This window comes from Lepidochelys olivacea, assembly GCF_965140295.1.
Source record: "Lepidochelys olivacea isolate rLepOli2 genome assembly, chromosome: 2".
NCBI classification, from domain to species: Eukaryota; Metazoa; Chordata; order Testudines; family Cheloniidae; genus Lepidochelys; species Lepidochelys olivacea.
In genome coordinates this window covers 85,987,498-87,125,763 of record NC_140412.1, presented here as the reverse complement: position 1 = coordinate 87,125,763, position 1,138,266 = coordinate 85,987,498, and the positions used below count along the sequence as shown (strand labels likewise).

The following is a 1,138,266-nucleotide window of genomic DNA, read 5'->3' as shown; positions in this document are numbered from 1 at the left end:
TGGTCCATCCGTCCAGATGTCATGCATTCCATCTTCCAAAGGTGGGGGTTTCCCTGGATAGACCTATTTGCCACCATGAGCAACAGGAAGTGTCCAACATTTTGCTCTTTCCAAAAACACAGTCCAGGCTCTATGCACCAACCCTGTGGTGGGCTGTTTCCTGAAAGGTATGGAAAGGCTGTATCCACAGTCCTGGCTGCCAGTATCTGCTTGGGATCTCAGTCTGGTCCTCTCTAGGCTGATGGGGGCCCCATTTGAACCACTGGCTACACGCTCCCTTCTGTATCTCTCATGGAAGGTGATATTTCTGGTTGCCATCACATCAGCCAGGAGGATGTCAGATTTAAAAGTGTTAACCTCCGACCCCAGTCCCCCCCACACACACACAGTCTTCCATAAGGACAACGTACAACTCAAGTCGCACCCAACCTTCCTGCCCAACATGGTATCCTAATTCCACATTGGCCAAGACATTTTTCTACCAGTCTTCTATTCCAAGCCACATGCTAATGCACAGGAACAGAGGCTTCACTCACTAGATGTCCAGAGAGCACTAGCATTCTACATTGAGTGCATGAAGCCTTTCAGGAAGTCAAAAGAAGTGTAGCGGTGGCAGACCTGATGAGGGGGCTTCCAGTCTTCTCACAACGCATTTCTTCCTGGATCACAGACTGCATCCGTGCTTGTTATGATCTCGGCAAGGTCCCAGCCCTGGCTATTATGGCCCACTCGACATGAGCTCAAGCCTTTTCTGCCACTTTCCTGGCCCAGGTGCCCATCCAGGAGATCTGCAGAGCAGCAACCTGGGTTTTGGTGCACGTTTACCACCCACTATGCCATCACCCAGCATGCTAGAGAGGACGCAGCTTTCGGCAGGGTAGTTCTCCAATCAGCGATTCCTTAACTCTGACCTCACTCCCAGGGAAGAGCTTGGGAATCACCTGATTGGAATCAACGTGAACAAGCACTCAAAGAAGAAAAGACAAGTCACCTTCTTGTAACTGTTGTTCTTCGAGATGTGTTGTTCACATCCATTCCAATACCCACCCTCCTTCCCTTCTGTCAGAGTAGCTGGCAAGAACGAACTGAAGGGGGAGTTGCGTCAACGGGGTCATATATTGAATGCCATGAGGGCGCCACTCCAGGGGGCTCCCTAGCCAACCCAACGGGAGCTGCTAAGGGAAAAAGTTTCTGATGACCATGCACACGGCACACGCACACCTGATTGGAATAGACGTGAAAAACACATCTCGAAGAACAACAGTTACAAGAAGGTGAATAACAGTCTTTTGTGGCTGGCTTGCTCGAGGTTCCTTCCAATAACCCAGTGGAAAACATGATTAGACTTCCACATCTAGGCATACGTAGCTTTATCAGACAGCTAGTAAGACCATTACCACCTATGCATCTTGTAGTTCCATCTCAAAGTAGAGATTTAAGGGGAGGTAAGAAATAGGTGTGACACTGCTTAGTCTTGCCGAGCAGTCACAAAATACTGTGTTCGTTATCTTGAAGACTAAATAGTACCTTTTATTGGAAGTAATAGTAGCCACTTAGTAATTTTGTTAAATATTCTTTGTGCTTCTTCATATCTGATTAGTTTCCCTTTCCTTGCTCCTATTCGAATGCACAGTCATGCTTCTCAGACTGTTAGCTCCAGGATTTAAAAATACTAGTTTGAAAGAAGACTGATCTGCTTATATGTAATCCACAGTACCCCCTCTCCTTTCATCTCGTGGTCTAGAGTTCAGAACTCACCATTATAGTCTGATGGCCTCATTCTAGTCTGTAACATAATCACCATTCCACATAATTAGGATTAATGGCTATACTGGAGAGAGAGCCTTAAAGGAAAGTAATGAAGATGCCAGCAATAATAGTAGCCTCATTGCTATTTTACTTTTATCTTTAGAAGGCTCTATCAGGTCTGTTTTCTCCAGTACAATAGCTTAGCTAACAGCCACTTTATGTTGAGAGATGTCCTGCCTCTCAAGATGTACCAGGATTTTTTTTTATTTTCTTTTAAGAAATCACTCGGCTATTTAGCAGGAAATGTTCCAGTGATACATGAGCTCCTCCATTCACTCACACAAACGTATCCCAACAGTGATGCCAGTCCCAGTACTATTCTGCTTTGCAAAATTCTGCCTGGATACTAGAACATTTTACTGGTTCGAAGAATCACAAATTATTCTGTACTTTTCAACACGGATGGATTAAAGTTCACCTTGTATTCTAAGCCAGGCTTTGTTATTATTAAGCACTGACAGAGTGTTTTTTCCTGGATAAGGCCCAGTCTTATTTCTCAGGGTGATGATAGTCCCAAAGATAAAGCTTAGATAAAACGCATATCCAGTGATGGATATACAGCGTATCCAAATTCTTCCTGTAGAATGGGGTCAAGGGAAGTGACTTGACGCTGAAGGGAAGAAAAAATGTGAAGGTACAAAATCAAAATATTCATGAGTCTACAAAACCTCTTCCAGTAGGAGTCGTCAGGCCAAACACTATGCTCATCCCTGGCACAAGGAGTGGAAATAGCACAAAGAGTGCATCCCTCAGCTAAGTGCCCTTCTCACAGGGACTTCTAAGGCAGCAGGGGCGTAGGCATTTATTCCATTGATCTAGACCACAACCTGCACATAATTCACACAAGTGTACATCTTGTTACACAGCAGTAGGGGGTGGTGTTAATCTACCCACTAGTACCTCACACTTCCTGGTTCCCTAGCTACTGATGAAACCCATACATGTACACCATGGTCATAGCTCTAATGCCAAAGCCTGTCAGTGATACTAACTTGCAGCGCAGTACTGAGATTGACTGTGGTACAGCCTCTGGCAAAGCAGTGCTTCCTTTATGTCATCCTTGGAATAGACATTAGACAAACACTTGTCATAATAACGTCTGCTATCTATGAAAAACATAAATGGTTAATGCTAAGCACATACCTGTTACAAGGTAGTTGTAGTGTGCTGATGTACAGTGTTTTTAGTATTCTCCTGTATAAGTGTATACCTGACCTAGGAGGACTCTGGGGGGTAAGGACAGAATCACTCTCCTTCCATTTAATAAATTAATCTGGACTTTGCATGTGCCTCTGCGCTAGGAACATACATTCTTGGAAAGGTTGTTTGAATCCCTTTGTGGGAAAATAAGAGGCCAGGAGTAACTTTCATTTGAAACCATTGTCAAGTTGCCAATACATAAAATTTTCAGAATTTATGCCTGTCCTAAAGTTTTGGTAACTTGTAGTTCCAATCAAACTTCTGAGCAAACCTAGGAGCTTATTTTTGGAGGATTACCCTTACAAAATTGCTGCAATTTGTATGAAGTCATGTTGCTTCATATTTTGCTAATAACCAACTACATACATGTCTGCAAAGACATGTCTGAATATCCATGATTTCATGATGCTTCCCCATAATGGACAAATAAATTGCCCTTTCTTCATGCCAGAATCATCCTTGGCAATTTCTTAACCATACATGAAGACAATATGCAATGACTACTATGTAATAAGCTACCTACTAGTGTAATGGAATAAATTAATTACATCATCAATGAATTGACACCTACTTGTTCTGAAGTCCTACAGCTTGTGTCATATGCATTAGAGACAGATCCCTTCAGAAACAAAAGCTAGTTTGTGCCCAAATGATGGTAGCAAACCCCATGGAAGTTGACTCCTTGCTCAAATTGCATAGAATTACATACTTTTGACCAGGAAGACAAGTCAGTCATTGAGGGCTGACACTGTCCTCTCTGGTATGGAATGGGCTTTTCACCATTGTGGATAGCTGACATCTAACACTGCAGAGTAAGAGAAACCAGCTAGTGCCTCAGCAGGACAAAGTTCACGGCTCCATTGAGTTGGAAAAGATCTCACTCTCTTGAAACATCAGATAACGTTATCAGCCTGTTACACTCAACTTGATTAATGACAATGTGTCTCACGGGATACACAATTTGGGGGGAAAATTATCTCATCAGTCTTTACAATAGCAGCCATCATCCATATCTCTGGGTATCCAAAGCAGAAACCGCGCTCCAGAACCAGTCTTCAGATGACCTCAGCTCCAGTACCTTTGAGAAGCTAAGGTTGGAAGTCTACCAGATGCTGGATGACAGACAGCAGAAGATGCTGCAGAGTCTACAGAGCTACTTTGAGAGTAGAAGTGAGAGCCTACACATGGTAGAGAAATACAGAGAAGACTTTATTTGAAGCATAACATATCTTCAGGTGGGCTGAAGAGCTATTTGCTAGTCTGAAGAGGCCATTGATACCCAGAAAGGCTGGCACAAGTTAGACCATCTGCAGGCTGGGTACATGAAAGCCATTGAAGGGAAGGCTCATGAGCAGGCTCATGTGGGTCAGGATAGAGAGGAAGAGGGCACTGAAACCCAAGGAGGGTGGAATGGGAGTTTTCAAAAATGTGGAAGGAAACCTTAACAGAGCTGCCACTGGGGAGCTTACCCCAGCTCCAAATCCACAAAGATGTCCACTACCAGCCATATAAGGGACCTGGAGAACAGACGGAGTCTGGTCAAGTAAATGCTTCATACAGCCTAGGGCTAGCTGAGCTACCAAAGAAAACCCTTCCACAAGGAGGAGGAGTATCTGGACCTGGCACGGTACAATATGGAGTTTCTAATGCAGGAATGTTGGTGTGAATTGAGTTTGCTATGTCTCTAAAGGAAGGTTAAAGTACATTAAATTCATACAGCCCGAGATGTGTGATGAAGGCTGATCTTTCCTTGGCAGATTCATCTAGTGGTACCTGCCAGTACCCCTTGGTTAAGTCCAAGGTAGAGATGAACTGGGCCCATCCCAGTTTCTCCAATAGTTCATCTGTGCGTGGCATTGGATAGTTGTCTGGGCGAGTTACGTTTTTGCATAGACTACTGTAAGCTAAATGCTGTATCTCCCCATCCAGTTTGGGAACTAGAACCACTGGAGATGCCCATGCACTGTTAGAGGGGCAGATTACACCCATCTGTAGCATACCCTGGATCTCTCGTTCTATAGCAGTTTTAGCTTGAGGAGACAGCCGGTAAGGTTGGGCTTTAATTGGGTGAGCATTACGTGTGTCAATGGAGTGGTTTGCCCGTTCAGTCTGTCCTGGGATGGCTGAAAACATCGGCGCATAGCTAGTGCACAGCTCCTTGATCTGCTGTCGCTGCATACACTCAAGGGTCATGGAGAGGTTCACCTCTTCCACACCACCATCGCTTTTCCCTTCATAGTAGACAAATTCAGGCCGCTCAACGTCATCTCCTCCCTGGGCTATAAACTGACAAACCTTTAATTCTCTGGAATAAAAGGGCTTCAGCGAATTAATATGGTACAAGTTAGGCTTTCGGTTGGAGGTGGGGAATGCTATGAGATAATTAACAGCTCCCAAGCGCTCTTGGACTGTCAATGGCCCTTCCCACGACGCTTCCATTTTATGGGCCTGGAATGCCTTTAAGACCATGACCTGGTCCCCAAATTTGAAGGAATGAGCTCTGGAATGTTTCTCATACCAGGCATTTTGCTCTTTTTGAGCATCCTTTAGGTTTTCTTTAGCAAGAGCTAAAGAGGTTCAGAGGGTGTTTTGTAGATTGGTTACAAAGTCCAGAATGTTAGTTCCTGGAGAAGGCGTAAACCCCTCCCATTGCTGCTTCACCAACTGTAATGGCCCCTTAACCTCACGGCCATATACAAGTTCAAATGGTGAAAACCCTAAACTGGGATATGGTACAGCTCTGTAGGCAAAGAGCAACTGCTGCAACACTAGGTCCCAATCATTGGAGTGCTTATTTACGAATTTACGTATCATGGCCCCCAAAGTTCCATTAAACTTTTCCACCAGGCCATTTGTTTGATGATGGTAAGGGGTGGCAACCAAGTGATTTACCCCATGAGCTTCCCAAAGGCTTTCCATAGTTCCTGCCAGGAAATTAGTTCCTGCATCTGTGAGGATGTTGAAGGGCCAACCTACCCTAGCAAAAATGTCCGTTAGTGCCTGACACATGCTTTTAGCCCTAGTTTTGCTTAGAGCTACTGCTTCCGGCCATCGGGTGGCAAAATCCATGAAAGTCCATATGTACTGCTTTCCTCTGGGTGTCTTTTTTGGAAAAGGACCCAGAATATCCACAGCTACTTGCTGAAATGGAAATGAACCTCAATGATGGGGAGTGGCTGTAGAAGGGCTTTGACCTGGTCTTGGGGCTTTCCCACTCTTTGGCACACCTCACAAGACCGGACATAGGTAGAAACATCCTTGCCCATTCCCTCCCAGTGGAATGACTTTCCCAAATGGTCTTTGGTTCTGTTCACCCCAGCATGGCCACTAGGATGATCGTGGGCTAAGCTTGATAGCTTGACCCGGTACTTAGTTGGAACTACCAACTGTCTCTGAGGATGCCAGTCTTCCTGGTGTCCACCAGAGTTTCCTTGTATAAAAGTCCTCTTTCTACAACAAACCTGGATAGATTAGAAGAACTGAGAGGCGGTGGGTTGCTCCATGCCATCGTCCAAGCTCTCTGAAGGCTTTCATCTGCTTCCTGTTCAGTCTGGAACTGCTCCCTTGATGCTGGAGACATCAGTTCCTCATTGGATTGTGGACCTAGGCTTGGTCCCTCTGGAAGTGATGTAGGGGATGGGGCTGTTTCCGTTGACTGTGAACCGCTCTCTGCTGGTGCACTATGTTGGGGTTCAGGCTCCAGCTGAGCCTTTTTTGTAGGTTATCTGCTGGTGGTGGTGCAGGTTCGGTGGGGCCCTCTGGTGTTGAGGTTGCAAGTACTGGATTCAGTGCTGGCAATGGTTCTGGTGCTTGTTGTTCTGCGGGTTCTGGTTCAGAGACTGGCTGTGTCTGGGTCTCTGGGACTGGATCCACTACTGCTGTTGCAGACGTTGGCATGGAGTCCGGGTCCATCACCTCTGACTGGGTCCTGGTAGAAGTTTCCAGAACAGAGCTAGGTGTGACAGCTTGCTTAGCCTGGCTGCAGGTGACCATTCCCACCCTCTTGGCTAGCTTCACATGATTGGCCAAGTCTTCCCCCAACAACATAGGGATTGGATAATCATCATAGACTGCAAAAGTCCACGTTCCTGACCAGCCCTTGTTCTGGACAGGCAACTTGGCTGTAGGCAAATTGAAAGAGTTGGACTTGAAGGGTTGAATCATCACTTGGCTCTCTGGGTCGATTAAATTGGGGTCCACTAAGGAAGCATGGATAGCTGACACTTGTGCTCCGGTGTCCCTCCACGCGGTGACCTTCTTCCTGCCCACACTCACAGTTTCCCTCCGCTCCAAGGGTATCTGGGAGGTATCTGGGCCTGCAGACCTCTGGTGTGATTCCGGTGCAATGAACTGTAATCTGTTGGGGTTCTTGAGGCAGTTGGCCTTTACATGCCCCAGCTCATTACATTTAAAACATCGTCCAGCTGACGGGTCACTGGGGCGAGGTGGGTTGCTGGAGAATGGTGTGGCGGGACGATAAGGTGTCTGGAGTGTTCCTTGTTGTGTAGTTGGGGCCTTGGGCTGCCCCTGGTAGTAGGGTGTGGTCTGAGGTTGTCTCTTCTGGTATCCGCTCCGACTGCGACCAGGGTTGTTTCTCTCTCCTCCCTCCACCTGTTTTGTTCTGATTTGCCCTGCCTCTCTGGCGGTCTGGCACTGCTCGTATTGATCAGCATAAGAAGCAAGACTTTCTGCTGTGTCCATTTTCTTATTCCTTAAACACTGCTTTATTTCCTCCTTGGACATATTCAGGAATTTCTCCTGAGCCATCAAATCACACATTCCTTCAAAGCTAGTTACACCCCTTCCTTTGACCCATTTATCTAACAGGTCCTTCATCTGGTTTAGATAAGCCACATTACTTAACCAGGTCCTCTCTTAAGGGCTCTAAATTTTACTCTGTAAGTTTCAGGTGTAACTTGAAATTGCTTTAAAACCAAATCCTTGAATTTATTATAGTCAGATGCCTCATCAATAGGCATCTTATTGAATATGTCCAGAGCCCTTCCAGTCAATTTTGCGACCAATGTGGTCATCTTGTGAGCTTCAGGAATTTTATGGAGTGTGCACAGTCTCTCAAAGGTGAGAAAATATTCAGCAGTATCACTGGATTCATCATACTGTGGACATAGTCACTCCCTTTTTTGGATTGTTGGGTAAGGATTCTTAGGTTTATCTGGTATATTCTGCTGAGCCTTTGCTTTCTCCATCTCCAGTGCATGCTTCCACTCTTTTTTTCCTTTGCCTCCGTTTCTTTTTCCTTTGCCTCCATAGCTCTCCTGTGGGCAGCCTCTTTGGCTTTTTCTGCCTCTTTTGCTGCCTCCAATCTGGTTAACTCCAGTTTGTGTTGTGCCTTGGTTTCTGTCATCTCTATTTTTAACTAACTTTACACCCGAGAGTTAGAAAGAAAACCACAAAACAAACAATAACAAAAAAAACAAGCTTGTAAAATTTTGCTGTGCTGTAATCTGATACCTATGTTCTCTGATAGCTATTCTCAGCCTACAGAAAAATCCGTTAAAAAAGCTAACATCTCTGTCTCCAGGCAAATAGACAGAAAAACCCTCTCGCTGCTCTTAGCTAAAAAAAAAAAACCAACAAAAAACAAAAAAACTTTTCAGGTCTGTGAAAACTTCTGAATTTCCCTGCAGGAGGTTAACTACCCTGCCTTTAGGTAGAGAAAACTCCAGATGAAAAAAGAAAGATCCCTTTTGTTATGCCTGCTGCTCTGTCCCCCAGGCAGACACACAGAATTTACAAAACCTTTTAAAATCCTGCTGTGCTTCTGGTTCAAAATGATCCCCCAAAAAATTTCAAAATGATCCCACCTCTGCCAACCTCTGTCAAGGTTCCTTCCCCACTCTGAACTCTAGGGTACAGATGTGGGGACCTGCATGAAAGACCCCTTAAGCTTATTCTTACCAGTTTAGGTTAAAAACTTCCTCAAGGTACAAACTTTGCCTTGTCCTTGAACCCTATGCTGCCACCACAAGCGTGTTAAAGAACAGGGAAAGAGCCCACTTGGAGATGTCTTCCCCAAAAATATCCCCCAAGCCCTACACCCCCTTTCCTGGGGAAAGCTTGGTAAAAATCCTCACCAATTTGTACAGGTGAACACAGACCCAAACCCTTGGATCTTAAGAACAATGAAAAAACAATCAGGTTCTTAAAAGAAGAATTTTAATTAAAGAAAAGGTAAACGAATCACCTCTGTAAAATCAGGATGGTAAATATCTTATGGGGTCATCAGATTCAAAACATAGAGAATCCCTCTTGGCAAAACCTTAAGTTACAGAAAGACACAAAAACAGAAATATACATTCCATTCAGCACAGCCTATTTTACCAGCCATTAAACAAAAGGAAATCTAATGCATTTCTAGCTAGATTACTTACTAACTTTTTTACAGGAGTTCTGAGCTGCATTCCTGATCTGTTCTGGGAAAAAGCATTACACAGACCGACAGACCCTTTGTCGCCCCCCCCCCCCCCCGCTTTGAAAGTATCTTGTTTCCTCATTGGTCATTTTGGTCAGGTGCCAGCGAGGTTATCTTAGCTTCTTAACCCTTTACAGGTGAAAGGCTTTTGCCTCTGGCCAGGAGGGATTTTATAGCACTGTATACAGAAAGGTGGTTACCCTTCCCTTTATATTTATGACAATAGCTATTAAGTGTTTCTTGGGGCTACTGGTGGCCTGCTGCAGGCCTGCTGCACGGAGGTGAACTTCAACCCCTTCGCCTGATTCAATCCCAGTGCTAGAGTCAACACAAGGACTGAAAGGAGGTTGCTTGCATTTCCTTTCTGCTGTTGCTGTGGCCAAGGCACAAGCTAGGGCTGTCACGGGGCTGCTCTATCTTAATTTTCTTGGTGCCATAAATTTATGGTGTTATGCCCATGGGGAATTGGAAACTATGACCACACTCTGTCTTGTCCCACTGCCTCCTCTGCACCCCCAGCCTTGCTTCAGAGTATCCCCTGCTCTGGGGTTTTTGTGCTGGCTGCCCCAATGTACGTGACAACTTTTCATGACGGTGGTGGGTGCTCATGCCCCACCCCTGGCCCTCCCCGCATTCCAACCCCTTCCCCCAAAGTTCCTGCCCCAACAGCTGTTTCACGGCAGCAAGCACTGGAAGGGAGGGGGGGAAAGCAGGCACGCTGCGTGCTTGCGGCAGAGGTGAGCTGGGGCAGGGAGCTGCCAGTGGGTGCAGAGCACCCACCAATTTTTTCCCGTGTGTGCTCCAGCCCTGTGTGCCCCAAGTCTAAGTGGCTGAAGTGCACAACCCCTTTCTCACCTATTAGTCACCCTATCCCTGCAAAGCACACAGCACTGGCTCCTTGCATAGAGCTCCCATCAGAGTCATAACGGGAAGCCTAATTAATTAGCATGAATAGTTATAATGATGTTATGCACACTGCACATACACCCAGAACCTTCTAGCCCTGGAAATTTTTCCCACTGATATATGTCTTGGTTACTGGGCAGACTGCACACTGGGTTGTGCCATCCAGCTATAGCACGGGAAATGAGCTGTAACCTAAAGAAGCGTCTTTTATCACAGGTATGGCTGCAGGTGTACATGGGAAAATGATAAAACCAGCAATATTTATAACTAATACATTGATAAGGGCTGTCATGCAATGTAAAACTAATGACTGAGGCCAGCTACCCCAGCTATTACGTGCTGAAATGTTACAGCTACTAGAACTGCCAAAAGTACTGCTTGATCGTTGCTCAGAGTAAGTTCAAAATGCCAGTAATAGAAGACTTGTCTAGGTAAACTCTCCTAATAGTCTCATGATTAGTCATGTTTAGAGTCCTATTCTGGGGCTTTCCAAGGCAGCCCTCTACTTCCATGTCTTTCTTTCAAAGTGTGCTATGAGTGTAGCCGTAGATACAAATTGCATGCATATTTATAGCCTCCATCACTAGTGACTTTCTGTACTACCATTGAATTGCTCCTTGGCACTTGCACAGCTATTACTAATGCAATGCATTCAGCAGTATTGAAAACACTGCATTGGTGGGTAGGTGGCAGTTTTGCTGGCTAACTGAGCTCCTCATTTAATGGCTGTCACTGTTACAGGATGAGCTGTGCTTTAGACCACTTCTTGTCCCTTTTGAGGGCACTCTTCAGGTAGCAGGCCTGGTTTTCTTCATCTCTCAAGGGTCTCTAGGCTGTTTTCCAACCATGTTAATACAACAGACACAACTGGTTTTGGCACTTGTAAGCCCTTTCACCCCAAGGAACTGTGACAAGCTGATTAAAGTGACTGAAAGACAGCATCTTCAAAACAAAGTATTCTTTATTTGTTTACCCAAAGATCCATAGCAATTCGAGACAAGGGTTAAACGTATAAAGGTCTCTATGCCTAGGTCATACCTACACTATATTCATGCCTTGCCAGCGTTGGCTAAATCCTACTGAGCCCAGCCCTCCATACACCTGGGCTGGGAGTGATAGAGAATGCCCTGCCGCATCCTCTCGCTCTCTTTTTCAGAGACTTCTCCCTAGATGCTGCTGAATAGATGCACTCTTTGTCCTTAGACCAGGATCGTTAGATGATCACAAAGGTCCAGCCTTGGAATCTATGAAATTTTATAATGTATCCCCTAGGTTTGTGGATACGAAATCATGCTATCCTGGATGGAGCCAGACAGGGACATTCCCCAATTAATTGTATCCCCATTGTTTCCTCAAGGACCCTGGGTATTCTCTCTAGCTATACTTTATTTTATTACTCATAGTTTCATCTCCTGTTTGTGCCCCCACCCCCAACCCAGCATCCCCCTCTGATTCAATTCCTTGCAGTCAAGCAGGATAATAACAAGCAGATAAACTGAAGTGCATTTGCTGTTCATACAAAATACAGATAACACCTTCATTCTCCACAATGTACAACTAACAATATAAAACAAATAGTGGCAATAAATAAAAAATGGCAGTAAATGACAATCATTGAATACTAAATTAGCTACACTTTGCTGATACTTACAAGTCACTAAGTGTATGAGTCTACGTATTAAACCTTAATGTGGTGTAAATTTCATTTTGAGGGACATTAAGAAGTAGGCAAGACTATCTCTACATTTCCTGTCTTTCATTTTGTCAAAGCAAACAAATCTAACAAGCAGCATTAGTTAGTAGTTTGACATAAAGTCTTGCATCACAGCAGCTACACCAATCCACAAATGTTGCAGTCACATGGCCTGCCAATCAAGATTCAATAAGTAATTAATTTATTTCACCCACAAATAAATAGGGATGTGAGCCCCCCTTTGGGAATAACAATGTACAGCCACACTTGCTTCTACATTTTTATAATAACTGTAATCACAGCATATTTCTTATGACTAAAACATATTTAAGTGCATTCAATTCCAGCAGCAGCTGTTGCCTTTGCAGCAAAAATCCTCTGGTCATGGCTCTGAAAAACCAGATTTCAGTAAGTGAGACTGATTTGAGAGTTAAATGGTGTATAGATCATAGCAGAGAAGCCCACCATGTGGACACAACTGCTCTACAAGCCATGGACTTGATATATCATTGCCTTGTGCTGTATGTAGTCACTTAAACCTGTGCCAAATAAGTGGAAAAACTCAACCATTTTGATCTGGTATCAGTTCACATCCTCTTTACACAGCTGTAAATAACTACACAAGGGACAAGACACTGGAGAATTGAAGAAAAAGTGGTGAGTTTTAGCTACCTGGGATAGCACTGCTGAGAAACGCCTGTGTGAGGGAATGCATTTACCCTCACTAACTTACAGGTGTATAGTGGAGGTAGAACTGGAGGAAAATACAGCCCCTGCCTCAGTTAGAGGGGTAAGATTAAAAAGACTTCTCATAGAAAAGGTATGATTTAGTTTGGAGAAAAGGTTCCACTGACGAGCTGGAGCTGAAGAGCCCAAATCAGTACCACCAAGAGGAACTTAAAGTTTTGGACCAAAAAAAGCCATAAGATACAGTTAAGGGAGGGGTCCTCACTTAGGGATCAAAGTAAATGCAGTAAAGATCTGATTGTTATGGTTTGTTTGGGCTGGAAGGAGCCAAGGATTTTATTTTGACTTTTGAATAAAACTTTTTGGGAAGCAGTAAAATTGGTTAGTAAACAACATAATAGGAACATAACTTGAAAACCCTGACAGATAAGACAAAACAGAAGTCTACTTTGGAAGCATTTTGGCCCCAAAATGCCCAGTTTAACCTCTTAAATATATTTCTAGTAAGTCACTTTAATTATTACAGATGTTCTTTTGGATCATCATGATCTCAGGCATCTGATAACAGTGATGTGATGATACACACTTTTGACAATAGTTCCACTAGTTACAACTTGGAAAAGCCTGCTTTGCTCTTACAACCTGTGGTCGCCAAAGTCCTCTTAAAATTGCTCAATTTATGGCATTCTTGGCGAATGATCTTGTGTCACCCATATAGATTATGGGACCAATATTTTTAATGCCTGCTGATTTTTTTCTGCCCAAGACCTGGAAAAAAGCCCAAAGCAAATTATTAGAATTACAATATTATAGCTGCCTCATAAATTGAGTATAGACACCAAACATAAACAAAGCAAGTGCAACCATAAAACAGCAGATGTTTTGGGATGAGGGGTTGTTTCCCGCACGTGACGGTAATTCATATGGCAAAGATGCACATGTTTTGAACTGCAGTGCCTTTTTTTCCCCCCACAGGAGAAACAAAGAAAACACACTGTCCAGCAAATCCTGGGATCAGGTTCAGGAAAATCAGGAACATTTATTGTAATAGATGTTGTACATCATATGTGCTATGTCAATATCCTGTGGAAATAACTATGCTGGAAACATCTCAGCAAATGTGCAGGAGAGGAGAGAAACTAATACAGAATTAACTGAAACACATGATGCTGTTCCAGAATTCCTGGCACACCCGAGCAGAGTGTTGCTAACACTCACTGCAACCCAAACCTACAAGTGAAGCAGGGACTGCCTGACCCAAGCTGGAAAGGATGATGGGCCAAACGTATTTGTTGAGGCATTGGAGGTTCTATGATAAACAGCATCATTATTATGTATTTGTATTACTGTAGAGCTTAGGGGCCCTGGGCCATGGCCCATTGTGCTAAGTGCTGCTAAACACAGAACAAAAAGATGGTTCCTGCCCCAAAGAATTTATAATCTAAGTATGAAACGAGACAGCAGGTGGACACAGACAGCAAGACCAGGGCGTACAAGAAAACAATGAGACAATATTAAATAGCATGATAGACAGTGGCACCAGCACACGAGCAGCCTAACTACTATCAAGTTTTTTACAGGCATCCCAGAAAAGGGGAGTTTTCGGGAGGGTTTGAAGGATGATAATGAGGTCGCTTTGCAGACACTTACAAGGAGCTCCTTCTAAATGTGATGGGCTGCCTGGATAAAAGCACAAAGGTGTTTGAAAATTTAACAAATGGGCACTGGAGGCTGGCATTATGGTCCACTCGGAAGCAGTGGGTGACATCTCGATAGTGAATGAGGGATGATGGGGCTATGCCGTGAAGGGCCTTGAAAGTGAAGACAAGTAGCTTATGTTTGATGTGATAAAGAAGGGGAGCTAGTGGGGGGGATGCAAAGTACGGATCACATGGTCACAGCGACAGGCTAGAAAGATAATGTTTGCAGCAGCACTCAGCAAGACTGCATTGTCAAGGCCAGAGAGAAGGATGTTGCAGTAATTGAGACATGACCTGATGAGCGCCTGGATAAGAGAGGCCATATCTTAGAGATGATATGCAGAAAATATCTGCAAGATTTAGACATAGTCTGGATGTAAGCACCTAGAGACAAAACTGAATCAAAGATGACACTCAGGTTATGGGCCTGCATAACTCTCAGGATGGTGTTCTCCACCATGATCAAGAAAGGAGGTGGTAGGGAAGACTTTAGGAGGAGGGAGAGATTAAGAGCTCTCTTTTAGCTATGTTGATCCTGAGCCAACAGCTAGATGTCCACAAAGAGATGTCAGGGAAAGAGGGTGAGATTTTTTGTTCCAACAAAAGACAGATCTGGAGTAGAGGGTAGATCTGTAAGATGCCAACACAGAAATGGTAGTTGAATATGTGTTTGTGGATGAGATTACACAGAGATAAGGAAGAGAAGGGAACCAGGAAAAGAGCCCTGTGGAACTCCTGCAGAAAGTTGGAGGGCGCATGAGGAGGATCCTTCAAAGGACACTTTGAAGAAGTGATTAGAGAGGTTGAAGGAAAACCAGAAGAGGTTGAGAAGAAATATACCCACTCTGTGAAATTGAAGCAAAGCCTCAAAATGCAGTATTAGAAAGGATGGCAGGCTAACGAAGTCTGCTTAACAAAATGATTTTTAATCAAAACAAATGAATTACAAATAATAATAAATCCTTGAACAAATTCACAGAGATGGAGCTCTGAATCCTCACCTGTGCTACTGGCTTGAAACACTGTTAAAATGAAGAAACAGCTACCAGATCATCCACAGATGAGAATGTCCAAGAAAATGGGAGTAAACTCTACATTATGGTAGCTTCAGAAATAAAGAACTTCCCAAGGGATTTAATGGAAAAGATACAGCTGCTGTCATCATTGGACACATACAGTAGGAACCACACCAAGCTAAAAGGGAGAACAAAAAATGCTAAGACTCAATCGGGGTGACTGAAAAATTGTAAAAGAAATAAACAGTGTGCTTGATTCTCATTTGTGCTTGGGTCCCTTAGCACTACTCTGGAAGTGTAATAGGGCCTTAAAGTGGGCATGAATTACACTTATGAGCACTTTAAGGCCCCCCCCCACTCCACCAGCGTAAACGAGAACAGGCCTGATGTTTCTATATGCTTACCGTAGCCGACCATTGCTAATTACAATGTATAATTGGGATACCATGTGAGTTTTTGTGGTTCTCGAGTTCTGTAATTTATCATAAAACCGTGGTTAAATAATTCAGCGTCTGCAATGAGTGTCCAAGAAAAAGCAGAAAGCCTACAAGGAGTGGAAGATGGGAGGGATTAGCAAGGAAAGCTACCTTATTGAGGTCAGAACATGTAGGGATAAAGTGTGAGAGGCCAAAAGCCATGTAGAGTTGGACCTTGTAAAGGAAATTAAAACCAATAGTAAAAGGCTCTAACCATATAAATAAGACGAAAACAAAGAAAGAAGAAGTGGGACCGCTAAACACTGAGGGTGGAGTGGGGGTTAAGGATAATCTAGGCATGGCCCAATATCTAAACCAGGGGTCGGCAACCTTTCGGAAGTGGTGTGCCGAGTCTTCATTTATTCACTTTAATTTAAGGTTTCACGTGCCAGTAATACATTTTAATGTTTTTTAGAAGGTGTCTCTCTGTAAGTCTATATATTTTATAACTAAACTATTGTCGTATGTAAAGTAAACAAGGTTTTCAAAATGTTTAAGAAGTTTCATTTAAAATTAAATTCAAATGCTGATCTTTTGCCGCTGGCCCGCTCAGACCGCTGCCAGCCTGGCGTTCCGTTCACCTAGGTTGGCAGCGGGCTGAGCGGGGCCTGTGGCCGAGACCCTGGCCGGCAAGGGGCCAGGAGCCAGAACCCCAGACTGGCAGCAGGCTGAGTGGGGCCGGCAGCCGGGACCCCAGACCATCAGTGGGCTGAGCGGCTCAGCCCACTGCCACTCAACCCGCTGCCGATCTGGGGTTCCGTCCGCCAGCTCCTGCCAGCCACGGTTCTGGCTGCCGGCCCGGCTCAGCCTGCTGCCAGTCTGGGGTCCCGGCCCTGTCCACACAGAGTGGGTACCTACCTTCTCCCTGGTTCTAGCCCATTCTTTTCCTCTCTCTCTGCACTGAGCTGAGGGTGGGAGTGCACTGAGCACAGGGCTGGGAGTGAAGGAGCAGGCTGGGGGTTGGGGTGGTCTGGCCAGGAGCTAGAATGAGGGAGGGGGCTCAGGGTTGGTTGTGGAGTGCTTACCTGGGCAGCTCCCATTTGGTGAGAGGGGTTCAGGTGGGAATGTCGGAGGGTGCAGGAGCTCCTGTTTGGTGCTCAGGGTGGGGGTGGGAATGTGTGGGGTGCAAGAGTCAGAACATGGGGTGTGGGGGGGCTGGGTATGTGTGGGGGTTACTGAATCAGGGTTGGGGTCGTGGGGCATGCAGGTGTCAGGGTAGGAGGCTGGGGGCTGTGCGGGTGCAGAGATCAGGGCAGGGGGCTGGGGTTTGGGGGGATGTGGGGTGCAGGGATCAGGGCAGAGGGTTGGGTGTGTGTGAGGGGGGTGCAGGGCTCAGGGGAGGGGGCTGGGGTGTGGTGGGGGGATGTAAGGGTCAGGGTAGAGGGCTGGGGGTGTGAACTGGGGTTGCAGGGGTGCTCCCAGCCTGGAGCAGCTCACGGCAGGGGGCTGGAGGGGATATGCCCTGATTCCACCCCCGTTCCCCAAGGCCTCCTCCCCACCTCTTCTCTGCCTCCTCCCCGGAGCAGCAAGTGTGCTGCAGCTCGGCTTCTCCCATTCCCTCGGAAGGGCCATCAGCTGATCGGTGGCAGGGAGGGAGAGGAGGAGGGGCAGGAACCCAGCATGCTGGGGGAAGAGGCGGGGGAGGGGGGAGAAGAGCGGGCTGGGATGGGCAAGATTTTTAATGGCACACAGCTGCCAGGGTCCCGGCCTGGGTTCAGCAGTGGGCTGAGCGGGGCCAGCAGCTGTGACCTGGCAGGCAGCAGTGTGCCATTAAAAATCAGCTCACGTGCTGTCTTTGGCACGCATGCCATAGGTTGCTGACCCCTGATCTAAACAAATACTTTGCCTCAGTCTTTAATGAGACTAATGAGGAGCTTAGGGATAATGGTAGGATGACAAATGGGAAGGAGGATATGGAAGTAGATATTACCACATCCAAGGTAGAAGCCAAACTTGAACAGCTTAATGGGACTAAATCGGGGGGCCCAGATAATCTTCATCCAAGAATATTAAAGGAACTGGCACATGAAATTGCAAGCCCATTAGCAAAATTTTTTAATGTATCTGTAAACTCAGGGGTTGTAGCGTATGACTGGAGAATTGCTAACATACTTCCGATTTTTAAGAAAGGAAAAAAATGTGATCCAGGTAACTACAGGCCTATTAGTTTGACATCTGTAGTATGCAAGGTCTTGGAAAAAATTTTGAAGGAGAAATTAGTTAAGGACATTGAGGTCTGTCATAAATATAAAGGGAAGGGTAAACCCCTTTAAAATCCCTCCTGGCCAGAGGAAAAATCCTCTCACCTGTAAAGGGTTAAGAAGCTAAAGGTAGCCTCGCTGGCACCTGACCAAAATGACCAATGAGGAAACAAGATACTTTCAAAGCGGGGGGGGGGGGCGACAAAGGGTCTGTCGGTCTGTGTAATGCTTTTTCCCAGAACAGATCAGGAATGCAGCTCAGAACTCCTGTAAAAAAGTTAGTAAGTAATCTAGCTAGAAATGCATTAGATTTCCTTTTGTTTAATGGCTGGTAAAATAGGCTGTGCTGAATGGAATGTATATTTCTGTTTTTGTGTCTTTCTGTAACTTAAGGTTTCTGTAACTTATTCCAGTTTGGGCTCCAGATCCAGCAGCTGACACTCCAGGCCAGGTTTCAGCAGCCGCTGAGCTCCCTACTCAGTGCCCACATGAGTTTGCAAGCTTATCCCCCGCCTGGGGTGGGTAGGTGGATGTCTGTGAGTGAAAACAGTGTGTCCCTCTCCCAGAAGAGGGAGGGTGAAAAACAGCAAGAGAGGAGGGGTGAAAGTGGTGCAGACTCCAGCGTTGCTCCTCCTCTGCTGGCTCTGGCTCCCTTGGGCTGACAGCCCCAGTGTCTTGCTCTAAGTGGCTGCCCTGCATGTGGGGGTGGGGACAGGCAAATGAGATTGCCTACCTTTAAGATGCAATACAGGCACAGTACAAAGAGGAGTACTTGTGGCATCTTAGAGACCAACAAATTTATTTGGGCATAAGCTTTCATGGGCTACATGGCTACCACTTTGAAACCAGGCACAGTACAGTCTCTGCTGCTGCCTGATTGGTTACTTCCAGTTTCACATGGTGTCCGATTGACCAGTCAGTCCATAACTCTGGTGTTCATATCTTTGAGGTTCTACTGTACTAAAAACAAGCAAGCATTGTCTATCTTGATACAAGCATGTGCTCCACATAAGATGAAAAATTAAATGGCTTTGGTTGACGAAATATATGATAGATTTGCAAGGAAATACTTTTGGTAGTGAAATGATAGCAACATAAACTCACTAGACACCAGTTTCTTTATAAGCTGAGACGTTTACAGCAGCTGAGATTAATAATGCTGCTACCTCATTCTTAATTCTCACAATTTTCACATGGTATCCGATTGACCAGTCGGTCCATAACTCTGGTGTTCATATCTTTGAGCTTCTACTGTACTAAAAACAAGCAAGCATTGTCTATCTTGATACAAGCATGTGCTCCACATAAGATGAAAAATTAAATGGCCTTTGTTGACGAAATATGTGATAGATTTGCAAGGAAATACTTTTGATAGTGAAATGATAGCAACATAAATTCACTAGACACCAGTTTCTTTATAAGCTGAGATGTTTACAGCTGATGAGATTAATAATGCTGCTACCTCATTCTTAATTCTCACAATTTTTTGTCCATTAGAGACTTACTGGAAACAGGCTGTTTATTGTTTAGACACTCCATCATGTGACCTAAATTGCTGTTTTCAGAATATGTTTGCACTATTCCCTTGGGCATCGATGGGCAGAAAATTAAATAGCTAGCAGAAACGTCAACAACAAGCTATTGAATATATTTGAGACGAAAAATCTTAGCACTGTGGGCTGTTTTAATATGCTTGTATTTTATCAGTTATGGCAGTCTGCAGTTACATGTGCATTGCATAGAACTTCTAAACTTTGGTTGCTTCTATCACCAAAGGGGTTCCTTCCTGACATAGATAGCAAATTTCATTTATACTTCAGTCAGGCTGATGACCAAAAATGTAACCAGAGCCATCCCTTAGGTATGGCAAATTGGGGCGACCGCTCTGGGCCCCGCGCTGTGGGGGCCACCGTGTTTCAGTGTGCATGTGTCATGTGGGGAGCTAGGCAAGCCCAGGCTGGGTGGGGTTAGAGGTGCCTGGGGGGGCCCAGCTGGCCCAGGAGGGCTAACAGGGGGCCTGGTGCTGGCAGCAGGGTTCAGCAGGAAGCACGTGTTGTATTTCTTGCTCGCCTGCCACCACATCAGCCACCAGCATGTTAGTGCCACTGGAACACGCCAGCACCAGGCTGACCCTATCCATTGCTCTTCCACCCCAGAACCCTCCCTTTTCCAGGACCCCTCAGCACAGGGGGCCCCCTTGCCCTTAGCACAGGTGCCACCCTGTGACTCTCCATCTTCCCTTGCCCCCCAGCACTGGTATCCCCTCCCCACACCAGATTTCACCTGTTAAGGGGGGGCCATACAGGCTGATTTGTCCCAGGCCATGCACGCCCTGAGGGACGGCCCTGAATGTACCGCTTCCTGATTATGACACAAGGCTGAGCAAGGGTCATGAAGTTCTCAAAAGTACAGTAGTAGGTGACCATAGTAATCTGTGCATTTGTAGAAAGAGATGGTGGTCTACAACATATTTATGGATTTTGCAGTGTTTGTATGGTAAGGATGAAAGGCCTCCATAAAGGGAATGAAATATGAGCAATGGCACCTTCTCTTTTACAGACTGGTTATTTCTTTATTTTTTGTTTTTTTGATGCAATTTCACATTCTGTAGCTGCCAATATTTGAATGATGCTTGCTTTGTCTTTTGGCACAATATGAAGGAACTTTCTACAAGATAAAATGAGTAACTGAAGGTGTTCTCCATATCTGTACTTGCTCTGGACACCTGAGACACTCATAGGATGATTTAATACACATCAGCAGTATGTTCTATACACAAAACATTTTTTACTCGGATACGTGGTGAGTGGTGATCATACTGCAATGGCAGTGCTGCATGCATATGATTTCTTTACACACCTGGAGTGTCTACTCCGGGTTCCAGCCCAGGGCCCTGTGGAATGCAGCTGTCTAGAGTGCCTCCTGGAACAGCTGTGCGACAGCTACAACTCCCTGGGCTACTTCCCCATGGCCTCCTCCCAACACCTTCTTTATCCTCACCATAGGACCTTCCTCCTGGTGTCTGATAATGCTTGTACACCTCAGTCCTCCAACAGTCCGTGTTCTCACTCTCAGCTCCTAGTGCCTCTTGCTCCCAACTCCTCACACGCACACCACAAACTGAAGTGAGCTCCTTTTTAAAACCCAGGTGCCCTGATTAGCCTGCCTTAATTGTCTCCAGAAGGTTCCTGATTGTTCTGGAACCTTCCCTGTTGGGAAACGGAACGTCTTTTGCTTGCTCCTCAGCTATCTGCTTTCTATTCTTTCCTAAAGCCCCCTGGCCCGGATTTTTCTTACTTTTTGCACCTGCCTTAGTCCCCCCCACAACTGGGCCAGACGCTTTTTTTGTTTTCTTTTGATTCTTTGGTTTTTTTTCCCATCTACGTGCTTCGGCCCTTAGCTCGCCAGCACCCGCCCCCCCCACCCCCCACGCCTGCTTTCGGGCGCAGCTATTTGCCTTAGCTGAGCCCCCGGAGGAGGGGGGGGAAGATTGCTGATTTTGCTGTCCGGAGGGGGGAGTGGAAACCCCCAGACCCAGCCGTTTTGCTAGCAGCTCGGACTTTACATCATTCTCAGCATGCCGGAAGCCTTGGAACACAGCCAACACAGCCGGAGAAGATTTCAGAAGACAGGAGAAATAATCCAGGAGAGCTATAAATCATCGTGAAGGGGGCCGTAAGACTCAGTAATTTTCTGAATTATACTCTCGTGGGGGGGAGTTTGACTGTGGTTACTTGCGTTTGTGGCGGCACAGGGGGTGTGGCGTGGAGACCCCCACCCCCGATCCATCGGTGCCCCTACCCCCCCATCGTTATTACAACTGTCACGGCCCCCCCGCCATCTGTCCCTGCTGGCAACCTGCCATCTCCCTTCGGATCCAGCTGTTCGCTTTGAACTTTGCCTTCCGGACCGGACATAACAGCCGACCAACCGAGACTCTTTGGACAAACGTGTGTGGGTCTGCACACACCCCCCCCCCCCCGGATTGCTTATCCCACAGCTTGCCCCTATTACTGGACCCCAATTTTGTTTTTCCCCCCCTCCCAGTCCAACTCCCTCGGCATTCCCCCCCCTCCCCTGCCTGCAGCCTAGCGGGGAGGAGTGGTTTTTTTCTTGTCCCCCTCCCCCCTTCTCCTTCTGGTGTCTCCCCGTCTCTCCCTGCTCACAATGGCGGAGAGTGAGAGGGGTGAGGCCACTTCAATAAAACTAGTTGTCCCTCCCCCGCCACCACTCCTGCCCGACCCCCAAGGTGTCCCCCCCCACACTATTGTCAAGATACTTGCCACCCCCCCGCAGCAGGCGGCACCTTCTCTTAGCAGGCCTGAACACTTCTCCCTCCTGAAGGCTGCTATGTTATACCTTCTGTTTGCTTTTGCTTTGTTGCATAGACTTGCTTTATTCTCTTTGGTGATTCTTTGCAAGTGTTACACGAATAAAATTCTTTTCTGCTTTAAAAAAAAAAATTAGTCTCCTATAGCCATCTGGCCTGACCCTGTCACAGTAGAGACTGTCCAGCTTGACCAATGTACATGGCAGAGGGGCATTGCTGGCACATGATGGCATATATCACATTGGTGGATGTGCGGGTGAACGAGCCTCTGATAGTGTGGCTGATGTTATTAGGCCCTGTGATGGTGTCCCCTGAACAGATATGTGGACACAGTTGGCAACGGGCTTTGTGGCAAGGATATGTTCCTGTGTTAGTGATTCTGTTGTGTGGTGTGTGGCTGCTGGTGAGTATTTGCTTCAGGTTGGGGGGCGTCTGTAGGCAAGGACTGGCCTGTCTCCCAAGGTCTGTGAGAGTGATGGGTCGTCCTTCAGGATGGGTTGTAGATCCTTGATGATGTGTTGGAGAGGTTTTAGTTGGGGGCTGAAGGTGATGGCTAGTGGCGTTCTGTTATTTTCTTTCTTGGGTCTGTCCTGTAGTAGGTGACTTCTGGGTACTCTTCTGGCTCTGTCAATCTGTTTCTTGATTTCAGCAGGTGGGTATTGTAGTTGTAAGAACGTTTGATAGAGATCTTGTAGGTGTTTGTCTGAGGGGTTGCAGCAAATGCGGTTGTATCATAGAGCTTGGCTGTAGACAATGGATCGTGTGGTACACCACACAACAGAACGACTAACCCAGGAACCTATCCTTGCAACAAAGCCCGTTGCCAACTGTGACCCCATATCTGTTCAGGGGACACCATTATAGGGCCTAATCACATCAGCCACACTATCAGAGGCTCGTTCACCTGCACATCTACCAATGTGATGTGTGCCATCATGTGCCAGCAATGCCCCTCTGCCATGTACATTGGTCAAACTGGACAGTTTCTATGTAAAAGAATAAATGGACACAAATCAGGTGTCAAGAATTATAACATTCAAAAACCAGTTGGAGAACACTTCAATCTCTTTGGTCACTCGATTACAGACCTAAAAGTGGCAATTCTTCAACGAAAAAACTTCAAAAACAGACTCCAACGAGAGACTGCTGAATTGGAATTAATTTGCAATCTGGATACAATTAACTTAGGCTTGAATAGAGACTGGGAGCGGATGGGTCATTACACAAATTAAAACTATTTCCCGATGTTTATTCCCCCCATAACCCTCCCCCCACTGTTCCTCAGACGTTCTTGTCAACTGCTGGAAATGGCCCACCTTGATTATCACTACAAAAGGTTCCCTGCCCCCCGCTCTCCTGCTGGTAATAGCTCACCTTAAGTGATCACTCTGGTTACAATGTGTATGATAACACCCATTGTTTCATGTTCACTATGTATATAAATCTCCCCACTGTATCTTCCACTGAATGCATCCAATGAAGTAAGCTTGTAGCTCACGAAAGCTTATGCTCAAATAAATTTGTTAGTCTCTAAGGTGCCACAAGTACTCCTTTTCTTTTAGTAACACATCAGCAGCCCCCCATCAGCTTCCCCACCCCCCGCTCCCAGCGCCTCCCACCCACCGGCAACGCCGCCAATCTGTCTCCCCCTCCCTCCCTGTACCTCATGTGACTTTACATTCATGTGACTCCAAACTCCATCTCATACCTGTAATTTTGCAAAGTGAGAACAATGGCATTCTCTTCACTTGAGATGAGCTGTAAAAGGTGCTAGAAACATCTCCATTTTGCCTCTTTCCTGCTGAAACCTCTGGGCTATGGACTTATACTAATGGGAGCATTCTAACCAATGGACTGAGGGCCTTCCAATGATTTGGAAGTAACCAGAGACTTAACAAGCCAGCAGTTTATTACATCACTGCTAGAAGCCTGAACCAAGAACTTTACAATTACTGTATGTATTTGATTCCTTTAACCAATTTTAACTCTCACCTTTCTTTCTTTTTATAAATAAACCTTTAGATTTTAGATACTAAAGGACTGGCAACAGCATGATTATTGGGTAATATCTGAGTTATATATTGACCTGGGTGTGTGGCTGGTCCTTTGGGATCAGAAGAACCTTTTGTTTGATTAAATTGGTTTTAAATAACCACTCATCATTAAGTTCCTTGCTTTTGGTGAAGATACAAGGACTGGAATGCCTAAGGAAACTGCTGTTCTGACTTCTTGCTAGCCAGTGTGGTGAAACAGAAGTTTACTTTTGTTGCTGGTTTGGTATATCTTATGGGAGAATAACCACCAGTTTTGGGGTATGTCTGCCCTATTTCTCAGCAGTTTGTCCTGAATTTGTTGTTCTCAGTTGTGACCCACTGAGGCACAGTTACACCATCTAATGGATGTTTGGTGCCCGCTATATGAGAGGAGTTTGGTGGATCTCAATTCCAGCTCTGATATCACAAAATTATCACCACACTTTGCATGGACTGTCAGACTCAGCAGTGAGACTTAAAAATAGCATTGTCATGAATTACTCCTATTACCCAGGAAGGAAGTTCCCCATCAGATCGGGACTGTGTCCCGCTGGCATGGCAGGGTGTATGGGAAGCATGCCTTTCATGAGCACTAAATCACGCTTTTTTTCCCCAAGCTGAAGTTCATAGTTATTTGTAAATAGGCAAACTCGCTCATTAAACATTCATAAATGTCACACATAGAGCTGCACAAAACTTGGCAGCTATGTGAAGTGCTCCATCTGTCTTTAACATATGCTTCTCCAAACACTCTCCTCAACTACTTGGAGAAGCCTCCTTAAATATATTGACATTAGGAAAAAAATCTCCAGAGGAATTCCTGTAATCTCTGCAAATTCATGCCTCTCTCTGAACTGCTGTTGACTTTATATTGATGAGGAAGTGAAACGGGGGAAGGGAGGAGAGTGATTTCCTACTTTATTCTACTTTTTGTTTGTTTGTTTGGAATCATTGTCATGCACAAACAGTGGCTGAAACTAATGCTTTCTAAATATGGAAATTTAGATGTATATACAAAGTTGCTATTGTTAGACACTTGTTCTCAGTATTTTCTCTAATGAGTGATTCCCTGGTTATTAAACCATATACCAAGGGTGGTGAACCTGAGCCTGAGAAGGAGCCAGAATTTACCAATGTACATTGCCAAAGAGCCACAGTAACACATCAGGTTTCAGAGTAGCAGCCTTGTTAGTCTCCATTCGCAAAAAGAAAAGGAGTACTTGTGGCACCTTAGAGACTAACAAATTTATTTGAGCATAAGCTTTTGTGAGCTACAGCTCACTTCATCGGATGCATTCAGTGGAAAATACAGTGGGGAGATTTATATACATAGAGAACATGAAACAATGGGTGTTACCATACACACTGTAACCAGAGTGATCACTTAAGGTGAGCTATTACCAGCAGGAGAGTGGGGTGGGGGGGAACCTTTTGTAGTGATAATCAAGGGGGGCCATTTCCAGTAATTGACAAGATCGTCTGAGGAACAGTGTGTGTGGGGGGGGATAAACATGGGGAAATAGTTTTACTTTGTGTAATGACCCATCCACTCCCAGTCTCTATTCAAGCCTAAGCCCTGGTCTACACGAGGAGTTGAGGTCGAATTTAGCAGCGTTAAATCAATTTAACCCTGCACCCGTCCACACGATGAAGCCCTTTTTTTCGACTTAAAGGGCTCTTGAAATCAATTTCCTTATTCCACCCCCGACAAGGGGATTAGCGCTTAAATCGGCCTTGCCGGGTGGAATTTGGGGTACTGTGGACGCAATTAGACAGTATTGGCCTCCAGGAGCTATCCCAGAGTGCTCTATTGTGACTGCTCTGGACAGCACTCTCAACTCAGATGCATTGGCCAGGTAGACAGGAAAAGGCCCGCGAACTTTTGAATCTCATTTCCTGTTTGGCCAGCATGGCAAGCTGCAGGTGAGTGCAGAGCTCATCAGCAGAGGTGACCATGATGGGGTCCCAGAATCGCAAAAGAGCTCCAGCATGGACCGAACAGGAGGTACGGGATCTGATTGCTGTATGGGGAGAGGAATCCGTGCTATCAGAACTCAGTTGCAGTTTTCGAAATGCCAAAACATTTGTCAAAAACTCCCAGGGCATGAAGGACAGAGGCCATAACAGGGAGCCAAAGCAGTGCCGCATGAAACTTAAGGAGCTGAGGCAAGCCTACCAGAAAAACAGAGAGGCAAACGGTCGCTTCAGGTCAGAGCCCCAAAACATGCCACTTCTATGATGAGCTACATGCCATTTTAGGGGGTTCAGCCACCACTACCCCAGCCGTGTTGTTTGACTCTTTCAATGGAGATGGAGGCAACACAGAAGCAGGTTTTGGGGATGAGGAAGATGATGATGGTGAATTTGTAGGTAGCTCACAGCAAGCAAGGAGAGAAACCGGTTTTCCCGACAGCCAGAAACTGTTTCTCACCTTGGACCTGGAACCAGTACCCACCCAAGGCTGCCTCCCAGACCCACCAGGTGGAGAAGGGACCTCTGATGAGTGTACCTTTTAAAATACTATACATGGTTTAAAAGCAAACATGTTTAATGATTAATTTGCCCTGGCATCTGTGGCTCTCCTGGATGTACTCCCAAAGCCTTTGCAAAAGGTTTCTGGGGAGGGCAGCCTTATTCTGTCCACCATGGTAGGACACTTTACCACACCAGGCCAGTAGCACATACTCGGGAATCATTGTAGAAAAAAGCATTGCAGTGTATGTTTGCTGTCATTCAAACAACATCCGTTCTTTATCTCTCTGTGTTATCCTCAGGAGAGTGATATCATTCGTGGTCACCTGGTTGAAATAGAGTGCTTTTCTTAAGGGGACATTCAGAGGTGCCCGTTCCTGCTGGGCTGTTTGCCTGTGGCTGAACAGAAATGTTCCCCGCTGTTAGCCATGGGGAGGGGGGAGGGGCTAACCACGTGGTGGGGGGAGGCAAAATGCGACCTTGGAACGAAAGCACATGTGCTGTGTATGTAATGTTAACAGCAAGGTTTACCGTGAAAGAGTGTACCCATTGTTCTATAACATGTGTCTTTTTAAATACCACTGTCCCTTTGCTGCATGTGTTTCAAGGATCTCAGAATCTTCTCCTTCCCAGAGGCTAGTGAAGATTAGAAGGCGAAAAAAATGCACTCGTGATGAAATGTTCTCTGAGCTCATGCTGTCCTCCCACACTGACAGAGCACAGATGAATGCGTGGAGGCAAATAATGTCAGAGTGCAAGGAAAGCACAAAATGACAGGGAGGAGAGGAGGTGGGCTGAAGAAAGTAAGTGGTGGGCTGAAGCTGAAAGGTGGCGGCAGTGTGATGAGAGGAGGCAGGATTCAATGCTGAGGCTGCTGGAGGATCAAACTAATTTGCTCCAGCGTATGGTTGAGCTGCAGAAAAGGCAGCAGGAGCACAGACCACCACCACTACAGCCCCTGTGTAACCAACCGCCCTCCTCCCTAAGTTCCATAGCCTCCTCACCCAGACGCCCAAGAATGTAGTGGGGGGGCCTCCAGCCACCCAGCAACTCCACCCCAGAGGATTGCCCAAGCAACAAAAGGCTGGCATTCAATAAGTTTTAAAGTTTTAAAGTGCTGTGTGTCCTTGTCCTTCCCTCCTCCAGCACCCCTCCCAGGCTACTTGGCAGTTGTCCCCCTATTTGTGTGATGAATTAATAAAGAATGCATGAATGTGAAGCAACAATGACTTTATTGCCTCTGCAAGTGGTGATCAAAGGGAGGAGGGGAGAGTGCTTAGCTTACAGGGAAGTAGAGTGAACCAAGGGGCAGGGGGTTTCATCAAGGAGAAACAAACAGAACTTTCACACCGTAGCCTGGCCAGTCATGAAACTGGTCTTCAAAGCTTCTCTGATGCGCACCGCGCCCTCCTGTGCTCTTCTAACCACCCTGGTGTCTGGCTGCGCATAACCAGTGGCCAGGCGATTTGCCTCAACCTCCCACCCTGCCATAAACGTCTCCCCCTTACTCTCACAGATATTGTGGAGTGCACAGCAAGCAGTAATAACAATGGGAATACTGGTTTTGCTGAGGTCTAAGCGAGTCAGTAAACTACGCCAGCGCACTTTTAAATGTCCAAATGCACATTCTACCACCATTCTGCACTTGCTCAGCATGTAGTTGAACAGCTCCTGACTACTGTCCAGGCTGCCTGTGTACGGCTTCATGAGCCATGGCATTAAGGGGTGAGTCCCCAAGGATAACTATAGGCATTTCAACATCCCCAATTGTTATTTTCTGGTCTGGCCATCCCACGTTGATGTTGGTGAAACATCCCTTGTGATCTACCAGTGCTTGTAGCACTACTGAAAAGTACCCTTGCAGTTTGGTGCTCTGGTGCCAAGATAGGGATATGGGTTCCGTCTATGGCCCCACTACAGTTAGGGAATCCCATTGCAGCAAAGCCATCCACTATGACCTGCACATTTCCCAGGGTCACTACCCTTGATATCAGCAGATCTTTGATTGCGTTGGCTACTTGCATCACAGCAGCCCCCACAGTAGATTTGCCCACTCCAAATTGATTCCCGACTGACCGGTAGCTGTCTGGTGTTGCAAGTTTCCACAGAGCTATTGCCACTCGCTTCTCAACTGTGAGGGCTGCTCTCATCTTGGTATTCATGCGCTTCAGGGCAGCGGAAAGCAAGTCACAAAGTTCTATGAAAGTGCCCTTACGCATGCGAAAGTTTCGCAGCCACTGGGAATCGCCGAGACCTGCAATACTATGCGGTCCCACCAGTCTGTGCTTGTTTCCCAAGCCCAGAATCGGCGTTCCACGGCATGAACCTGCCCCATTAGCACCATGATGCCTACATTGCCAGGGCCCATGCTTTGAGAGAAGTCTGTGTCCATGTCCTCATCACTCTCGTCACCGTGCTGACATTGCCTCCTCGCCCGGTATTGCTTTGCCAGGTTCTGGTGCTGCATATACTGCTGGATAATGCGTGTGGTGTTTAATGTGCTCCTAATTGCCAAAGTGATCTGAGCGGGCTCCATGCTTGCCGTGGTATGGTGTCTGCACAGAAAAAAGGCGCGGAACGATTGTCTGCTGTTGCCCTGACGGAGGGAGAGACGACTGACGACATGGCTTACAGGGTTGGCTTACAGGGAATTAAAATCAACAAAGGGGGTGGCTTTACATCAAGGAGAAACAAAAACAACTGTCACACAGAATGGCCCGGTCAAGGATTGAACTCAAAACCCTGGGTTTAGCAGGCCAGTGCTAAACCCACTAAGCTATCCCTCCCTCTCCTATTTCAGGCAGGACTTCATGGAGGGAGGGAGAGGGGAGCAAATGAATACAAAACAAATCTGGTCTATTTCTTGTTTTGATCCACTCCATCTATCTTTTATATCTTTGGCTGGCAGCAGACAGTGCAGAAGGACTGCAAGCCATCCTCATCTCCTGCCTGCCCGTCAGAAGATGGTACAATAGGACTGCCTGCAGGATTAAAGAGAGTGACCTGGTCGAGTCACTCCTAATGTAATCCCTGCACCCATGTCTGCCCAGGCGCTCCTGACCGATGTGGCCAGGAGCACCTCGGACATGATGATGACAGCTACCAGTCCTATTGTACCATCTGCTGCCACAAGGCAATGGGTTGCTGCTGCTGTATAGCAATGCAGTACCATGTCTGCCAGCACCCAGGAGACATACAGTGACAGTGAGCTGAGCAGGCTCCATGCTTGCCGTGGTATGACGTCTGCACAGGTAACTCAGGAAAAAAGGCGCAAAACGATTGTCTGCCATTGCTTTCACAGAGGGAGGGAGGGAAGGAGGGTCTGATGACATGTACCCAGAACCACCTGCAACAACGTTTTTTGCCCCATCAGGCATTGGGTTCTCAACCCAGAATTCCAATGGGCAGCGGAGACTGCGGGAACTGTGGAATAGCTACCCCCAGTGCAACACTCCGGAAGTCGACGCTAGCCTCAGTACTGTGGAAGCACTCTGCCGAATTAATGCACTTAGATCATTTTGAGTGGGGGCACACACAATCAACTATTTAAAAACTATTTCTAAAAAAATGACTTCTATAAATTTGACCTAATTTCATAGTAGAGACATACCCTAAGTTAATTGTATCCAGTTTGCAAATTAATTCCAATTCAGCAGTCTCTCGTTGGAGTCTGTTTTTGAAGTTATTTTGTTGAAGTATTGCCACTTTTAGATCTGTAATCGAGTGACCAGAGAGATTGAAGTGTTCTCCGACTGGTTTTTGAATGTTATAATTCTTGACGTCTGAAGTGTGTCCATTTATTCTTTTACATAGAGACTGTCCAGTTTGACCAATGTATATGGCAGAGGGGCATTGCTGGCACATGATGGCATATATCACATTCATAGATGTGCAGGTGAACGAACCTCTGATATTGTGGCTGATGTGATTAGGCCCTATGATGATGTCCCCTGAATAGATACGTGGACACAGTTGGCAACGGGCTTTGTTGCAAGGATAGGTTCCTGGGTTAGTGGTTTTGTTGTGTGGTGTGTGGTTGCTGGTGAGTATTTGCTTCAGGTTGGGGGGCTGTCTGTAAGCAAGGACTGGCCTGTCTCCCAAGATCTGTGAGAGTGATGGGTCATCCTTCAGGATAGGTTGTAGATCCTTGATGATGCATTGGAGAGGTTTTAGTTGGGGGCTGAAGGTGATGGCTAGTGGCGTTCTGTTATTTTCTTTGTTGGGCCTGTCCTGTAGTAGGTGACTTCTGGGTACTCTTCTGGCTGTGTCAATCTGTTTCTTCACTACCAATGTGCCATCATGTGCCAGCAATGCCCCTCTGCCATGTACATTGGTCAAACTGGACAGTCTCTATGTAAAAGAATAAATGGACACGAATCAGACGTCAAGAATTATAACATTCAAAAACCAGTTGGAGAACACTTCAATCTCTCTGGTCACTCGATTACAGACCTAAAAGTGGCAATACTTCAACAAAAAAACTTCAAAAACAGACTCCAACGAGAGACTGCTGAATTGGAATTAATTTGCAATCTGGATACAATTAACTTAGGCTTGAATAGAGACTGGGAGTGGATGGGTCATTACACAAATTAAAAATATTTCCCGATGTTTATTCCCCCCATAACCCTCCCCCCACTGTTCCTCAGATGTTCTTGTCAACTGCTGGAAATGGCCCACCTTGATTATCACTACAAAAGGTTCCCTGCCCCCTGCTCTCCTGCTGGTAATAGCTCACCTTAAGTGATCACTCTGGTTACAATGTGTATGGTAACACCCATTGTTTCATGTTCACTATGTATATAAATCTCCCCACTGTATCTTCCACTGAATGCATCTGATGAAGTAAGCTGTAGCTCACGAAAGCTTATGCTCAAATAAATTTGTTAGTCTCTAAGGTGCCACAAGTACTCCTTTTCTTTTAGTAACACATCAGCAGCCCCCCATCAGCTTCCCCACCCCCCGCTCCCAGCGCCTCCCACCCACCGGCAACGCCGCCAATCTGTCTCCCCCTCCCTCCCTGCACCTCTCAATCAGCTGTTTTGTGAAGTGGAGGAGGATCTGGGGGGGATGGGGGAGGAGCAAGGGCATGGCCGGCTCAGGGGAGGGGGTGGGAAGGGATGGAGTGGGGCAGGGCCTGTGCACAGCCAGGGGTTGAGCAGTGACCGCCCCACAGGACATTGGATACTTGGTGCCTGTAGCTCAAGCCCCAGAGTCGGTGCCTATACAAGGAGCCGCATATTAATTTCTGAAGAGCTGCATGTGGCTCTGGAGCCACAGGTTGGCCACCCCTGCTATATACCTTCAGAGAGAGGAAATCATGCTTTGCATCAGTTGTTGCAGGAAACAACTGTAGCACTCAAAAGTATGCTAGGTGCTTCATAGAACAAATAAAAAAGACATAGAGCCTTACTCTGTGCGGACTTTTGTAGCACACCTTAACCCAGTGTGATTCTTGATTCCTCACTAATTTTTGCGGTTCAAGAGTCTGCTACTGGATCTTGATTCCTAGCTAAGGGCCCTTGTCCGTTAGTGTAAACCATGTGGATTCAAGTGTTTAGATTCAGTGGTCTTGGGTTCAGTACCTGCAAGTGACTCCACCAGGGGTATTGACATCCTTACACCTTGGTTAGCCATTTATACCTGTGGGTATGAAACTATCCAATAAGAATTAAAGTACTTTGTATTTGCCTGCACAGGTGTAAATGAGAGTATAAGGCAATGAAGACTCTGGCCCACTCTTCCTGCCATAAAGACCTTATAGTTTAATTTCAGACATGGGCTACTGTGCAGTTTACAAAGAATTGGGAAAAGAGGATGAGGGCTGTAGCAATACAGTAACATGATTTCTCGGTCATGGAATGTGCTCACTTTGGAGGCAATATCTTCTGCATGAATGTCACAGACTAGAAGCTGCTTTCACTTGTTTTTTAAACAAAATAATTAGCTTATGGTATTTGGCACTTGTTTACATTTTGGCATGTTCAATAGATTCAGTCCATGGGAAAAACATTGTGCAATGTCGAAAGTGCACACATTTTGTAACTAAAAATAGGGATTTGACACATAGACATTGCAAGATTCCTCACTATGGTTTGCTAGCCACAAATCTACCTTGAAGCAGAACTAAACTGGCTCACGCTCCTTACTCCTACCCCTAACACATACAATATCCAAGAAATCTGCCCTAAACCTAATCAACCTACTCGACTAAGAAGGCATCAAGTAAATGTTTGACCAAGGAGTAATTAAACTCTTCCATTAACTACGTACTGAAAAATCTGTCTTGAAACTGAATTGCAAATGGACTAAAACCTGACAGCTCGTCTCATAGGCTATATGGTATGTGTGCTGTGTAAATCAAAAATATATCTGACCCTGTGCATAAGGATATATCTGACCCTGTGTTCATAGTGATAAACCAGTCATAAAAAAGGGCCAGCCTCTTTATACAGTGCATTCACTTAATGGTTTGCACAACCTGCAAATACAAAAGGGAACTCAGCATAGAAGTAATAATTCTTAATACTTTATATTTTCAGAGTGTTAAAAAATATTAATGAATTTATCAAATGCAAAAGTATCCCTCCAATAAAGCAATCGGAACTGCTCAAGAGTCAAGAAATGCCAAAGTTAAGGTTGAATGTGTAATCTGTAATGTGTATGTTGTAATATCCTCTTTAGTTAGGAGAAAGAGTCCCAGCATGTGGAGCACCAAATCTCACTTTTATCCTGGGAACTGCTGCTCCTACTCATTGCCATCCCTTCCTCCCTTCCCATCGGTGATGCTATACAGTGCTGCTCCCTACAGTCTCTATGACAACAGGCAGGGAGCACATTGCTTAGCATGGAGTGAAGGAAGAGCATGAGGGAATGGGCAAGGAGGTAATGGGGAGCCCAGAACCGGGGTGCAGGGAAACAGCACCGAAACAGTGAAGAGAGAGCAGAGGGATGCCAACACTGGAGGTGGGGAGACACAGAAGAAAGAAGATCACTGGGGAAAGAGGTATTTAGGATTGAAAGGGAGGCAAGGACTGGATGTAGACAAAGAGAACTGAGAGTGAAAGAGCAAGAAAGAAGGAGACAATGGGTGTGCAAGAGAAAAGAAGAGTAAAAATGGAAAGCAAAACCAAAATCAACAAGTTTAAGAAAAACCCCAGGAGAACAGGGCAAAGAACAGACAGAGAAAAAAGACACAAGAATATGCAAACAACAGCTAGATATGGCAACTTTGCTAGGAAAACTTTGCTCCAAAGGGGTGAGCTGGTAATCAAAAATGAACCACTGGGAATGGAACCAATGGGAACCAGTAAGAATACAAAATACAATATAATGTATACTGTCCCACAATCTTAAATACATGTACAACCTTGTGTATCTGTGGCACAAAGAGTACATCAACCTTTGCTAAGAAAATTACTTACTTAAGCAATGTTAGTGCAGTATAGTAATTTAGGACCAAAGGATTTTGGCTACACTGTAGACACAGTAGGGTACACAGACCTTTAATAATACACAGCTTAAGGATCCTCCAATCCCGTTGAATTTTGGGAATCCACAGGGGCATTTTCACTCTGCCCCGCTCCTAAGCCTCCCCCTTCTTCCTGGTAGAACAGCTCAACCAAGGGCTGTGCCCATATTGCAGCCCAGCCCTCCCAGTGTGTCTTCATGCTATCCTCTTCTCTGAGGATTCTAGAAACTACAGAGGGGAGCTAATGCTGCAAGAAACATCATTAACTCCCACGCAGATTTCAACTGGGAAGTCTGCCAGGTTGCTAGGGGAGCATGCTGCACAAAGCATCTGCTCCCTGACTCCATCCCCCTCTGCCCTAGTAAATTCACTTTCCTCCCATGGAGGTCCAAATGCAGTTTGCCAAGGGAGAGCATGCTGAACAAGTTCTGCTACCCGCACCCCCTTAATTAACTTTGGGCCCCTTGTGTTTATTTTCTTATTCTTTTGCTTATTCAGCACAGTAGAGAGAAGCATCTGATCCAAGAAAACTGCTGTAAATGCAAAAACCTACAGTATGTTTCTGCAACACTAAAGGTACACATTTAAATGCACACTGGTCAGACTATGAAAAGATTAAGATTTGCATAATAAAATTAACTTACAGTGACATTGTTATATTACATTTTTATTAGGTTGACTATTAAATATTTACTTTAACATATAGTGGGCTAAATTCTGTCCTCAGATATGCAGCTGCAACTTCTATTAATTTTTAATAGGATATGCAAATACAATTTACATTAATTTCTATGGGAGTTGTGTGCGCATATAGGATGTGTCACTATATGCTCCTATTACTGTTACACTCTTCTGCTCTATTACATATAAGGAAACACACACATTGTTAACATTTTATATAAGATATGTAAAATAGTCTCTTATACTTAGGTTTAAAATAGTTAACAATTGCTTTAAAATTGTTAAGTGCTTTCATTATATTATTTATTATAGCAAGGTAGACTTCTCTGACCTTGTGAACAAATTCAGATTATTAGGTCCTGTAGGTGTAGATATGTTTTTAACTGGATTAACTGTTTATGTCCATTTGGGTAGGAGATTTATGAGTACAGATTGGGTGATGTCTCTGAGGCTTTGTGAATTCATGTCTTATTTCAGTTTGTAGTATGCAGTCTGAATTTCCAAGTACATTTTTTCAGAGGTAACAGTACTACTATCCATTGCAGAGTGCCATTGGTATAGACTGCCTGAACACTTCTCTTCCTGTTGGTTGGTACCTACTGTTTCCTTGACTGTTGTAATCACTTCTAAAAGTTCTGAGGGGCCTGATTCTTCTCTCACACTGGTGTAAATTATGAGTGAGTTCTTTGAAATCAATGGAATTATGTCAGCGTAAATCAGGAGTGAATGAAAATCAGACCCTGAAAGTCCACTAGAAGGGAGTTGATCACTTGGATGGAGAGTCTCTACAGATTTATGTTTCCTGTCATATAGACCTTATGCCTGTGTACATACAGGTCAGATATTTCCATGGTGACTGACACCAACTGGGTCAGAAATTTCATTGCCATGACACTGATTTACACCAATTGAGGATTTTGTCTGGTATAATCTAGTCCTGGTCACCAGAAATAAATATTACTATGTACAGTTGAAAAGCCACCTTAAGCCGAAAAACTAAGCCAGCCATTGATTAAACTTGGGATAGAATGTCTTCTCCAATCCCTTCACCAATATCTTTTGAAGGATGAAGATCTTTACATGGTGATATTGATAAGTTGTCATCATTTCCAAGGTCTAATGACTTCCATTATTCAATATTATAAATATAAGTAAGATCAATGCCCAGTGTTGCATCTTTAGTGGGGTGAGAGCAGATACTGCTGACAAAGAACCTTAAATGACCATCAAGATGTTGTGGTCAGTAACTAAGGTACATTTTCAGCTATATAGTTATGAAATTTTCATACACCAAAAATTATGGACGGTGACTTTTTCTGTGTACATGATCCTTCTAGTTCGAGTCAAGGCCAATTAGTCTCTGCTTGTTATCTTCCTCATAAGCAATACCACAGTGCCTTTTCCATATGCATTGCAAGCTACATAAGATTGTGTGTCTTAATGCACAAATACATTTCTATTGAATAGCTGCTGTTTTCCCTTAGAAATCATAGAATATCAGGGTTGGAAGGGACCTCAGGAGGTCATCTAGTCCAACCCTCTGCTCAAAGCAGGACCAATCCCCAACTTTTGCCCCAGATCCCTAAATGGCCCCCTCACAGATTGAACTCACAACCCAGGGTGTAGCAGGCCAATGCTCAAACCACTGAGCTATCCCTCCCTCCATAATATTAAAAGTAGTATTATTTGATCATCCCCAAAATTTGTCACTCTTCAGCAAATCATGTAACGGTGAAACTAATTGATTTTAAATGTATCCTTTCCCCATGCCAACAACATTTTTTACTTCTGTCCTTTTTTCTTCATTTTAGTTTATTTACTCATTGGATCACTGTAGGAATATTTTATACATTAGGGTTTCTGCAAAAAACATTTGGTTTTGCTGTGCCACACTACATTTGCCCTATTTGTTGGCCATCTCTACTGCTTAATCATATTTCACAAGTTAACTGGAAAGTAAAATCCTTGAGTCCTAAGCTCACAATTTGCAAATCATTAAAGACTGAATACAGTCAGAAACTTTTTCTCCCAGTTTCAACAGGGAAATAAGAAAAGGAGTACTTGTGGCACCTTAGAGACTAACCAATTTATTTGAGCATAAGCTTTCGTGAGCTACAGCTCACTTCATCGGATGCATACTGTGGAAAATACAGAAGATGTTCTTATACATACAAACCATGCAAAAAGGGGTGTTTACCACTACAAAAGGTATTCTCTCCCCCCACCCCACTCTCCTGCTGGTAATAACTTATCTAAAGTGATCACTCTCCTTACAATGTGTATGATAATCAAGGTGGGCCATTTCCAGCACAAATCCAGGATTTCTCCCCCCCCCTTTTTTCCACACACACAAACCCACTCTCCTGTTGGTAATAGCTTATCTAAAGTGATCACTCTCCTTACAATGTGTATGATAATCAATGTGGGCCATTTCCAGCACAAATCCAGGGTTTAACAAGAACGTCTGAGGAGGGGGCGGGGGGGTAGAAAAAAACAAGGGGAAATAGGTTACCTTGCATAATGACTTAGCCACTCCCAATCTCTATTCAAGCCTAAGTTAATTGTATCCAATTTGCAAATGAATTCCAATTCAACAGTCTCTCACTGGAGTCTGGTTTTGAAGTTTTTCTGTTGTAATATCGCAACTTTCATGTCTGTAATCGCGTGACCAGAGAGATTGAAGTGTTCTCCAACTGATTTATGAATGTTATAATTCTTGACATCTGATTTGTGTCCATTTATTCTTTTACGTAGAGAATGTCCAGTTTGACCAATGTACATGGCAGAGGAGTGTTGCTGGCACATGATGGCATATATCACATTGGTGGATGTGCGGGTGAACGAGCCTCTGATAGTGTGGCTGATGTTATTAGGCCCTGTGATGGTGTCCCCTGAATAGATATGTGGGCACAGTTGGCAACGGGCTTTGTTGCAAGGATAGGTTCCTGGGTTAGTGGTTATGTTGTGTGGTATGTGGTTGTTGGTGAGTATTCGCTTCAGGTTGGAGGGCTGTCTGTAAGCAAGGACTAGCCTGTCTCCCAAGATTTGTGAGAGTGTTGGGTCATCCTTCAGGATAGGTTGTAGATCCTTAATAATGCATTGGAGGGGTTTTAGTTGGGGGCTGAAGGTGACGGCTAGTGGCGTTCTGTTATTTTCTTTGTTAGGCCTGTCCTGTAGTAGGTGACTTCTGGGAACTCTTCTGGCTCTATCAATCTGTTTCTTCACTTCCACAGGTGGGTATTGTAGTTGTAAGAATGCTTGATAGAGATCTTGTAGGTGTTTGTCTCTGTCTGAGGGGTTGGAGCAAATGTGGTTGTATCGCAGAGCTTGGCTGTAGACAATGGATCGTGTGGTGTGGTCAGGGTGAAAGCTGGAGGCATGTAGGAAGGAATAGCGGTCAGTAGGTTTCCGGTATAGGGTGGGGTTTATGTGACCATCGTTTATTAGCACTGTAGTTTCCAGGAAGTGGATCTCTTGTGTGGACTGGACCAGGCTGAGGTTGACGGTGGGATGGAAATTGTTGAAATCATGGTGGAATTCCTCAAGGGCTTCTTTTCCATGGGTCCATATGATGAAGATGTCATCAATATAGCACAAGTAGAGTAGGGGTGTTAGGGGACGAGAGCTGAGGAAGCGTTGTTCTAAGTCAGCCATAAAAATGTTGGCATACTGTGGGGCCATGCGGGTACCCATAGCAGTACCGCTGATTTGAAGGTATACATTGTCCCCAAATGTAAAATAGTTATGGGTAAGGACAAAGTCACAAAGTTCAGCCAACAGGTTAGCCGTGACATTATCTGGGATATTGTTCTTGACGGCTTGTAGTCCATCTTTGTATGGAATGTTGGTGTAGAGGGTTTCTACATCCATAGTGGCCAGGATGGTGTTATCAGGAAGATCACCGATGGATTGTAGTTTCCTCAGGAAGTCAGTGGTGTCTCGAAGGTAGCTGGGAGTGCTGGTAGCGTAGGGCCTGAGGAGGGAGTCTACATAGCCAGACAATCCTGCTGTCAGGGTGCCAATGCCTGAGATGATGGGGCGCCCAGGATTTCCAGGTTTATGGAAATTGGGTAGTAGATAGAATATCCCAGGTCGCGGTTCCAGGGGTGTGTCTGTACGGATTTGATCTTGTGCTTTTTCAGGGAGTTCCTTGAGCAAATGCTGTAGTTTCTTTTGGTAATCTCAGTGGGATCAGAGGGTAATGGCTTGTAGAAAGTGGTATTGGAGAGCTGCCGAGCAGCCTCTTGTTCATATTCCAACCTATTCATGATGACAACAGCACCTCCTTTGTCAGCCTTTTTGATTATGATGTCAGAGTTGTTTCTGAGGCTGTGGATTGCATTGTGTAAGCCATTACCAACAGGAGAGTGGGTTTGTGTGTGTGGAAAAAAGGGAGGGGGGGAGAAATCCTGGATTTGTGCTGGAAATGGCCCACCTTGATTATCATACACATTGTAAGGAGAGTGATCACTTTAGATAAGCTATTACCAGCAGGAGAATGGGGTGGGGGGAGAGAAAACCTTTTGTAGTGGTAAACACCCATTTTTTCATGGTTTGTATGTATAAGAACATCATCTGTATTTTCCACAGTATGCATCCGATGAAGTGAGCTGTTGCTCACGAAAGCTTATGCTCAAATAAATTGGTTAGTCTCTAAGGTGCCACAAGTACTCCTTTTCTTTTTGCGAATACAGACTAACACGGCTGTTACTCTGAAACAGGGAAATAAGTAAGTCTCCCACCAACAATTTAAGCTAAGATGTTTATTAATTCCCATATAATTTGTTTCATTATGTGGTGCTGCTAAATTTAAGTAACCAAAAACCTTAGGTCCTGTTACGTTTAGGCACGTACTTGTTTTTATTCAGCCACATCACTAACAATCACACAGTGCTCTAGCATCACCACGTAGAAATCAACAAGTCTGTCTCTGTTTGCTCTGTCATGGGGTTGGGAGTGCATTCCAGACCAGTAAGAGCTTGTGTCACCTATCAAGCATTCTTACAACTACAATACCCACCTGCGGAAGTGAAGAAACAGACTGATAGAGCCAGAAGAGTTCCCAGAAGTCACCTACTATAGGACAGGGCTAACAAAGAAAATAACAGAATGCCACTAGCCGTCACCTTCAGCCCCCAACTTAAACCCGTCCAACGCATTATCAAGGATCTACAACCTATCCTGAAGGATGACCCAACACTCTCACAAATCTTGGGAGACAGGCCAGTCCTTGCCTACAGACAGCCCCCCAACCTGAAGCAAATACTCACCAGCAACCACATACCACACAACATAACCACTAACCCAGGAACCTATCCTTGCAACAAAGCCCGTTGCCAACTGTGCCCACATATCTATTCAGGGGACACCATCACAGGGCCTAATAACATCAGCCACACTATCAGAGGCTCGTTCACCTGCACATCCACCAATGTGATATATGCCATCATGTGCCAGCAATGCCCCTCTGCCATGTACGTTGGTCAAACTGGACAGTCTCTACGTAAAAGAATAAATGGACACAAATCAGATGTCAAGAATTATAACATTCATAAACCAGTCGGAGAACACTTCAATCTCTCTGGTCACTCGATTTCTGATCTCAAAGTGACTCTCCTTCAACAAAAAAACTTTGAAAACAGACTCCAACGAGAGACTGCTGAATTGGAATTAATTTGCAAATTGGATACAATTAACTTAGGCTTGAATAGATACTGGGAATGGCTGATTCATTATAAAAAGTAACCTATTTCCCCCTGTTTATTATTTCCCCCCCAAACACACACACACACTGTTCCTCAGACATTCTTGTTAAACGCTGGATTTGTGCTGGAAATGGCCCACCTTGATTATCACACACCTTGTAAGGAGGGTGATCACTTTAGATAAGCTATTACCAACAGGAGAGTGGGTTTGGGGAGGGGGGGGAGAAAACCTGAATTTGTGCTGGAAATGGCCCACCTTGATTATCATACACATTGTAAGGAGAGTGATCACTTTAGATAAGCTATTACCAGCAGGAGAGTGGGGTGGGGGGAGGGAAAACCTTTTGTACTGATAAACACCCATTTTTTCACAGTTTGTGTGTATAAAAACATCTTCTGTATTTTCCACAGTATGCATCCGATGAAGTGAGCTGTAGCTCACGAAAGCTTATGCTCGAATAAATTGGTTAGTCTCTAAGGTGCCACAAGTACTCCTTTTCTTTTTGTCTCCTACTTTGTAACCCTGAGTAGCTCACACTGCAGAGAGCTACAGTAGCAAAGCATTGTGAGGCACCCAAGGTTGCTACTGTAGCTCTCTGCCTGGGATGCTAACAGTCAGCAACAAACATGCAGGTCACATCCTGAGAGTCTGTGTGCTATGCAGTCAGCCTTGGTTCAGCAACTCTGATTCCAGCAAACTGTCTATTGATGGATGCCAAAGACAGCTTCTGTCTTTGCTTATATCTTCTAAAGTTCAATGACTTTGTTCCAAGAGGCAGGATGACCTCATGCTTTTTTCCCCTTTCTATGAATTTCCCACCCCTCCTGTATGTAAATAGGGCTTCTGTTGTTTCACCATATTTAATTTACCTGGGAGACAGGTAAATAGCTTCCTTCTCTCCTGTCTGAGAGGGAACTTGTTTCTCTCTGTTTGGTGACAGACTTGAAAACACATCATTATTAAGTATCTATATTTCCTTATATAATATTAATACATACATTTCACAATGATATTAATCATTAGTGTGACATTAGTTTTCAGAAAAGACCTCACTCTATACACTTTTATAATACAGCAATATTATACAGAATCAGTTGATTCTATTGTTTATCATTTGAGGTTCAGCACCCTGTCTTTATAGACCAGTAAACCTTTGAAATGTATTCTTTGGAAAGTAAAACCCAGATCAAGATCTCTCTCCTGCTGGGTGTAGATGCCAGGCTGTCCCACACCCCCCTTGTTAGCTTTGCTTACCTAATATGTAAAAATGGACCTTGATTGTCTTTGCCTCATGAGCTGGTCAGAGAAGCAAACACATTCCTTTGTCTAGGGCAGACCTAACTTCACCTCAGTTCACTAACTTCCCGACATGCCTGGTTTAAATACACTTTGATCATTTTTCAGCAGAAATCCATAACTTTTAATACACACCATGCACATATATCCCGCAAGGATATTAACGAACAATGAATTATTAGTTTTCAAATGATACCTCACAATAAACATTTTGTACAGATTATTATGACAGTGTGTAGGGTATGAGTATGAGGTGCTCAGGGTCACACCCACATCATTGCCAACTTTTGTATCACATTGTGCAGTCAGAATTTTGTGTATAAGAAAACATTAAGCTTAAGGTTTTATATTAACAATGAACCATACTTTATCTTTCATTCCTCAAACACACAAATGGTACATCTACACAGCAAAAAGCGCAACAAAAACCACAGGAACTAGTCCCAGAGCCTGTGTCAACTAACATGGGCTTGAACTGTAGGGTAAAACTAACAGTGCAGACATTTGGGCTTGGGCTGGCTCAGAGATCTGGTGAGGAAGGGGTCTCCAAGTACCAGCTCTGTCTGGAATATTTACCCTGCTATTTTTAGCCACATAGTGTGAACCTGAGTCAGCTGACACAGGCTCTGTGGGGTTGTTTTTTCTTCTTCTTTTTGCTGTGTAGATGTACCCACAGTTTCTGCAAACTATTCTGAGTAGTATGCATATATTTCCTGTATTAAGTAGAACTACAAGAGTTACCGCTAGAGGGACATTCAAACACACATTCAACAGCCCTATAACACAAAGGTGAAGAAAAAACAAATTGCAACACCTGCTGTGTCACTGAGACGTTCTTTAAAGGACTCTCATTATTTGTATTGCAGTAGTAATATCCAGGAGCCTACAATGGACAGGTCCCCATTATTCAATCCACTTTACAAACCCATCAAAGCTTGCTCCTGCAGTAAAGCATTTAAAATATAAATATAAAACAAAATAACAGGTGGATATAGCAGCTGGAAGGAGCACTAAGAAACAGTGAGACAATATGGGTCAGCAAAATAAGCAGTGGTTTCAGTATACCAACTGCTTATCTGTTGTCAAGGTTGTTCTAGGTATGATAGTATAAGCAGAGTCAGGATGAGCTCCACTCTGACATCTGGTGGTGAGGTATGGCAAGTTGTGGAAAAGAACTTCAGGGGCTGATCTCATTTGCACAGGCACACCCACCCCGCCTAGAATGACACCATAGCTGCCCAAGCGGTCACTTTGGCTGCTGTGGGATCCTCAGTGTCTCTGTTATTGGGGCAGGAAGAATAAATTGTTATTACCCTGATTATGGGAATCAAAGACAGTGGAACTGTCCTTGGCCTTTTGTTATGATGGAGGGACTCGCCATCAACGAACTAGCACTCACTAGGCAAGGGACATGGGTTCCAAAACTCTGTGAATTTGAGAAAGGCTGGGAATAGGTATTAATACTTGGTGGTATGGGCCCCCTGGTGAGGGTATTAAATGCTAATTGCACTTCCTCCTCTCTCCACTGTAGAATATCAGAACTAATTTTGATTCCATTAGGAGTGTCTAATTACAGGCTGCTGAGCTGAATTCACTTTGGACTAATGGCGCACCAGCACTGAGGCTCCCCTACCACAAGCTGAAATCACAAAAGAGCCAAACTTAAGAAGAACTGAAATCACTGAGTGTTAAGTAGTGGGGGAGCCTGCAGATTTATGGTGGAGCAGTTTGTGGAGCAGAGCAGTTTGTTGGATGCCTAGAGCAGCTCATGGGGCAGCTGGCAGAGTGGAGCCCCCTGGAGAGGTGGGGCCATCAGCTTTGGCTCATGTAAGGTGCCCCTTAACACGCCCCCCCCCCCCCCAATCTCCACCCAGGTTGGGAAGTAAAACTGCAGATAAACTTTCAAACTCTGGGGCTGCTCCTGACCAGGGACAGAGACTTTTGGGTCATTGGACTTTTGGGACTTTGGGTGATTTGGGGTTGCTGGACTCAAGAACCAAAAGGAAAGGACATGCCCCAATTTACTTGGAGTGGGTTTTTTGCTCATGGGTTGTGTTATGAATCCTGTTAGTGTGTTTCCCCAACAAAATACCACATTGTTTCTGTTATTAAAAGGCTTTTTGCTACACTCAGACTATGTGCTTGCAAGAGGGGAAGTATTGCCTCTTGGAGGTGCCCAGCCGGGGCGGTATATATTTGTCCCAGGTCACTAGGTGGGGGCTCGAGCCAGTTTTGCATTGTGTTATTGGAATGGAACCCCTAGATACTGAACCGGGCCCTTGTTGCTGCCAACTCTGACAGGCAGAAGGGTTACAACAGCAAAGTAGTTTTAAGGGGGAATTTGAAGGAAGAAAACGAGATGTCTTTGTAGATGTTTATGAGATGCTCCCTTCATGCATGAGAAAACTCAGAATTTGTGTTTTCCAGAAAATCAGCTCATAACAGTATTATTTTAGTGTAATCAAAGTACTACTTCTTGGCTATAACCTACCCATCTTACTGTCAAATCTTAAGGTTGGCAACCGTCAATATCCAGTGGCACAATAAGGAGTTATTTCTATTGTATCTGCAACTGACAGACAAGTGATACAGAACCTGCCTTTAACAGTTAAAATATGTGGCTCCAGTAGAAAGAAAATGAACAGAAATATATATATCATTACATAAAAATATCATGGAGAATTGAGACACCAGGATAAGGGCCAGCAATTATGAAGGTTGTGAATTAAGTCACTTTATTTCTCCAACAGTTTTGAGCTGATTTTTCTAGTAAGTTTTTATTACAATATTCTCTGGCATTCTTTGTCAAAAACGGTTCCTGAGTCAGTGGATATGTAGCCATCAAGATGCTGCATTAATCTTTTCCAAATCAACTTCTGCATTTCGTGCTAGTCTAAAAGCTTTAGACAGTATTTTGTAACATTTTAAATTTATATTTACCTGCAAATTATTTCACTGAACACCTTGCTATCTGGCTGGCAGTTTAAGAACTCATTTTTCATTTGGAAATAGAAGAGAACACAAGACTGATCACGAAATAATGTTTTCCCCTGCTGTTTAGTGGGCATATTATTCTTGCACAAATTGAAACCCTAGCAGAGGTGCTGGCCCTAGGCGTGCTGGCTTGAAGTGGTTTCCATCATATACAGGATTGGCTCAGTGACTCTCAGCACCCCCCTCTATACAGATTGTTCCAGCGCCCCACATGTGTGAAGCAATTGGAAGTGATGTTCTCAGGGGTGATGTGGTTCCTTAGCCAGGGCCCTTGCTCTGCTGCGGCTGAGGGATGGGTGATCCGGCAGCTGTTGTACTGAGACAAATATATCCACATGGCCACTGCTCATGCGCCTCTTCTAGGCCAGGCAGGTGGCAGGCGGGAGCTGGTCCGGTTTTGCCCTTGTCGCCGCCGCCGCACCACGGCAAAGGGGCGCTTTGCTGGCGATCAGCCTCCGCTGCGAGTTCTGTTACGGCTCCGCAGGTGTCCTTCACCCCCCGCCCCGGGGCGGCTCCCCCGCTGCCGTCAGGCCCGGCCGGAGGAATCTGGGCCCGCCGCTCCCCCGCACACCGCTGTCACAGGCGCTGGGGGGCCCCGCGACAACTGCCCCCGTTGGCGGTCGCACACGACGCTCAACCTCCTCCGCCAGCCGGGCCCGCGGCGAGGGGCATCGCCTCAGCCCGGCGCTGCGGAGAGGGGCGAGGGGCGGCCCCGCGGCAACCGCCGCCCCGCATCCCCAGTGGCTCGAGCAGGGCGCCGGGGCTCCCTCCCCGGCTGGCCTGGACCAGGGCGCCCCGCCCGGGTCGCTGCCGCGCTGGGGGCCGGCTGCGCGAGGCGGGCAGGCGCTAGGCTCGCGCACGCAAGGGCGGCTGGGCGGGTTCCCGAGAAAACGGCTCCTTCTTTTGGCGCCCGCATAGGGATGACGTCACCGCCTCGCGGCCGCGCGAGCCTCCCGGCGCGCGAGCGCCCCCCCCCCACCTCGCCTCCGGCAGCGCGGCCCGCGGGGGAAGGGGGACCCGCCCGCGAGAATGAGCGAGTCCCCCTGCCCCCACTCGGCAGGCGCGCCCCGCCCGCACCGCGCATGCACGTACCCCCGGCGCGCGCGCGCACTGGATGCTCGTGCAGGAGACGGCGGCGACGGCCGGAGAGACGCGCGCAGACCCCCCCCCCAACCCCCCGATCCCACCGGCAGCAGCGTCCCCGCGAACTGCGGCACTGAGCGCGGCGGCGGCGGCAGCAGGTAAGCGCGGCTCCCCAGCACACACACGGCGGGGCCGCTGCGCGCGCTCTCGCCGCTGAGGCTGCTGCCCGTCAGCCCGGCCGGCTCGCGCCGGGGACACGGAGCCACCACAGACGCGCCCGCCGCAGCAGCCGCCGCGCGCCGCTGCCTCCCCCTCCCCCCTTCCTGACGCGCGCGAGGAGACGCCGCCGCCGCCGCGCGCCAGCCCTGAGCCCCCACCGCAACAAAGGGGAGCGGGGCCGCCGCCTGCGCGCCCCGGCCCGGCCCCGCGAGGCAGCCGCCGCCGCTCTGCGGGCGGGCGCTGCGCGGGCACCGGGCGGGGGGATCCCGCCTCCGCCTGTCCCCGGCGCCGCCCCGAGAGGCGGCGCGGACGGGCCCGGGCTGGCGCTGCGAGGCTCGCTCTGGAGAAGGAGCCGGGCTCCAGCTCCGAACAACCCGCAGCGAGGAGCAGCGCCCGCCTGGCGCCGCGCACCGCCATGGCCCGCGCGCCTGGACTCGTGCCGCGGCCCCGGGGACGCTCGCACAGCTGGCTCCGGGTGCACGCACTGGGCCAGGGCCACCCTTGCTCGGCCCCTGGCTCGCGTGTTCGCTGCAATTAGGTGCGCGCCGCTGCCTAAACCCAGGTGATTTGAGGTGCAAAAAACACCACGTGGCTTCCTGCAGCTTTGTTGTTGTTTTACGTTAGGCTCCGTGGCCGTCGGGACGCCTTAGCGCTGGGTGCTGTGTGTACACCACAGAACAAAAATACGGGGAACTGTTTAAAAAGGGGGAAACAAAACATAATTTTACTTGCCTGTTTAAAAAAAAGTGGCCCTTCTTTCAGTGGAATTTTACACAGTTGCCTTACACTGCACACTAGCTCTATAGTAGGCAGCACAGTGCATGCTGTAAGATTACAAGGATTGAAAGAAGCTAGCAAATTTTCTATTTTCAGTTTGTATACACCTGTGCATTTATACAGATTAAATTTTCCAAGTCCAAAAGGGACCGTTTTAATTATCTAGTTTGATCTCCAGTATAATACAGGCTAGAGAACTTCCCCCAAAATAATTCTTAGAGTGTGAATTTCTGTTGCTTCAACTTCCAGTCGCTGGCTCAGGTGATACCTTTCTCTGCTAGATTGAAAAGCCCCCTCAGTGTTTGTTCCCTGGGTAGGTACTGGGTAGGAGATTTGATCATGTGTTATGTATACACTATTTCAGTTTCCCCATAACAATCTGTTGGGTTGAAAAGATGCTTATCAGTGAGACAACAGAAAGACTCTTAAATTTTAAATCAATGTTTTGTTTATACAAAAAAGCAAAAGGACATGCTATTGACCATTAACAACCACTCTTTACAATTTGTAAAAAAGTTAGTCCCTAGTCCCATAGTTTTTAAAGTTGTTCTTGTTTTCTTTTATACATTGAAACTGTTCTGTACACCTCTCATACCTGATTATTTTAGAATGTCATTAATTGGGGGGGAATTCTGATCCATAAAAGGACTTAGGCGCCTGAGGCCAACATTGAGGTGCCACTGAGAGCCTCAGAAATGCCACTTAGCTGCCACCTAACTCTCTGTACGTGCCTAATCTCCCTAGTCATCTAAATATATATTGTTCAAGTCCCATGGGTGCCTAAGTTTCTGCCAGTGAACATGCCTCAGTCTAGGCTCTCTGGAGACCATCTCATGCCTAAACCTGCAGGTCCCAATCCAGTAGGAGTAGATGTTGTCAAAGCATGCTTAACCCCACACAAAACAGCTAGAGGAGGTGGAGCCGGTGCCACTGTCCCCATTATAATTTTAGTCCAGAGGTTTGGCACCTAACTCTCCTCATGAATCCTCAGGCAAACAGTATGGTGTTTGTTTGTTTTTTAATATGGTTAAATGTAAATGTATACATTTAGAAACAACGAATGTAGGTCATACTTTCAGGATGGGGGACTTTTTCCTGGGAAGCAGTGACTCTGAAAAAGATTTGGGGATCATGGTGGATAATGAGATGAACATGAGCTCCCAGTGTGATGCTGTGGCCAAAAGGAGGGCTATTGCGATCCTCGGATGTATAAACGGGAACCCTGAGTAGGCAGAGAGAGGTTATTTTACCTCTGTATTTGACACTGGTGCGATTGCTGCTGGTGTCCACGATTCAAGAAGGATGTTGATAAATTGGAAAGGGTTCACAGAAGAGCCACGAGAATTATTAAAGGATTAGAAAACGTGCTTTCTAGTGATAGGAGCTTAATCTATTCAGTTTAACAAAGAGAAGGTTAAGGGGTGACTTGATTACGGTCTGTAAACCAGAGGTGCTGGAGTGGGTGCCAGCACTCCCGGCTTAAAGTGGTTTCCATCATATACAGGGTTTAAAGTTTTGTTCAGTGGCTTTCAGCACCCCCACTATAAAAATTATTCCAACGCTACTGTATGTAAAAACCTACATTGTGGACAAATATATAATAAATCTATTCAATCTAACAGAAAAGGGTACAGCACAATCCAATGGCTGGAAGTTGAAGCTAGAGAAATTAAGACTGGAAATGAGGTGTAAATTTTTGACAGTGAGGGTAATTAACCATAAGAACAATGTAGCAAGGGTTGTGGTGGATTCTCCATCACTGGTAATTTTTAAATCAAGATTAGATGTTTTCCTAAAAGGTACACTCTAGGAATTATTTTGGGGACATTTTATGGCCTATGTTATACTTGAGGTCAGACTAGATGATCACAATGATTCCTTCTGGCTTTGGAATCTTTGAATTGTATGGGGAGCCTAGACCTCTAACTTGTGGCTGTGGATTCCATTGTGCCTTTAGCACACAATTCTGCAGCTGTGGTGTACTTGTATAGCTATTTCCTAATCACCTATACAATTCATAGATCAAATACTGTTTGCTATAAAATCAGTCAAAACTTCATTTCATTTGCATTTTACTTTAACAAAACATGTTATATAGTTTTTAACTTCTTGAAAATGTGAGAATAGACTCTTAATTTCCTGAATAACTTGTAATATTGCTGAAAATGTTCTTTAATTTGAGAAACAGATTAAGACAGTGTATAATTCTCTGTTCTTATCTTCCCCAATGTTCTTTTTTTCAGTTTCAAAGTGAGCATAATAAGGATTAATCTTCTGTCAAAAGTTTAGTGATCGATTATTAAGAAAATTTCCTGCATTGTTCATGGTACGGCTTAACCTTTTATATTTTGTATTTAGTTTTGGTCACAATGGTAAATGGTTATTTTATGTACATTTCTAGAGCTTACATGTTTTAAATGTGTAAATACTTATTGACATTTCTTTTTGTTATAAGAAATACTAGTGTTGCAGCAGTTTCAGGAATTTACTTCACAAAGTTTCTAAGTAAGTCAAATTGAAATGCAAATTTTAATATACTAGTTAGAATTACAAAAGCAGATTTAATGTAAATATGTGAGTAAATTTATATTTCCTTCAAAATAAAATTGGTCATTGAAAAAAATAGCATTTTTTCTTCAAAGTATGTACATGGTACTAGGTGAAAAACCTTTGCATATGTAATAGTTTTAAATGAGATTTAACATTAATCTTTTTTACAGTCTGGAGGACATGTTCTGATCAAATTAAGCTAAAGTTTTCATTTGATAATTCTTATTTTTGATTTTGTAGATGACACTTAGAATCATGTCTTATGATTTAGTGTTTTAGAGTAACTTGTAAAAAGTCAAGACTTTCTCTCTCTCTCTCTCTCTCTCCAGGAGTTTTTCATCAGTATGTCTGAAAGCATTAAATATAATGATGATGATCACAAAACTGTGTTTCTGAAAACATTAAATGAACAACGTCTGGAAGGAGAATTCTGTGACATAGCTATTGTGGTAGAAGATGTGAAATTCAGAGCGCACCGGTGTGTGCTTGCTGCATGCAGTACCTACTTCAAAAAGCTTTTCAAGAAATTGGAGGTTGATAGCTCATCAGTAATAGAGATAGATTTCCTTCGTTCTGATATATTTGAAGAGGTTCTAAATTATATGTATACTGCAAAGATTTCAGTTAAGAAGGAAGATGTAAATTTGATGATGTCATCAGGTCAGATTCTTGGTATTAGGTTTTTGGATAAACTCTGTTCTCAGAAACGTGATGTATCTAGCCCCGAAGAAAATGCCCAATCCAAGAGTAAGTATTGTCTGAAAATAAATCGATCTATAGGAGAATCTAATGATAACCAAGATGATGAGGTTGAGGAAATTGGAGATCATGATGATAGCCCATCAGATGTGACAGTAGAAGGAACTCCTCCAAGTCAGGAAGATGGGAAATCCCCTACTAATACACTAAGAGTTCAAGAAGCAATTCTGAAAGAGTTGGGGAGTGAAGAGGTTCGAAAAGTAAACTGCTATGGTCAAGAAGTGGAGCCCATGGAAACAACTGAATCAAAAGACTTAGGATCTCAAACCCCTCAAGCTCTAACATTTAATGATGGCATAAGTGAAGTGAAAGATGAACAGACCCCAGGATGGACAACAGCAGCTGCTGACATGAAGTTTGAGTATTTGCTTTATGGTCACAGGGAACAGATTGCATGTCAAGCGTGTGGTAAGACATTTACTGATGAAGCACGATTGAGAAAACATGAAAAGCTTCATACTGCTGATAGACCATTTGTTTGTGAAATGTGCACTAAAGGGTTTACCACACAGGCTCACTTGAAAGAGCACCTGAAAATCCATACAGGTTACAAGCCTTATAGCTGTGAGGTTTGCGGAAAGTCTTTTATTCGAGCTCCAGATCTGAAAAAGCATGAAAGAGTCCATAGTAATGAAAGGCCATTTGCATGCCATATGTGTGATAAAGCTTTCAAGCACAAGTCCCATCTAAAAGATCATGAAAGACGACACCGAGGGGAAAAACCTTTTGTCTGCAGCTCTTGCACTAAAGCATTTGCTAAAGCATCTGATCTAAAAAGGCATGAGAACAATATGCACAGTGAAAGGAAACAAATTACTACAGCCAATGCCATCCAGAGTGAAACAGAACAGTTACAGGCAGCAGCCATGGCAGCTGAAGCAGAGCAGCAACTTGAAACTATAGCTTGTAGTTAAAAACAAAAGCAGAAAACTTTATCCAAAAAGTAATTTAAGAAATTAAATTGAACAAAAATTAAATGTTGAAACATGTTTAGACTGATCATTACCTTTTCAGATAAAATATTTTTAGAGGGATTGAACACTGCATAGGAGCATATAGCAGTGCTTGGTTAGGTATTTTAAAATACTTCAAAAATATGTATTCTTAGAGTATAAAAATAATTTTGTTATTAGCACTAACATGTTTTAATTTCAGAAAATGACTGAGCCCTTTATAAACAAAATGAGGAAATCTCTATTTGATGTTTTAGTACAACCTCTGCATACTTGTCCTTTGTACACATTAGTACCAATGAGGTAAATTATGTCTAACAAAACTGAAATTTGTAGAAAAAGTTATAAGTGTGGGAACAATTTTTTTTTTTTTTTTTAAGATTTTTGGGTGTAGTTTCATAAGGACCATATAGTACACCTAGAACCCACAAAAATTCATCTGCTGGAATCCTGACATTTTTATTTCCTCCTTTTTCCTCATTCACTGTACTTATTAGCTATTAGTGCAGTAGGTTGGCTATTTTGGGTAGTTGGTCAAGCGGAGTTATCCTGCTTCTTTGTCCACCCCCTTAAATTCCTCTCTTTAATCTGGCTGGTGAGTTGGTGCATACAATACTTGCTCTTCTAAAGGTTAGACTTTTCACATTCATAATAGTCTAGATATGTCCCCTGGATCAACAAATGGAGAGGACACAGCACTCATCTACCCTTTCTGTGTTGAAAGGAGTGGGGCTTAGTTGCCTCCACGTACCCTTCAGAGGCCTTTTCGTGCACTGTACGGGGGATGGAATGGAGGTGGGAGGGGGAACAAGTGGGCAGAATGTGTAGAGAGATATATTGTTCCAAATCTGGCCCCGTGAAAATTAATCAAAGATAATACAATCTGAGACTGTACTGTCTTTGTCATGTAGCTTCCCCCTCACTCTCCCCAGGACAGCTGAGGCAAAGGGATGCATAGGTGCAGACTCTGTGGGTGCTCTGGGGCTGGAGCACCCACAGGAAAAAATGGTGGGTGCTGAGCACACACCAGCAGCCCCCTGCCAGCGGGCCCCACTGATCAGTGCCTCCGCTTCCCTCCCAGCGCCTGCTGCAGATCAGCTGTTTCACAGCATCAGGAGGCGTTGGGGGTGAGCGGGGAGGAGCAAAGGTGCAGCGCTCTTCGGGGAGGGGGAAGAACTGGGCAGGGAAGAGACAGGGTGGGAAGAAGCAGGACGGGGGTGGGATGGTGGCAGGGCCTGGGCAGAGCCAGGGGTCGAGAACTCCTGGGCAGGTTAGAAACTTGGCACCTCTATGAAGGAATGTCTCTAGAAATACACCTCAGTGGAACTAGCTGTGCTGTTAAGGGGAGGGATTTGGTACCAGGAACCCCGCAGTTCGCTGCCTGCAACTTTAAAGGTAGGTTCCATGGCCTTTTAGGGGGCACCTCCCAGTAGGATTGTGTGTAGAAAGATCTCCATAGGGGAATCTGTGTGAAAATGTTTATCCTCTGAGAAATCTCCCATGGGAAGGGATTATCTTGGCCAGCGTTTCCAACTATCATTGCCTCAGAATCTGTGAAATCTATTTTTGAAATCATTCAGGCAAGGTTTTATTTTCCTTTGTTTGTTTTAGTTTGGGGTGGGAGGGGTGGGAAGGGGTTGTTAATTGTTCCTTAATTTACCACAATCTCAAGAAAACTTTTAAAGTACTACAGACTGAGCTGTCTCCTGTATATGGAAATAGGGAGTTACAACTTCACAGTATTAATTATTAAAATGATCCTAAGGAACATGAACACTTCTTTATTTTAAGTGTAAATAATTATTATCAATGTTATATTTCAACTATAAATGGGCAAAAATGCACTCTTTTGCACATCAGGTTGGAATAAATTGGTCACTTAAGAGACCCACGACATATAAAAGTTGTCAGACAAGTATTTATAAACTATAGTGTGGTAAATCACCTCTTGCATTTCTAAATAGAAATTGAAAATAACATTTTTGTAACTGATCATTTTTGTTACAACTTCATTGTATATCTTTCATGTAATCAGCAGTTTTAGCAATTATATTAAAATACCAACAACAGTTTGAACATTGTTCTGTAAATAAAACATGAATTGAATATTTTAGAATATGTAAATTTTGGACTTTGTCCGATATATTTTTTTAAATGTTTCTTTGTTTTACATTTAGCGCTTTTAGTTTGTAAATCAACTATCCATTTTATATTTTTGCAACGTCAAATAATAAGTACTCATTTCATTTTATAGCGTCCCACAAAGGAAGGAACTAAATTAGTAGTGTAAACGTATTTTGGGGTTTGTTGTATATAAGCATAGATAAAGGTGGTAGATTCAGAATGTGAGCTGCACCTTTCTTCCCTGGTGGTTGCAAAGTTTTAATCTTGTTTGTTTCTTAAAACACAGTTCACCACATATTAAATGCCATAAAATAATTAACTAATGCATACACCATTAAGGAATGAGGAACAGATTTGTTTCAATTTTCAATAATTTAATAGCTATAGTGAGATAAAAATGTTTTAAACTTTATTTTCAGTCTTTTTTTAAAATAGCTGCAATATTTCCCCCCATATATTCTTTGTTTCGGTATAATTTCAAAATATGATAAGGTATTGCAGTGGAAAAAATAACAATAAAACATACTGTAATAATTACAATTTACATAGGACAAAACCTTTTTGTTCCCAATGATTTGCACAGCTGCATAAGTACATAATTTGGGGTTCAATCCTGCAGTCCCTCAGTCACAGCCGTATATCTGTTGAAAGCAATGGGACTACTGCTAGGACTGCAGAATTGGATACTAGGCTTTCTGCTAAATTTTAGTTACCTACACTCCACAATTTCTAGAATCACTATTTATTCCAGAGAGGAGTAGTGATGAGGTTCTTCAGGGAAGCTAGTATTTAGAAACAGATTTTGTTTCAAGAGCTTTGCTGGATTGGGATCTCAGTGCACAAATTCACTTACACTTTTCTTTATACAAGTAATTTACCCATGCTTGATTTCCTTTAGGATGTTGGGAGATAAAATTGTAGTCTCTTACCACAACAAAAAACCTGTGCATGTTCTTCAAACTTGATAACTTGGCAAAATCAAAGCAAAGCTATTACCTCACCCACCTTGTCTCTGTAATATCCTGGGCACCAACACGGCTACAACAACAGCATGTACTAGAACACTGAGGCATTTATCTTCCCTGAGGACTATTTTCTCTGCCAAATGTCAGCTTTCTGTCCCCAACACTTTCTGTTTTATACCTGTTCAAATACATAGAAGGGTGGTTCTTTTTCTTGGGAATTGTATACGTTCTCCTCTCCTTTCTAAACAACATCTGAACAACTTCTGCTCACTTTCCAAAATATTTCAATCTCAGACAATGACTAGGCTTGGAAAATTGCTGCCCAAAACTGAAAATTCTAGAAGGAGTCTTAGAATGGAAATGTATAGGTGATGTTAGCTATAAGATGTAGTTAATACTCCAAATTAAATTAAAAGTTTGTATACTTACTCATTTCCAAAGACAGCTGGCACTGTGTCAGATTCACAGAGTGAATCCTGGTTCCACTGAAGTAAGACTTTTGCCATTGACTTCAGTGGGACCAGGATTTCAGTCAATATATGCAACAAGTTGTACAAAAAAAATGGTATAATGTACAAAAAATAGGACTGTCAAGCGATTGACAAAATGTATTGCGATTAATCATGCGATTACAAAAATTAATCGTGATTAATCGTACAATTAGTTGTGCTGTTAATAATAGAATACTATTTATTTAAATATTGTAGGTGTTTTTACATTTTCAAATATACTGATTACAATTACAACACAATACAAAATGTACAGTGCTCACTTTATATTTATTTTTATTACAAATATTTGCACTGTAAAAAACAAAAGAAATTGTATTTTTCAATTCACCCATTATAAGTACTATAGTGCAATCTCTTTATCATGAAAGTTGAAGTTACAAATGTCGAATTATGTACAAAAAAACCTGCATTCAAAAATAAAACAATGTAAAACTTTAGAGCCTACATGTCCACTCAGTCCTACTTCTTGGTCAGCCAATCGCTCAGACAAACAAGTTTGTTTACCTTTGCAGGAGATAATGCTGCCCCCTTCCTGTTTACAATGTCACCTGAAAGTGAGAACTGGCATTCACATGGCACTGTCATAGCTGGCGTTGCAAGATATTTACATGCCAGATGCACTGAAGATTCATGTCCCTTCATGCTTCAACCACCATTCCGGAGGGCTTGCGTCCATGCTGATGATGGGTTCTGCTCGATAATGATTCAAAACAGTGCGTACCGACACGTGTTCATTTTCATCATCTGAGTCATATGCCACCAACAAAAAATTGATTTTCTTTTTTATGGTTCGGGTTCTGTAGTTTCCACATTGGAGTGTTGCTCTTTTAAGACATCTGAAAGCATGCTCCACATCCCATCCCTCTCAGATTTTGGAAGGCACTTCAGATTCTTAAACCTTGGTTTGAGTGCTGTATCTATCCTTAGAAATCTCACATTGTTATCTTCTTTGTGTTTTGCCAGATCTGCAGTGAGAGTGTTCTTAAAATGAACTGCACGTGCTGGGTCGTCATTAGACCGTGCTACCTCTGGACAGGACAAGTTGTATTGAAAAACTGGTTAGCTGGTTGTGGGTAACCTTAGGGGATGCTTAATGCTGAGGAGCTATGGTTTACCACAATCAGTTGACATGTTTTACTACCTGTAAACCAATGGTTTTCAAACTGCGAGTCAAGACCCAGTACTGGGTCACGGAATGTAAGGCACTGGGTTGTCTCGGTGCTCATCAGCACCGCCGGCCGGGCTGTTAAAAGGCCCATCAGCGGTGCTGCCCAACTAAGGCAGGCTAGTCCCTACCTGTTCTGACACTGCGCTGCGCCCCGGAAGCAGCCAGCCACAAGTCCGACTCCTAGGTGGGGGAGCAGTGGTTCTCCGCCCACTGCCCCCACCCTGAGCACTGGCTTCCCGGCCAATGGGAGTGGGGGAGGGGGCGGTGCCTGCGGGTGAGAGCTATGAGGAGCTGCTTGTGTGCCTCTGCCTAGGAGCCAGACCTGCTGCTGGCTGCTTCTGGGGTGCAGGACGGTCCACAGTGCCAGGACAGGCAGGAAGCCTGCCTTAGCACCCCTGCTGCGCTGTTGACTGGGAGCTACCCAAGGTAATCCTGTGCCTCAATCCCCTGCCCCAGCCCTGAGCCCCCCCAAACCTGGAGCCTCTTACTACACTCCGAACCCCTCATCCCTGGCCCTACCCCAAAGCCTGCACCCCCAGCCCAGAACCCTATCCCCCTCCCATACCCCAAGCCCTGCCCCAGTCCAGAGCCTCCTCCCACACCCTGAACCCCTCATTCCTGGCCCCACCCTGCAGCCCTCACCCTTGCACCCCAACCCTCTGCCCCAGCCCTGAGCCCCTCCCAAACCCCTCCACCCCAGCTCTGTTGGGTTGCGGGCATGAAGAATTTTCTTCAACTGGGTTGCCAGAAAAAAAGTTTGAAAATCACTGCTGTAAACTATATCCTAAATCTAAATGCCAAATTTAATCTAATCTGTATCTTAAATCTACATCCAGTCTATATTTGTATATTTCAACTGCATCATAGAAATATATGACTGTTTCCCATTAACAACTTCTGGTCTGGGCAGTACAGGACCTTTGGGTCCCAAAATATGTTCCTTATGTTTCCCCTATTTGCAGTTTCTCTTATGAAACAGCTAATCTCTGGCCCTGGGACCCAGAGGAATATTTTACTTGTGCTTCAGGGAGCAGAGGCTGGGGAAACTGGATCCAATTAATAGGTGCAAATATAATGCAGCAGACATGGTGGGTAAGTGCTGCTGTAGCACTTAAAGTGCACCAGGTGGAAATGGATCACAGACCTGGGAAATAAAATTTCTAAGCAGTGAGCTGGGTCACTGAGTGGTGCACAACTTTAGTATCACACAGGGGAAAGGAGTACTTGTGGCACCTTAGAGACTAACCAATTTATTTGAGCATAAGCTTTTGTGAGCTACAGCTCACTTCATCGGATGCATACTGTGGAAAATACAGAAGACGTTTTTATACACACAAACCATGAAAAAATGGGTGATTATCACTCCAAAGGTTTTCTCTCCCCGCACCCCACTCACCTGCTGGTAATAGCTTATGTAAAGTGTTCACTCTCCTTACAATGTGTATGATAATCAAGGTGGGTCATTTCCAGCACAAATCCAGGGTTTAACAAGAACGTCTGGGGGGGGCGGAGGAAAAAACAAGGGGAAATAGGTTACCTTGCATAATGACTTAGCCACTCCCAGTCTCTATTCAAGCCTAAGTTAATTGTATCCAATTTGCAAATGAATTCCAATTCAACAGTGTCTCGCTGGAGTCTGGATTTGAAGTTTTTCTATTGTAATATCGCAACTTTCATGTCTGTAATCGTGTGACCAGAGAGATTGAAGTGTTCTCCGACTGGTTTATGAATGTTATAATTCTTGACATCTGATTTGTGTCCATTTATTCTTTTACGTAGAGACTGTCCAGTTTGACCATGTACATGGCAGAGGGGCGTTGCTGGCACATGATGGCATATATCACATTGGTGGATGTGCGAGTGAACGAGCCTCTGATAGTGTGGCTGATGTTATTAGGCCCTGTGATGGTGTCCCCTGAATAGATATGTGGGCACAGTTGGCAAAGGGCTTTGTTGCAAGGATAGGTTCCTGGGTTAGTGGTTGGCCTTCTCTGATTGGCTGCTTTCCCCACTTGCCTACCTCCTGGGGAAGAGAGGTCAATCAGGGTTTCTGCAGAGCTCTCCCCTCACCCTCTCTTCTTACAGGAGGGAGTGGGGGGGAAGAAGATAAAGAGCCCAACGCTCAGTATGACTCCACTCCTTCCCTGTCTCATTGCAACACCCAGCCTGAGAAGGGGGACAGGGGACTCTGCTGCAGCCCGCAGGCCTGGGGGAGAGGGTTGAATTATCCCAGGAGGAGCAGAGGTGAGGCTAGGGAGAGGGGCATAACTGACAAGGGGGAAGAATTGGGGGTTGGGGAGTATAATTAATTTCTGGGCAGGGGGAAGGGCAGATGTGGGGGTGATGATAGACACCCTCTCTCTCTCTCTCTCTCTCTCTCTCACACACACACACACGCTTTTTTCAGATCACCGGAAACAGCTCTTCACTCCCAGACTAGTGGGTCTCAAAATCTAGGAGTTCTGTTTCATTTGTTTTCTGTTATGAACCTTGTCTTTTGGTTAAGTAGCCTAAAAGGACTGAGGACACCCTTGAAGAGAGTTTTCCAGGAGCTGTCTCTTACAAATTCCATTTTGATCCTTTCCCATCTGTTGTGGAATAGCATTGTCCACTGTGTTGCATTTCTTCTTCCTATTGCATTCTTCTTTCTGTTAAATGGCCTGGATTCTGTAGTCTTCTTTCAAGGGGAATCCAACTGAAGCCAAAGGGGTGTCTTGTTTACTGTTTTTATAGTCAAAAAGAAAAGTTACAACTCAGTATGTACCTCATTATATTTATATGACCATTCTTTATAGGGTGGGGGAATTTTGTGTTTAGATGGGTACAAATTGCTATCATTGTCAGGATGAGTGTCTTGGATCCAAAGACAATCAAGAGACCTCATTAATGCCAATGGATGTGTCAAGTCCTCCTTTATAGGCTCAACAGAAGGAACAATTAAGACCCTTTATGTAGTAAAAATAACTATAGATACATGTGGCTCATTGCCAGGGCAGAGCTAAATCAGAAGAGGTTCCCCTGTTTGCAAACCAGGGGCTAAAATATTGGTTACAGGTTGTATGTTAGAAGGAGCAAGCCAGAACAGAAAGTTGTGAGTGTGACCCTGAAAGGAAGCAAAGAGACCCAACTTCTTAGACAAAGAACTCACTGTATTGACACATTTGGGGATTTCTGAGCAAGGAATCTGTCTGCTGTTATTCATTTTCCATGGTGTTCATGGAAACAGGACTTTGTGTACTTTTTTTTTTTTTTTTTTTTTGCAAAAAGATTACATCAAGAATGTACCTAGTTCTCTGAAAACAGCTCAAGGTGCAGTAGCAGTCAAAAAAGCTAACATTGTTAGGAACCATAAGGACAGGAATAGATAAGACAGAAAATACCATATTGCCAGTATATAAAACCATGCTACAGCACACCTTAAATACTGCATGTAGTTCTGGTCTCCCCATCTCAAAAAAGATATATTAGAGTTGGAAAAAGTACAGAGAAGGGCAACAAAAATGGTTAGGGGTGTGGAACAACTTCCATAGGGGAGAGATTTAAAAGACTGGGACTGTTCAGCTCAGAAAAGAGACCGCTAAAGAGGGATAAGATAGAGATCTATAAAATCATGACTGGTGGGGAGAAAATGACTAAGAAAGTGTTATTTACCCTTTCACATAACACAAGAACTAGGGATCACCCAATGAAATTAATAGGCAGTAATTTTAAAACAAGTTTAAAACAAATATAAGGAAGTACTTATTCCCACAATGCTCAGTCAACCCGTGGAACTGGTTGCCTGCAGATGTTGTGAAGACAAAAAGTAAAACTGGGTTAAAAAAAGAATTAGATAAGTTCATGGAAAATAGGTCAATCAAAGGTTCTTAGCCAAGATGGTCAGGGACACAACCCTACACTCTGGGTGACCCTAAACTTCTGACTGTCAGAAGTTGAGTCTGACAGGGGATGGATCACTCAATAAGCTGCCCTGTTCTATTCATTCCCGCTGAAGCATCTGATACCAGCCACTGTTGGAAGATAGGATACTGGACTAGATGGACTCTTGGTCTCACCAGTATGGCCATTCTTCTGTTATTTTCTTTTCAAGTTGTCTCTGGATTTCATTTTCTCCTTTGTTCTTTTCCCCCACCTCTGTATATTTCAGTGCTTATTGTTAATTACTGAGGCATTAATCTAGGCCAGTACTAAATGGCTACTTACACCAATTGCTACTTACTACTTTTCACATTCATGTAAATCACTTTAACAACAAGTTGTTAATTGATCTGATCTTTCAAACCGACACTGAGTTCCAATGACATCTTCACGACAGCCTCCTTTTAGTTTCACATGCTATGAACTATGTGTTGATTGGTTAGGGCTTTCATCTGACCGTCATTCATGAAATTCCAAAAAGAGGTTAAAGTTTATTATAACAATAATACCCAGCCCTATAAAGTATCTAAAATAGTTCAACCAATTTACTGATTAGATTAGCAATCTGATTATGCTTTGGGTTTTTGGTGGGTTGGGGTAAAAAGGGGCATTCGCTTACACAAGACAATGGCTACCAGTCTGCTTCATTCTCAGTGTTGGGATGGAAGCTTTTATAAAATAATTTAAAATAGCTGGGCTACCTTTCTGATACCATAAAATGTTTTCATGTGCTGTTTGACTGATTCCATAAACCTCTTACTTATGGTTTGCTGTGCTTGGTATCACACAAGCAACTCAGGAGGGCACTTAATAATACAGAAGGAGAAAGGAATAGAAACTCTTTAAAAAGCAGAAATATGTTTGAACATCTTTGCAAGATCATGCTAACTGAAATTTAGAGCTAGTAGCAATTCAGGTGCAAGAATACGAGAGTTTCTGGAAGGACTGATAGGAAAGAGTTTCATCGTTCCCAAAAGCTGGGAATCAAAATTCCAATTGGAAAAAAATAACATTTAAAGAGCTATCAAGCATGACTTCATTTTATCTTGAGGTTCTTAATCTAAAATAGTTTTCTTTATCAAAAATGTATTAATAATAAACTTGTGTCTATTTGTGCTGGGGGATCATATTTTGATTGTTATGCTTATGAATTTGTATGACCAAATAATGGCATTTATCAGGGTTAAAATGAAGGGATTAGAAGTAAAACCATAGCAATACAATGTACAGACAAGAAGCTTAAATAACAGGAGATCTAATGAAATATTTATGTGATTTAAAGGGACACTATCAACTTGATTTTTTTTTTACTGACTCATTTTACAAAAATACAGTTCCTGATTGACCACCCTTTAAATAGGTCAAAACTTTTAAAACAATCCTTTAAAATATTTTATAAGGGATTTTCAGTTCTTTTATTGATGTTTATACGGGTCTCTTCAGCCAGGGAGAACCTGACTGATATACAAGGGAAACAATGAAACTGACTAAACAAAAAATCACTAATTTATTGGTCAGTTTTAGTAATCTTAGGTGTTGTAACAGTAGCAGGTACAAAACTTTCACACAGATATATGATTTCTTCCCCTAACTCCCCCCCTCCCCATTGATAGTACCCTTTAAATGAGCAAATACAAATTTCTTGCTACATTACAGTGTATCTGGCATAATATGTGGTCCTAAAATGTTAAGGTCCTTTTTCAGTAACCTGACCATGCATGGTATTTTTTTTCACTGACTTGCAGTTGAATGAGAGATCAATCATTATTACTGTATTTTCTCTGGATAAGCGTGTGCTGTATTAATTATAATTCTTGCCTACTGTGTCTATCAACAGCTGAAAAGCTGCCTACATGGAAGGAAAATCTTCTCTCCATTAATACTTCAGTTCTTGAGTATAACCATTCAGTACAGAACAAGGCCCTTTGCAATTATTTCAGTAAGTACTTATTGATTCCACTTCTCTGATGATGTGTCCTGAATTGTATTCCATCTCATTTTTTAAAAAAATATTCAAGGTTGTGACACAATCTTGTATTTAAAATTTTTTCCATTAGATAGGAATAAACCAATAAGATGCCTTTTATATTTATCATAGTCTAGAAAGCATTGATTTGTGTTGGCATTAAATATGAACCAGAAATGCTAAGATTCTGAAATAAAATGTCCACTCTGCCTTACTCATTGGGTAATTTGAGGTATAAATATAGAATTCCACTAATCAAATAAATGATTAAACAACTTCATATATAAACAGTGGATAGCAATCACCTGTCCTTCAACAAAAAAAAACAAACAAAAAAAAAAACCTTCAGTTTCTTAACAAATCCAACACATCTACCCAGAGTTACAATGGGGAACTATGGAAGTTCATGTCACAAGATAATACACAATTTTTTGAAAATCTTTTTTGGAAACAGGCTTCATTAAGCAAAAAAAATGTCTTCCCTCCCTTCCCCTCACCTCTCCAACCACCTCTTGCTCTCCTCCCAGGAACCCATTATCGTATGACACACCAGTAACCCCATCAATAGTCTAGTTAATAGCAATGGAAATGAATAGGTTTTATTTTAGAATAAGCAGATTTTGAATTCATTTCTTTCTGCTGAGGTCAAGTCTCCATTAAATACTTGAAACTCAAAGAAAGAGTCCACATAAGTGTACATCCTACCTGCATGCCTCCAGCTTTCACCCTGACCACACCACACGATCCATCGTCTACAGCCAAGCTCTGCGATACAACCGCATTTGCTCCAACCCCTCAGACAGAGACAAACACCTACAAGATCTCTGTCAAGCTTTCTTACAACTACAATACCCACCTGCAGAAGTAAAGAAACAGATTGATAGAGCCAGAAGAGTTCCCAGAAGTTACCTACTACAGGACAGGCCTAACAAAGAAAATAACAGAACGCCACTAGCCGTCACCTTCAGCCCCCAACTAAAACCCCTCCAACGCATTATTAAGGATCTACAACCTATCCTAAAGGATGACCCAACACTCTCACAAATCTTGGGAGACAGGCCAGTCCTTGCCTACAGACAGCCCCGCAACCTGAAGCAAATACTCACCAACAACCACATACCACACAACAGAACCACTAACCCAGGAACTTATCCTTGCAACAAAGCCCGTTGCCAACTGTGCCCACATATCTATTCAGGGGACACCATCACAGGGCCTAATAACATCAGCCACACTATCAGAGGCTCGTTCACCTGCACATCCACCAATGTGATATATGCCATCATGTGCCAGCAATGCCCCTCTGCCATGTACATTGGTCAAACTGGACAGTCTCTACGTAAAAGAATAAATGGACACAAATCAGATGTCAAGAATTGTAACATTCATAAACCAGTCGGAGAACACTTCAATCTCTCTGGTCACGCGATCACAGACATGAAGGTCGCTATCTTAAAACAAAAAAACTTCAAATCCAGACTCCAGCGAGAAACTGCTGAATTGGAATTCATTTGCAAATTGGATACTATTAATTTAGGCTTAAATAGAGACTTGGAGTGGCTAAGTCATTATGCAAGGTAGCCTGTTTCCTCTTGTTTTTTCCTACCCCCCCCCCCCCAGATGTTCTGGTTTAACTTGGATTTTAACTTGAAGAGTGGTCAGTTTGGATGAGCTATTACCAGCAGGAGAGTGAGTTTGTGTGTGTATGGGGGTGGGGGGGATGTGAGAACCTGGATTTATGCAGGAAATAGCCCAGCTTGATTGTCATGCACATTGTGTAAAGAGTTGTCACTTTGGATGGGCTATCACCAGCAGGAGAGTGAATTTGTGTGGGGGGGTGGAGGGTGAGAAAACCTGGATTTGTGCTGGAAATCACTTTAGATAAGCTATTACCAGCAGGACAGTGGGGTGGGAATAGGTATTGTTTCATATTCTCTGTGTATATATAAAGCCTGCTGCAGTTTCCACGATATGCATCTGAGGAAGTGAGCTGTAGCTCACGAAAGCTTATGCTCTAATAAATTGGTTAGTCTCTAAGGTGCCACAAGTCCTCCTTTTCTTTTTGCGAATACAGACTAACACGGCTGCTACTCTGAAACCTGTCATTATGCAAGGCACTGCATTTAGCCGTATGGAGTGGAAATCTATCAACTGCATGAAAAAACTTGTACAGATACAGACAGACATCATCTTCCTTTCCAAATGCAAACAGATGGACATCGTACCAAAAGGACTGAAGGTAAAAAATCCATTACAATCTACATACCACACAGACTATGCTGACAGCTTGTGCCACACGCTCTCAAAGAAACTGCGGAATCACCTGATCAACATCCTCTACAGCAAACAGGGAAAGATTAAGAATGAGCTCTCAAAAATGGATACTCTCATAAAAAACCAACCTTCCACACAAACTTCCTCGTGGCTGGATTTTACTAAAACTAGACAAGCCATTTACAACGCACATTTTGCTTCTCTACAAAAGAAAAAGGACACTAAACTTTCTAAACTACTACATGCTACAAGGGGCCACAGCAATGGTTCCCTCAACCCACCTAGCAATATTGTTAACCTATCCAACTATACTCTCAGCCCAGCAGAAGCAGCTGTTCTATCTCGGGGCCTCTCCTTCTGCCCCTCCACCCCCACGAACATGATACAGTTCTGTGGTGACCTAGAATCCTATTTTCGACGTCTCCGACTCAAGGAATATTTCCAAAATACCTCTGAACAGCATACTAATCCACAGAGGTCTCCCTACCAACACTACAGAAAGAGGGATTCTAGGTGGACTCCTCCTGAAGGTCGAAACAGCAGACTGGACTTCTACATAGAGTGCTTCCGCCGACGTGCACGGGCTGAAATTGTGGAAAAGCAGCATCACTTGCCCCATAACCTCAGCCATGCGGAACGCAATGCCATCCACAGCCTCAGAAACAACTCTGACATCATAATCAAAAAGGCTGACAAAGGAGGTGCTGTTGTCGTCATGAATAGGTCGGAATATGAACAAGAGGCTGCTCGGCAGCTCTCCAACACGAGTTTCTACAAGCCATTACCCTCTGATCCCACTGAGAGTTACCAAAAGCAACTACAGCATTTGCTCAAGAAACTTCCTGAAAAAGCACAAGATCAAATCCGCACAGACACACCCCTGGAACCCCGACCTGGGATATTCTATCTACTACCCAAGATCCATAAACCTGGAAATCCTGGGCGCCCCATCATCTCAGGCATTGGCACCCTGACAGCAGGATTGTCTGGCTATGTAGACTCCCTCCTCAGGCCCTACGCTACCAGCACTCCCAGCTACCTTCGAGACACCACTGACTTCCTGAGGAAACTACAATCCATCGGTGATCTTCCTGATAACACCATCCTGGCCACTATGGATGTAGAAGCCCTCTACACCAACATTCCACACAAAGATGGACTACAAGCCGTCAAGAACACTATCCCCGATAATGTCACGGCTAACCTGGTGGCTGAACTTTGTGACTTTGTCCTTACCCATAACTACTTCACATTTGGGGACAATGTATACCTTCAGATCAGCGGCACTGCTATGGGTACCCGCATGGCCCCACAGTATGCCAACATTTTTATGGCTGATTTAGAACAACGCTTCCTCAGCTCTCGTCCCCTAAAGCCCCTACTCTACTTGCGCTATATTGATGACATCTTCATCATCTGGACCCATGGAAAAGAAGCCCTTGAGGAATTCCACCATGATTTCAACAATTTCCATCCCACCACCAACCTCAGCCTGGTCCAGTCCACACAAGAGATCCACTTCCTGGACACTACAGTGCTAATAAACAATGGTCACATAAACACCACCCTATACCGGAAACCTACTGACCGCTATTCCTACCTGCATGCCTCCAGCTTTCACCCTGACCACACCACACGATCCATCGTCTACAGCCAAGCTCTGCGATACAACCGCATTTGCTCCAACCCCTCAGACAGAGACAAACACCTACAAGATCTCTGTCAAGCTTTCTTACAACTACAATACCCACCTGCAGAAGTAAAGAAACAGATTGATAGAGCCAGAAGAGTTCCCAGAAGTTACCTACTACAGGACAGGCCTAACAAAGAAAATAACAGAACGCCACTAGCCGTCACCTTCAGCCCCCAACTAAAACCCCTCCAACGCATTATTAAGGATCTACAACCTATCCTAAAGGATGACCCAACACTCTCACAAATCTTGGGAGACAGGCCAGTCCTTGCCTACAGACAGCCCCGCAACCTGAAGCAAATACTCACCAACAACCACATACCACACAACAGAACCACTAACCCAGGAACTTATCCTTGCAACAAAGCCCGTTGCCAACTGTGCCCACATATCTATTCAGGGGACACCATCACAGGGCCTAATAACATCAGCCACACTATCAGAGGCTCGTTCACCTGCACATCCACCAATGTGATATATGCCATCATGTGCCAGCAATGCCCCTCTGCCATGTACATTGGTCAAACTGGACAGTCTCTACGTAAAAGAATAAATGGACACAAATCAGATGTCAAGAATTGTAACATTCATAAACCAGTCGGAGAACACTTCAATCTCTCTGGTCACGCGATCACAGACATGAAGGTCGCTATCTTAAAACAAAAAAACTTCAAATCCAGACTCCAGCGAGAAACTGCTGAATTGGAATTCATTTGCAAATTGGATACTATTAATTTAGGCTTAAATAGAGACTTGGAGTGGCTAAGTCATTATGCAAGGTAGCCTGTTTCCTCTTGTTTTTTCCTACCCCCCCCCCCCAGATGTTCTGGTTTAACTTGGATTTTAACTTGAAGAGTGGTCAGTTTGGATGAGCTATTACCAGCAGGAGAGTGAGTTTGTGTGTGTATGGGGGTGGGGGGGATGTGAGAACCTGGATTTATGCAGGAAATAGCCCAGCTTGATTGTCATGCACATTGTGTAAAGAGTTGTCACTTTGGATGGGCTATCACCAGCAGGAGAGTGAATTTGTGTGGGGGGGTGGAGGGTGAGAAAACCTGGATTTGTGCTGGAAATCACTTTAGATAAGCTATTACCAGCAGGACAGTGGGGTGGGAATAGGTATTGTTTCATATTCTCTGTGTATATATAAAGCCTGCTGCAGTTTCCACGATATGCATCTGAGGAAGTGAGCTGTAGCTCACGAAAGCTTATGCTCTAATAAATTGGTTAGTCTCTAAGGTGCCACAAGTCCTCCTTTTCTTTTTATCATAAACTAAAGCAGCTTCGCAAATTTTCCTGTGCTATCCTAAAACTGTGCCTTAGCCTTGACCTAGACCACTGAACTTCTGAGGAATGATAGCATGCCTAATCAATCCCTGACCTTCCCACTGAGACTACCAATACAGGTGCTAACTTGTGCTAATATCATGCTTTCTATGTATGACAAAGCCACTTTAGGCCCAGGTCCGCAAATAAATTTAGGCATTATGACACTGAGCATCTAGCGTCCCCTGACTAATGGATTTCTTTGGGTCCAGACACCTAGAGTGAGGCAGCAGTGCACATGCCCAGAGGCACCTATGTTTCTGCCTACAGAACTTCTATTGCTGAATGCTTAGGTGCTGAGTGAGTTTAGGTGCCTATATGGTTAGGCACCAGCCAAGTGGGAGTTTTGTGGATCAGCGTGCCTAAACCTGATACTTAGGCACTTAAGTACCTATGTGGATCCAGGCCTTATCTACTAGGAATTGGACTAAGACTAACTTATTTCACATAGGCCTCCATAACAATTTTCAGAACTGGGGTGAATTTGAACTGATGGAAGGTTGGTTATGCTGAAGGTGAAGAGGTTGTGGTCAAAGAGAGGAGCTCAGCTATGGAGAGATCAAATGGGACAGGGTTTAGAGAAGACTGTCAGGTGAGTGGCTTTTTGGGAGCAGTAATCCAGAGCTGAAGCGCAGGCAAAGATGTGAGATCAAGGAGTCACATGGCTAATGGGATGAACAGGATAGCCAAAGGGAAATTGAAGTTGCTGAGGATGAGGGCAGCCAGGAGGCAAAATATGAGAAGATGGTGGATGAAAAGGAGCCTGGAGGGCAGTAATGATAGCTCCATAACCAGAATAAATGTAGTTCCCTGAAAAAGAGCAGTAAGAAGTAGTGGGAGATATCACCAAAAAGATCAGTAAAAGAGTGTGGTGATTCCACATTTGAGTTAATTTACTATTAGGTGTGAATGACCTCTTTTTAAAAAAATGTATGTTAAGAACTAGAAGTTGATTTGATTTCCATAACTCACAGGCAGAGTCCTGAATTTCACTTTTGGGGAAGAAGGGGGCAGGTTAGAGAGAAAGATGGCTGAGTAGAAAAGGAGGAAGTTGAAGGTGGGGTTGTAGGAGCCTGTGTCAATTATGAAGATTAAGTGCAAAAATGTATTGCACAATGCAGAAATGCACTTTTTCCACCTGCTTTCTACTTCGCTTAATTTGTATTGCTTGAACAGCCTGCAAGGGAACATGATACTAAACTGGGAGGAGTGGTAGATACGCTGGAGGGGAGGGATAGGATACAGAAGGACCTAGACAAATTGGAGGATTGGGCCAAAAGAAATCTGATGAGGTTCAATAAGGATAAGTGCAGGGTCCCGCACTTAGGACGGAAGAACCCAATGCACAGCTACAGACTAGGGACCAAATGGCTAGGCAGCAGTTCTGCGGAAAAGGACCTAGGGGTGACAGTGGACGAGAAGCTGGATATGAGTCAGCAGTGTGCCCTTGTTGCCAAGAAGGCCGATGGCATTTTGGGATGTATAAGTAGGGGCATAGCGAGCAGATCGAGGGACGTGATCGTTCCCCTCTATTCGACATTGGTGAGGCCTCATCTGGAGTACTGTGTCCAGTTTTGGGCCCCACACTTCAAGAAGGATGTGGATAAATTGGAGAGAGTCCAGCGAAGGGCAACAAAAATGATTAGGGGACTGGAAATGATTAGGAGAGGCTGAGGGAGCTGGGATTGTTTAGCCTGCAGAAGAGAAGAATGAGGGGGGATTTGATAGCTGCTTTCAACTACCTGAAAGGGGGTTCCAAAGAGGATGGCTCTAGACTGTTCTCAATGGTAGCAGATGACAGAACGAGGAGTAATGGTCTCAAGTTGCAGTGGGGGAGGTTTAGATTGGATATTAGGAAAAACTTTTTCACTAAGAGGGCGGTGAAACACTGGAATGCGTTACCTAGGGAGGTGGTAGAATCTCCTTCCTTAGAGGTTTTTAAGGTCAGGCTTGACAAAGCCCTGGCTGGGATGATTTAACTGGGAATTGGTCCTGCTTCGAGCAGGGGGTTGGACTAGATGACCTTCTGGGGTCCCTTCCAACCCTGATATTCTATGATTGTATGATTCTATGCCAAGCAGGGCCAGGTGTCCCTGTACAAGCGGCTCCCCTCCATTTGTGTTCGATCTCTGTCTGCCCAGGGTTGTTCTAAATTCCACTGTGGAGATGAAGAAATTGTTCTGCCAGAAACGTGGGTGCTAAATTGTATCCCTCATAACAACCACAGAGAATGGGGGGTCCAAAAGTTAGTGAACTGTTTTCTCCTCCACCACCGTGTCTCCTTCTACCCTTTATTTGGCCTCTGGGGCATCAGCAACCTCTTCTTTCTTTCTCCCATCCTCTTTCCACGGTTCACATTTCTTCTGTCCTTATTCGCGTGGCCTAAACGCCTCAGCGCCTGGGTAGACGGCGGCCAGCCCAGGAGATCAACTTGTGAAGTCTTTCAAATCTTAACCCTAGGGAACTAAACGCACGAAGCCTGAGCCCATTAGCCAGGGTTGCAGACGACGGTCGAAAGGCAAACCCCTAAATGTCAGGCAGCTTCCAGTGGGGCCGCTGACAGGAGTTAATGAGGAGCAATTAGCTTGCCCCCGCTGGGAAGCGCTGCTAGTCCCTCGCCCGCCTTCCCCTTCCTCCCGCTGCTGCGCCAGGCTGAGGGGGTGCTTGCGCTGGCTCCTTGCGCAGGACTGGCGTGTGCAGCAGGCGAAGGACCGAGGAGTGCGCCGAGTCCCGGTCCCCCTCCTCCCCTTGCCGCCGGAGCGGTGCATTGTGGAGGGAGCCCGCGTCCCGCCGCCGCCGGGGAAGCCTCCTGCCAGCGGGAAGCGCCGAGGCTGGGAGCTGTCCAAGGTGCCGGGGGCCCTGCGACACCCCCGCCGGCTCCGGCGCTCCGGCCCTCCCGCCTCCTCCCGCCCTGCCCGCGGCGCCGGGCCGGACACGAGCATGGTGTTTGCTCCAGGTAACGCGCTGCCCTTCGGCTGGCGAGTGAGCGGGTGCAGGCGGGCCGGGCCCCGCTCTCCTGGGGAGGGGGCTGAGCATCCCCTCGCTACTCACCTGGGAGCGCCACACGCTCGCCGGCGGCTTCCCGCGCCCGGCCCCTGCAGACCCTGGGGTGGGGGTGGGGGGTCCCAGAGCGAGCCTGGCTCCGCGGAGGCTGCGGTCCCCTTGGGCAAGCGCCGGGCGGAGCCCCAGACCCTCCGCCCCCGGAGCCGCTTTCGGGGCCACCTGGCACCCCCCGCGCAGGGCTAAGTTTGGCGGGGGCACGGGATGCTGTGCCGGCGGTGGGGCCGGGGCTCAGGCTCTGCTGCTGAGTGCGCCTGGCTTCAGCTGCTTGTGGGGCAGCGCGACAGACCAGCCTCCAGCCAGGGGGGCTGAGGGAGGGAGGCTGGAAAGGCTCGTGGGAGGGGGAAGAGAAGAAAATGCACAGCCTTGCTAGCAGGGGGGGTGGTCTTTACACCGAGGAAGAGGAGGAGAAGGGGAGGCTGCCTAGGGCTAAACTTGGGTAAGTTAGAAACAAAAGGTCACCTAGGTGGCTGCTGTCAGAAGAAAACTCCTTGCGGGCAGGCAAGGGAGCAGCTGTGCCAGAGAGCGGGCACAGCATGGTGCCCAAGTGAGGGGGGAGCCTACCTCTCCTTTTCAAAAGGGAAGTGCCAGAGGCTTTCCCTCGGGGCTAGGCGTCTAAGTCACTCAGGTCCTTTTGAAAATGTTACTTGCCGACTAAAGAGATCTAGAGTATCCGAATGGGAGAGTTCCCCCCGGCCCCTCCTGCGATCCTCACTCAAACAAACTCCACGGGGCGTCTTGCAGGATCTGGCCCTAGAGGCTTAAGATGCAGAATCATTGCTGAAAAGATCATCACCGGAGTTGCATTGGACTCCGTGTATTTTGGTGGGGTGGGGAGAGACTGAAGAAAATCAGGGTGGTGTGGGTCAACGTAACTTGTATAAAATGGCATTTGTCAGGAGGAGCTTATTGCTTTTCACTTCTTCCCTAAAACTTAGGGTACTAGTATAACTGGTCCTGACCAGTGTAGCAGAAGTGAGATAAGAGGGATGTAATTTGAGAGGGTTTAATTTTTAAAGTTTTCATGTTCCTAGTTTCAATTTTCTTTTGCTTTGAGAGTCTATATCCTGTCAATTAAAGGGATATGAGTGTGAAATTCTGGAAGGCTATATATAATAGCCTCAAAAAGCCTGTTTGGGTTGAACCGGTTAGCCTGACAACTGAAAGACACAGCATTTTGAGAAATTATCTGTTTTCAAAATATTAGTGTGTATTTCAAGTTGCCCAGTTGCTTGCTAATTAGATACCCCCCCCCCCAATGTTTTGGATTGGAAAGAAAACCAAGGAAACAAGTTGTTTGTCTTAACTGAACCAGACTCTTTTTATTGTAGCATCCCTTCACACTCCTTTTATCTGACAGTCCAGATGTCTCTCACCATTAAACATGGCATTGTAAAAAAGCACCATGGGACTGGAGTACTGCAGCAAGAGATAAAATAATGAAAACAACCCCCCCCCCCCAAAGGATGGCAATAAACTGACAATAAATCTTCCATTGATATCTTGTGCTACACAGAACTTTCTTTTCACATGCCTAATCCATAAATAGGAAATTGTTTTATGCAAAAATTCTGTTTCAAACAGCCATGTTCCCTTATGACAATTGGTGCCATATCATAGATAAGGTAACGAACGAACAGGGATATCTAGGAGGTTAGAAATCAATCATGGGAGTTTGACATTATCCTAAAATGAGAAAGGCAAAAGCTTGAGTGAACTGCATTTTTAATCAGTTTTCTTATTACAAATCAGTCTGAGTATTATTTCTACTTTAGATACAAGAAGTTTACAATTTTATAAGAAGATTGGGGAAATATTTTGTAAACCTTTACCTTTCTTATAGTAGCTGTGCTACAAAACACTTTCCACATTTGCTTTGGAATAGGAGTTTCATTCTGTCTTAAATTTTCTGCTCTTATCTTATTATGTATGAGATGGTACTCTGTTTCATTTATGTGCCTTTCACAGCACATAAAGATTGTTTGTATAACTGGAAATGGTTACACAGTTATTTCCTTAAATTTAATGTCTACAATGATAAACATCTAGCAGCCATTGGTTCCAGAAAATAATAGGATTTAGGATAATGCATCTTATTTAGCTGTAGCCAGCTATAGCTTCATTTTGTTTATATTCAAAAAAATCTATCAACTCCTGAAATAATAATGAATAAGTTACTCCACAGCACAAACTTATACTAGATTATAAATTGTGAAATAGAAGTAAATCTTCTGACTTAAATAGAACTTTTAAAAGGCTAACCCAACTGACTCTTGACAAATAGATATTTTCCTTTAAATTCCTGCTACCTATATCTATTACCTTAAATTCTCACACCCACTGCTACCAATATACAGGTACCTACAAATCATTGGACCTGATGGATCAAAGCCTGTAAATGATGGGCATCTTTCAGTGTTCAAAAGAAAATGGGCCTAATTCTTCACTGACTTCCACCATGTGTCTCATTTACACCTGTGCAAAATGGGCATAAAATGCTACCACTTTGATGTGATCGTGTTTTACACCCACTTTTAATTCACAGAAGATAGGTATAAATGACTATACAAGGTGCCAGGGAGTGGAAAAGCTAATCCAAAGGGCAGAGATTTTTTTGTTTGTTTGTTTTACTCTGGTTCACTGCATTGGTTGATTTGCTAATCACTTAGACACTATGGGCCAGACTCTTTGCCAATGTACAGGGACTGTAAAACCATTTCATACAGGTACCTGGAGATCCTACAATGTAGGGGACATCCTCTGGTGGTGTAGCTCCCCTATGCTATTCTCCTCACAGTGGAAGGTATATGGTCCATGAAAAGGTGGCATGGACAAAGGACCCTTGTGTTCTGGCTAACCCCAGTTGTTACTGCTTTAACTCGTGCCAATGAGTGAATTGGCCTTTTGTTGGCCCAAATTAGGAGGCTGTAAAAGAGGTGTGAAATCCTTCCTCACCCCAAGTCATGGCTGCAGTACAGTTCAGCCAGGACCAAACCATGGGGTCTATGTCTTGAAGTTTTGTCTGCTTGCTGAATTCAGCAAAAGTACTTCAGGCAGCCTACAGAGTGGACTAGCCCCCCCCCCCCCGCCCCATTTGTGTCATTGGGTGGATGGGAGACTGCAATGGACCTGGGTCAGGTCAAAAGAAAATGAACTTTGCACTGCCCAAACTGCAGTCTGTCTTAAAAATGAATTCCAGATATTAAAAAAAAAAAAAAAAAAAGCTTGCAAAACTATATGCTATATAAAGCCAATTATTATAAATAATTCTACAACCTACCACTTTGTTTTCATAATGTAATGAATACCAAATTATTAAAGCATTCAATAGTTGGCACAAACTAGGAAAAGATGATTCTATAAAGTGACAATACTTTATAGTATTTATTATTACTTATTTATTATTACTATTATTATTATTATTTATTATTAGTACTTTATAGTATATATTACTTTATAGTATTATAAAATGTTTAAAGCTATTAGTATTGCTTACTTGCATGCCAACACGGCAGATTATGAATGCATCCTGTATCAAAGGAATTTTAGAATTTAGTGTTGTTACCTAGCTGTTACAAACTAATTCCTCTTGTCCATCATCAACCTAAGATATTCATATATAAACATTAATTTTATATAGGCTTATTTCAAAATAAAGGTAACATTTCATTACGTCTCTTACAAATGCTTCTAACATATTCTATAACAATTTAAAAAATACATTATAGTACCACTAAGAATTACTTTCCAATATCGTATTTTCAGTAACTTATCATAATTTATTTTTCAAGTTGTAGCCGTTCATGCTTATTCTCAACCCAAATGTGAATTTTTCCCCCCATGTGGAAATATTGAATCAAAACCAGTCATTTTGATTTGTCTAGGCATGAGCAAAAAGAATGTGGCTTTCATACTTTAAGGCAATTGTCTAACATTATTTTGCACTCAGATCTATTTTGTTTTAATCCTTCAAACTGTGTATGTGTATATTCCTGCATAAGGAATGCTTTTGTTTTCAGAAGTGAGTCTGAAAATGTTAAATATATAAAAATGTGTTTATTTTGCTAATGATCTAATGTTGGGATAATTGTAAGTTTGCATAAAACTTATTGCATCTTTATTAGTTGCCAAGAATGGTACTTTCCTAGAGTTTAAAGCAAGAAGGAACCATTAGATCATCTAGTCTAACCTCCTGTAATCCCAGGTCATTAAATTTCACCCAGTTACCCTTGTATTGAGCCCAATGATTTATCTGAGTAAACCAGAAATTGTGTTTGACTAAAGCATATATTCCAGAAAGGCATCCAATCTTGATCTGAAGACCTCAAGAGATAGGGAATCCACCACTCTTCTTGGTAGCTTGTTCCAGTGGTTAATCATCCTCACCGTTAAAAAGAATTGTGCCTAATTTCTAATTTGAATTTATTTGGCCTCAGCTTCCAGCCATTGGTTCTTGTTACCCCTTTCTCTGCTAGATTATAGCCCTTTAATACCTAGTATTTTCTACCTGTAAAGGTGCTTACAGTCATGAAAGAGGGAAGAAAAGGTTGGGGTTAGTTAAACCTGGCAGTATTTCTATATGAGGATCATTGAGCAAGCACATTTCTATAATGTCTAAATAGCTTGGACTTTTACTTCATGGTATTCACTGCTCAACACCATTTTGCTGCAACAATAACTCTGTCACTAGCACAGCTGTTCGTAAAATGTTTAAAGCTATTAGTATTGCTAACTTGCATGCCGACACGGCAGATTATGAATGCATCCTGTATCAAAGGAATTTTAGAAGTCACATTAAAATGGAATGGTGTCCCTAGCCTCTGTTTTTCAGAGGTGGAGATGGATGGCAGCAGAGAGATCACTTGATCACTACCTGTTAGGTTCACTTCCTCTGGGGCACCTGGCATTGGTCACCGTCGGCAGACAGGATACTGGGCTGGATGGACCTTTGGTCCGACCTAGTATGGCCATTCTTATGTTCTTATGTTCTAAAATGCAATGGAAGAGATAGCAGCTGCATACTTAAACAGATGTTTTTACTCATCTGAATAGTCATAATCCTGTCTAATTTAAAAGCTGCAGAGATTGGGGTCCGGTGTGTAGTCTGATGTGACCACATGATACTACATGGTGTTTTTTGCTTGTTACTTATGGTTGCAATGGCTGCTCTCAATCCTAAACTCTGTCTCCAGTGCACTGCCCAAGCCCTTAGGGGAGTAAGAAACAAAGAGAGAATTACATACCTGTAAGTTTGCTTCTCTGAAGGTGCCCTATTGTAAGATTCTCAGTCCTAGGTCTTAGTTCCTTATCATGACACAGCTAGAACTGCCCTACCTCCAAAGGAAGTTTGACCCCTGAAAGTAGCAGTGGCAGGGTAGAGCATGGACTAGGTGCCTAGTGGTTATCATACAAAATCCCTTATGGCTGTAAATGTTGCCCTCCAGTATTCTAGTCAGTTCTTACGAAGGTAAAAACAGAAGCCAATTCATGAAGATCAATGTAAGATTTAAAAGCATGGCTAGTGTAGGATTATTGCTCCTTAGCTCAGGATTGACAGAACTCATTGTATAGCAACATTTCTACTCGTCATAAGATAAGGTTTTGCAAACCCTACAAGCTTGGCACAATATGATATAAAGGTTGTATTGCAATTAGTTTGGTGTGGCTGAGTGGTTAAGCTATGGGAGAATTATGCAGGCAATCCCAAACAAGTACCTGAAATATACAACAAAATCAAGAAGATTAAGGGGTGGTCAGAATTAGCTCAATTATTAATTTGAGATCTGAATTTAATTTGTCAAGAAAAAAATCTTAAACGTGTTAATATAGTGAGAGTTGAAATACAATTTATTTTCTTAAATTATCCTGATCGTACATTAAGACAAATTCAGATAAATAGTTGAAGGCACCTTTCACTTCCAGGTAAATGGGCTGAATCCAAAGTAGGTCATTAGCGACCACCAGAAATAATGGAAATTAGGTTTCTGTGCAGTGGTCATGTTAAATGAGATGGTCTTAGTGTTGGTTTTGGTGGGGTTTTTTGTTCCAGACATATCCACTACTGGCCTTGGGAATAATCTGCATCTACTAAGCAGAGAAGTAAAGCTGTGAATGGGAAAAATAGAATGAGTTACTCTTACTTCTACAGTTTTTCCCTCCAGGTCAGAATGGGAATTGTTCTTCTAGAGAAAATTGCTCTGCTAATGTCTGCTGTACTTGCTCTATGGATAAATGATACCTCATTTTCCAGTGGTTTCAGTCTAGCAACATTAATGAGAAATAAATTCACCTAAATGTACTATCAACTATAGTGAAAGCTGGATTTATTCATATACTCTTGTTAACCTGGGCTCCCTTGTATTAAGGGTACAAATAAGGAGTTAAATAAAAATTATTTTCAAATTAAAAATCAATCTATATATTGACTGGCTGAAATAAGTTGCCTCAAAGTGGCCAGTCTATGATCAGGATACACACTCTGTGATAAATTAAGTGGGGGATAGCTCCCTTTTATGGACACCCAGCCAGCCAGTTAGCTATAAAATCCCTGTTAGTAGCTGTTCTCTACTTGCTTTACCTGTAAACAGTTAAAAAAAAAAAAGCCCATAGGTAAAAAGATGGGAGTGGGCACCTGACCAAAAGAGCCAATAGGAGGGCTAGAACTTTTTAAAATTGGTAAAAAAAACTTCCCCTTTGTCTGCTGTTGTTGTTCTCCGGAGAGAGGAGACGCAGAGCAGGAACAGGGCTGAGTTATGCTGTAGGAAGCTTTAAGCCAGGTATGAAAAACCATCAGATCATACCTAGAGACTACTTATTTGAAACCCCCAAATATGTAAGTAGATCAGGGAATGTCTAGAAAGATGCGATTAGGTTTATCTTTTTTTTTTCTTATTGGCTTGTGGACTCCTCTGTGCTAACCCCCAAATGCTTTTGTTCTGCTTGTAACCTTTAAGCTGAACCTCAAGAGGGCTATCTTGATGCTTCATTTTTGTAACTGTTTTTTTAAGACCTAGCAAAAAGCCTGAGTTCCAGATATATTTTTTTCTTTTTGTTTTTAATAAAATTTACCTTTTTTAAGAACGGGATTGGATTTTTGTGTCCTAAGAGGTTTGTGCACATGTTGTTTTATTAGCTGGTGGCAACAGCTAATTTCCTTTGTTTTCTTTCTCAGCTCTTTCCCGGGTCGGGGGTGAAAGGGCTTGAGGGTACTCCACAGGAAGGAATTCCCAAGTGTGCCTTCCTGGGTTCCAAAAAGGGGTTTTTTGCACTTGGGTGGTGGCAGCATCTACCCCTTCAAGGTCAGAGAAAAGCTGTAACCTTGGGAGTTTAATACAAGCCTGGAGTGACCAGTATTAATTTTTAGAATCTTTGCGGGCCCCACCTTCTGCACTTGAAGTGCCAGAGTGAGGAATCAGCCTTGACACACACTCTCTAGTAGTCTGTACACTTATACAGAATAGCATGCATTACATTTTGAAAGATTGTCATTGAAGCAGTATCTGTGTCAGTGCTGGCAGAAATGAATAGTTTGACCTTAACAGTACACTGCTTCAGGTTTCTTCAGTCTATGAAGTCCAGGCAGGTGAGCTCTGTATTGCTCTCATCCAGCCTCATTAATCTCTGAAGTAGCATTATCAGAAGATTCTTTCTACCTCTGTCTACAAGAGATCTTGGAATCTTCTACCCGAAGGAATAAGATGAGCCCATATTTCTTTCCTAGGGATGCACAAATGTGTGAGGCAGAATGTGTGATGCACTCTGTGCTACTTACAGTGGTGCTCTTTGTGAGATGCATCTTTAACATAGTACTACAACAAACTCTAGCTTGCTTTTCTAATTAGAGCAGCTGCTGAAAACATGAAATGGTCACTATTGATTATTGCATCCATTCATAACTTGTCAGTGTGAAGGGGGTGCACATCTGTTAGCCCATAAAAAAGCCTTCCTGGTTATGATTTCCTCCCCCAACCCCCTGCAGACTGAGGTTTCCTGCTTTTGTCTGGAGAGTGACAAGTAGGACCTAAAGGAAAGGAAGCAGGTCAGCCGCACCCAATTTCTGACAGCACTTGAAAAGAGGATAGCCTCCTAAGAGGGGAGCTGCTGTTGTTCAGAGAAATACTCTTCACTGATTGAAGGAGTACTCCACATGTACATAATCTTGTTTGCTTTATTGTCAGTTGTGACCTTGCTTGTAAATAATCAGTCTGAATTCCCGAGAGACCTCATGAAGAGGCTTAATTTTCCGCTGGCTTTCTAAAATAACCAGGCCTCTGTCCCAAAAATGTGCAGTGGTTTGTTATTTTTTTCCTTGCATTCCAAAAAGGGTCATCTCCTTTTACTGGTTAGAGTGAGAGAAGGGAAGAACTCTCCTGTAGTCAGGATTCAACTGTGCAATTTTCAATATTAGACTATGTATATATCATAGAATCATAGAATATCAGGGTTGGAAGGGACCTCAGTAGGTCATCTAGTCCAACCCCCTGCTCAAAAGCAGGACCCATCCCCAATTAATTCATCCCAGCCAGGGCTTTGTCAAGCCTGACCTTAAAAACCTCTAAGGAAGGAGATTCCACCACCTCCCTAGGCAACACATTCCAGTGTTTCACCACCCTCCTAGTGAAAAAGTTTTTCCTAATATCCAACCTAAACCTCCCCCACTGCAACTTGAGACCATTACTCCTTGTCCTGTCCTCTTCCACCACTGAGAATAGTCTAGAACCATCCTCTCTGGAACCACCTCTCAGGTAGTTGAAAGCAGCTATCAAATCCCCCCTCATTCTTCTCTTCCGCAGACTAAACAATCCCAGTTCCCTCAGCCTCTCCTCATAAGTCATGTGTTCCAGACCCCTAATCATTTTTGTTGCCCTTCACTGGACTCTTTCCAATTTATCCACATCCTTCTTGTAGTGTGGGGCCCAAAACTGGACACAGTAGTCCAGATGAGGCCTCACCAATGTCGAATAGAGGGGAACAATCACGTCCCTCGATCTGCTCGCTATGCCCCTACTTATACATCCCAAAATGCCATCGGCCTTCTTGGCAACAAGGGCACACTGCTGACTTATATCCAGCTTCTCGTCCACTGTCACCCCTAGGTCCTTTTCCGCAGAACTGCTGCCTAGCCATTCGGTCTCTAGTCTGTAGCTGTGCATTGGGTTCTTCCGTCCTAAGTGCAGGACCCTGCACTTATCCTTATTGAACCTCATCAGATTTCTTTTGGCCCAATCCTCCAATTTGTCTAGGTCCCTCTGTATCCTATCCCTGCCCTCCAGCGTATCTACCACTCCTCCCAGTTTAGTATCATCCGCAAATTTGCTGAGAGTGCAATCCACACCATCCTCCAGATCATTTATGAAGATATTGAACAAAACCGGCCCCAGGACCGACCCCTGGGGCACTCCACTTGACACCGGCTGCCAACTAGACATGGAGCCATTGATCACTACCCGTTGAGCCCGACAATCTAGCCAACTTTCTACCCACCTTATAGTGCATTCATCCAGCCCATACTTCTTTAACTTGCTGATAACTTCACTATCATCTGAAAGTGACCCAGCTTGAAAGACCCCTAAAGGGAATAATGGATAACAAATCAGATATGAATTTACCTTGTTATACAATAAGGAAAAATGACCTCAGGTAAATCCACACTAGGAAAAATGTGTTTTTAGCATGTGTTAGTTAACAAGTGGTAACTAACACAAAGTAAAATGAGACAATTTGTAGTTTTAATGTGTGTTAGTGGGTCAGAGTAAATGTTAGTAAGGAGCCTAAGGGTCCAGCTTGCAGTGTGGGCAGCTGAGAAAAAAAAATGTCTTCACTTTTAGACTGAGCACATCTGATACACAAATTGACAGACACACATGCCATTTTCAGAGTAGAACTGCCCTTTAACAATTAGGGATATTAAGCAGATATATATATATAAAATTCAAAGAGCATTTCCATTCACATTTCGAAAAAGCTCATGTTTGTGTTCACTAGGCAAGCAAGATGACCATTGGGGTTCTAGGCCAGTCAAGAATATTTTCACATTAATTCACCCATCTCTCTGTATTCAAATGAGAAACAATGCTGTTTGCAGCTATCATGTTGGTAATTTGGATGCCAGGTATCTTTAACTGCATATATAGTTTGTAAGAGATTGGGGAGTGGGAACTAGGAGATCTTAGTTCTATTCCTGTTCTGTCACTGGCTTTGGTTAAGTCACTTAACCTCACTGATTCTTTTTCCATCTAAAGAAAGATAGGATAATTCCTACCCCACACAGATGTTGTTATAAATCTTAATTAGTGTTTGTAAAGTTCTTTGAGATCTTCAGATGCAAATCACTGTAAAAGCACAAAGCATTACATCAAATGGCAAAATCTAATATTATCCACTATGTTCTCTTTGTTGGACACCTTCCATTCATCTATCATTTAAATTTACAATGATGCATATAAGACCTGATCCAATCACAGTGAAGTCAGCAGTCTCTTTATTTCAGTAGGAATTGGATTGGGCCCACAATGGTTTTCCACTCTAGAGAAGCTGTATACTCTGCTAAGGTCTTCCCTTCAGCAGATTCCTGAACTTGCTGCAGAGATTGTGCTCTTTAAGAGAGAGGTTCACCTACAGTTAATTTATCCATTAAAAGAAATAACTGTAAAAAGGGAAATTAAAGTCTCCCTTTAGCTTTGGAAAAACTGGGCTCAGATGTTCTGTAAGAATCAGCTTTTTCGTTTGCTGAACGCTGGCTACAAGAAACCTTTGTTTAGACTAGCCTTCAAATTTAGTTCCATAAAGCTCTCTCGGAGCTGAGTCTGCTTACCAGATTTGTGTATCAGTCATATTCTGAAGTCGCAACAAAATATTTTATCCTGATGTATTATCTCCAATAAACTGTATAGCACAAATATGAATAGTAGTCTGTGTACTGCAAAATTTCTAATGGCTAAAATTGTTTAAAGTAAAGAACTAAAACTGCATCCAGCCCCTGCAGGTGAAGAATAAATATAGCTCCTTGCAGAACATATTTATTATAGATGATTAATTTGAATAGCCCATAACAACAGAGTTCTGAATCTTTATTTTTGGTAAATTATATAGTTGGCCTATTTAGAACTTGAATGTTCTTCTAGAATGTATTAAATTGAGAAACTTAATGTGCTTCTAGTTAATCTTATTGAAATAGTTGTGGGAACAAGTTTAAGAATAGCAACAAAAATATACCAGTTTAAAAAAATTGTTTGAACTTATGAATCCCTAATGCAAGTTTGATGCTTCATTTATAGTGAGAATATTTCAAACAGAACAAGAAAATTCACAGAAGTCTTTTTAAAAATATAATGTTGATACAACTAACATATCCACTGAAATTCCTGGGGATTTTTTCCTCTGCTTCTTGTAAAGTAGCGAAAAACCACCAGACAGAAGTCATGAAAACTCTGCTTTATGAGATTCTTGCTTGGATGCTATATCTAGATACTTCTTAAATATGTAAATGATGAATTAAGCATTAAATCAGAGCTTATGGGACAGGTTATACTCATCTCCCTGTTCTTTCGGAATTGGATCACACTGAGTCACAATCTATCTGCCCCTGATTGTGGCTGGCAAAGTGATCTGTCCTAGCTCAGCGCTGGCTCCAGGGACAGAAGGTTGTGGTAGGAGCTATGCTGGGTTCATAGATTATTATACAGCCAGAAAGGAGCACTAGTCTAGTCTGATCTCCTGTATAATACAGGCCATAGGACTTCCATAAATTAAATTTGTTTGAACTAGAGCATATCTTTTAGAAAAAGATGACTGAGCCCTATATGTTCTAGTAAGAGCGAATGCTAAAATATCCCCTAAAACTAAGTTAGGAAAATATGGAACTACTCCTGAGGGCATTCTGTGCCAAAAAATAAAAAATTCTGCACCCAAAAAATTAAAATTCTGCACACAATATTTTAAAATTCTGCAAATTTTATTTGTCAAATAAATGTGGAGACTCCAGCATGGTATTGGGGAGCACAGGCCACTGGCTGCACTGAGGTGGGAGATCACTGTGCAGCTTCCTGCCCCCGCAGGACACAGACTCAGTGGTGAGGCTGCACCAAACCCTGACACAGTGCAAGGACGGCGCCTGCCCCAGAAACACTGCAGGGCCATGCCCCCCCATGCCAGGTGCAAGATGCAAGTGTGGAGGGGCTTAGTGTGAAGGGATCCAGGTGTGGGTTGAGAAGGTTCTGTGTGGGACAATCTGGGTCCAGGCAGCTCAGTGGGTGATCCGGGTGCGGAAGGGATCTGAATGCACAGGGGCTTTGGGATTTCTGGGTGCAATGGTAATGGGACTCTGCAGGGGATCCCAGTAAATGTGGTTGGGGCTCAGCAGGAGGGGTCTAGGTGTGAGGGGGATAGAGTTTGGCAGGGGGGGTCTGGATGGCTTGTTGGGATGGTCCAGGTGCAGGGGGAGTGGGGCTCATTGCAGGGGGGTTCTGGGTGCAGGGGGTGTGTACCTGGTGGGAGGGTCTGAAGGGTTCGGGATGCACAGGGGTTGGGCAGATGTGGGAGCAGCTCCCTGTACAGGGATCCCTCCCCCTGCAGCTGAGGAGCAATGGGTGCAGGAAGCAGGAGCAGGGAGAGGAGTTCGCAGAGCTTCCTGTAGCCAGGGGAGAAATCTGGGGATGGGTCTGACCCAGCCCTGGATGCCATGCAGGAGAAAAGGAAGTCCCGTCCTCCCCAGCCCAGCCCGGACTAGCAGCTGAGCCCAGCACAGGGTAGGAGCCACCAGCCAGGTCTTCCCCAGCTCCACCTCCTGCACCCACAGTGATTTACCTCTCTGCCAGCTACCCTGGGCAAAACGTACTGCTGGGGAGGGTCGCATGTCCGCTCTTGTGGCTTCCCTTTGCTTCCCCAACAGAAAGTAATTTTTCTGCTGGGAAGCAAAGAAATCTGCGGAGGACATTTGACAGGTTTCCCGCCCCCCCTTCCAGGGTGCCACCTGATGTAATGGGGTACCACTCAGCCTGACTGTTCCAGCAGCCTGGGCTCCCTCACCCTGTCCTGCCAAGCCACGCCCTCAAGCCTCTTCTAGTACACATACAGGTAGGGACATACCCAGCTGCAGAAAGACAGACACTGAAATCAGTATTGCATGGGAAGGGTTTCACCTAAGGAATTGCCCAGGACTCAAGGGCACTCTCCCTCTGGAGAGTAAACCCAAAATGTTATTGTCTTGTACTGCACTGACAACTGTACAGCATAAGCTAATTGAAATTTGCGCTCTCCTTCACTGTGGACAGAGATATGCACAGCTTTTTGACCCCCAGTTACGAATTATGTAAACTGGGTTAAAAACAAAAACAAGTTTATTAAGTACAAGAGGTAGATTTAAATGATTATAAGGGATAGCCAACAGATCAAAGCAGATTACCTTAGTAAATAAACAAAAAACACAAATTGAGCTTAACACACTAGATAGGTGGGATATAAATTAGCAAATTCTCACCCTAAGTGATAAACTGGCTGGCTGACTCTTAAGGCACAAATTGCCTTGGCTTTCCCAGGTTTTCATATACAGGCTAATGATCCTTCTAGCATGGGACCATCACTTCCCACAGTTCAGTCCTTGCCCCTCGGGTGTTTCCAGGTCTGTTGTTGCAGGGAGAGTGAGGTCCCCCCAACGATGTATTGTCCCCCTTTTATATCTTCTTCCCACTTGCTGGAAAGCTCTTTTGCTGTGATCTGAGTCAAACAGTTCCCCTTGTGTAGTGCTATCTCTGACAGGTTTCTACTGTTCAGAGTTCCTGAGGTAATCCTTGTGCTTGTGTGCATTTCCTCAATAAGCCATTAACATTGTTTGGCCTTTGTACAGTTGCACCTAAAAGGCTGCTTGTAGGTGTTTTCAACCTCACATGTTTCAGTAACACATACATAGCCAAACTTAATAACTTCACATACAATCCAATGAGATATTAATGTCTAGCAGATTAAGACTTTTAGAATGATACCTCACAAGTCATACTCTGTACAAAGCATATTCTAATTACATGACAGTGGTGAATATTGGGGTGTCAGAGTGTCACGGACATAAATTCTGCACATGCGAAGTGGAGCAGAATTCCCCCAGGAGTATATGGAACCAATGAATGAATCTTATTCATTCACAGCTTAGAGACTGAAATACACATAAGAATCTGATTGTGCAACTGTTTTTAGGCATTTTTGATTCTCTTCTCTTTCTGCTGTAGAATCAGCTGGGTATTGCCCTCATACTTTCCATGCTAGTCAGTCATGTCTCCATATAACTCCAGAATAAAGAATAAGAGGCAATATTAGACACACCTAACTCTAATACAATGAAAGAGAAATTTCAGTCTCTTAAACATATACTTTTGTTAAGGTTACAACTTAATCCTACTATGTACACCCAGGGTTTCTTGTCACACATCTAGATTCAGATATGTCCAAAGCAGGCCCTTACTCCAGCAAACAATTCAACTGGAACTATTCATTCATAAAGTTAAGCATTTGCATAAGTGTTTGCAAGGTTGGGGTCCTGGTAACTGCCTCATTCAGTCTTAATATACAAGCAACGTGACCAATTAACTCCCTGATTTTGGACATCAAGCAGCCTCACCCTTTAAATCTCTCCTTGAAATCCTCCTTATTTTGGTTGGGCTTCCAGAACTGAAACTCTTCAACCAGTTCATAAAAGTAATTAGAAAATAAGCTTTTCATCATCTTATAGTGAATTGTATGTTAAAGACAAATCATGCTACACACATTACATATGCAAAATATGTAACCATAGAAGAATCATCAGATGGAAGAAGATTTCACTCTCCCAACTCCTACTGCCAACCTAAGCATAAGGAACTGACCTCAGCTTCCCACTTTGTGGTACACTATAGTGCCACATACCACCCACCCTAATTATTATTTGTATTATTATAGTGCTCAGAAACCCTGTCCCTGGGTGGCATCGCTGCTGCACCCCGTCTCCAAGCATGCACTGCTACTCCCAGTCAAGGAGGTTTATTCTTTTATAACAAAGGTTAAACAAACAGAACACAATCTTAAGTCAATACCTGGTCCCCAGGCTTCAGGACCACCCCTCCCAGGGATCTCTGCCAATCCAGCTCCTGGCAGCTTCCTACCCTCACCCAATGGTTTTGGCTTGGAGCAGCAGCCACAGGCTTGCTTCCCTGATCTTCTGGCTCCACCTTGTTCCAGGGACTTACCACAGGTATAGGCCCAGGTATAGCCCGGTCTGCTCTAATTAGCTGGAGTAGGCACACCTGCTCCAGTCCAGGGGCACTGGGCTCAGTCTAGCCACAGAGACCAACTACCCTGTGATAACCCCATTCATGGACCAAGCCCCATTGTGCTAGGCCAGTGGTTCTCAGCTGTGGTCCACCCCTTGTTCAGGGAAAGCCCCGGGCGTGCTGGGCCAGTTTGTTTACCTGCCGCGTCCACAGGTTCGGCCGATCGTGGCTCCTACAGGCCGTGTTTCGCTGCTCCAGGCCAATGGGGGCTGCAGAAAGGGCGGCCAGCACATCCCTTGGCCCGCGCCGCTTCCCGCAGCCCCCTTTGAGAACCACTGTGCTAGGCACTGTACAAACAAAGAACAAAAAGACTGTTCCTGCCCCAAATAATTTATTCTCATCCTACGAGCTAGGCGCGTCATTCCCCTTGTGCGTGTACACGTACTTGTTGTGCTAGCTCAATGAGAACTAGCACAACTATAAATAGCAGTGCCGCTGTGGTAGCACAGACAGTGGCAGTGGAGGCCTGGATTAGCCAGGCCAAGTACAAACCCGCCTGAATCTGGGGGGTTTCAGATGTACTCAGCACCTCTAAGCTCTGCCTCTGCTGCCAGGTCCCATGCTACTATAGCTACATGGCTATTTATAGTTGTGTGTGAGCTCCATGAGAGCTAGCACAAGTATATGTACGCAAGCAGGGGAATTACACTCCTAGCTCATAGTGTAGATGTAGCCTAAGTATAAGACAAGAGACAGCAGATGGACAGAGGAGCATAAGGAAACAATAAAATACTATTGGTCAGCATGATAGGCAGTGATCTCAGCACGCCAGCAGCCTACAGTGTGTTAATGTAGCAAAAATGAAGACAACATGTCCTTTAAGAATTTTTCCACTGGCACAAACCAAGAGGAAGATGTATGGGTTGCAAACTAAGGTCCTGATTCTGCAGTGAACTCCATATAGATGCAGGGATCCACCTGCACACAGCTTAAATTACTATCATGACTGTTAACAATTACTTTATATTACAGGCAACATCCTGTAACTTCTTCCACAGAGACGAAACACATGTACTCCACTTATACCTTACTTCAGCAGTATTCTCTCCTCTCTGCCTCTATTAAAAGTGTGCCTAAAAAGAGGTGGTTGTAATTCTTAGCTAATCATAGTCTCCTTTTCTCACACTTCCATCCCAATTTGACATTTCATTTGGGTTTTTTAGTTGTTGACTTATAAATCTAATTTTAGTAACTTTTAAAATATGATTGAGATTGATTTTCTAGACAGCAATATTTTTGTCGGTTTGCTGTACCCTGACTTTATCAGAGTAAAAAAAAATCATAATTGTGCTATCATATTGCAAATAAATAGCACAGTACATTATATAACACCCATGAAAATGCACATGCATAAAGAGGTTTATGTAAATCATTAGTCTTCCAATCCAAAACCGTATAGTTATAAAATTAAATGGTAAATTTTTAAGGATGGAGAATATATGCAAGTACTACTGATAAGCAGTTTCAAAATGCAGATCTGGTTCAAGATTCACTCAGATTTAGAAGTATTTACATAAATTAAGATTGTAGCCAAGTGAGATAAATTAATCCCCATTGCTTCAATTAAAAATGCTAAACTACTACCAAGAAATTTGCCAAAAAGAATGTGATTTTTAGTTTTAAATATGGGTAACTTGAAAGCTGTTTACACAAAAGAACCCTGAATAAAGAACAGTTTCTAGTGTAAATGTCTGCTAAATGAAACTACACTGATTGCTACTATGAAGCAGAACCTAAACTTTTACCTCCGATTTCCTTTCTTCGAATGCTTGGGATTTGTGCAACCTGCTATATGTGCTCAGCCATTCTCCTCACATGCATACATGTTCATGCATAATATGTGCTATTAAAGATGAAACTCCTGGCTCCACTTACTACAGCTGCTTTTAGGGATCCTCAATGCTAGTGAGCAGTCACAACTTTGTCAGTTTTCAGAGTAACAGCCGTGTTAGTCTGTATTCGCAAAAAGAAAAGGAGTACTTGTGGCACCTTAGAGACTAACCAATTTATTTGAGCATGAGCTTTCGTGAGCTACAGCTCAAAGTGAGCTGTAGCTCACGAAAGCTCATGCTCAAATAAATTGGTTAGTCTCTAAGGTGCCACAAGTACTCCTTAACTTTGTCAGTGAAAAGGAAAAAGTGCCATTCATTTCACGAGTCTTCAGTGAAGCTGTGACGTTGCAGTTCCCCTTGTATAGTGCTATCTCTGACAGGTTTCTATTGTTCAGAGTTCCTGAGGTAATCCTTGTGCTTGTGTGCATTTCCTCAATAAGCCATCTGAATATGATGTAACTGGAATATGCTTTATGCAAAAGGTCTCTTGTAAGGTATCATTACAAAGGTTATAACTTACTGAATATGATCATCCTATTTGTATGAATGTATCATTCTTGTACTTGAAACTAGAAATATGAAATATAATTCTGAGGTCCTATTGTAATTATGCAAAGTGTGGGCCATTAATGGTGGTTTAGAATCTTGATGGCTCCCATTGACAAGGACAATTGACTGTAAATGGCTCTGTTTACCTGCAAGCCTGCCTGTGTACTTGTAGGCCAGCCCCTGGGTAATGAAAAATGAAAGATGGATTCCATGTCACCTTTGATACTGGAATCCATCTTAAACCTGGTGCTCTTCCATTTAGAAGGAGGGGTGAGGACCCAGAGAGACAAAGGATTCCTGTCTTGTGTCAAATCTATAAAAGGGGGTAGAACAGGACAAGGAGGGTCCCGTTCATGAGAAAGCCCCTGCTTTTTACTTAAGATGCCAGCTGGAATTAACAAGAACTGTACCAGGGGAAAGGATTGGGCCCAGACTAGGAAAGAGTCTAGTCTGTGAAAGAAGCTTATTGGAACATCCTACTTGTTATATTTAATAAAATCACTTTTGTTTATTAGTAAACCCAGAGTAAGTGATTAATACCTGGGGGTGCAAACAGCTGCTCATATCTCTCTATCAGTGTTATAGAGGGCGGACAATTTACCAGTTTACCCTGTATAAGCTTTATACAGAGTAAAACAGACTTATTTGGGGTTTGGATCCCATTGGGAGCTGGATGTCTGGGTGCTGGAGATAGGTGACCTGCTGAGCAGTTTTTGGTTAAAGTCTGCAGCTTTGGGGGTGTGGCCCAGAACTCGGTCTGTGTTGCAGCAGGCTAGTGTGTCTGGCTCAACAAGGCAGGGTTCTGGAATCCCAAGCTGGCAGGGAAAATGGGCTCAGAGGTAATCTCAGTACATCAGGTGACAGTCCCAAGGGGGTCTCTGGGACTGAACCCGTCACAGCAGCCCTTTGCTGTAGGAAGATATGATGGGGTGCATAAACACCACATTGCTTGGCAGTAAGGAGTGATGTCTACTCAATTTTCAATTTTCTAAGATCCCTCATGATCACTCCTCATTACCATCTTGCCACTGCTTTCCTTTAATTCACCAGAAATGCTGCTTCTGTTTCCTGCTAAATACCTGATTCAGCTGCCACTTAAACCAATTTTATACCTTTGAAACTTCATTGACCTTCATGGAGCTATTTCTAATTTATCCCTGTGTAATAGCAGGCTCGTGTCTTTAGCGTGTTAACTTCTCAATAATATCTCACAACTTTGTGCATGGATATGTGGAGAGAAGCGAGTGATTCAGAGACTTACTGTAGCATGACTGTCTGTTGCAAACTCACTTCCTGGGGCATACACACATTATTAAAGCCGGTCTGTAGCAAGCTGAAGGCAGCAAGTCTGAATGAAGGCCTGCATTATAGGGGGTGAGAGAGAGATTTGATTTCAAGGTCATGCAAGAAGACTCATGATGTTTGTGAGGGGGTGGAGCAGGTGCAGGGGTGTGTGTGAGCGTGTGTGTGCGTGTGTGTGTGTGTGAAGGTGACTATATGCACACTGGGTTGACAGCTTTCTGCAAATCTTAATCTGTTCTTGTAGTCCTAGTTTATAACTCAGTTTCCCTGAAAGCATTTCCTATACTCCTGTACTTTGAAGCCAGGAAACACCACAGCGCATGTGGGATCTTCCTCACAAGAGGTTCTTGATTTTAAGTAACAATAATTCCATTGATTTATGAAAAAAAGCCTTGGCATCTATTTATAATACTATATTTTCCCCAAATTATTAATTGTTTTTCTTTCATGGAGAGCAGCTTTGATCCCAGCCAAGAGTACTTAAAAAGCTGAGCTGCTGATGTACCATGCCAGTTTTCGGTGAAACTGGAACTCGAAGTTTGAGATTGGTGACTCTTTGGGTACGTTTGCACTGTAGCTGGAAACATGCTTTGCAGCTTGTATAGCAAGACAGGTTAGGTCTGCTTGAGTGAGTGTGCTAAAAATAGCAGTGCAGCAGGGATAGAACAGCTGGCAGCTTGGCCAGCTGTCTGACTACAAACCCATCCAGACCCCCTGCGTCTCGGGTGGCTAGCCTGAGCCACACTACTCAAAAAGAGCTAGCATATGTCTGTCTACTTAAGATAGGAAGCACAGTCCCAGCAGCAGTGTAGATGTACCATTAGAGTTTGAGATTTCCTAAACCTCTCAAATTATTTTGGGGGGTGGGGTACAAAACTACTGAATGTGCAAACCATTTTCCATGTGTTGTGTCAGCCGGAGTAGCAGTTAAATGCAGTATCAGGAATTGAACAACTAGCTAAAAGTGGTGCTGTTTATTAGTGATAATATAACCACTCCCTGCTCTGCAAGCACTAAGTTGTTTTATTTTACTTAATAGTCAGATAACTTAGAAATTTCTATTATATAGATAGAGATACTATAGTGATAGGTGCCAGTATAAAAACCTAGATTAAAATGTATGGATACCAAATCATCCCTTCCTACTCTTTGATACCCAGAACAGGATCTTAGTCATTAAACAATGCTAGTTTCTGGACACAATGCTGTTACCTTACTACAGACCCTCTGCTGAAACATGCATTATAGTTAGAGTTTTTTGGAAGTGGACCTACTGCAAAACAAAACTCCTCAGCACCAGCCACAGCCTTTTCCTGTCCTCAAAGCACCCTGCCTGGTGCCATGGACCAACCCCTTCAGAGCGCCACTCTGGGAATGGAGGTCCCCCTGCACACATGCACACGTACATGGCAGGGGACAGAATTTTCCCTTTGTAAAATAATTAGGACAAACATTCTTGCAAATACTCACACAGCAATATTGTGTGGGGTTTTAGTAAATTGCTTACTGTTACACATTTCCAAATGTCATAGGCTGATCCATTATGTAATGTCAACAAAATAAATCAGTGATTTGCTGGACACTTTTAAAACACTAAACAACAAATTAATCATGTTGCATTATGCATGCTGCAGTCCAGAGTTCTGCAAAAATTCTATCACCACAGGCAAAAAAAAAAAGTGACATTTTCATGGATTTGGGAAACATACCACACTTAATTGTTTGCCATTTTTCATGGCGGTGGGGAGAACAAACTTCACAGGAAGAAAATTCATTCACATGTGGCTATTCACAGTGTGAAAAATGTCTGTGAAACTCTGTGGATAAGACCCCTGCTGCATCATCTTCAGAAATAAATTCATGTTTAGATTTATATACTATAACCTAAATGCAGAAAATCAGAAAGAACTTGTGAAATAAACATGGAAGTACCCCTAGATAAAGGGGGGGGGGGGAAAGGAACAACATTCAACAGCATCATGCATGGTGCAGTATGTTTTTATTAAGAATAAAAACTGATTTGGTGGATGAAGCGAAGTTTTTGGACACACATCAAGCTTCTAGAAATTTATATGAGACTGCATAAACCCTACTTTAATACATTTTGCTTTGTTTTCAATTTTATATTTATCCATCCTTCTTGATAAAATATCACCTTTAGAACACTAGCTGAAGTTGGCTGATCTCTGACTGCCTTACAAGAGGACAAATTGACTCTGTGATACATTAGTTCTTGGATAATAGAGAAATATTGTGTAGTTTATTGTTAAATGACATTGAACTAAATCCAGAAAACACTTACTGTTTCAAATGCTTGGGAATGGAAGAAACTGAATAGAAGGGAGCGGATAGTGCCAAGAATTCAAGTGGTTCCATTGTGTCAATGTTTTCATCTAAAATCTGGCTTTCAAGGAGTTTGATTTAGCTTCTTTAACATGGAACCAAATTTTGTCAGCTCAGATACTAAGTGTAAATTCTTTCAAAATCTTAAACCACATTCCTATTTTATATTTTGGGCAAAATCTATCTTAAGGTATGGTAATTTAAAAATAAAATTACATTAAGTTAATCATTACATTTCAAAATGACCTTGCTAAAACTAAATAACATCTCTCCTTACAAAGCAGTGGAGCTCACAAATTCCCTTTCTCATAAGGCTAGGAGTTTGGGTGGTGTCGTGCTTCTGATTTGGACATATAACACCAAGACTTTGCATGGGTTTCCACCAGGTGAGAACAATATTTTGCTATTAACCCTGTCATAAGAATCTTAAATTTTATCTTGAAAGATTTGTAAAGTAAAGACTGGAAATTTCTCACAGCTCAAAACAGACGGGCTTCACTCAGAGCTTAATTTTCAGTGGACTCTGATTTACCACAGTTATTATGTAAAGAGCTCCTCTCATGTGGCTTCAGAACAGAGAGCCAATTACATATCTTGATACCTAGGCACAACAGGGCCAATTAAGAATGAAATGAGCTCACTCATTATGCAGAGTTTGCATTATGAGTAAGGCTACATTTTTAGTCACAGGTATTTTTAGTAAAGGTCATGCACAGGTCACAGACAGTAAACAAAAATTCATAGCCCTTGACCTGTCCATGACTTGTACTATATAACCCTGACTAAATCTTGGGGAGGAGGGTTGCCCGGGGTGTGTGTGTGTGTGTGTGCTGCGGGTGCTGGCGGGGGGCTAGGACTCCCACTGGTGCTGGGCGGGGGGGAGTAGGCAGTGCCACACGGCCTGGGACCCGCGCTGGTGCGTGTGGGGTGGGTGTTGGTGGGGCTGGCAGGCTCCCTACCCAGCTCCGTGCCTCCCCGGAAGTGGTGACATTCCTAGGTGGGGATATGGCCATGCAGCTCTGTGCGCTGCTTCCTCCCTGAGCGCTGGCTCCACAGCTCCCATTGGCCAGGAGCTGTGATCAGTGGGGATGTGTGGGGGCAGAGCCTGCAGGCAGAGGCAGTGCGCAAGGCTCCCTGGCTGCACCTCCCCATAAGAGCCGAGGGAAGTTGTTGAAGCCCCCTGAGATAAGTGCTGCCCAGACCCTCACCACCTCCCACACCCCAACCCCCAGTGCCCCACCCAAACTCCTGCTGCTGCTGCTGGAGGGGTGGGGCAGTGGCCACTGCAGAATTCATGGAGATCACGGAATCTGTGACTTCCGTGGCAAACTCACAGCCTTATGAGCACGCTCAAACAGATTTTCAAAGGCATTTATGTGCCTAAAGATGCAGATAGGTGGCTAGTGGGATTTTCAAAATCACTTAGGTCCCCAATCCTCAAAAGGTATTTAGGAACCTAACTCCCATTGAAATCAAGTATCTGGGCCCAAGCATCTATCTCTTGCTGTTGAAAACCCCATTAGGTGCCTATCTGCATTCCTACATGTCTAAAAATATCTGGCCCTGTGTCCTTAACTCTGAAATTTCTTTTCTTGGATCAAGACAAATCCTTAACATGATACAATGTTTTTCCTGTTGAATGATTATTCCTGACTGTAGCCCACCTACATTTACTTCACTGCAAACTTTTGGCCAGCTTCTCTGCTCATGTAAATCCTTGTAGTTCCATTGACTTCAGTGGAGCTGCACCAAGTTTACACCAGTTGAGGATCCTGACCCTCTGTTGCTACATCACTCCAATTGTTCTCTTGATTGTAACACTGATGAAACAAGAATCAATGAGACAACTTTTCTTAAGTAAGTAATATGCACCTCTAGTTGTTGTTTTTTCAGTAATCTGGGTAGTTCAAGTGGTATTCCACTCAGATGTGTTCACACCCGGTGCACTGAAAGCCAGAGACTTTTTCCCCACAGCAGTACCCATCGGGGCAGTGTGCACACCCTGCTCCTCTCCATGGACCTTCCCAAGGCCATATAAGGGCAGGGCCCTCAGTCAACAGCTGCCACGCTCCGGCCACCCAGCTCTGCAGGCAGCTGTGCAGAAGTAAGGGTGGCATGGTATGGTATTCCCACCCTTACTTCTGTGCTGCTGCTGGTGGGGTGCTGCCTTCAGAGCCGGGTGCCCGGCCAACAGCCGCCGCTCTCCGGCCACCCAGCTCCCAAGTCAGTGCAGAAGTAAGGGTGGCAATACTGAGTTGTTCCTGTACGCTGCACAGCTGGGGGAAGTGTGGCCCGAACACAGCCATGGCCGGACCTGCCGTGGCCGGGGTGCTCCTCCCCCATCCCCAACTCAGCCATGGACCTGCTGTGGCCAGGGTGCCCCGCCCCCGGTCCGAACCTGCCATGGCCTATCCCGTGGCCCCAGCCCCGGAGCTGCCACAGCAGGGAGAGGCGCCTCTTCCCACCAGCCCAGGTGCTGTTGCAGGGGGAGAGAGCTGGAGGGAAGTCCTCTCTCCCCACTGTAGCCCCAGAGCACCCTCCTGCACCCCAAACCCCTCATTCCCGGGCACACCTCAGAGCTGTAGCCCTCACCCTTGCACCCCCAACCCTCTGCCCCAGCCCAGAGCCCTTCATTCCCAACGCCATCCCAGAACCCGCATCCCCAGCTGGAGCCTTCAACCCCTCCCCCGCCCCGGCACCCAACCCTCTGCCCCAGCCCTGAGCCCCCCCCCCACACTCCAAACCCCTCAGCCTCACCACCACCACATAAATTTTGTTATGTGCACCAATATGGAGGTGATATGTGACACATCACCTCCATATTGGTGCACATAACAAAATTCATTCTGCACATATGTGGGGAAAATTAGAGGGAACACTGACCATGACTGTCCTTCTAAAATAACCTTGTGACCCCCTCCTGGAACTCCCTTTTGACACAGGACCCCCAGTTTGAGAAACGCTGGTCTCCCCCCATGAAATCTGTGTAGTATAGCATAAAAGCACACAAAAGACCAGATTTCACAGTGGGGGACCAGATTTCACAGGTCCATGACACATTTTTCATGGCTGTGAATTTGGTAGGGATCTAACTGTGAGGCCTGCCTCAGCACCGGGGCCATCATCAGATCATTTGGCCAGCCATCCTCTACCTCTGCAGTAATTCTGGACAGACCCCTAGACTCTGATTCTCCTCTGAGAAGGAAAAGGGGTCGTTCACCTTCTCCTGGGGTTCCCAATAAGAGGACCCATAAAATAGATCAGAGTCAGCAGACCTTGAAGAGAGATTCATCATCCTCTTCATCTATAACAGGCACTAAGCGACATCAAGACCCAGGAACCCAGGGTAGAGCTGGGCCATCAACTTGTGTCTCCCCGGTAGTGAAGTGGGAGGATCGTGGTACTATACAGTTGACTCCAGAACCATCCGAGAGACAGCTGTTGAGTTCGGTACCTAGGAACACTGTGGCAGTGCTATCCCTTTCAGTACCTTTTATCCTGCAATCCTTTATGGCAGGAGCAGATCTTCTATGTCTCTCTGTGCCTGCATCTCTGTTTACACAAGAGGTCAGCCCTACATTGGTACCCACAGTGATTCTATGTCCAGCACATCCTTTGATTTCAGGGCCTAGTTTACAAATGCTTATGGCCCCAATACTGATGAAGAAACAGGCACTGTCCATGGTCTTTGTGCCTGTGGGGCTGGTGCAATTGCACCCTCTGTCTTCAGTGCCTGCTACACTTCTGACCTTGATATGCATTTGCTTACTTGTTTGGTACCTCGTTGCTTTTTGGAATGGGGACTGGCTCCATCAGGCTCATCAGTACCAGCAGTATGCTCCTTTCTGGTCCTGGACCCATTCATATAGCCATCTCAGGACACCCTTCCAGTAACAACTCAGGTTCCACCACAGTTACTGATGGTACCTCCCCTTCATTGGTCAATATACAGATTGGGATATCCAGTGGTCCCACTGGGATGGGCTCCACCAATGCCCTGAGGACTCATCAAATTTTGAGTCAGAGTCCAGCTCTCGTTCATCTCAATCTCAATGAAAGGGGTCAGGCAAAACATCCAAGCATCAGGTAGGGGACAAAAATTGGTACTGAGAGTACAGCCACTCTTATAGCAAGGGCAGACCATCCTGGCCCAATATGTACTGGCCTACTGTGCCATAGCCCTTCCCACAAGGGCCTTCAGGGGACTGATGGGGTGGATCTCTCTCCCTCAGGTCAGGACCTCAGCGCTTGTCCAAGGATAGATTCCCCCTTCTGTCCAGTTGTGAGGCAGACCAGCCTCCAGAGCCCCCTTTGATGCAGATACGGGAGGATACCCGTCCTCCTGAATGGCTTCTTGTGGGAGAGCCCTTGCCAGATGATAAATCTTTGCCTCAAGAGGAAACATTGACCCCCGCAATTCTGGCTTTGCCCTCTCTGAATGACTCGGTGGTACTGATTTCCTCTTCTCCAGTCCCAGAGGATTTTCAATTCTACCAAGACTTACTTAAGAGAATGGCTACAGCCCTGGGCATTGAACCTGAACTGGTATAGGAAAATACCCACAAGTTATTGGATATCCTCCAAGCATCTACACTGGAAAGGATAGTTTCCTGATTAATGATGCCCTTCTGCAGCTAGAGAAAATCTTGTGACTCACATCAGCATCTCTAACTCTGTCAGCAACGTCCCTTCTTAGGGGTTCTAGTGTTTTTACTCCCAAACTCCCTAGTTGTCACAGTTGTTAATGAGAGATCGCTGCAGGGACATTGCAATTGACCCCTCTCTCCAAATAAAGAGTCTAAGAGACTAGATGCATTAGGAGGAGAGATTTATACTACTGCCTCACTCCAGATGAGGATAGTAAACCAGCAAACCCTCCTTAATTAGGAGGTGATGTCAAAGTTCCCAGACAAATTGCTGGACAATACAAAGGAAGAGTTCAGGAAGACTTCTTAATGATGGCAAAGACTTCACTCTTGTCTCCTCTAGACATTGCAGATGCTTCGTCCAGGTTTGTGGCCTCTGCAATTATAACGGGAAAGGTTATGTAAATTCTGGATAGTGCTGGACATTCAGCAGTCTGTTGAGGACTTATGTTTTGACTGTCGATATTTGTTTTCAGACAACACGAATGAGGTATTGCACTCTTTTAAGACTCACACATTCTGGGGGTGGGAGGCGGTGTATGTCCTATAACTGACCACCAAGAAATGCCAATATAAGCCTCCTCAATAATACTCTCAATAATATCAGAGGCAACCCTTTTATCTCCCAAGGCAATAGGACTCTCCTAGGAAGAGACAGAAGCCTCAGAAGAGGAGAGCATCCAGTTCCAGTCTAACCAATCGTATTGCCCTCAACCTGCTGTAGGGAAACAGCTTTTTTCACGAATTCTTCAAGACCAGCAATGCAACCACTAGTTAACTACCCATCCCTTCCCCCCCTTCCCCCCCAATTTGGGACAGATTTTCCTCACTTTCTCACTTGGAAGACAATAATCTTGGACACGTGGATCCTAAGTACAGTGGGACTGGGATATTTGATCCAGTTCTTATTTGTCCCCCTTTCCCTGTCCCCTTTCAGGGACCAATCTCACAAGTCTGTGCGCCTTCAAGAAGTTCAGACTCCACTCATCCTAAGGGCTATAGAGAAAGTTCCCCTGCAGTTTCAAGGACAGGGCTTCTATTTCCATTATTTCCTTATCCCCAATTTCAAGGGAGGACTGAGACCTGTTTTGGACCTTCAGGTTCTCAACAAATTCATCAAGCAACTGAGATACCACATGATTACCCTAGCTTTTATACTCCCCTCCCTAGATATCAACAATTGGTTTGCTGCTTTTGATCTTTGAAATACATATTTTCCCAGTGGTGGTATTGCCCAATCACTGGAGATTCCTCAGCTTTCTGGTGAGGGGTGGGGGGAACCGCCATTGCCAGGCCATGGTAATTCCATTTGGCCCATCTTCAGTTTCTCGTGTATTCACAAAATGTTCGGTGGTAGTGGCAGTCTTCTTAAGAAAGAACGATATCCACATCTTCCCTTAACTGGGTGATTGGCTGGTACAAGGTTCTTCACAGGATCAGATTTGGGGCCTCTTCAGGTTAATCTCTGCTTTTTCAGTCATCTGAGACTCCTTCTGAACAAGGAAAAAGTCACTATTTATTCCAACTCAGAGGCTTAAGTTCATTGGGGCCCTACTCAATTCTGTGAATTTGACTACTTTTCTTCCTCACAGGTTTTAAATGACTCACAAATTGTGCAAGTCCCTCAGATCTCTTCTGTCCACCACAGTTCGGACTTGCCTGAGATTGCTGGGACACATAGCCTCATGGTTGAAATCTGTCTATCACCCAGACACAACCTGAACAGGTTGGTGTCATAGGCTGGGATGTAGGTGGTCAGATCAGTGGTGGTCAGGCCTAATTGTCGCTGCAGGAGTCAGGAGCCAGGAATCAGAGGTGTGGGTCAGAGCCAAAGGTCAAGCCAAGGGTCAGAGCTGGTGTCAGGAATCAAGCCAAGGGTCAAAGCCAAAGTCAGTAGCCAGGGGTGGGGCAGAGAAGTAGGGATCTGGAATAAGACAGGAACCAGGAATAGGACAGGAAGGCAGAAATCAGGAACAAGGTAGGGCTCAGGAGTGAAATGAGAGATCACAACAGCATATTGGATAGCTGACACTCCTCTTCCAAGACTCTCAGCCCATTCCACAGGGACTCCACCTTCATCAGTCGCTTTCCTGAGGGATGTTCCTATATTGGACATTTGTAGGACTACCATGTGGTCCTCACTATATACATTCACGCATCACTATGCCATCATAATTGCATCCGGACCAGATGAAAATTTTGGCAAATTAATATTATAGTCATTGTTTAACTAGATTCAAGCGTATACTGGAGGTGAGTCACCTAAGTGGAATGAACATCTGCAAACATTTGAAGAAAAAATAATTACTTGCTTGTTCTGTTACTGTTGTTCTTTTAGATGTGGGTGCAAATTTGTATTCCATGACCCACCCTCCACCCCTTGTTCCCTGGAGTCTTTGTCTAGCTGTCTGGTCCAAAGGAACTGAGGTGGGGGGATTAGGGTAACACCACCCTTACATAGCCTCGGAAGGGGCCATGAGGAGACCCAGGGTGTATATGCTGTCCCGACAGTGACAGATTCTCCTGCAGGGGAAAAAAAGTCTCCAACTCTTGGTGCACTAGGCACAAATGCACCAAAGTGGAATACACATCTGTGCCCTCACGAGCAGAACTTACAGAGCAGGTAAGTAACTTTTTATTGCAAATATATTTGCAGGTATAGTTTGTTAAAGATTAATCAATTTACACCTTAAAATAATTCTATTTCTGAAGCCAATGGAAATGTTGACACTGATGTCAGTGGGAATTGGGTTTGGTGGGTTTTTTTTTTATTAAAGATAAATAAACTGTTAGAAGCATAGTCTTTCTTTATATAGCAGTAAAGGAGAAGGTGTCAGATATGCTAAGTCTAAATCCTCATCCAAGCGCATAGCCCAAGTAAATTGTTGCCCAAGAGGGTTGGCGGAAGGCTCCTCTGTTCTCAACCTACCAAGTGAACATGTGGCCATTCCACATCTCAGTAGCACTTCTATCTGATGCACACCCCCTCCTCCATTCAGGTGGTGAATCTATGCAGGAACAAGCCATCCCTCTTCATTCTTGCTGAAGGCTGTGTTGACTCTGACAATGTTGTAGATAGATCCACCTTTCTAGATCACCTCCTGTTATAGCAGGTGTCTTAAATTCCTTTTTTTCAAACTTTTTTTTTTGTAGGTGAGAAATCTGGAAATGAACAAGAAGAAGTTGCGTTACAGAATGCCAGCAAACAGATTGTGCAAACTGCCATCCTGCAGGCAGTTCAGCAAGTCTCTCAGGAGAGCCAACAACAGGAGAAGAAAGTAAACAGCAGTGTGAGTCTGCAGTTAGAAAGAGGGGAATTAACCAAGAAGCATGAAAAGAAGTAAAAGAGTGAACTATTTGTTTCAATCCTCCAGTTGGCAGTGTCTCCAGCTTTCCTCTTAGTATCACCTGTGTTGCCAGTGCAATGTTACTACTGTAAAGCAAACCAAAGTATAATCAGCACCTAGACATAGAGTAAAGCTGCAATAGTCCTCAATTGAGAAATATTAAGTGCATTAGGTGACTAACTTCATATTTATGCAGTGCCTCTTAAACATAACAAACAAAAATACTGTAGCTATAAAAGAGTTTCAAGCACAATCTCTTCTTAAGGGATAGTTTTATATGCAAAAGCTTATTGTTAGTGCACTTCTGTATGAATCTTATGTGCATCATCTGTGTCTGTTCAATTGGCAGATATCTCCACTGAGTTACAGATTTTACTACGGGTTGTCTATGTCAACTAAACAATATACTGTAGCGTGTAGGAGATGCATTTTCAGGCTCCTTGAAACACGAGTTTGTGTTTTATTTTGATAGAATGTGGGCTGTGCAAAATAGCAGCTGTAAAATGGATTTGGAAAGTTTCATGCACAAATCTCTTTTCAATCTTTTTACAAAGTACATTATCTATGACTATATAGTTCACTCCTTATGTGCAGATGATGCAAATATCCAGCACATTTCTAATCTTTTGCACAAAAATCATTTGTGAGCCTCAAAGATTCCTTTAATTTTGCCAATAATAAAAGAAAAGAACCCAGGGTATTATACAGCTGCCTAATTCTTCCTCCAGTTTTGCAAATTCATGTATGCTTAGATTTATAATAACTAATAGAATTAAAATAGCTAAAATATGTAAAGCTTTTGAATTTATGAAAATTCAAGAAGTTGAAAATACACTGAGAATAAATTTTGTGATTGAAGACATTTGTTTCCCAATTGCTGGGTCTAAAATGACTTCAACTATTTGCAATTTTAATATAGATTCACATTATATACATGTACACTAAAGTAACACTTTAAAAATGCTCTTAAATGCTAATACCAAATTGAGATAGAAGTGCACGAAGTCTACATGAAAGCCAAATTAATTCAACGTGACTTTTTCACTTTGTGTTCAGCTGTTGAATTGTAGCTTGCATTCCGATACCAGTGGAGTGAAGATGCATTTTACACCAGGCAAGAAATGATCTTGCCTTTGCCTCAAATGAATTTCTATAATACTGGCCACAATGAGCACAAGCTGTAGCACATCTATAAATATTTCACTTAGGGAAAGCAGATGCAGAGTCAGGAGTCTGTGAAGAGGGAGAAAAACTTTCCTAAATGCATTTGCTACTCAATGAGACATTTCTCAGAGTATTCTTTCGGTTTATAGATTAACTGGCTATTACTTGGTGCACCCTATTGCTAGTACTAAACTACTGCCAGTGCTAAACTTCAAGGTTCTTTCTCATGGGCTGAGGTTTAACTCCGTAATAACCACCCATCCTCTAATGTTCTGCTTTGTTCTATTGACTTCTATTGATTGATGCTGATTTAAACCAGATAATGATCTGGCCCAGTCCAAATCCAAATAATTCAGTTTTTGTTAACCCTTAAATGATGGAAAGCTGAACTGAACTGCAATGAAACATCCTCAGCTTACTCACATAGTTTTAGTTTTTATTTAGTGAATTTCACTAATCAAAGACAGACAAAAACTAAGAGGAGGAAGAAGCTGTTGTGTTGCTGTTTTTTATGGTCATATGACAGATGGCTGATGGGAGGTATCAACCTTGAGCTGAGAGATGGCTCCTGTCTAAACAACCAGCAGATCACTAGTTTCTCTGGAAAAGTAGATCAAGAGCAAGGTCCAATTCTGAGTCTGGCGGGCAGGAAAGGGCAATTTAGAATATGATGTTAGTTTGGAGTGACTCCATAGTTGGAGGCTGAGGATGCTTTTCAGCCACTGAAATTCTTACTTGGAGTGCAAAGGAAAGGAGATGCCCACCATCCCTTTAAGGATATTTTTTTCTGTTCATAGAAAACATCCCAGGTTGTCCTTTTCCTTCCCAAAGTTGCTCTAAATTGTCTGTTTAACCCAAACAATCTTGGCTTATATACATAAAAACCTTCAGTGCAGTTTCAAAATCCCTTTGAAATTCTGGTTCTCAAAACTAAAGTGCAGTGTGTGTCATGTTCCTCCTTAGCTTAGTGGCAATATGGCCTCTTAGAATTCTAGATCACTTTTCATTATGTTCAGTGCCTTAGCTATTCTTAACACTCTTTTCCACAGGTAAATCATGTCCACCAATTCCATTGTTATGACAGATGTCTGAGTTCTGGGGAAAAGGGAAAAGAATTCATTCTTTGATCTAGCTGCTTAATTTTCAGATTGAAACTATTCAAGCCTAGGTCACATTAGATTAAAACTACAGATGGGGCATGGAGGAAGCATTGAAAACAATAGTTATCTAAATAGTATAGTTTCTCTCAGAAGTACAGTGTGGGTCTCATATCCATAGTATGTATCTGTAATACATATTGTATACTTAGTCTCTTCTGTTGACAATGGGAGTTCCCATACATGGGTTGCACTCAGAATATGTAGTTATGATTTGCCCTGTGTGTAAGTGAGCAGCAGTGTAGCTCACGGAAGAAAATTTTACCCTATCTTAATGCATATTCAGTATGGTAAAGAAGCATAATCTGCTTCTTGGTATTTGGTAGGAAAATTATGTTTTTGGACAAAAGTAACTGACTAGAAATTATTTCAGATAAAATGGAGGCCTGTTTACCAATACTCAAAAATGGCGGGTGGTGCACATCGCTAATGGGTGGGTGTATATCAGCAGCGGCAGAAGAAAAGCTATCTTCACTAGACGCTCTCTCATAGTGCACAGATAGCAGATCATGGGGGAAGTTGAATGCAGTGTTCAACCCAAACACTCATCTTTTAACAGAGTTTGAGACAATGAAAATATTTAAAGTAAGATATAGAATAATTTCTCACACCACTTGAAGAAGAAATAAAAGGAGATATGAATAGATAGAAGTACTCATGCTCAGCCAAAAACAAAAATGCTAAGTAAGACTGGGTTCTTCCATGACTATCCCCAGCCATGCTTATTGATATCCTTCTTGTTAGGTTAACTTCTATAACTTATTTCCAGGTAACTGAGCTGCACTATATTTGTGATCAAACATTTCCTCTAAAGATTTTGGGAAAAATAGAAACAAAGCGTTGTGTCTAATTGCCTGTGCAATGTATGTCCATACTTTTCATCTATAATTTGGAAACACACTTGTTTTAATTTTAGTGCTTATGCATTTTATTTATGACTTAAATTAACATTGTTGCTAGAGTTCAAACATCTTGTATATCTGTTGGTAATATCACAAAATGTGCATGCAACATTTTAATTATAGTTACTGTTCACCATTGTGTCTAACTGATTTTCCACTATCATTACAGCACCTGAGAATGGAAATTGTCAATAAGAATAAACATACTAAGCAGTTAAGGAGCCTCTTACTGAAGGAACTTAATTGAAATATACAGATTGTCCTTTTTATATGTGACATGAAATACAAATGCTATTAAGTCGCTAGGTTTATATTAACAGAAGAAGGAAAAAAATCTTGGATTCACTAGATAATCTCTCATAGTGTACAAATAGGAGATGATGGGGGAAGATGAATGCAGCATTCAACCTAAACACAATAAGAATAAAGCTCGTCTGTGCGGGAGAGAGAACCTTCTCTGGGGCTGGTCCAAGCCTATGGAATGAAATCACCCAAAAAATGACCATCACAAACTTCACTGCTTTTGACTTCCAGTGCAAGGTGCATTTCTTTCACCTGGTCTTATCAAAGTACATAGGAACAGATATATCTATTGAAAAACAACAACAGAACCCTACCAAAACAAGGCACTTTACTGCACGTGCTTCTTTAGCTGGGTGTGGGGGAGGAGGAGGGAACAAACAACAAATGTTAGTCACTGTGACTGGGGTCCCAGGAAGCCATGCTGAAGTCACTCAGTTAAGGTGAACTGCAAAGAATGGGGCAATCCCCAGAGCTGGTGAATAGTCCAATACTTAGATTTACCAAACCAGCACAAAACAGCTTCTATAATACCTCACTGGTTACCCAGAATTCAGCAACACAATTCCCTTAAAGCAACCCAGCCTCAGGCCTCCACTGGACACCCAAGTCAAATATGAGGAGGATTAATGAAAATCTTATTCATCATATAAGAAAGTTCTATCAATCCCAAAGGATTGGACACATTACCTCCCAGGTTTATGAATATTCCAGATTTTACCCATATACATGTTTACAGCCAATTCTTATTAACTAAAAACTAAGATTTATTCAAAAGGAAAAGAGAAAGAGTATTGATTAAGAGATCAATATACATACAGACATGAGTACAGTTCTGAGAGCAGATTTATAGGAGAGATGGTGAGCTTTGTATTTGAAAAGAGTTCTCTCAGAATTAGTCCATAGATTATATTCCAATGTCCATATTCAGGGTGATCCAGACAGGACTTTGGCAATCTCAGCCTTATGGCTTAAGCTTCCCCTGCGTGAAGCGTCAAGCAGATCTGAGATAACAGGATCAGGACCCAAGGGGTTTTTATACAGTTCCGGGCCTTCTCTCAACAGCTCGGAGTCCTTAGGCAAACAATAGGCAATCATGGAGACTTTGAGGTAGACCTATTTCCTAAGCATCACCGGTACTTAGCTACACAGATTAAAGTTTATGACCAATGGATAAATTGCCTTATGTTAAAGAGACAGATAGACAATGACATTATTTCACCCAAGATTCATCTAAATGTTAATATTCCCTTTTGATCTCTGAATCAATAGCTATAGTGACAGACAGGAACTGTCTGTTTACATGGCTAACATCTAACAAGATACAAGTAAACCCATACAATTAGTATCACTAATTCTCTAACAATACAGGTTTGCACTTCAGAGTTCTAGCCTATCTAAGATGGACTGGCCCTAATTACCATTCATATACTTTTCTAACGTGTCTCTCAAGGTTAACTCTGGGTCATTTATCCTGCAGGTTGCTTAACCCTTTCTGGCCATGCATCATACTTTGTATAAGTTTCGTTGCAATTATATAACAGTGGTAGAAACAATGATTTGCATCGTCATATTTTAATCAGATAATGTCACAGTCACATTGGTTAATGTGTAAGCAAAAGCCTAATGGGAAGAAATTGTCTCAAGTAAAATTATACTCCATTTTGCTAGCTTTGAATTAGTAAGAAGAAATTGTTCTGAGTTTATTCTTTACTGATTGTGTTAATAAGCGTTCTTAAAAGGATAGACGTTTTATGGCTGTAATTGCCTTATTTACTGTTCGGTGTGAGTAAAAAATGTATGGTAATTCTCTGAAAAAGGACAGCTGGGCCAGTTGGTCAAGAAGGGAGTGGAGGAGTCGAGAGGCGCCATCTTTCACCCGGATGGCAGATTGATGACCCTAAAGCAAAGGCACATAGCCCAAGGACAAGATAAAGAGTGGAGCCAGAGGGACGAAATAAGAAACAGCTGTGGATAACTCACAGTAACAATCCAAATAATGCTGATTGGAGCAATCTTGAACAGCTCCGATGTAACACAGCAAGGTCCAGAGACTTGTATGGGAACTTATTACTATAAAAAAAAGGGTGTAGTGTCACGGGACTTTGGGTTCATTCTGGAAGACAATGCGATACTACAGTGATAAGTGTGGTATAAAAACCTATATAGAATAGCTCTGCTAAACGAATATCTTTAAGGAGACTGACCTAGTTGATTTGGAACCATTGGGGATAAAAAAGCTATTCGAAAGGATATGGGACGGACCACATTCCATTGGTTACCCACTCGGGACCCATGAGAGGAAACCCCTTGGCCTTTGCACAGCCTCATGATCTCAATGGAGCCCTACAAGAGTGCAGGGGTCCACATGTGCACAACAGCTTGCAAGATCCTGTACTTAGTGGGTTAAGAAGTGAGCCTATGGTAATATATTCTTCCTCACAGTAGTATGGGATTATCAAAAGCAGAGGTTTTATTCATTAATCAGGTAGAGGTTCTATTTTGCTTACTTAAAAAAATGTAAGGACATTATTCTCCAAGATCCTGCTTATTTTAGAATATTTCTCCCAGTGATTTATTTATTGGGGTTTGTGTATGGACCTGCTAGTCTTAAGACTTAAGAAATACTAATTCACTTATTTTTGCTTATTTTACTGACTAGCACTTCAGTGGAATTATAGGTTATGCTATGATGTTGTGGGGATTTTTTTCCCCCATTCATCAAGTGTTTATTCAAGTCTAGCAACAGCAATAAATAATATTACAGAGGAAAGGAAGCATTTTTCAACTGTCTTTAGCAGGTGATCTCTCAAAATACACTACACACTTCAGGACCTTCCAACTCTTTGTGTTTGTTTTAGAGTAACAGCCGTGTTAGTCTGTATTCGCAAAAAGAAAAGGAGTACTTGTGGCACCTTAGAGACTAACCAATTTATTTGAGCATGAGCTTTCGTGAGCTACAGCTTACTTCATTGGATGTTTTGTAACTATATGATGGGAACGTGTCCTGTTTACATACCGAAAGAGAGACATTTAAATTTTGTGTGAACATTAACCTAAAAAAGCCTCTGTCACGCAGTGAGGGGAGATAGATGTAGTCCCACCTGTGACTAATCAGTGCTGTGGTGCTAGGGAGCAAGGGATAGCTTGAAGAGCAGCTGGTTCTCATGCAGGCCAGAAAGAGCTCAGCTGAAAATCTGTAAGAAGCAGATAGGCTTCTCTAGTATGTCTAGGGGAAAGAAACTGTTAGGTGATTCCAAGGCATTTGGTTTGGGGAATAAGAGCCATAGGGGGCATAGAGTTAGAAGAGAGATACCTGGAATAGCAACCAGAGCCTGGATGATGGTGCATTAAGGTTGCATCCACTGAATTACAGTGTAGTCCCAGAACGAGGGGAAGTATTTTGTGAGTCTAGGCTCACTGGAGTGAGACCACAACCTGGATGTTGGTTATGGTTATGGTTATGGGGAAGCCTACCTGCATGGCAACACAGCTCCAGGAAGAAGCCCTGGAATCAAGGGAAAAATGTTTGTGAGATCAGGACTTCGAGGGGACCTAGTGAAAAGACTTCCTAGAGAGGCCGGGGCTAGACAGGGACTGGCATAGTGACCTGGATTGAGGGCACTGGGGACAGCTGGAATCTGAAGCCTTGGAATAAGAGTGAGTTGGAGCCCAAAAAGGAAGGGCTTGGGGCTGAAGGGGCAGAAGGTATTCTTTAAGAGCTTAATAAACTAACCCCCCAAGAGTGGGAAATGGCATAGTACTCTGGTTTACGAATGAATTATTGGAAGAAGTAGGAGGGAATTGAGTGCAAGGGGATCTACCATGACAGATGTACTTTGTGGCTACAGCATCATGGTACGCATGCCTGAGAAACAGCCTATTTTTCCAACTGTCATAACAGCAGTTGAGATCACCTGATGTAATTGAACTAATACTGACTAGACCTAAAAAATGGGGGGCTGGTGGCAGGATTTTGTTAGTTGCAGGACTTTAGCTCTGAAATGCCATTCCCACACCCATTCACAAAAGTCTGACACTCAGTCCTCTAGGTTTTTGCCTGAATGGTGATTATATGGATTGGGTTCCGCTCAGTGGTAGTTGAGAGGCTTCTAGCACTGAAGCTGAGCGAGCGAATGTAGTTTATCTGGTAGTATTGTTCAATAGCCCCAGACTACCTGATGGGAGGTTTTTTTATTATTTTATTTTAAAAATCAGGAGTTTTTTAAAGTCCAGTTTGGATATGTTCAGCTCAGATCTATGGGCCTATGCTACTACCTAAACAAAGTGATTTAGGGAGAAATCAGGAATGATAGACTGTAAATTGTCTGTCATTTACAGATCTGTAGGTATTACAATATTGAAACATAAAAAGATAGCTTCTGCTGTCTCACATTTTCTCTGAAATAGACATGGGAATTTATTTTTCTTATTGCATGGCCCTGTCACCTCCCACTTTTGCCAAAAACCCTTTCATTAAAAATATATTTAGGGTAAAGCAGGTATGTCATAACCAATATAAATTCTCTGTGAGGAATCATTCACTTCTCACGTGAAGAGAAATTACTTGTAACTGAGGCTTGGAAGTACAGAAAGGGCTCTTGTGAAGAGGCAGACGAAGAAATAAGGCAGGATTGCAAAAAACCCTGACATAATCTAGCAATAGGCCACAGAAAGCCAAACGGCATCAAGCAGCATAATAGGAACACTGAAAAGTCTTGATTAATTAAACACTCTACCATCAACAGGAAATCAAAAAGCCATGGGTTGACTCTTAGAATCCTGATGTAAGCAGTGTCAGGATGAGCTCCACCCTGACATCTGGTGGTGAGGTGTGGCAAGTTGTGGAAAAGAACTTCAGGGGCAGATCTCATTTGCATAGGCACACCCACCCCGCCTAGAATGAGGCCATAGCTGCCCAAGTGGTCACTTTGGCTGCTGTGGGATCCCCAGTGTCTCTGTTATTGGGGCAGGAAGAATAAATTGTTATTACCCTGATTATGGGAACTGTGCTTGGAACTGTACTTGGCCTTTTGTTATGATGGAGGGACTCACATCAACTAAGTAGCACTTGCTAGGCAAGGGTCATGGGTTCCAAAACTCTGTGAATTGAGAGAGGCTGGGGACAAGTATTAATACTTGGTGGCATGGGCCCCCTGGTGAGGGCCTTACATGCTAATTGCACTTCCTCCTCTCTCCACTGTGGAATATCAGAGCTAATTTTGATTCCATTAGGAGTCTAGTTACAGGCTGCAGAGCTCACTTTGGGCTAATGGTGCACCAGCACTGAGGCTCCCCTACTACAAGCTGAATTCACCAACGAGCTGAACTGACTAAGAGCTGAAATCACTGAGTGTTGTGTTAAGTAGTGGGGAAGCCTGAAGATACATTGTGGAGCAGTTTGCGGGACGGCTGGAGTGTCTTGTGGACAGGCTGGCAGGTCATTGGATGGTGGGAGCTGCTTGTGGGACGTGGAGCGGAGCAGTTCGTGGACCGGCTGGTGGAGCGAAGGCCTATGGAGCTGTGGGGCGGTCAGCTTCAGATCATGTAATGTGCCCCTTATCTCTTCCCCCCCCACCCATCTCCACCAAGGTTGGGAGGTAAAGCTCTGCAGATAAACTTTCGAACTCTGGGGCTGCCCTGACCAGGGACAGAGACTTTTGGGTCATTGGACTTTTGGGAGTTTGGGTGATTTGGGGTTGCTGGACTCAAGAACCAAAGGGAAAGGACACGCCCAAATTTGCTTGGGGTGGTTTTTTTTTTGCTCATGGGTTGTGTTACGAATCCTGTTTCCCCAACATAATGCCACATTGTTTCTCTCTGTTATTAAAAGGCTTTTTGCTACACTCAGACTATGTGCTTGCGAGAGGGGAAGTATTGCCTCTTGGAGGCGCCCAGCGGGGGTGGTATATATTTGTCCCAGGTCACTGGGTGGGGGCTCGAGCCGGTTTGCATTGTGTTATTGGAATGAATCACCTAGATATTGAACCCGGCCCTTGTTGCTGCCAACTCTGACGGTCAGAAGGGTTACACTTATTCAGGCCAAATTTTCATCAAAGTCTCCCAGAGTTTTGAGAGAATAAGGACTGTACGCTCTGATTCAATACTTTAAACAGAGCTTCACATTTTAGGACCAAGTCAAGCTTTTATTCATAGAGAAGATCTTTGAAAAGAATTGTCCAATTAATATTAATGTATTTTTCTAGAAAATGTGCATGATTTTTTTTGAGGCACAAGGATCTTGAAAATACAATAAACTAGGGCATTCTAAAATTATTATTCATTCATTAATAGTCCCAGGTCCAAATTGTGCTCTTGCTTCCATAACGTTCAGGGAAGGAAAAAGAATAATTGGTGCAACCTCATCAAAGGAACAGAAGTCTGAGTGGAGAGGGTCTTCCACATCCTACCTTCTTTTCCAGCTAGTAGATGCAGACTCTCCATTACCACTCTAAAGTGAGACACTACATGTGAATGATATCAGGGCATGGATGAAGCTAGCTAGCTGAGACTCAGTCCAGAGAAGACTGAGGTGATGTAAATTGGTTTGGAGAAAAAGCTGAAAGAAATGGCAGAGAACATCACAATCTATCATTGATAAGGTTTGCTCTACATATGTGGGGGAGGTGGAAAATCTTGGAGGCTAGTCGGACTGTAAGAGCAGGCACCAGCTATGGCAACATCCATTTTTTTCTATTTGTACACAGCCAGAAGATTGCATTCGTTTCTTTTGGATGCAGACTTTGCGACTGTTATGCATGTCTTTGTCACCTCTGGAGTATACTGCTGCGGTGTACTCAATGGGACTACATCTCAAGGGGCTATCTGAAATTGAAGCAGTTGCAGAATTAAGAGGTTTGTTTGTTATACAATACCTCTTGCTGGGAGCACATGACACCAGTGCTTTTGGATATGTGCTAACTGCCCATTAAGTAGCTGGTAGACTTTAAAGGATTGGTTTTGGCCTTTAGAGCCCTAAATGGCCTGGGGACTACTGTCTGAAAGACCACAACTTTCCAGACCATAGTGCCCCAGATGAGATCAGTGAGGGTGCCTGCATTAGCAAGTATGAGTGAGCATACAAACCAGATTCCTGTTTGATTGCATATAGCTGCCTGCCAGTGAACTGTGCCGTACAATAACCCACTCTCATCACTGTCTGATGAGGTGAAAGGACTATACTGCTGAAAGTGCCCTTCACAGTGTAATTATCTAGTAAAGAAGGGTGGGTAGGCTATATAATGTAATGAATCAATTGTTTCATTCCTTTATAGCTCTAAGAAGAGTGATATTACTATCTAAAGCCAATCCAGCACAGAAAAGGACCTAAACACTCTGTCTGTCCGTGCCTTGGTTGTGGATCTTGGTACATAAAGTTCTGCTGAGCCAGCTTTCCCACAGAACCCTTAGAATCAGCTTCTCACTTATCATGGTTACTTTCCAGATTACGCTCCGTGCAAATTTCCCCTGTCTGCCATTCCCCCAGCAACAATATGAACATTAACAGAGAGTTGTAATTATTGTACACAGGCTCTTAACACAGCCTTTCCTGCACACCCACTGTGAGAGTCATGTATAAAACTATGACTGGGGAAAGAGTATCTCAGGGTATGTCTACACTACGAAAGGTAGTGAATTTATAGAAGTCGGTTTTGTAGAAAGCGTTTTTATACAATCAATTGTGTGTGTCCCCACAGAAAATTCTCTAAGTGCATTAAGTGCATTAACTCGGCGGAGTGCTTCCACAGTACTGAGGCTAGAGTCGACTTCCGGAGCGTTGCACTGTGGGTAGCTATCCCACAGTTCCCGCAGTCTCCACTGCCCATTGGAATTCTGGGTTGAGATCCCAATGCCTGATGAGGCTAAAACATTGTCACGGGTGGTTCTGGGTACATATCGTCAGGCCCCCGTTCCCTCCCTCCCTCCATGAAAGCAAGGGCAGACAATCGTTTCGCGCCTTTTTTCCTGAGTTACCTGTGCAGACGCCATACCACGGCAAGCATGGAGCTCACTCAGCTCACTGTCACCGTATGTCTCCTGGGTGCTGGCAGACACGGTACTGCATTGCTACACAGCAGCAGCAACCCATTCCCTTGTGGCAGCAGATGGTGCAATAGGACTGGTAGTCGTCATCGTCATGTCCGAGGTGCTCCTGGTCACCTCTGTGAGGTTGATTAGGAGTGCCTGGGCAGACATGGGCGCAGGGACTAAATTTGGAGTGACTTGATCAAGTCATTCTCTTTAGTCCTGCAGTCAGTCCTATTGAACCATCTTATGGTGAGCAGGCAGGCGATACGGATTGCTAGCAGTCCTATTGCATCATCTTCTGCCGGGCAGGCAAGAGATGAGGATGGCTAGCAGTCCTATTGTACCATCTTCTGCCGAGCAGCCATGAGATGTGGATGGTATGCAGTCCTTCTGCACCGTCTGTTGCCAGCCAAAGATGTAAAAGATAGATGGAGTGGATCAAAACAAGAAATAGACCAGATTTGTTTTGTACTCATTTGCAACCCGCCCGCCCCCGCCTCCCGTCTAGGGGACTCATTCCTCTAGGGCACACTGCAGTCACTCACAGAGAAGGTGCAGCGAGGTAAATCTAGCCATGTATCAATCAGAGGCCAGACTAACCTCCTTGTTCTAATAAGAACAATAACTTAGGTGCACCATTTCTTATTGGAACCCTCCATGAAGTCCTGCCTGAAATACTACTTGATGTAAAGCCACCCCCTTTGTTGATTTTAACTCCCTGTAAGCCAACCCTGTAAGCCGTGTCGTCAGTCGCCCCTCCCTGCGTCAGAGCAATGGCAAACAATCGTGCATCTGAGTTGAGAGTGCTGTCCAGAGCAGTCACAATGGAGCACGCTGGGATAGCTCCCGGAGGCCAATACCGTCGAATTGTGTCCACAGTACCCCAAATTCGACCCGGCAAGGCCGATTTAAGCGCTAATCCACTTGTCAGGGGTGGAGTAAGGAAATCGATTTTAAGAGCCCTTTAAATCGAAATAAAGGGCTTCATCATGTGGACAGGTGCAGGTTTACATCGATTTAACACTGCTAAGTTCGACCTAAAGTCCTAGTGTAGACCAGGGCTCAGTAGTAATTCCAGTGACTCTCAGGGAGTGGAGGTTCCTTCATATGCTATGAGTGTAATCCTGGCCTCACTGAAGTCACACCAGTGACTTTTGGGGAGCCAGGATTTCACTTAATGATTGTATCCATTATCTGGCCAGCAACTCTAGCTCTATTGATCTGTTAAGGATTGGGTTAATATCAGGGCCGACTCCAGGCACCAGCGTTCCAAGCAGGTGCCTGGGGCAGCAATCTTAAAGGGGCGGCAGTCCGTGCATTGTTAGGGCGGCATGGGTTTTTTCACTACGGTGGCAATTCGGCGTCAGCTTGTATCTTCGCAGTCCTGTGGCAGCAATTCGGCGGCAGCCCCCTTCTTCGGCTGCCCGTGGCGGCAATTCAGTGGCAGCTTCCTTCTTCAGGCAGGTTTCAGAGTAACAGCTGTGTTAGTCTGTATTCGCAAAAAGAAAAGGAGTACTTGTGGCACCTTAGAGACTAACCAATTTATTAGAGCATAAGCTTTCGTGAGCTACAGCTCACTTCCTCAGATGCATATCATGGAAACTGCAGCAGGCTTTATATATACACAGAGAATATGAAACAATACCTACTCCCACCCCACTGTCCTTCTTCAGGCAGCAATTCGACGTGCTGCTTGGGGCGGTGAAAAGAATATTAGGGTTGAAAGGGACCTCAGGAGGTCATCTAATCCAAGCCCCTGCTCAAAGACGGACCAATCCCCAATTTGGGCCCCAGATCCCTAAATGTCCCCCTCAAGGATTGAGCTCACAACCCTGGGTTTAGCAGGCCAATGCTCAAACCACTGAGCTATCTCTCTCCCTGAAAAAGTGTAGAGCCGGCCCTGGTTAATATCCACTTTACCCTTTAACAAGTTAGCAAGCATTTGTGTTCATAGGAAAGCTTGCATTACACATCCACCTGATGGAAGGTTTGAATACTATTGGTATGTTTACTTTGTGTGGTGAAGAGTACAGTGTGTACCCAGGAAATGTGTTTACAGGCTCAGAATTTGGATCCTAGAGAAGGATGATAGGGAGTGCATATGAAGACTTAGGCTTGATTGCATATCGCTCCTGGATCTGTCTGACCTGGAAAAATGCTGTAGGTAGATGTGCAGCAATACACAATTTTTAAGAGATCATGATGTCTCTGCCTGTCCAGGTCACTTGCAGCTTTCAGTGTGTAGCTAGTGATGCTGTCAGTACGTATCAGTCTTCAGTCTCCCAAAGGTCTGTCTCATTTCATTAGGACATAGGTAGGATATGTAGATTATTACATTGTGTTCCTCACCACAGAGGCCAGACAACAGACAAAAAATGGGTTCTGTGTAATTGCTCAGTTCTTTAATATTTTAAGATCACGTTATTTCACCCAATCGCCCCAATCTATAGAACAGAAATCCATAGCTCAAATTTTCAGATCATTTGTGATAAGAAATGTGTCATTACTCAGGAATATATCAAACATTCTGCACAGGGGCAAGGATACCATTAATTTTCAGTACGTCTTACTAGAAGGATAATGTACAAGTCTTGAATGATGATTTAGTATATGTCTCCATGTATCTACATCAAGCTACAAATTCAATTTTGTTTTGTGAGCACCATTTTGACTGTAAGATTGTACAATCCCTTCCCTGTTATCTTTTTGTCTCTAGCTTGGACTGACTTTGCCCTGGTAATACAATGCTAAAGAGTGTCCCAAATCTGCAATAAACCACTTTTTCTGGTCTGGACTTCAGTTGGGTTGTAACAGATCACTTGACAGGGGACAGTGATCACCTGCGGGGTGGGTGGGGGGACTGTGAGGCTGACCAGATAAATCACATGGCAGAGGGGACTGGCCATAATAAAGGACCACGTCTTCTCTTAGCTGGCACATCAACCAGAACAGAAGTCAAGACTGACCAAGAGAAGGAAGAATGGGGTCCAGGAGAGAGAATTTGGGACCCCTGAAAGCACTCCTGGAAACGCAAAGAACTCTTAAGAGTGGTGAGGACTTGGATGGAGGGAATTCAGTACAGATGTATGTTATTTTGTCTAGATTTATGTATCTCGTATGATTTCTATGACTAAGGCTAAGATTTTGTCATGGTTATTTTTAGTAAAAGTCATGGACAGGTCATGGGCAATAAACAAAAATTCACAGAAGCCGCAACCTGTCTGATTTTTGCTGCTGCGACTCCATCATTTCCCCCACCACTATGGTGGCTGGGAGCTGTGGGGTTCCTCCTCTGCCCACGGCAGCTGGAAGCTGCAGGGTGACTATATTTCTCATGTGAGGCTGTCGTGTGCCACTGGAACCCTGAGGAGGGCCCCCTCAGGAGTCTGTCATCTGTGGCTGGAACCTTGAAGGGGGGACCCCCCTGAGGATGCTGTCCCCTGTCGCTGCTGTCACCTGTCACTGGAACCCTGCCGGGCCCCACTGGCTGCAAGTTCCAGTCCCGCAGCCCCTGGAGCTGAAGCAGAAAATGTCACTGAGGTCTCTGGAAGTCATGGATTCCATGACCTCCATGACATAAATGTAGATTTACCTATGTGAAAAGTGTGTTTGGTTTAGAAGTCGCTCTGCAAAGTCTGTTCATTACTTGTGTCAACTGGCCCTGAAGGGTTAAAAACTAGAGTACCTGTGAGGGTGGAGCCCCTGGGTAGGTGTGTTTGAGGGACTGGCTTTTCTTGGGGGATTAGTGCTGGTCCTGTGTATGGCAGCTGGGCTGCAGCAGTTCATTTCCTAGACAGAGAGAGCATGCCTAAAAGGCCAGAGTCAGCCATTGCAGATGGAACCTACCCAGACTCAGAGAAGCTTAAAAGCACCTGGATTCACAGCATAGGTCCAAACACAGCTACCTGGTGAGTATCCATAAGGGGAGCTGTGATAAATGAAAGGGGGGGGGAGGGATAGCTCCCTTTTATAGACACCCAGCCAGTTAGCTATAAAATCCCTGTTAGTAGCTGTTCTCTACTTGCTTTACCTGTAAAGGGTTAAAAAAGAGTCCACAGTAAAGGAAGGGAGTGGGCACCTGACCAAAAGAGCCAATGGGAAGGCTAGAACTTTTTAAAATTGTGGGGGAAAAAACTTTCCCTTTGTGTCTGTTGTTGTTCTCCAGGGAAGAGGGGAACAGGGCAGCAGTTATGCTGTGAGAAGCTGAAGGCCAGCTTTGAAAATCATTAGAATCATACCTAGAAATTGCTTATTTGGCAACCCAGATATGTAAGTAGATCAGAAATGTCTAGAAAGACGCAATTACGTTTATTTATTTTTTTCTGTGAGGCTTGTGGACTCCTCTGTGCTAACCCCAAATGCTTTTGTTTTGCTTGTAACCTTTAAGCTGGACCTCAAGAAGGTTATTCTTGATGTTTAATTTTTTGTAAGTGGGATTTTTAAATTGAGTAGAAGTCTAAGATCCAGATGTATTTTTTTCTTTGTTTTTTAATAAAATTTACCCTTTAAGAACAGGATTTGGAGTGTCTTAAGAAGTCTGTGCACATGGTTTTTTTTAATTATCTGGTGGCAACAGCTGATTTCTTTGTTTTCCTTTCTCAGCTCTTCCCCGGATGGGGGAGGGGTGAAAGGGCTTGAGGGTACCCCACAGGAAGGAATTCCCAAGTGCGCCTTCTTGTGTTCCAAGGTGTTTTGCATTTGGGTGGTGGCAGCATCTACCCAGCCAAGGTCAGAGGAAAAACTGTAACCTTGGGAGTTTAATACTGGCCACTCCAGGCTTGTGTTAATTTTTAGAGTCCTTGCAGGCCCCTACCTTCTGCACTCAAAATGCCAGAGTGGGGAATCAACCTTGACAGGAGCTCAGTGAGGACTGTGAACACCTTGCTTGCAGAAAGTAGATGGTTTGTGGATCAGACTAAGTTGCTCATTCAGTGTTGCCTGGTCATTTTTATTAAACCCCGAGGTATGTAAGGTCAGTCAATTTTTTTTTGTGAACACGTTGCAATAGGTGAAATCTGCTCTCTCTGAAGGGTAGTTGACCATATATGACATAACTGGCTATGATGGGATATACCAACCACACACAGGATCTGAGAGGTTTAAAAGGCAATATTGGGCCCAGGAAGCCCTGCGTCTCCAGAATTGCCAAGCATGCTCCGACTGGAGGAGTGGGTTAAAAGCTTTTGACACGGTCTCCCACAGTATTCTTGCTAGCAAGTTAAAGAAGTATGGGCTGGATGAATGGACTGCAAGGTGGCTAGATTGTCAGGCTCAACGGATAGTGATCAATGGCTCCATGTCTAGTTGGCAGCCAGTATCAAGCGGAGTGCCCCAGGGTCGGTCCGGGGGCCGGTTTTGTTCAATATCTTCATTAATGATCTGGAGAATGGCGTGGACTGCACCCTCAGCAAGTTTGCAGATGACACTAAACTGGGAGGAGTGGTAGATATGCTGGAGGGTAGGGATAGGATACAGAGGGACCTAGACAAAGGATTGGGCCAAAAGAAATCTGATGAGGTTCAACAAGGACAAGTGCAGAGTCCTGCACTTAGGACAGAAGAATCCCATGCACTGCTACAGACTAGGGACCGAATGGCTAGGCAGCAGTTCTGCAGAAAAGGACCTAGGGGTTACAGTGGCGAGAAGCTGGATATGAGTCAACAGTGTGCCGTTGTTGCCAAGAAGGCCAATGGCATTTTGGGCTGTATAAGTATGGGCATTGCCAGCAGATCTAGGGACATGATCGTTCGCCTCTATTTGACATTGGTGAGGCCTCATCTGGAGTACTGTGTCCAGTTTTGGGCCCCACACTACAAGAAGGATGTGGAAAAAATTGGAAAACATCCAGCAGAGGGCGACAAAAATGATTAGGGGACTGGAACACATGACTTATGAGAAGAGGCTGAGGGAACTGGGATTGTTTAGTCTGCAGAAGAGAAGACTGACGGGGGATTTGATAGCTGCTTTCAACTACCTGAAAGGGGGTTCCAAAGAGGATGGATCTAGACTGTTCTCAGTGGTAGCAGATGACAGAACAAGAAGTAATGGTCTCAAGTTGCAGTGGGGGAGGTTTAGGTTGGATATTAGGAAAAACTTTTTCACTAGGAGGGTGGTGAAGCCCTGGAATGCGTTACCTAGGGAGGTGGTGGAATCTCCTTCCTTTGAAGTTTTTAAGGTCAGGCTTGACAAAGCCCTGGCTGGGGTGATTTAGTTGGGGATTGGTCCTACTTTGGGCAGGGGGTTGGATTAGATGACCTCCTGATGTCCCTTCCTACCCTGATATTCTAAGAAAAGGAGTTCAGAAGACCAGGCAAAGGGTGGTGGACTACCTGCAGGAGAGAAAAAGTGTTCTCCAGGAAGCCAGTCAGAAGGCTGAGCCTGAGAGGAGACCACCAGCTATGGCAACATCCATTTTTTCTGTTTGTACACAGCCAGAAGATTGCATTAGTTTCTTTTGGATGCAGACTTTGCAACTGTTATGCATGTCTTTGTCACCTCTGGGTTATACTGCTGCAGCGTTTTCACCCTTTGAGAGCCAGCTGGTCCTGCAGGACCCTTCTCCTTTTGACTCTTTTGTTATGTGATTGATGATTTGGACTATAGGGGCCATGTCCCAAACTGAAGGGACAAATAGGTAGGAAGTAGCATCAGGCAGCAAACTTCAACCCTAACCCTAGCCAAGGCTCAGATGTGGTTGGAGAGCTGAAGATTCCTAGCTTAGGGAGAAGAACAGGCACCTGTACTGGCCTGACAGAGAGGCAAGGGACCAGAAGTCATATATGCTATCCACTATGTCTGCTAGACCACCCAGCCCTCTGAGCACCCTATCACACTGACTCACAAATCCCATGATGCTTTGTGATTCAGACTAGATATCATTTGCCATTGTGGACATACATGGTAGAATGTCAAGACTGTTTCCACAATCTGTAATGGTTCATGGTATAAAGGTCTTATAGAATGTTCTCCTTGGAGGTAGGTGTTATACCTACCTGTTCTGCTGATGGGGCTTCTGCTGGTAGGGCTATTAAAAAATAAAGGCAGCTTTTCTTGTTTTGTGGTTAGAGGAAAACCATTATGCTATGCAGAAATGAAGAAATGAAAAATACCAAATTTTGACTGAAATTGCTAGGGAATTATGAGAGGCAGAATGTATTTGATCTGAGTTTGGTACATTAGTAGGTCTAGTAATTGTTTTAGAAAAGCAAACATTTATTTGAGAACTGTAAACCTGAGTCTGTTTTGTTAACGCATACTGAAAAACCTTGATTCACAAGAAGTGCACTTCAGAACTAAATGTCCTACCTACAATCTTGCTATCTGTCATCCACAATGACCATAAAATCTCATCCAAGCAGCTTTTGATTTCACATTCATCTACATGAATACCTTCCAGAAACAATACAATGCTACGTAGCTGTCACTTTCTATCAAGGGGACTAAAGAGTTATAATAAATTATCTCTTTTTGGAGGCAAGTTGTACCTGTCCTTTTGCAAAAGGACAATCTGCTCAGCCATCCATGATGCAGTAGCCTGTATCAATCTAGACATACCAAAAAAGCCACAGGCACTGGCTGATGTTTAGATATCTGACACATTTAGGTTTTAAGTGTATTAGAAGTATCTGCTGTCGCTGTCGGAAAGGCAACTGGCTGAGTACTGTCTCTAGTCCACTTCCCTTATGAAAGCCACACTATGTCCATTTTTATTCCAGAAGATTTAATTAAATTGATTAATATTTTGAATAAGATGTAACAGTTTTTTCCACATGAAGAAAATCTTAGCCTAATATAGGACCTAGACAAAATTAACGAATTAAATCCTAGCCCCACTGAAGTCATTGGCAAAATTTCCATTAACTTAAGTGGGGCCTGGATTTCACCCAATAAAACTTTTATCACTGACTTCAATGAAAGCAAAAATAACCCCTTAACCTAATAAAGCTACTGCCTGCACACAATGCAAATCCTACTCTATATCTTGGCAGCGGAGGTATGCAGCAATGCAGAATGAGCTCAGCTAAATCTATGCGGGGCACATATGGACCTTGCTAAATTTATGTGGCATGACTAAGGTCAAAAGTTGTGAAAAAGGCTATCATCATTCTGGTATTAATAGGAGTGTCATATGTAAGACACGGGAGCTAGTTGTCCTGCTCTACTCAGCACTGGTGAGGCCTCCGCTGTAGTAATGTGTCCAGTTCTGGACATTTTAAGAAAGATGTGGACAAGCTGGATCGAGTTCAGAGGAGACCAAACAAATGATAACCTGACCTAAAAAAACCATGCATTTTTAGTCTTGAGACAAGAAGACTGAGGGCAGACCTGATAACAGTCTTCACATATGTGAATGGCTGCTATAAAGAGGACTGTGATCGTTTCCATGTCCACTGGAGACAAGTAGTAATGGACTTAATCTGCAGCAAGGGACAGTTAGATTAGATATTAGGCAAAACTTTCTAACTATAAAGGGTAGTTAAGCTCTGGGATAGGCTTCCAAGGGTCCTCTCCCTGCCCCCCTGTGGAGACACCTGGGGCACAATGCTGGAGAGCAGGCAGCTGGTGGGTTCTCCACCTTCCAGAGGGTGGTGGTGCTCGGGCTTCAGCCCTGGGGTGGCAGGGTGGCAGGCTCCGGCCATGGGGCTTCAGGCTTTGGGCTCTGTCGATGGGCCCTGGCCATGGGGCTTCGGACTCTGGCTCCGTCCTCTGGCCACAGGGCTCCATCCTCTGGCCATCAGGCTTCATGCTGTGGCCCAGAGACTTCAAGCTCCTTCCTGGGTCCCTGTCCCCTGGGCTTCAGGCTCCAGCTCTGGCTCCTCACTGCCTCCTCCATCCTTCAGTGCCCCTGGCCCCTGCTACCTATCCAGTCACCTCCCCACCCAGGGCTTAATTTGTCACCAGGCTTGCTGGGGCTGAGTAAGTCTGTGGTGAAAAGTGATACTTGTATGTTTGTTAATATCACTTTTCACAGCAGACTTAGTACCTAGCTGGGAAGCTGTGAAAAATATTAACAAACATACAAATATCGCTTTTCACAGCAGCAGACTTACTAGCTAGCAATAAATAAATTTAAATGATTTTGATGTGCATATGTGCATATTTATTTGTTTTTCCTAAAGTTAATTAAGTATTTTAGGAAAAATTTTCAGAGTGGCCACCAGCAAGAGTTGGTGGCTGTACTCTGAGGCCACCAAAAAATTTGTTGTGAGACCCCCGATCTATTCCTAGTTTTCTTATGAGAATATCACATGGGACTGTGCCAAAAGCCTGACTGAAATCAAGATATATTGTGTCTACTGCTTCCCCCATCCACCTGGCCAATATACCTGTCAAAGAAGGAAATTAGGTTGGTTTGGCATGATTTGTTCTTGACAAATCCATGCTGGCTATTCCTTATAACCCTATTATCCTCTAGGTGCTTACAAATTGATTGTTTAATAATTTGTTCCACTAAGTTAGCTTGACTGGTCTATTGTTCCAGGTCCTCTTTGTTCCTCTTTTTAAAGATAGGTGCTATGTTTGCTCTTCTCCAGCCCTGTGGAACCTCCCCAATCCTCTATGAGTCCTTGAAGATAACTGCCAACATAAATGGTTACATACATGAAACAGACAATCAATATCCCAAACAAACCTTGTGGAATTAAGTTAAACCTTTACTGAATTAAATTAAACATTATTGAATTAGGGATAAGTTCTTTGGAGTTCATTATATTACCAATGCAAATGTTTATGTACTATTGTGAGACTGTATGGAATTTCTTTAGTAGAAAGACTAGATTAATGCAATCTCTGGAAGGTATGAGGAAGTTCAAAGGTCTTTTTGGAACAATATGGGTAAAGTGGATTTACTTAGGAAATACCTTGAAGTGAGGGAAATGCAAATTCTCTCCCTCTGAATCCCATCTGTTGAAGATATGCCCTGGGGAGAGAGACCCTTTGTATATTGACTGCCTGTTTTTGGAAACTCCCTTTCAAAGACCCCTGAACCAAGGGCGCTGTAACAATTTTTATAGTGGGGGCGCTGAGAGCCTTGCACCAAACTGTAAACCCTGTATATGATGGAAACCACTTCAAGCCAGGGGTTTCAGCAGCATCCCTAGTTCCAGCACCTATGCTCTGAACTGTATAAAAAGAAACTGAACATGTTATGAGTGTGCTTGTTCTGAGTTGAATGTCTGATGAACTTGTAACCACAATGAGGCCCCCAGGGTGGGGTATTAAAAGATTGCCCTTGCCAGAACCCGTGTGACAGTTGGGATGAATTCTGGTAAACTTATTAGCATGCATGTAGGTTCTGTTATTGTTTTTAATATGTTTTTTCTGTAATGTTTTTTACCTTAAGAATAAAGTAGGCTTGCTAGAAAGAGCTGTGTGGTAGCTTATATCTGTAGCAACGACACTGTTATCCATGTCTGAAGAGAAAGCAAGCAGGTGTCCTAGGAGAAACCTATCTGAGCTGGGAATGACACAATGAAGGCAGGGAACTGTCCAGCCTGGGAATATCCAGGTCAGAAGGGAGAGACACACATCTCCACCCAAGAGAGGTAATAGCTAGGGAGTTGAAAGACAAGAGTGGGTGCCCTTGCTGAACTACTGAGGGGAAATACAGGTGCTGTCGCCCTGAACTGTAACAATACATGCAGCCAAAATTGAAACTAAAACTAGTCTCTCTGAGTCACACAGTGTCTCCACTGGGGAGCTCAGCACCCCTGGCTCATTATTGGCCCAGAAAACTGCTTGCCCAAATTATCCTATGCAGAAGCCTCCTTATTGGTCCCAGCAGAAGTTTCTAGTTCATTCTGTCCCCACTCCTGACTCCAAGCATGCTTGGAAATGGTGTTAGAGGGGTCTGGTAGCCATTACAGTTGTAGTCTTTTGTACAGTCTCAGTCTGGCACTCCACAAGCTAGCAAGGTCCAAGTGATGGTTTACCCTTTTAGTTAGTATTTGTTAGCACGGATGTATCAGCTGGGGTCTTCCTGCGGTAATTGTTCAATGTTACAAACTTGCATGAGAATTTCAAATCCCAAGACTTTTGGGGCTCCAGGATTAGTCATTAGTTTTCTGTATTAAGATATGTTACTTGGTAGAGAGGTAGAAAATCAATATTGTCAGGTTATGGTTATCCCTTTAGGTGTAAAATGGTTAGTAAGGAGAGTAAATTCCAGTTTTAATTAATTACTGGGATGAAAATAATCAACAGCTAAAGCCAGTTTGAGACCTGCAACTACCAATTTTTTATTTGGATGATGTCAACACCATGCCTCTTATAATTTTACTCACTGGTAGTGTGGTCTCCGATATAAAATCTATTGCTCTATAAGAGTGGGAGTAAGACATGCTTCCCATTGGCTAGTGTTTATTCTCTGTTCTGCCTCTTTTCATGTGATAATTTATCTCAATTTCACCTTCATCTGCTTGATGAAGTTAGCTGAGCTCTTTTCAGTATCAAATTACGCAGAGCACATAGACTGATGATTTGGAGCCCTAAGCTCTCCTTCCCTATGCAAACCTCTTTAATAAAGATTTATTTCATTTGCCCATTGAAGCTAGTGAATTACTTTCCATTTGGAAATTTTGCTAAGGTTATTCCCTGGCAAAAAAGGGAAGCAAAATCAATCTAAGCCACTGAAAAAAAATTCTGATTTTGTCTGTAGCACGTAACCTTTAAAGAAAGTTGATTGCAGTCAGGTTTCAGATTACCTGACTCAATATTATTATTTATTATTATAGTTTTAACACTGCTGCAATTTGGTTTATTTTAGAGCTTGATGGTTCCTCTGATTCTGCCCTTTGGAAAGCTGAAAATGATTCTCTGAGTTTAAACATCTTGCTAGGATCTTTATGGATCCCAGCAAGATTTTAAATTGAGAATTTAGGCTTTGATGCTGTGAATCATCTTCATATGGTCATACTAATGGAAAACTTGATTTTAGTGTTGTTAGCAATATTGCACTGCAGTTGGTTATGGGCTGCAGTACTGTTCAAGCATCCACAGAAAATGACCATTGGCAACCAATATCCTGATAATAAACATCTGCCATAGGTTTCCACCCTCAGACCACTGTTGTTCATTTATATGAATAACATTGTCTGGGAGGTAGCTTGTGGCAAAGTAATGTTCTCCATGGAGAAAGACCCCTCTGCGAAGCCTCATTGACTTTGTCCTTTAGGGTCTCTCTCTCATCTCTCCCCGCACTCACCTCCCACCCTATCATGGACTTGGTTCCAAGAATCTGACCCCTGTTTTTTCAGTTTTGAGGAGATCTGTTCACATCTTTCTAAATTCAAAAGTAATAATGAGTGTGGGAATGTCGTTCCCACTCCTAGCACTTACATCACAAAGCGACCCCACGAGAGCCAGCTTTTGCTCAAGACAGGAATAGTGTTTCATGCCATTATTGATATGAATTAGCAGAGCTATGTGGGCAAGGCTTTCTCAGCATTATCCTGCATTATGTCCGCCTCCATCCAGTGCTATTAGTTTGTACCGTAAGTGCCTACAAAATTATTCTGATGTAGTTTTAGAAAAAAAAGTCTTATCTTTGCACAGCTTAGACCTGATTCTCCATTTCCTTGATTTTATAGAGTTTTCTGGACATTTTGATTTGGCTGTGTTTTATGCACACATTGCACAGATGTAAATGACTACACTGAGTGCAATGCAGTGGAGAATCAGACCCCGTGTCTGTATCTATGTATGTTGAACTCAGTGTGGAACTTCATTTTTGCCAAGATGCATATAATCTCCAGTCTTTCTCTAACAAAACCCAGTCTGGATTTAACAAAACCCACTCAGATATATAATTAAAATAAAATACTATCTATCTATCTTTAGTTATCTCTTTAGGGAGAGAGCCAGGGCTGAGGGTAAGAAAAGTTAGGCTGATTGGGGAAATGGCCGCAGCTGGGCCATGCCCCACTCAGGCTGCAGCTGGGCCTATAAAGGGGCTGCTAGGCTGAAACATAGACTCTCTCTCTGGGAAACACAACAGGGACTGTGAGAGGCACTATTGGCCCTCCAAGGGCAGATGGCCCAGCTAGCGAAGGAGCAGCGGGCCCTAATGCGATTACTTCGGAGGGAGTTCAGGAGGAACCGCCGTGAGCCGGAGGAGAAGCTCAGGGCCAGGAGGCCCACGGTGGAACGCTGGAAGTGTTATAGCTGCTGGAGGCAGGGACATTTAAAGCAGGACTGTCCCTACTGGGCCGGGTGCCTCACTGAGGGGAGAGACAGGGCCAAGCCCTGAGGACAGTTTGCCAGGTGGGGAAGCCCGGGCAGCTGCCAACTTTTTGGGCCTGTGGGCAGAAGGGCCACAGGAGGTGGACGTGTCCAGGTCTGACATGGAGGGTCCAGGATAGCCCCAGTTAGGGGACAGGACACCATGTGGATCACGAGATGCCCCGGGCAGCAAGGAGGCAGGGAGCCTGCTTTGGCTGTCAGGAGAGAAGCCACCTAAAGAAGGACTGCCCCCTTGACGGCGGGCAAATGCAGAGGGAGATGCCTGCAAGCCCGGGTGGGCCAAAAGTGGTGGTGACACCTGGGGCGGAGGGAACCCCACGAAGGAGGGAACCCCACGAAGGAGGGAACCGTCACCGGGCCGGTTGTCCACCAGGAGACCCAGACAGACTGGGCCCAGCAGGAGGCCGGGAACCAGGTGGGGGCGGAGAAGGTGGCTGTAGGAACCCAGACCCGAAGGGTAGAGGGCCTAGGGGACCCAGACCTGCAGGTCGAGCTAGAGGCTGCAGAGCAGGCCTGCAGATCGGCCAAGGCCCAGACCTAGGAGATGGCCCATGGCTGGGAGGCCTCAGAGGCTCGAGGGGTGGCTCTGGGGACCTGAAGACACGAGTTCCCCCTTCCCCCAAGTGGCGGGATCTTGGGGAGGGGTAGTGGGGTGATTACCCACTCCTGCCCTGTAGGGCTTAAAAGCCTGCCCTGGGAGAGAGCCAAGGCTGAGGGCAAGAAAAGTTAGGCTGACTGGGGGGAAATGGCCGCAGCTGGGCCATGCCCCAATCAGGCTGCAGCTGGGCCTACAAAGGGGCTGCTAGGCTGAAACTTAGACTCTCTCTCTCTGTGTTCAGAGAGGGAAGGGCCTGGCTGCAGGGACCTGAGGGAACACCTAGATTGGGGCAGGGCTGAGGGGGAAAGGCCAAGGGAGCTCCGGTCTCGAAACCCCCAGGCTACAAGGCCTAGATTAGGGCCTATTAGGTACTGGGGTTGCAAAGGGGCAGCCCACGGGTAGCCAGAGGCAGCAGGTCCAAACCCCTTTGCCTGTGATGAGTGGCTGATCCACTGCAGTCTGCCCCGGGGAGCGGGGCTAAGTGATGACTGGCAGTAGCCAAGACTGAGGCGAGGTGGGGGTAGTAGGTGGGGGCTCCCCAGGGAGGGGAGACCCTCAGGGATTGTTGGGGTTTACTGCCAGGGGGCAGCACCCCAGTGGGAGGCGGCACCGGGTCCTGGGAGGGACTAGGGCCGGCGGTAAGGTGGATCACCAGACGGAAGAGGGCGCTCCAGAGGCTGATGAGGTAATTCCCAAGGACAACCAGCAGGAGGCGCCGCTGGGTGAGTCCGGCTCTATTACACTATCTATCGATCCCTGATAGGCCCACTCACTGAGCTTGTACAGGCAGCAGAAGGCAGCAGTAGTGGGATCTCAAGAGGCTGGTGGGGGATTTGGTTGCTGCTCAGGATTTGTCTATAACCAGTTTATTGCATCAAATGGTGAGTTTTGGCAGGAAGAGAGAATTACACCCTGATTCTGCCGCTGCCTTTGTGCAGACATCCACATAGTTCACTGGGGCAACACGTAGCTGCAGAGGTCTGCAGTTGCAGGACTGGGCCTTTATTTGGGCAGGACAGATTGTCCCTGTATGTTTTAACCATCCCTGAGAAATCAATGAGCTGCTGAGGGACCACATGGGAGTTCACTGGGGGATAGAGAGACGGAGGGAGGGAGGGAGTACCTCAGAGTTCCCTAGCTCACAGGAGAGACAATGAGGGAAGAAGTCTGGAGGCCCAACTGATAGACAACAAGGAGAAGATCCTGCAAACCTCCCATCTCCTAATAGAGAATTTGCTAGACCTTCCTGAATATGACAGAGGGGGAAACAAGCCTGATACTCCTTCCTGAACAGGCTAGGGAATTGCAGACCATTTAACCTACCCACACTGACAGAAGACAGAAGAACATATGGAGATGGGGACTTTTTGAAGAAGAGGTGATCGCCTGGGGAGGGGACTCCATTGTTTTCTCGCTGTTTAGTTGAATGCCTAAGAGTCAGCAGCCTTGAATTGTTCATATCAAAAGAATCTAAAATTCCATATGCGATTCCCCCTCCCACACTGGTCAGCCCTCAAAGTCTCAACTTCTTTTCAGAATCATTTCAGGAATTTAAAATATAATGTTGACAACTATATGAATATTCCTCTTGGAATATTTCTTGATTTCCTCTGATTTATAGTTGTCATATATGTGTCATATATTATCTATAGGTTCTGTCCGTAAGCCTGCACATGTTTTCAATGTATAGTGAGGAGAAGATCTCACTTAACATTAGATTTATTTTGACACTATTAAAATGATGATAAATGAGATTAGGGTCATAGATGACTAATATCGACTCTTTTCACTAAGATACACACTAGTTTCAGAGAAAGATTAGAGCATATGGGTCAAACTAAAAATATTTTATAGTTTTACGTAAAAAAGAAGTGAACAAAATAAAATACTTCCTCAATATGGAAAAATGCTAGTACATAGCATCCTAATCCCACTTCTTCTCTTAATTAATCATGATTTAATGTAAATTGAAGCTGCCAGCAGGAATAGTCCAGCAGCTACTTTGGTCAACCTTGCTTTAGGATCCATAATCAGTAAGAGTTTGCATGATTTAGGCATACAAAATCAAAGCAGAAGTGTCCTAATACATGCATTTAACATTTGCAATATCAATACATGTTGTCCGATATCACCAGTGTGGTGCTCCATGCTATCCAATGTTAACAGTCAGCTGCGTGTGTATGTTCCCTCAGTGTGCTGCCCTGGCACTGCAAATCGCTGATACAGCAGACCCCGAGAGAACCCCCAATGACTGCAGACTCCAATAAGGTATGAAGGCACCCGGCCAGGTTTATTGTCAAACAAAGCACATTAATAGTTTCCTGCAGACTCTACCGGATATACTACCAATATGTGCCCCCGACAATGGACGCAGCTCAGTCAGTGGCGGGACTCTACGCTGCCCCGTAGGCTGGACAAAGACTCCCACTCAGGGATGCGTACTTATACACAGGTATAAACAAGTTACACATCACTTCTGACACATCAGGGTACAACCCCCCTGTGTGTTGGGGTGGTGCCTCTCTCCTGGTATATGTTAGTTCAAACAAACAAGTCTATCCATCATATTCTTTTGACCCTGTCTTTTAGGATGGGTCAGCCTGTTCCTCATTATCTCTGTGGAACGTATTCATACCGGAATGTTCTGGTGCCATCCTGGCACTTGTTTATCCTATTAGTACTTGATACCCTTTAAATATGTATAAACATTCAGTTAGTCTTCTTCTTGCCAACTTTTGTGAACAGGGCCTGCATCTGGCTCACAGCTTAACTTTGCTTTATGTTAGCAAAGTCTTGACCATTACTTTAGTTCAGGCCTCAGGCCTCATACCGGGCCTCTGATACCAAGGGTTTATGTTTCAGGGCCTCATCTTACTACAGTACATATTTGAATAATAGGGGGGAGGAAGGGGATTGAGGGAGCTCCATTTTCATTTGATACAGTTACCAATTTTTAAGGTGAAAAATATTTAACACATTTGGAATATATGTGCATATGTTCAACAGTTTATAACTTTCATCAAATACTACACTTTGGAATCACTATAAATGATTACTAATGTTCTGTCTCATTCAAACTACAGCACGCTGCCCAAATATGAGAGAGAGACACTGCTTGTCATAGCTGTTTTCATCTGCAAATGTTAAGGCTGATTTTGTTAGGTCATGGCAACACACCACGCCTTCTGGGCATGCACAGAATATGGAATATGGTAGTTTGGCACTACCATAGATAGATTTATAACATGCATCACTCTCACAAGACCACTTGATTAACTTCAAAGTATCTGCAGGCGCAAGCATATCACTGGCTGGTACAGGTTTTTGGAAACAGACTTGGCACTGTAGCACTTCTATCCATGCTGAAGTGGATCAAAGGGTGGTGCAACTGGATCCAAAGCACTTTTCCACATGTATGCCTGAAGACATGCTCACTGTACATTTTCTATAAATGTTTCAATTGTTAGTGGTAAGGAGTTGAGCTTTGATGTTGACATGGTACCTTTGCCAATTTTCACTGCCAGTGATTTCTGCCGTGCTGCTGACACAGTAGCACAATATGATTATCTGTACATACAGTCATGAATTTGGTTGACTATTCAATGACATCAGGCACTGCTTCCTTGATCTCACCAAGCAGAGAGGGAATATCCAGCCCACAAAATCTTCAATGCAATGTTTTTTCAGAGGTTAAAATAGGAAGTTACTGTATCACAGCCTGAGACTACATGGACGCCTAATAGTCCTGGTACAAAGTTCTGGTGTTTTTCTGCAGTTGCACAAATGTCTATTACAGCTCTCTTGCACTATGAATTCTCTAATCACTAACGATGTTAGGCCCTATTCAAGGTAATGGTGCAATGGTAAGACAAGTATGTCAGTGTCAAATGATACTGCTATTCACACCTGTTTCTTTTTTACAACCATCATTTGTTGAACAAGGATATTGTCAGCTTCCTTATTCAAAGTGGCCATATTTTCTGTTGATCCCCACACCCTCTGGTTGATTTCAAGGGGTTTTGTCTCTGCCTGTGATGATTAGCTTGTGTTTTAGTATGTGTCGTTGGTGAAACTTCCTGTCTCGAATAAGTTCTGGACAAATGATGTCAGTCAACAGTTTCTGGTTTTAGTAACCATCAAGACTGTTCTGTTGAGGTAGCTGGATAATTGTACTCATCGGATGCTTGCTTCGGTAGCTCTTCTGGCTCTTGTGACACTTTGTGCTGAAGTCTTTGTACTTGTCACAGACAAGGAATACATTACCTGCTGCTAGCTTGTGTTCAATGTAGATTCTGAAATTGACCACAAAGCCCTTGATGATACCACTTGCTAGTGTACTACCCAAAGAACCGCAGAACCGTCAATGACTGCAGGTGATGTCTTCTGACCTGTCTAGTTTGACCCCTCTGCAGCTCTATCTTTAGGGAAGACTTAGCCTTGGCAATCCTCATGTCACCAGAACCAGTTTACATTGCAGGAGTCGACTCGTGACAATATTCTTGATATCAACCTCTCATTAATGTCCTTGGAGGTTTATCAATCACTCTTGAATAGATAAGGTTAGTGTCAAAGGACTATGCTGGACCAACTTATATATGCTTTTTTGTTACTGCCAGTGTCTCCAATATCTGTGGTACTGTGCCATAGAACCTTGGGGACCAGCTGTGTTCAAATTCTTACTTTTGATTAATTCCAATTGTATGGGTGTCATCTCCATTGATAGTGGTGGCAGTCTACCACTGACAATGTTTACTCTTCTCTATGGGTGTTTAGTGGGGTCTAAAGACCTATGCACTGCTCTAGCTTCTTATTAGTGGCTTTTCTGGCCATTGCATCTGCAGCAATCCTTCAATTCAGACATGACACAAGAGATCCACAAAGAATAAATGTGTGGTGTGTGTTTGGTTTATAATCTATTAATGTCTATAATTGTCCAATATTTGAAAATTAATTTTCATAAGTTAGTATGTAAGAATTTAAGTGACCATGCTCTGAGACTACAAGAAGCATGTCTTCGGTATGGCTCAGGGGTGGAAGGGATAAGATGAACTAGCAAGGTATACTGCTGATACAAATATAACATATATACCTCCTAACTAAATTATGTTCCATAACAAAATATTAGTGTGAAATTTTCACTGAAAAGTAACTGGAATTCAGTGTAAGTGGTTTCACTGTCTCCAGACTTTCATGAATCAGGAGGCGGTGGTAATTGTTCATATTTCAAAACGCTTAACAGTGACAAGGTGCCATCAGGCAGTTTCCTTGAAGTAGGGACTCAAAATTCAGAAACCACAAAACAAATTGAATGGATACTGCCAAAAACGTGCATTTGACTACTGGACAATGAGAGCTCTCTAAGGAAATGTGGCTTAGGAAGGGTATTGCTCATTGGGATGGGCAGGGCAGATGCTAGGGGCCCCTCACACTCCTAGATCCATACACCCTGTCCTATTTTTCACTTCAGATTACTGCAGGATAGCTCCAGAGAAAGTTAGGACCCAGCGGAGGACTCCTTTGAGCCTGATTTACTTAAGATGTCTGCAATGCGTTTCTAAGAGAGGCACATAAGGAGTGGGCAGGTTCTAAAAAGGGAGCTGCCAAAAGAAAGGGTTTCCATTTTCCCAGAGGTGGTGCTAGCCCATAGGGCGTCTTAAACAGGATTATTTTTGCCTCCTTCCCCCTGCCCCCAACACACACAACACATAAGGAAAAAGTAAATGTGGGGCCCTCTTGAGCTGCTCAGGACCCCTACGCAATTGTTTAGTCTGCTTATGCCTAGTGCTGGCTCTGCATTTTCCTCAGGAAGCTCGTAGAGTCTGTTTGGACAGCCCTCCATGGTATGTTGCCTGTTTGTGGATATTCTGCTTTTATTTGAGTTGCTAACCCAAAAACAAGACACAGAAAGTTTAAATCTGACTTCCTTTTTTCTGGTGACCGTAAAAAATAATGAATGTGGCCTCTGAGAAAGCGTGTTTCTCTTGTCGTTGCAAAAGAGGCACTGGTGGAGGCAGGGTTGGGCTCCAGACATATAATCTCGGCCAGCTTTGTAAGAAGATCTGACTGCATATGCAAGGGGCTAAATTGTAGCTATTAATTGCAGCCCTCTGTTGGGGATTGCTAGTGCTACAGGCTGCAGAAGGGCAAGGATAGTGGAGACTTCATCCTGAGCTGCTTGCTGAAGAAGAAAGGAGATCTTGTCCAAGGCATCAAAAATTAGGGAGTGATAAAGTAAGAGAGGATCAGAAATATGCAGAACAAGGAGAGACAGTAGTGCTAATCTTTTTAAAAAGACAAGGTACTTGAACTTGAATTAAATATTGCTCTGGTATATTTACAATTTAATCAGATCTGACAGTGCGGATTTTTTTGATAGCCATAATCATAATACTTTTAAAAATGTAATTTACAAACTAATATAGAGAAAATGCTCTACTAATATTACTTGTCTATGTTAGAGTACTGTATTTGTCAAAGTGATGTTGCAGAATCTGGAGCTTGGGAAGGGAGGTCACCCATGAAAGGGAACCTCCTAACTACTCTGCACTCTGAAAAAGTTTAAGACCTATAATGTACTTCCCATATGTGGGATTTGAACTTACCTTCACCTATAGCTGTCACGCATGTTTTTGCATCACAACTTTGGATTCTGAGAGCCTTAAAAAGTTAACTCGGTAAAACAGGTGTTGTAAAAAAGCCACTTTGGGTAGCTTCATCTTGCATGATGGTCCATAACACAGCGGGTGATGCTGGGTTTAACACATTTTGGCAGCACTATAAGACAGTCTTCATATGAGCAAAAACTGTTCCAAAAAACTCATCAGTGTGTTAGACATGAACAAGCTGCTTCTCAAAATCCAGAACGCAGAGCTTCTTAGTCTTTATTTTTTTTCCTCCATTGAATGCACATTTACTTTGGATGCAGTAAGGAAAATGCCACTCAATCTATTTTCAAGTTCCTCCATTGCACACCTACTAAGTCAGCGTAGTGATACTGTAGGTCTTGTTCCAAACTCATGCCTTAAACAAATTGATTTTAAAGCCATAACTGTCAGACAAGCAAGGCTTGGATAGTGAACTGTCCACTCTGTGATACAGCAGATAGGCAGACTATCCAGGTAAAATCCATTTCTTTTTTACATCCTGTAGTGAGGCAGATTGGCCTCCCTCCAATACAGAGGGGGTTAATTCCTGGGAGGAGGGCAGGGTGTGGTTGGTTGCACCCACCAGTGGGAAGTGCAGGCTTGGGGCAGGAAGTATAAGAAAGCGGCTCAGCAGTTCATTTGCAGCCAGACCAGGGAAGGAGGCAAACGTTCCGCCCAGGAAACTGAGCCCTCAGCAGAGCCCGCAACTGGCCGTGGGGGAAAAAAGGCAACCCAGGGCCCCAGGAAATGGAAGATTCCAGGGAGAGACTGGAGGAAGGGCCACCTGATCATGAGACTGAGAGCCGAGTGCCAGAAGGAACCAATAGGAAGTAGCCCAGGGAAACAAGACTTTGGTCCAGTCATGCTGCTGGGACGTGGGGCACTGACTGCACATTTCTCTGCTGACCAAGAGGCAGGATCACCCGCCACTGTTAGGACTCTGGGCTGGAGCAGGATGGGCCTGGGTCCTCCTATCCCTAACCTCAACCCCAGACGTGGGGCTGACAGTGTGCTAACCCTTAGGCCAGAAGGCCAGCAATATAGACTGTTTAACTGCTCTGCGCACACCAGAGGGCCAGAGCCCTAGTCTATTGCTGTTGCCCCAGCTGGGAGGTAGAGGGCTACAGACTGTTGAAGTGCTTCACCCACGCCGAGAGGGCCGGAGCCTTAGACTCTGCTGTGCACCCCAGCCAGGAAGCCAAGGCTACCAGCTGATTGGTGCTGTGTTGAATTCTCCTTTTGGAAACTGGAACGAATATCTGGGTGATGGTTGTAGCCGCAAGGTGACCACCCAAACAGCTGAGGAACATTGACTCCCCGATACCACCTCCCTGACCTTGAGAGGGAGGATGGTTACGCATCCAAAAAGCACTGGATTTGATACCTTTTTTATTTAGTAGTTTCAATCTAGTAATAGGTATAACAGAAGTTTAACAATTCTATACAGACATCAACAGAGCAGGCTCTTAGCACTAGTTCAGACTTGCCGACAACACTTAGGCAGAGTCAGGGTGGCCAAGCAGTGATCAGGATCGTGGGGCAATACTGGCATTGGAAAGGTAACCCTGACAACACAGGTTGTTGGTGCAGCAGTCAGGAAGGGTCAGGGCTCAGGGTGATGTGGTCATATGTAGTGACATAACGCAAGGCACGACACTGGAGTCAAATTAGGTACATGAAGTACTGAACATCTCTCCCAATTAGAATAATAAATTCCAACCTGGGGGCACGACAGTGCTGGTAACAATAAGTACTACAGACACCCAACCCACGTTGGGTTGTTAGGAGCATTTTGCCTGGGGGAAGCTGCTTAGAAAACTAGACACAACATGGTGAGTTCTTTTCTACTCTGTGGTATCCGCTATTTCATTTGACCTTATCAAAACCGTTTTCTTGTGTATTGAATACCTTGCAATCTAAAAGGTCATGTTGACTAGTTTTTGAGGTAGCCTCCTGCCCCTGCTCTTGGCTGACAAGTACTTTCATACAATAACTGCTGCAGCAAAATCTTGAAGATTAGGGATTGAGAATGCATAGTGTGTACAACAGAGAAAAAAAATAGCTGCCAATAATCCAGTCATTAAAAAGTTCATTTAATACCTTTTTTACAATTAATTATAATAAATTGAAAACACATGAGGTACTAGATGTCTCAGTCTGGTACAGATTTTTTTTGTCAATAATTCATATTTTATCTAGGGTGAAAATCCTGACAGGAGGGAGTTTATAGTGAGAAGAATGTATACTGTCTCTTTATTAGCAGACAGTGGGTTGGTTTCAAGGTCAACAGTAGTTTTACTTCTTTTCTACCTCCAAAGGGCTTACCAATTCAAATTTCACACCAAGTTAGCATTGACAGAATATTTGAGTAATGCTCCCACAGCAGACACCTAGATGTGAACAGATCCAGACTCTGGAGGATTATAATATCTTAATCCAGCTCCAATTTTCTCAGCCCGTAGTTCTGTAACTGGCAAAATCCAAAACCCTGATCTACACACTTCAGAACTTTTGGGGTGGGGAAATGTAAAATCAGGTCTTGATTTTGCAGCTTTGGCCCTTTTCTAATCTATCAGAGCCTGGTCTATGAAAAGCAAGCTGTTGGTCTTAGCTTAGTGTAGATGTCCATACTGCAAATGGCACTAATTAACTCCCTTCTTTGCAGTTTCAGCTGACATTTGCTAATGCAAATTCTATCTGTCTGCCTCTTCGAAAAATAGAAGCAAACCACAGGTTTTTACTCACTTCTCAGGCAGATATATAATCACTGGCAAGAAATTATTTGACTCGAACAGAGTGATACATGATGCAAGACTTGCCAACAAGTGAGAAGAAAAGACCAGACCCGTGTCTCCTCCTTGCTATCACTGCTGTAGTTTGATACCGCTCTACCTTTGCCAATGAGTGGTATTAGCCCTTAGGGTGGTAGCTTGCTGTCTATGATGAAAATAACTAGGTTTTCTTACTCGGGTGTCTGTAACCACCTCTCGTTCAGATATAAATGGGGAACGCCAGGTTGGAAGAGAGATGATGGATTGTTTTAAAGGAGGCACAGCAATCGGGAGCAATTCCAAACAACAAAAGAGGTGGCTTTATTTAAAATATAAACAAAAAACAAGATGTGTGCCTAATCTCTCTCCTTGTGTTGTCTCTCTGTCTTCTATCCTAGTCTGAGACTACAAACTGCTGGGCCTGTCTCTCTCTCTTGTGTGTATATTCACTTAAAGTATTAGATGCTCTGTAAACAATAACAGCCAATGGGATCAGATTTTCAGAAATGTTCAATGCCCAGTGGCATCTATTCTCAACAGAATTTAGTATAGTGGTTTCTTCTTATCACTGTAAAAAGAATTAAAAATAAATAAATCTCTGCACCATTTGATGTACAGAGAACATGTTCTCTCAAAAATACGCCTGTTCAGGTGTGTGTTTCATATAAAATTTCAGCAGAATGAGAATTATGCTCCATTACCTTAAAAAAAAAATTGGCCCATTGAAGAAAGAATGGGTTCTGCGCTCTCTGAATTCCACATTTGATGACACTGATGAGAATTACCACGCTCTGTTACTGAGACTCTGACACACTGCCTGTTCCTCTGCAGAGAAAAATGGCTTAATTAAACTTCATTTTAACAGTCTAGAATGAACATCATATTGACAGGTGGATCAATATTGCCAGTCACAATTTGGTAACAAGAAATGGGTTGATCATAGATAAGTAGAAATCTGAGGATTTAAACCAACTGGGAGAGAATAAAAAAAGTGTATTAAAGTCTCACATAGAGACCTAGGGACAAAGTCGGTAGAGAATACTGAATCAAATATTTATTAAGACAATTCAGCATCAACACAGTCTTTCTATTCCTTAGTATTGCATATATTTATCTTGGGATATTTCAAATCAACATTTTTCCTTTGGTCATATATTGATCACAGACTTTTTTAGTGCAGAATGTGATGTCTTTATTTTTAACATGTTTTATAGATGAAATTCTTTTAAATCTGTTAATAATTGAATATATGTTTCCCAAATGGAACATGAAAATGTCTGGGATAGATTTAACAAAAAAAGCCATTGCAGCAAGGGACTGATGTTGGCTTTGGCCTAACATTTTTTAACTACGATAGTTTGTCTCTCCACTGAACGTGATTGATGACTCATTCTGGAGATCAAGATCAAAATGTTCAGTCTCTTCTTCAAAGGAAATCTGAGTAGTCAGCTTGCTAGAAAGGTGGAGTGGGGGGAACCCATTAATGTTAAGAGCCAAAGGGACTCTTCTGTAATCAATGTAGATGTGCCTGGGTGCCCCTGCCAATATCAAGAAAGAAAATTATAGCCCATTTGGAATCAACCAAACCACTAAGAGTCCAGTCTACACAGGGACCAGAAGAGAAGCTGGCATTTCTAGCAGACATAAACAGTCCATCCAGAAGTGACCAAAGAAACATCTGATCTGAGGAACCCACACTGTTCAACTAGGGCATGTATTGAGGAGTCAACACCAGAGTTGATGCAAGTCAGTCAGTGAGACAGTATCAGAGAAGCGACAGTGGAACTAGGGTCCATGGCAGGACCAGAGCAGAGTGAGCTGCGCCAAACCACAGTGCAGTGTCAGGCAGCGTCTAGAGCCTGTGCTGGCCTGACAAACAAGGGCTAATGCAGCAACCACCAGCCTGTGCTGATTGGCAGGGAGAATAAAAGAGCTGAGAAGTGGAGGGGCAGGGTCACAACTGCCAGAGGAGCAAGCAGGCTTCAGAAGGAAAGTCCTGCCAGCAAGCTGGTGCGAAGACACCCCACAGAAGAGACGACTGGACCTACAAGCTAGAGAAGCATACAGGACCAAGGGAGGTAGGAAGGAGGTCAGGGCACAGTAGGAGTTGTTGTTGAGGCTTGATTCAGCCTGCCTGGTTTAAGGACCTTGAATTGGAAGCCAGTGAATTGGGTGGACCCAAGTTCCCCTACGATCCCTCAGCAGAGACCTAAGAACCAAAGTGGTTTCCAGACCCCCTAAGGACTGCACTGCTTACACATTTATCTTGCCTAATTTTAATTCTATGCTCATTCACTTACTACTCAGGAGTTAGCACTGTTTTGTCACTTCAAATGTTTCTATTAAATAAGGCTGCATCTTCCCACTCTACTTGGTTCTGTTCAGAATGGTCTGTAGTTCTATGTCTTAAAGGCAGCCTTACATTCAAGAAAATTCTTATTTCTTTCATACTCACTATCTCCTAATATTGTTGGTGATAGATTTCCCTAATTCCACTTATGGCTCCGCTGGTCATGGCACTTACAAAGGAGTATTTTTGGAGCTTGTAACCAGGCTTTTATAACTTTTTTTCAAAATCTAACCTGAGACACCTTTAAAGCAACCTGATTTTCACAAAGCATTGAGTACCAGTCTGTTGAAAATCAAGCCCCTCTAGGGCATCTCCAGTAGAGTACCCATAATCACTAGCCACTTTTGAAAATCTTGGCCTAAATTTATACCACCAAAAAAAACAAAACACACAAACACCCTAAACAAACAGGGCAAGAGAGAAATACTAATGAAAAATAAATGCAGCCTATACACCAGCCTTGTTTCTTGTGGAAATTCTTCCATCCTTATTGTGCAGCATTGGCTCTCCTTTGGCTGCACAGTCTTCAGCCGAAATAGAATCACCACTGAAAAAACATAGTGAATGTTTTCAAACAGGGATGCTTAAAGGTGGGTGCCTAAATAAAAGTGAGATTGTTTGCAGAGAAGGTGAACATCTTCAGCTCCTTTGGATGTCCAAGGAAGCTGTGAAAATCAGGTCAGCTTTAGGCATCTGACTTTGAAAGTCTGGGCTCATAGATTTAAATTACAAAGGTGTTGCAGGAAGTCATATTGCAATCAAGACTTGACTAACCTGTATAAACCCTGAAACTATATCAAGGGTTTCCAAACATCTTGAATTCATCAAGGTTCCTATTACACTAATATACTTATTAACCTGAACTTGTTTTATAATAATTCATTAAAAGAAGATTCATGAAGCGGGGGAGGTGCTTTTGAAACATTTGATTCATACTTAAGAATGGGAGATCTGAGGCGGTCATAGATGAGGGAAAAACTATATATATCATTACACAAAAAATCAAGGCAAAGTGCAAGGGCAATATTGTATTGAACAACATAAATGTGTCTGCACAGTTTGTGTACCGTAAATCCTTGCAGGGTTTGGGTGGAAGGCATGCTTCAGATAGGAATATGGAGAACAGTTCAAGTCACAATGCATCTGCATGTTGCTTGGTGTTGGGGAAATAGCCTGTATAAAACAATCAGTCCATTGTTGATTAGTACAGCATGACTGAACTGCCTTTTGTGAGGCCCCTAGGCCAGGTTGCCAAATAAAGTTGGTCTGATATGCCATTTTAAGGTAATGTTGGTGAATGACTTCATTCCAGTTAGAAGATTACACTGAAAAAGTTTGAGCAGTTATAGTAGCTTCATGAGATAGGGTCGGATAACTTGATGCTTCACAGTTCTCCCCATTCACACTGCATTCCCTCAGTTGACTAGGAATTCTCAAACCCTTACTATAATCTTCCAGCCAACAGTTTACCCTCTAGCACCCTCAAAGTGGTTAAGCACACAGAAAACCTTTGTAAATCCTCAGAAGATAACTATTATGTGGGTCAAAACAGAAGACCCCAATAAATTAAGTCATCCTGACAATACTTATTCACAGCAAAAAGGGAGCAGTGTCATTAATAACCAATTTCTCAAACGGAGTATCCATAAATAGCTTCAAATGATTCTTTGTCTACCTATTGTCCCTAAACGATAGACTGAGCCCTATCTGGAAACAAATGATAGTTTTGTTTCCTCATAGTAGATTATTAAATACTATTAATGCAACAGATCACTCCTCTGATGGTTATCTGAACAGTTAAGTTTTGGAATAGCCTTCCAAGGGAAGCAGTGGGGGCAAAAGATCTATCTGGCTTTAAGATTAAACTCAATAAGTTTATGGAGGAGATGGTATGATGGGATAACATGGTTTTGGTAATTAAATATTCATGGTAAATAGGCCCAATGGCCTGTGATGGGATATTAGATGGGGTGGGATCCAAGTTACCCAGGAAAGAATTTTCTGTAGTATCTGGCTGATGAATCTTGCCCATATGCTCAGGGTTTAGCTGATCGCCATATTTGGGGTCGGGAAGGAATTTTCCTCCAGGGCAGATTGGAAGAGACCCTGGAGTTTTTTGCCTTCCTCTGTAGCATGGGGCATGGGTCACTTGCTGGAGGATTCTCTGCTCCTTGAAGTCTTTACAATTTGAGGACTTCAATAGCACAGATATAGGTGTGAGGTTTTTTGCAGGAGTGGTGGGTGAAATTCTGTGGCCTGCGTTGTGCAGGAGCTCAGACTAGATGATCATAATGGTCCCTTCTGACCTAAATATCTATGAATCTATGAATCTATTGTTACACTGTGGAACCTGAATCGTCAAGGGTTATCTTCGTAAAATGCTATGTCTGTGGAACAAAACTTTGTTTTTCAGCCAATGCTAAGAGAGAGAGAGGTGATGGGGAAAGAAGAGGGAATGGAGGATTTCAACCTAAAAAAACAACAAGGTTGTCATTTAAGCTACTTAGAATAATTGGAAAGGGCATGGTGGGGAGGTGGAAAGAAAGAGAAGGAATAGTCATTCAGGCCTGATGCGGAGGCAAATGTTTGTACCTTAAAACATTGGAGACATTTTTAGAGTAGTTAATGATTAAATAAATATTCCCCCATAATGCAGCCAAGGGGACTTTAGGTTATCCACTATTTAAGTGCTATGACAGTTAAAGCTGTTTGCCTTTGTCCTAAGTAGTATTCAAATGAATATGTCCAACGAAGCAACTTTCCATCGAATTATTCATGACAGATATTCCACCAAGCAGTAGTGGTAGTGTTCAGCCATAACAGGCAGACTTTGAGGCAAAGGAAATGTGGTAGGGAAGGTACATTGGAGTCAAGTGATTTGCCCAGACTCATATAGAAAGACTATGGTAGAGATAATAATTTAAACCCATGTCTCCTGAATAGCAGTCCAATGAGTCATGTGAAAAACAATCCTTCCACTTTCCTTTGTTTCTCCTCTATAATGGAATCACCTGATTGTTTTTCGCAGCCAGAAGGAGAAAAGAGACTTCAGAGCTCAATTCCCTCTAAGCTGTGTGGCCACATGGTTGTGCAGCAGCCTATTAAACACCGGGCAGGGGCTCAGTGCTACGGCAGGGAAAGAGGCCTCTCCCCCCAGCCCAGACCTGCCCCAGCAGGGAGAGCTGCTTCTCCCCGCCGGCCCCAGCCCAGCCCCAGACCTGTCATGGCCAGGGAAGAGGCGCCCCTCCCCCAGGCCCAACATAGCCCTGCCCTGGACCTGCCATGGCCAGAGAGAGGCACCTCTGCCCACCAGCCAGGTGCTGCTGTGGGGAGAGAGCTTGGGGGAGTCTTTTTTCCCTGTGGTAGCCCCAGGGCACCCTGCACCCCAAACCTCTAATCCCTGGCCCCACTCCAGAGCCCACACCCCAGCCAGAGTCCTCACCCCACACACACCAACCCTTTGCCTCAGCCCTGAGCCCCTTCCCACACTCCAAACCCCTCGGCCCCACCTCTGCCACATGCATTTTATTTGTGCACCAATATGTAGGTGATGTGTCACACATAACAAAATTCATTCTGCACATGCATGGGAAAAATTAGAGGGAACACTGCTTCAGAATAGCTTTGACCAAATCTAGCTGTGGCTAAATTTCCTGGCAAAGTGATGTGAGGTGGGGGGGTCTGCTCTCAGAGATTTGGGTTGACCAAACACTTCGCAAATTCATGCTGAATTTACTAAATTGTTTCAGTCAGGGGGAGGGACCAAAAAACCCAAAATGTTTTTTTTTGAAAATGTCAATTAAAACAACTTTTTGGTTTTGAAATATATTTCAATTTTGTTTTGTAAAATAAATACAAAGCTCAAATGAAAGCTTTTGGGGTTGAACAAAACATTTTGTTTGTTTGGGGTTAAATATATCTTTACTTTTCCATTTGCAGCAAAATTTTCATTTTGGTTTAACCCAAAACCAATTTCTTTGTTCAGTCTGCTGGCCCTACCTCCACAATAATTAGTTATTCACATAACTCTATCTGTAGGACTCTATTCCTGATATGGCACACGGAAAAGGTCACAGAACTGGCAAATCCCCTAGCTCATGGCAGAATTCTTTAATTCTCAAGAGTAGTATTAAAAGCAGAGTGTGATTTTGTGCAGTGGTTGCAAGAGGCACCATATAAAGCTTGCAGCCTAGAGGGAAGATGTGGGGCTTTTAATTCCTTTTTACATAGAGCAGCTGGGGAAAAATAAGTATATTTTGTGGAAAAAAATAAAAAATTTTAATTTGGCTTCAAAGATTTCATGAAATGTTTCAGTGTGTTTATGACAAAATTCATTTAGGTGGGGGTAGGGAACTGCTTTCTCTTTTTCTTCTTTCTTTCCCTCTAATGGAAAAAGGGAGGGTGAACATTTTTAAAAGTAGAGGGAGATTTTTTTTTCCCCACCAAAATGAAATGAAAAATGTCAACCATTTTTTATCAAGAAGGAAAAATCTTCATCCAGAATAAGAACAGAAATTTGGGTAAAAAACTTTCTGTCTCCCTCTTCCCTCCACCAACTTTGAGATGGAAAAATATTTGACCAGCTTTCCCTTTGTGCCTTCCAGATTCTGGGCTGCTCTCAAGGCTGAGATTATTCAAGGTGTAACTTAGGGAGCCCAAACTAAACTTCCTGTGGGTGGCAGCCCTGCCCAGAATCACCAGAGTGGCATCTGCAATGGCACCACTTCTGGCATACAGTCGGGCTTGCAGAATGGGACCCATAAAACTGTCTGCAAGTGTCCTACTCATTTTCTGTTCCAGAGGACTTCTCTCCCAGCTAGACTGGGGGGGGGGGGGTTCCCCCACAGGCACTTTAGCTGTGGCCACAGCAAAAGGAAGCATCCTTCCCAGAGCTAGGTAAAAACCTCTGTATTCTGCAAATATCCTTTCACATAGAAATCTGTACTTGTTTTGCACGTTTGATTTCTGTGAATATTCTAGCAAATGTACAGGCAGGAATGTTTGGAAAAACAGTGAATTTTGCATTTTTTAACGATTGCTTTTAAACAAGAATATTTGCATTACAAAACCTGTCAAGCTTCTCACCTCCACTGAGGAAACAGAAATCCTGCGGTGCCATGTGAAGAACTGCCAATACAGCATGAATTTTGAATATACAATTCTCACAATGTATAGAGAAATATTTATTTGTGGAAATGATGTGCAAAATAATTTCCAATAACAAATCTAAGAGAATCATAAGATGCTCATGGGTGGCCTATGAACAAAAATAGAGGCCAAATCACCTGAATAAACTATTCACTATGAATTATTTAGTCATCTATAATTAAAAATGGAATGCAATGTACACATTTAACAAATTATGTTTACACTAATTATATTAAGAAAAATAGATAGTCTCCTGTGTTTTTTTTCCGTGACTCATATGCATTTTAAAGTATATTTTATATAAAGAGCATTGGGAGTTAGACTATATAACATAAAAACAGAACAATTGTGCCACCTAATGCCCAGCAACAGAAATGTCAATCTGATTTTTCTTTTCCAAGGATCCTACGTATCTTACAGCTATTACCATAAAATATTGCATCACTATATTTAATAATGCTATCACTCAATGCAACACAAGATTATTATTGCCTGTCCTTGTGATGACAGTAAATGACAACGTTAGAAGCAAAGCTCTTCATTTATAATCATTTGCATTTTTATTTTTAATAGAAAATTACAAATGATAAGAGAACAGTTTACAGTAGCAGTGGTTACGTGACCATAAGAATGAGAGAGGACAAAAACAAAACACAAATGAACAAAGACAAGCTCTGTATCTCATTCAGTGTCCAGGAAGTTATCACCATTTGTTTACTGTAGTAAAAGAAAATTTTATGAGACCATAAACGTTTTAGAACTATAATATCTTACTAATAAACTTTTTAGTTATCTAGTCTTATCAATTAGCCTGCTCCTTTAAGGATTAGGCCCTTAGTTTTGAAACGTTTTCAATGTTCTTTCATAGGCTGATGTCCTGGGTGAGTGATCAGTTTTACTGATCTTTTGATGTGTGAAGTGCCCCATCGGGCGGTAAAGGATTATTTGTTTTGCTATTTGTGCGTTTGGTAACACACACTCTTCTGGGTAGTTGATATTCACAATGGGTGGGAAGTTTGGAGCTGTGCGCCAGGTGTCTGCCCCCTGTCCCAGAATTGCTTCCTGGAATGTATGCACTTATTTATAGTGCAGAAATATACAAATAAAGTTATTTAGTTCACTTGTACTTTTTCAGTGTATTTGTTGATCTTCATGGCAACTTCTGCATTGCTGAAAGAGTAAATGTAGTCTAGGGAGCATCTTAAACAATTCCAGTGCAGTTAGGCATTATGTAGCTCCTTTTAGTATTAAATAGCTGTACTATAGTTGTATCACAGACTCCAAATGAGAGCCAGACCCCATCGTGCTAGGTGCTGTGCAGACACAGAGTACGAAAGAGCATCTGCCCTGAAGAATTTACAGTCTAAATAGACGAGACAGACACAGGGTGGAAGAGAAGTATTATTATCTTAATTTTACAGATAAGGAACAGAGGTGCAGAGATCAAGTGACTTGCCCAAGGTCAAAAAAGAAGTCTGTGGCAGAGCTGTGAACTGAGCTCAGTTTGTCTCCTGAGTCCCAATCCAGTGCATTAACCACAAAACTGTCTGTCCTCTTTCTTTTGTCTTCTATTTATGTTAATTCCATTTGCTCAGGTGGTTCTTTTTGTCCCATTTTTTTAGTTCTAGCATCTATTTAATAGTTTACTGCTTCTCAATTGTTCCACAATCTCTCTCTATTAAATTTCTGCGTGTTGCCTAAAACTGTTCTCCATAATTGTTTCAAATATCTTGAATATTTTGTTAATATAACCAGAGGGTAGAACCATTCAGTTGAGAGTTCTCTGCACATCAAGAACGGAGTTCTTATTGTAGAAGAAAATCCCTTTTCTGTTGTAACTTATACAATTTGTGTTCAGGAGTAAGGGTATTAATTCATATTCTAAAATGTAAACAAACGGGACAATCCAATAATGTATAACTAAATATGTCTTTTCCTCATAAATTGCATCACTATTGTTTTGTGATGTTTTTTTGATTCAGACACTACATGATTGGGCTGAAGATACCAGAATATTAAATATGTATGTTTCATTCTGAAAGTAACTTCTATTCCTGTCTTTTCTCTTCATACAAGGTGTTCAAGCTTGTACTTCAAGAAGGCAGTGCAGATGTGCTGTCTTAATACAGGATTCTTCTCCATTAGGAAACTTTAGATAAAGCTGAGTAGTAGTTTTAACCTTCTTTCTCCAAAGAGCTAGACAAAACAAAGCCCCTTTGGTATTGAAACTTCCCAGGCCGGGTATAAGTATGAGGTAAACTAGGGGGAAAAATAGTTCCATTGTAACATATGAGGGATGAAAATAAACCTCTCAACTATTCTGCTTGCATGTTTATGTCAAATATTTGGGAAGAGAGCCATTCATGTGCCGTGTCTTCCATCTCATTCCTGCCCTCCATTTCAGTCAAGCTCCCTTCACATCTAGAATGCCTGATATTACTGCCTATGGACGAATAACTATACAAAGCAGCTGAAGTGTTAGAGATTCAGAAATATCACACATACCATAATCTACATCTGGATTCTCCTATGCAATTACAGGGTTAAGGTACTGATGTAAACAGAACACTAAGCCATCAGCCTGGCACTAATGAGTTTAATTATGCATAAAATGACAACATTCTTTAAGCTCTCTCTTGCAGTTTGCATATTTCTGTGATTATATAAATTACATAAGTAGGGAAAATCTCATCTACCCATCCATGTTTGACATGCCTAACATTCTGTACACGATGCTGGTTAGAATAGTATTTAACAAAACAAGCTATTCTGACATTAATCTATTTTCCATTTATCATGGTTAAGGTTAAATTTTTGTCACGGATATTTTTAGTAAAAGTCAGGGACAGGTCACGGGAAATAAACAGAAATTCATGGAAGCCCATGACCTGTCCCTGACTTTCACTAAGAAATATCCCTGACAAAAGGGGTAGGTGGGTTGGAGCTCCAAAGTTCCCGCTGCCCCTGGGGCTGGGTTGCTGCAGGGTTCCTTCACCCTCGGGCAGCTGGTAGCTGCAGGGTCCCCCAGCCATTGGCTGCGACTGCAGCTGCGGCTGGGCAGCTGTGTGGAGTGCCTACTCTGGCTGGGCAGATGCAAGGGGATGTGGTGTCTGCAGCCCTGGTCCAGCAGCTCTGACTCCAACAGCCTGTCAGCAACACACCACCCACACTCTGACTTCCACCACCCTACTACTTGCAGGGTGACCCCAACCGACTCCCAGGCCCAAATTTTTCCCGAAATATGTGTTCTGCACTGTCCAGCCCTCTCCTGGACAGATTCGATATTATAGGTCCATTGCTGCTGTAAGGGGTCAATATCCAACAGCCTTTAAATGGAGTTACCAAACAGCTCAGTTTAAAAATTTGATTAACATATAAAACAACTACAAAGAGGGATTTTAAGTGAGTACAAGTATAACATATTAAAGTCACAAATTATTACAAGAGAAATAAAGAGAAAATGCTTTGTGGGAGCTGAAACTTAAGTTAGACTTGGTTCAAGGTAAAATCCTTACCACAGGTTCCCAGCAACATGGCTGACCAAATTTTCAGGTCAGGAATTCTCCCAAAGTCAAAGAGCTGGTTCTTTTGTCTTCTTGGGTAAAAGAGAGAGAAAGATGGATAACCTGGGGTATTTTTTGCTGCTCACTTTTACAGTCCAGTCAGCCTTTGAAATGCATTTTCCTGAGGGTTACCCCTAGATAAATTTCCTTCCTCCTGTGAGGATGGAGACATGGAGTCTCCCAGTGAAAGAGGTTCCATGTTGTGGATTTGCATTTTAGCAAGCAACCTGTTCCTGACCCCCTTCGTTGCCAAAGAATGGCCACTTGACTGGGGTGATTAACACCAGACTAAGAGAGCACCTTGTCCTTTGTCTAAGGCTACGGCTACACTGGCACTTTACAGCGCTGCAGCGTTCTCGCTCAGGGGTGTGAAAAAACACCCCCCTGAGTGCAGCAAGTTACAGTGCTGCAAAGTGCCAGTGTAAACAGTGCCCCCGCGCTCTGAGCTAATCCCCTCGTGGAGGTGGAGTACCAGGAGCGCTGGGAGAGCTCTCTCCCAACGCTGGCGTGCGACCACACTCACACTTCAAAGCACTACCTCAGCAGCACGTCGAAGTTTTGAGTAAAAAGAAAAGGAGTACTTGTGGCACCTTAGAGACTAACCAATTTATTTGAGCATGAGCTTTCGTGAGCTTTGTTTTGAGTGTAGCCATGCCCTTTGTGAAACTGGTTTGCCCCGTGTTGCTGTCCCAAGGACCCTGTTTACTACTTATATGTAAATAATGTAAACACACATTTCTTTGTTTAAGACAGACCTATTTAACAACTTCTGCCTAGTCAGGGCTATGTGGGTTTGAACACATGCCAACATCATCATACAGGGGCAATTAATAACTTTACACATAGTGTTGGTACATACATTTCACCATGATATTGCTGACCAGTGAGTTATTAGTTTTCAAATGATCCCTCACAAGGCATAATTTGTACAAAGAGCATTACAATAGTGTTTAGGGTATTATTACAGGGTGCATTTGATCACATGAATGAACAGACTGCTGGATTGAGTAAGGAGGAGGATAGTAATGGGTTAAAAAGAGAGAGAGAGAGAGAGAGAGAGAGAGAGAGGTTCCAATTAGAGTTCTAGAAGGATAAATAAAAATGTATTAGTTAAAAGGATGTGGGGTTAGTGTGTATGAAAATATACTTAAAACTACCTCATCCAGAAACAGTCTATTCTAATCATCTGCACCTGTGTGATGGTACAAGCCAAGGTATAAAGAATGAGTGTTTAACAACTGAGGGTGGGGGAGAATGCAGGACTTGTATCAGATCAGACTGACATGGATCGGATGATGATCAAAACAATCTGTCTGTACCCCAGGACTGTGTAATTGATCTTTACACTATCCTGCTCTATCGGCTTTATTTGCACTTTATGCTCATGTATAGTGGATTGTGCTTTTCACCCAACAGGTCTGTGGGAAAAAAACATACCTGTGAGGTGAAGATATGGCCCTATGTCTGCAGAATAAGAAAATGATTGTTTGATTAGGGACGAGTCAGTCACTACAAATGCTGATTGATACATACTGTATCTTAAAACAAATCTGAACTAAACCTTTGACAGTCCCAGGAACTTGGTTTGCTTTCCCTTCCACCTCGTTTACTTACTAATTTGCACTTGCAGGTGCAAGGTTGTGCTGAAAGCAACACTGCACCAATCACATGAGAAGGGCTGTTCTGGGGTTGACAAGAATGTGGATTGTGGGGAAAATGTATTTCTATAAATAATTAAATAAGAGGTAAAGGACGTGAAAATCCCACTATTGAAAAATATAGTTATTTATAAGATTGCATCATGTGCTTGCTACTACAGGAGAATTTTAGGTGACAGATTTCACAATGCAGTGTGCCTTCTTTTAGCCAGGAAAAAACCAGGAATTCCTTAGGTTGTGGTTAGAGCAAAAGCCAGTCCCAGTTATATAAATGGACATCCTACAGAATGCAGATGCAGGGCCCAACAGGCATTAAAGCTCAAAAATATATAAATCATTGAGGCAAACATAGCCAGGAAAAGTAATTTAGCACACAGCTCCAAATGCCCTGTTGAATGCTTATTAATGGTCAGATTGTGACTGGCTGTAACAAAGTGCATATCGGGGGCTCACCACTTCTACTGTCTATGTAAGGGCCTGTCAAAATAGCAATCTATACACTCAGGGCAACGAAGGGCTGCTCTTTCTGTGCACTTCTTAGGAAACATAGCACCCCAAGAGCAGAAGGATAGAGTGCAGCCTGTTTAACTCTGATTCAGAATATCTGGTGGTTTGGAGAGGGGTTGTGTCTGCCTCAGGCAAAACACCTCCCTAAGCTCTGGGCCAAGGGTCAGCAAATTAGGCCGTAAGAGAGGAGCCAGAGTGCATCATACAGTGTACATGTAAATCCAATGACCACAAAATGCCCCTCTGCTCTGTGTTTGGGCCAGCTTGTCAGATTTCCGTGCCACCTGCGATAGACCAGTGAAACTGCTTTTGGCTTTCACAGAGCTGCAGTGATTTACAGCAACTGAGGATCTGGCCCATTATAAACAATGGAGTTCTGTTGGGTTCCAGTTCCACTGGAAGAAAAGCTTAAGTGATTTATGTAATCACCAGAACTCCCTCAATAGAATAACAACTACATAAAGCACAATCACCCTTTTTATATGTAACACAGATATCTGCATTCTATAGGCACTCACACCTTGTCTCAGCCACCGCTCCTTCCTTGCTGCTGCTGCCTCTCCACACTTCTTCTCCATCCTCTTCCGAACCCTTACTCTGTTCACCTTCATAATGTTGCTCATTATTTCTTTTGACTCTTTCCAAATCCTATCCCACCCTGGCCCCATCCCGTCTGTTACACACCCCATATCTTTTCCATGTCAAGTCTAGCAGGTCTCAAAACCAGGCCTGTAGAGCTGCCAGGCAGCAAACAGCACCATATTGCCACCCAGCAGCAGCTGTAACCAACTCACTCTCCACTATCCATGACTCACTGCTCAAAGGGTCCAACAGACAGCAGTCTCATGGCTCCTGGTTGCCTCCCCTCCCTACATAAACCTAAGGGGCATTCCAGGAAGTGTCCAGGCAACAGTGTGGATTTAGGGGAGCTGTCATGACTATGTCTGCTCTTGCACCCCTGGCTTTGACCCATGCTTGATGTGGACCTCGCCTCCTGACCTGGGTCCTGGAGTTAGACTCTGGTACTGAGCCCAGCCTGAAACTTGAGTGTGAGCTTCTCTGCTATTCTTCTCAGATTTGACCCTGCACTGACCCTTGGTCCTGACTGCTTTTGTCTGAATCCTAGTGCTGTGTTTCTCTCACCTTTCTTTCCCCATCTCACTGTTACACTGGCTCACTCTGACTGCTCTGTTACTCCAACCCCATCTTTTCCAGCAGAGTAGCCATCATCTACCACTCCCAACCTTCTGCCCAAGGGTTTAGTTTTGTAAAACAGGCTTAGCACTGTCAGGAACTGAGGATTCTTTTGCAAAGTTAAAACATTGCAATACAGCTGTTGCTATGTCCCTCTTTAAATGGTGCCTAGCACAATGGGGCTCTTCTGAATCTGTTTCTAGGCACTCCTGTAATAAAAAGAATAATGATGCTATTTTATTTATTTTCTAATTCATCACCATTTTCTTCTCTTTAGCGATAGTGTGGTTAATCAAGGTGCAGTCTGCAGTAAGTTAATGTACACAAAAGTACTCCTTGATTATGCTTTTAAATTACCTAAACAATGCATGACTTTGAATTTCTCCTAATCTGTAAGAATGAGGCTTGTATCAAATTGGAGGAAGGAGAAACTCCTCAGGTTTAAGTATTTATGAAATTAATTAAATAAGGAAAAATCACAAAGGAAACTTCCACCTAAATGTTTGCTATTTGTGTTCTGGAAACATGTAATTAGCACACTTGGCATGTAAGTGTAGAGTACTGATGTCCTTTTATTACAGGACACAATATATGGGTGAAATTCCCATTGAAGCCAATGGTGGCTGCTGATGTATATCAGAGGGCAAAAATTTTGGTATGTTAGTATTTTCATATTGTGCTCCTAGAAACATAGACATTGAAAAACACTGTTGTAGTTTTAATTAATTGCATACAATTATTATTTAACTATTTTTGATACCATTAGCCACATATATTAAGTTGAACCATCAGAATGAAAATAGTCTATAAGATGATTTTTTTTAATAATAGGATTTATATTGATTTTTTTCCAAGCTAAAAAATCAGCCCAATATAAAAAATGAAAGTACAGATTTTCTCTGGCTGGTTGAAATTAACATTCAGTATCTTACCCTCCCAAAGAATAAGCATTTTCTATTTTGTCTTCCAAAAATCACCTCCTGTATTTTAAAGGGTTTTTGGTGTCTGCTGTTAATTTGCTTTGGGATTTTGGGGGCTTTGTCACCCAAACATTGTTTCATTTTAAGAATTAGTTGATGCCTTGCATCTTTCAAATAGAGCAGTCTTCTCAAATGTTAACGTCCTTGAACTTGTTAGTTCAAACTGTCTCCTCCAATACACCTGTGAAATCAGTGGGATTGAACAGGAATGTAACTCCGGGGGGGGGGGGGGGGGAATCTGGCTTTTGCAGCATGCTACAGGCTTTGGAAGATCATATGATGTCTCATAAAATATTATTAAATATATGTTTGGGAACAACATTGCTCCTATTATGTATTGTATGGATGATTCTTCTCTCTGATTTGCATACAACTCCCATTGATTTCAACAGGAATTGTGCGTGTCAGGGAATAATCTTGCACGGGCTTTCTAGTTTCTTTTGTTTCTTTTATTTTTATTGCTAGGGTCCTTTAAGTGACAATGACCTCTTTGTTTCTTAGTAAGTCATCTGCTCTTGCTGTTCATTCAGCACCGGACATTCTAATCCACTTTAAACACAAGTGTCTCCACATTACAATCAGTGACATCAGAAACAGGATTCTGACTTCAGGCGTGGAATAAGCAGCAAGAGCAGATGAAGCCCTAGATGTTGAAATGCTTTCTTTTTATGTAAATATTTTTTACAGTAAAAACAAGGAGGGGGGAAAAATACTTCCAATGACACAGAAGCAGAATTGCCCCTGAATAGGATGATAATCAGTCATTGTTTTGGAGATCCTCTACCTTGAAGTCAGTGGAAAGTCCTGCTTAAAAATCAATTGTACAATATGACTTTTGGAGCTCATGGGTGCAGCGAAGGATCACAAAACATTTCAGAGAAGGATTGGGATTAGTCTGTGGGCCAAATTCTGAGAGAAATTTTAGTGAGTGTAATTTATGCCTTCTTCTGGACTCCCCTCAACATTTACATTACATATGAGGAAAAGTAAAGGGAGTTTAAATGAGTGTAATTTACATCTATTCTCCTCTGGAACTTGTCTGTGAAGTCTGTTTGCTTAATTCATAGGCCAGAGAGCAGGATGCAGTGAGAAAAGCAGTTAAACCAAGAGTGTAAATGACAGTAGGCTACCCAGACCTTGCAGCTTCTCAGCATGTAAATTACACAGATTTTTTTACACATCAGTGAATTGGTGTAAGCCAGTAAAACTTGTCAATTAATTCTTTGGCCCTGTGAATGCAAGGAGGGAAAGATTCTTTCCTCCCTTTGCCTCATCCCAAAGCTGTGCAGGACCTCATTGTGTGGATGAAGCTTCTGAATATAGTAGCAAAAAACAATACATGCATTGTGAACACTTGTGACAACAAAAGATTAATATAATATGGGCACAACCTCCACTCTGCAAGTTATTATTAATTCACATTTCCTCAGAGGGAAGATGCAGCTTTTGGCCAAACATAAGTCAGTTGGAGCCCCATGTACATATGAGGCAAGAAGTTAGCCCTTTTCACTTTTTAAAAAGTGACTTGCTAGTTCTGCTGAATAAATTCCAAGTGAAATTAATGATTCAGTTGTGATTTATACTTAGAATTACCCACTTTGTGGGCTTTGCTCAAAAGATAAATATCATTTAAATTATACTGACCTGAAATGGTCTTTTTTGGTTTTTACTTCTATCACTTAGTGATGTACTTTATTCTTAATGAATTTCTCAGTTGCTTTAGTCATTTGCATTTGTATTATCTCAGCAAATCAGTAATATACAAATGTGCTGGCCAGATTCAAAGTCCATTGAATTCAGCGACTTCACTGGACTTTCAATCTGGCCTGTAATACACAAGAGAGAGTTGAATATGTATTACCTAATTTTGAATCCACTTGAACACTGTGCAAAACTATGGAATACTATTGCTATTACATATCTAATTGTTAAGGGCCCTGTTCTGATTCTGCCACCTTTACTCATATGGAATAGTAATTTACTCTGTGGGTATTTTCATTGAAATCAGTAAGCTCTCATTGAATAGTAAGGTACCTCTCAACATTGCAGTAGCAATGATTGCAGAATTGGATCCTAAATTACTCTACATAATCTTTTTATTAAGCCATTTTGAAATATAACATTTAACAAAATGCAAAGGATTGAAGTAATAAAAGATAACTTGACACATAAATACATTGTAATTTTACCTTTACTCAAAATGCTTCGGTTTGTAGGAATATTATTTGCTCTTTCTCTGTTCTTACGGGGGCTAGATATTTTTCATTAACCCAGAAATGTTGCGATTACTGATGGTGGCTAGAAGGACTTGGAAGAATGGGTAGACTTGGACATAATGGGTCAGATCCTCAGCTGGTATAAATTTGGCATAACTCCATTTACAGTACCTCAGGATCTGGTGCAATGGCATCATGGTTTATGGGTTTCCAACAGAGACTGTTACATATGTCCATATGTCATACATATGTTGTGGCTTATCTTAAGCATATGTCTTGAAGTCCCCATTTCTTAAACATTGTGCCATTATCTGCAATCTGACAGTGAGGGGAGAGATGATCTGGGATTATAAAAAGTATATCTGAGGAGAATCGAACAATAGGAGAAAATAAGGGGGAAGAAAATAATGGAGATTGGAGGAGGGGTTACAGTAGCCAGGTGCCCATGTATGTGGTCTTTTCATTCTATTATAGCCATAAGAATTAGAATAGTGTAGATAAACTGCAGAGAAGGTTGGGTAGGGCTTTAGAAAATAAGGCATAATTTAAAATAATTGTAATGAAGTGTGCTTAAATAGTACAGGCCAGACTGTGATATTCTTGCTCACATTGAGTAGCACTTTCTTCCACAAGCAGCCTGACTGAAGTGTATGGGACTATTTATAGCGATTAGATTCTACTCCACATGAATAAAGGTATGAGAGCCTGATCCTAAATGGATTTGATCAAAAATTTTGGGTTTTTATTAAAATGTGTTATTACATTTTACAAATTTTGGGTTATTTTAATATCACTGCTTCTTTGGTCCTTCGAAAAGAGAAAATGAATGTGTCACGCCTGACAGGACACAGACACTAGTGTGAGGAAGGAGAGATCACTTAGCTTAGTCAATTACTATGAAAACTGGAGGATCAGACAGATGACAAGAGAAATTAAACAAATACCATGTAATTAATTCTCACGATGCTGGCTAATGCTCCATGGCATGCCTTTCACTAACATTGTCAGAAACTATAAGTGAAACAGGGCTGGAATAATTTTCAGGCAACACTAGTACCACTGCATGGTGGAAGAATGCTATTCTAAAATGGTTGCCTCTGATCTTATACACAGCTCAGAGTATTTGTGAAGACATCGAATTTTAACAAGCTTAAGTTGTTCTATAATGATTTTCCTTTTTAAAATGACATTTCCTTTCCATCCAATATTTATATTTATTCCAGTTGACACACACACATATTTTTTCTATATTACTTCCCTTGAGGACACGCTGAAATTCCAGTTTTCAATATATGCTTTTGGTGAGTTTCTTATTTTTACAACATTATGCTTCCTTCTAGTCTAAGGGATTTATTCTCCCATTAATGCACATGAGATTGATGTAGGCAATTATACAAATTTATAGGAGAATAAATCCTACATTTTCCAATTCATTAAGCACAGTAGAATGCCCACCTCCCATCTTATCATACCTCCCAGGCTGACGTATATACATAAAAATAATAATTAAAATTAATGTGCATACCTTCCTCCTTTGTTCTGCCATATCTTCTGGATCTAGCGACAACAAAAACTTCTTTTGGGGAGGCAGTGCTGATTGAAATTATAGGTAGGCATTGGTAGCATCACCAATAGTTACGGTTGCATGACATTTTCCACTGTAAGCAAATGAAAACAGGTTCTTACAGCTTTGCCCAACTTTAAATGTTCTCACTGAAATTTTCCATGCCAGATGACTGCTTCAGGCTGAATTATTCTGGAAATCTTCAGCTAAAATTGGTTCAGCCACTTCCGAGAAAAAGGCTAGTGAAAAATGCATTGTTTTGTCCACATTAAAACAACTCTTACAACTTTGTTGAGAAGTTCTAGTATTTCTATGCTTTGAAGCAAGAACCTGAAATTTGGCAAGGGAGCAGCCTTTGTGCCAGGGATGTGCCTTTTGCCACCCCAATGGAAATTTAGTCCAAATTTGGTCATGTTATAAGCCTTTGAAAAATCTTGGTTTACACAAGGTCAGCAGAGACTTGTAAGACTTTGGCCGCTCTGGAGATTCTATTTATGCTGGGCATACTCTATCCCCTCACAGCTCCTCCGTGCCAATCAAACTGTGCATGCAGTAGCCTCCCAGAGTGACTGAGCATTCTCCAGCCCAGGGGTGCATGGACTGAGCGCAAGTTTTCCTGCAATTGCTCATCACAGCTGCCAGGGGTGATGAGGGACAGAAACTGAAAGCTTGGTGATTCTCTCTCCTGTGCTGCTGCTACCTAGTCAACAGGGAGAGGGTGGAAATGGCCTGAATTGAATGCAGAGGGCTGATTGGGAAGGTCTGGAGCTGAGGGGGAAGCAAAAAAAGACTGGCCACGGTGGGAGGAAGCAGAGGAAGAGTGGGACAGGAGCTGATGGGGGTGGAGTGGACAGAAGCAGAAAAAAGGGAGCAGGCAGTAGCTGAGTAGTATGTAGACACAGAAAGGTAGGACTGCAAGAACTTGATCTGCTTGTCAAAGGTACAACACGGTACCACCAATGAAAGGCACAATGTATTGGAAGAACCAGTGTGAGGTAACATTGTAATGGTTGCTACAAAACTTCTGCTACTGTATTTAACTCCCCCCACCTGCCCTGAGAATCCAGGGAAATGCTGAACATTACCGGAAAGGTTCAAACAGCAATTTGAACTATATATGAAAGCCACAGAGCAAAATAAATGGCAGGATGGTCAAAGAATTGTTCTGCTTTTAACAGGGGCAGCCATAGAAACCTTAGATGTCTACAATGAATTCCATACAAATTGTGGCAGGGAAATAGAGGAAAATTGTGGAAATAATGAAAATGTTTGAGGATCATTGTTCCTAGAAAAAACATTACTTATGAAAGAGATGTATTTAGGATGAGAACACAGAATGAAAGAGAAATAATAGAGGAGTGTAGCGAGGGGGTATGACGTCCCTCCCAGATGAATGGTGAGACAGCCGTGACTGCCTCCTGATGGGCAGAGCCAGGACACCCACCCAGCTGGAAGCAGAGAGACAGGATAGGAACTGGAAATATAAAAGGTGGGCCCTCCAGCTCAGCTGGAGAGGAACCTCCAGAGGAAAAGGACATCACGCATCCACTGCTGGAGCACGGACCTGACAGCAGCCGCTACAGCACCTGAGACCCGGAGGGACTGCTGGAACTGCTGGTTACAGGTGACACCAAGGAGCTGTTGGGGCTGCCTTTAGCTGGTTATCCCAGCAAGACGAACGATGACCCCGCGACCCGGGTTAACCCCCCCACCCCGAATGGGAGTGTTGGAAGTAGCCTAGGGGATCCAAATATGGTTTGACTGCATTGCTGACTGACAGCCGACCAGTTTGTTGTGACTGGATTTCCCCCTGACCCAGTGGCCGACTGCTCCACCACTGTTAGGGCCCTGAGCTGGGACCTGGTAGATTCAGGTGGGCACGGGTCACCCTACCTCCTGCAACCCCACCCAAGGGTGGCAGGCTCCCCACTCTAAACCAAAAGGCCTGCGTTTGTCAGCTGTCTGCCACAGCCAGGACCCCTGACTGTTTGGTGCCCCACCCTGTCTAAGGACCTGGGTTTATAGACGTTGCTGCCCTGCCGTGCCTGAGGGCTTGGGCTTATAGATATTGCCGCTCCGCCCTGACTGCAGGCCAGAACCCTCTAATTGTTTGGTGCTCCGTCCTCTCAGAGGAACTGGCTCTGAGGTTACTGACTGCTCTACCCAGCTGAGTGGCGGGGGCCCCGGTGCTAATTCCCCCGAACTGTGCCCCTCCAGAGGCCTTGTAGAGAGGGAGCTTGGCCTCCCTCCCAGAGGGACAGCCGCAACTGCCCTACAAGGAGTCTGTCACAGACTTAGAACTAAATAGCATATGGAATATTAAGATGCTCTCATTAAAGATTGTTCTGGGGTGTAACAGGAAAAAAACCAGGCCATTAGTGGTTACTAAGGGAGGTGGATCTGAAACTAGAAATGATAAAATGTATACGTCATCCAGCAGTACAGCAAAACAAACACAGATAAAAACCCTAGAGCAGTGTCTACTAATGGTGCATCATGGGGAGAGTCAAGGTGGGTTGCATGTTCTAGCCCCGCCCACTCTAACTTCCCCTGGGCAGCAGGCTGCAGCATCAGCATCATGGAGAAAGCACCTCCAGGGCATGTGCAAAGTGGGAACAGGATGCTGATGCTGCCCAGGGGAAGTGTGAGCACAGGAGGGAGTGCTTTTAGGACATGTGTGGGGGGTGGGGGGAGACAGGCTTCTGACTATCTGCTTGGTGGCTCTAGCTGTTTCCTTTGTGCCACTGCTGCCTAGATCTCGCTCTCACTTCCTCCGAGCAACAGGCAGTGGCAGTAGCAAGGAGCAAGTGGCTAGAGCCAGCAAGTGGACAGTCAGTAGCTGCCTTGTAGCAATGTGCAGCTTGGATAAAGGAGAGAGAGGCGAGCTGGGGCTTCAGGAAGGGGCAGGGCTGGGAGACTCAGAGCAAGGGGGATGGGGCCTTGGGGACTGGGCTGGAAGGCTGAAGTGGGGACTGGGGGCTGGAAAGAGGAGGGAGAGCAGAGGGCTGAGAATGGGAGGAGGAGGGAGCAGAGGTAATGGTGGGTCCCCCCCAAAAAAGAAAATGCAGTCGGTGGGTCACCTTAGTAAAAAGTTTGGAAACCACTGATTTAAAGCATATCCTGACATCAGCTCCAGTGCTACATTTTTTGATGCATTGAAAGATATCCAAACCCTCAAAAGGAGGGTTGGGAGCAGTACACTTATAGTGTCATGGAACTGATTGGTTGCCAGTCTCATGTGCATCGAGGGCTATGACAGAGAAGATATACTGTAGTGGGGTGGCTGCCCCACTCCTATCCTAGATGGGGCTTCAGCAGGCCAGGGAGGCGGTACAGGTAGGCGGCCAATCAGAGAAGGCCTGCTAGAGAGCCAATCAGAGGCTGAATTAGAGACAGCCAATCAGAGCCAGACTCAGCCATATATAAAGGCTGCCCAGGAAGGGAGCAAGCAATCTCTCCTTTGGGGTCAAGGGAGGAGGACTGACTCCTGAGTTGGAAGGTAGCACCTTGGACCGAGCAGTGCTGGGGAAGGCCAGAAGGAGCTGGGGAGCTCCAGCCAAGGAAAACCCCAGCCTGCTGGCTTAGGCCAGGCAGGTGCATAGGGCCGAAGGGGAAGTGGCCCAGGGACAATAAGGCAAGGGGAGAGAAGGAGGGCAGAGAGGCTGCTGCTAGAGGGTACCTGGGTTGGGACCCAGAGTAGTGGGTGGGCCTGGGGTCCCCTCCCCTTCCCCTTCCCCTTGCACTACACCTCACTGAAGAGGAGCGTGGCCTGATCCAGGCTGTGGCTGGTCCCTGCAGTAAGGTGCTAGACTTAGAGGCTGCAGCCAGCCACTATAACAGGTGCAGATTGTGGACTGCTGATAACACCAAACCCCCAGAAGGGGGTGAGACCGGAGCAGGGGGCACTGCTGGAGGGCAGTGTCCTGAAGAGGATGCTGCTGAGCACGGAGCAACGAGGGTCCCCAAAGCAGCAGAGTGGACGAAGGGCAAGGCACCACGTGAAAAAGGTGCTCCATGACTGGACAGAGCTAATTCCTGGAGCAACCAGCGGGAGGTGCCAGCAGTGGTGAGTCCTAACCCCATCACACATACACACAAACTGAAAAAGAGATGCAAGGTCTGGTGGATGGAAGTACAACATTTCATGACTTTCTCTGTAGTCATGGCTTCAAAGCAGAAACTGATCACAAACCTCTGACTGCAATACACAGAAAGGGACTTGGAGAAACACCACCAAGAATATATTACATTTGAAAATGCAAAAGTATGATGTGACCCTGGAGTTCTAATCTGGATGCCACTTTGTAATGGGAGATGCACTCTCAAGAACATACACTCTAACTGATAGTACACAGCCTGATGATCTGGAACAAGAAGATGAACATGGTAAATGCATTATGTGCTGTACCTCCAGACATATGGAATGAAGTGGAGACAGAACTAACTCAAGATGAAATGCGGAGATCTGCTATATAAGCAATTCTATAAAGTGCGGGGCGGTGGGAGGGGAGGAAACACTTCCTACTTGCATAATGAGCTTTCAGTGATCTCAGGAGTACTTTTGAAGGGAACATAGACCGTGGTTCCCACAGTGATGAGAAGGAAAATATTAGAACAAATACAAGAAGGGTACATGGGAATGACCAAATCCAAAAGGAGCGTTAGAGAAATTGTATTCTGGACACAGAAGAATATTGATACCAAAGAAATGGTGAGCAGGTGTGGAGCATGTCAGAAGTACAGTGATGCCCAGCAGAAAGAACGAATGTTACCACCTGAATAACTCATTCTATGGGAGAAAGTTGAAATTTACCTGTTCAACTTGAGAAGATGTGACCTCCTGGCTATAATGGACTACTCGGTCCAGCTGTGCAGCTGTCTGTGCAGAGCTGGGACAGCACACTGGGAGAACACACACGCAGAGCCAAACATCTGACCACAGTAGTCACACTTCAAAATATCACAGCAGCAACAGTTGAGGCACATTAAATCTGTATTTGCATGTCATGAAATTCCAAGAACAGTAATAACAGACCACAGTTTAAGAATAGGGAATTCTTGGACTCTGTGAAAATATGTCTTTTGTAACATCTAGTACCCTTGACATCTAGCCTCAAGCTAATAGATTAGCTGAATGTGGTACTCCTGGGAATTCCGCACCATTGCGCGCACACAGAATTAATGTGCCCCACAGACTTTTTTTTTCCACCACAGAATATAGATTCTGCTGAAGAAGCACTGCAGTTACACCTTTTGCCAACTAGGGGCTTCTGTGGTGCCAGAAGAGCAGGCAGTCAGCTGGCAGAGAGTGAGGAACGCAGCCTCTTCCCTCTCACAGCAGAGCCAGGTGAGAAGGTGTGGGATGGAGAGAGCGGGGCACACAGGGCTGCTGGGGGTGGCGGGGTCACAGACTGGGGTTCAGAAGGGCTAGTGGTAGGGACAGACCAGGACTCAGGAGCTAGGGAGGTGACAGCATTGAGCCAGGGCCACATGGGGGTGGGGAGTGCAGGGCCACATGGGGACAGGGGCAGATGTGCCTGACTGAATGGGAGAGGCTAGGGGTCAACTAGGATCTGCATAGGAAAAGCTCCCTAACAATCCTTGCCACACCCTAACCCCCCCTCCCGCAAAAAACCCTGTTCCATACTTCTCCCTTCCACACCCAACCCAGAGGCTACTTCCTCTCCCTCTTGTGTCCCCCAAGCCTTTGCACTGCTTCTGAGGAGTGCAGGAAATATGTTTCTATATTATAGTTTAAATGAATTATTACTCAAAGTTCTTTATTAATATGCCTAGTAAGGAATCTATTTGACAAAAAACATTTCCTGAATCTTTTTGTTGTCTGTATTTTTACAGACAAACTTGCTGACAAGTATTTTGAAATAAATTACCAAAACAATTGAAACTGGCGTGATTATAATTTATTTTTTTGACAAATAAAACATGGAGAATTTTGCAGAGTTTTAAAATATTGTGAGCAAAATTTTTAATTTTTTTGGCATAGAATTCCACCAGGCGTAATGTGGAATAAGTATAGTGAACTTGCTCAGAAAAGCAATGGATGCAAAGAAGATCCATATTTAGCATCACTCAACTATAGAGCTACACCACTGTAATGTGGAAAGTCACCAGCTGAACTCCTCTTCAACATGTATAAATACTCGATTACCATATATGGGACAAAAACAAAGGATGATTAAGGAGTCTGATAGCAAAGAAAAGACTGGGAAAATACAATCGGACAAAATGTTACACTAAAGGGAAAGACCTTTTCCACAGTTTAAAAATCAAAGACTTGGTGAGAATGGGGCAAAATTGGCACTGGCCAGTCAAAGCTACAGTAAGTGAAGAGTTACTTTTTCATACTTGGTGATCACAGATGAAGGCAAAACTGTACAAAGGAATCGGAAGCATCTGCTCAAGATACCTGACAACTTGGCTGAGCCAAGTGAAGTGAAAGCAATTCATGAACTGACCCTGTTATTGACTATGAGGCCAAACAGACTGTTACAGACAAGGATTTGCCTAAAGGGAGTCTGCAATCCTGCAAATCGGGAAGATTGCTGAAACACAGGCACTGACTCTGTGAGTGCTCCAGGGCTGGAGCACCCACAGGAAAAAACACACTGGGTGCTTCCCCCTTCTCCCCACAGTGCCTCCCTTCTGCTGGTGGCCCCACCGCTCAGCTCCTCCCTCTCCCTTCCAGTGCCACCCCACTCACCATGACCAGCTGTTTTGTGGCATGCAGGAGGCACTGGGAGGGAGAGGGAGGAGCAGTGCCAGGCACACTTGAGGCGGAACTGGGTGGGAAGAGGCGAGGCAGGGGTGGGAAGGGGTCAGGTGGAGGTGGGACCTGTGTGCTGAAACACCCTCAGAATGATCAAGACCTATTAAGGTTGTGTTTAAGCAATGTGAAGTTATGTCAGTTATTGTAGTTGTACTAGTGCAATGGTTTGGTTTAATTAGTGCTTCAGTTCAGTCAGGAAATTCTTAGAGAAAGTGTGTAATAGAATAAGTCCTCCACAAAGTATAGAGCTGCCACACTTCCTGGACATTCTGGATGCTGTCTTTGGTTTCCTGGAACACATCCCGGTGTAGTGTTACCAGCCTTGGTGATTTTTTTTTTTCACCAATTGGGCTACTTCTGAAAGGACTCGGAGACAAAAAATCTTCACTCTGTGACACAGCTTTTTCAGCTATGCATGTGATGAAATCTGGGCGATTCCGACACTGCCTGTCTCACTGATTCACTTTCAGAATGAGCAGCTACCAAGGGGCACGTGCAGCTGGGCAGGGTATAAATCTGCAAGCGACCCACATGCATGAGTGGTGGCTGCTGCTGTGCCACCTCCATGGAAAGTGCGGGTGCAGCAGCTCCCAGCATCTGTTGCTGGCAGCACTTTTTGCCCATTCCCCCCCCTGAATTATTGCTGCCCCCACTCTGTGCCCTCCCTGCCCCCTGGGCAGCACGGCAATGGTGAGTGAGGGCAATCGGCTGAGCGGGCCAAAGCCCCCAAACTCATTGGACTCTCCTGTTCTGTGATATCAGGCACTTTCTCTCGTCTGGCCCATGGCAGGAAACAAAGCGCCAGGCAGGCAGCGGAGAGAGGGTGGCGGGGGGATGCAGATGCTGCAGCCACATGTATGGGGAGGAGTAGGAGGCAGCAGCAGCCTAACCTAACTTCAAGGGGGGTGGGGGGAGGTGACGGGACGTCTGCCTCACACTGGGCTCTAAGGGGTTAACAGAGCCCTTGGGCGGCTGTGCAGGAGGCAGTCAATCAGAGAGGGGCTGCAAGGAGCAGCCCATCAGGGCCAGGCTGGCCCATATAAGAAGAGCTGTAGCACAGAGCAACTTCCCTCACTCTGGAGCTTGAGGAGGGAGGTGGACTGGCTGCCTTGCAGGCTGAAGGTGGCAAGCACCCTAGATAGAGCAGTGCTACAGGCAGGGATGGAGGAGCTAAATGCAACTCCTGGCACGTTGTAGGGATTTGCAGGCTGAGGCCCTGAGGCAAGGGAAAAGAGGGTGCTGGGGCCATGTGGAAGTGGCCCGGGGAGATCTACAGAGGCATTGGAGGAGAAGCAGCAAGTGGCAGCCATCTACAGTGTTCCTGGGCCAAGACCCAGAGTAGTGGATGAACTTGGGTCTCTTTCCCCCAACCCGCACTTTGCTGCTAAGGGAACTGGCTGGACTATTGGACTGCAGTACATTCCCCCCAGAAGAGGGGAGCACAGAGTGTGAGACAGCTGGAGGGCTGCTTCCTGAACAGTCCTTTGCGTGACATGGGTCCAGGAGCAGAGATGATGGTGGGTGAGACACCATCAGAAGAAGATGCACTGGGTAACAGAGCTAATCTCCGGGACAGCCAGCAGGAGATGCTGCAGTGGTGAATGAACCTCTTGCTTTGAGTCGGGGAGAGTATTACTGTTTTTTTTGGGGGGGGGGGGGGGGGGAATAGCATATTGCTTCTCCAGGGGCAGCAGGGGAAGAAGGTTACTGCTGGCGGGGAGGTGTGGAAGGAGCAATATTGCCAATCTCTGCAATTTTGAGGGTACTTTTTTGCAGATTGGCAAAAACCTCAAGCTATGAGGTTGGCAACACTTGCTGTGGTGCAGCAACAAAGAAGCCCAGGAAAAGATAGTCACAGGCTACAGCAACACAGAGTGATAGAAAGTTTCGTTAGCCGTACATGGTTCCTGTTCATCGCATAGTGTTTATTTTGAAACCACACTGCTCATCAGAAAGATTGTTTCCTTTTCTGTTGTTCATAATCTCTCTAACTGCCAAAGCAGTCCAAGGAAGGCAGCTCCCTGCACAAAGTGTATACCATTGCTGGAGATTCACAATCTGTGCTAATTTTTGCTCTCACTTGCTCATTAAATCCCAATGTGTTTGAGAGACCAGAATTTGGCCTAGAAGCTTGAATTCCAGTCTTGGCAGGTTTAAAAGTCTTTTAATTCACTTTTATGGAATTCAACACAGAATTGGAATTTTTGACCCTATGCTAAACTTCCAGAAAGCAATTACATATTGTAAATTAAAAATTGATCTTCATGGCTGAGCATTTGTCAGTCATCCACTGACTATACACACCTTGGCTGAGTTGAAGGTATGAATGCATTAAATGACTAATAAATGTGCACCTCTCTTTTGTGTAATGATGCTTAGACAATTTTTTCTTTAGAGTCAAAGCAGTTTTAAAATATTGCTCTACACAGACTTTTTTTAAAAAAAGATACATTTAATTTATTTCCCCTCCCCCATAGGATATCAGTCATTATCAGAAATAGAACTCAATATCTCTACAGTTGTCCCAGTAGCTAGAGTAGCAGTATTTAAGGCAATGTACTGAATTCTCAGCTATTAGAAACTGATCTAACTGTTTCTGAGCAAAAAGTGATATAATTACATTGGTTGAAGAGACTAGCAGTCTGCTAAGCTGATTTACTGTAGCTTAAAAAATCACTATCTATCAGTACCTGCTCCATGATTGGCAAATGCCAACACAATGACTGGCTCTATTTACTTTTCAATGATAGTCATTCATAAGGAAAACATTTAACTCCTTTGACATAAGCGTAACAAAAATCTTCAAAAGTCCCAGTGTCCAGATCTATGGGACAATTGAGTCTACTGGATATTTGAGTTGTAAATTGAGTATTGAGTCAGAGAATAGTGAAATCGGTTGAGAGATCAGAAATTGCTCACTATGTAAATTTTACAAGGCTATATAAATGTATCTTAAAATGTAAAATACAAAGCCTAGACTTTTATAATGGTCAATCATTACATAGTTTTGATGATAAAATTAGTGAATGGAACCTTTATCATGGGATCTGAGTCTGGAGGAATATACAACATTTTTGGAAAATACTCGTTTAAAATATTTGCCAAAAAGAGCTTGAGATATTTACAAGCTGATAGCACTGGGATGATTGTGTTGAAACACATCCTTTTCTAGATCTATATAGGAATAAACTTATATTTTAGTTTTGTGCATGATACGTAATAGAATGAAGTACAGGAACAAAAAATGGCAGCAACAATAAATGAACTGTGGAATGAGTCTGATTCTCCAGTCTGTAAAACCAGTTTTAAGCAGGGCTAACTCTATTTAAGTTAAATGGCCAAATTCTCAACTGGTGTAAGTTGACTTCATTGAGGTCCATCCTTGGAGCAGAACCAATTTACATCAGCAAAGAATTTGATCCAATGATTAGAAAAGGCCCAGAGTAGACAAAGCAGTAGAAAATGTACTGTAGTGCATTCTCCTGCTAATGCAGGATGCTTTCTAACAGGTCATCTTCATGTCTGTCTATTAATAAAAACAGATACTGACCAGGTTGAAAATAATGCTATGGATTTCAGGGTGGACTTGATTTAATTCACAAGTCAGGAAGACTCGATTTAATCATGGATTTTTACATAAAAGTGCATTCTTGTTGGTTGTTATAACCTTAATACATATTCTTCACAACTCAGATAGATGTAGGTTTCATTTTTAGAAGGTACACACTATACATTTTTAAAGTGATTTATTTTGAAAACTTTTCAGATTCGTTTTACAGCTGTATCGGAAAATGAATGATTGGGTATTTCATTTACCAAAGGTAATTGAAGCAGATATTTATTAAGTCATTGGGAGGTGAACAAGTTAGTTCAACAGGTTAGTCATTAATATTTGGAGAATTTTCTAGCCATGCTGTATTAGGATGAGAACATTGTTTTATTTAACTGAACTACAATGTTATCTATTCTGGATTTTTTTTCTTCAACAGCAAACATAATAATTTAACAAAACAAGCATTTGAATTTAGTTTAATATTAAAGTTTTTTAAAATAGGTTTGATTTTGTTTAACTAAAATAATTAAATGAGATTTAAAAAAAAACAAAACAAAAACAAAAATTAAATCGATTATGTCAGCCAGGTCAACATGAGACACTTAAAATATTGTCTTCTGCAGCTAACTCAGTTGTCTTCACCTTCATTTTCCTGTTTGTTCATAAACTGGAAAAGAAAAACAAGCTTTCCTGCTTTTTCAGGTCCCAAACAATTTCTCAATTTGGAATGAATTAGTCCAAAGGAAGAAAATATTCTTTCTACACAGGTAGAAGAAGCTACTGCTCTTAAAAGTGAGATTATCACTTCAACAGTCTCTGAATCCAAGTGCTTAAATGACTTCCACCAGTTCACTGGTGTGACTTTCCTTAAAACATAAGCAAACATATATTTCTTGAATGGCTCACTCTTAGCTCTGAAGTTTACTATAGTTGGCGTTATGGAGGGATGATTGCTGGATGTCCATGTCATAGCCAACTCCTCTTCTTCAGCAGTTAAGGTTTGACCCTGGTACCAAGTACTGAGAATATTTGCAAGAAAATGAGCTGGAGACAGTCCTTGTCCCATTTGTTTTTAGTGCTTGTAATTTAACTCTGTAGTTGCATATTTCTCTCTTTAAGATCTCGCTCAGTTCCTTCCAAATGTCAGCAATAAAACAGCTATTTCCCTGCATTTTGTTCAAGGCTACAGAAATAGGCTTCAGGGTTCTCAGCATGTGTTCAACATTTCTCTTAGCCAAAGTTCTCAACATTGGGGTTATGACAGTGCCATCTTTTTTTTTCATGGTTTTGTTCACAAACTGTCATCAGATTAGGCCAGTTCTTGATATAGTACTCAAAACAGTCCACTACTGAGTTCCATCGCACGTCTTGTGGAGATTTAGCCTGGTTCCTCCCACTTTGTTCAGAGCAGCTGCTGCAAAGTGGTTGTTACGGAAGTATTTTGCAATTTCAACAACATTAGCCTTTATTTCTGGAACACTGAAGTCTTTGGCTAGGAGGTGCATCAAATGAGCACTGCAACCATATGTTATTAGCTTGGGACTCTCTTCTAAATTTCTTCTCATCTTGGATACATTTGCAGCATTGCCTTTGACCAAGCTGCGTACTAGACATCTGAATTTTTTTTCAGTTTGTTATAGCTTTTACTGCTGCTACTTGTAAGTGTTCTGCTGTGTGTGCATTTCCTGGTGTATCAGTCCTTTCTGTAAGGAAGACATTCTCTTCTTCTTTTGTCACACAAGCACATACAACAGGATCATTGTGGACATTGCTCCACCCATCAAGACTCAGGTTAACAATTTTACCCTCTCAACCTTTTGCACACTGCTTAATTTCTCTTTCATACACTTGATCCAGCAATTTGCCTGCAACATCTGCTCTGCTGAGTGGACTGTATCCTGGTCTTAATGACTGAACCATGTTAATGAAGCGTGGGTTCTCAATCATACGGAAAGGGGAGTTTGTTGCATAAACAAACCAGGCAATTTTTTCATCGATTACCTCTTTTTGTAATCTGCTGGTTCTTATCACAAATGTATCTATGGCTGTTTCTGGATGATGGAGATTTTTTTTCTTTTTGCGTCAGGTGATATACTGTGGCTATTTGACATACATGATGCGACTGAACACTGTCATTGGCTGATAACTGTGAAACTATAGAAAATGATGGTGAACTTGAAGGTGGATAGTCTTCAGAATCTATATGTTGAGGATAGATTCTCCTAAACAAAATAAGTCAATGCAGTTGTTTAATTATTACCATACTGCTCATTTAGTATTACTCATTGCATTCACTGACACTCAGAACTACTTTAAAGGTGAAATTGTAAAAGAAAGATCTGCCTATTTCAGCTAGTTATTTTTTAATCACAACCCCATCCAAAATGATAGGACCATTGTGTAACAACTATATTTTTTGCTCAAACATGAGAATTCAAGAATAGTCCAGAAGGAAGACGAGCAGTCCTTAAGAAAGAAGTATAAAATTAAAAAGCTTACCAACCTGAAGATCCTGCATGTTCAAACATATTCCTTTCATCATCTTCAGCGCAGCTTCCTCCTGAGAAGCAACACTTGTCATGGTGTTTCATTCAGGCAACCAGGTCTTGCATTTCTTTGTGGCACTTTTTGCATTTTGCACGCATGCCTGTCTTACCCACAGGTAGAGGAACTTCATTAAACTATTCCCAAACTGGGTCTCTTTTATGGCCTGCTGCCATTATAGGTTTTCTGTTCTAGTGAGAGAATGGTATGGTAGATCTCAAATTAATGAAAGCTACACTCAAAGACCTCAAGACTTCTGGAATATGCTGCTCAAACAGTTTCACTTTTGTTTCTACTGCCAGTTCCTTCCTTCTCACATTTATCTCCAGATTTCTTCTCCTTGTCCAGGTCTATTCCATCCCCAACAATCTTCTATTCATTGAACTTTTTGAAACTTTGCACTTTTAGAGAGAGAGGTAAGGATTGACTCTGTGTACACAAATTTGAGGAGGGACAATAGTGTTGAGGTCTGTTATTTTTCATCTCTTTTTATATTTATTTAAAAACATTTTTGCTGTTAACAAGCATGTTCTCTGGAGACACAAATCCACAGTTTGAGAACTGCAAAACTAAGCATTTCTGATGGTATCTTCTAGACTGAGCACTGAGTCCCAGTGGGTAGACAGAAAGATTAATCTAAATAATCTATACAGAAGCCCCTGGGCCTCCATAAGATTGGGCCCCTAATCCATGAACTATTGGAACTCATTTACAAAACTTTTCTTAAACATTACATGAATATATTGTCTCATACTATAGAATTAGAATTTATAATCTCTCATCCATGAGACATTATAGCTCAAAGATATAGCTTTAATTAAAGCTATCTTTAGATAGGTTTTTTCCTCAAAAAGCATTTTATCAAAAAAAATCTGCTTTAAATTAAAAAAATTGATTTTTATCCACCCTGATGGATTTCCTCCCTAATCCTCTACCATTGACTCCCTGCTGCTGTACTAGAGGAGGGGGGAAGAGACCAGCCTTTAGTGATCTACCATTCCTTCCTCTATCTCTTGAGACTGCCACTGCTCCCAAGAGAAGATGAACATAAAGGCCTGATTCTGTGAATTGCTGAACACCTTGTGGAAAGTGCTGACCTCCCTCCTCTCCCACTGCAGCAGTGATAGTAAGGGTGCTTAGCACCTCGCAAGATTTGGCTCTGAGAGCACAGAGAGCTGCACTCCCCCCTAACATTACCTGTGCTACCTAGTCTCCAAATAGCTGCCACCCAGACCCCTAATCCGGCTGCTGCTGCCAGGAGAGAACAGAAGGGTGGAGGGAGTCAGGCCATAAGTATTCCAGTAACGTGCCTGTTTTTTTTTGTTTGTTTGGTCTGGCATTATTTATTATTATTCTTAAATCTAGTAAAATATTCTTTTCTCTTCTGATGACTCCAGAAAACCAAGAAAAATCACTATGGATATTTTTCAAGCAAAGAAAAGGCCACACATGGAAAATATATTTATCAAAAATGTTTCTGATTGAAACCCTCTTTAATGTAGGGCATTTTACTGGTTTCTGTGTTAAAGAAGTTGCTGTGATTCAGACGTAGGAGATTCTAAAGAAACAATTCTTTCCTCTATCAAGTCTGAGGAAGTCCCATTAGGGGTTCTAGTTAAAGCACTGGTCTGCTCAGACCACAAATCAAACATGATACAATCTTCTGTAAACTGGCTAGGTGTTCAAGATAATGATCTACAATAAACCACAGCTCTTATCTCAGAAAATAAATGAGTTTTCAAAAAACTACCTTTCTTTTTATACACACAAACTAATTTCCAGCTTCTAGGTAGATTGGCTTGAGGAGGAAACGTGAGAGTTTAGAAAATATTCAGAGGAACCTTACATTTTGTTAATTTTCCTCTTATTAGGCCAGAGGAGTCCATTTTGGATATGAAGTCCTATTAATGGTAAATTATTAAACTGTACAACAAAAAAGTTCCCACTGTTTATGTAGGATTTAATTTCTTCTTTCCACATAACAACTTTTCTGAGTAGCAAATCAGGATAAACTTTTTGTTGTGAAGCATGGCAAAGATCTCGAATGAAATACAGCTCTATGGAAGTCAATGAAAAAAATTTTGATTGATTTAAACAGATCCAGGATGTCACTCCTAGATTTGGTGGATGATGTTTCTATTTTTAGTTTCTGAATGTTCAACAAAATCTACCTTGGAATCTGTAGTGCCATTCAGGTATTGGTTGCAAATAGCCATGTATTACTACGACATTTGCAGTTTTGCCAACTCATAGTTTTATGACCAGTGATATTTGGTGTTTTTCCATTAAAGCCATGCTCCTGATTATGTGAGAATCTTAGCTTTCATTTAAAATGCTATGCTATGAATATCATTTCTGGAGATGAGTTTTGCCTGTTTTTCTGTCACTGGATTACCTATAAAGAGGTCACAATTTTCTCTAACATGTCAACATTTTTAAAATTATTTCACAAAGATTTTTAATTATCTCTATGAATTCCAGATCAGAATGTCTGAGCTGCTTAGTTGTGATTGGTCATATAAGTCACATGATATCGTTTCTGTTTCCCAAATGATGAGCATAAATCATCAGCTTTCTGTTGTAAATTCTTGCAGAAAGCAAATTTTCACAGAAAATGAATACATAAAGCTTGAGAACATGACTGATACAAATTGGTTTAGAAATTACAGTGAATATTCAAGAAAGTTTTATTTTACAGTGTTAACCCAGTTCTAGTGATAACTTATGATCCCAAGGCTTACAGCTACCTTAGAGCAGGTGCTGCACGATCTTGTGGGACACGCTTGTTACAAGTAGACTGCCAAAAGTTCAACCTACTTTTACCAGATATGTAAAGACCTGTAGTAATCACAGATCAATTTTTATAGGTTCTCCCCCTGCTTCTACCTCAAAGTGCTCACAGAAATCAATACTATAAATCTTTAAACTATTCTTAATTACATTCTAGTGTAAATTAGTTCCCCTTCTTTGCAAAAGCCTTTAATCCTCCTTTAAATTAATCAGAGCACGGAGCAGATTTTCACAAACTCCAGCAGAAGTCCAAAAGGGGGAAATATTTTTTTCTAAAATAGTTCATTGGCCCAAAGAGCCTGTATGTCAGGGCCCCACAGCTGAAGCCGGACCCACAGCTGAAGCCAGACCCTGCACATTGCCCTCAGCTGGTCAACTAATGAAGATTCCAGCAGGCACAGTCTTAAACCCTGCAGGGGTACTTGCTCCCTGGCTGCTCAATAGGGTTCTGTGGTGGCTATAGCTGTGTTTCTGGGCCTGTTACCTGCTCCTAGCCCTTGCTCCAGACCTCTGTTCCCACTTCCTGCTCCTTGTCCTTGGTTCTGCTCCCTGTTTCCAACTCCTGGTCCCTACTCTGACTCTGAACCCTGATTCCTGGTTTTCAGCTCTAGCTTGCTGCCTGGACTTGATAACTTTGCTCCTGACTTGGCTGCTAGACCTGGCTACCTCCATTCCAACCATTAAGACAGCCTCTCACTGTGACCATTTGGAAAGGTTGCCCATGGCCTGGTTACTACTGTATTAATATTGACGCCATTCATTTCTATCAGGTGTACTGTATATAATGCCTCCAGTATTTCCCCTGACTTGAGATAGCAAGAGTAAACAGTCAAAATGTTAAGAGGCAGATCTCTCTCTTTTGGAAAACAGACCAAACTGCTTGGGATCCTCCTTGGAAGAAAAAAATTGAGACTGGTTTGATGGGATCCCTGGGCTACAACCATGGAACTGGGGAACTGCTGTGCCCCCTTAACTCTCCAGCCAGGGCTGTCTCTCACAGTTCTTTGCTAATGACAAGAAGCAAATCGCTGCAGGTGCTGTTATCATTCAGTACAACAGTATATGAAGCCCCACACCCAGCCAGACTGCATGAATTTCCCTGAGCCACTCATGAATCACCAGCCAGAAAGGTACCAGCCAATTCCACCCCCAGGTCCCCAGCATTGCATCCCAGAACTGTACCGTCTTGCCCCAGTCAGAAGCCTGACCAGTGTAAGTTTATTACCCAGTCCACTCCTCCCATGTTATGGGAGGACATACAAAAGCTTTTGCAAACTGAGCTGAGATTTCCCAAGCACTTCAATCAAAACACGCTGTTTTAGGTAAAATATAAACAGCTTTAATAATAAAAAGATAGATTATAAGTGGTAGGCACAAAAGGTCAGAAATAGTTACCAAAGAAAATAAAAGATAAAAGTGCACAGTCTAAGGGTATGTCTACCCTACGAAATTAGGTCAAATTTATAGAAGTCAGTTTTTTAGAAATCGTTTTTATATAATCGATTGTGTGTATCCGCACACAAAATGCTCTAGGTGCATTAAGTGCATTAACTCGGCAGAGTGCTTCCAAGGTACCGAGGCTAGTGTTGACTTCCGGATTGTTGCATTGTGGGTAGCTATCCCACAGTTCCTGCAGTCTCCGCCGCCCATTGGAATTCTGGGTTGAGATCCCAATACCTAATGGGGCAAAAACATTGTCACGGGTGGTTCTGGGTACATGTCCTCAGGCCCTCCCTCCGTGAAAGCAACAGTAGACAATCGTTTCATGCCTTTGTTCCTGAGTTACCTGTGCAGACACCATACCACGGCAAGCATAGAGCCCGCTCAGCTCACTGTCACTAAACGTCTCCTGGGTGCTGGCAGACGCGGTACTGCATTGCTACACAGCAGCAGCTCATTGCCTTTTGGCAGCAGACAGTGCAATAGGCCTGATAACCATCGTCATCATGTCCGAGATGCTCTTGGCCACCTCGGTAAAGTCGGTCAGGAGCACCTGGGCAGACATGGGTGCAGGGACTAAAATAGGAGTGACTCGACCAGGTCATTCTCTTTAGTCCTGCAGGCAGTCCTATTGTACCATCTTATGGTGATCAGGCAGGAGATGTGGATGGCTAGCAGTCCTATTGCACCATCTTCTTCCGGGCAGGCAGGAGATGAGGATGGCTTGCAGTCCTTCTGCACTGTCTGCTGCCAGCCAAAGATGTAAAAAGATAGGTGGAGTGGATCAAAACAAGAAATAGACCACATTTGTTTTCTATTCATTTGCTCCCCCCTCCCTCCCTCCATGAAATCAACTGCCAACAGTCATTTCGGTGAGGTCTGTCAGGGGCACCTTGAAAAGTTGAATGGAGATTCAGTCCTGCCTGGAATATTGGGGGGAGGGATAGCTCAGTGGGTTGAGCATTGGCCTGCTAAACCTAGGGTTTTGAGTTCAATCCTTGAGGGGGCCGTTCTGTGTGACAGTTGTTCTTGTTTCTCCTTGATGTAAAGCCACCCTCTTTGTTGATTTTAATTCCCTGTAAGCCATGTCGTCAGTCGCTCCTCCCTCCATCAGAGCAACGGCAGCAATGTTCCACACCTTTTTTCCATGCAGACGCCATACCACGGCAAGCATGGAGCCTGCTCAGATCACTTTGGCAATTAGGAGCACATTAAACACCATGCACATTATCCAGCAGTATATGCAGCACCAGAACCTGCCAAAGCGAAACTGGGCAAGTAGGAGACGTCAGCTCGGTGACAAGAGTGATGAGGACATGGACACAGACTTCTCTCAAAGCACAGGCCCTGGCAATGTGGGCATCATGGTGCTAATGGGGCAGGTTAATGCCGTGGAACGCCGATCCTGGACCTGGGAAACAAGCACAGACTGGTGGGACTGCATAGTGTTGCAGGTCTGGGACAATTCCCAGGCGCTGTGAAACTTTCACATGCGTAAGGGCACTTTCATGGAACTTTGTGACTTGCTTTTCCCTGCCCTGAGGCGCAATAATACCAAGATGAGAGCAGCCCTCACAGTTGAGAAGCGAGTGGCAATAGCCCTGTAGAAGCTTGCAACGCCAGACAGCTACCGGTCAGTTGGGAATCAATTTGGAGTGGGCAAATCTACTGCGGAGGCTGCTGTGATACAAGTAGCCAACGCTATCAAAGATCTGCTGATATCAAGGGTAGTGACTCTGGGAAATGTGCAGGTCATAGTGGATGGCTTTGCTGCAATGGGATTCCCTAACCGTGGTGGGGCCATAGATGGGAACCCATATCCCTATCTTATCACCAGAGCACCAAGCCAGCGAGTACATAAACCGCAAGGGGTGCTTTTCAATAGTGCTGCAAGCTCTGGTGGATCACAAGGGACATTTCACCAACATCAACGTGGGATGGCCGGGAAAGGTACATGACGCTCGCATCTTCAGGAACTCTGGTCTGTTTCAAAAGCTGCAGGAAGGGACTTTCTTCACAGTCCAGAAAATAACCATTGGGGATGTTGAAATGCCTATAGTTATCCTTGGGGACCCAGCCTACCCCTTAATGCCATGGCTCATGAAGCCGTACACAGGCAGCCTGGACAGTAGTCAGGAGCCATTCAACTACATGCTGAGCAGGTGCAGAATGGTGGTAGAATGTGCATTTGGATGTTTAAAAGTGTGCTGGCGCAGTTTACTGACTTGCTTAGACCTCAGCGAAACCAATATTCCCATTGTTATTACTGCTTCCTGTGCACTCCAACCAATATTCCCATTGTTATTACTGCTTGCTGTGCACTCCACAATATCTGTGAGAGTAAGGGGGAGACGTTTATGGCAGGGTGGGAGGTTGAGGCAAATCGCCTGGCCACTGGTTATGCGCAGCCAGACACCAGGGTGGTTAGAAGAGCACAGGAGGGCGCAATGTGCATCAGAGAAGCTTTGAAAACCACTTTCATGACTGGCCAGGCTACGGTGTGAAAGTTCTGTTTGTTTCTCCTTGATGAAACTCCCCGCCCCCCCTTGGTTCACTCTACTTCCCTGTAAGCTAACCACCCTCCCCGCCTCCTTTCGATCACCGCTTGCAGAGGCAATAAAGTCATTGTTGCTTCACATTCATGCATTCTTTATTAATTCATCACACAAATAGGGGGATAACTACCAAGGTAGCCCAGGAGGGGTGGTGGAGGAGGGAAGGACAAGGCCACACAGCACTTTAAAAGTTTAAAACTTTAAAACTTATTGAATGCCAGGCTTCTGTTGCTTGGGCAATCCTCTGGGGTGGAGTGGCTGGGTGGCTGGAGGCCCCCACACCACATTCTTGGGCGTCTGGGTGAGGAGGCTATGGAACCTGGGGAGGAGGGCGGTTGGTTACACAGGGGCTGTAGCAGCGGTCTGTGCTCCCGCCTTTCCTGCAGCTCAACCATACGCCGGAGCATATTAGTTTGATCCTCCAGCAGCCTCGTCATTGAATCCTGCCTCTTCTCATTATGCTGCTGCCACCTATCAGCTTCAGCTCTCTCTTCAGCCTGCCACTTACTCTCTTCAGCCCACCACCTCTCCTCCCGCTCATTTTTTGCTTTCCTGCACTCTGACATTGTCTGCCTCCAAGCATTCGTCTGTGCTCTGTCAGTGTAGGAGGACACCATGAGGTCAAAGAACATTTCATCGTGAGTGTGTTTTTTTTCACCTTCTAATCTTCACCAGCCTCTGGGAAGGAGAAGATCCTGTGATCCTTGAAACACATGTAGCTGTTGGAGGAAAAAAAAAGGACAGTGGTATTTAAAAAGACACATTTTATAGAACAATGGGTACACTCTTTCATGGTAAACCTTGCTGTTAACATTACATACATAGCACGTGCTTTTATTCCAAGGTCTCATTTTACCTCCCCCCACCGCGTGGCTCACCTCTCCCCCCTTCCCTTCCCCATGGCTAACAGCAGGGAACATTTCTATTCAGCCACAGGGAAACAGCCCAGCAGAAACAGGCACCTCTGAATGTCTCCTTAAGAAAAGCACCCTATTTCAACCAGGTGACCATGAATGATACCACTCTCCTGAGGATAACACAGAGAGATAAAGAACGGATGTTGTTTGAATGCCAGCAAACATACGCTGCAATGCTTTGTTCTGTAATGATTCCTGACTATGTGCTACTGGCCTGGCGTGTTAAAGTGTCCTACTATGGTGGATGGAATAAGGCTGCCCTCCCCAGAAACCTTTTGATAAGGCTTTGGGAGTACATCCAGGAGAGCTTTATGGAGATGTCCCTGGAGGATTTCCACTCCATCCCCAGACACGTTAACAGACTTTTCCAGCAGCTGTACTGGCCGTGAATGCCAGGGCAAATTAATCATTAAACACACTTGCTTTTAAACCATGTATACTATTTCAGAAGGTACACTCACCAGAGTGTATACTATTTAAGAAGGTACACTCACTTCTCCACCTGGCAGGTCTGGGAGGCAGCCTTGGGTGGGTTTGGGGGGTACTGGCTCCAGGTCCAGGGTGAGAAACCGTTCTTGGCTGTCGGGAAAACCGGTTTCTCTGCTTGCTTGCTGTGAGCTATCTACAACCTCATCATCATCAGCTTCCTTGTCCCCAAAACCTGATTCCGTGTTGCCTCCCTCTCCATTGAAGGAGTCAAAGCACATGGTTGGGGTAGAGGGGGCTGAATCCCCTAAACTGGCATGCAGCTCATCATAGAAGAGGCATGTTTGGGGCTGTGACCCGGAGCAGCCATTTGCCTCTCTGGTTTTCTGGTAGGCTTGCCTCAGCTCCTTCAGTTTCACGTGGCACTGCTTCGGGTCCCTGTTATGGCCTCTGTCCTTCATGCTCTGGGAGATTTTGACAAAGGTTTTGACATTTCGAAAACTGGAACGGAGTTCTGATAGCATGGATTCCTCTCCCCATACAGCGATCAGATCCCATATCTCAAGTTTGGTCCATGCTGGAGCTCTTTTGCGATTCTGGGACTCCATCATGGTCACCTCTGCTGATGAGTTCTGCGCTCACCTGCAGCTTGCCATGCTGGCCAAACAGGAAATGAGATTCAAAAGTTCGCAGGCCTTTTTCTGTCTACCTGGCCAGTGCATCTGAGTTGAGAGTGCTGTCCAGAGTGGTGACAATGGAGCACTCTGGGATAGCTCCCGGAGGCCAATACCATCAAATTGCGTCCACACTACCCCAAATTTGACCCGGCAAGGCCGATTTAAGTGCTAATCCCCTTATCGGAGGTGGAGTAAAGAAAATGATTTTAGGAGCCCTTTAAGTAAAAAAAAAGGGCTTTGTTGTGTGGACGGGTGCAGGGTTAAATCAATTTAACGCTGCTAAATTCGACCTCAACTCCTAGTGTAGACCAGGGCTTAATCTTAAACCTTATCACACTAGGCAGTATTTGGACCAAGCAATTTTCTGGATGTTACTGATCTTAACACACAGGCTTCCCTTTTTAAGCCTGGGACCAGTCTCCTCAGTTGAAGTCTGTCTTCCCAGCATTCTTGTTGCTTCTAGCATAGGTGGGGGAGGAGAAAGGCAAAGACATAATGGCACTGTCCCTTATTATATACCCTCAGCCCATGTACTTGGAAAATACTAGCCCAGACATGTCCTGGTGGACTTTGCTGAGGCACAGAGTTGAGAAATCCCATGAGTGTGGTCTTGTGCAACGGAGTCATAGAGTTGAGCAGTCCCCATTGTGTGATGCTTGTGCAACCATCATTGAATTGTTTATCACTTGTTTACAACTCCCTTACCGATTAATGGTCACTTAACACACTCCTGGGAATGGATCACTGCCTTTGTACTAGAGACTCTCAAACTTACAATATATATCACTAACAACCATACAGTAAAATCTCATAACTTCATGCACACTAACAATATACATATTTGGACAGCACAATGGGCTTCAGCAGATCATGACCTTTCATATGATAGCTTACATGTCATGCTGTGTATGAAATATAGCATAATTATATGACAGGTGAATAGGGAGGTTCCAGAGTGCTGTTTTAAGGTACAGAGTGGCATTTTGGTCAGCCAGAGAAGGATATCACAAATGAGCAACAGTATCAGAAGAATGCAGTTGGTCAGTTTTTGTCCCTCCGAAGGACAGATGAAGAACTGTTTGCTTTAAGCCTCAGAAATAGGTTTCTGATGGCATGACAAATGCCATTTCCAAATCCCAAGGTCCACAGCAAGGTTTGATATTCTCCATTCATGTTCTAATCTTTGACCTACTACTTCCAATTTACTGAGTTCATTGTTTAGCCAGAGTGCTCTAATGGAGGTTAGGCTGAAATGACTGCACAACGGTGTCACTGTGGCAATGACAGCAGAAAAAGAAGAATTAAAACAATTTACCAGGTTGTGAACACCCAGCAAATCACACTGCTACAATTCAGAACTCATTTAAAGGAGTAAATGACATTACCTGCTCCATAGGCAGCTCATGGGGCAGGGAATTCTCACCTTTCGAGGATGGATAAAGATCAATAAAATCATTGTATGATGTGACCGTAGCATCACATTAAGAGTAATCTTGGTGACAAAGATTAAATTTAAACTTTATCTAATTTTGGCCCTAAAATTTAACAGATTACTAAATTAGAAGCCAAAGATAACTTTAAAGTCATCCAGTATCAAAACTTCAATAGCCAGAATTCTCAAATAGAAATCATTTCTGTTTTATGGGGGAAGGAAAATTTGTACCATTTAAAAATGAAGGACAAGCAGAAAATACTAGGATAATGCCATACTGTAAGGAAAGACAAATTAAAGAAAGTAACCAGTTCCCTCCCTCTGTGCTCTTTTTCAAAAAGAATGGGAACTATAGATTACTCACAGGAACAACATACTCTAAAAATTGCCTGACCTGGCTACTCTTACTATAAGTTCTCTTAAAGTCAAGAACAATATTTAACCAGGGGTTCATGTAACTTCTGCCACCAAAATCCTATGCACAGGGCATCAGTGGTAAAAAGTTTTACCACTGGAGGCTGGAAAATAGCCAGAACCTCCCCACCTATCCCTTAGGAGGCTGAGAGTCAGCAAAAACATGGTGGAAGGATAGCGAAGGTAAGTGGTAAGCCAATGCGTCCCCTCAGCAGCACTGAGCCATGACTGTCTCTCCTGCGAGTGCCCTGCCCGTAATGTAAAGCTACACTGCACTGCCACTGATCTCCTACTTCCCTGGGTTAAGCCATGCTGGGGTGCAGAATGCCAGGCAGACACAGAAAGGTGTAACATATAAGTTCAGTGAATCTGTCCAACATCATCATATTCAGGTTCTTCTCTTCTTCCCATAATTATGGTATCTGAGCACCATCCAGTGGTCCATTAAATGACATGTCTTTCACTTGTGGCTCTTTCAATCTTTATTTTCTTCCCCAACCCAGGAGGAAAAATTATATGTGGATTTTTAAAACAAATTATTATTATTTATTATTTATTATTATTTTTGTGCAGTGTGTGTTATTGACGGTAAGGTCTTGCACTTGAAATGGTAACTGATGAGGTTTGTGGTGATCTGTTTAACCTTGATAAATGTTTCACTTTTTGAAATGTTTTAATGTTGAACAGAGCCATATAGATAGAGCAGCACAGGGCAGGCTGGCCCTTTAAGAGAGTTGGGCTCAGCCGCAGATGATGAGCATTGAGGCTTCCTACTTGAAGTCTGCTGTGGTTGGGCTGGAGGGTGATATTTGCAGGAAATTGAGAGAAACGGAGACACACATACACAGACCTCTAGAGGAGTAGGAAGGTACTTGTGCAGTAAAGTCATATGGATGTCAGAAAGTGCTCTTAGGCAGTCTGTAGTGGGAAGAAACTGAGTGAGTGAAAGGCAAACATGCAGAAAGCCCTGGAAGGAAATGTGAAAAAGGCCTATAGACATGCTGGTTAGGAAGTGGTCCAGAGAGATGAAGCAAGTTGGACCTTTGTTTTCTACAGGACTGGAACCCAGAGTAAAGGAAAGGCTATAGGCCCACCAAGGCTGGTGGTGTGAAGATCTGACATGGAGGGTGGCAGAACTGGTGAGCTTGGAGTTGGGCTGCAAGATTGTCTTTCATTGGACTTTTATCTGCAGAAGGGGTGGGCTTTGGTGAGTGATCCAGCAGCACTGGGACCTGGAGGAATATTGTGGGAAGACAGCAAATTGATCAGAGTAGGGAAACTGAGGCAGGTGTCTGCCTGGATGCCAAGAAAGCTAAGGTGATTGTGACACAAAGACTTCTATGAAGTTTGTTCTGTGTATATATAAATGCTTTTTACATTATTTAATGCAAGAGAAATCTCTTAAACTGATCCAACTTTTGAAAAATGCTTCCCATTAATTTTACAGAAACATTTTGCTTATAGAGATTGTAATCTGAATCCTGATACTAAGACTAATAATTTGTCATAGTTATGCAAGGAGTTTTACAAGAGGCAAAAAGTCCCTATAATGAAAAAAATACTCTCTGAAATAAAACTAGAATAGAAAGAGATAATGAAGTTGGTACTAGGGTGACTTCTTCCCCCATCCAGGCCTGAGTGCAAAATCTGGCCCTTAGCATGTGACTTCTCTAACTCAATAAGAGAATAAAAAATAAAATGTAAAAAAAATAGGCCAACAGTTGTGCAAGAAGCACAGTTTCCCTGCATTTGTTAGCAGCATTTGTTAGCAGCAAAAAGCATGCTGCTGAGAGACATGAATAGCATGTTACATTTTTAAAGAATAGTGTGCAGCAGGTAATCTGTGGTGAGGTTTTTTGAGTTCTATCATGCAGAACTATGCTACAGGAGGACGTGGGTGGCTTACAATATGTTATTTATATGCTTGAGAGCACTTGAAAAGAGACAGGTTTCCGAGTAGCAGCCATGCTAGTCTGTATTCGCAAAAAGAAAAGGAGGACTTGTGGCACCTTAGAGACTAACCAATTTATTTGAGCATAAGCTTTCGTGAGCTACAGCTCACTTCATCGGATGCATTCAGTGGAAAATACAGTGGGGAGATTTATATACACAGAGAACATGAAACAATGGGTGTTACCATACACACTGTAATGAGAGTGATCACTTAAGGCGAGATATTACCGGCAGGGGGGCGGGGGGGAACCTTTTGTAGTGATAATCAAGGTTGATTATCGAGATTAAAAAAAATATTGCCGGAGTGCAGAGGAGCTGGAGCGGTATAGCAACCATGGCTTGCCAGCTGCCCTGCTCTGAAGGCAGCGCCCCCAACAGCAGCACGGAAGTAAGGCTGGCAATACCATGAGTATGTTTCTGTGAGTATGTACAGTAACTTGCTATCACTTTTCTTGCGGGGGTGAGGGGGGTTGTCATAACAGCCTGAACTATTTTCCCAGCAAAACAAAGTTTGAGAACCCCTGATCTAATGTGTTTAAAGGGGAAGCATAAGGAAAATAAACAGAAAAGTCTACCGAGAAGGGGCCTGACTTTTAGACATATTGAACCCTTGCAGCTTCTGTTGACTTTATTTGGAGTCGTAGGTGTTCAGCACTTGATAATTAGCCAGCTGTCATTTTAATTGATTTCCAAACAGAGAAAGAAGGTGGCACAGGAAGGAAAAGCAACATTTTAACTCTGTTCGTTGTTTGGCAGTGTATATAGAATTAGAACGACTCTAGATTGTTTGTTTGTTTTTTATGTAGCTCTGTCATTTGTTTTATAAGATTTTAGCATTCAATACAAATAATCATTGATTTCTTGTTCAGAAGGAAGCATACTGCACACTTTTGTGCAGTCTCTTTTTTTATTTAATGCAACCCAGGATGTTTTTAAAGCCTGAAATCCATTTGCTCCAGTGTGTCTCTCTGACCTTGATTCCCCATTAATATGAGAGAGGAGAACATTTTAAAGCTTTTTGCTGCCATCCTATTATTTCCTTTTGTTTTCACTTTTTGACAAGTCCTTTTGCCTTCACCAAAGAGCCGCACTGCCTAACTGATTCATGCCAATGTCCACAGTGAATACTTAGGTTTCAAATTAAAGGAGTTCAGAACAGACCTACCAGCACATACATACTTCAATAGTCTTGCTACCTGCAATGAACTGAAAGAAAAAAAAATTAAAATTGTTCTTACTAGCTAAATTACTTAGAGAAAACCCATGTTTATAGTTAGATCCATCCTGGAATAAAAAACTAAACAGAAAATGATCTAAAGTAACCTGAACATAACTTGAAATGAATCAAACATTTTAATTCCCTTTCATTTGTTTACAATTAGATAGGCCTAAACTGCAGAATTTCAATCCAGATCTCGATTTCCAATTCCCTCTTCCCACCCAAAGTTAGATCCAGGGTTTTGGTTTTCCTCCATTTTTAGAAAGAAAAGGTCAGAGAGGTCAACCACAAAATTTTGATCTAGACTGAGAATACCACCAACTTTGTAAGAGGGGAACATACAGAGGTTTTGTTGTAGGATAGTCTCACTTTCAGATATAAGGGAGTGGCAGTAGTACCACATGCAGTAAGGCAAAATGTAATGGCTTTAGCACATATGTGTTACTTAACAGAAACGAAGGTAAATTCTTTCCTTTCAGATATCAACTGGTTTATTTGACAATCTGTAATTATAATCCAGATTTGCCCATAGGATTTGATATTGCCATACTGCAAGCATCATTGCTATAGTGGGGGGCGGAGTAGGGGGAGAAGGGGTTTCAGATAACACAACTCTTCTGCTGCGAGTTCATAGTGTACAGAAGCTTTCACTACACTATGAAGAGGTAACTGGTAGAATAGTTTTCTAGTTTGTGCCTGTGCAGAACAAAAGTATTGAAACTCACTTTTCAAAACTCTTGTAAATTTCATCAGTTTTTCCTTAGTTTTACCACGATTAATTATCACTTATGCAGTTGGGCTCCCTGCTGACTTACTAAAGTCTTGCTAAGTCTGAGCATCTCATACTTCCTTTCTTAGGCACTTCTGAAGACCGTACCCACAATCTAAGAGTATGTCTACACAACAGCTGGCAGGTGTGATTCCCAGTTTGGGTAGACGCCTGTGTGCTAGCTTAAGCTAGTGCCTTAAAAATAGCAGTGTGGCCACAGTGGCACAGATGGTGGCTTGACCTAGCAACCCAAGTACAACCCTGCCTGACCTTCTGGGTGCATACCTGGGTGGCTAGCCCAAGCTGCTGGCCAGGCCAGCATGGCCACACTGCTGGGTTTTTTTAGGAACTATCTCAGGCAAAGCTAGTACATGTATGTCTACCCAAGCTGGGAATCACACCTCCCAGCTCAAGATTGATGGACCCTAAATCGAAGCTTCAGACATCACCTAGGCATTAGGTCTTTCCATTATGATGTTCCTCTTGTCTCAAAGTGCTGGGGGAACCTAGAACCTTGGGCCACCCTAGCATGGAAAGTATATCAAAGCCTACTTCTCTTTCCTGTTAGTAATGATAAACTCTGCAACACCATTTTTATGCCAGTGTAACTCCATAAAAATTCATGGGAGTATCCCAGTATAAATAGATGTAAAAGAATGGAGAATCTGGTTCATTATATAAACGTTATGTAAAAAGAATGTTAAGGCTGCAGAGTTAAGCACTACAAAGAAGAAATAAGGCTTCTAACTTGGCCAAGTTTGGGCATATTTTCACAAAAGGGCATCCCTGACACTAGGAAGACCCTATTGCTAAATTTTCCCTACTATATTGCAAGTCCCTGCTCCAAACCATGGAGATGCTAGAGGTTCTCAACAAAACAGTTTTAACATGGGCAAAAGAACATATATTTTATTCTTGGAAATGAACTGAAACACTTTAGGTGAAACTTCCTACAAATAAACTCAGCCTCAGACAGACCCAGCATGGGACTTTCATAGGGTTCTCCCCCAGCCAAATAAGAACAGAGTAAACGTTTCCAAATTTGGCCCTCTTTTTGGGTTTTTTTTTGTCCTCTCTCTTTATCCTGGCCCTCTAAGTGCTTCGTCCAATATTATGTTTGCTACCTTACTTCTGTCTGCTTTTTCTGTATCTGTTACACTCCTTCCTTTTCTAGTTGCCTCTTTGCTTTTCCTCTGTTTCTCAGATATGCACTCTTAGGACTACATTCCGCTCCCAAAGGCACATATAGTGGTCCCAGACCACACTGGAAATATTGTAACTGCTTATTCCAGTATCTTCTAACTGAAAACAGCGAGAATAGAAGCTATTGCAATATTTTCAGCAGAAGACAGATCAGTAATAAGGACCTGATGTAAAGCTCATGGAAATCAGTGGAGGGAGCGGAGGTTCCATATTGGGCCTCATTCAGTGGATTTTGTAAAATCTGGTACATTCTCCGATATGTAACAGATTATGCACACATACATAAAACACAAAGTGGCCTGATCCTTTAGCCCTTATTCATACAACTTCATTCCTAATGTGAATGCCCCCCTGGCTTCAATATGACTCCTCCATGAGTGGGGTTTGCAGGATCCAGCTCCAAACGATATATGCGCAAATAAATGAGGTTTGTCAGTGAAAAGACTCCTGTATCCCTTGCATAAATATACACAACTTTGAAAGTGAAAGACTTTGCTTAAAATTTTGTAAGTAGAGAGCAGTCTTTATTTCCTGGCTACTAAATATATAACCCTGAATGTCAAGATGCCAATCTGAAACATCTAATGCAGTAGCATCTGATTTACAGTGAAGAATTGTTACCTTCTAGTTACATTAAAGTAAACTGCAAATAATTAACTGTAATGGCAGTGCACTCAAACAAATATTGCACCATAAAAAAAAGGGCAATCTACAAGTCAAAGCATGAGGGGGCATACAAATGTTTAGCATGTCTGGCACATAAATACTTTGCAGCACAGTCTATGACAATGTCAAGTGAATACCTGTTCTCACTTCCCGATAACACTGTAAATAAGAAGGGGGCAGCATTATTTTCATAAATGTAAACAAACTTGTTTGTTTTTTAGCGATTGGCTGAACAAGAAGTAGGACTGAGTGGACTTGTAGGCTCAAGTTTTACATTGTTTTGGTTTTGGATGCAGTTATGTGGAAAAAAAAATTCTACATTTGTAAAGAGATGCCCTTGCATGATAAAGAGATTGCACTATAGTACTTGTATGAGGTGAGTTGAAAAATACTATTTTTTTCTATTTTACAGTGCAAATATTTGTAATAAAATAATATAAAGTGAGCACTGTACACTTTTGTCATAAATATAAAGGGAAGAGTAAACCCCTTTAAAATCCCTCCTGACCAGAGGAAAAATCCTCTCACCTGTAAAGGGTTAAGAAGCTAAAGGTAACCTCACTGGCACCTGATCAAAATGACCAATGAGGAGACAAGATACTTTCAAAAGCTGGGAGGAGGGAGAAAACCAAAGGGTCTGTGTCTGTCTGTGTGATGCTTTTGCCAGAGACAGAACAGGAATGGAGTCTTAGAACTTAGTAAATAATCTAGCTAGGTATGTGTTAGATTATGATTTCTTTAAATGGCTGAGAAAATAGCTGTGCTGAATAGAATGAATATTCCTGTCTGTGTGTCTTTTTTGTAATTTAAGGTTTTGCCTAGAGGGATTCTCTATGTTTTGAATCTAATTACCCTGTAAGGTATTCACCATCTTGATTTTACAGAGGTGATTCTTTTTTTACTTCTATTAAAAGCCTTCTTGTAAGGAAACTGAATGCTTTTTCATTGCCCTAAGATCCAAGGGGTTGGATCTGTGGTCACCTATACAAATTGGTGAGGATTTTTACCAAACCTTCCCCAGGAAGTGGGGTGTAAGGGTTGGGAGAATTTGGGGGGGGGGAAATGTTTCTAAACTATGTTTTTTCAGGAACCCAGATAAAGTTTGGTGGTGGCAGTAGAAGTCCAAGGGTAAAATAGTTTGTACCTTGGGGAAATTTTAACCTAAGCTGTTAAAAGTAAGCTTAGGAGGTTTTCATGTGGGTCCCCACATCTGTACCCTAGAGTTCAGAGTGGGAAAGGAACCTTGACAACTTTATAATCTGTTGTAATTGAAATCAACATATTTGAAAATGCAGAAAAATATCCAAAAATATTTATAATTTAAATGGATATTCTCTTATTAACAGTGTGATTAAAACTCTGATTAATTGTGACTATTTTTTAATCTAGTTAATTTGTTTTGCGTTATGCTTGAGTTAACTGATTAATTGACAGCCCTAGTTTCAAACCTTATTATTTAGGTTTTGAAGTCAAACACCTGAAAGTTAGGACATGTAAAATTTAAGGTTGCCCATATAATCTTAATTCCATTTTGTGATGGGGTGGAGTCCCCATACTAGCCCTGCAAGAGCTGAATTAAGACAGGTGGGCCCAATCAGCTAATTAGGCTGCAAGCAGAGGAGATTTAGGCTGGAGATAGCTAATTAAGGACAGGCTCACCTGTGCAGGAACAGGCAGAGCCTGTACAAAGCCAGGTAGCTGGGTTGGTTGCAGGGGGGCTGCTTATCGGAAAGGCTGCAGGGAAGTAGGCTGCAGTCAGTCCCTGAGTAGATGGAATTGGAGGCTGGCTAAATCCAGAGCTGGGGGAAGCCAGATATATAGGAAGAAGCGTAGGGAAACAACAACAACAACAGGTAGGACTGTGGCTGCTTGTTATAGGGCGCCTGGGTTAGAACTCAGGCAGGCCTCAGTTCCCTTATCCAGCCATTGGGAAGTGGCAAGGGTGTTGGAGGTGATATCCAGACAGCAGGTCTGGACTTTGAATTCCCCAGAAAGGGAATACTTTAGTGACCTGGCTGGAGGACTATGCCACAGAGAGGAAGCTGCAGACCCAGGAGTGAGTGGGGCAGCAGACTGAGACAAGATAGGAGAAGACAATAATGGAGGGAGAGCGCAAACTGGCAGGACTAGTCCCCAGGATTGCCAGCAGGTGGCACTGCTCACAGTGAGTGGATCCTAAGACAATTCCTTTTGTGCTTATGTATTCTGAAACTGTTTTAATTATATGATTGCATACTATATTTTTTCCATGGATCCCTTCCTCATTCAATGCACAGGATGAACATACAAAGGGGCAAATTTAAGGTTGCACTGGCAATATTATACCTGGCATTTCCTAAACTTTAAGTAGTTGAACTTGCAACCTACATAGCATTGCTTTAACCTACTTTTAAAAAGAATCAGAATGGCTGGATGATAGTACAGCACAAGCTAATGTCAGTCTTCCACAAGGCTGTGGAGCTGATTTGGAAAAAAAGAATCAAATCTAGAAAGGCCCTTTCCTGTCACTCATGTACATGAAGTGTTGGCTCTGGGCTCCAGAGAGTGAAATCAAGTGTTTCCAACATGGATGGTTGAAAAGTCTTAATCTTTCGCTTTGTTCACGCTTTTGAAAAACTTTTATAGATCTACTAGGTTTTTATTGATGCTTGCTAAAAATAGCAGTGAAGCTGTGGCAGCACAGTGGTGGCATTTGTAGCCACCTGAGTACATACCAGGGTCCCCAGTGGGCTTGTACTCAGGTGGATAACCTGGGCTGCTATGACGTAAGAGCTGGTTTGTAGCTCCAACAAAGCTAGCTCAGGTATGTCTCCATATGCTGCACTCTGACTTCCTAGTTGCCTGGTAGATGTCACCTTAGGAAGCCTGTTCCTGCCTGTGTTCTAGGGGTGGTGGTGGTTAAAGATGTGATTTATTGCAACCTCTTAAAAAAAGAGGCACTGAGGGAGGGGACCTTCTTTGAGGGCACTAGTAGAGCTAAGTTGGGTGCTGCACGACAGTGCTCCTACCAACCAAACCCTTGATCCTGCAGACCCTTATGCACAGCTGTAGGCCAATGAGTTGTCTGTCTCACTGAAGTCAGTGGGACTTGTGTTCCTGTGTCACAGAGGTGCTTTGGAAAATCCCACACTTAAAGATAGTCTTAGAACCCTACTTTTGGCCAGAAGTTTCAAAAGCAGTAGAGACTGCTCATGCATGTGCATCACTTTGCATCAGTGATTGCAGGCTAGGGGCCAAGGGAGATCAGTGGGTAACGGTAGGTACATAGGTAACAGCAGACTCAAACTAGCATATTTGCAGACTTTGATTTGATTATCTTTGTTTTAGAGAGGAGGGCAGAATTTTAAAAAAAAAAAAAAATTAAAAGCATCCATGCACCCCCAGGACTTTGCCACTTTTTAGGCAAGAAGTAGTAGCATGGTGTACTTGTGGGTTATTTTATACTGAAGTTATAAAACACTTGAGAGTTTATAATAGGATTGTCTCCTTCCTTCCAACAGAAGTGCTGCTTCCAACTGGTGCTCTAAAGATTTAAAAACAATGAACTGGTCCCAGAACATAATTTTAGGATTGATGTTAGATTCTCTGGGCATGTAGATCTAGACTATACACCCCCAATCTACCAAAGAGTGTATATTTGCATAGTTTCTGCATTAATTTTTAATTGGGTCTAGTCAACACTGCAAATCGAATTGCAGTTGTTCAGCAGCCCTGTGATTTTTTCTGTCCATCCTAATTAACAAACAACTTCCTCCTTGAGTAGATTAAAGGAGGTAGTCCCATTACCCAAAGCTATTTCAGTCACGGTTATAGTGCACCTCATCAGAGAAGTGTAAAGCGAGGCAGCATTTCAATTAGCTGTTATACAGTATCTGCTTTTTAGTTTCTCAGCTATTTTTTAAAATGACTCTTAAGTCTCCTGACCTCTCTCCCCATGATCCCAATGTACACAACAGAGAATGTCTCTCTCAAATGTAATTTCACCATTAAAAGCAAAACTAAATGTGATCAGTCTCACTGTTACCACAGAAAACTCTGAAGTGAAATTCAGTGCTATCCTGCTTAATGTACAGAAAAGGGGCCTCTGGGCTTGACTTTCCATCTAGCATCACCTGCACAAAGTGGGTGTAAATGCTACTACCTGATTAAAATGGCAGCTTACAATCACATTACACGGGTGTAAATGACTATACAAGGGGCAAGGCCATAGCAAATTGAGCTTCTTGTTTGTTCAGTTGCGCATGGCTTTGGCACAAGAAAGCCTGACAAAAATGGCAGAACATAGCTTCCACATGGACCTGAGTACCCTCACCTGACATTGAATTTAGTCTTAAACATGGCGTTAAGTCCCAGTAGTAGTTTAATTTAAGTACATGCTTAGCTTAAGCAGCTGCTTAAGTGGTTTGCTGAACTGTTTTCTAAACCAGTGGCTCTCAATCTTTCCAGACAATTGTACCCCTGTCAGGAGTCTGATTTGTCTTGCATACCCCCAAGTTTCACCTCATTTAAAATCTACTTGCTTACAAAATCAGACATAAATACAAGTGTCACGGTATGTTACTGAAAAATTGCTTACTTTCTCATTTTACCATATAACTATAGGATAAATTTATTGGAATATAAATATTGTACTTACATTTCAGTGTATAGTATATAGAGCAGTATAAACAGTCACTCTATGAAATTTTAGTTTGTACTGATTTCACTAGGGCTTTTTATGTGGCCTGTTGTAAAACAAAGCAAATATCTAGATGCGTTACTATACCTCCTTGAAGACCACTGCGTACTCCTAGGGTACACGTACCCCTGGCTGAGAACCACTGATCTGATTTCTCTGTGTTTAGATTTTCCAAAGCCTGCTTCTGTAAAAGAAATAAAAGTTAACTCCCATTTCAGCAAGTTGCTTCCAGCTGCAGCTTGCCACTGACGGAATCATATTTATCAGAATGCATGTGGCTCTGTATGTCCCCTACCCTATGGTTATAAGCCCAGGTCTGTCTTAAAAAGAAGCCATTTCAGTTCAGGCCATTCAATAATCTTAAAGATATACTCAACACACAAAAAAGACTTGTAGTGCTGGTGGACCTGAAAAGGAAAAGGGCTCAAGGACACAAGCGGGGGGGAGAGGGGAGAGTGGATCTAGTGGAACAAATGCCAGAATTGTATTCTGTCCTGTTCTATTAAAGTTCTCCTCCTCTACCTTATCCATCACCATAAGATCTGTACCAGTTGCCAACTTGGCAACAGGAATACTTATGGAAAGGTGTGAATTCTTCATGGGGAAACTGCAGACAGACTTTAGTTCTTGGTTTTTGGATGGGAAGCAGTTTGAGGATGGTGAGAAATTGATAGCTGATATGGCACTTCCTCCACAGTCAGCCCATGTATGAAGGTAAAGTAGATAGTTAAGTAGTCCTATCAAAAGTCAGAACCTCTGTCTGTTAGCAAAGTGTAGATGTACCTGAGGAAGAAATATATTGTGGATCTCCTAATCACATTTCACTTTTTGTAGAAGTTGGAGTGTTAACTTTGATGTTTTGGACACATTCAAATGGGGCAGCTTCATTCTGCCTATAGCATTAATTGTGTACAATACTCCTTTTCCTGCTCTGCAGCGTTGAGTGGTGTGGCTGTTAGGCAGCTGCTACATTTCACCTCAGTGGTGGCTGAATTTCTGTGATGGGTAAATGAGTACATTCACTGTAGATTAATGACTTCCAAACTTGCTTTGGTTAAAGCCCCACTTTTTTATTTTTATTTATTGATGCCTTGGCTTTCATCACCACCTACCCTCTCCATTCCTCTGACTTTTCCTTTTTTCTCAGACCCTGGCATGGGTGCATGTATTGCACGGAGTCCATCTAAAATACCCACCTTTCGTGAGATTCAGAATTTTAAATAGGGGTGGTCAGAACCCGTAGTTTCCTTTCCATGGGAAATACTGAATGAAAAAAAAAAATCATTCCACATCAGAACAAACCTCATTTAGAAATATCCCATCAAACAGGAATTTTGAAAGGTAAATTTGAAGTAAAAAGAAAATGTCATGTTGATATTTTTCAAAATCCAATTTATGAGGCTCCCTCGGCCACCTGGAGATCTGACAGCCCTGCATCCAGACTCCCAGCTGTAGACTGAGGAGGCTAGAAGCCCTGAGAATCCTGGTTCTAGCTGTTGTTTCCAGGCTATCGGCTCAGGAGCAGCCCACCAGGTGGGCTACCAGGCAGGAGGGAGACCTAGTAGGAAACCAGGCAGGTTTCCCTAGGCAACCTGCTTAGCTTCCATTGGAAGATGATTCATTGAAAGTGACATGCTCCCACAGAGCATTCTGATTTAATCAAATTGGCATTTTCCAACAGAAAAATGTTCCATTAGAAAATTTTCTGACTTGCTGAGTTTAAACAAACCCAGCAGATTCTGATGTGTCCCTTCCCACAGAGTGTAGAATGTCAATACATACATTTCACACAGATATTAATGACCAGTTTGTCACCAGCTTTTATCTAATACCTTAAAGACACTTTCTGGTTACGTACTATGAAAATGATGTTAGGCCTGACAAACTCACTACACCTGCTAAGAGTTGCTGACAGAGAGGAGTGAACTGCTGATGGGCCTCTGTCACAAAGGAGATTCTATCCAAGTTGGCTCACTTATCTCAAATAGAAAATCCTGTTCGGGGGGGGGGTCTCAAACTGTAGGTCAAGACCCTAAAGTGGCCCTTTTTAATGTGGGTCACCAAGGCTGGCTTAGACTTGCTGGGACCCAGGGCCAAAGCCCAAACCCAAAGCCTGAGGGCTTCAGCCCTGGACAGCAGGGCTCGGGTTACAGGCCACCTGCCTGGGGCGGAAGCCATTGGGCTTTGGCTTTGGGCTCCCCCATCTCCCTTCTCCTGAGGTTGTATAGTAATTTTTGTTGTCAGAAGGGGGTTGCAGTGCAATGAAGTTTGAGAACCCCTGCTGTACTTAACAGGGATTTGTGTGCTACACACTTGCCTTATTTATACTAGCAAACACTGTTTATGGTTGGAAGAAATGTCTTCCACAGAACTTTGAACAGCAATCATTTGGGGTTCACAAGAAAATGATCACACTGAACTAGGAACCAGTATAAATAGATTCTAAAGTGAATTCTAATGTTCACTGAAGCATTTCAATTTCTGTCATCACTTATAGGTTAAGCAAAACATAAACTAATTCTATAAATTGTATTCACTACTTCTAATCAGTTTATTTTATTGTTGAAAGGCCTATCTAAGGATGTAAAGCATAAAAATTCAAAAGTATGAAACAAGCAAGATTTCTCCTCACCAATTTCTTATTCCTTAGAAGGTAGCTTATGTAAATCGCAACTAATGGAGATTGTCATTCTCCAAGATAATAGGTATACTCAGTATGTTTGAATACTACTGATTGAGATTAACTGTTACACTCTAGAATGTTGTTTAATTTATAAAGTAAGTTTTCCTGAATGTATATATGGACATTAGGTTCAAAGAGAAGGTTATTTTTTACTTAGGTTCTGAGGACTGTAGAAGACTTAAAAGATGATAGGGTATCTGTCCCAAGGCATGTAAATCTAGTTCCATGGTAATGTAAAAATACACTGGGAGACCTAATCTGAGTGTTTGTCTTTAGTTTTAGTCTGGAAAGTGGCTTCCTATCATAGTTGTTGGATCAGGATTCATGCTGATTCAAATTTGACCTATGAATTTGGGACTTAATAAATAAGGGGATATTACCTTTATACGATGATTATACGATTCAACATTATTTCTTATAATCTAGGGAAAACTCTGGCTATCTGTATAGTCTGCTCAACAGACATCTTCATTTTCATATGTGTTTAGTTTTCATTATTGTATAGTTTTCCTGTCAGCCAAATAGGGAGAGGCACCCAGGTCCCCTTACAGTTCAGTGGAGTTGAATGCCCTGAGTATCCTTTGACAATCCCAGATTTAAAACATTAATTATCACCTGGCTTTTAACTAGTCCTTCCACATTTTATGGAGGATGTGAAGAGTTGCCTAGGGGGTGGCTCTGCCTAGAGCTCAAGAAAGATAATCTATCTCTTGTTTCCCACAAGCTGAGGTTCTTTCATTTTCCCCCTTAACCACAGGCCCAATCCAGCTGCCATCTATAAGAATTGTTCCAAAAGTGGAAGGATTCTCACTGACTTCCAAAGGGGTTGGATTGGGCACCAAATAAGGATACTGTAAACTTTCCTTTTTAAAAACAATGAATGATGATTGGTCTCTGAATCAGCCATAACTTCATTAGTGAATATCATTCAAGTGCTGTTTACACCCTTTTCCAGAGCACTACTGATCTTGAAGTCCGAACTGAACACAGTTACATCCAGACCACAGTGAACACCTCACTTAACTCGATAATTTTCCACTCATTAGAGTGAAAGGAGTGCAAGACATTTCATGGATTCCTGGAACTTTCTTACATCTGCAGTCAATAGAGAGCTCTCTATCCCCTTGTAATTTCACATACCTTGGCACTTACTCTAAAGAAAGCAATATAAAATCCATTACTCAAGGATATCATAAGGATTTTGATACTTTCTAGGGGACTATATAAAATATGACCTGACATAAAACAATGAAAAGATTACACTAAACCCTACATTTTTTTACATCTGTAATAGTTACAATATTGATCTTCATTTAACAAGCCATCCATATATAACTTAAGTTACTAACATAAGCTCTATTTTTAACTTCATTTAACTGTTGGAATGTTTATGGAAACATCTTTGGATTTCTTTATTAAAAAAACTACAGCTTTTGCATTTGTTCTAGGAAACCCTTCTTCTTTTAAGTTTTCTGCAAAATTACTCAGTTAAGGTGAATACTTTCTCATAGTCTCCATTGGGCACATCTTTATTTGGCTGTTTGCAACCATGCACCTGTGTGGAGAGCAGGTTACAGAAAAATATAGTATATCTAATTACAGTATTAAGACTTAGTATTAACGTGACTGACTAGTTTTAGTGAACATAGCGATGCTACCTGGACATGTACACAGCAGTACCTAAAACTCCTGAATCCTGTCTCGGCATGTACTGCGTCCAGTTTAAAACCTGTGAACTACTTTCTGTTCAGCAGGCCCAGCTTGTAATTTGGAAGGATCTGTTGTGCAGAGGCCTTGGATCAAAGTTGTTCAAGGTAACAGAGGTCCAACTCAGAATGTTTGTTTGTTTTATATAAAATTGCTTAGGAAAAGACGCAAAAGGGAAGTGGACCAAATTAGTTCAAACAGAAAGATCTACTGATACTGCCCAAGGAGTCTGATCATGTCTGGTGAACAAGAGGAGAATGGGACCAGAAATTAATGGGCCAAAATTGGAGTGGTGGAAGTTAGGATTAATTGGTGGTCAAAGTAATGAGGGATTATTCCACCCATTATCCCCCTTTGGGGCCTTCAAAAAAGGCTTCAGGTGGGGATCAAAATGGCTGAGAGAGGGGTGGACTGAAAGGAGAAAACCTCATGGCTGCTACTGTCTCCTGGGATCCCAGAATCCACCATGACACTGGGGGTTTCATCATCCTGATCCTGAGAGAGATCTCTTGACCAGGGCAAGGGATCCTGATGATATCACCACATCCACCAGCTTTGGCTAAATCCTGAACACCAGCTGGAATGATGTGAGACTTGGATTCCTGCTATCACCTCCTTCCTTGGGCATTCTCTTCCTCCACCCCCACCTTATTTCTTCTTTCTCCAAGCAGCAAGGTTCCAAGTAAAAATCAGCATCAGGGACAGACACTGCACTTGCTATCTTTGCTGTTATTGTCCCTCATTTTGTCTCCAAGGAAGCAGATAAAACTTCAACTCCAACCCCAGATCACATTCTACTAATTTATTTTCACTTCCCTAAAAAGGACAATTACTTCCATTTTTAATATCATCTAAATAACTGTCAAACAGGGAGATTCCTTATAAAAACTCTATAGGGAATAAGGGATATTGTTAAAATAAAAGCCTTATTTAATACTTCACATTATAAATGTTTCAACTGTTTTTCCTTTTCTATATGTTTAATAAAAGTTTATTTAAAAAATTAATGGTGATTGCCATAGGACTGAACAGGCAAAGGTCTCTGTATTTGAAACCCTGAACCACATTTAACTCTAAGTGCTGTACAGGAACACAATGTTAACACCTGGAACACTCTGAGCCACTTGTTGCATCAAATGTAATGGTATAGGAAGATCTGTTGTTAAAAGATAATGCTTTGCAGAGGAAATGCCTAATGTTCCATTGAAATGAACTAGACATTATTTGCCTGGGGATTTTTTAAATGGAAGTATAGGAGTGCCCTTATTTTGATCAGTTTACAATGAGGACCAATCTGTGTTTTCAGGGTTTGTATAATCATTTGTGGATCTCACTGCCATCGCTGTATGTATGTGTTAGTTCTTGAGGGCTCAGCCGAATGCTAGTTCATCATTTAGCTGTAGGGCGTTCCCTGGGACATATCCCACCCTCTAATTTCACCACCTCAACCAAGCTTCACAATCCTCATTGCTGTGTACAGTATTGAATTGTTTAAAACTTATACTGTGCGTATATACATACATACATACATACACACACACACACACACGTGTGTGTGTGTGTTTTGTCTGGTGGAAAAAAAATTCCCTGGAACCTAACCCCACATTTACATTAATTCTTATGGGGAAATTGGATTTGCTTATCGTTTCACTTAGTCACATTTTTCAGGTACATAACTACAACGTTAAGTGAGGAGTTACTGTACACTTTTTTCCTGTAAGATGGTGCAGCTTGAGGACTGTAGCTGTAGGAGAAACTCAGAATACAAGTGACATGGCCTGAATGGAACTGGGGGACTCTTATAAATGAATGGAGGTTTGATTTATTGAAGACCACTTTCCTGCTATACTTTGAAATGAAAAGATGACTGCTTGGAGGTACCCTATCTTCCTCCTTTATGCAGGCCTACATCAGACATGCCAAACCTGTGGGGGAGGGACACGGAAATTGGGCTTGTTTTTTGTCTTGTAGCTTTTTGCTGCGGTTTTTTTATTGGCTCCTGGCAAGGGGGGCAGGGAGAGTCAGGGGTGCACAGCAGGCCCACCACAGACCCCCAGGAGTGCAGTCTGGGAATCTAGTCACATAGAGTGTTGGGGTTCTTAGGGATTGGCTTGTTTTGGCCTTGTTTTGAAATGGGATTAGCTTGGGTTTTTTGTTTTGTTTTGTTTGCTTATTTACTACGTGAAAGTTGGCAACTGTGGCCTACATCCTGTTTTCTTTCCTTGGGTGAAGGAAATGGTGTTAGTTGATTGGGAAGAAACCCCAACAGTGAGCAAGTTAGCCCATAATTAACCATCCTGAGGTTTATGAATGTTCCTATGAATTAGAGAGAGGATGCTGGAGTAGATGGACCCAGTGGTCCAATACAATATGGTAATTCTCATGTGCCTGCTCTTTCTTCCTTATTACCAACTTCATCAATGCTGGTCACCTATAAAGTCCCATTTCACTACCACTAAAGACTGGAAATGAGGTGTACATTTTTAACAATGAGAATAATCATTGAAACAACTTACCAAAAGTCATGGTGGCGTCCCCATCTCTGGTGGCTTTTAAATCAAGATATGCTCAACTTCAAACAGGAATTTTTTTTCAGGCATGTTCTATGGTGAGTATTATGCAAGAGCTCAGACTAGATCATAGAGGTCACTTATGGTATTAGAATCAATGAATCAGAATAAAAAAATAATGAGAGCAACAATTCATCCTTCTGAATATGCTTGGACAGTAAAAGTAGTGTACTGGTATAAAACTCAGCAGGCAGTCTTATGAAGTCAAAAAATGACCTGGTGACATAAGGCTCACATAGCTGCAGTCAAGTTCTTAGTAACTTTTCAAACTGAAAACCAAAGAATATATTCCTATTTATCTTAGTGCTATGGAAAGGAAATCCATGGTTTCTGTGTATGTGGTGGTCCAGTCTTTCATGACAACCCAACATCTTTTTGACCATGCACTGCTATTGATGTGCACACTACTCTCAGGTGACCTCTGAAACTGGTCTCCTAGTACTTAAAGTCATTTCACTGGGAGAGCAGGAGACCAACTCTGAGATATCAATGGGACCTCTGTGTGGACTGAAGACACTATCTGATCCTCTTGTAGTTAAGAATTTATGATTTTGTTGAATCAGGGCAGGTAGCAAAGAGTGATGTATGGTATGAAATGCAAAAGACCTATCCAGCAGACACAAACTGGCACTGCAATTTGTGTGGTGCTGCACCATTTGTCAATAGTGTGTGCTTAGTCAGAAACACAGTGAGCCAAGCCTATTACACCCAGAAGTCTCATGAAAGACACACAAGTCCTTTTTAATGCTTGTCACAGTAGAACTTTTAAACCACATAAAGCTCTTCTGAAAAAGTTAACAGGTTCTCAAGTAGGAAGTAGCAGAATGTTCCTCATCTGCTGCCTCACAGGGGAGATCATATAGGGCCAGTGATTAGAAAAATTGAACTGACTCCTAGAAGAGGTGGAGAGGCAGAAATAGTTTTGGGTTTTGGGGGTTTTTTGTTGGGTGTTTTTTTTTTTTTTAAGTTGTGGAAACTGTTACAAAAGTTCCTTCTTACCATTCTCTAAGTACTGATATGGCTCCCATCCTGGTAGGATCTGAGCACCTCACAATCCCCCAACAATTGTATCCTTGCATCTCTCCTCTGAGATGGGAAAGCACTATCATCTCTGTCCTACAGAAAGGAAACTGAGGTGCATAGAGATTGTTACCTGCCCTAGATCACATGGAGTCTGGGGCAGAGCTGGGAACTGGATCCAGTTCTCCAGAGCTCCAATCCACTATTAGGGGCCACCTCTTACTCCAAGAATGATTTGGACAAGTGTATTTGGTTTCTCTTGCTGTCTGCAGCACAGAAGTGGTACTTAAACTACTATACCCCAAGTTAGACGGAGACCCATGTACAGACTTACCCAGTTTCCATAACCATTTAGGCCCATCTCTAACTAGCTTTGAGTTATTAGTGCTAGCCTGTGCTCAGGAAGACTAAACAAACCTGAACAAATTATCTCACAATAGGGGAAATTCCAGGTCTTTTCATTCATGGATGTAGCAAATGAGCACTACATATTTACAATGGAGCTACAGCTGAACAGTGACTAAAATCTGAAATATGAAGCAGAAAGAATAAGCTTCATTAATCAGTTTTGACCTCGACAGGCAGTTAACTTTAGCGTTAAAGTGACTAAAAAGCACCTATATTTCATGCCTGTATGCCACAGAAATAACCAATTAGGCACAATGTGCAAAGGCTAATTATAGCAATGATGATAGCTCAGTATGAAAGGCTGAACAGAACAGCTCACAGCTGGTATAATGGAATTCTTTACTCCTGAGATCTTGCTGATAGCAGTATCTTGCTATTGTTTTTTCTTCTTTCTTTTGACAAACACATACAAATATTTTTTCAGTATTACATAATAAATTGTTTCAGGGCAGGACCTAATCAAGTGTTCCCTGGTAAACACAGTGTGTGGTTTTTACACAAATTAGGTTCCACAACTTATTAAACTGGGGCTGGGTTTCTTTTATTGCCTCTGAATAATTTTTTCTTTCCAATTTCCTAAAGGAATAAATGATCTGTGAATTTTAAAATGGAATAAAAGACCTATTACAACCATATCTGCCACCAGCCTATCAGAGGGAAGTTAGTAAACCACTCAATTAGAACTGAGCTGTAGCAATCTTGCAGCGGGAATGCCATTATGTTGTTTTATAAAGCACTCTTCATCCTGGGATTCCAAAGCACATTGTATAAACTGAATTGCTATGTAATCACTGAAGTACAGAAGTGCTATATGTATGGGGGTTGCCATTGTGTGCTGTCACCCTATTAATGATTTAAAAGTTCTTGGAAGATGTAAAATGTTAATTCCCAGCACTTACTTAGCTGGGTGCTGGGCATGACCCACTATAATTAAAGTCACATAATATTTTTTTATTCAAACTCCCCATTTTTCAGTCATTTGTAATGCTCTCATTTTTTTTGTCTTTTGTACCAATGTCTTCCAACAGCATGGCCTCAGACTGAAGGCAATTTTCCCCAAAAAAAGTTTGAAGATAAACTATTCAACCACTTTTGACTGAGAAGAGAACAAAAAGGGAATACTCTTACCATCTGTTTGGAAGACACCCCACCACACACACACACACACAACTGATGTTTGAAACCTGAAATTTGGCATAGCAATAACTTTGGGGATCTGTACACGAGCTTGTTCTGAAAGAAACTGGCTTTGATTTCTCAGTCAGGAGTATCTGAAAAAATGCACTTTGAGCAGGTGTGCTGGACTTTCCCCACTGCACTCACTAAATGCTCAGGTAAGGAAAGCTGCCCTGCCTTTGCAGTTGGATCCACAGTAAATTAGCTTTGCCATCAAATGGCTCGTCACCTATTGCTAAATTCAGTAGGGGGAACTGAGGAAGAGAAGATGTTGTGCAGGACTTGAGGAACTTGGATGCAGCAGTGATGGGAGTTAAGCATTTACAGAGCAACAGGACAGGCAAGGGCTCCTAAAGCATCCTTGATTACGCCCCTGTACACCTTGTAATGTGTCCATGGGGTGAAGGAAGTATTCTACAGAGCTCCTAACACAGGTGGGGGGGAATGTCTCTCCCTTCTTTTCCTAAAACCCATGTTTTCAGAATCCCTTCCTATCTGCCTAATACCAGTTTCATAATGTATTTTACTATTTGACACAGTAAATCATGTAATTAAGCTCCATCATATTGCACATGCAACCTCAGAGTTTGTTTCCTGAATTTCTAATGTTTAAGTGTGCAACAGTGATGTTCTGTTAATGTTTTTATTGGTGTAGTTTTTTGGCCACATGACCCCCCCAGCTGTGCAAATTGAATTGGGTGGAACACTGTCAGAGATGCTATGAGAAATTACACCAGTACATTCTACTGTCTTACACCAAGTGACAAGTCAGCATTTACCATGTTAAGTGTGAAATTAAATATGCTCTAAAACAATGAAGTACACATTCACTGCAAGTCAGCAACAAAATATTACTGATATGTAGTTAATGAGAGAGACAGACTTAAGATGCCACACTGTCATTTTTAAGTAAATTTTTTAAAAGGATCATTTATTTAACGCTATGGATTGTGGGACTGGCTCAATAGAGCACCAGTTGGCAGAAGGAGTGTTCTCAATGTAAGAAGATCTGAAAAGTTACTACTTGGGCTGCAGGGGAGAGTGGCCACCCAGATCCACCTGAAAACAATGAGAAGGAACAGAATGGACTCCCCTATTCCTGGAATGGAGCAGTTATTGTAGTCCTTGACAAAATCTGAAGTTCAGGGGTCCCAGAAGCTGACTAGAAGGGGTGGCTACAGAGAGACAGGTCGAAGTTGCTTGTGTAGACTGAAGTTTATGAACATTCTTGGAGCTAAGTCATGTTTGCCAATTGCATAAGAACCTGAACTCACCGAAATTTAGTCCTGTGATAACCAGGCACAGAGCTCTCCTGTGCACCCACCTTTGGTAAAATCTGGAGCCAGACCTTCTGGAGTAGAACTCTGAATTTGTTGAATTCAGCCTTCTAAATGCCATTCAGTAGGGTTACAATTCAGAGCTATCTGCACCTCTGACCCCTGTTCAGGCCTTTGAGTGCACCTGTTCCCCCACTACCACTAGTAGAAGACCTCATGCTTGACCTACCTGGGGTAGAATCCCATGACTACCCTATTCTTAAAGGTGGTGAGACAGGTCTAATAGGACCACAGTGGGTCCTACTGGTCTCTATACATGTGATTCTTCCCTTAGAGAGCCACAAAGCAGTGGTGAATGCAGTGACCCAGAACAGCCTTCCTAAAAGAAAGATTGGCCTTCTTCCTACTGTTAAGAACAAAGCATAAGAGGCTTTTTAAGCACACTGTCTAGGCAAGATATGTATGTGTATAAAGGCTTAGGCAGACCTATCTTACTCTCTTGAAGTCCCGCTGTCCTCAAGGTCTTTGTTCCCTGCTGTGTTTCCTGAGCCTGGTTAAACTAGTCTGGGTAGCGCAGCAGGGGGTCAGTGGTGGACTTCAAAGTAGATAGCTCTGCATTATCCCTGAAGTGTTTGCCAGGAGCTGGTTTTCATGTGGAGCCATTATCTCGCCTTCCTGCTTATGTGTAGTCAACCCCTGCTTGAAGTGACTCTCTACAACAGTCAGCGGAATAGACAGCATTCCTAAATTATTACAGAAACTTCAAATCTGTCATAATATCATAACATTTGTTTTTTACTGGGGAAGAGCCAGGCTGGAAAACATAAATATGAACCTGACAAGAACCAAAAGAAGGAAAATGACCAGGAGCAGGGGGCAAAAACAAAAGCTGAGAGCAGGTCTACACTATAAACATACAGCGGTATAACTACATCTCTCAGGGGTGTGAAATCCACACCCCATGTGACATAATTACACTGAGCCTAACCCCACTGTGTAAACAGGGCTCTGTCAATGGGAGGTCTTCTCCCACCTCCATAGCTGCCACCTCTGGAGAGGTAGAGTACCTACATGGGTGAGAGAAGCTCTCCTGTCAGCACAGGTAGCATCTACACTGAAGCCGTGCAGAGGCACAGCAGCACCAGTGCAGCTTCAGCGTTAAGTGTAGACCTGCTCTGAGTTTCCTTTCTACCGTTACCCCCTGCTCTGCCCTGTCCCCCTCAGTTCCCTCCCCATACACAGGCACGCCCACGTCCATCTGCGGCCAAAAAGATTACACGCTGTAAAAGTGGAAAAGCAAACAGCAGAGCTCGATGGTTCTGCCATAGCAGAAGCTAAAGATGAAGCTGTGAAACTGCAGTAACTTGTGAGAGGCAGAAACTAGCACTGCAGATCATCTTACTGCTGTCACAAGAGTCTCATTTCAGAAATCCGTCCGCACCAATGCTGGGCTGTCCTTTTTCTTCTATGAGTCTGCTGTGTAAATGACTGGAGTAAAAGAAGTAGGGAATTAAACCCCATTAAGATACCTTACATTAACTGTTTCTGGTGGAGGATGCACTCCACATTTAGTACTCTGCTTTATGCCTCCGGGCTGTCGCAGCCCTTCTTTTTAATGTGCCATATTGGTGTACTGGATAATGCTGGAACTCCCTGGGGCAGTGCTGATGCTGCATCAGTGGAAAGATGCTTAAAATATAACTTGAGTGCTGGGTCAACAGTGATTCACTCATGGCTCCAGTGGTGTGGTTTCAGCTTTCATTTGGGGACATGGAGCGTGGCAGACTGTAGTTCTGATCCACTAGTGACAGAAAAGATGTTTCCTAACTTAGATACAGGGCGCCTAGGTGCTACCATGATAAGAGCATCAGAAATGCATCGGTATTTCAGATAGTTGGACTGAAACCTCAGCCCGTACAAGGGCATTATAACAGTACGTTTGAGCGGTGATGGTGGTGTGTGTGTGGGGGGTGTTTTAAGGGACACTTGCTTATTGCAATTCTCCCTGCTCCGCTATAAGGGAAGCCTATTTAACATGACAAAAGGCCATCTTTTCCTGGGATTTTTGTGCAATTGACTGGTGGTAACACTTCAGTCAGTAGGCCAGATTCAGCTCTGATCAAAGCAGGCTTGATTCCACCTGAAGTCAGGGGAGTTATACCCAAGAGGAGTAAGGGAGAAGACCCAGCTTTGCAAGAGTCCCATTACTGTAAGTCGACTAGTTGGTCTATCAGGGCTGAATAGTTCATAATGAAGAACAAAACTAAAACTTTTGAGTAAAAGTCCCAGTATTTTAGAAAAAAATCAGCATTTTAGGGCTTGTCTGGGTCATTAAAGTCAATGGAGAACAAGATCTGACCCTTACTCACACTAAGATTTTGGTTAAATACCCTCCACCCCAAGTTTCTTACAAATCCATACAATCCTATCTACCTCACTTGTCTGTCTTATTTTTCTTTCCATTTCTACATAACCTCTATCAGGGTCATAGCTAAGTGCCACACAAAATTAAAGAATGCAAGTGCTCAGGAGGGACAATCGGTAAGACCAAAATAATAATAACTTAAACCCTGCAGCCCCAGAGTAGTCATCCCTTGTGTAGTAGATCTTTGCAGGTAGATCATTAAAGTGTGAAGTCAATGAGGTTGCACAGGTGTAACAGAGAAGAAGATGGCCCAATGTGCCTTCAGTTCACAGCTCCATAGTGACAATTATATATACGTTAAAAAGTTATGCAATAGTGTGCTTGAGAAATGATGCCCACTATTCATCTACCTATCTCAGGTTAACAACCTGATATAATGGATCCTAACCACAGCTTTATGTTTAAGCACCAAGATATCACAAGCAATGCTTAGTACCACAGAGTTCTGTAATAAAAATGTTTTGCCAAAATGAGGGCAACAATAATATTAACCTGCAGAATTCGCTCTTTTCTCTGAATATAAATGGATACAAAAGTGGGTATGCTGACAACTCCTCCCCTAAACTTCCAGCATAGGCATGTATGCTGAATGCATTTGGACAAATATTTCAACCTTCAAATGCTAATCCACCAACTACTCATTTGTGCTGTTATAAGCATTGTAGCCATTTGACATTTATTTGTTATGTTTCACCAGCCACCCTTCCCCATGGCAACAATTGCTTTTACATAGTCACATACTCTCAACTCCGCCATAATGAACCTCTTCCATAGTATGACATATCCTCAAAACTCCTTTTCACTTGACTACCAAAGGAGTGTTTGGCTTTATCTCTGCCTTATCTTCCTCTAGTAATTTTCCAGTCCAGGTAAATGGAGATGGGCTATGATTGGGGCTTGCCAAACCCAGTTGTTTTTGGTTTTATAGGCATATACTCCACTTGTTTGTGGGTTGTGTTTTTTGTTTGTGGGGTTTTTTTTATTTGAAGTTGACGTACAACTGAGGAAAATGTTTTTAAAAAAAAACAAAAAAACCCACAACCCTCCCCTTGTCATTCATGAGTACCTGACGCTAAATACTTATGATCTAGTGTTACAAGGGGAATAAACTAAAAATATACACACCCCAGACTTAGCATGGCAAATCTAGATACTATATAGGAGCATGCAGTAAAACAACCTCCAGCATCCCCTGGTATTTTCGACATTCATATTCGAGAATACAGTAAACCAATGCCAATTCTTGACCACATGTGCACAGACGCATCCACAAAAGTAGTGTCCATCATTAGCAAACTTAAACCGAGGTTCACCCAGCAAATCAGTCCATTAACAAAAATCCAGCGTAGTAGCAAAAGTACATCAGGGCATGGGATCAACCAGCCCCCACCTATGCACTTTTGCTTTGTGAATCAGAAGTACTGCATGCTTCAGTGTGATGCTCTAAACTGGGTGGCTTCAACATAGCAAAATGCATATGTATGGAGTAGTTCATTTTGTGCTCTTGTGTGCATTTTTGTTGAAGTTGCTTTCCTGCATGCTGTTCTGTGCCCTTTTATTAGGACATAGGGGGAAACCGCCTCAACATAGTCAAAATACATGAGTTCAAAAGTACACTGGCTCCCATGTGTGAGCCTAGGGGTGGGAAATATACTGGTGTTCATGTTTTCTTTAATTGGATCCAAATCCTACAAACCCATTTCTGGCTTTTTAATTTGTAAAGTCTAGTTCCTGATTATATCCTCCAAAATGTACGTTAGGATTCATTGTATTGCGTAGAGTCCTTTTTAATAGGGAAAAAATCAAGTTTGCATGCTTTAAAAGTGTATCCGCTGATTATTAGCCAAGTGAAGGAAGTTTCTTAGCAACACTTTCTTCTGTGGTATGAATTATGCAAATTGTTTAGTCAGTAGATTTGGCTAAAGATACCCTGACTTGCCCCATCTATATAACAAAATGTATGAAGTAGTACATTTGAAATTCCCCGTAGAAGATTATAAATAATCCATGTAATTCAGAATAAATGAATATTGGGGGGGGGGGAAGTGTTACACTAATAAAAATGATACCAATAGGATCTTGTAAGAGGGACAAGGCAAATTGCCACGTTTATTGTAAATACAACAAAATATTCCTATATGCAATTTCTATATAGATCCATTCACACACAGGTTCAACATAAAGGTGGTTATAGTTACCAGCCTAGATGTTGCTCATGCCAAGTCACTGGCCAGGTGGCCTGGACACGAGAGTGAAGCCAAGTCATTGTCAGATGCGCATCCGATGCTCCTGGAGGGTAGTCGTAGAACCAGACTCAAAGAACACAGTCCCTGGACCCAATTTTTGTAGGTCTCTGGTTCAATACAAGTCTATGGAAGTTGTTTCATTATGCTGAATTTACAATTGAGATGACCATCAATCGGCTCAATCAGCAGGGGGTACATCCATGATGGCTCCATGATGGCTAGGTGTTATCTTCTTGTTCTTCCTTGATGCGTTTTGGGTGGATTCCAGTTCGCCCTCCGGGGGTCATCCAGTTATCTCCACTTTGCATATTCTTCGGCCCATCGATATCAAGGTTGAAATTCTTAGGATTAGGCTGGCACCATTTACTAACCAATTATTTCCCTGCTTCAGGCTCTCAATTCCATGCACGCATCATTCATTCTTTTACTTAACAACACAATCTATGACTTTTGATTCATTTAACAAGTTTTATCCCACTATCTATTTTTCCCTCTTTGGATACCAAGATTTACATAGGCATGACAAGGGTCCCCCGTGGGGGAAGAGCATCAGGGTGTTTTAAAGAACAGCATTGTTTCCTCAAAGTTCTTATCACTTTCCAGCACAGACTCTTTGTCCTGTACCGGCCTGAAATAATTAGCACTTTGGCCTTGCATTTGTTACAGAGTGAAATTCAACAGCATGGAACTGATGTTCATACCTTTTTACAATACCTATATACTCTTTTGCATATCTTTATTTCTACTACTACATAATTATAATTCTATCATACTTGTATAACTTTGGCCTTCTCATTCCTTTTGTTGGATCGCCCTCAAAGAAATCCAATGTAGGATGGAAGATTTTGTTTGAGCTGCTGTCAACCACAGCTGAACAGAGAAACCATGGGACGACTTCCTTCCATGTATTTGTTCCTCCTCTCTCTCTTTCCCCTTTAGGGTTGACTGCATACTAGAAGTGAGGTGCCATATTTTTCAGTGTGTGAAATATTCATATTCATGGGAGGAAAATAAATGCTTATGCAAGAACAGTGCATACACTGCATGCTTCACCTATGCCAAAGTGACAAGTGTGTTATATTGCATAACTGTCATCTGCTAACTGATTTTTCAAAAAGATGTGGTTACCACAGCAACTGCTCTATAGTTGTTGTTTACAGTATGCCACCATTTGAATATTGTACTGAGAAGATTCTCTTTGCACCAAAGGTTAATTTACATACTTTCTGTTCCACTTAAACTGTGGCTTTCGGCACTCACCAAAAAATAAACTGACCCTCAAATCTGACAGAAGATTTGCAGAAGAGAAGCAATTTGTACACTTCAGTTGAATTCTGTCCAGGTCAGGGTGTTCAGAGATTAACTTTGAATTAATGTCCTGACTTAAAGGTTCTGCAGTTGTACTGGTTTCATAGCTTTAACTAACTGAAGAACTGTAGCTGGTAGAGAGCAATACGGCTAGCGCACTCCAGTGTTTTGCTTCCAGATGCAGAAGCAGGCTGATCAGATCAACAGCACACAGGATTCAAAGGAAAACTGTACTATCATGAGCAAGCTGGTCTGCTCCAGGTGAACTGCAAAGGATAGTCTCATTACAGCATTCTCTGCCTCTTCTTTTTTTAACATTCTCACAAGAAAGCATTGCATCACTGCTGATGAATCTATATCAAACTTCTACCTGTTGGGGGGTGGTATGAACATGTTTTCATTAATGAATGTACATATCCATCGATCTGCCTGCCTACGTTATGTATTTATACAGCCCTGTCATTGTGGTATCTTGGTATCTAGCTATGTTGGAGTAGTAAGTCCATGTAATGTAGGTTGGATCTAGACTGTTCTCAGTGGTAGCTGGTGACAGAACAAGGAGTAATGGTCTCAAGTTGCAGTGGGGGAGGTATAGATTGGATATTAGGAAAAACTTTTTCACTAGGAGGGTGGTGAAGCACTGGAATGCGTTACCTAGGGAGGTGGTGGAATCTCCTTCCTTAGATATTTTTAAGGTCAAGCTTGACAAAGCCCTGGCTGGGATGATTTAGTTGGGGATTGGTCCTGCTTTGAGCAGGGGGTTGGACTAGATGACCTCCTGAGGTCCCTTTCAACTCTGATATTCTATGATTCTAAAAGTAATTAATGGTGGTTGCCCATTTTTCTTCAAACAAACAAGAATCTTGCATGCTGTGTGTCCTGACCTACTTCACTGTCAAGCTTTCCTTAATTAAACGGAGTCTCGGCTTCTGGTTTGGTCCCACAGACTCTACTGACTTTGTCCAGAGCATTTATTTGCTGAGAAGCAATGTAGCCTGTTCTGTTAGTTGCATTTTGCTTGAAGACCTAAGATACCTAGAAGCAGTGAAATTATGGACTAGATTCTTCTCCATTGAGCCTTAGCAGACCTTGTGGGGGGAGGCAGGGACTGAGGAAAATAATCAGGAAGCCAGTTCTGAATCCCCTGTCCTGCACTGGTCAGACCAGTGGAAATTAGAGTTGTTAAGGAGTATACCAATGCAAGCTAAGCTGATTGAAGCAAACTACTGCATTAAGCTCCATCAAAAAGGGCTAACCCAGTTTGAGTGGTTTAAAATCAATTTGTCTGTCTACAAGCACTCCACTATAGACACTTCCTACAAAAATGTGAGGAGGATTTCCACGCTTTCAAGAGGTATAGCTAGAGCAACAAAAAGTCTTCCATTGACCTAGCAGTGTCTATAGCTGATCTTAGAACAGCTTAGCTGCATCTCTCAGGGGTGTGGATTGGTTGGCTGGCGGTGGTTCTGTTTTGCGCAGAATTAGCCACCAATACTAAACATCTAGGGAGTACTCAAGTACAGCACCAGTGTAACATTGTTACTATAGCATACATCTCCCAGGCTTACTTGTCTCATTGCTGGTTTAGATTTCACATAAAATACTAATATGACAAGCTGCAGAGAAACCAGAGAACTTTTATATCACTCATATCTGCCAAGATATAAGAATCCAGGGAGAAATTACACTAATTTTGTGTGTCCTAAAGTTTAATAAATTCTGGCAGTTTTTCCCAAGTCTGCTTTGAAAACCCTTAAGTCTTAAAGATAATGGTGATGAAATTGATGGAGAAAATTCCCACAAATTTAAGGGAGGGGAGAAAGCAATTGGCATTTTTCACTCTATAAATGAAATGTACACTGCCATGTACAAATATTACAAGATATTTATGTAATATTAATGCTTATGCAGCAGTTACGAACCATGAGCTCAAGGCAGATATACAAGATAAAGCCAGTTCTTATGTACCTTAAATGGAAAATAGGTTGTTTTTTTGTCCTACTCCAAATCAATAGCTTCTTAAATATATTTCCCAATGCAGTAGGACAGTCTCTAGGAATGAGGTAAAAAGACAAGAGGACAAAACAATAAGTTACACCAATTGTTACAAGCGAAATGAAATGAATGAGCATTTTATTTTATTTTTTATTGCTCTGCCCTAGCTTCTGGCTTGTGCGGCTGACGTGTAGTATGTATAACCCACATAATGCCTGTTGTCTTCAATGGAGTTATGCTGGATTTAAATTGGTGCAAGTGAGATCAGAATCTGTCTGACTGATTTTCCTGGCATGATGAGATCCCTTCTTTGCACAAGAGTAGACTGCTTCTCCAATGTATTCAATATAAATAGGCTTAGGTCTTTTTTTTCACTTATTCTTTTAAAATGATGCTCTCAATTTAATTCAAGCCCAGTATTTTGGCTTTAAGAAAAAGACATTACAAAATCTGAAGTAAATGGGGCAATATTTTCAGTATTTTTATTTATTTTTTATTTTATTTATTTTTAAAAAGAGCTGTCTCTACAGATTTTTGTAGTAAGTGGTCCCTGGCTACATTAACAGCCCACACACAACACCATTGTGCTAGGTATGAAAAAACAGAAGTTGAGTAGAAACAAAAATGAAACTGATCTATTGTCACTGACATTTGTGGGGAAAAATAATGAATTCAATAAATTGTGCAAAATAACTTAAGTAAATTTAAGCGGGGTGTGTGTGTGTGTGTGTATATATATATATATATATATATATATATATATATATATATATATATACAAAGACTTGTCCTGGTCTCCTGGGTTGGATAAGTTTTCACACAAGGCTCTTAAAATAGTGTTGAGAGTTTTATATGGGATCTCTGCTCCAAGGAGAAATTTACACATTTCTGAAACACTCCACTGAGCAAAAACTTGTATCTTTATTATATGAAAAAGTAAGCCATAAAGTATTCTACATGTTCTTCTGATTTAAAAATCATCTTTTGAGCAAAATAATTTTTTTATTGCAGTGGAGACTACCACCATTTTTCTCCTCCGAAAAGATTATTTTGAATTTACAGTACCCTGGACTGTCTCTAGTGTAGTGCTTCAATATAGGTGTTTCTCTGTGTAAAAGTTTTAGACTGGGAAAGTACAGACATGGTGTTTAGATTTGTTGCTAGTTCACTTGACCTTGATGCATGGGGACTGTGGTTTTTCCTGAACCTCTTTAATGTCCTAATTCTTGCCAACAGTAGATGGTTTTTCTTCAAGCATTAATGTACTTTAAGCTAAATCTCACTCATCAGGGTCCTGTGAAAAATGTTTGAAACTGTTAAATTTGATTAACACTGCATAACTTCTTTTTCAGGTTGTCTGAAATGAATGTACAGTATGATGAGCCAAAGTCTGCCTTTACGTAGGTACATACATTTAAATTGCTAGGCGCAGAATGAATCTGAGGGCAGAATCTAGACCAAAGATTGTAGAAACTACATTTTTAGTAGTTCATAAATAAAACTATTAGGCCCAGATTCAGCAAGGTATTTAAGCCCATGCATAATTTGCAGACCCATAGCCATCTATGGGCTTACTCACATGCTTAAATTTATGAACTTTGATGAATTGGGGCCTGCATTAGTAGTAGATGTGCAACTAATGTTAGCAATACCTGGAAAAGCAAGCTGTGTGTTTGTGTTTTTTACATCCTAAGGCTAGATGCATTATTGTGCTTTTTGTCATTATAAATTCTCCTTATAGGGAGATACTTGATGCTCTCAGATTGTACCAGCCTTTTATTCTTAGATTTTGCCACAGCTGGTCTGTCCTATTTTCTTCCCGCTATCTTGTATCCGTTGAGGATCTGGCCCGATTTAGTATCGTGTTAATTAAGCTCTGTTGAAGTCAATGTTACTCTGGCTGTGGATCTGATTTATCCTCTGCACTTCAAAATCCCTGCCAGATGTTTGACGCACAGTGTGTGGCAAGTCCATCTTTTTGTGCTGCAATTTATCCCTCCACAAAATGTCTACAATAACACTTACCTGCCTCACAGGCATGTTGAATGAATTTTAATTTTGTTAGGAATTTTAAAGAATCTCCGACGAAAGATACTGTGTAGTACACATGCACTTCATACTTCTGCAGGGTCCTGGGCCCCAGGCTCCAGCAGTGAAACAGCCCTTCAACCCAATCCCCATGAGCCAGAGTCCACACGCACAGTCTAGCCACAGATTTTTCTTGTCTGTGTAGACCTAGAGTTGAAAAACAGTAAGTGCACAAATGCTGCAATACCAAGTGTCCAGCGGAGGCTGTGGTGAGTCAATCCTTGCAATCCTGGATTTGCTTTTCTGCCTTCGTTCAGTCTGGGGGTCAGTGAGGAAATTCTGATATGTGCTTTCAAACTGTGAGCAGTTTCATATCCTCAGTCTTGGTGCATCATGTGTACTTATGTCTTCAACATACCTGATAGACAACGTGTGGCCTGAAGAAGAGCTCTGTGTAACTCTTAACACTTCTCTCTTTCACTGAGAGACTTGGTCTAATAAGATATATTATCTCATCCACCTTATCTGTCTAATATCCTGGGACTGTCACAGCTACACCACCACTGCATTCAACATACCTAATAGATGTTTGACACAAGTCAAAGTTCTTGATTTTTTTTGTTGATTATTTATCCAATGCAGAGAAATTGGGTCATATTCATATCTGGCTTAACTCCCTTGAAATCAGTGGAGCTACACCAGGAATAAATCTCTCCTATACTATTTTTATACATGCTTCTTCATTTGCCATTTTACACTTCAGGGGAGTTGCTTAATTTTCCTCCTCGGGGTTGTTTTGCCAAAATGCTTGTCAGCCCATGTTTGCTGCTTGGCAACAGAATGTGTCAGGTTAGCATGCCTTTGATGTGTCAATTATCCCTTTCCCAGCTGCTACAAAAACATCTGTTAACCCACCAAACATAGTGAAACTATTGGGTTACTATCCTTCTTTCTTGCTGCTGAAGATTGTGGTAGTGCACCTGCAATTTTCCAACTCCTAAAGAGTCTCTCTGGAGTTGGCAGCACAGAAAGGTTAAAGGCGAAGTACTTTAGGTAGGCACGGAAACTACATTTTTCTCAAAGATGCTGAACCATTGCTTTTGTTGTTTTTTTATTATGCAATGAGTTATAAAAACAAGAAATAAGTGTAGTTTATATGGCACCCAGCAATAAAATGCATTGGATTTCATGTACTATTAAATATAATACTTTGGAAAGGGATAAAGGGAAAACACCACTCTCAGATAAATAGGAGGTAAAATACTCTTAGTGGTATCTGGAAACTCCAGAGGCCACCATTATGCTTGACTGCTGTGTAAGGGGCAAAGAGGCTTCTTGCGCACCCTGGCTGTGGCCAAGTTCATCTCTGACAGCATGACTCCAGTGTATCCAGAACTAATGGGAAGGCATGGGGCAAAATATGGAGGTAGGTCCCATGGCTAATTCTGGGGTAGGTGTGTGGCCGGTCCTTAGGCACTGATGGAGTGAGCCGGGAAACTGTGCGAGGATTGTGACCCAAGGACCTCTTGATGCCAACTGGCAGAGTGTACATGGGGTGCAAAAGGGTTACAAGGATCCCCGGGTCTGATATTTATACTCCAGTTCACCAAAGAGCACCGTTTAAAGTTTCTACTGAAACCATGTGTGTCACTGGTCATGAGAATTTCTGTAAAATGTGTCTGCGGATACTATGTAAGGAGAGAGGTGTGGGTGTGTATAATCTGTTCTTAAGGCCTTGTAGTTAAAGGCAAGTCACCCAGAGGTAGCATGCCTTGAGACAGATTTCTCCAGACAGATAGTGGGAGACATTTATCTTCCTAGCTGACCATTGTGCATCTTACAATCAGATGCCCCATGCCCCCCAGTAGTGGGGGGACACAAAGTGAGGGAAGTGCTTTCTTCAGCATTACTGAGCATGCTCCGTACAAGCCAAGCAGCAGATCCAGAGGGGCACATGGCCCTGCATGCCCCCCTCCCACATGTTGCCTATGATTACAATAAGTAATAAGTCATGCTAATTAAGAGATTTGTAGGGAATTTAGAAGGAAAAATTAACAGGGAAGATAAACAACTGGGAGGGGGAGGACAGAAGAGCGGGTCTAATATACGGAACGGCACAAAGTTGCCCTGGCATCCTTCATCATGGGGAGACAAGCTACCAGTGAGCTTGGGTTCATGAGAAGAAGGTTTCAGACTTTGAGGTGTGCAGTATCTTATTAGACAATTGGGCACCTTATGAGCTGAGTTTAGGCTCTAGAATGCATGTTGTGTTTTTTTTATATGTAACCATTTGTTTCCAATATTTGTTTGCTATCATTTGAATCTGTTCTTCAATAAATGAACATACACTTGCTTTCACTATAAACATATCCAAGTGTTGTTCATTAACCAGAGCTGTGTTCTATGGTGTAACTAGTAAGCTGTAAGCTAGGAACAGAGGATCTGGGAATCCTATGAGCCTCCAGTGGGTGAGGGGCTGGACACTACAGGGAGACACTAGGAGGTTGGAATGTGCCTATCTCTAACCTGTGTGAGGTACTGCGGAGCCCACATGGGCTGAGAGGGGGGTGCCTGTGTTGCCTGTGGCTGGGAGAGTCAGGGAGCTGACCCCTGAGTGTTACCCAGAGTTGTGATGAACCTAGCTATCCCCCATGAAACATCATAGGGCTTCTCACTTAGATCGCCTACCTTCGGGAGCCCTTGGTTCACCATTCCCTTAACTCTCCTTCTATTTCAGTTCTGATCAGCTGCTCCCACTGGCACTGAATTGTACCAAATGCTATAGTGTTTTTATGATGCATGTTAGAAATTTCTATCCTAAAAACAGAATGAGACCATGAATCTTGCTCATAGTGAGCTGTGTTGAATTGAACTGAGGTCTAATATAGGGGAAATTTCTTATGTAATGGTGTATTTCTTTAAAGCTGCCATCTGGCCATAACTTAAAGATCCCACCATCAAGGATCAGTGATTAGTACGTGAACGGATGGAAAGCAGGCTGCCAGATCTCTGCTAATAAAATAACATTGGATCTGTTCCTGTGTGTGAATTGATTTTCCCCACTCCCTCCAACAAACTGTTTTTAATCGAAGAAGTTTCCTTCTGTCATTCACACTTCCTCTGAGTCACCGCATTGCAGACAAGATATTTAAAAATTAAAAACCTCTACCATACTGTACACCGTAATGTGAGCATTTGCAGTTTAGTTAGACATTTCAATTCCAACATTAAACCTGACAATCAAGAAGATGAGGGAAATGATCTTAGATAAAATTAAAATGCAGAGAGAGAGAGAGTGTGTGTGTGTACCCAAGATTTCCAAAATTGAGAGACCTTCTTTAAAATGAAGCTGCATGTGGCCAATGTACTGAATCGTGGGAAGGGAACCCCTGTGCTATCAAAACTAATCACTTTACAGCCACACACCTGAGAGAGCCAAGTGTCATAGGTTTCTCTCAGGTGGTTATAGTCAGCACTCTGTTATTAGGATGCATTCAACTTGAGAAACCTGGGTAATGGACTGAGGGAGGTAACAGTACTTTCTGTGCATGGGAAAACTTTGCATAACCCAATTTTAGGAAAGATTATTAGGTTCCTTTTGAACTTTGTTTTGTGAGAGTTGTGACTTAGGCCCAGATCCTCAAAGGTAATTAGGTGCCTAAATACTTTTGAGGATGTGCACCTTAGTGTTGATCATACAGATACTGTATGCCCTGGGAGGGTGTGACAAAGTGCTGAGAGCCAGAAGCTGACCTAGCACTCTGGTCACTTCAAACTAACTAGTTTCCCCAGAGAAGCCCTGAATGTGGGGTGGAAGACTTAATTGGTCTGATTAGGTAATGAGCTAAGGGGCTAATTATCCCATTGCCTGAGAAAGTAGTTAAAGCACTAGAAGGATGCGTAAAAGGAGGAGTAAGGGACTAGCAGAGCTCTGTAGTCCCTCTTCCTGGTGAAAGGACTGAGCATTGAAGGACACTGTAGGTAGAAGTGTTGCATGGGGATTTTGATGGTGGCTTAGTGGTGGTACCATAAATGAAAATTCACAGAAGTGTGGACAATCAAAAGGTGTCCAAAATTGTGTGCCACCTCCTGGGGGAGAGCTGCCTGCCCAGTTACCGAGGGGTTATCTGCTTTACAGCATTTTAAAACCTCTTTGGGGGGGGGGGTTGTGGCACATCCTTATTTCCTGTTTTTTTAGGGGGGGGTTCCCCCTGTTTATTTCTATAAAAGTCCACAGCACAAAATGTCTTCTCCAGCCTATTTCTGTGTGGCTAGATAAACTATATTTGTGTGACACTACCGATCTGAGGCCAGTGGGGAGCTGCAGGTGTCTCTGGTTGGGCACCTATCAACTGAAACACACGCGTTCTTGGAAAACTTTTGCTGAACTTTATGAAAGTAGACTAAATATGTAACTGCCTCCTAGAGCTTTTAGTAGAGCTCTCAAGCACTATTCCACCTTGGTTACATGGGGGAGTTAAAGCTTTCAAATAGCAGCCTTGGAAGCTCTAACAACAGGAACATAATGAGATTAATAAGTGCTTGACCTAACTTTGTGTTTCTGAGCATGGGTGCTGTTGTCAGTAAAGTCCATTGTAATGGCAAACATTGCCCTGTCACCTATCGGTTAACAATATGCACAACTTTTTTGTTGGATGTAATATTCCTTTGCAAACTGCACAGTGGATCCCCTTTTGTAGGGGACATTTCTATGTGGTGTCTGTTTGTTACTGTATTGTTTGTCTGCTCTTCTTGTAGGCAAATACTCATTGGCAAAACATCTATCACTTCCCTTCCAGCAGCATTCTCCTGAGCTCCTTGAGTATACACTGAGCAATGTGAGGTCTTGCACTCAATTCAATGTCAGGTTTGTTTTGCATGTCACCTAGAACCTTCCCTGAAGCTGATCAGCTATCGGTGGGCATAACATTGACTGGTGAAAACTGGGAGGGGCCTAGCCCCCCCCCACCTTGTCTTTCCCTCCCCACAGGAGCCTAGTGTGGCTCAGTGCCCCCAGCCCTGGTGCTGTTGGCGCCGGGCAGCCAGCCCCGGTGTGCCTGCCAGGCAGTGCAGCACTGGCGCCAGCCGCCTCGAGACCCTGCAGGAGGCAGGCTGGCCAGCCAGCCCCCGGCAGCCTGGGCCAGGACAGAGCACTGGGAACTGCAGGAGCGGGCCTGGCCTGGGGGTGGAGCATGGGCAGGGCCATGCTAGGTTGTTTGGGGAGGCACAGCCTCCCCCTACTTATGATACCTGCCACCCATGTGGGGGGAGGAACAAAAGGGGCACATACAACTCCTGCCAAATGGTTAGCAGAGCCAGTAGTTTCACTAGTGTCAGTCTGTCTAGCTCAAAGAAATGATTGAGGGCAGCCCCCATGCTCTCTCTTCTCTCCCAGTCCCAGAAAATAAGAAATGGGAATGAGGGCACAAGGAACCCCTGCTGGGGGTTGTGGGGGCAATATGAGGAGAAGAATGCATGGGGCATACAGTTCCTGAAAGAGGTAAAGGAAGAAGGGTGGGGGGAGCCCACAGAGCCCTTGGCATATGGAGAACATGGGGGACAATCCCAAGGCATGAGAGAGGGGTGGGGGAGTTTCAGGGAGTCCCTGAACCATAGAAAGATGGGAAGGTGGAGCACAAGGAGCTTGTCGGGAGCAACTTGAGGGCCCCTGCTGTGTGTAATGTGCTTGGCCTACAGCCAGAGGTAAAACATGGGAGACAGGCATGCAGGGTCACGGGGCCCCTCGATTTGCTGCTTGGCTTGTACTGTGCATGCTCAGTAACACTCTTGAAGCCAGCTGCCCTCACTCAGCCCTCCCATTATCTCCAGGTATGAGTTGTCTCTACCTACAGAAACAACTGGAGGCCCTGATTGTAGTCAGGGCCCATTATGCTTGGTACTCCACAAAGTGGACAAGAGTCCCTGAAGAACTAACAATTAAAGCAGACAACGGGCAAAAGGGGAAACAGTCAATTAGAGACTATTTTCACTGTTCCTCCTACGTTGAGTCCTATCTACACCCACTAACCCCTTCATGGGAGTGTGGAGATGCTTTTAACATGAGTTGGCTGGCCCATCGGGAAGTATTGGTTACAGCTTGAGGTAGCAACTGACAAGTTGTGCTAACACAATCCCTCTGAGCAATAAAACAATTATTCTGTGCAGCTCAAGAGTTATTTTGCAGTACGGCTGCTAGGTGAACTTTGAGAGGAGCTAACTCTGCAATGATTTGCCAGACATCACACACAAGCTCAGAGGTAGAGCCAGGAATAGAACCCACGTGTCCTGACTCCCAGTCTAGTGTCCTACCTGGTATATGCTGCATTTAGTTCATTGGATCTAGCTGAATTGGTCAGTTTTTCTAGAACACATTTTTTTCATGTAAGATACCATCACTGATTCTGGGAGAATTTGTATTGCAGGGTTAGTGAGTTTTCACTATTTTACCGTGCTCTGTAAAGTCAGACAACTCTTCCTCTTCTTAAATGCTTGAAAGCCCAGTCACTTCAAAGAGCTTGTACACCTATAATTGACATGCTGTGGCTTTCATAAATCTGTAAATTCTGCTATGTTTGTTTCTGACTCCTCCTGGAACTCTCAAAGCTTTGGCTTTGCTTTTGGCATAATGTGGTGGCTTTTGTTTTACACCGTTAGCATCCTTTTCACTAAAATTCCACACAAGCTTGCTTGATTTCTTTTGATTTTTGGTCTATTTCTGAGAAGCTGTCAAATTTACCAGACATTTCTGGGTGCTCAAAAGACGGTATCCATAGAGGGCATTAATTTCATTTTGTTCTGACATGCATCAGTGTATGCAGGAAGAAAACAGTTGTTACTCTAATTCACTTCCATCTGCTCATTATGACTCCAAATGGAAGATTTCCTCTGTATAAAAGAAGTCACTCCCTCCAAAAGAGGCTGTAGTGCAAAGATTCAAAGTGCAAACAGAGATTAATGCAAATGACACAGCACATTCTGTTACAGGCTACAACTCTAGTTTAATTTAGAATGTCAGAAAACAGTCCTCCTGCAAACCCTTCAAACTACCAAGTTTTTCTTAAAGGGAGGCAAAAACTCTTATGTCCAAAATAGTTACAGATTCTCAGATTTTTTGTTCAACTTTCTTGCATTGGGAACCTAAGACAACACTGTTTGTTGTTGATGCCATATGAGTTGCTCTGGTGAAGGTTATTAGAGGATGGTCAGAATTCTTCATAGAGGGTTGGTCTGAGTGTGAGGATTTACTAACTACAGGATAGGTTGGGGTGTCTGTCACTGGGATCCTTTGAGGTAGGATAGCAGTGTGTGGGGCTAACTCTCCTCTTCTTCTCTCCCCCCCCCAAGAAATCACATCTTAGCATAACTAAAGCTGCTGAAAACAAGATATCAACTGTCTGAGGTGGCTGTGGGCACATTATGTGGTGTAGGCCAGTGCTACTCAAAGTGGTGGTCCGCGGACTGGTGCCGGTCCACGAGCCATCGGCAGCTGGTCTGCGCGCACATTGCAGGGGAAAAATTGCCAGTCCCTCACATCAGATAGCTTGAGAAGCACTGGTGTAGATAACTGTGAAGGGTAAGAGAACTAGGGAATTCCTATCAAATCATTCTTTTAGCGTTCCTTTCCCTCCCATCTCTTCCCCTAACGTCTTGCCCTATGGAAGAGCTTTCTCTCCCTCTGTTGCTCAGGCCACCTTTTTCCCTTGCAGAAGATGCACTGCCATTCCCAAACCACCTCTTTCGGTTGTGTAGTCGTATTAGTAGAGGGGACTCTGTGGTAACAAATACTACCTTGAATACCATTAACACCTGCACAGATTCCTAATAAATCTGAGGCATCAGCAAGGAATAATGCCACAGAGCACTTTAGTGAAGCTGGTCCCTTTGCTACTCCCCTCTAGTCCTACCCACAAAGTACTGCAGATCCCCAAACTATATGTGGAGCTTTCAGAGTCCTAGAAAGGTGGCTAGTGTGGCTCGTGTCCTAGAAAGGTGGCTAGTGTGGCTCGTGTCCTAGAAAGGTGGCTAGGTTGTCAGACCAATGCATCTCGGTGCTCTCTACCCTGAATGTATATTGCTGACTTTTTTCACATCCTTCCACCTGCAAACCAAGTGCCTTGGTTCCCTTACCACTAACCCAAATGTACATGGCTCAAAATGAGGGTATAATTTGTAACTAATTTTTAGAAACTTCTGTACATCACCCAAAAATAGCTCTTCCATCCATGGTACATCTTAGAATGGCAATATCTCTGGATCTCCCAGAATTAGAAGCTAGAGTTCTGTATTGCTGTGTAAACGGAGAAAAGGTTTATCAAATGTTACAACTTAACTGGGTTTTTTTAAAACTACAACTTGATTGTTGCCAGCAACATGTTGGTTCTCTTTCATTTATCCTATAAAAAGGTAGAGTGGAACTTTTAAAAGTTCTCAACTTCCATATACTGTGTTTTTTCTCTTGTGTAAAATCATGTAATGGAGGGAGGGAAGAAATGCTGGAAAGTATCTCAAATGGCATCCAATGTCCTTGTTTGGGGGGTGTGAGGGAGAGCTTTTAGAGACAGGCTCCTATTTTTGTGACACCTGTTTTGACAAATGCATACAAAGGCAATGAGAAAAGAACATAAAAGGAAAACAGAGCTTCATTTTTCTGGGTTACTGGAAGACAGCAGGAACATTACACAACCTTATCAGCAACTTCTGGACTCTGGCTACAAAAACTGACTTGCTCTAGCTGAGTTGCTCTGACTTTTGTGTCTCACCAGGTTGAGGAAGGCAAGACATCTTTTTATCAGGGTCAGGTATCTAAAGCCTAGTCTTCAATCCACCAAACTGATCACAGGAAAATACTAAAGTTAAACTTGTCCTGCAGTAACTCACAAAATTGGCCAGTTATTAGACCGGCCCAGAGAGAGGAGGGGACTGAAAATGAGAAAGTACTGAGTAAGAGAGCAGGAAGCTTAGCTTCATATTGCAAGAGGCTCAGAACAGTGGAAATAGCAACTCTTCTCATCATCGGGCCTACCCAGAACAGATCCAATCCACTGTCCTCCAGGATCAGGAAATATGATAGTAAATGCTGGTTCTTAGTATGGGATGGTAATGAGTGGTGCTGAAGATGGCAAATGTAGTGGTGTTGCCCCTGAAATTGCCAAGTCTTTCCAGAAAGATGTGTAAAAGGGGTGGCAACCTTAATCAAAGGGTTGCCTCAAAGTAAGCTTCTGCTAGTAAAAGGCTTGAAATGTGAGGCTGTTAATCATGTTGGTGATCACTTACACAAGGAATCATACTGAAGTGAATGGGGCTACTCAGGAGGAATTGCCTGCACCATGTGTAAAGTCTCCATAAGCTGCCTCTGTTTGAACAGGAACTTGGCTTGTTACCATAATCACTTTTTTTCTCATGAGAATATAGCAGTCTTGAAAACTCCTAATAAGCAACTCTTCTAGTAAAGACAAACACACTTCATGCCATTTCTCTGACCACCTACTGTTTCAGCCATTTTACATAAGGTCATTTGAAACCTCTGAATATTCCATCTACTTCAGCTCACATTTTTAACACCTAGCCTAACACAAGTGTTCACCAGAAAATGAAACTTCCCATTCGTAATGTTCTAAAGTTCCTAGTCCTAATGTTTTGCAGGATGTCTCACACTGAACCTGTCACTGTGTAGGACTGAGAGCTGGCTCTCCTGCAGCTCAGATTTGTGCATTGTTGGGGAAGGGAATTCTGCTGTGTGTGTATTTTGTTTGAGGGAGGCAGTGGAAGAAAAACAACTGTCTATACACACACAAAAGGCAGCTGTTTGAAGCTGCTTGGGGAGCTGGTGTGTTAAAAGTAGCCTCAGTAGAGACCAATTAGGGTTTAGGATACAGTTAGGGATGATAGCGGGAGGGTAGAAGGTATATGGCAAATGCAACTTGTCACATGACTTTGCAATATCAACGCCACACGGGATTTGTGTATGTAGGTTCCCCTCTTGGAGCAGGAAGAGGCTATTGCTTGTAGGAAAAAATATCCTGCCTTAACTAGTAGGGTAATAAACCATTGTATCTTTTTGTGTTTTTAATTTCCTCAAACAGTGAATTCCTAACTAAGCTAGCACTAAAATATCAGGGGCTGGCTGACGAATCTAGCCAACTGTTATCACCATAGCAACCATACGTTCTGGATCCACACTGGAGATGTCTGACTCTTCTTGGATGTTAAAATATGACTCATTTATAAAACAGTTTATAGCAGATTAGGTACATTTCTCTTCTTGCTTATGAAGGAAAGATTTCTTTAAATCCTGTTGCAGAAAAAAGAGTGGATGCAGTGTAGTATGTATACCTTGGCTTAATTCCTAGATGGTCAAATGTGAATTGCAACAAGAGTATAAAATCTATCAAGATCAGGAAAACTGTACAGAAAAAATATTAATGCCAGACATGAGTTATTGCTTTCACAGGAAGAAATTATAACCCTAATCCAAAGATCACTGAAGTCAATGGGACTCTTTTTCTGTTGGCTTCAATAGTATTTGCATCAGGTCCTAAAGCTGGAACTATAAAACTGTTTTTACCACTGCTGTAAAATGGAATTAATATCTTGTTAAATTTCACAATGTGCACAGTGTTTGGTACATCTGTGGTCCTCTCCAACAACTGGAAAATGAAAACAAGCCAAAGTCTTAAATGACTTCTGGTTTTCCATTGAGGAAATTGCCCAAAAATCTGTGTGGAAAATGTCTGGACTAAATCAGCCTGGGGCAATTCAGCATGCCTGTTTATCAGCGGCTCTTATTTGACACTATGTTCCCCTCTATGAAAACAGCCAAACTGATTTTTTTTTTCTTACTGTATTTTAATAGCAGGCTAAATTACCAGGATTAAAAATTTCTTTTTATACATTGTAAATCCAGGCCTTAAATGGCATGCGGTTTGTCACTCTTAATCCGTTGCTTTTTTTGTCTTGCAGAAAACACACCATTTTGCAAGATGACTTGCTTAAAAAAATTGGAGTTTGCACCTTTTATAGCGGTTGGGGGCACTTGTATTGTATGCATGCACTGTGACCACAGGAATAATGTCCCCTCTTTCCCTTCTCAACAAAACTGGCACCTAAAATTTCCCTGTGGTCTTCATGATGAAAGAGTAACTTTGATTAAGGCACAAGACTGCTTTTGGGACCTGACTGCATGCCATTTGTCCAAGCTTTTCAAAGTGGTTACTGATTTTTTGAGTGCACAACTCTGATACCTTGGACCTGATTTTCAGGGTTCTGTAACTTGTATTGATTGTTACAGGTGCTCTGTGCTTCTGAAAACTAGGCAAATCTTGAGGTGCCTAGGGCCCCTAAAGCCCCTAGTCAGCCTTGAAAATGTTGGTCTTAATCTTTCCCTCACTTCCTTGTTAATAAGGTAGGGAGCTATTATCCTTATCTAATCAGAAGAGGTGACCACAATAACTAATGTTCTGATGGAAACATTATTTTGGTTTTCATATTGAAACATTAACAGACAGATATCTCTGCAGAGAGGAAAGAGGAAAGAGAACCTACTAATCTATTATACACCTTTTCCACAACTGACTCGGGGTTTACAATGACTGGCTAGCTAATCACGCGTCCTAAATTGTAGGGTGTGAAATAGCATTCTGACATCACTTCTCTGTTAGCTGCGTTTTTTCCTTTTTTGAAGTCGCTGACAGCAAGAGGGGATATCTGGCTAGACAAATTCAATCCTGGTGCAAGTGAGCACGACTCCTCTCGGGTCAGTTGGGTTATGGCAAAGCTGTCTTTCACCAACTCCTACTAATGCACCTGCATAGTCAGCGTGTGTGGGGGTGGGGGAGGTTACATGTAGACTATATTAGAGATGTTATACCCAGGCAGTTCACTTCACTTCCTGCCATGTTTTAGTGTGATTAAACGGACAAGTTGTTGAATGTCATACCACTGCCTAATGTTTCTACTGACTCCACACTTGTTCTAGAGCTTTCTATGTGTAAATCTTCTAGATATCATTTAGAGAATGGTGAATCTGGAGATGGGATTTTGAGGGGGGGGAAGAAGAGGGGATATAATCCTTGACTACAACACACTCATTTGAAACTATTCAATGAAAAATGGCAAACTTAATATACCTTTTTCTTAATGCGATCAGCTGTACTGATTACCCTCGCAAAAACTGTTGTCTCCTTCCCTCCATGAATGGATTGGAAGCAGCTCCTCTTGCAGGAGTCTTACTCCTACATGCTCACTCTCATGGGACAGTGAGGAGGGGCAGCCATGGGCTAGGAGAGGCTATCGAGGGAGGTGTGAGTACAGCCTGGGGAGGAGTGGGCAGGGTGGGGGGGAACTGCATCACAGAAAAGGAAGTGTCCCCAACCTTCCATGATTTTGGCCCCTATTGCAGGCAATCTTGCAATGATGCAAAAATCGCTTGATGCCCCATAATTTTGGGAAAGCTAACTTGCAGAGTGTGAGGAGTGCTCTTGCACATGATGACCTGTTGCCCCGAAGAAGGTGCACTAAACTGCAAGACTGCAAATCATGAGGTCTAATCCAAGCTCTTCTGCTGACTTATTAATATTTCTGTGCACTTCACAACCCTCATTATGAGCCAAGGTTTCATACTGCAATTTTCTTGGGGTATAGCCATCACTTGTCTCAGATAAGATAAGGGAGAGCTCACAGAAGGTCACTTCAAACAGGGCTGTTAATATCACAGAGCCAACTCTCATTTACTTTGTCACAATCTTTCAGAAGAAACATTACAAATCAGATCCTTCTGTAAAACCATTGTGATAATGTGGATGTCTATTACCAAGAAAAAAAAAGAGCAGTGAGTCTGAGCCTGGGACTACAGCCTCAATTTCACACTATTGCACTAAAAACAGCACTGTAGACGTTTTCCCCCCTCAGGCTCTGAAACCTGCCCCCCTCACTGGATTTCAGAACCCAAGCTCAGCCTGAGCGGGAACAGCTACACCACTGTTTTTAATGATAGGTTTCAGAGTAGCAGCCACGTTAGTCTGTATCCGCAAAAAGAACAGGAGTACTAGTGGCACCTTAGAGACTAACCAATTTATTTGAGCATAAGCTTTCGTGAGCTGTTTCATGACCCAAACATGGGAATTGTTTCATTTGGCAACATCTGTAACTACTCGACCGCAATCTGCTCCCAGAACCAGTAAGAGAAACCAACAATTCTGATGCATAGTGTCCCACTGCTATCTCACAATACTTAACCCACTAATGATATGTGTTGTGTGAGCTGGCTTGCACTGAGAAGAACAGCATGTCCTGCTCTCTCCCAAATCAGTTATTCCAAGAACTCTAGTGGAAGAGGTCTGCTATGAATCTGAAGGTGTGGATGTAACACATGTAAGTTCCCCAGTGTAATTGTTGGGATGTTTTACATGGCAAAACATTGCATTTGGCAACAACAACAAAAGTTGTCAATAATTGTTTTTTACTGATAGTCATTGGAGGTAGCACAATCTGACGCTTATGACACAAGGTGAATTCTTGTGGGTTTTGCTGTGCAATATTGGCAGTCTGCTTCTTTTTAAAACAAATAACTAAAAGGAGAATTTAATAAAATTTATGTAGGCTGTGTGGAAAGGTTAGAAAATATCTTTGAGAATGGAGTATAGTTTATAAATGGAAAGAGATGTCTATTGCTTATAATTCCTGAGGACATTCTGCACCAAAATATTTAAAAATTCTGCACACTATTTTAAAATTTTATAAATTGTATTTGTCAAATGTGGAGGCTCAAGCATGGCATGGTGGAGCACAGGTCACTGGCTGCACAGAGGTGGTAGGGTCTGGGTATGAGGGAGTCTGGATGTGTGGGGATTGGGAGGATGGGGGAGTAGCTCCCTGTACAGTGATCTTCCCCTTGTAGCTGAGCAGTGATGGGTGCAGGAAGCCTGGGGGGTGGAGAGGGAGTCTGCAGAGCTTCCTACAGCCAGGGAGAAGTCTGGCGGTGGCCCCAGATGCCATGCATAGAAAGAGGACGTCCTGTCCTCCCCAGCCCAGCCAGGACTAGCAGCTGAGCCCAGTGCAGGGTAGGAGCTGCCAGCCGGGTCTTTTTCCCCCATCCCTCCTCATGCCCCATATTGAATTACCTCTCTGCCAGCTGCTCTGGGTACCTAGAACATACTGCTTAAGAGGGTCGCATGACTGCTCTTGTGGCTTCCCTGTCATAAAGTCATTTTTCTGTGGGGAAGCAAAGAAATCTGCAGGGGACATAAATTCTGCACGTTCACAGTGGCACAGAATTCCCTTGGGAGTATTAGAATAGCCCCCCTCATGTTTCCACTCTTTCAGAATCTTCAGACTACTAAAGGATATTATGTAGTCTTGGCAGGGAATGATTGATCATCAACTGTTAATACTATTAAGCAGATGAAGAGGAAATTAGATCCTTTTAGGCATGCCTTCATGCCATCCAACATCTTTTAGTCAACTGTAATGCAAGACAACAAATTGGTTTGTAGGTGGAATCACTTGTCCAAACAGATCAAGCTGATGCACGTCACATTTGGTTGAACATAACTAATCTTAGCTTCCTGAACATCCCTAAATAAGTGATTGTCAGACAATAGTTCTTGTTGTTTGGTGCCTATAGTGTTAACAGTCTTTGGTGTTCTATGCACTACACAGATACATGAAGTCGTGTTCAGCATCCACAAAGAATTTATAATCTAAATAGACAATTAGGAGAAGGGGATAAAACCTACATAGATCCAGGTGGGAATTGTCACAGTGCCATGGCATGTTTTTTCACTTTTTGGGAAAGTGCCCCAGCCACCCCTCCAATTTACCCTCTGTCCCTAATCTGCCCATTCCCCATTGTTAACTCATGTTAACAATACTCTTTCTCCAACTCTTGATTTCATGCTCCAGTAGTCTCTTTGCTCCCAATCCAGATATAGAGATGTTAGCCCAGGACATGAGTAGGTTTATTGCCATAATATTTTCTAGTACATTTTTCAGTACTGCTACCAAGTGAATGCTACCTAATCTGTTACACTAATATGTGTACCATAGGAACACTCTGATGCATTACTGTACAGTGGAATATCTTAAAGGCAGGGCCTGTGAATCTTTCCTGAATCTCCAGAAGACTTTAATCATGTAGGCCAAGAATAAGTATTACTGGGTAGTAGGTAATACCCTTTTTGTAGTGTCTTTTTTCCAATCTGAAGCATTCTACATGTGGACAAAAATTGTTTTTTTTAAATAAACCTTTAATAGTGTATGTATGTGTAGGCTTAGTTTCAAGAGTGTGACAATAATGCTCTTGTTCAATCCTGAATTTAGATTTCAAATGCTATGTGTTGGTCACTAAACACATACTTTGGATTAAATGAGCCCTAGCAAAGTGGTTCAGGACATTAGTGGTGCATGCATTAGTGCTGATGGAGCCTCAAAAGGCCTAATGGTTTGTCTTTTGGATAGATATTTGGATTAGAAAAAATGAAACCTCTTTGGTTGGGAAAATATTGTCAGAATAGACTTTTTTGATGGGGCCTGGTTCCCTGCAGCCTTACACCTGAATAGTCACTTTAAACTCATTGAAAGTGGGTCTGAAATGCTCTTAGGACAGAATAGGAGTTTATACTTTTGGAAAAGTTTGGTTATTTTATCTGAATCAGTTACCACTATTCCCTGTACTGACTGAAGTCCTATGCTACAAGACATCTTAATGTTTGTTTAAAGAGAGAAGCTGCTGTTCATTGTATGCTCTCCTGCATTTCTTTTCATAGTCTTCAGAAGAGAAGATTTAAGTCATACTTAATTTGGTATAACTACAGAAAAGATACTTACTCCAGCTCTTTTCACCATAACTAAAACCGCAACCACCCACCTAACATAGTTAAGCCAGTCAACAAGTACATAATAAAACATCCCCACTTAGGCCAAATCAACAGACCTTTAGAGTATTTGTCCAAATGGGAGAAATCTCAAAGGCCAAACACTCACAAGGAGAGTCCTGGAAGCACCCATATCCCCTTATATATTTAAAAAAAAAAAGGGGCGGGGGGACTCCTCCTGCTGGAGTGCTTCTGTCGATCACCACAGTAGCAGTCTCCCACCAAGGGCAGAGGAGTCTTTCTAGTTTCTCTTCTGTGGAACAACGTTCTTAATAATGTTGTGGCTGATGTTATGTTCTTCACTGTACTGGCTTTCCCCAAAGCTCACAAGTTCTTTCGGGCTGATTAGAGCCTAACTCTGTGGTCATTGCTGAAAAGCCTCTGTCTGCAGCAGGCACAGTTTTATCCAGGAGAATCCAAGGTTGTCTCTCTCCAATGCGCTTGTTATTAGTGCTTTGAGTCTAGCCCTTTCTCAATTTTCAGATGTCCTCTGACATTCTCCAGCTCGTTCAAGAGCTGTTGAACACAGCAGGCACCTGTGTCTTGCTGGGGCAATTTCCTCTTCAGAGGGCTATTCCTTTGCTGCAGCTATTCAATTCTGTGAAGGGAGCAGAAGTCATAGGCACTGTTGAGGTTTCATTATGTAGGTGGCCAAATGTGAATCCTTCCCACACTGACCAATGTCCTTTCGGGCATGAATGAGGCTGTGCCATCCCTGTCTATCATGCTGCTTGCTGGCACGGCTACCTGGTTATTTCTATAACTAACTTGCTTGTTAATACTGGTTGTTGGCCTATCCCTCAGCCCCCAGTCTGGAGGGCCAGTGGACAGCTCTGCATCTGCATCCTACCTTGTAGGATGCCCCTACAAGGAGTTAAAACTCCAACCAGAAAAGCTCTCAAGGTTGTTGGAACACGCAAGCCTTCCTACTGAATCAAAGATTAGTCACCAGGAACGAGGTGGCCATAACTAGAAACCATTATAAGGGAGCAACTGGAGTTGTTGAAGATTCTCTCTCTACCCTCTCAGTCCTCATAATTTAGAACAATTTATATAGGAACAAGGATTTTTAAAAATCTAGTTACTGTGTTGCAGAGTTGCATCAGTTAAAAAGGCTCTTATTCCCTACATAGAACCAAGCAGCCATGGCAGCAATCTTTGTGAGGAGATAGCTTTGTCAGTATCGGCAAGTCTGGACTACAAAATGAAATTGACCGAAGTTACATCGACATACAGCCAAAACAGTTATGGAATCTGTTTTACACGTCCACACTAAACTCACTGTGTTGGCAGTATGCATCTTCACCAGGAGCGCTTGAACCGCTTTAACTGCCAGTGTAGGGCATTGTGGGACTGTTTTTGAAAGGCAGCAACAGTCAATGTCAGCAATGCAGTGTCTACACGGACACTGCATCAACCTGACTACATCAATTGAAGCACTACACCTCTCGCAGAGTTGGAATTAAGTCGGTGTAGTTGGCAAATTATGTCAGTGGGAACACCATTGTAGTGTAGACACTTAGAGTTAAGTTGACGTAAGCTGACCTCACTCTGTAGTGTAGACCAGGCCTTAGTAAGTCCAAAACAATATTTTATTTATGTTGTGGACTCAAACTGTCCTAGAAGTGCCACAGAACAGCAGAGAATCTCTCAAGGGAGGGTCCAGACTTAAAACAGCCTGAGGAATTAACTAAAATGAGACTCCTGCCCTGAACAGCCCCCTCAGACAAAAGCAGCCACAACTGAGGCTTTTATCCAGCCCCAGAATTCCTGGGGAGTAGTGAGTGACTACAGAGGGAAGAACACCTGTGTGGTGGGGGGCACTGTCTCTTTATTTTTCCTCCTGTTCTCTGAGGAATTTTAACTTCAAAACCTTTCTCCTGAGCATCCTGTATTTCCCCATCCACTCTTTCCCTGCCCTAAAGTGATTAAAATATAGCTGGAATGAGAATACAGAAGAAAAATACTTCATAATAGTGTGTTCTGCTTGCGGAAGAAGCTGTATAATCCTGGCATTAACATTCATTGGGAAATATGATCTCACTTGAAACTTCACACAGTTGTCATTCAAAGCCATTTCATAACTGTCCTAAGATTAACACGGATAGATTTACCAGGCTGGCTAGCCTCTGCTACAGCTAGTTCAGACTGCATAGCATCTCTATGTATACTATTTTTAGGGCCCTTCATGTTTTGTTTCTGTGATTTAATTTTTTGGGGGAATTTATCAGTGTTTATTACTACAACAAAAACTGCTGAAAACTGGTGCAAAAATTACTAATTTTTCCTGTTAAACATTGGGGTTTATTTTGGTGTATGGAAGGACGAGGGAAAAACTATTCAGTAGATTAATGCTTTGATGAACAGAATTCAATGTGATTTGCTGCAGAACGGCAACAGAACTCAAAACAAAATGTCACCTCTGAGTTCAAGAAAACAATATCTCTCTCTAATACCCAAATAAAACTCTTCATTTGAATAAACAAATATTGTTGTAGACTTATAACTATTAGCCTATAAATATTTACATTTAATAATTGGGGCCCAATACTTTAAAATATTTATAAACACTCAGTCTTATGTGAAGTCCTTCAGTGTAATTTCCAAAAATCCTTCATAGCTTAGGCTCACAGCAATCTTTTAAAGGAGTCTTTTCGAAGGACCATTCTCTGTTAACAACTTGAAATGTGTGCGTGGTGGGAGGGAGATTCATCAGTACATTCAGATGTATGTGCACTACAGACCTTGTGTCCATGCCTATTTGCTGTGTGTATCTTTAAACTAATAGCCTTACTTCAACAGGTAGCTTTGCATATATACACATATATCTCATGCAATGTATTATATTTTCCTAATACGGTATTTTTTAATATATTTGAATGATAGAAAAGTAGAGGGGAAATTGGGGAGGGAGGGAGGAAGGAATAATACTACTTGTAAAACCTGGGATTTTTTTTCAGTAAATCAATTTTAAACTGAAAATGAAGGGGCTTAAATATCTTTTATACAGAAGTTGCTTCCTATTCTAAATATTGGGGCGGGGGGAATACTGCAGTGTCCCAATACCAAGGCTTGGTAAATGTTGGTGTTTTAATGGCAACCACTGTACTTTCTATTTTTGTCTTCAGCAGGTTTTTTTAATTGTATCTGTACTGATTTTTAAAAAATTGGAGCAAAAAGCAGCGTGATGCAATTTAGAATGCATAGCAACACTGGTGCACTAATTATAATTTTGCCATGAGGAATTGTCAAAATCATAAACTGCCAGTCTGTCTGGTTGTGGGCAGCATTCTATATCATAGACATCTGGCAGAATCAGCAGAGGAAGATTGGCTTGCCAGACTACTGGCAGTGTGCAGGAACAAAAAAATTCACTGAGTTTGGGAAAACTAGTTGTACTCTGCAACTGAAATGGTGCCCCCCACCCTTAATCACCACCTCATGAAGTGTCAATTGGCACTAGGCAAATGAATCTGACTGCCACCCCCACAGTGGCTGTTACAAATACTCTTGCTGCTTTCAAACTTCTCCACCACTCTTTACAGAGGCTTGGAGTATTACTGTATTTGTCTAATAAAGCTTGGCACCTTTTTGTAATATACAAGGGCCAAAGAGCTTTGCTGCAAGACCCATGTATGTGGCACTGCCTTAGGAGACGAGTGAGGAGCTGTTACATGTGGCCCATTGCATTGTCTTTTTGCATTATTTCTCTAGAATATCAAATTAACCATTACAAAAATCATCAACCAGTTTAAATTGCTAAACCGCTTCTAATTGACTTTAGTAGATAAGGTCTTTGGGGGCAAGGATCATTTTGTTTAGGCCCTGTCTACACTGGCAAGCTTCTGCACAGGAAAGCCGCTTTCTGCGCTGTAACTTCCAAGGTGTACACACTGCCAAGCCACTTAGTGCGCAGAAACTCTGCAGTTGTAGTGCTCTTTTTAAAAAGAACCCACCCCAAAGAGAGGCGTACAGCTTTCTGCGCCCGCGCTGCAGTGCTAGTGTAGACACCATGGCCATTACACCACTGCAACTGGCCTTCGGGAGGTGTCCCACAATGCCTGGTCTGACCTCTCTGGTCATGGGTTTGAACTCTTCTGCCCTTCCCTCAGGTGACCAACTGGCATCCCCACCCCATACATTCCTTTGCAAATCTGAAAGTCCCCTTCCTGTTTGCTCGGTGATGCATGCAGTGGTCTCAGCGGATCTTTCCAGGTGGCCATGCCTGTTCCATGCACCAGGCAATCCCCTGCTTGGAGCAATGCCGAGCTGCTGGACCTCATCAGCATTTGGGGGGAGGAGGCTGTCCAGTCCCCGTTGTGCTCCAGCTGTGGGAATTATGATATCTACGGACAGATTTCATGATCCATGACAGAAGGGGCCATGACTGGGACACACTGCAGTGTACGGTCAAAATGAAGGAGCTGTGGAATGCCTACCACAAGGTGCGGGATTTTGGGGAAGGGATGGAATGGGGGTGGGGCGATGGCAGTGCAGGGGCAGGAAGAGGCAGGGCCAGGGGCGGATGGAGTTAAGCACCCACCAGGCAGAGGGAAAGTCAGCGCCTGTGAGCCCAACGGTCAACTTTCCCACTCTAAACTGGTTAGCGACCGATTGGTAGCAGTCTGCAGTAGCCAGCTTCCACAGTGCAATCACCACGCACTTCTCCAGTGACAGGGTAGCTCTCATTCTCATGTACTTGTGCCACAGGGCTGGGGCGAGCTCATCACAGTCCCATGAATGTGGCTTTCCTCATGCAAAAGTTCTGCAGTCACTGCTCGTCATCCCAGACGTGCATCACTATGTGATCCCACCACTCACTGCTTGTTTCCCAAGCCCAAAAGCAGTGTTCCACTGCGGTCAGCACCTCTGTGAATGCCAAAAGCAATCGCGTGTCAGATCTCGCCATGCGTGGTAGGTACATGTCGTACTCCTGTTGCCTTTGTAGTTTAAGGAATAACTCCACTGCCACTTGTGATGTGTTGGTCAGAGCGAGCAGCATACTGGTCAGCAGTTCGGGATCCCTTCCTAAAGCCCAAAAGAGGCAGGACACGCAGTACACAAACCATTGAAAGATGGTGCCAAATGCAGATGGAAGCACTGGGATTGCTGGGACGCGAAGCAATGCATCACGGGCATTGGGCCTGGACCCCGGATGCCCCGTGACCCTCTCCGCCTTCCCGCAAGTATTAACAGCAAAAGAGAAAGAGGTGCTCTGTGGGATAGCTGCCCATAGTGCACCGCTCCAAATACCGCCGCAAGTGTGAACTGCTATTGCGCAGGCAGCTGTCAGTGTGAACACACAACAGCGGTTTTCCTTCTGCACTCTCTGAGCAGTGCTGTAATTTTGCCAGGGTAGACATGCCCTTACTCTGTACAGCTCCTATCCTAATGTTGCCCCTACCCTGTTTAAGGGCTTGTCTACACTGGCAGCGCTTTAAGATGGCTTGTGTGGTCATGGCAGAGCACTGGGAGAGCGCTCTCCCAGCGCGCTCAAAAAAAAAAAACCCAAACCCCACCTCCACGAGGGGCGTAGCACAGCTCCCAGCGCTGGTGCACTGTCTATACTGACATGTTACAGCGCTGAAATTTGCAGCACTCAGGGGTGTTTTTTCACACCCCTGAGAGAAAGTTGTAGCACTGTAAAGTGCCAGTGTGTAGATAAGCCCTGAGGCATACTGGTGCTATTAATTAATTTTATTGGGTTAATGCAATTTGCTAGTTGAAATGAATCCTTTAGTGCCCTCAAAGCAGTCCCCATTGCCATATGCTAAGTGTAGCACAACTCTGCATCAAGTGGGTTAAACTTTGTTTTTCCTCACAACTCAAAGTGGATCGTATGACATTTACTCACCTGAACATCTATGCTAGCAATAAGTCAATTTTGTTCTTTCCTGGAGATGTGCCAAGGCAACAATATCTACTGCTATCAATGCTTAGTTGTGAGTAGGTGTAAAGACCTTTCCTCTTACAAATTTATTTTGCAGATAATTAACACTCGATCGGTGTGTGTGTAAGTAATATAGAATATGGTATGCTAGAGATGTGTTTTCATAGCCCTGGTCTACACTATGAGTTTAGGTCGAATTTAGTAGCGTTAGATTGATTTAACCCTGCACCCATCCACACGAAGAAGCCATTTTTGTTGACTTAAAGGGCTCTTAAAATAGATTTCTGTACTCCTCCCCGACGAGGGGATTAGCACTGACATCGACATCACCGGGTCGAATTTGGGGTAGTGTGGACGCAATTTGATGGTATTGGCCTCCGGGAGCTATCCCGGAGTGCTCCATTGTGACTGCTCTGGACAGCACTTTCAATTCAGATGCACTAGCCAGGTACACAGGAAAAGCACCGGGAACGTCTGAATTTCATTTCCTGTTTGGCCAGCGTGGCGAGCTGATCAGCAGAGGTGACCATGCCGAGCTCATCAGCACAGGTAACCATGCAGACCCAGAATCACAAGAGTTCCAGCATGGACCGAACAGGAGGTACTGGATCTGACTGCTGTATGGGGAGATGAATCCATGCTATCAGAATTCCATTCCAAAGAACTCCATTCCAAAAGACAAAATGCTAAAATATTTGAAAAAATCTCCAAGGGCATGATGGACAGCAGGATGCAAAGCTGAGGCTACTGGGGGATCAAACTGATATGCACAGGCATCTGGTGGAGCTGCAGGAAAGGCAGCAGGAGCACAGACCGCCACTGCAGCCCCTGTCTGATCGCCCACCCTCCTACCCAAGGTCCATAGCCTCCTCACCCAGATGCCCAAGAACACAGTGTGGCGGGGGCTCCAGGCACCCAACCACTCCATTCCAGAGGACTGCCCTCATCCCCCACCCCTCCCAGGCTACCTTGGCAGTTATCCCCCTATTTGTGTGACGAATTAATAAAGAATCTTTGATTCTGAAACAACGACTTTATTGCCTCTGCAAGCGGAGATCGAAGGGGGAAGGGTGGTTGGCTTACAGAGAAGTAGAGTGAACCAAGGGGCAGGTTTTCATCAAGGAGGAACAAACAGAACTTTCCTACCATAGCCTGGCCAGTCATGAAACTGGTTTTCAAAGATTCTTTGATGCGGAGCGCACCCTGCTGCATTCTTCTACGCGCAGCCAGACACCAGGGCGATTAATCAGCGGCCAGGCAATTTGCCTCAACCGCCCATCCTGCCATAAACATCTCCCCCTTACTCTCACAGATATTGTGGAGCACACACCAAGCAGCAATAACAATGGGAATATTGGTTTCGCTGAGGTCTACCTGAGTCAGTAAACTGCACCAGCGTGTTTTTAAACGTCCAAACGCACATTCTATCACCATTCTGCACTTGCTCGGCCTATAGTTGAACAGCTCCTGTCTACTGTCCAGGGTGCCTGTGTACGGCTTCATAAGCCATGGCATTAAGGGGTAGGCTGGGTCCCCAAGGATAACTATAGGCATTTCAACATCCCCAACAGTGATTTTCTGGTCTGGGAAGAAAGTCCCTTCCTGCAGCTTTTGAAACAGACCAGAGTTCCTGAAGGTGTGAGCATCATATACCTTTCCCGGCCATCCCACACTGATGTCGGTGAAACGTCCCTTGTGATCCACCAGTGCTTGCAGCACCATTGAGAAGTACCCCTTGCGGTTTATGTACTGGCTGCCAAGGTGGTCCGGTGCCAAGATAGGGATATGGGTGCCGTCTATGGCCCCACCACAGTTAGGGAACCCCATTTCAGCAAAGCCATCCACTATGACCTGCACATTTCCCAGAGTCACCATCCTTGATAGCAGCAGCTCAGTGATTGTGTTGGCTACTTGGATCACAGCAGCCCCCACAGTAGATTTGCCCACTCCAAATTGATTCCCGACTGACCGGTAGCGGTCTGGTGTTGCAAGCTTCCACAGGGCTATTGCCACTCGCTTCTCAACTATGAGGGCTGCTCTCATCTTGGTATTCTTGCGCTTCAGGGCAGGGGAAAGCAAGTCACAAAGTTCCATGAAAGTGCCCTTATGCATGCGAAAGTTTTGCAGCCACTGGGAATCATCCCAGACCCGCAACACTATGCAGTCCCACCAGTCTGTGCTTGTTTCATGGGCCCAGAATCAGCATTCCACGGCATGAGCCTGCCCCATTGCCACCAAGATGTCCAAACTACTGGGGCCCATGCTGTGAGAGAAGTCTGCGTCCATGTCCTCATCACTCTCGTCACCACGCTGCCATCGCCTCCTCGCCTGCTTTTGCAGGTTCTGCACATACTGCACGAGGTGTTTACAGTGCTCACAACAGCAGCGGTGAGCTGAGCAGTTTCCATGCTTGCCGTGGTATGGCGTCTGCAGGAGAGCAGAGTTGCAGCAGAAGCGGTGGATGACGATGAATGCTACGAGAATGGATATTTATACAGAACGATGAGAGGACCTGTGAGGTGGATTCATGGCACCAGGAGAGCAGAGTTGCAGTGGAAGCGGTGGATGAGGCCAACATGGAGAAATTTGCTATTGAGACTGAGCTCACTTACAAGAGCAGGAGAGCAGAGTTGCAGCGGATGACGACGGTTAGCAGTCATACCGCACCATCTGCTGACAGCAGCACCCAGGACACAACAGCAGCAGTGACGCTGAGCTGAGTGGGCTCCATGCTTGCCGTGCTGTGGTGTCTGCACAGAAAAAAGGTGCAAAACAATTGTCTGACGTTGCTTTCACGGAGGGAGGGGCGACTGACGACATGTACCCAAAACCACCCACGACAACGTTTTTGCCCCATCAGGCATTGGGAGCTTAACCCAGAATTCCAATGGCCAGTGGAGACTGCGGGAACTGTGGGATAGCTACCCACAGTGCACCTCTATGTAAGTTGATGCTAGCCACAGTAGTGAGGATGCACTCCGCTGACTTAATGTGCTTAGTGTGGACATACGCAATCGACTGTATAAAATCAATTTCTTAATCAATCTCTAAAAAATTGACCTAATTTTGTAGTGTAGACATACCCTTAGGCTATGGCTACACTAGAGCGCTTACAGCAGCTCAGCTGCACCGATGCAACTGTGCCACTGTAAGCTCTCTAGTGTAGTGGCTCTAAGCCAGGGGAGGGCAAAGTTAGTGGCCAGAGAGCGACATCGGGTTTGCAAAATTGTATGGAGGGCCGGTTAGGGGAGGCTGTGCCTCCCTAAAGAGCCAGGCATGGCCCAGCCCCTGACCTCATCCAACCCCCCGTACCCCCTGCTTCTTGCCCCCTGATGCCCCCCCCCAGGACTCCTGCCCCATCCACCTCCTGCTCCCTGTCCCCTGACCACCCCTGGACCTCCCACCCCTGACTGCCCCTGTTGCCCCATCCAACCCTGCCTCTCCTTCCTGACTGCCCTCCCGGGACTCCTGCCCCCATTCAACCCCACCTGTTTCCCACCCTCCGACTGCCCTGACCCCTATCCCCACTTGAACTCCCCTGCCCTCTATCCAATCCCCCCTGCTCCCTACCCCCTTACTGCACTGCCTGGAGCACCGCTGGCTGGTGGTGCTCCAGTCCCGCAGCACAGTCAGTTCAAAGCAATTGTTACACAAAGTATCCAGCCCAATAAAAATGGTCGTATAACCGCATATAACTGGCGACATTACAGAAGAGGCAAATCTCTTTAACATTCCAAAGCTAGTCTAGATGATGATGCTAAGGCTAGGGCATGCTATAAATGTGGTGGGGCGAGGAGGGGAGCAGAGTCATTGGTGGGTTTTGCTGTATTTTTCTATTTTTTCCGGCATCGGGTGGTATAAAGAAATGCAATGAGACTTCAAGTCAGTCCGGTAATCTTCAGGGCAATGCCGGAGAATGCTTTGCCTGCAGCTGAGCACTGTGAATAGCACGTAGAACAGGGCTGGCTTTAGACTACAGACCGACTAGGCTGTACACCAAGGCAGAGAAAAACGGAGGGTGTAGATATTCCACTTTGCTGAGAGCTCTGATTATTTTGTAACCTGAATAAAAGGACTTGGGAGCTAAACCATCCTGATGATTTTCTGCTGCTTTTACCTGCTGTAATAGAACAGATTTTTTTTAAGGGCTTGTCTACGGCTAAAATGCTACAGCAGAACAGCCACGCCGCTGTACCACTTCAATGTAGCCGCTACGTGGGCTGATGGGAAGGATTGTCCCATTGGTATAGGCAGTCTACCTCCCTGAGAGGCAGTAGCTGGGTGGATGGAAGAATTCTTCCATCAGCCTACTACTGCATACACGGGTGCTTAGGTTGGCTTAACTACGCTGCTCAGGGGTGTTAATTTTTCACACCCTTGACTGACATTGTTAACCCAACCTAATTTGCTTGTGTAGATCAGCCTGAAGTATAAGACAATGGAGAGAGAAGCTCTTTGTGGTGCAGGACTGATTCCATTGTTGCCCTATCTGGGTTGCAGCAGTGGGGAAAGGGAAGCTTTGCAGGGCCAGGGAGAATCTTCATAAGAACTTCACCAGAGTGAGATTCTGAGAAGAGCTGCTGGAGCTGAATTGGTACATTCTGAATGAGTGGATTTTTTTTTAACTGTGTTAGTGGTAGTGGTCTGGTCCCTTATGATAAGCCTCCTTCCCCCATACCAGGTAAATGGATTGCAGACTTTCTGCCACTGCAGCTTGATCCCCGTGGATACCTGCCAGGAGTTATGCTGAACGTGGCCCTGTCTGTGATCTCTCTCTAAAGCAGCATACTGAAAAGTGCATTATAAAGAGAGAGAGAGAGAGAGATTAATTTAATTTGGAAATTCTATTAAACATTGGCTTCCTGGAATGAAGTATTGCTTGGCATATCAAGTTCCAGCCTGAATAGAATTGTTATCCTGGAATGGTACAGTGCTGTTAGCTAATTCTAGATGGGTGTAAGCTATTCTTTATCATTGAAAAACATTGTATATTCATTCCTTCTCTCTCTCTCCCTATTTTGGTTTGTCTAGTTAGAGGAAGCTTTAAAAGTACCAAATTTGTTGCATTGATCAAACTGGCTTAAAAGCTAGTGACTATGCATTTTGATAGTCTTGTAAACTCACTTTTTTCTAGTCCTTTATTCTTTTAACTTCCTCTCTGATATTTTCAATCAGATTTGTCTTCTGACATTCTTTTTTTGCTCAGATCTGATGATCAGATGTATGGGTAGAAATGTTTCAAGAGAACACATTGAGCACATATCGTATATTTGCCTTTAAAGTAATGCACTTAATTCTAAGTAAGCTATTTTCCTTACATTCTTTGTATGTTTAAAGATTAATGCTATTAACTTGCCTTCACAGGACCTCTGACTAAGAATTCAGAGTTATTTCAGTCAAGAACTAACTTTTTGCATCTTATTGCTACACAATCACAAGAGTTTCCCAGGGAGAAAAATCTCCTAAATGCCTTTCCCATTTAGTGTAGGGGGAAAAACTCTTATGGCCTAGTGCATATTGATGGAGGATGTGAAGGAGACTTTAAGCATGCAATTTACACTGGAAAATATGAAAATTACAACTCCAGAGACCGTCAATCTAGAGATTAAGTTAGCCACTAAAATAGTCTAACTACCATCAGGGAGGTTAGGGATTCTCATAATCCGGATACCCCAAGGGGAGAACAGGGGTTGAATCTCAAAGAATGAGTCAAATCAAGTGATTATATACAATGTTATTGGGCTGTTAAAATATGTTGAGGATTAATATTGCGCTAAACTTAATCATTGAGATGTATCCAGGCTATAGTTAAGAATTTGTATAGTTCAGAATTGCGCTCTCAAACTTCAGCGTTACCTCACAGCAGGACAATGAGTGATCAGCCAGGCAGAGGCACTTCCCACACCCGATGTTTACACAAAACCAGACTCAAGTTCTATTGTACAACCCAGGAAAAGATGTATGATGGGACATGAGAGTTAACGGAAAGACATTAAGGGCAGGTCTACACTACGGGGTTAAGTCGACCCAAGTTATGCAACTCCAGCTACATGAATGTGGCTGTAGTCAATGTACCTTAGGTCAATGTATTGCGGTGTCTGCACCGCACTGGGTCGATGGGAGAAACTCTCCTGTCGACTTACCTTATGCTTCTTGTTCCGGTGGAGTACTGGAGTCAACAGGAGAGCAATTGGCAGTCGATTTAGTGGGTCTTCACTAGACCCACTAAATTGATCCCTGGTGGGTCTATCACCACGCATGGATCCCCTGGTAAGTGGAGACAAGCCCTAAGACAATTGGGAATTCTCACCACTCTGAATAACCATGAGTCACCATGCCAGGAAAGGGGAGACAAAGTCTTTTAAAAGGAAGGCTGGAAATTGAAATTTTCATCCAGAAACTGAGGGACAGCACAGCCTCTAAGCAGGAACCCGGATTCCTCCCTACACACTGGATTCCCCCCTACAGTTTGAGGGTACAATGGTCAACTGTTCAGTGGCAATAGGTAACTTGTATTAGGCATTTTTTCTAACATAGAAGTGTAAAGCCTGAATATTCATTGTGTAACTTGTAGGTTTGCTCTCCCTCACTATTTCATCTTTGAATCTGTAGTTTTTCTATTAAATAAACCTTTGTTTTTACCCCAAACTGGTTTCTGTTGTGTGGAGAGTGTGTGCATCAAAGTAACCTGAGGTCTAGAGAGCTGGTTTCATACCTTCAAGGGTGAAGAACCAGAAAAAGAGTAAAGTCAGAGTGCCTGGTAATTCAGAACTCCGAAGACAGATTTGGCGCCACTCAGGACTGAAAGGGCTGTTGGTATCACCCTGCCAGGAGTAACTAGGCTGCAGAGGCTTTGTGCCTGTGGGCAGGCTACCGGTGTCAGGCATCTGAGCCATAGGAGCACGGTATAAGATGCCTGAAGGTTATAGGGCAGACAGTGAAAGCCTCTTACTGGTCTAGGTGATCCTCAAAACATCAGAGGTGTCTGTATAGAATTATTTTGGTTAGTTGACACTAGAGAGGATTGTGAGAGACTTCAGAGGAGTTTAACAAAACTAGTTGACTGGACAACACAATGTAGATGAAAGTCAATGTAGACTCATGCAAGGAAGGCACATTTGAAGGCACAATTGGAACAGCTCAGACACCTTGACAGGTTTTAAGTTAACGGGGGGGCGGGGGGAGAATTAGGCATTGTTGAGGACAACAATGAGAACATCTCAATGTGCAAAAGCTATACAGATTTTTAGACTGTATTATGAACTGGGTGAAACCTTGTTATGGATTAAGTTAAAACTGTGTGAGCACACCCTTCCCTTGAGAGTTGTTGGCCTGTGTATAGTAACACTGACACACAAACTCAACATTTTTGTACAATATCTCCTTAATAGGTCTTAACCCTAAATTATCTGGACCTGTTTCCAGTATAGGACATTTTAATCTTTTTATTTACAAAACTCTACGATATAGTTGGTGGGTTGTTTTTTTTTTTACTACTTCAGTAAGCAGAACTTTTGGACAGAATTTTAATGGTTGGAGGTTTTGTAATGTTTTTCAATGGCTGCTTCACCATTCAAAGTAGCTTTATTATTCACAATTAATAATCTGTTAAAAGAAAACAATTTGGATATTACTTTTGAATAGGATTTTGGTGTTTGGGCTTTACTGTTTACTGGTTTTGTTTGGATTTTTCCTTGATGCTGGGTTGGTTTTTGCTTTCAAAGCACGCAGCTATCTGAAAAAGAGAACACAACATATTGACTACTTTTTTCGAGCCCTTATAGGATTTTAATTAAGTAGCATGGCTTGTTTACTTTTTTACTGTATACATTGCATGTTGCATGGGAATGTACACTTTTTTGTATGTTTTACTGTTTATTTGCTGTAACATATTATCCATATGAATTTAATTGTATAATACCTTTTTCAGCTATTGCTTTCTTACTGAAAAAGAGAGCCAGGTATTTCCCAATATCCTGGTTTTGGTCACCCTTTTACTTCCTATTTTTATTTACTAATTTATGTTTAATGTTTAACTTAATTAAAAAAGTTAAACTTTGTAAAAGCACTGAGACATCCAAAAGGCTAACTAACAAGGTTAACACTGTATGAAGTATTGTGTAGCCATGCCAGTCCCAAGATACTAGAGAGAAAAGGTGGGTGAGGGTATCTTTTATTGGACCTGTGATGTTGCACCCCATAATGCTTGATGGGAATATGCTTATGAATGTAAATATGACATAACTGGAATATGTTTTATGCTACATATGCCACGTAATATATCTCTGGAAAGGTTATGATCTACTGAATCTATTCATCCTATTTGTATGCATGTATCATTTTTGTATTCAAAGTTATGAATACGGGCTATGCACTTGTTTAATTTTAAGTAGCCTCAGTGAAGCAGTTGGTCAGCTTCCTGAGAAAAGACTATTCTCAGTAAGTGCCCAATCAAGAAACACTTAAGCCAACAATGAACTTGGAGACACCAATCCACATCTGAACTTTCCCAGGAATGTGGCCTGGCTGGTAAGGAACTGTCATTCATGGACATGTGACTTGCCCAGGTGACTCCAAAACTCCATCTTGGAGCTGATTTCTGGATAGGAGAGAGGAGGGGACCAGCCACGAGAGAGTCTGTTTAAGCCCCTGGAAGCCCCTCCATTTTGTCTTCAGCTGGCTCAAGAGAGCCTCTCCACCCCCAAAGGTTACCTGAAAGAGACTGGAATGAAGGACAGTAACCACAGGGGTGGGAGTGATTGTTGAACCCCAACTAGAAGGAGGCTAGTCTGTAAAAGACGCTTCCTGGAACATCTCTGCAGGTGAGATTTCATCTGTAATCACTTTCTTACTGTATTAGGCATAGACTTACATGTTTTATTTTATTTTGTTTGGTAACTTACTTTGTTCTGTCTGTTACTACTTGGAACCACTTAAATCCTACTTTTTGTATTTAAAATCATTTTTTACTTATTCATTAACCCAGAGTTTGTATTAATACCTGTGGGGCAAACAGCTGTGTATATCTCTCTATCAGTGTTATAGAGGGTGAACAATTTATGAATTTACGCTGTATAAGCTTTATACAGGGTAAAATAGATTTATTTGGGGTTTGGACCCCATTGGGAGTTGGGCATCTGAGTGTTAGACAGGAACACTACTTAAGCCGTTTTCAGTTAAGCCTGCAGCTGTTGAATGTTGTTCAGACCTGGGGCTGTGTTTGCAGCAGGCAAGTGTCTGGCTCAAACCAGGCAGGGCATTGAAGTCCTAAGCTGGCAGGGAAAACAGACTCAGAGGTAGTCAAAGCACATCAGGTGGCAGTCCCAAGAGGGTTTCTGTGATCCAGCCTGTCACAGGACCAATTTCTGTTGGTGAGAGACAAGCTTTCAAGCTTACACAGAGCTGCTCCTCATGTCTATGTAAGTTCAAAAGCTTGTCTCTCTCTCAAAAACAGAAATTGGTGCAATAAAAGATATCACCTCACTCACCTTGTCTCTCTAAACTTAATGTAAGATTGCTAGGAGATGTTGGCAGCTGCCCAAGATGGGTGTGTGTCAGCTTTGCAACACTGATTGAAAGATTTGGGTGGATTTTTAGTGGAATCTTTTAAAGGCCAATTCATTTTACTCAGAAATTTCTTTGTAAATAGGTGTTTTCTTAAATTCTGTGGTCCTTTGCTATGTTGTAAACAGTTCATTATGAGGGACCAAATAAACATTTTAAACTTGCTCGGCTTAGTCTTGCCAGCAAAGCCCATGAACCACCTTCTTTCCTAAAATGGTTTTACCTCCTGAAGTTTTCCTTTTGTAAACTGTAAATTATGAACAAGTGACACATTTAAGTTGCCTACATTTCTATACTGCAAACTCTTTTTATATTTAAGCCTTTGAATAAGGTCTTCAGAGGTGAAAACTTTTTGGCCTAGGCTCTGATAATTGCTGTATTTAGCAACATATTACTCTGCCTTTTTTGCTCCCTTATTTTTCTTCTGTATCTCAGCTGTCTGAGACTTTCCTAAGCTCACTGTTGTACTTAACTTTTTCTGACAGGCAGTTTCAGTTGCTGTTTCGCTTATTTTTTGCTTTAACTTAGCACTACAATTTATTACCCTCCTTCTCTGTGCCCAGGTTACAGCCCTGCTTGTACATTTGGAAGCAGTTAAGCCATACAGGGATTTTTATTTCCTTTAATGGTTTTAACTAAATTGTCCATAGTCAAACAATTTAAATCAGATTGTCTCTGTGCCTGCAGCAGCCAGCACAATTGATTTATGGATACATTCATTGGTAAGGTCCCAGTTTCCTTTCACAATGGCTGTAAAGACTTCTTGGGAGGCAAAGGAAAGCATGCCACTTGACCTCCTATTTGCATAATTTATTCAATTACTCAGGATTTCACCAAGCATGACTGTACCAAGTTACACTTCAATAACTGGGTTTCATTATCAAACCAAGCATTCACTTCTTTAACACTTTCACTGTTTAAAACAACCCCCAACTGCTTAATTCCCTCTGAACTCTGAAGTGTTCCTTTGTGCAAAAGCTCCTTTTAACTTCTAATTCTCTTTCCTTAAATCACTTATCTCCCAAAATAACACATTTTCTCCGCCAAGTTTTTTGGCAGCTCTTAGTTTATGATGTTTTTTTCACTTATTTCTTAACTTAGTACGCTGTGCCAGCAAAGCTGTACTCCCTAAATACAGTCCTTGAAGGATGGCCACTTTTTCTTTAGATTTATGCAAATAGATAACAGACACTGTTTGGGGTTTTTTTCCCTGACTTTTCAGGATTCTTTTCCATTTAGTTTGTTTCATATTCTACAACTTTGACGTGTTCTTTATACTTTTTGCATTCATCCCCCAAAGTGGCACATTTCATTTGTAAAGTTTTAGTCACCAGACATAATCCTCATGAAACTGATGCCTTGATTTGGGCTTTCTTTGCCAGAGGATTAATAATAATAATTAATAAAAAACTAGATACTAAATTTTCCATGGCTGTCAGTGGGTCTCATCTATAAAAAAAATTTCAGTGGCATTTAACAGACCTCTACTGTACTCTGCCAAGCATTCCTTTACACAGGTATCTAAAATACCTCTCTAATTTTGTCACAACTTTTATTTTGTTTCAAAAATGCCTGAGACTGTACCTTTCTATATCTCTTTGCTCTTCCATATCACTCTTTTTTTTTCTTTTTCAATATTTCCCACATAACTGACTAACTCTCCTACTTCTCTACACAGAGGTCCTATTCCCAGGATTAGTCCTGCAATCAGAAGTGCTGGAACAGTTTGTATAAGGGGGGTGCTGAGCCATTGAACGAAACTGTAAACCCTGTATGTGATGGAAAACACTTCACGCTGGTACCCGTAGTTCCAGCACCTATACCTGCAATAACTGGATTTTGGTTTGGGGTCTTTTTTTTATCTTTTTTGCATTTTTTTTAAATCCAGCACTATTCACTGGAGTTCCTTTTTCACCCAGTCCCAAGGTCACCCTAATACCTCTCTTGGGAATCCAAAAGGATCCACCCTTAAATTTAACCTACTTCTCCAGTGCCCTGGAAACCTCCTCAGAGTTAAGCCCTTCTAATGCCACCGCTACATTGCTAGACTGCGAATCTTGACAGATTCTAAGAGCAATATTCTAAAATTCATGTGCCAACTTTGATTTTTCTTTAGGAATATTGACAGAGAAAATAGCATCAATTAAATAGAGGGAAGATGAAAGGTTTTAGTATGCAGGTAAAATAATCTAAGCATGACTCATACTCTTTGCCCTTTCCCTGAACAAGGGGACTGAGTGTGACCAAAGGAAAATAAGGTCACAAGCCATTTGTTCAAAGGGCTCCTGATACATAGCCCCCAACATAAACTGCTGATAACATTTTCAGATTCTTATTCACTACCTCTTCACCAAAAATTTATATGCATGGGGATTTCAGAGAATGAGGGGGAAATATTTGGTGGTGGGAAGCAGTGTGGGGGTTGAAAGGCTGTCGATAGAGGAAGCAATGAAGGGAGTGTGGGGACTGGAAGGCTGTAGTGTCGAGGTTCTATCTATAAATTCATTTTAAATAAAAAATGGTTAGTAATTTTGTATTAAATTACCATGGGTTCAGCTCTTGTTACTACAATTTCAAGCTCCACAGAAGGAAAACTACCTCTTGTGTCTTTCTCAAATCTGGAGACACATTTGAGAAAACACACAAAGTCCAAAGATAATGCCCTCAGACAATTCATAGTCATTCATTACTGAACCATTCCCAGTGGCTATTACCAGCTACAGAGTTCAGTTGCCTTATGGGGGTGACAAGTACCTTAATTTTTGTGTTTCCTGGTTTTCAGAGGTTTGAGCACAGCTGAACTCATTGCTCTGGAAAGGCACAGTGAACCACTGAACAACCTTAACTTTGTGTTAAGTTTGGGGCTGTTAAGAATTGATCTATTGAACTTACTGCCATAAGATATTGAGACAAAGACCATACTTAGCTGGATTTAAGGAATTATTAGATGTTTATGGAATTTTGTCCAATGGCGATGCCAAACATAGGTCTTATTTACCACCTGAATCCTCAAAAATAATGCTGGCTCCTGGGCAATACTGAATTTCACTTTTCTATGAATAACAATAACTGCAGTTGCACTAGCTAGTATAAAAACTTAATAAAATATTTGTCCTCATGATTCAGGCTATATACCAATCACTAACTGCCTGGGACTAGGAAGAGCGGCAGAGATCCACAAATGCTATTTAGGCTCCTAACGTCCATTGATTTCAATGGAAGTTAGGAGATTAAAAACCTGCATGCACCTGGGCCAAACTTCCTATTCCCCATCTTCCTCCTCCCTAGCATTTTGTTGCATATTTGTCCACTTCAGGATTCTGCCCTTTCCCCTAGGCTAAGGATCTGGTCCTGGTCCTGTCACAGACTAGATACATTACTTGTGTGCGCCAGCCTGGCCAGTTATACAGCCAATAATAGGTTGGGTTTTTTTAATTATAGAGTAAATCCCTGAATGAGGATCTACTTTCAATAAAACAAACACTGTTTAGAGACGGACACGCTAATAAGAGAGTGATCTGTTCCCCTAGTATGAATAGACTATAAAAACTCTTGTTAGTGAAAATGAGAGTGAATAGACCCCCACAGAGAATAACGTATTTACATCCCCTCTCACTTCAGAAATTTGATTAACAAAGGGTTGGTTTTTGTGGAGGGTATTAAAAAGTCCTGCTATCAAATTACTGTTCAAATCAAAACTTAGACAAATTTTTCAAGAGTTTCAGGGGGAATCTATTTCCTAAAGTTTTTGAAAGCGAGGGCAGAGCTGAATTTAGTTTCTCCACTAGATGGTCCCAAACTCCCCTGATCCCTGGACCAATGTGTACTAAACTGACCCCTGAAAAATCCTTAGAGAGAGCCATTTTTAAAAGGTAGAATATATTTACTGTTTCTCTTCTACATTTTTAGTCACTAGCTTTATGTAAAAGGAAATTTTAGCTGTTAAATCTTAGCACTGTTTTGGTGAGGTTTTTTTAATCCAAAAGATGGAGCTGATGACTTATGGTCTATAAAACCAGACTGAAGCACAAAAACTCCCTGAAAGCACAGTTTTGACCCCTACTCGTCTTGACTCAGCCTCTCATGCTTCTGGGGTAAATGAAATGAGCTGCAGTGAAGACTGTGCCTTTCTCAGGGGACTTGAAACAAAAAATTCTTCTTTTGCTTTCTGCAGAAAGAAAAGATCCAATGACCGCGATCAAAAATTTAGGGGTATGTCCTGGTTCCCTTTGCCAAGCTCCTCCTGTTGTCTTCCCCAAAAATCCTACCACAGAGGATTACAACCATCTGACTGACATAGTAATGACTGTGTTTTAGCTCAGCAATTTTTTTTAGCTTTTTTCTGTTTGTGAATTGTCCCAAACACTCTGATGGTTATGAATATTAAAAATTACTCAATTTTGTGAACACATTTTAATCTCATGGATTGTTCATGCACTATTCATTTTGGCCCTACCTTCAGCTATTTGTTGTTTGTTCATGATAGAGGATTATTGCTCAGGTCACATGGTATAATTTTTGGTTCTGATTGGAAAACTGAAATGTTTATAAATAGTCAGAGGGAAATTGGAGACTTCAAGATGTCTACAAGCACTTTGGTGGATATCTTAACTTGAATGCATTTGTGAAACCTTGTTTTCCTCAAAGATTCCTGTGAACAAAAGCAAATCATTCATATAAATGTGATTTAAAAGGAGCATAAATTCCATTGCAGAAGATTTCAGTTATTACTTGAACAAATATTTAAATGTTTTTGTAGATTTGTCACAATCCATTATTTCATGAACTCTCTAACCTCTCTATTAAGTATTATGTGTTTGTTTTTTTAAATGACTGTGGTTTTTTTCATTTTAAAATGAGAGAGTCAAAAACACTTTACTAAGTACTGTGTAAATGTCTTACCAAATTATATGAAGGCATGTTGAGTAATATCTTTATTGCAGTATAGCAGAGGTTCTCAAACTGTAGTCCGTGGACCACTAGTGGTCCAAGAGTGCTATTCAGGTGGTCCGCAGATAGTTCCTCTAAGGTGAGCACCTGGGTGGCCACACATGAGAGAATGAAGGGCCACCTACCTAATTAGTGGAGCTGTGCAGGTGTGGCTCCACTAATTAGGTGCCTGGACCCTGAAGAAGATGCACATGTAAGGTGAGGTGGTGGCCTTGGGGGGGAAAAAGAGGGATAGGTGGGAGGGGTGAGAAGAGAGGGTGGGGGAGAATTTGGGATGTGTAGGACTGTGAAGGCCAGAGAAAGAGGCGACCTTCCCCAGCTCCAGGGCTGCAGCTGCCAGGGAGAGACAGCCCTCCTTCGCAGCCTCAGCTCTGTGGCTGCTGTGGTGGGGGAGAGACACCCCCCCCTCCTCCTTCCCAGCTTCAGCTCGGGGGCTGTCGCAGCAGGGGAGAGAGGGCACATCCATCACATTAGAAAGGTAAGACTATTGATATTAAAAATGAGTTGTGTGCTTTTATTTGTAGGAAAAAAAAGTTAATTATATTTTTTATATAGCGCTTTATCCACAGTGCTTTACAAACATTTGGAAAGAACATTAAGTGGTCTGCCGAGACCCTCAGCAATTTTCAAGTGGTCCATGAAAAAAAAAGTTTGAGAACCACTGTAGTATGGGATACATGTAAATAGCATATGTAAATAATGTGAGGATTCTTTAAAACATTACATATCAGCAGAATCAACTAGTAGTGAAGTGACTAAAAGGTATGAGTGAAAACAGTTGCCAAAAAAGTGTTCTTAACAATGGTCTCTATAAACATAGCCTGTCTGTTATCATGAAGTCCAGTCCTATGGCACATGTGATTACCAAGCCTTTGTGTAAATTTAAAATCCTCTTTCGTACAGTAACATGTGGATTCTTTATAAGAGCTTAGATAGTAATTAGCTGAGGATTTTGGATTTATTGACTGCATACAACTAGAGCAGGGGGAGGGAAAGACTTGGGCAATTTTCTGTCCCATACTTTAGATCTAGTTTTCTCCAGCACATAGTAGCTCTAAGTGTAATTCCATCAGGTACTGATACTCCAATTGACTCTGTCAGTGATTCCTCTAATTCATCCTCTGCTTTTTAAGTATTAGTCCTATTATGGCTGTTGATTCTACTTACTATTAAGTTAGTGTCTAATGATGTGTCCGCTGAGAATATGCCCTGTGTTTGTGTATGGCAGGTGAGACAGAGGGGTGGGGGTGATGCTCTATGAAAACATGGTAGATAATCTGTGGGGGGGTTTTTTATTATCTTAGTCTGACTTCTTATAGAGACCTTACTATGGCAGTTAAAACCTTCTCCCATTTTGCATTCAGTTATCACCTCTAATCCCCTTCTGATTAGTGGAGATGAATTCACTGAGTGAGCATTAACATGTACTACTGTATTAGCTCTTACTGCTTGTAAGATTTCCACATGCTTACCTGTTTAGCTGACAGCGATAAGATTCTGCATCACCCCACTGGCCTCTTAATACAATGTGATTCCTTTTTTAAAAATTTATTACAGTGTTTGAAATGCTCTACACACTCCTCAGTGGCATCAGTGATCTCTTCTAAAAGCTTTACATTACTTTGTTCTGCTTAAAGAATAATGCTATTGTATGTACTCTATCCACTGCACACAGCGTCTGTGTAAGTTCTTGGGGGGTGATGATTATTTCACTCAGAAATAGCCTTCAATAGCAGACAGATTTTTGTGGGGAGGATCTCCCTGGGGATGCACTACAAAGTGTAGGATGAGATGGAGTTCCAAGACAGCTGATATCTGTGCCATTTACAATGATACTGATTCCCGCTTTGCTAAAAAGATAGAATTTGCTGGCAATGTTAGAAGCTTGGGCTCTTTCCCTTTGCCCTTTTATCAGTTGCAACCTATTCCTGCCTGTAGTGCAGCAAGAAAAGAGCCTTTTGGTTGGGGCTGGCCGTTTGGTGGAAATGAGGTTAATGTTTGAAATCTCCCGTCAGGTTTTTTCTTTCTTTGAACTGTAGCAGGGTAAGAAGAGAAAATCATATGAGGCAAAGTCAACATGACATTTGAAAAAATAGAAGCAAAAAGCATGGGATTTTCATTGCCCTGTCCAACAGCCTGCCATTTTGGATCAATGGGTTAAGAACATTATACTGAATGGAAGTCAGGGAAGAGAGAGAAGGAACAGAATGTTTTGATGGGGAGATTGGGGTCAAGTAAAGAAAGTGATCTCAGGAAAAACTGCGATTTTTGGTGGAAATGTGTGGGTTTAGGTAACCTAGGGAGGTTTATGAGGAAACATTTTGGCAGCTAGGGTGAATATTATGGTGGTGTTAATTACATTGGGTGTTAGTCAATACTAGAACACATTGCTAATATGTGTTGACGTTCTAATACCAAGGTTCCATCCTTCAATCTGATCCATGGGACTCAAGCTGGTCACGTTTTCATAGAAGTCAATGGGGCTGTACATAGGTACAGGGGTCACTTATGTGGATCAGGCTGCAGAGGATCTAATGGAGAAGATACCGAGCTGATAGGTGACTTGGATAGATGAAGTATTGCTGTTGAGCAGGAACAACGAAACTTCTACCGGTACATTGCTACTCTTTCCAGCTGACAGTATGCAGCAAGAATGACAAGGTTTGCATAGTATGACAAAATGAAGGAAGCTTGTTAGTATCTAAGACTGTCTTTGTTTCCTCGTTTTACATTGGATGGGGTCATCTCTTTGATTCTCAAACCACCAATTTATCTAGCACAGAGATTTCTTGGCATGCTTTTTCAGTCACTCAACTGAAACACAGGCCAGCTTTTGGTGGGGTAAGGAAGATACTGTCATAAAACAGCTGTAGAGACCCAGAGGTCAGCAAGAAGTAGGCTCTGGCAGGAAGCTTCTTTATTGAAGGCTTTTTGAATAAAAGGACAAATTCAGGCAATGGTGCACAATCAAATGTGTCACATCCTTTTATAGATCTTACAAAACAGCATAATAAATAGTTTTGCAAAGTTTTGAATTTGTTTTCATTTGAAATGGTCAAAAGAAGACTCACTATTTAGTTTTTGGGGGGAACTGTGGGAAGTTTATATTTTTAATTTTATTTTATCACATTGTTGAAATTATCATTTACATTTTATTTACCAAAACCTGGTTTTGGTTTTAAAAATCAATATTTTTTGGTAAAAATCGAAGGAAGGTTTTTAAAAGCACAACCTTTTTGCAAAAAATGAAAAAATTATGATGTAGACAACTTTTCAGTTTTTAAAAGGCCCCCTTTTCCCCCAACAATGTGTTCATTTTTTCAACTTCTTCAAATAAAGTGGAGTGGCTCTAATCTAGAGCCAGAAGTCCTACTCCCAGTTTACTTCAGTATCCTTCACTTAAGGCCCTAATCCTGCAAAGACTTAAATTTGTGTAATTTTATGTGTGTGACTAATCTTATTGACTCCAGCTCATATATAAATTTGTACACACGCTTAAATCAGTTTGGTGCCAATTTCAATCTTACTCTATATCAGACTGCACAATTCTTCCAGAGTATTAAAAGAGAACTGAAGTGATTTTTCACTACTTTCTTATACCCAAATCCTGCAACCACTACTGCACTTACTTAACTTCACTCAAATGAGTACTAATCCCATTAAGGCAATTAGACTATTTATGTGAGTAAAGTTAAGCATATGTTGAAGTGTTTGCAGGATTGGGGCCTTAGAGAGGTACAGACTCTTTCATTCCACATAGCGATATATCAAAGAAACTGCTATCTAAAATATCTCAAGATGTTTCAGATATTCATTGATATGAATTAGGCAGCGGTGTATTCCCTGAGGGCTGTTGTTTTAATTATTCCAAAAGAAATCACAGCCTGATTACTCTTATCAAGATAAAAAGATCAAAGATGCTAGGCATAGCGGGAGAATTCCACAGCTTTCTAGATTAGAAATGTAACTATGGTATGGATATGCATTCTTTCACTCTCACTCGCCTGAAAAGAACTGTTCAAATCTCCTGTTATTCCTGTGGCAACAGCACAAGGTCTCAAGCTACCCTAGAAGTGGGATTTGAATGGTGCATCGATCTTTGACTGGTCGCTTGCAGAGGGTCCTGTGTCTCTAGCTGCAGCTTTTCATGTTCATATGCTCATGCTGACAATACGGTTGACTCCTGCTTGATTTGCCAAGGCATTGTAAAACAATAGTTATTAACAAATTAGGATCAGCAAACACTTATATGCATGAGTAATTTTGAAAAGGACTACTCTCATGCATAAATTTACTTACCTACATTAGTATGTGGTAACTGTGAATTTAACCTGTCACTTAAATCAGCCTCTTCTAGATGACTGGAGGCTAGCTACAGTAACACCAATTTTTAAAGAAGGCTCCAGAGCCGATCCTGGCAAATACAGGCCAGTAGGCCTAACTTCAATACCAAGCAATCTGGATGAAACTATAGTAAAGAATAGATTTACCAGACACATAGATGAACACGATATATTGGCGAAGAGCCAGCACAGCTTTTGTAAAGGGAAAGCATGCCTCGCCAGTCGATTAGATCTCTTTGAGGGGATCAACAAACATGTGGACAAGGGTGATAAAGTTGATACAGTGCTTGGGCTTTCTTTGGTGTGGAACCTTATCAAAGGCTTTCAGAGTCTTAAGCAAAGTAAGCAGTCAAGGTATAAGAAGGAAGGTCCTCTCATGGATAGTAACAGGTTAAAAGATCAGAAACAAAGGGTAGGATTAAATAGTCAGTTTTCACAGTAGAGAGCGGTAAATAGAAGGGTCCTCCAAAGTGCTGTTCAACATATTCAGAAGTGATCTGGAAAAGGAAATGCATAGTGAAGTGGCAGAGTTTGCAGATGATACAAAATTGCTCAAGATAATTAAGTCCAAAGCTGAATGCAAAGAGTTACAAAGGGATCGCACAAAACTAGGTGACAGGGCAACAAAATGGCAGATGAAATTCAATGTTGGTAAGTACAATGGAAACACTGGAAAATATCCTAACTATCCATAAAAATGATTGGATTTAAAGTAGCTGTTTTCATTCAAGAAGGAGAATCTTGGAATTACTGTGGATAGTTCCCTGAAAACATCTGGTCAATGTGCATCAGCTGTCAAAAAAGCTAACAATGTTAGGAACCATTAAGAAGAGGATCAATAATAAGACAGAAAATATCATAATGTCACTATATAAAGCCATGATACACCCACACCTTGAATACTGCGTACACGTCTAGTCGCCCGATCTCAAAAAAGGAGATTCTTAGAACTGGAAAAAGTACAGAGAAGAGCAATAAAAATGATTATGGGTATGGAACGACTTCTGTATGAAACTAAATTTAAGAAAAGTGGGACTGCTCATCTTAGAAAAGAGAGGACTAAGGGGGGATATGATAGAGGTCTATAAAATCATGAATGGCGTTGAGAAAGTGAATAAGGAAGTGTTATTTACCTTTTCACATAACACAAGAGTCCGGACTCACCCAATTAAATTAATAGGTAGCATGCATATATATATATATAAACAAACATAAGAAAGTACTTCTTCACACAATGCACAGTCAATGTGAAGAACTCGTTGGGAGAAGATGCTGTGAAGACCAAAATATAAGGGGGCTCAAAAGAGAATTGGGTAAGGCTACGTTTTACTCACTGGTATTTTTAGTAAAAGTCATGGACAGATCACGGGCAGTAAACAAAAATTCACAGCCCTGTGACTTGTCTGACTTTTACTATATACCCCTGACTAAAACTTTGAGGGGGGGGTGCTTGGGAAGGTGGCCTGGGGGAGCATGGCTGGGGGGGCACGCTGCGGGTGCTGGAGTGGGGGTTGCGGGGGCTGGGGCAGGCTCCCTACCTAGCTCTTGGGAAGTGGTGACCCCAGCTCCTAGCGCCATGTACTGCCTCCGCTCCACCCCAAGCCCCAGTTCTGCGGCTCCCATTGACTGAGAACCACAGCCAATGGGAGCTGTGGGGGCGGTGCTTGCGGGTGGAGGCAGCATGTGGAGCTAGGAACTGAGGGAGGGGAGTTGCTGTCACGGGGAGTCCCCCCTGGTAAGCATCGCCCTGCCTCCCAACCCCCAGCCCTGAACCCTCCCTGCCCAAACTCCTGCTGGTGGGAGGTAGGGGGCCCAAGACTGGCCCAGCAATAGCCAGGGGCACTGTCTGGCCCGGGGGCTGCTCAAGGGGCCCCTGGGCCAGGCATACTGGCCACTGCAGAAGTCAGGGAGGTCACGGAATCAGTTACTGCCATGACCTACACAGAGCCTTATTCATGGAGGATAAGTCCATTTATGGCTATTAGGCAAAATGTTCAGAGACACAACCCATGCTCTCACCATCCCTAAACTTCTGACTGCCAGAAGATGGGACTGGATGACAGAGGATGGATTACTTGATAATTGCCCTGTTCATTCCCTCTGAAGCATCTAGCACTGGCCCCTGTCAGAAGACAGGATACTGTGCTAGATGAATCATTAGTCTGATCTGCATGGACATTCTTATGTTCTTATCCTTTATTTAAGTGCTAATACATTACTTGTCATTTCCAGTGGTCTGTATATTACAGCAACCTAACACAAACATTTATCCAACATATAACAAGCCTGATCACTACTGCATTACTCCATCTTTGTGCCAGTGAAACTTAAATTGGGATAATGCAGGCCCAATATAACTACAGTGACCCCAACTATTGTTTTTTTCCCTCATGAAGCTCGTGATTGTTTTTCATTAAATTGCAAGCTCCTGGAGTCAAGTGATTATATCAGAATCTCAGCTTTCAATTTTTTTTAGAAAAATAAGCTTTTAGCCCTATTTGTTTCAGATAAAAGTTAAGACATGAAGTGAGTGCACCCTAAAGACTCAAAAACCAGAAAGCAAATAAATATAACCACAATTTTATTATTTTTTTTTAATTTCATGAGTGTGAGGGGCCTTATTTGAGTATTTTGAGTACTTGATGTTGGCATAAATTTTCATTTGAACATCTTAACTGTTACTGTTATCTCATCATACTCTTACATGGTATTATGAAAATTAGCAAGGCTTATTTTTAATTTTTCTAGGAATAAGAGTCACTGATGTTGTAAAATTGGTGGTGCTTTGTAAAAACAATTATAACACTTAAGTAATTTTGGTCACAAATATTTGGGAAAAAAATTCAAATAAAATTGCATTACACTGCAGGCAGGAAGTCTAGCTACTGCAGAATCCTAGGAAGGGAATGATCAATAATGGCTAATTAACTTTGGTGTGAATGTGGGTGGAATAATTATTGTGTGGGAGGAATAATTATTGTAAAACATTGATGGGAGAGCAGATAGGGTTTACAGTTGAGCTCCGAAGATAGGATGGTGGAATAATTGCCTTGTGATAAGGAAATATGAACAAGCCTGGTATCCTGTGGACATTGTCTCTTAAAAAGACTGTGATCCACCCATATTTTATTGTTGAGATAGGGGAAGATTGATACTGGAGTTCCAGTGGTTCTCTTCCCCTCCTCCTCTCACCCCCCGCCCAGGAATCAACAATGAGGTGAAATTTTTTGAGGAGAAGTGGTTTTGTTTTATGCAATATTAATTTCAACTTTTAATTAGGAAATAAATGATCTTTATGCTTGTTTTTAATCTCCTCCCCCACCCCAAAATACCTCTGCAGGTATTTCCCATGTACTTAATACCTTTTGTGTTTGTGAAGAGAATTTGTGGGTTGCCTAAAATAACTTAAATCTGACTGAGACAAATGAAGTGTAACCACAAAGTGACAGCTGCCAACTTGCAATTAAATCCTGGCTCTGACCAGCCATTCTGCCCAATTTCAGACTGAAAATGAAAACTGGCTTCTTGCCTTTAATTCCTTGTAAATGGCTCTGAATAGCAGAGGGAATCAGTGGTTTCCACAGCCTGCTATACTGGGATGGGAGCAGATGACTCCGTATGTGCTCTCTCCAGAGAACACCATGAAGAGCTGGTGATGCAATGCAGCGTGATGTACATATAGCATGTTCTTGATGCCAGGCCTCAGTGCGGTACACTACAATGGAAAAGCAGTACCCCATCTCCTCCAAGAGTCGCAGGACAGATGTCACAAGGTTCACTCCCATTTGGCCGCAGCAGTACAAGCAAAACTCATCTCAATTTCCCCTTGCTGTCCCCACATGAGTTGCCCATCTTCCACACAATAGGCCAAAAGGATGGTTCGCTCCCCCTCCAGGGAGAAGAATGATGTCCTTTTCCAATTCAAGTCCATTTTCTGGGTATAATTTATTAGTACAATTCCAAGCCTCAGCAGATCCCTACAAGTAAATCAAATCACCACCCCGCAAAAGTAGAACAGCTAGAAAGGCAGTAGTGTTTCATCCCCACCCCAAGGACACTATCTTCAGGTCCCCCACCTAAGAATCTATAACCAGTCCACTTCCCATTTCCTCTATCCTTATTCCAGCACCCATTCTCCAGGCCATCTACCTGGGATGGAACCAACCCCATTCTGTAATACCTGTGACTCTGTTCCAGGTCTCTATTCTACAGCACTGGCCATTATTCATATTACTTATTACTGTTCCACCAAATCCTCAAGTCAGGGCTTCTACAATAGGGCTCTCCGCAGCATTCCGCTCCTCTGACACCATCGCTGGTGAGTCCCACCACTGAAGAGCTCCTCTAGACACACTCTCTTTTGGGGGGGGGGGGCCTCCACATGAGCCTTTTACCCAGCAGCATTCCCCACCTCTGCCCAGTCCTGTACTACCAACTCTCTTCAGTTATTTCTCTATACCAGGTCTTCACTACTGCTCACTCTCTCTCCATCCATGCAGGTGTCGTCATTGCCCCTCATCCCTGAGAATTCCAGTTAGTACCACTACTACTTCCCATTACTCTTTAGCAAGGCCCTTTGCCCTTTATCAGGAGGCACCTAATTAGTCACAGATGAAAGGGCCTTTTTAAAGAGGCCAATCACCCTGGATGGGATCCACAAAGGTACCTAAGTGCATAAGTCTGGGGTTTAAGAACCTAAGTCCCAGTTTGAGGCTCCACTGTGATTCACAAAACTCCTGCCAAAGCCATAGGTGCCTAAATTCACTTGGTGCCTAAGTTTTCAGGATAGATGTTCTTTTGGTGTCTAAGTTTCTGCCTCTGGGCATGCACGCTGCTGCGTGCCTCCGTCCACACAAATATACAGAGGTCAATCAAGGATTTTTTTAATCCCTTCAGAATCATTTTAATTTTTGTAAATGAGTGATATCAAATCTATCTTCAATGGCAGTAGAAGAAAATACATTTATAGTAGTTGGAAACAAACTCCCTTCAGCAGCTATGCAAATAAAGTAAACTCAAATGACTGTAACAGGCATGATCTAACCAGAAGAAATACTGTAGGCAAAAGAAACCTCAAAGATTTCTCCCCACCCTCACAGATCAGGAAATGCCCCCAAAAGCTTCTTTTTTTTTTTTTTAAACAAAACTTTTCCTGACAGCATTGATCAGATAGAGGACCATCTGGTTGTTGGTATGTATTGTGATAGGGTTAGGCCAGATGGCTACAGGAAAGTGATCCTATTGGGATCCAGGAAGTACTAAAGGGTCCCGTCCCGTCCCCCAGCCTAAGGGGGGGATCCATAGGACCTGGAAGCCAAGTGATTTCGGGGACAACTAATAAAATAACAGGAACAGGAATGCGGTCAAAGGGTCAAACAAAGGGAACCTGATGGGGACACCCAGCAGAGAACCCCGGACAGTGCCCACTGCTCCTTGAAGGTGTGAAGGGAGTCAGTGGACGCTGCCCAGAGGAACTCTGTCCGGATACGCGAATGGACGGAGGATCAAAAATAGGCCCCACAGTCACAGGAGACTCCATCGGCCAACCTCCTCACCCTTGTTTTATAGATGGCCATTTTAGCCAGGGCCAGGAGAAGGTTGACCAGGAGGTCCCATGAATTTGTGGGGCCACGGATAGGGAGCGCATAAAGAAAAAGGTGAGGGGAAAAGTGCAACCAAAATCTTAACAAGATGTCTAACAGGAGCCAGAATAGGGGCTCCAGCCTGGCGCACTCCAAATAAATGTGCGCCAGGGTTTCCTCTCATGCCACAAAATGGGCAGGTATCCGGGATAGGGGTAAACCGCACCAAGTACACACCCGTGCTCACGGCCCAGTGAAGGAGCCACCAACTGATATCCCCACCAGGCCTCAGAACCAGGGTGGAGTATAGGCTGGCCCACCGGGACTCCTCACCCTCTATTGGTGGCAGGAGGTCCCACCACTTTGTGGCAGGGCAGGACGTGAGGGTGAGGACGTGCGTGTATAGATGTTTCCTTGGTGTGGTCTGGAAGCAGACTGGCTGCGGATCGTGCAGCTGGCTCATGGTGAAGGGGCAGGAGGGGGGCAGGTTGGGTCCACGGGGCAGGTGCCCAACGAAAAGGTCCAGAGGGCCTGGGGTGGAGGGTGGGTGGGGCGTGCCCTCTCACAGGACCCAGTCAAGGTAGGCCCGAGCAGCAGGCGGTAAAGTGGCCCTCACCTCCTGAAGTACGTGTCAGGGAGCTACATGAAAGTGATAGAAGGTAGACATATTAGCCCCAGATTAAGCAGGTCCCTTTTCCCTGAGTAAGGTAATGGGCGGGTCCAGAACAATCAGGAAGTTGCTGGAACCAATTAAGGCAGACAGGCTAATTAGGACACCTGGAGCCAATTAAGAAGCTACCAGAATCAATTAGGACAGGCAAGCTAATCAGGGCACCTGGTTTAAAAAGGACCTCACTTTAGTTAGTAAGGAGCGTGTGAGGAGCTGGGAGCAAGAGGGCGTAAGAAGCTGAGGGTGAGTAGGCGTACTGCTGGAGGACTGCGAAGTACAAGCGTTACCAGACATCAGGAGGAAGGTCCTGTGGGGACGATAAAGAAGGTGTTGGGAGGAGGCTATGGGGAAGTAGCCCAGGGAGTTGCAGCTGTCATACAGCTGTTCCAGGAAACACTGTAGACAGTTGCAATCCACAGGGCCCTGGGCTGGAACCCAGAGAAGAGGGTTGGCCCAGGTTCCCGCCATCCCCCTCAACTCCCTATTTGAGACAAGAGGAGGTGACTTAGACTGTGGGTCCCACCAGAGGGGAAGGTCCCTGGCCTATCCCCCGACCCACTAGGTGGGTCAGCAGAGACTGCAGGGATTGTTCTTCTCCTTTTTCCCCATGCTGGCCAGCGATGAGGTTAGCTGAGTGAACGGCAGGTTTGAGCCAGTAGCAAAAGTGGCCAAACTGAGGGCTGCCATGCATCTCTGAGGTGAGCAAATCCACCAATAAGCGCAGGACCCACCAAGGCAGAAGAGGAACTTTGTCACACTATGTAATAGTAATGAGTGTTATGCATTGAAGAGGCACTAGGCCTCACATATTAACTTTTTCCCATCTCCTCAGAAATGCACTGTGAACTTAGAAAACCAGGGTCTTGTTGTAACAATAGCTTTTTCTTAAACCCATATCTTAGTCAATAAGATGGAGAGATTTCAAAAACTGTAGGGCTGCAGTCTCATATTAATATGTAGAGATTTATACTTGTCTCTCCCATTAGGACCCTATCCTGTAAATCCTTATGCATGTTCTAATTAAAATTTTGTATCCAGGAAATAACTAAAGCCTAATTACGATCACCCAAGTGTCAAACACTGTTATCAGTGTACAAGCATTATCCAGCTGATGCATTTACCTATTGCATTACTGGGATGTGGTGAATTACCACGTTGGCCACTTTATTTATGTTCTCCCCTTTGTCCATCTGTTTTTAGGCCCTATTGAGAATAGACTGCATTTATTGATAAGATATCTAGTAACTCGATCTAATCAGTTTATTAAACGTAGATAAATCAACACAAACAGAGAGGTTTGTACTTTACCAATCTGGAAAACAGGCTTGCAGCAGTTAAATCTTCTCTCTTTTCCAAACTGAGCTCAGTTTTGCTCATATTTATATTCCCCTTGTTCACAGCAGATAGAAGATTCCACTGTATTACCACAGACCTTACATATTACTTCTTATGCAGCACAAAGACATCTATACCATTTATCCCAAGCATCCGTACCCACAGTACCTAGCACACTGCTCATATTTGGCAATATTCAACAGAACGTACATCTTGTTTCTGACCGATTCAACACATGCAGAAGAAACAGACGTTACAATTGTTTAAATCCTAGTAAATTTCCACAAGAAACTTAGCGTGAATACAAAGCATCCTGGGAGTATAGTTCACAGTTCTACAAGTTAACATGACTTTAAACCATTCTGGAAATGTATGATATTGGCTAACAGCCCCAATTCTGCAACACGTAAACCATGTGTGTGATGGGGTGTACAAGCCCCACACTGGGCAAGAAGGGTTTAATAACAATCTGTGGGCTCAATCAGCCCCACCCAGCTACATCTGCAGTAGGTGTCAAACCTGAAGTAAGGAGCTAAAAGGGTTGAAGCTGGGTCAGTAGAGGGAAGTAGAGCAGATCTCTGGCTCTTGCTCAGTGAGAGAAGCCTGGCTAGAGCTTGGTAGCTCAGTTGGATTCTGCTAGACAGAGCCTCCCTGAGAAAAGGTAGGTCTGAACCATTGTTTAAGTTCCTTTCTAGTGTCTTGCCTGTTGGCCATGGGAGGGGTGACTGCCTGGCAAAGCCTTCCTGAGGGAATGTTGGCCTGAAGCAAGGAGCCCATGGTAGTTGTGGTGGAAAGCTGGGAGAAACTGAGTTCATTCAGGTTTCTTTGCTCTGGAGGAGAGGGCATCAAGGTCAGGGAGTGACCAGCGAAAATAGCGGAGAAAATGCTACTGCAGCAGAACCAAATGAGTGGCAGAAAGCACTAGATAGCTGATGCAGTGGACCTAGAGAGCCTCACAGGTACACCATGAGCCCTGGAAGAGCTGTAGGAAAGGCCTAAAGAAAGGCCAAGGTAGAAAGTGGCCCAGGGAGGAAGCATGGGGTCAGAGTAGAGCAGCAGTTCTCAAACTGTGGCTTGGGACCTCAAAGTGGGTCACAACCCCATTTTAATGGGGTCACCAGGGCTGGTGTTAGACTTTCTAGGGCCCAGGGCCAAAGCCCAATCCCCATTGCCCTGGTCTGAAGCTAAAGCCCATGCCCCACTGCACAGAACGAAAGCCCAAGGACTTCAGCCCTAAGTGACGAGGCTCAGGCTACATTCCCCCACCCCAGGGCTGAAGCGCTTTGGCTTTAGCCCAGCCTGCCCAAGGTGGCAGGGATTGGGGTGGGCTCAGACTTCAGCCCCCGCTCCTGGAGTCATGTAGTAATTTTTGTTGTCCGAAGGGGGTCACGGTGCAATGAAGTTTGAGAACCCCTGGAGTAGAGGGACCCTGACTTCATATTACAGTCTTTGGACTGGAACCTAGATAGCAGGAATCCTGGGTTCCCCTGCAGGCCACCAAGGAAGGTTGCACAGAAACCCCCTGGTAAAAGGAGTATTGAATCTGGAGTTGGTCTGGAGACCCCGTGTGAGGTTGGCAGACTACTGTTTCTTGTATTCTTTGTCAAACCCAGAAGGTGTGAGACTATCTGTAATCAGGCCAGAAGGCTTAGTCAAAAGTGGCTCACCAGCAGGCCTGACTGACTATTGGGTGGGGGTGACTGAGGGGAAGGTCCTGCAATGCCAGACCAGGCCACAAGGAGGTGCTCTGGTAGTGAGTCATATTCTTATACCATGCTTAGCACTACCTCATCCCCCATGCACACACATATTCTTCTTAATCTTTTTCCCAATCCACAATCAGAATTGGTTTTAAACAGAACGGGTTTTCAAAGTTGTATCACGAAGTAGCAGCTGTCTACTCAGCATAAACTCTTGCTACCTGCCTCTCTCTCTGTCTAACTCACTGACTCTTTGGCTGTATAAATGTAATATGCATTTAAAAGCACTCAGCATACTCTTTCCACTGGCAAAAATGGTTGAGCTCTTAACCACGTGGGATCTGATTATTCAGTAATCGAAGTGTGTACTGATGTGAGCATATAAATTCTGATTCACGTGGATATGGTTAGATGGATGCCTATCTGCGTATGCATGCACAGTAAATGCAAATATGTGTATATATACACATCCATTAGTGTATGTGAAAAATGTCTTCATTTGCCTAGTGCGATGCACAGAAAATCAAGCCCCTTATCTGGGAAGCAGTGTGGTCTAGCAGATGTGAATGCAAGACAGGAGGCCTAGTTACTCTTCTCCACTCTGCTCCTGCCTTATTTGGATTTACCTCACATGTTTAAGTTTTTGTATACTTTGTGTACTGCTTTGAGAACTGTAGATGAAAAGCCAAATAAATGCAGATAATTATGACTAGAGATGACTATTGTTTAAGTCAGTGGTTCTCAACCACAGGTATGTGTATTTCTGGGGGTATGCAGAGGCCTTCCAGGGGATATGTCAACTCATCTAGATATTTGCCTAGGTTTACAACAAGCTTCATGAAAAGTACTAGCAAAGTCAGTAACTAAAATTTCATACAGACAGTGACTCCTTTATCCTGCTCTATATACTACATCAGTGTTTCTCAACCTGCGGACTGCGATTTATTTTATAATTTGTATGGTAAAAATGAGAAAGTAAGCAATTTTTCAGTAATAGTGGGCTGTGACACTTGTGTTTTTATGTCTGATTTTGTAAGTAAGTAGTTTTTAAGTGAGGTGAAACTTGAGGTATGCAAGACAAATCAGCCTCCTGAAAGGGGTACAATAGCCTGGAAAGGTTGAGAACCACTGATTTAAGCTAAAATGTTAAACGCACTTGTATCAAACAGAAAAGAAGAAATTATGCAAATCATAGTGACTGTCTTAAATATTACACATATGCAGGGGAAAACAGTGTTTAAAATGTGAGAGTGACTGACAGTGGCTGCAAGGCATGAATTCACAACATTTTTTTCCTCCGTATACACAGCTCTTCTGTTCCATGATGTCCATTCCTTTGTGCGGGGGATTACTAAGCCTTTTGTGAGTAATAAGCCACTTTTGTACAGTAACACATGTGGATTCTTCCTAAGAGCTTACATTGTAATTAGTGAGGCTTTTAGATTCATTGACTGGACAAAATTGTAGCATGGAGAGAGAAACCCTGGCTGTCTTCTCTTTTTTTTTTTTTTCCTGACCTTTACCTTAGGTTGTCCCATTATAAAGCATCAGCTACATTAAACATCATGAAGAAATGTGGTCTAGTGGGTAGAGCCTGGACTGGGACTCAGGAAACCTAGAGTCTATTCAGGGCTCTGTCACTGGCCTACTGGGTGACCTTGGGCAAGTCACTTCACCTTTCTGTGCCCCAATTTCCCAATCTGTAAAATGTTGACAAGATATATTAAGCATCATTAAAATTACCACTGACACCACATTCTATCTGGTGGGGTATTTGAGAGATTTCTCAAGGGAATACTACAAATCCTGTTTTTTAAAAAAAGATAAATACAGTGTAGTATTTTTAATGCCGCCCACTATTTCTCCAGGACAGTGCCACATGGATCTAAAGCCAGAAAAGATTGATTAGCTCTCTAGGTTCTTCATAAATCAGCGTACGCTTGTCTGGTACCACTCTTCCCTTATGGCCGTTTTAAATTGGTCTTCAATTCACTTTGTTCTTCACTCTGCTCCATTTTAAAAAACAAAACAAAACTCCTTCCATTTGACATTATTATCTCTAGGTCCCAGCAGAGTCTGCTGATCTATGGTGCTGAGTCCAGCCAATGTTTTACCTCTCCGAATTTTTCCAGTTTCCACATGTCCTTAACTGTGATAAGATTTCTCACAGCTATTGATTCCTTGGTCCCTGTGTTATTTCTCTTGGAATCTGAGGTAGTGAAACTCTGTTTGTGGTCCCTATTATTCTTCAACTGCATCTACGAGAAGTAAGGTAATGGAATAAAGGTACAATGAACACTTCTCTCGAAAAATCTGGTAAATGTCTAACTCTGATTAACCTTGTTCAGGTGAATGCAATTTTCTTGAACTGTTAATGATTGTCACAGAGTGATATTGCTCAGGGGGAGCAGGGCCAGTACACAGGTGACTCATGAGTTTATCCTAAAAGAGGGCACCTGGACCTTAGAGGTGAGAGAAACCTGGTGAATCAGAACTGCTTGGTTCAGTGAGGAAAGGCCAGATGAGAGCTACCTGGGAGTCCGGAGACTGCAGGAGGACTTGGGGAAAGCTGCAGAGAGGTGGAAACAGGGAGGCATTGTCAGGAAGGCAGTGGAGGGGCTGGCTTGCTGATCTTCCTGAGCCAGAAAGCTGTGGCCAGAGAAGACTAGAAAGGGTTTAAGGCTCAGAGCAGCAAAGGGAGATGTGGTCAGACAGGGTGGAAATCTGGAAGTGAGGAGGGGTGAGATATGGCAGAGCAATACATGTGTGGTGAGAGATGCTGAGAGTTTGAGTGTGGTCAGAGACAACAGGGCTGTCTGGTGCTGGATTGTTGGAGTATGTTTACACAGCAAAAAAAAAACCAAAAGCAAAAACATCATGGTAGCAAGTTTCAGCACGTAGGTCAACTGACTCAGGCTGGTACTGTGAGCTAAAAATAACAGTGTAGGTACTGGGGCTTGGGCTAGAGCCTGGGTTCTGAAAGCTGGAGAAGAGGAGGATCTCAGAGCCTTACCTCTGGTCTGAGCCCAAACATCTACACTGCTATTTTTAGCCCCAGCGCACAAGCCTGAGTCAGTTGACCTGGGCTCTGAGACTTGCTGCTGCGTGCTTTTTTGCTATGTACCTGTACCCCTGGGGACTTGGTTTTAATTTATGTACATATGGCTTTGAGGGAGAAAAGTAATCCGAACACTGAGTTGCCCTGCAATCTGTCTTTGTGGCAGCGAGCTTAGTTACAAAGGGCCAAGATCGTGTCACTTAGGCAGAGCTATGCGCTAGAGGTAGATCAACTCATGCAGTGTTTAAGGAGGCAAGTGTAGCGCCCCCTCTCCACCTGGTTACCGTCTTTAATGCCAATCCACTTCCAGGTTTTGATGGACAGATCTGGGCTCTTTTGGATCCCACCCCGCACTCAGGGGGTGTATCTTCTTTCTTTTTTTCCTATGAAATTATTTGGTGGTGCCTCCACCTCCTTGCTCCTTCCTGGCAGGGTCACCAGGGCAGCTTGGGAGGAAAACTTTAACTACAGAGTAATCCCCCTTACTTGCCAGATAGTTGGAGACTTCCAAGAAATAACACAAACACATAAAAATATATTCAACACAATAATTATATTAAACAGGAGACAAATACAACATAACAGGGTAAAACATCATTTTTAGGGTCACCAGTGCCCACACTGCAAATACCCGTGACTTGATATAGCAAATGTAAAATTAGTGTCCTGTTGGTAAGCGTACTTTGCTGGGTCCCCTGATGACCTATAACCACAAAATTCTTCCCTGCAGTGGTTTAGCAACGTGGCTGACTGTGTTCAGTACAGCCCAAAGGACTCACAAGTGGGAGAAGGTGGTAAATCCATCCACAGGTGTAATATGCAGCAGGTTATAAAACCCTCAAACCCTTACTCCCTGGCTTGAGGACACAATTCAGGGAGTAGGGGGTCCCCAGAACAAATTCCCTGACTGACTGACCAACTAAACGATGGTGCACTCACAAACTCCATGAATGATCCTCAGGTTTGAAGATGGCTTTGGACTCCGCAGTCACTGCAGAGGGGCTGTTCTCTGCTGGCCGGGATCCTCCTCAGGCAGGAATCAGGTTGCCTCAGTCCCAGGATTTCCCCTCACCACAAAGGGGTGCAAGGCTCAAGGTGTAGGTTACACAACTACGCTAACATCCAAACTGTAGCCTCCTAGCCCAGCCTCCAGTCACACAGTCAGCAGGCAGCTTCCCTGGACTAGCAGACAGAGCAGAGCTGATCATGTGGTGACTGGTCTCACCTAGGGAGCTGGAAGGCGAACTCAGCCTGGCTGGGAAGTTTCCCAACAAACTCTACAAACTGGGAATCATCAGTGGGGAAGGAAAAAACTCTACAAACTGGGAATCATCAGTGGGGAAGGAAAAAACCCAGCTGAGGGATCTGCTGTCAGGTCCCTAGAGGCCTGTTCTCAGGGGGGAACCCTGCATGCAGGCCTAGGATTCACCAGCCCCCACACAGCCAATCCCGCCCTTTTCCTCGCTGGCTCCAGACTGACTCCAGAATGGCTTCTCCCTGGGAGGGCCTCTCACTCCCTATTGGTTGCTGGGTGGACTCTGAATCTGCCTTGGCTCCCCCTCCCTACCAGGGACAGTGCGCCTCTCCCTGAGCTGCCAGCAGACAGCGTCCCAGGAATCTATGTAATCTCCTTGGGGGTTACACAAGGATCTGTCTTCTTTACGGGACAGTGGGGAGGGGGAACAGTCCTTCCACTTTCCTGAGACCAGGGAGTATGGTTGTGCTAGGCCCTTCTTGCATGGGGGACTGAAGAAGGTTCCTTGCATACTCTCCCCAATCAGGCTGGTCCCAGTTTGTCCCAGAAATACTACATATTTCATTATATTTCCACTGAAGCTCTGAGACTGATAATGGATCTGTCAATGGTGCTTTTAAAAATTACTATTTAAGATGTGGCTTTTCTTCCCCTTCAGCAATAATGCTGGGGGGGAACAACTTAGCTTTGTGTGTGTTTTGTCTGGGTTTTTTTGTTTTGTTTTTTTTTAAAGAAATGTAACTTTAGCACCCTTGTGGCCAAGAGGGAGTCTGCTCTGCAGGCAGCTCTGGCCAAGAGACAGCAGGCGCAGGAATACAGCAGGAAAAATTCCTTCCATCCCAGGGGCACCTGTTCCAAACCCCCCAGAGTGAACACACACACCCACAGGAAAATACAATGGATATAACAAAGCGAGATATTTATTTACAGAAGGATGAGAGGAGAAAACCAACAAGGAGAAATGTAGGGGGAGCAGTAGAACAGGGTTGCATCCAAACCAAGGCCCCCATGGGCCCAGTGGTAGCACAGTCTGAAAGGGCAGAACACTGAGCAATGTGTCTGCACACAGAGTTCAGGAGTCCTGAGCAAAGTTCCGGTCCAGTGCTGAGTCTTGGGTGTTCTTGGTCATCTTCGGTGCCAGTGAACTTTCCACAACAACCCCTCCGGTGCCCTCTTCTGCCGCTCTCTGCAAAGCCACACAGAGCGACCACCTCCACACTTAACTAACTAGCAGCCTCCCTCCTTATTCCCAGTGCAGAGTCCCAAGCACCAGTACTCAGAGCCCCATGCAGCTCTGGTCAGCAGTGATACTGGGTCCAGCTCTGGCCTGTCCTTCTCGGGCAATTCCTCCCTGGCACAGTGCTCCTCCTGGCTCTTGTCCTGAGGTGTCCCCGATCGGCCGCCCTGTCCTTCCCAGGCTTCAGGCAGGTTCTCTCTCCTTCGCTTTGTCCAGGGCCTCCCAGCTGCAGCCCTTCTCTCCCAGGGCTCCAGAGCCACACCCCAAGTTTCCCTCCTTTCTCTAACTGCTCCCCCTCCCCAATAGGAAAAAGATTTAAAGGGGCCATGCTCTCTAAACCCCAAGGGGTTACAGAAAGAAAAAAAATTGGCATTCCAGTGGGATTTCCAAACTTCAGAGAACAATAATGAATGTAACCCGATGTACAGGAAACTACCTTTCATATTTTTAACCTTTAAGGTGGGGATGTACCTTGGCAAATAACCAGAGACTGGTTAAACTACTGCCATTACCGGTGTATTTATTATTCAGTATGGTATGCAGTTGATAAAATTGGAGGCAGAGATTAAAGAATAAAGGCACCAATTGTGCAGATTTGGAAGTATGTCCTTAAACTTCCAAATCTGAATAATCCCAATGAAATCAATGTGACTACTCATGTCAGTAAAGTTCTACATAAGTGTTTGCAGACTCAGGGCTCAAAATACTTATAATCCAATCTCTAATGAAGTAATGGAAAATGAATTTCCTGTCTGAGGGCTTGGCTCCACTTACCGGGAGATTGATGCATGGTGATTGATCCACCGGGGGTCAATCTAGTGAAGACCGCCAATCACTCTCAGTCAACTCCATTACTCCACCGGAACAAGAAGCATAAGGTAAATCAATGGGAGATTTTTCTCCTGTTGACCCAATGCGATGTAGACATTGCAATAAGTCGACCTAAGGTATGTCGACTCCAGCTATGTTATTCATGTAGCTGGAGTTGCGTAACTTAGGTCGACTTAGCCCCATAGTGTAGACCTGCCCTGAGAATTTGAAAGGGAATTCTTTAATGAGATGAACTCTAAGTCCTTGTCCAGTAGGATATTTTAAATCAGGTCAGTGTTAGAGACCCTCTGTGTGCTTGCAACACAGTTGATCCAAAGTGTAATTATTTATAAAACAGGAGCAAGCTAAATGCAAATGTGCACAGAACTCCAAACTTTGAATTATTCACCTTGAATGCATAGACGACTTCCCGTAGGAGAGGGTAAACATTTTGCTGTCTGAAGGATCAGTTCACTCAGTTAATACAAGCTTTTGGTGATATCTGCAGGAAAATAAATCTGGTGAAAAGCCTGAAGACATTTCTCTAGCTTCAAACTGCAAGAAACGAGACACATCTATTTACAAAAGGGATTGTTGAAGAAACAGATGAACTAATGCTTAGTCTTCAGTATCTCTCATCTTGAAGTATAGTGAAGAATGGAATATCCCTGAAGCTAATCGGATCTCTTCGTGAACACTGGTGACATGCTGAATCCTTTAAGAAAAGGAAAGGCAGTCATTAGGCTCTTCAATAATAGTATAGCTGTTAGGTGAGAGTCCTAACACCATCTGAAATATTAAAAAGTACACTTTCAACCTGCTGTCCTGATTAGCTTCTGAAGTGTACCTTTTGTTAAAGAAGGTAGCCTTCTAGGACTCTTCCGTTGGGTCCACATGTACATAGCCTAGGAGGAATCTTGAAATGTGAAATTAATTCCTTTCTAATAGGCATGCTATAAGACTTGTGTATATATTAAGCAGAAGTCTGATGAGGAAGGCTGTAGTTTCTTTGCTGGGGACTTTGAGTTCTCTCTCAGTATATTGTACATCTTATGTGGGGGGTATTTTTGGTCTTACTAATGTGCATGTGCCTAGAGAAACTATAAACTACAAGAAATGTTTTTAAACTTTTTTTTTACGACCTTTCAATTCAAATCAATGTATCTGTCTGTTTGCAGTATAGTAGCCATGTTGGTCCCAGGAGAGTAGAGAGAGAAGGTGGGTGAAGACTTCTGTTGGTGAAAGAGACAAGCTTTTGAGCTTGCACAAGTCTGATTTGAAAAGCTCTGTATAAGCTCCAAAGGTTGTCTCTTTCACCAATGGAAGTTGGTCCAATAAAAACTTGGGGAGACCAAACGGATGAGGTAATGTCTGTTGGAGACCCAGTAAAAACTGAGCTAATGTTAGGATTGTGTGAGACAGAGAAACTTAGATCTAAAATGAGTGAAAGACCTTGTAGCAATGAATTGCAGTTGAGGGATAAGCAGGCCATAGCTGAGAGATCCTCTATACAATATGTAGATATATTTTATTTAAAAATAGATTTTTTGTGTGACTCGGATACTTCAGATGTCTTTTTGATATGCATTAACTTTGAAAAATTCCTTTGATATTAACCAAAACTCTTTTCTATGCATCATCAGCGTGACTTATTTGCATGCTGTATTGTAAGATGTGAGGAAGGGGAAGATGACTGTTCTTTGACAAGCTGGAGCATTCTTTAAGTGCCTGTCTACAAACAACATCCGCACTGCAGTAGAATGAAAAACTGGTAAATTTTCCATAAGAAATGGGATCACCTTTCTCCCTTCTCCTGCAACTTGACTCCAATCCTCTGCATAAGAAAACTAGGTAAATTACCAATCTTTAAAACAAGTGTTGCCCTTGCACAAAAAGAACTTGAAGCATTTGCTCTATTGTTCTTCACTAAGAGCAAGTGTCAACTCTAGCTACTAAAAAGATTGGGGAGGGATATTTTTTAAAATCAGATTCTCTGATACCAAAGGCCATGGAAACGGGGGGTGTGTGTGCGCACACACACACACACATATATATATAAATACACTCCTGTGCTCCCATCAGGTGGCTGTCCACTTCTCCCCTCTCCCTTAGGAAATAGTGCAGGTGGACAACTCTGTCCTAAAATGGAAGCTCCGTTTGGAGATGCAGTGAACAGGCATCTACCATCCCCTCCCTTTGTAGCCAGCATCAGCCGGCTTTAGATCCCTTGCAGGGGTTATGGGCATCTGACACTACTGTGTTCCTATTTCTTGTTGGAGAGTGAGTAATAATTTCTACCAGTGAGAGACTTAAAGCCTGGGTTGCACTGCCTGGGAGTAAACAGGGCACCTCATCTTAAGGAGTTGACCCATTTCTGATTAATTTAATGATGGAGCCTCTGAGTCATCTGAACGTCTGCTTTGTCAGATTCCATGTGTAGGTCAACTTGTTCAAGGGGGCACAGAGTCACCGTCTCTGTTTAAATCTGGAAGCTGTCACTGACAGGCAAAGTACGCATCTTTATGCCAACACATTAAGAAAAATCTGCTGGCTTACATTTAAGCAAGCCTCTCAGCAGAGGTAGAAGAAACCCAAACAAATAAAGCTTTTACTATGGAGGATTCAGCTTTTCAGTCAGTACCAATCATTGCTGCACCTGCATGTGAATGATTTGCTGTTTTACATATCTGACTGATTACTTTTCATGCCACCTTGGTTGCTCAGTGAACAAACTGACAATTTATCTATGGTTTGGTGTATTAGAAGTCACACACTTTCTCCTTCAGTAGGATTTAGTACTCATGTTTCAGATGTGAACATGATTAATGAAATAATTGTAGCAAACTGACGGGCTGTCCACACACCACCACCATATGCTCTACAGTTGAGAGATCTTGTTTACCTTGGATCCAAATTGTGTGTTTTAAAAACAGAACAAACTACTTTGCTTACCATCTTGGTGCAGAGAGGACAAAGTGCACGGACCTCTGACTCTTCCTCCCTCCTTAACAGGCCCTGAGATCAAAGATCCTCGGGTTTGGAAGTGGAGGCACTTCTACCATGGTACTGCAAAAACTGAAAAGTAAATGGAGATGTGCAAAATTGCTGTAGCTAGACCTATTTTGTTACGAAAGCAAAACTCTTTTAGGTTCCCAGACCTCAAAGAAGATTCTGCTGAGCAGTCCTCAAACAGGCGCTGGGATTCTACCTTGTGTTTTGCAGTCCTCAGCTGGAGGAGTGTCACAGTGGCTTTGTCCTTCAGAGTGACAACCAGCTGGCCTCTGAATTTTCCCTCCACCCTTGAAGATTCAAGAGCAGTCGTTCTCAACCCTCAGCCCCTAGGCCTCTTGCAGCCCAATCAGCACAGAGCTGAGGCCCATGTGCCATCTTCAGGGGCCATACAGGTTTGTTGTGGGGGGGTGTGTGTACATATTATCTATTGTGTGTGGATTCAGCAACCCAGAGAGAACTGCATATGTGGGCCACAATGGTAAATAGGTTCAAGAGTGACTAGGTGAACTGGCCCATTGCTTTCACCCTCATTTCCCATGTTGCTTTTATATGGATTCTAACCTTCCATTTCCAGGAGGCAAGCAAGATGTGCCTGCTCCATTGCTTCTGTTCCTCACAGGAATGCCATTTGGAGTCATGTATTTTAGCCTCGGAAAGGAGTAAGAATAAAGCATGATGGCAGCTTGGAGACTGCCTACAGCTGTGTTTGTACTTTCAAACACAACGTATAAGAGACTTTTTTTTCCTCTCCCTTAGTCTGAGCTAACAACTTTAAGATAGTAGCTTCAACAGAGAACAGATCCAGATCATGGCCAGCTAGGAAGAAGCTCTTTATTAAAAGGCCATGAGAGGTGGGGATTTCCACTTGTGCTAAAAGTTATAAATATTTGTCTGAGCATGGATTTGGGTGGAATCAAATTCCGCAATTCCTTGAGCTGTGTTCCCACAGGAGGTGCATTAAGAGATCTTTTTCTTTTCTTTTCTTTTCTTTTCTTTCTTTCTTTTTTTTTTTTTTTTTTTTGAAAATTTGATAGGTCCCAGAATGTGGATGTTTATCCATTTCTCTGCTCATGACATACTCCCTTCTTTGTCATTCTCCCACTCTAGGGATAAACTCATCTAGTGCAAGGTTTTTCTTGGCCAGCTGATTGCCAATGGGGCCATTCCTCTGTTACTATAACATAGGGATGAGTCCCTGGATTTCAGATTATTTTACTGCAACAAAAGGAAACCAAATGGGCTCCTCTCTCTATGGGAATGTGCTCCCAGAGCTCGGAGAAACATCTCTTCTCCTTCTCTTATTGGTGGTCTTCTGATATTGACTGGCCACTCTGAAGCATGGCATAACTTCTTCGCGATGCAAAATGTTGCCTTGGAGGACCAAATCCCAAAGGTAGTTTGTCTACTGCCAATCTGTGTCTGCAATACTTGGATTCACTCTGCAAAATTATGATGTAGCCTGTTTGGGCAGACTTGGATTTCTGATCCAACTGTTTGCTTGACAATAGTCAAAATGCTGTAGCTACCAGAGTTTAAAGGGATGCTGGGCAGAACAGAATTTTGATATATCAAAGTTATTTCACTGAACGTTCTTGATGGGAATAAGTCACTTGTTCATTGAGATGCAAAATCGAGGTCTGTAATCTCTCTGCCTGGCCAATCATGTTTGAATGACAATACAAAGACAAATGCTATTTATAAAGATGACTAGAAAGAGTTAGCAGGCTGATTGGATAGCACAAATTTCAAAGGTGTAGATTAATCTCTGAATTACACAGCTCAGAAGAAATGCCCTTCGGTTAATGAAGTTGAATGTAATGTATTAGTAGCAGGACATATATGTATATTAGGCCTGATATGATTTTTTTTTTCTTTCCCCACTGCCTGGCACCTTGTGGATTCATTAACACTTATGAAAGGTGTTAAATGCTGCTGAATTGGGTGTAAAGCACCATTCCGCTTTCCACAGAGGTAAATAACTCCCCAAGGGGCAAGGCATATGGAAATTCCCCACACAGAAATGTTAAATGACAATAATGCAACCCTAAATACCCTGAAATGAAATTGCCTCCGCCAACTGGAGTGCAGGGTTGCTGAATTAACCCACAGTTCTGTAGTTAGTTCTCCTTTACAGAAGCCTGCGCTTTGAGGCCATGTCTCCACTACAGTACCACTTATATTGGCAAAACTTATGTCGCTCAGGGTTGGGGGAAAAACACACCCCTGAGAGCCATAAATTTCCCCGGCATAAGTGGCAGTGTGCATAGCACTATGTCAGCAGGAGAACTTCTCCCGCTGACATTGCTACCGCCGCTTGTTGAGGTGGTTTTATTACGTCGACGGGAGATGTAATAAATCCCTTTTGGTAACTGAAGTCTCTCTCTCTCCCACTTCATCTTGATGTTACTGATTCCATACAGGAAGATACACAATGCTTGCTATACAGGATGATTTACCAACAAGAGTACCAGAGACAATAAACAGGATAGTTCTGCCAGGAAGGACTCATTAAACAGCTGTTTAAATTGCCAGATGACTTCACACAAGTCTGCCAGGTTTGGAAGCACATCTATAGTTCAGAGGGACAGGATTCAGTCTTAAAGCACAACCAGCAAAGTGAGAATGAAATGTCCTGACAGTAGAAATGTCATGTCTTATTTATAATTTGACCGTATTACTCTGAGTGATGGTTCAGCCACAATCTTTTTTTTCTCAGTTTGAAATACGACTCATCAAAACTAAGGATCAACATCAGTGATGTACTTTCATTCAGGCTTATATTTACTAAGGGGGTGAGACAATAGGATCTCATGCTAGGCAATGGCTAGAATTTTTATGAGAGGGAACCTGTAAATATTAAAGCTGAAGGTGTCCGAGTGCCCTGTGTCTGCTATAGCTGAGCATTTCAAGTTAAAATGGGGCATTTTTTTATCCATCCCATACCCCTAAACCTGAGGAGGAACATTGTATCCAATCACCAATCCTGTGCAGAGTATTTTGCTTCTATGTGGCCAGTTTGAAACCAGCTCAGATCTACAGTGATCAAAAGCTAACACCATCTGATACTGGTCAGCAGTCTGTGACATGAGTTAATAGAAGAACTGGGCATAGAGTAGTGAACAAGTGCTCTTATCTTAACAATCAAACTTGATACACAAGTGTTTGTCCTCAAAAGCGTGTGCAATGATTGAATGGATATGAGGACTGAATTACCTTTGGTATAGTTCTATTTAAATGTGGGGACACATCATTTTCTGCTGTGAAAAGGTTTACATTGCTAACTGTTCTGTGGATCGAGAAGTATGATCTTGAGGGCTAAGTCAGTAGCCTCAGTGTGCTACCCACCCATGTTTGATCACATTTTTCTGGTTGTCTGGATATTTGTGATGCGGAGCATCATGAGGCACATCTTGGGTGGAAGGTGCTGGAGGCACTTGTTGCTACATAGAATTCACTGGAACAATAGTGGTATCAAGCTGTCTGGCCAGACTGGTTATTCAGGAATGTTTGAACCAGAACTTGACATTCCTTCACCATTCCCCTCCCACACAAAGGCATTTGGGGATAATTCACTAACAGTCCAGTAGCAGTGAGCCCTAGTTCTTAGTACCTGGGGAACATTATCATCCCCCTCCCCTCCCCTCCTCCTCAGGCCAATCTCGTATACTGTGTATCTGTCAGGGGTAAAATTATCATGATAGACATTGGAGGCAGCAGGCTAGGAAATGTGGTCCTAGGATGACCAGAGGGTGAAAATCCTCCACCCATCAGCTATCACCTGACAGGAGCAGTCAGTCTGCTATAACAGCTGTTAGGGAATTCTCCTTGATTCTGATTCTGAAACCAGTGGGAGTTACAATAAAATCCTAGCATTTGACCCCCAGTTCATGCATACAGCTCTTAGGAATTGAGGAATTATCAGACAGAGCTTTAATCACTATGTAATGGGCTAGACTAGGCCCAGAGGTCCCTTGCTCGGGCTTCAGGGTCCTACCACACCCATCCCTGGAAACGAGCAGTGGAGAGGCCCTCCAAGTGGGCCAGAGTGGTTGTAGGGATGCAGCCCATCAGAGAGGCTTCAGGGAGCAGCCAATGCGGGCCTAGCAGGCTCATATAAAAGGGGCTGCAGGGGCAGACAGAATGAGTTCAGTCTGCTTGCAGGGACTGAGGAAGCAAGAGGTGCTCCTGGCTGGCTGAAGGGGCTAAGGCAGGCAGTTGCTGGCAGTGACTAGGGAAATGAGGGAATAGCTTCTGGTGCTATGACTCAATTCAGACAGGCTACAGTGAAGTGTCCCAGGGAAAAGCAGTTAGTTAAAGGGATGTGGCTGCTACTTAGAGGGTCCTTGGCTGGGACCCAGAGTAGTGGGCAGGCCTGGTTTCTCCCTCCCTCCACCCACCAACAGCCATTGGGGAAGTGGCGGTGACCTGAGACAAAGGAGTTTAGACAGACCCAGGGAAGGGACTGTACGTGGACTTGTTCCCAAGAAGGGGGCTGAACTGAGATGGACCCAGCTGGAGAGCTGGGATTAGAGGTCTAAAGGGCAGGCAAAGAGCCTCCAGGGAGGAAGCCCTGAGGGGTACTGATCCATCCCAGAGCAAGAACCTTTGCACATAAGGTGGCCAAGTAGGAACTGAGATTGGTCCTTCATCTGACCAACCACGCCTGAGCTCAGGGAAAGCTACAGAGATATTGCCAACGGAGGGGTACCATGATGGGCCCTGTTGGACTGTGAAGAGACTGAGCCCGGGGCGGGCTACAGGACATAGGCCCAGTTGAACAGCGTGCCCCAGAAGGGGTTTGTTTTGTTTAGTTTTTACACATGGACAGAGTGTGATTCAGCTGGAGGGCTGAGTCACCAAAGACTGCCTGACAAATGCAATGGCTGATGGGGCACCATGAGCTGAGAAAACTGCAGGCATGCACATTGTCAACCAGGGGCTGCTCGCAAGGGATGGGTTCCACCCTATTACATATGACTTCCATCACTGCAGAGTGTAGTGGGGCATCTTTCAAAGAGGGCAGAGTTAAAATGGCATGGATGTTGTTGTTTACCTTAACTCTGCCCTCTTTGAAAGATGTCCATAACATGCATACTCACTCTGCCTTTTCATTATAAAGGACAGTCACTATCTGCACTTGCCTTACACTCAAACAAGGAGCCTACAGCCCTGACAGAATACTATGCTTGTAAAATTTAACAACCACTTCATACCCTCTTACAATCCCTTTACACAGGATACCACCTAAACCCTGTACTTCCCCTACCCATGATTGGATCCAGACTGCTCTCGTTTCCCCCCTCACTACTGACAATACCCATGGCACGAAGAGCCCTAAACAATTATGTACTGAAATGATGCAGGCTGGAACCTCAAGGTACAAATGCACCTCTTTTGAGAACACGCATGGGGGATCAGACCCAGATCTCCAGTGCGACTCCAACTTGTTCCTCCATCATTCAATACAGCAGCACCTAACACAGTGATTGCAGCTGGAGTGCATGTGACTAGCTTCCAATGGTTAGAGCCAGCTCCCAGCAGGCAAAGTTAAAATTGCATGGGCATCTACCTTAACTCTGTAGTTCCTCGTTGTCAGAAGTGTGAGTTTTGCTGAACATGATGTTCTGGAAGGCCACAAGCTATTACTGAGCAATCTTAATTCTGTGTTAACAAAGGTTTTGCCATTTAACTTCCTAGATATTTTTTTTTAATAGAGAAATGTTTGTTGGTAGGCGCTAATGCTCATTTAGACAGTTGTCCTCACCTAGGTTTGCAGCTGATGGGCTGCTGCGGTAGGTGGTTAATCCAAAAAAAAAAATCTACTTTTTTTAAAAAAATGCTTTTTATCAGATCTTAAACTCTACAGCATCCACATTTTAGAGATGGGGAAAATGAGACACAAAGAGGTGAAGTGACTTGCCCAAGGTCACCTAGCCGGCTGGCAGCCAAGCTAGGAATAGTCCCAGTCTAGTGGCCTCTCCCCTAAGCCACCTTGTTGCTATGTGATTCCTCGGTGTTCTTCCCCACCCCCTGCTCTCCTGCACACTTTATTATAGTGGTGTGGGGATAATGGTTGTGCTTTGAAACATTTGCAATGCATAGCTGTTAACAGGGCTGGTGGGAGAAATGTTATCCATGGTCTATGCCCCACAACCTTGGCAGTTGTATTACATAGTTGTTACAAAAAGAAAAGGAGTACTTGTGGCACCTTAGAGACTAACCAATTTATTTGAGCATGAGCTTTCGTGAGCTGTTGTTACAGTAACTTTAAGTATAATAGAGAAGACTGGTGTGTGTCTCCTTCTCTACCTTCTGCCCTACCTTTTCCTGCAACATGTAGCCCACCTAGAGTGACCATATTTCCCAAAGGGAAAAATGGGACACTGAGTGGGGCTCGCCCGAGTCCTCCCCCCCCCCCAAACCGCCACCCCATGCAGGGCTAGCCTGAGTCGCCCATCTGAGCCCTGCCTCCTCCTTGCGGAGGGCTGGCATCACCACTTGCCCCCTCACATATTCTTCTGCACCCCACTTTTTTGGCAAAAGTGGGCATTTGTCCCGTTTGCTCTTGGCAACTGATCAAGTTGGCAAGAGCAAATGGGACAAATGCTCACTTTTGCCAAAAAAGTTGGGATGGCTGGGACAGAGCTTAAAAAAGGGGTCTCCTGGCCAAAACAGGATGTAGGTCACCCTAACCCCACCCCGCTTTCAACTTTTCCAGCTCCCCTCTTCTTCCTGTTCCCTTAAGCCCGTGGTTGGCACTGTAGAAGACCCTAACTTGTAGGAAATTGCTCCTTTGCTGTCTCCTGCCCTGTGCTGCTGCATCCATGTCACAGATTGGACTACTGGAAGGCTGCATGCTATCTTGGTTACAAAGCCTGAGCTGTGCACCAAACTCGGTCCCTCGTCCACCACCCACCCTCAGCTGGACTCCTGCCCCTGCCTCAGCTAGGCTGCCCATGCCCACCCAGTCCACCCCTCCTCCAAACCAGCCCCTTCCCCACACACTCTGGCCAGCCACCCTTCTTCCCCACATGGGTGACATCTTAAATATTCACATTTCTGGATTTCAGATGTTTAAATTCAGGTGGTTACCTTCAGTACCCCCCACCCCCAACCGCAAATCCCAGCTCACATGGAGACAGGCTCAGATACCCTGTGAAAGGCAAGCTGCTTCAGAACCTAGAGGGTCAGAGATCATAGAATCCTAGAATATCAGGGTGGGAAGAGACCTCAGGAGGTCATCTAGTCCAACCCCCTGCTCAAAGCAGGACCAATCCCCAACTAAATCATCCCAGCCAGGCCTTTGTCAAGCCTGACCTTAAAAACCTCAAAGGAAGGAGATTCCACCACCTCCCTAGGTAACCCATTCCAGTGCTTCACCACCCTCCTAGTGAAAAAAGTTTTCCTAATATCCAACCTAAACCTCCCCCATGCAACGGGTGACCACTACTCCTTGTTCTGTCATCTGGTACCACTGAGAACAGTCTAGATCCATCCTCTTTGGAACCCCCTTTCAGGTAGTTGAACGCAGCTATCAAATCCCCCCTCATTCTTCTCGCTCACAGACTAAACAATCTAAGTTCCGTCAGCCTCTTCTCATAAGTCATGTGCTCCAGCTCCCTAATCATTTTTGTTGCCCTCCGCTGGACGCTTTCCAATTTTTCCACATCCCTTCTTGTAGTGTGGGGCCCAAAACTGGACACAGTACTCCAGATGAGGCCTCACCAATGCCGAATAGAGGGGAATGATCCCGTCCCTCCATCTGCTGGCAATGCTCCTACTTATACAGCCAAAAATGCCGTTAGCTTTCTTGGCAACAAGGGCACACGGTTGACACATATTCAGCTTCTCATCCACTGTAACCCCTAGGTCCTTTTCTGCAGACTGCTGCCTAGCCACTCAGTCCCTAGTCTGCAGCAGTGCATGGGATTCTTCCATCCTAAGTGCAGAACTCTGCACTTGTCCTTGTTGAACCTCATCAGATTTCTTTTGGCCCAATCCTCTAATTTTGTCTAGGTCCCTCTCTATCCTATCCCTACCCTCCAGTATATCTACCACGCCTCCCAGTTTAGTGTCATCTGCAAACTTGCTGAGGGTGCAGTCCACGCCATCCTCCAGATCATTAATGAAGTTATTGAACAAATGGGGCAGTCAGAAGCCCTTACATGGATAGAGGCCCTCCAGCTCCTGGCCCACGCATGGGAGGCAAGACATGGGGCTCCGAAACTTGCCAAGGGCAGTAATCCCAGCTCACGTAGAGGTGTAGGGAGAGGGGCTCAGACCTTCAGATAGGCAAGCGCCCTCCAGAATTTAGCTCACATGAAGGACGGTCAGACCTCTGTAGATGGGGGAGCCTCTGTACTCTGGCTCCCACAGGGGAGGAATGTGGGCTTGACAGGTCCACCTGCCCCTATTTCCCCCCCAGTCCCTTTGTCACTCACCTCAATACCCCCTTTCCAGAGTCTCACCACTCCCCCCTTATTCCCACCTACTCTTCCACCTCTAATCACCCTCCGCTCCTAGCGAGCATTTGCTGTGTAGCTTCATTCCAAAAAAATCATTTCAGCCCCTTCTGAATATTCTGCTGTACTTGGGGTGCATTTCCCCAAAATTCATTCTGCATTAAACTGAAACCCACTTTGCAAATATCAAAATGTCCCACAAACCAGAAATCCCACATTTCGGCCAGCATTAATCCTAACATGCTGGGAGCTTTTTTAATTGCAGCTGCACGTTAAATAGATCTTAACTGAGATGTCCACGATGACACGCAGGTCCCTCTTCTGATCTGATACACTTAATTTAGAGCCTAGCAAGATGTAGGAGTAACATCCACCCACCCACAGACACACACCTGACCCTGAAAAGCTAAGGGACCACTTTAAAATCCACTGTGGGAGGCTGATCCACTATCGCTGAGATCTCACTGCACCCTAGGGGTCCTGCTGATGGTGACTGTAGGAGAAATATTCTCAATCAGGGCATTTTCCAGCTACTCTGTCCTGCTCTTTCCCAAGCCATCACCACCCAGTGTTTGAGCTCTGCTACTCTTCCACGTGAATCACTAAAAGAGGGGAGACTATTCCGATGGAAGATGGTTACAATCCTACCCCTCTGTCTCTTACATGCACTCAACTTTCTGACCCCGGGGGTCTTTCTGAGGGTCTGCCATGATTAGGGTGACCAGATGACTTGATTTTATAGGGACAGTCCCAATATTTGGGGCTTTTTCTTATATAGGCTACTATTACCTCCCACCCCCTGTCCCAATTTTTCACACTTTCTATCTGGTCACCCTAGCCATGATAGAAGCAGGCATAATGCCTGAATGAACTTACTCCTGTGTGGTTATGCTGTTGAATTAAAATTCTTGTGCTGCAAAGGACATCTGTTCTTAAGGCTTCCATCGCTAAGAACTCACCTCTTTGGGGGGAGGGAAGGAGATATGGTGAGAAACAGAGCGCTGACTCATCCCTACGTTTTAAAGTGTGGAGTGTATTTTGTTTTCTAAACATTAAACTAGTTCATGCTATGCTGCCAGGTAAATGCTTTTCCTTATGAGTCAGTTTGCACCTGATGAAACTCATGTGGCTTTTTCAAGAGGTTTGGGCAAAAAATTCATTATTACAAAATTGGCTGCGTCACTTGCAAAGTGGAATATTCTACCATCTTAAACATTCAGTTTTGGCATTAGTGTAGCCATAAAAGATTGAAAAGTAAACCAGGCTGTTTCAGCATGTGTGTCCAGATCATGGCAGGTAAAAAAGCAGATCTCTTGTTTTAGTAGCACCCCCGAGGACAGAGCAAATAAAATAAACCAGACTCATTTAAAAACTTTCTTTCTTAAGAGAGCATTTCTTCTAGCCAAAAACTGTCTGGATCAGCAGAGAGCTATTTGAGTAACTTTAAAAATAAGCAGCTTAGTACTACCTGTTTTGACAAGGTTTATATATTTTGTTGCAACCAGCTACACAGACTTCTGGGGTGGGAGGATAGCCACCACCAAGCTGCCCTGGACTCAGTTTCTTCTTTTTTTAAAGAGAAAATACACTGTGCATACACATACACCCCATTTCCAACTGGTTTTATGGGGCATTGGTTATACAAGAGCCCTCATTACAAGAGCTACTAAAAAAAATTACTATCACCTTTGTTCTAGCTTGTGATGGCTGTGACTACCTTGACAGACTTAACAGATACTAAGTGGTGTTTAAGCAGGTGACATTCTTCCCTCAGAGTTCATACTGAATTAATGTTCCAGCAAAGTGGAGCAAGTCAGAGCCCTAAATTTGCAAGTGGAGGAATTTCTCTGCCTGTAAATCTATACCTGGCCTGTACTGTACATATGCAAGTTGGGTATATCAAACACTTCCAAAATGCCATTTCCATAACTCTGCTTCCCTCCTGTAGCTTACCAGACCTCAGACTCTTCTCCAGTCTAGGGAACGTATGAAGAGAAATGTCACAGTGAACATGGGGAGAGGAAAAAGCATCCACTCTCCCAAATCCTGGGACCTCTGCTTGCTCAGCAGTTAATAATAAGCAATGAGGAGGCTCTTTGCACTCTGGGGATTTCTTCACTTGAAGAGGCGCGGACAAAGGACATCTGCTAGCAGGGGAATGCCCTGTTGGTGTGGCTAGGAGATATGCTGATAGTGATACTCCTGGGGGAATTCTGCACCACTGCACATGCACAGAATTCATGTACCCTGCAGATTTCTTTGCTTCCTCTGCAGAAAATGATGGGTACAGGGCCCTGTGGTGTTTCTGGGGCAGGCCTGGCCCTTGCACTGTGTCAGGGTTGAATGCAGTCTCACCACCATGTCCATGTCCATGTCCGGGGGCGGGGAGGGCTGCAGGATGATCTCCCACCTCGGTGCAGCCAGGGGCCTGTGCTCCTCACTGCTATGCTGGAGCCTCCATGTTTATTTATTAACAAATAAAGTGTGCAGAATTAATTTTTTTGGGTGCAGAATTCCCTCAGGAGCATAGTGATCCGGGGAGAGCAGCAAGGGCCTAAAAGCACAGACATAGAGCACAAGGCAACTAAGGGTATGTCTACATGGCAAATAAATCCCTGTGGCTGGCCCATGCCAGCTGGCTCAGGCTGCGGAGCTGTTTCATTGCTGTGTAGACTTCCGGGCTTGGGCTGGATTCTCGTTTTAGGACCCTGTGGAGTGGGAGGGTCCCAGAGGTCAGGCTCCAGCCCAAGTCTGGAGAGCTACACAGCAATGAAACGCTCTTCAGCCTGAGTCTCACAAGGCCAAGTCCGCTGACTTGGGCCAGCTGCAGGTTTTGTTTTGTTTTTTTTGCTGTGTAGACAAACCCTAAGCCTCCAGCAAGCTCCCTAAGGTTTCTATAGGTTTTTGGGCCATTACGGGGTTGAAGGCCAGATTTACTGCATGTAGGAGAACAGTGGAGACCCCTGAACACAACAGAAGAATGTGGAAGAAACTTCCGTCTCTTTAGACCACCAGAGTGCTGCACAAACACTTGAGTTACGCACACAAGGAACAGTTACACCCTCTCCCACAGAGGGGAAAATTAATGAGTATTATAGATGGTGTTACCAGTTCTACCTATTACTGTTGAGGATGTCTGATGATTCCCCTTATAAAACCCTATTTTCAGTTGCTGATAACTTTGACCAACTTTAACTATTTGGTCTGAAATCTTTCATACAAGATGTCTGCCTCAGGGTGGGTTTTTTTGGGCGGGGGGGGGGGGGGGGGGGAGCAGGCGGTGGCACGCACAGGGCTTAAGCTCCAAGAAATGGTTTCGCTGTTTCCAAGAACAAGATTAGGGGAAAAGACACAGTTTTGTCAGTTGTTAAAAATTCTTACAATCTTTTGCTGAGAAGCTCTAGTGCCTCCTTGCTTTGGAGCAAAGGCCTGAAATTTGGTGTTAGGAGAGAGGGAGTCACCTTGGTATGAGTGAGGTGCCTTTTTCTGTTCCTGTCAAAAACCACTCAAAGGTCAAAAGCATTTGAAAACTATCTCAGTTCACACATGCTCAATATTATTATTGCCAATTCATTAGAATTTGACAGTTAAACTCTGATTCCATATACACTGAGCATGCTTCTGTTTAAGGATGCAGGGACTGAGCAAGGCCTTCCTGGCAAATGTTGCTTTGGGCTGCTATGGCACCAGGCACCAAAAATGAGGCACGAAAAAGTGGAAGGGGAGAAATTGTATGTCTTAATGCATCCAAATAAAGGGACTGAAATAAAGTTGTTTGTGTAACATTAATTTGGGCATTTCCTGACTGCTGAGTGGCTGACTTCGCAACCTTAATGTTCTTTTCATGTAGTTCTTTTAATGTAAAGTGTATATAATGTATAATTAGTATTGTGGGAAAGTTAAGTAGAAGTGAAATTTAATATTTTGTTCACTTTCTGATACTTCATGGAAGCAAGGTCTCTAGTGAGCTCTTTTGCACTCATGAGTTTTCCCACTAGTTCACAGTACCATCTATCCAGCGGAGTATGAGAGCTTGCCCTTCAAGGCAGCTGGCATCAATCCTTTGACGATTAGGACAGACTTTCAACTCAGAGGAGGTTTGGGAACAAATTAATAAACTAAACAGTAATAAGTCACCAGGACCAGAGGGTATTACCCAAGAGTTCTGAAGGAACTCAAATGTGAAGTTGCAGAACTACTAACTGTAGTTTATAAACTATCATTTAAATCAGATTCTGTACCAAATGACTGGAGGATAGCTAACGTGACACCAATTTTTAAAAAGGGCTCCAGAGGTGATCACGGCAATTACAAGCCGGTAAGCCTGACTTCATTACTGGGCAAACTGGTTGAAACTATAGTAACGAATAAAATTATCAGACACAAAGATGAACATAATTTGTTGGGGAACTGTCAACATGGTTTTCATACAGGTAAATCATGCCTCACCGATCTACTAGAATTCTTTGAGGGCGTCAACAAGCATGTGGACCAAGGGGATCCAGTGGATATAGTATACTTAGATTTTCAGAAAGCCTTTGACAAGGTCCCTCACCAAAGGCTCTTAAGCAAAGTAAGCTGTCATGGGATAAGAGGGAAGGTCCTCTTATGGATTGGTAACTGGTTAAAAGATAGGAAACAAAGGGTAGGAATAAATGGTCAGTTTTCACAGTGGAGAGCAGTAAACAGTGGGGTCCCCTAGGATCTGTAATGGGACCAGTGCTGTTCAATATATTCATAAATTATCTGGAAAAAAGGGTAAACACTGAGTTGGCAAAATTTGCAGATGATACAAAACTACTCAAGATAGTTAAGTCCTAAGCAGACTGCTAAGAGCTACAAAAGGATCTCTCAAAACTGGGTCACTGGGCAACAAAAGGACAGATAAAATTCAGTGTTCATAAATGCAAAGTAATGCACTTTGGAAAACATAATCCCAACTATACATATAAAATGATGGGGTCTAAATTAGCTGTTCCCACTCAAGAAAGAGATCTTGGAGTCATTGTGGATAGTTCTCCTAAAACATCTACTCAATGTGCAGCTCAGTCAAAAAAGCAAACAGAATGTTGGGAATCTTTAAGAAAGGGATAGATAATAAGACAGAAAATATCATATTGCCTCTATATAAATCCATGGTACTCCCACATCTTGAATATTGCGTGCAGATATGGTCAACCCATCTCAAAAAAGATATATTGGCATTGGAACGTCTAAAGTGTAACGTCTATAAATTGGGACGGGGGGAGTGTGGGATGGGATTACAGTAGCAGGATACTCCAGAATATTGAAAGGTAGCAACAAAGAAGCACTAGCAATTCTAAAATAGCAACCATATTCAGAACCTTTCCTTATATTACTTACAACAGCTTCCCTTTTCCTCCCTTTTGTGAAGTTTTCAATCTGATTCTGCTCTCGTATACTGGTGAAGGTCAGTGGTGTAACATGGGTAAGTGGAATCGTAATCAACACATTTGTGTACATATAAGGCAAAATAATTTCCTATTTTTTGTGGTAAAACAAGTCAAATTGATGTATTTACGTAATTTAGCAAAATTTATCCTATTTTGCAAAGACACAATTCTCATTTTAAAAGATTTTAGTCTGGGCCACTTCAAATTTGAGACAAGCAGCAAACTATAAATTATGTATTAGGGGTCCAGTCTCTACTCCACTTGTTTGCTTTCAAACTGGCAGATGCAGCACACTGAGGCTATGTCTACATTACCGTGATAAGTTGACCTAAATTACACTACTCCAGCTATGTGAATAACTTACTGTGGTGTCTACACCATGCTGGGTCGACAGAAGTCGCTCTCCCATCAACGTATCTTACTCCTCTCATCCTGGTGGAGTACCAGAGTCAACTGGAGAGCGCTCTGCCGTTGATATCACGGGTATTCACTAGACCAGCTAAATCAACGCCATGTGCATTGATCGCAGCAACATCGAGGTAGTGTAGACATAGCCTGAGCCCTGGAGGAAGAACTGGGAAGGAATTTCCTCATATTGCTCCTTAGGGTGTCCTCTGCCTGACTCAGGAATAGCACTAATAGTCTAGGAAAATGTTATTCTGGTTGAATACCCGAGCACTGATTTAAAATGATGTTCAATCAGACCTGAAATGCACTTCTAGTTTTAGGGGTTTTGCCCTTCAGAGCTTTAACATTCAATTATATGTTGCCTAGAAGAACTTGTAAAATTTACAATCCTGCTTCTGGTCTGTATACAAATAAGAGTTAGGTTGAGCATGGGAAGGACTGAGCCAAGTGAATTGTGGACTATAAGGTGGATAAAAGCTGGATAGATCATCTGGCTCAATGGGTAGTGATCAATGGCTCCATGTCTAGTTGGTAGCCGATAACAAGCGGAGTGCCCCAAGGGTCAATCTTGGGGCTGGTTTGTTCAATATCTTCATTAATGATCTGGAGGATGGCGTGAACTGCACCTTCAGCAAGTTTGCAGATGACACTAAACTGGGAGGCATGGTAGGTACACTGGAGGGTAGGAATAGGATAGAGAGGAACCTAGACAAAATTAGAGGATTGGGCCAAAAGAAATCTGATGAGGTTCAACAAGGACAAGTGCAGAGTTCTGCACTTAGGACGGAAGAATCCCATGCGCTGCTGCAGACTGGGGACTGAGTGGCTAGGCAGCAGTCTGCAGAAAAGGACCTAGGGGTTACAGTGGACAAGAAGCTGAATATGTGTCAACCGTGTGCCCTTGTTGCCAAGAAAGCTAACGGCATTTTTGGCTGTATAAGTAGGAGCATTGCCAGCAGATGGGATCATTCCCCTCTATTCGGCATTGGTGAGGCCTCATCTGGAGTACTGTGTCCAGTTCTGGGCCCCACACTACAAGAAGGGATGTGGAAAAATTGGAAAGCGTCCAGCGGAGGGCAACAAAAATGATTAGGGAGCTGGAGCACATGACTTATGAGAAGAGGCTGACGGAACTTGGATTGTTTAGTCTGTGAGCGAGAAGAATGAGGGGGGATTTGATAGCTGCTTTCAACTACCTGAAAGGGGGTTCCAAAGAGGATGGATCTAGACTGTTCTCAGTGGTACCAGATGACAGAACAGGGAGTAGTGGTCACCCGTTGCAGTGGGGGAGGTTTAGGTTGGATATTAGGAAAACCTTTTTCACTAGGAGGGTGGTGAAGCACTGGAATGGGTTACCTAGGGAGGTGGTGGAATCTCCTTCCTTTGAGGTTTTTAAGGTCAGGCTTGACAAAGGCCTGGCTGGGATGATTTAGTTGGGGATTGGTCCTGCTTTGAGCAGGGGGTTGGACTAGATGACCTCCTGAGGTCCCTTCCAACCCTAATATTCTATGATTCTACGAATTGCAAAGACTTTTCAGAACATTTGATTGTTTGGAGCCCTAATCCAAGAAGTGGTCAAAGAACATGAGGCACATCTTCAAATCATGAGACTTCTACATGAGTAAATAACTGTTGACTCTTTATTTCCCTTCTGCTGTTGCTTTTTTATGGTTTAGGATGCTCTCAAGGTTTTCATATTTTCTCACTTTTCTCTGCACCATAAGGCCTAGAAACATACTGTAAAAAATAAATAAAAGCTGAGATTCTCACGTAATCATTTTAGAAATCTGGGTCTTATTTAATAAATAAATAAAGTACGGTGAGGCTTGCAATACAATTCTGAGTTGTCAACAGTGCATCAGTAACTATGTAGGTTGAGATAAACAAAATTCTGCTTAAGCAGGTAATTGATATTCTTGAGGTTCCGAATAAGTTTCATAACAGGTAGCATTCACAAACTAGATTTATTTACACATCCTGTGTTTCACAGTTATGCTTCAGATCTGCATAGCTCTTCCGCATGAGCAAAAGAGAGCTCACTTCTCTGCTTGTGTGATTATCACCAGTAATGATGAGACTTAATTACTGGAAGAGGCTGTTTATAATTAAAATAACACCTGTTTATTGACCTGTACATAATAGCCCAGGGACAAATACTGCTCCCTCTTTAGTGCAGAGAGCTTCATACTCAGTGGAACAGGTGCAGTTTCATTGTGCAAGAGCCTAGGATTTAGGAGAGATGGGTAAAGGTGCATGACAAGGGATGGGATGGAATGGTTGATCTGCGGAGCTGCGACTCCACCAACACTAAGATTGCAGTAATGGCCAGGCTGCCTGCATTTCTAGCATACAGGCACAATGGCTGAAATAGCAGTTCCTCATCCTGGGCAGGGGTACAAAAGGTTCCCTCCCCCTGGGCTTCACAGAGATCACAAGCACACAGCCTGATGCTTGACAGAAAACAGATAGAAATGCATACCTCTTGTAGACTTGCACCGGTCATACTTCCATTTTTAGTCTGACACCTTTGCCACCACTGGTATTGCATTCATTACATTTAAGATTTCTATCATACATGCTGAATCTAACCTATTCTTTCACCAGACCTTGTTCAAAGTCTTAGTGTAAGGTAACTTTAAAGTTTAGATGTCCAATGGAAAACTCTGCCCCTTAAGAGCAGCCTTTAAAATAGTAATGGATGCTATTTTTCCTTTTTAAAAAAGAAATTGTTAGCATATTATCTGATAGTGCCTAATTGGATTTAACTGTCAATCAGTTATAACACTTTAATTTAAGCTAATAACACTCTTTAAAATAACGCTGAAGTAATAAACATATTTGGTGTTGTTAATAGATTTCAAATAAGTTTACACTGTGCTTATATAAATGTTTATGCTTTGGGAGGACTTAAATGTAAAGCAGATTGGAGATGAACTTACTAATGAGGATCTTTGAAGACACAATTTCCTTGGGGGAGAATGCTTACATGCTAATATATTCTGAATAATATTCATGTAGTTATTCACTTTCAGGATTACAGTTAATGCTTGGATTAGGAGTAGGAAATGATAAATCATGAACTGATTGGAAGTCAATACTAAGTTCTTGTACCTGTAGAGATCTCAGTTGTGTATCTGTGTTTACCCATTTAATGCTTCATATAGATATACAGTATTTTCCAGAAAAGACTGAATTACCTTAAATTATAGAATTCCAAACTGAATTAGGTTCACGGTCAAATTAACAAGAACAGTACAAAGCTGACATGTTTAATTTATAATTCCTGACATAGCTGACTGAATTCATGTGTGCGTAACCTGTTTTGTTCATTTGTTTCCACTTCCTGGGTTAAAATGATCAAATGTGTTGGAGATATCCTTTATTTTGGCTTAGTTTCCTGTGATAGTAAATTTATCAAATCCTAATGTAAAAGTATGATGAAGGACTTTGGACATGCAAATGTATTGGCATAAAGAGGAGAGAAGTGTTGCTGTCATAAAAATAAAGGGAAGGGTAACCACCTTTCTGTATACAGTGCGAGAAAATCCCTCCAAGCCAGAGGCAAGACCCTTTCACCTGTAAAGGGTTAAGAAGCTAAAATAACCCCACTCTGAACTCTAGGGTACAGATGTGGGGACCTGCATGAAAGACCCCCTAAGCTTATTCTTACCAGCTTAGGTTAAAAACTTCCCCAAGGTACAAACTTTGCCTTGTCCTTGAACCCTATGCTGCCACCACCAAGCATGTTAAACAAAGAACAGGGAAAGAGCCCACTTGGAGATGGCTTCCCCCAAAATATCCCCCCAAGCCCTACACCCCCTTTCCTGGGGAACGCTTGATAAAAGTCCTCACCAATTTGTACAGGTGAACACAGACCCAAACCCTTGGATCTTAAGAACAATGAAAAAGCAATCAGGTTCTTAAAAGAAGAATTTTAATTAAAGAAAAGGTAAAAGAATCACCTCTGTAAAATCAGGATGGTAAATACCTTGCACTGCTGACTTTTTTCAAAAGGATTAAACTACATTAATTCAAAGACAAAGAATGCAAGAGCCTACATTAACTAGGATTTAAGAAGTCTGAAGATAGATAAAGAGTAGTGTTCAAGAACTGAATGTAATGCGAGCAACATCACAGGATTCTAAACGTCAACAAAATAGTGGATTCCAGTGAATCCTCAAACAAGAAATTTATTGTACAGAGATGTATAGATAAGAAAACGAGAAACTTTAATATAATCTTGCTGTTCATGCTTACCAGCTGATTATCAAGGCAAATGAAGTGATCTGTGTGTATCGTCTAAATACTGTATCATTATGTGAGATGCACTGGGATATTTTGGAAAGGAAGATATTATAGAAATACAAGATAACCTTCTGGGTATTCAGAAACTATTAACTAGCAAAGCTAGGAACATGGTAACCATCTTCTCAAGTAAGCAGTGGGGTGATGCATACCCCACGTGTCGAATGGTGCATGAATATTGGGACTGTACTTGCAATATCTAGTTTGCCAAGGATTTAAAAGAAAACACTGTACCACCAGTGTATAACAGGGTAGTTGAACCCTTAAATGAAATTGGGACCAGCTCTCCTCTTCTGGACTTAGTTTAGTGTAATGAGAGGGTGGCACTGTCCCTGGGAGCTATAAAGGGGAGACAGTCCATAGGCAACAGGGTTCAGAACCCAGAGACCAATTAGGGAGAGAGTCCAGAGTCCTGAGAGGGGAGAGATCAAAAAGAGGAGCTGGGCTGAGAGAGTTAGGGAGGGGATGCCCCTGAAGGAGAGAGAAGTGGGAGTTCCCAAGGGAGCAGGGTGCCAAATCAGGTGATGAAAGCAGAAGGCAATTGGGGTGGGGGATGTCACCTATGAACTGCCATGGCCAGAGGCCTGGAGAGAGCTGAAGACTGAGAGCAGCAGAGGGAGATGCTTTGTGTCTCGAGCTAGACCACTGAGGCCAGAGGGCCAAAAAGGGCTCAGCGCTGAGGAATGATGGAGTGAGCTCACTGATGTCTCCAGGCATGATTTGGAGCCAGACCTGGAAAGGAAATAGGGTGGAGAAGTACCCCAGCTAAAGGGGCTTGGGTGAGGTGTGGCCCAATGGTGGAGCCCCGCTTGAGAGTGAGGGCATGGTGAGAGGCTGGTGCTGTACTTGCTGTGTTGATGAATGGTGGGACTTGAAGGATTGAACGTAGTGTTCAGACTGTACTGGGGAATGCTGGATTATGGTTGTGAGACCATTTGTAATAAACTAACACCCATAAAAAGCTATTGATACTCTGAAAGCATGCAGAGTATTACTGAGGTCTCCAAAAGAAAGGGGAAACTCAGGCAAGAGCACCAGTCATGTGACAGCCTGAATGAGGTGGGTGCCCAAGGTGGAGCTGCCTTTTCACAAGATGTTTAATGACTAAAGATCTCATAAGACTGACTGTAGTGGGGTGGCTGTCCCACTTGTATACTAGATGGGGCTTCAGCAGGCCAGAGAGACTGTGCGGGTGGGTGGCCAATCAGAGAAGGCCTGCTAGAGAGCCAATCAAAGGCTGAGTAAGAGGCAGCCAATCAGGACCAGGTTCAGCCCTATATAAAGGCTGCCCAGGAAGGGTGCAGGCAGTCTCTCCCAGGCCTTCAGAGGCTGAAGGTTCCTCTCCTGTGTGAGGGAGTGCTAGGCGCAGCTGAGGGGAGCAGAAGGGAACTCCAGCCTAGTATCTGCCAGGCTGCAGGCCCTGAGGGAAGGGCCGGATCAGTGCAAAGGGGCTGAAGGGGAAGCAACCCAGGGAGAGAGGCAGACAAGGGGAGAGAAGGAGGGCAGGAAGGCTGCTGCTAAAGGGTCCCTGTGTCAGGACCCAGAGTAGAGGGTGGGCCTGGGTTTCCCCCCCTTCCCCTTGCACATACACCCAGCCATTGGATGTGGTGATGGTGGACTGCACCAGACCCCTGGCACAAGGGGTTAGACTTTGGGATGTGGTTGGCTGCTGTGGCTGGGCAAAGTGAAAGACTGCTGATAACCCCCCCCTCCAGAAGGGGGTGAGTGAGGACTAAGGGGTGTTGCTGGAGGGCAGTATCTTGAAGAGGATGCTGCAAGAAGGGAGCAACATGGGTCCAGGTGCCAAGAGAGGGCAAGAGATGGAAGGGACACCACCAGTGGAGGGTGTTCCACACTGGACTGAGCTAATTCCCTAATGAGTCAGCAGGAGGCACTGTGGTGGTGAGTCCCAACCCCGTCACACTGACTTTATAAAATGGACTTTAAAAAAAAACCCGGCCTTTCTCTTATTTCCCAGTTTGTCACAAATGCATACTTGTGTCATTACTGACATCCAGTCTCTTGGTGGTGGTAACATTCAGCTAGCAAAATGAGAAGCTATTATTCAAGTTGTTTTAATTTTCTGAGTGTAAATTTGTGCCCATAAAATCAAAAATTTGGGTTAAAGCCTGGCTTTAAAGCCAGGTCCTCAAATGATTGTTAAATGGCATTTATTGTACATGCTTGTGAATTATTTGAAAAAAATAAAGGCATATTGGTCACACACAATAATCCCGGTATCCTTAAACGTAGCATATGGTGGCCAGTAATCTAGTTTAAAATAGCAGAGCTATTTATGTGGGTTTCACCATGATGGATATCAAATCTATAGAGTGTTTTTTTAGTAGTTTCCAAGGATATGAGTACTGTTTCATAACAACAAAACTAGATAAAATTCAACATACATCAATATGACTTCAGAAATAATAACTACATGCCACTAATTTAGCTAAAAGTAGTTGGGTTGCATTATTCAAACAAAATAAAGTTGTGTTGAAGTAGGAACATTATGGTATGACTTTAAAGAATCAAATTCTCAGTTTCCTTTTTCACTGTGTTAATTACAATGACTCATCATGACATCTGTTGAAATGAACTAATTAAGTGTTTAAACACCTTTATTTCCATATGTCAATATGGAGGTCATCTTGCCCTTGCATTTGCTATTTATCAAATGTGTTTTCCCTAGTATACCCTTTTCTACTTCTCAAATTACAAATGACGGTGGTTGTTTTTCCCCCACAGTCTTGGCAATGTTACTATCAATTATCTGCACCGGCTTAGCAAAATATGTTAGCAACAATTAAATCTTGTTTATTTTGCAATTAAAATTCTCAGCCAGGCATGCATCATTTGCCAGCGGGTTGGCATTTTGTGTTGGTCATAACTTGGCCTGCTACCTATTTCTTATTATTTTACTCACCATTCTACTCTTTTTTCTCCATGTGTTCAGCTGCATATAGATCACTTAAAAAAATACCAAAACTGGTTGACGTATGGCTAGGTTTTTCCCAGGTTATCCCATGAGACAGATGTTGGCCTCTTCCATTCCATGTATTTGGGGAAGGGAAGGGTGTTTTCATTATGTATCCATGAACTCACAGGGTCAGAGTTTAGGACAGATCTCAAATATTTTCATAGCATGGACTACAACACAATAGCTTCATGGACCCCCTTTTTTTCCCCATTCACAATTGCATATAATCTCTGTAGCAACTATAGCAGTTGCTTACATGGGGAAGGTAACCTTAGAGAAGTATTTGTGTATGGAAGTCTTTAACCCCTCCACCTGTCCTCTCAACCCAATCCCCTGTTGGCTACTAACCTTCTGCACTCCCACTCCTCCTTTTTTCTCTCTTCAGTTCTGTTCCATTACAAATATAAAACATGCTCCAGTATCACCTTTCCCCTGCACTCCATTTTTATTGTTAACATACTGCTATCTCCCCATGTCTGGAATTGCTTTTGACTGCTTCCTCTTGAACACATTGTGTTCAAGTCTTGCCACATCTTCCTCAATGACACTTCTAAGATCATCCCCTTCTTTCTGGATAAAACTCATACAGGCTCTCAAAACCATATTGAATACTGTAATTGCCTCTCTTCCTGTGCAAGGGGAAATATACTCACCAAATGGGTGAGGAAAGGAAGCACAGTACCCTAGTAAGGGATGTCTATTCCTTCTGCTTGATTTGATATGCTTGTTTTTGCTGATATCTCTCCCATTCTCCTTAATTTGGTTCCTTTCTTTTACCAGTACTGGGTCATTCCACTATGTGGGCATTATTAATCAATCAAATGAGAGATCAGGAAGTCAGAGTTGTATCAGGGGCTCTGGGGGTCTTCCTACTCGTATGCCTGGGAACTAAATTCTAAAGTCAATATGTAAATTACTGAAGTCTTCTATTACAACTGGATTTTTTTACACCTCAGAACTGTTTATCTTCAAAAGATAAGCCTCATTTAGCTACACTGATATCAAGTATATTTTCCTATTTCTGTACTGCATTGGTACCTTGCTTGTTCTGTTCTGATGGCTCCCTACCCTCTTCCTTGAGACAGGTACTATATTCTGTTGCTTTAGTTAACTGTTATGAATTAGGACCCTGATATGGAGAATCCCATTCCACCATTTTTCTTTATCTTCCTGCACCATCAGATGCATACCAACAGTTTCTGCCATTTATTTGAGTCTTGTGTCAGACTGTTCAGGCCTCTGAGTGTCATGTTGATGGATTTGGCTTTTCTCTATTCTGAGTAATGTTTCTCTAAGTCACCCTCTCTCTCCCCAGGTGGTGTCCATATCATCATTTGACATGGAAGTCATGCTAATGGCATCCTTAAAGCATGTCCTAAATATGGCAATCGTCATCTTACCATGTGGGATACTTGAGGTTGGTTTGTTGTACTTAGAATTTCTGATGCTCCAAGAAACCCTCTAATGGACGCTGAAGATTTTCTGTAGGTATTTATTCTTTCCATCTACTCAAAATATTGATTCTGACTCCATAAGAAGCGGATATCTACTAACACGGGGCTGAGTCCTAAAGTCAAAGCTCAACATCCTCCTACACTTATGCAGGTCAAAGACTGTGCTCTAGCTATGAGCAGACTAGGCACCTGCCTAGGGCAGCAGATTTCTGTAGACTTGCCCCTCATTCCCTCTATGGGTGGTGGCAGCAGATGAAGTGGAGGGGCTGCCTGGGGAGGGGACTCCAAGAAGCAGGAAGCAGCCCCTGACTGGGCTGCCAGAGGGGTGCTCCCACGGTTCTTCCCAGCTGCTCCCTGCCTCCAGTCCAGGTAAGATTGCAACCCTGGCTGTGGCTTAAGGCTTCTCTTGGTGGCACAGTGAGCACTGTTATGGCTTTGGCCACAGCCACAAGTGTAGTGACTTGCCTGGTTCCTTGTCAGCATCCAGCCTGCACCTGCTGTTCCTCATCCAGCCCCTTTGGGCAACTCTGCTGCCCAGGCAGCCCTCGCTTCCACTGCTCTGGACTCACTGCAGTTGCTGCTTCAACTCCACTGAGCCTGGGCTCTGAAGGCACTGCCAGGTAATGAGCCTGACAGCAAGGAACTCATCCAGAAAGGTGCCGGGCAGGCTGGGATGGGTTGGGGGGACAGAGTGCAGGGGCTGAGTGTGAGGTTGGCCTTGGGGAGCCAGGAGTGTGGCGGCTGAGGTGTGGGAACTCCTACTCTAGCCAGTGGGAAGGCGCTTTCTGTCCCCTTGTGAGAGGCGATCAGTGCCCCCTGCTTGGATGGCTCAGTGTGGGGTGGGAGGATCTATGTTGTTGACTGGGTCCTACAGGCTGGGAGCTGCCCCCTGCTGGTGTCCAGGTCCTATTGCAGTGGAGTTGGGTCCCCTTTCAAGTCCTGGGCAACTGGTGCCAACCCACACAGAAAGGGCCACTAGGAGGAGATTCCCAAGCTGCGGGGGAGGAGAGAGGAGGTATTTTCTATGCAGAGAGTGGGTTTTGGCAACTTTTAGGGCTTCAGGCAGAGGCCAGAGGGACTTTCTGCCTGGCCTGGCCTACTTCAGCTTGCTTCGGTGTCACACTGTTCCCATCCCACAGGGTCTGTTACCGGGGCCCAGTGGTCTCTGCAGCCCCATCTGTCTCTGACACAGCTGCATGAGTTTTGGGGTGGCAGCAGAGTGGGAGGGTCTACCATGAAATTCTAAGGAGGTAGGATGGCGGGGGGAGGGAAAATGAAGTTTTGAAGTATGGGGCAGCAGGTGGTCTGATACAGGTAGAACTCTCTGGGTTGAGGGGCACAGAGGTGGGGGGAAGCTGGTTCTGAGTGTGCTTTCCCTGCCTGGAAGGCAACAGAATTTCCCTCCTCAGGCTTACCAAGCATTTAGGATTTCTAATTATTGGGAGGGAGCAGATGTTTTACATGGCATGTTTTGCTAGAGAGGTGATGGACTTCTAGTTAGAAGTTTGCATGAGAATTAATGGAAGTAAGAGTGCTCCAAGCAGCTGTAACTCTGACTCTATCCTGGCTTCCTGCAGTTGGCTCTCTTCTATTTAGAGAGTACTTAGTACATAGTGGGGACTACCAGAAATAAATTATAAGAACTGCAGGATTTGACCCACAGTGAAGATACTCCTGTTTTTTCAGTGTGAAATTCTGGCTGTGATAGTCTGTACACAGGATGCTTTCTCTTTCTTTATTGTATTATACAGTGATTTTTACAGCTGTCTGTAATATTCCTTTTAAAGGTGTCTGGTTACTGTATCTCATTCCTTTATTATGCAATCCAGTAACACTTTAAGTATTCTAACAAGATTTTTTTCTACATTAATGAAAATGTTTTATGTACCATAATTGTATTGCCATTGAGAGCTCTTTCCTCTCACTAGAGAACTTATTTCAATACAAATATAGTCTTTTTCCCCTTGAATGTTCCATTCATCACTTAAGGTTGCAGTAGTTAAGTGCCCGCACTTCTCAAAACACTTGTTCTAAAGTTTGATTTCACAATCAAACATGACTGAACTTTGCATAGTGAAGGCCTCAGCTAAGCTGATTTCATTGTCCAGTCATGACACCAAGTTTTATCCATAGCTCTACATAAGCAGAATAAAAGATGACATGGGCATACATGACAAGTACTATAACAAATAAGTACCAGGGTTAGATTGCTGTTTTGATTAGGGTAATTCCACTTTGAACCTCAAAGCTACTTTGTAAACAGACTACAATTCTCTTCCTGCCCTGACATACGATACTAGTATGTTAGATAGTATGGGGGAATCTCAGATGAATCCAATCAATTCAAAAAATGAACAAAACAAAACTTCTAGTCTTTTGTTACAGATATAACATGCTAAAATATTTATTTATGCTGCTTCATATTTCAACTTTTCAAAAGAATTTTTCTTCAGAAAATTCATGGTCTCTATTTTCCCTCTTGTGCAAAGGCTTGTATTGCACCTAATGGTGGTATTAGAGGGATGTACCAGGAAGGAAGAATGGCATAAAAATGAGGCATTCTGGTTAAAAATATTCATTATGCACACACCAAGAGAATTGCTATAGTGACTATGTCATAAATATAAAGGGAATGGTAACCCCTTTAAAATCCCTCCTGGCCAGAGGAAAAATCCTCTCACCTGTAAAGGGTTAAGAAGCTAAAGGTAACCTCGCTGGCACCTGACCAAAATGACCAATGAGGAGACAAGATACTTTCAAAAGCTGGGAGGAGGGAGAAAAACAAAGGGTCTGGTCTGTTGGTATGCTGCTTTTGCCGGGGATAGAACAGGAATGGAGTCTTAGAACTTAGTAAGTAATCTAGCTAGGTATGTGTTAGATTATGATTTCTTTAAATGGCTGAGAAAAGAACTGTACTGAATAGAATGACTATTTTTGTCTGTGTGTCTTTTTTGTAACTTAAGGTTTTGCCTAGAGGGATTCTCTATGTTTTGAATCTAATTACCCTGTAAGGTATCTACCATCCTGATTTTACAGAGGTGATTCCTTTACTTCTATTTACTTCTATTTCTATTAAAAGTCTTCTTGTAAGAAAACTGAATGCTTTTTCATTGTTCTCAGATCCAAGGGTTTGGGTCTGTGGTCACCTATGCAAATTGGTGAGGATTTTTACCAAACCTTTCCCAGGAAGTGGGGTGCAAGGGTTGGGAGGATTTTGGGGGGAAAGATGTGTCCAAACTACGTTTCCCAGTAAACCCAGTTAGAGTTTGGTGGTGGCAGTGGATATTCCAAGGACAAAGGATAAAATTAATTTGTACCTTGGGGAAGTTTTAACCTAAGCTAGTAAAAGTAAGCTGAGGAGGTTTTCATGCAGGTTCCCACATCTGTACCCTAGAGTTCAGAGTGGGGGAGGAACCATGACAGACTAGGAGAGGGGACATTTAAATAGGATTTGAGCTAGATGCATGCTGTAATATTAAATACTGGATAATGTCCAGTATGCAAGGGAAAACATTTGAGTACATGCAATAATTTGAAAGTAATTTTAATTAGGTTGTAATTTGTATTCAAAGCTAAGATTCCACTCACATGATGGTAAAGTTTTGAGACCCTGTGGGGGGAGGCAGGGAGGTGTCTCAGAGCCCAGGCTCCAGCCCCAGTCCAAGCCCAAATCTCTATATTGCAACTTCATAGCCCTTCATCCTGAGCCCCACACGCTTGAGTCAACTGATCCAGCCTCAGACTCTTTGCTGCAGGTTTATCATAGTGTAGATATGCCCAAAGGAGCTAAAACAGCTCCCATTTGAAGTATGTGGAATTTACACCATTGATTTCATTAAGAGCAGGTTGAATGCCAAAATAAATCCCAAATGGCACTACAGAAGATTTACAAATCTCCAGAAATCTAGAGGAGACATCCACAAATTCTGTGTTTGGAATTTAATGACATTAAGTGCCATACTGAAATATGGCAAACATGCTTCAGATTTACAATGGACAATCCTGTTCTAATATGCATGAATATAAGCTGCTAAGATTCAAGCTGAGAAAATTAGAAACTAGAATCAGTGGGGCAAGATCCAAACTTTAGAGGTGCCTGAAATCTGAGATATGGGAGTTCTATACAATATTTAGATTGTCTATTAAAAATTCTCAAACACTCATGAACCCTGGGGTATTAGGAAATCTAGATTTTTACAACTTGAGCCCATTTCTTCTAGTAAGAGTTGTCACCGTTTCAGGCTCAACTGCATCTTTGACCCTACCCTGGTCTTTCTGGAGGGCACCATCTTAAGGCTTCAAGTGTCCAGTAGTCACCTCTCTGGCATCTTATTGGGAATCCAAAACTAAACCAATTAACTGGTTTCAAATGAAAACAGTGACTGGAAGAAAGGTACCTGTTGGAAAATTGGACCTCTGGAATTTGAGCAAGAAGTCTGGGTGGCTGAAATATTAGGTGAATTAATATTTGGTTTGGATTTTATTATGGCTAATAACTGTGTAATCAATGTCAGGAAAGATGTCTTACAAATTCAGCTTCTGGAAATTTTCTTTAAAGATATGGCCCAGGTGAGAAAAATGGTTTATAGGCAATTGGTTTTCCATGAACAAATTGTCCTGCCCCCAAGCAAGGGAGTGGCTGAAATCTATTTTGAAACTGAGGGTACTGCAGGAGAGAGAGGGAGGAATATCTTAGCTGCTAAAGCTCTTATGGATCTAAAACAACCTGTTCACTTGTTGAATGCTGCTGACAAACAGCAAATAGTAAAAAAGGAAACTGCAGTTTCAAAATGGATTTGGTGAATACTAGTATAGAGGAAAACTATAAGGGGAAAGGAGTGAAGTGAACTCCTTGAGTTTCTATTAGACTTGTTCTAATGCAATCCTGTACACTTAAACGAAGAACAGCAGAACACTCCAAGACTTTCTGGTTAGGAATCAGGAGTTGTTCTCCTGATGCAGCAAATATACAGGTTATACTGCACTAGTCTGGGAGAAGTTTGATAGTGGGGGAAACTAACTCATTAAATAGCCACTTCAGTAGATGCTAGAAGGAAGAAGCATTTATAGGCTATTAAGGAAATGTATCTGAAAGGCATAACTGAGCCTCCAACTAGTCTTTGGGACTCACCCATAGTCTGGTTAAGAAAAAGATGGCACCACCAGATTCTGTGGACTACAGAAAATCAAGTGAAGTCGCAAAGGATTCTTATCCATTACCATGAATGGAAGATACCCCATATTATGTAACAGGTTCATCCTGTTTTTTCACACTGGATCTTAAAAGTGGGTATTGTCTTTTGGATCCTATGACGGGTTGGACTAGGCCCAGAGCCCTTCTGCTGGAGGCCTCAGGGTCCTCCCACACCCATCCCAGGAAAGGAGACATGGAGCTAGATCCTCCAAGTGACCTAAAGGATTGTGCAGGAAAGCAGCCAATCAGGAGTAGGTTAGAAGGGGCTAGCCAATCAGAGGGTTGCAGGATAGTATAAAAGAAGCTACAGCAGAGCCGCAGATTAGAGCTCAGGTATCTGCCCAGAGGAGTGCAGAAGGTGCTCCTGGCTGGCTGAAGGGAAATGCAGCACCATGGACAGCTCACTGCTGTCAAAGACTTGGGGAGCAAGGAATGGCTCCCGGCTGGCTGTTGGGCCTGAACATAAGAGTCCCCAGGTAAGGGTGAAGCATCACTGAAGGCTGGGGCTGTGGGGAAGTGGCCCAGAGAACTGAAAGCAGTTTTGTTAAAGGGACACAGTGGCACATTCTTAGGGTCCCTGGGCTGAGGAGGGAATTTCCACTCATAAAAAGAAAAGGAGGACTTGTGGCACCTTAGAGACTAACCAATTTATTAGAGCATAAGCTTTCGTGAGCTACAGCTCACTTCCTCAGATGCATATCGTGGAAACTGCAGCAGGCTTTATATATACACAGAGAATATGAAACAATACCGGAATAGGTATTGTTTCATATTCTCTGTGTATATATAAAGCCTGCTGCAGTTTCCACGATATGCATCTGAGGAAGTGAGCTGTAGCTCACGAAAGCTTATGCTCTAATAAATTGGTTAGTCTCTAAGGTGCCACAAGTCCTCCTTTTCTTTTTGCGAATACAGACTAACACGGCTGCTACTCTGAAACCTTTCCACTCATAGAAACTTAAGGCTATACAGAGCTACTCCCCAGACACTTTCAGATTTGCAGTTTTATAGGGCTCTGCTCCTATTACAGAAGGTTCATTTGTGGGTTGGCCAATATTGCAAAACCACTCCATAGGCTAGATGAGAGAGGGAAACCACTTCAGTGGTCAGCAGAGCATGATATAGCATTTTCAGAGTTGAAAAGGGTTCTTGTAACTGCTCCTGTCTTGGCCTATGCATATTTCAAAACCACTTTCACACTGGGCACAGGTGCTAGTGCTTATGGTTTGGTGGCAGTAGTGAGTCAAGAACATAGTTGAGAGGGTGGTAGCTTATTACAGCAAAAGTCTACGTTTTCCTGAGAGAAATCATGGACCCACCCAAAAGGAGCTCCTAGCAGTGGTTAAATCTAGATAACATTTTCATCACTATTTGTATAGGAGGAAATTTATGGTCAGTCCAGGCCACGCTTCCCTGAAATGTCTCTCTAGATTCAGGAATCCTGAGGGGCAATTTGCCTGGAAAAACTACAATGTTATGATGTCACAATTACACACGTGTGGCCACAAACATGGTAATGCTAATGCCTTGCTCAGACGGCCTGGTGGGGAGGCCAATTTCAAATGCTGCCCTAAGCAGGAGAGCAAGGAATTAGTTTCTCAAGGGATGGATGTGCTTCTTTCCCTCAAATTTGCTGAAGTTCCCATGTTCCTAATTCAACCCTGGAACAATGAGGGTAGGATTGCAGGAACAGGCTCCCACACAACTAAAACCTTCTTGAAAGAGAGGATCCTGATGTCAGGATAGTGTGGGTGATTGGAAAATAAACAGGCAAACACAGTCACCTTGGAATATAGTGTCCCTTCACAATATCCCAGTAAAAACTTTTTGACAGAGGGGAAAAGCTTGGTGTTTAAAAATGAAATATGGTATAGCAGATGGGAGACACCGGCAGGTGATTGGTACAGGTACCAGATGTGTGTACCTGATACATTAAAAAAGAAGGTTCAGAGGTTGTCATGATCTTAAAACTGCTGGACATTTTGGGGTTGCAAAGCTCTTAGTTAATCTAAAAGAGAAGTCCTACTGAGTAAAATGCAGGCAGGATGTAGAAAATCGGTGCAGGAAATGTGGAGCTTGCATTGCAAAGAAGGCTCACCCTAAAACTGACAGCCCCTTTGCAGCAGTATCTCACCAGTGGAACATTTTGCCATTAACTTTCTTGGGCCCTTGCTGGTCTCAAGCAAGGGTAGCTATGGACTACTTCACAAAACAGCCTGAGGCTTAGTCAATAAGAAATCAAGAGGCTTGATGGTAGCAGGGGTCCTTGCAAATGATTCTTCACCAGCTTTGGGATCCTGGGTGAGCTTCATACATAAAAGGAGAAATTTTTAATCTTAAGTGTTGTAATATGCTTGTGAGATTCTAGGGATGCACAAAACTCAGCATTCCTGCACCACTACAATCTGATGGGATGGTGGAAAGGTTCAACAGGACTTTGGTGCTATCCTACAAAGGTAGCCAGCTGAATTCCCAAAGGGAGTGGGAGCAGCATATCCCATTTCTTTTGATGGTTTATAGGACCGCATTCAAGGAGTACAAAGTGTACCCCCAGCACTCCTAATTTTGGGGCACGAGTTAAGGACCTCAGCGATCTTCTTGTATGGATTTCCTGAAGAGGAACAAAGGATTTTGACCCATGTGAATTAACAAGAAACCCTGTAATACAAAACTGAAAAAGTTCACACCTTTGAGGATAGCCTCTGATAAAATAAAGACTCTAGAGAAAGAAGAGTAGAAACACTAAGATGGACCCTGTACAGTACTGACCCAAATAAACCTGGGTAAAGTTATGTCCCAGGATTAAGCCCAAAATCACCCATAATCATCCATCTAAGGAGGTATTGGGGACAGCATTTCATCGTGGTTTCCCCCCTGAAACTGAGAATGTAGCTGTGGAAGTTTGAGAGAGGATTCTATGTTTTAACTGAATGGGTGGGGACTGTCACCACTAGTAAGTACCACAGAAACAACGGACACAGATCAGGAGCACACTGAAAGGAAATCCAGGGAGATAAAAAGCCCCAAAGAGATGTAGGTGGGAATAAAATTATGTTGGGTGGTGCTATGAAACTATCTTGACAGACACTGTATATATCTAGATTGCTATATTTGTATCACCTATTTATTAATTTATTGTTTTTCTTTCAGTTTGGGATTGGTTATTAGGTGTCATCATTTTAGCCTCATTGGAATGATGAGCAAAGCTGAGCTGGTGTTACAAACTGGGTGAAACCTTGTTATAAATTGAGTGAAAACCTCATTGAGATTAATAGGTGTGAACATACCCTTTAATTAAAATAAGTGGAAGGATAAATTGATCACAGCCCTTTTGTCTTGGGGAGGAGGGGTTATGTGAACTTGCCCAGGAGTTTTGAACTGTGTGGGCAGAGGGGCTTTTGCCAAATATTTTGGGTAAGAGAGTATACTGTGTGTCTGGGAAGGCTGAACACATCAGATAGTGGCAGAGAACCTGGAGAAATCCAAACAGAAGCCTCTAAGCCTGGTGTGACCCCGGAAAAAGAGAGGGAGAATGCTTTTGGGCATGGTCTGGTGAACAAAGCTTTGGGCTGTAAGCTAAGAAACTTCTTCTTTTGCCTTTAGTTCCTTCTGCTTTCACAGAACATTCCTTTTAAACAAACAAGATTCCATAAAAAATATTTACCAGACTCCCATCATCAATTTCTACTCCAGACTGTAACATTCACAGGGCCTGTAACTTTTGCCTAGCCGGTCAGGTCAAAATATTAACTCTCCAAAATTTAACAAGACTATATAGCTTTTTTTTTTCAGCTACATCACATTACTGACTCATTCAATCTGTGATCCACTATAGCCACCAGATCCATTTCAGCAGCACTACTGCCTGGCCAGTTATTCCCCACTTTGTATTTGTGCATTTGACTTTTCCTTAAGTTCAGTATTTTGCACTTATCTTTAGTGAATTTCATCTGGTTGATTTCAGACCAATTCTCCAATTTGTCAAGGTCCTTTTGAATTCTAATCCTATTCTTCAAAGTGCTTGCAACTTCTTCCAGTGTGATTTTAAGACCTTCTAAACTTGGGAAACTTCAGCCATATTTTTCATGGACTGGGCCTTCCCAGACTTAGCATTGGCTACTCTGCCTTCCGCCTCCCCATGGAGAGCTCTGGGCTCATAACATTTTTGCTAATTTCATTCTTCCCAGCAGAACAGAGGGGATGGAGTAAGTGGTCCAGTTGGGTGTTACCTGTATCACTTGGCCATCACAATAGATTTGTAAAGATGATTGCATTTGTGATAAGTCTCATTGAAAAAAATTGTTAATTAATGTTATATTAATATAAAGATCCTGAATAATTTCAAATTGAAATCTCTTTTAAATTAATCTGTGTATGGAGGTTGGCAAAAAACATAGAAATCAGTTACAAATTATTTTTTTTTAATTTTTGCTAATCTACAGTCTTAACTAATTTAAACTTTTCTTGGAAGGTAATTAAAGTGTCATCTGAGCTGAAAACCTATCTTTGGTTGTTTCAAAGACTTGTAACTCTGAATCTATTAAGTCTTGATTTATTTTTCCATCATAAACCTTAAACCCGGTAGTTAACGTAACATCATAAGAGAGGTAGGAGTGATCCTTGGAACCACACAAAGCAAGTAGAAAAAGGAGAGAACAGCTCTAAGTAAATACTTTAGATATAAGGCAATTTTTCTGTTCTTCCCCTTATATAGATTTGCTCTTCACTAATGGCTGTGGTAGCATTCATTTTTAAGAAGTAAGTACCACAAAAACCCTTGCCAAAGATAGAAGATGCTTTAATTTTGTGTCTGGATAGCAGGATCCAAAGTTCAATGATGATTGCTATGGATATGAACTGCTGACTTGGTGAGTGTCTAAAACTCGCATAGTAATGATCATCCAACTTAAATTTGCTCCTAAACATGGTGACTCACCTGGTTCCTGTATGAAGTCCTAAAAACAGGCTAGCCACTGGGATTTCCATGGCAGTTGGATGGAGGCAGGTAAGGGAAATGCACTCCCTCCTCCCATAGAGTGGCAATGGAGCTGATCTACAGTTGCTGTGGTACTGTGAATCCACCCATGCCTTTCCTCTTCTCACTCTCTCTTATCTGCCTCCAAAATCTGCCTTTGTATTGTCAGATGAAGTTGCAGTTCTGGCACCTGAAAGGACAAAGCATCCTTGCTGCCTCCCACAACACAGCAGAAGTGTGTTCATTTCTCTGTATGCAGGTCTATCTCTAGCTATAGAATGACGATGGTGACATAGGAAAGTATTGCTGTTACATTTACATTATGAATTCTGTCAGTGGTGCCTGATTGTGATATTGACTTTTAAATTTGGACTGATGAGAAAACTTGTCATTCTTGGATTATTACCAGAAAGACCCCTGACCCTGCAAACAGGTCATCATTTTAAAATGTATTTTTACTAACTGTGTTTATAGGCCATAACTACTCAAAATAATGGATGTCCCAGCCACAAAAATTGGTAAATTCTCTTTCTTGAACTTTGCCACCATCAACTATGTAGGTGCCTGGAAGAAATAAGGACTTGGAGCAGAAGACAACTGGTTCAAACAGCTCCCAAGGAAGGTGGAGATGGTGCTGGTGGGAAAGAGGGTGGGAATGCATTTTGAAGAACTAGCAGGAACTATATCCTCTTACTCCTGCTAGGAGCATGACTGCCAAAGTGGTGTGCGATCCGAGTTCTGTTATGCTAATCACTACTTCTAGTGATCCAAATTGATCCAAATTGGGGATTGTGCCTGCTTTGAGCAGGGGGTTGGACTAGATGATCTCCTGAGGTCCCTTCCAACCCTGATATTCTATGATTCTATGATTCTATGAAATGCCAATGATGATCAAAGATGCACTTTTCCCCATCTTTATTTTGCCAGAAGATTTCCTCCTAGATGTGGAGCTAGCCAGACTTATTCTTACTTAACCTTCTTCAGACTAGACTGCTTCAATGCACTGTACCTGTAGCTGACTATAAAGGCTACATGGAAACTTCCTTTGGTTCACCATGCAGTGGCCTACCTCCTAGTTAGGAAAGACTGATTGAGAGCACATCACACTAATGTCCTATCAAAATCAGCTTCCTCTTCAAGATGCTCATTCTTTTAACACATTTATGTTCATGGTACACAAACAGAAGTTAGATTTAGAAACATAAAATATCTTTGTTGGAAGATTCTGATGTGTGATAGGGCCTTCAGTGGCTGGGCAGTTTAGCAGCTAGATCATTGGTTGGGGCTGGAGGTGGGGACCTGCCCTCCTTTCCCTCAGGTCCTGGCTCAGAGTCCTGAGCCACTCACAGCCCAAGACAGGGGAGATGGATCTTGCTCCCAGCTGTGAGGCGTAGGGGCACTCAGGACCTGTTGTCTGAGCTGCTCCATATGTAAATCCTTTAGTTTGCGTTGTGGCACTCCTAGTCCAGTTTCCCCACAGTTGGGGCTTGGTGGTAGATTCCCCTTGGCAGGGGAAGACTTACTTGCTTCCAGTGGCTGCATTGGCAGGCAGACACACAAAGAGCTCCTGCCTCTATGCTAGTCTGCCCCTGACTGAGCGAGGCTCCCTTCATTTCTTCCCCTTTTAGCTTGGCATTGCCTGCAGGTATAACAGGGTGGGGCTAGCTGAACCCACAGGTTTTCTTTAACCCCTGCTGTGCCTGGCAGCCGTCTCTCTGCTCCTTCGCATGATGTAACACTACTTTATTTCTTAAAATTCAGAATGATAACCCAAGAACACAAAACCAGACAAAGCAGACACCTAAAACAGAGGCACAACTTACCTCCTCTTACTCTAGGCTGGCTTCCTGCAGAACTGACTCTAATCACATGCTCCCCTATAGAGCCCTCTAGGTTGCAAAGAGAACCAAGAAACCCCTTGCACTTTACGTGACACCTTGTAATTTTTTACAGTTTCAATACACCAGAACCTTCTCCTATCCACAGTCCACATTGACAGCTACAATCAGCTTCAGTGCTGCAGCTGAGAGTCCTGATGGTGCAAACTTGAAATCCATGGGCATGGTAGTAGTTCCAAAGGTGGGGATTCCCTGCCTTCCAGTGCAGCTGAACTCCTTTCAGTAACTCCTGTTTTTATAGATTGAATTTATTTGACACTTTCCGTTTTCAGTATGCTGTATATTTTCATCTTTGGGTTGTTAACTCTGAAACCTAGTTAGATGACTGGAGTAGTTCATACCTCTCAGTTATTGATACAAGTTGTATGCAAATGCCTGAAGATATCTTGGTCTCAGTTTGCACTTTCTAAGTTTTGTTCACAACTGAGGGCTAGAAACACACACATGTATTATTTAAATGGACACTGAAATATACTGGAAAACAATTCTGTGCCTGCAGTGAATTTTGCAGTGGCAAAACCATGGCATACAAGGAGACTTGTCTGTCATTCCTAAGATTCAGTTTCATTCTCTTTGTAAAATGCTTTTTTATCATACACACTCAAACTTTTATTTTCTGCCATTGTCAGGACTTTTTTTTTCTATTAGGCACTGTTAAATATTCTGGTAACAAATTGAAATAACCTCATATTTGGCTGCAGTGGAAAATACACACTGGGTAGAGTAAATTGTACATTTCCACTCATTCTGCAAAGAAGTATTGGCCAAATTTATTTCAGTTTGTTCCAGTTTAGCACAAATGCTAATGATATTTTTAATGGTATCTTGTGTATTCTAAATATTAAGTTTGGGGAGTCTTGCAAGATTGCAGATGTATCTCAACTCCTGATAAGCCATAAAGCTCATTCACTTCTGATGTCTCACTTATAAATAACAGAGGAAATTAGTTGTAGGCAATTTCATACCTATTTTGCAGTTCTTCAGAGAAGCAGAGTATAGCACTATCCTATGAATATTTAAATTTTATGTGTTTCCTCTTTATTTATTGCAAACATATATCTCCTATGTTTCTTGGGTAGTAAGATCCTAATAAACTACCTAAATCGTATGATAAATCATATGATTGATAGTTCTTTCTCATCTCCTCATGCACCTGCTCTATTTACTATAGCACATGAACAGATTGCTGTGACGTATTGTTGCTTGAATAGCAAAACTGGAAAATTCTGCTTTCTGGTAAACAAAAAGTCAAATATTCTAACTACAAGGTGGCAGTAAGGCTATTTTTAATACATAAACACAAATCATACTTAATATACTGTCACAGCCTCTCTGTCAGCAGTTTAAAGAGTGCCACTTACGTACATCATTGAACAAACTCCTGGTCACTTTATTCTCACAGGTTTCAGAGTAGCAGCCGTGTTAGTCTGATTCCGCAAAAAGAAAAGGAGGACTTGTGGCACCTTAGAGACTAAAAAATGTATTTGAGCATAAGCTTTCAATGCATTGGATGATATAGCTCACAAAAGCTTATGCTCAGATAAATTTGTTAGTCTCTAAGGTGCCACAGATCCTCCTTTTCTTTTTATTCTCACAGGTCACTAGGACCACCACTGACACTTGGTGATTAGTGGAACAAAGAGCAACAGAAGGACCACGTGATATTATTAAGTTAACAAATAAGACATTCACACACATACCCATATCAAAGTTTACCGAATTTCTATGAAGGGTCATTGATGTCATCAACCATCTCAATCACAGAAACTGAAAAATAACACATTCTATTCTGTCTGCATGGAACTGTACTCACTGTTTTTGTGTTTTCTTAATTTCAGTTGCTTTACATAATTTTTGTCTAGAGTTTTGCATAATCATTTTAATACATGTACAGCATTTGCATTTAATTAGATTATTAATATCTGTATGCTAATGATACACAACTCTACATCTCCATTTCTGATCAACGTGTGTAGCGGAATGAATGATTCATTGTTTGAGATTGGAGGTGGATGGGAGTTATCTGGATTTAGCTTCAGCCAGTTAAGACTGAAATAACACCAATAGTTGGAGCAAGCAATTGAAAGAACTTCTGCAGATTATTATAAGTCCCCTGACTGAGGAGGGAGGTAACCCACCATTTGTAAAATAGCTACACAATTAGGTGTATGTTAAGATCTCAGAATGCTGCTTCGTAAGCAATAGCCAGGGATTCGTAGTTCGAGTTTTGGTATTCTTGCTTTAGCTCTCTTCCAGTGAAATTTGGTGATTCATACAATTGCCCCCTTTTCACCATCTGTAGGGCCTAGCCCTGCAAACTTATGCACCTGTAACACCTGTTGAAGTCAGTGGCAGTTATGTGAACACAGAAATGAAGGGTTTAATACTTCAGTGGCTTGAAACTTCTGGACTGGAGAGTAGGTTTTCTGCTTTTTTTATCTTCAGGGCATGGCAATGTCACTCAAAAACTTTGATGACCTAAGTGACTTATTGCAGCTTGTTGAAGCAGATTTTTGGTTTGGTTTTTTGGTTCTCTTAATGAGTTTTCGGGGAGAATTTTTAAAATTCCTTAACAAATTTCTGTAAATTCTTATCAACAATTTTGCCACTAAAAACAGGGATGAAAATAAGTGATTTTCACAGTGGAGATTATCTTGAGGCAGAATAGGAGAGACAGTAATGAAAAGCATGGATATCTGGAATTCTGTCACCAAAAGGGGTGGGAATGACAGCTGTCGCAGGAATAACTTGATGCAGAGACTCCAAAGAGTATACAAAGCATGGCTGAGTTTTCAAAATTGAGCTTTTGTATTGTTACCTCCTTGGAACCCCCATCATGGACCAGGCCCTCATTGTACTAGGCACTGTACAAACACAGAACAAAAATGACATTGTATCTTCTAAATGCAAGTGTGTGTTTATGTAATGAAATGAAATGTCTTGGTCACTGTTTTCATCTGGCTGCTTATTCTTCACCTGGAACTGTAACAGTCCTGAGACAAACAGTGACTGTTTGTGTGGTGTCAAAGATTAAGGCTGTCATTTCAGGGTGGGAACATGTAGGACCAAAGGGACTTCCATGCAAAACTCCTTTTCTTTCATAAATATACTTATCAAAGAGAAAATAAAGGCAAGAAATACTAAGTAGAAAAGTTGATGTAGAAAAATTAAAAAAAGGGGGTAGTCGTGTTAGTCTGTATCCACAAAAACAACAAGGAGTCTGGTGGAACCTTAAAGACTAATTGATTTATTTGAGCATAAGCTTTCGTGGGTAAAAACCTCACTTCTTCAGATGCATGGAGTGAAAGTTAACTTCCAGGTAACTCCCTTCTCTTCATGTGTCAGTATATTTATGTCTGCATCTGTAACTTTCACTCCATGCATCTGAAGAAGTGAGGTTTTTACCCACGAAAGCTTATGCTCAAATAAATCTGTTAGTCTTTAAGGTGCCACCGGACTCCTAAAAATTAATATATCTTTCATAATTCTCAGTGATGTGCCTGGTGAATTGTGTGTGAATAAAGGGGGACTTACATTTGAACATGGTAACATTAAAATAACCTGAAGAGGGTGTTGGATATCTAAGGGGACTGAGACTAAGCCCTGGTCTACACTAGGACTTTAGGTCGAATTTAGCAGCGTTAAATTGATGTAAACCTGCACCCGTCCACACGATGAAGCCCTTTATTTCGACTTAAAGGGCTCTTAAAATCAATTTCCTTACTCCACCCCTGACAAGTGGATTAGTGCTTAAATCGGCCTTGCCGGGTCGAATTTGGGGTACTGTGGACACAATTCGATGTTACTGGCCTCCGGGAGCTATCCCAGAGTGCTCCATTGTGACCGCTCTCGACAGCACTCTCAACTCAGATGCACTGGCCAGGTAGACAGGAAAAGAACCGCAAACTTTTTAATCTCATTTCCTGGTTGGCCAGTGTGGCAAGCTGCAGGTGACCATGCAGAGCTCATCAGCAGAGGTGACCATGATGGAGTCCCAGAATCGCAAAAGAGCTCCAGCATGGACTGAACGGGAGGTATGGGATCTGATCGTTGTATGAGGAGAGGAATCCGTGCTATCAGAACTCCATTCCAGTTTTCGAAATGCCAAAACCTCCCAGGGCATGAAGGACAGAGGCCATAACAGGGACCCGAAGCAGTGCCGTGTGAAACTTAAGGAGCTGAGGCAAGCCTACCAGAAAACTAGAGAGGCGAACAGCCGCTCCGGGTCACAGCCCCAAACATGCCGCTTCTATGATGAGCTGCATGCCATTTTAGGGGGTTCAGCCACCACTACCCAGCCGTGTTGTTTGACTCCTTCAATGGAGATGGAGGCAACACGGAAGCAGGTTTTAGGGACGAAGAAGATGATGATGATGAGGTTGTAGATAGCTCACAGCAAGCAAGCGGAGAAACCGGTTTTCCCGACAGCCAGGAACTGTTTCTCACCCTGGACCTGGAGCCAGTACCCCCCAAACCCACCCAAGGCTGCTTCCTGAACCCGGCAGGCGGAGAAGGGACCTCCGGTGAGTGTACCTTTTAAAATACTATACGTGGTTTAAAAGCAAGCATGTGAAAGGATTACTTTGCCCTGGCATTCGCAGCTCTCCTGGATGTACTCCCAAAGCCTTTGCAAAAGGTTTCTGGGGAGGGCAGCCTTATTGCGTCCTCCATGGTAGGACACTTTACCGCTCCAGGCCAGTAACACGTACTCGGGAATCATTGTACAACAAAGCATTGCAGTGTATGTTTGCTGGCATTCAAACAACATCCGTTCTTTATCTCTCTGTGTTATCCCCGGGAGAGTGAGATATAATTCATGGTCACCTGGTTGAAATAGGGTGCTTTTCTTCAGGGGACACTCAGAGGAGCCCGTTCCTGCTGGGCTGCTTACCTGTGGCTGAACAGAAATGTTCCCCGCTGTTAGCCACTGGGAGGGGGGAGGATTGAGGGGGTAGCCACGCGATAGGGGGAGGCAAAATGCAACCTTGTAACGAAAGCACATGTGCTATGTATCTAATGTTAACAGCAAGGTTTACCCTGAAAGAGTGTACCACTGTTTTATAAAATGTGTCTTTTTGAATACCGCTCTCCCTTTTTTTTTTCTCCACCAGCTGCATGTGTTTCAATGATCACAGGATCTTCTCCTTCCCAGAGGCTAGTGAAGATTAGAAAGAAAAAAAACGCACTCGTGATGCTGTCCTCTCACACTGACAGAGCACAGATGAATGCGTGGAGGCAAATAATGTCAGAGTGCAGGAAAGCACAAAATGACTGGGAGGAGAGGTGGCGGGCTGAAGAGAGTAAGTGGCGGGCTGAAGGCAGGGCTGAAGCTCAAATGTGGCGGCAGCATGATGAGAGGGGGCAGGATTCAATGCTGAGGCTGCTGGAGGACCAAACCAGTATGCTCCAGTGTATGGTTGAGCTGCAGCAAAGGCAGCTGGAGCACAGACTGCCACTACAGCCCCTGTGTAACCAACCGCCCTCCTCCCCAAGTTCCATAGCCTCCACACCCAGACGCCCAAGAACGCGGTGGGGGGGCCACCGATCAACCAGCCACTCCGCCACAGAGGATTGCCCCAAAAAAAGAAGGCTGGCATTCAATAAATTTTAAAGTTGTAAACTTTTAAAGTGCTGTGTGGCATTTTCCTTCCCTCCTCCACCACCCCTCCTGGGCTACCTTGGTAGTCATCCCCTATTTGTGCGATGAATGAATAAAGAATGCATGAATGTGAAGCAACAATAACTTTATTGCCTCTGCAAGCAATGATTAAAGGGAGGTGGGGAGGGTGGTTAGCTTGCAGGGAAGTAGAGTGAACCAAGGGGTGGGGTGTTTCATCAAGGAGAAACAAAGAAAACTTTCACATCGTAGCCTGGCCAGTCATGAAACTGGTTTTCAAAGCTTCTCTGATGCGTACCGTGTCCTCCTATGCTCTTCTAACCGCCCTGGTGTCTGGCTGCGCGTAACCAGCAGCCAGGCGATTTGCCTCAACCTCCCACCCCGCCATAAACGTCTCCCCCTTACTCTCACAGATATTGTGGAGCACACAGCAAGCAGTAATAACAGTGGGAATATTGGTTTTGCTGAGGTCTAAGCGAGTCAGTAAACTGCGCCAGCGTGCCTTTAAACGTCCAAATGCACATTCTACCACCATTCTGCACTTCCTCAGCCTGTAGTTGAACAGCTCCTGACTACTGTCCAGGCTGCCTGTGTACGGCTTCATGAGCCATGGCATTAAGGGGTAGGCTGGGTCCCCAAGGATACATATAGGCATTTCAACATCCCCAACAGTTATTTTCTGGTCTGGGAATAAAGTCCCTTCCTGCAGCTTTTGAAACAGACCAGAGTTCCTGAAGATGCGAGCGTCATGTACCTTTCCCGGCCATCCCACGTTGATGTTGGTGAAATGTCCCTTGTGATCCACCAGAGCTTGCAGCACTATTGAAAAGTACCCCTTGCGGTTTATGTACTCGGCGGCTTGGTGCTCCGGTGCCAAGATAGGGATATGGATTCCGTCTATGGCCCCACCACAGTTAGGGAATCCCATTGAAGCAAAGCCATCCACTATGACCTGCACATTTCCCTGGGTCACTACCCTTGATATCAGCAGATCTTTGATTGCGTGGGCTACTTGCATCCCAGCAGCTCCAACAGTAGATTTGCCCACTCCAAATTGATTCCCAACTGACCGGTAGCTGTCTGGCGTTGCAAGCTTCCACAGGGCTATCGCCACTCGCTTCTCCACTGTGAGGGCTGCTCTCATCTTGGTATTCATGCACTTCAGGGCAGGGGAAAGCAAGTCACAAAGTTCCATGAAAGTGCCCCTACGCATGCGAAAGTTTCGCAGCCACTGGGAATCGTCCCAGACCTGCAACACTACGTGGTCCCACCAGTCTATGCTTGTTTCCCGAGCCCAGAATCGGCGTTCCACAGCATGAACCTGCCCCATTAGCACCATGATGCATGCATTGGCAGGGCCCATGCTTTCAGAGAAATCTGTGTCCATGTCCTGATCACTCACGTGACCGCGCTGACGTTGCCTCCTCGCCCGGTATCGCTTTGCCAGGTTCTGGTGCTGCATATACTGCTGGATAATGCGTGTGGTGTTTAATGTGCTCCAAATAGCCAAAGTGAGCTGAGCGGCCTCCATGCTTGCCTTGGTATGGCGTCCGCACAGAAAAAAGGTGCGGAACAATTGTCTGCCGTTGCTCTGATGGAGGGAGGGGCGACTGATGACACGGCTTACAGGGTTGGCTTCAGGGAGCTAAAATCAACAAAGAGGGTGGCTTTACATCAAGGAGTATTTCAGGCAGGACTTCACGGAGGGTTCCAATAAGAAATGGTGCACCTAAGTTATTGTTCTTATTGGAGCAATGAGGTTAGTTTGGCCTCTGATTGATACATGGCTAGATTTACCTTGCTGCACCTTCTCTGTGAGTGACTGCAGTGTGACCTAGAGGAATGAGTCCCCTAGACAGGGGAGGGGGGGAAGCAAATGAGTACAAAACGAATCTGGTCTATTTCTTGTTTTGATCCACTCCATCTATCTTTTACATCTTTGGCTGGCAGCAGACGGTGCAGAAGGACTGCAAGCCATCCACATCTCATGGCTGCTCGGCAGAAGACGGTGCAATACGACTGCTAGCTATCCTCATCTCTTGCCTGCCCGGCAGAAGATGGTGCAATATGACTGCTAGCCATCTCCATCTCTTGCCTTCCCGGGAGAAGATGGTACAGTACGACTGCTAGCAATCCGTATTGCCTGCCTGCTCACCATAAGACGGTTCAATAGGACTGACTGCAGGACTAAAGAGAATGACCTGGTCAAGTCACTCCAAACTTAGTCCCTGCGCCCATGTCTGTCCAGGCGCTCCCGGCCGACGCGGCCAGGAGCACCTTGGACATGATGATGACGGCTACCAGTCATATTGCACCGTCTGCTGCCAGAAGGCAATGGGTTGCTGCTACTGTGTAGCAATGCAGTACCGTGTCTGCCAGCACCCAGGAGACATACTGTGACGGTTACCTGAGCGGGCTCCATGCTTGCCGTGGTATGGCGTCTGCACAGGTAACTCAGGAAAAAAGGTGCGAAACGATTGTCTGCCCTTGCTTTCACGGAGGGAGGGAGGGAATGGGGGCCTGACAATACGTACCCAGAACCACCCGCGACACTGTTTTAGCCCCATCAGGCATTGGGATCTCAACCCAGAATTCCAATGGGCAGCGGAGACTGCGGGAACTGTGGGATAGCCACCCACAGTGCAACACTCCCGAAGTCGACTCTAGCCTCAGTACTGTGGAAGCACTCCGCCGAGTTTATGCACTTAATGCACTTAGAGCATTTTCTGTGGGGACACACACACTCGAATATATAAAACCGATTTCTAAAAAACCGACTTCTATAAATTCGACCTGATTTCGTAGTGTAGACATACCCTAAGACTCCAATCATGTAAATATTTAAGCCTGTGAATATCTTTACTCTCATGGCTTCCACTGAACTGAGGGGCTGAACTTGTGAGATTACAAAGTTACTTGTGCTTGGAGCCCAAAACGCCTACTGAAGTCAATGGGAGTTGAAAGCTCCACTTTGGCTGTTACAATTTCAGGTGGAGGATTTGATTCTGCTAGTTACTCCTGTATTTACAGCTGTATGAAAGTGGAATTTGGCTGAAAGGCTCCAAATAGAGATAAAATGCTCTCAAAGCTAGGAAATGCCAGAATTAAGGTTACTTGTGCCACCTTAATGTGGCCACTTTGCACATATGCATTACTGTACAATCTTTAATTACATGGTCACCAGGGATCCTAGATAGCCATTTGCCATGGAAAAATGTGGAATTTGTGTGTGGGGGTATTTTTTTTACAGAGAATTTTTTTACATTTTCTGAAAAAATAAAAACATTAGGGCTGTTGATTAATCACAGTTAACTCACGTGCTTAACTAAAAAAAATTAATCACGATTAATCACACTGTTAAACAATAGAATACCAATTAAAATGTATTAAATATTTTGGATGTTTTTCTACATTTTCAAATATATCTATTTTAATTACAACACAGAATACGAAGTGTACAATGCTCACTTTATAATATTTTTATTAGAAATATTTGCTCTGTAAAAAACAAAAGAAATAGTATTTTTTAATTCACCTCATACAAGTACTGTAGTGCAATTTCTTTGTCATGAGAGTGCAACTTACAACTTATAGGGAGGGGATTTGTTACATAACTGCACTAAAAAAAAAATAAACCAGTATAAAACTTGAGAGCGTACAAGTCCACTCAGTCCTACTTCTTCTTGTTCAGCCAATCGCTCAGACAAACAAGTTTGTTTACATTTACGGGAGATAATGCTGCCCACTTCTCAATTACAATGTCATCTGAAAGTGAGACCAGGCATTCCCATGACACTGTTGTAGCTGGCATTGCAATATATTTATGTGCCAGATGCGCTAAAGATTCATATGCCTCTTCATGCTTCAGACATCGTTCCAGAGGACATGCTTCCATGCTACTGATGCTTGTTAAAAAAATAATGCATTAATTAAATTTGTGACTGAACTCCTGGGGGGAGAATTGTATGTCTTCTGCTCTGTTTTACCTGCATTCTGCCATATATTTCATGTTATAGCAGTCTCGGGTGATGACTCAGCACATGTTGTTTGTTTTAAGAACACTTTCATTGCAAATTTGACAAAATTCAAAGAAGATACCAATGTGAAACTTCTAAAGATAGCTACAGCACTCGACCCAAGATTTAAGAATCTGAAGTGCCTTCCAAAATCTGAGAGGGACGAGGTGTGGAGCATGCTTTCAGAAGTCTTAAAAAAGCAACACTCTGATGCAGAAACTACAGAACCAAAACCACCAAAAAAAAAAACAACCTTCTGCTGGTGGCATCTGACTCATGATGATGAAAATGAACGTGCGTCAGTCTACACTGCTTTGGATGGTTATCAAGCAGAACCCGTCATCAGCATGGACACATGTCCATCGTGGTGGAAGCATGAAGGGACATATGAATCTTTAATGAATCTGGCATGTAAATATCTTGCAACACTAGCTACAACAGTGCCATGCAAATGCCTGTTCTCACTTTCAGGTGACATTGTAAACAAGAAGCAGGCAGCATTATCTCCTGGAAATGTAAACTTGTTTGTCTGAGCGATTGGCTGAACAAGAAGTAGGACTGATTGGACTTATAGGCTCTAAAGTTTTACACTGTTTTATTTTGCAGGGGGTTTTGTACATAATTCTACATTTGTAAGTTCAACTTTTATGATAAAGAGATTGTACTACAATACTTGTATTATGTGAATTGAAAAATACCATTTATCTTGTTTTTTACAGCGCAAATATTTGTAATCAAAAATAAAGTGAGCATTGTACACTTTGCATTCTGTGTTGTCATTGAAATCAATATTTGAAAATGTAGAAACCGTCCAAAAATATTTAAGTAAATGGTATTCTATTATTGTTTAACAGTGCCATTAATCACAATTTTTTTAATCGCTTGACAGCCCTAAAAAACATATAAACTAAATTTTACTGAAAGTGACAGCGTCACTTTTTCAACGTGTGCAACTTCTGTGACGGGGCAAGGCCAGATGACTATAGTAAAGTAGTGAGGACCAGGTATGTTAGCCCCAGGCTAAACAAATCCCTGGTACCATGGTAACCAAATGACAGTTGCTCCAGGTTAATCAAGACACTTGGGGCCAATTAAGATCCTTCTAGAAAGCAATGGAGATAGCTAGGCTGATTGGGACACCTGAAGCCAATCAAGGGCTGGCTGGAACTAGTTAAAAGCCTCCCAGTTAGTCAGTGAGGCATGTGTGTCAGGAGCTGTAGGAGGAAGCCACGCTGTTGGAGGAACTAAGCAGTACAAATCCATATCAGGTGCAAGGAAGGAGGCCCTGAGGTAACGGTGAAGGAGATATTGAGTGGGGGCTGCTGTGGGGAAGTGGCCCAGGGAATTGTACACGTCCTATTTCCAAAAAGTCAGCTACCATAGCTGCTACTATTAGGGTCCCTGGGCTGGAGCCCGGAGTAGAGGGCAGGCCCGGGCTCCACCCTCCCTTCCCTTGTTAATCACTGAGACTGGGAGACAACAGAGACTGTGCGAGGGAGGGTTGCTTCTCCTCGCCTCCCTTGCTGGCTTATGATGAAAATGGCTCAGTAAGCTGTGACCCTTGCCTCTAGAGAGAGAAGGGCTACGTGGAGGGTCACAGTGAACCTCTGAGGCTAGCAAAATCCTCCAGGAAGACAAGGACAGAGCTTTGTCACACTTTCCACTCTTGTGGTTGATTTTTTTGTAATGCCTTTTAAATTTACAGCTAAACATACTCCAATCAACTGCTTCCAACATGTAAAGGTTCCTCAATGGAGTATAGGGGTTTGTCTTTTAAATGCACATCAAATTTCACTTCAGCCTCCAGAAGTGAGTAATTAAAGTTATGAAAAGATGCCAAAAACTTTAAAAATCACCCTGAAAGACTGTCACAAGTTTGGCAAGGACAAATTTCACGTTGATGCTAATGTTCCGTACTGGACACAGCAAGGCTGTAGATCACATTTGAAGGCAGACAAGTGTAGAACACAGGGAAAGCACTAAACAAACTGAACGAAAAGAAATGAAAACAAGAGGCTCAAACAGCAGGGCCATCAACAACAGTAAAGAAATAATGTGCTGTGACTGGATCATTCCAGCATTTTGCAACTGCCAAACAACAGCATGAATCTGTCATTTCAGATTTTGTTCGAATGTGTGTAAAAGCAGACATTCCTCTGCATAAAATGGATTATCTGTTGTCAGATATTTTTTTTTCAGCAAGGACTTAAGGGAGTTGGTGTAATTCCGAAGTCAAATCAATTGTATTCCCATTACTTACCAACTCTTTTTGAAGAGGAGAAACAGCACCTTCTTCTGAAAGGAAACTCCATTGCCATGATTGCTGATGAAGCAACTGACTTCCAAAATAGATCTGTTTTCAGCATTTTATTTCACGTCCTCAAGGTAGATCCTCCTAAGCATGCTGACATTACCGCACCACAGCTTGTAAAGACAGTGTACCTTGGAAAAGTTAATCATGCCACCATTTCACAATCCTTGATTTCCTGCATCGTGGAATTCAGCATCCCACTTGATTGAATATTAGCATTCGTAATAGACAGTACATGGCAAAGGCTTGGAATGATGTGCTTTGCAACCTGTGGTCAAACTGTGCCCACATTCATTGCTATGCACATATAGTCGCTCCGGCAGGAAATACTTGGCGAGATAACTTAAAGCAAGCAGATCGCTTTCTTGCTTTCATGAAGTCACTTTTAGTAAAAGCTCCAGCTCATTGTGCATGGTTCTTGAGATACCTGAATAAACAGAATGTTGATTTGCCAGTGCTTCTACCCGAATCAATTGTTACTAGGTGGAATACATGGTTCAATTGTGTAATGATTGTGGCACTGGTAAGCATCAAACATGCTTAAAAATTGTAAATATATCAGTAACACATTGTGTTCAACTGATACCTATCTATATATTGTGACTAGGGAAACTAAAGTTCAGCATTTCATTTTAATTGCAGAAAAATGCTGGGGTTTTTTAATTAGAGAATTTTGGGTTTTTTTATCATGGAAACTAGGATCCCTGATGATCACATACCATTTTTTTCCACACGACCCCCATTTTATTGTGCTGAGGTTCTGGCATAATTACATGACTGCAGGAGCTGAGGTTTTAAGAAAAACATCAAATATGATGAGACTTAATTTAAATAGAATGATTACAACACTCACTCAAACACATCTACCCCTCTACTGATAGTGTTTCTTAGTAGCAGGGGGAACAAGAGAATGACATGGCCAGGGCTGGAAGGAGTTAGAGCAATTGATCCATGCAGCATGTTCCTCTTGAAATCTATTAGAATTGAAGATGCATTAATAGTAAATTACTGCTACTTTCTGACCTGTGAACAACAACCTCTGAGGGACTGAACATGAGCATCCAGGAGAAGGAGCTGTATGGGTTCATCATGTCCCACTGAGAGCAGGCCACTCACATTAATAAGGGCTGGTTTTCAGATAAAACAGAAATCTGCAATCCCTGCTAATCCCAGTTTCTATAAATATTTAACAGAAAATTCCCCACCCCAAATTTTCATCCCTACAGGTCTCCCCTTGCAGCAAGGATGATACTACAGAGGAGCAACCATCTGAGACATGGATCTCTTCTCACCACCTCTGCTTTTTTTTTTTTAACCTAAAAAGGGAGAGATTTGGCTGTATATACCACTCCCTGTTTACTTTACACTTTGATTAATGTGATGTCTATAAGACCATGTGTGGATGTTAATTCTGATTAACTTTAATTGCACTGCTTGCACACCCTTATAACTTTGTAAACTAATTGACCTTGTTCTTTATTATTCCTTTTGTAAAGGGTAACTGTCCAAGATTGTGGTGTGTAGTAGCTCTTAACCTTTTCAGAGCCATGGCTGCTGTACTGTTTTCAATAAAACTGACTGGTTAAGCCTTTCTTTCCCCACCCAACACTGCCTCTAGTTAATCTAAGGAAGTTCTCAGAGCCAAAAGCATGACAGATTTACACAATTGAACTTTTAATGTTTTGATTTAAATTAGAAGTTGAAAAGGCCATTCTCAGCCAAGCTAAGCATAACAATCTTGTGGGCAACACATAGCCTGTGTTCTAGTCATGAAAACAATAGAAAGTGAACACAAAGAACAAAGGAAGAAATATTAGCACACTTTTCTGGACCTTTGCTATGTCTCTTAGTGGAGATAGGAATCTTATGGTCAAGTGTGTTAATAAGAATTCTATATTATGAGGTCCAGGATGATAAGAATGTCTGACCATCATCCAATGACGGTAGGAGATCATCCATCAGTGTCACTAAAGCTGTTTCCGTCCTGTGTCCTGGCTTGAACACAGATTGTCCAAGGCCTAGGACTGGCTTTAGCTAGATCAGCTTGTTGTTGGCCTTTGGCTAGCTTCTCTGTGATCCTTCTGAGGAATTTAAGGTTTGATACTGGGTAGTAATTGGCTAGATCCAATGTATCTAGAGTGGGTTTTGTCAGTGTTTAGTTGGATTAGTGTGTTTTCAAGGAGAGAAGATTCATCCCTGAATGACCTATTGGCTACTTCAATCATGGGATGACCAATTGCTCCAGACTTTCACCAATCAGTAGGGGTACTGGTAGGGGTCAGAATTGCAGGTGCTGGGATGAGACTCCTTCAGGTATTTATAGTACCTCTTCCAAACTGAATGGACTAATCTCAGGGAATGATGGTGGGCTGTTTGGCTGGTGTAGTCTGTTCCCTTCTCAGAAAAAAGTAAGATGATAACTACAGGAAGAAAAGCAAACTACTACATGTTCTGGGATGGAGTAACATCAAACCTCCTTTTCACACAATCCCAGATTATAAATTATTACCACCTTCTAAGGCTTCCTCCTTTATTTTAGGGTTATGGATTTATCATATAAATATGCACGCAAATCAATTCAAAGTCTCTCTTTTTGAATAGACCTATTAAGCTTTTTAACTTACCACTTTGGCAGTGCAGGAATGTAGTCGCAACTGCTTTGTCCAAACAAATTTTTAATAATGAAGATATGAGGCTTTTACTACTTCCCTCAGGAGTCTTCCACAGACTAATATCAAATATGTATAGGCTAAATCTCAAGAAAAAGGTTGCAACAGTCTGTTTCATCCCTCCCTCCCACTCACTCACTCACTCACTCACTCACTCACTCACTCTCTCTCTCTATCTCTCTCTCCCCCCTAGAACCAAATTGCACTGCAGTTATGGTCAGAAAACTTGCTATTTGATTTTAAAAGCACCACTTTCTTATTCAATGTTTTTTTCTCTTTGTGTATATTTTAAATCACATCTGCTTAGTTTTCTGAAAAATATTAAGTTTTTACTATTTATACTCCTGTTAGCCCTGCAGAACCAATGCAGCAAAAGTGAATCTGATTTGTTTCTGCCCCAAACAGAATTATTAACCAAATTCCAATGTCAGAATCTTAATTATTAGTAATGTTCCCTGAGCCAGAAAGAATACAACATAACCTTCAGACTCCAGTTTGAATTGCAAGGATAGGAGTTTTTAAAGCCATCTTTCAACTTGCTATCTGAAAAATATGTGGTGAGACAAACATGGGACCTTACTGTGCCATTCCTAGTGACTTTTGAGAGTTTAACTACACTTTAAATGATTTGGCTCCTTCACTGTTTACATGCTTGTAAGTGGTTATCCTATTCCCCCTTGATTGTTTGTTGAAGCTTTATATATATACTTTACTTTACTTTTCTCACAAATCCAACCCTCCCTAGCCCATGAAACTATTCCTCTGTGTGTGCAGCCTAAAACTGCATTTGCTTTTTTGCTTCTACTTTCCCTCCATGGTAGTCAGTTAAGTCAGCTTTATGGCCCCTTTGTCACTGAAGCATTGTGAAAGAGTGGTAATGTTGCAGAGAATCTGGCTGCTGGGCATAAGGCATCATAGAATTACGGACTAACCTACACTGCAGTATTTTTCATAAGTGGGCAGTTTCACCTGGTAACGCTGGCCAAACTCTTTTTCTTTCCCCACAGGGTTGTCTAATAAGCTACATACTAATTTTCTAACTGATGCCCTCTACCCCAAAGATGGCTGTGGTGAAGTGATTTATTTATTTTAATTTGTTCCCCTTTACTGAATGCCTTTTTATATTAAAATAGATTTTAAATGTGTTTTTAAAAGACTAAAGACTAATCACACCTGCTTGTATCACTGAAATATTTTAACCTATATTATGGTTTTGGGTCAAAACCAAATCTTTTGTGATTCTCAGTTATACAAGGAATGGCATTTGGAATAGTGATTCATATGAAAATGCTGTCAATGTATTTTGTCTCTGCCTTCTGAAAATTGAGTAAAGTATACTGAGGACTTTTTCCATGTATCTGCAGTTTTCCAAGGCTGTACAAACTATGAAAGGTCATGGAAACTGGAAACTAGTTGCCTGATACTGGGGGAAATGGGCTTGCTGCTGCTTGCAAAACACATGCACTCTGAATATCGGATTGTTGTCAAGAAATTTGGAGGGAAGAAGCTCATATAAACAAGGTCCTTATTTTCCTTCTTACAGGAGGTATAAAAGTTCTGTGTTCCCTAACATCTTACAAATCTGTTGTTTTGGAGTTGTATAATCCACCCCAGCTGTTTGGGATCAATAGTGACAGCATAATGTCTGAAGTACACTATATGGCTGCTACCAAGGGGAGAGGAAGCTATCAGAATCCGAGTAATATCTGTGGCTCTGCAGACAGGGGAACTGCTATGGGCAAGTAGCAGCTGCTGATTTGCTGCTGGTAAGACAAGTATATTGAATCAATTGTCCCCTCTGCCTCCATATGTTGAGAAAATGAATACCTGCAGATACCTCCCCTGGGGGCAACAGCAAAGTCAGCTGCCTTTTTGGCCTCACACACCTTATCTCCATGTCTTCCATGGGAGTATAATCCATGTGTCGGAAGGGAGAGAGTATAAAGGGGTGAATATGTAATTTCCTCTCCTCAGGCGATCAGCAAGATAGTCACTGAAAAAAGAATAGACTGTATTAACTTTATATGGCATGTTTCTCTGTGTTAGGGGGCTGCTAAGGGCAAAGGAAGCCCTGTCAACTTGATTCCATGGTGGAAGGGAGAGAGCCACTGGAGGGTTAGGGAGCAGGGTGGAGATCAGAGGTTCCTGAATGGATGTTCTTGGCCTCTGGTGGATCACGAAGGCCTAGAAATATTTGGAAGTTGGAACACTTTGTCCTTACACTGCGTGGAGCTAAAATGAACTAGAGGTGGTTGAAAATTTTCAAATCTCAAAGTTTTTCAACAAAACAGTGGGACATATTTTTCAAACATTTGTATGAAAAATTCATCCTCTTATTTCCAACTAGCTCTAGGAACAATCTTTTGGAACTCCATGAGGAGGTCCTTCATGGAATCTTTTGTCCCTATCCCCTATATATTTTTTTCTGTTTGTTGGAAAAATCTAGACCTTCATTGTTGCTACCAAATTAATCCTGCACTATTTATATTGTTTATTAGTAACATACTTTACACTCTCTCTCTCTCTCTCTCCAGCATTAAGGAAGTATGGAATAAGCAATAGTTCATATTTTTAATAAGCAAGAGGTTGGGCCGGGGGGGGCGGTCAACTTGCATAGCCCATTAAGCGATAGATTTTTTAAAGTGGTGTGCAAGAATTCTCCATGTGACTCCAGCTAACATCAACAGGAGTATAATAGTCCCTAGATGTCACTTAAAGTTTTTTACCCATAGACTTTTTTTAAAAGGTTTGTTTGTTTGTTTGTTTGTTAAGAAAAAGAAAGGACTTCTGTGGAATGGCAGTAAGGGCAGAATTTGACTCATGGAATTTAGATGCCTAGGAAGTTTAGGAGGGATCCAAGAAATGCTCACTTCTTAAATTCCTAACATGACTATTTATTATTTAACATTTACAATCTAAGTATTAGAGACTCCATTCAGTACCAGGGCCTTGTTGTCCTAGGAGGTGCTATATAAACATATCTCAAGACATGCTTACACTCTAAAATATGAAGTATATTTTCTTTTGCCCAGTTTCAAGTTTGTTTTATGGTAGAAGTACTAAATTGCTGTATGTTCTCATAAATTTTTCTTTCGTAGCTCAAATAAATTGTTCCTGTGCCTCTTTTGGTTTAACGACAGGTTCTGTAAGGAAGACTATCCTTAATTTTAGTGTTATTTTATTGAGGCATTTTATTTTTGTGTGAATGGTCACATAAATTAGGGCTGAAAAAGTAATGTATTTATTTCCAAATTGCCTGATCATGCTGCCATTAAAATTGATTTCAAAACTCCCATTGACTTCCATAGGAACAGGAAGAAACCTGAAATGTCATCTTATGTCAGTTATCAGTCTTTATTGCACCTTGAGATAATCCCTTTCCCAGGCTTGACTGACACCTTTACTGATGTAAGTCTTAATTATCGATTAATTGAAATTTGTAATTTAATTGTATTACAAGTTCCTGTTAAAAGCTTTCCTCAAAACTATCCTAAATGTGAGAGATCACCATATCTTCCTGCCGAGAAGCAGAGAGCAATTGACCATGTTATAAAAATGTGTTTTAATTTTGGATATGGGGCATCTTGATCGATTGGAAGCAATGTACTTAGGCAAGTGCTTGCCACTTGACTTATCAGGAATCATCTGTCCATGCAGCAAGGACAAAGACTCACAGAAAGGTTCTTTCTTTTAACACTGGAGAAGGAACTTCAACAGAGTAAAGACAACAGTTGTATCTCTACAGTATGTCTCTCTCTGCTTCATTGCAAAGCAGATATCTACTCCCCTCTTGCCTGACTCCCTGCTATTGGTTTAAAGAAAAGGCAGATTTCACATTATTGCCCACTCGCCTTCTCTTTTCTATATAAACAGTCGTTAATAAGAATTAATATACAATCTGGATTAGGCATTGGTTCCACCACTTTTTCAAATCTAGTTACCTTCTGGACCTTAAGGAGAGTTTTGTCTGGTTGATTCATTTGGATAATCATCACGAAGTTGTCAGCTTCTGTTGAATAAGTTTAGGACACCTCTCAACACAATTATCTCCCTTCCGTAAGGTTGTAGCATGAGCACCTTTGTTATGAGGTTCACTCAATAATTAAACTGATTTAGAACAGCTGAAAAGGACAATCTTGTGGTTATGGCACTGGCATAGGCCACAGAAAATCTGAGTTCAATTCCTAGCTCTTCCACAAACATCTTTTGTGAGAACTATCTCCCATTCTTCTGTTTGACTTGTCTGTTTAGATTGTAAACTATTTAGGGCAAGACTGCCTCTTATTATATTTGTAACAGCAACTAGCACAATGATGGCCCAGTCTCAATCAAGGGTCTCTAAATGCTGCTTTAATATAAGTAATAATGAAAATGCTCTATTTTTCTTCTGTATCTCAATTGTATAGTATCTCTGGTGCAGTTATGTCCACTGACAACAGGGCTACTTAGGACAAATATTTATTTCTAAGGTTTGCAAAACTGTTCTGATCTGTCAGGGGAGATTTTGACAGCCCAGCTAAATGCCGAGGCCACTGCCAGTACTGGAATATTGATTATTATGCTTATTGCCAAAAGCAGCTGTAAAGCCTTTGTAGCAACCTTATTATAACTAGGCAGGCCAGGAGGGGAGGGAGAGTGACCATGAGAATTGAGCATGATCCTGCGCCATCCTGTCTTGCTTCTTTCAAACTGCTGAAGTATGTGGTTTTGGAAAGACTGGAAGTCTATCTATTTTTGACTTCTGGTATGCCTGTGTTGGGGCCCAGGAGACCGTAGACTCTGCAAAAACACATCTGTCTAACTAACTGCTTGAAACTTCTTGCTTAACAAATTGCTTGCTCAGTGGTTATTGGTGACTGACAAGCTATGTGACATTTTGAGCATAAAAAGGGAAAGAGGTCTGAGTGATTTGGATTTGACCTTCTGGACATCTCTTGGAATCCCCAGCAACAGGCAGAGGGCTGGCCACCAGAACCTTGTCATTTGACCACTCGAGACCTCTCCAGATTGTGGGTAACTATAGGTTTGGTGAGCTCTAACCTTTTGCATATCTGTGTGTGCTGGAGCTCAAATACAACAGTAATTTTGGATAAAAGCACTTTGGGTTTGTGCCAGTCTTTAATCAGACAGATGTGTTGTGTCTCTATTGATTTATTTCCTGAAACTGCCTCGCAAAGAGTAACGTTACCAAGAGCTTTGGGTTGAGAGAACCCTGGATAACATGTCAACCCTATAAGCAGCTGAACTGGGTCTCTGTAATTTGCTGGCTGTGTCATGTTCACCAATAGTTGCTAGTCTACATACAGGAGAAGGGCCTACAACTATTACCTGTTAAGAGTACTACTTAGCAATAATGGCAGAGGGCAGTGTTTTTTTGGAAGCTGAAGATCCCACTGATGCCCAAGAGCAGTGGTGGCTCTAACCTCGCTCTGACTACTCTGTCATTTGCATGATCTCTTCTAGAGTTAGGTTAGACACTAACTGTAATTTTTCTGAAAGCTCCCTGTTTAAAACTCCAACTACTAGACAATCTTTTGTGTTCGTTCTTACTGATTCCCATGTGATGCTGCTCTGTTTGCTTGTATGAGTCCTAGTAAAACTTCCATGCTTTCTCCTGGCCTCTGCACCCTTGGGTAAAAGCCTATCTGTTCTTGTGTAGCATTCTGGCTTTGGAATTAAATTATGCAGTTATTTGCTCTTTTCTCAGTAAAGGTAAATGATTTATACAATTTGAACTTCATTCCCCACTGCATACATCTATGAGATGACTTATACTTCGTCACTCTCTCGGTTAAGTTTTATTGTAGTTCAGACTCAGTAAAGGACTCTTTTTGCACTCGGGCCATTCCCTAGGTTTATCAGTGTGAAAGTCTCATAGAAGGCTGAATTTCAGCATTTTCTTTTCCTCCTTATTTATGCTTATTCAAAATTACTCTACTTTTGACACCATTGCCACATGACAATGGTAAAGATTCATGAAGAGTTGCTAACTTTGTATACTGAACAAGGAACTTTTATTAGAATAAGGAAAATAGTGTAATTCATAAAGCTGCTGTGGCTGTGTCTTGTTCTTTCTATGGTTCGCTGTGGAGATTCTGCCTAGCACCCTCCTTAGCCCCCTTCTGCCAGGCTTCCTGTTACAGATCTCTGGCACTCAATAAGATATGTCTCTAGTAGCAAACTAAAACTGGGAAAGGGAGTTATAAATAGAGAATGTTTTTGAGATTTCTGCTACTACTCCGTGTCCAGGTAAGTTTGTGAGCAACATACATAAAACTGCAAGTCTGGCTTTGGATAACTCTTTTTAATAAACTAAAGGAAAAATAGATTGACCAAAGCAATTTAATAAAGTCAGAGGCCAGTATAACAATGGAAAATGGCAGAGATCGGTTACACTTCCATATCCTGCCATTTACTTTCTTTAGTATATTGTTTTAGATATTTGTTTCAGTTCACAGGCAGATTTCAATATAGGAAATACTGAAAAATTCATAGATATGGCATTTTTCCCCTCAGTGATATACGTCTGACTAATAATCCAATCTCATCTCCCAGTCAGAGTTTCCTGGCCCTTCAAATGGTTGATAATACTTTTGCATTCTCTGTGCCCAAGTATTTCCTGGAGATCTGAGGATGGAAACAAGCCCTCGCCAGAGTGATAGATTCATTGGAATTGAATGTTCATTTTATAGCCTACAGGGTCATAAGAATGATTTCTTTGACAAAATACTTAATTCTATTTGTGAATCAGAAAAGGAAGAAATGAGACAAGTGTGCGTAATCAGGTGCAGAACAAGGCTAAGCTTTTTCTAATGTGTCTGTATCTGGCAGTTGTGCTGAACTGGCATTGTATTTGGATTGCTCTACACCATATTTCAGCAACTCTTCTTCCTTACACAGCTGGGGACAAGGAAGAAATGTATTACAGTGTGTTTGTCAGATAACCAGGCACCATGACATGATCCAGTCTGAGAAGAGCTATATATGTAACTTTCTGTGATGTGATCTGCTATAGAAGCTTCATGTGATGCAGTAAGAAGCAACAAGTAGCCTTATGATGGGCACAACTCTCTATTATGAGTCCTTCAGATTGCTAATTATAGGCAGAACTGGTAGTGCTGCCTGTAGCCCAACACGTCCCATTATCAGACATTTTTTCCAGGTGTTTATGGCTTTTATAACTGCCAAACTTCAACCATTTGGGCAAAAATTTCCTATGCCAGATGTCCTCTTTAGGCTATATTTTTTTAAAGTGACAGCTAAAATGATTCGGCCATTTCTAGCAACCCGGTTAGGGAGAAGAAAAGTTCTTTTGCCCGTTTTTTAAAAGAAAACAATAGATAGCCACTTAAGTAAGAAGCTCTAGCACCACTATGCCTTGGACCAAAGGCTTGAAATTTGGCAGGAGGCACGTGACGCTGATGTCAGGGATATGCCTTATTGCTCTTCCCTGGAAAATTCACCTAAATTTGGCCACCTTATTTAAAAAAAAAAAATCTCAGCACATGCTCAGTAGAGACTTATTAGAGTTTGGCCGCTAAATTATCTGAAGATTGTTTGTCTATGCTGGGCATGCTCGATCCCTTCACATGTCCTGTCTATGATCAGATTGTGCATGGACCATCCTGCAGAGCAACTGAGTATGCTTCAGCCCAGGAAAGCAGGAGCTGATCTGAGCAGGATTTTTCCTGAAATTGTTCCTTCTGGCAGCCAGCGGTTGTACTGGTGCCAGGAAGACAGGAACTGAGAGCAGGGTGACTGTCTCTCCTGTGCTCTCAATGCTTGTGTTGCTGGCATTCAGATAGCAGGGAGGAGAAGGAAGAAAGAGTCTGGACAAAATGCAGAAGGGTGAGAAATGTGGTCGGGGGAAGGATCTGGAAGGAGGTGAGGGGTTGGATAGCAGCAGAGACGGAGGGCCTTCAAGCACACACCCAACATGGAAAATATCAACCCAAAAGGTTAAAATTTGGCAAAATTATAAACAACTGAAAACAGGGCCTCATACTAGGAAAGGTTGAGTGACCTTAATAGGCAGCCCTACCAGTTCTACCTATAACTAATTATGCCAAAGAATTGGTAACAGACAGCTGTAAAATGTGCATCAGATGTATATAGCCTAAACTAACTTTAAACGAAATTCCTCCTTTCACTGAATTTTAATAATTGTGCATTGTAGATGGGTTTAACAGTAAAAATCCAATCTCTCTGGAGCAGAAACAAGGCTGATTCAGAGGAACAAGATCTAGTTTTGGAAAGCAACACGGGTATATACAAAGTTAGGAATTCATGCCAGTGAAGTAATACTGGTGCCAGGGAGTGAATTTAGACACATCTTTAGTTGAAATTAATGGAAGAGATGTGTTTTGGGGCTTGTTTGCACAAACAGACTGTGGCAAGCTGGGGTGTGAATTTACCCTGCATTAGGCTGCCTCACTCTAACTATTTGTGTGCACCTTACAGATGCGCCTTAACAGTTCATTAGAGCGCTTTGAGGTAGGCCCGTTTAAAAGAGGACTAGATAAGAGCACTCTAATGAACTTCTAACATATGTAATGAGGGTGCACGTGAACAGTTAGATTGTGGAAGGCTAGTGTGGGGTATATTTACACTCTAGCTTGCTGTGGTCCAAGTGTTGGTGTAAACAAGCCCTAAATCTTCTCGATGGCTTTGAAAATCTCAAGTGTTCCTTAATAAAAGTCTTTTTGCGAACAGCCTTCTTAAAAGTATACTCATCCACTTATTAGGAGCCATTACAGGGAGTAAGATTTACGATCAGCCAGTTGAATTCATATTGCAAAGAAAAACAAACTTATTACTACAGATACAGGCCAGCCCTAACTTCATGGTTGTAACCATGGGTTGAAGTCAGGTCCTTCAGCTACACAAGAGAATCTTCAATAGCTATAGCAGTATTAAGGCTTATTATGACATATAATTAAACAGTTCTAACTTTCTACCCAGTAGAAGGCAATGGTACACAAAAACTGATTGTGTATTACAAAGTCTTGGTGCCTGCAGCTTGAATTGGTAAATACTAGCATTTAAAAGGGCAGCATATGAGCATTATTGCAATCATTTTAATTTGCCTGTACTGAAAACCTGTATTAGGATCTTTCTGTGCATCAATCATGAGAGAGAACACTGCTTCCTAGAAGTAAGAGGGTGAGGTAAATTATAAAAAAAATACTCAAAATTGCAATTTAAAAATTGGGATTATTTAAAGAGATTAATAATTAAAATATCTCACCTACTCAGGCTCTTGTCAAGTCTAAGAGTCACCTTCCCATTTTCACTGTTCTTGATCTATACATGGTCTTCAGCATTCTGTCTTCTCCTTTTGCTCCTCTGACACCTATATTCTTCCCCGTGGGGTCTACTGCCAGTGCTGTTTCCATCCCTTCTTGAAATTCCCTCTTCATCCCAGTGAAGTATCTGTGCTCTCCTCTTTCACATCCCTCCTCAAGATAAACTTCTTTCAAGATAAGTATTACTCTGCCGCTATGCTGGGCGCTATTGTTTAATTTAAAAAACAATCACACATGCACAAAAAAATCTGCATGGTTATGAGATGAATGTACCTCTTGGAGGAACAGAAAGCTCAGGCTTTCCTCCAGCCTAGCCCAGGAAACTGTATCAGGAAACTACGGTTCCCACACCAAAATCCAGGAAGCATGGAGGAACTGAAAAATTGACCATTTTGCTGACAGATATGGACTACGTTGTTTACAAGAAACAGTGTAGTTCGGAGGTGCTGATAAGAAAAGACCATCACACAAGAATGGCTGTTTTCTCCTTTCAGCTCCCTCTAATCTTCAAAGTAAAGTGGAGCTACCTCTTTTCCTGGGACCCTTCATAAACTCAGCCTCTGCTGCCACATAATTCATGTCTTAAGGTGTTACTTGTTCCCTTTTACTAGTGTCCAATTCCATAGACTAGGCAGAATGCCGTTAACCCTTCTACTATATTTTTTTTAGGCTGACACAGGTAACTCTGCTAAACCCTGAGTTACAACTTCATAGACCTACTGCTGGCAGGAGAAATCTTTACATAACTACATATGGAGGATTACATAAATTCTAGTATGAGGTCTTCACACTTTTTTCCTCAAAGTTTCAACAACAGAATTTGTCAGGTTTGAAGCCAGCATTAAAATACAGTTCATTATGACTGGTCAAATAATTCTTACTAAGACCCAGACCAATCAATTGAATACTGAAAGTACTAAACTGCTCTCTGTATAAGCAGAAAATAAAACAACAAATCCTCTACTATTTTTAACCTGTTTATCCAAATTAGCTCAGATCAGATTCAGCATCTGGTTTTCAGCTAAAGGAGACTTGAAAGAGTTTTTGTAACTTTTTTGTGTCTGTGTGTGTATGTGTGCTCAGCTTTATGCTGTATAATGGCCTGAAAGGGTGTGGATTTTTGTTTTGCTTTAATTCTGTTTTGTTTATTACCTAAGCAATATAAGGAATGTCATATCTGGTCTTCCCTGGTTTTGTTAGAGGTCTCAAAGACATTTTATTCTGATCACTAAATCTTAATTGGAGGGCTAAATCTCATCAAAACTTCCTTATTTAAAGAATGACACACATGTTAAAAACAAACATAAGTTTTAAACAGTTTGAGTAAAAACTCCTTTCATGTTCTTGGCTTTTGCGACATTACTATTCCAGGTTTCAGAGTAGCAGCCGTGTTAGTCTGTATTCGCAAAAAGAAAAGGAGTACTTGTGTATTTTCCACTGAATGCATCCGACGAAGTGAGCTGTAGCTCACGAAAGCTTATGCTCAAATAAATTGGTAAGTCTCTAAGGTGCCACAAGTACTCCTTTTCTTATTACTTTTCCACTAATTCAGCCGTCATCTAGTTTTCTAGCCCAAATGTGACCTGATTTTCTAATACTAAAAATCAAAAGGAAACTAAAAAAGAAACTTAAAAAAAATCAGGCCACCTATGCTCATCATAAAGAAGCAAAACAAACAACAACCACAAACACAATTTTTCTCCTTTGCAAGTTATTTTGCCTTTTTTTAACATAAACCCAGTTTTACAGCTGAATCACTACAAGTGTTACTGGTACAACTTTCTCATAGGGTGATACTCTGCCTTGTGTGAAAGGCCAGTGCCATGGCCCTTTCTACAACATAAGCCCGGTTATGAGGCTGCTCGAAGCCAAACAAAGCAGATTTCATGTGAGCATGTAGGTCACTTCCAGAAACATAGCGGAGTGCATATTGCCCTAGAGTTAGCCGGAAACAGTTTATACATCAGATCTAGCCTTTCTTCCCTTTCCCTCCCCCCGACCGCCCCCCCAAGAATTGTCTGTAAATAGATCTCAATTTACATTAATGTATTCATTGTTTGAATGCACTGTCTTTGATCTTATACATTTCCCAAGAACTCTTTGTAGCAAGTATTGCTTTAAGTACAGCATTTGAAATTTGTGTTTATTTGATTGGACATATAATTGCCACAATGTTTCTGTTCTCTGATTTGGATTAGCATAACCCTAAATCCGGTTTCCACTTTGAATACTTGCAAAAATAAATTCAAAACATTATTTTCTGTGAATATTTTGTAGTGCTCACTCTAAATTTTGCTGTGAACACAAAAAGAGATGGAATGCAGTCAGGGCAAATTTGTTCAAAAATTCTAAAAAATGTTCATCCATAACTTTTTGCGGTATTTACAGATCATTACCCAGCACTCTCCTGTCTGTGCTTTCTTGTAAAGCCATTCTGGCCAGCGTCAGCCCTACCGGGATGGTACAGGAATGATCTTCCTACCCCTGTTCTTTGTGGGCCCTGTTGTCATTTATCCATGAGCGAAGAACCCCTTTCCATATCTCTTTGCACAAAGACCTCCAGAATTTACAGCCAGCCATTATTACCATTGTTTATTATTTTGATATAATAATCATAGGTCTGGAAGGGACCTCCAGAAGTCATCTAGTAGTCCAGTCCTTTGCACTCATGGCAGGACTATATTATCTAGACCATTCCTGACAGGTGTTTGCCTAACCTGTTCTTAAAAATTTCCACTGACGGAGATTCCACAACTTCCCTAGACAATTTATTCCAGTGCTTAACTATCCTGACAGGAAGTTTTTCCTAATGTCCAACCTAAACTACCCTTGCTGCAATTTAAGCCTGTTGCTTCTTGTTCTATCCTCAGAGGTTAATGAGATCAGTTGCCTCTAATGCCGATAATGCTGGGTGAAATTTTTCAGACAAAATTTTTTTTACTGAAAAAAGCAGATTTGGTGACACGAAAACATTTTGCAAATTCATGTCAAATTTGCCTAATTGTTTTTGCTGGGAAAATCTAAATGTTTTGTTTTGATGCTTTCAAAACAAAACATTTCAACTTTTCAATATTAATTTTTTGATTCAAAATGACTTTTCATTTAGAGTGCTGTTTTATTTTTTAAAAGGTAACCCCCTCCTCAAAAATAAAAAAGTTTCATTCAACCCAAACTAGAGAGAGAGAATGTGTCTGTCTGTGTGTTTTATTTCTTTTTTGGTTCACTGAAAATTTCAAAAAAATTCATTGCGGTTTGACCTGAAACTATTTTTTCCTGGTTTGGCCAGGGAGCTAAAAACCAGTTATTCGCACAGCTCTAGTCTTGAGGCCCCAATCAGAATTCAGCTCCTCACTAGTCTAGGTGCAGTATAAACATGTAATAATAGGAGTCCCACCCCTGACTATGCTCTGTCTACATTGGCCAGGGCAAGGATGTTAGCACCTTTCTCGCAAGCGCCAGATTTAACCATGCTTTTTTGCTGTAGTCTGGCCGTTGTAGAGAAGGCCTAATGGAAGCAGTACAGACTGCTACTAAACTGCTGTGGGCTAATCTCTGCTGCCCAAGGAACCTGGTATTACATTTCTGGCAAGCCCTACGTGTAAACCACTTTCCCCTGTTCCTCCAATCTCCCCCCTAGTCCCTCTGCCCCCGGCCTCTCCAGCTCAGCAGCTGTCAGTGATTTCTTTAGTCCCTGGGTGTGTAGGTGGAGATCCTTTGCATGATCTCTCAGGGACTGGGGCGCCCCGGGCGGGTTTCTTTCCCCCCTGCCCTGAAGGGTCAAGGGGGAGGCAGGCTCGCCTGGGCACCCTGCGGCCAGCTCCTGGGGAGCCGCGGCGGGGCACCGCGCAGGCTGCATGCGGGTGCAGGGGCCAGCACCAGCGAGGGCTGCAGCGACCGCTGTGGTGGGTGGGCGAGGGAGCGCGGGGCTCCTCCCCCTCTCCCCTCCTCCTCGTCCCCAGCAGCACTAACGTGCGCACACGCCTGTGCAAGCGGCCAGTCTCCCTCCCCAGGCGCAGCCAGAGCCGCGCGCTGCAGGACTCCAGAGCAGGCGCCCGCGCCCGGCCGGGAGGGCTGCGCGCTGCCACGCGGAGCAAAGGCGCCCCGCACACGGCTGCTGCGGGAAGTCTGGCCACAAACAGGGGATTAGCTGCAGCTGCCTCCCTCTCCTCCCTGTTCCCGGCTCTGCCGCCAGCGCTGGACAGCGGGAGCGCGGGCACCCCAAGGTAAAGACGCGCTTCGGTGTTGTTTGCCGGCCGTGTAAACGGGCGGCATGCGGGGCGCTGCGTTCTGCCCCTGGCAAGCGGGCGGGGCCCCCTCCGCCTGGCCTCGGGGGCGGCTGCTCCTGGGGGCTGTGGGACTCTCTTCCCGGGGAGAGGTGTCGCCCCCCCACCCCCCAGGCTCTGTGTGGAGGGGGTGGTGTGTGTGGTGCTTAGCAAACGCGGGCCCCGCTGCAGGCTGCTGCTGGCGGGGGGTGTGGGGCAGGAGAGGCGAGGTCTTGCCATTACTGCCAGGGAGGCGAGCATCACTAGTGGGGGGCTGGAGAGTGGCGAGGGAAGGCGCCTGTGTCGCCCCCCCCCCCACCATTTGCTGCATCGAAGGGCTGGGGAGTTTGTGGCTTGCCCCGCGTTGTGGCTTGCCGCGGGTGTCTGCGCGGGAAGCAGGGAGCCCTCCCTCGCCTGCTGTCCCCCTGACTCGCCCGCCGGGTGTCTCTCTCTCTCTGGTATTCTAGCAGATTTCCAGCCCCGATCCGCTTGGACTCATTCCTAGTTCACAACACCGTGGGGATGTAGTAACCATGATAGCGATCGCTGCCCCCCCCCCCCGTGCACCTAGCACAGAGACGCGCACACACACACAGGATGGTAGCACAGCAGAGGCTACTAAAATAGGTTCCTGGCTCGCTGTGTGGGCTTGACAGCTCGTTCGGCTTGCATCCTCCCTCCACCCCCCACTTGAAAAAGAAGTAGGCTGAGAATTGTGTGCTCTCCCAGCAAAGCCCCGGGTTGGGTATTCCCTGACACCGAGGGAAGACCCTGTATTCTGTAGCTCAGGGCGAGCGAATTGAGTAAAGCGGGCTAGGTTTAAAATCAAACAATGCCCGCTCCGCAGGGCTGGGGAGGGGGATAACAAATTACACTTTCATTTTCTGGGAGTGCAGCTGCTGGAGAAGCTTTCGAGGCAGAAAGGGGGAAGACATGAAGACTGCATTCCGGGAGTCTGCGCTGCTGTATTTAGGAAGTGGAAATTTCTCTCTGTGCGAGAGAGGGTGACTGAAAAGCCTGGGAAGGATGAATTGGTCATAGTTCCTTGTCAGTTGAAGCTAATGCGTTTGGTTTAGCTGATGCTAAAAGAGGTTCAGCACTGAAATGTCTGGAGGGCCCTCGCTAATAAACCCAATGACTAGTTAAGGAACAGCAAACCTGGTCTGTGTGTTTGTATGAAGGGAATGAGTGGGGAGGTCAAGGCTTAGATGAACTAGAAGCTCATTGTCCCAACCCTTTTCATGGTAGAGAGGTGTTTCACTGTGGCATTTTTTCCTCAAAACATCTAACACAAATAAGCAGCCAAATGTAAACAACATATTGTAAAGATCCATAAATGTTAACTGGACAGCTTCGGAAAAGTCAGGATTGTTTGTCTCCCCCCTCCAGGGGGTAAAATGGCCAGTATTCAATCTGGGCTAGGACCTGAGGACTACAAGGCATTTGAAGTTGCTGTTAGGGACAGCTGGGAAAATATATGACACTGAGAAGTCTCATTTATGCTATTTGATTAGGAATTTTGGTTCTTTAACTTGGGTTAGGTTTCGGGAAGGTATTTTTACTGCCCAAGATGCTTCTCAGTGTTCATAATAGGGATTTTCGTTTGGTTTGCATTTTTGAGCAGGAATGGTGTACAGAAAGTAAAGGGTGTAAACATGGCCTCCCAGACAATCACCAGGAGATTTTTCTTCTTGTGTCTTGATTGGTAGTATAGGTGGGGATTAAAGGCATTTCAAAAGCAAATTTGGAGAACATATAAATCTTGCATGTTTGTTTTTTAAAACATTATTTTCTAGATTTCTAAGAGGCAGAAGTGGGAGAAATGGAACATACCTTGTTTTGGAGGATTACTCTCACCTACTGTGAACAGATTCAAATTTATATAAATCCCCCAGTGTCTTGAGGAAAAATATCACATTTAGCAAGGGCTATTATGTAATTGTGTTTTTATTTTTGTAATCTAGCTAAAGATAACAGCCAGAAAATATTGTACTGTGTTTATTTTTAAACAAGATTGATGTGCTTATTTAGTCTGGGGGGGAATGCTGAGAAATTAATATTTATCAGGAACTGCTTTGATTCTACATGTGATTGATTTTTGGATAATATTGTTTTCATATTTTTATATTTACTAGAATTATAGAAATACATTTTTATTTAAAAAGATATTACTACCAGCAATATTTATTGAAAAAAGTAGCTGACGTATGATAAAGACCGGAAAACACTGAGAATAGTTGTCTAACATTCTGATTATAACATCTATGCCCTTGATATTAATTTAGAAGTAGATCATCATAGTTGACAGATGCTCTCCCTGTTGCATTGCATAATTATTAAACATATACTATATTAATAAACATATACTGTTTTATATAGTGGTCAATTTTAAAAAAGCAACATTAGCCTGCAAAGTCTTTGAGATATAGTAGCACACTTCAAAAGTTTCTGCAGATTTGATAGATGTTACCTTTTCCACCAGTATTCCCCCTGTTAAGTACAGGGGTTATCCTGAAACAACTGGAGTATCTGATACCACTGTTAACTGTTGTTGAATACTCAGTGTTTAATGACAACCACTGTATTTCTTTATTTCCTCCTTCACCGTTTTATACTTGTTTTCCTGTTATACTTCCGAATTATTGAAATCAAACGTCAGCTAGTGAAAACAAACATCATCACAAATGCTGTATTTGCTAGAGAGGTAATTAGGTAACTTCAAAAATAAAGTAACAATAGTGCTTCGCTTTATATATTTTTCTGAATTAAAGGTTTTTTTTCTCAACTAAACTGGCATTTTGATACTACATTTTGTAAATAGTGGCTTAATCAGAGACCGTTCTAATCTATTTAGTGTTGGATGGCACTTAATCAAAAAAATATAAAATGTGTGTGAGAGATTTTGTAATGTTGCCCTTCCTATAATGATATTGCAGCTGAGGGCAACTGAATTAGTCACGTTAGCATCTGGGAAATAAGAGATATGTGCATATAGTTAATAAAATAGTATATTAGAACTCAATTCCTTAACAAATAGCTTTTGAAAATACCATCCACACAATTTCACGCTGTGATTTTCATGCTGTGGTCTCAGAGTGTAAAACTTGATTCAAGATATTCTAACTGTAACAGACGGGCACAATGCCGTCAAATCTGTGGTGTCATTTTAAGAAGATAGAGCTTAAGGCACTTAATCATGAGATATGTATCCTATCCTTAATCTCTGTAACCAAAATTAATTTTTACAGCTTCTACAGTGTTATCTTTCAAGATTTAAGAAGGCTGTTTTTGTCAGGAATGTATAATACATGTTGTGTGCCTCTGTTGATTCCAAATTCTGGACCTCTGCACAAAGTCCAGCCAAAGGAACCTGAATAGGAGATCTCCATGGGAACTAGAAGAATGGAATCCTTTCCCTTACCTCAGGACAAGAATACAAGCATATCCATTCTATAGCTTCTAACAGCAGTCACTGGCAACATCCTCTTCTACATGGGATTGTTGTTGAGTGATTCTGCATAGCTGGGCCTTTGCTGCTCCCTAATGCTTCCTCTGTGCTATCTCAAACGTAGCTGTGGTCATGCAGGAGGTGCACAGTATCCTTGCATGGTCTCTCTGAAGCTTGCAACACGCGCAGCAGTGCTGCAGTTGTTGCCCCACATTTTGTTCCTTCCATACCTATAGGGTTGACCTTCATGAATACAGTTTTTTGCTCTTTGGAGAAAGCACTTTTTTTCTGTCAGGCAGTTGGTTTGAAGACCTGCCACGTGCTGGCCCTAACTATATCTAAGAACTCACAGAACCTTATTTATTTCATTTCTTTTTTATTCTACTTCTGGAGGAATGATGGACCTTTCTTCTTTGTTATGTAGGACTTTCTTGGACGAAGTTTCTTACGGTGTTATGACATGGCTTTGGATAATTTGAAAACATATGCTAGGGGCAGTGATTTTCTTTTTGTGTTGCTATTTGATGTCCAGATTTCTATTTGGGTAAAGATATGTGTACTGATAAAATTGGATAATTTGAAAACATCTGCTAGAGCAACCAGCCTTAATACAAATACTAGTGTCACTTGGGGATTGGTAATTAGAAGGAAGATACTAATTCCAAGTCTAGCTCCTCGAACTACTCTTGGTGGCAAGTTGTTAGGTCTATACACTCTCTAGAATGATTCAGGATGCTTTGGAATCATGGAACATATTTCTGCCCCAGGAATCCTCCACTTCCACCATGTTTCCATGGGAGCTACCTCGTTATCCCTTCTTTTTTAGAAAACTGTTCTCACTATCACATCAATACCAGCTCAAGAAGCCATCACTATATGCAAAACCAGATACCTTTGGAACATGATCTACTAAAGAGAACTGATGTTGCACCCCTTTTCACTGTTTTCTAGTATGTGGACAGCTGCATTTTATTTCTTTTAAGCTGAGGGAACAGTATTTGATCAGTGAGAAGCCATTTTCAAAGGGTTCTCTATAGCAGTGGTCTCCAAATTTTTTGGCTCACGCACCCCTCAAGGTAAAGACCAGATGACCTGCTGCTGCAGATGTACTGTCGACAGAAGAAGACCGGAAGACCTGCTGCCGCACACGTGCCACTGGAGGGGAACACCAGCTGTGGATGTGCAGAGATGCCGCCGAAGAAAAAAACTGACGAAGTACCATCTGGCTGCGCTCCTTGTGCCGTGCACCCCCTGGGATCATCTCGCGCACCCCCTGGGGTGCACGCATCCCAGTTTGGAGACTACTGCTCTGTAGGCTGTCCGTTACCCTTCCCATATTAGACACTATCATTCCAATTCCACACCATGGTGTTTGTTCCTATATTGTAAGAATTTCAGACCAGCACGCTGTCTCGCAGTTCCTTCCTTTCCAACCTCAAACCTACCTAAAAAGATTCTTATCCTTTCTGATTTCCCATGCACAAGAAAACTGGCGATCTGAGAACTGTGTGGGACCTCTGAATAAGTGTGTGAAGAAGCGTAAGCTACTAGATGCTAGTAGGTTGTCTTCCTTCAGGCTTTGATTCAGTTGTGACATTTTATCTCTGGTTCTCAAAGTTGTGTATTGCCAGTTTGTATTTGATTGTCCCACAGATTATGCCCAGTTTTGTTCGGTCCGATAAATCTCCATTCTGTGCAGGACCTAGGTGAGGAGAAGAATGTGTTCCATCTTGTGCTTCCCAGGACTACTGGGGGCTACTTTGGTGCACAGCACCACTTAGACCAACACCACAGTTGCTCTAACTTGTGTTGGCTTCTAACAGCTCCCAGCAAACACTTCTGATGTCGCTGTGGGATGGCATAGAGTGATGTAGAGCCTATGCTGGCTCTTACTGCAGTTAAGATTCCTCAGGCTATTATTCAGCAGCCTGGTCTGAGAACCTGCTTGGACACACTCTCTCTTCCAGGCTCAGTCTTAACTCCTAGTTAGAGCATACATGTAGAAAGTAACAGCGGCAGTTAACTGGTTTTAATGAGAATGCTCCAGGTTCTAAGGTGGGCTGGTAAAATGGCAGGCCCGTGTTTAATAAATATCTAAACATCCCATAATAGAGAGTGGGGGTTTCTGTGGCAGCTGCCCTAAAAGTAACTTCTATAGCCAATTATTTGCTGGTATTCTGCAGCTGTACTGGGAGATGATCATTTCATAGGCTGAGCATGTAAGTATCTCTCTGATTGGAATACTTTTTCTGACTATAATCTCAGTTTATGCAATGTTCATTACACTTGGAGGTTTAACATGTTGAGAACTGCTTTGTGTGATGTTCTCACTTTGTCTTACACACAGTAAAAGTGTTGAAATGAAAAAGAAACCTTGGTTTCCATTAGTTCATAATAGACTCAACTGTACCTTTTACCCACCACCTTAGTAAGGGGTTAGTGTGGAGACGCACTGCTCCAGCAGGAGCACTGGGGGAGGCATCATGTCTCCGAAAAACACACTGCCTCATGGAACTTCCGAGTACTCAGGGAGGTCATGCCTGGTGCTATGATTTCAAGGGGTTGAGCATTCTCCCATGCCAATGGTACATCTCTGTGGTATACGGTGAGACAAGGGCCATGGCCCAGCTACTTCCTCTCCTTTTGCAGTGGGCCTAAGGGATGCTAGTAGTTTGAGGGGTCACTGAGGCTCCAACTGTGTCTAACGACTTCACAAGGAGGCTGAAAGAGGCTTTTTGTTCTTCCCAGGCCACACCCACTCTCTGCTTATGCACCTGTAGAGCAGCCGGGCATAATTTAGCCCAGTATTTGCTATTGTAGTTGATATTCCTCCTGTCAATTGTATTGCTGCCATACCTCTTTGTTTTAATCTTTTCTGCCACAGGACAATTCTGTAGAACTCAAGAAGACTGAATTCCTGTAGGTTCTTACAAAATGGGATTCTGTTGTAGCACGTCAGCTACCTGACTGTTTGCCTCATCTCAGAGGGAGCAGGTCTCTTCCTCATGGAGTAAAGGCTTATTTGATGAAGAGAGGAACTTAAACAAATGTTCTTAAACATATTTGGCAAATATCATTTTTTCTCCCAGTGACGAGGTGTATTACATGGCTGAGAAGCAAATTTAGAATAAACAGGGAAAAACTCACACAAAGGATGAATAGTGCAGGTAGGACTTATTTTTATGAGTTCTTAGGTGGTAGCCACGCTGGCTGTATCAATAAAATATTACAACCATTATGATGTCAAAACAAATTAATTTCATCCAGATCCAAACAGGCTAATTGTATAGGTCTGTTAGCTGGAAAACATTAGTGTGATGTTATATAATAGTATAATATAGTATAATTCAATGCATAGCATACAAGATTAAGCCATTTTCTATGGGAAAAATCATCCTGAATAGTTAGACATTTGTTCCTAGCATTTATAATTTTAATAAATGTGTGCACTGTATGTTTGTTTATACACTGACTCAGCCAGCATTGACAAAAAGAAAAGGAGTACTTGTGGCACCTTAGAGACTAACCAATTTATTTGAGCATAAGCTTCCGTGAGCTACAGCTCACTTCATCAGATGCATTCAGTGGAAAATACAGTGAGGAGACAGAGAACTGTGTATATAAATCTCCCTACTGTATTTTCCACTGAATGCATCTGATGAAGTGAGCTGTACCTCACGGAAGCTTATGCTCAAATAAATTGGTTAGTCTCTAAGGTGTCAGCTGTGTTAGTCTGTATATGCAAAAAGAAAAGGAGGACTTGTGACACCTTAGAGACTAACCAATTTATTTGAGCATAAGCTTCCGTGAGGTACAGCTCACTTCATCAGATGCATTCAGTGGAAAATACAGTAGGGAGATTTATATACACAGTTCTCTGTCTCCTCACTGTATTTTCCACTGAATGCATCTGATGAAGTGAGCTGTACCTCACGGAAGCTTATGCTCAAATAAATTGGTTAGTCTCTAAGGTGTCACAAATCCTCCTTTTCTTTTTGCATATACAGACTAACACAGCTGCTACTCTGAAACCTAGCATTGACAGTTATTAGATCAGTAATTGTGTATCCAAAAAATATACTGTATAGAGTATTGTATATACTGTATATACAATATACAAAAAAATATACTGTATAGAGTATTGTTGATTTTTCACAGATCACAGGGAAATGTTTAAATTTATGTGGGAAAAGGCATTATTTTTATTGATGCACTTATTTATGATAATATTTGGTCAAGAGATTAGATATCTGCTGCGCTAAATAAACTCAAAATTGCACTATAGAGCCTTTGTTTCATGCCCTCCGAATTTTTTCTTGCTGATAGAAGATTAATCTAAAAGTATTTGTAGTAGAGGTACTGATGTTGAAGTCAGTAGAGGCTAATGTGTGGTGAACAAACCAGCTGGCTGTTCACTTATCCAAGAGAGCAGTATTTGTAAATCTACCTGCTAAGATGCTATGAACTCATTTGTTTTATTGGTTCTTAGATTTCCATTTTTAAAACTATAGTCTAAACCACACAGATATGACACAGACACAATCACTTGAAAGATGGGAGGGTTTTTTGTTTTTCCCCCCAAGAAATTCTGCAGACTTGTCATAAGGCCCATATCAGTTTAACTACAGTACTTAATGTTTAATTGCAGATGAATAACAGTTAGTTTCTAATAGGTTAGTAACATAAGGTAAGATAGTACATGGTAATTAACATTTTCCTCTTAAAATCTGCAAATGTGTATGGTAATTGTGATACCAGTAAAGATCTCTTAGCATATATCAACAACAATGCTCTAATAAATTTCTGGGCTGCAGAATGTTCATGATGCTATTTTACTTCTCTGTAACTGAGGATGGTGTATGTTTGCCATCTGGAAATTTGAACGGTGTTTTATAATGGGAGATGTATGGCAAAATTATGTGTGAACAAGGGTATTTGTGCATGAAAAGGAGTATTTTCTATTCTTTTGTCATCTATTACTAGTTAAGTGTTTCAGTCATCCAGTCAATAGACAGAAACAACATTGCATGGCTTATGTGACCAATTATACACCACAAATAAATAATGAATGGGCTAAGTGAACAGTACATTTACAACCCAGAGACAGTTCAGTAGTGTAAAGTATTTGGCAGCTATTTGCAAGTTACAGGTCAGTTTGCAAACAAAAAAAAAGGGGATAAATGTAATCAGGTAACTTGTTTACAACCAATAATTTGTCCAGTTCTATAAATAATATGCTGTTATTAACAATAATTACATTGGTAAATGGGGGATCTAGACAAGTATGAATATCCTTATTAAGACAAGCCTGGCCCCCCAAATTCATGTAAACAAAGACCCATTCATGTGAATGTTCAAAAATCGCAAATAAGGGTAGAAACATGGACATGTTCTGCAATACAGTATTTGACTACCTTTAGTTACAAAGCACCAATAGTGTGCTAAGTACATATAAAACCAATGCAGCATGTTTTGAATTAATGTACACACTTTACCTTTTGCATAAATAAGAAATGGAGAGTTCCTACAAAAACACTTCAGTGTGTACCCTGGGCTTGATCCGGCACTCACTTTAATGGAGACCTGTTTGATCAGGGAATGCAAGACAAACTCCTTGACCTATCAAAAGTGGATGAGTTTGTTATATGAACAGCAGGTAGGTGTTGTGTTACATTGGGGATGTTCCATTACTCAAATGCTGTACAGACACCTTAATTGATTATGCTTAGCCTACTGCTTACCTGCTATTTTTTTGTGCTACTTTTGGAGATGAACATATATAGTAAGGGATTCGATCATAGCATCTTTTTAGAAGTCCAGACTTCTCTACAGAGTGTGGAAAAAGTGAACAAGGTACATGCATTGAATCAATAATACTCCCCTTATTCTAGGCCTAGATTGCCCTTGGGAAAACCTGTCTGTCTGTAGCAGCGGACCTTAGGAGGAGAAGGAGGACTCAGCATCATGTTTCGGTTTCTTCTGAACTCTTCAGTCACTGGGATAAGGTTTACACCCCTTGGAAGATGATGCAGGGACTTGGCTCTCTGCCTCCAGACCCACTCCCCTGGCAGATTTTCTATTTCTGTGGACATTGCAGGTTGGCTTATGCCATCCACCTTGCTCAGTATTTGGGCTCTTGAACTTTAGTATGGCCAGAAGAGAGTTGGACCTTCATATTAGGCTGGAGAACAGTTGAATTTATGAAGAAAGTCTTTCCTCTAAAACTTCGACTGCTGCATATCTGATCTTTACTATCACCTGGAGACCATGTACATATGTAAATCGGAGCTGCAAAAAATCTCAAACTATTGAAGTTAGTTATTTGTGTATAATGAGCTCATGTTAAACTGTTGTTGAAGAGCAGTGTATAATACAGTATGTTATTATTTAGGACTAAATCATGCAAGTCTTTCACACACAACTTCACATGGAGAATACTGGGAGAAGGTTTGCAGGGTCAGGCTCTTATTCTGTAAAACACAACATAGTTCAAAAAGGCTTCTTATTGTAGTAAGACATAACAAATGGAGGATTCAGAATTGTGAACAGGTCCAATAGGACTGTGTGTTTTTACAGAACAATTGTGACCCATTGGGAACTCTGCTGCCCCATTTTAATCTTCTTTGCTTCCCTTACCATAGTAGAGGAGAATATAGGACTTTTATAAGTGGTTCAGAGATCGATTTAGACATGCTGGCCTGCTCAGGATATTTCATGTCAACTTCCTTCCCAACTATAATGCATTCAAAACTGACTATTATGTTGGTCCCGGGACGGTTTGAATAGACTAGCATTGCATTATCCCAGTTGTGTTGTATGAATTGGTCTTTTACAATGAAAGACAGATAAATCTATTGACATTGCATGTAAAGCTTCAGCCCAATGCTAATGCAAACAGTTGGCCTTGTTCACTGCTCCTGTCTCCCAAATCACAATGGTTGCTGGCCCTAAGTCAGCAACATGGATGCAAACCTGGAGTATATGCTGAGACCGAGGTTTCCTTCCTTTTAGGTTTTGCATTTTTGTCTAGGCAGGATTGATCTTTTAGGATCTTGTCTTACTCAGCCAAGCAGGGAGGGGGTAAGATCCCTTAACCTCCATGACTTCTTAGTCTACCTGCAGTTTAGTTCTGCCCCTGGTCTCTAGAAACTCCCCACAGTGTGGAGAGAGCCTGGGAGTAGCAGGGCAAATGTAAGGGGGAAGTAAGTGGAATCCTTTCAGGAGGAGTTTTGGCTGTGAATTTCTTCCTGGGGCTGCTTCTGTGGCAGGACATTTACTCTGCGCTAAACCTGAAAGCCCAATCCAGCCCTTAGTGATCAAACCCTTCATACTACCCTTGAAAACACACTTATAGTGTTGAGAATTAACACTCTGTGTTAGTCGAATACCACTGACCATGTAATATCACCATGGATACAATCACAGTGGAATGGGAAAGTTTACACTATAATAACCACAGCAGATTGATAATGGCAGAGCAAATAGTATTTTGAAAGAATTTTATATAAGCAGATGTGTGCCGTACACAAACTGTAAATAATCACTTCATTATATAGTATGCTGTGATATATGAATGAATTTTTAAAAAATTGACTATAGTACAGCTGTACTGTGAAGCCTAATATGATAAAGGTTTTCCTACCACCAGTAGAGTCTAATAATTTATTACAACAATTTAGATTCATAGATGTGGTTCATTCTGTCTAACCAGATACAAACAAATTGGTTTTTATTTGTGTAGTAAGTTATTATTCAAAGCCATAGCTGAATGCATTCTTTCATTTGATACAGGAATATTTAAAGGACCACTGAATTAACTATATTTCATATATATTTGAAACAAGTAACTTTTTGACCAAACAATTTTTGAAATGATTAGTAGCCTGTGTTTTAGTTTGAGTAATCAAGAGGCCAGTTCCTATGCCTAGTGAAATTAATTGTACATCTCCCATTGACATCACTTGGAGCAGGACTGGGCCGTATGTTAGATACTGAAACATACAATGTTTGGTTTCAGAGTAGCAGCCATGTTAGTCTGTATTCGCAAAAAGAAAAGGAGTACTTGTGGCACCTTAGAGACTAACAAATTTATTTGAGCATAAGCTTTCGTGAGCTACAGCTCACTTCATCGGATGCATCCGATGAAGTGAGCTGTAGCTCACGAAAGCTTATACAATGTTTGTAACCCAAGTAGTTGGTCATTTTCTGGTTTGTTCATCCTTGCTAAGTATTGTTTTAAGCTTAACTGCCTGCTGTATGTTTTGCAGAAGACAAATTATAGCAAAGCCACAATATAGTGAACAAAAATTTAAAATGAATTAATCAGTGTGTGGACTGCACACCTTGAAATCCGTGAGAAATGGAGACCTAAAAAAAAATCACGTTTTGGTGTCTGAATTTTCAGATTAGTCATGGATTATTGCCCACAAACAATTTTACAGAACCTTTCCGAATAATATTTCCTGTCTGCTAGGTTCGATTATTATCTTTACAATATTCTGCTAGTCACACTGAGTAAATTCATTGGATTTTCACGGGATAAATTTGAATAAATGCTGTAATCTATCAGCGTACTTACTTAAGCTTAGTACACATAGTTTCAAGGGTTGTTTTCCCACCCACTGTAAAAATCATAAGGAAAAATGCTGAAAACGTAGGATGAATTTGGCTGTATTTAGAGTTGGGTAAATACTCTTTTGGGAAAAAAAAGGCAAAATTAATCATGACTTAGTCATTAACTATTTTTACTAGTTCAGTTTGTATTTAATAAAAAATATGAAATCATAAAAAATACTAAGGAAATAGTTCTACCCCCAAATAACACTTTTTAGCCTTTTCATAATGTCAAAATAGGCCTGATCCTGTTTTCCTTGGGCACTCTCTATCCATTGATTTTAGGTAAATTCCTACCTAGTGCTGCAAGGAAGCACAAATTACATTTTCATTATCCTATCTCTCAGGAGACATTAAGCACCAAAGGCCAGGTTCTTCTCTAGCATATCATCAATAAGTAAATGGAGTTATACCAGGGATGAATGTGACCCAATGCCAAATTCAGGTAGGTGTGAAACTAAGTACTTGGAGCCAAGTACATTATGTTGGTTGTTCTGGAATTCTAATTTTTGGAATATGATATGTACACATACTTAATTCTCTGATCTCATACAATACTTTTCTGAAGAAAAGTGACTGTTTGACAGGGGTATTGCATCACTGGCTAAAGAAATGGGAACAAATTCACCTGTGATATAAATCTGTTAGATTATGTCAGGAAATAATTTGTCTTTCATAGAATATCAGGGTTGGAAGGGACCTCAGGAGGTCATCTAGTCCAACCCCCTGCTCAAAGCAGGACCAATCCCCACTTTCGTGACTTGATATTCTATAAGTGCCACATTAGGCATCACAGTAGACTGAGGTTAAGATAAACAAGCATGAAAAGTGCAAAGGAAAAGGCTTATCTTCTATGCAGTAATATTATAATTTGACAAATCATATGTATGAAGCTGAATACAGTAGCAAATAACTGAAAAAATATTTTTTCTGCTTATAGCTTTAAAGAAATGTTCGCTATTCAGCTTAACTATATTGTCTGGCTAATGAATTTGAAGCAAAGCTGTGCTTTGTAAAAGGAAAAGGATTTATATATAAATTATGACTTAAACCACAGAAGAAAGCTACATCAAACTGAAACAGTCTAAATTTCTGTGTTTTTGTCTAGCTTAACTGTAAATAAGCACTTTGTTCAAGTGACCTTTGTCAAATCAAGTAATAAAAATGTACAGCAAAGCATGAAAGTAACAAATCAGTCTCTTCGAGCTTTAAAATATTTAGGCCTGTATTTATGATGACAGTTTAGAAGTGAATTTCCCATTTCACGGATGGTAAATTAAATAGTTCATTTCTGCAAGTTCAGACCACTTACGTTAGTTAAATAAAAAAGGTTTTGTTACAAATACTTAATATAATACTACATTAATGTGAAAATGGTAAATTTATAAACAAATTACAGTGCTTAACAAATACCATTATTTTCCACATAATTGTCTGATAAATGAAATTAATAAGGGGTTAGAGGGAAAGCATGCTCCTATTTCTAAAAATCTATCATTAATCACAAAATTTAGTTTATCAAGAACCTGAATTGCAATCCATTCATATTAACTTCAGTAAGGTATTATCTAAGGTCAGACTGTATTAGAATTGTTGAGATACTGTCATAATTTATATACAGAGTAAAATCCTCCCTGGCCATGTTGAAGACAGTGATGTAAATTGATGTAAATGGGGCCAGGATTTTACCCATTGAGTCTCATTTAGTTGTCCCCAAAAAAGTTTGTCACGAATCCTGACTGTAAAATGTACATCTAAAATATTTATCAATATAGAAATAACTTATGGTTTAGTATAAATGGAATAATCCGTAGGACCTTGAACTGCTGTCCATTTAAGTTAACAGACTACCGTTGACTCCAATAAGCACTGCATCAGGCCCTCTGTACATATTTTTTAAAATGTCATCAGTGATTCATGTGTCACTACATAACACATATTTGTGAGAATTTTAGTGTTAGAACTAAAACAGTGTATTACTGAACAGCATAAACATCTGATTGTGATCATGTGGCTAGAAGTAACATAAAAAGCAAGAACATGCTGAAAAAAATAGCAAATGCATCTCCAAATAGAATTTAATGATCAAAAATGGTGTTTATTGATAAAATAAACCCAGAAAAACAAAGTGATAAAACTGATATGCTAATAAATTAATCAAATGCAAATTCTGAACATACACAGACAAAAACAGCATAATTTTAAAACAATATATAAAATACAAAGCAGATGTTTATTGATAAAGCCTTCTAAGCTCTATTAGGAAGCAGCAGGATTACTAGATTCCAACAAATCAGCTTGTTAGTAATTGGGGAAGTGCTACTATATATACTAGGCTCCAGACTCCTCCTTTTTTTCTCAGGTGGTAGGGTTAGCCTACTGATTTTCCTTGCTGGTATGTCATTTCTCAGGATGCCTTTGCATGCTCAGAACAGGGTCAAGTACAGGCAGACTTGTAAAAGTAAAAAAGAAACCACCCTTTTTTTTTTCCAAAATAGGTTCAATGATGTCTTATTTCTATGCAAGGGAATAAAAGTCATGCATGGTAGCATTTCACAGTAGCCTTTCTGACTACAGTGGGATTTATGCATGTGCTTAAGTGCTTTTCTGAACAGGGATGGACTTAAGCACATGTTGATAACTGTGTTTTTGTTCTGTTGTGCCCAGAACAGCAAGAGTCCCTTATTATGTGTGTGATGGGTTTATCACAGAAAACCCCTTGGGAACTGGCAACTGATGTGCTGAGACTACTTCTAACCCATTTTCTCTGCCAGCTTGGTTCTCCAGTACCTTGCCTCTTTGAGCCAGACACGCTTTCCGGCTGCAAACACAGACCCAGGTCTGAACAACGTCCTACAAACTGCAGGCTTAACTGAAAATAGGTTAGGAAGTGTTCCTGTCTCCAACACCCAGATGCCCAGTTCCCAATGGAGTCCAAACCCCAAAGAAATTCGTTTTACCCTGTATAAAGCTTATACAGAGTAAACTTATGAATTGTTCGCCCTCTATAACTCAGAGAGTGATGCACAGCTGTTTGACCCGCCCCCCAGGTATTAATAAGTTAATAAGTAAAAAGTGATTTTATTAAATACAAAAACTGCCATTTAAGTTTTCCAAGTAATAGCAAGCAGAACAAAGTGAATTACCAAGAAAAATAAAATAAAACATGCAAGCCTATGAGATGTTCCAGTAAGCTTCTTTTACAGACTAGCCTCCTTCTAGTCTGGGTCCAGCAATGACTCCCACCCCTGTGGTTTCTGTCCTTCGTTCCAGTCTCTTTCAGGTAACCTTTGGGGGTGGAGAACTCTCTCTTGAGCCAGCTGAAGACACAATGGAGGGGTTTGCAGGGGTTTAAATAGACCTTTCTCTTGTGGGTGGACACCCCTCCCTCCCCATGTGTAGAATCACAACTACAAGATGGAGTTTTGGAGTCACATGTCCATGTATGACTCAGAACTTACAGGTAGCAGCCATGGTTCACATGCTACTTTGAACGTCCTCAAGTAGACTTCTTATGTGGATTGGAGCTTTCCAAGATCCATTGTCAGTTAAGTGTTTATTGATTGGGCAATTAACTTCCAAATTCCTTTCTAAAGAAGCTGAACAAATGCTTTAATAAGGCTACTTAAAATGAAACAAGTACACAGCCAATATTCATAACTTCGAATACAAAAATGATACATGCATACAAATAGGATGAATATATTCAGTAGATCATAACCTTTACAGAGATATGTTACACGGCATATGTAGCAGAAAACATTTTTCAGTTATGTCATATATACATTCATAAGCATTATGGGGTGCAATGTCACAATGTGTTTATATGAGTAGCCCAATGGAAGCCCAAACTCACATGGGACCACAAAGTGCTACTGTAATAGAAATAACAATAATGAATATGCAGAATGGGCAGAACATGCAGACTCATCTTTCCTTTTACTTGACTGTTGAGTGCTTAACTGATCAACTTTAATACTCTCTTAATGTAGGTTTTTTGTATGGAATGCTATTTTGGATAATGAGGCTCACATATTACTCTTTGTGCGCTGAGAACCAGCTATTCAAAAGTGCTCAGGGCACACAACTAGGGCCAGATTTTCAAAAGAGTTCATCACCCAGCAGCTTACTGTGTTCTCAACAGAAACTGCTGAGTGCAGAGCACTTCTGAAAATCGGCCTCTAAACATAATCCATTTTTTCTTCCTCATTTATTATTTCTAATACTGTAGCACCTTGCTGTCACCCCTTTTCCTTTGTATTTGTCTAGTACTTGTAAGCCCCTCAATACTTCTCTTACCTTCATTTGCACATATTTTGAGTCTATCAGTAAAGTCCATTGTGTCCCTTCAGTGTTGGCTTTCGTGTGTCTGTCTAATCTCGGGTGGAGTTCTAGTGATCTTTCTCTTGAGACTGAGTTTGCACCACTGTGTAACCAGGACATTCACCTATCCGACTTACTGGCATGTGTACTAGCATTTTAAAAGGCACAAATATTAAGGGAAAACAAACAGACCCATAATCCATGACCCTCCTGACATTCATGACATCACCCACTCATTAACAATACTATTTTCAACCTGAACTTCAGAGGCTAAATCTTTAAAGCTCTGTATCTGAGTTGAGCTTGCCGTACACATATGGACAATCTGGTACTTATGCAAAATGTATATTTTTCATGCTGAAATATTGTGCATGTCTGCACCAATTTTTGGAATCCAGTTTAGGCTTAGCTTTGGAAAATATAGGCAAAGCAACAGAAAACATGAGAGAGAGAGAGCGAGAGCGCGAGTGTGCAATTACATAGTATCCCAGTCTTAAAACTACAAGGTGAAATTACAGAAAGATTTTAGGACTGAAGAGAAAGCGACTTGTGCTTGATTTTTAGGAATTAAGAAATGTTTTTAGAGTACTGGGAGCACTGGGGTGTGTACTACTAGTATGCTGTGCTTCCTTCCTGTGTACAGCTTAGTTCTGTGATCATGAAGCATCTGGTGCTGTTTTATGTAGCTGAGGTATCGGCCTTCTAACGGGACTCTGGGATCTACTATTGATGTTGTGATGGATCTGCTATGCAGGGGACTACAGTGCCCATCAGCACTCTTCCTAGTGCACTTCCCTTTCCCCGATGACGTAAGGGAAAAGTCCTGAGCCAGGAAGTGCCAGGCTCCCTTGGGGTGAGGTGGATGCACAGCAAAGTGGGAGCTGCAGGAGAAGGTGAAGCATGAGCCATGCGGCAAACGGAGCTGAGAAGAAGACCTAAGAACTGTACAGAGCTGCAAGTGGAGCAGGCTGTGGCTGCGGGTCTGCGTGGGACATATGGGAGAGCAGCAGTGACTGCAGGGAGCCAGTGCACAGGGGCCCTGATGAGGGAGACTAACTGGGCCTGGCTTGGAAACCTGCAAGCACCTATTCACTCAGATAGAGGCTGCATTGGAGAGGGCAGCTCAGGCAGTAGGCTTGACTCTCTATTATACTGTCCCAAGGACACAGGCAAGAACTGCTATTGCCCGCTTTGAACTGTAACCGTTCAAGCCTCTATACCTAGGTATTTGCAGCCTTTCCCTTTCCTGCCAGGTCCATTAAAATTCCCTTTCCCTTAGCCATGTGCCTGAGTGGTTACTGGGACCCACCAAGCCTAGCAAGGCCTAGCTCCTGGAGCACCTATAGTGCTTGCCTCTGAGTTGCAGTACACTTTGCATGCTACTGGCACCCTGGGGGTTTGGTGTCCTGGGCAGTCCCAGTAATTACAGTGCTGAAAATCTTGACACAAGCCCCAATAGGCAGCAGAAGAGGGGACTGTGTGCTGGGAGGTGTAGCACAGAAGAATATTGGAGGGAAGGCAGGGACTGCTCTTCAGAGCTACTGACTGTGATCTCGGGGAAAGAATTCTATTCCCCATGGAACATCAGAGCCAAAACCCCATTTCCCTGGGTTTATCATGTTTCTCAATAACTGACGATCAGAAATATATTGTAATGGTTGTGGTCATGTATGCTTAGGTGGACCATATATTAAAGGCAAGCGAAGATTGCAGAGGTAAGCATTATAGTGCAGATGCAGCCCTTTTCTGTATAAGCACTATAACACAGCATGGGCAAGCTTAGTTCTGGTATCGTCTGGCTTTTCAGTCCTACCATTCTTTTAGTGTGTGGGTGTGTGTTATTGTAAAGTGCTAAATTTTTAAATAAGGAAAACCGAACCCCTTCTCCATCTGAAGTTCTATATTGTAGAATCACATAGTCATGGGATTCAGCTGAGTTTTTACTCAGGGTGGCTAGCATGGTACTGCCCCTGTTTCTGTGGCCGCACTATTTTAGTGCGCTAGCTCAAATCAGAACTAGCATGTGTATGTATATGCAAGCTGAGAATCACACCCCTAGCTCGTACTGTAGACCTAGCCATATAGGTATCCAGATATGATGGTCTGCAGTAGTGCCTATATTGTTGAGGGGCAATCTAGCATGTCTACTTTTATGTAAAACCCTCTTCCAAAGCCTCCAAACTCTGGGGATCTATCAGTTATGAATAGCGCTAAAGCTGTTAAGATCTGTTCAGATGCTGTAGCTTCCAAACTTCTTGTCTGTGAAATTCGAAGGAAACAATCAAATTAAAAACTGAAGTGTGTTTGTCCTTGAGAATAACCAGAAATACTGTAATTCAAAGTTTGAAATATTTCCTTTTTTGGTAAGCCCATTTACAGTTCAAGTTGCCTGTATCACCTTTTTAAACTTAGGTGCACTGTAACTTGCTAAGACTCACGCTACAAGTGCTACAACAGCACAGCTGTCGCACTGTAGCTATGCTGAGGTAGTGTAGGCACTTTAGAGCGACAGAAGAGGTTTTTCCATCAGTAGTAAATCCATCCCCTGGAGAGAAGGTAGCTAGTTGATGGAAGAATTCCACAGCAATTGGGCTTATGTTGGCTTTACTACGTCTCTCGGGTGTGGTTTTTTTCACACCTGCTGAGTGACCTAGCTAGGTCCACCTAAATTTTAGGTGTAGACCAGGCCTTAGTCAGAATTTTACTGGCCTCGTTTAAAAGATTAAAAGGTGCTGCTTATAAAATCTTTTAAATGAAGTACTTGCTATGTTTGTCTATGTATGTGTGTTTAACCCTCTCCTGCTTTTATTGGTGTTCAACCAAAAGCCTTATTGGTGTAATTACAGCTGCTGTTTCTGCTTACTCTGAGTTGGTATGGAAACATTCACAGATAAGGTGGCAGTAGAAGCTTGACTGACTGCAAACATGTAGTTGCTATTTCAACACACTAAAGGGAGTGCAGGAAATTGCTATCCATGCTCAGTAGCTGTTTTGAAGGTGATTGGTCCATGTAAGAGAAGACTGTGGTCTTCTGCCATGAGTTGTTCAACCCCATAAAGCGGGCAAAATCTTGGAAACACCTGTAATGTGGTAGTTACTGCAGACTGTATACTTTTTTTAATGGCGACCTGTCATAAATATAAAGGGAAGGTAAACACCTATAAATCCCTCCTGGCCAGAGGAAAAACCCTTTCACCTTTAAATGGTTAAGAAGCTAAGATAACCTCGGTGACACCTGACCAAAGTGACCAATGAGGAGACAAGATACTTTCAAAGCTGGAGGGGCGGGGGGGGGGGGTGGGGGAGAACAAAGGGTTCTCTCTGTCTGTGTGTTGTTTTTGCCGGGACCAGAGCAGGAATGCAGGTCAGAACTCCTGTAAAGGGCTAATAAGCAATCTAGTTAGATGTGCATTAGATTCTGTTTTGTTTAAATGGCTGATAAAATAAGTTGTGCTGAATGGAATGTATATTCCTGTTTTTGTGTCTTTTTGTAACTTAAGGTTTTGCCTAGAGGGATTCTCTATGATTTGAATCTGATTACCCTATAAGATATTTACCATCCTGATTTTACAGAGCTGATTCTTTTACTTCAGTTAAAATTCTTCTTTTAAGAACCTGAATGCTTTTTCATTGTTCTTAAGATCCAAGGGTTTGGGTCTGTGTTCACCTATGCAAATTGGTGAGGATTTTTATCAAGCCTTCCCCAGGAAAGGGTGTGTAGGGCTTGGGCGGATTTTGGGGGGAAAGACGTTTCCAAGTGGGCTCTTTCCCTGTTATATTTGTTAGACGCTTGGTGGTGGCAGCAATAAAGTCCAGGGACAAAAGGTAAAATAGTTTGTACCTTGGGGAAGTTTTAACCTAAGCTGGTAAAAATAAGCTTAGGGGGTTTTTCATGCACGTCCCCACATCTGTATCCTAGAGTTCAGAGTGGGGAAGGAACCTTGACACGACCTCTTCCAGTATTATTCGTGTATATGAGATATCATAGTTTTACAATGTATGCCTCTTATGTCTTTTGACACCCCAGAAAATACTAATGTTACTCAAAAAGGGTTTGAAGTAGCCCTCTTTATTTAGACTAAACTGTGCTTTCATTTTCCCTAATGCAGTGAATGGTATTGGCATTTCAGCCCAGTAGCAGAGAACCTGTTTGTTCAGTAGTTGAACTATATGCTCCAAAGAGAACTAGTTGCTGTCTGATTAATTACAACTTTGTAATATTTCATTTATTTAAGTACCTCACTGCGGCTGGTTGTTTCCCAGGGAACATAAAGGTTACCTGTTGGTTCAAGTCTGTTTTTAGTAACTGCATGTGACTGATTTATTTTTGTGGCAGAGGCCACATTTTTGTTTTCCTAACTGTTGAAATGTTAAGTTAATAAGATTGCATTTTAGAGACATTATTTGGTTATGAACAGAGTTAGTGGATTAAGCTACACTCTTACTGAGAATAAATGCATTTTATGCTTCAACAATTAATGACAGTTGACAGAAGCTAACATGAATTTCAAAATAGACCAAAATTAAGTATCTCTAGATCATTTCAGTGGTTGCTTTGTGGCATTGATATTATTCCATAATTATATCTTTTGGGACGACCACAAGTAAGTCAGCATTATCCAGTTTACATAGACATAGGAAACTTTTTGAATATTTAATACTCTTTGAGTTCGCACAGTAGTTCTGAGATATATCCATGGGCTGAAATGTCTGCAAAAAAGATGTGGTGAAAAATTTTGCAAATTGAACAAATGCTTAGAAATCATGTTCTCCTTGTGAATGATTTTTTTGGACCAGTACAGGGCTAAATTTGATGCGCAAACTGTCTGTCTAAATAGACCTGTATAAACTATTTATAGTAAGCTAGTTGTATACAGGTGGGGTGGTAAATGATAGTGGAATACTTAAAAGATTGGGTGAGGATCCTGATTTGTCTAGCATCTGAGTTGGGGCCACGCACAGTGACAAACTGATCTTGTTTCAGGGTAGCAGCCATGTTAGTCTGTATTCGCAAAAAGAAAAGGAGGACTTGTGGCACCTTAGAGACTAACCAATTTATTTGAGCATAAGCTTTTGTGAGCTACAGCTCACTTCATCGGATGTATAAAAGTGCACTTTTATGCATCTGTTGAAGTGATCTTGTTTGACTCCTTGAGGTCTTGGGCTGCTTAAATGTGGGAGGAAGGATAATTGCTAGAGATTATATTCTGTTTTACTGAGTGGCCGAATCAGGAAGGATCATTGTTGCAATACATAATGCAGGAAGGATTAAAATGATAGACTATATTAACAAGCATATATACCCTTACTACTATAGTAAACACACACATTCTCCTACACATTTACGTGAGGGAAAAACGTATGACTATACAATTTCATAGCTAAATGTACTTGGAATTAATTATACATGCTTTCTTCTGTTTAGATCACCTGAACTTTATACTTTACTATGAGTCTGACACAGTAATAATGTAAATTTCTGTAGGTCACAGCAGACAATACAAAAATACATGAAAATTCTACCTACATTGTGGGCCATTGTAGTCAGAATCCATAGGCCATTTAGAACATACTTGAAGTGGCACCTACAAATTCACTTGTCTCTACCCTCACTTTACAAGTATGAACAAAAATGCTTTCTTGCCAGACCAGAAGGAATTAACTAGAATGCTGTTCTTGTTCCTTCCAATTTTGTAATGCTTCATATTCTTAAAATATTCATTGATACTCACCAATATGACCTATCCTTAAGAGTCTTATCATTCAGACTTCACACAACTTCAGTTCTAGGAACATGTTAACTCTGTTGAAACAGAAGCTAACAGAATTTGTGTGGTAGAAAAGGAATGCATTCTAAGTAAAATAAAATTTTAATTAAACAGTGAAGTTTTGTGTTTTGGGACCTCTGAATATTGGTGCTCTACTTTATCATAAAAAGAAAAGAAAAGGGGAAAAAACGTGATTGGGGTATATGATCTGGGAGCCAGCAGTCATAGTTCCAGTTCTGATGATGACTCCCTTTGTGTTCCTGGGTATGTCACTTCGCTTGTCCTCTTTGCTTCAGTCTTTCCCCCTGGATAATAGGAATAATTATACTTTCCTATTCTGATATATAGGTTGTGAATATCAATAGCTAAGCTATTGGAGTCTGTAAACATTTAATCTGTTTAGGCTTACAAAAAGAAGGTTAAGGAGTGACTTGATCACAGTTTATGGGTACCTACCTGGGGAACAAATATTTGATGAAGGGCTTTTCAGTTTAGCAGGCAAAGGTATAACATGGTCCAATGGCTTGAAGTTGAAGGACAAATTTAAAATGAAAATAAGGCCACAAAATTAACAGTGAGGGTAATTAACCATCGGAACAATTTACCAAGTGTTGTGGTGGATTCTGCATGACTAGCAATTTTAAATCAAGTATGGATGTTTTTCTAAAAGATATCGTCTAAAATCAAATGGGAATTAACTCAAGGACATTGTATAGAGTGTGTTATTCAGGGGGTCAGATCATAGTGGTCCTTTTAGACCTTACAGTCTAGGAATCTGTCACTTTGAAGAGAGCATGGTAAATATTAAAATGGCGCTATATTTATGAATATTTTGTTACAGTGAGCTGTAGTAAGCAGCAGTTCGCTATTCTTGTTTAACAGCTTTCCTAATCTGTAGAAAGCCTTTCTTGTGTGGAAACATTGCCACTGGTGGTGGCTATTGTTTTGACAGTTCTTTCCTTCTAGATTACTTGGAAACGACACCCCTTAAGGGATGTAGTCTCCCCCTTATTCATATGGTTAACTTAGATAAAGGTAAAAAGAGTGTCTCATATGCATCAAGAGGAAGACAGTAGTTAACGCTAGAATGTCATTTGTTTTAATAAGGAAAAGTTAAAGGGTATTTGGATTTGGTAGCACACTACACACACAACCATAGGATCTGGGAAGCAGGTATATTCTGAATGTTGTAAAGAGGTATTATTTAACAAATCATTGTAATGAGGATTAGCAGAGTTGGGAGTTCAGGTATAGTAATTTTGTATAAGATTGCAGAACATTTTAGGAGTTGTTGATATGTATTTATATAAAGTTGTTGTATTCCTGCCAAGTTCTGCATATAAATAACTAATAGTCTGTTTTACAGTTAAATCTTCAAGAACGCAACAGCTGTTAGAAATATAGGGACAAAATATATATCTAGCTGAATTTTTCTATTGCCCTTGTTAACCCTCTTCAGTAGTACTCGTTAACTGCCCTGACTACTTAACCTGTTAATCGCTCTCTTGTTATCTTGTTGATGAATTTGAACAGCAGATACTTATGACTCTAGAGTTTGATCTTTATGCCAAGGCCACCCTTAAAACTACTATTTTGTCTGTTACTGAAGTGTTTCTGCAAATGTTGGGTGGCTTTCTGACTTTTTGTTTACTGCATGGAATGGTCCTCTGTGGCCTTCCAGTGAATGTGACTGTCTTATCATGATTTATGACTAGAAACGTGACTCCTTATTCCCACTGTGGCATAATGCCAAAGATAGAGATAATGAATGGAGGCAGTTAGGGAAAGGATGGGGTTCTGAAAGAAAGTATAAGGACCTAGTTGGTTTAAAATCCTAGCCCCCTTGAAGTCGATAAGTTTTTTCCAACTAATCTTTCTTTATTAACAGATCCATTCTTTGATCAATTTTATGAAACTTGATTTACAATTTAGAGATGAGCTTAGTAAACACAAAAATTGGCTTATGGCAGTCCCTGAAGCTGTATTTGAGACCTGCTACCAGCCACTTTCTTCGACTTTGTGGTATTGATCATGTATTGTGGTTTATTCTTTTCTACTCCTCTTCTTCCTCTTTTATCTTGTCAGCTGGTAGTATCAGTTAGTCTTTCATTATCTTAGGTTTAAGTCCAAAGTTCTGGTTTTTTACATTTAGATGTATAACCTGTTGTCAAGGTTCCTCCCCCACTCTGAACTCTAGGGTACAGATGTGGGGACCTGCATGAAAAACCTCCTAAGCTTATCTTTACCAGCTTAGGTCAAAACTTCCCCAAGGTAACAAATATTACCCCCGTTATCCTTGGAATGGCCGCTACCACCACCAAACTAATACTGGTTACTGGGGAAGAGCTGTTTGGACGCGTCCTTCCCCCCAAAATACTTCCCAAAACCTTGCACCCCACTTCCTGGACAAGGTTTGGTAAAAAGCCTCACCAATTTGTCTAGGTGACTACAGACCCAGACCCTTGGATCTTAAGAACAATGAACAATCCTCCCAACACTTGCACCCCCCCTTTCCTGGGAAATGTTGGATAAAAAGCCTCACCAATTTGCATAGGTGACCACAAACCCAAACCCTTGGATCTGAGAACAATGAAAAAGCATTCAGTGTTTTACAAGAAGACTTTTAATAAAAAATAGAAGTAAATAGAAATAAAGAAATCCCCCCTGTAAAATCAGGATGGTATATATCTTACAGGGTAATTAGATTCAAAAACATAGAGAACCCCTCTAGGCAAAACCTTAAGTTACAAAAAAGATACACAGACAGAAATAGTTATTCTATTCAGCACAATTCTTTTCTCAGCCATTTAAAGAAATCATAATCTAACACATACCTAGCTAGATTACTTACTAAAAGTTCTAAGACTCCATTCCTGTTCTGTCCCCGGCCAAGACGACTACAGACAGACCCTTTGTTACTCTTCCTCCTCCCAGCTTTTGAAAGTATCTTGTCTCCTCATTGGTCATTTTGGTCAGGTGCCAGCGAGGTTACCTTTAGCTTCTTAACCCTTTACAGGTGAGAGGAGCTTTCCCCTGGCCAGGAGGGATTTCAAAGGGGTTTACCCTTCCCTTTATATTTATGACACGCCCCCCAAATCTCAGCTAGGGTGAAACACTGGCTGGGATTTCTTCCTGGAGCTCTAGGAAAACAGAGTTAATAAGACACATGCATCTCTAAATATACTACCAAGTACATAAAGACTAACAATATTTTCCACATCTCAAGGACGATTTTAACCAGTTGATTCTGGGAAACTTTCACGGGAGAGTGCATCAGCTACTTTATTAGAAGCTCCTGAGATGTGTTGGATGTCGAAATCAAAATCTTGGAGAGCTAAACTCCACCGAAGAAGTTTTCTGTTAGTTTCTTTGACGGTGTGAAGCCACTTTAGTGCAGCATGGTCGGTTTGCAGGTGGAAACGCCGTCCCCAAACATATGGGCGTAGCTTTTCCAGAGCGTAGACAATGGCATAACATTCTTTTTCAGTGACTGACCAGTTGCTTTCCCTCTCAGACAGTTTTTTGCTGAGAAACACTACAGGGTGGAATTCTTGATCAGGTCCTTTCTGCATTAAAACTGCTCCCACACCACGCTCGGATGCATCTGTGGTTACTAGGAACGGTTTGTCAAAGTCTGGGGCCCTTAGTACAGGGTCAGACATGAGTGTCGCTTTAAGCTTGTTAAAGGCCTTCTGACACTTTCCGGTCCACTGAACAGCATTTGGCTGTTTCTTTTTGGTTAGGTCTGTCAGTGGGGCAGCGATTTGGCTGTAGTGCGGTACAAATCGTCTGTAATAACCGGCCAAGCCTAAGAAGGATTGAACCTGTTTCTTTGACCTTGGGACAGGCCACTTTTGGATAGCATCCACTTTGGCCTGTAGGGGGCTGATAGTTCCTTGACCCACCTGGTGTCCAAGGTAAGTCACTCTGTTTAGGCCTATTTGACACTTCTTAGCCTTAACAGTTAGTCCTGCCTCCCTTATGCGCTCAAGGACTTTTTGTAGATGTTCCAGGTGGTCTGCCCAGGAATCCGAAAATATGGCCACATCGTCAAGGTAGGCAACTGCATATTCTCCTAATCCCGCTAGGAGACCATCTACAAGTCTTTGGAAAGTGGCGGGTGCATTTCGCAGCCCGAAAGGGAGTACATTAAATTCATACAGCCCGAGATGTGTGATGAAGGCTGACCTTTCCTTGGCAGATTCATCTAGCGGTACCTGCCAGTACCCCTTGGTTAAGTCCAAGGTAGAGATGAACTGGGCCCTTCCCAGTTTCTCTAATAGTTCATCTGTGCGTGGCATGGGATAGTTGTCTGGGCGAGTTACAGCATTTAGCTTACGGTAGTCCACGCAAAAACGTATTTCCCCATCTGGTTTGGGAACTAGAACCACTGGAGATGCCCATGCACTTTCAGAGGGGCGGATTACACCCATCTGTAACATATCCTGGATCTCCCGTTCTATAGCAGTTTTAGCTTGAGGAGACACCCGGTAAGGTTGGACCCTAATTGGGTGAGCATTACCTGTGTCAATGGAGTGGTATGCCCGTTCAGTCAGTCCTGGGGTGGCTGAGAACGTTGGCGCGTAGCTAGTGCACAGCTCCTGGATCTGCTGTCGCTGCATACGCCCAAGGGTCATGGAGAGGTTCACCTCTTCCACACCACCAGCACATTTCCCTTCGTAGTAGACACCTTCAGGCCACTCAGCGTCGTCTCCTCCCTGGGCTGTAAACTGACAAACCTTTAATTCTCTGGAATAAAAGGGCTTTAGAGAATTAATATGATACACCTTAGGCTTTCGGTTGGAGGTGGGGAATGCTATGAGATAATTAACAGCTCCCAGGCGCTCCTGGACCACGAATGGCCCTTCCCACGATGCTTCCATTTTATGGGCCTGGAGCGCCTTTAAGACCATGACCTGGTCTCCTACTTTGAAGGAACGCTCTCTGGCATGTTTATCATACCAGGCTTTTTGCTCTTTTTGAGCATCCTGTAAGTTTTCTCTAGCAAGGGCTAAAGAGGTTCGGAGGGTGTTTTGTAGGTTGGTTACAAAGTCCAGAATGTTAGTTCCTGGAGAAGGTGTAAATCCCTCCCATTGCTGCTTCACCAACTGCAATGGCCCCTTAACCTCACGGCCATATACAAGTTCAAATGGAGAAAACCCTAAACTGGGATGTGGTACAGCTCTGTAGGCAAAGAGCAACTGCTGCAATACTAGGTCCCAATCATTGGAGTGCTCATTTACGAATTTACGTATCATGGCCCCCAAAGTTCCATTAAACTTCTCCACCATGCCATTTGTTTGATGATGGTAAGGAGTGGCAACCAAGTGATTTACCCCATGAGCTTCCCAAAGGTTTTTCATAGTTCCTGCCAGGAAATTAGTCCCTGCATCTGTGAGGATGTCGGAGGGCCAACCTACCCTGGCAAAAATGTCTGCTAGTGCCTGGCACACACTTTTAGCCCTGGTGTTGCTTAGAGCTACTGCTTCCGGCCATCGGGTGGCAAAATCCATGAAAGTCAGTATGTACTGCTTTCCTCTGGGTGTCTTTTTCGGAAAAGGACCCAGAATATCCACAGCTACTCGCTGAAATGGAACTTCAATGATGGGGAGTGGCTGGAGAGGAGCTTTGACCTGGTCTTGGGGTTTTCCCACTCTTTGGCACACCTCACAAGACTGGACATAGGTAGAAACATCCTTGCCCATTCCCTCCCAGTGGAATGACCCCCCCAAACGGTCTTTGGTCCTGTTCACCCCAGCATGGCCACTAGGGTGATCATGGGCTAAGCTCAAGAGCTTGGCCCGGTATTTAGTTGGAACTACCAACTGTCTCTGAGGATGCCAGTCTTCCTGGTGTCCCCCAGAAAGAGTTTCCTTGTATAAAAGTCCTCTTTCTACAACAAACCTGGATCGATTAGAAGAGCTGAGAGGCGGTGGGTTGCTCCGTGCCGCCGTCCAAGCTCTCTGGAGGCTTTCATCTGCTTCCTGTTCGGTCTGGAACTGTTCCCTTGATGCTGGAGACATCAGTTCCTCATTGGATTGGGGACATAGGCTTGGTCCCTCTGGAAGCGATATAGGGGATGGAGCTGTTTCTGTTGACTGTGAACCGCTCTCCGCTGGTGCACTATGTTGGGATTCAGGCTCCGGCTGAGCCTCTTGTGTAGGGTTATCGGCTGCTGCCAGTTCAGGTTCGGTGGGGCCCTCTGGTGTTGAGGTTGCAAGTACTGGATTCAGTGCGGGGTCTGGTGTTGGTTGTTTGGCTGGTTCCGGTTCTGGGACTGGTTCCGTCTGGGTCTCTGGGACTGGATCCACTACTGCTGTTGCAGACATTGGCCTGGGGTCCAGGTCCATCACCTCTGACTGGGTCCTGATAGAAGTTTCCGGAACAGAGCTAGGCCTCACGGCTTGTTTAGCCTGGTTGCGGGTGACCATTCCCACCCTCTTGGCCTGCTTCACATGATTGGCCAAGTCTTCCCCCAACAGCATGGAGATGGGATAATCATCATAGACTGCAAAAGTCCACATTCCTGACCAGCCCTTGTACTGGACAGGCAACTTGGCAGTAGGCAAATTGAAAGAGTTGGACTTGAAGGGTTGAATCGTCACTTGGATCTCTGGGTTGATTAAATTGGGGTCCACTAAGGAAGCATGGATAGCTGACACTTGTGCTCCGGTGTCCCTCCACGCGGTGACCTTCTTCCCACCCACACTCACAGTTTCCCTCCGCTCCAAGGGTATCTGGGAGGTATCTGGGCCTGTGGACCTCTGGTGTGATTCCGGTGCAATGAACTGTAATCTGTTGGGGTTCTTGGGGCAGTTGGCCTTTACATGCCCCAGCTCGTTACATTTAAAACATCGTCCAGCTGACGGGTCACCGGGGCGAGGTGGGTTGCTGGAGAACGGGGTGGTGGGACGATAAGGGGTCTGGAGGGTTCTTTGGGAGGTAGGTGGGGCTTTGGGCGGCCCCCGGTAATAGGGTGTGGTCTGGGGTGGTCCCTTCTGGTCTCCGCTCCAACTGCGACCAGTTTTCTTCTTCTCTGCCACCTCCACCCATCTGGCTCCAATCTCTCCTGCCTCAATTACAGTTTTGGGTTTCCCATCTAGGATGTATCTTTCTATTTCCTCAGGAACACCCTCTAAGAATTGTTCCATTTGCATTAGGAAGGGCAAATTTACTGGAGATTCAACACTTGCTCCTGATATCCAGGCATCCCAATGTTTTACAATGTGGTAGGCATGTCGGGTAAATGACATGTCTGGTTTCCACCTTAGGGCTCTGAACCTCCGACGAGACTGCTCGGGTGTTATCCCCATTCTGACTCTCGCCTTGGATTTAAACAGTTCATACTTGTTCATGTGTTCTTTAGGCATTTCAGCTGCCACCTCAGCTAAGGGTCCACTGAGCTGCGGCCTCAGCTCTACCATGTATTGGTCAGTAGAGATGTTGTACCCAAGGCAGGCCCTTTCGAAGTTTTCTAAGAAGGCCTCAGTATCATCACCTGCCTTGTAGGTGGGGAACTTTCTGGGATGGGAAGTGGTACCTGGAGAAGGATTGCTAGGGTTTGTTGGTATATTCTGCTGGGCCTTTATCCTCTCCATCTCCTCCACATGCTTCCTTGCCTCCATTTCCCTCTTGTGGGCAGCCTCCTGTACCTCCTTCTCCAGCCGCATGAGTTCTATCTGTCTTTCATGTTCCCTTTGTTTTTCCTCAGCCTGCAATTTGGCTAATTCCAGCTGTAGTCGAGCTGAGGATTTGGCCATTCTAACCTCTCTGTTTTTAACTAACTTTACACCCGAGGTTTAGAAATAAACAAACAAAACTTGGCTGTAAACTTTTGCTGTGCTGGAATAGAGTACCTATTCTCTGATAGTGATTGTCAGCCCACAGAAAAAGACAATTCCCTTGTCTCTGCTCTGGGCCCAAATTAAAGCAAAAAACCTCCAACTACTTGGAAAACTGCTTACCCAGCCCAAAGAAAAAAAAAATTTTCTTTTCAAACCTGTGCTCCTTGTAAAACAAAAAAAAAAAAATCAAAATCCTAAAAAAAAACCCTGCCACTTTTGTCTCCAGGCAAATGGGTAGAGCACACACCCCCTATTTACTTTTAGGAAGAAAAGAAAAAAAAAAAAAACCTCTGGGTTGGAAGACTGTGAATTTCCCTGCAGGAGTTAAGTACCCTGCCTCCAGGCAAGAAAACCTGCAATTCACAAGATAATCCCCTTTTGTCTCTGCTTGGCCACAAAGCAGAGAGAAACCAAGCTGCTTTCAGTTTCAAAGCTGCCTTCTGGACTTCCTAAAAATTCCTTTTTAAAATCTGTATTTCTAGTTCAAAAAATCTCAACTGGATCTCAAAATGATTTCAGGTTAATCCCACCACTGTGCCACCATGTCAAGGTTCCTCCCCCACTCTGAACTCTAGGGTACAGATGTGGGGACCTGCATGAAAAACCTCCTAAGCTTATCTTTACCAGCTTAGGTCAAAACTTCCCCAAGGTAACAAATATTACCCCCGTTATCCTTGGAATGGCCGCTACCACCACCAAACTAATACTGGTTACTGGGGAAGAGCTGTTTGGACGCGTCCTTCCCCCCAAAATACTTCCCAAAACCTTGCACCCCACTTCCTGGACAAGGTTTGGTAAAAAGCCTCACCAATTTGTCTAGGTGACTACAGACCCAGACCCTTGGATCTTAAGAACAATGAACAATCCTCCCAACACTTGCACCCCCCCTTTCCTGGGAAATGTTGGATAAAAAGCCTCACCAATTTGCATAGGTGACCACAAACCCAAACCCTTGGATCTGAGAACAATGAAAAAGCATTCAGTGTTTTACAAGAAGACTTTTAATAAAAAATAGAAGTAAATAGAAATAAAGAAATCCCCCCTGTAAAATCAGGATGGTATATATCTTACAGGGTAATTAGATTCAAAAACATAGAGAACCCCTCTAGGCAAAACCTTAAGTTACAAAAAAGATACACAGACAGAAATAGTTATTCTATTCAGCACAATTCTTTTCTCAGCCATTTAAAGAAATCATAATCTAACACATACCTAGCTAGATTACTTACTAAAAGTTCTAAGACTCCATTCCTGTTCTGTCCCCGGCCAAGACGACTACAGACAGACCCTTTGTTACTCTTCCTCCTCCCAGCTTTTGAAAGTATCTTGTCTCCTCATTGGTCATTTTGGTCAGGTGCCAGCGAGGTTACCTTTAGCTTCTTAACCCTTTACAGGTGAGAGGAGCTTTCCCCTGGCCAGGAGGGATTTCAAAGGGGTTTACCCTTCCCTTTATATTTATGACACCTGTTAATCGTTGTAATAGCAAAACTCTGTGATATTATGCTTTTCTCCTTTTCTGTTCTGTGTATTTTCCTTATTTGAATATCTTAAATTGGAATTTAACTTTGAAGGGTTGCTCCCTTCCTTAGTATTTTAAAAAAAAAATTTCTTTTTTCCTTCTCCCTGTAGAATCTGACTTAAGTTAAGTGAAAATAGCAATACAGAATTTAACCATCATGTGCCAACAGCTATTATAAATTAGGACTGGTTCCCAAGCCCTAAACTATATAGAATATTTGTCCAGTAAATGTATAATTCCAGTAGGCATTCAGAAATTTAGCTTTAATTAGCTAATCAAGAGGATTTCTCTGTTTTGGTGTATGTGTAGATTAATTTCCAATTGAATTTATTTAATCCAACCTCTATTAGTCAAAGTTTATGATTACTAAGGGACAGATACTGCAGTTCTTAGGGAAAATGCACATTCATTTGAATGGGACTTTTGATTGGATTAAATACTATGGGATTTGCCCCTAAATGCCATTGAATCTATAAATGTTGCAAGATGAAATAAATATTTCCAACTTTCCTTTTAAAGAGGGACTGCGACTGTAGAATAAATGTGTATATCAATTAACCCCTTTTCAAAAGAAGGCACTTCTATTGAAAAATAACATTAATTCACTTATTAAATCCAATTTCAATTAAACCTTGTAGCCATCGCTCCCACATAACACTGGAAAGTCTAAGACAGGCAATATAGAATCTAGAAATATGCACAACAGCAGAAAACTTATCTGTACTTTTAGAAAGATTTTGTTATGGTTTGTGCTTAAGTGATCTTAGTAAGAGTAAGGGTATGTCTACGCTGGCAGAGTTACACTGCTGGCAGTTACATCACTGCTCAGACAGCGCTGAAGGGAAACTGCTGTTGTGTGTTCACACTGTCAGCTGTCTGCACAATAGCGTGTTCACACTTGTGGCACTTGCATCCATATTCAGAGCGGTGCATCCTGGGCAGCTATCCCACAGAGCATCTCTTCCTCTTCTGCTGCTAAGAGTTGTTGGAAGGCAGAGGGGGTTGCGGGGCATCCTTTGCTGATCGATACGAGCAGTCCTAGACCGCCAGAGAGGCGGGGCAAGCCGGAACAAAACGGTTGGAGGGAGGAGAGAGGAACAACCCTGGTCGCAGTTGGAGCGGATACCAGAAGGGACACCCTCAGACCACCCCCGGGGGCAGCCCAAGGCCCCAACTACACACCAAGGAATACTCCAGACACCTTTATTGTCCTGCTACACCGTTCTCCAGCACCCCACCTCGCCCCAGTGACCCGTCAGCTGGATGATGTTTTAAATGTAACGAGTTGGTTTTGAAGGCCAACTGCCCCAAGAACCCCAACAGATTACAGTTCATCGCACCGGAATCACACCAGAGGCCCTCAGGCCCAGATACTGCCCAGTTGCCCTCAGAGTGGAGGGAAACTGTGAGTGTGGGCAGGAAGAAGGTCACCGCATGGAGGGACACCAGAGCACAAGTGTCTGCTATCCATGCTTCCTTAGTGGACCCCAATTTAATCAACCAGAGATCCAAGTGACAATTCAACCCTTCAAGTCCAACTCTTCCAATTTGCCTATAGCCAAGTTGCCTGTCCAGAACAAGGGCTGGTCAGGAACGTGGACTTTTGCAGTCTATGATGATTATCCCATCCCCATGCTGTTGGGGGAAGACTTGGTCAATCATGTGAAACTAGCCAAGAGGGTGGGAATGGTCACCCGCAGTCAGGCTAAGCAAGCCATCATGCCTAGCTCTGTTCCGTAAACTTCTACCAGGACCCGGTCAGAGGTGATGGAACCGGACCGCATGCCAGCGTCTGTAACAGCAGTAATGGACCTAGTCACAGAGACCCAGACAGAGCCAGCCCCAGAACCGGAACCCGCGGAACAACTAGCACCAGGCCCATTGCCAGCACTGAATTCAGTACTTGCAACCTCAACACCAGAGGGCCCCACCGAACCGGAACCGGCAGCAGCCAATAACCCTACACAAGAGGCTCAGCTGGAGCCTGAAACCCAACAGAGTGCACCAGCAGAGAGTGGTTCACAGTCAACAGAAACAGCCCCATCCCCTACATCGCTTCCAGAGGGACCAAGCATAGGTCCACAATCCAATGAGGAACTGATGTCTCCAGCATCAAGGGAGCAGTTCCAGACCCAACAGGAGCAGATGAACGCCTCCAGAGAGCTTGGATGGCAGCACGGAGCAACCCACCGCCTCTCAGCTCTTCTAATCTATCCAGGTTTGTTGTAGAAAGAGGACGTTTATACAAGGAAACTCTTCCTGGTCGACACCAGAAAGACTGGCATTCTCAGAGACAGTTGGTAATTCCAACTAAGTACCAGGTAAAGTTCTTGAGTTTAGCCCACGATCATCCTCGTGGCCATGCTGGGGTGAACAGGACCAAAGACCGTTTGGGGAGGTTATTTTACTGGGAGTGAATGGGCAAGTATGTTTCTACCTATGTCCAGTCTTGTGAGGTATGCCAAAGAGTGGGAAAACCCCAAGACCAGGTCAAAGCCCCTCTCCAGCCCCTCCCCATCATTGAAGTTCCATTTCAGCGAGTAGCTGTGGATATTCTGTGTTCTTTTCCAAAAAAGACACCCAGAGGAAAGCTGTACATATTAACTTTCATGGATTTTGCAACCTGATGGCTGGAAGCAGTAGCTCTAAGCAACACCAGGGCTAAAAGTGTGTGCCAGGCACTAGCAGACATTTTTGCCAGGGTAGGTTGGCCCTCCGACATCCTCACAGATGCAGGGACTAATTTCCTGGCAGGAACTATGGAAAGCCTTTGGGAAGCTCATGGGGTGAATACTTGGTTGCCACCCCTTACCATCATCAAACAAATGGCCTGGTGGAGAAATGTAATGGGACTTTGGGGGCCATGATACGTAAATTCGTAAATAAGCACTCCAATGATTGGGACCTTGTGTTGCAGCAGTTGCTCTTTGCCTACACAACTGTACCACATCCCAGTTTAGGGTTTTCACCATTTGAACTTGTATATGGCCGCGAGGTTAAGGTGAAGCAGCAATGGGAGGGGTTTACAACTTCCCCAGGAACTAACATTCTGGACTTTGTAACCAACCTACAAAACACCCTCCGAACCTCTTTAGCTCTTGCTAAAGAAAACCTAAAGGATGCTCAAAAAGAGCAAAAAGCCTGGTATGATAAACACACCAGAGACCGTTCCTTCAAAGTAGGGGATGAGGTCATGGTCTTAAAGATACTCCAGGCCCATAAAATGGAAGCGTCGTGGGAAGGGCCATTCGCGGTCCAAGAGCGCCTGGGAGCTGTTAATTATCTCCTAGCATTCCCCACCTCCAACCGAAAGCCTAAGGTGTACCATATTAATACTCTAAAGCACTTCTATTCCAGAGAATTAACAGAATTAAATGGCTGATAAAATAAGTTGTGCTGGATGGAATGTATATTCCTGTTTTTGTGTCTTTTTGTAACTTAAGGTTATGTTTTGAATCTGATTACCCTGTAAGGTATTTACTATCCTCATTTTACAGAGGTGATTCTTTTACTTTTTTTTAATTAAAATTCTTCTTTTAAGAACCTGAATGCTTTTTCATTGTTCTTAAGATCCAAGGGTTTGGGTCTGTGTTCACCTGTTCAAATTGGTGAGGATTTTTATCAAGCCTTCCCCAGGAAAGCGGGTGTAGGGCTCGGGCAGATTTTGGGGGGAAAGATGTTTCCAAGCGGGCTCTTTCCCTGTTATATTTGTTAGACGCTTGGTGGTGGCAGCAATAAAGTCCAGGGACAAAAGGTAAAATAGTTTGTACCTTGGGGAAGTTTTAACCTCAGCTGGTAAAAATAAACTTAGGGGGTTTTTCATGCACGTCCCCACATTTGTACCCTAGAGTTCAGAGTGGGGAAGGAACCTTGACACCACCCATGATACGACTACCCCAGCAAAGGGTGCAATCTTCATTCCCTCTCCCCACCTGCACCCATTGAGGTTCTAAGGAAGGAAGGAGGAAGGAGGAACTGCGGTGATCATTCAGTCTGACCACCTGTATAACAAAAGCCATAGGTGTTCCCAAAATAACTCCTGCTTGAACTAGAGCATATAATTTTAAGGGGAAAAAAAAATCTAATTTTTATTTTTAAATTGCCAGTCATGGAGAATGTGCCAGAAACCTTGCTAAGTTATTCCAATGGTTAATTACACTCATTGTTAAAAATTTGTGCCTTATTGCTAATGTGAATATGCCTAGCTTCAACTTCCAGCCATTGGATAGTGGTATATCTTTGCTAGATTGAAGAGTCCATTGTCAAATATTTGTTCCCTATGTATAGGGTGTAACAAAATTACCCGTTAATCTTCTCTTTGTTAAGCTAAATAGGCTGATGTACTGGACTCTATCCGTTTAAGGCATGTTCACTATAAGGTGAATCTGGTCCACGCGGCTGAAATATAAAGAAGGGTAAACTTTTAAAATATAACTTAGTTAGTAGATACCATAATACAATAAAAAGAATAATTTACAAACTGGCAAAAAGCTGTCCCCTTTTAAAGTCCTTGTTTCATCTTGAATTCAGACCATGAGCCATGTATCTCTTCTCTCAGAAAATGTAATCAGGCTGGACCACTGAAAAGTATGAGTAAAATGAAAGCCACCAACTCCCTGGAGATACAGAAACAGTAGCAGCTCAAGACATTCCATAGAAAACTATGTTATTGGAGCAGAGTTGTTCTGAATTCACATTTTGATGGTGAGCTAATAGCTTTGGTGGTACAGTGTTGTTGCTCTGATTTCAGACTCTGTATTGTATGCTGCAGAATGAAGCACCGGGGAGAAATTCTCGCTGCTTCTATAAAATAAGTAATTTACTGAATTAGGGAGGCTTTAGGATATGTGGGAAATGTTCATCTGATCCCATCCTATATAGGGATTGGTATTTGGTTGTGTCAAAGAAGTCATCTGGAGCTCAAGGAGATCTCCCATGGAGATCAGTGAGAATTGAGAATTTTCAGAGCCTCCAGGGCCTGGCATCTCACAGGACCAGGCCTGAAATGAACATGTGGACCAAAGAAACCAGTAGGGCTGGAACCTTCATGAGGAAAGGTCAAACATTTATGCTAACATGTAGTCTGGGGTCAAAGTCCTTCCTCATGTAATTCCAAGAGTTTCATCAGGGATAAATTTGACCATTGTTTCTGTGCAAGGTTTTAATTTTTATCCAAGCTGGATTGCCCATAAAGGAGAGCTTAATCATAGCATCAGGGAACTTCTGAGTAGCTCTCTTCGCTTCTCTGTTGAAATACTATTACTGTTCTAGAGCAATTTCTAACAAATGTGCTCAGCAAAGTCCAGGGCAATTGTTCCTCCTTCCCAGTCCTGACCAAAGGAGCAGGCAGTTGGCACTCTGATAGCAGTGATGTTGCTTGTTTAGAATGGCAAGATTCCTTGGGTCAGACTCACTCCTTCATACTGAGCTCCAGTGTTCAACCTGTAAAAGTAGCCTGCTCTCTAAAAATTCTGCTAAAGATGAATTGCAAAGAAGGGAACACCCCCCACACCCTACCTACCCAAACAGCAAAAAGCTTTATCTTTGATTATCTCTGTTTTGTCTAAAAAGTGCCTCAAAGGTGCGCTGTATCTCTCTCTCTGATCTCCTAAAAAGCATGGATTATTTAGCGAAAATCTGTGGCTTCCTTCTGTACACACAAATCTACCTTTATGATGCACCCTCATGCTTGGACACAGCATTGCAGCGGACTTAGCCTCTTGTATCCCTCCTGCTGGACACCTCCTTGGCCCCCTGATGGCCAGTCCCAGCCAGTGTCTTCTCCTGACTCCCTCTCTGGGTCTTCTGTGGCTCTGCCCTCCAGCCAACTCAGGTAATGGTTCACTCCCCTTCCAGTGTAGCTAAAGGACCAACTTAACGTTGTTTGTCAGTGTCCAGACTTATAGTTCTTGTGTCCTTCTCAGGCTCGACTGAAATCTTCTGTTTCCTGGCTCCTGCAGATTGTCTTGAACTGCTTCTTCCTCAGCGGGATTCCCCCACTGCTTCCCTTCAGCAGGGACTCCAGCAGTTTACCTCTGAGGCGCTCCTTGCAGGCCTTATCTCAGGACTTTCCTGCACATGAGCCTGTCCTACTCCCTGTGGGTGACTCAGCCTGACTTCCTCAGGCTTTTTCCAGAGGGGACGCCTACTTATACCTCTCTCCAAGGTCTTCCCCCTCTGCTGAGTTCCCAGCTGTATTTAAGTAGTGCTCTCCTTGCTTATTAACCACAGCTAGGGGTCAGTCTTTCTAATTATGCCCCGCTACACCGAGCTGTGGTCATTAATTAGCCATTAGGTTGCCAACACATCAATTAGCCTGAGGGCTAGCTACTAAGTCCTCAAAGGGCCAGTCCACCTGGGACATCTTGTCAGTGTAATTAATTATTTCCAGAATGTAAATATTGTCACTTTTGCTTACCCATCATTTAATGTTGGAGAGGGACCTACATCAAAATCTTGGCTCCAAGTGTGGCTACTGTCATCTTGGCTAACAAACCAGGTATTGAACCAGGGATCTACAAAGCTGAAGCATAAGGCTACAGCTTGAGTAAGAGAGCCAGGTTTTGTACCTGAACACTATGAATTGGTATAGAGGAGGAATGTAATGGTTCAGTGGGTTACATGGTACAAGTACCTCCAGTCTTTAGAAAAGAGAGGATCAAGATCTGAACTTTGGAGCTAGCTCCTGTTCCTATAATAGGCTGGACCAAACCCTTGGACCAAACCTCTGAACACACCCAAACTATTCATTCATTTGGATCTAGATCTAAACTTTGCATTTAGAACCCATCTTTCTCCAATAAAGTGATTATCTCAGAATATTTTTGTATGCCTTGGGTTCAGTTTCCCCTTCTGTCTGCCTGCAGACACTTTAACCTCTGTTCATGATCATGGAAATTACTGGTGTAAATCCCCATCTCTTTTGTTTAGAAGAGACCCACTTCTTTTTTCTGTATGATGCCGCAGAGATATTATAAAGGGCAAATCTTACCCCATGTCATAAATATAAAGGGAAGGGTAAACCCCTTTGAAATCCCTCCTGGCCAGGGGAAAGCTCCTCTCACCTGTAAAGGGTTAAGAAGCTCAAGGTAACCTCGCTGGCACCTGACCAAAATGACCAATGAGGAGACAAGATACTTTCAAAAGCTGGGAGGAGGGAGAGAAACAAAGGGTCTGTGTGTCTGTCTTATGCTGGTTTCTGCAGGGGATAGACCAGGAATGGAGTCTTAGAACTTTTAGTAAGTAATCTAGCTAGGTACATGTTAGATTATGATTTCTTTAAATGGCTGAGAAAAGAATTGTGCTGAATAGAATAACTATTTCTGTCTGTGTATCTTTTTTGTAACTTAAGGTTTTGCCTAGAGGGGTTCTCTGTTTTTGAATCTAATTACCCTGTAAGATATCTACCATCCTGATTTTACAGGGGGGATTTCTTTATTTCTATTTACTTCTATTTTTATTAAAAGTCTTTTTGTAAGAAAACTGAATGCTTTTTCATTGTTCTCAGATCCAAGGGTTTGGGTCTGTGGTCACCTATGCAAATTGGTGAGGCTTTTTATCCAACATTTCCCAGGAAAGGGGGGGTGCAAGTGTTGGGAGGATTGTTCATTGTTCTTAAGATCCAAGGGTCTGGGTCTGTAGTCACCTAGGCAAATTGGTGAGGCTTTTTACCAAATTTTGTCCAGGAAGTGGGGTGCAAGGTTTTGGGAAGTATTTTGGACGCGTCCTTCCCCCCAAACAGCTCTTCCCCAGTAACCAGTATTAGTTTGGTGGTGGTATTGGCCAATCCAAGGACAAAGGGTGGAATATTTTGTACCTTGGGGAAGTTTTGACCTAAGCTGGTAAAGATAAGCTTAGGAGGTTTTTCATGCAGGTCCCCACATCTGTACCCTAGAGTTCAGAGTGGGGGAAGAACTTTGACATGGTGGCATAGTGGTGGGATTAACCTGAAATCATTTTGAGATCCAGTTGAGATTTTTTGAACTAGAAATACAGATTTTAAAAAGGAAATTTTTTTTCCTTTGGAAAGGAAGACCAGAAAGCAGCTGAAACTGAAAGCAGCTTGTGTTCCTCCCCCACTCTGAACTCTAGGGTACAGATGTGGGGACCTGCATGAAAAACCTCTAAGCTTATCTTTACCAGCTTAGGTCAAAACTCCCCCAAGGTACAAAATATTCCACCCTTTGTCCCTGGATTGGCCGCTACCACCACCAAACTAATACTGGTTACTGGGGAAGAGCTGTTTGGATGCGTCTTTCCCCCCAAAACACTTCCCAAAACCTTGCACCCCGCTTCCTGGACAAGGTTTGGTAAAAAGCCTCACCAATTTGCCTAGGTGACTACAGACCCAGACCCTTGGATCTGAGAACAATGAAAAAGCATTCAGTTTTCTTACAAAAAGACTTTTAATAAAAATAGAAGTAAATAGAAATAAAGAAATCCCCCCTGTAAAATCAGGATGGTAGATATCTTACAGGGTAATTAGATTCAAAAACATAGAGAACCCCTCTAGGCAAAACCTTAAGTTACAAAAAAGATACACAGACAGAAATAGTTATTCTATTCAGCACAATTCTTTTCTCAGCCATTTAAAGAAATCATAATCTAACACATACCTAGCTAGATTACTTACTAAAAGTTCTAAGACTCCATTCCTGGTCTATCCCCGGCAGAAACCAGCGTGAGACAGACACACAGACCCTTTGTTTCTCTCCCTCCTCCCAGCTTTTGAAAGTATCTTGTCTCCTCATTGGTCATTTTGGTCAGGTGCCAGCGAGGTTACCTTTTAGCTTCTTAACCCTTTACAGGTGAGAGGAGCTTTCCCCTGGCCAGGAGGGATTTCAAAGGGGTTTACCCTTCCCTTTATATTTATGACACCCTGGCATCCATAGAAGGCCCCACATATAGCAGAATTCACAGCTAAATGGATCTGCCAGTTCTCTTCCTCCTGGGAAGGGACTCACCAGCATTGCAAAGCCTACTCTTAAATGTTTTTGTAGTTTTATTGTAGAATACAAGCAGCATATCCGTCTTTACCATGAAGTTATAGCTACTATGTTAATGTATTATGAAAATGTAAAGTAATTTCAGTGAATAACTGAACGTGAATTTAATTCAGAAACCCTTGGGACTATAGTTTCATTTCATTGAGAGGAGGTTTATCCTTAATGAGAGTCTTAGGCATAACTCTCGGTGCACTGAGATGAGAATATGCCCAGCACTACTTGAACAGGAAAGCTATGAACAATCTATTTAAAGCTTTTACAGGCGGAAAAGCGGGAATTAAAAAGTAACTAGTTAGTTCTTATTTGTATAAGAAAATTAGCTCAAATTTGAGTCTTGGAGGAAACTTCAAAGGACTGTGTGTCACCTCTATTCCGTGCTATCTGATCAAATTGGACATGAAGGCAAATGGTCTAATCTGTCTTGCTATATAAGTCTTCCAAAACATGCTTTATGAAATATAAATTGACTTTAAAAAAGCTTGTTTGTAAAGAAAATTGTTTCAAGTTGCATTTTTTCGCTAAGTGAAATTAGGCTTGATTATGAAATAAGAATGTTCCAAATGCTTTCCAATATATTAAATACAAGTTATTAATGATTTTGTTTTGTTTAATGAAATTTAGGGAGTTTGTCTTCTCAGATAAACTTTATATTTCAGACTCACAGTAAGATTTTTTTTATGTGCCCTAGTTTGCTCTATAAAAAAGATACATATTAATATGGATATTCTTTGTGAAAGAATTACATCACTAGGTACAAAGCCCTCATCCTCTCAATAGGTAGACCATGGGCAGGGGAGGTATTGGCTTCCCACATCTGCCCTCATCGCTGATCTGAATGGGCTTTTGGGAAGATTCCCATGTCCCCTCAAAGCCTTGGTATCCCTGTTGAGACTGACAAGATGGGTGTCAAGTGATGATTTTGTGATCTCGGCAATATCCATTGGAAACAACACTGAGACTAGCGTCTTGTATTATACAGGCCAATAAACAGCCTTTGGATAATTAAAAAAATTTCAGTTATGGCAGAACAGGGTAGATCTGAGCTAGTTATCTGGCAGTGAAAGCTCTTTATAATAGTGACCAATCCACCTAACTATCTAGTACATCCACCTCCTGCTTCTCTTATTGCTTTTATATCACTTTTCCAGCTGAATTTTCATGTATAAATTTAAACTTTTTTCTGAATGTTGTCTGGGGTTAAAATGAACCATGTTCATGGGGTCCATTTCTTATCAGTGTTTAGGATATTGCTTTTTCAAGTTGTTCTAATCTCATTTTTTTCATGCAGTCAATGTACCAGAATTCTTTAGAACCCCATATGGTGGGGGAACAGTGGAAAGAGACTTAGCCAGAAAAAAAAACAGCCAATCACACTTTTGCAAAATATTGTGGGATTGAGTTTTCACACACTAATTTTTTTCTTTGATGTTTTAGTCACAGTTAATTGGGTCCTCCAAAGATGAGGGAGAAAGTCTCTCACTCTGCAAGCTTCCTAGCTTGTTTAGAGGAGAGAAGGTCTCATTCTGTACTGCGGTTTAGCTTGTATTTCTTTTAGCAGTCTGTATCACCTAGTTAAACCTAAATGTAGAACTGGGCAAACATTTTCAGACTGAATGTTTTTCTACATTCAGTGTGAATGTAGCTACAGCTGCATTAAAATTGAAATGTTCTATGGGAACATTTTGATTTTGACAGTTTTGTTTTGGGGAAACAAAAGGCATTTTGTTATGGTTTGTTTTTTGTTTAAAAATCACTTTGTTACAAGTGATAAACATAAAATAAGAAATAAATTGTCTAACTCAAAACTTAAATGACTATTGACCCAAAATGATTTTTAACATGTTTTTAATGGGAAATCTCAATTTCAGCTTTTTGTTACAATTTGGAATGAATTATTTTTAAATGTCAGAATTTCCCATTGAATGGAAATTGCAGTTCCTGACCAGCTCTGCCTGAATATTTTATTTTGATGTAAAAGTATACATTTTAGCTGGTTTTGATGTAGAGGGTCATAGCCTACATTGCAGTCCATGTTGTGACTGTACGATCTGTCCTAAGTGAGTGCTATGTGTGCAGCCCTCTCCCTCTCAGTAGCTGGCACAGCTTTGCCGTCCCATGATGCAGGAAACTGGTGAAAGTGAGTAAGGGAGCACTTTACAGCTGTTTCTCCCTTCCAACCTGCAAAAGTTGGCTTGCGACTTGGCTGTAAATTCTAGTTCCTCTTCCTCAAGAGATTTTTCTATAATTTACAATTTATTTCTTAACCTTTCCTTTTAATCACAGCAGTTTATAATGCTGTAATAGGAGTACAGTTGTCTTTTCTTTACTTAGTGAACAGCTGTGTTTTTCACACTAGCGGTGTTATTTCCCCACTCTGTAAAGGAGCAGTTTTATTGTTGCTTCAGAGTCCAGATATTTTCCACTACAGAGAATAATACAGCTTCTGCAATTTATACTCAGTACTGTTAAGATTCATATAAAATTATTTTACAGTAATTAGTAAAGTTGTCCGTTACCAAAAAATGTAAGTTTTAATATGCTATTTTATTTAAATTTTGCGTTTTATTTAAAACTATTATCTGACATATTGCCTGTGCTTTATATTGTTTTGGTAATGCGATGTCAGAGTTTACTGCCAAAAAGAATTAAAATCTGAAATGACTATGTCTAAATGATTATTCCTAAACTTGTCACCTTTTGAAACTAGGGCCCAAACCAAAGCCAGTGGGATTCTTTCGTTAACTTTGTGGGCTTTGTATCAGACTCTAGCTCCCCTTCCATTTAAATGAATAAATAAACCAAAATAGAAATTACTATACCCTCTTAAAAACATCATTAAAAAGGCAACAGATCTAAATCAACTTGGTCAAAATGATTACTGGTCATATTGGAGCTAGATTCTTATCTCCCATGTATGGTGGAAGTCCAAAGGAACTCGGAAAGGATTCTGATACATGAAATTAATGGGGTTATTCTGGATTTGTACAGTAGCAACTGAGATCAGATTCTAGCCCTTTGATTATCAGTTTAATCAAAATTATAATCTATAGTGGAGGAAAGACTCAGCACAGGGGAAGAAAACATTTGAACTCAGCTCTGTTTGTTCATGTAACAAGAAGCCATGTTCTACAGCAGAAGAATAGACAGAATGAGCTAGTAGGAGAGTATGTATTTATGAAACAGGAGTATGTGCCAAAAATAACTATTGGCAATACTGGAAAAATATTTTAGAATCTTATATAAGAGAGCTGGCTTAACAGCTGGTTATTGCCTGTGCCCACATGTGTTTAAAATAACTGCATTATATTCAGTGGGTTTATTTAGACTTCAGGTTGATGAAAAGAGCTATTTCATGCCTTCCTATGGCTGTATGCAGTTTAAAGTTTTAGGTTTATACTGAGTTCACGTCAGAAGATTTGATGTACAACTGAAAGCACCTTTTCCAATTATCCTTTGTATATTGTGCTATATGTGGGCATATTACATAAGTTTTCTGTCATTAAATACAAACACATTTCAGCTGTATCGACAGGCTACATGAAATATATGCTCTTAAAATATAGACAGTTAAGTAAATAAAACTTGTTTAAAATTGTAATATTTATTAATAATAGCAGAATGTGTAATCATAGAATCATAGAATATCAGGGTTGGAAGGGACCTCAGAAGGTCATAATGTGTCCAAAGAATTGGAAAGATGTAAAATGTGGAATCTAGAACTGTGATGGAATAGTAGGGTTTTAAAACACCAAGCAGAGAGATCTTCCTTGTAATTAGAGACCTGAATGTGGAAGTGTAAGCTCTCATAAAGAAGTAATGGGCAACAATGGCCTTGGTTTACAAAATGAGAGAGGAAGGCTTTTAATTGAATTCTGCTGCTTTAATCACCTGGTCATTATAAACTCCATTTTCGCCCTACACCCTAGACATTCATAGACATGGACACCACCTGATGGTATGCCAAAGAATCAAACTGAGTATGTAATGCAGTGCTGGGTATTGAGCTTCTGATGGGTGAAAACTTTCCCAAGGGCAGACTGCAGGTCAGACCATAAACTGTTCGCCTCAAACATAAAATTAAAACTTAAAAAAAGATAAGAAGTTTGGCAGGTCCACTGTATTTGGGTATGTCCAGAATCAGCAAAAACTATGATTTCTGTCCAGAATGGGGTTAGGCATTGTCACAGGTGAAAGAGGACAACAACCCAAATGAATTTTGGAATAAACAAAAACTATTATGCTTGAAGCTGCCAGAGCACAGATTCCAAAAAGTCCACATAGGACTGTCATGGCTGCTTGAGAAGGTGTTTGAACGGGAGAAATGGTGAGAGAGAGAGAGAAAGTATGACATGGGGACTAAAGAATGAAGGAGACAGTACAAGGAACTGAGCAGTCAGATCTGAAGACAGTATAGATGAGACAAAAGTGAATACATAAGGGTAAAATGCATGGGACTTGAAAACCGCAAAGAGAAATAATACAAAGGATATGTTCACAGTGGTTAGACTTACCAAAAGGTTTTAAATGGGACCAAACACAATACAAGATAATGATGGCAGAAAATGTTGGTGGAGAGAGTGCTGTGCCAATCTGTATGCCTCAGAGCCACTCGCAATATAGGATGACAGAATGAATCTGAAGCCAGAGGTATGAATCCTGAGAGTGGAAGTGGTTTGTGCTATGAAAATGAAGCCTGGGAAGACACCAGGGCTACCTAACATACCAGTAGAACTGTTAAAAATGATTGACTGTGGTATTGATTTCATGTGGACAATTTGCAATGATGCATGGATGACTAGAAATTGGCCAAATGACTGTACAAAGGGAATCATTCTACCCTTATGAAAGAAGGGAGACATAACTGAGTGTAGTAACTATCATATCATCTCCTTGATATGGCAGGTGAGCCAAATTCTGATCTATATAATCCAGGATCTCATTAAGTGAATGGTAGAAGCAGAATTACCACCACAACAAGCTGGTTTCAGAGAGGGATGAGGCACACATCTGTCACATCATTGAAAAATGCAGGGAGTACAATCACCTATTGATTGTTTCCATTGACTACTCAAAAGCATTCAATATCATCTGACATGACGGTCTTTGGAGGATACTGGCAGATATGGAGATTCCAAAACATCTTATTGACCTCATTGCAAGTCTGTACTGCCAACGACAGACACGGGTGCACACAGCAGCAGGCAGTAGCGAATGGTCTTATACTAAGCAGGGTGTGAGACAAGGGTATATTCTGTCCCGAAGCCTTTTCAATATATATGTAGAATTTATTATGAGACAAGTCTTGGAAGGTTTTGATAAAGTAAAAGGAATGGGATTTCCATTGGTGGACACTTCTTAACTGACCTGATGACATGACACTCTTTTGCTGCAATCACTGATGGAATGCAACAAAAGTTGGTCTGTTGGAATCTGAAAAAAACATTAAGCATATGGAAAAATATGGACTATTCCTGAATATGTCAATGTACATGCATTTTATATTCACCATGATTAACAAAAAACAGAATGCAAGTGGAATCATGATTAATGGCCAAGTTTGTAGAGGCAATAAATGAATTCAGTTATCTGGGATTACGTTGTTCGTCCTTCACATTCAAAGATGACCATGGCATCACTGGTTGGTTTAGTGGCTTGTCAGGCCAATTTGAGCTTTGAACACGAGATGCCGCTCTGGGTTATTTGATTAGTAGCGGACATGCTGCTATTGCTATTGCATGGTGCTTCTGCTTTGCCTCAGCAGTTCTCCTCTGCTTATAGACTGTAGCTCCAGAGACTTTGCCAAGTAGTTTGCTTTCCCTCCTTTAGCTCACTGTAAAAAATGTTCTTTGGCAGTCGCTTATGTGACATTCTGGTGACATGGCCTGCCCATCTCATCTGTGATTTCATCAACAGAGTATGGATGCGTGGAATGCCTCCCCATATGAGAACCTAAGTATCGGGAACCTTGTTTTGCCATCTTACCCTCATCAGTTTCCTCAGATAGTCCATGTGAAGGTGATTCAGCCTCATAGCTTGATGTCTGTACCCCATACAGATTTCTCATGCATACATCAGAATTGGCAACATGGTGGCTTTGTAGACCTTCAGTTTGTTTGTTGAGTAATGCCTCTATGCTCCCACGCTGTCAATGTTCCTTCCCCACTCTGAACTCTAGGGTACAGATGTGGGGACCTGCATGAAAACCTCCTAAGCTTACTTTTACCAGCTTAGCTTAAAACTTCCCCAAGGTATAAACTATTTTACCCTCTGCCCTTGGACTTCCACTGCCACCACCAAACTTTATCTGGGTTCCCAAGAAAACATAGTTTGGAAACATTTTTCCCCCCAAAATCCTCCCAACCCTTGCACCCCACTTCCTGGGGAAGGTTTGGTAAAAATCCTCACCAGTTTGCATAGGTGACCACAGACCCAAACCCTTGGATCTTAGAACAATGATAAAAGCATTCAGTTTTCTTACAAGAAGACTTTTAATAGAAGTAAAAAAGAATCACCTCTGTAAAATCAGGATGGTGAATACCTTACAGGGGAATTAGATTCAAAACATAGAGAATCCCTCTAGGCAAAACCTTAAATTACAAAAAAGACACACAGACAGGAATATTCATTCTATTCAGCACAGCTATTTTCTCAGCCATTTAAAGAAATCATAATCTAACACATACCTAGCTAGATTATTTACTAAGTTCTAAGACTCCATTCCTGTTCTGTCTCTGGCAAAAGCATCACACAGACCCTTTGTTTTTCTCCCTCCTCCCAGCTTTTGAAAGTATCTTGTCTCCTCATTGGTCATTTTGATCAGGTGCCAGCGAGGTTACCTTTAGCTTCTTAACCCTTTACAGGTGAGAGGATTTTTCCTCTGGCCAGGAGGGATTTTAAAGGGGTTTACCCTTCCCTTTATATTTATGACACACACATTTACACATAGTCTGCCAAAGGCCATACTTGCATTGACGATTCTGGCATTGGTTTCATCATTGATGTGAACTGCACGTGACAGTGTACTGCCGAGGTAGGTGAACTTGTCCCCTGCGGGGAGGGTTTGGCCATTCACTGTGATAGTAAGCTCTATGTAAGGCAGGGTCTTTGTAGTTGGCTCTTTCCTGGTGCAGGCTGGTACATGACTTCTGTCGTCTTGATGTTAATTGTGGGACCAAAGTTGTCACAATCTGAAGAGAAATAGTCCATATGCTGCTGCGTGTCAGACTCAGATTTGTCATTCAGGGGACAGTCATCAGCAAACAGAAGATCATGAACATTCACTTTCTGTACCTTTGTCTTTGCCTGTAGTCTCCTCAAATTGAAGAGCTTTCTATCAGTCTGGTATCTAATGCCAATCCCAGTGTCTCTGTCACGAAAGACATCTGTAAGGATGGCAGAGAACATCCAACTGAAGAGGGTTGGGGCCAACACACAGCCCTGCTTGACTCCATTGGTGACTGGGAATGGTTCAGATGACTCTGTTGTCCACAACGCAAGCAAGCGTGCCATCAAAGAATTGCCGAATCATTGCCATTAATTTCTCCAGGCAACCAAATTTTGCCATGATCTTCCAAAGGCCCTCCCGACTGACAGTATCAAATGCTTTTGTCAGGTCAATGAAAGTCATATACAGGTTGGAGTTCTGTTCCTGGCATTTCTCCTGAAGTTGATGAGCTGCAAACACCATGTCTGTAGTCCCATGTCTTCTCCTGAAGCCACACTGACTCTCAGGCAGGAGCCCTTGTTCAATGTGTAGCACAAGACAATTCAGCAGAATTCTGGTGAGAATTTTGCCTGCTGTTGACAACAGGGAAATACCCCAGTAGTTGTTGCAGGATTGTCTGTTGCCTTTCCACTTGTACAAGTAGATGATGGATACATCCTTGTACTTTTGGGATATAGTTCCCTGAGTCCACATTGACTGGAAAAATTCAGCCAGTTTCAGAGCCATGTGCGAGCCTCTGGCTTGTAGACTTCTGCTAGTATAGCATCTGCTGCAGGTGTTTTACCATTTGACAGCTTTCACAGTTTCAGTGTTGGAGAATCCACAAGAGAGAGATGGATATCGTTCTGGGGCAGTCGATCAATTGCCTCCTCACAAATAGATGTTTGTTGAGTTAAAATGCTCTGCCCATCTTTTGCAGTATCTTTTCTTTATCAGTGAGCAGTGTGGTGCCATCAGCACTCAGTATTGGAGATGTTCCTGATGACTGTAGCCTGTATATTGTCCTCAGAACATCAAAGAAGTTCTTCATGTCATTTCTGCCTGTGTAGGATTGAATCGCATCTGCCTTGTTTCTCAGCCATGAGTTTTGCATCTCTCAAATTTACGTTGGACAGTCCTCTTGATGTTGTTGAAAGCTGCCTCCTTAAATGTTGAAGTGCTGTCTCCTAAACAGGCCTTATGAAGCTGATGTTTCTTGTTCAATAGTCTCCCTATGTCAGTATTGTTTTTATCAAACCAATTTTGATGTTTCGCTGTGATGGGACCAAGGGTATTAGATGCAGCCAACTACACAGAGTCTCTAAAGGATGCCCAATTTTCCTCAGTGTTGTTAGAGTTCGCTTAAATTGTTACAAGTTGGTTGCATGGTTCTTCAACAAAAGCCTGTTTCACATTCACCTGTATCAATTTGGAGACATTAAGCTTTTTGGATGCTTTTTAACCTTGTGTCGCCTACTACGATGTATACAGATATTCAGCTCAGAGATTATAAGCCTGTGATAAGTCCAGCATTCTGTACTTCTCATGGCCTTTTGTCACTCTAACATTCTGTCTGTCTCTTCTGATGATGACGTAGTCAGTGAGATGCCAGTGCTCGGAGTGCGGATTCATCCAAGACGTCTTGTTATGGTTCGACAGGCGGAACTGTGTTGGTGATGAGGTTTTGTTTGGTGCATTTCCCAAGGCCATTTTTTCCGATGTTGCCTGGCAATCTGCACCAACTCTATCATTGTAGTCACCAAAGATGGTGAGTTTGACTGTCTGCCTTCAGCACTCATGCGATAAGGGACCCCAAGTCTTCGTAAAATTTGTCCTTGATTACATCTAGGTTGGTCATGGCGGGTGCATAGGATGATATAATTGATAGTTTCACATCTTTTCCTGGACAGTGGGCATCTCATTAGCATGAATCTATCATTCACACCCTTTGGGAAATTTGTAAGCTTGCCAACTACCTGTGTTTTGATGGCAAACCCAGCACCAGCTTCACGTTGCTTTTCTTTACTACCACCACTCCAGAAGAAGGTATAGCCAGCTCCTTTTTTCAGCGCGTTGTCTTTCTTCAGCTTGGCAAGTTTCATTCAGGGCCACTATCTGGATTTTGCATCTGGCCAGTTCTCAAACAACTCTAGTTGGTATTCTCTCTGGTCCATCTACTGTTGTGCAGTCCATTAACATGCGCACATTCCAAGCACCAATGGTGAGTGGTGATATAAACTGGGCTTATACATATCCGAGAAAGGAGGTTGTTCCAAAGAAACTGAAAGATCATAAATGGCTTGTTCAGCCATGGCCTTCCTCACAAAAGTTTGAAAAAAACATGGCATCTTGAAATGTACAAAGGTTTAATTGTCTCAATAACAAAATATAGATATGAATCATGGGAAATTAATGCTGCTGAGAAGAAGAAACTTGAAGCCTTTAAGTTGTGGTTCTGTTGAAGTCTTTTCTAGATCCTGGACATAAGAGGAGAATGTGTATACTAGAAGTGCTACTGGATAGAAGCAGACGTTGTTGTCAGAAATCAACAAACTTTTATCTACTTTTGTCACATCAGGCATGGAGATGGAAATAACCTTGAGAAAGTTATCATGGAAGGATTGGTAGTAGGTTGTTGTAGTAGGGGACCAATAAGGTGATGGATAGATGGTTTGTGACAGATCACTGGGAGCCAGCTGCTGAGTGTTCGAAGTTACAGATAGATCAAGAAGGCTTCCAAAAATTCTTCTGTGATGTCACCAGTATTCAGACATGTATAAATGAGTTTTGTTTACTTACATTTAGTTAATAGCTGAATAGGCACCTTTAACTTGAAAATTTCATCTCAGGCAAAGGGAAGCTAAATATACTGTGTTTCACAAATGCAGGTGAATAACTTTTATAAAGTATTTTCCATCTCCTTAGGTGGTAAAACTATTGACTTCAATGGGAGAAGAGTTAGATCAGCACTTGTGAAAATTCCATCTAGGTTATATAAAGGAAAATATTGCTATGTCAAATACTCTTTACTACAAGTATTCCAAGAACTGTTTGCTAAGAAGAAATTAATAGTAGCTTTTCCACTTGGATCAGATTATCATAGCGTGTAATTTTTATAATGTTTTTCTTCCTTACTGACGCGGGCTCTGATCATTCAAAGCATTTAAGAATTTTAACTAGTAGGGTGTTCCTTTGGTTTCAAACCATTGGGACTACTCACATGCTTAAGTTAAGCATGTGCTTAAATACGCTGAAAGCTAAGGGCCTCATTAACAAGATCAGGCTTCCTGTTTAGGAGATGGAGGCCGTTGATGTACGAGCAGCATCAAAGAGAACTTGGGTTCTGCAAGTTTTTCCTTCCTGCTCCCCAGGTGAAGTGAAATGGCTGTGGTTCTGTAGTGGGTGAGAGGAGCGGCAAGAATATCAGGTGCCACCACAGGGGTTGTATGTGGCACTGTGCAGTATAGAATGTTGCCCTGAAAGGGCTCCATGTGAGCTGTTGTGTAGGGCATCAGTGACATTGTTGGCATATCTGCTCATATGTTTTCGTCAGCTATTGCAGTACAAAGCATTAGGGCTGTGGAGAGATCTAATGGAAATTTCCTTCATCCTTGCCCCAGGCAGGTTCCTAGCATCTTATCCAGCCCCTCAGTCTGGATGCTGGGAAGATGATTTGTGTGTGCGTGTATTTGCATTGGCCTTGTATAAGGAATTATTTATTATCTTGGGACCCAGTCTTAAGCCAGAATGTGGGGGAATTCCCATTGACTTTAGTGGGATTCTGTAGAGACACTCGTAGGATCATGGAACTTATCAGAGTTACAATACCTGAAATTTTGTTCTGTGCTGTCCGCCAATACAGACAATTCATTTCAGCTCAAGGAAGGTTTTCTCTCTTTGAATCCTCTCTTCATATCACTTTAATGTTTTAACCCCCAGATAAGTCAGACATGAAGGAAGGGGGAGGGGAAGAATTTTTTTTAAATGCTTTCTTTTGTGCTCTCAAATTCACAAAACATTGAAGGCTGATCCAAAATCACTGAAGCAGAGCTTAAAACACTCTTAAAATAGTTTGCATGGTTCAATTATTGGACATGTAGGGGGCCAGTTTACACATGGGCCAAAGATCAGAATTTGTAGGTGAGAGCAAGCGGGTGGATTTCCCATTCTATTCTGAAAAGAATTGACGTGCTATATTTACGAATACTCCCTTGCTGGGGTTTGTTTTATTAACTCAAATACCCACAGCAAAACCGTAAACCTTTGGCTATGCTTTCTCCCGAAACATAGCTGTTCCTAGGGTTTCCCTGCAGAGTACTTCTTGACCTTGACCCCAGTTTTCTCTCAAAGAGCCATTCACTTCTTATTTCCAGGACAGTGTTAATGAGCCATATCTGCAAACTGTGGTGTCATAACAGTTTTATGCATACCTGCCAGTGGGGTGAATGAGCAGAGAAGGCCAGTTACTACGTTACGTTACACTGGGTATAACAAAGTGCACAGGATGGGATTCTGAAATTGAGTAGAATAAGTACAAAGTTCAAATACACTATTTTAATCCATAGATTTAATCAGGTGCAACTTTTATAACATCATCTTGTAATTTATTCTTGCTTCAGGTGTTGATGTTGTTGCAGTCAAAAGTGCAGAACATAATGCAAGACCTCTGCGACCAGGGTTCCATGGGGGGCCATACTGAGAGAGCTCAATTAGGGCAATCTGCAAAGAGTGGAGCAGGCGATCCCCCCAAACTGGTGGCTATTTCTAATAGTTAGATCAGCAGTTCTCAAACTGTGGGTCAAGACTCCAAAGTGGGTTGCAACCCAGTTTTAATGGGGTCATCAGGGCTAGCTTAGACTTGCTGGGGCCCAGGGCCCAAGCCTGAGGGCTTTAGCCCTTGGTAGTGGGGCTCAGGTTACAGGCCCTTTCCTGGGGCTGAAGCCCTTGGGTTTTGGCTTTGGCTGCCCCACCCAGGGCAGTGGGCCTCGGGCAGGCTCAGGCTTCAGTAACCCTCCTGGGGTCGTGTAGTATTTTTAGTTGTCAGAAGGGGGTCGCGGTGCAATGAGGTTTGAGAACCTCTGACTCTAGATTCACCGAGCCAGTAACAAAACAGTGTCTACAATACCTTAGTGGTTACCCAGAAGCCAAAACACAGTTCCCTTTAAGCAACCCGTTTTGGGCTCCCACCCAGACAGCCGAGTCAGATATGATGAGGATTACTGAAAATCTTGTTCATAAATAAAGTTCCACCAATTTCAAAGGATTGGACACATTGCCCACCAAATCAATGAATATTTCAGATCTTACCAAAATACACGCTTACAGTCAATTTTTATAAACTAAACTAAGATTTATTAAAAAGGGGGGGGGAGAGCATTGATTAAAAGATCATTATATATACAGATCTGAATAAAGTTCTTAGGTCAGTTTCATAGTAGAGATAGTGAGCTTTAGAGTTGCGAAGAATTCTTTCGGAATTAGTTCCATAAGTCATACTTCAATGTCCCCTGAGAGCCACACTGTCCATGCAGAACTGAACCCAAATGACATAATTAAGCCCTAAGTAAGAACCTCTGGACGTCACCCAACGTGAATGGTTCAGTCAGTGTCAAAAGAAAACCATTGCTCACATCTGTCTACCTGAAATACTTTGAGGGTGCCCATTACTGTAATAGCTAAGCCTTAATGAGTACCCTGTAGTCACATGGCTAAACCCTCTGTAACCCATAGAGGGAAAATGCCACCTGATATCAGGGCTAGGCACTGTACAGTCGCAGTCAGAGAGTCCCTGCACCAAAGAGTTAACAGTCTAAATAGATGACAGAAAAAGAGTATGCTTTATTATCCCAGTCTTAGAGAGGTCATTATAAAAATAAGTGGTTTGCCCTCATCTGGAATAATGTGTGCAATCCTGGTTTCCCTATTTCAAAAGAGTATATTACAGATTTAGGGGATAAGATAAGGCCATTGAAGATGTTTAGGCCCATAGAAAATGCTCACATGATGAGTGATTGAAAAGACTGGCATTTGTTTACCCTAGAAATAAGACGTAAGATGAGTCATGGTAAAAATATACAAAAAAAAATGAACAAGATTCTTAAAGATAATACAGAAATGTATTCATTGAAATGCAGAGCTGGAGGAGACCTTGAGAGGTCATTGCGTCTGAGGTATAGCTAGACCATCACTGACACGGGTTTGTCTAACCCGTTTTTAAAACATTCCGTGATGGATGTTCTCCACATCCTTGGAAGCCTATTCCAGTGCTCAACTATCCTTAGAGTTAGATTATTTTCCCTAATAACTAACAAGTCTCACTTGTTGCAGATTAAGTGCTTTACTTTTTGTCCTACCTTCAGTGGATGTGGAGAACAATTGTCACCATCCTCTTCAGAACAGCCCTTAATGCATTTGAAGACCAGCAGTTTCCCCCTCTGTCATCTTTTCACAAAACTGAACATGCCCAGTTCATTCAAACTTTCCTCAAAGGTCAGGTTTTCTGAACCTTTTATTATTTTTGTTGCTCTCCTCTGGACTCTCTGCAGTTTGTAGACATCTTTCTTAAAGTGTGGTATTCAGAACTGGGCACAGTACTTCAGCTGAGGGCTCACCAGTGCCAAGGAGAGCAGGAAAATTACCTCCTATGTCTTAGCACACAACAGTCTTGTTAATACACTCCAGAATATTAGCCTTTTTTGCAACTGCATCAAATTTGTGACTCATTCAATTTGTGATCCAGTGTTAACCCCTCTATCCTTTTCAGCAGTATAACCACCTAGCCAGTTATTCTCTACTTTGTAGTTGTGCATTTGATTTTTCCTTTCTGAAGTGTAGTGGTTTGCACTTGTCTTTACTCTACTCTATATTTTGTTAATTTCAGACCAATCCTCTCCTTTGTCAAGGTTGTTCTGAATTCTAACCCTGTCCTCCAAATTTCTTGGGACCTCCTCTCCTCCCCCCCCCCACCTTGGTGTCATCTGCAAATTTTATAAGCACTCCATTATCCAAATAATTAATGAAAATATTGAATAGTACCAGATTGAGGCTACACCCCTGCAGGACCTCACTAGATACTTCCTCACCATTTGATAGCAAACTGTTGATAACTATTCTTTGAGTACAGTCTTTCAACCAGTTTTGCATCCATCGTATAGTAATTTCATCTAGAGCATATTTCCATAATTAGTTTGAGAATGTCATGTGGGATTGTGTCAAACGCCTTACAAAGATTAAGATATAGCACATCTATAGCTTATATCCACTAGGCCAGTAATCCTGTCAAAGAAGGAAATTAGGTTGGTTTGGGATGTTTTTGTTTTGGCATCTTTGACAAATCCATGTTGTCTATTACTTATTAATACTATTATTCTCTAGGTGCTTACAAACTGATTGTTTAACAACTTGTTCCAGTATCTTTCCAGTTACAAAAGCTAAGCTGACTGGTCTATAATTCCCTGGTTCCTCTTTGTTCCCCCTTTTAAAGATAAGCATAGTTTACCTTTGTCCAGCCCTCTCTCCTCTGGGACATCACCCAATCATGAGTTCTCAAAGATAATTGCTAACAGTTTTGAGATAGCTTCAGCTATTTCCTCAGGTGAATTTCATCAGGTCTTCTTGACTTGACTACATCTAACTTATCTAAATATTCTTTAACCTGTTCTTTCCCTGTTTGGTTTGCATTCCACCCTGCCTCCCCCCATTACTAATATTAATTGTGTAAAGTATCTGGTCACAATTTACCTTTTCAGTTAAGACTGAAGCAAAATAGGCATTAAGCACATCAGCCTTCTTGATGTCATCCCTTATTAGCTCTCCTTCCCTGCTAAGTAGAGGGATCTACAGTTACCATTCTTTCTCTTGCTGCTAATGTATTTATAGAAGCTCACACTCCTCTCCCACTCTCTGCCTGCAGGGGAAAAAAAATCAAGATTCCTAATAGTTTAATGGAAAGAGTTAAAAAGTATTGGAATAAGGTGGTGTTGGTTTTGGAATCCACACTTGCCAACAGTATTTGTGTGTAAAAGTATGAGTGATCTTGAAGTCAATGTAAACTGAAACAGACAAATTTAAGAACAAAACTGGAAGACATTACAATGAGACTTTACAGCTATCTTTGAAATAGGGATTACAGATTTGGAGAACTGTTACTGCACTAAACTCACCTGAAGAGGCAAGGTTGATCAAAATTAATATTGTTGCCTAAAAGAAATTTATAAAGGATGTGAGAAAAAAACACCCACATATATTATGTAAACAACTGTGTAACAGAGTTAAATTAACAGTTTTCTTCATTTTCAAACTGTATCTATAAACAGTACAAAAGGAGTTCTAAGGTTTTCCTAAGTCAGCAGAAGAAAGGGTGTTTTGGAAAAAATCTCTGGTTGCCAAGAGACTTACACTAAGGCACTGAAAAAGCAAAAGTGTTCTGCATCTAGTTAAAGATGTGGTCTCAGACCCTAAACGTGTGAGATGCTGAGACACCCCCCTTCATTAAAGATGCTGAGTCCCCATTTAATTCCAATTAAAATTCTTTAGCATCTCTATAGGATCAACCCCATCAAAAAAGCTTCATTTTAGGTAATTTTTTTAAAACAAAAATGCACTTGCTGCTGTCCTAGGCATATATACAATGAAATCATTAACAATAACTAAATACATCATGAATTCTTCTTTACTCCATTGTCTGTATAGAAATAGCAAAATTCATTTCCTTTTAACCTATGCTCTGCTGAGAAGCCTTGTACCCTGCTTCAAAGTCAGCAAGCTCAAGCCGTGTCACAGCAAAGGAGGAAGCAAGTTCCATTGCTGACTGCCCCTCACTGAAAATTATCTATCAGTTGACTTTTTAAAGCTTGAATTGCACTTGGAAATTAAATGAAGGCCAGTGTAGTTATTGGAATACAAATCAGAAAACTTCTATCAGAGTGTTGACAAAAAATGGGTGGAGAAGGAGAAGCTACATTCTCTCTCCCCTCCGCCCCCCCCATTTTTCAACCAGCTCCAAACACAGGTGTTACTACTTTACTACAAGATGTGTGTTTAATTAAGTGGGCTGCCTCCTTCTGCGCTAGGTGTAGCTTTTAAATGGTCCAAGCCCAAGCTCTGGGACTGTCCCACCTTGCAGGGTGCTGTAGCCTGAGCTGAACGACTACACCACAGTTAAACAGCCCCTTAGCCTGAGTCCCATGAGCCTGAGTCAGTTGGCATGGGCCAGCCGAGGGTGTTTAACTGCAGTGTAGACATACCCATATACATTGCAGTAATCTAGGTTCAAAGTCTGAATAGATGGATAACGGCTGTGACATCCAGCTCTGAATTAAAGTTGAAAAGCACAGGTGGAGAAACAGTTGCTGTTCCTCATTGCTGATACCTGGCCACCTAGAGGCAACTGCTATCTCTAGAACGTCCAGGCTGTAGATGTATGTCACAAACACTGGGCATATCTCCCAATCACAGAAACTGAAATAAACTCTGCCAAATCCCCTGTTAGCTTTGCCAGGTTATGGGCCTTTGTCCATCATTTTATCCAGACTGAATTTCACCCAGTTAGTTGTCATCCAGCCCCAATCTCTGAGGACTGCAGAAAAACTCTCTGAATAATTGTAATCATGGGCTTGCCATTTATGACCTAACTTGGAAATCCTTTCTGGATTTATATTGCGAATAAGTGCATATGGTTCTCCTCCCACTTGTTTTAGTCATATGTGTCCATATGTTGTGTGGTGACATTGAATGATTAACTTTTGTTTTTCTTTTTGAAGGGCAGTTGTTTTTCATCCTTTTTTTATTATGACATATAACTGTACCTTTCTTGAATTAACACCTTCTGTAACATCTTTAACTTAACAAATTTTACAGTAGTGAGCCTTTTTATGAAGAAGTACCAGAGTGGGATTCACATTGGAAGCCCATTGGTGGAGACTATAGACTGACTGCTCAAAGAGACTGGGACTGGTATGAAGAGCCCAGAGGGGTTGACGCTGGGACTGGCTAGGTGAGAAGACTGAGATTGGAACTGGGAAGGGGGAAGAGACTGGGACAATGATTGTGGTGGGGGGCATGGAGAAGGGAGAGACAGGAGTAAGATGTGGACAGTGGCAGAAGGGTCTGTGGCCACTGGGGATGAATTAGGGTTGTGTAGTGAAGGATAACGTTGTCTGTAGGATCACTGCTTCATCTGTTGCAGAAGTTGGAAGGTTGTATTGAAGGAGACAGGAAAATGCAGGCAGAGAAATGAAGGTCTTAATGCTAAGGCATACCCTGGACTCTTGTATTCTATCCCTACGTCTGCCACAGAATTCCTGTATGATGCTGGGCAAGTCACTTAAATAAAATTTTTCACAGGTTATCACTAATTGTGTGTTCCTCATTTTCTGGATTCCCAACTTGATACCGTGAGGTCTGGTTATGCAGAAGTACTGAGCACTCACAGCTGCAGTTGAAGTTATTGCATACAGGCAACCTTAATTCTGGTGTTTCCTAACTTTTCAGTGCTTGACTTTGCAACTTGAACATTTTTAACATTGTTTTTTTGTAGTGTGTAATATTGTGACAGAATGCTGCAAGCTAGTAACTGACCTAGTACTCTGATCACTTAAGTATAAATTAGCTCCACCAGGAGAGGTCTGATGGAGGATGAGTACTTAATTGCCTAAGCAGAGTGGGGGGTTGATGAGCTAAGGAGTTAATTATCCCACCAGCTGGGAAGGCTAGTTAAAAAGCACAGGAAGCACAAAGTGGGAGGAGATTAGGGGAAGGTAGGTCTTTCTCTCGCCTCTCAATTGAAGAACATAGTGTCATTACATAGGATTGTGATGGTGGTGGAAGTAGTGTAAAATAAAACTTGCAGAGATATCAATAGACCATGAGGCACCTAAAGACTGTGAGGGACCCCAGGGTGGGAAAGAAACCTGCCTTGTACAAATATCTAAGTTAGTGACAAACAAAAGTGTTTACTGTGATTTATGTGGTGTTCTCAGAGTCAGCACAACTAGGGAAGTATGTGAACTGGAATCTTTTCTGTGTTTGTGCATATGAAGGCATATGGTCCACATGTGTGTACTGAGAGCATAATGCACCCTGTAGAACCTGCATTGCAGGCAGTGATGCACAACAGAGAACCTAGCTTGACTTTTAGACCCAAGAATGAGCTTACAGGACTGGCAGTTAGAAGAAACATCTTTTTTCTTAAAAATTGAATGTGTTTGACATATCAAAGATGGTGATCATGGATCCACAGACTGCCATCTTTACAGAGCTACATTTCAAACCAGAACTGCACTTTTGAGATGGCCAAAAACTGATTCTGGGCTCTGAACTGCTTTCAGGTGTAAGGGCAGGGTAACCAGTTAAGCTTTTTCATTAGCTGCCATACAAGCATCAGTTTCCCTGGCTTTACTCTAGAAAAGATGAAGTTTAAATGCTTTTTATTCTCTACATTATGTAATGTAAACTGTAACTCTTAAAACAGGATTTTGTTTTTGCGGCTATAATTGGATTTGACTGTTCATGCTGCAGAAGAGGTGCTGTCTGAATGTTATAAAAGACAAGAAAATATTTATACCCGGCAGAGTATAGGAAAATGGGGAGTGTTAAGTTTTAGAAATACACTGCCCTAGGAGATAAGCGAATCTAGGAGTGATTTGTGGTCTTTTTTTATAGAAATAGTACAGAGGGTAAAAAGGTGTCTGTACTGGCGTAAAGTAAAGCACTTAGCAGCTCCAGGGCATGGTTATCTTGATCAATTTAGTTGGGAGTGGTTGTATTCTGTCATACTTTTACTCTTACTCTTACCTTTAGTTAAAACTTGAATAGCAGTATATGAGACATTCGCATTTAGACAGTGCTGTGGATTTATCTCTTAATATTTACCCTCCATGTATTCATATTATATTATATGGTTTGTATTTTTGCTGGAAAAAGATCTTAATTAAAAAGCAAAACAAACAACCCCCCCGCATTGGTAAGTCTGACAGTTCATGTTCATGAAAAGCATGTACAATATATGGGAGGAAATATTTTACCTACTGTATGTTATGAAGGTGATTAATGTAACCAAACGTAATGCAGGGAGAGGCACTTGGTTGAAAGATGACTGCACTACTGTGATGTCCAGGAGTGTGGATGCATTTTTGTTTCTGTATGTGGCTGAATGGGAAATAATTTTTTTGAAAGCATTGGTCACATAGTTTTAAAAATTTATCCCAAACTGAAATACATGCCACCCTTAACGCCAAATAATTGTTCTCGTTGCATATATTGTACCGTGCACATATAGATGTCTTTTCACCCATACAAAGCCAGATTGTAAAGCAGTTATGTAGTAGCTCAGTGGCCATGAATGCACCGTATAAATCTGCAACACACCCATATGAGTGTTTTGGACAGGGGAACTGCGTAGACTGTAGAGCTGCTCATGAGTCAGCTCTTACAGGCAAGCCAGAAACACCTGCTGTGTTGCCCTGGTGAGAGACAGTGGAACATTCTGCTCTGTGCCTGTGTGTATGATCTCTTTGCATAGCATCTTCTTGCCCTTCTCTGCCCCACCCATGCAATATGGTCAGGTACACCCAAACAAGGGGGGGTGAGGAAGCATTTGTCCCTTAAATGGGGTGTGTTTTGTGGGGAGGGTTTCAGTATTGCCATCAAGTGTAAAAATCAAAATCAGGCCCCCCAAAACATGAGATTTTTTTTTTTTAAAATAGCTTTTGGCATCTTTTTATTTGTCTTTCTTCAGGGAGTCACATTTTCAGGCTTTTTCTCCAAATCATGAAGGCTAGACCCTATATTTTATTTTAATGAAGAGTGAGTTTCTCATGTAATCATATGAATTCAGGTTTAAGGAGTTTTAAGGAAAGCACAAAATATTGTGAAATCCACAGTAAAATTGCAACAGTGTGGCAACTCTTTCCTGTATCTCTTTCCTCCTGATTGCATTTCCTTTTTTCTTATGCTCATGTGAAATAATCATTGGTGAGGCATGTAGGGCCAAATAATGTATCCTTTTGAAGTCCGTTTTAAGTACACTATGTTGTCACTAGGTTATTTGATTTGATCTTTTTAAATTGATGGACCTATTTGTTTTTTTCTTTAGTGTACTTTCAAAAGATTGTCATGGGGCCCCAGAGCCTGTATGGATGCTGTTCATTTTAGAGTAGTAAAAATCCAAAGATATTCATTAAGTTGACATTTTAAAAGTGTCTCCATAAATTGCACCTGCATAAACATGTGGGAAATGGCTAATTGTGTGAGCAAATCAGCATTCAGATATGCAAAAACAGATTAGTAAATTCAGTTTAGGCAGCAAATTTTAAAAAATTAATCTTAACGTTGACTTTTTGCTAGAGTTGAAAATCAGTCATGGCCCTTTGAGGTAACTTGGGCTGGGAAATAGCGTTTTTGTTGTATGTGGGTTTTTTGAGGAGGAGTAGTGGGTGAATGAGGTGGTGGTGGGGAATTCAGCCTGAGAGAGCAGTTCATTAAAGAGCCTGCCAATGCATTCAAAGAAAATTGGATGCAAGAAGCTGACTTTGTCTGTAGGTGCTACTGTTATCCCAGAACTGAAAAAGGATGAACTTAACACTGGTAGAAAACACACATTCTAGGTATTGACAGTTGCTCCAGGTGGATGCTATTTATCTGAGTTGAGGGACAGATTGGATCTGTAGAATTGTCCATGGGTTTGTAAATTAGTTTGTCCTTTTTGTGTAAGTTTTTTAAGAATTTGCATATTTGTGGGCAAAGTATATACAGTGGCAGCACAGATACTGTTGGATCATGGGGGTTCTTACATAAGGCAAGCACTTCCACTCTGCATATGTTCTCAGTTGTGTATAAATAGATGTACCAGTTAATGCAGAAAAATAAAGAAGTCCAGCTTTTGCTTGTATATCACATGGAGCTTCTCTTCACTGGACTTTATCTCTAACGGGTAGTCTACCAGTTAGAGGTAACTGGAGGTACTTATATGTATGTAAAGTCTGTGTGGACATTCCCCACCTGTTTAATCCAGGCTACAAACATTGGTTCTTTATCCTAACCTGATTCCTAAATTAAGTATCTTGAGTTAATTGGCAATCAACTCAAGGTAAAAAACAAGTGTATTAAAAACGTACCATTAGTATTAGCTGCCAGTCATAATAACTCCCAAGAACATTATTGATAGTTTGACTTGATCAATTTTTGTCCTACAGTACATATCTGATTAAAAACCTAGTTAACCTTAACTATAGTATACATAGACCTATCACCAAACTTAAAAAAAAAAATCCAATAACAAAAAAACCCACCAATTTTTTTGAAATAATTGTAATTCACAGTGCTTTAAAACAAAGAAAACATTGGAAATCATAGAATAATAAAGTTAAGGTCACCCAAGCAACCTTAACTTTTCCCCTGCACACACTCAGTCATGTGTGTGCTCTCATATTCACTCAGTTGTTTGGATGGACTCATAGACTTTAAGGCCAGAAGGGACCATCATGATCATCTAATCAGAACTCCTGTGCATGGCAGGCCACAGACCTCACCCACCCATTCCATAACCTCTGGATGAGTTACTGAAGTCCTCAAGTCTTGATTTAAAGACTTCAAGTTACAGCAAATTCACCATATTCACCAGACATGAAGGTCGCTATCTTAAAACAAAAAAACTTCAAATCCAGACTCCAGCGAGAAACTGCTGAATTGGAATTCATTTGCAAATTGGATACTATTAATTTAGGCTTAAATAGAGACTGGGAGTGGCTAAGTCATTATGCAAGGTAGCCTGTTTCCTCTTGTTTTTTCCTACCCCCCCCCCCCCGATGTTCTGGTTTAACTTGGATTTAAACTTGAAGAGTGGTCAGTTTGGATGAGCTATTACCAGCAGGAGAGTGAGTTTGTGTGTGTATGGGGGTGGGGGGGATGTGAGAGAACCTGGATTTGTGCAGGAAATAGCCCAACTTGATTGTCAGGCACATTGTGTAAAGAGTTGTCACTTTGGATGGGCTATCACCAGCAGGAGAGTGAATTTGTGGGGGGGGTGGAGGGTGAGAAAACCTGGATTTGTGCTGGAAATGGCCCACCTGATGATCACTTTAGATAAGCTATTACCAGCATGACAGTGGGGTGGGAGGAGGTATTGTTTCATATTCTCTGTGTATATTTAAAGTCTGCTGCAGTTTCCACGATATGCATCTGATGAAGTGAGCTGTAGCTCACGAAAGCTTATGCTCTAATAAATTGGTTAGTCTCTAAGGTGCCACAAGTACTCCTTTTCTTTTCACCATATACTCTAATTCAAACCAGCAAGTGACCTGTGCCCCAGGCTGCAGAGAGAGGCGAAAACCTCTCCTGGTCTCTGCCAATCTGGTATGAGGGAAATTTTCTTCCCAACCCCAAATATGGCAGTCAGACCCTGAGCATGTGAGTGAGACATCCCCCGCCAGACACCTGGGAAAGAATTCTCTGTAGTAGCTCAGAGCCCTTCCCCTCTAGTATCCCATCTCTGTCCACTGGAGATATTTTCTAATAGCAGTCATAGATGGGTCATAGCCATTGTAGGCAACCTCATCATCCCATCCTCTCCACAAACTTATCAAGGTCTGTTTTGAAGCAAGTTTGCCCCTACTACTCCCCTTAGAGGTTGTTCCAGAGCTTCACTCCTCTGATGGTTAGAAACCTTCATCTAATTTCAAGCCTAAACCTATTGATGGCTAGTTTATATCCATTTGTTCTTATGCTAACCTTGGCCTGTAAAATAAGTAACTTCTCTTCCTCTCCCCCCCCCCCCCCGTGTTCATCCTTCTGATGTATTTTGAGAGAACAATCATATCTGCCCCATCCTTTGTTTTTGTTATGCTAAATGACCCACGCTTCTTAAATCTCCTTTTTATAAGGAAGGTTCCCCTTCTTCCGATCATCCTAGTAGCCCTTCTCTGCACCTGTTCGAGTTGGAATTCATCCTTCTTAAACATGCAAGACAAGAATTGCACACAGTATTCCAGATGAGGTCTCACCTGTGCCTTGTATAATGGTGGTAATACTTCACTGTCTCAACAGAATATGGCTCACCTGATATATTCTAGGACTGCATTTGCCTTTTTCACAGTCGCATCACATCGGCAGCTTGTAGGCGGCTTGTGATCAAACAGTACACACAGGTCTTTATTTGCCTTTGTCGCTTCGAGCTGGTACGTTCCCAACCTTTAGCAAAATGTCTTTGTTGTCAGTCTCTAAAGGCATGATTTTTCACTATTAAATTTCATCCCATTTCTATTACTCCAGTTTTCAAGGTCTTGCACATCTTGTATTATATTCCAGTCCTCCTCTGTATTGACACTATTTGCCAGCTTTGTGTCAACTACAGATTTTATTAGTACATTAATGAAAATGTTTACACAGTCACTTGCTCACATAGGTTTTCACAAACTCTCTGTTTCACTGTTGTCTACATTGATTCTTCCACTTGCAGAATAACTCTTGTGCACACCCAGGCTCACAAGTATACTCCCATTCGTAGTCTTGTGTGCTAGCACATGTGCATACGCAATTGGTCTTGTGCATAGTATCTATTCAGCCTGCTCTACGCATCCACATTCACAATTGCCCACCAGCCACACAGACATTCATCTTCCCTTTTTCCATTATCCCCAGCACGGACTGACAATGGGGAAGTCAATTTATTTCCTGACCTTGCCTTTTATATAGACAGGTCCTTCAAAGTCTCCCACAACAAGCAGGATTTCCTTGTACTAAGGGAAAGCGTCAACTCTCCAATGAGTGGGCATATTCCTTTTACTGAGGAGGAAATCTTGCCTACATTTAGTGGGACCTTGCACCAACACTCTGTAGCAATTCTAAACATTGGAGTAGGAAGGTGGCATTTTCCCAGTCCCTACTTGAGCTTTGTGGAAAGTGCTTACTCAAGGGTCTTTCATAGCCCTTCATTCTCAGGGTAGGTCCTGGCCCTGCTGACTAAGAAAAGGGCAGCAGTTCTTCCCTCTGAAGTACTCTGTGGTGATGTGGACTTTAAAGCTAAAGTCAGATCACTGTGTGAGAAATAAATAGAAGTGTCTAAGGCTAAACATGGTGTGTTCATGGTAGTTACTTACAGGTTCAGGATTCCACAATTATGAAGGTACTATAGCTCACAAAGACAAAAGACTTTATTTCCAACTCTTCAACTTAAAATGATCACTGCTAGAGAGTAAAATATGCTCTTGGTGTACAAGTGAGATACATTTTCATAGTCACCTTCCCTTCTAAGATCAGGCGTGTCTGATTACAGTCAGATACAGTTTCTCCACTTGTATGTCTTATGTTTGAAGTATCTTAAAAACTGGAAAATTATCCATTTGTTATCCACATCTTTGTTACCAAAAATAAGACTGGGTGAAACAAATAAAACACCAACAATGTCGGTATAGAAGGCATAATAAAAGTAGTAATGAACAATAACTCTTCCTCAGCATGTTCATCTAGGATCTCAAAGCAATTTATCGAGTAAATCTCTCAATGTGATGTCAAGAATATAAGTTACAATACAAAAGAAATGATTGTTTGATTTAACTTCCATAAGGATGCAAAGTGAAGCTATTTTCTGGGGACCCCGCTTTAAAGATAGAAATAATGAAGGCAAGTGTCTCTGTCGAAGGAAATGAAGACTTGTGTTAAACTACAGATTTAGTATTTCATCAAAAATATGCTGTCTGTCTCAGTGATCAGGATAGTTATAGATGTGATTTCCAATGCCACATGAATTTGTATAAATCTTCATACTAGTAAATCACGGGACCCCCTCCCCCCAAGCTGGTCAAATTTTATTTTGTTCTCTGTGGAGCACAGCTAGTGAGATAATGAAGATGGGTGACCCTTTACACAGTATGAGTTGCTAGCCGCTAGAAGCCGATGGCAGTGATTTAATCTGCAACAAACAAGCTAACAATTGGTCAGTAGAATGGACTATGTAATTCCTTCTTAATAATCCTTCCTGTGGAACTTTCATCACTGTCAACCAGAACTGATAAAGGTAAAAGCACTTAGTATCTGCTGAGACTGACTGAGCTAAATATAGGTTTTTTTTTTAAAGATTGATATGACTTCTTAAGATCTATGAAGAGCATTTTCTTTAGCATTAAACAGGTGTAAGGGTTCATCAGAAATCGGGTGATTGTATTTCCTTATGCTGAATACGGGATACCGTGTACAATTACTCATATTCAAGCAAGTTCAACAGCAATCAATCAGAACAATGCAGTACAAACATTCAAATTAACATAAAGTTGACTGAGCCCCTGTTAAAAAGAAATACTGCATAATTGGATTCTTTTTATTTACCTTCTTATCTTTTTATCTTTAAGGCTTTAGGGCTCACATGGGGAGGGGTGACGCCCATGGGAAGAAGTCACACACACACACTGTACACCTCTTTCACACAGGGGTGTGACTGACTGACCCTCCTCTCCTTGCATGCCACTCTCCGCCCTCCATGTCTGGTTGAACTCCTGGGACGGACCCTCCTCTCCCGGTACCTGGTACCATGTCTTCCTGAGGCAACTTCCTGGGAGGGGGGCAGGCAGGTTCACATGCCCCCCCCCCGATTTCTGTCAGGGTTCACACTGGGATGTGGCCAGCAGCAGCCTTTCGGCACTGTGCAGGACGGAAGGGGTGGCAGCTGCTTCCAGCTGCAGGGGAGGAGGAGGGTGGGAAGGGACAACCTGGCCCATGTCTTTCCAGAGCTCATCGCTTCTCTTCTCCTCCCCCCCCCGTGTCTGGAAGCAGCTTATGCCTCCTACCCACACAGTGTCGAAACGCAGCTAACACCTCCAGGCTGCTGCTGGCCACTGACATAACGCATCCGCCTCCTGTCCCCTGGCTACAGCGTGGGCAGGAAAGGGTTAAGCCCTAAGAATGCATTGTGTACCAGGGCCCAGGAAGCCTGACTGCAGGGGCTTCAGTGAACCCCACCAGAGAGGAGGCTAGGCAGGGGAGGGTGCCTATGGGATGGAGCAGCCCCGTGATCCCTGGGGGCAGGACCTAGGGCAGGGGGCTGGGGGGGGGGGGGGTGAAGAGGGTGCTAAGCTCCTGTGTGTGTGTGGAGGGGGTGGCTGCTGTGCAGTCTACAGGTTCGGGGCATGAACAGGCTGGAAATTGCTTCTCCCTGACACTCCAGAGCTTAGCTGAGAGGTGAAGAGGCTTCCCCGTGCTAGTGCTCTGCGGGGCTTTGGCACACGCAGGGCTCGGTTCCTCCTGGTCCGCGTCCTGGGCCGGAGGGTCTTGGGCTTTCCCAGGGCACCATCCCAGCCAGAGGCAGTGGAGGAAGGAAGGAGCCTGCCGGCCAGGCTGTTTATGAGCCGAGTGCAGTCCTACCAGGGGCTGGTTCTCTGCACAGTGCTCAGAGAAGGATGTGTCCCATTGGGGGTAGATATGGAGGAGCAGCAGGGCTGTGGGCATGAAGCAGCAAAGAGGGAGAGGACAGCAAGAAGGGGAGCGTGTAAAGGGTCTATGGGTGGGCAGCAGAGGCAACATGTAACTGGCTGCTGTCTGGCGCCTGCCTGCTCTCGCTGGCCGCTGCAGATCACAGTGCACAACCAGTGCTGGCTGGAAACAGGACAGGGGATGGGGCCCAGCTGGCCCAGAGGCGGCACACAGCAGGGGCTGTGTTCACGGACCAGCAAAGGGAGTGGCCAGCCCCACGTGCTGCATCTTTGCTCACCCACCCCCATCATCAGCCACTGGAACCCGACTCGCCGCTGGTGGGCAGACAGCTGGCGAGCTGGGATCTGTCCAGCAGCAGGATGTGCCAGTACTGATTGCAGGGCGGGGGAAGAGAAAATCAGAGAATCATAGAATATCAGGGTTGGAAGGGACCTCAGGAGGTCATCTAGTCCAACCCCCTGCTCAAAGCAGGACCAATCCCCAATTAAATCACCCCAGCCAGGGCTTTCTCCTGACCTTAAAAACTTCTAAGGAAGGAGATTCTACCACCTCCCTAGGTAACACATTCCAGCGTTTCACCACCCTCCTAGTGAAAAAGTTTTTCCTAATATCCAACCTAAACCTCCCCCACTGTAACTTGAGACCATTACTCCTTGTCCTGTCCTCTTCTACCACTGAGAATAGTCTAGAACCATCCTCTCTGGAACCACCTCTCAGGTAGTTGAAAGCTGCTATCAAATCCCCTCATTCTTCTCTTCTGCAGACTAAACAATCCCAGTTCCCTCAGCCTCTCCTCATAAGTCATGTGTTCCAGACCCCTAATCATTTTTTGTTGCCCTTCGCTGGACTCTCTCCAATTTATCCACATCCTTCTTGTAGTGTGGGGCCCAAAACTGGACACAGTACTCCAGATGAGGCCTCACCAATGTCGAATAGAGGGGGACGATCACGTCCCTCGATCTGCTCGCTATGCCCCTACTTATACATCCCAAAATGCCATTGGCCTTCTTGGCAACAAGGGCACACTGCTGACTCATATCCAGCTTCTTGTCCACTGTCACCCCTAGGTCCTTTTCCGCAGAACTGCTGCCTAGCCATTCGGTCCCTAGTCTGTAGCTGTGCATTGGGTTCTTCCGTCCTAAGTGCAGGACCCTGCACTTATCCTTATTGAACCTCATCAGATTTCTTTTGGCCCAATCCTCCAATTTGTCTAGGTCCCTCTGTATCCTATCCCTGCCCTCCAGCATATCTACCACTCCTCCCAGTTTAGTATCATCCACAAATTTGCTGAGAGTGCAATCCACACCATCCTCCAGATCATTTATGAAGATATTGAACAAAACCGGCCCCAGGACCAACCCCTGGGGCACTCCACTTGATACCGGCTGCCAACTAGACATGGAGCCATTGATCACTACCCGTTGAGCCCGACAATCTAGCCAACTTTCTACCCACCTCACAGTGCATTCATCCAGCCCATACTTCCCCAACTTGCTGACAAGAATACTGTGGGAGACCGTGTCAAAAGCTTTGCTAAAGTCAAGAAACAATACATTCACTGCTTTCCCTTCATCCACAGAACCAGTAATCTCATCATAAAAGGCGATTAGATTAGTCAGGCATGACCTTCCCTTGGTGAATCCATGCTGACTGTTCCTGATCACTTTCCTCTCATGTAAGTGCTTCAGGATTGATTCCTTGAGGACCTGCTCCATGATTTTTCTGGGGACTGAGGTGAGGCTGACTGGTCTGTAGTTCCCAGGATCCTCCTTCTTCCCTTCTTTAAAGATTGGCACTACATTAGCCTTTTTCCAGTCATCCGGGACTTCCCCCGTTCGCCACGAGTTTTCAAAGATAATGGCCAATGGCTCTGCAATCACAGCCGCCAATTCCTTTAGCACTCTCGGATGCAACGCGTCCGGCCCCATGGACTTGTGCACGTCCAGCTTTTCTAAATAGTCCCTAACCACCTCTTTCTCCACAGAGGGCTGGCCATCTATTCCCGATGTTGTGATGCCCAGCGCAGCAGTCTGGGAGCTGACCTTGTTCGCGAAGACAGAGGCAAAAAAAGCATTGAGTACATTAGCTTTTTCCACATCCTCTGTCACTAGGTTGCCTCCCTCATTCATTAAGGGGCCCACACTTTCCTTGGCTTTCTTCTTGTTGTTTATGGGACAAAATATGGGACAAGTTGCCTGTTTTTAAGAAAAAGTCAGGACACCTGCAGGAGGGCTTAAATACTGGACTGTCCCTTTAAAAATGGAACGTCTGGTCACCCTAATCAGAAATGACCAGGACTTACAAGTGGTCAGTGAAATGTCTATATGTAGTATTGTTACCCCTTTAGACACAAACAGTTAGCCAACATTTGGGCTCTTGTTTCCATTAGGAGGAGAAATTGGTGGAGTCAGGTATTTTTTTGATGCAGTTCTATAATTACAAAGAATGTACATAAAGTCCTGTTTCCCTGAACACCGGAGGAATAAAACAGTAGGAAGCAGTTTCTTTGCTCAGTATTTCAACCCTCCTTTTCCACCCAACATTATATCCCAAAAGCGCTCTCAGCTTTCTCAGTGGGTCATGTTATAAGTGCTTTATCTAGGCTGGCTGTCTTGTTTCTCACACACACATGCAGCTCCACCAAAAGCAATACCTAGCTTTCTTCATTTGTATTGAGGCCTTAGTGAAACGCCACCCTTCTGCATTTGTATTCAAGCCCCAGTGAAACACCACCATCCATATTGCTCAGTTCTGTTGCATTAATTTTGATGAAAGAAATGGGTCCAGAGAATCAAGCCTGTTAATCTGATCCTGTCAATGTACCAACATTAACAATTTAAAACAAGGCTAGGGGTTCCAAATATAGGGACCTCAGCTGGCTTAGTACCATTCAGAATCCTTTTAAATCTTTTATTAGAAATACAGAAAAGAAGGAAAAACAATTAAAGCATTTGAAATGTACCGAATCAAGGCTTCCATTTTAACATCCTGTGGTCCCCTTTTGTTTAGCTCTAAAGGTTGTAGAAAGGAAAAAAACCCCTCAATCTAGCTGTTGTTGCTGCTGTTGTCAAAGTACAGTCCTCTTTTCCTAGAAGACAAAACAAGATATATGCACACACTAGAGGGGAGAGAAATGGATGGCAAAGGTAGAAAGCGAAGCTTATGTCTTTGGTGCTGACTCTCTCTCTTCCAACCTCATTGTTAAAGAAACAAAGGCACAAACACAGGGTCTTATCAGCCATTCTGAGACCTCCAAACTCATCCCAGTGTTGAGCTATTTAGGTCATTGCTTTAGCTACCTCTTTGGTCACCGGATTAAAGCAGTGTTGCAAAAGTTGCTCTTTTGGCTGACTAAGCCAGACTCTTATGAAACAGAAGGTAAAAGGAGAGAGACAGGAAAGAGAAGAAGAAATAAGGTGGGGAAGGAAGGGGACACATGGGGGTGAGGGAGTGGGGGCTGAAAGCAAGAGCCGAGTCTTAAATACACAGTGGTGTTTGGGGTTTAGATATAGCCAGTGGAGATGGTGATGTTATCTGGATCCCTCTCTGGCCTGGTCTGGTCAGGATATTTCTTATGATGACACAGACCTGACGGCGTAACAATTGATCCTAGGGTGGCAGTGGTGATGGAGAAGCTTACTCCTGCTAAGCTAGACCTCTCCTCATTTGCTGTGGTTGTCGGACAGCCTGATTTTCCTTCTAAAGACATTTTGTTTAAGGATTCCCAAAAGGAGTGATAAGCAGAATAGCTTATCCCCTCATTATTTTGTTCACCAGTTAGGCCTAATGTCCAACACACCATTTTTTGCGCATTAATTTCCAGTCCTGTGCATCTCTTGTTTATCAAACATGATCTTAACACTCTCTTATATCTGTAGGTGTTTCTGCTTGGATTAATTCTCCCTTGTTCATCTTTTCCCATCAATGTCAATTATTATAGGTCACTGACATTTTTTTTAACTGTTTCAGCTCTCATAGATGAGTTCATAATTAAGGTAAATTTGTAGTCCCAACTATTACAACAGCTCCTAGCTGACCTTGCATGTTTAGGGAACAGGCTCCTTATTTCTGCTGTGTTACTACAAAAGGAGCTTGGGTAGCTGTTACCCCCACCAGATTTCACCCAATCCCCAGTATAACAGTATTTTATCAGTTAGATTCACACTATGCATTTGTTTGCTGCTGACCTGTAGCCTGGTCCTGCTCTTATTGAAGTCAATGTCAGAAGTCTGCTTGGCTTGAATGGTGCTGGATCAGGAATGTTGGGCACTTGTGGATCCAAGACGTTGCTGAAGAGGGTTGTCCTAGGTACTCCTCATAAATCTGTTGTCAAAAGTGGTATGAGTCTCACCTACGTTAACTAATCTTCCAGTTTGCTTTCCAAAACCTCATGTTCACACCAAGAAACTAGGCTTCTTACTCTAGATGTTCAAAGGGCTTTGAATTTATACGTGGCCGGAACTTAAGTCATTTAGGACTTCTCCAAAACTTTTTGTAGCCTTTGGAAATCAGTGCAAAGGAAATGCCATTTCCATGTAGTGATTCCCAAAGGGGATTAGACGATGTATGAAAGTTTTTGGAGCTCAGACTAGGACTAGAGTGGCCTCAGTGGCATGCCTTCCTAAAGCTTCCATCACAGAACCGTGCAGGGTTGCACCTGCATTTCTGTTCACAAATTTAGGGCTTGTCTACTCTTAAAATGCTACAGCTGCACCCCAGGAGGGCTTCAGAGTAGACACTACCTATGCTGGTGGGAGGGGTTCTCCTGTTGGTATAGGTAATTGTCCCCGATAGGCAGTAGCCAGGTTGACAGAAGGATTCTTCTGTCAACCTACAGCTGTCTATATGGGAATTTAGGTGGTCTTAACAATGCCATTCAGGGGGTGTGGATTTTTTGCATCCCTGAGCTACATTAAACTGACCTAATTTTCTAGTGTAGATCCAGAATAGAGTGCTCTCACTTAGCGTCTAGATCTGACACTCACTTTGGGAAGACAGTTCTACAATCTTTCTTAACTAGTACGCCTCACCTCACATTTCTTGTAGGTTGTACTGCTCACTAGATTTCCAAAAGGAAGAAAGGTTCCTTACCAGTAACAATAGTTTGACTGTTGCATCTGTGTAGTCACAATACCTGACTACCTTCCTCTCTGTCCTGGAATTCTGCTCTCTTAGGCCTCTGGATGGGGATGGGTGAGGACCTCTTAAAGCCTTGTTTCCAAACATTCAGTGTAGAGAATGGTGTGTCTGCTGCCCCAATGGGCACTGAACTGGGGTGTTTCCTGGCCAGTAGCGAGAACAGTCAAAACTTTTCCATCTGTCATTTATTTATTTTTCTGTTTAATTTCTATTTCTGTGGTAGAAAAGGAGGATTTTAAAATCTGCATCTTCATATACTTTTAATTACTCCTTGTACTTGATTAAAACCCTTTGGAATCTTTGCTTCAATGAAACTGAAAACGAATCTAGACAGCTTGAAGGCAAAAATACGGGCCCAGATCATCATCTGATGTAAACTGGCAGAGCTTCATGCATGTAGCCCATAGTACAGTGTTTTCCTTAATTAAGTTAGCACAAAAATCTGAGATACATAATTGTGGATAACAGTAGAGCAAGGCACTACAGTAAATGTGGTACCACAAATGATATGTGCAATCTTTTGAATATTCATCAGGGAACTTTGGTACATATATGAAAACAAGTAGTGTATATTCCTTCCTTTTTTTTCTTACTGGCTGAAAAATAGGGTTACGTGTCGTATCTCACAACGTATGGCAAATGTTAATCACAGCAGAACAGACAGGTAATATTTCATTTGGCTTTACCTCAATCAAAAAGCATTAATTTCTTTTCATTGCACCGCTTGCTCTGGAAGAACTGAACTGTGTATAGCTGATTTCAATTCTTACCGACAGAAGTACAAAAGAAACACATGAATAAAACATTATTATAAATATGCTAACATCAAAGCTACCTTCTTAGAATATTATTTTACATTTGGCTGTGTAAAATAAGGCTATTTTCTTTGTTTTAAAAGCTGAGCATTATTTAAAGTACTACAGTTCATTTCAAAACTTGCTGTGTTCTCATATGAGGTACCAAAGTCTGGATTACAGTTGAGAGAGCTTGTTTCCTTTAACATTAAAAAATATACAGTAATACAGACTAAAATGGACAATGATTTGTTCATGAATTCAGATGTACATTAGGTTGCATGTCTCTTTTTGTGAAAATAAGGGATTGTGTGACTCCCCAAACCTGCAGAATAGCCCCAGCGTACAGGTGCACGTACCCTGGGCGAGTGTTTGAATCAGGATGAATGAGAGGCAGCATGGTCTAGTGCAGGGGTTCTCAACCTTTTTCTTTCTGAGGTTCCCCCCCCACAACATGCTATAAAAACTCCAGGCCCCAGTGGGGTGAGGGGTGGAGGAGGGTGAACTCGGGGCTCTTGGCTCTGGTGACTGAGACCCAGAAAAGCATAGAGGACTTGCTGTTTGATGGTAGTCTCCAAAACTGATGAAAAGTTACCGTATTTCAAAGACTCCCAGGCCACCTTACACTCACTGGGGATTTATACCCAGGCTGTAGAGACAGAATTTTGGGAACCATCAGCAGCAACAGTCCTGTCCTTAGTGATATTTCTGTCAGCCCTCCTACACTCTGAGACAGCAAGGGGCATAAATCACAGAGGAGGAAACCATCTCGGTCTGCTTTTAGTGTGATGGCCTGTCCTCTTCCTTCTGTGGCTAGACAGTCTGACTGGTGGTTCGAAAGCAGCCCTCAGTTGTTGATGTCCTATCTACACTCCAGCGATTTGTGGGCAAGCTGTCTTGCTTCTACAGTGCTTGGGAGACAACAGCTATGGACAGATGGGTCCTAAGCTCTGTGGGATCAGGTTACATCATTCAGTTCCTATCCATTCCTCCCTTCCCATCCTGTCCCTCTTCAGGGACCCCCCTCAGCAGGTACAAGCCTTATGTACTCCTGGGGCTATAGAGGAGATTCCTCATCTTTGCAGAAAGGGGTTTTACTCCTGGTGCTTCCTTATCCCCAAATCTAAGGGAGGAGTGAGACCCATCCTTGATCTCTGTGCTCTCAACAAGCACATCAAGTACGTGAGATTCTGCATGGTCACCTTGGTTACTGTTCTTCCTGCTCTGAATCATAACTGGTTTGCAGCTTTCAATCTCAAGGGTGCTTATTTTCACATGGCAATCTTCGCAGGCCCCCACCTACCAGTACATGGTTCTCTCCTTCAGCTTGTCACCAGTCCCACGTCTTTACCAAATGCATGATGATGGTGGCAGCGTTTCTCAGAAGGAGGGGAATTCATATCTTTCCATTTCTCAGCAAGCGGGTGTGACAGGTTACCCTCCCTCCCCACTCTGGGGTGCCACCTGATATACTGGGGTCCCACTGAGCCCACCTGTTCCACCAGCCTCGGCCCCCTCCTTGTCCTCCTGAGCCAAGCCCTCAAGCCTCCTCCAGCACACACACACACAGGTAGGGACACACCCAGCTGCAGAAAGACATAGACACTGAGATCAGCTCTGTATGGGAAGACAGCTCGGGGATTGTCCAGCACTCAAGCGCACACCCCCTCTGGAGTGTAAACCCAAAATTGTATTGTCTTGTCTTGCGCTGCACAGAAAGCTGTATAGCCTAAGCTCATGAAATTTGCTCCCTCCCTCAATGTGGAGGAAGATATGCACAGCTTTTTGGTCCCCCCCACACCCCCTAGTTATGAATTGCACAAACTGTGTTTTAGAAAACAAAACAAGTTTATTGACTACAAAGGTTAGATTTTAAGTGATTATAAAGGCTAGCAAACCGATCAAAGTAGATTACTGAGCAAATAGAGCAAACATGCAAGCTAAGCTTAATACACTAGAAACTGGCTACAAGTAGTAATTTCTCACCCTAAATGTTGTTTTAAGCAGGTTGCAGAGATTCTTGAAGACAAACTCTTTTGCTTGCAGCTTAGAATTCCAGATATTCCCTTTGCAGGCCAGACACCTTTTAGCTTGGGTCAAGCTCTTCCCCTGTTCAGTCTTAGGTGTTTTTTAACAGTCATTTTGGGCGGGGATTCAGTGATGAATCATCTCTGATTAACTCACTTCCCATCCTTAAATAGGATTTACATATGGTGGGAATTCTTTGTTTCCCAGTTTGACCCTCACACCCTCCTCGTGGAAAAATACCAGCAGTCCAAGATGGTGTCCAGTACCAGGTGACATGATCACATGATCCTACAGTGTCAAAGCAGCATCCCAGGAAGCTTCTCAAGAGGGATAGCTCAGTGGTTTGAGCATTGGCCTGCAATACAGGGTTGTGAGTTCAATCCTTGAGGGGGCCATTTAGGGATCTGGGGCAAAAATTGGGGATTAGTTCTGCTTTGAGCAGGGGGTTGGACTAGATGACCTGCTGAGGTCCCTTCCAACCCTGATCTTCTATGACAGAAGACCTATTGTTCTCCCTAATGGTTTATTGACTAACCCACCAGACTGATTGCATTTTGTCTGGTGGGCGTTCCCCAAGTGTGAACGCTTTTGCAATTGATACATAGTCAATATTCCTAACTTCAGATACAGAAATTATACATGCATACAAATAGGTTAATCATGTTCAGTAAATCATAACCTTTCCAATGATATCTCACATGACCTATCATGCGTAAAACATATCTTAGTTAAGCCATATTCATATAACAATATCTCAATGAAGAATACGGGCATAGTGTCACAGTGGGTACAGAGAAACTCATGTAGGGTTCTCTGTCATGTCAGGTTCACACTAGACCTTTTTGATTGACTGAGTCTGATCTTAAACAATATCTTCGTCAGAATCTGTAGTTGAATCCTTTGACCATGATCCAGGTATGCTTGAGCTGACTGGGCCATGCAACATGTGAAGTTGTGCCTTTGCCCTCTTCAGTGGTGGCTGAAGTTAATCTATCACCTGACTTGACAACTACTGGACACCCTTGTTCATGTGCCCCCAGAAATTCTGCACACTGTGTGTCAGGGTGTTCCCTTTGCCTGCCCTCCACTGACCAAACTAGTAGTTACTAATGCCTCCACAATAGGTTGGGAGCACATATGAGATTGTTAAAAATTCAGGGTTTTTGGTCAGAAGAGGAAGCTTCCTGTCATATAAGCCTGCTGGAACTTCAAGCAATATACAGTGCTTATCTGGCATTTCAGGATCACATTGGGGGAGGGACAGTGATTCATATTCTCATGGACAATACCACTGAAATATATTACATGAACAAGCTGCTTTGTCAGGAAGCAAGGAAGTTCTGGAACCTCTGCGTTGAGGAAGATATTCTACCAACAGCGGCTCATGTGCCAAGCTCTCAGAACCAACTGGCTGATCACCTCAGCAGTCTTTTTCAATCAACTATGAGAGGTTCCAAAAGAATTGGGTGCCAAGGTCCATTGTCTGGCAGTGGGGCATCCCTGATTCATTTGAGACAAAGAACAACAGTAAATATTGCAATTCTGCTCTCGAGCAGGACTCTGCCCAGGGTCTCTTACCGACACCTTCTATTTGAATTGGGGAGGGAACCTGAAGTTTCCTCCCTGCCCCCATTCCTGTGATCACTGTGCCATTGTGGGACCTTAGTATAGTCCTAGCAGTGCTGATTGGTCTGCCATTTGAGCCAATAGCAACGTTTTCATGGGCTCTCCTCTGACTGCTGTTCTTGTGGCTATAGCATCTGCAAGAATTAGCAAGTTTCAGGCCTTAATGGTAGATCCTCTGTACACTTGCATCTTCAGGGATAAGGTGGCTTTAAGACCATATCCAAATTTTTTTCCAAAGTGGTATCTGTTTCACTTTAATCAGATTATTTACTTATCTATATTTTTTCCCGAACCATATCCGATTGTGGAGGAACAGCGCCTACACAATGTAGATGTCATGGGATTTTATTTAGAAAGGACTAAGCTGTTTTGTTCATCACCTCAATTCTTTATCTCACATGCTGACCAGATGAAGAAACAACCAATCTACATTTCATAGAATCATAGAATATCAGGTTTGGAAGGGACCCCAGAAGGTCATCTAGTCCAACCCCCTGCTCAAAGCAGGACCAATTCCCAGTTAAATCATCCCAGCCAGGGCTTTGTCAAGCCTGACCTTAAAAACCTCTAAGGAAGGAGATTCTACCACCTCCCTAGGTAACTCATTCCAGTGTTTCACCACCCTCTTAGTGAAAAAGTTTTTCCTAATATCCAATCTAAACTTCCCCCACTGCAACTTGAGACCATTACTCCTCGTTCTGTCATCTGCTACCATTGAGAACAGTCTAGAGCCATCCTCTTTGGAACCCCCTTTCAGGTAGTTGAAAGCAGCTATCAAATCCCCCCTCATTCTTCTCTTCTGCAGACTAAACAATCCCAGCTCCCTCAGCCTCTCCTCATAAGTCATGTGTTCCAGTCCCCTAATCATTTTTGTTGCCCTTCGCTGGACTCTCTCCAATTTATCCACATCCTTCTTGAAGTGTGGGGCCCAAAACTGGACACAGTACTCCAGATGAGGCCTCACCAATGTCGAATAGAGGGGAACGATCACGTCCCTCGATCTGCTCGCTATGCCCCTACTTACACATCCCAAAATGCCATTGGCCTTCTTGGCAACAAGGGCACACTGCTGACTCATATCCAGCTTCTCGTCCACTGTCACCCCTAGGTCCTTTTCCGCAGAACTGCTGCCTAGCCATTCGGTCCCTAGTCTGTAGCTGTGCATTGGGTTCTTCCGTCCTAAGTGCAGGACCCTGCACTTATCCTTATTGAACCTCATCAGATTCCTTTTGGCCCAATCTTCCAATTGGTCTAGGTCCTTCTGTATCCTATCCCTCCCCTCCAGCGTATCTACCACTCCTCCCAGTTTAGTGTCATCCGCAAATTTGCTGAGAGTGCAATCCACACCATCCTCCAGATCATTTATGAAGATATTGAATAAAACCGGCCCCAGGACCGACCCTTGGGGCACTCCACTTGATACCGGCTGCCAACTAGACATGGAGCCATTGATCACTACCCGTTGAGCCCGACAATCTAGCCAGCTTTCTACCCACCTTATAGTGCATTCATCCAGCCCATACTTCCTTAACTTGCTAACAAGAATACTATGGGAGACCGTGTCAAAAGCTTTGCTAAAGTCAAGAAACAATACATCCACTGCTTTCCCTTCATCCACAGAACCAGTAATCTCATCATAAAAGGCGATTAGATTAGTCAGGCATGACCTTCCCTTGGTGAATCCATGCTGGCTGTTCCTGATCACTTTCCTCTCATGCAAGTGCTTCAGGATTGATTCTTTGAGGACCTGCTCCATGATTTTTCCAGGGACTGAGGTGAGGCTGACTGGCCTGTAGTTCCCAGGATCTTCCTTCTTCCCTTTTTTAAAGATTGGCACTACATTAGCCTTTTTCCAGTCATCCGGGACTTCCCCGGTTTGCCACGAGTTTTCAAAGATAATGGCCAGTGGCTCTGCAATCACAGCCGCCAATTCCTTCAGCACTCTCGGATGCAACGCGTCCGGCCCCATGGACTTGTGCACGTCCAGCTTTTCTAAATAGTCCCTAACCACCTCTATCTCCACAGAGGGCTGGCCATCTCTTCTGCATTTTGTGATGCCCAGCGCAGCAGTCTGGGAGCTGACCTTGTTAGTGAAAACAGAGGCAAAAAAAGCATTGAGTACATTAGCTTTTTCCACATCCTCTGTCACTAGGTTGCCTCCCTCATTCAGTAAGGGGCCCACACATTCCTTGGCTTTCTTCTTGTTGCCAACATACCTGAAGAAACCCTTCTTGTTACTCTTGACATCTCTGGCTAGCTGCAGCTCCAGGTGCGATTTGGCCCTCCTGATAACATTCCTACATGCCCGAGCAATATTTTTATACTCTTCCCTGGTCATATGTCCAACCTTCCACTTCTTGTAAGCTTCTTTTTTATGTTTAAGATCCGCTAGGATTTCACCATTAAGCCAAGCTGGTCGCCTGCCATATTTACTATTCTTTCGACTCATCGGGATGGTTTGTCCCTGTAACCTCAACAGGGATTCCTTGAAATACAGCCAGCTCTCCTGGACTCCTTTCCCCTTCAAGTTAGTCCCCCAGGGGATCCTGGCCATCCGTTCCCTGAGGGAGTCGAAGTCTGCTTTCCTGAAGTCCAGGGTCCGTATTTCCAAGTGGATAACTGCCTGCATTATCATGGCTTATGAAGTAGCTCAGTTGATGCCTCCACAGTCATTTCAGGCTCATTCAGCAAATGATCTGGTGACATTGGCATAAATTTCTTAGTTTCAATTCTGAACTCACTGTTTATTTAGACTCTGAGTCAACCTCCTGCTGGAACAGCCAGTGAGTCACCTGAGTGGAGTACATGTCTGCAACCACTCAAAGAATAGATGGTTAGTTACCTGTGTTGTAACTGTTGTTCTTCAAGATGTGGGTGCAGACATGTAGTCCAAATCCCACCCATCTCTCTTCTGCATCAGTCTCTAGTTGGGGATTTTGGTGTGAAGGAACTGAGGGGGATTGGGATGATGCTGCCCTTATATTGCCAAGGAAAGGGCTATGAGGGGATGGAAGCAAGCGCCCCTCCGTGGGTACTGCTAGGCAAAATTCTCCAACTTTGGTGCACTGGGCATGCACAGACACGAGGGGAATACATGCCTGCACCCACATTTTGAAGAACAATAGTTACAATATAGGTAAGTAACAGTCTACCAGTATTTTTCAAGCCAGTTTCACTTCAAAACCAGTTCAGGACATGGCAGTTTTTCACAGTATTCCTCTGTGTTACTCTGCTTTTTCCTGTGTAAACCCTTAGATATCTCCTGCTACCATTTAGCCATTAATTTGGAAGGCCATATGAATACTGATATCAAAGCAAAATGCATCAACTAGTAACGAATATTTAACAAAACGTTAGTGTACCCAGGATGAAATGTTAAGTTCCAAGTTACTACTGACCTCTATTTTAAAATGTCTTAATTTTCAAAATTATAGCTACATTTGTAAATGTTGGGTTATTTTTAAAAAGGGTTGTAACATTGCTTAATCATAGGAATCTGCTATCTAATACATTTATACTTTTGATGGGTTGGAGTGGGAAAGCTTGCACAGCTGCTACCCATGCTGTACCTGTTGTCTGGATAAACAGAGAAATTCATTATCTAGTGCTGTCAATATAACACTGTTAAACACTAAAATTCAGAAGGGAAAAAATGGCCATTAGATTTACATCAAAATTGCATACATTTATTTACTAGCTGTTCTAACTTACACGGGTCAGGTTTATTGCTACATATAGCTGTAGAATTTTCACTTGGGGCATGATTCTCATTTGCATTGAGGCCCATTTATATTGCTCTGGTAGTAAAGGGGCCTTGATGTGGTTGTAAATGAGTTACACCAACTCCGAGCAGTGTAAAGGGGCCTTGAGCATTTGTTTTATGAAATGGTCATACTACAAATGGACACCACCTTTTTGATAAACTTTCTTTTGTTTTGTTGCTGTCATACTACTCTTGTACTACTCCTCTCCTAGCACACACATCCCATTACAATTTTGGTATATTCTTGTGCTGTTATGCTGGTCAAAATGGTAAGAGTCGGTTTAATGTTGTGTAGCTGTAAAACATTACCCAATACTACCTGAGATTGCTTAAGAACTTTTGGTGGCTTTTCTATTGCGCAACTTTTACATGAAGAGAAATACTGCTAGTAACAATGAAGCGCTAAAGCTGTTGACATTTACTGTCATTTCAGCTACGAATTGCATGGAAAGCGTTCCACATAGATAAAAAGTTCCCTTGTTGCTAGTTCTGTATTTTTATAAACTTCTTTGAAAATGTGTTTGGTAATTAGTTATTCTAATCACAGTAAAATGTCAGGAATATGCCTCCTTTCTGACATTATATTGTGGTTAAAGTTTGGTACAATATTAGGATTTTGGAAACATGTTAGTATCTGTATATCTCTTCCATTCGGTTGGTTGGACTCTCAACTTTGCACCATGCCACAGTGACATTTTCTATGTACACATACACCAGCAAATGACTACCTCACATCTTGCTCAGTAAATACGTCTAAATGTGAGTAATACATATTTTAATATACAGTGAGATATCTGAGGGGAAAGAAATGTCTGAAACACAAGGAATGTTGTAGAGTTTACATATCTTTGTATGAAAAGGACCACTTAAGAGTTCAGCCGATCTCCAGGCCCCTGTGGATTGCACACCCTTACCTTTACCTTACCTTTACAATGTCTCTATCCCCCATTATCTCAGGGAGAGGAGGGGTTTCTTCCCGCTTCATGAAAGGGTGGTTGGTAGGAGAGCATGGGGTCACCACTTATTTTCCCATTCTAGAGAATGTCCATAATCTGAAACAATCCAAGTGAATCTTTAAGGACAAGCTAGTCCCTCCTCTGGAACCAGGGATAGCTGCTGCTTGCAGACCCATGCTTTCCTGCAGCAAAGGGCCCCTGCTATATTCTTATTCAGGAGCTTTCGGGATAGCTTCCTCTTTCTATCCTATGTGCTATTTTCCCTTCTTACTGAGCTCATAGGCGCCGACTTCTGCTGGCGCTGGTGGGTGCTCGACCCGCCTCTGCCCCCAGCCCTTCCCCGACTCTACCCCTGCCCCACCCCCTCCGGCTCCGCCCCCATTCAAATCCCTTCCCCAAAGTCCCCACCCCAACTCCGCCACCTCCCTGCCCCTATTCCAACCTCTTTTCTGCCTCCTCTCCTGAGCGCGCCACATTCGTGCTCCTCCCCTCTCCCTCCCGGAGCTTGTTACACCACGGAACAGCTGTTTTGAGGCGGCAAGTGCTGGGAGGAGAAGCAGGGATGTGGCGCGCTCAGGGGAGGAGTGGAGGCGGGGTGGGGTGGGGAGGGCAGCTTGGCTGCTGTGGGTGCAGAGCACCCACCAATTTTTCCCCATGGGTGCTCCAGCCCCGGAGCACCCACAGAGTCGGCACCTATGACGGAGCTGTCTGGGTCTCTTTTAAACTCCTCCTACAGCTAGAACAGGCTTTACACATGCTGTCAAGCAGCGCCAATTGTGCCCAAAACTGCCTCATAATCCCTTCTGTATTTGTGTGTGTGTGTGGGGGGGGGGGGGAATTGTATAACCCCATCACAAAGACCAAAAGGGATTATAAGAGAAAATGAAGTGAAAGATGCAGACAGCTGTGTACTTGTCCTCTTTGAGTCATAAGAGATTCATATAAGGAATGCCTTATTCAGAACACAATATCAACAAGGTAGGGTACTCATACCTGTATTTCACAGATATTTAAATGTCTTCCTCACCTCCCCACCCCCCTAAATTATAACATTCATCAATAGCAGTGCAGTAGCACTGCATAGCCCAAAAGGAAAAACAACAATGATGCCAACAGTGCTATAAAGTACATAAAGAAAGAGACACAAATAAAATAGACCTTTGCCACTAGAGCTGGTTGAAGTTTTTTCCATTTGGAAAATGCTTCCTCGAGAAGGACAGGCAGGGAAAAAGGGAGGAGGTGTTGCCTTATATATTGAAAATGTGTACACTTGGACTAAGGTTGAGATGGAAATAGGAGACAGACTTGTTGAAAGTCTCTGGGTAAGGATAAAGGGCTATAAAACAAGGGTGATGTCATGGTAGGGGCCTACTACCTAATTAGGAAGAAGAGGTGGATGAGACTTCTTTAAAACAACTAACAAAATCATCCAAAGCACAGGACTTGGTGGTGGTGGGGGACTTCAACTTTTCAGACATCTGTTGGAAAATAACACAGCTGGGCACAGATTATCCAAAAAGTTCTTGTAATGTATTGGAGACAGTTTTTTATTTCAGAAAGTGGAGAAAGCTACTAGGGGAAAGGCTGTTCTAGGTTTGATTTTGACAAATAGGAAGGAACTGGTTGAGAATTTGAAAGTGGAAGGCAGCTTATGTGAAAGTGATCATGAAATGATAGTTTGTGATTCTAAGGAATGGTATGAGAGAGAACAGCAAAATAAAGACCATGGATTTCAAGAAGGCAGACTTTAGCAAACTCAGGGAGTTGGTAGGTAAGATCCCATGGAAGCAAGTCTAAGGGAAAAACAATTGAAAACAGTTGGCAGTTTTTTTCAAAGAGATATTATTAAGGGCACAAGAGCAAACTATCCCACTGTGTAGGAAAGATAGGAAGTATGGCAAGAGACCACCTTGGCTTAACCAGGAGATTTTCAATGATCTAAAAATCAGAAGAGAGTCCTATAAAAAATGGAAACTAGGTCAGATCACTAGAGGTGATCCTGGCAATTACAGACCGGTAAGTCTAACATCAGTACCAGGCAAATTAGTTGAAACAATAGGAAAGAATAAAATTGTCAGACACATAGAAGAACATAAATTGTTACGCAAAAGTCAACATGGCTTCTGTAAAGGGAGATTATGTTTTACTAATCTATTACAGTTCTTTGAGAGGGTCGACAAACTTGTGGACAAGGGGGATCCATTGGACATAGAGTACTTAGATTTCCAGAAAGCCTTTGACAAGGTCCCTCACCAAAGGCTCGTGCGTAAATTAAGTTGTCATGAGAGAACAGGGAATATCCTTTCATGGATTGAGAACTAGTTAAAAGGCAGGGAACAAAGGGTAGGAAAAATGGTAAATTTTCAGAATGGAGAGGGGTAACTAGTGGTGTTCCCCAAGGGTCAGTCCGAGGACCAATCCTATTCAACTTATTCATACGTGATCTGGAGAAAGGGGTGAGGTGGCAAAGTTTGCAGATGATACTAAACTGCTCAAGATAGTTAAGACCAAAGCAGACTGTGAAGAACTTCAAAAAGATCTCACAAAACCAAGTGATTGGGCAACAAAATGGCAAATGAAATGTAATGTGGATAAATGTGAAGTAATGCACATTGGAAAAAAAATATGATGGGGGCTAAATTAGCTACAACTAATCAGGAGAAAGATCTTGGAGTCATCATGGATAGTTCTTTGAAGAAGTCCGTGCAGTGGCAGTCAAAAAAGCAAATGGGGTGTTAGGAATCATTAAAAAAGGGATAGAGAATAAGATGGAGAGTATCTTATTGCCCATATATAAATCCATGGTATGCCCACATCTTGAATACTGCAAACAGATGTGGTACCCTCATCTCAGAAAAGGGCAACTAAAATGATTAGGGGTTTGGAACTGGTCCCATATGAGGAGAGATTAAAGAGGCTAGGACTTTTCAGCTTGGAAAAGAGGAGATTAAGGGGGGATATGATAGAGGTATATAAAATCATGAGTGGTGTGGAGAAAGTGAATAAGGAAAAGTTATTTACTTGTTCCCATAATATAAGAACTAGGGGCCACCAAATGAAATTAATGGGTAGCAGGTTTAAAACAAATAAAAGGAAGTTCTTCTTCACTCAGCGCACAGTCAACCTGTGGAACTCCTTGCCTGAGGATGTTGTGAAGGCTAGGACTAGAACAGGGTTTAAAAGAGAACTGGATAAATTCATGGAGGTTAAGTCCATTAATGGCTATTAGCCAGGATGGGTAAGGAATGGTGTCCCTAGCCTCTGTTTGTCAGAGGGTTGAGATGGATGGCAGGAGAGAGATCACTTGATCATTACCTGATAGGTGCCCCAGAGGGCGTGAACCTGGAATTGGCCACTGTCAGTAGACAGGATACTGGGCTGGATGGACCTTTGGTCTGACCCAGTATGGCCATTCTTATGTTCTAAATTACAAAGGATGAATATAAAAAAAATAACAAAAGTATGTAGGGAGAAAATTCGAATGGCCAAGGCAGAAAACGAGATCAAAGTAGCTAGGCACATAAAAGGTAACAAGAAAACATTCTACAAACACATTAGAAGCAAGAGGAAGACAAGGACAGAGTAGGCCCATTACTCAATGTGGGGTGGGGGCGGGAAATAACAGAAAATGTGGAAATGGCAGAGGTGCTGAATGACTTCTTTGTTTCAGTTTTCACCAAGAAGGTTGTTGGTGATTGGACGTCTAACAGAGTGAATGCCAGTGAAAATGAGGTTGGATCAGAGGCAAAAATAGAAAAGACCAAGTTAAAAATTACTTAGCAAGTTAGATGTCTTCAAGTCACCAGGGCCTGATGAAATACATTCTAGAATACTCAAGGAGCTGACTCAGGAGATATCTAAGTCATTAGCGATTATCTTTGAAAAGTCATGGAAGACTGGAGACATTCCAGAAGACTGTAAAAGGTCAAATATAGTGCCCATCTATAAAAAGCGAAATAGGGACACCCCGGAAAATTACAGACCAGTCAGCTTAACTTCTGTACCCAGAAAGATAATGGAGCAAATAATTAAGCAATCAGTTTGCAAACATCTAGAAGATAATAAGGTGATAAGTAACAGTCAGCATGGATTTGTCAAGAACAATTTGTGTCAAACCAATCTGATAGCTTTCTTTGACAGGGTAATAGGCCTTGTGGATGGGGGGAAGCGGTAGATGTGGTATATCTTGACTTTAGTAAAGCTTTTGATACTGTCTCACATGAACTTCCCATAAACAAACTAGAAAAATACAACCTAGATGAAGCTACTATAAGGTGGGTGAAAAACTGGTTGGAAAACCATTCACAGAGAGTAGTTATCAGTGGTTCACAGTCATGCTGGAAGGGCATAACGAGTGGGATCCTGTAGGGATCAGTTATGGGTCCGGTTCCGTTCAATATCTTCATAAATGATTTAGATAATGGCATAAGAGAGTACACTTATAAAGTTTGTGGATGATACCAAGCTGGGAGGGGTTGCAAGTGCTTTGGAGGATAGGATTAAAATTCAAAATGATCTGGAGAAATGGTCTGAAGTAAATAGGATGAAATTCAGTAAGGACAAATGCAAAGTACTCCATTAGGAAGGAACAATCAGTTGCACACATACAAAATGGGAAATGACTGCGTAGAATAGAGTACTGTGGAAAGGAATCTTGGGGTCATAGTGGACCACAAGCTAAATATGAGTGAACAGTATACACCATTGCAAAAAAAGCGAACATCATTCTGGAATGTATTAGTGGGAGTGTTGTAAGCAAGACACGAGAAGTAATTCTTCCACTCTACTCTGCGCTGATTAGGCCTCAACTGGAGTATTTTTCCAGTTCTGGGTGCCCCATTTAAGGAAAGATATGGACAAATTGGAGAAAGTCCAGAGAAAAGCAACAAAAATGATTAAAGGTCTAGAAAACATGACCTATGAGGGAAGATTGAAATAAATGGGTTTGTTTAGTTTGGAAAAGAGAAAACTGAGAGAGGACATAACAGTTTTCAAGTACATAAAAGGTTGTTATAAGGAGGAGGGAGAAAAATTGTTCTTCTTAACCTCTGAGGATAGGACAAGAATCAATGGGATTATATTGCAGCAAGAGAGGTTTAGGTTGGACATTAGGAAAAACTTCCTAACTCTCAGGGTGGTTAAGCACTGGAATAAATTGCCTAGGGAGGTTGTGAAATCTCCATCATTGGAGATTTTTAAGAGTAGGTTAGACAAACACTTGTCAGGAATGGTCTAGATAATACTTAGACCTGCCATGAGTGCAGGGGACTGGACTAGATGACCTGTTGAGGTCCCTTCCAGTTCTTTGAATCTATGATTTGACAAAACGAAAAATTCCATGGGAACATATTTATTTAACACTGCAAATTTAGACATTTCATGGGAACATATTCATTTAACACTGCAAATTTAAAACAGGGGTCTCAAACACGCAGCCCACGGGGTTATCTTTTGTGGCCCACCAGCTTCCCACAACCCCCCAGTGTTACCTAGAGCAGCTCAGGCCCGGCCTGCCCGCCCTGCCCCCGTGCTGCTCCGGGAAGCAGCCGGGACCTGGGGGAGGAGGGGCACAGGGTTCTGTGTGTTGCCCTGGCTGCACCTCCAGATACCTCCCCCAAAACTCCCATTGGCCGCTGTTCTCCATTCCCAGCCAGTTTCGGGGAGGGGGTTGGAATGGGGGCAGGGAAGGGGTGGGAAGAGGTGGGGCAGGGTGGGGCCTCATGGAAGGGGTGGAGTGGGGGCGGGGCTGGGGCAGCACTGGAGGGGTCACTGATGTGGCCTTGGGGCCAGTGTACTAGTCCTCATGTGGCTCTCGTGTTCATTTGAGTTTAAGACCCCTGGTCTAAAACAAAGAATTTCAATAAGGTCAAAGTGTTTAATTTCAGTAAAGTCAAAACAGTATAATGTAATAAATTTCAATATAAAAAAAAGTCAAGTCAGTAAAGTCAAAATGAAATGTATCTACCTAATTGAAACCATCTACTCACACTGGCTTCATTGGGAGGTGAGTACACAGCACTATTAAAAGTCAAGACAATGCTAGGCTTATTTAAAAACGAAAACAAATAAACTCACAGAACAAATCTGTACTAGTCCTCAAGATTAAAATATATATCAGCAATTGATCTCATTCTGGTATCTTAACTATCTATGACAAATACATGCCAACTTGAAGCAATTTTATTGACACTTTGTTCACTTAGACAAATATAGTTAGCCAGGGATAATACTAAAGCAGGTTTTACAGTGATATAATCTTGTTTATTCAGATAATTTAATTTTAACATTGTCATAGTTATGGTATCTCAAACGAAATCCAGCTATTACAATGTCACAATCAGACTACTTCTTCCTTGTTCCTAATATTGAAGTATAGCCTTCTAAAAATTTTAAAAGCTTTTTTAAATAGACACAGATACTAAAATGATGAGCATGGTCAAAAACCTTACTGGAATAGAACACAATAATGCTAGCTTTTGGTAACAAGTCACCAATAGTGAATTAACTCAAGACAAATACACACAGTTTTCTAACTAAAGAATTCCTTTCTAATGCCCACATTGCTTACTAATAAATGTAGACCCATTGACTTAAACTACACTCCACAGTATTTGCAGAACTTGCCTTTAACTCACGAAACTGGCCTGGTTTATGTTTCGGCTCTGAAGGTTTATAATTCAGATAAATTGTCACAATTAATTATATGAAAAAATCAGTGGGAAAAGGTCAAAAAGCACAAATAAAGATGATCAAAACTTTTCTGAGTTTTGACCAAAAAAAATGTTCAAATTCAGTTTTCAAGCAAAAAATCCGGGACATTTTCTATGATTTTTTTCTGGATTTTGAACTGGCTATAGAGCTGGGCAAAACCTTTGAGTAATTGAAAAGCTGTATATATGTTGACATTTTCAAAATTAAAAAAACAAACAAACAGTTAAACTTCCAAAAACCCCTATGATTTTGTATGTATATAAGTAAAACTGGTGCTAGTTACAAATACATTGTAAAAATGCCAGTAGTCATTCGTGTCTTGAAAATACATTTTCTTTTGCAATTAAAAACTGTTTTAAGTCTTTTGATAATATTTAAAGAGTTAAAAGCCATTTCAAACTGCTGTTCCAGTGCTTGATTACTCAGCTCTGCAGGAAGGTGGGTGAATCTCAGAGACACTTTAGTCTCCTCTTCAACTCTGCTTCCCTCCATCAGCCTCTGCAAAAGCAGCAACATTGTGCAGTTGACCCATAAACCAGCAATATCATCTCAAACTGTCACTCACATGCTCTTGGAACCTAAAACCACTCCCTTTCTTCCATATCCCACCAAGGAATCTGTGACAAACTACTAGTCTTAACTGTGGCTGGTGACTATTTATTAGGGCTTTTCTACGCAGTGCATTAGTTACACCCAGTGCAGTGTCAATTCTAGTCCGCACCAGCTTGCTGTGCACTAACTGAATCATGTGGACCCTGCTGGTGCACAATAAACATTTCCTAGTGTGCGTTAACATAGTCCCATTTCAAACAGTACTACTAACGCCTCCTAGGATGGTTTTAGTGCATGCCAACAGGGTCCACATGAACCAGTTAGTGCAAGAGATGCTAGTGCTCACTAGAATTTAAACACCACTGGGGCAGACTAATACACTGTCACCTAGTCTACACTGTGGGGGGATCGATCTAAGTTACGCAACTGCAGCTACGTGAATAATGTAGCTGAAGTCGACGTACTTAGATTGACTTACCGTGGTGTCTTCACTGTGGTGAGTTAACTGCTGCCACTCCCCTGTCGACTCTGCCTGCACCTCTCACCGAGCTGGAGTACAGGAGTCGATGGGAGAGCACTCGGGGGGGGGGGGTCGATTTATCGCATCTAGACTAGATATGATAAATCGACCCCCGCTGGATCGATCGCTGCCTGCCGATCTGGCGGGTGATGAAGACATACCCTGTGTAGACAAGCCCTTGGCCTCCACCATGGCACAGGCTGCAGACTGGCAGCTCTCAAGACTTTCCTCAGTCTTCATTCAACATTCAAATATATTAATATCACACCAACTTGCAAAAGTCTCAAATATTCAAAAGTCATAGATATTTAAAAAACAAACATGAATTCATAGATTCCGCAACAGCTGTGACAATTGTATCCTTACTCATAATAAATTGTGGCAACAGAAGGACTTCAGTGAGAGTCCAGAAAAAGTAAATGTTACTTTTCTGTAATTGACGCAAATTCTTATTGAAAAAGCTGTTCAGTCTCACTACCCTTTCCATGCACGTCACTCCATCAAAGGGTTATTTTTTTAACCCACTCAAACAAGGATTCATATCAGGACAAATGCCATATCCTCCGGGTGCATAGAGTTTGAGACAGAAAATATCAGATGGAAAAGACCTAACAGGTCTTCTTGTTTAAACCCCTATCAATTACAGTTCATTCCCTACAGTCTATTCAAAAGCCCTTTTTTGCTTTATGGACTCCTCCCCCATAATCAATAAATTTTAAATAATCTTACATTTTTTTCTATTATAAACAATTTAAAGGGTTAATAGCAAATCTTACATATTACTATGCAACTGTATGTCAGATGTTTACAGGCATATTTCTTGTTCTCTTTTCTAATCTTTAAAATGTATGGTATGATGGTTTAGTAATTCATACAATCTGATAAGCATTTTCCAGGATCTTTCCACATACTACTTCAGAGGATCCCATCACTAGCACTTCTAACAGATGTATAGTCGTTGCCAGTGCAAAGTGGAGTTGCACTACAGTACTCTGCCTACATAATTATCCATGCACCTTGAGGAAGCAGAATATCTGCCTTAGAAATGCAAGAGGTAAATGATGCCCACAGTTTTCAAATTCCCAGGAAGAAATAAAAATAAAATGCTATCTACTAGCTAAAGCTATTTATTCTTCCCTTGTGTTTGAAAAATTTGCCTGTATACTTTTTTTATATTTTCATCGGTTATTGAGCCACAGATTAACCTCACATGCCCAGTACTGAGTGTCTGAGTACATGGTGAAACAGGGGCCATCTTGGATAACACCTTAGCTTGCTAGCACTATCCAATCTGACCTAAAAATCTGACAGACATTCAGGGAGAGACTGGGATCTTCACTCCGTCTCCTTGGTCCACATAGTGGACTGGAACTACTGAATCAGTGAAGTAACATTAGTCTTCACCAAGAGTGCCCAGAATAAACCACCTGAAGGCTAATTTATGAAATGGCCTTGGTGAAGGTAGAACTGAGTTATGTGTCTGCCTTTCACAGTGATACTGTGAGGAAAAATGTGATTAAAAGAAGAAATGGGCATGAGCTACAAAGTTCCAGTCTGGTGTAGAGTCAGCTCATTAGAGAGAGAAGAGCTGACTACAGATTTTGGATATGGGTTTGAACCAAAGGTTTTAGAGAGCCAGGTTCTCCAGCTGGGTCTGTAACAATGACATAAATAGCAATGGATTAAACTAATTCTAGTCATTTCCATGTTTATAAAAGAGAAGCTGAATAAAATGGGGGAGAACCATGCAGTGTGTGAAAGATAAGCATACATGCACTGAAATAATTTAAAGGATTTAGAGTAATGAGAACATAGCACTACAGTAACTGTAAATCAATGTCAATAACAAATGAAGTGGAAATATTTAAAGTACTCTGCAAGTCTGATACAACTGGCAAAGTCAAGAAATTCAGAGTTATGACTGACATTTTCATCTTTCAGTGAATGGGGGGAAAAAAGTCATGAGATACCTCAAAACTTGATTAATGTCCCAATTTTTACATGTTTGTCTTGAAAACTTGTCACCATATAAATTTGAGATTGGCTGAAGCACTGTGGTTTGGATCTAAATCTGATGTACCCTGAAGTCCAAAGGTATTCAGATCTGGTGTTCTGACCAGTTTGGACCAATTACTGATAAGCCTGAATTTAGATCTGGATCCAAACTTTGCCAAAGTTGAGATTGAATGTTCTGGTCCATTCTCTTGTGCAATTTAAAAGTGAGTTCTAAAAGAACAATTAGAAATTGCATGGAAGAAGTGAGCATGAACTTCCAATCACACGGAGTTTAAAAAAGTGTGGGAAAAACTGGCTTAAGTCCATAGAACTTGGGTCATCCACGTAGAACACCTGTTTTCACAAAAGACTTCAACAGCTGGCACTGGCAGCAGATCTGGTTCAGTAGCCATGCTCTTATTTGACCTTATCCTACCTGCAGTCTCCTGTTTACTCCATTGTGAGCAATTCTTGGACTTCATTGCCCCAGAAGTGGGCAGACTCAACTGGTGAACTGGCTAGAGGGCAGAGTCACTGCCTATCAGAAGAGGGACTGCCACAGTGCTAGAGTGTGATTGCTGGCAAGGGATGCCGAAGACGGGAAGAGCTGGGACCCAGTGATCTAACCACAGGGCTGTACAACCGGTACCCCCAGCCTGGAACAGTCCTCTCAAGCATATTTCCTGAGTGCTTTCTTTGGGACTGATTTTGAGAAGCAGCCTCTTATTTTGCACCTGAAAATTGGTAGATGTAATTTTGTACTTGTTTATGGGCACAGTTTATCACTAGTTTTCTACCTACCTGATTGCACCTGAAGAGCAGGTACTAGATAGCTAAAAGTCAAAACTTGCACCTGAAGTTAGTTACCAATGTGAAATGTATGCCTTCTTTTGCTGTGGCTCCTAAACTTGGAACAGACTCCTAACTGACGCTAATTAGGCTCCTCCCCGCTCTTCTGTCAAATTACAAAAAAGCCTCCTGTTCTGTGAAATCTTCTGTCTACAATGGTGGCATATCTCTCTGTGTTTGCCTGTATACTAGGCCCCTCTTGCCCGTCCCCCTGCCCTCCATTGCACCCACTCATGCCTCTAGACTGTGAGCTGTTTATATCAGAGAGTCTGTTCTTTTTCTGGCAGATTTGACCTATATTCAAAGGCCATGCATACTTAATAGAACAACATGAATAATAGAAATATTACACCCAAACCGTACAGTTCACTGAAGAAAAAGAAATACAACCAGTATCCTTTTTTATAAGTGGTTACGAAAGGAAAGTAGTAGATTACAAAAATAGTTTTTGATAGATTATTAGTAGTAAGAGGGTCAGCTTGTATTGGTGGTAGTCCAGTAAATATGCTATAGATCTTTCAATTTTTGAATGAAATATCCTCTGTTTCAGTTGGGAGGGGGGCACAGATCGTGGGTTGGGTTCTGAATTTCTAGTTTGAAATAAGTAACTTAAATCTCCATGGTTTATTTTGTGTTCTTTGCGGGCATCCCATTTTCTGCTATCTGTGTTGAACTCCAGACCCAAGAACAGGTTCAGTTTGTCCAGATAAAAGCCAACAGCTATTCTGCATAGCCCACCATCAGTCCCTCTTCTGTAAATCACCTCAGCCCAGTTGCGGGTTAAACTTGAAATCAAGGAATTACAGTAGTTGTTCACAGCTGAAATAGCGTCAAAACCAGGCTGCAAATATGGCAAAGAAAAGGAATGTGACTTAATTATACATCTTCAAATCTGCTTCTAACAGAGGCTTGTAACATTTTTTTAAACTATCCACTGTGACATTTTATAATCCTGGTATCTTTATGAAGTGTGGTTTGTAGACAGCATTTATGATTTTTTGTAATGAAAAGTCCACAAAAATATGTTTTAATAAATATTTCCCTGTTGAAGTTACTACTTTTTGAGAAGCAACTCTTAAGTAGTTGAATACAAAGAAATAGTTCAAAGTACTCTGTTCAGTGGGAAACCTTTTTTAGTTGTAAACCCCTATTAGTTTTAATAAAAAACTGAGCAGAATTCAAAATACCTCCTGGAACTCCTTTATTAGAAACTGTAAAAGGGACAATATAAGTTGAGTTTTTTTATATGCGTCATGCAAATGAGCAACTGATTTTTTTTGTTTTTGTTCCAGCATTTTAAACAAGAACTCTGTAACAGAACTTTCACCAGGTGTCCAGATGTAATTAATGAACAGTTTGGGCAGGGTTTTCAAGGAAAAATGGCATAATGCTTGTCAGACTGTCTTGAGTAGCCAACCTCTGGGCAGACAGTCAAGGAACAGGGCACAAACCCCAAACTGGTTGTATCTTCTATAATCAGATTTCACCAACCAAGAAACAAGAGTGAACGCTGAAATGGAGTCACAGACAGTCCCCTTGGGCACTCTGGTCTATTTTGACATTGAAGCAAGCCTGCTTTTGTGATAGTTGGTCCCTTACACCAAAAATCACAACAATATTCAGATTACTTCTAGTCCCAAAGGACCAGTCACTTACCTCAGATCAATTGTACGCTAGATCTCTCACCAAAGTCAACACTTATAGTCAATCCTGTAATAAACTAACTAAAGATTTATTAACTAGGAAAAATAAATGAGTGATATAAGGTTAAAGCAGATAAATATACACACACAAATGAGATACAGTCTTACGTTCCAAAAGGTAATGCTAGCTGCTATAATGTGCAAGCTGTATATGTCCTTTAGGGCTAACCCAAAACAAGCAGCTGGGGGAACCCTTGCTTATGCTTTAGAATATTGTCCTTTCCAAATTCCAAGCAGCATAGTGATAACAATTTCTCCTTAACAGGGATTTTTATTCCTTTCTGTTGTAGAAGCCAGGCAAGATACTAACAAACTTCAACAGGACTTTAAAAAATAAAGTGGAAACCTCTTTTCCAAGCTGCTGCTGCACCCTCAGTGGCTCTCCCTCAGCCTCTTCAGCTCCTCCCCCCTCCTTCCTGTTTCCTGTCCTTTCAGACTTCCAACAGCCAGTGCTCCCAATTCTAATAATTACAAGCAACGTTGAAACACCACACCTTCCCCCAGTGTTCAGGGTATGATGGGACGAAGGTAGGCAATAAAACAAGTCTTTTGGTCATTGGTGTTCTACAGTGACTTGTCTGATGTCAATAGGCCTTCTTTTGTTGCACAGGAGATGACATCTCTTGTGGTAAACTAGGAGTATGTCTACACTACGGAATAAGGTTGAATTTATAGAAGTCTGTTATTTAGAAATCGGTTTTATATATTCGAGTGTGTGTGTCCCCACAGAAAATGCTCTAAGTGCATTAACTCGGCGGAGTGCTTCCACAGTACCGAGGCTAGAGTCGACTTCCGGAGCGTTGCACTGTGGGTAGCTATCCCACAGTTCCGGCAGTCTCCGCTGCCCATTGGAATTCTGGGTTGAGATCCCAATGCCTGATGGGGCTAAAACACTGTCACGGGTGGTTCTGGGTGCATATCGTCAGGCCCCCCTTCCTCCCTCCCTCCGTGAAAGCAAGGGCAGACAATCGTTTTGTGCCTTTTTTCCTGAGTTACCTGTGCAAGACCACGGCAAGGATGGAGCCCGCTCAGGTAACCGTCACCGTATGTCTCCTGGGTGCTGGCAGACGTGATACGGCATTGCTACACAGTAGCAGCAACCCATTGCCTTCTGGCAGCAGATGGTGCAATACGACTGGTAGCCGTCATCGTCGTGTCCGAGGTGCTCCTGGCCGCGTCGGCTGGGAGCGCCTGGACTAAGTTTGGAGTGACTTGACCAAGTCATTCTCTTTAGTCCTGCAGTCAGTCCTATTGAACTGTCTTATGGTGAGCAGGCAGGCGATACGGATTGCTAGCAGTTGTACTGTACCATCTTTTGCCGGGCAGGCAAGAGATGAGAATGGCTAGCAGTCGTACTGTACCATCTTCTGCCGAGCAGCCATGAGATGTGGATGGCATGCAGTCCTTCTGCACTGTCTGCTGCCAGCCAAAGATGTAAAAGATAGATGGAGTGGATCAAAACAAGAAATGGACCAGATTTGTTTTGTACTCATTTGCTTCCCCCCCTCCCCTGTCTAGGGGACTCATTCCTCTAGGTCACACTGCAGTCACTCACAGAGAAGGTGCAGCGAGGTAAATCTAGCCATGTATCAATCAGAGGCCAGACTAACCTCCTTGATCCAATAAGAACAATAACTTAGGTGCACCATTTCTTATTGGAACCCTCCGTGAAGTCCTGCCTGAAATACTCCTTGATGTAAAGCCACCCCCTTTGTTGATTTTAGCTCCCTGAAGCCAACCCTGTAAGCCGTGTCATCAGTCGCCACTCCCTCCGTCAGAGCAATGGCAGACAATAGTTCCGCGCCTTTTTTCTGTGCCTACGCCATACCAAGGCAAGCATGGAGGCCGCTCAGCTCACTTTGGCAATTAGGAGCACATTAAACACCACACGCATTATCCAGCAGTATATGCAGCACCAGAACCTGGCAAAGCGATACCGGGCGAGGAGGCGACGTCAGCGCGGTCACGTGAGGGATCAGGACATGGACACAGATTTCTCTGAAAGCATGGGCCCTGCCAATGCATGCATCATGGTGCTAATGGGGCAGGTTCATGCCGTGGAACGCCGATTCTGGGCTCGGGAAACAAGCACAGACAGGTGGGACCACATAGTGTTGCAGGTCTGAGACAATTCCCAGTGCCTGCAAAACTTTCGCATGCGTAAGGGCACTTTCAGGGAACTTTGTGACTTGCTTTCCCCTGCCCTGAAGCGCATGAATACCAAGATGAGAGCAGCCCTCACAGTTGAGAAGCGAGTGGCGATAGTCCTGTGGAAGCTTGCCACGCCAGACAGCTACCGGTCAGTTGGGAATCAGTTTGGAGTGGGCAAATCTACTGTTGGAGCTGCTGGGATGCAAGTAGCCCACGCAATCAAAGATCTGCTGATATCAAGGGTAGTGACCCTGGGAAATGTGCAGGTCATAGTGGATGGCTTTGCTGCAATGGGATTCCCTAACTGTGGTGGGGCCATAGACGGAACTCATATCCCTATCTTGGCACCGGAGCACCAAGCCGGCGAGTACATAAACCGCAAGGGGTACTTTTCAATAGTGCTGCAAGCTCTGGTGGATCACAAGGGACGTTTCACCAACATCAACATGGGATGGCCGGGAAAGGTACATGACGCTCGCATCTTCAGGAACTCTGGTCTGTTTCAAAAGCTGCAGGAAGGGACTTTATTCCCAGACCAGAAAATAACTGTTGGGGATGTTGAAATGCCTATATGTATCCTTGGGGACCCAGCCTACCCCTTAATGCCATGGCTCATGAAGCCGTACACAGGCAGCCTGGCAGTAGTCAGGAACTGTTCAACTACAGGCTGAGCAAGTGCAGAATGGTGGTAGAATGTGCATTTGGACAAAAAAAGCGCGCTGGCGCAGTTTACTGACTCGGTTAGACCTCAGCGAAACCAATATTCTCACTGTTATTACTGCTTGCTGTGCACTCCACAATATCTGTGAGAGTAAGGGGGAGACGTTTATGGCGGGGTGGGAAGTGGAAGCAAATCGCCTGGCTGCTGGTTACGCGCAGCCAGACACCAGGGCGGTTAGAAGAGCACAGGAGGGCGCGGTACGCATCAGAGAAGCTTTGAAAACCAGTTTCATGACTGGCCAGGCTATGGTGTGAAAGCTCTGTTTGTTTCTCCTTGATGAAACCCCCTGCCCCTTGGTTCACTCTACTTTTCTGTAAGCTAACCACCCTCCCTCCTCCCTTTGATCACCGCTTGCAGAGGCAATAAAGTCATTGTTGCTTCACATTCATGCATTCTTTATTAATTCATCACACAAATAGGGGGATGACTACCAAGGTAGCCCAGGAGGGGTGGTGGAGGAGGGAAGGAAAATGCCACACAGCACTTTAAAAGTTTACAACTTTAAAATTTATTGAATGCCAGCCTTCTTTTTTTGGGCAGTCCTCTGTGGCGGAGTGGCTGGTTGGCCGGTGGCCCCCCCACCGCATTCTTGGGCATCTGGGCGTGGAGGCTATGGAACTTGGAGAGGAGGGCAGTTGGTTACACAGGGGCTGTAGTGGCAGTCTGTGCTCCAGCTGCCTTTGCTGCAGCTCAACCATACACTGGAGCATACTGGTTTGGTCCTCCAGCAGCCTCAGCATTGAATCCTGCCTCTTCTCATCATGCTGCCGCCACATTTGAGCTTCAGCCCTGTCTTCAGCCCGCCACTTACTCTCTTCAGCCTGCCACTTCTCCTCCCAGTCATTTTGTGCTTTCCTGCACTCTGACATTATTTGCCTCCACGCATTAGTCTGTGCTCTGTCAGTGTGGGAGGACAGCATGAGCTCGGAGAACATTTCATCTCGAGTGCATTTTTTTTTTCTTTCTAATCTTCACTAGCCTCTGGGAAGAAGATCCTGTGATCATTGAAACACATGCAGCTGGTGGAGGAAACAAAAAGGGAGAGCGGTATTCAAAAAGACACATTTTATAAAACAGTGGCTACACTCTTTCAGGGTAAACCTTGCTGTTAACATTACATACATAGCACATGTGCTTTCGTTACAAGGTCGCATTTTGCCTCCCCCCACCGCGTGGCTACCCCCTCAATCCTCCCCCCTCCCCGTGGCTAACAGCGGGGAACATTTCTGTTTAGCCACAGGCAAACAGCCCAGCAGGAACGGGCTCCTCTGAGTGTCCCCTGAAGAAAAGCACCCTATTTCAACCAGGTGACCATGAATGATATCTCACTCTCCTGAGGATAACACAGAGAGATAAAGAATGGATGTTGTTTGAACGCCAGCAAACATACACTGCAATGCTTTGTTCTGCAATGATTCCTGAGTACATGTTACTGGCCTGGAGTGATAAAGTGTCCTACCATGAAGGACGCAATAAGGCTGCCCTCCCCAGAAACCTTTTGCAAAGGCTTTGGGAGTACATCCAGGAGAGCCGCGAATGCCAGGGCAAAGTAATCCTTTCACATGCTTGCTTTTAAACCATGTATAGTATTTTAAAAGGTACACTCACCGGAGGTCCCTTCTCCGCCTGCCGGGTCCAGGAGGCAGCCTTGGGTGGGTTTGGGGGTACTGGCTCCAGGTCCAGGGTGAGAAACAGTTCCTGGCTGTCGGGAAAACCGGTTTCTCCGCTTGCTTGCTGTGAGCTATCTACAACCTCATCATCATCATCTTCTTCTTCGTCTCCAAAACCTGCTTCCGTGTTGCCTCCATCTCCATTGAAGGAGTCAAACAACACGGCTGGGTAGTGGTGGCTGAACCCCCTAAAATGGCATGCAGCTCATCATAGAAGTGGCATGTTTGGGGCTCTGACCCGGAGCGGCCGTTCGCCTCTCTGGTTTTCTGGTAGGCTTGCCTCAGCTCCTTCAGTTTCACGTGGCACTGCTTTGGGTCCCTGTTATGGCCTCTGTCCTTCATGCCCTGGGAGATTTTGACAAAGGTTTTGGCATTTCGAAAACTGGAATGGAGTTCTGATAGCACGGATTCCTCTCCCCATACAGCGATCAGATCCTGTACCTCCCGTTCAGTCCGTGCTGGAGCTCTTTTGCGATTCTGGGACTCCATCATGGTCACCTCTGCTGATGAGCTCTGGCCAGCGTGGCAAGCTGCAGGTGACCATGCAAACAGGAAATTGAAATTCAAAAGTTTGCGGTTCTTTTCCTGTCTACCTGGCCAGTGCATCTGAGTTGAGAGTGCTGTCCAGAGCGGTCACAATGGAGCACTCTGGGATAGCTCCCGGAGGCCAATACCATCGAATTGTGTCCACAGTACCCCAAATTCGACCCGGCAAGGCCGATTTACGTGCTAATCCACTTGTCAGGGGTGGAGTAAGGAAATTGATTTTAAGAGCCCTTTAAGTCGAAATAAAGGGCTTCATCGTGTGGATGGGTGCAGGTTTACATCGATTTAATGCTGCTAAATTCGACCTAAAGTCCTAGTGTAGACCAGGGCTAGTATTTGACACTTGGCAATGCTTCTCCCCTGGCTGTGGGGATTTACAGTTTTGGCAAACACTTTTATAGATACAGAGCAAACGTTTAAATATTACCATTAACATGAGATACAGATATAAGTGATATTAATACATGCAGCATCCTACAAAGATTTCATAAAGTCTAAACAGTAAACACAATCTTAATTTACATTAAATTGTTGTTTTGTTTTTTATTTTATTACGTTGAACCCTGGTTACTCATTGGTTTTCTCTGTCTCAGGTTACTCATTCTGGGTCATATTCTGATCTCAGTTATGGAGGAATAAATCTCTAGGATCTGTTTCTCCTTTATACTAGGCCCCGTTTGCACCACAGCTGGCAGTATGGAGAGAGTGTCACTATACAGATGAATGAGAATCAGGCCCATGGATTTAATTGGGCACTGAGGAAAGCATCCTAAAAGATGTTGCAGTGTGTGCATTCCCACGCTGTTCTTGGAGCGCTTCTGTGGGGGGTGGGTAGGTGGGGCGGACATGTCTTCTTCCCAACACAGAGCTGTGTCTAATCTTTCAATCTGGTGTGCTGTGTGTGTGCATATATAAATATTTATATACACCCATTCAAAAAGCCCTAATTTCATGGGATATCAGAATTTAGCTTAAACCAGTTCTGTATTTTACTCCCCCCCCCCCCCAATTGATTTCACTAAGGGGAGCTCTGTGCTTTATGCTGTGCTGACGAATGTGTTGATTCATGGATTGCCTAAATGTATCTGCTAACAGAACTCTCAAGGCTACATCTAGGATAGCTTATTCGAAGCCCTGTGGAAGAAAGAGGACCCAATTCACAAACTTATTTTTCTGGGAAACGTATTATAGGGCTTAAGGAATGTATACGCTGCAGGTGTGGCTTGGGTGGTATTTAGACTAGAAGGTGCAGCCGTGTAATTTTTTTATGGGAAATGGGAGTGCACTTAATTTGCCTGGGTTGACCCTAGCAGTTCAAGTCGGAACTACAGTATCCCTCATCATGGGAGATTATACTAAATCCTCATCGGCCTCCAGATTTGGCAGCTAAATTCTAACACTGGGTCTTTACCAGCACTGTGCAAATAATGTGTCTTGAACCACAAAATTACACATACTTAGTCTCAGTTCTCTGTTTGAATTGCATCCACAAACCAATAATGGTTTGCTCAAATTTTGTTTGTATCTGTGATGTGTCCATAAAATTATTGTGAAAACATCTTTTGAATCATCTGGCTACCTGCACATTTTTTCAGGCTGTGCTTCAGGATCTGTTTCCATCTAAAGCCTAATTTGTTAGGATAGATCACGTGGTACAAGCTGCAAGGCAATTTGCCTGTGTCTGACTGAGCCTATCTTGTGTTCAGGAAGTTTGAGCCCTGCTCAGCAGAAGCCACTTTGGACTGGATTCTCAGAGGGAGACTTTGCATTTTTTTTACAGAGCTTTTCTGAGTCATCTGTAATAATGTGTGTGTCTGGGGGTGGGGTGGGGTGGGGGGACACAAAAACAAAACAATTCTTCTGGGGAAAAAAGTTGCCTGTATTATTTACTCTGCACAAATGACCCCCATATTAGCTTTGTAAAGTTCCTTTCTGACAATATATGCTATAATTACAAGGTATGCTTCTTACTGGTGTACAGTATTTGCAGTGAGCTCCCTTACATCCAAGAGAACATATTTTCAGGGAGTTTGTTCATATACAGAGAAAGGTAGGATGGTGTTGCACGAGAACGTCTCTCTGCAGCCCTTATTTCTTTTCTGCTGTAGAATAAGCAGAACATTAGCGATGTTAAAAATATATCACCCATTTGAGTTTCCATGGATGTCATGGGTTTCCATGGATGTTGAGGTATTAAGTGTTAAGGACATCTTTAATTGTTTGAGTGAGGGGGCAAAAATGGAACTACATAATCGGCTTTGATTGTATTTACAGGAGGGAAGTGGGGAACACTGAAAAAGCAATATGAATTTCACATTCACCAAATCATTCATTCTCTGCCTGCATTTACCTCCTACTCATTTTTCACTCCTTTTCTGAATTGCGTAAGAGGAGCGGGAAGTAGTGTGGGGGTGTCTGAGAGAAGAGAAAGGAAAAGAAAGTGAGATAGAATGACAACTAAGACTCTTGAAAAGAATTGGGGAATATCCTATATAGTTCTATTAAAGCCCACTGCCTCTTTCAGGATGTAAGTAGTTTTATCGAAGCCATTCTATATTAGGTTGCTATTCTGAATGCGATCTTAGATGGCTGAAATAGGTAATGTTCTTATCAAATTGGCACATTCCTTTTTGGTGGAATAGTGATGTCACTCTCTTCCAGTACTACTTGCTAAAGAAAAGGAAGTAGGCAGGAATAAATATGGAGGTGAAAGGGAAGATAATCACTTTCATTATTGTCTCCAAACAACTTTGATTGTGTCCTGTTTTATTCAGGACCATATTTTCCCCTCTGCTGCCAGGCATAGTTGGAATTAAGCTACAGTAAATATCAGCCATATCTGGCTAGTAAAGGTGGGAGAGAGAGAACAGAAGCTGTGAGGCATTCTGTCTCTCTCCTCTAAGACGGCAGATGCCGCTTCATACTAACACAGTATGTTTGGGGTTCTCTGGGTTTTCTTTGGGGGAAAGTGGCCAGCTGGAGAGGGGATGAGCCCAAGATGAGCTGCCAATATTTTTAACAACGGACTCACAATTTTTTTCCTCCTTAGTCTAGAATAAAGCTTGGCAAAGTGAAAGATTGGAAATCTATTCATTTACCTTTTCATTTAAAAAAACCCAGAAAAACACATTCTTATCATAACCAAACGAGTTAACAATTATGGGGCACCATGACTTACTACTCAAAGTGATATTAAGCAGTGTACTGTAGGAAATGTTCTTACTTTGTTCCTGAAAAATGAGTATATGAATATTATAGTACTGTTGAGCCCATGTAACTTGACATGAGAGTTAAGACTTTATTTCTGGTGAGTCTGGGTTTATCTTCTTCCAGAACATTTTTTTTAAACAAATGCCCGTCATTTGGTGCAATCTGGCCCAATCTGCTTACAAAATATTTCCAACAGGAATTAATAAATACTCTGAGCAGCTTCTTTCCAGGCTTCTGCCTCTCTTTGGGAAGTATAAAGTGCACCTGCAGTTGGACCACCGAAGGCTGCATAGCTCCTAAAGTGGCACGTGCTGCCAGTGGTAAGGGACCAAGGGACAGTGTGGCGGTGCTGGCTCTATCCCCAGAAGCCTCAAGATCTACAAATTGCCCTTTGGACCTTGGAGCATCTGTACGGTCAGAGGGTCCAGCCCCTACCCCGTCTGCACTGCTACAAACCATTTCCCTGCAGTGAATGATCTGTTGAAAACTTTCAGAGCTTTCAGTGCAACTTTCTTCTCCTGGAAGCGATGAAAAGACCTTTAGGTACAAACCCGGGAAAAGAACTGGGAGGAGGATCGGAGGAGGGGGAACCAGGGCAGGAGTTGGGCAGACAGGATGTGGGGCGAGTGGACGGACAGGAGCTGGGCATAGGAACAGAAGAGGACAGGGAGAAGAGGCTGGAAGGGACAAGGACAGAAAGATCTATAAACCACAGCGAACATTCCCCTACAGACCCTAGAATTTGAACCTGTTATTCTTGAGTGTCAACATTCCTTTGCTCTCGAGCAAATAATGATCAAACCTAATAGTGAAGTGTCTTACCATCCCTTTATAGTGGCATAGTCCACATACAAGATAACAGCTAGCTATCTGCTGCTACTGTTAGCTGAAGTGGTAGCACTAAAGATCTCAGAACTCCTGATGGCCCATGTTGAGTGGCGTGGTCAATGTGGTTCATAAGACAGTTTTTGTTTTTTTCAATTTAAGTATGTAGGAAACTACATCCCAAGAAGCTATGTTAAAAGAACACAAAAATTAAGAAACGTCAGAAATAAGGTTGTTTTGTTTAACTTTCTTGGATAGCTCTTATGTGGAAACAGCTGAGGGCAAAATAGATAATCATAATTTTTCAGGTAGAACTGGTGAATATAGGTGCTCATTTCTTCTTTCAATACTTCGGTATTGGAGTATTGCACCAAATGTGTAGTACATACTTTCACCATGCAGAGTGTTAGGAAGGGCTGGTTGATTGCCTTTTAATGCTTAGCACTCTGGAGTGTCCTGCTTAGTATTGTGTTTTTTACCAGTGGTTCATGTCTGCAAAGAAATAGGCCTATGCGTTTTATAATCATACATTTGATTTTTAACTACATCCTGTTTGTTTGAAATGTACTTAATAAATATTTCAAATACCTCTGTTGACTTGCTAACTTGTTTTCAATTAAATGCTTGTTAAATTGATTGACTTAATTGAATTGAGTGTTAACACCCTGATGAGAACAGGGTTATTTTGAATCTAGTTAGCCTTCAAATGAAGGTTTTTGTTTTGTTTTTTTCTGTAGCATAATTGCAAGTGAGATTACATTATTATGTGCATAATATGTGACCTCTCATCTCATGCAGGGTAAAGAAATGATCTGAGCTATTTACAGTACGAACATAAAGTACATGGGTTTTAAGATAAGGCATAAATTTTACTGTTTAGCACCTAAAAAAGCACCGTTGCTCAGATGGAAACATTATTTATGAAGTGTAGAAAGGGCCCCAGGCAGGACAGGGCTCCATTGAGCTAGGTGCTGTACAAAGAGAGAAGAGAATAGTCTGATTCAACCTCTGACTCAGTTTTGATTTTTTCAGAAGGAAGCTTATGGTTTTTAGGTTGCTTACAAGCTGGATTTGTCATGTCATGAATAAAATGCATCCCCTTCAGAATTACTTTATTATTTTCCTGCCATCAGGCTTGTAAATAATACACAGTGCAAAAACAATTGAAAGCCTCAGTGACTAGTGTATATAGGTCTCAAATGCAGAATCCTTCCCATCAAGGCTTCTATTGTTTTTTAAGGATCCTTCTCATTGGGAATGCTTCAGATAGGTGGTTTTTTGTTTTTGTTTTTTCTTTTAGTCAGGAATCTGTATGCTGTTATTTCAGTTAAATAGTGAATACAATGGGCTACAATACTGTTGGTTTTTAATGAGTGCAATAATGACTTGAGGCACATCAGGTATGTAGAAGGAATAACAATGAAGAATATAATTATGCCTTAATTGACAGCATCTCCATAATAGGAAGCATCCTAAGAGCTGCCATTGTGGGTCAGACCATGGTCCGTCTTGCCCAGTATCCTGTCTGACAGTGGCCTATACCAGAGCTTCAGAAAGACCATATGAAACGGCAGTTATGGAGTGATCCTCTCCTGTCTTCCACTGCCTGACTTCTGGTAGTCAGAGATTCAGGGTTTCTCTGAGCATGGGGCTACATCCCTGACCAGCTTGGCTAATAGCCATTGATGAACCATGAATGTATCTAGTTCTTTTTTGAGCTTTTTTGGTCATCACAAAATCCCATGGCAATGAGTTCCGTAGGTTAGTTGCGTGTTGTGTGGAAAAAGTACTTCCTCTTGTTTGTATTAAACATGCTGCCTGTTAATTTCATCGGGTAACTCTAGTCACTTTTCTCACACCATTAATGATTTTATAGATCTCTGTCATGTTTCCCCTTATATGTCTCTTCTAAGCTGAACAGCCCTTTTCTGTCATATGTTTAACAGCAAGGTGACAATCCCCCCTACACACACTCTAACTCACTGCTATTTTCACCCCTCTTTCCTAATGAAGTTTTCATTGTGGGCTGACATTAAGTGTTAAGAAATCATTCAAAGTCAGATTATTCAAAGACGCATGAGATGCTACTTTGAGGTGCTGATTAGCTCATAAAATGACTAAGTCCATAAATGATAGTCTGTCGAAAGGATTTAATAAAACGTCACAACTAATAATTTCATAAGATTTAAAAAACCCACATTTTTTTGGTTGATGTGGTACATTTCTAAAAATCTGGCCCAGACTGTCAGCAATGAATCATTGGTCTCCTCCCATATCTTATTTGTTCCATTTTTATTACTTGGATTTGCAAAATATACTGAAAACAAAGTTTTTTTTTTTTTTTTTTTTTTTAAAGGGAATGGCAAGAGTTCTGTGTTTTATACTGTGGGATAGGCAATTGTCTTAAAGATATTGTAGGCCCACTTACACCAGCGCAACTCTGTTGAGTTCAGTGGACTTACACCCATCTATATTTGTGTAAATGAAAGCAGGATCAGGGCCCAGGTAATTAGGCAGAGATGAGGGAGGATTGAAACCTGAAGTATCTGAATATAGTGAGAGTTAGATCCATTTTCTTGGATATGAACTCATCCTTTCAATTTTGGGTCTAGTGAAGATCCAGATCCAAAAAGTGTGTGTTTTCTGGATCCTGTTTAGATGTAGCCCGAGATAGCAGAAATTTCACAACCAGTTGTGAGAGTTTGGTGCCCTTGAATTCAGACTCAAAATTTAGCTCTAGTTCATCCTTAGATCCAAAGTCTTAAGCTTGCCCTATATCTAATCTTGATCCGAACGATGCTACTTATGCTCATCTTTGATTTCTGGCTACTCCTTGCCAACAAACTTGTTTTTGGCTAATTTCAATATCATAAGTTTTGAATGGCTGGTTTGAAGCCAGCCATTGTCACAATCTATAAAACTATCTCCGTATCCTCCTTAAAATTCCCCTTTAAAACTTATCTCTGCTGTGATGCCTACAGTATACTGCCATTCGGTAAAGGTTATGCGGGTGGCAAGATGTGATTACTGCTCCTGATTAGTTTATTATAACTGTGAATTGTACACAGAGCTAATCACTGCTAAAACATCTTACTGTTAACTCATCCTTTCTCTACATCTTCCTCCAACCGCTTTTTTTCCCTTTCAGCCTGTTTTCTTTTTTGGATTATAATCTCTTGTGAAAAGGAAAAGTCACTTGCAGAATGTTTGTATAGTGCCTAGCACAGTGGAACCCTGACCTGGTTTAGACTTGTAGATTAGGGGTGGGCAAACTACGGCCCACGGTCACATCCAGCCCATGGGCCACATCTGGCTCACCAGCTGATTTAATCTGGGCCTCAAGCTCCCGCTGAGGAGCGGGGTCTGGGGCTGCTCCGTGCACACGCGCTGCAGGTCTGCGTAGTTCCCGGAAGCAGTGGCATGTCCCCACTCCAGCTTCTACACATAGGGGCAGTGAGGGGGCTCTGCATGCTGCCCCTGCAGCCTCCATTGGCCAGGAACTGTGCCTGTGGATGGGGCAGTGCACAGAGCCGCCTGGCCGCGGCTCTGCATAGGAGCCGTAGGGGAGACATGCTGCTGCTTCCGGGAGTTGCTTGAGGTAAGTGCCGCCCAGAGCCTGCACCCCTGAGCCCCTCCCATGCCCCAGCCCCCTGCCCCAGCCCTGATCCTGCTCCCACCCTCCAAACCCCTCAGTCCCAGCTTGGAGCACCCTCCTGTACCCCAAACCCCTCATCCCCAGTCCCATCCCAGAGCCCTCACCCCTCCAAGCCCCCCCATGCCCCAATCCCTTGTCCCAGCCCAGAGCCCCCTCCCACACACCAAACCCCTTGGTCCCCAGCTTGGAGCACTCTCCTACATCCCAAACCCCTCATCCTCAGCCCCACCCATAGCCTGCACCCCAGCCAGAGCCCAAGCCCCAACCCCAGCCCCAGCTGGGAGCCCCCTCCTGCACCCTGAATTCCTAATTTCTGGCCCCACCCCAGAGCCTGAACCCCCAGCCAGAGCCTGAACCCCCTCCTGCACCCCAACCCCAATTTTGTGAGCATCATGGCACGCCATACAATTTCCATATCCAGATGTGGCCCTCGGGCCAAAAAGTTTACCCACCCCTGTTCTAGGTGCTACTACAATGTAAAATATAGTGATTACAAATTATTACCATTTGACTGCTGTTCAGTGGCCTTTGTGAATTGCATTTGCAGAACATCACAATATCACGACCACAAGCATAATTAGCATGCTTGGTAGCATTTTTAGGAGAGGTGAGAGCTAAAAGTGTAGGGCCCTGCCAAATTCATGGCTGTGAAAAACATGTCCCGGACTGTGACATCTGAACTTTTGTGTACTTTTACCCTGTCCTTCAGAGCTGGGCAGCCGGAGAGTGGCGGCTGCTGTCTGGGCATCTAACTCTGAAGGCTACGTCCCCTCCCCCCGCCACCAGCAGCAACGCAGAAGTAAGGGTGGCGATACTGCTGCCAGCATATCATGCCACCCTTATCTCTGTGCTGCTGGCGTGGGGGGCGTGGGTGTGTAGCCTTCAGAGTTAGGTGCCCGGACAGCAGCCTCCACTCTTCGGCTGCCCAGCTCTGAAGACAGCACAGAACAATACCATGGTGGCAATACCATGACCCCGCTAAATAGTTTTGCCAGCCCCTTTTGGGTTGCCCCCCCCCAATTTGAGAAACGCTGAGTCTTAAGGACTTTACATGTTTATATTTTGTTTTTTTTTAAAAATACATACTCCTGGTTGTTAAAACACTGACATTTAAGATTTTTAAAATGCTATGACTGTGAAATTTACAAAAATGGACCATGAATGTGGTAGGGCTCTATGAATTTGCATGGAGATTGAATTGCCCTCTCCAGAGGAAATCCTCCTAGGTTAGGGATGAGACTCAGGATGTGGGTGATTTAGGAAAGCTTATACTGCCATTTTCTGTGCTGTAATGGTCAGTGATCCGTCGAGGATGATCTCTTTCACAGGTTTTATTTTTCATGGGTCCTTTGGTGACTGAAGAATCCCATTCTTGAGCCACAGGCTCGTTGGCAGACATTGCAGGTGGTGTTGGAAGACAAAGCTGGGCCGCAATTGCTGCATGACTGTTATCTTTCCTTTCTTTTCTGGCGTTTTTCTGCGACCAGGGCAAGGCGATTTTCCTCAAAAGTGGATGTTCCCTCTCTGAGAAGTCTTCACCAGTTATCCCTATCCTGGGCTGCTGTCTCCCGGTGTGCTGTAATCATTGTGCAGATAAATAGAGGACACTTGTCTCCATGGCAGTCAATCCAGTACTGTAAATAAGCACTAATTTAATTTAAAAAATTAAACTAAGGGTGGCAACTACAGTATTTAATAAAACCTGCTTTCTTGTTATTATGCATGCTAGATGATAGCAATTATGGTGGGATGCAAAGTCATTTTCTGAAAAACAAAATCTTGTTTAAAAACAAATAATAAATGAAATACTAACAAAATATTAAAGTTAATTTGTAAATATCTTATGCCATGTCTCAGCTGAATATGTATGACTTTCAAGTGTCCCAATAAAGGGATATATTATTTTAATTCCTCTGCAGTTGCCAATATATTAAAGTATTATACCTGTCAGTCTGCCCTTGGTCTTTCTAAAGGGCTCTTATTTAAGTTTTCTTGCTGCTTAATAATTTGGTTCTACTTGGCTGCAGCTCTGAAGAGGTGAAATTTATTTTCTCTGGAAAAATATATGAACGTTTCCCTAGCTTGAGGCCTTGATATATTTCTTAACTGGAGCAGTATACTGTACATATACTGTAAGGGATCAATTCAGTATTGGTAGGGAGATGGATTGATAATTGTTGGGTTGTGGATAGATAATGAACTATAAGCAAAATAGCCAGTAAAGGCATTTATTAAAATATATAGGTGGCCCTCAAGATAGTAGGTAGCAGTCTAAAAAGTCACCAACAACAATTTATATTGAAACAGAAAAATGAAGTTTCAAGATTTGTCAAGTCACTTAAACTGATTCTGATTTTTAAACGTGCATCAAGTCTAATGTTTATAGATCTTGAATAAAATCCTGCTCCCATAGAAGCCAGTTGGAGTTTTACCGTTGACTTCAATGAGGTCAAAACTTCACCCTTGATTCTTTCTCTGAGATGTGCACTCCACTGTTCTGAACTGAATCTTTCTTTAAACCACTCAGTTACACCCATACATCACCCTCTATTCACAGTAAGGGGAGGAATACAAATGACTCTTCCTCACTTTGCTCCAATCCTCCATATCTGCATAGTGCAGGAGGAGATCAAGCATGCTATTTAAGTGGGGAAACTGCCACCAACATAAATAGATCCAGCAAGGCCTTTTTTCTCAAGAGTGTAGCACAAGTGTATTGTACTCTGACATAATAGCAAAGCCACATGATAATAGCCTTTCAAATCAGTGTAATCTATATATTTCATTTTCTAGCGTGTTCATTATCTTAGTATCTGAGCACAAGGTTTGAGCCTCTTTCTGGACTCTAACATCAAGAGTAAATAAACCCTCATGCGCCATTTTTTTAACAGCCAGTGTTGTCTGACTAAAGGGAGGGTTCAGAGAGTGAGAGACCAGGAGGGACCATTATGATAATTTAGTCTGACCTCCTGTATAACATATGTCAAAGAATTTCACCCAGTAATTTCTGCCTCAAGCCTGATTGAAGCTAGAATATATTTTTAGACATCTAATTTTGATTTAAAGTCTTCAAGTGATAGCAAATCCACCACTTTCCTTAGTAAGTTTTAGTGGTTAATTTACTCTCACTCTTAAAAGTATGTATCTTATCTCTAGCTTCAGCTTCCAGACATTGGCTCTTACTATGCCCTTGTCTGCTAGATTAAAGAGCTCTCTACTGTCGGAAGTCTTCTCTCCATGTAGGTACTTATAGACTTATCGAATTGCTTATTAACCTTCTCTTTGGTAATCTAAATAGACTTTGCTTCTTAATTGTTTCACTGTAAGGCAAGTTTTCCAGACTGCAAATCATTCTTAGTTTTTTCCTGAACTCTTCCAATTTCTCAATGTTCTTGTGTTGTTTTGAAGTGTGAACCCCAGAACTACTTCAGTTATTGTCTTACCAATATTATATATAGAGATAGTGTCATCACCCTGCTCCTCCTTAATATTGCCCTGCTTATGCATCCAAGAATTGTATTTAACGTTCTTAGCAACAGCATCACCCTGGGAACTCCATATTCAGTTGGTTATCCATCGTAACCCCTATGTCATTTTCAAAGTCATTTCTTTCCAGGAAACATTCCCCCATCCTATAAGTATGACCTACATTCTTTGATGCCAAATGTATGACCTAGAATGTTGTTCAAATGAGCCCCGCTTTCTAAGCAATCCAGATCTAGATGTTCACCATCCCTCTTTCTCTCAATCCTTTTGTCAATTTTAATGCACAAAAATATATAATAAAATAAGATGCAAGAAGCACTTAAAAAACAAAACCAAACCCCACAGATTACTTTCTTCCTTTTAAGTCAGAGGTTTAGGGGGAAAACTGACACAGAACTACTTTGGATCCTAAAATGGCCCAGCTGGGTCTTAGGTGGAAGCTGGTATACTTGCAAAGATAATGAAACAAGAAGTTTGGAGAGCTGTTAGCCAGTGGAAATAAAATAATAGTATAATAAAACCCCATTACTTCACAGAATTCACACTAGGGCTGATAATTCATCCTCATATTTAATTCTCTTTAGATCCTCCAGAGAGAGAAAAGAGGGGGGTAGCTGTCTCTTTATTGCAATGCCCCATAATACCATAAAATGGGGAACATGAAGTTTCTCCCTTTTGTCTTCAGAAGTTCCCCTTCTCAGAAGAAAGAAACACTTAAAGATCTACAATGAGTGTATACCTTTGAAGACTTCCATGGCAATTGATATAGCTATACAAATTTCTTTTCCCAGAAGCCCCGACTTACAGGGAGCCCAAGTCCCACAATGACCATTCAGGGCTGAGTTCTGTAGTTTTTTTTTTTTTAAGTGAATGGTTGCATATTGTTGTAAATGAGCTATCTTTATTTAATTCAGTGTGCAATGTAACAGTGGGATGACTTTGCACTGAAATAAGCACAGACTTCCAAGACATTCACCATTTTCTGTGTGCATGTACTGTACATTTGTCCGTAATAGAGTGTTATTTCTCTCCTTATCTATGTATATTAAAAAGAAATGGAAGGCTTCCTGTTAGCCAAAGTCCGATGAGGAGACAAGTATCACACAAGTAGGGAGGGTTACTCCCCAATAAAAGAGTTTACAACTTGCAGTACCTTACAAATCGGTGTATATGTAATGCACAGTTTAGTACTATATATTTTTTTCCATTCAGCTATTTATTTTTTTGTGGTGAGAAAGAAGAAATAATGTTTGGCACTTCTATCCATATTTGTTTTTTTAAAAATGCACATGGGCGTGTGTGCGCCTGTGCACGCACACACACACAACTATCAGTCTTAAAATAGGTTGGGTCTGAGATTTGGCTTTCTCTGGATACTAGAGCAAATCAGTTACACAGCTGGGACAGTGTCAGAAACTGCAGACCCTGAGCAATAGGAAGCTGCACCGACTGAGACACTTTAATCTAGATCATTCATGAACATTCCTGCTTTACCTCTGGTGTGTGGTAGTAGACAGCCAATATAACAGAAATAATAGGCTTTGGAATTATTGCTTCCATTAGGTTATTTTTATTCAAGTGGTCTATTGCATAATCTAAACTGGATTTAGAAGAGTTTAAATGTTCCAAAAAGAAAACCAAGACAGAGAAGCTTTATTTTATTTATTTCAGCTTAAAATAATACATATTAGCTATGCCAGGCTTTAGGCAAGGTGTCTAATTGCCACAAATTAATAATACTGCCACATAAAAGATGCTGCTGGCTCGTTACCCCAAAACCAAATGAGGTAAGTCTAAATAAATACCCCTTCATACCATGAGCACTCATCTTTATCATGTCCTTCCCCGGGTAAGTAGATGGGTCTTGTGGAGTTCCCAGAAGGCCAGATCTGGGATGCTTTTCTTGTGCACTTGTCACTGAGGCTAAGATTTTTGTCATGGGTATTTTTAGTAAAAGTCATGGACAGGACTCGGGCAATAAACAATAAATCACAGAAACCCCAGCCGCCTGGGGCTGACAGCTGGAACCCTGAGCCATGTGCAGGGCTGAAGCCGAAGCTGTCACAGAGACCTGTTAAAATCACGGAATCCACGACCTCTGTGACCAAACTGTATCCTTAGTCATAAGTCTGCATTTATGTCACTGTCTTCTGAAACTAAAGAAATGTGCAAAAAGTTTGCAACCCATAGAAAGGTTTCATGTTCACTAAGTAGCAATGATACAACAGTAACAAGAGTCAAAGCCAATTAATGCTTATCTCTGCAGTCTCACTGCTGTAGTATAACAGGTTGCCAGATTTAATTTATTTTAGATTTTTCAAACGCATGCTGCTGCCTTATCCAAATAGTCTAGTAGAGCCTTCTATTGGCTTATTTTACAAAAGCATCTCACCCTTCCATGGAGGGTATGAGAATAAGGCAGCCAAAAATTACTGTTTGAAATAAGTTTTTAAAATATTAACATAATAGGTTTATTACTTCCTAACGTAGCGGCGGTTACTCCTCCATAGTTGATTCAAGCTAGCTTCTCATTTCAAATCCCAGCTTCAGTACCCACCTTGGTCCCTACAATACCTTAACATGATATCTCATCCCAGGGTACAGTTTTTATGGAAAGTTTGGAAAAAACAGGTGTTTAAAAGTTTTTTTTAAATGGTCCCATCACTGACTTTCTGAACATTTCACTAATTTTTTTTGGATGATCATACCTTCAGAATGGCTTGGCCTATAAACTCCAAATTTCATGTTCTTATTTGGACTTGAAAAATAAAAGTGCTCTTTAATGTTTCTGCTACTCTCCTATCACCATATTCCCTAAACAGACAAAGTTTTTGTAAATGTGCCCATTCTCCATATAAAAAAAACAGGACACAGGAGGAGCTGGAGGCTCTCCCCTAAAGTATGGGTGACCATCTAGTTTGGTATTAGAAGCCAACAAAATAGCAATGTCAGAGAAAGCGGAACATAATGACAGGACTGTTTTCTTTTCAAAATCTTTATTTGCCATTAGAATGGCAGCATGGCCCAATTGATAGGGCACTGGCCAGGAACCCAAAAGAATCTAAATTCTATTTTTGGCTTTGTCATTGGCCTACTCTTTGACCTTGGGCAAGTCACTTGAGGTCTGTCTGTTTCTCAGTCCATCTTTTGTGTGTCTTATCTATTTAGATTGCTCAAGCTTTTGGGAGCAAAGCCTGCTCCTCACCGTGTGTTTCTACAGAAAATATCGCAATGGCCCCAAAATACTTTATTTTGGGGCCTCTAATACTGTTATGATACAAATAATTTAAGAAAATATATAAAAGCAACAGTATACATTTGATAACACATTGTCTCTACAGAACAAAGGGGAAGTTCTGGATAAATCCATTTTACTACAATAGAACTTTGAGGATTTACCCCAACTTCAGATGTGGCCCACTGTGTCTATAACTAATCTTTTGTATCCCTGCGCTTATACCCATCTGGTTAAATGGCATTCTACTCCTTCACACTGTTCATGTTACTTCTCCAAGGATAGATGCCAAGTGATCCTGCAGGAAGTTTCTCTACTGTGACAGCATTGCTACACTGGTGACATATTTCCCTTTACACCTTCTGGGACTTGTGTGTCAAAAACCCCAACAACCTGCACAGGTGCAGGAACTAGGGTATGCTTGGAGTGCTGCTGCACCTTTTGGCTTGAAGTGGTTTCCATCATATATAGGGTTTACAGTTTCATTCAATGGCTCTCAGCACCCCCACTATAAAAATTGTTCCAGCATCCCTGACAATGGTGAAATAAAAAACAGTGTTCATGGATGCTTATGGCTGCCAAAAAGATAGGTTGTACTGCAGCTGAAGGTTGGGAAACCATTTGAACTACATGGGGGTCAAAACCTAAGTAAAGTGAGTGTATAACCTACAGGCACTCAGAGAGAAGGCAAGTCTCCTGCAGGCAACAGGGACACGTTACAAAGGAGTGAATTTGATGAAAGATAACTGCAAAGTAAATATTTATAAAATGACAGTATGGGAATCGTTCTGCCTGTGCACTAAACACTCCATTCACAGTCCCTGTAGGTATGGCATAGTCAGTTAAATTAACAGCATATATTACTTAGTGTTCATATGGGGCTTTGCATTTTTAAGGAATTGTACAAATATTAACTAAGTTTTATTAATACTGGTGGTCTATATTGCTGCTCTTCTCACGGCCCTCCCTCCCACCAACCCTTGGAATACCCTCCTTCAACAATACAAGGGGCTGGTCAGGGGGAAAGGAAAACTCTGGAAGAGATCCCTTATGTTGTTATGTGTACATAGGTACCCAACTAAGATCTGGGCTACATTGAGCTAAATGTGATACATCCACAGAAGGTTTGTCTACACTGTGTTTTTGTCCACACTGGATGGGTGTGAATTTTAGTGCGTGCTAAAGTGCTGCTCACCAACTGGCCTGTGTGGACCCTATTGGCACACACTAAAAGTTCCTTAGTGCATGTAATGTAGTCCTGTTTTGAACTAGGGAACAGTTTATGTGTCCCAGCAAGGTCCACGCTGGCCAGTTAGTGCAAAACACACTAGAGTGGGCTAAAATTCACTTCCTGGTGCTGTGGACTAAAATACTGTGCAGACAAGCCTGAGTAAGAAACAATCCCTGTCCCAAAGAATGTACAGTGTAGATACACAAGGCTGACAAAGGATTATTATCCCCTATTAAATAAGAGGAACCAAGGCACAGAGAGATTACATGATTCGCCCAAGGTCACCCAGGAAGCTTCTGGCAGAACTGAGATATGTATCCAGATCTTCTGCATGCCAATCCAATGCGTTAGCCACAAGACCATCCATCCTTCCTGAAAACGAACAATTGGCCAAATCCTGTAGATCCGCCAGGAGGCCAGAGCCATCTGTGTGTCTGTATGTTTCTGTCACCCTATGCAGCTTCCTGGCTGTTGCTCCTCTGACGTTGGACAGTCATAGACTCTCTGGCTGCAGTGCAACCTGTGACCCTCCTTAATTGGGAGGTCCCTAGTGTGGAGCTGGAGATTGGAAAGGGTAATGCACCCTCAGCTTTTAATACCTTTCCTGCCTAATCTCCCCAGGGCTAGTGGGAGCTGATGGGTAGATCATGAAAGTTTGCTGTGGCCTATTTATTCATGTTATTTATACTAGGCAAAATCCACTTTATTTGAAAGACATGGTTAAAATGTTTTCTCGCCTGTTTATTTTTTCCCTCCTCATCCCTTTTGTTCCTCATCATTTAGTTTGCATGTGTTGACTCCCTTTGTCAGTGTTCTGGCTGTAAAACTGAAACTATACATTTATGGTTGGCACTACAAATAGGCAGGGTGGATGAAAAAGAATGAGAAATTTGAAATCCATTATGCTGGAACCCAGCTTTTCCTTTTCCTTTGGAATTTTTGAAAGGTCAATAAATACAAAGTGTAAGGAACATTTTAACAGTTTCGTGTCTTTGAGCATTAATCAAGTTGGGTGTTACTGTGGAACTGTCAGAGCATATAATTTTTTTAATATATGGTTTCCAGAGGAACATTTTGATGGTGCACACCATGGAACAGTAAATTGATCTCATGGCACTTTATAAGTAATGGAGGTAAGTATAACTTTTTTTTGAGCACCTGTGAGTGCTCCATGTTGTGTACATGTGCGTATGCACCTTTATGCGTTCAGCTGGAGATTTTTCTTCAGTAGTATCTGTGGGTCCATGCCTGCATGCTACGCATCCTCATACTCTGGATCGAGGGTGTACAGGGAGAGGCAGACCCGCTGCTATTCCAGTTCCTTCTCAGCTGCCTGTGCCTAGAAATGGAGTGTTGTGACCCCTACTTACCTGATATCTTTACCTTCTTTGTTCTGTATGCTACTTAAATATCTTATTTTTAGTTTTAGTTTTTCACCTCAGCACTGGTTTTCAGTTTCCTTCTGCCGTTGGAGGGACACCACCCCTCCATTCTTTTTTGGCCATGGCTAGGACCTCCAGCCCTGGGCCTTTTTTCTGCAGCTGGGATTTATTCCAGGCCACATTCATACGCCAAAAACTCTGGGCTTCAAACCCTGCCAGACCTGCCACAGGTCTTTCCCCCTCAGCAAAGGGTGCTTCAGTCGCCTATGCTGCCTTGAAGGGTCTCATATCTCATTTAAACGCAAGATCTGTGTTGGATTTTAAAAGCCAGTCTCACAAGCTGAGGGAAGATGGATTGAAGTTTTTTCTCATCGAATGAGACCATAGGCTGATTCTCTCCTTCCCTTCAGTCCCATACATCAGTATGTCTCTGAGAGTGTACTGGTGGCCTCTTTTACCTTTGCTCCCTGGAGCTGAAGTCAGAGGTCTCTGGGAGAGATCTCCCCAAAAATTGGGGTTTAAGGAGACCTCATGCCCAGCTCTAGGTACCTGCTTCTTCTAGCACCCATGGTCTAGTAGTGTCAAACCTCTCCAACTGCCGTTACCAAATCATCTGCCCGTACCACTGTCCTTGGTTTCCCTATTGGACATGGGATGATGCATCTTCTGAATCGGACATCTCTGTCCGGGATTCAGCCACCTTTCCATTCCACTCCGCCACTCCCTTCACCATACCCAGAAGAGGAAACTCAAGGGTCTGGCCAAAAAGAAAAGGAGTATTTGTGGCACCTTAGAGACTAACCAATTTATTTGAGCATAAGCTTTCGTGAGCTACAGCTCACTTCATCGGATGCATACACCCTCCCTGCCAATCTTAGCAGGAGCATTCCTGAGGTGGTCCTGCCTTTTATTCTGCCCTGCCCCATTAGTCATTTTGGAACCCTTGGGCCCCTTGGGTGACCAGTTTTACAGGGTGCCATAAACGGACCCACAAAATCTCTTCCCCGGGAAGGCCCCTATACTAAGGAGGACTTCAAGGAGCAGCAGTGTCTAAGAACTGAGGAGGAAACACCTCCTTCCAACAAATCTTCATCTCCTCCTGACTTTACAGATCCCCCTGGAGGAGGTGCAGGAACCCTAGCATTCCCTGTTGGAAAGCATCCATACTATATCACAAGGCAAGCTACTGCTGCCTGTTAATGATGCACTGTTGTCACCTGCCTGTAACATCTGGCAGACCCCTGCAACAGTTCCACCTATGTGCAAGACAGCTGACAAAAAATACTATGTTCCAGCAAAGAGTTCTGAGTAGCTGTTCTTGCATCCCACCTCCTCATTGGTAGATCTGGGCAATGGAGGAGCAGCCAGCACCAGCAGAGATCTATTCTGCACAACAAAGAATTTACGTTCCTCGGCTGCAATCGCTGCTCCTCAGCAACATTACAATATTCAGAGTCGTAAATTATCTTGCCCTGCTAGCAAAATATGATCACACCAGCTACTCAAAGTTCTCTCCATTTATTGATTATGTGCCGCAGGACCAGAGGGACTAATTGCAGGCCCTCATTTCTGAAGATCAGACCGTTGCTCGGGCACATTTACAAGTGTCCCTTGATGCAGTTGACACAGCAGGTTGCTCTGCGGCCACCGATGTGGTTATGTGGCGAGCTTTATGGCTGCAGTCTTCCTCAAAGTATAGCTAACCACAGAAGACATACCCTTTGAAGGGCCTGAGCTCTTCAGAACACGAAGGACAAGTCCCTGCATTCTCTCGTGGACTCCTGGGTGGCTCTGGGTATTTGTGTTCCTGCAACCAAGAGGAAAGTTAATACATTTCAGGTGGACCTATGATCTCACCTGGACCAATGATCTCACCTGGCTCACTTTTATATTTTATCCCCTTTGAGCCTATGGGAAGTTCTCTCTTCTCTGCTTACCCTTTTAAGACAGTGTTCCTCCTACCCATTACCTCAACCAGATAAATAAGTGACCTGGGAACGCTTAGTGCTGACCCATCTTTACACAGTGTTCTACCATGACAAGGTGACTCTTGGTCCTCAACTTTGCTTCCTGTGGAAAGTCACTTTGGATTTCACATCAATCAGGATATCCAACTACTGGTCTTTTAACACAAATCTCATTCCTTCCACCAGGGAAGAGGCTAGCCTACATGCTCTATATGAGAGAAGGGCCCTCACTTTCTGTCTCGACAGGACCTTATCTTTCAGATTTTCACTTAAACTTTCACTTCATCTCTATTGCTCATGCAAGACCGAGACATCTGCATGAACACTGTCCAGCCTGGCATGCTTTGAAATGACCCAAGTTACGCCTTCCATCTAGGGTGGCAGCCATTCTATAAGAACTCAACCTCAGTAGCCCTGCTCAAGAATGTACCCATTGCTGATATTTGTAAAGCTGCTACCTTGTTATCAGTGCGTACATTTACTCAGCACTATGCTTTCATCTGTGCTTCCAGATCCAGCACAGCCTTTGGTGAGGCCGTTCTCCATACTGTTATGGATTCATCTCCTTAGCGCCCTCCTCCATATTGAAATACTGCTCCGATGCCACACAAAGTGGAGACCCGTAGGGACATGTACTCGAAGAAGGATAGGCTTTTCTCCTGTAAAGTAATTGGAGTTCTTTTGAGATGTTATGTCCCTATGGGTTCTCTACCACCTGCCTTCCTTTCTGCTCTGCTTCAGAGTCTTTGCCTTTGGACTTCAGAGTTAAGAAGGAACTGGGGTACCAGCAGGTCTGTCCTTCCCTGTTTACCATCAGTATGGAGCGCAAAGATTATTTAGGGTGCAAGTGCAGACCCGTGGACACTGCTGAAGAAAAATTTCGGATTGAAGATGTGTATACTCAAACAATATGGAACATAACATCTGAAAGAACTCCAGTACCTGCACAGGTAAATAACCTCTCCTTATCTCCATTGTATAGAAGGGGAACCCGAGGCACAGGATAGTGAAGAGACTTGCTTAAGGTCATACAGCAGGTTAGTGGCAAAGCTAGAGGTCTCCTGACTCCCAGGTCAGTGCTCTATCCTCTGAACCACTCCTCTCCCCTGTTCTGTGGGGTAATATTTTATCATTTTTATGTTTACTGTAATATATGGTGGTAATAATTGATTCAACAAATCATAACATAAGTAATTGAAACAGATTTTAAATATATATATTTGTGTACAGTAACTGTGAACTATTATGATCACAAACAAATAATATTCTCTGTTAACAAAGATTTCTCCATCCTTATTCCTCCCCTTCAGCGGCATTATTTAACAGAAAAAGAGAGAGAAGTGAACCTAAAAATATTTTAATTACAGCTTGATGGTTCTGACACAAACCAGTGAAAGCTAGGAGATTCAAAGATAAGGCTTATACACTAGGGGTATGTCTACACTGCAATTAGACACCCGTGGCTGGCTTTGCCAGCTGACTTGGGTTCGTGGGGCTTGGGCTGCATGCAGGGCTGTTTAATTGCAGTTTTGACTTTCCGGGAGCTAGAAGTCTACACTGCAGATCAACAGCCCTGCAGGCTGAGCCCCACAAGCCCAAGTCAGCTGGCACAACCAGCCTCGGGTGTCTATTTGCAGTGTAGACATACCTTTGCTTTCATTAACATTTGTGGGTTTTTTCCTCTCTTTCTTCCCAATGGTCAAAGTTAAAGATGCATTGTTAATCTTCAGTATTCTTGGTTTTTCCAGTTTAGTTCCATGTGTTATGATTTAAATGTTTTGTAGGACTTTAAGCAATAATAAAACACTTATTTCATAAGTGTGGGTATGTTGATGAATGGTTAGAGACAGGGACTAGTTGCTATGACTCCCTGGTTCTCTTCCTAGTTCTGTTACTGACTCTCTGTCTGATCTTGGTCAAGTCAGTTAAACTCTCTAGGTGAAGTCTTGGCCTCACTCAAGTTGACGAGTAAATTCCTATTGACTTTGGTGGGGCCAGCATTTCACCCTTGGTGGCTCAATTTATTTGCCCATAAAATGAGGTTCATGTTACCTACCTCATATGGGTTTTGTGAGGCTTATTTATTTGTAAAGAGTTTTGAAATCCCTGGATGAAAGATGCTAAATAAATGAAAAATATTTGCTTTTCCTTTGAAATGTTTGACTGTTGTCTCTTTGCTATACGATAGTTATTCGTAGCTGATATAACCAGCAACCAAAGCCATGATTAGAACATGATTAAACAGTGTATACACGTGCATGTAGTTTTGCTCAATGGGTGTGAAATCCAATTAATATTTTAGCTAGAACAAAGCTTTCCTCCAGTTCTAACGCAGGGATTATAACCTGTATTGTTGCCTTTAGTGTTCACACAGGCATTAAGCTTTTTGAGTTAGCAAACGTAGAGGCATTAAAAAGTAATCTGATGTCTGTGAAAATGCACTGGTTTTTTTGGCAGGTATATTGGACAACCTATGAGCTGTTTGCGTCAGAAAAGCCTATTCACTGATGTAGTTCATAGCTGACTGAGGGGGATAAGAAATCATGCCTGCAGTGTGAGTGGCAGTAGCAAGCAGTGGTGATTCATTCTCTTGATGCTGAAATTGCCAGCATCCAGACAGAAACTATTAGTTTTGAGCAAGAAATATTTTATCCAATAGAGAATGTAGGCATTATAAACTATTAATCAGGACATCTGTCCTGAAAGTGTTTTTAATTTGCAGATTTAGTGGAGAGGGAATCTCAGATTAGTCTATGAAGTGACTGAAAGCGGTAGATTGAACTGCAGATTTTTAGGAAATTGCACCTGAGGAAGTTTCAGTCTGTAAATGCTAATGAAACATTTCCTATTTGTGTGCCTTAGTGTTTTATTGGAATGACATCTTTCCAGTACAGATATAAAACAGCCAGTTTAATTTGCTACGTTTTTTCTACAGAAATAGCACCTGAGGCTGTTACTTTGCTAAATCTCATCCATTAAGCAGGGTCAACCCGAGTTGCTAGTTAGATGAGAGACCTCAAAGGAAAACACAGATGCTGCAGGTAATCGTGTTGGTGATTCAGCTGGTAGTATTCTTTCCTCTGAATCACTACTGAACCATTCCCAAACTAGGTGTTAGGGACATTACAGCTATTATCTGGATGAGCCATAAAGCTGATTTCCTGTTCACTTATGGTCATTACATAATAATTCAAATGGTAGGAGGCTCCTTACTTCTTGGCTCAGTTCAAATTCCGGATATCTAAATTTCTCCTAAATACTCTTTACTATTGGTTCTGAACTATGGCATGTGGTACTGCTGCGTGTTAATAAACTGCTGCTGCCTTCCACCTTATAGGAGGGCTGCATTTCAATGACAGGCGTCATGAGCCTTGAATAGATTTTTGTCAATCAATTGGTGGCATTTTCAGGTGGGTTGGAATTGTTGTGCCTACATAAGTCTTGTCACTGTCGTGACTTTTTCTGAATTACGTTTTGACACTGAGTCATAATTGCAAAAGAAATGCTGCCTCAGCCCTGATATTGTCATGAGCTCGGGAACGGTGTACCCCCACTGAAGTTAATGCGGTTCCATGCAGGCTCAGGGGTCTGCTCAGATGGAGTTTATTGCAGGTTTGGGACCTTGATTGCTAGGAGGAGAGAGGGAGGGAGAGAGAGAGAGTGAGTCCCAAAACTTCTTTGCAAAGTAGCCATAAACAGTGGCATCTGTGTTGCACAGAATGGAATGCACTGGAAACAGCTCTTTAAATTGGTATCATGAGCGATGAGGATATAGGCAAAAAAGAACTGTAGAAATACAGAAACACATTTTTAAAATTTATGAATGAGCTTTTAAACACTACAGAAATGTAACCCTAAAACTCACAACTATAATTGCTGCTGTGCTATTGCAGGTTATGATACATTGTACTGTGTCCGTTGCAGTTCTTAAATATAGATATATACAGTAGGGGGCTGATTTGCTGCTGTCTTGTGTAGTTATACCTGGGCAAAGAGGTATAAGATGTTACCAATCTAATTTGGTAGCGTTTTGCACCAACTCTAGACAAGAATGCATGTGTATATGCATGTCCAAGGAAAGAATTGGTCTCAAATCTATGCATAAACTGATACCATGACGCAAGTATTTTCATCATATTCATTAACGTTGAAAATATAAATCTGTGTGTGGTAGCTGCTCGCCTCTCCTCTGTTTACTCTTGTTAAACCATTTGCAGAACAGCCTCAAAGTTTTTGAGTTTACCACTCTGTGAGTCATAAACTAACAAATTATTTACAGCCAAACTGTTACAAATATGCTCAGAGTAGGCTTTCTGTGTGCTCTTTATGGATTATTATGTGATTAGATAATCTGTTCTATCACAAAATTAACCCAGCCTGCCATTGACTTTTGACTTCGTTCCTATGGATATGTGTTTTGGTTCTAGTATTATTATGGAGATTCATATCTTCATAGTGACTGACTTAGCAAGAGAAATACAATCAAGAAGTGAAAAATAACTACAGCTGTATGGTATTCTGTTCAAATAGATTGTTTTTCTATTATGTATGTAAAATAGAACTTGAATCTGTAGCTGTGTTTTTACTGGAAAATTCATAACACATTTTCTGTGAGAATAGAATGAAAAGACAAATGCTGTATAACCCAAAGTTGAATTTTCACTTGTCTCAGACTGGGGTGCTTGCTTTGTGTGTTCAGAATTTTTCTGACAAAGTCCTTAAATTCTCCCAAACATCTGAATATAACTGATTCGGAAATAGCTGTGTGATTTAAGGAAATGTGTGCGTGCTGCCCAGACAGTACATACTATGTGCAGTTGTGTAATTATTTCTGCATCCTTCCTTTAATGGAGATTCCATCTATGATCATGGTGTAGTGCTTGCTGCATCTGCCACTGATTGTAGGAAAGCCACATATGTTATTTAAATAATTAGATCAGACTCTGTTGTTCCATTTAGGCAGAACCTGGAGCTATGAACTGTGCAGAATCCTCCCTTCCCAGAAAGAATGAAGTGTCAGAAAATTTCTCCTGGTGCTAACTGGTATGCAGAGGACACACATTCACCGCCACAGTTCTTCAGAAGGTGTAGCATACTCCCTCAGCACAACTGGCCAGCTCAGCTGGGGAATTGTGGAAAAGGCAGTGATGTGACCAAACCCTTCCCTTTGGGTTTTTTGGTCCCCAGAAGATGCATGGAGGGAACAATCTCTATGCTCCAGGGAGGCCAGGAGGCCCAAATGCTATACAGAGACACAAGAAAAAGGAACTCCTGACCCCTCTAGCCTCAGTTGTACATTCACAAAGAAGACTTACGCAGTCTGGCCCATCAGTATTCTCTACATGTGGCCCAGTCTGTTGGATGAAACAGGAGTGCTCCCTCAAGATGTTTTTATGTTGAATGAAATCTCATCGGGGACAGCTTTTAAAGATAAAGGGTGAAATCTTGCCTCATTGGAGTGGATGGGAATTGTTCTATTGACTTCAGTGGGGCCAGGATGTCACTAAGCTCCTTGTGTCCATAGAAAAGTCCTGTATCTCATGAATTGCTTTTATGGGTCTGTTGTTCATGATTTGTGGTACTGTAGCTTATGTTAAGAACAAAACTCCGAAGTGAAATTCAACTTTATTTGCTTAAGTTTTACACTCGGCAGTAGCATCTTTGCTGATCAAGTTCACTTTGCTGATGTGCTTCCAGGCAGTTTCACAACTAGAAATGTGCAGCAAGCTGAAATACTTGTGATTGACTGAAAATTCCTGTTAACTTCTGTCAAGGTTCCTTCCCCACTCTGAACTCTAGGGTACAGATGTGGGGACCTGCATGAAAACCTCCTAAGCTTACTTTTACCAGCTTAGGTTAAAACTTCCCCAAGGTACAAACTATTTTACCTTTTGCCCTTGTACTTTATCGCTGCCACCACGAAACGTCTAACCGGTATATTACTGGGAAAGAGTCCGTTTGGAAACGTCTTTCCCACCAAAATCCTCCAAACCCTTACACTCCCTTTCCTGGGGAAGGTTTGATAAAAATCCTCACCAATTTGTATAGGTGAACACAGACCCAAACCCTTGGATCTTAAGAACAATGAAAAAGCAATCAGGTTCTTAAAAGAGAATTTTAATGGAAGAAAAAGCAAAAGAATCACCTCTGTAAAATCAGGATGGTAAATACCTTACAGGGTAATTAGATTCAAAACATAGAGAATCCCTCTAGGCAAAACCTTAAGTTACAAAAAGACACAAAAACAGGAATCTACATTCCATTCAGCGCAGCTTATTTTCTCAGCTATTTAAAGGAATCGGAATCTAGCGCATATCTAGCTAGATTACTTACTAAGTTCTAAGACCCCATTCCTGTTCTGACCCCAGCAACAGTATCACACAGACACAGAGAGAGAGGCTTTGTTTCTCCCTCCCCCCAGCTTTTGAAAATATTTTGTCTCCTCATTGGTCATTTTGGTCAGGAGCCAGCGAGGTTATCTTAGCTTCTTAACCCCTAGAGGTGAAAGGGTTTTTCCTCTGGCCAGGAGGGATTTTTAAAGGCGTTTACCCTTCCCTTTATATTTATGACAACTTCATTTTTGGGTTGTTTATTCAGAAAACTTTTAAAAATGCGCTTCTGGAAACAGTGCAGTGCTGCCATGTTTGCTGTTAAAACAACAAATAAAAAAACCTCCACCTTTTCCTCTGGTGTAAATGGAAATGGGACACTTGATCATTTGATCGGAAGAAATTCATGTGTGTGAAAACTGTGTAACTCCCTTTTATTTTTATGGGATGAGCAAAAGTGTATGGAGGTGGAGAGGACAGGTGTATCTATGAAGCAGTAGAAAGTTTAGGAATATTGCCTTTCATTGAAAATGAACGTGGTGAATTATTATTTTCTTTTTTTGAAGGAGACAGGAGAGTAGCTGTAAGAGATACCTTTACCAGAAATGTCAGGTTTCTTTTTTACATAGATACATTGTGTATTTGGATTATCAATCAGAGAAGGTAGTTATGAGGGTAAAACTAAGCAGCCCAGAATGTAGTAGGGAGAGGTTCTCAAACTATGGTTTGTGGAGTACTTGGTGGTGGTTTACAGAGAGGTGGCTGGTCATATGGTCCTGATTCTTCTTTCAAGCCACTAAGTCACATAAAAGACAGATAAATACACACTTACTACTTTCCTGATATTATTTTTCCATGTAAGCAACTACTGTGGTTGCCTTAAGGACATTATATGTGGGAAAGGAGATGATTTGTGGCCCTATCTTTGGTTCGTGCTATGAAATATTTAAGAACTCTTGTAGTTATGGATGAAAATGTAATGAGTTCTGCCTGGACTAGTTCGAAGTTTAGAGATTCTGAAGCAAGGGCTCTCTTTGGCTACAGTCTTTTTGGCACAGGGAGATGGGTGAGGAAATCGTATTGCATGAGCCTTCTCTCTCACACGCTGATATGAATTGCTAGTTTCTTTGTGCCTCTTGATATTGGGTCTGTTTTCATTAACTTTCCTTTCATATTTACATTGTTTCTATTTATGTCCTCTTATCTAAGTTGGACCAAGAACAGGAAACTGCCATGGATTATCCATGCCATTAGGAAGAATTTTAAATGCTATAATTATTCTTCTTTATCAAAGCCCATTACTTTGAGTTGCTGGATGCTGCAGCTAAAAATTTATCCAAATTGCTCTTTGTTTCTTCCATTCCTGCAGTGATTATTAGCAATTTTAAAAAATCTGACAGGAAACCTAAATATCTATATTATATGGTTGTTTAAAATGTGTTGAGTATGCCATCAGCAAAGGAAGAAATATCCCAACTAATGAATGAAGTATGAAAGAAAGAAATTTATCCACTGCAGTCAGCTGCTGTCAGTGTGGAATGTGTAACACAGATTGAGCAATGAATAGATTGGAGAAAGAGGGAATGATTTTTGGAAGGGGAGGGAGGGAGGGCTAGCTGTTCTTTAGAAGACAGAATTATTACAGACAAACTATCCCTTTTTATGTGCAGCTTCAGTTAATCAAATGCTTTGCAGCATCTGCTGATTTTAACAACTTCAGTGGTCAGTGATGGATAGCTGACTCGCTTCACTGTGGTTTTCCTACCCTACCTGCTGTCTGCTTTGCTGTGTATTGAACTCAGTTTATGGATGTCCTTGGCAATACCATATGATTTTGGCAGTGTTCAGTGATGTCTAACAGTAATGTGCTACCTCACTCTTCCTAGTTTTTCAGGAGCCTTTGTACAAAGTTATTAGTTGCAGTTCTAGAGATGTGCACCTGCTAATCTCTTCGTTTTCAATGAAAGGCATTATTCCTAATCTTTCTGTTGCTTCATAGATACACCTGTCGTCTCCATCTCCATACCGTTCACTAAGAATCCTACCACCTTTTTTATTATTTGTAATGGTAACAAATAAGGGCTTTGTTAGTGAAATGGCTAGATACCATATGATGTGTATAGTATAAACACCTAGATACAATCAAATAGATTCTTAATGTCAGCCGGGAATGAAAGTGTACGATTAAGTGCATCATTCAGCTTTCACAAGTGTCTCCTGCTTTGCTAGTTAATTAGAAAGTCTTAATTACTTTTCAAGAAATATTCTTCTGTAATGAGGAATTATATATATATCTCAAGGGCTTCTTTTCACAGTTTCAAATAAGATTTTATTAATCTAAAATCTGTAGCTCTTCAGTTGACTTATATTTGTTTGTCTTTTTTCTTTTATTCCTTTGGCAGACAAAGTTCCTAGGAAATCGCAAGAGGCATATTGTTCAGGATTTCAAAGAGCCGTCATTTATCTTTGTGGATACAAGTAACCAACAATGGTGCCCTGTCACGGTTCCTCCCCCACTCTGAACTCTAGGGTACAGATGTGGGGACCTGCATGAAAAACCTCCTAAGCTTATCTTTACCAGCTTAGGTCAAAACTTCCCCAAGGTACAAAATATTACCCCCGTTATCCTTAGACTGGCCGCTACCACCACCAAACTAATACTGGTTACTGGGGAAGAGCTGTTTGGACGCGTCCTTCCCCCCAAAATACTTCCCAAAACCTTGCACCCCACTTCCTGGACAAGGTTTGGTAAAAAGCCTCACCAATTTGCCTAGGTGACTACAGACCCAGACCCTTGGATCTTAAGAACAATGAACAATCCTCCCAACACTTGCACCCCCCCTTTCCTGGGAAATGTTGGATAAAAAGCCTCACCAATTTGCATAGGTGACCACAAACCCAAACCCTTGGATCTGAGAACAATGAAAAAGCATTCAGTGTTTTACAAGAAGACTTTTAATAAAAAATAGAAGTAAATAGAAATAAAGAAATCCCCCCTGTAAAATCAGGATGGTATATATCTTACAGGGTAATTAGATTCAAAAACATAGAGAACCCCTCTAGGCAAAACCTTAAGTTACAAAAAAGATACACAGACAGAAATAGTTATTCTATTCAGCACAATTCTTTTCTCAGCCATTTAAAGAAATCATAATCTAACACATACCTAGCTAGATTACTTACTAAAAGTTCTAAGACTCCATTCCTGTTCTGTCCCTGGCAAGCGCAGCATACAGACAGACTACAGACAGACACAGACCCTTTGTTTCTCTCCCTCCTCCCAGCTTTTGAAAGTATCTTGTCTCCTCATTGGTCATTTTGGTCAGGTGCCAGCGAGGTTACCTTTAGCTTCTTAACCCTTTACAGGTGAGAGGAGCTTTCCCCTGGCCAGGAGGGATTTCAAAGGGGTTTACCCTTCCCTTTATATTTATGACACGCCCCCCAAATCTCAGCTAGGGTGAAACACTGGCTGGGATTTCTTCCTGGAGCTCTAGGAAAACAGAGTTAATAAGACACATGCATCTCTAAATATACTACCAAGTACATAAAGACTAACAATATTTTCCACATCTCAAGGACGATTTTAACCGGTTGATTCTGGGAAACTTTCACGGGAGAGTGCATCAGCCACTTTGTTAGAAGCTCCTGAGATGTGTTGGATGTCGAAATCAAAATCTTGGAGAGCTAAACTCCACCGAAGAAGTTTTTTGTTAGTTTCTTTGACAGTGGGAAGCCACTTTAGTGCAGCATGGTCGGTCTGCAGGTGGAAACGCCGTCCCCAAACATATGGGCGTAGCTTTTCCAGAGCGTAGACAATGGCATAACATTCTTTTTCAGTGACTGACCAGTTGCTTTCCCTCTCAGACAGTTTTTTGCTGAGAAACACTACAGGGTGGAATTCTTGATCAGGTCCTTTCTGCATTAAAACTGCTCCCACACCACGCTCGGATGCATCTGTGGTTACCAGGAACGGTTTGTCAAAGTCTGGGGCCCTTAGTACAGGGTCAGACATGAGTGTCGCTTTAAGCTTGTTAAAGGCCTTCTGACACTTTCCGGTCCACTGAACAGCATTTGGCTGTTTCTTTTTGGTTAGGTCTGTCAGTGGGGCAGCGATTTGGCTGTAGTGCGGTACAAATCGTCTGTAATAACCGGCCAAGCCTAAGAAGGATTGAACCTGTTTCTTTGACTTTGGGACAGGCCACTTTTGGATAGCATCCACTTTGGCCTGTAGGGGGCTGATAGTTCCTTGACCCACCTGGTGTCCAAGGTAAGTCACTCTGTTTAGGCCTATTTGACACTTCTTAGCCTTAACAGTTAGTCCTGCCTCCCTTATGCGCTCAAGGACTTTTTGTAGATGTTCCAGGTGGTCTGCCCAGGAATCCGAAAATATGGCCACATCGTCAAGGTAGGCGACTGCATATTCTCCTAATCCCGCTAGGAGACCATCTACAAGTCTTTGGAAAGTGGCGGGTGCATTTCGCAGCCCGAAAGGGAGTACATTAAATTCATACAGCCCGAGATGTGTGATGAAGGCTGACCTTTCCTTGGCAGATTCATCTAGCGGTACCTGCCAGTACCCCTTGGTTAAGTCCAAGGTAGAGATGAACTGGGCCCTTCCCAGTTTCTCTAATAGTTCATCTGTGCGTGGCATGGGATAGTTGTCTGGGCGAGTTACATCATTTAGCTTACGGTAGTCCACGCAAAAACGTATTTCCCCATCTGGTTTGGGAACTAGAACCACTGGAGATGCCCATGCACTTTCAGAGGGGCGGATTACACCCATCTGTAACATATCCTGAATCTCCCGTTCTATAGCAGTTTTAGCTTGAGGAGACACCCGGTAAGGTTGGACCCTAATTGGGTGAGCATTACCTGTGTCAATGGAGTGGTATGCCCGTTCAGTCAGTCCTGGGGTGGCTGAGAACGTTGGCGCGTAGCTAGTGCACAGCTCCTGGATCTGCTGTCGCTGCATACGCCCAAGGGTCATGGAGAGGTTCACCTCTTCCACACCACCAGCACATTTCCCTTCGTAGTAGACACCTTCAGGCCACTCAGCGTCGTCTCCTCCCTGGGCTGTAAACTGACAAACCTTTAATTCTCTGGAATAAAAGGGCTTTAGAGAATTAATATGATACACCTTAGGCTTTCGGTTGGAGGTGGGGAATGCTATGAGATAATTAACAGCTCCCAGGCGCTCCTGGACCACGAATGGCCCTTCCCACGATGCTTCCATTTTATGGGCCTGGAGCGCCTTTAAGACCATGACCTGGTCTCCTACTTTGAAGGAACGTTCTCTGGCATGTTTATCATACCAGGCTTTTTGCTCTTTTTGAGCATCCTGTAAGTTTTCTCTAGCAAGGGCTAAAGAGGTTCGGAGGGTGTTTTGTAGGTTGGTTACAAAGTCCAGAATGTTAGTTCCTGGAGAAGGTGTAAATCCCTCCCATTGCTGCTTCACCAACTGCAATGGCCCCTTAACCTCACGGCCATATACAAGTTCAAATGGGGAAAACCCTAAACTGGGATGTGGTACAGCTCTGTAGGCAAAGAGCAACTGCTGCAATACTAGGTCCCAATCATTGGAGTGCTCATTTACGAATTTACGTATCATGGCCCCCAAAGTTCCATTAAACTTCTCCACCATGCCATTTGTTTGATGATGGTAAGGAGTGGCAACCAAGTGATTTACCCCATGAGCTTCCCAAAGGTTTTTCATAGTTCCTGCCAGGAAATTAGTCCCTGCATCTGTGAGGATGTCGGAGGGCCAACCTACCCTGGCAAAAATGTCTGCTAGTGCCTGGCACACACTTTTAGCCCTGGTGTTGCTTAGAGCTACTGCTTCCGGCCATCGGGTGGCAAAATCCATGAAAGTCAGTATGTACTGCTTTCCTCTGGGTGTCTTTTTCGGAAAAGGACCCAGAATATCCACAGCTACTCGCTGAAATGGAACTTCAATGATGGGGAGTGGCTGGAGAGGAGCTTTGACCTGGTCTTGGGGTTTTCCCACTCTTTGGCACACCTCACAAGACTGGACATAGGTAGAAACATCCTTGCCCATTCCCTCCCAGTGGAATGATCCCCCCAAACGGTCTTTGGTCCTGTTCACCCCAGCATGGCCACTAGGGTGATCATGGGCTAAGCTCAAGAGCTTGGCCCGGTATTTAGTTGGAACTACCAACTGTCTCTGAGGATGCCAGTCTTCCTGGTGTCCACCAGAAAGAGTTTCCTTGTATAAAAGTCCTCTTTCTACAACAAACCTGGATCGATTAGAAGAGCTGAGAGGCGGTGGGTTGCTCCGTGCCGCCGTCCAAGCTCTCTGGAGGCTTTCATCTGCTTCCTGTTCGGTCTGGAACTGTTCCCTTGATGCTGGAGACATCAGTTCCTCATGGGATTGTGGACCTAGGCTTGGTCCCTCTGGAAGCGATATAGGGGATGGAGCTGTTTCTGTTGACTGTGAACCGCTCTCCGCTGGTGCACTATGTTGGGATTCAGGCTCCGGCTGAGCCTCTTGTGTAGGGTTATCGGCTGCTGCCAGTTCAGGTTCGGTGGGGCCCTCTGGTGTTGAGGTTGCAAGTACTGGATTCAGTGCTGACACGGGGTCTGGTGTTGGTTGTTCGGCTGGTTCCGGTTCTGGGACTGGTTCCGTCTGGGTCTCTGGAACTGGATCCACTACTGCTGTTGCAGACATTGGCCTGGGGTCCAGGTCCATCACCTCTGACTGGGTCCTGATAGAAGTTTCCGGAACAGAGCTAGGCCTCACGGCTTGTTTAGCCTGGTTGCGGGTGACCATTCCCACCCTCTTGGCCTGCTTCACATGATTGGCCAAGTCTTCCCCCAACAGCATGGGGATGGGATAATCATCATAGACTGCAAAAGTCCACATTCCTGACCAGCCCTTGTACTGGACAGGCAACTTGGCTGTAGGCAAATTGAAAGAGTTGGACTTGAAGGGTTGAATCGTCACTTTCTGGGTTGATTAAATTGGGGTCCACTAAGGAAGCATGGATAGCTGACACTTGTGCTCCGGTGTCCCTCCACGCGGTGACCTTCTTCCCACCCACACTTACAGTTTCCCTCCGCTCCAAGGGTATCTGGGAGGTATCTGGGCCTGTGGACCTCTGGTGTGATTCCGGTGCAATGAACTGTAATCTGTTGGGGTTCTTGGGGCAGTTGGCCTTTACATGCCCCAGCTCGTTACACTTAAAACATCGTCCAGCTGACGGGTCACTGGGGCGAGGAGGGTTGCTGGAGAACGGGGTGGTGGGACGATAAGGGGTCTGGAGGGTTCTTTGGGAGGTAGGTGGGGCTTTGGGCGGCCCCCGGTAATAGGGTGTGGTCTGGGGTGGTCCCTTCTGGTCTCCGCTCCAACTGCGACCAGTTTTCTTCTTCTTCTCTGCCACCTCCACCCATCTGGCTCCAATCTCTCCTGCCTCAATTACAGTTTTGGGTTTCCCATCTAGGATGTATCTTTCTATTTCCTCAGGAACACCCTCTAAGAATTGTTCCATTTGCATTAGGAAGGGCAAATTTACTGGAGATTCAACACTTGCTCCTGATATCCAGGCATCCCAATGTTTTACAATGTGGTAGGCATGTCGGGTAAATGACATGTCTGGTTTCCACCTTAGGGCTCTGAACCTCCGACGAGACTGCTCGGGTGTTATCCCCATTCTGACTCTCGCCTTGGATTTAAACAGTTCATACTTGTTCATGTGTTCTTTAGGCATTTCAGCTGCCACCTCAGCTAAGGGTCCACTGAGCTGCGGCCTCAGCTCTACCATGTATTGGTCAGTAGAGATGTTGTACCCAAGGCAGGCCCTTTCGAAGTTTTCTAAGAAGGCCTCAGTATCATCACCTGCCTTGTAGGTGGGGAACTTTCTGGGATGGGAAGTGGTACTTGGAGAAGGATTGCTAGGGTTTGTTGGTATATTCTGCTGGGCCTTTATCCTCTCCATCTCCTCCACATGCTTCCTCTCTTTTTCCTTCTCCTCCTCCACATGCTTCCTCTCTTCTTCCTTCTCCTCCTTCTTCAGCCGCATGAGTTCTATCTGTCTTTCATGTTCCCTTTGTTTTTCCTCAGCCTGAAATTTGGCTAATTCCAGCTGTAGTCGAGCTGAGGATTTGGCCATTCTAACCTCTCTGTTTTTAACTAACTTTACACCCGAGGTTTAGAAATAAACAAACAAAACTTGGCTGTAAAATTTTGCTGTGCTGGAATAGAATACCTATTCTCTGATAGTGATTGTCAGCCTACAGAAAAAGACAATTCCCTTGTCTCTGCTCTGGGCCCAAATTAAAGCAAAAAACCTCCAACTACTTGGAAACCTGCTTACCCAGCCCAAAGAAGAAAAAAAATTTCTTTTCAAACCTGTGCTCCTTGTAAAACAAAAAAAAAATCAAAATCCTAAAAAAAACCCTGCCACTTTTGTCTCCAGGCAAATGGGTAGAGCACACACCCCCTATTTACTTTTAGGAAGAAAAGAAAAAAAAAAAAAAAACCTCTGGGTTGGAAGACTGTGAATTTCCCTGCAGGAGTTAAGTACCCTGCCTCCAGGCAAAGAAAACCTGCAATTCACAAGATAATCCCCTTTTGTCTCTGCTTGGCCACAAAGCAGAGAGAAACCAAGCTGCTTTCAGTTTCAAAGCTGCCTTCTGGACTTCCTAAAAATTCCTTTTTAAAATCTGTATTTCTAGTTCAAAAAATCTCAACTGGATCTCAAAATGATTTCAGGTTAATCCCACCACTGTGCCACCATGTCACGGTTCCTCCCCCACTCTGAACTCTAGGGTACAGATGTGGGGACCTGCATGAAAAACCTCCTAAGCTTATCTTTACCAGCTTAGGTCAAAACTTCCCCAAGGTACAAAATATTACCCCCGTTATCCTTAGACTGGCCGCTACCACCACCAAACTAATACTGGTTACTGGGGAAGAGCTGTTTGGACGCGTCCTTCCCCCCAAAATACTTCCCAAAACCTTGCACCCCACTTCCTGGACAAGGTTTGGTAAAAAGCCTCACCAATTTGCCTAGGTGACTACAGACCCAGACCCTTGGATCTTAAGAACAATGAACAATCCTCCCAACACTTGCACCCCCCCTTTCCTGGGAAATGTTGGATAAAAAGCCTCACCAATTTGCATAGGTGACCACAAACCCAAACCCTTGGATCTGAGAACAATGAAAAAGCATTCAGTGTTTTACAAGAAGACTTTTAATAAAAAATAGAAGTAAATAGAAATAAAGAAATCCCCCCTGTAAAATCAGGATGGTATATATCTTACAGGGTAATTAGATTCAAAAACATAGAGAACCCCTCTAGGCAAAACCTTAAGTTACAAAAAAGATACACAGACAGAAATAGTTATTCTATTCAGCACAATTCTTTTCTCAGCCATTTAAAGAAATCATAATCTAACACATACCTAGCTAGATTACTTACTAAAAGTTCTAAGACTCCATTCCTGTTCTGTCCCTGGCAAGCGCAGCATACAGACAGACTACAGACAGACACAGACCCTTTGTTTCTCTCCCTCCTCCCAGCTTTTGAAAGTATCTTGTCTCCTCATTGGTCATTTTGGTCAGGTGCCAGCGAGGTTACCTTTAGCTTCTTAACCCTTTACAGGTGAGAGGAGCTTTCCCCTGGCCAGGAGGGATTTCAAAGGGGTTTACCCTTCCCTTTATATTTATGACATGCCCCAACAATCAGTTCAAGCTTCTTGAAAAAAGACTTCTGTACAAACGGCATGAAAGGTAACCCAATCACAGCAGGAGCCCTGGTGTACATCAGTTCTGCTTAACATTTTTCTCCCCCACCCTTCTTCCTCATTCAGACCTCCTAATTCTCACTCTGAGGAGTAGTTAATCAGACTGGCTAATTCCAGGATTCTAACTAAAAAAGGATTGTTTCTGCTCTCTGATATTTTTCTAGGTAGAAAGCAGCTCTTGAAGACAAATGGTGGATGCCTCATATGTGTGCTCCTTGCAGTGGAAGGCTGTTGGCTTTAGTCAGTGTTTTTCAAGAGGTATAGAGTAGTAAGCAAACAGAGAGTGATGAGCAGTGGTTGGAGATGTACTCTTCTGAATCTCTGTCTGCTATGGAACTATCATACTTTGACTTGGCCAGTCCTAAGGCATCTGAACAGTTTCACAGAGATGGAAGTCTTTGACAAAGGAGCCATTACAGAAGCTGTTGCTTTGACAAAGATCTTCTGAAATGAAACGTGAATGCCCAGGATTAGAAAAACCCATTGCCTTGCATTGAGTTAATCCCCACCTTTCAGATGCTGGGAATGTTATTGGAGTCCTATAACAAAAAAGAATCTTACACCCCCCCCCCAAACTGTTCTGCATTGCCAGGTCAATGAACAGAAGTCGTCAACATAAACCACGTTTTCTGGTCACTGCCCACAACATGTAAGGATTCAGTTATAATGAATAATGTTAACAATATTTTGATAATGAGCAAAAAAAGTCTTACCCTCTGACAGACTTCCGAACCCCCACCATGTACAATTTTTAAAATTCCAGCCGTTAAGTATTTTTATGCTAGTGGTAGAACCCACGTAGTTTATGGGGCTCTGAATGTGATCTTTTTTTAAGGCTAATTTTGATTTATTAGAGTTTGGAAACTAATGAAGAGGTTTGCTTGAAAATAGTTCAGTTTCTTTAAAAAACAATTAAGCGTTACTCAGGGTTTCTGCACCAGATTTACACTTTTTCCCCCATAGGAAACAAAGAGGTTGAACATCTGCTTTAAATGCAAAATGGAGCCTAACATTCAGTGGGGTTGCTCCTGATGCAATTTTAGCCTTAAAGAGCTCTGAGCAGATCTACCTCTGAGAGATATTTTTAAAAAATCCAGAAGACGTGGAATATGACAGATTTCAGAATGTTTTATATAACTTTCAACAAGAGGCAATTTATAGCAACCTTAGATTTAGGTAACTTCTAACTCTGATTTTTAGTGGCATAATTTAGAGATGCTGTAGTGCTTTCACTATAATTTTAGGAATATGTAATCAGTCTATCTAATCTATTTTAAGCATTTCTAAGGACTACATCACTATAGTTTCTAGGTGCTAAATCTGAATACAACTGACAGCTTGCCATACACTTGTATTATACAGAATACCAAAAAGGAAAATGTGTGTGTTTGTTTTCAAAGACAGTCTGCTTACTGCAATCCTGGGTTCCAGAATTGTGCCATTAGCAAAGCCTATATTAAGGAATCTGCATTCATTGTGAATCTCACTCTTTGGTCTGGGGGAAACTCAATTTGTCCTGGAAAAGTGATGCTTTTGGTTTCTGGAGGCCAGGTACTTATTGTCATAGTCATACAATACTCAGGAGTGTCCAAAACATCAAGCAAGGGTGATTTCATATCATCTTAGCTGAAAAGTGATCTGCACGCATGCATCCAATTGCAGTGGCCTGGATTTGGAACATAATGAACAATACGAAATTTTCAAATGAAGAATAAAATATATCTAGGAGAAACCTGCAGTACGGCCTGGTACCTTTTGTATGCATATAGCTGGAAGTAGTTGAACAATCTTGAATAATTTATTCATTGAATTTTCTGATATTATTCAAATAAATTATTCAGATATTTTGCTCATTATTTTCTCGGCTTATAGAGATGGGTGAATAATTCATGAACATTTTCATTGAATGGTTTAATCAGGGAAGCTTCTTAATAAATATTTTCATTATTCGTTCTGTTCTACCTATAGCAGCATCTGCCCAAACCCCACTCTTAGACATGCAATAAATATACACTACTTCGCAATTGTAGGAATTTTGTTATATGCTGTACGGTAGGATACGCTAGATGTCTGGGTCTTGGGAGAGGCAGGAGATCAGTGGCAGTTAGAAAGCTGTGGGGCTCCAGGCCGGTGAGGCAAGGGCTAACAGCTGGAACATGAAACACCTGAACCCTGTGGGCCTTTCAGGAGGCCAGTTGGAGCATATAAGAGGAAGTGCAAGCTAAGAGCATTGGACTGGGAGTGGTTAAAAGAACAGCAGCTGGTCTGCATCTCCAGGAGTCAACGCTGCTAGTGTCACTGGAAGCCTGTTTTGTTTAGAGTGCATATATTTTCGGCCTGTTTTCTCCCCCATGACATGACCGAAAGTGTGAATAGTTGTGACCTATGGTAATGAACAGAGCTGAGTGGACACATCATAGCAAATTGTATACTTGAGAGTTCAGCGTCTCTTTCTGCTTGTCACTTATTTGAATGTATTTGTTCAGATTTTACTGAAAGGTTATTTTGGGCCAGATGGTGCACTGGTCCTACTCTTCCTCACAAGGGAACAGGAAGAAGTAGGCACTTCACCCTCAGGGCCCCCCTCCTTGCACAGTTTGCATTAGGCTTCCTAGATTGCTGCTCTTTGGAGCATCGAGGCTGTGCCAGAGATGTGCCTCTCTTCCCGCCAGGAGGGCCAGGGAGTAGTTGCCATATAAACATACCAATAGTAACATTCCATTTACTGGTGTGTAATTGTCTGCCATCACTGCAGCCTTGAACACAGTGTAGTTGTGAGTGTACAGTACGTCCTCGTTGCAAAAGCTGCAGTCAGACCCTTTCTGATTCATGTAACTGCTTCTTGGCCGTGGCGAGAGGTTTTGAGAAAACCTTCTCCCTTTTGTGTTAATAAGCAGTGCCCTGCATAATGTTAATTAGCTGCCTTCGCTGATGTAGTCTTGCTAGAGTCAGTAAAAAAAATTATGAGTCAGTCCCTCCCCCTATAATAAATTTGGATTAAAAATGATGCGATTTAAAAACAAATCTGAATCCTGTTCATTTGCCTCTTGGATTTTGACCCTTCAGGATTCACGTGCTCCAGCTTTTCTCCACAACCATGAGGGCTAGAAACATTTTCATTTTTTTAAATGTAAGCTGAGATACTCCCCTAATGATGTGATTCTAAAGATGGTGGAGATTTCAGAAAATGTCATAAGGCTCATGGTGAAATTGCAAGAGTTGGGAACGCTGCTTCTGATCAGCACATAGTAAGGTGTAATGGTAGCAAAGGAAGGAAATATGTCTGTTTGACCAGGCATGTTTAGGCCTAAACAACAAGGGCCTAGTAATCAAATTAGTACCAGAATAAAATTGTCTTCACCACCAAGACCTTCATCTAGTCAGAGGCCAGAATATTCTGCTGCAGAGCAATGTTAAATGTTTTTGTTCTCTTTGAAAAGGGTGGGGGAGGCCTACCTTTTGAGTTCAGAAGATGTATATGTTGTGTGGTTAGAGAGAGCTGTCAGTTTGCTATTATCTGGAGCAGAAGGGTCATCTGTGGATGAAAGGGGATACATAAGGATGCTGCCACATTGCTCAAAATAATTTACATCATGGGGAGTATTTAAAGGAAAGTATCACTAGTATTCGGCAGGAAAGAACAGCACAGTATTTTGAGTGAACACATTTCCACTCTGTCACAGACTTCCTGTGTGACCTCAGACACACGTAAAATTTATTCTGATTGACTCTCTCTCTTTCTCTCTCTCTCTCTCTGATTAAGAATAGTTTATTCTTATGGATTAGTCTCCCATAAAGAAACTATTATTTCGGTGCTAAAACATTACTTATGGCCCTTTTTTGTTTTATATTTTAAAAAAACTATTAAACACAACCTCAGTGAATCTAGACAAGTAGGAAATTCCCAGGGTGGATGGGGGAGGGGAGGGGAAGTGCAAACAGCCATGTGTGATTATTAAAGTATGGTAGTTGACAGATTTTTAAATAGTGTAAATTAAAATACAGGAGAGAGACAATGATATACAAAGAGTGAGCAGATAAGACTGCCTATTTACCACGTTCCAACAAATAAATACTTCCTTGACTCCGTTAGTGTGACTTCTGTTGTTTCATTTCTCTTATTTAATATATGTTGACATCTGGTGTGAAACATTGCCTCTGTTAGAAAAATTTCTGATTTTTCTCAGCTTTGGAAAAAGCTGTGCGGGAAGAAGTTGTCTTTTAATCCCGCATTTCGACTACATAATATCTTTATTGTAAGTCTCCCTGTATGAAGTTGTATATATTTAAAAATGGGGAAAATGCTCATTTTATGTGTAACAAGTGTAGGCCAGTACCTGCCAAGTCTGACAGTAGATAGTATAAAAAGTTAGCATGCTTATACCTTAATACCAAAGTGATGTTACATGTCTGAATAACAAAATTAAAATGAGAAGCTCATTTTGTGAATAAAAGATAATTTAGGAAAGATTTACATGATGTTGTTACAGCCATTAGAATTTCAATATTATTGGCTTGGCCAGCCAGCCTTAAAATGAGGATTTAATTTCTGTTCCTCTTTGCTGTAGGGTTGTTACAGAGTTTGGTTTGTACCTTTTTAGTTGCAGAGCAGAACTTTTTTGTATGACAAACAAATTAACGCAAGTGATGCCAACCATTGGTTGTAAGTGGAATGACAAAGTTTGCAGACTTTACCAGCAATTTTAAAGAAGTTATTAAAGTGAGATATTTCTTGGAACGATTTTGTTTCCTATCTGACTGATGTGTTGCCCATGGCTTTTCTTGAGATAGATATAAATAGTACCTTTCCTGTGAAATAAATAAGGAGGATTTATTCTAAAATTTCACTGATAAAAAACTGTGCAGACAGGTGCTCTTTGCTTGTTTCGAGAAGATATTCGGTGTTCACTTTCAAGCTGCAACAGTTTAACTGGGAAATGTGAAACAGATCTCCTATTCTACTTAGCGCTTGGAGGAGGGAGTCCCTCACCCCAAAGAGTATTAAATTGTTGGGTGTTGATTCTTGTTAAAGAAGCAGCTTTTTTTTAATGTCCTTGTGACAGGGCTCAGCTGGACTACACTGATCAAGCTATTCAGGATTTCTGGTAATTGTTCTTTGAGGGCTTGCGTATGTCTGTAGAGGTGTGTGAACAAAAAACATATCGTCCACGCGATGGCACTGTAGAGATGTGTGAACAAAAAGCATATCACCCACATGCTTTACCTAGTGGTATTTTTTTTAGTCGCTTGATGCTTACATTTTGTATTCTCTTCCTTTATTTTTTATTTTATTTCAAACTTTAGTTTTTAGTAGTATTTTCCAGCCAGGAAGGTCATTGTGCCCACCCAGTACTGGGAGATCCTGACTACGGTTCCCAGATTTCAAATTTACTCAGGCTGCAGAGAGACTGTGCCAGTCAGTGGCCCTCAGTTGCACTGTCTCAAGTGCTTGTGTAGGGTTGTTTAAGATCAGTTTGTCCATTAGCCTAGTTGTCATGGAATCAAGACCAGGAGAAGGAAGTTGAGGGAGGAGCATCTCCGTTACATCTTGGTTGAGACTGCCCTTAGGCTGGAGTTGGAACCCCATTGGTTATCCATGGGAGGTTCTTTGATTCCTTTCCGAAATGCTTCGCCCAGCTTTTCTGCAGACAGGAGATGTGGGAGATCCCTGTCACTGGCACTGTCTTCTTTGAGGCCCAAGACTTCAGAACAGTTCTGGCCCCAGAAACACAAGAAGAAGGTGGCATTGGGCACTTCAGAGTCCAGAATGCAAGACTCCTCTACAGAAGATTGTTCAGGTACTGATGGTAGCGCGAGCCCTTTGGCTTGCTGCTACCATGTACAGGCTCATACAGAGACACTGAGACATCAGTGCATCAGTCCTCCCAAGGACTGGCAAGACTGGCTACCTCTTCAGTCGCAGTGGAGCAGTCATCCCAAATCACTGCGGGACAGCCACCCATATCCGTACTGACTATGCCATAGGTTTTTGCTGTGCCCAGGGACTTGTTATGCCTGTTGTACCACCTTCACTATTGCTTCAGGTCGAAGACTCTCGGCGGCACAGATACTGAGATCATCTGCACAGGAACGCTCTATTCTGGGGTCACCAGCTTTGGGCTTGGTACCGCCTCCTTCCATTTCTTCTGGTCCAGAACCAGTTCCTCCACACTGCATGTGACTGGTGGCTAGGAAGCTGCCCATACTTTCTCTAGTGCCACATCCCTGTTGTAGATCTAGATCTCAGTCACCGAGGTCCCCTTCCAGTATTGCACCACCATAGATTTCAGAATACTCTGTGTCTTCATCAGACTCTGAGGTAGGCTGTTGAGTATCTTAATACTGGGAGTCTAGAGTTTCCTCCCAATCCACTTCCCACACTTATCAGCATGGGTTTGAGAAGAGCTTAACCAGAGATTGGGATGCTTGGACCAGATATGCCTGGGGTCCCGGTACTGTTCTAGCCCCATCAATGGCCCTGTTGGTTGCCCTTTAGGATGCCTGCAGCATCCAGCTCTATATTGCCAATAGCTCATATGAGTTGATCCCCCAGAAGGGAGCTATCTCCTGCCAGTACCAGGAGACTGTGATGGTTGATACCAATCAGCCTTCAGAACCTCAAGCTCAGGATTTACCTGCTCTGCTCTGAATTGCAACCTGCCCTGGTACCACAAGAACAGCCTTGAGAGCTAACTCCTTTGCCTCCCCCTTATGCATCCTCCTCATCATGCATCTCTGACTTTAAGGCATTTCAGAAGCTCTTCAGGAGAATGGCAGCTTCTCTGGGCATTCAAGTGGGGCTAGTGATGGAGAATACCCACAAGCTGACTGACAGTCTTCATCCTGTCGTGGTAGGAATGGTAGCCCTGCCTATCAATGAGGCCCTTATGCAGCCAGCCAAAACACTGTGGCAAAATCCTTCCTCCATTCCACCTATGGCCAGATGAATGGAACATAAATACCAGCTTCTGTCCCAAGGGTTTGAGCAGTTTTATTTACATCCCACACCTAGCTTATTAGTAGTGGCCATGGTGAATGAGAGGAGTTGGCAGGGCTGGGCTAGGGCTACCCCCAAAAATAAAGATCCCCAAAAGCTCAAACATTTGGTAGAAAAAATATTCTGCAGTAAGATTACAACTCCGGATCACCAACTATAATACTCTGTTGTCTCAAGGTCTGACCTCTCTAACTGGGAGGCAATGTCTCATTGCAAGCAAGCTGCCAGAGGGTTCCGGAGAACAATTGCAATCACTCATCACCCAGGGCTGCCTCATGTCTCAGTCAGCTCTGCAGGCTTTTTTGGATGCCGCAGATTCCACAGCCAGGTTTGTGGACTGCCCATGAGGGCAAGTTACACATAAATGTATTTGAGTTGCATGCAATATTCCAGGCATGTTGGCTGTTCCTTCTTTACATTCAGAGCAAAACTGTCCAATTATTTGCTGACAACATCACAGCATTGTCTTATGTGAACAAGCAAGAGGGTACCAGGTCAGACGGTCTCCGTCAGGAGGCAGTCAAGTTGCAGAATTTGTGCATTCAGAGGTTGGTCACACTCAGGTTATCTCACTTGCTGGGGTTCAAAATGGCCTGGTGGATGGTCTGAGCAGATCCTTCAATTTAAACACATACATGGGGGGTTTTCTATTATTGGTGGATCTGTTTGCAGCTGGGCAGTACAGGAAATGTTCCTGGATCTGTTCCAGGGCTGCTTGGACCATGGACCAATATCAGACGCTTTGCTATTGCCATGGGACTACGGTCTGCTGTGTGTATACTCACCAGTATCCCTCATTCCCAGGGTCATCCTCAAGCTCAAACAAGAATGGCAGAATGATCCTTTATAGCTCCAGCCTGGCCCAGGCAGACTTGGTATTCAGTTCTGTAAAAATTATCCACTCGATCCCTTGTTGTTACCATTAACCAGAGACTTCATGACACAGAGCCAGGATCCTGTGCTGCACCTGAATCCTCAAGTGCTGCATCTCACATCATGATTGATCAATGGTTGAATGCAAATGTACATCGTGTTCAGTAGCAGTCAAGAATGCTCTCCTTAATATCAGAAAACCTCCACAAGAGCTACTTGCCTGAGTAAGTGGAAGCATTTCTCTATCTGGGCAACTTCCCATAATGTGTCCTTGGCTCAGATTAAGAGTCAAACAATCTTGGGTGATCTGTTGCACCTTGAGAAATCAGATCTAGCCATCAGCTCTATTCGGGTGCATCTCAGTGTTTCACCCTATAGATGGGTAGACTGTGTTCATTAACCCTAATATGGCCAGATTCTTGAAAGTTCTAGATAGATATCCAACTTCTTCTTGGGATTTGAATTTAGTGTTGTACGTTCTTATGGATCTTCCTCTTGAGGCCCCAGCACCATGCTTGCTCCTACATCTGTCAGTGAAGGTTGCTTTCTGAGTGGCCATCGCCTACCCTCCAAGGAGAATTGAGAACTGAATGCATTGGTCACTGATAACCATATACAGTTTTCTTCAAGGACAAGTTTCAGCTTAGACCACACCCTAAATTTCTCTTAAAAAGAGACTTCCACCTGAATCAGTCTGTATATCTGAGTTTCTTCCCAGATCTTTATTTCTTGTGCCAAACATCTGAGAGACAAACCAGTCATGACTCAGAGATTCTTGAAATGGATCACCACCTCCATCACAATATGTTAGACTGTCAAAGGGGTAACACCTCCTGACAAATTCTCAGCATGCTCAAGTAGAGCACATTCAGCCTGCGTAGTGTTTGTGGCACAGAATGCTCTGATTATGGGCAGCAACATGGTCTTCTCTTCCAACATTCACTAGAAGTTATGCACTATCTCCTGCACTGCAGGAAGAGGCAAATGTAGGTAAAGTGGTTCTACAACCCCTCCTCCAGTGTGGACTGACCACTTGGGATAACAGCTTGAGAGTCACAACTAAATGAATTTGTCTGGTCTAACTGCAGTGGTATCCAGGGAGATAAGAGGTTTATGAGCTATAGTTCTATAGTGTAAGTTAAAATGGAGAGAAAGTTTGCAATGTGATATATCACATTTGGAAATCAGAAAATGTAAGCCTTGAGTCAGTGGTCAGCTTGTATCATGCAGCCTGTGACAGAATGCAGGTAAGCAAACAGGTAAGTTTGCACTCTCACATCTGAGTGATCAGTTCCCCTTGAGAAAGCTGATGGGGGGTCATTAGACAATCAAGCTGGCCGGCTGGATGGTCTAAAAAAGCCAATTACCCCATCAGTCCAAGGCTGATAAAGAGGCAGGAAGGAAGTGCCAGGAGGAGAGGGAGGGCAGACCAGGACTAGTTGAGTTCAGAAACACGGAGGCCTCAAGGGAGGGAGATCTCACTTCCCCTCAAGAGTGCTGTTGGTGCTGTACATAGACTGTTGTACGGGGATTGTTGTAGAAATGGCAGAGGGAACTTAAGATAAAAGAATGAAGTGAAAGCACAACCACTGCAGTCCTTGCAGTTTCTGTGGGGAGAAGGCGGGAGAGGAGCTACGCCCTGTGGCACAACTATTTCTGTGTGTGTATTTAACATGTACTGGTAATATTTAATATCATCATTGTTTAAATAGCATTCAGAGTAACAATAGCATTCAGAGCATGTATTAATAGTCCCATGGAAGGTGTAAAAATAATGGAATTGGTTTAGAGATCGCCTAAGGTATGTCAACACTGCAAGATAAGGTGTGATTGTAGCACAGGTAGTCAGTCATACATGTGCAAGCTTTAATTTAGCTAGCCTGGGTAACAATAGTAGTGTAGATGTGGCAGCATGGCTAACAAACTGAGTGACAGGCTCCTTAGTAGCTTATACTCTGGTGGCTATACCATGGTGAAGTACATGCTGCCATATCAACATTGCTGTTATCCGTACTAGCTAAATTAAAGCTTCCATGTGTCTACAATCATAACTTCACTTGAGACATACCCTCAAGGGCTTTCAGAGGGTTATGGAGTCTCCATTTCTGGGGCACTGGATTAAAGCGACACAATGTTGGTAATAAAGCAAGACAATGTTGGTATCAAGTGCAGGTAGCCTGAATAAAATGAGTTGATGGTTTAACTCCATTAGTTGTTGGACAGTTATTCACATCAGAAAATATGCCTATCACAATTGGCTCCTTTCCCAGCACAGTGGGCAGGCATTGAACACTCATAAAAATTAGCCTACCTTCTTGTTCGGAGCTGGTCAAGTTTGAGGTACATTGGTGGGATGTTTTATGAAAGTTTGCACTGTTGCTGCCCATGGTATACCTGTCTGAGGGAAAACAGAGAGTGTCAGTCTCTAGGATTGCCAATCTGCCAGTCTCTCGGATTGTCTTTTAAATCAAGGAACGGTGGTAAGTAAATATCACTTTACTAATTTTTACCCCAAAAGTGCTAAGCACTCCACAGGACCAGCTTTCAGAAGGCACCCTGAAATAAGAACAATTCCAGTTTAAGATCTTTGGGGTTGCCATTGTTTAGGATGATCTTGTTCAGGCCTTCCCCCCCACACACATCCCCTCACTCGATACCCCTGAAAGGGAAGTCTACAATCTCTGATACACCAGTCTAGATCTATTGGGTCCTAAACTTGTATCATATAAATCACAGGAAGAGATACCATAGAGCTACACCGAAGATTATTACACTGTGGACTCTTGTTTTTCTTTGATGTAACAATCAGTTCTCATCCTCCCTCTCTGAGCTGATCGCAAAGCATGACCCTGCCACATCGTTACTTAAGCAAAGCTGTTTTCAAAAACAAGTTAAAAAGAAACCAAGAAAAAGAGTGAACAAGGATTTTGAAGTGTCAGGACATTAGTTAGTATTTACTTCTTTTTGCTTCGTACAAATGTTAAGGTGGGAAGATATCAGTTTTCCAAAACCTTTTTTTTGGGCGGGGTGGGGGGTGGGGTGGTCAAATAACAATTTGTGTTGACTAAACAGTCTGGATAAAGAAAACTGACTTAGTTTCAGCAGAATGAATAAAGGGGTAATATATAAACAATGATACTGAAATAGGTCCTTCTGGTCTTACTCATATTATCAAAATAGTTATTTATTTTTTTGTAATAGTAGTATTTTTAATTGCTGTGCTCAACATAAGCCATTTAAAGGGAATTAAATTGTAAGGTGCATTGGCTATATTTAGCCATTTGTCTCATCTATAATTACGTTATTGAGATTGCTTTGTAATCTGTTGTCGCCACTAAATATAGCAAAACAAAATAAACATCTGGTGAAGCATTAAGCACTGAGATCATATAGCCCATTATGTATTAGTAAATTATAAGTAATGGGAAAAACCTCCAATCATTGGTCCTACTATAGGATTACCTCAGTGAAAGGCATTTAATAAACTAATGAAGATCTAATTTGTGCAGTTCTTCTTTGTACAGTACCTTTCTTGTAATTAATAATTAAATCACTCCCATTTACTCCCTCTGTATTAATGAAACACAGTGTAGCAAAGTAGTTGGAAATTGAAGTTGGAGGGGATATAATGAGATAACACTAATTGAAAAGCATATTAACAACTCTATTTGTACTGCAGTTCAGCACAGTGATACAATAGCCTCTTGAGCAATTTTTTTTCTTTTTACTCCTTTATTCCAAACAAATACTCCTCCAGCCTGACCTTTGAAAGCAGCCCAGATTCTCTACAAATGAATTCTATCAGAGCTAGTCAGATAGTGTAAAACCTTATTCACAAACAATTAAATGAATTTGAAACTTGGTTGTGATTTAGCCCATTTATAACACTTGATGGCCTGAAAGACTATTTCATTTCCATGCAGAATTTTGAGGGGACCCCAAACTGAGAAGAAAAGCCAAAACCTTGAAAACTTTCTCAAAAATGAAATTTCTGCAATATTTTGCTTTAGAAACGTTCCCTCAGCAGGAATGTTTTGGTGTTTCTGAAACAACATTCCTGGGAGCCCCAGCTCCACAGTAGCCCACCAGGCAAACTGTCGAGGAACCAGAGAGCTTGGGGAGTCCAGCACCCAAAATCCCTGACTGGAAGGTTGCTGAGCAGCCAGCAAAGCAAGTGGGTAGGTAAGTGTCAGGAAACCAGGCAGGTTTGTGTCAGAAACCTTCGTGCTTTCCTTCAAACGATTCATCAAAATCCCCACAGAAATGTTTCTCTTTCAATAAATCAACATTTTCTGCCCAGCTCTGTTCCTGAATCTTCATAATACTTAGGTTTAGTTGGCAAACATTTGTGCCAGTAGTAAATTTTGGGGCCGTATCCAAAATATTGCTCATCCAGGTACAAAAATTGTTTCATGATGTAACTAAGTTTGTTTCAGTGGAAATATGGTTTAAAACTTTGTCATCTAATCAAGGAATGGGAACAGCACTACATGATTTAAGTGACCAATCAGAAAGATTGAGTAATAATTTCCTTCCAAATATTGAATCACTGACTGAATACTCACTACAAATATTTTTTGACCAATCCAGAGTTCTAATTTATTTGTAAAATGTACTCTGACAATTTCAGACAACAAGTACATTTGTAAAAATCATGATCTGTGGACAATTTGTACTCAGAAAATATAGGGGAAAACTTGGAATGCCATACTGAGCCCACGGACGGCAATGGCAGAAATCCCATTGGCTTCAAAGAGGTCAGGATTTCACCCTTGGTGAATCAATTGTACTCAGTAAATAGTAAGACCAGCTCAAACCAGTATCTCATTTAACAAAATATTTTTTCCTCTATAATACTGGTCAAAAAAGTTAGAAAATTAGAAATTTCTACCAAAAATTTTATTTTGGAAAATTTGTGAAACATCTATGGAAAAATTTCTGTTACCTGGTGAGGAACATAAAGGAGTGTATGACCTGGTGAGAAGTGAGAGAACTTGAAAGGTGTAGTTGGGATAACCTTTGTTGTGGTAAGGGGAGGCCAGGTCGAAGGGGATTGAAATTCAGCGTAGATGCTTCCTACAGTGACAGAAGGGATTTTTCTATTGTTGTAGCAACTCCACCTTCCTGAGCGACAGTGGCTAGATTGACTGAAACATTCTTCTGTTGACCTCGCTGCGCCTACACTGGGGGTTAGATCTGCCTAGCAACAGCACTCCATGATGTGATAAACTTACATACCATAGCAGTGTAGTGATGTCAACGTAACTTTTAAGTGTAGACCAGTCCAACAACCAGATGAGATTCATCAAATTTTTTTCTTAAGGCCAAAAGGAGCCATTATGGTCATCTAGTCTGATCTCCTGCATAACACAAGCCATAGGACTTCCCTGAATTAATTCCTGCTTCATAGCTGTGGTTGAACTAGAACTAAGGTGGCCACTCTCAGATTCCAGGAATACCAAACATTCTGGTATTTCTGGAAATGGTATGGCCTTGCCCTTGCTGGTGTGTTTCCCCTCCTCTGCCTCCCCCGAGCATGACCTCGCATGCATGGTGTGTGCAAGGTCACAGTGCATGCAAATTGATGCTGCATGGAGAGGCACAGTTTTGGAGAGTATGCCACACCCCCTCAGCTAGCATGACTTTATGCGCACGGTGTGTGCAAGGTCACTCTAGCAGACAGAGCGGTGCATGCTTCATATGGCACCCACCCATCTGCTAACAGACAAGACCACTTCTGGTTGTTTCTCAGTTCTGGAAGAGCGCCAAGCGTTAGAAGAACAGGACTATCCAGTTTAAAACTGGACTAAGGCGATCTTTAGAAAAATATCCAATCTTGATTTAAACATTTCTAGTGATGGAGAATCCAGCAGAATCCTTAGTGAATTGTTCCAATGGTTAATTATTCTCTGTTAAGAAATTGCACTTTATTTCTAGTTTGGATATGTCTAGTCTCAACTTCCAGCCATCGGACCTTGTTATCTTTGTCTGCTCCCTTGAACAGCCCATTATCTAGTGTTTGCTCCCCAGGCAGGTAGTTACAGACTGTGTTCAAGACACCTCTTCACCTTCTCTTTGTTAAGATAAATAGATTGAGCTCCTGCAGTTTTGCATTATAAGGCATGCTTTCCAATCTTCAGTCATTCCTGTGGTTCTTCTCTCAACCCTTCCCAATTTTTTAACATCCTTCTTGAAGGCTGGCAAATGGGAACCAAGGCAGTCTACCCTGCTCCTCCCCCATTATTGGCAAGTCTACCCCAGACCATGGTCCTGATCCAGCAAAGTACTTAAACATGTAAAACTTGAAGCGTCTTAGCAGGGGTTCTGGAACAATGTGTATGTTGGGGGTGCTCAGAGCCATGGAACCAAACTGTAAACCCTGTCTATGATGGAAATCATTTGAAGCTATGGGTTGCAGCAGCGTCCCTAGTTCCAGCACCTATGTATGTGAGTAGTCCCATTGACTTTAATGTTGTTGTTGTTTATGGTGGTTTTGAATTACAGCTGCTTCTGTATGCCCCATTCAGAGACTGAAGCCCCCATTGTGCTAGATGCTGTACAAGCACAGAGCCGGAGATGTTCCCTGCACTTAAGAATTTACATTATAAATAGACAAGTCAGACAATATTTTTACCTCTGTGTTTGGCACTGGTGCAACCTCTGCTGGCATATTGTGTCTAGTTATGGTCTCCACAATTCAGGGAGGATGTTGATTTATTGGAGCGGGTTCAGAGAAGAGCCATGAGAATGATTTTTTAACCATTAGAAAACGTGCTTCATAGTGATAGATACAAGGAGCTCAGTCTATTTAGCTTAACAAGGAGAAGGTGAAGGGGTGGCTGGATCAAAGTCTAAAAGTACCTATACAGAGAAGGAATATTTGGTAATGGGCACTTCACTTTAGCAGACAAAGCTATAACAAGATTTGATGGCTGGAAGTTGAAGCATGATAAATTCAGACTGGAAATAAAGTGTAAATTTTTAACAGTGAGGGGTAATGAATCATTAGAACTATTTACTAAGGGTTGTGGTGGATTCTCAATCACTGGCAGTTTTTAAATCAAGATGGATAATTTTTTTAATGATATGCTCTAATTCAAAAGGAATTATTTGTGGAAATTATTTGGCCTGTTACACAGGAGGTCAGACTAGATGATCACAGAGGTCCCTTACGACCTTGCAGTCTAGGAATCTGTTAATCTATGAATCTATAATAAACAGATGGCATACAAACAAAATGTTAAGTACAAAACTTGGTGGTATGTTTTATTGTTTAATTCCCCTAAACTAGTCCTTTATCCCCTTTATCCTGTGTACGAGTGTTCCAGTGCTGATCCATAGAGTCCTTTCTTCAGACTGCCCACATCTATCTTACTTAAGCACTTTGCAGGAGTGGGTCCTTTGTGCCTACTTCAGCCCCATGCTAGCCTTTGAGCATGTGTTCCCTATTGTTAGCATTCATTGAGAATTCTTTGACATTTGAAAATTACTCTATGGATAGGCACAATGGGAATGTACCTTTACCTGTGCTGGTTCTCTGTTAGGAAGAAAGTTAAAATTATATGATGTCTGTTTTATATTCATGTCTCTATTGGATTTGCTGTTACCCTTCATAACTGGACTCTTCCAGTAGCTTGCTGACTGAGATCTTTGAAAAGACCACAATGAAGTAAGCTTAATTTTAGAGCTCAAATCCTTTCTATGAATGTGATGAAAATGTTCAATATCTCGTAAAGGATTTCTTTCTAGTTAGAATTTTTGCAGTTATTGTAGCTGTCCAACTTTCTCAACTTGGTCTTTGTAAATTCTGTTTCAGAAATGATTGCTGAGTTACCAACTATATTTCTGCAAAAACTTCTATGGTTGACTCCATTCCAATAACAGTAAAATATTGTAGAAGAAAAGGAGAGTGGTTATCACATAATCCAGATATTTTCAGATTCTGTGATGCTGTTATTGCAAAAATGGTTATACAGAGAGCTGGGACCAAAACTGATTTATATTGAAAATAAAATAACCATTTTACAATAATGTGAAGATTCTTGAGTGGAAATAGGCAAAACCCTGGATTCAAATACCTACAAACTTTAGGATCTTTGAAATCTAGATCTTAAACTTTGCAGTTTAAAGAATATCTTTATTTCTGAGTGACTAAAACCAACAAAAGCTAGGAAATTCAGCTTGCTGACTCTTTGTCCTTAATACTGCAGTGGGTTTGGAAAATTTGTGTTTTTTTCCTTATATCTATAGAACAGTGGAACTACTTAACTTCTGCTTTCTTTTTTATGGCATATGAGAATATATGCTATTTTCTTGTTGTCATAAGCTTTTTTGATCCTGTATATCCTTGGCATAGTTCTTGTTAGATGTCTGATGTTTGTGTATATTGTAGGATTTTGCATAAACTGTAACTGTTTACTTTTATTTTCTCAGCAGCAGCATCATGGTGGCAAGATATTTAAAACACAAAGGATATGCCTCCCATTGATTGTTAATTGTAAAGGAAATTATTTTAGCTGTGCACTTGTGTGTTGTGTTGAAATACACCAAATTTGAAGGTGTATAAAGGGTAGCTCTGATGTTATGTCCAAAGGAACGTGTGTAACAAGGATACCCGAGGCTCCTGAGAACATTTTTGATACACAATAAACACAATGTGTAATGTGCATGTTTATGTCAAATCCATACTATGGAGATATTAATATGTGGGACGTAGTTCCAGCTTTGTAGTAGTGTAAAGGAAGTTATTTCAAGATCCATTGATTAGTGTTTAAGTCAAAGGACTTAAAATTAGGCGTAGGCTTTGGTGAATTGGGGCCTTAATGCATATGGTCATATCTTTGTAAAATGTCTTACAGAGAGTGGGTGGCGGGGGTTGGTTTTTTTTCAGGAACTTAGGTGAATTCCATTAAAAAAAATATTAAGTGGAATTGATCACCTTAAGTGGACAAGAACCCTGTTATAAATAATTTTAAAACTATTAGTTGTAAATTGGATATTTCAGTTTTTTAAAATATACATAGTCAAGTAAGGGATAACTGTCTGAAATGGCTTAAATGTTAAATATCAGCTTTTTTCCCTTTTGTTAAAATATGACACAACTACTTACAAAAGAGAAAAACGTATATCTTTTAATGGTGCTGCTAATGAATAAAAATCAGATCCTGTGTTGACAAGCATGTACACCAAGTTTCAGTAAAAATGAATTCAAGTAGCTTCCTGTGTGTTTTAGACTAGATGACTGAGGATGTTGCATGCAACCATGTCAGCTGTGATTTTGTGATATATACTAGAAATGCTGTTAGAGACTTAGCTGTACCAGACCATTCCTGATTGTGACTAGAATTAAGTAATAAAGCATGACAGAGAGAGCAATTCTAGGCAATTTTAGTTTGTTTGAGGTGGTTTTACAAGACAGAATGCAAAAAAATCAAGAGTCTAATTCTGCCAGCCTTAGGACATGGCTACACTTGCAGATGTAGAGTGCTTTGAGTTCAACCAGCCTTCGTAGAGCGCAGTAGGGAAAAGCGCTGCGGACTGGCATGGCCACATTAGCAGCTCTTGCAAAGGCCACAGAGAGCAGTGCATTGTGGTAGCTATCCCAGAATGTAAGTGGCTGCAACGTGCTTTTCAAATGGGCGGGGGGGGGGGGTGGAGTGTGACAGGGAGTGTGTTGTGTGTATGTGGGGGAAGAGAGAGTAGGTTTTTGAGGGGCTGAGAGCATGTCAGCATGCTGTCTTGTAAGCTCAGACAGCAGCAGACCACCCCCTCCCCCCCCAGCCTGCCTCTCTCTCTCTCACACACACACACAGCATTCCACACTAATGGTTGCTTTGTCTCAGAGCAGATAAGCATGCCAGCTGTCAGAAACAGAGCTTTCAAAGGGCATATCGGCATTCCTACAGCGAGTTCAAAACAATGAGAAGAGTGGCCACTTGACTTAAGGGGATTATGGGACATTTCTGGAGGCTGATCAGAGTGCAGTAATGCAACACCTCGTTCCCACTGATGCCCGGGCGTTTCAGCCAAGGCACAACAAGCATTAATCTTCTCGCCGAGGTGGAATACCAGAAGCGCTCTAGCTGTGGAGTCAGAGCACTCTACATGTCTTGCAGTGTGGACGGATAGTGAGGTAGGGCACCCGGGCTGCTTTAATGCACTCTAACTCGCAAGTGTAGCCAAGCCCTTAGTAGTTCAATCAATCAGTGTGGGACTATTTACATAATAAAGCACGGTTATTCACTGTGAATAACCTGACAGCATTGGGTCCCAGGTGATTTGAAACTTGAGAATTACTTGACCACCTGAGAATTTTTGTTCTATTAGTATTATAAAGTGGAACTAATGCATAATAATAATAATGAAAAGAGATCTTTGTATTCATTACGTTTTAGTGTATGATATTATTGACAGCCAGCCAGAAATCTCTGCTGATATATAATGTAATAGTCATTTCTTCTGGCACCAAATCCTTTTGCATTTTAAAGTAATTAGTCACAGGTAAGGTTGCTAGATTAAGTATACCAAAATGTGGGGCTGTGTGCTGATACTCTCCAAAGGGAGAGATCCCCTTAAGGAATTTTTCAGTCCTTCCAGATAACTTGTCAGCATTGAAAATGGAAGTTGCAACCCTGATTCCTCAGGAAAATAATGACTGTAGAATGAATGTTTCCACTGCATTGCCTGCAGCATCTTCTGCATTGCTTGTTCTAAGTAGGAAAGCAGTGAGCATGAAGAATGTGAAATACCACATCAAAAATCTGGAGTTCCTCTACAAATTCTGGATTTTTTTTGACTACCTTCTTCAGACACATGCCTATGTACTAGTAAAATTCAGCTAAAAAATTCTACCGTTGATTTGTTGTTTGATTTTTCTCTTTTGTTGTGCACAGACATACGTTCTGTATAATATTTATGTCAGGACATCTCTGTCCTTTGGAACTATACTGCATATAAAATCTATTCTGGCATTTTCACATTTTGAATGATGCATGATCTTCTACAGCAACTAACTTTATTGGCTGATTTTTATTCACTTTACTAGAAGCCTTTAAAATATTCTTAGCAAAAAACACAGAAATAATTTTTAATAAAGTTATCTCAGAGATAGATAATCTTTCAAAGAGAGGGCTAGAAAGAGAGTTAAACTTGAAATCCTCAAATCCACTATGATAGTGTGAAAACGTTATGGAATGGTCTTATTTATCATGTCTAACAAATTACGATCTATTGCAAGCGTTTAGTGATGCTGTCCGATGCCTCAGCTGAGCCTGCTTTATAGCAGTAGTATTTCTTTGCTTTTTATTGTGCATCCGCAGAACTAGTGAGTGATGATAAAATCCTTACATTTACTGAAGTGCTTCTGCGAAAAAGACTAGCAAAGCATGTTATAACCATATGCATGCAGCACATATCTAGCTTGGAGGGTGGGCAACCAATCAACAAACGGCATAGTGAACAACAATGGAAGGAGGGGAAATTTTTCCCAAGGACACCAGGAAAAAATCCAGTTCTTAAAATGGGATTGTGGTATTTTAATGTCCTTGGACCAGATGTATTTCAGCTGCTAAGGTCTTATGTGAATCTGAGTCTGTTGGGGTAGAGTTGTCCCTTTAAAATCCATTGAATAGTGAACATTTTTTAGTTGTTGTATTTTGCCAGACGCCTATTGGCTGCCTGTGCAGTTGTCAGCCTTGTAAAGAAGTTACTTTCTCAACCTAGAGATATGGCAAAATCCTCCCATCTGGTCCATGGAAGAGATCTGGGATAAGTAGGGGAAAAGGATTTCAGAAAAGAAAAGCCTTCCTATTAAAAGGTGTACAAAACACAGTCCAACCTCATCTGTGCAAACGCATGGGTTTTTTTCTTAAAGTAATTTTTTACCATGACTAGGGGATCTCTTCGTTGTTGTGAGTCTACATGGCACAGAGTGCATGTCCTGGTTCTAGATAAATATGTCTATATGGGGCCAAATCTTCAAGACCAGCCATTTTTTCACCCGCTGTAGTTTGCGGGGAGAGCATAAAGGGTTATGCCAGCAGAGGTGCATACAGGGGAGTGTCAGTTCCCTGAGCTGGGGCTGCTAAACACTAGTCTGTTGCGGTTCAAATACAAGACAGAACAAGGCTTTAAGCAAGCAAGCAGGCTAGTCTGCTGACGGGCTGGTCTGCCTGTCAGCTTTCCCCACCCTCTCTTTTATTTCTCTTCTTCCTCCTGCGCATTACATACTCCAACAGATAAAAGGAATACACTGGCTTTGTTTAATATTCTTATTTACCCATTTCTATCTACCGCATTCCTTGCTCTCGGGCCTTGAGCCCAGTCCTGGGAGGCTTCCCACGGTTCATGTCATCTGGGCGAGTTTCCAAGGTTCATGCCCTTGAGAGGAGCCATGTGTGCACTGCTCCTACACAACACTCCGGGTGTGCCCTGAATGTTGCCAAGTGCATGAACCTTGCATGAATCCTACATCCCCTCCTTTTTTGTTTATTTGTGCTCGGCCATCTCATGGTAGCCATCAGTTTGCTTTTGCAAGCCATTAACTCCCGGACAGACAAGGCCATAACTCGTGGAGCCTGTCAGGGCGGTTCTCGACAAAGCCTTAACAAAAAGGAAATACATTGCACACAGCAACAGCAAGAAATAAGCCCAAGAAGGTAAAGTGTAATTGGCCGGGCCCCAATTAGCCATGCTAGAGTACTGGGAAGAGAGGTTCGCATAAGCAGCGAGCATCATCTCATTCCCTATTTCCTCAGGGTGACGACATACTGGAATAAGGCACGTACCTAACAATTCTTCAGCTGCTACAAAATCAAATAAACAAAAGTGGGTAACATTTGCTATTGAAGCCAATCTTTCCCATAGATTATATGTCATTCGGGCCCATAATGGAGGAGGCGCTCCCGAGTCAACCCCTACAGGAAATAGCAGGCACATAAGGCACGCAATCAATACAGAATTAGCAGTGATTTGGGCGATAATGGCCACAAACAGAGTCTCAGGAGTCTCTGGCTGTTGGTTTGCTGCCAGTCTTCATTGAGCCGCGGCGACCAATGCTTTCACTGCTCCCCATGTCATGGGCTGGCTTGGGACGCTACGTCTCCTCCGTCTCCGTCCTGCCATTGTCGACCCGGGAGGCACTGCGTTCTCCTCCAAGGTCAGCTGAAACTCCGGTATGGGGTTCGACAGCCCCTGGTGCCATGCCATGCTGTTTCAGTGCCGGTCGCACACACCGGGCCGGACCCCACAACGGTCCTGCAGGGAGAGAGACAGCAGCATATCCCCGCCCCCAAGTAATTAAAAGTACTGGGCCCAACCATTGCGGATCGGGCAGCTGACGGTAATAGACACGTGGTCTTTCCAGCACCTCGGACTTATGAAAATGCCAATCCGCGGGGGTCTGCTGATCTGTATTCAGTGTTAAATTATTTAAAGTAAACAAAAGGACATGCAATTGTTGCTGAATGTCTCCTAAGGTTCGGAGACGCAGCTCCCCTTGTTTTAATTGTTTGTCAAGCAAGGTTTTTAGCGTGCGATTTGCACGTTCAGCAATGGCTTGGCCTGTGGAATTATAAGGGATCCCGTGTTTGAGACGGATGTCCCATTGGGCACAAAAGATGGAGAGGGCTGTGGAGCAATAGGCTGGGGCATTATCCATTTTTATCTGGCTCGGGCGACCCATAACAGCAAAACAGGCTAGCAAGTGGTGAATAACTTTGGGAGTGGCTTCCCCACGCTGTGGGGTCGCCCAGAGGAATCCCGAATAGGTATCAATGGAAACATGTAAAAACGAATAGGGGCGGAATTGTGGCACGTGAGTGACATCCATTTGCCACAGCTGATTTGCTGCGGTACCTCTGGGGTTAACGGCATAAGAAAAGATAGGGGCAGCAGCGGCACAGTGGGGGCAGGAACAAACAATAGAACATGCATGATCAACAGGAATGTGAAACTGTCGGGCCAAAACAGAGGCAGACTGATGAAAAAAGGAATGGCTTTCGATGGGGTCAGAAAAAAGGGAATTTACCTGACCACATAATGCGCGATCAGCGCGCACATTGCCCTCAGTGAGTAGCCCAGGCAGAGGGGTATGACTGCGAATATGAGCAACAAAATAAGGGAAATTACAAGTGGTGAGGAGATACTGTAAGGACAAAAACAGGCGGAGGAGGTGCGCATCAATCTGAGGGGTAATGAGGCCTAGGGGTAAATGATCAATTACCTAATAAACATAATGCGTGTCCACAATCAAATTAAAGGGACAGTCAGCAAAAAATTGAAAGGCCAAAATAACAGCAGCTAGTTCCAAGGACTAGTGAAGCTCTCCAAGCGCTGTGCATGCAAATGTTGTTGCACAAGCGAATGAAGCACTTTCAGCTTTTCTAGAGGGAGGGGCCACTGGTCAATCCATACGGGCTCTAAGGATTGCCATACCAGTGGTAATGCGGAGGGCAAGGTGGGTGGGGGAGGGTTTTGAGCCATTATATATTAATATCGAGGGTGGTGTCCAGCTTTACAAGTAAGTCACGGCCGCAAATATTGAGGTGGACAGGGAGCACAAAAGGGCAGATCGTAGCAAGGGCACGACCTCCTGGTTTAGAGACCGTGACCCAAGACAAACTTTGGCGCCCGGGTTTGCTACCCCCAATCCCCCACAACTCTTTAGAAGGAACTGTTGGCCAACTGACCGGCCAGTCCTGATCACAAATCACTGTAACGTCAGCTCCAGTGTCCACCAGCCCTGTAAAAGGAAAATTATTTAAAAGAAGTGTTAACTGAGGTTTCGAGGGGCGGAGCAACATTGTTAGAGCAACAAATTGAGAGGACGTGTCGTGAGGCGGCGACTGAGACAGCGTCGATCCACAGCCGCCTCCGCCCCGGGCTCGATCCTCTGCGGCTGGCACCTGATAGGGGACTAAAATCAATTGTGCAATTGACCGTCCACGCGGGAGCGACTGCGGAAGATGGGTCCATACCTGAACCTTAATAACGCCGGTGTAATCGGCGTCAATGACCCCTGGAATGACAAAAAAAACCCTGTTTTCCAGCGTGTGAGCGAGGGAGAACCAGACCCACAAATCCGGCAGGGAGAGGTCCCGTCACCTGTGTGGGTATGGCGCAAACCTCCCCCGGCAACTGAAAATCAGCATCCTCCTGCATAATCAAATCAAGCCCTGCACTTCCGACAGTTGCCTCCCTCACGGAGTCTATGGATTTTAAGGCAGAGGAACAGTTGTCTGAGTGGGGAACACCCCCGTTTGGCCCTGGGTTCGGGGGGGACCCGTCGTGCGGTTTCCCGACTCGCTACGACACTGATTAGCCCAGTGATAGCCCTTCCGACACTTGGGGCACTTCTTTGAGGGGCGGGCGGGCGTCGTCGATGAGCGGCACTCCCGCTGAAAGTGACCCTCCTTACCACAGCGATAACAACGCTTCCCCTCCTTCCCGCTTTTCCGCAGGGCGGCAGCCAGAACCCCAGCTTTATGTGCTTGGGTTCCGATGTTTTGGCATGCCCGCAGCATGTCCGACAGCTCTAGAACGCCAGCGGCTTGTGCCGCCTGGAGAGCACAGCGGCAATCCTCGTTCGCATTTTCAACCGCCATTTTTAACAGAATCTCCTGAGCGGCCGCAGGGTTATCCACCTGTTGGAGGATAGCCTCCTGCAATCTGTTGGTAAAATCCATAAAGGACTCTGATGCACCCTGATGGATACTGGCAAAGCTTTTCGTAGGCTTGCCTGAATCCGGGACCTTCCGGAAAGCATGCTGGGCGCAGGCAGAAATAATGGGGAAGACAGCCTGCTGGAATTGAGACTGCATCTGAACGGTAGCAAACAGACCCTCCCCTGCTAACTGCTCATAAGTGACACCTTGCGCTATATATACCTGGGCTTGGCGTTCCACCATCTGCCGATACTCACTAAGCTAAATAACATACTGACTGGGCATCAGCATCATGCACAACAGCGCCTTCCAATCTTCAGGGACCAGGGTGTACCCCGTACCTAGCCCTTCAAGGAGACCACGTACATACGTGCTAGTGAGGCCGAACTCGCGAATTGCTTTCTTTACCTCTCTGATCACCGAGTAAGGCAAACTGAGCCAGTTTGCAAGCTGGCTGCCCTGTCCATCATCCTGCCAGGTCACCGGGCAAACTGAGACCAGATCAGCTAATTCCTCTGCCGTAAGATCTGGGCGAGTCTTCACTGAGTGAACCATTTGTTGCACCAGCGAAAGCCCCTGAGCAGACGCAGATGACCCCCCGGGGGGCCCCGGAGCATGGGGCCCCACAGGGGGATGGTGACCACTCACCGGCTCCAGAGGGGAAAACAAAGGAGGTGGCAGTAATTGAGGCACTGGGGGCGAAGCAGGGGGAGGGATGGCTGCAGGAGCGGACGGGGGTGGCGAGATCGGCAGCCCCTCTATTGGTGCTGGAGAGGGTCTTTCCGAGGCGACACGCTGTGTCGCATCGCCAGGAGGGGGGATGGCTGCAGGAGCGGACGGGGGTGGCGAGATCGGCAGCCCCTCTATTGGCGCTGGAGAGGGTCTTTCCGAGGCGACACGCTGTGTCGCATCGCCAGGAGGGGGGATGGCTGCAGGAGCGGACGGGGGTGGCGAGATCGGCAGCCCCTCTATTGGCGCTGGAGAGGGTCTTTCCGAGGCGACACGCTGTGTCGCATCGCCAGGAGGGGGGATGGCTGCAGGAGCGGACGGGGGTGGCGAGATCGGCAGCCCCTCTATTGGCGCTGGAGAGGGTCTTTCCGAGGCGACACGCTGTGTCGCATCGCCAGGAGGGGGGATGGCTGCAGGAGCGGACGGGGGTGGCGAGATCGGCAGCCCCTCTATTGGCGCTGGAGAGGGTCTTTCCGAGGCGACACGCTGTGTCGCATCGCCAGGAGGGGGGATGGCTGCAGGAGCGGATGGGAGTGGCGAGATCACCAGCCTCTCTACTGGCGCGAGGGAGGCCTTTCCAAGGTGACACGCTGTATCACGTCGCAGCAGAGGTGCCAGGCATGTAAAGCCTGCAAGGGCGCTCGAGGCTCTTTGTGTAATGTCTGGCCCAAACGCTCCCAGTCCGCTAGCTTAAGGGTTCTGGCTTCAGGGTACCATGGGCATTGGGCACTTACCTCCTGTAGCAGGAGAGTGAGTTCTCAAGTGGGGCAGTCATGCTGAGCCTTACGCAGCAAATACTGTAGCTCATTGCGGTGTTGTACTTGCAAAGCAGAGAGGGAGCTTCCCATACTTACCACGACGAAAAATACTCACCGGGATCCGCGAAGCGGATGAGTGACGCATCTGAAACCCTTGCCGGGCGAGGTGAGTGCTGAGGGCCCCACGTTTGGGCGCCAGTTATTGCGGTTCAAATACAAGACAGAACAAGGCTTTAAGCAAGCAAGCAGGCTGGTCTGCCAACGGGCTGGTCTGCCTGTCAGCTTTCCACCCTCTCTTTTATTTCTCTCCCTCCTCCTGCGCATTACATACTCCAACAGATAAAAGGAATACACTGGCTTTGTTTAATATTCTTATTTACCAATTTCTATCTACCGCATTCCTTGCTCTCGGGCCTTGAGCCCAGCCCTGGGAGGCTTCCCATGGTTCATGTCATCTGGGCGAGTTTCCAAGGTTCATGCCCTTGAGAGGAGCCATGTGTGCACTGCTCCTACACAACATTCCGGGTGTGCCCTGAATGTTGCCAAGTGCATGAACCTTGCATGAATCCTACACTAGTCTAATTCCAAATTAAATTTTAGAGGAGCCTTGGCCTGCTGTAAATTGACAGCCCCAAAGGGCCATTCTGTCACGTGGGAACAGACATCTATCATGATTCCCCAGTGATGGAGACATAAGAGGTGACATAGGGCTACTTCAGCAGCCCTATGCCATATAGTGATTTCCCCCAGGATATGGGAATTCCTGAATATCATCTTAGGATGACTTTCAAGTTGTCTGTGCTGCTAGATCAGCACTGAGGAGCCTCTACAGTCCTGGGAATCTGGCCCATATCGTTTCTCATGTGAAAGAGAATGAATGGAGTTGTACAGTGTCTTTACCATCAGTGTTTCTCACACAGATACAAACCGTCCTAAACTCCTGAGAAAATATTGCATGAGGAGTAACAGCTCCTGGAATTTGCTAGTAGAGTAATCAGGCTATTCAGAAACACTAATGATGCATGGTGGCTAGGTGTTTCCCTGTTGAGTGTACCTCTGATCTGGGCCATGCATCATTTACGTACTCTACAGTATTGCTTAGATTGTTCTTATGAGAAAAAAGAAGAATAAAAATATACTGTAGTTTTTATTAGTACAAATAATATATGCAGATCTAGACTTATGCGAACCTGAAGGTTCACAAGAGAAAAGAGGAAATTGTTTTGACAAGAAATTCTGAGCATAACTGTAGTGAAAAGTAGCTCACTTCATGGTGCATGATTTTGAAGTATTGAGTGTGAGGACTCCATCAGAGTTTCATCAGTGCTTGAATGTGGTGCTAGGTGCTCATTCATAGGCAACCACAGTGCAGCAAGCAAAGGTCTGAAGTCATATCACTGCAAATCTAACAAATTGATTCTTGCAGCATTTAATAGATAACACCTTTGAAGCAAAATTCAAAGTTAGGAAATAACTTTTATTACAGCAAATGTAGCATATGCTCTGGATGCTGAGATTGTCAGGGGGAGGGAAAGAGAGAGATCACAAACTCCCCAGGGGAATATTTTTACATTTCTCTAGGGGATGGCTTTATTATCTTGGCTAGCAATATAAAGCATAGCTGATTGTTTCCATAAAGAAAAGCTCTCTAGTGCTGTTTTTCAGATGAGAATTTCATTTCCCACATTTCCGAAGCATTTTTGTCCCTTAATGATAATGGAAGCAGGATTGTACCTCAGCTTCCAATTTGCAACTTCTATGTGTATACAAAGCATTTGCCCTTCTGCTTCAGCTGAGTGCATCTCTGGACACTAATGCTTCTAACTTCAAGAGAGTCATCATTTATGATTGACTATATTGCATTATATAATCTATATTACTAGGTTTTAGTTCTCCCACCGCTATTGTACTTATCCTGAGTTATTTTCACTTTAAAAGAGATATTCCATCTTCATCTTTCTTTCCAGCCTTTCTGACTTAATAATTGCAACTTGATTACAATATATACCTCATTGAACATGGTTCTGTTGAATGTTTCCCAGCAGAAGGTGATTGTGGCTTTTTCCCCCCATAGCAATATTTTCTTTTATAATCAGCATGCCATGTGTAAGCAGGGGAATAGTCCCGCTATTGTGTGGAACTTTGCTGATTTCTGCACTACCCCGGTGAAGTGGGCTAGCGAAAGGATCTGAGTCCTCGCTCCGACTTCCTGTACCCAGTGGCCTTCCTGCCCTTGAGGACTCCCCTTCCACTCTCCTGTCTGACAGAGTCCTTGTAACCCCAACAAGGCTGGGCCCAGGATTCCTGGGGGGATCGACCCCCAACCCTGCTGTAGTCACCTAGAACCATTACATACAAATTAAAGCAAATGCAAGTTATTTAATCAACAATTAATTTTAAAAAGAATAAGGAAAAATGGGAAAGGTTAAAGGAAACACATCATCCCACTCTGTGGCAGGGAACATCACAAACAGTGTCTCTGGAATGTCAGGGCAGTTCACAGTCTGTTCCTTGTAAGTCCCAGGCCTTCTTCTCAGGCCCTGGCTGCGATGCTGTGGATTGGACGCTTGCTCTGGTGGTGGCCACACGCTCTCAGGCTCTAAGTGGTAGGACCCTTCTTCCCAGTGTTGCCCCCGCCCTGTCGGGGTTACGATCCAAGCCTGGCCTGCAGAACCTCTTGGCTGAGGTGTCTCCCTGTGCTGGGCCTGCTGCCCAGGGTCCCCCTCGCTCTCCCCAGCTGCTCACCGCACCCAGCTCCGGACTGCTCCAGCCCCAGCTCCACCACTCTGTCTCTGCCCTGCTGCTGCTGCTGCTCTGCCTCCAGCTCCCTGGGCTGCTTCTTTGGCCCCTCTGCCTCTGGTTGCTACAGCTCTGCTCCCAGGACAGGTCTGCTCTGCGGGCTGCTTCTGTGACTCTGCTCCCAGCACTGACCTGCTTCCTGGGCTGCTTCTCTGGCCCCTCTGGCTCTGGTTGCTGCAGCTCTCCTCCAAGGGCAAGTCTGCTCTCTCTGAGCCATGCCTCTAGCTTTGGGGCTGCAGCTCTGCTCCCAGGACAGGGTCTGCTCTCTCTGGGCTGCTTTTCTGGTCCCTCTGGATCTGGCACAGCTCTGCTCCCCAGCTTAGTTTGGGCCCCTGCTTGCTCCTTAGCTCGGCCCCACTCTATCTGACCCAGGCAAATCCAGCTCACATGGAGGACAGGGCCTCCCTGGCCTCCTGACTCCCTGATTAGCCTGCCTGCCCTGTCATTCAGGCTGACCTAGAGCATTGGCCTCTCCCTATTGTTCCTGGGGACTATCAGTCTCAGGGTCCTGGTTTCCCATACACCCTTCCCCTTTTTAGTACTGGGAGCTAGCAACTAAAACACCCCCACTGAATGTTAGTAAGGGGGCAACAGTCCCCTTACACATGTATTGCTAGACAGTTGTTTTTCAGATCTTTACAGTTAGTCTTTGAAACTCAACAATAAGGGCTTATTTAGAGAAAATCTCACCCTCACTATTTCAGTTGTGTTATATTCTCCACCAGTGGGTTTTCTGTACAAAATCCTTAGCATTTTTATGTGTTGTTTCTCTTCTTGCTTTTTTTTTTTCTTTTCATTTTTTAAGTTTTATTCACTAGTCATAAAAAAGAGGGGCAGAGGCTGAAGGGAGAAAGAAGCATGCCCTAAGGTGTGGCTGAGTATACTTTGGCAGAGTACAGATATTTATAGAATGACACAATTACTTTCAGTGCTAAGATTTATCAGTAATCTGAAAGTAAGAATAGCTTCATGTAGGCCTCAACTGGGGAGGATCAGTGCATGTTCTTTATATTTAAAGCAGGTGGTGATCTTCATGCAATGTCTAGTATCTGAGCCAAAGGAGGATTTTTACTGCTCAAGTCAAAGGAAATAAATCTTATGTCTGCATTGTCTGAGGAGAACTAGTTTGTAATTATATTTATTGTAATTTTTTTGCAATCATTTTGTAATAAGTCTATCAATTTACTGCCAAAGATAATTTTCACTTGTTTCTATGGTCCTGCTAAATGGAGTCCTAAATGAAACAGACAGCACTGTGATACTGCACAGCGGCATTCGAGGAAGGTGCCTTTTTTAATTCTTTCATACTGACAATGCCTAGTTTGTGGCTCCATGCAAATAATGAGGAAAATTAGTATCAAACATCATTTTTCGTAATGAAATTCAGCTTGTGAATGTCATTAGAATGCCATGAGCCACTCTCTTCCTGAAGACTCAGCTCATTGTTTTCTTCTTTTGAGAATAGTGTGTTTTGTTTTTTATGAGATCTTGAAAATACAGGGGCATCTACATTCCTGATACAAATTCTTTGCATGTAAGACAGATAAGGAGTTTGTAATTAACGAAGAGGTTGTTTGGATAAAAAGCATGTACTTTAAATAACCCAGTTTCGTTATCAGCAATACTAATAACACTAGAAATGGTTAGAGCGGAAAGTATAAAAAGCAAATTTATTTTCCAGGTTTTTTTTTAGTTCTTGCACTGATCTATGGCAGTGACAGTATACTGGTTGGTTGCATTTTCTGGTGGATATGGGTTTTTGACACTTCTGGGAATATTTTCTTTTTTTTAAAAATATTTTTTAAAAAAAGTATCTGAAAATATTTGTAGTAGGTTTTTAATTTTTACCTCTGTTTTTAAGATAACTGAAATGTTGTACCTGAACAATGTGACAGTGTCCCTTTAAGCTGCAAAAGTCTTTGACTGAATAAAGTAAAGGAGTAAATATTTTAGAAAGATGCACAGCCCAAGTGCATGTAAACATGAAGTTATGCACCCATTTGGTGTGAATTAACTTACTGTTTTCCTTCGGGCGATGCTTAAGAAGGTGTAATTTGCACACATAAAGACAAAACAGACTTTGTTTGAGGACCACTGTGGGAGTTTGTAGGAGGAAGACCTCCCACAGCTTAGGGTATGGCCAAGTATCAGTGCAACCAGGAGGCAGTTGCTCAGTTTGTATGAAGCGAATCCACTCTTTTTGCAGACCTCTTGGCCCCATCTACCACTCCCCATGCCTGACCCTCTCCTCACATGCTGACACTTAGAGACCTACAGCAGAGCTTAGCTCTGTAGAGCACAGGAAGATGTGGAGTCCCTTGTCTGGCCTCTCTACTCCCTCTCTTTCTTCATGGGTCTGAATCATAGTGTCTCTGGTTTCATAGTGTTTCTATGAAAAGAAAAAGCTGGGGCTTCCACAGCTTTGAGGTCCCTGGCGGACTTTTCGGAGCTAGTTGGATTATTTTATAGCAAAGAAATTAGCTGGATGTAGCCCTTTATGATCATGAATAACTTGCAAACTGATGCAGATGTATTTGTTCACAAGTGTTCACCAAATAGTTTGAACAAGCAGTTTTTGACTGTGGAGTTTTCATTAACTGTTCAGTTCAGCTTTTCATTATTTATTGTTCATGGCATGTGATTGGCCGCTTAAATCATGTGGTATTATTTCTGCTTCCTTATATGGATCCCTGAAAGATTTTTAAACTGATGAATAATGATGATTAGAAAATGTAGAAGAGTGAATACTCATGTTCATGCATAAATGCCCTTGTGGTCACAATGATACTAGTATTGAAACAGGGTGAAATTCATCCCCATACCGAGGACCTGCACGAGACCTGCCCTCTGCTTAGCCTCTTAAATGGGATTAACTGTTACATAGGCTTCCTTCTGGTTGTCTGTGCAGAGGTGAATTAATCCATTAAAAAAAAAGTTATTCCCCAAGCAGACATGATAACAAAACCCCACACTTGTGGCTATTAACAAATAAAAAGGGCACAAACATGGGAAACCAGGTCAGCCATGCGGAATATGCACACATTTTTGCAAACTCTGTTGTAGTTATTTGACATTGTTTCTAAATTAGTACAAAATAGGTAGGTCAGCTACAAGATAAGTCTTTCCCCCCTCTGCTTTCTCCCCCCATCCAGTTGCACTTGCAATGCAGGGGTGAAAGTTGTACATATTTTCCTACAAATAAAATTTACAGAGTGGAGTATTTAATTGAAATATATTTAGAAATTGTGTTTTCCTTGTTGCTTTATATGTTCTCTCTGAGACAAAGTGTTCCTTAGTTAAGAATCAATCACAAAATCCTACAACCTACAGTAGGAAAAATACACAAAGCAAAGCTTATTTAAAAAAAAGGGGGGGGGGGGGCTAACTTGTAACCTTGACTGCACAATCATAAAGAGGTGTGTGAAGGGACATTTATAATTTCCTTAAACTATTACACAGGCTACCCTGATCTTGAGTCTAGGCATGCAAGCATAAGAGGTGCTGTGTACACACTTACCCGCTTACCTTTGTAGAGGGCTGGGGAAGGGAGAGGAATGGAGTTGGCCTGCCCCTACTCATGAGTATGTCAGAGGAGCTGAGCCAGCAAGACTCAGTAGTTTTCTGCTGCTATTAGGCCAGCAGCAAATTACTGTCTCCCAGAAGTAAGAGGGAACAGGAAATGAATTGTGGCCTGCTTCTGGACTATGTTCTTGGGCTACAATCTTAAGCAATCAACAGGGGGAAACTGTAACATATGTACTCATAGCCAACAAGTACAGTTGTAATGGGACTATGGTGATGAGAAATATATGTGCTGTATTAATAAAATTCTTATCCATATCTGATTCAATAACAGATGCTTAATCAGATGGTACAGTTTAGAGCCTTACATCTTATGTAAAATACACAATTAGATTTCAAGTACCTATGGAAAGGCTGCCAAATCTGCCTGTATAAATCTAGCCAAATCTGTCTTGGTAACTCCAAACAATCTTGCATGTTTTCAGCAGGAACTGGAAAAAGTGACAGAAGTAAGAAGGTGTTTTCACTCTACTAGTAGAGTGTGATAGTGTGCAGGAGCGATTGTGCATTGACTGATCCTTCCTGAACCAAGGGGCTGGCCTCACCTCAGGTTTCCTCCCCTCCCCTTTACACAGGTGCTCAGGAGAAGGAATATAATAGGGCTATGCTGATTTGCACCAGCTGGAGATTTGTTTAGAGAGTGGAAAGTGTTAGTGGAAGGCAGGATTCCACACCTCAGGGTCACAGAACTGAGCTGAACCTCATCTGGGGAATTTGTGGTCACTCTTTTTCTTTTGGGTAACTTGTTCTGATTTCTTGTTATAAATATGATCCCTTGAAGAAAAAGCCTTGCTGACTGCACCTACATTGTGTTTGTGCTGAGTCATTCCACCAGGTTATAGGGAGAATGCAGGCAAAAGGTTAGTTTTTCTAACTCTTTCAGAGGAGTGAGTATTTCAGAAGGTGTGTAGGTGTGACAAACTGAAATGAGTAACTCTAGGGAATGAAGAGAAAATAAGTTTTCATGTTTCAAGTAATACTCTTACAAATTTGTCACTGCGAAAGCTCTTCTTGGTTACAAAGATATGTACAATCATTGTTTATTTGAATAACCACTAAGAAGGAAATGGTTGTTTATATTGTGCAAATGAGAGCACCTCTCTCCAGGTAAGGATGTTGATTACAATGTGATTTTGAGCACAAAAACATGCCCCTATGTTGTTTGTAAATTGGAGAAATATGTACATATGCTTAGATGCATGATCAAAGCTTTAAATTCTGCACTACTTAAAATGTCTCATATTTACCAGGTTAGGTATGTACATACTAAGGGCCAAATTCTGTCTTTGGATGCAGCTGCTATTGAATTCAGTAGGAGTCCGTTGTGTGTGTGTGTGTGTGTGTGTGTGGGCAACAGCTGGAGCTGAAAGGCTATTAGAATGCTATCAGACTAGAATGCATTGTGATAATGCAGATACCTTGAATGTACAAGCAGTACCAAAAAAAAAAAAATCTTATTGCTAGACATTTTCAATTATTTAAACTTACTGCTCCTGGACAGTACCCTATCTGAAAACAGAACATGGTGGTTCTAATTTCTGCTGTTTTCCTTTTTAAATTACCGTTGTGCGCTCAGAGTATATAAGCATTTATACCCAAAGCATCCTGCTGGAAATTAAGAAAGATTTGTTTCCTACTTTTTGCTCCAAGCATCCAAAGTAAGTAAATAAGGCATTTGTTGTAAGGCTAGGACTCTCTGTTTAGTTTCATCTTAGAGCAAAAACTTGTGGTCCTGAAAATAAGGGATTTTCATGGGAGCATTAACAAAACCTTAAGTGTAGTGGTATGAAGGTCAATAATATTCCCTCTGGCCATAAAAATGAAATCTCTTTGGGGGAAGGGGGATTACATAATATGCTCCTAGTTCAGAAATGACATGTTTAACAGTTCCACCTGTGGTGATGCTTTAGGGCAACCTCTAAGCCTTAATGCTGAAGTCTAATTAGTGTGGACAGGATCACAGTGCTGGCTTTTTGAGGGAACACAAGATAACATGCAGACAACATAAATTACCAGTGAAGTAACATGACTGGTTTTGACACTGTGATCAGTTCATTTATAAAAATACATCTGTTCACTATTCGATTTTGTAATAATTTGGCAATAGCTACCAAAACATTTTGCACCCTGGTGCTGTTGGGAACCAGACTTCCAGATAAGTATAGAAGTAGCTATGTAGCTGGAGGGTTTATGGTAATTCTGTAAGCAGTAAAGTGTCTCTGCAAGGGAGAGATAAACAGCTAGTAATCCTCATAATTCCCCACTGATAGCCTATCCATCTCTGCTATAAATTAGAAAGCCTAGAGATTAGGAAAGCTAGGCTGGGTGTAGCTCACAGCATTAATCACAGATTTAGGACAGCAGTGTACTGAAATACTATGTCCATGGAGCTGGTATTTTACTCCAGGTTAAATTAGTACATAATGTAGTTTGGCATAAATATAGAGGGAGACTGATTTTTTTTTGTTTAACTTTTACGGAGATAGTTTTGCAAAAGACGCTATTATCTCATAAATTCTTTAAAACTAAAAGATCAACTACAGTATTATAGATAACAGTACATTAAGTTTGTTATGAAAACGTGCTGTTCTGAAATTCTTTCATTCCTCTAAATTATTAAGAATTTTTCTTCTATTTTTGTTTACATTTGTTTTATATGCACTTAGGGTGAAATTGACTTCAGAGCTAGTGAGTGTCTTTGTTTGCATGGGGTGGACAAAGTGGGTGAGGTAATATCTTTTATTGGACCAACTTCTGTTGGTGAGAAAGACATGTTACTTTGTGCTTTCAAAATCTATATTTGTTTATGCAAATTGGGCTATTAGACATGCAGTCAGTTGATTTTTCATGTGCAAATTTCCATTTCAGCATGCAAGATTTACATGGGCTCTTCAATGCCTAGAAGCAAATGTTTGAAACAAATGTTCTTCTGTTAGTGCAGAAGTTACTTTAAAATGGTAGCAATCATTTCATAAATAACATCGCCGACTCACTTTATTCAGCTCCATAATGAGGAAATAATGAATCATTCCTGACAGCGGAATAAAGAAATAATTTACTCAGCAGAAAAGTCTGATATCCATATGTTTGGATGATGATAATTCAAAGGCAACCAGGTTAGATGACCAACTTGTGACAAACAGAATGAATATACTTTAAAAGACCATTTCATTTTCTAAAGTTGGTTAACTTTTTTATTTTGCTTTGTTACATATCACATTCGTACCATGATGTTTTATATTCCAAACCCAATATAAAATGTTTTAATACATATAGTTCTAAAATTGGATATCTTATAGTATGTCGGAGTCTGGAATTTTATATCAGATTCTTCTGTCAAACATTCAAATCTCTTAAAATCTGGAATTTATGTTCAGGGGTTATTTAAAGCTTTTACAGTAGCAGTAAGCTGGAAACTATATTTTTCTATGCACTTTATTTAAATCTTTGAAAGTGTATGCTTGACTGCAGCCTGAACATTTTAGATAGTATCAAATTCAATGAACTATTGCTTAAATGGTGAACATGGATATATGCACCAAAAACCTCATTTAATGGGTTTTTATGTACTGTAAGTACGTGTGAGGTCTAAGAAACAGTGAAGATGTTATCTATGGCTGCATCGCTTGTTTTTGTTTTCAAGCTGCCTCTATACATTTTCCAAGTTTAGAAAGAGTTGGCTGTGGTGATGGTGCTAACTGTGCCTGAAAGGACAGGCAGACAGTTAACTGTCAGACAAACTTTTTAACAATTACAGTATTTTATGAAAGTCTCAATCCAACGTACATGGGTGGGTGGGCGGGCGGGCGGGGGGGGTGTTTACTGTCGTGAATCAGTGGGGGTGGGAGATTATATATATATAAAAGTGTGTGTGTTTGTTGTTTTCCCCTTGCAAGCCTCCCGTTCCTTTTGTACCTCCACTCCCACCATTCCCCAACAGCATGCATGCCCCATCCTTGCACCTAATGATGTCTCCCTCCAATTTTGCTCCAGAATATGTTGTCAATCTACCTGCTTGTTACAAGTGCCAGTCTGAGGAACTAGTTGTCAGTGATCCACAGGTGGCTCTCTAGGGAAATATCTCAGCACCTGAGATGACATCAGCTGATCTCCCCTCTCACTGCCCTCTCCCAACAAAATGGAGCATGGAGGGAATAAAAGGAAGGTAGGAGCTGAAGATTTCTCAAGAAAAAAAGCTGTAAGCTCTGCATTCTTGTAAACCGTGGCAAAGAGTCCCATGGCACCTTATAGACTAACAGACATATTGGAGCATAAGCTTTTGTGGGTGAATACCCACTGCGTCATCATACATCTGACGAAGTGGGTATTCACCCACGAAAGCTTATGCTCCAATATGTCTGTTAGTCTATAAGGTGCCACAGGACTCTTAATCTGGATCTGAAAAGCGGCAAACACGGCTACACCTCTGATACTAGTAAACCTTGTGCATTCTGTGCAGTATGGCATATGTGATGAAATTTGCCTGCTTTTCCTGGTGTCCTTAGTTTCATGTTAGGGAAAATTGTCTCTCTTTAATGACTAGATGCTTCTTGATTAGTATGAGGATAGTGCTTTCAGGTAAGAAAATACCTAGTGAGCTCCTTGTGTGCTTTGAGATCAGGGAGAGGAATCTTGGATTAGCATAAATCTATCCCTAAATATTGGAGTAACTATTGGGCAAACACTGTGTTTCTAAAACTTAGCTATGAAATCCCTCCCACACCAATTTCCTCAACATTAGATCAGAGTTTGATAAAGAGCATAATCAGGTACAGGCCTAGAGCCCCCATGATGTATACCTGTTACAAGAATATGAAACTGATCATAAATCACTTGAAAGCACATCTAGAAAAACCCCCACTCTTGTCTTTTACCACCTAGAATCCCATGTCTGACACTGAGGTTGCATAGCTAGATGGTGGCTAGATTCTCCAGTGCAGTGCCGCTGCACAGTGACATAAAATATAAGTAGCCTTGAGAGACGTTGGGAACCATGTCACAGGAAAAGTGGCTAGATAAATATACATCTGAAATAAAGTATAATTGATTAAATGACTGAAAAGTATTTTGAAATATGTTGGCCATACATATGTAAAATTATTTCCAATTGTCATAGAGTAGTTACAGTTGCTAAAAAGAGGGATACATGGATGGATAGATTTACTCCTAACGGAATGACTATGCTGATCAGATTTTGCAATTTGAGTATGCTAATGATATGTTAATGGCTGTGATACGATGCTGAGCATGCTCAGTAGGAACATAAAACTGAAAGTATATGGAGTCAAGAGCTCATCACTCAGTAGAAGTATTGTGAATTCACTTCTGACTAACCTGCTTGTTGAGGACTTGCTAACAGTTTGGTATATCTGATGATGTTTCCCTTATGGAGAAACTGTTAGATTAAAAATCGTGGGCCAAAGTCTGCTATTAATCTATTTATTTTTTCAATGACATCTTAAGTTACTAAACTAGAAAGAATTTTAAAAATCTAAAACTTTTCACAGTAATACTTTTTTTTTTTTTACGTTTTGCACTTTGTTCACCTTGGATGATGATGATTTCTATGAAAATAGAGCCATGTTCACATTCATGTTATAATAGCCTACCAGGAAATTACAATGTTTGGATTACAAACAAAGCCCCTGTTCTTGTTGAACAAGCACAGATTTTTTTCCAAAAGTGATTTGGCCTGAATATTAATGGCTTACTATTAGACCCCTAAAATTAATATTGTCCTAATGAAGGGCAGGGCTAACTTTCATCAAGTTAGCTTTTTTTTTCTTCTTCTTTGTTTTTTCTTAACAGTTTGCCATGTTGGAATTATACTATAATAATGGATTCCTGAATTAAAGTTATTAACAGATGCCAGAGAATTGAACTTGCCCGATTGAGCAAGATAATGCAGCAGATAAAAGCTATAACAGATTTTTTTTATTGTTTGTATAGTATACGTTTTGTCATCTTATACATTGCCATATATGACATGATATATACATAGATGAACACCATTTGTTAGAGAAAAGCAACATGACTTTTGTAAAATGAAATTATGCCTCACCAATTTATTAGAATTCTTTGAGGGGTTAACAAAGATGTGGACAAGTGTGATCCAGTGGATATAGTGCTCTTGGACTTTCAGAAGACCTTGGACAAGGTCCATCACCGTAGGCTTGTGATGGGTTGGACCCCTTAGGAAGCCACCTGATGTGCTGAGATACCACTGAGTCTACCTGTTCTGCCAGCATGGGCCCCCTTTAACCTGTTTTGCTGAGCCAAGCTCTTAAAACCTCTTCTAACCCCCACACACAGGCAGGGCCACACTCAGCTGCAGATCAGCTCTGGGAAGACTCCTCTTAAGGGACTTGCTCCAGCACTCCAGATGTCCACCTCCCTTGGAGTACAGACCCAAAGATATATTATGAAATTCGCCCCCTCCCTCAGTGTGGAGAGAGATGTTCACACTTCTCCTCTCCCCCCCTCCCCCCCGCAGTTAGAAATGACAGAAACTGGGTTTAAGACCACCTGACTCTGTAGCATCCATAAGTCAGGGCTTATCTATACTGGAACTTTACACCACTGCAACTTTCTTGCACAGGGTGTGAGCGAGAGAGTTGAACCCCCCTGAATGCTGCAACTTTCAGCGCTGTAAAGTGCCAGCGTAGACAGGGCACCAGGGTGGGGAGCCACTCCCCACGAGGAGGTGGGTTTTTTTAGAGCGCTGCTATACTGTGACTACACAAGCCACATTGACATTGCCAGTGAAGACTAGCCCTAAGTGGCAATATGGAGCGTTCACAGGAAGGCCAGGCTTTTCACAGTCCGTTGTCCTCGCTGATGGGCCATCCGTCCTGTCTGGCTTTTCCACTGTTGTAGCTGAAGGGTTAGCAGTGGGCATCACCCAAAGTAGCATAGTTGAAATACAGATACATAGGGCTTGGCTACACTTGTGAGTTACAGCACAATAAAAGAGCCCCAGGCACACTGGCAAGGCACATAAAGTGCTCTGACTCCATGGCTAGAGTGCTCCTGGTACTCCACCTCGGTGAGAAGATTAACGCTTGTTGCGCCTTGGCTGAAATGCCCGGATATCAGTGTGAACAAGATGTTGCATTACTGCACTCTGATCAGCCTCCAGAAACGTCCCATAATCCCCTTAAGTCAAGTGGCCACTCTTCTCATTGTTTTGAACTCGCTGTAGGAATGCCGATATGCCCTTTGAAAGCTCCGTTTCTGACAACCGGCATGCTTATCTGCTCTGAGACAAAGCAACCATTAGTGTGGAATGGTGTGTGTATGTGAGAGAGAGCGGGAGGCTGGGGGAAAAGGGGCGGTCTGCTGCTGTCTCAGCTTACAAGACAGCATGCTGACATGCGCTCAGCCCCTCAAAAACCCACTCTCTCTCCCCCCACATACACACAACACACTCCCTGTCACACTCCACCCCACCTCCCCCATTTGAAAAGCACGTTGCAGTCACTTGAATGCTGGGATAACTGCCCACAATGCACCGCTCCCAATGCTGCTGCAAGTGCCGCAAATGTGGCCATGCCAGTGTGCTTGAAGCTGTCAATGTGGACAGACTGCAGCGCTTTCCCTACTGTGCTCTCTGAAGGCTGGTTTAACTCAAAGCGCTCTACATCTGCAAGTGTAGCCATGCCCATAGTCCATATTCCTAACTTCAGATACAGAAATGATACAGGCATACAAATTGGATAATCACATTCAACAAATCATAACCTTTCCAATGATATCTCACATAAGCCATCTTGCATAAAGTATATCTGTTATGTCATATTCATATGATAAGCATATTTTCATAAAGAATATGGAATGACATGTCACAAGGCTCTTAAGCAAAGTAAATTGTCATGGGATGAGAGGGAAGGTCCTCTCCTTAGATCACTAACTGCTTAAAAGATAGGAAACAAAGTGTAGGGGGAAAATGGTCAGTTTTCACAATGGAGAGGTGTAAATAGTGGTGTTCCACAGGGATCTGTATTGGGACCAGTCCTATTCAACATATTCATAAATGATCTGGAGAAATTGATCAACTGTGAAGTGGCAAAATTTGCAGATGATACAAAATTACTTAAGATAGTTAAGTCCAAAGCAGACTGCAAAGAGATACAAAGGGATCTCACAGAACTGGGTGACCAGGCAACAAAATGGCAGATAAAATGTTCAGTGTTGATAAATGCAAAGTAATGCATGTAGGAAAACATCCCAACTAAAGATACAAAATGATGGGATCTGAATTAACTGTTATCACTCAACAAAGAGATTTTTGAGTCACTGTGGATAATTCTTTGAAAACGTCTGCTCAATGTGCAGTGGCAGTCAAAAAAGCTAACGGAACGTTAGGAATCATTAGGAAAGGGATAGATATAAGACAGAAAATATAATGCCACTATATGAATCTATGATATGGCCACACCTGGAATACAGAGAAGGGTAACAAGTGTGATTAGTGGTATGGAACATCTTCCCTAGGAGGATAGATTAAAAAAAGACCAGGACTGTTCAGCTTAGAAAAGAGATGGCTATGGGGGGATATGACAGAGGTCTATAAAATCTTGACTGATGTGGAGAAAATGAGTACAGAAGTGTTATTTACTCCTTCACATAACACAAGAACCGGGGTTATCCGATTAAATTAATAGGCAACAAGTTTAAAACAAATAAAAGGAAGCACTTCTTCCACACAACACACAATCAGTCTCTGGAACTCATTGCCAGGGGATGTTATGAAGGCCAAAACTATAATGGGGTTCAAAAAAGAATTAGATAAGTTTATGGAGAATAGGTCCATCAGGACGGTCAGGGATGCAACACCATGCTCTGGGTGTCCCTAGCCTCTGAGTCCCAGAAGCTGGGAGTGGATGACAGGGGATGGATGATTCAGTGATTGCCTGTTCTGTTCATTGCCTCTGAAGCATCTGGCACTGGCTGCTGTCGGAAGACAGGATATCGGGCTAGTTGGACCATTGATCTGAACCAGTATGACTGTTCTCATGACATATTTCAATGATTGAAGCATGTGTTGCTTACTGCCACTTGAAAAGGGTGCTCTCTGCTTCTGTAGTTCCACCCTCGGGGGAGAAGGAGAAAATACTGTAAGACCAAAGAGTCTAGAGATGGCTGCCAGACAGGCAGATCTCTGCGCATGTTGCTTTTTTTCAAGCCTGAGTCCTTTTTCTGACCTTCAAAGACTTTGTGTGAGCTTCTGCATGAATGAGGTTGGATCTGGTGTTCATTTATATGTATATGGAGGTGGGTGTGACTTGCATTTGTCTTCTGGGGCTATTGCCATTATGAGATCACCTGTTTATCTCACTATCCTGGTCATCTCAGACTTTTCATTATTATTTATGCAATGTAGCTTAGACATGTTAAGAAGACATGCTGGTAATGACAATCAAGCCTTGGCTGCCCTTGAAGTGTTACATTATGTCATTGCAAAGAAAGAGAAGAAACTCTCCCTTTCTTCCCATAATTCTAATGTTTTGGCTATATTCTTTTTCCTTTAGGGCTGAGAAAGTCACACAGTTATGTCTTATTTTTCAGACATTTAAATTTCTCACAAATGCAGCAGCTGTAAGTGATAGGTGATAAACTTTAATGGGTATGAGAAAAAGGGAAATAGATAGAATGTGGCTTCAAATGAACAAATAGACGTATCTATCAGGAGAAAAGAGTGTCTTGAATATATGCATGTATTTCAGTGATGTTCTGGCTACGTGGTCATTGTAGTCTACATTTAAAGAGGATTTTATTTTTTAGACTTCTTAAGTAGGTAAATAGCTGCAATTGATATCTTGGAGAACTTTCTCATGGCAGAATCCTACCCAGGTTTGTATGTATGTGGTTCCCACTGAAATAAAAAAGAGTTGCACACAGAATTTGGCCCTTACGTTGTTGGCCTTGATTTAGTCAGTGTCATAGCAAATAATACTGGGACTTCAGGCATGCAAATGTGAATGCTTAATGTTGGAGACAAACATTGTTCAGTTGGTTGGGCCTAAAATCTGAGCTATAAGTTTTTCTCCTTATAACTGTTTTCAGGAGGAAAAGAACACAAATCCTGAGTCTAGCAGCCCTGCAATAACAAGATAGGGCGAGCTTGTGCTGGAATAAAAGAAGATAAAAGACATATTTAGGGATAAATCATGGCTCTTCAGTCACAGTCCTCTAACAGAGGGGTACAGAGATGGGGGTCCTATGGGTGAATCAAGTACCGTGCTTCTGGGAGTGCAGACCAGTGACACCACTGCTGTACTTGCTACATCCTCTCAGAATGTGTCCTCCCACATATGCCATTCCAGTTCTGCTGGCTGATGTGAAAGATGGGAAGAGAGGACAGAATCCTGCCCTTTCTTCTTTGGGGAATCTAAGGTCACTTTTGGCACTTGACTCATAAATTCTTTACTCTCCTGGGGCACAAGGACCATGATTGTGCTTGGCTTGTTACACGGGAGTTCAAGAAATTGAGACAGATTCTGGTACTTCTTCCTGTGCGTCCACATATGGGTAGTTAATTAGTGAATTAAGTTTTTTTATTATTATTATTATTTATTAATTGTGAAAAATAAAGTGATCCTGTGTTAATGATTTTCACCTCCAGATCTGGGAAAAGGTACAGTAGCTGATTACTATTCCTGGTCCCAGTCTCTTGATCAGCAGGCTGGCAAGTGCTGGCAGTGCTATAAAATAAACCCATTAGAACCTTTGCATAAATAAGTGCCTTACATAACTGAACAATGATATCTTCCGCCAATAATGGAGAAATCTTGAGGACCTGAAAAAGAGGAAGTCCCTCCCAATTTCTCTGTATCAGAAGGGTGTGGCTGTGACATTATTGTAGGGTTCTGAAGTTGGGAATGTAGAGTGAGAAAAATGGAAACCTATAAATGGAACCTAAAAATGAAGCCTTGAGAAAATAATTCTGAATACAGTCATTTTAGCTGCGTAGTCTGATTTTCCCATATAAAAGGCAGAAAACATTTTGTGAAAAATGTCAGGAAATGTTTTCATGGGAAAACGTCTTGTCAGAAAATAATGCTACAAAATATTATGTTTTACTGGTGCTGAATACCTTTGAGAGATTTGGATGGTAAATCTAGCACTGGAGGGTGTTTTAACAATAATACTGAATATTGCTCTAGTTTTATTGGTTTTTGATTTTTACAACATTTTATATTTTACTGCGGGGAGACAGACCTTTCTTCTTAGTAGACCAGTTCTGAGCACTTTCCTTTAAAAATCTATTTATTTTCCTAGTGATTGCACTCAAAATTCCCAGTCTTCTCTCTCCCGTCACTATCCTAGAATATCAGGTTGGAATGGACCACAGGAGGTCATCTAGTCCAACCCCCTGCTCAAAGCAGGACCAATCCTCAATTTTTGGCCCAGATCCCTAGATGGCCCCCTCAAGGATTGAACTCACAACCCTGGGTTTAGCAGGCCAGTGCTCAAACCATTGAGCTATCCCTCCCCAGTTACTCTGTTTTAGTGACCTTTCCTCCAGGGAGGGTGGATGGCTGTGCATCACTTCAGAGCCTGCCAGTGAAATTCCTTCAGTCATCCATAAGTGACTGCTGGAGAGTGATGAAACACCCACACTCCACTCAGAGTGTGAATGTGTTGCCGCTATAGTATTCTGAGACCATGCCAATCTGAGGATGAGAAACTGAAGTAGGAAGCCATATTAGATCTCCCACTCTGCAATGTGATGTTGGAGATATTTTATTATCTTTTTAGTATTAAGGTAAGACTTAATTATTTTTACAAAATGTATTGACCATATATTTATTAGCACATTATGAAGCATCATCATAAATAATTAATGTTAAGCTACACAGTGGGCAGACTGGAAAAAATAGGTGACGGTATTCACCAGAGTAACTATAAGTCAAGTTCTGCCCACTCGTGGTGCCTCAGTAAAATGCTATTCATAAGATAGTGAAGATCTTCAGAAAATAATCTCTCACTTTTTGGTAAGCTTGGATCAGTATAAGAAACTTTCTCACTACTTTCTTCACCCCCTGTGTTAGGGGCCAGACACAGTCATGGTCCTTGTGCTCAGGAAGTGTAAGGGAACTTATGAGATAAGTGCTCAAAGTGACATTAGTGAGCAAACATTTCTCCCTGTTATAGCCTTCCGAGTCACCAGCCCCTTGAAATGAACAGGAGCAGCTTGCACCATTCTGAGAGTTGTTGTTTCAGGCTCTCTGCAAATGCAGGCAGATATGAAAGCAATATAAACTGATTGGTTTTTGAAGGTTCTGTTCACAATCATATGAACTAGAGACTTATTTTAGAGACACAGAACTTATTTTGTGTTTGATAAAAGTTAGAAAATTACCACTTTGCTGAACTGCTGAGAGTAAGTGCAATCCATCTGCTTTAAACTATCACTGAAAAACCCAAATAAACAGAGTACATTTTGTGAGGCTTTATGCTTGCTTTTAGTTGTCTATTCTCTAAGCATCCATTCCTGCAAAATATATGCCTCCGCGTGCTGAACATACACAACTCTCATTAACTTCCTTGGGAATTGAGGATCCTCACACACCTCATGACTTAATCCCATATACGTTACATTTGCAATGAGTCTCCCAACTGAGGGAGGTTCTCCATAACTATAGATTTTGAGACAACCTTTCCCTAATTATGCTGTAAGAACAAATAGACTATTTATTGCCAAAGGTCATCGAGTCACTTGCTTAAATTGATTTTGCACTGAGGACCCTCCTTTCTGCAAAAGCTATTGCACTAGACTGGTTCTCTACTATTAAATAATCATATATATTCAGCCATGAAAATATAGTGAGTTAATTGTAGCAGCTTGTTTCTTTGGGAAGTGTTTTGGGGCCTAATCCTGCTCCCATTGAAGGATATCATTGATATTAGAGGGAACATTGTTTAAACCATCTGAGAGAAAAACCACAAGTGCCTTGGGGGAAAAAAAGGTAGGAATACCAAATCTGCTTAACATAAATTAATTTTTTTGAAAAGATATAAACATCTATAACTGTTACTATTGCAATATTAACTGCGTACAAACTGAAACTGAAAAGGTTTAATTTATATTTATTTTCGTGTGAAAAATACGGCAAATAGTATCGCTATTAAAGAAATGCAAATGAATTCCAAATCTTCTGAATATGTATGCCTCCTATGAATTACTCAGCCTTCTGTAAGTGAAAGAATTGTGTCATCAGTTTGGCCAGATGACAAGGCATATGGCAGACTCTTTTATGATGCCTTTGATCTGTAATAGCTGTATGTGTAGCTGTACCATTTACTGAGTGAGGATAGAACAGTAGTGCAGCACACGCTGCTAAATGGAGCAAACTGCTTTTATCGAGGACAAAAAAAACCCCAAAGAGCAACACTTCAGAAAGAGGAAGGAAAAAGAAAAGCAATGCAATCACCCAAGGGAACTGCTATAGAAGCAGTAATCTCAAGCATCCAGGCATGTTGCCAAGAGCTCCAGTACGTTGGGTTAATCAAAACTTCCAAGTTTCCTGCCAATCTGTGGTGCTGCTTTTTGGACAGCTCTGTGCGTCAGAGGGAAAAAGAGCCTCAAATGGTAGTATATGTGCATGGGGTTAATGTATATTTTAATTGTCTGTTAATTTGCATTCTTACCCTGCAGATTTTTCTTTTTTGTTCCTCTAAAGAGATTTCCCCAGTATTAGATTTTTTAACAGAAGTCATGTATTTTTTTACAGATACAGGATAAATTCAAATACTCTCAGACAATAAATGCACTTTCTTTATTAATTATAGTTAATAATATCCTAATGGTAACATACTATACATTTGATGCTTCCTAGAAATAGAAAAAGAAATAGTGCTGGGAAATTTAAATATGTGCATATATATATGACACATACACTTTAATTTTGATAAAAAGAAAAGGACTACTTTGTGGCACCTTAGAGACTAACAAATTTATTTGAGCATAAGCTTTTGTGAGCTACAGCTCACTTCATCGGATGCATGCAGTGGAAAATACATGGGATTCATATTTGTATGTATTATATATTATTACTTCAGATATCTATATAGATAATTTTACTGGGTATTTTCATTTTAGTTATTAAATTAACTATTTTTAAGTAAATAAAAATAAATGTTATAAATTTCCTGTTTATTTAGGTAGTTGTTTTTATTAAATACTATTGGACCTCGGTGATGTTACATTTTTAAATTGACTTTGATGAGCCTTGTGTCTAGAAAATCTACTATAGGAACAGTCTTACATTTGTAGAGGGACAAATTATGATTTTAGACCATTAGTCAGGCATGAGATGCATTTTTCCCTCTACCCCATGAGCAGAAAGGAGCAGGAATCAGATGGATGCAAAAGGAAAAAATGTTCTATAGTTTGATTTTTCTCCCCACCTGTCCTATGGTTACCACCAGAACTGCCCCGGGGGAACAGGCTGTACAAGGTGGGGAGGCAGTCTAGGGGTATGTCTACACTATGAAATGAGGTCGATTTTATAGAAGTTGATTTTTAGAAATCGATTTGTATACGGTCGATTGTGTATGTCCTCACTTAGCGCATTAAGTCGGCGGAGTGCGTCCTCACTACCGTGGCTAGCATTGACTCACAGAGCAGTGCACTGTAGAAAGCTATCCCACAGTTCCCGCAGTCTCCGCTGCCCATTGGAATTCTGGGTTAAGCTCCCAGTGCCTGATGGGGCAAAAACATTGTTGCGGGTGGTTTTGGGTACATATCGTCAGTCTCCCCTCCCTCCCTCCCTCCCTTCATGAAAGCAACTGCAGACAGTCATTTCATGCCTTTTTTCCTGGCTTACCCGTGCAGACACCATAGCAGGGCAAGCATGGAGCCCGCTCAGCTCACTGCTGCTGTTGTGAGCATTGTAAACACCTCGCACATTATACTGCAGTATGTGCAGAACCTGGCTAAGAGACGGGAGGACGATTGCGAGGAGGACGTGGATACAGACGTTCCTGAAAGCATGGGATGTGGCAATTGGGACATCATCGCAGCAGTGGGGCTGGTTGATTACAGTGGAATGCCAATTTTGGGCTCGGCAAACAAGCACAGACTGGTGGGACTGCATAGTCTTGCAGGTATGGGATCATTCCCAGTGGCTGCAAAAGTTTTGCATGTGTAAGGCCACTTTCCTGGAGCTCTGTGATTTCATAAAATATCAGGGTTGGAAGGGACCTCAGGAGGTCATCTAGTCCAACGCCCTGCTCAAAGCAGGACCAATCCCCAACTAAATCATCCCAGCCAGGCCTTTGTCAAGCCTCAAAGGAAGGAGATTCCACCACCTCAAGGAATCAATTCTGAAGCACTTAGAGGAGAGGAAAGTGATCAGGAACAGTCAGCATGGATTCACCAAGGGCAAGTCATGCCTGACTAATCTAATTGCCTTCTAGGACGAGATAAATGGCTCTGTGGATGAGGGGAAAGCAGTGGACGTGTTATTCCTTAACTTTAGCAAAGCTTTTGACACGGTCTCCCACAGTATTCTTACCAGCAAGTTAAAGAAGTATGGGCAAGTATCGTCAGTCTCCCCTCCCTCCCTCCCTTCATGAAAGCAACTGCAGACAGTCATTTCATGCCTTTTTTCCTGGCTTACCCTTGCAGACACCATAGCAGGGCAAGCATGGAGCCCGCTCAGCTCACTGAGGTAACGTATTCCAGTGCTTCACCACCCTCCTAGTGAAAAAGGTTTTCCTAATATCCAGCCTAAACCTCCCCCACTGCAACTTGAGACCATTACTCCTTGTTCTGTCATCTGCTACCACTGAGAACAGTCTAGAGTCATCCTCTTTGGAACCCCCCTTCAGGTAGTTGAAAGCAGCTATCAAATCCCCACTCAGTCTTCTCTTCTGCACACTAAACAATCCCAGTTCCCTCAGCTTCTTCTCATAAGGCATGTGCTCCAGTCCCCTAATCATTTTTGTTGCCCTCCGCTGGATGCTTTTCAATTTTTCCACATCCTTCTTGTAGTGTGTGGCCCAAAACTGGACACAGTACTCCAGATGAGGCCTCACCAATGTCGAATAGAGAAGAACGATCACGTCCCTCGATCTGCTGGCAATGCCCCTACTTATACAGCCCAAAATGCCACTGGCCTTCTTGGCAACAAGGGCACACTGTTGACTCATATCCAGCTTCTCGTCCACTGTAACCCCTAGGTCCTTTTCTGCAGAACTGCTGCTGAGCCATTCAGTCCCTAGTCTGTAGCGGTGCATGGGATTCTTCCGTCCCAAGTGAAGGACTCTGCACTTGTCCTTGTCGAACCTCAACAGATTTCTTTTGGCCCAATCCTCTAATTTGTCTAGGTCCCTCTGTATCCTATCCCTACCCTCCAGCGTATCTACCTCTCCTCCGAGTTTAGTGTCATCTGCAAACTTGCTGAGGGTGCAATCCACGCCATCCTCCAGATCATTAATGAAGATATTGAACAAAACCAGCCCCAGGACTGACCTTTGGGGTACTCTGCTTGATACCGGCTGCCAGCTAGACATGGAGCCATTGATCACTACCCGTTGAGTCCAATGATCTAGCGAGCTTTCTATCCACATTCATCTAGTCCATTCATCCATCCCATACTTCTTTAACTTGCTGGTAAGAATACTGTGGGAGACTGTGTCAAAAGCTTTGCTAAAGTCAAGGAATAACACGTCCACTGCTTTCCCCTCATCCACAGAGCCATTTATCTCGTCCTAGAAGGCAATTAGATTAGTCAGGCATGACTTGCCCTTGGTGAATCCATGCTGACTGTTCCTGATCACTTTCCTCTCCTCTAAGTGCTTCAGAATTGATTCCTTGAGGACCTGCTCCATGATTTTTTCAGGGATTGAGGTGAGGCTGATTGGCCTGTAGTTCCCCGTGTCCTCCTCCTTCCCTTTTTTAAAGATGGGCACTACATTTAGCCTTTTTCCAGTCATCCGGGACCTCCCCCGATCGCCATGAGTTTTCAAAGATAATGGCCAATGGCTCTGCAGTCACATCCGCCAGCTCCTTTCACACGCTCGGATGCAGCGCATCCGGCCCCATGGACTTTGTCCAGCTTTTCTAAATAGTCCCGAACCACTTCTTCACAGAGGGCTGGTCACCTCCTCCCCATGCTATGCTGCCCAGTGCAGTAGTCTGGGAGCTGACCTTGTTCGTGAAGACAGAGGCAAAAAAAGCACTGAGTACATTATCTTTTTCCACATCCTCTGTCACTAGGTTGCCTCCCTCATTCAGTAAGGGGCCCACACTTTAGGGGCCCAACTATAAGCTGAGCAAGTGCAGAATGGTGGTAGAATGTGCCTTTGGAAGTTTAAAAGCTCGCTTGCGCCATTTGCTGACTAGGTTAGACCTCCGCGCAACCAATAGTCTCATTGTTATTACTGCTTGCTCTGTGCTCCATAATATCTGTGAGATGTTTATGGCGGGGTGGGAGGTTGAGGCAAATTGCTTGGCTGCTGACTTTGAACAGCCAGACACCAGGGTGATTAGAAGAGCACAGGAAGGCATGCTGCGCATCAGAGCAGCTTTGAAAACTAGTTTCATGACTGCCCAGGCTATGGTGTGACAGGGGTGTGTGTGTGTGTTTCTCCTTAATGCAAATCCACCCCTTTTGTTGATTTTAATTCCCTGTAAGCCAACCACCCTCCCCCACGTTTGATCACAGCTTGCAAAGGAAATTAAGTCACTATTGTTTTGAAACCATGCATTCTTTCTTTCTTAATTAAAAAAAAAAAGGGGGGGAGATAACTGATAAGGTAGCCAGGGTGGGGTGTGGGAGGAGGGAAGGACAAGGGCACATTGCTTATTGTCGCCACAGTACAAATCAAAGCTGTTTGAAAGACAGCCTTCTGTTGCTTGGGCCATCCTCTGGAGTGGAGTGGCTGCGTGCCCAGAGGGCCCCCCCACCCCGCATTCTTGGGCATCTGGGTGAGGAGGATATGGAACTTGGGGAGGAGGGCAGGTGGTTGTACAATGGATGCAGTGGTGGTCTGTGCTCTTGTTGGCTTTCCTGCAGCTCCACCAGATGCCTGAGCATGTCCCTTTTCTCCCCTGTTAGCCTCAGCATTGCATCCTGCCTCTTCTCATTGCGCTCACTTAATGCTTTCCTGGACTCTGTCACTGAATGCCTCCATGCATTCAGCTGTGCCCTATCAGTGCGGGAGGACTGCATGAGCTTGGAAAACATGTCATCACAAGTGCGGTTTTTTTTCTGCCTTCTAATCTGCGATAACTTCAGGAACAGAGATGATGGGGGAGCATAGAAACATTTGCACCTGCAGGGGGATAAAAAGGGAGAGTAAAATTTAAGGTGATACATTTCTGAGAACAAAAGGGAGACTCTTTCACAGTGAATCAAGCAGTTCACAGCAGACAGCACATATACTTTAGGTACAAGGTCACATTTTGCCTTTTAGATTGAGTGCCTGCTGGTATGGTGACACATCACACACGGCTGGGCAACAGAATTCAGTTTCCAGGCAGCCATGGTAAGTCAAGGGGTACACGGGGTTGGCTTCTAACGCCTTCATAACATGTGGGAATGTTTTCAAACTGTAGCGTCCTCCTTTCCCACAGCAAGCAATGCCGGTTGGGTTTGCCATTTAAAAGGAGGGGCTGCAGTTTTTGGGTGGATGTGCAGCACACGCCTCCTGCCTCCCCACACCCTTCCGCGTGGCTATTTGGGATGATCCCTTCCCCGGTTCCCCCCGCCGCATGGCTATGGGATGATCCATTTTAGCCAAGTGCAAACAGCCCAGCATGAACGGGGTCCTTTTACTGTTCCCTTACAAAAATTCCCCTATTTCAACCAGGTGACCATGAATATCACCACTCTCCTGAGGCTAAGACAGAAAGATAAAGACCGAATGTTGCTTGAATGAGACCAAAACCTAGGACCATTTGCTGCCATGCTTTGTGCTGCAGTGATTCCAGAATACTTGCTACTGGCTTGGCATGGTAAAGTGTCCTACCCTGGAAGACGAAATAAGGCAGCCCTCCCCAGAAACCTTCTGCAAAGACTTTCAGAGTACCTCCAGAAGAGGTCCATGGAGATGTCCCGGGAGGATTCCCGCAGCATCCCCAGACACATTAACAGACTTTACCAGTAGCTGTACTGGCCGCAAATGCAACCAAAGTCTTCAAGGCAAATCAAATATTACAGTACAGGGTTTAAAAGCAATAATGTTTAGTTACAAACGTGCACTCACCAGAGGTGCCTTCTCACCTTCAGGGTCAGGGATCCTGCCTTGGGAGGGTATTGGCTCCAGGGTGATGAAAAGGTCCTGGCTGCTGGGGAGAACGGATTCACTGCTTGCCTGCTGCACATTCTCCTCCTCCTCTTCCTCATCCACAAAATCCTCCTCCGTGTTGCATGAGACTCCCCCCTTGCAGGTGTCCACGGACAGTGGTGGAGTAGTGGTAGGGTTCCCCACCCCACCCCCAGACTGCCATGCAGCTGATCATAGAAGTGGCATGTATGGGGCTCTGACCCAGAGTGACTGTTTGCCTCCTTTGTCTTTTGGTAGGCTTACCTGAACAACTTGACTTTCACAAGGCACTGCTGTGTGTCCCTGTTGTAGACTCTGTCCATCATGCCCTGTGCGATTTTTGGAATATATATTAGCATTTCTCTTTTTGATCGGAGTTCTGCCTGTACAGATGCTTCTCCCCATACAGCTATCAGATCCAGTGTCTCCCATTCGCTCTATGCTAGAGCTCATTTGTGATTCTGGGGAGACTGCATGAGTTCTGCATGTGCTGCTGAGTTCGTCACGCTGACCAAACAGGAAATGAAATTCAAAAGTTCCCAGGGTTTTTCCTGTGTACCTGGCTAGTGCATTGGAGTTGAAAGTGCTGTCCAGAGCGGTCACATTGAAGCACTCTGTGATAGCTCCCGGAGGCCAATAATGTCGATTTGTGTCCGCACTGCCCCAAATTCGACCCACCAAGGTCAATTTTAGTACTACTCCCCTTGCCGGGAAGGAGAACAGAAGTCGATTTTAAGAACCCTTCAGGTCGACGGAACAGGGTTGCTTGTGTAGACACATTCATTGTAAGATCGACCTAATGCGGCTAAATTCGACCTAACCCTGTAGTGTAGACCAGGGCTAGGAGTTAGAAGGAATGGAGTGTGGCCTCCATCACTTCTCTCAAACCCCACTGCAATCTCCACACAAAAAACAATCATGAGGTCAATGTTAGCTTACATGGTATGGTACACTTTAAAGTGAAATCCCCCCGCCTCCTCAAGGAGACTGGACAGGTGCATGTAGTGAAGGCTCAGAGCCATACTGCCATAGAAACTGAGGGGCTACACAGCGGTATTGGTTCTTCATGTGCATAGCCCTGGCCCTGGGAGAGGTATGCATTTATGGGGCTGACACTCGGGTCATTTCCATGGGGTTGGTAATTCGTCCTTTCCCAGTACCCCCGTGACAGGCTGTATAAACCCTGCAACATTGGCAAAGGGATTAAAGGCTGGTCCACTCCTTTGGCCCTTTCAATTATGTCAGAGTCGAATAAGGTTTTAAAAGCAGGAAGTTCCAGACAGTTGGTGGGTGGCTCTGGGAGAGAATAGACAGTAGTGCTACAGCTCCCACGAGGAACTTCTGTAGAACTTCAGGGAAACTACCCTCAAGAAGGTCATTCACTGATTCCCTGCACCTACAAGGAGGCAGCTGGCCCCAGTGCACTGGCTGGACAGGATAGGTTCAGCAAAGCCCCACGGTGAGCCGTTATGCATTCTGTGCTGCCACCCTTACACAGGTTTCAGAGTAACAGCCGTGTTAGTCTGTATTCACAAAAAGAAAAGGAGGACTTGTGGCACCTTAGAGACTAACCAGTTTATTTGAGCATAAGCTTTTGTGAGCTACGGCTCACTTCATCGGATGCATGCTATGGAAAGTACAGAAGATCTTTTTATACACACAAACCATGAAAAAATGGGTGTTTACCATTACAAAAGGTTTTCTTTCCCTCCACACCCCACTTTCCTGCTGGTAATAGCTTATCTAAAGTGATCACTCTCCTTACAATGTGTATGATAATCAAGGTGGGCCATTTCCAGCACAAATCCAGGGTTTAACAAGAATGTCTGGGGGGGCGGGGGTTAGGAAAAAACAAGGGGAAATAGGTTACCTTGCATAATGACTTAGCCACTCCCAGTCTCTATTCAAGCCTAAGTTAATTGTATCCAATTTGCAAATGAATTCCAATTCAACAGTCTCTCGCTGGAGTCTGGTTTTGAAGTTTTTCTGTTGTGATATCACAACTTTCATGTCTGTAATCGCGTGACCAGAGAGATTGAAGTGTTCTCCGACTGGTTTATGAATGTTATAATTCTTGACATCTGATTTGTGTCCATTTATTCTTTTACGTAGAGACTGTCCAGTTTGACCAATGTACATGACAGAGGGGCATTGCTGGCACATGATGGCATATATCACATTGGTGGATGTGCAGGTGAACGAGCCTGTCAAGGTTCATCCCCCACTCTGAACTCTAGGGTACAGATGTGGGGACCTGCATGAAAACCTCCTAAGCTTACTTTTACCAGCTTAGGTTAAAACTTCCCCAAGGTACAAATTAATTTTATCCTTTGTCCTTGGAATATCCACTGCCACCACCAAACTCTAACTGGGTTTACTGGGAAACGTAGTTTGGACACGTTTTTCCCCCCAAAATCCTCCCAACCCTTGCACCCCACTTCCTGGGAAAGGTTTGGTAAAAATCCTCACCAATTTGGATAGGTGACCACAGACCCAAACCCTTGGATCTGAGAACAATGAAAAAGCATTCAGTTTTCTTACAAGAAGACTTTTAATAGAAATAGAAGTAAAGGAATCACCTCTGTAAAATCAGGATGGTAGATACCTTACAGGGTAATTCAGATTCAAAACATAGAGAATCCCTCTAGGCAAAACCTTAAGTTACAAAAAAGACACACAGACAGAAATAGTCATTCTATTCAGCACAGTTCCTTTCTCAGCCATTTAAAGAAATCATAATATAACACATAGCTAGCTAGATTACTTACTAAAAGTTCTAAGACTCCATTCCTGTTCTATCCCCAGCAAAAGCATCATACCAACAGACACAGACCCTCTGTTTCTCTCCCTCCTCCCAGCTTTTGAAAGTATCTTGTCTCCTCATTGGTCATTTTGGTCAGGTGCCAGCGAGGTTACCTTTAGCTTTTTAACCCTTTACAGGTGAGAGGATTTTTCCTCTGGCCAGGAGGGATTTTAAAGGGCTTTACCCTTCCCTTTATATTTATGACAGAGCCTCTGATAGTGTGGCTGATGTTATTAGGCCCTGTGATGGTGTCCCCTGAATAGATATGTGGGCACAGTTGGCAACGGGCTTTGTTGCAAGGATAGGTTCCTGGGTTAGTGGTTCCGTTGTGTGGTATGTGGTTGCTGGTGAGTATTTGCTTCAGGTTGGGGGGCTGTCTGTAGGCAAGGACTGGCCTGTCTGCCAAGATTTGTTAGAGTGTTGGGTCATCCTTCAGGATAGGTTGTAGATCCTTGATAATGCGTTGGAGGGGTTTGAGTTGGGGGCTGAAGGTGACGGCTAGTGGCATTCTGTTATTTTCTTTGTTAGGCCTGTCCTGTAGTAGGTGACTTCTGGGAACTCTTCTGGCTCTATCAATCTGTTTCTTCACTTCCACAGGTAGGTATTGTAGTTGTAAGAATGCTTGATAAAGATCTTGTAGGTGAATGGGGGACTCTACTGAAAGGACTTGAGTGGGGAGCCCGGAATCCCCATCTCCATCAAATGCAGACACTTTGGCTTAATTTAGTATAGAGAAGACTCACGTTTTTGCAAGCAGGGACGCCCTATGGATTTAGCAAATGCCGGGCATCAGAAGGCTCCTGTCAGTGACCCAAGGAGAGTGACACTTCCCCTTCCACATCTATCCCTCCCGCAACAGGAGAATTTTGAAGGAAATCCTTGGTCTAAACTACTAGAGTTCCCACTGCTCATTGGTTTGACCAACATATTTTTAATGGTGGCAAAATATACCCAGAGAACTAGATGTGGAACTAGGACTTCATATTTTCCAGAATATAACTCTAGTTTAACTTTATTTTAAATTTACCCCCTGAAGTTTGCTCACTGCTATATTTGAAATCATAGTGAGTGGGAATCGGCCTAGTGATATGACAACTTTGGGGCACTGCTGTAGCTCAGTCTCCATCTCTCTTACACTCATTCTTTTTTCTTGTGAAGAAGGCCAGAAAATAGCTGCGCTGTGGATCAAATTTAGACAAAACTGGATTCTGATTTTTTTTTTTTTATTCAGGACAGACCATGTATTATAACCTTAATCTCAAAATTTAGAATCAGCCACATGGTAAACTATATTATAATCCGATTGATGGTACTGGCAGTCCATTTGCACAAATAGATGATTTATTTGCTTTTCTCAAATATTTTGGCCTTTCGAAATTGACATCTAGAATAAGATTCTTTGCACACCAATTATGTTTCAAATGTCTGTATTACATAAGATGGTTTGTTTAAAATGTCACAGACCGCCATTTCCTAGTATCCAGAGAGACAGTTTCAAAAGAATATGAAAAAGACGGAGACACTTTAAGTTAGTTAGATATTTTAGGTGTTACAGGTCTGGATCGGTACATTATATGTAGGCTGACCAGACAGCAAATGTGAAAAATCGGGACAGGGTGTGGGGGGTAATAGGAGCCTATATAAGAGAGAGACCCAAAAATCAAGATTGTCCCTATAAAATCGGGACATGTGTTCACCCTAACTATATGCTATTACTACATGAAAAAAATCTATACATGTACACATTTTATGGAGAGAGAACAGTCAGCTGCAAAGCTGTACCATTTTAGTGATGACTTGCTAGACATTCAAATATTTAACTATTATTCAAATAACAGAAAACTGTTCTAAAATGTCATTGCCATAAGAGGAGTTTTGCCTTTACAGCGGAGGTGTATAAATACTGTGAACTTTAAATGTAATTTCAGTTGCTTATTGCTTATTGTTTCTTTTCATAGGACAAAGATTAGTAATTTGTTTGTAAATTTTACACAATCAGTTCTTCTATATACAGCCACTTAACATAAATCTCACCTTGGCAATCAAATTATGTCAGTTTTCTTATTGCAGGTGGCCAGGCTGCATTCCATCAGACTGCAGCTGATTTGATGTTAACAAGAAGGCCCTAAAATTGGGGCACCTGGGATAGGCTGGGATCCACAGGACTGAAGCTGTGCAGGAAGCACTTTCCTTTAAAATCACAAGTGATTAGTTTTTATAACCGTCCCTGCTGTAGCACCATGACTCATCAAATCCAAAAGGCAGCTTTACAATTACTATACCGCATTTAGAGGGGGAGTGCCTAGGGAGTGCAAGGATCATCACTCTGGATCACTCATTCCCCTCCAATAATGTTCTTAGTTCTGCTATGGGAATGTTAAAAAAAAAAAAATACTGCCAATCTGATCCTCGAGTCATAGAAGGGCCAAATTCGGCTCTGAGACACAAGCACAATCGCCACTGTCTCATGAAATACAGTTGGGATTTATAATACTGTACACATCTTTCCATCCTTTCTACTGACAAGAAAAAGGGTCTCTTCCCTGAACTGCATTTAATATATCTCTGCTAATTTGCACATTCAGCCCACATGCTGCTACATCTGCATAAGACCAGGCATGTTTTCTTTCTTTAATCAGACACTCCATTTAAACCCTACATGCATAAAAAATCTGCGTCAAAATTAACACCCCCATAAGAATTTTTCTCCATGAATCAGTCCCATTTAAAGGAAGCTCCTTCACATATTATGTAAACTCTGAAGCTTCCTTCCCATTGTACAGCTGGCAATAATAGATGATTCGTCCAAAGAAGCCACATTTCCCCTCCAGTTCAAATAAAATATCAGTCCCTGCTCCATAAGTGTCGTGAGTATTTACTGGTTTCTGGGGTACTAAGGAACCATCAGAGATTTTTAATGTAATATAAAGGGATTGCCTTTTTATTGGGTCTCAACCAGAGGAAGCTGAGAAAAATGTCAGCTGTTTAATTATTAACACTGAGTCTAAATCAATAACGAAATAATTTTTTTCAGTCTAGTTTTCTATTTTTCCCTTTCTGTTCTATCTGGCAACCTCTCATACCATCTCTTTATATTTAGTATCTATATTTTAATTCATCCATTCTCAGGAGATTAGAGAATGGGTACAAGGGAAGTCTATTCAGTTGCAAGAATGGTGTGGTTAGCAGGTTCTTGCCTGTTCTGGGTTATATTACACTCTTGAGAGAGGCTGTAGAAATTCTGAGTTTCCTCAGACTTACCGAGTAGTCTGAGGAAAGTCCGAAGAAACCCTGCTGTTAGACTTCGATTTTTTTACTCTCTCAGACCCCTGTTCATTCTTTTCTAAAAGACCTTGGTACTGGCAATTCTTACATCACAATGGCAATGCCCTACATCAACAGGCAAGGAGGGGCCTGATCATCACACTCTGCCGAGAAGCCATGAATCTGTGGTTGTGGAGTGTTTTGCACCAGTCACCCTGGAGCTCTGTCTCCTAGGTCTTCAGAAAACCCTGGTGGACTAGCTCAGCAGAGACTTCTCCAAGAGCCATGAGTGGTCACGCAAGCCCTTGGTCCTTCAAGACAGTCTTTCACAGATGGGGTTACCTGATGATAGACCGGTGTGTGACATTTATACAGTTCCAATTACAAATGCGAAAGGTGGTGTTCCAGAGGAGATGAGAATCCAGGATCCCTCACCAATGCTTTTCTCATGGGGTCCAGACCTCCTGTATGGGCTTCCATAGATACCTAGGATCTCCAGTGTCCTGTGGAAACTCAGTTAGGACTCCGGGACTATAATCCTGATAGCCTCAGCTTAGTGTGGCCTAGGAATCTCTTGGTACCAACTGGCAGATGGTATAGGGGTGCGTAGGGTTACAGGGATCCCCTGGATCTGCTCTCTACATAATAGTTTGTCAAAGGAGGGTGGCCTCTACTGAAAGCTTGTTTCACACAGATCACATAGTCATTGCAGAATGGATGTGCATAAGGAGTTGTGTGTGTATATTGAAAATTATGCTCTTAAAGTCTATGAGTTGGGGCTGATCGCCAGAGGGTGATAAACAAGTTTCTTTCAGACAGGAGATGCCTATTTGTAAATTGACTATTGTATATTTCACAATGAACACCTATTTTTAGTCTGAGCAGAATGTTAATCAAGTGACTGCAAAGTCTCCAGAAGAGGTTCTACACAGGAAAAAACAAGCAGCAGGTGTTATCCTGTTTACAAGTGAAGACAATAGATGGTTTAAACTGTATATCTGGGAGTGCAGAGGTACACTCAGGTATCCTTCACCTAGGGGACAAGTTGCCAGCTGGCTTGCCTTATGAATGGACGATCACAGCCAGTATGGCAGTTTAAACCTGGGAGAAAAACTTTGGGTGAGCTAACCCCTGAGACGGGAGAACGAGTTGTTTAGTTAAGTTTAGGTTCTAGAAAGTGTGTTATTTTATTTTATATGTAACCATTTGTTGCCACTAATTCTACTTGCTTCTTCTTGAATGTCTGTCCTTTGTTAAATAATCTTGTACTTGATTTCATTATACAAATCTATGTGCTGTGTGTTAAGTGGAGCGGGGATCCTGAGGTGTAACTGATAAGGTGGAGCGTACTGTTCCTTTGGAAGTTGTGGATCTGTGAGTGTCCAGTGGAGCAGAGGCTAGACAGTCCAGAGGGATGCTTGTAGCGCTCAGGGGTTGGAGTGTGACTATTGCTTACCTGCAGAGGGACAGTGGAGCCTGAGAGGGCAGTTCTTGTACTGCCTGTGGCTGGGAGAGTCAGGGAGCTGACCCATGAGAGGCACAGACAAGGCTTCCTCACTCTAAGGCAGATGACAACAAGGTGCCTTGCAACCCTGGGTACCCCAGGCAAGCATCACATTGGGCAAGACTGTTTTGGTACTCAGATATGATGGAACTGTCAATCTGCAGCTGTTACTGAGCCTGCCTGACTTGCTGTCTAAGAAGAGCAGCTAGGGCTTACCTCCTTGATGCAGCAACTCCTGCAGATGTAGGGCCTAGATGCTGGTTGGCTGACACCCACTGAGAGGAGTTACTCAGTATCTGTCCTGGACGTCGCCTTCCAGAGCAGGAAATTGTCCATGAAACAATCTAGCCAACCTAAATGGAGGCAATTTTCCATTTGGTCTGAACAGTAGTATGTGACATCCCTACAGGGGTTGCTTCTGGGTGTTCAGGACTATTGCTCTCACTGAAACAATTGTTGCTATCACCCAGCTTTATTAAGGGCTGTCTGGCCACCATATTGGCTCACCATCTCCCAGTACAGGGCTACTCAATATTTTCTTTCCCTTCCGTGACAGGATTCCTTAAGGGACCACCCATACCTTTCAACTAACCAGAGAACCCCCTCCTCGTTGTCCTTTTACTTGGATAGGACCTGTCTGAGGCGGTTTATGGCATTCATAGAATGGACAAGGGGTCAGCCAGTATCCTCACAAAGACTGTACAAGTAGTTTCAGAATGGTATTTACCTGCCATATTCTTGTGAAGAAAGATCTACCTGTATTTATTAGAGCTCATTAGACTAGAACTCAAATCACTTCTGTCACCTCTTTCAACTGACCTTTCTGAACTCCCTGAGGGAGATTTGTAGGGCAGCAACATGGAGTTTGATCTATACATTCCCCACTCACTGTGTGTTGCTGCAGGCCTTTAAATCAGATGCAAGCTTTGATAGAGCAGTCCAGTCAGTATTACAGTAGGACTCTTTACCCATCTTCAAGAAAGGATACTGCCTACAAGTCACCAAGAGTGGAATCTGTGTGGACAGTCACTTAAAGAAGAAAATACGGTTACTTACCCTACTGTAACTGTAGTTATTTGATTCCACAACCCACCCTCGATCCCTGCTAATAGGAGTCATGAGACATGGGATTCTTATGGGTGGAGGAACTGAGCTGCAGTTGATGATTCTCCACCACTTCTACCCTCAGCTGTGGAAGTCACAAAGGCTCCCAGGGTGCAGTCTGATCTCAGATGCATGGAGTGCATGCACACCAAGAGTGGAATCTGTGTGGACTGCACATCTTTGAAGAACTAGAGCAGCGGTTCTCAAACTGGGGGTCGGGACCCCTCAGGGGGTTCCAAGGTTATTACTTGGGGGCTTGTGAGTTGTCAGCCTCCACCCAAAACCCCGCTTTGCCTCCAGAATTTATAATGGTGTTCAATATATAAAAAAGTGTTTTTAGTTTATGGGGGCGGGGGGTCACACTCAGAGGCTTGCTATGTGAAAGGGGTCACCAGTACAAAAATTTGAGAACCACTGAACTAGATTTACTGTAGGATAAGTATTTTATAAGGTCTTTTTTAAAACCTACTTTTTCCCTCTTAAAATGATAGATTCGTCCTAGATATTGATGTTGTATTCATGAAAGAACCCAAATTGATGAAGCAGGTTCAAGAACCAGATCTGTGAACTTTGGAAAAAATGACTTCATAACAACTGATGTAATGATATCCGGTAATCCAGAAAGAAAATTCCTTATTCTGTTTTACAGTATGAGGTTGGTGTACTTAGATGCATGATAAGGTAAATGACCGTACAAAACCACAACCTATATGCTCTGAATTACCAATATATGGGGAAAACCCAACCATTTTTGGCATGTTCAGTAAATGATGCTTTCACCTTCTCTGTCTCCAAATAGCTCCTAAAGGATATATGATTCAATAATGAACCAGACCAATTAATTCAATAATAGTGTGTTATGCATAATTGCTAGTGGAATTATATTTCATAACCCAAAACATTACATTTGAATTACCACAAGTATTTAAGGAAAGAAATTATTTTCAGATCATGAAATATTTTCCAGTTTGAGATTCAACCAGTTATCATTTGGATCTTCTCTGTATCCTAGAATTGATCGAATTAATGCAGATTATTCTATCTCACAGTTGCAAGTTCAAATCTTATGGGAAGTTGTTCTCTGTAGAAAGCATCTCTAAATTTTTGCTGTTAAATAGACTTCTTGCCTGAAAGTTACGGTATGATTTTTGAAGCATATGTGAAGAATGATTTTATACGTTGATTTCTAAGATGCTTGCAAATACCAACAGTACAGTGTGTCATACCTTTAGGTACACTTGCTCCCTTCCTCTGTGGGCTCTGGGAATGTCTAGAAATTTGTATATGTATGGATCAGTTTGTTCCCAGGTGATCTGGTCTCTTGAATCTCGTAAGGACATAGCATCTGCTAATCCAAATCCAGGTATCTTTGTAACTGGTGAATCCAGTCATCTTATTTGTGTTTTGTTAAATATTAGTCACTCTAATTTTTCATAGTCATGGAGTTCAGTCATTTAAAGCAGGCATAGTAGAAATTGATTTGCCAATGCAAATTTTCATAGTGGATTTTATTTGACTGTCTGGATTCTGAGTTTCTACACTGCCTCCATTTTTTTACAAGGTGTGGAACTAATTAGGCATGAACTTGCCCCACGTATGAAGATTCTTGTGTGTCTAAGTACCTGTACTGAGGCTTGAAAATAGAGCTGAGTGTGGTATACCTACATGTTACTTTCTGGTATGCAATATTGTGAATAGTTGGCTCACCATGTACTCTGGCCAAACTGTGGTACATGTCATCTCTTCTGTAGAGCCCACAATAAGTAATTCAATATTTTTATAGATTCAAAATTATTGATTAGGGTATATATTAAAATAACTAACCGCCTGACCCACCAAGATGTGCGCCTGTCTATACCCTGTTGCCACATGATCATGCTGCTGTAGACCATGTCTGTCTGTACCCTTTCCCCACCGACTGTTTGTCACCATTGTTTGTTGTGTCAGGAGTGTAATTTAGACTGCAAGCTCTTTGAATACTCTCTTGCTTTTTTGTTATTTTCTCTGAAGTGCATGCTACCTTTTTGGATGCTATAAAATAATGAATAATAGCAACTGTTTGCAGTGGGAGAATCAGATTTGTTGGCATAGGCAGGCTGTGTGGAGGATATATTTTGCATTCAGTGCTATGGAAACAATCTCTTCTTGTCCACTTCTTTCTAACAGATGGTGCTTCTTTGTTAATTAATAAAATGTAAAGTGATCCACTTATGGCCGCAGTCCTGCAGACAATTCACATACAGTATGTATATATTTAAACATGCAAGTAGTGCCATTGAAATCAATAGAATTATTCATGTGCTTAAAGTTAAATCATGCACTGAAATGTTTTCAGGACTGGCACCTTACTTGAGATTGTTCTGTTTAAAATATACACAAATGTGGTTAGGCAAGTCCTCATGCAGAAGGTGAGACACAGATACTTATTTTGATGTTCTGTGTGGTGATAAGCAAGCTGCATATCCTTTTGCCATACAGAGAAGTTGCTTGCACATCAAGATCCGTCTCCATAACTCACCTGGGGAAGACTTGGAAGTTAATGACAGGTTTCAGATTAGCAGCTGTGTTAGTCTGTATCCGCAAAAAGAACAGGAGTACTTGTGGCACCTTAGAGACGAACAAATTTATTTGAGCATAAGCTTTCGTGGGCTGGCTGTAGCCCATGAAAGCTTATGCTCAAATAAATTTGTTCGTCTCTAAGATGCCACAAGTACTCCTGGGTTTTTTGTTTTTTTTTGGAATTTAATGTCCTTTAAAATATGTGCTCCTTAAACTTTAATATTCACGTTGTGTCTTCCTGCCAAGCAAGGTTTTAGAAAAGTATGACAGCCAAAGATGATGATATAGTGGAGGTCAAGGCTTCTGAGTATGTTGATTATTCTTTCTAACTAATTACCTCTTACCATTGTTGAAATTGTATAAATCCTGATCACTGCATGCAACTAGTCCTCAACTGATTAAATTACTAGGAATTGGCAGTGTTGTCGTCATCATCAGGGTCAGTTCTTATCTTTGAAATATATGGAAAGCTCTTTGCAAAATTATCTTTTACTCACTCATTTCAAAGCTCATATCCTTCCAGCCAATTTGGTGGGTAAACCTACCATCTCACTGTGTGAAGGCTGGTTCTAAGTATCTTAGTTTGAGTTCCCAGTCTGCCCTGGTGGTCTGAGGCATACCTTTCCATTTATTTTCCCCTCTGTGCTTGATATATGTAATATACTGTTTAACATCAGTTATTTTAGTAAATATTTTCCCCATTTTTTGTAGCCTACGTTAGCTTTTCATTCTGCTGTTTTAAAATTTTTATACCCTATATTAAGAGAGACTGCAAATCATACTAAAATATTTCCGTAAAATTCTTGGCCAAAATTTTCAAACATCTATATTTAGGCACCTAACAAGAGGTCTGATTTTTTTTTCAGAGGTGCTGTTTACACACAACTCCTTTTGATATCATTAGGAGCTGCAAAGGCAAGCATCTCAGAAAACTTTTTTTTATGTACGTAAATAAAGATATATATTCCTAACTTTATGTACCCTTGTTTGAGAATTTTGATCCTTAGGTATGTTTTTTCAACGTGCTATAGCAGTGGTCCAGAAACTGTGGGATGCACCCACCTAGAGGGGTGCAGAGGAACATTTGGGGAGGTATGTGGTGGGGCCCGGGACAGCCCCTATGGGAGTGGGGAGGGAGAACCACCTAGCTCCGCTCTGCCCCCAGCCGCAGCTCCGCTCTGCCCCTAGGGCAGCCCCAGCTCCGCCCCCATTCCCAGCTCCGCCTCCAGCTCCGCCTTCAGACCAAGCTCCTCTGTTGACAAAGCCTTAGCTGTGCAGAAATGGAGGGTGTGTGTGGACAGATTCCATTACTGGTAAGGGGGTGTGTGAGTGGCACTGGAAAAGTTTGGGTACTACTGCGCTATAGTTATTACTCTGTCCAACAGAAAGCCATATATGTTTAGGTTAAGGTTACAAAGTCAAACACTCAAAAGTTAGGAAATGCCCTAATTAAGTTTGCCAGTGTAACCCTAATACTGCCCCCTTGTATGTATGCATTATGATACCCGTTGCCTCATTCAGTGCATCTCCTCACCTCTGCCCTACTTTCCCCAGCATCCAAGTCAATCTGGTTGTTCCTTCTTCTCCATGGGCACCTGTTGTGGGACCATTGAGAGCGCAGGAGAGAGCCTCCATGCTCTCTGTTTTGTGTCACAACTCCACAGCAGCCCCTGGCAACTAGGAGGAGCAATTGCAGGGATTTTCCCTGTAGCCCTGCACTGGATCATGCCCAGTGCCGAAAGACTCTTTGGAGGATTTAGCTGCCAAACACTAACCGACAGAGCACAGGAAAACGGATTATTTTTTGGAGGGCTAACTTTTGGTGGATTTTGCTAGGGATGGCAAAAGGCACATCTCTGATGCCAGGACAGTTTCCCCACCAAATTTCAAGACCCTGCTTTAAAGGATGGAGGCACCAGAGATTCTTAATGAAACATTTATAAGAATTGTTTAACATGGGTAAAATAATGAATTTTTCTCTTGCCTCATTCTCGGAAATAGCTGGAACATTTTAGCCCCTACCTTGAGTAGGATCAGATGCCTTTACAGTATTTGAGTTTTTCACAAACATTAGGTTTCACACTACCCCCTGTAAAGTGAGTGGGGGTATTATCCGCATTTTGTGCATAGCAAAGTGAGGCACAGATAGGTCAAAAGTGTCCTGTAAATTTTGTGTGCCCAACTTTAGATATCTAGGGCCTTATTTTTATATAGTGTGCTTAATTTTGTATCATACTTTTTATATTTGAAGCACAGCTACCATTGACTTCAGTTGCAGCTCTGAGTGCTTAGTGAATGCTACAGGCCATTTTCTCATTCTCCTCGATTTTGCTTAGAATTCTTTACAGATTTCTCAGGTGGCATGCTTGATTCTTTGTCCTCAGTGAGATGAACAAAGTAAATCCCATCAGGGAATGGAATTTATTTTTTCCAAGTCTTGTAAAGTGCACTTTATGTAGACATAGAGTAGATCCTAGTAGAACCACTAGAACGTATCAGATGCTTATCGCTCAGCAACTGAATGGGAAAGTTAGATGTTGTTGTTTTTATGTGAACTATCTCCATTTCCTCTCCATAAGTTCCCACCCATTTTCATAGCAGTAAAGAGGTTTTTACTACGTTCCATGTTGCATAGCAGAGGGGAGCATATAGGTCGCCCTTCAGACAGCGCTATCTGGTAAGTTAATAAACTACACAAGCTTGAACAGGCTTGAACAGGCACAGCCACAGACATCATTTCTGTTTTCCACAAGTCTGTCTGATGGACTGAGAAGCAGAACCAGTTTCTGGGTATCTCTTGGCACACATACTTTCTTGAGAAGTATCTCTTTATGGGATCACTGCCCCTGAGCTAACCAGTCTCTTTTCCCTGTGCGTCTGTGGTGGTGGGGGTGATGTCGCTTTTCCTGTCTCATGTCTCTGCCAACCATATTTCTTGATGTCTCCCTACCATGTCTAGAACCAGAATAAGGGAATTCCTGGCTTCTGGCCCGTTGTGGCAAGTCTGCTTGTACTTATTATTCTGGGCTTCCTTTTAACTTCCTTTTCATTCATTTTCTCATGTGTTAAGAGAATACAGTGACACATTTTGTCTCTGGGGTCCAAAGGGCAAGATAAAGTATATTGTATGGTTGTACAGCATGTGCATTATGCCATTTTGTCACTTCTTTGATGTAATTTTATATAGTTTTTATAATGTGTTTGTCACTTGGCTGTTTGGTTCTTTCATTCTCTCTGTGTTTGTAAATACAGGACTAAAATCACCCAGAGCCTATTGTGGGAATGATTGGCATAGGGCCTCTTGTAAAACATCCACTGGAAATTAAATAAAATATTTTCCCTGCTTATTAAAAACAAAAATTGGAAAGTGTCCTAAGGTGAATGTTTCTCGTCTTTGGGAAGTCACAGTAAGAATCTAGGGGGCAGGGAGGATAAATACACACTGATATTTGCTCTCTGGTGGCTTCTGTTCAGCCTTGCAAGTGGGATACAATTTGGTAGTGTCCGCCTAATGGATGGTTCTTCACAATACTGTAGGTTTCAGAGTAGCAGCCGTGTTAGTCTGTATTTGCAAAAAGAAAAGGAGTACTAGCTACTACTGTGAAACCTGTCATTATGCAAAGCACTGCATTTAGCCGTATGGAGTGGAAATCTATTCTAAGGTGCCACTAGTATTCCTTTTCTCTTTGGAAAAAGGTAAGTAAGGTATGTTTGTGGGAATGAAAAATTCTGAACACTAAAAACAATTCTCATTGCAACATAAGGGCCTAATACTGCTTCCACTGGATTCAGTGATAAGACTGCTGGATCCTCAGCTGATGTAAATCAATATAGCGGATCCAATGAAGTGAGCTGTAGCTCAGGAAAGCTCATGCTCAAATAAATTGATTAGTCTCTAAGGTGCCACAAGTCCTCCTTTTCTTTTTGTGAATATATTTCCAGCTTCCTTTTCTTAAAAAAAAGCACACCCAACTCTTTTTAATATTTCACTACAAAGCTGCAGTATCATTATGACAGCAGCAAAACTGCTTCTCAAAATTGCGCTACTGACATCCAAACTGTCAAACATTACACTTCAGAATGCTTTAAAAAAATCAGACTTACAATGAACATAAAATTAAGGCAGAGTAAGGAAGTGAGATATCTGTGGGTTTGTATTTGATTTCTAATGCAAAATTACTCCTATTTGGGGGAAATAAATCTCTGGCAAAAAATTATTTCTCGCTCTCTCTCAGTACTATTGGGCATTTGTTCGGAAATGTTTATTAACATTCAGACACAAAAGAGTAACAGTAGCTCCCCACAGTGAGGAACACGCATGAAAATGCAGCAGAAAAAAGGATGCGCCCTCGGTTAATTGAGTAGTTAGGAGCTCAGTAGGGACACGTTTTATGCTGGAACCTGTGGACACTTAGTGACCTAACTTTACTAATGTGAGTTGTCCTACTGAAAAAAAACTCAACTCATATGAGAAAAGTCACTCATATGCATAAGTATTTGCAGGATTGGGCTTTTGATTGCATAACTTTTTTAGCTGTTGTATACTAAAACATTAAATTTTCCATTTACATCTCAAGGGCACTTTATTCCAATTAGTTTAATATGGTCTGTCTTGTGAGTTTTACTAAAATAGTTTCAGAAACCAAATTTAAAAGCTTGTATGACTTTTTGAAATATGGAGTGTCATGGCTATTAAATGGTGAATGACAAGCTGCTATTTTAGCTGGTGTCAAATGGAAATTGAAATTAAATTTAGCAGGGCTTCTTAGGTATTACCACACTAAAGAGCTCTCCATCAGCAGTAAGTATACAGAAAGTGTCATGCCCAATTAAAACAAAAGCTGAGCTCTGACTGTACAAATTGCTGTCTTTAGCATGCTCTCGATGAACAATTCCAATTCCTTGTCAGGTTAACTGGCTGCTACTCACCTAGTAGCACAGTTCTATTAAGGCTCGTTTGGAGTTACTGTCATGGTTCCATGTTTTAGTACCATTTCTGTTCCTTACAGAACCTGGCTCCATATCCATTGTGCTAGAAAGCATTATTTGAAGTGGGTGACCTTTTTGTAACAAACCCCAAAATCACATGAAACTTGGCTGGTTTCTAGTTTCATTGCAGACTTAAAACTTGGCCCAGTTTCACTAAGGTTTGTGACCTGGATCAAATTTTGAGCAGTCCATCTCTATTCATGAGTTAAAGGAGTGATTTATGAAAATATATTAAACTCTGCAACTCCACTGTGGCCATAGATGCCCTGCTTTAGTTGTGAAACCTGTCTTCCTGCTTCCTTAATGAAGTAGTCTCCTGCTTTAGGAACATAATGAAATAGAAACATTTTTTAACTGGGTGTTTAAAAATCTGGTAAAATTGATGCTTTAAATTTGTTTCTGGAAGTGTATCTTACAGGGCCAGCAGTAATAGAAAATCACAAACGTGTCTTAATAAAGATTAAAAAATCCTTCTTACTTTCTATAGCAAACTAGGAGCATTATACCATTTGATTATTTGCTATATTATGTCTTCCTTGTCCGATGCTCCCAAATGAGGTACACTTGTCTTCTTTATTAATGCCCAGAGGGTCTCCCTTTGGGCATCTATAACTGTGGATCAGTGCAGTGGAGAACCTATATATGTGTTATTATTACAGTGGTAAGCATTACATTGGCAACATTTTTCCTAATTACCATATAATACGCCATATAGGTACATTTCCCTGACCCAAAGAAGAGTTCTGTGTAAGCTCAAAATCTTGTCCCTAAAAAAAAATATTAACTCTCCCACCTTGCCTCTCTAAGATAGTGGTATCTGAAATACCTTTATAATGTTCAAAGTACAAAGGAAATTACTATGTTTCCTGAGTGACAGCTGTGAGGTATGTGTGTACATAGATGTTAGCTAAGATTTTCAAAAGTGATAAGGGACTTCGAGTGACTCACATGGGCCATCCTGAAACCAAGTTACCTTTTAAAGGTTAGGGTATTCAGAGGATGACTGAAAGTCAGGCCTCCTTAAAGTACATCAGGTTGGGCACCCTAGACACTTTTTTGAAGTTGACTTAAAGATTATTACAGAGCATTATTAGGTTGTTGACTATCTATAATGGCTACTAGCAAGTGAAATTTTTAGAATTTGGATGAAGGGGATCTTGGGTTTTTTTCTAGAAGCTGTGTAGCACTTCTAGATGCTTTCTCTGTCACTTTTAAGCAACAGAATGTGCTAGTTGCTTAGTGGCTGTTAAAACTGATAGAGGTGGTTTGGCAAAGTAGTTTCCCAAAAGCAGTTATTTTTGGTTTAAGAGCAAATCATCCTCTTTACTGTGACAACTTAGAGGCTGCTGAAAATGTGAGTGAAGGGAGTCCTCTTGGCACCAGTATTCGGAGTATTTACATTTTCTTTTCTTTTACTTACGAGAATTAAGTAAACCGTTTTGGTCTCCCTTTCTTAGGTGAGCTCAGTTCCAGCACTTGAATAGTGCCAGAAAAGAAAATCAAACTAACAGATTCACTAAAGCAGAAAAGTCTCATTAGTGGAGTGAGCTATGATGCCCGCTCTGGAATGGCATTTGATCACTCAGCTGTAGTGATTCAATCATTCCACACAGCTAATTTAGTGTGTTTCTCAACTCACGTCACGGGAGATTATGTGACGGTTCTGGCCGTTGTTTGCCTCTGTTGGCAGACTGAGATAATCTGTGTTCCTGTGTTCAAGGAGGAAGATATTGGATCATAAACAAAGTTATTAGGCACTAATATGTTTTGTTTTTACAGTCCTAGATGTAATAGTAATAGTGAAGCAGTTATCAGCTACAGTTGTAAAGTTGAGAGGCTTGTTAAGAATACAAAGAAATTGAGGTTGTACTCTTAGTTACAGGAAGACAATTCAGGTATGAGTGAAAATACATGATAGCTCAGATTGGGTTCGGATTCTACTTTTTTACTAGACTATCAATGTCACCAATATTTATATATTCCCACACTTCAGAGAGAAACAGGAACAATTTCCTCTAATCCATGCTCAAGAGTCTATGAATTCTTTAGTCCAATTGTTGTCTGCTGTGCAATACCACTGATTGCAAATAGATTTCAGAGACAAATCATCCAAGGCAATTTAGGATTCCTTAATCTGCTTTTGGGGAGCCAGTTCAACTGAATTACTCTCTAGTTTACTAATATGCTACTGTGGTGAATATATATACTTAATGGTAAATAGTTGAGGGATAAAATATCATTCTCTTGGGGCAGAATTCAAGGTCATTTATACAATGCACAACAGAAACAAACACTAGTGTAAGACATGAAGTGGTAGAATATGGCTTTCTTTGCATACTGAAAGGTAGGAAAAGGAATGACCGCTGTGCAGTACTGCCTGCTTCTTGACTCTGAGCAGATCTCCCCATGTTGTTTTTCCTCCACTCCCCATAGTCTCAATGTCTCTTTCTTGCATCTGTCTCTCACATGCATTTCATGCCTTTTTCCATATTACCATTCACACTTCACTCTTCCCAAACCTGTTTGCCAACAATCTCCCTCCTCACCACATTCAAATCCCTCCTAAAAATGCCCTTTTCTCTTCCACTTCCTCTGTTATCCGTGAGAAGCTAGAGGGGGCATAGGTAAGTAACCAAAAATAAGTGCCTCATGCATACATGCTCTCCTGACTAATTTTATGACCTGACTACTGCTACCTTTGCCCACCCTCTTCTCTTTCTCACAGTCTTTTTTATCAGGTTACAACTCACTAGATGTGTCACGATGAAGTTAGAGTACCTGTTCTTCAGTCCATGGACCACGCCTCCTTCCTATTTTTGAGGCATGTAGCACATCTTGCAGTGCTTGAGCTATAAGACCTATTACGTTCTATTTTTTCATTTGAGTTGAGAGAGGCTAGTCCACAGCTGAAGTCATTGTTAATATTCTTTCCTAGTCCTTTTAAAAAAAACAAACACTCTCCCCCCCCCCAAATTTTATTTAACAGTTTTCAGTAGACGCTGGATTTCTGTATTAAGACAACAACATTACTGGGGTTTGAGGAAGGGCTATTGCTCTTAGTAAAAGAGCTTGGTTTCCAGCTGGTAAATCTTGTTTTCCCATTGAATGAAGGCAGATTATGGTAAGGCATACCTTCTGCATATCCATGTGTCCTCTCAAAGGGGTAAATACTATATTGAGAAGAAAGAAAACACTTTTGTTGATCTCATATTATGCTGTGACTTCAGTGGGAGTTGTTGACGCTCAGCACTTTCAAAAATCAGGCTGTTGCTTAGTTACCCAATATGGGACATGGGAACCTAACTTTAGGCACCTGATTTTGAAAATGTTGGCTACTTGTGGGCGTGGATAGTAGTGAGCATGAGTAACGGTACCAGAAACTTGCACAGAGCCACTGAACCTGAAATGCCTGAACCCAAAGAGAAGATCATCTGACATAGAAACAAAACTGAATGTAAAAACTCTGCTGTCTTCTTCTGACATTCAGCCACATCTCCTGCAACTAAATCCTCAAAAGAACCATTTAAAGGCATTATTGAATAAATTAACAGAAAATTTCAAAGCATACATGTTACAGTTGCCGTCATGGCTGGAGGATTGGATTCTGTGAGGCAAAGTGTAATAACATTGGGTAGATGTGGTCAACAACAAAACCTTCAAAGTGGACAATGACTATTTTTTAAAAAAAGGGGATTAGAAAATGGATTTTTTTTATCTCAAACTGTTAGTGCACTTACAAAGGAGAATAAAATCCTTAGCCACAAAGTAGAGCCCAACACAGACTAAAAATATGAGATTACTTGGGCTTTTAGATAGTGAAGATGATTTGAAATTGTTTATGGAGCTGCTGGTTTCTGAATTATTAGATTTAAATCTAACAAGACCCTATTCAACTTGAAAAGCTTATCGTGTCACAACAGTAGTACCAATAATAGGACCAATTTTGAATGAATGGATAGAAAAACAATTATTTTTAAAGTTGCTGAGCTATAAGGTAAAGGTAGAATCTTAGTGAGACCTAGACAAATGAAAAAAATGCTGTATAAAAATACACAGTGGATTTTGCTTTTTTCAGACTTGAGTCCAAGCCTTCAGACAAAAAGAAGATTGCTCACACTAATTTAAAAGGTTTTTAATGAGGAGAAAGTTGAAGCTGCACTATTTGTCCCACTCCCATGCAAAACCCTGGAAGACTCAAATTAACCTTTAGTGAGGATGGCTGGGTCAGATCGCAGCATGTATGAAGGGTGCCTGTGAACCACTATGCTGAAAGGATCTCTGTCAGCTCTACCTAGGACAGCATGGAAACTAGGCTGTGGTGGAGCCATATCCACACTGATGTGGATCCAGTGTTCTCATTTCTTGACAAACACTAGTCTAGTGTTCCATGCTGATCTGGAAGCTGTATGTTATCTCTGGTCTTCCAGTACAAAGTTTCATAACGGTTCCACTTGTTTGTCCTAAAATGAGATTTGTCAACATGACCCGCCATAAAGCAATTTTGTACCCTGAAACATAAATATGTAACAATGCAGTATCATAACAGGTCTGCTCTTTTGAGAATTTGGGTTCATGCTTACTCTAAGGACAAAAATTAATTCTTGCTGCTTTTTACTCCTATTAGTACTTAAAAGCCTACACCATGTGGCGAGAGTGAGCTGGATTCTATTCCTTCACGTCCAGATGTGTACTGAGGTCTGCTCAGCTACATTTAAGCAAACTGACTGAATGCAAATGGGTTGCATAGGTGTGGCTGAGTGAATAGTTTGGCCTGCAGGGCTGGTGATGGACCAGATGAAGAGTCCAACTTGATCTGAATTTCCATGGCTGGTTTGCAGGGCTGGTGGCTGAGGGGAAAACCCATGCTTTTTTTACTTCTAACCTTAGCGAATTTGAAATGGAAATCCTTATGTGACAATAAATGTTGAACTTCACTATGCTGTTTCTAGTGCCACTTTTCAGATTAGAGCTGCACTCAATGGCAATACATAGTTGGCTCCCCAAGAGGTATCTGCAAAATGTGAAACCATTTTCTCGTCATAGCAACAAATTTATGGATACCAAAAGGGGGAATGCAAGTTTAATGAAATAAAGCATAAGAGGTGAATTTGGACAGAATGGACCGTAGACATAATTGTTATATGAAATAATTTAAATAAATACTCTTATGTCGAATAACTCCTACTGTAAGTAAAATACATGAAAACCATGTAATAGACCCGACGAGAAACACATTCATTGTACCATTAATGAAATGTTGCAGTTTTATAATAGGATAAAATTATATAAAATTCTTTGTTTCAGCCAAGCAGACACTAACATAGTCACATCAGTTCATCCCTGTGCTTTTATTGAGGTATCGATCTTCTGTATGGTGGAAGTTTTTTTCTTTTTTCCTAACCAGTAATTGTCTGCAAATAAAAGACAAACATGTAGCTAGCTAATTGGCTCACACAGAGTTCATTGCTATCAGTTTAAATTAAATAAGCTTTGGAGAGAGTTAGAATTGACACACATTTCTGAGGGGGGAAAAAGGCTGATTTTTAGTTAGAAAGTGGTTTCTCATGGAAGGCCTGCCCAAGATGGTAAACACGGAAGAATGCACTCCTCATAACACCACCACCGTCTGCCTTTTCCTCTCTTGTCGAATCTGAGCATACCCTGGAAGATGTGAATTTGCTCAAAACGCTGGTGGGTTTGCAGAAATTTTTTTCTCTATCAGTGCTAGCTTATAGTCATTGCTGAAAAATGACAATGCTGAAGATCAGTGTGCACCTATGAAGTTGTTTCAAAATTAGTGAGGACTGAGGAAACGGCTTGATGTGCTTGCAGTGTGCTGCTGATAGGTAGCTTTTCTCTGTATTATCCAGTGCAGAAGATACAGGTATCTGTCTTAGTGTCTGAGCAAAACTGAGACATGAACGATAGCAAGTTTGATCTGAGGCTCAGTCCAGCCAAGATTGAGGAGCTGATGGGAAATTGGGGAAAGCATGCTCCGTCACCTAGAGCTGGAGGAATCTTTGTTCTTTCTGGAATCTTACCACTGCTTTGGTGTTTGAAAGTCTAAATTCTCTGGCAAAGGTAAGCAACTGTCTAAGTCAAAATTAATTAAAATTGTTATCAGTGATATTAAACAACATAATTCTGTTTAGTTTTATATCTTCAGCATCCATTTTTGACAATGGAATTCAAGTAGGCTCAGCTTTGTATCCTAAAAACCATTAGAAACTTGGCGATGTCCCTTTTACTCCAAACAGAGAAGTTATCAGGATAAGACCTTATTCCATCTCATTTATAAGACTGTCTAGTACGAAATTTCACAGAAAATTGCTGTCCAGAAAAGTTTTGAGGTTAACTAATAGTCTGATGAAAGGAATATGTAAACATTATCTTAAAAGTTGTTTCATGAATGTCTCTGATTCTTATATTTTCTTCTCATGTCTGTCGTTGCATAGCCAGGCACCTGAATGATGATGTAGAGAGAAGTGAATTGTTGGTACACCTCTACCCCTATATAACCCGGTCCTTGGGAGCCAAAAAAATCTTACTGCGTTATAGGTGAAACCGTGTTATATTGAACTTGCTTTGGCCTTGAACATTTCCGTTAATAGTCACTTCCTGCCTCCGGACTGACCCCTCAGAACCCCCGACCCATCCAACCCCCCCTGCTCCTTGTCCCCTGACTACCGCCTCCAGAGACCCCCTGCCCCTAACCACCCCTCCCAAAACCCCATCCGTTCCCAAAAGGCCCCCTGCTCCTTGACCCCTGACCGCCCCCTCAAGAGATCCCCCCATCCCTAATCACCCCCAGGACTACACCGAACCCCCCGACCCCTGACTGCCTCGACCCCTATCCACACCCCTGCCCCCCGACAGGCCCCCCAGGACTCCCACACCCTATCCAACACCCCCGTCCCCTGACTGCCCCGCCCCCAGAACCACCGAACCATCCAACCCCCACTGACCACCCCCCAAGACCCTCTGCCCCTTATCCAACCTCTTGGCCTCGGCCCGGCACCCTTAACATGCAGCAACATGTCGGAGCCAGACACGCTGACGCGCTGATCCACTGGAACGTGCAGCCCCACCCCCCAGAGTGCTGCTTTCATAGAATAGAATCATAGAATCATAGAATATCAGGGTTGGAAGGGACCTCAGGAGGTCATCTAGTCCAACCCCCTGCTCAAAGCAGGGCCAATCCCCAATTTTTCCCCCCGATCCCTAAATGGCCCCCTCAAGGATTGAACTCACAACCCTGGGTTTAGCAGGCCAATGCTCAAACCACTGAGCTATCCCTCCCCCCCCACTGAGCTATCCCTCCCCCCGTGTTTACCGTGTTATATCTGAATTCGTGTTATATTGGGTCGCGTTGTATCGGGTTGCGTTATATCGGGGTAGAGGTGTATCTGTGTGGGATTTTTTTTTTAGTAATTTTTTCTTTTGATACTTCTGTTGTCCCTTGTTTTTCACATATCCTTAACTGCAGAATTGTCTGTGAACCATAAACTTAAGATAATTGTATCAAAACAATAAGAGCTTTTTTGAAAAAGTCTTTCATTCTGCTTATCCCGATGTGTTTTACCAGTGATATACATGCAGGAAACACTTTATTACTGAAATGTATCCAAGTCTTCAATGGAAGACAGCTGTCAAGGAAACCATCAGCATTTCACAATAGTAGGAAGAGGGATAAACCTCCAATTATATGCAGTCTTTTCAATCAGTTTGCCATGAAGTGGAGCCAGAGGTCCATTTACATTTGTGCAGTTCCGATGCATTTGTATATGTTTTCCATGACTGAATGTAGTTTTGCCACTTAGAAATGTAAATGGCTCATGCAAGTACCAGATTTGCAAGCACAGTCACAGCAGTTGTATTCAAAAATGCATTTGGAGCTTGAACTACATATCATGAAAATCAACATATAGGAGTCTGTTTTTAGGAGCTGCCCAAAAGACCAACCTGTACACTAGATATTATTCATCTTAGCTTGGAAGGAAAGATGATGAGCTGAGTTAAACCTGTTGAGATTTGAACTTGTAGTTCAAGAGAATCTAGGTGTTTCAGATCTGTTATAAGACTACTAAACCATCTTTTGACATTTATAAATTAGGAGTCATTGCTTTGGCAGGCTAAGTTTTTTTTTTTTCTTTAGAAAATGATACTTATGGAATGGAAGCACATTAGCTTGGGATTTTCAAAGGCATTTCAGGGAACTAGACCCAATTTTGTCATTGCTGATAAAGACCATAGAAGAGAGATTATCTCTAATTGCTTCTTGTTTTTAGCTGACAATTTAAATAGTTAATCTTATTTTGAAATGGCTGGGGGTTTTATATTTATTACAAAAGAGAGCTACGCTAAGTGTTAAGGTTACAAAGGCAAGCAATCCAGTTAGGAAATGCCAGAATTAAGGTTTCCCAGCAACCTTAAGTTGGCCCCTTTGAGCATATGCATTGTGGTAGGATGTATTCATGGAATTAAAAATGCTGTCTTTTTCCACAGGACCTCTGCCTTATTTGTGCACAGGATGAACAGTTCTCAAGGAATGAATGTGAAGTTATTTAGTGACTAAGGCTACTGTCTTTAGGACCCAGGCTTCATTTGTTGCACAAATTGAAAAATGTGTAGTGACTAAGCCAGGGGAATGCAGGATGACAAAAATGGTTGTGCAGTTAAGGCAGTTGAATGTTGTCCGGGGAAGTGGAATCCATCCCTGCCTCTGCCATGGAGTTTCCTGTGTAATGCTGGACAAATCACTTCAACCAAAGTTTTCAAGTTGTCTTCTGTGTTCCTCATTTTCTGGGTGACCAATTTAAGACATCTGGAGCCTGATTTTCAGAAAAGCTGAATGTTCATAACTGCAGTTGTAGTCAGTGGGAGCTGTGCTTTGAACATATAAAGTGCTACAAACATACTAAGTAAAAGGACCTCAGCATCTCAAGATGGTGACCCAAAATTAGTGGACAGTTTTGACAATTACGGACTTAATTTTTCTGTGCCTCAGTGTCCCATCTGTAAAATGGGGGTAATAATCTGTAAATGGGGTTCTGGGGTTCAGAGGTTCTGGGGTTCTTCACAGGGATGGTGTGAAGATATTTTCATATTTGTTGTGCATTCTCATACTACAGTGACAAGCACCCTAAAAGACTGAGGAAATTAATAATTCTGCATTAAGTCCACGGTTTGGATGGTGTGCAGTAAATAAGGCCTAGAGCCACATGTTGAATGATGAGGATAAAAAAAAAAGTGAATAACTACCTATTCAGAGAACACCATCCATCTTGTGCAATCAGTGAGGCAGACGTCGTGTGGAAAAACAGTATATGATCATGCATACTTTTAAAACTTAAAAAGCAGTGAAGTGGAGCAGTTGAAACAGTGGAATTGTATTATTTAAAAAAAAAGTGAATGTTAGTATTCAAGAAAGGTTAGTATTCAAGAAAGGTGACTGGCAACCAGTACTGGACACTAAAATATCTGGAGAGGACACTACTAGGCATGAGAAGGTAGTTCAGTCTTCATGCCTATTCAGCTTACCCTTCTTGATGAGAGTTTTGACAGTTTGTAGTGGTGTCATCATAAAAACACTCACCATCTCAACAGCTATCAGATGGTCAGAACCAACCTAAGCTGAATTTGAGCCACTAAGCAAGAGGTAAAAGGGAAGTCCTTCTCATTGTTTGACTGCACAGGAAAAGCTACAGACTTGCTTCAAGGTAATTTCCAGTATTTATTGTTTTTTTTTAAAGTAACTTTGGTTTAACAAAAGCAGTGTATTTGCTGCATACATTTTGTACACATTTAATAGGGTGGCAGATTGTAAGACTCTGCATAGCAATGTGTTACTCTTCTGTTGGGTAACCCTAGGCTCAGATGGAAAAACCCTGCGTTAAGTTTCAGGGCAATTACCGCAGAGTTAGGCTGGCAGGAAGAATATACCATAAAAATGGTGAGAGGATCTGTTTGGGTCAAGCTGGAAATTCTAGAAACAGTCCAGCTTGATGTGGAAGCTTATGTTGAGGTTTATGCTGGGTGTGTTTTTTTTTTTTTTTTTTGCGGGGGGATTATAAAAAAGCCAAATCCCAGAAATGAGGTGAGATATTTAGGCAATTAAAGGTGCAGATCAGTGTCTATTTAAATTTTCAAAAGCACCCAAGTAGATTCCCTCATTGGCTTCAAGGGGAGCTAAATGGAATTTAGGTCCCTACCTGCTTAGGCTCTTTTGAAAGTCCCCCATGATGTCTAAATACTAGGGCTATCAAACAATTAAAAAAATCAATCGTGATTAATCACACTATTAAACAACAATAGAATGCCATTTATTTTAAATATTTTTGGATGTTTACTACATTTTCAAAGATATTAATTTCAATTACAACACAGAGTACAAAGTGTACAGTGCTCACTTTATATTTATTTTTATTGCAAATATTTGCACTGTAAAAAACAAAAAAAAATTATTTTTCAATTCACCTCATACAAGTATTGTAGAGCAATCTCTTTATCATGAAAGTTGAACTTACAAATGTAGACTTATGTACAAAAAAAACTGAATTCAAAAATAAAACAATGTAAAACTTTAGAGCCACCAAGTCCACTCAGTCCTACTTCTTGGTCAGCCAATCACTCAGACAAACAAGATTGGTTACAATTTGCAGGAGATAATTCTGACACTCTGTACCTTGGGGGAACACCCTACACTACTATGTTCATCTTTATAAAATGACTGTGTGGTATCCAATGCAAAGTTTGTTATGTTGCGTGTTTATGTTAAGTTTGTGCTATGTTGTTTAATTTGGAACGCTCATGATGCACGGAGCATGGTTGTTATAGTGATGTTATAGTAAGGTTATAGGTTATAATTTCATGTATGTAGTTATGAGGCTGAAAATGTATCCTCATGGCTTAAAGCAAGCCCATGCAAAAACTCTCCAAGAACAGAGAAGCAGTTCACACGACGTCGGGGCATGGATGGGACAAACCAAGCCCAGCCTCACAGGAACAATGGACACTGGCTTAGGCAGCAACAAAAGAATCTGTTAGCGTCTCAAGGGAGTCAACCCCTTAAAGGGAGAGACATTTTGCCATGCTCTCTCTCTTCCACCTACATATACAGACACCACCACCACCACGCGAATGAAGTGCTGATCAAAGGAGAGAGCCTGACTAAAAAGTAACCAGCCAGCCTGTGGTGAGAATCATCTAAGTTTGTAAGGACATTGAAAGTGTTAAGATCAGCTTAGAATGCATTTTGTTTTAATTTCATTTGATCAAATCTGACTTGTAAGAACATAAGAATGGCCATACTGGGTCAGACCAAAGGTCCATCCAGCCCAGTATCCTGTCTACTGACAGTGGCAAATGCCAGGTGCCCCAGAGGGAGTGAACCTAACAGGTAATGATCTAGTGGTCTCTCTCCTGCCATCCATCTCCATCCTCTGACAAACAGAGGCTAAGGACACCATTCCTTACCCATCCTGGCTAATAACCATTGATGGACTTAACCTCCATGAATTTATCCAGTTCTCTTTTAAACCCTGTTATAGTCCTAGCCTTCACAACCTCCTCAGGCAAGGAGTCCCACAGGTCAACTGTGCGCTGAGTGAAGAAGAACTTCCTTTTATTTGTTTTAAACGTGCTACCTATTAATTTCATTTGGTGGCCCCTAGTTCTTATATTATGGGAACAAGTAAATAACTTTTCCTTATTCACTTTCTCCACACCACTCATGATTTTATATACCTCTATCATATCCCCCCTTAATCTCCTCTTTTCCAAGCTGAAAAGTCCTAGCCTCTTTAATCTCTCCTCATATGGGACCCGTTCCAAACCCCTAATAATTTTAATTGCCCTTTTCTGAACCTTTTCTAATGCCAGTATATCTTTTTTGAGATGAGGGGACCACATCTGTAGGCGATATTCAAGATGTGGGCATACCATGGATTTATATAAGGGCAATAAGATATTCTCCATCTTATTCTCTATCCCTTTTTTAATGATTCCTAACATCCCATTTGCTTTTTTGACTTCCGCTGCACACTGTGTGGACGTCTTCAGAGAACTATCCACGATGACTCCAAGATCTTTCTCCTGATTAGTTGTCGCTAAATTAGCCCCCCATCATATTGTATGTATAGTTGGGGTTATTTTTTCCAATGTGTATTACTTTACATTTATTCATATTAAATTTTATTTGCCATTTTGTTGCCCAATCACTTAGTTTTGTGAGATCTTTTTGAAGTTCTTCACAGTCTGCTTTGGTCTTAACTATCTTGAGCAGTTTAGTATCATCTGCAAACTTTGCCACCTCACTGTTTACCCCTTTCTCCAAATCATTTATGAATAAATTGAATAGGATTGGTCCTAGGACTGACCCTTGGGGAACACCACTATTACCCCTCTCCATTCTGAAAATTTACTATTTATTCCTCCCCTTTGTTCCTTGTCTTTTAACCAGTTCTCATTCTATGAAAGAATCTTCCCTCTTATCCCAGGACAATTTAATTTACGTAAGAGCCCTTGGTGATAGACCTTGTCAAAGTCTTTCTGGAAATCTAAGTACACTATGTCCACTGGATGCTCCTTGTCCACATGTTTGTTGACCCCCTCAAAGAACTCGAATAGATTAGTAAGACATGATCTCCCTTTACAGAAACCATGTTGACTTTTGCGCAGCAATTATGTTATGCTTTGTCTTATAATCACTTAAAATCTATCTTTATAGCTAATAAATTTGTTTGTTATTTCTACCTGAAGCAGTGCATTTGGTTTGAAGTGTATCAGAGGCTCCCGTTGGGATAACAAGCCTGTTACATATCAATTTTTTTGTTAAATTGACAAACTCATATTTGCAGCGTCCAGTGGGCATAACTGGACACTGCAAGATGGCGTTTCCTAGGGTTGTTTCTGAGACCGGAGATATTGGCTAGTGTCGTTTGCTTGCAATTAGCTGGGAGCAACTTACATGCCAGAGGCGGTGCGTGAACAGCCCAGGAGTGGGGGTTCTCACAGCAGAGCAGGGTAAGGCTAGTTCCTAGAGCCAAGGATTGGAGAGGCCTAGCAGATCACCGGTCCAGATAACACCAGAGGGGAACGTCTCATCCGATGAAGTGAGCTATAGCTCACAAAAGCTTATGCTCAAATAAATTTGTTAGTCTCTAAGGTGCCACAAGTACTCCTTTTCTTTTTGTGAATACAGACTAACACAGCTATTACAATAATGCTGCGTGCTTCTTGCTTACAATGTCACCAGAAAGTGAGAACAGGCATTTGTATGGCACTGTTGTAGCTGGCTTGGCAAGATATTTACATGCCAGATGTGCTAAAGATTCATATCCCTTCATGCTTCAACTAGCATTGTAGAGAACATGCTTCCATGCTGATGATGGATTCTGCTTGATAATGATCCAAAGAAATGCGGAATGATGCATGTTCATTTTCATCATCTGAGTCAGATGCCACCAGCAGAAGGTTGATTTTCTTTTTTGGTGGTTTGGGTTCTGTAGTTTCCACATCAGAGTGTCCCTCTCAGATTTTGGATGGCACTTTAGATTCTTAAACCTTGGGTGGAGTGCTGTAGCTATTTTTTAGAAATCTCACATCGGTACCTTTTGTTTTGTCAAAAATGCTGTGGAAGTTCTTAAAACGAACATGTGCTGGGTCATCATCTGAGACTGCTATAACATGAAATATATGCAGAATTTAGGCAAGAGAGCAGGAGACATACAATTCTTCCCCAAGGAGTACAGTCACAAATTTAATTGAGGCATTATTTTTATTAATGAACACCATCAGCATGGAAGAATGTTCTCTGGAACGGTGGCTGAAGCATGAAGGGGCATACAAATGTTTAGTATATCTGGCATGTAAATACCTGGCAAAGCTGGCTACAAAAGTGCCATGTGAATGCCTGTTCTCACTTTCAGGTTATATGGAAAATAAGAAGCAGGCAGCAGTATCTCCCAATAATGTAAACAAACTTGTTTGTCTTAGCGATTGGCAGAATAAGAAGTAGGACTGAGTGGACTTGTAGGCTCTAAAGTTTTACACTGTTTTGTTTTTGAGAGCAGTTATGTAACCAAAAAAAATCTACATTCGTATGTTACACTTTCACGATAAAGAGAGTGCACTTCAGTACTTCAGTTCAGAGATGAATTGAAAAATACTGTTTCTTTTCAGAGTAGCAGCCATGTTAGTCTGTATTCGCAAAAAGAAAAGGAGTACTTGTGGCACCTTGTGCCTTAGAGACTAACAAATCCGCATGAAGTGAACTGTAGCTCACGAAAGCTTATGCTCAAATAAATTTGTTAGTTGTTAGAAACTCCTGTTCTTTTTACTATTTCTTTTATCATTTTTACAGTGCATATATTGTAATTATTGTAATAAAAAATATCAAATGAGCACTGTACATTTTGTATTCTGTATTGTAATTGAAATCAATATTGAAAATGTAGAAAAACATTCAAAATATTTAATACATTTCAATTGGTATTCTATTGTCATAAGTGCGATTAATTGCAATTAATTTTTTTTAATTAATCGCGTGAGTTAACTGCGATTAATTGACAGCCCTACTAAATACCTTTGAAAATCTGCCCGTACCGGCCTGTGTGCTGTGTTTTAACTGGGTAGGGATTCAGCCTGTCCACTTGCCTTAAATTGTGGATTTATTGTGGAGATCTATGCCAACTTTCTTTCAGTAGGAATGGTGAAACTGAGGTGCATCAGAACATTGGCTCTCAGTTATAGAGATATTAAAACGTTGAGGAAATACAATATCTGCCTAAGTATTAAAAACTAATCAATGCTTACTTCAGACCAAGGCATAGAGAGCCTAAGAAGTACAGCGTCCAATGATCTTGAAAAATAGATTCCACAATATTGATCTGGATCTAACGGAATGCTGCAACTTTTAGTGACCTTGTTACATGAAATGTATTTTAATGAGAAACACTCTCTCTCTCCTTACCCAGTAGCAAACCTATCCAATTCAGGCCTTCTCATTAGTTATTTGGCCATAACACACCAAACTGGGACTCTCCATTAGTCCCTACAGCAGTCGAGACTGACCTCTTCCAACCCATCTCTATTTCAAGCAAAAGTATTGCACTCCAATGAGAGAGCACCTCACTCTAAAATTAAAGCCCATCCTTCCCCTTTGTTTCCAAAAACATACTTTGTATCCTGGCCGTGTTCCCTGTTACATCTGTATCCTGAATTAGGATACAAGCTTTAGTCGTGTTCATGTGCCACTATCACAGTAGACTCCTGCCCCTCTAAAGCTGCTGTTATTGTTTACTTCTTATATTCTGGCGGTGCCTAGGAACCCCAAATCAAGGCACTGTATAGACAGGTAATAAAAAAAATAGGACTGCTCTTCCCACAGATTGCTCACAGTTGGCATGTCAGACAGGTGTAAGAAAAAACAAAAAGGCATACTGCCATACCTGACAAAAATAAGAGCTTTGAGCATGTCATTGTTATAGCCACAAACCAGCAAGTTCAGCAGCAGTCACAGAATACTTGGAGAAAGGGACTAAATAAATAAAATATCTAGTTGCATTTGCCTGTTGGCAACAAGAAGAAAAACTACCCATCCTGACTCTTAAATGTGTGGTTATCTGAAGCTCAGAGTGAGTGAGTCGCTGCACCATTAAACCGTATGATAGGTTTGCAAATGCTGTTTGGGAAAACAAAAACTAATCAGGAAAGAGAGAGAGCAATAGAGCTCTCAATCACTCTTGGGAGCAAGAATGAATTTCCTACGGCAGTGAAAGGATACAAACCCCACTCAGCTTTAAAGGGTCTCTCAAATCCTGGATGAGCCAGTTCTGTTTCTTATCCCAGTTAGCCCTTCCAAAGCACTACCCTCCATCAAGAAAAGGTGGTAGGCATATGCACAGTTGGAACCTTGCTTTTCTGATCTTGGAGGCATTATGAATGCAAACACATGACTGACTTAAAAAATGAGAATATCTTTCTTTGGCATATAAACAAGCACATGCTGTGTGGAGTACAAATGGTGGCAATTGAGAAAAATGTAGTGTGTGCAGACTCTTTGCAAAACATAAGAAATATGTTGTTCCTGGAAGTGATTCAGAGGAAGTGTGAATTCTGCAATTCAGATTTAAATAAGGAGAGCCAGTGTACCATCTGGTGGTGAAAAAAGTACAGCTTGGTACTCTTCTGCATTAGAAGATCAGGTGAAGGCTACTTTATGAACATCGTAGAATATGCCTTTTTTTAAAAAAAATATAAGTTGATTCTTTACATGATTGGTATTCAGAGTCTCTGCTGTATTTGATAATCTATGTTCTAGTTTAGTTGTATATTGTTTAACTTTGTCAAAATGATTGCATAATATAAATAAACATAAAGTTCTGATGTTAGCATGGACAAGGGTGCAACAGAAGCTCCTTTTATACCTTTCTTTGCGCATCAAAAATAAATCCTTAAATGCAGTTTAACTTCTATCAATGTACCACACAGATGCTGTACTTGCTAGATGTGATGTTGCATGCCTTATGACATAAGCTATTTGGCCATGAATTGTCCTATCAATATCATCCTCATTATATTGTTAATCATACCTCCAGCTTTTGAGTGCTATGTGCTCAGTAGCTTCCACTTCAATACTAAAGCTAAAATTGCTGGCGAATGCATTTCAGCGGCATCTCAGTATGCGTATTGTGTTAATGAGCAGGTTTAAGAATAAGTGTAATGCCAGTTTAATATCTTTCGTGGAAAGCCCTCTGTTATGGGGTAGACTTGATCTTTTGTATTCTAACAAGTATGATCTCAAGATCCTGTTATTTCAGTAGTTCTCTGACCATTTCAAGTAAGAATGTGGAGTTGTTCCCAATATATTTCCTTTTTGCACTCTTAAAATGAAATTGTGCTAAGTACCCATATATTGAGATAAATGGAGATATTGAAAAGGAGATATTTAGTTTAGAGAGGAGACAATAAGAGGCATACAAAATAATGACTGCCGTAGAGATGGTAAATTGGGTGATCCTCTACCAGAATAAGGTGCCATTCAAGGAAAAACATTTTTACACAACTCATAATTAACCTGAGAATTCGTTGAAGCCAAGTAGAATTTAAAAAAACAAAACAAAGCCTAAACATTTTTATAGATAATGATAGCAGCCACGGTTACATTAGATAGGACTTTTTGAAAGGGGATATAAGTACCCTCATGCTCCAGGGAATAAGCCAACAATTCTCTAACTGATTTGTTTAGGAGGAAAATCCACTATGGGCTTTCCTGTGCCACCTTCTGAACTTTGAGAACTGTAAGAGATGTGATGCTGGGCTGGATGGGCCACTGATCTAGTCTGTTATGGCAATTCCTATGGAACATCTCGTCTTAGAATGATTCTTCTGGTCCTTGATCCAGGTCCCAGTGCACAAGGAAATGGCCAGTATTACATATGAGATGCAGAGTTTATTATAGAGAGTTAAATTATTTGGAAAGACTATAGACTATTGCAATCAGGGTTGGTAAATCACTGTAATTTGAGTTAGTGTCATTAGCAGGCAGCACTTTTTGAGGGTGTGATACATGGAAGATACTCGAGTACTAAACTAGTTTAGAGAGTATTGTGGTAAGGTTTTGTAAGATGGCAATAAATAAGTTGTTACAAACTATGTCCTCGTATATTTATATTAAAGGTTTTCTTAGCATATTTGCAGCCCAGCAGAAATGTTTTTTCTGGTGGAACCCTTGTTTAAGCTAGTGAACTCCAATTTTTGAGGCTTGACTAGATAGATACTCCATTTCCTATTTGGATACTTAATGCTTTCATAGTTACTGAAACAGGGATGTAATCGAAGGACTAGTTTAGAAAGTTAGTTAATGCTACTGCTAATGTGGTACAAAAAAAATTAAAGTTCAGGAGAGACTATACAATAAAAAAGTTATATTTAATTGTTCTTTGAGTAATATATATGCTTAGCACTATTTGTAAAATAACATCTTCACTGTAATAATGTTGGATACTGTGAGGACCCTTTCTGAGGATTACAAGAGGAGAAAAATCTGTTGCGGAAGTGTCTGCGAGCTCAAGAAAAGACTGAAAGCTGCACTATTTACTTTTAAATGAAGTACAAAAATGCAAAATAAGCTAGTCTTGTCACACAAATAAAACCCAGAATTAGAGAAGTTTTTCACCTAGTGCAAGAGGTACTTATCATAGAGTCTTTTATATTAAGTGTAGGACTCTTACATTCAAATTTTGTTCACTGTGACAAGATTTGCCAAATTATAGTTTGAAATTATAGGTGCATATGTCAGCTTACATTATAGCCCCCTTTTCTAAATAAAATAACTTGATAATTGTTAGTGATTTTCTTTTTGGTAGAATACCTATAGGAGCTAATTTCTGTGCACAGATGGTCTGCAGAACTTCAGCTGAAAAAAACGCAAGCTGCTTTTTTAATTATAGAAAGGCACAAAACGGCATTTGATTCAAGTAACAGCTTTTTTTGTGACACAAATCCTCATCTGAATCATTTTATAACTCATTTCTGGTGAGATGTCATTATACCAAATTTTAGTCTAAATCAAATGGCTGCAGTATAGGTGGTCCTATTATTAATGTCAATTGTAATGTCATAACAATACTACTGTGTCTTATATAAGGATTGTAATAAGCAGGACATGTCACTACGAATTTGGTTCCAAATGTGACAGGCAGGTTGATTCTTTGCTTCAATACCTTAAGCCAATCAGAGAAATTTATTTGATAGGAAAATATTTTTAAAATATTATTTGAATTCCTACAGATTCTTTGGTCAAAACACTATATATCTTTTGTGGTTATCCAGCAAAAACCAGCATTGGGCCAGAAATTTGATGCCAAATTAGTGTGGTGCAATATTCAAACTAGAAATTGTGGAAAAGGAGTCTCTTACTCTTCACTCACCATTCTGGTGAGTCTTTTTGAAATATTCAGGTGGGAAAAACTCACCCATCATCTATTGGATCAAAGTAACCTGTATCCATTGAAATGATTCATCCTACAATACGCTTTCTTTGCAAATATAAAATTGCAGGCTACCTTTTATGGCTGCACTGTTTCAACACTAGTGCATGACTACAATGGGGTGGAGACACTCCCTGGGCAGCATAGTTAGGAGGAAAATATAGAACTCCCTGTTCATATTTCTGTCAGACATGAGAGCCAGCTCTTTTTAATACCTGAGCAATCATGCTGTGTAAGCCGTCTTATATGGTCATAAATAAAATGTATTTAATTCAGGCAGTGTATTGCACATGTAATATTAACGTATGTACTTTGCTAATATAACAGGAAGTTACTTGGGATGCTACAGCACTGTCAGTATTGTGTAATGCCAGTGTTTTATATTCACTAATCTGAATAATTTCTTATATGAAGCCGCCTACTACAGCAGATCTAGCAACTAGATGCCAATGATTAAATTCACCAGCATAGTGAGAACATGTATAGAATGAGCATATTAAGACATCTGAGTCTTCACTATGTAGAGCTAGTGCCAGAGGCATTAATTGCATATTTTCCCAGTACATTATTAATCTTTTCCTCAGCATTTGATGAGAAACCCCCCCGGAATTATCCATCTCTAAAAACATGGTTGAGCAAGCACACTTTTAAATAGCATGCTTTCAGAGAACCACTGTGGCTAAGATGAGAGCCTGATAGGATGGTAGTGAATCTCCAGAACAACATTCCAGTTAGGCAAGGATTTTCTTGTAGGGAAATGAAACTTCTTGCATGTGTTACACGTGAGGGAATAAGAGAAGCCCCTTCACCCATTAAGAAAGTTTGTTGAAGAGGAGTTGTTCATAGTGAGGTTGGATACCACTGTCAGTGTCGTCTTCTTTTTTTTTTTTTAAATTCCTAAAGAATAGCAAGAGGCAGGAGCTGTCTTAAGAAAGAGGTGGTGATGTTACTGAAAGCCGGGAAGGAAAAAAATTGTTCTCAAAACCTGTTGTTTGCCATGGAAAAGATATTGCCAGGTAGATTTGTCAAGTCTCCGGCTGACACATCTAGGGGATTGAGGATTATGCTAGAAAACCTTCACTTGGATTGTGAATTACTGTGCCACTCATCAATAAACAGTCATTACATGTTTATGGTTGTCTTCCATAGCATATCATGGAGTTTTTACTGTGGTGGATATTTTCTGAATTCTGTTGGGCTCCTACTAAACATGCTAGACCTGATATTCCACTTTCCTGCACCTTGTGTAATCATCTACCCTTGGGTAAAGTAGATGGAAAATGCTACTGTTATGATTGGTAGCACTTGACAGACATTTGGCTCTTACTTTGCACAGGTGTAAATCACCACACAAGGTGTGGAGCAGGGGAGAATTAGGCCTATTGTATTTACCTTAGTTCTCTTTCTTCATAAACCATTAATACATGCTCTGCCTAGTGCTTCATAAACCGTTAATACATGCTCTGCCTACATTTTTCTTTAGGTGGCTGTGTTTAGGTGAAGAAAATATGGTTTCTGGACTTTGTCAAGATGGCAACAGAATCTCTGTTCTTTAAAAACACATTGATTTTCTTCTTCCACTAAACAGCCCTCTTTATATGCAATGGGAAGCTATTTACAAAGTTGCAGGGACTACAAGGATTTGCCGATGTACATATAACAGATTTTTAAATGGAGTAGCAGATATAGGCATATTTTTGCCATTAAGTTTTAGCTAATGTCAGTAGAGATTAGTTTGACTAATTAAATAAATGAGAAACAAAAAAGAAAATTCCCATTGTTCATATCCAAATGCATAAGAGAGAAATTAGCAGAAAGAAGGACCAGATCATCACCTCCCATAAATTGATGTAACTGCATTGACTTAATTGAAGTTTACATCAGTTTACACCACTTGAGGATCTGGCCCAGAATTTCAGCTAACTTAGCTAAATGCTTTTAGTTTCTTAGTCTCCTAATATTTAGTGGCATTTTTCGTATGAACATTTTTGTTTTAAAATTGCTTTTATCAGGAGGAATCAGACACATAAGCACTGACTCTGAGGGTGCTCTGGGGCTGGAGTACCCACGGAAAAAAATATAGTGAGTTCTCAGCACTCACCGGCAGCCCCACCAATCAGCTTCTCCCCCACACATGCCGCTATTTGCATTGTTTGGACCCTGGGCCTTCGGATCCCCGCACAACCACAGGAGTAATTGATATCCTCTATGTTGGATCAGCCACTAGAGGGGAGAGTTGTGTAACCCAAAATGTGTTTCAGCTACTTTGCTAGACAGCAGTAGAATATTAGAGATCAGGTACCCTGGGTTCCATCTCTGGCTCTGGCCTGTTCCGTCTGAAAGGTGCTGTGGCTGAGCAAGTAAGCTTGGGTCGGCTACATTAGAAAGCTTGGATCTATTGGCAATTCTGCCGGAAGCAGGGCTAAAAAGTGAGGGGAGGGAGAGTGTCTCACAGTCTCTGTCCACAAGCTAAGCTCCACACACTTGAAATGTAAAAATGAGCTGCCACTCGCAGCAGATTTTGTTTATGTTCAAAATATGATTATCCGGGGTCTGCTGGGCTCCTGTTCAATGCCATTCAGATACATTGTAGGCCCCAGTGTCACGTAATGATGTCAAAATTTCAGCTTTCATTTAAAAAAAGTAGTCTAGTGCTCATGATTGTGAAGAAAACTTAAAAATATGACCTGAGTATAATGGATGGAGTGAAATATGACTGAGTCTGCAGACAGCCTCCAACAGATGGAGGAACATCAGCCACTGGAACCAACCTGGTCTTTCACCCACTAGCCTGCCACTAGAGCACACCCTGCCTACACTGCTCTAATGGTGCCAAGAGGAGACTACCTAGTTGTGGGTTTGAATGCTGTACTGAACTCTGGGACTGGCTAATTCTTGATTGTCATCTGCGGTTCAGGGGGTGAGGTCTTGGTGCATAAAATGTAAACAGTTGTCAGTAGAGTTTTGAGCTCATGATCCCCTGGCTCCCAGCACAGTGCATTTTCCCTTAGGCTGCGGGATATTGGATGAAGGAGTTCCCTGTGTCCTCCCCCCATCCCTGGCCAATGCAAAATGGAATGGCCATAGAAGAGTGGTCTTTCTCCCTGGTGTGTGTGAGTATCTCCCATTAATGTTAATCGGGGTAGGGTTTGTGTATATTGAAGGGAAAATAATCTATCAAGATTTTCCTAAAATCCACAGACATAGTGTCATAGCCTTGCTCTATGATGCATGTTAAAGTTCTGTTGAGGAGGGCAAAAGGGTAGCTACTTCTTTCAAAACATTAAAGCTGTCTGACCACCCTGATGTCCTCAGGAAAATAACCTATTACAGCAAGGGGCCCCTAAAGAGACTCATCCATGTTTGCTCTGATGGCTTCAGATTTACAAGTGCATGCCATTAACATAAAGTATAGTAATGCCCCTCAAATAACCATAAAAAAATCTCAGTAACAAATATTCACAGAAAGCAAAGCAAAAGGAGCACACACATGGCCAAGGCAAACTCATTTAAAAATTCAAATGAATATTAAGACGTTTCTTGCTCTATTCACTCAGCTCTGATGATGATGATACTTTAACTCTGCAGAAGTCTGCCTTTCAGGGTGGGCATCCAGTAGAGTATCTAGCCTTCTCTGTATACACAGCAGCATAAAGTAATTTCTAATATAGTGTGTTGTATACTTGGCTGCATTTACTTGATTTTTCTAAAGCCTCTCTGCAGATCATTTTCATATTTCAGAGAGCTAGAGAAAAAGAAACATTAAAAAAACCCTCCCTATGAATATGTTTACAGTTTACCCCATATATATTTCAAAACTTGTTGAGGATTAACTATTGTGGAAATAATTTTGATATAAGAATATAAATGTTCTCTCTTACAATTATGGAGAAATTGATTTGACTTGTCATGTCCTCTTCCTTAAACTTTTTCACTTTTATGTTCTTAGGAGGTTTTTACTTTTTACCTATGAAATTAAACTACAATATTTCAGAAGGTTTTAGTTCTACTTGCAAAACATTTCTATCTTTTTGTATCTTACCATACTGAATTTGTGACATTTGTTGTAAATTATTTAGGATATTTTTTTTCTCATCTGTATTCTTCAGGTGTTTCCATAGTCCTCAAAGAAACTTTTACTTTTAAAGCAATGCATCTTTATCTGTTTTCTGCGTTCTCCATGCTTCATATACCTTGTCTGTTTCTCCCACTTTTTTTTTTTTTTTTACCATCAGTGAACAGTCTGTTCAGCTGGCTTCATCCATTTATGCATGATCTTAGACTTGGTAAAAGTGATAAATACCCTGTCGTCCCTTTACTACTCAGCTCCTAAGTCATTGTGACAGCAGTAACCAATGTTCCAGTTAGAATGGGTTCGTCGGGTCCTCAGAAGTGCCTACAAAAGCACCTTCACAGCTCCAAGCTCACTGCCTTAAATATTGTTGTATCACATCCCCTAATTCATGAGTCCAAGACTGTGTCCAGCAAAGCTCATAATAAAATATAGAACTATCCTGTCTCCCTGGATGGTGGAATTATTACTCCTAGTTTGCAATCCAGCGGCACTGTCACTTTTCTCTGCTATTTCGCTTCATTTCCTCCATATAGTCTCCTCAGTGTGAACACTCGGGGAACTTTTTTACATATCATTCATTCACATCATCTTCTGTCTCTTACAGTGAAATCTACTTCATGCAGTGTCTTCCTCTCCTTTGCTAACAGTGACTGTTTCCTTGTCCTTTTTTGCCCCCTGAAGCTAGTTCCTCAACTAATATAAGCCAGTTTCTTCACCAGTATTTATATTTATAGTTTTTTATTATTCACTCACCAATTGCGACTGCACTTAAATGTCACCTAAATAATACTATTAATTTGCACTTATACTGCTTTACATTTTCTAAGCACTGCACAAACTAATCAAGCAGTTAATAAACTAATTAATCAAGCAACAACAGCAAGCAATTGTACTGCATCTTGAAAAATTGGTAGAATCAGGAACCTCTTGCACACTGCTACACTATAAAGTCTAATCAAGAATAGCATGTATAGACGAGATACCTAATTAGGAGATGTAGTCAGTTTTCTTAAATGAGACTTCTTAATATAATTGCATATATAATTAAAATAATCTGATTACATAATGAGAGGGGATTTTCTGAAGCTGTCATGATTGGCCTGACTCTGCTTCCATTGAAATCAGTGGCAAAATTCCCATTGTCTTCAATAGGATCAGAGATAGGCAAACCCTAAAATCCTATGCTTAAGATTCAAGAAGCAGTGCGATCTTGAACTCAGAATGCCTCTTGCTTATGGGTAAGGGCTAACAAGAGAAAACTGTGGACTGACCTCACACCATGACGAGGGTAGAAGTCCTGCTCTTTGTGGAATAAAGGGCTGCCAAAATGCCTGCTGATGCCGTGTTTCACAGCTAGCAAAATTTAGTTATTAAAAAATAAACCTATCTGCTGTTTCACTTTTCAAAAAGTTTGAATCAGGTTTTTCAGTTTATAACTAATAAAGCACAAATCTAATTCTTTTGAGTAGTAGTGATATAACTTAATCTTTTGACATTTGGAGATGTACAGCGAGATTCTGTTTCCTCCGATATATACAATAGGATGATGATATAACTGCCAGTATATTATTTGCAAACAGCTGTCTTGAGAAGACTGTCATAAACCTGAGAAATCTAGGTAACGTTTGTCTGGGTCTTTCATCCTCAACCTGATTAAGATGACTCAATCTTGTTATAGCTTCTCCAGAGGATGAAAAACATAATGTATTCCACTAGTAAGGGTATATTGTAATCCTGCAGTATATAACAACATCTAATCCTTACTGCCCCTTGTCTCACTAGGACAGTTGAGAACGGTGGGGTTAAGGTGATGCCCCATTCCAGGGTGTGAACCTGAGTAACTGAGAAGCCATGTCCATTTCCATCAGAAGCCTGCTTTTTGACCTTTTGCTACTGTAGATCCCGGTCATCTTTCAGACAAGGCTTTAAGACATTCATTTATTTATTCATTTTATTTTTGTTCTTCATTTTAATGTGCTTGTTTGCATGTCACCCAGTACCATTCTGAATAGCAATTAAGATTTTTTGCTGGAGTGATGTAACTTTGTTTTTAATTTAAAATAGCTAGAAAACTTTGGGTATTTTGGTGCAAAATACCCTGATCCAAAAATCTTCATCTTCATCTTAATGTCTGGGGATTTTTGTGGGGACTTTTTTGTCCTCCACAAAAAGGCACCTATTTTCTAACTATAAAACCGTTAGTCCTTAAAGTAGTATTATGCTTTTCTTTTCTTGCTCTAGAGGTTCCGTGCGACAAGCTATCAGAATTGTCCTTGCAATGGATTTTAATGGGTAACAGTAAAGGAGCGTCAAAAAGAAGAGATTATGATAAGCTTCAAATACCTCATTGAAATACTGTATTTGCACAAAACAAACTAACAAACCCCCCCAAGGCTTGAAATCTTTCTAGCAATTTTTCTTTCCCACTAATCTAATTCTCTTTTTTTGATTTAAATTATCTTGACAGTCATTGCTGTGTTTTTCTTTAAATTCATTTGCTGTGAGGTCAAATCATCACACACAAATTCTTTTTTGTTCCTATAATCTTCAAATACATTTATTAATTGCTATAAGTTATAATGTTAAAGAATCCAAAATGCTATACACATTTTCATTTGGGCAGTGAATTTTCTCCAATATTTTCTACCAGCCAGTGTTCCATGCATTCCATGCATTCCAAGTTCTTCAAAGACTTAACGAAGCTCCTGTTAGCAATCTTTTTTTCTCTTGACAGAATGTGGTATCCAGAATATCGTGCAGCATTTCTCAGGTTTGATTTGGGGTACCTTTACTGAATGAAGAGTGAGTGTATTTTATATGTCTGGTCTATGGAGATTATCCATCAGTTTTCCACAGAGTAAAATGTCAGCTCTGTCCATATGCAGTTCCAGCTGCAGGCATACTCATAGAGCAACATTTGAGTTTGGTCCACAGGAGAGGTTATAATATGGAAATACAAGCACCTGACAAGGGAAGCGCAAGAAGACTTTCAATAGGGAATAGTAAAGAAAAGTAAACAAGAAACGACTTTGCCTAGTTACAGTCAAATATATAAATATGCTCCTATGTGCTGTGGAATATAGTCTGATATATTATTTCATGAATTACTTATTACAGATTGTCTTGACAAGATAAGTAGAATATTCCCTAGCTGACTGATGTATACTTCTATTGCACAGGTAGAATGTTATTGCATTTGCTCTTCTTCACCTCTCTCGTGTGTTTTTCAACCAACTGTGAAATCAAAAATTCTACCCTGCCGTCAGCTGGATGCAGTTTGTTAGTTTGTATGTTATCAAAAACGGTTTAAATGCATCTCAAGTGCTATTTCAGCTATAATTGAAAGCAGGCTTTCAAAGTTTTAGAGTGAAGTACATTTCAGTGATTACACAACTCCACCACCATAAATAAAGGCAAGGATTCTAGTCCATCGCAGGACATAACATGGGTTCTGTTTTCTATTGTCTGTTGGCCTCATCTCCCTACTTACTGAAACACAGTCATGATACTGATGTGATAAGTGGTCATTGTTGGCCAACACAGGTAAGAAAATCTGTCCTATAAATAAATTTAGCAAGTAAAGTTAAAGTATCCAAAAAGAAATGTGTCCCTCTTCCATATAATGTAATCTTATATCTAAGTTTCTGTTTTACTTTAATAAGATAGAAAGTTAATTATACCTCATTTCCTAAAGGGACACTAGCAACCCTCTTAACTAGTTTTTTTTAAAACGACCAGATTTTGAATCTTTTTCAAAGTGTACAACTGAGATTCACAATTCCAAAGAGAGTAATTAAAAGTTAAAATGCGCAAAGAGTAATTCAAAACAAATGTTAAAATAAATCCAGCCACAGTGTTCTTTGTCTACATATACATTCTGCTACAACATTTAAAAGATCATGTAACTGTATTTACAAATGATAAGAGAACAGTAAAGTAATGTCATAGATTTTTAACACCAGATAGGGCAACTATGATCATCTAGTCTCACATCCTGCTTAACTCAGACAATAGAATTTCAACCAATAATTCCTGCAGTGGAGGGAATTGTTCTTCCCTGCCAGATAGATAAATACTATCAAGCCCAGTCACTTGTGATTGAACTGTAGCACATCTAATCTCAATTTAAAGACTCTAAGTGATGATGAACTTACCACTTTACTTGGTAAGCTATTTGAATGGTTACTTACCCTCACTATTAAAAAGTTAAAACTTATTTTAGGGTTCAGTTTTTCTAATTTAGCTTCCAGCAGTTGGTTCTTGTTATGCTTTTGGGTGTTAAATTAAAAAGCCCAGTAGGGTCAGATACCTTCTCCCTGTGTAAGCACTTGCAAACCGTGATCAAGTTACCTCTCAACTTTCTCACTGATAAACTGGTGATGAAATAGACCTTACAGTTGTAGCTGCATTGTAGCTTTGTACGATATTCATGCAACTTATTTGGAGTACATTTTCAAGGTATTTGGTACTTACTTAATGACCTGTAAGAGTATGCCTTGCCCCAGGGGCTGAAGAGCCTGAGGCTAATCCAGCTCTGATTACAGGATGAGTCACATCTGGGTTAAATGAAGTGATCCCAGGATGAAAAGAGCAGGAAGTTACAGTAAAGGGGGGAAGTCAGGGAAACTGCAGATCTCTGTAGACACGCCAGGGAGCAAGAAGGCTTCTGCAGAGTATGTCACTCTGTCTGGAGTGGTTCATGAGAATGAGTGACGACCTCAAAGCAGAATGTCAAAAATCAGGGCAGACACCCCAAACTGGTGATATGTTCTATAATTAGGTTTCACCAACCCAGTAACCAGTGTGAACTCCTGAAGCACTAAAACAGTCTTACCCTGGAGTCACAGGCAGTCCCCTTGGGCATTCCAGTCTATCTTGCCACCCAGGCAAGCTGGACTTAGTGATAGTAGTTGTTATACATCAAAGATCACACAAGATTGAGGTTGTTTCCAGTACCAAGAGACCAGTCACTTACCCCAGGTCACTTTGTACCTGAGATTTCACACCAAAGACTACCCCTGTAGCCAATTCTGTAGCAAACTATCTACGAATTTATTAACTAGAAAAAATAAATGAGTTTTTTACAGGTTATAGCAGGCAGCATAAATACACAAATGAGTTACAGTGTGTGGTTCCAAAAGGTGATAGAGTGGTGGTAATCTGTCAGCACTGAATGTCTTTTAGGGCTAATGCAGGTTGACCCTGGGGATCTCTGCTTCTTTTTCCTAGCTCCAGCCCTGTGAGAGTCCAGAGAGCAGAGAGAAAAAATATTCATGTCAGCTGTCTTTATTTCCTTCTTCCAGAATTCAGGATGATGGGTGGGACAAGTTTTTTTGCATGTAGTACCTTCAGAGGTCTGAGAGGCCATCAACCAAGTCTTTCCCAATGTTCCCAATGGCCCATTTAGTTCTGATAGTCCTTCTTGATGGGCAGGGGAACCAATCCTCCTGCCTGGGTTCACAAGTTCAGAGCAAGCATTTTACAGTTACAAAGCAAAACTTCCATATTACCGTATAGCATGGGATAGAGACATTACAAGTAAGATTAATACATGCAGCAATTCTAGTTTCCAGTTATGAATTTTTCAGTGCTCTGCTAATGCCTACAGCATTGGCAGGAACTGGCACCTGGTCTACTAGTGCTGCAGGGAAAACTGCTGAAAGAGCAGGAGAGAAATCTCCAGGAAGACACTGGGAGGCTGTGTGAGTTTGTGTGTTGATTTTATTTTATTTTGGGGTAAGCAGGAAAGACATTGAACTGCTTGGGGCCTACAGGGCCTGTATGTATTAGAGGCCCAAATAAATGGGATCTCTTATGGGGATTTTTCTGAACCACCTTCAAACTGAGTTCTTAAAGGGCCCTGAAGAGGCAGAAACAGAGGCTGAGTGGTGCAGAATGACTGCTGGCCATGAGGGGTTCCTTGGGAGCTGGCTGCATGGTATTACAGATCCTTAATGAAAACTGAAGGCACTGTATTACTCAGGGTAAGGCTTTTATTTTGTTATGATGATAGATGTGTTAGCAGTTTTAATTTTACTTTCAGCATGTTGAGGTATGTGGGGCGGTGTCTGTATTTGATTCATTAAACTATGTCTGTCACTATCATTTTTTAAAAATGAGGAGAGAGCCATGAGTTTACATTAGCGCTCATGAGAACTCACTGCAACTAAGTACAGTTTCTAGACACTGACAACAAAAATAAAAAAACAACAACAGAAAAACCCCAGAAATAATTTAGGGCCAGTTACACAATTGATGTAAATTAGATTATTGTTGCTTTGTTGAAATTAAATTGTCCTATAGCGTCTAGAGATAACTATTTGATCCCAGACTTCTTCTCATTGAAAATAAAGGTTAAAGCAAAAGTTCACATTTTATTGTAGCTTAATATGAAATAATCAGATATCAGTGAGTAGGGCCAGATCTTTCTGTGGTGGACACACTGGCTTAGCCTTCAAAAATGGTAAAAAATTGAGACTTCAGGTAAAAACCGCTTTGAGATAAACGGTGTATATTTGACTGAGGGGGAAACAAGACTGATTACAGATGAGATAGAAACATTTAAAATGAATGCTTGGAGAGTATACGAACATTTAAAATGGAGAGTGTACTAACATTTAAAATGGATTCTAGAGAGTATACTAACATTTGTGAAAAGCAGAAAACTCTTGAATCCACAGTTTTTTCTGCTTCCTCTGCTTTTTATTATCCCCTTTCATTAATGTGTAGGAAAAGAGAAAGGGGGATGAAAACTGAGTGTATATATAAATATACAATAACTCATGAGACGATGTAGTCCTGGGCTGAAGGGTACAGAAGAGAGAGTAAAATGGTGGTTTAAAGTCTGCATGGGCATAAGATTAGGTAACCTCAACATTCAATATAGAGGCAGAGCTACTACATTATATGATATTCCAGACGAGTGCCAATAATACTCTAAGGCCTGGGCTACACAGGGGGTGTGGAGGGGGTGTCGATCTAAGATACGCATCGAAGTATCTTAGTTCGACTTACCTGGCCATCCCTACGGCGGCGAGTCGACCGCAGCAGCTCCCCCGTTGACTCCGCTTACTCCTCCTCCCGAGGTGGAGTACAGGTGTCGATTTGGGGATCGATTTATCGCGTCTAGATGAGACGCGATAAATCGATCCCCGATAGATCGATCACTACCCGCCGATCCAGAGGGAAGTGAAAATGTACCCTAACCATACCATTATGTATCCTGTACAACTTACATAAATCACAGGAAATTACTGAAACTTTCTAAAACATTTCTAAATATATTTTCTAGTGGGAATATTTTTGTATCTGTACACCAAGATGTCATCATACATGTCTCCCTGTATAGGCTTCTGAGGGTGAGGGCAGGGAAATTAACGACTAAGCACTAAAAAGAACTTACTCTTCATAAAAATATGACAATTAAAGTCTGATAGTTTGGAACATTTCCTTTTCTAATGATATAAGGATGGGTCATGAGATATTAGATCATAAATCTGTCACTAGTCCAGGGCTGAAAATTGCCTGACCTGGGCCTCAGACCAGAGTAATTTGGAGGACAAATTCTACTTTGGGGGAGGTATTTTTTTACCCCCAGGCAGGTTAACGTTTTTTTTTTAAATGACAGAGGTTTGAAATGTTAGAAGTAGTTCCAGCATGGATGAGTTTTAGGCAGAGAACAGGCCAAATGAACAAAGGTGTATGATAGATAAAATTTGTAACATGAGCTCTGCAAAATGTTACTTGACTCTGCAATTATCAGATTGATATCACTACTACACCTGCAATGTGAATATTTTATAGCTTGCCTAATAAATATTTTAAAGTAATAATTATATTTAAAATATTTGATTCTTTTCTCCTATTCTTTTGCTTTATATTTAAGAAAACTCTCATATATGATTTACATGGAATATAAATTTCTTGAGACTAATTGTTTAATTATTCTTTTGTACAGTAATGACTATTGCTATCAGCACTGTTGCCATTGGAGATAGTTTTGACTATATGCCAGATCACTATATCCTAAGTCAACAGGATACTTTTAACTTAAAAATGTAATTTCATTTGTTTGGTGAGCTCACTGTTGTTCATCTATATTCAGAGGGTTTCACATCACTAGGGGTATGTCTACACTACGAAATTAAGTCGAATTTATAGAAGTCGGTTTTTTAGAAATCGGTTTTATATATTCGAGTGTGTGTGTCCCCACAGAAAATGCTCTAAGTGCATTAACTCGGCAGAGTGCTTCCACAGTACCGAGGCTAGAGTCTACTTCTGGAGCGTTGCACTGAGGGTAGCTATCCCACAGTTCCCCGCAGTCTCCACTGCCCATTGGAATTCTGGGTTGAGATCCCAATGCCTGATGAGGCTAAAACATTGTCGCGGGTGGTTCTGGGTACATATCGTCAGGCCCCTGTTCTCTCCCTCCCTCCGTGAAAACAAGGGCAGACAATCGTTTCGCGCCTTTTTTACTGAGTTAACTGTGCAGACGCCATACCATGGCAAGCATGGAGCCCGCTCTGCTCACTGTCACCGTACGTCTCCTGGGTGCTGGCAGATGTGGTACTGCATTGCTACACAGTAGCAGCAACCCATTGCCTTCTGGCAGCAGACGGTGCAATAGGACTGGTAGCCGTCATCGTCATGTCCAAGGTGCTCCTGGCCACATCGGCCAGGAGCGCCTGGGCAGACATGGGCGCAGGGACTAAATTTGGAGTGGCTTGATCAAGTCATTCTCTTTAGTCCTGCAGTCAGTCCTATTGAACCATCTTATGGTGAGCAGGCAGGCGATATGGATTGCTAGCAGTCGTATTGTGCCATCTTCTGCCAGGCAGGCAAGAGATGAGGATGGCATGCAGTCCTTCTGCACCGTCCGCTGCCAGCCAAATATGTAAAAGATAGATGGAGTGTAGCAAAACAAGAAATAGACAAGATTTGTTTTGTACTCATTTGCTTCCCCGCCCTCATTCCTCTAGGTCACACTGCAGTCAGTCACAGAGAAGATGCAGCGAGGTAAATCTAGCCATGTATCAATCAGAGGCCAGATTAATCTCTTTGTTCCAGTAAGAACAATAACTTAGGTGCACCATTTCTTATTGCAACCCTCCGTGAAGTCCTGCCTGAAATACTCCTTGATGTAAAGCCACCCCCTTTGTTGATTTTAGCTCCCTGAAGCCAACCCTGTAAGCCGTGTCGTCAGTCGCCCCTCCCTCCGTCAGAGCAACGGCAGACAATCGTTCCACGCCTTTTTTCTGTGTGGACACCATACCAAGGCAAGCATGGAGGCCGCTCAGCTCACTTTGGCAATTAGGAGCACATTAAACACCACACGCATTATCCAGCAGTATATGCAGCACCAGAACCTGGCAAAGCAATACCGGGCGAGGAGGCGACGTCAGCGCGGTCACGTGAGTGATCAGGACATAGACACAGATTTCTCTGAAATCATGGGCCCTGCCAATGCATGCATCATGGTGCTAATGGGGCAGGTTCATGCTGTGGAACGCCGATTCTGGGCTCGGGAAACAAGCACAGACTGGTGGGACCGCATAGTGTTGCAGGTCTGGGACGATTCCCAGTGGCTGCGAAACTTTCGCATGCGTAAGGGCACTTTCATGGAACTTTGTGACTTGCTTTCCCCTGCCCTGAAGCGCATGAATACCAAGATGAGAGCAGCCCTCACAGTTGAGAAGCGAGTGGCAATAGCCATGTGGAAGCTTGCAACGCCAGACAGCTACCGGTCAGTTGGGAATCAATTTGGAGTGGGCAAATCTACTGTTGGGGCTGCTGTGATGCAAGTATCCCACGCAATCAAAGATCTGCTGATATCAAGGGTAGTGACCCTGGGAAATGTGCAGGTCATAGTGGATGGCTTTGCTGCAATGGGATTCCCTAACTGTGGTGGGGCCATAGACGGAACCCCATATCCCTTGGCACCGGAGCACCAAGCCGGCGAGTACATAAACCGCAAGGGGTACTTTTCAATAGTGCTGCAAGCTCTGGTGGATCACAAGGGACGTTTCACCAACATCAACGTGGGATGGCCGGGAAAGGTACATGACGCTCGCATCTTCAGGAACTCTGGTCTGTTTCAAATCACCTGGCCACTGGTTATGCACAGCCAGACACCAGGGTGGTTAGAAGAGCACAGGAGGGCACGTTACGCATCAGAGAAGCTTTGAAAACCAGTTTCATGACTGGCCAGGCTACGGTGTAAAAGTTTTGTTTGTTTCTCCTTGATGAAACCCCCCACCTCTTGGTTCACTCTACTTCCCTGTAAGCTAACCACCCGCCCCTTCTCCCTTCGATCACCACTTGCAGAGGCAATAAAGTCATTGTTGCTTCACATTCATGCATTCTTTATTCATTCATCACACAAATAGGGGGATGACTACCAAGGTAGCCCAGGAGGGGTGGTGGAGGAGGGAAGGAAAATGCCACACAGCACTTTAAGTACAGCACTTTAAAAGTTTACAACTTTAAAATTTATTGAATGCTAGCCTTCTTTTTTTTGGGCAATCCCCTGTGGTGGAGTGCCTGGTTGGCCGGAGGCCCCCCCACCGTGTTCTTGGGCATCTGGGTGTGGAGGCTATGGAACTTGGGGAGGAGGGCGGTTGGTTACACAGGGCTGTAGTGGCAGTCTGTGCTCCAGCTGCCTTTGCTGCAGCTCAACCATACACTGGAGCCTACTGGTTTGATCCTCCAGCAGCCTCAGCATTGAATCCTGCCTCCTCTCATCACGCTGCCGCCACATTTGAGCTTCAGCCCTCTCTTGAGCCCGTCACTTACTCTCTTCAGCCCACCACCTCTCCTCCCGATCATTTTGTGCTTTCCTGCACTCTGAGATTGTCTGCCTCCATGCATTTCGTCTGTGCTCTGTCAGTGTGGGAGGACAGCATGAGCTCAGAGAACATTTCATCACGAGTGCGTTTTTTTTTCTTTCTAATCTTCACTAGCCTCTGGGAAGGAGAAGATCCTGTGATCATTGAAACACGTGCAGCTGGTGGAGAAAAAAAAGGGACAGCGGTATTTGAAAAGACATATTTTATAGAACAATGGATACACTCTTTCAGGGTAAACCTTGCTGTTAACATTACATACATAGCACATGTGCTTTCGTTACAAGGTCGCATTTTGCCTCCCCCCTCCGCGTGGCTACCCCCTCAACCCCCCTCCCCCCCCCCCCCCGTGGCTAACAGTGGGGAACATTTCTGTTCAGCCACAGGCAAACAGCCCAGCAGGAACGGGCTCCTCTGAGTGTCCCCTGAAGAAAAGCACCCTATTTCAACCAGGTGACCATGAATGATATCTCACTCTCCTGAGGATAACACAGAGAGATAAAGAATGGATGTTGTTTGAATGCCAGCAAACATACATTGCAGTGCTTTGTTGTACAATGATTCTCGAGTACGTGTTACTGGCCTGGAGTGGTAAAGTGTCCTACCATGAAGGACAGAATAAGGCTGCCCTCCCCAGAAACCTTTTGCAAAGGCTTTCGGAGTACATCCAGGAGAGCCGCGAATGCCAGGGCAAAGTAATCCTTTCACATGCTTGTTTTTAAACCATGTATAGTATTTTAAAAGGTACACTCACCGGAGGTCCCTTCTCCACCTGCCGGGTCCAGGAGGCAGCCTTGGGTGGGTTTGGGGGGTACTGGCTCCAGGTCCAGGGTGAGAAACAGTTCCTGGCTGTTGGGAAAACCGGTTTCTCCGCTTGCTTGTTGTGAGCTATCTACAACCTCATCATCATCATCTTCTTCTTCGTCCCCAAAACCTGTTTCCGTGTTGCCTCCGTCTCCATTGAAGGAGTCAAACAACATGGCTGGGGTAGTGGTGGCTGAACCCCCTAAAATGGCATGCAGCTCATCATAGAAGTGGCATGTTTGGGGCTCTGACCCGGAGCGGCCGTTCGCCTCTCTGGTTTTCTGGTAGGCTTGCCTCAGCTCCTTCAGTTTCATACGGCACTGCTTTGGGTCCCTGTTATGGCCTCTGTCCTTCATGCCCTGGGAGATTTTGACAAAGGTTTTGGCATTTCGAAAACTGGAACGGAGTGCTGATAGCATGGATTCCTCTCCCCATACAGCGATCAGATCCCGTACCTCCCATTCAGTCCATGTTGGAGCTCTTTTGCGATTCTGGGACTCCATCCTGGTCACCTCTGCTGATGAGCTCTGCATGGTCACCTGCAGGTTGCCACGCTGGCCAAACAGGAAATGAGATTCAAAAGTTCGCAGTTCTTTTCCTGTCTACCTGGCCAGTGCCTCTGAGTTGAGAGCGCTGTCCAGAGCGGTCACAATAGAGCACTCTGGGATAGCTCCCGGAGACCAATACCGTCGAATTGTGTCCACAGTACCCCAAATTCGACCCGGCAAGGCCGATTTAAGCACTCATCCGCTTGTCAGGGGTGGAGTAAGGAAATCGATTTTAAGAGCCCTTTAAGTCAAAATAAAGGGCTTCATCGTGTGGACGGGTGCAGGTTTACATTGATTTAACACTGCTAAATTCGACCTAAAGTCCTATTGTAGACCAGGGCTAGGAATACTTATGTTCACCCCGTGATGTTAAGCATAATGAGAGAATGACATCACACTGTTAAGATGGTTATATTTAAGATATAAATGTTGTATAGGACCTCTTCTTTCTTAGTTTCTCACAAGTTCCTCTCTTCTCCTCCATAATCTCCATTAGGCTTCTCATGGCCTCCCTCCAGATTAATGGTGATTTTTTTTTCTTCAAATCTTTTATGTGAGCCCATCTGAGGTTTCTGACTTATGGCTTCCCATCTGACATCGTTCTGTCTTTAATGAGCCATAGTGAGGAAAAATGGCTGTGTTCTTATGTATAGCGTGGTAGTGTCTACTGTGAGCTGCATTCGGCTGAAGTACTTCTCTGTTATGGTCCCAGTGTGGAGATAATGGAGCACGTGGAGCTTTGCGGAGTCTGTAATTATTTGTTACTGCATACCTACAGATATGACCATTGTAAGCTAACCTGCTAACATATGTAACCTTTAGAGTCTCCAATAATACTATTTTTAGCATAATTATATAAATGATAATTTGTTTCAGAGGCCAGTTACTCCACAATGGACAAAAGAGTCACAAACATTTGGGTAGCTTTAGTGCCATGACAGTAGAATGATATTCTCCAGTAGAATTTACTCCCCATAGTTAAGGCAATGCTAACCCCACTGCAGAGTATCTGGAGTTCAATAAGAGTCAGTACCATGGACAGCCACAGAAAAGGACATCAGCTACATTTCAGTTATGTAGAATGGGGAATATCATTCAGGGCATTCTGCCATTAAAAATTGATATTTATTGCACTATATTCTGCACTTTGAGTGCAAATACTGCAGTGTTTTCAAATATTGCAGATGATAAATGTCCACTTTTAATGGCTCTTCCTCCTGGATGTACTTTCCCATACATGAGCTATGGGGAAAAAACTCACCCTTTTACTCCAGCTGTTACATGAAGTTGCAGAAATAATTCCCAAATAAATAGGAAGAAGAGACCTTGGTGAGTATTTTATGCTTATAAGAAGCACACAAGATCTTTTATAGGGGAGAAGGCAGCATGCCACATTTATTGAGAATACAACAGTTAGCATAAGCTTTTCAGTCTCTCTCTCTTACACACACACTCTCTCTCCACTCGATGTTTATAGTTACCAGTACAGAGTCTGGATCAATCTAGTGGCCAGCCAGATTGATTGCAGAGGGGAGCCAGGCTTTGTCGGTCGCAATCCAATGCTCCTGGAGTTGGTGACAAGACAAACCCAAAGCCCCATGGCCAAGCACCCTGTTCTTATAGTCTTTTTTCTCTGTTGAAGTCTATGAATTTTGCTGTGTCAGTTTGTGACCGATTATTCCTTAATTGGTTTTATCTTTTGATGTTAACGTTCCAAAACACCTCCGAGAGGGTCATCCTGTCCTGGTTTTGATTTATCTTGTCCTTAGGGTTGCCAGCCTCCATCTCAGGGTCGTCAATCTTCCCTTCCTCAGTTATGGATGCGCGTTGATGGTTCTCTGGTGTCGTTAAGTTTCTTCACTCCTCCTACCATGACCATCTGACTTTAACAATGGCCTTCACACCTTCTCTTTTCCTGATGCATGCATTCCTCATTCACACAAACAGTCTTTTACAGAGACCTTCAAAGGTATGCAGCAGTTTTTATGTTGAGCAAGAAAGGCATTGTAAATTAAACCTTACTAAATCTTGTAATCAAAACAGTTCACGTTGTGGCCCGGGCCTTCAACATTCCTCTAATCTCATTAACATAGACACAATACAAGATCCTGTCTCTTACTAACTAAATCTTAAAACGAAGAAATGTATATTTAACTAAAGGGCCTAATTTGTAATGCATATATAAGAAACAAGACCCCATAGTCCCAGAGGGTCATTCCTGTCCGCTGTTCAAAAAAGGTGGCTGGCAGGATGATCAAATCATACATTAATACATACTACATTATTATAACTGTCAATCATTATAACCTCTAATACAAATATAAAATCCTACTCCTACAAGTATCCAAGTAAACTTTTTCAAGGAGACTATTAAGGTTGCTAAAATGTTGCTGTTAGGGTTTTAAAAGTTTTGAGTTTTGAATTTTTTTGATGGACGACGCATTTTTTTTCTGAAAACTTTTCATCAAAAAATCCTCCCCCCTTCTTTTTTTGACCAGTTCTTGTTGTTAGGCTGATTTGGTTATTTTCCAAACTAGAGCTCGGGCACTCCTTCAGACAGGCCTGAGAACGAACAATAAGAATCTAATGGCGCAACATTCTCATATGAATTGGCCACCTGAGGATGGAGCAATCTCATTTGAAAATGTTTTAGAAATACTGAGACTTAAAACTTGATTCTTTCCATTGCATAAAAGAGTGAACTGGAAGGGGCCAAGTTCTGCAGCTAATCAGCAGAGATCATCCGTTGTTATGCAGAACTTCCCATTGGTTTTAATTGAATATTTTGTAGGGAATTTCCACTTACAGGCTGATAGCTGGATAAAGGCCTATGTTTGGTTTTTTCCATTATGTTATGTGTAGACTAACCACTCAGTTTCATAAGCAATTAATACTTAAGGTCAGATTGAGAATAATACAGTTGAAGTGGAACAGCGAGAATAAAGCATCTGCCATTCACATGCTGCTATAATGTAATAAATACATATTTTAATCGTGAATAAATGAAATCAGATTTAGTCTATCTGTGTAAACAGATACCAGTCTATATCATCACTAGAATATATTGTTAGCAAGTAACATGAGCTGTCAGCATGATTTTAGACACTTCTCATTTCTTGCAGAGTGCACAGCTGAAGTCTTCAGTGATTCAGAGATTTAAAATGCCTCTTCATTTTTGTGCTAGACACTGATATCAGTACTTTCTCTCAAGATGTGAATAATTTCTGCTTCAGGTACAGGAAGAAGTGATTGTCTATAATGATTGTCTGTTGACTTCCTAAAATAGCATAATTAAAAACCACGCTTTGTAGATCACTTTAATCTGCATTCATTTTTTATCCTTTATTGTTAAATAGCTTTAGGGTGTCTCCTTTTCAGTTTAGATTAAAATATAGTCTTATGTGTGTGTATAATTGGTGGCAAATACAATGAGGCTAAATGTTGCAGTGTGACAGAAGATACTTACAGCTCAGTATTGGTAATGCGGTTCCCCAGTTGTGAAGGGAAAAATAATCAGTATGTTTTGACTTAGAGCAAAATCTATGTGCATTATTATTACCATACGTCAGTGATTGAGCTGTAGAAAATAAAGTATTGCATTAATATTTGCTGTGCGTGAATTAGTTGAATTGGTTGACTTGGTAGAAGGCTTAAGTAGAAACGTGGGCTTTCATATTATTTAATTATATTTGTAATTTATTGTGGCTCAGCATGCAGCATGATTTCTAATTGTCAGAGGGAGATGGTTAATTTTACAGATGAAGTGGAGTGGGAGGAAACAGTATGTATTGTGGCTGTAGGAGGAAGTTTGTTTCTTTTTGTGTGTTTGTGTCTAGGCTATTTCTCTTACTGCCAAAGTAGGTTGATGATGATGATGATAAAAAAAATCCTCATTTGCCAATAGTTACCACACAATAGTTCTTGTATCTGAGGTTACTGCAATTTTCTCTGTATATAAGATAGCAAATATCTGACTTACCTATCTGGTACCTAAGGGTTAGCAAATGTTTAATGTCTGGCCTTTCTGAACATATGTGGATATCTGCTGTGTGCAATGCAATGACTTTAATGGCTTATTAAAATTGTGTGAGGCCCCTCTGATTACATATTTGGTTTTGCTGTGGTTGATGTCATGCTTTTCCAAACACAAAGAACAACCATGTACATTCACAATGAATTATTTTTATTTTATATTAAGAAAAACAACAAAATAACCGTGGACAAAGGCGCTTGTCTCTAATTGAAATGTTAATGTCACCTCTATACAATGCCCTGTCAACTCAAAATGGCAGAAAACAACAGACTGAGAAAATAAGCTACACAGTCAATTGTCTAACGCAGTTCAGGGCCCTGAACTCTGAACTCGATTTTTTCACTGAAACTTATATTAATGCTTATGGGAGCACTGTGAACTGAAGACTGTTATTAATCCACATAATAGATACAGCTGAGGTGAGGGTATTTATCTTCCTTGTGCTTCCCTTCAGACCAAAACTACAGGAGCCACAGATAGAGGTGATAGGTAGCAAGAACTGGTTTTTAATAATCTACTTTCTGTAAATAGGCTGTCAAACAATTGTCAATGGGTGTGAAAGATTTTGGTCCCCACCATGTGCTGAAATTGAGCCAATGACTCATTTGTTGTAAGATGTCTACCTTTTATATAGGGGTTAGATAAAGTTTTGACTTTTACATTAGCTGAATTTTGAGTGAATCTGTTATGAAAAAAGGTACATACAGTCTGTGAAGCAGTTTCAGGTTTAGGTTTTTGCAGTGAAGAGAATTCATAAATATACAGTGAAGTATTAATCCTGTTATTTCACTAAAGCACCGTGATCTGACATTGATCAAACCATAAATCTCTAGTGTTCCAGTTAAGGATGCAAGTCAATCATTATTCAAAGGAGCATAAATAACTTTTAAAGGCTTTAGTTTTAGGAACTTTTGTCTTATAACCATTATATCACAAGTGTAGCTTACCTTCTGTTCAATCAGAATTCCAATTCCTCTGGCTAACAGAATGAAGAGTTGGTGTGGCAGCAGTTTAACTATTGCAATGAGATCTGTTCTGGCCATACAGTAACGGTAGACCTCTGATAAAACCTTCAGGTAAAAGTTGTGCAAGTGTGTGAGAGAGAAGGGCAGAGAGTGAATGTATGTTGTGAGTAGAAAAATAACTGGATGAAGAATTGAAAATAATATTTTAAAGGCCCAAACCAGTGTGGGCTATTGACTTCAATAGTATCTGCAAGTCCTGTGCATGATGGGGGAGAAAATCCAGCCCACAGCTGAGCATGCAAAAAAATTAGGCACAGAAAATTAGAGATCACCTCTAAAAAGTGGGTTGTATGTATTTACAATACATTTATTTTTTTCAGGAAATTCTTCTGATAGCTGATGAAAAACACTAAGCAAAATTTAATTTGTGTATTGGGCTTTTTCAGTGGTTTAGCACTCAGTACTTTACACAGCCATGTGGGTGACATCTCTTCCGTTCCTGGCTCCAACTTCTTGTATCCTAGGGAGGTGGTGGTGTTTGCAGAGGTAACTCATTCAGCCTGTAAGGTTCTGCTGGCCAGCAGCAATTCCTTTTTAAGCCTCAATTCAGGAAGGTACTTAAGCACTTGAGTTTTAATGGGACAATTCACATACTTAAAATTAGGCACTTGCTTAAATGCCTTGCTGATTTGGGGTCTTAAAGAACAACTTTGACAGCTTGCAAAGGGAAACCTGTGTATCTGGGGAAATGCAGAGCCTTACGGTTGTGGTTAGGGAAAAACAACGGAAAAACATGGAACCAAAACAAAGTCCCATTGAGGCTTACTTTCAGAGGTATTGTTGAACTCAACAGAAAGTGCAGATACTCAGCACATCTGAAAATTAAAGCATCTGGTGTATATCTTTGGATGAATTTCATCTTTGATTTAATTTTAAAGTGAATATAGTACAGGTAGATATTTTTAAAAAATCATGATTTTAAAAAAAGGACTTGCAGCAATATTACATTCCAGTAATGAAATATAAAAATTTATGGTAAAGTTAGTATTGTCATTAAATTAATGTCTTTTCCTTAAAGAAACACCCTCAATTTGAAATCTACTAAATTTCAAAATATGAGTTAAAAGGGGTATCTAGCACTACACCTCCACATATGTCTTCCTGCCAATTGTTGTGGCTTTAGAATCACTATTTATTTTATTTTTATTAAATTCCTCTCCCATGAAAGACCCACACAAACACAGTAAAACTGGCTAACAAATTGACAACACAATGTTGTACACAAAGTGCTGTCAACTGCGCTGTTAATGAGATGACTTTCTATCCTTGCTTCTGTAGGGTTCACAGACCCTGAATCAGTGTTGAAACTCACCCCTTACTGGAAGTTTGGATTTATTACTCATGCAAAAAACAATAATCTAACATAAACTGCAGCCTCCTTGAGTATGGTCATTCCTACACTTCCCCTCCAAGGCCTTCTCTGTCCTACCTTCCCAGTTTTCTCCTCAGATATTCCTTCTTCCATATCTTGTGTGTAATGTTAAGAAGCTGTACCTGCTATAATGTGCTATTCAAGGGACTTTAATAGTGAATGTTTTCCTAGACTATATACTCTAGTACAAACAGGAATTAATTCAGCGAAGTTCCGTGGCCTGTGTAATGCAGGGGGTCAGACTAGATGATCACAGTGGTCCCTTCTGGCCTTGGAATCTGAATCTGTGACACCATCAAGTTTAAAAAATAATGCTTTGTCACAGTTAGTGTAAAGATGCTTCCTCTGTAATATGATAACAAACTGTTAAACAGAGAGTTCTGATGATTATATTACTGTGTAATGTTTCTGTAAACAAAAGCTAACTATTGTAATGGTTACTGTTTTGTTTCTGATATTTATCGGGCAAGGATTTGTAAACCATTAAAACTTCCGAAACAAATAAATAGTTTAAAAACACCCACAGACTTTGCTCTGAAATGTTTTACCTGCTATTGTTAAAAGTAACCCCTGAGGTTAGTAAAACTAAAAGAAATTTAAAACATACCATTTCATTCTCATTCTTTCAGTTTGCTTACTCTGTGGATAAACAGGTTGGCAGGGCTCTCTTCTTGATCAGCCCTGTTAGCAGAGGCTGGAACCTAGGAAAAAGGTTTTTGAAGTTGGTCTAAATCACCATTGTGTATCGTCCACATGAAAAACTGCAATAGAATGTGAATGAACAAACCTGTACTTGATGAGATGTATAATAAATTTGGAGTGATGAGATGATTCATCTCACTTGCTTAACAATGAGAAGACATTTATTTACTTTATTCTCAACACATAGTTTTGATTCCACTAGAGGGGAAAGATAATCTATATCATTTTAAAATGTTGAAAATAATGGAACTTTTCATACAGAGAGAGAGGCTGGCTTGAAAAGAAATATTTTTCAGTTACCTTAAACAATTTTTAAATGCACCTTTTATATATAATTAATATGTATATGATTTGCTGTCAGGATTTCAACAGTTACTTGTTGGATGTTGGTGGGGGAGGTGCCTCCGGTTGAGCTACCTTCTGCTGGTTGAGTTATTTTTACATCATTTCTCTACCTTGTCCGTCATCCTTTTACAGTTGGCTTGTGAGAAAAAGGCTGTAGGATAAAGGGGTTGGGAGCTTGGTGGAAGAAGTGGTGAGAGGAAAGAAAATTAAGTATGTCAAGTGTGGCAGAACTATCAAAGTCAAACATATACATACATAGATTGGCTTGGTAAGGGAACAAACAGTGTGCTTGTATGCTGTTTGGAAAAAAGTCAAGTAAGTACCAGGAATGTGGCTTTATAAATGCTTCAGTTTTCTATTTTTTTTTTCCTTACACACAGAAAAATGTAGAATGTGGCACCAAGTAGCTTTGGTTTCAAAATCTCTCATCACTGTGATTACTTTTAATGGCTGAATAAGTAGTTGCTTTTGAGACTGTTGTTAAATTTTATCTTGTTTCAGGCTAGTTGTTTACCTATTGCATTTTTATTATATTTCAGAACAGTCAAGCATCACATATCACAACTGACTTCTGCATTAAAGACTGTGCAAAATTCTCCTCCCTCTTTAAGCCTTGAAACAAACCAAAATGGAAAACTGATTAAAGGAGGTGAGCCCTTTTTTCTTAGTCTGATTTTTATTTTTCCAGTCTGCCTCTGCATTTGTTCTTTTGGACGTTTCTCTATAGCGCTGAACATTTTGGGTAAGCGACCTTAAAAGTATATTGACCCCAAATTGGTTGCCTCCTTAATGAAAATGTATATAAATCTGGTGACTTGGTATCTTTCATTTGGAAAAGTATCTGTACTTGGTGCCTGTAACTGTAGACATCAGCGCTTGCAGGTTTTAAATAGCATTAACATGGTTAGTCTTCTGTGAACATTATTCCATCTCAGTAAACTATTTTCATGGGACTTGCATGAACAGAAAAATGTAATATATAAACGTAACTGTTGGGTAAAGCCCCAAAGGGCTGCACGTACTGTAACTGTAGAGCCAGATTAGAGAGCATGAGAGAGAGGATTGGTTTGGCCTGAAGGAGTGGGGCAGGGAGGGGGAGAGGGAGATCAGAACAGAAAAGGAGCACAGAAAAAGCATGGGGGAAGGGCTGCAGCATCTTGGAAAGAACATTGGAATGGCCTAGAGGAGTTTTGAGAGTGAAAGAACTGCTCTCTCCACAGCTTCCTTACAGTGAAAGCTGCAGAAAAACAGGACCTTATGGATCTCATACACACATATTGAAGATAAATAAGCCTCTAGCAACTCTACCCTATTGAGGGCAATTGGTATGATGGTGAAATGTGGCCCAGTTTGATTTACATCAACATATTTTTTCTCTTACTTGTAAAATTTTTATCCCAACCTTAAAAACACTGGCATTTGCACTCCTGCAAAAAAAATTAGTATGTAATTTAGCGAAAATGAAAGAATGACTTTAGAATGCATACTACTCATTATGCAAACCTAGATACATCCTATCTAGACATAAAAAAAAGAGAGAAATTGTATTTCCCAATGTTAATTTAATGGAGCCAATAGAAAATTAAATGGTATAGAATCTGGCCTTTAGCATTAGCACACAACTGGCCTGACAAGCCACATAATAGGAGAAGGAAACTTTGTGGGGGTTTTAAAGAAAGGTTTCCTTTCAGAACATTAGTTATGCTGTTATAAAACTGTAGTTATTTTGTGAAATAACTCTCAGCACTTGCTTTTAGTGCACCTCTGAAAAATCAAGGACATTTAATTTTGTAGCATATTGTAGCTGTGACCAATAGAACATCAAAATTAGATCTATACCATGCTTATATTGCACCTGCTAGATTTCCCTGAGTTAGCTGAGCTTGATTTATCAAACCCAGTGTTTTGCAGTCTCTGGAACATTTTTATACCAGAGATTTTCTTCCCCTATTTGGTTATTAGGTTTAATATACTCTCTGTTGATTGCAAAAGTAACTGCTTATCAATAGGTATGTTAATGTGTATTTTTAAGAGTTACCAGTAATTTGTTCCTTTTAAATAAAGATAGTGTCTGCAATGGCAAATACAGTGCATTTTAGTGTATTTGGTGGAAATAAAGTATCAGTGCTGTTGGCAATATTTCTGAAACTGCCAGACCGTGTCCTTGATTAATTGTCCTGTGTGCATATATTAAAGGAAGTATTGACTGCTGGTTAGGACTTGGAACCAGGATGTCGCTGTCCTTTCCCTGGCTGTGCCATTGGCTTTTGTCGGTTCAACTCTCTATGCCTCTGTTTTACCCTTCTGTAAAACTGCTATAATACTTACTTGAAGGGATGATGAGAGTTAATGCTTGTAAACGGCTTTGACTCTCCCCAGTAAAAGCTGCTATATAAAAGAGCAACACATTCAATAATACATTTATTGATTGCTTATATTTTTGGCATCAATAGTAGTACAAATTGAAATCTAAAAAGTCTCTTCCTGTGTGCGTGCACATTATATTCAATGAAGCCTATGTTATAGATAGCATTGCCTCAGACGGTTATAAGACCTATTTTCAGTTACTTATAACTTTATCAGACTTCAACCATTTGTGCTGAAATTATCCATTCCGGGTGCCTGCTTGAGGTGTGGGTTTTGTTTGTTTTTTGTTTTGTTTTTATTTTGGTTTTTGTTTTGTTTTGCAAACTGCAGCCATTTCTCACAATGAGGCTAAAGAAAATGTATTTTGCCCAAGTTTTTAAAAAAATATTCTTACAACCGTTCTATTGAGAAGCTGTAGCACTCCATTCTTTGGAGCAATGACTTGAAATGTGGTGTTTGTGGGGGCATGAGTTGGTGTTACAGATGTGCCTTTTGCTCTACCTGTGAAAGTCCACCCATATTTGGCCAACTTGAGTCTCTTGAATCTCATTTCACACATGCTCAGTAGACACTTATTAGAATTTGGTGGCTAGATTCTGTCTGCACTGGGCATGCTCCAGTTCTCTCATAACTGGACTGAGCATGTGCACAGAGCAACAGAGCATGCTTCAGCCCCAGGTACAGGTGCTGGAACTACAGGTGCTGAGGGTGCTGCCGCACCCCCTGGCTTGAAGTGGTTTCCATCATAATACAGGGTTTGCAGTTTGGTTCAGTGGCTCTCAAAACCCTCACTATACAAATTGTTCCAGCACCCCTCACCCCAGGCCTCAGGTGCTTCACAGGATTTTCCCTGCAGTTGCAGCCTGTGACAGCTAACAGCTGTCATGGCACCAGGTATACTGTCTCCTATGTTATCAGTTTTCCTGCTTCTGGCACTGACTAGGAAAAGGAGGAAGCCTGGCTGGAACACAGAAGGGTGAGGAGCCAGCCCTGGGGGACTGGTGAGGGAGAAGATTATGACAGCGGTCAGGAATGGAGTCGGGGGGAGGGAAGGGTGGAATGTGACTAGGTTGAGTAGCTAAAGGGGAGGGAGTGGCGTGAAGGGATGGGAGACGACTAGGACGTAGAGCTGGGAGCAGAACTGTGATGAGAAAACGGGGTGGGGGGGAAGGAATTGAGATGGAGCTGAGGGTAAGGACTGAGGTGAGGTGCTGGGGATGGTCACAATGGAGACTGGAATAAAGACAGGCTGGAAGACCCAGGGGCATCCTTTTCCACTGGGCATCTCAATTCTATTATTGGTGATAATTGAGTGAAATGAGTTTCTTCTTCAATGATTGATTAAGAGGTTAGCCTTTGGAATCAGTAATATTGTTTGCTTTAGAAGCTCAGTCATGGGCTAGGTGTAAAGGGACCTATATGTGCAGATGAGCATTTCCCTCTTTAATATCATAGCCCGCTGCCTACACACTAGAAGCACAAGCAAGGCCTCTTGGAGTGTGGACAAGAGACTACTTCATTAGAAACTCATGGTATAGAATGCCACAGAGGAGGCCTGTCAATATGGCAGAATATTTGGGGAACTGGTGATGGAGCTGAAAGAGAGGACAGGTGCCATAGGCACCGACTCCATAGGTGCTCCAGGGCTGGAGCACCCACTGGGAAGAAATCGTGGGTGCTGAGCACCCACTGGCAGCCCCCCATCAGAACTTCCCCCCCCCAGTGCCTCCTGCCTGCTGACGGGTCCTGCCAATCAGCGCCTACCCCTCCCTGCTGTTTTGTGGGGTTCAGGAGGCTCTGGGGGGGAGGAGTGAGGATGTGGCACACTCTGGGTAGGAGGTGGAATGTGGGTTGAAGAGGCAGGGTGGGAAGGGGCTGGGTGGGGATGGGACCTTCGGGGAAGGGGTGGGTGGGGCCTGGGGCAATTTTGGGGGTCGAGAACCCCCAGGCACTTTGGAAAGTCGGCACCTGTGCAAGCAACAGATACATTCACAATAAAAATAGGTTTCAGCTGTGTTGTGCAACTGTGTTAGTCTGTATCCGCAAAAAGAAAAGGAGTACTTGTGGCACCTTAGAGACTCACAAATTTATTTGAGCATAAGCTTTTGTGAGCGATAGCTCACTTCATCAGATGCATTCAGTGGAAAATACAGTGGGGAGATTTATATACATAGAGAACATGAAACAATGGGTGTTACCATACACACTGTAACAAGAGTGATCAGGTAAGGTGAGCTATTACCAGCAGGTACAATTGTACCAGCAGATACAAGATAACTTAGGCTTGAATAAAGACTGGGAGTGGATGAGTCATTACACAAAGTAAAACTATTTCCACATGTTTATGCCCTCCACCCCACCCCCCACTGTTCCTCAGACATTCTTGTCAGCTGCTGGAAATGGCCCACCTTGATTATCACTGCAAAAGGTCGTCGTCCCCCCCGCCGCTCTCCTGCTGATAATAGCTCACCTTAAGTGATCACTCTTGTTACAGTGTGTATGTAACACCTATTGTTTCATGTTCTCTATGTATATAAATCTCCCCACTGTATTTTCTACTGAATGCATCCGATGAAGTGAGCTGTAGCTCACGAAAGCTTATGCTCAAATAAATTTGTGAGTCGCTAAGGTGCCACAAGTACTCCTTTTCTTTTTACAATAAAAATAGTGTATCAAATTGTTAGAGAAGGAATTGAAAAATAACGTAAGGAAGTAACACATAGAACTCTTACAGAGCATAATAATTCTCATTAAAATAGCATTAATGTAACCAAAACATTATGGGGATGCCATTGATTAATTGCACAACACACAATGTGGTCTTGGTCTCTGACTGGGGCTCTGAGGTGCTATGGTAATGAAAATAATAAGTTATAATCTAATGCACAGGGCTTAAATCAACTTGTGAAGTGACAGAGGGTCATGACTGAACTAATATGATCCCATCACGAATTCGTCATTTGTAAAAAGGCTCACATTTTTCAAAGGTTTATAAAAGCCTACTAGTGTATGGCTGCTTTCGATAGGAGTTCGTTTCCTGGGCCAAAAAAAAATGGAGGGAGGTAACAAATATCTTGATGTGATGAATGTGGGAATGTTGGTAACATTTTTATGATTCATATATGCGCTTCAGTTTCCTTCTGTGCTTTGTACTGCTATGCACTGAGAGTAAAGGGAAGGGACCAGGTGTTTGACTCACATAGCCACCTGGTGGACACTAGAATAATTAAGTTAATAGAGCCTACACATGTGAATGGAGGATCTGGAAGAGACAATGGAAACTCCAATGGCTGGGACATTTACACCTAAGGACCAACAGCCAAGTGGAAAAGGATTCCCTCCACATACACCTCTGCAAGGGTTCAGAGCAAAGGCCCTGAGCTGGAGAACAAAGGGGGAAGGTGTCATATGTCTGGGTTAAGAGCAGGGTACACAGTCACAGAAGGAACTCTCTTGAACTGGAAGACAGAAGGGGAGCAAGGCATGGCAGAACCCAGGCTTCCACCACCAGAAACAATATCATAAGCCTGCTTCTCTAATGCCAACTTACTGACTTCACTATACTGTGTCCCAGGTGACTAATAAGTGGTTACCTTGTTTTTAAAAGGCTGTGTGGTGTCACTGCAGATACTTCCTCAGAGCATTACACCCTGGTAGTGTAGGAACAAGTCTCCTGCAGGAGTCTGGCTTGGCTAGACTTGCTGCAGGAAGTCGCGGAGAGAAACAAGGATTGTTGGAACCCAAAGACCCAGTTTTAGAGCTGTGGAGGCTGCGGGCCACCTGTCCTGTGGAGCTGTGTGGATCCTTGGGCTCAAGTTCACCAAAGGGATACTCTTAGAAGACTGGTGACAGGCCATGGCATAGACCAGACCCTGTGAATCTGTGACACTTGTGAAAAGCACTACAACTTGAGACCTTGTGTAGTGAAAAGCAAGGAGATCTTTTAACTCACTAATGAGGAAAGAAGTGACATGCTTCCTTTATGTTTGAAAAATGGGATTTAAACAATTAATTCACCCTATTTTTGCCACTTTTGCATAAGCAAATATAATTAGAGGGGAATATAAATAAATTTGAAACAGGAAAGGCCTCATGGCAGAAGAGAAGAAAGTGTTTATGAAGGTTTGTGGGAAATTGACTATTAGGTATGTGGAGGGAGCTGAGTCATTCTGACCCCCAATTTCTCTGTGTGAGGATGGGTATCACTGTAATTTCTCCCTCTCTTAATTTCTTCCTCTTGCTGTTAGAGCCAATATTGGACATCTGATATAGTTTGATCATGCTACAGTCTTAGTCTTTCTAATCAGTTGGGCCTGTGGAAAAAGGGCAAAAGACCTAGAGGACAAATAATCACCAGTTGAAAGATGTGAGGTCTTTAGATGGCATAGAAAAGGAAACGTAGGTTATTTGACTAATGATGGCTAAGGTGGAGGTTGTAGCTTATACTATAATGAGGGGCAAACTCATAAGTAGAGCCTCAGCTTTAATTCACAGAAGAAGTGTAGATGTCTAGATGAAATAAAGATAGTGGAACAACAATGGAAAGAAACATGTTTTAAAGAAATCTTGAAAAAGCTCAGAGCTCTCAGGGGCTAACTGAACATGATACTTTTTTAGAAAAAATAGTAGATTTTATTATGGCTTGAGCAACATTTCTATGAACAGAGAAACAAATCCCATGAGTTCCTAGCATACAAGCTTAGAATGTGGGGGTGGGGAAAGACAAATATTTTGACCATGAGAAGAAACAGGGAATTTGAAATAAAAGTAGCACTTGAATTGTTTCAAAAATTCTATTCTCAGTTCTACACATGTGAAAATACAGCCTCAAAAGACAGATCAGGAAATAAATCTTTAAAGCAAAAATGCCCAGACACACAAACAATATAAAGGACGAGACCTAATAAGACTGAGGATATTCAAAAGGTGATTAAGGGTCTTTCTGAAGGCATGAATCCCTGTCACCAACTCTGCAGGATAAGAAGTGCTCCAGTCTTCTGGCTAGTCATAGTTGGAAGAGGAGACCACTTTTTACAGCTGTGACTCTGTGTCCAGAAGAGTGAGGAGTCCTAGAAGACTCCTATGCAATGCACCAATTTGACACTCTTAAATGAAGATTCCTTTGATGGAGGGTGAGATGATAGTTGGAGAGCCTAAGTTAAAGTAACCCCCCTACCAAATTCATGCCTCTTGTTCAAAATCCTACTTCGGTAGTCCTGTCATTTTCCTGAGGAAACTTAAGTGAGTATGGATATTTGTTCTTAAACGGATGGCTTGATCGTTAAATGTATGTATCTGTCTGTTTTCCCCTTACTTTATTTGAAAAGTATGTAAATAAATTCTAGGTAGATGTGTATGTACGTGAATGTTTTGTGTAAGTAGTGCCAAGAGACCCCCAACTTAGTTCTGTGAATCTACTGTGCTAGGCATTGTGCAAACACAGTTCATGACCTGAAGAGCTTACAATTTAAATAGACAAGACTGAGTGTGAAGAAAGTGGGAGATATCTATATTATTTTTGTAATAAATATGTGTACCTCTGTCTTTTTGATTAACATCAGATGTGTTCTATACAAAGAGTAAACACAGTCCTGGGCAGTTGGTTCTCTGCAGGTAGGCAAATAAGCATTGGCAATTGAGTTAGTAGTAGTAATGGACAATATAGTGAATCCATGGCTGGAAATCTACCTCCAATCCCTCCATTGAGATGCATAAACCAAATCAGCTAGGTTCAAGGGTCTTAGGACAATGGAACTTTGAAATGAATTAAAAAGTCAGCTGGTGAACTCAGAGGGATAGATGCTGACTGATGGTCAGACTGACAGAGGCAGCTGCTGCGGGGGTAGAGGCTGCCTTGCTCAGCTCCAGTGTTGTAGCAGCGGGAATCAAGTGGGACTTATCTAAACATTACCTTACCTAGCAAGGGGTGCCCACAGAAAGACTGAGGAGTCAAAGGTACAGCTCACTCTGGCACCGTAACACTGGGAAAGGAAATGGACACAAAGGTAAAATGAGACTACTCAGGTGAGTAATCTCACACAGATGGGAACACAGGTTATGCTGTATTCTGTTGGAATAAGATTATTATTATTAATAATAATGATGATGATGAAAGCATTAACTCCAGCGTATATTTGATTCAAGTAGACCTCTTTAATTCAGTCTTAACAAGTATCCAAACTGCTGTATAAATAATGAAAAGATAAATCTGTGCCATTACTGAAGAGCAGATGTCAGGCCTAGTGTCATAAATATAAAGGGAAGGGTAAACCCCTTTGAAATCCTTCCTGGCCAGGAGAAAGCTCCTCTCACCTGTAAAGGGTTAAGAAGCTAAAGGTAACCTCGCTGGCACCTGACCAAAATGACCAATGAGGAGACAAGATACTTTCAAAAGCTGGGAGGAGGGAGAGAAACAAAGGGTCTGTGTGTCTGTCTATATGCTGGTCTTTACCGGGGATAGACCAGGAATGGAGTCTTAGAACTTTTAGTAAGTAATCTAGCTAGGTACGTGTTAGATTATGATTTCTTTAAATGGCTGAGAAAAGAATTGTGCTGAATAGAATAACTATTTCTGTCTGTGTATCTTTTTTGTAACTTAAGGTTTTGCCTAGAGGGGTTCTCTGTTTTTGAATCTAATTACCCTGTAAGATATCTACCATCCTGATTTTACAGGGGGGATTTCTTTATTTCTATTTACTTCTATTTTTATTAAAAGTCGTCTTGTAAGAAACTGAATGCTTTTTCATTGTTCTTAGATCCAAGGGTTTGGGTCTGTGGTCACCTATGCAAATTGGTGAGGCTTTTTATCCAACATTTCCCAGGAAAGGAGGGGTGCAAGTGTTGGGAGGATTGTTCATTGTTCTTAAGATCCAAGGGTCTGGGTCTGTAGTCACCTAGGCAAATTGGTGAGGCTTTTTACCAAATCTTGTCCAGGAAGTGGGGTGCAAGGTTTTGGGAAGTATTTTGGGGGGAAGGATGCATCCAAACAGCTCTTCCCCAGTAACCAGTATTAGTTTGGTGGTGGTAGCGGCCAGTCCAAGGACAACGGGTGGAATATTTTGTACCTTGGGGAAGTTTTGACCTAAGCTGGTAAAGATAAGCTTAGGAGGTTTTTCATGCAGGTCCCCACATCTGTACCCTAGAGTTCAGAGTGGGGGAGGAACCTTGACACCTAGTATAAACGGAAACGTACTTCAAAGGTGTTAGGTAATATAAAGTTATGTTGGCATGGAGGTGGTAATTTGGTCATTTGTGGATTTATTAAAAAAAAGGCCTCTATACCTTTCTCTCTCCTATCTGTTTGTTCTCTTAATCTATATCTGCAAGGTTGTTCTATCTCTGGGATACCATTACATCAACTCAAATTATCTTTTAATTTCATTCCTATCTCCTTCAATTTGTTGTTACTTTCTTCTACATATTCTGGCCAAGGTTTTCAAAAATGGATTCTGGTGGGGTCTTGTCTACACTTACTGGGGGATCGACGAGTGGCGATCGATGCATCGACTTTCGATTGAGTGAGTGTAGTGAAGACCCACTAAATTGACCGCAGATTACTCTCACGTCGACTCCTGTACTCCACCAGATCAAGAAGAGTAGGGGGAGTCGACGGAAGACCATCTCCCGTCGACATCGCATAGTGTGGATCCCGTGGTAAGTAGATCTAAGCTATGTTGATTTGAGTTATGCTATTCATGTAACTCAAATTACGTAGTTAAGATCGAATTTCCCCTGTAGTGTAGACAAGGCCTGAGTACCTCTATTTTGGATGTCCAAATGGAGACACTTTAAAGGAGCCTAATTGAAAAGGATGGGTGTTCATTATTTAATTAAAAACAAGGCCCTTAAGAGGGTATTCAGAATCACAAGTCACTTGGCCACTTGGTGTGTTTCTAAGATCCAAAGGAAAAAAAAGTCAAGGAAAAGGACTTGACTTAAAGTGGTGTGCAGCAAAATATATTTTGTCGTCTGTAATTATAAAACTTGCAGCAATCATGTTTTCTTCTCAGATCACATATTAAGCAAGAATTTGTCTGAGGCCTTTATTGAAGCTTCAGTGGGGTGGAAATTTCTTCTTAATATCTTCGTCCTTTATATGTTTTAAAGAGGGAGAAAACATTTAAATATTTTAAATTTAGCAGTTAGAATAATATGCACCCAAAAGTTTTCAAAAGAATGAGCCAAGAAACTTTCAGGAACACTGATGTTAGATTTTAATAAATCTTGGGAAACTGTGGAAATTCTAGTGAACTGGAAGAAACTATAAAGTAACTGTGATAAAATTTTGGATGTGACACAAAGATTGTTAGTGGTAAATACTGATGAGGTTGGGTTGTTTAAACAGAACTATTTGGATGACTTCGTAAAGTGGATGCTGTCAGAGTCATACAGCCAGTTACAGGATTATACGTTTAGGAATTTTTAAAAAATGAAGGCCATTTTACAAGATGGGGAAAATTCTTTCCTGTAAAAGTAACTCTCAAAATATTGTAGGGGGTCAGGCTGAATCACCAGCTGAATACGATCTCCTAGACTGATGCTTTATCTTGGTCCAATAGGTCCAGTGTGATCATTGGACATGTGAATATTACTTCTGTGTCCAGCATTGGTAATACCACTACTGGACTATTGTGTCCAGTTTTGGTGTCATTGCTTTAAAAAAGGATGTTTAAAAACTGGAGAGGGTTTAAAAAAGAGCTACAAGAATGATTAGGGATTGGAAAGTACATCTTGTATTGAGAGACTAAAGGAGCTAAATCTATTCATTTATTAAATTGCGAGTTAAGTGGCTTCATTACAGGTAACCTCACAGGGAAAAGACAACGAATATTATAGGGCGTTTTAAATGTAGCAGACAAAGGCACAACAAGATCCAATGGCTAGAAGTAGTATCTACAAAACTCAAATGAGAAATAAGGTGTACATTTTTAAGTTATGGTAAATAACCATGGGAACCAATTTATTAGGGGATGTGATGGATTCTCTATCCCTTGAAGGCTTTCAATCAAGATTAGGGCTAGGATTTTCAGAGATTCCAAGGCCAGAAGGGACTACTGTGATCTTCTAGTTTGACCTTCTGTATAACACAGGCCACAGATCTTTCCCCAAATAATTCCTAGAGCAGATCTTTTAGAAAAACAGCCAGTCATGATTTTTAAAATAGTCAGTGATGGAGAATCCACTGCAACTCTTGTTAAATTGTTCCAGTGGTTAATTACCCTCACTGTTACAAAATTATTCCTTATTTCCAGTCTGAATATGTCTAGATTCAACTTCCAGCCATTGAATCGTGTTATACCTTTCTCTGCTAGATTGAAGAGGCCATTATTAAATATTTGTTTCCTCATGTAGATAGCCATAGACTTTGATCCGGTCATCCCCAAACTTTCTTCGTTAAGCTAAATAGATATAAGGTATGTTTTCTAATCCTTTAATTATTCTTGTGGCTCTTCTTTGAACACTTTCCAGTTTATCAACATCGTCTCGATGTATGGAGACCAGAACTGGACACAGTATTCCACAATATGCCAAATAGAGAGGTAAAACAACCTCTCTATGCCTAGAGATTCACTTGTTCATGCATCCCAAGATTACATGCTGTGGCCAAGAGTGCTAATCACATTGGAAACTCATGTTCAGCTGATACCAAATCTTTTCCAGAGTCACTGCTTCCCAGGATAGATTCCTCCATCGTTCAGGTATGGCCTACTTCTTTGTTCCTAGATGTAAAGATTTACATTTAAATGTATTAAAACACAAACTGTTTGCTTGTGCCCGGTTTATCAAGCGATGTAACTTGCTCTGCACTAGTGACTTGTCCTCTTTATTTACCACTCCCTCAATCTGTATACTTACCAGTGATGACTTTGTTCTCCTCCAAGTCATTGATAAAAATATTGACTAGCATAGGACCAAGAACCGATCCTTGGGGGCCATGCTAGAAACACACCTACTCTGTGATGTTAGTCATCCATGTTAATCTGGTTTGCGGAAGACACCACTCTATTTCAGTTGGAATTAAATTGAATTAGTGGCAATGTGGACATAATATATGTATGATCAGCCAAGACTAGCACGAATAGTTGTCCCACTACTAACATACTCTCCATCTGCTACTCCATTTTGTTTACTTTTCTGGATTCTGATGTCCTGGGGTCAGAATGGCTAGAAGTGCCCATTTTGTTAAATAGTTCTGATAGTCCCACATAGGTCCTGTTTGCAAGCTATTTTCGGTGTGTAGGTCATTTCTCAGACATGCAACTGAGAAAAGGTGGCCAGAGAAAATGAAGTAGAGGTCATATACGCTGAATTTCATGCATTCTTGAATCAGGTTTAGAATCAGGCAATGGTGAAGCTTCTGACTTTTGTAAGAGCTGTGGAACTCTGAATTTTCACAAATAGCCTGTCTATAAATGTAGAGGAATAATATGAAATGAATAATAAAACAGTCTATTGGCCTTATCCTGAGAGAATTCTTCAGCACAAACTCAGGAATCGGCTATACATTTACAATATGGAAACAGAACAGAAAATAGGATAATCTGCTATACACATTATATACTTTCAAATTCTGTGTCTTGCCATTCCTATATAATTCTAAAATGGTGTTTTTATATATATACACACAAATGTGTGAGCCCAGTGTTTTAAATTAAAAATATAAATAAATTGTATATTTTATATGTCTGATTCCCTGTTTGATCTGTTGTGGATATTTTGGAACCTGATTATACAAGACATCTGTTTGACAACTAAGATCTAATTGTAGATTGTTGCGGTAATATCAGTGCTATAGAGGCTATTTGTGATCTTCAAGAACCATACATCATTATCAGAATAAAAATTATACTGATGAGATTGCTGCAGTTCTCATTGTGATTGTGTAGATGCTCTGCATGGACCATCGAGTCCAACAAGGAGGTGAAGCAATATATATTTGAGACAAATTGCTACTGACAACTACTGTATATTCTTTGGAAGGTTTATAAAAGTAGGAGCTATGAGCAAGCACTGAAAGGATGTTTAGGCTATATGATGCAACAATGACTCTGCAAAACAAATAATTTAGTTAAAGTGATTTTAAAAATTTATGACTAGGGCTGTCAATTAATCGCAGTTGACTCATGTGATTAACTCAAAAAAATTAATCTCGATTAATCGCAGTTTTAATCGCACTGTTAAATAAAAGAATACCAATTGAAATGTATTAAATATTTTGGATGTTTTTCAACATTTTCATATATATTGTATTCTGTATTGTAACTGTAATCAAAGTGTATATTATTTTTTATTATAAATATTTGCCCTGTAAAAATGATAAACAAAAGAAATAGTATTTTTAAATTCATCTCATACAAGTACTGTGGTGCAATCTCTTTGTCATGAAAGTGCAACCTACAAATGTAGATTTTTTTTGTTACATAACTGCACTCAAAAACAAAAGAATGTAAAACTTCAGAGCCTACAAGTCCACTCAGTCCTACTTCTTCTTGTTTGTCTTAGTGATGGGTTGAACAAGTTTGTTTATATTTACAGGAGATAATGCTGCCCTCTTCTTATTTACAGTGTCACCAGAAAGTGAGAATAGGCATTTGCATGGCACTTTTGTAGCCGGCATTGCAAGGTATATACATGCCAGATATGCTAAGCATTCGTATGCCCCTTCATGCTTCAGTCACCTTTCCAGAGGACATGGTTTCTATGCTGATGATGCTTGTTAAAAAAAAATTAATTAAATTAATTAAGTTAATTAAATTTGTGAATGAACTCTTTGGGGGAGAATTGTATATCTCCTGCTCTGTTTTACCTGTATTGTGCCATATATTTCATGTTATAGCTGTCTCGGATGTTAACCCAACAAATGTTGTTCATTTTAAGAACACTTTCACTGCAGATTTGACAAAAAGCAAAGAAGGTACCAATGTGAGATTTCTAAAGAATTTAAAGATTTAAGAATCTGAAGAGCCTTCCAAAATCTGAGAGGGATGAGATGTGGAGCATACTTTCAGAAGTCTTAAAACAACAACACTCTGACGCAGAAAATACAGAACCCACACTACCAAAAAAAAAATCCGCTTTCTGCTGGTGGCATCTGACTAATGATAATGAACGTGCATCGGTCTGCACTGCTTTGGAGTGTTATCGAGTGGAACTCGTCATCAGCATGGACGCATGTCCCTTGGAATGGTAGATGAAGTATGAAGGGACATATGAATCTTTAGCGCATTTAACAGATAAATATCTTGTGACACCAGCTGTAACAATGCCATGAAAACACCCGTTCTCACTTTCAGATGACACTGTAAACAAGAAGCGGGCAGCATTATCTCCTGCAAGTGTAAACAAACTTGTTTGTCTGAACGATTAGCTGAATGAGAAGTAGGACTGAGTGGACTTGCAGACTCTAAAATTTTACATTGTTTTATTTTTGAATGTAGGTGTGTTTTTTTACGTACTTCTACATCTGTATGTTCAACTTTCATGATAAAGGGATTGCATTACAGTACTTATATTAGGTGAATTGAAAAATATTATTTCTTTTGTTTTTTTTACAGTGCAAATACTTGTAATAAAAACCAACGCCCTGCCTTGAGCCCCCTTCTGCACCCAAACTCCCTCTCACAGCCCGTGCCCTGCGCCCCAGCCCTGAGCCCTATCTTGCACCCCAGCTCCCTTCCTCTTAGTTCCCAGCGTTCCAGGTAACAAAGCTTTTACTGTATATGCAACTGGTAAATTGTGCAGTATGAAATGAGGCAACCCATCCTTCCTGAAAGTACAAATTTGTACTGATTAGGTCAAAACATATTTTCTTTAATATGGTATGGAGTTTGCCCTCAAGCTGAATAATCCCAGGGCAGGACTGAAGACAATCTGCAAACATGACATCAGAAGGGAAATTATACCACTGGGTTGGAGTGTTCCTTTAAATAACATCTGTAGAGCTACTTTAGGTTTAAGATCAAGAGCAATCAAGAGAGTGCACAGATACCACACCTCCTGGAAGCTGTTTAAGATGTATCTTATTATGTGATATATAAGCTGGGTACAATACCAGAACAGGCACCTTTTACCCCGGGGCTATTGAACTACCCTAGAGTCATTCGTTTTTGGAGGAAAGTTACAAGAAGAATCAGCTTAGTCCTGCAGCAGAATTTCTAATATAACTTTGAGTCAGTAATGTTTGGTGACACCAGTCAGTCAGTTTTCATAAAGAATCATGAACAGAGCTAGTTTCTTAGCGCCACAATGACTCCAAGAAGTTCATGCTTTGGGAAAAGTATGACAGACCCAGATATAACAGATATATCTGCAGTGCAGTTTTAGAAATTGCCAAGTTTGGGAGAACACCATTTTTAAGGTTGGACAGACTAATACACTGGGACTACTTGCATGATGAATTTGGGCCATACTGAGATCTGTGACTTGAATGGATGAGATAATAGAAAATCATTAATGATCAAGTATCCTGATACCCTAGGGACAGCCAGAATTTATTTATCTAGTGTTGACTATCTGCTGTTTCCTTGAATAAACTTGATAGTTTAGATAGAAGGTTTTCATTCTGAATTACTAAACTCTCTCTCTCCTGTATTAAAGTACACATAAAACCCAAGGTTGTGTGTGTTGTGGTATGTCCCGTCAAGTAAATGGTTAGGAGCCAACATGTAAGGCGAATCAAAGATAGCTGTATTAATATACAAAACTTGCTTATGAAGTCAGTGTGGTACACATTAACTGGGCTTTAAATGTATATTTTTGTCTACCTATATTTTATTTGCTTTTTGTTTTTTAATTTTTTTTCCATTTAAACAAAACCTAATGACATTTTTAAAACTGTTTTTCTTTTCCTCTTTACAATGTGTTTCTACCATGTGAATACAAATTGGAAAAATATCTGGCATGAGGTCAGACTTTCTGGTTTCAGTTAAAATTGACTAATCCTGCTGATTTGTGTTTCACATCAAACAGTGGAGCAAATTCTGGATGACATAATGTAGTTATTTAGTCTACGTTTATTACTACTTTCTTGAATCAGAGCTGTCCTGTCCGTTCCAAGTACCATATAGTGATCAGGTACAAAATTTTGTGATATTGTGATATTTCGTAATAGACCAGATACCTTCTCAGAGATACTTCTTGGCTAGAGCTAGATAGGTGGAATCCTGTTCATTACAGTTACCAACAGTTTATGCTCTTTAGGTAGTCTTATGATATGTCTAACATAAGCTTTATTCTGCCATACATTCTTGAATTGATTTAAATTTCAATGTTCACTCTCTATGGAAATGTGCAATAGTTTCTAACTTTGTGAAGTGGAAGCTTCCAGTTTTGTGAAATATCTGCAGTGTTGATCAAATTTTGACCTCTGCAAAACATTTGACATTCTAAAGTATTTTATAGTCATTATTTTCAAGGAAGGTTAATAGCTAGTAGACTTATTTATAGCAATAAAGTCTCAAAAACAAAAGAAGCTGTACCAGGTATGAGTACCATATTGTACTCATCCAAGGAAATATAACTGATGGCATATTTGATTAACTTAGGTTATTTATATATCAAACATTGGCTTTAAAAAAAATCTAGATTAAACTAATGTGAATTGCCTTCTTGTACTCAGTTGTTTTCTCCTGCTGTCTTAATGATTGTTCGAAGTCTGACAATTATAAAACTGGGATTTTCAAATCCCAGCTTAAATAAATACTTTCATAGCCAAAGATGTCTCTATTTTCATCCAGTGCAGACATTTTTCTTAAACATAGACGTTTTGCATTGAAATTATTTATCTCATTTTTAGAGGTGGCGTGGGTACTCTACATCTTGATGAAATGAAGAAGGAACAACTGAACTGAAAGTATTTACTCTGTTAACTGGCTTTTATATGGCTCATTGTCACAGTTCACAGGAACTGCAGCTGTATTCACCCTCAATGGTCCAACAAGGCCTCCTGGCTTCGCAGCTGTCACCTCTCTTGGGCAGAGACCCGCATTTCTCTCTCTCCTGACCAGGTTTTTCCAGACTGCACAGTTCCCTGCCTACATTGTGAGTTCCCCAACAAGTAAGACTGCCTAAGCAGTCCTGCTTTGCTTTCTTCCCAGAGCAGATATAAGCAGTGTAATTGTCAACAATTATAAATTACCACTCAGCCCTTTCTTAGCAAGCACGTTTATTCTTAAGGTACAAAGTATTATAGAAAAAACATTAAAAACAATAAAAGAACTTACATGCATGCTAATAAGTTCACTAGACATCACCTAAACTGCAACAAGGGCTCTGGCAGGTGATCAGTCCTTCAACCTCACCAAGGGGTTTTTCTGTGGGTACAAGTTCATTAACAGCTATTATCTCAGAACAAGCACACGCAGAATTTTGAGGTCTCCTGTTATGTAATTTGGGCCTCTGATCTTGGGACCCTGGGAACAGGTAATCAGCATGCAGTCACCCTCTCCTTAGGGCATAGCTTCAGAGGGCTGGGCTTTTGCTTAACTGGAGGCAAAGGGTAAATGGATGTGGGTGTGTTGGTGTGGGAGGGACAGTTTGCATTTGCCTCCTGCTACATATTTCTCAGGAAATCCATTTCACCCATAGTGTCCCAAAAGTTCATTCTTGTCTCCCACAATAATACATAACTTTTTTGCATTTAATGCAATAGACTCCAAAGATACTTAAACTAAATCCAATAAGATTTCCCATAGATATTACAGGAGCTTGGATCTGTCAACATCCTCACCATAGTATCTGAGCTCCTCACCTACATTAATTAATTGATTCTTTCCACCCTGTGAGGTAGCAAAGTAGTGAGCTGGAGAGGGTATACCAAAGAGAAAGCCACTCTTCAGTGGGAGGCATGTGGGTGTCTCAAGGAAAGGCAAAGTTTTTTGAGATGATAGGGCCTCCTGCCCAAATGTGAAGAAGTGTCTCTTTCTTAGATGGGAGGAGGGCAGGCTTGGAATTTGAAATTGAATGGGAAAACAGTTTCAAATTTGTGTCAGTAGCTCTTTGTTGAAAAGTGGAATGTCGTAGACTTCCACTGCTCCCCAGGATCCTGTCAGTTCCACGTATTTGGAGAGACCCACCTTCCATAAATATCTCTGCTGTCGCTGAATTTGGTGGCATATGTGCATCTTGTTTTGTGCTGGGGAACTTGCTGCTGCTGATTTTCAGTAAGACTTGACATGCTACATTCAATACAAGTTAAATAATCCTGGAAGATGAGGCATGTCCATTGACTATGTTGCTGAGCACAATTAGCTTTCACCCATCAGCAGCACCAAAAATGGCAAATAGTTTATGCAGGCACTGACAATTATAATTTTATCCTAAATATTAATTGATGAGCTCCTGCTGAAGGTACCAGAAATTAAGGGCTGGCAGCAGGGTGTTTTTAGTGAGGAGGTTAGATGGCTCTGGAGCTAGTGTCCAGAGACTCTTTTAGGACAAAATGCATGTCAGTTAGCTATCGGCATGTTCAGTGTGTGAAGTGGCTTAGGAAGGCAGTGTGGCCTTGTAATTAGAGTATTGAACTGAGACCTGGGTTCTATTCCTGGCTGGGCAACAGGTCTGCTAGGTGAGTCGCAAATCACTTCTCCTATCTGTGTCTGCTTCCCCATCTCTAAAATGGCCATGGTAATAATGACCTCCTTTGTAAAACAGTTTGAGATCTACTCCATGAGAAGCAGCACCATATAAGGACTAGATGGTATTATTTATTAGAGAAGGCAGCAAAGTGGTTGGTGAAAGTTACTGCCTATAGCATAGTATAATTTGTTTTGTTTAAATTATATAAATAAAATACAACCAGAGGCATAATAGATCTCTACAAATACATACTTTTCTTTCTTTACAGCAAATAGTTCTTTGCTGTTCCTGAAAAATGGTGATTTTGCATAAAAGATAATGAATAATTTTCTGTGAAGCTAATTAGATGATTGCTATAAATTGCATTAGTGTTTTAGTGTAAATTTAGCCTCTTACTATCCACGTACAATTTCATTTGACAAGGTCATAGATGTTCATGAGTAAACACTTTATATTTTGCCTCCCATTCTCAAAAGTTGTTTAAAGTACAAAGTGGCAGACCTCAGGCAGCTAAATGTTTTAAAGTGTGCTGGTTTAGTGGAGAGGCTGTTTGAGTTACAGAGGAAGAAAGGGAGACTCAGATTAGTTGGTAGACTGTAAATAATTTTAGTTGCATGTGGTTGTCCATAGTAAGGTGACATCTTACCATTTTATCTGCCTTGATATACACTAATTAACAAGTTTAGTGACATACGAGGTTGTCGAAAAGTGTTACTCCCAGCAAGGGAAATTTACCTTGAATTCCCTTCAGTTGCTGCAACACTATACTCTGCAGGCCTGTCACACACATTAGATGACCTTGTGTATATTTAGTCACTTTAGAAAGGAAAGTGAATCTGGATTGCTTTTCACAATCTTCCACTATGCACATAAAGTTACAGTAACAGAGTACGAATGCATGTTTTTAGCGAGGAAACAGAGTGGTCTTCAATGTACAGTACCAAAATCCTGGAGATCGAATCCAAGATTGAATCCAGGAGGCTTCTCCTCAGCTGTTTGGAATTTTTTAAAAGTTTCTATTTTCTCTGGGAGTTTTAAACCATAGTGTTCCCCATCCCCCATTTCTGAGGGGAAAAAACCCAATTTGAGTCACACAGTTTTATTTGATAGATATTCAATTATTCATTGTTTCTTACCTTGAAAATCCATAACATGTTTACCAATTCTCTTTTATTCCTTTGCAAACCTCTTTTTCAAAAGTAAATTAACACAGGTTAAGTAACAAGCACTGCTGCAGTGTAGATGCTTCCTATGTTGATGAAAGGGATTTTTCTGTCAATGTAGCTAATCCACCTCTCTGGGAGTCGGTAGGTAGGTCAATGGAAGAATTCTTTCGTCAATTTAGCTACATCTACACTGGGATTAGTTTGACGCCACTCAAACGTAAAATGTTTCATAGCACAGAGTGACATCACTAGGTCAATTTAATTTCTAAGTATAGACCAGGCCTTAAATATTAACAATTGCCTCTCCGTGCAGGAGAGGGCTATCTTGAACTGCTTGTGGCTAGCTATAAATGCTCTCTTTTACAGGTCACTGCGGAGATGCCACAGCTCACAATCTCACCCCAGCAGTGTGATGATTCTGCCCTCAGGAAAAGAACTAATGGGATTGGCATGTTTTTCTTTAGGATAACCAGTCATAAAATGACAGTGAGGCAGATCATGTGGATTGACTAAGGAGACATATGAGTTGGGTATCTAGGAGTTCGGAGTAGTTGCCATTGACCTGCCTGTAATCATTACGGAATTCAAGGCTGCTCATTACACTGGGAAACAGTTTGACTGACAGAAAATGCAATTTTCCACTTTGAAGCATGGGAAAGTTTTTGTAAATTGTTGTAAAGACACTTCTGTGCATTTAAAAAAAAAAATAGAAAGTGTATTGATTTTTCATTTTCTTCGAAGAATTTACCTTCTAAATCTGCCAATCTGTGCTTTTCTTGTGCTTTAGAGTGATGAACTGCTTCCTCTTTCCTAACCTAGATCATGAAAAATGTTAAAAAATTTTTTGGCATGATTTAAACCTATTTTCTTTACTCAGTTACATATTATGATGTTTCAGTTAATGGCAGAGTGAATTGTTTCATAATTTTTCTTCATAATTCACTGATTCAATATTCCCTCATAATTTGTTGTGATTAATTTGTGGGCAGCAGATTGTTTTCATTTTTTAATTGCAAATATTACAATCAAATACGCATTTTGTGTTTTGTTCTGTAAATTATGTAACAGTGTAAAAATCAAACAGCATATCTGACTAACAGTCAAGATAGAGCTAAAGTGTTTTATAGTCTTATTCTGGCTCTGTGCATGAGAATGAATTTCACCCAGTTTGCACTGAGTTGTTAATGTTTTGCTAATATTCAGTTAAGCAAAACTCAAGCAATTTGAATTATCCATGGAAAGTGAACATGTTAGAGAGGTGTTAGCATGATCAGAGCAGTTCACTTTTAGATTTGGAAAAAAAATCATATCCACTGTTCACTCAGCTGTATTTAGAATATAGTATACTGTAATTTTCTAGTAGTGACTCTTCTGTTTTTGTTGTCTACTGCCTTCTCAGACCAAAGAGCTTGCTTAAGGCTACTATTTGTGCAGCAGTGTAAAAATAAAAACCTAACAAATAAATATCTTATCAGCTACAGATATTGTAGTGACTTGATTAAAAACAGCAAGAACAGCCCATAATTTGTTTCTAAAAATTACCTTAGTGGGCCATTACAGCGGTTGTGTATTCTCTAACTGCAGATGTACTGTAATTCTTTTGACAAGTCAGCCAGTAATAATAATTTTTACATGGTTTAAGTCACTGAGACTGTAGAAGGGTTTGGCCGGAGGTTGTCCCTCTTCGGGGCGGTGGGGAACCACACCGCCTTGCTACATCCATTTGGTTCTTTTGGGGAACTAGTCTGGCTGCAGGCTCTCATGCAGCGGTAGAGGCAAAACAAGGGCTACGCATACCCGGTTGGCGGGCAGTAGTGAGCCCCATGATCCAATCCTTGGACAGGGACAGAGCAAACTGTTAAGCAATAAGCCAAGGCCCTGGGCTAGGGTGGGCGGCAAAGAGTCCGTGGCTCAGGCCCTCAGGCAGGGGCCGAGCAAACAAGTAAGTTCGAAAGGCCCAGGCCCTGTGTCAGGGCGGGCTGTACAAAGTCTGTGGCTCAGACCCTCAGGCAGGGGCTGAGCAAACAGTTACGTTCAACAAGCCCAGGGCCTGGCTCTGAAGGGCCTGGGAGAGGGGGAGAGTGCCACCGACACATTGGGTGACAGGGGGGACGCAGGCCCACCCACTCCACTGTGTCCCAGCCCGGGGCCCTCGTAGCAGCAGAAGGCCTGCTGCTTTGTCAGTGGGGATCCTGGCCCCAACACCCTGACATCGGCTTTGGGTGTGCTGCAGCCAGACTAGGGTCTGCTGCCCCCAGGCTACTTCCTACCTCCCCCTTTAGTCTAGAGGTACCTGCGTCGGGACGGTGTCCTCCAAGAAATCAAGTACCATGGGCTCCTCAGGGTTCCTGGCGAGCGGTAGGCTTGGCAGCTCCTCTGGGTAACTTGCCATAGGCAAGCTTAACAGCTTCTCAGGGGTCTGGTTGGCATCAGGCCTCAGCTGGTCTGGCCAGTCCTCGGGTTGGGTGCTAGTTGCAGGAGTCTCCCAACCGGGAGGTGACTGGCTTCTCCAGCAGCTGGGGCCCTAGTGAGCTCTGGGGTGGGGCTTTTGTACTTCCTGTCCTGTGCCTTGACCTCTCGGGGGTGGGCGCAGGCTCCTCTGGCTCTGCCCACTTTGGTGTCCAGAGGGGCTTGTCCCTCTCCGGGGCGGCAGGAAACCACACCGCCTCACTACAGGGACATATACCTTTTTCTTTCTTAGCTGTCTGCATTTCTTTTTGTCCCACTCACCCCCAACACAGGCTGGTCGTAAAAACACCCTAACTCTGGCAGGAAGGGCAAGAGAGAAAACTTGATTTATGGGCAAATAAGGTGCTGCTTAAATCACTGCATCTGTTAACCTCCAGGCCTTTCTCTCCTTTCCATCTTTGATAATGTCCTGGGGTAGATGCCAAGTGCCACACTTAGACAACATACCTCACTCTTTCATACCTTTCATAAGCCTTTCATAAGCACTAAATTAATGGAACTGTTTTTTAATTAATTAAATTTTAAAAGATTCAAATGTAAATAAAGTTGTAGGTAACTACTGTGAAAGTGCTGTGCCTGATCCAAACACAGTCTTTTCATATTGACTTTCTGTCAGGTGAAGGATTAAACTCATGACTTTTATTGTTTGGCTGTTCCATTTACAATGAGGATAAGAATCCATTTCTAACTGTTTTACCCAATCAATTACACTATTTGATGGCCTGTAGCAATTTAATTGGGCAGCTTGATAATATTTACTGGCAGGGTAAAGCTTTTTGACAGTAGTGAAGAAAATGCCAGCTAAACCATTGGCCTTGTTTTGTCAGCATTCTTCAGAAGTAATGAATCCTTTAAAGCTCTCTTGATGATAAAGTGCATTTTAATTGTCAGTGGTTACTTTACAGACTTGGTAAACATGCATTCTCTCTCTATTGTATGTTTTTGAGGGAAACGTTCAATCAAGTCATGGGCTGTAATTCATTGCACCCCTTTCCTCCTACCCTCCCCCAATTCAGGCAGCTGTAAAACAGTTCATTGTCAAGGACTTTTACTTTGCTTTTAATGATTTTTTTCACAGGGTTTCAAGGGACCATTAAAATTCAGTCACTGAATCATGCAGGTCAAGAATGTTTTAGCATGTGTCATGCAAGTTTTTTTTTTTTTTGAAGCAGAAAGAATTTATACAGCCAAGAGATATCTTGTTTCATAAGCAAGTAATCTGAGAGCATTTTCAAAGCACTGCTACATTGTCCTACTTCATAGTAGATCTTTCATTGTGATTGGTTGTGAAATATTCTATTAAGTAATAACTTCTTAGGTAAGAATTAAATGAATGATGATGTTACATCACAGCTAGATCATTTCAAGTTAGTGCCTGTAGGGAAGAATAATGCAGAACATACACACTTAATGGGAGTAGAACTGGGGGAACAATGTACTTCACCGCCATCTGGGCCAGTAGGGGAAAGCGAATCCCTGGACCAGTTCATAAATTACCCCCAGCTTTTTTCTCCCTGCCTCGTTAGGCACTCAGCTGAATTGTGGATGGGGGATCCTATGCCGATTGGTGGGATGGATTGGTATACTGTAAGCCTATTGGCTCACACACACACAAGGATGGGGGGAGAGTGTTCATAAGCCTTCGCCCTGCCTACGATGCCATTCTGCACCTGGAAGCAACAGCATCCATTCTCCCTGCCTTGGGGTTAGAGTAGCTCTGGGTTTTTGAGCCTTACTGTAGTCATATTGTGAGTTGTCTTTTTATGGCTGGGAAAGAATTTTTCCATCACTGTCAGATTAGCCTCGGGGAGGTGGGGACGCCATCCTTTCAGCAGCCAAGGTATGTTGAAAACTGCTTAAAATTATAAGCTACCACTTTATGTTCTCAGGGGTTTTCCTGGTCCTGTTTACAGGCCAGGGGGCTCAGTAGGGAAGCATGCATTCTGGGTCTTTCCTCAGTCAGTGTGCAAAGAGCCTGCCCTAGTGGAAGATGGGAATGAGTTATGTCTCTCTGCCTTAGGGAGTAGCCTGCTCTCTCTCTCTCTCTCTCTCTCTCTGATTCTTGTGTGGTAAGGTTCTGGATTTTAAGAAATAAAGTCATGTTACAGTGTAACATTCTAGAACAGAGGTGGGCAAACTACAGCCCATGGGCCACGTCCAGCCCACCAACTGATTTAATCCGGCTTTCGAGCATCCGCTGGGGAGCAGGGTCAGGGGCCACTCCGCGCTCACATGCCGCAGCTCTGCGTGGTTCCCAAAAGCAGCAGCATGTCCCCTTTCCAGCTCCTAGGTGTGGGGTCAGCCAGGGGGCTCCACATGCTGCATTTGCCCCAAGTGCCGCCCCTGCAGCTCCCATTGGCTGGGAACTGTGGCCAGTGGGAGCTGCAAGGGCAGCGCGCAGAGCCGTGGTCTTAACATAATTTAACATCAGAATTCTCCTCTAAATGGCCCTATGCAAGACGTTGTGTTCTAATAGAAACATTTTTGAGGCAATTTTTCTTGGTTCCAGGGCACACGTTTGTACTATGTAGCTGGGTATTGATTGTATGGTTGTTCTCTATGGGCAATGATATGGTCTCTGGGTATTGTTTTTAATAAACAAGTTATCTTGCTTTTATTTTTGTTTTCTAAACTTATTCTGATTTTTTATTATAAAACTCCAGTGGACCCAGTATAACTTGCAGAATTAGGCAGTGCCAATTAGGTAAAGCAGGCTCTTTAACTGTATTTTCACGTGGCTCAGTGAACTGGAAGTTCAAGACAATATAAACAAACTAGTGAGTATAATAAAGAGAAACTATTCTGCTCCTATCAAAAAACCTACATTAAGATAACGATTGTGTGTATTTTAAGGGTAGGTGCCATAAACTTCAATCTAGAATCATGGTGTCTGTATCTGCACTTGTAATGTAAGTAGTAATGCTAGAATTAAACTCTTACTGAAACATACACCTATTGAACACATTTCTACATTCTATATCCTGACAACCCATTCACCGAAAAATCAGCAACAGCACAGAAATGTTGTTGTTCATTTTACTGTCATGGGATTCCTTTGTAAGGGCTAGATTATGCTATTCTTACTTTTGGTAAAAGTATCTTGCTCTACAAGTAAACCCATTGAAGTCAATGGGACCATTTGTGGAGTAGGGTGCTACTCCCAATGAGTAAAGGTATCTGAATCTTGGCCAAAATGAAGAGAGGATTCCAGGAGAATACTTCAGTTTATGCTCCTGCGTATCTGTTCACTTGCCTCATATAGTTTACCCAAACCTGTCTCTCCTGGCTGTTTGATCTGGAGTTTGAGTTCTAAAGCATTCTAAAGTTCTGTTGCTGATACTTTGCTTCTTGACTCTGTAACACTAGGCTGGAAATCTTGTGAGAGTAAGTTTTCTCGTGGGAATTTTTTTGCTTCTGTTTTTGGCCGGAAATACACAAATACAAGCTTTCTAGAGATATTTTGGTGTATGTGGTCCTGCCCAAAGCCAAGATGTACAAAATAAAAAAATATCATTTAAGAATGATCATTTAAGAATTCAAAAGGTTTGTTACAAGTTCTTTTCTAAAAAATAAATAAAGGTTCTGACCTTCCCTGAGTTGGTTAGTCCATCAGATGTTTTGAACTCAACCCCCAGGATGAAATCTTACATTGCCCAAGGTGGGTGAAAAGTTAGAGAAAGGGCATTGTAACCTCTAAACCTGTAGGTAAAATTTCTGTTGAAAGAGCAGAACACAGTAAAAAAAGATGCAAACTAAAAACTGTTGCCAAGGGGTGAAAGGAAGTGTCTATATATGAATGATCAGAAATGTGTTTTGACTGGATAATTTTGATGGAACAAGGTTGCCACTCTTTTTTGATATTTCTTTTTTGAAGAGCATTTGTCAGCTTACACTGCTCCAGTGTGTCTGGAAAGTGTAAAAAGAATCCTTATCAGCTTTTGCCATCATGGTTATGACCATGACCACATGCTGGGACACAGAGATTTGCCTTATTCTTGATTTACAAATTGTTCTAACCAGACCCAGTGAGGAGAGGGAACCAGATAATATCAACATATTCACAGCTCTGTTCTGAGCAGCTCCTGAGGTGTGAACCTAAGGATCCTGTTTGCAGCCACATTTTATTCCTCTTCTCTTTTGTTGTCTATACAATGAGAATCTGGATTAGCCAACCAAGGCAAACCTAAATTTGTATTCCTGTGACCAGTTTGGCAAGCAAAAAACAATTCCTGATCATAGTGAAAATGTTGATCTCCCACAAACTAGCAAGATGACAATAAAAAGTATATTACCCAAATGTTTTTCATGGTGGCAAAATAAAGCTAATTGGGTCGTGTGTTGTGCTTCAAATTTTCCAGTAGCTCAGCTACAATCCAAAGGTAACAGCTCTATTTTCCTGTCGTTTGCAATATTTACTTCACTTCCCCATTGTTTGTCTTTTCTTAAGACTTGAGCAAAACAACCTGAGGACCACCTAATATTGACTTTTTTCCCCCAAACAAGGTCATTTGCCACCATTTGAGAGACCGTCGAGCACAGTTTTTCCCTTTTGAAAGACTCTATAGACTAGAGAGAAGAACTGAAGGAGATATTAAAAATGAAAAATTACTTGATACTTTGAATGTCGGTGTTTTTAACTCTTTTGTTATGTGATAATGAAGTTTGGGGTGGTACAATGAGCCCTTCTAATAGAAGTCCAAATTCAAATTATTGTTCATGTTCTGGCAAATAAATACTGTTGCCCCTTGGTCTGGGAAATTTAGCCAATATTTATGGCTTTGCAGGGTAGTTTTCCTTAACAGGAGAAACTGATTATAGGAGCCAGGTATTTCTGGTACACTATTCTTTATGTACAAAGAATGTACCTAATGTCCTGTTTCCCTGCACACACTAGGACCAAACAACAGGAGGTAGTTTACTTGCTTACAATTTCCAAGCCTGCCTTTCCAGTTAGACCTGTGCCCCAAGGAGCTCTGTCTCTGCTCCCTGCCACGGCCATGCTAATCTGGCTTTCTCTGGCCTTCTGCCTCTGACACACATAGCTCCAACCAATCAATGCCGCAGCCCCAGTGTTTGCAACCAGTCCCCAGGGAAGCCCCTTGCATGCATGGCTTAACATCTGCTGATCAGCCTGGTATGCAACCTAGTGCCTTGACTTCCATTACCTTTGGCTAGCTGACTCCATAAAGGAGCTTAATTGCCTCTTCCCTTTAGCCTGAATGAAGGGCAGCTAGCATGCCGAACAGCTTTAACAATGCCTGTGATTGCCTATAAATCAGAGAGACACTTGATGGCAGCCATTAATACCTTCCAGCATAACAGTGCCAAACAGATAGAATTAAAAATGACATCTTACAAACCCAAAGCTCATCCCTACTTATAATTATGCCCAGTTGTTTAAAAGGCTGTATGCTATTATAAAAGTTGAGGAAGTGTTTCTATTAGATTAGAAATGCCAAGGAAACATGGTTTCATACTAGTGATTCCTATGGTGGACCCGGATAGTTTGAGGTTAACTATTTGAAGTTTATTGAAGTGTCAGCTATGTAAATAAGTTTCATAAATTGTTCCTCTCTGTCATTAGCTTAGGCTGGTGTTTGCTCTTGTTTCAGTTCATGCAGTGTTATACCCTTATATTTTCTATTCCTTGCTGTATCGATACAGCCATTTCTTAGGCCTGGGCTACACTGGGGGGCAGAGGAGGAGAATTCAAACTAAGCTACGCAACTTTCGCTACGCTATTCGCCTGGCCGTCCTCATGGCGGCGAGTCGACTGCGGCGGATCCCCCGTTGACTCTGCTTACTCCTCCTGCCAAGGTGGAGTACAGGTGTGAATTCGGGGATCGATTTGTCGCATCTAGACGAGACACAATAAATCGATCCCCGATAGATCGATCACTACCCGCGGAGCTAGCGGGTAGTGAAGACGTACCCTTAATCTCTTCTTTGCTAAAGAAATGCAGACCTACATTTTCTATCAAAGCTTTTAGAAAAGCAGAGATTTTTGTGTTTCTGTATGAGCCTGGTTGTCCTACACTGTAACACTCTTCTCTGTATTCCTCTTTTTATAATGTGACTAGAACACAGAAATCCAAATATTGCTTGCCTACTGCCTTTTGCTACCCATATAGTGAAAAAAAATCTATTCTGATCATGAAATTATTGTTTCCTCCTTGTAACAGAGTTTTGAGTATTTCAGTTTTTAGAGAAAGATGTGTGATGTATGAGCAAGGTGGAAAGAGAGCAAAATAACCCTGTTAAATTGCATGAAAGTACAAATGTGTAAATGTGTGTGTGGGTGAGAGGGGGGAGGATTATATTATAAGGACCCCAGAAAACTGTCAGATTTTTGTAAAGCAACTCTTGGGAAATGTTGAAGTTATCCAAAGGAAGTGCTTCAGTGCAGGGATCAGAGATGACTCTCTTGCTCCTCATTACAAATGGAGATTAAGTATGCATTCTGAGGTGCTAGGAAGAAATTTCATATAAATTTGAGCTATTTCTTGTTGTATCAACCAGGCAAGTACTAACAAGCTTCAACAGGACTTTATTTTCAAAGTGGAAACCTCTTTACCAAGATGCTGCTGCACCCTCTGTGGCTTGCTCCCAGCCTCTCAACTCCTCCCCCCTCCTTCCTGTTTCCTGTACTTTCAGACTCCCAACAGCCAGTGCTCCCAATTCTAGTAATTACAAGCAACATCTAAACACCACATGTATATCACCCCTTAATCTTTGTAGAATTTGTAAACCACTTCTAGACAGACATCACAGTGCAGTTTGTTGTAATTAAAAAGTTATTCTATTTTTCATTGTTATTTAAAGGCTTTTTTAATATTTAATACTAGTCTAAATATAAATTGGCAGTCTAATTCCAGTAGGTGAGGCAAAGTTAATGGTTTGTACTGTGATGGAGAGGGGAAGAAAAGCCTTATAATACAGCATGAGATGATGTAACTGTGCTGTGCTGATGTAAATAGGGAAGTGCATAGTCTTCAATGGAGATAAAGCTATTAATTAACATATAACTGAATTGCATGTTGATAAAGATAATCACTGCTATGGGTTAGATAATCAAACCCCAAATTCCAAAGCGCCTCGCCACCTCTGCCTTTTTAGGAGACCTACGTCTGTGCAATAAATAGTTTATTGATTTTTTAAAAAGCTGACACGTAAAAAGACTCTAACTAGTATATGTAGTTTATTTTTTCTTCAGAGGAAGCTCCAAGTTTTCCATTTACTCATTTAGTCTTTCACTCCATTATACTCACAGGGCAAAGCTTGCATCAGTAATTTTGTACAAAATACAGAGAAGGAACAAATAAATGACTGAAGTCACAGAGAATTTCATATGCAAGTAGGTGTTTCCTACTTTCCCTGTACACTTTTGAATTAGGAGACTGCAGATTTCTTGAATAGATTGTAATAAATAGATTTCCATACTGAGTTTTATAAATGTGTCCATAGAAGTTGATATTTGCTTCATGGTTTGAAATAAGAGTCTTAAAAGAATTCACTACTGACTATATATATAACTGCTTCAGAGATACTAGATTCAATGCACATTTCAAAAAACTAGAAAATCAGGACTGATCTTGTTAGATTATTTTCTAGTAAATGTATAGCCTTATCTTAAAGCACTACCTTCTAATATTTAGTACAATGAAATAGGGCAGTTGTTCTCAACCAGGGGTACATATACCCTTCGGGGTACATGAACTCCTGGGGGGTATGCAGAGGGCTTCCAGGGGGTACATCAACTCATCTAGATATTTGTCTAGTTTACAACAGGCTACATAAAAAGCACTAGCGAAGTCAGTATAAATTAAAATTTAATACAATTACTTGTTTATACAGCTCTATATACTATACACTGAAATATAAGTACAATATTTGTTCCAATTGATTTAGTTTATAATTATGTAGTAAAAATGAGAAATCAGTTTTTCAGTAATAGTGTGCTGTGACATTTCCGTGTTTTTATATCTGATTTCATAAGCAAGTATTTTTAAGTGAGGTGAAACTTGGGGGCACACAAGACAAATCAGACTCCTGAAAGGGGTACAAAGTAGTCTACACTGAAATAGGCTTTAAAATTAAGAAATTGTCTCAGAACTTTGACTTATGAAACACTTAAAAAAATCAGCTAAGCAAGGAAGTACAAGATGCTGGTATTTTCAGAGGTTAGAAACAGAGTTTGGATTTGTTTGTTGCTCACTTCACATTCCTGGTAAACAAGAACATAAGCTCTTTCACTAGATGCTATACAGCATTTTTAATGGAAGAATAAAATCTTACATGACAAACATTTTTAGTAGAATGCCAAGCTATCAAAAATAGGTCTCAGGCTGTCTGTGATACTAAAATTACTTTTCACTCTTGTTTTCTACCCAGTCTGATTGACGAACAAGAATTTGATGAACACACACTATATTAATAACATGAATGAAATAAACTAAAAAAAGGAAATGGTGCTAATTAAAAAAGTATGGATGAAGTGCAGTTTACTAGAGAAAAGGTTATAAGGAGTTATCATGGGATAGTCTAAAACCATATGCAGTAACCAGTCTAGATTCATAACACTGGGCTTGCTTTTCAGGGTCTACTTGTACCAATGTCACAGCAATATATTGATGCCTTGTTCTGTCCAAAACAGGCAAGGTGTTTTCTTGTTAGGTTACTTGCATGTGTTTCTGAAATAAAACAAGAATTGTATGTTCAGTTTCAGAATAATTATAGGATATATATAATATCTGTCTAATGAAAAATTATATTTTTGAGAAAAAATATTTAGTAGAGTTGAGCCAAACTGAAAATTTGGAACTGGATTTTTAATAGTGGTCAAAATTTAGGTGAATCCAGTGTTTTGGTTGGGCCTATTATGAAGAATTACGTCATTTGTAAAACATGGGTCAGGGTTTGGTTTTTGAGGTTTTTGTTTTGGTCCATCTCTTGTACTGATATTACAATTTGATATTCGGGTTGCTAGGATAAACTATGTTTACAATTCCACATTTATGACTGAATTTCTTGGCTACATTAGCTGGTTATCCAGTTTAAGAGTCAGTAAAGCTCAAGGTATCTCTGTTCCTGAGCAAAATGACATCAATAGTAAATTATTATTATGGCCATATTTTCAAGATCTCAGCACCTAGCGGCTGCCCTTTGACCCTTTTTGACAGGCAGCCTGTCACGGCTTATCTGAAGTGTTCTTAAGTCCACCTTTCTGGCTCTCGGTGCTATGCTTTTTAGGTCTCTTTGTGCCTGTCACACCACAAAAGAGTGTATGCTGATGTCTCTGAGGCAGATATTACCATACATCTTTCATGCCCTGTCATATGTTTTCCAGTCATTCACAATTGTACTTGCTGCTTTGGATAAACATTTAAATTCTTGTATTTTTTTGGTCTTCACCTTTCACATTCTTATTCCCAGATAAATTTACTCACTTCCAGGCCTCTTTGCCCTTTGTTCTAGACTAGGGAACCATACTGCTGCATGTTGGTTTTCCTGGCTGGAGGTCTCAGCCAGAAGCCTGCTCAGAGTTTCTTGCATTAGTGGTTAAAGGCATAGGGCTTATATAATTTTTATAATTGTATCTGGGTGAAATTCAGGGCTTAATTGGCATCAAAGTGGCTTCGTGCTGACCCTCTGCAGAAGGGTGAATTTTACCCTCTTGGCATTAATTCAGCTCTATATCAAACATGAATTATTGACAGATTAATGCTGTTTTAGCACAGTAGGCAAGGGGAGAAAATAATATCTCCAGGTGAGTTTTGAAAGTGGAGAGTCAGTGAAGCAGAGAGATGAGAGGAGGTTATTTTGAAATGACAAGGCGAGGGGGAAGAAGGCTCTGGCACAGAATGGTGGGGGTTGTGTGAAGGGACAGAGAGTAGGATAACAGTGGGCAGCTAGAAGGAGCGAGGAGGGAAGTAGAGATGGGATTGCATCAAAATTCCTGATCCAAACATGCCTAACTGTTGGGGTGTTCATATCTACAATATGGGGACTTAAGCCATACGTTCAGTTTTGGATCTAACCAGCTGTAAGTGTTTGCAAGTGGAAATTAGACCCAGGGCCTGTTCACCCCAAGTGAAGTTTGTCTCTCCTTGCTCTTTTCTTGGAGTGTCAGGATCCACAGAACTCCACTGTTCTTCTATGGTCTGTTAGGTCGGGCTGTTACGCCAACCTTCTAGGGAGTGGTAGCCAATTTGAAGTAGTTCCTAGAGTCATGTTATTACATAAGAACCTCAGCTTTCATTTTTTAACTAGGAGATCACACATTTTGTTGCTTCTGCATGTTGAACTCACTGTACACACCAGGGGCTCTTCCTTTCTTTCTCTTTCAGGATGTTAACATTATAAAACTGTATTGGGAGGATGAGTAGAGCTAAAATGGATGAGTATTGTTGTTCTGGGATGTGTTAGTGGCTGCCATCAATCAGTTCTTTGACTTATAGATGATTGCAGAGTTAGTTCAAAAGTTATTTTATATAAAAACCAAGAAATGACAGCAAGTTGAGTGTAAGGCCTCACAAGCTTGGCCAAAAACCTTCATGGTTGTGGATAAATGCTTGAAAACAAGACCCCTACAGATTCAAAATCCAGGTGGCAAATAAAAAGCCCTCCCTCCTAGTTTATTATTTTTGAAAGTCTCGTGATGTTTTAAGTCATTATCATGATTTTTGGGACCTCACGTGACTTCTGAATGCTGTACATTGACATTACTGTTTGTCACACGTGAAAACATGCATGCATGTACAAACTGTGAAAGTCTGTACCCTGTGATGGGTTTCCTGCAGTGCAACCTGGAACTGGGGTAGTGCAGAGCCCTCTGTCCCTCCAACCTGAGCTCCCTCTCTCACTGTCATGATGTTGCTAAGCCACAAACCTCTGTCAGGTGTACTTACATAGCCATCCACAGGCAGGGACACACCCAGCTGAGTTGCATGAATGCTTCTTCCAGACACTCATGAATTAACAATAGAGGCTTCGGCCAATTCCCCCAGCTCCCTGGCCTAGGACCACGGGGCTGTACAGTCCTGCCCTGGTCAGAAGCCTGACCAGTGTAAGTTTATAACCCAGTCTGCCCCTCCCTCAATGTGGAGAGGACATATCCCAGATTTTGTTCCTGAGCAGATTTCCCAAGTACTTCAGCCAAAATGTACTGTTTTAAACAGGTTTATTAACTACAGAAAGATAAATTTTAAGTGATTATAAGTGGTAGTCTTAAAGGATACAGATGGCTACCAAAGAAAATAAAAATAAGCACACAATTTAAGTTCTATAAGCACGATTTGAATCAAGCAGTGTCTCACCCTGCAGGTCACAGATCTTCAATATGCAGGCTGGAACTCTCCTTCAGCCTGGGACCACCTCCCTAGTTCAGTCTTTGTCGTTCAGACATGTTTCCAGGTGTTGAGTTGTGGGGAGAGTGAGGCCAAGTGGTGATGTCACTTCTCTTTTATAGCTTCTTCCAGCTTGCTGGAAAGAACCTTTCTTATAATGTGGTTCAAGCAGTCTCCATTGTCTGTGTGCTAGCTCTGAGAAGTCTCCATTGTGTACAGTTCCTGGGATAGTCCTTGGATTCCCTTTAATGGGTCATTGGTGTGTCTGGCTCCTCCATTGTTGTACCTGAAAGGCTGGTTGTGGGTGTTCCCAACCCCACAACATATTTCAGTAACTCACACATAGCAAAAATTTGTAACTTCACATACAATGATAGCATATACAATCCAACAGGTTATAAAGATTCAGCAGACCAAGACATTTAAAATGATACTTCACAGGACATACCTTGTACGAAACATATCATAATTATATGATCATAGTGAATATGGGGGTTCCAAGGTGCTGCTTTGAGGCACAGCACGCCACACATCCTTTTTACAAAACTATAATGGATTTTGTACAAAGTATGCCTTGTGAGATATCATTTGAAAATTCATAACTGATCATTATTGTCCTGGGGTAAAATATGTGTGGCAACGTTGTATGTTAAGTTATAAGGTTCTACAGTATGCCATTGGTCTGTGCCTGCTTTTCTAAACTTGGAGCATGTCTCAGCAATTTCTCAGACACAAAAGGCAAACTGACGTCACAGCCAGGTGTCAACAAAATCAAATGGACTATCGCCTGGTTAAGCAGCCATTCTTTGGTAGGAAGAAGGATGAGAGTGAGAAATTTACATCTTGGGAAACAGAGTTGCTGTTGCTTGAAACTCAGCTGGAAATGATTCTCAAAGAAGAGAAATGCTATAAGAAAGGAGAACAGAGGACACAAATCCTTTCTCTCCCCTCATCTCCACTCGTGACATCAACAACATTTGAAAGACAAAGAAAGCATCACTGAACTGGGAGAGGGGTACTACCTGAAATATTGAGCCAGACTACTGTGAGCATGTGGTGAGAAAAACCTTTTTGCTTTGAATTCTCTTCGTTTGATAAATTAGGTGTTAGTTTGCATTTTACCTTTTATTTTTTGTAACCAATTCTGACTTTTATGTCTTATTACTTGTAATTGCTTTAAATGTGTCTGCCGTTAATAAACTTGTTTTATTGTTTTATCTAAACCAGAATGTGTTTGGATTGAACTGTTTGGAACTTCCATTTGAGATAACAGGATTTGTGCATATGATTTTCTGTTAATGAAATGGCAGACTTTCTGTGAGCTTGTATTGTCCAGAAGGGGACTGGGCAGTACAAGACTCACATTTCTAGGGACAAGGCTGGGACTTGGAATTTGCTGATGTCACTCTGCAATATAATTCAGGAGTGGCTGGCTAGGAGCACTTGTATAACTCAGCTGGGAGTAATTTACACGCTAGAAGCTGTGTGTGTGTGAGAAGGCCAGGAGTGGTTGTTCTCACAGCAAAGCAGTGTAAAAGGCACACCAGGTTGGAGAATTGAGAGGACACAGCTGTCAATCAGTCCAGATTGTATCCTGGGGAACGTCACACAAACATACCCCAGTGGGACAGAACTTTCAGCTTCTTGTGGCTAGTACTGCCTTTTGAAACCGAAAATCCTAGAAACCCTTGAGCAGTTACTAGGAAACATTTGCCTTCTATTGTGTTATAACAACTTTCAATTCGTCAGTGGTTTTGGGGTGGGGGGTTTACGTGTGTGATTCTGAATGCATAGAACCCTATGCTATGAGTACCTAACTAAACTATTAGATTTGTGAGAAACTACATAATTTATGTGTTAATTGCTTCTGAATATTAGTACTGTTAGAAAAAATAAATTCCACCTTGATTGATTAGACTACAGTAAAAGTGAATAAGTGTCAGTGTCTTTAGCATGATATGAGGAGGATTTCAGATGTATGTATTCTGGGCGAATGATAGACCAACCTCATAATCTTATATTTTAGACCTTGAAATAAGGTTTTTTGACACATTTTGTGCTGTTGGGATGCAAACATAAATGCTGTGCAAACTGGAAATAATTCAAGGTTACTTTTCAAAACATCTAATAGAAATATATAACTCTGCATCATGTTTGACATGTGCTGCTGCAGAATTCATTAACGTTTTATTTAATATGATTATTAATTCTTATATTCCAGATTATTAGAGTTGGGTCTTGGTGCTGTTTTTCTAGCCTAATGATGCTAGAAATAACATGTTTACTTTGTTGCTTTGTTAAATGAGGATCTTGTAACTCATTATTTAATAGTTGGACCTTGGCAACAGTATATCTGTGAATGAAAGGACAAAACCAAAGCTGATGTCGGGTTCAAAAAGTGGGGAACATGATTAGTATGAGCTGACATATAAAATGGGGGATCTGTTGAATATGATTTGTTAGAAGTACCTGAGAAGTATTAGCTAATTTCTCCTCCACTTACACCAATTTATTTAGGATTTGAGTGGGGAGAAAGGGAGAAAGTTACCAGTGGAGACTTGAAAGCTTGAAATAAACATTCATAATTAAAATGTTTGAAGAAGATTTTCAGTTACTGAGTGCTGAGAAGTGATTACATGCTTTGTGTGGGTGTGTTTGTTTAAAATATCTAGGAAAAGGCATTTAACATAAGGTGGTCGGTGCTGCTGTGCACATATATAATGGCAGTTGGTTTGGTCATGTTACAGTCAGCAAAAATAGCAGGACAAAGAGAAGCTAGTGTTGACTTGAAGGTTCTGGAAGGAATGCTACAGAAAGAAAGAAAGAAAGAAAGAAAGAGAGACAGCAGGCAGGAGGGGACTTATACAGCTTAAATTAATATTGCTGCATAAACGACCCAGTGATGTATCTTAAAATTGAACTGGTGAGCCAGGTATAATGATTGGGAGCATGAAATGGAGGAAAAAGAAAAAAAGCCGAATGATTTTATTTTGCAATGATGAAGCACAACTGTCAGTGACAAAACAAAACCAAGCCATACCTGAAAGTGTCTCCAGCAGCTCGACAGAAGCATGTCGGTACAAAATTATGTTAATTGTGATTAATAATATCTGTATTTTATTACTTTACTAAATGTGAACAATGACTGTCACTGTTATAGACTGTTAATGCATTGTTGCAAACCACATTTATGAAACAGTCAGTACCTTTGATGTATGAATTTCTCTGTGAAGAGCTGCAGATGGTCATATTCTCTTAAACAGTTTTGAGAGTCAGTATTTGATGTATACATGTGGAACACATACAGCAGTGGGGTAGGGTTCGTAGATTGGACTCTTCCCCATCCACTCCTGTTCCCCCTCTCCCTTCCCCATTAGGATCCCATGCCTCTGGATCAGCCACAGCTGGAAGGGTTCCCACCATCGTCCATGGGAAAGGCAAGGTCAAATCAAGGTGGCTACAGCATTGAGGGAAGAATATATTTTCAAAGACATGGGAGCCTTCTCCTCTGTTATCAGCAGTTTTGTTCATATTGTAGAAGGAAGGGGGCTTTCTTTGAGGTCAGTAGGAAGTACAGAGGACAGACTTGTTCAACAGTGGTAGCGCAGTTTGGATCACAGACATAGAGTGGGAGGCGGGGGGGTTGTTTGAGGAACTAAGGAATTAAAAAAAAAATCTTGGAATTCATTTCTAGATCAAACCCTGTATATCCCTATGTATTGAAAAGATGGACCCTATTGTTTTTGCCCTCTACTACTCATATACACACAAACAAAACCCTCATATTGAGGTGAGGTGGTAGTGTGCTTGTGCAAAAGGATTGTCATTTAAAATGAAGTCTAAGCATTCAAAGAAACCATGTCAGTAAGAATTTTTTTTTTGTATTTACAGTAACTACTTTAAAGGATCTTATTTTCCCAGCAGCTGAACTGAAAGTTGCCCTAGTAAAAAGCAAATGCTATTTTTCTGATCAAGTTACTATGTTAAAAATTTTATGATGAATAGATGAATGTCTTTCTGTCTTAGTGGTGAGGGAGGGTGTTTGGACAGGCAGGGGAATGCCTACCCGTTGTCGTCCTGCTGGGAGGGGTTAGGGCATGCCCTCTACCAGTAGGGTCCCTCTCCCTTCCCTCTCTTCCCCACCCAGAATGTGTGTGGATGTGGGGCTGAGGCTAGAGAGAGTTAAGGAATGGTTCGTTTGCCTTAGCCAGCCCTCAGTCCTATATGAGGGGGCGAAGAATGCAACTGGTTCCCTTGTGTTTAAGTGTTCCAGGGTGCACAACAGCCCTTCTTGCTGCTGAAAGCTGCCCTGCCCACCCTGCCCTGTGGGTGCTGTGGCTGTCAAAGCTGTATTTCGAGGCTTGCTTTGGGTCTAACCCAAGTACCTTTTTGGGGTCAGGAAGGAATCCTTCCCTCCGTACAACTTGGCAAGGTGTCCAGAGTGTTTTTGCATTCCTCACAACACCCTGGCGGCCTGGTAAGTTGGGGACAATAAGAATTGGTGAGAGTACTTTTTTAAAAAAGGAGGGGAAAAGAGGTATAAAAATATCAAATTGTCACAGCTTGTAGCCGATGTCACGTGCGGGTAAGAATCTCCAGGGGGCCATCTCCTGCAATAACTGGAGCATCTGACCTGGGAGAGACTGAGGGAGCCTCTTGGGATCCCAGAATAGGCTGAATCAGAACTTGAGTAGTGGGGGGGTGAGTAAGAAACCAACCCTTTTTCCCTGGTTGTATGGCATGAAGCCATTCAACCCACACTAGCCACTATTAATGCCCGGTAGTTTGAAGTGGGGGTCAGCTTCTCCTTTAACATTAAAATTAATAAAGTTGCAGCCTCCCTCTTTAAAACCATTCACGTGTCTACGTCATCATTCTCCTGCATGTCCTGATCAAGTGATATATGGAATATAGAGTAAAATTCCATTTAAATATTCTGATATGATTAAATGTTATGAAGGAAATTTCCAAAAGTACATAAGGGATTTTAGGCAGCTTGTGTGCTGAGACCACAGCCTATTATGCTGATCTCATTGTTATAGTTTCATTGTTTCTTTGTACTCCCCTCTCGATTTGTCTGCATCCCGCTATTGTCTTAGATTGTAAGCTCTTTGGGGCAGGGTTTGTTGTTTTGTTCTGTATTTGTACAGCACCTAGCACAATTAAGTCATAGTCCATGATTGGGGCTCCAAGGTGTTATGAAAGTACAAATAAATACTAGTGATAATATTGAATATTACTAGTATTTGTTCATCAGTCTCCCTAAGGAACTGTTAAAAATCCCTCCCTCTCTCTAAGTATAAGATTAAATTGGCTTATTTATATACTCAAAATTAGAACTATCATTGTAGTGGTCAGTAAAAGGAAAAAAAGGAAGATTTCCTTTTGCTCACCACTGCATTTGCAGTGCTGGGAAACCCTCTGTTAATCCTTTTATTAGGTATTATAGCACCTTAGATCATGAAGTATAGTTGGAGCAGCAAAGGCTATATTGTGGCATCATTTCAGCATGTTGTCATCTGATTTTGATAATACTGTAGCTGTTGCAGTGAGTTTAGTTTGTTGCAACAAGTGGTTTCCAGTTAGTATTTTGAGATCTTAATTTGGAAATGCTACAGGAATTCATCCAAACTGTGATATTATTTCTGATTTATAGTAGAGTACTTGCTGGTGGGCGGCTGTCATTTGCTGACAGATCTTACAATTGCATAACATCAGTGTACGTGTAAAAGCATCTCTCAATTAGCACGATCGAACACTTGGCAGTTACATTGTCAAGGGGAAGTGATTTGTAGGAAATGGTCATCATGTTCCTTTGCATAAAGAACCTTTTGTTCTTTATTTTTCTGTCTCATTCGTAATAGATTGTCTTGCATTATATCATGTTCTGTACCATAATATGGAAGTACATTTCTGTCTCGAGTCTAACTGCACACTGTTCTGGTATTACAATAATCACCATTGAACAGTGAACATTTACCAGCAGTAATCATGTTACCGTGTTACCTCAGCACTTGCTTACACTTAGAATGTGGACTCTTCAGTACCACAATGTGGTAATTTTTGGTGCATTTCACTTTGTAATGATAACCCTCCACACCTGAACGTGAAATTCACATTATGAAGATATAAAGTTCTTTGGTGAAAGTTGCTATCAAATCCATCTTGAATTTGTACTACTACTGTACAAGACAGAAGATAGCTACATACAGTGTTCCATTTTCCGAGATCTGAGTCTTTTGGGCATCTTTCATGGTAGAAATACAGATTTCTGTGCTTGAAGTCATTGAATAAACTAATTTCTCTGCCTTTTTGGGATTGACACAGGTGGAAAATATTCTGCAAAGGAAGTCTGAAGTAGTGTCACGGAGATGGAAGACTTTGTGCGTCCCCTGAAAATACTTAATTTGCTAAAAACATCTAACCTTTTTTAATAAATTTTGTACTTTTTCTACTTTTGCTAGATTCATTTTTAGATGTATGGAGACTGAAGTCTCTTATTTAGCCACAGAACATGTGTAAGTTTCCTCAGACTGCCTTACAGTTGTACATCAGCCATGGTCTGGAAGGAACACCTTTTGAGGTGATGGAAGGTAATCCTTGTCTATTCAATCCTTGGCTTTTCTGCTGTTGATACCAACAAATTTGTCAGGGTTTTTTTGTGTGATGTGTTTACGTGTCTGCTGTGATCGGTCTTATTGTACATAGGCCAACAAACACCTATGGCAAAGACGCTTGGTCACCATATATTACCAGTTCCTGGAAAAATGCAGTCTCCTTATGCAATGTCTCACCTGTGAGGGAACGGATAAATCTCAGAATGTAGTTTCCTGTGTTTGCTGAATTGATTCTAGAACAACAGGAAAGTAGCAATATTCATCTCGCGTGCAGGTTCATGAACTTTAGCTGTGAATATCTGAGGTGTAGGGAATGTGGGCCAACTTTGACTGGGCCAGATAACTTTATTTGGTCAAATGCTAAATGAAGTTTAGTATTATTAAGGAACGCGAAAGCGTCTGATTTTAGGTGAAAAAATGGAGTAGGCCAGGCACTCACCCTGGACTTGGCCCCCCTAAGATAACCCTTTTCCCTTGTCATGCTTACTATCACAAGGAATTAATGGAAATGTGTGAAAGGGTAATTGAGGATGAACCTTTAACTATATTTATCAAAGTAAGAATGGGCCTTATCCATTAGATGGCAGTCTGTTGCCGACTCCTCCTCACACAGGCCTTTCATATGTCCTGCTTACAAAGAGGACATCTACTTGTTATCACCAATTGATTGTGCCAGAAAATGTCCATCTTAGACTGGATTCTTCAACTATGACCGTAGATCAAGATATCAAATTATTGTCCATGTTGAGCTATAGCCGACATGCTGGAATCTCTAATGGGACAAGGATGGTCCCCAAGATGGAGCAAGGGGACACTGAACCCTACAAAAGACTCTAATCAGGCAGAAAGAAGTGGGGACTCTTTTCCACCAACAATGACACCCAAAATTGTATCCTGTTCTCTTCTCTGAACCAGTCAGCTAGAGAAGGAGAATTGAAGGATGCTGACCATCAGCTAAACCAAATCTAGAGTCTACAAGTAAGAGAAAGAAAAGATCAGTCACCTCTGTGCATGTGAAATGAGCTCAAGTTATTTACAATACCAGAATTAGTTCTCAAATAAGACCAACCACATGAGTTAGACTCTAAGAAGACAATAACATGAGGTGTTTGTATAGAATCCATGGACATCTGAATCACCAACATTTCGTTAGAAAAAGAGAAAATGTGTGTTTTTGAGAGTCACTAACCATTTTCCCAGGCAGATACTGAAAATCCAAGTCTGTTATTTAATTAGTAAGAAAATATTTTGGGTTAAAAGCATGTTATTCCAAAAAGTGCAAAGTACCTGATTTTTAAGAATCACTTCTGCATCTCTATATAAGAGTGCCAGAAAGATACAGACATTGTATTAATTTGAGAAGGAGAATAAGCCAAGTAAAACCTATGTTGGACTGTATTTATATTCAGAGAAACTTAAGTGGAACACCAAAGTGGGAAACTATAAAGCCAGATTTCTCAACCAATGGGTCAGGATTGAAAATTGGGTCACCAGAATGTTTCAGAGAGTCATGTGGCAGCTCCTGTGGCTCCTGTTCCACAGGACTGGCTGGGCTCACCTCCCTGCTCCAGGCACTGCAACCTCTGGGATCCCAGTGCCACTCAGGTTTGGCCCAGATGTCATGATGACAGGAGTCCAGGTAGGCCAAATCTGAGTGAGTGCCACTGCAACCGCATGAGCCAGGTCACAACTCCACTCTTACAAATTTGGTCCAGTCAGAGGAAGTGCCAAACCTGAATGGCGCTGCAACCCCAGAGGTTGTAATGCCTGAAGCAGAGAGCCAAGCCCAGCTGGCCCCGTAGCACAGGAGCTGCAGGAGCCACCACTCTGGAGTGATTGCCAAGCAGGACCTCCACTGCCCCCAGGCAGGGCATCCATCCCCAGACTATTTACTGGGCCGCAACAGGCCCTACCCATTTACAAATGGGCCCTGAGCCCAAAAATATTGAGAACCACTGCTATAAAGGAATAACTCCAGGAGTTGTCTTCCTTGAAACAGAGTTGAGAGTCAGAATCTGTTTTTTAGCAGACTCTGAGCCCAACTGATTAGTTTAAAAGAAAAGCTTTCTTCTTTAACTTTCCTGTTGAAGTGTTTCTTGTGTTAACCTTATAAATTGATGTAATTACTCACTGTAGTAATTTAGTGAGCCAGATAAATTGAACCATTAATCTATTGATTGAATTTCAATTGTAACCTTAATTTGATCATGATATTCTGTTATATTTGATTAGTTTAGGGAAATTAAAAGTAAATTAATTAGTGACATATTTGCTTAGCTTCATATTTGTTTGATTTTTCTTTTAATGAATCCATACAAGCATACTAGACTGGTTCTTATCTCAAAACTTTAATATGGTGGAAAAAATCTACTTAGAAGTAAAGGTATTACATTGAGTAGCTTCTGGACCTGTATTTTGATTAAATTTGATTAAATTTGTATTTGATTAAAATTCTACTACCACAGCAGAGGGGAAAGTTGAAAACAGGAGCTGGTATTAATGTTTCTGACTCAAGCAACACTTAGCCCCGTATTTTAAAATATGGCCATCTCAGTTCTGTCTGCAATATATGTCTGCTCAGCTGCTATGTGTGCAGCAACCACATTTGCAGATGCGAACAGACATTTGTATATGCAGATTGGGTAATTGTATGTGTAATGAGTACTTAGCCATGTATTTGCACAATTTGTATATGTAATATACCTGCAGTTTAGAAGTATAACTTAGGCACTGACATTTGAAAACATTCCCTTTATGCCTATTATACTAAAAATAAAATACATTTTGTAAAAGGTATAATAATTGGATGATAGTGGGTTGCCCTTACACTTTATGATACAATAATCCCAACAATAATATCAATATTATTAAAATATTTTTGTTTTGTATATGATGGAGGGTAGACAGTTTTCTTCCAGAAATGATTTTACTTGAACTATCCTAAAATCTCAGTATATTGTCTTCTTTAAGTATAACTATTTAAATATTTCAGTATTTGCAGATACAATAGGATGTATGTGCAATTGTGCTTGCAGTATCAAAAGTTTATTAAAGTACATAGAGAAGTGGAAGTGACTAGAAAAGAAATTAAGTACGCTAATGAATAATTATTATTCTTGCTTGTTCTAAGTAATATTCTAATTAGCTTTTAGTAGATGGCCACTTCCTCCGTGGCTGTCACCTCGAACAGTTCCTGAGGTAGAAGGCACTTTGAGTTAACACTGAAGGTCTCACTTCACCTAGAGGTAGTGCTGACTGTTTGTGTGACTGTCACTTCCAACATGGACCACTCTTGTAACCGTATATGCCTCTGTGGGTCTTGTTCCTGCTTGCACCGTAATATGACAATTTCTAGAATTTTCCTAAAAGGTTCTGTGCCAGGGAGGCACAAATCCAAGTTGTGATTCCAACCTGCAGTGGGTGACTTACCCTTGACTTCCCACTCCTGCCAGCTCTTGTCCTCTACTTTAGCTCAGGAAGTAACAATATGCAGCAGAGTCCATAGATGGGAGGCTTTAGGTTCCATGCCAAAAAGTTGGCCCCGTTGCAGAAGGGAGGAGTGAAGCTGTCTGCTCTGTATGGGGTAGTGACTCTGTTTATGCCCATAGCAACGGGAATTACTAGAGGTTTTTGGGTGGTGTGTTTCGGCAGGGATTTCATTTTGAAGAGTGGAAGGAGGAGTAAGCTGTATAGGAAAAGTGGAGTGGCTGCTGGGTTGGAAGTGTGTTGGAAGCTATCCAACCAGCTGTTCTCATCCCTCATTGCAATATGTTGTGAATGAGTAACTCATCTTCAGGATCCCAAAGGTAGGTGCAGTACAACTGCCTAAACTGTGTTTAACAATGATTGATAAATAGAAAATGACTTTTATTCCCCTGACTTTCAAGAGCAGGCTAAAATTGACCATATGGTTTTCTGATAGCCTTTTTAATGTTTCATTCAGTCCATATCAATCTTCTGTAATGTTTGTGGCTTGACTTTCTGAATTGCTCTCCCTCTCACCTGCTTATTAGGTAGTCCCATAAACACTAGAACAAAAAGATGGGACTTTTTCATCTTGATAGGAGAACTTCAAGCTTTTGCACGTTATGGAAGTTCCTTGTAGCATTTGTCATAGTGAATACATAGGAACCAGAAACCATCCCTTTTGGGGGCTTGCTGCCTCCTGCTCTTGGACTTCTCTACCCAGGAGACACGTAAGTGTGGTTGGGATTTTGTACATGCAGTGGAGTGAATCATGTTGATAACAGTATAAAAGTACAAACAAGGCAAATCTAAGATTAGTAAACAGAACTTGAAGAAAGGATTTTGGTAATTTTTTGGCTGCTTTATGAAAAAGAGAAATTGTAATATATTGTTCAAGAGACTGCTGGTTATATGCGTATAGATGAGTGGCAGTTTGGTGAACAGGGGGAGGTAGGTTTCACTTCAGCTTTTTTGTCTGAATATTGCTTTTTATTGTCCAAGCCTAATAATGATATTTGCTTATCAAATTTTGATGAATCACAAACTTTTAAAATCCTTTTGTTAGTATATTATGAGCCCATTTTCAGGATTAATTCTGAACCTCGGAGGTCTTTGACCACTGAAGTTCAAATGGAACACAGGTGAAGGATCATTGGAGACATGTTTCAGCTGCTATCAGCAAAATAAAACACAATGCACAATGTGCCTGATGTAGTAGACTATCATGTATGATGAGGGTAGTGAAAAGGGAAACAAGGGCTAAAGAAGAAATGTAGGAGCAGAACATGGACAACTAGAAAGGGAGGATAAAACAAGTTTTAAAAGGAAGGTACGCTGAAAAGGGGGAGGAAGAGCAACCAGGGAGGGCAGAGAGAGGTAGGATAGCAGTTTCTAAAAACTGTGTAGGGGGAAGAAGGAATGAGTTTCTGAGAGGAACAGAATTCTGTGACCAACAACATTGTTTTTTAATGTTTCATATTTTTAAGGCCTAAATGGCCTTTTACATTTAATTTTAAGAATTAATGCTGCACATTTAACCAGCAGTGCAAATGAGAAGCAAGTGAACAATCTGATGTTTCAAACTGAATGGGAGTCTTTATTATTTTTGGCAGTATTGCTTTAATCAGTTTTGCGGTTTGCAGTGTGCCAAGCACTTGGTCTATAGCTAACGCTTAGGGAGATTCACATTTGACATATGCAGCTAAGTTGCCAATTTTCAGCAAAGGAGCCTGACAGGCCATGTTTCCAGGGCTAATTTATATTTGGCATCTCATTTAAACCCAGGAAAGGTTGATAAAATACAAGTAATGCCAGTGCAGCAAGATTCTGAAAAGGAGATGCTGTTGACCTTCTTTCCATGGAATTATTGAATAAATGTATGTGGTATAAGAGAACTACAGAGTTAATGAAAAATAACTCTAAAAAGCAGGAAAAGCCAGAACTGATCTGAGAAATCTATAAAGTACCTATAGAAAAACATAATACAATGTATTTTGGTGGAGGTGATGTCTCAATAGACCATTCATTCATTCATTCATTGTACCTCAGCCATTAAATGTGTTTCAGTGACACTTTACAATCTTATTTTACTGAATTTGTGTGAGGCATTTAAAATGACTAAGTTTGTGCAGACATAGCCCAGGAAGGTATTTAAATAGCTTTTCAGTGAGAGATGGGGCTTACTGATCTTAAAGTGTACTTGTGGTTGTATTGGAACAAGTGTACTTATAAAACACAGTGGGCCAGGATCTCAGCTGGTGTGAATCCTTTGGATCTTACTCAGTATGTGAAGCTTGGGGCTTTATTCTGGTGGACAAAATCTAATATAGCGACATGCACACGAAGTAGTAGATGGACAACATCCCCTCCTGCTGCAGTCCTACAGATTTGGCAAACTTACAGCCTCTCTATTTTGGCCTCCACAGAGGAAAATAGGGGCAGGAAATAATGCACACTAATGTAAACAGTAATGTAACCACTTTCAATCAGAATACTCAGGTATGCTAATTTAAATATAATTTCTGTGAATACTCGTAAATCAACTTTGAAATTTTGCTGTTTGCAAGTATTCATGAGAGTAAAACTGGATAGCTCTTATTGTTTGAAGAAAATTCATACAGCAAAGGTACAAATATCTTCAAATAAAATGCTTTAAATTTCAGAGAACATTAATAGAAAATATTTTGCAGTATTAAATTCAAACTACAAATTTTAAAATTACCCTCCCCTTCCCAATATTTAACAATATAAAAGTGTCCTTTTGGAACTAAAGGTGGATGACTGTTGCTCTGTTCAACCCTCCCAGATGCTTTGGGGTACATCTTTGTACAGCTGTCATGCCATATTTTACAAAACTAGTAACTCTGATGTTTTGGCAGTCCCATAGGGCCACAGAATGCAAGGTCTACAGGAGCCTCAGCTGGTGTAAATCGATGTACCTCCAATGAAGTTGATGGAACAATGCTGACTTACCCCAGGTTCTGGACCACAGTGGGTATATGAGAAGGTATCAGGGTACGATATTGGCAGGACTCTCCATAATAGTACAACCGTTAAGAAGGCCATGGAATCTGGGAACAAGTGCAGAATTCCCCTCCCATTGTGAATCCCATCAGTGGTCTCTTCAGCTTGCATGGAAAGCTTGGGAGGGAGTAGATAGACTACAGTTACATTGATTTTTATTCTAATGGGGGAAAAAGAGAGCTAGAAACACTAGTACCCTCAGTATGTGGGCACCAAGAAAAAATTTGTCTTCACTATATTCAACTGTTTAATAGCTACAGCAATATTTGATAGTTCCTCATTCTACATAAAGAATCTTGCAAATACTGTGAATACCATAAACAACAGTAAAACCTTCTGTTATAGTTTCCAAGCAGTGAGAATGAACATTTTCATTTGTTCTAAAAACTGATGAAGACATCATCTGTAAAAGTACTACTTTGCCCCTTCAACTTGAGTCCTTCTTGTGCTTACTGGAAGGTCATGATCCAACCAGTGGACCAAATTTGATGATGAAACCTGGTCACATGCCACCTGAGGCACATTGTGCATACACTAAGAAGACTGAAAATGGAAACTCCCAGGCATCATAATACATGTACATTTTCCAAGCAGCTAATTCTTAGAGGCTGTTCGGGATAATTGCAATGGCCTTGCTCCTACTCCAATTTAAATAAATGACAAAGTCAGTACTGCAAACTCCAAGTGTTCAAAAAGATGTGCCAGTCTCCCAAAAGATCATGATTTTGACTAAAAAAGCATGAGGCTTTATGTAAAAATATACAGGATTCTTTCTATTTGCCTTCTTGGCTTTTAGGGTGCACTTGGTTCACATTTTCACGTGTTTCTATGCAATAATTATGACGAGAGAAACTTACTTTATTTGTAATGTAAGGAGATTTTTACCTATTCACATGCTTCTCAGAGATGGGGCTCAAAGAAAATTCTGATATTTCAGATGAAACCATGAGCCTTGACAACACTGCAAAGTTCTCAGTGGTTTCAGTGAGAGTCAGGGCCATTGTCTTTCCCCGAAGAGAAAAGAAAAGAAAAGAAAAGAAAAGAAATAAGGTCTTACGTAAAGTCTTAATATTTTTGGTAATCCAGAAGTACTGTAAAATATAACTACACCACTAATGCAACCTCGGTTCCTCTGAAGAACCTCCATGACTCTTGTCAAAGGTCACAGGTCTTTTTAATCTTTAGACATGCTGAACATGTTGTTTTACAGCTAACTTAATTTGTCCAAAGATGTCCTGAACCTGCTGGCTTGACTCATGAAGTGGTGATATGATACCCAATATTGGTAAGTTTGAGAATGGTTTTCTTTTGGAAGGTAAAGTTGATTAGGGCTTGTTTACACAGTGCTTTAGTATGTACCAGAGGGGTGTAAATTTTAGTCTGCACAAGTGTGTCATGCACTAACTGGCTTGTTGACTCTGCTGGTGGGTACTCAAAGTACCCTAGTGTTTGTTAATGTCCCATTTCAAACTTTTGTTTCAAACAGGACTGTGTTTATGCGCACTAGGGAACTTTTAGCATGCACCAGCAGCGTCAGTGCAAGCTAATTACTGCACAGCATGCTGGTGCAGACTAAAATTTACACCCTGGTTGTATGGACTAAAGCACTCTGTAGACAAGCCCTTACTCTCCCTATATAAGGCCATTTTTTTTGTCACGCTCTTGAGAGAAAAATGCCATTTTAAAAAGTTCAGACTGCAAATCAACCAAGAAAAGCTCAGCAGACTCGTATTAGTATATTCACAGTCCCATCCTCTCATTAAAACCAGTGGCATACTAGAAGACCAGTAAATCTTTTCATTTATCCAGCAAAAGCTGCCAAAACCTACAGAAGAATGACTCTTTTATTCAGTTGTGAAGGGAACCAAAAGTCTAACCACAGGAACTACTTAATGTACAAAATTACTCCTCTCCAACACGTATGTATACAACAGGTGTGGATATCTCTAGAGCTAGGTGTGCTTCTGTCAAATGGTGAGAGAGATTTGTGAGAGGGTGTGATTATATATGTTGCCAAATAACAAAATGAACTTTTCAGATATCAGAAGAAAATATTTTTGATTACAAGGATTATTGCAAAAATTAGACCTTTGGTTCCAAAGTCAGACCTGAGAGTCTGAAAAATAGAGCTGCTGACCCCTAAAATTACAGGGAATAGTCTGGTTTTCATTCTTTTAGAAAAGTTTTCTCCAATCCCCTTTGAAGACATTAGTCTAGTGATATGATCTGTTTTCTTCCCTGTCAGGCACCATAATGACACTCCCTGGGAACTTTATCAGCATTGAACTAGATTATCATATAGCTTACACAAGGGTGGCTCCCTTTAATTCAGTGGAGTTACTCCTAATTCACGCTGGAGTAAATGAGAGGAGAATTAGGGCCATTTTCCTGATGAAACCCTTAAGAGTACACAAAATCTAAGGGGGGGAAATCAGGAGATTTCTCCATAGCTGATTACAAGATTTTATCATTTGATGTATTTAAAAATACCCTAAGAAACTGACAGGTCAAAGTCCAGTTCAGATTTTCTGTGCTTCTAGTTTCTGGTATTAAACATCACTGCTGACTGTTAAAGGACAGAATCCACATCTATTAATGCTTCTTAACTAATATCTAATGAGATTCACTTATATTTAATATTATAGTTTAAGCTTTTATATAAAACTATAACTGAAATATGTGACAATAAAACATATAGTTTTGTGTTGATAGACTATTAGTTGAGACATTCTAGTGGAAAACAAAACTGATTAAGACATTATTTCTACAGCTGTTCCAATACCATGAAGGATTTATGCAAATACCTTAAAGTCTAATTCTTCTCTGAAAAGTAACTGTAAAAATAGCATTGTGGGGCTCCATGTTTATTATCCCTCATAACAGTTAATATTTAGGTAAATCAGATTATTCAAGTCTGTAAGGGCCTGACAGAATTCACTCTGGGGTAGTTAAGAAACTAGCTGAAGTACTCTTGGAACCATTAGTGATTATTAAGGTTGCGTGTCTGTCACAGAGGTCACGGAAGTCATGGATTCCGTGACTTTCTGTGACTTTTGCGCCGCCACACACCCCCTCTCGGCACTTGCAAGGGTCCTGGGCTGCTGCCCGCCTTCCCCCCAGCACCACCGGGGGTCTGGGACCACCACCCCCAGGCACCTGCGGCGCCCCCAGAGTGCCTCCCCCAGAACACCCCCGGCCTCCCAGCCCAAGTTTTTGTTAGGGGTATATAGTACAAGTCATGGACAGGTCATGGGCCATGAATTTTTGTTTACTGCCCATGTCCTGTCCATGACTTTTACTAAAAATACCCATGACTAAAACATAGCCTTAGTGATTATCTTCAAGAACTCATGGAGGACACATGAGGTCCCAGAGGACTGGTGAAGGGCTAACATAGTGCTTATCTTTATAAGGGGGGGTGAAGAGGACCCAGGGAATTATAGACCACTTAACCTAACTTCAATACTTAGAAAGATACTGGAACAAATTACTAAGCAATCAGTTTGTAAACATCTAGAGGATAATATGTGGTATGTAATAGCCAACATGGATTTGTCAAGAACAGACCATGCCAAACCAACCTAATTTCCTTCTTTGACAGGATTCCTGGCCTATTGGGTATGGGGAAAGCAGTAGAAGTGATATATATCCTGATTTTAGTAATGATTTTCAGACAGTACCACATGACATTCTCATAACCAAACTAAGGAGATGTGGTCTAGATGAAATTATTAGAAGATGGCTGCAAAATGGTTTGAAAAAAAACATACTTAAAGAGAAGTTATCAATTGTTTGCTGTCAAATTGGGAGGATATCATAGAATATCAGAGTTGGAAGGGACCTCTGGAGGTCATCTAGTCCAACCCCCTGCCCAGAGCAGGACCAATCCCCAACTAAATCATCCCAGCCAGGGCTTTGTCAAGCCTGACCATAAAAACCCCTAAGGAAGGAGATTCCACCACCTCCCTAGGTAATGCATTCCAGTGCTTCACCACCCTCCTAGTGAAAAATGTTTTTCCTAATATCCAACCTAAACCTCCCCCACTGTAACTTGAGACCATTACTTCTTGTTCTGTCATCTGCTACCACTGGGAACAGTCTAGCTCCATCCTCTTTGGAACCCCCTTTCAGGTAGTTGAAAGCAGCTATCAAATCCCCTCTCATTCTTCTCTTCCACAGACTGAACAATCCCAGTTCCCTCAGCCTCTCTTCATAAGTCATGTGTTCCAGACCCCTAATCATTTTTGTTGCTCTTCGCTGGACTCTCTCCAATTTTTTCCACATCCTTCTTGTAGTGTTGGGAAGTGGGGAGAGAGAGAGCTCTCTGCAATGTGAATCAGGCTGATCAGGGACTTGAAGTTGGATCTTCCTTATTCCTGGTGGGTGCCTTAACCACTGGTTTATCGAGTCAGTTGCTCACGCTCTCTCTCTCTCTCGTTGGAGCTGTTCCACTTTGTAGAAATAAATAAATAAAATAAATATTCATTGGGCCCAAGAAAGACTGACTTCGTCTACGATGTAGCAGTTAGGGCATTCAACTGGGGTGTATGAGACCAGATTCAAGTAAAGCGCTACCTGATTCAAAGCAGGGACTTAAACCTCTGTCTCCAGCATCCGAGGTGAGTGAGCAAAGAACTAGGCTATTAACTATTCTGGAGAGGATATCACCCTATGTTTTTCACAAAGAAATTCAAAAGGTCTAGCTTTCATTCCCATGCAGGATAAAAACAAATGCTGAAACGTCAAAATTAACACATGCTTAGGCACTCTTCAAACCCATGTATTATTGAAAAGACAATAAAACCCTGGGTTAATCTGTATTTGGCTACTGCAATGTTTTCATAATGCAGGTGATAACAGCACTGAAGAGCTTGTTCACACAATATTGTTGGATTATGTTAGCCTGTAATATGGAGATGTTCTGATGTTAATACAGATAAGCACATTAAAAACAATTAGGAAAAAAGTGAAAGTGTCTGCACAATAACAGAATGATGTTCAGACGTTGGGTTCTGCTATTAAATGATTAATTGAAATTACAGTCAATTAATTAAAATTGAATTCTGTGCTGCATTATACACCCATTGACTTAGCTGGTGTTGCATGAAGTGTAGGCTGGTGTGGAACTTGACCCAAGGTCTAAAGTGTGTGTATGGGGGGAATCAAACACAGAGGCAAAAAGGGGTATATTCTATATAGACAGATATAAGAAGATCCTAACATTTTTTCGCTTAGATTGGTTTAACCTAGTACACTGCCACATTTTGCAACCGATACTGCATTTCTTCACCATACGTTCCTATTGCTATTGCTACAAAGTCCTGCCTTCCATGTGTACCTGTGTGTGTGATGGAAAAGCAAATGGTGCATTGGATATCTGACCTGATGCTGCATTATTTACTTCAAAAGGCTCTGTTTAGTTCCTTTACTTCCAAGGAGGAAGAAAAAAGTAGATGTTGCACTTCTAAGACTGGATCCACTTCGCCATTACTATTCAGCCACAGCACAAAACTACATCAGCAGCATGTTTTCAAAGATGCTTTGTTGTTAGCTAGCATAACCAAGCTGCAGAAAATATATGTCAACATTAAAGTAAACAACCCTTCATTCTCCCTAAGCACACCTGTCAGCAGAGGATGTTTAAAGGACTCTGCCTTGGAATGTAGGGCTTGTATATTTGCCGAGTTGTCACAAAGGTAAGTCTGCTTTCCAAAATAGTAGATTCTTCCTTGAATTTCGGCTGCAAACATTTTTCTGCTGTGAATGTAATTGGCTGCAACCCTAGGTTGTTTGGATTTGAGTCCCATTACAGATATTAGGTCTAATCCAAACAAGATGGGTCCTGAAACTACAGAATCATGTATTGCACTGTTGGCATTTCTTAGCATTGTTCGTGACAGTGACATGATGAAAGGTTTTCTGTTCAATAGTCGGAATGTAAACAAAAATTGTAGGAATGCTTTTTAAATCTTGGATAACATTTATATGGGGGTTTTGTGAAATGGACTCTGCAAAAATAAAGGGCCATGCAATGAAACTAAATAAACCCTAAAAAGAAAAGGAGTACTTGTGGCACCTTAGAGACTAACCAATTTATTTGAGCATAAACTTTCGTGAGCTACAGCTCACTTCATCGGATGCATATTGTGGAAACTGCAGAAGACATTATATACACAGAGACCATGAAACAATACCTCCTCCCACCCCACTCTCCTGCTGGTAATAGCTTATTTCAAGTGATCGCTCTCCTTACAATGTGTATGATAATCAAGGTGGGCCATTTCCAGCACAAATCCAGGTTTTCTCACCCTCCATCCCCCCACACACAAACTCTCTCTCCTGCTGGTAATAGCCCATCCAAAGTGACCACTCTCTTTACAATGTGTATGATAATCAAGGTGGGCCATTTCCAGCACAAATCCAGGTTTTCTCACCCCCCCCCCTTTTTTTTTCCAAAAACCACACACACAAACTCACTCTCCTGCTGGTAATAGCTAATCCAAACTGACCGCTCTCCTTACAATGTGTATGATAATCAAGGTGGGCCATTTCCAGCATAAATCCAAGGTTAACCAGAACGTCTTGGGGTGGGGGGGAGGGTGTAGGAAAAAACAAGGGGAAATAGGCTACCTTGCATAATGACTTAGCCACTCCCAGTCTCTATTTAAGCCTAAATTAATAGTATCCAATTTGCAAATGAATTCCAATTCAGCAGTTTCTCGCTGGAGTCTGGATTTGAAGTTTTTTTGTTGTAAGATAGCGACCTTCATGTCTGTAATTGCGTGACCAGAGAGATTGAAGTGTTCTCCGACTGGTTTATGAATGTTATAATTCTTGACATCTGATTTGTGTCCATTTATTCTTTTTTGTAGAGACTGTCCAGTTTGACCAACGTACATGGCAGAGGGGCATTGCTGGCACATGATGGCATATATCACATTGGTGGATGTGCAGGTGAACGAGCCTCTGATAGTGTGGCTGATGTTATTAGGTCCTGTGATGGTGTCCCCTGAATAGATATGTGGGCACAATTGGCAACGGGCTTTGTTGCAAGGATAGGTTCCTGGGTTAGTGGTTCTGTTGCGTGGTATGTGGTTGCTGGTGAGTATTTTCTTCAGGTTGGGGGGCTGTCTGTAGGCAAGGACTGGCCTGTCTCCCAAGATTTGTGAGAGTGTTGGGTCATCCTTCAGGATAGGTTGTAGATCCTTAATAATGTGTTGGAGGGGTTTTAGTTGGGGGCTGAACACAATGCCATCTACAGCCTCAGAAACAACTCTGACATCATAATCAAAAAGGCTGACAAAGGAGGTGCTGTTGTCATCATGAATAGGTATCCTTATTGTAAGGAGAGTGATCACTTTAGATAAGCTATTACCAGCAGGAGAGTGGGGAGGGAGGACGTATTGTTTCATGATCTCTGTGTATATAATGTCTTCTGCAGTTTCCACAGTATGCATCCGATGAAGTGAGCTGTAGCTCACGAAAGCTTATGCTCAAATAAATTGGTTAGTCTCTAAGGTGCCACAAGTACTCCTTTTCTTTTGGGGAATACCGAGTAACACGGCTGTTACTCTGAAACCTGTCATTGAAATGAAGCTAACTTTCCAATGTGTTCTGAAAGCCTCTACTAAGAAGTGTGGGAGAGACCCAGGTGAGAATTAGCTGTTCCATGTGTTGTGCAGGACAGTATATTTGACACCTTAGAAAAGGTGCATGTGGAAAAGCAATTGGTACCCAGGGATATCATGAGATTGTGCCTCATTTACGTGGCATTTTTCTTTTGCATGTTTATTTAATTGCTTCATAAAAAAGAGGGAAACCTGACGAACATAATATAAGGAAATGTCATTTTTAATATGCACTTTTCTTAAACTTTGTTCTCCACATTGATTTATTTTTTATTAATTTTATTCTTTTGAAAATATATTACATTTTGTTTGTAAAATACTGGTGACTTTAGGGGCATGGTTGACCAGGTCTCCATTGTGCACGGAAAATCAGAGAAATCATCCCAGTCTTGGCCTCAACAAAGTCCATTTATGGTAATAGTGGTTAGGAGCTTAGAATGAGCTTCATTTCTACAAGTTTTAGCCATGGTGGTTAGGGCACTAATGTTTCTTTCCTTCGATAGCAATCAGTTGTCCCACTTAAAGGCTTTTGCATTGGGCTACTCGTGACATGTTGGCTTTGCTGCCTTCTACTATCCCAGGACACAAGCAGATCCAGAAAGAAAATGAGCTAAACCTCCTCCATCTAATACTTTAGCCTTAAACCTCATCTGGTTTCAGGGATGCTTGCCCTAATGCCTGGCCTGCTTGTAGGTTTCAGTTGTTGATAGTAGGGCCATTCTGCTGCTAAGGACTAAAGCTCTGCTGCGTTTCTAATGTTTTCCTTGGTAAAGGAAAACTCAGGCTATTACATGGGTCGGGTGTTAAGGCCTTTGTGGAAATAGGATTTCTTCTTTGTTTCAGGTAGAGCTCCATAAAATAGCCAGCCAGTGACTTCCTATCTCTAGCCTTGAGGTTGGAAGCCATTGGGAACTTTTTGGGAATAACTTCTCTGCTTTATTTTTGGCTTTATAAATCCTGGCTGAAGCCCTTAAGATGGGTGTGAAATGAAGAAAGTGATGGTGCTCAGTTCATCTGGAACCCACTAGTATAGGTGACTGACACCTGATGATGCTACATGTGCTAGCTTTTCATTTTCATTGTCTCTTAAAAAATCTAGACTGAGTTTATAATACTGTGTGTGTTCATCATAACAAATTCTCATTTCATACAAAGTACCGTAAGTGATAAAAAATGGCGGACCTGCATCTTGCATACTGGTTTTACTCTGGTATAACAAACGCCATGAGCTCGCGTGGCATTACTACTTGTTTACCAGTGTGATCCAAATCAAGCAAACAAACCTGTAGAAGCTTCTTGTTTAAAAACATGTTGCTCATTTCCTGTTACATGCATTAACAAACAGATAGTATTACAAGCTTGAGAGGAAGGTTGGTCTTGTGGCTAAAGCACTGTACCTGGACTCTGCTGCAGATTTCCTGTTTGACTTGGGCAAGTCTTTTCACATCTCTGTGCCTTAGTTCCAGGGGTAAAAGTAACTTAAAGGACTTACCGGTATGCTGGAGTCCTGAGCAGGGGCGGGGCCTCAACTGGAAGGGGCGGGGCCTCAATCGGGAGAGGCGGGGCCTTTGGAGCCCCGGGCCCTTTAAATTGAGATGTAAAGGCCCCGGGCTCCGGCTACTGTAGTTGCGGTTGGGAGCCCCAGGTCCTTTAAATCACTGCCGGAGCCATTTAAAGGGCCCAGGGCTCCAGCTGCAGCTACTACACCAGAGCCCCAGGCCCTTTAAATCACCATCTGGGCCCTGCTTTCGGAACCCTGGGGTAGCAGCGGTGGGGCTCCAGTGGCGATTTAAAGGGCCAGGGGCTCCCAGCCGCTGCTACCACAGCGGAGCCCCGGGCCCTTTAAATCACTGCTGGAGCCCCAGGGGTCCCGACCACTTCTGCTACATGGTGGCTCCAGCAGCGGGGCTCTGGCGGCAACTTAAAGGGCCCGGGGCTCCAGCTGCTGCTGGGAGCCCCAGGCCCTTTAAATTGCCGCCTGGGGAAGCCAGTCCAGTCCGGTGTACCGGCTCTTGCCGCTATGCTGTACCGGGGTGTACCGATGTACTTTCACTTCTGCTCAGTTCTCTTTCTGTAAATGGTAATAGACTTCCTTTCTCCTCCCCTTTGTTTGTCTTGTCAAGCTGTTTGCCATGTCTTCTTAAATTATACACTCTCTTCATGGCAGAGACTGTCTGTCTCTACTATGTACAGTCACAGCACCCTGCACAGTGTGGCCCTCATCTTGTTTGGGATCTCTAGGTGCTAATGTAATACAGATAATTAATAATAATGCCAAGGAAAGCTGATTAACAATGGAGGAAAGGAGCTTTAGGCTCTCACTATGATACTTGAATCCTGCAGGTTTCAAACTCCCCTAAGCCTATAATCAGTGGCAGGGTATGTAGGTGCCGTTTGGAACAGTAAAATCAATGATGTTTAGGTGGGAAATGGTTTTATGACCATTGCTATTAAAGAATCATGCTTTTGCTTAATACAAAATGATTTGGTTCAGGAGAAAATATTCTACAAAGGGTAATTTTTCATTATTCAAAGAGAGTGTAAAGTGTACTGAACTATATTGTACATTTTGGCCAGTCATTGAAAATATTAGATTTTTTGATTCTTCTGAGAGGGTAGCAGATTTAGGCAGAGGAAAATGTTTAGAAAGTTAATAGGTCTGGTTTATTTGAGTAATAATTAATTGGCTATGGCTTTATGTGCAATCTGTTGTCGGACTGGAGAAACTACAAAAGGAACACTCTCTGTGCTAGCTTGACAAAGATCCTTTTTTAAGCATGATGTTAAGAAAGGATATTGTTATCAGTCTTTCAGTGTTGTCATGACGCTTTTCCAGCCACATACAAAATCTTTTTGCAGACATTTATTATGATGCTTGATGAAAATTACTTCCCTTTATGCTTCAGCCTACTCCATTGTAAAATGGGCCTAATAATGGTTGCCTATTTCACAGGGGTTTTGAGGCTAAATCGATCAATATCGATGAAGCACTTTAACATCTTTGGATGGAAGATGCTAAAGTTATCTCCTTAATTATTGCCAGTAGTATTACTAATAAGATCTTGAAGTCGTAACTCAAATCCAAGGTTACAAAATGCTAATCATCTCTGTCAGCCATTGGTTTAGATTTCATTTTCTATTAATTTAAAATAGTAAACTAAGTAGAAATTGTTAATTCCTTACCTTGAATAATAGCACTCAGTGATAATGCTTTATTTGTTCAAACAGTTTTATCTATGTAATATAGGCATTTTTAATATTCTTTGGTAACTAATGAATACCCTGGTTCATTGCAACCCCAGTTCAGCAAAGTCTTTGAACATCTACTTTATTTTAAGCATGTGTTCCAGCCTCTTTAGGCCAAGTAAAAGGGACAAGGCATAAAAGGGCCTAAAATCACCATTTCAGCCATTGGAGGATTCCTCAGTTGTAGGAACTGAGGAAGACAGCCAGAAAAGCCAGCCCTCTGATGACCCCCTCACAAGCCCTGGCAGATGGGGGCTAGAGGTTGGAAAGGTGTTATGGAGGCAGGGCCACAGCATTGTTGCTCACAGAGCAGCCCAGGGAGGCTGCTGTAACTTAGACTGGCCCTCATGGCTGTCTGTCATACTGGGGGCCACTCCAGGCCTTCACTAATCCAGAGGCTTAAAGACACCTTAGTGGCCTGCCCCACTCCTTCCCTGAGCTACAAGTTCTATTCTGCTACTCTTATTAGCACAGACTCTCACCCTTGCTATTTTCAAATGTACACAGCAAGAGAGAAGACACTGCAGACAATTTCTGTCCTAGCACATCATAATGTGGTATGCCTTAATAAATGAGACTGTGTTTCTTTAATACTGTATGGTGCAAGTTCTTGGCGTTCTATTTTTACCTATCTTTTGTTTGATCATGTCTGTTTCTATAAAGGTCCTTACACTGACATACAATGTTCCTTGCAGTATACTTTGTGTGTGGCCTCCTTCATGCAGCAATATCTCACTGAGCTAATGAGAAAATTTTTTTCTGGAAGACCATGGCAACATAACTGTTCTTTCTGAAATTAAACAGGTTCATTTCATTGTGTTCGGGAAATTTCTGAAAAAATGGAAATGCTATCAAAGATGTCTGATTGTGGGGACCTTAACAACTAAGCATATCATTTAGTAAACAACCTGTAGGCCATAAATAGGTATGTGATATATTTCCCTACCATAAAAGAATTTCAAATTAATTCAAAATTGCCGGAGGAAGTCATTCATTATTTGCGCTGTAACAAATTTCTAAGTAGTTTTTCTCCTAGGGGCAAATCCAGCCATTCCTTCTATGGACATTGTGGTTCCACTGAGTCATGGGAGTGTCCGATTTGGGTCTCCGTGCAGAGTTGTTTTTTCCAGCTCCATGGTGGGTTCATTCTACACCAGAGAATGAGTTAAAGTTGGGGCAAAGTGGGGGCAGGGTTGGTGGATCTGCAACTATTCAGATCCTACTGCCATTCTGTGACCTACTGAGGAGAAGATTCTATTTTTCCCACTGTCCATAACCCTGATACCAAACCCACTCATATGAAGACTAAGGCTTTGCCCTTTGGTAAATAAATGGGATAAAATCAAATCTTTAGCCATAGCCAATAGCACCTTTTTTAGTGTCAAGTGAGTCAGTGGCATGATGGCAATATGACAGCTATAAGCATGTGAGAATATCCTGTAGCTGCAAGTCCAGTAGAATTGTATGTAGAACCTGCTCTAAGGGTTAAAGCCTAGATGGAAATGATGTAGTGTGGGATGACTCATTTCTTCATATGTGATCAGATGTAAGCATCCCTGGCAGATAATCTGGTCTCGCATTGTACAGATTACAAAAACTATCCATTTTTGTTAATATCCCTGTACTACAGTGTACACTCAGACATGTGTTTCAGCCTTGTAGGACAAATTTATTTGCATTTTTAATTCAGAGGGATCTCATTGTCTTTATCCCTAAGACTCAGAAGCTAAAACACATAGGAGAGTCTTGTTAGACTTGTAATTTTAACAGGCGTTATTTTTACTGTTCTTTCAAAGGGGATTGAATTGAATGGAAGAGATTTTGTTGGGGAAGCCTATCCATGCAGCTAAAATAAAATGGGAATGACCCTATATTTTGTCACCATATATTTTTCAGTCTAGACCTTGGCAGGAGAATAACTTTGTTATATGAGAGTAGCTTATTAAATGTAAATATCTTCAGCCTTCTCTGTCTATGCAAGAGCAGCATATCAGAAAGCTGTTAATGAACAGAGATAAAACTTAATTAGACAAAAGGAGACAAGAATGACATTGGGAATGTCATTGAAATGTCAATTGTTCTGGCACTTGTTAGTGGTTAGTAGGAAGCCAGTATATTTCAGAGCCTAGTAAACCCTGACATGAGGGGAGCTGCAAGCTGTTGGTTCAGACTAGTTCAAATATTAAGGCCTGCAGAGAATTGAGTGGTCATATTAAAGCTTCTGTTGGTTATTGGAGGATGGTGTGTTAGATTCATAACCATTCAGATAACCAATCTGTGTAATCATAGAATCATAGAAATGTACGGCTGGAAGAGATCTCAAAAGGTCATCTTATCCACCTCCTGTGCTAAGGCAGGGCCAAGTATATCTTCTAGATAGGGTGATCAGGCATCCCGATTTTATAGGGACACTCCTGATATTTGGGGCTTTGTCTTTTAGGCACCTATTTTGGGGCTTTGGCTTTTAGGCACCTATTGCTCCCCATCCCGATATTTCACACTTACTCTCTGGTTACCCTACTAGACCATCCTTGACAGGCATTTGTCTAACCTGTTCTTAAAAACCTCCAATAACAGAGATTCCACAATCTCCATTGGAAGCATATTCCAGATCTTAACTGCCCCTACAGTTAGAAAGCTTTTCCTAATATTTAATCCTAAATCTCCCTTCCTGCCGATTAAGTCAACTACTTCTTTTCCTATTTTCAGTTGACATGGAGAACAATAATCACTGTTTTCTTTATAATAGCCTTTAACATATTTGAAAACTTATCATGTGCCCCCTTAAGTCTTCTCTTCTCAAGACTAAACATGCCCAGTTTTTTAACCTTTCCTCGTAGGTCAGGTTTTCTAAAACTTTCAGCATTTTTGTTGCTCTCCTTTGGACTCTTGGCAATTTCTCCACATCTTTCTTAAAGTGTGTAGCCCAGAACTGGACATAGGACTCCAGCTGAGGCCTCACTAGAACCAAATAGAGTGGGACACTTACCTTCCACCCCTCCACCCTATCCTACATACAATACTCTTGTTAAGTTTCCCAGAATGATATTTGCCTTTTTTTGCAGCAGTATCATACTGTTGACTCTTATTCAGTTTGTCATCCACTATAACCCCAAGATCCTTTTCTGCAGTACTATCACCTAGCCAGTTATTCCCTAATCTTTATTTGTGCATTTAACTTTTTTCTTCCTAAGTGTAGTACATTGTCTTTATTGAATTTTGTGTTGTTGATTTCAGACCAATTCTCCAATTTGTCAAGATCTTTTAGAATTCTAATCCTGTCCTCCAAAGTGCTCTAGCAACCTTGCCCAGCTCGGTGTCATCTACAGAATTTATAAGCATCCAAGTCTTCAGTGAAAATTATTGAATACCTGTAGTACTAAACCCAAGACAGTACCTGCAGGACCCCACTAGATATATCCCCCCACTCTGGTGGTATACCATTGATAACTACTATTTGAGTATTGTCTTTAAACCAATTTTGTACCTATCTTCTAGGAATTTCATCTTAACCACATTTCCCTAGTTTGCATATGAGAATGTCACACAGGGCTGTGTCAAAATCTATATACATCACATTTACTGCTTTCTCCTTATCCGCTAGGCCAGAAACCCTGTTACAAAGGTTGAATTTGATGGCATGGGAGTTCCCATCAGATTTAGATATTGTCCCACCACCACCAAATTAATATTTTTTTCAAGATATCAAGAGTAATCTCATCCGTTCTTGGCATGCTTGAATAAATTGATAAATAGGCCTAATGGCCTGTGATGGGATGTTAGATGGGGTGGGATCTGAGTTACCCAGGAGAGAATTTTCAGTAGTATTTGGCTGGTGAATCTTGCCCATATGCTCAGGGTTTAGCTGATCGCCATATTTGGGGTCGGGAAGAAATTTTCCTCCAGGGCAGATTGGAAGAGACCCTGGAGATTTTTTGCCTTCCTCTGTAGCATGGGGCACGGGTCACTTGCTGGAGGATTCTCTGCTCCTTGAAGTCTTTAAACCATGATTTGAGGACTTCAATAGCTCAGACATAGGTGAGGTTTTTCGCAGGAGTGGGTGGGTTAAATTCTGTGGCCTGTGTTGTGCAGGAGGTCAGACTAGATGATCATAATGGTCCCTTCTGACCTTAGTATCTATGAATCTGTCTATGAATCTATCTAAATGTGATTTACAGATCACAGCTAGATGTCTAATAGTACAATTGCAGGGAACTTCTCAGGTTCTAAATAAAGCTGTCCTTTCTGATAGCAACTGGTTATTGAAAAATACTGGGGCATTTTTCTGAAGGCAATCAGTCTTTTATTTTTCTTTGTTTTATCAATGTTTTGCTTGAGGACACTTTTTTATATTAAGTGCTGTGTATCAGAAGAATAGATAACTATATAGCAGGTCTCAGTAAAAGAGAATAAAGTTGAAAACACAACTGTGAGCTGCATAATAGGATAGTGTTTTTTAAACTACGGTACATGTGATTTGTATTTTCTGGACTCAGATCCATCTTTATGATGCAAAGTTTGGAAAATTCTTATGTGGCTTTTCCAAATATATTTGTGTAATGTGTGATTCTTCTCTGAAAAATGGTCCTCTCAAAAAGACAATGTGAGGTTCCATTATGTATTGTTCCTTGCTGACCTCCAGTTTACAAGAGGACTTTTAGAAATGGTAGACCTGCAAACTTTGCCTGGGTTCTGGAAGTCAAGTTCTGTTCTTTTTTTCTTGTGCTTCATCATTTTCTTCAGATTTATGCCTTTGATCACACCAGGGCAAGTCCACTGAGTCAGATTCTCCATTCCTTCTTTCGTACACTGAGGCCAGGGAAGAAGAGGGGAAAAGGTAGCTTTATGCCATTTTTTTTTACCTGGTCCTGGCCCCCGTGCCAGCTTGTAACTGCTCTTTATCAGCTGTGATGCTGGCATAGACAGCAGAGTGCCAAGTACTCCAGCCATATACCCTCCTTTTCCCCAGCCTACCCCAAAATAGCCCTTTCACCAGGGACCAGACATAGAGCTGTTTAGGTGGGTATACACTGAGTATTCTGTAGGTGTTATTTACATTCCCATTGAACTAATGGAATGATTTTCACCAGTTACAAAATGTTCCTTGCCAAGGTGCTTGAACACTGCACAGTTAAAAGTCAAAACTATGACAGAACCTCAAGGTCTGTTTGGTCCACTTTGTGATCCCATTGGTATTCACATGCATTTCCATGCCACTATTGTAGAGGAAGAGCACAGCCACTTTTGTGCCTTTGAGACCCAGGTAGTCTTGAAGTAACTTAATAGCAGAAATCCCATTGACTTTCAATGGAATGTGTGTACTAAAGGTTTGTCTACACTTACATTGCTGCAGTGATTATAGCGCTTAGTGAAGACACTGCCTACGCTGATGGGAGTTTAACTGTCGCTCAGGGGTGTGGAAAATCCCCAGTTATACTGACCTAAGTTTGATATAGGCAAAGCCTTTAGACAGGGCATAGTCTCTTAAACAGGCCCTTTGGAAAATCCCAGTCCCCTCTTTATCTTTCATTAGAGCCCAGTTCATTTTAGATTGGACCAAAGTAATACTTAAAGGCAGTTCTCACAACAGAAAATAAAAGTTAGTTTAAAATGCATATGTCTTCATATGGGGTTTAAGACAAAATCCTGAGAGTGGGCTATAGAACATGAATTACACAAGATGGTAGAGGAAATCAGATTGTTATCAAAGAGTTGTTCTTGGCATTGCCTATCAACCTATTCATAAATGATCTGGAGAAAGGGGTAAACAGTGACATGGCAAAGTTTGCAGATGATACTAAACTGCTCAAGATAGTTAAGATCAAAGAGACTGTGAAGAACTTCAAAAAGATCTCACAAAACTAAGTGATTGGGCAACAAAATGGCAAATGAAATTTAATATGGATAAATGTAAAGTAATACACATTGGAAAAAATAACCCCAACTATACATACAATATGATGGGGGCTAATTTAGCGACAACTAATCAGGAGAAAGATCTTGGAGTCATCATGGATAGTTCTCTAAAAACATCCACGCAGTGTGCAGCAGCAGTCAAAAAAGCAAATGGGATGTTAGGAATCATTTTAAAAGGGATAGAGAATAAGACGGAGAATATCTTATTGCCCTTATATAAATCCATGGTATGCCCACATCTTGAATATCGCCTACAGATGTGGTTCCCTCATCTCAAAAAAGATTTCTGATTAAACATCCTCCTCTTTTGTAGCTCTAAATAAACCTAATTATGAACATTTGTTATAAAAATGTATTGACATTTGATGAAGGATACAGTATTTTGTTTCCCCTATCTGCATTGATGTCATTGTGTGTTTCCAAGGAAGCTTGTCAAAAGGCTTTTCTTTACATAGACCACAGGGAACTTCCACACTTGAAATAAAGGAAACAAGATCTTTACATATTTTCTAATTAACCCTCCTTTTATCTTCCTAATAAGTGCCTCAGCACCTTTCTAGTAGCAGAACTTAATTAGCACCTCACTCAGTTTTACTCAAGGTGGTTTAGTCTTGTATGTAATAGCACACTTCTGAATAACAGATTAATACTGAATACCACATTAGAAATTACCTATAACTGTGTTTTTCAATCTTTTTTCAGTTGTGGACCCTTACATTAAAAATGGAGGTGCAGATCCCTTTGGAAATCTTAGACATAGTCTGTGGACTCCCAGGGATCTGCAGACCACAGGCTGAAACCACTCATTTATAAAACTGCATCAAATAAAATTAATATTGAACAAACTGGTCACAGTTATTACACTAACCAAAAGCCATTAAAATTACAAGAAAGATAATACATACTCAGAAAAGAAGTTTGAAAAGCTATCCCAGCATCACTTTAAAAAGGCAGGAGGATCATAAACAGGGATCACTAATGATAACACCAAGAAAATTCTGACAATGTAAGGGGAAAAACTCTCAATTTCTTTTCTTGATGATTAACTTCTTCAGTACCTGGAAAGATAATGGAGCAAATAATTAAGCAATCAATTTACAAACACCTAGAAGATTATAAGATAAGTAAGAGCATGGATTTGTTAAGAACAAATCATGTCAAACCAACCTAATAGCTTCTTTGACAGGGTAACAAGCCTTGTGGATAAGGGGGGAAGTGGTAGATGTAGTATATCTTGACTTCAGTTAGGCTTTTAATATTGTCTCGCATGACCTTCTCATAAACAAACTAGGGAAATACAACCTAGATGGAACTACGATAAGGTGATTGGAAAACTGGTTGGAAAACTGTTCCCAGAGAGTAGTTATCAGTGGCTCACAGTCAAGCTAGAAGGGCATATCCAGTGTGGTCCCACAGGGATCAGTTCTAGTTCTGTTCAATATCTTCATCACTGATTTAGATAGTGGCATGGAGAGTACACTTATAAAGTTTGTGAACGATACCAAGCTAGGAGCGGTTGCTTTGGAGGATAAGACTAAAATTCAAAATGATCTGGACAAATTGGAGAAATGGTTTGACGTAAATAGAATGAAATTAAATAAGGACAAATGCAAAGTACTCCAATTAGGAAGGATTAATCAGTTGCACGCATACAAAATGGGAAATGACCAGGAAGGAGTACTGCAAAAAGGGATCTGGGGTTCATAGTGGATAATAAGCTAAATACGAGTCAACATTGTAACACTGTTGCAAAAAAAGCAAATGTCATTCTGGGATCTATTAGTAGGAGTGTTGTAAGCAAGACATGAGAAATAATTCTTCTGCTGTACTCAACACTGATTAGATCTCAACTGGAGTATTGTGTCCAGTTCTGGGGGCCACATTTCAGGAAAGATGTGGACAAATTGGAGAAAGTCCAGAGAATAGCAACAAAAATGATTAAAGGTCTAGAAAACATGACGTGACAGGGCAAGGCCAGATGGCTATAGAAAAGTAGTGGGAGATAGATATATTAGCTCCAGGCTAAACAAATCCCTGGTACCAGGATAAGCGAAATAGCAGCTGCTCCAGGTCAATTAAGACGCCTGGGGGCAATTAAGAACTTTCCAGAAGGTAGGGAGAAGACTAGGTTGATTGGGACACCTGAAGCCAATCAGGGGCTGGCTAAAACTAGTTAAAAGCCTCCCAGTTAGTCAGGTGGGTGTGCATGTCAGGAGCTGTGGGAGGAAGTTGCGCTGTTGGAGAGACTGAGTAGTACACACCATATCAGGCACAAGGAAGGAGGCCCTGAGGTAAGGGTGAAGTGGAGCTTGAGGAAGTGAGGGCTGCTGTGGAGGAAGTAGCCCAAGGAATTGTACATGTCATGTTTCTAAAAGGTCAGCTACCATAGCTGATACTATTAGGGTCCGTGGGCTGGATCCCGGAGTAGAGGGTGGGCCCAGGCTCCCACGCCCACCCCCCCTTTGCCCCCTGATTAATCACTGAGACTGGGAGACAACAGAGACTGTGCAAGGAAGGATAACTCCTCCTCACCTCCCTCACTGGCTTATGATGAAAATGGCTCAGTAGACTGTGACCCTTGTCTCTAGAGAGAGAAGGGTTACATGGAAGGTCACAGTGAGTCTCTGAGGCTAGCGAAATCCTCCAGAAAATGCGGGATCCATGGAGGCAAGGACAGCGCTTTGTCACAGGGAAGATTGGGAAAAAAATGGCTTTGTTTAGTTTGGAGAAGAGAAGACCGAGGGGGGACATAAGTTTTCAAGTACATAAATGATTGTTACAAAGAGGAGGGAGAAAAAAGATCTCTTTAACCTCTGAGGATAGGACAAAAAGCAATGGGCTTAAATTGCAGCAAGGGTGGTTTAGGTTGGACATTAGGAAAAACTTCCTAACTGTCAGGGTAGTTAAGCACTGAAATAAATTGCCTAGGGAGGTTGTGGAATCTCCATCAATGGAGATTTTTAAGAGCAGGTTAGACAAACACCTGTCAGGGATGGTCTAGATAACACTTAGTCTTGCCTTGAGTGCAGGGGACTGGACTAAAAGACCTCTCAAGGTCCCTTTCAGGCCTACTGTGATGGGCAAATCTTAAGCACACTGTAGAAAGTGTGACGTAAGAAAATAATGTTGCTTTTGCCTATAGAGGAAAGAAAAAACAAACAAGTACGGTCAAGCAATATTATAAGAATAAAGATGTTTCTGTTTATCTGCCTATGCCAATTCAAGTGATGTGTGGTGTTTATGAAACTATCCAGTGTGATGAGGCCATAACATACCACTTATAGAAAAGTGAAGGTAGCTACTGGAGATTTTATAATGTGCACCTCACTTCTTTTTCCTCAGTTTCTTCCTATTTTATTCCATTTTCCAGTGTTGCTCTCCAGAGTATCTCAATTTGTTTCTCTGAGAGTGAAATGACTTTTTTTATTGCGATAAATAAGAATGCAGCCAGTTGACTCTCCAAGAATGTTGTTTGAGTTATTTTCTTGCCATGCTGTTTGCAACTCAAGCAAAATCAGCATGAGCCTAAAAGCAAGAAAAAAGTGTCTTTAAAGACTATGATTCCAGTCTATGTAAATTGGAACTGAATTGTTTTGTTCTTTCAGTACCCTACTTACCCTGCACAAAAGTCCAGAGCCTTAATCTCTTGCTTTGTATCAATCTAGCAGCATAAAACAGGTGTAACTGTCTGGTTGGGGTTTTCTTTAGCATTGGGGAATCCCCAAGTGGACTAGAGCCAGCAAAGTCACATGTAGGTCGCTCCCTCTCCTAATCCCAGCTCCCATACAGGATGCATGTTGGGGGAGGGCAGCAAAGCCACAGTGCTGTTGCAATCTTTGGTTTGTATCATATTCTTGTTGGGTTCATGACTATCTGGTGCAATTTAGAGCTCATGGCCTGCATCGTGGAGTGGGAGCAGAGGCAGGGAGTAAAGGTCTAAAGTCACCTTTGCTTTCCCTCACCTCAGTTGTACCAAGACCATTGATTTATACAGAAAGCTATAAACTGTACTAAGCAACAGAAGATTCAGAACACTGAAACTGCAATCTTTCATTTGGCATATCTGTACGTTAGGATATGGAGAAAATTCCCCATGTTGGACTGACAGGATGTTCCTACCCCGATGTATAGTGTTCCTAATAATGGATGTACGTCTCTAAAGATATTCTGTACTGGGACAAATGCTGTGCTGGATTATACGCAGATCTGACAGCACTCACATTCAAGCCACTTGGAATAAAATTTGAACAATTTAAAATATAAAATACTGGTAGTGTGAGATACAAAGCATGTGACACATCACCAACAACTGCCCTATTTATGCTAACAGGATCCACCTACCTAGTCTAGAAGCATTAGGATCAGGTATAGCAACTGGGAGATGAAAGCCAGGGAGGAAAGTACTATGGTGCCTCATATTGCCCTAACCTCAGATGTCTTTTCCAGTTGTGTACATTTGGGGATGAAATGAGTCCTAGCCATCGGTGAGCTGCAAACTCTTGGCCGTCCGGGATTCACAAGGAGAGAGGTTCAGCATAGCTTGCTCACACTTACTCTTTATACAAGTTGTGGAGAAAGACTGAGGAGCAAGCAAGAACTCTCTCTGCTTCCCAGTGGGGTCCTCCCAACCCAAGGAAACACCTGTGACTGAAGCCCTGCATCCTTTTAAGATTGATGGTGGGCTGCCGTAAATAGGAAATGATAGATGAACTGAAAAATCTTCCTGTGCTAAGTGCACAGCTACTGCTTTGCAATCAGAGTTTATTTATGCCTATGTTAATCTTAGGCACAGAACTCACCAAGCACTGGAGGGCGAAAAACAAGATTTATAGGATAATTTTCCTTTCCTTGGGTCATGAACCCTTCTCCTACGCCCAGTTAGGCAGCTGTCTCCAGAGAAGGCCCGATCCAAAACCCACTGAATTCAGTGGAAAGACCATTGATAATGAAAATAATAGATGCTATACAAATTGACTAGAAAGAGAATTGTAATAAATCTCAAATGGCCTTTGAATGGTTATTTCCAAGCTCTGAGTAGTTTTTCAGGTGGCCCTTTTTGTTTTGAAATTGTCAGTAAAAGTATGTGAATATTGTCAGTATGGAATACTGTAATTTTGTAAGAGTTGGGCTTGGGCAGGTGAGCTTTGGTTTTGGCAAAACCCTCAGTTGTTTTACTTTTGCCTTTCCAGTGACAACTAAAACTACTCATGATTTTGCTTCAGAATTTGTGATCTCTGATAATATCTGTTTTACACTTTCCAAATTTCCCTTGATCATTTGCCACATTATCACGCTAAACTGATCATCTCTTTTCCCCTTTTGATAATTCCTGTTCTGCTGCTAGGACAATGAGATTAATGAAGTGTATCAACCCTTTCTCTTGTGCCACTTCTACCTCTTTCCCCATTCCTTATCCACCCTTTTCTCTATTTCTTTTGTCCTGCTACTATTACTCCTTTCCCCATCACCTCCTCTTCCCCAGTGTTGCCCCTTCCTTCATCTTTACTCCCATGTGTTTTAATTTCCTTCTACTCTGGTATTTCTGTGTATCCCACCCTGGTTTCATCCCTTCTCCGCCCACGATGTCTTGATCTTCCACCTTTGTTTTCATTCCTTCCATCTTTTGTTTGCTGGGTCCTGGGAAATAGGTTGTTGGGAGCTACAGGTGATGTTCTTAACCTCCTACCTGAGGCACTGGGAGGGGCACCTGTCAGAGGAGCAGACTTTCTCTCTATCCCCTTTGAGTAAGTCATTGAGAAGGAGTTATGCAGAGTAAAGGTAACTTTTCATCTTCCTCTGAGGTACTGGCATGTGGGGCCTGAGGACTAAGCCGTTGACGTCTTATTCTGCTAGGCCTGAGCAAGACCCGACTATCACTGTGTCTGTCACTCTTGGTTCATAAAACAAAAGTGATAGTATCAAGCATATTTAATCTATCATGCAGATTTACTTCAATATCTGAATCTTTTCTAGAATCTTTTCTGAGTTTGGGTATAAGGAGAAAGAACCAAGAACAGTGTTATGAGTCCAGATTTGGGGTTTCCATTTTGAAAAAACCCAACTCTAATTTTTTTTGCTGGTGGTGAGTTAGCATCCAGGGATATGTGTGATCCCGCTTAGATGATGGCCTTCCATTTATGGATTAAAAAGCCCCAGATCCAAGCCTTTTTAACAGATTTTCTTTCTTTCTTTCTTTCTTTCTTTCTTTCTTTCTTTCTTTCTTTCTTTCTTTCTTTCTTTCTTTCTTTCTTTCTTTCTTTCTTTCTTTCTTTCTTATGACTCATGGCCATTCTGAGGAGGGGAAACTCCCTCCTTTTTCAGTTTTCCAAGACTGGGGTGTTCTTTTCAGATTCAATGTCTTCTCATTAACTTTAATGATCCTCTATTGTCTCTGCCTTGCTAGACAATGGATGGGTATTTGAATTTAAGTTTTGGGAGACAACTGGCTTGGGAGAGCCTCCCTGCGGTGATGTGTACTTAAAATTGTAGCTTGCTAAATGTTTTTGGTTTACAGCGTTGTGTTTTGAGGAAAGTTATTAAAAGTGCTGAAATGAATTGGAAAACCATCAGCTGCATATTATTAAGAGCTTGATTCAACTATGTGAACAGCTATGAAAGCTAATTCCAGCTGGGATCAGTTTTCAGAGAACTCCACCTACACACTCTTACCAGGACACTGAATGACAACTTATTCAACCAATAAAATAAAGAAAAACATTATAGCAGAGCATACTGTCATCTGCTAATTAGACTTCTGCAGGCAGGAGGCTGTTAACTATGGAGGGCTAATTAGCCATTTCATGTGTAGAATACATCACAAAAATAACTTAACTCATGAGTTTTAGCTCACTTTAAAATACTTTTTTTTAGCAATTTTAAAATGTTTTTCTGCACAGTGCTTCTGATGGGTCCATTGGTCATTTGACAGCACATATACGCAATGGAATTTTATTCCCAATCAAATATTCCCCTTAAAACCTCTGAAATAAAAAAAATTATATATTGAAATGTTTGGAGGAGAACAAGCAAGGTCAATAATAATAAAGAAGAAGAAGAAGAAATAACATGAAATAATAGCACTTTATATGGTTGGGTAAGCATTATTATCTCAATATTAAAGATGAGGAAACTGAGGCAAGACAAGGGACTTGCTCAAAGTCATACAGTGAGTCAGTAGTAGAGCTAGGAATGAATCACTGTTTCTCGAATTCCAATTCAGTGTTCTGTCCATGGACCATGCTGCCAGATAATGTAAGAGAGGGTGTTCTACCATTATCTGTCAGGCTGCCACCAAAATAGGTGAAGTCCGTGAAGGAACAAGATGGAAGCAAGATAAGCAGGATAAAGTTAACCTTGCATAAATTTAACTTTATTATTTAGAATGGAAAGGATATTTGATCATTCAAAAACCCAACTCTGAGATATCCTTCTAATCTATTCTTGTCTGTATCTTTCCACCTCAATGGGGCCCACCATCACCTCTCTCCATTCCCCCTCCACTAACAAGATGGTTGCCTTAATCTGATGTACTGAAAGCCTGTGTGTTATTATGTTTTGTATATTTTACTTTACTCTTGGTTAGGAGTGTGGAAGTTAAAAAATGAAAAAAAAAGAAATCAGCCTTGGTAATGTGCTAGATAAAATTCTGTCACTGCCCCCTTCCCTACATTTGAGGGCCACTCTAATTTTGAAAATGATTTAGATCTTGTCTACACATGAAAGTTATATTGGTTTAACTAACACGAAATCAGTAAAATCTCTGACCTACAATGTTTCACATAAGAATAAAAGATTTATACAGAGGCTTAGGTACTGTAGTGTTAGGAGCATTAAAAATGCATATGTAGTAGATACCCATTAGTAAACTCACTCAAAGTAGAGTGATAAGGGTAAGCATAGTATCTTTGCGCTTAAGAGACCGAGGAGGGTACACAAATGCAATGAACCATTAATAAAAGTGAAAGACACCTAATGGTCAAAAGGAAATTAACAGAAAAGAACAGCACAAATCTAAAAACAGATGGGAGTACAATTTAATATCATAGCCTTATACACTGAATAATCCAATCAAAATGTTAAACCTCTTGGCAAAACAGCATTGGTCCATAGGCATGCTCTGAGAAACACAGGTACAATAAAAGAGCAGGAAAAACTCCAAACCCTCCCACACTGAATCCAAAGTAAGTAAAGAAGTAACCATTCTAATGCCCACACATATCTTCCTCCCTCTCTCCCCCCACGTCCTAGTAGGTGACTCAGACAGTAGAATGTTAGTATTAGGAGAAATTAAGAAGACAGCTCTGCCTCCTAAATATTTTATTTCTTTTTGATTTATAAAAATGCCTAGGTACAAATGACAGTGCTTTAAAATACATACATAATATACAACCTGAAATAGTGTTGCTATTAGAATATGTTAACCCATCAGCTCTTACGTAATGCTCCAATTTTTTTTGTTTTTTTATATATAAAATTTAATTATTACAGAGTTCCATCAAGAGCTCCACAAAAGTACTGGGTTTTATTCACCGCCCCAGTACTCCAGTTTTACATCAGCATCACTCATTTGAAATCAATGAAGTGCCCCAACATAAAACTGGAATAACAGTGTAGTGATTCCGGACTATTCTATCCATTTCTATATCTGTACATCAAGAAGCAAAATTTTGCTCCTGTTACTTTCTCATTCTCTTTAAGATGCACTTGGTGTCCCCTCTGAAAAGATTTGGGTAAGATTTTCTTTAATTCCATATTTTTTCATAAGCATAGTGTGAGTTGGTTCATGGAGAGGGGGATCAGCAGCTGTTTGCCTCTCATGTCCAGCGGTATCTAAATCGCCTGTGAAGTAGTTTTGCACATGCTGCGTCTGTTGGATTGTTTACTGAGCAAGTATTGTTACAAAACTGACTTTTGGATTATAAGATTAAGCATCTTCTGACTGAACACTGGACATAACTTGATTTTAGTATGCTGTGTGAGGAACTGTTTGTAGACAGTAACTCCTGTATGTTATGAAGAGGAGTTTGAAAACTATGTTGAAAATGTTCTTCTTTGTCACACCTTTTTAAAGTCATTTCTCCTTTTGTACTACTGTTGTACAATTGCAGTGATGTTCTAGATTAGAACGGTAATACATTAGAATGGCAAACTAGAACATTCCCATACTGCCAAGCGATTATTCATGTCTTGGTGTGGATGACTCTCAATTAGAATTATTTATCTCAAAATTAATATATCTCCAAATTCAGCTGTTGACAGCATTCTTTTTTTATTCTGATCCAGACAATTGTTGGTGATATCTATGCGTGTGAAAACCATACGTCAGCACCACTTTTCCACGCGGGAATTATTCATCTATCCGTTTGTGTGGGTGATGATGCACACAATAAAAGTAAGCTAGAATACCTCACCTTCAGCAAAGCTCTTTCAGTAGATTCTGTCAAACTTCTAGTTTCTATATATTCATCATAAGCACTATATATTGTTTTTCAACGATGTGGTGAACATTTTGCAGGGGATAGGGGGAGATCTTTTTAAGGAAACTTGCCTTGGGTAAGCAGACCTGCTATACAAATTAAAAGCCATGCTGTTTCCCTGCTTTCTCCTGCCACTCTTAACTGTCTGCTCTGCTCAGCACTGCTTTGATGCAGCATTATCAAAACCCACACAATCACAGCCAAAAGAGCAAAGGTACACAGAGTCCATACTTTGTGCAACTGTAACAGTGCATGTGTTTTTCCATATGTTGTATTCATGAAACCAACATGCATCTTGTATTTAGTCCTGGGCAGCTTAGTGTCAGAAAGATATCAAGAAGTTGGATGGAATTCAGAGAAGAGCAACAAAAGTGATTAAATGGATCTAGTCATTGAGAGAACTAAATAGAACTATGGGAGGGCTAATGAGAGAAAGGATGATCTTGTAGTCAAGGAGCCCTTAGTTCCATTCCTTGCTTTACAATTGATTTCCTGTGTGACCTTGGGCAAGTCACTTAATCTCTTTTTTTCTTCAGTCCTCTGGATATGAAATGAGGATAATAATACTTCCCTGCCTCACCATGTGGTTGTAAAGATAAATATATTCACGTTTGTGGGGCACTCTGCTACTACCATGATGAGGTCTATATAATCACCAGATAGATAGGATTAGAGTGGTTTATGATAACTGACTGACAGTATTTGAAGGATATAAATCCTAGGGAGTTAGAATACTTGTTTGGGATGCACAGGGATATTAAGAGGGGATGAAAATAAGCAAAGAAAATCTAGGTTGAATATTGGGTAAATGTTCCTGATATTTGGAAATTATTTTGGGTCTAGAATAATCTCCAAATTCCTACTATCCACATCAATTATAAGAACTGAATTTGGCAAAATACTCAAGAATATTCTTTTTAGGGAACAATACTGCCTTGTCAGAGGAATGAGTAAGTGATATAGCACATTTTTTCTCTCTCATGTCACTTGGACCAAATTTAAAAGCCTGTTACTCAGATTTTGACAAAAAAAATCCTTTCATTCTCTTTATAAAGGTGCTTATCTTTTTTTATCAGAGAGATTAGCAGTCTTGCATAGAGTTCTCTCATTAAAACTACTATTCTGTTGTCTGAGGAATGCCCCTAGACCAGTGGTTCCCAAACTTGTTCCGCCGCTTGTGCGGGGAAAGCCCCTGGCGGGCCGGGCCAGTTTGTTTACCTACCAATATGTCCCTCGGCCCGCACCACTTCCAGCAGCTCCATTTGGCCTGGAGCAGCGAACTGCGGCCACTGGGAGCCACGATCGGCCGAACCTGCGGACGCGGCAGGTAAACAAACTGGCCTGGCCTGTCAGGGGCTTTCCCTGCACAAGCGGCGGAACACGTTTGGGAACCACTGCCCTAGACATCTTTTGGAAAGAGTGAAATGAGCATACAGGATTTAAATAGTACATGCTACCTGAATTTTCTTTTTGTGTGGAAGGGAAATTGCCAAAGTGGTGGTTATGGCTAAATGCAATTCGTTTCAGTTAATTTAAAGTTTCCATTCCAGGGAAGAATGGAACCAGAAATGCAGCTGTGGTGACTGTTTGATCATCTTTTAATATCGAGAGCGGATGCAGCTACAGTAAGCATCGTAGGTAAACAAAAATATTGCAGTTCCTTCAAAAAAGTATTTAATTAGAGCCATGAGCATTGAGATGGAATGACGTTTCATCAAAATGAATATTTCAAGGAGAATAGTGTTCCTGATGGTTTCTTTAATCATTAGAAATAAAGTTTATAAGCACCCTAAAATGTGTGCAAGAATGAGACCAAACAGTACAGCCTAATTAAAAACATGGGCAGACACCAATTGCAGAAAAAAACCAAATTCCTGAATGCATGAATGATTCATTTGAAAGTGCTGATAGGAAGCCACATGGATTATACTGTTTATAAATAGTAGGACTAAGCACAAGTATTTGCTCATTCAAATAAATATAATTGAAGGACATTTTAGGGAGGGTTATGCTCTGTTAGGCCCTGATGCAGCAACACACCAAAGAATTTAAACACCTAACTTTTAGGTATGTGAGTAGCCTTGTTGAACGCAGTAGGTTTAATTAACAAATCATAAAACATGAAACACAATATCTGATAAATAAAGAAAGAGAATTTATAAAGGGATTCTACTTGAAGGATGAAATTAAATGATAGGGCAATTATAGTCATGCCTGATATCCCATGCCAATGATTTCTATTAGGTTTTTCCTTTCTATCCCAACTAAATTTGCCTTACAGACTATCCATACCAGTGTTTTAGCTTTTTGAATAGTATTTTCCCTCTTTAAGGTGCTTCACAACTGTAACTAGTTGATCCTCATAAAACCACTTGAAGTGTTAGTATCTCAGTTTTAAAGAAGGCAAAAATAAGAGAATCAATAGAGGTTAAGGCCAAATTGTCAAAAGTATCCACTCTCAGTTCCCACAGGAGGCTCTGGGTTTCATAAATTGCGAACCAAAAATTGAGGCGCATAACATTAGTGGACACTTTTGAAAATGTTGGCTTAAGTGAGTTGCCCGAAGACACAAGGAAACTCAGTGACAGACCTGAAAGCCGCAAGTGGTCAATGGGGGTCACAAGTAGAACTAAGGAGCTCCAGACTCTTCTTATTCTTGTGCTCATCTGTATCCCTCTGCTGCCGTCTCTCTCTTGAAGAGATTTTTCTTGTCTGCTGAAAGTGTTAATCCTCAGACCTTGTCCAGAGAGGATTTGTGACGAAGGACTTTCCCTCCTCTTCTCTCCCATCGCACCAGTAATTTTATTTATTTATTTATATCAGACTCGCCCCATCTCATTTACAACATGATTACTTCAAAAGCTCCTTCTGATTGACCTATTTAAGTGTCTGCTGATGAAAGCTGACAATCTGATCTTTTTAATCATTTAATGTCACATCACATATCTATAATGAAGGGAGATATGAAACCCTTATGAATGACTCATGTTTTTTCCTGATGTGACTCGCAAGCTTGCTTGTTACTGTATGTGCTGCGTTCTCTGGCAAACTGCTCCCTTGCTCTCTTCTCGATTGACAGGTATGATGGTGACCTCAATTTATCCTAGAACTTTCTCTTTCCCTCTCCTCCCTTCACTTTATTGTTGTTCTTCCAGATTCTTGGGAACAGGTTCATAAATCATATTGTGTGTTTCTATGTACTTATAATGGATTTTTCACTTTCATTCTTTAAATCCTGTGGAAAATCCATGCACTGAAAACTACAGCAATGAATTTTAATGAAGTAGCTGCCAATACTTTGAATGTACTAGGTGATACAGTATTATTTGCTTTCACCTGGGATTAAGTTTGCAAAATGTGATGTTCTGAATAATCTAAAACATACATTTTTTGCATTCAGTGATACATTCCTCAAAACTCCCAATAAAACCCAAAACCTCAAAACAAGAAAGGACAATTTAATCATGTGCTTCTGGCCATATTCCAGAGTTTCTAAGGAGAAGGCTATATTTCTAGTCACTGTGGTGTCTGTCATTGTTAAAATTATTTCTAATTTAGATTGCAGTGGTGCCTAAAGCTCTCAACAAGGCTGGGCTCCCATTGAAGTTCATACTGTATGAACATACAATAAATGACAGTCCGTGCCCCAAAGAGCTTACAATCTAAAATACAAGACATAACAGGTGGTTGAAACAATCAATCAGGGAGGAAAGAGTTACAAATATTACAGGATGGGTTCACATGAATTAGCTGTGTGAACAATTCATAGCCAATCAGTAGTAGTGATCACAAAATTACAGCTCAACGCTGTCATGATTTTACATTGTAGCCGTTGTTTTCAGATAGCCCTAGAAATTGCTGTTCATGAACACTTGCTCATAGATTTGGAGTGGTTTTCTTCAGCTATCTAGCATCTCGAGTAATGTTAGAGTGTAAAATTTAAGGCTACTTCACCTATTTTAGTAGAGTCAAAAATAGTACACAGTTGCCAACTTTCACGAGGTAAATAAGCACCCCGACTTTCACAATAAGGCAAAAATCAAGCTAGTCACATTTCAAAACAAGGCCAAAACAAGCCAATCCCTAAGAACCCCAACACTTTATGTGACTAGATCCCCCCGGCGTGCAGTCTGGGACTGCGGTGGGCCCACTGTGCACCTCTGACTGTCCCCCCTCCTTCTCCCTGCTTGCCCCCCCTTGCTCCCGCTTGCTGGGAGCCGATCAAAAGAAAGAAGCAACAAGCTACAAGCCAAAAACTAACCAACAAGCAACTCACAAGCCAATTAAGCCAAAAACAAGCTCCATTTCTGTGTTTTTTCTACGGGTTTGTCATGTCTGAAATAGTATGGTGACATTAAATATCAAATCTTACTCAGTCTTCTGAATTTTTTTTCTAAATCTTCTTTGCTGCGACAAAGTTCCTGTGAATTATTCCTGAATCTCTGCCTCGTGTCTTTTGTGAAACACGTTTGGTCAATGCAGTTTTAGCATTAAAAGAACAGAACACTGGGAGATCAGCTCTTGAACACTTTTCATTCCAGGTGGTTATCCCCAATATAATTATTTTAAGAGGTCATCCTGGGTTTCAGATGTCACAGTGACGGTCGATATTAGATATAAGCCTATGATTGCACCACCTGTATCAATAGGTGGGGGTGGAGAGAAAAGAATCTGCTCCCAGGCATGGGTGTTTGTGTGAGATCTTTGTTCTCGTGGGCTGAACAAGATTTTTCTTCTACTTGTGCCTCTTCTTTTTTTTTTTAAGCATCTGCCTGATATTTGGCAGGTATATGCATTTAGCACAAAATCTATGCAGAAATATTAAAGCTAGGAATTTAATAGAAATTTACTTTGAAGAACTTCACTCAAATACTGATCATTTTCAGATATTTTCAGTTCACATTTGTGCATCACTAATAATAGCATATTGATATTGATTTCAATAGAGAGTAAGTAATGTGTGTACAGCTGTAACAGCCTCAGGGCCAACATGGCTGTCAATGAAGTCTTAATATTACAGCCTTCTTATACTCGTACTGAATCCTGCCAATCTGAGGAAGAATTCTTAGGGTTTAAACAGGTCATGAGGACAATTTGGCAAGGCACAGCCAAATGTGGCATTTGAAAGGTACTAGATATTTCTGCTCTGACACAGGGTTTTTTTGTTTTTATTTTTGTTTTGTTTTTTCATTTATAAGACTCAGTGACAAGCTGTTTATATTATTCATGGGTTTGGGACTTCTGAACTTCATAAATAACAAGTGCTGAACTATTTAGGATGGAATAAGATAGGGGAGAGGGAATTGTAAAGAATAATATGGTGGCACTAATACAGGGAAATATACAGGCTGAAGAATCTTCTTGATATTGAAATTTATTAGACTGTGGAATAATCTGCTGTAAGAAATGGCTGAAGTCCCCTTGTTTCTCATCAAACACTAGACTGGACAATATACTATAAAGTGTACAGTAGGTCAAAACCTGCACCAGTAGATAGATTGACTAAATGACCACCACTAATTGGCCTTTTTCATCTTCTATGTCTTTGCTCATATAGCATTTGGGAACAAGCAAAAACAACCATTACATGCAGAGATAAAAAAAAAGTAATGCAAAAAAGATTGTTGATACAGGGTAACATTTTCTAAATCTACTAAATTATTTAGAATCCAAAATCCCCTTTTCAAGTGCTCTGACCACAGGATTATTGAGTCAGTATCTATCTTTCTCTTTGGCCCAATGACTATTTAAATGACTTCAGTACTTAGGAGCCGAGTCTCGTTGAAAATAAAATCGTAAATTCCATTTTAAAAAGTGATTTAGGTATTAGGAAACTGAAACACAAATGTAATGATGAAATTTAAAGCAAATGTCTACAACTTTATGAACTTTTAACTTTATTTTTGTAATTTATTGCACGTTCAAGTTTGATTTTCAGATTGAAAGTCCGTGTGCATTTCTGTGGCTTTGTGCACACAGAACACTATATAGTCATCTGTAAATTAGGTCAGATAAGCAAACAACTATGTGCAGACTTTTGACTGAAATTCAGACCTCAGTAAAATGTACTGCATGACTGTCTTAATTTTACCTATAGCATTGCAACATTATATTATAGTATCTTCTCCGTTTTATATCCCAGTCTGGAACTAGAAATAAACCTTCATTTCACACCGGCAAGGATTTATTTTCAAATCTCTTGACTGATTTATTTGTTTTGGGCTGCATGTCTCTCTAAGTAACTTGTACACAGAAGTTCAAGGTGACTTAGATTCAGTTTGGGACTCCTTTCCTGAAGATAAAGAGGACAGATCTAGTTATCTTTGTGTCCTTTCTACAGAATCACCTTGAATCACAGTTTCTGGTGTCCCACTTTCCTTCCAGCTGCTGCTCCCACTCTCTTCTTCCTCCAAAGGGAGTGAGACCATCACAACTCTATAGCCACACTCATAGCCTCCTCCACATACAAAATGGGCCTGATCGAAAGCCGATTTAAGTATTTTCATTATCTTCAGTGAGCTCTGAATCCGGCACAATGTGAGTGTCAGAACATCCGCTTCCCAATAAGCCAATGGCCTCATAATGCCTGCTTGCCTCATCTTGGGTGCTGGGCCTGTATCTCTGAGATTCCATTCCAGTTCTTTTGCTATCTGCAGTCCAGTCTCCTGACAGGAACTACCCAACCTGAGGGAAGTGTCAGGAACTGACAGCAAGGGGATAAGGTGCTTCATCTTGTGTTTATCATTTGTCCAGTCAGAGGATTATGAGGAGCATATATGATGTGGGACTTTATCCTAGCCTGCTTTGCTTCCCATTGGCCAGAAAATCTCCCTCCTTCTCAATACTACACCCGTTATTTTGCATGGTTGTGACAGGACTTTAAATCCATCCTAAGAATTAATCAGATTGACTTTTGGGGTTGAAAAATAAACACGATCACTTTCAGTCACTTTTGATACTTTACTACACCCTGTTCCTGGGGGAATTCTGTGCCACTGCGCACGTACAGAATTCATGTCCCCTGCAGATTCTTTTTTTCTCTGCAGAAAATACATTCCCCTGGAGACGTGCTGCAGTTACAACTTTTGCCCACCAGGGGCTGCTGTGGTGTCAGATCACGGAGCAGTTGGCTCACCAGCAGTAGCAGCCATTAGCCGGCTCTGTTCCTCATAGCGTCCTGCCCACTGGTCCAGGTTAGGAGATACGGGATATGGATGGGGGATAGGCAGAGTGGGCACACGAGCTGCTGGGGGATCACACAGATTGGGGTTCAGAAGAGATAGTGTGGGGGACAGACTGGGGTAAGGGCTGAATAGGAATGGGGGTACAGGGCCACATGGAGATAATGAGCGGGGGTGACTCAGTGGAGGTGCAGGGACACAGGGGAAAGGTGGTGCAGGGACGTTTGGGTACAGGGGCAGATGTGCCTGACTGAATGGGAGAGACTAGGGGCCAGCTAGGGTCTACATGGGGGAGGCTTCCCAACTCCCTAACAATGCCCCCTCTCCAAAAACATTTGTTCCATACTTCTCCCACCCACACCCAACAATCCTCCAAGTTTATTCCCAGGTTCCTTCCCCCTTCATCAGCTCCTCTGTAATCCCTGGCTCCTCCCAAGCCTTTGCACTGCTTCTGAGGGGTGCAGGAAATACATTTCTGTATTGTAGTTTAAATGAATTATTACTCAGAGTTCTGTATTAATGTGCCTGGTAAGGAATCTATTTGTCAAAAAAACATTTCCTGAATCTTTTTTGTCTGTATTGCTTCAGACATATTTGCTGACAGGTATTTTGAAATAAATTACCAAAATAATTGAAACTGGTGTGATTAGACTGTATATTATTTTGACAAATAAAATTTGGAGAATTTTGTAGAATTTTTAATTTTTTCTTGCAGAATTTTTAGGTTTTTGGTGTAGAATCCCACAGGAGTAACACCCCCCCCCAGCCATCATGTCTTGCGGGAATCCTCTCTCCATCCCCCTCTCATTTTCTTCATTCTCTTTTCTAATACCTTCTCTCTCTCTCTCTCTCTCTCTCTCTCTTCTTTAGCCCAGATCAATCCCTTTTTCATAATCAAATAAAACTTGAGTACTTAATCCTTACCTGATTCCACTGAGGACTCTCCCCAGGTATTCCTGTACCAGGTCTGCTCTTGACGTGCTTGTCTAATTAGCACTTTGCATGTGCTATAGCTAGAACAGGAAGTGGAAAGCTGATTAGATGCGCACTTGACTTCAGGAGAAGACCTGACATAGGAAGAGTTAGCTTTTCACGTAGGAGCCCCTGCAACAGCCCGTGGTAATGAAAGGGAATTTGGGTATTTAAAAGGTGGAGTACAAATATCCCTTATAAAATCATGAGGCTTGCGGTTGAATTAGGGGTATTGTCAAGGATGAGAGACATATCAGGTGAATGATGCAGTTTATTTTTTGAATGAACAGATGGTACCTGCAGGTTTTAATAACAAATTGTGTCCTATGAATTCTTTGTTCATACTGCACCTGAATTATTGTACTAAATACTGTTTCAGTTTATGGTGTCTTGTTTCATGATGAGACAAAATTCATTGTAGTATATTATCAATTTTTGTAAACGGAAGAATGAAAAGACTGTATTACAAACCAGGTTCCTTAAAATGATTAATTCTGAGTGGCAGTACAGACTGGATCAAGAAGTCTCTTGCCCATCCATTCCTGTTATTTCCTTTCATGAAACGGAAGCTTTGAGTAGTCATGCACATCTCATTAAGGGGTGGAAAAGCCAGTATGACCTTGATTTTTATTTTTTCATAGGTGCCCAGAACCCACAATTCAAATTGAAGTCAGTGAGAGCTGTGAAACTCAGCTCCTTTGAAAATCAAGCTCCAAAAGTGAAAAACATTCTGATTGATTTAATCTTGTGCTGCCTTTTGGCCAGATTTCAATGTATTGTGGAAGTGCGTATGTAGATAGACCACTGAATTTATGAACCATCAGTAAAGCAGAAGTGTTTAATTGTTTGTAACTCCAAGACTCAACGATTGAAGCACTGATAAAGAAAGGAAATGAAAAAAACTACTGCCAGAGGTTCAGCTCATCGGAAAAAAGATGGCTCTGGGCTGGTGGTGATTTATGGAAGAAAGTGAAGGAATATCAGTGACTATTCTAAAATAATGTAGAATATTTCCTAACAACTGTTCTAATCGTCACATATAAAACAACATTACAAATATAAATGATTACCAGAATATTGTATCTTTGCAAAACCAGGTACAAAAAAGTGGCCAACCTGATAATCTTTCTTTATTGAAGACTGGTTTAAAAAAAATTAAAATATTGCAAATGCTGTTGACAAGTTCACGTTTAAAGCCCTTCACTTTGGTCTATCCCCATTTGACAGTGATTTATTGTATGAATAACTTTCAGTGGAGACTGCTATCTTAGTAATATTATAGACCCAATAAATTGTGAATGGCTTAAATACACCTCCCAGTTTATGGAACAAAAAATGTGCATTAGGATTAGAAAGAGGATTAGAAACCTAATTAAATCAGATCAGAATGCTTCCAAGTGTGGTATCTCTCACCTCTGTCAATACTGTAATTTGTTTATCAACTGAAACGTAGAAGTACTGATAGCAGTAAAGGTTCTGAGAAGAAGACAACAGGGGAATATATTTTTCTATGTTAATTCAGTCTGCTTGATTTTTATTGAAAAACCCAGAAGTCCAGTAATTTAAGCAGAGGACTTAAATTTAAGTCAGGCCTCCAGGGTTCTATCCCAACACTACCACTGATTCATATTGGTCCATATTTACAGGGATATTTAGATGCCTAAAGATGCAGATAGGATTTATGAAAGCACCCAAGGAAGTTACCATTTAAATCAGTCTTTCTGCATCGTTAGGTGCTTAAATATCATTGTGGTCTGTTGTGACTTTGTAAGAGGAGTGAAAGGGAGTGAGGTGCCCAAATCCTACTGACTTTCAAAGGTGCCTTCCTTTGACAATCGCAGCCTAAAACTCTCACTTTTCAATTTGCTAATCTGAAAACTAGCTTTCATACAATCCTGGAGCTTTAAACTGCCACCTGTCATGCCGGAATTCAGTGTTGTTGTTAAATGGAAATCACCCCATGAGATAGGGGAGTAAAAACCTCCAATTCTATATTCTCTATTTGAAAGAGATGTTGTGGAATTCAACATTTTTAAACTGTTGTGAAATCCTTCAATGAAAAGTATCCTGTAAATGTAAATTATTATTAACCTTGCCTGTTATATATGGTGATAGAAATTAAACTACCATGTGGTACTTTTCATAGAAGTGAAAGCCGTTTTTTTTCCAGCAGAAGAAGTAGCTAGTAATGTAATTTACACTTCCAGAGGAGGGTAATGGCAGCAATATAATCCTCATTTGGCACTCTGGATAGGATAGTGATTATAATGAGTAAGAAGATCCATCTGTAATAATGGAAAGTTTATAAGTTTAAATAGCTTTGTCAAATTTAGAGGTAGCTGAAACTCTCTATTTAATGGCTCTGATAGTGTGTGAAATAAAAATTGCATATTACAGTTTTACTGTGTATAATTCAAAGGCAGAAGAGCAGACTAGAAAAACACCAAGATATCTAACAGGAATTCTGAGAGGTGAGGTCGAAATCCATTTGTTTAGGTACACAAAGAAGGATTTGTCTGCCATAGATGTGGAGCAGCACTGTAATAATTTAGAATACTATATATTGACTAGGTATTTAGGATGTTTACTGTTGGTTTAGTTTAATAGTGTGCTAGAAGGAAAAAGCAGGCAGGAAGGAAACAGTGGCTCCAGATAAGTCACTTCTTGGTGCACACTTAAGAGTTGCTGTAAGAGACAGTGCCTGACTATTAGCTGTGAAGATATTACCTCCGAGCTCCAGCTGTCTTACCACACTGCCTTGGTCCAAAAGGCCAAAAGCTCAGGAACTGACAAGAATAAAGGCATTCTGGTTGGGGTAGAAGGACTCCCACTCCCTCTCCCCAGAGATTGGGAAGCTGTCCAGGCTGACACAGGCACCCACTGGAGTGTTAGAAGAAGCTCAACCTGCTTAGGCTACCGTTAAAGGACCGTATAACCCTTTGGGTAAGATAGACATGCTTGATGTTTTAAAATATTTTTTCTTTGTTCCTACTGTTGAAATTAATCTATATTTTTGTCACACTCCCTAGGATACACAGGGTTGTGTGTCACCTCACTATTACCTGTTCTTAGCATGAAACAGCCTTGGCTGACCTTACTGGGGATCAGCTCCCTGAATCCAGCAACCTCTCCAACACAAGCGCTACCTTCTAGACCTCCTCCAGACCTTGGTGTCTCTATAAAGGTAGCAATAGGCACACACCAACCGCCAAGGTCTCAGGGTGTTCCCTGCAGTGTTCAGCCCCTTAATCTGCTGAACACTCAAAGAATTATGAGGTTTGTTGTCCCCAAATGGACAGTATACACATCAGCTTCTAAGATTCAATTCAGGACCAGCACTTTGCTTAACACCACAGCACTGAGATATATTTATAGTGAAAACAAGAATAAGTTTATCATCCAAGACTAGAGACTCAGGAAATAGTGAGTAAGGATGTTGGAAACAAATGCTTACATATAAAACAAAATCATAATATGCTTTCTAGAGACTAAACTTAACTAACAGGTGAACCTCCTGTCAAAAGAAACTTCTCACCCAAAGTCCTTTTTAGCATTTTCAACCAACGTTGTCTGGGACCCTGTTTTCATGAATGTAAATGCATTGTCCATTTACTTCCTAGATGCAGGATGACAAGTTGTCATCTTCACTTTCCAGAAATACCCCTGAACTTCACTGTCTTTACTCATAGACAGGATGATCTCTTGTGGCATGTTTTTTCCTGTGTGCCCCTTTCCCCTTGATTCCATATCTTTGTTAACATTTGCCTTTGTATGCAAATGGGTATCCATTGTGTTAGCGTACAATGCTTACATCCCCACAAAGAGATAGGTGAATAAACATCTGTTGTCTGACAGAAAACCTGTTTTTCACCTCTGCTGGTGAGTAGTACCTTGATTCGGACTCGCAGAACATATTTTCAGTGTATATATAGATAACTCCCTATGTAGTATCTGTACATAAATTTCACAATAATAATTATAACCAGTGTGATACCAGCTTTCATTTGGGACCTCGCATGACCATAGGTGCTGGAACTAGGGTTGCGGGGGGGTGCTGTAGCACCCCCTGGCTTGAAGTGGTTTCCATCATATATGGGGTTTACAGTTTGATTCAATGGTTCTGAGCACCCCCACTATACAAATTGTTCCAGCATCTCTTCACATAACATTTTTGGTGATCAAAAATATCCATACCAGAATCTGGATATTCCTGTAACCCTCTTGCCAGTTGGCATTAAAAGGTTCTTGGATCACCGCTCTGGTTTCAAGAAGACTGCTTGGTCACTGTGTCAACCACTGGCAACAGACTCATAGAAGGAAGGACCACAGGTGCCCAAACTCAGCTAGACATGTTGGGTAAGCCCATTTGATACACAGGGTTCTGTAGTGCAAGGCTTGGTCTAAAGGTGTGTTTTCACTTGGAACTGGGGGTGTGATTCCCAGCTCACAATCATGGTTGCTCTAGCTAGCCCGCTAAAAATAGTAGTGTGGCCACAGTAGCATGGGCAGTGGTGTGCACTGGGAGGGGCTAGCAGCCGCAAGTACAAACCCATCTGGAACCCATGGGTAAGTATTCAGGCAGCTAGCCCCTCTCGCCGTTGCCCGTGCTACTTTGACTGCACTACTATTTTTATCATGCTAGCTCGATGAGAGCTAGTGTGAGTATGTCTCCTCAAATGGGGAGTCATAACCCTAGCTTGTAGTGTAGGCATCCCATTAAAGTTGGGGAATTGCAGAATTCTACCCCAGGAGAAGTAAAGGCATGAGGCCTGACACTGGGTGGATGCACTCAGAGAGATCAAAAAGGGGGCAGAGGTGCAGCTAACCCTGTGACCATGCAAATGTCATCCACATAAAGTATTATCCACTTTCATGCCAGAGATATCATGACAATGCCTAGCAAAAGGTTCAATATAGTGTAAGTGGAGGAGAAAGAGGAGAAAGCCGGCAGGCACATCTCATGCCACTTAGCGGGGGAATGGATCAGCGATTTTGTTGTTTTAAATGTATCCTCTAGGAATGGCTACCACTTAACTTTAGCTTGAAACTCAAGTCTATATAATATATTTTTTATTACATTGAACAAAATTCCCATTCAAATCCACTGAAGGCATTCTTATTTTCTTCAAGAAAAGCACATGTTGTTGGTCCTGACATCAGATTTCATGAACAATATAAATCATTAGCCTTACATAAAAAGGCCATCTGTTTTCAAATAAACCTAACTGGATCTATCTTTCCTAACAACTTTTTAATCTAACTGTTCATGTGACAATAATGAAATAATTTTTATCAGAACAAAGGACAACAGCGGCTATGTCTACACAGCAAAGAAAAGCCCACAGCTGGCCTGAGCCCGCCCACTTGGGGTCATGGGGCTTGAACTGCAGGGCTGTTCCATTGCTGTGTAGACTTCTGGGCTCGGACTGCTGCCCAAGCTCTAGCACCCTGTACAGTGGGAGATTTCCAGAGGTTGGGCTCCAACCGAAGCCCAGAAGTCTACACAGCAATGAAACAACCACTCAGCCCAAGCCCTGCAAGTCTGAGTCAGCTGGCATGGGCCAGCCATGAGTTTTTCTTTGCTGTGTAGACATAGCCGGTGTTATCCTTAAAGTTGTATCAGTGCACATATTTAACCAAAAACAGTATCACCTGCATGAGCCAGTTTTATTTGTCATGTTCAGTCTCACCACCTACCGAACTATGAATTACTGTGCGTCTTTCAGCCTGTAACCTCAGGATTGTTTGTAATAGCCACTGGGAACTGGGTCAGTTTACTGACCTCTACTGTTTACTACTAATGGCAAGTCTGCTCCATTTCAAGTGTGCAGAAAAGCTCCTCTACTTCATTCTACTGCCTGTTGCGGGATGTTCATTTAACTGTATGATTTAAAATGAAGAACATTTGGCTAACTAGCAGGCAGCTGTTCACTTAGGTGAATGACTCATACAGAAATATTTATGGTGCATAACTATTTTTCAAGCCTGTAGAAACTTAAAAAGAAAAATGAAGACAGAAAAGGAGATGTTTTTGCTACTGTCCATGAAAAATGTTGAAGACTGAACCCTGTTCTTATTTAACAGCTTATCTTTCAAAACTGAATGATAAGTAGATAAATCTGAATCTTAACAAGAATTTCTTAGAGAATAATAGTGTAATGTAGCACTGCAAAAGAAATTACTCCATTTTGGATATACTTTATTTAATATAGAATGACTGATTTGCAACCAATTACAGCATGAGGTGGCATAAAATGTACTATAGTTGGGACCAATTAGCTGAGGACCAAAGGAGTCGTCTTTAATCTTTTCTTCTTATGAGATGCTGTATAAATATGGTTCAAATGCAAAAAGAATAAATAGAGAAAAACATTTTAATATGCCTTCTACATTGCATAGATTCCATTTTGAAATACCATTATTGCAAGATTTCAGAAGTACCGTATTCATATAATTGTAAGAGCCAATCCTCAGCTGGTGTCAATCAACTATACTGATCGATATCAACTAGGATTTGGACTTTGAGTCTGTTATGGATGATATAGACAGTAGTGTTTGGAATTGTAAATTTATGGGATTCTTTCACTGAATCTGTGTTTTCCCCATGTTTTGGTGCATTTCTTTTTGTTATTTGTTAGCTAGCTGAGCACTGCAAGGCATCTTCTAGATTTCTTTTAACCCACTCTGCTGTCCCCAGCTGTGAAAAAGACAAAATGTGTGTCTCCTGCTCTCAGTTACTGCTCATCAGTTCTTTTCTCTCTCTCTCTCTCTCTCTCCTGTCTAGATTAGCACAAACTCTTCTGAGTGTTAGATTGGTGGCCTGTACCCGGGAGACATAGACTATAAAAATAACAGGGAAATATATTCAGATCAAAGGAGAAAATTGAAGAGGAATATTTTTGTTGCTTTTGTTCTCTCTGTCTCTTTCTCTTCAATTCTGTCTCTTCACATATTTGAAATTGTGTAGTGCAACAATGCCTGCTGCTTTAAGATTCATAGGACCTTTTGTGCCACTTTGTGCAAAGAGGATTAGGCAGCTGAGCAGTTCTCGCTAAGCCCTGGTCTACACTAGGAGTTGAGGTTGAATTTAGCAGCGTTAAATCGATTTAACCCTGCACCAGTCCACACGACGAACCCCTTTTTTTCGACTTAAAGGGCTCTTAAAATCGATTTCCTTACTGCACCCCCGACAAGGGGACTAGCGCTGAAATCGGCCTTGCTGGGTCGAATTTCGGGTACTGTGGACGCAATTCGTCAGTATTGGCCTCCGGGAGCTATCCCAGTGTGCTCCATTGTGACCGCTCTGGACAGCACTCTCAGATGCACTGGCCAGGTAGACAGGAAAAGGCCCGCGAACTTTTGAATTTCAATTTCCTGTTTGGCCAGCATGGCAAGCTGCAGGTGAGTGCAGAGCGCATCAGCAGAGGTGACCATGATGGAGTCCCAGAATCGCAAAAGAGCTCCTGCATGGACCAAATGGAAGGCACGGAATCTGATCGCTGTATGGGCAGAGGAATCCGTGCTATCGGAACTCCATTCCAATTTTTGAAATGCCAAAACCTTTGTCAAAATCTCCCAGGGCATGAAAGACAGAGGCCATAACAGGGACCCGAATCAGTGCCGCGTGAAACTTAAGGAGCTGAGGCAAGCCTACCAGAAAACCAGAGAAGCAAATGGCCGCTCCGGGTCAAAGCCCCAAACATGCCGCCTCTATGATGAGATGCATGCTATTTTAGGGGGTTCAGTCACACTATCCCAGCCGTGTTGTTTGACTCCTTCAATGGAGATGGAGGCAACACGGAATCAGGTTTTGGGGATGAGGAAGATGATGATGATGATGATGAAGAAGTTGTAGATAGTTCACAGCAAGCAAGCGGAGAAACTGGTTTTCACAACAGCCAGGAACTGTTTCTCACCCTGGACCTGGAGCTAGTACCCCCCGAATCCACCCAAGGCTGCCTCCTGGACCTGCCAGGCGGAGAAGGGACCTCTGGTGAGCGTACCTTTTAAAATAGTATACATGGTTTAAAAGCAAGCATGTTTAATGATTAATTTGCCCTGGCATTTGCGGCTCTCCTGGATGTACTCTGAAAGCCTTTGCAAAAGGTTTCTGGGGAGGGCAGCCTTATTCCATCCACCATGGTAGGACACTTTACCAAACCAGGCCAGTAGCAAGTACTCGGGAATCATGTAGAACAAAGCATTGCAGTGTATGTTTGTTGTCATTCAAACAACATCCGTTCTTTATCTCTCTGTGTTGTCCTCAGGAGAGTGATATCATTCATGGTCACCTGGTTGAAATAGGGTACTTTTCTTAAGGGGACATTCAGAGGTGCCCGTTCCTGCTGGGCTGTTTGCCTGTGGCTGAACAGAAATGTTCCCCGCTGTTAGCCATGGGGAGGGGAGAGGGGCTAGCCACGTGGTGGGGGGAGGCAAAATGCGACCTTGGAACGAAAGCACATGTGCTGTGTATGTAATGTTAACAGCAAGGTTTACCGTGAAAGAGTGTACCCATTGTTCTATAAAATGTGTCTTTTTAAATACCACTGTCCCTTTTTTTTCTCCACCAGCCGCATGTGTTTCAAGGATCACAGGATCTTCTCTTTCCCAGAGGCTGGTGAAGATTAGAAGGTGAAAAAAACGCACTTGTGATGAAATGTTCTCTGAGCTCATGCTGTCCTCCCACACTGACAGAGCACAGACGAATGCGAGGAGGCAGACAATCTCAGAGTGCAGGAAAGCACAAAATGACCGGGAGGAGAGGTGGTGGGCTGAAGAGAGTAAGTGGCGGGCTGAAGAGAGGGCTGAAGCTGAAAGGTGGCAGCAGCATGATGAGGGGAGGCAGGATTCAATGATGAGGCTGCTGGAGGATCAAACTAATAGGCTCCAGCGTATGGCTGAGCTGCAGGAAAGGCAGGTGGAGCACAGACTGCCGCTACAGCCCCTGTGTAACCAACTGCCCTCCTCCCCAAGTTCCATAGCCTCCACACCCAGAAACCCAAGAATGCGGTGGGGGGGGCCTCCGGGTACCCAGCCACTCCACCCCAGAATATTGCCCAAGCAACAGAAGGCTGGCATTCAATAAGTTTTAAAGTTTTAAACTTTTAAAGTGCTGTGTGGCCTTGTCCTTCCCTCCTCCACCACCCCTCCCGGTGCTTCTCTCCTCCACCACCCCTCCCAGGCTACGCTGGCAGTTATCCTCCTATTTGTGTGATGAATTAATAAAGAATGCATGAATGTGAAGCAATAATGACTTTATTGCCTCTGCAAGCGGTGCTCGAAGGGAGGAGGAGAGAGTGCTTAGCTTACAGGGAAGTAGAGTGAACCAAGGGCGACGGGGGGTTTCATCAAGGAGGAACAAACAGAACTTTCACCCAGTAGTCTGGCCAGTCATGAAACTGGTTTTCAAAGCTTCTCTGATGCGCACCGCGCCCTCCTGTGCTCTTTTAACCGCCGTGGTGTCTGGCTGCACATAACCAGCAGCCAGGCGATTTGCTTCTACCTCCCACCCCGCCATAAACGTCTCCCCCTTACTCTCACAGATATTGTGGAGCGCACAGCAAGCAGTAATAACAGTGGGAATATTGGTTTCGCTGAGGTCTAACAGAGTCCGTAAACTGCGCCAGCGCGCTTTTTTTTGTCCAAATGCACATTCTACCACCATTCTGCATTTGGTCAGCCTGTAGTTGAACAGCTCCTGACTACTGTCCAGGCTGCCTGTGTACGGCTTCATGAGCCATGGCATTAAGGGGTAGGCTGGGTCCCCAAGGATACATATAGGCATTTCAACATCCCCAATGGTTATTTTCTGGTCTGGGAAGAAAGTCCCTTCCTGCAGCTTTTGAAACAGACCAGAGTTCCTGAAGATGCGAGCATCACATACCTTTCCTGGCCATCCCACGTTGATGTTGGTGAAACATCCCTTGTGATCCACCAGTGCTTACAGCACTATTGAAAAGTACCCCTTGCGGTTTATGTACTCGGCGGCTTGGTGCTCCGGTGCCAAGATAGGGATATGGGTTCCGTCTATGGCCCCACCAAAGTTAGGGAATCCATTGCAGCAAAGCCATCCACTATGACCTGCTCATTTCCCAGGGTCACTACCCTTGATATCAGCAGATCTTTGATTGCGTGGGCTACTTGTATCACAGCAGCCCCCACAGTAGATTTGCCCACTCCAAATTGATTCCCAACTGACCAGTAGCTGTCTGGCGTTGCAAGCTTCCACAGGGCTATTGCCACTTGCTTCTCAACTGTGAGGGCTGCTCTCATCTTGGTATTCATGCGCTTCAGGGCAGGGGAAAGCAAGTCACAAAGTTCCATGAAAGTGCCCTTAGGCATGCGAAAGTTTCGCAGCCACTGGGAATCCTCCCAGACCTGCAACACTATGAGGTCCCACCAGTCTGTGCTTGTTTCCCAGGCCCAGAATCGGCGTTCCATGGCATGAACCTGCCCCATTAGCACCATGACGCCTGCATTGCCATGGGCCGTGCTTTGAGAGAAGTCTGTGTCCATGTCCTCATCACTCTCGTCACCGCGCTGGCGTCGCCTACTCGCCCGGTTTCGCTTTGCCAGATTCTGGTGCTGCATATACTGCTGGATAATGCGCATGGTGTTTAATGTGCTCCTAATTGCCAAAGTGAGCTGAGCGGGCTCCATGCTTGCCGTGGTATGGCATCTGCACGGAAAAAAGGCACGGAATGATTGTCTGCCGTTGCTCTGATGGAGGGAGGGGCGACTGACGACATGACTTACAGGGTTGGTTTACAGGGAATTAAAACCAACAAAGGGGGTGGCTTTACATCAAGGAGAAACAAAAACAACTGTCAGACAGAATGGCCCGGTCAAGGATTGAACTCAAAACCCTGGGTTTAGCAGGCCAGTGCTAAACCCATTAAGCTATCCCTCCCTCTGGTATTTCAGGCAGGACTTCACGGGGGGGATGGGGGGGAACAAATGAATTCAAAACAAATCTGGTCTATTTCTTGTTTTGATCCACTCCATTGGTCTTGCACATCTTTGGTTGGCAGCAGTCAGTGCAATAGGACTGCTAGCCATCAACATCCCGTGTCTGCCCGGCAGAAGATGGTACAATAGGGCTGCCTGCAGGACTAAAGAGAATGACCTGGTCGAGTCACTCCTAATGTAGTCCCTGCACCCATATCTACCGAGGCGCTCCTGACCGACCTTACCGAGGTTGACAGGAGGACCTCGGACATGATGAGGATGGTTTTCAGGCCTGTTGTACTGTCTGCTGCTACAAGGCAATCGGTTGCTGCTGTGTAGCAATGCAGTACCGTGTCTGCCAGCACCCAGGAGACGTACGGTGACAGTGAGCTGAGCGGGCTCCATGGTTGCCGTGGTATGGCGTCTGCACAGGTAACTCAGGAAAAAAGGCGCGAAACAATTGTCTGCCATTGCTTTCACAGAGGGAGGGCCGGAGGGAGGGCCTGATGACATGTACCCAGAACCACCCACGACAATGTTTTTGCCCCATCAAGCGTTGGGATCTCAACCCAGAATTCCAATGAGCAGCGGAGACTGCGGGAACTGTGGGATAGCTACCCACAGTGCAACACTCCGGAAGTCGACGCTAGCCTCGGTACTGTGGAAGCACTCTGCCGAGTTAATGCACTTAGAGCATTTTGTGTAGGGACACACACAATCGACTATATAAAAACGATTTCTAAAAAGCCAACTTCTATAAATTCGACCTAATTTCATAGTGTAGACATACCCTAATTCTGCACTCATCATATTCAAGAATCCTGCTTTCAACTTGCTTTTAGAATATTTCTAAAAGCTGTTGTTTAAAATATGTCACCTTTAAATGCTTCAAGCGCTACAACAGCTGTTTCCAGTAAGTGGCTGAAAGGACCCAGGTTTCTCTTTCATGTAAATATGGTAACTTTATGTTCAGAAGAAATTACATGAATACATTCTGCCACTGCCTTCTATTTTTCTATTTTATTGGTGTAGAGAGCAGATAAGGGCTTTTCTGTTAAATAATCAGAACGCTATTTAAAGTCTTAAAAATACCCTTGAATGGAAGGAGAGCAGAGTTATTTATATAAGACAGTTACTGTTATTAGATAATATTCAGATGCTTAAACAGAAATACTGAGATGAATTGGTGTCTTGTCACTAATAGAAAAACTATGCACAGATGGAGATGACCAGACCTAGTACAGTTTATAAGGTTATTCATAAAGAATGACTTTGGGATAGATTTTCAGCTGGGCTGAGAATCACTCAGTACAGCAGAGGATGGGACCCATCAGTGAACTGTAACCCGCTCCCGATTCTCTGCCTGATCTTGGAATCAGTGTAGGTTAAAGACTGTGGTGCTGCTGTAAATTGTGCCAGCTGTAAATGCTTTCCAACGGATTATCTAGGGCTGGCAAAGGGACAGCACACTCCAGCCACACCTCTATAGGCCCCTATTCCAGGGGCCATTGCATGGTCATGTACAAACCAACTGCACCAGCTGTAAACTCACAGAGAGTTCCCTCAGACCAGGAGATTGCCTCTTATAGAGGGGTGTACAGTTTCCATTCTTTTACACTGCCTGAACTACATGAGAGAGAAGGAAGTGGGGCTGTGAATTTGGCCTTCTGTTATTTTTTTTAAATACTTTTAACTGATAGGCTGAGCAAAGAGAATAGCAGATCAAGTTCAGTGAAATACACACACACACACTTTTAAAACTACTATTTGAATTTAACTGGAATTGTCAGGTGAAATGTCAGTTCTTTTCAGCATAAATTGCACTCCTCATTCATATATTACAGTAGGTTATAACTTCCGAAGAGGTGAACTGAACACGTATGCATTGCAAATCCATGTGCTTTAAAGGAAAAATAAATAAATAGACCAGGAGTGGGGAAAGTGAGAGAAAAGTACTGTAGTACTTTTAGGCGATCAACAGGTTATCTCAAGTGCTTATATACAAATGCACAAAGCCTTGGAAACAAGCAGGGAGAACTGGAGGTCCTGGTGATGTCAAGGAACTATGACGTGATTGGAATAACAGAGACTTGGTAGGATAACTCACATGACTGGAGTACTGTCATGGATGGTTATAAACTGTTCAGGAAGGACAGGCAGGGCAGAAAAGGTGGGGGAGTAGCACTGTATGTAAGGGAGCAGTATGACTGCTCAGAGCTCCGGTATGAAACTGTAGAAAAACCTGAGTGTCTCTGGATTAAGTTTAGAAGTGTGTGCAACAAGAGTGATGTCGTGGTGGGAGTCTGCTATAGACCACCGGACCAGGGGGATGAGGTAGATGAGGCTTTCTTCCGGCAGCTCACAGAAGCTACTAGATCGCATGCCCTGATTCTCATGGGTGACTTTTTAATTTTCCTGATATCTGCTGGGAGAGCAATACAGCGGTGCATAGACAATCCAGGAAGTTTTTGGAAAGCGTAGGGGACAATTTCCTGGCGCAAGTGCTAGAGGAGCCAACTAGGGGGGGCGCTTTTCTTGACCTGCTGCTCACAAACCGGGTAGAATTAGTGGGGGAAGCAAAAGTGGATGGGAATCTGGGAGGCAGTGACCATGAGTTGGTTGAGTTCAGGATCCTGACGCAGGGAAGAAAGGTAAGCAGCAGGATACGGACCCTGGACTTCAGGAAAGCAGACTTCGACTCCCTCAGGGAATGGATGGCCAGGATCCCCTGGGGGACTAACTTGAAGGGGAAAGGAGTCCAGGAGAGCTGGCTGTATTTCAAGGAATCCCTGTTGAGGTTACAGGGACAAACCATCCCAATGAGTCGAAAGAATAGTAAATATGGCAGGCGACCAGCTTGGCTTAATGGTGAAATCCTAGCGGATCTTAAACATAAAAAAGAAGCTTACAAGAAGTGTAAGGTTGGACATATGACCAGGGAAGAGTATAAAAATATTGCTCGGGCATGTAGGAATGATATCAGGAGGGCCAAATCGCACCTGGAGCTGCAGCTAGCCAGAGATGTCAAGAGTAACAAGAAGGGTTTCTTCAGGTATGTTGGCAACAAGAAGAAAGCCAAGGAAAGTGTGGGCCCCTTACTGAATGAGGGAGGCAACCTAGTGTCAGGGGATGTAGAAAAAGCTAATGTACTCAATGCTTTTTTTGCCTCTGTCTTCACTAACAAGGTCAGCTCCCAGACTGCTGCGCTGGGCATCACAAATGGGGAAGAGATGGCCAGCCCTCTGTGGCGATAGAGGTGGTTAGGGACTATTTAGAAAAGCTGGACGTGCACAAGTCCATGGGGCCGGACGAGTTGCATCCGAGAGTGCTGAAGGAATTGGCGGCTGTGATTGCAGAGCCATTGGCCATTATCTTTGAAAACTCGTGGCGAACCGGGGAAGTCCCGGATGACTGGAAAAAGGCTAATGTAGTGCCAATCTTTAAAAAAGGGAAGAAGGAGGATCCTCGGAACTACAGGCCAGTCAGCCTCACCTCAGTCTCTGGAAAAATCATGGAGCAGGTCCTCAAAGAATCAATCCTGATGCACTTGCATGAGAGGAAAGTGATCAGGAACAGCCAGCATGGATTCACCAAGGGAAGGTCATGCCTGACTAATCTAATCACCTTTTATGATGAGATTACTGGTTCTGTGGATGAAGGGAAAGCAGTGGATGTATTGTTTCTTGACTTTAGCAAAGCTTTTGACACGGTCTCCCACAGTATTCTTGTCAGCAAGTTAAGGAAGTATGGGCTGGATGAATGCACTATAAGGTGGGTAGAAAGCTGGCTAGATTGTCGGGCTCAACGGGTAGTGATCAATGGCTCCATGTCTAGTTGGCAGCCGGTATCAAGTGGAGTGCCCCAAGGGTCGGTCCTTTGGCCGGTTTTGTTCAATATCTTCATAAATGATCTGGAGGATGGTGTGGATTGCACTCTCAGCAAATTTGTGGATGATACTAAACTGGGAGGAGTGGTAGATACGCTGGAGGGGAGGGATAGGATACAGAAGGACCTAGACAAATTGGAGGATTGGGCCAAAAGAAATCTGATGAGGTTCAATAAGGATAAGTGCAGGGTCCTGCACTTAGGATGGAAGAATCCAATGCACCGCTACAGACTAGGGACCGAATGGCTAGGCAGCAGTTCTGCGGAACAGGACCTAGGGGTGACAGTGGACGAGAAGCTGGATATGAGTCAGCAGTGTGCCCTTGTTGCCAAGAAGGCCAATGGCATTTTGGGATGTATAAGTAGGGGCATAGCGAGCAGATCGAGGGACGTGATCGTTCCCCTCTATTCGACATTGGTGAGGCCTCATCTGGAGTACTGTGTCCAGTTTTGGGCCCCACACTTCAAGAAGGATGTGGAAAAATTGGAGAGAGTCCAGCGAAGGGCAACAAAAATTATTAGGGGTCTAGAACACATGACTTATGAGGAGAGGCTGAGGGAGCTGGGATTGTTTAGCCTGCAGAAGAGAAGAATGAGGGGGGGATTTGATAGCTGCTTTCAACTACCTGAAAGGGGGTTCCAAAGAGGATGGCTCTAGACTGTTCTCAATGGTAGCAGATGACAGAACGAGGAGTAATGGTCTCAAGTTGCAGTGGGGGAGGTTTAGATTGGATATTAGGAAAAACTTTTTCACTAAGAGGGTGGTGAAACACTGGAATGCGTTACCTAGGGAGGTGGTAGAATCTCCTTCCTTAGAGGTTTTTAAGGTCAGGCTTGACAAAGCCCTGGCTGGGATGATTTAACTGGGAATTGGTCCTGCTTCGAGCAGGGGGTTGGACTAGATGACTTTCAGGGGTCCCTTCCAACCCTGATATTCTATGATTCTATGATAGTCCTAGGATAAGTGTTATGCTTTGTTCTATTTTGAACATATTTCTGCTCCTATTGGAGTCTATGGGAATTGTGCCTGACTGAAATGGGAACAAAAGCAGGCTCTTTATCTATTTTTTTAAAATCTGTTCACGCTTTACTATAGCTCTGTATGCTGTGCAATTCTCTGAATCATGAGTAAATTACACTTAAGATTGCCACATCATGAGGTGCTTACAATATACATTTAAAAATAGAGATAACAGGCTGGTTTGGGAAAATGGGCACATCCGCAAACATGGAGCAATATAGAGGTTTGTTACTACTTGACTGCCTAGGGGTATACACTGTCTATCTACCCACTGACCTAATTCTGTATTATTTGGTTTGAGTCCCCATTTTAGAGATCCAATTACTGTATCACGCCATGTCATACTTAGTTACCCTGGGCCTATAGACAAATTACCCTGATAATCAAAATAAAAGGGAAAAAGGCCACCAGAGGCTGAAAAACTATTGGTGGAAAGTCTGTACTGTATTTAGGATATAAAATATATATTCTATGTCAGCAAGATTCACCAGCGTAAAAAAATGGATAACCGAGCTAAAGGACAATTGCAGCTACTTGTAAAATAAAAAATTGAATTTGCCTAGCTTGCAGTAGCTGTCCATCTCCAGCTAATATTAGTTGATTTAGAGAATTACTCCAGGTGAAACAGTATTCAAATTGGAAGGTCCAGGAATAAAATATTTTAATTAGAATATGTTTAGGTGAGTTGCTGGATCTAATTAATCTTTTCTTTCCTTAACAATTCAGGTAGACTCCATCACACTCTGGAGCATGCCAGCAGTAGAGGATTTCCTCTGGCACAGTATAGCCCATCTTGTCAATTTGTAAAGAGAACAAAACTCTCTGTACTAGGAAAAAAAGAGGAAGTTGGCAGACAGACAATTTAACTAAAATCACTGTAACTCTGTTTCACGCAGATAGCAAACAACAGTAACAAGATACTTAAAGTATCCAAGTTACAAAGCAACTGAAAGTTTTCCACACCCCCTATGGGATACTACACCAGCAAATTACTAAGCAGAATAAAAAGGGGAAGTAAAATTCTTCTTCTGATCTGCAATGAAAATAATATGCATTTTATAAAGGTATGTCCTGCTCTTGTTGTAGTGTCAAAGGAATTAAGAGCAGCCAAAGAGCACAAATACAGCACAGGAGTTCTAAGGGAGTTAAAAAGAATTTTGAATACCGTATTTGCATTGCATATCAGTCTCCTAAAGTGTTATCTCAATAAAGATGTGGAGTGGATAAACGTCTACATAGAGTTAGCTTTTTATTAATATTTATTTTTGTATACATCATCTCTTTGTAGTCTCTGAATGTGAGAGTGTGTAATACATGTACTGTGTTAATGTAATTTTCAGAAATGTGGGTTTACTAATTCTGAGAAGTGTCCTTGAGCCTTGAAATTGTCTATCAACCAGACCAGCATAGGCAATGGCAGTACAAGTTCCCCACACTGCTTTGCTGACATGCCTTAAAGGTGCCAAGAAATTTGTCAGCTGAGGTCATGGCTTTCTGATGTGAACATCTCTGCTGTAACTCTACTGAAGACCAATATGCTCATTTTACATCGGCCACAAGATGGTCACCAGAGGTTAACAACTTTGTCACTACAAAATTTGGCAGAATTTGAAATGGTAAAGAGGTGAGAGGTTCTATAACACATTGCTTTTTCGTTAAACATCTCCTCTGTTTTCCTGTGATGTCAATAAAATGTAAGTATTTTTGTTTTCTGCTATCTGTTTAATTGGGGTCATACAAGCTAAAACTCAATTGTAATTGAATCTTGCTCAGCTAAACATTGCTAATTTAAAAAGAGAATATATTACTAGCTGACCAATGCCTTACATGGGTAAAACACTGACTGAAAGAACACCAGTCTCCCAATAATTCTTTAAAATGTGTGTCGCTAAACCTATCTTTCAGGTGGATGAAAGGGTCTGACTTGTGATACTGCTGTAAAAGTGTATTGTGGACTGCACAATATTGTGTGTATTGTGTGTGTATTGTGTATTGTGGACTGCAAACCTATCCCAATTGTGAACTGTTGTACTCAGCCTTAAAATCTTTCCAGTGTTGACTTAAATAACGAGGTAGCATTCCTTCATACTTGACAGTATTTTTATATTGAGGTGATATTAATTAGTTATCTGAGTCACTGAAATGTTTTTTAACAATGACCGTTCTGTGTCTGCTGATTCTTATCAGACACATTAATAAATGTTGCCAACTTCCTGGCATGCACTGACTATTATTAGTGGAAATGTTTAAATCTCTAAGATTTAATATTGAATAAGGTCTTAATAATCCAAAACCATAATCTTCTATTAATAATTTCTGACAATGGGTATTAGTAATCCTTTTCTTAGAGGTTCAGAGGATAAATCACCCAGAAGAGAGAGAATATTATTTTTCCAAAAAGAAAAGGAGTACTTGTGGCACCTTAGAGACTAACCAATTTATTTGAGCATAAGCTTTTCCATCTTAGTTAATTATGTGAAATTGACCTGCCTGTTTTCCTGTGGGAATTCATTCAATGAGCTAGCCAAATAGAGTGCTTGGGTTGGTCCCTCTCAGTTTACTTTGCGTTATTAATGAAAATAGATTGGATTTGGGAAAGAGGGCATCTTGAACTATGGAGACCCAGTATATCTTCAGTTGGTGCCTGATAAAATTTATGTATTTTTTTTCATCATTTAAAACTTGTATTTTAAGGAAAATTCTTCTTCTGGTTCATTACTTTAGCCTTCTGTAGGAGGCATGATGATGATTACTCTTCAACTTCGCAACTGATGTTATTGCTGCTATTTTTGTTAGAAATCAAATTCATGCTTACTCACACAAAATCCAAGAGGAAGATAAATTTAACAGGAAAAACAAGGATATGTTTGAGACAGGAAAAATCAGTGGCTTCTGGTTTCATAGATGGTATAAAATATAATTAGCGCACTTTGTCAAGGTGGATTTGAATCCAGACAAATAATGTATAATCAGATGTAACCCAGGGATCTAGATATGTGGAACATAAGATTAGAAAACGGCAAACCTGGTTGACTGAGAAAGAAAAGAATGAAAATTATTTGACCAATTAGTGGGGAAATGAAGTGTAAAAAACTGCTTTAAAAGTAAACCTGGGGCTCTAAAAATATAAATTATCTAAATGCATTTAAATTAAAATCAAGAAATGATGCTTGCAAGTTGCATGGTTTGATCACAAAAGTCTTAGCTTCTATTACTTTAATCATACAGTTGTAATGAGAATAAGAGGGTGTGTGGGGGGAGGTGTCTAACATACTTGGTTCTCATAGTTAAAACTTAAAAACAAGTTAAAGATCCAGATCTGAAACATTCCTAAGTAAAATGGGAGATGGGCTCTGGGTTTCTTATCCAAGGGACATGTAGTGCACCTGAAGAGTTTGAGGGAAGGGGATTGGTAAAATATTTATTTTAAGAAAGATCAGATTTGGGCCCATGATTTTCCATTATCTTCCCCCACAATCTCATTATTTTCATTGCTATTACAGGCTTCTAGACCTTTGGTTCCAAAAACCACAAGCCTCTGTCACTTGAGTTAGAGGACAATCTCTGTTAATTGTAGTATTATTAAGGCTTATTATTAATAAGCCTTATTACCAAGTAACTAACTTTATTAAACTTATTCTTAATATTATAACACTGTAAGACGAGCAGTAGAGAGCAACATAGTCACAAACATTGGTGCAGGTCTGACATTTTAAGCAATAAAGGTAGGCTTGGAAGGATTATTTCTGGTGCAATTTCCTGGTGCAGGTGCTGGAGGAACCAACTAGGGGCAGAGCTCTTCTTGACCTGCTGTTCACAAACTGAGAAGAATTAGTAGGAGAAGCAAAAGTGGATGTGAACCTGGGAGGCAGTGGACGATGAGATGGTCAAGTTCAGGATCCTGACACAAAGAAGAAAGGAGAGCAACAGAATACGGACCCTGGACTTCAGAAAAGCAGACTTTGACTCCCTCGGGGAACTGATGAGCAGGATCCCCTGGGAGAATAACATGAGGGGGAAAGGAGTCCAGGAGAGCTGGCTGTATTTTAAAGAATCCTTATTGAGGTTACAGGAACAAACCATCCCAATGTGTAGAAAGAATTGTAAATATGGCAGGCTACCAGCTTGGTTTAACAGTGAAATCCTTGCTGATCTTAAACACAAAAAAGAAGCTTACAAGAAGTGGAAGATTGGACAAATGACTAGGGAGGAGTATAAAAATATTGCTCAGGCATGCAGGAGTGAAATCAGGAAGGCCAAATAACAGTTGGAGTTGCAGCTAGCAAGAAATATTAAGAGTAACAAGAAGGGTTTCTTCAGGTATGTTAGCAACAAGAAGAAAGCCAAGGAAAGTGTGGGCTCCTTACTGAATGAGAGAGGCAACCTAGTGTCAGGGGATGTAGAAAAAGCTAATGTACTCAATGCTTTTTTTTTGCCTCTGTCTTCATGAGCAAGGTCAGCTCCCAGACTGCTGCACTGGGCAGCACAGCATGGGGAGGAGGTGACCAGCCCTCTGTGGAGAAAGAAGTGGTTCAGGACTATTTAGAAAAGCTGGACGAGTACAAGCCCATGGGACCAGATACACTGCATCCGAGGGTGCTAAAGGAGTTGGCGGATGTGATTGCAGAATCATTGGCCATTATCTTTGAAAACTCATGGCGATTGGGAGAGAACCCAGAAGACTGGAAAAAAGCTAATGTAGTACCCATCTTTAAAAAAGGGAAGAACGAGGATCTGGTGAACTACAAGTCAGTCAGCCTCACCTCAGTCCCTGGAAAAATCATGGAGCAGGTCCTCAAGGAATCAATTCTGAAGCACTTAGAGGAGAGGAAAGGGATCAGGAACAGTCAGCATAGATTCACCAAGGGCACGTCATGCCTGACTAATCTAATTGCCTTCTATGACCAGATAACTGGCTCTGTGGATGAGGGGAAAGCAGTGGATGTCTTATTCCTTGACTTTAGCAAAGCTTTTGATACCGTCTCCCACAGTATTCTTGCCAGCAAGTTAAAGAAGTATGGGCTGGATGAATGGACTATAAGGTGGATAGAAAGCTGGCTAGATCATCGGGTTCAAAGGGTAGTGATCAATGGCTCCATGTCTAGTTGGCAGCCAGTATCAAGCGGAGTGCCCCAAGTGTCGGTCCTGGGGCCAGTTTTGTTCAATATCTTCATTAATGATCTGGAGGATGGCATGGATTGCACCCTCAGCAAGTTTGCAGATGACACTAAACTGGGAAGAGTGGTAGATACGCTGGAAGGTAGGGATAGGATACAGAGGGACTAGACAGATTAGAGGATTGAGCCAAAAGAAATCTGAGGTTTAAGAAGGACAAGTGCAGAGTCCTTCACTTAGGACGGAAGAATCCCATGCACCGCTACAGACTAAAGACTGAGCAGCTAAGCAGCAGTTCTGCAGAAAAGGACCTAGGGGTTACAGTGGACGAAATGCTGGATATGAGTCAACAGTGTGCCCTTGTTGCCAAGAAGGCTAACAGCATTGGTGGCTGTATAAGTAGGGGCATTGCCAGCAGATTGAGGGACATGATCATTCCCCGCTATTCGACATTGGTGAGGCCTCATCTGGAGTACTGTGTCCAGTTTTGGGCCTCACGCTACAAGAAGGATGTGGAAAAATTGGAAAGAGTCCAGCAGAGGACAACAAAAATGATTAGGGGACTTGAGCACATGACTTATGAGGAGAGGCTGAGGGAACTGGGATTGTTTAGTCTGCAGAAGAGAAGAATGAGCGGGGATTTGATAGCTGCTTTCAACCACCCGAAATGGGGTTCCAAAGAGGATGGATCTAGACTGTTCTCAGTGGTAGCAGATGACAGAACAAGGAGTAATGGTCTCAAGTTGCAGTGGGGGAGGTTTAGGTTGGATGTTAGGAAAACCTTTTTCACTAGGAGGGTGGTGAAGCACTGGAATGGGTTACCTAGGGAGGTGGTGGAATCTCCTTCTTTAGAGGTTTTCAAGGTCAGGCTTGACAAAGCCCTGGCTGGGATGTTTTAGTTAGGGATTGGTCCTGCTTTGAGCAGGGGTTTGGACTAGATGACCTCCTGAGGTCCCTTCCAACCCTGATATTCTGTGATTCTATGATTAGATTTTTATAGATAAATATTGGTTTCACAAACAGGCAAAAGATATTCCCATCAATAATAGTTGAAATTTACAGACAGGCAAATTAAGAAAAATGCTACTTGAGAATGTATTTGAGTTTGATTTAAGGATATTTACTTTGCATATTTTGTATGGGATGTTGACAACTTGTGTTTGAATAGTTATAAAGCTTTAATGACGACACGTTGAGATTCTAAAAGTTAAATAATTATTGTCTGCCACTCCTCCCATTGCCTGACCACCCACTCATAGTTTCCTACAACCGCAAAAATTTAAATAAAAGTAGAAAAAAAGCCCCCAATATTTTACACAATTGAAAATTAGCATCAATATCGGTTAAAATTATAAAAAATAAAAACTGGATTTGCCAAACCTATTTAAAGGGCAGCAGTACATATATACAGTGCATTATGTCAGCTTTAAATGTGTTACCCATTCTAATGAACTGAATAGCTTTTTGAATAAATGTAATCTATATGACACAGTCTCAAAACAGTACAAAACACTTTTAGGAAGAGGTGTTAAATCTCTTCCAAAACTCTGCATAGATGGAAAACAACAGATTTAGGTGAGCAGTGGAGGAAATTTTGCAAAACACTTAAAGCTTTGCTAATGCAGCCTGCATAATTTAGACTGCATAATTTATCATTACTAAAAAGAATTTCTAAGAATCCATTTCAACAATGCTAATTACCTATAGAGAATCCTACTGAATGTAGATCAGAGAGTTAAATTTAGCCTGGGTTTACACAGACAACAGGGCTTTGGCAGCAGAAAAGGATCTAAAGAAAGGTTATTGCAGTAGAAAGCAGCTGCAGTTTCCCATCTCTGAGAGAGAGGTTATAGATGTCCAGCAGTTGCCCAGAAATTGCTGTGTTGGCCAGGAAGAGTGGGATGGCCAAGGTATACATTGAATTAACTCATCCTTTCAATAACCTTATTTAGCAGGGTTACTTTAGAGATTTGACAGCAACCTAAAACTGCTCTCTGCTAGGATCAATCCCATTGAGTGAGGAGGTGCAATGGCTCTTCCCTGCATCAGCTTGAATGAAGCTGACCTACAGATTTTTTTATAATAATTTTTATTTGACATGATCTTCAAGGTACTGACTAAAGTTCTGCAAAATGATTTTTTAAAAAATCTATAAAGCATATAATTCACCTTAACCAACATTATTCTAAAGCCAAATCTGTGTCAATAATTTCCTTTAATGAATGTCCTTAATCACAATGTTCTGAGTTGTAAAAGTGGTGCAGAGGGATTTAGCTGTCTGATCCCCAGCAGTTGAATAATAATTGAATGGCTATATTTCTCTCCCTCTTCCCTATTCCTCTCCACTGTATCTCCCATTCTGAAGATGGACAAATTATACCCATAGGTTTCCATTACGCCGTTCCATTGCAACATCACTTGATGCAGGAAAATCTGGTGACTTGGTGGACTAGGAATATTGAACGTATTCTTCATGCTAAGTAAACTTTTACCAGTGACATTAACATCAGAAACTGGAACATAATATTTGCCGTGATGCATCAGACAGTTGTCCATAAAGTATGAAAAGCTGGTTCTAGAAGCATCCATTATCTGATATCTCAGATGGGGGATTATAAAAAGGCCACAGTACACCAGGTGGTCAGTTTACATCTCAAAGCCCAAGTTTTAATTAGGTGGTAATATTCTGCCCTTTTTAAAAAATGTAGCCATAGTATTTGATTTAGCCTGCTGAAATGGTTATTTCTACAGATTCTCATTTTCTTTTATTTATTCTAAGTTTTGCTGCCATTGAATTACTGATCAGTTTTCACTAGAGATGGGCCCACATCACCAAAATTTGATCTGGACTTCAAATACACAAATCTCAAGGGTTTAAATCTGTAGTATTCTTCTGCCCAATAAAAATGGGGCCAGCAGCAAGAATTGTATCCAAATCAAGGTTTAGATTCCAGCACACTCTTATGCCCTCACAGCACGTATGTCATATTCACTGTACTTTTCTGAGTGTGTCACACTCAAGTTATTTTCCTCTTTCCAAGCTGAATATTCCCAGTTTTTGCAATCTCTTGTTAAATAAGCCTCAGCCTTACCATGTCTTTAGACTTCTTCCTTGGACACCCTTAGGACTGAAATTGCCGGTCTTGGAAGAAGTTAAAAAGGGGTTATACTAATTGTCAGCAATGTGTAATACCTCCCTCCCTATTGCGAAATTCCTTCTCCCCATGGTGAGTTGCACAGAAGAATGATATTAATGAAAGTTAGATTTTAGAACTGCAGTGATTCTTGATTCAAGGGCATGTGGTGAGGCGTGAGGTTTGAAACAATCCTGAACAGTAACAGTTAAGAATGCAAAATGAGCTCTTCAGAGATTCCATAACTTGCAACTGTGGATGAGTTACTTATTTTATAAGGGGGTGCTAAGGCAGGGGAGGATTTTGATGACAAGCTGACCTTTCTGCTGGATAGGCCAGATTCCCACCGAGCCAGGATGTGCAGCAGAGAAGGTCGTAAGTATTTTCAGCTAGATGGGGCCCTTAGGACACGTATACACATCTCATTCTTTGTTAGTCAGATTCTATGAATATGTGTTGTTATCCACAAATACCATTTCAAGAAGAAAAATACATGTTTTTAACTGAGAAAGAATACAAACCTTATTTATAAGATTTTTATGTAAAATAACATCCATCAACAGACAAGTAAGTAGCCCTTGCTGACTAAATTCACAACTCTAAAAATAACCAATAAACAGATGCATTTGGGGAACTTTACTAAGGCCTAACTGTTATATAGACTATATATAGACATTATTTTATCATGTGTAAATTCAGATGCTTCAGAGCTTTGTAAGTGGCATGTGTCTTAGTGTTTCTGTGTTTATAATTGTTTGCTGAAGCTTTACAAGCAATGCTTCTAAAGGCAGGAGGGGAAACGTGCAGGGATTGAACCAGGGAAATCCAGAGTAGAAAGTATCAGTCTTTACAGTTTGAGATGAAGAACCAGGCTTTGTGGCTGTGGGCTATAATTGCCACATGATGGAGGGACAGGTAAAACACACTGACCATAGCTTACACATATACCCAATAGGTGCACTTGAAATAGAGTTTTGTGGATGCACATTTTCCACACCTGGCTGTTTTTGCAGACCTTTGAAAACCCCTTTGTAATTACCAAGAAGAGAAGTCCTGTTAAGGTATAATGGCCACTGACTTAAGGCCATAGCATGTGACTGCTTAGGGCCATAGCGTGTGACTGACTTTCCTTTGTGTTGCATATGTTATCTGAGAAGGATGACATTCCTATTCATTTCAAAATTTAGATGGTGGCAGTCTTATCCCACCAGTGATTTTTTTTCTTAACTGAATTTTGAAATGTCATCTTTGCCGTCTGAGAAAGAAATACTTAAGGACCTGACCCAGTGCCCACTGAAGTCAGTTGTAAAGCTCGACATTGGATTAAATTGACTTCACAAAAGCAGAGATATGATCTCCGTCAATGTTGAGTTAGATACAGGAGGAAACATTTGAGCTTTTAATACCCTGTTTAAGAACTAAAATGGCAAGATTTCTTTTTATTGTTACACTGATTAAATTAATCATTTCAAAGATGCACCATTGTTTCATACATACATTCATATGTATGTTTGCTTAAGGTCAATACTAGTGTCTGCAGTGGACTTCCAATATGATGGGGGAGGAGGGGAGCAGTTAGAAACCTCTGTTTCAGCCTTGTAAATGTCCCCCAGGTTCCATTTCATGCCTTAAGATTCCACACAAGTCCTGGTGGGTAAAAAGTCCTTGAAAATGAAGGTTGCTTCTTGACAAGTTGTCCAGTTACCAACCTGCAGTCAATTTCTTATTAGAAAGTGAAGAAAATAAAGCAACCTGTCCATTCATGCAGTTTAATACCAAACTCATCTCCAAATGCCATTAGGTGGCAACTGGATCTTTATTTCTGACTCCTATTTTTACGCTCTGGATTTTCTGCAATGTGCATTTGGGATTTCCTTTTTCCTTCTCGTATTTGTATATTTATGTATTTATGGACAGGTGGCTTACACAGTCTGGCTGTTTTATGTTCATCATAGTAACTGAATTGTTCGATAGAAAATTTTCTTTTGGAGTATTGAAGTTCTCTCTTCAAGAAGCATTCTCTAAACATTTTTGCAAATTTCACATCGCTTAATTGTGCAAATGGGTGGTCAATTTAAAAAATGTCTTTTGGATGCACTTGTTATTAAAAATGCCTTAGTGATTTTTGCCAGAGTAAGAGTATTAGCACTGGTAACCTAGCCAAATTCAAATTGTGTGATTGTTGTCTGCCTACCTAAATTCTCTTATTAGAAATACTCATTCTGATGGGTTATTCTTTGTTTTCTAGAACTGTTGCATATTATCACTTTCAAAAAACGAAAATTAGAATAGGAAGCCAAATATTACGAACCCTCAAAAATGTTCCTTTTACATTTTCAGTGAATCTTAAGGTCTTTTCTTATTTTTCTGAACCAGTTAACCCATCTCCATAATATATATTCAGCATCCCAATACTGGTGCAATAGTTGCTATTGGGATGGTTTGATGCTTTCATTCCAATTCCCTATTCCAGTGCCTCTTAACTTTAACTTAGTTTAAACAATGACTGTGGAGACTTAGTTTTCTTATGATTCATCTGATCCCAGGAATTATGTTTAAAGATATTTTATAACTGATCATTTTTAAATATCCAGTTGTTTTTTTATTGAGTATTATTTGTCATCTTGGTGCTATGTAAATCCTAGCAAGTTTATAAGTAAGTTGGGCAGACCTCAATTTTTATAATTTTGGTGGATAATATTCATTATTTTTAGCATTTTTTCTGATTTTTAGCATGTTTAATGTTTATAGGTGTGCAAAATTATGTGTTTAAATCCTCTGTTTTCTATTTTTATTGATTTTAAATATTCACAGTTATGGAAATTACAGGAGGGGAGTCTGACAGTTATTAAATGATAGATGTTGATATTCAAAAAGTTAAAGGTTAGTAACCATTAAAACACAAATTGTCAACATCACATGTCACACTATGCAAACTAAATATCCTTAGTTTGATTTAAGTTTTCAAGCAGCATTTTTCTTTCTTTATCCATCTGTCAGTTTTTATTCTTATTGCTGGAAATATTTTATTCTCAGTTTGTGTGGGTGCAGCAAAATCGACATTCACTGATAAAAATCTAATCCTCCTAAGCCTATTTATATGTTGTTTTAAGCCACAGCCAATAATAAGGCAAGCTGTAGAAAAACATCCCCTGCAAGAGCTTCTACAGTCATTTTGCCTGACTGCCAGTGTTACAGAAGTGCAGGTGCTTCCACTCCTCTCTTGCTCCTCCTCTATATTGGTGCAAAAGGGTAGGAAAGCGCCCATCTCTACCATCCTTAGTGGGCTGGACACAAACTGACTGAGAGGAAGACATGATCCATGTCCCAAGAAACGTGCATCTAAATTGAATATTAACTTGATAGAACGTATTTGAGGAGCCCTCTTTACAATTGAATAACTAAAAAAACACAAATTTAGAAACATTTGTTTTAAAATTTCTAATTTCACACACTTGCATGCGTCAGAGAGGACAACTGGGATTTGTTTGAACAAAGGTGTATATATACATCTCTGTCTTTGCACAAAAATGATACACCTAATGACACACCTGGAAGTTCATGCACAGAATGAAAGTAGATTGACTCTTAGATTCCAAATGAAATATATAGTTGATAGGAAATATATCATTTTCCTTATCTTCATAGAGTCCTGCAGCAATTCAGTGCTGTGCTTTAGCTCTGATTTCCCTGGCTTCGATATAACACTTTGTTACAAGTTTTTATCTATTCAGTAATCCAGAGAATGCGTTTTTGTATGATTGTAAAATGATTTAAGTGGCATTAAAAGGTATCACTTGAACTCACTTTTCTCACCACCAGTGGACAATATTTTTTTAAGAAAAGGGTAATTTATTATGCAGATACATATTAATTTTATTTAACACTTTTTAGTTGGCAAGATGTTTATCATCTTGAACATGTTTTCATGTAAATTATTAAATCTCTTCCACCTGGAAAAGAAAATTGCATATTTGGAATAAGCAGTGTTGTTTTTTTCCTAATGGTATTTTTTATGTCTTGCGTATTAATGGGTATCTGTGTATAACCACTTCCAAGATTGCTTTGAGCCAGGTTTAATAATTTGTATACCACCAAGCTTAAATGCTTGGCTGAATTCTGCCCCCACTGTAGTCAATGGCAAAATTCCGACTACCTTCAGTAGGGCCAGAATTTGTCCTTTGTGTGGGCCAGAAGGTAGGACTCATTAGGAATGGAAAATAAAAGGTTGTCCCATTATATCTACCCTCTCCAGAAATTCAGACTGCTCTGATCTTTTACATACTACAGTACCTATGGAGTTAAGACCTGATCCAAAATCTTTCAAAGTCAGTTGGTCTTTTTTCTTAATGAAGGGAAACTGTTACATTTAATATAAGAAAACTATGGTATCTGTATTCTGTAACATTGGGTGTGTGTGTGTGTGTGTGTAACTTTGTCCCAGGTTTTTGTAAGTATGAAGAATGTCTTAAGCTTCCAGGAATATGGGGTGCATGTTTTTATTGACTTTATAAGAGAGGCTTTTGAGGCTTATATATAGCTTATATAGAGTAGTTTAATTATTTCGAGTATTCCTCTATTAGTATTTTCCACTGTCTCTTAAGAACTGTAAAGATAAAAAGGCAATATTATTAAATACTGATGACTGGAATGGAAATAGAAAAACACTTTTAATTATTCATTTGAGTACATTTCATTTCAAATTAAAATGAGGCACCCAGTCTCCATTATGTTGGAATAATGTCATCTCTTGAAGTCAGTCTGTGAGTTTGGCTGGAGGGGGAATTGGAAATGAGGGGTGAGAAATCTGTGCAGTGGAGGGGTGACCTCAGTGGTAGCAAACTGGATCAGACAGTTTTGGAATTGGTGAGATTGTCCATCTCTGAGTTGTCTGCAGGGTAAAAGCTCCTTTCAGCACAGTTTTCTTCTATCCTGCAGGTCAGTTTAGCTGGAAGCTTATCATGCTTAGGAAGCATTAGCTGGCTAGGGTGTGAAACTGTTATGCAAGTCTGTCTGCCCGCTGTCCTTACTATTCTTGAACTGGCCAAGACACTCCTGCTTGATGACAGTTTCTTTGTCATAGTTGTTTCCACAAACCCAGTGTCTACACCCAGTGTTTTTAAACACAGTATCTACAATAGACTGTGGTATTTGCAAATAAGCATATTTTGTGTGTGCTCCTTACTAGAATACTAGGACTATAAATAGCCAGAGCCATCGTAAGAATATCTGTTATGCACTTTGAGAATTAACAAAAGTGCAAGTGTTGATATATAAAGATACAGCTCGTGTGTACTTATACTGACCTGCCACTTGCTTTCATGCAAAATACTTGGCCCCATTGTGTTCCCAAGTTAGAGAGGAGAAACAAAACAATGGAGTGGTTGATTAGACACCTAGGAAATGGGAGCAGGATTCTCCTCCCCTCATCCTTTGGGGTATTTAACTTTAAGACCCACAGGAGCAGAAGCAGAATTGGATCAGTTAAGATGTGCATTGGATACAGTTATTATAAAGGTCCAGGTGGCGAGAGGAATTTTTTTGCCCCTTAAGGGAGCCTCGGCCCATTGACTTTCCATGCTCCCACCCCTGGCTTCTGTTATAGAAATAACACAACATACTCTAACACAAATATATAGAATTCTGATAGTTAAAATCTCTGTACACTGCAGGGTCAGTGTAAGGCTGCACTTATGTGACCACCCCCCGAGGCGTAGTATCTGAGGAAGGCACAGTGCCTTCAGTCATCCAGCTTTGCTGGCTGATGCAGAGAAGGGACAGGGCCATCGCCTTTACCTATTTATTTCCTACCCACTCTGGGAAGTCTAGTGCCAGATTCCTCCAGTCCTTGAGCACCAGGGGCCGTGATCCAAAGTCCACTGACGTCAGTGGAAAGACTCCCATTGACTTCAGTGGGCTTTGGATCAGACCCTAGGAGCACAAGGACTAGGATTGTGTTTAGCCTGTGTGGCAGGTGGGAAGACTTCTTGCTCTAAAACTCCCGCAATCCCTCCCTCCCACCCCTCACTGTTCAATTCTAGAAAAAGTCTATTCTATTCTATTTCGATTCATCTTCCATACCCATCACCATTGTATGTGAACACCTAACCTGTTAGTCTGTGCACAGTTTTACAGCTTTTAGCTTTGTTGTTAGGCTGAAAAGAATAGAGCAATTAATTAAAAAGAGAGAATTAAATATTCAAAAGGATGTACTTGTGCTGCAGGATTAAATATGATCATAAACTGTGCCTGAAAATCCATTCTGAGATTAAAAGTGCGTTGTGCAGTGAAATGAGATCACAGAAGGACTAGGGTGTGGAGAAAAGCTGGATGCTGATTTTGCAGTGCAGTAACAGGTTCAACTTTCCCCAGCTGTGGTTTGTCAACTGATTGCACATCCAAACATAGCTGATGGATTTTCATGTAAATTTAATTATGATTTAGGTAAAAGCACTGTGTTTGTGGTACTCTGTGTTCCATTTCATACATTGCTAATTGCTGAGGATGAGATTCAGTTGTTGAAATGCTTGTTATGAAAATTTTTGAAAAATGTTTTCATTAGCTGTACCTTTTAAAAAGTGGTGAAAAGGTGTTTTCAACAAAAATTTTCATGAAAAAAGTCTGCTTTCCTTGGAAATTTTTGATCTTTTGACAAAAAATGAACATTCAAAAACTGAAAAGGTTTTGATTTTCAGCTGACATATTTTAGCCAAAACCCAAAATATTTCAGTTCACATACGCTGCCATGAAGGCCTCATGGGAATTATAGTTTGGGTGCCTCATGTCCCAGTTCTTCACTGTGGGACAGGTTCCCCAGCCAAACTACATATTCCATAATGTACCAAAGCCAGGGACTCCCATGATGCATCACCTTCCCTCATCAAGAGGTGATACCATAGTGCATCATGGGAGATAGAGCCCAACTTATAGAGGCGAATGGAAGCATGAAGAACCAAAAGTACAACTCCCATGAGGCCCTGTGGTGGCACTTCCAATTCAAGGCATTTTGATTTATGGCCAAAATGTTTCGGGTTTTTTGCCAAAAAAAAATTCAATAGAAAATTTTGACTTTTTTTTTCCTTTTTGACATTTTCTATCAGAGAAAATAAATTTTCCGACCAGCTGTAGTTTCAGAGTAGTGGCTAATGTTACAGTAAATGTTTTGAATAAAACCTTTATTAATTCAGGGAATTCTTCAAATATTCTAAAATATTGGGTGAAACCCTGGTCCCATTGAAGTAAATGGGAGTTTTGCCATTGACTTCATTGGGCCAGGATTTCATCTGTTGTTTCTGGAGTGAGTAATCTTACCTGTTGGTCTAAACAGAATACTGTCAATTAGGAGTTTGAGAAACTTTGAGGGTGCAGATACCCACTAAACATGGAATTCAACAAAACGTATTGGGCCAGATCCTCAGCACATGTAAATCAGTACAGCTCTACTGAAGTCTATGAAGCTGCTGTCAGAATCCTGGGCAAAGATAGGCAGGACTAGTGGCAGGAGCTTGGGATTCCAGAACTGAAACTGGAGATCAGATCCAGTATCAAGTTCAGGAGTCAAGCTGCGGGTCAAGCCAGAGTCAGAGTCAAGAATCAGAGCCAAGAGTCAGAGGCAGGAATCAGGCCGAGGGTCAGTACCAGGTGTCAGGGTTCTTGTTGGAGTTCCGGGGGTGAATCAGAAGTCAGAATCCAAGTCAGAGTGGAGGTCAGTACCAGGAGTTCAGGAACAGAGAAATAGTACAGTCATGACAGCTAGCTAGGAGCCACATCATTGCCTGGACACTTCCTGGTATGCCCCGTGGGTTTATATAGGGCCAAGGAGCTTATCAGGGATCACTAAGACCACTGTCAGTCTGGTCACTTCAGGTGGAACTTCCTGTGCCATTGAACTTCTGCAAATTGTGAGTCACAAGGAGTGACCAGCTTATAGCTGCTGCTCGGTGGCAATATGAGGATGTTGGTTTCCTGGTAGCTCTGCAGGCCCAGGTTCTAGTCTCACTGATCCTTACAGCCATGCATATGTAATGCTACTGAGGATCTGTCCTACTGTTTTCTCCACATTTTTTACTAAAAAAACAAGCTGCTTGATCATGTTTGCAGGGGACCATTCAGACTGGTGCAGCGTCCCCATATGACTGACTGGATAAAAAAGAAAGCTGAGTGAGGTATGGAAAGCTTATTTCTACTCTACCTTGATTGATCCTGTGTTTATTTTCTAGGCCAAAGGTAAAGCAATCTTACACTGTGGGCAAAAATGCTGAGGCAGGCATATATTGTTGTTTACATTCAAACCGAGAGTCTAGCAGTTTTCCCTGAAGTTTTGTTCTGTCTGAATAGCTGGTTTTGTGAGAAATGAGTTATCTCTGAATAAATGACAATACAGTTCAGCCTCAATTTTTCCCAAATGCCATTTTATTAAAGACAGTGGTTGTATTAAATCTGAATTCCTAACAGGGCTAGATTCTGAAATTGGCTTCCTTTGAGTCGATTCAAATTAAACTGAAGGCAGCATGTACTAAAAATGTACTGGAGGGCCAGTCTAGCACTGGCAAGGGAACGAACAACTTGAAAAGTTGTGTGACGATCAGCACTTTTGCTTCATAGGGGAGCATGGGCATATATTCTTTGGTTTCAGTCAGGATGGGCTCACCATTGTTGCAGGTTTCACTTGCAGTTTCAAATCTGTGCAAAGCCAGAAAAATCAAAGCAAAATTTGGACAAAATGAGCCAAGATCACTTAATAGGTATAGTATTTGAAAGGGTGCAGTTAAGGAGTTGGGAGATAGTTGTTTATACATCTGGTCTTCTAATAGGTTGCCTCCTGGATTGAGCTATCCTCAGCTGTCTAAGGCACAGATAACCATGGCACTGTAAACTTAAACCCTAAAGGCTTGAAAAACTGAAGGCAAATAAAAAGCACACACAATGTGTTGATTTTTAAAATCTCATCATTTCTTTGGGAGGGACCTCAGTCATGCTGTTCGAACATTTGAGTCTGGTCATACTGCAGTTCTTCTCTGATTGCTTAACACTGTCATTGCTGGCAATGAACTAGCATACTCTAACACTACAAAAATTACAGTGTGAAGAGGCAAGGATCATTCCTCACAAAATATTCCTAATCCCTCTTGGGGGTTACCCTTCAGTAGCTTTCTAACTGGAAGGTATTCTGACAACAGTTTTCATATGAAAACAAAAGAGATTTCCTAGCTTTTAGAATCATAGAATATCAGGGTTGGAAGGGACCTCAGGAGGTCATCTAGTCCAAACCCCTGCTCAAAGCAGGACCACCCCCAACTAAATCATCCCATCAAGGGCTTTGTCAAGCCGGGCCTTAAAAACTTCTAAGGAAGGAGATTCCACCACCTCCCTATGTAACCCATTCCAGTGTTTCACCACCTTCCTAGTGAAAATTTTTTTCCTAATATCCAACCTAAACCTCCCCCACTGCAACTTGAGACCATTACTCCTTGTTCTGTCATCTGCTACCACTGAGAACAGTCTAGAGCCATCCTCTTTGGAACCCCCTTTCAGGTAGTTGAAAGCAGCTATCAAATCCTCTCTGTCTTCTCTTCTGCAAACTAAAAAATCCCAGTTCCCTCAACCTCTCCTCATAAGTCATGTGCTCAAGTCCCCTAATCATTTTTGTTGCCCTCCGCTGGACTCTTTCCAATTTTTCCACATCCTTCTTGTAATGTGGGGCCCAAAACTGGACACAGTACTCCAGATGAGGCCTCACCAATGTCGAATAGAGGGGAATGATCATGTCCCTCAATCTGCTGGCAATGCTCCTATTTATACAGCCCAAAATGCCCTTAGCCTTCTTGGCAACAAGGGCACACCGTTGACTCATATCCAGCTTGTCGTCCACTGTAACCCCAGGTCCTTTTCTGCAGAACTGCTGCCTAGCCACTCGGTCCCTAGTCTGTAGCAGTGCATAGGATTCTTCCCTCCTAAGTGCAGGACTCTGGACTTGTCCTTGTTGAACCTCATCAGATTTCTTTTGGCCCAATCCTCTAATCTGTTTAGTCCCTCTGTATCCTATCCTTACCCTCCAGTGTATCTACCACTCCTCCCAGTTTAGTGTCGTCTGCAAACTTGCTGAGGGTGCAATCCATGCCATCCTCCAGATCATTAATGAAGATATTGAACAAAACCGGCCCCAGGACCGACCCTTGGGGCACTCCACTTGATACTGGCTGCCAACTAGACATGGAGCCATTGATCACTACCCTTTGAACCCGATGATCTAGCCAGCTTTCTATCCACCTTATAGTCCATTCATCCAGCCCATACTTCTTTAACTTGCTGGCAAGAATACTGTGGGAGACGGTATCAAAAGCTTTGCTAAAGTCAAGGAATAGCACATCCACTGCTTTTCCCTCATCCACAGAGCCAGTTATCTCGTCATAGAAGGCATTTAGGTTAGTCAGGCATGACGTGCCCTTGGTGAATCCATGCTGACTGTTCCTGATCCCTTTTCTCTCCTCTAAGTGCTTCAAAATTGATTCCTTGAGAACTACTCCATGATTTTTCCAGGGACTGAGGTGAGATCTAGTTCACCAGATCCTCCTCCTTCCCTTTTTTAAAGATGAGTACTACATTAGCTTTTTTCCAGTCATCTGGGACCTCCCACGATTGCCATGAGTTTTCAAAGATAATGGCCAATGGCTCTACAATCACATCCGCCAACTCTTTTAGCACCCTCAGATGCAGTGCACCCGGCCCCATGGAATTGTGCTTGTCCAGCTTTTCTAAATAGTCCTGAACCACCTCCTCCCCATGCTGTGCTGCCCAGTGCAGTCGTCTGGGAGCTGACCTTGCTCATGAAGACAGAGGCAAAAAAAACATTGAGTACATTAGCTTTTTCCACATCCTCTGTCACTAGGTTGCCTCCCCCATTCTATAAGGGGCCCACACTTTCCTTGACCTTCTTGTTGCTAACATACCCGTAGAAACCCTTCTTGTTATTCTTAACATCCCTTGCTAGCTGCAACTGCAATTGTGATTTGGCCTTCCTGATTTCACTCCTGCATACCTGAGCAATATTTTTATACTCCTTGCTGGTCATTTGTTCAACCTTGTTTAAGATCGGCAAGGATTTCACTGTTAAGCCAAGCTGGTCGCCTGCCATATTTACTATTCTTTCTCCATATCAGGATGGCTTGTTCCTGCCACCTCAATAAGGATTCTCCTGAACTCCTTTCCCCCTCATGTTATTCTCCCAGGGGATCCTGCCCATCAGTTCCCTGAGGAAGTCAAAGTCTCCTATTCTGAAGTCCAGGGTCCAAATTCTGCTGCTCTCCTTTCTTCCTTGTGTTAGGATCCTGTTTTGGGCCTGTTTTAGTCCTGAAAAAGGTAGGAAATCTGAATTATTTTATGGTTTTGCCCTCTCATATGTCTGATTTTTTTGCATTCAAGAATATAGAAGTTGTTTTTTTAAAAAAAGAATGAAGCTAAAGAACACTAGAGTAAACTGAAAGCAAAAATAGCATTTACTGTGTATGAAGTCCGTCTGTCACATAGCAAAGACCTGAACCTAAGCTGGGCACAGTAAGCTTCGTGGAGGAATCTTTGCCTGATCCCAAAAGGATCACTAACAACAGTGATTTCATTTAGAATAGAAGTACCAAGAAATGAAATACAGTGTCAGGATTGCAATAAAGCCTTGCTTGTTACTGTGTTAAGCTACCATGTAACTTGAAATTTCAAGTGTGCAGAGGCTTCCTGTCTGTTGCAACTTTAAGACAAAGTGACTATGTCCTATGCTAAACACTAGAGGTTTATATTTTCCTGTCTGTCCTTTGATATCGTGTGAGTAGCACTTTAAAATGTGTCAAAAGTTGTTTTACCTCAGGAGTGGGCACTGACCGAGAAATCCAGTGATAATAGCAACTTTATAAATTTAAACAGAATAGCACGTTCTTTTCATATGAAATTCTACCTCCATTCCACTTCTTGGCATGGGTTTTCTTCATTTTGGTGTGCTTTAAAGCACTTAATGTTTCTCCTTTGGGAAAAGCATAATCTATTATTTATCTGTAGCCTCAAGCGGCTTCTTCACATGTTTCTTTCTAATGCAGCCTGCACTGTTTCAGCAAGAGAGCAAGTTTTATAAAACATAAGGATGTTCATTAAGATGTTGTGAAAATGACATTCATCTTTTTGTACGGGTTTACTACAGATTGTTATTTTTCTAGCACTTGATTCTCATTTTACTTTGCATATAGTAAAACCAGTATACAATGATTTAAGAGTGCAAATTTGGAAATGCTTTCTCATGCTTTTATTAGAGTGCTTGTTTCCCTCCCTCATACTTGTAAAATGAAGCAACCACATCTCATATGACTTGTAATGAATTGGGAAGGCCCTGGCAATGATGAGCACATAGAAAAGAGTTTTAGCTGCACTATAAGCTTGTCACATCATAGCCTGGAATTAACATTTTGTAGGAAGGATTTTCTTTATGTTTTAACAGAGGCCTCAAACAAAAAACATGCCAGTACTGCAGTATATCTGTTGTATTAGGCCGGGGTGGCCAACCTGAGCCTGAGAAGGAGCTAGAATTTTCCAATGTACATTACCAAAGAGCCACAGTAATATGTCAGCAGCCCCCCCATCAGCTCCCCCGCTCCCAGCGCCTCCCACCCACCGGCAGCCCCGTGGATCAGTGCCTCCCCTTCCCTCCCCACACCTCCTGATCAGTTGTTTCGTGGAGTTCAGGAGACTCTGGGGGAGAGGGGGAGGAGTGAGGGCACGGCAGGCTCAGGAGAGGGGGCAGGAAGGGGTGGAGTGGGGACAGGGCCTGTGGCAGAGCCAGGGGTTGAGCAGTGAGCACCCCCCGGCCCATTGGAAAGTTGGCGCCTGTAGCTCCAGCCCCGGAGTCGGTGCCTAGACACGGAGCCGCGTGTTAACTTCTGAAGAGCCGCATGTGGCTCCAGAGCCGCAGGTTGGCCGCCCCTATATTAGGCAATGTTTGTATGAAACATCCCACCCTGTGTGCAGGTGTTGGTGCTGCTGGTGAAAAAAGTTGTTGGTTCTATTGACTCAGGCTTGATCTACACTACAGAGATAGGTCAATGTAAGGCAGCTTAAGTCGACCTACTTATTTCAGTGTACACACAATCGCCTCCCCCCCACCGATGTAAGAGCCCCACTACACCGACGACCTAACTCCATCTCCACAAGAGGCGTAAGGCTTATGTCGGTGTAGTTAGGGCAACGCCCTGTTTCATACAAACAGGTGGAGGGACACAACAAAAGAGTCTCAATAAAATTATTTTAAATGCTAAAAGAATTTCTGAAATAGTTTCCCCCCCTGTAAAATGCATTGCATACACCAGGGATGATGGCTTGGTGTAGTATAAAAGATTTTGTAAGGAACTGAGTACACAGTTTGGAAAAGAGGAGATTAAGTGGGGACATGTAGCGGTCTTCAAATACTTGAAATGTTGCTATTAAAAATATGGAGAAAAGTTGTTCTCTCTTGCCACATAGAGCAGAACAAGAGGCAATGGGTTCAAACGACTGCATAGCAAATTTAGATTAAATCTCAGCAAAAACCTCCTAACTGTAAGAACAGTAGGACCATGGAACAGACTGCCTCAGGAGGTTGTCGAAGTGCCTTCACTGGAGGTTTTCAAAAGGAGGCTGGGTAACCACCTGCCTTGGATGGCTTTGACACAACAAATCCTGCATCTTGGCAGCGGGCTAGACTCTATGACCCTTGCAGTCTTTTCTAACCCTATGGTTCCATGATTCTATGATTTGGTCCATGCTTGTTTGGAGTGAGCTTACATAATTCACTCATGGTTTTGCTGCTCATGAGCAAGTATAATGCAAACTTTTCAAAGTTTATTAATAAAGCCACACCACAGTCTCATGCATTCCCTGTCTCACTCATACATATAGACAGACACAAACATACACTGCATTTTATATATGAGAAATTATTGTGGCTATACACCCGTTGTCCCCCCCACGCATCTACACAAAATATCTAAAAATGAAAGTCCATTTTGCCATTACAAATTTAGTTCCTGTTGCACTGATAACATGCTTTAAAATGTTACATTGTCAGAAATGTATCTAGTTCAGTAAGGAGAATAAAATTTTGAATGAACTATGTGAGAAATTATTGTGACCTTTTAAAAAATATATCCTTAAAACTATGAAAATGTTTATATCATTTTGCTCTGAGCTATTTAGAAAATAATGCTTTCTTTGTTTTACAAATATGTTTGTATGCTTTTCTTTAAAATGTGCAACAGTGTTGAGTCAACTATAGTTAAGTCAACTATAAGCCAGCTAAATCAACTATCTGTAATGCATCTTTTTGTTTTAATGATATTTTAATTGAGGGTATATTTTCAATGCCAGTGAAATGTTTGTCTTTCTGGCAGCTTCTAGCTCAATACACGGATTCATCATGTGGACAAAGTATCATTTAGTTAAAGTGCACTTTAGTGCCAGAACCAAGAATTATTTCCCATCAGCTTCCATTCTAATTGGGTTTTACTGTTATAAAACAATGTGCAATCCAATTAAATTATTCTGTAACAAGTGTTAGAAGGGTGCTGCTTAAAGACCTACACTAAATGTAGGCAGATGTTCAGTGATTAAGGAGCTCAGCTTTCATCCAGTCAAATATTTTGATGTTTTTGTGTGTGCACATACCCGTTGGAAATGCAGAACTACAGTCTCAGAGAGCTCCATCAGTAAGATAATATATTATGACAGTAACATTGTGCAAGATAAAGTAAGTTTGTAAATGTAGATGACTAAAGTCCTTGCTGCTAATCATGGGGATTTTGTCTGTTCTCCCCCCCGCCCCCCGCGCTCATTCTTCAAAGAACCCTCAGAGAATTTGGCAGGTTCAGAACCTTGGACAGAGAGGAGAGAGAGACGCTCTAATAAACAGTGTTGCAAAAGAAAGATGCCCAGAAGCAACACACAGCCTCTGCTAAAATAGTAGGCAGAGGATTCAGCCTTAATAAGATGAGGGATTCTATGAGAGCGAAAGGATCTGTGAGCAGTGGATGGTGTGCAGTAATTGCCGCAAATTGAAAAGCAATGTTCAGCTCTGTTGTTTGTTTGGATTAGAGATTTAGAGTGCATATCATTCATTCCAAAGTACTGATGCTCTTTAGATATTGAAACTGACTGTTCAAAAGATGCTTTCAAAATTATTAATTTTCCAGTTAAGGGGGTGTCAAGGTTCCTCCCCCACTCTGAACTCTAGGGTACAGATGTGGGGACCTGCATGAAAAACCTCCTAATCTTATCTTTACCAGCTTAGGTCAAAACTTCCCCAAGGTACAAAATATTACCCCCGTTATCCTTAGACTGGCCGCTACCACCACCAAACTAATACTGGTTACTGGGGAAGAGCTGTTTGGACGCGTCCTTCCCCCCAAAATACTTCCCAAAACCTTGCCCCCACTTCCTGGACAAGGTTTGGTAAAAAGCCTCACCAATTTGCCTAGGTGACTACAGACCCAGACCCTTGGATCTTAAGAACAATGAACAATCCTCCCAACACTTGCACCCCCCCTTTCCTGGGAAATGTTGGATAAAAAGCCTCACCAATTTGCATAGGTGACCACAAACCCAAACCCTTGGATCTGAGAACAATGAAAAAGCATTCAGTGTTTTACAAGAAGACTTTTAATTAAAAAATAGAAGTAAATAGAAATAAAGAAATCCCCCCTGTAAAATCAGGATGGTATATATCTTACAGGGTAATTAGATTCAAAAACATAGAGAACCCCTCTAGGCAAAACCTTAAGTTACAAAAAAGATACACAGACAGAAATAGTTATTCTATTCAGCACAATTCTTTTCTCAGCCATTTAAAGAAATCATAATCTAACACATACCTAGCTAGATTACTTACTGAAAGTTCTAAGACTCCATTCCTGTTCTGTCCCCGGCCAAGACGACTACAGACAGACACAGACCCTTTGTTTCTCTCCCTCCTCCCAGCTTTTGAAAGTATCTTGTCTCCTCATTGGTCATTTTGGTCAGGTGCCAGCGAGGTTACCTTTAGCTTCTTAACCCTTTACAGGTGAGAGGAGCTTTCCCCTGGCCAGGAGGGATTTCAAAGGGGTTTACCCTTCCCTTTATATTTATGACACGCCCCCCAAATCTCAGCTAGGGTGAAACACTGGCTGGGATTTCTTCCTGGAGCTCTAGGAAAACAGAGTTAATAAGACACATGCATCTCTAAATATACTACCAAGTACATAAAGACTAACAATATTTTCCACATCTCAAGGACGATTTTAACCAGTTGATTCTGGGAAACTTTCACGGGAGAGTGCATCAGCCACTTTGTTAGAAGCTCCTGAGATGTGTTGGATGTCGAAATCAAAATCTTGGAGAGCTAAACTCCACCGAAGAAGTTTTTTGTTAGTTTCTTTGACGGGGTGAAGCCACTTTAGTGCAGCATGGTCGGTTTGCAGGTGGAAACGCCGTCCCCAAACATATGGGCGTAGCTTTTCCAGAGCGTAGACAATGGCATAACATTCTTTTTCAGTGACTGACCAGTTGCTTTCCCTCTCAGACAGTTTTTTGCTGAGAAACACTACAGGGTGGAATTCTTGATCAGGTCCTTTCTGCATTAAAACTGCTCCCACACCACGCTCGGATGCATCTGTGGTTACTAGGAACGGTTTGTCAAAGTCTGGGGCCCTTAGTACAGGGTCAGACATGAGTGTCGCTTTAAGCTTGTTAAAGGCCTTCTGACACTTTCCGGTCCACTGAACAGCATTTGGCTGTTTCTTTTTGGTTAGGTCTGTCAGTGGGGCAGCGATTTGGCTGTAGTGCGGTACAAATCGTCTGTAATAACCGGCCAAGCCTAAGAAGGATTGAACCTGTTTCTTTGACTTTGGGACAGGCCACTTTTGGATAGCATCCACTTTGGCCTGTAGGGGGCTGATAGTTCCTTGACCCACCTGGTGTCCAAGGTAAGTCACTCTGTTTAGGCCTATTTGACACTTCTTAGCCTTAACAGTTAGTCCTGCCTCCCTTATGTGCTCAAGGACTTTTTGTAGATGTTCCAGGTGGTCTGCCCAGGAATCCGAAAATATGGCCACATCGTCAAGGTAGGCGACTGCATATTCTCCTAATCCCGCTAGGAGACCATCTACAAGTCTTTGGAAAGTGGCGGGTGCATTTCGCAGCCCGAAAGGGAGTACATTAAATTCATACAGCCCGAGATGTGTGATGAAGGCTGACCTTTCCTTGGCAGATTCATCTAGCGGTACCTGCCAGTACCCCTTGGTTAAGTCCAAGGTAGAGATGAACTGGGCCCTTCCCAGTTTCTCTAATAGTTCATCTGTGCGTGGCATGGGATAGTTGTCTGGGCGAGTTACAGCATTTAGCTTACGGTAGTCCACGCAAAAACGTATTTCCCCATCTGGTTTGGGAACTAGAACCACTGGAGATGCCCATGCACTTTCAGAGGGGCGGATTACACCCATCTGTAACATATCCTGGATCTCCCGTTCTATAGCAGTTTTAGCTTGAGGAGACACCCGGTAAGGTTGGACCCTAATTGGGTGAGCATTACCTGTGTCAATGGAGTGGTATGCCCGTTCAGTCAGTCCTGGGGTGGCTGAGAACGTTGGCGCGTAGCTAGTGCACAGCTCCTGGATCTGCTGTCGCTGCATACGCCCAAGGGTCATGGAGAGGTTCACCTCTTCCACACCACCAGCACATTTCCCTTCGTAGTAGACACCTTCAGGCCACTCAGCGTCGTCTCCTCCCTGGGCTGTAAACTGACAAACCTTTAATTCTCTGGAATAAAAGGGCTTTAGAGAATTAATATGATACACCTTAGGCTTTCGGTTGGAGGTGGGGAATGCTATGAGATAATTAACAGCTCCCAGGCGCTCCTGGACCACGAATGGCCCTTCCCACGATGCTTCCATTTTATGGGCCTGGAGCGCCTTTAAGACCATGACCTGGTCTCCTACTTTGAAGGAACGCTCTCTGGCATGTTTATCATACCAGGCTTTTTGCTCTTTTTGAGCATCCTGTAAGTTTTCTCTAGCAAGGGCTAAAGAGGTTCGGAGGGTGGTTTGTAGGTTGGTTACAAAGTCCAGAATGTTAGTTCCTGGAGAAGGTGTAAATCCCTCCCATTGCTGCTTCACCAACTGCAATGGCCCCTTAACCTCACGGCCATATACAAGTTCAAATGGGGAAAACCCTAAACTGGGATGTGGTACAGCTCTGTAGGCAAAGAGCAACTGCTGCAATACTAGGTCCCAATCATTGGAGTGCTCATTTACGAATTTACGTATCATGGCCCCCAAAGTTCCATTAAACTTCTCCACCATGCCATTTGTTTGATGATGGTAAGGAGTGGCAACCAAGTGATTTACCCCATGAGCTTCCCAAAGGTTTTTCATAGTTCCTGCCAGGAAATTAGTCCCTGCATCTGTGAGGATGTCGGAGGGCCAACCTACCCTGGCAAAAATGTCTGCTAGTGCCTGGCACACACTTTTAGCCCTGGTGTTGCTTAGAGCTACTGCTTCCGGCCATCGGGTGGCAAAATCCATGAAAGTCAGTATGTACTGCTTTCCTCTGGGTGTCTTTTTCGGAAAAGGACCCAGAATATCCACAGCTACTCGCTGAAATGGAACTTCAATGATGGGGAGTGGCTGGAGAGGAGCTTTGACCTGGTCTTGGGGTTTTCCCACTCTTTGGCACACCTCACAAGACTGGACATAGGTAGAAACATCCTTGCCCATTCCCTCCCAGTGGAATGATCCCCCCAAACGGTCTTTGGTCCTGTTCACCCCAGCATGGCCACTAGGGTGATCATGGGCTAAGCTCAAGAGCTTGGCCCGGTATTTAGTTGGAACTACCAACTGTCTCTGAGGATGCCAGTCTTCCTGGTGTCCACCAGAAAGAGTTTCCTTGTATAAAAGTCCTCTTTCTACAACAAACCTGGATCGATTAGAAGAGCTGAGAGGCGGTGGGTTGCTCCGTGCCGCCGTCCAAGCTCTCTGGAGGCTTTCATCTGCTTCCTGTTCGGTCTGGAACTGTTCCCTTGATGCTGGAGACATCAGTTCCTCATGGGATTGTGGACCTAGGCTTGGTCCCTCTGGAAGCGATATAGGGGATGGAGCTGTTTCTGTTGACTGTGAACCGCTCTCCGCTGGTGCACTATGTTGGGATTCAGGCTCCGGCTGAGCCTCTTGTGTAGGGTTATCGGCTGCTGCCAGTTCAGGTTCGGTGGGGCCCTCTGGTGTTGAGGTTGCAAGTACTGGATTCAGTGCTGACACGGGGTCTGGTGTTGGTTGTTCGGCTGGTTCCGGTTCTGGGACTGGTTCGTCTGGGTCTCTGGGACTGGATCCACTACTGCTGTTGCAGACATTGGCCTGGGGTCCGGGTCCATCACCTCTGACCGGGCTCTGATAGAAGTTTCCGGAACAGAGCTAGGCCTCACGGCTTGTTTAGCCTGGCTGCGGGTGACCGTTCCCACCCTCTTGGCCTGCTTCACGTGATTGGCCAAGTCTTCCCCCAACAGCATGGGGATGGGATAATCATCATAGACTGCAAAAGTCCACATTCCTGACCAGCCCTTGTACTGGACAGGCAACTTGGCTGTAGGCAAATTGAAAGAGTTGGACTTGAAGGGTTGAATCGTCACTTGGATCTCTGGGTCGATTAAATTGGGGTCCACTAAGGAAGCATGGATAGCTGACACTTGTGCTCCGGTGTCCCTCCACGCGGTGACCTTCTTCCCACCCACACTCACAGTTTCCCTCCGCTCCAAGGGTATCTGGGAGGTATCTGGGCCTGTGGACCTCTGGTGTGATTCCGGTGCAATGAACTGTAATCTGTTGGGGTTCTTGGGGCAGTTGGCCTTTACATGCCCCAGCTCGTTACACTTAAAACATCGTCCAGCTGACGGGTCACTGGGGCGAGGAGGGTTGCTGGAGAACGGGGTGGTGGGACGATAAGGGGTCTGGAGGGTTCTTTGGGAGGTAGGTGGGGCTTTGGGCGGCCCCCGGTAATAGGGTGTGGTCTGGGGTGGTCCCTTCTGGTCTCCGCTCCAACTGCGACCAGTTTTCTTCTTCTCTGCCACCTCCACCCATCTGGCTCCAATCTCTCCTGCCTCAATTACAGTTTTGGGTTTCCCATCTAGGATGTATCTTTCTATTTCCTCAGGAACACCCTCTAAGAATTGTTCCATTTGCATTAGGAAGGGCAAATTTACTGGAGATTCAACACTTGCTCCTGATATCCAGGCATCCCAATGTTTTACAATGTGGTAGGCATGTCGGGTAAATGACATGTCTGGTTTCCATCTTAGGGCTCTGAACCTCCGACGAGACTGCTCGGGTGTTATCCCCATTCTGACTCTCGCCTTGGATTTAAACAGTTCATACTTGTTCATGTGTTCTTTAGGCATTTCAGCTGCCACCTCAGCTAAGGGTCCACTGAGCTGCGGCCTCAGCTCTACCATGTATTGGTCAGTAGAGATGTTGTACCCAAGGCAGGCCCTTTCGAAGTTTTCTAAGAAGGCCTCAGTATCATCACCTGCCTTGTAGGTGGGGAACTTTCTGGGATGGGAAGTGGTACCTGGAGAAGGATTGCTAGGGTTTGTTGGTATATTCTGCTGGGCCTTTATCCTCTCCATCTCCTCCACATGCTTCCTCTCTTTTTCCTTCTCCTCCTCCACATGCTTCCTCTCTTCTTCCTTCTTCTCCTTCTTCAGCCGCATGAGTTCTATCTGTCTTTCATGTTCCCTTTGTTTTTCCTCAGCCTGAAATTTGGCTAATTCCAGCTGTAGTCGAGCTGAGGATTTGACCATTCTAACCTCTTTGTTTTTAACTAACTTTACACCCGAGGTTTAGAAATAAACAAACAAAACTTGGCTGTAAAATTTTGCTGTGCTGGAATAGAATACCTATTCTCTGATAGTGATTGTCAGCCTACAGAAAAAGACAATTCCCTTGTCTCTGCTCTGGGCCCAAATTAAAGCAAAAAACCTCCAACTACTTGGAAACCTGCTTACCCAGCCCAAAGAAGAAGAAAAAATTTCTTTTCAAACCTGTGCTCCTTGTAAAACAAAAAAAAATCAAAATCCTAAAAAAAAAACCCTGCCACTTTTGTCTCCAGGCAAATGGGTAGAGCACACACCCCCTATTTACTTTTAGGAAGAAAAGAAAAAAAAAAAAACCTCTGGGTTGGAAGACTGTGAATTTCCCTGCAGGAGTTAAGTACCCTGCCTCCAGGCAAAGAAAACCTGCAATTCACAAGATAATCCCCTTTTGTCTCTGCTTGGCCACAAAGCAGAGAGAAACCAAGCTGCTTTCAGTTTCAAAGCTGCCTTCTGGACTTCCTAAAAATTCCTTTTTAAAATCTGTATTTCTAGTTCAAAAAATCTCAACTGGATCTCAAAATGATTTCAGGTTAATCCCACCACTGTGCCACCATGTCAAGGTTCCTCCCCCACTCTGAACTCTAGGGTACAGATGTGGGGACCTGCATGAAAAACCTCCTAAGCTTATCTTTACCAGCTTAGGTCAAAACTTCCCCAAGGTACAAAATATTACCCCCGTTATCCTTAGACTGGCCGCTACCACCACCAAACTAATACTGGTTACTGGGGAAGAGCTGTTTGGACGCGTCCTTCCCCCCAAAATACTTCCCAAAACCTTGCCCCCACTTCCTGGACAAGGTTTGGTAAAAAGCCTCACCAATTTGCCTAGGTGACTACAGACCCAGACCCTTGGATCTTAAGAACAATGAACAATCCTCCCAACACTTGCACCCCCCCTTTCCTGGGAAATGTTGGATAAAAAGCCTCACCAATTTGCATAGGTGACCACAAACCCAAACCCTTGGATCTGAGAACAATGAAAAAGCATTCAGTGTTTTACAAGAAGACTTTTAATTAAAAAATAGAAGTAAATAGAAATAAAGAAATCCCCCCTGTAAAATCAGGATGGTATATATCTTACAGGGTAATTAGATTCAAAAACATAGAGAACCCCTCTAGGCAAAACCTTAAGTTACAAAAAAGATACACAGACAGAAATAGTTATTCTATTCAGCACAATTCTTTTCTCAGCCATTTAAAGAAATCATAATCTAACACATACCTAGCTAGATTACTTACTGAAAGTTCTAAGACTCCATTCCTGTTCTGTCCCCGGCCAAGACGACTACAGACAGACACAGACCCTTTGTTTCTCTCCCTCCTCCCAGCTTTTGAAAGTATCTTGTCTCCTCATTGGTCATTTTGGTCAGGTGCCAGCGAGGTTACCTTTAGCTTCTTAACCCTTTACAGGTGAGAGGAGCTTTCCCCTGGCCAGGAGGGATTTCAAAGGGGTTTACCCTTCCCTTTATATTTATGACAGGGGGAAATTTCCCAGCAATTCTCTATTAGTTGGTGAAGGCCCACTGCTGCTTTTCAGTAAATTCTTTGGCAAGGAATAAAAATTAAAAGTTAAATACTGCATTAGGCTTTCAAGCAGATCTTGATATGGTTATTTTCAGAATTGATGCTTAATTTTGGTGACTTTCAGCATTCATGAAAGTGGGACCTAATGACTGTCATGTATTTTAAATCTGTGTAAATAAGTATGTGTTTATGTGTAAATAAGTAACATTTCAAGAGCAACTAAGTGACTTAGGCACATAAGTCCTATTGATTTTTCACTAGGTTTTAGGCTCCTGTGTCACTCAGGTGCTTCTGAAAACGTTATCCCCCCTCCCCCTCAAATTGCCTATATTACAGATATAGCACCGATTCCCATTTGCCTTCTAACTTGCTAATATTTCCACTATATGTATTGTTATGGCAGGCGTCACCATGAGATTGCTACACAGAATGTTCCGAAGTCTTTTTCTTTGCATGTGAGCAATTGTACAGTCTTGGGGAGACGTGTTGTGGCTAGTTTTGTTATGTAAGGTGCTGGGTAGAGGAAGCTTTGGCTTGGCAGGGGGGAGATAGCATTTGATTATGTTTTCATTAATCATTTTTAAAGTTTTGGCATGATTGTGCCTTGTCCTGCATGCCCATGCAGGGAATAAGGGGCTGTAAGGTGCCTCCTTACTCTGCAGCAGCTTTGCAGAAATTGTATTGCAGGTAACAGTGTAAAGAAATAAGCAGCCTCTGCAGAGCTGCTGCTTCCCCTCCCGTGCTGGTGAATGGGAAGAGAATAGGTGGGAGCGGGGACGGGTGGAGCCTTAGGCTGTCTCTGGGGCCACCTCCCACCACCAAGGGAAGGAGGAACTGGGAGACAGATTGACTGTGAGTCACAGTTTCCTTCCCAAGCTGTTCCTGATGCAGCACAACAATGCCACAATTCAGCCCTTTATTTAAAATTGAATCTATCCTCATGTAAAGCTGGAAATGGGCCTGAGCTGCGAAGTTGGGAAATGAAGATGAGCGTTCCCCAAAGTTGCAGAGGTATTTGGACCTGAGGTTTTGATTGGGGCCCATCTCGAGTAGAAACAATAAAGGCGTAAAGGAAACTGGAAAATCTTAGCTTTTGTAGCTACTTTTAGAAACTGAGGTGCTCTAGATATGCCGACAGGCTTTGAAATTGATACGCCTGTACTAATAATTCTTTATTCTTAACATAAATAACATTCTCACACCAATCAGTATTTATACAATGAAATGCTTTACATCCCTGCCTTGCAGATCCAGTCCTGGGAGGTGCTACGCCCCATTACCTGGCAAACTGAAGTTTTTGTGGGTAAAGGTGCTCACTACTCCCAATCACATCAGTGTGAGAGTTGTAGGGGCTCAGTAATGCCAGGATCAGGGCTTTAGCTGAAATCTGAAGGTTAATACATACACACACTGAAGAGAGTGAAAGGTAGGTTTCAGAGAGTGACTTGCATAAAAATAATTTTCTGCTGCAACTCAGATTCAAACGCTACAGGCAGATTAAGAGCACAGGAGTTACAAAGTTTTTGGGAACTACAGCCATGCAATGCACATTTGTTGGTGCAGTTGAATTTAATATTGTGCTTGAGGAATGTTGGTGGCTACTAATAAACATGTCTTTGATCTATAGTCAAACACAGACATCCCTGAAACTGATAGGCACACTAACCACCTTTCATTGAGGTCAAATCAAAGAAGCGTTTGAGCTTATTTATGGAGCAAGGTAACTGAAGCAATAGAGAAGCCGCTGCCCAAGGCACAGAGACACATGAGAAGGCAGGAGCGAGAACTCACTCAGGGACAATAAGAGCGGTTTCCTTGGGACTGATGGGAAAAGCAAGGGCTGCAGCATTGACTGGTAGGGCTGTGTATGTCAGAAGTGAAAGTGAGCAGAGAGTGTGAGTTGGCCCTGGGAGGAAGCCAAGAGATAGCTTCTTTTGAGAGTGATGGTTGGAGAGTGATGGTTGGAGAGGCAGGCATGGAAACTGTGAGCAAGCAAATTACCTGCTGTTGTTTTTTCCCTGGAGTGAAACAGGATTCTGGGTACATTGTTTGTAAATAAACAGGATTGCACCACAGAAATATCTGACTCTATCATCAGTGTCTCTTCCTAACAGAAACAAACCAGCAAGGCCCTGAATATTGCCTAACCACTCTGGCAACAATATGCAGCCGTTCTAAAGTCTATAAGGCTTGATTCTCATTTATACTAAGGCACTATACTGGTCTGACAATAGGTAGGGGTCGTAAAATAGATATACTGCCAGAGGGGTATAAAGGGACCTTAGCATAAATGAGAATCACACCCTATAGTGCTACAATATTAAGTTACAGTGAATTTAAAAAACAGAAAACAGTACTAGTTTTCTGCCCTTTTACTGATTTATTGCTATTAGACAGCTAATTGCAATCTGGCTGAGTCCTAACGTGTGTGGATATAGTTTGATATCTTCAGGACTCATTAGCTTATCATATTCTAAATAATTTTACATTCCCAATTCTACCATTATGGCCATTCAGTCTCCTGAGTGATCTAACTGCCTAAAAATCCATTCAGCAAAAGCACCTTGCAGAGTGCCTGTATGTTGTGAGTCACAAGCCTGTAACCGCTCTAGGGGCCCAAACACTCCTCCTGAGTGAAAAACTTGCTGGAAGGAATCCTCTGAGAAGAAAACTCCATGAGTGCCTCCCAACTGTTTGTGTGTGTGGTGGAAAGATGATATGTCCCTTTAGAACAACCAAGGAGTTCTGCTCTAAGAAACTATGAATCCCTTTCTGAGGACCATTTACACCAGCTCTGTGGCCAACTGTCCTGTCTCTGGCACTCAGCCAGGGCTTTCTCTACCAGCTACTGTGCCTGTCCAGGAAGTCAGGTGGGAAATATGCAGTGCAAAAATGTGAAAGCTAACACAGCCATAGACTGCTGGATTGTGTGTGTGTGTGTATTCTGCACAGCACTGGATGGAAAATTCCCTACTGGACTTGTGCATACTTCCTCTGGTGCCCCAGCCTGCCCCTTTCTCTAACCACAGATCCCTGACCGAACAGTGTTTAGTGTCATGTAAATAGCTAACACTCCTCCGTGAGCAAAGAATGAGATTCATATATGGGTGGTTCCCTCTGTGCATCTCAGGGGAACGATCAGGTCCAAAAAGTGAGCCTATATTCATGTATAATTTGATTTCTCGAAACATAGTTCTGCTTTTAGGAAAAGGAGTTTAATCTGATAACTGGCCTAGAAAACTCACTGGCCATTCAGATTCCTTGTTTTATCCTTCCAGTTTAAAAAGGAAATTTAGATTAATGTATTTTAGGGATATATACCAGATTGGTGCAGTTAGCCAATAAGCCTTCTGTACTGCCATCAAGTCACCACCAAGAGCTCCCCTAATCAAAAATCCAGCTTTAGACCCGCACGAGTACAGCTGGGTGGCTAATCCATACCAGAGAATCTATCAGACAAATCTCGCCTTTCTTCGTGAATTCTCCAAGGACAGTTTGTGAATTTCTGAAACATATTCTTTGTTCAACAAATAATTTCTGCAGCTAACTCTTTGTCTTTAGATTATTTGTGAATAGTTTGTTGTGTGTATCTGATCAAAAAAACATGCCAGTTCACATTTCCTTTAGATTTGAGTTTCAACTGATTTAATGGCTCATCCTGGGATAGAGTGGCTAAGAAAGGGAATCTGATATCTTTTCTTGAACCAATGAAAACATTAATGGATGGACTGAATCTGTGTGCATGTGGGAGGGGAAGCAGTTTCTTCAGGTCAAGAGCACAATCAACAGCCATTTTAACCAACTTGTATAAATACAATGGTTTCAAGCATTTTTTCAAAATGTTTACAATAAACTAATGAAAAATGCATGAAACAGATTTGCATGAGTAAAGGCTGAAAGCATCATAAAGAAAGTTTTGTGCCCAAACATTCAAGGTTAGAATTATCACTCCAATAAAGAACTCCCAGAGTGCAATACAGAGACAACCATTACGAGAGAGCAACGGACACAGAGAAGAGTTTATATCTCCTTCCATTCCAAGTTCAGATGACTTAGAAAAAACCAACATATGATTTGTTGGTTTTATCAGTTACCATCTGTGTTTTGGATTTTAAGTGAATTTGTTTCCCTGAACAAAAGAAAACAAAACATTTGTTGCCCAAATATGAGTAGACAGGTGGTCTTCAAAAAAGATATTTTCCCATTGTGATTTGCACCACCATTTAGTCTAATTATCCCTATCATCTCACTCTTCATATTGTGATTTTTTTCAAAGGAAAGCAAATATCAGCATTTATTTTCAAGAAAAAAGAACTAAGTTGGAAATGATATAAAAAGCAGCACTGGCCATTGGTACACTTACAAAAATTTGTTGGCAACAAAATAAAAGACATAAAGAGACACTTAAAATCTAGTCAATTTGGAAAAAAACTAACTCAATTTTTAGGTTCTACTCCTGTCTCTGATCCCACTGCCAATTCATATGAGCTTTTTGTGAACATTTGTGCGAGCAATCTGATAAGAATTACACTCACCTAGTCAGGGAAAAGAATGATGATGAGGATGAAGTTTCTTTTGTTTTTTCCTACTCAGAAATAAGATATGCAACTTAGCTTTCAAACAGCAAAGCAAAAAATAAACTACCTTCCTGAAAAATTTTGTCAAATGATTTCATGTTGTGAATAGATTCAAGACCATCACAATCTGTCTGTGGACCTTCCAAGAACAAAAAAAAGGTGAAATTATTCATATAAATGATTTGTTATAAATTACACATCTGTCTCTAATAACTAAGCATGTACTTTGGTATCAAACATTGTACAAGTCAAATAGAAATATAGTGTCTGGCTCAAGAAGTTTACATGTGAAAGATAGACAATCTATGCTGGGAGACCCTGAGAACTGTTAAAAGGTTTTGTTTTTCTTTTTAATTCAGATGGTCTTGTTTGGTGTTTTTTTTTAAATTATGATGGCCCATATGGGGTGGTGGTTGTTATAGAAGGACTGGATTTTCAGGATGGGTAACAAGGAAGAAAGTAGGATGCCTCCGGGGCACTGAGCTAAGAAAGTTTGTTGGGGGAGTGGCACTATATGTGAAAGAAAGCAAAGAGTCAAATATAGTAAAAATCTTAAATGAATCAGACTTTACAATAGAATCTCTTTGGATTGATATTCCATGTTTAAATAATAAGAATATGGCCATCGGAATATACTACTGACCACCTGCACAGGATGGTGGCATTGATTTTGAAATACTCAGAGAGAAAAGAGGCTACAAAAACAGAACGCCCAGTAATAATAGGGGATTTCAACTATCCTCATGTTGACTAGCTATATGTCACATCAGGATGGGATGCAGAGTGGAAATTTCTAGACACCATTAATGGCTACTTCTTGGAGCAGCTAGTCCTGGAACCCACAAGGGGAGAAGCAGTTCTTGATTTAGTCCGAAGTAGAGCATAGGATCTAGTCCAAGAGGTGAATACAACTAAACTGCTAGGTAAGAGTGATCATAATATAATTAAATTTATGATCCCTTGATGTGGGGGAAATACCAAAGAAGACCACCAAAGTAGCATTTAATGTCAAAAGAGGAATTACACAAAAATGAGGTCGCTAGTTAAATGGAAGTTTAAAAGAAACAGTGGCAATGGAGAAATGCCTGCAAGCTGCATGGAAACTCTTTAAAAACACCATAATAGAGGCTCAAACTAAATATATACACCCAAATAAAAACAAAAACGAAAGCGTAAGAGGACCAGAAAAATGCCACAATGGCTAAACAACAGAGTAAAAGAGGTGATTAGAGACAAAAATTGGAAGTCAAATCTTACTGAAGAAAATAGAAAGGAACAAAAGCTCTGGCAAGTCAAGTGTAAAAGTATAATTTAGGGAGCCAAAAAAGAATTTGTAGAGTAACTAGCAGAAGACCCAAAAAACTAAGCAAAATTTATTTTAAGTACATCAGAAGCAGGAAGCCTGCCAAACAATCAGTGTGGCCACTTGACAATTGATGTGCGAAAGGAACATTTAAGAAAGACAAGGCTGTAGCAGAGAAGATAAAAGAATTCTTTGCATCCGTCTTCACTGCAAAGGATGTGAGGAAGACTCCCACTCCTGAGCCATTCTTTTTAGGTGACAGAGCTAAGGAACTGTCTCAGACTGAGATATCAATAAAGGTGTTTTGGAACAGATTGATAAATTAAACAGTAATAAGTCACCAAAACCAGATGGTATTCACCCAAGAGTTCTGAAAGAAAACAAATACAAAATTGCGGAACTACTAATTATGGTATGTAAATCACTTAAATCAGTCTCTGTACCAGATGACTGGAGGATGGATAACGTGATGCCAGTTTTTAAAAAAGGCTCCAGAGGTGATCCGAGCAATTACAGGCCAATAAGCCTAACTTCAGTACCAGGCAAATTGGTTGAAACTATAGTAAAGACCAGAATGATCTGACACATAGATGAACATGATTTGTTGGAGAAGAATCAACATGGCTTTTGTAAAGTGAAATCATGCCTCACCAATCTATTAAAATTCTTTGAGGGTGTCAACAAGCATATGGAAAGGGTAATCCAGTGGATATAGTGTAGTTAGACTTTCAGAAAGCCTTTGAAAATATCCCACACCAAAGGCTCTTAAGCAAAGTAAGCAGCCATGGGATAAGAGGGAAGGTCCACTCATGGGTCAATAACTGGTTAAAAGATAGGAAACAAAGGGTAGGAATAAATGGTCAGTTTTCACAGTGGAGAGAAGTAAATAGCAGGGTCCCCAAGAGATCTGTTTTGGGACCAGTGCTGTTCAACATATTGATAAATGATCTTGAAAAAAAGTAAACAGTGAAGAGGCAAAGTTCACAGATAACACAAAGTTACTCAAGATAGTTAAGTCCAAAGCAGACTTGAAAGAGTCACAAAGTGATCTCACAAAACTTGGTGACCACGCAACAAAATGGCAGATGAAATTCATTGTTGATCATTGTAAAGTAATGCATGTAGGAAACATAATCCCAACTATGCATACCAAAGGATGGGGTCTAAATTAGCTGTTACCACTCAAGAAAGAGATCTTGGAATCATTATGATTAGTTGTCTGAAAACATCTGCTCAATGTGCAGCTGCAGTCAAAAAAGCTAACAATGTTAGGATCCATTAGGAAAGGGATAGATAGTAAGACAGGAAATATAATGCCATTATATAAATCCATGGTATACCCACACCTTAAATACTGCATGCAGTTCTTGTCACCCTGTCTCAAAAAAGATACATTAGAAATGGAAAATGTACAGAGAAAGGCAAACAAAAATGATTAGGGGTCTGGAACAGCTTCAATATGAGGAGAGATTAAAAAGACTGGGACTGTTCATCTTGGAAAAGAGACTAGGGGGATATGATAGAGATCTGTAAAATCATGACTCGTGGAGAAAGTGCGTAAGGGGTCACCCTATGAAATTAATAGGCATCAATGTAAAACAAACAAAAAGAAGTATTTCTTCACACAATGCATAGTCAGCCCATGGAACTCGTTGCCAGGCCAAAACTATAACAGGGTTCAAAAAAGAATTAGGTACATTCAAGGAAGATAGGTTCGTTCATCAATGGCTGTTGGCCAAGATGTCCAGGGATGCAAACCCATGCTCTGGGTGTCCCTAAGCCTCTGACTGCCAGATGCTGGGTCTGGATGACAAGGATGGATCTCTTGATAATTGTCCTGTTCTGTTCATTCCCTTTGATGTGTCTGGCATTGGCCACTGTCGGAAGACAGGATACTGGTCTAGATGAACCTTTGCTCTGACCTAGTATGGCCATTCTTATGTACTTATAAATTAAGGAAGAAAACATTGCACAGCAATTCTGGTCACAGTACAATCAGTCTCAGTAGTGCACTGGTGGACATCTGCTTTAGTCCATATACTTTGCAAAATATCAATGATCTATTGCAAAGAACATAGGAAGGGGTAGTATATGAGAGAGATGCTTCCATTATGGGCTTGATATTGAGTCCTTATAGTAAGTAACTAAAAATAATAATAATTAATTACAAAGAATCCAAACTTCCTTTGATTATGGATTATGAATAGGGATTTGAATTTAATTAAGTAGAGGCCAAATTACCAGCCCAGTTCAAACCAGCCCTTCACATTTGCAGGTACAGATAATGGTGGATGCAAAATTGCACCCCAAATCACTTATTCGTGACTGCAGTATGCAGCTGCAAAAATGGGTATGAGTAGCAGAGAATCTCAGCCTACGCACAGCTGTCCTGTGAACAGACCGATTAGTAGTTTTGTATTTCTCAGATACATTTATTTAGCTGATGTTACAAAAAAAATGTTGACTAATGATTTCATTAGTTTTTCATCTCCATCAAATTTGGCAAGCTTCAGAATATGTGGAACAGATGATATTTCTGGAGATGAAAGTATCTGAGCAAGTATCTGAAGAAAAAAGATAGTGAACTAGATAAACAGGAGGAGGTAGTGAAAATGATGGGAGAGAAGTCAGAAAAAGAGTCAGTGCATGCACTTCCATTCTGTGATTCAGTTTCATGGTGGTGGTGTTTTTGTTTGTTTGTTTCTTTCCTTAAATGTGTTGGGAAACTATGCTAGATTGCCTGCAAGTTTGATCCACACATCTTGTGGCTGGTAAAAGAACAGCTGGGAAGTTTGGGGCTAATTATTAATGAGATTGAGTAAATACTTCTCTTGGTGAATGCAAGGTGCCAGCTGCCTGTAAGCAAATAGTGGAAAGGCCCATAATCCAAGAAACCATTCTGGGGTATTGATAACTTGAAGGAAGTGCGTCCTAGTGGATAGAACAATGGACTGGAACTCAGGAGACTGGGATTCTAGTCCCATCTCACCCACTGGCCTACTGAGTGATGCTGGGCAAGTCAAGTCACCACTCTTTGCCTCAGTTTCCCCATTTTTGTTATCTGTGTGTGATGATTTATTCCTAATAATGGACACAAGTAAAATGCCTCTTCTGGATTTGTCAGATTGCTGATACTGTTGACCATATAGTTTTGCTTATACACTTTGAAGTCTTGTGGGAGTGGATGGAAAAAGCACTCAGAAGATTTGTTCCTGCCATTGAGAGGTTCTTGAGGATAGTAATGAGTACTTCCTGCTCCTTTCCTCAGCTCTGGCAAGAATTTTTACAGGTTTCCATGTTTCAGCCTTCCTGTTTACTATGTACTATTCAGTGTGTATTCACATCCATTAAAGGAGATGTTGGTTTGCAGCATCACTCATGGCTAGCACTCAGGTCTACATCTCTTTTTCGCTGAGCATAGTTACTGCAGTTTCTGTGGTTTCCAAGAGTTGACAGAGATGGATGGAAAAAGCACTCAAGAGATTTGTTCCTGCCATTGAGAGGTTCTTGAGGATAGTAATGAGCACTTCTTGCTCCTTTCCTCAGCTCTGACAAGAATTTTTACAGGTTTCCATGTCTCAGCCCTCCTGTTTACTACGTACTATTCAGTGTGTATTCACATCCATTAAAGGAGATGTTGGTTTGCAGCATCACTCATGGCTAGCACTCAGGTCTACATCTCTTTTTCGCTGAGCATAGTTACTGCAGTTTCTGTGCTTTCCAAGTGTTGACAGAGATGGGGATGTAGATGAGAGCATACTGATCACATAAGATGGAGGCGCAATGCTCAAAGGCAAGGGAAAGCATGGACAAAGATATGGGCAAGGCTATTACTGTGCTTTCTCTTGGGGTACATTCCTAGTGCAGTTGTCCATTTTGGATCTATCACTGCTCCTAGATTTTCACATGACAGCTGTTGTATATAGTAGCTTTTTCTGTTAATAGTCAGCCAGGAAGCGGAGATCTTTCCTTCTTGAAGTCATTCAGTTACAAAGGATCCAGGACTTTGTTACCTCCAGCCTTTATTATTGCAATGCTTTCCACTTGGGACTACCCTTGAAAAGGATTTGAATGATTAATTTACACAGAATGCAGCAGTTCATTTCTTGAGAGGGGTAAGCCACAATCTCCACTTAACTCAAGTTCTCTGTGAACTACACTCCTTATTAGAGCTGTGCCCATCGCTGATTTTTTTGGTTTACTGGTAGTACCAAGAAATTTGAAAAAATATCATTTGAGGTCAGATGAAACGCTTCATTTGACCTGAGATGAAACGTTTTATTTCAGGAATTTTTAACTGTTTTTTTTCTAATGAAAAGTAAACAAAATTTGAGACCAAAGGGCTAGATTCACAAGGGGACTCAGGTGCCATTCACAGAATGGAGGTGGTGCCACCCCCTTTATGCCAGATAGCCTGGTAGCTAGAGCACTCATCCAGGATGTAGGAGACCCAGGTTCAAATCCACACTTCAGAGCAGAGACTTGAACCCAGGTGTTTCCCCTCTTAACTGAGTGCCCTGACCACAAGGTGATTGGATAGTCTGTGCTTGGGCTTTCTCAACCTCTCCTGATGAAGCTGTTCCGCTTTATATAAATTAAATATTCACTGACGCAGGGACTGTAATGTGGGTGTCCCCTCCCAGATGAGTGTCCTAAGGTGTCCACCAGGGATCTATACTGGGCCCAGTCCTATTTTACATATTCATAAACAATCTGGAAAACGGGATAAACAGTGAGGTGGCAAAATTTGCAGATGATACAAAACTACTCAAGATCGTTAAGTCCCAGGCAGACTGCGAAGAGCTACAAAAGGATCTCTCAAAACTGGGCAACAAAATGGCAGATGAAATTTAATGTTGATAAATGCAAAGTAATGCACATTGGAAAACATAATCCTAACTATACATATACAATGATGGGGTCTAAATTAGCTGTTACCACTCAAGAAAGAGATCTTGAAGTCACTGTGGATAGTTCTCTGAAATTATCCACTCAATGTGCAGCGGCAGTCAAAAAAGCAAACAGAATGTTGGGAATCATCAAGAAAGGGATAGATAAGACAGAAAATATCATATTGCCTCTATATGAATCCATGGTATGGCCACATCTTGAATACTGCGTGCAGATGTGGTTGCCTCATCTCAAAAAAGATGTATTGGAATTGGAAAAGGTTCAGAAAAGGGCAACAAAAATTATTAGGAGTATAGAACGGCTTGTGTATGAGGAGAGATTAATAAGAATGGGACTTTTCAGCTTGGAAAAGAGACAACTGAGGGGGGATATGATAGAGGTCTATAAAATCATGAGTGGTATAGAGAAAGTAAATAAAGGAAGTGTTATTTACTCCTTCTCATAATACAAGAACAAGGGGCCACAAATGAAATTAATAGGTAGCAGGTTTAAAACAAACACAAGAGAGCATTTTTTTTCACGCAACACACTGTCAACCTCTGGAACTCCTTGCCAGAGGGTGTTGTGAAGGCCAATACTATAACGGGGTTCAAAAGGGAGCTAGATAGATTCTTGGAAGATAGGTCCATCAATGGCTATTAGCCAGGATGGGCAGGAATCGTGACCCTAGTCTCTGTTTGTCAGAAGCTGGGATTGGGTGACAGGGCATGGATCACTTGATAACATGTCTGTTCATTCCCTTTGGGGCACCTGCCATTGGCCACTGTCAGAGGACAGGATACTGGGCTTGATGGACGTTTGGTCTGACCCAGTATGGCTGTTCTTATGTTCTTCTTAAGTAACAAACTTTCCATTCTTTTAAACTCTTTTGAAACTTGGTTATGATTTTTACAACTTTCAGCTGGGTCTTTATTCACTGTTTGCTCCAAATTCAGTAAGGCAGGCTATTTTATATTTTTTCTTTCAGTGTCTAGCTGTGACTGTTTATTTATCAGCAGTAATAGAGAGTACTCCTTCATTTACCCCTGTGCTTTTCTGTGATGTGCGTTGCAAAAATCTCATCTATGTCCTTAAAAACCTTTTGTTCTGCTTGTATATTCCCCGGTTTCAGGAGGCAGGAGGTGTGTGTTTATCTCAAATTATTAGATCAGTTTACCCCCAGCAAAATGTGATCATTTTGGTTATAACAAATCAAGTGGAACCCATTGTGCTGGAGGGGAGGCAGCTTTGTGCTTGTGAAATAAAACAAGGTCAGGAATCAGACTACAGCACCACTTGTCATGTGCTCAGTTTTTATGATAGTATTGTCATAGTCAAGGTCATACATCCTGACCATAGACAAAAAGTATTTTAGCACCTCACCTTTCCAAAGTACAGTAATCACAGTGTTGGGCTCAATACACACACTTCACTTATATTTTAGTTATTTCATTTACACTCACATCACTAACTGTTAATGCACACACTGAAAATATTTACAGAATTGTGCGGGCTGGGTAGCTTCCTGGAAGCTGGTATACAGTAGCATGCTTATCGTTCCTACTCCCATCAAGATGGAATTTCTGAGTCCTGTGAGGACTGATGGGAATATTTTTAATGGAATTTCTCATTCATTTTTCCTAATTTTTTTTATATTGCTTCAAAACTGGAGATAGTGGGGGGGGGTTTCTTTAAAAAAATATTTTCATTTCATTATAATACTGTTTTAATTAGTCGTCTTGTAATTAATTTTCATGTGCATGCACACCCTCTTCATGTAGCATTCTATAAGCCTGCAAGTGTATAGTATGTGTGAGATAGATAAATCAAACATACACAAAGAATGTGTGTTAGAAGAACATTATTAATGTTGCCAAGTCAAGCACTCATAAGTTAGGAAATGCCAGTATTAAGTTTGCCTGTACAAGGTTGCCCATGAAAATATGATAACCACCTTTTAACTCTGGTTAGCAGTTTGAGTTTACTATCCGATAGACTGTAACTCAAGCGACTAACCTGAGTTAAAAGTGAATTGCCATGTCATCACTGCTATTTTAACCCGAGTTAGCTAACGCAGTTTAAGAACACACATTTTATGTGCAGTGTAGGCATTCTCAGGAAGTCTCTACTGAGCATATGTGAACTGTGATTTTTCCTAAGGCTTTTAACTTGCCCAAGTTTGAGGGGGATTTTCACACTATGGTGGCTAGAAATCTGGGTTCTTCAGAGGAGCAAAGCCAATATGACATTCAAGAAGAAGCCACTTTTGCAGTAAAGGCTTTCTTGTCTCGTTTAATAATGCTTAATGTAATGCTCCCAATTGCATTACAAATAAAAATTCATTTTTATTTACAGATTCAGAAAAATTTCAGTATTTAAGCTGCAGCTTTAGGAAGCACACCCATAAAAAGATGGCTTCATTCTCTTCTCCCTTACTCTAATATAAGGGGCCTAGTCCAAAGCCCTTTCCATAGACTTCAGTGGATTTTGGATCAGGTCCTAAATTAGGAATAATTCCACTTAATTTAACGGAGTTACACTGGTGCAAAACTGATGAAAGCAAGAGCAGAACTGGACCCAGTGGTTCCTATACCATTATGGAGCTCACCTGGAACATACTGAGAATACTCTCAAAAGGTCAACCAACCTCTCGTTAAAAGGAAAATTTCCCTCAAATCATGATTTGACTCATGGGAAAATGTGTTGAATTAGGGCACTTTCAGATTCATTCATTCATTCTCAGGGTATGTCTACACTACGAAATTAGGTCGAATTTATAGAAGTAGTTTTTTTAAAAATCGTTCTAAATAGTCGATTGTGTGTGTCCCCACACAAAATACTCTAAGTGCATTAAGTGCATTAACTCGGCTGAGTGCTTCCACAGTACCGAGGCTGGAGTCGACTTCCGGAGTGTTGCACTGTGGGTAGCTATCCCACAGTTTCCGCAGTCTCCGCTGCCCATTGGAATTCTGCGTTGAGATCCCAATGCCTGATGCGGCAAAAAACATTGTCGCGGGTGGTTCTGGGTACATGTCATCAGGCCCTCCTTCCCTCCCTCTCTCTGTGAAAGCAAGGGCAGACAATCGTTTTGCGCCTTTTTTCCTGAGTTACCTGTGCAGACGCCATACCACGGCAAGCATGGAGCCCGCTCAGGTAACCGTCACCCTATGACTCCTGGGTGCTGGCAGACGCAGTACTACATTGCTACACAGCAGCAGCAACCCATTGCCTTGTGGCAGCAGACAGTACAATAGGACTGGTAGCCGTCATTGTCATGTCCGAGGTGCTCCTGGCCGCGTCGGTCAGGAGCACCTGGGTAGACATGGGTGCAGGGACTACATTAGGAGTGACTCGACCAGGTCACTCTCTTTAGTCCTGCAGGCAGTCCTATTGTACCATCTTATGGTGAGCAGGCAGGAGATGTGGAGGGCTAGCAGTCCTATTGTACCATCTATTGCCAGGCAGGCAGGCAGATGAGGATGGCTAGCAGTCCTATTGTACCATTTTCTGCCGAGCAGCCAAGAGATGTGCATGGCTTGCTGTCCTTCTGCACCGTCTGCTGCCAGCCAAAGATGTAAAAGATAGATAGAGTGGATCTAAACAAGAAATAGACCAGATTTGTTTTGTATTCATTTGCTCCCCTGTCTTCCATGAAGTCCTGCCTGAAATACCAGAGGGAGGGATAGCTTAGTGGGTTGAGCATTGGCCTGCTAAACCCAGGGTTTTGAGTTCAATCCTTGACCGGGCCATTCTGTGTGACAGTTGTTTTTGTTTCTCCTTGATGTAAAGCCACCCCCTTTGTTGGTTTTAATTCCCTGTAAACCAACCCTGTAAGCCATGTAGTCAGTCGCCCCTCCCTCCATCAGAGCAACGGCAGACAATCGTTCCGCGCCTTTTTTCTGTGCAGACGCCATACCACGGCAAGCATGGAGCCCGCTCAGCTCACTTTGGCAATTAGGAGCACATTAAACACCATGCGCATTATCCAGCAGTATATGCAGCACCAGAATCTGGCAAAGTGAAACCGGGCGAGTAGGCGACGCCAGCGTGGTGACGAGAGTGATGAGAACATGGACACAGACTTCTCTCAAAGCACGGTCCATGGCAATGCAGGCGTCATGGTGCTAATGGGGCAGGTTCATGCCATGGAACGCCGATTCTGGGCCTGGGAAACAAGCACAGACTGGTGGGACCTCATAGTGTTGCCGGTCTGGGAGGATTCCCAGTGGCTGCGAAAGTTTCGCATGCCTAAGGGCACTTTCATGGAACTTTGTGACTTGCTTTCCCCTGCCCTGAAGCGCATGAATACCAAGATGAGAGCAGCCCTCACAGTTGAGAAGCAAGTGGCAATAGCCCTGTGGAAGCTTGCAACGCCAGACAGCTACTGGTCAGTTGGGAATCAATTTGGAGTGGGCAAATCTACTGTGGGGGCTGCTGTGATACAAGTAGCCCACGCAATCAAAGATCTGCTGATATCAAGGGTAGTGACCCTGGGAAATGAGCAGGTCATAGTGGATGGCTTTGCTGCAATGGATTCCCTAACTTTGGTGGGGCCATAGACGGAACCCATATCCCTATCTTGGCACCGGAGCACCAAGCCGCCGAGTACATAAACCGCAAGGGGTACTTTTCAATAGTGCTGCAAGCACTGGTGGATCACAAGGGACGTTTCACCAACATCAACGTGGGATGGCCGGGAAAGGTACATGATGCTCGCATCTTCAGGAACTCTGGTCTGTTTCAAAAGCTGCAGGAAGGGACTTTATTCCCAGACCAGAAAATAACCGTTGGGGATGTTGACATGCCTATATGTATCCTTGGGGACCCAGCCTACCCCTTAATGCCATGGCTCATGAAGCCGTACACAGGCAGCCTGGACAGTAGTCAGGAGTTTTTCAACTGCAGGCTGAGGAAGTGCAGAATGGTGGTAGAATGTGCATTTGGACGTTTAAAAGCACGCTGGCCCAGTTTACTGACTCTGTTAGACCTCAGTGAAACCAATATTCCCACTGTTATTACTGCTTGCTGTGAGCTCCACAATATCTGTGAGAGTAAGGGGGAGATGTTTGTGGCGGGGTGGGAGGTTGAGGTAAATACCTGGCTGCTGGTTACGCGCAGCCCGACACCAGGGCGGTTAGAAGAGCACAGGAGGGCACGGTGCGCATCAGAGAAGCTTTGAAAACCAGTTTCATGACTGGCCAGGCTACGGTGTGAAAGTTCTGTTTGTTTCTCCTTGATGAAACCTCCCTTGGTTCACTCTACTTCTCTGTAAGCTAAACACCCTCCCCATCTCCCTTCAATCACCACTTGCAGAGGCAATAAAGTCATTGTTGCTTCACATTCATGCATTCTTTATCAATTCATCACACAAATAGGGGGATAACTGCCAAGGTAGCCTGGGAAGGGTGCTGGAGTAGAGAAGCACCGGGAGCAATGGTGGAGGAGGGAAGGACAAGGACACACAGCACTTTAAAAGTTTAAAACTTTAAAACTTATTGAATGCCAGCCTTTTGTTGCTTGGGCAATTCTCTGGGGTGGAGTTGCTGGTTGGCCGGAGGCCCCCCCCACCGCATTCTTGGGCGTCTGGGTGACGAGGCTATGGAACTTGGGGAGGAGGGCGGTTGGTTACACAGGGGCTGCAGCGGCGGTCTGTGCTCCTGCTGCCTTTCCTGCAGCTCAACCATATGCTGGAGTGCATTAGTTTGATCCTCCAGCAGCCTTATCATTGAATCCTGCCTCCTCTCATCACGCTGCCGCCACCTTTCAGCTTCAGCCCTGTCTTCAGCCCGCCACTTACTCTCTTCAGCCCACTACTTCTCCTCCCGGTCATTTTGTGCTTTCCTGCACTCTGAGATTGTCTGCCTCCTCGCATTCATCTGTGCTCTGTCAGTGTGGGAGGACAGCATGAGCTCAGAGAACATTTCATCGTGAGTGCATTTTTTTCGCCTTCTTATCATCACTAGCCTCTGGGAAGGAGAAGATCCTGTGATCCTTGAAACACATGCAGCTGGTGGAGAAAAAAAAAGGGACTATGGTATTTAAAAAGACACATTTTATAGAACAATGGGTACACTCTTTCACGGTAAACCTCGCTGTTAACATTACATACACAGCACATGTGCTTTCGTTCCAAGGTCGCATTTTGCCTCCCCCCACCACGTGGCTAGCCCCTCTCCCCTCCCCATGGCTAACAGCGGGGAACATTTCTGTTCAGCCACAGGCAAACAGCCCAGCAGGAACGGGCACCTCTGAATGTCCCCTTAAGAAAAGCACCCTATTTCAATCAGGTGACCATGAATGATATCCCTCTCCTGAGGATAATACAGAGAGATAAAGAACGGATATTGTTTGAACGCCAGCAAACATACACTGCAATGCTTTGTTCTACATGATTCCCAAGTACGTGCTACTGGCCTGGTTTGGTAAAGTGTCCTACCATGGTGGATGGAATAAGGCTGCCCTCCCCAGAAACCTTTTGCAAAGGCTTTGGGAGTACATCCAGGAGAGCCGCAAATGCCAGGGCAAATTAATCATTAAACATGCTTGCTTTTAAACCATGTATACTATTTTAAAAGGTACGCTCACCAGAGGTCCCTTCTCCACTTGGCGGGTCTGGGAGGCAGCCTTGGGTGGATTCGGGGGGTACTGGCTCCAGGTCCAGGGTGAGAAACAGTTCCTGGCTGTTGGGAAAACCGGTTTCTCCGCTTGCTTGCTGTGAGCTATCTACAACTTCATCATCATCATCTTCCTCGTCCCCAAAACCTGTTTCCTTGTTGCCTCCATCTCCACTGAAGGAGTCAAACAACACGGCTGGGGTAGTGGTGGCTGAACCCCCTAAAATGGCATGTAGCTCATCATAGAAGTGACATGTTTGGGGCTCTGACCCGGAGTGGCCATTTGCCTCTCTGGTTTTCTGGTAGACTTGCCTCAGCTCCTTAAGTTTCACGCGGCACTGCTTCGGGTCCCTGTTATGGCCTCTGTCCTTCATGCCCTGGGAGATTTTGACAAATGTTTTGGCATTTCGAAAACTGGAACGGAGTTCTGAGAGCATGGATTCCTCTCCCCAAACAGTGATCAGATCCCGTACCTCTCGTTTGGTCCATGCTGGAGCTCTTTTGCAATTCTGGGACTCCATCATGGTCATCTCTGCTGATGAGCTCTGGCCAGCGTGGCAAGCTGCAGGTGACCATGCAAACAGGAAATTGAAATTCAAAAGTTTGCGGGCCTTTTCCTGTCTACCTGGCCAGTGCATCTGAGTTGAGTGCGCTGTCCAGAGCGGTCACAATAGAGCACTCTGGGATAGCTCCCGGAGGCCAATACCGTCTAATTGCGTCCACAGTACCCCAAATTCGACCCGGCAAGGTCGATTTAAGCGCTAATCCCCTTGTCGGGGGTGGAATAAAGAAATCGATTTTAAGAGCCCTTTAAGTTGAAAAAAAGGGCTTCATCGTGTGGACGGGTGCAGGGTTAAATCAATTTAATGCTGCTAAATTCGACCTCAATTCCTAGTGTAGACCAGGGCCTAGTCAAAAGTTAAGTACTAAATCAAGAGCGAGGAGGAGGGGATGTATATGTGTGAGAAAGGAATTCAGAGAACGGACAGTGTGAGAAAATCTGGTAAATTATTTTTTGCCTGTCTCGCATCCTAAGCCACAGTCTCATTATACTTGGGCATTCCTTTGCATGCCCCCTATCGGTGAAGGGAGAGGGCACTGTAGAGATTATTCTGGAAACAGAGCAGGAACTAATAGAAAGTAGAACAGGGTGCTATTAGAAGAGAATCCTTGTTTTAAAAAGGAATGCTCATCATTGTGCTATACTGAGGGCCATACCCCAACTACAGCCATCAGTTGCCAGCCACTATTTTAGCTGCACCAGTGCAATACCCAGCATAGAGAGGCAAAACTATTATTACACTAGTGGACTTTACCCCAGTTTCAAGTACAGATAAGATCAATTGGTTCAAATAGCAGCTTTGCCTGTTGGTGCTACAGATTTGTACCAAGGGCTGTATTTGGGGCAAATCCCCAGTGTAGACAATGCCAAGCTGTCAATCATCTACTCAAAGTAACTTTAAATTTGAGCATAGGGACTAATCCAAAACCCACTAAAGTTGATTGAAAAATGGGACTACTAAAGAACAGCTGAATTTACATTTTGTCCTGATTTAGTGTAGCATCATTCCGTCATTAGGCTTATAAACAGTACTCAACTTGCATGCTGTCAGGCAGGTAGGCATTTCCCAAATTCCTGAACAAAGACATAATTTATCACTGAGAAAATAATGTATTTGATGAAATTGTTTTTTCTTCTCACAGAATATCCCTGAACAGTTTGTTTTTGTTATTAGAATGTATTCAGAAAAAATATTTTCAGTATTTTATTCTATGGAATGACTGTGAATACTGGACTTTTGAACTGCGTTGCTTAGTGGTGATTAGCTAGATATGTCACCTGGCATCGTTTTGTTTCCTGACTGGATGAGAAGGGAAAAGTACTTCCCACCCAAATAATTGTGTATGCCAATTTAAAAATCAGTGTATATGAATACTTACACACAATTATAAAATTTGCTTTCAATAAGTTTGCCAGTAAAATTTGATAGCTTTCTTTGACCATATGAGCAAACACAAAAGGTATAGAAACCGTAATCCAGTGAATTTATTTAAAAATGAAAACCAAATATTTGCAGAAAATGTTTTGCATTATTCAACCAATATCAATTTAATGTTTAGATATATTAGATACAGTATTTAACAGAATTAAAAGCAATTGAAATAATATTTGATGACGTACAAAATGCAACTATTTTTAATAAGATTTGTTTAAAATATTAAGAAAGGAAATGGGTACAGGAGATGCTTCCATTTGGGGAAACAGTCTTTGCAGTATGGGGTAGTCTACTCTGGGAAATTACAGTATGTTACAGCACAACTCTGAGATGACATGATGACTAACCTAATGTTAAATGCTCAGGACCCAATTCTTATTTATATCACAGTTCAGGGGAACTGCACCTGTATTTCCCTTTAGTGGTCCAGCGTGGGCAAACCACTCTTAGGCCTGGTCTACACTATGAGTTTATGTCGAATTTAGCAGCGTTAAATCGAATTAACCCTGCACCCATCCACACAACGAAGCCATTTTTTCGACATAAAGGGCTCTTAAAATCGATTTCTGTGTTCCTCCCCGATGAGGGGATTAGCGCTGAAATTGACATTGCCATTTCGAATTAGGGTTAGTGTGGATGCAATTCGATGGTATTGGCCTCTGGGAGCTATCCCACAGTGCACCATTGTGACTGCTCTGGACAGCACTCTGAACTCGGATGCACTGGCCAGGTGTACAGGAAAAGCCCTGGGAACTTTTGAATCTCATTTCCTGTTTGGCCAGGCAAGCTCATCCGCGGAGGTGACCATGCAGAGCTCATCAGCACAGGTGACTATGCAGTCCCAGAATCGAAAAAGAGCTACAGCATGGACTGAATGAGAGGTACTGGATCTGATCGCTGTATGGGGAGAGGAATCCGTGCTATCAGAACTACGTTCCAAAAGACAAAATGCCAAAACATTTCAAAAAATTTCCGAGGCCATGAGGGACAGAGGCTACAGCAGGGACGCAACACAGTGCTGCATGAAACTTAAGGAGCTCAGACAAGCATACCAGTAAACCAAAGAATCAAATGGACGCTCTGGGACAGAGCCTCAGACATGCCGCTTCTACGCTGAGCTGCATGCAGTTCTAGGGGGGGCTGCCACCACTACCCCATCCCTGTCCATGGACTCCAATGATGGGGTACTCTCCACCATGCCTGAGGATTTTGTGGACGGGGAAGATGAGGAGGATGAGCTTGAGGAGAGCACGCAGCACACCGTTCTCCCCGACAGCCAGGATCTTTTTATCACCCTGACTGAAATACCCTCCCAACCCAACGAAGCCGGAGAAGGGACCTCTGGTGAGTGTACCTTTTTAAATATAATACATGTTTTAAAAGCAAGAGTTTTTTAACGATTAATTTGCCCTGAGGACTTGGGATGTGTTCATGGCCAGTACAGCTACTGGAAAAGTCTGTTAACTTGTCTGGGGATGGAGCCGAAATCCTCTGGGGACATCTCCATGAAACTCTCCTGGAGGTACTCCAGAAGCCTTTGCAGAAGGTTTCTGGGGAGAGCAGCCTTACTCCATCCTCCATGGTCGGACACTTTACCACACCATGCTAGTAGCAAGTAATCTGGTATCATTGCATGACAAAGCCTGGCAGTGTATGGTCTCGGTGTTTGCTGGCATTCAAGCAACATCCATTCTTTATCTCTCTGTGTTATCCTCAGGAGAGTGATATCGTTCATGGTAACCTGGTTGAAATAGGGAAATTTGATTAAGGGGACATTCAGAGGTGGCCGTTCCTACTGGGCTGTTTGCCTGTGGCTGAAAAGAAATCCTTCCCCCAGTTAGCCACGCGTGGTGCGGGGGGCATTGGCACTGAGGTGTTCGTGTTTGGCTAGCAGGGATCTTCCCGCAGTTAGCCACGAGGAGGGGGGAGGCTAAAGCGATCATCCCAGAGAATTGGATGGGGGGTGGGGGATTGTTTGGTTTCTGCTGCTGCATGTTAACACGAAAACCACAGCACTAAATGGCCAACTCAACAGGCGTTGCTTGGTATGGGAAAGGAGGGCACTGCTGTTATGAAGGTTGCAGAAGCCAAAAGACTATGGCTTACCATGGCCACCTGCAAGCTGAATTCTGTTGCCCGGCACTGCGTGTGTGATCTCTAACATCAAAGCCGCAGGCACTCAATATAAGATGCAAAATATGACCTTGTACCAAAATCACATGTGCTATGTAATGTGAATAGTGTTGTTCACCATGAAAGAGTATAGCCGTTGTTCTGTAAAATGTATCTTTTTAAATACTTCACTCCCTTTTTTTCCTTCTGCAGCTGCAAATGTTTCAAGCCTCCCTCCTCTGTCCCAAAGGCTATCTCAGATAAGGCGGTGAAAAAAAACGCACGTGCAATGAAATGTTCTCTGAGCTCATGCAGTCGTCTGGCACTGGCAGAGCTCAGCAGAATGTGTGGAGGGACACAGTAGCACAGTACAGGAAAGCAGCCAATGAACGTGAGGACAGGAGGGACGATCGAGATGAGAGGTGGCAGTAGGAAGATGAGAGGAGGCAGGATGCAACGCTGGGGCTACTGTGGGATCAAACGTACATGCTCCAGCATCTGGTGGAGGTTCAGGAATGGCAGCAGGATCACAGACTGCTGCTGCAGCTACTGTTTAACTGCCCTCCCTCCTCCCCAAGTTCCATAGTCTTCTCACCCAGACGCCCAAAAACGTGGTGGGGGAGGCTCCGGGCACCCAACCACTCCACCCCAGTGGACAGCCCAAGCAACAGAAGGCTGTCATTCAACAGGTTTTGAAGTGGCCTTTTCCTTCCCTCCTACGCTCCTCCCACACCCCACCCAGGCTACCTTGTGAGTTATCTCCCTATTTTTATAATCAATTAATAAAGAATACATTGTTTTTAAACGATAGTGACTTTATTTCCTTTGCAAGCAAGCTGTGATCGAAGTGGGGAGGGCGGGTGGCTTAAAGGAAATTACAGTCAACCAAGGGGGCTGGTTTTCATCAAGGAGAAACAAACAGAAGTGTCACACAGTACCCTGGCCAGTCATGAAACTAGTTTTCAAAGCTTCTCTGATGTGCAGCGCTTCCTGCTGTGCTCTTCTAATCGCCCTGGTGTCTGGCTGCATGTAATCGGCGGCCAGGCGATTCGCCTCAACCTCCCACCCAGTCATAAATGTAACCCCCTTACTCTCACAGAGATTGTGGAGCACACAGCAAGGAGCAATAACAGTGGGAATATTCGTTTCGCTGAGGTCTAACTGAGTCAGTAAACTGCACCAGCACACTCCAAATGCACACTCTACCACCATTCTGCACTTGCTCAGCCTGTAGTTGAACAGCTCCTGACTACTGTCCAGGCTGCCTGTGTACGGCTTCATGAGCCATGGCATTAAGGGGTAGGCTGGGTCCCCAAGGATACATATAAGCATTTCAACATCCCCGACAGTGATTTTCTGGTCTGGGAAGTAAATCCTTTCTTGCAGCTGTTTAAACAGACCAGAGTTCCTGAAGACACGAGCATCATGAACCTTTCCCGACCATCCCACGTTGATGTTGGTGAAACGTCCCTTGTGATCCACCAGTGCTTGCAGCACTATTGAAAAGTACCCCTTGTGGTTTATGTACTTGCCGGCTGGGTGCTCTGGTGCCAAGATAGGGATATGGGTTCCGTCTATGGCCCCACCACAGTTAGGGAATCCCATTGCAGCAAAGCCATCCACTACAACCTGCACATTTCCCAGGGTCACTACCCTTGATATCAGTAGATATTTGATAGCGTTGGTTACTTGTATCACAGCAGCCCCCACAGTAGATTTGCCCACTCCAAATTGATTCCCAACTGACCGGTAGCTGTCTGGCGTTGCAAGCTTCCACAGGGCCATTGCCACTCGCTTCTCAACTGTGAGGGCTGCTCTCATCTTGGTATTCTAGCACTTCAGGGAGGGGAAAGCAAGTCACAAAGTTCCATGAAAGTGCCCTTATGCATGCGAAAGTTTCAGAGCCACTGGGAATCATCCCAAACCTGCAACACTATGCGGTCCCACCAGTCTGTGCTTGTTTCCCTGGCCCAGAATCTGCATTCCACAGCATGAGCCTGCCCCATTATCACCATGATCTCCAAATTGCCGGGGACTGCGGTTTTAGAGAAATATGTGTTCATGTCCTCATCACTCTCGTCACTGCACTGCCATCACCTCCTTGCCTGGTTTTTCATCTTCTGGTTCTGCATATGCTGCACCATAATGCGCGAGGTGTTTACAATGGTCATAACTGCTGCGGTGAGCTGAACGGGCTCCATGCCTGCCATGCTATGGCGTCTGCTTGGGCAATCCAGGGAAAAGGGCGCGAAATGATTGTCTGCCGTTGCTTTCACGGAGGGAGGGTTGACTCATGACATTTACCCATAACCACCCGCAACAAATTTTTGGCGCCATCAGGCATTGGGAGCTCAGCCCAGAATTCCAATGGGCAGCGGGGACTGCGGGAACTGTGGGATAGCTACCCACAGTGCACCGCTCGGAATATCGACGCTTGCCACGGTACTGTGGACGCACCCCGCCGAATTAATGTGCTTAGTGTGGATGCATGCACTCGACTTTATACAGTCTGTTGCCAAAAATCGACTTCTGTAAAATCTGAGTAATTTCGTAGTGTAGACATACCCTTAGGTTTCCTGCTCCCTAGCTGTTGCCTCTCTTGAGTGGAGGCCTGGATCACTCTCCCTTCTGACAGGGCTATTTCCAGGCTGTACCGTTCCGTGCCTTCACTGTGTATTTCCCAACAAAGACAGTCTGCCTTAGCAGACCTGCTTGCTTTCTCTCCAGAGACTGAGAAGAATGATTGCTACAGATATGCTACCACTATTTTATTCTTCAGGTAAAAGCGTTACAGAGAAAACATACTAAATACAGTAAAAGAATCTTCATTCATGCTAATAAGCTTGCCAGAGTTCACCTCAACTCTAACACAGATTCTGGCAGGAGCAACCCTGCCTGGTGAGTCTTTGTGGTTACCAGTTCATCTCAACTTCAGCTCAGAACAAGCACACTCATGAAAAAGTTTAGTCCACCCTTTATACAGATGAGAGGTCTTTGATCTGGAGTTTCCAGAAGCAGGTAGGTAATACACAATGGGTCTCTCTCCCCCAGGCATATCTTTAAAAGGTTGGCTTCAGAGGGGAGAATTTGCATTCCCTTCACCTCAAATTATTTCCTAAGGAAATTCACTTCACACATATTGTTTCAAAAAGATCTTTGGACTTCCTCATCCCTTCCAGAGATTGTATTAATGTTTTTTTCCTGCTTAAGAAGTTCAATACAATCTCCCAATAATACATAAACATTTGTATTTGTAATACAATGAACTCCAAAGATGCTAAACTCAATTAAGTAAAGTTTAATTTAATTCAATAAGGTTTGGCCAGGATGGAACAATTTACACTAAAGGCCTTTTTGCACCACTTTGACAATGTGAAGAAACCTGAAAGAGGTGGGAAGGTGTAATTTGTGTCCTCTCTAAGGCCCATTTATACTGCCAGAGCAGTATAAAAGTGCCTTAGTGTAAATGAGAATAAGGTCCTCAAAGTAGATGAGAACTGTTCATAAGAAGAATTTTTCAGAATGTTATGAGCATGTAAAAGGTTACAATAAACTCTTGTTATAATATTTACCAAACAAACATGACTGTCCTGACTCCTCTTTTATTTATAGAATATAACCATATTGGCATAACAGACTTGGAATACATGAACCAGATTTTCAAAACTGGTGTCTGATTTGTACCCATAAAAATTGCATGTGTATATTTTGCAAAATTTATGCTTAAAGATTTCTGTGCACACAGAATGGGTAATAGTGAATATACGCACCTGTTTGTAAAAGCCATTACTAATGGGGTTTTACAAGGAATGGTGCATGTGCAAATTTTGAAAGCATAGTTTGGGTTCCCATATTTGAAATTTTGGCCTCACATAATTATTTACCTGGTCCATAGATGATAAAAGGAATGTTTCCTGATATATGTTTTATTTTACTTAACAGCGTTACTTAGATTGTATGAAATTATTCATGTTCCGTTTTTAGTTAAATTTAAACCTAGTAAATGCATTAATCTAAGGTGCAGGAGATCCATTTAATAATTGTAGGTGAATCTCTGTGTATATTCTTTTAATGAAAACGTATGGCAAGTGTTTAAGTGTTGGCCTATTGAAACGCAATGAATGGTTTTCCACTTTAACCTAACACAATACATTTCTAGTTTCAAAGGAACATATGAAACATATATAAAACCACTTAGATAAGTCAGATATGAAGAATAGTGAGAAACTTACTATATTTAGTGGAACCAAGGAAGAGAAGACAGAGGGTGAGCAGTGCTCCTTTATTAAAGATAGATGTGCCATAGATGATCAGAGATAAAGAGTAATGCTGACTCAAGAGTATTTCTTTATATTTATTGAAAAGGTACCTAATTTAAGATAGGAAAGAACATATTTGGCTCATAGTGTTTTCACTGTTACAGTTACAGTGCTGCTCACGTAAGCATCACTCAGGAAAATAAGTAATGCATCTATGTTGTAACTGGCAAGATTCTGTTTTTCAAGACACCTCCACCTGATTATTAATATTTAAAGAGTTCTTGTTAAATCCTCCTTGCACACTGTATGTCAGTCAGTGCAAAGGAAACTGAATTAAATGCTGAAAAATGGAATACAGAGGCTAAAAAGTATTCTCAAACACTTCCGTATTCAGTTGCAAGGCTGTTATGAACATTTTGGCCCCAATCCTACACACATTTAAGCATATGCATTATTATTCTGATGTGAGTAGTTCCATTAGCTTATATGAGACTACTTGTGTGTGTAAAGTTATTCATGTGTAAGTGTTTGCAGGATTGGAGCACAGAAGAGGAATATATGGCTCTATGGCTAACAACAAGTAATGAATTGAACTTGTACCATTTTATATTTTTCTACTTCTTATTTGTAATGGACCAAGATATTTCATTAATATCATAACTGCATAATTGCCACCAAAATATCAAATGGATTGTCAGCTAGCAACCGTTCCTAGAAATCCTAAAAAGGTTATGGATCAGACACTAGATTACAGGGTCAGATGCATAGGAAGGAAATTTTTCTATATTATTTTTTTGGTTTAAAAACAATCTTCCCCTAAACAAATATAGGAAACTGTACCAAATGGTCGTTTTGTCATGTGGATAATGTAATTGAAGAACAAGTTGGGATTTATTTCTTGAAAGGTGAAAGACTAGGCCATTTATCCACTGTGCCATCCCCCTTCATGGTTCTTATACAGACCTGGGAATAATATTTTGCCAAGGAAATTGAACTTCGAAGCGTGCTGGTAACAATTCCACAGTGTTGTATTTTTCCCTTCCAAGATGTGCATATGCAGCTTCCTGTTAAGGGTTCTGGTAATGTCTTTCCTTTACTAAGGAGTACTCCAACTGCCTGTACAGATAATTGAAAGCGCTGTGTTCGCATATTTCCACATCACAGCCTGCATTAATTATGGTAAAAATAAACCTCTCCACAATGTTGGCTCTACGCAGGGTCTGTGCAGCACTGTCAGTATTATGCATTCTACAGAAGGCAAGGATTTCCTGTTTCATACATCGTTTCATAATCTCAGTGTGCACTCATATGTCACATGTACAGCACTTCTCACAGGGAAGCACTGAAGAAACACTCTGATGCACTAGATAGCAATCTGTAGTGGAGGACAGCAGTTTTTACTAGAATTGCCAGAGTGCAAGACCCTTCTTACCTGAGTCCAGTAAGCCAATCGCAATGGAGATATTTTTCCACTGACACAGATCCAGATTGTATTTGCATGAACCATGCTTTCCCACTGTAGGTTGATGGCATAAAGCCTAAGCTATCCATATGCTCATGTGTGCTCTGGAATTGCAGAGGCATGGTGACCAACTGGCAATTGCTACTGTTCCTCTGGGCATCACTGAGATATTGCAGTTTCTTTCATCTTTCATATCACATGGTATTCTGGGAAGTTGTGCACATTCTGTTTCTTCGTGCTGCACAGGAAGCTGAACTCCAAGAAGTTAAGAAATATAGCCCATGTCCCTTGAGATGTAATTGATCTGTACATGAAACATTTTAATAGTAGGAAAAGGTTTTTTAGGTTTTTAACATTGCCATACAATGCTCCTGAGCAACAGCATGAGTTTCCAGGTTCACTATTATGTTGCAGAGGCAGCCAATACTACTGGCCATGTAGCTATTACTATTTGACTCCCCACCCCTTTACAGGATTCCTTAGTATACTTTAAAAGAAAAGGAGTACTTGTGGCACCTTAGAGACTAACCAATTTATTTGAGCATGAGCTTTCGTGAGCTACAGCTCACTTCATCGGATTGGTTAGTCTCTAAGGTGCCACAAGTACTCCTTTTCTTTTTGTGAATACAGACTAACACGGCTGTTACTCTGAAACCTGACCTTAGTATACTTTGTTTCCTCTCCTCTTCCTCCTTGGGTGTTCCTAAAATTCATAATGCTGTCATAGATACCCTGGGATATATTTTTAGGGGCAAATCATGTTCATAGCACCAAGGAGCAGAGCTACATGCTGAAGATCTCTGGAGGAAAGAAATCCTTCCTCAGGTCACAAAGAAAGAGGTAAGCCTTCTTCTGGCTACTGCTTCAGCCTTAATTCTAGAATCTCTTTTCAGCAATTTTCAGAGTAGCAGCCGTGTTAGTCTGTATTCGCAAAAAGAAAAGGAGTACTTGTGGCACCTTAGAGACTAACCAATTTATTTGAGCATAAGCTTTCATGAGCTACAGCTCACTTCATCGGATGCATTCAGTGGAAAATACAGTGGGGAGATTTATATACATAGAGAACGTGAAACAATGGGTGTTACCATACTGTAACCAGAGTGATCACTTAAGGTGAGCTATTACCAGCAGGAGAGATGGAGGGTGCGGGGGAACCTTTTGTAGTGATAATCAAGGTGGGCCATTTCCAGCAGTTGACAAGAACGTGTGAGGAACAGTGGGGGGTGGGGGGATGGGGATAAACAGGGGGAAATAGTTTTACTTTGTGTAATGACCCATCCACTCCCAGTCTCTATTCAAGCCTAAGTTAATTGTATCCAGTTTGCAAATTAATTCCAATTCAGCAGTCTCTCGTTGGAGTCTGTTTTTGAAGTTTTTTTATTGAAGAATTGCCACTTTTAGGTCTGTAGTCGAGTGACCAGAGAGATTGAAGTGTTCTCCAACTGGTTTTTGAATGTTATAATTCTTGACGTCTGATTTGTGTCCATTTATTCTTTTACATAGAGACTCTCCAGTTTGACCAATGTACATGGCAGAGAGGCATTGCTGGCACATGATGGCATATATCACATTGGTAGATGTGCAGGTGAACGAACCTCTGATATTGTGGCTGATGTGATTAGGCCCTATGATGGTGTCCCCTGAATAGATATGTGGACACAGTTGGCAACGGGCTTTGTTGCAAGGATAGGTTCCGAGGTTAGTGTTTCTGTTGTGTGGTGTGTGGTTGCTGGTGAGTATTTGCTTCAGGTTGGGGGGCTGTCTCCCAAGATCTGTGAGAGTGATGGGTCGCCCCTCAGGATAGGTTGTAGATCCTTGATGATGCGTTTGAGAGGTTTTAGTTGGGGGCTGAAGGTAATGGCTTGTGGCGTTCTGTTATTATCTTTGTTGGGCCTGTCCTGTAGTAGGTGACTTCTGGGTACTCTTCCAGCTCTGTCAGTCTGTTTCTTCACTTCAACAGGTGGGTATTGTAGTTGTAAGAATGCTTGATAGAGATCTTGTAGGTGTTTGTCTCTGTCTGAGGGATTGGAGCAAATGCGGTTGTATCATAGAGCTTGGCTGTAGACAATGGATTATGTGGTGTGGTCTGAATGAAAGCTGGAGGCATGTAGGTAGGAATAACGGTCAGTAGGTTTCTGGTATAGGGTGGTGTTTATGTGACCATCACTTATTAGCACCATAGTGTCCAGGAAGTGGATCTCTTGTGTGGACTGGTCCAGGCTGAGGTTGATGGTGGGATGGAAATTGTTGAAATCATGGTGGAATTTCTCAAGGGCTTCTTTTCCACGGGTCCAGATGATGAAGATGTCATCAGTGTAGCACAAGTAGAGTAGGGGCATTAGGGGACAAGAGCTGAGGAAGCGTTGTTCTAAGTCAGCCATAAAAATGTTGGCATCCTGTGGGGCCATGCCGGTACCCATAGCAGTGCCGCTGATTTGAAGGAATACATTGTCCCCAAAATAGTGAAATAGTTATGGGTGAGGACAAAGTCAAAGTTCAGCCACCAAGTTTGCCGTGACATTATCGGAGATACTGTTCCTGACGGTTTGTAGTCCATCTTTATGTGGAATGTTGGTGTAGAGGGCTTCTACATCCATAGTGGCCAGGATGGTGTTATCAGGAAGATCACCGATGGATTGTAGTTTCCTCAGGAAGTCAGTGGTGTCTCAAAGGTAGCTGGGAGTGCTGGTAGCGTAGGGCCTGAGGAGGGAGTCTACATAGCCAGACAATCCTGCTTTCAGGGTGCCAATGCCTGAGATGATGGGGCGTCCAGGATTTCCAGATTTATGGATCTTGGTAGCAGATAGAATACCCCTGGTCAGGGTTCCAGGGGTGTGTCTGTGCGGATTTGTCCTTGTGCTTTTTCAGGGAGTTTCTTGAGCAAATGTTGTAGTTTCTATTGGTAACCCTCAGTGGGATCAGAGGGTAATGGCTTGTAGAAAGTGGTGTTGGAGAGCTGCTTAGCAGCCTCTTGTTAATATTCCAACCTATTCATGCTGATGACAGCACCTCCTTTGTCAGCCTTTTTGATTATGATGTCAGAGTTGTTTCTGAGGCTGTGGATGGCATTGTGTTCTGCACGACTGAGGTTATGGGGCAAGTGATGCTGCGTTTCCACAATTTCAGCCTGTGCACGTCGGCGGAAGCACTCTATGTAGAAGTCCAGTCTGTTGTTTCGACCTTCAGGAGGAGTCCACCCAGAATCCTTCTTTTTGTAGTCTTGGTAGGAAGCTCTCTGTGTGTTAGTATGTTGTTCAGAGGTAGGCTTGAATCGAGACTGGGAGTGGATGGGTCATTACACATAGTAAAACTATTTGCCCTGTTTATCGCCTTCCTCCCCCCCGCACCTCCCCCGTTTCTCAGACGTTCTTGTCAACTGCTGGAAATGGCCCACCTTGATTATCACTACAAAAGGTTTCTCCTCCCCCCCCCCCCCCGCTCTCCCACTGGTAATAGCTCACCTTAAGTGATCACTCTGGTTACAGTGTGTATGGTAACACCCATTGTTTCATGTTCTCTATGTATATAAATCTCCCCACTGTATTTTCCACTGAATGCATCCGATGAAGTGAGCTTTAGCTCACGAAAGTTTATGCTCAAATAAATTTGTTACTCTAAGGTGCCACAAGTACTCCTTCTCTTTTTTCAGCAATTGTGTGCCTCTTTACAGTCACTCAGTAGCAAGTAATTCCACACAGCTACCGATCCCCTAGCCTTGCTTCTGCATGGGCATCAATGTAACTCACTATGGAATGTCTTTGCCTAACTAGTGCATAAGTGTTGGAAGCATTTGGTGTTACCAGATATGCCCATTACTTTGGGGTATGCTCATTTATTAGGGTTACTCTTCTGGGATTGGGGGGGTCTGTAATTCTGTTAATGTACTGCTTATGTCACTTGTGTGTTCATATGGAGGTCTACTCCTTCCTTCTGCAAGTTCCCTCCCAATGGAGCTATCCTGCAGGACCTAGGTTCCCCAGGACTGGGTTCCTCCAGCCCTAGGACCAGATGAACACGCGCACGCCCACGCACACACACACACACTCTAACAGAGCAAGTCTGAGCAGATTGGGTCAATCAGCACTCTGAAGGTGACCCCCTTATGTCCCTGTACTCAATGGGCTGGATCAAGCAGCACTTTCAAGCTGTCACCCTTATATGCCCCTGGTCTCAATAGGCTGGGCCAAGAAGCTCTTTCAGCTGCCACCTTATATGCCACAGGTTTAACACATCCCTATCCCCATTTTCTCGTCAAAATTGTACTGGTAGTAACCCACTGGATGAGCAAACCCCACAGTATTTCGGGCACTGCAGGGATCTTTAGCTTAGGTAAAAGAAGCATTTCTGCAGAGTAAATGGGGGAAGCTAAAAACACAAAAGAGTAAAGTTCAGAGAGAGAGAGGGAGAAGCAACCAGCTTAACCATAAAAGTTATTTATTGAATAATAGTGATAACTACACAAGGAGAGCCTAAACCAGCATAACAGTTACATTATGAACGGTTAATACCTGAGGTAGAAAAGAAAACAGAGAGAGAGAAGAGAGAGAGGGATCTCACCCATTTCATGGAGCTTGAACTGGTCGGGATTCCCAGGTGATGGTGGTAGCTCAAGGTCCTAAGTGCTGGAGACAGGCAGAGCCCCCAGCACGATCAGTCAGGAGAAGATGAAATCCTAGTGGAACTGATACAGAGTTTGGGTCCATGCATCAGAACCCTTACTTGAACATAGGTAGGGGTTTTTGTAGAGAAACAACAATGATTCAAGGGAGAACACTAGATTTGTTTATGGGTAAACTAATGACTCAAGGGTTTTCTTTAGGCTAGACAGTAGGAGCTGATCACTCTTGGCTATGGGTGGTGTTTTCTTCCAGGGAGCTCACAATGCAACTAGGCTGCTTCAGTATTTTGGATATCCATCAAGGACTCAGTACTAGATTTGGTCTGATAACTGCTGAGCTGCCTGTGTGCAGGTGTAGGTTCATTAACATCTGGAGCAGAGATCCCCCATGATGCAGTGTTTCCCTGCTTTTCTGGTCCCAGAGTTCAGTGTGGTTCTCTGTTTTCCATTCTGTAAGCTAATGAGATGTCTTAATCTTGTCACCCTTGTCAGGAGGGGTCTAGGTGTGTCTCCCAATGCCCTTCATTACTCTCTGCAAGCCTTTTTTCTGATTGGTTTTGGTTCAAGCAGGGACTGGTGAGGGGTGGGGTGTCTTTCATGAGCCAGACAGGCTAGATACTGCACCCTGGTTCCCCAAAAACACAGAGCTGACTAGTATCATTGGGGGATCCAGGGCTCACCTAGAAAACTTGAAACACATTTAAAGTTCCCACTTTCAAAAATAATAGCCAGAAACATCATTTGTTGTTGTATTATGATTCTTTGGCTTTGTAATTTATACCAATTATGAACAATAAAAAATATACGGGTTGAGCTTTTCAAATCGGTGCAGGGGAACTTAGCCACCCATCTTTCCATTACAGATAATGGGACATGTGTGGCTAAAGCCACTGCACTGCTTTGAAAAATCTTACCCTATGTGGAAAACATATATTAATCAGCATTTAATGTGCTTTCGAAAATACATTGGGTGCTTTTAAAAATCTCCCCCTTAACTGTTGGCAGATTTTAATATTTAGCACACTGCCATGTCTGAGGTACCACAGCTATTTCCTGTTCTTAGCAGAGGGAAATACCGGCAGTACCTCAGATACTGTGTACTGTGGTGTTTTTACTATTGGTAAACACTGTCTTCATAATGGGGATCTCTTTTTGGGGGGGGGGGGTAGTTCTTCATGTCTGTCTGTAAAGTACCTACTGCTCTTTCAACAGTATGTAAATATTTAATAATAATACAGAATAATTCATAATTTAATAGTGTTTAAATTCAGAAGGGACCATTAGATCATCTAGTCCAGCCTCCTGTATCTCCCAGGTCATTATTTTTCATCCAGATACCCCTGTATTAACCCCAAACATTTTAGTTAGTCTAAAGCATTTTAATCCTCAGGAAACTAAACTGTGTGCCACGGGGAGAGAACAGGAAAGACTGAGGTACCCCCTAGTGCTCACAGCGTGACAAATTTCTGTTACCAATCTTCCTGAAGCGTCAGGTGATCAGTCTGAGACCACAGGATCATTAAGGGAGGAGATGACGTAACACACCAAGTGTCTACATTTTAAAGCTTTATTGATAAAATAATAGAATAACAGCAGAGAGTGGTGGGTGCTTCCCACGTCACTCAGAGGAAGGAAGAATGCGTTTGTGCCGCAAGTCCTAACCCACTTTCATACTCACACACGCTGTACCCGAGGCTGACCAAGCCTGGGTGTAACGTAAGCAAAAGAGGGGGAAGGGTGGATGGGAATTCTGTCCTGGGCCCAGGTTGTCCGAGGATCCGCTGTGATCTCCAAGTTGCTCCAGCTCTCAGGAGGGTTTTAAGTCTGGGGTTCCTTGTGGGGGTGCTTCGTTCAGGGACCTCTGCTCCTGATGTCCTCTGTGCCAGTCCAAACCAGCTTTCCATGGTGTCTTCAGCTTTCTCAAAACACAAGGCTGAGCTCCCCCTCTTGCCGTCTCGCCGGAGTTTTCAATCTCTGCAGTCCTAGACCTTGTTTTCTTCTTTGCTGGCCTCGCTGCCTTGCAGGTCTGCACAGTTGGGTTTTTCTTTCTCACGGCTGCTCGGGCACATTCACGCCCCCGTCTTTCTCGGCTGTGAGCCAAGTCTCGGCTGTGAGCAGCGTCCTTGGGCTGGGGCCAGCGTCTTATAGTTGGACTGAGCTTGCTAGCTACAGTGTTGAGTTAACCTGTTCTCTGCTTTCTTTCTCCTTCCCCGTTTGGCCTCTTGCAGCCTGCAAAAGAATCTTCCATTCCACACTCACTCACATCTTTGACCCTTCCCAAAATATCCTGCAATGCTTGCAACAGCATTAGCAATATACAATGCTGATCTGCCTTCCCCAGGGGACCCCTTGAGGGAGGGGGCCATCGGGGTGTGACAACAGCCTCTGCAATGGCAGGGAATGGATTAGGTGAGATATGCCCAGATGATTTTAGCAGTCGAATCATGCCAGAGGAAGGGGAAAAAACACCAATATGCCAGCCAGTGTGACCTGGGGAAAAATTCCTTCCCAAACCCAAACCTATTGATCAGTGTGTCCCTGAGCATGTGAGTAAGATGCTCCAGCCAGGCATCTAGAAAGAGGATTAATAATAAATGGTATTAAAAAGCTATAATTTTCCTGTTGATATAGGTAATAATAATAATAATACTTTGCAATCTGTAGCATATTTCATCCCATTTTTCGTGCCTAATTCATCTTCATACCTGTTTACATTCAAACGCTGTTGAATTTTGCATTATTCAAAAATAAATAGGCAAATTGACAGTCAGATTTTAATGGCTGAGATTATCGTCGGAGTCTAAAGATTGTGCCAAATATATTCATGGTATGATCACATGATAATTTCTATCTCTTTAAAAAAAAAAGTCCAGCACATTCTAATTCAGTATTAGAGAACTAGGTTTTAGTTATTCATCCCTTTGGCAGCTCAAAATACAGTAGGATTCAGTAAGGTCTGTGAAAAGGTTGTTTATTTTAAATCCTGTTGAATATTTCATATTAGAGCTATCAATAAGCTTACAGGACAGCAGAGTCAGAGTAGTCTTGCTAGCCTGGATGATTTGTCCAGACAGACGCTGAGAAAATCATACATTGTGGAGTTTAGTTAGTTCTGAAAACTAGCCTGTCACCAAAAATTTAAGAGAGAAATCTTCAATGAATAATTTGTAAGGAAAGTCAGGTAATTATCCTAATTCTGCCAGTTGTTCTAACTAGTCATTAGAAGGGGCTTAAAATAGAGATCTAATACCAAATTTATTTCTGATGTTTCCATTGAAGTCACTGGAGTTATGTCATGGATGGCCCATAGTCTCTTTATTGTAATAATACTGTTCAGTGCATGTTTATTTTGACTGCATGGGAAATGAATCTCTGTTTTGGCTGTTAGTACAATTTTAAAAATTGATTTTAGATAGTGGTCCAGATTCTGCTCTCTGATATGCATGTACATACCACCCAGGAGGGGAATAGTCTTTTTTTGTCCAGAGGCACCAAACTATAAAAAGGGGAAAATATATTACTGCGTTTTGCTTACATTTAAAAGCCTTTGGGCAGAGGCCAAACTTGATACATTTGAGCTCCAAAAGGAAGATTTCAGAGGTATGAGAGTGTGAAAATATCATTTATAAACAAACATGAAAATGACCTCTTCATGGAAACTGTTTTGTAATCTTTATACAACAGACGCTACCTATACTTGCTATAATAGCTAAGCATTCATTTAAGTTAGTGGGAGTCTTTCCATTGACTTCACTGGGTTTTAGATCAGGCCCTTAAACATCTTATCAAAGGAAATCAAATTTCAAAGCTTCTTAATACAGTACATTCTACTCTGTGATGTTTTCGTATTTACAAAATAAATACACAGAAAGAAAATGTAAGCACTTGGGATCAGCTGATATTTCCACAGTGCCATTGGGAGATCATGCAGAGGCACAGCCAGGAAGCCTAAAAAGAGTGGTTTCAGAGTCGCAGCTGTATTAGTCTGTATCCGAAAAAGAAAAGGAGTACTTGTGGCACCTTAGACTAACCAATTTATTTAAATGCATCCGATGAAGTAGCTCACGAAAGCTTATGCTCAGATAAATTTGTTAGTCTCTAAGGTGCCACAAGTACTCCTGTTCTTTTGTCTAAAAAGAGTAGGCGCTGCAGGAAGTACCACCCAAGAGGCCCAAGTGACAGTACCCTGTTACACTCTGACAAGCACCCTTTTTAACCTTGGGTTTCTCTAGGAAGTTGTCTGGGCAACCACACAGACTTCAGCCTTGCTGCCAAGCCAGACTTTGCTGGATCTCTTGCTTTCTGGTCTCCAACTCCAGCCTGCCTCTGATCCTGATGCCTGCCTCTCAGTTCTAGCCTGGTACTGCCTCTGATCTCTGGTCTCCAACCCCAGCCTGACTCCGACCCTGATTCTTGCTTATGGAACCTGACTCTTGAGCTTCCTAGGGTTGCCAACCCTCTCGGTTTCACTGGCAGTCTCCCGGAATCAGGCTCTATCTCCCAGAGGCTACTGAAAGTCCAGCAGTGCAGCAAGGCTAAGGCAGGCTCCGTGCCTGCCTGGGCTCCGCACCACTCCCGGAACCATCCAGCACATCCCTGTGGCTCTGGGGGGGCGGGGGGTCTCCACGCACTGCCCCCGTCCCAAGCACCGACTCTGCAGCTCCCATTAGCCAGGAACTGCAGCCAATAGGAGCTGCAGGGGCAGTGCGCAGAGAGCCCCTTCCCCCCCCCCCCCATGAACCACTACCAGAGGGATGTGCTGGTCGCTTTCAGGAGCTGCCCAAGGTAAGTGCCGCCCCGCCTGAGCCTGCACCCTTCAACCCCTGCCACACCCAAACCCCTGCCCCAGCCCAGAGCCTGCACCCCACGTGCAAAGTCCCTCCCAGAGCCTGCACCATCTCCTGCACCCTAACCACCTGCCCCAGCCTGGTGAAAATGAGAGGGGAGAGCAAGCGAGGGAGGGGGGATGGAGTGAGCGGGGCCTCAGAGAAGGGGTGGGACAGGGGTATGGCCTCAAGGCAGGGGGCAGGGCAAGGATGTTTGGGTTTGTGTGATTAGACAGTTGTCAACCCTACCTCCAACTCCTGCTCAGTGACTGTGGTCTCTGGTGGGCAGACCTCAGCCCAGCTGTGACTTCTAAGCCAGACAGCCTATGCCCTGATCCCTTACAGAAAGAGACATAGATATAATTTGTTTATAATTGTCATAATACAACAGAAATTCTCCTTCCAATTTATTATTTCATCTAATGACACACTCAGCAATGCCGCATGTTACCGAGCCAGGTCAAGAGCAGCAGTCACTAGATACATTTCTGGTTTAAGATAACTTATTGTTTGTTCCTTTAGACTAGTTGATATCAGCATCCAGTCCTCCTGTCATTGATGTATTGATTTAAAGACTTGTCATAAGGCAGAATACAAAAACATTACAGATAATAACACAAGTCTATTTATTGTCATAACATAAAATAATACTTAACACATCTTTTTTATTATCAGGAATCTCGTTGGTAGTCTTCAAAGACTTTTTGGTAATGGTCTGAGATCACTCTCATCACTATTATGTTAAGACTATAAAAGCCTCTTTTAGACCACAGTGTAATGGAATTAAACCAACATTAAGGGTCTCAAAAGAGTTTTCTTCTGTCTACTTATTCTGGCAGAAATCCGTAATCCTTTTCTTTTGATAACAGCTCTTTCCCAGATTCTGTCCCAAACCTCCTGCCCAGATGCCCTTGACCTATCAGTCACTTTTCAGCTGGGAGAGGTGTAACCCTTCTGCCTGTCAGAGTTGGCAGCAACAAGGGCCAGGTTCAGTATCTAGGGCTTCCATTCCAATAACACAATGCAAAACCGGCTCAAGCCCCCACCCAGTGACCTGGAACAAATATATACCATCCCAGCTGGGCGCCTCCAAGAGATAATACTTCCCCTCTCGCAAGCACATAGTCTGAGTGTAGCAAAAAAAAAAAGCCTTTTAATAACAGAGAGAAACAATGTGGCATTATGTTGGGGAAACACCACCAACAGGATTCATAACACAACCCATGAGCAAAACCCACCCCAAGCAAATTGGGGCATGTACTTTCCCTTTGGTTCTTGAGTCCAGCAACCCAAAATCACCCAAAGTCCCAAAAGTCCAAGTCCTTGGTCAGGGCAGCCCCAGACTTCAAAAGTTTATCTGCAGAGTTTTACCTCCCAACCTGGGTGGAAATTGGGGGAGGGGGGGTTTAAGGGGCACCTTACATGGTCCAATGCTGATGGCCCCACCTCTCCATGGGGCTCCGCTCCGCTCGCTGTCCCGCAAACTGCTCTGCTCCACCAGCCGCTCCACGCTATGCAAACTGCAATGCTCTTTCAGCCGCTCCACTCGCCATCCCAAAAACTGCTCTACCATATAGCTTCAGGCTCCCCCACTACTTAACACAACACTCAGTGATTTCAGTTCTTAGTAAGTTTAGCTCTTTTGTGATTTCAGCTTGTAGTAAGGGAGCCTCAGTGCTGGTGCACCATTAGCCCAAAGTGAATTCAGCTCAGCAGCCTGTAACTAGAATCCTAATGGGATCAAAATTAGCTCTGATATTCCACAGTGGAGAGAGAAGGAAATGCAGTCAGCATGTAAGGTTCTCACCAGGGGACCCATGCCACCAAGTATTAATACCTGTCCCCAACCTCTCTCAATTCACAGAGTTTTGGAACCCATGTCCCTTGCCTAGCGAGTGCTACTTAGTTGATGGCGAGTCCCTCCATCATAACAAAAGGCCAAGTACAGTTCCACTGTCCTTGATTCCCATAATCAGGGTAATAACAATTTATTCTTCCTGCCCCAATAACAGAGACACTGGGGATTCCACAGCAGCCAAAGGTGTGACCATAGGTGGGTGTGCCTATGCAAATGAGATCGGCCCCTGAAGTTCTTTTCCACAACTTGCCACACCTCACCACCAGATGTCAGGGTGGAGCTCATCCTGACTCTGCTTACAGAGGAGATGAATGATTTTTTTTGAAAGCTATTCTGAACACGACTGAGTAATCATCCGGCAATGAATGCAGCCTAAAAAAATCCTATAATCTCCTTTCTTCCTTAGGGAGACTGGAGTCACCCCTTCTTAGCATTGTACATCTCCACTAATATAAAAAATACCAGGATAGATTGACGCTACTTATGTGTTCTGATTTAAGGCAACATTTTCAATAGCTTATATGATGCATGTGACGTTGTGTATTTTAAATTTCCCTATGCACGGTACTTTACAGAACTCTCTAATGGATATTGTGAGGTAAAATAATAGGCCTTTGCCCCACCCTACCTCTCAGCTATATTCCTCTCTGAATCTGTATTCTGAACCCGAAGCGTAAAGGAAGGACGAGAGCTGATAAAAGATATACAAGTGAGAGGCTTAGTACAGTCAAACTGAGCAAGAAATATAGGAACTCTGAGTGCAGTGGCCGAATTCTCTTCTGCTGTTATTGCTTCAGCTCCATTGAAGTCAATGGAATTGTGTCAGTTTATACCACGAGAGATTTTGTTCCATTATGTCTTTCCTTCATTTCTTTCTATGGCTATTTTTATATTCACCTAATTCAGACTAGCACGGGGCGGGAGGGGTGGTTTAATCATGAGTAGAAATAAATTCTGGCTTACTTTCATTGTTTCTGAGAATGGCAGGTACTTAAACCCAGCTCCCTAAATAGATATCATATGAATAATGTAACCAGAATTCTTCCTGGGAGACTGTGATGGTTCTGGGGGCACCCAGGACTGTGAGTTACCTTGTTACTCCCTGCCTCTAGCATGAGGGAGTCTTGCCTTTGCTTGGCTAGGTGTCTGCTCCCTAACCACCAGCCACTCAACTACTCTTCCCTGGGCTATGCCAGCCCTCGCTTCACCTTGCAACCCAGTCCCCGAGACCCTTTGAATCATTCCCCTGTGATATCTAGCCACTGACACTGGCTACTCACAGAAATCCCAGCTCCTCTGCCCTCAAAGGGAAGTGTGCCCCATTTGATTAGTTTTACCTTGTATCGCCACTCCTGTGAAATCACAGCGCACTTATGACTGCTTGTAATAAAACAAAAGAATAAAGTTTTAACCTAGAAACAAGAGAGAGTGGTGGACAAAAATGGTTATGACACAAAACAAAATCATAAGTTGTGAACCTGAGTCTGCACTTCTTAGCAGTTAATTTTTCTATCTAATAAAGTAGGTTCCCCTCTCCCCCAAAGTTCAGTCTGTTGCAGTGCTGTCTGGCTTCACAGGAAGCAGGGTTCAATTTTTAATGAGACCATCTTGCTCCTCAAGATGTCTTCAAGAGGTTTTGATTGTTTGTAGTTGTCTCTGATGATTTTGCATTGAAAGTCTTGGAACTGAGCAAAGCTAAACAACTGAGCTTTGCATTACATCACCAGCTAAACAGGATGAGGTCAGGTGACAACTTCCTTCTATCTGAATGGGTAAGAACTGAGGGGACATGGGTGATTTAGGGATGCTTAATGGAGGGGACAGAGCCATTACAGTTTGGCACCAGTTCAAAATCTGATCCAGATGGTAGTGACCAAACCTAAGTAATATTTGTGAAATTAGTTTTCTTTAATTATTTTTTGATTTATTGTATTGTGGTAGCACTCAAGCCTCATTCAGGTGTGGGAACCTCTGCAGAGACACGAGAAGACGTGATCCCTGCTTTGCAGAGTTCACAATCTGAGCTCACTCTAGTTCTTAATGGACAGTTCACCACATCAGAAGTACTATCCATCTGTGCTTATTTTGATACAACCACTGGTAGAAGTTATGCTTGTAAATCCCCACTTCAATAATGGGAGAATAGCCAATGGCTGTAAATTATAGATTTTTGTAAATGGTGTTTATGTATATAAATAGATGAGTTAATGGTTTAATTGTTTGAGGAAGTGATATATATTTGTATGATTGTCATATTGTTTCCTTGTGCTCACTTTTAAAACTGACAGGATTTCTGGTGGCACATTTGTATATTTTATATTTGCGATACCCCTGATTGATACATACAAAATTGATTTAAGGTCTGGGTGAAATAGGATCTTACAGGAATGATCTGAAGTCTAGATAACCTGTTTTACTATGAGAGACTAAGAAGCTCCATCCATTTAGCTAATGAAGGGAATCTTAAGAGGTGATTTTATCATAGTCTAAGCCCTAGTCTACACTAGGACTTTAGGTCGAATTTAGCAGCATTAAATCAATGTAAACCTGCACCTGTCCACACAATGAAGCCCTTTATTTTGACTTAAAGGGCTCTTAAAATCGATTTCCTTACTCCACCCCTGACAAGTGGATTAGCGCTTAAATCGGCCTTGCCGGCTCGAATTTGGGGTACTGTGGACACAATTCGATGGTATTGGCCTCCGGGAGCTATCCCAGAGTGCTCCATTGTGACCGCTCTGGACAGCACTCTCAACTCAGATGCACTGGCCAGGTAGACAGGAAAAGAACCGCGAACTTTTGAATCTCATTTCCTGTTTGGCCAGCGTGGCAAGCTGCAGGTGACCATGCAGAGCTCATCAGCACAGGTGACCATGATGGAGTCCCAGAATCGCAAAAGAGCTCCAGTATGGACCGAACGGGAGGTACGGGATCTGATCGCTGTTTGGGGAGAAGAATCCGTGCTATCAGAACTCCGTTCCAGTTTTCGAAATGCCAAAACCTTTGTCAAAATCTCCCAGGGCATGAAGGACAGAGGCCATAACAGGGACCCGAAGCAGTGCCGCGTGAAACTGAAGGACCTGAGGCAAGCCTACCAGAAAACCAGAGAGGCAAACGGCCGCTCCGGGTCAGAGCCCCAAACATGCCACTTCTATGATGAGCTGCATGCCATTTTAGGGGGGTCAGCCACCACTACCCCAGCTGTGTTGTTTGACTCCTTCAATGGAGATGGAGGCAATACGGAAGCAGGTTTTGGGGATGAAGAAGATGATGATGATGATGTGGTTGTAGATAGCTCACAACAAGCAAGCGGAGAAACCGGTTTTCCCGACAGCCAGGAACTGTTTCTCACCCTGGACCTGGAGCCAGTACCCCCCGAATCCACCCAAGGCTGCCTCCTGGACCCAGCAGGCGGAGAAGGGACCTCTGGTGAGTGTACCTTTTAAAATTCTATACATGGTTTAAAAGCAAGCATGTGAAAGGATTACTTTGCTCTGGCATTCGTGGTTCTCCTAGATGTAGTCCTAAAGCCTTTGCAAAAGGTTTCTGGGGAGGGCAGCCTTATTGCGTCCTTCATGGTAGGACACTTTACCACTCCAGGCCAGTAACACGTACTCGGGAATCATTATAGAACAAAGCATTGCAGTGTAGGTTTGCTGGCATTCAAACAACATCCGTTCTTTATCTCTCTGTGTGATCCTCAGGAGAGTGAGATATAATTCATGGTCACCTGGTTGAAATTGAGTGCTTTTCTTCAGGGGACACTCAGAGGAGCCCATTCCTGCTGGGCTGTTTGCCTGTGGCTAAACAGAAATGTTCCCCGCTGTTAGCCACAGGGAGGGGGGAAGGTTGAGGGGGTAGTCACGCGGTGGGGGGAGGCAAAATGCGACCTTGTAAAGAAAGCACATGTGCTATGTATGTAATGTTAACAGCAAGGTTTACCCTGAAAGAGTGTAGCCACTGTTTTATAAAATGTGTCTTTTTAAATACCGCTGTCCCTTTTTTTTTCTCCACCAGCTGCATGTGTTTCAATGATCACAGGATCTTCTCCTTCCCAGAGGCTAGTGAAGCTTAGAAAGAAAAAAAAACGTACTCGCAATGAAATGTTCTCCGAGCTCATGCTGTCCTCCCACACTGACAGAGCACAGACAAATGCGTGGAGGCAAATAATGTCAGAGTGCAGGAAAGCACAAAATGACCGGGAGGAGAGGTGGCGGGCTGAAGAGAGTAAGTGGCGGGCTGAAGCTCAAATGTGGTGGCAGCGTGATGTGAGGAGGCAGGATTCAATGCTGAGGCTGCTGCAGGACCAAACCAGTATGCTCCAGTGTATGGTTGAGCTTCAGCAAAGGCAGCTGGAGCACAGACTGCCACTGCAGCCCTCTGTAACCAACCGCCCTCCTCCCCAAGTTCCATAGCCTCCACACCCAGACGCCCAAGAACGCGGTGTGGGGGCCTCCGGCCAACCAGCCACTCCATCACAGAGGATTGCCCAAAAAAAAGAAGGCTGTCATTCAATAAATTTTAAAGTTGTAAACTTTTAAAGTGCTGTACTTAAAGTGCTGTGTGGCATTTTCCTTCCCTCCTCCACCACCCCTCCTGGGCTACCTTGGTAGTCATCCCCCTATTTGTGTGATGAATGAATAAAGAATGCATGAATGTGAAGCAGCAATAACTTTATTGCCTCTGCAAGCGGTGACTGAAGGGAGGAGGGGCGGGTGGTTAGCTTACAGGGAAGTAGAGTGAACCAAGGGGAGGGGGGGTTCATCAAGGAGAAACAAACAGAACTTTCACACCGTAACCTGGCCAGTCATGAAACTGGTTTTCAAAGCTTCTCTGATGCGTACCGCGCCCTCCTGTGCTCTTCTAACCGCCGTGGTGTCTGGCTGCACGTAACCAGCAGCCAGGCAATTTGCCTCAACCTCCCACCCCGCCATAAACGTCTCCCCCTTACTCTCACAGATATTGTGGAGCACACAGCAAGCAGTAATAACAGCGGGAATATTGGTTTTGCTGAGGTCTAAGCGAGTCAGTAAACTGCGCCAGCGCGCCTTTAAACATCCAAATGCACATTCTACCACCATTCTGCACTTGCTCAGCCTGTAGTTGAACAGCTCCTGACTACTGTCCAGGCTGCCTGTGTACGGCTTCATGAGCCATGGCATTAAGGGGTAGGCTGGGTCCCCAAGGATACATATAGGCATTTCAACATCCCCAACAGTTATTTTCTGGTCTGGGAATAAAGTCCCTTCCTGCAGCTTTTGAAACAGACCAGAGTTCCTGAAGATGCGAGCATCATGTACCTTTCCCGGCCATCCCACGTTGATGTTGGTGAAACGTCCCTTGTGATCCACCAGAGTTTGCAGCACTATCGAAAAGTACCCCTTGCGGTTTATGTACTCGGCGGCTTGGTGCTCCGGTGCCAAGATAGGGATATGGGTTCCGTCTATGGCCCCACCACAGTTAGGGAATCCCATTGCAGCAAAGCCATCCACTGTGACCTGCACATTTCCCAGGGTCACTACCCTTGATATCAGCAGATCTTTGATTGCGTGGGCTACTTGCATCACAGCAGCCCCCACAGTAGATTTGCCCACTCCAAATTGATTCCCAACTGACCGGTAGCTGTCTGGCGTTGCGAGCTTCCACAGGGCTATCGCCACTCGCTTCTCAACTGTGAGGGCTGCTCTCATCTTGGTATTCATGCGCCTCAGGGCAGGGGAAAGCAAGTCACAAAGTTCCATGAAAGTGCCCTTACGCATGCGAAAGTTTCGCAGCCACTGGGAATCGTCCCAGACCTGCAACACTATGCGGTCCCACCAGTCTGTGCTTGTTTCCCGAGCCCAGAATCGGTGTTCCACAGCATGAACTTGCCCCATTAGCACCATGATGCATGCATTGGCAGGGCCCATGCTTTCAGAGAAATCTGTGTCCATGTCCTGATCACTCACGTGACCGCGCTGACGTCGCCTCCTCGCCCGGTATCGCTTTGCCAGGTTCTGGTGCTGCATATACTGCTGGATAATGCGTGTGGTGTTTAATGTGCTCCTAATTGCCAAAGTGAGCTGAGCGGCCTCCATGCTTGCCTTGGTATGGCGTCCGCACAGAAAAAAGGCGCGGAACGATTGTCTGCCATTGCTCTGACGGAGGGAGGGGCGACTGACGACACGGCTTACAGGGTTGGCTTCAGGGAGCTAAAATCAACAAAGGGGGTGTCTTTACATCAAGGAGTATTTCAGGCAGGACTTCACGGAGGGTTCCAGTAAGAAATGGTGCACCTAAGTTATTGTTCTTATTGGAACAAGGAGGTTAGTCTGGCCTCTGATTGATACATGGCTAGATTTACCTTGCTGCACCTTCTCTGTGAGTGACTGCAGTGTGACCTAGAGGAATGAGTCCCCTAGACAGGGGAGGGGGGGAAGCAAATGAGTACAAAACAAATCTGGTCTATTTCTTGTTTTGATCCACTCCATCTATCTTTTACATCTTTGGCTGGCAGCAGACGGTGCAGAAGGACTGCATGCCATCCACATCTCATGGCTGCTCGGCAGAAGATGGTACAGTACGACTGCTAGCAATCCGTATCATCTGCCTGCTCACCATAAGACGGTTCAATAGGACTGACTGCAGGACTAAACAGAATGACCTGGTCAAGTTACTCCAAATTTAGTCCCTGCGCCCATGTCTGCCCAGGCGCTCCCAGCCGACGTGGCCAGGAGCACCTCGGACACGACGAGGATGACTACCAGTCATACTGCACCGTCTGCTGCCAGAAGGCAATGGGTTGCTGCTACTGTGTAGCAAAGCCGTACCGCGTCTGCCAGCACCCAGGAGACATAGGGTGACGGTTACCTGAGCGGGCTCCATGCTTGCCGTGGTATGGCGTCTGCACAGGTAACTCAGGAAAAAAGGCGCGAAACAATTGTCTGCCCTTGCTTTCACAGAGGAAGGGAGGGAACGGGGGCCTGACGATATGTACCCAGAACCACCCGCGACACTGTTTTTGTCCCATCAGGCATTGGGATCTCAACCCAGAATTCCAATGGGCAGCGGAGACTGCGGGAACTGTGGGATAGCTACCCACAGTGCAACACTCCGGAAGTCGACTCTAGCCTCAGTACTGTGGAAGCGCTCCGCCGAGTTAATGCACTTAATGCACTTAGAGCATTTTCTGTGGGGACATACACAGTCGAATATATTAAATCGATTTCTAAAAAACCGACTTCTATAAATTCGACCTTATTCCGTAGTGTAGACATACCCTAGAAGTGCTACTTGGGGAGAAGATTTCTGATGACAGAGGAGACAAAAGCATAAAGAGATCAAATAGCTAGAAGCTGAAACTAGATAAAATAAGACAGAAAATAAGATATAGATATTTAAATGTCAGGATAATTAACCATTAGAACATCTTTCCAAGGGATGTGGTCTCCATTGTTTGAAGTCTTTAAATCAAAAGTGGATGTCTTTCTAAAAGATAAAGGAGTCCAGTGGCACCTTAAAGACTAACATATTTATTTGAGCATAAGCTTTCGTGGGTAAAAAAACCCACTTGTTGCATCCTTGTTGTTTTTGTGGATACAGACTAACACGGTTACCCCCGATACTTTCTAAAAGATGTGATATAGGTCAACCAGGAGATATGGACCATAAGTGTGGACCTGATGCAGGAATTAAAGGACAAATTTCTATGGTTTGCGTTATGTAGGAGGTCAACTAGATGGTGCTTATGGTCCCTTCTACGCTTAAAAATTGATTATTCTGGTATTCAATTGAGTATATGCCCAATGTTTTGAATGGAAAGGCAGGATTTCTGCTGAATAGCAAAGACATAATAATCAAAGTGAAGATATTGTTTGACAACGTCTGTGTGTACTTTAAGTTGGGTTTTTCCCTGCTCGTAGTTTCTGTGAAATGCATAATTTGAGGGATTAATACGAAACATTGGTATGAACTTCATTTCCTTTACCCCCAAAATAAAATGTGATGGAGACAGGGAAAGATGGATGGAAAAAATTTACCATGGTGTTTTTGTGTGCTAATTTGAATTCTATAGTTTTCTCATTTTGAAGGTTTTAGTACTTCTTAACAATCATAGTTCCTCTGAAGCATTTTGAGTGCTTTGCAACTGCTTAGTACAGATATTGTTAGAACTGCAAACAATTTTTACAGATCACAGTGTAAATTTAGCTTGTATCATTTAAAACATTCAGGTCAAGCCATTTTGCAGTAGGACCTACAAATAAGAACGTAAGAATGATCATGCTGGGTCAGATCAATGGTCCACCTAGCACAGTAACCTGTCTTCCAACAGTGGCCTGTACCAGATGCTTCAGAGGGAATTAACAGAATAGGGCAATTATTGATTGATCAACCACCTGTTGATCAAGTTCCTGAAAGTTGGAGATTTGGGTACACCTGGAGCATAGGGTTGCATCTCTGACCATTTTGGCTAATTAATCATTGATGATTAATCCTCCATGAATTTATCTAACTCTTTTTTGAACCGATATGGATATGGACCGGCCATCAACAAATTTAGGCTCAAAATTAGGTGAAGGTTTCTAACCATCAGAAGAGTGAAGTTCTGGAACAACCTACCAAGGGGAGCAGTGGGGAGCAAAAAACCTAACTAACTTCAAGACTGAGTTTGATAAATTTATGGAGGCCATGGTATGGTGAGATTGCCTACAAAGGCATGTTGCCCATTGATGACTGCCAGTAGCAAAATCCTCAACAGCTGGGGACAGGACACTAGATGGGGAGGGCTCTGAGTTACTACAGAGAATTTTTTCCTAGGCATCTGCCTGGCAGGTCTTGCCCAAATGCTCAGAGTCTAACTGATCACCATATTTGGGGTTGGGAAGGAATTTTTTCCCAGGTCTGATTGACAGAGACCCTGGGGGATTTTTGCCTTCCTTTGAGCATGGGACGTGGGTCATGTGTAGGTTTAAACTAGTATAAATGGTGGATACTCTGTAGCTTGAAGTCTTTAAACCATGACTTGAGGACTCACTCCAGTAACTCAGACAGAGGTTAGGGGTCTGTTTCAGGAGTGGGTGACATTCTGTGGCCTGCAATGTGCAGGAGGTCACAGTAGATGATCATGCTGGTCCCTTCTGACCTTAAAGTCTCTGAGTCTATAAATTCCCTGTTTGCCTGAGAATGCTTCCAAGCAGGAAAGCTCAAGTGAATTGGAAATATTCTTGAATATATTCTGTTTCTACTTGTAACTATTAATAATTACAATTTCTTACTATGTTTGGTGCTAGCAGTGCGTTTGGCACTCTCCAGAGAGAAAGAAAAACGAGGAACGCACACTGGTGCCTTTGTGCCCAATCTGCAGCTGCCTCGCAGACTGTGCATCTACGTTGTCTGGCTATACCAGGAGGAGGACAGGAGACCCTGGATATAGTTTAATTAGACAGCAACTTTATTATTAGCTCTCTGGGAGTACCCAGCAGATAGAACTGTACAGTGTAGGTAACTCCATGATCGTTTCAGTATCTACCCGGGGGGAGGGGGAGCCTTTCATCGCCCCCCCCCCCGCATTTCCATCCTAGTGCCCAGCCAATGCTGCTGGGATCATACCATCTCCCCGCAAATTAGGGTTAAAGGTGGGCTATAAAGGGGGGTTGGCTCCCTGTCGTCCAAATCATAAGAGCCCTTCACACACCCCCACCCCCATGTTTCCACTCCTGTAACAAACATATCCTTTAAATCCTTTACCAAACCTTTCATCTGATCGCTGTATCTTTTCCCAATGGAGTACCTGCATTGGTCATCCGCCCCTCACTTATGTAATGAGTTGTGACATCATAGCCTAACTCTCATTTCCTGCTCACTCTAACTAAGCCCTCCCCCAAACCCGCTGAGGGGCAGGCAAAATAACCCCTACTCTGACTTGGCCAGTCTGGCAGTGACGGAAAAAATTCCTTCCCAGCCCCTGAGCAACCACAGTGCTAGCACAGTGCCCACAGCAGATCCTGAGCAAACCTGGTCTTTCGCTACTTGTGAGGTTGTGGGGTGCTCTGCCTGGTCTGGGGAACAAGGGTTATCTCCTGCCGGGCTCACCGTTTATCAGATTCTCGTATGGTCCCCGAGCGTTGTCATGCTGACCCACTCTGCATCTGCAGCTATGTCCATGCCTCTCTATCCCCCGCCTTAAAGCCTCCTGGCAAATGTGACAAGTCCACACACACACCCCCACACACACACCCCCACTTAAAGTACAGTGCAGTCATTGTCCCTGTCCTATAGAGCTAAATAGACAACATACAGTAATGGGGCTGGAGATGTGACAAAGTCAGGCATCCTTCAGTAATAACATGCCCATTTACCTTTTGATATTATTTCACCTCTGCTGTTTGTGATGCATTTCTAGAGAGAACATATGCAGTGACTGAGACAACATGGCTTGAATTCTGTTTGCCATGTATACAGGAACAAGAAGTACATCTAATAATCCTCCAGCGGGGGCTCCGTCTTTTTCTTTTGAGAACCAAAGCTTCAGAATTAACCATCTGTGACCTCACTAATTTGATGAAAAATCAGTCCCAGACTATGCAAATAAAGGTCAGTCAATCAACTACACATGGAACTCTAGAGCTGGCCAGTTCAATCCAGGATATCAGAGCGTTTATTCATTATTTCTTTTGAGCTAAACAATGTTAGTCAAGTTCCTACATCCCTATTTTTACGAAACTGAGCGAATAACTTGTAGCAAATAACTGATCCAGTGGATTTTGCCTCCTCGTTTGCTAATTGTCCACAAGCAATTTCTGAATTTCTGATACTTGTTCAATATTTTAAATTATTAATTGAATAGTTTCTGTGAGTAATTTTTAGTTGTGTTATTTGCAAGTCATTCATTGCAAGTATTGAAAATCCAGTGGTTGAGCAATGTTAGTTTTGATTTTACCCATGGAATACACAGCATTCTTTTCTGCTACTTAACTGGATGAGATAACTCTTAAAATCAGGTTCTTTTTGTGACTACGGAAGTTCAAAACTTGCTTTTCATTAATATTCTATGCTGCTGTCTTAAAATTAACGGTTTACATACACATTCAGGTCACTGAACCAAGTCACTGAAATATTCATGAAAAATGAACACAAAAAGGCCATGGACATAGCTGAAGCAAATTACATTTTTTGTTTGGACAAATATTAGTGGAAATACTTTGAGGTATTCAACCAAATCTTCAATTTTCACAGTCAGGCTGATAGCCAAAAGAGAATCCAAAATTGTGATTGTAGAGGGAACCTCTTTTAAAAGCCTTTAAACTATATTTATTTAAAATATATGTATTAAGTGCTTCCATAGTTAAGGTGGAGTTGAACTGATCTTTACATATGAATACAGATTAACTTCCTTAAAACTACAGCACTTACGGTTTGAGCACCGAATGCATTTTCTAAGAATTTATAAGTAAATCAATTAGTTTAAGTTAAAATTAATTTTAAAATGGTCCCTAACTGTGCATTTTCACACCTTAACATGTTTGGATTTCTTTTGAATTTATAATGCTACTTTTGGTGATAATTGTAACATCCCTGTTTTATTTTACCCTTATATTTGATATTTACTCAATTTTAGTGCATTTTGCTGCAAGGTTTTTGTTTGTTTTTGTTTTAATTTGGGAATATATTTAGATGTATTAAACTTGTATATTTGCAACAAACCAATCAAGCAATACAGTGTCAACAAAAACTAATGTGGTAAGTTTTGGCAGTTCGGTAAAGTGAACTGGAAATCCTTTCATGAATTATAGGAGAGCTTTAAATTTCTTTTTGTTAATTGTCTGTTTAAACAACATGATACATTTACCAGTACCAATACCTTTCTTTAAAGGTATTTGCTCAGATAATCCTTTTATGTGGGTCACTGAATCTCAAGAGTCCACCATATTAACATTTTTTTAATAAAAGGGTGTCTGGAAATTAGCTCAGGAAAAATCCAAGCTCCTTCTGATTTTGCAATTTAGATGAAAGTGAGATGAACTGAGCATTAATTATTTTGTGTCCTGTTGCTTCTAGAATGAGGAGTTTGTAGAAGTTGATTTTGAAGAGCATTCTAAAAATTATTTCCAGTTTTCAGCTAAGCAAAGGTATTTTGTTTCTATCTTATCAACTGTCTTTGCCACTGTCCGAGGTGGTATACATAAGATAGTTCAAAAAGTTCCTTAGGGTAGTTCCTTAAGCATATTTCCTGCAGCAGTTGGTAGGCCCTTAATATAAGTGAAACTTCCTCACATCTGTACCTCTTGCCTGGTTTCTTGGTGTCCGATTGAATAGATGTGGTCTGGGCAGATAATTTGTAGGAATCAGAGCTTTGAGAGGAATCATCAGGATCCCCCCTAATTTCTCCAAAGCATTCACAACACTCTCACTAAGCCCTACCTTACAAATAATTTTTTTCCCCAAGAACTAAAAACCCATCAGCACCACATCGTCGTCTGTGAAGAGCAATTTCATGGATAGTTTTCTGATCCAAGGATAGAACTTCTTCCACAGCACCCTCATGCCTTGCTAGCCTTTAGGAAGCAGGAGAGCCTGGATCATGCAAGGTAACCACACTGGCAAAATTCTGAATGTGTTCAAGGCTGCATAATACATAGCCTGACTGTGAAATGGGTTCCCCTAATAATATTTTCAGGGGCATTTTTATGGTTCCTTACAATTGGTTGTCCAGTGACACTCTGGTGGACTTGTGGTGGCAGCGTATGGAATTCCCAGCTACTAAGGCCAATGGTCTCATCTTTCTTGTCATGTCACTAAGCCCTTCCAAGTTCTTACGTGGCCCTGGCTGTTCCATTAGAGACTCAATTATATTTATTTGGAATGTGGGGGGTAGGCAACAAACCTTCAGGAAAAGCCTCATCAGAATTGAGGTTGTTGGTATTATTCCGCCACTAGTTCCAGCAGCTGACAACCTGGTCCAGGACAAGAGGCAAATGGAAAGCTTACAGAATGTGATATTGACATCCTGTATGGAATATAATGTTGCTTGGACTTAGAAGCATACCCTGTAAAAAGTAAAGAGTCACTGGCAGGGGGTAGTAGTGAAAGGAAACAAAGAATCCTATATTTCTGTTTAAGTAGATTGAGGCCTACAAGCACTCCATGCTGAAAGCAAGAGCAATGGAAGGTGCCTCATAAAACTATATTTTATTATGTTCAAGACAGCCTGGTGCTCTCAGCTGAGGGGGAGAAAAAAATGAAGAAGCATTTTATTTAAAACAATGTTCAGTTTGATATTTAAATAATAAGAAATATGAATCTAAAAACGAGCCATTTTAGTAAATGAATTTCTGAATTTAATATATCACTATTTGAAAGCATATAAAGTTACATACACACAGACTCCCATCACCATAAAAACTTAGGCGTAATGGTATGTGTTGTGCATGGGGTGGACCCCTGCACATGGGACTAAGAAAAGCCAGGCACCTGACGTGAATCTGAATACTGTGATTTCAGGATAGCGTACAAGAATCCTCTTAGAACCATACAAACAATTGTCTGGCTATACTGAAAGAAGAACAGGAGACATCTGATACAGTTTTAATCAGGCTGCAACTTTATTATTAGATGTCTGGGACTACCCAGCCGATAAAAATGTACAGTGCAAGTAACTCCATGTTCATTCAATAACTACCCGGGGGTGCTTCTGCCAGCTCCCCTTTTTTTCCATCCAGGTGCCCCAGCCAACCCATTGCTGGGACCTTACCATCCACCACCCCACTCATACGAGGGTTAAGGTGGGCAATCAGAAGGGGGGGTTGGCTTCCTGCCATACCATTCATAGGAGCCCAAACCCCTCCACCCATTCCATTCCTTTAACCAATACCTCCTTTTAAAATTCTTTAACACATGCTGCCTTGCCTGCTCCATGGAAAAAGGGCTTCTCATGCCTGGGCTTGCTTCTTTTCAACCCCTAGCCCTTCCAGTCCTAGGCGATGAGTCTGCAACGCTACGCTGTATCCACATCCTGTTTTTCAGCAGCTTCTGATCTCTTCCCCTCCGTTTCCCTCCCCTCTTCCGCCCCCTCCCCCCAGCACAGTTCCCTTTCTCTCAGCAAGCCGGACAGTGCTTAAAGGTGGAGTGTGGTCAGTATCTGAGGTCAGAATTTAGCAGAGTTTCACGAAGCTCAGACTATTAAACTAGCTAGCAGAAAGTGGATTAGTAATCTGCAGATGCAACCGTGGATAATGTTGGTGGAAGTCCCATGTAGGCTTTGATCAGCAGTGTTCATTATTCTGCTGTAAAATAATTACTGATTACCACAATGTCCTTTGATCAGTGATGTGTACTGTCTGGATGATTCAGATCAAATCCTGCTTTTATAATATAAATTAAAGGTGACCTTTTTTTAAAAAAATGACCAGGATTTGACAACATTAAAATACCTGACTGTGGCAAATTGCCGGCACTACTTTGATGGGTCTTGTGTTTTCTCTTCTTGGGGAGGGTTCAGGGCACCATTTCTCACCCCTGAACTGGGGTATTAACTGCCCCACTAGTGTCCTAGAGGAGGAGAGTGGAGAGGGAGGGACCCGGGCCCGCCTTCTACTCCAGGTCCCAGCCCAGGGGCCCTAGGGATAGCGGTAAACCGCTTGAACTAGCAGTTCCTTCCCCTGGGCTACTTCCCTCTCCTGCCCTTCAGCTTGTGGGCCTTCCTGCCCTCCCTCTGCACAAACCAGGTGTCCCTTTACCTAGGGTCTTGGTCTTCTTAGCCCACCACAGCACTTCTCCAAACTCTCCTCTGCTTCCCTCAAAACTGCTCTCTGCTCCAACATCAATCCATTCTGCTTCAACTCCTTTTCTTGTCTGATTGAAGCAGGGGGGTTTTATCAGGTGACTGGCTTCAGGTGCTTTAATTAATCCATAGCAAACTTTCTTCCCTCTACAGGGAAGAAGGCTCCCTTCTAACACTCTCCTGCTGCCCTCTGGCCTGGGCTTTCCTTGCTTTTTGCCCCTGCTTTAGTCGTCCCCCGACCTTGACCGGGCCAGATGCTTTTTCTTCGTGTTTTGTTTTTTTGTTTTTTTTTGCTGTTTTTCTTTGCTGCTATTCGAGTGCTGGTCGGCTGCCAGCTTGCCTGCCAGCCCCCCCACACCTGCCCTCGGCCACTGCTACTGCTTCAGCTGCAACCCCCGGAGGAGAGGGGGAGGACTGCCGACCCGCTCCCCGGAGGAGGGGAGTGGAAGCCCCCAGACTCAACCGTTTTGCTGTTTGTTTATGGTCCCATACAGAGCCATGAAGAATTTTCTTATCTCTGCGACATTCCAGGCCTGCTGAAAGCCCCGCTGTTCAAAGGTACAAAACCCGGAAGAGAAGGCAGCCGACAGAAAAAACCGCCAGGGAAGCTATAAATCATCGTGGAGGGGGCTGTAAGACTGTACTCTCGTGTGGGGGGAGTTTGACTGCGTCTTAACTGCATCTATAGGGGCACAGGGGGTGTGGCACGGAGATGCCCCCCGATCCATCGGTGCCCCCCCCAACACTACTACAACCGTCACGGCCCCCCCCACCATCCGTCCCTGCTGGCAACCTGCCATCTGCCTCTAGACTCAACTGCTTGCCCTGAATTCCATCATCGGGACCAGACACAACAGCCGACCAAACAAGACTCTTTGGACAAACACGCGTGGGTCCACGTTCCCCCCCCCGGACTGCCCACCCCACAGTTTGCCCCTATTACCTGACCCCAACTCCTGTTTCCCTCCCCTGTCCAGTCCGACCCATTTGCCCCCCCCCCCCGCCGCCTGCAGCCCAACAGGGAGAAGTGGTTAATCTGTTTCCCCCCCCCCCTCCTCCTTCTGGTGTCTCCCTGTCTCTCCCTGCTTACGATGGTGGGGAATGAGAGGGGTGAGGCCCCTCTAACAACCTCAGTTGCCCCTCCCCCACCTACCCCCCACCCAACCCCCAAGTCCCCCCCACTGCTGCCAAAACACCTGCCACCGCCCCCACTGCTGTGGCCTCGTCATCAACCATGGCATCCCTCCCCGCTGTTCCCTCCACCAGCTCTGCGAACGTCCCTCCCCTGGCCCCCAGGGCATATGCCCGGGCGGTGGCAGCCCCCCCCCGCCTGCCGCCTCGTCATCTCTCCCACCCACAGCCTCCGCTATCATCAATAGCGGCCGGGGCCCCTTTCCCACCATGACCAGGAAGCACGGCGTCCGTTGCCTCCTGGTCCCCACCTTGCCCCACGTGGAGACATACGTGCAGGCGTTGGCAAGGGTGGTAGGACCCACGGCTATTGTGGCGGCCTCCAAAATGTACGGGAAGGTCGTCTTTTTCTTAGCATCGGAGGCTGCCGCCTAGGAGATGGTGGAGAAGGTCCTGGTGGTGGTGGGGGTGTTTGTCCCCCTGGAGCTGCTAGAAGACCTGGGCATCCGCCTAGTCCTGACCTCCGTCCCTCCTTTTCTACCCAATGCCGCCCTGTTACTCGCTCTCTCCACCCTGGGGAAACCCATTTCTATCATCAGCCCTCTCCCGTTGGGCTGCAAGGACCTCATCCTCTGTCACGTCCTTTCATTCCACCGGCAAGTGCAACTTCTACTGCCGCCAGCGGCGCGTGACAGAGAGGCGCTCGAGGGGTCCTTCCTAGTCCCCTACCAGGGAGCCCGCTATCGGGTCTACTATTCCACAGGAGAGGCCCGGTGCTACCTCTGCCGATCAGCGGGGCATGTCCGAAGAGACTGCCCTTGGCCTGGCGGGGAGAGGCACCCGAGACCCCCAAGACCCAGCAGGACATCGGCTCCATCGTTGCCGACGCCTCTGGCCGCCCGACATCTGAAACCACCTCCCACCTGCTCGATCCACCGCTGCTCCTACCCAGGCCCAAGAGACACCTCCCCTACAATGCCCAGACGAGCAAGGGAGCCCTGCCCTTGCTGTTAACAATCCAGGAGAGCCTATGGAGGAGGGTGCAGCAAAGATTTTACCAGGCATAGGAGAGGGCCAGCCCCAAGGAGAACCGCCCCCCCCATGCTTCCTCACCGTTACCCCCCCCCGAGCCCCTGAACCATAGCCTCTGCCCCCAGACACAACCCCTGCTATCCCAGACGATGCTATGGAGGGCTAGACCCTAGTCCAGGGAAAGCGAGGCAAGCGGAAGGCTCGAGCTCCGCTGCACCCATCCGATGCGGAGGCCCCCCAGAAAACCAGGAAGGGAGGCACTGACACTGAGCCTTCCGCTATGCCCACGAGTGAGATCCATCCGCCGGTGTCAGGAAGGGAAGACAAAATAGCACTGGAAGGTAGAATCTCCCTCCATGGGAGACCCTCCCCTCCGAGACCCCTGAGGAAGCCCCTTCTGCCCGAATATCACCCGAACCCTGCCGCGAACCCCGAAGCAACCGTCATAGCGGGCGCCAGAGGGGAGACCCCCCGTGTGGCAGAAGACGACCTCTCCTCCATGTATGAGACCGAGGCCCTAGGTTTGACCCCGGTCACCCAGGGAAAGAATGACCTACTGCCGACTGGCCTCGATCTGGGCAACCTTGCCCCAGTCCCCCTTTCCCCATGCTCCCTCCCCCTAACCGCCTTCCCGGGCGAGCACCCTGCAGAAGGTGGTCCACCACCTGATGCCATGGCTGCCAAATCCACCACAGAGCCTGTGCCTAGTGTCACTGGGAGCCCCCTCCCACCCACTTAACCCTCAAATCTGTTCGGGAGGCACCACCTCTCAGCTGCTTGCCTCCCGAAGCCCAGAGCCTCGCCTCTGCCCCCACCCCTACCCCTGTCCCTGCCCAATCCACCTCCTCCTGCAATGCTATTGCCGCCCCTGGGGTTATTTTTTTCCTGTTTTTTGCGGATCCTCCCCAAGGAGTAGCCTTTGCATTTTCCTGCCGCGACCCATTAGGAGCTGCAATTTTCCCTCCGCCATCCTCTTCTACCCCAAGGCTTGAGACGGACCTAATAACTTTAGCCTGTCAGACGCCCCGTCGGTGGTCTGCACCCTGCCTGCCTGCCTCAGTGGACCACGAGGCTGCACCAAGAGCCCCACCAGGGAATAACCCAGAAATCACAACCCCACCCCCCCATGAGCTGCGAAAAGCATTGCGAGAGTTTTTATTAGACATCCGTGGCTCCCGCAACAGGGTACAGCTAGCTCTCCAGCTATGGGGGGACTTTGATCAAATCCTCCAGGCCACAAGGGCCCTTATAAAGGAGGGTAAAGGGAAAGGAAGGCATGGTGCTGCGGCCTACGGGCAGGCCCGCAGCTTCCGTGACGATTTACTCACTTACGGGATGGGTCACGGATTGTTGCGCGATCCACCAGGGGCTGCGAACACCCCCGCCAACATGGAACCCCCACCCACCCAGCCCTCCGCATGACGCCCGTCATTATTGCAACTTTGAACACCAGGGGCTGTAGGATGGCTCTCCGCAGGTCCCAGGTGCTCTCTTACCTTCGGGAAGGGGGGTACTCTGTGGTTTTCCTGCAGGAGACCTATACGGATCCGACCGCTGAGGACAGCTGGCGGCTGGAGTGGGTGGACGGGGTCTATTTCAGCCACTTCACGATTCGACAAGCTGGAGTGGCGACCCTGTTCTCCCCCAATCTACGGCCCAAGGTGCTAGGGGTCACTGAGGCCATGCCGGGCCACCTGCTGCATCTCCGAGTCCGTGTGGAGGGGCTCGTGGTAAACCTCGTTAACATCTATGCCCCGACAATGAGCCCGAAGCGGCTGCAATTCTATCAGCGGGTGTCCGACTTCCTCAGCACCCTAGATTCTCACGAGTGCTTAATCCTGGGAGGGGACTTTAACACCACCCTCGAGGAACAGGACCGCTCAGGGGCCGAGCTGAGCCCGGCTGCTGCGAACATTCTCCGAGAAATAGTCGAACATTACTCCCTAGTAGACGTCTGGCATGACCACCACCCAGATGACACTTCCACGTTCACCTTTGTCTGGGTGGAGGCCCATCAGTCACACCACTCTCGGTTGGACCATATTTATTTATCCTGTTTCCATCTTTCACAGGCCCATTCCTCCAACATTCGGCAGGCCCCATTTTCCGACCATCATCTAGCCACCATAACAGCCTCCCTCCGTGCAGAGAGGCCGGGGCCGGCCTATTGGCACTTTAAAAACAGCCTGTTGGAGGATGAGGGCTTCGTGACGTCCTTCTGGGAGTTTTGGCTGGCCTGGCGAGAGCAGCGGCGTGCCTTTCCCTCAGCACGGCGATGGTGGGATCTCCCGAAGGTGCGCGCCAAGCTCTTCTGCCATGACTACACCCGGGGCACCAGCCGACGGAGAAATGCAGCGATAGAGCAGTTGGAACGGGAGGTCTTAGAGATGGAGAAGCATCTGGCCGCCAGCCCCGAGGACCCGTTCCTCTGCGGAGCGTGCCGGGAGAAGCGGGAGGAGCTCCAGGCCCCCAAGGACCATCGGGCCCAAGGTGCCTTTGTTCGATCCTGCATCCACCTCCTTCGGGAGATGGATCGCGGCTCCCGTTTCTTCTACGCCCTGGAGAAAACGAGGGGGGCCAAGAAAAACATCACCTGCCTTCTAGCAGAAGACGGCGCCCCCCTCACGGATCCGGTGGAGATGTGTGGGAGGGCCCGTGACTTCTACATGAGCCTTTTCTCCCCGGATCCGACCGATCCTGGAGCTTGCAGGGTGCTCTGGGAGGAACTCCCCACAGTCAGCGTGGGCGACTGAGACCAACTAGAGCTGCCTCTCACCCTGGCCGAGTTCTCGGAAACCCTCCGTCGCATGCCCACCAATAAATCTCCGGGCATGGACGGGCTGACTGTGGAGTTCTACCGCGTTCTGGGACATCCTTGGCTCAGACCTAGCCACTGTCTGGGCTGAGTCTTTGCAGGGCAGAGTCTTCCCTCTTTCATGCAGGCGACAGTGCTTGCCTTGTTGCCGAAGAAGGGGGACCTCCGCGATTTACGAAACTGGCGTCCCGTCTCGCTCCTTAGCACGGACTACAAAATTGTAGCGAAAGCAATCTCGCTGTGGCTAGGGTCCGTGATGGCGGATGTGATCCACCCAGACCAGACCTATGCTGTTCCGGGTCGCAGCATTTTTGACAACCTATTGTCAAAACCGAGATCTTTTGGAACTTGGGCATAGAGACGGTCTGTCATTCGCCCTCCTGTCTCTTGATCAGGAGAAGGCGTTCGAAAGAGTGGACCATGGGTACCTTCTGGGCACTCTGCAGGCGTTTGGATTCGGACCTCAGTTTGTGAGTTTTCTCCAGGTGCTGTACGCTTCCACAGAGTGTCTGGTTAGGCTCAACTGGACCCTGACTGAACCGGTCAGCTTCAGGCGAGGAGTACAGAAGGGGTGCCCCCTCTCGGGCCAGCTGTACACTCTGGCGATCGAGCCCTTCCTCTGTCTCCTCCGCAGGAGGTTGACGGGGTTGGTGCTGTGGGAACCGGAGCTGCGGCTGGTCCTGTCAGCATACGCTAATGACGTGCTCCTCGTGGTCCCGGACCTGGGCGACTTGGCACGGGTGGAGGCTTGCCAGGCCATCTATTTGGCAGCCTTCTCCGCCCGAGTCAACTGGGTCAAGAGCTCTGGCTTGGCGGTGGGGGACTGGCGGCAGGTGAGCTGCCTCCCACCCGCGCTACAGACCATCCAGTGGAGCGAGGATCCACTGCTCTACCTAGGCGTTTACCTTTCTGCCAGGCACCCTTCTCCGCCAGAGAACTGGCAAAATTTAGAAGGTGGGGTGATAGAGCGGCTCCGAAAATGGACGAGGCTACTCCGATGTCTCTCCGTCCCAGGGAGAGCACTGGTACTTAACCAACTAGTCCTGTTCACGCTCTGGTACCGGCTCAACACCCTGGTCCCGGCCCTAGGTTTCCTGACCAACCTCCGGACATTGATTCTAGAGTTCTTTTGGTCAGGAATGCACTGGGCCCCTGTTGGGGTTCTTCATCTACCCCTGAAGGAAGGAGGGCAGGGCCTGAAGTGTCTACACACTCAGGTCCGTGTTTTCCGCCCTCTAGGCCCTGCAGAGGCTCCTTTATAGTGCAGGTAGTTCGACGTGGAGCATATTGGTGCACGCCTTCCTGCGCCGCTTCCAAGGGCTCCGATACGACCGGCAGCTCTTTTATCTTTGTCCAAGAGGTTTTCCGCGAGACCTCTCCAGGCTGCTGGTCTTCTCGAGGACCTCCTCCGGACCTAGAAATTGTTTTCAACGACCAGGTCCGTGGCGGCCACCGTGGGAGCAGATCTCCTCACGGAGCTCCTGCTACACAATCCCCAGCTCCGTGTGAAGGTGGCGGAGTCCCGCTCGGTGCGCCAGAGTTTGGTCCTGGTGGAAGTCACGAGAGTTGGAGACCTCCTAGACCACGACTGGGGAGACTGGCTGGATCCCCTGACGCTCACTCAGCGCATGGGGCTCTCCAGACCTCGTACCCCCCAGCGCGTACTTCAGGAGGTGAAGGCCTCCTTGACACCTGCTGCTCGGGCTTATCTCAACCGAGCCCTGCGTGAGGGTGCACCCCGCCCACCCTCTACCCCAGGTCCGCCGGACCTTTCAATTGGGCCCTTACACCGTAGATCCCAACAAACCCCTCACCCTTTCACTGCGAGCCGGCTGCATGAACTGCAGCTGGTCAGCTTCCAAATCGCGCCACGGAAATATCTATACACACTCACACTTCACACCCTTCACGCCAACACCTGGTGTCCCACCCTGATACCAAGTGGCGGGACCTCCTGCCACCTTTGGAGGGTGAGCAACCCCGGTGGGCCAGCCTGTATTCCACCTTGGTCCCGAGGCCCGTCGGGGACATTAGTTGGCGGCTCCTTCATGGAGCTGTGAGCACGGGCGTGTTTTTGACACGGTTCACCCCCATCCCGGATACTTGCCCTTTTTGCAATGTGAGGGAAACCCTGGTGTGTGTATATTTAGAGTGTGCCAGGCTGCAGCCCCTTTTTTGGCTCCTCACGAATAATTTATTATGCTTTTGGCTACACTTTTCCCCTCACCTTTTTGTCTACACACTCCCCATCCGTGGCCCCACAAAATCGCGAGATCTCCTGGTTAACCTCCTCCTAGCCCTAGCTAAAAAAGCCATTTATAAAACCAGAGAGGGGAGATTGGCTAATGAAGCGTCCTGCGATTGTAGGACCATTTTCCGATCCTCAGTACATTCACTTATCTGGGCGGAGTTCCTCTGGGCGGCGTCCACCGACTCCCTTGACACCTTCGAGGACCGGTGGGCGCTGTCCGAGGTTCTCTGCTCGGTGACCCCATCCGGTTCCCTCCGTCTGACCCTTTGATTGAGGGGAAGAGCGAGAGACCCCAGCCGCAGCTGTTGCCGCTGTGGATACCATCATCACTGTCACCAAGGAGGGGTCCTATCACACGTGGTGTACGTTCCCTCCCACCCCCAAACCGCCCACCCCGCAGCCGTGCCCATTTTGTTGGGCACTCTTAGGAGAGGAATAATCGGTGACACTGGGTGTGGCACTAGGTAACTCGAGGGGGTGGAAGACCATGAGTGTCAAGGAAGCCCCCCCGCTCTAGGCCACCAGGTAACTCAAGAGGGTGGAAGACCACGAGTGTCGAGGAAGCCCCCCCGCTCTGGGTCCAGGCTAGCCTGAACACTTCTCCCTCCTGAAGGCTGCTGTGTTATACCTTGTGTTTGCTTTTGTTTTGTTGCATAGTTTTGCTTTATCCTTTTTGGTGACTCCTTTTAAGTGTTACACAAATAAAATTCTTTTCTGCTTTAAAAAAAAAAACACACTATCCTGCTGCCCTCTGGCCATGCTGTATCACACTGACTTCTACAAGAATAGCATTGTACATTACACGTATTGTATGTAGGTTTTATCTGCTGAGCATCGCATTCTGATTGAAAACACAAGCCTTCAACAGTTTGTAAGTGAATAATGTATACAAAATGAATCATTTCATATCTCTGCATGTAAGTTCTTAATGTAGCACTTCTTGTGGCAGTACTTCCATGTTCACAAGACGTTCAGTGTTGTTGGGATGTCCTAGGTATATTCTGGTACTTGCCGCTACTGAGAATTCAAGACAGGTTCCTTCTCTGTGTGATCCTGAGCAGTTCCAATCATTTGAATGCCATGAGACCAGCATGCAATGATCCAGATTCTCCTTTCGCTTTATGACGTCGAGCTCTGAAATAATACGGGATCACTGTGCCACTACAATAAGTGAAAGATCTTTAGAATTCCCAACCAAAACAGGTACTCTGCAGATCCTTAGGTTTGAAGTGAGATAAATGACACAAGCCAGCTAAGTGGTATATAACCATATAGTTCCAAATTATGGTATTTTGCTTTTCTTCTCCTCAAATATCCATCTTGAACTTTTATGTAACACTGTTAACAGAATGCTAAGGTAGCATTCAAAAGTCAGAAAATAGAATTAGAGTTTCATATGCAACTTTAAACTGATCTCCTTATACATATACTTTTACAATATAGTCTTTAAATGTATGTTCACATAGTGTTTCCCAAATAGTATAATTTAATATATTTTCCTATACACATCCTTGTGTGTGTGTGTGTATACATACACATGTCTAGTAATTTAAGAATTTGATTATGTAACAATAGTAAAAGATTCATAACAAGACAAGCCCTCCAATTATAATATAATAATGTGTGTAACATAATATATTGCTCATCTAGATATTTTAATGTATCAAAAGCAGCTGGGTCATTTTCCTCCTGAAAGGCAAGAATAGAAAATGGTAATTATGAATCTGTGATAGGACCTACAGTACCACAAATTCTACATACAATTGCTGCACCCTACCCTGAGAGACAGATTCTGTACTGAAGTACCACAGAAAATGCATGGCTACAAGCAGTCTAATTACATAGTATATCATTATTTATCATAATGGACCTGACTTAGAAACATATAAAGGGATCAGTTGTGTGTGTGTGTGTGTTAATGAGGTAAGTGGGAGTGAAAATTATCACTGTGTGCCTTTTTATATGCAGTTCCCAGATTTGTGCATGCAATCCAAATAATTGCACACCTAACATGATTAAAATTCAGTCTCAATATGTCAAAATGTCGCAGACATGTATCACTGTTGCAGCTTTTGCAGACTTTGTAATGGTATTTGAATGAGACTCACAGATTAATTATGTGTTAGAAGGTTCTTGCAGTGACTACAATCTTAGTGACACACACAGAGAATTCATTTATTATTAGCCATAGAGACAAAAAACTACCAGAGGCAGATAACATGATAAGCTTGGACTTCAATACTGTCTCACCTCAAACACCCATTTTAGTGAAAATCTGGTTCCTATGTGGATATAGCATTTAGAACCCCCAAAGTGTATGCTTAGCTGTTTCCATTAGGTGTATCTAATGCAGTGGGTCATTTGTGATCACATTCTATGGTATATAAGTATTGGGCACCGTTCACCACAGTCATTTGTGAACTTAAAGATGTTGGGGTGTGATACCGCAGACAGGAAAAGTAGACAATAACAAAAAAAAGTGTTTTTGTTGTAATCCATCCATTCTAATCACATCATCCTGTTGTTTCTCTCTGTTGTGAGTTTTCCTTCACTACTATGCCAATTTCAATACACTCCTCAAAGATCAACAAGAGTGTGATTGTTTTCTTCAAGATACTCCCATTTATTGATCTGTTTGTTGGAACAAGCAGAATCTTTCTCTTGAGGATTCCCTTCTGCTATTCAAAGCTGTCATTATAATTTAAACGTCATTTGTCTGGTCTGACTGCTTGGCATGGCACCCAAATCTACGCATTCTTTTGAGACTTTTACCCTAAACACATTTCAGCGCAAGACATATGCCAAAAAGGATTGGGAAAACTTAATGTGGCATCTTTTATTTTCCTTTTGTTGGACTCTGGATACCTTTAACAAAGTACATGGCACATTTTTTTTACATACGTAGCCTTGTATTTATTTATATATAATACAATTAATTTATTTTATTGTGATGTAACACTGATATTATTAAAGCCAATAGAAAGGCCAGCCCAGAATAACTGGTTGTAAAATATCGAGACCGTGGGTGGGTGAGATTCTGTGGCCTGCATTGTGCAGGAGGTCAGACTAGATGATCATAATGGTCCCTTCTGACCTTAATATCTATATGTCTATGAGACCTGGGAGGTCAGTGCTCTGTGTTATGTCTGAGGAGTCTATGGCAGTTTGATGTATTTTTCCTGTGTTTGTAAGGGGTTAGAACTCTTGAGGTAGCATTTTCAATCCCTGGTATTCTCTGTTAACAGCTATTCTTTTTGGTGACACACATTAAGTATATGGATGAAATCCTCAGGATTTAGTATGAGGATAAGGAGAATTTCCTCCATTTGTCCAGGATGGATACAATAGGATCAGATGCAAGAACTTATAGATGACAACATTAAAAAGCATATGGGGGGGGGAAATGTGTTCCAAATAGCCACACACAATACTTTTTGGAAAGACGATCCTGTTTTTAGACACAGAGGTCCCAATTCAGGACAGCATCCTATACAGGAAGGGTGCATAAGTGCTTTCCTGAATCAGAGCCATAGTTTTAGTCTGACCCTGTCTGAAAATGAGGTTTTTTAAATCAGGCTGTGACTCACTGAATGACATTTCAAAAGAATTATGTTCACTGCACAAAGAAAATTCAACCTCCATAGGAGTCTGGCCCTCATTTTCTCAACAGATGTGTACTGCAGGGATTACATAATTTGGCTTAGGTGACTTTTACCCGTAAGTAGGAAATCATACGTTTCACACAGAGTAATTATTTGGTCTTAATATTGTGTATTGCTAATACAGTTTTCATGTTCACTTGTTGCTCATAAAATTCTCAATTCTTTGAGTTTTTCTATATTTAAAATATGCAATATATAAATACAAATATAATTATGTGGTGATTCCTTCAAATGCCCTCTATAAGTATCAGTTGTACTTCTATATGTTATGGAGTTTGTCTCATTATGAATCTTATTGTTGCATAATCAAATTCTGAATTTACTAGAAAAATAATCAGTATTTACTACATATAATATATTGTCCACATGAAAGAAACATCTAACCTATAATGCAGTATTTTGTAAGACACTAACTATAACAGCAGCAAAAAGTCCTGTGGCACCTTATAGACTAACAGACGTATTGGAGCATAAGCTTTCGTGGGTGAATACCCACTTCGTTGGATGCACGTCTGTTAGTCTATAAGGTGCCACAGGACTCTTTGCCACTTTTACAGATCCAGACTAACACGGCTACCCCTCTGATACTAACTATAACCTATTTCTGAATACATAAGAATACACAAATGTTAACTCTACATTCTATATTTACTGCTCTACTCTGCCGTATGGACAGGTCATGGGCAATAAACAAAAATTCACGGCCCCTGACCTGTCCATGGCTTTTACTACAAATACCCCTGACTAAATTTTAGGTGCTCTAGGGGGGCCCAGGCGCTGCTGCTGCTGGGGGTGAGACTCTGGGGGCCCTGCAGTTAGCTCTGGCACCCCCTGAGCAGCTGGCCCCCGGGTTGGGTCCAGCTAGGGTGACCAGATGTCCCGATTTTATAGGGACAGTCCCGATATTTGGGGCTTTTTCTTACATAGGCTCTTATTGCCCCCCAGCCCCTGTCCCGATTTTTCACACTTGCTATCTGGTCACCCTAGGTCCAGCAGCAGCCAGTGCGACTCGCCCCAGGGCCACCCCAGCTGCTTGCTTAGCCCTGGGGTTATCCGCATCGACTGCTGCAGATGTCATGGAGATCCTGGAAAGTCATGGAATCCATGATCTCTGTGACAGACTCGCAGCCTTATCTATAAATATTATTTGCACATGACTGTAGCTAAAGAATTTTGCTACCTAATAGTTTCTTCATGTTTTTTTATGACACACAGGTAATGTAGTTTTGTGATTTTCTCAGATAAAGTTGGAGAGGCTATGCTACATATCCCTATATCTTTTTAAAAGGGTGAGGTTTCCACAGATATATAAAACAGGAAACAGGTCTCTGGAAAGCATTGCACATTAATAAACACAGAATATAGATGATTTGTATATTAGTTAATACAAATAAACACCATAATAGAGTGTTTGTGCATAGAATACTTGAAAGCTTGTAAAACTTGTATATTCAGGTTCTGATGTTTTGTATGCCACTTTGATTCCAAACCATGCTAGTGGCATATGAATAATTTAGGGCACAATGTTCCAGCACATTAAATCATTCCAACATATAACTGATATATGTACTGTGCACTGTAATATGTGTGGTCATACTGTGTCAGAAATAAGTATGAATAGGTTTTTATCCCCTTCGCTTACTTAAAATAACAGTGGCAAACATAATACTGATTCTGAATAAGATTAGACTTCTCCAGCCTTACAAGATAATGTTTTATTTCTCTATTATGTCATCCATCACTATGCTATTGAGCGGTCTTTTGTTCTTCTAGTTACAGAGCTGCGATTTCCATTGTTTATAAATCTGTAAGATCTTCAGAAAGGATCCTTTATTATTTTTATGATTGATTAAACAGTATTGGTTTGGCAAAGATATAACAATACAGCACAAACTCAATTTTCCTCATCTCAGCTACTCGTGTTATGATCAGATTCCCCATTGGCTATTAATGACACTGAAAAATTCCTTGATAGGTTTAACCAATTCTGTTATGTAAAATCATATTAAATCATTTTCCAAATGGGATGAGGGCATGCAGTTGTTTAATATCGTTTGTCAGTATTTCAAGTATTTTCTGAATGTAGTTTATATAGTAATGAAAACAAATGTGCTTTTTACTGTTCATAAGGATAGTCCTTTAAATATGTAGTAGAAGCACTATAAACCTCTGTAATCTAGGGAAAATATATAACCAGTATGCTTTATTCAATGTAATGTACATCAGCTCACCAACTTAGCCTGATACTTTTCTGTTTTTGTATGATCCTCCTATAGTAGCAGAATAATTAAAGTACAGTGGGACATATCTTTGTTAATTAGATATTTGATATATGATAAAAGAATGGTGCTCTTTTCTGGGTAGATATTTTCAGCATTATCATTTTCACAACAGTCAATGCAATGTAAGGACCTCTATAATTTAATATAATAGCAGCCTAAGGGTTAAGAATAAAAAAAATTCTACTCTACTTTACATTATATAGAATACATTTCTGGCCTTTACTCTATCTGTATCCATATCTTTAGATACTGCTGATCACTCCCTTCTCCATGGCAGCCTGTTTTTTCCTTGGCTCTGCCCTCTTTTGGTTCTCCAGCCATTGTGAGATCTTCAGCACTGTGTAGGTGTTTCTTTTCCTCCCCAATACCTTCTTTGTAGTGGTTCTGCCAGGCCTTATTCTTAGCCCCTCCTCTTCATTGTAACCCTGCATACACTTGTGAGTGGTGAAGCTTATCGTCTTCATGGCAGTGACTTTCAAATCTTCTCTCACTCTTGGTCCAGTCCATTTTCTCCTTTGTGTCCAACATTTTCTCCTGGATGATTCATTGACAACACTGACTTAATATGGATATAAAACTGAACTCTAACTTTCCTCCTAAGCCTTTCCACCATCCAGTCGTCCAAGACCACAACCTGTCCATTAGTAAAATTATTCTCCTCTTCCATCAGTCAAACCACATCTTCTATTTCTTTGAAGCCCTCCACCTTGCACACCGCATCTAGTTTAAACTTTTCATCTTTGCCTTCTAGTTCCCACACAGCTCCGCTGCAGCCTACAAATCAGACCTTTCCTCTTTTGGTGCTCTTGCTCCTTCCCACAACCACTCCACCCCACCAGTGACACCAGTCTGTATATGCCATTCATTTCCGTCCCTCACTCTCATCTCCATGACTTCTTCCATGCTGCCTTATGCATGGAATGGCCTCCTGTCAAGTCTTCAAACTCTTATACCACAGCCACCCCTTCTCAGTCAAATTTCTCCTCTGCAAAATTGCTTCTTTCACAATACCCACAAGTTGGGAATTCATAATAACATGAATAATTAAAAAATAAAAGTTGCTCACTCACCATTCTGAATTTTTCTACTCCACCCCATCTCCTTTAGGTCTATGTTTTAGATTGTAAGATCTTTGGGAGTGGAATTGTTGTGATCATTTTCTTGTGTGGTGAACTTGTATTTTGTTAAGATTACATAATAATAATAATTATTTTAGCGCTAAGGCTCACAATATGATAATGAAGGAATTTTTGTCAACATTATTACATGGTTGAAGCCCCCATTTGCCAAGCTTTATAGTGTGAACCTATATTCATAGATATTAAAGAATGAGGGAGACTTATTTGGTCATCAGGTCCATTTTGCAGAACCGTTCTTGACAGTATATTCTTTGTCAAGTTGCATTTTAAATGACTCAAGTAATGGTGCTACTACCATTTCCCTTGGTAATCGTGACTGTTCCACAGCCTAATAGATCATATTTGTAAAGGAGTTGGTAAAGCTGTAAAGTGTTCTTTAGAATTGCTGGATACTTTAAGTACTGTGTAGTTGATAAGACCTGAGCTCTGAACATAGTCTCTTTTAGTGCTTTTAAAAGTACTTTAGATCATGTCTCTATTTGAGTAAACCAGTGAGCTTATCTTGTTTGAATATTTCAAATGCCATTTGTGATCTTTTGAAAACTTTTTAGCATTCAAGGTCTCTGGACAATGAACATTTTCTGCATTGCACAGAGGTGGTATAGAAGAGTGAAATGCAGCACATCCACATCAGATCTGTAGCATATTGAGAAACATTTTTGGCTTGCTAGAGATTCAGAGGAAAATATAAAATATGTTCTGGTTAATGCAAAACAGGCTTTGCTAGATCAAGACCAATTTAATGCTATTTCAGAAAGTCTCTTTGTGGTTGATTTTCCGGTAGATGTTATGTCAACATCTCATTAAAACATAAACACTTACCTGATGAAAATACCTTACAGTTGCCACTCCAGTTGCTACACAAGACTTTCCACATTCCCAAGAAAGACTCAGACTGAAATAGTGTTCCAAGAGATACAATGCATTATAAGCCCCAATGGAAACAATAGTGAAGGTGAAAAAGTTCCAGTTTACTTATGTTAAAAGAAACTGCAAAGAGACTGCACAACAAAAATGCCCCTGAAAAGCCCAATGTTGCTGCATCACCCTTCTACGCACCAGCTCCTTAGACATTGCTATGAATTATTTTGCAACATTAGCAATTCATACATTAGCGGTGTAGATGTTGCAGCAACATTACTCCAACTGGTCCTTTGGACTGCTAAATTTGCCACTGGTGAGATATGACCTGGGGACTTGAAAGGTTGTAGTTATTGAATCACTTGAGCTAAAGGAATATATCTGGTTGCTAGTGGTAGTACTGTAACCTTTGAAAGTCACTCTGAGGCCAAATGTTTCCAATCCACTCAAATAATATAGTCTTTTACATTTGAAAAAGCCATTTAAAAGATTTGGTTGTACAAATCCCATTGACTTTAGAGGGAGAGGTGATACTCAAACACTTTCGTTCTTTGAAAATTTATGAGAATAAATCTGAATAGCAAAATACCAGTCTGCTCTAAGTCTAAAATATTTCTGGTAAAGAGTAGGAGTAAGTCAGTAGGTACGTAATGGTCCCAAAGGTGTGTACTGTAAAACTATTACTGTTGGGGTGTGTTTTCATGGAGTCAGCAACCTTTATTATTATTTTATTATTGATTTGATATTGTGCTTATGTACTGGGGACGGGGGAAAGGATGGAGTGCTCAGAAAATATACTGTATAAATCTATGACAGTCCCCTTCTTCCTGCACCTCAGCTTTATTCCTCGCTCAAGCACAGGCCAGGGTTCTGTCTTTTCAGGACATTTCAAAAAGCATTACACAGAATTAAACCTCAGGCTATTGTATGTAAACCCCAAATAAATGAATGTTAATAGTTCCCAGTCAATTTCAAAGAGCGCATACCATACTCTTACTAAAAACAAACATTTAATGTGCGCAAAACCACCTTGTAAATAGTATTTAGAGTACTATGAATAACTTTTAAACAAAAGCTATTAAGCAGTAAATTTACGGTGGTTTATGTAAATTTATGGTGTTCTCATACAGACTTTCCTCCTGTCCTGTGTCAATTAACTGCTGGGTCTGCTGGGCTGTATTGAACTTTTTTGTTTGTAACCTTCCCCCTCCCACAGACTACCTTGCTCTCTGATTGAGTCAGCTCTCAGAGCATGACTAGGTTATCACCTGCCAGGCGAGTTGCCCACAATGAAAACATCATATAGAGCCTTAGAACAGCTACTGACCATATCTGCTAACTACCACACCATGTTCTGGAAGTTTCTGGGTCTTTCTAACTGTGTTACTCTGACCTTTTCTCTGCACTTGTGCAAAGACACGGACTATCCAACTGAGATGCATGTCTCCCACACTGCTTCTCTCCCCTGAAGAAATAAAGTCTCATGCTGAAATATAAATCATGTGAGTTATTCTTAGTGTAGTATAAGAAAGAAAAGATGCTTACAATCTGAGTAGAGAAAAGACATAAACTGAATGGAAAGTACACTTGGAACCTGATCCAATATCCAGTGAATTCAGCGGAGAGACTCCCATTGACTTCTCTGTGCTTTGCATTGGGCCATAAGTAACCCAGAAAATGTTCTGAAAGAGCATGATTTTGCTTAATGAATTCAGGCCTGATCCTGCAAATATGCATGTGAGTAATTTGGGACCCACTGAATATACATATAAGGATTTGCACACATGTGTAAGTGTTTGTAGGATTGGGGCTTAGAGGCTAGATGACAGCATTTTTACTGCAGTTAGTTAGCAATGGTGGGTTTTACAGAAGAAAATCTTCCCTTGTCTAGTTTTCACTTGGTTTTCCGGTGAAACAAGTTCACTTTTTGTAATTTGTTAAGCTATCCTTTCTGTGATGATGTAAGGCCATGCATAAGGAGTGACCAATTGTCTAACAAAGGGGTGTGAGAAAGGATTTTATGTGTAAGATTTCTGATATTAAAGGCAATTTATATGAAAAATATGCATGTTAATTACTGCAGTGGCTTAAATATCTCACATCTTCTGTTGTTTTCCATTCTTCTAGGCCTTTCTCTGAGATCTGTCTCTAACATAACTATACATATTAGATGACTTTGGGACACTCTTTACATCAATAATGAAAGGATTATCCAGCAACCGCAGTCATCATCATGGGATTACCTGTGACCCTCCATGTGACAATCTGCCACATCACCCAGACAGGCAGTCATATTTGTTAAATCCAGTCGACCCTCACCCTGCCGATCACCCTTATTATACTCAGAGGAACTCTTTTCAGGCAGAATGCATGGTACCTTATAACGATCAAATTGCCAGCAGCACATTTCCTCGGCGACATTACAGTTCCCACCATGAACTTAAAGACGAGTGTGCTCTTGTTCCCCATGGAACAGCTAATAAAACTAATCGCATTCCTGCCAATCTTTTGGATCAGTTTGAAAGGCAGTTGCCTCTTAATCGAGATGGCTACCATACCTTACAATACAAACGGACTGCTGTGGAACATCGCAGTGACAGTCCAGGGAGGATCCGCCACTTAGTTCACTCTGTTCAAAAGCTCTTCACAAAGTCTCATTCTCTTGAAGGACCATCAAAGGGAAGTGTAAATGGTGGCAAAGCAAGCCCAGAAGAGACACAGACTATGAGGTATGGGAAGCGTAGCAAGAGTAAAGAAAGGAGGTTAGAAGGCAAGTCCAGATCCAATGCACCAGGATGGTGGAGTTCAGATGACAACTTGGACAATGATGTTTGCATTTATCATGCTCCCAGTGGGGTTATGACTATGGGAAGGTGCCCCGATCGTTCCACTTCTCAGTACTTTATGGAAGCCTATAATACTGTAAGTCAACATACTGTGAAGTCATCCAAAAGCAATAATGATGTCAAATGCTCTACTTGTGCAAACCTGCCCGTGAATTTGGATCCCCAGTTAATGAAGAAAAGCTCTTGGTCCTCTACACTGACAGTGAGCAGAGCCCGCGAGGTTTACCAGAAAGCTTCAGTTAATATGGATCAGACACTAGTGAAGTCAGAGACATGTCAACAGGAGCGGTCTTGTCAATACCTTCAGGTATAGTATGTAGCATTGACTGCTGTTTACTGAATTGTTCTTTTTGCAGATGGTTTTTCACTCTGATATTTCAGATTTCAGAGTAGCAGCCATGTTAGTCTGTATTCGCAAAAAGAAAAGGAGTACTTGCGGCACCTTGGAGACTAACCAATTTTAAACTTATGCTCAAATAAATTGGTTAGTCTCTAAGGTGCCACAAGTACTCCTTTTCTTTTTGTGATATTTCAGAGGTCATCGTCTCTCATGTTTTGAGAGGTCATTGGGCGTAGAAAAGAGAAAGGGAATCCAGATCAAATTTAAAATAAATGTGCATTTTAATGCTAGAAGTCAGTGTTTCAAATGAACTTTTCCAGGGGGCAACAGGCTGATGTTTTTTTTTCCCATATGGGAAGAATGAGAGCTTTTGGCGGGCTGGATTCCAAAGGCGGTCACAGAAGGGACATAGGGAGTTGGAGGTTGCTTTGCTTCTATTTAGGATTACAGTGTCACTCAACAGGATGTTATCAGCAGAGGTGCTGGAACAGTTTTTCTAGTGCTGGTGCTGAGAGCCATTGAACCAAACTGTAAACCCTGTATATATAATGGAAACCACTTCAAGCCTGGGGGTGCTGCAGCACCCTCCACCCCATTAGTTCCAGCACTTATGGTTACCAGTATACAAATTCTTTTGTTTCTGTAGTTTCAGGGTTTGCCTTCATTAGTTCTTATTTTATTATGAAAATTAGAGACCCTTTGGAAACTTTGAGATGTCTTAATCCTTTAGACACCAGGGAAAAAAACTGCTAGCTGAAAAGATGAAATAGTTATTGTAAAGTATCCAGATTTGTATCTCTGGCTATTTCTCTTTCTTATGGCATTGATTCAAAAATATAAAATTGAAAGGCTGTAATGAGTGCTTGTTCTGATTATGCACTTTAAGAGTACATCACCTACTCCCTCACAAGCTGTTTGCAGTTAATAAGGCGTCACTATTTTTCACCAGTATTGTATCTTTAAATGTCAAGAATCAGATGTCTGCTCTTGGAGCTATCATACTGCCGGTGAATGTGTGTGGCAGAAACATGGATCAGAAAATACTAAAACTGTTTCATTCTTAGTTGAGCTGTGGATAGCTTTTATGCATTTTAAACGAAGCAGTTATGGCACATCTAAGTGTATGTGTAAAATGGAATAACGTTACACAGAGAAGAGAGAAGACCATGAGGAAAAAAGAGGTTTGAGAAGAGAACTTTGTTTTGCTTTAAAATAATGGAACTCTTGCATGTTTAAATGTATACAGCAGCCTGTTTTTCTAATGTGGTTACCTTTATGGGACATACGGTTTGCACGTTTTGTTGCTCAAGTCATTACTCAGATAAAGGGCAGGTCCTATTAAGGCACCCACATTTTAAAATTGAGCTGTATAGGTTAAATGGCATATACAATCATTTAGAATACTAAGCTTTGAAACTCTCAGTTTACAATATAAAAAAAGGATGTGTATGTTTTCCATTAATTTATAGCAACATGGGGGAAGGGGAAATGGAGAAAGTATGTGTGCTCAGAGTGTGTGTATAGATGCGCGTATGGAGTGGGGAGGGACTTTAGGGCTGAGTTACAACATTTTAAAGGTTTGATACAGTAGTTTTCTTCAATCTGAGTTTTGGGAGCTAGAAGAAATTTTAATTTTGGAGTTGAATGTCTTGGTTATTTTGGATTTGAAGTTTTTTGTTGTTGATGTGTTTGTTTACTCATTCAGTTTCAAGGCAGGTATTAATAGAATAGCCGACAATTCAGTGTGTAACCAGATGGATAGAAAAAGAGTAAAAAAACTATGCCAACATCAGCTTCAAATAAGCACTTCCATAGGGACTTTTAGATAATATTTAATTGACAGGAATAGGCTTATAAGTGGAATTAGAGGACACTATCTGTATCTTCATGGAAATATGTCCAGCAATCCTTTAGTGCAGGAATTAGAACAACTGAACGTTCTCTTATACATATGCCATGCTATTTATGTCCAGATGTTATTTTTGGTTTGTTTTTCTTTATTATTATATACTTGCTTTAAAAAAAAACAGTAAAATGTAAGTGTTTGGAAGTTGCTAAAAAGCAGAGGAAAATCTTAATCAAGCCCTAATTTACATTGCTAGCATTATAAGACATCAATCAGCTAACAATTGCTAGTGTAAGAGGCAGTCTGAGACAACTGAAACTTACTCTTATCTATTGACAATTTTAAAAAATAGCAAGTGTATATGTTAGTAAAAAAATGGTGCATATTTAACTGCTTCCCATTCCCTTCCCCTTAGTCATCTGAGACTAGAAGCCCTTTAAGGCATGTACAATATTTCCTTTGTGTTTGTACTGCTCCTAGAACACTGGGGCCTGTAAACTCTACTGCAATATAAATATTATAAATAAAAATGATCAGTATCCTTCTGTAAATAAGATGTAGATATGTTTCAACTGTTTTTTATGTTTCCCGTTGAAACATAGGTAGGCTGGTTTCCTGTGTTAGGACAATTTGAAATGTACTAATTGAGATAAAACTACTTAATTACAAAGCCATGATAGTGTTGGACAACTCTGATAATGACTTTGACTAATGTGGTATTTCTTTGCTGCTTTTTTTAACGTGTTAACCAGATTACTAGATGCTCGTCTTAACTCACTTGTAATTTAAGTTTCTATTGATGACCCAGCAAGTGGACTACATGATCCTCGGATGAGCCTAGTTTTTTATTTATGTAAACTGTCCTTGTGATATAAGTGTCTGAATACAATGGATAAGTGACTTTTTTATTCTACTGAATATTCAATATGATTTTTTTTTCTGTGACGCTACAGGCTTGAGTCTGGCATATGTCACAAGTGAAATAGTTATCTCAGCCCTTCCCCCTGCCCCATCTACATACCTGGCTGTTTTTATGGACTCTATTACTGTAGTATCGCAACACCTCATTATTTAGACATAGAAATGACAAGCAATAACAATCTCACTCTGTAGAAGAAATAACTTAAGTTTGATTATTTCAACATAGTCCTCAACTGGCATTTGTCCATATTAGAGATGGCTTAATCTCTGAAGGTTTGGAGTGTGGATTCAGAGCAAACCTAAGGTTGCTATCCAAACCTATGGATGTTCCTCAAGGACCCATTCTTTCCTCTTAACACAATCTTTCCTCTCTCCAGTAGGCTCCATTAGCTGTAGGAAAGCTAAGTGTCCAAGGAGGAAGTGGCAAGTAGGACCCCCTCCCAATTCCATTTTCTATACAAGTAGCTGCGAGTTCCCCTGTGCTGTTTTAGGAGGATGGCTGATAGACCACCTCTCTTCTCACCTGCTTTTCTGAGATGGTGGTGTCTTGCCTGCTGCCTCTGCCGCTTCCTATGGGATGGTGTTTCAGGGAGACCTGCTCCAATAAAGTCCCAAGCGAAATATTATCGGGGGCTGGGAAACTTGCCATCCCACCATTTCTACAGTAGTGAAAGGCAGAAGCTCACTGTTAGGTTCTGCTACACCTGCTCCTTTAAATCTCACAGTATGCTTAGGCTGATATTTCTGTGCTTCTGCAGGATACCTGTGGATGGAGACTGTGCACAGGCGCTTGCATTAATGTGGACTTTGGGAGAGAATAGATTATTCTTTTATGTGGGCATAGGGTAAATTAGAACTACCCCATCTCTTCTCTGGGATGTAGGTGTGTGTTGGTGGGAGGGAAGGGAATGGGGTACAGTCTGTACTGAACTTTTCCTTACCTCGAGAAAATATTCTGATTTGATTCAGCTCTAGGAATGGTCCAAGCAGTGGAGGGCAGGAGATGGTAAGGAGCATTCTTATTTTATCCATGATAGTTCCCCATGCCTTGACAGTGAGATGTTAGGTAGTGGAACAGTTTCCCAAGGCTTATGGTAGGCAGTCCTTCGGAATATTCTAAGTTAGACATATCACTAGAATTTGTAATGTAGGAAGCAATACTTCCCTGGCCAAGAAACGGGTCTAAATGCATAGATATTTTACAATTCTTAATTTTATGGATCTATGGAAGTTCATGCACCAACACTACCTCACTACGCAGTTAGTCTCTAATGATGTGTGTACTGCTGGATAGTCTCCACAATTGTTTTCCTAGCCTTTGCCTATCCGTAAAGAGAGAAAAAATTCACAGATTATTTTTCATATTTTCCCCCATTTTTTTTTTATTTGGGTCAGTCGTGTGTTTTTTCATGACACACTGTAATCATTTGTATCAAGACACACAGGATAGGGAAAGCAAGCTATTTATTTCCTGGCTTTAATTGGCATTCACTAAGCTCCTTGAAGCAAAAACTATCTTTTTCTTATGTATTTGTACAGTGCCTAGCACAGTGAGGGCCTTGGCTGGGGGCCCCTAGGCACTACCGCAGTATAAATAATCATTTTATATTCTTGGCACAGGACAGAAAGTAGAACTTTGCTTCTGGTAGCTACAGTTCAAGGAAGACTTAGCCGTAAAATAGTGGCAGGGTGGGTGTGCAAGTGAAGTATCAGGTCGGTGAGGAAGCCTATGCAGCTATCACCATACCATACTTTATCCAGCAGCCCATGAACAAGCAACATGGGGGAAAAAAATCGATAAAACTTTAAACCAAAAGGCTTGGGTATTATATGCATATTTTCTAGTTTATTGTAGTTTGGATCTGGTAAAGAAGGGCCTGATTTGTCCCAGAGCCTATGTCTTACTTTCCCTTATGGCTTAGACGCTGGTGGATGCCATCAACAATGTCCATAATCTACTCCAGTGTACAGAAAGTCTGGGTACACTGCAAGAAGGACAGGAGACTTGCTATGGGTTTTCATCAGGCCGCAACTTTATTATATAGATGTCTGGGACTACCCAGCAGATAAAGTGTACAGTGCAGGCAAATCTATGCTTATTCAAATCAATTGTCCAGGGCTTCCACCAGCCCCCCTTTGTTTCCATTCAGGTCCCCCAGCCAACCCATGGCTTGGACCTTACCATCCACCAGCCTTGTAAGAAGGTTAAGGAGGCTATGAGAACAGGGTGGGTTGGCTCCCTGCCATACCAATCATAGGAGTCCATGAACCCCCTCCCCAATTCTGTTCCTTTATCCACTACCTCCTTTTAAGTCCTTTACCAGGCCATTTATCTGGTCGCTGGCTGCCCTCCCTATGGAGTACCTGCACTGAACATCCGCCCAATTTACAAAATAAGTTGTGACATATGGCCTACCACCTTTTCTATTCACCAGAAAAGGTCCATCCACACACCCGCTGTGGGGAAGGTAAAAAAACCACACTCCACTGAAGCCAATTCTGGTGGTCTGGGAAAAATTCCTTCCCAGCCTCCCTTTAAATGGGGCGACTAGTGTAATGCCTACAGCAGGTCCTAACCCAGCCTGCCATTCGCCTCCACTCTGGGAAGGAGGGTGGGTGCTGGCTTCCTTGCTGCTTGGACATATTTATTGGATATATTGCCCCACCTAGGTTTTGTACCTTTATGCACATGCCTGGTGTGGAGGGCGGGGGGGGACATTGCCTCAAAGCTGACCACCGAGCACCTTTTACAGCAGTTTTTGCCTTCTTCCTCTACCACAAAGTAGAGCTGCCCTTCTTTTGGATAAGCCCAGACAAATTCTGCCTCCCTTTAGGTGTGATGCAGTCATTTCTTCATAAGGCTAAATGGACTTTATTGCTTAACTTCCTGGTGCTATTCTGTATAGTGAGCTATCATATTATTTGATCATTTAGTCTATTAAATCACCTGGTAAATTGTTTATTCTTCTGGGATAGTAATTTGTTTAAAATCTGTTTTGCTGGGTTTATCTGTGCACATTCATCTGAATTTGCAATCATTTTCTACTTGTTTTTCTTGTGAACTTTGTTTGCATTTCTGTCACGGTGAAGTGATTACTAAATTAATCTACTCAATGTGTCCTTGTCTTGTTCTCCACTGCAGTCTACATATCTAGGACTTGATTCTCCACTCCTTTCTTCCACTCAGTGGTAAATCTGTCCTTTACAGCTGCAATTTTCTTATCAGCTCTGCAAAACGGCTAAAGTTGAAGCCTCCTATTATCATTTTATCCTGATCTTTACTTCATACTTCTTAATAAAGCTGGTGAAATAATTGAAAAGAAAAATATACAAATATACTTGCAAATAAAACACCAAATATAATAATGGGATTATATTATTCTCAAGTATTTGGACCATTTCCAGGTATTCATGAAAAAGTTTGTGAATCCCAAAAGTTTCTTGAACTGTAGCATAACTGGTTATTTATCTCACATTTCATACCTGAAAAACATAATTCACCCAAAAGTAGTTTTTCAACCATGAAAATTGTTCATCCAACCTGTTGGTGAATGCTTATGAATAATGAGTAGATCTGTAGAAATTGGGATGGGTTTGTAAATGATTCACAAATGGGAGCTACATTTGCAACAAATATATTCATAATGAATAATTCAACCAGATCTTCTACTTAGGCATACATAGTCGTCAGCCTAATTCTCTATCTATCGAAGACACCTTTGGATATGCTGTGAAAAATCTTTCCTATGAAAATAACCCATAAATGTAGCAGAACATTTCTAGGTAATCCTGTCTTCCCCTCGCAACCTCTTTTCAAATTTACCCTACAATAACTTTCCATCACCTTAGTTATTACAATTGATGAGAATGACATCACTGTATATTTCACTTTAACAACCACCATTTTCTCATACAATTAGTTAAGGGCTGGTCTTTGGCATAGCTGTCCCATCTTAGTTGCTCAGTACCCCACTGATGGAGGTCCTGTAAATACCTAGCTAGATCTTCTATGACAATGTCCGCTCTTTAATGATTATGACTGCAATTTTATCTGCCATTGTACTTGAGATTGTTGTTTCCCATCTACTGTTCCATTACTTCTCAGTGTCGGTGACTGTACACAAATACACAATACATTGTTCTAGTTTGACTTTCAGTACCACTGTCCAGCTTGCTTGAACATCCTTTCATTCAAACGGCATGTTTACCACTCTGTATAAAATTCTGTCACTTGGATCTATGCCTCCTCTCAACTGTGTGATGCTAGTATATAGTAGAAAGGGGCCATTAAATACAGCAGTTTGAGTTATCCCATCATAAATTACCTTAGAAGCTGTGAGATGTGTTTGTGGAAACTGTATCTAAGACATTAAAGTTGATGCCTGGTAACAACTCCAACTCCAGAGAAAAAACATAGACTAGATGTGGTCCTATCTCAGAACCCTGAATCTGATACCTTCCTGTCACCATGAACACTGAGGATGTTCGAATCTGAATTTTATGGATTGGGTCTTTCTATAATGGGCCCAAACCAAACCCTGTTCTGGACAACCCCATCCTCGGTGACAGTTTGGATCCAGATCTAAATCTGGTCTGAACTCTACAATGTTGGCTCATTTCTAAGGAGATATGTACAGTAGTTTGGAGATGAATGTTGAAAGTGATGCTTCTCTTTTTCAGGGTGAGGAGTAAGGAATATTTCTGCTATTTTAAATTAAGCATCTTGTTCCCAGATTGAAGTAGGGATCAAAAAGCACCACAACTGCATTATCCCAGTGCGGGCAGACTGGTCTAAGCTAAGAACAGTTTGACTCAGTCTTGTTGGTCTTGGCTGTTCGGAACTTAATAACAGTTTCTCCCCATGTAAAGATGCATGCAGATATTTCAGTCAAATGAACTGATTTTAAAATAGAACCTGATTGCTACAATCCCACAAGTTGAAACAAATGTTGGCAAGGATATTGCAGATATTTGATTTTCTCTAAATGGAAATAACCTATATATCTGCTTTTCTGAAAACTGCTGAAGGTTATTTTTAAATACAGTAAAACATATAGTGTTAATTATATCTTAAGTCCTCCTTTTTTGCATATTTCACTGACTCCTAAAAAAAATGCACATGGAAAGGATGCTATGATATTCATTTTTATTGTTCTAAGAATTCAGTATTCATGATTGCCAAGAATAGACCAAGAAAGTGGAAGAGGGCAATTGAATTTTCTCTAACATACAAAATAGCCATAATAACTGCTAAGAGAACCAAATTGCATGGGTTTGAAAATCTGCACTGAGCAATCATTAAGTATTGTTCTTAGTTGTGTGATTTCATTTCATTAAGTATTTGCATACTAATAGAAAGCTAAAGTTTCGAGTCTACTGTTGAGTGATGGCCAGCCACTCCCCTCTAGCTTTTGTGTTTACTTCCAGTCACCCACATTGCATTGGCAAAGCACAGGGAGAAGCTTAATGCTCTCAGCTGCAGTAAACCAAATCAAAATTGAGATGAATAATGAACTTAATTTGCCAAAAAGACAGTCTGTTTGATATTTCATCTAATAAGGTAAGTTAACAAACATTCTAGGCAACAGAAAGGAAAATATTCTTTTTTTATTGTTTAAAACCTGAATAAAATCCATATTTTTATCCTCACATGCTGGAGTTTATTTCAAATTTCATTCAATGTGTGAATTAGAGATGAATAATCTAGCACTTGAGTGCCACTATATACCTGTCTTTTCTTTATTTGGGGACCCAGAAATATACATAAGGAAAATCCTGCTTTTTGCACAAAAAGAATACGAAAAGAAATTTACCAGTCACCGCAAGCTTGCTAATGATAAATTTAGTCTCTTTCAGAGCAAAGTAAATTTAGATAAAGATCAGAGCATGTAAATGGCACAGCAAATGCAACTGAAACCAATGAAAGGATTGGCTATTGACTGTATGTGTTTTGTATGGTCTGTTTATGTACAGTAAATCTAATAGCTGATGTTTGAGCAGAAAGAAAGAAACCATAGTCAATATTATTTTTCATACTTGTAAGGAACATTATATTTCTACGTGATTACTTATAATGGAAGTGGTGTGTTTCATTAGCTGACCCAGTTCTGAGGCCTCTGTTAGGTGCTATTTTTCTTCCTTACATTTGTTTTCTATTTCATCAGACTTCTTTGTTTAATTAAAGCACATTCTTCATTATTAGTTCTGTAAAGAATGAAAAATCACTATGAAAGATCGCACTTTAAATTTATTAAAGCCCACTTGCAAAATAAAATGCCTCTAGTCTCCATATTATTTTGTTTAACAGCTTGATAATAAAAATGAGATTTTAATTAAAGAGGGGACGTTCTTTGGATTTGGCTTTTATTTTCCACTGTTCTCTCTATATTTCTATCTCTGTCCCTCCTTCTCCCCCTCTCTTCTGGAAGTAAAAATATTCTGTATGATGCAGGCTGGTTTAATTTAGTTAGGCTGTAGTATAATATTCCTAATGCTGGAAAAAATTATACGGTTGAGGCAATTGGAAATTACAGTATGCTTAAACATTAAAGAAAAGTGAAGGTGCTGACTTTCTAAGATATATAGATCTTATTCCCCTGCATCTTCAAAGACAACAGCCACTATCTACACATACATACATGCAGCATAGTATTTCACCTTGCAAGATACATGCTGGCCATCAAAAGTTGCAAGAGCTGAGCAAACCTCCCAATCAGAAAATATGATCTGAAAACTCACATAGCCACCTTTCCTCAACATTTCCCTAGTACTTTTGGATGCACAGCACTGTAATATGTGACACTGTATCTGAGAATGTAATAATAAGGCGCTTGGAAATATTATTGTTTTATATTTGGTTATATATAGTTAATTTTATTTTTAGTTCTCTAAGTACTCAATATATATGTTTTTTCCCCAGAATCTGAAACATTTTTCTCTGATAGCAGATGATATCAGTCTACTAAGCCCCAGAAGCTTTTTGCTTTAAGAGCCTAGAGGCAATAAGTAAAAAACCAAAACCGGGCATGGATTTGAAATACTTTTCATAAATTACTGTTTATATTAAAAAGATGTGTAGAAGTGGCAATACAAGAAATACATATAATGTTGTTGAGTTTTTAAAATAAGGATCTGATATGTAGTAGGAGTTTAGTCTAGTAGGACAGAGCACTGGGACTCAGCTGGACTCCTGGGTTCTATTTCCACTCTGCCACAAACTCATTTTTTAAGACTATGCTTATATCGCTTCTACCAAAATTACCAGATTTGGATGCCTAAAGTTAATGTGTAAATATATACTAAATCAGCCATAATGGGGACTCTCTAAATGAGCTCTGAAAATTAGATCACTTACTTTAGAGCTTAGGTATCTGAATCAACACAGTACTTAACTTTATATGAAGTATGAAAATATTGGCCTACATGCTCTGTGCCTCAATTTACCCATCAGCAAAGGGGGAATAATAATAATGTCTAGCATGTAAGGGGATTGTGTGGTTTAATTTATTAATGTTTGTGAAGCACTTTAAGATCCTTTCATATAAGGTGTTATAGAGACATAGCTAATAATAAATTAAATGTCAACTACTTTATCAGCATTTTTTCCCCTTGCAAATGCTCTTATTCATCACTGTGATACAGTTTTACCCTGACAGGTTTCAGAGTGGTAGCCGTGTTAGTCTGTATCAGCAAAAACAACAAGGTGTCCTTGTGGCACCTTAGAGACTAACAAATTTATTTGGGCATAAGCCCAAATCACTTTTGTAGTGCTAATGAGGCCAATGCAATCAAGGTGGCCCATTTCAAACAGTTGACAAGAACATGTGAGTATCAGCAGGGGGAAATTACTTTTTGTAGTGACCCATCCACTCGGAGTCTTTATTCAAGCCTAATTTGATGGTGTCCAGTTTGCAAATTAATTCCAGTTCTGCAGTTTCTCGTTGGAGTCTGGTTTTGAAGTTTTTTGTTGAAGAATTGCCACTTTTAAGTCTGTTATTGAATGTCTGGGGAGATTGAAGTGTTCTCTGACTGGTTTTTGAATGTTATAATTCTTGATGTCTGATTTGTGTCCATTTATTCTTTTGCGTAGAGACTGTCCAGTTTGGCCAATGTACATGGCAGAGGGGCATTGCTAGCACATGATGGCATATATCACTTTGGTAGATGTGCAGGTGAATGAGCCCCTAATGGTGTGGCTTATGTGGTTAGGTCCTATGATGGTTTCCCTTGAATAGATATGCGGATAAAGTTGGCAACGGGGTTTGTTGCAGGGATTGGTTCCTGGGTTAGTGTTTTTGTTGTGTGGTGTGTAGTTGCTGGTGAGTATTTGCTTCAGGTTGGGGACTGTCTGTAAGCAAAGACTGGCCCATCTCCCAAGGTCTGTGAGAGTGAGGGATCATCCTTCAGGATAGGTTGTAGATCCTTGATGATGTGATAGAGAGATTTTAGTTGGGGGCTGTAGGTGATGGCTAGTGGCGTTGTTACTTTCTTTGTTGGGCCTGTCCTGTAGTAGGTGACAGAGCCAGAAGGGTACTGGCTCTGTCAATCTGTTTTATCACTTCATTAGGTCAGTATTGTAGTTTTAAGAATGCTTGATAGAGATCCTATAGGTGTTTGTCTCTCTCTGAGGGATTGGAGCAAATGTGGTTGTATCTTTGTGTCACTACAAAAAGTAATTTCCCTCTGCTGATGCTCAGACCTTCTTGTCTACTGTTTGAAATGGGCCACCTTGATTGCATTGGCCTCATTAGCGCTACAAAAGTGTTTTCTCCCTCCCCTGGTATTCACCCCTTCTTGTCAACTGTTGAGAAAAGGCCACTTCTATCTTAATTGAATTGGCTCGTTAGCACTGACCCCTCACTTGGTAAGGCAACTCCCACCTGTTCATGTGCTGTGTATTTAATACCTGCCTACTGTATTTTCCACTCCATGTATCTGATGAAGTGGATTTTGGCCCATGAAAGCTTATGCCCAAATAAATTTGTTAGTCTCTATGGTGCCACAAGGACTCCTAGTTAGTTTTACCCTGGTGTAAGATGATTAAAATAGATAGAGTTACTCCATCATAAAACTGGAGTAAGGCGGTAGTGAATCAGGTCCTGTGTAATATAATATTATAATATTCTCTTAGAAAATTGATACCTGAAAAGCAAAAATGAAAATTGGCTTAAACGGATTTCTGCAAGCAAGCTAAGCAAACTATATAGCATTCAGCACAGAAAAAAAAAAGTTGTAACTAGTACCACCTCTTTTTAATGAATGGTTATTTTTGTGAAATTGTCTTTGTACTTCCTTGTTCACTGAAGCTTGAACAGTATGTATCATAACCTGACTTCACAAATGCCACGAATTGAAATTAGACTTCTCTTTGTGGTACTGCATTCTGAGTTATCACATAACTCTGTGTTTAGCTCAGTTTTTTCCCTTACCATATTGTCAGGGGTGCTGGAACAATTTGTATAGTGGGATGATGAGAGCCATTGAACCAAACTGCAAACCCTGTATATGAGGGAAAACACTTCAAGCCAGGGGGTGCTGCAGCACTCCCAGCACCCCTAGTTCCAGTACCTATGTATATTGTCATTTTCTTTGTCAAATATGGACTTTCCCTACCAGCCTCCGTGTAGTAATGGTACTAGAAATTTTCTACCTCCATATTTTCACACCAGCAAGTTCCCCCCATTCTGGAATTGTTCAGACAGCAGCAACCAGTTGTCTGTGATGCCTGCTGAATTCTCAGTCTGTACCTTCACATCTCAGTAGTTCTGCAACAGCAAAGCGGATGTTAACAAGATTGTTTGTTGCTTTTCACTAAATGAACCTGTGTCACTGAGCTAGGAGAGCCTAGACTTCTGAATTATGATCTGATGCATTATGTTCACATGCACACACGCAGCTAAATTTTCAAAGCTGGACAGGATCCACATTTGTGCATATGTAAGTATGAGCTTATGTGGCAAACCCATTCCAACCAGTTTCGGAAACTTGTTCAGTAGTATCTAAACCACTTGGATAATCTTTGTTACAAAAGGCACTGTATGCATTAAGACACTGAATTTCTTAAGTTGTGTTGTTAGAGTAATGGTTCCCACAACACTATGTCTCATCTATATTACAGCTAAATACTAAAACATGACATCCAACAATACATACAGCATTGCAAAAACTACAGGCGCTCCACTTGGCTGAAATATGGGTGATGTGTATTAACTTTGAATTCCCAAACTTTTGATCAATTAAAAGTCTCAGCCTTAATGTTGCATTAACATAGGTTTTTAATTTAATTCAGTATAATTTGTTTTTAATTAATTTAGTATAACAAGGTAAACATAGATACTAAAATCAAACATAATGAATGGAAATTAAACAGAAGAGATTTATGAGGTAAATGTTTCCTCAGAGCATTCAGATGTACTGGACATAATAAGACTTTAAATAATCTTTATCCTAAGGGTGACTAGAAATCTATTTTTCTTGAGCTTTTCTTATTTGTTGTAAAGTTCTTGTGAGGTGTCCCAACTTTTCATTCACGATGTCAGCAAGCCCTGATTTTACTAATCTTGTGTCAACTTCTTTATGAACAATTTGGAAACTCAACTCTTTATTCCCAACACAGGAGGTAACGGGAGGGGGTGATTTTGCATGCTCCTAGGTGTATTTGAGAAATGCTAAGGGTATGGACTGCACGCATTTTATTTTATTTACCCTGGAAACGGTGCAAGAATCTAAGCAGAAAAGGAGATTTGTGTGTGTGTGTCACAAGTGTACTGGTGAAAAAGTGTAAAATACTCCCTATTTCTATAGGCCGTGGATCCAAAGTCAAAGCCAATATCAAAAGATATGTACATGTACAAATGTACCCATACAAGAAGTGGGCATGAACTGGAACTCCAAATTTGGAGTTAGGTGTATCATGTTCAGGGCATCAGCTCTAAATCAGTCCCTGGAGTGTTAATATGAAACCAAAGCTGGATTTGGGCCTAATTTACAGTTCTTGTTTGGTTTCTTAACTCCTGATCTCCAGGTGGCCCACCTTCCCTTTAGCAGGTACTTCCTGCTGAAAGTACCTTCCTCTGAAGTCCCCCACCAGTTATTCAGAAGGAGAGGGGTGGAAGAGAGATTTATTTAAATGTGTGGGGGGGGTTTCATATGGCAATGTAAATATATGTGGGATTGTTTAATAGGTGAACTAGGTCCAACCCAAAATATGTCTCTTCTCTGAAGAGCTTAAATTCCTGAGGCATTAATAGGTACAATAGAGAGCAACACAATACAAAACAAACTCAGTGTGCTGTGGTCATTTGAACTGTAAAGCTTCACAGAACTAGAGTTTTCAGGACAGTTACTGGGAATTATTTCAAGGATATAGATGGGTGTAAAAGAAGGCATGAAGAAAGAAGCGTGCAAAGGAGTAAGGAGCAGTCAGGAAAGATGCTTGAGTGGTAAAAAGAAATTATGGGAGAGATATAGGCAAGAGTAGACTTATGGGGTGAAATCCTGTCTCCATTGAAATCAATAGCAAAGCTCCCATTGACTTCTGTAGGGCCAGGATTTGCACCCCTGGGGTACTTTGGAAGAGAAACAGAAGCTTAATACAGAAGAGGAGGAGGAGCCAGTGCAGAAATTCCAGTAAGATGATGACACAATAATAGTAGCAGAGAAGGATGATGAACTGGAGGAAGAAGAGATGAGAAAGGAGGAAGTCAAAAGGAAAAAAGCTGCAATAGTCAGCATGAAGTTACCAAAAAAAGAAATATTGTCATGGCAGTAGGGAGGGAAGAAGGAATGAATTTTGGAAATGTTGTGAAGAAAGGATTCAGGATTTGATGAGGTCCTGGATGAGACAGGAAAAAAAATAAAAGAACCAAAAACTGCACCAGTTTGCTTGGGTGGCTAATTATAATCATTTGGGGTCTGTGGAATACTTTTTTCTTCGTTTGGTGCAGTGTTTTGTTGAGTTATGTTTTATAGCAACATTGCCAGAGTTCGTATGCCATAAAGCTTGACCTGCATTGGCTGTAGTTACATTTGAAAGGGCTTATCTGCCTTCAGGACTTGTCATGTTCCTGGTTGTGGGAAGTCAGCAACTGAATGTTAATTTAAATTTAACAAACAACTAGGTAAATGTTTGAGTTTTCGTTATGACAGGTTAAACGAACTGCTGCATAAGTCCTATAAGAGGAGACAGTATATAAGAAGCAATGCACACTCAGTAAGCTGCACTGAAAGTTGTGTGTTGTGGGATCACATTTAACAATTTATATAGCACCAATTTCCACATGAAAAGGGACTACAAATTGTAATCCCTATTAGGGGGACACTACTATTCAAATGTTGTAGATCAAATTTTGACCCCTAAAATTTGACCGTGTCTGTTTAGTATAACATATAATGATCACTGTGTGAGCCATATAAATTGCCTTTATATGTTGATCTCAGTACAGGGAAGGAGAAAAGAATAGGTGGGAAAACTAAAGATTACAGGTACTTTATTTCTTTAAAATGTTGCCTACTTGCTTTTTTGATTTTGGAGAGTCTACTCAAATTAGACCACTCTGGGAAACCTGGGGTGCTTCAGTAAAAGAACTGACTGCAGGACCCCTCCTACAGTAACTCTGTTCCACTTCACATCTGCTCTCGTTTCTGCTGCTGCTGTTATTCAGGCACGTGTTTTCTCCACTTCCCCGGGCCAAGATGATGTCCAGTAACCCCAGGACAACAGCAATGGGAGGCAAGGCATGGACTAGGCAGCTGTTCTCATGGAATTTCCAAAATTGTCTGAAAACACATTCTCATTGTTATGGTTTTCTATAAACAAGGGGAAAATATAATGTTTGGACAATTTTTATTTTAATTTCAAGGAAATAACAAGGAGAAAGAACAAATATAAAGTCACCATAAGAGAGAGAGGGGTGTATAGGTGTGATTTTGAACACACAGCCATTTTGAACTTCTGAAACTCAGAGGGAGCATCCCTGCAGGCAGACTGTTGGGTTCACTTTACTATAAAAGGTGCAGTACATAGAAAACAGCCTTAGAGTCACACAGCTATATATGTTGCTTCATTACATTTAACATGCATCTAAACTGGAAATGGAAAGTAAGGCCTTCTGGTGTGGAATATATCCTGAACCAAAACCCTAGGTTTGGGTTCAGATCAGAACGCATACACACTGTGTTTGAAGAGATTCTGATTCACGAATCTAGATTTGTCCCCTCTGTACCATGCAAAGGGCTAACCCTTTTCTTTCCTGCAAATATGTTAACTGTACTGGAGCCACAGGGCTTTACTTAGAAAACCAAAATCAGAGTCATATATCCTTTCAATGAAAGCTCAGTTGCAATTTACTGTTTTCTAATCTTACTGTTGCTACAGAAGAAGGTATACTGAATATGTGAATTGTGTTTATTACTCTAGGTTCCCCAAGATGAATGGACCGGGTATGCTCCGCGAGGCAAAGATGACGAGATTCCATGCCGGCGGATGCGCAGTGGCAGTTACATTAAAGCCATGGGGGACGATGATAGTGGGGACTCAGACACCAGCCCAAAGCCATCGCCAAAGATTGCAGCACGAAGGGAGAGCTATCTCAAGGCCACCCAGCCCTCACTTACGGAACTCACCACCCTCAAGTAAGACAGTGTCGGAATGAACCACTGATCCTCAGAGAAACACATTTCTGTTCCTCTCTCCTTTCTCCACTTTCTGGGCCCAAAATAAGGAAAGTGCTTAAGCATGTGTTAAAGTCCCAGTTGAGTCCTCATAAATGATTTCCTGAATGGGGTGAATTTTAACACATGTTTAAGTGCTTTCCTGAACTGGGGCACTAATGTTCAGGATTCAAACCAACAAAAGCACCTAAAATCACTAATTTCCATGAGACTGCTCACATGCTCAAAATTACATACATTCTTTAAACACCTTGTTGAATTAAAACCTTAAGTGCCATATTCCACAAGCCTTACTCAACTGTATATGTATTTATGCAAGGGTGAGTAAAATTTAACATGAGCGAGGCATGTGAAATTAGCCCTAAATCAGTCTTTGTAAATCCTCAAAGAGGGTTTTGACATTAAGCCCTGAAGAGTGAGCATCAGAAAATAGAGAAGTCCATATCTTCAACCCCCCAATCCAAAATTACATTATTATTTAATTGAGAACTATGACCAAAAAATTAAGACTGAGAATTGCTTTAAAAAGACTTCAATAAAAAAATTACAAAGTGACACAGAGAATCTAAAATCATCATTTTTTAATATTTGTAGCTCTTTTCACAAAGGCTAAAGTCCCTAAGGAGTTTCAGATAATGGAGAAGCAAAGTGTCAATATACTGGAGGAGGTAGTAGCTTGTGGATAGAGCTTTGCTAGATGAAACAACTTTGGAGATATGTTAAGTTGCTTGGAATGTGTTTTTTGAGTTAAAAGCAGCACTCAAAATAGATTGTGTTTTTAAGACCAAAGAAAACATTCAGTATATAATTTAAAAAACTCAAATAGTATAACATATATTTAATCTACATTTGTGCTGGGTCAGAACACAAAACAACAATGAAAGAACAAGAGCCCACTGCTTCTGCCACTGAAATCGGTGGCAAAACTTCAACTGATTTACATCAAAGCAGGATTTGACCCAAACTAACTAAAAATCAAATAGTTTTATCTAACTAGAGCTGGCTAATGTTTCAAACATTCATTCTGAAGATTCTTTGTGAGAATGTCATAACATTTTGTAAAATATTTTAACAGCTGGGACCCAAAGTAAAAATTCATAATAATGCAAATTAACTATTTGAAAAATGTTGTTATTGTGGAAATTGAGGAAACATGTTACTGATTACTATGCAGTGCACTATGAAAGAGGGGGAAAGGAAGAGTACCCAAGCAACAACTCAGACAGGAGAGTGAGCCAAAGCATCTAATAAGGAGACTGAAAACATGTGTACATGTCATAATTTTGGGAGGCATTGAGATACCAAGGTGACAATCGCTTAGCAGAATATGATCGACCAGATTATGTTAAATTAGGTTAGATTAAGTTAAATGTGTCCAGTTGAAGGGAGTAACTGTGAACTGGTGGCAGTAGCCAGAAAACTCTAGTGTAACTTTTCCCTAGATTTACATTAGGTGAAAAGAGTTTCTAATGAATTATTATTTCCAGGGAAGCAGGAATATCTGTCAGATTCTAATTCAGAATTTATGGCTAATAGCAGTGGAGCATAACTGTTGTTAGCAATACTAGGAAATCATTAAATGTTTTCCGAGTGTAGGCAGGGCAATTCAGCAACATCCAGGATCAGTGTCTGTCATTCCCTGTCCTTTGGCTTCTTCTCTCCTGGAACTCTAGATAGTGTTCACAGTCTGTGGCCTTGTGTTCAGGTTTCAGAAATCTTAGTTTGCAGAATTTGTTACTGAACTTTTTTTTCCCCTTGTGACAGCAAAGCCATGTTCTGGCCTGGGGCTCCATGGCCTAATCTAAATGGATTCCAGTTACTCTCTTGCTTCTTAATTTTATTGGTCTCAATATTACAAAATGCTGAGCACTCTGGCCCTGATCCAGTAAAGCATTTAAGCACTATGCTTAATAAGCATACGAGTAGTCCCCTAAAGTCAGTCATGCCACCAAAATGATAGACATGGAAGAACAGTTGGGAGCAAAGAGTGAACAAACTACATATTAGAAAATACAGAAATCTATTACTCCGCTCCCCGCCTCTCCCCCGCTCCCCGGCCATTCCCCAGTAAATGGATGGCAAAGCTACAAATAGAACCTAGTTTGTTAACTGTCACTTTTGTTCTGTGGGTTCATCCGAGAGGCCATGAATCAACTAAGCATAGATTTCACTGGTGTTTTTGGCTCGCTAGCAACACCAAGATTGATCAACTTCTGTCTGTCTGTATCTTGTCAGAGTATTACAGTGCCATTGTGATATTGTCCAGGGAATTACATTTTTAACTGAATTAACTGAGCACTAGATTGTTCGTAGCTGTCATACTCCAATGCAGAGGAGTAGGGGTGAAGACGTAAGGATCTTGAGTCCAAGCCCTGTTCAGAGAGTGGTTGCTACTCCCACGCATAAAGTGACTGGGACTAGGGAAAAAAGGGGCAGGGAGCAGGCAGGCTCTGCCCCAATATGCCAGCCCACACAGCTGGACAGACTGGGAAAAGTAACCTGCACCCTCATCACGGCCGCAGTAAATTACCCTCCTTTTGGGATAAGAAAGGTGCCCTGTGAGGAATTTTGATACTCAGAGTCACAAATCCACCCTGATTATACCCAGGGCCACTCCTGGAGTTAGTTATGAATAAGACTACATTTATGTCATAGAGGTCATAGAAGTCAGGGAATCCATGGCTTCCAGGACTCTCGAGCTGACAGCCAGTGGGGCCCTGGCAGGGTTCCGGCGACAGTAGCGACAAGTGACGGGCAACAGCCTCTTGTGGTGGCAGGGGGGATGCCTCAGGTGAGCAGCTGGGGTGTCCCAATTTCTCTTTGGGAAATTTGATCACCCTGCAGCTCCCAGCTGCCACAGCGGAGAGGGAACCCCACAGCTCCCAGCCACCATGGTGGTGGGGGAAACCATGGAGCTGCAGCAGCAAAAGTCACAGACAGGTCATGGCTTCCCTGAATTTTTGTTCATTGCCCATGACCTGTCCATGACTTTTACTAAGAAAATCATGACAAAATCTTAGCCTTAGGTATGAATATTTACAGCCAAAATCTCCGTAATCTCTACATGCAGTTTATGCTGTATCTCTTACTCAGGGCTTCATTGGACTTCAATACCACCAACCCCAAGTGTGCAAGAAAAACTCATCTGATGGGCTTTAATACATTGGGATTTTTACAATGTTGGGATTTTTACAATTTGACTTTGGAGATGTTAAAAATAATAAAATATAGGTTAATTTTAGTTGCCTTTGTTGCAGCTTTTAGGGTTCACATTTTCAAACACTTTTCTCTGCAGCCAAGAGAGCGAGAAACCTCTTTTTAAAAATGAAAGCTGAGATCAGTCAGCATCTAGGGCTCTAAGAAAAACTCCAAATGTCATGAGAGTCACAGGAAAATTGTAGAGATGGCAGCACTGATACATGTATAGTAAAGTGATTCTAGACTGGTGAATTGACATAAATCTGTAAAAGAAATGCTGTTCCATAAAAGAGAATGGTGTACTTAGAGTCTTACTTGCCTGAGATTTAAGCTAACAATTGTTTCTCCCTGTTCTCTGCAGAACCTCACAGCTGTAATAGTGAATCATAACTCACTGAACCAAAAAAATAACCTAAAATTAGTAAAAGATGCCTAGGGCTACAGCTTTTAATTTTTTTAACTTATGTCTCCTCTGTTGTCTGTGATTAGTGACAAAAGTATCCTTCTGAATTTCCCTCATTAATTTCCCCTCATTCCTTGTCCTCCTGTCCTGCACTTGTCTCGGACACCTCATCTGAGATGGTGGTCATTGGTTATTATTAACAATGTCATATTCTTGACCGTAGTAATGAATAGACAGGAGGACGAATTCAGACCCTCTGGCACAAGAAGATGCTAATTGTGCCTTTCCATACCAGCCTGATCCACTCTGACCTAGGGGAAGCCAGGTGTTGTTTCCGTTACTGTCGTTACCTGGTGTCCATTGGGGAGGGCAGCTTTAATTTCTGCAGGGAGTTTCATAGGCTCAGTGATGACTGCTCAAAGCTACAGTGAATCAGCACATCTCGCCGCAGCTCTTGCCACATTCTCTCTTAGGCCAAAATTTTCCACTTATGGGGGCAGTACCTGCTTAGTACCTGTCAGAAAGTGGACCTAAACACCTTGCACCACCACAAACCCCACACTCAGGTGGCTTTTATGCTGAGACACTACCAGGACTGGTGCTGACTTCTTCTGATGGAGCCCTTTGAATATATCGGACCCAAAGTCCATTGTTAGTTCCAAGAACACTAAAACTCACAATAGAAATGCTGTTTGGTGGGAGGTTAAAATATTCCACATCAAGTATGCTCCCTCTTGGACATAGGAGAGGCAAGATTAGTAAAAATGCATGGAATTAATTAAAAAATAAAAACACAAGTTCTCCACACCACTTAAAAATGGTTTTAGTGAAATCTAAGGTGCGAAGCAGCAGAAATGTATGTGGTAGCCAGAGATTTAAAAAAGGGGAGGGCAGGAGCTTTGTTTTCATTATGGCCTCCGTTTAGAAAAGTACTTAAACCTATACTTAACTTTAAGTAAGTTCTTCTTAAGTCCTTTTCTATTCAGGAAAGCATTTAAGCACATGCTTAATTTTAAGCACCTTTAAGTCCCATTGATGTCATAAACTTATGGGCTTTGATGAAGCAGCACCTAAGTCACTAACATGGAAAAAATGGAGAATACTCTTTCCTTATTATCTACTTTTCAATATGAAATAATGTTAAATATAATCGTTTTCTGACAGTCCAGATTGACATTTTGTGTGAGATCATGCCCACACCGTTCCCAGGGTCTTAATGCGTGAAACGTACTTCTACAATATTTTTTTTAATGTGAGTTTTTGTGAAAAGTATCCAAGTAATCTCTGGGAACTCAAGTATGCTCCAGAAAACAAGCCCCAACCAGCCCAGTCAGTGGCAGTGCAAGTTTCTTCTCACTGCTCTATTAATATGACTCAACCTTGACCTTAAGGAGACCATCTCAGGGGGGTTGAGGATAGTTTGTTTTCTCTGTGTGTTCATTCCTCGGCTTCCCTGATCAGTGGGTCGGTGAGGTTTTGTGGCCTGCAGTGTGCAGGAGGTCAGACTAGATGATCACGATGGTCCCTTCTGACCTTTAAAGTCTATGACTTTGAGTCGTCCAATCCTACAGTTTTGATGGAAATAAGGCATATTTTTTAATGCTGAGAGTAATTAACCATTAGAACAACTTACTAAGAGTCATGGTGGATTCTCCATCACTGACTATTTTTAAATCAAGATTGGATGTTTTCTAAAGGATCTGCTCTGGGAATTATTTTGGAGGAAGTTCTGTGGCCTGTGCTTTACAGGAGATAAAGACTAGGTGATCACTGTGATCCGTTCTGGCCTTGGAATATATGAATCTATAGTTTCGATTTTGTGATCATGTCTGCTGGGATCTGCACTAAAGCCCCTAAATCATTTCACATAGGCTACCTAGCAATGGTGAGATACATAACAAATTGCTTCCTTTGGTCACTGTTGACTCAGGCTAAATCTGTACACAAATAAAAGACTTTATGGGAATGATCAAAAATCCATTCACGTCAATGGAGACTCTTATTGACTTCAGTGGGCTTTGGATCAGACCCTAAATTCCAATTCCAATACCCTGCAGCTGAGTTCCTCTCCCCTCCCCAATCTTGTCTTTTCTAACTGTGAAGAAGAGAAAGTGGTGGATGTGAAAGGAGTTGTTCTAAAGAGACAGCAGTGGTAATGTTTCAGGGACTTTTAGCAGTCCTTTCTGCTTGTCTCATCTCTTCCCCCACCACCCTGTGTATGAACTCCTGTGTGACATCTAGTTGGTCTTAACTTTATCTTTGGGAGAAAAATGGGCCGGGTAACTTAAAACCATCTCCTCTTTTGCTTTCATTGTTTTTTCATTATGTGGGATTTTTTTCTCTCCAAATGTACTTTGCCTCACACAGCCCACACACTCCCTCCCACCTACCTACCATTGCTCATTCTTCTTCTCTTCCAAGGAAAGAAATGCTTTTCATTATCTGTGTTTCTTTTTCTATAAGTAACAACCTTTTAAAAGCACAACTGTGTCATATCTCCTTTATGTCATATGAAATTTATTTTCTGTTTTCTGCTGATTTTTGTTGTTATACCATACAATCTCCCTCCTACAATCTTCCTCTCATGCCATGGTTCCCATGTGGTTACAGAACATGTTTCAAATGCTATGGGTAAAATTCTGAATAAAGCACAGCTTGCTGTGATCTCGAAATCCACACCTCCTCTGCTGCACTCCCATTATCCTACCAGGAAGGGAGAAGCTTTTTCTTTTCATTGCTGGCAATATCCCCCTGGATTTTAATAATTAACAAACTCGTAAAATCTGGCCCTACAGAAAAGGTGACATTTTTCTGCCCAGTACTGAAAAGTGGTAAATAGTTTGACTATCTTTTGTTGTTGAATAGATAGAAACAGGATTTATTAATCTGACTTTTAAAGAATGTGCACAAAACAGGTGACTGATGTTCCTGGTGCATCTATCCTGAACCAGCACCTTTCCCTTTATTATGTGCAGTCATCTTTAAATTATTTTAGTTATGGTAAGAAAAGTAGTATAAAAGTATAAGGTATAAGGCAGTCTTTATCCCCATCCATGTCTATCTGATCCAATGTGTAGGTAAAATATTCAGCGAAAGGTGCATATGTTCTCCTGATACCTGGAATCAAAGGAAGTTTTCTCTGTGCCTTCCTTCTATGCACACTAGTCCCCTTCTGCCCTTCTGACAGACTGGCAATATGCTGTAATATACTGAACATACCTTATGATATTAAGATAAGCTTTATTGAGTTACTTTAAACCTTATTGACTTAGGGTTAATGCCTTTGGAGTGCAATTACAAATGCACCTGTTTATGTGTTGTTGTGACACTGTACGTACCCTCTCTAGTAGGGATGGGGGTGTGAGGGGATGCGTATGTACTTCCTCCATTAGACACCTCCTTAGGAAGATATGCATATACTAATTCAAACTGGATTCTCCTGGGACCAACAGACAAAGAAGATTTTTGGATAAAAGTCTGGGGTTTAATGTGCCTCAGGGCCTTCTTCCTGTTCCAGCAAACAGACAGGACCCCTGGTTCATGGCCCCAGTCCTGTGGGGAAGAATGGAGGGACTTGGCTTATTAGAGTCTCATAAGACTGTGTGCTTGTTGTGAGCTGAAGCTATGATGAACTTGTGTAACCACAAGGATGCTCCCAGAGTGGGTATTAAAAGACTGCACTTGCCAGAGCTCATGTGAGAGTTGGGATGAATTCTGGTAAATGTATTAACTAAGGCTGTCCATTAATCACAGTTAACTCACGCGATTAACTCAAAAAAATTAATCACGATTCAAAAAATTAATCACAATTAATCGCACTGCTTAACAATAGAATACAAATTGAAATATATTAAATATTTTTGATTTTCTATATTTTCAAATATATTGATTTCAGTTACCACACAGAATATAAAGTGTACTGTGCTCACTTTATATTATTTTTATTACAAATATTTGCACTATAAAAATTATAAACAAAAGAAACAGTATTTTTCAATTCACCTCATACAGGTATTGTAGTGCAATGTCTTTATCATGAAAGTGCAACTTACAAATGTAGGTTTTTTGTTACATAACTGCACTCAAACACAAAACAATGTAAAACTTGACAGCATACAAGTCCACTTAGTCCTACTTCTTGTTCAGCCAATTGCTAAGAGAAACAAGTTTGTTTACATTTACGGGAGATAATGCTGCCCACTTCTTAATTACAATGTTACCAGAAAGTGAGAACAGGCATTCACATGGTACTGTTGTAGCTGGCGTCGCAAGGTATTTACGTGCCAGATGCACTAAGGATTCATGTGCCTCTTCATGCTTCAGCCATTGTTCCAGAGGACATGCTTCCATGCTGATGAAGCTCGTTAAAAAAATAATGTGTTAATTAAATTTGTGACTGAACTCCTTGAGGGAGAATTGTATGTCTCCTGCTCTGTTTTACTTGCATTCTGCCATATATTTCATGTTATAGCAGTCTCGTATGATTATCCAGCACATGTTGTTCGTTTTAAGAGCACTTTCACTGCAAATTTGACAAAATGCAAAGATACCAATGTGAAATTTCTAAAGATAACTACAGCACTCGACCCAAAATTTAAGAATCTGAAGTGCCTTCCAAAGTCTGAGAGGGAGGAGGTATGGAGCATGCTTTTAGAGGTCTTAAAAGAGCAACACTCTGATGTGGAAACTACAGAACCCTAACCACCAAAAAAGAAAATTAACCTTCTGCTGGTGGCATCTGACTCAGATTATGAAAATGAACATGCGTCAGTCCGCATTGCTTTGGATCGTTATCGAGCAGAACCCATCATCGGCATGGACACACATCCTGTGGAATGGTGGTTGAAGCATCAAGGGATATATGAATCTTTAGCGCATCTGGCATGTAAATATCTTGCGATGCGGGCTACAACATTGTCATGTAAATGCCTGTTCTCACTTTCAGGTGACATTGTAAACAAAAAGCGGGCAGCATTATCTACTGCAAATGATAAAGAGATTGCAATACAGTACTTGTATTAGGTGAATTGAAAAATACTATTTCTTTTGTTTTTTACAGTGCAAATATTTGTAATCAAAAATAAATATAAAGTGATCACTGTACACTTTGTATTCTGTGTTGTAATTGAAATCAATATATTTGAAAATGTAGAAAACATCCAAAAATATTTAAATAAATGGTACTCTATTATTGTAGAACAGCACAATTAATTGAGATTAAAAAATTGTAATCACCTGACAGTACGTTAGCATGTGTGTAGGCTTTTATAGTTTTTAATATGTTTTCTCTGTAATGCTTTGTACCTTAAAAATAAAGAAGGCTTGCTTAGAAAGAGCTGTCTGGTAATTTACAGCTATGGCAATTACACAGTTATCCATCTCTGAAGAGAAAGGGAGCAGATGTCCTAGGGTAACATCTCTGTGCTAGGAATGACTCAGTGAAGGAAACAGAGATGAGCTTACACAGAACTCTTCTTCTACAGCCGGGGTAGGCAACCTATGGCACACGTGCCAAAGGCGGCACGCGAGCTGATTTTCAGTGGCACTCACACTGCCCGGGTCCTGGCCACTGGTCCGGGGGCCCTGCATTTTAATGTCATTTTAAATGAAGCTTCTTAAACATTTTAAAAACCTTATTTACTTTACATATAACAATAGTTTAGTTATATACTATAGACTTATAGAAACAGACCTTCTAAAAACGTTAAAATGTATTGTTGGCACGCGAAACCTTAAATTAGAGTGAATAAATGAAGACTTGGCACACCACTTCTGAAAGGTTGCTGACCCCTGTTCTAGAGCAACACTATATGCAACAGTAAAGGAAAGGCAGCTGTCCAGCCTGGGAATATCCTGGTCAGAAGGGACAGAGACACATCTCCACCCAAGACAGGCAATAGCTCGGGAGCTGGAAGCTGAGTGGCTGCCTGTGCTGGACCACTGAGGGGAAATACAGGTGCAGTGGCCCTGAACTGTGACAGCTCCAGCATACAAAAACTCCCTGTTTAAAACAGGGGTTCTGACTGTGCTTGCCGGATTCAACATCCTTCCTGGTTTGGGGGCATAGGGTTACTGAAGTTTCTGGGATTTTAGAATATGTTTTTAAAATATCACAATCAATGTGGATACATTTCCAGCCATTTGCTCTACATTTTGGATTATATCTGATCAAAGCATTGTTGCTTTGATCTCATGTTTGATCATATACATGTTGTGGAAGAAAGTCCAACTCGATCACCAATGCATTTCCTTCACCAGTCTTATAAAAGAGAACTTACAAAGAGATGAGTAAGAGGAAATTCACACTCACAAATCCATACTTTTTTCAATATACCATTTTATGGATAAGTTAGTTTTATGCATCCCAGTTGTATATACAGCATTACTGATCTGTACCCTACACAATTAGTTGCATCAGTAATGATGAGAAAGTAACACACAGGAGAAGTAGCATATGTCTGGGGAAAGCATTAGGAAGGATTTATAATTTACAGAATTCTGTTATGTAACTTATTTCATCAGTGTGTCTCTTCCTGTGGCCTCCCACTTACCAGTATAAATAGTACTTTATAAATAAGATGAGCCAACACTCCCTTCTACTAATCATAGGCTGGAAGCAATACGTTAAAATTTATATACTGAGAAATACTTATTATATGCTTATATTGTGTGTGTGTGTGTGTGTGCATGAGCGTGCACTTATATAATGTGTGTGTGTGTGTGTGTGTGTTAGGATATAATCTAATGAGATGAGACTGAGAATCTCTGTGTCCTGTCTTCTAAGAACCTATACAACCGCCTCAAACAATAATGATAAATTGATACAGAAAGAGTGAGAGATCACACCCCCAGTAATGGCAGTGGCAACAGTAGACTTGTAGCAGAGATTAGCCTGGTCTATTGCCCCCTGATGTCCCAAACCCACTGTTTCAGTACACAGTGAGCTACAGTGAATATTCATTGACAGAATATTCATTATAAAATTGCAATAATAATATGAACCCAAAGAAAATAATTGGGGCTCTCCCACGCACCTCCACAAAATGTAACATTTATATGTTTTTTTTAAATGGGCAGCTGATTACAAATCATGGAATTAAGTCTCCCAACACCTATTCAAAGGTTGATCCTGGATCTGTCCCTGGAGAACCAAACTGCAAGAGTCAGATAAACCTTGCAGGGGTTGCATGTACAATATAGCATGCAGGCTGCTAGTGGCCTGGATTGTGGAAAAGGGCCAGACACTTGAGGAAACCCTGTTTCCTTTAGAAACTCGTCCCTGGCTGCTTCTTCCCATGGTTATTACTCTCCTACCACCTGGACTCCCAGAGGGCAAGCTTTGTATTGCAACATGTTGACATTTGCATTAGGACCCAGGTTGGGTTCCCATTTGGGGTACATTAAACTTTACAGATAGAAAGCAAACCTTTGGGATAATCCACCCCCTTTATTATAAAATATAACCAAATAAACATACTATTCATTATTAGGCTGAAAAAAGCCACTGGAGATAAAAGGGCAGAGAGATACCATGATCACTGGTACATGGAGCTGTAACATCAGAACATCCCACATAATCTACACAGGTCTCAGAGAGTTTGCTCCAGAGTTAATTTGTGGAGGGAAGAGTTGGGATGGCAGGTGCACACACGCTCAGCCCACACACCTGGGAGGAAGTGTGCTGCATTTGCATGATAAGGACCACCATTGTAATGCAACAGCAACAGGATTATTTCTATATTAGCACATGAAACATATTTTGACATTTGGGATGCTGCCCAATGAAAGGAGGGAAAAAGAGTGCCAAAAAGATGATTGCATTGAAAATGTAGTAAGAGACATTGTTGTGTGAGCTTTCATATCTGGGATTCTGTTTTGGCATTATGCTCAATATTTCAGGAGAAAGGGGTACAAATAAGATAATGAAATTCATGATTTTTGCATTGTTCTCTGTTTTTCCTAAACTGATGTGGGAGGAAGGAAGGCCTGGCATTTAAACAGTAGCAGTGGGATGGAGAGGAAGAAAAGGAAGGAAAAGAAAGATGTGGGAAGCCACAGTAGAACCAAATGGAAATAAGGAGAAGAGAAATGGAAGAGGGTAAACATAAAATAAAAAAATTCAGGAGAAGATTAGCTAAATAAGGAAGGGACAGGGAAGAAAAAGAAAGAACAATACATTTTGCAGAATTTGTCAGACCTACTGTAGAATGGAGGGAGAAATTTGTACAGCTTGGAAAACACCTTCCTGCAAGTGCCCTGCGTGGTAGAGTGAGGTTCTCCCACCTTGTCGGCTGTAGTACAGAGGGGGAGAGTTTAACGGGATTTGTTTTCCTCTATCCCTCAGGCACTTTTGCAAATATCTCCTAAAACGTCTCAGGCCTAATGCAAACAAGCGGTTTCAAAAATGGAGAGTGAAATATTGGCCCCATTGAAGTTAATGACAAATATCTAATTGCCTTCAGTAGCCAGGATTTCAGCCAAGGGTGAGGAGAGGCAGAATGCAGGGAGCAAAGGTCTTCATCTTCACTCTGGATGTGTTTCTCAACACCAATAGGACAGCCTGTTCATTTTGCTTTCTTGTTGGGTGATTTTCAGTTAGGGCTCAGTACAAGTGGAATATTTCACTGAGTAGTTAGTATTAGTAAAATTTAATACTAGGCTTCAGTTTCAACAAGTCTTTAGTAAATGAGAGAGAGAGAGAAATATTTTATTCTCGTTTTCCTTGGGTTTGTTTGGGCCTACAAAAAAGAGAATGCGGTCTCCCCAAGAAGGCCAGATCCCAATTTAAGAAACAAAGTTGGTTTGCAATAACCTTCCCAGCCCCAGTCACAGTAATTCATTTACTGTCCTTATTACTTTGTTACTCATCGCAACCCCCTCTTCTCTCTGTAAGGTAGAGCTCAGCCTGTTTTCAAGCGTTTTCTCTATTCAGACCCAGGAGCCAAGAGAGAGCTCAGTTAGGGTTAATAGATAAGAACAGCCGTACTGGGTCAGATCAATGGTCCAGCTAAGCCAGTATCCTGTCTTCTGACAGTGACTAGTGCCAGATACTTCAGAGGGAATGAACAGAACAGCGCATTTATTGAGGGATCCATCCTCTGTCATCCAGTCCCAGCTTCTGGCAAATTTATACTACTAGGTGCTGTACTAGGTGCTGAAAGCAGTTGTGGAGCAGTGGTTTCTTGATGGCAGCTCTCATTAGCTTTGTATATGGGATACGATATATTTAAGGGTTAGAGAATATTGATTTGTTGTGGGAACTTAGAATGAGACAGCCTTGGCAATAGGAGACCAACTATTGTAACTTTCCACTGGCAGCAGAACGCAATTATTCTAGATGTAAAGCATGTTTGGTTATTTAATCCTTGCTTTTACTAACAGGAATGTCAGGAACACTGCTCCTCTCTTGCAGGCTCTGTCTTCACTGGCACTGATGGGTTGGGTTTTTTCGAACAATGAGATAGCTGGAAAGTCCTACTGGAGACAAGGCACTTGTAGTGTTTACTGTAAGGTAGCGAGGTGAGGTCAGCACTATATCCTTCGCTACCCTTGGCCTCGTTTACCCCTCAGGTTTTTACAGTGGGATAGCTAACATGTGTTAGTTATCCCATAGTAAAAAAAAATCCTTTTTTGAGAGTGAAGATGTAGCCCTAATCTCTCCTTTGTTCAGCCATTATTGTTGGTTCTATGCAAATACACTCAGAGTTATGTTTCTCCCTCATTAACTTAATACTTATGGTTGGGGTTTATTTTATTTTTTGCTTACAAGTTTGGCAATATTATGATTGATGCCTCACCCTAGATTTTATTCATTCATGTTTCACTCAGGAGAGTAACTGCAGTTAAGTGGCACAAGGGTGTTATGAGTTTCATGTTAAGGAATTTGCTTTTTTTTTTTTTTAAGTGTTGTGAATGAATTTTTTAATGTTTGTGAAAGATATAGACTGACATCCTTGGAAACCGAAGTCCTTTGTTTATCCTTAGAAGAGGTTCAGCATAGGCAAGCTTCCCCTACAGTGCTCTACCACAATGGCTCAGTCCCGACCTGGGAGAACCACTTTATGGATATGTCTGCACTAGACCTGGAAGTTGAAAATTCTTGCTTGGAGACATAACTGTGCTAGCGTGCATTCAAAATAGAAGTGTAGCTATGGTTGCACGATAGCAGGAGGGGTGAGGTCCTACATAGAATCATAGATTATCAGGGTTGGAAGGGACCCCTGAAAGTCATCTAGTCCAACCCCCTGCTCAAAGCAGGACCAATCCCCAACTAAATCATCCCAGCCAGGCCTTTGTCAAGCCTGACCTTAAAAACTTCTAAGGAAGGAGATTCCACCACCTCCCTAGGTAACGCATTCCAGTGTTTCACCACCCTCCTAGTGAAAAAGGTTTTCCTAATATCCAACCTAAACCTCTCCCACTGCAACTTGAGACCATTACTCCTCGTTCTGTCATCTGGTACCACTGAGAACAGTCTAGATCCATCCTCTTTGGAACCCCCTTTCAGGTAGTTGAAAGCAGCTATCAAATCCCCCTTCAGTCTTCTCTTCCGCAGACTGAACAATCCCAGTTCCCTCAGCCTCTCCTCATAAGTCATGTGTTCCAGTCCCCTAATCATTTTTGTTGCCCTCCGCTGGACTCTTTCCAATTTTTCCACATCCTTCTTGTAGTGTGGGGCCCAAAACTGGACACAGTACTCCAGATGAGGCCTCACGTATGTCGAATAGAGGGGAACAATCACATCCCTCGATCTGCTGGCAATGCCCCTACTTATACATCCCAAAATGCCATTGGCCTTCTTGGCAACAAGGGCACACTGTTGACGCATATCCAGCTTCTCATCAACTGTAACCGCTAGGTCCTTTTCTGCAGAACTGCTGCTGAGCCATTCAGTCCCTAGTCTGTAGCGGTGCATGGGATTCTTCCATCCTAAGTTCAGGACTCTGCACTTGTCCTTGTTGAACCTCATCAGATTTCTTTTGGCCCAATCCTCTAATTTGTCTAGGTCCCCCTGTATCCTATCCCTACCCTCCAGTGTATCTACCTCTCCTCCCAGTTTATTGTCATCTGCAAACTTGCTGAGGGTGCAATCCACACCATCCTTTAGATCATTTATGAAGATATTGAACAAAACTGGCCCGAGGACCGACCCTTGGGGCACTCCACTTGATACCGGCTGCCAACTAGACATGGAGCCATTGATCACTACCCGTTGAGCCCAACAATCTAGGCAACTTTCTATCCACCTTATAGTCCATTCATCTAGCCCATACTTCTTTAACTTCTGTAGAATTTTCTGTAGTATCTGGCTGGTGAATCTTGCCCATATGCTTAGGGTTTAGCTGATCTCCATATTTGAGGTCGGGAAGGAATTTTCCTCCAGGGCAGATTGGAAGAGGCCCTGGAGGTTTTTCGCTTTCCTCTGTAGCATGGGGCATGGGTCACTTGCTGGAGGATTCTCTGCTCTTTGAAGTCTTTAAACCACGATTTGAGGACTTCAATAGCTCAGACATAGGTGAGAGGTTTTTCGCAGGAGTGGTGGGTGAAATTCTGTGGCCTGCATTGTGCAGGAGTACAGACTAGATGATCATAATGGTCCTTTCTGACCTAAATATCTATGAATCTATCTACGAATCTATGAAACTTGCTGGCAAGAATACTGTGGGAGACCGTGTCAAAAGCTTTGCTAAAGTCAAGGAACAACATGTCCACTGCTTTCCCCTCATCCACAGAGCCAGTTATCTTGTCATAGAAGGCAGTTAGATTAGTTAGGCATGACTTGCCCTTGGTGAATCCATGCTGACTGTTCCTGATCCCTTTCCTCTCCTCTAAGTGCTTCAGAATTGATTCCTTGAGGACCTGCTCTCTTATTTTTCCAGGGACTGAGGTAAGGCTGACTGGCCTGTAGTTCCCAGGATCTTCCTTCTTCTCTTTTATAAAGATGGGCACTACATTAGCCTTTTTCCAGTCGGCCGGGACTTCCCCCGATCACCATGAGTTTTCAAAGATAATGGCCAATGGTTCTGCAATCACATCCACCAACTCCTTTAGCACTCTCTGATGCAGTGCATCCGGTCCCATGGACTTGTGCTCGTCCAGCTTTTCTAAATAGTCCTGAACCACTTCTTTCTCCACAGAGGGCTGGTCACCTCCTTCCCATGCTGTGCTGCCCAGTGCAGTCGTCTGGGAGCTGACCTTGTTCGTGAAGACAGAGGCAAAAAAAGCATTGAGTACATTAGCTTTTTCCACATCTTCTGTCACTAGGTTGCCTCCCTCATTCAGTAAGGGGCCCACACTTTCCTTGACTTCCTTCTTGTTGCCAACATACCTGAAGAAACCCTTCTTGTTACTCTTAACATCTCTTGCTAGCTGCAACTCCAGGTGTGATTTGGCCTTCCTGATTTCCCTCCTGCATGCCCGAGCGATATTTTTATACTCTTCCCTGGTCATGTGTCATACATACTTGGAGCAGCTAGCCCTTCCCCACCTTGCACTTGCACTACCTTGGCTACACTTCTGTTTGTTAGCATGCTAGCTCAGTGAGAGCTAGGGTGTGTTTGTGTCCTCAACACCTTCCAGCTGCAAGGTAGGTGTACCCTCAGGCTGTGTCTACACTGTGAGCGGTGCGTGAGATTCCCAGCTTGTGGGCACATCCTGGCACAAGCTTGCTGAGAGCTACTGCCAGTATAAATAGTGGAATAGCCACACTGGAATAGCACTGGCTTAGCTTAGCTGGGCAGAACACGTACCCAGGGGATTCGGATGGGTTTGTTCTCAGCCCGGCTGAGCTGAGCTGCTGCTGCCCAGGCTACACTGCTGAGCACATGACGCCCCCGTAGCTCGGAGTGTAGGCAGAGGAGCAGAGGCGGGGTTAGTTCAGTCTCCATGTCCATTCACTTTCTGTATCTCAGCCTCTTGCTGAATCTGCCAAAAGGCAGCTGAGGCTACTAGCGGGGGGGTGTTTTGTGAACTGGCAATGTGAATCATTAAGGACTGGAGTGATGTCACCAAATATCCATCCAATTTCTTTTGGTCATTTTACGTGTTGTCGGGATTTGAACCAATAGGGGCTTCCTTGTCAGTTGGTTAAAGTGACTTCTTGATTTCCTAACTAATATCACTATCTATGTCAGCATTAGTGTTAGACGAATACTGTAAAATAACTCCCATCAATATCAAGTTGAATTTTCAATGAATTCATTTCCCCATTTCCATTTCTGTTTGCTTTCTGTGAACACTCCAACCATCATGACTTACTGACACAAATTCGGAGAGCACATTTGCACACAAGTGCTAATATTTGTGGAAACTGAATTTTAAATGTGTGTATAAGTATTTACAGTATAAGTACTTGCACAGTAGTGCAATTTGGGAACAGAAACAATATCATGCAACTTATGTGACCAATCATAACAAAGCAGGGCAGTTCACATTTTAAATAATTAACATCAAATGCTTGCAATAGAATGTTTTTGATTAATTCCGATAATGAAAAGAAAAACTGTCAAATAAATTTGAATAATGCATACTTTCAGAAAAAATCATAAACCTCTTGCAAATAACCCATGAGCAGAAAAAGAGGTTAAAACATTTGAATAAATTATTTGTGATACTATTCACTCAACTGTAGAGCAGCAGCAAGAGCTATCTCTTTTGGAGGAAATGTTTTCTCTCAACAAGGTCACTTAATTGACATTTATTCATTGCTTAATAAGACAATTCCCAGCTGCCCAGAAGATACATTTGGAATAAGCCTGAATCCAAACACCCTCAAGCTTTGGGAATGTTCAGATCCCAGTTCAAACTTTGCAGTCCACATCTCCAGGATAAATGCTGAGGAGAGACTAGCTTGAATATCTAATAGCAGCTGTAATCAGTCAGAAGCCAGAACACCAGGTAATCTTCCCACAACAACATCATGGCTTTATCATGTATATGAATGAGCTTTACTCATAAATATAAGCTGTCAGCACTAAAGTGGATCTTCCTTACCCATCTCTTCTCCCTTTCCATTCCCAGATGCTAGCCCTTCCCAGTTTGCTTTCGTTTTCATTGGAGCACGAAGGACTGCTTAATTTGCGCTACACCACTGAACTCCTACAAAGACATGATTCTTTGCAGAGGTGATTCTTTGAGAGCAAATTTAAATGAACAAACTTTGCAGCAGAGATGATTGAAAATTAAACTATAACTGCTGGGGGGGAAAAAATCAACATTTCAAAGTTGCTTTTCTTTCAAAGAGTTCAGAACAGGCCCATTTTTATTTTTTTTCAAAAATGTTCCCAAATTTAATATTTTAAAAGTTTTATGTAAATATTATTGAAATGGTTATTGACTCTTTTTTTTAATTTGGGTGGGGAAAGCTATTTTGCAGGTGTTTTGACCGAGTCTGGCTTGCTTTGTAGAAATGCATGGACTGCTATTACTTTCTGTTGTATTTCCTGTTTAAGTAGAAGAGTGCAGAGAACCTGTGATTCTTTGGTTCTTTATGTAAAAATTACCTCTTCCTCCATACAAAAACCAGTATTTTGTGATGCCTTCGCTTTTTTGGGGGGGGGATTTGAGACTACTGTATATAAATTCTGTTCTTCACTTCCTTCTTAATCATAGTTCAGAGGAGTTGCTAGAAGTTATTTAGGAGGAGTAATTTAACAGTATATTAGGAAGCAGAATGGCTGTTTGCTGTCTCTTTATCATCAGATTGTTCTTGCTGGTTTATATGACAAGCAACTACTGTTGTCAGTGTATCTTTATTTTTTCCCCAGTCATAACAATTAAGACCCTGATCTTGCAAGTACTTATACACATGATTCACTTTACTCAACTGGAGTTCTTTAATCTGAGTATGTGGAAACGTGTTTGCAATATCTGGTATTTAGTGGATTAAGTATGGTAAGTAGAAAGTAACAGAGTAGGGGATTCTTACATACTCTCAATTTATTACTGGTATTTATTTACTAACTTAATAGCAAATTATACTACCCCCTCTTTAAAGCACTTACCATTGGGAGGGACATGTCTGTCTCTGTATCTTAGGGGTAGAACTGTGGGACATAGTTTCAGAAACTCCATAGTGATTAATTGGACAAAACCAAGTTTTACATCTATATCAGGCATTCAGGTCTTCCAGATTTGTGTCTCTTTCTGCACCAGATCTATTTTTTGTTGAAAACTGTATCCATTTGTTCTAAGCTCCTCCACCCATGTCTATATTCCAGTATCACAAGCTACTGATTGTGTCCAGCACCATGTTCCATACTTGTAGTTTTTGTAAAATCCTCATTCAGTTCCTACTATCACCGAAGAGCTGATAGTGCTTAGTAATCTGCTCTCTTAGTCATCTCTTTCAAAAATTAAAATGCCCATTATCTGAATGCGTACAAGTGGTACGTGCCACAGAGGAAGAGGAGGGAGTAATTTTTCAGGGATCACAACTGGCCTAAGGACTGTTGGCACTGATGCATTTTGATGAAGCAGTTCTCCTGTCCTGTGAAATTAGTCCCTAGGTTCTACATGGTCATGGAGACTGCTCCTCTGTTGTTGAATAATAAGTACAGGTATTCAGCCTGCATTTAGACCTGCACAATTCCTTCATATACCTTAAGTGGAATCCCCATGCCAGCATTTGGAAACTACTTTAGTATGCTGCTAACCACACCACACTTACATCTCAGTGTGTGGTGATGTATTCTCTGGTTTAGTTTGCTAAAGGGATTCAGCCAATCAAATTAATAGGCAGCAGGTTTAAAACAAACAAAAGAAGGTACTTCTTTACACAATGCACGGACAACCTGTGGAACTCATTGCCAGGGGATGTTGTGAAGTCCAAAAATATAACTGGGTTCAAAAAGAATTAGATAGGTTCTTGGAGGATAGATCCATCAATGGCTATTAGCCAAGATGGTCAGGGATGCAACCCCATGCTCTGGGTGTCCCTACTTCTGTGAATGCCAGTTGCTGGGACTGGATGATGGGTGATGGATCACTCAATAACTGCACTGTTTTGTTCATTCCCTCTGAAGCAACTGACTTTGACCGCTGTTGAAAGACAGGATACTGGCTACATGGGCTGTTGGTCTGAACAAGTATGGCCTTTCTTATGTTCTTATTAGTACAGCTGTTGTAGTAAACCTGCCATGCAGAAAATTCATAGGAATAAAAAGAGAAGTGCACTTACACAAAATTCCATTTAGAGTCCTTATCGTCCAGTATAATGAGATAAGCAAACAGGCAACAATAACTTGGTTAATTATTCATGGTAATTTTCTGTTCTGAGCAGCTAGAAGTACATAGAATGTGGACGTTAGTTCACCATGAAACTCTGGAACATTTATATTATAACTGCAAAAGTGATATAAAATAATATATGGTTGGTTTGGTTTTGTTTTTTTTAATACTGTGTTCCTACAAGATGAAGATGTCTCATACTCTGTGAACTCTTTGGTATCTTTTGCTTGAAGGATATGTCTACACTGGAACTGGAGGTAGACATACCTGAACTAGCTCTGATGATGCTAGCCCACTAAAATAATAATAATAATAATTATACTGTGGCCATGGATGGGTCAGCTGCTCCAGTGTGTACCTGGGGTCTCACACAGGATTTTTCTCGTGATGGCTGACCCATCTTGCCACCCACGCAGCAGCAACTACACTGCTATTTTTTGCATGCACGTTCAATCAGAGCTAGCGCAGGTATGTCACCCAAACTGGAAATAACACCTCAAGCTGCTGTGTAAACATACCCTAAGACTGTTGACTCACACAGCCTTAGGTGAGAGAGACATGAATGTGAGAAGTTCTGCTACCCTTTGACTGATAATGCAAGAAGATACGTTGATGCACATTCATTTATATCATATACTTTTGCATAGTTGTTTTATATAGGAAGCTAAAATAGCATTCAAAGTGTTTTTAAATAATCTCTATGAATGAGGGGGCAGAATGACAGAGCCTGGCACGCAGCAGGAACAAACATGGAATAATATGAAAAAGAATAGCTTCAAATATTGCTCTTTATCCCACGTAGATAAGAGAGTGCAAAGTTCATTTGATCAGATTTGACTTTTTATGATCTGCCTCTTCTCCCTAACCAATATATAAATAATTCTCTTTTGCGGGGGGACCTGTTTGACTTTTCTCAAAATGTGCTTGCTTTCTAATTAAATGGATGCTGCAAAGTCATGGAACCATTGTGTCTGATCGTTAACATGATCATTGGTTGTTGTGTTTATTCATGTAAGAAAAGGTGCTTATTGAAGATACCACAACAGTCATTGGCTTATTTAAGAAATTTCTGTTGTCACATCTTCTAAGTTTTACAGTAATTTCCAGCTACTATGCAGAAAGATTATGATACCTGATAAGACTATACTTCTGCTGCCCAAAGCCTGGCCTGTGGCAAGACCACAGAGTCTAGCCAGCCCTAATTGACTTTGTCATCTCTGAGTGCCAGCAGCTGCATATAGAACACTCAAATCCTTTTCTTTTCTTTTAATGAAGTAGGAGTGGCAACCATGGTTTGTTTGTCTTTTGGTTTTGGTTTTTTATCAGTGCATGTCTGCAATGTGACAGTGATGTATCATGCTGAAAGCAGGTTGAGGAGCTTTCAGGGTGAACACATAAATCTCTCCCATTTCATATCTGACACCTGGTGTTGCAGATCTGCACGCTTCAGAGGAAATATTGAAAAACTCCCATGGAAAGACACTCATTTTTCTGCAGGGCTCATCCCCAAAAATGTTGTACTCTGGTCCCAGGAATTTATGGTTTTGTCATACAAGTGTAGCGATAATGCAGTCAGTAAATTAGACAGAAGCCTGTCAAAATTCTCTCCTTATAATAATACCCAGTATTATTCATCATTCCATTCACTGTCTGCCTGACAATATTTGAGACGTGTAATCAGCTGCAAAATGACATTAGGAATCTGACTGCATCTGGTTTGTGTTTGGGTTTTTTTTAACTTAAGAATTGCTGTATTGCTTTTTTATCACATTTACCGAAATAATTTATTTCTGGACTGAGATTTGCTTTGCCATGTTTTAGTCAAGAATATATTAAGACCTGCAAACGGGTGTAAGTAATGCACAAAGTCTATAAATGCCCAGGGTAAAATTCTGGCACCATTGATTTCAGGGGAGCCAAGATTTCATCCCATAAATGGTGCTGCTATAATAACAGGGGTTTTGGACAAAAAAAAATCTGTATTTACGGTGATGTTTATTCAAAATTTAAATCCGTACCTGTTTGAATTTCAAGGGAAATTCAGTGCCTTGAATTTCAAGGGAGGGGATGGTAACTCAGCTTCTAAAATTGAAGGAGTATTATTTTCTGGTGGGAATGCAGCTAGAATATCACAAGAATGGCCATTCTTACGAGATTTCAGTCCAAAGTGTTGGAAATCGCTTAGTGTTTTGGCACTGTCTGCTCGGAGCCCTAGATCTGATTTTACCTCAAACCTGAACCTCCACTAAGACTGATCCAGAGCCACTTTGACTCATGTACAGTCAACTCTAGACTCTAGAGTCAAATAGAACTCAGGGACATAGGCTCTGTACTTTGGAAAGAGTCGGTACTTCTTGCTCAGATTTTGTTGAAATTCTGCGGAGGCAGATTATTCCATCACAGCTTTCAGTCCTTTGCTATTGAATAGAACATAATTTCTCACATAGCAATAACTCTGTCTTTTTTCTGTTACATACGTTATGTCTTGTGTGAAGTAGGGCAAGGGTTAATTGCCATTTACTTTCTTCAAACAGTGGCATTTGACTTGAAGGGATACGCATTATACCATATTATAGTAACACATTAAAGCCTTAATTTGACACTTTGAGCTCACTGCTTATATGCACTGTGGTCTCTCTGTGCCATTGTGATGGTGTAAAATCAGTAAAAAGTGTTTCAAGCATGCAGCATGAGATTTCTCAGCATCTGTTGTTCTACTCTTGTTCTTTCTTTTATTAAAAATGAATATTTTTATTATCTTATGAAGGAAAAGAGAATATAACTGAAAAACATTCTGAAATATTGCAAAACAATCCAAAATATTGCAAAACAGCACAGGAATATGTATAATATACATAGTGGGTGTGTGTATATATATATATATATATATATATATAAATAAATAAATTAACATCTAACACAAAATACAAGAAAGCAGGTTACAAATCCCATCAATTTTCTTACTCAGCCATGCACATGCTCCCAAGAAATGTGTCCATAGCTCCCACAATTTCTGAAGTCAGTTGTTTATTTGGAAAGAGCTTTACCAAGTTTCAGTCCTGCCATATTGATTTTTTTAGCCAATTTTAAACTCAGGCCAAGATCCATGCCTCCAGCCAAGGAACACAGTACGGTGCTCAGGAGTGGCTGAAAAGGTGGCCTTTTTGTTAGCCTGATTTAGTGCATGTTGTATCCTAGGGGGCCATCCCCTGCCCAAAGTTGCACCAACTGCCATCAGTCCCATGCAGCTAATATAGCAGCTAGGGATCAGCAAAGCATAGGAAAGTCGTGGCCATTTACCACCTTTCCCTGTGCTGGCACCAAGGAGGTGGGTGGGGGGGTTTACAAAGCACTGGGCCTGCTGTCAGTGAAGGCTCAATCTCCAGGAGAATAATTCTCCCATGGCCAGCTACACTGGGTTTAGGTCCACAATCCTCCAGCAGTGCACCACAAGGAGCTGGGCTTCCATCTCTTAGGAGTCATACAAGCCTATAATAGAAAAGCCTCATGTTCCCAAATTTTAAGCACTTAAGTCATCCCATTGAATTTGAGGAAAAATCATATACTTTTAAAATTAAGCATATGCATCTTTGCAGGATCAAGCCCTCACTTTTCTAACTTCTCCCAAAGCCCATCTACATTCCTAGCTTCCCTTTTCTGAATTTTTTACTAATTCTCCACTATTCTTTCACGAACACAGTGCCAAGATTTGTGCTTGGAAAACCCCTGGTATTGTGGTCTCACCATCCCTATACATGTTCGCACATCCCAGTTATCAGTTTTGTTTTCTATTTTATTTACTTTTGTTTACATAAATTTATTGTTGTGCAAATGATGACTGAATAGCATTTGGGTAGAGTCAAGCATAATTCCCAAAGGTGGTGTTTAAGATTTTCTAATTCCTTTCTTTACTGAAGCAAGATATTGTGCTGATTATCTGTTGGGGGTGTTTTGTGGTAGGTCCTATCTTCAGGGTTGTTAAGATATAATGTGAACAACACCAAATCTAATATTGATCTCTGTGGACTTCTGCTTCCCACCTCCCTCCGTGATCTGTACCCATTTATGAATACCCTGTTCTTAAGCAGTTGTTTATCCTATTATCCACTATCAGTAACATCCTTATTAACCTTATATAGTACTTTGAATGTTGTATTGTGTCAAATACCTGCATGAAGTCCAAAGTATGTGGCTTTATTCCTGTTAACTCTCATTGTCTCTTCCTCAATCACATTTATGTAGCAGATTTATCCTTTATGTATCCAGGATGATTTCCTTTTTCCAGTATGTGCTTGTCCATGTGTTCTGCTTTGTCCATAATATAAACAACTCTTCATTTTCTTGTCCGTATTGAAGTTAGGTGTATGTCTGTTGTCTTCAAGCTGCTCTTTCTTTTGTACTCAAATCACTAAGTCCATATGATAATACAGATAATTCTTTAATTTATGCTATTTCATATAAAGGCAACAACCTAAGTCACTGTTTAAAAAAAGTCAACTCAACATTTATGTAAATCAACAAAAATAAATCTTTTCCATAACAGACTAGTTAACTAATTTGTTCCTAGTCTCTTGAGAATTTTTTATCTATTTATACATTTTGAGGTTAGATGTTATTTAAATGAGTTGTATTTTATACATATGGTTTACAAAGGAGGATCAATCATTTCTACAAGTAATCTATCTTTAAAGAAATAGGAACTAACATAATTTCCATGTAAAATACTACTTAAAGCATCCATTTCAGAACTTTTTGGAACTTACTGACAGTGCATTTGAAAAAAAATGTTTTAAATTATCAACATGAATAATATAGCTTAATTTTTTTCTGTAGAAGGTCATTTAAGCAAATTACATATACTATCCAGAGATGGGCCAAGAAGGTAGGGGAAGGATTAGATTTAGGTTAACACTTAAAATTCAGTTCCAGAGTGGACAAGGGCTATGGTTCATATTTGATTAGGCTGAAATCTTGCAAGCTATTCCCCCGGTGCTTCTGCAATTTTGTGTTGTATTGAAACCAGATTAGGAAGACTGGCCTCCTTCGACTTTGGATGTGGGAATTTGAGGGCAAACCCTCTGCCTCCTTCCCCCCACAAAAAGATGAGGGTAGAAATCAGATTTGACGTTCCATTTGGACCTGTCCCTGATAATATAATCCAAACAACTTTTTTTTTAAACAATCGTGTACACAATATATACCTCTATATGGAATATGAATAAAAAATTCCAATGCACTCTCAAGAGAAAAACTCATGGATATTGCACTTTTGTATATATGGTTTTATTTGGATTTTAATTGTATAACAGCCATGTTGTCACACCTATGCATATTTCCATGCCAGTATATGCAGTCCACCAAAACCAATGTTATATAGATATCTTTCAGTTCTAATTCATTTGAATTAATAATGATAAAGAAAAACTGGTGTCAAGCTGTGGATCCTATCCTGTCCTGAAGTCCTTGGGAACTTCAGAGCAAGCAGGATCTGGACCCTCTGTCCTTCATCTACAAGGTATTGCTTATTAGTTGCATCATCTATAGTATTTAAAATTGCAAGTTGGTTTTCTGGGCGGGGGAGGGTATCAACAAAACAGATTTGAATTTTAAAATGTCAACTCCCCCTCCCCCACCATACAAATACAGTTGCTTTAAGCAGAGGACAACATCTACTGTGAATAAACCAAACTGCTTGTAAAAACAGCATTTTACTGCTATTCTTCTAGGCTCTTCAGCGTAGACAAATCTAAAAGCTTCTTCTTCCATAAAATGATACACTAAGGTTAATTATAGTGCAAGAGCACCACAAGGTATGATTTGTCTTCTCAGCATCTGTCACATTCAAACAGAACATGATGGGTGCACCTGGAATGAGAATACTTGGATCACAACATTAAAGTAGGGAAGGGAAAGGACAGTCTAGTGATTAAAGCAAAGAACTGGGAGTCAGGAGATGGTTCTATTCTCAGTGCTACCACAAGCTTCATGGGTGCCCTTGGGTATGTTGTTAAACCTGTCAGTGCCTCTGTCTCCCAGGAGTAAAAAGGGGATAGTACTTACCTGCTTCACATCGGGGATGTTAGGAGAATCAATTAATTAATGGTAAAAAGAAAAGGAGGACTTGTGGCACCTTAGAGACTAACCAATTTATTTGAGCATGAGCTTTCGTGAGCTGTAGCTCACGAAAGCTCATGCTCAAATAAATTGGTTAGTCTCTAAGGTGCCACAAGTCCTCCTGTTCTTTTTGCGAATACAGACTAACACGGCTGTTACTCTGAAACCTGTAATTAATGGTAGTACTGCAATCTGAGAACCGTGTATGGAGGAGATTACAGAAGTACAACCCGTTGTTGTTGTTAGTTATGTACTATACTCTTAGCCCTGGATTTTTATTCCTACAGGAATACTTGCAATTATATTCCTTTATGTTAACCAAGATGTAAGAAAACTCCCCTGTATATTTCACATGCAGATGATGCATGACTTTAGGAAGAGGTGAAATCCTCCACATGCATTTCTCTTGGATGTAGAGTGGTTAGGGTTGAAGAATCACCAGGGGGTAGGGCCCTTCAAATGAAGGTAGGCAGAGGATCCAGGGGCCAAAAGAGGCCAGTTCCTGTATTTGTTAGTCATCTTCCCACATGCGTCATGCTGCCATTGGCTGACTTCCCATCCACTGTACATACTCCCTCCCTCCATGATGTCTAACAGCCACAGAAGGGAGGATTAGCACTGCTTGGAGCGGCAGTATCTTATGCTGCATTTTACAAGCATGTCTCCCCTTCCTTGACCCCTTCTGCCCACACCCAACACTGACATATGTCACAGAGAGCCCACAGATGGATCCATGGTGGGGGAGAGAAGGTATGATCAGTAGACTCTGTTCCCTTCAGTGCAATTCCCCTACCCCATTAGCTACAGATTTTCTTTGAAGTTGTTCTCCTCCACACTGCAGCAGATGGGTTACATGGACTTATTTTATAACAGGAAAAGTAAAGCCTCTATAGGTAGCACAAGATGTTTTAAAATATTTTGCCAAGACCCTGCCTCCTGGCATGTGTATGGCAGAGGGGCACGAACGTACACACTGTAACACAAAGGGTCACAGTTTGGATGGTAGGAGAGTCACCATGTTATCCTGTATGAATTGTGTTCTCATGGGAAATTAATGTTGCTTTTAGCAGAAGTAATTTTCAAAGGAGACTTTGTCAGAAATTCCACAGGTTTCCAAACTGTGGCTTTTACCCTTTTTGAAAGGTAGAATGCAGCCGCCATGACAAGGTGCCACTAGTAAACTATCGATGAGTTGACCATGCTGATTGGGAAAGGGCATCCAAAATAGCTTGTGGAAGGAAAGGTGTTTTGTGCAGCTGCCCCAGGATCCCCAGGAAATTTCTAGCAGGCTATCAGGCTCAGCCAAGTTCCCTTACCCTCCTTGAAACAGTCACTCTTTATTACTGTTATTGGCCCGTTTCCTCAGCCAAATGCCCGCTGACCCTAAACCTGCTCTCATTGAAGTCAGTGGGGGCAGGATTGGTCCCATTCATTTCAGCGACAATTGTCTGAGTCATGATTGAATAATAACTGGAAATGGTATTTTGCCATCCATTTTAAAACTGATTTCTCCATTGACAGACTCTGTCAAGAACTCAGGATTTGATCTATTATCAATAATTGAAACTGTGTATCTGATTCCTCATGTAGGTCAGTGTCGCCCCTGTATTATGCATTTGGATTTTATAGCTGCAGATACTGCATAAAACTAAAAAGTTATTTTTATCATCCAGTTATCGTATATTTTCAAGTGCTGAGTAGCTGCTACACAAGGATGATTAGTGAAGAAGTGTACATGAAAAATCCTACCTATGTGTATCCAGATTGCCATACCTACAAATGGACATTTAGCATTCCTATCTCTATGCAAACAAATGACAGGAAATATAGATATTGTCATCATAAGTGTATTATTACATTGGGCTCTGTCCATTTTCCGCTTCCATGGAGCTTCACTGCTCAGCCATGTGCAGATTACCTTGTTAACAGGTCTGCTAGCTTCTGGAGAAGAAAGTCTATTCCTTTTTTCATCATCAACATTTCCTTGTTGACCAGAACAAATAGAATAAATATAAAATAACTGAAGTGTAGTTTTTGTGAAGAGTACATAAAAATCTTTTAACTCTGCAGCTATTTAACACTGTATAGTAAATGCTACTGCTGCACATGGGCTTCATGTGTGATCATCAGCATTGCCAGCCCTAGATGTTCAGGAGTCATGCTTCAAAATACCAAAAAGTGCATAAAAGTCAGAATATATTTTTAAATAATTTTGGAGGTTTTGTTGTTTGCCTTCTGCTTTTAGAGTCCTTAGGGTTCGTGTGTTCAAGGGTTTTTTTTACAACCATAAGGGCTAGAAACTTTTTCTTTAAATGAAAGTTGAGAATCTAATGCCTCCAGGAGCTGGGTCTTTAAGAAAAACGTAAGCTAAGACAAGACGCACTACAAAATTTCAAGAGTTGGTAACAATGGATTATTTCTCCCTCTGATGGCTGACTAGTCCTGATGAGCATAATACCAGCTACTTATTGACGTCTAACAGAGTTACTACTTTAGCTCAGTTACTGAGGGGTTATGCTTTTGATGCTAAAGTTCTCTGGTTCAGGGCCTGCTTGGGAACCCATATTGTTTATGTATATGGCCATGTCTTCATTACACTGCTTTCATCTTTATCAGGCTACCTGTGCTAAAGTGCTGCTGGATTTCGGCATTAATTTGACTTAACTCTATTACAAACTCTATAGGCTTCTAATATTAGAGGTGCCGAGAAGAGCACTTTATCAGTCTGCTTCTATTACATTTCTGACAGGTTTCAGAGTAACAGCCGTGTTAGTCTGTATTCCCAAAAAGAAAAGGAGTACTTGTGGCACCTTAGAGACTAACCAATTTATTTGAGCATAAGCTTTCGTGAGCTACAGCTCACTTCATCGGATGCATACTGTGGAAAATACAGAAGATGTTTGTTTTTATACACACAAATCATGAAAAAATGGGTGTTTATCACTACAAAAGGTTTTCTCTCCCCCCACCCCACTCTCCTGCTGGTAATAGCTTATCTAAAGTGATCACTCTCCTTACAATGTGTATGATAATCAAGGTGGGCCATTTCCAGCACAAATCCAGGTTTTCTCCCCCCCCTTTATAACCCCCCCCAAAAAAACCCACTCTCCTGTTGGTAATAGCTTATCTAAAGTGATCACTCTCCTTACAATGTGTGTGATAATAAACCCTCGATTTGTGCTGGAAATGGTCCACCTTGATTATCATACACATTGTAAGGAGAGTGATCACTTTAGATAAGCTATTACCAGCAGGAGATTGGGGTGGGGGGAGAGAAAACCTTTTGTAGTGATAAACACCCATTTTTTCATGATTTGTATGTATAAGAACATCTTCTGTATTTTCCACAGTATGCATCCGATGAAGTGAGCTGTAGCTCACGAAAGCTTATGCTCAAATAAATTGGTTAGTCTCTAAGGTGCCACAAGTACTCCTTTTCTTATTACATTTCTGAGATTCTGCAGTATACTACACTTTGGCTAATTTAACATACGACATAATTAAATACAAGGAGTCTGTATCTGTACAGCACGTTGTGCAGATGATTTTAAACTTAATATGTGGTGGATTTGGGCTGGGTGGATTGTCTAGAAGCCTCCAGCTATAAACACCTTCTGGAACTGCATGGGTAAATTAGTAGTGGAAAGAGCTCCTTGAGCCCTTTCCCACTTCATCACATCCACTTAGCATAGGGCAGCATTGACCCTTAGGTGGCATAAAAGGGATCAAACTCATCCCTTCAGTGCTGGGACAGGAGAGATTAGATGTGCTGTAGAGTGGCATGCTTGGCTCTCTACAAGAGGGAGAACCTAATTTTGTTTTGTAATAACCTCCTGCTGGTTACGAGCAGAATTAATGGGTTCAAGAAGGTGGTACATATAGTCCTCATTGGCCTGCAGCATAGTGGGCATGCCCCATGGCCTTAAGGCAAAATGCTCAGGGTTTGGAACTGAGCTTGGAAGAGCCATCTCCCACATAAACACAAGGAAGTCTCTGTATTCAGATGTCATTAGACATGTCTTCAGTCTGTGGTTCATGCCAAGGGGAAATGGATTAATACATTGCCATGACTGTTATTTTTCTACGCAAGAAAATAAAAGTAAGTGGTAAGTGATGACAAACATTTGACAAAGACAAAAGCAGCCAAGTAAGGAAAAGAAAAGGTCAACTGTACAAAGATGTGATATCTATGTATAAGTTGGATGAGAATAAGGCATTTACAGCCCTCAGTTAAAGAAAACATAGGGTAAAACTGTATGCCCCCTGTAAGGTTCAGAAATCCATATGTGAGCTCAGAAGCTTTGGGAAGCAATGTAGACTTTATTGTAATTTGTTTAAAGTGTGTAATTTCAGTGTTTTACTCTTTCCTGACTTCTCTCTAGGGCTGTGTAACTTTTGATTGATTGATTGGTTCACTGGCCAAATTGAAAACATTAAAAAATTGTTTCCAAAACAAAATTTCAGTTTTCTCAGGGGAAAAAAACCCCAATGTCCTCCCCACCAAAATAATCCACCATAATTCATTTGGGGTCAGTTAAAAGGTTTTATTTTCTGGTATTTAGGAAATGCCATTCACAAAACTGTAAGAGGAGGTGGGGGAGCCCAGGTCCTCCTTTTACCATATAGACCAGTGGTTTGAGTCCTTGCTCCAATTAACAGTTAATATTCAGAGCACTGCTCTGCATGTGGGAGACCCAAGTTCCAGTCCGTGTTCTGAATCATGCAGAGTGGGGACTAGAACCTGCTTCTTCCGCAAACCAGGTGAGTGCTCTATCCACAGGGCATTAGGATAAAGGCAGGGGGGGAAATCCTGGCCACCTCTTCCTCCTCAAGTAGTGCCTAAGTGAATCTTGCTGGAAAAGAAATTTGTCAAAAAATATTCAGTGAATTTATGTCAAATTCACAAATATTTTCAGTCAACCCAAACCTGTATACCTGGCCAAAAAAATTTTCCCAGCTCTACCTACCATAACTTTTCTAAAACACCACGTCTTTATTCAGCTGACCTTTTCAAGGAAGATAATCCAAACATCAACAAAAATACTGAACAAAAAAGTTCCATAAATCAGCACTTCTGTAGTTAGTGTTTTTAATCTAAGAGAGAGATTTATTTTTCCTAAGGCAGCTTTTGACCATGGTTTGACCCTGGTACCGAGTATTGAGAATATTTGCAAGAAAATGAGCTGCAGATAGTGCTTGTCCAGTTCGTTTTTTTAATGCTTGTAATTTAACTCTGTCATTGCATATTTCTCTTTTTAAGATCTCACTCAGTTCCTTCCAAATGTCAACAGCGTCAGCAATAAAACAGCTGTTTCCCTGCATTTTGTTCAAGGCTACAGAAATAGGCTTCAGGGTACTCGGCATGTGTTCAACATTTCTCTTAAGCCCAATGTTGAGAACTTTGGCTGTGACAGTGCCATCTATTTTTTCACGGTTTTGTTCACAAACTGTCATCAGATTGGGCCAGTTCTTGATATAGTTCTCAAAACAGTCCACTGCTGAGTTTCATCGCACGTCTTGTGGGAGAGTTAGCCTGGTTCCTCCCACTTTGTTCAGAGCAGCTGCTGCAAAGTGGTTGTTACGGAAGTATTTTGCAATTTCAACAACATTAGCCTTTATTTCTGGAACACTGAAGTCTTTGGCTAGGAGGTGCATCAAATGAGCACTGCAACCGTTATGTTATTAGCTTGGAAATCTCATCACTCTTTTAAATTTCTTCTCATCTTGGATACATTTGCAGCATTGTCTGTGACCAAGCTGCGTACTAGACATTTGAATTTTTTTTCACAGTTTGTTATAGCTTTTACTGCTGCTACTTGTAAGTGTTCTGCTGTGTGTGCATTTCCTGGTGTATCGATTGTTTCTGTAAGGAAGACGTTCCCTTCTTTTGTCACACAAGCACATACAACAGGATCATTGTGGACATTGCTCCACCCATCAAGACTCAGGTTAACAATTTCACCCTCTAGACCTTTTGCACACTGCTCCATTTCTTTTTCATACGCTTTGTCCAGCAATTTGCTCGCGACATCTGCTCTGTTGGGTGGACTGTATCCTGGTCTTAATGACTGAACCATGTTAATGAAGTGTGGGTTCTCAATCACATGGAAAGGAGAGTTGTTTGCATAAACAAACGGGACAATTTTTTTTACCAATTACCTCTTTTTGTAATCTGCTGGTTCTTATCACAAACTTATCTATGGCTGTTTCTGGATGATGGAGATATTTTTTTCTTTTTGCTACCGGTGTTATACTTTGGCTATGTGACGTACATGATGTGACTGAAACACTATCATTGGCAGGTAACTATGAAACTATGGAAAATGATGGTGATCTTGAAGGTGAATAGTCTTCAGAATCCTGTATGTTGAGGATGGAGTCTCCGAAACAAAATAAGTCAATGCAGTTATTTAATTATTATTACCATACTGCTCATTTAGTATTACTCATTGCATTCACCGACACTCAGAACTACTTTAAAGGTGAAATTGTAAAAGAAAGATCTGCCTATTTCAGCTATTTATTTTTTATCACAACTGTATCTAAAATGATAGGACCATTATGTAACAACTATATTTTTTGCTCAAACATGAGAATTCAAGAATAATCCAGAAGGAAGACGGGCAGTCCTTAAGAAAGAAGTATAAAATTAAAAAGTTTACCAACCTGAAGATCCTGCATGTTCAGATATATTCCTTTCATCATCGTCAACGCAGCTTCCTCCTGAGAAGGAACACTTCTCATGATGTTGTTTCATTCAGGCAACCAGGCCTTGCATTTCTTTGTGGCACTTTTTGCATTTTGCACGTGTGCCTGTCTTATCCACAGGTAGAGGAACTTCATTAAACTATTCCCAAACTGGGTCTCTTTTATGGCCTTCTACCATTATAGATTTTCCGTTCTAGTGAGAGAATGGTATGGTAGATCTCAAATCAATAAAGACTACACTCAGAAAGACCTCAAGACTTCTAGAATATGCTGCTCAAACAGTTTCACTTTTGTTTCTATTGCTTGTCCCTCCCTTCTCACATTTATCTCCAGACTTCTTCTCCTTGTCCAGATCTATTCCGCCCCCAACAATCTTCTGTTCATTGAACTTTTTTAAACTTTGCACTTTTAGAGAGAGGGAAGGGATTGACTCTGTGTACACAAATTTGCAGAGGGACAAGAGGGTTGAGGTCTGTTATTTCTCACCTCTAATTTTTGTTTGTTTATGTATCTATTTTTTAAAAAATTGCTATTAACAAGCATTTTATCTCTGGAGACACAAATCCACAGTTTGAGAACTGCAAAACTAAGCATATCTGATGGTATCTTCTAGACTGAGCACTGAGTCCCATTGGGTAGATAGAAAGATTAACCTAAATAATCTATACAGAGCCCCTGGAACCCCATAAAATTGGGTCCCTAATCCATGAACTATTGGAACTCATTTATAAAACTTTTCTTAAACATTACATGAATATATTGTCTCATACTATAGAATTAGAATTTATAATCCCTATTCCATGATGAGATATCTTTGAGCTGTAATGTATCTTAATTAAAACTATCTTTAGGTAGGTTTTTTTCCCTCAAAAAGCATTTTATCAAAAAAATCTGATTTAAATAAAAAAATCCGATTTATTTTATTTTTTTTTAATCATCAATTTTTATCCACCCTGCTTGGAATTTCTTCTGACTTTTCATTTTAAATAGGCAATGTGTAGACTATGGCAAAGCACTTAGTCACATTCAATGCTTAATCGCATAATTAATTTTAAGCATGATGCCTAAGTCCCACTGAAGCTTAGGCAAGTATGACTGAATGCCTTTCCTGAATTCCTTTATTGGGAGTTGAGGATGCTCATCCCCTCATACCAGATGCTCACCACTTTGCAGGATCCCAGTCTTGAAGGGTTTTCACATTCATTTTTAGCCCTGCACTACTTGAGTCTCTAGCAGCCCAATGACATTTTCCCTGGTTCTTAAAATTTCACCCCTTTATTCCCAAGCTCAAATGAGTGTTTCAGTTTGTTTCACTTTCACAAGATTACAAACCATGTACTTTAAGTGACTGCAAGAGAGAGTGCTTAAGTCTATAGCTGGCATTGGCAGTTTTAGGCAAGCTTGCAAACTATTTTTTTGCTGTACTCCCTCTCACTCAAAAATGTAACCAATTCCTGTCTGCCATGAATGACTATGCACAGGGCTGGCCTGAAGACAGCCTATAGCACAAAAAGTATCTGGATTTTTTTTTAAATAAAAATGTTTTGTCTGAGTGCAATTCTGAGTTTTTTTGAGCATGTTCAGATTTTGAAGAAGAGTTTGCAAAGTGAAAATAAGCTCTACGTTCTACCTTAGGCTGTTTAACAGTTTAACATTGCTTTCGCAGGTACCTATTGAATTATCCAGGCAACACTAGATTTCACACGGATCTGAAATAACAGGTTACCACTCTCTTGAATCCTCACTATATCTGAAAAGTCTCCAATAGCTTCCATAAAGCAAAGCTGTAAAGAGAAGAGGGCAGGAAATTGTGAAACACACACAGACAACTGGGCTATCTGGAATTATCTGGATTTCTTTCAATAGAGAAAAAGCTGAAAGAAAAGCAGTGGATCTGCTACTCGAACAATAGCTATGGTTAGGGAGATTCTTTGGGTGGCACAGAGGGGAAACCTCTGTGCTCCAGGGATATTGCCTTTATGACCGCCTAGGTCACTTGAAAAGAAAATGGTCCTTAAAGTAATAAAGAATTGGGCCGTGACTGACTTGGCAGGAACCAACGGGTTTCTCTAATTTTCATAGCTACTTAGATGCTGGATTTATTTTTATCACAAATAAATGCACACAACACTGTATTTTTGTATTTCTATCTTCCTTGATATATAGGTACAAGTTGCTGCTGCTTTCTCTTAGCCAACAGTAAACTCAATTGAACGGCTTTACATTGGTCTTGCAGCTGCAGGGAGAAGCTGGATCCGGGTCATATCTGAGCTTCAAGCTACCCTTTTTAAGACACAGCTAGAGAAACTAGATATAATGACATCCAGTAGGCACTGGTCCTCGCTCCCAACATGTTCTCAATTCACACACAGTAGGCAGCAGCAGCAGCTCTATCCTTATTAAACTCAACAGCTCACAGGTGTTCAAAGGAAAAGAAAATTTACCAAATCCAAACCACTTGCTTAAAAAAAGTACCCTGCAAAGAAGAAAAGCAGACTCCTCGGCAGCACTTTGGATAGTTTAGAGTTCTTAAAATACAAAACAAGCTAAAATGGAGGATGTTGAAATAACCATTTAGTAAAAGTGTACACTCCAAATTATGCCATGAGGGGGAAAGCGAAGAAAAATAGCTCAGCACAACTCCACAGTTTGCAGGTGTTAACCAGAAAATGCATACTCAAAGTTGAGAACTAGTCAAACTATTTGTTACAAATAATACTCATTACAAGTCTAGGCTCTCCTCCTTCAAACGTTTACCTGATGTCAATGGAACCACTTGCAGTGGTAAGTACTACTGCACTCAGGAGTAGCTGGCTATGTGTGTTGTGTGGTTAGTTACATAAGTCACATGATATTGATTCTGCTCCTTCACTGGATGACTGAAATGTTTTAAACTGGGGAAAACAAATAGGAACTAACAAGCAGTGCACTTCTGCTGTAAATTTTCACATAAACAAACAGTCACTCCACCATTTGTGAAACTTTGGGTAGTGCTCTTGATTGGTGAAACCAAGAAATGCTCTTGAACTTATCTACTTCGAGCTAGACAGACCAAACTAAGATATTTAGAAATTTTCTCCCCTATAAAAAAGATAAATGAAAAACAAAAATACTGGCAGGTCCTGTAGTCTAATCTCCCTGAATTTACGGTATCCAGATTTGATCCCAAGTTTCCCAAGCCACGTGGGGCTGAGAGTGCTATGCAGGAAGTATGCCGAGGTTCTCAGAAGAGGAAGCTTTTTGCTTTATTCTTAAGTAATCATGGCACTCAATACTAGATTGTGGGTTTGTTTGTTTTTTTAATATTATAGTCTGCACCTAGCAAACGTTGTTTGTATGCCTTTACCAGTATAAGTAAAGGCAAAATATGCTGTATACTGACCAGCATCATATAGTGCCATCACACTGCCCCCATTGGTGGAAAGTCAGCCCAAAAGATGTTTTTTGTTGTAAAGAAGCATTCTATCCCCACTCCACAGTGGAGTCCAGAGCCGACCAATGCTGTCTCACAAATGGGAGGCACTGGCTAAAGAGGGGTGTTGTAAGGCTAACTGAGAGAACTCCCAGGGAGTGCAGCAATGCAAATACCATCTGCTGCTCTCTAAGGTGGCATTCCTGACAAGTAGCAGCCTTTACTGATGCAGTTGGCAGGAAGTTGCCGTTTTCTCCTCCCTCTCCTAGCAGAGGTAAATCAGTCCCCTAGTTGAAAAATTATAAATTAAATGCAAGCAGCTTGAGACGAACAGTGAAGATGCTGGACTATCTAATTTAGGAATTGTCTAAATTAGTAAACGAAGTTGAAATTAGGACCACCTTGACCAGCTAAATTGAGGTAAAATGTGTTACTCTGCATCTAGACTAGGGGAACGGTGGAGGATTAGTAAACTTCAGTCTCTTTACCTATCTAGTAATTAAGCAAGCCGGAGGCAGTTGGGGACTGCTCTGATTGGTACAGCCGGGAGCCGCCACCCCCCCACATCATTATAGTCCACCTTAATCCCTCCTGCGAGGGAGGGGTCAGTAAAGTCCGGGCAAGGGAATTGCTGGAGGGACCTGGATAAAAAGGGGAGGGGGAGCTGGTGGAAGCCCCCCCACCCGCCCCCCGCTGCCAAAATTGGCTCTAATTGGTAAGGTCCCAGCAGTGGATCTGCTGGTGGGACATAAATTTTGCACCTGCACTGCACATTTCATCCACCGGGTTAGCCTCAGGCATCTGTCTAATAATAAAGTTGCAGCCTGATAAACCCATATCTAATGTCTCCTGTCATTCTTTCAGCATAGCCAGACAAATGACCAGAGCAAACATGAAATCTTCTTAGCAGGTCACAGGCTATGCTAGTGGATCCTCTGTAGTATGTACTGAGGGGAAAGTTTTAATATACCTCAAGAAGTGAAGTTGGGCACCTTCAGGCATGTCCGTGGTCCGAGTGCTACTGCGGCAGCCCTGCAGCTGTGCCGCTGAATCACTGTAGAGTAGACACTTGCTACAGCAAAGGAATTGGTTTTCCATCTCTGCAAGGAAATCCACCCCCTGGAGAGGCAGTAGCTACGACAACAGAATAAGTCTTCCATCAACCTTAGCATTGTCTACACCAGGGTTTAGATGCGCTTCACCATGTCTCCCCGGGGTGAATTTTTCACTCCCCTGAGTGATGTTGCTAGGTCGACCAAAGGTTTAGTTGCAGACAAGGCCTTATCAATCTTGTTATATCTTGCCAGACTGAGTCTGACTAAACGGGATGGGTTTCTTTTCTGAGAGGAACGAAAAATACTGCAATATTCTATCGTAATGCCCTACACACCACCATAATAATACTACTGGAAACTGCAGAGTACTGCATTGCAGTATTTCTTTTATCAGCTCTCAGACTGTATGTAAAAGACACAGCATCATCACACCACTTTTGACAAGATTACAGGGGTTAATTCCAGTATCTGGGCAAGATTTTGGTTAAGAAAATGATATCATGCCTATCTAGATTTTCCCCTGTAGATTCAATTCAATATCGTATTCTGCTTCATTTGTCCATAACTGTTGTGTAGCTCTGCTGTGCACTGTTAAACACTGCTGCATTTCACCCTAAGAGCAACTGCATTCCAGCAGTGGGTGAAAGCATCCCTAATTATCTGGCCTATTCTTTTGTTTGTATATGGTGTTTTGGGATCCTTTGGGATGAAAAGCACTATGTACATATATGGCTTTATTGTATAATAAGAGCTGAGACATTAATAGATGAAGCACAGAGTGATATCACAATTAAAGACTGAAGATGCCATTGATTCTGGCCCATGGTCCTTACAGCACAACCTCAGAAACAAAGACCATTGTGAGACCATCTAGGACCACAGCTAGCTGTAGAAGAATGATTTCTAGATTGAGTCTGAGCTGACTGGCAGTGACTTCCTGGCCAGCCAGTCACAGGTAGCTTTAAAGAAATGGTGCTTTTGAAAAATGTTTATAAATATTAATTGATCAAGGTCCTCTTGTCCTTTATCTATCAAACAAATAAGGGCTCTCTGGCGGGACACCATGTGCTTATACAGAAAAACAGCACATTTTGCCAGCTGGAGATAGACACATCAGAAAGCTGTGTGGCATTTAACTGAGCTGAGTTTTGGATTAATTTTTAAGTGATATCTTGTTCAATCGTATTAGAGTCTGTAATATCAGGCAGAGAGACAAATATGATTGAAAAAACACTGAAGTCACCGCCCCTTCTCACCCTGTCTCTTTCTGGCATCTGATCCACCTCAAAAGGACGTGTAAGGTATTATTAATAAAATAATGCATACCCCACATGATTAATGGGGATGAATGCCAGTTGGTGTGTGTGATTTATAATCTGATTAATGGAGTCAGAATCAAAAGGGAAACAGCTGCCACTTTTGTACAATTGCTGTTGAATTTCTGCTCAGCAAGTAAGATATTCTGGTTATGTGCAAGTTTTTGTTTTTCTTTCTCATGGCTGGCTCCATAGCAACTGTACCGTGACATGTACTGAGATTTTATCTTCAAAGTGTGAAACCCTTAGCAAGACAATCGTATTATTTTAAAAAATATGGGAAAGGAGGTTTTTCAAAATGTGGCAAACTTCTAGTGAGAACAAATGCACAAAGTAGTTGATATTCTGCCCTTGCCAATTTCTGTACCGTGACAGCCTTGTACACTGTGCAGTGAAAAGTTAACACAACATAATGCAAGTGCAACAGTGACAAAATTACCCATCTGATGACCCATGTCATGACTGGGGAATAAGATGAATACACTTGAACGGCTTTGTTCTGTGCATGTTCTTCATTGCTTTTACTTAGCATCAGACAGCAGATGATTTTTCCCTTAAAGCAAAAGCTAACATGAAATTATAGTTAAACACAGAACTATGTGCTGGGTGCTCCCACCAGACGGGTTGAGGGGAGGGGGCACTTTCAGCACAGAAATAATTAGCTCCATGGGAACTATGCTATCAGGGATAGCCTAGAAAAATGAATTCTGGGATGTTTAACCAGCAAGAGGCAAAGATTTTTTTTTTAAAGATGCGTTAAAATATATTTTCTACACTGGCTGCTCCTCACAGCCTGACTAGTGGAGGTATTCATTACATACTTCTGGACACAGCACCATTTTCTTTTGTCTTGTACAGCTATGACTCTTTATATTGAGATGACAAGAAACCCATGTGGTACAACACTCTGTTTTGTGCTATGAATTCGCACATTGAAAGACCGTCTAATTATATTTTTTTAGGGATATCTTATTTAATTGTCAGAGCTTTCCCAAAAAAATCAGTCAGTCACTGCCAACACATTCTCCCGACTCTACACTCCTTTTCATGCACAAGTGAAACATTGTAATACTTGCTGACAGAAATCAAAGCATTTCTTGGAACACTGCAAGTACCAACCCCAGCACACACAGGCAGGACTGAACATCCTCCTAGTGCCTCTGCCCCACCCTACCCCAAACCAAGACAACAACATAATATCAAAGTACACAACAACACTAAGAAAAAAAATACTGCGCCACCTATTGGTGGAGGTGCTGCCTGCACTGATCACATGATCATCTAATACATTTGCCATAGACAGCACAAGTACAATTTTTCCCAATCTCTCAAAAATAGAAGGAAATATTCCTACCATCAGATTTTCCCTGTTCCTGTAAACAGAAAAATCCTCCTTGTCCATCTTACCTTTTCCATCTCAGAGTCAATTTGAAGATAGTGGCTTTTCCTGTAAAACATTCAGAAGCACTCCATTCAGACGGAATCCTGCTAATATAGTTTTACCCCGTAAGTGTATTTGAATAAAAGTCAGAGGCCAACTCAGGTAGGCCAATATGCACAGAGCACTAGTCACAAAGTGGTGTGCAAAGGGGGCTAAAAGTTTTCCTTTGCACTGTTCTGATCCTCAGTTATCTTATGGTTTAGACACTGGACTAGAATTCACTTGTTGCCTTTGCCACAGGCTTCCTGTGTGACATTAGGAAAATCATTTAGGGCGAGATTCTCCCACACTTACTCATATTGAGCAGTACCTTACCCTGCGAGTAGTCCCATTGAAATGAATAAGGCAAATGAATGGGGCACGCTGTGTGAGTAAGGGTAGCAGCACCAGGGCCTACATCTTCCTTGCCTCGGTTCTACATCTGGGGCTAATAATACTCCCCTGTCTCACAGCAGTTTGGTAAGGATCAATTCACTACTGTTTGTATGGTGCTTAGATAAAAGTTGTCCTCTTTGTGCTGTGTTAAAGGTGCCTGAAGACTTCTCTAAATTACACCATCATGTAATGGCCACAAGGGATCAAAACACAGATCAAGATAAACTTAAGGACACCCCAACTACACCTTTATCTTTCCATTCTACTACTCACAGGGGGTCTGGTGTACAAGCCCTGTATAAGTAAGCTCTTTACCTCTCCCTTCAGGGCCACTCTTGTACTTGAGTGATCATCCCTGAGTAATGGAGACAGGCATTGCAATGCAAAGAGGATGCAACACACCTGAGGAGCTGGTTCCAGGATCTTTGAGTTCATCTTCTCGTGCTGCTAATCATTGTATGCACTGAAGTCAGTGGGGCTAGCTAAGCCATTTCACTTCAGCTGTAGATCTTGCCCATAGTCAATCCTTTGTGAATCATAGTTGGTTGAAGTCTCTGATAATAAACTAAGGAAGTGAAAACTTGAAACTATGCTATATTGGCAGACTTATTCCTAAACAGAATGTTTTTCAAAGTTTTCTGTGGCGTTTCAGCTACTCTTTAAAGACTATTGTATAGTTATAGTGGTATATGATGATGATAATGATTTATTACACATTTATAAAGTGCCAATCCTGAACAGGTATGGAGCTGTTGAATAACTCTTTTGCTATATAAGGGATGCATTCAACAACAATTTAACTACCTGTATTTACTCCTTGCCTGTATTTTAAACCTTAGCTATTTTTTCCGCCGTTTTTAAACATAGTGAAACCTGTGAATATGGTCATCAGTGAGCAACAGTCACCTCCTCTAGTGGCTGCCAAAATCTCAGTCCCTGCGTAACTGCCCATCTGTCATGTAAACCAGTGATGTGATAAGTAGCCATCTGTGAAACACATTTCTAAACACCTGCTGAACTGGTCAGTTGTATAGTTAAGGACCAACTATCTGACCAAAATAAGTCAGAAAAAGAACCTATTTGCTTCAACCACCCACATCCAGAAACAATAAGAAGCATATACCATGGCAGAGAAATTAGGTGATTTTGTATAGAACTGGGAAAATACTGCAAAAAATTGTGCAAACAAAAGCTCAGATTTTCACATGGATTCATGCTTCTTTGGTATTTGCTTTCTATGAACATTCAAGCAATCAAAGTTTAGTGGCGCCTAGTGCACATGATCATGTCTCCATCTGATGGCAGGTCTCTCTGACTAGAACACCTTGCACTTATAGCTGTGGAGAGATCTCCTTTAGCTCAAGCGGGTGAGGCCTTTGTTTCTGGTACCAAATATCCCAAGTTTGTTCCTTGTTGATGACTAAGGTATCTGTATGACTCGTTACAGTGGACCAGACGTTTGCAGAAAGCAAATTTCAAAGATGCATGCATGAGTATTTACAAAAAACCATTTTTAATTTGTTTATACTTGTGCACTGAGTTTTGTGATTTGTTATATTCACTGTTTGCATGCTCATCCAATCAGTGAACAGAAACAACACCAGGTGACTTATTTGATTAATTTGTAAATAATCAACACAGTTTGAATTTTTTATAACAAATATTGAATACGGGCAGCAAACTGCTTACAATCAATCCATAAAATAAAACAAAAAATGAATTAATTTGATTAACAAATATATTTGAGGACCTTCTGATCTGCTTGCAGCTCTACAGAGAGCAGTAATACAGTTTGTATTCATCTGATAAATTTTTTGTAATGAATTATTCATTTAACTTGGATTTTATGCATATTCTCAGTGCTCCAAGTAAATGACATACAAGGAATTACTTTCAAGAAATCTACTGATCAGGTTCTGGTAAATTGTTATGAAAAGGCTCTGCCAGCCACAAATAGAGGTGATAGCTAGGTCAGCCATTTTATTTTTAGTGGTGTGTGTGTGTGTGTGTGTGTGTGTGTGGTGTTGTGTTTGAGCACTGCTGGAGAATATCCTAAATGAAATTCCAGATTCCATTTGGAAATCTGGAATTATTGCCCCAAGAGTAATCTGAACATTTTTTATATCTAGTCCATCCAATTACTGACTCACTGATTGAAGAAGGCAAATGAATGACCAGTCTTCAAGTGGTGACAGAATTCTGTAATAATAATTATTTAATAGTAAACAGTTCAAATTCATTTTTATTAGATCATCCAGAGAACATGGCATTCCAATTGTGGCCCTTACTAATAGGTTTTGCAGTATTGTCATAATTACACCTGGGGTCTAACCATTAAACTCAAATATGTAATACTAGTTATTTGTATGTGCAGTTTTCCAACTGCACATACAAATAACTAGTATTACATATTTGAGTGCACAATATCTGTAATTGCTTGCAGAAATTAAACACAGAATGGCACACAGGTTCTCTTTAAATCAGCCTCATGTGTGTATTTCTTATGACTAATTTTATGTTTTCTGTCTCTCATTCTCGTTCATTCATACACAGACATACACAGACAGTAGTGAGGTTTCCATTTCAAAATGGAAAACTGACTTGTTCAATATTGTGACTAAGCCATCTTTGTAAGGAACTGAGGGCATCCCCCCAGGAAAAAAAATCATGTTTGATGTAGAAGAGCTGTTCCTTTCAACATTTACTGCACTCTGTGCTCTTTAAAAAAAAAAATCTCTAAAGCTGTTTGTTTAAGTGGAAGGCCATGATGGAGACCACTTTGCTGTGTAGCTGCCATCCTCTTTATATGGTGATACAGCCTGTGGAGACCATACTGTGCCATCTTTATCTATGTAAAAAGTTGCTCAGATGGAGAATTTCATATAGGGACTTGTAGCTTTGAATGGCTGAGGCTGCAATTTCTTCAATTTTGGGCAAAAGAATTTGTGGCCCTGCTATGCCTAGTAAGGTTCAAGTGTTGTTAGCCACCGGTAATATAAAATTTGGACACCCCTGCAGTAAATGAGTCTGCAATGGATAACAGAAATACAGTTGGCTACAAACTCTAGTTTTCTTAAAAGGGAAAATCAGTACCCTAAATGGACCATACAAAAGCAAATATTCCTCTTAAAGGAGAGAGAGAGAGAGAAAAATCAAAGGATGAACTGAATTTATAATTGCTTTTCCAACTGCCTTAAAAGTACCAGAACGCCTCATTATTGAAGATAACTTATTTTAGTTTCTACACATTTTTCTTTCCTTTCAAGAAATTCGTCAGTGTCAAGCCTCAACAAAACATCAAATGAGTTGCAAGTCTAAAAATGATTCCCTCATGCCCAGAATACGGGGCCCCCTCTGACCTGTCCCAAAACATCATCTCTGAAATGTTTTACTAACAGAAATATTTGAAATGTGCATGATCAGATAACTATGATGAACAAGGCAGTGCAATAACTTTAAATAGCATTTGTCCTGTAAAACAGAAATGATTTTCTTTGCTACAATTTCAGTATACGAAATCACAACCAGAGAGTCACTGTTGACACTGGAATCCATACAAAGTATTATTCCCACTTATGATGACAATATTATTGCTTTGGGTCAAATAACACATCAGTTAAGGAAATGTGTTTATCGTTGGTCTGTCTGGCCCAGTGTGATGAAAGAGGACCTTCAGCTTCTAGCTAGTTCCCCATTTTTCTTATGATGTGTTCATTATAGGTGGAAAAACAGAAATGGACTTTTCAAACTTTTGAATTTAAATGAATGTGCATTTAGAAGCTACTTAATGTGTTTCCTGAAAATGGAAAATAGCTGTTTGACATGAAAAATGCCTACCAACCTGGCAGCTATTGTCACTATCCAAAACAACTATTGAATGTAACCAAATTACACCCATGTAGCAGTATATTCTTGGAATGATTTACTATAAGGTTAGGGTTAGGTTGTCCAATCACTCCAGCTGCATTTTGTGTACATTGTATGTAATTGATTTACAGTTAGCGGCCCTTATCTCCTAGAATTGCCTAGGAAGCAAGCTGTCAAGTCTAACTGGAATATGCTGTAAAATGCATACATAGATAGGATATCAAATGTATATTTCAAAAGATTAGCACCAGGTTACCTCCCTATGAGACAAACCCTAAGAGGAACGGAGCACCTGCAACTCCCACTGATTTCAGTGTGAACAGTGGATGCTCAGCAGCTCTGTGCTTGATGAACCAGTCAACTGTATGGCTTTCCAGTAGGCCTTTTCTTCTACCCTTTGGTCCTGGTGACTTATTACTGTTTAATTTATCAATTTGTTCCAAAACCTCCTCTTATGACACTTCAGTCTGCGACAGTTCCTCAGATTTGTCACCTAAAAATCATGGCTCAAGTGTGGCAACCTATCTCATATCCTCTGCACTGAAGACTATTGCAAATAATTCATTTACCTTCTCAACAATGACTTTATCTTCCTCAAGTGCTCCTTTAGCAGCTCGATTGTCCAGTAGCCCCACTGATTGTTTAGAAAGCTTCCTACTTCTGGTGTACTTAACAAAAAATGCTGTTCGTTTACGAGCCTTTGGCTAATTGCTCTTCAAATGCTTTTTTGGCCTTATATTGATATAATAGGCATCACATTAACTTGTTGGAATGATGATAATCAATGGGACATAGTAATACCAGGGTACAAAATATATACCAATGACAGAATAGGTCATGCTGGTGGGGGAGTGGCATTATATGTGAAAGAAAGCATAGAGTCAAATATAATAAAAATCTTAAATGACCCAAATTGTACCTTTGGCCTGTAATTATGCCTTTTCACTTGACTTGCCAGAGTGTATGTTCCTTTCTGTTTTCCTCAGTAGGATTCTTTGTTTCTAAAGGATGCCTTTTTGCCTCTAACCACTTCACTACTTTGTTGTTTAGCCATGGTGGCACTTTTTTGGTCCTCTTACTATATTTTTAATTTAGGGTATACATTTAATTTGAGCTTCTATTGTGGTGTTTTTAAAAAGTGTCCATGCATCTTGCAGGCATTTCATTTTTGAGACTGTGATACCTTTTAATTTCTCTTTAACTAGCTTCCTATTTTTGTGTAATTCCCCTTTTGGAAGTTAAATGATACTGCGGTGGGCTTCTTTGGGTGTCTCTCCCCCACCCCCACCCCCCGAGGGATGTTAAATTTAATTGTATAATGGTTAAGGCTAAGATTATGTCACGGGGGTCGTGGGTCGTGGGGGGGCTGTGGGTGGCAGGACCCCCTGCAACTGACCACCTGGCACCGTAGTTGGCGATCCCTGAGCTGCCCAGCCGTCCCCGCTGGCAGGGGTCTCCCCTGCAGCAGCTCAGCTGCTGCAAGCAGCCAGGGCTCCACCGCAGCTCCCAGTCACCAGTGATGGCAGCAGAGGGATCCTGGAGCTGCTCAGTGACCGCGGGCAGGGGCCCCCTGCAGCTCGCAGACGCCGAAGCTGCTCAGTGGCTGGGGGCAAGGGCTCCCCACTGTTCCCCAGCCTCCGCCACTAACACTGCCCCACCCTGCAGCTCCCCTATTGCCACGAGCAGCAGGGGTCACACTCCCCACGCAGATCCCAGTCCTGCAGGGTAGTGGGGGGTCCCCCCAGCTCTAGTCCCGCAGGGCGGCAGGGGGACCCCTCCCTGCCACTGGGCAATGGGGTCCCTGCAGCTCCCAGCCACTGTGGCGGTGGGGGACAGGGTGCTGGACCCTCCTCCCTCCACATTTTGTTTGGGATATTTTTAGTAAAAGTCAGGGACAGGTCACGTCTTCCATGATTTTTTGTTTTTTGTCCGTGACCTGTCCCTGACTTTTACTAAAAATATCCATGACAAAATCGTAGCCTCAGTTATGGTCGCTATTATCAAGTGTTTCAGCTCTTGGACTAGAGCCTGTGCTCCACTTAGGACAAAATCAGGAATTGCCTTTGCTCTTTTGGGTTCCAGGATTAGCTGCTCCAAGAAGCAGCCATTTATGGTGTCAAGAAACTTTATCTCTGCATCCCATCCTGAGGTGATATGTATCCAGTTAGTATGGGAATAGTTGAAATCCCCCATTACAGTTGAGTTCTCTGTTTTTATAGCCTCTCTAATTTCCCTGAGCATTTCCCATCACCATCCTGGTCAGGGGCGCATGGAATTTCTGTCCCTAGAGATTCTATGGTACAGTTTGGTTCATTTAAGATTTTTATTATATTTGACGCTATGGTTTCTTTCACATATAGTGCCACTTCCCCACCAGCATGACCTGTTCTCTCCTTCCAATATATTTTGTACCCTGGTATTACTGTGTCCCATTGATTATTATCATTCCACCAAGTTTATGTGATGCCTATTATATCAACATTCTTATTTAATACCAGGCACTCAAGTTCACCCATCTTAGTAGTTAGACTTCTAGCATGTGTATAAAATCACTTCTAAAATTTGTACTTATAAACGAACTGGAACTGGCCGTACTGAATGTATAAATGCCCCAGGGTTACATAATTTCTGGTTTTAGTCTTACTTTCCTGTAGAACAATTTACTGTCATTCCCAGTCACAGTTAAGCTATTTGGATTTGATGAAATGTCTCTTTCCCACTGTTTCCTTCAAGGATATCCAGCGAACACTCTCCAAAACTTCAAATCCGGAGCCACAGTTACTTGAGGGCAGTGAGTGAAGTCTCAATCAACAGGAGTTTGGACAGTCTGGACCCTGCAAGTCTGTTAACTTCTCCTAAATTCCGTTCCCGGAATGAGAGCTACATGAGAGCCATGAGCACGATTAGTCAGGTGAGTGGCAAGCATGCACGGCTAAGAACAAGATCAAAATCAATCCCCAGCCAGTTCAGCTGTATGTGCAATGTGTAGAACCAGAAACCCTTTTTGGTTGTGCAGTGAAGTCAGACATGTAACAAATTACATATTTTCAAAAGCATTTAAATTTTAAAAGGACTTATGGGGATGTTTTTCATGTACATTTTTGTGAAGGACTAAGATTTGAAAATGTCATAGTCTAAATTCTGAAAATTGTTTGGTGATTTTGGTTGCACAATGTGAAATGTCTTAAAGGGGCCTGATTTTTAGTGGACAGGTGCTCAGCACTCCCTCTAAGAAGTTTCGGGTTTAGCATACAAAACAACGAGTCACTTCTAAAAATGTAGGACTTGGATTCCTAGTGAGAATGAGTTTTCCTTTAAGGAGTGAGGACCATAAAATGTTTGAGGGGGGAAAAGAATAAGGGTTACTGGTATTTTATATTCCACAATTGTTGTTTTGACATTAATTCAATATTTTGAAAAGGTTTATTACTTCTTTTACGCATTATTTTTAATTCTGATAGAGCTTTGACTTTACGATGTACATGGTACATATGTGTTTGGTTCACATATTAATTATGAAGATGTGCATTATTTTCCTGAAAAATCATAACATCCTCTTCTGTGCCAGCTACAGTCTGTCAGTTGAATACTGTGTACTTTGGGGCATTTTAAATTGTGAGTGTTGACACAGTGGAATATCCTGCTCCTGTATAAAATATGCATATGGAGTCATCATGCTGTCACATCTGTCTAGCTGCCATGCATGCAAAATAGGATCCAGGTCAGGGATGTGTTGAGTGCCCTCAACTTTGCTTAAAAACAGTGGGAGCGAAGGATGCTCAGTACTTCACAAAATTGGGCCCTGAAATGGTGCTCAAATAGAAGGTAATTTTCTTTGGGAAAACTTGAATGAATATGCACATTAAAACATCATAGTCAGATACATTATTCTGCGAGGGTATTCTCACATGTTGTGTATTTTTTGCCAACTAGCGCAGGGCACTGCATTTCATTTGGTGTTGTATGCTCTAAATCACTGGTAATAACTCATGCTGTAGATGATGCTGTCACCGTTTTGAACCTCCAATTTATGCCTGCAAAAGTAAAGGCCAATTTAACTGGACAGTACATTTTCAGTGGAGATTTCCTTTTTGGACTTAGATCAATTTTCATTTTAAAGTATTCATGGCATAAAAATAATGCTGTCCCTGTGTTCATGTAATATAAATATCAAGGCATTCTAAAAGTGTCACTAGTTGGACTTAAGAAGTCCTGGCCCCATTAATTCACTGAGTCTTTGCCACTGACTTTAGTCGGGCCAGGATTTCACCCCTGGACTTCTATGCAGGATAAATGGGCTAGAGAAGTGACTTCGGTCCAAGATGAAGTCTACACTGCTCAGGCAGGGATTGCTGAATGTGGATGTTCGAAGGAGTCGTCTGCTTATTATATGCTGTAGGGGTCTATAGCACTAGCATAAAGTATAAGCAGATGCTGTAGAAACTGAGTTATGAAGGAAGCCAGCAGAAACCAGCAAACTGAAATTGTAAGTGTGGGATAAAACCATTTGACTCCAGTTTAGACTGATGGATTTGTGAGACGGTTGAAGCTATCTGTGCTCCGAAGAGTGTAGGCTTCCTTGCCAATAAAAATAGGAAGCTTAAAAGAAATCCTAGAAGTGAGCTCTGGGAGACACCTGTCTGACAATCTAGTTTATCCCCTGCCAATGTAGGATTGTTCTTTCAAGCAATCAATCTCTTTCCACTAGTTCCCGTGGAAAGTTATTCCACAGTCTAATAGATTTCACTTTTTAGAAATATGGCCTGAATCTCAGCCTATTTTTTCTTAAAATTCATCCCAGTCTAGCATCTTTCATATCTTCCTCGACCACCCCACATCTTCCCTTGGTCTCTGTGCCTTTGGAATGCCTGAGAAATAGTGAAATCATGGTATATATTATTGTCTCAGATTTGCATTTTCCCTATTGTGATTATTATAATTTTAATACCAGTCTCAAGGCTCAATCCTGAGTTTAGAAATGTGGGTGCCCATTGCCATATAAGCACAGGCAAATGGTTGCAGCGTTTGTAAGATACCCGGCAAGGCCATGTGGTTTTGAGTGTCATTCAAGCTAGGAGAGTCTGGCTCTTTGTTTCTCTCTGGGAGCTGGTTCTCAAAAAGGGTTAAATAGTCTGTTATAGCTGCCAGCCAAGGGAGTTAGTCCTTTCATTCAAATTGGAGAGGCTCAGACTCTTAATCCTAGAAGTCCCAGATTTAATCCCTGCTGTTGGCCCAAATAGGGTTACTTACATGAGATTGGGACTGAGCCCTCAATGTCCACAGCTCTGTTTTCTTCACTCTGAATATGCACATTTTATATTTTACTTGGAGAATTGTTACTGTGTTAAAAAAAAAAGATTTAAAGTGTAAATCATTTACTGTTCAAAGGGAACTTTTAATGGAAATTTTAGGTATTGTTCCATCTTTGTTTGTAAATGTTATTACAGGATAGATTGATCTAATGAGATATAATTACAGGAAACTACCTGTTCTTGGCCTGCAGGTGAGTGAGATGGAAGTAAATGGTCAGTTTGAATCGGTCTGTGAGTCAGTGTTCAGCGAACTAGAGTCTCAGGCCGTCGAGGCCCTGGATCTGCCAGTGCCAGGCTGCTTCCGCATGAGGAGCCACAGCTATGTGAGAGCAATTGAGAAGGGCTGTTCCCAAGATGATGAATGCGTGTCCCTGAGGTCCTCATCTCCCCCACGCACGGCCACCACAGTGAGGACCATTCAGAGCAGTACTGGTGAGTAACAAAGAGGGAATTCAGGATGGGGCAAAAGAAAGGCACCACTTGGCACCATATTACACTAGGAGTCAAATGCTTGCTCCAAATCCTTGCTAGGCATGAAATGCACTGGAGATGCTAAGTTTCTTCTGCGTATGTGGATCAGACTGGGAAACCTGCATATCCCCACATACCATAGAACCATGCTCTTCCTGGGAGCAGGAGAGTCAATAGTGTAAGGAGAGACATGCAGATCCACTGACTCAAAAACACAGGGGTGGGGAGAACAAAGTGGTCACATCTGCTACTCTTTCTGTTCCCAGGAATGCAGCTACAGCTAGGCTGTGCAGGAGCTACACATTCTGGCCCTTGTTGAAATGGATCTTTACGGGCCCACAGCTGGGCAGATGGTTATTGGTACCAGTGAAAATTCAGATTCAATTTGCTCAATGCACAGCAGTTTATTGGAGAAAGAATTACTCAGTCAATAAAAGGTTATATAATACGTCTCCCTAATAAAAAAAGAACAGGAGTACTTGTGGCACCTTAGAGACTAACCAATTTATTTGAGCATAAGCTTTCGTGAGCTATATCCAATGAAGTGAGCTGTAGCTCCGAAAGCTTAAGCTCAAATAAATTGGTTAGTCTCTAAGGTGCCACAAGTACTCCTTTTCTTTTGGGGATACAGACTAACACAGCTGCTACTCTGAAACCTCCCTAATAAGCCTCCGTTCCCCAAGCATAAACCCTCAGTAACTATGTTGGCCTTACACAGTATCCTGATTGGCAAACAAAGCAGGTATAGCTACCAGTCCTAGATAGAGACTTCTTTTTCTTTTCTTCTCTTTTTTTTCTCTCAAATGTCCCCCAAAGCAGGGTCTTGGTTACCCCGAGGCCCTCTGGTTCAAAAGTCCTACAAAAATCCCTCATAGCAGGGTGTTGGCTGCCCTAAGACCCTCTGTCTTACAGCATCACAGAACTCTTCAGATGTTAATTGGGGAACTAAGAACTGTACATATGATATTCTTAACATTTATACCCTCGGCTCTCAAAGGAGTCACATGTCCTCAAAATATGCCCTGTGGACGTTTCATTACTTGTTTTTCCTAATTAATATTTTAAAAGGAACTGCAAAACAGAGACCAAAGATCAGTTGATATTTACCCTCTCATCAGTTGTTCACTTGAGCTCTTAGGGTGGTGCCATCCAAAAGGGTCATTTTGACCCTGGTCAGCCTGTGTCAAGCTCATTGATTGCGTGTTTTTGCATTTTCTCTACTTGGTGAGCGGGCCATCGGCTGATATGTTCCAAAGTTCCATGTTGAAACACACACACAGATAGAGCCTCCGATCACTCTCAGTAAATTTCCATACTAAGTGTCTGATGCTAAGAGAACCCTGCTCCCAGAATCCTCTATCAAATTCAGACATATCAAGCCATACCAAAATCATGTTTGTCTACATTCATTCGTATCAATCACAATAATTCCTAATAATTTAACACCATCCTAACAGCCCTCACCTGTTGTAAATCAATGCACTCAGTGGAACTATGCTGATTTATACAAGCTGAGGATTTGGCCCTCTACTTGCAGATGAGTTGAGAGGATCCTCTTGCATAATAAAACCTGCATAAAGTCCTCCTCCTTGCGGTGGTGTGATCACATTTTAAAAATTGGAGGGGACGAGAGGTGGTAATGAATTACTCCTTCAGCCACTTTGTTTAAACAGGATAGCAAAAAGTGGGCATGTCCGTCTCACTCCCCTGCCCGTCCTCCTAATGGGGTTCAGGCTTTGTAACAGAAACCAGAAGATATGAGGGTGATGATTTTTTCAAATCTTTTAAATTATTTATGGTTGCTTAAAAAAAAAAAGAAAAAGAAAGAAAATAAGAAACTCTTGCTCTCTGACGTGCAAAGATAACCATGACTGTATCCATTCTACTGCCTCACGCAAGCACCACTTCATTCTACATTCAGGTTGCTAGAAGCCATCTCATATTCCACCTACCATTTTTCCCATGTTCTGTTAATTCTACAGTCTTTCCTAATTTTTTCCCTTTTGTTGTGTGTTATCTCACGCTTGCAGTTGCTTGAGTTCCTTGTCTCTGATCTCTTTCCCTCTACAAGGCCACTTTTTCAACTGGTTTTCATCGTCAAAAGGCTTTTTCGGTCCTTTTATCAAAAATGTGCCGCTTAATTTATACCATTTAAAATATCAAGTGTAAGCATTATTGGATGTATGCTGGCAACGCATCATAAACTTCAAAACATCTTGAACAATTGTGATAGCACAGTTCTCTTCTAAACCAATGACTAGTAAGAAACAACTTCCAAACTACAGTGTTATGAATGTGAAAGGTCATTTTTCTGTGTGCACGATTTATCCATGTAATTTGCACCCAATCGCAGCTGAGGGATTTACATAAAATGTGTGTTGTTTCATCATACAGTAATAGTTCATTTCCAATGCGTTGGGAGGCTTGCAGCTGAAGGCAGAGAGCCTGCAGTACGTAGGTGCCATTATTAGCCTGTAATGGATGCCTGGAAGTGAGAGATATCTTTTCAATAAATTGATTTTTTCTTAAGAATGAGAAAAGCTATGTTAAAATGTTTCCTGTTTTAAAATAACTCTAAGCATCAACCCACATAAGAAGAATGTCCATTCTTTTTGTACTTGAAAGGAAGTTTTGGTGGTTTAGAAAAAAATTGGGTGGGGTAGGGTATGAGTAAGAGAATGAAAGATGATTGTAGATGATCCCAGAGGACTGAGGAGAGAATGTGGGTTGGAGAATATGGCCCTAAAACTATAATCTAAAGAAACAGATCTTTAGTCATTTGCTACTCCTTTTCCAGGTGCCTCTTTAAAGTCCGGAGAGGGGAGCACCTGCAGCCCTATACTGGACATTGCAGAAGGATTTAAAAGACTGCTGCATGTTTCCATTCTTTCTCCTGTGTTTTAGGAATTACTGGGTTATTCTGCCTTTTATTTTGTCTTTCCAGGCTCTTCAGGGTCACATTTTGTCCTTTATTACCACTTTAACCATACTATTTGTGGGGTTCACAACCTCAACTGGTAGTTTAATTCCATCTTATAGCATCCATGTAATAATCTCCTTTGCCCTTGCCTCAGGCTGATTCACAGATAGGCAGTAATGCAATAGTCAGCCTAGGTAGAAAAAAGAAGATCCTTTTTGACCCATGCAGTTAGCCAGAAATTCAGGGGTTTTGCAGGTTCTTCCAAGTTAGGAGGAGAAATTGATGATGGAGTTAGGTAATTTTGATGCAATCTTGTGTACATTCTTTGTAAATAAACAAGTCCTGTTTCTGTGAACACAGGAGGAATTGAACAACAGGAGAGAGGTTTTCTTGCTCACAGCTCCAAACCCTTTCAGCCAGCACTCGGCTCAAAAAGTGCTCTTTCTCTAGGCTTTTCTCAGGGCCACATTCCTAGTTTTTATTCAAGCTGTGTCGGTTGTTTCCTTGCTGCCTTCTCTCTAAACTTCTCTGTACCTTTTTCCTCACTTTCACAGATGCAGTCTTTCACAAAATAATAGACACCAAAACCCCTCTGCCCACATGTGCCTTGCATGTATCTTTGTTTTGGGCGGTGATGTGGCTGGGGTTGGGGTGGAGACCCCTATTGTTTCAGCTATCTGGTTCTATAAAGGAATTTAACCATTTCTTACCACCATTTTACATGATGGGTGGTGGTAATTCCCACCCCGTAACAACAGATAGTAGGTCTGTTAGATGGATACAGAAGGAGGGGAAAGGAGTATCGGGTACCTCTCCCTAAAGGTGGTATAACAGATATATTTGCTGCAGATATCAGACACAGTTACAATAAAATCTACATGCACTTAATAGTCCAGGACTAGAAACCTGTTCCACCTACTCCAGAAATACTGGCCTCTATTAATTCACGCTTTCACTGTCAGTAATAGGCAGCTAATGAGGAAAATAGGAAGGAGCAAAACCTCTGGCAAATAAATTGTAGAAGTATCATAAGGCAGGCCAAGAAAGAATTTGAGAAGCAACTTGCTAAAGAGGTAAAAACTAACGGTATTTTTTAAGTACATCAGAAGCAGGAAACCTTCCTAAAAGGCAGTGGGGCCACTAGATGACAAAGCACTCAAGGAAGACAAGGCCATTGCAAAGAAGCTGACCAAATTCTTTGCATCAGTCTTCACTGCAGAGAATGTTAGGGAGATATTCACATCAGAGCTATTTTCGGGTGACAAATCTGAAGTACTATCCCAAACTGAAGTGTCAATAGAGGAGGTTTTGGAACATATTGATAAGTTAAACAGTAATGAGTCACCAGGACCAGATGATATTCACTCAAGAGTGCTGAAGGAACTCAAAAATGAAATTGCAGAACCACTAACTTTAGTATGTAACCAATTGATGAAATCAGCCTCCTTACCAGATGACTAGAAGGTAGCTAATGGACTACGGATTTTAAAAAGTTCTCCAGAGGGAATCCTGGCATTTACAGGATGCCTTAGTGCTGGGGAAATTGATTGAAACTATAGTAAAGAACAGAATTATCAGACACATAGATAAACATAATTTGTTGGAGGAAGAGTCAACACAGCTTTTGTAAAGGGAAATCATGCCTCTCCAATCTATTAGAATTCTTTGAGGGAGTCCACAAGCACATGGATAAGGGTACTCAGTTGATATAGTGTCCATGGATTTTCAGAAAGCCTTTGACAAGGTCCCTCACCAAAGGCTCTTAAGAAAGACATGTAGCCATGGGTTAAGAAGGAAGGTCCTCTCCTGGATCAGTAACTGGTTGAAAGATAGGACTCAAAGGGTAGTAATAAATGGTAAGTTTTCACAGTGGAGAGAGGTGAACAGTGAGATCCCCCAAGGACCTGTACTGGAACCTGTGCTGTTCAACTTATTCGTAAGTGATCTGGAAAAGGGAGTGAACAGTGAAGTGGCAAAGTTTGCAGACAATGAAAAAAATTATTCAAGATAGTTAAGTCCAAAACATACTGCAAAGAATACAGAGGGATCTCACAAAACTGGATGACTGGGCAACAAAATGCCAGATGAAATTCAATGTTAAGTGCCAAGTAATGCACATTGGAAAAAACAATCACAACTATACATATACAATGATGAGTTCTAAATTAGCTTGTTACCACCCAAGAAAGAGATCTTAGAGTCACCATCACCATGGATAGTTCTCTGAAAACTTCCAATCATTGAACAGCAGTGGTCAAAAAGGCTAACAGTATGCTAAGAACTATTAGGAATGGGATATAAAATAAGGCAGAAAATATCATAATGCTACTATATAAATCCATGGTGTGCCCATGCCTAGAATACTTTGTGCAGTTCTGGTCACCCCATCTTAAAAAGGATATAATGGAACTAGAAAAGGTTCAGAGAAGGGCAATAAAAATGATTGAGGTATGGAACAGCTTCCATATGAAGAGAGATTAAAAAGACTAGGATTTTTCAGCTTGGAAAAGAGATGACTAAGTGGGGATATGATAGAAGTCTATAAAATCATGAGTGGTATAGAAAAAGTGAATAGAGAAGTGTTATTTACCCTTTCACCCAATACAAAAACCAGGTGAAAATTTGATGAAAGATGAAATTAATAGGCAGCAGGTTTAATACAAACAAGAGGAAGTACTTTTTCACACAGTGCACAGCTAACTTGTGGAACTCATTGGCATGGGATATTGTGATGGCCAAAAGTATAACTGAGTTCAAGAAAAAACTGGATAAGTTTATTGAGTATAGGTCCATCAATGACTAAGATAGTCAGGGACACTGTACTTGGGGCATCTCTAAATCTCTGACTACCAGAAGCCAGGAGTGGAAGACAGGGTTGGATCACTCAATAATTACCCTGTTCTGTACACTCCCCCTGAATTTCTTGTATGGGTCACTGAAGAAGAAAGGATACCAGGCAAAAAGGACCATGGTCTGACCCAGGATGGCAGCTCTTATGTTCTTATCCTCTAAGTGGGCCTGCCACTCGCTCACTCATAGACACCCGGCCATGATTGTACATTGCAGCAAAGACTGTCTTAACTGCTTCTGGCCTGGGGGTATACCAGATTAAGTTACATGAGGTAGTAGGACCAAGAAAAGGAAAGAGAAAAAGGAGAGTTCCCACCCAGTCACTTGCTACAAACTCCTCTTCTTAGAGACCCAAAATAAACAGATTTAATCTAGGCTGAGTATAGATATCCATGGCCTCAGTTATCACAGGTTTTACTTGTCATCAGTTTCCTGAGGAGAGCCTTCCTTTTAACTTGGTACAGAATTTTATTTGATCACCTCTCTCTCACTTAATGGGTAATGACAGCACATTCTTACATGGCCTGGTCTACACCTAAAACTTAAGTCAACCTTGCTACGTTGCTCAGGGATGTGACAAATTCCCAGACATAATTAAGTCCTGGTGTAGACACCGCTAGGTCAACAGAAGAATTCTTCCATCAACCTAGCAACTGCTTCTCAAGAGGGTGGATTTAAATCAACATTGCTGTAGTAAGTGTCTACACTACTGCAGTGTAGCTGCAGTGCTACTGTAGCACCTGTAATGTAGACATACCCCAGAGGACTCAGTCCCTTATAAATGCATACTCCACTGACATCTGGCCGTGACAATATTTTCAAAAACTTTTGGTCCCTGTGCTGGTCAGCACTGGTCATCAAAGTCTATAGTGGACAGGAGAGCTATTATTGGATGGGGGCAGGATTCTTCCTTTTTTTTTTTTCTTTCAGTGAAACCAAATGAATCTGAAATAATCAGAGAACTGATAGGATATAGCAACTCTTTCAGGACCGCTCAAATGTGACCGCTCAAATGTGTAGCGTGGGGTTTCATGCAAAATTAAGCTCCCTAACTCTTCATTTCATTCAGATTCAACTAGATAATTATAATATGTTTAAACATCATAGGCTCGATTCTGCAAGTATGTAGCTCTCACTGTAGAGGCATAGTTACAGCCTAACCAGAACTGACGTCTTTTTTCAATCTATCTTAAAATTCAGTCTCAACTTCCATGAAGGCCTTATTTAGCTACTTTTTATCCAGCTCTTTACTGGCTCTGCCTCACTCTTGGCATTTTCTCCAGCTGTGACTCCTCACTAACTGAAAATCAAACTGAAAATCCTAAGAATTAAAATGTTCCTAAATTACTCAAGTATCTGTTTCTTTATGGACAGATTTGCCCTTGGACAAAAACCTCTGAGAAGTCTAACAGAACTTTGAAATAGCTGGTGCTCAGTCAGTTCCAACTTTCTCCCCCGGGTACATGTGCATTTTATTTCTAAATACTGCCAGCCACAAGTTCTTTGTTTATTTCAATTGCAGTTTTTCTATTCGGTATGCAATCCCCTTAGATATTTGTACATAAAACACCTACCCTGTCTTGGCCGGATATCCAAAGGAGGAAATAAAAGCAGCCTATTTAGCTGAAGAATCTAAATTAGCAAGTACTGAGTAAAGGATATTTTAAGTTTTAAAATCATAATTCAGTTCACTTTCCAAAACGAAAACCTCACAAAACAAAAAAGCCTTGTATCCCAACCAAAGCTGTGCGACAACTGATGTACTGTGTAGCCCGCAGATTACAAAGGGACCAACAACTTGATTTTATTTTATTTTTTTGGTTGGTTGGTTTTGGTTTTGTTTTAAACAGAGATTTTTGAAATCTCAAAAACCGTCATGGGACAGGAAAACTATTTTCTACCTAGCTCTATTATTGTGTGGCTTTCCTGTTTGCTCTTCCCGCAGTCCCTTACTAGCTTAGATCAGTACACTCATTCAGAAAATTCTAATAACCCACCATAGTTATAAGTAGCTTTACTTCACTAACTAGGATATTTACAATATTCATACTATTACACACTATTATATCACACTCTATTATATGTCAGCAACCATAGATTAATGCGTAGCAGCTTTTCGTCTGTCACAATGTTTATGTGATACTCAATTTCATTTTATTAAATATACATTTGAAAGCATATTTGGGATCCTTACTTTAAAGTAATATCTAGCTTTGTTAGCATGGCAAAGTGCTCCTTCTGTGCTCTCTTCATAGCTACATGATATAAAACAGGGATTAATAAAGCAAAATCTAAGAGGAATGTTTTGTTTGTTTGATTGATTGTTTGTTAGCTTTCCAGTCAAGCTACAGTAATAGTATGACTTTTGCTTTCTAAATGTCTTCTTCATGCACTGTGCACGGGGCATGTCTCCATCTCTATATCAAGTAGTAAGATCAGGTTCTCGATTTTTCATTTTAAAAGCAAGGATAAAATACAGTTTTATGTGGAAAGCCTGTTTCAGCTGCAGTTTAACTGTCTTCTAAGAATTCACAAAAATTTTGCCAGACTTCAGTGAGCTAAGTTTTCTATTTCATCATGTAGTATTCCATCCATCTGATCGCTAATTGAAGGTATCAGTTTTCTTTTTATTTAACTCTTTTTTTTACTTTTAATCCCATTTTCCTTGTTCCCAACTCAGAGTTTGTTTCTATATCAGCCAGTATATCCATATACCAGAAAAATACAGTACAGTTTGTGATTCTTTTCTCATCCTCTTATGACTATCATGTATGATACTTTTTTCTTTTTACCTGTCTCACTTACTCTTTCCCTCTTTAGCTTCTTGAGGTCAGCCTGCTCTTAGCGAATTCTTTGTTTCCTTGGTCAGCCATCCACACTTAGAAGAGCTTTTTGTCTATCATATCTTTTGCCAAATCATCTTGGGGGAAAAGTGTATTATTCAGCTACATGCCCTATGTGTAAGAATTGTTGAAAGTGTCTTTCAGTTTGATGAAGCTAACTATAGAATATCTGATTGTGAGAGTTAATAGGGGTTTGACAGGATTAAATGAAATAAGAAAGCATGGATTTATCCAGAGAAGGTGGCTTTATCAGACATGCATAGATAATCAGTTAGTTTTACTAATTGAACATATTGGGGGTTCATTCATATATAGTTTATATGGTGTAATTGTGATTCCTTCATTTTGAATGTCTTTGTATATTTGAATTAATTTAATGTTTCCTCTGGCTGCCTTTTGTCATGTCGGGAATGGGAGGATTTAAGCAAAAGTTGGATTCCCTTCTGCCTTAAACTCCTGTACTCTGCTTGCATCATACATATGTGACACTTTGGGGATTCACCCAAACAAGTAAGGGGTTGTGTCACTCCTTGCCCCGGAACCCTGGGTGCTTAAGTGTTGTGCAGCTTTGGCTCAGAGCTCTGACACCAGTAGCCTGCTTTTACAGCCCAGTGACCTCACCCTGGCCTCCACCATCCTGGTTACTTCTAGCAAGGTGACACCAACAGTCCTTCCAGTCCCAAGTCTACCCAAAACCAGCTTCTTTGCAGTGCTCAGCCCCTCTCACTGTAGCACGCACAAAACCTTAGCAAGTTTGCTGCTATGTAGACAGAACGCAGCACAAGCCTGGAAGTTGATTGAGAATGTTGCTCTTCACTTTGAAACACTGAGATGGTTGTGGAATAAAACAAGATTAAGTTTTTTATCAAAAACAGATATTTAAGTGTTACCAAGTAGAAGGAATTTAGAAATTGTTAAACAAAGTAAAAATTCCTAAGACTCAAACCTGACTTAATAAACTCGAGCCTTTTGTTCAAAGTAGTTTTCTCACCACAGTTATTCTTCCAGCATGGCTGGCCAGTTCTTTGAGCTCTGTGCTGGATCCTGGCTAAGTGCTTGCTTTCTTTGTCTCGTCCAGTGAAAGATGCCCAAATGGCTTTCTCGTTCTGCTTATATCCTCAAAGTTTATCCTTGTTTTCAAAGTCAGGAAGCCCTCCTGGGGGCTCCGCTTGCCGTGTCCACCAGGGAGCTGATACCATGTTAATTTTTGCATCTCCTCCCGTCACCGTGGTAGTTAAGCGGCCATCTCCCCCACTCGCTGGTTTGATGGCCTTGTTTACCTTTTATGTATATGTCTTTCTTTTGTTTCTCTTTGCTCAATTTACATTAGAGACACATTCAAGCAGGCAGGACCACATTTCTTCAATTAAAGCGGGGTGAGTTAAGCTCTACCTGCAAACACATTTTAAGAGCATATTTCCAGCACATATTTAGAATTTTTCATACATCACCCATATACACACACAGCACAATCATAATGATGACCAGCACTTACCCATTCTCATATGACACCTTACATGACACCTTTTAGATACAGATGACAACAACAGTGAGCTGGGATGCATTGAGCTGGTCAGGCCAACTGAGACTCACTGCTACATAGCAGGGAGCCCCTTGCCTTCTGGCATTGGGGTGCTTTTACAGTCAGAACATGCTTATGTGAAATTTATATGCATCATTGTGTGATCAAAGGTGCCAAACCCATTTTGCGCAGATTCAGGAATCAGATTTGGTGCGATATAGGCTTTTTCATCAGAACAGGAGTGTATGAGTTCACATGCGCCAAAATTTGCCCAGTGTGATTATTTATTACAGCTGCACCCAGATCCCCAGTGAGACTGAGATCCCATTGCGCTGAGTGCTGAGCAAAGACACAGTGAGAGACAGTCTGTGACCTAACAGTTTTACAGTCTGAGGCCTCAATCCTACAAACACTTATGCATGTTATTAACTTTACTCATGCGAATAGTCTCACTGACCTCAGTAGCACTAATCAAATGATTAAAGTTAAATATATGCATAGTGTTTTACCAGCTATGGGCCTAAATTGAGACAAAATGCAACAAGCTGATATAAGAAACAAGTAGAGGGAGTGGAGGCGGTGTGATGAGTGTAACACTGACTGAAAGGTGGTTCCGTCACCTGGCCATGGGCACACGTCGCAGGCTTGAGAGTTAGTTATTGGTTATTTTGTTAAAGATATCAATACATTTGAAATTTTAATGATGTCAGTGGTCCCCTGGGTAAATATTGTTTCAAATCAATAACTGGAGGCTGGCATCAACATATTTTCAACTAACTTCTTTCGTTGCCTGAACTATGAGTGGGTCTAGGCATCAGTTCTGATACAAGAAGAGAATTCTGATCTCAAGGAAACAAATTTTCTCTGCTAATCTGGGCTAAAATCATGGGTGGCAAGTATCGTAGGTGCGGGGGGCTGTGCCTCCCCAAACAGCCTAGTGTGACCCTGCCCATGCTCCACCCCAGGCCAGGCCCCCTCCTGCAGTTCCCAACTGGCTGGGGCTGGCTGGCCTGCCTCCTGCAGGGACTCAGGTCGACTGGTGCTGGGGCCATGCTGCCCGCCCAGCACTCAGACCATGCTGCCCAGCGCATCAGGGCTGGGGACACTGCAGCCATGCTACCTGGTACTCTGGGTTGGCCGCCCGGTACACCAGGGCTGGGGCCGGGGGCCACAGTGAGGGTGCTCTGGGTGGAGGGAAGCAGAAAAGCAGGAGGAGCAGAAGGGGAGGGGTGAGGCCTAGGGCATAAGAGAAGCGGCCGGGAGCTAGCCTTCCCCAATAGCCGGGTCACTGGCTACCCATGGCTAAAATTGTTGTGTGTCCCAAAATATAAAATAAAAATTAGACAGTTTCCACTTACTAGATGAATTATGAAAGGACTATATAGCCCTTGTCAAGAAGACTGTATGCAAATTAGTCCTCAGTTCCAATGAAACAAGAGAATTCTGATTCATATTTTGCCCTGTAGAGATGCCACTTACAGCTGAGCAGAAAATCATTCAAATTTTACCTTATATGGAAGTCTTACTAAGCTTCTAATTATTTTTGTTGACCTTCTCTATTTCTGCTGCATCCTTTTTGAGATGGGAGTGACCAAACTGTCTTCAAGATGAAGATATACTGCAGATTTGTGTAGTGGCATTACATTTTCAGTATTATTCTCTGTCCCCTTTTTAATACAGTCTAACATCTTGTTCACTTTTTTAAATATAGCTGTGCATTTAGCAGATGATTTCACTGAGCCATCTACAAGGGCTTCTAGGTCTTGTTCCTGAGTGGTTACAGTTAATTTAGAATCCATCAATGTGTAAGAATAATTCATGTTGTTCCTTCCATTGTGTATTACCAGGTGCCTTTCTGCACTCATTTTCAACTGCCAATGTGTTACCCAATCACTTAGTTTTAAATCCTTCTGAAGTTTCACATAATCCTCTTTAGACTTCACTAACCTGAATAATTTTATGTCATCCACATATAATAATTTTAGCACATTGAGATACTATTGGACTTTGCAAGCACTCACAAACAGGTTTCTTTGGTTCTTTGAAACAACTGCGTCATTTTGTTTTTAATCAAAACCTTTGTAAGAATTTTTAATAAGTGGATTTAATGAGCACAGCTCCTGCAGGGTCTCTCTACTACAGAACAACTCCTTTGGAGCCATTGCACTTCATCATGTCAATAATCCCATTTCAAAGCTCCCATATTGGATATTTATTTACGTGCTCCAATACATACTATATATTTTCAAACCTCCTAAATATGTATTTATACAACAGTTCATAACAGTTATTGGCTTTTGGAAGCGGCTGTGGACTATTGGCACATACATTATTAAGCAGTTCTCAAACCAAATATTCTATTGTTTTTTAAAAAAACCATAAAGGAGAAACCCAAAGGAAATGAAGCAGCAACAATAAGCATACATTTAGTAAGTGATAAGGACATGACATATACATCCAAATGTAATTTACCTTCTTATGCCTTGGTATTGCAGTACGTCTGCACTCATCTCATTTCAGTGCTCGTCACTGATTTCAGATGCTTGCAATAACAAGGCACAATAGGACTTAAAAATACAGAAATGTAAAAAAGTCTAATGTTGTTATTTGTAAAGAGAGAAAATTTAGCTGTCTTATTAGAGCCTGGTATCTGCTTGATCAAAGACATTACAGGCAGGTGCTGGTATTTGATCCTAATGCTCCTCCAACCATTGTTCTCCCTAGAGCTCGTCTAGGTGGAATAAATGGATATTCTGGTCTTCAGAAATTACTTTCCCTATTGACAGGTTTCAGAGTAGCAGCCGTGTTAATCTGTATTCGCAAAAAGAAAAGGAATACTTGTGGCACCTTAGAGACATCTGATGAAGTGAGCTGTAGCTCATGAAAGCTTATGCTCAAATAAATTTGTGAGTCTCTAAGGTGCCAAAAGTACTTCTTTTGTTTTTCCTTATTGAATTTGGCTTTGGTCAGCTGGGAGTGCCCTAAAATTACATTCTCCTTAAAATTTAGTAAACTGTCTAAAAATAATTCCTAGTCACTCTGATCACGGTTGGATTTGAGCTACACTATCAAAGGAGAAAGACAAATAAATAATCCTGCAGATCCCTCTAGTAGGACATATCTTCTGTTTGTTCTGCTGCAAAAGACTTCCAGTTTTTGTCCTGAAGCTTTTCATCAGTACGGCCAAGGGAACAGTGAAACCCAACTTAATAATCGCATTCTTTTTGTCGTAATGATTCTCCAGTAAGCTGCCTGTTTATTTAAAATAAAACTTAGGTTGGAAAGTTTGAGAGAAAAGTCAAAGATTCGTGCAATATTGTAACAAAATAGATGATGATTATGATACACTTTCTTTAAAGTAAGTTAGGACTTTTTGGCTTTAAAAGTTGTAGCTTTCTTCTTGGCTTCCTTCAATTAAGTTAGCACAGTGTGTTACCTTGTTACTTTGTAAACTGCCAGATAAAATGAACTAACTATGTCAGAAACAGTATCATTAATACTGTGTTATTTTAGAAATGCTTTCAGCAGGTCAGAAATTAACGAACTGTGCATAAAACTGAGGCAGCCCATGCATTATAAAAATAATCTGGCTATCTCAAAATGCCTTTAGAAAATCTCACTCCCTGGACCCAGTGTAGTGTATGAAAAATAATTTACACCTGTCACATTGATATCGCACTTTTAAAGAGGTGTTAACTCACTCAGCTCTATGAATGCTTACTTGGCATTTTACCTGCAAGTCAAAGATATCTAAAGTTTAGCACTATAAAAAATGGTTCTAAGAATAAAATGTGTAATACTACGTTGCACTTCACTTTCTGTATGGGTGTTCTGTTTTAACATGCTCTCTTCAATAAGGCTACTGCACCGTGGTACTCACCTTTGTTAAATTCCCATTCATGTTATTCTCACTGTGGATCTGACCTAACTCCCATTAAAGTCAATGGATGTCTTACTATTTACTTCAATGAGAAGTGGATTAAACCCAATAATACAATCTTTTTGCAATGCTCAACATGCTTGTTTCCTTGGGATGTTGTTATAAGGAGGGTGCAGCATAATCACCATTCCCCAAACACAGAGAGTTGAGTTTCCCTTAAAATGTTAATGCACAACTCATTTTATTCTCTGGAAAAGACAAATTAATCACAGTGTTAAGGGCAAGAAGTTAGCTATTAAGCTTCCACTGTCAACCTTACCACTGTGCTTCTTAGCTTTGCTCCACGTTTCACTGAGGCCTTATTTACATGGGAGAATTGTATCATGTTAGAACATGTGTTAATGACGGTGAATTCATTATAAACAAACACTTGTGTTTATCATGTCGTCTGGTCATGGAGACAATGTTAAAAAGGACTGTCTTTGTCTACACTGCGTGTTTAACATCATGTTAATTAACACCTGTTCTAATACAATGTAATTTCTCAATCTAGACAAGGCCTGAAACCCCGCCCCCCCCCCCCCCCGTAACTCTAACTATCCTCACAACTCTCATGCCTTCCAGCCTTCAGGTACAGGCTACCAGACTCCCTTTAGCCTCCCCTCCATTTTTCCAGTACTGGGATGGGACTATATCCTTTCCTTGTGGAGGATCTGAGAAAGTTAGGAGGAGTGCAAAGACTAGCAGCGTGTCCTGTAAGTATGGGTGGGACTGTTGGATGACAATTTCAGGAGATGCTGAGCTCACATAATGAAAGTTCATGTGTCTATAAAGGAATAGGCGTTTATACAGTTCTAGGTTTTTAATATTCTAACCAAGAATTGTTCATAGTATTCCAAGGAACATGTCCTCCTCGAGGGGCAACTGGTTTGATGGTGTAAAAATAAGCTATTTTTGAGTTATCAGATGACCAAGAAAGGTTGGACTCATTTTATAATACAGAAATGTGCTCCATCCCACAAAAATAGCTTGTTCCAAAAATGTAGTTCTCAGTTATGCCTGATCCTACAGGGAGGAATGGGTGAACAATGTTTTAATCTTACTTACTCCCCCTTAACTCCAGCACACCCTTTCACAGCTGTGCAGAGCAGAGCTGGATGAAACGTTTTGGACAAATTGTTTATACAGTGAAAAATGCCATTTCAGTTTGACCAATAGTATTTGCAAATTTTACATGAATTTGTAGAATAGTTTTGGACAAAAAAATTATCTAAATTCATGAGAGGACTTAGGAGCCATTCACAAAATCAGAGGAGGCGGTGGCAGCAGCAGCAGTAGCCTTATACCCAATAGCCAATGGTTAGGCGTTCACCTGGGATGGGAGTGACTTGGGTCTCTCACCTGCTACAAAGTGGGGATTTGTACTTAGGTCTTCTACATCCCAGGTGAAGTGCCCTTAGCACTGGCTTATGGGATATGAGGGGGCACCTCCACCACCTCCCATGTCATTCTAGACCTTCATTTCCTTTGCTTTTATTTAGTTAGTTTTTAATATAAATGCTTAGAAACAAAATATTTTGTCTGACCCAAAACAAAAATTTTGTCAACTTTTTTGATTTGCTGGAAAGCCTGAAGAGTTTTGGTTTCGGTTCAGGAAGAACGGACTTTTTCTTTTCCATTTGTCAGCACTTTCTGTGAACCAAAACATCACTTATTCACCCAGCTCTAGTGCAGTGACATACGAGGGCGTCTCTTTCTCCGTCCAAGATCTCCATGGGCCGTGTCTAGGGTAGGAAAAGAAGATGCACTTAAAAATGTGTTAGCTAATATGTTGTAACTAGCACATGTTTAAAAATGGGTTTGCTGGGTTCCCTCCTAGTGAGCAGATACACACAAGGTGCTTGGTAGGCATAAAAAATAATGCCTTCTTCAAAGGTCTCCTCCTCATTAATAAGACAGACTCAAATAGTGAATAGAAAATATTAAACATGACAGATAATGGGTGAGGAGCAGTAAACTTAAATGGATTTGGAAATTTGTGGGGACTGCAGCAACAAAGCAATTAAATTTCATTATATAAGGTGCAGAGTTATTTGCTGTCTCCCCCCCCACACACACACCCGGTCACACTTGCTCTTTCCCCAGTAAGTTTACTACATTTTTAAGTGTAAAATTGCAACCCAGTGCACTCTGTCATGCTGTAAAAGTGAGCTATATTTTTCTTTTAGAATTTATATGGCAAGTTTTGTTGTTTTATGGCCTAAAAGTGTGAGGTGCTGTGTATCCTCAACTGCCAGCACCACAGGATTGGTCCATAATTTCCATATGCCTGATGTCAGAGAAGCATCTCATTCATTTCCTTTGCTGCAGAGGGTTTTACGATGAGAAGAGACTGGGGCAGGGGAATAAATGTGTGGGAAGCCAGCTTACAATGTCTTTTGAAAAATATAAACCTAGCTTTTATGGTTCTTGTTCTGATGAAAGCTTCAATCTCAGAGGCAAGCTTTAAGCTTTTACCTGTCTCCCTGTGAGAAAAGCTCCCTAAGCAGTGATTTAAAAAAAGATTCCTATCACTCCCAATCTATGAGAGTCTTTAAAAGCCTTCTTTTTTCATTGTTCTCTTCCCTCTGGAAAATAGGAGTGATGTAAAGCATGATTTGTAAATCATAATTTCTGGACAATCTCTTCAAATGGAATTGTTTGTTACTAGATAACAAATCTTGGGGAATGTATACCTTCTATTGCTTACTTGTCTCGGAAAGCAGTCATGCCACAACATACACACAGCAAGGGCCACTTACTTTTGAGCAATGGCTAGATCATTCCCTTTGCTTACATGAATAAATGAGACCCAAAATCTGTCAGGGGGGACAAAAATTGTGGGAAGGGCAGATTGATGGGGTATAATATGAAAAGACTCCGAGCTTGTAAAACTAAACTGGTTCTTTATTAAGAGAACTATTTCCAGACATGCTGTAACTGCAACTAGCATTCCTAGCCATTTGCACACACAGACTGGCCTTCTGGTGTCTCCTGCAAACTCTTCCCTCCTTCAACCTGTGCTCCTCCCTCCAAATCCCCTGCAGATTGCTACATCTTTCCTTGTACTAACTTTTGTTGTGTAACTTTTTGTTTTGTTGTTGTTGTGTATTTTGTACAAGTTTGCTGATTTCTTGGGGCCAGAGGTACTAGTATATAGTCCACTGTAGGGACACAGCCTTTAGTACCATCCCATTGCAGTGTATTAGGCCTCATAATTTGTAATTGTATTCCAATCCATTCAAAATGACAAACTGGAGAAATGGTCTGAAGTAAACAGGATTAAATTCAATAAGGACAAATGCAAAGTACTCCACACAGGAAGGAACAATCAGTTGCACACATACAAAATGCGAAATGACTGCCTAGGAAGGAGTATTGCGGAAAGGGATCTGGGGGTCATAGTGGATCACAAGCTAAATATGAGTGTAACACTGTTGCCAAAAAAAGCAAATGTTACTCTGGAATGTATTAGCAGGAGAGTTGTTGAAAAGATTGAAAAGATTGGGTTTGTTTAGTCTGGAAAAGAGAAGACTGAGGGGGCACATGATAACAGTTTTCAAGTATATAAAAGGTTGTTACAAGGAGGAGGGAGAAAAATTGTTCTCCTTAACCTCTAAGGATAGGGCATGAAGCAATAGGCTTAAATTGTAGCAAGGGCGGTTTAGGTTGGACATTAGGAAAAACTTCCTGTCAGGTTAGTTAAGCACTGGAATAAATTGCCCAGGGAGGTTGTGGAATCACTGTCATTGGAGATTTTTTAACAGCAGGTTAGATAAACACCCATCAGAGATGGTCTAGATAATACTTAGTCCTGCCATGAGTGCCTCTTGAGGTCCCTTCCAGTTCTGTGGCTCTATGATAATCCATCAAGTCTGATGGTTTTCAAACCAGTCTCCCATTTCTTGTTTGTTATTATTGTTGGTGGGGGACGTGCTTCCACCCTGTTGCCATCTTCTTTCTGTTGAGTGGTGCCCTGTTGGTCCTCTGTCTTGCTTATAAATCTTGTTTATGGCTCTCCTATGTCAAGCTAGCTGATGGCTGAGGCTCCTTCTATGTCCTCCTGGACTTGGCTTTCTGTCACTCCTCAGCAGTTGTCTTTGGTTTTATCTCCACTGCTCTCCTGAGTGTGTATCTACCACCTATGATTTGTGTCCCAGTGTACCTTGAACAGTTGCCTTTTGCCATTGCATTTTGCGGCTATTTGATGATTGGATCCAGACCTTCTGCCCTGTGCATAGTGGCCTCAGATCCAGAGCTCCTTTGTTGTAGCAGGCTGTCCCCCCTGCTTAACTTAACTGCTTCCGTGTACTGTCTGTAGGTTCTCCACTAGGCTTCAGTATACTATCCGTCATGAGAAGCAGAGTCTTGGTGCTCCAGCCCATCGATCTTTGTGCTGGGCTACTACTTAGTTCCTGGGAGGGTGTATTGCAATGGTTCAACAGTGCCAGGTAGAGATCCTTTCCTGTCTGTTTTGCCTTTGCCAGCAGTCTCTTGGCTCTCTTTTGTGCTGACTCTGCCTTCCCTTGCTTTGTGGATACCTAAAGAAATACCTCTTGTGCTTAAATTCCCATTTGGCACTGAATTGTTTGTATCTTGCAAAATGGACCTTCATTTTTTTTATCACAGTTCTTGCCTGAGTATCCTCCAGGCAGTCTACCCTCCCACAAAAAATTGGAGTAGTAATTTAGTGTGATGATGTAATTCCTGTCATTAAAAATGAACAAACCTACACTTTTACCAAGGCTGGGATTTCATGTGGCTATTGACTCTTGTGTTGTCAATCCTTATATGCTTTGCACACCTCACCTCTGAGTTTGGCATTCATGCCTGACCAATAGTTACACTTCCTGGCTCATCTCAGGCATGCCTCTATTCCCAGGTATGAAGCATGTATCCATCTCATGAAGTTAGCTTTTAAATCGGCTGGGATTACTATTAGACCCCTTTTAATGAAATCCAGTTTTGCGCACACAGCTCGTCCCTCATGTAGAAGTAAAGAGTAACCTCCGGTGGCTAACCCTGGAGTATGAACTGTTTTACTGCCTGCAGCACCCCATCCTGTTCAGTGCTGTGTTGGATTGCCTGGAGCATCCCATCAAAGACACGAAGATATTGTAGCATGTTGATAGACTCGATTTTCTGTTCCACTGAACTATATGTGTTTCACTTTGTAAGGTATATCCTGCTCATTGTATCTGCCACCAAGAGTGACTTTCCTGGGCAGTACCTTGTCTTCACCTCATAGTGCTGTAGTCTCAATAGCATGAATTGTGGTTGCTTGGGTGTACTCAGCAGTGACTTCTTCATGATGTTTTCTAATGGCTTGTAATCAAAATGCACATCCACCTTGTACCCACAGGTTAGGGCGACCAGATGTCCCGATTTTATAGGGACAGGCCCAATATTTGGGGCTTTTTCTTATATAGGCGCCTATTACTCCCCATCCCCTGTCCTGATTTTTCATACTTGCTATCTGGTCACCCAACCATAGGTGCACTGATGGAATCAAAGTTTTTTTAAGGTCAGGCTTGACAAAGCCCTGGCTGGGATGATTTAACTGGGAATTGGTCCTGCTTTGAGCAGGGGGTTGGACTAGATGACCTTCTGGGGTCCCTTCCAACCCTGATATTCTATGATTCTATGAATCTGTCTATCTGAGCATATCCCCCATAGCTGTGTAACATAAGTATCTATTCCCTCTTCTGCTTCTTGGTTTCAAGTTTGTAACAGCGTGCTCAGAGGGCTGGGTGGCCCAGTGATAGGCATGCCTGACTTCTGGCCTCTTTCTTCCCTGGCAGAGGTGCCACAGTCCTTAAGGAAGGGTGGTGTGGATCACAGGCCCTTCTTTTCCACTAGATCCCAGCCCAGGGCCCTGTGTGAAGCAACACCGACAGGGTCCTCCCAGCAGAAAGTCTAAATCCACTGGCCTGGGCTATTTTCTATCTCAGTCTTTTCAGTTTGGCACGTGGCCTCTATATTCTAAACAGTCTATAGTGGCTCAACTCAAGTGAACCTTTTGTGGTGCCCTGCTGCAGTCTCAGGTCCCTCTGGGCAGGGTGGCTGTAAGATTGGTGGGGCACAATGTCTCTATAGTTAACTCACATTGTTCACTTACAGCTGGGTGCTCCTCGGTGCTTCTTCCCTGGTGGCTATCCTGGCTTTCCGGCTCCTAGTGATGCTCCCCTCATGTAGGGAAGCAACTTGCTCCTGCGTCTTTGCCAGTCAGCCCTGAACTGAGACACATTCCCTCCTTTTCTTCTCCCCTCAGGCCTGGCATTGACTGCAAGTACAGCTGGGCCCATAGGCTCTCTTTAATCCTTTCTGTGCTGGAGTGAGGTTTCTCAGCTTCATTACAAAGTTAAAAAATAAACAGTATCTCTCTATAGCCTGATTCTGTCTGTGGTCACAATGCTCACCAACCCCTTTATCAGTTGTTCCAGTGTTTCAGGTATTATTCCTGGCAACTGTCACTCACTTCTCATCCTTTTTACCTATGAGATAGTAAAAAAGCTCTATCTTCATTTTCTCTTCTTTATCCTCCATGGTCAGCTCTTTATACAGACTCATTCTTTCTCCCAAGGTTTTTTGTCTGGAAACCCAGCACTCCCAGTGGACTGAGTCCCTCCATGCTGTTTGTTTGTTCTAGTCTAGATACTGCCTTGTTTTCCTGTTGTTCACACTGTGTTCCTTGCCGTGGGTCTCACTAGACTGATCACTGCCACCATGTTTCATGTACTACATTCTGGGTAATAACATGAAAGGACTCCATGCTTGTAAAACTTAACTGGCTCTTTATTAAGAGAACTATTTTCAAAGATTCTCCTGCTGTATCCTAGCCATATGCACATAGAGATTAACTTCCTGGTGCCTCCTCCAAACTCTTCCCTCCTACAGTCTGTGATCCTCCCAAGTTCAGTGCAGACATGGGACATGACCCTTTACTTTTACCACCATTGAAGAGGTTGCAAGAAGGTACTTTGCTGACCACTGTCTCCAACCTCACCTGCCACCTTTCCAGAACCTAGCAGCCATGGAGAGGGAGCAAGGACGACACATCCAGTATGTATTCTGGCCAATATCTTCTGCAGAACCACAAGGAAGGATTAAACTTCTTGTTCCAGGCCAGAATCTGGCCCTGTATAAGTAATAATAACTAACAATCTCTGTGGATGTATCAGAACATATAGTGTGTCTGTAGGACTATACAAATGCAACCATTCTGGCTATATGGCATGAATCACTGAAGGGATTAATCACGAGAACAGTATTAGACATCCACTACTTTTCCTGGGCTTCCAGAATGTCTATGTCACTATTTCAAAACTATGCACCAAAAGCTTTCCTCTTTCTTTCTTTAATTGCTTGGCAATGTGATAATTATTTCAATTGGCCCTGAGGCCTTGACTACTTTGTCAGTTTCTGATGTACCACACTGGCATCATCTGGCATAGTTTTTACAACTAATTTTTCCTCCTGAAAAATGTGTTATTGTCATTGGAGCATGACCTTTGTTTCTTTAGGAGAAAAAGAAGCCAAGGGAAATTATTAATTCAGGCTGTCAGTGATATCTAGCTCATTTGTATTGTTGTGGGAAACATTTTACATGTAAACTAAAATTGGGGCATATTTACCTGTTGGCAATTAAGCAAAAAATACATGGGTGGGATGAGGCAGACCTTTTCACTGGGGCAGTTTGCAGCTGAAAAATGAACATTTTGCAAAACTTACATTTGCGCAAAGCCTCCCCCAAACTATTAATAAGTCACAAAATGACAGGTTTTCATAGGAAAAGTTTAGAATTTGTGAAATTAGATTAAATTAGGAAAATCTTTAGCCTAACAAAAACTGTTTGATGTCAGTGCATTCATTTTATGAAACAAAAACCGATAATGTTTCATACATTGCAGGTGTGTAAGTCATCTGCCACTCAGTTCTCCTTTATTCATTTCAACTGCTCCACTGAGTCCTGTCTGATTATTTACTTCATATATGTCTATCTACCGAGCTAGGTCCCCCTTTTTTTAAATGGGAACTGACGACATTATGATGAAGTCAGTCTGGTTCTGAGTCCACAAATCAGGCAATGTCCAAGTCCATTGCCTTGATGGTTTATGCTTGAACAAGGTATTCGTTAATACTAAGTTGTTTTCAGTTACCAATTGCATGAGTTTCAATCCTCTGCTGTTTGCCTTGCTCTGTCATTCCCAAACACAGCTGCACCATTCTGGGTAACTCTTGGGACCAATATGTGCATTCCAGTTACCTTGTATAATTAAGATGTATCAACACTGAACAGCTGCTAACTTCTTATTGATGTTACCATAGAATTTTTCAGCCTCAGTCACGAGTCGCTGGAAAACCAGTTACATTACAGGAATGAGCTGACAATCCGATGATCATCAGCCCCAGTTTGTTGGCCATCACGTATGGGCTGATCTGCTTCCTGATCAGCAGCACAACTGCATGCTGCCTTTTTTCTGCTGCCCCCACTTCAGATTAGCATGTTTCTTTCCGCAGTAATCATCATTCCATTCCCAGTGCATCTGGAGTCTCACAAACCAATCAAACTCCACTTATAGGACAAGAGCTCATTTTGTATTAGTTGTGGGTAACCTGCTTTCAAGGTACAAACTTTCCATCTGCCAGTGGAGAACATTTGCTTAGCCAGTTTAATTTGCTTGAAATCCAGTTGCCCCTTCTCAAATGCATCACTGGAATTATCCAGTGCAAAATGTCAGTTCCCCCCAATATTGTATCTAACATATCGTCTCCGCTGAAGTGTCACCAAAGCATTGTAAGCAATTATGGACAGTAATTATGGTGGTGTCCATCCCCTCTCCAGTATCTACTGCTGTTGTCTTCCTCCACTTTGAGGAGCGTGGCATCCCTGGTTTGAACTTGGAGTTTTCCTTCTTCTAGGCAGCTGCCTGCCAAGGCTGAAGATCCCCACCTAACCTGAACAGTCTGGTTTCTTTTAAAAGGCACCAGACACTCACCTTTTAAAAGAAAGTTTGGCTGACGGGGGTGGTGGTTTTGCTGGCCATTTGGGGCATTTAATAGAAGTTGGATGCTCGTTCCCAGCCTCACGATGGCCATAACAGCCCTTGTTAGAGGTCTCTAAGTCTTGCTTACATATGAATTTTGCTGCTTTGTTGTACAGCAAGCTTCTCAGAATTGCATCATTAATCGTATTTTATTTCTATGAAAAAGGAGCTAGACATGCAGCAGAGCTCAGGGTAGGGAAATGTATCTTTAAGAAGAATACAGAACATACACATTTAAAATGTCATACATCAGGTAAAATTCCCGTTGGATAATCCAGAGACCTTTCTGCCAGGGTCACGGTCCCACCACTCAAAATTGTGTGATCGTAGGGTGGTAGCAGAGAGAGAGTAGGCGAGGTGACGGGGTATTCAGCCAAACAAGGGAGGAGAGGGTGCTACTTCTAATGTCACATTTCCACCACCTGGTCCTTGTTTTGCATAGAATAGGTCAAACATACAGATTGTGTGTGTTTTCCTTTCATTTCATGAGGCACACAGAATTCAATCATAAAATAATAGGTTATACCTCACCCTTAGTATAATTATACCAAGTTTAGCAGAGAGACAATTTTCCGTTATAACCTTTTTCTCTTTATCTAATCATACGTAGCAGGAGGCTTCATAAGTAATTTGTCTGGCTCCATTTCACCTTATGATTTGCCTTTCACTGAAATCCATTTTTGAACAAGGTGTTATAAATATAGTATAATTAAATATGTTGCATTCTTTCAACTGGTAGAATAGAAAATGTGAGTATAAGGTAGATGGAATTGGGAAAATAGAAGCTGTGTTACATTTCAAATCCATATCCTGTGTGGCCAAGGATGGGAGTGCTTTTGTATGTGCATAAGAAGCGCTAAGGTGGATTTGTCTCATCTCTTTTGATTGCCTGAAGGGAATTTCATTATATGTCAAAACTCATCACAAGGATTGAGATCAACGCAGAGGTACACATCTGTTAACTCTATTTAAACTAAATAAAACTGCCTAATCTTTAATGTATGGATTGATTCATAGTCAGGGCCACCTATGAATTATGTACAGTACTGATGGTCTGAAAAGTCCTGGGTTAACTCTCCCTTTTCTGTTGTACACACATTCTGAGTGAAATACAATAATATCCCTTGCTAAGTACAAAAGGCAGCAGTGTCTCTCATAGGTGGAATGGATTTGTCATTGAAATAAAGGGAACCCAGATAATCCTTCTGAAATAGCAGAAGGGAATGCTATTGCGTCATGTCTTCTGAAATCTGTGAGGATATCTGTGAAATCAAAACAAAATCGGGAAAGCACCGCTCGTCTTAGCACCTTCTTCTTAGCATATGTGCAATGTGCCTCAGGTGGCACGTGACCAGGATACATGAATTTGGTCCCCTGGTTGGATCATTAACTTCCCCAGCCCGGGCTGGATACTGACAGGGAATGCGACATGAACACTGATCCATGCCTCCCAATGTAATATGAGTGTTTTACAGACTGTGAGGCACAGTTGTACAAGAAGTTTGGGCTTGCCACAGCCAAGATATAATTCAGAACTTCACAGGTAACAGTAAATGTTGAGGTTAGATCATTCCAGTGTATAGAGTTGGTCTAGAATTAAAATGGTAAAATATTTTAACAGATGCACTCCTACTTCCAGTTCTGGGAAAGAATATGCATTGTACAGATAGAAGAATTTACTGTTATGCAACGATTATTTTGTTGTTTTGTTAATGTGTTTCTATCCTATTAACTTTTAGCCAGTCTATCATTTTTGTTTCTTCTTGACAAGAATTGTAAGGGTTTGCATTTGAAGTTGTCCTCTGGCTTTTTACATCCTTTGAGCCAAAGTATTTCATTTGCATCTGCCTTTAAATTAGTGTAGAGATTAGGTCCAAGCCAAAAAGTTCAGATCTGAATCCTAAATTCTCAAAGTAGAAGTCATTTGTGGTTTTGGTAAAGGCTTATTACTAATGAAAAGGGGGGGAAATGAACTATCTTAGAGGCAACTGCAAAATCCATAACTATAGAGGTCCTACCACAATGAAACAAAATCCCATAGTGTTGTCCACTCTTCTGAAACTAGTGTCCCACGGCCGATATCAGGGTCCTCTTTCTGCCAAGTGGTCAGATTCTATGGTTTTGTAGGTTGGCTTCCCAGTGAATGAGAAATTAGTGATGCAGAGTCTATGTATAGTCTGAAAATATGTCTACACTACGAGTTAAGGGTGTAATTCCCCTGCTATTGTATGCATACTTGTGCTAACTGTTATCGAGCTAGCGTGAGTGTAAATCGCAGTGTAGTGGCAGCAGAACCATGCTGAGTATACACCCACTGGTTTCAGATGGGTTCATACTTGGTGTGGCTCAGACACGCCTCCAGTGCTGCTATCTGTGCTACCGTGGCTATTCTGCTCTTCATACGCCTGCTAGTTCGATGGGAGCTGGTGCCAGTATGTCTCCACCAGCAGGGGAATCAGACCCCTCGCTCGGAGAGTAGATGTAACCTAAGCATAACTCATATTTACACATGTACACCGATCCTGGAAGAGAGCAGTCACAAAGCATGCGGGCACTCCCCTCTCCCAGAAATCACAGCCCAGGGACCAGTGCATAGTTCCCAGGAAGTTACTCTATCCCAAGAATTGCTCTCCATATAGAGAATAAAGCAGACAGCAAAATGTTTGCTGTCTGCCCCAGCTTCTCTCAAAGGAGTAGTGTATATTGACTCTCACAGCCCTTTAAACTAGGATTGTATGTTTTTCTGAGATAGTGGATCTTTCTATTCTATCCTATATTAGGCTCCTATACCATGTTCATCACTAAGGTGTGTGAGTGCCAATAAGAGTTAAACAATATGACTAAAGTCTGTCATGTGGTGTGTGTTCTCTCAACCTCTCTCCAGGGGAAGAAGTGTGCAATGGAGTGTATTGTTTTGGTAGGGCTGTTTTGTTTACTGTTACTGGGGTCTTTTTGTTTGTTTGTTTGTTTTTAACATACCTATGTATTTGTGTTAGAGAAGGTAAGATCAAAGAAATGCGCAGTGCACTTGGAGATAAAGGTGCTGAGGTTTGTGATTGTCCTTAGTTCCTGAGTGAGTTCATTCCACTATCTCGGATTGTCCCCCAAGAAAGTTCTTTCTCCCACAAAGATGAGCTTTACCCTTATTGTACAGCTTTCCGTGGTGCCAAAGGAGCAGAGTTATCAACCATGGTCTTCATCTTAGAGGAGATACACTCATCTGGCCACTGACTAGGTATTCTAATGAGTCAACGTTCTGTTGATCAGGATCTCCACTGTAATTCTCTTATGGCATAATTTGATTGTATTTGGTGTTTTAGTTGCCCAGCTTTTAATCTGAGTGGCATTTGTTTGGATGAATTCATTTTCATAGTTTAAATCCAAAAAGTAATTATATTTGTAAGTGTTTTTACAAAACTTAATGTTAAAAAGTATCTTCATGAAAGCATGCAGAAACCTAGCTGAAATTGGTGATTGACAGTGTGTTAATAAGTAGTAAGTGTCCTTATATATATAGCATAAACAGGATACTGATAAAGTTCATGTTAAATACAATGTTTGTTTTACATTTTGCAGCTGTTGATTAATATAAGGAGTAACAAGTTTCATCTATCTGTAATGCTTTAACGGAGGAGATTTTCAGGACTACACTGTTAAGTGGTTGCTTCTGTTTGTCGCTTTTTTCTCTTCTACATTTCTCATTATGTGTTCTTCAAGCTGTCATTCATCTGTTTATAATGTTTTAAAGGTGAACTTGTCCAGGATTTTGAGACAGAGCTCTCACTAATTTCTGCCACTCTGAGACTATCAATTGCACACAGTAGTAGTATTAAATCAGCTTCTCTTCCTTTTTAGAGCTACACACAGACCAAGACTGCTAAGTGAAAAGTACAGTATTTTCCTGGTGACCTGCATGAAAGTATGTAGCGGGCAGATTTTGATTATGTAGATTTTAATAGAGTTGATTGGTTATGACAGGATTTACAGAATTATTGAAGAATTTCTCTTTCCTAAGCAACACGAGTATTTTATTCGCTCGGTGTTTCCCAAACAATCTCATATGCCATCTCATATTTTGTTCTGGGGAGTCATTAGAGGGCAAAATAAACTAATCTAGTACAACTATATTTTAATCTCATTTAGGAAACAAATTTATTCAAGAATTAAAATTGAAGCATCAATTTGAAATGTGTTGTACTACCTATTTACAGAATAATATGAAATATTACAATATACTTTATAAATTAGAATTAGCACTAAATCCAGTAGATCGCAGAGGCCATGCTGTTATTTCCATATTATAGGATCAGATGCTGTTAATATTTATTTTATATTCAAATCAGGGGGGAAAAGGAAGATAAATAGAATCTTTGGAAAATACTGACTTTCAAAGGCTGTGGCAACCCAAAGAAATAACTAAGGAGAGGAATATCTTTCACCTAAAGCAAAGAGGTCACCTAAAAGCAGTCAGGGAAACAAAAATAATAGATGTTTCTTTAGGTGAGTTACAGAAGACAAAAAGGGTGTTGGAATTCTTCACCCAATAACTTGTGCATCAAGAATAAAGTTGGTTTTCTCTTATTAACCTCTTTGCTGAAGGAAAATACACCTATACATAAGACCATTTTTAATTAATTTTTTTTTAATCACCGACGTTTCTGTGTGCATTGTAGGTGGAGCTGGTAGCACTACCAGTTACTAAGGTTGCCTGGCACTTTCCATTCTATGACCCTGTTTTCAGTTGCTTGTAACTTTGCCAAAGTTCAACTTTCCGGTTCAAATTTTCCCTGTCAGGTATCTGCCTCAGGCCGTTTTTTTTTTTTTTAATTTCAGCCGAAATGGTTCAGGCATTTGGAGCAGGGACTTGAAATTTGATGAAGTGGAGGTCTTTGTGTAAAGGATACATCTTTTGATGTCCCCATGAAAATCCCCCCAAATTTGGTGAACTTTTAAGCCTGTGAATACAGTTCACACATGTTCAGTAGAAACTTGCTAAATTCCCCAAAGATTCTTTCTGCACTGGGCATGCTCCCATCTGGCTCTGAACAGGAATTTCCCTTCAATTTTTGGTGTAGGCTGGGGCCAGATCTGGGCACCAGAACTGAAAGCAGGGAGTCTGTCTCTCCTGTGCTCTCAATGTCCCTTCTGCTAACACCCAGGCACTGAGAAGGAGTAAGCTGCCTGATTCTAATGCAGATGGGACAAGAACAGCACCTGAGGTGTTTATAGGAGTAGATTGGTACAAGGAGCCTGGGGATGGGGAAATGGGGACTGGAGGGTGTCAGGGAAACTGTGTCTGGGGTGGAGGGAGACTGGGACTGGCTTGAGCCAGGGGACATAGGAAACTGGAGCTGGTTAGGCAAGAAGATCAGGACTGGAAGCCAATGGGAGAGGGAGACTGGGACTGGCAATCTGTGAGATGGAAGTCCAGAGGAAGAGAAGACACATCTGACAAGGAACCAGGGTGCAAGAGAGACTGTTATTGAATGAGGAGCAAAGTGACTAGGACAAGGAACCAGCGAGTAGGCCAGAAGGATTGGAGAAGGGTGCTGGGAGGAAGACTGGGACTGGAAGACCCTGGGGATGGAAAGCAGGAAAGGAGATGAGAGACAGATCGATGGACAAAGAGAGATGGGACTGCTGAGGCATAACTGGGACTGGGACAAGAAGCCTGAGGAGTGGAGACTGGAACTGGCTAGATGAGGAGAATGAGACTGGAATGAGGAGTGAGGGGTGGGGAAGAGACAGGACTAGGACAAGGAGAGGTTGGAGAGGACAGGGCAGAAAGGGTCAAGCGTGGGGGGAATGGTCAGAGGTGTCTGGGCCCACGAGAGCACACTCGCCTTCAATGCCTGCAATGGAACCCAGAATTTCTGAGTCTCACCATGCCTCTGTTGTAAGCAAATATCTGTGAGACACACTGGCAGAAGGTGTGTCTCATCCCCCTTTAATACTGGTCTTTATAGAGGATGAAAACTACTATTGCTATCAGTTACTCTGTTAGCTCAAGTGGCACATGTCTGCGCAGTGGATCTAAAGGTTTCAATTCTGCTAATGACCCATATGGGTGTCAATATGGTGCCAAGTGATGGAATTTCTGCTGGGTTTTTTTTCAGTTTGCTTCTTAAAAAACCAGGAAATGACACACAAAAAGCTACAGTAAGAGAACGTTATTAAATTTGCATAGTCAAACATTCCAAAGTTAGGAAACATCAGCATTCAGGTTGCCAGGGCACCTTATTCTGGCCCCCTTGTATATATATGCATTAAGATTCAGTCTTTAGTTACATAATCACACACTATTTTTCCCACAGAACCCCTGTCTCATTCAGTGTGCCAGGATGGAACTGCTGTGGGAATTAATCAAGGTGTGTAGTGAAGAAGGCTGTTGTCTGTAGGACCCTTGCTTCATATGTTGTGGAAGTTGGAAGATGTGTAGTGAATGAGGCAGGGGATTGCAGGAAGAGAAAGCAGGGTCTCATGGTGAAAGCAGCTGAATGCTGCCCTGGGAGAGTTGGATTCTATCTAGAGCTGCAAAAATAATTTCAGCTGAAACTTTTTTTTGACAAATAAAGCAAATTCAATAACACTGAAATCTTTCATGAATCTGTGTTGTTTTGATGAATTGTTTGTCTCGAAAAATTGGAAAAAGTTGAAAACATTTTCTAAATGAAATATTTTGATTTTGGGGTTGAAACAATGTTTCATTTTGGAATTTCCTTCAAATTTATATTGAAAATGTAATGCAAATGCAAAAATGTTTTTAAAAACACTAAAGAACAACATTTCAAGTCAAACAAAGCATTCTGTTCAACCCAAAAGTAATTTCTTCTCTTTTCTTTATTTTTAATTTGCCACAAATTCAGAAAAAAAATCTTTTTCAGTTGACCTGCACCAACTTTTTTTTTTCAACAGCTTGCAAACCAAAAAATTAATTATTTTCACAGAACTAATTCTATCCGTGCCTCTGCAACAGAGTTCCTGGGTGAACCAAACATTTCTTAGGTTGTCACTAACTGCGTGTTCCTCATTTTATAAGTGCCTGACTTGAGACTCTTCATTCTGATTTGCTGAAGAGCTCAGCACTCAGAGCTGCAACTGACATCAGTGGGTGCCGTACTTGGAACATATAAACTACTAATATAATGCTAAATGTTCAGGTCCTAGGTATTTCAAATTGGGCACCCAAAATTAGTGGTATTTTTTACCTTAGTGTCTCTGTGCCTCTGTTATTCATCTGTAAAATGGGGGGAAATATCACCCATTACTTCCCAGGGGTGTTGTGAAAATAAATTAATGTTTATATAAATAAACATTGTATACATAAAATAACTCATATTATAATGATGAGCAACCATAGAAAAGTCACTAATGAAGTTAATAATTCTATTTGAATACTGTGCAGTAAATAAAGCTGGAGTGACACATTGAACAGTGAAAACAAAATATTGAATAGCTGCTGATTAAGTGAGAATCATAGGGTTAGAAGGGACCGCAAGGGTCATCTAGTCTTACTCCCCAGAATTGTCCATCCTGTGCCTTGAATGAGGCAGGGGTCCTGTAGAAAAAATAGTACTCCTTTTCTTTTTGCGGATACAGACTAACACGGCTGCTACTCTGAAACCTAGTCAAAGACTGTATCATAATACATATGCACAAGGGGGGAGATTAAGTTGTAAGGTTGGGAGTTTCCTAAATTCTTAGTACTTGATTTTGCGACTTTCATAATGTTCTTTTAATAGTTTTTAATTTATATTATATAAATAGATATCGATAACAAATACATAAATATGGTGTATGGGGAGGGGAGGGGTAATGTCCAAATATATATTATATGTATGTATGTGTGATACTTAACTTTCAGACCTTTGACCGTTACTTTGCAAATTCAGTTTGGGTTTCAGCCAAATGCTATGTCTGCACGAGCACTTTTGTCAGCAAAACTTTTGTTGGTCAGGGGTGTAAAAAAACATTCCCCCACCGACATAGGTTTCACCAACAAAAGCGCCGGCGTGAACAGTGCTACATTGCCGGAAGACGCTCTCTCGCCGACATAGCTCAGCTGCCCCTCGTTAGTGGTAGTTTAATTATGCTAACAGGAGAGCTCTCTCCAGTCAGCATAGAGCAGCTACATGGGAGATCTTACAGCAGCACAACTTTGTAAGGTCTGTAGTGTAGACATAGCCTAAGTGTGTGTATTTTTCCATCTTGAAGTTCCTGTAAATCTTATTCTAACAGGTCAGTCTGCTCATGAGCAACACTCTATTTATTCCTAGTCTTTTTAGCAGTCCCACAGTATTCCTATGAGATGCAAAGAGAGATCAGCCCCACTAGGGGTCCTCTGTTACCAATTCTGCTCTTACAAAGTATTTCACCCAGCTTTTGAACACTTTCAGAGCACACAGCTTGGGCAATAATGTCAGACGTAAAATATTTTTGTAAAACCAGCTGTACAATATGTAAGGGCCTACAGTGTGTTTCAGAAGCAATTGATCATAACATAAGGCTGCAAATAAACAGAAAACAGAGCTAGTTATTAAAGATATATTGGCAAATGAAAGTGAAAGGTGCTGGAGCAACATAACACTGATGGGTTTCAGAGGGGTAGCCGTGTTAGTCTGTATCAGCAAAAACAACAAGGAGTCCTTGTGGCACTGTAGAGACTAACAAATTTATTTGGGCATAAGCTTTTGGTTTTAGCCCACAAAAGCTTATGCCCAAATAAATGTGTAAGTCTCTAAGGTGCCACAAGGATTCCTCGTTGTTATAGCACTGATGAATGCACTGGTGCTTTGCCTTTGGCATGTAACCATTTGTCTCACACAGATGCATTAAAATGTGCTGTAAACAAGTATAAAAAACAGAAGTTGAAGAAAAGGTGATTACGTTGAGGTAAATGGTTAAGTGGAATATCCTTATTTTAATATTCCAGACATCTAAGCAACTTCAAACAGATGCCATTTTTAAAATTAATGTTTTCCAAAAGCGTTTCCTCCTTCTCCCCGAAATGTGGAAAAATTCTTCCTTCTCCCTTCAAAATACTATCCCTGCCAGAGGCCCATGGCAGCTAGTGACAGCTTAACAATGTGGTTTTCTCGGTGTAGTGTGCTTGAACTTTGACTGACTGTCTTTTTTGGGAAGTAGGCAGTACCAACGTTTATAATGGTGCAGGTGGCACCTGGAGCTGGGTCCATGCTCAGAAGGGGCCCTGGCCTGTTCTCCTTGCACTGCAGCCCAAGACCTCGCCAGCCCACTGGCTGCCCCCCGCCCACCACTTGCACCTCTCAGCCTGCCCACCGGTCAGCCAAGGGCTCCTCTCTGCCCCCTGGCTCCACTCACCAGCTCCTCTCTGCCCCCGGCTGGACCCCAGTGCACATCCAGCTCCGGACAGTTTCTGCTTCCCACCACCTGTGTTGCCCCGCCTGTCTCCCCAGAGTTGAGCCGCCTGGGACTGGTGAAGAAGCCTGGCCAGTCTTGGCCCGTTCAGGGGAGCAGGCCCTGGCCTGGCTGATCACACCATTCCGGAGGGACCGGAGTGATTCCCCACCTGGGGATCAGTCCTGGCTGTGCTGCCGGCTCAGTCTAGCAGGTACAGTCGCATCCCAGCAGGGCCAGTGAGTGCGGCCAGGAGGCAGGGTATGGGGGAGTGGGTCTCTGGGGGTGGGATTGCTGGATTGTGACGGGGCGAGGAAGATTTGTGTGTGTTGGGGTGCTGGGTAGTTGTGGTGGGGCTGTGGGCAGGAGGTGCAGGGCAGGGGCAGTGTTGTGCTGGGCGCTGTGCATTTGTGGAGGGGGCGCTGGGCTTAGCGGGTCCAGAGGGGCTCCAGCCATAGAGAATTGGGGGTTAGGGATGCAGAGGGGCCCACTTTCTGATTTCCCCAGGGGTGCTTGACCCCCACCACTCTGTGCTAGACCCCACCCCCACTCCACCCCTTCCCCCAAGGCCCCACCCCAGCTCTTCCTGCCCCTGCTCCTTCCCCTCCCCCCAGCACCTCCTGCCAGCCACTGAACAGCTGATCAGTGGGAGGTGCTGGGGGGGAGAGGGGGAGGAGCTGATCGGCGGCGCCGTCAGTGGGTGCTGAGCACATACTATGTTTTTTTCTGTGGGTGCTCCAGCCCCAGAGTACCCACAGAGTCAGCACATTTGGCGGGGGGCTGGGTGGCATGGCATGGACCCACTCCCAAGGGGAAGGGGCATGCTGGCTGGGAGGGCCACTGCATTTGGCAACTGCCAGTTTGTAAATAGTGCCTCGCACTGGGCTAGGCAGAGTGGGGCCACCACTGCCATGCCCCATTACCCCTGGCCAGCCTCTCACTCTGGGGACTGACCTCTCTGCGCCATGCTCCATTGCCTCCACGGGGTCCCACAAATATGGTTGGCACCGGGCCCACAAAAGGTTAATCCAGCCCTGGAAGTAGGGGAGAATTCTGTTAATTTTCACAAAGCAGCATCATATTCATTCTATCAGCAGCTATCTGGTTAACATGACCTTTCAACAGGAAGTTTTGTTGAGATTCAGAACAATAAAGTTAAAGACCCAGATCCTCCTCCTGGGTATAGCATTGCAATCCCAATTTGGCAAATGAGCAGAGTCCTGAAAAATGCAGTGTAAAGAAGAAATAATAACCAAATAAGTAGTGTCAGTAATGTGAAAAGGGGACTGGATTTAACAAAGGGGTGTAAATTAGCAAGACAGGGATACTGATTTACACCAGCTGAGGATCTGGCCTAGAATTTATAAGGCTTTTAATTTTATTGTTGTTTGTTGTTCTACTGACCTGTTGGTGAAACAGTAACAAGGAAATTGTGAATACTGTATGCCCTACCCAGGTCTAAAGCATTGATTTGTGCTTAGATTACTTTTAATATATTCAGAAGACTTATTTGCCTGCAGTAATTATACAATTTATCGTTTTGTTTTGCTATGATTTTTCATGTAGGGTTAATTTTTTCCATTTAAAAAATAAATGACTAATAGTTTTCTTTCCAGTATCACTGACTTTTTAAAAATACATGTTTAGCTACAAAGTTCTTTATTAATTCTGTCTTCCTCTTTTTTATTCATTGACCCACTCTTTGGGGTTACACTGTACCTAGATCAACATAAAGCTGAGTGTATGATTGATTTAAATGTGAACAGTTTCTGCATAAACCATCTTAGACTGGACCTCGGAATGGAATGTCAACAAATGTCAGTGAATGCAATATGGCACTTCCTGAAACCTTCCCGTTTCCAAGATAAAACAAACACATTTTTTCCTAATCACACTTTATTATTCCCTGCTGGATTCAGTGCCCAGTGTTTGAAGTTGTAAATTCATTACATTTCTGAACATGACTATGATTTTATCCAGAATTTTTAAAACTAATAACTCGTAATGATAATACTCAACGTTTACCTAGCACTTTTCATCTCTAAGGTACTTTACAAACAAATGAATCCTTGAAAGAATTCTGTGAACTAGCTAAATGAGTATTATTAGTCCCTTTTCACAGATGAGGAAGCTGTAACAGAAAGGGAATCAGAGCTTTAATTTGAACATCCTGGCTCACAGTCTAATGTTGATACCACTAGACTTTTGTACATACAACTATATGTGTGTGTGCTTGTGTGTATGTCTCTGTGCATACGTTCTCATATTGCGCAGGCACAGCTTAGATGCCTATATTTAATAAGTTACCCTTATTTGTTACTTGACTTGTCTTTTTTGCCAAATGAATGTTTGCACTCATGAGAAAATTCAGATGACTTAATTAGTTGAAATGTAGGAAATAAATGTTGGAACAGCTGTAAGGAAACTAATATTTGCCAAGTTTACTTGCAGTGCAGTGGATTTCTTAATGAGCAAGAGTGTCTTTCTCCTAGGGCCATTAATTTTGCTGATTATTGTGAACACTGGAATGGCATAAGAGGGCCAATTTTTATATTCCTGTCCCCTTGCAAGAGATAATATGGGCTAATTCCCACATGCTAGACAGGAGTATATGGTTGTGAGTGTTTATCAGTGCTGTACATCATTGCTGTTATGCTCAGGTTGCAGTCTTTAGCATAGGAGTCTGTGTATGACCAGCATACTATTCACTGTTATGATTAGAGACAGACTTGCCCAGTGGAGTAGGTCCAAATTCCCTTGAACTTTAGGCAAAGTTCAGATCTGGATCTTTGCAGTTGGGCCTGTCTCTAGAATAGCCTGAACCAAAACACATCCCCCAAACTCCTTCAGATTTGCGGACGTTCACGTTCAACTTTGTCCAGCTGTCATTATGATATAAATCTATATAATATAAATATCCTTTTGTACTTATTTCCTGAATTTTAAGGCCTGAACCTTTGTAAACGAATCTTCAAGGTAGAAGCACTGAATGTGAGGAGTATGTATGAAGGGAAGGTTGGCATAGTGACCAAAGAATTGGAAAGATGTGAGATGCACACTCATTATGGCAGCATGTGGAGTGCATACACTGCACTCCTCCTTAGCATGAGTATAAATAAATAAAGACAAGACCTTTGGCAGGTCTACAGCCTCTGGACTTGTACAAAATCAATGAAAACTATATGACTTCTTTACAGAACAGTTAGGGTCATTGTCACAGGTGAAAGAGGAGACCAACCCAAACAAACTTTGGAATAAAATGAAAACTGTTATGATCAAAAGCACACATTGAGAAAATATCGGTAAATATCCGTATCGGACCGCACCATGGTTATTAATGAAGACAGTAAAAAACGATGCAGAGTAAAAGCATCTTAGAGGCTGAAGATCACAGGAGGGAATACAAGAAATTGAGGAAACTGATTCAAACTAGATGAGACAAGAGTGAACACACCAGGCAAAATGCGAGGAACTTGAGAATTATAAAGAAAGTAATAACACACAAGTATATTCACAGTTGTCAGACTTCTTACCACAGAGCTTTCCCATGACCGAGCATTATAAAAGATCATGATATCAAACGCAGGTGGAGAGATTACTCTGCGAATCTGTATGCCTCTTTAGAGCCATATCAATACAGCATGACAGAAAAGAGAGTACAGAGCCATCAATCCTGTGAGAGAAGTGGTGCATACTGTTATGAAAATGAAGAGAAATGCCTGAGAAAGCACCAGAGATAGATAATATATCAGCTGAATTGCTAAAAGTGAATATTGACCACAATATTGATCTTGTGGAAAATTTGCAACAATGTATGGATGACTAGAAATTGGCTTGACGACTGGATGAAGGGAGGCTTTCTGCCCTTACCAAAGAAAGGATATATAACAAAATACAGTAACTTTCATACCGTTTCCATGATACTGCAATCAAATAAAGTGCCGCTCTATATAATTCAGGATCTCATGAAGTGAATGATAGAGGCAAAACTCCAACCACAACAAACTAGTTTCAGAGAGGGATGAGATCAAATTGTGAATATCTGTCATATCACTGAAAAATGCAGAAAGTACCATCAGCCATTGATCATGGGTTCCACTGACTATTCAAAATATTCAATACCATGCAATGCAATATGACCATCTCTGCAGAAGATTGGCAAACATGGGGATTCCAAAACATCTTCTTGGACTTATTTCAAGTCTGTGCTATCAACAACAGATCATGGTGAGAACAGCAGCCGGCAGCAGCATATGGTTTTCCATTGGGCAGAGTATTAAACAAGGCCTCCAAGTCTGCCTTTGAGATGTGGTGCTGCTGAAGACTTTTACGAATATCCTGGGTGGAAAAGAATGCTTAAGTTAGAAATATTATTGGAGAGAAGTGGACTCTGCCCTCAGAAATCAACAAGCGAAAACTTACGTACTTTGGTTGCATCAGGAGTAGAGATGGAAATAACCTGGAGAAACTATCATAGAAGAAATGGTAGCAGGTCATTGTAGCAGGGGACGACCAGCGAGAGATGGATAGGTGGTGTGCAACAGATCACTAAGAAGTCAACTGTTGAGTGTGTGAAGTTAGCCATGGATTAAGAAGGCTTCTGAAAATTCTGCTATGATGTCACCAGTTCTCAATTATAAATATATGGACTTGACGACGACTACCATTACTAATTCCATTCATATTATAGTTTCATGTGTCTTCAGAAGACAGCTTTAAGCCTCCTTGTCACAAAATCAAACAACCCACATTATGATGCGTAAGTAGGGATGAGCAAATCAAACAATTTGCCAGATAGCTGTGCCATTTAGTACAACAATATTTGTTTATCCACCCTGGGAGCTGCTGGCATGAGCCAGCAGCAGACCCAAAGTTTCTAGATGATTCTTTCACCCTGTCTGGTTTACTGGGCCAGAGGGAGAAGAGAGAGCATTGATGCAGACCCAGTGGGACAAAAAGGAGACAACAGGATCGTGATGCAGCCTCTACTTCCCTAAGCAGACCACTGTCATTTAACAGCCAACTTTTGATGAGGTGCACTCAGAGTTTTTACATGAGAAGTATTGCAACATCTGCAAATCTGAAATATCATAATAAGGAAACCTAGAGCAGTCTCAAACTTTTTAATTTCTGCTAGCAAGTGGCCAGCAGTTAACGTGGGGCACTCTCTATCCCTCCCCTATTCCAGTGGTCCAAGAAAGGAGAGAGGAATGGTGGGTTTTTTTGTTATTCTGAAGAACTTTTTTCCTCTGAATCTTTCCTCCCTAATTCTCCTTTTCGTACCATGCACCTTCTAAAGTGTCATGTTTCAGTGCTTCCTTTGTCCCAGTCTTGACTCTATAGCCATCTCCAGCCACCAGGCCTAGAGCCTGACTCCAATTCTCCCAGAAACGTAATGTCCCAGTTTTGACAGGTCAAAAAGTGATGTTATATTCTTAGCAACAGAAAACTGCTAAATTGATCTAGTTCCAGCCAAGTATCAAATCCAGCACAGTTTCATTCATTTTAAAAATTCTAATTATAATGGTCAAGTAAGGAAAAAAGTGTGTTCCCTAGCAGCCGGTAGCTAGCAGCCAGAAAACTGCATATGAAAAATTTATGATGAAAGAGCTTGAAAGAGCATATGTGATTTTAGGAGGATTACCATATACAAAGATTATTATTTGAGAGACAAAGAGAGTCACAGATTACAGGTCATTTAAGGAGAGTAATTTTACATACAGGGGTATACTGTACACACTGTACTAGGCTCTTGGCAGTGGAAGCCTCTGCAGTTGGGTTATTCGTAAAACACAGAACTGTGCCAGACAGCTAGAATTTAGTAGAAGCTTTGAGAACAGAAAGCATTTTAACTTTTGTTTCTGTGTTTTTAGCTTTATACATCAGCATTTGAAGCAAGCAAACTGCAAGCTATTTGCATTCGGAGGTGCATCAACAACAAAAAATAATCTTCTTACAGATTCCTGGCCTCTGGTGTGTTAAAAAAACAAAATCCAGAAATTTAGGTCAAATGTTAAAAGCCTTTCCATTGGTGGATGAAGAATATCCAATGGAAAAAAATAATTGCACTGCTCTTTCTAGAAACAGTCATTATTTGTCTGCCCAACAAATGGCCTCTCCTGGTTTTTGACATGGTTAGATCACAAACATCTGAATTTCTCTTAATTTTTCATGTAAATCTTTTCCCGACTGATCCTTGCAACTACTTGAAAAGTTAGATTACAACAAAATTGCTAATTACCATTTTAATAGCACAAAATAAATGGGTGTCAGTGCAAACTGGGGCAATGAGTATTTCAGAGAGCAGGATTCTCATACGTTTCATTTTGCTACCTGGGTCCACAGATACAACTTAAAAATATAAGTTGTAGATCAAATTCTAGGCCAGGAAGCTGTGATAATGTCCCTAGGAGCGTTGTGAAGTTGCATGGTAGTTCATTGACTCCCTGAACTGTTGTCCAGTTATTTGACATATCCCTGTGCGTATGCTGGGTCCCCCTGGAAATGGGAGTGTAGAGTTAAGTTCTAGAGGTGCATCAAACAAAGAGTGATGCCGCATTTTAAACAACATTAATCTATTACCCTGTTTTCTTACTAACGACACGCTTCACCAGTTTTGAAATCATCAGGAAATGTAGAGCTCTTATTTTCAAAAACCTAGTACAATACTCATTTGTCTTTTTGAATGATTTAACGCAGAACCGCTGGGAGGCCTCTTGAAAAGTTTCCATCACTTAGGGTACACCGACACAGCATCTGGGAGGTATAATTCTCCGCTCAGGTAGACATACATGTGCTAGCTCTGTTTGAGCTGGCACCTAAAAACAGCAATGTAACCATGCCACCATGGGCGACAGCACAGGCTAGGAGCCTGAGTATAACCCCCCCTTAACCCTATGTGTGCATACTCGCATAGCTAGCTCAAGCTGCCACCCACGTAGCCAGAGACACACCACTATTTTTAGGCACTAGCTCAAGCAGACTAATTCCCAAACTGGGAATTAAACCTCCCAGCTGCTGTGCAGATGTACCCATAGAGCTAAAAACACAGTTAATAATCTGGATCTGAATTCTCAAAGAGTTCAAGGAAGTTAATTTCTTGTATTTGGAATGACCTTCAGCCATAAAGTTAAAAGGGGGACACAGTTCTAGGGGTCTGGATCCAATCTGTCCTGGTTCCAAAATTCTTATTCAACATTTGAGGAGGATCACATCCAATATTCTGATTCAGGCTCATCCCATCTCTGATAATAACCTAAGCTTTATATAGAGCTGGTTGGAATCTTTTGTGCAAAAAAGTGTTTTCGTCAACGAAGGTTTTGATGTGAAAATGAAACTTTTTTTTTCTGTTTTTCAGGAAATTATCCGCAGCATTTTGTTGAAATTGTTTTTAGAATTATTATTTATTCAGTTTTTAGTAAACAAATGCATTGTTTGCTAAATTTCAATAAAAATTTTCTGGAGAATTGATCCATTTCATGCCCTGTGAAATTGAAACAACTCTGAAATTTCAGAAATTTTCATTTACTGGTTTCCCCGTTTTTCAGCTAAGTCTAGCTTAATAGCTAAAGGTGTGTAGGTATTAGTAAACAGCGCATGTAATGCTAAAGATCATAATATGGTGATGAAAGCAGGGATATTCAAGTGGAAAAAAAGTCTTTAGTTTTTTATCTTGCTTGTTTAAAGTGGCTGGCTTCAGAACACCAGATTAATTTCAAGAGTGTGATCCTCATCCTTAAGAGCCTGATCCTGCTCCACTGAAATCTTTGAGAGCTTTGCCATTAAATTTAATGGTATTGGATCAAGATCTTCCTTGACACTTACACACCTTGAGAACATGAAGCCATAGATGCTGGAACTGGAGGTGCTGCCAACCCCCCTTTCCCCTCCCCCCGGTTTGAAGTGGTTTCCATTATATACAGTAAAAACAACGAGGAGTCTTGTGGCACCTTAAAGACTAACAAATTTATTCAAGCATAAGCTTTCGTGGGCTATGACCCACTTTCATAGCCCACGAAAGCTTATGCTCTAATAAATGTGTTAGTCTTTAAGGTGCCACAAGACTCCTCGTTGTTTTTGCTGAAACAGACTAACATGGCTACCTCTCTGAAACTTGTCATCATATACAGTGTTTACAGTTTGGTTTAATGGCTCCTAGCATGCCCACTATAAAAATTGTTCCAGTACCCCTGCATTAAGCTGTCAACATCAAGGGTCAGATTCATGAATCTGAGGACAGAGCTTTCTCAGTCATTGGCTCAAAATTCTGTAACTCCCTTCTGGACCACAGACCACACCAGCTTTATATAAAAGGGAAGACTCACTTCTGTAGCCTAGCTTTCTCTCAACAATAGTTAAGAAAAGGTAGACGGGGAGGAAAACAAGAGCGTATGTGCACACCCTGAAAGAAGGGAGTGTGCAGAAGAATTTCCAGCAACCTCTTAGGAAGGAGGTAAAAATATAGTCCCCAGTTTGGGCCGTGTCTGGTGTTATTTTTGTTATGGGTGGAGGTTGGATACTACAGAGATGGGTGCCCAATACTAATGCAAATATATATATTGTGAAAGTCTACAAGGTGCTGGCCTTCTGACAACGTAGTGGGTTCTGTTATGCTTGGCACTTGGATCATTCATACAATGAGATCATCATAGCAAAAGTAAATAGTTGTATTTTTGTTTGCATCCAGAAACATTACTATTAGCTGAACAGTTGTATAATTAAATAAATCCAGGCAGCGGATTAATGATTCATTGGCAAGGAGAACTGTTCAGAATGGTAGGAGCAGTTTTCCCATGAAAATTTGGCAACTGACTTTTCAGTCTAGAATGGTGTTCACCTGAAATCTGAGTGTGTTTGGGATGGGTGTCTACCTGATATGTGCACAAGTCATCTTTCCCGTGTTCAGTGAAGGGTCCAGTATACAGTCAGAAGGTGTAGTAAAAAGAAAAGGAGTACTTGTGGCACCTTAGAGACTAACCAATTTATTTGAGCATAAGCTTTTGTCGGAGCATAAGCTTTTGCATACTGTGGAAAGTGTAGAAGATCTTTTTATACACACAAAGCATGAAAAAATGGGTGTTTACCACTACAAAAGGTTTCTCTCCTCCCACCCCACTCTCCTGCTGGTAATAGCAGGTGTAGTGTTCATTTTTATAATACATAAATTATCTCTCAGCATTTTCCGTTGCTGTGGATGAAGAAGTAACAACATCAGGCAAACACCAGAGGGAGTTGTAGTTCTACTGACGAATTATAAAAGGAAAGACTTAGGGTCTGATTTGAACTCTGTCTCTGCCTGAAGAAAAAAATCTGTGAGGAAGGAGCTCTGCTTTCACTATTTGTCATTCGCATTCTTTTGATTGCTCTGTGGAGATTAACAGAGGTTACGTTCTGCATAATTTTTCAGTTTGAGGGGGAGAGTAGGGCTGTAATGTACTGCTTGTTTTATATGATAGTACTATGGCTCTAAGGTATTTTTGCAATATTAGAATAATGACACTTTAGCATCAGAGCCAGATAAATAGGAAATAAGAAACAACCTTTCTTGCTTGTTTATTTAAATAAGACTGTTGTTGAACTATTCTAATGCATCCTCCCTCTATACATGATGATGCTGTCCAGTCCCCCAGGCATTTAGGTGCAAGTCTTATACCTGGCTGTAATCAGTGAACACGGTAGACTGAGGCCTTAATATTTTCCCAATTCTTTCATTCTAGACACATATTATTGTCCCTTACACTCTCTTCTCACCCCACTCACCCACACAAATCTTCTCCCTTTACATTGCCACAGATATAGACCCAGGTCATCTTCTTACTGTCCACATGTGGAGCACTTTCCTTGCTGGTGAAGGAGTTCTGGCTCTGTGGCACTGTTCCACAAATGAGCCAGATCCTCTCCTACACCAAGATGAACTTGGCCCGAGAGGCGTGGAGCTGTGAGCTAAGGCTCCCTAACTCTCTGGGTCTGGTGATTACTAAAGTGCATTGTGCTTCAGCCTTGCTACAGACATGCCTCTTTCCACTCCCAATCTCACCCCTTAGGCTGAGACCAACATAGGGGCTGGCTATGTTGTCTCTGTGCCAGCTTAAAGCCAGCCTCCTTCATGCTAAGGGAGATGTCCAGATCCAGGAAAAGCGAGCCATTGTGCTCTTTGTATATTTATTGGTGCTATCTATATGATTTTCCACTAATGGTTAAGCAGATGTCAAAGCACCAAGAAAATCCAAAGATGAATCTGTGCATTTATTAGAAGGATGTTTCAATGTACAAACAGATTCAACTCCAAAGCCATTTGCACAACACCAGTTCTGAAGGAGGGCTTCTGATCATTCCATTTGAACTTCCAAGACAATAATAATATAAATGTAGTCTCTCTCTGACCTCACCCACTTGAAATTGCTGCTTTTTTACTCTGGCTGTTAGGTTCTATTATTTACAAGGTACTTAGCATTCCATAGCCATAGAATTGAGTTTCACCTGTACAAAGTAAAAACATAAAGCAGCTCATTACAGAAACAATCTGCCTTTTCAAAAGGGAGGACCTCAAAGTGCAGCCATAGTCTGAAATGGGGATTTTGTAAAAGTGGCATTATGGGGTTTCATGTTTAGGGTCTCTCAATGGCTTTCAAAACAAATTTACTCCTTTACAAGTAGCAAGATAATGTTCCTAAGAACCAACCTGGGGTCTGAAAGTCAAGCTGTTTTCTTTCTGGCTGACATGTCACCACTTCAAAAAAATATTCTGCATTTGGTTAACAATTCCGTTGGCATTGTGTGGTATACAATGGAACCTAGCGCTCGCACTCTTTCAACTGTGTTAGCTCTATGGGGCTAATTAGCAATAAAAAGTAGTCAAATCATAGTTTTGTGACTAATGGAGCAGAGAAGAACTTTTAATACACTCAGGAAGCAAATCTAGTGAGGAAGAAGGTAACATTTTTCTAGTTGATCTTCAGAAAAAAAAACTTTTTTATAATCTATGGGAACATCATCAGATGTCAATTTAATTGTTGACCTCAGACAATCAGATCCATGCACAAAATATCCATACCATAAATCTTTCTTTCAATACATAAAAAATCAGAGAGATCTAGGACCAGATTCTCATCTCAGTTACACCAATTTAAATACAAAGTAGGGGCCAGATTTACAAGATACTAAAGATGCAGACAGGTGCCGAATGGAATATATAAAAACGTCTGAGCTGGTTAAGTGCTTAACTCCCTGCTTAGGTGTTTTTGAAAACCCCACTAGGCACCTGTCTGCATCTTTAGGTGCTCAAGTACCTTTGTAAATCTGGCCCTAAATCCATTTATTAAAAGCCAATTGAGTTATTCCTGATTTACATAGATATAATTGAGATCAGAATCAGAAGATTGGCCCTAGTCTTCCATCACTATGCAGGGGACCTACTTGTAATTTTCATAAGCTTTAATAGGGATCGTTTTCATCACTACCTTGTAGGTTAAGAGTTACCTATGTGAATTGCTTACATAACCAGTGGGAGCATAGACCCTAAAAGTATTTTAAAAGTATACAAATAAGGTTATGTATCCGGCAGGTGAGAGTGCTACCATGTTGTTTGACAATACTGATGGTGGAAGGAAACCGTGTAAATCAAGTTTTATACTGAATGCTGCTGGTGTCCTGGAAGAATATGACGTGGCAGGATGTGAAATGCATGCATATGAGGCAGAGTAGGCTTGCTGTCGATCACATGTTTAGAAATGTTGAATTAATCTGTCAAACAGGATGTCAGTGGATATAAGCTATGCTGGCACTGACCATTTTTCAGTGCCGGCACTTTTAATTGTTGGAATAATATTTGTACAAACCCATATAATTACCAACAGTTTCAAAAATAGGATACTGCCACTTAGGAATGTGTTATGCTTTGAAGTCGCTGTTGTACATTCTCTCATCGTGCAAAGCACCGTACACTCACATCACAATAAACACTAAACACAACACCTGGGGTCATTGGCCAGCAGTCTTCCTCCCTGTTTCATGGTCTTCACACAGCCTTGAGAAGCCATACCAAATCTCATTCAGTCAGCCACATCATTGATCCACGCTCGCAGCAGGCGCCCTTGGCACTTGGCACCAGCCCCTGCAAAACTTGCTTTGGCAATCTTCTGATGCTCATCCAACCCGCCTTTTCCACAAACTCAAGTTTTCTTTGTCAGATCATGTTGATGATATCCAGTTTCACTCCAGTTATGCTGTAAATTTGGGCAAGTACCTCCTTGTTAGTCACATGTGAGGTACAGCTAATGCACAGCAATCACCTGTAGCGTTTCAATTTGAAGGCAGAAAGCCTTGAATGTCCACTTTCCTTAGAGTCCATGGCTTGCATGCATATACCAAGATGCTGAAGACATGAGACTACAGCAAATTTATTTCACACTTCATGGTAATTCCTCCTCCAGAAGTGGCTGAATGTCACCAAAGCAGCAGTCACAAGTCAAATTCTGACGGGTTTCAGAGTAGCAGCCGTATTAGTTTGTATCCGCAAAAAGAAAAGGAGGACTTGTGGCACCATGGAGACTCACAAAATTTATTTGAGCATAAGCTTTCATGAGCTACAGCTCACTTCATCAGATGCATACAGTGGAAAATACAGTGGGGAGATTTATATACACAGAGAACATGAAACAATGGGTGTTACCATACACACTGTAACAAGAGTGATCAGGTAAGGTGAGCTATTACCAGCAGGAGTGGCGGGGGGCGGGGGGATCCTTTTGCAGTGATAATCAAGGTGGGCTATTTCCAGCAGTTAACAAGAACGTGTGAGGAACAGTATGGGGGGTGGATAAACATGGGGAATAGCTTTACTTTGTGTAATGACACATCCGCTCCCAGTCTTTATTCAAGCCTAAGTTAATTGTATCCAGTTTGCAAATTAATTCCAATTCAGCAGTCTCTCGTTGGAGTCTGTTTTTGAAGTTTTTTTGTTGAAGAATTGCCACTTTTAGGTCTGTAATCGAGTGACCAAAGAGATTGAAGTATTCTCCGACTGGTTTTTGAATGTTATAATCCTTGACATCTGATTTGTGTCCATTTATTCTTTTACGTAGAGACTGTCCAGTTTGACCAATGTACATGGCAGAGGGGCATTGCTAGCACATGATGGCATATATCACATTGGTAGATGTGCAGGTGAACGAGCCTCTGATAGTGTGGCTGATGTGATTAGGCTCTATGATGGTGTCCCCTGAATAGATATGTGGACACAGTTGGCAACGATTTGTTGCAAGGATAGGTTCCTGGGTTAGTGGTTTTGTTGTGTGGTGTGTGGTTGCTGGTGAGTATTTGCTTCAGGTTTGGGGGGCTGTCTGTAAGCAAGGACTGGCCTGTCTCCCAAGATCTGTGAGAGTGATGAATCGTCCTTCAGGATAGGTTGTAGATCCTTGATGAAGCGTTGGAGAGGTTTGAGTTGGGGGCTGAAGGTGATGGCTAGTAGTGTTCTGTTATTTCCTTTGTTGGGCCTGTCCTGTAGTAGGTAACTTCTGGGTACTCTTCTGGCTCTGTCAATCTGTTTCTTCACTTCAGCAGGTGGGTATTGTAGTTGTAAGAATGCTTGATAGAGATCTTGTAGGTGTTTGTCTGACGGGTTGGAGCAAATGTGGTTGTATCGTAGAGCTTGGCTATAGACATTGGATCGGGTGGTGTGGTCTGAATGAAAGCTGGAGGCATGTAGGTAGGCATAGTGGTCAGTAGGTTTCCAGTATAGGGTGGTGTTTATGTGACCATCGCTTATTAGCACTGTAGTGTCCAGGAAGTGGATCTCTTGTGTGGACTGGTCCAGGCTGAGGTTGATGGTGGGATGGAAATTGTTGAAATCATGGTTGAATTCCTTAAGGGCTTCTTTTCCATGGGTCCAGATGATGAAGATGTCATCAATATAGCACAAGTAGAGTAGGGGCGTTAGGGGACGAGAGCTGAGGAAGTGTTGTTCTAAATCAGCCATAAAAATGTTGGCACACTGTGGGGCCATGAGGGTACCCATAGCAGTGCCACTGATTTGAAGGTATACATTGTCCCCAAATGTAAAATAGTTATGGGTGAGGACAAAGTCACAAAGTTCAGCCACCAGGTTTGCTGTGACATTATCGGGTATACTGTTCCTGACGGCTTGTAGTCCATCTTTATGCGGAATGTTGGTGTAGAGGGCTTCTACATCCATAGTGGCCAGGATGGTGTTTTCAGGAAGATCACCGATGGATTGTAGTTTTCTCAGGAAGTCAGTGGTGTCTCAAAGATAGCTGGGAGTGCTGGTAGCATAGGGCCTCAGGAGGGAGTTTACATAGCCAGACAATCCTGCTGTCAGGGTGCCAATGCCTGAAATGATGGGGCGTCCAGGATTTCCAGGTTTATGGATCTTGGTAGCAGATAGAATACCCCTGGTCGGGGTTCCAGGGGTGTGTCTGTGAGGATTTGTTCTTGTGCTTTTTCAGGGACTTTCTTGAGCAAATGCTGTAGTTTCTTTTGGTAACCCTCAGTGGGATCAGAGGGTAATGGCTTATAGAAAGTGGTGTTGGAGAGCTGCCTTGCAGCCTCTTGTTCATATTCCGACCTATTCATGCTGACGACAGCATCTCCTTTGTCAGCCTTTTTGATTATGATGTCAGAGTTGTTTCTGAGGCTGTGGATGGCATTGTGTTCTGCACGGCTGAGGTTATGGGGCAAGTGATGCTGCTTTTCCAAATTTCAGCCCGTGCACGTCTGTTGTTTCGACCTTCAGGAGGAGTCCACCCAGAATCCTTCTTTTTGTAGTCTTGGTAGGAAGGTCTCTGTGGGTTAGTATGTTGTTCAGAGATGTGTTGGAAATATTCCTTGAGTCGGAGACATCGAAAATAGGATTCTAGGTCACCACAGAACTGTATCATGTTCATAGGGGTGGAGGGGCAGAAGGAGAGGCCCCGAGATAGGACAGATTCTTCTGCTGGACTAAGAGTATAGTTGGATAGATTAACAATATTGCTGGGTGGGTTAAGGGAACCACTGTTGTGGCCCCTTGTGGCATGTAGTAGTTTAGATAGTTTAGTGTCCTTTTTCTTTTGTAGAGAAGCAAAGTGTGTGTTGTAAATGGCTTGTCTAGTTTTTGTAAAGTCCAGCCACGAGGAGGTTTGTGTGGAAGGTTGTTTTTTTATGAGAGTATCCAGTTTTGAGAGCTCATTCTTAATCTTTCCCTGTTTGCTGAAGAGGACGTTGATCAGGGTGGTACCGCAGTTTCTTTGAGAGTGTGTGGCACAAGCTGTCAGCATAGTCTGTGCGGTAAAAGAATAAATGGACACAAATCAGATGTCAAGAATTATAACATTCAAAAACCAGTCGGAGAACACTTCAATCTCTTTGGTCACTCGATTACAGACCTAAAAGTAGCAATTCTTCAACAAAAAAACTTCAAAAACAGACTCCAACTAGAGACTGCTGAATTGGAATTAATTTGCAAACTGGATACAATTAATTTAGGCTTGAATAAAGACTGGGAGCAGATGTGTCATTACACAAAGTAAAACTATTTCCCCATGTTTATTCCCCCCCCCACACACACACTGTTCCTCACACGTTCTTGTCAACTGCTGGAAATGGCCCACCTTGATTATCACTACAAAAGTGCTCCCACCCCCCACTCTCCTGCTGGTAATAGCTCACCTTACTTGATCACTCTCGTTACAGTGTGTATGGTAACACCCATTGTTTCATGTTCTCTGTGTATATAAATCTTCCCAATGTATTTTCCACTGCATGCATCCGATGAAGTGAGCTGTAGCTCACGAAAGCTTATGCTCAAATAAATTTGTGAGTCTCTAAGGTGCCAAAAGTACTCCTTTTCTTCAAGTCAAATTCTATGTCAGATCGCTAAGTGATGTCTCACATCCCTTGTAGTCATACCACCCAGGCATTTGAAGTGCCTTATGCATTCCAATGCCTCCTCAGATTTGGATTGAAATATCTTCTCCTTTTCAACAGACTGAGATGTCATCATTGTCTAAGCTGCTGTAGTATTACAATAAAGCCTCAGGATCTTTTGCCATGCAGCATGTGTGGGCAGTCTGTAAAATGAGGACCTTCTAAATTTAAAGAGCCCTCCCTCTCTACAATTCCTTCAGAGGCTTCCACTGTGAAAAGAAACCTCATGTCTGAGGAGAAAAAAGAAAAGAAAAAAAAGATTAGCTCACCTTTTGGAGCGTATAGTTTGTAAAATGATACAGTATCTAATATATTTTTAAAATCTGTGTATATGTGCCTATGTTGAAAATCACCTGACAGAAGTAAGAGGGCCGCTTTCATTAAGGCAAATCTCATATCATGAGATGTCACCCAGTCGCTTCCACAAACCCTCAACATAGTTCGGACTGTAGAAAGACCAGGAGTTAGACAAGAAGCCCAGGTCTGGGGGCAATAATCCTAGCAACAAAATAAAACCAGATCTTCAAACGTGAACTCCCAACCTGGGCACACAAGTCAGAGTTTGGATGAGTGTGCTATGTGACTCCTTTCTTGTTAAAGTCTAAAGTCTTTGCACCAGGTAGTTAGGGCATTTAATTTGTGTGTGCGTTCACTTTTCAAAATTTAGTTCTTATAAATGTCCTATTTATGCCTCTCCTGTCTGCGATACCAGCCTGTTGAACAGTTGGTTAGAACCCCAGTTTTACAAGCTCTGAGTCAGTCTACATCTATATTTGGAGCTGGGGGTACGATTCTCACATAGCCACACTCACGCTAATTTGATGAGAATTAGCGTGCTAAAAACAGTAATGTAGCTGCATTTGCAGGTGCAGAGGCAAGCAGCAGCACAGGCTAGCTAGCCCAAGTGCAAACCCTCCTGGCCCCCGTGGATACGTGGCTAACCCGTGCAACCGCTACCACTGCCTGAGCTTACATGGACACACTACTGTTTTTAGCGCACTAGCTCAATGAGAGTTAGGGTGAGTACGTCTATGCAAGCTGAGAATCAAATCCCTAGCTCCAAGTGTAGACACAGCCTCAGATTCAGACACACTGGAATAGTACCTTACTGTACAAATAGTCCTGTTGAAGTAAGGGTGGAAGAATCTTGCTGCCTGATTTTCCAAAACTCAAAAAGCCTTCATATCTCCCAGATTGATGGTAAATTAGGGCATGTGCCCCAAAGTTTTTGAAAGCACGGATTTACCAACATTTAGTTTACCTATATTACTACTGTGCCTGGCCAGTTAGGTTTAGTCAACCAGTATCTTTTATCAGTGATTGGCAGATAAATTATCATTATCCCCATCATCAGATCTTATTTGTTTCATTTATACAGCACCTTTCCCTTGACAAAGCTACATTGGAATCGACTCTGGATTTGCTGTCTCTTTTCTGCTTGAGGCAGGCAGATTCTTTCAGAGGCTGCTAACTGAGAGCATTTTCAGGGTAGCTGAGAACATCCCGAGAGAGTTTTACGCTTTCTCTGCCATGTCCAACCTAATCTGTCACACTTTGAGACCTGAATCAGCATTGAGTCATTGCAGGGCCCCAAAATGTGTCCAATATACTTTGCAACATTTAAAGAAACTGAGGTCTAACCAACAAATCTATGTGAATCTAATTTACCTTCTCACACCAGGGACCTGATCATAGGGGTTTATTTCTCTTTCTGTCTCTGATGTTGACCAGTTTAAAGAACAAAGTGCAAACAGTCTATAAATTAATAAGGCTGAGTAACTCTTTTGCATTAAAGCAACAGGACAATGCAGTAAGAATGTGCATTTCACCTCATCTTTGTTTCTTGTACCCTTAAAAACAACAGCACAAAACACCCACTCTTAAATTAGTCCATGATTCATGTTAAAGCCTACCCTAGACCAAGCCTGTACTAAACCATTTTGATATGTTGTAAGCAGAGGATTATTTTAGAGGTGAAAATACGCCAAGCCTGAAGCTTTTTGTGTACACAGATGTATATTTTGGGGCTAGCAGTTCTCTGCCTGACCTCAGAGAGACATGATGAAACACAGCAGCAGCAGATGAACTGATCAAGCAATTTGAGCTAATAACCATGGCATGTCCTGTGATGTGGTTTGCCTACAAACCTATTGGTTTCTTTTGAAAATCCAAAATACCAGAATGACATCAACTGTACCTTCCTTTTAAAAGCCTAGGGAAGATAGTGAGACTGTTTCATTTCTTAAAATGGTTGCAGATGTTTGTGTGAAGGCTACAAAATGTAGCCTTTTAAAATGTGCAGGTGTGGGAGATGAGGTAGGTGTCCTATACAAACATGAGCATATCTCTCACTCATTACAGCAGACCACGTTTCTGAGTGGCCAGCATAAATTATATGTTCAAAAATAAGTGAAAAATATGCTAATAGCAATGTTTTTGAGAGTGTTTTTTGTTTCTGATTATATACATTTACCTTCTTTTGTCTGATGCCAGCCACAGCCTGGACCTACAGAACTACCACTAGTCGGAAGTGGGGACTCAGAAGACAGGCTGGTGGTTTTCATTACAGCCACATTGCTAAAACAGACATCCATCTCTGGTTCAGGATTCCCATCTGAGCGAGCCTCACCTCTACATTCTGGGAACGTATTGTGCTTACTAAGGCCAAGTTATACCATTTATGATCTTCCCTAAGTAGGGGACCTTCTGTTAGTGTCAGGAAAGCATCCCTGTTCAGGACAGCACTTAACCACATGCTTAAGTACTATGCTGAATTGGCATGGACTTAACACATGCTTAAGTGCTTTATCAAATCAGTGCCTGAGTCTCCCATACACCATGCACTCTGTAAAGCCCCTGTGAACGTTGTGTGTTCATTTTTATTACAAATGATTTTTAAAAACTGTCACTTCTTCTTTGATATTTCGTCCAGCTGATATGCCAACAAGGTTCTGGGATTTCTGAGTTACTAACCTACATACACGAGCATTGTACCCAGAAAAGAAGGATTATTAAGCTAAGTCTTCGAGTGAAAAGGGTTTGACTGTTGTATTTTCCCTGTTACTCTGCAGAGATATCTCTATATTCGTGTTAAGTTCATATAAACCCTGCTGACAGTTTTACAGCTCTCATGTTTATTACAGATGGCAAATTAAAACTGAAGTTTCAAGCATTTGTGCAACACAAAACCTTATCTCTTTTACATCTTATAAAATAAAAGTGGCAGCTACTTTTTCAGATCTGTTTCTTTTTAACAATCTTTCTGTGTCTTGTAATATGAACAGTTAGAAGCTGGAAACTATCTTTCACTATCCATTTTATCCTTTTCCATTTGGCAAACACTTTATTTTGTCTTATTTCTGGTCCTGCAAATGTCTCCCTTTTGTTTATGTTTCTATCTTTACATCAGTCAGTGATGTTAGCAGTAATGTGAATAATCCAGGAACAAAAGAGCAATGAGGGGAGAACATAGATGGCATTTTGGTCTGATCATACTGTTATCCCTTTTGACCCAAGTGGCTAGTCAAAGTTCAGGGTCTTGAGGGTGTTCCAGTTGGAAGGAGAAATTGATGATGGAGTCTGGATTTTGTTTTGTTTTGAATGCAGTTCTGTTTATTTTCAAGGAATGTACAAAGTCCTGTTTCCTTAAACACAGAAGAAATTTAACAGGGGACAGTGTCCCTGCTTATAGCCCTCAAAGCACTCTTTTCAGCCAGCACCCCAAAAGCTCGCTTTCTAGGCTTTTTCCAGCAGTGAGTTGCCAGCTGCTTGTTCATTGTGTCTCTCTTTCTCATCTCTCCTTCACCTTGTCTCTCTCACACACACATCCCATACCATGAGTAGTCACCTGATGGACCGTGGGCCAAATATGGACTGCCAAACACTTCTAAATGGATTGCAAAATCTTTTTTTTTTAATTTATTATGATCATTATTGTTATTGAGGTGTGAAAAATGTTTCTCTGGAGTCTGGACCTTGATCCTACCCCTGCCCCATACCACACACATCACTCTAGTTAGACAATACCCAGTGGAACCCTCCATCCACATTATGCTAATTTCTGGGCTGGCTCACATACCCTTTGTCTTAGGTGGGGGCTTGTGATTCACGTATTTTAAATGAAGGGTCACAGTTAAGCTTGAACAGTACCAAAATAATAGTAAATGAATTGTTCATTGACGGTGAGGAAGAAGATTCACTATGTTTATATACACATATATAGGTATACAGCCTGTAAAATACATGTTTAATTACTTAGGTGCTCAGATATCATGGTAATGAGCAAAGAAACTCATTAGATTTGACCAAAATGGTCATTGTCAGCATGGATGGACTCCAAATATGAGCTTCTCTAAATATATAGGTTTTTCTTGCAAGTAGGTCCACACCGGGAAGTGTCACAAGTGTTAAAAAATTCAGAGCATTTCATGTTTAAAATTGTGCAGTAAACACTTTGGGCCAGATACTGCCTTCAGGTGCATGTACACAGATTCAATTGTATCAATGGGAGTTGGGTGCATGTATCAGAAGGTAGAATTTGGCCTTGTGATTTCAAAACTATTGATGCTCCTGTTTTGTGGCTTGGGCTCCTTGTTAGTACTTATGCTGTCAGCAAGAACTGGTACTCGTTGTCTTATTGAAAACAGAAGCTTTTAAAGCACAGGGCTAGTAACACAAATTATGCTGTAGTATGGGGGAGAAATTCCACTGTTTTTGTCTGATTTTTCTACAGATTTTTACTGGCCACTGAGTGTGTTTATGAGTATTTATTAGATGTTCAGTTCCATCAATTAATAACTGTATTTTTGAAGGCTCTTCTCTAAAATGTCATACATTTTAATGCCAGATATTATTGTAAAAGTAAATCAAAAAACAAAAAAGCAAACCCTCTAGAGAATCTGCCCAAATGAAAGGCAGCAACACAGGGCATTACCTGGAAGAATGTCCCCAAATTCCATTGAAGTCAATGTGGCACATCCTCAGATGGTATACACTGGTTTAGCTCCATTGACTTCCTTTGATGATTTATGCCAGCTGAGAAACTGTCCCAGTGAAAGACTCCTATTGACTTCAATGGGTTTTAGATTGGGCCTTAAAGCTGTGAAAGTAGCATGCCCAGTGGAATGATAATTGAGTCCCCCTGTGCAGGGCTACCCCTCTGAATAAGGAAAAGATGTTGGACATGAGGAACATTTTCCCAGGCACCTCTTGAGAGAACCTGCCGCTACTCTCAGAGTAACTTTCACAGGGAGAGGCCAAGATCTCTTCGAATGAGGGAGTGGGAAGATACTGTGCCTGAAGAGAAGATCTGGATCGACTTAAGAAAAACATCCAAACTTCTGGAGCCAATGTATAAATTATATCCTATTCTTCAGCAGTCTCAGCATACATGGTAACCATCAACGTCCATGTAACCATGTGAAATAACAACCCCAACACTTCCTAGGAAGAATGAATCTAACACCTTTCCAACATTTAAACCTCTCAGTCTCACAAAATAGACCCTGCTTCTGGGCTGTGATATAGGGCCAGCTCCCATTGGTTGCTCTAGTAAACCCAGGCAGATCCTCCCTACCAGGAATACCCACAGTGCAGGTGTAGCATAAGCTCCGTTACCCCCACATAGCCCCCAGCGTAGAAGTATATTGATGGGTGACAGGGGATTCTCTTCTCCAGCTATTTTGGACTGAAAGACAGCCTCATAGGGAGCCACAGGGGACACCATAAATTAGAGCAACTCGTGGGGTTGATTTATGCTGCAGCCACACTGGCCCACCAGACGGGTCCAAAATTTGGGAGGCACAAAGGGTGGTGCACTTGCCCTCCCCATTCTTGGGCTGTGCACCTGTGCAATGCTGCTAAGGAAATGCAGTACAGAATTGGGCCCATAGTCTCACTTTATGTATCTAAAATTGCTGAGAGTTCTCTTGAAACAGCCCATAATGTATAAGGTTAAAGTAATTGCTTGATTACATGGTTTTATGTATAGGCCTGGAAGTAACAGCCTGTTCAAAACTCCCATAACAACAGTTAAGATTTACCTGAAAAAGCAGCTTCCCTTTACCATGCCAAGGTACTTATCCAGCAACAGTGCTGCAGTTGTGGATTTGGTTTGATTCACTGGTATGTCTGAGGGTTGTGGGTTTTTTGTTAATGAGACTCCCCAAAATGAAATCCAGAGCACTTTGATACTTTTTCCTATGAATGAGAAAATAATTTCAGGTACTTCGGGGGGTTTATAGCACATGTTTTCTGCTGCGATGGCAGAAACAGAAGAAAAATTTCAGTGAAGTCCCAGTCCAAGGTACGTCACTTGTTTTTTGACCAGGCGGTAGGAGAGGAACTGGTGAGGAAGTGCGCTGCCATGGGTGGAGAAAGGATATAGCTCCTGGCTGCAAGCCCAGGCCTGTTCAGTAGATCAAAGACTCTTCCCTTGGCCCTCATTGCAGCTGGAAAAGCAGCTGGTCCGTAGCCTGTCAGCATCCCTAGCCCCTTTCCTTCCCTGCCAGGCTCCCAGCAGCTAAAGGGTTCACTTCCCTGCCCCTCCCCCACCCCAGTATTGTGTTTGTACCTTTCTTCCCTTAGTGCCCTCCCTAACTAGGTCCTTAGCAGTGGAGGATATTTTTACTTACTACTACAGTGTCACAAGATCATCTGTGCGGCAGTACTGAATGCTTCACCCCTCACTCATCACAGTCCTACCCCTGCCTCCTATTAAGAGGGCAGGGGCACTGGAACAAGGGGGGTAGGGAGTCATGACCCCCACCACTTTTTACCAGCCATAAGGGCGAGTGACGGGGAAGGAGGTGGAGAGAGTGAGGGGGGACTCAGCAGGGAAGGGGCAACACGGGATGGGGCCATGGTTCAGGCTCCCATGACCCTCCCACTTTTAGGAAGCTTCTCGCCACTCCTGACAGGAGGCAGGGGCTAAAATAACAAAACATGATTATAGAACTACATTTTCATTTGAGTTTTGTTTTAAAACCAAGTAGGGACTTGCTCCAAAGGAGGATTCCATGCTGGAAAGGGGCTTTCATGACAAACCAGCATAAAATCCATACTTGAATAGCTCTTTCACACACACACACTCTCACCCCAAAAAACATTGGGGTTTTTTTGTGGCTTTTTTGTTTTTGAAATATATAAATGGCTTTCTCCAAAGATGCTGCTTGTCAGTTCTATGACCTAAATTGGTTGACTGTGTCCTTTTAATGGTTTCTGTCTTTATATTTGTCCTGCATGAAAGTCAAGTCAACCTGTCTGAAAACAGGTGCTTTGTTCATAATTCTCATTTACAGTGGTGTTATAAGGGATGGTTATTTTTTAAAACTCTCTGTACACTAAAGAGGAGATTTCCAAAGGCACAAATGGCAGTTGTACCCAACACCCACTGAAGATCAGTAACTGCCATTTGTGCCTTTTGAAAATCTCCCACTAATATCTTTTCTTGGTGATATTCAGACATGGACACTCCAGCTTAAAATTGAAGCTGGAGCAGCAGGCACTGGGTTTTTACATTATACTGAAACCTGCAGGTTGTTTCTGCATGGAAATAACAGAGGGCCTAAAGTATATGCCACTATTCAAATTACTATAAGAGCATTGTCTCAAGATCACTGTTACCAGTGCGAGCTGCTCCGGGCTATTTAGACCAAAACCTCTTTGGGGCAGTGAGGTGGGAAACACTCATCCTTAGAGCACCCTTACACCCACGTGTAACATCACTGGTATCCTCAGCTACAGCACCTCCTGCGGGCCATCTGCCTCTCACCTGGTCTTCTGTGACTCAGCGCTCCAGCCAAGTCACATGAAGTTCACACCTCTTCCGGAGTATCACAAATAAGTCCAAAAGAAAGTCCAAACAAATCTGAATAATTCTTCTGCTCTTTTGGGCTACTGAAGTCTTCTACTTCCACTTACAAATCCACAGGCACTTACTCTTCTCCCTGTGGGTCTCTTCCACCTGTTGTAGGCTGTAACTCAGGGCTTCCCTATAGGAGCCTACTCTGTTCCCTGTGGGTTTCTCTCTGTAGAAGAGTCCTGCTTCCATTGCAATCTCTGTCTGGATTTTCTCCCTTTCCAGGGCCCATCACAGGGATCAATTCTCTCCACGTGCCTTCCTCAATCTTCCTACCCCAGACCCTTTCCAGAGAGAGCATGAAAGATCTCCCTACCTCCTCTCTTCTGGAACTTCTTTCTTCAACTGAGCTTCCTCAGCTCAACGGTGTCTAGCTGTATCTCCTCTGGCCAGGGATAAAGGGATATATGGCATATAAGGAATAATGGAAAAATTAGTTATCTTTCATTGTGTTGTTCATTGTAACTTACACTGTAGAACTTAATTATCTTTCATACAAATATCTCACATCATACAGCAATGTTACCGTAAAAGAAATTAGAGAAAAAGAAGACAATGGACTAAGAGATTAATTAACACCTGTTATAGCTGCTTGATACCGGGCTGCCAACTAGATATCAAGCCGTTGATCACTCCCTATTGAGCCCGACGATCTAGCCAGCTTTCTATCCACCTTATAGTCCTTTCATACAATCCATAATTTTTTAACTTGCTGGCAAGAATACTGTGGGAGACTGTAGCAAAAGCTTTGCTAAAGTCAAGGTATATCACGTCCACTGCTTTCCCCATATCCTCAGAGCCAGTTATCTCATCATAGAAGGCAATCAGGTTGGTCAGGCATGACTTAGAATCATCATAGAATCATAGAATATCAGGGTTGGAAGGGACCTCAGGAGGTCATCTAGTCCAACCCCGTGCTCAAAGCAGGACCAATCCCCAATTAAATCATCCCAGCCAGGGCTTTGTCAAGCCTGACCTTAAAAACTTCTAAGGAAGGAGATTCTACCAGCTCCCTAGGTACTTGCCCTTGCCCTTGATGAATTCATGATGACTGTTCCTGATCACCTTCCTCTCCTCCCAGTGCTTCAAAATGGATTCCTTGAGGACCTGCTCCATGATTTTTCCAGGGACTGAGGTGAGGCTGTAGTTCCCCAGATTCTCCTTATTCCCTTTTTTAAAATGGGCAGTATATTTGCCTTTTTCCAATCATCTGGGACCTCCCCCAATCGCCACAAGTTTTCAAAGATAATGGCCAATGGCTCTGCAATCACATCAGCCAACTCCCTCAGCATCCTCGGATGCATTAGATCCAGACCCATGGATTTGTGCATGTCCAGCTTTTCTAAATAGTCCTTAACCTGTTCTTTCACCAGTGAGGGCTGCTCACCTCCTCCCCATACTGTGCTGCCCAGTGCAGCAGTCTGTGACCTGACCTTGTCTGTGAAGACCGAGGCAAAAAAAGCATTGAGTACTTCAGCTTTTTCCACATCATCTGTCAGGAGGTTGCCTCCCCCATTCAGTAAGGAATTAAGAATGTTAGGAAGCATGGATGAATTCTACTATGTTTCCTATAATGTCATGTCTATTTATAGTAATTTGATCTAGTATGTAGTCCAATGGAACAGTACATACTGAGGAGAAGGGTCACAACAAGCTTTGTGTAGTTGTGTGTAACATTGTCATGAAGCAAGTTTCATATTGAAACAGACAGGTCCTGGCAAATGGTTAGATAAATGCAAAAGTATACACAGAGAAATCAAAATATACATTTAGAGGGCATATACCTTTTATTTGCACATATCATCAACAGCTGGATTATGTGAAGCACCTGTATCTAGTGTATATTATTTAGTGTATCTAGTGTATATAATTTAGTGATTTTTTTTCTGTACTTTCAGACAGCAACAACAAATGAGATTATGGTACAAAATTGACATCACTTCACATTGACACATAGCTGGGCAAATATTGCAAAAAGTATTTGCAAACATTTATTTAAATATAAACCTTATAAACGTGACAGCTGCACCTGCACAGTAGAGGTTGAATTTTTTCACTTCAAGCAGGGATTCAACATCTTTGTTCTATGGATGAAAAATACAGCATATCCTCCCAACATTACAGCGCTTTCCGTTTAGAACAAATTTTCAGATAATTTACAAGTAAATCTGTTAATTAGTTTAGAAGTTAAAATTAATTTTAAAATGGGTCCTTTAAGAAATTCAGCACTTGGTCACCAACCATTTTTGTTGTCCTGAGTTATCTTAACAGAATAATACGAATGCTGCAGACTTCCCATATAGTTTAAACCAACTGAAATATTATTCATAGGCTACATTTGAAGGGTCTTTTTAGGTTTAACGTTAATTTTCTCATGTTCTTAGTATTGCCAACTCCCCAAAACTTCCAAATTCATAAGTCAGCCTCCCCTACCCTCACACACACACACACACACACACACACACACACACACACACACACACACACACACACACACACACACACACACACACACACACACACACAGGAAAACAGTATTTTTTGTCTGTCTTTTAATATTTGAATTCCCCTGCCCATCCCCACTGCAGGAGCTCTTTTTAGATTCATAGATATAGATTCATAGATATTTAGGTCAGAAGGGACCATTATGATCATCTAGTCTGACCTCCTGCACAATGCAGGCCACAGAATTTCACCCACCACACCTAAAAAAGACCTCACACCTATATCTGTGCTATTGAAGTCCTCAAATTGTAGTTTGAAGACCTCAAGGAGCAGAGAATCCTCCAGCAAGTGACCCGTGCCCCATGCTACAGAGGAAGGCGAAAAACCTCCAGGGCCTTCCAATCTGCCCTGGAGGAAAATTCCTTCCCGACCCCAAATATGGCGATCAGCTAAACCCTGAGCATATGGGCAAGATTCATCAGCCAGATACTACAGAAAATTCTTTCCCGGGTAACTTGGATCTTACCTGGAAGATCCAACTGAAATCCAATTATAAAGATTTGTATATAATGTTGCCTTTTGGTGCAAAGCTTCTGGCTTCCCACCAAACCCCAAAATACGAATTCATTCATTCTGCTCACATCCGTCTTCCCCCAGCAATTAATTATGCACCCTCCAGCAACTCCCCCCCCCCCCCAGTTCTCACATCAGCCCCAGGTCTGCCCCTTGCCCCCAACACACCTGTGCTCCTCCTGCAGCTCCAGGGGTTCTTCTCCCTCCTGCCCCCTTTGCAGGCCTGGAATTGCAGTAATGAAGAGGGGAGGAACAGAGAGACCCATTTTTCACAGTAGGGGATGGGTGAGGAGGGGAAAAGAACCATTCTGACATGTGGAGCCCTTTCTTCTCCCTCCTTTGCCTTGCCCGCTCATGAAAATGGTATTGGCTGCTCCCTCCTCTATCCCAAAACTCCTCTGGCTCCTGATGGGAGGGGGCAGAGCTCTGTCTGCCTCTGCAGCAGCTCTGATTGGCTGCTCTTCCCCAGGAGGTGGGGAAGGGAGGAAGGTGGCCAGTCAGAGGGTAATTTCCATGATTGGGAGAGTGGCTTCAGCAGGGCTTGAAATCACATTTTGTAGAGTTGGTCATGCAGAATCCTTCCACAAAGGTTGACGCATAATCTTCAACTACAGAGGATGCCATGAAGAGCTGCCATTTTCAGAAAGAGCTTCCATCCCATTGCTCTCAATAGGCCAGGAGTCTCAGGTGGGCCTTTTAAGAAAGGTACCTATCTCCCATTATTCTCAATGGGACTGACTGGTGAGCTCTACCTCCTGACAGCATGTGAGCTCAACAAGTGAGGGCAGCTTGGCTTCACTGTCACTGGGAGGCAGTGGCCAAGTCCCCTTGAGAACCTTGGGAGACAGCAGTTACTTTGAATGACAGCAATTCTTCGTGAGTTGCTTGGAAGGCAGTGACTTTATGCACTAGCCACTGCTGACAGATAAACTATCACTTTTCAAAAACGACGGTGAAAAATGACCATTCATCCTAAAAATATTTTTATTAACTACTCACTGCACAAGATCTACTCAACAGGAAGCAAAGATATGTGAGTGTGTGCAAGTGGAATATGATGGAGGGAGAAACTGGTGTATACACAGAGGAATGTAAGGAGGTGCAAGGGACACAGAGTAAGGGTGGGAGGCAGGCGAGAACAAAATCTAACGTGTCTTTAAAACCTGTTCAATCTAACCTGGGTCCATAAGCATTAAAATGCCATCATGACAAGAACATGGCTATTGCATGGTGTCACTGCAGGGCAGAGGTTAGGTTATTTGGTGCCCACCAGTGCATTCCATTCCTTAACATATTTGGATTTATTTTAGGTTTTAGCGTTAACTTTGAATTTCCTGAGTTTTATAATGGTTGGTTTGGGGATAATTACAATATGTTTTACCCTAAATCACTGGTATGCCCTCTCAGCCTTAACTCTTCCTTAACGTAGGTTTTATCTGGGAATTAATAACAAGTATGAATTTGTTTGACAGTATTTGTGACCTGCCATGTATTTTCCACAAATGTTTGTTTAAGTATAAGCTCGTTCTCAGAAAGCCAAAATGTCTCACAACAACTTGAGGGGAATGTGTGTTCATGCTAGGGTTGTTCTTGCAGCCATTTTGAAGCCTCTGATCTTTCTCCCCTTTGTAGAAGAAAGTTTGTCATCCAAAGAAGAAGCCGAAACAGTCCCATGTAATAAAGAGGACCAGTCACACACCACAAATACTCAATACTCCAAGATATAACTAAAGTGAATAGTTTGAGAACAACCTCTAATCTGAAACAGCTCCACACAAAGTGTACATGGAATGATTCTGAATAACAAACACACAAATATCTAAGTATTTTTGCTCATAATTTGTCAAAAAAAAAAAATTAATTTGTTTATGAAAAGTTTTCCCAGCTATACACTTAATGTAGTTTTACTGCCATGCACAGCCTTCCAAGTTCCAACAAATATTGTTGCTCATCGTTTTTCCGTGCTTTTAAAAATGACAAAAGGAAACTGTAGAACCTCAAAAGTGCTGTAGTGCACACATTCATTAAATCCTTAAGATGTGTGGCCTTATATTGTATATTTAAAGTGTTAAAGTTCTTATGGTTATCTTTACAGAGGGCACCTAGCTAAAAGACTCTGAATCTTATATAGATATAATGCTGTATTTGAACTCACTTAGATTCATAGTTTGTATTAATTAGTCCCACAAGTTGTCCTACACAGTCCAAATTTTTAACAGCTCGTGGGGTTTGTTCACTCCCTGAAATATCAAACAGTTTATATCCTCCATCTGAAATACTCACTCTTTTGTTTTTCAACTAGTGATAACTAGTAGCTGGTATTGCTCACTTCTGAAACAAATTAAAGGTAGGGAATATAGTGAACCAGAGAAAAATGCATTAGGTGGTAGTGTGGGGCAGAATGCTTTGCATTTTGTGCGATGTATCCTTTGCAACCTGGGACTGTTCATTATTATTTTTCAGTGTATTGAGAGGGGAGTGTATTTAGGCAGCTATTTGAACAAATGTCTCAGAGGAGAAATGGTAATAAAATCATGATCTCACCATGCTAGCAGTGAAGAGGTGACTTATGTGCTAACATATTAAATTTTTTTTTTAGAAAGCTTCAGTTATTGCCATTTTCATGACATTCTTGACTTCTAGGGAATGTGGTTTGTTAGAGGATACTGTTGAAAACCAGACATAAACTGCAGCATCCAATAGTACAACTTCTCAAGGGCCTGCAGAAACAATGATGTCTTGCTCTACAGGCTGTCTGTCGTTTGCCGAGTGTGATTCAAAGTCTTACTTTGAACATTCTGACCACATCTACAATCCAGGGGCTACAGCACTGCGGCTATGCTGCCACAGCACCATAGTGCAGATGCTTCCGACCTAGCCAGAACGGGATTTTCCATCAATGTAGGTAATCCACCTTTGTAGCAAGGTTGCCAGAAGAATTCGTCCATTGACCTAGCTGCGTCTACACTGAGTTAGCTTAAGTCCAATGCTCAGGGGTGTGAATTTTTCACACCCCCAAACAGCATAGCTAGTTTTGAATTTTAAGCATAGCTCTAAATTTTAAGTGTAGAGCAGGGGTTTGAAACATAAGATGGGACAGAAATGAGACACTGGCAGACCGGAGGGGCAAGCAGCCCCTTCACTGACCCATCTGATTCCCCCAAGTACTCTAGCACATTTTCCCCTCCGAACAGCCTGGTGACACTCTGGAAACCAGATAGCATAGTAACACATTCACCTGTTTAGATTGTAAGCCCTTCCAGCAGGGAACTCTCTTTTTTGATGTTTGTACAGTACTCAGCACAATAGAGCCCAGTTCCTGATTGGGACTTCAGGCACTATCATAGTACAAATATTTACTTCTATTAATAATAATAAAACACATAGTTACACACCACTTCCAGTGACCCGTCACCAAAATACCCCATTCCATTTCCCAGTTATGTTTCCCCAGAGTAGCCCTTTCCACTCTATGGTAAGCCTTGCTTAAATCAGCTCCTCTGGACATCAGTAATAATCATCGCAATTTCCAAACCCTCCTATGCTCTACTATAACCCACCTCCACACACACCTTTCACTGATGTAACTTTAAGAAAGACGTCAGTTTATATGGGGGCAAATGTTTGGTCATTTTAGCTACAGGACCTACAATTTTGGTTTTGTTGTTTGTAGGTTACATGTTGATTATTTACTAAATGTGGAGCTGGTACATTGGGTTATTTCTTCATTCAAGTTTTGTGGTTCTTTAGGCATGTTGCCTTGTTTGATTGAAACTTATATTTTTAGTTATCCTTTGTAAAGATGCCCAGATGCTTTGGGGCATGTGTTCCTACAATAAATAGTAGTATTATCATAATGAACTATTCTTCCCATTGGAGGACATAAATATTGTAGATCAAGTTTAAGTGCATACCCACTTTCTCATTAGAGTCTTTATATTTCCATACGGCACAGATTTAAGTCCGTGAACTGACCACTGTCTTTATGTTAAAAAACTAATTAGAGTCCACTACATTATACACGCTGGGCCTGATTCTGATCTTCTATGCTTAATTTACACTGGTGTAATTCCACTGATTTCAGTTGATTTATTCCTAGTGTACATGAGATCAAAGCCAGGCCTACTGCTCTTGATTCATTTTACTGAAAGAGCAGTAGGAGGCCCGATTTTGATCACATGTACACGAGGAATAAATCAGCGGAATTACACCAATGCAAATTAAGTATAAGGAGATGAGAATCAAGATGAGTTTAACAGCACTAGTGTACTCGCACACCAGTACTATATTAGTGTACTAAACGAAATGCACAACTGCTAGGAGAAATTACTTGGCAGAAGTTGAAGCACCAGACATACAGAAATGTTTGCTCTGAAATTCCAGAGACTTAACCGTCCCTTTGGTTTTCTGGAATGCTTTGATTTAGTCATGTGGGGTGGAAATAGTCTGTAACATCAAAAGGGCACTTGGAATAATACCTCTTGTGCAGTTACAGGATATGTGAAATGAATTAAGTGTCAGTGAACTTCAGCGTGACAGCAAATTTCTATATAGTATTAAAGACAGTTAGGAAAAGTTTGGTTATCTCCAAATGTGGAAGTATTTATAATCAACATATCTTTATATGGCACCTTTCCTCCAAAGCATTTTACAAAAGCTATAATCTCTAGGTGCATAATATAGAATATAGGCTATAGTGGAGAATCTATTACAGGCACACATCGGAGTAGTTTCACTTCCTCCAACTGGGTGCAACGGCAAAGCAGGCAGTTATAGTTTTCTGAGTGCAAAGTCAACATGCAAAAAAGACTTGTTCTTAGTGCAGCCAAATTCAAGTACTGGTATTATTAATTTTAAAAATAAATAACACAAGACTTCTTTGCAGGTGCAATTTTGACTCCCAAAACTTGCATATACAAAATGAATGGTACACAGATTTGAGGGTACTGTTTTTGTATATTTATCTGTCTGACCCACCATGACTCATACATTAGTCCTGTTATCTGACTCTGATTTACTGACACTGGTGACAGCTATTTCAGTTTGTTTTCCACTATGAGGCTGACACTGTTGTTTCTAGGATGATGACTAAGAATAAAAATCACAGAAAAAGTGCACTGCTTAGAAGCTTTAAAATTGAGTGCTACAAAGGTAGAATAAAAACTGAGCAATCCCCAGAAATATGTGCTAAACATCCCAACTCCCGACTAACTAGGCTGCAGAGGGTATTCAGTGGGTATTTCCTTCTTGCAAAAATGGCATAGGCACCTAACTCCCAAGAGAGGGTTTGCAGCTGAGAATCTCAAGCAGACAGAGGGAGGCACCTCCAGGCAGCCCAAATTAAGGTACCAAACTCCCTCCGAAGATTGATAGGTCACACCGTGCCTAAATTTCTTTGTGAATCTCTATGGGACCCAATCTCCCCTTGATACATGCACATTAATGCTAGTACTTACATTTTCTCTCATTTCTACAGCACTTTTCATCCTGAAGGATCCCAAAACTCTGTAAAAATTTAGTAAACGAATAAACTCCAAAGAGGAACAATCTGACTCCACACTGCAATGCAGTCATTTATATTACAAAATGGAAATTTGCAGTAACTGAGCCCAGTGTCAGCTGAAATTATAATATTGGTGGTAGTGGTGATTTGCAGAAGGACAGGAAGATGACTTCTGGCCAATATTTTCAAAAGTGTGTAGGGATTTGGGGTCACCCATTTGTTGGGTGCTCAACTTGACACACATTAAATGGGCCTGCCTTTGCCCCTTTAAGAGGTCTCCAGTCGGCACCCTAAAACTGAGGTACCCCAAATCATTAGCCGCTTCTGAAAATCTTGGCATTTGGACTTTGACACTTCGGATGGACTAAAAAAGTGTGAAATGGGAATTAAAGAGAGGGGGAAGTTGCAGTAGTCTTTAGGCTTGGAAAAAAGGTCAAGCAAAGCTTGGGAAAAAAGGTCGTAGCTGGAAAAAAAAAAGGTAAGTTGTAAAGAAAGAATACTGGGATTTGGTACATGCTAGATCTATTGGTACATGCTAGATCTACATGGAGGAGAGCCTGGGTGGCTGAGATAATAGTGGCTTTGTCAACATCAATGGCCATATTGATGGAGGAGGAGAAAGAATCTAGGAGGAAAGATTAGGAGATCAGTGTTAGCCATATTAAATGTCAGAAAGCAGTGGAGATCCGGGAAGAAACGTTGGAAAGAAATGAAGTGGTGCAACCTGGACAGAGAGGGAGAAGTCAGGACAGGAGAGGTGCATTTGAAAGTCATTGGTGTAAAGGTGATAGCAGCAGTCATGGGAGAGGATGTAGTGCATGTGATCTCTAAGAACAGACAGACTGTGACACTGAGTTATGAGGGTTTAGTTTCTGTTGTAGCCCAAATATGGTCTTTTTGTTTGCTTAAAACCTTGTTAGAGTGGGGAAACCAGAGTCCTGGCAATAACAGTCAGGAGAAAAGGGGTGTGGGTGTGTCATATTTTTGTAGCTGGAGCCTACTGACAGATTTTGACAGTTTACAGACACATACTATCTAACAAAAACTACAAGGAAATATTTCTTTAACCACAATTTCTTCTAAACATCTCTGGATGTAACCTACAGAAAGTGTTATTAATTAAATAATAGTCTTTTACAAATTATTTTCAATGTAGTAGGGTGTAGTCTGTCAAATAATAAACACTCCTGTGTCATGAAACATGTCAAAAAGAAATCTACAGGTCCTTTGTACCTCTCTGTTAGTCTTTTTAACATTCCTTTATTGAGTAGAGTATACAAGGAGTGGCTTAGAGATTACAACTGCATGTAGCAGGAAATAAATTTTACAAACATAAGCCACAAACTGCAAAGGCTCCTTGTGGATATAAGACTCTCCCAGTTCAGAGTCCCATTGACTTTAGTGGAACTCTGCACAGGCAAATCCTTACTTCTGCCTAGAGCCCTTGGCAGGACCAAAGCAATGTGCGGAATAGTCTATTTGATATCATTATATCTAGACAAGAATTAAAATGCTTTTGAAAGTCAAACCCGCTTTTCCTTGATAACACACTTCTGAACTCTGTTTATAAACCATTGAGGCCTTTTCTGATTTGTATTGCTGTACGAGACATAAAATTGCACAAGAAGAAACAGAAAATTCTCAATATAATTTAGTCCAAAATAATATTAATCTCATAACTCATCATATGACCAGATTCACCTACATCAGGGGTTCTCAGACTGGGGGTTGGGACTCCTCAGGGAGGGGGTCGGGAGGCTATTACATGGGGGAGAGGGGTCGCAAACTGTCAGCCTCCACCCTGAACCCCGCTTTGCCTCCAGCATTTACAATGGTATTAAATATAAAAAAGTGTTTTTAATTTATAAGTGGGGTCACACTCAGAGGCTTGCTATGTGAAATGGAAACCAGTACAAAAGTTTGAGAACCACTGATCGACATGCTCTGTCTGCTTTGTGTTGCTCTAGCAACATAAGCAGCTGTAAACCCAGTTTAACCTACCAGTTTATTTAGGTGGGGTTGTGGCTATGTTACAGCAGTAGGTGCATACCAGTGATCTGGCCCTTAACTTTTTAAAAGTTAATATAATAAATTATTAATAGAACCCCTCTTCTCATCATGTATTTATAACACAAAAACTAGAGGTGGGCTTCAACCAAAACCTCAGATCCAAACTCCCTTAAATGTTGGCAAATTAAAATTAAAATCAAATTAAAAGCTGTTACGTTTCTCTGTATGCAAAGAGCAGATATTTTACCTTTAGTGAAAATGACCTTTTTTAGATTTAGAAAAAGACAAAACTAAAACCTCTAAGACTTGTGTGTGTCTCCCTTTTAACTTTCTGCACCAAAGTGAACACAAAATGACCGCTTGTCTCTCTGCAGACACCAGAGTTCTTAGCGAATTAAAGGTCATCAAGCACTCACTAAACCATAGAACCAAGGTCTGAATCTGAATGCCAATTCTGCAAATGACAGCCCTCTTTAAAGTGAGCCAAAATAAAATCCCAATCTAAACACACTCTAACTTTTGGAATTTTAAAATTGGGGTTTTAGTGATCTCTAAGAAAAATCAACCAAGTTGCAAAGGACTTCCTTCAGGAATATTTTTCCTTGTGTTTGACCGATGAATAGTCTGAAAGGCAAAGAAAATTCTCTTTGAATAACTGAATCTACCTCATACTTATATCAGATATTCCACCACTTTGGCATCCTGTGGAAATGGTAATCATGCCACTGAATTAGTATTCAGTACTGGAAAGCTTGTAGTCCACCATTCAAGGGGGAGTCAGGGAATGTGGACGATGGTCAAGAATACTGTAATTGTGGAGTTGGGATAGAATAAGCGGTGAGGTAATGTGTATCTAGAGCTGAACTTTTTTTGTCACAGTAGGCAGGTTCCATGTGTAACTGAGATGCAGCTTTTGTTTGTGTTGTCCCACCCAGGCCAGTAAAACACAGGAAAGGGCTCACCCATCTGGTGGTTGTAACTAAAATTCCCTGTTCCAAATGCATCAAAGATCTTATCATTTCTCAGACCCCAGTTACTTCCTCTCCTCCTTCCCCCCGCCCCGAAAAAAAATAATGCAACACATTTTCATTTATCTTAAAACTGAAAGAGACTGTATGTTCATTGGCATGTTACTAGCTTACATCAGCTGCAACCAGATGGATTTTCTGTATGGAGAAGCAGAAACATTGCTGCAGCTGTTATTTTCATATCATTTTTAATTAAGACATTTCATGTATCTTTTCATAATGTGGTTTTGGTGGGTTTTTTTCCAGATTAATAACATATTTATATTAGTGCCTTTCTTCCTGAAGAACTTCGAAAACTATATACAGTACCAGACATACAAAAAGCAGCCACTCTGGGTTAGAAGGTTACAGCCAGAGAATTGTGTCAATTTTGGACATGGACAACATCAGGGAAAACCTCTGCTCTTACAAAGCTACCAAGGGCTATTTAATACCTACCCAGAGTAGACAGTATGTTGGGGTTTTTTTAAGGTTTCATTCAAAGGGACCCATAGACAGTAAGACAACCCTGCTGGGATTTGATCCTCTGACCACAGAATTGCTAGGTATTCTAGGCCTCATGCGTTACATCAGTAAACCATGCCTCTGCTGTTGTCTTCTCTTCCATGTTGTCTTAAATACTTCAGAACAAAATTAAATTTCCTACAAATTTTCCCATTTGTATTTAGCAATGTTTTTCCTTGTCTGAAATTAAAACTGATATTGACAACTTTCTCTTCCTTTTTGTGTTGGTCTTAGTTAATTGCTGTTTTGTGCAATAGCAGCATTATGGCAGAACTGCTGAGTGATTAAGATGCATTAGTTAAACTTGTGCTCCCTCTTGCCCTCTGTGACAAGCCCTCTGGCTCTCCAGAAAATAAAACATCAAGGGCCAGATTTTAAAGAAATAAGGGGCAAATCAAATTGGCCAAGCAGCTAGAGTGTAACACACGCATTTCTATGTGACAGGAGAAAATTGTCTTTTTTTCAAAGATTTAATGATTTTTGAAGACCTCCCCTTATGCTCATTCTGGGAGGATGTGAAATGTCAGGAGCTTGCAGGGGGAGGCAGTTGTATTCTTCTGAGTCATACTGGTTTTTGCCTGGAAGGCAGGTCTCACTAGCTCCAATCTATGGTACAGAAGGGTTCATGTGTTTAAGAGGGGAAGGGTAGAACTAGGGGCAGAAATACAGATGGGCCTTGGTGGGAGAAACCCAAAGGACAAAGTCAAGCTCAGGAGAAAACATACACTGCAGTTGCAGTTTAGGGAAAAGACAAAACTCAGGAAGAGGTTCATTTTGAATACTGGGGGGTGGCGTGTGCATGCACATATGCACACAAGCACGCATGTTGTAAGAGTGATCTGTAGACTCTGCCTGTTCACTGTATGTATACTTGCAGTGCCCCACCAGGCCTGCGGTCATATATACTGTATATTGTATAGTGAGTTTTTCCAACTATATTTCAAAGAGTGATATTGCACGGAGAGCTACCCAAACTGTTGTGATTAGAAAATCATATTTACACAGTAACAATCATCACTCAGTTCTGTCTCCGCATAATCTGCAGAAATGCAGAAAAAGTTGCACAGATAGGCATGTGTCTTAATTATGCACAGATTTGAACATGTCATGCAGGCCTAATATCCCCCATGGCAGGCTGTGCATTCACATGGGTTTTCAATTCTCAGTTGATGTGGGTAAATGGCATGCAACATTTTGAACTTTTACAACTTCTATGTAAAGAGTAGCTTTTTAAAAATTAGCAACAGATTTATATATATATAAAAAAAACAAGATGATACTGGGCCTGATTCTCCTAAGTGATACCACTGTAATTCCATTGACCTCAGTGGATTTTATTCCTGATTTATACTGGCATACATGAGGAAAATTAAGCCCTTGGAATCTGCAGACCATTCCACAGCAGATTATAGTATACAAAAATATTTGATTATAACAACAACATATATATACAGAAATGTAGTGCCTTCCATCTTGAAAATGTAAAACATTTTACAGATGTGGGCCTCTTCTGAAGGCCTCAGGGATCATCCATTTACCACCAGCATTTGTTAAAGGATACCCTCTTTCAGGATATTTCATATGATTTTTAAAATAACATTTTTCATTGTGGTTTATATAAAAAAATATTTTAAACCCTTGGAAGCACATTTCTGCCATCTTTGTGCATGCACACTGATTTATCACTGCGAAGTAGCTCATGAGTACTGGACTGCTAACATTTATTTATTCTTTTAAGAGTCAAACACTCACTGAATATATTTTTAAAAGCACATATAAAGAAATAGCTGTGCTTTGCACAGAAGTAAAATAAAGGTTATAGCGCTCAGCCCTTCCAACTTCAGTGTCTATTTTTAAATAAAGTAAAGAAGCTTTTCTTCTTCAAGTGATTGCATATGTCCTTTACACTAGGTGTGTGCGAATCTCATACTCCAATACTGGAGAGTTTTCTTTAGCTGTACTCGTAGGGGCAGCCATACCTGTGCCCAGGTGCCTCTGATGCTCTGAGCAGAGAGCATAAAGGGTAGAGAAGTAGTTCTCAACCTGCGGCCCATGGGCTGCTTGCGGCCCGATCAGTTCACATGTGCGGCCCATGTGACATCCTCAGGGCCATATAGATAGAATCATAGAAATTTAGGGTTGGAAGAGATCTCAGGAGGTCATCTAGTCCAACCCCCTGCTCAAAGCAGGACCAACACCAACTAAATCATCCCAGCCGGGGCTTTGTCAAGCTGGGCCTTAAAAACCAATAAGGGTGGAGATTCCACCACCTCCCTAGGTAACCCATTCCAATGTTTCACCACCTTCCTAGTGAAATAGTGTTTCCTAATATCCAACCTAGACCTCCCCCACTGCAACTTGCGAGCATTGCTCCTTGTTCTCTCTGTGACGGCTTCAGTCACAGAGACTTCCTTGGGACTGTCACCTGACGTGTTGGAATTACCTCTGAGCCCATTTTCCCTGCCAGCTTGGGACTCCAGAACCCTGCCTTGTTGAGCCAGACATGCTAGCCTGCTGCAACACAGACCCAGGTCTGGTCCATGCCCCCAAAGCTGCAGACTTTAACTAACAACTGCTCAGTAGGTTACTTGCTTCCAGCACCCAGACACCCAGCTCCCAATGGAATCCAAACCCCAAATAAATCTGTTTTACTCTGTATAAAGCTTATACAGGGTAAACTCTAAATTGTCTGCCCTCTATAACACTGATAGAGAGATATGCAAAGCTGTTTGCTCCCCCAGGTATTAATCACTTATTCTGGGTTCATTAATAAACAAAAGTGATTTTATTAAGTATAAAAAGTAGGATTTAAGTGGTTTCAAGTAATAACAGACAGAACAAATTAAGTCACTAAGCAAAATAAAGCAAAAACACACAAGTCTAAGCCTAATACATTAAGAAACTGATTATAGGTAATATCTCACCCTCAGAGATGTTCCAATAAGCTTCTTTCACAGACTAGACTCCTTCCTAGTCTGGGCCCGATCCATTCCCCTAGTACAGTCCTTGTTAGTTCCAGCAGACATCATAGGTGTTAAGCAGGGGCTTTCTCATGACTGGCCGCCCCCTTTGTTCTGTTCCAACCCCTTTTATAGCTTTGGCACAAGGCGGGAATCTTTTGTCTCTCTGAGTCCCCACCCCTCCTTCTAAATGGAAAAGTACCAGATTTAAGGTGGATTTCATTATCAGGTGACACAGTCACATGTCCCTGTGAAACCTCATTCTTCATTACCCACAGGCTTGCCCACATGTACATAGGAAGGCTTGCAGGTGAATAAGCCATTTACAACCAATTGTCCTAGTCAATGGGAGCCATCAAGATTCCAAACCACCATTAATGGCCCACACTTTGTATAATTACAATAGGACCTCAAAGTTATACTTGATATTTCTAGCTTCAGATACAAGAATATACATGCATACAAATAGGATGAACACACTCAGTATTATAAGCTTTGTAATGAAACCTTACCAGAGACCTTTTGCATAAAGCATATTCCAGTTACATTATATTCACATTCATAAGCATATTTTCATAAAGCATATGGAGTGCAATGTCACACTGTCATCTGCCACCACTGAGAACAACCGAGCTCCATCCTCTTTGGACTCCCCCTTCACTCTTCTCTTCTGCAGACTAAACAAGCCCAGTTCCCTCAGCCTCTCCTCCATAAGTCATGTGTCCCAGCCCCCTGATCATTTTCGTTGCCACTCTCTCCAGATGTCCACATCCTTTCTATAGTGGGGGGCCAAAAACTGGAAGCAGTACTCCAGATGTGGCCTTACCAGTGCTGAATAGAGGAGAATAATCACTTCCCTCGATCTGCTGGCAGTGCTCCTACTAATGCAGCCCAATATGCCATTAGCCTCCTTGACAACAAGGGCACACTGCTGACTCATATCCAGCTTCTCATCCACTGTAATCCCCAGGTACTTTTCTGCAGAACTGCTGCTTAGCCAGTCGATCCCCAGCCCGTAGCGATGCATGGGATTCTTGCTTCCTAAGTCCAGTTCTCTGCACTTCTCCTTGTTGAACTGTGGGAGACTGCAGCAAAAGCTTTGCTAAAGTCAAGATATATCACATCCACTGCTTTCCCCATATCCACAGAGCCAGTTATCTCATCATAGAGGGCAGTCAGGTTGACTTGCCCTTGATGAATCCATGTTGACTGTTCCTGATCACCTTCCTCTCCTCCACGTGCTTCAAAATGGTTTCCTTGAGGACCTGCTCCATGATTTTTCCAGGGACTATATTATTATATACAGTATATATATATAGATAGTATATATATTGTGTAGATGTGGCCCACATAACACACAGAGACCACCCCATCCTCCCTTCAGTTCCTCTTTACCATCCCTGGTCAGTGGTGGCCATGTGCTGTCAGTTGTTCCTCTGTGAACATGCAGTTAGTGATTTTGGCTAGGTTTCAGAGTAGCAGCCATGTTAGTCTGTATCCGCAAAAAGAAAAGGAGTACTTGTGAAAGCTTAAGATCAAATAAATTTGTTAGTCTCTAAGGTGCCACAAGTATTCCTTTTGATTTTGGCTAGTTAGTAGTACTCATTTTGGGGGGTCCTCAAACTCCCTTTTCTTTCTTCCTTTCACTGTTGGTCAATCAGTGGATTCTGGGCAGCATAGGTTCCCTGGCTTCAAAGCTTGCTCTGAATGTCACAAGCCAGTGTCAGTGAGTGACCCTGACTCTTGCTGTCTGAAATGCTTGGAGGAGGATCACATCAGGACCAGGTGTCCAGTTTGCCAAGGCTTCAAGTCAACACCTAAGAAGCTAAGAGAAGAACGCTTCAGGTATATTCTGATGGATGCCACGCTTTCCCTGGCATTGGTCAGTTAGAAAGGAGTTTCTGCCCATCCAGGAGTGCTCTCCCAGCCTTCGTCAAAGCACTCCTCAGAAAGACATAAGCACTCAGAGCCCTCTCAACCTCTGAAGCCAAAGAAAGGGGTGGCTTCCACTTCAGAACTGAAGGTAGAGTGCCTGTCGTCTCACTGCCCCACAGTACCACTCCCTATTGGCTTAATCACAGCAGAGCCATTGAATCCAGTTACCAAGCCAGAACTGTGGAGGCCAGCTGCTCCTTTAGAGCAGGTATTAGACCATCACTCTTGATCACAGTGGGGCAAAGGTCTGTCTTGGTACTGACCACCCTGGAGGCCTACGCATCTGCAAAAGATCTCTTGAGCCTCTTGGTATGGCCCTCGCCAGTTATTCAGACTGATAACATCTAATCCAGTGACAACTAGGTTCTGAAAAGCTGTAGATAGACTTTTCACACCTTCTCTAGGGACCCTACTCCACAATCTGATTTGAATTTAACCATTAGCCTCCTGCTCATGGTTACAATTTTCAGTGAAGGGGGCCTTTTCGTAGCCACCATGTCCATGAAGAGAGTAGGAGAGCTGCATGCCTAGTAATGGATCCTTCAAACACTCTTTTCTTCAAGGACAAGGAACAGCTTAGGCCACATCCTAAATTTCTTTCAGAAGTAATATCTGACTTTAATCTCAGCCACTCTATTTATTTAAAAAGTAAAGGAGTACTTGTGGCACCTTAGAGACTAACCAATTTATCTGAGCAAAAGCTTTTGTGAGCTACAGCTATCTTCATCGGATGTAGCTCACGAAAGCTTATGCTCAGATAAATTGGTTAGTCTCTAAGGTGCCACAAGTACTCCTTTTCTTTTTGCGAATACAGACTAACATGGCTGCTACTCTGAAATCTATTTATTTACAGGTTTGCTTTCCAAAGCAAAAGTCTCAGACTCTGCATGTTTGCTAAGCCCAGACATTTTATCTAGACAGAGCAAAGCCCCTTCATGTATCTTCCCATCTGTTCATCTCCTACCCATAACAAATGAGGGGGCATCCTGTGATGGCACAACGGTTGCACAAATGGATCACCAGCTGTATTGCCATGTACTACAATGCCAAGGATTGCATCCAATGAAGTGAGCGGTAGCTCATGAAAGCTTATGCTCAAATAAATTTGTTAGTCTCTAAGGTGCCACAAGTACTCCTTTTCTTAATGCTAAGGATGTTACTCCTCCAGAAAAATTGTCAACCAGAGCTCACTCAGCATCCATGACGTTTATGAGTAAGGTCCTGATGGTAGACATTTGCAGAGCAGCAATGTAGTCCACAGTCCATACTGTTGCTAGACTTTATGCACTTATTCACACATCAAGGGAAGATGCTAATGTAGGGAAAGCCGTTCTCATGTTCCTCTTCCAGTGAGACTCCCAGCCCCACTTTCACTGGAAACTGCTTGTGAATCACCTAATTTAATGGACATATGCAGTCACTCAAAAAAGAAAGAACACTTACCTTCTTAACTGATGAAGTGAGCTGTAGCTCACGAAAGCTTATGCTCTAATAAATTGGTTAGTCTCTAAGGTGCCACAAGTACTCCTTTTCTTTTTACCTTCTTAACTGTTGTTCTTTGAGATATGTTGCATACATCCATGACACGACCCACCCTACTTCCCCCAAAGCACCAGAGTCTTTTGTTTAAGGATCCAGTATGAAGGAACTGAGAAGGGATGGGGGGCTCCCTACCCTTTATACCCTCATCTTGGAGCACAAGGAGCAGCAGGGTGCAGGCATGCCACCCATATGATACCATTAGGCAAAACTTCCTGGCATCGGTGCATGAAACATACATACACATCTAGTGTCATGGACATGTGCATCACATTTGGAAGAACAATGGTTACAAACAGGGGCAGCTAAGTTCAAACTCTATAAAACAAGAGGGGGAAAGGTTTTGTCCTACAATGCTTTTATATTTTAGTCTGGCTCTGTAGTTCAGGGTTTTTTTTAAAAAAAAGATGGATCGGAAATGGGAAAAATAGGAAGGAAATTTTTAAAACAATCTTGTCCTTTTGAGGTGACGTTTTTGATGAACAGGTCAAATCAGCAGGTTCCCAATCTCAGAGAAAGCAGATGCAGTGGCCTAGTTGGTTGCTAATATACCTCACACTCTTATCATGTATAGAAAAGTCAACTAAATGGGATAAAGTGGGATATCGTCAGAAAACATGCTCTTCTAAAAATATTTGCTTCTGTTATATTAGTAAATTTCACTTCTCAAATGAAATGAATTTCACTCCTGAAATTCACTACATTAATTAAACACCAGTGTTGTACACACAAAGATTCCATTACTGTGACAAACTACCTTTGAATTGTATGACTATCTAATTGTTTTATGTTGAGGGGTTTTAATAATTCTGTTCCCTGATAATTCTAGGATGGGACTGATTTCATCTACACCGTTCCTGTGTTCCAAAAGCCTGCCTGACCCAAATTTAGGCCAAACCATCTTGAATCATTGCTCTTATCAGATCTCAAAAGCTAAACAAAGTTAAGCTGGTTAGCACTTTGATGGGAGATCTCTACAAAACAAAGGTAGCAGCAGGAAGTTGGGTTGGTGATTCACTAAGTTGCACTCTTCCCTCTGCATCAATTAAGCATGTCTGCACTTGGAAATTTACTAAAATAGCTATAGAATAAGTGGCTGTATGAACACTTATTCCAGAATAAGAGTTCCTTTTCCATTTTGAAAGTGATAATTATTCTGGAATAACTATTTAAGTAAATTTCCAACTGTAGACAAGCCCTAATGAACCAGTGCTTCAGTGTGGTGCCCAGGCGAGATTGCATTTGAGCAGTGGGTGACACTAATGTGATTTTTAGATATATGTGGTGTATATATCCTTTCAGATCCTTTATGATAAAAGGTGCTAGACAAATGTAAATTATATGATCATTATTACTAACCTGAGCTGGTTGAATTACTCATTGTGACTAACATTCATTGCAAATTTATCCCTTTTCCCTGATTGCAGATGCTTCATTGATTTTTATAAATCTATTTGTTGTTCATAATTAGTCCACAAGCAGTTTATCAAACAAATTTTAGTCTGTGGATTATTCATGAACTGTTCACTATTTGTCCTTTGTGTTCTGTGATTGGTCATCTACCAATGGTAATGTTTCCTCTCCCTGATTGGATGAGAATAACAAATAGTGAATAAACTCATGCCAGAGTTGGCATGCACATATAGGTGTCAATCTGTAAAACAGCCATTCCCAAAACATTAATGCAAACAAAAATTCAAGTCACACAAATGTTTGCAAATGGCAAACAACAAAAGGTGTGAGCATGGTCAAATAGAACAGCTGTTTCAAATCTGAATCAGTGGTGGCTGGCACTGTTTTGCAGTATTCTACCAGCTCTCTCAATATTCTGCTGTAATCTCTGTTTTATAATTTCTGTAGGAAAGTAAAAAGAAATGTTGAATTATGTGATTAGTTATGGCTAACTGATTTGGACACAGGATCCAGACTTGAAGGTAGAGGATGCTTTCTCTTTTAAATTCCATGTGTTCTACCTTCCTCAGCCAGCATCAAAGGTTGTCTTCTGGGGCAGCACTGGCCAGTGAAGTCCCAGAATATGAAATATTGACTGCAGAAGAGACACCAGACCTAGAGAAAGAATATATTTGTGTAGATAGTGGGACCTGTTAGAGGTGGGACTCAGGAAGAGGAAGCAAAGAGCCAGTGCTGAAAGTTGTGGGGAGAGAAAGGAAAAATGGGAGAAAGAAAAGGTGTTTTATTTGAAAATCTGATTCAGTCTTCCTCTCACCTTAGTTTACAAAAATGTGTTACAAGCATTTGTGGGATTCTATGAATTTGTGGGATTAATTTTGCAGGAGTTTGCAAAGATTTTATGTGAGTTTGTGATCTCCACAAGTGTTTCCATAGGTTAAAAGTGGTCTAAATAGTTCAAATTGTCAACGTCCAATGTATTTTTATTTGGGGGGGGAGGGGTGTATCTTTTAACTGATGGCCCAGCCTTAACTTTCAATTATGCAAGCATAAAAATGTATCTTTAGGTTCCTATATTCATGTGAATTTCAGAAATCCTGAAACAATTGTGTTGGGTAGGGGTGAATGAGGGATAGTGTTCATCCAGGCTGAATTCCTAAATCTTTGCTTTAGATAAGTTGCAGTTGAATCTTGTGGGGCAAATTGGGTTGGAGCGGAGGGGGATGAAGAGAGAGAAATATATAATCAAATCATCAACAGTCTCTCTACTATAATGGTGCTACTTTGTAATGCTGGGAACTATGGTAAGTATACCTTGGGTTTTGCCACGGGAATGACATGAGATACATTCAAATTTCGGGGCAGCATGTTCATCATCTTGACAAAATTTAAAATTCCTTTGTTGTGAAATTGACATTATTTTTAAAAAATTATGAAGGTAGATAAAGTGTAGCTGGCAGCCCATTATCACAGGCAGCTGATGCTGAGTATGTAGCCTGCACAGAAGTTACAAGATTTTATGTCTGAAGTCTCTTACATGCAGTGGATTCGAATTTCCTCAGGGACCCCAGGCCCCCACTCCCCCCATTGCATAACCCATTTTACATGCATTTCTTCAGGGATATTGTTGGGGTTAGGGGGAAAAAAAGAAAATGTCTTTCACTCAGCTCTTGTTGAGGCTGGTTTTACCCTTTCTCTTTTCGTGTTTCCCAGGATCCCAATCCTTCCTTGTCTAAATCTTTTACTTTCTGAAACAACAGGGAGTGGCTACTGCCCTTGTGTTAGCCCAGGATTCCAGACAATAGGTGATTTCTGAGCTGTGAGTTATTGAAATGGTCTTATCTGTTTCCTGGGGTGATAGTAAAAGAGATGTCAATATAACCTCTTTTGTGCTGGTGACATTCAATGACATGACACCTGCAATGACACCTGCAAGGTGCTGAGCACTGTAGCTCTGATCCAGCAAAGCACTTAAGCATGTGACTAGACCCATTCGCTTCAAGAGGATTACTCATATGCTTAAAGTTAAGCAGGTGCTTAAGTGCTTTGCTGGATCAGGGCCAAAGTGCTCAGCACTGTGAAGAAGCCCTAGGAAAACTCTCTTTCAACATAATCAAGTAGTTTGCTAAAGAATAATATAGGCAGCTACTTAAAATATTAAACTGCATCTTACATACTTTATGCTAAATAACTTGTTTATTAAGTTTATCTAACAAAAAAAACAACAACGAGGAGTCCTTGTGGCACCTTACAGACTAACAAATTTATTTGGGCATAAGCTTTCGTGGGCTAAAACCCACTTTATCAGATGCATGGAGTGGAAAATAGAGTACGCAGGTATAAATACACAGCACATGAAAAGACAGGGGGGGGGGGTCAGTGCTAACGAGGCCAATTCAATCATGGTAGATGTGGTCCATTCTCCCAGCAGCTGTCAAGAAGGTGTGAGTATCAACAGAGGGAAAATTAATTTTTTTAGTGACCCAGCCACTCCCAGTCTTTATTTGGGCCTAATTTGATGGTGTCAAGTTTGCAAATTAATTCCAGTTCTGCAGTTTCTCACTGAAGTCTGTTTTTGAAGTTCTTTTGTTGAAGAATGGCCACTTTTAAGTCTGTTATTGAGTGTCCAGGGAGATTGAAGTGCTCTCCTACTGGTTTTGAATGTTACAATTCTTGATGTCTGATTTGTGTCCATTTATTCGTTCGTGTAGAGACTGTCCAGTTTGTCCAATGTACATGGCAGAGGGGCATTGCTGGCACATGATGGCATATGTCTGAACAACCTCAGTGCTGACAAACATACAATTCTTATGGAACAATACACACTCCTAAGTTCACTACATGTATCTAAATATATCTATCACATGTATAACTTCTCTAAGATGAGGTTCTACTCTGAAAAGCAAATTCGTAAAAATGGCCTCATTTTTATTGTGTTTCAGAGATTTCTGGATCAAAGGTGTTCAGTTTACAGGTAAAAAATATGCCAGTTCTGCAAACTCAGCCTGGGATCTAAAAGTGAAGCTGGGTTCTTTCCATTCCATGCACTGTCATCAGTAATACAAGTTCATTTACACCTGTACAGACTTCAGTGGGGTAGCACAGGTATAATTTGTTAGAATTTAGGGCTTGTCAACACACAAAAGTTGTACCAATGTAGCTAAGTCTGTTTCGAAACCAATAAACTGAGTTCAGTTGGGGTCAATTTCTTGTGTGGACACTTTTATTTCAGCCCGATTTTGATTTAGTTTAATTTTTAATAGCCTAATCCAGAATAAAATTATCCATGCAAGAGGTTGGTTTGGACCAATTTAACCTAATTGGTTTCTAAAGCGGTTTACTTAAATTGGTGCTCAAACAATGGATAGACCATCCCCTTGAAACAATTCTGTTCATGATGCACACAATAAAATAGAATCATGCTCATTCCATCATAATTGAATTGGCGTTGCAGGGCTATTGGGAGTAAAAAACGGTAAAAATTTGTGTTTTGTTGCTAACGTCAGCAGTAATTACTCTGAATTCACAAATGGAGCTGTTCTTTTGAGGAGGAGGAAGGAGCAGTTGTTATATTTGCATTCAGCGAAGAATCAGCAGTGGTTACCAACCGGTAGATCACAATTGACTGGTTGATCCTGGAGCCTCTGACAGTCGATCACGATCTCTGGCCACTAAAAGTCCAACAGCACAGCAGGGCTAAGGCAGGCTCCCTGCCTTCCCTGGCCCGATGCTGCTCCTGGTAGCTGTTGTCACATCCCTGCAGCCGCGTGGCCCCTGGGGGGGAGGGGTGCAGGGAGTCGCCACATGTTGTTCCTGTCTGCAGGCACCGCCCCCGCAGCTCCCATTGGCTGGAATGGGGAACTGTGGCCAATGGGAGCTGTGGGTTGGTGCCTTGAGCCACACTGCCCACTCCCCAGGGGCCGCAGCGACCTGCTGGCTGCTTCTAGGAGTGATGCGGGGCCAGGGCAGACAGGGAGCCTGCCTTAACCCCGCTGCGCTGCTGCCTGGGAGCCACCTGAGGTAAGCACTGCCCAGAGGGAGTCTGCACCCCTCCCACACCCCAACCACCTGCCCCAGCCTTGAGTCCCCTCCCAGAGCCAGCACCCCAAACACCCTCCTGCACCCTAACCCCTTGCCCCAGGCTCAGCCCAGAGCCCACACTCCGAACTCCTCAACCCCAGCCCAGTGAGTGAGGGTGGGGGAGAGCGAGCGATGGTGGGAGGGGGCTGGAGGGAGCAGGGTGGGGCCTCAGGGAAGGGGCGGGGTAGATTCTGGATTGCGCTTAAATTCAAAAAGTGATTTTGTGTGTAAAAAGGTTGGAGATCACTGCTTTAAATTGTCAATAGTCCAGTTAAAGATGGTTGTTGTGAAGTGGTTAAAGCAGTCCATGCTTGCAGTGAAGTACTTAAAACACAGATGGACAGATATGTTAATATCCAACCCGATTATCTGTGAGTAATTTGATCATATGGCGTCTAATTGGCTAAATCAAGTAATCTAGTACCTGAAAGACACATGAATTCTTGTGACTGTATGCAAAGACATTACCTATAGATTTTTCGCGGTTCCCAAACGTTTGTACCATTGACTGACCCTTTCCACACTGCAAGCTTCTGAGTACAACATCCCCTCCCTTCTAAATTAAAACACATTTTATAAAAACACTATTATAAATGCTGGAAGTGAAGCGGGGTTTGGGGGTGGAGGCTGACAGCTCGCTAGCCCCACGTAATAACCTCACGACCCCCCGAAGGGTCATGACCGCCAGTTTGAGAACCCCATTCTAGTCTGACCTCCTGTATAAATAACATAGGCCATAGAATAGAATTCCTGCATCGAGGCCAATTACTGCTGGTAGAGCTAGCTATTTCTAAAATGACTGGCTGAAATTGCAGCTTTGATTGTTTCATCAGCATTCATCAGGTAGAGAGGAGATAACAGAAGAGCAGCAAGAACAAAAAATTGCTCCTTAGTTGAACTGTGAAGGAGGTCATGACCTGCAGTGCTTTCTTTTATGAGAAGTTTAGTAAACGATGAGCCTGATTCTGAGCTCCTTACAGGACTATTAACCAGTTTCACTGAACTTAGTTCTGATTTACATTGGCTACCCGTATGTTGACTGTGGCCCCTTATACATTTTAAGTATTCTTTCCAGTTGTGTGTAAAGGGGGGCATGGGTGAAAATGGCTAATGCCATAATCTTTTCATGCACATATTGAATAAAAATGATTAAAATGGCACCTAAGTTGCACCTGCAAAAAATATAGACGTATACAATAAAGTAACTGCACTTAGAATCCGCATTGGCATGCTCAGAATGGGTATTGTGGCATAGAAACAGGTGCTTGTTTCTGCTAGATTTCAAAAGTGCTCAGCAACCACAGTTGGGGTCAGATTTTTGACAGGGTTCTGCTCCCATTTAGGCATCTAAATAAGGTTTAATGTCAAGTGCTCAGCTGGATTCCACACACCCAAATATCTCCCATTGTGACACACACGGCCAGATTTTCATAAAAGTGTAGCGCTCAATGTGCTAGGTCACCATTAGGGCCCAGTTTTCAAAAGAGCTCAGCTCTTATTTAGGCGTCAACATAAGCGACCAGATTTTCAAAACCAGTTTGGGTGCTGAGCGGTTTTGAAAATCTGGCCCTAATTGTGGGTGCTGAGCACTTGAAAAAAAAGTCCAGCCCCAGGGTTGCCACCTCCAGGATGCAGAAAACCAGCTGCCGGCCACCCCCACCAACAAAAGGAGTCCTAGTGTCAACTATGACTAATTTCCCCCCGCCCTGTCTCCCCTCCCGTTCCTTATCCCTGCCTCCTGGTGAGCATCGGGTCCATCCTACTTCCCAACCCCCAGTGCCTAAGGAGCCACAACGGTTTCAGCAGGTTGAGGACCTGGCCCAGAGAGGGAGACCCAGGTGCTGTCCATGTTCCTACCATGTGACATGCATAGCAGTTACAAGCCTGCTGTGTGGATGCACAGCTTACAGGGAACATTGGTCCCAAGTGAGGGGGAAAAGGGTCATTAAAGCTTTTCACCAGAAAGTGGCAAAGCAATACAAAAACTGGTAATCTTATCCAAAGCTGAGTTATTCTGAAAGTGGGCCCGTGGTATATGCATATGCAGGTTTTTGACACTCAAATACCTGTTTGTGCATACTTTGAAAATTTAGCCCATTTCAATTTATTGACAATATTACCTGATAGAAAGTGCTGGGAACTCTTTGCTGTTTATGTGCATTGTAGTAAAACGTAACACAAATAAAATACCAGTGTCCAATAAAGGGTTTTGCTGGAGACATGCAGCTCCTAGAAGATGTACAGGAAAAGGACCTGATCTCTTTAAAAAGCAGGTTATTACATTCATCAACTGCAGTGTTATTAACTCCCATTTTTAATATAGTTTCTTCTCTTCACTCTAAAAGCTTTTTTTATTGAACAAATTTATGGTATTCAAAAAAGTTTTTCAATTTCTTACTGTAATGTTTGTGACCACGTTTAAGTTCTGTAGCATAAGGTACTTTTCAAGGACTCTTTTTCATCTAATATTTCATATATTGCTCTTGTCTTCTTCAAATAAATCAATGGGGTTTGAGGAGGAATTTAAGTTCAGAAAGAATTAAGAAAGCTCACTGAATTAAGCTGTAGCTCAAACGGCGTTTCCCTGATTAGCTCAGTTTAACACTGTAAAGTTGAAAAGAGAGGGTAAATAATTTACAGACTGACTAAACAGGACAGTAATGCTGGATTCCACACACACAACCCCCTGTTGCAGCCTTGTGTAATGATTTCATACCTTATGTCAACTAACAGAAGTAACAGTCTTCTGTTTTTTCTTCCCTTCCCAACACACCCCAATTTCACTGAGCATAGAGGTTTGTTTTTTATTGTGTATAACCTGCCACAGTGGTTTTAAACCAGTTTCCTTTCGAGAGAATCTGTCTGGAAGAGTGCCACATTATTGTTTTATAGTGGTTCTGTGATTCTGCTGTTCTCAACTTCTTTTTTCCCAGGTGGTTTACCAGTAGCCAAAGGTTAATGAGAAGTCATCAGCCTGAGTGAATTCCCATTCAGTAGTCCATTGATGTATGTAGGTTACTGGCTGATTTGATGTTATCCATAGAGTCCTTGTGTAAAGTAGAAACTCTCTCTTTCTCTCTCTCTCTCTCTCTCTAAATAGTTTAATATTCCTCAGACAATTACTGGCTGGCACAGGTCAAAGCAGAGGCGAGTGCCATTCATTTGCTTTGTTACTTCACTAGACAGGATGTTAACGCAAATGCGCTCATTTTCATTCACTGAGATGAATTGTGGATTTGACCATGCACAGTATACAGATCTATTTTATCTATGTCCTTCAGATAAGAGAAAATCAAAGTCGTAACTACTTGAAACCCTTAAAGATTACATTGCATTTTTTTCATGAGTAAGGTGTTATACTCTGTTCTAGCCGAGTTGTAATTTAGATAACTACATTCAGTCTACATAAAACTCCCCCTACAGTTTCAATTGTGTATGGGTTTCTTTACTTCCCCTACAGCTGTTGTGTAATGTCTGCTGTGTACTGTTAACCTTCTGCTCTGTTTCAGCACAAGGGGGCTAAATTTCAGTAACAAGTGAATGACGTGTGCATATAATTCCTTATATGTAATTATTAGATGGTAGCAATATCCATGTAATAAATTGCACATAGACTCCTTTCGTGGCCTCACTTGCACTCCACACACTAATTTATCTCTGCAGGGACAGTGATTACATTTCTGAACATCACAGCAGCTTCAAACAGCTAAGGGGGGGAAAGAAAAAAACATGCCAGAGAAATATTTTCATCTTTTCTGCTCAGTACAGTTTGAGTTGCAGGGTAGCCTTATTCAGCCTTATAGTTGTGACAAGTTTCTGGTCTCATTTCTTGCTTCACTGCAGGGCTAGAAATTGCTGCTCTATGTGACATGTAAGCATACCCAGAATACATGATGGCTTTACTGGCTCTCATTTGGGATGATACCCATAACTGACACTGATATGCTCACAGTCAATTTAGAATATCTTATGGAAGGCTTTATTTCAATTTTATTTTTAATTATAAAGCTTTGCTGCCTCAGCAGCCGTCTGCCATTCAGAAATAAGGAAGTTTTTTTTATTAAGAAAGCATAAACATTGAATGTGTACTATCAAAAGTATATAAAATATGTGCCCAAACCAAAATTCCAGTTCCTGGCACTCCCCCACACTTGGATGGAACAGGGTAGAGTGTGGGTAGGAGAGAAGGAGGTTGACATCTTAGTTGTAATCCACATTTCGTGTCTGGGTCCTATCTCTGTAACAGGCCAAATCAAAACCCTAAGCCCAAATACCCTGGAATTTGGGGAGTTTTCGAATCTGAATTACGACTCTCAGGCTGGTTTCTTAGTTTGTAAGATCTTTACCAGTGGGTCCCTGTCTACCCACGTGCTGTACAGCATCTGGGTGGGATATATGGGCACTACGTAATACAGTACAGATATTTAACAATAGTTAAATGAGAAAAGTGGTCACCATCTATAGGTTATGTGGCCAAGTAACTATGTTTACCTTATAGTTTAATAATTTGTATTATATAAGTACTGATTAACCCTTTTACTGCACCCTGTAAATTGTGGACTTAATTGCTCCCCCTCCTCCCCCCCCGCCATGAGACAGTGACTATTAGTTACTTAACTTTAAATCTGCATTCACTTATTCTTCCTTTTGCTAACCATGCTTATGTGAAATTGTCAAATTAGACAGGGAATTGCATGGCTTACATATCTTCTCATTTGCACTGTCCAAAATACTGTCTGAAACTGATCCCATTGCACAGCTCAATCTGTCTGCCTGCGGGTTTAGTAAAGCACCCATCACTGGTTTATACAACAAGCCTGTGATTGCATGCTCGTGTTTGTTCCCTAGCATTCTTCTCCCTAGTGAGCTTGTTTAAACAACAGAAGTGCTCTTACAATGAAAAGTTTGAATTCAAGTCTTGATATTAAGCAAGCCTGGGGTTTTTTTTAAACCATTGGACTTCCTTCTGGCCTGGACGGTTGACACTCCTTGTTGCAAATTCCTGTCCTGTGAGTTAGTACTTCGGAAACATTAGCTAGTAAAAGAAACACTCTCACTTCTTTTCCACCTTGGAAAAAATTCTGTCCCACCAGGTATTTGGGATCAAAATATCACAAGTCGTCATGCCACAAAAATAGGAAAAGAGCAAAAATAATGATTAGGACATTTTTCGTTAGTCCATTAATACAAATGGGAATGATGGGCCTGATCCAAACCTCACTGAAGTCGGTAGGAATCTTTGCACTGACTTCACTGGTTGGATCAGGTCCTACGTATGCCCCGGAAGGAAAGAATAGACTCTTTTGCAGACTCTGGGCCTTATATGATAATATGATAGCTTTGTATCTAGAAAACCATAGTAATGTTCTGGGTTTGGGTGAAGGATTTCCTGTCTTTGTCACTCATCCACCAGTGTGCAACCTTCTCCCTCAAAGCCCACCTTCCTAGTGGTCTTTTCTGGCAGAGGAGAGCAGGGTGGGATTCTCTTTGGCCCCCACTAACACAGCTCCTGGCATAGCCAGGAAATCAACATGATGCTCTCCCACACTGACTGACCACTCAGTCCCAATTGGGCTAGGCAGAGTGCCAGGTTTTTTAGTATTTTTAAACACCTTTTTAATATTCAAATGTGGTAGCAAACATAAAAGCCAAATGCCTTTTTAGACCCTACCGGTTGCCATATCACAAGTTGCCAGGTTCTTGAAAGTGATTGGGAAGAACAATGAGGAACAAAGTCCATTTGCTTGTTATGTTGCAGACTTTTGAAGGGCTCAGTCAGCTCTGACATTTAGAGAGCAGCTGCTACAGATTGCAGGTTTTGCATTGTTTTGTTGTAGTTTCAGCAAAGGAGTGGCAGCAGCTTACATCACTTCCAGTAATGAAGTGCCTGGGGCTTTTTTATGGCTTGCACTCTGCCTGGATTTGCTCAGTATGTGCCTTGTGACTCCAGGAAAATAAGGCTATGTATTGACTTGTTAAAACAACTTTGTCTTTTTCTTCTTCTGTTTCTTTTTACAATTTCAGCATATGACTTCTTGATTCTTTGCTCCTCTCGAGAACAGTGCTGTGTTTAACTAGATGCAGGCATGTTTCCTCACAGTGTGAACTGTTTTCCCCATTGGATGCATTGAGCAGTGGAATAAAATACTTCTAAACCAGATGCTTACGTGCTCTCAGGAAGTGCCAGACTGCTGGTATATACCACCATATAGTAGATATTGTTTATTGGCTTCTTTTTTTAGTGTGAGGTGACAAGTGATAAGGCAGTGTGTGTTATTAGTGCTTCCTTTCTATTTTGGAGGATCTTACCCCATTTGAGACCTCTCCTCAAGGTTTTTCATGGTTTCTCCATCTATTAAATAGGGAAAATTACATGTACCTTGCTGGGGTATTATGAGAATTAATTATTTAACGGGCCAAATTCACTCCCTCTGATACAGGGAAGTGCAAATTGCTGTGCCTCCAGGGGGGATCATCCAAAGTATTGTCACTAACACTTCAAGAAAAAAGAACAGGAGGACTTGTGACACCTTAGAGACTAACCCATTTATCTGAGCACAAGCTTTCGTGAACTCACATAAATGGGTTAGTCTCTAAGGTGCCACAAGTCCTCCTTTTCTTTTTGCGAATACAGACTAACACGGCTGCTACTCTGAAACCTAACACTCCAAGGACATTCTCCTGGCCATTAAGCAGCTCAGTCACTTCTGGTGCAGATGTGTTTCATCAGCACACAAACCACATTCTCTGTTATTCTTTTTAAGTCCATCTGCATGTGCTTCATCAACAGCTGTTAACTCTCCTGAACATCAGTAGGTTTTGCATCATAAATGCGGTGCTGCTTTTGGCTGCTCCAGAACTGGTCAAGGGTTATATAATATTCAGTTCTGTTCAGAAATTGTTACCTTTTCTTTAGCACCACCAACTTGTCCTTTCAAGGGCTGTTTAAACCAGACCTTAGTTCACATAGAAAACTACTAACTGCACTGTTTTTAAAATATTAGGAGCTTGTTTTTATCCATTCCCCCCACACTACCTCCATCCCACAAAGAATTTGTAGTTTCTGGTGGATACATCACAAATCAGGGCTTGTCTTGACTACGGGGGTCAGTCGACCTAAGTTACGTTACTCCAGCTATGTGAATAAGCTCCACTCCAGCTGGAGTCGACGTAGCTTAGGTTGACTTATCCCAGTGTCTTCACTGCGCTGCTTCGACGGGAGACGCTCTCTGGTCAACTTCCCTTACTCTTCTCGGAGAGCTGGATGGCGTTGACCAGAGAGCGTTCTGCCACTGATTTAGCGGGTGTTCACTAGCTCCACTAGATCGATCCCTGCTTCATCGACTGCAGCAGCGTTGAACTCCCTGTAGTGAAGACCAGCCCCAATCACAGTTTGCTTTATTATACTTTCAAAACCCTAACTACTACAGTGAGCTTTTCTTTTTCCATCCTTGTTTCACATGCTTGATGAATCCACTGATGGAGAATTTTATATTTGCAGACATATTACCAGAAATACTGGAATTCTTTAAAAAATAAAATAAAAAAAAATCCATATGTGATTTCATGACCTGGTGATGCCTTTTACTCCACAGCAAAGAAAATGCATTCATACAGCCATCAAAAAGATATCAGTTGTGTGGATCTGGGTTAGCCAAATTAATGCCATAATGGCTTCTGGCTCAACAAACATATAGTTCAAACAGGCAGCAGAACAGTTGTAGTACAGTTACCTTTTATGTGGGTGGCACAGATATCTGCCAGTTAAGAGGATCTGATAAGTCATTTCTTGTCTTGGGATTGTTGTTAATAATAATGTGTATGAACATGTTTGCATCTGAACTATGCACAGATTAGTGCCTGTATTTATTTTCTTTAAAATAAAATATGGCTTCACTGGGTTTTGGTTCCTAATAATCTTTTTTCTCATTTTAGAGCATCCCACGATTTCACTAACACAGAGCAGCCAAATGGCCTTTGAGGATAGATTTTTATTTATTTCTTTAATTTTGTATGCACAGGCCAAAATTCTCAAACCTGGGGGAACCTAAAGTTAGGCTTCCAAATTCATATTCAGGCACCTGAATAAAAGTGGTCTGACCTTCTGAAAAGCAGGGCACCACAATCCCAATGAATGATGATCTTTTTTTATAGGCCCCAGTACAGCAAACACTGATCGAACTTCTCACAGTGTGTAAAATTAAAGAGTGCATAAACCTTTGCAAAATTGGGGCCGTCATTAGCACAGGAGAAATCTGTGATAATGGTTGGCAATATGTTTGGGTTTTTTTAAGTGGCTTCTACAGTGATTTTTCATGTTTAATAAATATTTCAAAGAGACCTGAGGACCCACGGCAAAGAATGAGAACATCTATTGTATTCAGATGCATAGACATAGGTTTACATATAATTAGTGGTAACAGACTTTACCTTAAATGCTCTTTGATTTTCTTAGGCCAAGCCTATACTATGGGGACTGTACTGGCATTGCTATGGCCCCGTCTTTATGCTGACATAACCCCATACAGTGGTTGCAGCCTACAGCGATGGAAAGTTTTTTTCCATCACTGTAAAAACACCACCTCCCTGAGAAACAGTAGCTGTGCTGACCTAAATCTTAAATGCAGACGAGGCCTCAAATGCAGTAGCTGCAGCTCCCGTCTTCACTGTCCAAAGACCTGTGTTTAAAAATTCTGCCTAAACATGGGTCTAACGTTGTATACTGATACCACTGTGATAAGTACCGTAAAAATACCTAGAGAGAGACAAAACCTGGCTGCAGTAAAACATCGCATATGATACAGGTTAGCCAGAGTGAGTGTCTGGAGGCCAATCTCTGTTAATCTTGTTTGAAAACCATGACATTTGGGGGGGAAGTCCCATTGCTTGACTCATTTAAAAACTGGACTGACACAAATTAATAGAAAAATCCAGTGAAGGAAATAATAAACTGGCAGAGGAGGGACGAGATGTCTGTCTTTACCATCCCCTGTATTGATAATCATGTGATTCACATCTGAATGAGTAGAACTATTAAAGTAGGGTCATGCAGCTCTCTAACTGGAGCCTACTGCAGCTTGTTGACGTACAGGACCTTCCTCACCTTCACCCCACCCATACAGATTGACCTTTGCATGGTTGGAATCCATTCTTTTCCTACTCAAATGTGAAAACTGAAATGTAAGTCAGAGTCTTTCTTCCTCTTTCCAGTGTCATCCTGCATTACCACATATAAGAAGACACCACCTCCTGTTCCACCAAGAACCACCACAAAACCTTTTATTTCTATCACAGCCCAGAGCAGCACAGAGTCTGCCCAAGATGCATACATGGATGGGCAGGGGCAAAGGGGAGATATCATCAGTCAGTCTGGACTTAGTAACTCTACAGAAAGCTTGGACAGTATGAAGGCCCTGACAGCTGCGATTGAGGCTGCTAATGCACAGATCCATGGCCCGGCAAGTCAGCATATAGGCAACAATACTGCAACAGTCACCACAACCACCGCCATTGCCACTGTTGCTGTAGAAGACAGAAAGAAGGATCACTTCAAGAAAAACAGATGTTTATCCATTGGAATACAGGTACAGTGTAGGGTTTTGCGTAGCAGATAAGTGTCTGGTTTTGTTGGCGTGGGGGTTTCTACATTACTTATGGAAAGGTCCATTTTTTTCTCTTTTGAATCCCTTTTTGGTTAGTTGCCCGTTTCTGTCAGGTGACTGTAGAGATTTCAGTGGTATTTAATTATTCTCAGTGTTACGGGTGATGTTTTCCTAATTAATCTTAAATATATCAAATGTAAGGATTTCTTGAGTCTTTTTGCTACTTATTATTCAGCTCTGCTAAACTGCACACGTGCACAAACCGATGAATCATATCACAGCAGGGGTCAATGAAATCATTGAAAGAGAATCTGTAAAACAATGATTTACACTACACTATCACCAGAAAAATATTTTCAGGCAGCTTAGCTGAATTGTCACTGCTTATTCATGCATTTGGAAACAACTGTTAGTCATTTGAATGAGGCAGCATTGTTCTACTTAGCTGTTATCTCAGCCACAAGAGCACAGGATAAGATCCTTCTGATTAGCCCTTGTTTAAAATAAATTAAACTTCATTACCTCTACTGAAATGAAACAAGAAAACTATCCAACCACACTCAGCTGAGGCTTAGGGAAAAGGTAAATGTAAATAAACTATACATTTCCATTTTAGATTTGATCTAACTTTTTTTATTAATCTCTCTCATGCATCCCTTAAATAATTACTGTAGAAGTATGACATACTCATAATTACTTACTATCTACTTGCTCATTCATGCTGTTAGAACAAGATAGTTGACTCCAATCCAGACTAAGACTCAGCTTTGGTTTTTGCAGGGAAAATGAATCTCAAGCAAATAGGGCAGTGTCCTCAAACTGACCAACCCTCCTCCCCCAGGAAAAAGTGGTTAGTCTTTTCCCAAAGATGAAGTTTGCACATGAATGGTCTCTCACAGATTTCCACTATGTTGGTCTTATTAGGTTTATCTAATTACTATGGACTAGGCTGAGACTTTAGGCTGCATGTGGTGTGGAATTGGAAGCAGCCCCTGGATTGAATTATGACTGAAACCGTGTCTACACTTCTGGTGGTACAGTGGCACACGTTCAGCATTGAAGCTATGCCACTGTAGTGCCATAGTGTATACGCTTCCTACAGTGACAGAAAAGGTTTTTCTGTTGATCATAGAAATCATAGAATCATAGAACTGGAAAGGACCTCGAGAGGACATCTACTCCAGTCACCTGCACTCAAGACAGGACTAAATATTATCTAGACCATCCCTGACAGGTGTTTGTCCAACCTGCTCTTAAAAATCCCCAATGATGGAGATTCCACCACCTCCCTAAGCAATTTATTCCAGTGCTTAACCACTCTGACAGTTAGGACGTTTTTCCTAATGTCCAACCTAAACTCCCTTGCTGCAATTTAAGCCCATTGCTTCTTGTCCTATCCTCAGAGGTTAAGAAGAACAATTTTTCTCCTTCCTCCTTGTAACAACCTTTTATGTACTTGAAGACTGTTATCATGTCCCCCCTCAGTCTTCTCTTCTCCAGACTAAACAAACGCAATTTTTTCAATCTTCCCTCATAGGTCATGTTTTCTAGACCTTTAATCATTTTTGTTGCTCTTCCCTGGACTTTCTCCAATTTGTCCACATCTTTCCTGAAATGTGGCACCCAGAATTGGAACAATACTCCAGTTGAGGCCTAATCAGCGCGGAGTAGAGCGAAAGAATTACATCTCGTATCTTGTTTACAATACTCCTGATAATACATCCCAGAATGATGTTTGCTTTTTTTGCAACAGTGTTACACTGTTGACTCAGATTTAGCTTGTGATCCACTATGACCCTCAGATCCCTTTCCGCTGTACTCCTTCCAGCAGTCATTTCCTATTTTGCATGTGTGCAACTGATTGCTCCTTCCTAAGTGGAGTACTTGGCATTTGTCCTTATTGAATTTCATCCTATGTACTTCAGACAATTTCTCCAGTTTGTCCAGGTCATCTTGAATTTTAATCCGATCCTCCAAAGCACTTGCAACCCCTCCCAGCTTGGTATCATCCTCAAACTTTATAAGTATATTCTCTATGCCATTATGTAAATCATTGATGAAGATATTGAAAAGAACCAGACCCAGAACCGATCCCTGCGGGACCTCACTCGTTATGCCCTTCCAACATGACTGTGAACCACTGATAACTACTCTTTGGGAACAATTTTCCAACTAGTTATGCACCTACATTATAGTAGCTCCATCTAGGTTGTATTTCCCTAGTTTGTTTATGAGAAGGTCATGCGAGACAGTATCAAAAGCCTTACAAAAGTCAAGATATACCACATCTACCACTTCCCCCCTATCCACAAGGCTTGTTACCCTGTCAAAGAAAGCTATCAAGTTGGTTTGACACGATTTGTTCTTCACAAATCCATGCCGACTGTTATTTATCACCTTATTATCTTCTAGGTGTTTGCAAATTGATTTCTTAATTATTTGCTCCATTATCTTTCCGGGTACAGATGTTAAGCTGATTGGTCTGTAATTTCCCGGGTTGTCCTTATTTCCCTTTTTATGGATGGGCACTATATTTGCCCTTTTCCAGTCTTCTGGAATGTCTTCCATGACTTTTCAAAGATAAGTGCTAATGGCTCAGATATCTCCTCAGTCACCTCCTTGAGTATTCTAGGATGCATTTCATCAGGCCCTTGTGATTTGAAGATCTTTAACTTGTCTAAGTAATTTTTGATTTGTTCCTTCCCTATTTTAGACTCTGATCCTACCTCATTTTCATTGACATTCACTTCTTGGTGAAAACTGAAACAAAGAAGTCTTTAAGCACCTCTGCCATTTCCACATTTTCTGTTATTGTCTTTCCCCCCTCATTGAGTAATGGGTTTATTCTGTCCTTGGTCTTCCTCTTGCTTCTAATGTGTTCGTAGAATGTTTTCTTGTTTCCTTTTATGTCCCTAGCTAGTTTAATCTCGTTTTGTGTCTTGGCTTTTCTAATTTTGTCCCTACATACTTGTGTTATTTGTTTATATTCATCCTTTTTAATTTGACAGTTTCCATTTTTTGTCGGACTCTTTTTTGAGTTTTAGATCATTGAAGATCTCCAGGGTGGTCTCTTGCCATACTTCCGATCTTTTCTACGGCGTGGGATAGTTTGCTCCTAATGCCCTTAATAATGTCTCTTTGAAAAACTGCAAACTGTCTTCAATTGTTTTTCCCGTTAGACTTGCTTCCCATGGGATTTTACCTACCAACTCCCTGAGTTTGCTAAAGTCTGCCTTCCTGAAATCCATTGTCTTTATTGTGCTGTACTCCCTCCTACCATTCCTTAGAATCATGAACTCTACCATTTCATGAATCAATCAATCATAGAATCATAGAATATCAGGGTTGGAAGGGACCTCAGGAGGTCATCTAGTCCAACCCCCTGCTCAAAGCAGGACCGATCCTCAATTAAATCATCCCAGCCAGGGCTTTGTCAAGCCTGACCTTAAAAACTTCTAAGGAAGGAGCTTCCACCACCTCCCTAGGTAACGCATTCCAGTGTTTCACCACCCTCCTAGTGAAAAAGGTTTTCCTAATATCCAACCTAAATCTCTCCCACTGCAACTTGAGACCATTACTCCTTGTTCTGTCATCTGCTACCACTGAGAACAGTCTAGAGCCATCCTCTTTGGAATCCCCTTTCAGGTAGTTGAAAGCAGCTATCAAATCCCCCCTCATTCTTTTCTTCCGTAGACTAAACATCCCCAGTTCCCTCAGCCTCTCCTCATAACTCATGTGTTCCAGTCCCCTAATCATTTTTGTTGCCCTCCGCTGGACTCTTCCCAATTTTTCCACATCCTTCTTGTAGTATGGGGCCCAAAACTGGACACCAGTACTCCAGATGAGGCCTCACCAGTGTCGAATAGAGGGGAACGATCACCTCCCTCGATCTGCTGGCAATGCCCCTACTTATACATCCCAAAATGCCATTGGCCTTCTTGGCAACAAGGGCACACTGTTGACTCATATCCAGCTTCTCGTCCACTGTAACCCCTAGGTCCTTTTCTGCAGAACACTCACCCAAGTTGCCTTGATGTAGGTAAACCACCTCCCCTAGCCGCGTCTATATTGGGGTGCTTACTGTGAGGAACCAGGGTGTAAGTGATCAGTCCTAGAGGTCAGAGCTGGAGTCAGGGCCCAGGAAACGGAACCAAGGGTCAGAATCAGAACAGATGCCAGAACGAAGGATCAAACTAGAGTCAAAAACAGAGTCAGAGGTCAAATGCCCAAGCCATGCGTCAAACCTGAGTCAGAACTGGGGTACTTGGAATCAGGGAAGGCAGGAGCAGAGTTGGAGCCGACACAGGAGAAAGGCTGGGACAGGGCTGGAATAAAGAGAGGAAACAGGGACTAGGAACAAGACATGGAAGCAAGCAAGAATAAGGCAGGGTCTATCTTAGCAGCAGGCCTGGGATTTGCCTTGTTGTACAAACAGCTTCCTGGAACTCCCTCCATGCTCAAATAGTGCATATGGACTGATCAGCAGCCATAGGGGTTGCTACCAATTGGGTCCGCCATGGGCAGTACTTGCAGTGGTGCCTCATCTCCCAGGGTTTACAGCATATTGCTCATGGCTCTGCCATGGCTGCCGGGTGGCAGCATGGAAGCATCAGTCACCCAGAGCCCTGCACACTCAGGCTTTAGCTCACCAGATCTTTACATCATTCCCCCTTCGGGTTCCCTGGGTCATTGATGCTAGGCCAGGCTTATCTGGGTGTTTCCTGTGAAAATTCTCAACCTGTTCAGGGGTGTGGCAAGCTCCCAGGACTGTTCTTTGGGACCATAGCTGTCCCATTCTATGAGGTACCGCAGCCTGCCTAATTTCAATCTGGAATCCAATATGGCATGGAATTCACATTCTTCATGGTCTTGAACTGGAACTGGCAGGACGGTGGCTGCGTCTGGTTGGGGAATGGGTTTTCAATGTATGGCTTTAGGAGGGAAATATGAAAGACAGGGTGCAGGCTGAGAGACCTAGGTAAATGGAGCTTGTAAGTAACAGGATTGATTTTCTGACAAATTTGATACGGTCTGAGGAATTGATGGTCTAGTTTGTGAGATGGCCTGTTTGTGTAGAGATTTTTGAAAGATAGCCAAACCTTTTGGCCTACTGGAAAGGTTGGTGCTTCCTGTCTTTGGTGGTTTGTGTGCCATTTTAGGCCTCCTTAGCATCCTCAAGGCCCTTTACATCTTTCTGACAGTGGTGAATCTGCCGAACCAAGTCTGCCCCTTCCAGCTTCAGGGAGGCTGTCAGTAGCACGGGGTAGAATTGGAGGTGGAAACCACTGGCACAGTTTAGGGAAACTGCACCTGTATGTCCTCTCAGGGGTTCAGCAAGAGTACCCACTCTTGGCTTTCAGATCCCCATCTGTTGCCTCTCTTGGATAGAGACAGTGTCTCTCTTCTGACCCAGGTATATCCAGGCTGGATAGTTACCTTGTCTTCTCTGTACAATTCCCCTCAAAGACAGGTTGCCCAAGGATACCTGTGTGCTTTCTCTTGAGAGATGAATAACAGTGCAGCTGCTACAGCTGTAAGTTACCCCACAGCTCTTTCTAGGCAAGCCTACTTTATTCTTAAGGTACAAAGCGTTACAGAGAAAACATATTAAAAAAATAGAAGGACCTAAACCCATTCTAATAAACTTACCAGAGACCATTCCAACTCTCACATGGTCTCTGGCAAGTGCACTCTTTTAATACCCCACCCTAGGGAATTCCTTGTGGTTAAAAGTTCATCATAACTCCAGCTCAGAACAGGCACACTCATAACATGTTCAGTTTCCTTTTTTGTACAGTTCAGGGGTCTTTGAACTGGAGTTTCCAGAAGCAGTTAGTTTACAAAGGGTCTCTCTCCCCAGGCCATAACTTAGCAAAAGTTTTGCTCCACAGGGAGAGAATTTGCATTCCTTTCATCTCAAGGTATTTCCTAAGGAAAATCCCATATTCACCCATATTGTTCCAAAACGACCTTTGAACTTCCAGAAATTGCATTAATCTTGTTTTCGTTCTAAAGAAGTTCCATACAATCTTACAATAGTACATAAACATTTGCATTTGTCATACAGTGAACTCCAAAGATATTAACCCTAGTTCAGTAAGTTTTAACTTCATTTAGTAAAGTTTAACTTAATTCTATAAAGTTCAGGATTTTACAGGATATTGTCAATCCATCACACCTGTAATTGCAAAAAGAGGGGCTTTGCCCAGTGGAGGCATGGTCGGTGTTGTATGCAAATTCATCATAGAGGCAGGAGGTGGACCAGTCCTCTTGGTGATAGTTAACTAAACATCATAGATATTGCTAGGTTTCAGAGTAACAGCCGTGTTAGTCTGTATTCGCAAAAAGAAAAGGAATACTTGTGGCACCTTAGAGACTAACCAATTTATTTGAGCATGAGCTTTATACTCGATTCACCTTCTCTGTCTGGCCAGTCATCTGGGGATGATACACAGAGGAGTGGACATTTAGTAACCGGAGGGCCTTGCACTGTGGTCCTTGATCTGATTTGATGCAATCAGGAAACCCATGGAGGCGAATGATATGCACTACTAGGAACTGAGCAGCAAGTTCCTGAGGGCAAGTGGTCACAGAGGACAAAATGTGCCATCTTGGTCCATTGATACTGCCATGTAGCTGTTGGATTCAGGGGGTTCTACAATGACGTCCATGGTGACAGCAGCCCAGGGCATGGATGGGGTTTCTGCTGTCACAGGGGTGCCAAGCAGCTTAGTGTGTGTACCTTAGTATGGGTACACAGGTCGCAAGAGTGAATATAAGCTCCAATGTTAGCCCACATTCAGGGCCACCAAAATAAGCAGGAGGCTGGACAATGGGTTTTGAGGCACCCAAAATGGCCTGCTAGGGGGGTTATTGTGATACAGTTACAGGACCTCCAACTGCAGAACGTATATGCAATCATCAACATAAATTATTCTGTCCTGCATGAAATGTTGCCTCTTGGTCCTGATTCTTGATCAGTCTGGGGGGTCCATTCTAAAGCCTTCTGGGGCAAGGATGTACCCCAAAAACTCCAGAAGTTTGGTCAAAGGTATATTCTCTAATTTTGCATACAGGCCATGCTGTTGAAGTGTCTCCAGGACAGACCTAACGTGGCATTTGTGTTGCTCATGGTTTTCTGAAAAGTCTAGCATATTGTTGAGGTAGACTACTACATATTGGTCCAGAATTTCTCTGAACACATTATTAACGAAAAGAAAGGGAGTACTTGTGGCACCTTAGAGACTAACAAATTTATTTGAGCATAAGCGACAGCTCACTTCATCGGACGCATTGGCTGCATCAAAGCTTACGCTCAAATAAATTTGTTAGTCTCTAAGGTGCCACAAGTACTCCATTTCTTTTTGTGGATACAGACTAACACAGCTGCTACTCTGAAACCTGTCATTATTAACAAAGTGTTCAAAGGTTGCAGATGCATTAGTTATTCTGAATGGCACTACCAAGTATTCAAAGTGCCATAACGAGTCCAGAAGGTGGTCTTCCACTTGTACCCATCTGGATATGCACTAGGTCCAGTGTGGTGAATAATCCATACAGATTGCTCATGATCCAATAGATCTGAGATTATCTGGGAACATCGGTTTTGGTTCAACACGCAGTAATCAACACATTGCGTAAATTCAGTCATAACGGACCTTCACCCTGGGCTTCTGGTCAATGGGGCAGTTATAATCCCAGTACAGAGGTAGTGTGTCTACATTTCTTTTTTGAAAAATGTCATCATAATATTGGTATTTATCAGGAATGTGTGAGGCCGAAGCTGGGGTGGTCCCCACTTGCCAGCTGCCGCAATCTGGGATTCGTTCAAGGGAGGGATTGATGCTGCCTGGGATGGTCTCCCAGATCCAACAATTCATTGCTGCCGATGCATAGGCAGATCCGTTGGCAATGCTCAGAAAATATGCTTAATTTCTGTTCCTGACAGAGACTGTGGGGGTTGTGCCATGCCAACCAGGTGACCCCCCCAAGGATTATGAGGAAGTGTGGGGAACTAATCACATTGAACTGTATCACCTCTCAGTGGCCCTTGATTACAGTGTGCAGGGGCACGGTCTCCTGAGTCATCGGCCCCAAGGATAAGAAGGTTCCAGCTGTAGTTTCCATGAAATCTGGTCTAGGCTTCTGCTGGATGGGGATTCACAGGGCCTGGAGAGTCTTCGATCCACACGGTTGTCAGTTGCATCACTATCGATGAGCACAGACTGTGGTGGGATCCACAGGGCCTTGCCTGGAATGCGTAGCTGGATCTGCACTTGAAGATGCAGCAAGGACCCAAGTGAGCCTGGATGGGATCCCATCGGGAACTGGGGGATCATTCCAAAGTATAGTTTCACATTTGTACCCATGCCTGGTCCCCGACAGGGCCTGGGCACATTCATTTCCCAATTATCTCCTGGTTGGCATCTGCAATGGGTACAAAGCATGTGTATGCCCTGGCTTGCCACAGTAGAAACATAGGTTGTTGCACCAATGTCCTTTTCCTTTTGGTTGGTGGTTAAGTGCCAGTGTGTCAAGGCCAACCTGCGTGGGTCCAGGAAGTTGAGCCCAGGGATATTGTCTCAGGACATGGTCAAGGTGATGGCATAACTCCCCTCTTTTCTTCTCTCAACTTGCACAACTGATTGTCAACAGGGAAGGATAGGTTATAAAGGCATCCAGGTTTGCAGGAGTTGGCATGTGGCTAGCTTGTCCTTAACCTCCTTGCTGAGTCCTAATCAAAATTGGTGCAGCTGGACCACCTCGTTCCACTTGGCGTCCACTGTAAACTGTCAAAAGTGTTCAGCATACGGGGCAGCCGGCCCCTGTCCTTGTTGGAGCCTTATCAGGGTGTCTTCAGTTAGCCACCTGTGATGGGAGATCACCAAAAATCACAGAAAAAGACCAAAGGAAGGTGTTCCAGTCCAGCATTGTTGGACTATTTCACTTGAACAAGGGAGAGACCCAGTCCAGTGCCTCACCAGTCAACAAACTGATTACTAGTCCGATCTTGGCCTGCTTGGTGGGGATGACACATAAAAAGTAGATGGCACTGGTTAAGGAATCCCTTGAATTTTTGGCGGTTTCCATCAAGGCATTTGAGTCAAGGCCCCTGTTTGAGTGGTTGAGCCACCATTCATGCCTGGAGTGTAACATTCTTCTCTTGCAAGCAACCCACTAATTCACAGAGGGCTTGGTTTTCTGCTAAAAGTTGCATCACCTGAGCCCACAGAGCATGAACCTCGGTCTGGAGACAGACGACCTGCTTCTGTGGATCTGGTGCCCTGTGTGGTGTGCTAGGCAGAAGGAGGCCCATCCCTTCCATCTTACTACTGGGGCATCATCTGATCAGAGACAGTCTGTGCAATCTATTACAAACTGGGTTATGGGCAGTCAGGCCTAGTGGTCAAAGCAGGAATCAGGGACTGGGAAACAGAATCGAGGATTGGAACCAGACTCAGAGACCGAATTCAAACCCGAGTCAGAACCAGGAATTGGAACCAGATTACTTGGAGTGAAGGAAGGCAAGAGCAGAGCTGGGTTCAAGGCAGGAGCAAGGCTGGGACAGGTCTGGGACAAGGCGAGGAAACAGGGACAAGAAGAAGACAGCAGTGAAGCAGGAACAAAGCAGGGTCTGTACCAGCAACAGGTCAGGGATTGGCCTTGTTGCACACAGCTTCCTGGGACTCCCTCCATGCTTAAATAGTAGCGCCTGAACCAATCATCATCACAGGGGGTGCTACCATTCAGGTTTTCCATGGCTGGCACATCCTGTGGTGCCTCGTCTCCCAGGATTTACAGTGCAGTGATCTTGGCTGTGCTGTGGCTGCCAGGTGGTGGCATGGAAGTGTCAGTCACCTGGAACCCTGGACACCTAGGTTCTAGCCCACCGGGTCTGTACACTCAGGGGTGTGGAGAGTAAGGACATGTCTACACTTACCGGTAGAGCAGCACAGCTGCAATCGATGCAGTGAGTGTCAATTTAGCGGGTCTGGTGGAGACACGCTAAATCGATGGGAGAGCACTCTCCCATCCATTTGTGTACTCCACCTCCCCAAGAAGCATAAGAGAAGTCGACAGGAGATCTTCTCCCATCGACACAGTGCAGTGTAGCCACCGTGGTAAGTGGATCTAACTACGTTGACTTCGGTTACATTATTCACGTAACTGAAGTTGCGTAGGTTAGATCAATTTACCGCGGAGGTGTAGACCAGCCTTAAATTTCTGCAGCCCTTGAAAGGATGCAGCTAATTGCTTTCCTTGTACCCTTAGTTCCTCCCTACCCACTTGCTTGTAGGAGGAAGTATCCAGATATCTGGGCCTGTGCTCAGCACTAGACTTGAAACCAAGATCCAGATAGGCTGAGCAAGCTGGGGAGCCCTTAATTCTTCTTACTTTCCTAATCAGTCATATAAGGTGTAATGATGCTGGTTCTGGCGGGACCCAACTGAGAGTGCCAATTTAGGACAAATTGCTTCAAGCAGGGCAGTTACAGCCCAAGTCTGGGATTTTTCCACCTTTAAGGCAAACCAAACCAGCCAAACAGAGCAGACTTTGGTCTTGCCCCACTGGCTAACCACAAGTCACACAAGCAATTCCCTTAGACACTTCAGTTTCCCAGTATCACCACCAGTGCCACTTGTTATGGGGACAAATGGTTATGAAAACCAATACCCCAGTAAAAGAAAAAAGGTTTTCTTGATCCCAAAGGACCAATCCCCAGACCCAGGTCAATATACAAATCAGATCTTACCCACAACTCACGCTGTTGCCAATCCTTTAGAATTTAAAATCTAAAGGTTTATTTATAAAAGGAAAAAGATATAGATGAAAGCATGAGTTGGTTAAATGGAATCAATTACATACAGTAATGGCAAAGTTTTTGGTTCAGGCTAGCAGCAGTGATAGACTAAACTGCAGGTTCAAATCAAGTCTCTGGAGTACATCCACAGCTGGGATGGGTCTTTCAGTCCTTGGTTCAAAGCTTCAATGTAGCAAAGTTCCTCCAGAGGTATGAAGCAGGATTGAAGACAAGATGGAGATGAAGACAAGATGAGGCATCAGCCTTTTATAGTCTTTTCCAGGTGTAAGGACACCTCTTTGTTCTTACTGTGGAAAATTACAGCAAAATGTAGTTTGGAGTCACATGGGGAAGTCCCTGCATACTTTGCTGAGTCACAAGGCATATCTGCCTTCTCTCAATGGGTCAGTTGTATAGCTGATGGTCCTTAATGGGCCATCAAGAAGGCTAGGCACAGTGACACCAACTTGTCTGGGGTGTTACCCAGAAGCATAGCATAAATTTGAAATACAGACAGTATAGAGCCAATATTTATAACTTTAACTACAAAAATAATACATACATATAGACAGCATAATCATAACCAGCAAATCATAACCTTGTCTTCGACACCTTATTTGACCCCCTTTATAGAAGATTTGGTGCCACTACAGGACCTTGGTTGCAACAATGATCTATAAAGTCCCAGATTATGTCAATAACATCACATAAAGCAATGGCACAATCTAGCCCTGTGTCCCTCATTTCAAGGAACAACTTTACTGCTGACAAAGAACATCCTACAGGGGAAAAAATTACAAAGCTAGAAGTAAAATTCTTGGAATAAAAAAAAAAATCTGTGCGGATCACATTGGAGGAAACCTGAATTGACAACAGTATTGTCAATCCTTAATCTAAAACGGCTGTCTAGGGGTCTCTCAATCCATTCTTAAAATGACTGTTGCTGTAAGTAAAATCCGTTTGAACTTAACACTGTGTTGCAGTAGCCATTAAGGGGAAATTTTCAAAGGCACAACTGGCAGTTGTTGTTTGTGCCTTTGAAATTTTCCCCTAAAATATTGACCTAAACTGATTGCAAGTAATTATATTCCTTATACAAAGTGTGAAAGGCATATTGAAAATACGGCGGGAATGTTAGTTACTTGTAAACCATAACAGTGTCCAGTGAATTTGTCTGTCTCAAGCAACAGTGTTGAGTTGCTCCCTTAAACGTTTTGCGAGATACTGCACCTTAAATCTTTCACTGATCCAGGTCTACTACTCACCCAAATCTCAAATAATAGTAACTTTAGAGGGAAATTCAACCATTGTCAGAAAGAAGGAAACATTTTTGTGGCAGGTCTCTTTAATTTTGTTGTTGTTTTTCTTGCTGTTGTTAACCAGACCTCTGAAGCAGAGCTATGAAATATCAGCAGTCCTGATGTAGACAGTAGAATTTCTATTACATATATTTGTGCACACTGAGCAGTCCTTTACATCGTGAGTAATCCCACTAATTACAGTGGCACTAATTCCAGAGGAAGATTCTTCTCAACATGAGAAGACACACAGAGAAAGATAGGTTTCAGAGTAACAGCCGTGTTAGTCTGTATTCGCAAAAAGAAAAGGAGTACTTGTGGCACCTTAGAGACTAACCAATTTATTTGAGCTTATGCATCCGATGAAGTGAGCTGTAGCTCACGAAAGCTTATGCTCAAATTAATTGGTTAGTCTCTAAGGTGCCACAAGTACTCCTTTTCTTTTTACAGAGAAAGATGTTCGCTGCCCAATCCCATAAGAGTTTACAATCCTGCTGGGTCAATGGAAAATCTCCTGTGATTGAATTTTAACTTCAATTTACTTTGTAAAGCAAGCCTAGCTAAATTAGAAAAGTCATATGAAGTCACTGAATATCTGCATGCATGAATATGGAAAGCAACAAAATAACACCATCAATAAAGAGCAGTTGATAGTTCTTTGAGTGCTCTGCATATTCCCATTTCTGGGTAATGCACTGACTGGTGCAGCGTCATCTCAAAGAACTTGGGTTACAAGTAAGTAACCTTAATTGTCTTTTAAATCTTGTATCTATAATAGTCAGTTCCAGAACCCTAACATTTAAATAAAACAAATTCCTTTAAAAATTTAATTTTAACATCACTTCACATTCACGTTAATTAAAGTGTGTTGTAGAATAACCAGCATCTGTAATACACTGGATAAACTTCATCTGCATTTTGAGAGTCCATCATTGACTTCATAAAAAAAATTAGCACAAAATACTGTTATTTGAATAACATTATAAATGTGCATACCATTTGGCACACAAACTATCTGAGTAGATGAATGTAGTTATGGTACCAGCCATGTGTGTATGTCCTTGGTAATTAAGACAATAATAAGTAAAGTGATTCAGCTGCCTTACTATCTTTCTTAAAAATACCTTCTATTTATATCTGGTTATTTCTTCAGGTTGATGACGCTGAAGAATCCACCAAACCAGGTGAAAATAAAGCAACCAGTAAGTTCCAATCCATAGGTGTTCAAGTAGAGGAGGAGAAGTGGTGAGTAAACATTCATTTGATCTTCTGAATGCACATGTACAATATTCCCTTTCATGCCTTAATAAAAATATCTCAAAGCAAAATTACACCAGTGAGACCAAATATCCAAGAGCCTGGCACGCAAACAGCATCCTTTTGAGTTTTTATAACATTTCGTATTTTAAAAAGTAGATATGAACAAAGGTCCCTGAAGGTAAAGCATGTACATGTTTCCACAATTCATTATGTTCCTGTTTTACAATTACATTAAAAGTGATGCATGTTCATTAGGAATGTCATATTTTAAAAGGTATAAAAACATTTTCAAAATCTTTTCTAAAAGAATAAACAAACAAAATCTCACTTAAAAATAATATGAATCTTGCCATAGGAGACCATTTCTGTTGATATTATCTCTCTCAGTAAAACACTGTAGTCTGAAATCATAGGTGAATGGCAGCTGAGCAGAGATGTGTGGTCGTGGTCTGAACTCAGGACTGGGAATTAGGCTGGCCTGTGTTCAAATGTTGGATTTGAGACTGATCTCTGGAGGGATTTTGACAAGTCAATTAATTTGTCTGCCTCAGTTTCCCTATCTGTAAAAGATGGATAGTAATATTTTCTTGCCTATACTGTGAGGATTAATTATAAAGTAATATCTGTAAACCACTTTAAAAATAATACTGTGTTATTGCTCTGTTGACCAATACAGTGACAATATGTATTGCTAGTTTTGAAGCTGGTAGTCTAGAATTAAATGCACCATCTTGACGTTTGTGGGTACATGAGTACAAGCAAGGAGCTGGCTTCTTGTACATTTCATCCCCCTACTTGTTCACAAGAGGACAACAGATAGGTAATATGCAGTGTCGTTGTAGCCATGTCAATCCCAGGATATTAGAGAGACAAGGTGGTGAGAGAGACAGAAGTTGGTCCAGTAAAAGATATTATCTCACCTGCCTTGGTCTCTCTAATAAATAGGTTAAGCAGGGGATGGAGCTGAAGTGCATGAGTGCCTGCAATCATGATAAAATTCACCTCCTGGATTGGCTGTTGTTGGGTTGCTGTGCTGGAAAGTTGAGTATGATTCAGTGTTGTGTCTCGCTGATTTTTCAGGAATGGTAGGAGAGTTAAATGAAAAACATTATATACTTCAGAGAGCCATAAAATTTTGAGTAATTATCCTTCATTGAGATTTTTTGTAACCCATTGTTTTGCGACACCTAAAGTAAAACGTCAGTTTATAAAACCTGAATCTCTTCTAGAGTTGTTTATTAAATTAGTGCTTGAAATAAAAATAAAGAAACCCACCTCTGGCATTTATGCTTCCCCCTCCCCCCGCCTGAAGTGCACTTCATCTCTGCGAAATTGCCAAAGTGACTTTTACCTTGTACATTTAATCTATGACCAACCAAACATGTAGGGCAAATCCTGATCCCTGCACAAACCTGACTCAGTGGGTTTCATATGAAGGTTGGGTGAGGGGCAGAATTTTCTCCTTCCTCTCAGGACATGGAGCACCAGCGGAGGTGCTCTACTGCCACGGCTGCAGAGGCAGACACAGTCCCTATGATCCCCTTTCAGTGGGGAGTTTTGGTTGGTTCCGTGGGCCACTCTGCCCAAAAGCCGCTGGGCAGTAACCTAAAGAGCACTGGTTTCAGAGTAACAGCCGTGTTAGTCTGTATTCGCAAAAAGAAAAGGAGTACTTGTGGCACCTTAGAAACTAACCAATTTATTTGAGCATGAGCTTTCGTGAGCTACAGCTCACTTCATCGGATGCATGCCGTGGAAACTGTAGCAGACTTTATATATACACAGAGAATATGAAAAAATACCTCCTCCCACCCCACTGTCCAGCTGGTAATAGCTTATCTAAAGTGATCATCAGGTGGGCCATTTCCAGCACAAATCCAGGTTTTCTCACCTTCCACCCCCCACACAGATACACTCTCCTGCTGGTGATAGCCCATCCAAAGTGACAACTCTTTACACAATGTGCATGATAATAAAGTTGGGCCATTTCCTGCACAAATCCAGGTTCTCTCACCCCCTCACCCCCCTCCCAAAAACCACACACACAAACTCACTATCCTGCTGGTAATAGCTCATCCAAAGTGACCATTCTCCCTACAATGTGCGTAATTAAGGTGGGCCATTTCCAGCACAAATCCAGGTTTTCTCACATCCCCCCCACCCCCATACACACACAAACTCACTCTCCTGCTGGTAAAACCCCTTCAAAACTGACCACTCTCCAAGTTTAAATCCAAGTTAAACCAGAACATCTGGGGGGGGGGGGGAGAAAAAAACAAGAGGAAATAGGCTACCTTGCATAATGACTTAGCCACTCCCAGTCTCTATTTAAGCCTAAATTAATAGTATCCAATTTGCAAATGAATTCCAATTCAGCAGTTTCTCGCTGGAGTCTGGATTTGAAGTTTTTTTGTTTTAAGATAGCGACCTTCATGTCTGTGATTGCGTGACCAGAGCGATTGAAGTGTTCTCCGACTGGTTTATGAATGTTATAATTCTTGACATCTGATTTGTGTCCATTTATTCTTTTACGTAGAGACTGTCCAGTTTGACCAATGTACATGGCAGAGGGGCATTGCTGGCACATGATGGCATATATCACATTGGTGGATGTGCAGGTATACAAGCCTCTGATAGTGTGGCTGATGTTATTAGGCCCTGTGATGGTGTCCCCTGAATAGATATGTGGGCACAATTGGCAACGGGCTTTGTTGCAAGGATAAGTTCCTGGGTTAGTGGTTCTGTTGTGTGGAATGTGGTTGTTGGTGAGTATTTGCTTCAGGTTGCGGGGCTGTCTGTAGGCAAGGACTGGCCTGTCTCCCAAGATTTGTGAGAGTGTTGGGTCATCCTTTAGGATAGGTTGTAGATCCTTAATAATGCGTTGGAGGGGTTTTAGTTGGGGGCTGAAGGTGACGGCTAGTGGCGTTCTGTTATTTTCTTTGTTAGGCCTGTCCTGTAGTAGGTAACTTCTGGGAACTCTTCTGGCTCTATCAATCTGTTTCTTTACTTCTGCAGGTGGGTATTGTAGTTGTAAGAAAGCTTGACAGAGATCTTGTAGGTGTTTGTCTCTGTCTGAGGGGTTGGAGCAAATGCGGTTGTATCGCAGAGCTTGGCTGTAGACGATGGATCGTGTGGTGTGGTCAGGGTGAAAGCTGGAGGCATGCAGGTAGGAATAGCGGTCAGTAGGTTTCCGGTATAGGGTGGTGTTTATGTGACCATTGTTTATTAGCACTGTAGTGTCCAGGAAGTGGATCTCTTGTGTGGACTGGACCAGGCTGAGGTTGGTGGTGGGATGGAAATTGTTGAAATCATGGTGGAATTCCTCAAGGGCTTCTTTTCCATGGGTCCAGATGATGAAGATGTCATCAATATAGCGCAAGTAGAGTAGGGGCTTTAGGGGACGAGAGCTGAGGAAGCGTTGTTCTAAATCAGCCATAAAAATGTTGGCATACTGTGGGGCCATGCGGGTACCCATAGCAGTGCCGCTGATCTGAAGGTATACATTGTCCCCAAATGTGAAATAGTTATGGGTAAGGACAAAGTCACAAAGTTCAGCCACCAGGTTAGCCGTGACATTATCGGGGATAGTGTTCCTGACGGCTTGTAGTCCATCTTTGTGTGGAATGTTGGTGTAGAGGGCTTCTACATCCATAGTGGCCAGGATGGTGTTATCAGGAAGATCACCGATGGATTGAAGTTTCCTTAGGAAGTCAGTGGTGTCTCGAAGGTAGCTGGGAGTGCTGGTAGCGTAGGGCCTGAGGAGGGAGTCTACATAGCCAGACAATCCTGCTGTCAGGGTGCCAATGCCTGAGATGATGGGGCGCCCAGGATTTCCAGGTTTATGGATCTTGGGTAGTAGATAGAATATCCCAGGTCGGGGTTCCAGGGGTGTGTCTATGCGGATTTGATCTTGTGCTTTTTCAGGAAGTTTCTTGAGCAAATGCTGTAGTTGCTTTTGGTAACTCTCAGTGGGATCATAGGGTAATGGCTTGTAGAAACTCGTGTTGGAGAGCTGCCGAGCAGCCTCTTGTTCATATTCCGACCTATTCATGATGACAACAGCACCTCCTTTGTCAGCCTTTTTGATTATGATGTCAGAGTTGTTTCTGAGGCTGTGGATGGCATTGTGTTCTGCACGGCTGAGGTTATGGGGCAAGTGATGCTGCTTTTCCACAATTTCAGAGCACTGTGAAGAACTGCTTCATTCCAGGCAGTAGGAGAATAGTTCCCCTGTGCAGACTCTCCATGATGGGGAACCTCCTCCCACCAGCAAATATTTGGTCCTGCTTTGAGAAGGTGGTTGGACTAGATGACCTCCAGAGGTCCCTTCCAACCCTGATAGTCTATGATTCTATGAACCACTTCCAGCTGGGGCCTGGCACTTTCCTACAGTCTGCAGGATTTGGCCCATTGACAGTAGTAGAGAGTGGGTCAGAAAAGTATTTAGCACTAATTTTCTATATTTGACTGTTGCACATTTGCTAAGATGATAACCAAATCACCTACATAATTGTTAAATAGACCAGCATGTCATTATCTTCTACCTGAGCATTTCTGTTGTGGTTCTAAAAGGTTAAGGGGACTTCAGGGGGGAAATCTGAACTGTAGTGACCTTATTATGCTGTTGCTAAGCAAGATCCTCATGAACTGTTAAAACATCTCTTTCTGGAAGACATTCCTTTACATACGCATCCTGAGCCTCCACCCCCCACTGCTTTTCTAGTGTTAAGTAAATTAGCGCATTTAAATAGGTGATGACAGCCACCCTACTCCTCCCCAAGCACAAAAGAAATAAGTGTCCAAAATAAGCCAACCACTGATAGTAAATACCTTACTTAAGCAGTATTCTTTCTGTTGCTGTTTTTATTGTTCTAGAGAGCAAAATCAAGAGATAGGATTTGCCTGTCAAGGTCTATACTGAGATAGCATTATTTCTGCATTACCTAAGGACAGCTGTGTTTTGGGATTTCTTGCTGATAAAGTTGAAGCTGCTGCTGTTTTGAGCAAAATGGCAAATAGTAATCCATCATGTACTTCCAGAAATGAACTGACTGATAAAAGACAGCAACCTAATAGTCAGAAAATGAGTGCACTCAAGACACAAAGGGCTTATCATCACAATTTGGATTCCTATGCCTTTTGTTAACATAGGGGAGGACTTTTAATGAATATCTCTTAAAGGATAGACTTGTAAATGGAGTGCATTCTTCCTGGCCCCAAACCACAACATCTGCAGAAACACAGAGAACTCATTTCAGATGGATACATGACAAAGAAATAAACCTGTTAAAGAAATCATCTTCCAGGGCACTGAAAGAAAAAATACAGTAGAAGACTGACTCTAAAAGGATAGATATATTAATCGAATCATTAATCAACGTATGTTGTGAAGCAACAAAATTGCACCAGCCAAATCAACGTATGTCATGAAGCAACAAAATTGGCCTCCCTCTACATCAAGAGCCCTCCCCTATGGCATTCTACAAGGTCCATAATTTCTCAACCCTCTCTTTCATTCTATCTACTTTGTTCCCCTTGGTCATCTTACTGCGTGCTACCCTCAATCTTCACCACCATTCCATGCTGATGAAACTCATCTCTACATGTCTTTTTATTTCCTTAATGACTCCTCCTTCTTCACCTTCTGTGTCTGGACCAAGGAAACAGGAGGGTTTGTCTCAGTTTCTCCATCTCAATGTCTCAAAAAACAGAAGTGCTTCTTTTACAGAAGGGGAGCATCCTCAACACATAGCTCTATCCCTTCCATCTTCCTCCTCTTGTAGTGTCTACACTATAGTGTCACAGCTGCAGCACCATAGTGCAGCTGCTTCCTACACCAACTGAAGGGGTTTTTCTCCTTGATGTAATAAATCCATCTCTCCAAGAGACAATCTTCCATTGACATAGCTGCATCTACCCCAAGAGTTAGGTTGACCTAACTATTCAATTCACCTAACTACTCATGGCATGAAATTTTTCACAGCCATGAGTGATGTAGGTTGTTCCAATTTTTAACTGTAGAAGAGGCCTCAGACTTCCATTCGCCTCCACTATATGTGACCTTTAATGCATCTTTTACTCACAGCTCTCTTCCTACACTACCTGTGTTTATAAATTTCCTCATCATTATCTCTGCAAAGTTGTCCATATTCAAAAATGCCTTGGGTCCAAATCTGTTATGCTTTTTATTCAACTCTGTGTCCTCTTTCCCCTTTATTATCATAACTCTTTCATACTGGCTCCCAAGCCCCAGCTCTGCAATGTCGCTCAAATATAGATGCCTTGTCCACCTTTTCACATGTCCAAAGATCATGTGTAACCTTATGAACTGGTTGCAGTTACTCACCTACCCCTCACCCTTTCCCACCCATCATTGCTAACTACATCCCCCCAATCCTCAGATGACTCACTCATTTAAGGGGAAATTTCAAACCCTTGCTGTCTTCATTTTTATAGGCTGGATCAGGTTCATGGAGACTTATTTTGTGGTCTTTCATTTTCTCTACTCCTCTCCTGATCTTTCCGTTCACCTGTGACTCAATCTTCACCTGAAGGGACCACCTCTAAGGTTTTGTCTACACCGAATACTTGAATTGTTTGTGCTTCAACTACTTGTATCGAACCAATTGAAGCACAAGCTATTCCGTGCACCCACCCTAGCCATTCTGAATTGGTTTAAGCGTTGTTCCACATCCTCACTAGTACTGTTCTAGACTGATTCAGCTGCAGTGCCCTCACCTGTCCCACTGCTCAATGGTAATTCCCTATCTCTGCGACCCTCACATTGTCCCCTCCAGCCCGATCTAGGCCTCCATGGTATCCCCTCCCTATCTTTATCCCTATGGTATGCCATTCCCATACCTCTCATTCACATTCTAAGTTGATAACTATCATTGGTTCGTTGGACGTAAGCCGGTCATAAATGGTTTATTAGAAAGAGACATGCAGCCAGTGAAATAATCATAGTTGGTTGACCAAGAATACTGTCCTGGGGCAAAACAGGGGTGTTAAACACCCACATAAGTGCCTTCCCACCTTTCCAGGCCAGGGAAAGGTGCCCTCTTCCCCTGGATACACTTCTGCTCTGTCTAGTACATTAGATTTTATCTACTATGTACACAGAGACTCTTTCACATTAAGGAATAGTATCTCAGTTTTGGTTTGGGGGGTTTTAACCTACTAAAATAGAACAATAACATATTCTAAGAGGCTAAATTACAGAGCAAAATGTTTTCAGCAAAATGTGAAAAATCGACCAAGACTTCTACAATTGCTTTAAATGCTATGAGAAGAAAAGAAAGAGAGCCCTCTTTTTACTCTGGCTTTTATGAGTTTGTGGAGCACAATACTTCCTATGCTGCCTTTTTCACTTAGTATCTAATTTAGCTTAGATGCTGTTGCATTAACATTAAAACAAACTTACATGGGTTCCTTCTTGTGTCGCTTTAACCCAAAAATTAATCTGCCAGCAGATTATTGGATTTTATTGTTTTATGTTTGTAGTCTGTTGTTCCTCTGTTGCAAGTCAAACTTCTCAAATCTTAGATCTTTAGGTGAGAAATCTCCATCTGTACTTCAGCTAAGGTGCTAGGATTCATATTGACTTGGTTCTGATCTGCAGCATTGTCTGTCCCCACTTATTCTGTCAGTGGAAAACGTTTCACTGAACAATTCTAAAAGATCATAATAACATAGAACAACAATAGAGGAGTAGAAGAAAGATAGTTACAAACAAAAGATTCCATATCCTGATAGCCCCGTTAGTCTATTACCTATATATGACATGAATCTTGAAGATATATGGTTCGGGATCCTGCCATTACAAGACACACATGTCAATGATATTGAATCTGCTAGCCTTTTCCACAACTTGCTTTGTTTAATTAGCATCACCATAACCTTGGCAGACAAGCACAATACAAGAAACAACAGAACCAATAGGTACGTAATGAAGCCAGTTGAAATTATTAGAAGTGCCTTTGTGAGTTGCCATCTGTAAGATGCTTTGGAACCTCTTGCAGTAGAAATGTAAACATGTTTCTCAAAAGGAACACAAAGAAGCAGCAGAGAGATGAATACTAACGACTGGCCCTGCTGTTGCTGTTCAGAACAGACACTGTATTGTGCCCCAGACTGGTTTATCCAGTCTGCGGTTTCATGGTTTTCTGCACTTAGGCCAGATATCTGTTGTTCTCCAAAGTTGTAATTATTACACCTTATGCCTGCAGGGCACAAACGAGCATGAAAGAACTGAATCTAAAAGCAGGGGAAGAGGCAAGTCCATGAGTTCATGTTTTTAGATCCTTACTCTAACAGTCAGCAATTTACGAAAGCTTTTTTTTCCAGACTTAACTAGTTGTGAATGCTCTGTATGCGTAAAGACATTGTAAACTTTGCACGTAGCTGTAGAAACTCTCCTGCATTATTGTTGTTGTTGTTATATTATTATTTATTTGTATTACTGTAATGCAGTCATGTATGCAGTATGGAATTCTAACTGACATAAGCAGAGAGGTTCTGGATACAGATAGTAGTTTGTAAGAATAGAACATCTTAGAAATGGGTGGAGGACAGACGTTACTTTCAGGAATAAACAAATATTAGCTGAGGCAGTTTGTATAGGTATGCTCTGGGCACAAAGGCAATGCCTTCCATCTCCAGCCTTTTTCATGCAATTAATTTGTATTTCTTTGGGACAGGTCTACGCTAAGAAGTTAGGTCAACCCAGCTACATCGCTTAGGGGTGTGAAAAATCCACACCCTTGAGCGACATAGTTAAGCTCACCTAACTCCTGGTGTAGACAGCACTAGGGTGGATGACAGAAGCGCTAGTGACGGACCAGTTCTTCCATTGACCTAGTTAATGCCTCTCAGGAAGATGGATTAACTATGGCAAAAGAGGGAGAACCCCTCCCATTGCTGTAGTGAGTGTGGCAGTTTAAGCGTAGACATAACCTCTGAGTTATTTAATTCTAACCTGATGCTGTATTCTGTTGACAAGTCATTTTTCTTCTGAAGGCAGATGCCTTTACTCAGTCCAGTGCCAAGAACAGTCTGTTAGGCAAGTCTATAGCATTGTTCTTCTTAGATAAAAACAAAGGCAAGCAAAACTAGGCCATTCTCTTTTATATGTTGAGCGGAGTCTGTGTTTGGTGACACCAGCTCATATGGAAAACATGAAGGATGTACTCCTGAAAGTTTTAAAATGTGGTGCCTCTGGCAATATATCGTCCTGGTAAGCAGAGCTTGATGTTTTCACACGTGGGATTTGTTGTATATTGGAAAGCCAGACTGTTAACTGCAGTTCAAAAAGTCATTCAGTTCGCACAGACACTAAGGAAGAAGCATATCAGCATCTGACTCGAGCTTGGTCTACACTACCAACTTACGTCAGTATAACTACGTCGATCAGCATAGATATACCAACCTTTACCCCTGGTGTAGACAGTGCTATGTCAATGGGAGGGCTTCTCCTGTTGACATAGCTATGGCCTCTTGGGGAGGGGGAGTACCTACGCTGATGGGAGAAGCTCTCCTGTTGGCATAGTAGCATCTGCACTAAGCACTATAGTGGCACAGCGGCACCCATGCGGCGCTGTAAGTGTAGACAAGCCCTAAGACACACAAACTGTGGTGAAGTCACAAGAGACCTCCTGAGGGGCCTGGGGAAGAGGTGCTGTCCATATTAAAGGAATTGCTTTCCCCCATGATTGCTGTCCCAGGATATTAATTATCATTAGAAGAGGAATGCTTTTTAAAAAAAATTGTCTTGCTATCTGTGGATCCTGACTGAACAACTAAAAGGGGACTCTGTGTGTGTGTGTCTGCGTGTGTGTTTGTATATGTTGGTGGCCACTCCAGGAAGAGGGGAGTAATAAGAAATATAAAGTGAGAAAATGTGAAGAAAGAATTTTGCTTATTAAAGAATAAATAAATACCTAAAACTGAAGAGATCTGTCTACATCATATTTTGTAGTTTGTCAGTGCAAATGGAGCCTATCATGTAAAACTTTAATTGGATAACTGACTTTTGCACCACCTAACAACCTTTTTCAAAACAAGTGCACAAAAGCAGCTGCTTCATTAAAAACATTATGTTGTATGATGTAAAAAAAAATCTTTATAATTATAATGAGCTTGACAGATGCAGATAACACAAATCTGTTTTACTGAGAACACAACAGGTACCATGAACAATTTCCTGCAGAACCCTGTGTCTTGTTTTAGTATTGAGGAGCCCCTCCCAACTCCCATTTTGCCTTGTTGTGCCTCTCTCAAAGCTTCATATCAATAGCCATTCTTCTTCTGCTCCAGTAGGATTAAAGAGGATTCTCTTCTAAGTCTGTCAGTGAGGCTCCTTGCCTGGATGATCACTATTAAATGATGCAAGATTCTCCCTCACCATCCTCCACTCCACCAGGGATTAAATACACTTGACCAGATTTTGCTCTCAGTTACATATGGTAAATCTGGACTCACTCTTCAGTGGAGCAATAAGAAGAGAATGAAAATGAGAACAAATGAAAATGAGGTCTGAGTCCAGCCTAGTGCCTCTCCTGTATTCCCACCCGCTAGAAGGCTAGGCCTGAAAATAGAGCCATGGTCTTCGAAGGGTAGGGTTCAAACTGGGCTAGCTGACAGTAGCTTGGAAAGCAGATACTTTCTTTGAAAGGGAGTGAGGAGCAGGAGGCAATTGCCATCTTGTACTCCAGAATCTATGTTTACATTAAACACAATTAAGGGCTGGATTCCCCAGTACACTATTGCTGCTTTGCACTTCTCCCACAATAGAGCAGTGGTACACCTGGCTTAACTTTGGCTAATTAAGGGGGGCAGGGCTCTATGGCTACTTTGCATCACTGGAGCTGTGCAAAAGAATTTATGGCTGCAGAGATTATTGTCAGATTGTGAACCAAGTGTAAACTAATGCAGATTCAGACAGACACTATTGCAGACAGCCTGAATTAGCAGTGTGGAGAGGTATGAACTGTCTCTAATCATTGCAGGTGGATGTTCACTCTGAAGCCTAATTATATTAATTTAAATGTTATCCTTTTTACTTATTTCATCATAAGCCTAAAGAGGTAGGCTAGACAGCTGCCCCGGTTACTTCCTCTTCCTCTGTGCTCCCACACAGGTCTCCAGACCTCACCTACTCACAACATTCACTTGACCCCCTATATTTCCCTCCATTTCTCTTCACCATCTACAACCCCTCATATTCACCATTTCTGCCATGCCACATTCTCCTGCAACACACTCAGTTGCCTCCTGCAACCCTTCAGTCTGCCTCCTGCCCCTTACGCTCCTCTTTGCCCCTTCGGTTTGCCTTTTCCCCCCACATTCTCCTGTACCCTCTCTGTCTGCCTCCTGCCTCTCACGCTCTCCTGCTGCATCCCCTTTCAAGGTACGTCTACACTGCATGCTTCTTTTGGGAGCACGGCGCGTACATATGCGCAGGCCCCCCTAGCATGGGTATAAATAGTAGTGTAGCCAGTGATGCATGGCTTAGGCAAGTAAAGACGTGCCTGAGAAGGCTGTGGGTATGTACTCAAGTACATAGCCTACACAGCTCTCTGCTCGCCCAAGCGGTGCCTCCCTCTCTACACTGTTATTTTCAGCTGCATAGTGTCCTACTGCCTCCCTCCTGCTGGAGTCTTTCCCCGCCACAGGAAAAAACTCTGGCAAAGAGGCAGCAGGGGAAGGCTCACCATCTTTCTCTGGTGCCCTTCCCTGCAGCAGAGAAGGACTCTGGCAGCAGTAAAAGGCTCTAGCAATGGTGTTTCCCCACTTCCTTCCCCTGCCAGACCCTCTTCCTCCCCGCAGTGAAAGGCTCTCACGGCAGAGAGCTGCTGAAGCCTTTCTCCGCTACCTCCAGGCTGCTAGAGTCTTTCACTGACCCATGTAGCTACACACTGCAGTGTGAACACAGCCTGTTTTTCACTGCAGCGTGTAGCTACATGTACCATACCTCATCAACAGTAGTAGGTAGTATAGACTTAACCTCAGTCTGCCTCCTGCCCTGGCCTTTCTCTGACTCCCCATAGTTTCCTGTACTATTTCCTCAACACACTCCCCGTTCCTCCTCCCCAAACAGTCCCATTCCTGGTATCTCCATATTCTCCCATCTCCCTTACATGCTGACTAAAGGGCTGCTTTCTTCCCTCAGAGGAACCTGGCTTCAGCCCTATTAGAAACAATAGGAGACGAAGGCCATATTTGCTGAGGGAAGCGTCATTGTCATCTACAAATCTTAGGACATGGTGACCATCTTGCAGAGGGTAGCCTGTGGCTTTAGTCTGGCTGAGTAGTGGGAGATGGTGGCCATTATGGATATGGGCAGAAGATTGTGATATTGAGGGAGGAAATTAGAAAATCCCAGAATCCCTTAAAAAAACAATATTGTGAGACTTGCAATACAATTACGAGAGTTGGCAATAATGACTTTTTGTGAAGAAGTAAATTAACCTATTCATGATTGAGATACATTAGAAATTAACATATAGAATATTTATGCTGAAAAGACTTTTCCTTACCTGTGCCTTCATAAAAATGCTTTATGTTATTAATTTGATGGTCATAGCTTATTGGCAATCTCAGCAGAGAGGCAAGGACTGAATGTACATGGACGCTGAACTACCATGGCACCTACAGGTGATAATATTGACCGGTGAAGCATGGTTTCTCACTTCTCCAGCTGTGCCTGCTTAGTGCATAGAGAACTTCAGGTCAAGATTTTCAGAAGTGACTAATAATTTTGGCTGCCTCAGTTTTTGGGAGCCCACTTAAGACATCTTAAAGGAAGTCTTAGAGAATGGAAGTTCAACACTTCCTGAAAATCAGGTTCCTTTAAAGTTTCTAGTCTAATTGGACACCCAAAGTCGATAGTTATCTCTGAAAATCTTGGCCTAGTCTCCAGGCCTGTCAATCCAAAAACCATCACAAACGCTAACTTCAAATCATAATTGGGGCGGGGGAGGGCGGGAAATGTTTGTTTTAAGAAAAAAATCTATGCTGAAAAATATTATGAAAAAAGAAATCGGTCTTTCTATTTAAAATCTATAGCAGGGACTGCCATTCCCTCAGTCCATGCAAGGAGAGGCAGAATCTTAGAATATCATCTTTTATTGTATTTCCAGTTTATCATTGGGAATATTTATCTAGGAAAATATCTTTAACACTAAGCATTTTGTTTTTATGTTCTTTGAAGCTTCCGCAGGTTTACGCGATCTAATAGTGTAACAGCAGCTGTGCAAGCAGACCTGGACTTCCATGAGAATTTTGAAATATCAGTGGACCCTCAGGAGGACAGTACATTCACTGGGCAAATATCAAGACAATATTCCCGAGATGCAAGCACCTCCACTGTTAGCATACAGGGGTCAGGAAACCATTATCATGCATGTGCAGTAGATGATGACTTTGATACAGATTTTGATCCTTCAATTTTACCCCCTCCGGATCCCTGGATTGATTCTATAACTGAAGATACTCTGGAGGCTGTTCAAAGGTCAGTTTGTCATAGAGATGGGCACTGGTTTCTGAAGCTTCTTCAGGCAGAAAGAGATCGTATGGAGGGCTGGTGCCAACAGATGGAGAGGGAAGAACAGGAAAGCAACTTACCTGAAGACAGTAAGTAACTGAATACAATAATATCACTGCTAAAAATAGTCATTTCAGACCTGATCCAAAGCCTGTTGAAGTCAGCAGGAGTCTTTCCATTGAATCCTGTGAGGTCTGATAAGGCAATTTGCCATTTATCTGCACAATAATCAGACGATAGGCCTGGTTAGCAGCAGTGCCCAGTACCTGCAACTCCATTTGAAGTTGGGACAGCTCTGGAAGTCAGGCCATAATAGTTTCCTTGGATACCATGTTCCTAAGAGGTCGTGGATGGAAATTAAGCTGTCTTGTGTACATTTGTATAGATGACAAATATGGGCCTTATTTAGATAAACATCCACAGTGTATGGATTGGCATATGAAATAATTTTTCTGCGCTATTCTATATGTGATGCTGTGAAGAGTCGCGGCTAAATGCTCCTCTTTATATGATAAACTTTAGATTAAATGGGAGTTGCACAGCTGATTTCCTGCCACTGAGCTGGTCCTCTGGATATTGCAGGCTCCCCATATTCTGTGACCCTCACTAGGTGTATATATATATATATATATATATATATATAATGTGGCCTCTAATTTTGCACATGCAAATATTACACAACATTGTGAGTTCAAGGCACACAACACATAGATTTGGCACACTCAGACTACAACCTGTTTATTTTTCCCTAGCCTCATTCCCAGAAATGGCTGAACTATTGTTACTGAAACTATTCAACCCAATGTAGAAACCCACCGTGGAGAATTTCAGACCAAATGGTTATAATTTGGCAAGGTAGTAAACAACTGAAAATGGGTTTATAAAAAAAGTGTTACCAAAACCTTAATGCTAGGATATAACTACCCATTCCACTGAACCAAAAAACTGGAGCCCATACCACAACTTCCAGCGGCAGATCCAAACTTCCCAAATTTGAGGTGTGTTTGGATTCAGGGTTTTGGTTGGGTTTCATCTTTAATATATATTATCAGTGATTTGCACAGGAGACATGCCACAATGGAACAATTACCCCCTGTAGGTATGCAGACGATAAAACGCATGAACTGGGCTGTGGGGGTTATGTTGAAAAGTGTGTGCACACATACATATGTGGGAAAAATGAATATCAGTCCAATCACAAAATATACTTGGCCTGCTTGTTACCATAATGACTGATGATAATTGAAAAACCTAATGATATTTTACTTGCCCATCAAAACAATTACTCATGTAGGGCAAGTGGGGAAATAGAATTTATTAAGGCTAATTTATACACAGCTTTTAATGAGAACTTTGTTGATGTGTTTCATTGTCTTTTTAGTTATAACATCTTAAAACTTTTAGCAATCAGTGGAAAAATTCTAATTTGGGGCGAGTAAGGTAAGAGTTATGTAGGCTCTACTATTGCCTCCATGTAAAATTACATTTTACATATCCTGCAGATTATTTATCTACCTCTTTATTAACTGTCACTTCCTGGTTTTGGTGGAGGTTACAGGGGGTAAAGGGGTCAACCTTGTTTAACAATCATTAGTGAGTTACTGGCTTCTTTGTGATGTCATCTACGATTCTTGAATGTGACAGCTGCTTCCTGAGGACATTGTGTTTGACATTCCACTGCAGGACAGAGTTTCCTATTCTATCTGAAGCCAAATAAAAGCATATGGTGAGGGCCACAGTAGCCGGCTCACTTGTGCTGAGAACAAAAGCTTGTTGTTGGAAACTCAGAAGCAAATCATGTCTTTTTCATACACACACACAAACACACACACACAAATGCTTCAGAGAAGGAGGGGATTTGTAATTGATAAAATGTAAGTAGAACAAGGAATGCATCTCTTGTTTTCAACCTTCAACTCGGACAGTCTGCAGTGTGTTTTTGGCCTGATAACAAAATAATGAAAATCTGCAGTGAGCGAGGTTTCTTCAATGCCATGGCAGCTGACAGAATGCTTGTTCCCTCAGCACTTGAAGTAAAATGATACAAGCTTCTCTCAGACAATGCAGCCCTTGTGTGAAACAGCTGTCTCTGGGAGACGGCTCGCTGCTATTTGACAGTAGCTTGTATGTTACATAGATACGTTTGGTATTATCTAACTGGGAATGAATCTACCAGATGGGACTGAATGTTTCTAGCTAGGAATGCAGTCTACTGCTGTGTATAAAAACACTGGTTAGGGTTTCAGTCATTCAAGGGAGAAATACCAGTATACATAAATATGTCTTTGCCCCACTTTCTTGTCATAAACTACTTATTGTATGAAATTTGCTGGTTTTATCTGAAGACATTTCCTCACAAAACTGTAGCATATGTAGTAGGCAGATTAATATCACTTTATCGTTGTATACTCACTCTTTCAGTCAGGACACCAGATACTCCTTCACCATATTTTACTATTTTGTGAATTCAGCAATGATTCTAGAGCTTTCTCTTGATGAAAGGAAACAGTTGGAAGTAAGCATGCAAACCTAAGCATGTATTAAGGACCTGATTCAAAGCCTACTGAAGTCAATGGGATTCTTTCCATTTATTTTAATTGACTTTGTATCAGGCCTTTAACTGACCCTACCACACAACAAACTCTGACAAACCTTATATAAATGGACCAGATTCTCCTCTCACACTGGTATTAATCAATAGAAATATGATCTCAAGGCACATTTGCAGCTGGTTGTGGGTACAAACAAAAGCATTCCTATAATCCTTGGGCCATATACTGAATTCACGTAGAGTTTCAAAAATTAATTTGATTTCATTAATCTTAAGAAACATCTCCATTCATCTTTGTGAAGTAGTGTAGCTTATTGATTCATAAACTTTAAGATGACTGTCCAAAGCAAACAGTCGGTCTGATGTGTAATACTGGTGTAATGGAGAGATGAGTCAGACCCAACAAATGAAAGACTAAGAAAGAAAACAAAGGAATTTAACAAAATTTGTGCCCATCATCAATCTTATCACTTAGCATGTATATTGTACCCCTTTGGGCTTGTTTAGACATAAAAGTTGACCTCAAATCTGTAGTAACCCTGTATTCAAATCTAGGGTTTCTGCTAAGCAAAGGCAACAAACTGTGACAAATTAATGTGGGGCTTTCAAAGTTTTAGTAGTTTGTTTTAAATGAAGTATGAAATTGGAAGCTCAGGAACAAAAGGGAGGAAAGTTTAGAGAGAGATAGGAGTGACTCTTCTTTCTGCAAGTGATTATGCATGAGAAAATAAAACTAAACACTGATTTCTCTTTGTCCCTCAGATGTATTCCTGTAGTCCTAATTATGAGCAAATAAAATAATCAGTTATTCTTACAGCTCCCTGGCTCTTCTGCGTACTCTGCTTTTCTATAACTCTTCTCCCCGACTAGTTCCCTCTACACCAGCCGATTTCCCAAAGCCTCAGAAGAGCCAGGTGCCAGATGTTATCCTTGCCAGTGTACAAAGATTTAAAGAAAAGAGAAATATCCATGGGCTACAAAATACTATAACTAGAAAACTTGTCAGTCACACTAAAAAAAACAGGTAAATCAAAGGACCGAAGGCCTGATTCTGGAATGCTTATTCATATTGAGTGGCACTTACTCATCCAGATAGTGCCATTAATCTCCAATGAGATCACTCACAATAATAAATGCTACTCAGTATAAGGTTGTAGAATCAGTCCTTAGCTTGTTTCATTCCGCTTCTTTTCTCCTTAATAGCTGACTAAGGACAGGAGTGTTAGCATTAACTTTGAATTTCCTGGCTTTTGTCATGCTCTGAGTTATTTAAATGCAAGTCTGTTGACACAAATAGGCTAAATATTGGTCCATCCTGGCTGGGAAATGGATTGTACCATCTCTATGGCAGGGTTCTTTCATATGCACAGTGCACAGCTAACATCTGCAACACAAACCTCAGTCTTGGTCCATTTTATTTTCTGCCACTGTTCCCTCCCCTTATTCCTGATGCTCAGCCTTGCAGTCAGCCAGTCTCCTCTGTTATCCAGCTTGTTCCCCCTGACTAACTGTCAGGTGTTAGAGAGAAAGTAATATATTTTATTCAGGCCATCTTCTGTTGGTGCAAGAGGCAAGCTTTCCTCTCTCACCAACAGAAGTTGGCCCAGTAAAAGATGTTACCTCACCCACCTTGTTTCTTTAATATCCTGGGACCAACAGGACTACAACAACACTGTAAACATCAGGTGTTCATTCTTTATGTGGCATTTTATAACCACAGTCCCAAAGTGGTTTCTTTGTTAGACCCTGAGGTCCATCATAATCAAAGTGCAAAGAGTTTGGTTGGTGTTTAGAGGTCAAATAATATTTTTGAAAAACCCTCATCATATTATGACTTTTCACATCACCTCAATTTTACTTCTTTATCACTTTTTTCTATTTCTTGTTACTCTTTGATACATATGCAGGCAAACTCCTTTCAAGATGTACCAAACTCCACTTTTTGTCTTATTGGGTGGGGGAAGGGGGTTGCATTTTCACTCCTCTACCCCTGCATTTATTTATGTATCATCCAAAATGTGTACTTGGCACCATTAGAAGTGATGGTCCTTGCTCCAAAGAGTTTATAATCTGTGTGGCTATAAATAATACCTAGGTATTTTCATCAGTAGATCTCAAAGCGCTTTACAAAGGAGGTCAGCATCATTATTCACATTTTACACAGAGAGAAATTGAGGCACAGAGGGGTGAAGTGACTTGCCTAAGGTCACCCAGCAGCCAATGGCCAAGATGGAAATAAAACTTAGGTCTCCAGAATCCCTGACCAGTGCTCGATGTACTAGACCACTTTGAAAATATACCAGATTAAGAGCATGTCTGGGAAATTGACCAGTTTAGCTATTCCAGATTAAATATTTCACTATAGCTATTGCACAATAACTCTCCCATATGGACACTTTATTCTGGAAGAGAAGTAAATGGTTGCTAGGGTCTGTTATGACTGCATCTTGATGGATTTAATGAACAGGAGGGATTTTTTGTCTGCTTGCTTTGTAAATTTTGTTTGTAGCATTATGAACTAAAGTAGTCAATTTCAATGTTTTTATATATACTACCTTCCTCCTACACTCACCTCCCCATGCTGCTTAAGACTCCATCAGTCGTTTTCTGATATATTGTCACTTCCTCTTATTCACTTAGTATTTGTCCCCAAACTTGTGTTCAAGAATGGAGCCGCTCAGGATTTTAGCCAGATAAGTGCATCAGTGTGTTTTTATTTCTTTTACCACTGTACACCTTAACCCTTCCATTCCTGGCACTAGAGATTTTGACTGAGTCAGAGGAGTAGGCACGCTGCCTTGAAAACTAAAAGCAACAAGTATTGTAAGTTAGTATTTAGCTATTGAGGAGACTTTTTGCCTTCTGGGGAGATTCCTTTCAGTCTTTCACCTGCTTTGTTTGAAGTCTTTTTTTTAAACTTCTGTGACAGGGTTGGTCTTGTTGACTGGTAACATGTTAATGGCCTGCTTGTTTTCCAGGGGTAGGAAAATAGTCGGGGGGGGGGGGGGGACGACACACTTGACTAGATACAGCAGGAGCGACAGCAGAAGTGGTTACAGTGGAGAACATCAGCATGCATCTCACAATCAGCTGGGGTGAAGGTTTTAAACAACTAGCCAGTCCTTTCCCCCCAGTTCTATCGAATGCTATTTTAGAATATTAAACTTATTAAGTAGTCTTTAAAAACAAAAAGAAAGGGGTTCGTGTCCATCCCCATCCCCCACCAAAAAGTGCATTTTAAATTCACTTATAAACAGACTTTCAACATTACCTCCATGCAATCAATGTATATTTCATATAAAGTTCTATCTTAACTTTTTACTGAAAAGTTGAGGGACCATTTTCCCCCCTCTCAACTCCCAGGCTGTGTTGTGAAGCATCAGATGGCCAAGCTCCAGATGAGGCAGCTGTTCTGAAATACACACAGTGGGAAGAGTTTTCATAACAATGGGAACCACATGAAAGCTCTCAAAGTAGCTCCTCCCCACCATTGAAAGTTCCTTTCAGTTGAGTGGTTTGCACACTGGGTTGCATAAATGACTAGACACTGCAAGGGGTGCATTTGCAGCACACTGCGCAGGGAATTAGACACGCAACCTTTACTAACAATAATGACAGTTGTAAGTAGAATTCCCGGTGCAACGTGCTGAAAATATTCCACTTAGTGAATCTTCTAGTTCAGAGCTATTTCCTGGCAGTGCTAAGCTCTGGGAGCAAAGTGAAAGGCTTGGATTGTGCTTGTGTATGCATGGCATTCTTTTCTGTAGGGCTCTGAAGGAAGAATCATAAAAGGCTTCCCCTTCCCTCCCTCCCCCCCGACTATTTTACCCTTCTTCCTTTTACAGTGTATTCTATGTCCAACTTTACTTCCACTCGGCTAAGTTGTTGTGCTACATTAATCAGCCCTAAAAGGGTAAAACATGGAGCTGTGATTGTATACCTGGCTTCAGTTAAGCCTACTTCAGTTCATAACTTAGTTTTGTCCCTACTTGCTTGGGGTCTCCGTGTTTGTGAATACCCCGAAGAGTCTTTCAGTTTTAAATGATTTTGGAGCAGTGCCTCTGGTAGCCACCTATAAAGTCTGGCCTGTGGGTGGGCTGAGTTCTTTACTGTGGATTTTACAACCCCAAAGTGTCGAAGGCATTTTCCCCCTTTGAGCTCTCCTCAACACTGTGTTTGAATTTATAGGGGTTTAGCGTGGTCCATAGACATGGCATTGGCTTGGGAGTCAGGAGACTGGGATCTATTCTGGGTTCTGCCACTGACCTGCCGGGTGACCTCGGGCCAGTCACTTCACCTCTCTGTGCCTCAGTTCTCCCTACTTCACATTGTTTGTCTTGTCTATTTAGACTATAAGCTCTTCACAGACTGCCTCTCTCTGCTTGAACACTGCCTAGCACAATGGGGCCCTATCTTAGTTGCAGCCTCTGGGCGCTACAATAATTATTTTTAATAATAATGGTTCAGATCAAAGCAGAACAAATGTCTTTCATTAGTAAAGTGGTAAATACCAATTTAAGTCCATCCAGACTGTTGTAAAACCATATACTATGGGCCAGGGTCTACTCTAACTCATTGCACCACTCTGATGGTGCAAAGAGACCACAAAGCTGATTTAACTGACCAGTGTGCGGGAATTGCCAAGAGGTGCAAAGCTGCCATAGTGACCATTTGCTGCCTTCCTCCCGGCTACCAGTGTAGTGGACGCAGCTGGGGGAAACATGACATGGAGCACCGTTATGCTCTGGTGAGTGTTGGCTATTGAAATGGCCAGTTAGGACCATAGGTGGCTGGGGACAATTGAGAGCAGCCCTGAAGCTGCTCACAGTTGCAGTGGTGACTGAAAAAGCCTCTGGATGGCCCTAGGATCAGGGTGGGGGTTTTAAGTGTGACATACAGCCACTGTTTCCTCCTCCTGGGACCAGCACCAGCCAGCAGTCAACCAGACCCAAGAACTGGGCCCTCTGTTTCTGAGGTAAACAGCAGAGGTTTTGGTAAAAGCTGTGTTTCCCCAATATGGCACATGATTAGTTCCACATTTGTAACACTTTCTGAAAGCTCTTTACTTTTCTGCATGTGAGATCAGGTCTACATTAGAAACTTTGGCAGATATAACAGTGTCAGAAAGGGGGTGATTTTTCACAACATTTCTATATCAGCAAAAGCTACCATGTAGATGTGGTTATACCAGCATAGAAGTGTGCTTATTAATTCAAACAAAAAACTCACCAGATAACACAAACCAAAGCTATTCCCCTGACCAACACAGGCTTCACGCTACACCTCTCTGCTCCAGGGACCGTCACAAGAGCCAACCTCTGTCCCACAGCTCCCCACAACTGAGTGCTCTCAGCCCTTTATAAGTATCACCTCTCTCCTTCCCAACTGGGTCTGATAAGCAAACAGGGTTGGCTGATCACCAGCCCCCCGTCCTTTAAAAGGGCAGATTATCCTGTTTCACCAATGTTTTCATTTGGGGATCCTGTATAAGCTATACCAGCAAAAGAGGTAAAATGAAAGTTGTTTACTCCATAACTTCCTCATTGGTGTATCTGGTTCAATCACTACAGAAAGGCACCACTGTATAACTGGTGCTGACTTATGTTTGCTTTCCTGTCAGTTCTAGGGAAAATTCGAACTGCAGTGGGCAGTGCCCAGCTTCTCATGGCCCAGAAATTTTACCAGTTCAGAGAACTGTGTGAAGAAAACCTGGTATGTAATGTTTATTATAGATATGATTGTGCTTCTGTTATTGCTAAGGAATTTACTCTGTGAGTCACTATGCCTTAAATTGTCTAAAGCTTTTTCTAGATTAGAATATCTCCAATTTATTCCAATAAAGGGCTTGATTCATCCAACCAATGTAAATCCATTGAATTTAATGGAGTTATACCAGTGTAAAAACAGTGGGAGATCTCTGTGAGGCCCATAATAATTTAAAAAGAGAGAAACTCAAAAGGCTTAGGATGAAATTCAATAGGAGCTTTGCCAATAACTTCTACAGAGGCAGGATTTCACACTTGGAATGGACTCTTTTCAGATAAGCACCCAAAGGTTTGGAAGCTTTTCAAAACTGAGTGAACCTCTTGAGTTTTCAAAATTGGACTGGAAATCTTGTGGGATGACACTTTCTCATGGGATTTCCAGTGCTGCTTGCTTTCAGTTGGACAGATGTACCGTAAATCAATATCTATTGTGGAGTTTTGGCCCATCTGCCTCCAAACCAAGGCAGTGTACCATTTTGCAAAAATGAAAAATAATGAATTATTGAAGCTAATCAAACTCTTCCAGATCCCCAAAAAAGGCAAAACAAAGTTCTTAATTTCTCAGAATCAGTTTGCTTATCCCTAATAATGCACAATACATTGTATACCACATACCTAAAATGATGATAATACTTCGCATTTATCAAAGATTTCAAACCACGTTTTAAACTAATTCATAGATTTTAAGGCCAGAAGGGACCACAGTTGTCATCTACTGTGACCTTCCAGTATAACACAGGCCACAGAACTTCCCTAAATTAATTCCTGTTTCAGCTATAGCACACGTTTTAGAAAACTGGCCAATCTTGATTTAAAAATTTCTAGTGAAGGAGAATCCACCACGACCCTTAATAAGTGGTTCCAATAGCTAATTATCCTCACTATTAAACATTTTAATCTTATTTTTAGTCTGAATTTATTTAGTTTCAACTTCAACTTGTTATACCTTTGTCTGCTAAACAGAAGAGCCCTCGGTTATCAAATGTTTAATGATTCACCATTGCAGAGTAGATAAGCACAATTACCCCCAATTTACTCATGAGGAATCTGTAGCACAGAAAGGTTCAGGGCAGAGCAGAGAATGGACCGCAGAACTCATTGCTTTCCTTCCTCTGCACTAACCATCCTGTTATTAAGCTCTCTTCTTAAAACATCCAATCAGGCTGAGATAAGACTGCCATGGCTCCAAATTACAGATAAACTGATTTTGTTTTTCATTGTTACAAAAACACTTTTTGAACTATGCCAAGTTGACATTATGGGATAGTGTATATTTTAATATGACATTTTCTTTCAGCACCTGACCCAGTTCTCATCCAAGTCATTAGGAGTCTCTCAAAGAGAGCTGGATCAAGGCCTTAAAGAGAAAAATATAACTGTAAAAACTCCATACTGAACTCTACTTTGGAATCAGAGGCTCACTCCTGTGGCAAAGTACTGAGGGCCTTCAGCTCTCACTGAAGGCAAAGCACCTCAGAGGATCAGGGCCTAAATTAGAAATCTGCCTAAATTGCAAGATGCAATGGAAATCAGTTCTGCATGAGTTAGTCCTTCTCTTTTTACCATGAAGAATGAAAAAGTATTTTGTTCCCATATCTGTGTATGTAAAAGTTACTATTTCAGTTTGCCTACCTAATAATGTCAATGGTCAAGAACTAAGAATCCTGTTATAACCTGTATCCTTTCTATGCAGAAAAGTGACTTCTTCTTTTTCCACAGTCACTGCTTTGGTGGGATAGGCATCTTGCTTCTCTCATAGTGGGATAGGCATCCCACTATGAAAAAAATACAGTGGTAGAAATTTCTTAAGGGAAACAGTTTCACAACCAGCACCTGCTTTACTTTTTGCTGGAGAAAGATATGTTAACACAATGTGAGATAAAACCATAATCTCAACTGAGCCAGCTATCATATAGAATTGTTGGGTGTCAGGACAGGTCTGATTTGAAGAGGCGCTGAACACCCATAGAGCCCATTACCTCAAGTGAAGTTGTGGATGTTCAGCACTTCTGAAAAATCAAGCTGTAAACCCATGTATCCAACAGTCTATTTGATGTAAATCATTTAAAGAGATCCTTTAGACAGACTTCACCACAGCAGTGTGTATCATTTGACTGGAAGGTCAAAATCTTACTAGCCCGTGGCACAAGTAAAGTTTTAACAGTCAGATTCTGGTTCAACATATAACTCTCCCCAAAAGAGTACCCTGCAAAAGTAGGGTTAATGTGCATCTATATTCTCTTTCCCCATATATTTCCCTCTGCCCAGATTATTTTTGCCAGGAATATAAATAATCTGTCCAGGGTACATTTATTTAAAATGTAATATTTTCATAGTCCTTAATATCATTGAAGCACTGTACAAATGTGAATTAATGCCCTGTTGAATCAGTAGATGCACATGCAGAAATGTGGGATGAAATCCTGACAGCAGTGAAGTCAACAGGAGTCTTGCCATTGACTTCAGTGCAGCCAGGATTTTACCAAGGGTAGACCCCTTGGCTGTGCCAAAGAGTGCCACCCTGCTGCTCCTGTTACAGAAGGACGGAGAAGCAACCTTTCCCTATGTTTTGATGGGTAGCCAGAATTGAGGCCACTGACTTCAGGGGAAACCACAGGTTTTCTGGAGCACACCTGTCAGAATTTAGCTCTAAATCTTTATAAGTAAAAATACGAGTAAAAAGTGTTCTTTCTCATTTCTATTAACTTCTTCTAAGTATCTCATTGATCAATTTGAATCAAAGTAAACTGCTTTACTGTGAGGTGCATAGCCATTTGCACAAATGCTTTATATTAAAAGATACTAAAGCCAAAATATTTTTTCTTCTGTTGTACAGAATCCTAATGCACATCCAAGGCCGACCTCCCAGGATTTAGCAGGGTTTTGGGATATGCTCCAGTTGTCCATAGAAAATATTAGTATGAAATTTGATGAACTTCATCAGTTAAAGGCCAATAACTGGAAACAGATGGATCCTCATGACAAGAAGGTAGAACAATGTAGATTTTGTATGCTTCATTTAAAACCCTGCACAAATACTGGACAAATTAAATAGTCCTCTGCGTACAGATGTTAAAAATGTGCAATGAAGCTCATATCAGATTCATTTCACTGTAACAACAATGTTTACATAACAATCATCTGGGATATTATCTGTAATATGTTTCAGGCATATTTTAAAACCAAATCTGTCTTTGTGAATTGGATAATGGGAATGTAGTACTTTGTTAAACTTTACATTTAATCATACTAGTTTATCAGTCGTTGGAAGGAACTGCCATATATATTGATTCTTAAATTTAAATAAATCACATTTATGGTGCATATTATTGCATATAGCAAGAATTCAGTTTACTTGCACACTCTAGGCTTTGTTACTGAGAAAACTAGAAATCATCACTGACTTTGGTAACCAGATCATAAGTACAGTGATAAACCAACTGCCGTCATACAGAGCTAAAACCAAACTTCCTACAAGTTGCATGGTAATCTTTCCATGCCATTTTTTTTTGTTTGCTTTCTTTTGTTTTTTAAATGGAAATTCTTGTAATTGGGTTCATTTTGCTGGTAATGTTATTTTTCTGAGATAGCCCAAAAATCATTTGTAGCACTGGTAATTATTTTTAACAGAGTTTTCCGTTGTTGCCATAAAGAGACTACCAGGTTTCCAAGTGTGAACCACGTTCCTTTTTTCATTCTGGTTTGGCACATATCCTTATTTTTAATCCTCACCATCAAGACAGCTGATCAGCTGGTCAAACAGCACCTTGGGTGAGCCACAATACAGTTCTCCAAAACTATTGTTATCATAATTGTTTATTTTATAGAACCCATAAGTGGGTTAGAAACTTCACAGAAAACACTTAAAGCCAGATCTGTGTCCAGAGGAATGTACAATCTAATGCTATGCTCCTGCTGCCATCTAACACTACAGCTCGGTTTCCATTAGCCTCATTAGACTCGGAAATGGGCATTGGCTGATAACTATGACACATAGGTAGGGATATAACATACACCAAAAAGGCAAGGGAGCAAGGAGTGCACCATTTGCAGACCAAGTATTATACCCTTTTTCAAGTAATATATACGTCTGGGTAACCCAAACTGATGTCTGGATTAACTGCCCTAAAAATAGCTCTGATCCATCTTGTTGCGGACAAGCAAAGTGGCATTTTCTTTTGGACAAATAATAACACAGATTTCCACAAATCTTCCAGCAGATTTCCACAGAACACAAGTTTCCACAGAACTTCCAAATACAGTTCTGTTAGAATCCTGTTCCCACCAAACAAAACTAAAAAATCATGCCCTTTGTTTCTGAATTAGGAGAGCCAAATTCCAGGTTAATCCCAAACCATCAGAGGAATACCATTAGTGTTTTATTTGGGGGTGGCCCTTGTTTGTTTTCTGAGGCTACAATACAGAAGTCAGGTAATTACTTTTTAATATGTCTTTTTTGAGAAGGAGCTGTAAAACTGCAAACACACATGCGCGCACATGCTAATATACGATTTTTCATTAGCTTCTAATGCAAAAGAATGTGTCCAGTCTTCAGCATGAAGAAAAGAGAGTTTTACTAAAAATGTCCCTTTCATTTTCCTTGAAAACATTTCAAGGAAATCCCACCAAAAGGAAGACTATAAAGGGTTAAAAGAAGTTAAGCAGTAATGAAGAAAGGATCGTATGTATTTACAATCTGCAGTAGGAAGGTAGAGGTTATGCACTTTAAAGAATTACACTGACTCTGTTCCTGTTTCATTTGACTGTGATTTTAAATTAAACTGTTCATCTCCTATTTTAAAAGGAAAAAAAGAATGAAAACTTTCTGTGGAATTGATATTTGCATTTGCCTCTGTCTCCCCCGCCTCCCCCCCTGGGCCTGTTAAACAGCATAGATTAATCTTTAGATGTAGAGGAAAAAGCAAAGTGTGAACAATAAGTGCAACTAGGCAGCTTTATATTTCAAGTAATAAAGGCTGTTGTGATCAACATGAGAGCAAACTAAAGGCTAGAATGGAATCTTTGTAGTAATAAAATCCCTACTCTCAGAAACCATGTTCACATTTGGAAGGGGATGTAATTTAAAATACCATCTAAATTGACATGACAAAAACTTTATAGCTGCCTGAAATTCAGAACTGAATACACACTTTTTCTAAAGCCATCCTTATAGATATAAAAATTACATCTTTGTTAACCACGTATCTTTGGCTGCTCAAGTGACGATTAGTGTATGTTCTCTCAGTGATTTTTTTTAAAATTCCTACCCGTTTTTCAGTGTGTAGGTTATTGTAATTCCTCACGCTCATTCAGCATGGTGCTAAATTTAAAGAATTTTTATAGTGAGACATGAAAAGTGTGGATTATTTGAGCTATTACCAAGATCAGCCACCACTAAGCACATGTTTTTTATTCTAACTGTATAGCCAACTCCAAGCTGCTAGTTTACATTACATTTACTGTGTGATATATATCCATTGAATCTGTGTTGTAAGCCCATCTAGTGTTATGTATGTACTGTGTGTAAGGGACAAGATCATTTGTGCTTTTCACTTCTGTAACACAGATTGCTGCTATAGTAAATTAATGTTATTGACAAACCCAAAGAGTTTGATAGGAGTTGGGTTTTTTTAATTCCGTAGTAGAATTTAAACATTAGGTTTATGAAACTGTATTAGCTTAAATAGTGCTACAAAGTTCTGTTTAAGATGCTCTCCTTTCTAATCCCTGGCACCAGGACGAGGAGTCTGGATTCCCCAATGGGAACCGCATTAATTGGTTAGCTGTGGGAGCTTCGGCCCTTTCAGCGCCAGGCGTTTAATACACACCGTACCTGTGGAGAACTAGCACTGCTATCAATACTATCCTTTGCTTTAAGCTTACATTATTTTTATGAACCCTTGAATACAAAAGCCAGTTCAATGAAGAAAAAAATGCAGATAAGAACTAACAAACCTTAGGTAAAATGTGTGTTCTAACTACTGACCTATCCTAGTTTTTTCCAAGCTTTCCCTGAGAAGCTGTATAATGTCATTAACCTTCTGCTTTGATCAGGAGAGAAGGGTCCCTCCTCCAGTGCCAAAGAAGCCAGCGAAAGGTCAGGTGCCACTCTTACGGGAACGTTCTCTGGAAAGCTCACAGCGTCAAGAGGCCCGGAAACGGCTGATGGCTGCCAAACGAGCCGCATCTGTCCGCCAGAATTCAGCCACTGAGAGCGCTGAAAGCATTGAGATTTACATCCCCGAAGCCCAGACGAGGCTATGAAGGGATCCCACCAGGAGGACTCTCACTGGCAAGACAAGTCTCTTGTATAATCTGCTCCTCTAGGTCCCTATTCAGAGCCACCATTAAGTATTTGTATTCTCCTCTTTCTTTCTTTCTTTCTTTCTTTCTTTCTTTCTTTCTTTCTTTCTTTCTTTCTTTCTTTCTTTCTTTCTCTCTCTCTCCCTCCATAATCCCAATGATCCCAATGAAGTCCACTTTTGTGATGTAGTTGTCGATCATCCAAGAGGTGTCCTCTAATAACCGTTGCTTTCTAAAGGTTTGCCCATGTCATTATAATGCTTTGTCACATGTATTGATGCTCCCACTTTGCCTCATGTAAGAGAGTACAATCCTTTTTTCTGTTTAAGAAATAAATACAGAACTCACGTACACACAGACACACATGCACCTGTATAGTAAATGCACCATTTAACTCATTCATGATCTTTAGTTTATCTAAAGTTAGTCTGTTACCTGGTGTACAGCAATATAAAACTATAGAGTATTTTGGAAATTCAGTAATGCAGGGTGATCCTTTGGGACTCTGCCGTCTTCCTCATTAAAGATTAAAGGAGCTATGGCTCAGATTCCCTTCTTTTTATTACTATTATTTTTAAAGCAGATGGCGCACTTTATTCTAAACCTCAGAATCATATCTCACCTGAATTTAAGACGTCACAAAGGGCGAGGTAAGGGGAGAGATAGCTGTGTTGTGGTAAAAAGGAGGGAGAAGTAAATTGTGCAGGTGAGATGGTGAGGGACAGAAAAGATCCTGTGAAAAGATACCTGCACACTGTCACAGCTGCACAAACTGCCTCATTTGTATTTCATCAATCACTACTTAAACATTCTGATCAGCAGAAGATTGTAAATTCAATCTTCCAGGGAAATCATCTGTTTTGAAAGGCAATAAAAAGGCAAAAGGAAAGGAGATAAGAAGAAATGATGGTTGAAGATAATATAAAAAGGGACTTTTTTGTCAAAGTATTAAGAATTTTTAAAACTGTACTGTATTGTCATTTCCTATTGTATTGTATTGTATGAATTATATTGGATTTAAAAAAGAAGAAAAAAAAAGAAAAAACAGCTTGGTTTTGTTGATGTCTTAATCTTGGTGAAATGATCAGATTTCACACCCATCCACCCCTGTTTCTGAAATACTGTAAATGGAATCCATGATGTTTTTCAAAGCAAGACTTTGTTTTGTTTTATACACAGCTGGTTGTAAGCTTCAGGTCAGACTGCTTCCATCAGATGGTTCATAGCTGGGAGTAAGTTTCTCCTTTAGTCTCTTTTTTAATAATATAAAATACCCCATTTTTCAAAAATGAGGATTTTTCAGACACAGTGGGACCATAATGAGCCTATATTTGTTCACTACACTAGCTTTTGAAATCATGAACAATATGCATTCCCTAGTCTTCAGCAATTTACTTGATACTTAAGGTAAAATCTTGTTCTTGCTGCTTGGAATTGCACTGATGGAGGAAGGCGTTGGCTGTGCATTAGTGACACCAGCCATTGTGCCAACACAGGATAGGAGGTCTTGGGTATGTCGCTGAAAATGAGCAGCCTGAACATGCTGCAGAAGGCAACATTGGTGCTAGTTGGCCGGGCCCACCTGGCTATGCCCCCTAGTCAGCAGACCATGCCCTTTTGTGTCTTCTGGCATAGTAGTCATTCCCCATTGTTAGTGCTCTCTTGAGCTCTAGGTTAGAATCCTGCCCTGCTCAGGGTGGTTCTTATCATCTCTTCTCCCACTTGGACATCATACAGCAGGGTGTTACCCTTACAAGAAAGGAAGATCTTTTCTCTCTAACCTGGAAATAGTATAGTGACAGAGTCCACTGAGTGGTGGCTAATGTGTACTTTGCATCCAACCAAAGTTGGCTGTAAATGCCCTCCTTATTTAAACAGTGTGAACATTCCACCTGTGAAAATTCCAGTGCATGGTAGCCTTAACTGTGTAGCTCCCATCTAAAACATTTGAAATTCCCACCAGAAAGTTAAGTGCTTTCTAAAAATATACATCTAAGATCATGCCAGACAGCTTCTTTTAATGTAACATAGCCAGGTGCTAATTTAATTTCATTCAAGAAATTAGGAGAGGTAATAGGTTTTGGCACCAAATAGTGTCATGAAAACATTGTAAAGCCACTAGAGAATTTGCTACCTCTCAAAGCCATTGGTATCTGAGCTATGTATTTATAAACAGGGCACAAATATTTACTGCTGTGGTTTACAAGATAAGGGCTAATAATTTAATATTTAAAAGACTTTTAACTACAGTGATCAGAAATCCAGTGTAACCCCACTGAGTGCTTCATGTTAAGGGAGCTTTGAAAGGTTGGCCCTATAAGCATTTGAATACCAGTGTATTTGCTAGTTTTGAAAAGAACCCACTTCATTTAACTTTTAGCAGCAATGAAAAATCACAGTGTTTGCAGTATATATAGTGCCAACTGCCACTTTTGGTCATATAGTCATGTTAAGTATTAAAAATTATTTGGAACTCCTTTGTACTAAGATGTACAAAGCAGCATTCAGGTGAAGATGCACGTTCATAAGTACGTTTCAGTTGAAGTTTTCTGAAAGAAGAGTTAAGACTTAGATTGAGAAGTGGCTACAGACATTTATACAAAGGTTATGTCATAGTGAATTCCAAAAAATGGAAAATGGAAGACTTTTTAGTCTTGTAGATTATGAATTGTATTTGTACATTATATGATATTTTTGGAATGTATTTTAAATTGATTCTTAGTTGAATGCCTGCTGGTTCCTAACACCTGTGGACCGGCCATTATAACATTTGCCTAGCTTTACAGCAAAATTTGAATTTAGATATTGGTAAATACAGGCAGAAACTACTTCTGCCCCCTACAATGCCACTAGTTAGCCACTTGACTTATTACATATCACCACAGACATCTGTTACATCATTTATTTTAGTGTAAGTTGTAATTATTTATTTTTTATTCTTATCTGTTCAAATATAAACTAAAAATTACTATATTCCGTTTAACTTGGTATAAAATTGTTGCTTTTTTTTCCCTTGGGGGAAAATTTAAAAGACAAAAAGGTTGTTTTTGTCTCCTGCATTGAAAGTTTTAAAAGAAGTATTTATTATATTTTTCGCAGATGTTTCCATAAAATTCTCATAATCTTTTTGTAAAGAATGATGAAGAAATGGAGTAAAGATTTTTAATATTTGAAACGGTAAATAGAAATAACTTATTTGTAATATATTTCAGTTTATTTATTGGTGTTCCCTTAATGTTCTGATGTGCACTATTAATTTAAATTTTATCTTTGTGAATTTATAGTTTCTTTTTTTAAAAAATGTTTAAATGCATATTTTAAATAATAACTGGAATGTAAATCACTGGCTTACCTGCATTCCCAAATGTGATTTTAAAAGTGTTTTTGGTTTGGAAAAAAAGGAACAAAATTGAAAGCCTTTAGAAGGAGGGGTGGAAAGAATTTTTATGGCTTTATGAATTGGGTTTTCATAGGATTATCTATCTAGTTTGTGTGTGGAGAGAAAAATGTAAATAGACAAATGTTTCCCATAATGTAAAAAAAGAGCAAATTAATAAAATAATTAATGCACTGTTTGTAAGAGCTGCGGGTTTTCAATGCAAATTCACAATTCCATAACAGTAAAAATGATTCATTTGATGTGGTCAAGTATAAAAGCATAACCACCAGAAAGCTACCGTTAAGTATTCAGAGGTTTAGATTCTGATCTTCCGAAAACTTTGCATGAGTAACTCAACTCACATGAAGAATCCCATTGAACTCACTGGAAATATTCATATGAATAAAGTTACTCACATATGTAAGTGTTACCAGGATCAAGGCCTGGCTGCTTAGAAATATTTTCAAAGGCAAAGCTACATGGGGTTAAGCACCACAAAGACAACAGAAGATCTGCAATTGACTTCAGTGAAGTGAGGACAAGCCCTATGTTTGTTTATTTTTCATCACACTGGGTTCCTTCATGCTGTAATTACCTTCACTTGTGGCTAAAACGTGGTGAGACAAATTGGCATAAGGAAGTACAGCTGAATTCCTTTCAGTGGAATTCTGTCCACCAGAATGAACTTTGTCCAGTATGTGTGACAAAGACATTCTGTAATTCTTAAAGCAATGCCCATCTGAATTCTAAGCCTGTCATCTCTATTTCATAACAATACAAATGAATGCCAACATTATAAAATAATTCAGGCTGTGGAGTCAGTATATTAAGGATAATTATTTTAATTTCATGCCTGTACTCCACAATGTACCATACCTTATGCTAGTTAAGCCAATTACATTTTAATTTGTCACCCTCACATGATATAACCACACTAACTGTGTTCTATAAGAGACAGAGTCTAAGCACAGGAAGACTACAGTGGAGGCTTGTGTCAGTGATGTGATAGATGGAGACCCATTGTTAAAGCTTTACCACCCACCAGAGGGAGAGAATTTTCCTTTCTTTGACAGAATTTAGTCCTCTCTGGATACAATTAAACTGTCTCAACTAGAGGTGATATCCCTGAGGTTCATTAAAAATCCTTCTGAAGACTTTTTTTGCATTCAGAATGGACCAGAATGCACCAAATAACAGATATGTTCAAACTGTTTTCCAGAGAGAGAATGTACAAAGCCCTTGTGCAAGGTCTTTACCTCCACCCGACCCTCATGATTAATCAAGGTGAACATTATCTGTGCTACCAATACACTTGGTCTGTTTTTCAAGACCGAATTATGATTACTTCCTGCAAGTGTGATTTAATATCAGGTGATTTGCCACGCATTGTTGGTTTGTGCTTAACTGTTTGGAGCAGTCAGACTTTTCACTCAGAAAAAAAGTGACATGCAATCAAGGCGAATTCCTGTAGTTTTTGTGTTTTATGACTAATTGGGCACTGTGGCACACTATAAATAGGAACAACGTTGTGTGAAAACTGGCACCTGTAGCTTCCTTGTATATTGTAACTAAGCTTGGTGGTGTTCAATCAACACAATGCCGCCTCCTGTTCTTCCTCTTCAAGATATTTGAAAGAAAAGTGACAAACAACAACTCCTGGCAAAGAGAAAATTCTTTTAACTGGCACACCAAGCCATGAGTTAATGCAGCTGTTCAGCTAGTCAATAAAAATGCACCTTTACTAGGAAAATCTTTGCTTCACGTGCAACACAAATAGAGCTAGGCTTACCAGCGTGTCATGAGAAAGTTGTGTTACAAAAAACTAACATTTCCCCAAGTACACATTAAAAAACCTTAGTGTGTGTGTGTGTCTGTGTGCTGCATCAAGTTAAAAAATATCTGCCCTTCCATGCACGTCATGCACCTGCCGGTGACACAAACACATTCTCTCTCTCTCTCTCTCTCTAAGATGTTTTTGTGCGTACAGAGGTGGCTTCACAGTTCCCTTTGGTGTTCTTGCTCGGATATTGTGTATAGCAAAAAGGTAGATGCTATTATTTTATTCCACAGGATTTGTTTGGCTTTCAGCTACTATTGGCATGTTCAGCGAACAGTCAGACTTTCCCACGCGTAGGACTGATCTTCATTCAACAGTCTCTCACTAGTGCAAATTAATATAGCAGGTCTTGTATTTCTCTGTGAGACACATGTACAGTCCGCACAAAGACAAAGAAACAAGGAAAGGAACGGGGCTTCCTGGTAATTGTATTTTTCATAGTTCTCTTCATTGATCCAGTAACAATATAATCATAGAAATTAGAGACAGAAAAGCTTTATTAGGTCATTGTGTTAATCCCTCTGCCAATGCAAGATTGTTATCTATTGTGCTGCTGTGTCAGGTAAATCCTGACTTTAGTGAGTGAGCTCCACTGAGCAAAACCAGGTGGGAAAATTGAGCTGTGGCACTGACATAAGCTGCTCTACATGACTCATAGTGAGGCCTCCATCTTCTCACCCAGGAGGGAACAATCCCCATGGCTGGGTGCCTTTTTCATCCGAACAGAAAGGAAGCAATTATGGGCTTTGCCAGCTCCATTGAGAGAGAAATATCTGAGAGTTTTAGAGCCTCTCGAGGATTCAGACAATACGGCCTCTCAGAGCTTCTCATGGGGGCTGCCATTCTGTGGAAGGTACATTTAAGAACTGTCAAATATTCAGGGAAAGGAATGGGCCTTGAGCGGAAGAAAAAGGATCAGGCCAGAATGCAAAGAATAGGCTGAGTGTATCATATGTAAAACCACACAGAGTAAGAAAAGTCACTTGGGTAAAATCTCTGCTGAAGTAAAAACCTATTCAAGGGCTCATAACAGTATAACAAAGGAGACTGAATGGTTAAATACTTAATAAGGAGGAACACCTTATACAGTCTGTCTTCACATACTATAGCTTGCTATATGATAACTTATTTTTACTAGGGAAGTATTAACTTTACCAGTTCCTTCTCTCATTGAACTCTGGAGAGAGACCTGGAGGGGGGTCCTGTATCAATATTTTGGCTTTGAACTAATGTGCCCTCCTTTTTACAATTTTATTGTTAATAGGTCTCAGGCTGCCTGAGGTAACTGCATGAGAATGCAATCATTCTTGGACTACTGAAGCTCTTGAAATACAGCTAAAACCATTCCTTTTTTATTTTATAAAACCTATGCAAACAAATGAAATAAAGCCCAGTGCACGGTGGAAGGTTTAGACCAGGGCTCGGCAGCCTTTGGCACATGACCCATTAGGGAAATCCGCTAGAGGGCTGGGACAGTTTGTTTACCTGAAGCATCCGCAGGTTCAGCCGAGAGCAGCTCCCACTGGCTGCAATTCACTGTTCTAGGCCAATGGGAGCTACGGGAAGCAGCAGCCAGCACATCCCTCAGCCCGCGCCACTTCCCGCAGCCCCCATCGGCCTGGAATGGTGAACCACGGCCAGTGGGAGCTGCGATCAGCTGAACCTGTGGACACTGCAGGTAAACAAACCGTACTAGCCCGCCAGCGGATTTCCTTGACAGGCCACATGCCAAAGGTTGCCAATTCCTGATTTAGACCATTCATAAAGTTCTTCTCTAATACCATTTTCATTTGATTTTTTTTTTTTAATGATCTTCACTGTAACCAAGTACACAACAGTTCCTGGGATATCTTAGGCAGAAAAGTTTTCCACCTTTTAGAAAACAATGTTGAGTCATTTGTTAGTCTATAGACAATAATGGCAAGTGATGGCCCAGCTTTTCATGTATCCTAGATTTACAGTAGTTGATATGCCCGAGGATGGGATGCCTAATCCCGCTATTGAGTAATTGACATTGGACGGGGAAACTGGTACCAGTGATGGACCATAAATTATATACTGAAGGGGTATGATGCAACAAGGCCTGGTTGCATGGCTAGCACCAGGAGAGAAACAGGCACCTGACATTGCAGGTAGTGATGCCTTTGGTATGAGCAGCTGAAGGTGAGAGCTGCCAATGACAGATTTGGGAAGGGAGCAGCATAGTGATAGAGGAAAGAGAGAGACACTGGAAGGCAGAGAATGGATAACAATAGTACTATTAAGTTTGGCACTGGAGAATTGCATCAATTTCATTTGTGACCCAAATGTTTCCACCACTGCTCTAGAACCTCAACTGAAGGCAGGTAGCCCTTAAGCTCCTTGAGCCTTGTACCCAGGGATGGAATGTTCTGTTTCACCCATTTCCCAAGAACTTGTTTCTTTGCCATCAAAAATAGTTTCTAAACATGCTACTCTGCTGAAGAAATTTCAACTTTCCAAAACATCAATGTCATTGTAATACTTGTAGTTTTGTTGGTTGATTGATGAGGTGCCTTTTGCAAGCCTCAAAGTGCATCAGAAGTGCTGAGCATCCAAAAATCCCCTTGAAGTCAATGGGATCTGCAAATGTTCAGCATGTTTGCAAATCTGTGTAGGCTTCTACTACATGGAGAGTTCATCCCACGCTACTGAAGTGCAGCTGCCTTTGGGATGAAATGTGACAGCTGTTAAACACAAGTAACAATACACATCAGTTTTAGGCCAAGAAGAGAAGAATAGTGCTATAGCCAATCAAAACTGCAGCAGAGATTCAGGTAGACCAGTGGGTCTCAACCTATTTACTATTGTGGGCCACATATGCAGCTCTTTGTGCGTTATGTGGGCCTCATCCACACAATATATACACTACCTGTAGGGCCCTGAGGATGTCACATGGGCCGCAACTATGTGCTGATTGGGCCGCAAGTGGCCCGCGGGCCATGCGTTGAGAACCACTGAGGTAGACCAAATGGGTCTCATTCACATCTCACACCAGTTTAAATCCAGTTTCACTCCAATATTTGACTACTGTAAGAGAAAGGAGAACTCCTGTGTAATTACCTTTTTGATTTTCCTATAACAATGGTGGTGCATATTAGCTCCTCCAATGGAAAAGGTGCATTCATCAATTTCCAAGTGAACCAGAAACACTTTTTCTAAAGGTCTCAGAGTAGCAGCCGTGTTAGTCTATATTTGCAAAAAGAAAAGGAGTACTTGTGGCACCTTAGAGACTAATCAATTTATTAGAGCATAAGCTTTCGTGAGCTACAGCTCACTTCATCGGATCACGAAAGCTTATGCTCAGATAAATTTGTTAGTCTCTAAGGTGCCACAAGTACTCCTTTTCTTTTTTTAAAGTACCTGCATTTCAGGCCACAATCATATGCAAGGGAACAAGGTCACTGTCCTTATTCTCCACTTAGTAAATAGTATGAAGATAAAAAATGGTTTGTGTCATTAAGGGCTTGTACCACTCCAAAAAACTCTATTAGCTACAATTTAATATGGTTCCTCTAATCTTACGTGTCAGCTGACAAGGCAACTTCCTTTAGTTTCCATCTTTCTTTGGAAAAGCCTCATGACAGCAGCAGTGATGTCTGCAGAAATGTACGTAGAGCTAGGAACTCAGCCATATGTTAGCAAACCGCTGTGCACTGCATACAGATGAAAAATGCAATGTAAGTGAATAGTGATGTTCCTGATTTTTATTATTATTCTCAATTCGTTTCTCGCAGCAAGAGCTCAGGCAGCCACCAGATCCTGTACATTTGGCTGTAACTGCCAAAATAAAAATAACAAACAATTTTCAGTGACAAAGGGGTGAACTTTTAAAATAAAATGGCTGTCAAAATGTAGATGACATTTGTCATTAGATTCTAAGAATTACAAAGTAGATTTTGATCATAAACACGTGCACGTATCAGTTTGAAGCTGAGCAGTAAAGGTTTGAAACTGAAAATGTGAGTGTTATGTGCTAAATACCCAATCAATAGGGCATGTAAGTTAAAATTAATGTTCAGTGGCCTCATGCCATGAATGGCAAACATGATCTGAAGATCCAGCATCCACCTGAGGGCACAAAACAGGTGCCACAAAGCTCATGTGCTAAGTATTAGACTTTCCTAGTACAATCGTAGCCACAAAGTTGGGTAGTCCCAATACTATCCAGCAAACCAACAACTGAGATTCTGCTATTTCAGAACCTCCCTTTATGTCCCCTTTCCTGTTCACATACCAGTAAGCCATGGCAACAGAAAACCTACATGTCTTAGCCTATGTCCTCTTGTCATGCTAACTCAGAAATTGCTGCAAGTGAAAAGTGCAAGTGAAGCACTAACTATACACTTCCAGGTAGCAATAATTCAACACAGGTGGGACCAGAAATTACTGAGCCTGAATAAGGATGTCATACCTTAGGTCCTGAGCCAAATGCCATTCAAGCAGCTTCCTATCTTTGAGGTGGCCCCATAGATTTCCAGCAAGTGGCTTAGAAGCCTGCTTTCAGCTACACCTCTGTGAAGGGGGATTATTCCATTTACCCGGCATTTAAGAACTGAGAATCTGGCTAAGGTCTTCTCCCTGCTCCACTAGTGTAAGTCCAGAGGTCAACATGGCAAATGACATTTTTAACATTCCTCCCCCACCCCTTTTGGCTGCAGAATACTTGGAACCTTCTGTAGCATCTTATACAGCTTTAATTTCTGCATGTCCTCCTCTCTTGGTACCATCTAGTTCTGATGAGTTTATTCCTATCAATAGCATCTGAAAGCCAGTCACCCCTTTATGAGTGTGATAAGAAGAACATGACCAGACCAGGGTCTTAATATAATCAAAACTTTGTTTCATCACACTGATGCATTATTGCACCAGAACGTTATTTTCAACAGTAGAGAATTAAAATTCCACAGTATTCCATTCAAGTAAACACAGAATTAAAAACAAGCTTGCAAATAGTGTATGTGGAAAGTATTTATATTACAGTAGTGCTATGTGCTTAGGGCACTAACTTAGGACACAGGTGACCATGAGGCAATTCCCTGCTCTGCCACAAACTTCCTGTACAACCTTGGGCAAGTCACTTAGCTCCCACCTCAGTGCCCCATGTATCGTACTGGGATAGTAATAGCTCCCTACCGCACAGGTAAAGATATATCTATTCGAGAGTGTGAAGTGCTTTAAGATCTACTGATGCAAAAAGATGCAAAAAAGAGCTGCATATTATTATTTGAAGTCCCAATAATTAGTCCTCTTTAATGTATTACTAGTCTAGCACTAACAGTGTGCTAGACACTTACAGAGAGGTATAAAGACAAAGTTCTATGCACGAACAAATTTACAATCTAAATAAAATGTTACCATTTAGATAGACAATCTTGAGCTAGTCCTTTGGCAGAGGCTGTGGGCAAACAAAAATATCTTACGCCAAGTGAAGCACTAATGACCAAAAAGGATTTTGCTATTCCAGAACAAGAATAGTGTGTGACATTGTGCAATTTAAGGAAGCTAAACTCGGCTGTTCCTCCATTATTGGAGGGACTAATTCCTAAACAGCCCTTCTAGTGAGGCAAGCTTAGTTAGTAGCCGCTGAGAAAGCTAAAAGTGGGACTCAGGTGAGTTAATGCTTTTAGAGATGGTATACAAGCAGGTAGTATAGGAACCCGCGGAGACATTTATGGCCCGCGACCAAGGAACTGAGTGTAAGCAGAATCTGAGAGCCTCACTGAAGGTGTGAGTGTTCGTAAAGAGAATGACAATTTTTACAGCTGTGAGTGTCTGTGGTTATGTACATGTTGGCTCCTCTCCAGCTGGGCAGAAAACATTTGCAGTGATATCTGGGCACTGCATTGCCCATCTGAACACTGCCAGATATCAGCTAAACACAACGGTTACAAGGTTGCAAAAGACTTGTTTTCCCAAGTGTGCCCCTAAGATTTATATATTGTCACCTACGCTGCTTACTGGTTTTGAAAAGCTGTGTAATTCGAGCCCAAGGAGAAGTAAGATGATTACAACATCCCGGCATTCAGCAGTGTTTGGTGGTTTGCTGTATCTTTGTTCTTGATCTCTGGGAGCTCAGGTTTGTTTAAAAAGTGCACGGGGGCGGGGGGGGGAAGGGGGATTTAAAAGGGTGAGTTTTCCACATGGAGGTGAGGTAAGTTTATTAAAGCAGGGGCACATGTAAAAAAAGAAAACCCACAAAATCAGATATAGTATGTGCCTATGATTTCTATGAGCCAAAAGCCAGAATCTCTGACTCAGGAGACTCTCCACTTCTGACAGATCGCCTGCTGCTCTTTACTGGCAAGAACAAACTTTTTAATTACTGCTGTTTGTACAGCACACCAGACACTTTTATGTACCACCATAAGTAGTTCCGGCTGCATTGTGCAAACACTGCTGTGCCCTTTCCACACACAGTAATATGACGATTCGTATTCCCTATTTGCAAAAGTGCTGCTGAGGACATGAAGCAGCAACTACAGACAATTTCCCAAGGTCTGGTTAATGTTTCAGCCCCTAACCATCACGGGCACGTACTTTGATCTTACACACAGCACATTATTGGTTATAGGTTTGTTTCCACCACTTTAGGGAAACCAGAGACGAGGGATCTCATCCAAAAGTGCTGATCTCTGCCAGCTTTGTCCTTCATGGATAACCAAAAACATTGCAATGTTGTCAAACACAGACATAACTTTGATTTCTATATACGCACTTTGGTATCTTTACACAGGAGAGGCGAGTGAGTCACAGCTGCAAATTTGGAATATAGTTTCATGTCAGCATATGACAATGCAAAGGTCTTGTTTCTTTTGTAGTGAAAAGCTCTATCCCAGACTTGTTTTAGTTATTAAGTTTTTAATTATTGTGGGATAGCAAAGACGGTAGTAATGTACATCAGACATAGATTAATGATTAACAGGGAAATAAAAAAATCCAGAAGAACAAAGAAAAGCCTGTACTCCGTTTAGTGGCTGCTTCTATGTATAATGAATGGTGTCTACATTTCTGCATAGTCCAGGCAGGTAACAAATAATTAGCTAATGAAGGATCCATAGGACCAACCAACAATGTGTCCCTCAGGCACAAAAGGGCTGGGAAGAGGCATTATGACTAAACGAGTAAGAATGTATTCTGGTTAGCATTAGTCGTCTAACAAGATTCATAGGATGGTTAAAATGCAAATTTTAAAAAATGAACAGTCCTGTGTCATGCACATGGGTTTGTACACCAAATAACGTATTTTTTCCCCTAGTTTTAGTGCTAATTGGAGCTGTCCTTGAGATGGAGAGTAACTACAGTTTTGACTACAGCAGTGGTCACATTGACCATCATAACCCCAACCCTGCCCGCCACATTTTTAACAGTCTTACTTTTAAAACGCTGGGGAAGGCAAAATCTCATAACTCTCAGGGGAACTAAAGCCCTCAAAGCTCTCTGACCTGGGTCTGTGCTGTTAGGGTGTTGTTGCTGAGCTGCTGCCCTCTTTCAATCTTCCATGCAGCCTTGGCAGCTCTCAAGGTTCTCAGTGAAATTGTTTCGTCTGTTACCATCACATCCACCCACCCAACAGCAAAAATCCCCAAATGTCAAAAGTCATGGGGATTTAAACACAAACATGAAACCGGCAGTGCCTGTGACGCCCAGGACAAAAATGCAGCCAAAGGGCCAAAATGCGCAAGCCTTACTCTGGGAGGAATCCCACTGCAGTCAACTGAATTACTCCTGTCGGTGCTCACCAACTTGAGTAATGGTTGCACAATTAGACTGTGTATCATTATGGTCATCAGCATTAAGAAAAATAACAGAAACAATGGGAATTCAGTCACAATATTATTATCTTTGCTATAATGTGAAAATCCAAACCATTTAGCTGCAAGCTATTAGTATGTGGTTTCAAGAATTGATATTACCTACTTACTTTTGCACTAGAAGATTTTTGTCATGTTTGATATGTATACATCTGGTTAAATGCATAGTAATTCAGATCAGTAGTATGGTAGTGAGACGCTAAATGATCAAGGTCAGGTTATGATGGTAGCATAATAGCTCCTTTTTTACATGTACGTTTTTTTTCATGTAACTTCTAAGTGTTGCCTGACTTTGACATTTCTTAAGGATGTAAATTTAAATGAGTGGTACAGGTGACTAAGCAGTTTTTCTTGGGTAGATTATTTAATTTGTTTACATTTTAATTTTTTAATAAAACTGCCTAAAAATGCACCTCCCCATCACACACACACATTGTAGTGTTAGCCCTTTCGGCCTGGGCAGTTAGCCAATCTTGCTAGTTGCTACCGGTAGAAGGCGAAATTGATGATGGAGTCAGGTATCTTTGATGCAGTCCTGTTTACAAAGACTGCGAAGTCCTGTTTCCCTGAACTCAGGAGGGATCCAACAAACGGGAGCTAGTTTCTTTACTCAGAGCTCCGATGCCCTTACAGCCAGCCCTCAGCTCAAAAGAGCTATCCTAGGCTTTTCTCAGGGACACACACTCCGTGCTTGTTCATGCTGTGTTTGGCTTTCAGGTCCTTCATGGTGTCTATTTCTGGGATATTCTGTCTGCTTCTCTCACACGTGCACACGTGCGCGCACACACACGTCCCTCTACTGGAAGAACTATCCAGCCAATCCCCTCTCCCATAGAGGTCAGATTCTTGAGCAGTCTCACATATGCCTTTTTTGTGTGGTGACATGCCTAAGTTCAGAGTGGAGGCCACTATTGCTTCATAAAGGAGCTTAACTATTTCTTACAGCTATCTTAAATGAAGGGCAGCAGTTACACCCATCAGCTTCAATGACATTTCTCCCAACCCACAACAGCTTTTATTGATGCAGTAATTACTGGCTGTAGTTTAAAGGACTGAAACCCACAAGGTAAGTCCCCCAGGTTAATTTTTATCATTAAGTATGCCTGTTAAAATGTTTATTTTCCATGTGGATGAGATACAACAGGGCCTTCCCTAGCAATTGCAAAAACTAAGCAATGCACCAAAGACTAAATTTCTGCTGGTGCTCTGGTATGGAAATGACCATGTTTGATTCCCAGGCTGCACCTACGCTAGGGGGCTATGCCAAAAAAGTTCAAGGATAGACTTAGGCCTGGTCTACTCTTAAAAGGTAGGTTAAAAAATTCATAGCCCTGAGCACCATAGTTAAGCTGACCTAACCTCCAATGTAAACATGGCTAAATAGATGGAAGACTTCTTCCATTGACACAGCTACCACCTCTGAGGGAGGTGGATTCCCCTACATTTACAGAAAAAAACCCTTCCATTGCTGTAGGAAAAATCTGCACTACAGCACCATACCTGTAGCTGTATCGCTGTAGCAACCAATACCATAGTGTAGGCAGGCCACTCATCTGGTATTAAACTGGACAGTCCTGCTTTTCAAGGATTTACTGAGACAGAATTGGACAGGGTTTCGTCCAGTATTGGACAGGGGAGACCATTTTGAAGCGTGTGTTTCCAGTTGCTCAGCAGGCATCCCCAGTGTCATCCAATCACAGCAGGCAATAGCCTTGACTTGGCACAGAAGTTGGCCAAGGAGGATGCTCGAGGTTGCCAAAGAAGAAGGCATCTGGCCCAAAGCAATCTTTTTCAAAAAGCTGAGTGGAGAAGGAACACTGACCAATGGAAATAGGAAGGGGGCAGTGCTTTGGGGGAGCCTGGCCAACGGGTGTAAGGCATGGCGGAACTGAGGAGTAGGCTTAATAAGCTGTTTTGGGGGCAGTACCTGATAGCAGCACTGGCCAATGGGCAACAGGTATGCAGTGTAGGGGAACCATTGGCTGGAGGCGGAAGACAACATAGCTCAGGAATACAGATGAGGGTAAGGGGATGGTCTCTTAAAAATGGCATCACCCATGTGGCATGATCTCAAACATACCATGTGTGTGAGGTCATACTGGTGTGGGGGCGTTCCCACGTTGTTCCCAGAAATACTGGAACGTCCGGTATTCTGGGAATGTCCATGAGTAGCATGGACATTACCTCAGGCCAGGTCTATGTTACCTGAAATTGGGCCAGCTAGTAAGCTTAGGGAGGACTAATGACCCACCAGTCTGGCAGAAAGCAGCACATTTATTATACTGATAGCTAAGCTCAAGAGAAGCGAGGGTAGGGGGGCTGTCACACTCACACTCGCATTCTCACGCTCCAAGGACAGGCACGGCACTGGAGATGTCAGGATTCTTCAAGGTAAGTGTTCCACAGTGCAGCAATGGACGGTGTGATGAAGGTAAGTCTTCCCGAGGCACGATGAAATGCAACGTGGCGAACAACTGGCCAGGCAGTTAGGGCGAAGGGCCTTCACAGGAGGTACAATCTTGTGAGTGCACTCCTGACCACATGGCCTCTTCCCCTTTTAAGGACCTTCTCATGGCCGCATCTGGTTGGTCACACTCCACCTCGAGCATTGTCTGTGCAGCGTCCATGCACTGGGAGTGTGATTGCTGCCTAATCAGAGTGCCAGACACCTTGTCTACCTGGGAGTTCTTCTGATCTTCCAGCTGCTCGAGTAGCCCATTCATCCCACAAGTATTCCAGGAGGGACGAGATGGGGGAAAGTCACTTCACAGGTATTCAAAGACGGAGAGGAGACAAAAAATGGCGGGGTAGGTATAAGAGACCTTTTGAACCTACAGGTTATATAAAGCATACAGATCACGGCTGCTCCTACAACACTCTACACTAACAAGTTAGATCGACCAAGCTATATCACTCAGGGATGTGAAAAATCCACTCCCTTGTGGTTTACACAGCACTAGTTTGACAGAAGAATTCTTCTGTCCATCTACATTAATCTTCTTCTTAGTGTATGCACAAAGTGCCTCAGGTGGCACGTGACCAGGATTCATCACCAAATTTGGTCCCCTGGTTGGATCATTAGCTTCCCCGGCCCGGGCGTGCGACATGAACACTAACTACGGTGCCAGGAAAACCCCTCCTGTTGCGGCAGTGTGTATCTACATTGAAGCACTACAGTGCTGCTTCTGAGCCACTGTAGCTGTCATAGGCGCTGACTCTATGGGTGCTCTGGAGCTCACACACGCACCAAAACAAAATAGTGGGTGCTCAGCAACACCCGCAGGGCTGGATTAAACTTTTGTAGGCCCTGCCGCCCGGACTATGGCCCCGCCCCACTCGGCCTCTTCCCCTGAAGGCCTGCCCGTCGCTCCACCCTGAGGCCCTCCCCCATTTGGCCTCTTCCCCCCCAAGGTCCCAAATGCCGCTTGCCCAGGAGCAGAGAGGCGCACCCAGCGGTTAAAAACAAACGTCAGCACCTGTGGTAGCGGTTTATGTGTAGTCTCATTTCCCAGGCCCGCAGGAAGGGCTACAGAAGTAATTAGTCCCTGGGTGATGAGAGTGCCTCCAACTGCTCTTCAGCAACCCCACTGACCATTGAAGAAGCAGTGCGAATGAGCTTTGGAAGGAAGCTCTTACAGTCTTGGTCAGCTCAATGAGCGTGGTGGGGTGTAGTGCTGGGAATAAAAGGAGATTCTCAAGGGAAGTGAGAGAGATGCTGAGCTCTCCTCCTCAGGAATTTAAACAAGAATAGTCTGAGTTACCCTTGTGTTGTTTTGTGCCCCAAGAAAATCTCTCATGGAATCACTAAGAAAGCCTGACGAACGTCAACGTGCCAGTTGAAAATCCCTTGTTACCAGAGCCATCTTTTTGTCCCTGTAGAGAATCTTAGCTTTCATTTAAATAAATCAAGAAGTTTCTAGCTCTTTTCATGCTAAAGCTAGCTTTGAAAATTGATGCAAAGTGATTGCAAAGACTAAAAGGAATATTCAGCAAGATGGGCCAAAATGCCCCCCTCTCCACTTCCATAGATACTATTTATTTAAATTAGTGAGTTACTGGTTGTGGAGCAGCCAAAAGAAGCATCTCGCTAATCCTTCCCTTCGGCTGGCTCTGTGCATCCATGGTATGATAACCGGAAAGAGGAAACTATTACAAAAGGGGGTGGCAGCACTGCTCTGTTTTGCAGCCCACCCAAAAGCGGGCCGACTTTGCTTGTTAACATTTGCAGCCTTCTCTGAGTGCAGTGACTCTGGCAGCTGCTGCAAGAGGAAATCTCTTCTCGTCTTCCCTCACTAGAGCCTCTAGGCACGTGCACTGATGTAAACACGGCCAGGAATGAGAACAAACCAAGGGACGGATTTGAAGTGGCAGGCCGCAACTTTACCAAACTTAACACAGGGAGGGGGCTACCTGCCCTGTCACCCATGCCTATTAGGCATTTTAAGTGGTTCCAGTGTGGGGATTCCAGGGCTTCTAATCTGAGGTAGACTCACGTCAGCCTACTCACGTCAGCCTACTCCGAGGATTCAGCTCACTCTTTTGAGTCCTGCCACCCCATGCGGGGTTCAGGGGGTACTAAAAGCAGGGCTGCAAAGGCCGCAAGATCTTGCCCTATCCCATGAGTATAAGGCCCACCAGTAATATCCCAGGGCTTTTACTTCTGGGAAAGTTTAAACCTCACCTGGAGTACTGTGTCCAGTTTTGGGCCCCACACTACAAGAAGGATGTGGATAAACTGGAAAGAGTCCAGCGAAGGGCAACAAAAATGATTAGGGGTCTGGAACACATGACTTAGGAGGGAACTGGGATTGTTTAGTCTGCAGAAGAGAAGAATGGGGGGGGATTTGATAGCTACTTTCAACTACTTGAGAGGTGGTTCCAGAGAGGATGGTTCTAGACTATTCTCAGTGGTAGAAGAGGACAGGACAAGGAGTAATGGTCTCAAGTTGCTGTGGGGGAGGTTTAGGTTGGATATTAGGAAAAAAATTTTCACTAGGAGGGTGGTGAAACACTGGAATGCGTTGCCTAGGGAAGTGGTGGAATCTCCTTCCTTAGAAGTTTTTAAGGTCAGGCTTGACAAAGCCCTGGCTGGGATGATTTAATTGGGGATTGGTCCTGCTTTTGAGCAGGGGGTTGGACTAGATGACCTCCTGAGGTCCCTTCCAACCCTGATATTCTATGATTCTATGAATCTTTCCTTTGAACTGCACTGCAAACCAGCCACAAGTTGCAATGAACCAACATCCTTACCAAGTACTATCACTAATTATTAATCCTGTTCATATTTAACTTCACTGCATCTCCAGGACACTGCAAGGAAAGCGGAAAAACTCCCCTGACCGCTACCAATTTGGGGTATAAGAAGAAAAATTCCTTCTGACCCCAAAAAAGGAGATTGGTCAGATCTGCAGCATCTGCAAAACACAACTCCAACTAGGGCTACCAGCACAGGATAGGACAGCTGGGACTGTGCAAAAAGAGGCTCCCTGAGCCAGGCTAGGGTTTAAATTAAAGAAAGGAGCTGGCAAGGAGTCAATCAGCTCCCTTCCTCCTCAAGCTAGCCAATGAGTGGCTAGAGACCCCAAAGGGGAGGGGCACTTCTGCATCCCCTCAGTGTACTGTTCTCCTTCCCCTGTTTAACTGGGCCTATCCCAATCACCACCAGCCCCCCTCTTCAAGTTTCCCATTTGTTGAGGTGGGTGGGTAGCATTGTCCACACCAGCCACTGCCACTCCAGTCGCACATGCAGTACATGGAGCAAGATGCTGTTGCACTGGGTAGGAAGTCCTGTATCTATTGCTGCTACTGCAGCTGGAGTCTGCATGCTCACCCAACCTCCAAAGAGCCCTGGTCCCCCTCTCCGGGGGAGGGGAGAAGCTGGGCCTTCCTCTCTCACCCCCCAGCCCAGAAAGAGCTTCAGAAGTCAAAGGAGGCCTACCCACTTAAATAACCAAAGGGGACTTATTCCCTGACTGACCATCCACGTCACCACCAAAGTGGATGCACTCCCTATCTAACCCCAAGGCCAGACATTGCATGATGGTCCATCTACTGCCACTGTAGTTGCTGCTCTTCTGAGGAACTGCTAGGAGTAGCGGCTCTCTAGGGAGGAGCTACTCATGAAGGGGCAGTACAGTGGGTCAAGAGGGACTGGGCTGAAGGAGGTAGTGAAAGGATTGCTAGATCGGTCAGTAGGAAGAGCGTGGTGATTGGGATGGAATAAATGGACATTTCTGATAGTGGTGAAGTATTTTACCCATCAAATGTCGCATGTATAACTATGGAACTTTTTCAGGGAGCCCTTTGTTAAAATTAGACAGCACATCGCTCAAAACACTTCAGCTGAATAAAAACTGCTGTACTTAAAATGAACCATGAATTACAGCAGCACCTACGTGCTGACATCAGTAGCGTGAACCTGAACTAACCTTTGAGTCAGGCTTGGCGCTGGTATTTCTACTGCATACCTTATTTGGGGGAGTTAATATCTGGCTGTTGCAAATCACAACAGAGTAAAAATTTGGCATGCAGTTCAGCAGTCCAGATGAAGAATTTTTTTTATTGAAACTAAAGATGCCACAAACCAGCTTTTAAACAGTTGACTGATCAAAATAAAAGTTGGCAGTTTTTGAGTGCATTTTTACCAGTCCTAGCGCTTCTTAATGCATTCTCTTTTACACTGTGCCTTGTTGTAGTACTAAAGCAGAAATTAGAAAAAGCCACACTTGTCACATGTTTAAGAACAGCACATTGGTGTCCCTGTATAATCTCCTTTCATACCATACGGGTACTATGTTTGCTTCCTGGCAAAGTAGGGATTGGCTGTTTTTTGTTAGCGAGAACACAAGGATTAGATGACTTGCAAAACAACACAAATATAGTCAAAATAACCGCTAAACTAGTTAATTAGACTACATGTAATATTATGTAAGCACTCTAAAATAACACAGAAGAGAGACACAATAGGGGGAAGTATTCAACCACATGACGATATTAGACATACAAAAGGAAAAAATAAGAGCTGCTTAATACAAGGTCAGACAATCAGAACACTGTGGGCTAGAAAGGGAAGTGAAATAACAAGGACTGGCAAAATAGCTGAATGCTTACTCAATGAAATAACACAACAATTGCCATCTTGACAGTGAATGTGTGTCTAGTATCCACAACTTCGAAACCAGCCAGACAACTTTACAAAGCAAGCGGGAATGTGTCAAATAAAACAAATTTTTCCTAGCCTAGCAATAGATGGAATTCAACCACGAGCTTTAATTATAATACTAAATATATCATGGTTGAAAAAAATCCAGTAGTTCTTGGAAACTACCATAAAGATTTCTCTTCCCTCCCACAACTTTCAGACTGCTGAAGTCCTGTACCCAACGCATTAAAGGTTCAGTCACCAAACAAACCGGGAACCAGTTTTGCATCTGTAACTTACAACAGAATGAGGCTACAAATGAGGTTAAGAGCAAAGGGATGACCAAATTTTATGGTCCATAAATCACATGAATCAAAGACTAATCAGATGGTGAGGGTTCATCCTCTAGTACCGCACTCCTCACTCTGTGGGTGATCATGCTTCCAAGGATATATATAGAGAAAGAGCTAGATAGATAGATATATAAAAGCATCAGGACCTGTATGGGCACAGTTCCCCATGTGGCTGCAGCCTCACCTGGGACTCTGCAGCCAACCCTTTGCAGATAGGAAGATCCACTTGTGGGAGAGAGGTGGGGGCAAGCTTAGCCACTCACCCACCACCCCATCTGTAATTCCAGGATTATAAGTACTTCAGGAAAAGGAGCACAGCTTCATATTTTTTATTAGTATATGTATTGTGGTAGCACATATAGGTCCCAATCAGAGATCGTTGACCCTCCTTTGTAGTAGTTGTGTGAAATACCCAGAACAAGGGGTGCTAATGTAATACAAATATTAAATAATGTTAACAATGTTATTGTAACCCCTGGGGTTTCTGTGATCCAAGTACGCAGGGCCATTAATTGCCTTCTGCTAAGAAGGGTTGTGATTCTGTGCAATGTGCAGGAGATACTGGATCATTTTACTACAGTGGGGTAACTGCAGTGGGGCAATAGATGGTATGCATATCCCTATCCTGGCACCACACCACATTGCCAAAGAGTACGTAAACAGAAAGGGACACTTTTCTCTGGTGTTGCAAGCACTGGTGGATCATTGGGGGCATTTTACCAACATCAGTATGGGAAGGTGCATGACACAAGCATCTTTAAGAACACAGACCTATTCAGAAAACTGCAAGCAGAGACTTTCTTTCCAGATTACAAAATCACGTTGACATGCCAGTAGTGATACTGCAAGACCCACCCTACCCCTTACTCCCAGGGCTCATGAAGCCATACAACAGACACCTGGAAAGGAGCAGTTCAACAATAGGCTGAGCAAGTGCAGAATGGTGGTTGAATGTGCCTTTGGCTGTTTGAAGGGTCGCTGGCGCAGTTTGCTCACTAGTTAGACCTCAGTGACAAAAATAGCCCCATGTTTATAGCTGCCTGTTGTGTGCTTCATAATATCTGTGAAGCAAAGGGAGAGAAGTTTCCAGAGAGATAGGGCATAGAGGTGGATAGACTGTCTGCTGATTTTGAGCAGCCATATACCAGGGCTATAAGACAAGCTCAGTGTGGAGCAATGCATCTCAGGGAGGCTTTGAAAAGTCCATTTTAGTAATGACCCACAGTAATGCGCACTGCTTTTCTGTATTGTGCCTTCCCATAGTCTGAATGTTGCTGTGAGTGCTTCGTTTCTTTCTTGTGCACATCCCTCCCTCCCCTTGAAATTGAATATTCACCAGAGGGTCCTTTCTGGCATCGCACTTGGCCATGCTGCTGTGCTGCAACTGGCTGGCCTGCTCTGGGGCAGCTCCTGGCTCTCCAGGACAATGGATCTCCTGCTCGCCTGTCTCCCATTCTTCTCCTCCTGTGCTGGCCAGGGATTCTGACTCCTCAGAGGTATCCACACTACTCTTGGGGTGGGGGGTGGCGGGTGGGGGGATCACCTTTGAGAATTGCATCCAGCTCCTTGTAAAAGTGGCATGTCTGCGGTGCTGCACCAGAGTGACTGTTCGCCTCCTTTGCCTTCTGCAGCATCTTAATTTTCACATGGCACAGCTGTGTCTCTTTGGTGTAGCACTTCTCCTCCAGTCCCCACGCTATCTGCACATAGATTTGTACACTTCTACAGCTGGATCGGAACTGTGCCTGCATAGCCTCTTCTCCCTGCAGACCCAGAATCTCCACCACCTCCTGTGTACTTCAGGCAGGGGTGCGTGGAGAAGGCATGATCAGTTGGAAAAAAACAGGAAATGGAAATTCAAGAGTCCCCAGTCCCTTAACAGGGAAGAGGCTGTTTCCTGTGTACCTGGCTGCTGGGCAGCAGAGTTGAGAACAGTGACCAGAGTGCTCACAGTGGAGCATTGCAGGACACCTCCTGGAGGCCAGTTAAGTCAATATAAGCCATGCAGTGTCTACACTGCCACTACTGCAACCTAACTGTGTTGAATTAAGTGCTGCGCCTCTCTTGGAGGTGGAGTAATAAAGTCGACGGAGCAGGCAAGTTGCATCGGCAGAAGTGACCTGGTAGTGTAGACACAGACATTATTAGGTCAAAGTAAAGCAGCTTATGTCACCCTAACTGTGTAGTTTAGACCAAGCCTGAGTTGCTTACATGTGATATATGGCCAGATTCAGACCATGTTCATACTGGACTCCACTGGCATAAACCCAGGGACAAGACCCCGCCAAACACTGATGGAAAGCCTTTGGACAAATGCTGGGAAGTTGCTGTGGTCAAAAGCAGCATCCGTATCCTTGGGAAAGGACCAGCCAATGGTCAGAGGCAGCCCCAAATGGATATGGGGGCATGGCCAGAACAGCCAGTGATGCCCTAATTCAACCCATCCGCTCAGAAACCAATCACCACGGTTCTCCTGTGGAATCACTGAGAGAAACTTTACACATGTGAGTAGTCCCCTGTTCCCCAAGATAAGCATGTGTGCTAGTATTTGCAGGATCTGGGTCTAGAGCTATTTCTTTCTGGGTGGAAACACTAAAGAAGGGTGGTAGCAACTCTGCCCACTCTCCAAGCATGGGATTAGCTGGTGAGACAAGTCTGATTTACACAGTAACTCTGATCCATACTTAATCAAGGCTCACCATGGCAGGCTGCTGTATACGTATAACCTAACTGTAGAGATGTGCAACCCTGCACTTTTATGTCACAGGAGTTCATACAAACTCCCGCCTCAAGTTTATATCCTCATTGGTTTGCAACCCAGTGCTGAAAACTCTCATGAGTAGTTGGTAAATCTTGCAATATTTTCCTTAAGCCCTAGTTCCTGGAGTCATGTGATTGCAAGAATTTCAGCTTCCTTCTAAAGAACAAAGCAAGCCTTTAGTTTTTATGGGTGTGGAGAAAAGCTTGAACATGTGGTCCAGCTACACCCTAAAGGCTCAAAAAACAGAAGGCAAATGAAAAAGGCAGAATCCATTTTTAAAAAAAAAGATTTAATGATTCTTAAGCCAATCTCATGACTTGCGGGGGGAGGGGGGGGAATTGGCTCCTGACTTTTGAATGCTTGGAGATGGCAAAAGTGCAACCCTGCCAATGAATTCCAAATCTCAAAGTGTACGTCAAGCGAAATGGCTGATCGACATCTAATTTCAAATTGAAACACCATGAAATACTGAATTTCATGTGAGTCTGGTACAAACCTTTGTGAGCCTTTGGATACAGCTGGTCTGAGTTTTGAGTTTGCAACATAACCAGCAGTATTTTGTGTAATACTGGAAGTCAATATGTTGCACAACTGTGAGGAAATCCCAGTCATGACATGGAACGGATTATTCAAGTGGACAGTGGAGACTATACAGCACACATTAATGTAATTATTACATCAAGAATGGGGCCAGGATTAAGTGACATTGCACTAGACTGTGGATAATCTAACCTCTTTCATTTTAATCTAAATACTGGAGCTACAGGCAAAGATCCAGCTAAACCAGTGAAACAGGATGAAGACATAAGAACGTGAGAACCCAGTAAACAGACTTAAAACAAGTAACATTCTGCACCAGCAACATTTGCTGTGTTTGTGGACTTGACTTCTGGCAACAAGGAGAAAAGGTTAACAAACGTAATACACACTGGATTGAAACAGTCATTGGCATGGAGAAAAAACTGAAATGGATCTTAAAAGAATTGCACGCTAATATCGAAATATGTTTATAGCATTTGCAGAAAGCCAGCACAGAATGCTGAAACATGCAGACCAATAATCTGAACAATACAAACTTTTGAGTTATACAATGTGCTGTTAACTGTAAATGACATAAACACAATAGGTATAACTAATACTCAGTATGTTCATCGTACACATACAACATAGGCAGTACATCCCCACATCATTTGGTTACAGACTTTGGGTATTCTTTCCCTCTCTCCAGGCCATACATATTCCTGTTATGCTCTCCACTGGTGCTCCCTCCAGATCCCAAGTTCTGCTTCCTTTCTCCTTCAAACCTCTTCCCATTCAGCATGGTACCGACTCCACCCTTACTTCTCACTCTCCCGGTTCAATTCATGCTCTGCTGGTGCACATGCAGCACTCCAGAAGTTGGGTCAGTGCCACCCAGGCGCCTGGAAACAAGCTGCTCCGACTTCAAGTGAGCTAGACCAGTCTCTAGCTCCACCCCTCCTTGCGGCTTGTTAGAAGGGCAGGGTGGGGAAAGTGGGATGAGAATGGCCCCTAGCACCAGCAAGAGAGTGCAGTGCTGGCAGTGAGACTATTCCCTTCAGCACACGAAGCTGGCTGCTATGCTTCCAAGCTCCCAGGCCTCTGCACTGAACTAAGCTTAAGAATACAGCCGCAGTTGTGATACCACCAGCCCCAGTCTGAAGATTCCTGAGTCGAGTTTCATCATTTCTGCATAGTAGTCAGAGACTGTCTCGGTCGTCACTCAAGCTATAGATATTCAGCAACATAGTTTTCTTGGCTTTTGATCAATTTGCGAGTGAGCTGTTTTTACTGGCATAGGTCTGTCATGCCTCTCTGGTCACTTACTCTGTTCCAGCGGAGGATACGTTATTGCTCTCTAGTCAAATGTGGTAAACAACTGTGTCATGTCCTCTCCTTGGGTTCTGCGAGTGGTGCTAAATGTCAATCTGGTTGTGCCTCTTGAATTTAGGTAGTGGTCAGTACTTGACAGTTTTGTTTTAATTAGCTATAGCACCAGTTTTCCCAGCAGCAAAAACTGTCAGAGCTGCTTCTGTCGTCTCATTATTTCTTTTCTTTTTTTTGTTTGAATGTTTTCTAAACATCGTTTCCTGAAATAAACTTTGCTTTTGTTCTTTCAAGGCTGAGTGGCTGGCAGGCACACTTCTCCCAGCCTTACTCATTAGCTACATGGCCTCATGTTCAGTTTTGAGCTCTAGCTCCATCTGATACCCTAAATTTATCGCCACGGTTTTGTTCTGAAGTCATCTTAGTCCCTTTGCTGGCTAGTACCGCAGTGACTGCATCGCCACTGTTCCAATCTGTTGAGAAGTCTTCCCCGAGCTTACCAGGACTAATTTACAGCAAACAGTAAATAAAACTCTCTTTTGAGATTATTTTGGTAGACACTTCGACATGAGTCACATTTTTTACCTCCAAATTAAATAAACTCCTCAGGGCAGGAAGAGTCCTTACTCTATGGTTAAGTAGCACCCAGCACAAAGGGCTTCTACTCTTGACTGGGGTGTCTAGCTGCTGCTTTAATAAAAATAATAAAGTTTGGCCCCAAATAAAATAGGTTGCAAATTCAAGAAGTCCCCAGAATGGTACCTATACCATTCAGTAGAGATTATTAGCCTGATCCCATGACATATGGGTAAATGAAAATCAGGCCTACAGCCCACCGTTCTTATTTCACAGCTAAGACTATTTTAGCTATGAGCAACAGCAGCTTTCTCCCTCATCCTCCTGCACCTTCATGCTGGTCGCTATTCTAGTGGAACTGCAGAAGTCAGCAAGTGAATCTCTTAATATTTTTCAATCTGATGAGTAAACGTCCCATTTAAAAGGGTAAGAAATGAAAAAAAGATCTCAGAAAAGACTGCCTTTTTATGGCCTTGTTTCCTTCCATTTTTCACCCTTCCCCCGACTCATAACACCCTAGCAGCAGCCAGAAGTAATCTGTAACATGGGGAAAACTATGTGAATGGGCGCTTGTTTACACACTTCAGAAAACATTTAGCTTAATTTTAGCTTAAGGTCAGTTTCTCCTTAACCCAATGCCTGGGGTGTGTGAGTCAGGAGAGTGAGCAGCAAACTCCATCTCCCTCTTGTATGTTACATAAAACTTCAAAGCAAAGATCATCAAAGTAATTAGCCTCTAGCACCATTTCAGACAATACCCATACCACAGGAGAATGTAAAACAATTCCTCCCTTATTGATTTGGGGGTCCTGGTGGCTGAACATGAGGTAATGCAATTCTAGGATGCAGAAACAGGGGAATCTCAAGTAGGAGTAGAGAGGATATTTTACCTCAATATTTGGCATTAGTGCAACCACTACTGTAATACTGGTTTCAGAGTAGCAGCCATGTTAGTCTGTATCTGCCAAAAGAAAAGGAGTACTTGTGGCACCTTAGAGACTAACACATTTATTTGAGCATAAGCTTTCATGAGCTACAGCTCACTTCATCGGATGCATTCAGTGAAATACTGTAATACTGTGTCCAGTTCTGGTGCCCACAATTCAAGAAGGATGTTGCTAAATTGGAGAGGGTTCAGAAAAAGCCAAGAGAATGGTTAAAGGATTAGACTACATGCCTTATAGAGATATATAGACTCAAAGAGTTCAATCTATCTTAAAAAAGAGAAGGTTAAGGAGTGACTTGATTACAATCTGTAAGTACCTACACAGGGAACAAATATATAATAATGGACTCATTGATCTAGCAATTGATTGATTGATTCTAACTCATTGATCTAGAAATGGTGGGGTGTTGATGCTAGACAAATTCAGACTGGAAATAAAGGTGTACTTTTTTTTTAAAGACAGAGGATAATTAACCATTGGAACCATTGGAATTTACCAAGCATTATGGTGGATTCTCCATCACTACCTATTTTTAAATCAAGATTGGATGTTTTTCCAAAAGATACGTCCTAGAAATTATTTCAGGGAAGTTCTATGACCTATGTTATACAGGAGGTCAGACTACATGATCACTCCTCTGGCCTTACAATCTATGACCAGATTTTTCCTTCTGAGAGTCAACCTCACACTTATGAAGAAGTATACTTATGATATATATTTACAGGTAGTTATAAAACTGGAATTAAACATTTTGTATAGGTATTCCAATCAAAACAGCACAAAGAAGAAAGAACTGTGTCTAGCCAGGCTGGGAAATAAATTAGTATTTTCTAAACATACAACATACGAGATGACCTTGGAGTGTCATATTTTCAACCAAAAGAGTCGCCTAACCATTGAATTTGTTTTTAAAAAGTGCAGCACATGTAACCCCTAACATGGAAGTGAATGGAGAGCAAGAGATGGGCAGAATAAATAAAGCTAAAGCAGCAATGAAGTTTAAATCTTTTAAGAGTTCCAGACTTCCAGCCAAAGAATACTCAGGAGGATATAGACCTGTCTATTATCTCCAAAGGATTGAAGTCTACTGCAATGCACCAAAATAAAAAAAAATTGTTTTTACTTATATAAAGATGTCCTGAATGACCCTCCCCTTGACATACCCCCAAAACACTGTAAAATCATTAGGGAACTGATTTTTCAGAGAAAGGCAGGGGTTGATTTTGTAGCTGGAGGACTGGAGTTGGGTAGCGACATTCAAATAGACTGAAATCCAAGCTGCAGCTCTTAGGGTAAATTTTTTTAGAAACAGGTAAGTGATTTAGAAGCTTAAGGCCCATTTTCAGAAGTGACTTCAGACACATTTTCAAAGATATTTAGGCACCTTGTGTGATTTTACAAAAGATCCTAAGTTCCTCACTCACTTAAGAGCTTTCGTAAATTCTACTAAGTACCTAAGCAGAAAGGTGCCTCAACACGAGTCCATAGACTCGGACTTTTTATCCCTCATATCTCATTTCCGGGCTGGGAAAATTGCACGTCATATTTCAACTTATTGTGATGTCTATCCCACTCCAGTCTACCAGAAAAAACAGGCAAATCAACCCCCTGACATTACTGGTGTAAGAAAAGAAGCAGGAAAAAAATTCTGAGGCCCTCTCTGTACATCACAAAAGACCAGTGATGAGCACAAACGCAACTGGTCTACTCTTTTCAGTTCACCTTCAAAAGAATGTTCTCCCCTGAGCTGTCAATGTACATCAATTCAGCAATATTTAAGGAATGAGGCTGGGATTTTTAAGGGATTTCTAAGGAAGAGAGAGGTGCCCAAATCTCACTGAAAGTCAATGGGAGTTGGGCACATAACTCCCTTTGGCTCCTTTGAAAAGCTCAGCCCAAGAGGACACTGTCAGGTAGCTCTGGTCCACCTCATCCCTATAAACATCCTTTTTACAACAACTTTGTAATTTGCTAGTGTAGGTCTCTGATCGACACAGAGAGAAGGCATCCTTTTCAAGCTCATGCTGGCTTCTTTCTATTTTGGTTATATTTGGAGCACAACTTGGTGTCCCCTGTGAAGCTCCTGTTCAACAAAACACACTGTATGCATCCATTTTTAAAGAAAATATTTTATTACATCGTGGAAAAAAAGCATAATCATCCAGATTCATATTGTTTAAAAAAATTGAACATTTGTTTTAGACAGCATGTCGGTATACTCTGTTCCACATAGGAATGATAAGAAGTCTACATCATTACTAGATATTGCACAGTCTGAAAGAAACGAAAACAAAAATCACATGATCTTGGGAACCATCTCACATTATGAAAAACCTACTAAGAAACATAAAAACAAACAAACAAACAAAAACACCCTTTGTTTCTACAGTAGCTTTAAGTTTATAATTCTTGGAATGACCATATTTCACTGAAGACCACCTCAGTGACAGGAAGCTTCATTTCAGCAATCCCTTGTGCAAATAAGATTAATAATAATAATAAAAAATGCAGTTAGTCTTTTGATATCACATGGGCAGCAATAATCACATATTTGTTAAATTCCTGCCTGAAAAAAAAAGGGGGAATTAGGCCATAAGTTTTGCCTGCAACTCCATCTCTGCTGCCCTTTTCAGTGCAACATCCACCAGAAGCTGAAATCCACTAAAATCTTGGTTGAGGTCTGGTGGGGTAGGAGGAGGAGTGTTGAAAAGGCCACTTTGTGCAGTTGTACTAGGTCCCAGTTTAGAAGCATCCTCGTGGTATGCAAGAGAGTTGTCTGTGAATCTGCTAGCTGATGTCTGCTGCAGGTCGGTGGTCGGGCCTACACCAGATGACTGGCACAAAAGGAAAGGGGCATCTTTCATTGCAGTTACAGTGGTATGGCAAATCACTGAAGGTCGAGCCAAAACAGATCCTGGGGAAGAAGGTTTAGAAGAGACAGCCTTGTTTAGTCCTGTGGTACCAGAAAGAAATGAGTTCTCTTCTAACAGTGGAATGTAGTTTTTTGTGCCTGTGGAAGACTCCACTGGGTTGCCTTCAGAAATCTTGGTCCCTCTTCGTGAGATAGTGAATTGATTTGGATCCTTGCCATCCTTCCTCAGCATGTCAGGTAAAAGCCTGCGGCGTGCATTGATAAACCAGTTGCAGACCTGGGAACATAATGATATCTTAATTTCTACCTTCATTCACTTCCGCACTACATGCCAGTTGAGTCTTTCAGTTAGATTAATGAATCCCTCCAAGCAGTTTCCTTAACTCTACAACAAAAGAGACTGATCGACAAGTTCTGACACATCTAGTAAAAACCTCTCTCTTCTTTCTTCTTCTACCCCCAACTCTTCTCTCCCTTGCAAAAAAAAAAAAATAAAATAAAAAAGAAGACTGCTAGCCTGAAGTGAAAGGTTTAGCTTTTAACTCTGAACATATATTAACCTATTACCTATTGTTCTCTGCATTTAGGTTAATTAACAACAGGAAAACCTTTTCTCTATTAAAAGAGCCACTCCTCCCACAAACAGTTACTGATTTTTCCTGCTCAACTGACTGTGTCAACAGACATAACATGAATTACCTCATTGAAATGCATCCTTGTTTAAATATCAAACCAGTTTCCTGGGCAATAACAGATGACTTAACGTCTTTTTTTTTTTTTAAGTACTTCTATATAAAGTAGTTTTTCCTCACAATGTTATATTAAAGAGATTTTACTTAACTAATTGCAACATTTATATCAAAATACTGCTCTATAAAGATAAAAAAATAAAATTTACCACTAATAATAATACTTTGCAATCCTACATGACCTTCCATCCAAAGATTTTAAAATGCACAAGCATTCATGAACTAAGGGCTTGTCTAGACTATCACTTTTGTTGGTATAACTTATGTCGCTCAGGGCTGTGAAAAAACACCCCGGAGTGACGTAAGTTACACCAACAGAAGCACCGGTGTGGACAGCACTCTCTTGGCAGGAGACAGGCTACATTAGCGATTTTACAGTGGTGCAGCTGCATCAGTACAGTCGTGCCACTGTAAACTGGCTAATGTAGACAAGCCCTAAAGTCTCTCAGCTTTCCTATGAGGTTATGCCCATATTACAATGGAGGAAAGAAAGGCACAGAAAGGCTAAGTGAAATGCCCAGAGTAAAACATGTTTCAGTGGCAGAATAAAACCCAAATTTCCTGACTCACAATTCCCAAATAAGGGCTTCATCCTGCAAACACTCATGCATATGAATAGCTTTACCCATGTGAATTGTCCCACTGACTTTATGAATCATGAAGACTCATATAAATAAAAGTTACATATACTCAAGTGTAGGATTAGGCCCAAAGTCACCATTTTAATAGCATAAAGAAAATTATACTGCTAATACATGTGCTTATCACCCTGATCACTTTGCTTGTATGCAAAGTGTCTTTTAGATCCTAATCCTACAAAGACTAATGCACATGCTTAACTTCATGCACTGTCTGTAGACCCATTGAAGTCACTTTAGTCACAATGTGCAAAATTAAGCATGTATCAGGGACATCATCTGTAAGATTGTGTTCATACACTACCTAGAACAACAGGGTCCTAATCCTAGTCAGTGCCTTTGGGTGCTACCACAACACAAACAGTAACAACATATAAAGAAAATGACATCTGTAATATGAACATTTTTAGAGAGACTACAGAGTGGGTAACTTCAGAAGTTAAAACAAAGGCTCATTTTTATTTTAATTGGAGCTTTTAAAAATACCTGTAGTGTAGAAAGGTGTGTTTGTCGGGACAATACTGCTTTTTCTTGTTCTGACGGATAGGCATTGTATCGGTGCTCATACAGCCAGTCCCGAAGAATCTGCACTGATTCCTTGGGCAGGTTACCACGTCTCCTCCGTTTGCCTGATGCAGTGGAAGAGGAAAGATCCAGTGGGACATCCATGGTGTCATCATCCTCCGTCTCACTGCCAGATATTGCAGCTACACCTACAGTAATAAAAAGGTGAGAATAGTCACTTCAATTCAATACACTTCTTATTGCAGCATTTTTCACTTCAACACCTCTCTCTCTCTCTCTGCTTCCTAATTTAAAAATATATAATTATATGTAAACAAATAAATTATTTTTTAATTTATGAAGCATTAACAAGTGGACAATTCCTTGCCAGTTCAGATGTCTTGTGCTTTTATTGTGAGTCAAACCAGGCCTCATGTTTAGAGGATGTATACTGTAACAAAAGTAGCACCAACTACCTATTCCTAGGGGACATTTCTCCACACAACCTCATTTACTGGTTCCCTTAGCAACCTTTTATTTGGTCACATGCAGTAAGTAACTTCCATCTGATGCCAATATCATGCCAAATGTTGGTCAGCAAAGGGTGCTACTGTGGTATGCCTCCAACAATCTTTTTTCTTCAAGGCTGTTTCATGGCTAGGCAAAAAGCCAATAGAAAAGAATTTCAAAACATACACCCAACCTAAACCTTGGCTGTATTGAATTACAATTTAACATGCTGGTGTGTCTCCTTCTGATTAAGGATAGCTTTATAGGTTTAAAATGTTAACAGCGCTTTCCAGAATTATTAATAAAAATGAATGACACAAGAAAAGAACAGAAAGCAAGTTGTGGCTGGTTCTTCTAAAGTGACACAAAATTCACTCACTGAGGAAAAAGTGTACAGCAAGGTAATAGTAAGTGCCTAAATAGTGCCACAAGGTAGTATAGAATTGCTATCATTTATTTTTCTAGAGAACATGCCACACTTCAACTTTGCCCTAATTACCTATGCTTTGAACCTTATAGTTTTCCTCACACTTCAAGTAGTGTACTTATTCAGATTTTGACATATGTTTACTGCAAGGACTCTAGATTTACAGTTTTACTGCACATTTTTCTCCCACAGAGAAGGAATTTATTTCAATATCTCATTTAGTCTCTGTCTTCTATAATTAATGCAGTAAACCATATTACTAATAATTTGGAACTACAATATGTGAACAATCAAATACTTCATATTCTATGGCTGAACAACGGGCTGCAATTCTGCTCTTTTAGTAAAGTGTACAGTGTGACTGAGGAAACAAAACCAATAGCACTGAAGTCCACAAAGGAAACTTTGCTTTGGCTTTAAGTACTTTAATCCCACCAGAAATTTTAGGAATCTTACAAACCATATATAAATCTAAATCACAGATACCATTAGATTCAGCTAGCACAGTTCAGAAGTTTTTTTGATTCACAGTAGGTTTCAAAAGCATTTTCTAGAAATGACAAAAGGAAAACGAGGCCCTAAATCACTTTTAAGTTAGTTTGAACATCCATTTCATTTAAAAAAGAGAAGAAACTTTCACTTTTATAATAGCAAGCAAAGTTAAACACCAGGCAGAAAGGCTTCATATGGGCAGCTGTCCAAATTTCAAAACTAATACTTAAACTAGAAAAAAAGATCAGTTCTATTAAAATGGAAACCATGCCTGTGAAAAAATACAACTATGAAACTCTACATTTATGGTCATACTTAAAGATTTAATGGCAATTGATGTCAGACCCAAAAGAGAGAACTAATTGTGAGTTTTTGCATAGTACTTTCACAGATACCTACGAAATGCACAAATGCAGTGTGACAGAGGTAAGCATTTGAAATTTTGCCTTATCTCTAGTCACGAGCAACTCACAGTATTCTTGAATTTGTCATTTGCAATTATTCAGATTTATCCAGGGAATTTTTTTGTTAATAAAAATATTCACAATTCAGTCTGTGGTGGTTACTTAAGTAACTTGTGGGGTAATGTTTCTGTTTCCTGTCTGGATGATTTATGTAACTAACCAACACTCTGAATGTTACAGCTGAATATACAATTTGCCCTATGATGCTTAGTTACATAAGTTATCCAGTCAGGGAACAAAAACAATGACAGGTAATTTAAATAACCAACTCACGGTAAATTCTGAATTGTATTTCAGAAGTGCATGTATGTGGTATTTTCAAGGGCGGTGGGATGGAAATCTATCAGGACTCTAATAGCTTCACATTAAAATATTACTTTGCTTGAAAAGTAAGTTATGATGGCTCAACACAGTAGTTCACTAACTGTAAAGTAGACATATGAGTAGCTAAAATTAGTTTACAGAATTCAGAGAAAGGTATAGCACAATCCCATGACTTGAAGTTGAAGCTACACAAATTCAGACTGGAAATAAGGCGGTTTTAAATGTTTAACAGTGAGAGTATTAACCATTGGTGCAATTTACCAAGGGTTGTTGTGGATTCTCCATCCCCTGACAATTTTTAAATCAAGACTGGATGCTTTTCTAAAAGATCTGCTCTAGGAATTATTTTGGGGGAAGTTTTATGGCCTGTGCTATGCAGAAGGTCTGAATAGATGATCATAATAGACCCTTTTGGCCTTGAAATCTATGAATTTACCTAATGTTCCAAACATTGCTGTCTTTGCTTGGGGCAGATTAAAAATGTTGCTGCACTGATTTTTTTAAGAGGATAATAAAACATTAGACTACAGAGCCACTTATCAAAACAGAGACCTTGGGAGACAGGAAAAGACAATAGTGAAAAGCAGAAATGAAGGAGCTGAAGGCACAGCTATGGTGCAAAGTAGGAACCAAGGAGTTGCAGCCAGTGTGCCTCCTCACAAGAGTAAATTTACATTCATAAGTGCGGTTATATAAAAATAATTTGAGATTAAACTCTCTAGGTTAAGTAAACATTCCATGCAAAGCTTCTTTCTAAACAGTAAGACCAGAGCTCTGCTTTGATAACAAAGGTTTAGGTTTGGAACCATTGTTCTTTACCCGCTGCTAAAATTTGACATAAAGATTTACCCAAAAAACCAACCACCAAAAATATTTGTTGCAAATGCAATCTTTCTGAGATCACATTTCCTTTTTTAAAAATATAATAAAATAAAGATGCCCTTCAAACAACTGTAAGTTTCCTAACTGTAACACAGTAATGAAAAAAGATACGAAACAACACTGGAGTCTGCCCTTTGAGCTGCTTCCTTAGTGTGCCGTGTTCCCTCAATTTTATGACACAAAACAGGTTTTGGTTAAACAGGAACAAAGGGCATTGCAGCTTCTCATTCAAATGAGCTCATTTAAATAAAAGAGCCCCAGACCTCTGAACCTTTAACAAACCTCTCCAACGGCATGTGCGGAAGCTGTAGCAACAGGAAGTTAAGGCTGTAGATCTCATACAACCTCAGCTGATACTCTACTATAGCAGAAGCCACGTTGTTGCTGTCAAACCTCTGTTTTCATTAGAACATTCACGCTGATTGCAACTCAGCTTTGTTTTTCCTTCTTGTTAGTAATCAGACTATATGCTTTTGGTTTCCTCTTTAGCAGGGCACAGTTGAAAGGCTTCCCATCTAAGCTCCATGTCTGGACCATTTACTGTTATTTACAAACCCAGAATAAGGGCTTCTCTACATGCAGAATACCTCCATTTTATTTTTAAGTTGTGAATTTTAAACTGATTCTGTTATACTAGTATAAAAGGCTTTGTGGACACTTATTTCTGTTTAAATCAGGCTTTTACAAGTTAGCTTCAGTTGATTATATGTTTAAACTAAAATAAGCCCCTCTTAAACTGATGCAAGAATGTCTACAGAGTGTTTTGCACTACTTAAACTGAACTGGTGCACTGTATGTAAACTGGACCTAAGAAGTGACCCTGGCTCTAATTCTATAAGGTTTACTCAGATAAGCAGTCCTTATTCATACAAAAATAGTTTCACTGATTTCAGTGAGGACTATTCCTAAAGGTTGTAGGATCAGCAGGCCCCCTCTCTTTTATATAATGTGAATTGATTTACCTGCACCCAGCTTCTAGTCTTGCAGCATGTAGAGAATTTAACATACATACATACATGCATGCATGCATGACATCACAGGCCAAAGAGTTCCTAGGTCCCTTTCTTGTTCATTGCTAGTGAGATCATGCCTTGAACACTGCATAAAATTCTGAGCACCTCAATATCTGGATGATACTAAATAACAGGAAAGAATTCAGTTAAAGCTTCCTGGTTAAAAGGCCTGGAGGCATAAATCTGATGAGGGGAAAAAAATTATGTGCATAGTTTTTCAAAATGATAACTAAAGTTGATATGGAAAAAACTATCAGTACTTATAAGGTATGAACACCAAAAAGGAGAAAGAATTATTTGGGATGGATTGGGGCCTTAACTAGGAGAAATGGAATGAAGTTAAGAAAATTAAAATTTAGGCTGAATATCAGTAAAAATATCCTCTTGTATTATGGCAGAGCTTCACAAGAGAACTGGTAGAAACCAATTGTTTGAATCACTTGAAACTGAATAAGTATACTGCAAGGCACAGTCTCCTTTGGCAGAAGGAATAGATTAGATCAGCTCATGGATAATCTAGCTCAATTTTTATGTTTCTGTGAATTTCTTTGGTTGGGTTTTACATGTATATATCTAGATATTATTTCCAATCTAAAAAGCCCCCAATCTTCCTGTAATTGACTTCACTAGGACTACACATGCATAATCTTCAACAGGGCTATGTCTTTGCAGGATTGGAGACTACAATAGCTAACTAGCAAGTGTAGCTTATAGGGGCTAGCCTGCCTGCTAATATATTTTTTCTTATGGGTTTGATTATTTGTTTTATAATAGGATTATAAATTTGTATTAAGAGTATTTCTGGCTGTAATGCAAGGAACCTGCAGGCCGCATCCTGCATGCTGAGCTAATACAAGTTAGCATACATATGTTTGAGACTGTTAGCCTAGATAGGTGATGATGAGCTAAAACAAAGTATATATATGTATGTACGTTTGTGACCTTTAATACAGATAAGTGAGGATGGTTAAAAGGAAGCTAGTATAGGTAGGGGCTACCTAACTTCATATAGTCTTTAGGACTTAACAGGTACACCATAAAGAACATGGAAATAACTGGCTAGGCCAGAAATAACAGATGGTATGAATATGTCATTAATATGTAAAAACATACCAGCCTATAGAGTAAGTGTACCCTGATAATTTTTATTATTTAAGAAATAAACTTTTGCCACCCACGGGAAGAGGTTTAAGGGATTTAACTTAAGATATAGCAATTTGGAAAGGAACTTTAGTTAAAGGATTGTGAATCTTTTTTTAAAAAAATTAAGTTAAATAGTATTGATAATTAACCAGATCAGACACAGGAGCTATGGGGATGTGTAAGGGAATTTTCCATAGCAGAAAATTAGAAAAGTTTTCCTTTTTCTTTAAATGTGATTTTACAAGTGGAAGAACCAGTTTTCTTTCCTCTGAGTTGCTTGAGCTTTACTGGTTTCACAGAGTAGGCAAACTTGGCTGTAACTATAGAAAACAAATTTTAATTTTTTTTAGACTACAAGAAAGAAATCTGAAATCAGGTCATGCTCTGAAACTTGAGTATCAAAATACAGGCCACAAATGCAAACTGCAAGCCCAACCTTTAATTAAAAAAAACCAACAGAAATCATTGTCCTAACTTCCTTGAAAAGTTTCCATGCATCTTTGAGTTTCTTCTCACTTCCTAATTTCTGCCACATAAACTCTAAACCAATGGTCTTCTGTCTCAAAGGTTTGCCTTCCAACATGCCGCCTTTCATTGTTGCAGTGCAGAACTCCCAAATCACAAGGCAGATTACACACTGAGAGAAATACATAGGCAGACATGGTAACCTCGTCAGCATTTTTCACACATATTTAGTTTGGAGGGAGATGACAATAAGAGTTGGAAGTGTGTGAAGTTGGTATTTAGACAACCAGTAGCTGCCCTCCGGGAGAGGAATCTGAACAATGGAAGCAGCAGCAGACAGGAAGACAACTCATCACCACTACTGTGCAAATAGGGAGCACAGGAATGTTCTAAAAATAACTAGTCTAAATAATTCAGTAAAACCATATACCTCCAGTAACCGTAACAATCTGAACAAATCTACAAAAATGGGAAAATCTAGAGTCAAGGCTGTAACTGTCTCTAGGTACAGAGGGCTGGGCTTGGGATGCAACACGTGTTGTTATCTAAAATCACTCCAGTTAGGAGAACACTGAAATATTTGGCAGGGAGGGTGGGTTATATAAATACAAAGTTTCGGTTTTAACTCTGAATTCCTTGCTTTTTTGAGAGTGTAAACAGGACCCGTACTGATTGTTGTCTAAACTTTGCCTTTGGGGCTGAATTTCCTTTGTATGTTTTGTTTTAAATCAGTATAGTCCAAGATTACTTATGAGAACTACAAACTATATTAGAGCACATCTTAAATTATACACCAAGAATTCAGAAGGTGCTTAATAGGTGTATATAAACACATACTCTGATGGCTCCAGGAACATTAACAATGAAGTAGATTTCTGTACTCTTGAACCACAAGAGCCTGTAGCAGGAAAAACACCACTGCTCTAGAGTAGTAAACATGCGCAGTGCTGCTTTTTAAACTCTCAGTATCTCGGATATTTTAAAGGTCTTTAAATAGAAAAAATTCATTAATCTACATGACTGATTAGCCCTTAAAAATGAGAAGAGGGGGAACTGAGGAGGAAACAAACATCCGAAATGTTTTTTTTTAACAGCAGCCACGTTTTCAAAATGAAAAGGAGTACTTGTGGCACCTTGGAGACTAACAAATTTTTAAAATGTTTTCCAATTCTTCACAGCCACGTTTAAGGTTTCAAGATACTCAGAGGACTACAGATGGAAATACTGACAATCCCTTGATTATAAAGTCTGTCCAAGTGGTAATTACGTAAGTAACACCAATGAAAAGTTTTTCAAACGTCTTTTTTGCTGCTTCCCCGCCACGTGGTGGGTAAGTTTTTAAATCACTTTACTTTTAGTCTTTTCCAAAAAAGAAAAAGAAAGAAAGAAAGAAAAGTCTTTGATCAAAAGGCTGGAGATAAATTTGCAGATCGATTAAAAAAACCTCACTTTAAATTCTCCTACAGCCCCTCGCTTTTGTCCCCTTTCCCCACGCTAACTCGCAAACAAAGAGCTCCTGCCACCCCGTTGTTCAGACTGCATTGCTCAGAGAGTTGTATTTGGGTTGGGATTTGGTTTTTAAAGTTGTGAAAACAATTCCAGTCCCGTCCTTGGGGACCGGACTGGGGAAATTAGGGTGAGGAGGAAAGAGGGAAGAAAAAGGCTGTTAAAAAAGAAGCGAAAATAAAACTTTGTTGGGGACAAAGCAGGCAGTTGACCAGGTTTTTGACAGGGAGCCAAGCAGCATGGAAAGAAAGCAGCGTCCAAACAGCCCCTCGTGTTTTGTCTGGAAGTGAAACATTATCAACTGCCATTTCAGACATGAGCTCAACAAAGAGGAAAGGGACCAGCTTAGAAAGAAAAAAAGCGGGGGGGGGGGGTTGCGAGAAGAAAACCGGTTCCACTTTATTTAATAAGCCAAATCAAACTGCAGTGAAGTTTAAACCACACGCCTGTTATTTCCAAATGGCGAAAGCAACATGCTTTCCACTTTCCCATCCAGGTTTCGCCACAGCACGCTGAGGAATCAAATCACTCTGTCTCTCTCACCCTCGCACGCACGCACCCCTCCCTACCTTTTTTACTTTTCATCGTGGTCTCGAGCCGCGGACCGCACCAGCTGGCGAGGCTTGCTACCCAACGGGCACCGCACGCACAAATCAAGTTGCCTTTTCTTGCGTGCGGAGCAGTCCCCGCTTTGCAACTTGGAAGGCGGGCAGAGGGCTCCCTTCCCAGCCGTGGCTGCTAACCAGGGCGCTTCAATGGGCTGTGTGTTGTGTCACCGCCAGCTGACAGCTTCCTTCTGCCTGGGATGTTTGGTCCGGATTTAGTGCTTTCCCTCCTCTTCTGTCTTTGTTCTTCCCCCCCCCCTCCGGTGCTGGGCCCCAGCTTGTCAACGTGAGAAAAGGCACCAGGGGGAAAGGTACCCTCCGCCCACCTTTCAGCAATGAGTAAGTGAGAGAGTAACAGAGCAATAGCCGCTTTGCCTCCTCCTCCTCCCTGGCTGCGGAGACGGTTGTCAGCGGAGGGGAGGGAGAGAGGGGATACTCTCTCTCTCACACACACACACACAACAGACCGTGTGATGTGACAGTGCAGGGCAGAGCCTCTGCGCCTCCTGGTTCCTGCCTTTCTTCCCAGCCAGGCGTTTGATCATTAAACTGGGAAGGGGGCGGGGGAGGAGGATTTTGACAGCTGCCCCTGACTTAGCCTCCTCCTGTTGCTGCCGGATGAGCCACCCATTCCTTAGGGTGAAGCGAATGGAGAAGAAAGAAAAGCAGGGTAGAGCAAGAAAAGAGCGCTTAAAAGATTAGCATAGCACTGAACAAGCCCCGCTCTTCCTCCCCACCCCCACGGACTAGTTTCAGACCAAAAAAAAGGGGCGGGAGAGGGGACCACCACCACCCCAAGAGGCTCTTTTGCTCCTTCTTCTGCTCGGGGGTTGTTATGGTTGGAGCCGCCTTGTTATGATGCTGATGGGCTTGCGGGGCAGTTTCGAAATTCCTGGCACGCCGCAGCCCGAGACACACTGTCATTCTCACATGCTTTCAAACTTCTCAATCACGGGGCGCGCCGCAGCGTGGCGTGCTCTGATTCAGCGCGCTGCAGTTCGCTCGTCCCAGCCAGCCCCCAGCTGTGGCTGCCCTTACTGGAAGCGGGGCGACGCGTCTTTAGCAGCTCATCCGGTAAATAATCCAGACCCCTGGCCCCCACGGATTTGGTGGCCTCGGGGTTGTTTCTCCCTCTCCTCCCCCCCAATCCAGCCTACTATTTTTTGAGGCACAAACACAACACAGAAAGTCCCCCTTCATTCGGGTTTGTCAGGTGAAAGAAGATTCTCTCCTGCTGAGGTTATTTTAAACCGGTTTTTAAAGGTGTTTTTTTGTTTTGTTTTCACTTTTTTTTTTGATGGGCTTTGCTGTGCGTTTCAACGAGACACGCTCGCTCGTGGGTTTTTAAAAACCAGCTCGACTCATTCCTCTTTAAGATGATCACGTGGTCCAGCAACAGTTTATTTTGCTCTGAGTCTGACTCTGAGATGAGACATGCTGGAATTGGAGGTAGTTGTTCCTGTAGGGCTCAATCCATTCCCCCACCGCCAGGTCTTTCCATTGACTGAAATGGGAGCTGGCTCCAACTCGTAAAATAGCAAAGGCTGCTTTCCCGGAGTTCCTTTGTGCTCTTCCTTCAGCGGTTCCAAAATTGGATTTTGTTTGGTCAGGACAAATAAAAGCATTCGCATAAAACGTGTGAGACGAGGAATTCAAGAGGCTCATCTCTGCTTGAACTTTAGCAGGGAAAGCAAGCTAGCCCCTGTGCACTCACTCTCAACACCGTGTAACAGTGTTTGAATTAAGGACGGAGCGTTCCTCGTGGTTTAGGTTGTAAAAGTAAATCTGGTTTTAAATTACACAAAGAAACAGACCAGGAACCGTGGCTTTCCTTTAGGTCCAGCAGCCTCTAGTGATATATATATGCACAAAAGCCCATTCGTATCTGACACAGAAAGGGAAGCAATAGTATTTTTTTAAATGCCCTGAAACACCTCGTAGCTGTTTTTGGAGGGAGTAATTACCCTGCCATCGCTGAAGATAAAACAGCTGGGTCGTTCTGAATGAGGGCCATATGCGGAATGGGGCGGGTGGCTTTGGAGCAATTTAAGTTAACAAGGCACCAGTGTTTGCTGCTGCCTTCTTAGTGGTTCTCTTTTATGTAACTTAGGGCAGTTTGGCACAGGGATTGGTAGCTCATATCCGGTGTGTCTGTATGAAAGCGATTGAGCAACGAGTGAGTGGGGAAGGGCCTAGCGACAGCCAGCCAGACATACTGACTCACAGAGGCTTAGGCCAGTGTAGTGAGAGTAGGGGAGGAGACAAGCAGGGCAGATTAGAGCATAGGTTGGGGAGGGAATGCTGTGTAACTCTGTTGAAAGCAACAACAGAGTGGGTTACCTTTTGCAAAGCCTAAATTAGAAAAGGAGGACTTGTGGCACCTTGGAGACTAACAAATTTATTTGAGCATAAGCTTTTCTGAGCTACAGCTCACTTCATCAGATGTATGTAGTGAGCTGTAGCTCACGAAACCTTATGCTCAAATAAATTTGTTAGCCTCTAAGGTGCCACAAGTTCTCCTTTTCTTTTTGCGGATACAGACTAACACAGTTGCTACTCAAAACTCCCTGGTGTTACTAGATGGGTTGGGCAGCTCCAGCTGGGGAGAGGGGGTGAGGGAATGTAGCTCCTTTTCCAACCAGCTGTGTAGATTTTTTTTAAAGCTTTTTTGCCACAGGGGCTGGGTGGGTGGCTTTACAAAAAATACTAATTGACTAATTCTGTGGTTCAGGTGAGGGAGGTATAAGTGTGTAGCTAAAGTTCAAGGTGCTTTATAAGCTTTCATGTCTCAGTTAGTTATCCCCCTCTAAGAGCTTGAAAGAAAGAGACCCAGTCAAGGGTGGGTATTTTTAACTTGAAATAACACAGCTTCTGAGGCACTGGTGATGACTCATGGGATTTTTTTATTTGATGGTTTTTCTGCTCCCAGATGTGAGATTTGCGTTTACAACTGGGGTTTTGCACATCTTTTGCTACATAATCCTAAAATATAATTAATGGGGTTTGCAGAGGTCTTCTGGGGATGCATCAACTCCTCTAGATATTTGCCTAGTTTTATAACAGGCTACATAAAAAGCACTAGCAAAGTTAACTAAAATTTAATACAGACAATTATTTGTTTATATTGCTTTATACGCTATATATATTGAAATAGATTTATTTTTATAATTGTAGTAAAAATGAGAAAGTAAGAATTTTTTCAGAATATGGGCTGTGACACTTGTATTTTTATGTCTGATTTTGTTAGTAAGTAGTATTTGAGTGAGGTGAAACTTGAGATATGCAAGACAAATTAGACTCCTCAAAGGGGTGTGGTAATTTGGAAAGTTTGAGACCCCCTGCTTTAGAAGATGCTACATAATGGCCAGGCCAGTTCTCACTTACTAGTTTCTTATTGGCTTTGCAATTACTTACATGTTAATAGTTTAAATCTTAATTTGTACATTTTGAGTATTTGAAAAACAAGTAGAGCCATTTGGTGAGGATAAATTAGGGTTGTGTACCAATCATGGTTACTGAGATGCCCCTGTCTCCTTTGTTGTAGAAGTTAGAGGGTTGTAGGTGCTTTCGGCCACGCAACTAAAGGCCTACTCCCTCAACTAAGCACAGATTACCAGTGATTTCTGGGGACAATAAATGAGGAAAACACAGACAGGAGTGGCGGTCAGAGTAAAAGTCAGATAACAAGAGGAGACACGGAGCAGAGAACTACTAATGGTGCCTAGTGCTGCTCAGAAGCATCTAAGGAGTCAGTGGACACTGTCCAGGAAAAACTCGGCTGGGAGTAGGGTTGCAAACTTTCTGATTTCAGAAAACCAAACACCCCCTTGCCTTGCCTTGCCTTGCCTTGCCCTGCCCCTTCTCTGAGGCCCCACCCGCACTCACTCCGTCTCCTCTCCCTCTGTCACTCCCTGACTCCCACCCTCACTCATTTTCACCAGGCTGGGGTTTGGGGTGTGGGAGGAGGCTCAAGGTGGAGGCAGGGGGTTGGGGGGTGAGGGCTCTGAGGTGGGGCAGGGAATGAGGGGTTTGGGGTGCAGGAGGGGACTCTGGGATGGAGGGTGTGGTCAAGGAGTTTGGAATCTGGGAGGGGGCTCTGGGCTGGGGCAAGGGGGAGGTGTGGGGAGGGCTGGGGCAGGGGGGCTGAGGGCTCTGGCTAGAGGTGTGGGCTCTGGTGATGAGGGGTTTGGGGTGCAGGAGGTGGCTTGGGGCTGAGGGGTTTGGAGTGTGGGAAGGGGTGCAGGGTGGGAGCTCTGGGATGGAGTTTGGGTGCAGGAAGGGGCTCTGAGCTGGGGTTGGGGTGTGTATGCAGGGGTGATGGCTTCGGCTGGGGATGCAGGCTCTGGTGTGTGGGGCTGGGGATGAGGGGTTTGGGGTGCAGCAGGGGGCTCCAAGCTGGGGATGAGGGGTTCACAGTGCGGAAAGTGGTGTGGGCTCTGGGAGGGTGTTTGGGTGTGGGAAGGAGCTCAGAGCTGGGGCAGGCAGTTGGGGCACGGGAGCGGGCTGCATGCGGCTCTTACCTCAAGTGGCTCCCGGAAGCGGCCAGTATGTCCCTGCAGGTTCCTAGGTGGAGGCACAGCCAGGAATCTCTGTGCGCTGCCCCTGGCTGCTCAGGGGCGGGGGCAGGGGCAGTGCGTGGAGTCTCCCTGGCTGCCCCTGAGCCTAGGGGGCACAGGGATATGCCATCCGCTTTTGGGAGCCATGTGGAGCCAGGGCAGGCAGGGAGCCTGCCGTCGCCCTGCTGCACCACTGACTGGATTTTTAGCGATGCAGACTGGAGCAGCCAGGGTCCCTTTTCAACCCATGTTCTGGTCAAAAACCGGATGCCTGACAACCCTAGCTGGGAGGCATAACTGAACAGGGGAACAGAAATAAGATTCACAGTCATAGAGTTTCACTCCCCTCATCTAGCTTGCTCCTCCTGGTATAATGGATGGCTGTGCTGGCCAGTGCCATCAGGTAACAGTTAGTTTAGATCCCATCATTTTGTATGTATAGTTGGAATTCTTTTCCAATATGCATTACTTTGCATTTATCAGCATTGAATTTCACCTGCCATTATGTTGCCCAGTCACCCACTTTAGTGAGATTTCTTTATAATGCTTCACAGTCTGCTTTGGGCTTAACTATCTTCAGTTATTTTGTATTGTCTGCAAATTTTGCCAGATCATATTAATATGTTGAACAGCATGGGTTCTAGTACAGATAACTGGGGGACACCACTATTTACCTCTCTGCATTCTGAGAACTGACTGAGTATTCCTACCCTTTGCTTCCTGTCTTTTAACCAGTTACTGATCCAGGAGAGAACCTTCCCTCTTATCCTGTGACTGCTCTCTTTGCTTAAGAACCTTTCATGAGGGACCTTGTCAAAGACATTCTGAAAGTCCAAGTACACTATATCTACTCGATTACTCTTGTCCACAAGTTTGTTGACCTCCCTCAAAGAATTATAATAGATTGTTGAGTCATGATTTCCTTTTACAAAAGCCACGTCGACTCTTCCCTGACAAATTATGTTCATCTTTGTGTCTGACAATTCTGTTCTTTACTATAGTTTCAACCAATTTGCCTAGTACTAAAATTCGCCTTACTGGCCTGTAATTGTCAGGATCCCATCTGGAACCTTTTTAAAAAAATTGGTGTCACATTCACTATCCTCCAGTCATCTGGTATAAAAGTTGATTTAAATGATAGGTCACATACCACAGTATAGTTTTGCAATTTCATATTTGAGTTTGAACCTTGTGTGGATACCATCTGGTTCTGGTGACACATTACTGGTTAATTTGTTTGTTCCAAAATCTCCTCTATTGACACCTCAATCTGGGAAAGTTCCTCAGATTTGTCACCTAAAAAAAATGGCTCAGGTGTGGGAATCTCCTTGCATCCCCTGCACTGAAGACTGATGCAAAGAATTCATTTAGCTTTTCCGCCGTGGCCTTACCTTCCTTGAGTACTCCTTCAGCATTTCAATAATCCAGTGGCCCCACTGATTGGCACGCTCCCTGTTTCTGATGTACTGAAAAAATTTTACTGCAAGGTGCATGAGTAGTTTAAAATTTTTCCTCTGGGTTCTACTTTGTATTTTTCGACACTGAATTTCATTTTCCAGAGTGTTCAGCTAGCTTGTTTAGGTCTCTCTAGAGTTCCTCACAGTCTTCTCATCCTAACTAATCCTAAGTAACTTTTCCTCATCTGTGAATTACTACTTGCCCCTCTTCCAGATCTTTAATGTATTAAGTAACAGAAGATCTAGTAAGGAATCTTGATGAAAATTAACCTTTTAATGAAATCCTCCTTTTGGCTTTCCGGGTTTTAGTCAGTTCTTGGTCTATGAAAATACTTTGCCTCCCACCCACCATGATTATTTAGCTTCTTTATTAGCCTCTTGTGTGGGATCTTGTCAAAGGCTTTTTGGAAGTCTAAATAATTTAAATCAACCAGTTATGAATATAGTATTTATTTACATAAAGATTTACATAAACCTCCCACATAGATGCCATGGGGGAGGTTTATGAAATGTAATTTCTCCACTAAAATCTTGTCAGATTTGTGTGAAATTTAAAAATGTTGAGTGAATTATAGGTCTAATCTCATTTAGGATAATTAACTGTACTAGATGGTTTTCATTTTCAGGAATTAGAAATAAATAAAATGTGGTCAGGGATACCTCAGGAAATATGGAACCTATCATCTCTGCATCTGTATTAGTGACAATTTTGTCCACTACTGACAAGTCTCTCAGCTGTTTTGTGTTCTGTGTGTAACCTGTTGGTGGTTTAAAATCCACTTTGTATTGTAATGGAACACATGTGTCTATTCAACACCAGCATAATAACTGGAATCCTTGTTGACGGTTTTTCAGCATAGCTCAAGAATTTGTAGGCAAGCAACAAACACCACAATCTGGTTGATTTAGTGTACCCTCTCTATTTAGATCCACACACACATAATATACATCATTTGAAAGCTTATGTCTACTTTAAGAGGAGGCATGATGTGGTGCTGTCAAGTGGTGATGTTACCACAGAAATGAGGATAGACAATGACAGAGAATCACAGAACTGGAAGGGACCTCGAGAGGTCATCTCGTCCAGTCCCCTGCACTCAAGGCAGGATGAAGTATTATCTAGACCATCCCTGACAGGTATTTGTCCAACCTGCTCTTAAAAATCCCCAATGATGGTGTCAAGGTTCCTTCCCCACTCTGAAATCTAGGGTACAGATGTGGGGACCTGCATTATTTTTACCAGCTTAGGTTAAAACTTCCCCAAGGTACAAACTATTTTACCTTTTGCCCTTGGACTTTATTGCTGCCACCACCAAGCCTCTAACAAATATATAACAGGGAAAGAGCCTGCTTGGAAATGTCTTTCCCCCCCAAAATCCTCCCAAACCCTACACCCCCTTTCCTGGGGAAGGCTTGATAAAAATCCTCACCAATTTGCATAGGTGAACACAGACCCAAACCCTTGGATCTTAAGAATAAGGGAAAAACAATCAGGTTCTTAAAAGAAGAATTTTAATTGAAAAGAAAAAGTAAAAGAATCAGCTCTGTAAAATCAGGATGGTAAATACCTTACAGGGTAATCAGATTCAAAACATAGAGAATCCCTCTAGGCAAAACCTTAAGTTACAAAAAGACACAAAAACAGGAATATACATTCCATTCAGCATAATTTATTTTAACAGCCATTTAAACAAAACAGAATCTAACGCATATCTAACTAGATTGCTTATTAGCCCTTTACAGGAGTTCTGACCTGCATTCCTGCTCTGGTCCAGGCAAAAGCAACACACAGACCGAGAGAACCTTTGTTTCTCCCCCCTCTAGCTTTGAAAGCATCTTGTCTCCTCATTGGTCATTTTGGTCAGGTGCCAGCGAGGTTATCCTAGCTTCTGAATCCTTTACAGGTGAAAGAGTTTTTCCTCTGGCCAGGAGGGATTTAAAGGTGTTTACCCTTCCCTTTATATTTATGACAGATGGAGATTCCACAATCTCCCTAGGCAATTTATTCCAGTGCTTATCAATTCTGACAGGAAATTTTTCCTAATGTCCAACCTAAACCATCCTTGCTGCAATTTAAGCCCATTGCTTCTTGTCCTATCCTCAGAGGTTAAGAAGAACACTTTTTCTCCCTCCTCTTTGTAACAACTTTTTATGTACTTGAAAACTGTTATGTCCCCCCTCAGTCCTCTCTTCTCCAGATGAAACAAACCCAATTTCTTCATGTTTTCTAGACATTTCTAGATAATTTTTGTTGTTCTTCTCTGGCCTTTCTCCAATTTGTCCACATCTTTCCTGAAATGTGGTGCCCAGAAACTGGACACAATATTGCAGTTGAGGCCTAATCAGCGTGAAGTAGAGTGGAAGAATTATTTCTCATGTCTTGCTTACAGTATTCTTGCTAGTACATCCCAGAATGATGTTTGCTTTTTTTGCAACAGTGTTACTGACTCATATTTAGCTTGTGATCCACTGTGATCCCCAGAACCCTTTCCGCAGTATGCCTTCCTACGGAGTCATTTCCCATTTTGTATGTGTGCAACTGATTTGTTCCTTCCTAAGTGGAGTACCATACTTTGCATTTGTCCTTAGTGAATTTCATCCTGTTTACTTCAGACCATTTATCCAGTTTGTCCAGATCATTTTGAATTTTAATCCTATCCTTCAAAGCACTTGCAACCCCTCCCAGCTTGGTATTGTCCTCAAACTTTATAAGTGTACTCTCTATGCCATTATCTAAATAACTGATGAAGATATTGAACAGAAATGGACCCAGAACCGATCCCTGCAGGATCCCACTTGTTATGCCCTTCCAGCATGACTGTGAGCCATTGATAACTACTCTCTGGAAACTATTTTCCAACCAGTTATGCACTCTCCTTATAGCTCCATCTAGGTTGTATTTCCCTAGTTTGTTTATGAGAAGGTCATGTGAGACCGTATCAAAAGCTTTACTAAAGTCAAGATATACCACATCTACCGCTTCCCCCCTATCCACAAGGCTTGTTACCCTGTCAAAGAAAGCTATCAGGTTGGTTTGACACGCTTTGTTCTTGACAATTCCATGCTGACTGTTACTTATCACCTCATTATCTTCTAAGTGTTTGAAAATTGATTTCTTAATTATATGCTCCATTATCTTTCCGGGTACAGAAGTTAAGCTGACTAGTCTGTAATTTCCCGGGTTGTCCTTATTTCCCTTTCTATGGATGGGCACTATATTTGCGCTTTTCCAGTCTTCTGGAATGTCTCCCGTCTTCCATTACTTTTAAAAGATAATTGCTAATAGGTAGGGTATCTCTTCAGTCACCTCCTTGAGTATTCTAGGATGCATTTCATCAGGCCCTGGTGATTTGAAGACCTCTAACTTGTCTAAGTACTTTTTGACTTGTTCTTTCCCTATTTTAGACTCTGATTCTACCTCATTTTTGCTTGCATTCACTATGTGAGATGTCCAATCACCACCAACCTTCTTGTTGAAAACCAAAACAAAGAAGTCATTAAGCACCTCTGCCATTTCCACATCTTTTGTTATTGTCTTTCCCCCCTCATTGAGTAATGGGTTTATTCTGTCCTTTCTTCTCTTTCTTCTAATGTATTTGTAGAGTGTTTTCTTGTTACCTTTATGTCCCTAGCTAGTTTGATGTTTGATCTTGTTTTGTGTCTTGGCCTTTCTAGTTTTGTCCCTATATACTTGTGTTATTTGTTTATATTAATCCTTTGTAATTGGACTGAGTTTCTTCTTTTTGTAGGACTCTTTTTTGAGTTTTAGATCATTGAAGATCTCCTGGTTAAGCCTGGGTGGTCTCTTGCCGTACTTCCTGTCTTTCCATAGCATGTTAAAATGACCACTTGCATTCATTTCTGCAAGTTTAATTACTCTATGTATTATTTTGAGACATAAAATGGTATTTCTTTGTGACCTCAAAGTATCACAACAACAATCAAAAAGGCTTTTTAAAAAAAACTCTAATAATTTGTACAGGTATCATTAAACTGTAATAGCACTGGTGACATTTCTAGTCAACATCATTATCATCATTTTCGTTGATCTCTGAGTGTGTGGGTTGCCACAGTCTTCATTGCCTTGGCATGTACGTAGTTCTGTGCAGAGAACATTGTTCTGCATACACACACAGTTGATTTTCTCAAGTACTTTTTCATGATGAGTCTGTTCTGGATGTGTTCTACATTTTTTTTTTCCTTTCTCCCAAATGCTGTTCACTGCATAAGAGACTCTGATTGTCCAGGGGGAGTGAGCGACTTCATAGAATTTCAAGAGGTCATCTAGTCCAGTCCCCTGCACTCATGGCAGGACTAAGTACTATCTAGACCAGTGGTTCTCACACTTTTGTACTGGTGACCCCTTTCACATAGCAAGCCTCTGAGTGTGACCTTTTCACACACACACACACATTATCTCCCCATGTGTCTGTATTTACATATATATTGGTAAAGGTTACTCTGAAATGTAATCAAGCCGTCCCTGTCTATGCTGTATTCTGTTAATTCAGAGATCAAAAGGACATCTTAACATTTAAATGAACTGCAAACATAGGATATGGCTGTATTCATCTCTCTTTGAAATGTATAGCAAATCATCTGCGAATGGTAGAAAAACAGGTAATTGCCTTATGTTAATCTGTGTGAATAATTACCTGCAATGCTTAGGAAATGGGGCCACTTCAAAGTCCTCATGAGTGCCTATTGTTCGCCGAACGACTCCGAGCTGTCAAAGAAGGCCTGAAATTGTATAAACAATGGCTTGGGTCCTGATTCTGTCATCTCAGATCTGCTTGAGGTTTCATGCAGGGGAAACCCAAGTCATAAGGACTGAGATCCCAGTTCTGACTGGACCGCCCTGAATATAGACATTGGACTATAATGTATGGACTCTGAAAGACCTCTTTGCATCTACAAAGCTCACCATCTCGTGAGCTGTAGCTCACGAAAGCTTATGCTCAAATAAATTGGTTAATCTCTAAGGTGCCACAAGTACTCCTTTTCTTTTTGCGAATACAGACTAACACGGCTGTTACTCTGAAACATCTCTGCTATGAATCTGAATCTCAAGATTGTATTTATGTCTGTATGTATACTGATCTTTTAACCAATGCTCTCTTTTCTTTTTTAATAAATTTTAGTTTAGTTAATAAGAATTGGCTGTAAGCATGTATTTGGGTAAGATCTGAAATATTTCATTAACCTGGGAGGTAATGTGTCTGATCCTTTGAGATTAGTAGAACCTTTTTGATATGATGAATAAGATTTTCAGTAATCCTCATCATATTTGACTGGCATGCCTAGATGGAGGCCTGAGGTTGGGTTACTTTAAGGGAACTATATTGTTGGCTTCTGGGTAACCAGTGAGGTATTGTAGAAGCTGTTTTGTGCTTGTTTGGTAAATCTAAGTATTGGAATATCTACCAGCTTTGGGAATTGTCTGCCCCATTCTTTGCAGTTCACCCTAATTGAGTGACCTTAGTTGGCTCCCCTGGGACTCTGGTCACATCATGTTTTCTAGCCCTTTAATAATTTTTGTTGCTCCTCTCTGGACATTCTCCAATTTGTCCACATCTTTCCTGAAATGTGGTGCCTAGAACTGGAAACAATGCTCAAGTTGAGGCCTAATCAGTGCGGAGTGGATTTGGAAGAAAGACACAAGAAGTAATTTTTACAACATTCCTGCTAATACCTCCCAGAATTATGTTTGTGGGGCTTTTTTGTTTTGTTTGTTTTTTAACTTTCCCACACTTCAGTGATCTTTCTTGTGATCCTGGACTATGTGCAGATTGTTCTTGTAATACCACTCTAGCTACTGAATGGAAGGTATTCTTTCCATCAGTGGTCTATATGTTGTCTACATTATCCTCTCCTTCATGATGAGATTTCCACGAGCATGAAGTGGTAAAATTTCTTCTGGAATGAACACACTAAAGAGTCTTTCTATTCCAGTTTTTGCAGCATTAGTGTTGAACCGCCTCAGCTCATCATAATTGATGCAGAATCCATGAAAGTTAGTATGTCAGTTAAGTTTGGGACCCAAACTTTTGGTGTAGGTATGCAGCAAGACTTATGTACAATAGTGTGATAACTTTGGAACTGTTAAATACTATTCACTCTGAGGCACCTTCTTTGAATGTCTTCTGAAGGATGACACTCCTGGGTGAATTGTATGCCTCTTTATCTGTCAACCAAACAACAAACTCCTGCATAGGCACCAACTTTTCCCGGCGCCAGTGGGTGCTCGATCCAACCCCGCCCCAACTCCACCCCTGCCCTGCCCCCATTCCAACCCCTTCCCCAAAATCCCCACCCCAACTCCACCCCTTCCCTGCCCCTATTGGACTGCTTCCCCAAATCCCCGGCCCCGCCTCTTCCCCAAGCGTGCCACGTTCCCCCTCCTCCCCCCTCCCTCCCAGCATTCGCTGCTGCGAAACAACTGTTTCACAGCAGGAAGCCTGGGAGCTAGGGGGAGAAGTGGGGAAGGTGCGCTCAGGGGAGGAGGCAGAGCAGAGGTGGAGGTGAGTTGGGGGGGGCGGGGCGGGGAGCTGCTGGTGGGTGCAGAGCACCCACCAATTTTTCCCCGTGGGTGCACCAGCCCCAGAGCACCCATGGAGTCAGCACCTATGAACTCCTGCACACAAAAGACCTCTGTAAAATACAATTGCCTGGCTTTTGATGATGATCTGATGCTTTCATTTTGGCTATTTCAGAGTGAAGGATTGAAGCGGCATTATACAAAACAACTTGTTCATTTGAAAGCTGTTCGTCAAGCTCACTCACCAGAAGGAGATCCACGAAACATTTAGATGACTTAAGTTCCTGCCTCAGATTACTAGCAGTTTGGATAACATCAGCTGATGTTGTTGTGCAGCATAGAATAATGGTAGACTTGCCTTATCCATGCTGTGCATGGAATGAAATTTTAGAACCACAGTATTTTTCTAATCTTGCATGTAATTTGCTATTGGCATAGCTTGCCATTTCTACTTCTGAGGGTAGTAGGGCTTTAGAACTTGTAGCAGCTTGGACAGGAGAAGAACCTATTTTATATACAAGATCGATCTCTCTCTTCAATCAGCTGATAAAATGCAATATTGTAAGGTGATTACATTGCTGCAGTGTAACAGGTGGCTTTGCTTTAAGATTTGATTTACTCAAGTAGGAAGAAAGGCATTCTGAGTGATTAAACTGCATCCTTAGCAATCAAGTCTTCCACAGATATTCTGTGCAATGTGTGATCATCTCCTCTTTTGAAGTGCCCCCTCCCTTAGATTGGTTGCTCTCCAGTGTTACTATTGTATGAAGTTTCTTGGTGTGTGTGTGTGTGTATGTGTGTGTGTGTTTGTTTTTTTCCCCCTCAAGCAAACAATGCAACAGGACCAATTGCTGGAGGGCATGCTTGCTCTGGTGGATATAGAAGCAGGTTAACATGATAGACTCTGAATCTGATCAGAGAGTATTTTCTTTCCTTGGTTCAATACAACTCTGACAAGTGCCAAGTTTGACTTGCTTGAGTATTTCTGAAAGCACCCTCTGTGATAGAGTATTGGTGGTACATCTTCTGAACTAGAAAACTCATCTCATAGCTGCCAATATAACTCATCTCTCCTGGCTTCTACTGCAAGCATCACAGAATTCTGTCCAGTACTGGTGTCTTTTGACAGTATGAATTCTTTTAATTTCCTGACAAATAACATTTTTCAAAGTTTCTGGAGAGTCTTCCTCTTTTGATGTAAGCTCGAAGGGGCTTGTTTCCTCTGTGTCTTCGTATGCTGTAATTCCCTGTGGAGTAAAATACCCAAAGTATATCTTTAGCATTACTGACTGGTTTCAGAGTAGCAGCCGTGTTAGTCTGTAGCCGCAAAAAGAAAAGGAGTACTTGGTAAAAAGGTGCCAAAAGTACTCTTTTTCTGTTAGCATTACTGTGATGCTCTGTACCTCAAAGTAGCATCCTGGAACCCCCATATTCACCACTGTCATAAAATTATGTTTTATGCAAAGTATGCCTCCAGGTATAATTTTAAAAGTCTTGATCTGCTGAACATTAATGTCCTGTTGGATGGGTGTGCTATCATTGTATGAAGTTATGAAGCATTGCTATAAGTGTAACTGGAAATATGTTGAGCTGTCCACAGCCAACCTTTCAATTGCAACAAAGGACCACACAGACATTCTGATGCGAGAGTAGAGTCCCTTTAATGGGCCAGCAGCCATCCCAGAGACTTCTCGGAGTACGTAAGCAATGGAGACGGCTTGACCAATGGGGACTGCCTGATCCCCATGTCACAGCAAAGATCTTTCCAGCAAGAAGAAAATATAAAAGAGGGGAATTGACATCACTTGGCCCCTTCTCTTCTCTCCCTCCACTCCCGTCAACACCTGGAAGAACATCTGGAGGACACAGACTTTGAACTGGAGAAGGGTGATCCCAGGCTGGATCTGAAATCTGCTTGTACCATCATTCAGAGTGAGGCATTGCTTGCTTCAAATCCTGTTTCATTTGTAGAACTTACACTGCAAATTTATTTGTATTTCTTATGTAACCAACTTTGATCTCTACTCTTGCTGCATAAAACCAGATCTACACTGTGGTTTGACTAGTTTTAAAATAGCTTGAGCTGAACCAGTATTCAAATTGATTAGAAAATTTCCCTAGTAGAGATAGACCATTTGTGCTTCAAACATAAATACTGAACAGTAATACAGAGAAGTATAAAGCTCCCATATTTATCATAATGACTTCTCTCCAAAACCTAATTGTGATGGGGTGTACTCCCCACACTGCCCCTGAGAGGGTAAATTAGGCCAAATTAACTGTGCAGGCTCCAGTTGGAGGAGCAGCTGGGGAGCAGGGGTTGATTAAATGAGGCTTGGCTAGGCAAGAACAAGAGGGGCCTGTGTAAAGCCCAGAAGCAGAGAGCAAAAGGCGGAAAGGTAGGTTGTAGTCACTCCCTGGGAGGAGGGAGGTGTGTTGGGACTATAGAGGATAGTCCACAGTTGCTCCCTGGGAGGAGGGAATTGAGAGGCTGGCAAACCCAAAGAGCAGCCGGGAAGATAGAAGAAGGCTCAGCAGCAAGAAACAGTGCAGGCCTTGGCTGCTAACCAGAGGGCTCCTGAGCTGGAGCCTGGAATACAGGGAGGGCCCAGGTTCCCCTATTGGTCTCTGGTGATATGGCAAGTACCAGGCAGAGGAGAGCAGACTGCCTGGGGCAACTTGGTCTGGGAAGGGGGAACCACGTTGTGACCTGCCTGGTGGAAAAGGAGTCTGCATGAAAAGGAGTCTGCAGTTCCTGGAATGAGAGGGGGTGTCACAGGAAAAGAGGACAGTGTGGGAGTGACAGCCAGAGGAAGGTGCAATGCCTGGCCAGAGCTAATTCTCAGGATGGCCAGCAGAAGGCACCACCATGGTGAGTGCACCTTGTGACACTGATTAGGAGTATTTAAATACAGACGTCCTTAAAGGCTCCCTGGCACTTCTCATAACGGGGAAAATAAAGCTAATGCACGTATTCGGTGTACTTTGTGTGTCCTAACGTTTCACTTATTTGAAAAGAAATTACATGGGCTTTGTCTTCACTGCCAAGAAAGGTGTGTGTTTTATCACAGGAGAACTAACATTGGTTAGTTGTCCTGCTGTCAGTCTTCGTGGGGACAAAGCCCTGTACTCTTGATTGTAGTGTAGTTGGGCAAAGTCAACACTATACTCCTGCCCTTACTTATTTACCTAATGGTAAAAACTACACTGCCTTGTCTCCACTAGGATTTTACAGCAGGATAATAACACTGTATTAGTTAACCTATAGTTAAAACTGCCACCTTTTTGGCAGTGGAGACAAAGCCACAGAAGTGAAGCTGCAATTTTTATTTATTTATTTATTTTATTTTTATTTATAAATATAGTCCTATATAGCATTCATAATTGGAATAATCCAAAGGATCTGTGAGCAGTGCTTATGCATGTCCTTAAAGTGGTGTTTGTTGGGTCAATCAAAAAATGTTGGTCTTCCAGGTGTGGTTTTAGAGATTTTGTGGGTTTTATCAAGAACTTGGGGTAGCAGCACTAGTCGTTCATTTTAAAACGTAGGGCCTAAATCTGATCGCAGATAAGGATTACATACAAGACAGTGCATTCATTGCCTGGTAATGAATCATTGTGTTATTTAATATGTTACCAAACAGGAATTGCAAAGTAAATTTGCTGTTTAAAAGGGGTATACTTCTCACTCTTGCTACAAAGCAGAATAGACCATTTTAGAATAGTTCTAAACTCCAAAGGTTAACATTCGGACACATGTAATTTGTACTGAACAAGGATGTTAAAGTGTTCAAAAGATGATAGGTGATGTAAGAGTCCTAACAAAGATAGTTAACATACTACTAAGGTGAGAAGCTTGTTTTCTTCTGTTTTATTAATGTTATCTTAACATGCTATGAAACAGCACAGGATGAATCTTACCTTACAGTAAAACTATGTGGGTGTACACTGAAGAATAGGCTTAATAGCAAAACATACAATACACTGACCAAAAAAGAGTTGGGTTTTTTTGTGGTAAATCCTACCACTCTAGGGAAAGAGTAACTAATACATAGAGTGCATATGTATTGTCAGTTTCATTGCAACAGTTGGTACAGCTATCACCATAGACTGTTGATCAGTGTACTTTATATTTACAAATGAATACCTGAATTTAAAACTACACTTGTTCATAGGAAGAATTACTTTTTGTTGGTCTTTGCAGGGTATTTTGAGAGGTCCACATAGGAATAGGTTCTATAGTGATGGCAAGTGTATGCTTTCTGGCTAGTGTGTTGAGACATAGAAAACATAATTGTAAATTACCATAAGCGTGTTAGTGATGATAGTGATTTGTTAGGCCCTAATCCTGCAAAGACTTAAGCACATGCTTAATTTTATACGCTGTGAGTAATTCTGCTGAACATAATGGCACTACTCAGTGTATAAAGTTAAGCATGTATATTAGACTTTGTCCACTTTGGCAGTCTTTACCCACCCCCAAAGGACTCAGAAGGACTATTTACATGATTGAGGGTGATTAGTCAATGAATAAGGATTTCAGGAGGTGCTTAGGTGGTGAGCATCCTAGAAGTTCTTGGATAAACAGAGAAGATCATATCCTTAAGTTGCATGTACAGAAATGTATAACTTGTGTGTATATGTATTGTGTGTGTGTGTGTGTGTGTTTGTGTGTATATATATATATGACAACGTTATAACTTTGTAATATAAAACAGACTCTTGAGGATAGTTTATCACTTTTCATTGCTGTCTTATTATAATAATTAATATGTAGCCAAGACGATTTTCAGAGGATATTATTTTGAATGAATGTATAGATAACACTTGACTTTTTACAAAATTTAAATAAAAATGGAATGGTCAAAAGTAATGAACTTCATGTTGTACATGTGTTGCACTGACCTCTGCTGGAGAACGATGGACCTCTGTATATCAGTTGCCTATGGGAGGGTTTATGCTAGGAAAATGAACCAGGCTGATTTCAGAATTGAAGTGCTAGTGAAAATGAGTTAAGTGCCGGACTAGAGTAGACAAAACTGGTTTATTACTATTTCATAAGGTATGATAACCCTATTAGGAATGTATGTTACAGTTTACAAGGGGAAAAAACGATGCAGACAGGCAGGGCCAGATCAACTTTTTTGTGGGCCTGGCGCCAAACGTATTTGTGGGCCCCCCGGGGAATGATTGTAAAAGGGGCTGGGGGCAAAAGCACAGTGGGGCAGGAGCTAGGGTTGGTCCCTGGTGCAAGGGGGTAAACTGCAAGCGCGGCAGGGCTGGGGAGGAGGTAAACAAGATCCCCCCGCCCCTGCCCATATAGAGTGGGTACCTACCTGGTTCTAGCCCATTCTCTTCATCTCCCTCTGCATTGAGCTGCCCCTCCTCCCGCAGCAGCAGGACAGGTTCTCTTCCAGCCCTCTGGGATGAGTGTTGGGAGTGGGAGGAGCACAGGCTAATGTGGTTACTCCTATAACCGGACTTTTAGTTTCCAGTCAGCACAGCTAGCCGGACACCCAGGCCCATTTTCCACTGGAGTTTCCAGTCTAAAACTGGATACCTGGCAACAGGGCAGCCAGAAAAGCCTGAGGCGGAGGGGCAAGCAATCATTTTTAAAAGTGAGAGGGCTAAGCCTTAAGCGGGAGGGGAGGGGGGAGAAGCAAGTGGTGGGTGGGCTAGGGAGTGGAGAGGAGCTCGTGGGCAGGGCCATGTCTGCTGTACTGCCCAGGTAGGTTGGAGACTGGGGATCAGCTGACACAGTATCCCCAGCCAAGGTGATGTGACAGCCAGTGGTGGATTTAGAGTTAGTGGGGCCCCCCGGCCCGGTGCTCAGTTTCAATTTTGGACCCAGCCAAGAAAAAGAACATTCTCTCTTATTTCCCCACCACCACCGTTTTTCATTCTTTTTTTTTCTTCCTCCTCCTTCTATAAGTAATAGCAAGTAAATGAAAATAAAGTGAGGTATCTTGATCGTTCTTGTAGTCTAACTTATTTTTCCACAGACCACTTGAAAATCGTGGAGGGTCTCTTCAGACACTTAGTGATCTTTCCAAATATTGTAAAAAAATTTTGGGGGGAGGTGGGTGCGGGGTCTGGTCAGGAGCTAGAGTGCGGGAGGGGGCTCAGGGCTGGGGCAGGAGGTTGGGGTGTGGAGCGCTTACCTGGGGCAGCTCCTGTTTGGTGCAAGGGGTGCAGGTGGGAATGAGTGGGTGTGCAGGATCTCCCATTTGGTGCTCAGGATGGGGGGGGTGCAGGAGTCAGGGCTTGGGGTGTGGGAGGTGCAGGGGTCAGGGCAGGGGGCTGGGGAGGTGTGAGGGGTTGCAGGGGTCAGGGTGGGCAGAGGGCTGGGGGGCTGGGCTGGGGTCATGGGGGTGCTCACGGCAGGGGGCTGGAGGGGGTATGCCCCGATTCCAGCCCCTTCCCCAAGGCCCCGCCTCCGCCCCCGAGCGGCAAGCGTGCTGAGGTTCCACTCTTCCCCCTCCCTCCTGCCAGCAAACAGCTGATCAGCGGCAGGGAGAGGGGGAGGGGCGGGAATGCAGCACGCTGGGGGAAGAGGCGGGGGAGGAGGAGCGTGGCTGCTGGCAGAGCCTGCCCTGCTGCAGCAGGAGCCAGCAGCATTGAGCTTCAGCAGTCTGCTTCCAGACCGCGCCAAGGAAACATCTATACACGCTCATGCTCTACACCCTTCACATCCTCACCCTCGCTTCCCACTCCGATACAAAATGGCAGGACCTCCTGCCACCTCTGGAGGGTGAGGAGCCCCAGTGGGCCAGCCTATACTCCACCTTGGTCCTGAGGCCCAGTGGGGATATCAGTTGGCAACTCCTTCATGGAGCTGTGAGCACGGGCATGTACTTGGCGCAGTTTACCCCCATCCCAGACACCTGCCCTTTTTGCGGCGTGAGGGAAACCCTGGCACACATATACTTGGAGTGTGCCAGGCTGCAGCCCCTATTCTGGCTCCTCACAAATATTTTGTTACGTTTTTGGTTGCACTTTTCCCCTCACCTTCTTATTTATGCACTCCCTATCCATGGCCCCACAAAGTCATGGGACCTCCTGGTCAACCTCCTCCTGGCCCTGGCTAAAATGGCCATCTATAAAACCAGAGCGAAGAGGTTGGCCGATGGAGTGTCCTGTGACTGTGGGGCCTATTTCCGATCCTCCGTCCATTCATGTATCCGGGCAGAGTTCCTCTGGGCAGCGTCCACTGATTCCCTTGACGCCTTTGAGGAGCAGTGGGCACTATCTGGGGTTCTCTGCTTGGTGTCCCCGTCCGGTTCCCTTCGTCTGACCCTTTGACCACACTCCTGTCCCTGTTATTTTATTAGTTGTCCCCCGTATTTATTTGGTTTCCAGGTCCTGTGGATCCCCCTCTTAGGTTTGGGGGGGATGCTTTAGCAGTGGGTGGGCAAAGCAAAGCCCGCCCACTTCCTGGATCCCAATAGGATCAAGCTTCTGCCCTGACAGGAGAGAGTGGGGTGGGCGGGTAGAGAAGAGTGGGTTGGGGCCCCTTTGGACTGTGGGCCTGGTGCCATGGCACTATGGTAAATCCAGTACTGCAGACAGGTCTAGTTACTTGGCCACAGTGTTAGAAATGGTATTAGAATCCTGGGTGAAATCCTGACCCAGTTAAAGTTAATGGCAAAACTGCCATTGACTTCAGTCAGTGGGGCAAGATTCCAAGACTTCTAGTCCTGTGCTCATACAAATAGTTTGACCTTCTCATTAAATTAGTTTCCCTAGTCTGGATGGATCTCATCAGCAGATTGATAAAATGTAACTGTTTGGCAGGATAGAAAAAAGATATAAAAGATGACTGATCTATTAGAGAGGAAAATTCTGAGCTGTGCTGGGGAAGAGAAAGAGAGGATGTCCAAGAATACATGGGGATGGAATACTATGCTTCATTTTCAGCCTGTAGGCTCATCTACAATTTACAAAGTGCAGACATAGGACCCAATTACCAGAGTTATCCCTTGATGTCATGGAAAAAACGTGGTTCTGTCTTGCAGTGCAGATGAGACATAACCTAGTCTTGTGCAGTTCTGCAACGTTGCTAGAATACTGTCATGTCACTGCAAAATAGAACACTTCTTTTAAAATCCATGTCAGGAGACAACCATCTTGTAACTTGATTACCCCAAAGCAGGTCTTTTTATAGAGTTGATGGGCCATGTGTACACAAGCCTCAATTGTGCTGCTTTGCTGTTAAGGTATATTTGTGTAAAGATTAACTGTAGGAATTCTACAGCTGTAATGCAGATGATCATAATTTATTAACACTATGTCTGGTGTTGACTCATTTTCCCTCCCAAAAGAAATAAGCTTTTTTTTTGGCAGTGAAATAACAGGCTTTTGATTTCTGTACAACACCGTTAGGAACTCTACTTCAACTTGTTTTGATCCTACCCTTGTCAAAATGTGGGAGAACTTGTTTGAAGAAATTGATAATGCCTGTATTCACTTTTAAATTATAACAGACCAGGAAGTTTACAAAACAAAGATGACAGATAACGGATGACAAGCCATTTATTTCAGCCTCCCATTTCTAATGATGTCATCTTTGGTAATAGAGAACTGCTTGTGTAAAGAGGCTCTATTCATACAAAGATCAAAGAGTATATTGTTTGTTTTAATATATTTCATAATTATTTATTTCTAGCATCTCAGGGAGAGGTTATTTATAACCTCTTGCTGCCAGCAGTTTGGGAGCTCCCAAAGCTATATGCTATTGCATTTTTGTTTTAGTGCTCGGCACGCAGGAAATTTTCCCCAAGAGTGCCAACGGGTAGAAGAATATTGGCATCTTTTAAAGTAAATAAAAGTTAATGTTTACAAGCTGATTAGGACATTCAGCTTCTCCTGCTGTTTCACAAAAAACAAGGGGTTATTTTAGGCATCTTTATGTGATTCTACCAAGTTGTGGTTTCCAGATATTTAATGTTTGGGACTTAACAGAGCAGCGACCCATCTCTGAGCTCCAAACTCTCAAATCCACATTACTCTCCATCACGTACTTTTGAGTGTATTTTAAGAGGTTTTTTAACATGACTATGATCATAGTGCCATAGTTTGAAAAGAGTACAGTAGAACCTCAGAGTTACAAACACTTTGGAAATGGAGGTTATTCGTAACTCTGAAATGTTCATAAGTCTGATCAAAACGTTATGTTGTTCTTTCAAAAGTTTACAGCTGAACATTGACTTTTTGAAACTTTACTATGCAGAAGAAAAATGCTGTTTTAACCATCTTAATTTAAATAAAACAAGCACAGAAATAGTTTCCTTACATTGTCAAATCTTTTTTAAACTTTCCCTTTATTTTTTTAGTCATTTGTTGAACACATATTGTACTATACGGTATTTGCTTTTTTGCGGGGGGGTCTGCTGCCTGATTGTGTACTTCCAGTTCCAAATGCGGTGTGTGGTTGACTGGTCAGTTCGGAACTCTGAGGTTCTACTGTGTGTCCAACCACAAGAGTATGATATAATCCTCTGACAGATTACACATTGGTACCTGGGATTCAGTTCAGATAAACTTAATCTTAGGCCTTTATTTGGCCTAATATTACTTGCAGTAGTCATGTTGGCAGCAATTTTCAGAATAAAGCCTCAAACATTTGAATGTGAGTAAACATGTGTGAAGTATGGTCTAGTGGTTAGGAGACTAGGAATTCTGTTCCTGCCACTAATTCACCTTGGACAAGTCCCTATATCTTTCCATGCCTGATTCCCTGGCTGAAAAGCCATGTCCACACCAGTCACTGGGGCTGGGCAAATAATGGGGAAACATTTTCCTGTGAATGTTTTCCCACCAAATGTGCCTCAAACATGACCAGGACCACTTTTAGGTATGAAAATAGTTCATTCTGCAAGTCATTTCAGTCACTGGTCTCTCTGCTGGCCTCTCTGCACCTAGGCATCGGATGCATAACCACTAGTGGAACAGCATCACCTGGGAAAATAATAGAGGAAGCTGTAGTGTGGGAAAGACTCAGGTTTTTCACCCGTATGTCATCTCGCCATGCTCTGAGCAAGACATGGGGGTAGACGTGCCTAGATGCCATGGCAAGAATAGTTTAACCTGTTCCATAGCTTCCATCACTGTTACCATTGATGGAACTGCACTAGTGGTGAATTACCTCTGAATTTTGCCAGGGTTGGCCCGGTTTCTAAGACTGGGGGAAACAAAGAAAAAGCATGCCAATGATGGTGAGTTTTGCGATGCCGTGTATACAGCAAGAACTGTACTAGGACCAATTAAAAAAAAAACACACCACCTCTCCCCACCCCAAAAAAAAAATCTAGTAAGAGAACCAAAAAAGTGCTACTGTGGCTAAACAACCAAGTAAAAGAAGTAGTAAGCGGCAAAAAGGCATCCTTTCAAAAGCGAATTAATCCTAGTGAGGAAAATAAAAAGGAGCATAAATTCTGGCAAATGCAGTGTAAAAATATAATTAGGAAGGCCAAAAAAGAATGTGAAGAACAGCTAGTCAAAGACTCAAAAAGTAATAGCAAAAAATTTTTTTAAGTACATCAGAAGCAGGAAGCCTGCTAAACAACCAGTGGGGCCACTGGATGATCGAGATGCTAAAGGAGCACTCAAGGACGATAAGGCTATTGCAGAGAAACTAAATTAATTCTTTGCATCGGTCTTCATGGCTGAGGATGTGAGGGAGATTCCCAAACCCAAGCCGTTCTTTTTAGGTGATGGATCTGAGGAACTGTCCCAAATTGAGGTGTCATTAGAGGTGGTTTGGGAACAAATTGATAAACTAAACAGTAATAAATCACCAGGACTAGATGGTATTCACCCAAGAGTTTTGAAGGAACTTGAATGTGAAATTGCAGAACTACTGACTGTCGTCTGTAACCTATCATTTAAATCAGCTTCTGTACCAGAAGACTGGAGGATAGCTAATGTGATGCCAAATTTTAAAAAGGGCTCCAGAGGTGACTCTGGCAATTACAGGTGACTTCAGAATTGGGCAAACTAGTTGAAACTACAGTAAAGAACAAAATTGTCAGACACGTAGATGAACATAATTTATTGGGGGAAGAGTCAACATGATTTTTGTAAAGGGAAATCATGCCTCAGCAATCTACTGGAATTCACTGAGGGGGGTCAACAAGCATGTGTACAAGGGGGTGCCAGTGGATATAGTGTACTTAGATTTTCAGAAAGCCTTTGACAAGGTCCCTCACCAATGGCTCTCAAGCAAAGTTAGCTGTCATGGGATAAGAGGGAAGGTTCTCTCATGGACTGGTAACTTGTTAAAAGATAGGAAACAAAGGGTAGGAATAAACGGTCAGTTTTCAGAATGGAGACTGGAACCAGTCCTATTCAACATATTCATAAATGATCTGGAAAAAGGGGTAAACAGTGAGGTGGCAAAATTTGCAGATGATACTGTGATGGGTTGGACCCGCTGGGAAGCCACCTGATATGCTGAGATACCACCAAGTCTACCTGTTCCGCCAGCATGGGCCCCCTTTAACATGTCTTGCTGAGCCAAGTTCTTAAAACCTCCTCTAACACACACACAGGCAGGGCCACACCCAGCTGCAGATCAGCTCTGGGAAGACTCAGTTTAAGGGACTTGCTCAAGCACTCAGATGTCCACCTCCCTTGGAGTGCAGACCCAAGATATATTATGAAATTTGCCCCCTCCCTCAATGTGGAGAGAGATGTGCACACTTCTCCCCCCGCTCCCTTCCATTAGAAATTACAGAAACTGGATTTAATAATCAACAAAACCAATTTTATTAACTATAAAAGGCAGATTTCAAGTGGTAAAAGGGGTAACAAACAGAACAAAACAGATTACTAAGCAAATGAAATCAAACATGCAAATTAAGCTAGTTTCACTAAAGAAATTGGTTACAAATAGTATTTCTCACCCTAGATATTGTTGAAGGCAGTTTGCAAAGTTTACAGAGTTCCAGTTATATTCCTTTTCAGACTGGACCCCTGTCTCAGTCTGGACTCCCCCCTTGCCGTCAATCTTTCTTTTTGGGCAGACAGGCCAAGGAGAGGAGGAGTCCTGTTTGCCTTCCTCCCCACCCTTAAGTAGGATTTACATAAGGCAGGAATCCTTTGTTTCCCAAACTTAACCCCCCGTCCCTTACAGTGGAAAGTTACAAGAAGTCCCAGGTAATGTTTCAGTATCAGCTGACAAGACCACCTGACTCTGTAGGCTCACAGCATCCATGAGTCAGTGGCACTATGGAACATCCACAGGAAGGCCAAGCTTTTCTCAGTCTATTGTCCTTGCTGATGGGCCATCCATCCTGTCTGGCTTTTCCACTGTTGTACCTGAAGTGTTAGCAGTGGGCATCACCCAAAGTAGCATAGCTGACATACAGATACATAGTCAATATTCCTAACTTCAGATACAGAAATGATACAGGAATACAAATTCCCATGATATCTCACATGAGCCATCTGTCCTAAAGTATATCTTATATCATATTCATATCATAAGCATATTTTCATAAAGAATATGGAATGATACATCACAGACACAAAACTACTCAAGATAGTTAAGTCCCAGGCAGATTGCAAAGAGCTACAAAAGGATCTCTCAAAACTAGGTGACTGGGCAACAAAATGGCAGATGAAATTCAGTGTTGATAAATTCAAAGTAATGCACATTGGAAAACAACCCCAACTATACATATAAAATGATGGGGTCTAAATTAGCTGTTACCACTCAAGAAAGAGATCTTGGAGGCATTGTGGATAGTTCTCTGAAAACGTCCACTCAGTGTGCAGCAGCAGTCAAAAAAGTGAACAGAATGTTGGGAATAATTAAGAAAGGGATAGGTAATAAACCAGAAAATATCATATTGCCTTTATATAATTCCATGGTACTCCCACATCTTGAATACTGCATGGAGATATGGTCACCCCATCTCAAAAAAGATGTATTGGAATAGGAAAAGGTTCAGAAGAGGGCAACAAAAATGGTTAGTGGTATGGAACGGCTTCTGTATGAGAAGAGATTACGAGAAGAGTGTAATGACTGGGACTTTTCAGCTTGGAAAAGAAACGACTAAGAGGGGATGTAATTGAGGTCTATAAAATCATGACTGGTGTGGAGAAAGTGAATAAGGAAGAGTTATTTACTCCTTCTCATAAAACAGGAACTAGGGGTCACCAAATGAAATTACTAGGCAGCAGGTTTAAAACAAAACAAAAGGAAGTATTTATTCACACAATGCAGTCAACCTGTGGAACCCGTTGCCAGAGGAGGGTGTGAAGGCCAAGACTGCAACAGCGTTCAAAAAAGATACATTCATGGAGGATAGGTCCATCAGTGGCTATTCGCCAGGATGGGCAGGGACAGTGTCCCTAGCCTCTGTTTGCCAGAAGCTGGGAATGGGTGACAGAGGATGGATCACTTGATGATTACCTGTTCTGTTCATTCCCTCTGGGGCACCTGGCATTGGCCACTGTCAGAAGACAGGATACTGGGCTAGATGGACCTTTGGTCTGACCCGGTATGGCCATTTTTATGTTTATGTGTAATACCTTGTTCCATATAAAATATTCATCAACCTTTTTGCATCATTGACCTGTTACCAATTTTTACATTTTAATGTTGTTTATTGAACATGGCTAGGAAGCCAGGGCTGTTCTAGTTTGATATAACCTCAGTTTGGTATTTGGGTCAGAAACATTGGGCAAGATGCTTTGGACCACACTGCTGACATAATGTGACCCTAAAGTAAATTAGTCTGACCCAGTGTAAAGGTGATCTTCTTGTGGTTTAGAGCTGACAAAAGGACTTTATACGTTACTCACCTGCACTTCTCAGCCCCTTTCTTCCCTTGCACTCCACCATGCTGCCAGAATAGTAGGGGGGAAATGGGTGTGTTTTGGCAGGGGGCATGATGGAAGGGAAAAGGCTGTGGCAAGGATTCTCATGTGCTACATTGATCCTTGGCTGCATTTTCAAACCCTTATAGCTGTTACAGCCCAGTGTTAATTCCAATAGCCTTTGGGCTGGTCTAACACAGCATGGAGAAGCAGCGAGTACAGAGCTACAGCAGGATCAGGAAGGTATAAAGGTGAGATTTTTAAATCACCTTTGTAGGTGTGCACATCCACATGCTTTGAGATTATTTAAAATGTAAAAATGCTCCTTTTTGAAAAGATTAAGTGGTTTTTAAAGGATTAAGTACCCGGACAGATAGACACACATAGGTATAGCAGGAAAACTGCAATGACTTCAATAAATTGCAGTCTGCAGTAAAACCTGCTAATTAAAACTTCATTGAAATTTTATATAGAGCAAATTACATACATGGTCCATGTTGTGTATGAAGTTACTCATGTACATAAGTATTGGTAGGATTAGGGACTAAGCAAAGAACAAACATAGAATACAGGCTATGATATTGTAGAACTTACTTAACGTTCATTCAACCCATTCCCACCCCCCCAAATGATTTATTTATAAAACATCTTTGTGGTCAGGAACAAAAGTGTTTCACTGATGAAATATCATGGTATGAAAAGAATGTGTTAAAATGGTTAAAATAATATTGATTTCTTAGCTTCTTTTAAAATATCAACTTGCTTATCATGAAGTTGGGAAGTGTGGTCCATCCTAAGCATGTGCCATTTCCCCACTGCTGAAATTCCAGGGCTAAGTGGTCACAGAAATCTTTTTCATTTTCCTTTTTCTCTTCACTTAGCTTTCATTGGCTTTGAAGTGCCGTTCAGGTCAGAACACATACACTCTTTAAAGCATCTGAAGTGGTCACCTCAGCTTCTGCTTTAGATCCTGAACACTTGCACTTTTGTTCTAAGGCAACTGTAATTCAGCTCTTGAAAGCTAATTGCCAGGATTATTAGAGGCAATGGGGGATTTATTTTTAATGAAAATGTGGACCTGCCTATATACAGTTTCTTCCAAGACATTGCTAGGATCTATTTTGGACAGAAATACTCTTGATTTTTCTCTGCAACTGTCATTGATAAATCTGAACTACAGCCAGGAAGACAGAGGCCCCTGCAAGCCTACCCAGACACTGAGAACAATTAGCACTTTTTCACTTGTGGTTGTCCCAGGTAAAATCTGTACCATTGACGTTTCCTCCCAAGCGAAAAAGGATTCTAGTCTACATTATTGTTTCTCTGTCCCTTGTGGCAGTGTTACTCCAGTGCAACAAATGGGAGTCAAATGCAACTAAATCTCAGAATGGCAAAAATTTGCACTCACTTTGCAGTGGTGTAAACTGCACAAGGGGCAGGGAAACAAAATCTATCCATTGGTTGACTAGGTTTTCATCACAATCTCTCTCACATTTTGAATTCCTTTTAGCTTTGTAACCTCCATTTTGTATTAGGACCTGAATTTAGTCTTATGTACTAAACACATCTAACCTTGCCTAAGGCAGGCTTACTGTAATACATGCCAGACAGGTGCCCTGGCCAGGAAAGAGGCTAGGACTGTCACTGAGAAATCATCACAGAACAGTTTAGGGCCATCGGCTTTCATTGTGTCACAACTGCTGGCCCAACCCCAAGGAACAATATCTGCACCTGCTCAATCTGAGCACATGGCAACAAAAGAGAACCTATATTTAAGGGTTTTTTTTTCTGAGCAGGGGACCGTTCACTACTACTTATAACCAGGACTAGCTAGTGAGAGAGAGAGCAGGAGGGACTCCACAGAGATTGAAACGCTGATAAATCTTGGACTCTCAGAAGGGGTAAGATCAGGGGTGCCTTAGAACTTTTGTTATTCAAAGATCTGTAGCTCTCTAGTGCTTTCTAAGAGTATAGAGACTGTGGTTAAGTAATTCCTTTGCTTAGCCTGTGTTCCTTGCTTTCCTCCCATGTTGTTTCTGAAGGGATTAAACTAGAAGCCCAGCATGACCACAGGCTAAGTGGGATTCTGAGGGAGCACATGTAAGTGACTAGGGGGGTTGAGAAGCCTGAGGCACTGGTTCCAGAGTCTGGCGTGCTGCACTGCTGAGTCCCACATTGCAAGAAACGGTTCAAACAATATGTCTGAACCTGGGAGCATGTAGGGTGACCAGAAGTCCTGATTTTATAAGGACAGTACTGATATTTGGAGTTTTTTCTTATATAGTCACCAATTACCCCCCACTCCCTGTCCCGATTTTTCATACTTGCTATCTGGTCACCCTAGGAGCATGTGTCACAGACCCAGAGCTAGGAACAGTGATCTGGCTCTGCCCAGATCCAGTCTGCTTGGAAGCATGTTGCGTCTACTTGCAACTGATTGGTGAGGAGAGAGGGGTAGTGGGATAGGCTGTAACAGAGATTGGTAGTGTTTCATATAGATGGTCACTCTCTGGACTTGCCTGATCTCCTCAGGAAGATTGTTCTATAGCTAGAGCTCCTTAACTGAGAATCTGGCCGTTGGTTTAACAGAAAGTGAATATAGTTTTATTTTGAAGAATAATCTTGAAACCTTTTGATCCTTGACTCACATGAGTAATCCTGATTGGACCCTAGGTTTGTCAGCTTCTTAATATTCTTTTATCCTTTGAGTAGCTCTGGTCTCGTGGTGGATTGCTTTGAATAGCAATGGGCTGGGAATCAAGAGGTTCTGTTTCTGGCCGTGCTTACTGCATGACATTGGGCAAGTCACTATCCCCATTTCACAGACTGGAAAACAGGCACAGAGGCAAACAATGGTTAAAGTTAAGTATCTAAATTCATATTTACTTTCCCACAAACACTCTGTGGAGCAGAGCTTAGGAAGACAGGACACATTTGTATCTTGTATTTTTCTGTTGTGGACATAGTGGGCCTGATTCTGATTGCACACCATTTTTAAACTCGATTGACTTCAATTATTATTCCCAATTAACACTCACAAATGAGGGGAGAATAAGGGTCCTTTAGGTACACGCTATCCCATAACTCTGGTGATGCTGCCGCACTGATGGTCCCCTCGCATCTCCTTTTCTCTGATGTTTGTGGCTACACCCATCAGTGACAGGGCTGAGACACTTCAGGAGCTTAATTACAGTGAAGCTCTGCCAATATCTCCCAGTAGGATAGTGGATAAGCTGCAACAGTCCTCCTGGCGTGTTCAGAATCCCTCCTCTTCCTCTGCTCCAAAGAGCAATCACTGTAATTAATCTATTGCTTTCAAAGGCACATACCAACCTATAAGAATCAGTGCTACCATCCTTAGGACATGGAGACAGATTCTCAATGATGTAAATCTGCATAGCTCCATTGACTTGAATGGTGCTACATCAGTTTGCAACAACTGAGAATTTTGCCCGTGAACAATTGTTTTACTTTTTTTAAATGGTTGGGAGAACCTTTATTGACAGGAATGAAATGTGGGCTTTTTGGAAAGGCTGAAAAATCAAACTGAGAACATTAATTAGGAAAAGTGCTGTGTCTGCTGCACGTCATGCTGAAAAACGACATGGAAACAGTACCTTAAGGAATTAAAAATAAGGTATCGGATTCTAATTTACACCGGTTTTACAGAGATTTACCCTGGTATAAGTGAGAGAAGATTCAGGCCCAGGAAAGGTAGGGGCCTGCCAGTGAACTGAAATGGTGCCGCACTTTAAAGAGCAGTAAAAATGCCTCTGCAGAGTTTGTTTGGTGCAGTATCACTCGTTTTCAGGACTGCATATTTTAGTGCTTACCAGTGACTGAATTAAATGAAAAAGTTTTAAATTGCATTTAATTACCCCCATTTGGATAGGCTGAATTATACAATTCGAAAAGTGTCCTTTCCGGATCTGTAATTGGAGCTCTTTATGGAGGTAGTGCTGGTAGATACTTCCCTCCTCCACGGAAGCATGAGTTCTGTCCATGCAAGTGTCCTTTTGTAAGGCAGGATCTTGAAATGCCCTGAACAATCCTCAACACCTTGGCTCCGCACAGGAGGCTGGGGAAGCCACCCATGCCATGACTGATTCAGGCCTTATCTGCACCAGGGAACTGTAGCACCAAAAAAACCCCACAACCAAACCATGAATGGGGATTTTTTTTAAATTACTGCCAGATGGGGACGATGGATTCTTCTTAAAAGTGGGGGGGCATGAGGCTCTGCCCCTCCTCTTCTCCCCCGAGGCCCCAGCCTCCAGCCAAGCTGGAACTGGGCCAGGGAGCCCCAGCTCCTCCACCTGCCTGGGGATGCCCAAGAACAGCCCCTGGCCTGTGTCCCTGCCCCCCAGATCCCCTGCCCAGGGCAGGTGGTGGGTTCGTGGCTCCCCACAGCTGCCTGTGCGGCTCTTACACCAAGCCAGCTCCAGCTTCCAGCCTGGTCTGGGGGCAGGGCCTTGGGGGCCAAAGAGCTGCAGCTGGGCTATGGTAAGAGCTACCTGGGCAGCTGTGGGGAGCTGCAGACCCTCCACCTGCCCGGGGCAGGGACACGGGATGGGGACTACTCTTGGGGTGGGGCACCCCAGGCAGGTGGAGGATCTGTGGCTGTCTGCAGCTGCCCAGGCTCCCCGAGCCCTCTTACCCTGACCGGGCTCCAGCTTCTGGCCTGGCCAGGGGGCGGGCCTTGCGAGGAAGTGGAGGGGCAGGGGGCCGGGCCCGTGGTGAAAAGCGACAGGCCAGGCCCATTCACTTTCAAAAGTGGGAGGGCCATGGCCCCTTGGCCGCCCCCATTCTGATGCCCCAGTTGCCAGAACTGTGCAGCTCCCTTATACAGAGCCTTGGTTGGACTGGTAGGGAAATGAGGTCTTCTGTAAGGATCAATCTTTACTGATACCACTGTGCCAAGCATGGCTTTCTGGGTGGTTTCCTGTCTTCCTAGCAGAAGGCAGGGGAGATGCTACTACAATGATCTGCCCCCCCAAAGATTGCTGCTTCAGGGGTGGCTCCCACACAGAATCGTCTGTTTGGGTGGTGGCAGTGAGAGCTCCTCTCCCCCAGACCTCTGCTGGGGTGGCAGGAGTACTACCTTAGTTTCCTGTGCAAACTTAATTCAGCCCCCTTTAATTCCATGATCACGTGCTATTTTTCCCACAGGACCACTGTTTCATTCAGTGCACAGGCTGGACCTGCCCTGGCGATGTGTAGTAAAGGAGGCTGTTGTCTGTAGGACCCATACCTCATTTGTTGTAGAAGTCGGATGGTGTGTAGTGAATGAGGCAGGGGACTGCAGGAAGAGAAAGGAGAGTCTCATGGTTAATACACTTGAATGCCACCATGGAGAATTAGATTCTATTCCTGTCTATGCCACAGAGTTCCTTGTGCTAGGCAAGTAATTTAAAGCAAAATACTCACAGGTAGTCGTTAATTGTATGTTTAGCAATCACAGCTGCAACTGAAGTTGATAGGAGCTGTGCTTTAGATGTATTAAGTGCTGTAAAAATGCTAAATATTTTGAAAAATGAGGCCATAGGCATCTCAAGTTGGGCATCCATAGTTAAGGTTGCGAGTCTGTCACGGAGGTCACAGATTCTGTGACTTTCCGGGACCTCCGTGACTTCTGTAACTGGCAGGTACAACTGTCCCCCAGGCTGCCGGAGCAGCTTGGGTAGCCCTGGGGCCAGCTGCACCGGCCCCCCACAACAGCAGCAGTCCTGGGCCACCTTCCCGCCCCAGCAGTGGCGGCCCCGGGGCTGTTCCCCCACCCATCATCAGCAGACGCCCCAGAGGCCCCCCTCCAGAGCAGCAGTTGTGCCCCCAGAGTCCCCCAGAACACCCAAGATTTAGTCAGGGGTATATAGTACAAGTCATGGACAGATCACGGGCCCGTGAATTTTTATTTATTGCCTGTGACCTGTCCACAGGGGTGAAAGTAAGTTAGAGGACTTACCGGTACGCTGGAGTCCTGAGCAGGGGGTGTGGCCTCAACTGGAAAAGGCGTGGCCTTCACCAGAAGAGGCAGGGCCTTAAATCCCTGGGCCCTTTAAATCTTAATTTAAAGGGCCAGGGCTCCAGTTGTGGTAGTGGTGGCTGGGAGCCCCAGGCCCTTTAAATCACCCCCGAGCTACCAGCTGCAGAGGCAGCTGGGAACCCCGGGGCTGGGGGGCGATTTAAAGGGCCCAGGGCTCCAGCTGCTGCTACCGCAGTGGAGCCCCAGGCCCTTTAAATCACTGAGGATCCCTGGGGGCTTCCGGCTGCCACCGCTACCCCGGGGCTCTGGCAGAGTTTTAAAGGGCCTGGGGCTCCGCTGTGGTAGCGGCTGCCAGAGCCCCAAGCCCTTTAAATCCCCGTCTGAGCCCTGCTGCCCGAGCCCTGGGGTAGCGGTGGCCGGGCTCCATCGGGGATTTAAAGGGCCCCGGGGCTCCAGCCGCCGCTACCGCCCCGGCCCTTTAAATCCCCTCCAGAGCCCTGCTGCTGCTACCCCAGGGCTCAGGCAGCAGGGCTCCAGCAGGGATTTAAAGGCCCAGGGCAGTAGTGGCGGCAGGAGCTCCGGGGCCCTTTAAATCCCCGCCGGAAGCCCACCCCCCCACCCCTACCCCAGGGCTCGGGCAGCAGGGATCAGGCGGGGATTTAAAGGGCCCTAGGGTGGTAGTGGCAGCTGGAGCTCCGGGGCCCTTTAAGTCCCCGCCGCAGCTACCCTGGGGCTTTAAATTGCTGTCTGGGAAAGCTGGTCCTGGTATGGCACACCGGCTCTTACCGGTACATTGTACGGGGGCGTACCGGCTTACTTTCACCTCTGCCTGTCCATGACTTTTACTCCAATTAACCATGACTAAATCTTAGCCTTAACCCTAATTAGTGGATATCTTTGGCAATGCTGGTCTTAATCTCTCTCTGCCTCAATTCCCCCACTGTAATTAAAAGGTAATAATATCACCTATTCTCCTGGGAGGTTGTGAAAATAAATTAATGTTTGTGAAGCACCAAGTACCATGGAAATGTTAATGGGAAAATGAACACATTTGCATTCAGTGCAGGGTTTGGATGATGTGTGTTAAGTAAGACCTGGTGCCACCCACTGAATGTGGAGGATAAAAAAGAAATACGGAATAACTACTAATTCACTGAAAGGGGCAGGACTCCTGTATTAAAAATAGGATATAAACATGAAATTAAAGACTGTATCATAATGCATATGCACAAAAGGGCTGCATTAATGCTGCATGAATAACCCAAATTTTGGCATTTCCTAACTTTTGAGTGCTTGACTTTGCAGCCTCAATAGTCTTTTAACTTCAATATAATGTTGCAGTTGTATACTTTTAAAAAATAACCAGAACCCTGTCTCTTCCGCTATTTCACATTCTCACTGTGGTCACGAGACCACAATATGTTTACATTCTACTTGCTAGGTACAGTCCCCATATGTTCACCATTATGAAGCATTCCACTTCAAGGAGTTCAATTGCCAAGGCAACAGAGCTGGTACAGTCATATCTACCCTGTTTAATCTCCATACAGAATGCACATACCACTATCAGTATCTTAATTCTCCTCGGTCTGAGATCTAGCATCCATAAATCAGCTCTCAACCCTGACCCCATCCACTGACCAAATAATAACCATAAGCCACAGAGTATCTCAATCTCCTAATGAATTCAGCAGGCTCTGACTTTAGCTAGACTGACAAAATATTGAAAGTTAGTTGTGATAGTTCTGAATGTGAGAAATCCATGTTGTGGACTCTGCACCATATGACACAATAAAGGGACAAGGCAGAGTTAGGAGATTTCCAAACCTTCATATTTTAAAAAAAAAATCTTTAAACTTAGACTTTCCTGGCTTTCATGCATTTTATTTTATAATAATGTATTTTCTTCAAGTAATCCATCTCTAGAACTTTATCTTAACTTTTTGGGGTGTGGTAGGTGGCAGGGAGGGGGCTGGGATCCAGTTTGGGGTTTGTCTTTATATACAGATCAGGGACTTTTAGGGGAGATGCATCCCTTGCCGCCATGCTATTGTACTTTTTTAGGTCTCAGTCAGGATCCTCAGCTGTGTGGCCAAGACATCTACAAGTGAGTGGTTTTACTCTCTAGTTCTTCCACTCTGAATCTCTCTTGAAAAAAGGGCTGTTCTTTAGATTTACAATATTATTTAGAATGATTGCACAAACAGGATAGACAAAGAGTGACGGTAGTTTCTAGTATCACTGGGATTTTTCAAATCCTACATAAAGTCCCAGCTATTACACTACTACAGCAGGAGAGTGAGTTTGTGTGTGTATGGGGTGGGGGGGATGTGAGAAAACCTGGATTTGTGCTGGAAATGGCCCACCTTAATTATGCACATTGTAGGGAGAATGGTCACTTTGGATGGGCTATCACCAGCAGGAGAGTGAATTTGTGTGGGGGGGGTGGAGGGTGAGAAAACCTGGATTTGTGCTGGAAATGGCCCACCTGATGATCACTTTAGATAAGCTATTACCAGCAGGACAGTGGGGTGGGAGGAGGTATTGTTTCATATTCTCTGTGTATATATAAAGCCTGCTGCAGTTTCCACGGCATGCATCTGAGGAAGTGAGCTGTAGCTCACGAAAGCTTATGCTCTAATAAATTGGTTAGTCTCTAAGGTGCCACAAGTCCTCCTTTTCTTTTTGCGAATACAGACTAACACGGCTGTTACTCTGAAACCTGTCAACTACTTCTTCTATAGTTAGGACACATTTTTTTTAAACTAAAAACTTTAATCTTGCCAGTCATTCAGATTCAATAAAAGTAAGTCACTAGGTAGGACAAGCTCCTGCTATTTAGCTATCAAAGGAATGGGCTAGCCAATGGAGAATGCAACTTGTCTCAGCAGAGGGGAAGTAGTCAGCTGGCTAGCAAGGGAGGGATGAAGCAGACATGTCTCTTGCTTACGAAGGGAAGCCAGCCCATTGGGAAGGGAAGCTGTGTGAGTGAACTGGCTTTTCAGAGAGAGAGCCAGCTTGTCAGCAGATAAAATGGGTGACTCAGCAGTAACGTGCCCACATTGCCTGACTCTTGGCTGAAATCCTAAACAGGGTCAATTAGCCATTTATACTGTGAGTTCCATTTCAAAATTCATCTGAAAAGTGGCTGTTGTGCCATAACTTTGATTATTACAGTAAATTGTCTGAAGGCTTGTGGTTAGGGTTGCCAACTTTCTAATTGCACAAAACCAAACACCTTTGCCCCACCCCTTCCATCACCCCCTTTGCCCCCCTCACTCCATCCCTGCCTTTCTTTGTAGCTTGCTCTCCCCCACCCTCCCTCATTTTCACCAGGCTGGGGCAGGGGGTTGGGGTGCAGGAGGGGGCAAGGACTTTGGCTGGGGCTCTGGGTTGGGGCCGGGGCAGAGGGTTTGGGGTGCAGGATTGGGTTCCAAGCTGGGGCATGGGATTGGGGCCAGGTGGGGCGGGGGTAGACTTCGGGAGGGAGTTTTTGTATGGGAGTGGGCTCAGGGCTGGGGCAGGGGGTTGGGGTGTGCGGTCTGGGAGAGAGTTTAGGTGTGGAAGAGGGCTCACGGCTGGGGTTTGGGGTGTGGGAGTTGGTGAGGGGTGCGGCCTCCAGGTGACACTCATCTCCGAGGGCTCCCCGCAGGCGGTGACATGTGCCTCAGCTCCTATGTGGAGGTGTGGCCAGGCGGCTCTGTGCACTGCCTCCACCCGCAGGTGCCGCCCCCACAGCTCCCATTGGCTGCGGTTTCTGGCCAGTGGGAGCTGCGGAGCTGGCAGTCGGGGCCAGGGCAGCACATGGAGCTCCCACGGCCGCACGTCCCTAGGAGCTGAGGGACATGTTGCTGCTTGTGGGGAGCCTCACAGAGCCAGGTAGGGAGCCTGCCAGACCTGCGCCAACTGGACTTTTAACAGCCTGGTCAGTGAACTGCGAAGGTCCCAGGGTTGAAAACCTGTCACCTGGCAACCCTACTTGTGATCTGTGTTACTCTGGTTGTGATTAAAGGAGGCCAGAAAAGAAAGGGGTAGCAGTTGGCTCAAAGTGTCAGTCACATCAAGGCCAATCCCCTTAGGCACCATTATTATTTTTTTAAAAGATGCTAGTCACACTAGTCTCTTTAAAGGTACTGTAAATTGCTGAACAGGGACAAAAGGGTTAGAAACATATCCCAGAGACACCATTTTAGAAATAAAAAAAGCACATGTGAGTGAAACAAGAAATACAAAGTGGTCCCTGAAGCATCTAGAAGGATCCTGTCTCCTTCATGGGGAAAATAGAGCAGGATAGCATGTTTGATTTTTGGTGTTGACACTCATTCATAAAAAGCAGCACCTATCCTTTTTCTCAAGGCGCTCCTTGACCTATTTTTAAAATATATTTATATAGTCCAACCCAGTGACTGTCTTTCAGCCAATAATTCTCATACAGCTCACTTCACCTTAACCACACGGGTCTCTGCTCCCCCTGCTGTAATGTTCAGTAGGAATGTCTGTGGATGTGAAATCATCTTGACATCTCAGCTATGCTAGATGGGTGTGTCTTTGGTTTTTTTGGCCGGCAATGTTGCTTTCTGTTGTTGGAGAAATAGAAGAGATGGGGAGAATGAGAGCAGGAAATCACAGTGCTAAATATGCTCAGCACAATAATGGCATGCTATTACACTCTGGTCTCACCCTCTCACTGAGCAGACACTGGTCTGTTGTGAATCAACCCTACCTTTGGACCCCACATGCTACTGAGCTCCCCCACCATTACCCAGATCTGGGCAGTGACTAGTTCTAGCTCTAAGATGCCACAAGTACTTCTTTTCTTTTTGCAAATACAGACTAACATGGCTGCTTCTCTGAAACCTAGTTCACTGTCCCTAATTCTGGATGTCTCAGGCATACCCCCCAGATGCAGACCCGGTGTCTGACGGCTTTCTGGGCAGTGGGACCTTGCAGCCTGGCTGCCTTAGACCCTGGAAGCAGTGCTTCATCCCTCCTGAGCCCCCAGTTGCTTAGCTGTGTTCCCCCACAGAGTCCACCTGGTTGTGGGAGCTCTTGTTTCTAGTTAAACCCTTTTGGGGCAATGTGGAAGGCAAGCAAGGAAAACAGGTTTAGCAAAGAAATTTCTTAACCACGGGCACTTTACTTTTCAAAGCACGCTAGAGATACAGATCTTTGAAAAAAATAACAAAATCCTGAATGCAATCCCCTGGAGTCTGAGCTCATTCCTTCTGTGAGTCTTGGGCTTGGTCAGCATCCTTAGGTCTGCCTTCTTGGCCTGGTCTCCTTGCATGTGGCGGTGGTTAGTCACTTAATTTTGCATTTAAATTTCTATGATCCTTTTTCAAGAAACAGGCAAGAGGTTCCTCCCCCCCCCCCCCCAAGGCCTCAATCCTGAATCAGGATCTGCTAGTGATAACTTTGTTTGGACTCTGCCTGAACAACATGTTCCATGTTAGCAGATCCTGACTCAGAATCAGGGGCCTTAAATATTCATTGTGCTATTGATTCCACTTCCACAGCTTTATCAGAGTTGAAAGCACTATGTACTTGTATGAAATGCCACATAGCACAGAAGAACCTAGGTAACTCTCAAACCTCACAATTATATGCATAGAGTCCTGAACCGAAACCCCAGATTTGAAACCTCTGATCTGAACTCCAGATCTAGATCCAAACTTAATGGTCTGGATCCTTGTCTGTGGTCATAGAGTGGTTGATGTAACTCCAAGGGGGAGTGGGTGTGTCATAAATATAAAGGAAAGGGTAAACACCTTTAAATCCCTCCTGGCCAGAGGAAAAAACCCTTTCACCTGTAAAGGGTTAAGAACCTAAAGACAACCTCGCTGGCACCTGACCAAAATGACCAATGAGGAGACAAGATACTTGCAAAGCTGGGGGGACGGGACGGAGACAAAGGGTTCTTCTCTCTGACTGTGTGTCTTTTGCCAGGACCAAAGTAGGAATGCAGGTCAGAACTCCTGTAAAGGGCTAATAAGCAATCTAGTTAGATATGTGTTAGATTCTGTTTTGTTTAAATGGCTGATAAAATAAGTTGTGCTGAATGGAATGTATATTCCTGTTTTTGTGTCTTTTTGTAACTTAAGGTTTTGCCTAGAGGGATTCTCTATGATTTGAATCTGATTACTCTGTAAGTTATTTACCATCCTGATTTTACAGAGCTGATTCTTTTACTTTTTCTGTAATTAAAATTCTTCTTTTAAGAATCTGATTGCTTTTTCATTGTTCTTAAGATCCAAGGGTTTGGGTCTGTGTTCACCTATGCAAATTGGTGAGGATTTTTATCAAGCCTTCCCCAGGAAAGGGGGTGTAGGGCTTGGGGGGAAAGACATTTCCAAGCGGGCTCTTTCCCTGTTATATATTTGTTAGACGCTTGGTGGTGGCAGCAATAAAGTCCAGGGACAAAAGGTAAAATAGTTTGTACCTTGGGGAAGTTTTAACCTAAGCTGGTAAAAATAAGCTTAGGGGTTTTTTCATGTAGGTCCCCACATCTGTACCCTAGAGTTCAGAGTGGGGAAGGAACCTTGACAGGGTGCACAAAGGTGGCTTTCAGTCAACTATGCATTGCCCCAGTCCAGAGACATGGGGAGAATCTGTCCACATATCTCTCCAATGAGCAGAACCAAAATCTTGTATCTGAACACTTTTGAATTTGGAGTAATTTTCAAACTCCACATCTGAATCCACATTTTTCTAGGGTGACCAGACATCCCAATTTTATAGGAACAATCCTGATATTGGGGGCTTTTTCTTAAGTGCCTTAATATAGGTGCCTATTTACCGTCCCCCCCATCCCGATTTTTCACACTTGCAATCTGGTCACCCTAGTTTTTCCACATTTTGGGGTGTTCAGCTGAGACCCCTTTAAGAGGGAGAGGTTCAAGCTATGAAGCTGGATCTGAACCCAGATCCAGAGTTTGGATCCACTTTTTTGTTCAGCCCTCTCTCTAGTTTACAGCAGTCCATAATCAGGTAGGTAATATCATCATTCTACACTTAGCACAAATTTTGTCCTATGTGGCCACAAAAGTCCATAGCTAAAAAAATTAAATACCTAAGATCTGTAAGAAAAGAGTTTTTAGGTAAAAGGGAAAAAGATTTCTCTTTTGGGCAAACACCAAACACAGAATGCTTCTGCCTAAAAGCAGAATTTTTGAAAAAGTCATATGAAAGCAGGAGTTATAAGAGATGTCTGTAACTAACCTTAACTATACAGCATTCACTACCCATGAATTTTGTCACAGAACGTACTGTAGTAATAGGACTGTAGCATAATTACATGCAAAAATAACTTTTCCCATCTCAGTTCCTGCGCCTCACTTCTCTTTCATCAATTTAATCTTTAAGGTTCCTTTTATCTGTTGCTAAAGGGATGGCTGTAATGACAAAAGAAAAAGATATTGGCTTAATAGTGTGAATAAATGGGAGTAAGTGATTGATGAAGTTTCTTTTCAGACATGAGTCTTAATATTCGAGTGAGAAGTTTTAGAAGAGAGAGGAGGTTTAGGAGATGAATGGACTAATACTGAAATGTCATTTTATTCTTTGTGTAAGCGGACAAGGTTATTTTAAATTTTAGGGAGTTTAAATACAGAAACTATTTCACTGCTACTGCTCCATTCAGGCAAACTTTCAAACTGTAATATCTGATCAAAACCACATTAATCATCGAGCCTGTCCTTCCACTGTTCTCTCCAAAGATATTTCTGTGTAAATCAACCATTCTCCTTTCTACCCAGAAACAGTGTGCCATTTACTAGCTGTCGCTACCTGGGCCATGGAGCCAGGAACTGCTGAATTCTAATCGCAGCTCCTCATGGAATCATTCTGCAGCTTTCTATTTTGTTTCCCCACGTGTACAATGGGGATACCTACCTACCTATTTACCTCTGACGGATGTTGTCAGCATTAATTTGTTAGAGCCTGTCCTTAAACCCTTAAATTGAGTAGCACTGAGGATCTGTCTACACTATGAAATTAAGTCGACTTACGTTACACCAACGGACAGCCACTGCTGTTGCATGTCCACACTGTGCTCCTTGTGTCAGCAGAGTGCATCCACAGTGGCAGCTCTTGCGTTGACACAGAGAGCAGTGCACGGTGGGTAGCTATCCCACTGTGCAGCTGGCCGCAGGGTGTTTTGGGAAGGGTTTGCAATGCCTCCTGGGGGCAGGTTCAGCATCACGACTCTCAATTCCATCACTCCATGGGCATCCTACTTGGTGACAAGCTGCTTTTCAACTGCCCTGGTAACCTGCAAGCCAGCCATCTGTGTCAGAAAGCATGGATCCTGCACTGCTGTTCAGTCTTGTGCTGTGCATTATGAACACAAGGCTGCAAGAGGAGCCCAACGGGGGGTGGGAGAAAATGACTATTCATCACCATCCTGACCCCAGTTCCCTCTTCGTAGAAGTGGCAAGTCTGCGGCTCCGCAGCAGAGGTGACTATTTGCCTCCCTTGCCTTTTGCTATGCCTGCTGCAGCTCTGATTTTTGCACAGCAGAGCTGCGTGTCTCTGTGTGGCCCTTCTCCTCCATGCACAGCCTCCTCTTCCCACAGACCCAGTAGATCCGCCACTTCCTGTGGACTACATTTAGGAGCCAACATGCTCAGCTGAGCAGCTGCTAAGTCAGGGGTGGGCAAACTACGGCCCGGGGGACACATCCAGCCCTTCAGATGTTTTAATCCAGCCCTCAAGCTCCAGCCGGAGAGCGGGGTCGGGGACTTGCCCCGCTCTGCACGTGCTGTGACTCTGCGCAGCTCCCAGAAGCAGTGGCATGTCCCCCCTCCGGCTCCTACATGTAGGGGCAACCAGGGGGCTTCACACACTGCTCCTGCCCCAAGCGCTGCCTCCGCACCTCCCATTGGCTGGGAACCATGGCCAATGAGAGCTGCAGGGGCAGCACCTGTGGTTGGGGCACTATGCAGTGCCGTCTGGCCGTACCTCTGCATAGGAGACAGAGAGGGGGACATGCTGCTGTTTCCAGGAGCTGCTTGAGGTACGCGCCATCTGGAGCCTGCACCCCAATCCTCTCATCCCCTCCTACCCTCTGAACCCCTTGGTCCCAGCCCAGAGCACCCTCCACTACAGGTATGTTAGCAACAAGAAGGTGGTCAGGGAAAGTGTGGGACCCTTACTGAATGGGGGAGGCAACATAGTGACAGAGGATGTGAAAAAAGCTAATGTACTCAATGCTTTTTTTGCCTCAGTCTTCATAGACAAGGTCAGCTCCCAGACTGCTGCACTGGGCAACACAGTATGGGGAGGAGATGAGCAGCCCTCAGTGGTGAAAGAACGTGTTAAGGACTATTTAGAAAAGCTGGACATGCACAAGTCCATGGGTCCAGATCTAATGCATCCAAGGGTGCTGACAGAGTTGGCTGATGTGATTGCAGAGCCATTGACCATTATCTTTGAAAATTCGTGGCGATCGGGGAGGTCCGAGATGATTGGAAAAAGGCAAATATACTGCCCATATTTAAAAAAGGGAAGAAAGAGAACATGGGGAACTACAGACTTGTCAGCTTCACTTCAGTCCCCAGCAAAATCATGGAGCAGGTTCTCAAGGAATCCCTTTTGAAGCACTTGGGGGAGAGGAAGGTGATCAGGAACAGTCAACGTGGATTCACCGAGGGCAAGTCATGCCTGACCAACCTGATTGCCTTCTATGATGAGATAACTGGCTTTGTGGATATGGGGAAAGTGGTGGATGTGATATATCTTGACTTTAGCAAAGCTTTTGATACGGTCTCCCATAGTATTCTTGCCAGCAAGTTAAAGAAGTACGATTTGGATGAATGGACTATAAGGTGGATAGAAAGCAGCTGGTATCCAGCGAAGTTCCGCAGGGGTCAGTCCTGGGGCCAGTTTTGTTCATCATCTTTATTAATGATCTGGATGATGGGATGAATTGCACCCTCAGCAAGTTCGCAGATGACACTAGGCTACAAGGGGGGTGGGGAGAGAGGGAGAGAAGGTGGACACGCTGGAGGGTAGGGATAGGGTCAGGGTCCAGAGTGACCTAGACAAATTGGAGGATTGGGCCAAATGAAATCTGATGAGGTTCAACAAGGACAAGTGCAGAGTCCTGCACTTAGGAAGGAAGAATCCCATGTACCGCTACAGGCTGGGGACCGACTGGCTAAGCAGCAGTTCTGCAGAAAAGGACCTGGGGATTACAGTGGACGAGAAGCTGGATATGAGTCAGCAGTGTGCCCTTGTCGTCAAGAAGGCCAATAGCATATTGGGCTGCATTAGTAGGAGCATTGCCAGCAGATCGAGGGAAGTGATTATTCCCCTCTATTTGGCAGTGGTGAGGCCACACCTGCCTCAGTAGGTGTCCAGTTTTGGTCCCCCCACTACAGAAGGGATGTGGACAAATTGGAGAAAGTCCAGCAGAGAGCAATGAATATGATTAGGGGGCTGGGACACATGACTTACGAGGAGACGCTGACGGAACTGGGACTATTTAGTCTGCAGCAGAGAAGAGTGAGGGGAGATTTGATAGCAGCTTTGAAGGGGGGTTCCAAAGAGGATGGAGATAGGCTGTTCTCAGTGGTGGCAAATGACAGAACAAGAAGCAATAGTCTCAAGTTGCATTGTTGGATATTAGGAAACACTATTTCACTAGGAGGATGGGTGAAGCACTGGAATGGGTTACCTTGGGAGGTGGTGGAATCTCCATCCCTAGAGGTTTTTAGGGCCTGGCTAGACAAAGCCCTGGCTGGGATGATTTAGTTGGTGTTGGTCCTGCTTTGAGCAGGGGATTGGACTAGATGACCTCGTGAGTGTTGTAGGAGCAGCAGTGATCCGTATGACTGTGCTATGTATAACCTGTATGCTCAAAACGTCTGTTACACTTTTCCCCCATTTTGTCTCCTCTCCCTCTTTGAATACCTGTGAAGTGGCTTTCCCCCTCCCACTCCCTCCTGGAATGCTTGTGGGATGAATGGGCTGGTTGAACAGCTGGAAGATCAGAAGAGCTCCCAGGTAGACAAGGTGTCTGGGACTCTAATTAGGCAGCGATCACACGCCCAATGCATGGACACTGCCTGAGGTAGAGTGTGACCAACCAGACATGGCCAAGTCATCTCTAGTTCGTAGGCCATGAAGAGCAGGTCCTTAAAATGGGAAGAGGCCATGTGCTCAGGAGTACTCACAAGCTTGTACCTCCCGTGAAGGCCCTTCATCCGGACCGCCTGGCCAGTGGTTCGCCACATTGCATTCCATCGTGCCTCGGGAAGACTTGCCTTCATACACTTACCTTGAAGAATCCTGATATCTCCAGTGTTGTGCCTGTCCTGGGAGCATGAGTATGGGAGTGTGAGTGTGACACCCCCCCTTCCCCTTCTTTTTAGCTTAGCTATCAATATAATAAATGTGCTGCTTTCTGCTAAACTCTGGTGGGTCATTAGTCCTCCCTCAGCTTACTAGCTGGCCCAATTTCGAGTAACACTGAGGTCTCTTCCAACACTAATATTCTATGATTCTAGGATTCCTGCACCGCCAACCCTTCATCCGCAGCCCCACCCCAGAGCCCGCACCCCCAGCCAGAGCCCACACACTTCAACCCCATGCCCCAGCCCAGAGTTCCCTCCTGCACCCTGAACTCCTCATTTCTGGCCCCACCTCAGAGCCCACACTCCCAGCCAGAACCATCACCCCCTCCCACACCCCAACCCCCAACTTTGTGAGCATTCATGGCTCACCACACAATTTCCATACCCAGATGTGGCCCTTGAGCCAAAAAGTTTGCCCACCCCTGTGCCGAGTGAAGTCTTCACATGGAGCAAACAGGAAGACCCAGTTCAACACTTCCTGAGGCTTTAGCAGCAAAGGAGAGGTCACCTGTGTTTCTGGCTGCAGGGCAACAGAGTTCAAAACACTGACCACCGTGGTCATGGTGGGAATACCTCCTAGAGGTCACTTAGGGCAACTTGGGCAACACAGTGTTTACAGTGACACTGTGTCATTCTAATTACATCACCCTATGCTCTACGACTCTCATTGAGGTGGTTTTATTATGTTGGCATAGCAGGAGAGTTAAAGTGGCAGGAAGAGCATTGCAGTGGGTACACCTCCATAGTTAGGTCCATGTAAGCTGCCTTATGTTGACAAATCTGTGTAGGGTACACATGGCTTAAGTGTGTCTCAGATAAGAGCCACTGACATGCATGGGATCCTTCAACGCTTGTCAGGAGTGGAGGAAGTACTGTTTCTGTTTAGGCCATGGTGCATCAGGTGCACTGGGGGGTTTGCTGAGCAGCAGCATCACTGTTAAGAATGTCTCCCCAGCATGGACCTGCAGGAATTAGCTGGTTCTCTAGGTTCATAGCCACAATCCCTCTTTAGGATTTTCAGCAGCAGTGGTGCTGCTAGCCCTCCTCCCATCTTATGCTCTAGGAGTGGGTGAAGATGTTTTATAGTTGCCTCCTGCACAGCTGTGCTGCAAGAATAGGAGTCCCTGCCTCCAGCAAGCCCCTGCAGGACACCATAATTGAGTCCTAAATATCCTACTCTCCTTCCTTATTCATGTAAGGAACCTACCACCAAGAAGCTACTTGTCATGAGAAACAAATTAATCACTTAGATCTAGATTCTGCCATCCTTCCTCACGTGGACTAGTCCCTTGCCCTGTGAGTTATACCATTTGAGTTCAAATCAGTGGGACTATTTTCAGAGTAAGGGGTTACTCCATGAGTAAGGGACAGTGATGTGTCTCTAAATGACATGGGGGAGGGGAAAAGAGGGGTTATTAGAAAGAAAGGAAAGAGCTGTTATTATACACACACACATTTTGTTAATTAGCAAAGCCAAGGGAGAAAGAAAAACAGTACTTGACAATTTAATATAGCTTTGGTTCAATATTAATTTTATTTTTAATTTGTTCCTTGTGTGTCAGTCTTATTAATGCTCTAGTGTTGAAATGGATGACGCCAGTAATTCATGCAGTGCTCCTGTTCTTTAGCTGTTTAAACGTCTGATTGATTGCCAACCTGTTGCCTACATTTGCCCTAACAAAGGTTGTCAGATTTTTAATGCTAAGCAGCTAAAACTGGCTGCAAAACACCAAAGTAAAAATAACTCAATTCTCTTAACCGTTTGGCAAATCTCTCAATGAACCAAATCAACTAATTGAAACTCAGTATGATACGATCTTGTGTCTCCATTCTTGGCTTCTTTAGTCTCACTCAGTATGTACTCTCTCTCACCCCATTCAAATTATTTGAGGCTATGCCCTTAATTTCATCACTGATCATTCCCTGCTGAGAGCTCCCTATGCTGCTAATGATCTCACCCTTGTCCACTTCTCAGTTATATCTGAGCATTCTCTCACCACTCAGAAAATTACCATCTATCTCACTGTCCTCTCAAAAACTTTGATCCCATTAGACACCCTAGCCTAATTTGCTCTCTTGATCGGCTGTAACCTAATTTCTGTTGTATATTGATTTCAGAAGTTGCTGACAATCTTTGTTCCCTTTTCAATACCATTACTATGGTAATACAAATAATAATAATAAACTCTTATCTCTCCACCACATTCACCTTCTCCCTCCCAGCCTTTACCTTTAGGCACATGCAAAGAATTTGCTTCCTTATTCAATCTAAATTTCCCCCCCTCTTCAAACACCTCATCCTATTGTGTCCCACCAGTTTCTATTACTACTTCCCCTCTCTCTGACTCATATCAGAACTTCCTTATACTAGCCGGGACCTTGGACACCCCCCACCCAATTTCCCTCCCCGCATGCTGTCTTTACATTTGGTCTGGTCTTCCCATCATCATCAATCATTATTTTTCCTTATCTAGCTGTTTAACCGTTGCTTCTTTACAATCCCTTCTACTGAATATTCTTTTGAGGTTGACATTCTAAGTACTTACCACTGTATCTCAACGCTGTCCCTTTCACAGCAAAGGGATTGAGAAAGTATCCTTGTTTTGTTCCTCCAGTGACTTTTCATATAACAATACAGGTATATTCCAAACTGATTTCAACCCTTAGCAATCTGGCTGTAGCCCAGAAACCACGCTCCCTGATGTTGCTAACAACTTCCTTTCTACTGATTAGTTTCTTCTCTCTGTACATTCTGTTTGACCTCAATATAGCCTTCAACACTGAGCACTACTCCATCCTTCTAAATCACCTCCATAGTAATACAGGATTCCCCTATTACTTCCCATGGTAGTTCTGCCTCTACCTATCTGCCCTGCAATGATTTCTCCTTTCAACGCTGGCCCCACCTTTATGGCATCCCAAAAGGTTCACTTTGCTCTTTTCTACGTACCTTCTTCCTCATCACCATATCTCAACTTTAGGTCTTAATTGCTGCTCTAAAGATGGGCATGCTCAGTTGTACATATTTTGACTTATTACTTTGGAGGCACAGACAACATTGAGACCAGGATTGGGAGTTGAGAACTGGCAATCTTGTACCATCCTAAAGACACGCATGACTGTGATGGGGATGGGGAGCTACAAGTGGGAAGGCTTGGTGCATTGCACACAGCACTAAACTTGGACTGGAGAGCCAAGATCAGGCAGGCTCAAAGCATGGCACAGAAACACAGCCTTGAGAATGGGAAGGGGAGCTGAGAGTAGATGTTTTCAGTGCTATGCACCAACCACAAGGGCGGGGAGCTGCAAATGGGCTTTGCAAATGGCAAAGATATGGTACAGAAACTGAGCTGGAGATTTGAGAATGGGCATGGGAATGCTGCACGGTCCACACATAGGCGCTGAGACTGTGTTGAGAAGCTGCACCAGTTCCTCCTCCTCCTCCTTCAGTGGCTGCATTTTGTGCAGGGCCCAATCACGCCGACTGGATTGGGCATCACAAGCAGGATAGGTGGAGGAATGTTTGAGGGACTAGTTTGAAGATTCTGTTGGGGCTTAGGTATGAGCTAGGTGCTGAGTGGGTTGGTGGTGTCAGGACTTAAGTAGCTTTGCACATGCCCACCAACAGCAATTTTGGGGACTTCAGCAGTGGAGGGTTACGTGGCAACTGAGCAGTGGTTTTGACTAAATTTTGAATTTAGGTACCTAAATCCTTTTGTGGATCTAGCCTTAAGATTCTGGAGAACAAGATGGCATCCTCAAAAGGTACCAGGTTTCTAACTCAGCATGACCTGGCCCAATTCAGTCCATGAGGAGATGGTAGTTGCAGGGTGTGAGGAGTGCCCAGGAAGCCCCAAAAGCTGTTCTTCAATCATGGCCCCTGCATTACTTCAACTACTTTCTCAAAACCAAGGGACAAAAACAAAACCATGGAGGTGGATGGCGCACAGCACTACCTTCATCTCCTCATACCCTTCCAGAACACGGGACTTCAAAACCATGAACTCTAGAAAAGCAGGAAATGCAGAGCCAGCACAACACAACTTAACTCTTCCCTCATGGGTATGACAATGGGAGCTGGGGATATAACAGATTGTGACAGGGTGTGCATACCCCACACGAAGCAGGAAAGGGTTAATCCACACTATGGGCAGAGGAAGTCCCACCCCTCAGACTGTGCTGGGCATGCTCCAACTGCTATGCTAGTATAAAGGAAAGCAGCCCAACTCTAAGGAGGAAGGATGCTTAGTGAAAGCTCCAGCCAAGGAGCCATTACAGCCCTTGCCTGTGGGAGCCAGAGACCCAGACCGGAGACCTGTTGCCTACAGCTGACCAGCTAGAGTCCAAGTCCCAGGGAGTTACCTGTGCTGAGGAGCCCGGAGACCTTGATGTCATATGGACTGCTGCTTCAGGAAGCCAGGTTTGAAGTGACTCAAAAGTGGAGTGAGTGGTACCATCTACTTGTGTAAGGTCAGTATGTTGCAGTTGGATTCCTTGCTGCCTCAGTAGTGGACCACTCTGCCACTGTTAGGGCCCCGGGTCAGGACGCAATGGACTTGAGTGAGCCCAAGTCCCCCTACCCTGGCCATCACCCCCTTTGGTGGTGGCCCCCAGATCTGGCTGCTAGGCCATGCCTCCCAGCGCTTGAGGGCCGCCCTATAGACTCGGGCTGCTAGGCCATGCCGCCCTGTGCTTATGGGCCACCCTATTTTCTCAGGCCATTGGGCTGGATTGTTGAGGCCCAGGACAATTTGGTAGACTAACTGTTGTCAGTGCATCCCTGATCCAGGCCATAGGGGTATGGGGTGTGCATACACTGCCACACAGGTCCTTACCTGCCCCTAACAAAACTTAACATTCTTTGTGCCCAGCATAACTCCATACGAGCATGCCTTTTCATACCCATCCATGCATCATTACAATCTTCTGTGCAGCAGTTACCTGGGGAATACTTGCAGCTGGTTGCCAAAGATCACACTGCCACCTCAGTAGGCTCACATTTGCTACTATGCAAATCAGAAGACTTGGATCCAGGCTGGGAGACTACCAGGAAGTGGGAACATAAATCTGTACTACAGGATTATGCTTGCATAGCTACGCCAACATAGCTATGCCACTGCAGCCTCCATAGTCTAGGCCTGGTCTACATCTAAAAGTTAGACTGACATAGCTATGGCACTTAAGGGCATTAAAAATTCACACTCCTGAACACCACAGTTTAGCTGACCTAACCCCAGGTGTAGATGTAGCTAGCATGAGGGAAGAATTCTTCCTTCCCCAAGTGGCAGGTTGAGGGGATTATTTACTTTGAAGGAAAAACCCCTTCTGTTGATGTAGGAACTGTCTATACTAGAGACCAGTGGTTCTCAAGTGATTTATCACTGTGAGCTCACAATGTGTTACATGGGCTGCAAATTGAGAATCACATTTCCCCCCTCCCCCGAAATCTCCTAAAATCCCCTATGCCCAGCGCCCCTTGCCCAAAGACTCCTCCACAGAGCAGGGCCAGGAGCAGAGCCCTGGGCATGAGGCTGGGCAGCTGGGAGCCCAGTCCCTGCCACGCCGCCCGGCCAGGAGCAGAGCACCCAATGTGAGTTGGTAGCCAGGACCCGAGGCATGGGGCCAGGAGTGGAGCCCCACCTAAAACCTGAGGGTGCTGCAACACCCCTGCAAGCCCCTGGTTCCCAGCACCACCACCCTGTCACTGCCCAGAGACCCACTCTCCTGTCCCCTGCAACACACCAGCCCCCCGCTGACAGGAGTGCTCCTGCAGACTGCCAGATGCTATCCCCCCTCAGCCAGCTACGCCTTCTGCCAGACCAGGGCACGAGTGCCAAATTTTGAATTTTTTTTAGCACAGAGCTGGGCCACAGCTGTGTGCTCCCTGGGCCACCTGCAGGCTGCGAACCGCTCTCTAGACACTACAGCAGTACAGCTTTACTGACAGAGCTGTAGCACCTGTAGTATAGAAATAGCCACAGGCTTAGTATTGGACAGGAGTGTCCACACACAGACTAAGTGAGGAACAGCTATTCAGAACATACGCACTTTCACACCCCAGCTTATTTAGAATAGTTTTCCTGTGTACAAAAGCCCTCACTCATTCGAACACCAGGATTGGAAATAGCATCGTGACAGATTTGTGAGAGAGAGACTGGTTGAAGCTTTTCAAATACAGATACCTTGTTACTTCCTTAAGTCTTCTTTTTGTTACGGCACTGTCTAAAAGCCCCGTTGTCTTCCTCTGCGTCTGTAGCATCTAGCACAATCACTGCCCCAAGGATCTTACAGTCTGGAGTTCGGAAAGCGAGCTGCATGTGTGAACTGTGAGTGCTCCCACTGCCTTTGCTGTCAACCCACCTTGATTCAAGGTAATAACGGGGGCTAAGTGCAGACTATTCCTCGTATAAAAACTACGAAAGCAAATTATCCTCAATCTCTCTCCTCTCTTTGCCAGTAAAGAAATAACCCACTTCAGGAGTTCAAACCACTCTTGACTAAAGAATCCAGGATGATACGTCTCTTTCTTTGCTTTTAATGTGTATCTCATGCTGCTATTATGTGGCTAGAGTAACTCTGCACACTGTATGATACTATAAAAGACTGCCCTGTGTAAAGTACTGTAAAGGGCCTCCATGTATTTAAAAAATGTCTCCTGGTTTCTGGGTGACTACATACAAAATGCCGGGGCAGAAAAGCAATGAAAGCAGCAAGACGGCAGAAGTATTGTTCAGAGAACTTTGTAATCTTAATCAATTTAATTTTCTATATTGAAGTTAATTACTTAAATAAGTGACAGACCAATTTGATGTCTTCAGTGAAATAAGTGACTATGCATCAAGAAGCACTGACACTGCAAATACCTTCATACCCTGTTGGTTTATTTTCCAGGGGGTAAAATATATGCAGTACATTTAAATTTTTTCATAAGACCTCTCTTTGGTTCTACTTAAGTTCCGGTATCACCCTCATCCCTGCAGTAGCTGGGAAGGAAAACGTGAAATAAGTCTGTGAGAATTATTTAAGTATGCAGATAGCTATAATAGCCTTCTTGCATCAGCTCTATGTAAGAGAATCTCGGAGTACAAATCTCAAGTGCCACACAGAGACAGATGGGCAAACTGTGTAGGAATGTCAATAAATACACTATTGACTAAAGGCTGGAACTCAGCCAGCTGACCATTTATTTTTTTGGATAATAGATACTGTCTAGAATGGTGAAGGCAGGAATGAGAAGGAATTATACTGGCACTGTAAAGATAAATATGGGAAATGAACACAGATTATTGAAGTGCCCCTTTTGAGAGTAGTCCTTAAGCAGACCCCACTGACTTTGGAAGGAATGTGCCTGAATAAGCATTGCAGGATGGGGCTGTTAAGCTGGTTTCGGAGGAAGAAAAAAAATTAAAACCCTAATCATTACCCTTAAATTTTGATAATGATGTGATCTCTCACGTGTCTTGAACTTTTCGAGCAGGTAAACAATGCTTTTAAAGTCATGAATGGATGACAAAATATTCTTGCTGAGGGTGAGTGTGAATAAAATGAAGTAAGGTGGGAGGAGAGGGGGGGTGTCCCATGCAGTCATGCAAATTCAGCATGGAATCTCCTTTCCAGACATCATCATGGGGTGATCCTAATTCCCCCCTCCAACCTGCTGGCTCTCACCACAGTATGCAGACAGGGCCACCCTCACGCTGGCCTGGGAGCTGCCAAATAACCTGCTCCAACCTGGGGTGTGATACAGAAGAGGTCAGGCCAGAGCCCACCCTAATAAAATCACAACGATAAAAGTCACTGTCTGTGACACAAATGCTATGACAAACCTAAAATAGCTTTAATTACATTTAATCAAGAAATAGGAACTGCCATCCTGTATTATACCCATTGTTCCTCTAGTCCAGTAGGCTGCCTCAGACAGGGAACAGCATCAGATGCTCCAAAGGAAGATTCAAGAAATCCCACAGTAGGCAGCTGTGAGATCATGTACTCCCACCTGGTATAGGTCTTGTCCTTACTAATCCGAGATTAACCATATCTCTAGAATGCTTCAAGATTTAAAATATGAGAGCAGATAGATAAGGAAAGTTTTTCAAAGGTATTTAGGCCCCTAAACCTGCACATGAGCACCTAGTGAGATTCTTCAAAAGCATTAAGCTTAGATGCTTTAAAAAAAATCCCATTATGCACCCTAAACACCTTTCAGAAATTTGGCCCTTAGCAAACATAACAAATACACACACTGCATAACAGCATACAAGTGAACTGTGTCATTACTTTAACACTTTCTACTCCCCTAAAGACTAAACTTAGAGTGAACTTTCAGTGCATGCCAGAAATCCTGATGTTAGTTGTGCTGTATATGGTCTCTGCCCCAAGGAATTTCCAAATCTCTCTGTGTTTGTCCAGCACCAAGTAAGGTAATGACTATATTGTACAGCTAAGTTAGTACTGGGAATGGTAGTGCCACCTAGTGATAGTTTTTAAATGTTGTTCAAAGTCAAAAATAATACTTGTTTTAAATGAAAATGAGGGTGCTAGAACATTCAAACCGTAAGAGGGTATGTAGTGAGTGTGAACTTTCTGTAATGAATCAGATGGTAAGATTCAGATGATTCCACACCACCATTAAAATAGCCAAATTTCATAGATTTTTTTTTTATGAAAGAATTAACCTAGACTTTTTATCCTTTCCATTTTCTAGAGTCTTCCTCTCATTCACTACTACTTTCAGCTTTTTTGTATTACTTCACTCCCCCTCCCTTTCTTTTGAGACATTTTACGTTGCAGATCTTTTCTACTTTTCCCTCTCCTGCTCCATCTCCCCTCCTGCCTGCTCTTCTGGGGACAGTTCTGGAGCAGGAGCAGCTCTCCTGCATTACTTCCAAATGCAGGTAATAAGAACAAACAACAAAATGACCATGCAGCTGTCACACTCCAAAAGAAGAGAAGAGCCCTGGGACATTTCCCTGGCAATTGAAGTTATATTTAAAAGGCCACTGAAGAGTTTTTCAACCTGCAAGAATGCACTCAAAACAGCATTTATTTCCTAATACAATAAAACATTCAACATTATTTTTCCACAGGCTCATCTATTGTTTGTATAATGGGATTAATAAATGAAACGGTCAATAAAAATGTTGGCTGGGACACTGATGCTACAGGTGACGTCTCATAGGAAATCACTAATTGTGTGGTATGAATTTCAAGCATGTGAGATTAATAAATATTTTGGTTTAATTTTTTCTTTACGAATGAAACAAATCCCCATGTCTAGGTCATGATCACGTTGCCTAGACATCTTTAAAATCACAAGTCCCCACTGTGATTTTTGAGACATTATCCTTCTGTTGCAGCTTTGCGGGGGGTTCTATGAATTACCATGAGTGAGAGGGAGTGTTAGTTTAGCCTGGCCACCGCTATCTTTTCCACTATACTGTCTAACCCTAGTATAGCTGAACTAGACAACATGCTAGTAAAAAAACCCAACAACGCCACAGCAGCCAGTCTACATCAGTGGCCATACTTGTGAAGCTTACACACAGGCTAGAATCAGGTGGGGGAATATGTCAAAAACCCTCAAAGTCAAGACCTTTAATTACAGCATTTTCCACCATAGTAAGTTCACAACATTCTAGCATCAGAGGGGTAGCCGTGTTAGTCTTTAAAGTGCCACCGGATTCCTCATTGTTTTTGTGAATACAGACTAACAGATTTGTTTGAGCATAAGCTTTCATAGGTTAAAAAAAAACCAAAAAACCCCACTTCTTCAGTTGCACCTGCATTTTACCCACAAAAGCTTATGCCCAAATAAATCTGTTAGTATTTAAGGTGCCACCGGACTCAATTAACATTCTAGCACTATGCCTTTTTTGGCAAACGTGGGACAGCAGTTGCACTATAAACTGGTCAACTTTCAAACCAGTAGAAAGCTTATGAGATGCTTCCTATATGAAACATCAACAGAACCAATAACTATAAAACAAGTAGAAATTTCTTAAGACTACTCACTGTAGGCAGCTTCTCTATTACTCTGTCTCAATATACTAATGTATCAAATGCAAAAGAAACCAAGAAAACACATCCTAGGATGAATGCTTTATAGGATTCAGCACCTTTATATTTACTGTTTTTGCTAATACCAAGCTCAAAATATATTAATTTTCATTATAAAATTCTTATTTTCACTGAGCTTTGGAACCCAAGACAGTTCAGTTAGAATGCCATAAACTTACCTCTAAACAAAACTAGTTATATTTCCATCTTATGGATCTTTTCCCAAAATTTGGTTCACCACAGCAACCTTTCTAGAACCAGCAAAACAGGCTCAGTCAATGTCAACTGGTCAGTTCCGTAACCTCACTTCCAGAGGTATAACCAATAACTGTAAAACAAGTGGAAATTTGGTAAATAAAGCAGGGCGTCCATTCTCATAGGTATCCTAGAGTGTAAAATTGAACCTTAAGAAATCTGGAAAAGATGGGTGGAGATATTTTGTTGAATCTGCTATTACTGTTATGCATATTACAACAAAAGGGCATACAATCTAAATAAGACTTGTGTACATATTGCAAAATTCATACCTGGACCTTCCCTCAAAAGTTGAGGAGTGTTCAGTTCAGTAGTTTGGTCCAGCCAGAAAGGGCAGCACTTTCCATCCTAGATTCAGATACTGGATTTCCCCCACTCACCAATCCCCCACATTTGGAGGGATCCAGTTGCAAGGTTTCACACAAGGTTCCTAATTTTAAGGCACAAAGCTCATGAGCAAAAGTTATATTATAGTAGCTTCCAAGCAAACATATTAAAAGAGCACTTTGTTTGTCCTAACATAGCAACATTGGAATGCTACAATCCAACCTTCTACACAAAGGCCAGGCTGTACCAACAAACTGCAGCCAACAAGCAGCTAAATCCCAAGGCAACAGTCTAATACATAAGTTGTGGCCTCTAAGTGTGCAGAATAATGGATAAAATGATTATATATACCCTACACTGTGGCACAAGAACAAACATACATTAGCGCCATGGTAGACCAATTATTTCATTAAGTTGCTTTGGATAAAGAATTGTTATAAATACCCCACTCCCCACTTTTTATATATATATTTTTTTAAATAAAGAAAAGTATTAAAGAATCAAATTTACTGGAACTGTGTACTGAAATTCTAGGAACTTTTAACAGAATCTTTGTGGGTAGAAAATTTGCCCCTCAAACTGTTAAAATATACAGAAGGCCTAGGATCAAATACAAAGCTATGAATAAATCCAACCCCATGTCATATTTTTTCCATAATTGTACCTTTTATTTATTTTTTTTTAAGTTTCCTACCCTGCAAGTGGGCAGAAGCTCTCTTTTCAAAATAAAGAACTTTCATTCTGAAAGCAAAATGTATATGTTCCCAGTTGCCCCAAAGAGGCAGAAATAACATTGTAAAAACAGAGAGAGAGAGAAACATTAGATTAAGTTCACACTTTCTGTCCAGCCCCAAAGCCAAAACACTTAATTCTGAGAGAGAATGGCAAGAGGAGAGGAAAAGGAGAAAACATTTTTCATCAACTAAAAAGAAACCTAGTACCACCACAGGTCTGAGATTTGCCAGAAGGCTCACTTCTGCAGATGTTGTAAGGAGCATGAAACCGATGTTCTGGTCATGTCTAGCCAAAATCTTCCATTTACAGAATATTTTCCCTTTGGAAAAGCCTAACATATTCCACAAAAAACTAAGTTACCAGAATATTAAATGCTGTACAGTTAACACTGGGCACAACTCCAGGATTTTTTCATAACACCAAGCAAATGACTTCTAAGACTAGAACCATTCCTTTGCTCTGTACCAGAGTTTTAAATAAAGGAGGTTCCTCACCATGTTACACAAAATGTAATGTCACTGCCAACTTAAGTGCAAGAACGGTAACATTTAAATGAAGACTTGTAGGTTACCGTTGTACAAGTTGTAAACCCACTGCTTAGCATTTTAATTCTGAACTAAAATGTCAAAAGTTGATATAACCATCAAATTGGGAAAAGGCTTCCACCTATTGATAGAAAGGCCTCTTTACAAGAACAGGTTTAATGAGGTATTTTATTTATATAACAATCTTTATTTCAAAATGATATTTATTATAAAAATGTAAAAATCCAGAAATAGGTCTTTTTCCCTTGGCCTTCACATTCACTGATCTTTATCCCCAAATACTTTTAACTACAATAAAATCTGCCACTTCCAGTTTGATTACAGAGGTGCAAGTGTGCCATAATGGCCGGAAATTCATAAATTCATGGAGAAAGGCAAAAGCTGTGAAGCTAAACTGCATGCAACAGGTTCTACCAGCAAACCCCCCCCCCCCAAAAAAAAACAAAAACCAAACCAAAACAAAAAACAAAAAAAAACCAACCCTGAGAAATAAACATGAGTGAAAACAAGAAGTTATCTGCAGGTGTCTGCAGTTTTGTTCAATCATCTTTGTCTTTTGCGCCATGTTTAAGGATGCGTGTAAATTCCATGTAATTGAAATTGCCCTTTTTGTCAATTGGTGCCTCTCTGTATAGCTCATCTACTTCTTCATCTGTAAACCTGTCTCCCATTGTTGTCAGCAACTCTCTCAGGTAATCTTCTTGAATGACCCCTAGAATGCAATATACACGAGGAATCAGGATAGAGAAAATTTTTTACTTCTTCATATGCAAAGATGCGTCAACAGTAGGATAAACAGTCACGCCAACAGCAATAGATACGTATCTGCCTATTATAGCATACAATAAATGAGTGTACTTGCACCAAGAGACCAGAATGGCTCTTCATGACATTATTAAAACTTCCATAAACTAATCTTCTCAAATTCCAGAGAGGCAGTTGTTCTGATACAATTTACAAGGATTCATGAAAAGAGGGACTGTTTTACAGAGATATAGTACACAGAAGTACAGGCACTTGAAAGAGATTTTAAAATGGAAGAACAAAGACGTTGCTAACTGAGGCAGAAATAAATAAGGACACTGCTGCTCTATTGTGCAATTTGCATTTTTTTTTAAGGGATTGTATTCTTCTTAACTTTAGCTTACAGTGGATGCACAAATACACCTAGTAGTTTCCTCTGCTGACTAAATAGCAGCCATTTGCCTTTTTCATTGCTGTCAAGTTCTGTTGCTAGAGGGAGTTTCATTTGGATACTGAAAATACATGGCACATGTCCAGGAGGAGGCTTATAACTGAGGAGACCTGCAGATAGCCTGAGTAAATTAAATCAGGAGGCAGGAAAGCTTGCTATGAGGAGTTGGAGGAAGGTGGGACAACTGAAGCTACTTATTTTATGATAAACAGAGATTAGCAGAAGAACACAAGGAAATTATTAACACAGGGATAAAACAAGAAGTTAAGATGACTTGGATACTGAAAAGCAAGTTAACTTAACATCAATAGATATTACTAGAGCCATTGGTTGACAAATAATCCCAGAGAAATTTAGAAAGTACAAAGAAGTGGAGTGTGGGGAAAAAATGGCAGCAGCAGCTGAGTTCAAAGGATGGGCCACATCCTGATGTCAAGATAAGTAACCTACATTGCCGCAAATGCACAGTAGTTGCCCTGTTAAAGGAAAAAGTATAAGTGATTGAGCTCTAGCTGGAGACAAACCACTCAAACAAACAAACTAGCTGACAGACTGCTACAAGAAGGACTATTAGACTATGCAAGACAGGTGTACACCACAAATGGACACCACAACGATTAAGGACAAGCATGTCAAAAAACAGGTTCTGCAGAAACTGATGCTTTAGAAAGGGACTAGATAACCTCAGTGAGCGGAGATCATCAGAGAAGACCGGAGGACAGAAAGCCAGACAAGCAGAGTGGACCAAAAAAGACAGACAACCAGTGAGTGATGGACAAGCCTTTGTATGGTGTCTCAATGTTAAAGAGGTTAAACCAATATTCTACATTAAGAACAGTAGGAGAGAACCTTTCAATTATCCACATCCATATTAACAGGGCCAGAGGCTCTCAGGATGGGATCATAGCACTTCACAGACCTGGATCAACAACTGAAGGAGATGACTACACAGATTAGCATCCCAGAACTGGTAGAATATTTAGAGATAAATGAGTGACAGGAGATGGTGTAGGGATTATTTGTCACAAGAGTGCAGGACTTTTTGGTGGTGAAATTCATCTACATGGATCTTAATTCCTCCATCTGAATAGTTCTGTACTGGATTAAAACCCTGAACAGTGCTACCAAACTAGGAAAAGTTTGCGAAGGTAACAGGACTCAAATAGATACTGACTATATACCATAAAGTAGCCTCACTAAGGCAGATGGAATAAAAGAATCAAAACAACTAATTTAGAATGGATCTTGGGGCATACTGTCAGAGACAAAGCAGATATTGGGGAGAACTAAGAGTAGAGGAACAAACTTTACCCATACAACTAGATTGGTTCCCGGTGCTATTCGGACAGATATGGAGAAGTAGTATACAACTACAATATAGAAGGATATGACATGTTTTTCAGATGGAGACAGAAAAACAAATGGGGAAGAAGATGTGCTATATCAAGTCAGCCTGGGTCACAACTGCATTACTCTAGTTTCACACCACTAAAAACTCCATTCCTTTGTATACTTTCTTGGCATTATTCACCACATGGAGTTACACTGACATAGAACTGAGGTAACAGTAGTTAGTCGACCCAGAACACATACATATGCATGCGGATGGAGACAACTGATAAATGCTGAAAATGGTTCAAGAGAACTATAAGTTTCTTAATAACACATTGTTCAAAGTACAGATCTCAGGAAAAAACAAGTCAAAGGCAACAACACAGTGGTCAAAAATGTATGAAGGAATATTAAAGAACATTTATATATCTTAGTCAATGAAGAAAAATAGGCACAACTTTCAGCAGAAAGGTGTGTTAAATATCAAGAAAAATGAAGTATACAATTAGGCAATGGAGCAAAACGCTAAAGGAGACTGTGGAATCAATTCAAGGTGAGACTAAAACTGATCTATGAGCTGTAGCTCATGAAAGCTTATGCTCAAATAAAGTGGTTAGTCTCCAAGATGCCACTAGTACTCCTTTTCTTTTTGCGAATACAGATTAACACGGCTGCTACTCTGAAACCTTTACAGATAATGATTGTTACTAGCTGGGAGGAGGACTGAACCAGAGGCACCTTTCAAGCCAATTGATAATAAAGATAGAAAGCATGACATTAACAATACTTCTAAGTAAACATTTTCTTTATGTCCTTAATGATATGCTCTCTTTTTTGACATACATACTAAACTGTAAGCATAGTGAATCAGAAAGACCACCTGTGGAGAGAAAATAATTCATCTAGGAACAGACTTCCTCTTTTAGAAGAGGATTGAGATATTTCCCTAGGGAGGGAGGGAAGTCAATTAACATCTGAAAAGACCTTAGCAAAGAAGGGCTGTTTATCTAGGCTCCAGCAGGAAGGGGTTATCCCTTGAAAAGGCAAAAGGTGCTAAAAATACAGTTTCAAAATAGGTGTTTGAAATGGGACAATACACTTTGAAAGGCTCAGACTGCACATCTACAGATGAGATTAAAAATGCTACAGCAGACAATTGTGAGATAAGGTCATGTGTAATGACATCGGAGGTATGAAACGGATGTAATTTCAAAACATGCTAATGAAGGCTTGACCCCAGTTTCCAAAGTGCTTATAGGACTATATTTGCTGAGTATAGTGAGTGCTGTTGAATTCACCCCTTTCTGCTGGATTGTACTCCAGAGTCTCAACTTTCATTAAAAAAAGTTTCTAGACTTGCAGTTTCAAAGGTAACTTTGAAACATGAAGAGACTGCAAACCAATACAATGGCATCTGCCTGAGTCAGCAGAAATCTTGAAAAAGTAGCTGAGAGGCGTGACCACCTCATTTCTCTCAACCTGGGTCCCATGGATTTGTGATTCTGCAACAACAGAAATGACCTTTTTCCAAGACACCAGAAAATTCACAGTCGGGGTGATGTAGTCAGAGTGACAAACCAGGAAATGTGACATTTTGTGTGGACTTAAAGAGGGGACAATATGGTTGGCACCAAGACTAGAGAAGAGATTACAGTAGTTAAGATGCAACAGGAGGGCCTGAACAAGAGCCTTGGATACTGTGTAGATGTATGGGTCTGGAGAGCGGGCCAAGTCAATTACCTTCAAACTAAAGACCTCCCATCTCAGTTACATTTTAAAAGCCACAGAAATTGACGTTTGCCCATCGAGCCTGCTACTTTGGTTGAATTCCTCCTCCTCAGGCAGTTATATCTCATACTCCATTTTGGGGAGTTTGCATATTGCCTAGTTACATGTTCTTCCTTGAAGTCCCATTGCAGGAGACAAATACTGGTATGCAAATACTCTTACAGAAACAGACAAGGGGACAATCTTCATCTTCACCCTAACTTTAATATATCAGTTTATCATCACTTGATAGGACATGAAAGTTAGGACACCTGTCCCTGTGTCATACCACATTTTATCAAGATACCAAAATGAGCCTGTTAGCCAAACAAATCCTCACCTATGTAACAAATTTAGATTATACTGTTAGGCTTGAACAACAGTGGAAAAAACCAGAAATCCCAAGAGAGGTGTTTCATCCACTTACCTGTTGCCTCTTCGTCAAAACAAGCAAAAGCATTTCTGATTACATCTTCTGGATCTGTGCCATTTAGTTTTTCTCCAAACATTGTAAGGAACATAGTGAAGTTAATGGGGCCTGGAGCCTCATTCATCATGGCATCTAGGTATGCATCAGTGGGATCCTTACCTACAAGTAAATAAGTCACTTCTTAAAATTAAAGAGCACTGTATGCATTTAGAAGTTAGTCATCTTTCACAACACAGTTCTCACATATTGAAGTTTTAACAAATTCATACTACTAGACTTATTTGAGACAATGGTTTACAAGAAAGTAATAATTTTGTAACTGGAGAACATTACCAAGGGAAGCGAGCATATCATGCAAGTCTTCTTTGTCGATGAAGCCATCTCTGTTCTGATCAATCATGTTGAAGGCCTCTTTGAATTCTTGAATCTGTGACTGATCGAACATTGCAAACACATTGGAGGTTGCACGCTGAGGGCGCTTCTTGGCGGTCTTTGTCTTTGCCCTTTTGCTAGACATGTTGATTATTGGATTCTGGGGGGAGGGGGAAGTAAATACATTGAGTAAAATACGAACTTAGAACTTACATAACAGCTGTAATGATGATTTACAGCTAAAGTTTATAGCTAGCTGATTAAAAAAAATGTTTACCATTCCCCTACTCCTCATCACCAGAACCCTTTTTCTTCATCAGGAATGAAGGGAGAGAAAGAAGAAAAAAATACAAGAAAACAGAACAACAGCCAGACTTCGAACCAAAAAAAAAAGTCATTATAAGACTTCAGTCTGAAAATGAAAAAATATCAAGCTTGCTTTATGAGAGCAGTCAACATTTTGGGGTTTTTTTGGTTTAAGTTGTACAGTCTGGAAATGATGTGCTAAGTAGTTTAAGCAGTTCCCCAATGCCGTATAATCATTCACAAGTCACCATCACCTCAATATGTTTACAACACAAACCCAACCATAACTCTGTTCTCGTTTTGTTCTGAAATAAAAATATGCTGTAGAATGTATCATATCCAAGATTATTAAATGTACAATGACAATACTGAAGGAATATATTTCCAAGGTGCATCAGTTATAATGGAGCTCAATGGCTTCTAATATGATGGCAGGTTGGTGGAATAGAATAATATTTTTACAAATTGAATAATTGGTTTGATGTTAGAAAACAACCCTGTTTTAGAGTAAGTAGAGTTTGTAAACTCTGAAAACGTTAAGGTTAAAGTTGGATGAGCATGGTAAATAAAGGTGGAGTGAGATCAGAGGTGAAAGTAAGCCCCTACGCCCCTGTACGGCGCCCCTGTACGGCTTACCGGCAAGCAGCAGAGGCGAGTTATATGGGCTCATGGCTCCAGCAATATTGAGGGCCCGGAGGCCCGGCTCCACCAATGTTCAGGGCCGGGTCTCCCCGCCTGGTCCCACCTGCTGCCCCCTCACATCTCCCCCGAGTGTCCCCTGGCTCCCCCTTGCTGCCACCGGGTGCCTCCCTGGGTGCCGGAGCAGAGCATGCCTGTCTCTCTCCTGCAGCACCATGCTGCCTCTCTGCATACACTGCTGCCGCAGGGTCCTAGTGCTCCACATCCACTAGTGGCATGGCAGGCTGCCCTCCCCCCTCAGACCCTTTCATTTTCCGGTGGGACCCTCCTCTAGTACAGCCGCCCCCACTGCCTGCAGTCACTGCGCCTGCCCCACGATGGCCAAGGGCCAGCCCCATCCCCCACTCCCAGTGAGGCTACAGTGAGGGGCAGCAGTAGGGGACGAGGTGCACATGTGATGGCAGGCCCCCACCCCCAGCACCCACCACAGGGGAGGCGAGGGAGATTCCTGGACCTGAGAGGGGCCCTAGGAGCACCTGCAGTGACAGTGGTGAGGATGAGTGTGCTGCCGGAGGGGGGGCCCCTACCCCAGAGCTCACTGCTGCCGGTGGGGAGAGGGCTTGGGGGAGTCCTCCTCTCTGGCTCCAGTCCCAGGGCAGCCTACCTACACCCAAGCTCATCCCCAGCCCTGCCCCACCCCAGAGCCCATACCCCCAGCCAGAGCCCTCATCCCCCCACACCCCAACCCTCTGCCCTAGCCCAATACCCCAAACCCCTCATCTGCAGCCCCAGCCAGAGCCCTCATCCCCCCTGCACCCTAACTCTCTGCCTCAGCCCTGAGCCCCCTTCCACACCCCAAACCCCTCATCCCCAGCCACACCCCACAGCTCTCACCCCTGCACCCCCTCCCATCCCCAAACTCCCTCCCAGAGCCTGCACCCCTATCCCCTGCCCCAGCCCAGGGCCTTCACCCCAGATCTCCTCCCCAACCCGAACTCCCTCCCAGAGCCTTGGGCAGGTAGGGGGTGGAGTTGGGGGGGGGGCAGAGTTTGGGCAGAGGCAGGTTCTGGGCACCACCAAAATTTCTACAAACCTGCCACCCCTGCTGGCAAGAGCCAGTGCACCATACCAGGGCAGACTGGCTTCCCCAGGCAGCAATTTAAAGGGCTTGGGGCTCCCAGCAGCGGCAGGAGGCCCAGGCCCTTTAAACTGCTGCCAGTGGGGTAGCAGCAGCGGGGCCTGGGTGGCGATTTAAAGGGCCCAGGGCTCCTGCCGCCGCTACCACCCTGGGCCCTTTAAATCGCCGCTGTAGCCCCACTGCTGCTACCCCAGAGCTCCGGGGGTGATTTAAAGAGCCTGGGGCAGTAGAGGCAGCGATAGCCCCGGGGCCTTTAAATAGCCCTCGGAGCCTCCCAGAGTCCTGGGGTAGTGGCGGCGAGGCTCCGGCAGCCTCTACCACACCGGGCCCTTTAAATAGCTGCCGGAGCCCCGCCGCTGCTACCCCAGGGCTCCAGCAACAGGGCTCCGGGGACGATTTAAAGGGCCCTTGAGGGCAGCGGCAGCCTGAGCCCCGGGCCCTGCTGCTGGACCCCCGGGGCTCCGTTGGCAATTTAAAGGATCCAAGGCTCTGCTGCGGTAGTGGCAGCTAGAGCTCCGGGCCCCTTAAATCACCCCCGAGCCTCAGGACTCCCAGCCACCTCTGCAGCTGGGAGCTCAGGGGGTGATTTAAAGGGCCCCAGGCTCCCAGCTGCTGCTACCACAGCCCTAGCCCCTGATTTAAAGGGCCTGGGGATTTAAAAGCCCCCGCCCCCTCCTCAGGAATCCGAGTACCAGCAAGTTCTTTAAATTACTTTCACCCCTGGATGAGATTAAGGATAAATAAGGAATTGGCTGGATACAATAACTGACAGGTTCCAGATCTAACATTTGGAAGTTTTTTTGAAGTTGCAGTATTATTAAAAAGCACATTTTTGGGAGGGAGAGGTAAGTGTAAACTGAATTCCACTGAAACACTTTCAAGCTATTTTCATTTAGAATTCTCTCTTCCATGCATGGCCTTAAGTAAGATGCGTTCCGAAGTTTAACTGGGGGGCTATATGGATCTGCAGAAAGGAAGCTCTGCTCCTACAGACCTTGAGGCCCAAAGTGAGGGCTTGTCTACAGTGGCTCTTTACTGCACTGCAACTTTCTCGCTCAGGAGTGTGAAAAACACCTCCCTGAGCGCAGCAAGTTTCAACGCTGTAAAGCACCAGTGTAAACATTGCACCAGCTGTTTGACAATTTCCCATTGTCTAATTAGGGGTTATATCTAAAATGAAAGATAGCACAAAAGGGCACAAGGGGAAGCAGTTAAAAATAGTAAATATCTGCATGCACACCCATTTCTTCTTCCCCATCATGTAACATTGGCTTGGATTTTCACATGGCTCTATAAAACCCAGTGGCTCTCAAGATAGCTAGGTCCACGTGCTTGCACAGTCTGAAAGAGGAGTGGGTCTGTGGTCTGCACTTTGCTCCACCTAGTCTCAGATAGTGAGTAAATAGAGCACTAATCAGTAGTCTGCCTCTTAAAACGCTCAACAACTGAACTCCACAGTTCCACAGCAAATAGTAATTTGTGGTGCTATATGAATACATTACTCAAGTTTAAAGCCAGTCAGATCCTAAAAAAACAACACTCAGTTTGGTCGCTGTATTTACATCAATAAAGTGGCACACTAAACCCTATAATAAAAAGGACAGTTCCATTTCAGAAGCAGGTCAAAGTATGCCAATGTCCCACTAATGCCAAAGAACATAAGAGCCATGTAAGTGCCCCATATTCTGTCCCTTACCTTTGAACAATCTCACCCTGTGGTACAACTTCCTAATGCTTGAATTAACTTCTTCTGGAATCAGTGCTTCAGTTCAATGACTAGACCAGGGGTCGGCAACCTTTGAGAAGTGGTGTGCCAAGTCTTCATTAATTTAAGGTTTCGCGTGCCAGTAATAAATTTTACATTTACAGGGGGCCCCCCGACAGAACCCCAGATGGGCAGTGAGCTGAGTGGTGCCAGCAGCCGGAACCCAGGCTGGCAGGGGCCGGCGGCCAGAACCCCAGACCAGCAGCAGGCTGAGCGGCTCAGCCCACTGCTGGCCCGGGGCTCTGTCTGCCGGCCCCTGCCAGGCGGGGTCCCGGTTGCTGGCCCGCTCAGCCCGCTGCCAACGCGGGGTTCCGTCCATCCAGGCCAGCAGCGGGCTGAGCGGGGCTGACGGCTGGGACCCTGGCTGGCAGCAGAGTGCCACTAATAGTCAGCCTGTGCCACAGGTTGCCGACCCCTGGACTAGACCCACCACTTTGAATGGGATACTTGTTTTTCCTTTCCTTGTCTTACCTCTTCTATTTTCCGCTCTCTTTTATTCCATTATTTCCCTTCCATCACTGCTCTCTCACTCTTGTCACACCACATTCCCCTACAGCTGCACTGCAGTGTGACGAGCGTAGCAAACTCCTGGGTAGGCAGACACAGTTTATGCAGCCTATTCGGATCCTTCCAGACTGAAAAATGCTACATAGCCGAGGCGCAGTGCGAGCGGTTGCACAGCTCAGCATCGCACCAGCGGGGATGGGGATTGTGGGGGGAGGGGGAGGGTTCCCTGCCATGACTTTCTGCAGCCGTTTCCTGCCAGTCCCTTTCCCGGCACGCACAGGCCGGAGCTCCCGGGCGCTGACCCGTCTCTCAGACGCTGAGGGGGCTGGCAAGCAATTTCCCTCCGCCCCCTCCCGGCGGTGCCGCAGCTGAAGGGGCAACTGCGCCAGGATGGAAGCGGCCCCCGCTGCGGGCTGTCCGGGCCCCCAGGGGGTGGGTGGCCAGCCAGGGCGGGTCGGCCCGAGACGTTTGCGCAGGGCCCCGGGTAACGCCCGCCCCGCGGTTCCCAGCGACAGTCGGGGCAGCAGCGCGTGCCAGGGCCTGGTCCCCGGAAGGAGGGACCCGTGGGCCTCCCCTGGGCGAGGCGGGGCCCGGCCCGGCCCGGCCCGGGGGTGCGGCGCGGAGACCGGCCCTGAGCTGCTCTCCGCTCCCGGGCGGGGCCCGCCAGAGCCTTGGGGCAGGGACCCCTCGCCCCGCCCGGGCCCTGCGCTGTCACCGGGGCCGCGCGACGCGGCCTCACCTGGCGGCTGCCGTAGAGACTCAGGTCCAATCGGAACTGGCAGAAACTAGCGGCGCTTCTAACTGCCCCAACACTTCCGGAGAGCACGGTCCCGGAGCGAACCACCGCCCGGCCAGTGGGGGGCGACGAGGGACACAGGGGCTAAACCATCAACGAGGAGAGGGCGTCAGAAGGGCCCGGGACGCAACCGCGCCGCACACTGTAGAGAGGGGAGCGCGGCTGCTCTGCAGTGACTCTGCTGCTCACGACCCCCGCCCGGCAGAGATGGTTCGAACCTTAACTCCCTCCTCCCCCGCTTATGTGATGGTGCAGTCCTGTGCGCTCACTGCGTTTCGCGGGGCTAGCGAGGACTCGTACACAGGTAACCCCGCCCTATAGCGCGCTTGCGCACAACCTCATATAGTCCGCGCAGGAAGGGGGCGGAGCTGTGCTGCCCTGCCGGGCGCGGTAGCTGCCGCAGGGGGGCGACGGAGGGTTCCCCGCTTGCTCTGGCGCCCCCTGCAGTTGCAGGGCGGGTATTGTTGCCAACCTCACCTGTTTAAAACAGAATCATAGAAATGTAAGCCTAGAAGGGGGCTCTATAAATCATTGAGTCCGCCCCCTGCACTGGGGCAGGTTTAAGTATTAAGATTACCAGTGAGAGGCGTTTGTCTAACCTGTTCTTAAAACCCTCCCCTGACAGAGATTCCACAACCTCCCTAGGCAATTTGTTCCAGTTAGGAAGTTTTTCCTAATGTCTAACCTAAATCTCCCTTGCTGCAATTTAAGCCCATAAATTCTTATCCTGTTCTCAGTGGTTAAGGAGAACAATTTATCACACTCCTCCTTATGGCAACCTTTTACATGCATGACGGCGATGTCTTGTCATGAGTCAGCCCTCCCTGCCAAACCAGGAGACTGGCTTAAAACCATGAGAGTTGTTTTTTTTTTAAATAAAGGGAATGGTGGGGGTCTCTTGTTTGCCCATTTGGAGCCCATGAGCTGCGCTCAGGTCACATTTTCAAGTTCAGCTCTGTAACTGCGAGGGGCAGCAGCTGACTCTGTAAGGAAAGTAGGGGAGCCGTTTGGCTACCCAGGAACACACCCACCACAGTTGGCCGCGCAAGGGATGGGTTGGCTCCCACATGGGGTAGTTTCCTAACCTGTAGCTGCCCCACTCCCCCTGGGGGCCCTGGTGGGTGAGGTGACACCAGGGCACACCCTGAACACAGCCAGGCCTCACAGGCTGTACTGGGGGCTGTCCACAGAACCCTGGGGTGCTGCATGCCCCAGCTGCCCTGCTGCTAGGGGCTTGCACCAGCGTCCTTCCTAGGGTTGCCAACTTTCTATTTGCAGAAAACTGAACACCCTGACACGGCCCCACCCCTTCCCTGAGGCCCCACCCCCACTCACTTCATTTCTCCACCCTCCATTGCTTGCTCTCCCCCACCCTTGCTCAGTCATTCATTTTCATCGGGTTGGGGTGTGAGAGGGGGTGAGGGCTCTGGAGTGGGGCTGGAGATTGTGAAAGTAGAATGAATTATATTGAAATTATAATTCATTAAAGAAATGCTACTTGAAGGGTTTGTTGAAATATAGTTGTCAGGAAGAGAAACATTAAGGAGTGTGAGACAATGGGTCCTCAAACTAATTAACTTAGAGCTCCTACTGAGCTAGGAGATTGGTAAACGTTAGTATGCAAATAAGATATGTATGTATATTTGTCAGTTTCTGCTTTCTTTTGTCTCTTATGTTAAATTGGCTTTGGCTTAGCTGTATAAATAGGTTATCTTGGGCCTCAGAGAGGGGCTCACATCTGGGTGCATTAGCAAGGCGCTTTGCTAATAAACAGAGTGGTCTAACAAATTATGTGAGTCCTGAATCTGACTTTGACAAGATGAGGGGAGTTGAGGTGCAGGATGGGGCTCCAGGCTGAAGGTTGGGGCCAAGGAGATTGGAGTGTGGGAGGGAGCTCCAGACTGGGCAGAGGGTTAGGGTATGGGAGTGGGTACAGGCTCCGGGCAGGGGGTGCGGGCTCCGGAGTGGGGCTAGAAATGATGGGTTCAGGGTGCTAGAGGGGGCTCCGGGCTGGGGTATGGGAGGGGTGAGGGCTCCAGATGGGGCTGCAGGCTCTGTGGTGGTGCTGGGGATGAGGGTTTGGGGTGCAGGAGGGGGCTCAGGGCTGGGGGTTAGAGTGTGGGAGGGAGTGTGGCATTCAGGCTTTAGGCAGTGCTGACCTCAGGTGGTTCCCAGGAAGCTGCCAGTATCTTCCTCCGGCTCCTAGGCAGAGGCGAGGCCAGGTGGCTCTAAGCCAGGGGTCAGCAACCTATGGCACGCGTGCTAAAGTTGGCATGCAAGCTGATTTTCAGTGGCACACTGCTGCTGGCCTGGGGTTCCGTCCGCCAGCCCGCTGCCAACTAGGGTTCCATCTGCTGGCACCGCTCAGCCCGCTGCTGGCCTGGGGTACCGGCCACCGGCCCGGGGCTCTGCTCCTTGCCTCGGCCTGGCGCTCTGCAGCTGCCCCCAGCTGTGGCCCGCTGTCCCCAGCCTGGGGTAGTGATGGATGCAGACAGGGGCAAGGGGGGTGCAGTGCAGCACCCCCACCTTAAAAATTGTTCCAGCGGCACTGGGATATTTTTAAGTCCTGATTTGCTGCTTATACCATGCCATGTGGAACAGCGCACTATGTTTGACGTTGTGGTTGCCATCTGTCGCGATTATTTTTTTCCACTGTGAGTTGAGGGGTACCTTTGACAAAATGTCAGCTCCTAAGAAAGCAAAGTTAGATGTCTGTTCATTTCAGCCTTCTTGTACAGACACATTTGGATTTATTCAAAAGAAGGACCTCTTTTGTTTGTGCTTTCTGTTGTGAAAGTGTTTGTTGCACATCAAGTGTTCAACGACATTTTGAAACAAAGGATGAGAAAACCTTTCTTGATGAAGCAGTCAAGACTGAATCGATCAAAAAGGCAGTGGCAGGATATGAGAAGCAAAGCAATGTTTTTAAATGCTCAAGTGTAAGTAAAAATCAAGCTACAGAAGGAAGTTACAAGATTGCACGGTGCACTGCAAAAAACGGAAAGCCGTTTATATATTGGGAATATATAAAAAGTTTTTCTCAGCAGTTTGGAGGTATTGTTCAATGATTTGCCAAATAAAGATACAATTGTATCTGGAATAAAAGAACTGCCTCTCTCTGCCAGAACAGTTGAGAGACGCATAAGCGAAATAGCAGAAAACATTAATGAAAAGCAGACGACTGCATTAAAAGACTCATAGACTCATAGATACTAAGGTCAGAAGGGACCATTATGATCATCTAGTCTGACCTCCTGCACAATGCAGGCCACAGAATCTCACCCACTCATTCCTGCAATAAACCTCTCACCTATGTCTGAGCTATTGAAGTCCTCAAATCATGGTTTAAAGACTTCAAGGGGCAGAGAATCCTCCAGCAAGTGACCTTTGCCCCAGGAAAGAATTCTCTGTAGTAACTCAGATCCCACCACATCTAATATCCCATCACAGGCCATTGCGTCTATTTACCATGAATAGTTAAAGATCAGTTAATTGCCAAAATCATGTTATCCCATCATACCATCTCCTCCATAAACTTATCAAGTTTAATCTTGAAGCCAGATAGGTCTTTTGCCCCCACTGCCTTCGAAGGCTATTCCAGAACTTCACTCCTCTGACGGTTAGAAACCTTCATCTAATTTCAAGTCTAAACTTCCCGATGGCCAGTTTATATCCATTTGTTCTTGTGTCCACATTGGTACTGAGCTAAAATAATTCCTCTCCCTCTCCAGTATTTATCCCTCTGAGATATTTATAGAGAACAATCATATCTCCCCTCAACCTTCTTTTGGTTAGGCTAAACAAGCCAAGCTCCTTGAGTCTCCTTTCATAAGACAGGTTTTCCATTCCTCGGATCATCCAAGTATCCCTTCTCTGTACCTGTTCCAGTTTGAATTCATCCACAGCAGTGTTTAGCATTGCAGCTGATGACAGCGTGGATATAAACAACTTTCCACGTTTGGCAGTTGTTGCAAGATATTGTGCTTCAGATGAAATCCAAGAGGAACTTTGTTGCCTAAAACCCCTGCATGGCACAACAAAGGGGGAAGATATAGTGGAAAGTTTTGTAAACCATTCTGAAGAACGAGGAGTTGACATCAGAAAAATATTGTGTGACAACAGATGGTGCGCCTTCCATGGTCGGAAAACAGAAGGGATTTGTAAAGTTACTTGAAGATCAAATTGGCCACCCGACAGTTAAATTTGACTGTATCATCCATCAAGAAAACCTGTGTGCTAAAATTTCTAATTCAGAGCTTAATAATGTGATGAATACAGTGGTGCAAATTGTGAATTTCCTTGTTGGTCGATCTCCTTTGACTCACGGACTGTTTCAAGCACTGCTAGAAGAGATGGACAGTGCTTTTAATGACATTCCACTTCACAGCGACATTCAGTGGCTAAGTCGTGGCACGGTTTTGTTGTGCTTTGTAAACTGTTTTGATGCAATCAAGGCCTTTTTGTTGGAGAAAGCACAAAACTACCCCAAACTGGATGATGACAAATGGGTGTGTAAGCTCATGTTGCTAACTGGCATCACCGCTCACCAAAACTAACTCAACCTCTGTCTCCAGGCTGCTGGGCAAACGGTTCTGGATCCGTATGAAGCCTGGAAGGCATTTGTTGTAAAATTAGCAGTTTTTTCTCGGGATATTCGAACTTCGACTTTCCGCTACTTCCAACACATGAAAGAGCTATAGACACGTTGCACTGTCAGTGTCAATGAGATTGGAATGTACATGCAAGAACTGGAATCGGAATTTTCTGACAGATTACAAGCTTTCCAGCAATTTGGCCCAATGCTTTCTTTTCTAATTAAACCTGAAAAATTCAACAAAAGCAACTTGGATTTGTCTGTATTTCAATGGATGGGTGTTGAAGATTTCAAAATGCAGCTCATTCAGTTAAAAAGCTCAGAATTGTGGGCATCAAAGTTTTTGGAGATCTGTGGGAGTGCACTTGAAGATACCAAGAGAGATCATGGGGCCTCTATTCTGAGCTGCTCGACATCCCTGCCAGTGAAATTTTACTGTTTGAAGAAAATTGCATTTGCAATGCTTTCCGCATTTGGATCCACATACCTGTGTGAACAGGTATTTTCACACATGAAATCTGTCCTCTGTCCCTCTTGGAGCTGGTTAACAACTGATCACTCAGAAGCCTGTGTGCAGCTTAAAGTATCCAAATACGTGCCAGACATTGGAAAACTCAGCAAGGAAAAGCAAGGGCAAGGATCACATTAAACTGATAAGATCTGCATTTTAATTTAATTTTAAATGAAACTTCTTACACATTTTAAAAACCTTATTTACTTTACATACAACAATAGTTTAGTTATATAATATAGACTTATAGAGAGAGACCTTCTAAAACGTTAAAATGTATTACTGGCACGTGAAACCTTAAATTACAGTGAATAAATGAAGACTTGGCACACCACTTCTGAAAGGTTGCTAACCCCCGCTCTAAGCGCTGTCCCCGGCCACAGGCGCCACCTCTGTAGCTCCCATTGGCCGCAGTTCCCAGCCAATGGCAGCTGTGGAGTCAGCAGTCTGGGCAGGAGCAGCATGCAGAGCCCCCGTGGCAGCCACTATGCCTAGGAGCTGGAGGGAGATGCCAGCAGCTTCCCAGGAGCCACATGGAAGTAGGGCAGACAGGGAGCTTGCCATAGCCCCGCGGTGGGTGACCGACCAGACTTTTAACGGCCCAGACTTTTAATGGAGTCATTAGGGTCCCTTTTTGACTGCGTGTTCCGGTCGGAAACCGGATGCCTGGCAACCCTACCTTGGCCTGCTCTCAGCCTCACACCCTCCGCACAGCAGCCTGAGTGAAGTGACTCAAAGGAGTGCTTGCTGTGACGCGCATGGACAAATGACCACTCGCTGGTGATGCCAAATGAAAACCTTATAGAAAACTAAGGGAGCCAGATTTTAGTGCTTGGAGGCCAAAACTGAAGTTCAGCAGGATTTACAATTGACCTGCAGAAGAAAAAAAGTGGGGCTGTAACCTTTTTTTGATTTTATATGTTGTTTAAATGAAGGTTTCCTCAAAAAAATTATGTTTTTCTGTTTTTTTGTTTTACGATAAAAATTCAGGTCTTCTCTACCCTGGAAGTCTTTATGGATGATTAGAGAACTAGCAGATTTATGACATCACAGATACTAGGATAATGAAACCTGATTAGCTGAGAGGACAAGTGGTTTTTATTGTTATTTGGGGTTGTTTGTTTGTTTTGTTGGTATGGAAGATAAGACCTCTTTGTTAAAGTCTTTGGTAAAGAGTCAACCTTTCCTCCCTCTTTTCAATTTAAGTGCTGAGGATGATCCCAGTTCACATCTCTGCGTCTCCCAACAGTGATACGCAGCATAAATAAGATGATGTTCCTAATATTTCTGAAGTAAAAAATAAGCAGAAACCCCCTTTTTAGGCTAGCTTCATACATCATAAAAGTAACTAACAAAAAGGGCACAAATTCATTTCCCCCCCTCTGCACTTGCCTTTATGGAGTTCATGATCCCATTAATGCAGCCCCTTGAAGAAGTGGTAGGATTGGTTCAAATGTAAGTACCCTCCTGAGGCTGAGGACTGAAATGTGGTCAGGGGAAGTTATTAGTCTGGGACCCAAAAGCTTCTGGATTTTTGGAATTTTTCTAATGTGCGCGAGGGCTGGATTAATTTACATTTTACGTATTCAAGTCACAGAGTGTGAGGAGTCTGGGTGTGAGGAAGTTGTAGATGGTTTACAATGTTGAAAATAGGAATAATAAAAAAATGAATTCTGAACCATTGTTATTTTAGAAAAATACATCGCCAGTACCTAGTTATCAGATCTCATTTCCTGCATCTTCTTTCATTTTCATCAGTTGCATTATTAAACTTTTCTCATGACTATATATGACAGCCTATTAAAGTGATAGCTGTAATGGCAGGAAAGGAAGCCTCACTTAATTGTATGGATAAACAGGAAAAGATGATCCATGAATGATTGATAAAGATTCTTTTAATAAATCAGTGTCTTGATATACAATACTTCTCTTTTAGAGAAAAGGAAAAAATGTAAACGGAATGGATTATTGCTAAAATGTCCATTTACATCTCTGATTAGGTAAAAATTATTTAAGTTGTAGCAACTCTACATACTGAAAATGCTGGCACTCACACACTGTAGAGCACTATATAGTTTCTGGGGAATAAGGTCCCTTCTTTCCCCTTCAAGTACAATCTTAATTTCAGCATCCCAGCATCATAAACCTTTCCATTGTTTCCCATATTGGTATTCAGGAGTACCTACTCTGTGGTCCATTAATCTTTGCAGAACAAGTCAACAGTAATCTTTTTGGTTCACATAGTCTCTCACCCCTTTTTGTCAGCAAAGCATAGGGATGTGGGGGCCATTGATGGCTACTGTGCAGTTCGGAAAACCCATCTTCTGAAATCTAGCTATTATTTCTGGAACTTTGCTTATGGAAACCACCCATGACTTTTAAGTTGGTTTCCCCATAATTTCTATCCTTTAATGTTTCTATTTTGTATAATTTATTATGCTGCCGGTTGAGCCATGACTCCATTTATTGTTTTTCTGCCTCAGTTTTTTGCAATCAAATATTTTGCCTATTACACCTTTTTCATACCAGTGTTAAAGGTAAATATGGATAAAATCTGTGGTCTTAAAAATCTTATAGAAGTAAACAAGTGTATATTGATAAGGACAGGTGTAGCTTAAAGAAGAAACTTAGGCCCTAATCCTGCAAACACTTATGCACATACTTAACTTTCTCTATTATGAAGTAAAAGTTAAGCACATGCACGAATGTTTGCAGATCATGGCCTCTCCTTGTGTCTTGAATCAGTGTTCATACATATTTGATATTATATATCCAAACAACATGCAAGAAAACAAAAATTTGGTTGGAGCCAATAGGGCTGAAATGTTTTTTTTGTTTGTTTGTTTGTTTAAACAATAAAAAGTAAAAAATACTGTAGTGTTTTCATTTAGATTTTCAGGATAAAGATTAGACTATTTTGTTCAATATTTATTGTGAAATGGTGCCCATGAAGCTTTGTTGGTTGGTGGGGCCATTTCAAAATCACACCACTTGTGGGGTGATATAGTGTTGATATTACAAAACATATACTTCATAAATGATTAGCTCACAAACTGGAAGACGTTTCTTATGCTTGCTGTTTCTTTACCTCACCGTTAATTTGCTTTTGTATTTTTACTTAGTATATTTGTCTTTCTTTCCCACTTAACTGCTCCATTTTTACCATTAGAGAAACCAAAGTTGTAAGATAAAAATGGATAATGATGTGGTGTCTGATGAAGTGTTCCTCTCTGGATTTACCTCATCATAGGTTTCTGGCAACACTAAAAGAGAATGCTGCAGGCCAGTTTCAGCCTCCCAGAATGGCACACTGAATCAGGTGTAAACAGGAATAGCACCATTGATTTCAGTGTTGAGGATCTGGCCTGTTAGTCACATTTTCTCCTTTTAATTTATGGTGCTGAACCCAGCCATCTGAAAGCAACCTAAAACTAGTCCTCAGATCTGCAGTAAAACAGATTTCCTCCTCCTTCACTGTATATACAAAACACAAGTACCTCAAAATAATGCTATCACTTCTATGACATCGGTAACTTGTTATAGTGTATTATGATGGATTTAATGTTTGTCTAATATTTTAATGTTGTAAGCACTATATGTATGAATATATTATTAATTCAAGTTCAAAATTAGTAGCAGGAGCAGATGTAGCCTTAAGGAACAAAGATCTTGTGTTCATGCACATAGTCCCAGTAATAATCAGAGAGAAAGAAATACAGGAAATATTTATCAGCAGTATTATCTTTAAACAGAATGCTTTTCAGATTTTTCCATGAAGCTTTACTGGCTCTTTGAATAGACTGACCTTCATAGATGTAAAGACTCAGAGTAAATCTGTCATATAAAATAAATCATTGCACTTTTCAACAGGACTTCATGGAGACCGGATATGTCAGTGCAGATTTAAGAATCTCCTAAATAAAATGTGTGTCAGTTTGCCATTCACAACCATTCAGCAGAAACTTAGTTTGGTGTGGAATATGTAGACCATTATATAGGAGCACTATGGGAGAATTCAAAGTAGGTTAAGCTGGTATCTTCCAAGTTTTTTGACTCCTTACACAATGCTAAACCCAAATTGTCAGTGTTTCAAACTCTGCTTCAGGGACTGAACAAGTTATTTTTTATTTTTGGAAGTGGATTAGTAATGACATCCTCATGACCCCAGGAATCCAACTTCAGCTGTTTAGACATTCCTGGCTAGCTTGCTACAAATGCATCTGATGCTCTTATATGGTCTCTTCGCTGCCTATGTTGATAACCTTGCCTTGGGATGGTATTGTGCCCGCTTGCAGGCTGGTCAGTCTCTTTCATTACAGCGTGGGTACTAGGCAAACTTTAACTCAGAAGGGAAGCATGAGTAGTACAGCAACATCTCTGGAAGTTCCTCATCAGTGACAAATGTCTTCCTGATGAGATGCTTACAGATTGTATGTACAAAATTTTATGAATACTGTAAGAAAGGGAGGCATAAAAGGCATAAGCAACAAAACCATTGTTTTGCAATGGGCTCCAGAAAATTCAGAGCAGCAGTTTGTCGAAATGCAGGTTGTATGAGAACATTGGCTACCAGGCCTTTATATTAAGAAGACCCATGATAGAGAATGGTATCAGAGGAATATTCATCACAGCACAAGAGAACCTACAGCACAAGTTCTGCTCTTTATGAAGTGGGCAAACATACCAGGTGGAGGTGGATGATGTGCTTTTCAGTTTGATATAAAGAACCTTGACAGATACTAATTCTAAGGCAGTGGTTTCCAAAATCTTGGTTGATAGAATGAGATAAATCCATAGGCTCCTTACCTACTTGTTGCCAAATGGAACATATCAGGAGCTAAGGTGTAGAATAAATATGAAATTAAAGAATTAGAGTTAGCTGAAGTTTGGTTAAGGAAATATAGGTGTTGTAAAGAAAGGCTATTGCTAGCAAGTAGATGGAAGGCCTTGAAAATAATGTTTAAGGCCAGAAGGAATGGAGTAGGGAGGATGTCTGGTTCAAAGAATAATTAATGAGATAAGGAAAATTTTAAAAAGGCCTCTGACTGCTAGCAGTGACTGTAGCTGGTTTTAAATAAGAAAAAAAATCTGTCTTAAAAGGAGCCACCAGGGATCTTCCCACCCATATTATCTTAAAAGTAAAGCCTACGTGAACGCAAATGCAATGAAAAAGCTGTTGGTCAGCAAGAAGGGAAAGAGATAAGAAAGGAAGGCCTTGGAGAAGGGAAAGTAGCAAGGATAAGTTGCTTTGGACTGGATTTCTGCCAAAGCTTGGAAGTTAGCAAAGAGTATAGAACCATGACCCTGAAGGTTCTTTGAGAGACCCAACCCGATCGTGCTGGAGCACACCAGAATAAGATATTTTCCTAGGTCTGGCCTATTTGTAAGTATACTGATCACATGCTTATGAATATTTTGTTACTGTATTGGGTATAGTGACTGCTTATTTTTAGGCTATGAGCATGTTTAGCGCAATTGTATGAAATACTATTTAGCCTTTGGAATTCATGGTTAAATTAGTGTGATGGTCTCCCAAATTAATATTATTAATTCAAACATAAGGTATGAGGGATTTGGATATTGGGAGGTCCATCATACGACAAGTTTTAAGACCCACTGCTAAGAAAGACACCCATTATTATATGTGGCAGAGAAAAGTCATGTAGAAGAAAACAGATCTGGATCTCAACTCACTTTTCTCATAGAATATCAGGATTGGAAGGGATCTCAGGAGGTCACCTAGTCCAACCCGCTGCTCAAAGCAGGACCAATCCCCAATTTTTGCCCCAAATCCCTAAATGGCCCCCTCAAGGATTGAACTCAGAACCCTGGGTGTAGCAGGCCAATGCTCAAACCACTGAGCTATCCCTCCCCCCTAGGGTGAGCCTCCACATCCACGAACAACCAAAAGCATAATGAAGTCTATAGTTTGTGAAGTTATATGCATTATATATTTATTTACACCCAGACAGTTGTTTAAATGTGAAAGGATGATGCCCTAGTCAAGGTTGTTGGGGTTTTTTTATTATTTAGTTTTAATGTTACAAAACACTTTTTAAATATGTGTTTTCTGCTGTTGTTTCTTAAAGGTCTAAGTGATTGTTTCCCCTAACTGCAACATCCCTATCAGGGTGTTGTAGGAAAGAATTTATTGCATATTTGGCAAATGGCTTTTCAAAAATGTGCTGCTACTGAGGTCTTACTGATATTCCAACAGGGTGTGCCATAGCAACTACGCAGAGGAGCGCTGGGACAATTGGAAACCAGCTACTGGGGAGGAGGAGTTGGCTGGATGGTCTGGAACGGCAACATTGTTGTTAAAGGACAAAGACTATCCAGCTAGGTAGGAAACACCAAACCAAACCCAGAACAATCAAGAAAAGCAATGAATACGGGCAAACTGCCAGTTACAACTTGGATAAAAATACACTAGGAAATGTAGAAATAACTGGTTTTAATTAAAGCATAGAGGGGGAAAAAGACCACCCAGAAAAGTTTGAGGCAAAACTGTTGAATGTTATTTTAAACTACAGGTTTCAGAGTAACAGCCGTGTTAGTCTGTCTTTGCAAAAAGAAAAGGAGTACTTGTGGCACCTTAGAGACTAACCAATTTATTTGAGCATGAGCTTTCGTGAGCTACAGCTCACTTCATCGGATGCATACCGTGGAAACTGCAGCAGACTTTATATACACACAGAGAATATGAAACAATACCTCCTCCCACCCCACTGTCCTGCTGGTAATAGCTTATCTAAAGTGATCATCAAGTTGGGCCATTTCCAGCACAAATCCAGGTTTTCTCACCCTCCACCCCCCCACACAAATTCACTCTCCTGCTGGTGATAGCCCATCCAAAGTGACAACTCTCTACACAATGTGCATGATAATCAAGTTGGGCCATTTCCTGCACAAATCCAGGTTCTCTCACCCCTCCTCCCAAAAACCACACACACAAACTCACTATCCTGCTGGTAATAGCTCATCCAAACTGACCACTCTCCAAGTTTAAATCCAAGTTAAACCAGAACATCGGGGGGGGGGGGGGAGTAGGAAAAAACAAGGGGGAATAAACTACGTATTTTACAAAAAAGAAACAGATCATCTCCAGGAATTGCCATGCTAGAAACACCAACAATATTAGAAAAAGGAATCTCTACATTATATGAAACAGCAACTGTGGACATACATTATTTCACAGTGCCATGCTCATCTTAAAACGTTCCCCTTCCCCACTTAAAAACCCTTAGCAAGAATAAGGCTTTAGAGCAGTAGTTCTCAAACTTCTGTACTGGTCACCCTTTCACATAGGAAGCCTCTGAGTGTGACCCCCCCCCCTAAAAATTAAACACTTTTAAAATATATTTAACACCATTATAAATGTTGGAGGCAAAGCAGGATTTGGGGTGGAGACTGACAGCTCATGACCCCTAATGTAATAACTTTGCAACCCCCTGAGGGGTCCCAACCCCCCTATTTGAGAACCCCTGCTTTAGAGGAAGTGGAATACCAAGAAGAGTAAGTACTTCTGTCCAGAGCTCCTGCAAGTAGTAAGAGGGCAGTACTATACTTCTACACTCCACAAGTGTCCCACCCTGCCTCAGACATGAGAGGCCAACAGTGGAAAGAAAACCTATTGACACTTTAAGGATTTCACCCGTCACAGACTTGAGGAGGTAGGCAGAAGGGTGCAGAAGTGTACTGGCTCCCATGCATACAAGGAGCGGAGTGGGAAAGACAAGAGACTAGTCTGCAGAGGAAAGAAAAATCTTCCACCTTCTGGAATTAAGAGTAGAAGCAGAGTTTTTGGGCCTTGCTGTGAGCATCATGTGTCCCCCTTTTTGGGGAATGGGAAGAAATTTCTCTCTCAGTGCCAGGTTGGGCTGGGTAGATAGGCGTTTTCGGGTTCCCCTTAGCTGCCCCATGAGTCAGTGGATAGATTAGGTTGTAAAAATATTTTATTGCAACTTGGCAGGTGACCTGTGCACATAAGCATTCAATAGGAGTCTGGTTCCCAGATAAATCAGAATTGGAAGTGGATTAGGAGAATGAAGACCTCTCCTACAGAAACTGAAAAAGGGTGTTGGGGTTCCTAATGTCTGACATCAAGGAGACAACCCTGTCATTCCTACTCCCCTAACCCTCATACAAGGGGAGTGCAATGGGATTCCACAAACAGTCCTGGGACCAGGTTAATGAAGTAGGGGACTGGCAGCAGATTGAAATCCATTCCAACTGGTGGCTAAGGAAAGATGACCTGCAAGAAGGTGGGGGCTGTGTACGGGCAAGAAATGTAATAAATGATTAACTATTTGCATCCTACCTTTTAGAACATGACAACAGCACATGTACTTAATTGATAAGGGTCATAATTAAAATTCATCACATAACATTAGCACAATTGTTTAAGAATGTGTCGCTGAAGAAAAAGTGAGTTCTGATCATGCTGCGAAGCTGTACATGAAATCAAGGGGCCTGTAGAGCAACAATATATCGTTTTTAAAATGCAGTCATTCAGTAGTGGTAGTGTAGACATCTCAGTCTAGAACAAGTTATTGGCAGCGGGAGAGGATGCAAGTAGGCACAATGGAAATATAAATATGTCCCCTCCTACTTGAATCATCAGCATCATGCTCGTCTTATCTTCTGTATTCCTGTTCTCCAAGTTACAATTTTCCAAACGCTCTCACCCTTGTAATAAAGGAAAATAAATAAGGGCTAATCAGCATGCACACACAAAAATCATGAAAGGTGTTTACATCAGCAGCACAATTCAGGGAAGAAAGAATTGGTTGCTGCCCAACTGCAATAGTCTTCCCCACCCATTCTGCTTACGCCTACACCAGCCAGACTCCCCTTCAGAGACTAAAGCCATTAGTTGTGAGAGTTAACATTTAGGTACCAGTATTTTTCACAATATTATAAAATTGAATATCCCTGCACACTTAAGTGTGAAGAGACAGTACTTAATGCAAATGTTTTATAAACTGTAAACTCACTGTAACATCTTGAGTCTCACCCTGATATAAAGACTAGGTACATATGCTTTTAAAAATGAAGACATTTAGTAACAAGAAAATGTCACTTCACAAAACAGTTTGAGGTATTTTATTTATATAGCAATCTTTATTTCAAAAGGACATTTTTATTACAAAAATGTAAAAATCCAGCTAAACCAGAAACATTGAGACTTTTTTCCTGGGCCTTCAAATTCATTGATCTTTGTCCCCAGATTCTTTTCACTACAATATCATCCCCCCACATCCAGTCCGATTATACAGGTGCAAATATGCCAGAATGGCCTGGAATAGATAAATATAATGAGAAAGGCAAAAGCTTCAAAAAGGTAGATGCATGCAACAGGTTCTACCAGGAAAAAACCCTCAAAAATAAACACAAGTGAAAACTAGAGCTAGCTGCAGGTGTCTGATATTTTGTTCAATCATCCTTGTCTTTTGCTCCATGTTTAAGGATACGCGTGAATTCAATGTAATTGAAATTTCCCTTTTTGTCAATTGGTGCCTCTCTGTACAGCTCATCTACTTCTTCATCTGTAAATCTATCTCCCATTGTCGTCAGCAGCTCTCTCAGATAATCTTCTTGAATGAACCCTGGAATATAATGTGTACAGCGAATCAGGATAAACCAAAAAGAGTTTTCTTACTGGATCTTCAAAGAGAAAAAATTTGTAGTTTGGAGTTAAGTAATCACATCAGTATATAAATAAGCATCACACATATATTGCTTAAGAAAGACAGAATAAATATTTACAAGCCTATTTAAGCATTAACTCCAGGGAGAAGCAAGACACAAAAGCTATCAATATAAGACTGCAGGAGGCCAAAGTTAAATACTGTGGCTGCATTTAATAACAGGGCTGGATTATTTTAATTGCCAAAGATAAAGTGTTTAGTTATGCAAGACAAGATTATATCCAAGTCTTATGCTTCAGAGTCACACTGAAGTGCTACAACAGGATTATGAGAGCCTCTACACCTTCCAGCTCCCTCCGATACTTAAGGTAATGGCCACCATAAGACTTGGATGAATAGCCTGATCTGGTACATTCTGCATGACAACCTCTCATAGCTTTTTCCACACAATAATCCCAGAACTTCAATGGCAAGAACTGACCTCAAATTGCATCAAAATAGTCTGTCTGGAAAGACATTAAGTTTATATTTTGGTTGAAACAAATAGATTTAAGACAGTCTTAAACAAACATTTCTACATGGAAGTTTTCACTGATTGTACTCACTTGACTTAAACATTTTTTACTTAAAACTGCTGAGCATACAATCCAGCTCATATTGAATGGGAGCTGAATCTAGACTAACTTAAATGTCAAGGCTAAAGACGTGAAGAAATCTTAATATTTCAGATATATTTGTATGTTAGTATCAATTCAATGGCAAATTCTACTCAGAGGTTCCCAAACTTTGACACAGCATGGACTACAGCCTCCCACAATAGGATATGTGAGCCATTTCTCCCCCTCCTATTGGTGATAAACATTGCTATAGCAACAACTTTTTCTTACATAAAAAAATTAGGTATTTTATACATCTTTTTGTTTTCTTTTAAATACAGTTTAACAGGAGGAAATGAGGAGCCAGCAAGTGTTGGAAGTCAACTCTGCAGCTCACCAGCAAGTCTTTTGTGGGCAACTGGTGTTCCATTAACCAATTAAAAACTACTGTTCTAAGCTTTTAAATTTCCTATAATTTTAAGACAGCTCCCAGTCACCACATTTGTTTTTAAATGGCTCTTTTCAGTATTTTGGGTTCTGATAGATGGATTTTAAGCAACTGGATGGGTTTAACAGTCTTAATGTAATTTTATCATCTCTGCGGCAGAAATGGTAAAATATTGGGCGTAAAGTGTTTTTGATACTTGCAAAATAAAATAAAAAAATTAAGTGATGATTATCAGAAAATTGTATACTGGGTATATTCACGGCTTGTCTACCAGCAAGGGTGTAAATTCTAGCGTGCATCAGTGTGTTGTGCACTAACTGGCTCATATGGACCTGCTGATGTGCACTAAAAGTTCCCTAGTCCACATTAATGTAGTCCAGCAGCACTATATTAAATGTGCATAAATGGACCTTTATTACACACCAGAGTTTGCATGGGACAGTTAATGCACAACAAAGGGGTGTGCATTGAGATTTATATCTCTGTAGACATGCGCAAAGGCACCATGTAGACAAGTCCTTAGAAGCCCATAATAACCTCAAATGATCTAATTAAATTCATTATATATTTACAGTCATGGCTGAATAAAAGAAATCCTTTTATTAAAGATTCAAAAGCAGATAACCCAGCATTGATATTTCACCTACTTACCTGTTGCTTCTTCATCAAAGCAAGCAAAAGCATTTCTGATTACATCTTCTGGATCTGTGCCATTTAGTTTTTCTCCAAACATTGTAAGGAACATAGTGAAGTTTATGGGGCCTGGAGCTTCATTCATCATAGCATCTAGGTATTCATCAGTTGGATTCTTTCCTATAATTAAAGTATTCATATTTTTGATAGTCATTATAATATGTTTATTCATCCAACAAATTATATCTGCTAATTTTAAACAGACTAAAACCTTTCATAAAGCAGCTCAAAAATGTATAAAAAGTTAACAGCCATGCTCTTGTGATGATTGCAACAGGCACATAGCCATTTTATAATGCTCAGTTAATACAATGATGGGGGGATAAATAGACATCTGGAGAAATAAACATTACCAAGGGAAGCGAGCATATCATGCAAGTCTTCTTTGTCGATGAAGCCATCTCTGTTCTGATCAATCATGTTGAAGGCCTCTTTGAATTCTTGAATCTGTGACTGATCGAACATTGCAAATACATTGGAGGTTGCACGCTGAGGGCGCTTCTTAGTGGTCTTTGTCTTTGCTCTTTTACTAGACATGATGGCTGTTGGATTCTAGGGGAGAAAAACAGTGACTAAAGTATAGGAAATTAAATTTAAAACAGATGTCTAAGAATTAGAGTTGTATAATAAACTATATCACAGTTCCTTGAAAAAAAGTTTGAATTCTGGATAATGTGCAAAAGGTACATCGATCCACAAATTTACCATCCACCTTTTGTTGTATTTTCTTTTATTAGAAGCTTAACTGTGATTATGTCTACTGGCCCTTTGGGGTTCAGAGGAAAACTCTCCTGGGCTGACAGCAGTCTGCATCAAGCTGGTCCTTGAAAATATGCCCCCCAATACCCATGTCTCTGTACTTCAGCATATATTTGCCTTCCTAAGCTGGCAGTTAGAATTATAGCCTTGTCTGAGTGGGGCCAAGGAGCTCACAAGCTTAGATACCTGGAAAAGGTGATTCTCTTTTACTTTGAAGTTATTTACTTTGTTATATTAGTTGAAGAACGTAAAGACTCAGTCAGTCTGAGACCAGAGATAGAGTGACTCTTAAGTTTTTGTTTGGTTTAGGCAGTTGAGAACAAAAACACAGCATCCCAGGAAAGTTGTGTGTGTGTTAAAGTCCTTTCAGCATCATCAGCTACAGGGTCTGGTGTATGTTGTGGGGGGTGGGGTGAAGGGGAGGGGGAGGAGGAGGAGTCTGGGCTTAGTTGCAAAACAAACAATGACAGGTTTCAGAGTAACAGCCCTGTTAGTCTGTATTCGCAAAAAGAAAAGGAGTACTTGTGGCACCTTAGAGACTAACCAATTTATTTGAGCATGAGCTTTCGTGAGCTACAGCTCACTTCATCGGATGCATACCGTGGAAACTGCAGCAGACTTTATATACACACAGAGAATATGAAACAATACCTCCTCCCACCCCACTGTCCTGCTGGTAATAGCTTATCTAAAGTGATCATCAAGTTGGGCCATTTCCAACACAAATCCAGGTTTTTTCACCCTCCACCCCCCCCCCCCACAAATTCACTCTCCTGCTGGTGATAGCCCATCCAAAGTGACAACTCTCTACACAATGTGCATGATAATCAAGTTGGGCCATTTCCTGCACAAATCTGTTAGGTAACCAAGAAGTCTGAACTAATACAGCATATCAATAGGTGCATTTTAAACTATGAAATTACTCCATTGAAGGGATACAATCTAGTGCATATTGAAAAGCAAGGTAGTTTCAGATACTACACAAGTCTGTGGATTTACAATATGCTTTAAAAAAAGTCAACCATATTGCAAGTGTGAAATGGGAAACTGATAAAATTGGGGAAACAGTGAAATTGACTACACAAAGTATTTTCAAATGTGCAAGTAAACAAAGAATAACCTCAGATGTTACAACTAACACTTAGTAAGTAAGATAATTCAGACAGAAGTGAAGCTTTAAAGTTTATGGTATCCATTCAGTTGTGATTTAAATATTTACCTTTTAAGCCAGTTTAACACCACCACTGGAACTGATCCACTAGATTGAAATTTAAATACTAAGGTCTCAGTTCTACAACTGGATCTGCATGGGTGGACTTTTGTGCCCATAGAGTATCCTGTTGATTTCAGGCCTGCCCATGCAGCTCTGTCCTCAGAATCAGGGCCTTACTGATTAGTTAAAATGTAAGAATTGTGGGTAAAGAAGATTACATATTTAAAGAAACATCTGTCAAATTAAAAAAAAATTACACTTAGTTGTAACACCTATTATAACAGAGTAACTACCGTTTTCCAGATTATTTACTTTGGGCATTGCATGGCTAGCTCTCTGTATAGTCAATTTCCCTGTTTGCCCCTATGTAGTTAGTTTCATCCGTCACACAGCAATAGGGTAAAGAAACATTTTGGCAACGAACAAAATGATTGTAAAGCCACCAAAATTAGCAGATAAACTCAAGAGTAGGTGTATCCTAAAGCTATTTTTAACTCAGCTCATTTAAAAAAATAATTTCAAGATGACAGTATCTCATTAACCTATATTACTGTCCATATCAACCCAGATTTGGATTTAATAATTTTATCTCTCACAAAAACTTAAGATATCTTAAAAGTGAACTACAAGGTGCTAACTTAGTGTGCCACAATTCTGCATCATACCCAGACTGGGTTTTGATACATGCCATAAATTTATTTGCTCCTTGATTATGAGCTTTAGGCTAAACACCTGCAATTTAAGAGTCCAAGAAGCTATTACCACCAGCCTATGTTTACATTCAAAACATCCCAGTTTGGCTAATTTACAATATCAAAGGCTGATCTTTAAAACAAGCTACCTCTAAAAGTTAATTGCACCTCTGAAAAGAGGTGATCAATGAGTCACAGAAAATAGTCTCTCAGTGACTCCTTAAACAGATTGCTTATAAAGTGATCTGGGAGATGTCAGTCTATCCAAAATAAAAAAAAAGCAATTAAAGGAAGGGTGCAATTTTAGTTCATTTTAAAAGTGAACTGAAGTTAACTAAATACAGTAAATAACTGCAATAGGTGAGCAATCAACATTAAAGTACGCAATTAAGAATCCAGTTAAATCTAAAAGATCACATCTCTTTGTCAATTGAAAAGTATTTTACCTTGCTTTATATCCAAGAGAGCAAGCGCTTTACCAAGCCTCCAGATGATAAAAAGAGGCCACTGCATAGGTTATAGTCTTCCCAGTATATCTACAAATAGCATTACTGATTTCACCCACTGATTAATTCTCCACTTTTAAAACTTACGTTCCACATACAACATTCTTCTGACATATGAAAAACAAACTGCTATGCTCTGAACTAAAAATAACCAACAAAGCTCAACTGCAAGTCACTCAGCAATGCTCTTCATTACACTTTCACAAAACAGGTTTCAGACTAACAGCCGTGTTAGTCTGTATTTGCAAAAAGAACAGGAGTACTTGTGGCACCTTAGAGACTAACCAATTTATTTGAGCATAAGCTTTCGTGAGCTACAGCTCACTTCATCGGATGCATACTGTGGAAAGTGTAGAAGATCTTTTTATATACACACAAAGCATGAAAAAATACCTCCTCCCACCCCACTCTCCTGCTGATAATAGCTTATCTAAAGTGATCACTCTCCTTACAATGTGTATGTTAATCAAGTTGGGCCATTTCGAGCACAAATCCAGGTTCTCTCACCCCCCCCCCCCCACACACACAAAACAAATCTCCCTAAAACAAGTGTTCAGAGTACAATGAAAACAAAATTTCAGATTTAAAGTCAGGAAATCCATTTTATTTCTGAAGTAACACAGCTCACCATAAACCATTAAGCTAATAAGCTAACAATCGGCTTTTGAGACACAAGACTTAAAATCTTAAATTGGACACACTTCAGGTAGCAAGCCAACAACAACTCATCCTTATAATCTGAACCCCTACACAGATTCACAGCTACCCAGAACAGGGTAATGCCCTCAACACTTGTTATAATGACAATCCCCTTAATTATCTGAAGTTCTTCATTGTGCTCTGATAATTGAGACTATACTGTAAGGTAAAGGGCCATCCAAATCAAACATACAGAAGAAGTGACTCCTTGCCAATCTCTCTCCTACAATTCTATTCTTTTGTGCATGCAGAAAAAACAGACTACTGCAGAGATTAGAGGTAAATCCATGGAGAAAAAACACAAACCACAAATACAGTTCAATTTGGAAAAAAATTTACTTCACAATCTTCTATATCTTAATGGGTGGAGGGACGGGAGTAGATTCAATGACAGTAAGGAACCAGGAAATTTGCTACAGGAGATTTAGAGGTGATAGTGGACAGTACATTCAATATGAATTTGCAGTCACATATGGCAGTGGTTTTCAAACTTTTTTTCCGCACAGACCACTTGAAAATTGCTGAGGGTCTTGGCAGACCACTTAATGATCTTTCCAAATGTTAACAAGGAGTCTGGTGGCACCTTAAAGACTAACAGATTTGTGGGCATAAGCTTCTGTGGGTAAAACACCACTTCTTCAGATGTATTACCAATTTGGTAATTTTCACTCCATGCATCTGAAGAAGTGGTGTTTTACACACGGAAGCTTATGCCCACATAAAACTAGTCTTTAAGTTAGTCTTTAAGGTGCCACCAGAATCCTTGTTGTTTTTGTGGATACAGCTTTCATCCAGACCACATCACACGATCCATTGTCTACAGCCAAGCTCTAAGATACAACCGCATTTGCTCCAATCCCTCAGACAGGGACAAACACCTACAAGATCTCTATCAAGCATTCTTAAAACTACAATACCCACCTGCTGAAGTGAAAAAATAGATTGACAGAGCCCGAAGAGTACCCAGAAGTCACCTGCTACAGGACAGGCCAAACAAAGAAAATAACAGAACGCCACTAGCCATCACCTTCAGCCCCCAACTAAAACCTCTCCAGCGCATCATCAAAGATTTACAACCTATCCTGAAAAATGATCCCTCACGCTCTCAGATCTTGGGAGACAGGCCAGTCCTCGCTTAGAGACAGCCCCCCAACCTGAAGCAAATACTCACCAGCAACCACATATCACACAATAAAAACACTAATTCAGGAACCTATCCTTGCAACAAAGCCCGATGCCAACTCTGTCCAGATATTTATTCAAGTGACACCATCATAGGACCCAATCACATTAGCCATGCCATCAGGCTCGTTCACCTGCACATCTACCAATGTGATATATGCCATCATGTACTAGCAATGCCCCTTTGCCATGTACACTGGCCAAACCGGACAGTCTCTCCGCAAAAAACTAAATGGACACAAATCTGACATCAGGAATCATAACATTCAAAAACCGGTAGGAGAACACTTCAACCTTTCTGGCCACTCAGGAAAAGATTTAAGGGTGGCAATTTTGCAACAGAAAAGCTTCAAAAACAGACTCCAACAAGAAACTGCTGAGCTTGAATTAATATGCAAACTAGGTACCATTAACCTGGGTTTGAATAGAGACTGGGAGTGGCTGGGTCATTACACGTATTGAATCTATTTCCCTAAGTTAAGTATCCTCACACCTTCTTGTCAACTGTCTAAATGGGCCATCTTGATCATCACTACAAAAGTTATTTTCTCCTGCTGATAATAGCTCATCTTAACTAATTAGCCTCTTACAGTTTGTATGGAAACTTCCACCTTAGAATCATAGAATCATAGAATATCAGGGTTGGAAGGGACCCCAGAAGGTCATCTAGTCCAACCCCCTGCTCAAAGCAGGACCAATTCCCAGTTAAATCATCCCAGCCAGGGCTTTGTCAAGCCTGACCTTAAAAACCTCTAAGGAAGGAGATTCTACCACCTCCCTAGGTAACGCATTCCAGTGTTTCACCACCCTCTTAGTGAAAAAGTTTTTCCTAATATCCAATCTAAACCTCCCCCACTGCAACTTGAGACCATTACTCCTCGTTCTGTCATCTGCTACCATTGAGAACAGTCTAGAGCCATCCTCTTTGGAACCCCCTTTCAGGTAGTTGAAAGCAGCTATCAAATCCCCCCTCATTCTTCTCTTCTGCAGGCTAAACAATCCCAGCTCCCTCAGCCTCTCCTCATAACTCATGTGTTCCAGTCCCCTAATCATTTTTGTTGCCCTTCGCTGGACTCTCTCCAATTTATCCACATCCTTCTTGAAGTGTGGGGCCCAAAACTGGACACAGTACTCCAGATGAGGCCTCACCAATGTCGAATAGAGGGGAACGATCACGTCCCTCGATCTGCTCGCTATGCCCCTACTTATACATCCCAAAATGCCATTGGCCTTCTTGGCAACAAGGGCACACTGCTGACTCATATCCAGCTTCTCGTCCACTGTCACCCCTAGGTCCTTTTCCGCAGAACTGCTGCCTAGCCATTCGGTCCCTAGTCTGTAGCTGTGCATTGGGTTCTTCCGTCCTAAGTGCAGGACCCTGCACTTATCCTTATTGAACCTCATCAGATTCCTTTTGGCCCAATCTTCCAATTGGTCTAGGTCCTTCTGTATCCTATCCCTCCCCTCCAGCGTATCTACCACTCCTCCCAGTTTAGTATCATCCGCAAATTTGCTGAGAGTGCAATCCACACCATCCTCCAGATCATTTATGAAGATATTGAATAAAACCGGCCCCAGGACCGACCCTTGGGGCACTCCACTTGATACCGGCTGCCAACTAGACATGGAGCCATTGATCACTACCCGTTGAGCCCGACAATTTAGCCAGCTTTCTACCCACCTTATAGTGCATTCATCCAGCCCATACTTCCTTAACTTGCTGACAAGAATACTATGGGAGACCGTGTCAAAAGCTTTGCTAAAGTCAAGAAACAATACATCCACTGCTTTCCCTTCATCCACAGAACCAGTAATCTCATCATAAAAGGCGATTAGATTAGTCAGGCATGACCTTCCCTTGGTGAATCCATGCTGGCTGTTCCTGATCACTTTCCTCTCATGCAAGTGCTTCAGGATTGATTCTTTGAGGACCTGCTCCATGATTTTTCCAGGGACTGAGGTGAGGCTGACTGGCCTGTAGTTCCCAGGATCTTCCTTCTTCCCTTTTTTAAAGATTGGCACTACATTAGCCTTTTTCCAGTCATCCGGGACTTCCCCGGTTCGCCACGAGTTTTCAAAGATAATGGCCAGTGGCTCTGCAATCACAGCCGCCAATTCCTTCAGCACTCTCGGATGCAACTCGTCCGGCCCCATGGACTTGTGCACGTCCAGCTTTTCTAAATAGTCCCTAACCGCCTCTATCTCCACAGAGGGCTGGCCATCTCTTCCGCATTTTGTGATGCCCAGCGCAGCAGTCTGGGAGCTGACCTTGTTAGTGAAAACAGATGCAAAAAAAGCATTGAGTACATTAGCTTTTTCCACATCCTCTGTCACTAGGTTGCCTCCCTCATTCAGTAAGGGGCCCACACATTCCTTGGCTTTCTTCTTGTTGCCAACATACCTGAAGAAACCCTTCTTGTTACTCTTGACATCTCTGGCTAGCTGCAGCTCCAGGTGCGATTTGGCCCTCCTGATAACATTCCTACATGCCCGAGCAATATTTTTATACTCTTCCCTGGTCATATGTCCAACCTTCCACTTCTTGTAAGCTTCTTTTTTATGTTTAAGATCCGCTAGGATTTCACCATTAAGCCAAGTTGGTCGCCTGCCATATTTACTATTCTTTCGACTCATCGGGATGGTTTGTCCCTGTAACCTCAACAGGGATTCCTTGAAATACAGCCAGCTCTCCTGGACTCCTTTCCCCTTCAAGTTAGTCCCCCAGGGGATCCTGGCCATCCATTCCCTGAGGGAGTCGAAGTCTGCTTTCCTGAAGTCCAGGGTCCGTATCCTGCTGCTTACCTTTGTTCCCTGCGTCAGGATCCTGAACTCAACCAACTCATGGTCACTACCTCCCAGATTCCCATCCACTTTTGCTTCCCCCACTAATTCTCTGTATGTATATATTTTATATATCTTACTATATGTTGCATTCTATGCATCCGATGAAGTGAGCTGTAGCCCGCGAAAGCTTATGGTCTAATAAATTCGTTAGTCTCTAAGGTGCCACAAATCCTCCTTTTCTTTTTGTAGATAGTTTAGGACATGGGTGGGCAAACTTTTTGACCTGAGGGCCACACTGAGGTTCCGAAACTGGACAAAGGGCTGGCTGTGCCTCCCCAAACAGCCTGGTCCCCACCCCCTATCCACCCCCTCCCACTTCCCACCCCCGACTGCCCCCCCTCAGAACCCCTGACCCATCCAACCCCACTCCTCCTTGTCCCCTGACCGCCCCTTCCTGGGACTCCCTGCCCCTAACTGGCCCCACAGGACCCCACCCCCATCCACACCCCTACCCCCTGACAGGCCCCCTGGGGCTCCCACGCCTATCCAACCCCCCCATTCCCCATCCCCTGACTACACCTCCTGCCAGAACCTCCACCCCATCCAACCGCCCCCCTGCTCCCTGACTACCCCCAAGGATCCCCTGCCCCTTATCACACTGGCGGTACGACGAGCTGAGGCTGCAGGGGAGTGGGGACAGTAGGGTAGGGGCCATGGGCTAGCCTTCCCAGCCAGGAGCTCAAGGGCCGGGCAGGACGGTCCTGCGGGCTGGATGTGGCCCCCAGGGCATAGTTTGCCCACCCCTGGTTTAGGAGACTGGGAATAAGTTTTTCATTTCTATAGAACTGGTAGGAATCAAGGAGTAACCAAAAGTTACTGCCTTCTGTTTGCACGCTATATTTTAATATGCTCATCACCGTAGTATTTGGGAACGCTACTAAATTAAGATATTATCCTCTCCCATTACTTTCTCAGTGATCAACTTTCAAAACGGCCCTGTTGTAGTGGCCTTGTTCACTGAACTCTTACTCATGTGGGTATTCACATTGAGATCAGTTTGTTTTATTTCAGGTTTCAGAGTAACAGCCGTGTTAGTCTGTATTCGCAAAAAGAAAAGGAGTACTTGTGGCACCTTAGAGACTAACCAATTTATTTGAGCATAAGCTTTCGTGAGCTACAGCTCACTTCATCGGATGCTTGTCACATTTATTTTGTGCAGCCTCCAGTATGTTTAAGAATGGCTCATTAAAAATGTGAAGTCAATGGGAACAGGATCTGACTCAATTTCCTAGGTCAACATAGAGGGTCACAGATTGATTATCTGACCATATATTGGTCTAAAAATTAAGACACCAGTTTAAATATTTTAGAGCAGAAGAATGGTCTGGCAGTAAGGGCACTAGGTTTAGAGCTTGGAAGACCAGGTTCAATTCCCTGTTCCGCCATGGACTTCCTGTGTGACCCTGAGCAAGTGATTTAGCCTTTCTGTGCCTCAGTTCCCCGTTTTACAAATAGTAATAGATAACAGTAATTTTCTGCCTCACAGCAGTGTTGTGAGGATAAATACGTTAAAGATTGTGAAGCACGCAGACAGTACAGTGATGGGGGCCATATAAGTGCCTTAGCTCAAGATAATAGCTGGACACTTTGTGTGTTGACTATTCAGAAACATATCACACCTCTTCTAAACTTATTTAGCTCTTCTGATTGTTTGACAATGTGGCTGTCCACATGCTAGAAAGTAGAAGTCACAATTAAAATCTCATTATACTGGAGCTTTTCCTTTAGATGAATTGTGATCAAGGATGCACTGCTAAAATATGACCTACAGAACAATCAACTAATACATGTGCTCTTAATCTGAGCACACATCCTGCATTTTCACCATTAGCTATTTTGTCAGCTACTCTGGCAATCTTTATACATTTTCCATTGATGAAAAACACAGTATTTCAACCTTGCAATATCATAGGAGAATCATCATCCCAGGCATAAAGTCTACGCACTCACTGAGTGCCATGATAACTGAAATGAGAAAAACTACTTCACTCAGCTTCCAAAAAGAGAAAACAAGAATCACCCCAAGCAAGTTTTGCAAGGCTGATGTATTAAGGCAACTTATGTAGTAAGGTTTAGGTGTCTGCATCTCTTTCCACCCAAGTTATTTCCTGAGTTTCCAAACTGTCTAAATTTCTTATATTGAGAAGTCCAAAGGTAGCTGGGGTCATGTCACACGATACCAGGGACAGGGTAAAATCTATCCTGTTTACAGAGGATGCGGAGCACAAGTTGATAATTTCTCAGCCACCAAACAGTGCGAGCGATTGCAGAGCTCAGCATTACACCAGCTGGTGGCTCCCTGCCATGGGTTTCTGCAGCCGTTTCCTACCAGTCCCTTTCCCTGGGCACTACCCAGCTCGGACCCGTCTCTTGCCAGACTCCTTACAGCTATGGAGCTGCCCACGGTTCCGCTTCCTCCCAGCGCACTGGCCACCTTGGCCAAAGGCCATGACCCTGAGCTGCACAGAGAGCCCCCAGGCACAGTCCCAGGGCAAGGTGCTACTGTAAAGGCTGTAGTGCAGGGGTGTCAAACACGCAGCCCACAGGGCTATTTTCTGCGGCCTGCCAGCTCCCCTGCGGCACCCCTGCCCCCCCCAGCATTTACCTGGGGGGGGGGGGGCAGGGGCAGACTCTCTGTCTGCCTGCCCCTGCGCCGCTCCAGGAAGCGGCCAGGACCTGGGGGGTGCGGGCCAGAGGAGTCTGTGTTGCCCTTGCCGCTCCTCCAGGTACCTCCCCCTAAGCTCCCATTGGCTACAGCTCCCTGTTCCCGGCAATGGGAGCTTTGGGGGAGGTACCTGGAGCAGCGGCCAGGGCAACACAGACTCCTCTGGCCCACACCCCCCAGGTCCTGGCCGCTTCCTGGAGCGGCGCAGGGGCAGGCAGGCAGCCTGCCCTGCCCCTGGTGTGCGCCGGGCCGGACCCGCTCCCCGAACACCTCCTGCACCCCAACCCCCTGCCAAACCCCAAACCCCTACCCTGTGCCCCCTACTGCACCCCACACACCTCCTACATCCCAACTCCCTGCCCTGAGCCACCTGCCACACCCTGACCCAAACCCCAACATACCATGCACCCCCTCCTACACCCCCTAGGGGCAGGGAGGGGGGCAGAGTTGGGGTGGGGATTTCAGGGAAGGGGTGGGAAAAGGCAGGGTAGGGCCTCACAGAAGGGGTGGAGTGGGGGCCAGGGCAGCAGGGGGTGGTGGTGGTCAGTGGTGCAGCCCTTGGGCTAATGGACCAGTCCTCATGTGGCCCTTGTGCTCGTTTGAGGCCCCTGCTCTAGTGAAACCGGCCCCAGCCTCAGAACCGCCTGACACACATCGCCCGGGCCCATCAGCGGGGCGGCCCTTCCCATCCACGCCCACCGGGCGGGGCAGCCCCGGCAGCCTCCTCCCCGCGCAGGAGGGGCAGCTCAGCCCGGCTACGACCCACCCACCAACCGCCACTCCACATAGGGGCAGCAACTCTGTCCCCCACCCTTCCTCCCCCCAGCCTGGGGCAGCGGGACCCAGCCCTGCCCCTCACTAACAGCCCCCTGCCAGCCAATGCCCACAGGGGCGGCCGGGACGGGCCGGCCTCCCGCCCAGCGCGAGCACTTGGACACTAGACCCGGGCGACCCCGAACCCAGCCCCTCCCCCCGGCCCGCGCCACGCGGCCTCACCTGGCGGCGGCTGTAGCAGAGCCTCAGATCGGAACGGGACTGGGAGAAAGCGGCGGCTGCTCCAGCTGCCTTGGTACTTCCGGAGGGCGCGATCTAGACCGAACCACCGCCCGGCCAGCAAGGGGGGGGAAGAAGGGACCCGGGCTACACCATCGGCGGGGAGAACGCGCCAGTCAGGCCCCGGGCGCCACCGCAGCGCAGATACCGGGGAGGAAAGTGCGGCTGCTCCGCAGTGAGCCTGCTGCTCCCGACGCCCGCCCGAGAGAGTTGGTTCGGACTACACCCCCCCGCCCTCGAGATGTGATGGTGCAGTCCGGTGCGCTCACCGCATTCCACCGTGCGGGGCGGGGCAGGGGAGAGGGAGATGGTGATGCCCTTGTAAGGGAATCGCAGGGCGTTTCCTGTTTGCCGCTGTTACGACACGCGCTTCGTACGAGTCCCGGCTGAGGCGGAAGCGTCCGCACCCCGAGCTGCAGGCTCCCAAGCCGCCGCGTATGCCCGCCCCGCCGGCTCGAGAAACAGGCAACGGCCTGGGGCGCTTGCGCGATATGCGGCCCACCAGGGAGGGGGCCCCTCGCCCAATTCTCATGGCCGCGCAGTTCCCGAACCCGGACTGCCATGTCTAAGGGGCCCGAGTCCCAACTGGCTCGGAAACGCAGGGTCCCCGGATCCTGGCTACCAGGGACCCCCCACAGCTGTCACCCAGCCACAGACTGTCCCCGGATCCTTGCTACCAGGGACCCTCCACACCTGTCACCCAACCACAGAGTGTCCCCGGATCCTTGCTACCAGGGACCCCCCACACCTGTCACCCAACCACAGAGTGTCCCCGGATCCTTGCTACCAGGGACCCCCCACACCTGTCACCCAACCACAGAGTGTCCCAGAATCCCAGGTGCTAGGAACTCCACCAGCTGTCACCCAACTGCAGAGTGTTCCAGGAGCCCAACTTCCTGAGACCCTCCAACTGCACCGATCCCTATCTGCCATTGGTAACTGGCTGAGGATCACAACTGTCATGCACAGCTCAGTATTTTCTTGGAGTCTCGCTCATAGTTTCATTAATTTGTTTCACTCATGCTGCTTCTCCCCCTCATTCTGGGGTTCTTTCTGCGAATGTGTCCCCAAGGCATTCTTAAAGGCATATACACTGTTAGGAAATTAATTTCAAAGTGTGCGTCCATGGAATTTAACATTTTCATGCACCAAGTATTCGTGCCAGAAATGCCTGGAGCAGACCCAACACCACATGACTTGCCCGATCACTCAAAGTAATCAATAGTGATCGAGTGTCAATTCATAGAGTGAAAACCATTTCACCAAGTTGAAATTTTTCATTTCTGATTACTTATGTTACAGTAGTGCCTGGATGTGGTAGTCCATCTTGGGGCCCCACTGGATTAGGCATTGTTCATGCACGCAGTAATGGGCTTGTCTACCTGGGAAGTTATAGGAGTATGCAGACAGTAAGGTGTGAATTTAAACCAATAGTTATGCTAGTGTAGCTCCCTGTGTGGACATGTTTATTCTGGAATGAGTGCCTTTTACTGATTTAGGTTAGGTGGCTTTGAAAGCAAGTTAAACCAGAAAAGGCCACTTATTCTATACTAAGAGTGTCCATAAGAGGAGTTATACCTATAGCAGTTTAACTATAAAGATATAAATATACTGGTATAACTTTTCATGTAGACAAATCCTATTAGTGCCTTCCTCAGAGAGCTTATACAGTGGACTCACATCTTACGTGGGGGTTAGGTTCTAAAGTCAGCGCGTAAGGCGAAAATCACATTTAGTCAAAATTACCCTTGAAAATCCCTTAAATCTCCCATACAGTATATTGTACATGGTTTTGTGTATACAACCCTGTACAGTAATATGTATAAATGTATAATGTATACAGTAATGTACAGTATATAATAAAGAGTACATATGACAAATATAATTTTACAGTACTGTATTTTTAATTACAGGGGGGTAATTACAGGGGGTCATCAGGGCTTGATGTTGATCCAGGAGACGGAGGTGACAGAGAACTTGAGTGACAGAGAACGAGTCGTAGATGAAGTGGTTGGCTCTGGTTCAGCTCGAGAAGTTGATTGCGTAGGCTTATCTGCTGCTGGTTGTTTTCCTTGAAAAACATGGTCATCGGCAACTGTCACTGTTGTCTCTTGAGCTGTTCAAACATTTCTTGATAAGGTGTCAAATCATCTGTAATACTACGTGTGATTTTATTTAGAAATTAAATCATTCAAGTGTTTCGCTGCTTGGAACACTTCAGCAAATTTATGAAGATTCCAACTTGCTGGCTCTTCCTGTTTGTCGTCATCATCTTCGTCTTCTGTAGACGATTATCAGTTCCTCTAACTCTTCGTTAGTCAATGTTTCTCTGTGGCTTTCAATTAATTCTTCAATTTCTTCCTCAAGGATGTCGACAATCCCATCGCCACCCATTTGCCTGGCCACCTGAACAATGCATTTCACTTCTTTGTCAATGGTCGGGAAATCCTTAAAATCATTCACACATTCTTTCCATAGGTTTTGCCAACATGCATTGACTGTTTCAGGCTTGATTGCATCCATTGCCTGTTTAATATAAGTGATGCAATTGGCAGTATTGAAGGACTTCCAACACTCCATCACATTAAGATTGGGATCAGCATCCATAGCGCTATGTATCCATGAGAACATAAGCCTCATGTACATGGCCTTGAAACAGCGAATCACGCCTTGGTCGAGAGGTTGGAGGATGGAGGTGTTATTGTGGGGGGAGAAAGACGACTTCAACATCATGATGCACAAACTGGAGTTCTGCAGGGTGGCCAGGAGCATTGTCTACGATCAGCAACACTTTAAAGTCAAGTCCTTTCTCTTTGAGGTACTGCTTGACCTACGGAATGAAACACTTGTGGAACCAATCCAGAAATAATGCTGCTGTCACCCAAGCCTTTTTATTTGATTGCCAGAACACAGGAGATTTTTGTTCTTACCTTTTAGGGCATGGGGTTTTGCAGCCCTGTAGAGCAAGCCCGGTGTTTAAATGCCCAGCTGCATTGCCACAAAACAACACAGTCACATGGTCTTTAGCTGCTTTGAAGCCAGGGGCTTGTCTTTCTAATTTCAAAATGTAAGTGCGGTTGTGCGTTTTTTTCCAGAATTTTCAGCATTAAAAACTGGTTCTGGAAGATAGCCCTTTTCTTCTATGATTTTCTTTAATTGTTCGGGGTAGGCTTTTGCTGCCTCTTCATTGGCAGATGCAGCTTCACCAGTAGTCTGCACGTTTTTGAGGTTGAAGCAGTTCCTAAAACTGTTAAGCCAACCTTGGCCGGCTTTGAATTCCTTCTCATCAGAAGGCTGTCCCTCTTCGGCAGGAGGTTTGAACAGCGCGTAGAGGCTAAGAGCCTTTTCTCGCAATGTGTTGCCATCGATAGGCACACGATTACAGTTCATGTCTTCCAGCCATAAGTTTAATGCCTTTTCAGTCTTCACTAAAGTCTTATCACGCTCCTGGCTCGTCACCTTAGCAGTTATTGGAGCACTTGATGCCACAGCTTGATGAATTTCTCTCTCTCGAATCTTGATGGCACAGATGCTAGATTTGTTGTGGCCATATTTATGCGCCACATTGTAGACCGACATACCATCTCTCAATAAGTCCAACACAGCCAGTATTTCCTCCAGCATTGGAACAGATCACTGATTCTTCGGTTGAGCACTAGATGAAGTAGTTGGCTTACATTTAGGGGCCATGTTGTACGAAAAATACATATCTTTAAACAGTAGAATCACACTCAGCATGGCGAGATGCTCACACTATGAGAGGCACGCGGGAACTGAGACCAACTGAGGGAACAGCAGATTCATGTCTCCCATCTCACGCTGTTGGGGACACTGGGGCATGGCCACTAGGTAACTTGAGGGGATGGAAGACCACAAGTGTCGATAAAGCCCACTCGCACTAGGCCCAGGTGTCCTTGGCCCCCCTCCTGCCTGGAGGCACTCGCAGCAGCTCTGCGTACTAGGCCCAAGTGTCCTTGGCCCCCCCGCCTGGAGGCACACACAGCAGTTATGCTGAGAATCTGCAACAGTATGTTGCAGAGTCAGACTGCCTGAAACTAAGCAAGGCCAAACAGAGGAGATATGGAAGAACAATGCTGAATAAAGCAGCTTTATGTATAGTTTAACAAATGATACAGAGAATCAGGAAACTAGCTGGGAACTGGATTGGCTGGCTATATGGATACTTGGGGCAGCTTGCTATTGGATAAGTATGCTGGGAAAAAGGATGTATAAAAGCCTGTGTAACTTCCTGCTCTGTGTGCAGGATTTGAGATTTTATTCTCCCTGTACCTTTTTGCAGCTGCAAATAAACTTTTCTGCTTCTCCACCCCGTTGTGATTATTGGGTGCAGCACACCGGGTAACGAACCAACTCTAGCTGTTGTTCAGCCTCTCGGCACTGGGTGCTGGCAACAACGCTTACTCCGGGGCATACGCTCATTGAGTGGAATGGTGGGCGGAATTGCCCACACTATTTACAGGTATCTTGGTATTTTTCTTTTTTTTTTTACTGAGCGTGTATAGTTGAATTTGTGTAAGTTAAATGTGCATATGATGCGACTCACCTGTAGGCTAAATAGACAACGCAGACAAAGCAGGGTTTACATTCAGTCGGAGCCCACCGGAGCAGAGCTCTGGTAAATATTTTCAAGCCCATGGAAGGAAGCTAGGGCTCAGGGCTTCAGCACTGTGGGAGGCACTGGGGCTCAGAGCTTCAGCCCTGGTGCGTGCTGTGAGGCCTGAAGCTCTGAGCCCTGGCACCCCCCCTGCAGGCTAAAGCCCCAGATGGGGGAGGTTCCGGGAAATAATCATTGGGAATTTAAGCCCTGAGACAAAGGATGAAAGAAGGAAGTATTATTCGCATTTTAGCAGTAGAGAACTGTGGCTGGAGGATATTAAGTGACCTGCCCAGTGTCATGCAGAAACTTTGTGGCAGAGCTGGGAATTGTACCCAAAAAATAATAAACACATTCAAGGAAATTCTGATCAACTCACAGATATTCCACAAGCAGAAAGAGACTGAATTCACTGGCTGTTGAGTTTGGTTTGTTGACTCCTATTTACTTAACAATTCACATTTGTCATGAGCACCTAGATGTCATTCCCTGCTGTAACAGAACATAACTATCTTTTCCATCTCCCATAAAACCACAGTGGTCATGAAACTCTCATTCCCAACTGCCAACAGAACCACAACTGTTATTTCCAAACATCATCTTCATCTGTTACAGAGCTGCAACTGTCTTGCAAGTGTCATGGAATGTCAACTGTCATTCCCAACTGTCAAGGAATAACAAATACCTTCTCAACTATCATGGAACCTTCGGAATTGTGACACACTGCAGTCCAATGTATCAGCCCATTTCCCGTTACAATTTAAATTTTAATACAATATTCTTCATTTTCTGTCTTGAACTATTTTATCATTAAAGAGCTGCTGGGTTTCAGTCGTGAGTGAAGCAGCCCCGTAGCTATCTAATACATTTTTATACCTCAAAGGACTCTTCAGAAGCTTAATTATTCAATGTTTGTTAAATGTTTTGATACCACAGTTTTTAAATACATGATTGTATGTATACATAAAAACTTACATACAACATGTCACAAGCAGTGCTGTTGACAAGATTATTTATTGTATTGGTGGTGAAACCTGATAATAGCTCTCACAAGTCCTTTTTGTGTATACCAGAGGGACTGTTTGAGGATTTCTGTAGACCTGCCATGTCTCACACATTGGAAAAATACTTCATTTTGGAGTAATTGTAAGGAGATTTTTAAAGGGAGCTGTCCAATGAAGAAGCATTTTGTTATTTGTTTCAATAAGACTTTAAAGGTATTTCTCTCTGATTTTGAAATCTCTATTCCAATTGTCATAGTTTGTAACCTCCCGCCTTGTTGTGAACCTGGAAACCCACCCCTTCCCCATGCCATCTGTGATGCCGTATGATTGAAATATACCACTAACACAACTGCAACAAATGTTATACAAAGTATGTCATTTAAAGTATCAATGGAAAAGTTACAATCTATCAAATATGATCATCCTATTTGTATAGATGTATCATTTTTGTATCTAAAGTTATGACTACTGACTGTGAACCAGTATTTCAAATGTGTTTGATCCTGGGGTAACACCCACCTGGTCAAAATCTACATAGAAGCCAGACAGCTTTGTGTTGATAACCCATCAAAGGCAATTAACTCTCACAATGGGCCATAGAAAAAACTCATTCTGGCCAGATGGCTCTTCCTGCAGACGCCTTAGCCTATTGTGCCTGTACTTTTCCACAAACTGTTCTGGAGGCTTTGTTTGGGACAGTAAAATTCCATCCACATAAGAGAGGATATAAAATACCCTGGAAACATCTTCATTTCCTGCTTCATTTTTCTAGACTTCTAATAAGGAACGTTTCAGAGTAGCAGCCATGTTAGTCTGTATTCGCAAAAAGAAAAGGAATACTAGTGGCACCTTAGAGACTAACCAATTTATTTGAGCATAAGCTTTCGTGAGCTACAGCTCACTTCATCGGATGCATCCTTTTTTCTAATGAGGAAGGAAGCTCTTAACAAGGACTGATAACCCCCAAGGTGTTTGGGTAATTTCCACAGAAGACTTTTTCAAACTAGCAGTTTATTTCATCACTGCTTTAAAACTGATACAAGAACTTTGCAATGTGTGTGTGTGTGTGTGTAGCAATAGAATAACTGCCAGTTTGGGGTGAGTGTGTGCTATTTCTCAGCATATTCTAAATGCTATCCTCACACAAAAAAATCTGTCAAACTGAATTCAGTGGTGTTTTAAGTATGTCCCTACTTCTATGACCATTTCTAAAATCTTTAATTTGTTAGCATCTCCAAAATTATATTTCTTAACATTTTATGATTAAAGATAAAATGGTAATAATATGTATATGAAAAGACATATCAGTAAGGCTGTAATCTGTGTAAAAAATGTACAAGATATGAGTGGCTGTCCCACCTTTATTTTTAACATGATGTGTAATTCTAGTTAGATCAACTACAGAGATGTTAGCCTACTGTTGGGGAACAATTGATTATTAAGACTCTAACAAACATTACCCTTCAAAAATGCCATGGGTAAAATTACTGAGTAGGCCTTTTAATAATTTACAAACCTGATGGGGTGATGGTAAGCTTTGAACAAAATTCTCCTGAAAAACCTGTGTTTGAAAAGGACAATAACATGCTGAGATTAAGGGCATGGTAACCCCCATAATGTTCCTATTAAATAAAATGTAAAGGTTATATAAATGATTAATTTAGGATGATCTGTATGTACATATATATAAAATATGAGGAAAATTGCTGAATGGTAGAAAATAAGGACTATGTATTGTTAATTTAATACTGATGTTATGTTACTGATTTATAAAGACAGAATGGAAAATGAAAAAATTATTAAAGTTTCGTACATGGATAACTGGGTATCTGTAATGTTAAATAATGTGGATTGGTGGAAAGCTAATGAATATGGAAAGGTATAAAATCTAGTTGACAAAGGGGCTGAAGTCAGATAAATACTGAACCAGAAACTAAAGGAATGAGACTGAAATGCTAGAGACTGACACCATAAAGTGCAGGAGGGCTTCCTAGTGCCCCAGAACTCGGCAATTTGAGCCTTTACCTGTTTGTTTATTATCTGGCATAAGTGTATATTCAGAAATCATAAGTGACAATAATTCCGTTTGAAAATTTCTAAATGTGAAAATTGATTAAGCCTAAATTGGGTGGACTCATGACTCAGTCTCCCACCTTACATTCCTTGAAATATACTTGACTTTAGTGCAGAGAAGTTTGCCTCATTGCCAATTACCTTTTGGTAAAAATGATTCATATTAACTATGTGAATTCAGATATTAAAAAATATATATTTTGTGGGGAGAAAAGGGAATTTATTTTATTTAGTGTAATTTAAAAGGACATTAAGGCTTTATACGTGATCCCAGGCATCTTTAGGAAATGCAGAAGGCAACAGGATAGATCCACAAATCCTACCCTTCTGTTCATAATAAATAATACCACCTAGTTCTTATATACCATTTTCCATCAGTAGATCTCCAGGTACTTTACAAAGTAGGTAAGAATCGTTGTTCCCATTTTACAGTTGGGGAAACTGAGGCAAAAGCACATAAGCAAATTAGGGGTTATTGCTTTCAATGGGAGTTATGTGGTTAATCTGTTTAGGCATTTTTGAAAATCCCATTTGGCACCTATCTGCACCTTAATACACCTAAACACCTTTGAAAATCTAGCCCAAAATGTCTTGCCAAAATCACCCAGCAGGATAGTGGCAGAGCCAGGTGTTCTGAGGCAAGTCTAATGTTCTGTCAACTAGACCACAGCAGCATGATACCTGAAGAAGTTTGTTCAAGACTTTGTAAACCATTGTTAAATACATAACAGCCTGCAGCAGGCCCTGAGCCTGCAAAGAGTTCTGCATGTGTTTAACTTTACGCATCTGAGTAGCCCCATTGATGCAGAGACGGTATTGCTGACACAGCTGACTTACCCACTTTGTGCAGGATGGGGGCAATTTGAATGGAAGTCCCTTATGTATTGGTCTGTTTGGGGAAAACAATCTGGCTTCCTGGCCTTACACAATCAAGAGTACTTGTTGTGCAATATATTCTCAACAAGTTTCTGCATCCTCCACTATAAAGTTATCTTCACCAGGTTACCATTACTTTCCTTATGGTCTCAGTGGGCCACATGGCAATACCTTTTCTCAAATTGATTGTTATCTTATTTCATCAGTAGTCCCATTGAAGTAAATGGCACCTTATGTAGAGCAGTGTTTCTCAACCTATTTACCATTGTGAGTGCCATATGCAGCTCTAAGTGTTATGTAGGCCACATCCACACAATATATTTACTACCTGTATGGCCCTGAGGAGATCACATGGGCTGCAGCTGTGTGCTTATGTTAAGAACCACTGATGTAGAGTTGTTTCAGAGTGAGATGCTACTCAGCATGAGCAAAAATTATTACAGTATGGCCCAACAGTAGCATTAAGTTAATCATCCAAATTTACAGAGAAAATCTGTTGCTGGCATGTGCCTTTTGGGTGAAATCCTGGCCCTATTCAAGTCAATGGCCAGCATTTCACATCCTATCATGAACATGTCCTTTCTAAAAGAATTTTAGCTTATAACTGTTACTATAGGTCCAGACATTTCAAGTCTCACTCATTGGGTGTGACACTCACATGTTCCTAAGCTTATCTCACTCATTTTGAGTAAATATATAAAGATTTAAAATAGTGGTAGTCAGGCACTGAAAGAGACAATAATACAACTGGGGCATAGGACTTGGAAACCACTTTCCAAACTTGTATACTGTGGTAAACATGGAGATTACAGGCCTCTGTTCAATACCCTGGGAAAGGAGAGAGGAAGCTATGGCGGTGTGAATGCTTAACAGTCAAAAAATATGAGTTTGCCCAAAAAACAAGCAAGTCTTGATTGAAAGTTTGCAGGTTCTGCAAAATACTGTTCAAAATTTAAACCACACTGAACAAACTCATGGCCCTTCATTGTCCTGGTAGCAGCCAAGACTTTTTTTTTTTTTTAAATGTGGCCTTCTCAGTTCTCATTGCTGTCCAGAGTTGCCGGGCTTGTCTTAGTGTTACTCCACTCAAATGCTGGAGAAGAAAGTGTTCAGTTTGTTTGAAAGGATAAGACACCATTCAGACCAAACCTTGGACTAGATGAGACACTGTCCTCTATTATCCCAGTGAAGCTGGCAAATCCTGAGCTACCAAAAGAAGTCTGAGCTACCAAAAAAAAAAAAAGTTATAAAACCAACAAAGGGGGCCTGTCATAAAAATAAAGGGAAGGGTAACCACCTTTCTGTATACAGTGCTATAAAATCCCTCCTGGCCAGAGGCAAAACCCTTTCACCTGTAAAGGGTTAAGAAGCTAAGACAACCTCGCTGGCACCTGACCAAAATGACCAATGAGGAGACAAGATAATTTTAAAGCTTGCGGGGTGGAAACAAAGGGTCTGTCTGTCTGTGTGATGCTTTTGCTGGGAACAGATCAGGAATGCAGCCTTACAACTGTTAGTTAGTAAGTAATCTAGCTAGAAATGTATTAGATTTCCTTTTGTTTAATGGCTGGTAAAATAAGATGTGCTGAATGGAATGTATATTCCTGTTTTTGTGTCTTTTTGTAATTTAAGATTTTTGCCTAGAGGGATTCTCTATGTTTTGAATCTGATTACCCTGTAAGGTATTTACCATCCTGATTTTACAGAGGTGATTCTTTTACCTTTTCTTTAATTAAAATTCTTCTTCTAAGAACTGGATTGATTTTTTCATTGTTCTTAAGATTCAAGGGTTTGGATCTGTTCACCTGTACAAATTGGTGAAGATTTTTATCAAGCCTTCCCCAGGAAAGGGGGTGTAGGACTTGGGGGGCTATTTTGGGGGAAGATGTCTCCAAGTAGGCTCTTTCCCTGTTCTTTGTTTAACACGCTTGGTGGTGGCAGCATAGGGTTCAAGGACAAGGCAAAGTTTGTACCTTGAGGAAGTTTTTAACCTAAGCTGGTAAGAATAAGCTTGGGGATCTTTCATGCAGGTCCCCCCATCTGTATCCTAGAGTTCAGAGTGGGGAAGAAAGCTTGACCGGGCCACATGGCACTATACCAAAGCACAAGAATGATATTAAAAGAAACATGGAATCTGAATCCTTTAAATTGAATTAATTTGAAGCTAACAAATCATAGATAATTACTTTATTTTTGCATTCATTTCATGTATCTTTGCCTCTGTTTTTAATTATTTCACTTTTATTTTGGAATCTGATTACTTTAGTTTGCTGAAAATGTAATATGAGCAATAATATACAAACCAAATTATATTTGTACTGTAAAGTGTTTTTCAAAATGGATGATCACTATGACAAGATGATATGCAAAATAAACATATTATTGTATTGATAAAACCATTTGTTAGATTTATATAAAACAGTTTATTTTTGAATATTTCTCTTGTTCTGTCTGCTGACTTTGTATCTACACCAGGGGTTATTAACTCTGGTCCTCAGGGATCTCCAACCATCCAGGTTTTTGTTCTAACCAGCAAATAATTGTTTTTATTGAAATCCACTGGTTTACACTGCATATGGAATTTTCATGTGCCCTAGAGTTTAGTATGAATTAGGACATTTAAGTGTTTCATATGCAATATTAAGCAGTGTACATTTTAAAAACAAACAATTAAGTGCTGGTTGGATTAAAAACCTGGACTATTGGGTGTCAAATATGAGAATCCCTGTCTTAAGCAATGATCTAACACACCCCCTGGAAAGTCTCACTCTTTGGGGCTGTAAATCTCATATTTAAGGACAGCCAATCCTTGGCATCTCTGTTGGTCACATTTACCCATGTATTCAAAGTTTTATCTCTTTTTAGTTCATAAGTAAACAGAAAAACAGACTATTTAACAGTTTTAAAAAATAATTTAATTACATTTGCAGCAAAATACAACAACATATAAAGAGTTGGGCTGCACACGGTGCTGTAAAGTATTTAGTTATTTGATTGTACATACTGTTTAATCAGGATATTGCTACACTAGTGATCAAATTCTGAAAAGAAATAAACCAAAAAAGCCACATGATGGATATGTTGTAGAAACAGCCTAGAGACAGGAAGGGTGGGGTTTGTAACAGCTCGGAGCAAAATCCAGCAGTAAACACACTTATCTCTTCTAAATTACACTGACTGGTCTCAGAGTAGCAGCCGTGTTAGTCTGTATTTGCAAAAAGAAAAGGAGTACTTGTGGCACCTTAGAGACTAACAAATTTATTTGAGCAAAAGCTTTCGTGAGCTACAGCTCACTTCATCGGATGCATTCAGTGGAAAATACAGTTTAAATACACAGAGAACATGAAACAATGGGTTTTATCATACACACTGTAAAGAGAGTGATCACTTAAGATGAGCTAATACCAGCGGGGGAGAGGGGGGAGAGAAAAAATCTTTTGTAGTGGTAATCAAGGTGGGCCATTTTCAGCAGTTGACAAGAACGTCTGAGGAACAGTGTGTGTATGGGGGGGATAAACATGGGGAAATAGTTTTACTTTGTGTAATGACCCATTCACTCCCAGTCTCTATTCAAGCCTAAGTTAATTGTATCCAGTTTGCAAATTAATTCCAATTCAGCAGTCTCTTGTTGGAGTCTGTTTTTGAAGTCTTTTTGTTGTAATATTACGACTTTTAGATCTAATCGCGTGACCAGAGAGATTGAAGTGTTCTCTGACTGGTTTTTGAATGTTATAATTCTTGACAGCTGATTTGTGTCCATTTATTCTTTTACGTAGAGACTGTCCAGTTTGACCAATGTACATGGCAGAGGAGCATTGCTGGCACATGATGGCATATATCACATTGGTAGATGTGCAGATGAACGAGCCTCTGATAGTGTGGCTGATGTGATTTGGCCACTGGTCCAAATTCTGCTATCACTCACATGGTGCAACACCATCTGAAATCAATAAGTGGCACTCACGTAACTGAGGTCACAATCTGGCCCCGTCATTCCTAAGGCATTCCAGTAGTAAAATGAATATACAGGCACTCCACCCACACAGATTAATGGAGATCTGACTACAAGGTCCACAGAGTTGCTGCTCCCAAGTGCCTCTTTCCTTCTTTTTTGCTTCCTATACACTTCCTAGCAGAGGGTGTGACAGATTTTCATTACCAATCTGCCTGGGGCATCAGTTGATCAGGCTGATGCCTCAGGAGCGTTTGGGGAGGAGGTACGGAACACATCAAGTGTTTAAGTTTTAAAGCTTTATTAATAAAACAGCAGAGAGTGCTGGCAACGCTCCCACATCAGTCAGAGGAAGAAAGAAAGCTTTAGTGTCCCAAGCCCTAACCCACTTTCATACTCATACACGCACTACCCGAGACTGGCCAGTCCTGGGTGTAATGTCAGAAGAAGATTGGGGCGGTGGGGAGAAAGGATGGACGGGAGTGGTGTCCTGGGCCCAGGTCATCAGAGGATCTGCTGTTGATCTCCAATTTGCTCCAGCTCTCAGGAGGATTTTAAGTCCTGGGCTTCTTTGGGGGTGTTCCATTCCATGACCTCTGTTCCTGGTGCTCTCTGTGCTAGTCCAAACTGGCTTTCTGTGGTCTCTTTCCCCATCCCAAAACACCTCAGCTTCAGGGATGCCTGGCTCAGCTTCCGCTCTTGTTGTCTCATCTGTGTTTTCAGACTCTGCAGCCCTGGGCTTTTCTTTCTTCTTCGCTGGCCTTGCTGTCTTGAGGTGCATGTCTGTGCAGTTGGATTTTCTCTCTCATGGCTGCTCAGGCAACTTTCAAGCCCCCGTCTTTCTTGGCTTGCAGTCAGACATTGGCTGTGAGCTGCAACCTTGGGCTGGCTGGGGCCAGTGTCTTATCTTCAGATTGAGCTAGCTGAAGTATTGAATTAACTCATTCTCTGCTCTTTTCTTCTCTCCCTGCCCCCTTCTCAGCCTCTCGTACCCTGTAAAGAAAACTTCCACTCCCCACTCACACACCTTTGACCCTCCCCAAAATGCTTTGCAATGCTTGCAACAGCATTAGCAATATACAGTGCTGATCTGCCTTCCTATGGGACTCCCTGACGGGAGGGGGCCATTGGGTTGTGACAAGGGGAATATGGAGTCCCAGGCTAATTCTCTCTCCTGAATGAGAATGTATGAATTAAAAAAAAAATATTGAAAATGCATGGTAACTTCAATACACTTGTTAAAAACAGTTCAATACCAGTATTCTGGACAATGCAGTGGTATATAGCACATGCAAGAAGGAACTACAACCAAAGTGTCTGAAACTTGACAGAGAACTTGTGAGTTGGGCATGTTGGCTGGAAAACCATGTGTACATTAGGGTTGTAACCTGCTGAGACCGACATTGCAGAACTGCAAATAACAATAATTTTAATATATCCCAGCCTTGGGGATATGCTATGGTTATGCTATGTTGCATTATTCTAGTCCCTATATTTACCTTCCTTGTTTCCGCCAAACTGATACATACATACACAGGCCACTATGTTGTAGTTTTTCAAATTATGATCAACTCACATTTTTAGTATGGACAGTACTGTATCATTTCTTTTTAACCTTGTGAGTGTGTGTGTTTTCTGTTGCTTCACACATTTACACTTCATTGAAGTTAGGTTTTCACCTTCATTTAAGGGCAAAACCTGGTCCTAGTATACAACTCAAATAACCAAGCCAGTAAAAGGAATATTTCCCCCATCCTTGCTGCCTTGTGTTCACTACTAAAGCCCAGAAGATGTAGTGTAGCCTTTATGGTCCCTGCATCTCTTTTCCCTGGGGAAAGAACATTGTTTCTACATAGTAGCAAATATACTAACAGTGTATCTGGACCTTCTCTATCCATCCTTTAAATATTCCATGCATGCTGGGACACAGAGATTCCCTCTGTGCTCTATAATGCACATGGTGTATGGAACCCTCCTGCGGAGTCCTAACATTTTGCTCCCCATTCCCTTAGCCCACCAGGTCTACTACTGTCAGGGTTGCCAGAAGATCTAGAAGGGATGGAACAGAAATTTTAGCATCTTTTAGCATCTTTCAGGCCTTCAGTATTGACTTAAATTCACCGTTAGGCATGTTTCTTTCATCTGGGTGAGGTTCATGCATATTATACGAGGCACAGAAAATGTGAAATGTTCTAAAGGAAATGAGCTCTGCACACATAATTAAGGCTATGATTTAGTCACAGGGGCAGGTCAGGGGCCATGATTTTTGTTTATTGCCCTGACCTGTCCATGACTTATACTAAAAATACCTGTGATTAAATCTTGAGGGGGGGGCACTGCTGGGGAGACTGGGGGGGGGTGCTGCTGCTGGGGGCTGTGGCTGCTTTGGTCGGAGACCACTGCTGGGGCCAGTGGACCATGACTGCTTTGCCAGGGGACCGCTGCTGGGGCCAGTGGACCACAGGTGCTCTGGCCAGACAGCTGCCTGGGGCTGCATGCTGCAGTTGCTCCGGTTTCCCAGATGGGGACCACTGCCGAGGCCAGTGGACTGCGACTGCTTTGGCCGGCCTCCCAGGGACCACTGCCGTGGCCAGTGAATCGTGGCTGCTCCGGCTGCCCACCCGGGCACCGCTTCCAGGGCCGGTGTACTGTGGCTGCTCAGGCTGCCCTGGAACCGCTGCCTGGGGCCACTGGACCAGCGGCTGCTGTGGCTGTTCCCAGGGCCACACCAGCAGTGACTGGTGTGGCTATCCTGGGGGCTACCTGTGCAGCTGACTCCAGAGCCAGCTGCTTTGTCAGCCCCTGGGGTCAGCCACACTGGCCCTGCAGTAGTCATGGAATCCATGACAGACACGGAACCCTACACATAATTCATCCTACTATTGTTAACTGTCAGCAAATAGTTAGCCAGTAGTTCTATGTAATTTATATCAGTCATAACCAGCAGGAGGAGCTCTTCACTTTGTTTTTAAAAAAGACAAGAGAATATATATCTAGGTATAGGAATTGGCAGAGCTGATATTGTTTGATTAAACCTAAACTGATATTGAGCTAAGTCCTGCTCTGGTCTGTAAAGGAAAGGATAACAAAGATATGTCCTATAGAAGTCCTACAGGTTAAGGTGGGTTTGAGGGATGGGATTAGAACACACTTGGACTCTTCAAGAGATTAAGTACATTATTGCTATAAAAACATTTATCATTATGTTTATATATCTATCAAATATGAACTGTTGGACAATTTTCAGACAGTGTAAGGTTCATTTTACTACAGTAGCCTTCTTCACTCTTCAATATTGATAGTTCCCTACTTTCTGGTCCCAGGAATTTTAGATATGCAGCTTTACTATCTCTAATTGTGGCAGATGCTTGTCTGAGAATTCTGTTTCAGTGGTTATCACTAAAGCTACATTTTAGTCATGGGTATTTCTAGGAAAAGTCATGGACAGGTCATGGGCAGTAAACAAAAATTCACGGCCCATGACTTGTACTATATACCTCATACTAAATCTTTGGTGTGGGGTGGCCCAGGGGTGCCGTGGGTGCTCGGAGCAGGGTTGGCCCAGGGGGTGCTGTGGGTACAATGAGGGGAGCAGCCCAGGACCCCCGCTGGTGCTGGGGAGGGAGGATGGGTGGCAGCCCACTGCCTGGGACCCCCACTGGTGCTGCCAGGGGTAGCGGGGCTGGTGGGCTCCCCAGAAGTGGTGACATGTCTCTCTCTCAGCTCCTAGGTGAAGGTGCAGCCAGGCAGCTCTGTGCACTGCCTCTGCCCCAACAGCCAGCTCCGCAGCTCCCATTGGCCAGGAGCCACGGCCATTGGGAGCTGTGGGGGTGGTGCCTGTGGGCAGAGGCAGTGCACAGAGCCATCTGGCTGTGCCTCTGCCCAGTAGCCAAGGGAGGGACATGTCATTGCTTCCGGGGAGCCCCCCTGAGGTAAGCGTCACCCAGAGTCCTCACCCCCTCCCGTGCTTCAATCCCCAGCCCTGAGTCCCCCTCCTACACGGGGGGTTGGGGTGGGCATGGTGGCCTGAGACTGCCCCAGCTGTCCCAGGGCTGTCTCAGCTGCTCAAGCAGTCCCCGAGCCAGCGGCCCCAGCCACTGCAGAAGTCACGGAGGTCTCGGGAAGTCACGGAATCTGTGACTTCTGTGACCTCCATGACAAACTCGCAGCCTTAGTTATCACTACAGCTGTGTGATACTTACATAACAAAGCTTGAAACTTGAAAGAACTCGGTTGGTTTCATTACAAACCTAGAGCCAATGCATGCTCATTGGGGCAGGGCTCAAGTCTTCATGTGTGAATGGAAGCATTCATCACACATTGCATGTCACCACAATCTAAACAAATTATTATGAATATTTATAATTATGTTCTCTTAATACAAGTTGTCCCATTGTATTCAATGGTAGTACTCAGGTGAATAAGGGGATCATGATTTTATCAGCTGACAGTGGAAACCGCAGCTGGAGTGCCGGAACCTCCACTACCCTGCCTCTCCCTGAGGCCCCACCCCTGCCCCACCTTTTCCCCTGAGGCCCTACACCTATCCACTCCTTTTCTCCCCTCCCCCCACCCCATCACTTGCTACTTTCCCCTCCCACCCCAACCCCACCCAGCTCAGGACAGACTTGCCTGCAGAGTTGGGGCTGGGAGCTGCAGCTGCCTGACAAAGGTAGGAGGCAGCCCTGGCTGAGTAATGGCTGGAGAAGGTAATGACCCGGGACCTCCCCCACTTGCAGTAACTGGACTTCGGGTGTTGTAGTGAGGTGACGACTCACCGGTGCAGTGCCTCCTGCTGGTCATCTGGAAATTAGCTCTTTCCAGCTCCAAAGCACCCTCTGCAGGCTGGTGCCTCACCTGCCACTAGCCCCATGTCCCTCCCAGACCCCAGTGCTCTTTACCCTGGGGTTCTGCCCCAGCAGTACTCCCACACTCTGAGTCTCCCCTCCCAGGGGAACCCCCAACCCTCTAAACCCACCTTGCCTCAGTCATCATCTAGCCGGTCATCATCTAGCCCCCTTTCACTGGGGCAGACTGCCACATTGTGGAAACGTGAGCTGCACAGGACAAGCAACAGCAGCAGCAAGACTCACTGTGGGAGGAGGACAATGAGGAGGACAGTGAAGAGATCTCCCTGAACAGCTCAGATCTCTTTGGAATTCAGAACCCAGAGGGTGACCCTGGAGGCAGCAAGCCCGATTCAGAGCCCCAAACTCAGTCCAAAGCACAGAAGCAAGATCTTACGTATCTGATTGAGGGGACCTCGCCGTGTAAGCACATATCTTCTATTATTGCAATTTATTATTATGCTATACAAACACAGCTGCACATTTCTCAGGCTCCAGACTCAAAGTATGAATAAAAGGCATCCCTGACAGCATTGCCCTGGAAGTTTAAACTTTCTAGTGGATGCCTTGACGCTACTGAGCAAGTCTCTGCACCTCAGCCTCCCACCTATTGTTCAGACTTTCTCTCTTCCTCTCACAAATATAGTGCCTTTTATCCTAGGCAAGTTTTGTTCTGTAGCTTCTAACCTAGCCATTAGACAGTGCCTTCTAGCTTCGAGATGGCCAAATGCACATTCAACTATCATTCTGCATGGTGCCTGAGTCCTAAAAATAGAAGTGCTGGAACTCACTTCTCTGTTGGAGCCCTGGGTTGACTTGCTCACAGGCAGCAAAAGGCGGTGGGGGGGGGGTGTCACTCTACGCCTGCCAGGACCTTTTGGCAAGTGCAGCAGTAAAAGCTTTCTCCCATTTTTGGGGAAGATGGGGGTGCCTACAGCACTGACCATAGGTAAGGCAGGAAAAGAAGAGCGGGGGACATGCTGAAGTTCTGAAATGTGCCATGTCTGGGCCCCCGGTGCTATGGCAGGACCCAACCCAGACAATGCAGGGGGAAGTACCATGCAGCCCTGTGGGCCCCCAGAACTCCTGCTCCCTATGGAAAGCCCCGGCATCTGGGCTGCAACCCCTTCCTTGCTGCTGCCTCATCCAGGGCAGGGAGTCTGGGGAAGTGCCAGTGCTGGAAAGCTAGCAGGGGCTCCCCCGCTGGGTGGGATGTGGACAGCTCAGTCCATTATCTCCTGCATAGGTGGTGGGTCCCTGGACGCAAGGCTGCCCCGCACTGCTGTCTTGTGTATGGCTGGGAGGGGAGATGGTGACAGCTGAGTCTCCACTCAGAGCCAGCCAACGGGGGAGGCCTGTGCCCCCTACCCCTCCTATTCATTGCGCCCCTGTCAGAAGTACCGGAACACCATTCCAGCTCTCAAAAAGAGCTCCAGAATCCCATTCTGGAGCATTCCAGCACCACGCCACGCACTGCTGACTCTGAAACTACTGAGGCGATAGTTAAACGTTTAGTTTCTTGTGTAAATTTGTTAGCCAGGGAAGCTAGAATTAGCTAGGTGTCCTGGAGTAACTGGACCAATATCCACATCATTGATGTCCCTAGTGATCCTCGGGGCAAGCTTTCCATTATTCACTGAGGTAAACAGGTGTGTGTTCTGAAAGATCCTAGCATTGTGGGCCTTTCCATACCTCCCTACATGTATGTTTATAAACCTGCCATTGTGGTCGACCAGGCATTAGAGCACGAAGGAGAAATCCCCCTTTCTGCTGTAGGAGTCTCTGTGGTAGTCACATCTTTTGCTCAGTGGTTGGTCAGTTGGCTTCCAAAACCAAATTCACCCAGCACCCAGAACTCATATAAAGCGCAAAGAACCTCTGCTTATTCACACCTGCCAGCATGGTAGCACATAGCTTTCTTGCATCCATGCTTGCCGATAGCAATTGGAAAGTGATGCTTGTCCACCCAGAAAGAAAGAAAGCAAGCTTGAGGTGGAGGGAGTGGAATCATGGGATTTTGGAGTTTGACTGCTAAGTCCTAGAATTCCACTGACTTCCACCTGGTTTCTGCTGTGCTTTCCACAACACACCGCAAGAAAAGTCCTAGAATGCACACAGCTCAACAGTGAAGCAAAGGATCATGCAATACCCACCTGATATGCCATATGCATAGTGTGCCCCAAGCCCTTGCCATGTGATAGAAGGCACAGCTGCCCTGTTTGCATGCTATTAGTGTAGCTTATATATTGAGCACAAACTCATGCACATCTCAATGCAAACAAAGCCCCTGCATGTAGACAAGCCCCAAGAGGAGTAGCTTAGACCAGTTGTATAGGACGGCAGAGAATCAGCCCCAGTATTGGGATCCAAAGCTCTTTGCTTACTGGGTGTAGATGAGGATTCAGCCTTTTATGATCATTGTTAGACCTGTGCAAACCTTTCATAATAAAGCCACAAACAGATCTCATTCATGTTCTCAAAAGAAATTTTCAAACCTCTATGCAATGTAAACATATTGTAGTAGAATTAATAATCGTGCTATTTTTTCCATAGGCAAAATTAGTGACATTTGAGCTAAACTGGAAATTTTTCTTTTATTTTAATGGATTTTTCAAATCTGCAAAAATAGATGTACAAAAAGTAATTTCAGGTTTTCCGGTACTAGGCTTGGTGACAGCTCATGTTTCATTACACAAAACATTGATAATTATAAAGAAAACAGTGGCATAAATCTTAAGGAATAATATACGTCTTTAGTCCCAAAATCTTGGCAATCTTCCCTAACATGGACCAGCTGCAGTGAGTTTCCACAGAAATCCAGTTAAAGTTGAAACATTATTCAGGAATTTTAACCTCTCCAAGGAATTAGCCAACATGAAGCTTTAATTAAGGAAACCACAGAATGTGAAAATAGGCTTGTGAACAATTCATTTCAGTCTCTGCTTTGTGGTTAACTTTTGGTATTTTGGCATCTGACCAGAGCTAAACTGATGCTTTAGTTAAGGGCATCTCATTGCAAATACAAATACAGTAACAATGGCTAAGCTTCAAAGAGCTGCCATTAGGTGACAAATGGTGGACAGATGGGTTCAAATTTGAGCCATCTAATAGAAAATAAAACATATATCGTATGATCAAATTTTTCCTCTCCATTTTTTGCCTGTGACTATAAATAGTGAAGAAGATTCACATGCCATGTTTCTCACATACACTGCATATATATTTCTTTGTTGGAGTGTTAACTTTAGAACTCAATATCATTCTTAATATAACAAAAGCAGGTTCCACATTTTTAACATTTTTAAAAACTTTGTTCTATAACTTTTAAAGTGCTACCTGTCCTAAAAAGAAAAGGAGTACTTGTGGCACCTTAGAGACTAACCAATTTATTTGAGCATGAGCTTTCGTGAGCTACAGCTCACTTCATCGGAGCTGTAGCTCACGAAAGCTCATGCTCAAATAAATTGGTTAGTCTCTAAGGTGCCACAAGTACTCCTTTTCTTTTTGCGAATACAGACTAACACGGCTGTTACTCTGATACCTGTCCTAGTCACTGATCTAATTATTCTCTATGAAAAATTATACTGTTAACTACCAAAATTCTTTCAATTGAACTAATCTAAACAGTGTGTCTAGTTACAAATAATAAATCTGGAAAACATCTCATTGTTAACGTCATTAATTGTGTCAGTTAGGTTTAAAATGTAGTGGGTCATGTACATGAATATCTTTTGTGATAAAGAGATTGTGTTCCAGTTATGCTGTTAGGTATTCTGGGATTGTGTATATGCATGCCTATCAATGCAGAATAGATTCCTTTGTGTGTAATTCCCGGGAATTTAAATTACTTGTGCAGCTCTTTTTCATGTGTAGCGTGCAAGGTTTTGAGGACCTGATAGAATAAACAGCACAAAAGTGGGAAATAACTAGTTTTGGCAGAATTCAATTTTAATTTTTTATAATTTTGATAGATAATATCACTTTTTATTTTAAAGCACTTTTTAAGATTTGTATCAATTTAAATGTTCACAGTTGCATGAAATTATGAGTTTTAAGCATTTTTTCAGTTTTTATCAATTTAAATTTTCACAGTTATGGAAAATTATGGGGGTCAGATGATGATTTAATTACAGTAGCCAGTGAGATTTAAAAAGTTGAAGCCTTATAAACTGTTAACACAAATTATCAACATCACATGTCAAAATATACAAAGTAAATATCCTTAAAATCAAAAAATCAGACCTGTTTGTAATTTGTAATTTGTAACAAGCCTAATTCCAAAGTCTAAATCACTGGATTTTGACATTAGTAAGTTCTCAAGCAGCATTTTTCTTTCTTTGTCTACCTATATATTTCGATTTTTAGTGATAGAATTTTTTGTCCGTTTGTGTGTGTACAGTGAAATTGATGTTTGCTGACATCTTCTGATAAATATCTAATAACCAGCAATAAGAGACTTGTTCATCCAGTTGCCAAAAACTTCACCAACAACACAGAGAAAAATTTAGAGAGGTGGAAATTATCCTTTCTTATGTGGACAAATGCATGTAACCTATGCTTTATCAAAACTGCCAGTTTAGAGACTCAAGGGCAGAAGGACAAAACTCTTGGTGCCAGTATCCAGCACACTTCTTGAATCAAAGATGGCTAACCCTAAATAGTCACAAAAGAAGTGTACGCAAGGAAACTAGAGCAGAAGGAATTCTGTGATAAGAATGACAAATTGTTACCCCCATTACAAGTGGTTGACTTGCTGCCAGTGTAACAGCTTTACCAACTGCACTAAAGTCATACATCCTCATAATCTCCAAAGGTCAGTCCTAAAGGAGGAACAGAAGACATCTAAACAAACCAAGGAGGACACTGGCTCTTTGCTCGTTGTGGACATCTAGAATGCTGCCAGCTGAAGTAACACATGCCCACTCAGTCGGGGTAAATGAAAAAGAGTAGCTGAAGAAAATACTGACTCCAGTCGAAAACACAGCAGAAGGAATTGTGCTGAGAACAAGAAGTGGCTAAGTGATAAGAAACCCATTTTGGTTCAGAAACTGTAAATACTGACAAATTATTTTGCATTTGTTATTTTTTGGCTGGTGTTATGTTTTGTTTTTCATTTGATTTTAAAAAAATGGAACAATAAAATCTGACCTAGCTAGGATGACCGTATTTTCCCAAAGGGAAAACGAGACACTGCATGGGGCTGGCCCGAGGCCCCCCCCACCCTGCTACCCAAGCCACCCCGCCCCCAGCCCTCTCTGCCTCCTGCCTGCAGGGCTGGCCCGAGTCTCCCTGTTGCCCGCCCGCGCAGGGCTGGCCCAGCCCAAGCCACTCTCCCTAGTCCTCCCTCCTGCTCAGGGCTGGCATTGCTACTCCCCCACCCCCGCACATTCCTCTGTGCCCTGCTATGGGTTGCACCCCACTTTTTATGCAAAACTGGGCATTTGGCCCATTTGCTATTGCTAACTGATCATCAGCTGGCAAGAGTAAATGGGACAAATGCCCAGTTTTGCCAAAAAATTTAGGAAGGCCAGGACAGGGCTTAAAAAAGGTCCTGTCCCAGCCAAAACAGAACAGATGGTCACCCTAGACCTAGCTCATGTGACTAGGGTCAGACAATAAAGTTTCAGGGCTGGATTCTCTGGTGTGCTAAGGCCACTTTGCACCACATTTGCCTCCTATGCCAGTTGTCTCCTCCTTACTCACCAACATGAGAAAAGGTGGCAGCAAGGTGCAGGGAGGGAAGGGGTGTGAGAAAGTGCCACCTCTGCTTTCTACTATGTGCACACACAGCTAGGACGTAGCAGGGAATTAGGGCTTCATCCAGTTCCTTATCAGCACTCATTTGTGTCCAATCCTTATTACACCGGGCAGGCCATTGATTACTTGCATATGCAGCTCACTAGATAAGCTATTATTTACAAACATCTTTGATATAATGGACTATATCTTGAAAAAACCCATTACTGTGTAGCCTACTCACTTGAAGGCATAGGATGCTTGGAAGGTTTATTTTCCGCACAGCTGCCACTTCTAGCAAAAGCTATTTTAATCCAAAACTAAATTTGACAGCAACATTGAAAAAATTGTTTTTATTTTTGCTTACAGAACTGAAGCTAAGGAAGAGCTGAATGGCTTTTAATTTCAAGGACTCTTCCTGTTAGCTTATTATTTTAAACTAATTTTACGCTCATATCTGACACTTGAAAAGTAAACATTACTGAACAAAGAAAGCATTACAATGTTTACTGAAGATCTCAGATATTACAGTATTGCCACCAGCATTTCTCACTGAGACATAGTAATGTGTGAAAGATGGATTAGCTCGTTTTAGCTTGTACCTTTTAATTACAGGCATAATTTGAAAACATGGGCCACTTTGCAGATTAACATTGTTCAATTTCTAACCATCTACTATGTTCTGTGTTTGAAGTGGCTTTCATTTTGACTAGAGCTGTCGATTAATCGCAGTTAACTTGTGCGATTAACTAAAAAAAATTAATTGCGATTAAAAATATTAATCACAGTTTTAATCGCACTGTTATACAATAGAATACCAATTGAAATGTATTAAATATTTTTGGATGTTTTTCTACATTTTCAAATATATTGATTTCAATTACAACGCAGAAAACAAAGTGTACAGTGCTCACTTTATATTATTATTTTTATTACAAATATTTGCACTGTAAAAATGATAAAATAAATAGTATTTTTCAATTCACGTCATATAAGTACTGTACTGCAATCTCTTTATCGTGAAAGTGCAATTTACAAAATGTAGATTTTTTTTTGTTACATAACCGCACTCAAAAACAAAACAATGTAAAACTTCAGAGCCTAAAAGTCCACTCAATCCTACTTCTTGTTCAGCCAATTGCTAAGAGAAATAAGTTTGTTTACATTTACAGGAGATACTGCTGCCTGCTTCTTATTTATGTCACCTGAAAGTGAGAACAGCACTTGCATGGCACTTTTGTAGCCGGCACTGCAAGATATTTACATGCCAGATATGCTAAACATTTTTATGCCTCTTCATGCTTTGCCAACTATTCCAGAGGGCATGCTTCCATGCTGACAACACTTGTTAAAAAAATTGCATTAATTAAATTTATGACTGAACTCCTTTGGAGAAAATTGTATGTTTCCTGCTGTTTTACCCGCATTCTGCATGTATTTCATGTTGCAGCAGTCTCGGATGATGACCCAGCACATGTTGTTCATTTTAGGAACACTTTCACTGCAGATTTGACAAAACGCAAAGAAGGTACCAATGTGAGATTTCTAAAGATAGCTACAGCATTCGACCCAAGGTTTAAGAATCTGAAGTGCCTTCCAAAATCTGAGAGGGACGAGGTGTGGAGCATGCAAAACTCTGATGCGGAAACTACAGAACCTGAACCACCATAAAGGAAAATCAACCTTCTGCTGGTGGCATCTGACTCAGATGATGAAAATGAACACGCGTCGGTCCGCACTGCTTTGGATCATTATCAACCATACCATCTCCATTGAATCTTCCCTGGCAGCAGTTGAACCTAGTGACATTACCCTTCCTCTCTGGGAATTATTAGGTCCTCAGAGCTGCAATGGCTGCTGTGGGGCAGCATAGCAGCTGCTTCATAGCCTGGGGAAAGATTCCTTTCATGTTCAACTGCTCAGGCTGGGTGCTGGGCTAAAGATCCATTTGTCACTGTGAATCCGTATTTATGGTAAGGTTGCCCCGTGGACGGGTTTTTTTCACTTGGGACGTGGTAGAATGCCCTACAATTCACGCCCCCATAGTCCAGACTGTGTTAGGATAAAGTAAGTAAAGAAAAATGATAAAATAAAAAAATACAAGTAAAGTGTCTGTGTGTGTGTGTGTGTGTGTGTGTGTGTGTGTAGGGTGGTATAAAATAGTTCTTTAAAACATTTTAGTAATAATTAGCCATAGTCAACAGCACTAGGACCATTTTTGTTGCTGGGGATGGGAGTGACAATTGGCTGTTTATTCTGCATTTCAGAGGTGGCAACCCTATAATATGTGCTCTGTTTAAATATTTGCAGTGTTGAGTAATGCAATTTCAGCCCCTGCTGGAGCTAGGCTCCCACAAGGAGAGAAGTTCCAGCATCCAGTAATTTTCAGCCTGCTCCAGGGGAAAACTCCCTCTGACTGGTTGCCTTCCCCACCTCCCTGACAATGCCATTTTCATAGGAGGGAAGGGGGAAGGAAGAAGCAGCCTCTCTGCTGCCCTTTATGAAAAATGGATCAGTCTGCTCACCCTCCTCTCTTGCTCCCTGCAACACCAGAGCCGGGAAGGAGGAGGGGGAAAAAACTGCCCCTCCCCCACAGGCCTGAGAAGGGGACCCTCCTGCAGCTGCCCCCAGACCTGGGGGGGCATTGAAGCACTCACTGAGTGCAGGAGGTGCACTGAGGGGTGATGGGCAGATATGGGTTCTCCAGGGCAGAATTGATGTGACAGGTGGGGGAACATAGGCACAGGCCTAATTAATTAATTGGTATTTAGGGACTTGGGAAGAAGCTAAAAGCTCTGTGCCATCAGGTAGCCAGCAAGAGTTCCTGCAGTGGCAGCCAGAGCCTCCTTACTCTATGCATTTGGGAAAGTAGACACTGTAATTGGCCCACCAATACTGGGCTGGACTGGGGGGAATTCAAAAAACAAGATAGACCAGAAAACATTATAGTTAGTTTAGACCAGTGGTTTTCAACCTGTGGTCCACGGAGCCCTGAGGGTCCACAGACTATGTCTAAGATTTCCAGAGGGGTCCGTACCTCCATTCAAAATATTTTAGGGGCTCGCAAATGAAAAAAGGTTGAAAGCCACTCTTTTAGACAAACCTAATAATAGGCCAGATTTACGATTTTTTAACATTATGGGGTGGCAATGTTGCCTATATGGAAAGCATATTGTGAAACTGTATATTAAGGTTGCTCTACAAATGTATATATCATTGCATTTTAGCAGTGAGAACAATTTTTAGTTACTGTATAATGAATTTAAAGTATGCTTTTGGTTCTTTAAGGTTTGGAAAATAATATGCATATTAAAGCAAATGTGAGGCTAGGAAGACAGAAATAATGGCAAAAAAAATCTCTATCAGTAAATTAACAGGCATCTTGTCTTCTGATTGTCTAGCATTGGCATCCCATCATCCTAAACACCTAGTGCCAATTTCTTCAGTCTTTATTCAAGCAAAATTCGCTTTGATTTCAGAGGGAGTTTTGCGTTAATAAACAATGGAGGATTTGACCTATATTGACTAAATGAAAATTCAACAATAAGCAACTTTTGAAATAGCAATTGATAAATCTTACACAGAGCATACAGATCCAGTCTTTCTTTGTGCAAGACATTTATTTCCCTATATTTTCAGTCTGTGATAACTTTCTTTATAATTGAAGTATTACTCCAAACTTCCTATTTCTTGAAATGTACAAATAAAATCCAACACAAGTAACAACCATTTTTTATTTCAGTTCAGACCTGTAGGTTATGGGTAATTATGGTAGCTCAAAATACTTGGGTTATACTGCTGTATACTCTTCTGCTTCATAAGGGACAAGTTTGATTGAAAACCACAAGTGAAGTGGCATTGGATTTAGATATTTTGCTAGTGGTGCATCATTCGAAATAGTAATTCCCTGTGGGGTATGGAAAATTTAGAAAGAGCTCCAAGCAATCAAGCACTGTTTTGATATTGTGAATAGCAAAATATGAAAGACAGAAAGAGAGTGGACTATTACACCTGACCTCCTCCCCACCCCTAAAAAGCACAGAATAATAAAGTAAAATCTTTGTAAAAGAAATATGAACCAAACAGAGTCCTATCTATGGCAGCAAATGAATACATTGGAATAACATAGGGATAGACTGGGCAAACTGCCCAAATTCTCTCACTTTGATGGTGAGAGCCGTGCTGAAGAGAGACATTTTGCCAATTAAATAGTGGTGTTTACTGTTTTGCCAGCAGAAATTAAGTGAATTTACTTTTATAGAAACAAGCAAAAACTGGAAATGAACCTAGAAAATGTGATTAAATTTTTTTCTGGTGAGAACATTTTTGTATTGGTCTAACAGTAACAGTGGACAACTGATTATCATCACTAGATACCAGCATAGTTCCTCTGAATCATGTTTATTTGGTGCTTTAGAATCTGCAATGCCTCTGGGAGCAGGATTCAGTCATGACAGAGTCAATTTTTCCTCTTGCAAGCTCTTTTTTTCCATGATGCTGGAAGTCAGTCACTGAGCTTTTGTCCAGACTCCAAATCAAATCTTTATTTTCTTTCACTACCAGGCTGATCTCTTTAAGAACAAAAGTAATTTGCTTAAAAGAATACTTATATTTTAATTTATGCTCACATAAGTATTTTAATCTTCCTGACTAGTTTCCAATATGATAAAAAAATAATTGTTCATAGTTCAATCTTTCTAGTTTTTCAACTACACATTCATAAAATGGGGAAAATAAAGTGAGTGATAAATCAGTGAAACTCCTGAACTAACTTTCCAAATGAAAAGGGATATAACATGAAACACAAATGGAAATTAAATATGCCCAGAGAAGGACAAGCTAGATCAGGGATAGATAGCCCTGATTTTACTACAGTGAAAGGTCTAGATAGAGTCTATGATATATAGTAAATGAGAACTGAGCAGAAAACAAAAGCCAAAAAGAAATAAAGAACTGAATAAAATAACCACTTAATACAAAACAAAGTGGCAGATGGGAGAGACAGTACTATATAAAATGGCACCTCTTGTAAAAGCACAGTAGACAAGATATTTTCAAAGCTGGAGGGGGGGGGGAGGGAAAACAAAGGGTTCTCTGTCTGTTTTTGCCCGGACCAGAGCAGGAATGCAGGTCAGAACTCCTGTAAAGGGCTAATAAGTAATCTAGTTAGATATGCATTAGATTCTGTTTTGTTTAAATGGCTGATAAAATAAGTTGTGCTGAATGGAATGTATATTCCTGTTTTTGTGTCTTTTTGTAACTTAAAGGTTTTGCCTAGAGGGATTCTCTATGTTTTGAATCTGATATACCTTTATTGGGTAATCAGATTCAAAACACAGAGAATCCCTCTAGGCAAAACCTTAAGTTACAAAAACAGGAATATACATTCCATTCAGCACAACTTATTTTATCAGCCATTTAATCAAAACAGAATCTAATACATATCTAACTAGATTACTTATTAGCCCTTTACAGGAGTTCTGACCTGCATTCCTGCTCTGGTCCTGGCAAAAGACCCACAGACAGAGAGAGCCCTTTGTTCCCCGCCCTTCACTTTGAAAGTATCTTGTCTCCTCATTGGTCATTTTGGTCAGGTGGCAGCGAGTTTGTCTTTAGGTTCTTAACCCTTTACAGGTGAAAGGGTTTTTTCCTCTGGCCAGGAGGGATTTAAAGGTGGTTAGCCTTCCCTTTATATTTATGACACAGTACGATGTAAAATGGCACCTCTTGTAAAAGCACAGTAGCATATAAATGTCCAATGACTACTGATTCTACTGAGGATATTTGCTATTACTCTTAAGGAAAGTCCTTATAATCTCTTCCTCTCCTTCATAGTTAGCTTTGATTTATGGCTAGACAGTAGTAGCCATGACCTAGGAAAAAAATTGGGGGAATGTTAGAATATTTCTGTTTTCCAATTTACATGTTCCCATAAATTTGCACTGAATATTCCTGTCAAATTTCAGGCAAATAAAAGTCTCCACAGAATTCCCAGTTGTAGAGATTCAGTAGGGGTGTCTGAGTCAAGGAGACGCAGAATAGTTAGTTGTTCTGCACAGAGCACAGAGATTTTTAAAGAATAATTTTTAGTGCCAGTGGACTACTACATCTGCCCTCCCCACTGCCCCTAAAAATAATTGAAGCGCTAAAGGAGAAATGAGGCAGATGAGAAACTCAGTCCACAGAATAGGGCCTAAATTGTGCACTCAGCAAAAATGGGCAGTATATCGGTTGTTGATGCATGCAGCAACCTGCCAAATTATGATATATCCCAGCCATTTAAGACCTTGGTTGAGGCTGATAAGCCCCAGGAATAGGGTTTGCTTGTCTGACAGCATGTAGATTGGTAACCTGATGTATGAGGCAAAAAATACTTGTGCTTTAGTGCTTTATTCTTTTTGCCAGATTTTGCGTGCCAAATTTCATGATGCAAGTTCTTATGCCAAATCTTGTCCAGCAACAACAGCTTACAAAATGGTGATTGAAAATGGAAAGTAGAAGATTCAAAATAAACAAGATATATATTCTAAGAATTGCACAGCAAAGTACAGACTAAGAGCAGGTGGTGAACAATTTGGTCACCTTAGCAAAAACCTTTTCTGTGCAGTGAAAAAAATATGATGTGATCCTGTAATTAAAGACTGTATCATAGTGCAAGGGACAGAATTAAGGTTGAATATGCAACCCTAATTCTGGCATTTCCTAATTTTTAAATGCTTGGCAAACTTAACATTCTTTTAACTTAGTTTGAATGTAATTTCCTTTTTTAAAAAGGCAAACAAACTATGATGTACAATTGTAACAGTCCCTTGTCACACATCATCATCACGGTTTGAAAGAGGTGCCTTCAGCACATAATCTTAGGCCTCATCACTTGAGCTAAGAGTAGTTTAGCTGACAATAGGAGAAGGCTGTTATCTTATGCAAACCAGCCACTCATTTGGACGTATAGGTTGCAGCAGACTGAGACAGTGGGTTACATTTCCAAATATCGACAAATGTATTTGTCCTCAGCCTGTTTAGCTGGGTATGTAATTGGTGTATTAATTTTTTCATAACAACAACGTCCCATATTTTTGAACCATTCCTCTGCAATTGGACTATTTTTGTTTTTCCGGGCTATCAGTAGAATTCTTAACGCCAGTCATGAGAAGGACTGAGTCTAGAATTCATTGTTTCTTAACCCTGTGCTCCTTCCCGTATTTGGCGAAAAGGTGGAGCCATTTTTTCTGTGTCCCATCCAGAAGGTTACTGCTGTGTGGCTCCCTGAGTGTGGTACATGTGCAGTGTTAATAGAACATTGACAGTTTTTGGTAGCAACCCAGGAACAAGCTACAGTGAGAAAAACCAGATGGAAATGGTGATTTTTGACAATATGTAATTTAGCCAAATTCAAGTGGATTTTCAAGGGGACAGACAAAAGGCACCTACTTTAGCTCAGAACTATCACCATGCCAAATTTCAAAGTCTTACTGTAAATCATGGGATCACAGAGCTCGTCAAAAATAATTTTTATAAAGGAAAGTGGTAGGCAATCTCAGTACAGGTCACTACCACTCCTCCTATACTATGCATAAACTATAAAGCCTTATGCTTCAGGTCTTAAGCCAGCCCCGCATGTGGTTGTGGAGAAGGCGTACAAACCATGGAACATCTAGTGAACTGTTGCCCAAGAGGGGCAGCCTTGATTCATGCCATGCCACCAAGAGGGCCGGCTCTACCATTTTTGCTGCCCCAAGCAGTGAAAAAACCTGCTGCCGCTGAATTGCCGCCATGGATGGCAGGAGAGAGAGAAGCTGCCGCCTAATTGCTGCCGCGGCCAGAGGAACGGAGAAGCTGCCGTCTAATTGCCGCCACGCCCCTTTCTGACTGCCGCCCCAACCACCTGGTCACCAGAAGCCATAGAGTGGATGACAAACTTGGATATCAATCTTTCGTGTTGCTTTTCAAGTTTCCATATGAAAGAAGAATGACAGATGTTAGGGCAGGTTCCTCTATGGGCAGGTTATTCCATAATTGTCCATTATGCAGTTTCTTGCACCTTCTCTTAAGCATCTGGTACTGTCCACTGTCAATCAGGACACTGGACTGATCCAATATGGCAATTCCTATGTTCCTATCGACTCTTCTCCTGTATTTCTCTTGTAAGCCTTTGCCTCCTTTAATCTTGACTGATACAATTCTTTTTTTTATTGTCTCCTAAGTTGGTTCAAAATGTAAAGATTTGTCTCACTATCTGTACTGACAAGTGGGAACACAAAACCTTCATCACCTAAAATTTCCAGTGGCTTTCTGTCCATTTCAGAATTTAGTACAAAGCCTCCCACATAGTCATCAGAATCCCCTGTGGACTTATGCTCCCTCCTTTTGTATCTCTTCAATCTTATTCCTCCCTATTCTCAAGAGTATTCCTTACGCTCTTCAAATACCAGATTTCAGTGCATCTCCCACCCTCTTTCCTCAGTGAGTGATAGAGCCTTCTTCCAAAGTGTCCTCCCCTTCTGAAACAGTCTCTCTGTATTTCATTGACTCCCTGACATTTCAAATCTCTAGTGAAAACCCTTTTTGGACTTCTTCAATAAAACAATCCAAAGATTTCCAGGTTTCCCTGGCTCATTTTCTCTGAAGCTTTGGTCAGTATTGTCTTCATATCCCCTTCCTACTGCTCTACATAACTCCTTTTGTATATAACTCCATAATTTACTTGTTTTTGACTGCCAAGCCTCCTGTGATAAGAACAAACAATAAATTATTTCATTAAATGGAGGGAGGGGCGGAAACAGTAGAACTTTAAGTTTTACACACTTAGTATATTCTGGAGTAACAGTGACGAATGTATGAATGATTATATCAGAAACCATGTCATAGAAGGTGCAGTGGTTAAAATTAATAATTTATTCTTTTTTAATTTCTGCCCTAAAATATTACATATTGTTGGAACTAGTAAGTGGCTACCACTCCACTGCACTCCAGAAGTAGCTGCACTTTGGTGCTACAAAAGTGATCCATAACATGATTTGAGGTCTTTTTGACTGAAAGTGCAATATAAATGTAAGTTGTGATTACATGCTGTGTAGTGGAATTGTATCAGTCAGCCACATCTGCTTTACTAGGTTGCCGTGGCTTGAATCGGTGCCAGATGATAGCTACGGTCTGGTTTTTGTGTCATGAAAGAGTGCAGCCAAGAAGATTTTTGGTGACACGAATTAGAAAGAGAGGCCGAGAGCAGTGTCAGTACCTGAGGCAATGATAGCTAAATTGTACAATGATGAATGATTTGACAGACGATGGATACCATGGGATAATATCTAGGCCAAATTGCTTAATTCAAGCTTCAGAGTAACTCAGCTGCTTCCAAAGGCTATGAAATAGAGAGAGTACATTAATTTCCCCAATGTGGCAATATATCAGCTCCCAGTCTTTTTCATCAGACATGTTGTTTAGTCTCTGGCTTTGAGCTATCTCAATCTGAGAATTCGGCTGATCCTATGGCAGTCACTTGTCAAAAGGTTGCTGACTGCACAGAACAAGGTTTTCTGAAATGATTAATGATACTTCAGAAACTTTTGATCCAGGGAGAAAGTCTGTTGCTGCTGCTACTGGTAGACAGCTGTTTAAAGGGAGCAGTAAGAGAAGCCCCATTAACATTTTAGTATGATAAAAGTTGTGGCCTGGGCTGGCATCAGTTAACTGCAAATATCTTCCATAACCAACCACTGGTGGTTAAATAGAAGTAATTTTTACTCCTATTGGCTCCTTGGTTACCAAGCAAACACATACACATCACCTGAAAATATGGACATGTTGATATTTTTGGATAAAAATTCCACTTTTGAAATGCAGGAATGATTCTGGATAGGAAAATAA

General features: G+C 42.3%; 5 protein-coding genes and 1 long non-coding RNA gene across 8 annotated transcripts; 3 read left to right on the top strand and 3 right to left on the bottom strand.

Annotated features, from left to right (window-relative positions):
* The first annotated feature begins 46,241 nt into the window (after positions 1-46,241).
* ZBTB14 (zinc finger and BTB domain containing 14) lies at positions 46,242-53,056 on the top strand. Of its 2 annotated transcripts, none has more exons than XM_084619752.1 (3): positions 46,242-46,345; positions 49,427-49,509; positions 50,063-53,056. In XM_084619752.1, the coding sequence occupies exons 2-3, from the start codon at positions 49,507-49,509 to the stop codon at positions 51,404-51,406; spliced, it is 1,347 nt and encodes a 448-aa protein (XP_084475878.1). In that variant the 5' UTR covers positions 46,242-46,345; positions 49,427-49,506; the 3' UTR covers positions 51,407-53,056. The 2 variants fall into 2 exon arrangements, with proteins under 2 accessions (XP_084475878.1, XP_084475877.1); XM_084619751.1 differs by lacking the exon at positions 46,242-46,345 and adding an exon at positions 46,815-46,968.
* Positions 53,057-330,902: 277,846 nt separating this feature from the next.
* DLGAP1 (DLG associated protein 1) lies at positions 330,903-972,972 on the top strand. Its single transcript, XM_084618849.1, has 12 exons — positions 330,903-331,118; positions 575,285-575,394; positions 773,292-774,317; positions 790,535-790,749; positions 837,638-837,815; positions 840,408-840,648; positions 930,140-930,513; positions 943,784-943,875; positions 957,098-957,519; positions 965,602-965,693; positions 968,583-968,735; positions 971,801-972,972. The coding sequence occupies exons 3-12, from the start codon at positions 773,364-773,366 to the stop codon at positions 972,008-972,010; spliced, it is 2,931 nt and encodes a 976-aa protein (XP_084474975.1). The 5' UTR covers positions 330,903-331,118; positions 575,285-575,394; positions 773,292-773,363; the 3' UTR covers positions 972,011-972,972.
* Positions 972,973-1,000,871: 27,899 nt separating this feature from the next.
* Positions 1,000,872-1,011,836, bottom strand: TGIF1 (TGFB induced factor homeobox 1). The gene is made up of 3 exons (XM_084621016.1): positions 1,011,279-1,011,836; positions 1,003,466-1,003,692; positions 1,000,872-1,001,869 (listed from the first exon to the last, which is right to left on the bottom strand). The coding sequence occupies exons 1-3, from the start codon at positions 1,011,292-1,011,294 to the stop codon at positions 1,001,306-1,001,308; spliced, it is 807 nt and encodes a 268-aa protein (XP_084477142.1). The 5' UTR covers positions 1,011,295-1,011,836; the 3' UTR covers positions 1,000,872-1,001,305.
* Positions 1,011,837-1,067,094: 55,258 nt separating this feature from the next.
* Positions 1,067,095-1,077,283, bottom strand: LOC311516418 (myosin regulatory light chain 12B-like). 2 transcript variants are annotated; one of them, XM_084620458.1, is made up of 5 exons: positions 1,077,135-1,077,262; positions 1,076,360-1,076,476; positions 1,072,002-1,072,200; positions 1,071,666-1,071,827; positions 1,067,095-1,067,656 (listed from the first exon to the last, which is right to left on the bottom strand). In XM_084620458.1, the coding sequence occupies exons 3-5, from the start codon at positions 1,072,183-1,072,185 to the stop codon at positions 1,067,484-1,067,486; spliced, it is 519 nt and encodes a 172-aa protein (XP_084476584.1). In that variant the 5' UTR covers positions 1,072,186-1,072,200; positions 1,076,360-1,076,476; positions 1,077,135-1,077,262; the 3' UTR covers positions 1,067,095-1,067,483. The 2 variants fall into 2 exon arrangements, with proteins under 2 accessions (XP_084476584.1, XP_084476583.1); XM_084620457.1 differs by lacking the exon at positions 1,076,360-1,076,476 and having other exon boundaries at positions 1,077,135-1,077,283.
* Positions 1,077,284-1,077,379: 96 nt separating this feature from the next.
* LOC311516419 lies at positions 1,077,380-1,093,609 on the top strand. The gene is made up of 3 exons (XR_014710409.1): positions 1,077,380-1,077,495; positions 1,088,514-1,088,639; positions 1,092,884-1,093,609. It is a non-coding gene; the product is annotated as an uncharacterized lncRNA (long non-coding RNA).
* On the bottom strand, positions 1,091,387-1,105,502 carry LOC311516417 (myosin regulatory light chain 2, smooth muscle minor isoform). Its single transcript, XM_084620456.1, has 4 exons — positions 1,105,240-1,105,502; positions 1,094,037-1,094,235; positions 1,093,642-1,093,803; positions 1,091,387-1,091,904 (listed from the first exon to the last, which is right to left on the bottom strand). Exons 2-4 carry the CDS (start codon positions 1,094,218-1,094,220, stop codon positions 1,091,732-1,091,734), a joined length of 519 nt encoding a protein of 172 aa, XP_084476582.1. The 5' UTR covers positions 1,094,221-1,094,235; positions 1,105,240-1,105,502; the 3' UTR covers positions 1,091,387-1,091,731.
* Positions 1,105,503-1,138,266: the final 32,764 nt, after the last annotated feature.

What these genes read in the sequence shown, in the direction of transcription:
- DLGAP1 (XM_084618849.1), top strand. Translation starts at nt 773,364, where the DNA reads ATGAAAGGATTATCCAGCAACCGCAGTCATCATCATGGGATTACCTGT. An exon ending in GTTTATCCATTGGAATACAG is followed by an intron (nt 930,514 to 943,783) that starts GTACAGTGTAGG and finishes TTATTTCTTCAG; the next exon opens with GTTGATGACGCTGAAGAATC. An exon ending in AAGCAACTTACCTGAAGACA is followed by an intron (nt 957,520 to 965,601) that starts GTAAGTAACTGA and finishes CTTTCCTGTCAG; the next exon opens with TTCTAGGGAAAATTCGAACT.
- LOC311516418 (XM_084620457.1), bottom strand. Translation starts at nt 1,072,185, where the DNA reads ATGTCTAGCAAAAGGGCAAAGACAAAGACCGCCAAGAAGCGCCCTCAG. An exon ending in TGATATGCTCGCTTCCCTTG is followed by an intron (nt 1,071,828 to 1,072,001) that starts GTAATGTTCTCC and finishes ATTTACTTGTAG; the next exon opens with GTAAGGATCCCACTGATGCA. An exon ending in TTTTGACGAAGAGGCAACAG is followed by an intron (nt 1,067,657 to 1,071,665) that starts GTAAGTGGATGA and finishes ATTGCATTCTAG; the next exon opens with GGGTCATTCAAGAAGATTAC.
- TGIF1 (XM_084621016.1), bottom strand. An exon ending in CACACCTTTCTACACTACAG is followed by an intron (nt 1,001,870 to 1,003,465) that starts GTATTTTTAAAA and finishes TTATGTTCCCAG; the next exon opens with GTCTGCAACTGGTTTATCAA.
- LOC311516417 (XM_084620456.1), bottom strand. Translation starts at nt 1,094,220, where the DNA reads ATGTCTAGTAAAAGAGCAAAGACAAAGACCACTAAGAAGCGCCCTCAG. An exon ending in TGATATGCTCGCTTCCCTTG is followed by an intron (nt 1,093,804 to 1,094,036) that starts GTAATGTTTATT and finishes CTTTAATTATAG; the next exon opens with GAAAGAATCCAACTGATGAA. An exon ending in CTTTGATGAAGAAGCAACAG is followed by an intron (nt 1,091,905 to 1,093,641) that starts GTAAGTAGGTGA and finishes ATTATATTCCAG; the next exon opens with GGTTCATTCAAGAAGATTAT.